The sequence below is a fragment of the Oncorhynchus kisutch genome, linkage group LG6 (genome assembly GCF_002021735.2).
Source record: "Oncorhynchus kisutch isolate 150728-3 linkage group LG6, Okis_V2, whole genome shotgun sequence".
In the NCBI taxonomy this organism is placed as follows: domain Eukaryota; kingdom Metazoa; phylum Chordata; class Actinopteri; order Salmoniformes; family Salmonidae; genus Oncorhynchus; species Oncorhynchus kisutch.
Window position 1 is genome coordinate 43,431,899 of NC_034179.2, and position 1,126,723 is coordinate 44,558,621.

Sequence of the window (1,126,723 nt, forward strand, 5' to 3'; positions counted from 1 at the left end):
AGTATGTCTGTGTGCGAAAAATAATTATGTCCAGCTAACAGTATGAACGTAATACCCCTCAGAACCAACATAATATAACACAACTAATACACAATCAGAAACCGTCTCTCCGTTTTTCCTGCACCATTATTTTAAAGGAATAGTTCACCAAAATTCCATACCTAATGAAAGGTTTAATTTTCTAAAAATGACTATACAGTAGGGTTTCACAGATAGCAATCCATGATTTGGGTTTGTAAATAAACCAAAAGCAAAATGAGGGTCAGAGTTACCATGGGGATCCACTTTCAAGTATAACTTGTTACATTGGAAACAATTAACACACATTTGGCTTCATGCAATTGGAAAATGATATACTTCCTAACAAAAGTAATTTGTTCTCTGGCTAAATGAAGTTCAAAATAATGTATTGTAGTGTCATACCACATGGAAGTATGTTTATCATGAAACATGAAAGGTATGCAGTATAACTGAAAGAGAGGGTACAATTATCTATATCAGGGATGGGCAACTGGCCTGCCCCGCCTTTTGTAGGTCTATGGACCTACACCCCCCCCAAAATAAATAATAATACATATTGTTATTATTTTATTTTTTACTCAATTTAATTTGCAATTAAAAAATGTGGTTGCGCATCAGCAGTCACTCAATTACGGGAAAGTCAGCAAATTGTTTCTCTTTGCTGTCATGAGGGGGGCCACTAAAATGTTTCGCTCGCAAGTCGGGGGGGGGGGGATGGCCCCCATCCCCATCAAAGTTGTCCATCCCTGATCTGTATCACGCTAGCAGTGTGCCTTGTTTGTTTTTTTGTTGTTGAAATTATTAATGTAGTTGGACCACAGTCCACAGGTTAATAAGTATACCACACTCAACAACAACGGTATTATCTGGAAACAGTGGGTGCAATTTCATCAGAAATGCATAATGTGAATGTTTCAATTTCCAATATCAATTGTTTTGGAGTTTGCTGACTCTTGATGTCTCTTTTATAATTTCAGGTTACAATATCCTTACGATAAACGTGGCAACTTTTAACAATGATTTTATAATTCATACAGTAGAAAAAAACGGATGTCAATTGTACTTGATTAAGGACGTAGCACAGTTTCACAGGGCCCCCGCAAGGTCAGATCTTTTCCCTTATAAAATTGCCCTAAATATATATGTTAAGCTGAAATAATGCAACAAAATTCCCCCCAAAAATCTACTGTAAAAGAAAATACAAAATTCCTACCGGAAAAGGATTGTCCTAACTTTCTCTAAGCTAATTTTCTACTATTCTACACATTTTTCTATGAGGTTGAAAGAAAATGTTGCAATTTTAAAGATAATTTCCTGTAATTCTACACTTTTGTTTCATGGCTTATGACGCTTTCATATACTATTTGAGGGGCCCGACCTCCGGAGGATCCCGCCCAAAACTTGTGGGCCCTCCTGGCTTGTGGGGGCTATGTGGTGTGTGCTACGCCAGTGATGTTTATTCAAACCAAGGGGGTTCCTACTTTTGTAGCCTCACAACATATAAAGTACATTAATGTATCAAACTGTAAAGAAGAGCAAGACACTATCAGTGTCTCCACATGATACCCTTGACATCACTGCGACTTGCATTCTCAGATTAAATACATGCAACATGAACAATTCTGCTATGATTATTACACATCTGAATAAAAACATACAATAAATCAACCACATGTGCAAATGTCATGCTAGAATGATAAAACATCTGACACATAAATATTTGCACATTAAAGGAACACTACTCAGTTTTCACCCACAGTGAGCCCCTAACACGTATGTTTGTAAACATTTGGGGGGGGGTGTTGGGAGCAATTACTGCAGAATTCAAATAACTATTTGGCAGTTGCACACAGGACAAATCATAATTTGAGATATGCACATTAATCAAGCGAAAACCATGCAATGATGTCAATGAAATATTTGCACCAAAGTGTGAGGTATGAGCACTAATCTCAAAATAGTGTTCTACCCTAAATTATGATCTTCATCCCATTCATTCAAACTGGGAACAGGAATTTGTAAGTGATCAACCTTATTAACATTCAAATGTTCAAATACTTTTGCCTCGTTTATTGACTACAGGAGATAATATGCTGCACATTTGTTTTTCAGCGTAACTTGTCAAGTTATTCGCTATCTGTAATTGAAATGGTATTGTACATTTCCTTTTTCTATTTTTCCCTTCTGTTCTGTCAAAGGTATTAACAAAAACTGTATGTCAATGACTTTTGGTAAGAAACTAAATGAACGTAATAGTATTGAACTATTTGTGCATGTTAAGGCGTAGTTGTATCTTTTCTATTTGAGAATGAGTAAGAGATGGTTGTATCTGTTCAGTGTAATAAAGCTTAATGATATTTTCCTCTAAATAAGTGTTTTATCCATTGTTTATAACTCATAACTATATGTATAGCTATGTGCACTCTCATAGGAACTTGCTTTGGGCTTTTAATAAGAAATTGAGAATGAACATGCTATTCTTCACCACTAATCTTCAGTGCTGGCTGATAGCTAGGTTTGTGATGAGGGTGTCCTAAGATCCCTGTCAACATAAACTATCTGTTGGGTCCATCTATTAGGTTTCCATCTACACTCTTAGAAAAAAAAGGTGCTACCTGGAACCTAAAAGGGTTCTTCAACCCCTTTGAAGAACCCTTTTTACATTTATTTTTTATTTTATTTCACCTTTATTTAACCAGGTAGGTCAGTTGAGAACAAGTTCTCATTTCCAACTGCGACCTGGCAGTTGGAACCAAAAAGGGTTCTATTGGGAAAGTCGAAGAACAATTTTGTAAATGTAATGAGTCCATTGCATTCTTCAAATAGAAATTGGCTGCCAAGTTAGAGAACTGCCTTCAACATAATATTTATATATATTTTTTTAATGAAATAATAAATTAAGTGAAAACTGAAACAGTATATATAAAATGTTATATAAACATGTTAATTGAAACTGAAACCTCTCTTATCTACAGTACAAAAGCTAGGGGAAGTGTCCTTTCTCACAATCTGACCAATAACTCAAGCATCGCTGTCTATTTGTCATTCTCGGTGTGCTTCCTTTGTAAACACTTAAATGACTCTAGAGTACTTTACAGATTTATTTTTTAGAAGACAACGGTTTCACAGTACAGGCCTGATGACAGCTGTCACAAGGTAGAACATATCACAAAACGACAATGTCATCAAAGACAGACCCATTGTGTATTTACAGCAACAAGCAGACGCCTAATTAAATTTACAGATGTCAACATTTTTACATCCAATTCCTTAGACAAGAAAGAATGTGTACACATTTGATGGGAATCTGTTAAATGATAACAGAATGTGCCTTGCACCTTACACAACTAACAAAAAGCAATGGCTGTGTTGAAATAGTGAATTAATGAGCTGTTGTAGGCCTTTTGTTCTGTCTTTAATGTGTAATGTTTAAAGCTATTTTTTTGTTGTTGAAATATTGCAGCATAGAAATATGCTAGAGAGCCCTTTGTTTACACCCCCTTCAGTGTTGTTCACAACCCTTCTCTCTAAGAATTTACATGTAAACGCATGGCCAACCATCAGCATTGTCAACCCCTCAATTAGTTCAGCCATTCGTGGCTAGCCTGGAAAGATCCTGTCTTTCTCCTTTTATAGCTCAGTGCTTCTCCTTGGCTAAACTAGGCTCATAATTTAAAATGTTTATTCATAGCTACAGATCCCATACACGTCTGTAATTAAGGCCCATTCTATTTCACATGTTCAAGAATGCATTTCTTGAACATTTACTATTTTGTCCTCGATTGTTCCCACAAGGGGGAGGCCGATGATATCAGAGTGCACCCATCAGACCAACTGCTTGAATTGCCAACTTCTTGAACAATAACAAAGTGGCACCCCATTAATGATTTGGTAAATTGCTGAGGGATGGGGCTGGAGAAATGTAACCACTCTCAAATTCCTAGACAGAGCAACGTAAGCAAGGACAGACCATCCATGAGATAACAATGACAGTTTTAACCATGTTGTGAGGCTATACATTGTTTATTTAGACTTACTTTGTTTACAAACAAAGGAGTAAAACACGCTTACATTTTGGGTCCTGATGGGGTAAGAACATTGAACTAAAGCTCATGAGGAATTTACAAGATATATTCTTAAAGAATCAATAGGTATATGTCATGAATTTAAATGTCCAAAAATGGATGTAGCAATTGCAGATCTCCCAATTAAGTGTTTGCTTTACTACTGTATTTATACTTTGAATATCCTTTTTCAACTGGAAAATAAATAAAAAAACAGCTGGAGTGGGTTTTTAAATGCTCAGAAACAATGTTTTGTATTGTACACTGTATTTTTGACTTTACAGGCCACTTACAACCAATGCCAATAATCAGCAAGCAAGTAAACCGGTATTCAGAATTAGGGCTGCGATGGTCATGAAACGTTGTCAGCTGGTTATTGTAATGCGAAAGCCTGCCAGTCTCACAGTAATTGACTGTTAATTAACATAAACACGTTTAACATCTCCATGCATTCAAGCAGCATACAAGCCACTGATGCACGCCTCTGGAACATCTACATTTAAAAAATTAATAAATCAATTGAATATACACCATCACAACAAATACATTATTTATTTTAGGCATGTCTAAAGAAACATTATGATATGAAGAAAATGTATTTCAGAACAGAATACAAGTTGGCCTACTGTATTTTATCTGTGTACGGGTGGCAACTGGTGGCAGAGAAGTCAGATGCAGGAGAGCAGAACTGGGTAATAACCGGAGCAGTTTAAAATACCGGCATCCAGAATAACAACGTATGGGTACAAAACCCGTCGCACACCAGACAACAATGTGCACAAGCACTTACAACAAACAGTTCCGGGGGGGAACAGAGGGTTACATACACAACACGTAATGAGGGAATGAAAACCAGGTGTGTGGGAAAACAAGACAAAACAAATGGAAAATGGATTGGCGATGGCTAGAAGACCGGTGACGTCGACCGCCGAACACTGCCCGAACAAGGAGAGGAACTGACTTCGGCAGCAGTCGTGACAGTACCCCCTTTGACGCGCGCCGACACCAGCCTCGGGGACGATCCGGAGGGCAAGGTGCAGGGCGATCCGGATGGAGAAACTCCCGCAGCATTGAAGAGTCCAACACGTCCTCCACCGGTACCCAGCATCGCTCCTCCGGACCATACCCCTCCCGTGCGATGTACTGAAGGCCCCTCGCACGACGCCTGTATGCCGGGGCCCTCTCGATGTCCAGAGTGGGCGGAGGAACCTCCCGCACCTCAGAATCCTGGAGTGGTCCAGCCACCACCGGCCTGAGGAGAGATACATGGAATGAGGGGTTAATACAGTTATCGCTGTAACCAGTAAAAAGCTGTAACCTGTACCTCACCTCGTTGAGTCTCCTCAGGACTTTAAATGGCCCCACAAACCGCGGATCCTGCGGACCCAGGCGGAGGGGCAGGTCGAGAGCCAGACCCAGTAACCCCGGGAGGGAACACCAGGGCCTCACTGTGGTGACGGTCTGTGCCGGCTTTCTGGCGCAGCACGGCGCACTGAAGGTGAACATGGGTGGTGTCCCATGTTTCCTCCGCGCTCCGGAACCAGTTGTCCACCGCAGGAGCCTTGGTCTGACTCTGATGCCAAGGAGCCAGAACCGGCTGATAACCCAGTACGCACTGGAAGGGGGAGAAGTTAGTGGAGGAGTGGCGTAGCAAGTTCTGGGCAATCTCTGCCCAGGGCACGAACGCTGCCCACTCCCCCGGCCGGTCCTGGCAATAAGCCCTCAGAAACCTACTCACATCCTGGTTAACTCTCTCCACCTGCCCATTACTCTCGGGGTGAAAATCCTAGGTAAGGCTGATCGAGACCCCCAGACGTTCCCTGAACACCCTCCAGACCCTCGAAGTGAACTGGGGACCCCAATTATCCTCAGGCCGGAAGAGTGCCTCCGTAGTCTGTAGGGCCGTAGGGTGACCGGCAGCAGGAGGAGATGGCAGGACTTAGAAAAAATGTCCACAACGACCAGGATCATGGTGTTACCCTGTGAGGGAGGTAGATCGGTAAGGAAGTCCACCAACAGGTGCGACCAAGGCTGTTGTGGAACAAATAAGGGGTGTAAACTTACCTCTGGGCAGGTGCCTATGAGCCTTACACTGAGGGAACACAGAGCAGGAGAAAACATAAACCCTCACGTCCTTAGCTAAAGTGGGCCACCAGTACTTCCCACTCAGACAGAGCACCGTCCGACTGATGACTGGATGACCAGAGGAGCGTGACATGTGGGCCCAATAGATCAGCCGGTCACGGACAGCAGACGGAACGTACAGACGCCCAGAGGGACACTGGAGGGGAGTGGGCTCTGCACACAGCACCTGCTCAATGTCCGCGTCCAGCTCCCACACTACCGGCGCCACCAGGCAAGAGGCCGGGAGTATGGGGGTGGGATCCTCTGTGTCATACAGCCGGGACAGTGCGTCTGCCTTCACGTTCTGGGAACCTGGTCTGTAAGAAAGGGTGAAAACAAAACGGGTGAATAACATGGTCCACCTTGCCTGGCGAGGGTTCAGTCTCCTCGCCGCCTGGATGTACTCCAGATTGCGGTGGTTCAGATGAGAAAAGGGTTTTTAGCCCCCTCAAAGCCAATGTCTCCACGCCTTCAAAGCCTTGACAACCGCCAACAGCTCCCGGTCCCCCACGTCATAGTTTCGCTCCGCCGGGCTGAGCTTCCTCGAGAAGAAGGCACAGGGGCGGAGCTTTGGTGGTGTACCTGAGCGCTGAGAGAGCACGGCTCCAGCCTCGGACGTGTCCACCTCCACTACAAATGCCAAAGAGGGATCCGGATGGGCCAGCACAGCACGGGAGCGGGAGGTAAATAGAGGCCTCAGGTGACCAAAAGCTATGTCCGCCTCAGCCGACCACTGCAAACGTATCGGTCCCCCCTTCAGCAGTGAGGTAATGCGAGCCGCTACCTGACCAAAACCCTGTATAAACCTCCGTAGGTAATTGGCAAACCCTAGAAAACTGCTGCACCTCCTTTACCGTGGAAGTCGGCCAACTACGCATGGCTGAGATGGTGTCACTCTCCATCTCCAACCCTGAGGTGGAAATGCGATACCCTAGGAAGGAGACAAACTTTTGGAAGAACAGGCATTTCTCAGCCTTGGCGTACAGGTCATGCTCCAACAATCGACCAAGCACCTTGCGGACCAGGGACACATGCTCGGCGCGTGTAGCGGAGTATATCAGAATGTCATCTATATACACCACTACACCCTGCCTGTGCAGGTCCCTGAAAATCTTGTCTACAAAGGCCTGGAAGACTGATGGAGCATTCATCAACCCGTACGGCATGACGAGGTACTCATAATGCCCTGAGGTCGTACTGAATGCCGTCTTCCACTCGTCTCCCTACTGGATGCTCACCAGGTTGTAAGCACTCCTGAAATCTAGTTTGGTGAAGTAGTGCGCCCAGTGCATTGACTCAATCGCCGTGGCGATAAGAGGTAGCGGGTAACTGTACCTCACAGTTATCTGATTAAGGCCTCGATAGTCAATACACGGGCGCAGACCTCCCTATTCTTCTTCACAAAAAAGAAACTCGAGGAGGCGGGTGAAGTGGAGGACCGAATGTACCCCTGACGCAGGGTTTCGGAGACATATGTTTCCATGTTTCCTGGAAGGGCAGCGTCTACCAGGGGATTTATCACACAATCCCACCGTCGATGGGTTGGTAATTGAGTCGCCTTCTTTTTGGAGAATCGGCATATTCGGGGGGAATGCACACGGTGGAGACCTGGTCTGGATTTTCCACCGTAGTAGCACCTACAGAAAACCCCTAAACACCTCCCCAAGCACTCTCGCAACCACCCTGTGGGAGCCCTCCGTTGCCATGAAACAGTGGGGTCATGACAAGCTAACCAGGGTAGGCCTAGCACCACCGGAAATGCAGGAGAGTCAATGAGAAAGAGACTGATTATCTCTGTGTGTCCCCCCTGCGTCACCATGCCCAGAGGAGCAGTGGCCTCCCTAATTAATCCTGATCCTAATGGTTGACATAGCCACAGGAACGATGCTAAACTATGTGGAAATGATCTGTCTATTAAATTCACAGCCGCGCCTGAATCGTCGAGCGCCTTATGCTGGGAATGCGGGAAAAGGAAAAGGAAATGCAACAAACAAAAACGTGTGTGCAACAGAGGGCTCTGGGTGAGAATGGTGTCTTCTCACCCGGGGTGACGCCAGAGTGCCCTGCCTGCTGCCTCGACCCCCAGAGGAACCAACCTGGCACCGAACGGTAGTGTGACCTCTGCGGCCACAGATGGTGCACAAAACGGAACCTCCTCCGGTCTCCCTGAGCGCAGCACCTCCCAACTCCATGGGCATCAGAGCGGTGGTGCTGGGGGATGGAACCGACAGACCCCGCTCTGGACGTCCGCTGGTAGACAGCAGGTTATCCAGCCGACTGTACAGGTCCACCAGCTGGTCGAAGGTCAGGGTGGTGTCCCTGCAGGCCAACTCTCGACGGACGTCCTCGCGCAAACTGCAACGATAGTGGTCGATCAGGGCCCTGTCGTTCCATCCCGCTCCGGCGGCCAGGGTCCGAAAGTCCAAAGCGAACTCCTGTGCACTCCTCGTCCCCTGCTGCAGGTGGAAAAGACATTCACCCGCCGCTCTACCCTCGGGCGGGTGGTCGAAGACTGCCTGGAAATGACGGGTGAACTCCTCCAGGTGGTCCAGCACCGCATCTTCTTCCACCCACACGGCGTTGGCCCACTCCAGGGCTTTCCCCGAGAGGCATGAGACGAGGGTGGACACCCTTTCACGTCCGGAAGGAGCCGGGTGGACGGTGGCCAGGTATATTTCCAACTGAAGCAGGAAACCCTGGCAGCAAGCAGCAATCCCATCATACTTCCCAGAGAGGGCGAGGCGAATCCCACTGGAACCAGGTGCAGGGGGAGCGAGTAGTGGAGGCCCCTGTTGTGCTGGTGGAGGTTCCGGAGGAACTCCCCGTCTCTCCCAGTGGTCCATAGCTTGGACGACGCGATCCATGGTGGCGCCAAGATGGTGGAGGATCACTGTGTGTTCCTGGACGAGCTCCTCTACCCCCATACCAGGGGCACCTACTCCTGCTGACTCCATAGATTCGGTGCGGAATTCTGTAAGGGGTGCGTAACTGGTGGCAGAGAAGTCAGACGCAGGAGAGCAGAACTGGGTAATAACCAGAGCAGTTTAATATACAAAACCACCGGCATCCAGAATAACAACGTATGAGTACAAAACCCGTTGCGCACCAGACAACAAACAATTCCACACAAAGACATGGGGGAGACCAGAGGGTTAAAAACACAACACGTAAAACCAGGTGTGTGGGAAAACAAGACAAAACAAATGGAAAATGAAAAATGGATCGACGATGGCTAGAAGACCAGTGACGTCGACCGCCACACACACCCGAACAAGGAGAGGACCCGACTTCGGTAGAAGTCGTAACAATCTGGCTATGCGCCATACCATAGGCTGTAGACTTGTTCATTTAGCAGACACGATATGCTTATAAGTCATAATTTTAAATTACATGATTTTATAGTAAGAAGAATATGAATGAACTTGAATAAAACAGAAAGGAAAATAGAAAGGATATTTTTCCCATTCTGATGCGAGTGCGCATATGAAGTGGCTATATTCAGTGTAAAAGTGATAATTTGATAATAATTTAACAGGTCCTATATGCTAGATTAAGAGTTATTTGGCAGCTTTAGTTGTGAATGACACAAATATTACAATCTCTTAGCGAACAAAAGATATACGGACTGCATGATGTGACTGTAAGCTATTTATGTTGTTCTCTCACCAAGTGATCCTATTTTCACCCATTAGTCTATTCTCAATTTAATCTTATCTTCACTAATATTTAAAATGAGTTTCAATTTAGAATGTTCCATGATCAAATGGGCAGGAACAGGGGGGAAAAGACATATCATACATGTGCACCCAAATAGCGAATGGAGGCCACTTTTCCGCTGGTTCGTTTTTTACTCATGCTGGGAAGGCTACTCCAGTGATTTCACTCCACACATCAACCACTGTTTGATGAGCATACAGCCTGCAGCTGCATGACAGGTGACAATACGCCCAAACTCTGTATGCCATGGGCTCTCCAACCCTGTTCCTCCATCTACCCAGTGCTTTACTTGGGATACCAAGTTAAATCTCTTCAGGAACATTGTTATCAAAACAAAAAATATTTAATCAAACTGTTGACAGCCCCTCTCTGTGTGCTTGAGAAAGGTATGAAGGAGAGAGGGGAGGAGAGGGGAATCCACAGAGGTGAGATATTCTGCTAAAAGTAATTTCAGCCTATTAATTATGAAAAATTACATTTATTCATTATTAATTATGAAAATGAATAGACTATTCGAAATCAAATAAAAATTCACTATAATTGTAGGCTAACCCTGAATTTGTTTAATTTTGGAGTATAGGCTAGACCAATTATGTACCAAAGACAACATAAATCAGTTGTTCATGTTTTTCTTCCATGCATAACATTAGGTAGTCTATGCATTGTGTAACGGCACAATTATTTTTTTTAATTCAGTATTTTTTTTCAGGCTTAGGCTCATACACTATATAGGCCTATGCATATGTGTGTTTTGAATCAATCATCACCTTAGAAAGCTCTGTCCATTTTGTTGCATTGGGCTTTGAAACATCCACAATGGTCATGTTTTCTGCTCAACCTGTTGTTGAACTTCTATCTTGAAATTGATCAATCACAGTGAGGTGAGTTTTAAAAGCAAATACTATTTTCATGATAAGTGTTGGATGTGATTTTCGATTACATTTGTGGTTAGAGGGACAATAGATCCCCGAGTACCAGGCCATTAGCAACCTGATGATTGTTAGCACGTTTGGTACTACCAACTCATGTCCAGAGTGCATAAAAGGAGATTGCATGGAATTTTACTGTGGTCATGACTCATGACTGCCCCTGCCAAACAGATGAATGTCATGTACTAAACAGATAATGAAATGCTTGTTTGTTTGTTTATCTGGCTTTCTGCATGCATTTGGCTTCGTCAATCTCACCACCAGGCATTAGTTGTCCCACTCCTGTGGCATTAGATAAAGAACTCCATATGGAATATCATCCAGGAAGCATAGTTAAACACACATTTGTTTGGTTGGGATTTGGAATAAATAGGGAGCACATAGGGTGATCATTCCCTGGATTCTGTCTTTTGTACTCAGACAACACATTCATTGGCCCTTGACAAAAGGGATGAGAAGGTAGATAGATGACTGTCACCTCATTAATCATGTTTTGGTTTCCTCCACAAAGAGGGACTGTTTTCCGGATGCCTCTGCACTGGTGTATTTCTTTGCTCATATCGCCTTTTGTTTTGAGGCAGTGTTGGCCTATGTAGCCAATGAATCGTGCAAAACCAAATTAAGCCCAGACTTCATTGTAATTGTTTTGCTCCTTGACTTTGCAACACAGAAGATGTGCCATATTTCAAGGATGAACACCAAAGTACATTAGCCATTCCTGCTACTTCAACCACCAAACATCCTTACAACAAATCACCTTGAAATCCATCTCAATTGTATTGATACTCAATTACCATGACTTGGTGGTACTGTACGAAGATTCGTCTTTAATAAATGTGTTCTCATACCCGTTTAAGTAGCTTGATCATTGAATTAACTTTCCGCATGTTGATTTAGTATCAGTATGTTCAGTACCATCCTTCTTTGACGTGATATCACACACTTTAATATAATGAATATATGAATATAACTACTTGAACATATACATTTTATTTAATGTAATTTATATGAAGGAATGAAGACTAATCAGATTTTCTTACAATCTAGTCCATACAGTAAATCTTAAATTGTACAATGTATTGCCTTGTTTGAAAAAGTTAATGAACTCACCTCTACAAAATTAATTTTCTTGTCTTTATGAGTTTTCATGTGATCTGTGCTAGTTAATTATGCCTATCCATGCCTCTAATTATGTTACCATTTACACTCCACTCCTGATTTCACAGGAAAATTGTCAGTGCTCTGACCTTCATGTGTTTAGATGTTATTAAGGCATGGGATAGTCACACAAAATATCAAGAGGACCTCACAAATTCAATATACCAAGTCTGCCTTTTTTTAACTCCAGGAAATAGATCAAATGTTAATTGATATACTCAAGGGCCTCACCTACTGTGATGGGGTGTGAGTAGGCCTATGGCAGTAATCATGGCTAGGGAATTGTAGACATGATTCAGATTTTTGTGTAGTTATTCCTTTGGTATGTACACATTGTTTATGTAGACAATCAAACAATTGGACATTTAAGAAATTAATTGCTGTAGCATGGACAATAGTGTTCAGGAAACTTCCTGCAGCTGGTTTTTAGATCTGCACCTCATGCAGATAGGAAGCTTTAGAACATTTGGCCTTTGAACTATTGAACACTATTCCTAATCTAGATAGCTATATTTAATATTGAAAATGAATGTTAGTAAACAATCAAACAAGTGGAACATTTGAAAAAACAAATGGCTGTAGCATTGACAAGTGAGGTCAGGGAATCCACCACAGTTGGTTTTAGATCCAGGTCTATTGAACATAAATATTTGACTTGACAGGTCGGGTTGAACATGCAAATGCCAGGGCTGAATATTGTACCTACAGTGCCTTTGGAAATTATTCATACCCCTTGACTTATTGCACATTTTGTTGTGTTACAGCCTGAATTAAACATTTTAGCAGCCATCTACACACAAAACCCCATAATGACAGTGAAAACATGTTTTTAGAAATGTTTGTAAATGTATTGAAAATGAAATACAGAAATATCTCATTTATATACAGTACCAGTCCAAAGTTTGGACAAACCTACACATTCAATGGTTTTTCTTTATTTGTTACTATATTCTACATGGTAGAATAATAGTGAAGACATGAAAACTATGAAATAACACATATGGAATCATGTATTTTAGATTCTTCAAAGTAGCCACCCTTTGCCTTGATGACAGCTTTGCACACTCTTGGCATTTTTTCAACTAGCTTCACCTGGAATGCTTTTCCAACAGTCTTGAAGGAGTTTCCACATATGCTGAACACTTGTTGGCCGCTTTTCCTTCAGTCTGCGGTCCAACTCATCCCAAACCAACTCCATCACTCTCCTTCTTGGTCAAGTAGCCCTTATACAGCCTCGTGGTGTGTTGGGTCATTGTTCAGTTGAAAAACAAATGATAGTCCAGCTAAGATGGGATGACGTATCGCTGCAGAATGCTGTGGTAACATGCTGGTTAAATGTACCTTGAATTCTAAATAAATTACTGTCACCAGCAAAGCACTATCACACCTCCACCTCCATACTTCACGGTGGGAATCACACATGCCGAGATCATCCGTTCACCTACTCTGTGTCTCACAAAGACTCATCAGACCAAAGGACAGATTTCCACCAGTTTAATGTCCATTGCTCATGTTTCTTGGCCCTAGCAAGTCTGTTCTTCATATTGGTGTCCTTTAGTAGTGGTTTCCTTGTAGCAATTCGACCACGAAGGCCTGATTCACGCAGTCTCTGAACAGTTGATGTTGAGATGTGTCTGTTACTTGAACTCTGTGAAGCATTTATTTGGGCTGCAATTTCTGAGGCTGGTAACTCTACTGAACTTATCCTCTGCAGCAGAGGTAACTCTTGGTCTTCTTTTCCTGTGGCGGTCCTCATGAGAGCCAGCTTCATCATAGCGCTTGATGGTTTTTGTGACTGAACTTGAAGAAACTTTGCAAGTTCTTGAGGGGGAATAACACTGGGAGATATGGTTTCTGCGGGGAGCCAGGAAGCAAACAGCTATGACTTTTCTCCCGTGTTTAAATGTCTATCATGGTTTGGGTGCATAACCAATCCACCTGTCCACTCTCTTAACATTAACATTCATATTCGGCTTCTAAAGAGCCAACTACTAATGTAAGCTGTGGGAAAGCCATTTCCAGCTAAATATAAAGTGGTAAACACTTGAATATACATGTGTTGTTATTTACAAGACCCAATACACGTCACACATGTTAGCCTGAATATGACACAACTTGATTTCAGCTTGCCAGTATGCAGTATGTGAGTACATCTACTTATAGGGATAAGGAAGAATATACAGAATTCAGTGGATCCCTTTTGGAGTTAGGCATGTTAAGTTTCACATTCAACATGTTGTGCGTTTAACTTTCAAAAACAGGTCAAATTACTGACAAACATTCAGTCATTATGGTTTCAGAAGTGTAACATTGTTGTTTTCTTTTTGTCTGCCTTATTCATGTACTTCTTACATTTTGAAACAACAAGTGCTTCAATGCCTATAAAAGCAGGGAAGTGGCTTCCTAGCTATCTGCTATTGATGGCAACCAGCTGTGCTGACTGTCAACTGAGGATAGACTGTTTGCATTGATCATGAAGTTAGTTACAGCGTGGAGACTCCTTTCATTATCAGCCAACATGACTCCAGACAGACATGCAATGACTTCCATTGTATTTACTAAACTTCTCACTAATTTATTACGTACTTTTCCTGGAAAATTGCCTGTTAAAGATATGCGATTCCCTTTGCAAAATAAAGAAAGTACCGTACAGTTAAATATGTAATCTTATCGATGGGTCCATTTTCTTTTTAACGGTACCGTTCTGTACTTTCTCACAATTGCAGCTAACAGATGCTTGCATGAATTAAATATCGGTTGAGGAGGAAGTAGAACAGCAGGGTAGCAAGTGCAGAGCAGCCGAGGAGCCCAATTTGGAAGCATTTTGGGGGAAAAAGACGGCAATAAACAACACAAACCTAAAGATGTGCTACACACTTAACTGTACACCCAATGGGAAAAGATCTGGCTTTAAATAATAATCTGTCTGCATAGCATTCCTCCTGGTAATGACCTATTCTCTAAGTGATGTCTTGGAGGAGAACACTAGGCGCTCTGCTCCTCTTTTCACATGTATAATCTATGGGGACATGAATGAGAATGTGAAAATGTCGCTCTGTGCTCTGTGCAATTAACAACCGGTGTCATGGTGGTATGGCAGGGTAGAGAAACAAGATTCAACCTATTAAGAAAGTCCCCATGCTGTAATGGTACATAATTGATAGGTGAGAGGCGAGCACTTGAAACAGACCACTACAGTTTGTACTCAGAATCAAGAGGCCAGTCATTGGGGCATGGCCATTAGCTGGAGTTGGCACTGTTATTTGGATCGGGCCACAGTCAGTTGTGGCCAGGGTCAGTGAGAAATCAATGGGGCTCTCCGGTTATTGTGACAGTCACCACACACCCTCTCTAGGGACGACAAATGTTCAGGCTAATGCACTAAGGAAGCTCTAGTCTAGAGCACACAGTATTTTTCAATTCTCTCCATGGCTAAAGCAGTAAGAAATAGATGTCATAGTTGTAAAAGACTGTGAGTGTGCTTTATTTAGTATCATCCTAATTAAAACATTGAAGTAAAAAGAAAAACAAATGTGTTGCTGTCACGTTCTGACCTTTATTTCCTTTGTTTTATCATTATTTAGTATGGTCAGGGCGTGAGTTGGGTGGGCAGTCTATGTTTGTTTTTCTATGATTTGGGTATTTCTATGTTTCGGCCTAGTATGGTTCTCAATCAGAGGCAGGTGTCATTAGTTGTCTCTGATTGAGAATCATACTTAGGTAGCCTGGGTGTCACTGTGTGTTTGTGGGTGATTGTTCCTGTCTCTGTGTTTTGCACCAGATAGGGCTGTTTTGAGTTTTCACATTTCTTGTTTTTGTTAGTTTGTTCATGTGAAGGGATTTATTAAAACATGATTCAAAACAACCACGCTGCGCTTTGGTCCGCCTCTCGTTCAGATGAAGAAATCCATGACAGTTGCATTATTTGAGCAAAACAAATATGCTTATGGGTATTTTATGAGGGAAATGATTTGCTTTGGAATTGTCCAAATGTTTTCAATATTATTATTATTATTATTATTTTTGATTTTTTATTTCACCTTTATTTAACCAGGTAGGCTAGTTGAGAACAAGTTCTCATTTGCAACTGCGACCTGGCCAAGATAAAGCATAGCAGTGTGAACAGGCAACACAGAGTTACACATGGAGTAAACAATTAACAAGTCAATAACACAGTAGAAAAAAAGTCTATATACATTGTGTGCAAAAGGCATGAGGAGGTAGGCGAATAATTTCAATTTTGTGATAAATGATCAGATGGTCATGTACAGGTAGAGATATTGGTGTGCAAAAGAGCAGAAAAGTAAATAAATAAAAACAGTATGGGGATGAGGTAGGTAAAAATGGGTGGGCTATTTACCGATAGACTATGTACAGCTGCAGCGATCGGTTAGCTGCTCAGATAGCAGATGTTTGAAGTTGGTGAGGGAGATGAAAGTCTCCAACTTCAGCGATTTTTGCAATTCGTTCCAGTCACAGGCAGCAGAGAACTGGAACGAAAGGCGGCCAAATGAGGTGTTGGCTTTAGGGATGATCAGTGAGATACACCTGCTGGAGCGCGTGCTACGGATGGGTGTTGCCATCGTGACCAATGAACTGAGATAAGGCGGAGCTTTACCTAGCATGGACTTGTAGATGACCTGGAGCTAGTGGGTCTGGCGACGAATATGTAGCGAGGGCCAGCTTTAGTGGAAAAGCGGATGGCACTGTGATAAACTGCATCCAGTTTGCTGAGTAGAGTGTTGGAAGCAATTTTGTAGATGACATCGCCGAAATCGAGGATCGGTAGGATAGTCAGTTTTACTAGGGTAAGTTTGGCGGCGTGAGTGAAGGAGGCTTTGTTGCGGAATAGAAAGCCGACTCTTGATTTGATTTTCGATTGGAGATGTTTGATATGAGTCTGGAAGGAGAGTTTACAGTCTAGCCAGACACCTAGGTACTTATAGATGTCCACATATTCAAGGTCGGAACCATCCAGGGTGGTGATGCTGGTCAGGCGTGCGGGTGCAGGCAGAGAACGGTTGAAAAGCATGCATTTGGTTTTACTATCGTTTAAGAGCAGTTGGAGGCCATGGAAGGAGTGTTGTATGGCATTGAAGCTCGTTTGGAGGTTAGATAGCACAGTGTCCAAGGACGGGCCGGAAGTATATAGAATGGTGTCGTCTGCGTAGAGGTGGATCAGGGAATCGCCCGCAGCAAGAGCAACATCATTGATATATACAGAGAAAAGAGTCGGCCCGAGAATTGAACCCTGTGGCACCCCCATAGAGACTGCCAGAGGACCGGACAGCATGCCCTCCGATTTGACACACTGAACTCTGTCTGCAAAGTAATTGGTGAACCAGGCAAGGCAGTCATCCGAAAAACCGAGGCTACTGAGTCTGCCGATAAGAATATGGTGATTGACAGAGTCGAAAGCCTTGGCAAGGTCGATGAAGACAGCTGCACAGTACTGTCTTTTATCGATGGCGGTTATGATATCGTTTAGTACCTTGAGCGTGGCTGAGGTGCACCCGTGACCGGCTCGTAAACCAGATTGCACAGCGGAGAAGGTACGGTGGGATTCGAGATGGTCAGTGACCTGTTTGTTGACTTGGCTATCGAAGACCTTAGATAGGCAGGGCAGGATGGATATAGGTCTGTAACAGTTTGGGTCCAGGGTGTCTCCCCCTTTGAAGAGGGGGATGACTGCGGCAGTTTTCCAATCCTTGGGGATGTCAGACGATATGAAAGAGAGGTTGAACAGGCTGGTAATAGGGGTTGCGACAATGGCGGCGGATAGTTTCAGAAATAGAGGGTCCAGATTGTCAAGCCCAGCTGATTTGTACGGCCCTATGCATGGAAAGGCCCTTGTAAAGGATCCCATTTTTAAACCCCAAGTTTTTTTTTAAAGTACATTTAGCTGGCAATAATGAATATTAACTGGAAAATGATAATATGTCGTTTCTTACTATAGCCGTCTCTGACTTTAAAGAATGTTTCTCTCAAAACTGTGATACCTAAAATATGTGTCTGGAGATTTGGTGAACTCCGTTAGATTTGTCTACAATTAATCTTTAATGAGCAGGGTCAACTACACCATAAGCACCCCTTTTTCATGTTCTCGTTACATGTAGTAAAAATTCTCTACTTTTTATATATTTAAACAAACAATATTGAAATCACCATGGTCACAACCATAAACTGACAACTTCACCTACCTGATAGATTAAGATAGGATATGAATTCTGGTTAAAATATGTTTATTTTAATTAGGTTATAGGATCATGACGCAACTGAGGAAAAAGAACATTACGACATTGTATACCACTTGAATGAAGAAAGAGAAGAATGCAATTCTTGTCGATGCCATAAAACATCAATTCTGTCAGATTGCTGAAAGATCTGATAGAATGGTTGTTTTTATTGTGGATTTTCAAATGAATCATTTTCTATATATTTCAATATTTTTATTTTTAGAATTAAAAATATGTCTGTTTTGAGTTTTTGCTGTCAACTCCGTCAGTGTCTTGTCACTCCATCACTGATGGCTAACTCCCTGATGATAATATTTTGGGTCAAGATTATGAAATAAGTTTTTAATCACTGTTCGGCAACATATGCTTGCGGCAGGGTAACCTAGTGGTTAGAGCGTTGGACTAGTAACCGAAAGGTTGCAAGTTCATATCCCCAAGCTGACAAGTTACAAATCTGTCGTCGCTGATATTTTGGCCCATTCCTCCATGCAGATCTCCTCTAGAGCAGTGATGTTTTGGGGCTGTTGCTGGGCAACACAGACTTTCAACTCCCTCCAAAGATTTTATATGGGGTTGAGATCTGGAGACTGGCTAGGCCACTCCAGGACCTTGAAATGCTTCTTACGAAGCCACTCCTTCATTGCCCGGGCGGTGTGTTTGGGATCATTGTCAAGCTGAAAGACCCAGCCACGTTTCATCTTCAATGCCCTTGCTGATGGAAGGAGTTTTTCACTCAAAATCTCACAATACATGGCCCCATTCATTATTTCCTTTACACGGATCAGTCTTCCTGGTCCCTTTGCAGAAAACAGCCCCAAAGCATGATGTTTCCACCCCCATGCTTCACAGTAGGTACGGTGTTCTTTGGATGCAACTCATTCTTTGTCCTCCAAACACGACGAGTTGAGTTTATACCAAAAAGTTATATTTTGGTTTCATCTGACCATATGACATTCTCCCAAATGTCATATGCTCTCTAGCAAACTTCAGACGGGCCTGGACATGTACTGGCTTAAGCAGGGGGACACGTCTGGCACTGCAGGATTTGAGTCCCTGGCGGCGTAGTGTGTTACTGATGGTAGGCTTTGTTACTTTGGTCCCAGCTCTCTGCAGGTCATTCACTAGGTCCCCCCGTGTGGTTCTGGGATTTTTGCTCGCCGTTCTTGTGATAATTTTGACCCCATGGGGTGAGATCTTGCGTGGAGCCCCAGATCAAGGGAGATTATCAGTGGTCTTGTATGTCTTCCATTTCCTAATAATTGCTCCCACAGTTGATTTCTTCAAACCAAGCTGCTTACCTATTGCAGATTCAGTCTTCGCAGCCTGGTGCAGGTCTACAATTTTGTTTCTGGTGTCCTTTGACAGCTCTTTGGTCTTGGCCATAGTGGAGTTTGGAGTGTGACTGTTTGAGGTTGTGGACAGGTGTCTTTTATACTGATAACAAGTTCAAACAGGTGCCATTAATACAGGTAACGAGTGGAGGACAGAGGAGCCTCTTAAAGAAGAAGTTACAGGTCTGTGAGAGCCAGAAACCTTGCTTGTTTGAAACAGAATAATGCTAAATAACCTCGCATTGTAATCTTTAAGCTGTGGAACTATCAGACCAATGTCAAAATCCATCGCCAGTCCATTTGATTCGTCCAGGACACTTCTGCTAAGCTGAGGAAAAAACGTAAACAATTCATTTTTCTTTATTTTTACTATTTTCTACATTGCAGAATAATAGTGAAGACATCACAACTATGAAATAACACATATGGAATCATGTAGTGCCCAAAAAAGTGTTAAACAAATCAAAATATTTTTTATATTTGAGATTCTTCAAAGTAGCCAACCTTTGCCTTGATGACAGCTTTGCACACTCTTGGCATTCTCTCAACCAGCTTCATAAGGTAGTCACATGAAGTGCAGTCTCAAAAACTATCAAGCACTATGATGAAACTGACTCTAATGAGGACCGCAACAGGAAAGGAAGCCTCAGAGTTACCTCTGCTGCAGAGCATAAGTTTATTAAGAGTTACCAGCCTCTCCGCATGTGTGGTTCCCATGGAGGAGGAGGTGTGATGGTGTGGGGGTGCTTTGTTGGTGACACTGTCTGATTTATTTCGAATTCAAGTGATGTATCAGATCACCTGGCCTCCGCAAACACCCGCAATGCTACATGTTATCTCTGGTACCTACAGGATGACAAATAGGAGCAAAATTACCGAATGTAAGTATATTATTTACCTTCAGAGGTAAATGTAGCACACCAGTTGCCGTGATAAAAGTGTTTGGTTGTTGTGCACTCAAACAATAGCATGGTATTTTTCACTGCTACTGTAAATTGGAAAGTGCAGTTGGATTAACAAGACTTTAAGCTTTCTGCCCATATAAGACATGTATATGTCCTGGAAAGTTTGCTGTTACTTACAACGTCATGCTAATCACATTAGCGCACGTTACCTCAACTGCCCCGGTATAGGGACACTGATGCCATAGAGGATAAATCCAGTTAGTTGCATACATTTTGTGATAGCTGATACTTTGATCTATCAAAATATTTACTTCAAATGTTGTAAATAGTATGAAAAATATTTATGAACAAAAAGTAGAGTTTGTCCCAAATTTCCCCAATGTCGACAGTTTTTGTTACTACATTACACAAACTCCCATTTTCATAAAAGCACAACATTTAGTGTAATTACTTTTTCTTTCAGATTGGTGTTTTTTGATCTAAAAGTTAACAGTCATCACAAATACATTCATTTGATTGCTTTAAACATATTCATATATTTGGTTTGTTACCGTAGATATTTTTATACGCGCCTGTCTGTTGTAGGACTTACAACGCAATTATGTTTAAGGTCAACTGGCACAGAAAATTCGGGCTACTCTGTATAAACGTCGATAGTCGAAAACCAATACAATTATTTGAGAGTCAAACTTAAATTAAAATTAGTTTCATTAATCCCTTGTTGATTTAGTTCCAAAATGTCTTGCATGTCAGCAATCAAGTTTTCAGGATATATAAGAAAATATTTTTGGCGACCCACTTGAATCGAAATGCAATACAAATTTAGCTAGGTGTCTTCTGCAAGTTGTCCTCTAACGTTATTCCCACATTCCATGTGTTTTTTGAGCTGTGTTAGTTTAAACAGGACCTGCAACCTAATTTCCCGCCGCTTGCTCTATTGATTTCAACTTGATAATTGATATTTGACAAGACAGTGTTACATTTCCCTTTGTTGGTGACCCCCCCCCCCCCCCCCCCCATGTCAAAATGTAACATTCTAAAATTTAGCTGACAGTCTAATGCAGGTTTTTCTCTCACCAATGATGTCAAAATATCTCCAGTTTCCAAGTGTTTTTTGAGTTGTGTTAGTTTCAACAGCGTATAGAACCTGATTTCCTCCCTAATCAATATGAGTGGTTTATTGCCATTTGTCAAAACAATAGGGTTTTTGGTACGTGTGCAGTTTATAAGGTGCTCATAAAATAAATTATACAAGTAACATGATTACTGTTGTTGCACATGTACAGTATGTGTAGATAGTACATTTTATGTTTAGGTTTTCAATATAGTATGAACTGTTTCTGCATATTTGTTATTGATTTGGAAAAATTAAAACTGTGTTTTAACATTAGGCTATTTAGGAACATAATTTGAACATTCAACATTATTTCCAATGGTATTGTACATAATCTGGTAAAAACTGCTGAATGAGTCCAAAAACATGCTGTGTTTTTATTTATTTTGATGATATACCAGAAATCACAAAAACGGATTTGCCCTGCCTACTCTCTCCACCTTCTAGCAGACACCTGGCGTGAAAAAGGATTGATTTACCAAACGCAGGTTAGCAGATTGGAGATGTCTCCCAAACAGAAAAAATACACAATATGCAGGTCTGTCATGTGGGTCCTAGACAGGTACTGTATGGCTGACAAGATGGATCAACACAGTAACTGGAGACACCAGGTTAGTTCAATTACCCAATGAAGCAAACACACATGAATGAATGACTTGCAATTCCAAAGCATAGCAATGTGCGCACTCAAACAAAGATGGTCAAAGCATGGGGCATTTAAGATCATTTTTTATTATTATTGTCAGTTTGAAATATGAACACACAATCTTCAACAAGAAAATACATATGAACCAACAATCTTTTACATCACAGGGAGTCAAATAGAATGTAATTTTCCATTCACTGTGGAATCAACCAGAATAAAGGGACGACTTTGACTGACCTTTGTCGGGTGAATGACTTGACTGTCTTGTCTTGGGGTAGAGGGAATGTGTGTGTGCCGGTCACCACAGAGTGACTGAATGCATACTTAAATGTCACGTCACAAACAGCACTATACTATAGGGTAAGTCCAATATAAGCTCAGTCAAAAATAATACGTTGGAAATAAGTTTCTGCAATGGTTATACCGTGGACTTCTCAGAAGCCCCAGATGTTGCTTTCTGTACATATGTTTTAAAACAACTACAAAAAAAGTAATACAACTTTTATTGAATCTACCCTTAGCATGGCCTTCATTGAGCCCATATTATATAGTTTCAGTCACTAGAATGAGCTTATCTTTCAACAGACATTTGGATCTGTTTTATCAGTACATTTACCACAGTAGAACACTTGACTAATTATGTGGTACTTATTTAACCTTTATTTATCCCATTGAGGTCTGAATACCTATTTTACTAGGGTAATACTCGTGGTATTTATTTCTAAATGGATTTGGGGTTCAAACAATTATGCTGGTGTGGAGTGGATAATAGGTGAGCTATCTCACTTAGCTAAGTGCTCTGCCATATGGAACAATGTATTCAAATGAAATCCAAGTTCAAGAATAATTTACAATAATGCCGATGCCTGGTGAATCATGAATTACAGTGATGTATATTTCTAATAATTATCAAATCAATGTAACCCTCACACAGACATAGCCCATTTGAAATGTGTGATAAATGCACCCTTATGTCTGCTGTAATATGGCCGATTTTGATGGCAGCACCACAGGTTTGAAACATTAAAAAGTAAAATATTGTCACATCAAAATGTGTCCCTTTCTCCACATTTTTGAATACAATATTAAAGTCAGACTTCATCGTACACATGTGCTGACATCAACAACAGAAGACTAACAAAACTGACTCCTAATTTGTGCCCTTCCTTGAGGCATTCCCACTTAAGGAAGAGGCAATACCAGCAGTCCTGGCAGATTAGATTTTGTTGCTGTTGATTTCTGGGAGAAAGCAGGAAGTTTCCCCGCTGTTTATGATGTCATAATGTTGAGTCTACCTTTACGACCTCTGAATTAGGATTTGTTTGTCATGGGCTCAACAAGTGCTTTGTCTGATATAGGCAATGATTTCAAGGTTTTACTGCTAACCTACAAAGCATTACATGGGCTTGCTCCTACCTATCTCTCTGATTTGGTCCTGCCGTACATACCTACACGTACGCTACGGTCACAAGACGCAGGCCTCCTAATTGTCCCTAGAATTTCTAAGCAAACAGCTGGAGGCAGGGCTTTCTCCTATAGAGCTCCATTTCTATGGAACGGTCTGCCTACCCATGTCAGAGACGCAAACTCGGTCTCAACCTTTAAGTCTTTACTGAAGACTCATCTCTTCAGTGGGTCATATGATTGAGTGTAGTCTGGCCCAGGTGTGGGAAGGTGAACGGAAAGGCTCTGGAGCAACGAACCGCCCTTGCTGTCTCTGCCTGGCCGGTTCCCCTCTTTCCACTGGGATTCTCTGCCTCTAACCCTATTACAGGGGCTGAGTAACTGGCTTGCTGGGGCTCTCTCATGCCGCCCCTGGAAGGGGTGCGTCACCTGAGTGGGTTGATTCACTGATGTGGTCATCCTGTCTGGGTTGGCGCCCCCCCTTGGGTTGTGCCATGGCGGAGATCTTTGTGGGCTATACTCAGCCTTGTCTCAGGATGGTAAGTTGGTGGTTGAAGATATCCCTCTAGTGGTGTGGGGGCTGTGCTTTGGCAAAGTGGGTGGGGTTATATCCTTCCTGTTTGGCCCTGTCCGGGGGTGTCCTCGGATGGGGCCACAGTGTCTCCTGACCCCTCCTGTCTCAGCCTCCAGGATTTATGCTGCAGTAGTTTATGTGTCGGGGGGCTAGGGTCAGTTTGTTATATCTGGAGTACTTCTCCTGTGCGAATCTAAGTGTGTGTTCTCTAATTCTCTCCTTCTCTCTTTCTTTCTCTCTCTCTGAGAACCTGAGCCCTAGGACCATGCCCCAGGACTACCTGACATGATGACTCCTTGCTGTCCCCAGTCCACCTGGCCGTGCTGCTGCTCCAGTTTCAACTGACCTGAGCCCTAGGACCATGCCCCAGGACTACCTGACATGATGACTCCTTGCTGTCCCCAGTCCACCTGACCGTGCTGCTGCTCCAGTTTCAACTGTTCTGCCTTATTATTATTCGACCATGCTGGTCATTTATGAACATTTGAACATCTTGGCCATGTTCTGTTATAATCTCCACCCGGCACAGCCAGAAGAGGACTGGCCACCCCACATAGCCTGGTTCCTCTCTAAGTTTCTTCCTAGGTTTTGGCCTTTCTAGGGAGTTTTTCCTAGCCACCGTGCTTCTACACCTGCATTGCTTGCTGTTTGGGGTTTTAGGCTGGGTTTCTGTACAGCACTTTGAGACATCAGCTGATATACGAAGGGCTATATAAATACATTTGATTTGATTTGATTTTGATTTGCAATGTTAAAATCAACACAGGAATTAATCATTTAGGAGACAGCGATGAGAGATGAACATTCAGGTGTGTCTGCAATGTCCTGTCAGAGAACTGTGGAATAGCAATACAACAGCAAATATATCCCTTTTCATTGTGTGTAATCCATCCCTTATTACATCTGTCAACGCTACTCTGGACCTTTGTCTTGCTTACATTTACATTACAGTACATGTATCTATTGAAAACATGGTGTTTAGAGGACAGACTGAAATAAATCAAGACCATGGTCAGCAATCATAAAGGGTCTCAGAGTATGAGTGCTGATCTAGGATCAATTCCCCCCTGTCCATGTCAACACATTAATTTCGAAGGCAAATCTGAACCCAGATTAGCACTCCTTCTCTGAGATGCTTTGTGAATATGGGCACAGATATTTTAATAAAGTTTTAAAAACTATCATGAAGAGGAGATACTGCTATGTAGTTTATAAACTGGGAAAACGAGTTGATGCACTGCACAGAAAGCTGCAAAATCCTTGTATACTGAACAAAAATATAAACGCAACATGAAACAATTTCAAAGATGTTACTGAGTTACAGTTCATATAAGGAACTCAGTAAATTTAAATAAATATATTAGGCCCTAATCTATGGATTTCACATGACTGGGAATACAGATATGCATCTGTTTGTCACAGTTATCTTTAAAAAAGGTAGGAGTGTGGATCAGAAAACCACCATTTGTCTCATGCAGCACAACATATCTCCTTCGCACAGAGTTGATCAGGCTGTTGACTGTGACCTGTGAAATGTTGTCCCACTCCTCTTCAATGGCTGTGCGAAGTTTCTGGATATTAGCAGGAACTGGAACACACTGTCGTACACGTCAATCCAGAGCATCCCAAACATGCTCAATGGGTGACATGTCTGGTGAGTATGCAGGCCATAGAAGAACTGTGACATTTTTAGCATCCATTAATTGTGCACAGATCCTTGTGACATGGGGCTGTGCATGGCATAACAATGGGCCTCAGGATCTCATCATGGTATCTCTATGCATTCAAATTGCCATAGATAAAATGCAATTTTGTTCGTTGTCCGTAGCTTATGCCTACCTATACCATAACCCCACCGCCACCATGGGGCACTCTGTTCACAACTTTGACATTAGGAAACTGCTCTCCCACACAACGCCATACAGGTGGTTTGCGATTTTGAAGCTGGTTGGACGTACTGCCAAATTCTCTAAAACAATTTTGGAGGAAGTTTATGGTAGAGAAATTAACAAATTATCTGGCAACAGCTCTGGTGGACATTCCTGCAGTCAGTATGCCAATTGCACACTCCCTCAAAACTTGAGACATCTGTGGCATTGTGTTGTGTGACAAAACTGCACATTTTAGAGTGGCCTTTAATTGTCCACAGCACAAGGAGCACCTGTGATCATGCTATTTAATTAGCTGCTTGATATGCCACACCTGTCAGGTGGATGGATTATCTTGGCAAATGAGAAATGCCCACTAACAGGGATGTAAACAAATTCGTGCACAACATTTAAGATAAATAAGCTTTTTGTGCATATGGAACATTTTCTTATATTTCAGCTCATGAAACATGGGACCAACACTACATGTTGCGTTGATAGTTTTGTTCAGTGATTTCATGGAGCATGGATTGTGCTTGCCTGTTAAACTAAATATAATTGCGTAAAATGAAGTGGATGGTTATAGAACGTTTTATTGTAGGTCCTGAGTGTCACAGAGACGTCGACTAGAAGACATACCCGATTTCAAATCAATCCAAACTCCACCCTGATTATTTAACTCGGTATACCACACTGTATGAGAATATTTGAATGTATCTGCACTCTATTGGGAGACAATATAAGCAATCTATTTGAATTTCCAGTCAAAACATACCAGTTCAACACAACCAAACAGTTCATACTTAATGGTTATGAGACAGTATTTTGGAACAAACTCAAAACAATGACCATACAAAAATACTGATATTAACAGCTGAGAACCTTCAGAGGTGGATCCTAACTTCCACTTCAGTCCAATTTTCACTTAGTCTCCCACTGACATTAATGCATCACTAAGTGACTAAAGTGGAAGTTAGGATTTGCACTTAGAGTGATCCATATTTTACCTTTATTTAACTAGGCAAGTCAGTAACACCAGCTGTAAAGACATGAATAAACTTTGCAAGTGATTACATTAGTTGAAGTTATATGTCCACAAAAATGGAAATAAACTCCCTTTCCATTCATAACTAGTTAAGTAATTATTCTTCAAACCACCTTGTATAGACTTGTGCCAGTTAAGTTAAGGGAAGACAAACATGGTCTTTGCCCAAATGTATACAACTTTTATATTTTATTTACCCCTTTTCAATATGTGTTAAAAACAAACAAAAATAGCATAGCACAAACAACTGAAAAGATCACAATTTACAATGATGAGAGGAAGAAGAACATTTGTCAAAATTCCATTTCTTCTTAGCCGGTTGTGGTTTGTCAATGTATCAGAATCCAAAATAATTACAGCAGAAACAAACATGATTACAGGCTTTTAGGCCCTAGAGGGATTTCAGTCCTTCTGGTCCTTGCCTGTGTTTGAGGTGTTTGTTTAGTTCACCTCATACACTTAACTCTTGGGGCTAAGACTCTCGGGGCTAAGATGACTGTCAGTCGGGGGAAATTGAGATAAATTAAATGTAAATAACAGACAAACCACATCGGACAGGCCTATTTTTGAGACCCACATGAATAAACATTTAAGAATCATATCATAATGGGAGGCGAAACTAAACAAAAAAAAGCAACTTGTTATGTCCTTAAAACTCAACTAAAATGAATTGTTTTAAAGTATATGTTACATAATACTTTTTAGCGGTTCGACATGATGTAGTAGGGTAGCCCATGCACTCTGTGCATCACGTTTGTGGTTCCAGGTGAGAGAAAACACACAAAACATGCAACCTTGCCCTCGGATGCCAGAAAGCCCACTGCATCAAAACTTGAGCAGAAACGGAAGGAGGATGACCAGAAGTAGACAGGTGTAGGTGTGTACGTGTGTCCCCATCGAGCCGCTGTTCCCATCCTGCACTGCTCCGGGTCCTGTCATGGCGAAGGTGGAAGGCGGAGGAGAGAGAACAAAACATTTGGATGAGTTTGAGGCATTCAAGATTGGTTTTGCCCTTTCTCTTGCATAAACCTGTCGGATGGATATCACTATGTAAATCTTCTGTTAACAAGTGATTCACTGCTCTAATACCTTCTCACCAACTCTTAACTCGCTGTCTGCTCAAGGAGAGGTGTGTCTCACTGATATTCGCAAATTTGTGTGGTAGTACAACAATATACAACTACATCCCCCTTTCCCCTAACGTCACCTACAGGTATCAGTACTGTTAATCTACGGGTTAGTATTTAATCATGTGTTGATCACATTTTTTTAAAATAATTAGTTTGTGGGTATTAGGTTAGGTTTTAAAGTGGATTCATTACAAACCTGCCGGTAATGCAAAGGTTTCAGATGATGTCTTTTCTAACACAGATGAACTCAACAATAACACATTGGTTGACCCCTCTAAAAAGAGAGATTATATGAAAGAAGGCACTCAAAACATGTCAACAGAGCAGCTCACAAGCAAATGCTGCTCACATGCAAAATGATCTGAGTAATTGACACTCAGCACATAATAAACTACCCCCTGGGCCAAACGGTTGCTAGGTACCACACCTTGGTTCAAATACTATTTTGGATATTTCTATTACTTTTAAAGACATTTGGAAGTAATTATTTAGATGTTTTTTTATTTGAAAAGACAAGTAGTTGAATATAGGAATGTATTTGGAGATACACTCTGAAAGTCTTTGAAAATACTCAAATGCATCGAAGCAAATACACTCCCATGCATTTAATCCAGGTATTTGGGAATAGTATTTGAAATAAATATTTGAAAATACATTCCAATAGTACGATATGTATAGGAAATTATTTGAAAAAAGTTTCAAATACTTCATTTAGAAGTAGTTGATTTGTGCCATATTATTTGAAAATACTCACACATACAAAATAATTATTTGAATAACAAACACAAATATATTTTACCCAGATCTATTAGGTAACCAATTCAAAAGAGGACATTATTGTTGTTTTTAGTTCTGTTTACTTATTACCCGACATAGATACAGTGCCTTCAGAAGGTATTCACACAGCATTTTTCCAAAATTTCTTGTGTTACAAAGTGAGATAAATGTGGATTTAATTGTCATTTTTTTTGTCAATGATCTACACAAAATACTCCGTAATGTCAAAAGGGAAGAACATATGTAAAAAAGTGTACCCATATATATATATATAAATGGAACATAAAACACTAATATATAATACATTTTACAGTCAGGCTGGAACACAACAAAAGGTGGAAAAAGTTAAGGGGTCCTTTCTGAAGACACTGTATGTCCATGGTATTTCTGGCACAGCTAGGTTAGCTAATATAGCTATGCTAATCAGGTCATTCCCAGACTAAGAAATATTACAATCCAGATTCCTGCTCATGGAATGTTTAAGTGGGGGCACTCTGTATATATGCACCTGTTCTGAAAGGCCCCAGAGTCTGCAACACCAATGAGCAAGGGGCACCACCAAGCAAGTGGCACCGTGAACACCAAGGAGCTCTCCAAACAGGTCAGGGACAAAGTTGTGGAGAAGTACAGATCAGGGATGGGTTATAAAAAAATATCAGAAACTTTGAACATCCCACGGAGCAACATTAAATCCACTATTAAAACATTTAAAGAATATGGCACCACAACAAACCTGCCATGAGAGGGCGGCCCACCAAACTTACGGACAAGGCAAGGAGGGAATTAATCAGAGAGGCAACAAATAGACCACAGATAACCATGAAGGAGCTGCAAAGCTCCACAGCGGAGATTGGAGTATCTGTCCATAGGACCACTTTAAGCCGTACACTCCACAGAGATTGGCTTAACGGGAGAGTGGCCAGAAAAAAGCCATTGCTTAAAGAAGCAAACAAGTTTGGTGTTCGCCAAAAGGAATGTGGGAGACTCCCCAAACATATGGAAGAAGGTACTCTGGTCAGATGAGACAAAAATATTTCTTTGGTCCTTAAATGAAACTGGTATAATATTTTATTTATCACAATTTTCTTTAACCAATTGGGCCGACAGACAAGTTCCTTACATTTCCCCCCTTACATTTTCCTCTTCCATTTTTGTGGTAATGCTGCAATTAGTTGGTTGTAGTTGGTTGTTAGCTGCATGTGTGACATAACTCCACCAGTCCTATTTATGATACATTTACTGAAAAAACATCTTATACATTATCTTTTTGGGTTTAATCACAATATTGGTCAAATTATTTGTTCTGTCTTTTCAGATTAAACTTAAATTGCAACCACATTTCTATGGCTTGTTTTAAAAATAGAGATATTTTGGATATTATTTCATTTTCAAATAACCAAAAGTGAGAGGTTGTAATCTGAATAAAGGGAAAAGGGCCATTTTTCAACATGGGGTGAGACATTCTTACTAATCCGCTAGAGAACCAGTTCAGATTTAAGTATAACTTTTGTATGAGTGACAGGTCTAATGCTTTAATATTGTCACGCCCTGACCTGAGTATTCTTTGTTTTCTTTATATATTTTGGTTAGGTCAGGGTGTGACGAGGGTGGTATGTGTGTTTTTGTCTCATCTAGGGTTTTGTATGTCTAGGTGTGTGTGTCTAGTCTAGGCATATTGTAGGTCTGGTTCCCAATCAGAGGCAGCTGTTTATCGTTGTCTCTGATTGGGGAACCTATTTAGGTTGCCATTTTCCAGTTTGGGTTCGTGGGTTATTATCTATGTTATGTTGCTTGTTAGCACAGTGGTTCTTTAGCAGTCACGTTTGTTTTAGTGTACTTCGTGTTTTTTCCGTCTTTCCATTAAATCATGCATTCACAACACGCTGCGCTTTGGTCTACTCAATATGACGATCGTGACAAATATTTAATCATTTCTGCGCCCCAAACTCATGACATAAATAGGCCCGTTTACTTTTGTCTGTCTTGCCGTTCTAAATAAAATTGAATATTTTTTGCTCATATAATTTTAAAAAACAGGTCGCTAGGATATTACTAAAGAGTTAATGTGATTTTTTCACAAATAGACAGGTATTTTCCGTTCCATGATAGCAAGATCTTATCTATTTTTGTTAACTTTCTATTAAAATGTATTGTAGTGAGATCATTTTTTTATTTCGGGATATGTATACAGAGTATGTCCACATCACATCACTCAGTTGTCCTGAGTCTGCACAACTCTCCCAGGACCTAGGATCAAGAGAGACGCTCAAGTGTTTTAGTACTATATCTCTTGACACAATGATGAAAATAATCATGGCCTCTAAACCTTCAAGCTGCATACTGGACCCTATTCCAACTAAACTACTGAAAGAGCTGCTTCCTGTGCTTGGCCCTCCTATGTTGAACATAATAAACGGCTCTCTATCCACCGGATGTGTACCAAACTCACTAAAAGTGGCAGTAATAAAGCCTCTCTTGAAAAAGCCAAACCTTGACCCAGAAAATATAAAAAAACTATCGGCCTATATCGAATCTTCCATTCCTCTCAAAATTTTTAGAAAAGGCTGTTGCGCAGCAACTTACTGCCTTCCTGAAGACAAACAATGTATACGAAATGCTTCAGTCTGGTTTTAGACCCCATCATAGCACTGAGACGGCACTTGTGAAGATGGTAAATGACATTTTAATGGCATTGGACCGAGGCTCTGCATCTGTCCTCGTGCTCCTAGACCTTAGTGCTGCTTTTGATACCATCAATCACCACATTCTTTTGGAGAGATTGGAAACCCAAATTGGTCTACACGGACAAGTTCTGGCCTGGTTTAGATCTTATCTGTCGGAAAGATATCAGTTTGGCTCTGTGAATGGTTTGTCCTCTGACAAATCAACTGTAAATTTCGGTGTTCCTCAAGGTTCCGTTTTAGGACCACTATTGTTTTCACTATATATTTTACCTCTTGGGGATGTTATTTGAAAACATAATGTTAACTTTCACTGCTATGCAGATGACACACAGCTGTACATTTCAATGAAACATGGTGAAGCCCCAAAATTGCCCTTGCTAGAAGCATGTGTTTCAGACATAAGGAAGTGGATGGCTGCAAACTTTCTACTTTTAAACTCAGACAAAACAGAGATGCTTGTTCTAGGTCCCAAGAAACAAAGAGATCTTCTGTTGAATCTGACAATTAATCTTAATGGTTGTACAGTCGTCTCAAATAAACCTGTGAAGGACCTCGGCGTTACTCTGGACCCTGATCTCTCTTTTGAAGAACATATCAAGACCATTTCAAGGACAGCTTTTTTCCATCTACGTAACATTGCAAACATCAGAAACTTTCTGTCCAAAAATGATGCAGAAAAATTAATCCATGCTTTTGTCACTTCTAGGTTAGACTACTGCAATGCTCTACTTTCCGGCTACCCGGATAAAGCACTAAATAAACTTCAGTTGGCGCTAAATACGGCTGCTAGAATCCTGACTAGAACCCAAAAATTTGATCATATTACTCAGTGCTAGCCTCTCTACACTGGCTTCCTGTCAAAGCAAGGGCTGATTTCAAGGTTTTACTGCTAACCTACATTTTATTTAGACAGGGGTAATTATGTAATTTTGGCAAAACATTTTACTTTAGGGCAATCCAGCATCCTAACAGTGCACAGTGCACCGTGCACCCACCAACTTTACTTTCCAATTTGCAAGAGGCTGAAGCCAGAGATCTGTAGCCTATGTAATGACGAGATGCTCATGTCTCCGCCGTAACAATGTGAGTCTTTGTCCCAAAGGCGAGAAGGCAGGCGACAAGCTTAGGTCTGCATATTATTCCCATGTAAACGCATTGGGCTTATTCTGAACAGAATTTTCGAGAGTGAACCCTCTCGCTTCGCCTATTCCTCTCTGCTGAAACTATATCAACGGAGAAAGCATCCGAGCGAGCGAAACAGCACCCCTTTATATGTAGCTCATGTATCTGATGCTGTATGACATGCCACACTATTTTAGTCCAGACAGCATCAGATACATGGTTTAAACCATATTGTATATATGAATGCTTCCGCTCAGTGTTTGAGATCAATTGACAACCTTTACCATGGAACATTGCGATTTATTTTAAACAGCAAAACTCACCACTGCACTTTATATACAAGGGTTGGCTGGCCTTCTCTAGTTAGTCATAGGCTCAGTCACTGGTATTCTTTTATTTACAAAGCCATTTTGGGTTTACCATTTTATTTGGGCTATTTTATTGTTCAGAAATGTGGTGGGTACTCTCTCCGTTCGCAGGACATTATCCTGCTAACTGTTCCAAATGTTCGAACTGAATTTGGTAAAAGGGCTTTTATATGTACACTGCGCCATTGGCTTGGAACGCCTCACAAAATACTTTTAAACTGGAAGAACTTGTCCCGAATTGTGTTTTTAAATCATTGATGAAGGATTTTGAGGCTGATTCCCTGACCTGTCAATGTTTTTAATTTGCTGTTTAATGATTTTGTTATAATCTTGTGAATTATATGTTTTTTTTACTAGATTACCTGTAGTTTTTCACGTTGTCTGTCTGTAATTGTGTAATGACTTGGTGCTACCCATCTTGGCCAGGACAGAGGATAGATTTAAAATCTCAATGAGCCCTTCCTGGTTAAATAAAGGTTACATTTGTAATTTTTTTGTAAACATACTGAGACAGAGGGGTGCTGTTTCTCTCGCACGGATGCTTTAACTGAAACTGATGAGTCTTTCTGTCGGCTCGCGTCTTGTTCAAATATATGATCAATATTTCAATATTTTATTTGGATGGGCAAGGAGGTATGGTAGGGGGGCCAGGGCCCCTAAGGCCCACCCATAACACCCTCGTCACCAGTATATAGTCAAATAATGTTTAGTACTGTTTTGTCACCAGTATATAATAACAGTAAAGTACAATCACCAGTTTATTAGGTACACCACCCTGTTTACAAAAATGGATTGCTCCTACAGACAGTGAGTCATGAGGCTGTGACTTGCTATATAAAGCAGGCAGACAGGCATTGAGGTATTCTGTTACTGTTCGATTGAACATTAGAATAAGCAAAATGAGTGACCTAAACGAATTTGAGCATGGTATGATTGGTGCCAGGCACACCGGATCCAGTATCTCTGAAATAGATGCCCTACTGGGCTTTTTACACACAACAGTGTCTAGAGTTTCCTGAGAAAACATGCAGCCAGCGGCAGTCCTGTTGGCAAAAACAACTCATTGATGAGTGAGGTCGAAGGAGAATGGCAATACCTGTGCAATCTAACAGGAGGGCCGCAAACAGAAAAATAATGGCACAGTACAACAGTGGTGTGCAGAACGACATCTTGGGGCACACAACTTCTTGATCCTTGTTATTGCAGCACACGACCACACTGGGTTCCACTCCTATCAGCTAAAAACAAGAAGGGCACGCGATCCCCAATACTAGCCGGTTGAGTGGGGAAAAAATTGCCTGGTTTGACGAATCACGGTTCCTGTTGCGTCATGCTAATGGCAGAGATTTGGCGAAGATTTGGCATGAGTAGCATAAGTTCCTGGACTCATACTGCCGGGTGTCAATAGAACAGGATGGTGGCGGTGGTGTATCACCATCCAATCTGCAGCAACTGTGTGATGCCATCAGGTCCTATTTGACCAACATCCCTGTGGAGCATTTCCGACTTGTATCCATGGCCTGAATAATTCAGGCTGTTCTAGATGCAAATGGTGGTCTGACCCGGTACTAGATGGGTGTACCTAATAAACTGTGTATAGAACTGTTTTGTCATCAGTATTTAATAACAATAATGTATAGGACTGTTTTGTCACCCGAATGTCATGTTGTATCAATCATGTACTGCATAAAAAATATGGTGCCATAAGGTCTGGGATTTTATTCACCTAGAGTGGGAACAAGACTTGTTCATTTAGAGACAAAATGTAGAAGTATTGATTTGCTCTTAACGTTAAGAATTTAATCCAGGCCAGACAACAACAATCCAGGCCAAAGTAGAGCAGTCCTCGAACTCCATAAACTAATGCCCTTGACAAGCATCCAAGTGCTTGGAACACTTATCATATTGTATATGATTTGGTACAAGTTTTCTTGAGGGTGAAAGAGGTACAATTCTAGAGACAATTGTCACAGCTATTGTGTTATGTCCCCTTTCAAGATGAAATGTTTAATCTCAGTAATGATCTTTGTGCAAAGCTCATATTGAATGTGAATTTATACTGTATTTCGGAGGCTGATGAGATTATCTATATAATAAGGCTTATATGAGTTAAACATATTTCCATTCTTTGGCCTTGCAGGGTCGTATGGTTCAGAAGGGCTTTCGAAATCCCCAAAATATTGGACCACATGGGGCATTATTGAGAGAGAGAGAGAGAGAGGGAGGGACGAAATTATAGCAGTTTTTTTTAACTTTGAAGCCGAGTAACACAATGATTTCTATTTTCCTTTGGATTTTCTTGGAGTTCACCAGCTATTCTATTGGGACATCTATCCAATTATGCTGCCACAGTAGATTATTCCTAAACCTGCATGTGGATAATTACAATAATATTGCCGCTTTCCCCCCACAATCCAAATCAAAGCAAGTAATACATCTCTGAAGGGGGGCGCCACAGTTAATGATCCAGTTTCACTTATATTCCAAACATCTGTCTAATTAATACAATGACGTTGACCACACATCAAATCAATCATTCAAATGTGCATTGCTAACACATTGCTAAGAGGTCAGGTGTAGGGCTTCACTATAGTAGTAATGTTCATTACAAGTATTAGTTACAACTAACTAGAGGGAAGTTCGGAATGGAAAAGAACACATGGCATTGATTTTAAAAAAAAAAGGGAATTAGGAATGTGTCTCTGTGATTCCTATAAAGACACCATTCCACAACCAGACAGACAAATTATTTAACAAATTGTCACAACAGCTTTAACACATACAACACAAATGATAGTTTTAGGACAGATAGATACTTACACAGCAGATGAAGCACATGCAAAATAAAATGAAGCCATGCCACATAGCGAGGCGGTTAGGCGGTTGAAATAAGAAAAACAAAACAGAGTTAGCAAAACATTTAAAAAAGGTACAGAGTTCTTCATTTACCATTTCCACAGTGATTTTACTGACTTACTTTCTCCCCATCCGGCCCTCTTCCAGGAAATGTCACTTGTCTGACATACATTTTTAACTTGTTATCAATATTAATGAATGGAATTAGAAGCTAATAAAGTTTTCATGAGCAGCCCAGTAACCTTCTGACAATCTCATTTTGTCATGCACTGCTCAAACATTATCTGGACCCTTCCAATGGCAGAAACATATTCCTCCTGTCACCTCAGAATTAGCAATGAGTGCCACTCCATTGATATTGGCATCTAATCAGTTTGTTGTCAATGTGAAAATGGCAATGTTTAAGATGCGTTGTTAGAATTCTGTTAGCGCATCAGAGAGGTGAGCGTGAGTAGAAAAGCATGCTCATGCTGAATACCGGTACTAACCTTGCACTAGTGTTGAGCTAGTAGGCTCAATAACCTCTACACCAGAAGAACAGACCACAGCAAAATATATAAAACAAACAAAAAGCAAACAATCACTGACAATGTTACCTTAATGTGAACAATGAGAAGGTCAAGCTGGTGAATATGTTTTTAGCTTTGTGGGTGCAGTATTAAAGGCATACAGTGATGTGAAAGGTGTTGCTGTTAACCTAAATCATTATGATAATGTTGCGTTAAATTAAGGCACAGATTCCCAGACTTACATGGAACCAAAACCGGCTGCTCGTGTGCACCATCGTGCATACATTTATTTTGTTCCCGCACACCAAACGCGATCACGACATGCAGGTTAAAATATCAAGTCAAACTCTAAACCAATCACATTAATTTGAGGACAGGTCGAAAAGCATTAAACATGTATGTCAATTTAGCTAGCTAGATTGCACTTGCTAGCTAATTTATCCTATTCAGCTAGCTTGCTGTTGCTAGCTAATTTGTCCTGGGACATAATCATTTTTTCCCATCTCCTCATTGGTTTATAGAAGCTGGTACCCACATGCCATCTCCTCATTGGTTATACCCACGTGGGTGACAGAAAGACAAACGAGGTCGGTGGCGGTAATGCACCTAATTTATGAATGTTGCCAATTGCAATATAAAGTCAAGAGAAGAAATAGCCTGGAAGAAGGAGAGATGACTAGAAACGATTCGGTTGACCATTTTATGTGTGGATTAATTGTCGGAGTAGAGGACCTTGTGCATTTCAGGTCAAATAAAAACTCAAACTAAAGCTAAAGACAAATGAGTTAGCAAGTTCAAGCTGGCTAGCTAAATTGCCATAAATGTTTAATGCTTTTCAACCTGTCCCCAAATTAATATAATGGTTCAGAGTTTGTTTTGATATTTTAACCTGCGTGTTGTGGGACAAAATACATTTATGCACGATGGTGCACGCGCGCAGCCAGTTTGGGATCCGTGTTAGTCATGCACTGTTTAGAAATAACACAAGTAAGAAATATTCACTATACTTTATCATAACTTTCATGAATAGGCATTCATAAATTATTTCTAAACAAATAATAAATAAACATTTCAACATTTGTAAACATTCATAATAAACATTTATACAATGTTTAATCATTTACGAAGCATTTAGAAGCATGTATAATGGCTTATTCATGAAAGTTATTATAAAGTGTTACCTACACAACATTCTAATTTTTTTGCACCTGAATGGCATAATGTACTCACCATACAGGACAAAGCTTGCGTTGGAGCTGCCGAGTTTGTTGATGGCGATGCACGTGTAGTTGCCGTAGTCTGCCTCTGAGATGTTTAAGAAGGTCAGCTTGGAGAGCTGCCCGGCGTCCTCTATCTCCATGCCATCTAAACCGTTGAAGATCCTTGAGAGAGAAGGAAACAGCTCTGTAGTAAGTGAAAACATTTATGAATTTATTTGACCAATTTAAAATGCATATAGAGCTGCCTCAGCCATGCGAGTGAAACAATACACAAAACGTCCTTGTAGGGAAGACTCTCTCGCTCGCTCTCTCTCATATATATTTATATATATATACACTGCTCAAAAAATAAAGGGAACACTTAAACAACACAATGTAACTCCAAGTCAATCACACTTCTGTGAAATCAAACTGTCCACTTAGGAAGCAACACTGATTGACAATACATTTCACATGCTGTTGTACAAATGGAATAGACAACAGGTGGAAATTATAGGGAATTAGCAAGACACCTCCAATAAAGGAGTGGTTCTGCAGGTGGGGTCCACAGACCACTTTTCAGTTCCTATGCTTCCTGGCTGATGTTTTGGTCACTTTTGAATGCTGGCAGTGCTTTCACTCTAGTGGTAGCATGAGACGGAGTCTACAACCCACACAAGTGGCTCAGGTAGTGCAGCTCATCCAGGATGTCACATCAATGCGAGCTGTGGCAAGAAGGTTTGCTGTGTCTGTCAGCGTAGTGTCCAGAGCATGGAGGCGCTACCAGGAGACAGGCCAGTACATTAGGAGACGTGGAGGAGGCCGTAGGAGGGCAACAACCCAGCAGCAGGAGCGCTACCTCCGCCTTTGTGCAAGGAGGAGCAGGAGGAGCACTGCCAGAGCCCTGCAAAATAACCTCCAGCAGGCCACAAATGTGCATGTGTCTGCTCAAACGGTCAGAAACAGACTCCATGAGGGTGGTATGAGGGCCCGACGTCCACAGGTGGGGGTTGTGCTTACAGCCCAACAACGTGCAGGACGTTTGGCATTTGCCAGAGAACACCAAGATTGGCAAATTCGCCACTGGCGCCATGTGCTCTTCACAGATGAAAGCAGGTTCACACTGAGCACATGTGACAGACGTGACAGTCTGGAGACGCCGTGTAGAACGTTCTGCTGCCTGCAACATCCTCCAGCATGACCGGTTTGGTGGTGGGTCAGTCATGGTCTGGGGTGGCATTTCTTTGGGGGGCCGCACAGCCCTCCATGTGCTCGCCAGAGGTAGCCTGACTGCCATTAGGTACCGAGATGAGATCCTCAGACCCCTTGTGAGACCATATGCTGGTGCGGTTGGCCCTGGGTTGCTCCTAATGCAAGACAATGCTAGACCTCATGTGGCTGGAGTGTGTCAGCAGTTCCTGCAAGAGGAAGGCATTGATGCTATGGACTGGCCCTCCCGTTCCCCAGACCTGAATCCAATTGAGCACATCTGGGACATCATGCCTCGCTCCATCCACCAACGCTACGTTGCACCACAGACTGTCCAGGAGTTGGCGGATGCTTAGTCCAGGTCTGGGAGGAGACCATCCGCAACCTCATCAGGAGCATGCCCAGGCGTTGTAGGGAGGTCATACCTGCACGTGGAGGCCACACACACTACTGAGCCTCATTTTGACTTGTTTTAAGGACCTTACATCAAAGTTGGATCAGCCTGTAGTGTGGTTTTCCACTTTAATTTTGAGTGTGACTCCAAATCCAGACCTCCATGGATTGATAAATTTGATTTCCATTGATCATTTTTGTGTGATTTTGTTGTCAGCAAATTCAACTATGTAAAGAAAAAAGTATTTAATAAGAATATTTCATTCATTCAGATCTAGGATGTGTTATTTTAGTGTTCCCTTTATTTTTTTGAGCAGTGTATATATATATATATATATATATATATATATATATATATATGCTAATGACCCAATGACCTTTCTTGAAAATCAACTTCCAGGAAAATCTAAAACCCTGCATAAAGCATAGATTCCACATGTTTGCAAACATGCACAACAATTTACCTTCTGTCGTCTCGATACCACTCAAAGTCCGCCTTGGGCACCGCATCCACTTCACACTCCAGCACCCCTCTCTGGCCAAGGGTCACGCCAACGTCTCTGCCCTCTGACACACTGGGGGCATCTACGGGCACACGAGGGCACTCATGGGATCAGGATGCCAGAGAGGGAGTCAAGGTTAGGGCTGTGGCGGTCACAAAATGTTGTCAGCCGGTGATTGTCAAGTGGTCTCACTGTAATTGACCATTAATTAAGATAAACACATTTAGCATATCCTGGCTTCCACTACAAGCCACTGATGCAGACATTTGGAGCATCTACATTTTTAAAAAGTCAAATAAATCCATGCAATATAGCCTACTCCTTCACAATACTCCTTCACTAAAGAAGCATGATATGAAGAAAATGTTGTCTATTTCAATAGAACAGAATAGCATACTCTGAGTTGTCCTTATGTTAGGTCCTGATGTGGCTATACCAAATGGCTGTGGGCTACACTAGTTCATTTAGCAGACAAGACTTGCTTAACCTTTCTGGGATAGGGGGCAGCATTTTCACTTTTGGATGAATAGCGTGCCCAGAGTGAACTGCCTCCTACTCTGTCCCAGATGCTAATATATGCATATTATTATTAGTATTGGATAGAAAACACTCTGATGTTTCTAAAAGTGTTTGAATGATGTCTTTGAGAATAACAGGACTCATATGGCAGGTGAAAACCTGAGAAAAATCTAACCAGGAAGTGGGACATCTGAGGTTTGTGGTTTTTCAAAGCTTGGCCTACCGAAAACACATTGAGATATGGATGAGGTTGCACTTCCTAGGGCTTCCACTAGATGTCTACCATATTTAGAAACTGGTTTGCGGATTCTACTATAAAAGGGGGGGGCTCATGAGACCTCTGAGTCAGTGGTCTGGCAGAGAGCCTTGGTCTCATGACACGCGCTCCTGACAGAGTTAACTCTCGTGCCAGTGCTTTTTCTGTAGACAAAGGAATTCTCCGGTTGGAACATTATTGATGTTTTATGTTAAAAATATCTAACAATTGATTCCATACATCTTTCTAAAGGACTGTAACGGAACCTTTCGAGTTTTTGTCTGGATGAAGTGCCTGCGCCTCATGAAGATGGATTACTGGGCTGAACACGTTAACAACAAGTGGCTATTCGGACATATATGATGGAACTTTATGGAATAAATCAGTCATTTATTGTTGAACTGGGATTCCTGGGAGTGCCTTCTGATGAAGAAGGTAAGTGGATATTTATGGTTTTGTTTCTAACTTTGTTGATTCCAAATTGGCAGATTTTTCCTCTGGCTGTTTTGGGTTCTGAGCGCCGTTCTCAGTTTATGCTTTTTCCGTGAAGTTTTTTAAAAATCTGACACAGCGGTTGCATTAAGGAGAAGTATATCTTTAATTATGTGAATAACACTAGTATCTTTTATCAATGTTTATTATGAGTATTTCTGCAAAATCACCGGATGTTTTGGAATCAAAACATTACTGCACGTACGGTGCCAATGTAAACTGAGATTTTGGGATATAAATATGCACATTATCGAACAAAACATACATGTATTATGGAACATGATGTCCTATGAATGTCATCTGAAGATTAGTAATTAATTTTATCTTTATTTCTGCTTTTTGTGACTCCTATCTTTGGCTGGAAAAATTGCAGTTTTTTTTGACTTGGCGGTGATCTAACATTATCATATGTTGTGCTTTAGCTGTAAAGCATTTTTGAAATTGGACATGATGGGTAGATTAACAAGATGTGTATCTCCCATTTGCTGTATTGAATTTTGCGCGGTACCTTTTCAGCGGAATGTTGTCGAGGGGTTCCGCTAGGAAAGGTTACAATTCTGTGTCATTATTTTATAATATATTATAGTATAAAGAATAAAATTGAACAAAGCTGAGTTGAGCGGTTAGCAAAGAAATTGGTACTCCTATATGCTTAATTTAGAGTTATTTATGTAACTTTAGTTTGTCATGACCCTCTCTCCTTGGTGAGGATCATAGGTGCCAGATCAGATTGGCACATGTTTGAAGATAGCCAGACCCCTCTCTCCCACAGAAAGGGGGGGGCTGTCCCCCTCTGCCTTTCAGTATCCACCAAAGGAATGCTTTGTCTAGAGAGTATGGTCTGCCTAAAAACTCTAACGTCAAAATATTGGACATTGAAACAATATTGCTAATATTAAGAATGTGGGAAATGGTTAACTCTTATGGCTGCAGGGGCAGTATTGAGTAGCTTGGATGAAAGGTGCCCAGAGGTGCCCAGAGTAAACGGCCTGCTCCTCAGTCCCAGTTGCTAATATATGCATATTATTATTAGTATTGGATAGAAAACACTCAGAAGTTTCTAAAACTGTTTGAATGATGTCTGTGAGTATAACATAACTCATATGGCAGGCAAAAACCTCAGAAGAAATCCAAACAGGAAGTGGGAAATCTGAGGTTGGTTGATTTTCAACCCAGCCCCTATTGAATACACAGTGGGATATTGGTTATGTTGCACTTCCTAAGGCTTCCACCAGATGTCAACCGTCTTTAGAAACTTGAATGAGGCTTCTACTGTGGTGTGGGGCTGGATGAGAGCTCTTTGAGTCAGTGGTCAAGCACAGAGCCAGGTCCTGGTCACGCATTTCACATGAGCGCGACCTGCTTTTCTAAAGAAAATGGAATTCTCCGGTTGGAACGTTTTTGAAGATTTATGATAAAAAACATCCTAAAGATGGATTCTACACCTAGTTTGGAATGTTTCTACCACCTGTAATATAACTTTTTGAAGTTTTCGTCCGACGTTCGGCTGGACTTGCACGAGCGTTTGGATTTGTGTACTAAACGCCCTAACAAAAGTAGCTACTTGGACATAAATAATGGACATTATCGAACAAATCAAACATTTATTGTGGAACTAGGATTCCTGGGAGTGCATTCTGATGAAGATCATCAAAGGTAAGGGAATATTTATAATGTTATTTCTAATTTCTGTTGACTCCAACATGGCGGATAATTTCATTTTTTTTCTGAGTGCCATTCTCAGATTATTGCATTGTTTGCTTTTTCCGTAAAGTTTTTTTGAAATCTGACACAGCGGTTGCATTAAGGAGAGGTATATCTATATTTCCATGTCTAACAATTGTATTTTCATCGACATTTATAATGAGTATTTCTGTAAAATGATGTGGCTCTCTGCAATATCACTGGATGTTTTTGGAACTAGTGAACGTAACGCTGCAATGTATTCAGAGATTTTTTTTATATAAATATGAACTTTATCAAACAAAACATACATGTATTGTATAACATGAAGTCCATGTCATCTGATGAAGATCACCAAAGGTTAGTGATTAATGTTATCTCTATTTGTGCTTTTGGTGACTCCTCTCTTTGGCTGGAAAAATGGTTGTGTTTTTCTGTGAGTTGGTGGTGACCTAACAATCGTTTGAGGTGCTTTCACTGTAAAGCCTATTTGAAATCGGACACTGTGGTGGGATTAACAACAAGATTGCCTTTAAAACTGGAAAAGATACATGTATGTTTGAGGAATTTTTATTATGAGATCACTGTTTTGAATTTGGCACCCTGCACTTTCACTGTCTGTTGTCATTTCGATCCCGTTAACGTGATTGCAGCCCTAAGAAGGGCTGCAATCAAGAAGAAGAACTTCTTGACGCTACCCATGCCGCGGGATCATTTCGTCAGCAACCACTAAATAGCATAGCGCAACAGTCAGATAAAATTACCTAAAAATATTCATATTCATGAAATCACAAGTGCTATATTGCAATACACAGTTTAGCCTTTTGTTAATCCACCTGTCGTCTCAGATTTTGAAATGATGCTTTACAGCGAAAGCAATCCAAGCGTTTGTGTAAATTAGCCTAGCATAGCATTATGTACACTTAGCATCAGGAAGCTTGGTCACGAAAATCAGAAAAGCAATCAAATGAACCATTTACCTTTGATGATCTTCGGATGTTTTCACTCACGAGACTCCCAGGTACACAACAAATGTTCCTTTTGCTACATAAAGATTATTTTTATACCCAAAATACCGACGTTTGTTTGTCGCGTTATGTTCAGAAATGCACAGGAAAGAGCGTACACGACAACGCAGACGGAAATTCCAAATAGTCTTCATAATGTCCACAGAAACATGTCAAACGTTTTAAAAATATATATTCGATAACATATCAACCGAGTGTGTAGGTTTTTCAATAACAGCGGGAGGAACAATGGCGGCTTTACTCTGTAGCGCAAAAACTCCCTCCGAGAGCCCCCACCTATCCACTTACGCAATGTGATCTTTCACGCTCATTTTTCAAAATAAAAGCCTGAAACTATGTCTAAAGACTGTTGACACCTTAAGGAAGCCAGTGAAAAAAGGAATCTGGTTGATATCCCTTTAAATGGAGGATAGGTATGCATAGGAACAGAAGGGTTTCAAAATAAGAGGCACTTCCTGATTGGATTTTCCTCCGGGTTTCGCCTGCAAAAGGTGTACACATTCAAGTTGTCAGGTTTGTATCTAAATGTTGTATAAAATATATACTTTTGTGTAGATAGCAATGTGATTTTAGCCTTCTAACTGAGATAATGGCTTTTTATATAAACTTGTGCCCTGAACGCTCCTTTTGGCCAGAGTGCTTAAAAGGACTCGCTAACAAAATTGACATTAAACCAAAACATGCCGGGTTACTGATGGCATGTAAAGTGGTCGGGAGCTGAACGCTGAATAATCAACCATTGAGATCAGACAGTGTGAGGCAGTGGCTACACAGCTGAAAATGGTGAGACCCTAAGATCATCCCTCTCCTTACCTACCCCTCCCATCCTATTGTGTAACCAAACGGTCATGCTTTGTTAGTCCACTAGGGACCTGTTTTAATTATATTAAGTTAGTAATCGACAACCTAAACCATGTGTGTTTATGTATTTCTGTGTGATTACTTAGTTAGTTAGTAAATAAATAATTAAGCCAATTTGTATATTGCTGATTCATCAATAAGGTTAGGGTTTGTGCAGATGTCCAAGAAATATGCAACGTTCAGAATGAGACTGATGAGGTACTTATTAATAATTTACTGTTCAAATCAAATCAAATTGTATTAGTCACATGCGCCGAATACAACAGGTAGACCTTACAGTTGCTTACTTACGAGACCCTAACCGACAGTGCAGTTTCAAAAAATATTGATAAGAATAAGAGATGAAAGTAACAAGTAATTAAAGAGGTGCAGTAAGAAATAACAATATATACAGGGGGTGCCGGTAACAGAGTCAATGTGCGGGGGCACTGGTTAGTTGAGGTAGTATGTACATGTAGGTAGAGTTATTAAAGTGACTATGCATAGATGACAACAGAGTGGCAGTGGTGTGGAGAGGGGAAGGGGGGAAATGTGAATAGTCTGGGGAGCCATTTGACTAGATGTTCAGGAGTCTTATGGCTTGGGGGAAGAATCTGTTTAGAAGCCTCTTGGACCTAGACTTGGTAATCCGGTACCACTTGCCATGCGGGAGCAGAGAGAACAGTCTATGACTAGAGTGGCTGGAGTCTTTGACAATTTTCAGGGCCTTCTTCTGACAGCACCTGGATGGCAGGAAGCTTGGCCCCGGTGCTGTCAGAACGGCTGTACTGGGCCGTTCGCACTACCCACTGGAGTGCCTTGTGGTCGGAGGCCGAGCAGTTGCCTGAGGAGGCAGTGATGCAACCGATGGTGCAGCTGTAGAACCTTTTGAGGATCTGAGGACCCATGCCAAACCTTTTTAGTCTCCTGGAAGGGAATAGGTTTTGTTGTGCCCCCTTTACGACTGTCTTGGTGTGCTTGGACCATGTTAGTTTGTTGGTGATGTGGATACCAAGGAACTTGAATCTCTCAACCTGCTCCACTGCAGACCCGTCGATGAGAATGGGGGCATGCTTGGTCCTCTTTTTCCTGTAGTCCACAATCATCTCCTTTGTCTTGATCACGTTGAGGGAGAGGTTGTTGTCCTGGCACCACACACCAGGTCACTGACCTCCCTATAGGCTGTCTCGTTGTTGTCAGTGATCAGGTCTACCACTGTTGTGTCATCGGCAAATGTAATGATGGTGTTGGAGTCGTGCCTGGCCGTGCAGTTATTAGTGAACAGGGTGTACAGGAGGGTGCTGAGCACGCACCCCTGAGGGGCCCCTGTGGCCCGTCAGGAAGTCCAGGCACCAGTTGCAGAGGGAGGTGTTTAGTCCCAGGGTCCTTAGCTTATTGATTGGGGCGGCAGTTAGCCTTGTGGTTAGAGTGCTGGACCAGTAACCGGAAAGTTGCAAGATCAAATCACCGAGCTGACAAGGTACAATCTGTCGTTCTGCCCCTGAAGATGTTACTGTTCCTAGGCCGTCATTGAAAAGAAGAGATTGTTCTTAAATGACTTGCCTAATTAAATAAATGTAAAATAATATAAAAAGCAAAAAAATTGAACGCTGAGCTGTAGTCAATGAATAGCATTCTCACATAGGTGTTCATCTGTCCAGGTGGGAAAGGGCATTGTGGAGTGCAATAGAGACTGCATCATCTGTGGATCTGTTCGGGCGTAATGCAAATTGGAGTGGGTCTAGGGTTTCTGGGATGACGGTGTTGATGTGAGTCATGACCAGCCTTTCAAAGCACTTCATGTCTACAGATCGATAGTCATTTAGGACAGGTTATCTTAGTGTTCTTGGCAAAGGCACTATGATTGTCTGCTTGAAACATGTTGGTATTACAGACTCAGACAGGGAGAGGTTGAAAATGTCAGTGAAGACACTTGCCAGTTGGTCAGCACATGGTCGCAGTACACGTCCTGGTAATCTGTCTGGTCCTGCGGCCTTGTGAACGTTGACCTGTCTAAAGGTCTTACTCACATTGGCTGCGGAGAGCGTGATCACACAGTCTTCCGGTACAGCTGGAGCTGTTTGCAGGCCTTGCCACATCCAACGAGCGTCAGAGCTGGTGTAGTGCGATTCAATCTTTTTCTTGTATTGATGCTTTGCCTTTTTGATGGTTCGTCGGAGGGCATTTATTATAAGCTTCCGGGTTAGTCCCGGTCCTTGAAAGTGGCAGCTCTAGCCTTTAGCTCAGTGCAGATGCTGCCTGCAATCCATGGTTTCTGGTTGGGGTATGTATTGTACGTACGGTCACTGTGGGGACAACGTCCTCGATGCACTTATTGATGAAGCCAATGACAGATGTGGTGTACTGCTCAATGCCATTGGAGGAATCCCGGAACATCTGTGCTCGCAAAACAGTCCTGAAGCTTAGCATCTGCTTCATCTGACCACTTTTTTGTTGATGTAGTCACTGGTATTTCCTGGTTGAATTTTTGTTTGTAAGCAGGAATCAGGAGGATATAATTATGGTCAGATTTGCCAAATGGAGAGCGAGGGATGCATCTCTGTGTGTGGAGTATAGATGGTCCAGAGTTCTTTTCCCTCTGGTTGCACATTTAACATGTTGATAGAAATTAGGTAAAACTGATTTAAGTTTCCTTGCATTAAAGTCCCCGGCTACTAGGATTGCCACCTCTGGGTGAGACTTATCTTGTTTGCTTATTGCGGAATACAGCTCATTCAATGCTATATTGGTGCTTACCTCTGACTGTGGTGGTATGTAAACAGCTACAAAGAATATAGAGGAAAAACTCTCTGGGTAGGTAATGTGGTCTGCAGCTTAGCATGAGAAACTCTACCTCAGGCGAGCAATGACTCGAGACTTCCTTAGATATCGTGCACCAGATGTTGTTTACAAAATTACATAGACTGCCACCCCTTGTCTTACCAGACACCGCTGTTCTATCCTGCTGGTATATCATATAACCAGCCAGCTGTATGTTGATATTGATGTCGTTCAGGCACGACTCTGTGAAGCATAAGATGTTACAGTTTTTAATGTCCCATTGGTAGTTTAATCCTCCCAATAACTTGTCCATTTTATTGTCCAAAGATTGCATGTTTGCGAGCAGATTTGAGGGAGTGGGGGTTTATTTGATTGCCTCCTATTTCTCAGAAGGCAGCCCGCCCTCCAGCCTCAGGTTCTCTGCCTCTTCACGCAGATCACTGGGGTCGGGCCTGTTCCCGAGGGAGCCGTATATCCTCCGCCTCGGGCTCGTCTAAGTTATTTTCGGCCATAAGAGATGGTAGCAGCAACATTATGTACAAAATAGTAAAAAATAAGTTACAAACAATGCAGATAAACAAACAAAAACGCAATCTGTTGGGGGCACGTAAAATGTCTGCCTTCTGCTCTGGCACAATTTTACTGTTATTGATGTCATAGATATATACCTTTAGAGTTTAGAGTTTAAGTCGGGAGATAGTAACTTGGAAAACAACTTTTCCAGTAGTGCCCCAAATTCATAATGAGTTAATTGTTACATGATTAACTTAATTGAGTAACAATTAAACATAGTAGTTAATTATTCATTAAATAACAGTCATCACATTAATGATAGTCACGGCACGACAAGTTGGTTTGGTTTATATGTTTTGAATGTCAATATACTTTAAGGCTGCATGATGAGACTTGAATGATGATTTGAAAAAAGTTGCTTGAAAAGCATGAGCTCTGCTTTGTTTTTTTGCGCAGGCTGTACAAACTCCAATAGTCTCTCATTCACAATTTGACAAGCACTTGATAGTGCCTCGAATTTCACGGCGGCATCCCCTTTGAAAATGTCATATACTAATGTCATATACTAATGCACCCTAAAAAATTGCCGCCTTTTGCAGCACGGAGTGCTGTGTTGTGCCCTTCTACCTGAGTGTGCTGCGCCTCTCGCTCACATGGCTCTCCATTACATGATTGGGTCTTTCCCACAGGCTACAAGTGAAGACAGACACATCTGGAACGCAACTGTGCACATGCTCATTCAATTCCGAGGTGCAAATATATATTCCAAACATAGTCTGGGACAGTTGTGGAATGCAATAGATTCCAAATTAATATAATCACTAGCAATCCCCCCAAAAATGTACGCAATGTGGCTGATACAACAGATCAGTACATTTATCTTAAAATGTTGATAAACTATTGACCTATTTCTTCACGTTATAAGCTCAGCAATGCGCACATGGCAGTAGGCTATAGAACATTTTTGGAAAGAACTGAAAAAGCGTGTGCGAGCAAGGAGGCCTATAAACCTGACTCTGTTACACCAGCTCTGTCAGGAGGAATGGGCCAAAATTCACCAAACTTATTGTGGGAATCTTGTGGAAGGCTACCCAAACTGTTTGACTCAAGTTAAACAATTTAAAGGCAATAATACCAAATACTAATTTAATGTATGTAAACTTCTGACCAACTGGCAATGTGATGAAATAAATAAAAGCTGAAATAAATAATTACACTATACTATATAATTCTCTCTACTATTATTTTGACATTTCACATTCTTAATAAAATAAAGTGGTGGTCCTAACTGACCTAAGACAGGGAATCTTTACTAAATGTCAGGAATTGTGAAAAACTGAGTTTAAACTAAGGTGGATGTAAACTTCTGACTTCAGCTGTAATTCACAAGTGATATTATTGTCACCCATCAGACTATTCTGGATTTAATCTAGTCTTTACATATACCAAATAATGTGTGAATTTCTATTTATTTAGAATGGACCATTGTCATGCACTTGTCTCGAAATAGGGGCAGCGGAAAAACATTTCTTATATGCACTTAAATAGCGGGTGGATGATTTATTTTCATGCCAGCCAAATAAACTATATTCCTGTTGTAAAGATTAGCAGTGTGCTTAATATTAGGACAGTTAAGAAATAAATATAGTTGGTTACATTTGCATTGATATCAGAGTGATTAGAGGGACAATACAGTATTGAGTACCAGGCAGGTAGCAAGTTTGGTAGGCTACTAATGACCATGAGCAGCAACAAATCTTGAAGAAGCCTCATTACCATGACTAAACGGTCACTTGGAATTTGACTGCCTTCATGACTCGTGACCGCTGAGGTGGAGGTAATACGGTCACCGTAACAGCCCTAGTCAATGTATCACATGGGGGTCATGTGTAAATACAATTGGAATCAAGTTGAATTGTGATTCTTTGGAGAACAAATTTGTAAATGCAGTGGCGTTTAATTGAGCTGGTACTTGTGGGCATGCAGCATGTGGGCTGCATTCCAAGTATAGCACAGTTCATGTTATAATTATTAGAATAAACCCAATTAACTGAAACCACATCACATCCCTGTTATACCCCATCTATTTCCCCTATCATTTGAATTATCTGTAGTATGCATACTTCACAATGCTTTTATTTGACTTTATTAGGTTACTGAGTCACACTACATATTTGTATGTAGGGTAGAATAATTTCCAACGTGCAACAAATACCGTAATCCATAATTGTCCAATAAGACATGATGCATAGCATGCATAACCTCTTTTCCAACTTTTTCTGATGAACTGCAACAAAATAAAGCTAAACACAAACTGAGCTTCATCCAGAAGTGGTCCGCCCACATGTGCGTTAGGGGCAGCGGCCCAATGGTTAATAGTCAATAAAAAATATATATAATATGTATATAGTGAAAAAATTGTTAATATATTTATATATACTGTAATTCATAGATTATGTTTGAAATGCTCATTAAAGTTTGGTAAATGTGTACATTTTCCTGTAAAAAAAGATATTGTTCAAAACAAGTTGTTACTACACTCCTTCCAGTGACTGCCAGCAGCTCCGCGGGCGCATAGTCCATGCAAACATTGGATTGGATTGTTTTGTCAGCTGGGAACCGCCCCAATGAAATCGCAGGATTTCATAACATAAATTATAACAGCACAAAGGAAATGGACGATCCTAGGGACCTCAAAAGTGCGCTCAGTCAGAAATGATGGGTCTGATCTAGTATCCTTCCCAATGAGTCTCTCGCGCCAGACAGCTTACTTCCGCACTAGAGACTAGAAGGTACTGATGCTGCTAAAGCAAACAGATAATTATAATTAACTTGTAAATAAATTATCATTAACAGTCATGGAAGCCTGGGACCTGATAAACCGGACATCTACATTCGACAAGAGTCAAAGGACAGAGGGATACACTAGATAGGACCTTCTCATTGCGGATCTGGTAGGACAAAAAAGCATTACTGTGGCTGGCCAATTGTATTGTTCATCAGCTATAGCTAGCTGGTAGCTTGCTCGCTAGTTACCTTCCATGCCAATTTCAAGTCTTTCTAAACTAATATCTGACTAACTCAGAAATATTTCATTTAGTTCAGGATGGATGGCGTGCTTTGTGACATTATATTAGCTACATATCCCCAGTTAGATCATTTGTTTTCACGTATTACATCTGCATGCTTGTTGCGCTCTCCCTGGTGCATTAGTTAATTATTGAGCTAGCTGCTAGTTCTAAATATTATAATCTAATCTGTTCAAAACAGTGGCAGCATGTGTAGCAGTGGTCATTCGGCTTTTTACATGTAAAAGTGAAATAGGTGTATTTATGCTGTTGTTCAAATTCACAGATCTTTTCATATATCGTCTTAAAGAAACAGGTAGTTCAAAAACTTTGCATCATATTTCTGTCACGCTACTTTGTTGAAAACTCCAACCACCCCGCGCTTTCAGCCAATCAGCGGCCGCCATGTGCGTCATCCATGTGTCTATATTAAATCCCTGCTCATGAAACCATTGACTCAGTGAAATGTCTGTCTGCGAGAGAATAGAATGCTTAGTGCACATCGTAGCAAACCGTTTTGCAATAAGTCTCTCTTACTGGACAAGTTCAGGTTAGCCCCTCCAAGTTTTGGCCTGTTTGCTTCTGTTTGGTTCCTAGTAAATACACGCCAGGACTGGGATGACATCGAACTCACAGTTGACTGTGATCTCAACGGTCTGGACGTCTGTGGCGATGTCGTTGATGGCGGTGCATTCGTATGTCCCCGCTCTCTGTCTGGAGATACTGGGGATGTCCAGGTATTCGTCCTCCGATACCAAGTCAACTGTGAAGGTAAACAACAACACGAGGTGAGGTAAACAATAGGTGAAGTAAGAAGCAACAACAACCCCAACATGTGAGGTAAACAACATCAACGAGGTGAGGTGAAGTGTACGGCCATCCTATATCAAATCAATGGCCCAATTATTCACCCCACTGTTCTCTAAAATACCTATCGTATATATTTCCCCATTTGAGAAAAGGGTAAGCCATAATTTTCTAGACCGACCTTATCGACCAACTTATTAAAAGGCAGGGTGTTTGAACTGATCAAAGCCTCATCCTCATGTAAAGCAGGAATGAAATAACTCAGGTTGTAATGAAGAGCGGCGCTGAAGGAGATGGCTGCCGTTTTACGATCCCGTAACCAATTGTGCTATTTTGTATGTTTTTTCATGTTATTTGTACATCATTTGAACATTTTGTACATCATGTTTCTGCCAACCTGTCTTATGACCGAAAAGAGATTATAGATATCAGGACAGTGATTACTCACCCCGTACTGGAGGAATATTTTTTAACGAGTCGGATGGGAAGGATTTACTTCAGACGCACGACAATGCCCTCATCCCCATCATTTGCAGGAGAAAGTGACGGAGGTATCGGGGACGAAGGTCGGGTGCCTTGTAGGGATCATACGCCAAGAGGGTAATCTACCTTTACCATCGGTCCCATTAGCCAACGTACAATCAATCGATAATGAAATAGACAAACTACGATCACGTATATATCCTACCAACGGGACATTAAAACTGTAAAACCTTAAGTTTCACCGAGTCATATAGCTAGCGTGTTTTAAGCTTTTTCGACAGGATAGAACAGTGGCCTCTGGTAAGACTAGGGGTAGCGGTCTATGTATATTTGTAAACCACAGCTGATGCACAAAATCTAAGGAAGTCTTACAGTTTTGCTCGCCTGAGGTAGAGTATCTTATGATAAGCTGTAGACCATACTATTTACCAGGAGAGTTTTCACCTGTATTTTTCGTAGCTGTCTATATACCACCACAAACCAATGCTGGCACTAAGACAGCACTCAATGAGCTGTATATGGCCATAAGCAAACATTAAAACGCTCATCCAGAGACAGCAATTCTAGTGGCCGGGGACTTTAATGCAGGGAAACTCAAATCCGTTTTACCTCATTTCTTACAGCATGTTAAATGTGCACTAAACTCTAGACCACCTTTACTCCACACACAGAGACGCATACAAAGCTCTCCCTCACCCTCCATTTGGCAAATTTGACCACAATTCTACCTTCCTGATTCCTGCTTACCAGCAAAAACTAAAGCAGGAAGCACCAGTGACTCGGTCAATAAGAAAGTGGTCAGATGAAGCAGATGCTAAACTACAGGACTGTTTTGCGAGCACAGACTGGAATATAATCCGGGATTCATCCGATGGCATTGAGGAGTACACCACATCAGTAACTGGCTTCATCAATAAGTGCATCAATGACGTCATTCCCACAGTGACGTACGTACATACCCAAACCAGAAGCCATGGACTACAGGCAACATCCACACTCAGCGAAAGAGTAGAGCTGCCGCTTTCATGGAGCGGTACTCTAACCCGGACGCTTATAAGAACCCCAATATGCCCTCCAATGAACCATAAAAGAGTCAAAGCCTCAATGCAGGATAAAGATTGAACCGCACTACACTGGCTCCAACGCTCGTTGGGTTGTGGCAGGGCTTGCAAACTATTACAGACTACAAAGGGAACCACAGCCGAGAGCTGCCTAGTGAAACTAGCCTACCAGACAAGCTAAATTACTTCAATGCTGGCTTCGAGGCAAGTAACACTGAAGCATGCATGAGAGCATCAGCTGTTCTGGACAACTGTGTGATCATGCTCTCCTTAGCCGATGTGAGAAGGACCTTAAAACAGGTCAACATTCACAGGGCCACAGGGCCAGAGGGATTACCAGGACATGTACTCCGACCAACTGGCAAGTGTCTTCACTGACATTTTCAACCTGTCCCTGACTGAGTCTGTAATACCAACATGTTTCAAGCAGACCACCATAGTCCCTGTGTCCAAGAACACTAAGTTAACCTTCCAAAATGACTACCAACCTGTAGCTATGAAGTGCTTTGAAAGGATGGTCATGGCTCACATCAACACCATTATCCCAGAAACTCTAGACCCACTCCAATTTACATTCCGCCCCAACAAATCCACAGATGATGCAATCTCTATTGCACTCAACACTGCCTTTCCCACCTGGACCAAAGGAACACCTATGTGAGAATGCAATTAATTAACTACAGCTCAGCGTTCAACACCATAGTGCCCTTAAACTGATCACTAAGCTAAGGACCCTGGGACTAAACACCTCCCTCTGCAACTGGATCCTGGATCCTGGTAAGGTTAGGTAACAACACATCTGCCATGCTGATCCTCAACATGGGGGCCCTTCAGGGGCCCTGCTCAGTCCCCTCCTGTACTCCCTGTTCACTCATGACTGCATGGCCAGGCACGACTCCAACACCATCATCAAGTTTGCCGATGACACAACAGTGGTAGGCCTGATTACCAACAACGATGAGACAGCCTATAGGAGGAGGTCAGAGACCTGGCCGTGTGGTGCCAGGACAACAACCTCTCCCTCAACGTGATCAAGACAAAGGAGATGATTGTGGACTACAGGAAAAGGAGGACCGAGCACACCCCAATTATCATCGAGGGGGCTGCAGTGGAGCAGGTTGAGAGCTTTAAGTTCCTTGGTGGCCACATTGCCAACAAACTATCATGGTCCAAACACACTAAGACCGTCATAAAGAGGGTATGACAAAACCTTTCATGTCTTGTATATTAAATGTTCTTATTCAACTGTTATTGTATGTCTTTGGAAAACTGAAAATATTATTTAAAAAATAAATAATAATAAAGCTACACTATTTTGAAAAGACTACATCAACAGAGGCTTTTGGAGCAGCCCAGTTATGTTCTATTCCTCACTCTATCCTTTCCTTAAACATGTCAATTGGGGGGGCGCCTCCCCTTGGGTTGTGCCGTGGCGGAGATCTTTGTGGGCTATACTCAGCCTTGTCTCAGGATGGTACTCCTGTCCTATCCAGTGTCCTGTGTGAATTTAAGTATGCCCTCTCTAATTCTCTCTTTCTCGGAGGACCTGAGCCCTAGGACCATGCCTCAGGACTACCTGACATGATGACTCCTTGCTGTCCCCAGTCCACCTGGCTGTGCTGCTGCTCCAGTTTCAACTGCTCTGCCTGTGATTATTATTATTTGACCATGCTGGTCATTTATGAACATTTGAACATCTTGGCCATGTTCTTTTATAATCTCCACCCGGCACAGCCAGTAACTGGCTTGCTGGGGCTCTCTCATGCCGCCCCTGGAAGGGGTGCGTCACCTGAGTGGGTTGATTCACTGATGTGGTCATCCTGTCTGGGTTGGCGCCCCCCCTTGGGTTGTGCCATGGCGGAGATCTTTGTGGGCTATACTCAGCCTTGTCTCAGGATGGTAAGTTGGTGGTTGAAGATATCCCTCTAGTGGTGTGGGGGCTGTGCTTTGGCAAAGTGGGTGGGGTTATATCCTTCCAGTTTGGCCCTGTCCGGGGGTGTCCTCGGATGGGGCCACAGTGTCCCCTGACCCCTCCTGTCTCAGCCTCCAGTATTTATGCTGCAGTAGTTTATGTGTCGGGGGGCTAGGGTCAGTTTGTTATATCTGGAGTACTTCTCCTGTGCGAATCTAAGTGTGTGTTCTCTAATTCTCTCCTTCTCTCTTTCTTTCTCTCTCTCGGAGAACCTGAGCCCTAGGACCATGCCCCAGGACTACCTGACATGATGACTCCTTGCTGTCCCCAGTCCACCTGGCCGTGCTGCTGCTCCAGTTTCAACTGACCTGAGCCCTAGGACCATGCCCCAGGACTACCTGACATGATGACTCCTTGCTGTCCCCAGTCCACCTGACCGTGCTGCTGCTCCAGTTTCAACTGTTCTGCCTTATTATTATTCGACCATGCTGGTCATTTATGAACATTTGAACATCTAGGCCATGTTCTGTTATAATCTCCACCCGGCACAGCCAGAAGAGGAATGGCCACCCCACATAGCCTGGTTCCTCTCCAGGTTTCTTCCTAGGTTTTGGCCTTCCTAGGGAGTTTTTCCTAGCCACCGTGCTTCTACACCTGCATTGCTTGCTGTTTGGGGTTTTAGGCTGCGTTTCTGTACAGCTCTTTGAGATATCAGCTGATGTACGAAGGGCTATATAAATCAATTTGATTTGATTCAATTCAAAAGTAAAAACAGCCTTCAAGCTCATCACCATTCCGCATACTGACACTTTCCTATGGAAAACATGACTAGCTGACTCACGTAGCCGCCTTTGTAGTATTGCGCTTTAACCATCACAGCTCTGCTCACAGCTCGAATCACCTGACGAGGGTCAGGAGAACCCTCAGAAAGCACAGGTTCGCTTGTGTCCCTGATTCTCTATTGCTGTTATGTGTCTCTCTGGTGTCTCTCTCCCTCGTTTCCATTTCCCTCTCTTTGTCTTTCATCATTCTCATTAGCCTCTTACTCTATTAACTTACTCCTTTTTTCACTACTGCAAAATCAAATTCAGACTGCATCAGGAAGCTAAGTATCTGGAAGCTAAGTATCATCAGGAAGCTAAGTATCTAGTGCTCAAAAAACGTGTTTTGAGCACTAGATGTAATCCATGCAGTTGTGTGACAAGCGTCAATAAAACAAATGTTGTTAGGAATGTTATGTAGCCTACTTAGCAAAGAGCGGTTTTTGTCTGGACTCTGGCTTTCCCATTTATCGTTCTGTTCAGAAACTCAGAAATTACAAACTAACTTACATGTATATGTGTTCCATACCATACACCATATGAACACTAACAATATGCCTTTTAGCAGGCTGGGTATCTATCGACAGACTTAAGACTTATTCTCAAGACGGTGCCCCTGGCTGACCGTTAACTGAGGGGTCATCAGAGGACAGAAATCGACAGACCAAACTTGTGCTCAACTACTGTACATACTGTGTAGGCAACAGTAGACAAACTGCAATAACATATACTTCACAACTTCACGAGTACAGACTGGACATTTTTTTCAGACTCTGAAAATGTACTATCTACATGTGAAGGGTCAAAGAATATTTACCATTACCAACAAGGTGATTTGAAGAGAACAGACAAGCAAGAGTATATCTAACGCACTTTAAAGTGTCTGGTTTAAGCATGTTTTTTAAGGTACAACACAGGCAGTTTGAAGGGGCCATAATTGCCAAGCTGGAGGTGTTCATATGATATCAATGTTTCCTGGACCATTTTATGGCTGCCGTAAAAAATGTGTGCCGTTGGGGGAAAGTATCTAGCTCATATCTGCAGTCACAGAGGAGACAAATCCCACAAAAAAAACAGAGGAAATGCAGCAGCATACGCTGGTGGGCACCCGCAGGACTTCCTCTCCCTGTGTGGAGGAAGAAGAGAGGAAGGTCGTTGGGACCGTGTTGGCTCAGCCGAGGCAGAGTTGCCTATCAACTGCAGGCGTTACTGTGCAACTATGAACACAACATGCTTGTGTGTGAAATACTGAAATGGACTCTATCAAATATAAGACTGTACACTTTGGAGAAAATCTAACAAATAAACACTGTGTTAAAATGCAATCCGCTACTTGAAAATCCTGAATGCTCAAAATCCTGAATGCTCAAAACTGAAGTACTCAAGTAGTACTTGATACTGAAGGGGTACAGGCGGACAAGCTGTCAGTGAGAGACGAGATGCCACAAATACAGCGTGCAGAAGGCTGTGTTATATCTCCAGTCGTCATTTATTTCTCGCAGACTGAGAAAAAGTGTACACTCAGGAGACCAGACCACACAGAGCACGGAGGGCCTGGGATAGGCTCCCTGTTGCAGAGGCTCCCTTGAACTCGCTGTGTCTTTGAAAACTAAGTAAGGACCACACTTGTCCCGCAGGGAGATTCTGGTTGTAGACAGATAGATGTATTTAAAAAACTGTCTAACTGAAATACCTTATTTACATAAGTATTCAGACCCTTTGCTATGAGACTCGAAATTGAACTCAGGTGCCTCCTGTTTCCATTGACCATCCTTGAGATGTTTCTACAACTTCATTGGAGTCCACCTGCGGTAAATTAAAATGATTGGATATCATTTGGAAAGAAACACGCCTGTCTATATAAGGTCCCACTGTTGACAGTGCATGTCAGAGCAAAAATCAATGAGGTTGAAGGAGGTCAGGGAGGTGACCAAGAACCCAATGTGACAGAGCTACAGAGTTCCTCTGTGGAGATGGGAGAACCTTCCAGAAGGACAAGCATCTCTGCAGCACTCCACCAATCAGGCCTTTCATATCAAATCAAATTTGATTTGTCACATATACAGAATACAACAGGTGTAGAGCGCTTAACAAAGCCCATAACGAACAGTGCCGTTTTAAGACGATACCTAAAAAAGAATAACAAAACATTAAAGAGCAGCAGTAAATTACTATAGCGGGGCTATATAGACGGGGACCGGTACAGAGTCAATTTCAGGAGGGCACCTGTGTCGAGGTAATTGAGCTAATATGTACATGTATGTAGATTTATTAAAGTGACTATGCATAGATAATAACAGCGAGTAGCAGCAGTGTAGAAGAGGGTGGGGGCAATGCAAATAGTCTGGGTTTGGGCTTGGGATAGAAGGTGTTTAGAAGTCTCTTGGACCTAGACTTGGCGCTCCGGAACCGCTTGTCGTGCGGTTGCAGAGAGAACAGTCTATGACTAGGGTGGCTGGTGTCTTTGATAATTTTTAGGGCCTTCCTCTAACACCCCCTGGTATAGAGGTCCTGGATGGCTGGAAGCCTCGCCCTGGTGATGTACTGGGCCGTGCACACTACCCTCTGTAGTGCCTTGCGGTCGGAGGCTAAGCAGTTACCATACCAGGCAGTGATGCAACGAGTCATGAAGGTAGATGGTGCAGATGTAAAACCTTTTGAGGATCTGAGGACACATGCCAAATCTTTTCAGTCTCTTAAGGGGGTATGGTTTTTGTCATGCCTTCTTCACGACTCTTGGTGTGCTTGGACCATGTTAGTTAGTTGGTGATGTGGATGCCAAGGAACTTGAAGCTCACAACCTGCTCAACTACAGCCCCGTCTATGAGAATGGGGGCATGCTCGGTCCTCCTTTTCCTGTAGTCCACAAACATCTCCTTTGTCTTGATCACTTTGATGGAGAGGTTGTTGTCCTGGCACCACACGGTCAGGTCTCTGACCTCCTCCCTATAAGCTGTTTCATCGTTGCTGGTGATCAGGTCTACCACTATTGTGTTATCGGCAAACTTGATGATGGTGTTGGAGTCTTGCCTGGCCATGCAGTCATGAGTGAACAGGGAGTACAGGAGGAGACTGAGCATGCACCACTGAAGGTCCCCTGTGTTGAGGATCAGTGTGTCAGATGTGTTGTTACCTACCCTTACCACCTGGGGGCGGCCCGAACGGAAGTCCAGGATCCAGTTGCAGAGGGAGGTGTTTAGTCCCAGGGTCCTTAGCCTGGTGATGAGCTTTGAGGGCACTATGGTGTTGAACGCTGAGCTGTAGTCAATGAATAGCATTCTCACATAGGTGTTCCTTTTGTCCATGTGGGAAAGGGCAGTGTTAAGCGCAATAGAGATTGCATCATCTGTGGATATGTTGGGGCGGTATGCAAATTGGAGTTGGTCTAGGGTTTCTGGGATAATAGTGTTGATGTGAGCCATGACCAGCCTTTCAAAGCACTTCATGGATACAGACGTGAGTGCTATGGGTCGGTAGTCATTTAGGGCAGGTTACCTTAGTGTTCTTGGGCACAGGGACTATGTTGGTCTGTTTGAAACATGTTGGTATTACAGACTCAGTCAGGGACAGGTTGAAAATGTCAGTGAAGACACTTGCCAGTTGGTCAGCGCATGCTCGGAGTATACATCCTGGTAATCCGTCTGGCCCTGCGACCTTGTAAATGTTGACCTGTTTAAAGGTTGTACTCACATTGGCTACGGAGAGCGTGATCACACACTCTCATGTATGCTTCAGTGTTACTTTCCTCGAAGCGAGCATAGAAGTAATTTAGCTTGTTTGGTAGGCTCGTGTAACTGGGCAGCTCTCGGCTGTGCTTCCCTTTGTAGTCTGTAATAGCTGGCAAAGTCTTAGTACCAAGACATGCTAATACACCCCCTCCCCCAAAAAATGTGGATGCCAAGTCAATTTCAGTGTCTTTTTATTACTGCGTTCATTCCCGATTTCCATCATATATATATATTCATTTTTGGGAGAGGCTATATTAATTCATCCGAGGCCACTACCGATGGTTTCAGGTCCGTCTCCCAAATGGAACCCTTTTCCCTGTAAAATGCACTTTTTTAACCAGAGTCCTATGGGCCCTGGTCCAAAGTAGTGCAGTGAATAGGGAATATGGTGCCATTTGGGACACAACCCTGGTCTAGCGGACACACATTGCCAGTCAGGTACTGTGGTGGTGTGAGATACCAGGGATCCCTTCTGATCTGGCAGAAGCCTCTAAGCCATCTATCTATCATGAAGCGGTGAGGCGGCAGGGCGGCTGCTGAGCTAGGTCATGACTACATCGAGAGCTCCATACAGGGCCGGAAATATCACCAATCCCCCCTCCCCTCCTTCCTCTCCTCCTCTGTCCTCCCTCCCTCCTCTCCCTCTTGGGATGGATACATATTTTATTCTTTATTTGTCACTCTGGAAAAGCCTTGTAATAACTGGGCCCACACTGAATGGCCTCGAGGCAAGAGGATAGTGCAGTGCACTGGAACTGTTTGTGATGGTGGTGGTGGGGCTGAGAGATTGAAGCTTGCACTGCTACTGCAATGAAAATAAGCATTGGGTTTGGCTGTATTTAGCTGAATCCGGTTGTGTATACTGCCTGTATCTTAGGGAAACAGAACAGTGAGCAGTTAAATGATCATGGTATTGGAGTAGTCAAACATTTCTCCTGTCTTTATCAATCGCACACATTTTGGAGTTGCCATGGAACTACAGTAAACAAGCCAACCTGGATAGCAAAATACTTTGGATAACACCAATTTAGGCTGAACACCATGACAATGCAACACCATAAACAACTTAAACAGTGCCATATACGTAGTTGGAAACAAAAAACAATTGGATACAGTCAGAATCACTGGCGTCCTTGTGCTGTCTAAGGGACACAAAGCATTGACAACAGCATACTTTAACTACCTAACAGACTGCTGGTTATCTACACTTCCCTTCCCCTGTTTCACTAAATGCCCCTTGCCCTGGACTTCGACCTCTACATCTCTCAGTTTGTTGGTTTTGATTAGTGCAAGGAATATAACAAATCCATTCCATTGATTTCAGTGGCAGCTCCCAGTTGGAGGTGGTTAAGAGAGTAATAAAAAATAATTCAGCTGTCAGGGCGCCTGTTTTGATCACAGGAGAGCATCTGAGAGAATGTTTTGGGGGTGCAAAGGTAAAACCTCTGAAAATGGCTTATTTGGTTTGTTTCATATGGAGATGTGTCTCTATTAGGACGTTTGTATTGCACTATCACTTGTTCTCGCATTTCTGAGGAATTAAAAGTAGCTAAGTATTGATGGATACACAAATTGCTAATAACAACAATGCTTTAACTTTCCATGCCAAACTTCTGGGAATATGAAATCTAGAATTATGCTCATTGATTTCAGTTGAATGAAAACAAAAACAAATAATTGAATTCATTGTATTTCCAAGCTAATTGCACTTTCAATCAAACAGGTTTAGATAGAGATTCTGTACGTTTTGCAGTTGGATAGTATCCTGAATCCAATATTGGGTCAAACTCCCTATACTAAAGCAAAGTGTGACACGTTCCAGGAAACTAGTTGTATGTCGTGCGTCACAGGAGAGCCATTTTAACTTAAACTTTTTTTAAATCAAAATGCTATTTTTGGAAGAAATGCTTTCATGTGCCTTAATTAGACATTTGCATGCCATCTGTAAATACGAACAAAATTGTTAAATTACATACCCTCTTTCGGCTGACATGAAGGTTGAGCCTGTCCCATAATATGGGGTTAGTGAAAGCTATGTTTTTTCTACACATGAGAGGATCTGGACAAGAAAAAAGGTCACAAAATTCTCTGTAAAACCCCGAACCATGTTAGCTTATATATGTTAGCTTAGTAGATGTTGTGATCTAAGGGCTTAGACCTACAGCATTGGATTGGTGCATACATGGCTTGAGGGAGTTTACACCATGTTCATCACACCAGTCCATTCCTTTTAAATCCATGTGGGGGAGTCTACGAGTGCACACTTCAGGAGAAGGGTAAAGAGTCATAATGTAGCCACAGTCTTTACAGATTAGAAGTGAGACATAGTTGGTTTAGCCACAGAAAAAGTCAGCAACCTTCCCGCTAGCCATGATTGGTTGAGATAATGAGTGGACTGGATATGCCGAGAGATGAGTTCGGATTGGTCTGCCATGTAGCACAGTTCTGTCTATAATATGAGCTGATCAGTATGTGTAGGTAATCCTTTATTATGCAACTTTTTCTTTTAAAGATATCACGTAGTAGAACTGCACAAGGTAGCTCTCCACTTTCTGGAGGACTGAGTTCTGAAATCAGTGGACTTCGAGTATGATAGCTAATGAGATGGTGAAAATTCTGGCGTTTGATTGCAAATATGCAGACAGAGTTGAAAAGAGAACACACAGAAGGCTGTTGTATAAAACAACTGTCTCCTGATTACATCTTCAAACTAAGGGCAACCATGGCATCCGTGGCAGAGAGAAAGAGAAGTGTCCATCCATGTATATGGGTATTACACATATTTAATTTAGAAATCAGAAATTAGTTTTAATTTCAAGTTAAAGTGAAACTGTTAGCTAGCTAATGCTAGCTGGCTGGCTAGCTAACGTTACGTGTATGATCTGTGTAGTAATATTATTCATATCTGAGCCATTTGCTTTGTTAGTTATAGCCTACTGTTAGCTAGCTAACATTGAACCTCGTTGGTTCATTACCTGCCGATTCATGCAGGGTAGTAACATCATAATGCTGCATATCTAAACAAAAGACTCCATTATGTAAGTAACTATTTCAATAGAATGTTATTGATGTCACCGCGACAACTGTCGATAGACGGAGCTAGTAGATTTTCTCTGGCTATCTACTCTGACTTCAGAGCACTCTCATCTGAGTGTGTCAAAGCGCAGAATAACTGACTAATTTACGAATGCTCAACACCTGTTGAATATGGCCAGTGTCAGTAAATGCTGGCAAAACAAGTGTAATTCAATTGTTATCCAGTCACCAATGCTCTGGATAACATAAAAAAATTGCCTACACAAGCTCTGCTAGGGCAAGTAAAATGGTCAGATTGAGCTGTTTTCTCATTTGTGTCTGGAAGTAGCTAGCAACCTAGCAAACGTTAGCCTAAAAGCTTGGGTGTTTGAATCCTGTTGTCAGGGCAGAACGCTTGGATCGACCCTACTTTTCAGCCAGAGCGTCCAGTCTGTGCTCTGAACTTTCCGAGAGCCAAACAATCTCAGTTTACGAATGCCCAGAGCACACTCTGGCACTACAGATTAAATTGACAAACACACCCATAGTATAAGCCAGGCTTTAGTCTTGAAATCTTTGGTTGTTTAGTACATAGCCTCACATGTGAATCCTTAAAGAGATGGTCAGGGCTAAAGCTCAAACAGGTGTGAACGATGCTGAGTGGGTGTAGACACAGAAGAGCTCTCCAGTAGGTACCAAAACATTCAAAGGCCATTTTCTCAAAAGTGAGGTTACAAAGGTTATCAACTTTCAAAGCAGAATTACTTTCCCATTGTTCCTCAACTGTAGTGTATGATATACCATTTTCTAGCTCTGAGTCTCTAATTTTATCCAATGTAAAAACACTACGGTAGGTCACAAATGTGGGTCTAATAGTATTCATTATCTGTGTCATGACTGATTATTTTACAATCAGTTTCATTTAGCAAGACAACACATTCCAACTAAAGCGTAATACAATGTATATGTAGTAGTAGGGTGCAATTATGGGTCCACTAATTAGTGTTGCACAATTCCAGTAACCTTCCATACACCTTCAGCATTTGTATTATTATTTAGACAGGGACAGAAATAACAGGGAATCAAGAGCAAGGGAAGCCAAAGTAATATACTGTAATATATTGTATGCTCTCTAATATACTGTATGCTTTGTGTCAGAGGTGTTAACACATGCTTCAGCTAGTTTTACAAAAGACTACACCTGTGCTTTACACAATAGTAAACATCATGTTATGTCAGCTACGCTATGAACAAAAAAAAACAGATTGTGCTATATTTGTTTATGACCATCAAACAGAGGTCCTTGAAGTAAGAAGAGCAGAACAAGTACAGTGTCCACTGCGCCACTGTTGTTTTGTAAATTTCCCCTTTCTGTGTTAAATACAATCTGCATGGTTATTATCCCCATTCTGCAATCACTATAAAATGTTCTCCATGATTCAACATACACAGTACACACACAAACAACACACATTTAAAACTGCTTCCCATCTTATAGGCAATTATGATGAATTGAATGTATAAAAGTCCTGAGTTTGGCAAATTCGGGTGTAATCTATCAGAGGACTCCGAAGTTAGCTCTGCTGAGGAGCCCAACTACCAGCACACTCCGTTAACGCTATTCTAAAACAATTGAAGCACTTGATGCTCCAGCTCAAATTGAAATAGTATTTTCATGTGGAATATGTTCTTGTTATAAACATAATATTCCCTCTGTTGGTTTTATAGGCTAGTGATGGGACTGTTCAAGGGAATAACAGAATAAGCAGCTTTTCCTAATTAGGGAGAATGTTATCTTCTTAACTTCCCAGCTGGAACGCCAAACTACCCACATAGAAATATAAGACCGTTTTTAACATCCAGCTGTGGACCTATTCAAATCGGCTTACTTATTTCATTTAGAAAAATAAATACACGTCATGATCACCCCCCGTAAACTTTTAATACGGCAAGTATCCATTTGGAATGGAAATTGATTCGCGTAAATTGGCGTCATGTGATTTGGTTTAATTATCTTGTAGTAAGTGCATCCTGTTTTTGTCTGGTATTGTTTTGTGCGGGTGGGTGGGTATTTCTGTACTTCGTTAAACTACTTAACAAATCAGCAGTAACTTCATATTCAAGATGACTGGATTGCTCTGTCTGTTTGGTCGTTTGACAATGAGCCTCTGTACACTCTTTCTATTCATTGGATCCCAATGGCAATATCTTTTATATAATTCAAATAATATATCTTCAAATGAAAAGACAGGTTCATAAGTGCATAATAATGAACTCAGTCACATGTATGTGCTGTTGCCATCTCTTATATCTTTAAACACACGTCATACATAAGGCTTGACAACAACGGAAGAGTTGACTACAGTACACACAGTATGGGACTAGGCTACAAAAGCATGTACATACAAAATTTACCTTGGGTTTTATAAGTGAACTTCAGAATACTCAACAAGGTAATTATGGTATGCGTGACTTCAGATCATTAAAATGCTATCGCAAAAAGCCACAAAATATAAATGAATGTATTTCTGCAAATATGTAAATACCATGGAAGTCCTCTTACAGTTGGGAACATCACAGTCCCATTGATCAAACAACCATGAAAAGGTAGGGTCTCTCTCCCTCAGTTACCTATGCACATCAACAAGATTAACAACTAATGCTAGTCAGAGCGAGATAAGCTAAAATCTAATGAGGGAACATTAGCTAAACCCTCTCAAACTTGTTAAGCTAGTTGCTATCAAAATTGCACTTAAACAATGGGGAATAGTAGCCGAATCGTCATTCTGCAGCTTGTCTGCCAATGCATGCTTGTCCCAACCCATGTTTGACAACTGAATGGGAACTTGCCTGCTAACCAAACGACACCTGCCTCTCTAGCTGTAGCCACTGAAAAACAATATTCAGGGAAAAAGTCAGTCACTGACCCGCTCATGCAATGACATGACATCCTCCCAGCAGCTAGCTAGCTAGATACCATTAGGCTCTGTGTTTTAGCTTGTTAAATAAATAGCTAACTAGATAAGTAGATACGCTAGCCCAGGTGTATCAAACTCAATTAGCACATGGGCCATATTGAAAAAACACACATTTTGCATGCCAGACATAGCCTCTTTGTTTTTACAACCCCCCCAAAAATGGCCATTGTTTCATTAGGAAAAAGATCATGTCCACTTATGTACTTAGAAAACTGTATAGAGCATTTTAACATATTAAAACAAAAGGAGATAAATCATATTTGCCCAGCCTTTGCTGCCATGCTTGCAGATGTGGATAATATGCTGCGACCCTAATCAAAAAATATTTAGGAACTCCAAATAACAAAAATGTAGCTATAGGTTTGTTGTAACATTTAAACTTAAAACATGTTTCATTTTGTTTTGCACTGCATGGATGACCAGTGCTGTTGAATGCAGCATTGCTGTATGGTGCACTCAAAATATATTGTAGTTCAGTAGTCATCCTAGGCTACGACTTAATTGTTGCTGTAATAGGCCTACACGTTTCTCCTTTGCACGTTTTTTGTTGTTGTTGCAGGTTTTGTTTATTGGGTATTCATTGCCAAGCTTAAAAACTGAAGCCAGACTGCAAAATGTTTGTAGCCGAGCTAGGACTGTGGCATGTGTCTGTATACTTTCCCTCCATTGCGTGCTGTAAACGGGACACATGAAAGCAGCGCAATTGAAGTTCTATTCACTAATGCGAGCGCATCAGGCTGTAAGTTCATAAAGTAGAGAACTCAACTCGCCCGCGGGCCTTGTGTTTCAGACGTGCGCTAGCATATTAGCCTCGTTTTGAGTTGTGATTGCTAGTTTGATTGTATTGACATTCCCAGCCTTAGTTACAGTCGTCCGTTTTTTGTTCAAAATATTGAGTTATTGAGACTGAAACAGTGCATCCTTAATGGCTGGTGGTAGAAAACAATGTACCAGGCCAGCTGTGATTTACAACCTGATAGCAATATTTTTTGGACTCCCAAGAAATGTATTGGTGAATTACACTGAACAGAAATATAAACAAAACATGTAAAGTGTTTGTCTCAAGAGCTGAAATCAAAGATTCCAGAAATGTTACATAAGTGCAAAAAAGCTTATGTGAGCAAATTTGTTTACATCCCTGTTAGTGAGCATTTCTTCTTTGCCAAGATAATCCATCCACCTGACAGGTGTGGCATATCAGTAAAATGATTAAACAGCATGGGAATTGCACAGGTGCACCTTGTGCTGAGGACAATAAAAGGTCACTCTAAAATGTGCAGTTTTGTCACAACAAAATGCCACAAATGTCTTAAGTTTTGAGGTGGCCTGCAAATTGCATGCAGGAATGTCCAGTAGAGCTGTTCCCAGAGAACTGAATGTTAATTTATCTACCATAAGCCACCTCCAAAGTTGTTTTAGAGAACTTGGCAGTACATACAACCGCAGACCACATGTAACCATACCAGCCCAGGACCTCCACATCCGGGCTTGTATTGTCTGCAATAATTAAATTCATAGAATTGAATTCCAATGTTTGCACTGAAACCATCTGCCAGACCACTCAGTACCATTGACTCAAACGTAATTGTCATGGACATGTTTAACTTGGATCAGCCTCTCAGAATAGCACTAAAAACAAACAAGCAACCCAGAAAAGGACAATAAACAGCCTATACTAACATATGTAGCCTGAGAAACAAGGTTCATGAAATGTACAACTTATTAACACTTGGAAAACATGCATATTCTGGCCATCTCTGAAACACACTTAGATCATTCCTTTGATGATGCCATAGTATCTATACATGGTTATAGAATATATAGGAAAAATATAAATGCAAATGGAGGAGGTGTTGCCGCTGTGGGTTTGCACAGCCGAATAACTTCTGCACAAACTGTCAGAAACTGTCTCAGGGACTGCAGTCTTGACCTGACTGGCAGTGCATTGTAACCGACTTCATTGGGCAAATGCTCACCTTCGATTGGCATGCTGGAGAAGTGTGCCCTTCACGGATTAATCCCGGTTTCAACTGTACCGGGCAGATGGCAGACAGCATGTATGGCATCGTGTGGGTGAGCGGTTTGCTTATGTCAACATTGTGAACCGAGTGCCCCATGGTAGTGGTGGGATATGGTATGGGCAAGCATAAGCTACAGACATCAAACACAATTGCATTTTATAAATGCCAATTTAAATGCTCAGAGATACCATGACGAGATCCACCACAATCACCTCATGTTTCAACATAATGCACAGCTAAATGTTGCAAGGATCTGGCCACAATTCCTGGAAGCTGAAAATGTCCCAGTTCTTCCATGGCCTGCATACTCACCAAACATGTCACCCATTAAGCATGTTTGGGATGCTCTGGATTGACTCGTACAATAGTTTTTCCAGTTCCCGCCAATATCTAACAATATAAAATCAATTCAAATGCGCCGAATACAACAGTGAAATACTTACTTACGAGCCCCTAACCAACAATGCAGTTAAAACATTTTTTTTTGAGAAGAATAAGAAAAAAAAGTAACAAGTAAATAAAGAGCAGCAGTAAAATACCAATAGCGAGACTATATGCAAGGGGGTAACAGAGTCATTGTGAGGGGGCACCGGTTAGTTGACATAATATGTACATGTAGGTAGAGTTATTCAAGTAACTACGCATAGATGATAACAACAGAGAGTAGCAGTGGCGTAAAAGGGGGGGAGGGGATGCAAATAGCCTGGGTAGCCATTTGACTAGATGTTCAGGAGTCTTATGGCTTGGGGGTAGAAGCGGTTTAGAAGCCTCTTAGACCTAGACTTGGCGCTCCAGTACAGCTTGCCATGCGGTCGAAGAGAGAACAGTTTATGACTAGGGTGGCTGGAGTCTTTGACAATTTTTAGGGCCTTCCTCTGAAACAGCCTGGTATATAGGTCCTGGATGACAGGAAGCTTGGCCCCAGTGATGTACTGGGCCGTTCGCACTACCCTCTGTAGTGCCTTACGGTCGGAGGCCGAGCAGTTGCCATACCAGGCAGTGATGCAATCAGTCAGGATGCTCCCGATGGTGTAACTGTAGAACCTTTTGAGGATCTGAGGACCCATACCAAATCTTTTCAGTCTCCTGAAGGGGAATAGGTTTTGTCGTGCCCTCTTCATCACGGTATTGGTGTGCTTAGACCATGTTAGTTTGTTGGTGATGTGGCCACCAAGGAACCTGAAGCTCTCAACCTGCTCCACTGCAGCCCCATCAATGAGAATGTGGGCGTGCTCTGTCCTCTTTTTCCTGTAGTCCACAATCATCTCCTTTGTCTTGATCAAGTTGAGGGAGAGGTTGTTGTCCTGACACCACATGGCCAGGTCTCTGACCTCCTCCCTATAGTCGGTCTCGTCGTTTTCCGTGATCAGGCCTACCACTGTTGTGTTATCGGCAAACTTAATGATGGTGTTGGAGTCGTGCCTGGCCATGCAGTCATGAGTGAGCAGGGAATAAAGAAGAAGGACTGAGCACGCACCCCTGAGGGGCCCCTGTGTTGAGGATCAGCGTTGTGGATGTGTTGTTACCTACCCTTACCACCTGGAGGTGACCCGTCAGGAAGTCCCGGGTCCAGTTGCAGAGGGAGGTGTTTAGTCTCAGGATCCTTAACTTATTGATGTGCTTTGAGGGCACTATGGTGTTGAACGCTGAGCTGTAGTCAATGAATAGCATTCTCACATAGGTGTTCCTTTTGTACAGGTGGGAAAGGGCATTGTGGACTGCAATAGAGATTGCATTATCTGTGGATCTGTTGGGGCGGTATGCACATTGGAGTGGGTCTAGAATTTATGTGAGCCATGACCAGCCTTTCAAAGCACTTCATGGCTACAGACTTGAGTGCTACAGGTCGGTAGACATTTATGCAGGTTACCTTAGTGTTCATGGGCACAGGCACTATGGTGGTCTGCTTAAAACATGTTGGTATTACAGACTCGGACAGGGAGAGGTTGAAAATGTCAGTGAAGACACTTGCCAATTGGTCAGCACATCGCAGTACACGTCCTGGTAATCCATCTGGCCCTGCGGCCTTGTGAATGTTGACCTGTTTGAAGGTCTTACATCGGCTGCAGAAAGCGTGATCCCACAGTCTTCCAGAACAGCTGATGCTCTTATGCATGTTTCATTGTTATTTGCCTCGAAGCGAGCATAGAAGTAGTTTAGCTCGTCATTGAAGAGGAGTGGGACAACATTCCACAATCAACAGCCTGATCAACTCTTCGAGACGATGTTTCTATTCTGCTAACAATGCCTTACTGTATGTCATGGAGTGTGTATGTCATGGAATGCCTTACTGTAGAGTCAATTAGAACCTATTTTTAAAACCTCTAATAAAGTTTGTTTTGAAGCATAAACTGAGAATTTGATATTTTTGACTGATATGTTTCATATCGCAAAGTAGTTAAAACGCTGTCAGTTCCACTTTAGTGTTAGTTTTAGGCTTGTCGTGACGTTGTATTAGTTAATGTGACGACTGTTGCTCATCGAATGATTGAAGGTTTCTAATTGCGTGATTAAATTAATCAAGCAATTATCAACTCATTAACCTGGGGCACCATGGGAAGATTAGTTTTATTAAATTTTTATTTCCCAAATTAACTCAAAGAATATCAGAATATCGATGTTACAACAGCGCTAATTAATCAGTTTCCCCTACAGTCTCATTCTGAACGTCGCATAATCCCGGAATCTGCAGGGACCCGGGTCCCACCAATGAGTTCGTACCATGCCAATCTTAGTTGAGTATTTATTTACTAGAAAGCTAAAATGATGATAAAAGATACACAACACACAGTCTAGGCTATTGATTATAACTTAGTATAACGGGCCAACACACTATGGCGCGTGTCACCCAAAATGGGGATTTAAAAGAGAGGGAAAAAGAGAGGGAAAAAGAGAAAGTACACGAGAGAAATATACATTTGGGTGCATTTGTCAGCTATGCTTATTTTAACCCTAGCCTTGCCCCAAACTGCCGCTCTCATGGGTCAGAATATAATGATGTAATGACGTGTGGGAGGTCTCAGATGGGAAGCTCCGCGTGGGTCGTTTAGGCTTCTCAATGACGCACTTCTCCTGTGCAACTCTCTGGTCATCCTCACGATGTCAGTGTTCTTTTGGTCTGATTCCTCGCCCTTGCTCTGGGAGGGCTCTTCTGAGGGCAGACAGCTCTGTAGCTCAGAGCTCACAGCGTAGGAATGAAACAGTGTAGATACCACGATTCGATGGAGTGGAGGTTAGGTGGTCCGGCTTGAATTCACCCGCTTAGACACAGCTACTCATCAGTAGCATGGGTAGAAAAATATTTATTTGTCTTCAACCCTGGGTTGAGTTTTGAGTTCGTTGACTTTTTAGACCTCGGCTGCAGCTTGGGTCACGTAGTCTGTTATGTTAATTCTTCACTCAATGTCTTATACCCTCGGGTCAGAAGTGGGCGTAACCGCCTTTTGGGCAATTCTCTGGGCGTACCAAGATAAGAGGCAAGGTCTAGATTTGACTAAAATCCAATTTTAGACAACTAACTTCACATTTCATCTTTACCAAATCATTGTCTTTGATTTGGAAATTTTTTCACACAACGTACAATGTATAAACACCAATCATATCCTAGGAAAACTATTACAGTTACAATGTTTTTGTAATAACGTAATCTATTAACCTTTAATAACAAAACAAAAATTACATACATTTTCATATTCCATCTATCATCATGACCACCATTGTGGCTGACGGAAACCATTGTTCCAAAGTCCCCTTATTGCATGCTTAATGTTCAGAGGTTGGTTCTCCATAGTGAGAGGACACAGGAATGTTGTCAGTGGCCTAAGATTTACCATGGGTGTGAGGGGTCATAAAAAAACATCTTCAGACACCTAGATCTCTCCTCCACTGTTGGGGTTGAGCGATAATCTGTAGGGTTGTGGTCTCCTGTAAGCTGACCTGATCAGGACAGTCATGACAGTCCTAACATAAATTGTGCATTTGGCAGCTCATTTTGACATGGTGAAATTGAGAGGTTGGAACCAGGTGCAGAGAAGAAGAGAAGGGACTTATAAGCTTGAGACTGACACTCGAACGATGACAGTTCAGTGGACCAGTTCGGCAGTGTGTTGTGAGCATACTCTGCCCAAACGAGGAACTTGCTCCAGTTGCTGGCTTGGGTGGAGATGAAAGAGCGGAGGAACTTCTCCATCTCTTGGTTGGCCCGCTCTGTTTTCCCATTTGACTGTGGGTGGAACCCCGAGGAGAGACTCGCGATGCCCCCAACAGGGAGCAGAATGTTTTCCAATACCGTGTGACGAACTCGGGCCCACGATCTGAGACAATGTCCTGGGGAAGTCTGTGTATTCGAAAGACATGGGTAATCATGAGATCAGCGGTCTCCTTCGCTGAGGGCAACTTGGGTAAGGCGATGAAATGGGCTGCTTTGGAAAACCAATAGTGGTAAGCCCTTGGGATTGGGGACTGCTGTGATAAAGTCTATGTACCAAGGCGGCTGGGGATGGGCAGAGGTTGGAGCAACCCAGCCGGTCGCTGTTGTGGGGACTTGCTTTAGGCACAGGTGGAGCAGGCCGTAATGAAGGATCTTACATCCTCAATCATGTTGGGCCACCAGAATTTCCACCTCAGGAACTCCAGTGTCCGATTAACCCCTGGATGCGTGTCCCCATTGTAGTACTCGGGAATGGGCTGATCACTGAACATAAAGTCTGTTAGTGGGACCCCCATCAGGTTCAGGTTCTCGGGTCTGGCCTTGTCGGACCGTGGACTCAAAACTCCATATCATGGGGTCCACAATGCGGGACCTGGGGATGATGGGCTCAGAGTCCCTCTCCTCATTAGAGACATCGTGTTGACGGAACAGGGTGTCTGCTTTCTGATTCTTGTATCCCAGGCGATAGGCTAGTGTGACGCTGAACCTGTTAAAGAACAGAGCCCACCAGGATGAACCCATCCTCGTCCATCGTCAGGATGGACGAGGATGGGTTCAGAGGTGAAACGTCCCTTGAGCTTCCCAGCCTCGGGGGTCCAGCAAAAACGGTTCTGGGACTTGCTGGTTAGGTGCGTGAGAGGCGCTGCACCAAAGTTGTAAAAATGTGCAAACCCGAGGAAACGCTGGACTTGTTTGAGTGAGGCGGGACGCGACCAGTCGGTGACCAACTCACCTTTACAGGGTCAATTTGAATGCTGGCGGTAGAGGAAAGAAACTTGGGATACATGGAACTCACACTTCTCTATCTTGATGTATAGTTGACTCTGCAGGAGGCATCTCAGGACTTGGCGGACGTGCAGGATGTGTTCCGGATTGGTCTTGGAGAAGATCAGGATGTCGTTGAGGTAAACAAAGACGAACCGATTCAACATATTCCTAATCGTGTCATTGACCAATGCTTGGAAGACTACCGGTGAGTTTGATAATCCGAAGGGCATGAGTAAATATTCATAGTGGCCACTCAGGGTGTTAAAGGCAGTCTTCCATTCATCTCCCTCCCTGATTCTCACCAGATTGTAAGCGTTGCGGTGGTGCAGTTTGGTGAAGAATTGGGCCCCATGGGCCAACTCCAAGGTTGCGGACATCAGGGGTAGGGGGTAACGATTCTTAATCATAATCCTGTTCATCCCTCTAATCGATGCAGGGACGCAGACATCCATCCTTCTTCCCCACGAAGAAGAAGCCTGCACCAGCTAGGGATGTGGAGGAGCGAATGAAACCTTCCTCCAGCGACTCCCGGATGTAATTGTCCATGACTACTGCTTCAGGGGACGAGAGGGAGTACAGACAGCCCCGTGGATGGGTGGAGCTGGGTAGAAGTTCTATGGCGCAGTCGTATGGACGATGAGGAGGGAGGGTGGTGGATTGCCTCTTACTGAAGGCCTCCCCGGAGGTGTAGCACTCGGGAGGAAGAGCGGAAAAGTATTGGTTTTCAATACATGCCGGGCAACAGGGCGAGGCTCTTGATGGGGGTCTTAGGCATTTATTCTGGCAGTTCTTACCCCAATCTAGTAGGTGTTCCGTGGACCAGGAGAATAGTGTGTTATGGAGCACTAGCCAGGGGTACCCTAGGATAAGGGGGTTCTCGGTAGCAGTGATCAAAAGAAAACTAAGAGTCTCCGGGTGGTTCACCCCAACCTGCAGTAGAATGGGCTTGGACTGATAATCCACCTGGCCGGAGCCGATGGGGCGTCCATCGAGGGCTTGAATCTGTAGAGGAATGGGACATTTCATGCAGGGGATTTGTAATTCTCTGGCAAAGTCAGAGCCCACAAAGGCTTGAATGTGGTACTGACAGTTATCCCAATGGATGGTTGCGGGTAGTGGCAGATGGTGATCGGGTAGCTGGGGTGTAAACGCACAGCTCAGCAGGGTCTCCCATTGTCCTGGCGAGCCCCAGCATTTCCTGTCAACTCTGGGCATGTAGAACGGAGATGGCCGAGAGCGCCACAGTAGAGGCATCAGCCATCGCGCATGAGTCCATGTTGAGGCAGAAGCTTGCTGTGACGTGGTGAGGTTGGACCAAGGTGCAGAGAAGAATCCAGACGAGGAATCAGTGGTTAAGAATAAACATAATACTTTACTGAGAAATGGTAGCTGCAGGATCACAGTACATTTGAAAAACAACAAACACTCTTGAAAACCCACGCACACGGTAAACAATTCAAGTTTCTGCAAAGGACAACAGAAAACACAGCTCTTTTAACAGGGAAATCATGAGTAAATAGGACACATCTGGGTGTCATTAATGTCTCTAGAGACAGGTGGAAACATGACAGAGTGCAAGTAGTCTGTGCTTATTTGTTTAAAAAAAACATTTGGCCATGACCCATGACATTTAGTATGAGAAGTTGGCAAAGGCAGTAATAGCTGCACCCTATGAAATTATAAAGGTATACTGTATAATAAAGTCTCTCTTGGCCAATGTCAAAAATGCTGAGACGCCCAAAGCTTTCTTAACTGCATTTTTAATTTACCATCATTCTCTTGTTGTGTTCATCATCAGTGTCACTAGTTAACACTAACTGTTTGTCTTTGACAGGTAAAAGAAAACAAAGAAAATCCAGCCATGTGTAATATTGGTGTAAAGGTTCAATAAAAAGATAATGCAGTCACTATCTCGTGCACTCAGGAACAAGTCTGTGCCCTTTTTATATTCTATTTAGATTCAGATTTTGTTAAAGGTGTAACACTCATAACGTTCAGTATCCTGTATCTTAAGAGCACACAATGTCGGGTATGAAATGTAGACTTGTGGGAGAGAAACACAACAGCTGTCATTATTTCCAAAGGATTCTGTATTGGGATATGTGCACTTTTACATTTCAGCAGGGCGACTTACAGTAGTGGGGGAATACATTTGTCATTTTTTGTACTGGTGAGAATCAAACCCACAACCTTGGCATTGCAAGCACCATTATCTACCAACTGAACCACATGGGACCACACAGGACCACTTACACAGGACCACTTACAAATAGGGCTTGTGAGGACAAGTAATCACTAGACTCTGGGAAATATGGAAGTAATACATGCTATTAAAAGGGAAAGCATCAGAAGGTACTTTAACATGCTATGGTTCTGATTCTAAAAGAATACCTAAGAGTGTCCTCGTGCTGTTACCTAGGCAACATACTACATGTATAGCTAGATAGTCAATTCTACAAGTTGAACGCCATAATGTTGATTGACAGTTTTTGAATAATGATGATTACAATGTGTGGCATGAACATAATGTCTCCCATCAGTGCATGCCAAAAGCAGATATAATGCAGTAACAATCTAGTGCAGTTACAGTATGGTTCACAAGCATTAGAATGACCTCATATACAGCATACAGTAGAAAAGGCCTACACCCAGGGGGGAAATTGGGGGAGAACTCATGTAGATACAAAACATAAAACCTGCCTCTGGGATAACAGCCATAATGAGCTATAAAGTATTCACTGTTACCACCTGAATGCATTGAGTCTGTCACTACTCTACTGTATTGTACTGTAATGTGCTGTACTCTACATTTTACTTTACTGTGTACTGTAATGTACTGTACTCTGCACTGTACAGTGCTGTCCAAACTTGTGAAACATAGATGTCTACGATTGGTTCAAATTTGGTCCGGTCCGGAAAGGACTAAATCGTAACCAATTATAGATGTCTATGCTTGAGCTAAATCAAGGCCAGTCCGGAACAAATCTGAACGTCTATGTTTGGGCCAAATATAGGCCGTCCGGATGTCTGCGGATTACTATGATTGGTTAGGATTTCAAGGCGGGTCAGGACCGCCCAAAAAAATACTGAAAAAAAAGATGTCCAAAAGACGTCGTCTGACGTCAAATACTTTGTGGGAATCAATTAAGGGACTGGCTATGTCATTGTTATTTTCAATCATAAAACCTGATTAATTAACTGCTCCAAACCTGGACGGAAATTATAAAAAGTGGAAAGAGGTAATCGCTAATCTGTCCAAAAAGGCAACAGTACAGGCAGGGAAAAGGCTAGTAACGTCATCCAGGAGATCAGGAAATAGGTTGATAACAGGAAATCCGATAGACTAAAGTACATGCAGGAAATAGGCGTCATTAGTGAGGCAGGAAAAAACTATCATAGACGGGAGGGTTAAATTACAGGGGGAAACCAGCGCTCTGAAGTGCGTCACAAGGCAAACAATACTTCACAATGATGTAGTGCAAAGAACTGAACTAAATAGTGTATGATAATGACATACAGGTGTGTGAACAGGTGATCAGAATTCAGGTGATTGGGATCTGGACAGTGAGCTGCGTTCAGGGGATCTACGTGTTTGAGAGTGTGAGTTGAAAGTAGACGTTACAATGATGGCATATACTGTGACAGATCAGAAAGTTCTCAGTTCATATACAGTGCCTTCAGAAATTATTCACACCCCTTGGCTTTTTCCACGTTTTGTTATGTTACAGCGTGCATTTACAATGGATCAAATTGAGAATTTGTGTCACTGTCCTACACACAACACCCCATAATTATGTTTTTAGACATTTTTACAAATTGATAAAATATGAAAAGCTGAAATGTCTCGAGTCAATACGTCTTCAGCCCCTTTGTTATGGCAAGCCTAAATAAGTTCAGGAGTAAACATTTGCTTAACAAGTCACATAATAACTTGCATGAATTAACTCTGTGTGAAATAATAGTGTTTAACATGATTTTTTAATGAGTACCTCATCTTTGTACCCCACACATACAATTGGCTGTAAGGTCCCTCAGTTGAGCAGTGAATTTCAGACACAGATTCAACTATAAAGATCAGGGAGGTTTTCTAATGCTTCGCAAAGAAGGGCACCGATTGGTAAACGTGTCAAAATAAAAAAGCAGACATTGAATATCCCTTTGAGCATTGTGAAGTTATTAATTACACTTTGGATGAAGGCACTGTATGTACATCCCCACCTGTCTCTCCAACTGGCTGCATGCACATCAACATTTTTGATGCCGAGTGATATAGCTCAAAGACTAACTGCTTGTTTGTGCACTTTAGCCAGTCTATAAAGTATAGACACCGAAGGAGTCGATAATTGAGTAAATGTGCATGCGTCTTCAATGATTTCAGGGGGTACTGGCACAACAAGTGACAGTTTTTCTTTTTCAGTCACTGGGCCCAATTATGGCTCCCCCCAGTCGAGAAGAATCCTGCAGTGCGTGGAAAATGGAGCCCTATCAAAGCAACGCGCCACTTATCTCCTAAAAGACAGGGCCAGTCACATCCTTGTCCTATTAACATTTCAATTCTGCGATCCTTGTTGCGACAAAAAAAGGAGAGATTGAGAGAGAGAGGGGAGGAATCTGTTGCGCAATAACATCTACGTGAAATGTAGCTCATTACAAATGCAAGCTTCCCCTCGCCTGATTAAGTGAAGCATAGACTCTTAGATAGGCAGACTATTTTGTGGTCTTCCGTCCTCTGGACAAGATAGCGGTATGTTTGAGCCCAGTGCTTTAAATCTACTCGATGTCAAACGTGACATGTTTCTCTTTGCAACAACGCTCACAATACGCAAATTATTCTGAAATGTATTCCATCATTCACTCACTTGCCTCCAAAACATTATTTCTATACATATCATTAGTGGGTAATGGTGATTAGGGAACAGGTAGTAGACAGATAATGAGATACTCATAAAGGAAAAGGATGCAGTTCACCAAGTGTCATTGGGGTTACCCAATGTCAAGGTGACAGACTGGAGACAGTTGAGAGAGAGGGGGAGTGTGTGTGTGTGTGTGTGTGTGTGTGTGTGTGTGTGTGTGTGTGTGTGTGTGTGTGTGTGTGTGTGTGTGTGTGTGTGTGTGTGTGTGTGTGTGTGTGTGTGTGTGTGTGTGAGAGAGAGGGGGGGGGAGTGAGTGCTAGAGAGGGGGGAGGGGGCTGGGGAATGAGCGAGAGAGTGTGAGAAAGAAAGAGCAAGAGAGAAAGAGCGGGAATGTATATAAACAAGTAATTGAGGTGAGAGGCTTGTAGGTTTTGTCTTACCTGAGGGAGAGAGAAGTTTCCAGGTGAGCGAGGGTTCTGGTTTGCCACTGGCTTGGCACATCAGAGTGACGTTCGAGCCTTCGTTGACCACGAGGTCCTTCGACAAGTTGATGATTGTGGGGGGCACTGCAAAACACAGAAAACAACACTTGTTTGCTATTTGCTTTGTTTGACCATTTTATTTTTGTAACATTTTATTTGAATTTTTGGGACAATTAACAATAACATACATTATTATTGTAACTTTGTGACCAAGAATTTGGATTAAAGATCAAATACAAAATATTGAAATATAAAATACTGTAAATATGACAGGTGCGAGCAACGGAGTTCTCTGAATCTTGATATCAAGTTAGCGTTTTGACAGCTACATCAGTGTCTCTTATAACATATAAGCCAGTCTCCGAAAAGTGGAGGAGCACTCAGAAAAAGATAGCCTTTCCTGACATTACAGTTTACCCTTAAAAGCATTCACTGGTGGTAGAGTGGACTGAACAAAGAGCCAGAGCTATTCAACCATAACCTCAATCAAAATGTGACCGTGTCACAGGAGTTATTCCACCTCAAAGGAAGATAGTGTATTAAATAGGCCTTAGTTTGCTGTTTGGGCCATGGGTGCACCTAAGGGCCACCGTAGCCTGCTCACCATCAATACACTCGGATAAGTTCAGCTAGAACAAGGCCTACTCAAGTTGGGGGTGAACGTAAAGTAAGAAAAAAGAACAAAGTACACTAAACATTACTATGGTTGGTTGGAGTACATTCAGATGAAACCATTTCTACAGATCATAAACATGGGGTTTTAGAATGTGGTACAGAGAGAGCAAAACATGGTTGCAAACCACAGATGTGATCTGAAAACTATGACCTTGAGCGTTGCTAGTGCAGATCCAAAGAGAAACAGCCACAGCCACTTTCAGGAGTCTCTTACCAGAACACACATTTCAGCTTTTACTTTACACCTGATCTTCATTCAAAAGCTCATCCCTGACAGTGCAAAGTACTGAAATTCTGCAAAGATCCGGAAACTAGTCTTTGAAATATTTTTTATTCTTCAAAAAGCAGAAGCACCAGGAATAGCACCTTGACCTAAAAACAGTCAAAGTGTGAAGGGGAGCGAGTTGAGCAGTGAGCTACTATACAAGAAGGGACTTCTGTAAGCTAGCCTTAAAATGTCTCCCCTTTCTATGGTCATGTGTAGATGGGATACAGCTATTGTGAAATTGATGTCCAAAGTGGATGTTTAAAAAAAACTAACATTTTAACTAACCCTAACCCTTTTCCTAACCTTTATCTAATTATCCTAACCTGCTACATGAATTATCCTAACTGACTGTATAAGTTCTCCTTAACCTGCTACGAAAACCCAATTTTGACAAAAGCTGTGACAATAGCCCTTTCTATGTCCCTCCTCAATGTCACTCTGGACCTGGCACCAGAGTGGGGTAGCAATAAACATTGCTCAATTGAGTGCTTTTCCACTAACAATCTGTATAATTCCTCTCAAGCCACTTCAGGTAGTGAAAATGTCATCCATTTCCTACAACTTCATTTGAATGAGACATGGAAATATAGTGATATTGAATGATATTATTAGGCGCTGTATGTTCCACATCAGGGACACTTGTTCCCCATCTCTAGCAAACTCAGCTGATTAAACTAATTGCATTCTCAAATGAAAATTTGTTGATTAGTTGGAGGTGTGTTAGATGGAGCAAAAGTGTGACACCACAAATCAGGCCCCTGAGGAATGGAGTTGCCCATCCCTGTTCCAATTTTTTTTGAGGAAGTGTAATGGCGGACTGACAAGCTATTTACCAAGAACAATGTGCCCCACCTATGATGCTTTTCCTCTCAACAGCAAGTGGCAGGCAAGGTATCTGCCAAACCAAAGAGAGGTGTCCTCGTGTTTCGACATCTCCAATATGTCCTGTCAAAGGACACGTTTTGTTTTCTCTCTCTATATTTCTATTTCCAAGAAGACAGTGAGATGTATGTTCTTTTTGAGAGGAGCCCAAAGAAATGTGGGTTCAGTACCAGAAAAATGCAAACGAGACACAATTCACCTCATGGCTGATGTATTGATTGCCTTTGTACCTTGAACACTATTTGAGAAGAGTGCAGTGCAAGGCCTAATCCTTGTCTTTGTGGAACCCTTGTGAACTAAATGCGTGTCAAATGTCACACCATCACTTTAGTCAACAAGCCAGAGGAATGTCTAATGATTTGGTGACTCTTCACTGAGTCCCACCTCCCCCCGAGATGCACACCTACACACATACCCACGGAGAGGTTGGAGAACAGGATTAACCACAGTGCAGCGCCCCTGGAGCAGTTTAGGTATTAAGTGCCTTGCTCAAAGGCACAATGGCAGGAGATGGTGACGAGGCCAGGACACTAATACCAGCAATCATCTGTTTTTCCACCCACTCCCACCAGATTTTTCCTGACAACAACCTGCGATTCTAACCAACAACTCTCCCGTTGCTGGCCGGCCTCTCTACCTGCCACCCACTGCTGTATAGTTTTCAACTAGCAATCAACTTCAACGATTAGTACATTCCCACTCAAATAAATGTCCTCCAACATTTCCTTGAGGAGTATTGACAGCATGTGTTCTTACAAAAAATGTTTTACATTCTCTAGTACAGCCACTATTGAAGGTTATTAAATGCTTCTCGAAGATGCCCTCTGGTGGTCAAACTAGCACTAACTATCATTAATGGTACCAGTGGTTCACACTTAAATAACATGCCATAAAACTCTGCAGCACCATGCAAGCTGCACCACAGTACACTTCAACTTTTAAGGATGAACCACTGTACATGTGCTACTGTCCTGTCTAGCAGTCAAGACTCACCCATAACTGACTTTCCCATCTCTCATGAGGCCATATGGAAGGCCCAACAGGATGATCCTGGAAGATCGAGAAAAGATGGTCAATCCTACCACAAAGCTGACCATCATTGAAGACAAAGTCTACCGAGTTGTACAGCGACCTCACTGAACACACTACCAAATGTACATACCTGAACCTCTATGCCTTCAACTGCTGCAACATTTCCATGAAGACGCATTAGCTAGTCATTAGGGCAGGTTCAAAACCTACCCGCGGTTGCAAGCATTACTATACTGGCCACATCTGAGCATGGATGTGAAGTCACACATCTGAAAATGTCAGGTTTGTCAAATGTACAAACATGAAGGAAAAAAGACTGCTGGCAAGTTGTAGCAAACTGTGGTTACCCGACCTTGGGAAATGTTGGGTGTGGATTTGATGGGTCCATTTCCTAGAATCTCCAATCATAATGTGTACATGCTTGTTTTTGTTGATTAATATTCCAAGTGGGTGGAGCTCTTTGCCCTTCGTCAGGCTACAGCGAGGACCATCTCTAACATCCTCACGAAAGAGATCCTGACTCGCTGAACCGAGGTTCCCAATTTGTCTTGAGAGCTCTTATCTCAAAGAACATGATCAAGGCACATCTCAAGCAGAAGAGAAATGATGATAACAAGAGTCAAGACATGCAGTTCCAGGTTAGTGATCAGGTGTGGCTTCGCTCTCATCCATACTCAAAAGCTGAACAATTCTTCTCAGCCAAGCTCACTCCTAAAATGCAAGGACCATATACAGTGGTTCTTCCTGTAAAAGTTGTGTCATACTGCAGCACACCTTGTGCGCTACCGCAGAATTATATGGCACGTTATTTAATTGTCAGTCATTGTTACCATTAGTGCTAGTTTGACCACCAGAGGGCACTAGAGAATCTAAACTTTTTTGTAAGAACATAGTATATGGGATTTATTTTAAGAAGTGAAGCTTATTTCATTTATTTCATTTAATTAATATTATACTGTTTCTATTCAAAGAAAACGAAAAATGAAACCCTCAGGGTTTCCGTTAGGAAAATATGGCAATATACAACGGGCAGGAGTAGGCTACGGTACTAAGTGCATAACATTTCCACACCCTAATTGCAATCTAAACAATACCCAAACGGAGATTCAGTGAAAATAATAATCTTGTTGATTTATCAAGACCAGTCCTCGTGCTCATTTCAGAGTAGCGCTGACCTCTGAATGCTGTCTCTTCCATTCATTTTGAAAGAGTATTTTCCGGTAACCAACAATTTGTTTACCTTCATCAGCCTACTTTGTTCCAATATTTCTGTCATTCAGTGATATTTATTCCCATAGTAATTCGTTATGGATCCATAACAAAATAAACATCTGCATTTTGAAAGAGTATTTTTGTCATTATTTTATTAACGAAAGCATGAAGATGCTGATGAAGAAATACGCATTTGTTTATTAGGCTACTTTGCAGTTTGACAAGTAACATAGCCTACAGTACATACTGTAGTAAACATGGTAAAGTGCCTAATTCCTTACATAAGGGGGAACGTTTCATGTCCAGACTTTCTCAGTGACCGCAAGTACTCCTTAACTCTGTCTTTAATGCTTTTTCGGTTTGTATCAGTCATGGACAGAAACTTCTGAGACACAGTATTAATGATGAACACTAGGGTGTCATGCCCTGATCTGTTTCACCTTTTCCTGTGATTGTCTCCACCCCCTCCAGGTGTCGCTTATTTTCCCCAGTGCATTTATCCCTATGTTTCCTGTCTTTCTGTGCCATATTGTCTTGTATGTTTAAGTCAAGTCAACCAGTGTGTTTTTCCCGTTCTCCTTTTGCTATTCTCCTTTTTCTAGTCCTCCTGGTTTTGACCCTTGCCTGTTTCTGGACTCTGTACCTGCCTGCCTGACCATTCTGCCTGTCTTAGACCCACTCCAATTTGCATACCACCCCAACAGATCCACAGATGATGCTATGGAATTGGAGGAGATTGAGCACTGCAATGTCCTGGATATCTTTGAAGAGGAAAACGATGAGACTTTTCTCGGTTTCCCAGACCAAGATGTCCCTTCCATGGCAATGGTCGGCTTTTTCCAGGGGAAGGGGCGTGTGACTGCCCTGAAATTGTCTGAACCGTCTCAGTACTTCTCCTTTCAATAGGGCGCTTCCCCTTTAATTCCCTATTAAATAGCCAGCATCAGCTGCACAAAAGTGGGTTTGTGACAGTGGCCCGAGAGGGGAAGTGTTCTACCCTCAGCTTGGAAGCTCGTTGAGACCCAGTTTGTTTTGTTTGTAGTAAAGTGTGTACTGTAAACGTGACGCAGGATCAACCACTATTGGATCTACCTATGTCTATTGTTGGACTACTAATTTACGTTGGTCTCTGCTGTTTCTGGCGATCTGATTGTATTAATGAGAACGTAATTACGCATCACTTTATGAAAGGACAAGGTCACTTGGGATCACTGTACTCCTTACCGGGCTGGAATCTTTTGGGCCCGAGGTACGGGGCTTTTCTTGAGGAACCAGAGCTCACTGTTTGTTTACATTATGTGTGTGATCATTTATTTTGGGTAATACAACTAATGCAAAAGAACAGTTTTTGAAGTTATTTCCATTGTTTTAAGGGTTTATGAAAAGAGTATTTCCATACTGACTTTTACATGAGTCCTTTGTATTGGTGTAGACTTGACGGACCAGATGGGACTCATTCCCTCCCAAACAAAAGATAATATTTTCTCTGTTAGGCAGAACCTACCAATAACCTCAAGTCAAAACCGTTACAGTATAGTACCAGTCAAAAGCTTGGACAAACCTACTCATTCAAGGAATTTTCATTTTAGAAAAATATTGAAGACATCAAAACTATGAAATAACACATGTAGTAACCTAAATAGAATTAAAACAAACACACCTCCTCCTCCATGCTTCATGGCATGAACCAAACACAGACAGAGATCATCCGTTCACCTACTCTGTCTCACAAAGACACTGCAGTTGGAACCAAAAATCCAATTTGGACTCTTCAGACCAAATGACAGATTTCCACCGGTCTAATGTCCATTGCTCATGTTTCTTGGTCCAAGCAAGTCTCTTCTTATTATTGTTGTCCTTTAGTAGTGGTTTCTTTCCAGCAATTCGACCATGAAGGCCTGATTCACACAGTCTACTCTGAACAGTTGATGTTGAGATGTATCTGTTACTTGAACTCTCTGAAGCTTTTATTTGGGATGCAATCGGAGTCTGGTAACTCTAATGAACTTATCATCTGCAGCAGAAGTAACTCGGTGTCTTCCTTTCCTGTGGCAATCCTCATGAGAGCCAGTCATTGCGCTTGATGGTTTTTGCACTTGAAACGTTCAAAGTTCTTGAAATTTTCAGTATTGACTGACATTCATGTCTTAAAGTAATGATAGACTGTCCTTTCTCTTTGCTTATTTCAGCTTTGCCATAATTGCCATAACATGAACTTGGTCTTTTATCAAATAGGGCTATCTTCTGTATACCACCCCTACCTTGTCACAACACAACTGATTGGCTCAAACGCATTAAGAAGGAAAGAAATTCCACAAACTAACTTTTAACAAGGCACTTTTAACATTTCTGTGAAATGCATTCCAGGTGACAAGCTCATGAAGCTGGTTGAGAGAATGCCACGTGTGCAAAACTGTCATCAAGGCAAAGGGTGGCTACTTTTAAGAATCTCAAATATAAAATATATTTTGATTTGTTTAACACCTTTTTGGTTATTACATGATTCCATATTCATTATTTAATAGTTTTGAAGTCTACAATGTAGAAACTATTTTTTTTTTTTTAAACTGGAATGAGTGGGTGTGTCCAAAATTTTGACTGGGACTGTATTTATCCGTTTGTCTGTTTCCTAGATTTGGTATTTACAATTTAAAGTAATGCGTCCCATCATACAAAGTTTGACGATCACTAACTGAAAAAAAATCTGAACTGCAACACCACTATTTTATCTTGTTTTGTCACATTGGGCTTGTTTTGCTAGACATTTGCCATGAATAATGTATCACATGTCAAGTTAATCCTTAGTTCCCTCCCGTATGAATGACAAGTGCCCAGAAAGTGTGTAGCTACACTTTGTTTGTCTTGGTTCTCCCAGCCTGTAGTAGTTCTTCGAGTTAGGGGTGAATCTTCCAATATTTCTGGAGCTAAAAAAATACCTTCAGTTTAGGAACTAAATTTGAGCTGTCATGTCACTGCAGAAGTTAATCTGACTGCTCTTATCATTTACCATGGCACAGGTCCGTTCAATTTCTATTCCTAGATTCTAGTCAGTGCATGTGTCAAAATTGAATAGAAACCGATATTCAATTGAAATCCTCCTATCGAACAGACTGTAGTCTACATGGATGTGACACATCCTCTGCCAGTGACACAGTTTAAACCCACTTGATACAGTCAAATTGGTGTACTAATGCCTGCATTTTCCAGATATTGCCTGTCAGTCAGGCATTAAAAAATATTTATTGGGTTGTTGTCCCGGCAGGAAATAGCACATCATCTAAAAACATTTGATCCAGTTATCCAGTCTACCGACAGAAAATAACACACCAACACAACTGGAGGCTGCTGTAATCAAAGACAGCCCACTCTCTTGCCCTCTCCAACTGTGCAACCCAAATCTGACTATATATAAAATATGTATCTCATATTTGTATTCACTGTACCCCCTCCATTGTGTGATTATCTACCCCTCTGTGTGTTAGTTATAATGACCTGAGGGGTTTTACCAGCGGCAGCCATTTATAGTAGATGACGTGTTTCAAGCAATTGGTAAAACATATCGTTCTATCAATGTTTTACTTTGAATAGTAAGTGAGCATCAATATTCATGACAATCATATCTTTATTTTGATGAATCGACTGTATTCAATTTTCTTATCTTTGGAGGTTTTACATTCAGATTTCACTAAAAACGTGCATCAGCGGTGCTTCTTGAATTAATTCAACAGTTAAAAATGAAGGACTGTGAAATAAAGGACCCTTTTTTAAATTCATTAAAACATCCTCAATTAAAGAAAGCTGCACGAGTGTGATGGATCATTCAAAATATATGCATATTTACTGGTAGTCATATAGGCCTATTTACCAACCATATTTTTACAAATGCGAATAACCAGCCAAGTGCACAAAAAGCACTTTCAAAGCCAATAAAGTGCTTCCTGAGAGGGTCTTTCCTTTTATATTGCACAGTCTGTCACACGGCCAATAAAGAGATCGGCCTGTGTGAATGTGACCCAAATGGCAATCTTTGGGCCCTGGTCAATAGTAGTGCACTATGTAGGGAATAGGTTGTGAATTGGGATGCAACCTGTGTATGTGTTGCCACCAGATTGGAGAATTCCAATCTTTTATATGAGGTAAAGCATGTTACATTTATTTATAATAGAGCTGTCCCTTCCCTTCACTTTTGATGGAGGATTTCAGAGCTTCAAAGGATTCTTAAGTCAGCAGGCTGCTATGCTGAATCAAAATAATTAGCTTGTGTCTAGCTGGCTGTATTAGCCCTATATTCTTAACCTAGAATCCCAGCTGCTTCACCATTGGAAGCCAGGGGAAAAGAACATATTACTACAGAAAATGGAGATTACCCCCCTGGTGGTATGGTCTTCGAGGTTTTGATCTGTTATGAAATGAAGCCCTTACCTGAACAAGGCCTTATGAGACACTGAACCCAATTATTTCCAAGCTCAGGCCCGTAGAGATTACTAAAACCAGGACATCTCAATTAGCAAACTAGGATATCCACCAGAATAACAACTACAGTCATCTTGACTGTGATTGCCAACAAAAATATTGTTTCATTGCACATCCAGGTGAAACCAATCATTCCAACGCTGTAACATCTCATACACAGCCACTTAAGTCGTAAGCAATCCAGTTTATTTTGTCCAATGTGACAAGACAAGATGTTCTTGCTCCTCAGTGAAGAAATATACACCCTTAGAATGAATTAATCTTTTCAAATGTTGGCTCCACAGCTGCGGCAACATTGTTTGCATCTTGTGGAAATGTCAGATGATTTGACATGCAAATGATGACCTCTTCCAGGCATTGATTAACATGTAAATTTGGTAATCAAGCACGGCATATTTGCGGCATCTGCATTTCCACTGATGCAATTTGCCTTCTATCATAAACAGGCCTGCGCCATTCCTTTGAGCGAGATAGCTACTTTGCAGAGAATTCCCCTTTCCTTTCTCAGACCCATTAAATAAGTACTGATGATCTTAAAATGTTATCTGCTTAAGGCGTATCCCAAAAACTTGCAGCTACTAGAGCAAAGGATCAATATTTCATTATTGATTTGGATTTCTATGAATTGTCTGGGTTTTTTCAGGGGTGTATTATTTAGACTTTATTTTACAAATGTAATCTTTATTTAACCAGGCAAGTCAGTTAAGAACAAATTCTTATTTACAATGACGGCCTAGGAACAGTGGGTTAACTGCCTCGTTCAGGGGCAGAGCGACAGATTTTTACTTGTCAGCTCGGGGATTTGATCTAGCAACCTTTCGCTTACTGGCCCAATGCTCTAACCACTATACACTCTTAGAAAAAAGGGTTATTCGACTACATTGAACCCAATAGGGTTCTACCTGGAACACAGAAGGGTTCTTCAAAGCGTTCTCCAATGGGGACAGCCAAATAAGCCCTTTAGGTTCTAGATAGCACCTATTTTTCTCCTAATCGTGTACATCAACTAGACTTGCAGACAACAACCAAAACTCTGTGGCAGTTACTTGGGATCCTTTAAATTAATTTGAACGGTTCATCTGGGTAGATACTTGAGGTGTTATTCATCATAAAGCAGTGATCTACTGGTGTGGCACTGTATTTCAAGTGTGGTCATATCTGAAGTCATTCAATCAAACACCTTAAGTAATTTTGTCGACAGGTTGGCCACATCGCATAAAATACAGTCAATGATCCCTTTACCGTTAGACAATACATTAGAATGTTAACTCAAGCCAAAGCACAGTTTAAAGGGATTATCTCAGGCAAATCCTATCCTTATTCAGCTCAGACTAATTCATGCTCTAAATCTCAATTTAATGTGTTTCCATAATATGACGTATCGAGAAAAGAAAGCGTGCGGAGGAATTAGACCAAGTTCAAACTGCAAGCACTGAGTGAATTGGAGGGAAAAACAACAACTATGGGAAAAGAGACCAAACAACATGCTGTGCAGTCCTGTAGCCTCAATATTCTCATCTTCCCTCATAAATGCGGTGACAGTGATGAAAGCTCGGAAGTGCTGTGTGTGGGGATTATGACAAATATGAAATTGGCTTTCTTTCTCCTTGACCTCCTCTCCTTATCACACACACAACGAGCAACTACTTAAAGAATATATATAGATATAGACGTTAAATATCCTCCAGTAACTCTTGCCTTTCCAAACCACTTCGAGCTTGGGCCTTTCAATCAGCGCGTCTAGCATCTTGGCATAAACTCACGGCTACATTTCCCTGCCCCCTCTACAAACATCACCATGGAGATGTTTTCCTCCCACTTCAGCAAAACCGGCTTGAAAGAATGAATTAGCACATGAATAGGAAAGACATTGATGTACTTAACGGCCTCTTGATTTAAAATCGGCAAAGCAAGCATTCAAAAGCTTAAACGTGTAAATTTGTGTAATTGCTTCCCATCAACAATCTCCTGACTGCGTCTCCACCCCAGCAACCCTAACAGTTTGTAGGCATCGAAGACACCAAGGCAGGTTGAGAATCCAATCCCCCAGAATGACAGTTCTTCAAAAAGCCCCCCCCCCCCCAAAAAAAAAAACTCAACAAATCCTTGATGTCTATGTCTGATTCCCTTGCTCAGGTGATGCGGACTACTCTTTTGAAGTGGTGAAGCGAGGAGACTATTTCATGATGCGATGCAATCTCCCATCAACAAAAAATCTACATTGTGCCATATACAGTCATGAGGGACTATGACACTAAACCACCAAGACAGAACACACTGAATTGGAGATAAGGCATAAGCCATTTTCCATTTCAGAATGTCTGGCTATGGCCTTAAAACAATCAGTTGCAGATTAAAGAATGCCTTACTGTGGGTTCAACAGGAATGTTTATGTTCTATTGAAAGGACAGATGCAATTTCATGTGAACACGTTAGAAGAACAGCTTGTGTCAGTTCTAACATGTCACACCCTGATCTGTTTCACCTGTCTTTGTGCTTGTCACCACCCCGTCCAGGTGTCGCCCATGTTCCCCATTATCCCCAGTGTACTTATACCTGTGTTCTCTGTTTGTCTGTTGCCAGTTTGTTTTATCCATCAAGCCTACCAGCGTTTCCCCCTTGCTCCTGTTTTTTCTAGTTCCTGTTTTCTAGTTTTCCCAGTTTGACCATTCTGCCTGACCCCAAAACTGCCTGCCGTTCTGTACCTTGGACTCTGATCTGGATTACTGACCTCTGCCTGCCCTTGACTTGTCGTTTTGCCTGCCCCCTGTCTGCATCTGGGTCTTCTCCTAACATGGTGAACACCTCAGATACAGTGTAAACATTCTGACAGGACCGAGAGTATGCCTTTATCAGCAATTAATTGAATTTGTTTTGTAAAAACAGCTGTGTTATACTACCTCTGAGCAAGGGTGCTCATTCCAGCTTCTAACCCCTCTCTATCTCTCTCAAAACAATGATAAAATACAAATGATCTTGAACCACAAAATACATAGATTGTTATTAACCTTTCTTCCAGGCGATTAGATAATCGCCGTACCTATACATTTTTTGGTTTTAATATAATAATAACACCGTTTGACATTTTTGTTTTAAGTGGCCAGACTGAAAACATTATTATAATTTTTTAAAATCCTTTATTTATTTTCCCCTAACCCTTCCACCTTTCCCTAATTGGAGTAAATTAATGGACAGCAATACTTAGGCTTCTACTTCCAGCTTATACATACAGTACCAGTCTGGACACACCTACTCATTCAAAATCAAATCAAATTTTCATTGTCACATGCGCCAAATATAACAGGTGTAGACCTTAAATTGAAATGCTTACTTACAAGCCCTTAACCAACAATGCAGTTTTAATAATTAAGGAGCAACAATAAAATAACAGTAGGGAGGCTATATACAGGTGGTTCCGGTACAGAGCCAATGTGCGGGGACCCCGGTTCGAGGTTATCTGTAGGTAGAGGTAAAGTGACTATGCATGGACAATAAACAGAGTAGCAGCAGCGTAAAAATGGGGGTTGTGGTGGGGACAATGCAAATAGTCCGGGTAGCCATTTGATTAACTGTTCAAGAGTCTTATGGCTTGGTGGTAGAAGCTGTTAAGAAGCCTTTTTGACCTAGACGGCAAGTTCTCCGGTACAGCTTGCCGTGGGGTAGCAGAGAGAACAGTCTATGACTAGGGTGGCTAGAATCTTTGGCAACTTCTTGGGCCTTCCTCCGACACCGCCTGGCATAGAGGTCCTGGATGGCAGGAAGCTTGACCCCAGTAATGGACTGGGTCATACGCACTGCCCTCTGTAGTGCCTTGCGGTCGGAGGCCGAGCAGTTGCCACACCAGGCGGTAATGCAAACAGTCAGGATGCTCTCGATTGTGCAGCTGTTGGTGATGAAGACACCAATGGCACCAAGGAACCTCCTTTTTCTGTAGTCCACAATCATCTATTTTGTCTTGATCGCGTTGAGGGAGAGGTTGTTATCCTGGCACCACACTGCCAGGTCTCTGACCTCATCCATATAGGCTGTCTCATCGTTGTCGGTGATGAGGCCTACCACTGTTGTGTCGTCGGCAAAATAAATGAACTTTTAACAAGGCACACCTGTTAATTGAAATGCATTTCATGAAGCTGGTTGAGAGAATGTCAAAAGTGTGCAAAGCTGTCATCAAGGCAAAGGGTGGCTACTTTGAAATTTGCTATTTCATAGTTGTGATGTCTTCACTATTATTCTACAATGTAGGAAATAGTAAAAATAAATACCCTGGAATGAGTAGGTGTGTCCAAACTTTTGACTGGTACTGTACTATATACACTTTACGGACACAGTATATTTTACATTAGTTATCTTTTTTGTTTATTTTTAGTCCCACCCTTCAGCTACCCTCATCCCCTCCCATCTACCTCTGAAAACCATCCTGTTTTCATTCCTAATTGCCATAAATTTTTCTGTGATATTTCACACATTTTCTGAACCTTTCGATTCTCATAGTTTCTACAGATTATAAATTAACGGTAAACATTTGTGCTAAGAGTATTTTTGATCAATTGGTTATAAATTTTCAAATCACCCAGAAGTGCTATACGAAGAGTTAGCTTCAGGTAAATGTTGCAGTTCTTCAGCCATTCCTGAATCTGTGACCAAAAACAAGTTACATATAGGCAGTATCAAAACAAGTGATATAATGATTCTGTCTCTAAGCAGCTAAATCTACAGAGCTGTATCCCTGGGTTGTATCCCTTATATATATATATATACAGTGCCTTGCGAAAGTATTCGGCCCCCTTGAACTTTGCGACCTTTTGCCACATTTCAGGCTTCAAACATAAAGATATAAAACTGTATTTTTTTGTGAAGAATCAACAACAAGTGGGACACAATCATGAAGTGGAACGACATTTATTGGATATTTCAAACTTTTTTAACAAATCAAAAACTGAAAGATTGGGCGTGCAAAATTATTCAGCCCCTTTACTTTCAGTGCAGCAAACTCTCTCCAGAAGTTCAGTGAGGATCTCTGAATGATCCAATGTTGACCTAAATGACTAATGATGATAAATACAATCCACCTGTGTGTAATCAAGTCTCTGTATAAATGCACCTGCACTGTGATAGTCTCAGAGGTCCGTTAAAAGCGCAGAGAGCATCATGAAGAACAAGGAACACACCAGGCAGGTCCGAGATACTGTTGTGAAGAAGTTTAAAGCCGGATTTGGATACAAAAAGATTTCCCAAGCTTTAAACATCCCAAGGAGCACTGTGCAAGCGATAATATTGAAATGGAAGGAGTATCAGACCACTGCAAATCTACCAAGACCTGGCCGTCCCTCTAAACTTTCAGCTCATACAAGGAGAAGACTGATCAGAGATGCAGCCAAGAGGCCCATGATCACTCTGGATGAACTGCAGAGATCTACAGCTGAGGTGGGAGACTCTGTCCATAGGACAACAATCAGTCGTATATTGCACAAATCTGGCCTTTATGGAAGAGTGGCAAGAAGAAAGCCATTTCTTAAAGAAATCCATAAAAAGTGTCGTTTAAAGTTTGCCACAAGCCACCTGGGAGACACACCAAACATGTGGGAGAAGGTGCTCTGGTCAGATGAAACCAAAATTGAACTTTTTGGCAACAATGCAAAACGTTATGTTTGGCGTAAAAGCAACACAGCTCATCACCCTGAACACACAGTCCCCACTGTCAAACATGGTGGTGGCAGCATCATGGTTTGGGCCTGCTTTTCTTCAGCAGGGACAGGGAAGATGGTTAAAATTGATGGGAAGATGGATGGAACCAAATACAGGACCATTCTGGAAGAAAACCTGATGGACTCTGCAAAAGACCTGAGACTGGGACGGAGATTTGTCTTCCAACAAGACAATGATCCAAAACATAAAGCAAAATCTCCAATGGAATGGTTTAAAAATAAACATATCCAGGTGTTAGAATGGCCAAGTCAAAGTCCAGACCTGAATCCAATCGAGAATCTGTGGAAAGAACTGAAAACTGCTGTTCACAAATGCTCTCCATCCAACCTCACTGAGCTCGAGCTGTTTTGCAAGGAGGAATGGGAAAAAATGTCAGTCTCTCGATGTGCAAAACATTTATATTAGTTGCAAGAATTGTCAATAATCATTTGTCAATTGTCAATAATCAGAAATTTGGCTTGGCCCTTAAAACACTCAAACATTTACAGATGCACAATTGGGAGCATCCTGTCGGGCTGGATCACCGCCTGGTACGGCAACTGCAGGGCTCCCCCAGAGGGTGGTGTGGTCTGCCCAATGCATGACTGGGGGCAAACTACCTGCCCTCCAGGACACCTACAGCACCTGATGTCACAGGAAGGCCAAAAAGATCATCAAGGACAACAACCAACAGCCACTGCCTGTTCACACCTCTATCATCCATAAGGTGAGATCAGTACAGGTGCATCATAGCCTGGTTCCTCTCTAGGTTTCTTCCTAGGTTTTGGCCTTTCTAGGAAGTTTTTCCTAGCCACCGTGCTTCTACACCTGCATTGCTTGCTGTTTAGGGTTTTAAGACTGTTTCTGTACAGCACTTTGAGATATCAGCTGATGTAAGAAGGACTATATAAATACATTTGATTTGATGATCGAATCTGAAACTGAGAGAGTGAAAAAAAGATTCTATCTTTAGGCCATCAGACTGTTAAATAGCCATCACTAGCTGGCTTCCACGCGGTTACACAACGCTGCACCTTAGAGGCAGCTGCTCCATTGTCACACCCTGACCATAGTTTACTTTGTATATTTCTATGTTTTGGTTGGTCAGGGTGTGAGCTGAGTGGGCATTCTGTTTCATGTCTAGTTTGTCTATTTCAATATCTGACCTGATATGGTTCTCAATCAGAGGCAGGTGTTAGTCATTGTCTCTGATTGGGAACCATATTTAGGTAGCCTGGGTTTGTGGGTGATTGTTCCTGTCTCTGTGTTTTCACCAGATAGGGCTGTTTCGGTTTTCGTTACGTTTCCACATTTGTTGTTTATGTAGTTTTTGTATTGATTCGTGTTTTACGTTTGTTGATTAAACATGGATCGCAATCTACACGCCGCATTTTGGTCCGACTCTCCTTCACCAAGAGAGAACCATTACATCTATATACATAGACTTGGAATCACTGGCCACTTTAATAATGGAACACTAGTCACTTTAATAATGTTAAAATAATGTTTACATACTGCTTTACTCATTTCATTTGTGTATATACTGTGTTCTATTCTATTCTACTGTATTTTAATCAATGCCACTCCGACATTGCTGGATCTAATATTTCTATATTTCTTAATTCCATTATTTTACTTTTAGATTTGTGTGTATTGTTGTGAATAATTTTTATATACTATTGCACTGTTGGAGCTAGGAACACAAGCATTTCGCTACACCCGCAAAAACATCTGCTAAATATGTGTATGTATTTGATTTGTAATTTTGGAGTGTCACATAACTCCACCAGTCCTATTTATGATGTAATTTACAAAGATTATACTGTGTGTGTGTGTGTGTATATATATATATATATATATATATATATATATAACATTTTTTATAATGTAAAGTTATCAATTACTAATATTTAAGTTTAACCATAATATTTATTGTGTTATTTGTTCTGTATTTTCTGGTCTTTTACACTGAAATTGCAACCAGCTTTCTATGGCTTGTTTTAAAAATAGAGATATTTTGGAGATGTTGTAATCTAAATAAAGGGAAAATCTGCCAGAGAACCAGTTCGGATTTAAGTATAGTTTTTGTATGACTAAAGCCTTTATGAGGTCCAGTGCTTTAATATTTAGTCATTTTTGCCCTCAGAATTCATTATATAAATAGGCCTGTCTTGCCGTTCCAAATAAAGTGGAATATTGTTTTGCTCATTACATTTTGTTTTTAAAGTCGTTAAGCATAGGTAGGGCCATAAGTAAATACGTAAACTGGGATATGACTAAAGAGTTAATCAGGGTAATTTTTCCCAAAATAGACTTGTTGGCATCAACTAGAGGCCCTGCAAAGAAAGGGTTATTCTGCTGATGTGCCTGTTACACAACACACATTTTTGTACGAAGATTCTGCTATCTAGAACAGTTTCAAGGCAGAATTATATATATATATTTTTGGCCTCTTGAGCCATAATGACAAGGAATGCATGTATAGTACAGACACTTCTATAGTCCATGTTTTCTTTTATGGATATTGGCCTTGTGTCTAATAGCCCGGAGGCAAAACAAGACTAGGAGAGAGAGGATTGTGAACATGTCAACAGCTACAGTATATTATCTCTGAAAGGTATGTAGCGCTAGAGGCAGCAAAATTAGCACTTGGCAACGTTGACGGTCTGGGGAGTCTTTGATTAGGACTGCCAGCGTTGCATCACTCTAAAATGGTAATGAACTCATCGTTATCTGATCACACCTGTATTCACGGGTCAAGCCATTGGATGTCAGTCAGTCAGTTGAGGATCGCTAAACACAGCCCTTATACATATTCAATATAATAGCCATGAAATACTCAATCATTCTCATTAACAACTAAAACATGGTTATTATAAAATAGCAGCGGCTTGTTTTGGCAGATGATAAAGTTGAATACATTTTCAATACATTTTATTAATTTAGCAGACACTCTTATCCAGAGTGGCAGGCACAGTAGTGCAATCATTTTAAGATATGTAGTTGTCCCACCTAACTATCTCACTCATAAGTACATTTTTCCTCAATAAAGTAGATATTAGCAAAGTCAGTACTAGTATGGGGGGTGAGCGAGGGGAGTGAAGTGCTTGTGTTAGTTCACGAAAGGCAAAACAAATGTGTGGGTGCTGTGGGATTATCTAAGATACTCTTTGAAGAGGTAGGTTTTCATACGTTTTTGGGAAGATGGGGCAAGGACTCTGCTGTCCTAGCTTCAGGGGGAAGCTGGTTCCACCATTCCACCAATTTTGACTGGGCTGAGCAGGAGCTTCCCTTCTGTAGGGGTGGGAGGAGCAAGAGACCAGAGGTGGCAGAAAGGAGTACTAGAAAGCGTACCTTTTGTGTACACAATACGGTAAACATTATGTTGTGGGCTTCAAAGCGCACATGCATATATACATTTATTTTACTACAACTTTAGTGGAAAATGATGTCGCTGCTTCATGTTGACAAGACATATTGATAAATAGCCGAATCTCAAAACCCACCATAGGAACAGTGAAAACGGTTGGCTCCCATCTAATTAATAGTTTGACTTTCAAATCAGTGTATTGGTTTGTGGCCAGCTACTTGTATAGAGAGCCCAACCTGAAATATCTGTTCGATTTGAGAAAGAAAATGATAGCTGCATTCCTACGACCCCCCCCCCCCCTCCCCTCCCCTCCCAACGTGTATGGCAACATCAACTGTACAAAACCAAAGATGTTCATCTGTTTTAAGCAACTGATCTTGTGTCATCGTGTTAACTATAGGATATGTAGTTCCCCCTAATTCTATGTGGTCAAATACATTTACATTTAACATTTTAGTCATTTAGCATATGCTCTTATAAAAAAAAAATCATACTGGTCAGCTTGTGTATTGTAGTAACACATGTGTCCACATCATGGAAAGTAGCTTAATGTACACTACCGTTCAAAAGTTTGTGATCACTTAGAAATGTCCTTGATTTTGAAGGAAAAATACTTTTTTGTTGTTGTCCTGCCTAGAAGGCCAGCATCCCGGAGTCGCCTCTTCACTGTTGACTTTGAGACTGGTGTTCTGCGGGTACTATTTAATGAAGCTGCCAGTTGAGGACTTGTGAGGCGTCTGTTTCTCAAACTAGACACTCTAATGTCCTCTTGTTCAGTTGTGCACCGGTGCTTCCCACTCCTTTCTATTCTGGTTAGAGCCAGTTTAGGCTGTTCTGTGAAGGGAGTGGTACACCACGTTGTACGAGATGTTCAGTTTCTTGGCAATTTCTCGCATGGAACAGCCTTCATTGCTCAGAACAAGAATAGACTGACATGTTTTAGAAGAAAGTTATTTGTTTCTGGCCATTTTGAGCCTGTAATCGAACCCACAAATGCTAATGCTCCAGATACTCAACTAGTCTAAAGAAGGCCACTTTAATCTGCACAACAGTTTTCAGCTCTGCTAACTTAACTGAAAAAGAGTTTTCTAATGATCAATTTGCTTTTTTTTAATTATAAACTTGGATTAGATAACACAATGTGCCATTGGAACACAGGAGCGATGGTTGCTGATAATCGGCCTCTATGCCTATGTAGATATTCCATTTGAAAAAATCTGCCGTTTCCAGCTACAATAGTCATTTACAACATTAACAATGTCTACAATGCATTTCTGATAAATTTGATGTTATTTTAAAGACAAGGACATTTCTAAGTGACCCAAAACTTTTGAACGGTAGTGTACGTTAATTATATATGGAAAAGTAATTCCATTTCATAATTTAGGATGAAGCAAACTCAGATTTTTTTTCTTTCTACTTTCACATATTTTCAAGCACAATTTTAACAAGACATTCTAGGCTAGATGGGGTCTGTGCAGCCGGCTGAACGTTTGACGTCCGTAAGTTTATCTTTCCACAGGTGTGTTTGTCAAATGCCCCACGCTTTAGCCAGAGCCATTTACTGTGGCTGTAGTAGGTAGGTGGAAGTGACTGCAGTAGAAAGGTGGTGTGCGCAGTGCAATTGTGGGGGGGCACAAGCCATCATAAGGTTGCTTAATAATGAGGATGTTGCCCCCCCCCCCCCTCGCTGACACCTTCCCATTGCTTCCCTCCCACATGTGACGTTTTCCCTCTGTTCCTCTTTGATCTGCCTTTTATTAGAGTTTCAACATTTACAAATGTAAATACACATGCACAGTCGCCTGCTAGGAGCACTCTCAATTAAAGCACACAGACATCTGAAAACCTCAATGTCAGATTATGATCAGCGAGGTTTGAAAAGACATCAACTATTCATGTTGAAAACCCACATTAGAAGACTGACTGTGATGACTATGATGTGAAACAAATTACGCCCTATTCCCCATTTAGTGCCCTATTTTAACCTGGACCTTGGTCAAAAGTAGTGCACTAATAGGGACTAGGGTGCCATTTGGAATGTAGCATGACGCCTATAAATCTCTCTGATGAATTATTCCAAAAAGTCTGTTCTAACGAGCACATCCTACTCCCAACACAGTAGCACAGTAGCAAGAAAAATTCTTAAAATACAAGCCTAGTTGGTTTAGCCAGAGAAAAAGTCAGCAACCTTCCAGCTAGCCATGATTGGCTGTTATGAGTTGGCTGGACATGCCGAGAAATGAGTTTGGATTGGTCTGCCACACTTCTGTCTATTTGAGCTGGTCAGTATGTGTAGGTAATCCTGTCTAACGTGGCTTTAGAAAAATATTGCGTAGTAGAACTGCATAAGTGTTGCTCTCCACTTTCCGGATGACCGAGTTTTGAAATCAGTGGAATTAGAGCATGATGGCTAAGTAGATGAAGAAAACACCTGTCTCCGGATTGATTCTTCAAACTAAGGGCAACCATGTAATCCGTGACAGAGAGAGAGAAGCATCCAGCCATGTTTACGGGTAAGATAGACTAGATAGCTACATTTTCAGATATTACACGTTTCCAATATTTGCAGAAAGTAATTTATTTCAAGCGAAAGTGTAGTGTTAGCTAGCAAGCTAATGTTAGCTGGCTAGCTAATGTTAGCTGGCTCGCTAGCTAACGTCACATGTATGATCTCTGTAGTAATATTATTATGTTCTCAGAACCATTTGCTTTGCTAGTTATCGTCTAATGTTAGCTAGCTAACATTGAACCTGGTTGGTTAGCTTCCTGCAGATTCATGCAGGGTAGTAACATAATGAATTGGGATTATGGTTCAGTAATATCTGACAAGTAATATGTAACAATTTCACAACAATACACACATCTAAAGTCAATGTAATTAAGAATATATAAATATTTGGGCGAGCAATGTCAGAGCGGCATAGACTAAGATACAGTAGGATCAAATACAGTATATACATATGAGATGAGTAATGCAAAATATGTTAACTTTATTAAAGTGACTAGTGTTCCATTATTAAAGTGGCCAGTGATTTCAAGTCTATGTATATAGGGAAGCAGCCTCTTATGTGCTAGTGATGGCTATTTAACAATCTGAGATAGAAGCTGTTTATCAGTCTCTCGGTCCTAGCTTTGATGCACCTGTATTGACCTCGCCTTCTTGATGATAAGGGGGTGAACAGGCAGTGGCTCGGGTGGTTGTTGTCCTTGATTATATTTTTTGCCTTCCTGTGACATCGGGTGCTGTAGGTGTCCTGGAGGTCAAGTTGTTTGACCCCAACGATGCGTTGGGCAGACCACACCACCCTCTGGAGAGCCCTGTGGTTGCGGGCGGTGCAGTTGCCATACCAGGCGGTGATACAGCCCGACAGGATGCTCTCAATTGTGCATTTGAATAAGTGCGTGAGTTTTAGGTGCCAAGCTGATTTTTTTTTTAAGTTGAAAAGGCACTGTTGCACCTTCTTCACCACACCGTCTGTGTGGGTGGACAATTTCAGTTTGTCCGTGATGTGTATTCCGGGGAACTTGAAGCTTTACACTTTCTCCACTGTGATCCCGTCGATGTGGATAGGGGGGTGCTCCCTCTGCTGTTTCCTAAAGTCCACAATCAGCTCCTTCGTTTTGTTGACGTTGGGTGAGAGGTTATTTTCCTTGCACAACACTCCTAGGGCCCTCACCTCCTACTTGTAGGCTGTCTCTTCATTGTTGGTAATCAGGCCTACTACTGTTGTGTCGTTTGTGAACTTGATGATTGAGTTGGAGGTGTGCGTGGCCACACAGTCATGGGGGAACATGAAGTACATGAAGGGGCTGAGCACGCATCCTTGTGGGTGATGAACAGTATTCTTACATAGGTATTCCTGTTGTCCAGATGGGATAGGGCAGTGTGATGTTGATTGCATTGTCTGTGGATCTGTTATGATAGCACTCTCGTTTGAGTGTGCTAGAGCGCAGAATAACTGACGAATTTACGAACGCTTAACACCCGTTGAATATGGCCGGTGTCAGTAAACGTTGGCAAAAAAACGTAAATTGTTGCCAACAGCAGAGTTGCAGTCACAAACGCTCTGGATAACATAAAAACAGCCTAACCAGCTTTGCAAGGGCGAGATAAATAGTCAGAGTGAGCTGTTCTCTCATTTGTGTCTGGACGTAGCTAGCCAAAGGTTATCCAAGTATCTTGGGTGCTTGACTGATGTTGTTAGGACAGAACGCTCAGATCAACCCTTAAAGAGATGGGTGGAGCTAAAGCTTTAGAGGGTGTGAATGATACTCAATGGGTGTAGTAGACAAAGAAGAGCTCTCCAGGAGGTACCAAAACATTCAAAGGTAATTTCCTCAAAAGTGAGGTTTCATGTTTATCAACTTTCAAAGCAGAATTACTTTCCATTTGTTCCTCAACTATAGTGTATAGCTTGCGGAAGGGTTGCTTACCAACAACGATGAGACGTCCTACAGGGAGGAGATGAGGGCCCTCGGAGTGTGGTGTCGGGAAAATAACCTCACACTTAACGTCAACAAAACAAAGGAGATGATTGTGGACTTCAGGAAACAGCAGAGGGAGCACCCCCCTATCCACGTTGACGGGACAGTAGTGGAAAGGGTAGTAAGTTTTAAGTTCATCGGCGTACACATCACGGACAGACTGAATTGGTCCACCCACACAGACAGTGTTGTGAAGAAGGCGCAGCAGCGTCTCTTCAGCATCAGGAGGCTGAAGAAATTCGGCTCGTCACCAAAAGCACTCACAAACTTCTACAGATGCACAATCGAGAGCATCCTGTCGGGCTGTATCACCGCCTGCTACGGCAACTACTCCGACCACAACCGTAAGGCTCTCCAGAGGGTAGTGAGGTCTGCACAACGCATCACCGGGGGAAAACTACCTGCCCTCCAGGACACCTACACCACCCGATGTCACAGGAAGGCCATAAAGATCATCAAGGACAACAACCACCCGAGCCACTGCCTGCTCACCCCACTATCATCCAGAAGGTGAGGTCAGTACAGGTGCATCAAAGCAGGGACCGAGAGACTGAAAAACAGCTTCAATCTCAAGGCCATCAGACTGTTAAACAGCCACCACTAACATTGAGTGGCTGCTGCTAACATACTGACTCAACTACAGCCACTTTCATAATGGAAGTTCATAGAAATTGATGTAATTATTTTTTATCACTAGCCACTTTAAACAATGGCAGTTAATATTATGTTTACATAACCTACATTACTCATCTCATATGTATATACTGTACTCTATCATCTACTGCATCTTGCCATCTTGATGTAATACATGTATCACTAGCCACTTTAAACTATGCCACTTTTATGTTTACATACCCTACATTACTTATCTCATATGTATATACTGTACTCGATACCATCTACTGCATCTTGCCTATGCCGTTCTGTACCATCACTCATTCATATATCTTTATGTACATATTCGTTATCCCTTTACACTTGTGTGTGTATAAGGTAGTAGTTGTGGAATTGTTAGGTTAGATTACTCGTTGGTTATTACTGCATTGTCGGAACTAGAAGCACAAGCATTTCGCTACACTCGCATTAACATCTGCTAACCATGTGTATGTGACAAATAAAAATGTATTTGATTTGTGATTGTCTCCATCCCCTCCAGTGTTGCTGATTTCCCCCAGTGTATTTATCCCTGTGTTTCCTGTCTCTCTGTGCCAGTTCATCTTGTTTGTTTCTAAGTCAACCAGCGTTTTTCCCGTTCTCCTGCTTTTTGCATTCTCCTTTTTCTAGTCCTCCCGGTTTTGACCCTTGTCTGTTTCTGGACTTTGTACCCACCTGTCTGACCATTCTGCATGCCTTGACCACAAGCCTGTCTGCCACTATGTACCTCCTGGACTCTGATCTGGTTTTGACCTTTTTGCCTGTCCACGACCACTCTCTTGCCTACCCCTTTGGATTAATAAACATTGTAAGACTCCAACCATCTGCCTCCAGTGTCTGCATTTGGGCCTCACCTTGTGCCTTGATACATGCAGGTAATATTGTGGAACTGGATACAGACACCACCAGAGCATTCTAGAGTTAATGATTAAATTTCTCGAAAAACCCTAGCCCCAGAGAACACCTAGCTCCTATACCACCTATGCACCTGTGTAGATCTGAGAAGACTACATACTGTAAGTGTAAGCAATATTGCACCAAAGAACATCCAAGATCACTGACCTCAAATTCCCCATAACATCATCATAAACCAAGCCTCAGAAAAGCCTTAATTTATTTTTATTAAAAAAATATGTAAAAAAATACCCTTTTTTCTCCCCAATTTCGTGGTATCCAATTGTTTTAGTAGCTACTATCTTGTCTCATCGCTACAACTCCCGTACGGGCTCGGGAGAGATGAAGGTTGAAAGTAATGCGTCCTCCGATACACAACCCAACCAAGCCGCACTGCTTCTTAACACAGCGCGCATCCAACCCGGAAGCACCAATGTGTCGGAGGAAACACCGTGCACCTGGCAACCTTGGTTAGCGCGCATTACACTCGGCTCGCCACAGGAGTCGCTGGTGCGCGATGAGACAAGGACATCCCGGACGACGCTAGGCCAATTGTGCTTCGCCCCGCTGCACCACCCGGGAGGCCCAGAAAAGCCTTAATTTGCACCTATACCAGTATTCTACATCATACCATTTTTTTCTCCCTTTTATGGCTCACAGCAGTATTTAAATCTAATTTCCATCAAAGCTGGGATAAAAGGAAGTTTCAAGCTATTAGAGAACATACAGTGGGGTCTAGAATTATTGGATCCCTTGATAAAGATGAGCAAGAAAGACTGTATAAAATACTGAGTCACATGGTCATATGACATGAAAATAGAGCTCTTTGGCCACGCACACCAGATTTGGGATCGGCCTTCGAAAGAACAATATGCAGAAAACACCTAATTCCTACTTTAAAATGTGGTAATGGTCCTCTGATGTTATGGGGATATTTTGCTTCCACTGGCCCTGGGGCCCTTGTTAAGGACAACGGCATCATGAACTTTACCAAAAACCCGGTTGCCTCTGCCAGGAAGCTCAAACTTGACTGCAAGTGAGTCTTCCAATAAGACAATAACCCCAGACACATCTAAATCCAGAAATAAATGTTTAAATGACAACAAAATAAACATTTTTTAATGGCCATCTCAGTCTCCGGACCTGAATCCCATTGAAAACCTGTGGTTTGAATTGAAGAGGGCAGTCTACAAGTGCAGTGTTACGTCCGTCGTTGGAATAAGACCAAAGCGCAGCGTGGAAAGTGTATATCATTCTTTATTTTAGATGAACACCAAAAACAACAAAAGATCAACAAACGTAAAGTTCTGGACTGCAGACCGTCGCTGGTGGCTCTGGACCTTGGGTCGTCACTGGAGGCTTTGTGCCACGGATCATCACTGGAGACTGTGGACTGTCTCGGGAGGTTCCGGACTGTGGACCGTCTCGGGAGGTTCCGGACTGTGGACCGTCTCGATCACACGCACCTCTGGGCGAGTGCGGGGAGGGGGCACAGGACGTACTGGACTGTGGAGGCCTGATGCGTGGGACCCGTACAGGTGGCACCGGGCTGATGACGCACCTCAGGGCGAGAGGGGGAGGAGGTATAGGACGTACTAGACTGTGGAGATGCACTGGAGGTCTGGAGTGCAGAGCTGGCACAACCCGCCCTGGCTGGATGCGGGCGCTGGCACAGGATGCACTGGGCTGTGAAGGCGCACTGGAGACACGGTACGTAGAACTGCATAACATGGTGCCTGAACGGCGACACACACCCCAGGGTGAGTGCGCGGAGGAGACACAGGATGCACCGGACTGGTGAGGTGCACCGGAGGCCAGATGCGTGAAACCGGTGCACATGACACCGGACTGGTGTCACGCTCATCAGCACGCCCACTCTGCAGCTCTCTCAACGCCAGCACCTCTCTCCGGAATCTTGCGTCGAGCTCCTCACTCGACTCCCTGACTGGCACTGGTTCAACCCTCGGCTCCGACCGACACCTCCGTGTGCCCCCCCCCAAAAAAAGTTTTTGGGGGCTGCCTCTCGTGCTTACATCGTGTCCAAGATTCCTGATCTCATCGCCGTTCCTCTCTCGCTGCCTCTATCTGCTTCCATGGCAGGGTCTTGTCCCCTGCCATTACCTCCTCCCAGGTCCATGATGTCCTCCACTCCTGGGCACGCTGCTTGGTCACTTGGTGGTGGGATCTTCTGTTACGTCCGTCGTCGGAATGAGAGCGTGGAAAGTGTACAACGAACGTAAAGTTCTGCAGGGCTATACAGCTACTGTGCAAAAACAAGATCCCACAAACTCAGGTGGAAAACAGGCTGCCTAAGTATGATTCCCAATCAGAGACAACGATAGAATGCTGCCTCTGATTGGGAACCATACCCGGCCATCAAAGAAATAGAAAACTAGAATGCCCACCCAAATCACACCCTGACCTAACCAAATAGAGAAATAAGCAGGCTCTCTAAGGTCAGGGTGTTTTTTTAAATATTTTTTTATATTATTTTTTTTACCTTTATTTAACCAGGCAAGTCAGTTAAGAACACATTCTTATTTTCAATGACGGCCTAGGAACTGTGCTTATTGAGCTTTTCTTGCCATAAGGATATGAAGGATCTGGAAAGATTCTGTATGGAGGAATGGTCTAAGATCCCTCCCAATGTGTTATCCAACCTCATAAAACGTTTTAGAAAAAGGTTCAGCGTCATTATTCTCGCAAGGGAAAGGTGCTCGAGTATTGAAAACAGTGATGTCAATAATTTTGACCCCTATCTTTATTATTATTATTATTACTTGTTCAACAAACTAAATTTCCTTTAACAATTGTATTAATATAATACAAATAAAATAAGCATACAATATAACTTAGTATTTGGATTATTTATTTTATACAGTCTTTCTTGTTCATCTTTAAGAAGGCATTCCGGACCCCACTATATACACTAGCCTTGCATCTCAGCCTGCTCAGTTCTCTTCTGTTCCGCCCTAATGCTCTGGTGCTCAGCAATGACACCGCCATCAATCACATTGCCTCAGGATCCGCTGATTAGGAAAAATATACTATCTCAGGAGTGCAATGCCGTTAATGGGGCTCAAATCAGACCATTATCCACTTCATTAGAACATATGGCTTGAACACTGTCGGTTTTAACATTAAAATATTGCTGGGGCAAACTCCATCAACAAAGCTTATACACATCGAAACCAGTACACTACACAGGCTACACATTGACTGCACTAATAACCAATCCCAGAAATGAGTTTTGAGCCATACACATAAACATTATAACATTAGAGTTATGATCAGTTTATAGCTACTTCCCATATCTTTAGCTCTTATTGCATGGAAGACCACGGTAGTCAAGGATACTTTTAAAGAGTAAACTAGCTAATAATCGGTCTGCAATATTGTGACACAGCGTTTGTCTGGCTGCCTGTTACAAAGGGGCCCGGTTAACAATATGCTTAATCTATTGCACAGTTCCAGTTCCATTACAAATATTTATAACTAACCCCTCTTCTACATGTGGTTCCATGAGTATTACAGTCTGCCATCAAACATCAACGATAAGACATGTAGCCTATAGGATATTATAGCTAGCCTACCTCAAAACAGATGTTCGCCACTGCTCCATTATGAAAACAAATCACATTTTATCGGTTGCATACACATATTTTGCAGATGATATTGCAGGTACAGCAAAATGCTAGCTCCAACAGTGCAGTAATACATAACAATACACGTATCCATATTACCAGTCAAATGTTTGGACACACATACTTTTTATTTGTGTACTTTTCTACATTGTAAAATAATAGTAAAGACATCTAAACTATGAAATAACACATATGGAATCATGTAGTAACCAAAAAAGTGTTAACTATATTTCTTCAAAGAAGCCAACCTTTGCCTCAATGGTAGGGGTGGTATACAGAAGATAGCCATATTTGGTAAAAGACCAAGTCCATGTTATGGCAAGAAAAGCTCAATAAGCACAGAGAAAGGACAGTCCAACATTACTTTAAGACATGAAGGAAGGTCAATCCGGTAGATTTCAAGAACTTTTGAAAGTTTCTTCAAATGCATGTGGACTGCGAAAAGAAAGGAAGGCCCAGAGTTACATCTGCTGCAGAGGATACGTTAATTAGAGTTAAGTTCGTTAGAGTTAACAGCCTCAGAAATTGTAGAACAAATAAATGCTTCACAGAGTTCAAATAACAGACATCTCAATATCAACTGTTCAGAGGAGACGGTGTGAATCAGGCATTAATGGTCAAATTGGTACAAAGAAACCACTACTAAATGAAACCAATAAGAAGAAGAAACTTGCTTGGGCTAAGAAACACGAGCTATGGACATTAGACGTGGAAATCTGTGCTTTCGTCTGATAAGTCCAAATTTGAGATTTTTGATTCCAATCACCGTGGCTTTGTCAGACACAGAGTAGGTGAACGGATGATCTCCGATTGTGTGGTTCCCACCGTGAAGCATGGAGGAGGTGGTTTGATGGTGTGGGGGTGCTTTGCTGGGGTCACTGTCAGTGATTCAAGGCACACTTAACCAGCATGGCCAACACAGCATTCTGCAGTGATACGCCATCCCATCTGGTTGGTGCTTAGTGGGTATTTCATTTGTTTTTCAAGAGGACAATGACCCAACACACCTCCAAGCTGTGTAAGGGCTATTTGACCAAGAAGGAGAGCGATGGAGTGCTGCATCAGATGGTCTGACCTCCACAATACACCTGACCTCAACCCAATTGAGATGGTTTTGGATGAGTTGGACCGCAGAGTGAAGGAAAAGCAGCTTAAAAGTGCTCAACATATGTGGGTACTCCTTCAATTTGAATTGTACCTTTATTTAACCAGGCAAGTCAGTTAAGAACAAATTCTTATTTTCAATGACGGCCTAGGAACTGTGCTTATTGAGCTTTTCTTGCCATAACATGGACTTGGTCTTTTACCAGATGCCTTTTCAGGGGCAGAACGACAGATTTGTACCTTGTCAGCTCGGGGGTTTGAACTTGCAACCTTCCGGTTACTAGTCCAACGCTCTAACCTCTAGGCTACCCTGCCACCCCAATACTAGTTAGTTGAGAGAATGCCATGAGTGTAAGGACAGATGCTGGAGCCAAGAAGCAAGTCCAGGGAGTGAACATTTAATGAAACACGGACATGAAACAGGGGCTGGACAATCCGGCTGAGGCGCGGGATCCTGACGATCCCGCTGGGCGCGGGAGCCTGACAATCCCGCTGAGGCGCGGGAGCCCGACGATCCCGCTGAGGCATGACGTGGGATGGGCCCCTGCCAAGCCAAGAAACCCTCTCGAGTCAGCTAAGGCGTGGAAGCCCAACGAGCCAGCTGAGGCACCCCCAGTTCCAATCAGCGATGGCACCCGGACCCGTCACCAACAAAAAAATAATAATAATAATTCCCTGATGCTTCACATATTGCTGTCAGCATTCTGTAAGGACAGATGCTGGAGACGAGAAGCAAGTACAGGGAGTGAACATTTACTGAAACACAGACATGAAACAGAACACGGATAGCGTAAACGTAAACGACAATAATACTGACACGGGGAACCAACGGAGGAACAGACAGATATACAGTAGATGGGTCAATCAACAAAGTAAGGAGTCCCGGTGAGTCCAATGAGTGCTGATGTGCATAATGATGGTGACAGGTGTGCTTAATGAAGGTCAGCCTGGTGCCCTCGAGCGCCAGAGAGGGAGAGCGTTAGCAGTTGTGACAAAGAGTTGTCATGAAGGCAAAGGGTAGCTACTTTGAAGAATATAAAATCTATTTGGGTTTGTTTAACACTATCACGCCCTGACCTTAGAGAGCCTTGTTTATTCTCGATTTTGTTAGGTCAGGGTGTGACTTGGGTGGGCAAATCTCGTGACCACGAAGGAAGCACGAGAGGCAGCCCAAGAAAATTATTTGGGGTGGCACACGGGGTGGTTGGTGGAGCCAGGTTTCAGACCAGAGCCAACTCCCCGTTTAAGGAGCGTGTGACCGTTCAGGCACCATGTTACGCTGTGATACGCACTGTGTCTCCAGTGCGCATTCACAGCCCGGTGCGTTCTGTGCCAGCTCCTCACATTTGCCATGCGAAAGTGAGGATACAGCCAGGACGGGTTGTGCCGGCTCAGCTCTCCTGGTCTCCAGTACACCTCCTCGGTCCAGGATATCCTGTGCCGGCTCTACGCACTGTATCACCGGTGCGCCTTCACAGCCCAGTGCGTCCTGTGCCAGCGGCCCGCACTTGCCGGACTAAAGTGAGCATCCAGCCAGGACGTGTTGTGCCAGCTCCATGCTCCCGGCCTCCAGTGCGTGTCTCCAGCCTGGTACGTCCTGTGCCTGCTCCATGCACAAAGCCTCCAGTGATGATCCATGGCCCGAAGCCTCCAGTGATGATCCATTCCACGAAGCCTCCAGTAATGATCCATGGCACGAAGCCTCCAGCGACGGTCCGGAGCCTCCAGCGACGGTCGGCGGTCGGGAGCCTCCATCCGCGGTCCGGAGTCCGCGACAAACATCTACGGTCCCGAGTCCCCGGCAACGATCCCCGGCAACGATCCCTAAAATGGGGGGAGCCTCAAGCGGAGCGGGGTCTGCGTCCAGCACTGGAGCCTCCACCAAGATGAGATGCCCACTCGGACCCTCCCCTATAAGTTCAGGTTTGCGTCTGGAGTCTGCACCTTTGGGGGGTACTACTGTCATGCCCTGACCTTAAAGAGCCTTGTTTATTCTCTATTTGGTTAGGTCAGGGTGAGACTTGGTTGGGCAAATCTGTTTCTATTTCTTTGTTGGCCTAGTATGGTTCCCAATCAGAGACAGCTGTTTATCGTTGTCTCTGATTGGGGATCATACTTAAGCTCGCCTTTTTCCCACCTTAGATTGTGGGATCTTGTTTGCGTTCTGCTCTGCATATAGCTTCACGTTCGTTTTTGTATTTTGTTGGTTTTTCGGGGTCATTTAAATAACGCTGCACCTTGGTCCAATCCATCTTTAAACGAGCGTAACAAACACTCTTTTGGTTACTACATGATTCCTTATGTGTTATTTCATAGTTTTGAAGTCGTCACTATTATTCTACAATGTAGAAAATAGTGAAAATAAAGAAAAACCCTTGAATGAGTAGGTGTGTCCAAACTTTTGACTGGTACTGTATATAATTGATTAGACTGTGAACGAGCACCACACGATGGATGCTTTCCATACTGTAAGTTTATACAAGTTAGGTGGAATCTACTGGGAGATTGTAAAAGCTAATAAAGCAAGTACACCACCAACTGCACAGATAATAACGGATGACTTAGTGAAGTGCATTCCCAGACTGGTGTTGTTCTACATGTGCTTCTCCCTTTATTTATTTATATTTATTCCATTTTATATCCCTTCCACAGTGAAAGAGAAAGTAGACCAATTTGTTTTTCTATGTGGTAATAAGAGGTTCTCATTCACTGAGGGGTATGAAGGCCACCAAATACACCAGAGAGGGAGATGCACACGCACACATATACAGTGAAAGAGCGAGAGGGAGAGCGACACAGGCACAGGCACAGGCACAAAGACACACACACAAAGAGGGAGAGAGATAGAAGAGAGACACACACATACTGTACATCAGACAAAATATGTTTTTCTCCATCATCCGCCCAGAATGTATCTAGATTCGAAGACTTTGGCTTACCTTGGACGAGGATGTGCACTGACGTCGTCCTCGGTCTGCTGCTCGTCTGCACCGCGCAGATGTATGGGCCTTCATCTGTCATGTCCACGTCCTCAATCTTGATGGTGAACTCCTCCTGATTGAGTGTAACCAGGCTCACCCTGGGATCCACAGACCACTTATCCTCGCCGGCGTACAGTATACTCGACCGGTTGAGCCAGGCCGTGTGTGTGACGATGTCCCCCTGTGCGCACCTGTAGGACGAGAAAGAAGGAACATTGCCAAATCAAACACAAGGTGAAATACAAAACGGAAAAGTAACGCTTTGCTTTGCATCAGGTGAGAGACCACAGAAGGCCCCATTTGTGATGTCACAGCTTTCCCTCTATGGCATTCGTCACTTCTGTTCCAGTGATGAGAGTGAGGGTGGGACAGTGTCCAGGGGGGCTGTTGTGTCATGAAGGAAAAATAAGTCAGAAGTTACATGCTTGTGTATACTCGATATCGAGTGTCGATGGCGGTCATAGCAAATGACCACGGTGCTTGTGATGCCTCTGTGCACAGATTTCTCTAGGATATCTAGGAGAATCCGACCTTTGTTGCTTTACAAATGTGTACTGCATTTGGTGCATTCAAACATCTTCTGTGAGATACAGTAAATGTCATTATCCTTTTCATCATAGTCAAATGAACCTTAACCCATGATCAGCTAACTTTTTGGAGGTGCTGGTCCAGGGGTTATCCATGTCAAGTGTTTGACAAATCACTAATATCTGTCAATAGGTTACTATATTGATTATGTTAACTATGCTAAATCATATGCAATTACAGTAGATGCTAATGGAATTTTCATCATACTCTCTTTGTGGAACGCCTGGATAACCTCAGGTTTACTGTTATATGATGACTCGACTTGGAGGTCACACAAGAAGACTTACAACGTGGGTAGTGAATGTGTGTTACGTGTGATTGTGTGTGCATCTCTGCCCATGCAACTCCAATTAATGGAAAGCTGAGAACTTCCTTAGGCACTTTGCTGGAAGAGATCCAACAGAACACACTAACTTCTTTGGCTGATTGGCATATCTGGTCGGTCAACTTCCTTGTCCTTCATTCACGCCATTCCTCCGAAATGGGAAAAGCATAGGCATAGTGGCGGTCAGTGCCGTTTATGATGAGGGAGGACAAAACATTTTTTCACAAGCTTCGCCATATTGGATGACTGTCATTCATATTCCATTCACCCAGTTCATTGTAACATTGATAGGTTTAGGCTACTAAATGATACTCAAATCTTCCCTATATCCATCGTGAGATTGCTACAACCTAGCCTATGATGAAAGTTTACAACATAGGTGCACACAGGTCGAGATAAAATGTTGAGGTGACAGACAGTGACACATTAAATACAGCCTTGCACACTCTTGCCTGCATCTAGCTGATCTAGGATGTAATGTAACAGTTTTTAAGAAACTATTTTCAACAGAATCAGGCAGAAGGAATACAGCCCTGATCACACATAAAGACAGTTCACTTTCATAGCAGCCACATTGTATTCCTTCCCTCACCTATTCACTTCATTTGTGGACTTCAATGCACAACACATCTGTATGTGACCAGGCGAAAAAACCTTTCCAAGCCAAACCATGTCATAACCGCTACACACGGCCTACATTGTTGTTCCCATATTAGCTAAAGTAACGTTCCTTGTCAACATAGCTAATATAACTAATGTATTAGTACACCCACTACAAGCATGCAGTAACGTTACAGTGTATAGTCAGTAAGCAGTTTAGCATTTACACCGTTGGGCCCCGGTGGCAATAAATGAATAAAAACCAAAAGCTTACATTGACTTAGAAGAGTTCCAGTGTTGTGTTGGATAGTCAACACAACAGCTAGCTAACATGACATCCCTCTGTTTGAGCCGGGTGGTTGAGTAGGATAAACTGTCCATCGACATTTCTAGCTAAGTGAAACTGAAAGTGGAAAAAAATGACAAAAATGTCAATCACTCTCACTCTTGCTTCTCCTTCATTTTTTAAGAAATTATTTTGTTGAATACTGTTCAACTATGGTCCTTCTCTCTCTTTGAGTCAACTACTTACCACATTTTATGTACTGCAGTGCTAGCTAACTGTAGCTTATGCTTTCAGTTCTAGATTCATTCTCTGATCCTTTGATTTTTTTGGACAACATGTCAGTTCATGCTGCAAGAGCTCTGATAACTGTCATGACTTGGGCCTGATGGGGAGGTTTATGACCCCCATAAATACCTTTCCCCTTTTTCCTCTTTCTACTCTACCGATGTGACTATTGATAATCCCTTTGTTAACATGGAGAGTCTGGTAACATCAAAAGGTGGGAAACTGAACCATATTTCGGTAATCCAACCAGTTGAAAATATGTGTTGGTACTTAATGAGTATGATGTCAGATTATTTGGCGTCTGAAACATTATTACTGATGATAGGACGACATAAACTGTATCTTGCAAAGTCTACACATTCTAGTTATCAGATTCACATAGAATTGTTGTGCAATTGAACCTTTCTGGGATAGGGGGCAACATTTTCACTTTTGGATGAATAGCGTGCCCAGAGTGAACTGCCTCCTACTCTGTCCCAGATGCTAATATATGCATATTATTAGTACTATTGGTTAGAAAACACTCTGAATGATGTCTGTGAGTATAACAGAACTCATATGGCAGACAAAAACCTGAGAAAAATCCAACCAGGAAGTGGGACATCTGAGGTTTGTAGTTTTTCAAAGCTTGGCCTACCGAGTACACATTGAGATATGGATGAGGTTGCACTTCCTAGGGCTTCCACTAGATATCTACCGCCTCTAGAAACTGGTTTGATTATACTATAAAGGAGGGGCTCATAAGACCTCTGAGTCAGTGGTCTGGCAGAGAGCCTTGGTCTCATGACGCGTGCTCCCGACAGAGTTACCTCTCGTTCCAGTGCTTTTTCTGAAGACAAAGGAATTCTCCGGTTGGAACATTATTGATGTTTTATGTTAAAAACATCCTAACGATTGATTCCATACATCGTTTGACATGTTTCTAAAGGACTGTAATGGAACTTTGAGTTTTTGTCTGGATGAAATGCTCGCGCCTCATGAAGATGGATTACTGGGCTGAACACGCTAACAACAAGTGACTATTTGGAAATACATGATGGAACTTTATGGAACAAATCAGTAATTTATTGTCGAACAAAATGTGGAAAAAGTAATTGGGTCTGAATACTTTCCGAATGCGCTGTAGGTAACAGTACAGTGAAGGAAATCCATATGAAGTATCTAAGTTTATATATAGCGCAGTAAGTAAATCACTGTTTTACCAGTAGTAGCTAATGCTACTGCACCGCTGTGGATGACGTGGACGTCGATTAAGGCAGCTCCCGTACCTCTCTGAGGGGTTAAATGCGGAAGACACTATTCGGTTGAATGCATTTAGTTGTCCAACCAACTTGGTATCTATCCCTTTCCCTTTTATGTTACCAAACACGAAGCTGACAATAATATTTAATCATCACTGAAGTTTTTCCAGAAGAATGCAGTGTCTACAATCATTTGAGTAGCTTATTGTGAAGGTAGGCCTATGTCACTGTAAATAACATCCCAACTCACACATGCCCAGAAAACTGACAGAGGACTATCTCCCCAAAAATGCAAGTCAGGTCACTGTCTATGATTGTCCAACGCTGCTAAAATCCCTACGCCACCTAGGTGAAGTAGATTAGAGTCAGGACTACAACAAGGCTGGACAGTCATGGGTGGCATGACCCAGGTGTTGATGTACATAGTGGGTAGGAACCTGACAGCACTGTCTTGACTGTATACAGACAGAGAGAATAGCTGCCTGATTCTCAGTTCTCTGGGCTAAACTAAAAACAGTGAAATGGTAATGTAGGACTGGATCCATGATAGACATAATGACAATTCAACAACCTACCTATCTGTTTCTTGTGCCATACATGTCTGAGGACTCCCGGGTTATGGGATGCAGACCAAGGGCAGAGGCTGGCCAAGCAGCAATATTGTAATATTGACATAAAGTGAGTATGTGGATTAAATGGATCATTAAAAAATATAAAATCACAGAATGGGTCAATGTTTTGTTCTGTTTATCATTCAATACCTGTTCTGATAATATTAACATAACCAACTACAGTTACAAGCTGAGCAAACAATGGAAAATAAATCACATGTTCATTATAGTCTACTCCTACGCTCAGGACCGATCACACATTGACTACTGAAGGTTCCCATTATTGCAATTAAGTTTGAGGGGGGCCACATAGACATTTTAATTGCTATTGGGGTCCTCATGAGCACCCCTGAAATTAGAACCATGTCTGTGCTCTAACAAGCCACCACTTCCTCCTCTCTTGGCTATAACCTGTGTTGTGTTTGAGGTCCACCTAAAGCGAGACCGAGTCAAATCAAATCAAATTTTATTTGTCACATACACATGGTTAACAGATGTTAATGCGAGTGTAGCGAAATGCTTGTGCTTCAAGACCAAGACCGGAGGGGAGACCGAGACCAAAAAAATGCTGAGACCAAGACTGAGACCAAAAAAATGCCAGTCCAATTCAAGACCATGATTGTAATTTTGTAAAATCACCACCATCATAAGAGTTCAAAATGTCAAGTATTTCTGTGTTTACATTTCAGAACAACATATGGATTTTTTAGACATTCAGAATAGTGAAAAAATGCATGCTGAGAGAAAATAGAGCCACTCTACAAATTATTAATAACTCAAAAGCAGTGGGAAACAATGGGCCTTCTACACCTTCAGAGGAGGGCTAAGGATTGATCAAATTATTATTATAATAATTATAATTATATTTTCAATGATCTCATTTAATCTCTTTAGATTTTGTTGGAAAGGGTTAACACTGAAGATAAATAAATATCCAATCAGGATTTTTCTTTGCTGGTCTCTGGGGGGATACATCTAGCTAGCTAAATCAGCCATTGTCTAGGCCATCAGAAGCTAGATAAAGGCATCTGCCATTCAACTGTATTAGGGCAACGTTTTGGAGTGACAGTGGAATCAACCAATGACATTTTGGCTTGATGGATGGAGCCGTTTTTACAAAAATGTATGAAAACATCTGCCTTTTTGAAGGCCAACAGGTCACAACGCAATAGCGTTGTTTTCCCACGGTGTTGTCGAAAAGTTTGCAGCGGCTGCAACAGGTCTTCTCAAAATGGATGTTGTTGCTAATTTGTTAGCTTTTCCCTTTTCCAGAATAACTTTCAACAAGAAGTTAAGTTTCAAATGATCATCAGCTGCTGAGTGGAGCTGTGCTTTTAATTGCAGCACGCTTGCTGTTGTTCAAATCAAATCCAATTGTATTTGTCACATACGCCGAATACAACAGGTGGAGGTAGACCTTATCGTGAAATGAATACTTACAAGCCCTTAACCAACAATGCAGTTCAAGAAGTAGGGTTAAGAGAATATTTACTAAATAAACTCAATAAAAAAAATGTAATAAAAAGTGTCACAATAAAATAACATTAACAAGGCTATTTACAGGAGTTACTGGGTCAATGTGCAGGGCTACAGGTTAGTACAGGTAATTTGTATATGTAGGTGGGGTAAAGTGACTATGCATAGATAATAAGCAGCAAGTCATTGTAAATAGTCCAGGTGGCCATTTGATTAATTGTTCAGCAGTATTATGGCTTGGGGTTAGAATCTGTTAAGGCGTTAAGGAGCCGTTTGGACCTAGACATGGTGCTCCGGGAACCGCTTGCTGTGCGGTAGCAGAGAGAACAGTCTATAACTTGGGTGACTGGAGTCTTTGACAATTTGTGGGGCCTTCCTCTGACACCCCCTAGTATGTAGGTCCTGGATGGCAGGAAGCTTGGCCCCAGTGATGTACTGGGCCATACAGCACCATCCTCTGTTGCGCCTTACAGTCGGATGCCGAGCAGTTGCCATACCAGGTGGTGATACAACCGGTCAGGATGCTCTCAATGGTGCAGCTGTAAGCCATTTCTTTTAAAATACATATGTGTGTTAAACATTGTTGCAATTAAAGTGGAATTGACAGCATTTTAGCAACATGAAATCTGTTAATGTACACACCCAGGAAGAATATGACATGTTTGAAACATTTTCAGACAAGCAACCACTTGGATTTGGTCATTTACATGTTTTCAAAAATTCTTAGAGTATTTGGGAATTATGAATACTAAAGCATTTGTGAAAATTCTATAGAATATAGAGTGGGAAAGCGGTCGTGCAGTAAATTAAACCGAGTATAGCCAATCACCGCTACAGTAGGCCTTTATACAAACAAGCCATTTGCCACACGCGCCTGCCATCATTCACTTTGAACTGGAATGTGTGTTTACAGGCAGTTGCAAGAGCGCGACTTTAGATCATTAGAATGCATTCGCCAAAAACCACAAAATACACCTGAATGGATTCCTGCAAATATGTAAACACCAAGGGAGTCCTCTTACATTTGGGAACTTGACAGTCATATTGATCAAACAACCATGAAAAGGTAGTCCCGCTCTCCCTCAGTTATGCACAGCTACAACAACAAGATCAACAACTAATGCTAGGCACAGCAAGATGAGCTTGGTCCTGTGTAGCTCAGTTGGTAGAGAATGGTGCTTGTAACACCAGAGTTGTGGGTTTTATTCCCACAGGGGACAAGAATGAAAAAAGTCTCAAAATGTATTCACTACTCTACTATAAGTTGCTCTGGATAAGAGTGTCTGCTAAACGACTCAAAAGTAAATTAATAGAAATCTAACGAAGGAACATTAAATAAACCCTCTTCCACTTTTTTAGCTAGATGGCCATCAAAATCGCACTGATAGATGATGGGGAATGGTAGCCTCCTAGTCCTTCTGCAGCTTCCCTGCCAATGCATGCTCCTCCCAAGCTAACTAGCTACTTCCAGACACAAATGAGAGAACACCTCACTCTGACCATTTTAATCACTGTAGCAGAGCTGGTTAGGCTGTTTACATGTTATCTAGAGCGTTCTTGACTAACAAACTTTTTTTTTGCCTATGTTTACTGACACCGGTCATATTCAGCAGGTGTTGCGCGTTCATAAATTCATCAGTTGTTTTGCGTTCTGGCACACTCAGACGAAAGTGCTCTGAAATCGGAGTAGATAACCAGAGTGAATTTGCGAATGCATGAGATATGCTAACTGGATAACTGTCGTTCAAGTTCTTTCAAGCTAACCAAATAACACCTTTATCCCTAGCTGTGTATAGCCACCAAAAACAGTTATGAGAGGAAAAAGTCAGCCACTCACCCTAGCTAACGTTAGGCTCTGTGTTTTTAGCTTGCTACATAAATATATACGCTAGCCTATTAGCCACATTATGAATGACTTGTGATCATTGTCCTTGCTAGTTTGATTGTATTGACATTCCCTGCCTTACATTCATCAGTTTTTGCCCAGAATATTGAATAATTGAAACTGAAACAATGCATCCCGAATGGAGGCAGCAAAAAACATACCAGGCCAGCTGTGATTTACAACCTGTTAGCAAAATTTTTGGGACTACCAAGAAATGTATTGGGGAATTATATTAGTGATGCATTGAACTGCATCCATCTATTGTGCCAACAATTCTTTAGTGTACGACATGGAACATTGAGTCAAATAGAACCTATTTTAAAACCTCTTAGATTGGTTTCGTAGCATAAATTGGGAATTTGATATGTTTGACTGATATTATGATTGTCTGTTTGTTTCCTATCTGCAAAGTAGTTAAACTCTGTCAGTTTCACTTTAAACTTTAGGTCACCGGTTATGTTGTATGCTAAACATTAAATATTTTTTGCAATGGGAATTAATAGTTGTACATGTCGATTGGGAAATGCTTAATGGTTGTATTTTTGAATTATTATGATTGGGACCGACTGGCTTAGTATGTCCGAGTTCATGGACTGTTTATCCTTTAACATCATGCTGTGTGTGACTGGTGTCTTTCTATCGACCCTATGCAGGGGTGCCTGTAGAAGTGGGTATACTCTAATTTTGCCAAAAAGTTCTCAAATGGCCTGCCCAGTGAAGGAAAGGCATCCTGTGTGAAAAATCCTGTTTTCCTATAGATTTTTCAGACTTTCACTCACAAAATCACTTTATTTTTTCATAGAAAAGTCCACAACAATGCTTAAACCACATCGATCTGATTAGGTGGGCCTGTCAGGGCCTGGCTGCCCAGTGGGTGGACCTGTGTCCACCCATCCATGTCTACACCACTATGGCAAGCAGGTTATGATGACAATTGCGCATCATAAATAGCAGTAGGTAGTCTAGTGGTTAGAGCGTTGGGCCAGTAACTGAAAGGTTGCTGGATTGAATCCCTCAGCTGACAAGGAAAAAATCTTTCATTCTCCCCCAGAGCAAGGCAGTTAACCCACTGATCCCCGGGCACTGAAGATGTGGATGTCGATTATGGCAGCCCCCTGCACCTCTCTGATTCAGAGGGGTTGGGTTAAATGCGGAAGACACATTTCAGTTGAATGCATTCAGTTGTACAACTGACTATGTATCCCCTTTTACTAACCAACACTTCAGACTAAACTTTTTCAATACCTGGTTTGCATACCCATTGTTGATATCATAAGATGAAACGTCTTTCCTACCCTACCGGCTACCGATGTCATTCTTCTGTGAGATGCTCCATGCCAAAACCCAGTTGAGAGCTGCACACTCTTGCTGCCTGCAGATGATATTCCGGTGAAACTAGGCTATTTCACATGCTGTGCGATTGTATAGGCTACTTTGTGCATGATTTCTCTATTGTACTACATAATTGATAAGTCGTATACCTCCACTACACCACTTTGATATGCATCAGTAGGTATTAAGAAGTGAGTATACGCAATACCCACTGAAAAGAAGTGGGTATACGGTTTATACCTGCTTATACCCTCCACTACACCACTGGCCCTATGTTTGACAAAAAGTGCACTCTCCTACATGAGTGCGCTGGTATTACAGTTGCTGTCCTTTCAGAATCACAAACCTGTCACACACTGAAGGCCTATCAGTTCTTCACTGCACAAACATGTCTATGATAGATATAAAGCTTGTTAAGATAATAATGTTTCAAGAAAGGAGTGTTCGAAATTTGGCCTGGCAAAGCGGTTTTATGCGCTGACTGAATGGAAGCTGATTATTCAGAGTTTTTTACTCTGCTGGTCTCGGGAGGAAATTGCTGTCTGAGACTGAGTCAAGACAGAGTACAAAGGTATCCAACACAGAGACAAGGCCGAGGCACTCAATATGTGAGAACCGGTCTGGAGTGCTATAACCTATATAATATACCAGGTGGTTCAAGTCCTGAATGCTAATAAGGCACATACAGTAGAATTACATGATGTATACATTGTCAGATGTTTATTGATAGGCATGATTTATGAATTGACAAAGTGACAGCCTTATTTTAACCGACTCATCAAATCAATGTGCAAGAAGTTGGGATATTGTATTAGTAACTAGATAGCTTTATTGGTCCAGGGAGTAGGTTAGCTAGCCTCTAGCTTCGCCGGTAAAACCGTAATGCTCCGTAGCATTAGCAAAGCAACCCTGGCCGTGGCTTTTTGCTGTGTTTACAATTTGTGGCGTGTGGGCTGTGCCAGAGAACATATGGACCGTGCACACAGAAGGTGGAGATGTGCATGCCTGATTAATCAATATTTATAAGGAGCCATAACTCAGTGTTCGGAGGTTTGAACTTAACCGCACTAGGACAGGAATTAAGAAGAAATAGTGACGGCAACTTCCTCTGGAGGAGTACTTTAACATAATCCACAGACTACCACCTCTTTGACAGGAAGTTTAATAATTCATCAAACGCTATTTCAAGGTAGAGAGCCATTGACAACAACGCATTCTATAAAACATCTCCTAATTCTTCATTATGAAATAGAAATGATCTTGATGAATCCCTGACCCAGTTGCCAGTTGATGGCATAATGGTGTCTCCTGCCTTATTTACCCTGTTGGACTACTTTCTTTCACAAAGGGTAACCTCCAAAATCACCTGGGAGCGGGCTGAGGTGTAGCTGATTTTGCCTTTTCTGGACTGCAGGTCAAGGGCACAGGAACTGGGTAGAGCGCTGGTCATGCATTGTAATGGGCGGGTGTTAAAAGTGTGAAGATCATTTGTTTCCCCGGTGGGATGTTATTTTATGATATACTGTGGGCTATCCTTACATGGAAACATTAAAATATATATTTTTATGTTCTCCAAGTATGACACTATTTTTGTCTTCTTGCTCTGAAGTGCACCACAGTGAATCAAGAATTAATCCTGGGACCTGGCTACTGTGACAAATGTGTCCCATGGTGAACGTAACCACAAAGCCTCAACAAGGATTTGTTACCAGTAATACCTAAAGGAGATGCATTGCGAGGTGCAAAAAGTACAAGGTTGTCGAGAGAGACACATGGTGCATTAGCAACTCTCCCAGGACCTTCTGGTTCGACTCAAAATAGAAATGATGTCACCAGAGTCAACTATTTACTTAATATTCAGCCCCTTCTGTCTCAGTTTTTCAGAATTGCAAAATGCTCAAAGTGCCATAGTTAGGATTTTATTTATGACTCCAGAAACCTTACAGAAGATAAAACGGAACAGAGCACAGCAGGAGATTGGAGAACCCTACTGGAGACTTCAAAATGTAAAGATAACTCAACAGCATGTTGAGAGACACTGGGGGAGAAGGAATAGGAAAGTTAGAGATATCTGTTAAGAATTTGTAATTGACAAGGTGATATGAGGATGATAAAATAGACATAGCATGAGGAAGATGTCCCCTTATGTTGTAGCACTTACTTGGGTCTCTGAGATTGCAAAGCCGCCTGTTGAGAACAAACAATATCTCTCTCAGGTTGCATGTTATTGATTCTATGGTAAAATTATTCTCGACTTGCAAAAAGCCCTCACCTGCTATGGGGTGCTGTTAAGCCAGAGCCCTGCTTTTCAAACCATGTGCTATGCAAGGTCATCATACAGTACAGTGTGTTCAACCTCCACACCAAATCCCCATAATGCCTACAAATAAAGAAAGAAAAATAAATATTTTATCCTGCATTATTCCCTCAACACCGTCGCACAGACTGCAAACCAATTTAATCCTGAAAAAGTGTTGACCCTTTCAGCGCCATGAAAGGGATCCAACTACAGCACAGGAGGAAGTGAAAATGAAGCAGTGAAATAAACAACTTCTTGCCTCTTCCTTGGTGCACTGTGCATATAATAAAAAATGCATGCCATTTCTCTTCCCCACAATTAGAGGCTTCTAGTGTACTTTGTTCAGTGCGAGCTTCAATGGAGTTGGTTAATGTTTAATGCAGTGTCATCATTGGCTAGTTCATAGGGAATACAACAATGTATGTTTTAAGTACTACAAAAGATTAATTTTGTATGGTTGACATTTATTAAACAGTATGGACGGCTCTGCAAAGAGTCTGCATGCAATTGTAAAACTAATACTGTTCAAATACAAAAACTAGGAAGGTAAATATTGGTTTCCTGTGACATACATATTTTATACATTTGGGTGTTGGCTGGTCTTGCTGTTTTTTACGCATTTTGGAATATCCACAGGCAGTTAATGGAAGGGCTATGTACTGGAGAATATCAAACAAAATGTGGTGCTAAACTAAGCTTATTAGTCAGAGGGTTTCTCATGAATTTGAAGGAGGAGACTATCTGGGGATGTATTGCCATTGCAAGTAAACATCAGACATTGCAGAGACGCACAGCTTGTGGGTCATTGCAGATCAGGGGAGAGGCATTGATTTGACCAGCGTATTCTATTAAGCTATTTTAATTCACCGATTTACGTCTTTGATCAACCAATATCAGTTCGAGGTCATCTTCTATGAAGACAACTTGATGCCAATAGTATTGAGTTGAAATTATTCATATCTGTAACCAAACAAATACAAACTGAAAGCAAAAGGAAATAAATGTGCCTTCTCAGATCAACAACTACAGCAAATATTGTAAGGACAAATAGAGTCATAAGCAAAAAAAACATGATTCAAACAAGCATTCAGAGGAAGGGAGAGCTTTCATTGGTCACTCAATCTTGGAGGGAATAAACAAAAATAAACAATAATCAACAACAAACACAAATGTCTCTCAACAATGATATCCCTATAAATAGAGAGCACCACAACAAGGTGAAGCGAAGCTAAATGAGACGATATCAACAGTCCATTAACTCAGGTACCATCTCTGAATAAGAATGGTACCCCCTTTCCTAACCCCATTATTTTTGAATCAGTAGCTGTCACTTAAATTTCACACTATCGCTTGTCATATGAACTTCACTGCATGACAAATGTGAGGTCATGATCATTTGAGGGGGTCTGTATTAATGAAATAAAGTTGCATAATAAGCTTTGACACAACCTGTTCTTACGTGTTTAGTCCATCTGCACGTAAATGCATTGCATATAAACTGACACAACTGATGTGTTTTTCACATCAGTTGTGTCAGTTGGCAAACATTGAGGAATGTTACTGATAGAAATGTTATAAATAGAACTGATATGATTCCTTAGTCTACATGCCAGAGGCTGCGTTTAGACAAGCCACCCAATTTGACCAATGTGATTGGTCAAAAGACCCAAAAATATCAGATTTGTTCTACTTAACATATTTCTGACAGAATGGTCCAATACGTTGTGCCCTGCTGAACATGCCCCCAGCACTATGTAAATTCAACATCATAGATGTGTTTTTGTTGTATGAAAAGTGCATTTTAAGAGTCTCTGTTGCAAGTAAAGTAAAAAAAAAAAAAAAAGATTGTTTATTCAACCTTGAAATAATGCACCCTGAAATAGATTTGGCAGTGTTTATGTCGAGGTGGAACTTTAGTTCTCAAGTAGAAAAGGTCGCTAATGTAATTGAAATGCACTTTAAAGGAATGACAAGATCGTCATGGTCAATCCTGTATTATTTGTTGGTGTACCAACACAAATGGGTATCTGTCGGCATTAGCGCTCCAAGGTAACAGCTAAGAGGATTAACTACATACTGTACCTCAAACAAACAAACACACATCATGCTTTCGGTGATATAAACTAACCCTGAAAGGGAGAAGAGAATGTTTTTACCACAGTGCATGTTAATCCATTAGCCTTAGAACAAGTGCCTATATGTGCAGTGTGTTTTCTTGTCTTACATTTACCTTCTGCAGGATACTTGTGTGTACAACAAACTACTAGTTTAGTGACACTTATACAGATGTCTCTTTTATTTTATTTTTTATTTTTTTATTTCACCTTTATTTAACCAGGTAGGCTAGTTGAGAACAAGTTCTCATTTGCAACTGCGACCTGGCCAAGATAAAGCATAGCAGTGTGAGCATACAACAAAGAGTTACACATGGAGTAAACAATTAACAAGTCAATAACACAGTAGAAAACAAAGGGGGGGGTCTATATACAATGTGTGCAAAAGGCATGAGGAGGTAGGCAAATAATTACAATTTTGCAGATTAACACTGGAGTGATAAAAGATCAGATGGTCATGTACAGGTAGAGATATTGGTGTGCAGAAGAGCAGAAAAGTAAATAAATAAAAACAGTATGGGGATGAGGTAGGTGAAAAGGGTGGGCTATTTACCAATAGACTATGTACAGCTGCAGTGATCGGTTAGCTGCTCAGATAGCTGATGTTTGAAGTTGGTGAGGGAGATAAAAGTCTCCAACTTCAGCGATTTTTGCAATTCGTTCCAGTCACAGGCAGCAGAGTACTGGAACGAAAGGCGGCCAAATGAGGTGTTGGCTTTAGGGATGATCAGTGAGATACACCTGCTGGAGCGCGTGCTACGGATGGGTGTTGCCATCGTGACCAGTGAGCTGAGATAAGGCGGAGCTTTACCTAGCATAGACTTGTAGATGACCTGGAGCCAGTGGGTCTGGCGACGAATATGTAGCGAGGGCCAGCCGACTAGAGCATACAAGTCGCAGTGGTGGGTGGTATAAGGTGCTTTAGTGACAAAACGGATGGCACTGTGATAGACTGCATCCAGTTTGCTGAGTAGAGTGTTGGAAGCCATTTTGTAGATGACATCGCCGAAGTCGAGGATCGGTAGGATAGTCAGTTTTACTAGGGTAAGCTTGGCGGCTTGAGTGAAGGAGGCTTTGTTGCGGAATAGAAAGCCGACTCTTGATTTGATTTTCGATTGGAGATGTTTGATATGAGTCTGGAAGGAGAGTTTGCAGTCTAGCCAGACACCTAGGTACTTATAGACGTCCACATATTCTAGGTCGGAACCATCCAGGGTGGTGATGCTAGTCGGGCATGCAGGTGCAGGCAGCGACCGGTTGAAAAGCATGCATTTGGTTTTACTAGCGTTTAAGAGCAGTTGGAGGCCACGGAAGGAGTGTAGTATGGCATTGAAGCTTGTTTGGAGGTTAGATAGCACAGTGTCCAAAGACGGGCCGAAAGTATATAGAATGGTGTCGTCTGCGTAGAGGTGGATCAGGGAGTCGCCCGCAGCAAGAGCAACATCATTGATATACACAGAGAAAAGAGTCGGCCCGAGAATTGAACCCTGTGGCACCCACTCTCACACACAGCTGAAGATATACCTGTATGACATTCCATAAAATTGACAATGAACAGAAAGAAGTCCATAGTGCTGAATAGTTGAGGTCATTTAAAACATAATAAGAGCTTCACTATATAATGAGAGCCTCACTATTTATTCTGTTTTGTGTGGAAATACCTGAGATTGAACATATAAATCAATTACATGGCATGTGGGGTAAAATGGCATTTCCTGGGAAACGACTTTAGAATCAGCATCAGAAGATACAGTAAGCTTATTTGGAAAATATGTTTTTACAACAAACAGCCTTGATTGTTTTGCAACAAAGTTATATACTTATTTTTGCTTGGCTTAGATTGATTAAGCATCCACGTACCCAGGAGAAATAAACATCTAATGTATAACTCCTGGATAACTTCCAGTAGGGCTGGGAGATACATTCAAATGAATTTGATCTATGTTTTTGCGCAATATTCCAAATGCCTGTATCACAAGAATCAAGGTTTTGTTATTTTTCGTTTTTATGAGCGTTTATGTCCGCTTGTTCTCATGTTGTATTTTTGGTCTCCTCTCCTTCGCTCCTCTGGGCTGTGTGCACATTCCCAATTTACACCAGAGATCTGTATGTAATGATGAGCTTTACGTCGCTCTGCCCAAACAATGGGAGTCGTTGTCCCAAAGGCGGGAAGGCACGTGACAAGTTTAGGTCCAAAATAAGCCCATTGAAACAAATTGTCCTTATTTTGGACAGATATTAGCGCTTCTCCTCTTCCTCTATGGTTTACACACACACACCAAGCCCCTGCCCCTGCCTCTATGGTTTCAACTCGTTATTTTCATTTGAGGTTTGGTCCAAAATAATCAGTAGTATGGACAACAAAACACATTAAGACATTCATTTACTGTAATAGAGAAGTTACATTTTCAAACGATACCATTTTTATATCTCTAGTATCGATGAACATTGATTCTGGAATTGAATGCTCAGTTTGTCGCAAACGGCATTTGTATCACATACCATTAGCAGCATTTTTGGCAGAAGCTGTTATACTGTACTATCTGTCTAGCCCGGTTCTAGTTAAATTTGTAACAAAAAAGAGCATTTTCTAGACAGACTTGAAAGCCAGAAAAGTGACTATTGCTAAATAAAATACAAATTAAAAAGGCTAATTAAACTATTTGATAAAATAACATTACATTATTATTGGGTCTTATGGTTGTGGAAGGCTTATATTTAGCCTAGGTATAGCCTAGGTATAGCCTGAATTCATTCGATTTTGCTGTCTGTTTGAAAAACATTGTATTTGACCTTTAATTGTACTAAAACACTTATTTATATATATTGTGATACGCCTATAAGTTTGAAAAAATATATGTTATGATTTTTAGGCCATAATGCACAGCCCTAACTTCCAGGCGACATTAGTCTTCGGAATAGTCGTCCCCGCAACTGCTAGGCCATATGTATTTCTGCTATTGTCTACTGTTTCACCAGTGATAATGAATCGGTATCTGTTTTGTCGGGTCAATTTCACAAAATGATTTAGCATAGCGTAGCATTTAGAATAGCATAGTACAGAATGTCAAATAGAGACTTTTGTTTATTGAAAACAAGTTGGACCCATTGTTGTTTTAATTATTTAGTGAGGGCAGAAAAGCGCTCTCTCACACACAATGTTCATGTGTGTGTCTGTGCACTGTAAATCTGCCCTAAGCAAACAGTTGACTCTGCGAAACATGGTGACTGAATGATTGCTGAGTATATGGGGGATTTGGTAATAACAAGGTGAGAAGTGGTCATGAACCATTTCATGGGGGGCAATGCACACATTCGATTGAGGATACAGTTCTCTATAATGGTCCTGCAATTATCAGGTAGGTGACCATTATCAGGCAATATTAAATTGTTCTTAGAGTTTTTACACAACTGAATCCTTTAACTGTGAACTCTAGAAACAAACGCTACAGTTCAGAAATGTGTTTTTAGACAACAAATAAAATAACATCCTACCACTAGAATTTGTTTTTCTTTATCATTCTAATTATAAAACTTATAAACAACTATGTTCTGATTGCATAGTGGGCTCAGTTAAGATGAGAGAGATAGAGAGAGTGGGAGCGAGAGAGAAAGGCAAGCGAGAGAGAAAGGCAGAGAGGGAGGGAGAGAGAAAGGCAGAGGAGGAGAGAACGAGAGAGAGAGAGAGAGAAAAGACAGAGAGGGAGGGAGAGTGAGAGAGACTTTCCACCGAGACACCCCAGCCCAGCTCTGTTCAGTCAGTCAGAGTTCATTGATTCTATTCCCTTTAACCACACTGGTGAACCAACCCCACATGGCTGCTGCCTCCATAGTTACTATGGTGATCGCTTCGTTTCTCTGGATGCCTGGCGAGGTGGATGAGCTGATGTGCCGGCTGGATCCATAGCCCTGAGCCTCCAACCCCAACCCCAAACACACACAGACACACTAACTCGCTATCACAAATGATCATGAAATAGGCACAAATTACTTGTACGAAATCTGTGACACACACACGCACGCGCACACACACACACACACGCAGGCAATAGAGTGGGTCCGGCCCTCATTTAAAACATTGGGGGACTTCACATGCAGTACGATTCACTATAGTGATCTTTTCAGGCCATATTTGAAACAGCCTTGCCATTGCCAGTGCAAATTGCCTAAAAGGAATGAAGACGGCATGAGTGTAAAAACTGACTTGTTCATTGGTTAAATTCTTACATAGAAACACAAGCTGCAATTAGCAAGCACAGCTAAAGCTGTAATGCTACTGTGTAATAACACTGGGATTTCCCATGTGTTCCGAGATGAATACACTATACTGCATCTCTGGTTTTATATCCGCTCCTAGCTGGGGTCACCGGCGGGTCATATAGGCTGGGTTGACTTGCTTGCTTTGGGCCTCGTGGGGGCACTTAAATGTGATGACGGTACACTTGTTTGGGGAATAGGAGATTTGTCCGGAGCTGGCTTCACTGGGTGAAAGCAATTGACACTGTGGAAAAGAAAACAGGAAAGAAAGGAAAGAAAACATCCACCCACACATGTTTTCATGTCCCAAATTAACACATCAAAACAGTTAGCTTGTGCACACACACAGACACACACACACACACACACACACACACACACACACACACACACACACACCATCCAACCAACCAACCACGTACACACACACACGCTGTAGACTATGGGGATGGGCTGATGGGCTCCGGTCTCCCGGCGTGTGGGGGGGTGTATGAACCTTCGGTTAATTGAGCTGGACACAAAACCCAGCCAAGAATCCAGCACCCACATGAATCATATTAACTCTCTCACAGCTCCCCACACACAGAGGCCAGACCACTGGGGCGCTAGCTTGTGCACGCCTGTACAAATGTTTTACACAGGACCAGGGTAAATACAATAAATCAAGGCATCAGAGACAAGGGAGGCCCTTGTTTCCCTTTTCCCAGCGAATAACAATAACTAATTCAATGTACAGTATTAGTGCAACAAAGGTACGTAAAAGTCAGACATTTTTGAGGCGCACAAAAAAGCGACTGGGCAAAATTTGTGTCGTTTTTTTCTAGACTTTCAAAGCCATTTACAGTGCCTTGCGAAAGTATTCGGCCCCCTTGAACTTTGCGACCTTTTGCCACATTTCAGGCTTTAAACATAAAGATATAAAACTGTATTTTTTTGTGAAGAATCAACAACAAGTGGGACACAATCATGAAGTGGAACGACATTTATTGGATATTTCAAACTTTTTTAACAAATCAAAAACTGAAAAACTGGCTGTGCAAAATGATTCAGCCCCTTTACTTTCAGTGCAGCAAACTCTCTCCAGAAGTTCAGTGAGGATCTCTGAATGATCCAATGTTGACCTAAATGACTAATGATGATAAATACAATCCACCTGTGTGTAATCAAGTCTCCGTATAAATGCACCTGCACTGTGATAGACTCAGAGGTCCGTTAAAAGCGCAGAGAGCATCATGAAGAACAAGGAACACACCAGGCAGGTCCGAGATACTGTTGTGAAGAAGTTTAAAGCCGGATTTGGATACAAAAGATTTCCCAAGCTTTAAACATCCCAAGGAGCACTGTGCAAGCGATAATATTGAAATGGAAGGAGTATCAGACCACTGCAAATCTACCAAGACCTGGCCGTCCCTCTAAACTTTCAGCTCATACAAGGAGAAGACTGATCAGAGATGCAGCCAAGAGGCCCATGATCACTCTGGATGAACTGCAGAGATCTACAGCTGAGGTGGGAGACTCTGTCCATAGGACAACAATCAGTCGTATATTGCACAAATCTGGCCTTTATGGAAGAGTGGCAAGAAGAAAGCCATTTCTTAAAGATATCCATAAAAAGTGTTGTTTAAAGTTTGCCACAAGCCACCTGGGAGACACACCAAACATGTGGAAGAAGGTGCTCTGGTCAGATGAAACCAAAATTTAACTTTTTGGCAACAATGCAAAATGTTATGTTTGGCGTAAAAGCAACACAGCTCATCACCCTGACCACACCATCCCCACTGTCAAACATGGTGGTGGCAGCATCATGGTTTGGGGCTGCTTTTCTTCAGCAGGGACAGGGAAGATGGTTAAAATGAATGGGAAGATGGATGGAGCCAAATACAGGACCATTCTGGAAGAAAACCTGATGGAGTCTGCAAAAGACCTGAGACTGGGACGGAGATTTGTCTTCCAACAAGACAATGATCCAAAACATAAAGCAAAATCTACAATGGAATGGTTAAAAAATAAACATATCCAGGTGTTAGAATGGCCAAGTCAAAGTCCAGACCTGAATCCAATCGAGAATCTGTGGAAAGAACTGAAAACTGCTGTTCACAAATGCTCTCCATCCAACCTCACTGAGCTCGAGCTGTTTTGCAAGGAGGAATGGGAAAAAATGTCAGTCTCTCGATGTGCACAACTGATAGAGACATACCCCAAGCGACTTACAGCTGTAATCGCAGCAAAAGGTTGCGCTACAAAGTATTAACTTAAGGGGGCTGAATAATTTTGCATGCGCAATTTTTCAGTTTTTGATTTGTTAAAAAAGTTTGAAATATCCAATAAATGTCGTTCCACTTCATGATTGTGTCCCACTTTTTGTTGATTCTTCACAAAAAAATACAGTTTTATATCTTTATGTTTGAAGCCTGAAATGTGGCAAAAGGTCGCAAAGTTGAAGGGGGCCGAATACTTTCGCAAGGCACTGTATATGTCTGAATAAACTCCCAGCACTTAAGTTAGTAAGGAAGAGGACACGAAGGCGCAATACAGACACACGTTACCTTGAACTAGCAACTCGCTCTGATGGCTAACAGCAGACAATTTTCAACAACAAAAACGTTAGAACGTACTGAAATGTGAGATATGTGTAGTTGTATGAATCTAAAAGGGAATGCCAATAGTTGACATGTAGAGGCAGTGACATAATGGTATTCATAATTTTTGATTAAATGGTTTCTCAGGGACTTTGAATATCCCCCAAAAATATGTTTTTTTGTCAGATACATGTTTTCATGAAGATACTGTAGACATACTGAGTGCTCCGACAGTGAATAGGGGAATACATACTGTAGACACGGCTGCCTCATTCATTTAATTCTAGGAATCAAATGAGACGAATACAATTAAGTTCATACATAGCCCTATCGTCCACGCTTACAGCTCCTCCATTTTCTCTTTAGCAGCATAACATGTCAGTACATCTGTTTATACTGGACCAAACTAGTAATTGTGTTATAATTACATCCACGTCAAGCATGAAAGTCCCCTTGTTTCCACCTAACCAAGGGGAGGGTACAAATAATCGGAGAGGGAGGGAATAATTATTGCACAATTAATGGACAATTAAAGTACTCGGTTGGATTTGCCAGGGCCTAAAAATGAAGTGTGACAGACCAACTGCTCGTAGCGTGCTACAGTCGGATTAGCTCCCAGTTGAAAATCACCTTGTCTTCTCGAGGAACAGACACACACACAAATGAAGGTGCACTCTGCAAAAAATACCCATTAGGCTTCTCTAAAGTCACAGCGTCCGGGGTGGAATGGAGGTGGCGCAGCGGCACGTGACGCTTGGTGGCTGGCTTGGCGCTTTGCAGCATCTCACCTTTAAAAAAAAACACCACAAAATGCTCCAGTGATCCAGGTCACCCATCAGGGACAACGGCCGATTATGATTCAGCTTAATTAGCCACTGCCTATATTTTGTACTTTGGCATTCCTCGTCTCTGTTCCCCCGTTTAACATTTCACAGGCAAAGACATGTATGATAAACTTCAGACAGAACGGCATGATATTTATGTCAGGATGTGTACCAATTAAAATTCCTCACACCCTCCACCATAACCAACAATGTGCTGAAAGGCATCAATTGTCTCAATAAAAACTAATACAATTTCTTGGCTTTGCTGATATGCAGCATGATAAATTAACGGGACTACTTCCTACAAAGGCAGGTTAGCTATAAGCGCTTAGCAATTTTCTTTTTTTGAACAACTTATTGACCAATCTGGGTTCAATGATTTGAATTGCATTTTGTTTTATTTTTCTCTGAGCTCAATGCGCACATTGAACAGATTTCTAGACAAATCAGATCAAGCCTGAACTGTGCAAAGTAGTAGGGAGTTGTAGTTTCCAAAAGGCCAATAGTCTACATAGTTTAGCACTGTCACATCTGCTCCTGCAAAGCCCTCTATTGCTCATCCTGTGTCTCCTTGATCTGCCGCCACTCCCCCAGTACTCTCTCCCTCTCCCTCTCTCTCTGTGTGTGTGTGATTGTGTGGGCGGAGACATGTGTGCTGGAGTCAGAGCAGATCCCCACCAGCTGCAACCTGTTCCATAATCAAGACCTCTACAAATTCTCAGCCCTGCCACTTCCACGCTGCCAGATCGTAATCTCTGCTCATTCCGCCAGCTCTGACTCTGGTCCCTGTCTCCAGTACCACATCTTGTCATCCTGCTACTCTGTCCTGGAATCCCCACTCTACTACTCCCGTGGATTCCCCTCAGGACCTGCTTACCCTGTCCCAACCCCTCTCGCTCCAGCCTCAGCACCTGGTTTCCTGCAACCAACCCGAGCTTCCCCTGGCCTGCACTCAATCTTCTCCGTGTGTTTCAATAAATACCTTAGTTACTTCATCCCAATCTCCTCGTCTGAGTCTGCTCTTGGGTTCCCCTGTTCCACTTCGAATAACAAGCACAGATAATGTATTAATTCATTACAGCGACCGTAATCTATTGTGTGCCTACTTGTCCGGTCTGTGTGTTTCTTTTCTGTCTGCTAGGTTAGGTTAGTGTGGGCAGACATGGAGAGAAGAGGTTAAATAATGTGCAATCGAGAGGGAGAGCAGTTTCTTCGCAATGTATCTCTACCAGAAAATGCATGATCTAAGTGATTATTTGGTGGTATTCAGCAGTCATAAAAGTATGCATTATTTACTTTAAAGAACTACTAAAATTGTGATTGAGACAACCTACAGCGAGACCGATTCAAGACAATGACCGGAGCAAGTTGACACAACGTGCCATTGGGAACACAGGAGTGATGTTTGCTGATAATGGGCCTCTGTACACCTATGTAGATATTCCATAAAAAAATCTGCCGTTTCCAGCTACAATAGTCATTTACAACATTAACAATGTCTACACTGTATTTCTGATAAATTTTATGTTATTTTAATGGACATCACTTTTCTTTCAAAAACAAGAACATTTCTAAGTGACCCCAAACTTTTGAATGATAGTGTATGTATGAAAATACCACAAAATAAAAAGTGACATTCAGTCCTGTTACCTTATATAAAACATTTGCTGGAGTAGAGCCAAATTAAACAGTTTAGCTTCAATGTCCAAATAAATACATTCACATATGTGTGAACCAACTAATAATGGTGAGAGAAACAAAATGGACTTCATAGCAATAGAGTATCGAGTAGGAGCACTAGTCTACCCGTCATCAAATATGGCATAAAAAATATATAAATAATCCTTAAATACAGCCCCCTAAACGCTGTACTATCAGTTAAAGGTCTTTGAGGGCTCGAACATGGCCGAGCTAGAAGATTTAAAGAAATAGTTTGAAAGGCTACAGGTTAGGCTGTTAGAACAATCTAGTGCCTTGCTGCAGGCAAGAGAAGATCAAAAATAAGTTATCTCCCTGGCGAAAACTGTCATTGACAAGCAGGCCTCAGTTCACCAGGCACCAGCTACGATCTACTGTAGATCCCAAAAAACAGAAAATTCCCAGACTGTAGAGGTTACCCAACCCAGACTGGTGAGTTATGTGTCAAAGAGTGGATAACCTCCATGCTTTCTGCATTCAGAGTATCAAGAGCACCAGGACCCAATAGAGCTAGTCAAAAAGTATCTAAAGGGTGAAGCCAAGCTAACCATGAAGTCCATGCTCAGCGCAGGAGAGGCTGACATAGAATAAATATTCCTTATTCTGGAAGAAACATACGGTGATAATGTCCCTATTGGTATAAGACTAATATGATAGGAGGCAGATGTCTGGCGAGACTATACGCATGTATGCCAGCAACCTGCAGGATGAACTCAACAGTGCTGACACTGACACAGCTCTGATGGAGCAGCTTGTACTGGGCTTCAGGGACAATTTCCTGAGGATGGAAATTAAATGGAAAACAAAAGGAGGACACAAAACTGAGATTCATTGAGCTCATGCAGGCCGCAATCACCTGGTCTGAGAAAGAAGAGGAGTACACGACTGTTTCATCCAGGAACAGTGGGCGTGCTGGATCCACCATGAAAGCTGTAGCTGCTGGAGATGTCACTTCTCCCCTAACCTTGGAAGTGCTACATGAGGCAATACAGAAGCTGACTGCTCGTCAAGACGGGCTTTTCAAGGTTGTACATAACCCAGAAGGTAAACCTAAAAAGCCCCGTCCAAAAGACAATGACTTGAGGATCGTCTGTTACACTTGTGGATAGCCATTACATACCTGTAAGCTGTGCCAGCAAGACAAAGGTGCAGAGCACAAATCCAAGCCTGTCACAGATTAAGTTGATGTAACAGAAGATTTTGCATGTGATGTACAGAAGTACCCAGGGCTCATTCATGATAAGAATCAGAAGTGCAGAATGGGAAGAAGGTGGGGTGACACAGTCTAGCCAAAGTAAAGCATTTGGGGCTTGACTGACTGTTGAAGTGATGATCGATGGAATAAAGACAAAAACTTTCTATTGGATATTGGATCAGAGGTAACCACCATCAAAGAATCATACTTCAGGAAGCATTTCAAAGGCAGAGGGTCTGCTAAAGAGGTCAGACTCAAAGGACTAGACTTCCCCATTGTTGGGTGTTTAGATGCAGACATTGAATATATGGAGAGAACACTGCATGGAAAGTGTGTGCTCGTACTTACAGACATGGGGATGAATGTGATTAGTGAACTGCAAGATCTCGTCATCAAGGCAAAGGGTGAGAAGACAATGGATTGCCACACTCAGTGTTTAGAGGAAGCCGGCCTGAAACATGTGGTAGCATACTCAGAGGACTGTGGAAAAACTGGTTGTGTCAAGGTAATGGCCACCAGGAAGCAGAATGCTAAAGCCAAAGAAAATCCTGTTGTGGATCCCTACTCAGGGAGAGCCTAAATGGGTGGCGATGACAGGAGAGGTACATGCATACCCGGGGCCTTAATGAAAGAAGTTGGTATGGTAACATTTCCAAAGACTCCAGGCGGATGACCCCACCATTGGTCCTGTCCTCACTGCTATGAATACAAATGCCTAATCAGGGTGAGATCAGCTGCGTGGTGTGGGGCCGAAGCAGAATAAGTTGACTTAACAGTGGAAACATCTGAAGAGTGCTATTCTGATGCATCAAGAACCCTAGGAACAGCGAGAGAGTGTGGCAGCTAGTTGTGCCTGAGCCACCGCGTCTCCAAGTGTACGGGACACAACCTGACCACAGAAGGCATTATAGTGAGGGAAGCACCCTTGAGATGAAGAGACAGAGCTATTTACTGGCCCACAATGAGTAAGGATGTCAAGAGCTGGGTGAAGCAGTGCAAAGGGTATGTTAGGGCAAGAAGACAAGAGAGAGCGGTGCTCATAAGGCCAGGACACTGCACAGTCCAGTCACCCAATAGTGAACCTGTAGTAACAGAAACAAAGAACCCTTAGTTACTGCAGACAGACTACTCGTGCACCTGACACAGACACTTGGTGTGGTCAGGGGAAAGGAGCCATAGATGAGGAGAATGCAGCACATGGTGTAGTCCAAGAGATGGGGTGGTCAGATGATACTCAGAAGATGAGATGCCCATGGGGAGGTTATTTATTATTTAGATTTTTTTTCACCTTTATTTAACCAGGTAGGCCAGTTGAGAACAAGTTCTCATTTACAACTGCGACCTGGCCAAGGTAAAGCAAAGCAGTGCGACAAAGACAACAACACAGAGTTACACATGGGATAAAGAAACGTACAATCAATAACACAATATAAAATCTGTGTACAGTGTGCAAATTAAGTCTGGAGGTAAGGCAATAAATAGGCCATAGTGGCGAAGTAATTAGAATGTAGCAGATGAGGATGTGCAAGTAGAAATACTAGTGTGCAAAAGAGCAGAAAAAACAAAAAACAAATATAGGGACGAGGTAGGTAGTAGGTTGGATGGGCTATTTACAGATAGGCTGTGTACAGGTGCAGCGATCGGTAAGCTACTCTGACAGCCGATGCTTGAAGTTAGTGAGGGAGATATCAGTCTCCAACTTCAGTGATGTTTTCAATTCATTGGCAGCAGAGAACTGGAAGGAAAGGCAGACAAATGAGGTGGTGGCTTTGGGGATGAGCAGTGAAATATACCTGCTGGAGCGCGTGCTACGGGTGGGTGTTGCTATGGTGACCAGTGAGCTGAGATAAGGCGGAGCTTTACCTAGCAAAGACTTACAGATGACCTGGAGCCAGTGAGTTTGGGGACCAGCCAACGAGAGCATACAAGTCGCAATGGTGGGTAGTATATGGGGCTTTGGTGACAAAATGGATGGCACTGTGATAGACTGCATCCAATTTGCTGAGTAGAGTGTTGGAGGCTATTTTGTAAATGACATCACCAAAGTCAAGGATTGGCAGGATAGTCAGTTTTACGAGGGTATGTTTAGCAGCATGGGTGAAGGAGGCTTTGTTGCAAAATAGGAAGCCAATTCTAGATTGAATTTGGATTGAAGATGCTTAAAATTAGTCAGGAAGGAGAGTTTACAGTCTAGCCAGACACCTAGGGCAAGGTATTTATAGTTGTCCACACATTCTAGGTATTTATACTTGTCCACACATTCTAAGTCAGAACCGTCCAGACTAGTGATCCTAGGCGGGCGGGTGGGTAGCAATCGGTTGAAGAGCATGCAATTGGTTTACTAGCATTTAAGAGCAGTTGGATGGCATCGAAGCTCGTTTGTCCAGTGTCCAAAGGGCCAGATGTACAGTGGGGCAAAACAAGTATTTAGTCAGCCACCAATTGTGCAAGTTCTCCCACTTAAAAAGGTGAGAGAGGCCTGTAATTTTCATCATAGGTACACTTAAACTATGACAGACAAAAAGAGAAATAAATATCCAGAAAATCACATTGTAGGATTTTTTATGAATTTATTTGCAAATTATGGTGGGAAAAAAGTATTTGGTCAATAACAAAAGTTTCTCAATACTTTGTTATATACCCTTTGTTGGCAATGACAAAGGTCAATGACAGAGGTCAACCCAGCCACGTTTCATCTTCAATGCCCTTGCGTATGGAAGGAGGTTTTCACTCAAAATCTCACGATACATGGCCCGATTCATTCTTTCCTTTACACGGATCAGTCGTCCTGATCCCTTTGCAGAAAAACAGCCCCAAAGCATGATGTTTCCACCCCCATGCTTCGCAGTAGGTATGGTGTTCTTTGGATGCAACTCAGCATTCTTTGTCCTCCAAACACGGCGAGTTGAGTTTTTACCAAAAGTTATATTTTGGTTTCATCTGAACATATGACATTCTCCCAATCTTCTTCTGGATCATCCAAATGCTCTCTAGCAAACTTCAGACGGGCCTGGACATGTACTGGCTTAAGCAGGGGGACACGTCTGGCACTGCAGGATTTGAGTCCCTGGCGGCGTAGTGTGTTACTGATGGTAGGCTTTGTTACTTTGGTCCCAGCTCTCTGCAGGTCATTCACTAGGTCCCCCCGTGTGGTTCTGGGATTTTTGCTAACCGTTCTTGTGATCATTTTGACCCCACGGGGTGAGATCTTGCGTGGAGCCCCAGATCTAGGGAGATTATCAATGGTCTTGTATGTCTTCCATTTCCTAATAATTGCTCCCACAGTTGATTTCTTCAAACCAAGCTGCTTACCTATTGCAGATTCAGTCTTCCCAGCCTGGTGCAGGTCTACAATTTTGTTTCTGGTGTCCTTTGACAGCTCTTTGGTCTTGGCCATAGTGGAGTTTGGAGTGTGACTGTTTGAGGTTGTGGACAGGTGTCTTTTATACTGATAACAAGTTCAAACAGGTGCCATTAATACAGGTAACTCTTAACTCTTAAAGAAGAAGTTACAGGTCTGTGAGAGCCAGAAATCTTGCTTATTTGTAGGTGACCAAATACTTATTTTCCACCATAATTTGCAAATAAATTCATAAAAAATCCTACAATGTGATTTTCTGGATTTTTTTTCTCATTTTGTCGGTCATAGTTGAAGTTACCTATGATGAAAATTACAGGCCTCTCTTATCTTTTTAAGTGGGAGAACTTGCACAATTGGTGGCTGACTAAATACTTTTTTGCCCCACTGTATACAGTATGGTGTTGTCTGAGTAAAGGTGGATCAAAGAATCACCTGCAGCAAGAGTGACATAATTGATAAATACAGAGAAAAGAGTCAGGCTGAGATTTTAACCCTGTGTCACGCCCATAGAGACTGGACAGAGGTCTGGACTACAGGCCCTCCGATTTGACACACTGAACTCTGAGAAGTAGATTGGTGAACCAGGCGAGGCAGTCATTTGAGAAACCAATTCTGTTGAGTCTGCCGATAAGAATGCGGTGATTGACAGAGTCAAAAGCCTTGGCCAGGTCGATGAAGACGGCTGCACAGTATTGTTTTTTATCGATGGTGGTTATGATATTGTTTAGGACCTTGAGCGTGGCTGAGGTACACCCGTGACCAGCTCGGAAAACGGATTGCATAGCAGAGAAGATACGGTGGGATACGAGATGGTCGGTGATCGGTTTGTTCACTTGGCTTTCGAAGACTTTAGAAAGGCAGGGCAGGATGGATATAAGTCTAACAGTTTGGGTTTAGAGGGTCTCCTCCTTTGAAGACCGCGACTGCTTTCCAATCTTTAGAAATCTCAGACGATATGAAAGAGAGGTTGAACAGACTAGTAATATGGGTTGAAACAATGGTGGCGGATAATTTTAGGAAGAGAGGGTCCAGCTTGTCAAGCCCAGCTGATTTGTGGGGATCCAGATTCTGCAGCTCTTTCAGGACATCAGCTGTCTGGATTTGGGTGAAGGAGAAGCGGGGAGGGGGCTTGGACCAGTTGCTGCGGGGGGTGCAGAGCTGTTGGCCGGGGTTGGGGTAGCCAGGTGGAAAGCGTGGCCAGCCGTAGAGAAATTCTTGTTGAAATTCTCAATTATTGTGGATTTATCGGTGGTGACAGTGTTTCCTAGCCTCAGTGCAGTGGGCAGCTGAGAGGAGGTGCTTATTCTCCATGGACTTTACAGTGTCCCAAAACTTTTTGGAATTTGCGCTGCGGGATACAAATTTCTGTTTGAAAAAGCTAGCCTTTGCTTTCCTAACTGACTGTGCATATTGGTTCCTGACTTCCCTGAAAAGTTGCATATCGTGGGGACAATTCAAAGCTAGTGCAGTGCGCCACAGGATGTTTTTGTGCTGGTCAAGGGCAGTCAGGTCTGGAGTGAACCATGGGCTATATCTGTTCTTAGTTCTGCATTTTTTGAAAGGTGCGTGCTTATTTAAGATGGTGAGAAAGGCACTTTTGAAGAACATCCAGGCATCCTCTACTGACGGGATGAGGTCAATATCCTTCCAGGAAACACAGGCCAGGTCGATTAGAAAGGCCTACTCACAGAAGTGTTTTAGGGAGCGCTTGACATTGATGAGGGGTGGTCATTTGACCGTGGACTCAAAGGACGCAGGCAATGAGGCAGTGATCGCTGAGATTCTGGTTGAAAACAGCAGAGATGTATTTAGAGAGCAATTTGGTCAGGATGATATCTATGAGGGTGCCCATGTTAAACGGATTTGGGGTTGTACCTGGTAGGTTTCTTGATCATTTGTGTGAGATTGAGGGCATCTAGCTTAGATTGTAGGACGGCCTGTCCCAGTTTAGGTCACCTAACAGTACGAACTCTGACGATAGATAGGGGGCAATCGATTCACATATGGTGTCCAGGGCACAGCTGGGAGCTGAGGAGGGTCTATAACAAGCGGTAACAGTGAGAGACTTATTTCTGGAGAGATGGATTTTTAAAAGTAGTATCTCCAACTATTTGAGCATAGACCTGGATAGTAGGACAGAACTCTGCAGGCTATCTCTAGAGTAGATTGCAACTCCGCCCCCTTTAGCAGTTCTGTCTTGATGGGAAATGTTGTCATTGGGGATGGAAATTTCAGAATTTTTGGTGGCCTTCCTAAGCCAGGATTCAGACACGACTAGGACATCAGGGTTGGCAGAGTGTACTAAAGCAAACTTAGGGATGAGGCTTCTGATGTTTACATGCATGAACCTAAGGCTTTTCCGGTTACAGAAGTCAACCAATGAGAGCGCCTGGGGACACACATAGCCTGGGTTAACCTCTACATCACCAGAGGAACAGAGGAGGAGTAGGATAAGGTTACAGCTAAAGGCAATAAGAACTTGTTGTCAAGTGCGTTTGGAACAGAGAGTAAAAGGAGCAGACTTCTGGGCGTGGTAGGATAGATTCAGGGCATAATGCACTGACAATGGCATGGTAGGGTGCAAGTACAGTGGAGGTAAACCTAGGCATTGGGTGATGATGAGAGAGGCTGCATCTCTGGAAGCGACAGTTAAGCTAGTCAGGAAGTTTGGTCTCAAATAGGTCTTCCAAATGGGCAACGGCCCAAAGCATACTTCCAAAGTTGTGGCAAAATGGCTTAAGGACAACAAAGTCAAGGTATTGGAGTGGCCATCACAAAGCCCTGACCTCAATCCTATTGAACATTTGTGGGCAGAACTGTTCAAAAGTTTGGGGTCACTTAGTAATGTGACCCCAAACTAAATAAAAGCACATTTGTTGTCCATTAAAATAACATCAAATTGATCAGAAATACAATGTAGATGTCACGAACCTCGCTGAAGAGGGTGCCTCTTCCTGTTCGGGCGGGGCTTGGCGGTCGTCGTCACCGGCCTATTAGCTGCCATCGATTCCTTTTCCGTTTGTGTTGGTTATTGGTTAATTGGGTACACCTGTTTTGTATTAGGGTTTGTTTGTAGGGTATTTAAGGGCAATAGGCCCGCTGGGTATTTGTGCGGGCTTGTTAATTGTTACTCTGTGTTTGATGGTGTGATTTGTTTTCGTATCTTTATTCTCCGGTCTATTTTGTCCTGTTGTTTTGGACTGGCAACTTATATACGCCCTGTGTGTTGGCGTGATCGTTTTGGTTGCACCGGTGAAATAAATTTGATAAACGTCAGAACCCTGCTCCCTGCGCCTGATTCCACCCACCACTCATAGTTATTCGTAACAGTAGACATTGTTAATTTTGTAAATGACTGTTGTAGCTGGAAATTGCATATTTTTTATGGAATATCTACATAGGTGTACAGAGGCCCATTAACAGCAACCATCACTCCTGTATTCCAATGGCACGTTGTTGTAAGCTAATCCAAGTATATAATTTTAAAAGGCCAATTCATCATTAGAAAGCCCCTTTGCAATTATGACAGCTGAAAACTGTTGATTAAAGAAGCAATAAAACTGGCCTTTTTTAGACTAGTTGAGTATCTGGAGCATCAGCATTTGTGCATTCGATTACAGGCTCAAAATGGCCAGAAACAATGTACTTTCTTCTGAAACTTGTCAGTCTATTCTTGTTCTGAGAAATGAAGGCTATTCCATGTGAGAAATTGCCAAAGAACTGAATATCTCGTACAACGCTGTATACTACTCCCATCACAGAACAGTGGAAACAGGCTCCAACCAGAATATAAAGAGGAAACTGAGCAAGAGGACAAATACATTAGAGTGTCTAGTTTGAGAAACAGACACCTCCCAAGTCCTCAACTGGCAGCTTCATTAGATAGTACCCGCAACACCAGTCTCAATGTCAACAGTGAAGAGGAGACTCCGGGATGCTGGATTTCTAGGCAGAGTTCCTCTGTCCGGTGTCTGTATTCTTTTGCCCATCTTAATCTTTTCTTTTTATTGGCCAGTCTGAGATATATGGCTTTTTCTTTTCAACTTTGCCTAGAAGGCCAGCATCCCGGAGTCGCCTCTTCACAGTTGACGTTGAGACTGATGTTTTGCGGGTACTATTTAATGAAGCTGCCAGTTGGAAACAAGGGCGTCAAGTGAGGCCATATTGTAAGGGACATTAACATCACTCACACCTCCACAATCATTCCAGTATGGGTGTCAACCACAAGCGAGCCAGATCGTGAAGTTCTCGTGTATGCACTTCTTGACACTCAGAGCGACACCACTTTTACACTTGAATAGACAACAAAAGCTCTCAATTCAAGGAAGGAGCCAGTAAAACTGAAACTCTATATGAAGGCTTCAAGGAATACCATAGTGCCCTGCCAGAAGCTGTCTGGTTTGCAGATTAGAGGGTTTTACTTGGAGAAGAAAATCCCTCTCCCAACAATAGAGAATTTATTCCCGCAAGCAGTGATCATATTCCCACTCCAGAGACTGCAAGAGGTCTCATCTTGAACACATTGCAGAGGAGATTGCTTCTCAACAGAGTTGTGATGTCGGCCTCTTATTTGGCTACAACTCCTTCCAAGAGAATTTGTGTCTGGTAAGGGAAATCATTAGAGAACAGACCTTAGCTGGAGCATAGTCAGCTGTGGAAACCCATGTATCGACTATGGCGACGCTATTGGAGTGAGTCATCGGGTTATCGTTAGTCAGGTCATGCCAAGTCTTCCATCCTCTTCCAACCTCACAAATCAAGTAAACTATGTTTGTAGAACACACATAAGAGAGGTAATCACAGCACTGGACATGATCAAGATGATTGAATCCAACTTTAACGAGAGAGCCGCAGAAGAGGAACTCAAATCTCAAGAGGATATCCAGTTCCTTACAAAAATCAGACGCAAGGATGATAGACATTACGAATTGCCGCTGCCTTTTAAGGAAGAAAGACCCAAGCTGCCGAACAATAAGACATGTGTAGTTCACCGTCTCAAGTGCCTAGAAAGGAGGCTAAGGAGAGACAAACAGTACTACAAGGACTACACAGCCTTCTTGGAAGAGACCATAGCTTGTGGAGAGGCTGAGAAGGTCTCCGAGGAGGAAATTAACAAGCATCCAGCATGGACATCCCACACCACCATTATCACCCACAAAAGCCTGGGAAGATACGAGTTGTTTTTGACTGCTCAGCGAAGTTTCAAGAGACGTTCTTGAAGACCATCTCCTTACCGGTCCAGAGTTGACAAACACATTGCTGGGTGTCCTTTGACGTTTCCATATGAGTCCAGTCGCAATCATGTGAGAGAGCATGTTCCACCAGTTTCATGTGAAAGCAGAAGACCAAGATTATCTGTGTTTCCTTTGGTGGGAGAACAGAGATCTAGAGTCTCAACCCTCATTGTATCTATCATATGAAGGTACACTTATTTGGCGCAGCTTCATCTCCTGGTTGCGCCAACTATGGTCTTAAACATCTTGCTGCCGAAGGACGAGGAAGCTTCAGCGAGGAGCCTATTCAGTTCATAGAAAGGAACTTTTATGTTGATGATGGGTTGACCAGCATATCGTCTGAAACTGAAGCAGCCCAGCTGGTGAAAGAAGCAAGGGAGCTTTGCAGCGTCGGCAAACTTCGGTTGCACAAGTTTATCTCTAACAGCAAGGAAGTTATAGCCACAATTCCCAAGGAAGAACATGCTGAGGGTACCAAAGACCTGGATATGGCTCTGGGTGAACCACACATTGAGAGAGTGCTTGGTGAACTGTGGTATGTCACATCAGATGAGTTCCAGTTTAGAGTAGTTGTCAAGGGGAGCCCACACACAAGAAGAGGAGTGGTGTCTACAGTAGCCTCAGAACAAGACCCACTTGGGTTTGTGGCACCCTTTGTCCTAGCAGGGAAGCTTGCAGCAGATGTGTTGTGACAAGATCGACTGGGATGACCCCTTCCAGATGACCTATGTTGCCAGTGGGAATTCTGTCTCCAAGGTCTACAAAACTTATCTGAAGTAAGGATCCAACGAGGCTACTTGCCATCAAGTTTCAAGGAAGTTCAGAGTTATGAGCTCCATCACTTCTCTGACGCTAGTACCTCAGGTTATGGAGAGTGCTGATACCTCAGAACAATCAGCACAGCAGGAGAAGTTCATTGCTCCCTAGTTATGTGGAAGTCGAGAGTTGTCCCTTCCAAGATTACGACCATACCACGACTGGAACTTTTAGCAGCGGTGAAATGCTCAAAAAGGAGCTAGAGATACAAGGTCTACAGGAATATTTCTGGACAGACTCAAAGGTAATTCTTGGCTACATCAACAATGAAGCCAGACGATTCCACATCTTTGTAGCTATCCGTATTCAACACATTAATCAAAGCACAGATCCTGAACAATGGAGATATTTGACCTCTGAAGAGAATCCTGCGGATCACGCTTTCATTGGTCTGACATCAGAACAGCTCATGGCTTCCCACTGGTTCACAGGAGGAACTTCCCAAAGGACAAGTCAATGTGGGAGAGATCTCAGGCAATGACCCAGAACTGCAGAACCCCTTCACAGAAATCACAGGTGATTGGTGGGAGTGTAACTGACAATTAACCTGTCAGTCAATGTTGTTGTTTTTTTGTTTGAATTGTTTACATGTTTACTATGCGGGGGAAATGGTAAAACAAGCGGAACCACGTGGCTAAGAGCTGTTGTAACGGGAATTATTATCGTAGCAACACACTTGTTCAGTGATGGCAATCCCACTCTGTGTTAGCTAGGTTTTTCATGTCTTCGGGTGTAGGTCATAAAGTTTGAAGTGTGTTTGTTAGGATGGTAACGTTATAATAATTAAGGATGAAGCGTGAATTCATGGCAGGAATAAGAAACGTGAAGTTTTTTATTTCCTCCCTTCTGTAATAAGCAGCCAATTAGGTCTTTTTCCTTTATTCACGTGTTTAATCTGATACTGTTATCTCCAGCTAAACTGTTTGTAACGGCGTTCTTCGTTTGTTGAAAGAGAGTCGGACCGAAATGCAGCGTAGTGGTTACTCATGTCTTTAATGAAAAAAGTGACGATACATGAAATAACTTAATAAATACAAAACAATAAACGGAACGTGAAACCTAATACAGCCTATCTGGTGAACACTACACAGAGACAGGAACAATCACCCACGAAATACAAAGTGAAACTCAGGCTACCTAAATACGGTTCCCAATCAGAGGCAACGAGAATCACCTGACTCCAGATTGAGAACTGCCTCAGGCAGCCAAGCCTAACTAGACACACCCCTAATCAATAGCAATCCCAAATCCTAATAAAACCCCAATACGAAACACAACACGTAAACCCATGTCACACCCTGGCCTGACCAAAATATATAACGAAAACACAAAACACAATGACCAAGGCGTGACACTGTTTTTATGTATGTAAGCACTTCAGAGTTATATCAAGCTAATAAGGCACTCAAAAGACAAGAAAGTTGTAAGAGTGTGCTTAACTGTATTTTCATTTATTTGATAGATCTCACGGAAGGTGATAATTCTGACTAAAACTACAGAATAAAAACGGCAGTTAAAATCAAGGAACATTTGTGCTCGTGGTTACTGGAAAGAGCTACATGCACTCTTTCATTGTCATGCTCCGTTGTGGTATTAAAAGATTCTGCTTGTCTCCAGTCATGTAAAATGATGTTGAACTGCATGGAATGAAATGTAAAAGGCTATTTTTTAATTTGACAGCAAATAGAATTATTGATTGATGCAGTGCTTTTATTATAATGAGGATCTTTTCACCCCTACCCTTGTCATGGGGTGGAATGCAAATCCACAACCTTCTGGCTACTTTGCTATGTAGGCTAATACTCACAACACGAAGAACAGTTTCTAAAACTGGCATATCTAAAGGCTATGTTCGGTCCTAGGCGTGAGGGTAAACAGTGGGCATGTTCTCTACTATCCACTTTATGTTTTAGTTATTTTTTGGGGTAGATGGGAGGGTCACTTTTTTATTATTTCAAGTGTTCAAGGAAGGTCATTTTCATTTCCAGGTATCCCTCATTATAAATAATGTACAGTCACTAAACCCAGACATTTCTATATGCAACCCTGTGTGGAAGCAGAGTTTTGATGGTTGCCACTAAAAATAATTGGATTCCAGCTACTACAATATTTATTTCTCAGCTGCTCATATTAAGCAGATAAAACCGGAGTAGTCTACCCGGCAAAACTTGCTATTCGAGTACGGATGACATGTCTTTTTACCCCTGCCTCTGTTCCTGCCCATTTGATAATGGGCCATTCTAAATCAAAACAAATTTTACAAATTTTAAGACCAGATTAAATTGAGAATAGTATTTTGCATGATAATAATCGGCTTACAAAATGTCATGACTGCCACAGTCCTAGTTCTAGGAGTACATAGTGGAGGAACTGCCAGATGCATCATTATAGCCAAGAAGTAGTGCGGGAGTCAAATATGAAATAGAATACACTGAATACATGGGAGCAGGGTGGGAAAAAATTGCATTAAAACACAATATATATGTATTTTCTGAAGGGCGGTGGTGACCATATTTAGTTTTTGTAGGGTATTTAACAAACTAGGCTATAATGGACTAACATTTGAATTGGAGTTGATGACAATGCAATACATAAAAGACAGTAAATACACAACTTGAAGCAACCACATATTTAGCCCTGGAGCATGTTCTAATAGGTCAGTGAGGGGTCAAGCCCACACACCTTCAACTTGTTTCTTAATCAAAAACCCAGCCCTTTCGCTCCAGTGCCAGCTACTGCACCCATAATTCTGGTGGTGAAAATAGTAAACATATTTCTGACACACCACCGAAACTTTAGCGCTACCTACAGCACTTAGATTTACCATTGCATTAGGTCTGTTAAAATGGAGCCTTAAGACTTAAAGTCGACCAAAAAGTGTTCTGTTTTAATGTATTTTATTTGACAATTTAAAATACACACAATTGTTACACTAGGCATCAATTACATATACATATATCGCAGAGGATTAAACACACACAAAGTCTAAAGACTTGTGGTCCTCTATTGGTATACAAGGGCTGCAGTGCAAAAACAAGTCATTTGAGCACCCTGTGTCATACAGTCAATCATAAACAATATCCACAAAAACATACAAAAAAGCAAATGTACACAATCTGCACCCCTGTTCATCCCTAATGAAGTGGTGTCATATGGCCCTAACTGTAATCAGCTGGAAATTGTAATGGTTTCCTGGTTACCGTGCAGGCAAATAAACTTCCATTACAGTAAATTAGTCTTTCTATAAACTAGGGTACCAGTGAGTATTTCCTACAACTTGTTACAGTTGTTGATAAGTCATTGATAATAATCAGCCAATTTCTTTCATGTCATAACATTAAGGGGGGGAACATATTCAATCAAATTGACACGTAGTTTGACCCATTCTCATGGTTGGTGTCATAAAACATTACTTTTCTGTCGTTGCATGAATGGCTGTGTAAATTGTTGTTATATCATATATTAAGCATTAATCAGTTAAATTAGACATTGAACTTGAACCCTGTAAGAATTCTGGATCCTAGATCTTGGGAAATGCAATGTAACTATGTAAAATGTTGTGTCTCCTTATGCTATGGGGTGAAAAGTTGTCATGGACACACAAATTCCCCAAAAAGTATGTGATTGTAAAATCCAATGCTTCTAACCCGAAAGTTACCTTACCTTGATACTTAAAACCTAAAATGATACTGTCATTAACCCACCTGTTGTGTTTGTTTCATGTTAATTAATTCTGTGTTCCCGGTCCAAAATTACCTCTCCATTATAGCTGATTATAAATCCATAATAATACATATATTATCACCTAATGTTGTGTTAGATCTTTTTATCAACTTAATTTCTTGTGACCATTACACGTTTTGAACTTATATTAGCTGTTTATGGCCTGTAGGCCTCATTGACCAGAGCTCATACAACTCGTTTTTGAGTTTAAAAAAAAGCATAATGTATGGATTATTTTGACTATAACAAATACTCAGATGAAACATATTGACTCTCTCCTCCTCACCAGTGTCATTATCAAAGATATGATCAAGAGCCTCACATACAGTATATCGTTTGGTCATTGTGCTGCCACAAATTATTGTGATTAAGGCCTCAAAAAAGCTTTATATACAAGAGCTTCCAGAAAAGTTCTATACATTATTGAAACAATGTTGTGATTGTTTGCGAGAATGCCACCAGGTGTGGCTCTTGTGGGGGAAATATTCTATTGGGGAAAGGTTCCTGTGGGGTTGCCATGGAAGCCAAGAAGGGGAGTGAGGTGTGTGTCCATCTCTTGTGTGTCCATCTGATGAATGGGCATGTGCCTAAACTCAAGACCCGGGAACACCACAGGTGTAAAAAAAAAAGTTAAATAAAACACCCTAAATCGAATGAAAATCATCTAAATGTATTTTGTGTGTTCAGATGCCCTGTGTGGACAAAGTCACGGAACCTTCTGACAATCAGATTAAATTAACTACATTTTTCAGAGAGAAAACTTGTAAATCGGTCCAATTCAACCAGAACACAGCAGGAGGGTTAATGTGGTTCTTCAATAATTATGCATAGTACTTATGTATAATACCTGATGCACACTTCGTGTCAAGCTGTAAATGTGGAGTGATATTTTCACACATTATCAGCTGAAAATAGTAAAAATAAAGAAAATCCCTTGATTGAGTACGTGTTCTAAAAATTTGGACCGGTAGTGTGTCTGTGTATATAACATATTATTTTATTTAACTAGGCAAGTCAGTTAAAAACAAATTCTTATTTACAATGACGGCCTAGAAATACCGCTAGCGATTTGACGCTGATCATCTGTTAAATCAAATCAAATGTTATTTGTCACATACATATGGTTAGTAGATGTTAATGCGAGGGTAGCGAAATGCTTGTGCTTCTAGTTCCGACAATGCAGTAATAACCAACGAGTAATCTAACCTATCAATTTCACAACAACTACCTTATACACACACAAGTGTAAAGGGATAATGAATATGTACATAAAGATATATGAATGAGTGATGGTACAGAACGGCATAGGCAAGATGCAGTAGATGGTATCGAGTACAGTATATACATATGAGATAAGTAATGTAGGGTATGTAAACATATAAAAGTGGCATAGTTTAAAGTGGCTAGTGATACATGTATTACATCAAGATGGCAAGATGTAGTAGATGGTATAGAGTACAGTATATATACAAGAGATTAGTAATGTAGGGTATGTAAACATTAAATGAAGTGGCATTGTTTAAAGTGGCTAGTGATACATTTTTCCATCAATTTTTCCGTTGTTAAAGTGGCTGGAGTTGAGTCAGTATGCTGGCAGCAGCCACTCAATGTTAGTGGTGGCTTTTTAACAGTCTGATGGCCTTGAGATAGAAGCTGTTTTTCAGTCTCTCGGTCCCTGTTTGATGCACCTGTACTGACCTCGCCTTCTGGATGCTAGCGGGGTGAACAGGCAGTGGCTCGGGTGGTTGTCATCCTTGCTGATCTTTATGGCCTTCCTGTGACATCGGGTGGTGTAGGTGTCCTGGAGGGCAGGTAGTTCCCCCCGGTGATGGGTTGTACAGCCTTACGGTTGTGGGCGGAGTAGTTTCCGTACCAGGCGGTGATACAACCTGACAGGATGCTCTTGATTGTGCATCTGTAAAAGTTTGTGAGTGCTTTTGGTGACAAGCCAAATTTCTTCAGCCTCCTCCTTTCTTCAGCCTTCTTCACCACACTGTCTATGTGGGTGGACCAATTCAGTTTGTCCGTGATGTGTACGCCGAGGAACTTAAAACTTACTACCCTCTCCACTACTGTCCTGTCGATGTGGATAGGGGGGTGCTCCCTTTGCTGTTTCCTGAAGTCCACGATCATCTCCTTTGTTTTGTTGACGTTGAGTGTGAGGTTATTTTCCTGACACCACACCCAGAGGGCCCTCACCTCCTCCCTGTAGGCCGTCTCGTCGATGTTGGTAATCAAGCCTACCACTGTCGTGTCGTCTGCAAACTTGATGATTGAGTTGGAGGCGTGCATGGCCACGCAGTTGTGAGTGAACAGGGAGTACAGGAGAGAGCTCAGAATGCACCTTTGTGGGGCCCCAGTGTTGAGGATCAGCGGAGTGGAGATGTTGTTACCTACCCTCACCACCTGGGGCCGACCCGCCCGGAAGTTCAGTACCCAGTTGCACGGGGCAGGGTCTCGAGCTTGAAGGCAAAGTTTGGAGGGTACCATGGTGTTAAATGCTGAGCTGTAGTCGATGAACAGCATTCTCACATAGGTATTCCTCATTTCCAGATGGTTTAGGGCAGTGTGGTTGCGATTGCGTCGTCTGTGGACCTATTGGGTAAGCAAATTGGAGTGGGTCTAGGGTGTCAGGTAGGGTGTAGGTGATATGGTCCTTGACTAGTCTCTCAAAGCACTTCATGATGATGGAAATGAGTGCTACGGGGCGGTTTCTTGGGAACAGGAACAATGGTGGCCCTCTTGAAGCATGTGGGGACAGCAGACTGGGATAAGGATTGATTGAATATGTCCGTAAACACACCAGCCAGCTGGTTTGTGCATGCTCTGACCACGCGGCTGGGGATGCCACCTGGGCCTGCAGCCTTGCGAGGGTTAACACGTTTAAATGTTTTACTCACGTCGACTGCAGTGAAGGAGAGTCCACAGGTTTTGGTAGCGGGTCATGTCAGTGGCACTGTATTGTCCTCAAAGCGGGCAAAGAAATTGTTTAGTCTGTCTGGGAGACATCCTGGTCCGCGACGGGGCTGGTTTTCTTTTCGTAATCCGTGATTGACTGTAGACCCTGCCACATACCTCTTGTGTCTGAGCCGTTGTGATTGCGACTCTATACTGACGCTTAACTTGTTTGATTGCCTTGCAGAGGGAATAGCTACACTTTGTATTCGGTCATGTTTCCGGTCACCTTGCCCTGATTAAAAGCAGTGGTTCGCGCTTTCAGTTTCACGCGAATGCTGCCATCAATCCACGGTTTCTGTTTTGGGAATGTTTTAATAGTGGATGAGGGTACGACATCGCCGATGCACTTGCTAATAAACTCGTTCACCGAATCAGCGTACTCGTCAATGTTGTTGTTTGACACAATGCGGAACATATCCCAGTCCACGTGATCTTGAAGTGTGGAATCAGATTGGTCGGACCAGCGTTGAACAGACTTGAGCGCGGGAGCTTCCTGTTTTAGTCTCGGTCTATAGGCTGGAAGCAACAAAATGGATTTGTGGTCAGCTTCTCTGAAGGGAGGGCGGGGGAGGGCCTTATATGCGTTGCGGAGGTTAGAATAACAATGATCCAGGGTTTTACCAGCCCTGGTTGCACAATCGATATGCTGATAGAATTTAGGGAGTCTTGTTTTCAGATTGGCCTTGTTAAAATCCCCAGTTACAATGAATGCAGCCTCAGGATATGTGGTTTCCAGTTTACATAGAGTCAAATTAAGTTCGTTCAGGGCCATCGATGTGTCTGCGTGGGGGGGAATATATGTGGCTGTGATTATAATCAAAGAGAATTCTCTTGGTAGATAATGCGGTCGACATTTGATTGTGAGGGATTCTAAGTCAGGTGAACAGAAGGACTTGAATTCCTGTATGTTGTTATGATCACACCACATCTCGTTAATCATAAGGCATACCTCCCCGCCCTTCTTCTTACCAGAAAGATGCTCGTTTCTGTCGGCGCGATGCGTGAAGAAACAAGCTGGCGGTACCGGCTCCGATAGCGTGTCTCAAATGAGCCATGTTTCCGTGAGGCAAAAAAAGTTTCAGTCTCTTATGTCTCACTGGAATACTACCCTTGCTCGGATTTCATCTACCTTGTTGTCAAGAGACTGGACTTTGGCGAGTAGTATGCTCGGGAGCGGTGCACGATGTGCCCGTCTCCGGAGCCTGACCAGAAGAGCTCTTTGTCTGCCTCTTTTACGGCGTCGTTGTTTTGGTTCGCCGGCTGGGATCCAATCCATTGTCCTGGGTGGTGGGCAAAACAGAGGATCCGCTCCGGGAAAGTCGTATTCCTGGTCGTAATGATGGTGAGTTGACGTTGCTCTTATATCCAATAGTTCCTCCCGAATGTATGTAATAAAACCTCAGATTACCTGGGGTACCAATGGAAGAAATAACACGTAAAAAAACAAAATACTGCATAGTTTCCTTGGAACGCGAAGCGAGGCGGCCATCTCTGTCGGCGCCGGAGCTGTTTGATTTACAGCAGGGTGCTGTTAGATTTAACAGAGAAAGCATCAAGGTAATGAGTTGTTTTCATATGTTTTTGTGCCTAGGATTGGACACTGAATGAACTGTGAGCAACTGTGTAGGATAGACTATTGTGCAACACCCAATCCTATTCTTCTTAATTATCCTTGATATAATGACAACAAATTACATAGCCTAGTGGGCTTCTTCACAATATAATCTGATAATGAAATAACGTCACAAATACATTTTGGTTTCCATGTTACATCTGCAATTTTAAACAATGCAAGGGGCTTGAATAACTTACTTCAATTTGAATTTGGAGCTCAGAAATTCAAGTACAGGAATAGGCGTACCTTGAAAATCTGAATTTTTCTCAATTTGGTGCTTCAAAGGTCCTTGTAATTATTGTAGCCAATTTATAAATTCTCCTGCTGTTTTATAATTATCCATGATTGCATTTTGTATTCATTTTTGTGAGAGATGTGGACACTTTTGTTTGTTGCCTGCCGTTTCCATTGAAAGGTGTTGCGGGGTAAAAACCATGTGTGGTTATTATGAGAACAACATCTAATATATTTTTTTATTTATTTTACCTTTATTTAACCAGGCAAGTCAGTTAAGAACAAATTCTTATTTTCAATGACGGCCTGGGAACAGTGGGTTAACTGCCTGTTCAGGGGCAGAACGACAGATTTGTACCTTGTCAGCTCGGGGGTTTGAACTCACAACCTTCCGGTTACTAGTCCAACGCTCTAACCACTAGGCTACCCTGCCGCCCCGGGCGCTGATCACACCGTTTCCGTCGCATGCACGAGCGTTGCAAAATAAATTTAAACATACATGTTATTCAATATTGCAACAACACTGCTTGCGCGCACTAATGAGCGTCTGCGTTGCCAAGCGCTAAAATAGAAGTCAGTTCTATTTGTGACGCTGAACACGTTGCAAGTCCTGCCTCTCCCATCTCCTCATTGGTTTATAGAAGCAGATACCCACGTGCCATCTCCTCATTGGTTATACCCACGTCGGTGATTGAAAGATGAACTGAGTTCGGTTGGTCGTCAATGTAACTCTGAAAGGTAGATGCTAATCACCATATAAAGTCCAAAGAAGAAAAAGCCTGGAAGGAGGAGAGATGACTAGAAACATTTCGGTTGACCGTTTTATGTATGGATTAATTGTCGGAGAAGTGTATTTCAGGTAAAATAACAACTCAACGTTTATCTCACAAGACAAATTGGTTAGCAACAACAAGCTAGCTAAATAGGACAAATTAGCAGCAACTGCAAGCTAGCTATATTAATTGCCATAAATGTTGAATACTTTTCAACCTGTCCCCAAATTAATATAATTGGTTCAGAGTTTGTTGAGATATTTCACACTGCGTGTCGCGATCGCGTTTGGTGTGGGGAGACAAAATCTATTCGCGCATGGCCGGTTTGGGTACAGTGTAATGCTGGCTTCAATTTGGCTCAAAAATGCATTATTCTTAAAGTTAAGCATTGGTCTACTTTTTGCATGCTTTTTGTTTTTGTTTGGGGGTGTCTATATTAGGCCCTATATGTACAATTATATAAAGTATATAATTGTCTAACATTGAGGTCCTTGAAAATTACAATTAAGTGCTTGAAAAAGTCCCTGAAAGTCCTTGAATGTGACTTGCCAATGTCTGAATGAACCCTGTTTAAAGGATATTTAGTCCCTCTAGGCCTATGTTGTTTGGATGGAGTTATGGGCCAATTTGCATATAATTCCTCTAAGTACACATGCGGAACTGCATAAAAATCTTTTTTATTTTAGTTTCAAACCATTTTGAAATGTTGATCCTAATGTCACACATTAGCCCCATAATTTATAGAAAGACCCAAATATACTGGGTCTTCTTGTTTAAATGTCTTGCGAAAAGCAAGTACAAACTTGATTACTGAAGAAAGTGAAACTTAAAGAAAAGTTAGTGGAGTTATTAATATCTGTGTATTTCCCTTCTATTTCAACAACCCTGGAAAGATATAGGCCTCTCTCAGCAAAGCTCATGCTCTGTGCTCTTTCTGGGTCAAATGTGGGAGGGAGGAAACCCTGTGGGCATATCAATAGTCTATAAAATAGTAACCCATTGTTCAAACGTGGTTCTGCAGTGTGCAATAACTTTGGCCTGGCTCTCGTCACCTTTCCACCTTCTATGGGATATCGTCTCGAAAAATATGTCTTATGGTGGTTTACAATTCGTCTATCGACATGTCTGAAGACAATTGTCGTAACGACATTATGGACATTCTATTGTCACCCAACATCAAACTTGTTGTTATGAAAAAGGACAAACACAAAACAACAGCCTCTGCATGACATCAGCAACCCAGTGCTCCAAATAGCATACTTTCTCTATTTTATCAACATTAATCACATCAGTTAAAAAAATAATTCACTAAATGTCAATGTAGCAAGCCTGGCAACTAAAAGCAATTTTCTAATCAATGTTTAGGTTCGTTGCTAGCTAGTTAGCTAATCAAATAAAGACCAGATGATAGCTGATGTCTTAACTTTAGCTATTTTTTTTATGAATTATTACAGGAAAATAAATCCACAACAACATAATTATTTGCAGGGTAATGATGAGCATACAGAAAGTAGCTTACTGCCACAGTGTGACAAAATAAAAGTAGGTCATTCTATCTAATAATTTTTTAATTCCTGTATCGTCTTGTCACAGGAGGATTTGGTCAGGTTGCTGTGGCAGTCCGGTAACCATGACAACGGACGTTGCGACAGTCACAGAGACTTTTTTTCATATCTGTGCGACAAGGAAACTGACAGTCACAGAGGCGATCTACAGTTGTGGCCAAACGTTTTGATAATGACACAATTAATTTTTACAAAGTTTGCTGCTTCATTGTATTTTTGTTAGATGTTACTATAGAATACTGAAGTATAATTACAAGCATTTCATAAGTGTCAAAGGCTTTTATTGACAATTACATGAAGTTGATGCAGAGTCAATATTTGCAGTGTTGACCCTTCTTTTTCAAGACCTCTGCAATCTGCCCTGGCATGCTGTCAATGCTTGGAGTTTGTCAGAATCTGTGGGGTTTTGTTAGTTCACCTGCCTCTTGAGAATTGACCACAAGTTCTCAATGGTATTATTGCCTTATCGCAAGGTGCTCCATCATGCTGGAAAAGGCATTGTTCGTCACCAAACTGTTCCTGGATGGTTGGGAGAAGTTGCTCTCAGAGGATGTGTTGGTACCATTCTTTATTCATGGCTGTGTAGTATCTTATGTTTCACCTTGTCATGGCTGAATGACAACAGATAATATAGAGTTGGCTGGGTTTTCCGTGCATCGGCAGGACAGACGGCCGCCTCCAACATCGATTAGAGAATTTGGCAGTGCGTCCAACCGGCCTCACAACCGCAGACCACGTCTAACCATGCCAGCCTGGGACCTCCACATACGGCTTCTTCACCTGCTTGCCACCTGGGCAGCTGATGAAACTGAGGAGTATTTCTCTCTGTAATAAATCCCTTTTGTGAGAAAAAACTAATTCTGATAGGCTAGGCCTGGTTTCCAAGTGGGTGGGCCTGTGCCCTTCCAGGCCCACCCATGGCTATGCTCCTGCCCAGTCATGTGAAATCCATAGATTAGGGCCTAATTAATTGACTGATTTCCTTACATGAGCTGTAACTCAGTAAAATCGTTGAAATTGTTGCATGTTGCGTTTATATATTTTTGTTCAGTATAGTTATTTTGTAACAGTGACTCCATTGGCATCAACCTATCTTTAATTAGTTTCACCCTTCCATCTTTTAATCAGCCCAAGATTATGGAAAAGTTGGCCAAGAAAGATGAAAGAGGCATTAAAGGAGAATGTGGCGGGCGACGACATAATTGCTGGTGAAAAGTTTAAGAAGGATTACCAGTGGAGAGTTTTGTAGACTTGATGGATATGAAATCGCAGTTTCATTCACTCGGATAATTGCTATTCCCGTTAATATGTGAGCCCTGACCCTCGGATTTGCCCCTTTACGTTTTGGAGCCGCAGTTTGATGCTCAAACTTTCAAGCCCACTGTGGGCAATGCAACCACAGACAATGTTTTAACAGTTAGAGTAGATAATGGGACCCCAAAATTGAGAACTTATGTTTGGCTAATTAACAGCTTGTATAATTATAGTATTACATTTAGGAATGCATATGAATCTGAACATACTGTGTACAGTATAACTAGCTGACATATTGTTTGGTGTTGAACTTGCATGACCTTTTAGCAGAAAGAACAAACAGCCAAATGAATGACCATTATCAAGACACCCAGCAAATACGATTAACAACAACTGTAAAATGCAGATACACATTTACCATTAAACTTGGTCAAGACACTGATTAGCCCTTCACATTTGACATACATCAATTAACCATATTTCTATAATTTAACCAAACAGTCCCATAATCTCAAAACAACCTCAAAAAAAGCACAAAAACATAAACCGCACCTAGCTGCAAATATAAAGGTCTGTGTGTCTGGGATATTCCCTCCAGTTTAATTATCCCATATTCAAGCTGCAGAGCTCCATTCATCCATCCAATCCGCCCCCAACTCTAAACCCAGGTGATTGAATGTGCTAGCATACCGGAACCGTGGCAGAAACCTGATATTGATAATACCATATGCGGTTTAAATTAGTCTGGGGGCCTAATCAATACTGTACAATTGTCAGGCCTTTACAGTGATGTCTGGCCTCTGCTGATCAACATCAATCTGGACTCGGGCAGAGAAGCAAGGAAGAACAGTGGCCCCTGGTGCAGGTAAACAACACACACATACACAGGAGAATATGTATACAAGTAGAACAGTAAAAGGCTGCTTGTTTATCTGGCATGTATGTAATATTATTAGAGGGTAAAGGAGGCAACACGCAAAGCATCCAGGCCGAGTCTGTGCGTACAATAGAAATGGATGGACTTTTTTTGCCATTTGGTTGGGCCTTGTTGTTTTCTTTACTCCACTTTGACAGCTAAAATGGATAGGCTACTATATGAATGCCCTGGGAAACATTGTATTGACAATACTAACCTATTGAATGATGAACAACATTAATAATAGGTATCATGCATTTGATTGATTATGCATGTCAGTAAAATAAATTATAAAACGGGTTGTTTGGATCCTAGATGCTGATTGGATGAGCAGCGTTCCAAGCCGTGCTGTATTCACCGATTTTGGCATATCTGTTCCTGCTTACAGTTCAATTGGAATTATCACTGGAATATAATTATGTTCAAGTGACTGTCTGAATATATCTCAACTTGCACATTATCTAGCCTAGCATTTGTTTTGTAACAGTGGGGGTTTGTGTAAACCTTGTTGTCTGCCTGTCCGACCTCGGAAAACAGTGTTTCAGTTTTGAAATGCAGTCCCCCTATACAATAGAGAGTAAACGTGGTCCAGATGAGACATCAACTTTTTCTGAACCAAGCAAAATCGGGCATCAGGATCATTGTTATGGATATAACTAAATATCAATTTCTAGTTTGCTTGTTGTGCCTTATTGCTTAAAGTAGTGGTTTACCCAATTATTGGTTTCCTAACCCTGTAAGCAGTCTATGGGCAAGTTATGACAGCAATCCATACTTTAAGTTTCCCTGATACTGTTTAAAACTGCTAACATTTTGGCATTTGTGGTACAAATCCCATACAAGTCATGGTACTGTATCTATAATAGCATTTTGAGTGCAAACCAATATGTAACTTTGTCATTTCCCACATAATATAAAATAAACTTTACTGATACTTATAAATGTTTATGAAATAGCATTTATACTTTCTTTCAATCTAATTTTAATACAGATTTTAAACTTTTGCAGCAGTCTTTTTCATTTTTATATTTTACAAAGAACAACTCCACCTACCCGAATCACACCCTCCTTTTCTATATATATCGTCAGTACCAGTCAAAAGTTTGGACACACCTACTCATTCCAGGATTTTTCAGATTTTTTAAACTATTTTCTACATTGTAGAATAATAGTGAAGACATCAAAACTATGAAATAACACAGATGGAATCATAAGTGTTATTTCAACCTGGACAGCTTTGCACACTTTTGGCATTCTCTCAACCAGCTTCGTGAGGTAGTCACCTGGAATGCATTTAAATTAACAGGTGTGCATTGTTAAGTTTACACACTGCCAGGAATGTTATGCACGATGGATCAGTAGCTTATACACTAACTTTCATAAATCTAGATGGCTGGGCGTCGTGGATGTATGTGTGGTGCCAGAGACTGCAGGGGTTCAAACTGTAGAATCCGGTTCCTACATTTGAATATAAAAATAGATTTTATCAAACAAAAATATGTTACATTTTATTTCTGGGACCATCAGGATGACAAATCAGAGCAAGATTACTGAATGTTAGTACATTATTTAGCTTCAGAGGTGAATGAGGTGAATGTATCAAGTGCCTTGATAAAAGTTTTTTATTGTTCTTCACTCTCCTCAAACAATAGCATGGAATTTTTTCACTGTAAGAGCTACTGTAAATTGGACAGTGCAGTTAGATTAACAATAATGTAAGCCTTCTGCCCATATAAAAGACATAACTATGTCCTGGAAAGTTTGCTGTTACTTACAACGTCATACTAATCACATGAGAGCACTTAGCTCAACCGTCCTGGTATAGGGACACCTAATTGTATTACCATATAATTGTTATATGTTCTCTATAGTTATTTACTTGAAAATGTATCATTTGACCAATTTGGCACATTTGGGCAGACTTCATGCAAAATATTGTTCATTATTGCAATGCTTCACTGGATCAATCTGAAACTTTGCACCCACACTGCTGCCATATAGTGGACAAAATCTAAATTGCACCTAAACTGCAATATTTTATTATGGCCTTTCTCTTGCATTTCAAAGATATTGGAACAAAACAAAACATGTAAAATGCATGTTTTTTTGTTAGTGTTAACTTTCACTAGATCTAATGTGTTATATTTTCCTACATTAATATCACATTTAAAAAAAAATTCAGTGTTTCCTTTCTAATTTTATCAAGCTTATGCATATCCTTGCTTCAGATCCCCAGCAACGGGCAGTTAGATTTGGGTGTCATTTTAGGCGGAAATTGAAAAAAAGGGTCAGATTCTTTAAAAGTTCATTTGTGGAATTTCTTTCCTTCTTAATGTGTTTGAGTCAATCAGTTGTGTTGTGACAAGGTATGGGTGGTATACAGATGATTGCCCTATTTAAAAGACCAAGTCCAAATAATGGCAAGAACATCTCAAATAAGTAATAGGATAAGTTCATTAGAGTTACCAGCCTCAGATTGCAAAATACTTCAGAGTTCAAGTAACAGACACATCTCAACATCAACTGTTCAGAGGAGAACATGTGAATCATGCCTTCATGGTTGAATTGCTGCAAAGAAATCACTAGTAAAGGACACCAAGAAACACGAGCAATGGACATTAGACCGATGGAAATCTGTCCTTTGGTCTGATGAGTCCAAATTGGAGATTTTTGGTTCCAAACGCTGTGTCTTTGTGAGACGCAGAGTAGGTGAACAGATGATCTCTGCATGTGTAGTTCCCACCGTGAAGCATGGAGGAGGAGGTGTGATGGTACTTTACTAGTGACACTGTCTGTGATTTATTTTAGAATTCAAGGCACACTTAACCAGCATGGCTACCAAAGCATTCTGCAGTGATACGCCATCCCATCTGGTTTGTTTTTCAACAGGACAATGACCCAACACACCTTCAGGCTGTGTAAGGGCTATTTGACCAAGACGGAAAGTGATGGAGATTTGCATCAGATGATCTGGCCTCCCCATTCCCCTGACCGCAACCCAATTGAGATGGTTTCGGATGAGTTGGACCACAGAGTGAAGGAAAAGCAGCCAACAAATGCTCAGCATATGTGGGAACTCCTTTAAGACTATTGGAAAAGCATTCCAGGTGAAGCTGGTTGAGAGAAAGCCAAGCGTGTGCAAAGCTGTCATCAAGGCAAAGGGTGGCTACTTTGAAGAATCTCAAATATAAAATACATGTTGGTTTCTTTTTCGGTTTCTACATGATTCAATATGTGTTATTTCATAGTTTAGATGTCTTCACTATTATTCTACAATGTAGAAAATTGTAAAAAATAAAGAAAAACCCTTAAATGAGTAGGTGTGTCCAAACTTTTGACTGGTACTGTATATATATCACTGTATTGCTTCATACAGCATGGCAAAGTACAATCAGTTGGCAGTTTATTCGGTACACCACCTTGTTCAGGAAAATTGTTCGCTCCTACAGACAGTGGCCATTGCTTGCTATAGAAAGCAGCCAGACAGGCTTCGAGGCATTTAGTTACTGTTCGATTGAACGTTACAACTGGCAAAACGAGTGACCTAAGTGACCATAAGCTTGGTATGATCATCGGTGCCAGGCGTGCCAGTTCCAGTATCTCAGAAACGGCTGGCCTCCTGGGCTTTTCAGACACGACAGTGTCTAGGGTTTACCGAGAATGGTGCGACAACCAAAAAACATCTTGTCAGCGGCAGTCCTGTGAGTGAAAACATCTTGTTGATGAGAGGTCAAAGGAGAATGGCAGGAATCGTGCAATAAAATTGGGCCACAAAAAGGCAAATAAGGGCGTAGTACAAAAGTGGTGTGCAGAACGGCATCTCAGAACACACAACTCGTTGGTCTTTGTCAAGGATGGGCTATTGCAGCAGATAACCACACAAGGTTCCACTCCTGTCAGCAAAAACAAGAATAACACCAACACTGGACAATTAAGGGGTAGAAAAACATTAACTGGTCCGACAAATCCCTGGCAAGAAACTGAAGCTCTCGTGCAACGCAGTGTACTTTTCCCTTCACAGAACAGTGTAAACTGGCTCTAACCAGAATAGAAAGAGGAGTGGGAGGCCCCAACTCACAACTGAGCAAGAGGACAAGTACATAAGAGTGTCTAGTTTGAGAAACAGAAGCCTCACATGTCCTCAACTGGCAGCTTCATTAAATAGTACCAGCAAAACACGAGTCTCAGCATCAACAGTGAAGAGGTTCCAGAGATATGAGATATGGCGTTTACTTTGCAACTCTGTCTAGAAGGCCAGCATCCTGGAGTCGCCTCTTCAATGTTGAAGTTGAGACTGGTGTTTTGCTGGTACTATTTAATGAAGCTGCCAGTTGAGGACTTGTGAGATGTCTGTTTCTAAAACTAGAGCTTTAATGTGCTTGTCCTCTTGCTCAATTGTGCACTGAGGCCTCCCACTCCTTTTTCTATTCTAGTTAGAGCCAGTTTGTACTGTTCTTTAAAGGGAGTAGTACACAGCGTTGCACGAGATATTCAGTTTCTTGGACATTTCAAGCATGGAATAGCCTTAATTTCTCAGAACAAGAATAGACTGACGAGTTTCAGAAGAAAGTTAATTGTTTCTGGCCATTTTGAGTCTGTAATCAAACCCACAAATGCTGATGCTCCAGATACTCAACTAGTCCTTAAGAAGGCCAGTTTTATTGCTTCTTGTATCAGAACAACAGTTTTCAGCTGTCTGTACGCCTATGTAGATATTCCATAAAAAATCTGCCGTTTCCGGCTACAATGCTCATTTACAACATTAACAATGTCTACGCTGTATTTCTGATCAATTTGATGTTATTTTAATGGACAAAAAAAGTGCTTTTCCTTCAAAAACAAGGACATTTCTAAGTCTCCACAAACTTTTGAACTACAGTGCCTTGCGAAAGTATTCGGCCCCCTTGAACTTTGCGACCTTTTGCCACATTTCAGGATTCAAACATAAAGATATAAAACTGTATTTTTTTGTGAAGAATCAACAACAAGTGGGACACAATCATGAAGTGGAACGACTTTTTTGGGGTATTTCAAACTTTTTTAACAAATCAAAAACAGAAAAATTGGGCGTGCAAAATTATTCAGCCCCCTTAAGTTAATACTTTGTAGCGCCACCTTTTGCTGCGATTACAGCTGTAAGTCGCTTGGGGTATATCTCTATCAGTTTTGCACATCGAGAGACTGAAATTTTTTCCCATTCCTCCTTGAAAAACAGCTCGAGCTCAGTGAGGTTGGATGGAGAGCATTTGTGAACAGCAGTTTCCAGTTCTTTCAAACAGATTCTCGATTGGATTCAGGTCTGGACTTTGACTTGGCCATTCTAACACCTGGATATGTTTATTTTTTAACCATTCCATTGTAGATTTTGCTTTATGTTTTGGATCATTGTCTTGTTGGAAGACAAATCTCCGTCCCAGTCTCAGGTCTTTTGCAGACTCCATCAGGTTTTCTTCCAGAATGGTCCTGTATTTGGCTCCATCCATCTTCCCATCAATTTGAACCATCTTCCCTGTCCCTGCTGAAGAAAAGCAGGCCCAAACCATGATGCTACCACCACCATGTTTGACAGTGGGGACTGTGTGTTCAGGGTGATGAGCTGTGTTGCTTTTACGCCAAACATAACGTTTTGCATTGTTGCCAAAAAGTTCAATTTTGGTTTCATCTGACCAGAGCACCTTCTTCCACATGTTTGGTGTGTCTCCCAGGTGGCTTGTGGCAAACTTTAAACAACACTTTTTATGGATATCTTTAAGAAATGGCTTTCTTCTTGCCACTCTTCCATAAAGGCCAGATTTGTGCAATATACGACTGATTGTTGTCCTATGGACAGAGTCTCCCACCTCAGCTGTAGATCTCTGCAGTTCATCCAGAGTGATTATGGGCCTCTTGGCTGCATCTATGATCAGTCTTCTCCTTGTATGAGCTGAAAGTTTAGAGGGACGGCCAGGTCTTGGTAGATTTGCAGTGGTCTGATACTCCTTCCATTTCAATATTATCGCTTGCACAGTGCTCCTTGGGATGTTTAACTTCTTAAGTATGAGGTCCCTGTGTCGGGATCAAAATCGGCTGGATATTTTAGCGCGCCACCTATTGTTTTCGATAAAACTCTAACTTTCATTAAAACACAAATGCAAGGTAGTGAATTAAAGCTACACTCGTTGTGAATCTAGCCACCAAGTCAGATTTGTAAAATGCTTTTCGGCGAAAGCATGAGAAGCTATTATCTGATAGCAATCACCCCCCCCCAAAATACCAGACCGTCAACAAAACAACAGATTTTGCGGTAGCCGGCGCTACCCAAAACGCAGAAATAAAATATAAAACATTCATTACCTTTGACGAGCTTCTTTCTTGGCACTCCTATATGTCACATAAACATCACAATTGGGTCTTTTTCCCGATTAAATCCGTCATTGTATACCCAAAATGTGATTTGCTGAAGACCGGTCTGATCCAGAAAAATGCCCCTTTACAAGACGCAACGTCACTTTTTTAAATTACAAAAGTTGCCTGTATACTTTTACAAATCACTTCAAACAACTTTTCTAAACCAACTTTAGGTATTAATAAACGTTAATAATCTATTAAATTGATCACGGGGCGATCTGTATTCGATAGCAGCAAGTCTTGAAATCATCGTCCATGTTTTCACAATCATAACATCCTGTGGTGAGCCCAAAGAAAGGAAGTGCTTATACGTCACCAAACCAAGGATAAAGCCGCCCCTAAATGACAGCACTGGCGACATCGTGTGGAAGCTGTAAGCGTTTACAGGGGATTCCCATGTATTTTTTTCAGCGTTAGACAATACATTGACTGGCGGATGGATATTTGTTTTGTGTTTTGGTGAACAGTTTTTCAACGCATTTTGACTCCTAAACACGTTATGTTATAGCCACAGACACGATTTAACCAGTTTTAGAGACTTCAGAGTGTTTTCTATACATACACACTTATCATATGCATATACTATATTCCTGGCATGAGTAGCAGGACGCTGAAATGTTGCGCGATTTTTAACAAAAAGCTGCGAAAATTCGCATCATCCCTAAAAAGCTTGGGAAATCTTTTTGTATCCAAATCCGGCTTTAAACTTCTTCACAACAGTATCTCGGACCTGCCTGGTGTGTTCCTTGTTCTTCATGATGCTCTCTGCGCTTTTAACGGACCTCTGAGACTATCACAGTGCAGATGCATTTATACGGAGACTTGATTACACACAGGTGGATTGTATTTATCATCATTAGTCATTTAGGTCAACATTGGATCATTCAGAGATCCTCACTGAACTTCTGGAGAGAGTTTGCTGCACTTAAAGTAAAGGGGCTGAATAATTTTGCACGCCCAATTTTTCAGTTTTTGATTTGTTAAAAAAGTTTGAAATATCCAATAAATGTCGTTCCACTTCATGATTGTGTCCCACTTGTTGTTGATTCTTCACAAAAAAATACAGTTTTATATCTTTATGTTTGAAGCCTGAAATGTGGCAGAAGGTCGCAAAGTTCAAGGGGGCCAAATACTTTTGCAAGGCACTGTATAGTGTAAGTATTCACACCCCTGAGTCAATACATGTTAGAATCACCTTTGGCAGTGATTACAGCTGTGGGTCATTCTGAGTATGTCTCTAAGAGCTTTGCACACCTGGATTGTACAATATTTGCACATTATTATTTTAAAAATTCTTCAAGCTCTGTGAAATTGTTTGCTGATCATTGCTAGACAGCCATTTTCACATATTGCCATAGATTTTCAAGCCAATGTAAGTCACAACTGTAACTAGGCAACTCAATAACATTAAATGTCGTCTTTGTAAGCAACTCCAGTGTACTGTATACTTGGCCTTGTGTTTTAAGTGAATTTGTTCCCCAGTGTCTGTTGAAAAGCAGACTTAAGCAGGTTTTCTTTTAGGACTTTGTCTGTGTTTAGCTCTATTACATTTATTTTTATCCCCAAAATCTCCCTAGTCCTTGCCAATGACAAGCATACCTATAACATGATGCAGCCACCACCATGCTTGATGTGTTGTGTTTGCTACAAACATCAGGATATAAAGTTTTACTTTCGTGCCTTATTGCAAACATTATGCACGTTTTGGAATATTTTATTCTGTACAGGTTTGCTTCTTTTCACTCTGTAAATTATGTTAGTATTGTGGAGTAACTATAATGTTATTGATCTATCCTAGTTTCTCTTATCGCTCCTATTAAACTCTGTAACTGTTTAAATGTCAACATTTGCCTTCATTACCGTCAACTGAGTTAGGAAGGATGCCTGTATCTTTGTAGTGACTGGGTGTATTGATACACCATCCAAAGTATAATTAATAACTTCACCATGCTTTAAGGGACATTCCATGTCTGCTTTTTTCTTTTTTTATCCCATCAAGCAATAGGTGCCATTCTTTGCGAGTCATTGGAAAACCTCCCTGGTCTTTGAGGTTGAACCTGTGTTTGAAATTCACTGCTCGACTGATGGACCTTAGAGACCATTGTATGTGTGTTGTAGAGAAATGAGGTAGTAATTCAAAAATCATGTTAAACACTTATTAGACCGTGCAAGTTATTACGTGACTTAAGTCCATTTTTACGACTGGACGTATTTCGGCTTGCCATAACAAAAGGGTTGAATACTTATTGACTCAAGACATTTCAGCTTTTCATTTTTAATTAATTTGTTTAAAAAAAAAGTGAAATACATAATTCCATTTTGACATTATGGGTTATTGTGTGTTGGGCAGTGAGAAAAATCTCAATTTGATCCAATTTCAATTCAGGCTGTCACACAATAAAATGTGGAAAAAGTCAGTGTGTGAATACTTTCTGAAGACACTTTAGCTCCAAAACACTGTATACACTTGTAAATCTGAATAGATTGGATTGGTTTAAGTAATATGGCAAAAAATCCAACTAGCCTATCAGACGGTAAGGCGGATCCGCTACTATATTGCTTATACATATCCAATTATTTTGGAGCTATGACGTGCCTAGGGGTTATAGGGGCTAGGTTTATTTTGTTGGTGTGGGGGCCCATGTCTCCCCCTTGAGGATCAAACAGCATCGTCTGATCTTAGGCTATGCCTATGTGTCTGCCATCATACTCATCACGGATCAAGCTCTGCGCCCCGAGTGGCAACAGAGTCAATGTCCTCGCAAGATTGTCTAAGGTCCCCTAACGCTCCGAACTGCCATAGCAACATCCAGGTTATCACACATACACATGCTCCACCAGCCAGTCCCGCTGACAACAATCTGCTCCTCAAATGCTAGGGGTGGATTTTCAATGTTGAATAACAGTCATCACCATAATGTGACTTTCTCTAACTGAATATCCTTGCTTTTTTCACAATGAACCCCAAAGATAATAGTAGGACTACAGCGCACATTCTAGAACTCGGGTTAATGGAGCCCTGTGTTTATCAGTTCAATGTGTATTCTTAAGTGGAATATATGTGATGATTACAATAGTCACTTGATAAAAGATGACTGAGGGGTAGCCTGTTAGGCCCAACTGCTGTGGTCTCACTACAGGAGTTGTGTGTTTGCATGTGCATGCTAGCATGCATTATTCACTACACATGACAAGTGTTTTAAGCATCTGAGAGAGATAGAAGACAGTAAAGGAGGGAGAGAGAAGAAAGGAGGAAGTAAGGGAAGGAGAGAGAGGGGGATAGAGAGACAGATACAGAACAAGAGGAGGGGGATAGAGAGCGAGAGATTGATTCACAGTCTGCATTTTATAGATATCATTACAGATGCACTTATTGACATGCAATAACTTTTTCAGTCCTATATCAAGTGACACAGTGTTTGTTTCCTGGTGCTAGTTCTACTAGACCTACAGTACATCTCTGAGGTAATGGTCACTTCCACCCAGTCCTTTCTAACTAGTTCACAAATGTGTAGAGGATCAAAACCATCTGCAACCAATTCCCTAAAATAATTGCAGTCAAAATGGTTATGGTTGTGAGATACATCAACACAGAAAGCTGAATTGCCCTTTGTTCTATGTAGTGTTGGTGTCGCCATCTGTTGGTGGGCTTTGTCAGAGTCACTGACAGAACACCATCTTATATTTTAAAATAGGAACTTATGTAGAGTAAAATGTGATTTATAACATAGCTGTCAATTGGGTTTTGTTTCTTTTGGTTCCCATCTACCTTTCACAGAGAAAGCTGGTGTGTATTTTTTCGGCGCCCCCACACTTGCCTTTCCCATGTTTATGAAAACCTAATTAAGACACAATGGTGTTGTGATTGCTGTGCTCAAGTCACTTGCCATGAAACTAACACATTTGCAAGTGAAGCTCTTGAGTGGATTCACTTTTCTGCAATTGAGACATTGTTTCCAGGTATCGCACAATTTCAAATAATGGCTTCTGTTACATGTTTTCAATTAGCCATATGGAGGAGATGCTGTGCTCATTCAACATACAACACAAAATTACTTTAGCTTGTCTATTGTTAGCCTCACAAGCTGCCTGATCTTGCGAGATGACATGAATGTTCGCTAACACTGAATGATAGCGCTGCTGTAATCAGTCTGGTAATCACAAAGCTAGTCTATTGTGGCTGTGGGTAGAAAACAATGGTGAGTAGCATAGCATTTCTCTGCGCTATAATAATGACAGAGTGATGAAAACAAAACAATTGAATATTTACTGCTAACAAGTTCTTAATAACTTGCACCGATTTGAGACTTGGAACCCTTCAAAACAAATAGCCTCCATTTAAAAACTTCCTATGTGACCCTGAGTGAATGTGCTGCTAGTGAAAGACCTTCGAGATATATGGTGTATATATATATATATATATTTATATATATACAGTTGGAGTCATTAAAACTCGTTTTTAAACCACTCCCAAAACCATAGGACATCTATTTTGTGCATGACATAAGTAATTTTTCCAACAATTGTTTACAGATTATTTCACGTATAATTAACCTTATCACAATTCCACTGGGTCAGAAGTTTACATACACGAAGTTGACTGTGCCTTTAAACAGCTTGGAAAATTCCAGAAAATTATGTCATCGCTTTAGAAGCTTCTAATAGGCTAATTGACATCATTTGAGTCAATTGGAGGTGTGTACCTGTGGATGTATCGCAAGGTCTACCTTCAAAACGCAGTGCCTCTTTGCTTGACATCATGGGAAAATAAAAAGAAATCAGTCAAGACCTCAGAAAAAAATTTGTGGACCTCCACAAGTCTGGTTCATCCTTGGGAACAATTTACAAATGCCTGAAGGTACCACGTTCATCTGTACAAACAATAGTACGCAAGTATAAACACCATGGGACCACACAGCCGTCCAACCGATCAGGAAAGAGACATGTTCTGTCTCCTAGAGATGAAAGTACTTTGGTGCGAAAAGTGCAAATCAATCCCAGAACAACAGCAAAGGACCTTGTGAAGATGCTGGAGGAAACAGGTACAAAAGTATCTATATTCACAGTAAAAACGAGTCCTATATCAACATAACCTGAAAGGCCGCTCAGCAAGGAAGAAGCCACTGCTTTAAAACCGCTATAAAAAAAGCCAGACTACGGTTTGCAACTCAACTACATATGGGGACAAAGATTGTACTTTTTTGAGAAATGTCCTCTGGTCTGATGAAACAAAAATAGAGGAAAAAGGGGGTGGCTTGCAAGCCGAAGAACACCATCCCAGCCGTGAAGCACAGGGTGGCAGCATCATGTTGTGGGGGTGCTTTGCTGCAGGAGGGACTGGTGCACTTCACCAAATAGATGTCATCACGAGGTAGGAAATTATGTGGGTATATTGAAGCAACATCTCAAGACATCAGTCAAGAAGTTAAAGCTTGATCAAAAATGGGTCTTCCAAATGGACAATGACCCCAAGCATACTTCCAAAGTTGTGGCATAATGGCTTAAGGACAACAAAGTCAAGGTATTGGAGTGGCCTACAAACCTGACTCAGTTACACCAGCTCTGTCAGGAGGAATGGGCCAAAATTCACCAAACTTATTGTGGGATCCTTGTGGAAGGCTACCCGAAATGTTTCATCCAAGTTAAACCATTTAAAGTAAATGGTAACAAATACTAATTGAGTGTATGTAAACTTTGGACCCACTGGGAATGTGATGAAAGAAATAAATCATTATCTCTACTATTATTCTGACATTTCACATTCTAAAAAAATAAAGTGGTGATCCTAACTGACCTAAGACAGGGAATTTGTATTCCCTATACCCGATTAAATGTCAGGAATTGTGAAAAACTGAGTTTAAATGTATTTGGCTAAGGTGTATGTTAACTTCCCACTTCAACTGTACATTAGATGTGAAACTCACCCTCAATAATACATTGGATCTATGACTGTTGGCTTTGAGTTTGGCTAAGGTGTAAGTAAAGTTCCGACTTCAACGGTATATTGCTTAGTAGAACTGCATAAGTGTTGCTCTCCACTTCCTCAATGACCAAGTTTTGAAATCAGTGGAATTAGAATATGATAGCTAAGGAGATGTAGAAAACACATGTCCCCAGATTAAGGGCAACCATGTCATCCGTGACAGGGGGATACGTCCAACCATGATAAGTACGGAGAAAATAATCTAGGTACATTTTCAAATATTACACATTTCTAATTTTGACAATGTTGTTTTCATTTCAAGTTAAAGTCTACTGTTAGCTAGCTAGCTAACATTAGCTGGCTGCCTCGCTAGCTAACATTACGTGTATGATCTTAATCGTATGTCAGATCCATTTGCTTGGCTAGTTATAGCCTACACTTAGATAACTCATGCAGGGTAGTAAAGTCATGAGTTGGGATTATGGTTCATTGTTTACCTAGCTAGCTATCTGCAACAAAATACTCCACTATGCAAGTAACTATTTCGTGTGTGATCATAAATTAAGCCTGACCATCTACTCCAATTTCAGAGCACTCTCGAAATTGAATTTACGAATGCTCAACACCCATTGAATATGACCGGTGTAAGTAAACGTCGACAACAAAGTGTTGTTTAAATGTTGCCAGCAGCACAGTTAAAGTCACAAATGCTCTGAATAACATAAAAACAGGCTAACCAGCTGTGCTAGGGCGAGTAATGTTCAGTGAGCTGTTCTCTCATTTGTGTCTGGAAGTAGCAACCAAGTTAGCCAGTTAGCTTGGGTGCTTGAATGCTGTTGTTAGTACAGAACGCTCAGATCAACCCTTAAAGAGATGGGGCCAGGCTAAAGCTTAAGAGGGTGTGAACGATGCTGAATGGGTGTAGACAAAGAAGAGCTCTCCAGTTAGTATCAAAACAACATTTGAACGTTCAAAGCAGAATTACTTTCCCATTGTTCCTCAAATGCAGTGTATGATGTACCATTTTGTAGCTCTGTGTCTCTGCTTTTATCCAAAGTAAAAAACACACTTTCAAATGTTGCTACATAAGACTGAAATCAAGGCAGTCAGTCAAATATGGAATCATGTAGTAACCCAAAAAGTGTTGGTTTAACATTTTTTCGTTACAACATGATTCCATATGTGTTATTTCATAGTGTTTTTTTCTACATTCTACAATGTAGAAAATAGTAAAAATTAAGAAAAACCCTTGAATGAGTAGGTGTATCCAAACGTTTGATTGGTACTGTATATATAATTGAAATGTTCCTCATACCTTAGTCTAATCATGGGTCATATACTTGCATTACCTTTGATTTGTGTTCATTAGTTGCAATATAATTTATTTCTGTGAAATCATATTTATTGTTATCGGGCACAGTTTCAACTTGGACCTCCTGATTGTCCATTCATTTGGCTTTGAAATGTTCCCATCAATTAAAGCCTATTACAGAAGGACTAAAAATGTTTAGCATTCATTCAACATCAGGGAGAATTCTAAGGTATGGTATTACCATGGTGAACATGATCATTCTTCTATTCAAATACCTGTAGAGTTCCTCAGGGAATACACCGATCAAATCAACCAAAGCCATTCAGGGACCAGTAGTGCAGAAATTACTTTAATAATACAAAACACTTCAAATGTCAGGTCCCTGGAACAAACTAAGTTTACAGTGTCGAAGCCTTTATCCTTCCTTTTCAGTGGTGTAAAGTACTTTAGTAAAAATACTTTAAAGTACTACATAACTCGTTTTTGGGGGTGTCAGTACTTTACTTTACTGTTCATATTTTTGACCACTTTCACTTTTACATCCATACATTCCTAAAGAAAATAATGTACTTTTTACTCCGTACATTTTCCCTGACAACCAAAAGTACTCGTTACAATTTGAACGCTTAACATGACAGGAAAATGGTCCAATTCATGCACTTATCTTGAGAACATCCCTGCTCCTCCCTACTGCCTCTGATTTGGCTGGCTCGCTAAACACAAATGCTTCATTTGTAAATGATGTTGGAGTGTGCCCCTGACTATCCGTAAATTTAAAAAAACAAGACAATTGTGCCGTCTGGTTTGCCATATATAATACATTTGAAATTATTTATACTTTTACTTTTAAGTATATTTAAAATCAAATACTTTTAGACTTTTACTCAAGTAGTATTTTAGTGGGTGACTCACTTTTACTTCAGTCATTTTCTGTTAAAGGTATCTTTACTTTTACTCAAGTATGACAATTGGGTACTTTTTCCACCACTGTTCATTTTATACTTCCTCTCCTAATAAAGGTGTGAGAATGTAAACGTAGTGTCATATAAAACATTACCTCTTTCTTTGTAATATGAGTAGTATTTTGATATCAATCACAATTTTCTATGAAAATTGAAAAATATCAACATGAATATAAAAACATAAAAATGTCTGGTCAGAAAATGTGTCAATATATTGTTGAACATAATACTCTATATGCATATCAAAGTTCCAGAGTCCTACTTTTAGTCCAATTTGTAAGCCAACATAGTGAATGTGTAAATGGATTAAAAAAATTCCCCTTCGCTGGTAATTTGCAGGATGTGCAATAAAAGGAGGGCTGTGATTGGTTACATTGCCTACTATGCCAATTTCTCTGTATAAAATTGAATAAAAAAAAAAACTAGCATAGATCCAACTCTGAAACTTGTATATGCCAGTAGAGTATATTATGTTCAACAATAATTTGAAACATTTGCCAAATCACAATTTTATATTTTCTATATTCATGTTTATATTTAAAAATAATTGCCCTAGAAACACAAGCATTTCACTACACCTGCAATAACACCTGCTAAACATGTGTATGTGACCAATATTGTATTTTTTATTTTATTTGATATATTCATAAAAAAAAGTGGTATTTTTTTTTATTGAAATCAAAATACTACTCACATTACACATCTGTAGCACCTACAGATTAAACATTATGTAGTCTTAAAGGAGGCCTGGGTAAGGCCTCAATGTCATAAATATACCTTTGATCAATTATTTCTAAATTATGCTTTAATTACAAATGTCAAATATATGTCAACAATCCTTTCTCCAAAGAACTATTCTATGGATTAAATCTTGTGAAAATCATGGTATTTTTTTGTCCTCGCTTGGTGAGGATTCACTATTTTGTGAATAGCCATTGTGGGCATTAGAATGAATCCTTTTATTCATCTTTTGCCGCAATTTCCATGTCTCCTTTCTGTAATCTATTGTACTTTTTTGCTTCCTACCATTTTTACAAGTATGCAATTTTTGGTTTCTTGAACAATTGTCCTCCTCAAAAGGCAGCAGCTTTTAATCAAATCATAAATGTGCCATGGGGCTATATGGGGTACTTCGATCAGCGAACCAAGAGCACTCGATCCAGCCAAGTCCAAAGGGAACAAAACAATTGGGTAAAATACCTTCGGCAGACGAATCAAAGGCTGCAATCAGGAAATCAAGCTGTTTGCTGAATTGTCCCCCATGCGTCATCAACGAGCCTGAATAGCTTGTTGATTTGTCCTTCACTCCTACAAATGCAGCTCTCAATGTGTTTGCATGTAAACTGGCGGCACTTCAAATCCTCTCAATTCCACTGAAAAAACTCAGAGTGGAAAGGCGTCCACGGTGTAGCTGTGAAAGTGTATAAACCTTATAAGTAAACAACCTGACAGTACACAAAGATTTCCAGAGGAATCGGGTTTTCCTATGATTTGTTCTGAGATTATTGTAGCATATCTACAAGCTCACTTGCAAGTTGATCCCTTGACAGCAGCCAACAAGTAAACCAATCTATATATTTGCATGCAAGAGAGGGACAGAGAGAGTAGGAAGCAGTTGGGGCTGCCACTGCTCGACGGAAATTTCATAGAGGATCATGTCTACAAATGTTAATTCTACCCATTAATACCCCCCCGCGTTAGTTTCATTCCCTGTTAATAAGCTTGAAATTTAAAAAAGACAGAACATATTGGCCTTGTTACATAGGAAGTGATAAAGCCCTGTAATACACATAAAAAAACAGAGGAGGGAAATAACAGCAAGCGACAGGCATTCCACACCACAAGGAAATAAGCTATAGCTCCTCTAATGTCCAATGGAGGTCTCCAACTGGCTCTTTTGCAATCTAATATGGGTTGAATCCTTACTTAAAAATCTGTGCTGGAATACTATTGGCTCTGTTGTTGTGACAAAGGAAACTGTGCAAGAAAAATTATACTAACCATCCAATTATAGTATGGGTTTGCGCAATAGGTTTGGTCAAGTATCGCAGGGGGTTACATGAAAGGAATCTTAGCATGTAACATTTGAGTATAGAGGTCAATGCAGAGGGAAATTAATTTGGTGCCCCCTACTAGATGCTCAGGCTACTATGAGGAAGGCTAAATTGACTGGATACATAGTGGTTTCTATCAGCACTGCACTCGCTGGCAGTCAAGTGATGAAATTTCCCTGCTTTACACTTGAGTGCCTATCACGTAGTCAAAGAGAAGTTGAGAGAGGGCAGAGTGTATGTATGACTTGTCTCCCTTTTAGGAACACCTTCCTATTTTTGGGTTACATTCCCCCTCAATTTGTTGAGGCATGGACTCTACAAGGTGTCGAAAGCATTTCCACAGGGATGCTGGCCCATGTTGACTCCAATGCTTCCCACAGTTGTGTCAAGTTGGCTGGATGTCCTTTGGGCGGTGGACCATTTCTTGATACACACAAGAAACGGTCAAGCATTAAAAACCCAGAATCGTTGCAGTTCTTGACACAAACGGGTGGCCTGGCACCTACTAACATACCCCGTTCAAAGGCACTAAAATCTTTTGTCTTGCACATTCACTCTCTGAATGGCACACATACACAATCCATGTATCAAGGCTTACAATCCTTCTTTAACATGTGTCCTCCCTTTCATCTACACTGATTGAAGTGGATTTAACAAGTGACATCAATAAGGGATCATAGCTTTCACCTTGATTCACCTGTTCAGTCTATGTCATGGAAAGAGCAGGTGTTCTTAATGTTTTTTTTACTCAGTGTATATAATGCAATAACATTTTCTGAAAACCCTGTATATATTTGGCATTCAAGCCAGGACAATTGACGTTAAATCTATAATAATAGCCTGGTTGGTTAGTCTGCTATTGTTATTTTCTTCACATTCTATGAACAACCTACATTACATAACACCCCTTCAAATTACTGGATTCAGCCACATCCATTACTGACAGGTGTATAAAATCGAGCACACAGCTATGCAATCTCCATAGACAAACATTGGCAGTAGAATGGCCTTACTGAAGAGCTCAGTGACTTTCAACGTGGCACAGTCACAGGATGCCACCTTTCCAACAAGTTCGTTCGTCAAATTTCTGCCCTGTTAGAGCTGCCCCGGTCAACTGTAAGTGCTGTTATTGTGAAGTGGAAACATCTAGGAGCAACAACAGCTCAGCTACAAAGTGGTAAGCCTCACACGCTCACAGCACGGGACTGTTGAATGCTGAAGCTCATAAAAATCATCTGCCCTCGGTTTCAATACTCAATACTGAGTTCCAAACTGCCTCTGGAAGCAACTTAAGCACCATAACTGTTCGTCGAGAGCTTCGTGAAATGGGTTTCCATGGGCGAGCAGCTGCACATAAGCCTAAGAGTGGTGTAAAGTTTGTCGCCATTAGTCTCTGCAGCAGTGGAAACGTGTTCTCTGTACTTATGAATCAAGCTTCACTCTCTGGCAGTCCGATGGATGAATTTGGGTTTGGCGGATGCCAGGGGAACGCTACCTTCCCTGAATGCATAGTGTCAACTGTAAAGTTTGATGGAGGAGGAATAATGGTCTGTGGTTGTTTTCATTGTTGGGTCCCCTTAGTTCCAGTGAAGGGAAATATTTATGCTACAGCATACAACGAGATTCTAAACTATTCTGCGCTTCCAACTTTGTGGGACCAGTTTGGAGAAGGCCCTGTCCTGTTTTAGCATGAAAATACCCCCGTGAAAGGCCGACTGCGAGCCAGGCCTTATTGCCCAATATCAGTGCCCGACCTCATTAATTATCTTATAGCTGAATGGAAGCATGTCCCAGCAGCAATGTTCCAACATCTAGGGGAAAGCCTTCCTAGAAGAGGGGAGGCTGTTATCTTCTTTGGGATAGGGGCGGGATTTTGACATCCGGATGAAAAGCGTGCCCAAAGTGAACTACATGCTACTCAGGCCCATAAGCTAGGATATGCATATGCATATAAGATTTGGATAGAAAACACTCTAAAGTTTCTAAAACTGTAATGTCTGTGAGAATAACAGAACTGAAATGGCAGGTGAAACTCCAATGCTCATCCTACCACTGATATCAATGGCTTGAACTTTTATAATTGGGTGAAATCGTGCCCGATTGCAGTTCCTAGGGCTTCCACTAGATGTCAACAGTCTTTAGAAAGAGTTTCAGGCTGGTTTTTGGAAAAATGAGGGAGAATAAGTCATTTTTCTAAGGGCTCCCATTTTGGCTGTAGTGTTTCCATGCGCATGGCCGAGATAGCGCATTCTTTTTGTTTATCTCCAGTAAAGACAATAACGATTCTCCGTCTAAAATGTTATTGTTTATTTGCGTATTAGGGTACCTAAGGATTGATTACAAACATTGATTGACCCCAAGCATACTTCCGAAGTTGTGGCAAAATGGCTTAAGGACAACAAAGTCAAGGTATTGCAGTGGCCATCACAAAGCCCTGACGTCAATCCCATGGAAAATGTGTGGGCAGAACTGAAAAAGTGTGAGCGAGCAAGGAGGCCTACAAACCTGACTCAGTTACACCAGCTCTGTCAGGAGGAATGGGCCAAAATTCACCCAACTTGTTCTGGGAAGCTTGTGGAAGGCTACCCAAAATGTTTGACCCAAGTTAAACAATTTAAAGGAAATGCTACCAAATACTAATTGAGTGTATGTAAACTTCTGACCCACTGGGAATGTGATGAAAGAAATAAAATCATAAATAAATAATTCTCTCTACTATTATTCTGACATTTCACATTCTAAAAAAATAAAGTGGTGATCCTAACTGACCTAAGACAGGGAATTTTTACTAGGATTAAATGTCAGGAATTGTGAAAAACTGAGTTTAAATGTATTTGGCTAAGGTGTATGTTAACTTCCCACTTCAACTGTACATTAGATGTGAAACTCGCCCTCAATAATACATTGGATCGAAGACTGTTGGCTTTGAGTTGCGTGTGATGTTGTGTAGAAGGTTGTGTTAAAGCCCCCCTCGAAACAAAACAGAATGCACTCTGTTGCACATAAAACATTAGGAATGCAATGGTAATAAGAATGTATTAAAGGGATAGTTTGTGATTTTGGCAATAATAATAACTTTATCTACTTCCCCAGAGTCAGATGAACTCGTGGATAACATTTTTATGTCTCTGCATCCATTATGAAGGAAGTGATTAACCAATCTTCATTGATGAAAGCACTAATCTCTTGCTAAAGTGAAAATAAAATGTGATCTCCCCCAGAGCAATTGTCTCATTCTTGTGTCAATGTGAAAGCACCTTATTGCTATTCTTCACTCTCATAATGTTAACCAGTGTCATGTGAATTTAAGAAAGATGGATAATTACTTCTCATATACCAGATGTTATCGATTTGAAAAATACTGTGTTCTGATGTCGTAAAGGGGGCCTCTGTTACTATATTTATACCCCACAAATAAATAGTACGTGTTAATGACACACTCAGTGGCTTCGTAGGTAGAGCTTACACCCTGAGATTGGAAAGTTGGGAGTTTGATTCCCAGCCGAGTCATACCCTAGTAAATATGGGACCCAATGTTTCTCTGCTTGAGATGATAGATTGGAGGTAAGGCCCTGCGATAGACTAATGTTCTATCCAGCGGGTGTACTTGTGGATACCTCACACTACAGAAACAGGAGATAGGCTCCTGCTCCAAGCCAAGGCTAGTGCAAGATGTACTTACTTTTTATGTGGTAGTGAGATGTATAGTACGTTTCATGTCGTTACAGCTTTTGATGAGCATTGTGTTTGGTACTGTACATGTGTGCGCGGGGGTCTTTTTCCCCCTTTAAAGCTGCAAACAGAAGTTGAAACAATAACAAAGTTCTCTCCCCGCCTCTGTTTCAGTAAAAAGCTGAAGGGCGGGGATGGAAAATGTAACCCCTTTCAAATTCATAGACAGAGCTGTGGATGCAAGGATTGGCCATCCATGATATCAAAATGATAGTTTTAACCAACATTTACTTTGTTTACAAACATTGGAAGTAAAACAAGCTTATATTTTGAGTTCTGATGGGGTACAACAGTTGAACTTTGATCATGAGGCATTTATAAGTTATATTCTTCAAGAATCAATGGGTGCGTATCATTAATTTATATGTCTAGAAATATTTGCAGCTACTGCAGATTGCCCCTTTTAAAAGTATTTTTGGGGGTTTACCTCTGATACTTGGTTGTGGTGTTGTGAAAGGGGCCTCTGTTTAGGGTTGCATAGGGTTGGAAACTTTCTGTGAAATTTCCAGAAATGTTGTATGGGAAGTTAAGCCCTGGAATTTTGATAATGTAGCTTAAATTCATCAAAAAAGGTAGCTTATAACAGTGAACCTTTTTGTGGGATACACACAAGACAATTCTAGGTCTTGTGGCATATTTTGGTAAAACTATCCCCAACACATAATGAGATGCTATTGAGCCCACAACACCTCACTGTCTGAGCCAAGGACTACATGCTTTCTGGAAAGTTTTGATTACAATACTGGGTGGGGTGAATATATTTTATATAACATACATTATTTTTGGTTAACTAGTAAATAGTAGCCTACAGCAAAGTGTATTTAAACCATTTATAACTTGTGAACAATTTCTGCTATTTAGTTTTTGCTACCATATGGGTTTTAGTTTGCTTGAGTCTGCTAACTGACGAGTGTTGAGTCACCTGTTTCAATACATGTTTCATTTTAAAACATTTATCTTACAAAGGAGTTGTTTAATCTAACTGCTTAACTATTTATCTGTACATGGAATAGTTTTATTTTACTATTTTTTTTCTCATCTTTACAGGAAAATGCCACAGGCACTATCTGATGTGTGGAGACATTTCACTGCAGCTAATGTAGAAGGAAAAGCTGAGTAAAATTTGCAAATACTGTGCCAAATCATATGTGAAGAATAAAACAAAGATGCAGAATCATCTGGCCAAGTGCATAATTTTCCCTCAGCGCTCAAAATAAGCAACCTCTGACAAAAGTGCCTCTACTTCTATATGAGGTGAAAATGATGAATCAGACACCTTATCGATAGCAACAGCTCATGGTCCTCCTGGAATCAAAAGGTTTTTAGACTCAATGGAGGAACGTAGTCAGAGAAATGCGGATGAATGTCTTGCTCAAGCTGTGTATGCAACTGGTTCACCTCTGATGCTCACAGGTAATGTGTATTGGAATAGATTTCTGAATGTTCTTTGCCCAGCATACACCCCTCCAACTAGACATGCTTTGTCTACTCATTTGCTGGATGAAGAGTTCAACAGAGTTCAAGTGAAGGTCAAGCAAATCATAGAGAAAGCAGACTGTATTGCAATCTCTCTGATGGGTGGTCGAATGTTCATGGTCAAGGAATAATTAACTACATAATTTCCACCCCTCAACCAGTATTCCACAAGAGCACACACACAAGGGACAACAGAGACACCTGTCTCTACATTGCAGATTAGCTGAAGGCAGTCATCAATGACCTTGGACCATAGAAGGTATTTGCACTGGTGACAGACAATGCTGCGAACATGAAGGCTGCTTGGTCTACCCTCACATCACACCCATTGGCTCTGCTGCTCATGCATTGAATCTGCTCCTCAAGGACAACATGGCACTGGAAACAATGGATACACTCAACAAGAGAGCCAAGGAAATGGTTAGGTATGTGAAGGGTCATCAAGTTATAGCAATCTACCTTACCAAGCAAAGTGAGAAGAATAAGAACACCACATTGAAGCTGCGCAGCAACACCTGCTGGGGTGGTGTTGTCATCATGTTTTACAGTCTCCTGGAGGGGAAGGAGTATCTCCAAGAAATGGCCATATCACAGTCTGACGATATGGACAGCCCCATCAGGAGGATCCTCCTGGATGATGTATTTTGGGAGAGAGTGGAAAGCAGCCTGAAAGTCCTGAAACCTATAGTAGTAGCCATTGCACAGATTGAGGGAGACAATGCCATCCTGTCTGATGTTTAGAATCTGCTTGCAGATGTAAGGAAATAAATCCGTACTGCCCTGCCCACTTCATTGTTGATCCAAGCAGAGGAAATTGCAGTTCTGAAATACGTCAAAAAGCGTGAAGACTTCTGCCTGAAGCTCATACACACCGCAGCATACATGTTGGACCCCAAATATTCTGGCAAGAGCATCCTGTCTGGTGCAGAGATTAACAAGGCCTATGGTATCATCACTACCATGTCTCGCCACCTTGGCCTGGATAAGTGCAAGGTTCTTGGCAGTCTGGCGAAGTATACTTCCTAGCAAAGGCTTTGGGATGGAGATGCATTATGGCAGTTGTGCCAACATATCTCATCAGCCACCTGGTGGATGGGACTTTGTGGATCTGAGGCTCTTTCGCCTGTTGCCTCCATCATCCTCCAAATCCCACCAATATCAGCCAGCTCAGAGCACAACTGGTCCTTGTTTGGGAACACACACACCAAAGCAAGCAACAGGCTGATCAAGGGTTGAAAAATTGGTCGACACCTGGGCAAATTTGAGGCTTTTTGAGCATTACAATGAGCCATCCCCAAAAAGCTTGGAAAGTGACAGTAAAGATCAGGCCTCAGTGGCTGATGTTCATTGAGGTCCAGAGAGAAGACATGGAAGCCTGAGAGGAAGACAACCAAAGCATTCATTTTTAGAATATCATTTTACAGATGTACAGTTTCAGAACAGGTGTATATATACTGAGATCATGTGACAGATCATCTGACACTTAGATTGCACACAGGTGAACTTTATTTAACAAATTATGTGACTTCTGAAGGCAATTGGTTGCACCAGATCCTATTTAGGGGCTTCAAAGCAAAGGGGATGAATAGATATACACGCGATATACACGTTTTAATATATATATATATATTTTTTAAACAAGTACATTTTTTCACTTCACCTATTTGGACTATTTTATGTATGTCCATTACATAAAATCCAAATAAAAATCTATTTACATTACAGGTGGTAATGTAACAAAATAGGAAAAACGCCAAGTGGGAAGAATAGTTTTGCAAGGCACTGTACATCTCATCTGCCTAGACGCGCCTGCTCACACCCATCCCTAGTGCCTGCATTATTGTTTACCATATGTCCTTAAATTGTACCAATTTATTTTTCTCGGTTGCCCATGCCATTTCATTATTTAAAATAATAAATATAGCATACCTAGAAAGCATGGATTATTGAGCCATTGTTAGTTTTACACCTAAGACATGAATCTGCCGTTGTGTTGTAGAATTTGTGAATTGTGTCTTGTTTTATAAATTTGATACATTTGTTTATACTGAATTAAGCCTACATTTTCATGAACTGTAATTCCGTTAATTATACCCAAACTTTCCCTTCATCTCATGCCAACATTGGTTCTTTTTAAATCTTTGTTCCAATAGTTTATATTGTCAGTTGGATATGCTCTTTGCACAATATTATCTTACCTATCATATGAACATCCTTTTCCGATTCAAATAAGATTCCCTCAAGATTGATCTGATGCCCAAAATATTTCAAATAAGAATGTCGTAATATGTACAGTTGAAGTCGGAAGTTTACATATACTTAGGTTGGAGTCATCAAAACTTGTTTATCAGCTTGGAAAATTCCAGAAAATTATGTCATGGCTTTAGAAGCTTCTGATAGGCTAATTTACATCATTTGAGTCAATTGTAGCTGTGTACCTGTGGATATATTTCAAGGCCTACATTCAAACTCAGTGCCTCATTGCTTGACATCATGGGAAAATCAAAAGAAATCAGTCAAGACATCACAAAAAAAATTATAGACCTCCACAAGTCTGGTTCATCCTTGGGAGCAATTTACAAATGCCTGAAGGTACCACGTTCACCTGTACAAACAATAGTACACAAGTATAAACACCATGGGACCACACAGTCGTCATACCACTCAGGAAGGAGACGTGTTCTGTCAACTAGAGATGAACGTACTTTGGTGCAAATAGTGCAAATCAATCCCAGAACAACAGCAAAGTACCTTGTGACAAAGTACCGTTAATTCCCATATACAAAGTACCGTTAATTCCCATATATTCCCGTTAATTCCCACAGAAAGAATATTGAATATATCCTCTGAATATTCCCCAAAATGTGCAACCCTACCTATGTCACACTGTATTTATACCCCACATATAAATACTACATCTATAAGATGTAGTGGTATGTATTCATCTCGTCTGAGATCCCCAAGGATTGGAAAGCTGCCGCAGTCATCCCCCTCTTCAAAGGGGGAGACACCCTGGACCCAAACTGTTACAGACCTATATCCATCCTGCCCTGCCTATCTAAGGTCTTCGAAAGCCAAGTCAACAAACAGGTCACTGACCATCTCGAATCCCACCGTACCTTCTCCGCTGTGCAATCTGGTTTCCGAGCCGGTCATGGGTGCACCTCAGCCACACTCAAGGTACTAAACGACATCATAACCGCCATCGATAAAAGACAGTACTGTGCAGCCGTCTTCATCGACCTCGCCAAGGCTTTCGACTCTGTCAATCACCATATTCTTATCGGCAGACTCAGTAGCCTCGGTTTTTCGGATGACTGCCTTGCCTGGTTCACCAATTACTTTGCAGACAGAGTTCAGTGTGTCAAATCGGAGGGCATGCTGTCCGGTCCTCTGGCAGTCTCTATGGGGGTGCCACAGGGTTCAATTCTCGGGCCGACTCTTTTCTCTGTGTATATCAATGATGTTGCTCTTGCTGCGGGCGATTCCCTGATCCACCTCTACGCAGACGACACCATTCTATATACTTTCGGCCCGTCTTTGGACACTGTGCTATCTAACCTCCAAACAAGCTTCAATGCCATACAACACTCCTTCCGTGGCCTCCAACTGCTCTTAAACGCTAGTAAAACCAAATGCATGCTTTTCAACCGGTCGCTGCCTGCACCTGCATGCCCGACTAGCATCACCACCCTGGATGGTTCCGACCTAGAATATGTGGACGTCTATAAGTACCTAGGTGTCTGGCTAGACTGCAAACTCTCCTTCCAGACTCATATCAAACATCTCCAATCGAAAATCAAATCAAGAGTCGGCTTTCTATTCCGCAACAAAGCCTCCTTCACTCAAGCCGCCAAGCTTACCCTAGTAAAACTGACTATCCTACCGATCCTCGACTTCGGCGATGTCATCTACAAAATGGCTTCCAACACTCTACTCAGCAAACTGGATGCAGTCTATCACAGTGCCATCCGTTTTGTCACTAAAGCACCTTATACTACCCACCACTGCGACTTGTATGCTCTAGTCGGCTGGCCCTCGCTACATATTCGTCGCCAGACCCACTGGCTCCAGGTCATCTACAAGTCTATGCTAGGTAAAGCTCCGCCTTATCTCAGCTCACTGGTCACGATGGCAACACCCATCCGTAGCACGCGCTCCAGCAGGTGTATCTCACTGATCATCCCTAAAGCCAACACCTCATTTGGCCGCCTTTCGTTCCAGTACTCTGCTGCCTGTGACTGGAACGAATTGCAAAAATCGCTGAAGTTGGAGACTTTCATCTCCCTCACCAACTTCAAACATCAGCTATCTGAGCAGCTAACCGATCGCTGCAGCTGTACATAGTCTATTGGTAAATAGCCCACCCTTTTCACCTACCTCATCCCCGTACTGTTTTTATTTATTTACTTTTCTGCTCTTCTGCACACCAATATCTCTACCTGTACATGACCATCTGATCTTTTATCACTCCAGTGTTAATCTGCAAAATTGTAATTATTTGCCTACCTCCTCATGCCTTTTGCACACATTGTATATAGACCCCCTCTTCGTTTTCTACTGTGTTATTGACTTGTTAATTGTTTACTCCATGTGTAACTCTTTGTTGTATGCTCACACTGCTATGCTTTATCTTGGCCAGGTCGCAGTTGCAAATGAGAACTTGTTCTCAACTAGCCTACCTGGTTAAATAAAGGTGAAATAAATAAAAAAAATTAAAAAATTAAATGTTTCATGTCATTCCAACCTTTTGATGTTCATTGGGTTTGGTATGGTGCACGTGGCCTTGGCGGGGGTTTGATCTGGTGCCCACACTTGCCACACACACCCTCTGGGTGAATTGGCACTTTGAGTTTCCTGTGGAGGACAAAAGGCAGTGCCAGCCTGCCACATGCCACTGATGTGAGCAGAGAAGTGGCATGCTGGAACATGCCTGATGACACGCTAAAATAGACAACCATTTGTTTCCCATAGAGTAAATGACTGTAATAGTCAGCCACTGCCGGTCATCAAGTGTTGTCATCTTTTTGCGCCTCTAATGAACAAGGCAAATGAATTGGGATGCGACTATTTTTGTAGCAATGACTGGCGCTAGCTGCTAGCATTAATCACTGTGCAGTTGATGAAGACAGAGGTCACCAGGGACACAGCTGATGGCGAAGCCTGGCATTATAACACTTTATTATTGTTGATACCTTTGGTCATATAGTGTATGTGGACACCTGCTCATCGAACATCTCATTCCAAAATCATGGGCATGGAGTTGCAGGTGAAAAAGATGGATGTGGAGGTCCTGGGCTGGCGTGGTTACAGTGTGGTAGTGAGGCAGGTTGGATGTGCTGCCAAATTCTCTAAAACGATGATGGAGGTGGCTTATGGTAGAGCAATGAACATTCAATTCTCTGGCAACAGCTCTGGTGGACATTCCTGCAGTCAGCATGCCAATTGCAAACACATCTGTGGCATTGTTTTGTGTGACAAAACTGCACATTTTAGAGTGGCCTTTTATCACCCCCAGCATAAGGTGCACCTGTGTAATGGTCATGCCGTTTAATCAGCTTCTTGATATGCCACACCAGGTGGATGGATTTGAGAGAAATAAGCTTTTTGTGCGTATGGAACATTTATGGGATCTTTTATTTCATGAAACATGGGACCAACACTTCACATGTTGCGTTTATATTTTTGTTCAGTATAGACAATTCTGTGCTTCCAACTTTGTGGCAAGGGTTTGGGGAAGGGGTCCATACAGAAATGGTTTGTCGAGATCGGTGTGACAGAAAATGACTGGCCTGCACAGAGCCCTGATCTCAACCCCATCAAACACCTTTGGGATGAATTGGAACGCCGACTGAGAGCCAGGCCTAATCACCCAACATCAGTGCCCAACCTCTATAATGCTCTTGTGGCTGAATGGAAGCAAGTCCCTGCAGCAATGTTCCATCATCTAGTGGAAAGCCTTTCCAGAAGAGTGGAGGCTGTTATAGCAGCAAAGGGGGGAACAACTCCATAGGAATATCCATGATTTTGAAATGAGATGTTCGACGAGCAGGCGTCCACAAACCTTTGGTAATGTAGTGTATCTGAAGAAGAAAATTAAGAGATGCCAGGAGAATGAGTACCGGGAAGGGGGGGGGGTCATCATTGACTGTAATTGATTTACGATTGCCCAAAATTGTTTTATTTGGGGTATCGGGTTCATTGTGGAGGTCTGCACACTGGGTAAATATATAGTAATTTAGACTAGAAATGCATTGACACCAATCTGTCATTAACATGCCACTCGCGACAGTATAAGACAAGGACACACGGGACCGTACTGAGAAAAGTTAATGCTAGAAACATAAGATGAATATAGTTTATGTTAACGTTAGTATTACTCCCTGCCTGTAAATGTACATTCTGCCAGTGTCTGTTTGTGCTAAGTTAAGGGTCTTACATTTGAGTGATAGACTCAATGTGAAGCACCCTTTCATGGGGTTCATGGGGAGTGTCATCAAATGCACGCGTCACTGTCCCAGTGGCAATCTATTTCGGCTGTGTGGCAGTGACAGCTAAATTAACTGGGTCTATTAGAATACGTCCGTAGTTCTATTTCATCACACTCAGTAGGGGTGGTGAAAAATGCTATAGTAACAGCTTGGAATTGGACCACTGAACAAGTGAGGAGTATCTTGAAGTATGCAGCATGGGCAGTGTTAGTAGTAGCAGGAGTGACATTGTTGGCATTGCTGGGATATCATATTCTGAAAGCGTTAATGCTGAAATGTGCAGACTTGCCTCAAGAAGAGATCAAGCTGATTAAGGCCACAGCACGTGTGTATCGTGTGGCCATAGAGGGAGACGAAGGGTGAAGTGAGGATGACATGGCGTGGGAACACCTCCAGTAAACCTGCAACCTAAGGGGGACTGGGGTCTGGGTACAAGCCTGAGGAGGTGAATAAAAGCCTTTCTTTTTGTGGACCCCAGCAGAAATGATCCCGAAGGTACAGAGTCAGGATAAGGGAGTGGGAATCGTCACGTTGTCAAACTTAGATTTTTTTTCTCCATATATTAAGCTTAAGACATTAATAACATTTGCAATACTTTGTGTTCTCTCTCTTTTTTCTAAGTCTTTTGCTATCACTCTCTTAGGAACCCGAAGGAGGACGAGAAAGTCAAAAGCTCCAGCTGAAATGGCATTATCAGTTGTACAATGGGAGGTGTAATGACAGAAAGGGGGAAGTAAGAGTGTGGCTGGTGTGATTATAATGTTGAGACCAGGGCCTTAAGCCGTGGGTGAAGATTATGCAGACAGAGGCCCTAAATCTCGAAGGTGTTTAATTTATAAGTCATTTCAAAGCTTATGCAATGTTGAACAGTAATAAAGGGGGAATGTTGGGTTCTAACTAGCTCTGTTAATGAAAAGCTACTGAGCAAGACAAGAGGAAGTACAGATGTTTCTGTTTGTTCAAACATGTTATTGCTGAATATTATATTCCTAAGAAAGGAGGTAAAGAGCAACAGTCTAGTCTCAGTTTCTGATAAGGCAGCCCAAGGTCGGTGAAACTAGGAGGAGGGATGTGGAACTCAACTCGAGATAAGATCAACAGTCGAAGAAAGAAGAAACCTCTGGGAGGGGGAATGACTCTCCAACTACAGTCCTATCTTGCACACACACATTTCCACACATGAAGATTCTAGACTTAGGCAGGGCCATGACAATACCATTAAGAGGAACAGACTGGGTTCCGGCCTAGTGTCAGAGACGGATAGTTTATCTTAGACATGCAAGGAGGTGATTGTATGGTATGCTTGCAGCTGAAGCACCTAGTGGGTTGAATAAAGTTTAATTTGAGCTTTTCCTAGCCGTCCATTTGAGTTTTTACTCTGTTTGTTCAGAACCTAACAGCTACAAAGAAAATATAGAAATAGCAGGGGATGTAAAGCCATAACACATGTTTTTCCAGCAACAGATTATGATTGATAATGTCAAAAACTGCACTGAAGTCTAACAAGACAGCTCCCACAATCTTTTTATTGTCAATTTCTCTCAGCCATCACCAGTCATTTGTGTAAGTGCCATACATGTTGAATGCCCTTCACTATAAGCGTGCTGAAAATCTGTTGTTAATTTGTTTACTGGAAAATAGCATTGTATCTGGTCAAACACATTTTTTCCCAAAAGTTTACTAAGGGTTGGTAACAGGCTGTTGGTCAGCTGTTTGAGCCAGTAAAGGGTGCTTTGCTATTCTACGGAAGCGGAATGACTTTCGCTTCCCTCCAGGCCTGAGCGCACACACTTTCCTATAGGCTTAGATTGAAGAGATAGGAATGGAAATATCATCCACAGTCATCCTCAGTAATTCTCCATCCAAGATGTCAGACCCAGGTGGCCTGTACTTGTTGATAGACAACAATAATGTTTTCACCTCTTACGCATTCACTTTATGGAATTCAAAATTACAATGCTTGTCAATCATAATTTGGTGAGATATACTTGGCTGTGTAGTCAGCGTTTGTTGATGGCATGCCATGCCTAAATTTCCTAATCTTGCCAATTAAAAATGAATTAAAGTAGTTGAAAATATCAGTGGGTTTTGTGATGAATGAGCCATCTGATTCAATGAATGATGGAGCGGAGTTTGCCTTTTTTCCCAACATTTCATTTAAGATGCTACAAAGCTTTTTACTATCATTCTTTATGTAATTTATCATTGTTTCACAGTGTAGTTTCTTCTTCTCTTTATTCAGTTTAGTAACATAATTTCACAATTGTCACGCCCTGACCATAGTTTGCTCTGTATGTTTCTATGTTTTGTTTGGTCAGGGTGTGATCTGAGTGGGCATTCTATGTTGGATGTCTAGTTTGTCTGTTTCTGTGTTTGGCCTGATATGGTTCTCAATCAGAGGCAGGTGTTAGTCGTTGGGAACCATATTTAGGTAGCCTGGATTTCACTGTTGGTTTGTGGGTGTTTGTTTCTGTGTTTGTCACCACACGGGACTGTTTCGGTTTGGTTTTCGTTCATGTGTGGGTTTAGTGTTTATGTTTTATAATAAATGATATGGACACTTACTACGCTGCGTTTAGGTCCGATCCCTGCTACACCTCCTCTTCAAACAAAGAGGAGGAAATCTGCTGTTACAACAATTTGCAGTATGTTTGCCATTCGGTTGTACAGCCATATCTATTTGCCATCATTTTGCCTCATCCCTCTCAACTATACAATTTTTCAATTCCTCATCAAACCACGGGGACTTAAGTCATTTTCTTAATGGGGGCATGCTTATTAGAAACTCTGATAAGCAATTTCATAAATGTGTCAAGTGCAGTGTCTGGTTCCCCATCATTACACACCATGGCCCAACAAATATTTTTCACATCAACAACATAGGCATCACTACAAAACTTAATGTATGACCTCTTATACACAATATTAAGTCCTTGGAACTTTGGTTTTCCTAGATATGGCTATGATATTGTGATCACTACATCCGATGGATTTGGATACTGATTTCAAACTAATTTCTGCAACGTTAGTAAAGATATGATCAATACATGTTGATGATTTCATTCCAGCATTGTTTGTAACTACCCTGGTAGGTTGATTGATAACCTGAACCAGGTTGCAGGCACTAGTTACAGTTTGAAGCTTTCTCTTGAGTGGGCAGCCTGATGAAAGCCGGTCGATATTTAAATCACCCAGAAAGTATACCTCTCTACTGATATCACATACATTATCCAGCATTTACACATGTTATCCAGATACTGACTGGAAGCACTTGGTGGTCTATAGCAGCTTCCCACCAGAACAGGCTTTAGGTGAGGCAGATGAACCTGTAGCCATATTACTTCAACAGTATTTAACATGAGATCCTCTCTAAGCGTTACAGGGATGTGGTTCTGAATAAAAACAGCTATACCTCCACCTTTTGCATTTCTATCTTTTCTGTAGATATTATTACTACACTGTATCATCAAAGGTATTATCTGAGTGAGTTTCAGAGATTGTCAGAATATGAATGTCATCTGTTACTAGCAAATTATTGATTTGATTAACCTTGTTTCTTAAGCTACATATGTTACCGTGGGATATTTGTAAGACTTTTCTGGGATGCTTGATTATTTTTCTCGCTTTTCTGGAAAGCTTAGCAGAGCTAGACATACTCAGGTTATTTTTTATTAGTGCAGGGTGAGCTGCACACCGTGGACTTCCTACTAGGACACACCACCTCAGTGCCAACTGTATTACTCTGGTTCATAGGCATATGATTATTTCATACAATAGCTGTAGGATCAGCAGAGGCATTCCGGGCAGTAAGAGGGACATAAATTAGGTTATTTACATTGTCTTCCAACACCCTTAGGGTAATGTACATTCGCTGAAGCATTATGTCAACTCAGCGAAACAATGGTAGGGATAAACTGAGCTGGACTTGGGTCATTGATAAGTCATTGTCTAAAAGGCACCTTATAATGCTGTGAAATGATTTGGGTGGATCCCATCCTCCTTATAATAGGAGCTTTGTTTCCAGAAGGTATCAAAATTGTCAATAAATGTTACATTCACAGAGCTGCAATAGTCTCGTAGCCTGTTATGGAGGGCTAAAAGTCTGCTGAACCATTCAGAGCGACGTTTTAGGGAGGGCTGAGGGCCAGATATTATGGGGGGTTTGTTGGTGTCAAGTAGAGACCCAATCAATTCTTTAAAATCCATCTTCAGCTGTCCTGAGCTGCGCTTCATAATGTAATTTGACCCCACATGAACCATGACAGTATCGGCCCCCGGTAACTGACTCACAGCCTCGGGAAGCAACTTGGTGATATCCTGAACTTTTGCCCCAGGAAAACACAAAGTATTTGCCCCAGGTACAGATATATCCTTCACCATCAAACTCCCTAACACATTTGCCAGAATGATCCTCTGCCACGTCTCTAAGCAAATTGCAAGGCCAGAGCCACAGTACTCACCTGAGAAGAGGGCTGCTGAAACACCGACTGCATACAGGCAATAACAGCCAAAGGGACATAGCTCTGATCCAGAGAGCAGGGAAAAGCAGAGGGGGTCCACTGTGATCCAGGCTGTGCCCAGGCAGTTGATTGACTAGGACAGGAATAGGTAGCTGGAGGGACATCCACAGCCATGGAGGGAACACCCAAGCCCCCGGCAGAAGACAGCTGGTAAAGGGGCTCAAAGCAATTTGAAAGTCTTAAGTCCGGAGGCAGGAGCACAGTGAACGATTCTTCTCCTTCTTTCTGGTTCCGACACACATCCATTTATGCTCACCTGGAGTCGAACAATGAGAAGCCATTTTCTGGTTCAAGCTAGTAGAGGGTTGCAGTGGCAGAAATTGATTATTGTCCAGGAAGGTCCCTTTATGATCCTCTTGGATATTTTGATAGGTAGCATTTAAAGATGCTGATAGTCTCATAGAATCCTTATTCAATTCAAAGTGCTTGGTCAAATTATTTATTTATTCATGAAGAGTAACAATCCTTTCTTTAGCTGCATCAAGTCCAATACATTTTTCACAAATGAAGGTATCCATCAGACCTTTCCCTGTGACAACAACGAACGTGTCACAGATTATACATTTAATAGCATGCGAGTAACCATCAGATTCAAATTAGTTTTCACTGCTGCACGCAATACAAGGGAACAAACATTTCCAGGCATCACCGGGGACTAAGATGCTCCCTCCACCAGCCCCCTGCACAAATGTGTTGTTGTCTCTCGTTGAATGTGAAGAGAGAGAGAGAAGCGCAGGTGGGAGGGTGATGTCAGGGTCGGTTATGAGTGTCAGGTCGCCGGCTGTTCTTTGCTACGCAGTGCTACGTGTTAATGCTAGGTGCAGCCTCTCAGAGCTGTGTCGTTAGCCAGTTAGAAATGAATCTATCTCGACAGCCAACAATGACTAAACTAAATGTAGTTATAATACAAATCCAATGTTTGTTGGCTACAATGTTTACATTAGAGTTATGTAGCTAGCTAAACAATGAACCATAATCCCAAACACCGTGCACCTGGTCAGCGTGCACTGCACCCGGCACGCCACAGGAGTTGCTAGTGAGCGATGAGACAAGGATATCCCTACCGGCCAAACCCTCCCTAACCCGGCCTGGGCTCGAACCCAGAGTCTCTGGTGGAACCCAGAGTCTCCTTAGACCACTGCACCACCCAGGAGGCCCACAAGTTTGTTTTTAAGGCACATGAAAGGTCAAATGTTCCAGAAGGCATTTCTGCCCCAAAACGCATTTTTCAAAAAAATGAAATAAACAATATGTTTAAATGCCTCTCCTGTGAAGTAGTGACGCACAACCTAGTTTCCTGAAATGAAACACATATGTTAATTTAGGCTATTTTTAGCACTTTCCTGGATTCTTGATTTTTTTTTATTGCTTTACTGGGAGGCATATCAGAGGTATACATGACAGTGATATTTATGTTTTAGCTGATAGTGCAGGGTGAGCTTTACACAGTGGACTTCCTACTATGGTAAACCTCCTCAGTGCTAACAGTATAGCTCATAGGTGCATGATTACTGCATACAATAGGTGGTGACACTGAACACCACTCAGACACCTGCTGTTTCTGTTCGGGTATCACCCACATTTTGTGTCTCTAGTTGAGCTCCATGAACGTGAGGAAAAGTACAAATAAACAAACAAACCAAAAAAACATTTTAAGAGTTCACTTGACTTGTTGCCTAACCACTAAATGTTTGCAGTTATCCAACATGGAGAATTTTAAGCCCCTTGAGGCCAGGTTTTTATTACAAATGCAAACTATTACATTATGGAGGTCATACAATGTCAAACAATAATCCCAGTGTTGCAAGTAGCTATTGAAAAGACTGAATGATTGAATATGAGCTCAAGGACAAGTTAGCCTGTACAATAAGGAGTGGGGGAAAAAATAACAATATTACTAAGGATGGTGCTTATTTAAGTTTTAGGTAGAGACCTGCCGGTGCTGTGATTCTGTGTAATCATTGAGCCCTCTCATCTATCAACCTACTGCAGGATTTTTCATAGAAAAAAGCAACAACTACATGCTGTAACTGCTATAACTGCCCATTAAAAGTGCATTCGGAAACTATTAAGACCCCTTGACTTTTTCCACATTTTGTTACGTTACAGCCTTATTCTAAAATGAATGATCAATTTACACACACACACACACACACACACACACACACACACACACACACACACACACACACACACACACAATACCCCATCATGACAATGCAAAAGCAGGGTTTTTTTTTACATTTTTGCACATTTATAAAACAATTACTGAAAAATCACATTTACATAAGTATTCAGAGCCTTTACTCAGTACTTTGTTGAAGCACCTTTGGCAGCGATTACAGCCTTGAGTTTTCTTAGATATGATGCTACACGCTTGTCACACCTGTATTTGGGGAGTTTGTCCCATTCTTCTATACAGATTCTCTCAAGGTCTGTCAGGTTGGATGAGGAGTGTTGCTGCACAGCAATTATCAGTTCTCTCCAGAGATGTTTGATCAGGTTCAAGTCCGGGCTCTGGCTGGGCCACTCAAAGACATCCAGAGACTTGTCCCGAAGTCACTCCTGCATTGTCGTGGCTGTGTGCTTAGGGTCGTTGTCCTGTTGGAAGGTGAACCTTCGCCCCAGTCTGAGGTCCTGAGCTCTGGAGCAGGTTTTCATCAAGGATCTCTATGTAACGGAATTTACGAATACACAGTTGGATAGTTGGTTAAATAGCATAGTTAATATACAGGCAAGTTCGTTGTCCTGTTGGAATGTGAACCTTCACCCCAGTCTGATTTCTTGAGCGCTCTGGAGCAGGTTTTCATCAAGTATCTCTCTGTACTTTGCTCCGTTCATCTTTCCCTCGATCCTGACTAGTCTCCCAGTCCCTGCCACTGAAAAACATCCCAACAGCATGATGCTGCATCCCAATGCTTCACCGTAGGGATGGTACCAAGCTTCCTCCAGACGTGAAGCTTGGCATTCCGGCAAAATAGTTCAATGTTGGTTTCATCAGACCAAAGAATCTTGTTTCTAATGGTCTGTCCTTTAGGTGCCTTTTGGCAAACTGCAAGCGAGCTGTCATGTGCCTTTTACTGAAGAGTGGCTTCCGTCTGGACACTTTACCATAAAGGCCTGATTGGTGGAGGACTGTAGAGATGGTTGTCCTTCTGGAAGGTTCTCCCATTGCCAATGAGGAAATCTGGTTCTCTGTCAGAGTGACAATCGGGTTTTGGTCACCTCCCTGACCAATTCACCTTTTCGTCAGTTCCTCAGTTTGGCCTTGCGGCCAGCTCTAGGAAGAGTCTTGGTGGTTCCAAACTTCTTCCATTTAAAAATGATGGAGGCCACTGTGTTTTTGGGGACCTTCAATGCTGCAGATATTTTTTGGTACCCTTCCCCAGATCTGGGCCTCGACACAATCCTGTGTTGAGGCACGAGATTGGTTTTTGGATTGGTTTTTGTTCTGACATGCACTGTCAACTGTGGGACCTTATAGAGACAGGTGTGTGCCTTTCCAAATGTCCAATCAATTGTACTTACTACAGGTGGACTTCAATCAAAGTTGTAGAAACATCTCAAGGATGATCAATGGAAACAGGATGTACCTGAGCTCAATGTTGAGTCTCATAGCAAAATGTCTGAATAATTATGTAAATAAGTAAATGTTTTTTTAAAGAATAATCTATAAACCTGTTTGCACTTTATCAGTATGTGTTATTGTGTGGAGATTGATGAGATAAAAAAGTAATTTAATCAATTTTAGAAGAATGCTGTAATGTAACAAAATGTGGAAAACATCAGGTGCTCTGAATACTTTCTGAATGCACTGTACATGATTCCTATTGTGCTTGTTTGTATTTGTAACCACTGCCAACGTTCCGAGAGACACACTTATCCACGGCTCACTATGGAGAAAGGCCCTGTTACACGATAAGAAATAATGGAAATGTCAAGAGTGCACAGGGCCGTAATGATGGAGCTAGCCATGTGCAACAGTCGACCAGACAGTTGGTGTGAAGCTACACTTAACCTTCGAGATAAGACAAGGCAAAGGCCCACATGGGGATGCCGTGTTCACGCCAGTCAGCCTGCGCATCGGATGCTTCCTATCTGTGATAATTAATTTCCCACCAACGCCATTGCATTTGCATGCAGCCAGGAGTTGCCGGCTAGAATAACACTTTCCAATTGATGAATAGACCGGTACACGAGCAGACCCTGTCCTGCTGTATATGTAAAAATAAAAATAAAAATTTAAGTCACTGCCTCAAAAATATTGAGATGCAGCCAAGGCGGTATGGAAAAGAGGCGAGAGCCAATCATCTGGCGGATCCCAAATTATACCAAGTAACATTCGCTGCTGCTCAGCCAACATTTAGGTCATGAAACATATAGGGGGGCAGCTGGCTCAAGAGTAGTTAGAGAACAGAGGGAGAGAGCGCAACTCCTGGCTTACCTCAGCAGAATACACAATCATTCTCCAGGAGGCTCACCAGGTGCAGCGGAGAGCTGGCTGAACCCCAAGGTTGTTTTGTTGGCCGACCAGACCATAACACTCAGACTTTTGTTAAAAAAACGACTCTGCTCAAAACTGATTACACCTCAAATGTAACCCCTCAACCGAAGAAGCATATATGTGCATTTTTCATTTTCAGATGATTACTGATTTTGTATCTTATTAAAAGTTTACTATAATGTCCAGAGTTCTCAACTGACATGGAAATGTATTGTACATGTTGTCTGTTCATAGTCTGTATGCAATATCAAAACTCTGAATGATTTATATTGACTATACAACTGGAAATATACCATATCACCAATATTTTCCAAAAAAGGAGCTACTGTATATGGTTCTCTGGTTGAAAGGTTCAATTAATAGTGCTAAGCCAAATTGATGTCTCTGACTGGGTTGCTTGTAATTGTTTAATGGGTTTGGCAGTTCGTCTTAATGCATGTTCAAATGCCAGATTTATGATTGAGGCGCACAACAGGACGAAAATAAAAGCAATAACTACAATAGTGTGCAGCAGTTACCAAGGAACCGTATTAAATGCATTAATAAAACCCTTGGTGGAAGTTGTTCTCCCTGCATCATTATGGGAGTGAACAAGGTTACAGGAGAAGATAAACTAGTTTAATTAACAGTAACCTTATTTTCCATCTGACCTGAAACAAGGAGATATTTGAAAGAGCTCTTAAAAGTTTAAACCTTTTGTGCCCTTGTCAAAACTTGCTATAAAGAACGCCCTATATAGAAGGTTATACATTTTCCAAATACGAAAATAGTTATCTAAGGGGCTTAGTGTTTTTGACTTTCCAGAGAGGCAAAAAAAGAAACATACATATTAAAACGGCCAACTTCAAAGTAGAGATGCTTCCTTCTCAGCATGAGAGACCTAAATGAACCCATTTAAAATGTGATTAAAACAATCACCTTTGAAGGGGAGGAAAGTCTACAACCTCAGGTGTGCTCGAATTCATCAGAAAATATGTCAGCAGATAAGAGAGCATTGTTATTGTTTTTTAACTGTTACGCTGGAACACGATTCCTGCACTACACCATATCAATGCTATTCCATGTTTTTTTTTGTCATCCTGCCATCAACGCAAACAGGAGATGATTACAAAGAAAAGTTTGAAACCTCATCCTTTTCCCCCCTTAAAACCATGCAGAGCTTGCAGATCTAGCTCCCCAGCTAAGCTCACTCTCGCCCTCTCCCTCTCTCTCTTCATTGATTAGGGAAGAAAGGATGCTTTTATCAGAGCAGAACATGGGAGAGCAAGGATGGCGTCACTCCTGGAGCCCTGGCTGATTAGAAGAACTCGGCTGGAGCACCTTCATCTTCTTCACATGCTCCTGTTCTCCGTGCAAGCCTTGAGAGCCTCTGTGATGTGGAAATTTCTCCAGATTGATTCGTCTGCTTGCCAATTCCCCCCATTTGCCCTCGCTTCCCAGGGACTTAAAAGACACTTGACTCTACAAAAAGACAACAGCACTCAGATTTGAGGGGCCAATTTGCTCAAGGGAGTCAATATGGGTCCTTTGAACCCGTTGCGTGGAGTGGTAGTCACAGTTCTCTGTGAAGGAGCCACATACTCCATACATGCATATAATCTTAGCTTCTGAGATTTACTGTTTGTTTTTTGAAGAGTACAACTAGTTTAACATATCTACAATGTGAAATCCAGCTTTTGTACAAACACTGGAGTTTGAGGAGTAGACGATGGTATCTCTAAAATAGACTTCTTGTTTATATTAAAAGTGTTTCACGACAATGAAAGTTAGTGGAACTGACAGCGTTTTAGTAACATGAAATCGTATTAAAATACACCTCCAGGAAGAATGACACTTTTTTTTTGACAATCAAGGGCTTAGATATGGTCATTTTCACATTTTCATAAATTCCTAGAATGTTTGTTAATGAGTTATAGTAAAGCATTTGTTAAAATTCTATAGCAATACAGAGTGGGAAAGCGGCCGTGCGTTTGGACAATTAATAAATACTGCAGTAAATAATACATCTGTCTTGTACATCTGTCTAGGCCTATATTTCTCCTTTGCATGGTGTTTTGTTGCAGATATTGTTTTTTAGTTATTCATTGTCAATCTTTAAAAACCGAAGCCAGATTGCAACACTTTAGTAGCCTAGCTAGGACTGTGGCATGTATCTGCAAACTTTCTCTCCTCTGCACAGCTGCAAATGGGATGTGCAGTTGAATTCACCAACGTGAGCACCTCAGGCTGTAACTTCATAAAGTAGATGACTCAACTTTTGAATAATTTATACTCGCTTGTGTGTCCTATTCGGCCCACGGGCCTTGTGTTTGACATGTGTGCTAGCCTATTAGCCACGTTATAACTGACTTGTGATCATTGACCTTGCTCGTTTGTTTGTATTGACATTCCCAGCCTTAGTTACAGTTGTCTGTTTTTGTTCAAAATATTGAGTCATTAAAACTGAAACAGTGCATCCCGAATGGGTGGAAGCAGCAAACAATGTACACATCCAGCTGTGATTTACAACCGGATAGTAATATTTTGGGGATTACCAAGACACGTATTAGTGAACTATAGCAATCATGCATTGAACTGCATCCATCTATTCTGCCAACACTTCTTTACTGTACGTCATGGAATTTAGAGTCGAATAGAACCTATGGTTTTAAAGCATAAACTGTGAATTTGACATTTTTTTCTGATATTATGATTGTTTGTTTGTTTCAAATTTGCAAAGTGGTTAAATCGCTGTCAGTTCCACTTTAAAATTGTATTTCATAGCTTCAAGTTATTTAAAAACAACATTTTAGAGATTTCATATTTAATAAAAAAAGTACACTGGGTGAAAAGGGGAGGCAGGAAAGGTGGTTGCTATTATGACATGTCTGTTTATGGCATAAGTGAACAATACACACACACACACACACACACACACACACACACACACACACACACACACACACACACACACACACACACACACACACACACACACACACACACACACACACACACACACACACACACACACACACACACACACCTTGACAGTGAGGTCAACACCTTGATTAAATCAGTAGTCCGATATCATTATCTTTGAAAATACCACATATCATTAGCTTTTAAAACAATTCAATCTGTTTTCTTTTGTAATATTTTGGACCAGAGTGAGGCTCTCTCTCCACTTGCCTACCTATTGTTCCTACAGTTCCTACGCTGTACACCATCTTCATCGAATGTTTTCATAGTTTATCTGCAGATATTCACCAAAAAGCCTACCAGTATGCAAAATAGGGAGCTAAATTAATGTCTCTTTTACGGCTCGTGTACACTAGCACACGGTAAATTGCCGCGTGCCACTGAGGCCGCCCAGAGTGGCTCGCTTGTGGGCGTGCTGGCAGCATATGGCAGCCCGTTCGATTGTGCGTCAAGGAATCAGCATAGCAAGTTTGTATGAATGTCTGGTTATTAAATGGGTAAATAGATTAAAACATTCTCCATTTCATGAATTTATTCAGAGGTAAATAGTAATATGCTCTAGAACGCTCTGTTGACAAACAAACTTTGCTGCACTGTTTCCAATCGTCCACATGGCTGGGAAAACCTACTCAAGTAAGTAAATATATTTAGAAAATGTTGAAAACTCACTCACTTTTGTACATCGCCTTGGTCCGTACAATTGACCTTATTTTTGCGCCCAAAAAACCTAACACTTCCAGATCAACTGTAATATCAATACCAATGTAAAGCACAATTTCTCCCCTTTCCAGCAAAATCAATGACGAGACCTTCATGATGCCCATTTCTGCATAATTCAAGAAGGCAATGAGCTCCTTCTGGTCTTTTTAAAAATGGCGGGTGGGGAGTGAAGGCTACGAATTGATCGCGAAAGGGGGAAATATGTTGTGTGAGGAAACAGGTTTTTTAACCCGATTTGTCCAACTTTAAAATGTAAATAAAACATAAAGAGTTTATGTAATGTCTCATCACATACCTGTTTGAAGGTTTGTGTCGAATTTGAAGAGGGGTTTAGGGCTGCGCTAACGTTAGCCTCACAAGTGAACTGCAGCTGTTCCGGCTTTGGCACCCTAGTCATGAAATGTTATTTTAATACTAGCAATAATTATATTAATTTAGACAAAAATCATGAATAATGAAGTTTTCTAACAAGTGTATATGGTTAAGCAGGATTTTAATCTGCGAGAGAAGGGCTATCCCTGGTGGAAAGAGGCTGTATGGCACAAAATGAGTTGAAAATGCGCGCTGTACGTTACGTAGTGACACGTCACGTTGTAACGTACAGGGTCAGAGGTATCAGTTTTTTCATCTTTTCTCCAATACTGTTAGTCCATTACCATGTCAATCAATGCTGAATCGAAACGTAGTTCACACCCCGGATTTTGATGCCGACACAGTCACTACAGTCCTATTCATTTTCATTGCAGCCTTAGTGAATGTCGCGGTTACGCACATTTGTACAGAATGGCGTGCGTTTACATTAGCTACAGTTCAGGGTAACTCAAATGAGCTGCTAACATAGCTAGCTAGCTATCTACCCAACTTTACATACTATATAGACAGCTAGCTAAGTGAATTCAATATCACCAGCTACCTAAATTCATATTAGCTAGCTATCTTGATGTATTTGTCACTGTAAAAAACAAACTCCAAATGCATTTGAGAATAATATGGATGTGTACACCGAAACAGTCACTGAGTTTATCAAGAAGTGTATAGGAGATGTGGTACCCACGGTGACTATTAAAACCTACCCTAACCAGAAACCGTGGATAGATGGCAGCATTCACACAAAACTGAAAGCACAAACCACCGCATTTCACCATGGCAAGGTGACAGGGAATTTGGCAGAATACAAACAAGAGTAGTCGTTCCCTCCATTAGGCAATCAAACTGGCAAAACGTCAATATCGAGACAAAGTGGAGTCACAATTCAACGGCTCAGACACGAGATGTATGTGGCAGGGTTTACAGACAGTCATGGGTTGCAAAAGGAAAACTAGCCATGTCGCTGACACCGACGTCTTGCTTCCAGACAAACACTTTCTTTGCCCGCTTTGAGGATAACACATTGCCACCGACAAGGCCAGCTACCAAGGACTGTGGGCTCTCCCTCTCCGACGTAAGACATTTAAACGCGTTAACCCTCGCAAGGCTGCCGGCCCAGACGGCATCCCCAGCCGCGTCCTCAGAGCATGTGCAGACCAGCTGGCTGGTGTGTTTACAGACATATTCAATATCTCTCTATCCCAGTCTGCTGGCCCCACATGCATCAATATGGCCACCATTGTTCCTGTACCCAAGAATGCAAAAGTAACTGAACTAAATGACAATTGCCCCGTAGCACTTACTTCTACTACAGAGACTATTCAAATCATATCACCTCCACCTTACAGTGGCTTGCAAAAGTATTCATCCCCTTTGGCATTTGTCCTATTTTGTTGCCTTACAACCTGGAATTAACATATATTTGGGGGGTGGGTTGTATCAGCTTCAAAGTGATAGGCATGTTGTTTAAATCAAATGATACAAACCCCCCAAAAACAATTTTAATTCCAGGTTGTAAGGCAACAAAACCTGAAAAATGCCAAGGGGTAAATACTTTCGCAAGCCAGTGTAATATTATCACAATTAATTGGCCTACACTACAAATGTAACATGTTTAACACATATGCTTAGTACATAATAAATTCAGTGACAATAAGATAATCATTTTAATCTGATTACTCTCATAAAATCACTGTCTCTATTAAATTATTATTTTTGTCAATTTCTCTGTGTGTTGATTGGTGGGGAAAAACAGATCTATAGTATGTAACCTACTGTAGGCTACACTACTTTTTTTAAAGTAAACATTTGTTCAGAATAATTTGCTTGAGAGCAAGATAAAATGTCGCCCTCAAAAAGTGTCAAGAAATGTGGCTAATGAAAATCGACGTTCCAGAGAAGAATGTACAGAGAGATATGCGTTCAGCTCTCCATCTTTTCCCAATGCCAAGCAAGTGTGTCTTATTTGTAATGAATATTGCCGTTTGCAAATAATTCAATCTCAGACGTAATTGTGAATCTAAGCATAGAACTTTCAGTGGTATTCCCGCCCCATATAGATGCACGACGCAGAAACATTGAATCGTTAACTGCAAGATGCACACACAGATTGCTTTGCGGTTAAATATGCAGTTACAAGGAAGAGGGACACAGTCGTGGACATGGTGGAGTAATTTGAGGCCTTTACTAGGAAGCTTGAGTTGTTGGATTTGGACCAGGCCGCAGCAATGTCACAGAGGTAATGTAAGATTTTATCAAGCAGCTGAGGGACAACTTATCCACCAGATTTGAAGACTACAGCTTTCCCAAGGATATCATTGCGTTTGTACGTGATCCTCTCACAGTCTGCTCAGGTGGAGAATTCTCCTCCCTTGCTAAAAAAGCTATACCCTCGCTGGATGAGGCCGCAATTCAAACTGAGTTGATTGAATTCCAGACATCGAGCCAAATCAGAGATGAGCTCAGGAGTGCCGAGTCCCTGTGTGTGTTGTAGGTGGCATACTCAGAGGAATACAGCACAATAAAGAAATGTGCTAACAATGTTTGGATCGACATCCACCTGCAAGTCCTCATTTTCCTCTATGAACGCAATATAGACTCCCGACAGGAACCAGCTTTCACATAAGTCAATCAAGGACTGCCTGCACATCAAAATTACATCCATCCATCAAACCCGACATACACAAGATTGTGTCTGAGGGGAAATTCAACTTTTTTCATTGAATAAGTAACTTAGTGGCCTATATGACTGTATTTAGTAAATTATAATATTATTGTGCGAGGTTATCCAGGGATATTTACATCTCAAGCTTACAGTATGTTCTGTTTGTTCTGTCGTTACAACAGCAAACTACCCCGACACAGACAGCATTTTTTTCTTTAAATAATTGTTTTATATAAGTCTAGGCTCCGAAGAAAGAGATTCAAATTAAGCCCTCTTGTTGTTTGTAAAGTCAAATTAAAATGAAACTTATTATTGAAATGAATTGCTCGACTGGTGTAGGTTTTCTCCATCTGTTGGCTTATGGACAAGGACATCCCAGCCAGCCAAACCCTCCACTAACCCAGACAGCGTTGGGCCAATTGTGCGTTGCCTCATGGGACTCCCGGTCGCGGCCGGCACGTGTATCAAACCAGCATCTGTAGCATCTGTAGCGATGCAGGGAAGATTGCGTGTCAATTCATAAACCATGTGCCATGGAATCGCTTCCCAGCTATTTTGAAATCTATATGGCTCTCCATCAATAATAAAATGAAAAGGATTGTGGCGGAATGAGGAGTACTGGAAAGGTGTGACTTTCAGGTTACAATAGGCTATAAGTATACAGCAGATCGCCAATTGTCCTCACTTTGATTATGCTGTAACAACATACTGTAGCATCATGACCAGGATCCTCATTTCATTTAAGTGAGCAGATTAGGGCTTTCAGGAGGAACCTGGAAAATCTACTGGAGACATTACAAAAATACTAGTAGACTTGGGGATTTTGGTCACGGACAGTGCTATTCGCAAACACTATCGAAAGCCCAGGAAAATTAACATAAATAAATTGACTGCTGGTCTTTACTGTATGCTGCACATTTTTACATTGTAATCCATTTCCAGCGAGACTATTCAAGCCATCAACTCACTAATAAATGAAGATGATGAGCGATCGGCAAGGCAATCTGTAATCTGCTGGCATCACAGTCAGAAGACAGTTGAAGAAACTTTGTGGACTTATGGAAAAGCTATATAAGACATTTTATATATATGCTGTATATACAGTATGTACATATCTTTTTCAGAACATTAACCATGTGTGTTCGCTTGTTTTGTACTGTTCTATAGTTTCGACAAGATGATTCATCTGACAAACAAAGAACTTTGTGTCTGCAGTCCCAGGCATGGATCAAAGCTGGCGAGACATTCAATGATGTCATCTTCACAGACTAATCAACCAATTTGCTCAATATTGCTACAGGAAAAAAGGAAGAAGATCAAGCAAACCGAGTCTCAAGCATTCGCTCATGTGTGGGGGACAACTTCTCGCCAGGGACCAGGCCCATATTTTATTTTTGGTAAGTTTGGCTATTTACAAAGAAAAAGGTACATCAAATATTGTAGCTTACACCATATGTACTGCTATGTGTTCCACAAAAATTCACTATTACCTCCTTTTTCAGGTATCATGGCACAAGACTTCTTAAGGAAGAAATCATCAAGAGATATGCTGGACCCTATGTCTTGTTATTTTATTAATGAAAGCATAAAGATGTTGATGAAGAAATACTGTACTGTTGTTTTGAGTTAGAAATGTAACACTTTAGAGTACTTAAGCAACAAATACATTGCGAGTTGGGGGATTTTCACACCTACAGTAGCCGGGCTATATAGAGTATTGTTCTGCTAATAGAGCTACACCTGCTACAGTACTACAGTACACTTGTGAAAAACAAGTGGTTACATAAACAAGTGGTTACATGCGATGCAGTGTCTTGGGCGCTGTACAATGTCACCAGTCTGTCACGTGCAGACAGACACTAAGAACAGCGGGAACATTTCCCTATTCAGCGCCATTATTAGTGCAATGCCTGTTAAGGTGTTGCTCTGTGCTACCCAGTGGGGCTCTCCCTTCCCCATGGGCTAGGTTCGTCTTCTGTGCCCTGCTCTGCGGCCCGTCCTGTGCCCCCTGCCCTCATGCCTTGAACCTCGTGTGCCCACCGCTATCTCAGTGGATAAAGCTGGAGAAGGCAAGGCAATCACATTGTGCGCCACATGGGAGCCATATGACCAATATATATTGTCCTGCTAATAGCCCATGCTAGAAACGTTGTTAATAATAATAATCACATTGTTAAAAAAATGATATTTTGGAGATGATTGCGTTTTCAAATAACGTAAAGTCAGCGAGAAAAGGACATTCTTGAACATGGGGTGAGACATTGTTACCAATTTGTAAATAAAGCCAGTTTGTTATTTAGCATTATTTTGTTCTGTTTTTAGAGGGAGACAAACCAAACAGCTACCGTTGCCTCATGGGTCTCCCGGTTGCGGCCGGCATGGGTTTAGAACCAGCATTTGTAGCAACGCAAATGGGCACTGTACAATGTCACCAGTTGGTGGTAGGCTACAGTACTACAGTAAGAGCAAAATAATCCTAACATTTCCACACCCTAATTGTAGTCTAAGTTTCTCTTAGAATAAAAACCTTAGTATAACAACCTTAGATAAGTGAATATTTATAATGCTATTTCTGACTATTACTGACTCCACAACATGGCGGGTATCTGTATGGCTTGCTTTTGTGTCTGAGTGCTGAGATTATTGCATGGTGTGCTTTTTCCGTAAAGCTTTTTTGAAATCTGACACAGCGGTTCCATTAAGGAGAAGTGTATCTTTAATTCCATGTATAACTTGTATTTTCATCAGCATTTAAGATGAGTATTTCTGTAAATTGATGTGGCTCTCTGCAAAATCACCCGATGTTTTGGAATCAAAACATTACTGAACATAACGCGCCTATGTAAACTGAGATTTTTGGATATAGATATGAACTTTATCGAACAAAACACATGTATTGTGTAACATGAAGTCCTATGAGTGTCATCTGATGAAGATCATCAAAGGTTAGTGATTCATTTTTATCTCTATTTCTGCTTTTTGTGACTCCTCGCTTTGGCTGGAAAAATGGCTGTGTTTTTCTGTGACTAGGTGCTGACCTAACATAATTGCATGGTATGCTTTCGTCGTAAAGCCTTTTTGAAATCGGACACTGTGGTGGGATTAACAACAAGTTGATATTTAAAATGGTGTATAATACTTGTATGTTTGAGGAATTTTAATTATGAGATTTCTGTTATTTGAATTTGTCGCCCTGAACTTTCACTGGCTGTTGTCAAGTCGATCCCGTTAACGGGATCTCAGCCATAAGAAGTTTTAAGAGGCACAGTAGCACCTTGGGACCCAAAAGCATAATCAGTGCTCTAATTCCCCCTTGCGCTGGTCTGGAGTTATGAAGTAAGTGATGCAGGGTACTGTACTAAACCACAGCATAATCGTAACATTTTTAGTTGAGCAACCACTGTAGCTCAGCATTCAACACCATAGTACCCTCTAAGCTCATCATTAAAACTTCAGGCCCTGGGTCTCAACCCCGTCCTGTGCAATTGGGTCCTGGACTTCCTGACAGGCCGCCCCCCAGGTGGTGAAGGTAGGAAACAACATCTCCCCTTCACTGATCTTCCACACAGGGGCCCCACAAGGGTGCGTGCTTAGCCCCCTCCTGTACTCCCTGTTCACCCATGACTGCATGGCCATACATGCCTCCAACTCAATCATCAAGTTTTCAGACGACACAACAGTAGTAGGCTTGATAAGAAACAACGACAAGACAGCCTACAGGGAGGAGGTGAGGGCTCTTGGAGTGTGGTGTCAACAAAACAAGGAGATGATCATCGACTTCAGGAAACAGCAGAGGGAGCACCCCCCCTATCCACATCGACGGGAGAGCAGTGGAGAAGGTGGAAAGTTAAGTTCCTTAGCGTACATATCACTGACAAACTGAAATGGTCTACCCACACAGACAGTGTGGTGAAGAAGGCGCAACAGGACACCCACAGCACCCAATGTCACAGGAGGCTGAAGAAATTTGGCTTGTCACCTAAAACCTTCAAACTTTTACAGATGCACAATTTAGAGCATCCTGTTGGGTTGTATCACCACCTGGTACAACAACTGCACAACCACAAGGCTCTCCTGGGGGCAAACTCCCTGCCCTCCAGGACACCCACAGCACCCGATGTCACAGGAAGGCCAAAAAGATTATCAAGGACAACAACCACCCAAGCCACTGCCTGTTCACCCCACTGTCATCCAGAAGGCGAGGTCAGTACAGGTGCATCAAAGCTGGGACCGAGAGACTGAAAAACAGCTTCTATCTCAAGGCCATCAGACTGTTAAACAGCTATTACTAGTACAGATAGGCTGCTGCCTATATACAGACTTGAAATCACAAGCCACCTTAATAATGTAACTTTAACAATGTTTACATATCCTGCATTACTCATCTCATATGCATATACTGTATTCTATACTATCTATTGCATCTTAGAAAATGCCGCTCTGACATTGCTCATCCATATATTTATACATTCTTATTCCATTCCTTTACTTAGACATGTGTTTATTAAGTTTTCTGTTGTGGAATTGTTAAATATTACTTGTTAGATATTGCTGCACTGTCGGAACTAGAAGCACAAGCATTTCGCTACACTCGCAATAACATCTGCATGTGACCAATTTGATTTGTTAACACATGCACATGTGTGTGCACATGCATCTATCCATGATTTGTTATAAGGGATATTATACTGTAGTAATCGACAATGACCTGGTGATGTAAGTCTAATAATGACATTATTTTCCATATTCTTACATAGACTTTGTAACTGGAGATTCCTTCAAAACAATTGCCTACAGTTACCGTGTAGGGCACTGCAAGGTTGGGTGACCAGGGCCATCTGGGACTGCATCCTGGGGGAATTCAGGTGTGTGAAGGCTAACTGTGTCCTGCATAACTTCATGAGGATGGACACAAGGACCAGGAGAGGATCTGCAGCTCGCCGCCGTGTGCCAGAGGAAAAGTCTGCTGCTCTGCTGGATGTTGCAAGGATGGGGTCCAACAATGCAGCAAGAGAGGCAATCCGTGTGCAGGAAATCTTCATCTCCTACTTCTTTGAAGAGGGTGGTGTTCACTGGCAACACCATAGACTACACTATGCACAACCAAATCCTCTTTTAAGAGCCATCCACATTGCAATAAGAGTAGTATTTCATTTACTTAGCTATGTCAACTGCAGTTATTCAATTCAAAGTTTCTACTTTTCAGGTGAGGGTGCTGTTTAGGTTAAAGTGTGATGTCTGTACAAAAACAGACTATTTGAAGTCACCCAAATCGAAAGAATGTTGAACAATTAGACACCCTATAACTCACACCTACACACTCATGTATCAATCTGATTGATGTTTTGTGTTGTGCAGTAAGCAGGCTCAGGTGTATAACTGTGGCTCCTTCCACCTTCAAAGAATAGGCAAAAGGCCAACCATGGAGAATAGTAAGACATTTCATTATTTCTCCTCATGTGTCTGTGCATGTTTTTCAGCATAAAGTACTCTCCAGCCACTTAGTGTGGCTACCAAGTGAGGCCATACACACAGATTCCTGTTGAACACCGTCTACCTTATTTCTTCTCAATAACAGTCTCTCCTTCACTTCATCCCTCTCTCCCCTTCTCCCTAAATCCTCTAGGTTATATCAGCTGAACCCCTCCCGCATCTGAACTGGTTACATAGAGGGCACAGCATGATCAGAGGTGAGAGCGGTAACTTGGTCCGCTCAACAGGAAGTATTATTAAAGAGATGCTTTACATTGAAATACATATATAGATGTCGTCCCAGAGGTAAGGATCCAAGGTCAGTTTCCTGATGATTATGATGACTGACAGTGTTCGAAAAAAACATGCTCTCTCTCTCTCAATCTGTCTCTCGTCTGCAGGTATGTTTTGATGTGAGAGAGGATGCCAACCCCCAGTCCCGTCATCTCCACCTCACCCGCACTTAAGATGACCTTCGGGCCGACTGGGAGCCCAAGGCTGGTTAGGAGACACCACTAGAGACGCTATTATGTAATTGTGATGAACTGAGAGAATATTAGGGTTGCCTTGTGATTCATTAATCATGTGCTGTCTTCCCTGCCCCTCTGTTCTCACCTCTTTCCCTTTCTGTCTTTTACACCTCTCTTGCCATATCCTCTTTCTTCCTTTGTTTTTATAATGCACACAGATTGAACTTGTATTTATAATATAATATTACGCATTTATAACCCGCATTTATAACCCTAATGATCTTCTTTCAATAAAGCATTTTAGATTCTCTACTGGTTCAAATTAAGTCTCTCATTTGATGAAATACTACACCTATCCTGTGTTTATCAGATCAATGCAGATGAAGGAAATTAAATATTGAGATTAACCGGTTTTAGAGTATTTACATGATGCAAAGGAAGAGTAGTGTACTGTTTTGTAAATACAAATACCGCTGGTGATTTGCATAAAGTTGGGAAATGTTGAACTTTTTCACCGTCTCCCACGCCCAACGGTCCCCTGCCCTCTCTGTTTCTCAACACTTTCCTTCCATTGAAAATGAATAGGTAGCGGTATTTCAGCGCGCGGCACCGCGTGCCAGTGTACACGGAGCATTACCGATGTGATTCAGTATGCTACAGACACGTCACTCACTTTAAAGTCACTCTCTGACAAGTCTTAATGGACTTCATATCGAAAATACAAATGTGATCTTTAGTTTAGTTGTCCCGATGCTATACCATGGACATATAATTAAGTTGTATGATTTATGAATGGCAAGGATATATGAGATCGACTTTATTCAGTAAATTCGACCCATTTTATAAGCTAGTCAAGCTTGCTGTTCATCAATCGAAGCACAGTAAAATAGCCTGTGCACCACCACTCCGTGGATGCATATGAAACACATGATATAAAATAAATGAATGTGCCAGAAAACAATAGGCAATTCGACTCATTGTAACCACAATGTATGGGAAGAGCAAATTCATTCACATGGACAATGAAGGAGCAGTGTTTCCAGGTCATCACTCGCTTTGTGACAGGGAGGCGCTTGTCCTATCAATAGATCGTTCATTCTAGCGGGAGAGGGCTTGGCCGACTTTTTTTTGATTAGCGAATTACATGTTTTATTTTTTATTAGCTCATCCACCACCCCTCTTTGGGGGGCAAAAGTGACATTGTTTTAAAAATGTTGTTTTTGCAGCTTAAGTTTATTTAATTTAACTAGGCAAGTCAGTTAAGGACAAATTCTTATTTACAATGATGGCCTACTTCGGTGAAACCCTAATCCGGACGACACTGGGACAATTGTGCACCCCCCTATGGGACTCCCAATCACAGCTGGTTGTGATACAGCCTGGAATCGAACCAGGGTCTGTAGTGACGCCTCTAGCACGGAGATGCAGTGCCTTAGACCGCTGTGCCAGTCGTTACATATATGTAACATATACATTTTACCAACATGGTACCTTTTTTACATTGTTACATAACAAAGACATTTATTTATATTTTTTGATATACACATAACATTTGGGATAGTTAGTACTAGGAGATCAATATAGAGTTTTCGGTAATAACCATTACCGATCATGAGCTTTTTGAACCCAGCCCTCTGCTACTCTCAGCCCATCCCACCTATCTCCGTAGACCACCTCCTTTTGATTTCCAAACATAGCCTAGTTAATTTAAGTGGAAAAGGTAGTTGCGTGAAAATTAGACTGTTTAATTGGCTGTTTAACCGCTAGTGGAAAACATTGGCATCCTCTGTGGAATAGACCGACACTGAAGCACATAGAATACTATTTTAGATGTACAGTATGCTGTTATGCATCCTATGTCACAGTACTTTTTTCAAAATGTTTGTGATGGGTTTTCTGCTATATGATTCAAATTGAAGAGAGCACACTGCCTGGAATTAGTCATGAAGGTATGCATGTCATTTGCGATGCTCCTTCTTCACGATAGCACTTCATGTGATGGCAATAAAGAGTATAAAGTAGAATAGCTGTTTGTGTAATAAATCGATGGCCTTAAGATTTCTTTCTTTCAATCTAGCCATCAATATAAATGTAAATATCTGTATTGTTAATGGCACCATTGTCACTTCCATTGACAAACACAAACATTTCATCAAAATATAGTGTATAATTAGTGGTAAACTACTGCAGTATATTTGCAAAATGGGGAGTGACAATATATTGAAATCCAGACTTAATTTCCATTTAACACGTTCTAGCCAAATACAGTGCCTTGCAAAATTGGTGAAGTGAAATTTAAAAAATGACTTGTTATAAAAAAATATCTGAAACGTTGAACATCCCATGAGCACCATTAAATACATTATTAAAAAATGGAAGAATAATGCACCACAACAAACCTGCCAAGAGAATGGAATGGCCTAGTCAAAGCCCAGACCTCAAACCAATTGAGAAGATTGCTGTTAAAGACTTAAAGATTGCTGTACACCAGCGGAACCCATCCAATTTGAAGGAACCGGAGCAGTTCCTTCATGAGGGGGTGAATACTTTCGCAAGCCACTTTATTTGGCCCAAAATTGGGTTCAGTACACTTGGGCATAAATACAATATGTTACATCACCAGGCATACTAGTTAGGGACCTCAAAGCACACACTATGGGTGAAAAAAAAAAACATTTTTTTTTAATTAGCTCATGAACATGAATGATTGGTAAAAATATGATCATGCAAATCTCAATATTTTGTAGAAAGTTGTCTTTAACCGGCATATACTGTATGTTGCAAATATTGTATTTTCAATCCTAAAATCAGTAGAAAAGCAGTATTTATGATATGATGTACTGTTTATTATTTATGATATTCATGGTATAGGGAAGAAACAGAATCATAAATGAGTTTCTATTGAACCGCTTGGTACTGACCGACTGGCCTTTGAACATTAGGTAATTTCGAACTATAAGAAATTCCAGTCTTACCAGATGCCTTAAACCCAGCAGTGCTTTACAATAGTCTCGTCCCTCTGTTCCCACTATGGGGGGGATCACTTTGGTTGTGTTGGCATAGCAAGCTGACTGCCATTTGGGAAGATGCAATTAAGCAATAATGCACGAGCGACAGAGGTATATGGCTAATATACCACGGCTAAGGGCTGTTCGTTCTTATGCACGATGCATCGCAGAGTGCCTGGATACAGCCCTTAGCCGTGATATATTGGCCATATACCATAAACCACTGAGGTGCCTTATTGCTATTATAAACTGGTTACCAACATAATTAGAGCAGTAAAAAGACATGTTTTGTCAAACCCATGGTATACGGACTGATATACTACGGTTGTCAGCCAATCAGCATTCAGGGCACAAACCACCCAGTTTATAATGTCTTAAATACCATCTGATTCTCTCTTATCCCAGAGATGGATCTCTAACATCCCTCTTCTGTTCTGTTAATGGTAGGGGAGCCTCCCCAGAGCAATAAGTAGGGAGGCACTGGTATTTCTTTCTCAAATTGCCTCGCATTAGGAAACTATTATGATGCGGACCTCTGCACTAAATATAAAACAAACCCTTGAGTCTTCGAACTCAAGTGAATGTCAAGGAAGACAAATTGTAATGAGCTACATCTTTGCCACGACATCCGACAGCCATTTAGCTGAAGTTATGGACGTGAGTGTGTGTGGTGACTGGCGTGTACTATAAATGTGAACATCAGTATGAATGAAGTGTGAGAACTTCAATCCATAAAGCCACTTAATTATGTATGAAGAAACAACTTCCAACCACGGCTACAAACTGCAGTGCACTTTGGGTATGTTTGTTTGCAGTTGATTGTGTGTGTGTGTGCGTGTCTTGACTGTGTATGTGTTAGTCAGAATGCATCTATCTGTTAGTCTCTGTCTGTCATTCTGAATACCAGTAGCTTACAGTGAGTGTGTGTGCGGGTATGCAGCATGCTCTGTATTTCTTTCAGTATTGATACTGAATATATTCGGGCTGAAAGGGAGGTGGAACCGCATGTCCCATAAGCACATTATCCAGGGCACCCTCTCCCTTTCCCTCTCCACGCTTGCTAGCTAATACCTGGGCAAGGTTTCAGTCTTCGATAAGTAGGCTACACTAACATTACAGCACTGCAAATGGTCTCTGAACTCTGCATCTGGGCCAGACAAGTCTAATGCAGTTTACCAAAATAATGCAGCATAGCTGAAGCCCTGCTTGAGAAAATGCTGAGTGCATTGTGCTGTAGCAGGTTCATGGTTAGTTCTCCACTGACTTAGCTTGAAAGACATGACTGGCAGAGAGCAAATGACCGAAGACCATATAAAAAGGAGATGTAGCCATTAGACCAAAGAGCTAATGCTACTTGAAACAGTAGAGTTGGGACGATAAACTGAAAATTACCGTCACCATCATTGCCTTCCTCTTACTGAAGGAATTTTGCTTCAGGGGTAATTTTCAGTGATTAGGCTTTACAACGCTCCTTAAATCAATGCGATTTGGTGTGTGTGTGTGTGTGTGTGTGTGTGTGTGTGTGTGTGTGTGTGTGTGTGTGTAAATATGTCTATGGTGTATGTAGGCACCTGAGCTGAGCCATATAAGGTAGAATGGGCATCTACCACCCATTCGAATGGTTTAGACCGTTTGGAAGTTTTTAGGGAGTGAGCTTCTCTTCTCCTTATTCGACCATGTTGTGGGGCTTGCAAAAGTTATTGCTGTCCTCTTTATTAAATGATCACAGGAACCACTATATCGAAGAAATTACCATATACATTGATTGTTTAAAGCAAAGCTACCAAACTATTGGTGAAGGTCAAATTGAATGTAAGCTGAGACCAGCAGGTATAGCCAGATGAGAGTTGTGCCTCCGGGAACTTACTTTTATTTCGGTCAAATAATTTTGATGCATTGCATTTGATTACAATAACCTAGCAAATTGCATTGGTTGTCACTCAACTAATAAAGCCTAATATTGCACAAACCATTTTACAAGCATTTAAATGCGGAAGGTGCCACACAGATGTGCAAGATCAGGAATATGCCAACCTCTCGTTAGTCAGCTCGTGATGCTACACACAGTGCGCAGCTCGACTAGGCGATTGTTATTGCCTGGGGTAGTTCGACATACAAAATTACTCTAAAGCACTTACATGCTTGATGCTTGGTTCTATATTGAAGAAGAGGACGTGTCATTTGTCACAAAAGATTAGTTATTTTTTCGGAAGGTATAAAATGTCATTTGAAAGTTAATGAACCGGTGAGATGTAAAGTTTGAATCGATTTTCAGATTACAGTACATGCTACATTTGGATCGGTTTCAGTTCCTGTGGACCAATGGACTCATGTCTTAAACATTTGAATCAGAGACTGATACATATTGGTGAATCGTACTACCAATGTAAAGTTTTTGTAGGACATTACATTTACTGTTAAATTAATAAATTACATGGCTATCTAGCAACACAATCGTAGTAGTTCTGAGCAATTAGAAATTTCAGTTTATTTACAGTTTTAAATAATATTTTTTTGTGTGTTTGAGCTCAACACGCCTTTTCTCTAGACAGAAATCTAATCAAGCATGAACTGTGGGATGAGGTAGGAAGATGATTTTTTCAACAGGCTACAATATGCATCATAGTTAAGTGCAGAAAATGTAGTAATTAACTACTATAACTAGAATCCATTGCACCTACAGCTGCCTGTTCTAATTAGTTATTGGTCGGGAAAGCCTGTGGGGCCGGCAGACAGACATGGAGAGGGAGGAACATAACCAGAATGTGTTGCAAACAAGAGGGATATATATAGAACAGTTACTTAGGTATCTCTACCTGACAATACATCTAATTGATTGGTAGTTGTTATTCATCAGTCTTAAATGTATACCTTATTTACTTAGAAAAACTACTGAAATTGTGATTTTGTCAGACAGCAGGCAACTAACGATAGCTAACACACTTTTGTACATCGCGCTTTTCTATACATTTGACCTTATTTTAGCGCCCTAAAAACAGTATTACTTCCAGGTCAACTGTAATATGAATATCATTTTAAAGCACAATTTCTCCCCTTTCCAGCAAAATCAATGACAAGGCCTTCATGCTGCCCAGCTCTTCATGATTGAAGTTGTACAACTGAATGAGTCTTCTGCATTTAACCCAACCCCTCTGAATCAGAGAGATGTGGGGGGCTGCCATAATCAATATCCACATCTTCGGTGCATGGTGCCTTGTCATTGATCCAGCAGTGGGTTAACTGCCTCGCTCAGGGACAGAATGACAGATTTTGACCATGTCATCTCAGGGATTTGATCCAGCAACCTTTCGGTTAACTGGCCCAACACTCTAACCACTAGGCTACCTGCGGCCAATGTTCTAACCAAGAAGGCAATGGAGCTCCACCAGGTCTTTTTAAAAATTGCAAGTGGGGAAGCGAAAGCTACTGCATGATTTTTTTTATTTGACCTTTACCAACTAGGCAAGTCAGTTAAGAACAAATTCTTATTTTCAATGACGGCCTAGGAACAGTGGGTTAACTGCCTGTTCAGGGGCAGAACGACAGATTTGTACCTTGTCAGCCCGGGGGTTTGAACTTGCAACCTTCCGGTTACTAGTCCAACACTCTAACCACTAGGCTACCCTGCCACCCCAAAGGGAAAGGGAGGTGGGGAAATGACTGTTTTCACCTGATTTGTCCAACTTATCACCTCTAAAATGTCAATTAAACACTATAAAGAGTATATATGTCTCATTACATACCTATTTGTCACACCGTGATCTGTTTCACCTGTCTTGTGATGTCTCCACCCCCTCCAGGTGTTGCTTATTATCCCTGATACATATATCCCTGTGTTTCCTGTCTCAGTTCGTCTTGTGTGTTTTTCAAGTCAACCAGTGGTTTTCTGCTTCTATTCTCTTTTGCTAGTCCTCCCAGTTTTTGACCCTTGCCTGTTTTCTGGACTCCGTACCCACCTGCCTGACCATTCTGGCTCCCCTGACCTCGACCTCGAGACCTCGAGCTCCCCTGACCTTTTGCCTGTCCACGACCATTATCTTACCTACCCCTTTTGGATTGTTTAATAAATATCAAGACTCAAACCATCTGCCTCCCGTGTCTGCATCTGGGTCTCACATTGTGCCCTTATGCCTATTTGAAGGTTTGTGTCAAATTTGAATAGGGTTTTTAGGGCAACGCTAAATGCATCTTCACAATTAAACTGCGGCTGTCATGGTTTTTGAGACAGTCACTACAGTCCCATTAGTTTTCATTGCAGACTCGTTTGAATGCGAAAATGTGTACGGATCGGGGTTAGTCACCGTTAGGCTACTAAGCTAAATAGGATGACTCTTTGTGGAGCACAGAGATGGATGGCTGATACTGCCTGAGCCTAGATGAGATAATGACTTGGAATTAAATAAAAACAAATCTAATAAAAAAAGTTCGATTTGATCAAAGTTAGAATATTTTGGGATATTTAAATATAAGTTGGAATATTTTATCAAAGTTGGTTTATAAATAAGTGATAAGCAGTAATAGGCAGTCACTATCATCATTTGAGTTTTATTAATTGCATATATTCATCATGCTAAGAACAAATACACTGCTCAAAAAAATAAAGGCAACACTAAAATAACACATCCTAGATCTGAATGAATTTTCTTCACATAGTTGAATGTGCTGACAACAAAATCACACAAATTATCAATGGAAATCAAATGTATCAACCCATGGAGGTCTGGATTTGGAGTCACACTCAAAATTAAAGTGGAAAACCACACTACAGGCTGATCCAACTTTGATGTAAGGTCCTTAAAACAAGTCAAAATGAGGCTCAGTAGTGTGTGTGGCCTCCACGTGCAGGTATGACCTCCCTACAACGCATGGGCATGCTCTTGATGAGGTGGGGGATGGTCTCCTGAGGGATCTCCTCCCAGACCTGGACTAAAGCATCCGCCAACTCCTGGACAGTCTGTGGTGCAACGTGGCATTGGTGGATGGAGCAAGACATGATGTCCCAGATGTGCTCAATTGGATTCAGGTCAGGGGAACGGGCGGGCCAGTCCATAGCATCAATGCCTTCCTCTTGCAGGAACTGCTGACACACTCCAGCCACATGAGGTCTAGCATTGTCTTGCATTAGGAGGAACCCAGGGCCAACCGCACCAGCATATGGTCTCACAAGGGGTCTGAGGATCTCATCTCGGTACCTAATGGCAGTCAGGCTACCTCTGGCGAGCACATGGAGGGCTGTGCGGCCCCCCAAAGAAATGCCACCCCACACCATGACTGACCCACCGCCAAACCGGTACTGCTGGAGGATGTTGCAGGCAGCAGAACATTATCCACAGCGTCTCCAGACTGTCACGTCTGTCACATGTGCTCAGTATGAACCTGCTTTCATCTGTGAAGAGCACAGGGCGCCAGTGGCGAATTTGCCAATATTGGTGTTCTCTGGCAAATGCCAAACGTCCTGCACGGTGTTGGGCTGTAAGCACAACCCCCACCTGTGGACGTCGGGCCCTCATACCACCCTCATGGAGTCTGTTTCTGACCGTTTGAGCAGACACATGCACATTTGTGGCCTGCTGGAGGTCATTTTGCAGGGTTCTGGCAGTGCTCCTCCTGCTCCTCCTTGCACAAAGGCGGAGGTAGCGGTCCTGCTGCTGGGTTGTTGCCCTCCTACGGCCTCCTCCACGTCTTCTGATGTACTGGCCTGTCTCCTGGTAGCGCCTCCATGCTCTGGACACTACGCTGACAGACACAGCAAACCTTCTTGCCACAGCTCGCATTGATGTGCCATCCTGGATGAGCTGCACTACCTGAGCCACTTGTGTGGGTTGTAGACTCCGTCTCATGCTACCACTAGAGTGAAAGCACCGACAGCATTCAAAAGTGACCAAAATATCTGCCAGGAAGCATAGGAACTGAGAAGTGGTCTGTGGTCACCACCTGCAGAACCACTCCTTTATTGGGGGTGTCTTGCTAATTGCCTATAATTTCCACCTGTTGTCTACTCCATTTGCACAACAGCATGTGAAATTTATTGTCAATCAGTGTTGCTTCCTAAGTGGACAGTTTGATTTCACAGAAGTGTGATTGACTTGGAGTTACATTGTGTTGTTTAAGTGTTCCCTTTATTTTTTGGAGCAGTGTATGTAATGTACACAAACACAATATTTTATTTAAAATTAAAAAAAGAAAAAGAATTTCCACCTGACTGATGTGCCCAAAGTAAACTGTCTGTTACTCAGGCCCAGAAGCCAGGATATGCATATAATTGATATCATTGAATAGAAAACACTTAACATTTCTACAAACCTCTAACATAATGTATGAGACAATAACACAACTGATACGGTAGCCGAAAATCAAAAGAAAAACCAAACAGAATTATTTTTTGGGGAGATCACATGCTCTTTCAATGGAAAACTATGGGTCCTATGTAATTCCAGCTCCCAGATTGCAATTCCTATGGCTTCAACTAGATGACAACAGTCTTTGTTCAAGGTTTCAGGCTTGTTTCTTCCAAAACTAGGAACACATTTGAGTTTTGGTACAAAGAGTCACAGTTGGAAATCAGTCTATGGGCGCGCAACGAAGAGGACGCGCACTTTTTAATTTTACTTTTCTATTGAACATACTTCTTTCCGTATGAAATATTATAGTTTATTTACATTTTAAGGTACCTGAGGATTAAATAGCAACGTAGTTTGACTTGTTTTAACAAAGTTTAGCAGTAGCTTTTTGGATTCCTTTGTTTGCATGTTGAACGAGTGGATTACTGAAATCGATGGTGCCAACTAAACAGGCTTTTTGGGTTATAAAGAAGGATTGTATCTAACAAAACGACCATGCATGTTGTAGCTGGGACCCTCGGGATTGCAAACAGAGGAATATTTTCAAAAAGTAAGGTTATTTAATCACTATTTGTGATTTTATTATGTTTGTGCTGGTTGAAAAATATGTTGACGTCCATTCACCGGATGTTGTCGACTGGTGTCCTGCTGACGGGACGCCTAGCCCTATTAAGTAAAGTCATGTTAATAAATTATGGTTAGAAAACTTCTTCATGATCGGAGAGCTAATGTAGGCTCATGCGATTATCATGAAGTTGTAAGTAACAAGAACATTTCCAAGGACATAGACATATCTGATATTGGCAGAAAGATTAAATTTGTGTTACTCTAACTGCACTGTCCAATTTACAGTAGCTATTACAGTGAAATAATACAATGCTATTGTTTGAGGAGAGTGCCAATTTTGAACATGAAAAGCTATTAATAAACAAATTAGGCACATTTGGGCAGTCTTGATTTAAAAAATGTACAGAAATACAATGGTTCATTGGATCAGTATAAAACTTTGCACATACACTGCTGCCATCTAGTGGCCAAAATCTAAAATACTTTGTATTATCGGGGCGGCAGGGTAGCCTAGTGGTTAGACCGTTGGACTTGTAACCAGAATGTTGCAAGTTAAAATCCCCGAGCTGACAAGGTACAAATCTGTCGTTCTGCCCCTGAACAGGCAGTTAACCCACTGTTCCTAGGCCGTCATTGAAAATAAGAAATTGTTCTTAACTGACTTGCCTAGTTAAATAAAGATAAAATAAAAATGGTCTTTTACCAGATCTATTGTGTTTTTTCTCCTACATTCCTTTCACATTTCCACAAACTTCAAAGTGGTTCCATTCAAATATTACCCAGAATATGCTACAGGCAGTTAGATTTGGGTCTCTCATTTTAGGCGAAAATTGAAAAAAAGGGGAGGATCCTTAAGAGGTTTTACTAAGTAAACATAATGGGCAGTCACTACCATAATGTGTTTTATTCTGTGTTGTTACAGCATTCAACCCACAATGCATTTATAAAATAAATAAATAAATAATCTAAACCGAAATTGAAAACCCGTGATTATTTTTCAAAGGACGAACCTAAACCAAATTTACCTCAAAAAGCAATAATCGCTCAGCACTAATATTTTGGGTTAGCAATCTAGGTAATGTGTTTTGAGTTCTCACTATCTCAGCAGTGATGGAAAAAGTCATAGTAAGATATTACTCAAGTAAAATTTCAAAAGTATTTGGTTTTATATATACTTAAGTATCAAAAGTAAAAGTATAAATAATTTCAAATTCCTTATATTAGGCAACCAGACGGCACCATTTTCTTTTTTTTCTTTTTTACGGATAGCCAGGGGCACACTCCAACATTCAGACATAATTTACAAATGAAGCATGTGTGTTTAGTGAGTCTGCCAGATCAGAGGCAGTAGGGGTGACCAGGGATGTTCTCTTGATGTGTGTGAATGGAACATTTTCCTGTCCTGCTAAGCATTCAAAATGTAACGAGTTCTTTTGGGTGTCAGGGAAAATGTATGGAGTAAAAAGTACATTATTTTCTTTAGGAATGTCGTGAAGTAAAAAGTAAAGTAAGCAAAAATATAAATAATAAAGTAAAGTACAGCTACCCCCAAAAGAATACTTAGGTAGTACTTTAAAGATTTTAACTAAAGTACTTTACACCACTGTATCTCAGGTTGTGAATTATATAGCTGAGGCCTAGGCCAATATGCACAAAAAAGATCAAGACAAATTCATTTCTAAAGAGACAAAAATACATCTAATCATTCTTGATCCTATTTTGACAGGTAGCACATCAATTTCAATTATGCATTCCCTGAAAATGTTGGATGAAATAGCTCATGTATTTCTTGAATCATACAGCTCTGCCGCTAATGGAAAATAACTATATTTTATTTAATTGTATTATTGTTATCGAGCAAAATGGGTCAATTTATCATGACATTCCTTTTTGCCCATTACACCCAACAAATAAGAGCAAGCTTGGCCATTCTTATGACAGATTTATCTGGGGTTATCAACTATGTGGAACGGGTAACAAATGGCTAACAAATTACAGTAGAATAGTCTGTCATCATGTGCTTCAGGGTTTTCTTAGTAGTTCTGTTCTCACAGTATCAAACTAAATAATCCTATAACATTTCCTGGGTAGCTAAACATAAATCTGTCAATTTCAATTTCCCACACATTAGTGTCTTGGTAATTTATTGAATAGTTTACCAGAGGCGTTAAAATTTCTTTAAAACGGGGGAGTGAGAAAGAAACAGAAAAATCAAAAATCATCAAGAAATCATACTGTTCCTCATTTTAGTGAATCCCCACTCCTGTAATCCACAGGAAATACACAAGATTATTTCCATAAAAAAAATAGCTGGTGAATGTAGGCCAAGCTGGTTCCACTGCATATGCCGGAGACAATACAATCAAATCCAATGCCAGCGAACTGTGTCTTCCTCTTTCTCTGTTGAAGATTGGCAATTTTGCGGGTTTATATGATTTGGCAAGTTCACCCATTTGTTTTGATAATACAAGTCAGCCTTCCCCGAGCTTTTAAAGGGAAGGAAAGACACAAGTCAGGAAAAAACATGCAATTTATTACGACCGACAAAACTGCAGTCAGCAAAACTGTCCTATGTCATTAGGGCCAGGGCCAAATGGGTCCTGTAGCTGTCAGAATGGAATAGGCCTAAGTCTTGTGGAAAGGTGTACTGAGGTAGATAGTCAATTCTGAAAGTGATCATATTCTGTCCACAGATGTGGAAATGACACAAACAAAATCATGTTTGACTGCAAATTCCATTCCCTGGGGGGAGCCTTTGTGGAAGTCTATGATTGCGTTTTTTTGTGATTATTGCTATCACTGCGGGGATAACGAGAAGCTGCCAGTGTTTGTTGGCTGCAGTGGGTTAATGCCAGAGCTTACTGCATGCCAGGACCCCTTAGCTAAGGAGCTGTGGCGAATTCACAGCCCTGGGTTTGATATTGAGCCTTTTGGTTCCAAGCCAGACCAGGCGAATGGCAGCACAATGCCATTAGCCCCCTGACATTGTGGATAGAAATAGCTGACGAACAGCTGTCTCAAAGACATGCCCCATGGCAGCCGGACAGCACTCCCTCTCCTCGCTTCGTCTTTGATAAGGCCAAAGTAAAAAATAACAGGTTTACAGTACCTTATCAACGGTAAGCCAGACAAGAGATGTGAGGGACGTGCATGTACAGCGTAACTGCACCATTAATTTGCATAATGGCTTCTCAAAACCTTGTTATAGTTTGTCTTAAGTATCCATTTCCTTCCACATCCACTCTGCTACTATATTCCATGTCTCCCCTGAGTGTTCTCTGACAACATCTCCAAACCTGTCTTGGTCTCCAGATGACAGTATCAGGTTAATTGCAAATTGAGGACAATGCATGAAATCGTGGAGATGATAGATGCAAGACTAGATGAGGCAAGGTGTGGGGGAAATGGGCTTACAAAGAGAATCCCCAACATCCCTCTCTGAAATCAAATTATCACCTTGGTCTAGGGGTAACTTTGGGGAGCAATTGAATATTTCTTTGAAGAGGGCTCGAACAACTCTGACAGAAACATGGACTGGCAAAATAAATCTCAATTTTGAAATTGTTGAACAGCAAGGAGTTATATGCACCAACTAATTATTCTGCACTAACAGATTTGATGGCTAATCTGTAAAGAAAACGGTTGTTACATCTAGTATTTTAAATGGAAATGGACATGAATGAAAATCAATAACACAATAATCAGGAGAAAGATAAACTAAGATTTCTGTGAGATTTCTTGTTGCCAACAATCATTCTCGACTTTTAATGTGGGGTATTGCCAGAGTCCTTGCTAAACTACCACAATATTCAAGGATTACAATGCAATAATGATGTCACTGGTTGACAGAGGCTGTTGTACAAGAAAAAGATTACCAAAATGATTGTGTGCACAGCCTTAAATTGAATATCAATCAAGCCAATAAAGCTGAAAATGTCAATTTTAAGACATAGCACAATGCAGAAACTGCACTATATTATGTAGTAGACACAAATATATTGGCTAGTTAGCATATGAAGGCTTACGTATGTGCTTAACCCAACTTAGAAAATGTGGCTAATGATTGCTGTTCAGCAAGTTGAGGATGATTATACCACCACAGAGAGGTCACATGGCTGTGGGACTATACTCATCTCTCCAGGAAGATAAGCAGCTCAGAAGACCCTCAATACACGGTCGCCATAGTGACATTCACCGCTGGGTGCTGATCGCTAACCTCAGTATTTTCAGATTACAGGTAGGTGAGGATGGAACACAAAATGTCTCGTCATTCATTTAGTTTTGCAAATGTGCAAACATCAGGCAGCCATACTGGTAAATTTTGTACATCCACATCTCCCAAGAGTCATTCAAAAATGTATTTAGTTCTATATTTGAAATGAGGACGAGGGAGAAAACCCACAGCTTGATTGGCATGCTGCAGCAGGTGTTGTTTTAAGTTAAGTGAGCACCTCTGCTCTGGAAATTTGTGCGGATTTGATACAGTCCAGTAACTTCAGATTTCAAATGAAATCAAACTCTATTTGTCACATGCACCGAATACAACAAGTGTAGACCTTACCATGAAATGCTTACTTACAAGCCCTAACCAACAGTGCAGTTCAAGAAGAGTTAAGAAAAGATTGACCAAATAAACTAAAGCAAAAAAATATATAAAAAGTAACACAATAACAAAGTTATATACAGTGATTTTTTATTTATTTATTTTATTTAACTAGGCAAGTCAGTTAAGAACAAATTCTTATTTTCAATGACGGCCTAGGAACAGTGGGTTAACTGCCTTGTCAGCTCGGGGATTTGAACTTGCAACCTTTCGGTTACTAGTCCAATGCCCTAACCACTAGGCTACCATGTCGCCCCATAAGGAGAGCAGCTACACTAGCTGACAACATGGAAGGGACAAGCACCATGGCTGAGAAAGATTGTATCAGAGCGTTTGAGGCAAAGTACTGGGTAGAGTTCCCCTCCACCAAATGAGAGAATGTCACGATGTTCGTAATAATGGTCGGACCAAGGCGCAGCGTACATAGAGTTCCACATAATTTATTAAAGAAAGTGAAACTTAGAAGAAAAAAAAAGAAAAGAAAAAAGAATAAACGAACCATGACAACAATGCAGTGCTAACAGGCAACTAAACATAAACAATATCCCATAACCCACAGGTGGAAGAAATGCTACCTAAGTGTGATCCCCAATTAGAGACAACAATAGCCAGCTGCCTCTAATTGGGAATCATACCTAAACCCCAACATAGAAAAAAACACCTAGAACCCCACATAGAAAAGATAAACTAGACTAACCCCCTAGTCACACCCTGACCTACTCTACCATAGAAAATAAAGGCTTTCTATGGTCAGGACGTGACAGAGAAAGGTTTTCTGCAATAAGTATGTGATCATTTACACTCTTGCTGATTTATACAAAGGGTCATTGGTTAAAACCACATTTCAGCTGGTGTCTATTCCACAAGTTACAACCAGCTAAATCTATAATGTTAAAATGCCTATTTACTCTGTTCCATCTGACTGTGGAATCCACTGTCTCATCAGCCCAGCCAAGCAATTTTTTAACTTGATCTCCACTATAAAAATCTAGACATTATCTCACATTTCTTTTAGACTAACATTTAGTTTTCAACAGCAGAGATTTGTCTAAACCTTACTGTCTGTCCCTCCTACATTTGCAACATTGTTTCAATATTCAAATTTGATCTCCAGCTCCATAGTAATGAACAAGTCGGGAAGAGACAGAGAGGCAGGCAGTGTTTCTCAGCCAGTTGAAATCATGAATCAGCTGGCATAATTTTTATGGCTATATAGAAAGAAATGTAAATTGAAAAAAGCTTCAGTTTGAAGTGATTGTGTTGTTGGCTAGCTCCTCTGAACAACAGTGTCCTGACAAGTGACTGTAAGTCAGCCAGCTAACAAGCAAGGGATAAGAACGTTGCCAGCCAGTATAGCAATGGAACATTTAGAATGAATGTCTGGGTCGTGTCTCTGGCTGTCACGCATTGACCTTAGAGATCCTTTTAATTCTCTATTTTGGTTAGGTCGGGGTGTGACTAGGGTGGGCAATCTAGTTTTCCTATTTCTTTGTTTGGCCTGGTATAGTTCCCAATCAGAGGCAGCTGTCTATCGTTGTCTCTGATTGGGGATCATACTTTGGCAGCCTTTTTCCCACCTTAGTTTGTGGGATTTTGATTTTGTATAGTTGCTGTGTGGTCTGCAGAACTTTACGTTCGTTTTGTATTTTTTTTTTTCAGTGTTCGTTTTAAGAAAAGTAAGATGTTCACCTACCACGCTGCACCTTGGTCCAATCCTTCAAACAACGAGCGTAACAGAAGATCCCACCACCAAAGGACCGAGCAGCGTGGCCAGGAGGAGCAGGGATCCTGGGCCCGGGAAAAAAGGTGGTGGAGGACATCATGAACATGGGAGGAGGTTATGGCAGGTTATGGACAAGACCCTGCCATGGAAGCAGGCAGAGGCAGGGAAGGAGGATCAACGACGACTCCGGGGATCGCAACCACGGCGCAAGCACGAGAGGCAGCCCCCCCAAAATTTGGGGGTGCACATGGGGTGGTTGGCAGAGCCAGGTTTCAGACCAGAGCCAACTCCCCGCACTTGCTTAAAGGAGCGTGTGACCGTTCAGGCACCATATTATGCGGTGATAGGCACTCCAGTCTCCAGTGCCCATTCACAGCCCGGTATGCTCGGTGCCATCTCCCCGCACATGCCATGTAAAAATGAGCATCCAGGCAGGACGGGTTGTGCCAGCTCTACGCTCCAGACCTCCAGTGCGCCTCCACGGCTCAGTATATCCTGTGCCAGCTCCACGCACCCGGCCTCCAGTGCGTCTCCCCAGCCTGGTACTCCCTGTCTGTGCCAGCTCCACGCACCCGGCCTCCAGTTCGTCTCCCCAGCCTGGTAAGATGTGTGCTGGCTCCACGCACCAGGCTACCAGTGCGCCTCCGCAGTCCGGAGCCTCCTGTGAGGGTTCCCAGTCCGAAGCCTTCTGCGACCGTCTGCGGTCCGGAGCCTTCTGCGACGATCTACGGTCCCCAGCGACGATCTACGGTCCAGAGAATATTATGTGTGTTGTATATACTCCTGAGACCTAGCCATAAAGAGATATATATATAGTGGGGAGAACAAGTATTTGATAACCTGCAAAATCGGCAGTGTTTCCTACTTACAAAGCATGTAGAGGTCTGTAATTTTTTATCATAGGTACACTTCAACTGTGAGAGACGGAATCTAAAACAAAAATCCAGAAAATCACATTGTGGGATTTTTAGGTAATTAATTAGCATTTTATTGCATGACATAAGTGTTTGATACATCAGAAAAGCAGAACTTAATATTTGGTACAGAAACCTTTGTTTGCAATTACAGAGATCATAAGTTTCCTGTAGTTCTTGACCAGGTTTGCACACACTGCAGCAGGAATTTTGGCCCACTCCTCCATACAGACCTTCTCCAGATCCTTCAGGTTTCGGGGCTGTAGCTGGGCAATACGGACTTTCAGCTCCCTCCAAAGATGTTCTATTGGGTTCAGGTCTGGAGACTGGCTAGGCCACTCCAGGACATGGAGATGCTTCTTACAGAGCACTCCTTAGTTGCCCTGGCTGTGTGTTCCGGGTCGTTGTTCTTGGGGTTGTACTCATCCTTCTTCTTCCTCCAAACACGGCGAGTGGAGTTTAGACCAAAAAGCTTTATTTTTGTCTCCTCCTCTGGATCATCCAGATGGTCACTGGCAAACTTCAGACGGGCCTGGACATGCGCTGGCTTGAGCAGGGGGACCTTGCGTGCGCTACAGGATTTTAATCCATGACGGAGTAGTATGTTACTAATGATTTTCTTTGAGACTGTGGTCCCAGCTCTCTTCAGGTCATTGACCAGGTCCTGCCGTGTAGTTCTGGGCTGAACCCTCACCTTCCTCATGATCATTGATGCCCCATGAGGTGAGATCTTGCATGGATCCCCAGACCGAGGTTGATTGACCGTCATCTTGAACTTCTTCCATTTTCTAATAATTGTGTCAATAATTGTTGCCTTCTCACCAAGCTGCTTGCCTATTGTCCTGTAGCCCATCCCAGCCTTGTGCAGGTCTACAATTTTATCCCTGATGTCCTTACACAGCTCTCTGGTCTTGGCCATTGTGGAGAGGTTGGAGTCTGTTTGATTAAGTGTGTGGACAGGTGTCTTTTATACAGGTAACAAGTTCAAACAGGTGCAGTTAATAAAAGGTACTGAGTGGAGAACAGGAGGGCTTCTTAAAGAAAAACTAACAGGTTTGTGAGAGCTGGAATTCTTACTGGTTGGCAGGTGATAAAATACGTATGTCATCAAATAAAATGCAAATAATTACTTAAAAATCATACAATGTGATTTTCTGGATTTTTGTTTTAGATTCTCTCACAGTTGAAGTGTACCTATGATACAAAATTACAGACTTCTACATGCTTTGTAAGTAGGAAAACCGGCAGTGTATCAAATACCACCAATTGTGCAAGTTCTCCCACTTAAAAAGAAGAGAGAGGCCTGTAATTTTAATCATAGGTACACTTCAACTATTACAGACAAAATGAGAAAGAAAAACCAGAAAATCACATTCTAGGATTTTTTATGAATTTATTTGCAAATTATGGTGGAAAATAAGTATTTGGTCACCTACAAACAAGCAAGATTTCTGGCTCTCAACAGACCTGAAAACACCTTCCTTATTAGGCTCCTCTGTCCTCCACTCATTACCTGTATTATTGGCACCTGTTTGAACTTGTTATCAGTATAAAAGACACCTGTCCACAACCTCAAACAGTCACACTCCAAACTCCACTATGGTCAAGACCAAAGAGCTGTAAAAGGGCACCAGAAACAAAATTGTAGACCTGCACCAGGCTGGGAAGACTGAATCTGCAATAGGTAAGCAGCTTGGTTTGAAGAATTCAACTGCGGGAGCAATTAATAGGAAATGGAAGACATACAAGACCACTGATAATCTCCCTCGATCTGGGGCTCCACGCAAGATCTCACCCCGTGGGGTCAAAATGATTACAAGAACAGTGAGCAAAAATCCCAGAACCACACGGGGGGACCTAGTGAATGACCTGCAGAGAGCTGGGACCAAAGTAACAAAGCCTACCATCAGTAACACACTACGCCGCCAGGGACTCAAATCATGCAGTGCCAGACATGTCCCCCTGCTTAAGCCAGTACATGTCCAGGCCCGTCTGAAGTTTGCTAAAGAGCATTTGGGTGATCCAGAAGAGGATTGGGAGAATGTCATATGGTCAGATGAAACCAAAATATAACTTTTTGGTAAAAACTCAACTCGTCGTGTTTGGAGGACAAAGAATGCTGAGTTGCATCCAAAGAACACCATACCTACTGTAAAGCATGGGGGTGGAAACATCATGCTTTGGGGCTGTTTTTCTGCAAAGGGACCAGGACGTTTGGTCCGTGTAAATGAAATAATGAATGGGGCCATGTATCGTGAGATTTTGAGTGAAAACCTCCTTCCATCAGCAAGGGCATTGAAGATGAAACGTGGCTGGGTCTTTCAGCATGACAATGATCCCAAACACACCGCCCGGGCAACGAAGGAGTAGCTTCGTAAGAAGCATTTCAAGGTCCTGGAGTGGCCTAGCCAGTCTCCAGATCTCAACTCCATAGAAAATCTTTGGAGGGAGTTGAAAGTCCTATATATATATATATATATATATATAGTGGGGTCTGAAATTAACACCCTTGAAAAATATGGACAATAATATAAAATAAATATTCCAATCCTGAAGTAACGCTCCAAAAAATTTACAAATATTATTTTATACTAATATAACTATTCGGAGAAAAATATTTATTTGAAGTAATACATTTTTTTTAAAGCCAAGGGTCAATATTACTGACACCCATAAAAGTCTCAGAAATAAAGTATTGAAAAGTTTGGTATTTGGTCCCATATTTCTAGCACGCAACTACAACAACTACATCAAGCTTGTGACTCTACAAACTTGATGGATGCATTTGCAGTTGGTTATGATTGTGTTTCAGAAAATGTTGTGCCCAATATAAATTAATGGTAAAGAATGTATTGTGTCATTTTGGAGTCACTTTTATTATAAATAAGAATATCACTGCTTCACAGGAGCGCTATATGAACGTAAACTTTTTTTAAATCAAAAATGTGTTTTTTTTGGCAGAAATGCCTTCTGGAACAAGTGAACTTTCATGTGCCTTAATAACAAACTTGTATACCATCTGTAAATACAAATAAATTGTTAAATTAGGAGCCATAGAAAAAGTCAGCAATCTTCCCACTAGCCATGATAGGCTGAGATATTGAGTGGGCTGGACATGCAGAGAGATGAGTTCCAATTGGTCTGCCATGTAGCACGCTCTTCTATAACATGAGATATCAAGTAGTAGAACTGCATAAGTGTTGCTTTCCACTTTCTGGAGGACTGAGTTATGAAATCAGTGGAATTAGAGTATGATAGCTAAGGAGATTATGGCATTTGATTGCAAATATGAAGGACGGAGTCGGAAAGAACACACAGAAGGCTGTTGTATAAAAACACAGGTCTCCGGAATACATCTTTAAACTAAGGGCAACCATGGCAATCGTGACAGGGAAGCGGCCATCCATGTATACGGACGGGGAAGATTATCTAGCCATCTACATTTTCAGATATCACACGTTTCTAATTTTCTCAGAAAGTCGTTTTCATTCCAAGTTAAAGTGTACTGTTAGCTAGCCAGCTAACGTTACATGTATGATCTGTGTAGTAATATTATCTGTATCTCAGAGCCATTTGCATTGCTAGTTATAGCCTAATCTTAGCTAGTTACATTGAACCTGGTTGGTTAGCTACGTGCAGATTCATGCAGGGTAGTAACTTTATGAGTTAAGATTATGGTTAATTGTTTAGATAGCTAGCTATATGTCTTAACAAAAACTCCACTATGCAAGTAACTATTTCAATAGAATGTTTATGATATATTTTTTAAATGCCTTCCTAACCATCTTAAATAAGCATGCCCCATTCAAGAAATTTAGAACCAGGAACAGATATAGTCCTTGGTTCTCCCCAGACCTGACTGCCCTTAACCAACACAAAAACGTCCTATGGCGTTCTGCATTAGCATCGAACAGCCCCTGTGATATGCAGCTTTTCAGGGAAGCTAGAAACCAATATACACAGGCAGTTAGAAAAGCCAAGGCTAGCTTTTTCATGCAGAAATTTGCTTCCTGCAACACTAACTCAAAAAAGTTCTAGGACACTGTAAAGTCCATGGAGAATAAGAACACCTCCTCCCAGCTGCCCACTGCACTGAAGATAGGAAACACTGTCACCACTGATAAATCCACTATAACTGAGAATTTCAATAAGCATTTTTCTACCTGACTATCCCTACCCCGGTCAACAGCACTGCACCACCCACAGCAACTCGCCCAAGCCTTCCCCATTTCTCCTTCTCCCAAATCCAGTCAGGTGATTTTCTGAAAGAGCTGCAAAATATGGACCCCTACAAATCAGCCGGGCTAGACAATCTGGACCCTGTCTTTCTAAAATGATCTGCTGAAATTTATGCACCCCCTATTATTAGCCTGTTCAATCTCTATTTCGTGTCGTCTGAGATTCCCAAAGAATGGAAAGCAGCTGCGGTCATCCCCCTCTTCAAAGGGGGGGGACACTTTTGACCCAAACTGCTACAGACCTATATCTATCCTACCCTGCCTTTCTAAGGTCTTCGAAAGCCAAGTCAACAAACAGATTACCGACCATTTCAAATCTCACCATACCCTCTCTGCTATGCAATCTGGTTTCAGAGCTGGTCATGGGTGCACCTCAGCCACGCTCAAGGTCCTAAACGATATCTTAATCGCCATCGATAAGAAACATTACTGTGCAGCCGTATTCATTGATCTGGCCGAGGCTTTCGACACTGTCAATCACCACATCCTCATCGGCAGACTCGACAGCCTTGGTTTCTCAAATGATTGCCTCGCCTGGTTCACCAACTACTTCTCTGATAGAGTTCAGTGTGTCAAATCGGAGGGTCTGTTGTCTGGACCTCTGGCAGTCTCTGTGGGGGTGCCACAGGGTTCAATTCTTGGACTGACTCTCTTCTCTGTATACATCAATGATGTCGCTCTTGCTGCTGGTGAGTCTCTGATCCACCTCTACGCAGACAACACCATTCTGTATACTTCTGGCCCTTCTTTGGACACTGTGTTAACAACCCTCCAGGCAAGCTTCAATGCCATACAACTCTCCTTCCGTGGCCTCCGACTGCTCTTAAACGCAAGTAAAACTAAATGCATACTATTCAATCGATCACTACCCGCACCTGCTCGCCCATCCAGCATCACTACTCTGGACGTGGAAAACTACAAATACCTGGGTGGCTGGTTAGACTGTAAACTCTCCTTCCAGACTCACATTAAGCATCTCCAATCCAAAATTAAATCTAGAATCGGCTTCCTATATCGCAACAAAGCATCCTTCACTCATGCTGCCAAACATAACCTCGTAAAACTGACCATCCTACCGATCCTCGACTTCATCTAGAAAATAGCCTCCAACACTCTACTCAACAAACTGGATGCAGTCTATCACAGTGCCATCCGTTTTGTCACCAAAGCCCCATACACTACCCACCATTGCGACCTGTACGCTCTCGTTGGTTGGCCCTCGCTTCATACTCGTCGCCAAACCCACTGGCTACAGGTTATCATTAAGTCTCTGCTAGGTAAAGCCCCGCCTGATCTCAGCTCACCGGTCACCATAGCAGCACCCACTCGAAGCACATGCTCCAGCACGTATATAAATAAAATGTTAAAAATCACTCCGGACAGACACAAGTAAAAACTCATTACATAAATGTTGCAGCAGCCCAGTCTATACCTAAACATTAGAGGTCTGACATGCTGTATGGGATGAACATGCATCAATGATTTTAGTCCTTGCTTGGACTAAATTATTCTTAGTCCTTACTTGGACTAACTCTCCAACAACACCATCCATCCATGATGAGCCTGTCCTTGCACTGAAGCCTATGAACACCTCAACCCCTGTCCTGCACTGAAGTCAAGCCTCTGAACACCTCAATTCATGCCTCATACCCTCATTCAATCACTGCTGTGATCCCTTCCCAAAACTGTAAGTAGCCCTCGCATTCACATTCCCCATAATATTAAATGCTTTAGGTTAAAATAATTAGTCTTTTGTGATTTTTGAAACATGCTTTGTCATCTCCGTGCGGTGTGCGCCTATACCGGTGGTCTCCCATCCTCCTCAATTTTTCAAGTCAATAGCCTCTACTGTGTTATGGGTATGCTTGTCATCGGCAAGGAATCAGCAGTTTTTTAAGATAAAAATAAACGTAATAAAGCTACGCACAGGCAAATTCCTAGAAAAACTGGTTTAGTCTGCTTTCCAACAGACACTGGGAGAAAAATTCACCTTTCAGCAGGACAATAACCTAAATATACACTATTGCTTACCAAGATGACATTGCATGTTTGTCAGTGGCCCAGTTAAATCTGCTTGAAAATCTTTAGCAGCACTTGAAAATGGATGTCTAGCCAGGATCAACAACCAACTTGACAGAGCTTGAAGAATTTTTAAAAGAATAATGTGCATAATTGTTTTTATTGGTCTAGACAACTTTTTTTTGTCATTCTCACTCAGATATCATATTTAACATGGCATAAACCATGGCAAAATATGTATAATTTTAGGGATTTTTAAAGCTTTATTTAGACAGTTTAGTCTCATTTAGATACAAACTATTTGCCAAGAGACACCTGGTCCAACCAAGACAGCAGGAGGAGAGAATAATAATGTTTCAGAAAAATCTGACATAACAATTTACTGACATAGACACACCATAAACAAAATGTGACATACACACATACAGTATGTTACAATTACAGAAACATACAAGCATCATAGATACAAATCTATCATATGTACCACAGCATGAAGTCCTAATGACAATCAAATTCCTCAGTAACATGTGACTCAACCAAACGTTTAAACTCCTCCAAGGAAATAAGATCTTGGAGTTTCAAGATCAGCTGGAGAGAATTCCAAGACCACGGAGCTGAGTAACTAAAACACTTTTTCCCCATGATCCGTTCTGATTTTAGGAACTGAGAGACCGTAACTTGTATTTATTCTGACCTAAAATAAAAGCGGCAGTTGTAGCTTTAAAAAATTGCTTTAAAACTGCAAAAAATTATCTCCATCCCATGGCTAAATGGGTAGAATTGCAGGAAATTAGCTATAAAACTGCAAAAAAATATATTCTTCGTCCCATGGAATAATCTGTAGAATAAGAGCTGCCGGAAAACATGTGGCGAGACAGCATTTGCCCCAGTACTTTTCAATCTGGTAGGCGCCGCCACACCACTCAAAGCTGCACCACTGAACGCGTTTATCAGGCATATGCCACGTTCAAAACAACTGGGAAATCTTTTTGAGCAGTTAACCAACTCTGAATTCCATGTCGGAAACTCTGACATCTTTCTAGCGCTCAGACTTTCCGACCTGAAGATCACTGACATCATGATGTGACCTTTTTTTTACAGAGTTCCAAGTTGTCTTGAAAGCACCATTATTCATTAGTTCACATCATAGAAAAACTTTTGCAACGGAAAAGAAAGCAGACGTTTCTTATTGGACAAGTTGACATAGCACCTCACGCAATTTCCTTTGCCTCTCTTTTGTCTAGTCTAGGAAAACCCTGTCCCTAGGATTTTAAGCAGTAACCCCCACGCTCGCTGCAACAGGTGGTTTCACAGTAGTCTTCTAGCTACAGTTTACAGGGCCTATAAACCACACCTCTCAACAACTAAGTTTGGTTGCACCGGCACCTCGTTGCTGGACTCTGCACTTGTTTTATTCTTGGCTCACGCTCCTCTTCAGTCTGTGGAATAGTCGTCACAAAGGTTAACACTAGCTTCTATAGCCACAAACTCATAAACCACACCCATTCCTACAATTTGTATTCTTAAAATCTGATTTTAAACCTAGCCTACATTAACCACACTGCTAACCTTATGCCTAACCCTAACCTTAAACTAATACCCCCAAAAAACATTTTTGTGGCTGTGGAATCTGACTTTGTGGCTGGCTACACAGAAAGAAGCTAGTGGAAACCAAGTGGAATCCTGACGGAATCTGACTTTGTGGCTGTGTTATTTAGTGGAAACCTTTCTCTCCCGCCTGCCTCATGAAAGAGTGAAAGAGAAAACTATCTAGAATTATCCAATCTATAGCTAGGTCACAAAACTACTAATGTTATATTTAGAGTAGCCTAGCTAGATAGCTAGCTAACTTCAGCTAGCTAGGTTGATGCAATCATGCAGCCAGCAGCTAATATTAATAATTTAGACTCACTGAATAAATGTATTTGGCACAGGATAAAGAAGATGAAATTATCTGCTGCTGCTATCTATCCAAGGCCAATGGATACTGAAGTGCCTGAAAAGGTTAGTCAGTCAGTTTGTTAGTCCATTAATGTTTGTTGGCATATTATTATATTTCCACTGCTGGTGATTATTCACAAATATTTGTGGCACAAATTACACTGTCATAAAAGTTTTTAAAAAACAACAAATTCGCCACAGAGCAGTCGGCACAGATCAATTGAAAACATTTGTCCAACCATAACAAAATGGATGGCTAATGCAGAAAGAGAGAATTGGTAGATTCTGGCACCACCATAACTTTCACAAATACAATAGGCAGCCATGGTGTCAGTCTTTTTCGACTAGCAGGTTAGGTTAGAATAGAGTGCAATGGAATGAGTGACATTCAATAAAATCTACTTCATTAAAACGGGGATATTGTTTTCAATTAAAATGTTGATTTAATGATTGAATATATAGATTTAACAGGTAATCGGTTCCTACAGTGAGCGCCAGGGAACCAATCAGGACAACACAAGGTTAGTGGTATTATTACTTACACATAAAAAAAATACTTTGCTACCAAGTCTACTGTGTATAGTGTTAAATGTAACCCTGCCTTACATAAAGTTTCCAGAATGAATAATTGCAGAAGAGCACTGTAATGAGATGAACTAATAGTTTTCATGACATAAAATGTAAATAGGTTTCAGTGTAGAAAAGTATCTCTTTTTTATTTTTCAAAGTCAACTGCTTAACAGTGTGTGTGTGTGTGTGTGTGTGTAAAAACTGAAATTACTATTTAAAAATACACTGTAACCATTCTTTGCATAACGCTCACCCTTGCCATAGGAGTTCACTAAACCACAGAGTATGTTGTCCATTGAAGTTGTTCTCTGGCTCTTTTGATATCAGATCACAACAAGGTTTGTGGTAGTTTGAAAGTGTTTTTCAGCCTCAGGTCAGGAGAGTTTAGAATTCACATGACCCGACAAGAAAACCCCCAGACCTATAGTCATAGCACAGATGAAAAGGGAAGCTATCTATACTAATAATAATAATAATACCTGACCAGGTCATGGGATCAGGAAAAACTCCAAGCCCCAGAAAAGACACATAGGCATTTTGCCACACATCTTTTGAACCTGTGGAGCCATCTCTGTGTAAAATTGCAGGAAATTAACTTCAAAACTAAAAATATATCTCCGCCGTCAAGAGGGGGGCCACTAAAATGATTTGCTGTGAGGTAGATGATCCAAAGGCCTTCACAAGACGCTGAATGACCAGGCCTGTGTTGATCCAGCTTTGCACAATCACATGGATTCTGTTTACATATGTCTAATGGTTAACCCTATATTGATTCTGCTTACTACTTCTAAGAAAACAATATAGATACTGGAAAATTCTCAAGGTACTGCAAAATGATCAATAGTCGGCGGCACCCCCAACCAAATCTCACTTAGGGCCCCCAAAAGGCTAGAGTTGGCCCTGCGTAATCAACAGGTGTAACAAATGGACTGGGTGGGGGGCGAATTTGACCGTGTCAATAGGACTTGAGGGCAGTGGGTTCTGAAAAACAATGACAAAATAAATATAAAAAATGATATTTTGGGGGAAATTATACCACCAGCCAAAACAGCACTTTAGAGACTGGAAGTGCAAAGGAGCATGAGCATGTGCAAAGGTAAAGTCCTATCTGTGCACATGCCTGTATATGGGTTTCTTCCATAATAAGCACCTTAGTTCCATCATAAGCACAGCCAACATTTAGAATCGTATCATTTAACCAGACATAAAACCACTCTTATTTTACTTTAAATTGGCAAAGCAACGTTGGACTCATAGTTAATACAACTTTTTATAGTGAGTGTAAGAATAATGAGAAAGTGTTTTACCTGAGAAAGACGTTTTCGCCTTGCCTGACGGTAATATTGTCCATCACTTTACTATCGGTTTGGGATTCCCCTTGACTGTGGACAGGCAAACCTGCGGGGACAAGAAACAGCAGTCTGAAAGACAGAACCACCAGGCACTTCCAAGACATGGTAAAGTATCCACAAATACCCATCTTCGGTTTATAAATCCCACTGCTTGTCGAGACAATGCTTCCGTTGTTTTAAAAGGCAAATGCGTATAGCGGTCCTGTGGAGCGAGCGCGGGTTAGTTAATAGCCTACTGTTCATCTGTTAATCCAAATATGTTTTCCAGGTACAGCATAGTCTATGCAAGAGGGTAGCTATCCTTACTGCGCACTCCAAAATATATTGTCAGCCTGTTACATTCTGTTCCGCAGCTCGCATTGAAATGTTTACTTTTCCTTTCCGAATGGTCAAAATGCTTGTATTGATGATGACATTGCGCAATTTCACGTTCATGGAAAATTAACGGTTGCGGTCGTGGACAGCACGCAGAGCAAACCTAAAACAGGTATTTCGGTTGAGATGACGTGATAAAACTTAAACAAACCACTGGTGCCAAATCCGAAGAAGAGAGCACAAACAACAACACACATGATTGATTATCTCTTGTGATTGACTCTATACAATATAGTTTTAGTGATCTCCACCACCCCTTCAGCACTTGGGGTTTGTTGCACATTTCAAATAGGCAGGGATAGCAGCACTAATATCCTTTTCTATTTTCATTCAAAACCAAAAACGAGTATCAGGTTCATTGAATCGATTATTTCCCCCAATCTTTACAAGTATGCACCACCAATTTGAGTTTGTTGCTAAACCCCCTCACAGTAAGAACTCTGGCAAGAGGAGGGAGGGGGGGGGGGGGGGGGGGGGGGGTTGTCATGGTAGCAGGGACCTTGGTGAATAGCTCTGTACAGGTGTGTGGACATTACTGTTAATCAAGGATGCAATTGTAGACATGGATCAACTGTGTGTGTTTTGATGCAGATGATATAGACTAGACCTACAGATAGACTATATTGTTCAAACCTTGAATTGGGGAAATTGAAGTGAAATTGCAGGGTATGACTCAACTGTTTCGGTGGTGTGGATGAAGGCAAACAGACTAAATATACTGCCCATGACTCATAACATGTATTTTCACACTCCTGGCTATTACGTTTGTGTCAATCATCTAATAGCAGTGCATTTATATTCTTACCCCTTCTCCCCAATTGGTAGTTACAGTCTTGTCCCATCGCTGAAACTCCTGTACGGACTCGGGAGAGGTGAAGGTCGAGAGTCATGCCTTCTCAGAAACACGACCAATCCAAGCCACACTGCTTCTTGACACACTGCTCGCTTATCCCTGAAGCCAGCCGCACCAATGTGTCGGAGGAAACACTGTATAACTGGCAACCGTGTCAGCATGCAGGCGGCCGGCCCGCCACGGAAGTCAATCGAGCGCGATGGGACAAGGACATCCCGTCCGGCCAAACCCTTCCCTAACCCGGACGACGCTGGGGCCAATTGTGCGTCGCCTCATGGGTCTCCCAGTCGCGGCCGGCTTCGACACAGCCCGGGATCGACCCCGGATCTGTAGTGATGCCTCAAGCACTGCAGTGCCTTAGACCGCTGCACCACTCGGGAGGCCTAATAGCAGTGCATTTATATAGCCTAAGCGAGCCATCATTCCAGGAGTTCCATTATTGATTCCTAAAAATCATTTGTGCAGCCAAAGTTTAAATGAGTGTGAAGGGTAGGTCCCTAAAAAGTTGCAGTTCAACGGCAGTTATTTAGTGGAAGACTCTCCTATACACATTAAGCCCATCTTTTAAGGAGGGCCAAATGAAATTATAGGCAGTCGTTATTAAAAGTATGGAACAGGAAACACTTTGAAACCAAAAACAATTGTTTTTATAGTAGAAATGCAGTTACAACCTCCATTTCGTGACTACTGAACATGACCCTGTGTCTGTCAATCACAATGATGCAGATGCAGAATGTGATTCTATTTATATGGACACAACCACCAATCAGGGAACAGAAACACATCCACATAGTTGAACAATTACTGTAGCAGGTATGCAATGAGCAATTACCACTGGGTGGATAGTTTGCTTTTGTACATTATCAATACCATTCAACAACTAACTACTTGCTCAATGTCTTTCTTTATGCATTATTAAACAAACAAATAGGCTTCATATAGTTTTAGCACCTAAAGTAAAGGCATACACGATTGCAACTTTCTTACCATATTTATTGCTGATATCAGTCCTATGAGTCAGTAAAAATATTTATTTTCAGCCATTTTATAAAAGCTGGGTGTGCTTGATTATGTTTATAACCCAAAATGTTCCCTGAAGTAGAAATTATCCTTTGTGATACACGCAAACATATTTACCACATACAGTATATGTCGTCGGAGCCATTGAAACTCAGTGAACAATAGATTGCAATTTGCTTAATCTAGCCTATTTTAGGTCCTCAACAAAAGGCATGCATACACACAGTCTGTCACAGTTCATGTAAAATAATTTATGTGGCAGCTAAGTGTATGTCAGTTTGTACTTCTGTCTGGGCCAGTCACAAAAGGGGAAGGTCCTCCATGGTCATTAGCCCGGCTGATGATGCTTATTTTTGTTCAGTGTAATTACATCCCATTAGATCTTTTGAAAAGCCAATACAGTACATTTTAATGTTTTACTGAGTTTTCCCATAGTGTGGAATAACTGGAATTGCTTTTGGAGCGTCCGGAAAGGTGCGCGACCGCAATATGTTCGTCTAGAGTTTTGAGTTCCAGGAAAAAAACTATAATTAGGAATAAGCAAACAAGACGTGAAAAACGTCCAGAGAGGCGTCAGTCACCAAAATTAGTCTGTTGAAGAAGACGGTGGTTATGGCTTTGGAGAGGGACTCCAAGTGGCTCGGGATTCAGAATGTGATGGTGTGCCCCCGCCCCACAGGGATGAGTCATCTCCCAGATCTCAATCATAGGAGGGGCTCAAGAAATCGACAAGAGAGAAGGCCCTATAGCTCAAGGTGGCCGGTGGACATGTTGGAAGTGGAAGAGACCATTAGTTTCTAATAAAAAGATTGATGCCGATGAACCCCTCTTTATCACCCCTTGGTAATGTCTCCCTGACTGGAAGGCAAGGCAGATTACGGAAGGCAGATTAAGTGCACTTTGCAGTGACACTATATTCAGCCATCACAGTGTGGGGGCAGTAAAGGTATTGGGCAGTATGAGCACCAACTCGTTTTGAGAGATTAACATGCGTTCTAACTGACCACAGGTTAGGCGGGAGTTACATGTATTTTCTAAAGTGTCTTCGTTTGAATCTGTCTCTGCGAGAGAGTTGTGTGGGAAGAGAGAATAGCTGCACTCTGTACAGTATATCATTCTATAGGGAGCATATCTCTTGAAACACTCAATACCGCAGTGCTGCATGTCTCCAGCATGGGCAGTCAAGCAAGCATCATCACCACAAAAAAAAAATATGTATGTAGCCTGGTACTGTTTTGAATCTATTCACATGCAGTTGCCAACGCGCTGATAAGAAAATTGACTTTATTGCTGTATCTTTAATCGAGTCTAAGGCTGCATTTACACAGGCAGCCCAATTCTGATATTCTCTTATTGGTATTTTGACTAATCACATCAGATCATTTTCAGATCAGCTCTTTTTCAGAGCTGATCTGATTGGTCAAAAGACAAATGAGAAAAAAAAGATCAGAATTGGGCTGCCTGTGTAAACGCAGCCTTAGAGGCAATAGGAGATTTATACTGGGACTATTAGGGGAGAACCAGATTAATGAGAATTGTGAGGATGTGTGTGTGTGTGATTATTTTACCTCAGCACTTGAGGGTGAGCGACATCCAGCGACACAACAGCTGCTCCGCTTCGAAGGTTTGTTTCCCTCAACGATTGCACTTTAATAAACACGTTTTGCTGTTCTAAGGGCTTTTGCAGTAGATCATTGTAAAAGTGTCCGCTTGAGACGGGATTGTGCACATGGCTATTCGTTATAAGGTTCTATTCTCATGGACATAATACCATCTTCTTGGACGAGATTTCCCTCTGGAGGGAGAAAGCTGCTCTCTGTCACTAATAATGTACCATCATGAACCCATAATGATATATAAACTTTAGCTGCTTTCACACCTAGTTCATTTCACTCTGACTATCAAAGACACAGAAACACACAGTTTGGTAAGGTTTTGTAAGTTAAAATACATTTTCCAACAGTAGTGCACTGTTTGTCATCATTTTTGTTCATGCAGATGGAGTCATGGTCAGCTAACTCATAACATGTGTAGTAGGCCTTACATAGGCGTCTCCAATGAATATGGAGCACAGTCATAAGGCATCTAAAAATATATATTTCTACATCTCTTTCACAGTTTATAAAGTAGAAAAGTGGATGTGCAGCGCAGGGCCATCTGGTTCACTGTGTTTCCCTTTTCAATTCCCCGACTTTGATTCGTCAATCATCTTTAATGTGCTTTTGATTGAATGCTGTTACATAGCTCCTTTGCTGTTTCATTCTGTATCTGTAATAATAACACAGTGGGTTTATGAAAGTATTCCAAATGAGCTCACTCGGTAGTCTGAGAAGTCAGAAGGAAAAAAGAAAACATAAGTCAGTCCAGAAGTGAACACTTTCACAGAACCAACCATAAGCCTTTCACAGAAAACACAGCTGATTTCATCTGAACTGAACTGATCTGAAGTAAAACGGCTGAGTACACCGTTTATGAAAGACAGAAGCTTAAGTATGGACTGCTTTACTGGTCAGTTGATAAGACCTCAACATCAAAGAGGAGGTGGCTGTTGCTTAAGGCCACCACCACAGTTATTTTTCTACCTTCTTGCTAAGAATACCATAACCCTTCATTAAGCTCTAAACCAATGCGTGTCTACATTTTCCTCTTCTTTATCTCACCTCTTCTGCAATATTACTTATAATTACCCACTTGTCATATTTATCCTTTTTTAACCTCAATGTGATGAGCCCCAACTTGGTCTCAGCATTTTGTATTATTCTGTTCATACATCCGATACACTCCATTTAATTTTTTTATTTCACCTTTATTTAACCAGGTAAGCTAGTTGAGAACAAGTTCTCATTTACAACTGCGACCTGGCCAAGATAAAGCAAAGCAGTGTGATACAAACAACACAGAGTTACACATGGAATAAACAAGTGTACAGTCAATAACACAATAGAAAAAAAGTATATATACAGTGTGTGCAAATGGCGTGAGGAGGTAGGCAATAAATAGGCCATAGTAGCGAAGTAATTACAATTTAGCAGATTAACACTGGAGTGATAAATGAGCAGATGATGATGTGCAAGTAAATTCATTCATGATATCTTAGGTTTGATATGGTTACATAAGACAGATGGTTACTTAGGAGGGTGGTTGGTCGAGGTTGATGGGTGGGCGTATAACGTGAATGTCTAGCAACCCAAAGGCTGCGAGTTTCTTCACAGACAACTTTAGGATTTTAGCTAAATAGCAACTTTTCAACTACTTACACATTTTTTTCTACTTTGCAACTACTTAGCATGTTAGCTAACCCTTCCCTTAACCCTAACCTTAACTAATTTAGCGAGCCCTTTGCCTAACCCTAACCGTAACCCTTTTAGCTAACCCATCCCCTAACCCTACCCTTAACCCTTTAACTTAACCCTAACCTCTAACCCTAACTCCTAGCCTAGCTAACTTTAGCAAGCTAGCTAACGTTAGCCACCTAGTCACCTACCTAGAATTCGTAAATATCATATGTTTTGCAAATCTGTAACATATTGTATGTTTTGCAAATTTGTAATATATTGAACGTTTTGCAAATTTGTAACATGTAATACAAATCGTAATTCATAACATATTATACAAAATGGGTGATGGACATCCACAAATGAATATATGCCATACGAAACATTACATATCATACTAAATGGAGTGTCTTGGGTTTACGTACAGAATAATACAAATGTTCTGAGACCAGGTTGTAAGACCTTAATCACCATGGAAACCCCGCCAATGTAGAGGATGCAAGTGTTGTGCTGTAATGAGCCTGCTCCTATTGAATTCACAGCATCCACAGACGTGTTAGCTATGCTTCCAGTACAAAAAAAAAAAACATTGCTTTTTGTGTCCTCTCTCTCTCTCTCTCTCTCAATCTGACTAGTAATTATGGGGTTTTGCACTCGCCATACTGAAGGGATGCTGCCTGCCTCCCTGCTCTAGCCTGTAAGTGCTTCAGTGAAATGCGAAAGGAAGTACAAAGTCATTAAGACCAAGGGATTGTAGGAAAGGGCTTGTTATGGAGAAGAACACAATGGGAAATTGTATGCTGCTTGATCTCTGAATCTCCTATGTATACATCACAGTAGATATCTCAGCATACAGTACCAATTATGTTTTTTATCCTTTACAACACTCCAAAGGTTTGTCGAGAAATGTCACACCACGCTCTGTGAAGGGGAAAACACACAACAACAAAAAACCTCACCTTGGTTTCTAGCAAACTACCCTGCCAGACAGAAGCGACATTCATGTGCTTGTTATTTCCCCTTATGTCGTTGATAGTAACTCCTGTGTTCAGAGGTTGGTTGCGATGTGCAAGAACAGACACAATGATTGGCAGCCACCAGTACTGTGAAAACACACACATCGGCACGAGTCGACACCTGCCTTAACAAAACATTTGCATTCAGCACTGAAAAGCATAGATAGACAAAGTACATGCGGGGGGAGGGGGGGTGATGATAACCAAGGAACTTTTCCTACGCTGTGTAATTAATATTTTTCCCAGTGCAAAATAAAGATAAGGACTCCATTAAGCCCTTAAAACATTCCGAGATAATGAATTTTTTTGGGCAGTTGACGGAGCGGCTCATGTGGGACAGGTGAGATTTACTCCTGGGCTCCGTCGGCGCAGCGACAGCAGCCAGCGCCAAGACAACTAGTGCAGGATTCCGCCACCGGAGAAGAAGTCAGAGGCATTTGATGCACCGTTGGCACCAAAGGCAAATTAGATTATGGAGAGGGGGAATGGAATTTATTATTTCGCTGACAGATTTACAGATAACCGCTGCATAGAATACAGGCAAAAGGGCTGTAAAACCCATCATCTGTGGAGTGAATTACACACCGCTTGGAACAACTTGTTTGGTTTAGGAAATCCACACAACTCCCTTTGATTTACCTGCTTCCCACATCCCTCTTCAATTTTCTCACTGGCTTGCCTTCTCTTTTTCTCTCTCTCTCTCTCTTACTCGCTTGCTCTTTCTCGCTTTCTTTTTCTCTCTCTTTCCAAGGGTGAACAGAAAGGATGGTGGTATTTGTCACTGCCTTGACTCAAGGCTCTAGTAGTCTTTCATCTGTTGGTTAATCCATGATCGTTACCATCATCTGCAACCTTTGATCTTCTCTGTGGCCACAATAGGATCATGTATATGCCAGGCCTATGTTTTGACTGCTACACAGTACATTTCTCAATCGGGTGAAATAGGGAAATCTGAATATGACTGGATGGATATTACTATCTAAGACCACTGGTCGTCCTATACTCCCTTAGCAATAACACGGAGGGGTCACACATAGCTGCCCTGCCAATGCAGTAGTAAAGCTGTCAGAACTATTTATTTCACCTTGGGAAATCTGAGACAACCAATAATAACACTAAATGTAATGTCAGCGGGCCATCCATTTGAAAATGATTAAAATCACATTTTTCCCCACTTCCGTTGATCTTTCTATCTGTCTGGGGTAGTGGGAGTGGCCAATGGTGTGGTTTTAAAGGGCGTCCTCTTGGCCGCAGACAGAATATTTTGCTGTATTAAACCTAATTTCCTGCAATTCAACAGATTTGCCATGGGGCTAAGAGATCATGTGCAGTTTTAAAGTGAATTTCCTGCAATTCTACACCATGCCATGCTTATGCAATCTGAGTGACGCCAACAAAATGGCATGATATTTTGGGAATTCCTGATTCTCCCTGACTGTTTATTTTTCATTTTAGTGATTGTTCTTCAAAAAATACAGTTGAAGTCAGAAGTTTATATACACCTTGGCCAAATAAATTTAAACTCAATTTTTCACAATTCCCGACATATAATCCGAGTAAAATTTCCCTGTAGTAGGTCAGTTAGGATCACCACTTTATTTTAAGAATGTGAAATGTCAGAATAATAGTAGAGTGATTTATTTCACATTTGATTTATTTTTAAACCTTTATTTAACTAGGCAAGTCAGTTAACAACAAATTCTTATTTTCAATGACAGCCTAGGAACAGTGGGTTAACTGCCTGTTCAGGGGCAGAATGACAGATTTGTACCTTGTCAGCTCGGGGGTTTGAACGGGGTTTGAACTTGCAACCTTCCGGTTACTAGTCCAACGCTCTAACCACTAGGCTACCCTGCCGCCCCTTTCATCACATTCCCAGTGGGTCAGAAGTTTAAATACTCAAGTAGTATTTGGTGGCATTTCCTTTAAATTGTTTAACTTGGGTCAAACGTTTCAGGTAGCCTCCCACAAGCTTCCCACAATAAGGTGGGTGAATTTTGGCCCATTCATACTGACAGAGCTGGTGAAACTGAGTCAGGTTTGTAGGCCTCCTTGCTCACGCACACTTTTTCAGGTCTGCCCGCAAATGTTCAATGGGATTGAGGTCAGGGCTTTGTGATGGCCACTCCAATACCTTGACTTTGTTGTCCTTCAGCCATTTTGCCACAACTTTGGAAGAATGCATGGTGTCATTGTCCATTTGGAAGCCCCATTTGCAACCAAGCATTAACTTCCTGACTGATGTCTTGAGATGTTGCTTCAATATATCCACATAATTTTCCTACCTCATGATGCCTATCTATTTTGTGAAGTGCACCAGTCTCTCCTGCAGTAAAGCACCCCCACAACATAATGCTGCCACCCTCGTGCTTCACGTACAATCTTTGTTCCCATGTGCAGTTGCAAACCGTAGTCTGGCTTTTTTATGGCGGTTTTGGAGCAGTGGCTTCTTCTTTGCTGAGCGGCCTTTCAGGTTATGTCGATATAGGACTCGTTTTACTGTGGAAATAGATACTTTTGTACCTGTTTCATCCAGCATCTTCACAAGGCCCTTTGCTGTTGTTCTGGGATTGATTTGCACTTTTCGCACCAAAGTACATTCATCTCTAGGAGACAGAACGTGTCTCCTTCCTGAGCGGTATGATGGCTGCGTCGTCCTATGGTGTTTATACTTGCGTACTATTGTTTGTACAGATGAACTTGGTTCCTTCAGGCATTTGGAAATTGATACCAAGGATAAACCTGACTTGTGGAGGCCTACAACTTTCTTTCTGAGGTCTTGGATGATTTCTTTTGATTTTCCTATGATGTCAAGCAAAGAGGCACTGAGTTTGAAGGTAGGCCTTGAAATACATCCACAGGTACACCTCCAATTGACTCAAATTATGTCAATTAGCCTATCAGAAGCTTCCATGACATCATTTTCTGGAATTTTCTGAGCTGTTTGAAGGCACAGTCAACTTCTGACCCATTGGTATTGTGATACAGTTAATTATAAATTAAATAATCTGTCTGTAAACAATTGTTGGAAAAATGACTTGTGTCATGCACAAAGTAGATGTCCTAACCGACATGCCAAAACTATAGTTTGTTAACATTACATTTGTGGAGTGGATGAAAAACTAGTTTTAATGACTCCAACCTAAGTGTATGTAAACTTCAGACTTCAACTGTATATTGCTCCATTATCTGTTCTACATATTTTATATCTGGTTTTAGTCATTTAAGTTTACACTGAAAATGTTTTATCATCCCGATAAAGCTAATTATTATTATTATTTGTATTTGTTTTTAATTGCAGTGCTTTATTTAAGGAACATAAGGGAAATATGACTTAGTACCTTAGATTTCATGTTGACCTTGTCTACTGTATCACAAATTATTTACTGTACAATGAGAGCTATTGTATGTTTATGGCCTTAATCTTATGATTTGATCTATTATTCATAATATCGCTGACGTGCATTATGTCTAATGCACGTCAGCATAACAGCAAGACAACTTCATGAGCTGCTACCCGTTCATTATTCATGGTTTTAATGAGGAATAATCCATTCAATCTAAGAACATTTTACCTATAACTCTTGTTCAAATAAATTGAGAAGTTTTAATTTGGTGCATTTTTATTTTGCCCTGATATTTAGCATTGATAGCTTAAATATCAAACATAGCCACTCACAGATGTGAAATGCCAAATTGGGTGGTCTAGCTAATCAACGAAACACTGGTAGTGATATAATGATCAAAATCATAGCTGATTATGTGGTTCATTATGACTATACTGTAATGGAATGAGGTCTCCACACACACACAAAATGAAATGTGTGCCATGATCCTGAGTACGTGGACACTTCATTCCATTACAGTATTGCTCGTCATCTCCTGCGCCTCAGCTACAGTCGGATGTGTGACAGATTATTGTACATTATTTCATTATGACTGTACTACAATACATTCAGTTGATTGAAATTAAATTTTTCCCACTTCATCAAGGACTTTATATTAAAACAAATTGCTTCAAATGGATTGTGAAACCACAAGTAAGTTGTGTATTAATGCAATCCAGTTCATCAACAGGCCAATTCAACAACAAGTGAAAAGGTTGTTTTTCAGTGCGGCAGGGAGATAAACGTACTGTATCTTGGAGCACTTCTTTCAAAAGCTGTGCTTACGTTGTTCAAAGCGTCCCATCTACCTCTTGGATATATATTTGTCTCTCACAAGGTGCATTTAAACCCCACTCTCATTCATCCCTTCTTAGCCTCTGTCCATTTTAGTTACTGCCATTTTGCCATTTTCTACAGCTCCACTCCCCAGGGTGAACAGACTCATTCAACTGCTACAGTAGTGTGGGTACAATTTTTTTTAACTTTCCATCTCTCCCAAAGAAAGTGGACCTTTCTCAGAAAGAGAAAGCAAAGAGCTGAAACGTTCAAATCCTGTTGCTGCAGAATTATTTTACTGTTACAATATAGGTGAAATTAAGATCCTACAGCTATACATAGTAGTTTCTCTTAAAATGCCAGGTATGAAATTGCCAGATTACATTTTCCCTAGTAGGTCTTTCTACTTTATGTGGTGAAACCAGCACACGTGCGCACATGCACAAGCACACACAGAGAGAGTTTCGGCAGCAATTACTTGGTATGGAGATTGGATTTACAACATTTACCCATTTAAAACAAATTAAATGTGGACAAATTGAATCTTGCTGGAATGAAGGAAATGCCTTGTACTTATTACCATCTAAGATTATGTTAATGTCACGGCACCCCTTTGCCGAGCAGCGGAAAATATTGAGCGATTGATTGATTAGTGATCTGTTTGCTTCCATGGGAGAAACCTTTGCTAAAATGTTGGGTTTAGCTCTTTCAAATATAAGGTATTTTATTGATCACCAAATCGTTTAACATTCCAAGGGCTCTGGGCTTATCAGGTTCAGCCTGCTATCTTTCCGACTCAAAATATGCAATTGAATACCCTACTCTCTGAACTTAGCCAATGTCATGAATCTTCAAGTTGTTTGTCTCTTCAGCACTAGGAACAGGTAAAAAAAAACTATATCCCTGCTGGTCATTAAAAACAAGTGGAGACAACCTGTGGAATGTGACATGACATGATTGCTGAAGTGCTATCAGAAAAAAAATGCATCCTTTTGAATTTACAATGGAATAGATGAGTTAAAAAAAAAAAAAAAATCTATGTTCAAAGGCATTTTTGTGATGCTTGCACTGTTCGCTCTACATGCATACAATTCCAGTAATACACAGACTATAGTAGCTATTACACAGTAACCTTGGTTATTCGCAGTGGAGGCAGAATGCCGGTGAGTGTGCAGAGGTATGTTGGGCATACTTATTACTAGCCCAGGGTCAAGGCTATGCATTTACTGTGGTTAACCTTTTGACTACCAGATGGAATCGGGACAAGACAAGGTCTCACCGAAATACGTATGTAACCTCGTTGAATGTATAGCTTTTTAGTCTGCAATATTACCCAAATACAGTATTTACATGGCCATGTAGATATGAAATCTAATCATATTTTTCTGAACAGGAAACCCTGAGAATCATCTACAGTTGAAGTCGGAAGTTTACATACACTTAGGTTGGAGTCATTAAAACTAGATTTTAAACCACTCCAAAAATTTCTTGTTAACAAACTACAGTTTTGGCAAGTCGGTTAGGACATCTACTTTGTGCATGACACAAGTCATTTTCCAACAATTATTTACATACATATTATTTCACTTATGATTCACTGTATCACAATTCCAGTGGGTCAGAAGTTTACATACACTAAGTTGACACTGCCTTTAAACAGCTTGGGAAATTCCAGAAAATGATGTCATGGCTTTAGAAGCTTCTGATAGGCTAATTGACATAATTTGAGGTGTATATGTGGATGTATTTCAAGGCCTACCATCAAACTCAGTGCCTCTTGGCTTGACATAATGGGAAAATCAAAAGAAATCAGCCAAGACCTCCAAATTGTAGACCTCCACAAGTCTGGTTCAGCATTGGTATCAATTTCCAAATGCCTGAAGGTACCACGTTCATCTGTACAAACAATAGTACGCAAGTATACACACCATGGGACTACGCAGCCATCATACCGCTCAGGAAGGAGACGTGTTCTGTCTCCTAGAGGTGAATGTACTTTGGTGCGAAAAGTGCAAATCAATCCCAGAACAACAGCAAAGGACCTTGTGAAGATGCTGGATGAAACGGGTACAAAAGTATCTATATCCACAGTAAAACAAGTCCTATATCGACATAACCTGAAAGGCCGCGCAGCAAGGAAGAAGCCACTGCTCCAAAACTGCCATAAAAATGCCAGAATATGGTGTGCAACTGCACATAGGGACAAAGATTGTACTTTTTGGAGAAATGTCCTCTGGTCTGATAAAACAAAAATAGAATTGTTTGGCCATAATGACCATAGTTATGTTTGGAGGAAAAAGAAGGACAGTGGTGGCAGCATCATGTTGTGGGGGTGCTTTGCTGCAGGAGGGACTGGTACACTTCACAAAATAGATGGCATCATGAGGTAGGAAAATTGATATATTGAAGCAACATCTGAAGACATCAGTCAGGAAGTTAAGGCTTGGTCGCAAATGGGTCTTCCAAATGGACAATGACACCAAGCATACTTCCAAAGTTGTGGCAAAATGGCTTAAGGACAACAAAGTCAAGGTATTGGAGTGGCCATCACAAAGCCCTGACTTCAATCCTATAGAAGATTTGTGGGAAGAACTGAAAAAGCGTGTGCAAGCAAGGAGGCCTACAAACCTGACTAAGTTACACCAGCTCTGTCAGGAGGAATGGGCCAAAATTCACCCAACTTATTGTGAGAAGCTTGTGGAAGACTACCCGAAACGTTTGACCCAAGTTAAACAATTTAAAGGAAATGCTACCAAATACTAATTGAGTGTATGTAAACTTCTGACCCACTGGGAATGTGATGAAAGAAATAACAACTGAAATAAATCATTCTCTCTACCATTATTCTGACATTTAACATTCTTAAAATAAAGTGTTGATCCTAACTGACCTAAGACAGGGAATTTTTAGAATTGAATGTCAGAAATTGTGATACACCATATTTAAACTCAGTTTATGTAAACTTCCGACTTCAACTCTATATTCTCCTCCGAATTCCATTCAATATGAGTTCACTGTTGTCACATCAAGATAGTTGTTTACTGTGTAAGATAGTTGATTACCCTGAGCTATAGGTAGTATTGGCGAGCAAATTCGTTTAGATGACGAGTTCAGTCGTGAGCACGGCAATTATGAAACGAATGCCATTGTTTGGCAATCAAAAGTGAACAAATGTCATAGCAGATGTTAGGCATCCAATTATTTATGATATTCAGCAGCTATTATTTTTCCTTTATTACACCTGTCATTGTGCGGTCTTGGCATGCCATTTCAATAGACTACATACAGGGACATCAAAAGTTAACCTTTCCCTTGTGAAAGGAAATGTTTTACTTATGAGCCGAGCACAAAGGACATCTCTGTCTGACATAGAAACAGCTGGAAAATTTGAATAGCTGTTAGTTGGCATTTAAAGAGAGTGGACGGCAGACAGTATGGTGTCATACTGTAATTGATTCATTGTTATCTGACGGACAACATGTGCAAAACACAAAGAGTACAAGTCATAACTATGTATTTTTTTGTTATGTTTTCACAATTTTTTCAACAAAGTCATAAAACTATATGTATTGGTCTATATTTAGTTGCTGTAACCAAATTTCAACTTCCAGCAAATGTAGGAGCAATACAGTGATGCTGGCTAGAGTGATTGAGAGGATTCACAAAACTCATTTGAACCATGAAGGATGTTTTAAACCAGAAAAGTGTTAGAAAGTTCAAATCCTCACACTCAGAGATAACCTCTCCCTGCATTCCACCACTTAACACCCTCCACTGGCTTTTCTCGCTGTCTCCTCTCATACTGATCCACAACGGTACATGAAGCCATTGGGGTCAGCCTGGCCCATTGTGCAACTCTATGCTTTGTTGATAAGAAGGAGTCCTCAGCAGGGGAAATACACTCCATTCCCTGCTCTCTCTCTCTGCATTGATCCAGCCAAAGGTGGCATGATGATCAAGTGGCTCATTACGCGCAGGAGGAATTAGGTGCAAGTGTGGCAGACATGAGACAGCGATGTCTACCCTGAGGGTTGTTGTCGTGGCTTCCCGGTGTCACCTGGGTTCTCTGGAGGGGACGAACCAGCGGGAAGATGCACAGCTGGGCTGGGTATGTGTTTGTGTGCATGGATGTCTGCGTGTGTGTGTGTGTGTGCGTGTGTGTGTGTGTGTGTGTGCGCACTCATGAGTGTGTGAGTGGGTGTGTGTCCCATGGCTAGTTAAGTCTATACCACATCAACAGATTTTTCTTTCACCTCATATGATAGCATCCTTTACTTGCCCTCACATGTAAAAAACAAAACATGGTGGTAAACTCCTGATAAGTTGCTGTGCCTCAGAGAGCTTTTTGACAAGCCTTGGAGGGAAAACACTTTCTTCCTATCCTGTTCCATTTCACCACTGTGAAAAAGATTATAGGGGACAAGTGGGCCCAGACTCTCGAGTCGATTTCATACCTATACCTACTGTAAAATTAATGCCAGTTCACAGTGCAGGTTATATGGAGGCTACCTAACCAAGGTTAGCTAACCCCCATCTGGAGGCAAAAGCCTACTGGAATAACTCCCACACAACTAAACATCTTCCATTAAATCTGAACACTGTTATTACCTCACTGTTTCTCAGTAAATAACACCAGTCGGAAACAGGACTGCAGAATAGCGGTAATGTGTGCCCTCAGCCTGTACTTGGGCTACTTGGCTAACTGCCAACTATAGTAGTAAATGGCACAAATTGGTGCTTCTTTTAATGTATCCTAAAGAAACGCATATGCATTTAACCCTAACTCATTGCTATCTCTACTACTACTAATACTAATACTACTACTCACCACTAACGCACACCTTCAGTAGTTTAAAGATTTCCTTTGAAGCCTTATCTCTAGCTAATGAAAAAATAACACTACATTTCAAAAAGTTCAAAACTGAAGACACTTAAGCTTTATATTCTCTTTGGCACAACCCTTGGGAGACTTTAGAAGAAGCAGACATAAAATCTATTGACATAAATCATCATCCATACTCTCAAAACTGGTCCTGTCTCTTTTACTGTCACAAATAAACCAAGAGGAAATGAAAAATAACTGGAAAATATAGACACAAAAAAAATCGATTAAATGGCCACCTACAATCTACCCAGCACTCGATGGAAAACAGACTGATGAAATAGTTTCTGGTCCTGCTTCTTTTACTGCTCAAGAGCCTAAATGTCAAAATGGCTCCAAAATATTGTTCACTCAGTAGGCAGGTTGCCATTGACCCAGGTTTATTCGACAAAAGCAATGTTGCAACACCAAAAATTCTTGCAACATATGTAATGGAAATGGCAGCTTTAAGAGAAATGTTCTAAAGAGCGATAACATTTGTATCTGTTCGACACGGATAGATTTGTATTTGGTCTGACTTTCTTTATTGCATCAAATTATGGCGGAAACGGTGTTTTTCGAATAAATGATGATTGCCAAATAATTGTGAAGGTCCGCGGGGCATGTGATGTCATCACGTAACTATAAAGCTCCACTCCACGTTTAATTCTAAATGCCTACTGCTTGCTAAATAAAATGTTCAACTATAAAAATAATGTTTCTTTGCAGGACAAGGATTGTCTTGACTTTCAAGAATGCTTGAATTGCTTCACGTTGCATTTCTGGTTGGCTGGATGCAAGTTTTACCATCCAATTATTTCAGATCTACAGGAGAGCATGTTTCCCAATGGCATGGACCATGAGGATACTTTGGCACATGAGAATAATTAGAATATGAAATGTATTAGTAAATTTGTACATTCTATTCATGCTGGCTTTTGCGGGCTACTTGAGATATGAAACCGATAGGTGGGAGGGCATACAGGCTGTCGGCAATTTATTAATTGATAATAGAAACACTTCAAACTATTTTTTTGTGATGTCATTATTTCCAGTTGTTTTTATTGACATAAGACAGATCAATGGAAACACACGATAGCAGGTCATTTTCACATCTATTTTCTATGCAAACTTTCTAAATGTCGACAACAAATCCCTGGACAAGTTAATGAACGTAGCCAATGACTGTGTGAACAAATTAGCCAGCTAGCATCCTGACCAAATTAATTGTCTCGGTGTATTGCACAATATTTTATCATAAACATATTGATCCCTGTTTTATATCTCCCACTGCATGGCCGTGGCTCTTGATAATATGCCAACAAACAGACAGCCAGAAATGCAAAGCCTCCATAATGTACTCCCAACCTTGGATACTCAGATGGAATGCTCAGAGTGGCCTACATAGCCTGTTCATTCCACTGTCCTGTCCTCTGATGTCAGCCCAAGAGGCAGACAGGGGAGGAGCAGCTCAAACCCTCGGCAGATGGTTCAAATCCATATTGCATAGAGCACAAGCTGCCTACAACTGATACAGACCGGACTGAGAACAGGGCCTTTGCTTCACAGGACATTTTGTGTGGTGTGGCCAATCTGCACTTTAAGCCATTTGAACCCATCTTAAACCATCGTTTTGCTAAAGCGCGGGCCACATAGCCATGTGTTTGGGTACAGAGTAGACTAGATGGAGGATGTGAACATTGGAAGGTGTTTACATGAAGATCAAATAAGAAGTGGCCATGAATATGGTTGTGGCTGGGGAGAGGTCCAACAACAAGAAAATTGAGTGTTTATTCATTCCCTCTTCATGGTCATCACTATCTCGCATTGTCTACGAGGCCCAGTGATCAGCAGTGCTCTTGCGTTCATTTCACAATGAATATTGTGTAAACTGATAACACCAACAGTATAACACTGAACCAATCAGGATGCAGAAACACGAGAGTCGTATGCTGCTTCAGGATTCAAATGCAACTCTTATCCTGACCCCTTTTCACAGCCAGGTACATTCAGTATAGAAACAGTTAAAACGTTGGAATTACTTTACGATAAGCTACTGACATTATTACATTAGATAAATGTTTAATTGAATATTCTAGCCCACATCATTATGCTTGAGGGCAAATGTAAACAACATTATGAAGGGTACACCAATTGTTGAAGCCATATGTGCAATAATTGCTACAGCCATAAGCATATCAGTGTAACGATATGGGTCTACCGTAGAGTGTCTGCTTGACTGATCGAAATATGACACAGTATGAGAACATTGTACAAGACAAATAAGACCTATCGTTTTTTCCTAATTTTTTCCCCTATTTTTGTCTACTAAATCCTATATGTTTTCTTTGATTAGGGATAAAATATTGCCCCTCTCATCAACAAATATACTAACGTGTTCATGTCTGGTGAATTATAAACCCTCCCTTGCTCCCCTTCAATTACATAAGGAGAGGAAATTCATGAGATCTTCCCATCAAACATTAAATGTGGGGTAAAAGTATTAGTACAGACATTCTGATGTGGCAAACTACGGATATGTTTCAAAAACTCAGCACACACACTGAGCAGTCATTACAGGAGGAGTTTCCAGGGGGAGGTCACACATGTAGCAAAGATAACAAGCTCTGCTCACTGCCCCCGCCCCCCCCCCCCCCCACACTAATAATGCATAAACCACAGCAGGTCTACCACTGGGGTGCTGCTACTGATACCAGACATGAGCCTTTAATGTCAGGCTTCGGGGCGAAGAAAAACACTGCAATTTTTAGTTTGACAAGGGAGCAGCACTAACTGCAGATGCGCCACAGCATCTTTTTTTTTTTTTTATCGAACTTTATTACTCGCAATAACTTGAAGGAAGAAGATTGACTATTTCCTCCACTCTCTCAATATGCTAAATGCGCACCACTTCCCACAACCTTGACCTGTTTTTAAAACATTTCTTGGCTGGTTCTTTCACGAGAATGAGGTGAATTGGGTCGGATGATGTTCAATTAGAAGAAAAATACAGTCGTCAGCAATCCCGGCACAATAAATATGGTAACAAAGTCAGCCCAAGGTGTGAGTCCAGCACAGCAAACTCATATATCAGTCAGGGGCTGTGCTCCTCTGATCAGGCCACAATCCTGTCCAATCCAAACAACTTTGCCGACCTGATCCCTAACAACGCTGACAGTAAACACTGTCTTAATGACATAGTGAAACCACCTGAATAACCCGAGATATATTCCATCAGACCTGATCGATCTGCTTCCAAGACTCTTCAGTTACCCCTTACTCTTCAATCTCTGACTCTCGCTCCACTTTCGTTTCTGATATATTCCACGAGACTAAGAGACGTTACTTATCTTTTCTTCCATATCATTCACACTACAGGAATCCATTTGATTTTGTGCATAAGGAACACTTTGAAATGATCAAAAAGAAAATTGCCATCTGCATTTATGAGCGAGTTAGGTTAGTAGTAGCAGGTACCAGAGGCGGAGTGAGGACACAGCTGAGCAAGGGAAAGATGATCTTTTATAGGGGTTAGCCTCTAGACACATCCCAGCCGTAGCCAGTGTCTCCTAAAGTAATTGAATTGGATATCGCTCCTGTCACTCTAATAGTCAGAAGTACAGTCATCCTCTTAGTTCAGGCACAGGAGCCCCAATTCTACATTTGAAAGCCTAGAAGCAGAGAGGTGGTCACTGTCATCCTATATACACAACATGCCAGTCGAAAACACAGGGTGTAGCTGTGACGTATCTAACTAGTTCATCAGTGCAATGGGACCAAAACCTTTCCAGTGATCACTCACCTGCACAAGACAAAGACTTAAAGGAACTGAACGTCTGCAGGGCTAACTGCCTTTAAGCAGATATAGAGGGACCAAAGGTACTGGTTTCTTGGTATATCATTACACAATGTTGATTGCAGACAGGGGGCTTGAGGGGATATAGAAGATGACCAATTCTCGCTTGAATTTATTTAAGGCGACCCTATCTTTCTTTTCCATATGCAATTTAAAGATGGTAAATCCATCGTCTTGAATAAGGTACTGTAAACAGAAGTGGTGGGCACCAACACAGAAAGTCGGTATCAATTTCAGTTGCATTTTGATATGATACATTTGAAAACAGTTCTAAGACTTGCCAAGTGTTAAGAGTTACAACCATTGCTATAAGTTCTGTGTCTTATAATGTCAGAGAGCCCCATCTCTCTGCTCTCAGCTTCCACTCTCCCAGGGGAGCTGACTTGAAGTGTCAGCTTTCAAACCCCACATTTGCATAGGGAGTGACGTGTCACATTCTCTGGCCTATCCAGACAAAGGAACTATTTCCTGTGTGTGTGAATCTCATTGCTGTTATATTTTCAGCCAGATTTAAAACTCTCAACATGAAAAAATACTACATAATTTCATAGAATTGAACTAAGATCACTTTTTCTTGGCCACTTTTCTCTAAATCACTTTGTGCTTAAAGCTCAAGTTGTAATGAGTCTGCACATATTTGAAAAATGTCTCTTCACCGCCCAGTGAATATTTAGGAGAAAATTCTCTGTCGACAGTTACAGTGGGGAGAACAAGTATTTGATACACTGCTGATTTTGCTGGTTTTCCTACTTACAAAGCATGTAGAGGTCTGTCATTTTTTATCATAGGTACACTTCAACTGTGAGAGACGGAATCTAAAACAAAAATCCAGAAAATCACATTGTATGATTTAAGTAATTCATTTGCATTTTATTGCATGACATAACTATTCGATACATCAGAAAAGCAGAACTAAATATTTGGTACAGGAACCTTTGTTTGCAATTACAGAGATCATAAGTTACCTGTAGTTCTTGACCAGGTTTGCACACACTGCAGCAGGGATTTTGGCCCACTCCTCCATACAGACCTTCTCCACATCCTTCAGGTTTCGGGGCTGTCGCTGGGAAATACGGACTTTCAGCTCCCTCCAAAGATGTTCCATTGGGTTCAAGTTTGGAGACTGGCTAGGCCACTCCAGGACCTTGAAATGCTTCTTACGGAGCCACTCCTTAGTTGCCCTGGCTGTGTGTTTCGGGTCGTTGTCATGCTGGAAGACCCAGCCACGACCCATCTTCAATGCTCTTACTGAGGGAAGGAGGTTGTTAGTCAAGATCTCGCGATATATGGCCCCATCCATCCTCCCCTCAATACGGTGCAGTCGTCCTGTCCCCTTTGCAGAAAAGCATCCCCAAAGAATGATGTTTCCACCTCCATTCTTCACGGTTGGGATGGTGTTCTTGGGGTTGTACTCATCCTTCTTCCTCCAAACACGGCAAGTAGAGTTTAAACCAAAAAGCTCTATTTTTGTCTCATCAGACCACATGACCTTCTCCCATTCCTCCTCTGGATCATCCAGATGGTCATTGGCAAACTTCAGACGGGCTTGGCCATGCACTGGCTTGAGCAGGGGGACCTTGCATGCGCTGCAGGACTTTAATCCATGACGGCGTAGTGTGTTACTAATGATTTTCTTTGAGACTGTGGTCCCAGCTCTCTTCAGGTCATTGACCAGGTCCTGCCGTGTAGTTCTGGGCTGATCCCTCACCTTTCTCATGTTCATTGATGCCTCACAAGGTAAGATCTTGCATGGATCCCCAGACCGAGGTTGATTGACCGCCATCTTGAACTTCTTCAATTTTCTAATAATTGCGCCAATAGTTGTTGCCTTCTCACCAAGCTGCTTGCCTATTGTCCTGTAGCCCATCCCAGCCTTGTGCAGGTCTACAATTTTATCCCTGATGTCCTTACACAGCTCTCTGGTCTTGGCCATTGTGGAGAGGTTGGAGTCTGTTTGATTGAGTGTGTGGACAGGTGTCTTTTATACAGGTAACGAGTTCAAACAGGTGCAGTTAATACAGGTAATGAGTGGAGAACAGGAGGGCTTCTTAAATAAAAACTAACAGGTCTGTGAGAGCCGGAATTCTTACTGGTTGGTAGGTGATCAAATACTTATGTCATGCAATAAAATGCAAATTAATTACTTAAAAATCATACAAATGTGATTTTCTGGATTTTGTTTTTATATTCCGTCTCTCACAGTTGAAGTGTACCTGTAACGGTTCTCTTTAGTTGAAGGAGAGGCGGACCAAAATGCGGCGTGATGATGATTCATGTTTGTTTAATGAAGAAAAAACTATACATGAATAAACTAACGAAAACAATACACAAAACAGGCTACCTAAATATGGTTCCCAATCAGAGACAATGACTAACACCTCCCTCTGATTGAGAACCATATCAGGCCAAACATAGAAATAGACAAACCAGACACACAACATAGAATGCCCACCCAGCTCACATCCTGACCAACACTAAAACAAGGAAAACACATACGAACGATGGTCAGAACGTGACAGTACCTATGATAAAAATTACAGACCTCTACATGCTTTGTAAGTAGGAAAACCTGCAAAATTGGCAGTGTATCAAATACTTGTTCTCCCGACTGTATATGACTTTGTGCCAATATTGCACTGTCACTAAGTATGATCATATTTATTTTACAGTTATAAAACATTTTAAAATGTTATAGTAAGTCATTTATAATTTGATTGTTACTGTATTTAGAAAGTATTTCAGTCATTTCGAGCCCACTTTTGTTGAATAGAAAAAAAGTACATCATTTTTCATATTTTCATAATTTTCTACTATGTACTTGAGCTTGTGTCCTCAAACGTTAGTACACCTCAGCAATGTATAACTATTTGGACCAGAAAGGTGAGTTTCAGATTTTTGTAAAACTATTCAACAATACCAGTTATTTTTTATGAAAAATAATTATGATTGGGTATGTCTATTTAGGCGGAAATCTACATTCATTCAACTGGAGCCCCATTCTGACATCTTTCAGATGCCTTGACATTTTATAGACCAGGCACGAGAGTAGACTATCCTCCTGATACAAGACTAGCATCTCTAACAGTTATCACATTCATCTTAATACCCTCAGGCTTGTTATACATATGCTCTTTATCTAAGCGTTGGTGTCATATACACTCCAGATAAATAATCAGGCCCTGGACTGGATGGTCCTGTGTGTCAGTGTGGCCCATGATTACAGCCCGCACGCTCATTGTTTTATTCATTTTGGCCCTTGGTTTCGTGACTCATCCCTGGCCTCTTCGTTTGCCAATATTCATCTGTAGGTTGATTTCCATTTACCCTCTAATAATCATAAGCAAAGAAGAAACCCATGGTCCATTCTGGTGGGTAGATTCTACTATCTGTTGGCCATCTTGAATCAAAGGTTAAGAGAGAAATACCATCACTGGGGCATTTTCTTCTCCCATAACTCATGTTGCATCAGGGCCAGGGTTCATCAGGGTTCTTCGGAAACTGTGCAGGAGTTGACCTTTTAGGAGAAGTGCTCTGATGGAAACATCCGGGTTTCAACTGCTCAAGCAAGGATCTTGATGTACAGGGGCTTTATACACTTGAACATCAGCTAAAATGGGACTCACACACACTCCTTGGATAGCATGGGGGGTGGTTTTCTCTTCATACCGTTTCTGACAGTGACATGACAGCATTTCGTCCTAGCTGCGGGTATACATCCACAGGGTGACAGCAGGGGGATATAGAGAACTGCCAGGACTCATGGAGTCGGGATCCCTGTCTAGCCCTCCACTGAGACCTCTCCTCTCACATCGGTAGGGTCCGCCAAGATAAAGAACCAGCATTAAAGAAAGAGAGAACAAAAAGAGAGAGAAAAGAGGATTGACACCCATCATCTCAGATTGTTCTAAAATAGTTTCTGTAGTTAAGAAACAGATAATATTAGCATTCCTGAAATATTATTTTGTTAAAAGAAATTGAACTTTGAGAAATTAAACTAATTAAATGCACCCAAATTGGCCATTTCAGTTGATAGGATTCATATAATATTCAGTAACTATTGTACACAATGTCCGATTTGGACCAAAGATGTGAGGAATCGGTTTTAGAATAAGGCTGTAACGTAACAAAGATGTGAGGAATCAGTTTTAGAATAAGGCTGTAACGTAACAAAATGTGAAAAAAGTCAAAGGGTCTGAATAGTTTTCAAATGCACTGTAAACAGCTTCAATGACTAATTTCTCTGAACAGGGAAAGGAAAACATCACCAAAGTCACTGAGAATACATTACATAGGTAGAAAAAATAATTATCCAAACAGCAGCTTCATACTACTTGTCAAACATAGGGAACTGATACTGTATACTGGCCACTGGGGTGGATTTGGTGTTGGGTCCGGGGGGTCCGTGGGTAGCTTTTGACCATTTATTTGGATTCCTCACGCCTTAATCAGTTTTGGTCCAAATTGGACTTTGGATACTATATTTATTGAAGATTGTACAGTATGAATCTAATAAATTGAAATGGCCAATGTGGTTATTTCTTAGAGTTCAAATTGTCTTTCAATAAAATAATGTTTTATTTATTTATTTATTTCACCTTTATTTAACCAGGTAGGCTAGTTGAGAACAAGTTCTCATTTGCAACTGCGACCCGGCCAAGATAATGTTGCAGGAATACTTATCTGTTTCTAACTACAGAAATAATTTCAGAACAATCTGAGAAGGTGGGTGTCATGGCTTGCTGAAATGGAACGACCCGGGACAGAGAGAGGGTGAGAGAGCATAAGAGAGAGAGAAAGAGAGAGAGAATACTCATACTAACCGCCCTAACCATACAATTTGTGAAGTAAATTGAGTATGAATTATGCTTATTGGCCATAGTATGGATATGGGTAGAATGCTAAAAGTTCACGGATGTCATACTACATTTTCCAAAATACGAAGAATACAAGAAGTGCACACGATTTCCATGCTTTTAGGGTCCATAATGCAATTCTTCCGAGCATGGGTGTGGCTTCATAAAACGGTGGAAAATATGCAGCCGACGTTCGACGAGAGCAGATACAAATGAATTTCTTTAACTAATTATGACAAATGTTAAGAAAATGTTGAGCAATCTAATAAAGTAATGACTTTTCAAAGAAGTTACTTTACACGTTATGTTGGCTGAAAACTTGTTAGCTACTCTATCCTCACGAACCTCATAGCAAACCATTACAGAAGTATGTACCGGTATGTTAGCTAGCTACCTAATGTTAATTGGCTACTAATACATCGACCTTGCCAGTATATTAACTAAACTCAGCAAAAAAAGGAACGTCCTCTCACTGTCAACTGCATTTATTTTCAGCAAACTTAACAAGTGTAAATATTTGTATGAACATAAGATTCAACAACTGAGACGTAGACTGAACAAATTCCACAGACATGTGATTAACAGAAATGGAATAATGTGTCCCTGAAACAAAGGGGGGCGGGGGGGGTCAGTAGCAGTCAGTATCGGATGTGGCCACCAGCTGCATTAAGTACTGCAGTGCACCTCCTCCTTCTTTGATTGCACCAGATTTGCCAGTTCTTGCTGTGAAATGTTACCCCACTCTTCCACCAAGGCACCTGCAAGTTCCCAGACATTTCTGAGGGGGAATGGCCCTAGCCCTCATCCTCAGATCCAACAGGTCTCAGACGTGCTCAATGGGATTGAGATCCAGGCTCTTCGCTGGCCATGGCATAACACTGACATTCCTGTCTTGCAGGAAATCACACACAGAACGAACAGTATGGCTGAGGAAGAGCCTGTAGGAAGAGTACCACATGAGGGAAGAGGATGTCAACAAGCTCAGTCCAATGATGCTGTGATGCACCGCCTCAGCACATGACAGTCCCTCCACCTCCAAATCGATTCTGCTCCAGAGTACATGCCTCGGTGTAACGCTCATTCCTTCGACGATAAACGCAAATCCGACCATGACCCTTGGTGAGACAAAACCGCGACTCGTCAGTGAAGAGCACTTTTTGCAAAATACGGTCTGGTCCAGCAATGGAGGGTTTGTGCCGATAGGCGACGTTGTTGCCCGGTGATGTCTGGTGAGGACCTGCCTTACAAAAGGCCTACAAGCCCTCAGTCCAGCCTCTTTCAGCCTATTGCGGACAGTCTGAGCACTGATGGAGAGATTGTGCGTTCCTGGTGTAACTCGGGCAGTTGTTGTTGACATCCTGTACCTGTCCCGCAGGTGTGATGTTCGGATGTACTGATCCTGTGCAGGTGTTGTTACACGTGGTCTGCCACTCCGAGGACGATCAGCTATCCATCCTGTCTCCCTGTGGCTCTGTCATAGGCGTCTCACAGTACGAACAGTGCAATTTATTGCCCTGGCCACATCTGCAGTCCTCATGCCTCCTTGCAGCATGCCTGAGGCACGTTCACGCAGATGAGCAGGGCCCATGGTCATCTTTCTTTTGGTGTTTTTCAGAGTCAGTGTAAAGGCCTCTTTGGTGTCCTAAGTTTTCATAACTGTGACCTTAATTGCCTACCGTCTGTAAGCTGTTAGTGTCTTAACGACCGTTCCTCAGGTGCATGTTCATTAATTGTTTATGGTTAATTGAACAAGCATGGGAAACAGTGTTTAAACCCTTTATATTGAAGATCTGGGAAGTTATTTCAATTTTTAAGAATAATCTTTGAAAGAATGGGTCCTGAAAAAGGGACGTTTAGTTTTTTGCTGAGTTTATATGCTATCTAACCAACTACCCAACTGTGTGTTTGTAAATTGCGTTTTGATCTCGGACGCTCTGGTCGAGGTGTAGGGTTGATCTGAGTGAGCTTTCTGACCTCAGAACGACAGTCAAGCACTCAAGCTAATTGGCTAACGTTGGCTAGCTTGCTAGCTACTTCCAGACACACATTAGTGAATACCTCACTCTGACCATTTTACTCACCCTAGCAGAGATGGTTAAGCTTTTTTCATGCTATCCAGAGTGTTGGTGACTGTAACTGTGCTCCTGGCAACAATTTAAGTCAGCTTTTTTGCCGATGTTTACTGACACGCGCCATATTCAATGGTGTTGAGTGTTCGTAAATTCGTCGGTTATTCCTAAATTCGTCACACTCAGACGAGAGTGCTCTGAAATTGGAGTAGATAGCCAGAGTGAATTTACAAACGCAACCAGTTGACTTGATTATTCACGTCATTCTTATCTTATCTAAGTGGTAGAGTCGTTGTGCGTTCTTAATGGAGATTGTTAATTAAGTCGTAAGATGTCTAGCTAGTAATTTGTTATGCTAGCAAGAGGTTGCATAGCAACAGCATCAACTTCCGTTAGACAGGCGAAGCGCTAGTACGCTCAACTTAAAGGATATCGTTCGTTTACAATATACTAAAATGAACTAATAGTATGTAGTATATACTCATTAAGTATGTAGTATACAATATGTTAGTATGAGTATTCAAACACAGCTAAAGGGAGATTGGGGAGACAGAGAGAGAGAGAGAGAGAGGGAGGGAGATCGGCCTACCACCAGAGGATGTCCCCAAGCCCCTTTGGGAATGCGATTTAATCACAAACATACTTTTTTTATGCTCATTTACTTGCATCTTCGAATGCAACATCGTGCCAGTAATTGATTGAATGGTAAAGGGATCCATATTCCTCTAATATATTTTTTTACTGTGAGATTTAAAGATCCAATGCAGCTGTTTTTATATCAATATCAAATCATTTCCGGGTAACAATTAATTACCTTACTGTAATAGATTTCCATTAAAATGGGCAAAACTATTTCCTAAGCAAGAATTTGCTAGGACTGTCTGGGAGTGGTCTGAGTGGGGAGGGGAAAACTAAAAACTAGCTGTTATTGGCAGACAGGTTTGGAACTCTCTTTGATATCAGTCTATTAACCAATTTATTTCAAACCTGCTGATTAGAAGGTCCTGTGTAGTTTGTATTTTCAACCAGCAAGTGTCAGGAAATAACACTGATAAAAAAATGGCACACTTTTACAGTTACTTTCATCGGCTGTTGTACAATATGACATAAAACATAGGTAAAACATAATGTTGACTGCACTGGGCATTTAAGTAATATATGCGGCATATAACTAATAGCTTAATATATGTTAATTGAATCAGTGCTCTGTGAGTGAGTAAACCTGCTGGCAACAGATCAAAAAATGAGAGCAAAAAGCAATGGCCAGTGGCATTTTGGCACTCTGCCAGAGTTAAGTGTTATTCCTCAATCACCTAAATCTGTTGACTAACATTGACTAGCACAGAGCCATGATAGGTTATCTGACGATGTATGTAGAAGTACTTTTCCTTGAGTTCCTTGAGACCTGTCCTCCATCCAAGCCCTGCCCTCCCGATTCAATTACACCTCGCATGAATTAATGTAAATACTTATGAAGGATGATTCCATCTGCTTGGCATTTAATTACAGACCCAGGGTTAGCTGGTGATGGCTGACAAAAAAAACTAAAACAGCAGGAGGATTACATGACATGCCCGTTTTGACATGAAGATGACCGCTCGGGAGAAATGTGGCCCGAAAAAAGCCTTCCTTATTGAAATGTACGTGTTTGACTGGAAAGAGGGGAGGCTGACGTTACGAGCCTGATGTGTGAAAACAGGAACTGTTTCAGTTTGCCTCTACTCTCATTGCCCAAAACAGGAAACGGGTCAATAACCCATCATTAGATGAGCTTCACACTCGGCTGGCTGCAAATTGACTGCCTGAAGGTCCATTTGAGGGATTAAGGAAAAGGAGTAATGCCATTGCTGGGAGATGAGACAACATTGCTCATCTTCTCTACCTACTAAAACACCACAGAGTGGTTGATTTCAGAATTGGGGGCTCGTTCCGTTAGGCCAAAAAAAGGCGCAGTGATAGGACATAATCCTGTAACCGGGGGCGACGAGGGGAAAGACGGCAGGGCATACATTTGCTTGGAGCAACGTCCATAGAAAGACTTTCTCTCCAGTGAGCAGCAAAGAGGAACCCCCAAGTATAATATAAGACCGTAGAGCACAGAAATTCACCTCGCAAGGTCAAATATTCCCCAAAGTCTCCTTTGGAGATGTGAACCGTAATCTGTCCCTTAAGTTATTAATGGGAATGTTCTTGAGTTGAAAATTCACTTTCTAGTGGACACTTCTTCCCACTGATATGAGGCCCTGTTTTAGTGAAAAGAAAATATTTTATTAAATATCTGTGAATTATTATGTCCATCAGAATTAGACTTAGAGCTATCCTAAAACATCATTATATCACATGATATCTCTTCTATTCTTTGAAAAGGGCCAGAAATAATACAAAATCATTCGTGTTGGGGGTAAAAAGAAATGAGCGGATCTACGTACCCACATCCACACCCACAAATGCAGTGCCCCTGCCAGGTCATGTGAAATCCACAGATTAGGGCCAAATGAATATTAAAAAAATTACTGATTTCCTTATATAAACTGTAATAGAGTAAAATCGTTGAAATTGTTGCATGTTGCATTTTTATTTTTGTTCAGTTTAATTATCCATGGGGAGGAGATAAATTAGCATGTGGGGATACATAATGTTTGTGATCAGGCATGTTTGTGGTGTGGCACAGTACACAGTGGCATGGTTCGGCAGTCTATGGTCTACAGTGTCAATCAATTTCAGTTGTTTCTTAGGCAACATAATGTTACCTTCCCTTCCATTCTCACTAGGACACCAGTGCAGTGCATCTCATTTGCTACAATAATGTAGATAGACGTTACATTTGGTATAACAGAGGGACATAATACTGCTCACAGTGGGCCATAAATGGAGGGATTGACATCCTATTTACACTGCAAAAGCACATTGAAAAACAACAGGCTTATCCTGCACAAATAAACATTGAATCAAATGCACAATGCTGTTATCGGGTAGGGGAGAACGGGGTTGGTTTTCAGACTTTTTACAAATTTGTGTATTTCTCAGCACCAGTATATCTTACAAGACTAAGGTTTTGGGATGAAATAGGGACCATTTTTATCCTCATATCTTTTCCAACATTGGAGTGATAAGGCATTAAACACACTCTGTCCACTTGTGACAACCAGCCCAATCCCAGGGTTGGTTGTCACATATGGGATTGTGTATATAGCCAAGTAATCAATACTCATTGTGTATTTATTCCTCATGTTATCTTTCTATAATTTTTTCAATTTCTCTATGCATTATTGGGAAGGGCCCGTAAGTAAGCATGTCACTGTCAGTCTATGCCTGTTGTTTACCAAACATGTGACAAATCAAATTTGATTTGATTGCCACAGTGTTTGCCATTTTTTTCAGCAACAATTGAAAAAGTAAAGGCTTGAAAATAAAAAATGTTAAGCCTTAGTGAACAGTATTTTTTACATAAATAGTACTCACACTCAAAACCATGAAAAGGAATAACCCAAGGAGGCCGAGAAAATGGAGCCAAAAGAAATGGCAGTAGTTTTACGGGCGCCCAGCTAATTGTGCTATTATGTGTTTTTTTCGCGTTATTTGTAACTTATTTTGTACATAATGTTTTTGCAGCCATATCTTACGGCAAAAACGAGTTTCTGGATATTGGGACAGCGATCACTCACCTCGGATTAGACAAAAAAAAATTATCCAACAAGCAAGAAGCACAAGACATTCTCCAAACATCATCATCCCCGTTATTTGCAAGAGGAGGTAACGCAGGTATAGAGGACAAAGAGCCGGATGCCTGGTGAGGACCCGGAAACGGCAAGTGGGAAAGCTGCCATTACCGTCAATACTACTCGCCAACGTGCAATCATTGGACAATAAATTAGACGAGGTACGATCCCAAATATTCTACCAATGGGACATCAAAAACTGTAATATCCTATGTTTCACGGAGTCGTGGCTGAATGACAACATGGATATTGAGCTAGCAGGATATACGCTGGACTGGCAGGATAGAACAGCACACTCCGTAAGACGAGGGGGGCGGTCTGGGCATATTTGTAAGCAACAGCTGGTGCACGAAATGGAAGTCTCTAGATTTTGCTCGCCTGAAATAGAGTATATTGTGATAAATTGAAGGCCACACTACTTGCCTAGAGAGTTTTCAGCTATACTTTTCGTGGCTGTTTATTTACCACCACAGACAGACGATGGCACTAAGACCGCACTCAGACAGCTGTATAAGGAAATAGGCAAACAGGAAACCACTCACCCAGAGGCGGCGCTCCTAGTGGCCGGAGACTTTAATGCAGGGAAAGTTAAATCAGTTCTACCAAATTTTCATCAACATGTTAAATGTGCAACCGGATCACCTGTACTCCACCCACAGAGACACATACAAAGCTCGCCCTCCATTTTGTAAATCCGACCACAACTCTATCCTCCTGATTCCTGTTAACAAGCAAAAATGAAAGCAGGAAGCACCAGTGACTCGGTCTATAAAAAAGTGGTCAGATGAAGCAGATGCTAAACTATAGGACTGTTTTGCTACCACAGAGTGGAACATGTTCCGGGATTCTTCCGATGGCATTGAGGAGTACACCACATCAGTCACTGGCTTTATCAATAAGTGCAACGAGGACGTCGTCCCCACAGTGACTGTACTTTACATACCCCAACCAGAAGCCATGGATTACAGGCAACATTCGCCCTGAGCTAAAGGGTAGAGTTGCCGCTTTCAAGGTGCGAGAAGCTTAGAAGAAATCCTGTTATGCCCTGCGACGAACCATCAAACAGGCAAAGCGTCAATACAGGGCTAAGATTGAATCATACTACACTGGCTCAGACGCTCGTCGGATGTGGCAGGGCTTGCAAACTATTACAGACTACAAAGGGAAGCACAGCCGCGAGCTGCCCAGTGACACTGCCCAGTAAATCACTTCTATGCTCGCTTCGAGGCAAGCAACACTGACACATGCATGAGAGCATCAGCTGTTCTGGACAACTGTGTGATCACGCTCTCCGTAGCCGATGTGAGTAAGACCTTTAAACAGGTCAACATACACAAAGCTGCGGGGCCAGATGGATTACCAGGACGTGTGCTCCGGGAATGTGCTGACCAACTGGAAGGTGTCTTCACTGACATTTTCAACATGTCCCTGATTGAGTCTGTAATACTAACATGTTTCAAGCAGACCACCATAGTCCCTATTCTCAAGAACACAAAGGCAACCTGCCTAAATGACTTCAGACCCGTAGAACTCAATTCTGTAGCCATGAAGTGCTGTGAAAGGTTGGTAATGGCTCACATCAACACCATTATCCCAGAAACCCTAGACCCACTCCAATTTGCATACGGCCCAAACAGATCCACAAAGGATGCAATCTCTACAATCTCTTGCACTCCAAACTGCCCTTTCCCACCTGGACAAAAGGAACACCTATGTGAGAATGCTATTCATTGACTACAGCTCAGTGTTCAACACCATAGTACCCTCAAAGCTCATCACTAAGCTAACGATCCTGGCACTAAACACCTCCTTCTGCAACTGAATCCTGGAATTCCTGGCAGGCTGCCCCCAGATGGTGAGGATAGGTAGCAAACACATCTGACATGCTGATCCTCAACACTGGAGCTCCCCAGGGGTTCGTGCTCAGTCCCCTCCTGTACTCCCTGTTCACCCACGACTGCATGGCCAGGCACGACTCCAACACCATCATTAAGTTTGCAGACGACACAACAGTGGTAGGCCTGATCACCAACAACGACGAGACAGCCTATAGGGAGGAGGTCAGAGACCTGGCCGGGTGGTGCCAGAATAACAACCTATCCCTCAACGTAACCAAGACTAAGGAGATGATTGTGGACTACAGGAAAAGGTGGACCTAGCACGCCCCCATTCCCATCGACGGGGCTGTAGTGGAGCAGGTTGAGAGCTTCCAGTTTCTTGGTGTCCACATCAGCAACAAACTTGAATGGTCCAAAAACACCAAGACAGTCGTGAAGAAGGCACGACAAAGCCTATTTCCCCTCAGGAAACTAAAAAGATTTGGCATGGGTCCTGAGATCCTCCAAAGGTTCTACAGCTGCAACATTGAGAGCTGGTTGCACACTGCCTGGTATGGTAATTGCTCAGCCTCTGCCAACAAGGCTCTATAAAGGGTAGTGCGTACAGCCCAGTACATCACTGGGTCTAAGCTGCCTGCCATCCAGGACCTCTACACCAGGCGGTGTCAGAGGAAGGCCCTAAAAATTGTCAAAGACCCCAGCCACCCCAGTTATAGACTGTTCTCTCTACTACCGCATGGCAAGCGGTACCGGAGTGCGAAGTCTAGGACAAAAAGGTTCTCGACAGTTTTTACCCCCAAGCCATAAGACTCCTGAACAGGTAATCAAATGGCTACCCGGGCTATCTGCATTGTGTCACATCCACCACCCGTCAAGCCCTTTTTTACACTACTGCTACTCTATGTTCATCATGTAAGCATAGTCACTTTAACCATATCTACATGTACATACTACCTCAATCAGCCTGACTAACCGGTGTCTGTATGTTGCCTCGCTACTTTTATAGCCTCACTTACTGTATATAGCCTCGCTACTGTTTTTCACTGTCTTTTTACTGTTGCTTTTATTTCTTTACCTACCTATTGTTCACCTAATACCTTTTTTTGCACTATTGGTTAGAGCCTGTAAGTAAGCATTTCACTGAAAGGTCTACTACACCTGTAGTATTTGGTCCACGTGACAAATACACTTTGATTTGATGTACTTACTTTAATCCATGCTCAAAAGAATACTGAAAGTGAAAGTGCAATGTGCTATTAAACAAAAACAAAAACGGTGCATACGTTTCGTCTTGTGCCTTCATCAGTGCTGTACAAACAAATTAGGAAGAGACGTACTTAAGGAGACACACCTGCTGTGCGTAACAGGCACCACAGGTGCAAGCAGATAGTTGATTACCTTCTGATATAATTTTTTTTAATTATATGTGACATTTGAATTGTCCATTTTTTTATAGTCTTCTACATATTCCTTGTTAATATGCATTGACTCCCTATTCGCCAGTATCTAATCAACTATCTGCTTGCACCTGTTGCGCCTGTTATGCACAGCAGGCGTGTCTCAAGTATGTTTCTTCCTAATTTGTTTGAACAGCACTGATGAAGGCATAAGCAGAAACGTATGCTCCGTTTTTATTTTATACCACATTGCACTTTCACTTTTTATCAGGTTTCGGGTAAGACCCAAGTTTTGTTTTTAAGTTATTTTATTTCACCTTCACGAGTTCCAATTTGCAACTGCGACCTGTCCCAGATAAAGCAAAGCAGTGTAACACAGACAACAACACAGAGTTACACATGGAGTAAACAATAAACAAGCCAATAGCACAATAAACAAGTCAATGACACAGTAAAAAAAAAATCTATATACAGTGTGTGCAAAAGTCTATATACAGTGTGTGCAAAAGGCATGAGGAGGTAGGCAATAAATAGGCCATGGGAGCAAATAATTACAATTTAGCAGATTAACACTGGAGTCATAAATGAGCAGATGATGTGCAAGTAGAGATACTGGTGTGCAAAAGAGCAGAAAAGGAAATAAAATAAAAACAGTATGGGGAAAAGTTAGGTAGATTGGGTGGGCTATTTACAGATGGACTATGTACAGCTGCAGCGATTGGTTAGCTGCTCAGTTTGTTGATGTTTAAAGTTGGTGAGGGAAATAAAAGTCTCCAACTTCAGCGATTTTTGCAATTCGTTCCAGTCACTGGCAGCAGAGAACTGGAAAGAAAGGCGGCCAAATGATGTGTTGACTTTGGGGATGCTAAGTTAGATATACCTGCTGGAACGTGTGCTACGGGTGGGTGTTGTTATCGTGACCAGTGAACTGAGATAAAGCGGAGAATTACCTATTTACCTTTACCTAAGTGCAGACTGTGTTTACGTAACAATGTTTATTGCAACAACAGGGGGAGGCAAACGACAGGTCAAGGTAGGCAGGGGTCGATAATCCAGAGTAGTGGGGCCAAGGTACAGAACGGCAGGCAGGCCCAGGGTCAGGTCAGGCAGAGGTGGGTAATCTAGAGTAAGGGCAAAGGCACAGGACGGCAGACAGGCTCAGGACAGGATCAAAACCAGGATGATGAGAAAAGGAGAGACTGGGGAAAAGCAGCCACTGAGACAAAATGCTGGTAGACTTGAACAAACAAGACCAACTGGCACAGACAGACAGAAAACATAGGCTACCCAGGGGTTAAGTGGAGAAGATGTGCGACACCTGGAGGGGGGTGGAGACAAGCACAAGGACAGGTGAAAAAGATCAGGGCATGACACTTTTTGTATTCTTTTGCGTCTCGACCTCCTTGGGTTATCAATTTTCATGGTTTTAAGTGCGAGTACCTTTTGAATTCAACAGACACTACCGTTCAAAAGTTTGAGGTCACTTAGAAATGTCTGAATTAAACTCAACTGTACTCTACTTTGCTTTACTGTTTTAACGTGTGCACTGGGAGTCGGAAAGCATGTTCAGGAAGTGAATAATTTAATAAATAAACAAGAAACATGAACAACACACAGACATGAAACAGAAACAGAGACAATACGCCTGGGGAAGGAACCAAAGGGAGTGACATATATAGGGCATGTAATCAAGGAGGTGTTGGAGTCCAGGTGTGTGTCATTATGCGCTGATGCGCGTAACGATGGTGACAGGTGAGTGCCATAACGAGCAGCCTGGTGACCTAGAAGCCAGAGAGGGAGCACACGTGACAGTACCCCCTCCCCGACGCGCGGCCCCAGCCACAGGACACCAACCAAAATTACGATCCCGGGAAACAGGAGCAGACCGGTCACCTCTGCTAAGGCGTGGGAACCTGGCAATACGACTGAGGGGCGGGAGCATGGCGACCTAGAGCGCCGGAGAGAGAGTATACGTAACAGTACCCCCTCCCCGGCGCAAGGCTCCGGCCGCAGGACTTCAACCACAGGGACGATCCCGGGGATCAGGAGCGAACCGGTCGCCTCATCTGAGGCGCAGAAACCCGATGAACCGGCTGAGGCGTCCTCGGTTGCCTCATCAAGGCACGGGAACCTGTTCACCCAGCTGAGGCATGGCAGCCTATCGATCCCACTGAGGTATGGAAACCCATCGAGCCAGCTGAGGCAGGGGAACCCGTCGAATCCGCCGAGGCATGGGATTCCGATAAACCGGCTGAGGCCTCCCAGGTAGCTCTGGTTCAGACACCCGGACCCGACATCACCTTCCAACTAAAAAACAAAAAATGAAACACCCCCTGATGCTTCCCTTTGGTGAGGCGTCATTCTATAACGATGGTGACAGGTGTGCGCCATAACGAGCAGCCTGGTGACCCAGAGGCCGGAGAGGGAGCACACGTGACAACTGTACTGTGCTCTGCTACACTGAATTCAACTGTACTGCACTGCATTGTTCTGAACTGCACTGTTCTGTGCTCTGCTAATCTGTACTGTCCTGTCCAACTTGTGAACCAAAGACATCTTTTCAACTACTGGAAAAGAAGCCTTCTACTGTAGGCGTCTTTTCAACACCATTTAGCTTCCTGGGTAGATTGTTACAATTGGGGTGGTTGTTAGATTGTGACAATCTGGCCTGGACATTCTGTGTTTTCAGATGCAAAAATGATTGGTATTGATAAAAACAGTTTATCTGCCTTCAAAACATATGTTTTATGGAAAAGAGATGTTTTATGTTTCTGGATGATGCATCATGCTGCCGTGTTGACAACATGACCGAGCAGTGCAGATTACTGATCAATTTGAGAAGGGCGCACCTACCTCACCGGGTAGATTATAGACCGGTGCCCCGGGGCTCAGTGTAATCGAATCCGCCCATTGTGACCCCCCCCCCCCCCCTAGAATGCTAGTTACCACATGGCTTGACCTAGGAACTTAACAATAGGCTTGAAATGAAGCTCTTTTCAATAAAAGTAATGATACTCCCATTATACAACTATTTAATAAAGAAATAACAAGCATATGAGTATTTACTTTCAACGATGACAAATGCAAATATTCTTCTCACCTCAATGTTTTGTGAACCTGACCTGAATTGACCACATGGATGACCTCTCCCATAGAGGACACACATTTGTATCTTGAAATTATTAGACAGCCCCCACAGATTTTAAGTAATAAGCACTGTGACCAACCAAACCCGGTCTCCCCTAAACACTGTCATTGTGCCATCTTTCGTCTCGAAACACCTGTTGTGATATTCGTTCACCATCTCCCATTATTAGACAAATTGCCATTTGACAGACACTCAAAGTTATATTTAGAAACAAAATCTGTTTATGAGCCTAAGTCATCTGTTCTACATACGCCCAGCAGCCATGTAATGGAGTCTGAGCTGCCATAGAATCACTAAAACAAACTATTCCTGCATTTTGTCAGGGGGGGAATAACCCTTCTATATGCAAAGAATAGAAAGCAGCAAGAAAAAATGGAGGGGGGAAAAAGCTCAAATATTTCATTCATGAGCAAATACCCAAAAGGATAGAAAAATAAAAAGAATGTAAGTCAATACGGCTTTAATACTGCATCACATCCCAAGGGGGGAGCTCTCCTGATTTGCTGATGGTTTTATTATCTCGTTGAGGGCAAAACAAGGTGGGATGGCTAGCTACTGGGACTAATGGAATTCCAACACCAGGGCCTCATCTCTCAGGTTTTGATGGCTGGCTGACAGGCCATGATGGATGGCCGGGGCTGAAGACAGTTGTGCTTGCTTGATGAATTGTGAAATGAGACAGACACACAGAAAGCTGCGGGCAGCCTCGGACCAGACGGGCCACCATCAGTCGACCGGTGTGTTTCTGTACAACAGCAAGCGATGAACTGATCCCCCACCCCCCTTTTCTCATCCATCTTCCCCTGACTTGTTGCCACGGTAATGTTTGAGTGCTACAGACGAGGGACATCAGACAATAAGCTGCATATTAACCGGTTTTAAATTGGCCGTTGGGGGGTCGAGGAGTGACTGGAGAACAGGCAGCCCAGTCAAATTGATAGGATCAGAGTCCCTGACCTAAAAAAGTATTTCAGTCAACCGTGTCTCATCTGAGAATGATCTAAAAGGGAATAGGTGGGTGGAGTCAACGGACAGTGGGCCAGCAGAGAATGCCTCGGCCGTCAATAGTAGCCAAACATTCCCATCAGACATCATGATCATAAAAAGGCATAATTTAACAGTCTGTCTGCGTTGCTTTTAATAGCTGCTCTGAGCAGATGGCGGCGGGCCGCGTTTCATCCTCACCGTGCCAAGACAGTTTTCAGTCAGACGGAGGAAAGAGGATTAATAGAAATAAGTAGTGAGCGGACCTCATAATGGATCTCATGTGGATCTCATGTGGATCTCATAATGGATCTCATGTGGATCTCATAATGAAGGATTAATAAGGCATATTCTCTCCCTTATACATCTCTATATTGTGCACAGGACACCTCCTGGTGATTATGTGACCTGTAATTGGGTCCTAGATTCAGCCCAAAAGGAGCACTCAGGGGGCTTTTGGCTGGCTTTCGGTAGCACTGATCCATTTCTGGGCCTCGCTTCCCAGCTGCTTGATAACTCAAAAGTCCAGATCGCTAGGGCCATTTTTAGGCTTGAAAATCCATTCAGCCATTTTCGCACAGTGAGGTACGACCCAAACCAGATCACACCAGACACATCTGGTTTCCAGTGGCCATGTCACATCATGTGATTTTCTAATGGACTAACTGGAAATCAGACAGGAGATCTGATTACATCAGGGAAAAGGTTACGACTTCAGCTTTCTCCTCGTATGTATATCATTCCTGTAAGACGAACAATGAAGGCATGGCACATTGCATAAGTGCTTTTAAAATGACTGTGTTCCTATGAGAATTTGTGTCTGCTTAGAGCACCACTGCTAAGAGAACATTTTTTTGTCCTTTTTTTTATCCTTTTGGAATGGAATTTAAAATTGAGACATTCAAAACTCTTATTCCCAACAAGGGGACAATATGGGAACCAAAACCCCACAATTTTGTTAAATATTTGTATTTCGCTTTTCTTTGCCTGCTGTTGCTCTGGCTCTGTAGTCGCGTTGTTGATGTAGAACTGAATCAGAGCCCCACTGTTCCTAACATTCTAACAGTACTAAACATGTTTGTAGGACTAGTTTTGAAATTGAAGTGTATCTAATGTAGGTAGTTTACAATTTATGTGTACCTCAGAAAATGCCACCAGAGGGCGTCAGAGATTAAAACGTTAAGAGTGTTTCCCAAACAAGTGTGACAGCTAAGAGCTAAGGGCCGTCTTCGGTTATTCACATTTCAGGTTTCAAGTTTCATTAGCTATATGTATGGGATATGTACAGGACAAGCATGGTTTAAAATGGCCCCGGAGGAGAAGGCCGACGTTTTACGGTCTCCTAACCAATTGTGCTATTATGTGGGGGGTTTTCGCGATATTTGTAAATTATTTTGTACATAATGTTTCTGCAACCGTATCTTACAGCAGAAAAGAGCTTCTAGAGATCAGGACAGCGATCACTCACCTCAGATTAGACAAAGATTTCTTCAACAACAAATACAGCAGCAAGCAGGACTCACACAATATTCTCCAAACACCCCACAGGGCAGACATTCCAATTATTCGCAAAAGGAAGCGAAGTAGAGGACGAAGAGCCGGATGCCTCGTCCGGACCCGCAGAAGACAACTAGGAAAGCTGCCGTTACAGTCAATATTACTCGCCAACGTGCAATCATTGGACAATAAACTAGATGAGGTAAGATCACGAATATCCTACCAACGGGACATCAAAAACTGTAATATCCTATATTTCACGGAATCATGGCTGAATGACGACATGGATATTCAGCTAGCGGGATACACACTGCACCGGCAGGACAGAACAGCACTCTCCGGTAAGACCGGGGGGGGGGGGGGTGGGTCTGTGCATATTTGTAAACAACAGCTGGTGCACGAAATCTAAGGAAGTCTCTAGATTTTGCTCGTCTGAAATAGAGTATATTGTGATAAATTGAAGGCCACACTACTTGCCTAGAGATTTCTCAGCTATACTTTTCGTGGCTGTTTATTTACCATCACAGACAGATGCTGGCACTAAGACCGCACTCAGTCAGCTGTATAAGGAAACAAGCAAACAGGAAACCACTCACCCAGAGGCGGTGCTCCTAGTGGCCGGAGACTTTAATGCAGGGAAACTTAAATCAGTTCTACCAAATCTTTATCAACATGTTAAATGTGCAACCGGAGGGGAAACAAATCTAGATCACCTGTACTCCACACATAGAGACGCGTACAAAGCTCTCCCTCGCCCTCCATTTGGTAAATCCGACCACAACTCTATCACAACTCACAACTCCTCCTGATTCCTGTTTACAAGCAAAAATGAAAGCAGGAAGCACCAGTGACTCGGTCTATAAAAAAGTGGTCAGATGAAGCAGATGCTAAACTACAGAACTGTTATCACAGACTGGAACATGTTCTGGGATTCTTCCGATGACATTGAGGAATACACCACATCAGTCACTGGCTTTATCAATAAGTGCAACGAGGACGTCGTCCCCACAGTGACTGTACGTACATACCCCAACCAGAAGCCATGGATTACAGGCAACATTCGCACTGAGCTAAAGGGTAGAGCTGCCGCTTTCAAGGTGCGGGACTCTAACCCTGTTATTCTGGCCGGGTGGTGCCAAAATAACAACCTATCCCTCAACGTAACCAAGACTAAGGAGATGATTGTGGACTACAGGAAAAGGTGCACCGAGCACGTCCCCATTCTCATCGACGGGGCTGTCGTGGAGCAGATTGAGAGCTTCAAATTCCTTAGTGTCCACATCAACAACAAACTAGATTGGTCCAAACACACCAAGACAGTCGTGAAGAGGACACGACAAAGCCTATTCCCCCTCAGGAAACTAAAAAGATTTTGCATGGGTCCTGAGATCCTCAAAAGGTTCTACAGCTGCAACATCGAGACCATCCTGGTTGCATCACTGCCTGGTACAGCAATTGCTTGGCCTCCGACCGCAAGGCACTTCAGAGGGTAGTGTGTACGGCCCAGTACATCACTGGGGCAAAGCTCCCTGCCATCCAGGTCCTCTACACCAGGCGGTGTCAGAGGAAGGCCCTAAAAATTGTCAAAGACCACAGCCACCCCAGTCATAGACTGTTCTCTGTACTACCGTATGGCAAGCGGTACCGGAGTGCCAAGTCTAGGACAAAAAGTATTCTCAACAGTTTCTACCCCCAAGCCATAAGACTCCTGAACAGGTAACCAAATGGTTACCTGAACTATTTGCATTTTGTGCCCCCCTCCAACCCCTCCTTTACGCTGCTGCTACTCTCTGTTTATCTTATATGCATAGTCACTTTAACTATACATTCATGTACATACTACCTAAATTGGCCCCACCAAACAGTGCTCCCGCACATTGGCTAACCGGGCTATCTGCATTGTGTCCCACCATCCGCCAACCCCTATTTTTACGCTTCTGCTACTCTCTGTTCATCATATATGCATAGTCACTTTCATGATACCTACATGTACATACTACCTCAATAAACCTGACTAACAGGTGTCTGTATGTAGCCCTGCTACTCTTTTTTCAAATGTCTTTTTACTGTTGATTTATTTCTTTACTTACTTACCTCCACACACACACGCACACACACACACGCACACACACACACACTTTTTTTTTCGCTCCATTGGTTAGAGCCTGTAAGTAAGCATTTCACTGTAAGGTTTACAAATGTTGTATTCGGCGCACGTGACAAATAAACTTTGATTTGATTTGATTCATCACCCAACGAAATGCTTACTTGCAGGTTCCTTCTCAACATTGCAACAACAAAAATAAATAATACAAGATAAGAAAATGAAGATAAAGTAAATGTCAGGAGAATAGAATTTACATTTTAGCATACGGTGCATTCCGAAAGTATTCAGACCCCCTTGACTTCCTCCCCCCCAAAATTACGTTACAGCTTTATTCTAAAATAAATTTAATATTTTTTCCTCACCAATCTACACACAATACTCAATAACGACAAAGCAAAAACTGGATTTTCGAAATCTTTGCAAATTTATAAAAAATACAAAACATATCACATTTACATAAGTATTCAGATCCTTTAAGCACTACTTTGTTGAAGCAACTTTGGCAGCGATTACATTGATCCATTCTTCCTCACTATCACTGCCCTTAAGCTCACTGTCCTCACTATCAGAGGGTATGATCCTAACTGCTCGATTAGTTTTTTTTTCGCCCATAGAATGTCCCTGTACACATTGCCTGTGAATGTCAGTGCAGGTCGAGCAGTCTGAGTATCTCCTCTCGTGGGAGCCTGTATTTTTTATGGATAGTTCCATTATTGTGAGTTTGCAATGGGCTCAGGTTGTAGCAAATATGCACATTTATATACACCAACCAACTGTACCGCCGGTTATATTGGAGAGCATGCTGTATTATTATTGTTCCCCTGACCTCTGACAATAGCTTGGCGTTTATAGTGTTCCAGGTGTTTCCAATTTGTACCGGATAGGATTCAGCTTTGGATAAAACTAAGCTTGACAAAATGTTTCAAATACATACAGTACTAGTCAAAAGTTTAGACTCATGCAAGGGTTTTTCTTTATTTGTACTATTTTATACATTGTAGAATAATAGAGAAGACATCAAAACTATGAAATAACACACATGGAATCATGTAGGAGAGTGTTGGAGTGCTGCATCAGATGACCTAACCTGCACCATCACACAACCTCAATCCAATTGAGATGGTTTGGGATGAGTTGGACCGCAAAGTGAAGGAAAAGCAGCCAACAAGTGCTCAGCATGCGTGGGAACTCATTAAATACAGTTGGAAATGCATTCCAGGTGAAGCTGGTTGAGAGAATGCCAAGACTGTGCAAACGTGTCATCAAGGAAAAAGGTGGCTAATATATTTTCATTTGTTTAACACTTTTTTGGTTACTACATGATTTCATATGTGTTATTTCATAGTTTGATGTCTTCACTATTATTCTACAATGTAGAAAATAGTACAAATAAAGAAACCCTTGAATGAGAAGGTGTGCCCAAACCTTTGACTGGTACTGTATTTGTAATATTACATTAGAGGTCTAACGATACACTTTGGTCTGAATCACTAGTACATGCCCAAGGTTTATAAGAGCCATGTTACTAACTAAAACTCTGGGCTAAAGATACATCATAAGATTGTTCTAACGATGATCTTAATGCTACGAAGGCTCTGGGAAATGAGGCCCTGGTCCGTTGAAAATATGCTTGTGTGTCGTTTACCCAGCATTTGGACCTCTTCTCTCTTCTGCAGCTGTTCACAAACACATTCAATTCCCACCTCATGAACATTTTAATTCCATCTTTCATTCTATCCCTAATTTATTAATCTATTATTCATGCCTTTATTCATGTTTGTATTCATGTTTGTTTGTTTTGCATCAAACACTATTACCTCAGTTATATCAATGCAACAATGTGATCACGAAGAATTCCATTCGCCTCTAGAGGCGTTGATGCCACAGTAGGCCTACATCATAAGGCTTTGGTTGATGAAAACACTTTTAATATTCACAATATTAACATGATTTCACCAAAAGAAACATCATGTTTATTCTTGCACTAAATGGGACATGTGGAGAAGTAGAGGGTTATGCAGTAGAATCCATTAAAACTTCCACTATAATGATTACAAGGTATTGGATTAAAACTAGTGCTGTCAAACGTTAAAACACAATGAATCGAGTTAATCGCAGGATTTGCGGTGATTAATCACTAATTCGGAATTTGCTCAAAGTGGGCTGTAATAAAAAACAAATCATACAAGACATTGCAAGAATATTGACGTCTTGAATTTGTCTAAATAACGATTAGCAAAATTAGGTACATTTAGAAAGCAGACGTTCTTTAATTAACCTCAATGGCAACTTGTTTGTACATGGCATTGTAGATTTTAGCAATATAGATTTCGTATTTTGGTTGTTTTGTATTTTCAATGCTTTCAAACAATGTGATTAGTTGCGATTTAAAACAATGTGTGCACTAAAATGACAAAAAGTTAACTGAAAGTTAATTGATTAACCTTGACAGCCCTTATTTTTAACCTTGATATATAATGGATTTGTAATGGATTTATTGGAATTTATGAGTAAAATCAGCAATCTCTTCTGACATGAGATTTAAATGAACCACCTCAAGATTTGGACAGTTGCCTTGATTTTCCAGAAAACAGTATTGACTGCTTCCGTCCTATTACTTTAAAGTAACAGATGCTCTTGAACTTGAACGTGCACAGTGATGGTGTAGGCTACTTTCTAAATGTAATCCATTACAGTTACTAGTTAGAGTCCAAAATTGTAAACAGTAACATAACTTTTGGATTACCCAAACACAGTAACATAATCTGATTACTTCAATTTCTTGTAGATTACTTTCCCCTTAAGAGGCATTAGAAGCAGACACAAATGAATATTATCAATTGACTGACATCTGTTGCAGGATAAATCAACGTTTGAGTTTACATAGCTGGCCATAAATGTATGTTGCATTTTACTTTATGGCTTATGTAAGCTTCTTCTAACCCCATTGCTTTCTACTTCAGTACATATAATAATATGATTAGGATATATCTTTACATTAAAGATATAGATTTACAATCATTACAATTATTTTAGTACCCCTTGATCTTCAACAATAGGACTTGGAATCATTGCTTTGAGTTAAAAATAAATGATGCTCTAATGGAATGGTATGCTTTATGCACTACCAAAAAGTGCTAATTGCAAGTTAAAAAAGAATGCGCAGGCCTATTGGTTATGTTTTTGTTGGTGACACTTTGATATCTCAATCATGTGCAGCTGTTTAAGGCCTAGATTCAATCAGATCAAGCGTTAACCGGCAATAGCCGGCACCCTTATAGCAGGGGCTTAAGCATTACAGAAACCATTTACCCTTTAAGAACCAAACAGAGGCAAACAAAAACAAGAGCTTCTATTGGACAAATTCAGGTATATCCCTCCCCGTGTTGTTCCGTTTGCTTCCGCGTAAGAAACGTTTCACAATAGAATCGGCGTAATGAATACGCCCCTGATATTTTGCCGATGTTGGAGGTGTAACTGTGTTGGAGCTGCCCTTGATCAATGCCATGAAGCCACACCCATCCCAATTGCGTTAGAACTCCAGAGCGAGAAAGTGTCGGCTATATAGAAATTATTGCACTCAAATAGAAAATCATTCAATTTAATACTGAGGATTTCTAACTGCTTAATCGAGGTGTAGATTACGTCTTACATTTCAGTGTTCGAACTTGTAAATAAGGCTGCATGAGTTATCTTAATTCAGTAGAGTACAGTACGGCACAGTACAGTTTAATTTAGTAGAGTATATAAGTGAAGTACAGTAAAGTACAGTAAAGTATGCTATAGTACAGTGCAGTAAAGCATGCTATAGTACAGTATAGTTTAATTCAGTAGAGTACAGTATCGTGCAATACAGTAGAGTTTAATGCCGTAGAGTACATTAGAGTAGGGTAAAATACAGTACGCTATACTTTATTTTTCTTTACAGTATTCTAGTGTGCTCTACTGTATTGTAGTGTAATGTGCTGTACTCTACATTTTACTTTACTGTATACTGTAATGTACTGTACTCTACTGTACTGTACTGTCCAAACTTGTGAAACATAGATGTCGACGATTTGTTCAGGCAAAATCAGAGTGGAAAACCTGGTTCAGTCGGATTTCTAACAGATACAGGGAGACAAATTAATATTTCAGCAGGACAATACCCTAAAACACAAGGCCAAATATTCACTGGAGTTGCTTACCAAGACAATATTGAAGGTTCAATGGCCTAGTTATAGTTTTGATTTAAATCGGCTTGATAATCTATAGCAAGACTTGAAAAAAGAAAAATGTGCAAATATTGTACAATCCAGGTATGCAAAACTCTTAGAGACTTACCCAGAAAGACTCACAGCTATAATTGCTGCCAAAGGTGATTCTAACATATATTGACTACGGGGTGTGAATACTTATGTAAATAAGATATTTATTTAATTTTCAATAAATTTGCAAACATTTCTAAAAACATGTTTTCACGTTGTAGTTATGGGGTATTGTGTGTAGATGAGTGAGATTTGTATTTTATTCAATCTATTTTGAATTCAGGCTGTAACACAACAAAATGTGTAATAAGTCAAGGGGTATGAATACTTTCTAAAGGCACTGTAGAAATGAATGGTTATGCTGATGTTATGTCATCGCTTATGCAGGCATTGTCTGTGCCATTAGCGCATAGAATCTTCCAACTGACATGTCGCCCAAAATATCCCGCCACTGTCCTATGGATAACGTACAGATCACATTTCATAACATTTCCTTTAGGGATTGAGCTGTTTCTTCCTCCCAACGTTTTGTTATCTTACTGAATGTACTGTACCTCACACCTCCTGGTAGTCCAATTCTGTAGCCTTCACCGTGCACACAAAGTATCACACAAAGTATCACAACAACCTGCAGTCAGCATCAGTCACTCAGTAGCTGGGTCAGATTAGTGGCAGGAAACAATTTTTTTTTTTTTGGGGTCATCATTATAAAACTTTGTTTCCTTTCTCTTGAATTGTTCACCTCTATCTGAAATATTGAGAGCATCAGCATACCACCAGCAGCATACCACCCTGCATATCACTGCTGGCTTGCTTCTGAAGCTAAGCAGGGGTGGTCCTGGTCAGACCCTGGATGGGAGACTGGGAGACCAGATGCTGCTGGAAGTGGTGTTGGAGGCCCAGTAGGAGGCACTCTTTCCTCTGGTCTAAAGAAAAATATCCCAGTGCCCCTGCCCTGTGTAGGTTGCCGTCTTTTGGATGGGATGTTAAACGGGTGTCCTGTCATTAAAGATCCCGTGGCACTTATCGTAAGAGTGCCACGGTGTCTGGTGTTGGGCTAAATTCCCAATCTGGCTCTCAACCATCACGGTCACCTAATAATCCCCAGTTTACAATTGGCTCATTCATCCCCCTCCTCTCCCCTGTAACTATTCCCCAGGTCGTTGCTGCACATGAGAATGTGTTCTCAGTCAACTTACCTGGTAAAATAACGAATAAATAAATTGAGTTTGTGAATCTTGTCTTCTGACAGTTACTGTATATCTTAAAAATGCACTCAACTTACTTGAGTAAGTGAGGTCGAGGAGAGAAAACTCGCCTGATATGGGGCTAATGCAAATTTTATGAATAGGGAATTCAGCTTTTTGGACGAAAGTTCAATTATTGTGGTTGATGGTTTGGAGGCCCAACTCTTCATCTGCATGCCAACGAGACGAAATTAACTCAGATCGCGATGCATCAGACATCAAGCCCCAGGCTAAAATGCTTTAGGGAAATATATTCATAATGTATTACAAGTCATCCATATGGCCTGTCATCCTAATACATCACTATGCCATCTGATCGATGTTGAGAGAGAGAGAACCACATCGGTCGTGGGGATTGTGGGGAGGGCTAACGGACAGACTGATAGGATGATATGAGAATGATATCTTCATAAGAGGATTTGTTAGATTAGGTTACTCACGAGCGGTAATGACGAGGGAATACTGCAATGTCACATGACCTCAGGCCGTATGACATTAATGAGCATGGATCATCTGGCCTCTAAGCCTCAAAAACCCAGAGGGCAGGGATGAAGACATTAATACCAAAGGGCACGGGAGAGAGCACTGGAAGATCTGATGAGTCATTGCTTGGGATGTAGGTTGGATGTTGGCTATCTTAAGATGGATACAGTCAATGAGGGAGTTTTATTAAGATATAACGGGGTGCACCGGGCTGTGACCCATGACGTGAAAAAAACGGTGAGGGGGCAAAAGCGGTGAGGGGGGAGCGCTCTTCGAAAATTGAACAGTAATCTGCGCCACCTGGTCATATTGTCAACAAGGCAGCATGGTGCATCTTTCATAAACACATTGGGAAGGCAGATAAAGTACAAACAGTGCATTCTGAAAGTATTCAGACTCCTTGACTTTTTCCACATTTTGTTTTTACGTTACAGCATTATTCTAAAATGTATTAAATTGGGTTTTTTCCTCATCAAGCTACACACAATACCCCATAATGGCAAAGCAAAAACTGGTTTTTAGAATGTTTTACTTTTTTTTTTACAAAAAAAGGAAAAAAAGGAAATATCACATTTAAATAAGTATTCAACCCTTTACTCAGTACTTTGTTGAAGCACCTTTGGCAGTGATTACAACCTTGAGTCTTCTTGGGTATGACGCTACAAGCTTGGCACACCTGTATTTGGGGAGTTTCTCCCATTCTTCTCTGCAGATCCTCTCAAGCTCAATCAGGTTGGATGGGGAATGTTGCTGCACATCTATTTTCAGGTCTCTCCAGAGATGTTCGATTGGGTTCAAGTCCAGGCTCTGGCTGGGCCACTCAAGGACATTCAGAGACTTGTCCCTAAGCAACTCCTACATTGTCTTGGCTGTGTGCTTTCGGTTGTTGTCCTGTTAGAAGGTGAACCTTCACCCCTGTCTGAGATCCTGAGCACTCTGGAGCAGGTTTTCATCAAGGATCTCTCTGTACATTGCTCCGTATCTTTCCCTCCATCCTGACTAGTCACCCAGTCCCTGCCACTGAAAAACATCCCAATAGCATGATGTTGCCACCACCATGCTTCACCTGGTGCCAGGTTTCCTCCAGATGTGATGCTTGGCATTCAGGCCAAAGAGTTCAATCTTGGTTTCATTAGACCAGAGAATCTTGTTTCTCATGGTCTGAGAGTCTTTAGGTGCCTGTTGGCAAACTCCAAGCGGGCTTTCATGTGCCTTTTACTGAGGAGTGGCTTCCGTCTGGCAACTCTACCAGATAGGTCTGATTGTTGGAGTGCTACATATGTTTGTCCTTCTGGAAGGTTCTCCTATCTCCACAGAGGAACTCTGGAGCTCTGTCAGAGTGACCATTGGGTTCTTGGTCACCTCCCTGACCAAGGCCCTTCTCCCCCAATTGCTCAGTTTGGTCAGCTAGCCAGCTCTAGGAAGAGTCTTGGTGGTTCCAAACTTTTAAGAATGATGGAGGCCACTGTGTTCTTGTGGAGCTTCAATCCTGCAAAAATATTTTGGTACTCTTCCTCAGATCTGTGCCTCAACATAATCCTGTCTCGAAGCTGTATGGACAATTCCTTCAACCTCATGCCTTGGGTTTTTCTCTTGACATACATTGTCAACTGTGGGACCTTATATAGACTGGTGTGTGCCTTTCCAAATCATGTCCAATCAATTGAATTTACTACAGGTGGACTCCAATCAAGTTAAATAACCATTTCAAGGATGATAAATGTTAACAGGATGCATCTCAGCTCAATTGCGTGTTTCATAGTAAAGGGTCTGAATACTTAAGGTATTTCTGTTTTTATTTTCATGAATTTGCTAAAATTTAGAAAATCCTGTTTCGCTTTGTCATTATGGGTTATTGTGTTTAGATTGATGAGAAAAAAAATCATATTTAATTAATTTTAGTATAAGGCTGTCACGTAACAAAATGTGGAAAAAGTCAAAGGGTCTGAATATTTTCCAAATGTACTGTATGAGTTTTTGTTACGAGAGCAAACACTTTCGCATCATTACTCCACGTGCTTAACATACGTCACTTTGTTTTGAGGCAACTTTGCATCGGCATTGAATAGGGCACCAGGCTGCTTGGCATCAGAAAACTGATTAATGTCCAGTACCACTCCATAGAGCTCATTCTCGCTAGATAAAAAATTGGAGGATAAAATTAAGAAGGGGCTGTCTAGTTCATACCTAATATTTAATACCTAAAATGCTTTCCTTCTCCTTCCTTCTCTCTGTAACCCGCCACCTCAAATTCACTTTCCCCGTAAAAAAGCCCTAAAAAACAACATTGTACAAAAGAGAACATGCTTAAGCGATGTATACATCATTCTATAGACAATTAGATGCATCCCCAGCCAGTCAGGTATTCAAGGGTTTGTGTTTTCTGTGGGAATCACAGCGTGGAGTTCAAACCGCAGCAATGCTAAATCCCACAAACATTGAAAATCCCACCCCAGAGGGATCAATTAAAAACCATGATGCATAATCTGTCAGAGCAAAAGGAGAGAAAAAATCTGGATATTCATGAAGAGAAAAGGGAGAGAGATTTAAAAAGTTTGCTGTCGCTCCCTCTTTCAAAAGAGAGACCCCGAGAAAATGGCACCTTAGCAGAATGTTAAGCAGTGGAGAACAAACAAACAGTACTCTGACTGATATAAACACCAGTCGACACTTTCCTCCAAAACGGACCATTGGATTTGCATATTGGCAGCCTTGGGTTGTTTGTACAGCCAGACAGATGTGGATGACATGAGGAAACGAGGAAGACTTTAGACTTAGATCGTTTTCCAAAGGCAGAGTTGGTTGTTGTTTTGCCATGATGTATTTATAATATATTATGTATATTTACAACCAATTAGTTTACCTTGACAAATGACCCCTCCAAACTGCTTATTGTTTGTACTGTGACTCAACGGATGGTTTCAAGCTCCTGGTTTGTCTTTGAGAACCCTTGATTCAGGAATGAGCTCCAACTCTATGAGCTACTGCATGTGTTGTTCAGGGGTCTTAAAGGTACAATACAGATGGAAGTTAGTTGATAATTGTTTACCTTAAATTTAGGCTGTATAGTTTGCGTACAACATGTATACATTTCTGTATGGTTGAGGTCCAATTGCTCTTAAATACAAGTAAAACTAAATGCATGCTCTTCAACCGATCATTGCCTGCACCTGCCCGCCTGTCCAACATCACTACTCTGGACGGCTCTGACTTAGAATATGTGGACAACTACAAATACTGTACGTAGGTGTCTGGTTAGACTCTAAACTCTCCTTCCAGACTCACATCAAACATCTCCAATCCAAAGTTAAATCTAGAATTGGCTTCCTATTTCTCAACAAAGCATCCTTCTCTCATGCTGCCAAACATACCCTTGTAAAACTGACCAACCTACCGAAATAGCCTCCAATACCCTACTCAATAAATTTGATGCAGTCTATCACAATGCCATCTGTTTTGTCACCAAAGCCCCATATACTACCCACCACTGCGACCTGTACGCTCTCGTTGGCTGGCCCTCGCTTCATACTCATCGCCAAACCCACTGGCTCCAGGTCATCTACAAGACCCTGCTAGGTAAAGTACCCCCTTATCTCAGCTCGCTGGTCACCATAGCAGTACTCACCTGTAGCACGTGCTCCAGCATATCTCTCTGGCCACCCCCAAAACCAATTCTTCCTTTGGCCGCCTCTCCTTCCAGTTCTCTGCTGCCAATGACTGGAATGAACTACAAAAATCTCTGAAACTGGAAACACTTATCTCCCTCACTAGCTTTAAGCACCAGCTGTCAGAGCAGCTTACAGATTACTGCACCTGTACATAGCCCATCTATAATTTAGCCCAAACAACTACCTCTCCCCTTACTGCATTTATTTATTTACTTTGCTCCTTTGCACCCCATTATTTCTCTCTACCTTGCACATTCTTCCACTGCAAATCTACCATTCCAGTGTTTTACTTGCTATATTGTATTTACTTCACCACCATGGCCTTTTTTTCTTCTTATTTTTTGCCTTTACCTCCCTTATCTCACCTCATTTGCTCACATTATATATAGACGTATTTTTCTACTGTATTATTGACTGTGTGTTTGTTTTACTCCATGTGTAACTCTGTGTTGTTGTATGTGTCGAACTGCTTTGCTTTATCTTGGCCAGGTTGCAATTGTAAATGAGAACTTGTTCTCAACTTGCCTACCTGGTTAAATAAAGGTGAAAAAAATATATAATAATAATATGTATACATAACTTACCTCATTAAACCACAAAATCCTTTGTTTTAGGATACCAAACCTTTCAAACAAATGGCGTAAAATGCTTATGGGTTTGCTCACAAGCACCCCTAAAGCCAAAAGGTTATGCATTTTTTATTTTGTTTACATGGTGTAATGCCACTTCAAGAATTATGACGTTTTAATGACAGCGGGTAAAGACTTTGAGATAGTTTGCTCAAGTCAACGTCTTCTAAATCCAATATTACAGCATCCATATTAGGAAATTGTCAGTTGTCAGCCAAAACTTATGCCATACTTATTCCATACAAGGTACACTATTGCAAGAAACTACTGTCAGGGGCCATTCTAGGATTTATTTAGTAGGGTGGCAAAGGGGGGACCGAAAACCATTCACGGGTGGCCATGGGAAATCAGCAAATTGTAACACAAACCGTGTTGATAATTTGCCTCAACTACGATCCATTGTTTTGAATAACTATTTCAACTGTTAATTGGTATCTGCCCTAATGTATTCAAATATATCAATTTGAAAATAAACATAAGGAACATATTCAAGTCAGATGCATCATGTTCAGTGGTAATGAATTTTAGGCCTAGCTGATTTAGGCCTAATGCACTTGTATACAATTTAAACGCTCTAAAATCCTATTAGGAGAACAGCAAAAACAAGCAAAAAATGACCTGGCCATTATCACCTTGGCTGTGTAGTGCAGCTTTGTATTACTAGAGTAAAAAACAAAATGTGCACCCGGGGAGGCAGAAACCCTGGACTACAGCACCTGCTACCCATCAGTGATTCCACGGGGATTCTCAGGCTAATTCAGTCGACTCTGAAGTGTGCTAACGGATAAAGAGCAGTGATTGTGGTGGTACCAGTTTGAGGGGTGGATGGCGTGGATATGAGCTTGTGTCTACAATGATGAAGGGATGCTGTAGCTTGGTTATGTAGGTTATGGCAGCATGTGGAAGCCAATATGAATAGGAACCAATAAATAATAGGGCCCTCTGCTGTTGGAATGAATATGCAATCTCATACTATGGAGATATTTGACTGTCATGAAGGTGACCCATTTTAAAACAGTGTACAGCTATAAAAACAGCAGGGAGTGAAATAGTGTAGACATCTTGAACGACGGAAGCCACACGCTGAAATATCCTAACACACACACATTCCTCAAAAATGAGCATATAGCTTTCACACCTTTCATAGAGAGTCTACTGAAGACAAATTAAATACCATTGTCGGAAAGGAAAATAGAAAAGGAACCACAATTGGGATATATAGAGAGCTGCATTTCAACAGTCTCTCTCAAGCCTTTAAAATCATTCTGATTACTGCAGGTCTGCTATTGCAAACATGTTACTTTGTCGATAATCTCATTCTTATCGACGGTGTACAGAGAGAAAGCAATATGTTCCTTTCTCCACAGCTTTGCCGTGTGTTGTGAAGCAGCCTGGTGCATCTCAAATCATTAATAATTGGATAATTTTATTCTACCAGGTTGTCCCATTGAGATTCAAATATCTATTTTTCAAGGGACACCTGCCAGTATCCACATTTCACTTCCCATTCAGCGACATTAAGGCGAGTGAACAAGGTCAGGATATACGGTCACGGGCCCCGGCACTGACATCTGTGGGAGGGAGCGGTCGGCGGGCACAGTTGGCACTTGCCACGGCCAGCTGTGTGAATCGAAGATCTCCCATGTCACCCCAGAACGCCACCACAGGGAGGTGGTGCAATTCCAAAGAGGCTACTAACTGTCACTTCATCACAATATCACAGGCCCAACACACAAGCTGTTCCTGGCCAACACCTGTGCTCTCCCAGTGCAGGAGGACAGCGATGGGCAGAATCATTGCCGTGCAATATTGGGAGTGCTCAAGATGATTCTGAAAGTCTGAAGTCTCCTTTTTTCCCCCAACGAAGCTAGAGGAATGAGGACTTACTCGGGTCACTGAGCTCACACATTGTTTTGACACAGAAGTAACCGTTATGGTGTCAGCAGAGGGTGATTAGAGGTGTGAGAACCAGGGGCCTCATTTATCAATCATGCGTAGGCACAAATATGTGTGTAAACCATGCATGGGATCACTTCCACGCAAAGTGTGAGATTGATCAATATGAACGTTTGCTTGAGAGTGTGCATAAATTTACGCACAGCCATGACCATGAGTAAGGACAGTGACAAGTGGAGGAACAAGGGAAGCTTAGCCTAGTGAACGGGGGAAAAATACTGAACAAAAATATTCTGAACAATAATATAAACACAACATGCAACAATTTCAACCATTTTACTGAGTTACAGTTCATATGAGGAAATCAGTCAATTGAAATCACTTAATTAGGCCCTGATCTATGGAGTTTACATGACTGGGAATACAGATGTGCATCTGTTGGTCACAGATACCTCTAGAAAAAGGTATGGGAGAGGATCAGAAAACCAGTCAGTATCTGGTGTGACCACCATTTTCCTCATGCAGCAAGACACATCTCCTTCGAATAGAGTTGATCCGGCTGTTGATTGTGGCCTGTGGAATGTTGTCCCACTCCTCTTCAATGGCTGTGTGAAGTTGCTGGATATTGGACATCGATAAAATGCATTTGTGTTCATTTGTCCGTAGCTTATGCCCGCCCATACTATGGGGCACTATGTTCACAACGCTGATATCAGCAAACCGCTCGCCCACACAACTCCATACACATGGTCTGCGGTTGTGAGTCCGGTTGGATGTCCTGCCAAATTCTCTAAAACGACGTTGAAGGTGACTTATGGTGAGAAATTAACATTCAATTATCTGGCAACAGCTCTGGTGTAACAAAACTTCACATTTTAGAGTGACCTTTTATTGTTCTCAGCACAATGTGCACCTGTGTAATGATCATGCTGTTTAACCACAACTGTCAGATGGATGGATTATCTTGGCAAAGGAGATATGCTCACTAGCAGGGATGTAAACTAATTTGTGCACAAGAGAGAAATAAGATTTTTGTGCGTATGAAACATTTCTGGGATCTTTTACATGTTCCGTTAAAAAAAAATGTCAGTGTATATGTTGAAAATGTGGGAAATTATTTATTTGTATTTCCATTGTGAATTCATGCATCTATATCTTGACAGGCGATATCATATATTTTAACCACATCAGTGCATTTGTTATGATAATAATCCAGATAAAGTACAGATATTTGTTAAATTAGAGGCACCTGTGAAAGTGAAACCATTTATGAAATACTATAAAAGACTGAGATAATGGGAAATTGTATGAGAATGTAAGGAATGACGCTGGAGAATAGAAGCAGGTGCGGGGAGTTTACATTTAATTAGGAACGGACATGCAACAGGACTGGAACAGCATCAGAACTGGGAAACACAAAGACAGTTGACAAACAATGCAGCAATGGGGAACAGAGCTGTGGAACTGACAAATATAGTGGAGGTAATAAACAGGTGGTTGAGTCCAGGTGAGTCCAACGCCGAGACATGCCCAGCGCCGAGACATGGGCGCTGGGCAAGCCGGCTGTGGGTAACCTCCCCTCTAACAGGCAGGGTCGTGGGAGCCTGGTGAGCCTGGTGAGCCGGCTGAGGCATAGGAGACTGACGATCCGGCTGAGGCATGAACGCCTGTAGATCCCGCTGCGACGTGGAAGCCCGATGATCCGGCGGAGCATGACGTGGGATGGGAACCTGCCGAGCCTACCGAGGCAAGGAAACACCTCGAGCCAGCTTGGACGTGGAAGCCCGATGAGCTGGCTTAGGCAACCCTGGCTCCATCGGCCGCAGAATCCAAGCCCGACGTGACCAACAAAACAAGAACTCATGGGCCGGCTGGACGAACAAGACCTGACAATCCAGCTGAGGCCCAATGTGGGATGGGCACCTTCTGAGCCAACCGGGGCACGGAAACCTCTCGAGCCAGCTAGTACGTGGAAGCCCGAAAAGCTGTCTAGGCACCCCCGGTTCCGGCTGCGGTGACCCAGGACCGACGTCACAACCAACCAAAACGCCAGTACTCCCCGATGCTTTGTGCGATGACTGCTGCATTCTGTAAGGAATGCTGGAGAATAGAAGCAGGTATGGGGAGTATACACAGGTGATTGAGTGAGTCCATGTGAGTCCAATACTGCTGAAGCGCGTGACGAGGGAAGGCAGGTGTGCGTAAATGATGGTGGCAGGAGGGCGTAATGCAGGGCAGCCTGGCGCCCTCGAGCGCCAGGGGGGAAGAGCGGGAGCAGGCATGACAGAGAGGCTGATCTTGCTCTGTTGGAAGATTTGGCACATGCCAAAGAGAGCGCGTTTTTAGAGACAGGTTGGACTTTTTGCAGAAAGTACAGTTTGGCTCATCAGATATTGTTTCCCAAAGCTAATCTTATAGGATTTAAGAGGATTTGTGAGGATTTAAGACCTCCTTTAGAAAGACAAACACATGCCATTCCAAGCGCTATCTACCCTCAGTTTTTTGGCAACGGACACTTTTCAGTGGGAGATTGCCGATCGGCATCTCACAGACAGCGATGAGCCAATGTTTTGGATGCAATCAGCAAAACAAACTGTAACATACAATTTCCATACACCATCGCACCACAGGTTGAAGTCAAGAGGGGTTTCTTTGCCAACAATGTGTTCCCAAATACAAACAGAATAATAGAAGGCACCCACATCATCATAAAAGCACCTCTGTGAACAGAAAATGCTTCCACTCTTAATGTGCATGTGATGCTTAAAAGATGCTGCTGAATGTCGTTCATGGCTATACGCCTGTAGGACTGAGCTGCTGAGAATGAATGGCTTATTGGTGAGTGTTGCCTACTTGTTACGAGTTCCCTGCCGGTGACTGTTATCAGCACCTCACAACCCTAATGTTACTAAGGGACCGGACATCTGCCCATCCTCTTGTCTATACAGGTCACACAACACAAGCAGTGACAAAGAGCAACATCTCTATCTCTACCCATCAACAACTGGACTCAATAACATCTTTCTGGACTTGTGGGATGGTGTGCGTGCACATTTGTATATTGAGCTTAATAGTTAGTTACTATTGTTGTATGCTGCCTTTGTGTATAGCTGTATTGTAATACATGCAGGTAGCATATACATCTTCATACAGTCCTTCCCTTGGTAATACCGGGGGTAGTGTCAGTGAGTCACAAACCAGTTAAACACATAGAGCCGAATCGCTGTCTTTCACTACTCCTTTAAAAGTATATTTGAAGCTAAAGCAACTAATTGTCTTAACGGTCCTCTCTTTGTAGCTACTTTTTTTATTTTCACAACTGACTGAGCTTAACTGACTGAGCTTAATAAACCATTTTGGTTGTACTCTAGCACCTCTATTTCAGACTCTGAAATGTTGTTTTCTTCTTCGCTTTTTTTGGTTGCGACATTGTATTTCATGGTACGGCGTTGTATATTCTCCACAGACTTTAAAGGGATGATTTTGACCATATGATTAATTATGTGCATTTCAAAATTCATCTAGAGGCTGAGAACAATTAGTATTTATTTATGGTTATCTTCTAGATGTAAGTATGACGCTGGTAGGATGGTTTGATAAATCACACTTTTTCTATAGGTGTACGAACATTCTAAATTCTGTTCATAAGTAGTATTTTAGAATAGTTTCTACGCAATATTGATAAATGAGGCCCCAGGACCTCTGCCTTGCTAGCACGTGACCGCCCTCCTGAAGTGTCTTACCAGTTAGTGGGGAAACTTCAGGTTGAAGAGGAAGTTTCACACATCTCCATGTGATACATTCACCCTTCAAACTTACTCAACATCGCAACTGTAGATCCGGGTCACCACACCAGTGTAAAGGATGTCATGCTGCTTGCTTAGCGAGTACTGCTTCCTCCTGATTCAGTTCACACGAGTTTCGAACCCAGGACCTCTGCCTTGCTAGCACACGTGACCACCCTCCTGAAGCGTCTTTCAAGTCGGCGCCACACATAAAAGCTAGCAAATCACTGGCACAAGTGTGGACACTTCAGGCTGTGGAGTAAGTTTCACACATCCCCATGTGCTACACTGGCAACATACAGTAGCAAAACACAGATTTTGATATTGCTAAATTTCGTATACACATTTAAGCCAAACATACCAACACGGCTGGTCTTGCCTCAAATGTTTAACATTTTTGCCATCCAGGGCAAAAATATATATAATGGCATTGGTAGCCCTGGTGCACCACATGAAATGTAGAATCACCAGAAAATACTTTTTAAAATTGAGATACAGCATTTATTGGGCCTTTATAAATTCTAGCTAGTATTGAAGCACATGTTCTACCCTAGAAACGAATATGTAACACTGTAAAGACATCTGCTTATTATAAAAGCTAGCTTACCAATGAGGTTTAGTTTAGTTTATTAGGATTCCCATTAGCTACTGAACATGCAGCAGCTATTCTTCCTGGGGCCCACATACAATGTACAAATACATGATAAAGTACAGAACAGTTATAGACAAGAACAACATAAGATATTAAAATAAACATTCCAACACTTAAAGATGAATGGAAATGAAAAATTGCACTCCACATTGTTCTAACTGCATTTCTTCAACATGGAAACACATTGTTAAACATAGGCATACTGTAAATGGCCATCTGGACATGGGCAACATAGTCAATAAGCAAGATTAAATTCACTAGGCTCTAACAAGACAGTGTACAGCCTAATTCGAATCAACTTTGAATAAAAACGAAACAACGGTTTGTTTTAAATAGGCTGTCTAAATACAGTTACAGGTACCATAACTTGCTTGGCGTGGGCGTATAATACATACAAGGCAACTTAGACTTTTCACAGGAGCTGGATAAAGATACAATATAAAGATGAAGTGGGAATGTCCACTCACCGTTATAGTGTTGTGGTAATGGTTGGCTTTTGTTGAACTCTGAAAATGGCAGGAAATGTCAAGGTAATATGTGACGGACATTCTGAACTAAACAATGAAAAACAACTGCTGTAAATACACAAAGGTTAGCTGCTGATGGTTATATGATTAAGTGACCTTAGTGGTGAGGAAAGAACTTGTGTTGAATTAATGGTTTATAAAACCCTGTGACATTTCAAGGTAACAGTGCTATTTGAGACCTATTCAAAGTAAAGCAGCGCACATATTTTCTAAGATACTGTAAGTTAAAAACCTCTTCCCGCAAAGTAGAAAAGCATGTTTGAATCACTATGCAGTCATTCAATTTTGTTAGAAAATATGATGTTGTTCAGTGCATGAATCCAAAAGTGATTTTCTGACAGTACAAGAAGTATTTGAATGCACTAAACCTACTACTTTTAATAATGAAGCACATTTGAAAAATATATTGTATTGGCATCCACAATGCATTATAGGAATGTGGTGGGTACTTTTCTGGAGATTACATTTTAAGGACGCTAGTTTAGAGTGATGGAGATGACTGTGTGATGTGATATTATGTGTCTTCTTTTCTTCATAATGCACCTTCGCCTTCTTCCCCATCGATTGTGGCCAAAGGAGGTTGTCATTAAGTCAATTCTTCCCAGAATAGAAATGGTTTGTGTATGAATGCTCCTTGCCCCCACTATCAATGGCAGCAGCACCAATGAAATGAATAAGGGGGAAACAACAAAGATGTAAACACATTCTAATCATATTAACTAAGTCCTGTCTGGGCAAAATCAGCTATTTGTCACTGAAGAAGAGAATATCAAGAAGACTGATATTCTAACTCTGAACTCCATGTGGGAGATGGTGGGTCTCTAACAGAGTCTTAATCCAGAGCACCTTTTATTTTATTTCCTTTTATATGGTCACTGGAGATGAAGTGTTCTGGGTGATGGTGACAGTGTTGCCAAGCCTCTCAACCTATCTATTTGCGGTGGCCTAGAGTGGGTGCGACCCAGTGATCAGATGCTTTTAACAGACATGGAATAAAATTCATGGCTTCTGGCAATGGAGAGATAAGAGAGATACATTTAACCCTGATCAATGTCTCTCTACCTCTCTATCTAGCTGCAAGTCTCTGTTCTGTCATCTGTTAATCATGTCCTGCACATAACTGGGGATAAGAATTTGTTCCTCCACTTTGGATGGCCTTTGTGAGTGAATCCTAATATTCAAACTGAAAATATGGAAATATCTTAGTGTGTTAAGAAATGTGTCGGTGTGACTTAGTGCTTCTATTTCTATGGGTGACATGTCCATTCATGATCACGCAAGTCAGATGACCTTTGTCATGACAGAGGTATCAGTTTGCATTATGACTGTACTGATGTTGCATAACAACCTTCCTATAGCATGGTAGACTACATTTCAAAGTGAATGTTCATGTTCATGTCATGGTGAAGCGTCAAATGAAGTGTTATCTAACATGAGGCCATAACAATGAAGTCCACCACCTCCATTAAAGTACCACCAAATAAAAACAAATATATTGAGCTCAGCACACATTGGACATATTCAAATTGAACATGAAACTCAGGTGAACTTCATCACTCCTGCAATGATCACATTTTGATCTCTGGTGACTGACGTTTATGCTCTTGAATCATCTCATATGGTGTTTTTGGAGCAGTGAATTTATCAATGTGGTGATGATCGAGGAAGAACCAGCGTCAAATGAAGTGTTATCTAACATGAGGCCATAACAATGAAGTCCACCACCTCCATTAAAGTACCACCAAATAAAAACAAATATATTGAGCTCAGCACACATTGGACATATTCAAATTGAACATGAAACTCAGGTGAACTTCATCACTCCTGCAATGATCACATTTTGATCTCTGGCGACTGACGTTTATGCTCTTGAATCATCTCATATGGTGTTTTTGGAGCAGTGAATTTATCAATGTGGTGATGATCGAGGAAGAACCAGGTTCATTCAGTAGAACTCTTCTGCCACCAAGTGGGGGATGACACACACACGGCACACACACACACGCACACATACACACATGCTCACACAGTCACACACTATGCAGACCTGCACACAATGACATTACAGTAAATGGACAAAAAAAATAAACTTATTTTGTGGAATCTTTGTACAAATTTAACCTTTTCAACTTTTAATACAACCAGTGTTAAACAACAGCTAAACGAACCTGGCACAGTGTATCTGGGGTCACCCCGCCTCACGGTGGGTAGAACAATGGAAAGCTGAAAGTATATAGCACCTTTTGTCTCGCACTTAAACTTCCATGTTCATCTGGTACTGCCGAGGTACAATTCAGCCCTTGACAGCCCTTCTTTTTAATTAGCACGTCCCAGGGGCCCCCTTATCAGTGATGGACTATTCTCTTAATGAGCTGTTATTAAGCAGTTTCTCTCCGGGCTGATAGTCTCCCAGCCACCTATGGCACGGGCTGATTAGAACCAACCTCGGCTAATTCCTATTCCCTTACGCTCCAGTGAACTCGAGCTCCTTCCCGACCATTATTTTACATTTTACTCAGGTTAAAAAACTGCGCCGAGATAGTCACAATAAAAAAAAGCGAGAAAAAAAATGTAGTTTGATGAAGTCAAAAGTATAAAGGCTTTTTTTTCGCTCTGTATCAATCCCTCAGTTCATCAGACTCACTCCTGTGGAATGATGATCTGGTGTAGTTAAAGGTAGAAATTGAAAAAAAGAATCAAAGAAACCCATTTTGGGTCAGAGAAGGTGATCTAAAGGTAGATTATACTTTCAATAACTGTATGTGTAGGACTTTTGTGAATAGGAAAATGATTTAAGGTGCACAGTAGGCCTAAGCAGTAGTAGGACACTGAACTGCCCACAAAGAGATATGCCTCTTCTGGTTTACTGTATTCCAAATAAAGTGCTGCCTTTTTTGCTGTAGCGTCAAAACGGAATATTAAGACACAAGAATGAATCCACAACCCGGATGGAACAGACACAATCTCTGCAATGGATTCAAAGTCATGGTTTGACAGAGAGAGAAAATAAGTGTGATCTATTTTGCAATGACATGGACATCTATCCCAAAAAACATACTGTCCCTCAATCAGATCAAACATGTGTGATGAAAAATAACGAGATCACCAAAACGTTTGAGGTAAAAAAAAAACACAACTAGATTCTTCCCCATTCAATACTAAATTGCCCTGATTGAGCTTGACCATTACAGACTCAACAAAACTTTTTTTCCCGAGGATTAGGGCCTGGTCCGGAGAAAGCAGAATGTCCAGACCTGCCGACTCGTTGAATTAGAAATTGTAATCCAAATCAAGGTTAGAGATTGCTGTTATGATCTCCAGAAGCAGTTTTTTTTGTCATAGGAAACGATGGTGGAGACATTATGTCCGTGCTTCTACACCTACATTGCTTGCTGTTTGGGTTTCTGTACAGCACTTTGAGATATCAGCTGATGTAAGAAGGGCTATATAAATAAATGTTATTTTATTTGATTTGATTATGTACATAAAAAGTTCAGATCAGCGTAAAAAAAATACACAAAATAGCAGAATTGGTCAGGATCCCGTAAAACAGCTGTTATCCACTGCAGCGTCATCTTAATGTTCCATGACACACTCTAGCAATTGAACGAGCGTAGATGCTAACCATCGTTTAGATGTGATCATGCCCAGTGGTTTGGTAGTTGAGGTGATTTATAAACCAGATAAGAAGTATGTGTCGAGTCTTGCTCACGCTGACCCTAGTGAACCAGAAGTGTGTCTAAGATAACCAGTCGGCTACAGTTGCTGTGGCATTACCAATACTTGCACATCTACCACTTTATCAGCTTCTCACACTGTTGCCACAAATAGAACCACAACTATGCCCCATACTGTACATATGCAGTGTTGCCTGTGTACAGTGCCGCTTTTTTAGAATCAATGACTTTCGTATGTTCTAGTAATCCAGCTTCAGCATGCTGTCTCCAACACCGGTCCTGAAGAGCCACTGGTTGGGCATGCTTTTGTTATAGCCCAGCACAAACAACCGTTTCAAATATTTCTAAATACTTCTACATTAATGTGGAAGCTACCATGATTGCGGATAATCCTGAATTAAACGTGACATATTAAGAGTGAGAAAGTTACAGATGCACAAATATCATACTCCCAAAAAAACTAACCTCCCCTGGTACTGTAACTGTGAGAGGTTAGCATGCCATTGGGGGTATGGTATTTGTGTGTCTGTAACGTTACTCTTCATCACGATTCATTCCGGACTATTCGTAAACACAGTAACATCTACATTAATGTAGAAGTGTTTATAAATATATTCTGTTCTTATTTACAATAAAAGTGACTCAAAAATGACACAATGCATTATTTACTATTCATTTCTATTGGGCACAAAATAATCTGAAACACAACCAAAACAAACAGCAAATGCATCCAACAAGTTTGTAGTCACAAGCTTGATGAAATCATTGCATGCTAGAAATAGTTTTGACTACTTTAATACACCTATAAGTGAATTTGTCCCAATACTTTTGATCCCCTAAAATGGGGGGATGATGTACAATAAGTCATGTCATTTCTAAACGGTTCACCCGATATGAAAATACCCTCAAATTAAAGCTGACAGTCTGCACTTTAACCTCATAGTCATTGTACCATTGTACCAAGTGCTGGAGTACAGGCATACTTGTGGAGCTCACTGTGATCCACATACACCACTGATGTTATTCACAATTGTCACAGTCTTTTGTAGAATTAACGGACCAAGGCGCAGCGTGCGTAGAGTTCCACATGTTTAATTAAAGAAACTCACCAAAACAATACAGAACAAAAACTAAACGTGATGTCTAATGCAGTGCACACTGGCAACTACACACAAACAAACAAGATCCCACAAAAAAAAGGCTGCCTAAATATGATCCCCAATCAGAGACAATGATAAACAGCTGCCTCTGATTCGGAACCATACCATGCCAACATAGACAAATAATAACCTAGATAACCCACCCTAGTCACACCCCGACCTAACCACAATAGAGAATAAAAGGATCTCTATGGTCAGGGCGTGACAACAATGGCTATTTTTTAACATGTAACCAATACAGTGGTTACAATTCTGAACATGCAATGACGATGAGTCCACTACTGAATATGCAAATTGCAGTGAACACATGCATACATCTGAATGGCTGAATACATGAATTCTGAACTGAATCTTTGCATATTTCAAGTGAAAGAGAATATGGTTTCTTCGTACAACCGAGAGAGAACTGACTGTTCTCACGATAATGACAATTGTCTTTTCTAAACATAGTCTGAAGATGAAGCTGATGAGCCACAAGAAAAGGTGGGCGTGTGCGCAAGTTATCCATCTTTTCTGTATCCCACTTTCTGAATACCTTGGAGAAGCCAAATCTACTAAAAAGCCAAAGCCAAACTCCAATATCTATAGTCCCACTAGGGTTGGCTAGAGAACAAGTCTTTCCCAGAGTGTTTGTGACTTTTCAAATGGTCTAAATGGGTTTACCATGCCATTGAACCGAGTGAATGGTGCTGACGGCCTGATGGCAGTGCCTTTAAAATGCTCTCGTCTCGCAGCTCCTGCACTCCAGTCACTCCCTGTGCTCAATACAGGGCCTTTTAACCACAACGGATCTGTCAAAACAACCTTATTCGCCGGGCCATTTGGACGCCTTGGCCTCCGCGGGATCCGTCAAGTCGGATTCAGGCAGCACCGCGCTCGATAGCATCAATCGATTGGAATTTACAGTGAACACCTGAAACAGGCCGTCTACGGGATTGCCCCCAGTGTTCAGTGTTGCCTTTCCCTTCTCAGAATTGAACCACATGAAAGGGTACTGCAGGCGCAACAGCCTTGCAAGCTTCAGCGAACTTGGATTGCTGCAGTGGTGGGAGTTAATGGCAATTTCGAGCATACTGTATTTGAATGGGAAATGGCTTTTTCCCACATCAGATGGACAGGAGTGGGGGGGCTCTTAACAATAGGGGAATACGGGGACACTGTATGTGAGGCCTTCCGATGTGCTCTCTCGCAATGATTGAAAAGAAATTGGGATGGGGTGTGTGTGTGTGGTGGTGCGAACACGTGAATGTTGCTTCAACTTGACACGACAGATTCCAGTGAAATATGTTTTGCGAGAGTGAAATGTACACAAACAATACAGTACATGAAATAGTTTTTGTGTACTCAGTTCACGAGTCATTGATTCCGATAGTTCAAGGCAGACAATGCCCCATCTGCCTCCGTTCTCAAGACATGTGGTTTGTGTCATCTCCTTATTTATTTATTTATTTAGATGCAACATAAACAAACAATTGAGGTTGAAGTGACAAAATTCAGTTACCGTACAGGACCAATTCAAATTTCTCAAGTCCCCTCAAATGGAGCCCTTCTTTCCTTCCCAAACTGAAGAGATCCCTGATTTGAAACAATTAGGCCTAGTGAAAGCAACGCATTGTAAAACCTCACTAAAATATCCAACATATTCGATCACTGATCTCCTTTAATCTATCCAACACAACCTGTCCAACATATCCGATCACTGATCTCAAGGAAGGAAGCCTTCCAAATTATTCCACAGTAGCTGCTTTAAGTTTATCCTATAAGCACGCTGCCACCGCACTGCCAAAGGCCATGTCCACATTTACATCTGCTGAGTGACAGGATGATGCATGTGTCATTAGGACACAGGGAGACAGGCAGATATCCCCCATTAAACAGAGCGATTCCACCAGGCTTAAAGTGATCAGGGATGATAATGGCAAACATGTGGGGACGAGTATCTATACGTTCCATTAACCCTCCGCTCAACCTTAAACTCTCTATACCGCATACCAATGCCGGTTGCTAAGCTACCAAAGGTAGGATAGATTCTCAGCTGTGCAAATGGGTTGAAGACCTTGTTCTATTTTAATTCCTGCACAGTACTCTCTGTTCTTGACAATGAAGTAGCACATAGAGAATAAAATGCCTCAGCTTGTGAGTTGTGGACGGCTGCAGGGGAAAGGGTTACAGAGGCAGTGTGGAGTTTATGACTTGGTAAAATAGGAGGATTTGTGCTAAACAATTATTCACTTGTCTCTGTGTGAATGGCCTTTAAAATGCTTAAAGGAGTAAATAGTAGTAGTAGTAGTAGTAGTAGTAGTAGTAGTAGTAGTAGTAGTTACTAGTAGTAGAAGTAGTAGTAGTAGTAGTAGTAGTAGTAGTAGTAGTAGTAGTAGTAGTAGTAGTAGGTAAAGGAGAAGCAGCCAAGTATTAGAAATAGTAGCGGCCAAGTGGTAGCAATTTTTAGCATTAGTAGCTGCAGCCTCATAGTAGTAGTAGTTTTAGTAGTACTAGTACCAGCAGCAACAGTACTAGTTTTTTTTGGTATGATAATGCTAAACCAATTGAGCTTAAATAATTTCCTCTGCCATTCTACAATAATTTCCTCTGCCATTCTAAAACCACATGAGCTACGGTAGTCACACATCCGGACAAAATAACTCATCGCTGAAGTAGCTTAATTATTCAGGCTTAAGTTCAATTTCCATTCAAGCCATATCTCACTGCCTTACAGCAGCCCACAACATGTTGTTGACCCAAAATTGATGTGAGGTCCTTTTCCGACCCACAAAGATCAAAACATTTAACACATTACTGAGTACAAACTATTCTGTAACAAACAGTGATGTGGAAAGGACAGGTCAACACATGGAAATGTTAATGGAATTATCAATATGCTCAACATAATAGTCCATAGTATAGCAGAGGTGGAAGGTATTTTCCAGGTTCTAACTACTTTCCCTGTGGGAGGTCAACAGTATTTTCCAGTAGTAAAGCTATTAACATTTAGATGATAGGGCTGACACAGTTCATTTCTCATCCACATTCTAGGCCGTATACTGGGCCTTACCTATGCATTTTTAAGGCCCCCTGGGGACAGATTTTCTTCACATTCAATTCAGATTAAAAAGTGATTGTGTTGTGTTGAGTTATGTCATGCAAACCCTGTTTCAAATTGTATTGGAGATCTTTCAGATGTTTTGAACATTTGGTTGAGCTTGCCTGGAGTGCCGGATGGGTGGGGGAATATTGCGTTAGTTCCATTGTGACAAGCAAGCAAGTCAGTCAAGCGCAGCTTGTTTTTTTTCTCAAGTACTATACCCAGGTTTGATGTTATGTTATACTCACATTCCGTCCCCTCTTAGTTTAAAAATAAAATGGTCGGGGACAGAGGCACTCCACAACATGAGTGACATGAAATTCAATGACAGACCCTGTAATGTACTTGGCCTTGTTAGTAGTACAAAGGTTTTACAGCAATGAAAGAAATTAAATGAAATAATTTACAAAAGGATGTCTGCAGATATTTCTGCAAAGTACAGAGCTTGCATAAACAAATAAAAATAAACAGTCAATATAATGTAAAAATTAAATGTTTTCCCCTGCCAGGAAAGTCAGTGAGAGCCAACAGCACCCCCCTGGGTCTGCCTGCAGGTGGCGATATGACCACATTTTCCAGTTGAAGAGTATTGAGAGTATTGTAGATGTGCCAACCAACCATATGTATTAATTATTGTAATATTAGGAAGCTCCATGTACTATTCTGTGTTGTAGCTGTCATTTGAAATTGCATTGTAGGTTATATTGTTCCCTGAAAACTCAGATTATAGTCTGTTAAAATGTCTATTTGCCAAGTAGGCCCACATATTTCTTGATATTTCAAAATGTAGATTGTCCCCTTTGTATTTCTGTATAAGACCATGGCCACCCACACAGCTCATTCTTAAAAAACAACTAATGACACACTGACTGAATGTAGTTGTGGAACAAAGCATTGTATGAACTGGGAAGAAATGCATCATCCCAACAACTATTTACAAGGGTGGCAAACGTCAAGTCATTTTTAGTTCACGGAGAAGCTCGCTATAATAGTGTGCGCTATTGCTCCGCTACTCATATTCATTCATCCATAACATAATAAGAGAGGAAGACACAGGGATCACCCTCTCTTTCCCTTTCGTTTGGTTTATCACTCAGCCAGACCTCTACTTCACAGCCTACAGTACAACCCGAGAGGATTAAAAGCCCTGGTATTAGGCATTAACCCAGCTTTAGGAAGAAGCAGCAGTGAAGACCAGGCAGAGGTCTTGGATTTACCCCCTCAGAAAGCAAGCAGGAAGGAGTGGAAACTGGAGAGGACACAGAGTAAGGGCTTAATGTTACCCCTCCAAAGTCACCCAAATGGGCATGTACCCATTGACAGCCTGGAGAGAGAAGTTCTCCGTCTCAAATGGCACCCTATTCCCTATAGTGCACTACCTTTGACTGGGGCCCATGGGGCTCTGGCCAAAAGTAGTGCACTATATTAGGAATGAGGTGCCATTTGGGATGTAGTCAAGGAAAGAAGAGGAGACATGACCTGGGGAATACATTTGCCTGCTTGCTATTCCTCAGTAAATCACTGAGGCCGAGCTCACTGCCATCCAGGACCTCAAAAAATTGTCAAAGACTCCAGCCACCCAAGCCACAGACTGTTCTCTCTGCTACCGCACGGCAAGCGGTACCAGTGCACCAAGTCTGGAACAAACAGGACCCTGCACAGCTTCTACCCCCAAGCTATACAACTTCTAAACAAGACTGCTTAACAGCTAATAAAATGGCTGACCCTTTTTTGCACTAACTCTCTTGCACTGACTCTATGCACACACATTGGACACTACCCAGACACTCATACATACAGTACTTACACACACACACACACACACACACACACACACACACACACACACACACACACACACACACACACACACACACACACACACACACACACACACACACACACACACACACACACACACACACACACACACACACACACACACACACACACACACAGCACTCATTGGATGTTGTCCATCCAATCATAGAATAAGGATCAGAGAATGAACCTAGTGTGTTGTATTGGGATTGTGCCACAGAGCATTATGGGGGTTCTATGTGTTGAGCAGCTTGGTGATGTTGTTGGATAGAGGTGAAGAGTGATAGTTGAGCATTTTTGGGATATTATTCAATTCAAATTCATTTATTTTTTCAAATGACAGGAGATGGGGGAGGTATATTATAAATAGTTTTCTTGGTTTTATCTTTATTTTTGTGTCCAGTTAGTGCAATTTATATCAATTTGCTACCAATGCGAGTGTGCAGTTTTCTCCACCAGAATGGTCAATGCTGCCAAAAATGTTGTGGACTTTTTATTTGAGAACCCCTTTCATTCTCTGTGATACACGGAAAAGGTGCGAATTAAAAACAAGGGTCAACCTTTGCTTGAGATCAGTTTCTTGATGAAAAGGTGAGGGTGTTCAATACAAACTGGTATCAAAAGATTAGCTGGTTAACAGGGAGCCTTTCATCGAGCCGCCTGTATTGCTGGCTTTGCCTGCTTTTTGGAAAGTCTAAGTCTTGGTCAGAGGGTGGGTACTGTGACCTGAAGAACATTGATCGTTCAGCTAAACGACAAAACAAAAGCAGGGAGCATTTTTGGGGAAAAAGCTGCATCGATAATGACGAAGGTCTGTGTATTCAAAGTGGCTTATCACCACCAGTGCATTTTTTGGCATGCAAGAATTTGGTTTTACACTATGGGACAGTACGAGAGGGAAAGCCAACAAGGGCAACTACAATGAGCTTGCAGAGGTAATTGCACGTTACATTTGCTTTACTTGCTGAACATATTGAACATTCAACTGTCTTTTTTGGGATGTCAAAAACAATTCCGAATGATTTGAACATTTCCATCGCATCATCCATTCAAAGTTAGATTAAAGAGAGAGTTTGACGCAGCACATTTTTTTCACCTGCGCTTAAGTAGGCTTTCCACTTTCCTCTGGTATTTATTTAGCAAAGATGATAACGCATAATCACTCCGGATAGACACAAGCAAAAACCCATGACATAAATGTTGCAGCAGCCTAGGCTACACCTAAACAGTGAAATCTTGACATGCTGTATGGGATGAAAACGAGACTATTTTTCAGTCTGATCAACTGTAGGCTACTAGTAAGAGCAGCTGCTTATAGCCTATGCACCCTCTCCATCTGGTCAGGGTAAACTAATTGGTAACGTTATGTATTTATTGTCCATTTGTGTGTTAGGAGAACATGTGAATGTGACCAAATTTGGTTAATATTCCAAATTGGGCTGTCTAGGCTGCCTATACATTTTTAGTTATTAACTGGAATTATTCAATCAACATAATAGTGATGACAGATGTGAGTACATTTTTTATGAGGCCTACTGTACAGTTGCATAGGCCTGCATGATGCAAACATGCATGAAACAAACTCAGCCCTGTTAGTTCTGTTGTCTATCAGTTGTTGTCTATGTGTCTGGGTAGAGGAAATCCCACTCCTAATCTAGTTTAAATATATTTACATGAACAAATAAAAGGTAGCTGGAGTTTGGCAGGGTTTTCATTCCCACCAAGACCAGGACTTTTTCAGGGTTTTTTAAAAACCATGTGACCTGATTAGGAAAAACTGGTCCCATGATAGCCCATATAAAACATTTTTACAACTGATCACTGTCATGCCTTATAGGGTCCAGAGTTTTCCTAGATAGGTTAACATATAAGGAAAAACTCCAGGCCTCAGGGGGTAAAAATTGCCCCACCGCTCTGGGACCTGTGGTGCCACCAGTCTGTTTGCAGTTGTCAGTTATCGTCGGGTATGTGAATGATCAGGGATTTATTCAGGAACGTTTCAGGGGTTACTTTGATGTGTCAAGTGGGCAAAATGCACCTCAGTCTGTGTTTGACTTTATGAATTTTGAGATGTCTTAGTTTAACTTCATAGAGAAACTCGTTGTCCAAACCTACAATGGCGCAGCTGTATTTGTATTTGTAGGCAAGGCAGCATCTACTCTTCCTAGGGTCCGGGCAAAATTAAGGCATTTATGCAATTGTAACATCATTACAAAACATTCATTACAGAATTCACAACACACTAAGTGTGTACACTCAGGCCCATACTCCACTACCACATATCTACAACGTAAAATCCATGTGTACGTTTGTGAATAGTGTGTATGTTATCATGTGTGCGTATGCATGTGTTTGTGCCTATGTTTGTGTTGCCTCACAGTCCCCGCTGTTCCATAAGGTGTATTTTTGACTGCTTTTAAAATCTGTTTCTACTGCTTGTATCAGTTACCTGATGTGGAATAGAGTTCCAAGTAGTCATGGCTCTATATTGTACTGTGTGCCTTCCATAGTCTGTTCTGGACTTGGGGACTGCGAAGAGACCTCTGGTGGCATGTCTTGTGTGGTATGCATGCATGTCCGAGCTGTGGGCTAGCATTTTAAAACAGACAGCTCGGTACATACAACTTGTCAACACCTCTGACAAAAACAAGTAATGATGAAGTCAATCTCTCTTCCACTTTGAGCCATGAGAGATTGACATGCATGTCATTAATGTTAGCTCTCCGTGTACTTTTAAGGGCCAGGGGTGCTGCCCTGTTCTGAGCCAACAGCAATTTTCCAAAGTCCCTCTTTGTGGCACATGACCACACCACTGAACAGTAGTCTAGGTGCGACAAAACCAGAGCCAGTAGGATCTGCATTGTTGATAGTGTTGTTATTTTAAGAAGGCAGAGCAGTGCTTTATTATGGACATACTTCTCCCCATCTTAGTTACTATTGTATCAATATGTTTTGACCATGACAGTTTACAATCCAGGGTTACTCCAAACAGTTTAGTCACCTCAATTTGCTCAATTTCCACATGATTCATTACGAGATGTAGTTGAGGTTTAGGGTTTAGTGAATGATTTGTCCCCAAAACAATGCTTTAAGTAGGAATATTTCTGACTAACTTATTCCTTGCTACCCATTCTGAAACTAACTGCAGGTCTTTGTTAACTGTTGCATTCATTTCAGTCGCTGTAGTAGCTGACGTGTATAGTGTTGAGTCATTTGTATACATAGACACACTGGCCTTACTCAAAGGCAGTGGCATGTCGTTAGTAAAGATTGAAAAAAGCAAGGGGCCTAAACAGCTACCCTGGGGAATTCCTGATTCTACCTGGATTATGTTTGAGAGGCTTCCATTAAAGAACACCCTCTGTGTTCTGTTAGACAAGTAACTCCTTATTTTAATTATAGCAGGGGGTGTAAAGCCATAACACATATGTTTTTCCAGCAGCAGACTATTATTAATAATGTCAAAAGCTGCAATGAAGTCTAACAAGACATCCATCCACAATCATTTTATCATCAATTTCTCTCAGCCAATCATCAGTCAAGTGCTGTGCTTGTTGAGTGTCCTTCCCAATATGCGTGCTGAAAGTTTGTGGTCAGTTTGTTTACTGTGAAATAGCATTGTATCTGGTCCCCAAAATGTTTTCCAGCAGTTTTCTTAGGGTTGGTAAAAGGCTGATTTAGTCAGCTATTCAAATCACAACACAGATAAGAATGAGAAATAAAAGTAACAATAGCGAGACTATATACAGGGGGTACCGGTACAGAGTCAATGTGCAGTGGTAACGGTTAGTTATTAAAGTGACTAGGTGTGCGACAATGCTGTACTGGGCCGTTCGCACTACCCTCTGTAGTACCTTGCGGTCAGAGGCCGGGCAGTTGCCATACCGGGCAGTGATGCAAACAGTCAGGATGCTGTCGATGGTGCAGCTGTAGAACCTTTTGAGGATCTGAGGACCCATGCCAAATATTTTCAGTCTCCTGTTTGGGAATAGGTTTTGTCATGCCCACTTCATGACTGTCTTGGTGTGCTTGGACCATGTTAGTCTGTTGGTGATGTGGACAGCGCTCAACCTGCTCCACTGCAGCCCCATTGATGAGAATGCTCTGTCCTCTTTTTCCTGTAGTCCACAATCATCTCCTGTTTCTTGATCATGTTGAGGGCGAGGTTGTTGTCCGGGCACCACACGGCCAGGTCTCTGACCTCCTCCCTATAGGCTGTCTCATCGCTGTCGGTGATCAGGCCTACCACTGTTTTTTCATCTGCAAACTTAATGATGGTATTGGAGTTGTGCCTGGCTGTGTAGTCATGAGTGAACAGGGAGTGCAGGAGGGGACTGAGCACGCACCCCTGAGGGGCCCCTGTGTTGAGGATCAGCATGGCAGATGTGTTGTTACCTAACCTTACTACCTGGAGGCGGCCCGTCAGGAAGTCCAGGGTCCAGTTGCAGAGGGAGGTGTTTAGTCCCAGGGTCCTTAACTTATTGATGAGCTTTGAAGGCACTATGGTGTTGAACGCTGAGCTGTAGTCAATGAATATCATTCTCACATAGGTGTTCCTTTTGTCCAGGTGGGAAAGGGCAGTGTGGAGTGCAATAGAGATTGCATCATCTGTGGATCTGCTTGGGCGGTATGCAAATTGGAGTGGGTCTAGGGTTTCTGGGATAATGGTGTTGATGTGAGCCATGACCAGCCTTTCAAAGCATTTCATGGCTACAGACGTGAGTGCTACGTGTCGGTAGTCATTTAGGCAGGTTACCTCAGTGTTCTTGGGCACAGGCACTATGGTGGTCTGCTTAAAACATGTTGGTATTACAGACTTGGATAGGAAGAGGTTGAAAATGTCTGTGAAGACACTTGCCAGTTGGTCAGCGCATGCTCACAGTATTTGAGCCACTAAAGGGGGCTTTACTATTCTTGGGTAGCGGAATGACTTTAGCTTCCCTCCAGGCCTGAGGGCACAGACTTTGGAATGTGTCTGCTATTTGTATTTACTGCTAAGTCCCTCCTGTTCCCTGATAAAGAGGTGATGACTACTCCACTCCACTACCATTGTCAACTTTCTCCTGACATGAACTGAAGCCACTTCTCATTTGCCCGCTCATCCACTGGCACATTGAATGTTTCCACTCCAAGCACTGAGTACCTCTATCAATTGTATATGTAGAGTCAATCATATACACAAATCACATTATTACACATCAATGATTTCCCCTTGCTTGGACTAACTCATTCTTAGCTCTGTGTAGTGTGTTGTGTTATTGTTTTTTGTCTTCCCAGTCAAATCCTGTCCTGCTGTCACGACTTCCGCCGAAGTCGGTCCCTCTCCTTGTTCGGTCGGCGTTCGGCGGTCTACGTCACCGGCCTTCTAGCCATCGTCGATCCACTTTTCATTTTCCATTTGTTTTGTCTTTGTTTTACACACCTGGTTTCAATTCCCCAATTACATGTTCATTATTTAACCCTCTGTTTTCCCCATTGTTTTTGTGTGTGATTATTTTATGTATGTTCGGTCCGTTATTGTGGGCTCGGTATTACGACATGTTATTGGAATATTTGACTAAAGTTACCTGTGTTACTCATCTCTGCTGTCCTGCGCCTGACTCTGCTGTGCTACACCCAGACCACTACACCTGCACTGGTCAAGCCTCTGAACACCTCATCCCATGCCTAATACCCTCATTCAATCATTGCTGTGATCCCTTTCCAACACTGTGTAAGTAGCCCTCTGATTCCCATTCCACATAATATTGTACTATGTCTTTATAAAATTTGTCTACAATTCTTTAAACACACTTCGTTGTCTCCGTGCGTTCCACACCTATACCGTGGGTCTCCCATCCTCCTAAATGTCTCAAGTCACCAGCCTCCACTGCCACTGGCGCCACACACATACACTGATGCTACTATTGTCTATGCTGCTGCTTAGTCACTTTACCCCTACGTACATACAGTAGCTACCTCAATTACCTCGTACCACTACACATTGACTGGTACCATGTTATTTTTACTCATTATTGTTGTTTTGTTATTCACTGTGTATGTATTCCTCATGTCACTAAATCATTTAAAAAATCTTTATCTTAACTCTGCATTATTGGAAAAGGACTTATGAGTAAACATTTCACTGTTGGTCTACAACAGTTGTTTACGAAGTGGATAGTTAGGCAGGCTTTGGGTAAAAGGCTGTATTTTACCCTCTAAATGAGGTAGAAAGAAGGGTACATGGGTGGGTTAGAGCTGGAAGGCAGAGAGTGGAATGAAGCATAAGGCAGGAGTCAGAATCTATCCCACTGTAGACAAGTTTATGTGGCGAAGTTAGTTTTTGTTCCAGCCAAGCGATAGCACATCTGATTCTACTCATCAACTGGTCATAGTCTTCAATCAAGCCATTGATTGAACAAAAGCCTGAACAAAAGCCCGCATCCACATTGACCCTCGCATGGTAAGATTGCCCATCCTCAATCAGGACTTTGATTAGGAGAGTCAGGTGTGTCACTGCTTGCCTGGCACAAAAGCCTGCACCTCACCAGCCCTCACAGGATACTGTATGATTGCCCAAACCTGATCTACAGGCAACAGATACGGGCATATGAACATTTCACCCACTGCCAATGCATCCCAAATGGCACCCTACTCCCTATGTAGTGCACTACTTTTGACCAGGGCCCATAAGAGTGGCATAAGTATAATATAATAATATATGCCATATAGCAGACGCTTGTATCCAAAGCAACTTACAGTCATTTGTGCATGCATTTTACATAGGGTTGGCCCCGGGAATCAAAACCACAATCCTGGTGTTCCATCCTTCTGAAGGCAGGGGAGTAAATGTGGGCATATTGTGAAGCTGCCATTAACCATAAATATCTCCAGAGAGAAGGGAGGTGTGGACTGAATCTGTGTTTGTATCTGACTACTGACAGCCTGTCACTAGAGTTGTACATGCTACTGGGCTGCAATTATTAATTGGATGTTCGTAGAGGGATGTGACAGTAAAACAAGGCTGTCTTAGTTAAGTGAAGATCTGTAAGAGAAGGTATAGTACCATATGTACCCCTCTAATAAAAAGAGGACTGGGCTGCAATTGCAGCTAGGACTATTTAGGTATATCTATAGAAAGGCAGACAGTGGGTGACATACATACGGTGTAGAATAACTTAAAGCTGCCATATATAGAAATATCTCAGCCATTTCCTGGTTCAAAAATTCGAAATAGATTTAAGTATAAGTGACACAGCAAGCAATGTTTTGTGTAGAGAATCATTGTACCATCGAAACCACAATTAAATATATTTTAAATAACCAAACATATATGTTTCTGTTGCAAAATTGCTGTTTGAAGCTGATGTACAAAACCAAAAGTAAAAAGAAGCAAAAACTAAACTTGTAAAGGGGAAGCATAGAAATACTGCACAGTGCACATAGAACATATCTACCGCTTATCAAACATGCTTTCAATGAGAATGACAGATCTATAACTTGCATTTCTATTGGAAATCAGTTGTACACAAACATTCCTAATGGATCTCTTAGAGAAAATGACTATTAACTTCTTATGGCTGCAGGGGCACTATTGAGTAGCTTGGATGAAAGGTGCCCAGAGGTGCCCAGAGGAAACAGCCTGCTCCTCAGTCTCATTTGCTAATATATGCATATTATTATTAGCATTGGATAGAAAACACTCTGAAGTTTCTGAAACTGTTTGAACGATGTCTGTGAGTATAACATAACTCATATGGCAGGCAAAAGTCTGAGAAGGAATCCAAACAGGAAGTGAGAAATCTGAGGCTGGTATATTTTTAAACCATTCCCTTTTGAAATCCCTGTTAGATATAAATGAATTCACTTCCTAGGACTTCCACTAGATGTCAACCATCTTTAGAAATTTGAATGAGGCTTCTGCTGTGAAGTGGGGCTGAATAAGAACAGAATGCATCAGGCTACTGCCAGAGTGCCAGTTCCAGGTCATGCGCAAAGCACATGATATCTTCCTGCATTCCGTTCATCCTCTAGACACAAAGCAAATCTCCGGTTGGATCTTTATTGAAGCTATATGTTAAAAACATCCTAATGACTGATTCTGTAGTTAGTTTGAAATGTTTCTTCGACCTGTAATTTAACTTTTGGAAGTTTTTGTCCGAATAAACTGTCGACCAGCTCCAGCGTTTGGATAGGTGTACCAAACACGCTAACAAAAGCGGCTAATTGGACATAAATAATGGACACTATCGAACAAATCAAGTATTTATTGTGGACCTGGGATTCCTGGGAGACTTTCTGATGAAGATCATCAAAGGTAAGGGAATATTTAGCATGTAAATTATGGTTATAGTTGACTCCAACATGGCGGCTATGCGACTATTATTCTGAGCGCCGTCTCAGATTATTGCATGGTTTTAATTTTCCGTAAAGTTTTTTTGACACAGCGGTTGCATTAAGGAGAGGTATATCTATAATTCCATGTGTAAAACTTATATTATCATCTACATTTATGATGAGTATTTCTGTTGAATCGATGTGGCTATGCAAAATCACTGGATGTTTTTGGAACTACTAAATGTAACACGCCAATGTAAACTCAGATTTTTTTATATAAATATGAACATTTTCAAACACAACATACATGTATACACTGGCTTCCTGTCAAAGCAAGGGCTGATTTCAAGGTTTTACTGCTAACCTACAAAGCATTACATGGGCTTGCTCCTACCCTATCTCTCTGATTTGGTCCTGCCGTACATACCTACACGTACGCTACGGTCACAAGACGCAGGCCTCCTAATTGTCCCTAGAATTTCTAAGCAAACAGCTGGAGGCAGAGCTTTCTCCTATAGAGCTCCATTTTTATGGAACTGTCTGCCTACCCATGTCAGAGACGCAAACTCGCTCTCAACCTTTAAGTCTTTACTGAAGACTCATCTCTTCAGTGGGTCATATGATTGAGTGTAGTCTGGCCCAGGAGTGGGAAGGTCAACGGAAAGGCTCTGGAGCAACGAACCGCCCTTGCTGTCTCTGCCTGGCAGGTTCCCCTCTTTCCACTGGGATTCTCTGCCTCTAACCCTATTACAGGGGCTGAGTCACTGGCTTACTGGGGCTCTCTCATGCCGTCCCTGGAAGGGGTGCGTCACCTGAGTGGGTTGATTCACTGATGTGGTCATCCTGTCTGGGTTGGCATTTGAACATCTTGGCCATGTTCTGTTATAATCTCCACCCGGCACAGCCAGAAGAGGACTGGCCACCCCACATAGCCTGGTTCCTCTCTAGGTTTCTTCCTAGGTTTTGGCCTTTCTAGGGAGTTTTTCCTAGCCACCGTGCTTCTACACCTGCATTGCTTGCTGTTTGGGTTTTTAGGCTGGGTTTCTGTACAGCACTTTGAGATATCAGCTGATGTACGAAGGGCTATATAAATACATTTGATTTGATTTGATATAGTGTAACATGAAGTCCTATGAGAGTCATCTGATGAAGATTATCAAAGGTTAGTGATTCATTTTCTCTATTTGTGCTTTTTTCTCGCTCTCTCTGGCTGGTAAAATTGGCTGTGTATTTTAGTGAGTTGTTGGTGACCTAACATAATCATTTGTGGTGCTTTCCCCGTAAATCCTATTTAAAATCAGACACTGTGGTGGGATTAACAAGACTACCTTGAAAACGATATAAGATACATGTATGTTTGAGGAATTTTAATTATGAGATTTCTGTTCTTTTGAATATGGTGCCCTGTACTTTCACTGGTTGTCATATCGCTCCCGTTAACGGGATTGCAGCCATAAGAAGTTTTAACCAATAAAAAGGTTGCAGAGAGAAGAAAATACAGCATAGGCCTGGGAGGGGTGACGTTTGGGATTTCACATAACAGGGATCGAGCCATATGGCTTCACTAATCTCTCTAAATAAGTGCAGGGGACTAGTTTAAGCCATAGGAAGTCTGAAAAGAGGAGATGGGAAGCCATAAGACTGCATATACCTCTCTAAATAAGTGAAGGGGACTACTTTCTTAATCCATATTAAGGCTAAATAGAGAAGATGTGGCATAAGGCTGTAATAACGCCTCAAAATATGTGACACAGCACACACCTGCATCAATCACGGAGAGTCTAGATCGAAAGAGGCTGACAGGCAAGTAATAGGGCAACATGACATAATAAAATAGAACACATGATATGATGTGACACAGCTGTATTAACCCCTCGACAAGTAACGTGGCACACAGGTAAGTATCAATCCACTGACCATGGAGAGTCAGGTAAGAGAGTCACAAGACTTGCCTAGTTTAAATAAAGGTTAAATAAATAAAAATCTATATAAAAAAGTACAACAAGGAATAGGGCCATAGCAATTTAAGGAACATGGAGAATCTGTATCAATTCAAGGAACATTGAGAATCTGCATCAATTCAAGGAATATCGACAATATAGATCTAGAATTTTGACAAAGAATATGACCATATATCAACCCTTCTAAATAACAGGACAATAACAGGCAGTGTTCGCCTTAGCAATCTCACTAGGATAAAGACCTCCTCCATTCCTGCCATTATTGAAAGAGATCGTGATACCTCACATCTCAAAATAGGGCTACTTAATGTTAGATCCCTTACTTCAAAGGCAGTTATAGAGAATTAACTAATCACTGATCATAATCTTGATGTGATTGGCCTGACTGAAACATGGCTTAAGCCTGATGAATTTACTGTGTTAAGAGGCCTCACCTCCTGGTTACACTAGTGACCATATCCCCCGTGCATCCCGCAAAGGCAAAGGCGAAGGTGTTGCTAACATTTACGATAGCCAATTTCAATTTACAAAAAATATGTATATTTTCATCTTTTGAGCTTCTAGTCATGAAATCTATGCAGCCTACTCAATCACTTTTTATAGCTACTTATTTACAGGCCTCCTGGGCCATATACAGCGTTCCTCATTGAGTTCCCTGAATTCCTATCGGACCTTGTAGTCATAGCAGATAATATTCTAATTTTTGGTGACTTTAATATTCACATGGAAAAGTCCACAGACCCACTCCAAAAGGTTTTCGGAGCCATCATCGACTCAGTGGGTTTTGTCCAATATGCCTCTGCACCTACTCACTGTCACAGGCCTGTAAACAGTAGCTATAAAAAAGTGATTGTGACAGTGAGTAGGTGCAGAGGCATGTTGGACAAAACCCACTGAGTTTTGTCCCATGGAAAAAATGTTGTGGATCTTAATGTCTTCGGACCACCATTTTATTACTTTTGCAATTGCAACAAATAATCTACTCAGGGGCCTCCCAGGTGGTCAGGGGCCTCCCGGGTAGTGCAGTGGTTAAGGGCGCTGTACTGCAGCGCCAGCTGTGGCACCAGAGACTCTGGGTTCGCGCCCAGGCTCTGTCGTAAACTGGCTGCGACCGGGAGGTCCGTGGGGCAACGCACAATTGGCCTAGCGTCGTCCGGGGGTGACCGGTAGGGATATCCTTGTCTCATCGCGCACCAGCGACTCCTGTGGAGGGCTGGATGCAGTGCGCGCTAACCAAGGTTGACAGGTGCACAGTGTTTCCTCCGACACATTGGTGCGGCTGGCTTCCGGGTTGGATGTGCGCTGTGTTAAGAAGGAGTGCGGCTTGGTTGGGTTGTGTATCGGAGGACGCATGACTTTCAACCTTCGTCTCTCCCGAGCCCGTACAGGAGTTGTAGCGATGAGACAAGATAGTAGCTACTTAAAACCGTTTTAGGACAACTATTGTTTTCACTATATATTTTACCTATTGGGGATGTCATTCGAAAACATATTGTTAACTTTCACTGCTATGCGGATGACACACAGATGTACATTTCAATGAAACATGGTGAAGCCCCAAAATTGCCCTCGCTAGAAGCCTGTGTTTCAGACATAAGGAAGTGAATGGCTGCAAACGTTCTACTTTTAAACTCGGACAAAACAGAGATGCTTGTTCTACGTCCCAAGAAACAAAGAAATATTCTGTTGAATCCGACAATTCATCTTAATGGTTGTACAGTCGTCTCAAATAAAACTGTGAAGGACCTCCGCGTTACTCTGGACCCTGATCTCTCTTTTGACAAACATATCAAGACTGTTTAAGGACAGCTTTTTTTCCATCTATGTAACATTGCAAAAATCAGAAACGTTCTGTTCAGAAATGATGCAGAAAAATGAATCCATGCTTTTGTTACTTCTAGGTTAGACTACTGCAATGCTCTGCTTTCCCGGCTACCCAGATAAAGCACTAAATAAACTTCAGTTAGTGCTAAATATGGCTGCTAGAATCTTGACTAGAACCAAAAAAATGTATCATGTTACTCCAGTGCTAGCCTCCCTACACTGGCTTCCTGTCAAGGCAAGGGTTGATGTCAAGGTTTAACTACTAACCTACAAAGCATTACATGGGTTTGCTCCTACCTATCTCTCTGATTTGGTCCTGTCGTACATACCTACACGTACGCTATGGTCACAAGACGCAGGCCTCCTAATTGTCCCTAGAATGTATAAGCAAACAGCTGGGGGCAGGGCTTTCTCCTATAGAGCTCCATTTTTACGGAATGGTCTGCCTACCCAAGTGAGAGACGCAGACTTGGTCTCAAAGTCTTTACTGAAGACTCATCTCTTCAGTGGGTCATATGATTGAGTGTAGTCTGGCCCAGGAGTGTGAAGGTGAACGGAAAGGCTCTGGAGCAACGAACCGCCCTTGCTTTCTCTGCCTAGCCGGTTCCCCTCTTTCCACTGGGATTCTCTGCCTCTAACCCTATTACAGGGGCTGAGTCACTGGCTTACTGGTGCTCTTTCATGCCATCCCTAGGAGGGGTGCGTCACTTGAGTGGGTTGAGTCACTGATGTGATCCTCCTTTCTGGGTTGGCGCCCCCCCCCCCCCTTGGATTGTGCTGTGGCGGAGATCTTTGTGGGCTATACTCGGCCTTGTCTTCCACATGGCCTTGCTGCTGCTCCAGTTTCAACTGTTCTGCCTGCGGCTATGGAATCCTGACCTGTTCACCGGACGTGCTACCTGTCCCAGACCTGCTGTTTTCAACTCTCTAGAGACAGCAGGAGTGGTAGAGTTACTCTTAATGATCGGCTATGAAAAGCCAACTGACATTTACTCCTGCGGTGCTGACTTGCTGCACCCTCGACAACTAATGTGATTATTATTATTTGACCATGCTGGTCATTTATGAACATTTGAACATCTTGGCCATGTTCTGTTATAATCTCCACCCGGCACAGCCAGAAGAGGACTGGCCACCCCTCATAGCCTGGTTCCTCTCTAGGTTTCTTCCTAGGTTTTTGCCTTTCTAGGGAGTTTTTCCTAGCCACCGTGCTTCTACCCCTGCATTGCTTGCTGTTTGGGGTTTTAGGCTGGGTTTCTGTACAGCACTTTGAGATATCAGCTGGTGTACGAAGGGCTATATGAATACATTTGATTTGATTTGACATGGCACAGGGTTATAATGTCCCATCTCAACAAATAGTGGGGAACAAAACAACATAGAGGCCTGTATCAATCCACACTAAAACCCAGGGAAAAAGAGAAAAGGGGGTAGAGGCATTGGGCAAGGAATCAGACAGCCGGTGGAGTGGGCCGCTACTCCACCACCACCTCAGCCCGGGCCCAGCGTGCAACGGGATCTCCACAGGAGAGGAATGAAAAATCTATTTGTTAGGCCCCAGTCACCTTCCACCATGCACGGAGCTAATGCATGGGGAACGGGAGCAAGGCAAGGGCGCTTCGAGTTAGCACTCCTCTTCTCCCAGCCCTGCCAGGAGCGAGACAATCAGGTTCAATCTAGACCAGGAGTTTTGTCACACCCTGATCTGTTTTACATGTCTTTGTGCATTCTCCAGGTGTTGTGCACCCTCCAGGTGTTGCCCAATTTCCCCATTATCCCCAGTGTCTGTTGTGAGTTACTTTTGTTCAACATGCCTACCAGTGGTTTTCCCTGTGCTCCTGTCTGTTTCTAGTTCCTGTTTTCTAGTTTTCCCAGTTTAGACCATTCTGCCTGCCCTGACCCTGAGCCTGCTTGCCGTTTCTGTACCTTGTCACACCACCCTAGATTATTGACCTCTGCCTGCCCTGATCCCGAGACTGCCTGCCGTTCTGTACCTTTTGGACTAGTAATAAACTTTTGTTACTTTGACATTGTCTGCATCTGGGTCTTCCCTGAAACGTGATAGATTCCAGAGCTAGGGGGGTGGGGGGTACTGCTCTTCCTTGATTGAGGAGTAAAAAGAAAATATGAATAATAATAATGTTTTTTTTTATAAATCCATGATGCTTTAGGCTAGAAACAAATGGTAAAATGCCAGATGAAGATGTGACTCTGATGCACATGGGAAATAATATTATACAATGTATAACTCTGTCACTATCAATTGATCGAATCACTTTTTGTCAAATAAAATACGTATAAATAAATTCATATAAATTATCATAATAAAATATATAATTGTTAGTGGAATATAATTTTGGGAAATCAGGTCTGGACTTTATTTTCCATATTTATTATTATTATTATTAATTAGCCTACCTAAAATATGTCATGAGTCTATTAAACCACGTAGAAATGCAGGAAATGAGCTTCAAAACAACACAAATTCCTAGGTCACTCAAATTAAACAAAATCAAACTGGTGATGTATTTAATATATCTCGATAAACAATCATTTAAAAAATGCATTGACTTATCCTTACTAACAGGTTGTTACATAATTCTAATTTCAATATCAGAACTCTGTATACATTGAAATTGCATTCAATCGTTTTGATCCTATATTCAATATATTGATTAGGTGGTTGAAATTTTAGATTTGGTTAGACATATTTTATTTTACGTTGTTTCAATCTTGATAGTGAAATGGTATGGGGTTTCAATGTTGATAGCAAAATGGCATGTTTGAATGAACGTCATTGTTTCAACGTCATGTTATCAACCTAAATAAAGAGGTATATTGAAATAAAATGTGAAGCTACAGTTCAACGTTTTCTGCCTGAACAGTGACTCCTACTGGTATATGGGGTGGCAGGTAGCCTAGTGGTTAGAGCATTGGACTAGTAACCGAAAGGATGAAAGATTGAATCCCTGAGCTGACAAGGTAAAAATCTGTCGTTCTGCCCCTGAACAAGGCAGTTCCTAGGCCGTCATTGCAAATAAGAATTTGTTCTAAACTGACTTGCCTAGTCAAATAAAGATTAAATAAAAATATGAAAGCAAATGCACTTCAACAAGAACAAGTCTATTATCCAGATGCCTAACTGTATGTACCCTGCTTAGTTTTGGAAACAAGCTGTGTTAATTTTGGCTGAGCTATCATGTCAACATATACTCCTCAAACTTTGCTGATCTTCTTATGGCTTAGATCCCGCTACCGGGATCGATATGAAAACAGCCAGTGAATGTGCAGAGCGCCAAATTCAAACAACAGAAATCTCAAAATTAATATTCCTCAAACATACAAGTGTTTTACACCATTTTAAAGATAGACTTGTTGTTAATCCCACCACAGTGTCCGATTTCAAAAAGGCTTTACGACGAAAGCACACCAAACGATTATGTAGGTCAGTACCTTGTCACAGAAAAACACAGCCATTTTTCCAGCCAAAGAGATAGAGATAAAATTCATCACTAACCTTTGATGATCTTCATCAGATGACACTCATAGGACTTCATGTTGTTACACGATACATTAATGTTTTGTTTGATAAAGTTCATATATATATCCAAAAATCTCAGTTTACATTGGCACGTTAAGTTCAGTAATGTTTTGCTTCCAAAACATCTGGGGATTTTGCAGAGCCACATGAAAATACAAGTGTTATGCAGGGAACTTTAGATAAACTTCTCCTTAATGCAACCGCTGTGTCAGATTTCAAAAAAGCTTTACCGAAACAGCACACCATGCAATAATCTGAGCACTGCGCTCAGACACAAAAACAAGCCATACAGATATTCGCCATGTTGTGGAGTCAGTAAAAGTCAGAAATAGCGTTATAAATATTAACTTACCTTTGTTGATCTTCACCAGAATGCACTCCCAGGAATCCCAGTTCCACAATAAATGTTTGTTTTGTTCGATAAAGTCCAGAATTTATGTCCAGATACCTCCTTTTTTTCACCGCCTTGAGTTCACAAATCCAAATTCACGATGTGCAGGTCAGACGAAAAGTCTAAAAAAATCCATTACAGTTCGTAAACACATGTCAAACGATGTATAGAATCAATCAATCAATAGGATGTTTTTAACATAAATCTTCAATAATATTTCAACACAGAGAATTCCTTTGTCTTTAGAAATGCTGATCACTCACGGGAGCGTGCGTGAACAGCTCATACCAGACACCTGTTTGAAAGAGCTCTCATTCCCCCTTCCATCACAGTAGAAGCCTGAAACAAGGTTCTAAAGACTGTTGACATCTAGTGGAAGCCTTATGAAGTGCAATAATGATGTTATACTCACAGACATCATTCAAATAGTTTCAGAAACTTCAGAGTGTTTTCTATCCAAATATACTAATAATTTGCATATCTTAGCTTATGGGCCTGAGTAGCAGGCAGTTTACTCTGGGCACCTTATTCATCCAAGCTACTCATTACTGCCCCCCAGCCATAAAAATATTTATACAAGCTGTATGTGAATGTACATTTGGATTGAGGTTGGGTTTATGTCATCTACATTGACATCAGTGGAGGCTGCTGAGGGGAGGACGACTCATAAGAATGGCTGGAATGGAGTAAATGGAGTGGCATCAAACCATGTGTTTGATGTATTTTATACCATTCCACTCATTCTGCTACAGCCATTACCACGAGCCTGTCCTTCCCTCCCAATTAAGGTGCCACCAACCTTCTGTGATTGACATCTGATTTGCCCAACAAAGGACACCATAATTTTTACGTGTAGCTAGGTACACTATGATTCATCCATGGTTGATTGGATCTTTGGAATTTTAGAAGTAGTTAACATTAGCCCTACAAATAGAATGTCAAATTCATGATATTAATAATACACTTTTAACTTTAGATATTGTCTTGTATATTGGTCGATTAAAAATGTAATCTACAAGTAATTAATGTGTTCCCATCGCCATCTAAAATCTAAGTTAATTCATAGGACAAAATCAAATCAAACTTTATTTGAAGTGCATTTAGTTTCATTTGATTTAGTGCCATTTTTCGACATGAATCCAACATATTAATCAATACAATTATAGACAAACTGGATATTGAAATGTAAACGCAAACAAAAATCAACATTTGAAGGAGATGCATCTTCTGCTTGAATAGTACAGTGCTTTCGGAAAGTATTCAGAACCCTTGACTTTTTCCAAATTTTGTTTCGTTACAGCTTTATTCTAAAATGAAAGACAAATCCTCAGCAATCTACACACAATAGCCCGCAATGACGAAGCAAAAATTTATTATGCTAATGTATTAAAATAAAAAACAAATACCTTATTTACATTCAGACCCTTTGCTATGAGACTCAAAATTGAGCTCAGGTGCATCCTGTTTCCATTGATCATCCTTGAGATGTTTCTACAACTTGATTGGAGTCAACCTGTGGAAAATTAAATTGATGGTTTGGAAAGGCACACACCAGTCTATATAAGGTCCCACAGTTGACAGTGCATGTCAGAGCAGAAACCAAGCAATGAGGTCGAAGGAATTGTGCTTACCTACTACTAAAGTTCAAAAAACCCAATCAACCATGGATGAATGATATTATACCTTCACATTGAAATCATGGTGTCCTTTGGAGTTACTTTCTATTCAATGTAATTTAGGTAGTCTACGCAAATATGTATGGAAGCTGCTGATAGTTTAGCTGAATTGAACATAGTTTTGATCTGGATGGTTGACTTGTTTTCTCACTGAAGTGCATTAACCCTCATACACCTGTAGGAGTCAATGTTCAGGCATGAATCATTGCACTCTGGATTCACAGTTTATTTCAATTTACCTCTTTATTTAGGTTGATGGCATGACAATTACGATGATTCAAACATACCATTTTGCTATCAACACTGAATCAATGTATACATGGTGCTGATGATTATGCTGAAATTAGATTGATGTAACAACCTGTTGGTCAGAGAGCGAGAGTATTGGTGTTGGTATTGGTATATTTAGTCTTTAATTGCTTAGGTTGGGCCCGTGAGCATATTGGATGACAGAGGCAAGACAGACAACCAGAGAAAGAGTACGGTAAAACTTGAATTAATAGCCCGGGCGTTTACTTGCTTTAATCACTGAACACAACTTTGCTTTTTAGAGACTCTTCTATTTCAGCCAGACGTCTATTTCCTTAATGCACACAGCTTTTGCTCAATAAAATGTTGAAAAGACAACCACACTGTTTATGACCAGTATGACTATTATGACAGCAAATCCATCGCAGCTCAGACTTGTAAAAACTAGACTGACTATCATACACCCTGATTTCATGCGTAAGCACCATTCTCTCACATCTCAGTCTCACTTCAGTATTTGATGTTTGTCCTGGTCCCTCAGTAGGAATTGATGCCTAAAATGAACTATCATGTTTTTTCTCGTTTAAAAACCTGCTCTGACATGCACTTCTCTGGACAAATGTTGAATACTGAAGTGAGACCGTGAGATCTTGTTCCGTATCCCCCATACAGTAGTTGAATCGACCATGTCAAACCACGCTGCTGTCTCATTCATGGCAATAATGTTGCTCTCCTTTATAATTTTTTGGCGCAATCTTTATGGTACTCACTGAAGTTCAGTCATAAACACTTAATTTAGACCTGGTTTTTATTTGAACTGGTCTAAAAGGGAAAGGCTGCTATAAGAGACTGCATTTAATTGCATTTTTACACCCCTGCTTTAATCAATCTGTCTCAAAACCATTCTCCTTTACACTGCTACTTCTTGGAATCCTCTGTATTTAGAATTTATTTGAACTAATTTAAAAGACTATTCAACATCAATGTGTTGCTAGGAGACATCATGAGAATTAATTGAGTATACATATAGTAAATTTCACTTTCTTCCAATTACCAACTTTTCCCTCCCAGTATAGAATCAGCAAAATCAGATGCTCCCAGATGCCATCTTTTATTGTTATTTCCCAGTTGTGATAAATATCAACAGGTATTTACTCATCACTCCTCATGAATCCTAATTTGCTCCAAATCAAACAAAATTAGGCATCCCCATAGAGGTGTTCCATTTTTCTCCAGCTGACATAAAATAGATTTTGTGCATTTAAAAGAAACGTAGTTAATGGCATTTATTTCTGTTTGGTGAATATCAGAGGGAGGGAGACTCAATGCACACACACACACACAATGCACACGCACACACACAATGCACACGCACACACAATGCACACGCACACACAATGCACACACACACACACACACTATGTATCCATACACACTGTACAAACACACTCACAAATCCACCCACATACATACACACACACATATGTCTACGGCCTACCAAAGCTCCAGGGTTGATGACTCTATTGAGGCGTACAGAAGGAGCACAGGGAGAAGGCTTCAGAATGCGTCACAAATGGCACCCTATTCCTTATTTGGTCCACTACTAGATCACAATAGGGAATAGGGTGCCATTTGGGACGCGGCCTAAGTCGAGGCCCCGCAGATGGATAACAACACAAAACCAACTGGGAGATGCAATAAAGATACACAGGCCCTTTATACATCAGCAGCCTGGCTGTCATGAGCTGGTCTCTAACTACTAGCTAGCTACCATGTGGGTGGGGCGATTCAACATCATAGAGTAGCGGGGAGGCTGTACAATACATGCAGCATTTATTCATTTCTGATTATATTTTGTGACAACAAACTTGGTTGCACTTGTACTTGGGGATGTTTTCGATAAGACATTGCATAAATATTGACATGCCTTTTTTTACCTTTTTTTTGTTTTGTTTAAAGTGTTAAAAATCATGTTTTTCATCAAATTGGACTGACCCAAGTATGAAAAATTATTGTAGCTGGTACGTTGACAAAGTTGATCATAAAGTTACTGGTCCCCTTCCCCCATGTCAAACGCTTGGATTCAGGAGGCAGGCATTACATCAGGTATTATGCAACGTCATGTAATGCCATACATTTTTATACACCTATGGTAGTGTCTTATCTTAACTCATTTAAATATATAACGCCTTAAAACCTTCATCACATATGCTCATCATACAGCTTTGTTTACAAACCGTAAGATAGCTCAAGAAGAACGTGGCAGAACAATACTGGAAACTAACCCGGAAAAAGCACACTGTGTTGTGACTGGATTCCATAGTGTTCGTTCAACATGACACTATTTTACAAAGAATGAAGACATCCAACAACAGTGTCTTCTTTTCATTTCGGGTGGACAGGCTGCACCGAAAATGACGATCATGTCACACGTGTGCAGTGCACATATCGAGCAAAGTTGCTTTATCAATCGGGAAGAACATTCGGATGGGTCTTGCCAGGAAGCTAATCCTGAGGACGGATGCTGTTCCATCTTTATCAGTGGATCCTGCAAGCGCTGATCATAATGTAAGTATCAGAGTTTGTTGAGTCTGACACGGTGGCTGTAACTGTGGCTGCTTTGACTTGTGAATGGTATATTTTCTGTAGCACACTTGATAGTCACCATATGTTTTTTTTTCTTCCATCCCTAAGCCCTGTACATGAATGAATGTAGTCAAGAAAAGAAGTTGAGGTGTGTATACTCTTTGTAATATACCCCTGAAAATCATATTTTGCCATTCCATTGTGTGGGTTGTTGTCGTACAGTTGATGTAGGTTGTGTCATTGGGGCTAATCATGATGATGGGGTGGGGGTTATTATTGTTTCACTTTCCATCTTCTTAGATCTTTCCATTTTCATCAAGCTGTAATGATAGACATTTCTAAAATGTCTACCTCTAATGTCTGCACAGCTTCCCAGGCCACCACCACAGCAGAAATGCTGTGATAGAAAAATCAGCTTTCCCCAAGGCAAAGAAGGGGGGGATATGCTGTGAAAACAGACCAAAGGGGGATATGCTGTGAAAACAGACCAAAGGGGAATATGCTGTGAAAACAGACCAAAGAATATGCTGTGAAGCCTGTGAAGACAGACCCAACATACTGTAAGTCATAGTTATTCATTTCAAATCAATTGATAATTTCTGGTACACAAATTCCAAATACAAAGATTGAAAAGTTCCACCAAAACGTGCACAACCAAATATTGCACATTGAGTACTTCAAAAACACCAGAAAGCACATTGTAGAATGAGTAGATCATCATAACACAGAACAGTAGATAAAAGGAAATTAAATTCACTACCCATTTAACAAACATTTGCCCTTTCAAAAACATTACAGGCTACGAAGACAGGCTCCTGAATCTCCTCTTCAATGAGGTCACCCTTGATCCATCGTCATATGTGGGGAAGCTGTGCAAGCTGTCCATCACAGGACCCGTCTGCCCAGTGTGAGAGGCCTGACAAGCAGGAGGCCAATGCTGGATTTGTCTCCCTCTTCAATCTTGGGGGTGACTGAAGCCAAGTGTGTGACTGAAGCCTGCTTGATTGAAGTGGGGTACATGGGTCTCTCTCCTCTCCCGGGTCCCTTCCCATCAATCTCTGTAGTTGGTTGTATTCTTGAAGCATAAGTAATTCACTTTTATATGATATCACATTGTTTGTTTTGTGTTTTTTTTTAAACATTCGGATGGGAGATGAGGGTTCCAAATTGTACGAATCAAATGGGGTGCCTACAATATATTTGTCTTATTGTTCTAATATTTATTTTTCTGTCAGATGACAGTTCACCATTATTTCTCACCTTTATTTCTCAAGAGTGTATATGTTGATCAATATTTTCTCTATGATGGCCTATTGTAAATTATAAAATAAATGTCTGATCAATATATACTGTACAATTCAGAACATATTGTCATTTATAATGCAAAGGCTTCAAAAAATTGTCCAGTACAATTATAGTAACATGTAAAGTGTTGGTCCCATGTTTCATGAGCTGAAATAAAAAAGTTCCCAGAAATGTTCCATATGCACAAAAAGCTTATTTCTCTCAAATGTTGTGTACAACTTTGTTTACATACCTATTAGTGAGCATTTCTCATTTGCCAAGACAATCCATTTACCTGACAGGTGTACCATATCAAGAAGCTGATTAAACAGCATGATCATTAAACAGGTGCACCTAGGGCTACTGCATTACTGCCTCACCAGTGGTCACGAGTCACGAAGGCAGTCAAATTCCACATGAACTTTTAGTCACGGTAATTAGGCATCTCCAAGCTCTGATGCTGCTGATGGTCATTAGTATCCTACCAAAATTGCTAACTACCTGGTACTCAGCACTCTATTGTACCTCTAATCAATCTGACATCAATGCAAATGTAATCGGAAATTGAATCAAATACTTCATGAGAGCCCATGAGCTCATGTTGCACAACATTTCTATAGGCTATGAAATTGCGGGAGAAAACAGAATGATGGCCACTAATAAAAAGACGAGGATCTCATCAGCTTTCTATAGGCTAGGCCTACTATATTTATGTATCAACTTTCCTATTATTAAGCACATTGCTTATATTTACAACAGGAGTATAGCCTACCTGGCTGGCATGAAAATAAACCATGGGGAAAAGCATCTTCCATTTGATATTTAAGTGCATAGATGACATGTATTTTTTCAAGAATAGTCTGATGGGTGGCAATATTAGCCTATCACTTGTGAATTATATATTATCACGTGTGAATGATGCCCAGCATAAGAAACAAAGCTTTTTTTGCAACATTTTCTAACCATAGTCGCGTACCTCAACTAACCGGTGCCCCCGCACAATGACTCTGTACCAACACCCCCCTGTATAGATAGTTCTTTTATACTGCTCTTTAATTACTTGCTACTTTTATCTCTTATTCTTATCCGTTTTTTTAACTGCACTGTCGGTTAGGGGCTCCTAAGTAAGCATTTCACTGTAAGGTCTACCTACACCTGTTGTATTCGGCGCGTGTGACTAATACAATTTGATTTGATTTGATTTGACACCTCGTAGCCTATCCCCTGGGCCTATATGTTTTAATAAGGTTTGCATCACAACTAAAGTGGCCCAATAACATCTTAACATTAAGCACATGAATCTGCTTTACAAGAGGTATAGAGCCTAACTGGCATACCACCCTGCATCCCCCTGCTGGCTTGCTTCTGAAGCTGAGCTGGTTTGGTCCTGGTCAGTCCCTGGATGGGAGACCAGATGCTCCTGTAAGTGGTGTTGGAAGGCTAGTAGGAGGCACCCTTTCCTCTGGTCCAAAAAATGCCCCAGGACAGTAACTGGGGACTAAGCTGGTGTCCTGACTCTCTGTGGTCACTAAAAATCCCTTGGCACTTATTGTAAGGGTAGGAGTGTTAACCCTGGTGTCCTGGCTAAATTCCTAATTTGGCCTTTATAACATCATGGCCACCTAATCATCCCCTGTTCCCCAGGTTGTTGTTGTAAATGATAATGTGTTCTCAGTGAACTTACCTGGCAAAATAAGGGTTAAATAAAAAATAAGCAGTGGGTGCGTTTCAAGTTTAGGGAAGAACATTTTCACCATAAAATGCACCTTTATAATAAAAGCATTACATTCATAATAGCATTTGCGGTCACTTTTAATTATCGTGTTTAAAGCTAATGGAACATTGGCACTTATAGCCTACTGCCATGCACACATTTCTACTCTTATAATGTGAAGAAATAGCCTAATAGTTTATCAACATTTTAAGCTAAATGTTGGGGTTTCAACTGTGCGCGTCCATATCCAATTCCAAGATGCATATTGAAGATATTGGAAAAACGTTCCACATTTACTTTTCGTCAGCCGGCAAGATGAGTAGGCCTAACGAACAGCAAAAGCACTAGCCTATGTCAATCTACTATCCCAAATAGTACAAAAGTCGACCTGTTCTATTCTGTGTGCGAAATAAATATTCCAAACATAGTCTGTGGGATGCATTAAAAAATATTTTTTTATGCAATGTGGCTGACGCAACAGATCAGAGCAAAATACATATTTTTTTAGGAGCATTACAGCCACAAAGGGGATGCCGCCGTGAAATTCGAGGCATTATCAGGTGCTTGTAAAATTGTGAATGAGAGACTATTGGAGTGTGTACAGCCTGTGCAAAAAAACTAAGCAGGGCTCATGCCTTTCAAGCAACCTTTTAAAAATCATCATTAGAGTCTCATCATGCAGCCTTACAATGTATTAAGGAATATTTTCCAACATAATCGGCGAAGTGATTACAACCCTCATCACAGGTAAACACAGTTAACTTTCATAGCAGCCACATAACAGCATGATCACATTGCTTGTTGTAAATATAATTCCTTCTCGCAACTACAATATCTACGCACTCTCCTACTCTCACCTTTTCCCTACTTTCCCCGGCCTTCCGAAAAAACCTTTCCAAGCCAAAACTTCATATCATTACCACTGACCGCTAACCACTACTATCAGCCCACAGAAACAGCAGTTGTTGGTAATCAAGCCTAGCACTGTAGTGTCATCTGCAAATTGATGATTGAGTTGGAGGCATGCATGGCCATGCAGTCGTGGGTGAACAGGGAGTACAGGAGAGGGCTGAGAACGCACCCTCGTGGGGCCCCAGTGTTGAGGATCAGTGGGGTGGAGATGTTCTTACCTACCCTCACCACCTGGGTGCGGCCCGTCAGGAAGTCCAGGACCCAGTTGCACAGGGCGGGGTCGAGACCCGGGGTCTCGAGCTTGATGATGAGTTTGAAGGGTACTATAGTGTTAAATGCTGAGCTGTAGTCGATGAACAGCATTCTCACATAGGTATTCCTCTTGTCCAGATGGGATAGGGCAGTGTGCAGTGTGATTGTGATTGTGTCGTCTGTGGACCTATTGGGGCGGTAAGCAAATTGGAGTGGGTCTAGGGTGTCAGGTAGGGTGGAGGTGATATGGTCCTTGACTAGTCTCTCAAAGCACTTCATGATGACGGAAGTGAGTGCTACGGGGCGGTAGTCATTTAGATCAGTTACCTTTGCTTTCTTGGGAACAGGAACAATGGTGGCCCTCTTGAAGTATGTGGGAACAGCAGACAGGGATAAGGATTGATTGAATATGTCCGTAAACACACCAGCCAGCTGGTCTGCGCATGCTCTGAGGACGCGGCTGGGGATACCGTCTGAGCCTGCAGCCTTGCGAGGGTTGACACGTTTACATTTTTTACTCACATCGGCTGCAGTGAAGGAGAGCCCGCAGGTTTTGGTAGCGGGCCATGTCAGTGGCACTGTATTGTCCTCAAAGCGAGCAAAGAAGTTGTTTTGTCTGTCTGGGAGCAAGACATCCTATTACGCGATGGGGCAGGTTTTCCTTTTATAGTCTGTGATTGACTGTAGACCCTGCCACATACCTCTCGTGTCTGAGCCGTTGAATTGCGACTCTAAATTGTCTCTATACTGATGCTTAGCTTGTTTGATTGCCTTGCGGAGGGAATAGCTACACTGTTTGTATTCGGTCATGTTTCCGGTCAGCTTGTCTTGATTAAAAGCAGTGGTTCACGCTTTCAGTTTTGCGCGAATGCTGCCATCAATCCACGGTTTCTGGTTTGGGAATGTTTTAATAGACGCTGTGGGTATGACATCGCCGATGCACTTGCTAATAAACCCGCTCACCGAATCAGCGTCTTCATCAATGTTGTTGTTAGACGCAGTGCAATACATATCCCAGTCCACGTGATCGAAGCAATCTTGAAGCGTGGAATCCGATTGGTCGGATGGGCATTATATGCGTCGCGGAAGTTAGATTAACAATGATCTAGGGTTTTGCCAGCCCTGGTTGCATAGTCGATATGCTGATAGAATTTAGGGAGCCTTGTTTTCAGATTAGCCTTGTTAAAATCCCCAGCTACAATAAATGCAGCCTAAGGATATGTGGTTTCCAGTTTACATAGAGTCAAATGAAGTTCTTTCAGGGCCGTCGATGTGTCTGCTTGGGTGGGAATATACACGACTGTGATTATGATCAAAGAAATTCTCTAGGTAGATAATGAGGTCGGCATTTGTTTGTGAGGAATTCTAAGTCAGGTGAACAGAAGGACTTGAGTTCCTGTATGTTGTTATGGTCTCGTTAATCATAAGGCATGCACCCCCGCCCTTCGTCTTACCAGAAGGACGTTTGTTTCTGTTCGGCGCGATGCATGAAGAAACCAGCTGGCTGTACAGACTACGATAGCATGTCTCGAGTGAGCCATGTTTCTGTGAAACAATGAACATTAAAGTCTCTGATGTCTCTCTGGAATGCAACCCATGCTCAGATTTCATCTACCTTGTTGTCAAGAGACTGGACATTGTGGAGTAGTATACTCGGGAGCAGTGCGTGATGTGCCCGTCTACGGAGCCTGACCAGATGACCGCTCTGTTTGCCCCTTCTACGGCGTTGTTGTTTTGGGTCGCCGGCTGGGATCCGGTTCGGGAAGTCGTATTCCTGGTTGACGTTGCTCTTATATCCAATAGATCCTCCCAACTGTATGTAATAAAACCTAAGATTACCTGGGGTAACAAAGTAAGAAATAACACATTAAACAAAAAATAATACTGCATAGTTTCCTAGGAATGCGAAGCGAGGCGGCCATCTCTGTCGGCGCCCATTCCCAGTGGGTCAGAAGTTTACATACACTCAATTAGTATTTGGTAGCATTGCCTTTAAATTGTTTAACTTGGGTCAAATGTTTCAGGTTGCCTTCGACAAGCTTCCCACAATAAGTTGGGTGAATTTTGGCCCATTCCTCCTGACAGAGCTGGGGTAACTGAGTCAGGATTGTAGGCCTCCTTGCTCGCACATGCTTTTTCAGTTCTGCCCACACATTTTCTGTAGGATTGAGGTCAGGGCTTTGTGATGGCCATTCCAATACCTAGACTTTGTTGTCATTAAGCCATTTTGCCACAACTTGGGAACTATGCTTGGGATCATTGTCAATTTGGAAGACCCATTTGCGACCAAGCTTTAACTTGTGACTGATGTCTTGAGATGTTGCTTCAATATATCCACATCATTTTCCTACCTCATGATGCCATCTATTTTGTGAAGTGCACCAGTCCCTCCTTCAGCAAAGCATCCCAAAAACATGATGCTGCCACCCTTGTGCTTCACAGTTGGGATGGTGTTCTTCAGCTTGCAAGCCTCCCCCTTTTTCCTCCAAACATAACGATGGTCATTAAAGCCACACAGTTCTAGTTTTGTTTCATCAGACCAGAGAAGATTTCTCCAAAAAGTACGATCTATGTCCCTGTGCAAACCGTCGCCTGTACTTTTCGCACCATAGTACATTCATCTCTAAGAGACAGAACGCGTCTCCTTCCTGAGCGATATGACGGTTCCGTGGTCCCATGGTGTTTATACTTGCGTACTATTGTTTGTACAGATAAACGTGGTACATGCAGGCGTTTGGAAATTGCTCCCAAGGATGAACCCGACTTGTGGAGGTCTACAATTCTTTTCCCAGAGGTCTTGGCTGATTTCTTTAGATTTTTCCCATGATGTCAAGCAAAGAGGCACTGAGTTTGAAGGTAGGCCTTGAGATACATCCACGGGTACACGTCCAATTGACTCAAATTATGTCTTTTAGCCTATCAGAAGCTTCTAAAGCCATGACATAATTTTCTGGATTTTTCCAAGCTGTTTAACCTCCACGGGATCAGTGTCCCTATACCGGGACAGTTGTTGCTAAGGTGACTAAAATTACGTTGTAAGTAACATCCAACTTTCCAGGACATAGACATGTCTTATATGTGCAGAGGGCTTACATTCTTGTTTATCGAACTGCATTTTCCAATTTACAGTAGCTACTGTATTACAATGTAAAAATGCCATGCTATTGTTCGAGAAGAGTGCACAACAACAAAAAACTTATATCACGGCACTTGGTTTGATACATTCATCTCTGAAGGTACAGTTGAAGTTGGAAGTTTACATACAGTACACTTAAGTTGAAGTCATTAAAACTTGTTTTTCAACCACTCCACACATTGCTTGTTAACAAACTATAGTTTTGGCAAGTCGGGTAGGACATCTACTTTGTGCATGACACAAGTAATTTTTCTAACAATTGTTTACAGGCAGATTATTTCACCTCTATTTTACTGCATCACAATTCCAGTATGTCAAAAGTTTACATACACTAAGTTGACTGTGCCTTTAAAAATCACGTTTGTAGAATAACTAAAGTTCCATTAATAACCATTAATACCCCTAACCCTAACCCTTAAGCATATAGGAGTACCTATTTATTTGTTAACCGCTCAACACAGAATAGCCGCATGTGAGCACCCCTTCAAATCATTTGGAGATAATATTTATATTTTATTCAGCTTTGTTCAATTGTATTCTTCATACTATAAAATAATATGAAATAATGCAATGGAATTATAAACAAATCTTGTCTGCTAAATTAACTAGTGTAGCCTACAGGCATTTGGCATAGCTACATCAGGACAACCCAGAGTATGCTATTATCTTCTTCTGAAATAGACTACATTTTCTTCATATTATGCTTCTTTAGACCTGTCTAAAATAAATAATGGATTTATTGTGAAGGTGTAGGCTATATTACATGGATTAATTAGACTTTAAAAAAATGGCTAGTAGGCTGTGTGAAAGCCAAGAGATGCTAAATGTGTTTATGTTAATTAATGGTCAATTACCATGAGACCGACAGTTATTTGCTTGACAATCACTGGCTGATGAAATTTCGTGACCGCAACAGCCCTAGGTGCACCTTGTGCTGGGAATAATATAAAGACATGTGCAGTTTTGCCAGACAACACAATGCCACAAGTTTTAACAGAGTTTGGGAAACCCTGTTCTAAGATGACTCAAGCTTTACTAATTCTTGTGAAGATGAAGAATTGTATCGGTGAACTAACTGTATTTTATAATTAGTTACAAAACAATAGAAATGCAATTGTGTATTACTGCTGTTTGTCTGATATCCAACAGTCCATTATCAGCTCTTATCAGTCTTATCAGTCTGGTATCAGCTGACCATGATGGCATTTTGCAGAGAAAATGGGGTGAGGTATAGTATTTAGGCTTGGAATTATATGTGGCCCATCGGCACAATAGTATTTTGATAGTGTACAAATGTTATACGTGATGTTTTGGTCATTCAAAGGCTATTTTTAGTTGGGAAATAGGGTGACTTTGCAGGACCTTTAATGTGGCATGTGCTGCTATCGGATGCTAATTAGCCTCATTTACAACATTGTACCAGTCTTCTAGCTATACAAACTCAATCTATGACAAAACAGAATAGGATACATAACTGCAAAATCCATTTAGCACCAGCATTGATGAACAGATATGTAAAACACATCCACAGGGCCCCGTGAGATGACTTTGACTTAATTTTTTTCCACAAAAGCCCATAACAGTAAATGACTGGATAAGACTTCAACCAGCTTGGCCCCTCATGGTTTATTCATGCTAAAGACGTATAACATTGGAATTAAAATACTTTCAAGCGTGAACCCACATTCTAGATCAAACAGAGGACCAAAATGCAGGATAATCTCCAAGTGCAAACCCTGATTCCATTTTTACCATTAGAAGAAAGCAATCGGCACATAATGGACCATGACATGAGCCGGGAGTATTAGCAAGAATACGACGATTCCTATGTGTGACAGTGTTCATATAGGGATTCAAATCAAATAAAAATGTATTGGTCACATACATATTTAGCAGATGTTATTGCGGGTGTAGCGAAATGCTTGTGTTCCTAGCTCCAAAAGTGCAGTGGTATCTGATAATACACACACATCTAAAAGTAAAATAATGGAATTAAGAAATATATAAATATTAGGACAAGCAATGTTGAAGTGGCTTTGACTAAAATAGCCCACCTATAATTTAGCCCAAACAACTACCTCTTTCTCAACTGTATTTCATTTTTATTTATTGATTTATTTTGCTCCTTTGCACCCCATTATTTTTATTTCTACTTTGCACATTCTTCCATTGCAAAACTACCATTCCAGTGTTTTACTTGCTATATTGTATTTACTTTGCCACCATGGCCTTTTTTGCCTTTACCTTCCTTCTCACCTCATTTGCTCACATTGTATATAGACTTGTTTATACTGTATTATTGACTGTATGTTTGTTTTACTCCATGTGTAACTCTGTGTCGTTGTATCTGTCGAACTGCTTTGCTTTATCTTGGCCAGGTCGCAATTGTAAATGAGAACTTGTTCTCAACTTGCCCACCTGGTTAAATAAAGGTAAAATAAATTTAAAAAATGAATAAATAAAATAGAGTAGAATACAGTATTTACATATGAAACGAGTTAAGCAATATGTCAACACTCTTAAAGTGACCAGTGATTCCATGTCTATGTACATAGGGCAGCAGCCTCTAAGGTGCCGGGTTGAGGCGGCTAGTGATGGCTATTTAACAGACTAATGGTCTTGAGATAGAAGCTGTTTTTCAGTCTCTCGCTCCCAGCTTTGATGCACCTGTACTGACCTCGTCTTCTGGCGGACAGCGAATGAACAGGCCGTTGCTGGGGTGGTTGTTGTCCTTGATTATCTTTTTGGCCTTTCTGTGACATCGGGTGCTGTAGGTGTCCTGGAGGGCAGGCAATGTGCCCCCGGTGATGCGTTGGGCAGGAATTCTTACATAGGTATTCCTCTTGTCCAGTTGGGATAGGGCAGTGTGCAGTGCGATGGCGATTGCATCGTCTGTGGGTCTATTGGGGCGGTATTCAGTTATGTTTGCCTTCAGTTGCCTTTGCTTTCTTGGGTGCAGGAACAATGCTGGACATCTTGAAGCAAGTGGGGCCAGCAGAATGAGATAGGGAGAGATTGAATATGTCCGTAAACACTCCAGCAAGCTGGTCTGCGCATGCTTTGAGGACGTAGCTGGGGATGCTGTCTGGGCCAGCAGCCTTGCGAGGGTTAACACTCTTAAATGTCTTACTCACTTTGCCCACGGAGATTGAGAGCCCACAGTCCTTGGGAACGGGCTGCGTCGGTGGCACTGTGTTATTCTCAAAGCGGGCAAAGAAGGTGTTCAGCTTGTGCGGGAGCAAGACATCAGATTCCCTTTGGAATCTGTGATTGTCTGTAGACCCTGCCACATACATTTAGTGTCTGAGCCGTGAAATTGCGACTCTAAATTGTCTCCTTACTGACATTTTGCCTGTTTGAATGACTGACGGAGGGAAGAAGTACACTATTTGTATTCAACCATATTCCCAGTCACCTTGCCGTGGTTAAATGTTTCACTCTTTCAGTTTTTTGCGAATGCTGCCATCTACCCACAATTTTTGGATTGGGTAGGGTTTAATAGTCACAGTGGGAACAACATCCCCTATACACTTCCTGATGAACTCAGGCCTGGCCTGACAATATTGTTCTTCTCAGACCATATTACAATGCCTTCAGAAAGTATTCAGACCCCACATTTTGTTAGGTCACTCAGTCACTGTGTCTGTGTATACTATACGTCAATGTTATTCTCAGAGGCAACCCAGAACATATCCCAGTCCGCGTGATCAAAAAAATCTTGAAGCATGGATTCCGTTTGGTCAGACCAGTGTTGACTAGACCTTAGCACAGGTACTTCCTGTTTGAGTTTCTGCTGAGGAGCAGGATGGAGTCTTGATCTGATTTGCCAAAGGGAGGGCGGGAGAGGGCCTTGTAGCCATCCTGGAAGGAGGAGTGACAATGGTAGAGAGTTTTGGAGGCAATGTGTTAGAATAACCTTAGAATAACCTTGGAAGCGGTTTCCTCAGATTTACTTAATTAAAGGTCCCAGCTACAATAAATGTGGCCTCAGGATATGTTCTTTCCAGTTTGCACAAAGTCCAGTGTAGCTCTTTGAGGGTCGTGGTGGTATCGGCTTGAGGGGGAATGTACACGGCTGTGACTATAACCGAAAATCAGCATTTGATTGTGAGGTATTCTAGGTCGGGTGAACAAAAGGACTTGAGGTCCTGTACGTTATCACAATCACACCATGAGTAGTTAATCATGAAACATACACCACCGCCTGATCATCCTTTTAAGCAAGGCCTGGGGTGTGTACAGCAGTGTTCTACAACCTTTTCTGAGTCAGGTTCACTTTAGTCAAAAAGCAAGACAAGATCTACCGCTCTGAATCTTTTTAAAACATTACATGAAAAATTTATCATCAGTGTAATAAAAAAATATCTGTAGGAATGAGGTTTGGGCAGTAGGCCTAATACACCATAATAGCATATTGGCAACAGGCCTGGCCTGACAATATTGTTCTTCTCAGACCGTATTACAATGCCTTCAGAAAGTATTCAGACCCCTTGACTTTTTCCACATTTTGTTAGGTTACATTCTTATTCTAAAATGGATTAAATCATTGTTTTACCCTCATCATTCTATCAATCTATAGGCAATACCCCATAATGACAAAGCAAAGGAGGTTCATAGACATTTTTGCTAAAATATAAAAAATAAAAACTGATATCACATTTACATAAGTATTCAGACCCTTTACTCAGTACTTTGTTGAAGCACCTTCGGCAGCAATTATAGCCTTGAGTCTTCTTGGGTATGGCGCTATAAGCTTGGAACATCTGTATTTAGGGAGTTTCTCCCAATCTTCTCTGCAGATCCTCTCAAGCTCTGTCAGGTTCGATGGGGAGCGTTGCTGCACAGCTATTTTCAGGTCTCTCCAGAGATGTTTCATCGGGTTCAAGTCCGGGCTCTGGCTGGGCCAATCAATGACATTCAGAGACTTTTCCGGAAGCCACTCCTGTGTTGTCTTGGATGTGTGCTTAGAGTCGTTGTTTTTATTTATTTATTTCACCTTTATTTAACCAGGTAGGTTAGTTGAGAACAAGTTCTCATTTACAACTGCCACCTGGCCAGTTGTCCTGTTGGAAGGTGAACCTTCCCCCCCAGTCTGAGGTCCTGAGCAGGTTTTCATCAAGGATATCTCTGCACACAGTTGTCAACTGCGACCTGGCCAGTTGTCCTGTTGGAAGGTGAACCTTCCCTCCAGTCTGAGGTCCTGAGCAAATTTTCATCAAGGATCTCTCTGTACTTTGCTCGGTTCATCTTTCCCTTAATCCTGACTAGTCTCTCTGCACTGTCAACTGCAGGACCTTCTATAGACAGATGTGTGCCTTACCAAATCAATTGCATTTAACACAGGTGGACTCCAATCATGTTGTAGAAACATCTCAATGTTGATCAATGGAAACAGGATGCACCTAAGCTCAAATTCGAGTTTCATAGCAAATGGTTTCATAGCAACATTTGGAAAAAGTCAAGGGATCTGAATAATTTCAGGGAGTTCCATGCAATCATGGCTCTGTATAATATTGTATGTTTCCTTTAATTTGACAGACAGACAGACACGTATGTGGACAGATCGGAAGGCATGCAGACATACATACATACAGTACATACAGACAGACAGACGGACGGACGGACGGACGGACAGACGGACAGACAAAACAAACAACAGTACAAACAAAATAAAAATTACAGACGGAAAATAACAAACAGAAGAAAACCGGTGCAAAACAGTTGTTGACTGATGATGATCCTTGATACAATCATTGAAAATGTCTTTGAGTGAGTTCAAAATAACAATTTCCCCACACATCTTGAGCCTTTACATCATGAACATGAGGTGAGTAGCAGACTACTACAAGCCTTTGTATACCATTTCAAACCCTTCAGACTGGATGAGGAATCTCAGAATTTTGGAATGATCAACACAGATCACATAATCAGAAATCCGCCATGTGTATGCACATACTAATGTGTTTGTAAGTGGAGTGTCCCCATGTAGTTCGGTACAGCTGCAGAATAGCCTAATCCCAAGTGGGGATGCATGTACGTCTGCCCCCCCACCTCACTTAGACAGCTGTGTGCCTCCCGATGCCATGCCGCAGACCGTGTGAAACGCTCCCACAGCATCATGTGGCACAGGCTCCACCCTCTATATGGTCCCTGCTAATTTGTATGAATCAGACTCATTTGACTCCCCATTTTGGCTCCAGACGAAATTGAGATTAATTAGAGGCAAATTAAGGGCTCATTTTTCACCTTCAGCAAATAATCTGGAACTGATATGGCTACAACTGATGGATAATGCTATAGTATAATTACAATTCGAATTTTGTGGGGAGATATCACCATTATGGGATTTGAAAAGTATTTGTTAGCCGCGCTTGGTTGAGCTTGGCTGGTGCAATGAAGTCAATAGATTAGTCCCAACAGTGTAAACCTTGCCATCTGGATGGACAGGTTTTCAAAAACTATGAAATAATGATTATTGACAGTGAAGGGTTCAGCCTAGAACATGAGGGAGGGGTGAACCTAAGTTAAGAAAAGGGAAGTTCAATCAGAGACATGAGGGGAGACTGCTGGGCAGGGACCAACCAGGGTTGAGAAAAGGGATGTTTAGGGAAAGGGAAGCTCAAACAAAGATACGTAATGTTAAAGTGGTTTTAAAAATATATTTAAAAGGAGTGGTAGGAGAAACCAAGATGAATGTGCAGTTACTCCACAATACTAACCTTATTGACAGAGTGAAAAGAAGGAAGTCAGTGCAGAATAAAAATACTCCAAAACATGCATCCTGTTGTAGCGGTATTGTTAGAGAGGGTACAGATAAAGCTTTTTGTTTGGGCGCCAGGCAGATATTATCCCTGCCGAAAGGAAAATAGTAGGATAGATAGAGACCCGCTACCAGACGCACACACGTCACCAGAAGAGACCGCCTGGAGTGTAGCTTGTTAGCCAGATAGCCAGTGGAGAAAAAGGATAAAAGACACCATATAAAACACACGTCACAGCACAGGGGTAACCCAACTAATAATACCTCATACAAGAATAATGGCGGAACAATTCAAAGGCAACTTCATAGGAATAATTGACAAGAAAAGACCCATTCATAAACCTTCAATATTCTGTATTAACTCCCAGTGGAGTGAGGGGTGTATGAATTTGTTTGTCTGTGTGTTCATAGACAAAACAAAGAAGGCCTTAAAATGTCCCCAGTCTCCTTGGCCAAATCACAATAGTCCGACACAAAAAACAATCCCGTTCAATCAATAATTCCAAATAATAAACAAACAAACTCCAATGCACTCCTTTGAAAACAAAATGTCAAATCAAATATACGTCCGGCAGGGCAATGATAGTCCAGAGACACTGAACATCAAAGGGAGTGTTGTGGAAAAAAACTGTCTGCTACAGTGTAAAGCACTGGAGCGATGAAGGGAAAATGAGAGTGAGAGTGGGGGGGGGGGGGGGGGGGGGGGGGAGGGGGATCTTAGCTGTTGACTTCAGACTTGCAGTTGCACTGTCTGTCCATCTGTTACACCTGATGGTTTGTTGGTTTGTTTGTCAAAGATCTGAAACAATGTTGTTACTAATACATGTGATTAATGACAGGAGAGGTTACAAAGGATTCCAAACACGGCCTAGAGCGGTAACACCGGTGATCGACATAAACACTTTACAAACTAAGGACGCTGAAAATTTACAAGACTTCTGCAAAGAGCTATCTTTATTTTCTCTTTCCTGACTGCTGATGCGCTCTTAAAGTGGCAGCGCACAGTGAAGGCTCCGTTCAGGATTTCGTTATACTGTTTGCAACAAGGCAATAAAGTAATACTGCAAAAAAAACGTTTTGTTCAGAATACAAAGTGCTATGTTTGGGGCAAATCCAATACAACACATTACTGAGTACCACTCTATATTTTCATGCAGTGGTGGCTGCATCATGTTATGGGTATGTTTGTAATCGTTAAGGACTGGGGAGTTTTTCAGTATAAATAAGAAACTGAATGTAGCTAAGCACAGGCAAAATCCTAGAGGAAAACCTGGTTCAGTCTGCTTTCCACCAGACACTGGAAGATTAATGAATCTTTCAGCAGGACAATAACCTAAAACACAGGCCAAATCTACACTGGAGTTGCTTACCAAGAAGTCAGTATATGTTCCCGAGTGGCCGAGTTACAGTTTTGACATAAATCGGCTTTAAAATCTATGGCAAGACCGGAAAATTGTTGTCTAGCAATGATCAACAACCAATTTGACAGTGCTTGAAGAATTTTGAAAAGTATAAATGGGCAAATGTTGCACAATCCAGCTGTGGAAAGCTATTACCCAGAAAGCCTCACTCACAGCTGTAATTGCTGCCAAAGGTGATTCTAACATGATTTGACTCAGGGGGTTGAATACTTATGTAATCAAGATATATTCTTTCTTTTATATATGTTTTTACAGTTAAAAAAAACACTTTAACATTAAATACCCCTGATTGAGCTACCCTTTTGAGTTACCCTTTCCTCAACCCTGGTTGGCCCCCACCCAGCAGTCTCCCCTCATGTCTCTGATTGAACTTCCCTTTTCTTAACTTAGGTTCAACTCTCCCTCATGTTCTAGGATGAACACTTCACTGTCAATAATCGTTACTTCATAGTATTTGAAAACCTGTCCATCCAGATGGCAAGATTTGCACGTTTGGGACTATTCTATTGGCTCCATTGCACCAGCCAAGCTCAATCAAGTGCGGCTAACAAATACTATTCAAACCCCACAATGGTGATATCTCCTCACAAAATTCTAATTGTAATTATTTTATAGCATCATCCATCAGTTGTAGCCATATCAGTTCCAGATAATTTGCTGAATGTGAAAAATGAGCCCTTAATTTGCCTATAATTAATTTCTAGCAAAAAAGTATGAATACTCAATTTCGTCTGGAACCAAAATGGGGAGTCAAATTAGTTTGATTCGTACAAATTAGCGGGGACTATATAGAGGGTGGAGCCTGTGCCATGTGGCGCTGTGGGAGCGTTTGACACGGTCTGCAGCATGGCATCAGTAGGCACACAGCTGTCTAGGTGAGGTGGGGGGGGGGGCAGACATAGCTGCATCCCCACGTGGGATTCTGCAATTCAGCAGCTGTACCGAACTTCATGGGGTCACTCCACTTACAAACACATTAGTATGTGCATACACATGGCGGATTTCTGATTATTTGATCTGTGTTGATCATTCCAAAATTCTGAGATTCCTCATCCAGTCTGAAGGGTTTGAAATGGTATAAAGAAGGCTTGTAGTAGTCTGCTACTCACCTCATGTTTATGATGTAATGGCCCTAGATGTGTGGGGAAATGGTAATTTTGAACTCACTCAAAGCCATTTTCAATGATTGTATCAAGGATCATCATCAGTCAACAACTTGTTTTGCACAGGTTTTCTTCTGTTTGTTATTTTCTGTCTGTTATTTTCCATCTGTTATTTTTGTTTTGTTTGTACTGTTGTGTTTGTTATTTTCTGTCTGTTATTTTCCATCTGTTATTTTTGTTTTGTTTGTACTGTTGTGTTTGTTATTTTCTGTCTGTTATTTTCCATCTGTTATTTTTCTTTTGTTTGTACTGTTGTGTTTGTTATTTTCTGTCTGTTATTTTCCATCTGTTATGTTTGTTTTGTTTGTACTGTTATGTTTGTTTTGTTTGTACTGTTATGTTTGTTTTGTTTGTACTGTTGTGTTTGTTTTGTTTGTACTGTTGTGTTTGTTTTGTTTGTACTGTTGTGTTTGTTTTGTTTGTACTGTTGTGTTTGTTTTGTTTGGTCTGTCTGTCTGTCTGTCTGTCTGTCTGCCAGCAGCATACCACCCTCCAAACCACTGCTGGCTTGCTTCTGAAGCTAAGCAGGGTTGGTACTGGTCAGTTCCTGGATGGGAAACCAGATACTGCTGGAAGTGGTGTTGGAGGGCCAATAGCAGGCACTCTTTCCTCTGGTCTAAAAAAATATCCCAATGCCCCAGGGCAGTGATTGGGGACACTGCCCTGTGTAGGGTGCTGTCTTTCGGATGGGACGTTAAACGGGTGTCCTGACTCTCTGAGGTCATTAAAGATCCCATGGCACTTATCGTAAGAGTAAGGGTGTTAACCCCGGTGTCCTGGTTAAATTTCCAATCTGGCCCTCAAACCATCACAGTCACCTAATAATCCCCAGTTTACAATTGGCTCATTCATCCCCCTCCTCTCCCCTGTAACTATTCCCCAGGTCGTTGCTGCAAATGAAAATGTGTTCTCAGTCAACTTACCTGGTAAAATAACGAATAAATAAATAAATACCAGCCTGTCGGCATGCCTTCGTGTCTGTCCACATACCTGTATATCTGCCTGTCTGTCTGTCAAATAAAGGAAACGTACAGTGTTATACAGAGCCATGATTGATAGGAACTCCATGGAACTGCATGTAGTGCAAGTGAACAGCAAACCTAGTTTGTGTACAGTGCATTCGGAATGTATTCAGACCCCTTGACTTTTTCCACATTTTGTTACGTTACAGCCTTATTCTGAAATGGATAAAATACTCCCCCCCCCCCCCATCAATCTACACATAAATCTCCAGAATAATTAAGCAAAAACATGTTTTTAGAAATGTTTGCAAATTTATTAAAAATCTAAAGTATTTACATAATTATTCACACCATTTGCTATGAAACTCGAAATTGATATCAGGTGCATCCTGTTTCCATTAATGAACTTTGAGATGTTTTTCAACTTGATTGGTTTCCACCTGTGGTAAATGCAATTGATTGGACATGATTTGGAAATGCACACACCTGTCTATATAAGGTCCTGCAGTTGACAATGAATGTCAGAGCAAAAACCAAGCCATGAGGTCGAAGGAATTGTCCATAGTGCTCAGAGACAGAGATCTGGGGAAGGGTGCCAAAACATATCTGCAGCATTGAAGGTCCTCAAGAACACAGTGGTCTCCATCATTCTTAAATGGAGGAAATTTGGACCCACCAAGACTCTTCCTACAGCTGGCCGCCAGGCCAAACTGAGCGATCGGGGGAGAAGGGCCTTGGTCAGGGAGGTGACCAAGAACCCGATGGTCACTCTGACAGATCTTCAGAGTTCCTCTGTGGAGATGGGAGAGCATCTCTGTAGCACTCCACCAATCAGGTCTTTATGGTAGAGTGGCCAGACGGAAGCCACTCCTCAGTAAAAGGCGCATGACAGCCCGCTTGGAGTTTGCTAAAAGGCACCTAAAGGACTCTCAGACCATGAAAACAACAAGATTCTCTGGTCTGGGGAAACCAAGATTGAACTCTTTGGCCTGAAAGCCAAGCGTCACGTCTGGAGGAAACCTGGCACCATCCCTACGGTGAAGCACGGTGGTGGCAGCATCATGCTGTTTGGATGTTTTTCAGAGGCAGGGACTGGGAGAATAGTCAGGATTGAGGAAAAGATTAACAGATCAAAGTACAGAGAGATCATTGATGAAAACCTGCTCCAGAGCACTCTGGACCTCAGACTGGGGCGAAGGTTCGCCTTCCAACAGGACAACTACCCTAAGCACACAGCCAAGACAATGCAGGAGTGGCTTCCGGACAATTCTCTGCATATCCTTGAAGGGCCCAGCCAGAGGCCGGACTTGAACCCTATCGAACATCTCTGGAGAGACCTTAAAATAGCTGTGCAGCGACACTCCCCATCCAACCTGACCTTGAGAGGATCTGCAGAGAAGAATGGGAGAAACACCCAAAATAAAGGTGTGCTAAGCTTGTAGTGTCATTCCCAAGAAGAAGTGCTTCAACACAGTACTGAGTAAAGGAATACTTATGTAAATGTGATATTTGAATTTAAAATTGTTATACATTTGCAAAATTTTCTGGAAACCTGTTTTTCTTCGGGTATTAGGGTGTAGATTGATGAACAAAAAAACTATGTAATACATTTTAGAATAAGGCTTTAACGTAACAAATGTGGAAAAAGTCAAGGGGTCTCAATTTCCGAATGCACTGTATATGTACTTACAAGTATGTGTAACTGATAGATGCACACCAACACACACAACATGTTAATGTTTTAAAATGTATGTAAATTCTAAAGTATTTTGTCTGTCATTTATTTTTCGTTATGTGTCGGACCCCAGTAAAACTAGCTGTCGACCTTTGGTGTTGGCTAATGGGATCCTAATTAAATCAAATAAAAATGCCTGTCTGCCTGCCTGCCTGTGCACTTCCTTGCCTTCCCGTCTTTCTTTCCGCCTGTCTAAATATCTAGCTATTATTCCATTCACATTCCAAACTATGATCATGGCCTTGAAACTAACAATCAATTGAAAGGTCCATAGGCTGCCCAACACTTAGACAAAACAGTCCAATGCAGTTTGTGGAACTGTGTAGTGGGACAAAAATCTTATTAGGCATTAAATGGTTAATGTTAATATACAACGTACAATATGTCAAACCTCTATTTAACACTGATTGCCCACTCAACACTGTCACATGACATTTCACATTGCATTAGTCAGTGACAGGTTGTGCAATCCAATAACTTTAGCCGCCATATCGTATTCCTCGCAGATGCCACGCCATATGGCGAGGACATAATTGTTTACATCATAAATAATAAATCACAAACAACCTCATTGGGACTGACTTTCAACCCAGAAACTTTGTTATGATTAAAAACATTTCCTCATTGCACAGCAATACACTCCGATTTTATTGCCAAATTGAAAGGTCATGCCTTTCCCCAGGATCGGACAATGTGCATTTCACCCGCTTTAATAGGTTTCCCTTTCGTTCCCAACAGCCGTGAATAAGGAAATTAATAATTTGTCTTATTGCCGCCTCACCGGCGCTAACAATCAAACCACTCCTCAAATTAATTAGTGTTCCTTAAATTGCAACACAGTATATTTTTTAACAGCACAGTAATTTCCCATTCTTAGTGTTAACTCAGCCAACAACTGCTTATGAATAAATAATAATACTTTGTTGTGGTATTATCCATTTCAGCAATAAAGGAAAATCCAAATGATGACTTTGCTAAGTTGACTCGATGGTTTTTGGTAATATACCTTTCAGAACTGTAGAAAAAATAAGGATGGTCCGCAACCAATCAATTTAAAAAAGGGGAGTAAAAGAACAGAAATTATTTACTCAGTTTCACAGAACACCTTGAATAACATAATCCCTACTTTACTGCTTCTATTATTTGATGTCCAATGGCATGGCTGCTCATAAATTTACAGATTGTGTGCAATACTTTTTCCCTTTGTTCATTTCAACAGGCCTAGTCATGATTGAAGTGGCTCCACTTTTCTCCTTGACCTTGACAAACCTTACTTCCGACATAGCTCTCTGCATTTATGGATTTTACATTCAAACGCAAGCCAAACCCCACTCGAATGTGTAAGTACTCTTTTTCCCTTGTGCACTACAGGACTAAGTGCTATTCCGAGTACAGAAGAAAAGCGCCAACACCCATTTTCTGCATAGGGGCACCTTGTTTTTGTTGTTATCTGTGATTGGAGTGGAGAGACTCATCGTACAAGGCCGAAGGCAATGGATCGTTCTGATGGGAGTCGCAGTGGCAGCCACGGCGGTTGTTTAAAGGGCCATTCGGATGCAATCTAGGAGATTTCAGCCAAGATTTATGCCTCCCCTATTACCTCTACTCCTCATTCGGAGGCGGATGGTAAACGGCGCTGAGTTATTGTGTCAGGGACCAGACTCCCCTTCCTTCTCCCTGTCGATGAGGCCCAGAGCTGAACAGTCTGGCTCCATGCTGTGCATTAAATTAGCTCTGTACTCTCAGCTAGTAGCTAACACTTCACCTCAACTTGGCTGCCATGAAGCTAGCTAGCTAACACTTCATCTCAACTCAGCTGCCATGAAGCTAAATAGCTAACACTTTCATAAGAATGATGCGACACTTGTTATAAGGCATCGTGGCAGCTAATGCATTGTCTGCATTGTTGGGAAGGACCCGTAAGTAAGCATTTCAATGATAGTCTACACTTGTTGTTTACGAAGCATGTGACAAATAAATAATTTGATTTAATGACAACCCTATTTCATTTTGAGGACCAGTGACACATGTCCGCTACCACTTCACCAGAGTAAGGGAGCCGTTAAGATAGATAACAACGTCATAAGAATGATGAGGCACTTGTTATAAGGCAGCTAATGATAACCCTATGTCACTATTAGGGGCATAAGATGGTGATGGATCAAATGGGAAAACGTAGTTTTCATGAGTTATAACTGTGTTAAAGTCACTTTTAAGAGAAAGAGGGGAACATATAGCTGTCATGATTTTTTTTACGGTAGGTGTTATATCTTAAAATCCCTCCCAGACATTGGGTTCTGGAGTCTGGGAGTCATGACAGGATCGACGGGAAGCAAGAAAGGGAAGCTCATTCTGGACTAACCTCGGTCCACATTTGAAATCTCTCCTTCTGTCAGTAGTTGGATTAGATAGGGAGTAGCTTCCCTGCTATGTTCACTGTCCCAATAACAATTGGCCTGTACAATAACAAGAAATCAATCACCTCTGTTCCCCTGCCTGCATCTTCCACAATGTGTGTGTCTTGTCCTCACACCACATCGACTACTTTTTTGTTATGTGGCCGTCATTGTTCCTAGGCCGTCATTGAAAATGAACTGACATGCCAAGTTAAATAAAGATAAAATAAAATAAAATGAGAACAGGTAAAACATGCTCTCAATTGCCAATATTGCCTCGACATTAACCGTGCCTTCATTGAAGCATGGTTCGTTCAGGGTTTGAATACAGATTTTTCCCCATGAGCTGAGACTGAGAACAGTAGCATCTGCCTACACACACATCAAAAAACTAAACCCAATGTTCTACCTCCTCAGTTCTTCTCATCCCGACAATTTGATCTGGGACAGCGCTACCCAGAGTAAAGAGGTCCACTTTACTCTGTAGCTTTGAGAAAGTAAAGGAATATCAGCTCTATGAAATGGTTGCATAATTTGGAAACAATATGCCTCACACTAGACAGCATCAATAAATACAGAAGCCACTTTTTCATAAAATAAAGTTTTATGTAGGCCTAATATTCCTATCAATGCAACTTTCCATCTTTAAGAGTGTTGTATATCAAATAAAACATGATAAAACTAGACGAATTGCCTGTGTGAACTGTTATCATCATTGAAAGCAATAATTAAAACGATATCAACACCGGAAAAACTTAGAAGATTATTTTCTTCAGTCTGTGTTTCAGCAGCTGCTTTTTTACACTCTGACTAATTCTCCAGGGCAGGTATTCCCAAACTGGGGAACGCAATGCCGTCAGTGTCACGACTTCTACCGAAGGTAACTCCTCTCCCTGTTCAGGCGGCGCTCGGCGTCGCCGGTCTACTAGCCGCTACCGATCCCTTTTTCTTTTTCTGGTTGTTTTGTCTGTGTTCCTTTTCACACCTGGTTTTCATTGCTTTGATTTCTGTGGGTATATAGGGCACCTGTTACCTGCCGTAATTCGTGCAGGATTAGACTTGTGTGCATTGCGCTCGAGTGTATTTGATGTTTGTTGTTTTTTCGCTATTACGCACGTGTATGTAAAGTGTCGGAACTGTGTTTGTTCCTCCGTGCGTTTGCACGAGTTTCTGATTATTCGAGAGCGTAGTTTTGGGGTTTTGGTCGGTGCCGTTTTTGTATTGCTGGACTATATTATTAAACACGCTTCTCATACATCCCTGCTCTCTCCTGCGCCTGACTCCTACACCTCTCACCAAGATGCATGTTATCACAGTCGGAGGTAAATAAAAATGGGATTCACATTTTTTTTAAATCAACTAAATAAATTCTAATAAATGTATATTTTCCAACGGGGCTATACATTTGGGTGAGGTATTTTCTTGCCTGGGTAGCCTTGTTTCACTGCCAAAAATGAAATAGTGTTCAGTGAAATAACAACACAATGTCAAATACCGGTAGCCTAGTCAAATAATTAACATCCAGTCACATTAACTGTTACTCTCTCGCAGGAAACCTTCACTCTTACGCAGACATTTAGAAACTAAGCATGAAAATTTGAAAAATAAACCACGGGAGTTTTTTGAGTGAGAATAAAGATGATTTTAGAGTAATAAGACATGTATAAAAGCAACAGATATCTTGAATAAGAAGGGGCTAGAAGCGTCTTATATGGTGAGCTACCAAGTGGCTAAGACAGGCAAGCCCCATACTATTGTGGAGGACTTAATTGTTCCTGCTGCCGCGGATATGGCTGGGACAATGCTGGGGGGAAAGGCCCAAAAAACTCTACAGACAATGACTTCATCAAACAACACTGTTTCACGACGCATCAGTGACATGGCAGAAGATGCTTTGAAACAAATACTGCTTTGCATACAATTTAGTGAATTATATACGTTACAGTTGGATGAGTCAACAGACGTGGCAGGCCTTGCACAGCTCCTGGTATACGTCCGTAACGTTCATGGGGGTTCAATTAAGGAAGACATTATCTTCTGCAAACCAGGACAACATGAGGGGATATTTGGATAGCTGGACAGCTTTGTGACATCAAATGGACTTTGGTGGTCAAGATGTGTTGGTATCTGTACTGATGGCACAAAAGCCATGACAGGGAGACATAGTGGAGTGGTAACGCGCATGCAAGCAGTTGCTCCTGACACCATTTGGCTTCACCAAGAGGCTCTTGCTGCCAAGGGAATGCCTGACAGCTTGAAAGACGTTTTGGAGACAGCTTTTCTCGCCTGAATGATCTGAATCTAGGATTACAGTGACTCTCCGTAACTATATTCAATGTGCGGGACAAAATTGAGGCTTAAGAAGTTGGAGCTCTTTTCTGACTGCATTAACAAGGACAACACACAGGTCTTTCCATCACTGTATGTTTTTTTATGTGCAAATGAACTCAAACTTACGGACAATGTCAAATGTGATATACTGTAGCGAAGCCCCTGAGTGAGTTGGGTGCACAATTACGCAGGTACTTTTCTGAAACGGATGACACAAACAACTGGATTCATTATCCCTTTCATGCCCTGCCTCCAGTCCACTTACCGATATCTATACAAAAGAGCCTCATCTAAATTCCACTGCCAGATTTCTGGATTGGGCAGAGCTCAGAGTATCCTGCCTTGGCAAATTGCGCTGTTAAAACACTGATGCCTTTTGTAATCACATACCTATGTGAGAGTGGATTCTCAGCCCTCACTAGCATGAAAACTAAATACAGGCACAGGCTGTGTGTGGAAACAGACTGAGACTCTCTCCAGTACAACCCAACATTGCGGAGTTGTGTGCATCCTTTCAAGCACACCCTTCTCATTAAACTGTGGTGAGTTATTCACAATTTTTTATGAACAATTAGGTTTTATATGTAAGATGGCTAAATAAAGAGCTAAATTATTGATTATTATCATTTGTGCCCTGGTCCTATAAGAGCTCTTTGTCACTTCCCACGAGCCGGGTTGTGACAAAAACTCACAATCATTCTTATGTTTAATAAATGTATCATATAGTGTGTGTGTTGCAGGCTTAGAATGATGGTAAAAAACAACATATGAGAGTGCCTTGACCCTGGTGCTAGAGGGGGTACGCAGCTGGAGGTTGAATGTTTGAAGGGGTACGGGACTATAAAAAGTTTGAACCACTGCTCTAGGGGAACCACCACTGGAAATTATATTGTCAATGGACCAAGTGGCGATAGCATTAAATGGAGAGTTGCTGGGAGGCCATCTTAAGTACCACATCTAAAAGAGACCGGTACTAAAGGAGATTTCACATCATTTCAATTCGCAATCAACAGCACACAGGAAGGTTGATTATGAAAATAAATTGTCCATATAGTATGTTGAAAAAACACAACATTACGCAAATGGAAACATCCTCGAGATATGACCAACTTACGTGCATACTGCACGTGCATTAATTGAATTTCAAGGAACCGTTATCCATTTTTAAAGTACTGTACGCACTTTCATGGAACGCCAAAAATGCTAGATTCATGGAGTCTTCCAGGGCAATTCTAAATTGGTAGAGGTGGGAATGGGAGTTTTAGGACAAAATAAATATGCTGAAAGGATTGAGAAGACAAACACTTATGGCCTATGCCATGAGCATCCTCAAACAGTGCCAGACAAATCTTTTCCTGTCCAGAGACCTAGGCTTTGTCCCAAGTATCTCTCTTTAATCCCAACGTGTGAACTTCCCTCCAATGATTTGAACGGAAATTACTGGTATAAAAATATGATTGAAACTCCCACTAACCCGTGCCTACACCAATCCAATGATTTTAGATTTGTGCTAAATAATGAACGAGTGCACATTCCAGGTCATATTGGAACTTACCCCCCTAACTATCCTCCTTGTAGAAAATGAGCCCCTCATTCCAAAGATACTTTGTCCTTAGCTCCACATTACTCCTGGACAGTAATCAACACTGGACTACAACTTAACAAGATTCAGGACACCTCATTATACATTAATGAGCCCAGCAACCTTTAAATGTTACATGGATTTCTTTTTCAAACTCATTCCCCCTTGGCTGTGCCAGAAATATTTTTCCTGGAGCCATGTGATTGATAACAGGAAGAGAGGAGACAGAATCTATTGACGTTGATGGATGCAAAGCAGTCCACCTCTCCATGACTTCACAAACACACAATCCAGTGTGTGTGGTTTTAGCATCAACTCTGAGGAAAGCTTGCATTTAAATCCACATTATGCAGATTTCAAATGTATAATAAGTACTCAGAATATTCAAGACACATTTAAGTCTGAGAAACAGAAAAGTAACATTTTAAGGTTGCAGATCTGAAGAATCAAACATAGTTAGAAGAATACATGAATGCAAATCTCTGCTTGGAGAAAGGGTAGAAAGAGAATAGTGTTAAAACAACACTTTCTCAGTCCAGCCAATCAAGTGTAATTTTATTTAAGAGAATCAGTGACAGCAACCGGCAAGCAATAGCCTGTCCCTTTCCTAATACTGTAGGTAATCTGAAATGTCAACACAGAGCTTTAGCTAATGACATGTGAGGGCTCATCCTTGGAGGGCTCGACTCGTCCTCCAAGGATGACCTGTTTTTTTTGTCACATATATTTAGGAACATTTTACGAGTCTGCCCTTCAGCCACCCAATTGGCGACGATGTCAGACTTGTCGTAGACGGCTATAAACTCCTAACGTCCCTTCTCGCCTAATATTTAGTGGCTCTTCTCACCATGATGGAATCTCCACCAGTTAATGCTGCTGCCTTTTTCGATTTATTCTATTGACACATTTACAATTTTTGAATGTGTCCATATACGAGGGTGAGGGGTGGTCGGTAAAGGAATTATCTGAACACTACTGGCAATAACATGTTATAAATATTCCTGGAGATGAGATCATCAAACGCCTTCCATCACTGCATGTATAATTAGAGGGGTGTCATTAATCATGCGTTTCGGTGCTGTTTGGAGTAATAAGATTCAAAAAGTGACATTTATTAAGCTGGGGTGGCACTAAGCTCTCTGTTTATTACCTAGGATTCTTGACATCGTTCAAGAGCCAATGACTGGGACCCACAGTCGGGCATTACGGGTAAAACTGGCCGAAATATCCCAAAACAGATTTACGGTCTTCTACTCAAATTCTCCTATTTCATATCCTCTTACATGTTTGTTAATCCTTGAAACGCCCACACTTTCGTGAGGATTCTTGCCTGCTGCAACCAGAGTTTTCTTGGCGCTATACAGTGTTGTAATTATGCAACGTTAATTAAAACACTTAAACTGCCGGGCCTCGTTAACCCCTTAGAACATCAACGAGCAGCAATTATGACAGCAACATTCTAACAGTAATACATATATTTTATATATGCTATCGTAAAAAAATATTCTTTCGTTGTGTTTTTGAAAGTATTGGGTAATATTAGAATACGGAAGAAAAAAAAATTTGAGAACACAATAGCATTTTCATTAGCTTACAGTAACATAAGCTATCTGCTGCTGTGTGCTCACACTTGTGGAGCACATGGAACAGCGGTTAGTGTTGGAAAAAGTGATATTCTGAAAAAAAGGTCATTGTTTTAGAAAAGATGGAATCTGCTCTTTCTAATACTATATAGAAATCAAAACGGCTTTGTAAAAAATTCAAATAGAATACGCCTGTTAAATACACTTATTTAGGTCAAGTCAAGGACGGAGAGGGGCTTGACTTTAAAAATGATATTTCCAATTTAATATGCAGTCAAAATGACTGCCTCTGCGCTTCTAGTGTTAAGCCGCAGCTGATAAAACAATGTGGCAATATCGTGGCCACTCATTAAATGGCTTATGCTAATTGCATTATAATCGTCGCTACAATATCTCTAATCAAACTCATCAGCAATTTACACGTATACTGATTCGTCGGCGGGGCCAGACAGGGGGGCCATGGCATAATCATATCATAAAGCACAAAGAATCATTGAAAACCACGCAGACAACAAACGGTGCACGCTACTTTTGCATGTGTTTGACTATTTGAAGGGTATGAATGAATCATCTCTATCTACTCAGGCCAGCAGTGTTGATTCAGTTGGACGATGACAAATAAGATAGAGCAAGCCTCATACTAAATCCTTGTTTTCAAATCAAATCAAACTTTATTGGTCACATACAGTTGAAGTCGGAAGTTAACATACACTTAGGTTGGAGTTATTAAAACTTGTTTTTCAACCACTCCACAAATTTCTTGTTAACAAACTATAGTTTTGGCAAGTCGGCTAGGAAATCTACTTTGTGCATGAAACAAGTCATTTTTCCAACAATTGTTCACAGACAGATTATTTAACTTAGTCACAATTCCAGTGGGTCAGAAGTTTACATACACTAAGTTGACTTTGCCTTTAAAAAGCTTGGAAAATTCCAGAAAATTATGTCATTGCTTTAGAAGCTTCTAATTGACCTCATTTGAGTCAATTGGAGGTGTACCTGTGGATGTATTTCAAGGCCTACCTTCAAACTCAGTGCCTCTTTGCTTGATATCATGCGAAAATCAAAAGAAATCAGCCAAGACTTCAGAAAAGAATTGTAGATCTTCACAAGTCTGGTTCATCCTTGGGAGCAATTTCCAAATGCCTGAAGGTACCACGTTCATCTGTACAAACAATAGTACGCAAGTATAAACACCATGGGACCACGCAGCCGTCATACCTCTCAGGAAGGAGAGGCGTTCTGTCTCCTAGAGATGAACGTACTTAGGGGTGAAAAGTGAAAATCAATCCCAGAACAACAGCAAAGGACCTTGTGAAGATGCTGGAGGAAACAGGTACAAAAGTATCTATATCCACAGTAAAACAAGTCCTATATCGGCGTAACCTGAAAGGCCGCTCAGCAAGGAAGAAGCCACTGCTCCAAAACTGCCATAAAAAAGCCCATCTACGGTTTGCAACTGCACATGGGGACAAAGATCATACTTTTTGGAGATATGTCTTCTGGTCTGATGAAACAAAAATCAGACCAAAAATAGAACTGTTTCGCCATAATGACCACCGAAGAACAACATCCCAACCATGAAGGACGAGGGTGGCAGTATCATGCTGTGGGGGTGCTTTGCTGCAGGCGGGACTGGTGCACTTCACAAAATAGATGGCATCATGAGGTAGGAAAATTATGTAGATATATTGAAGCAACATCTCAAGACATCAGTCAGGAAGTTAAAGCTTGGTCGCAAATGGGTCTTCCAAATGGACAATGACCTCAAGCATACTTCCAAAGTTGTGACAAAATGGCTTAAGGACAACAAAGTCAACGTATTGGAGTGACCATCGCAAAGCCCTGACCTCAGTCCAATAGAAAATTTGTGGGCAGAACTGAAAAAGCGTGTGGGAGCAAGGAGGCTTGCAAACCTAACTCTGTTACACCAGATCTGTCAGGAGGAATGGGCCAAAATTCACCCAATTGATTGTGGGAAGCTTATGGAAGGCTACCCGAAACGTTTGACCGAAGTTAAACAATTTAAAGGCAATGCTACCAGATACTAATTGAGTGTATGTAAACTTCTGACCCACTGGGAATGTGATGAAAGAAATAAAAGCTGAAATAAATCATTCTCTCTACTATTGTTCTGACATTTCACATTCTTAAAATAAAGTGGTGATCCTAACTGTCCTAAAACAGGGCATTTTTACTAGGATTAAATGTCAGGAATTGTGAAAAACTGAGTTTAAATGTATTTGGCTAAAGTGTATGTTAACTTACGACTTCAACTGTACGTGTTTAGCAGATGCTATTATGGGTGTAGCGAAGTGCTTGTGTGTATAGCTACAACAGTGCAGTAATGTCTAACATTTTCACAATAATACACACAATACACACATCTAACGTAAGGAATGGAATTAAATATATATAAATATTTGGACGAGCAATGGCAGAGCACCATAGACTAAGATACAGTAATATACAATATCATTTTGTGATTGTCTGACTGCTACGAAGAGAATTGGGAACCACCCAGGGTCATCAATCACGTAAAATCATTAAACAAATGTAGTCATTATTTCTAAGGGGAAATATGTTCAGAGACACAGTGATTTGTTCAAAGACCCATATGTATGTCATGTTTATGTTAATAAACTGCTATAGAGAGGGAGAAACATTGGCTGACAGCAAACGGAATAGAAAACATGTTTCTTCTCCGTGTAAACGTGGAAGAGCATTGACGTCTGCAAAACATACTACATGGCAGTTAACCAATTAAAACACCACCTCAGCCTGTAGCCAGATACAGTAGTTCCTGGCCAGCAACTCATGCAGCCGCACTTTCCCAGGATACTGTACGCTTCTCTATCCAGAGGCAGCCTTCTGGGAATAACTGAGCTATATAATAATAATACATGTCCCGTAGCTTGACTGATGCTGGATCCGTAGATGTTAGTGAAGTTCGTGTACTCACCCAACCTTCATTTAAAATATGCAAATTTGCTCTTAACGATATGTATGACAGTAAGAGACAATTTCAACGTTTTAGGTTAATTAGATACTTTTTGCCTTTTCACACTGCTCAATTATTTATGCATACGATGAACCATTAGCATTTACTTGCCACACTTCAGAAGACACATCATTGATGGTGTTCCCATTCAGGATAGAAGGCCTGAAATAGCAATAGAGTTGAAGCATATGAAGCATAAAAATCTACAAAACCTAAGTCGGAAGTTCACATACAAGTGCACCAGTCCCTCCTGCAGCAAAGCACCCCCACAACATGATGCTGCCACCCCCGTGCTTCACAGTTGGGATGGTGTTCTTCGGCTTGCAAGCCTCCCCATTTTTCCTCCAAACATACTGTCATTATGGTCAAAAAGTTAGATTTTTGTTTCATCAGACCTGAGGACATTTCTCCAAAAAGTACGATTTGTCCCCATGTGCAGTTGTCTGGCTTTTTTATGGCGGTTTTGGAGCAGTGGTTTCTTCCTTGCTGTGCATCCTTTCAGGTTATGTCGATATAGGACTCGTTTTACTGTGGATGTAGATACCTTTGTACCGGTTTCCTCCAGCATCTTCACAAGGTCCTTTGCTGTTGTTCTGGGATTGATTTGCACTTTTTGCACCGAAGTATGTTCATCTCTAGGTGACAGAACGCGTCTCCTTCCTGAGCGGTATGACAGCTGCGTGGTCCCATGGTGTTTATACTTGTGTGCTATTGATTGTACAGATGAACGTGATACCTTCAGGCATTTGGAAATTGCTCCCAAGAATGAACCAGACTTGTGGAGGTCTACAATTTTTTTTCTGAGGTCTTGGCTGATTTCTTTTGATTTTTGCATGATGTCAAGCAAAGAGGCACTGAGTTTGAAGTTAGACCTTGAAATACATCCACAGGTACACCTCCAATTGCCATGACAATTGCCATGACAATTCGCGGGCCGGGCGCACTGTGTTTCCAAGGTTGCCAGGTGCACAGTGTTTCCTCCGACACATTGGTGCGGCTGGCTTCTGGGTTGGATGCGCGCTGTGTTAAGAAGCAGTGAGGCTTGGTTGGGTTGGGTTGTGTATCGGAGGACGCATGACTTTCAACCTTCGTCTCTCCCGAGCCCGTACGGGATACCACGAAAACGGGGTAAAATGACAAAATATATAATAATAACAAAATTTAAGAAATACTCTATGTAAACGTCTGACCCACTGAAATTGTGATACAGTGAATTATAACTGAAATAATCTGTCTGTAAACTATTTTAGGAAAAATTACTTGTGTCATGCACAAAGTAGATGTCCTAACCGACTTGCCAAAACTATAGTTTGTTAATAAGAAATTTGTGAAGTGGTTGAAAAACGAGTTTTAATGACTCCAACCTAAGTGTATGTAAACTTCCGACTTCAACTGTAGTTTTATAAAGTAGAGCAGTTGTGTGCCTTGGACAAAATGGCAAAGCACCTAAACTGGTCAAGAAAAGTAAGATTTACTTCAATATTTTTTTATATTAAACAAAAGTCTCTCAAAGTCCTTTCATTAATTTGTTGATTTATTTTTTCCTTCAATAAGGAATACTGTACTGATGTATTCCGTGATAGGGAAATGTTTCATCATCTCCAGCACCACCCCAACATCAACATATGTAATAAAAAAGATAACAGAAGATAAGTGTTTCCAACTACATGATTGGTGTGCATCATGTGATTTTAACCAATTATAAGTAGGCATTGCTTGCTAATTGCCAACTAATTGGTTGATGATTTACTGCAAAACATAAAATAGAGCCATTTTCACATAGCTTGATGTTGGGGTGGTGCAGGAGATGATATGATTTAGAAAAATGTCCCTTTAAAGTTAGAGAATATAGTGATTCTGAGTCAGTTGTTCACTGTTGGAACTATTGGCGTGGACAGCAGAATATATGCCAGTCACCATTAAAGGTGTGGTCCAATACATTGTTTACCCCGTCCTCACCATTTAATTAGCTGTCATTGATTTGTGTACCTTCTCTCTCTGTGTAATTCCAACGTGTTTCGGAAACAAAGGCATTTGTTTAAATTAATTTTGCATTTAAGTACATTTCGAACCAAAATAATGCAATTCCCTACGATTTATTTTGTTTTCTACACATTGTCTGGGATATATACAGGTCTATACAGTGACATTAAATCACTTTCATTATCAGAAGTCTCCTTATGACCCTTGGATTAGGTGTCTTATTAGAAACTTAGTTAATGGATTGCTGATAATACATCAACGTCTCCCTGCACACAATTTGGAGAGGAAATAAATTAGAAATCAACATTGCAATTTGGTTTTCCCAGCATTTTGTAGTTGTAATGGAAATTAATTATAGCCAGTTTGGGAGAGTAGGGGCCCAAAATTGTCAACGCACATGGGACATTAAAAAAAAAGAAAAGTTAATTGCAAAACAGCATGGAAAATGTTAAAATCAGCTACTAGATACACTTGAGTTGAACTAGTTCAAATTGCATTGGAGAAAGGGCTGCAGATTGCTCTACTGTATGTACTCACAAGCAGGTCCACACAAGCAAAATTACGAGGCATAGTTCATATATTTTAGTGAGCCTTCGGAAGCACATTACAGACAAAAACCCACCTGTGTCATCTGAGACAGAACAGAGGTATTAAAATCCAGACATATCATTAGAAATATGTCAGAATGTTGACATTTAACCATAGTAGTTATACGTCACCTCACCTGTAGTTCAATTACATGTCATTTTAGCAGACACTTTTATCCAAAGTGAGAGTATGTATGAATACATTTATTGTATGGGAAACCCCAGCGCAAATCAAACCCACAATCCTGATGTTGCAAGTGCCATGGTATACCACTTGAGCCACACATGATCATGGCACTGCTATGGCTTGACGAATAACAGGACAAATGTGGTGCTAGGGAGGAGGTTGGGGTGTATTTGGGGCATGCAACATCGAGTGGAAAACCACATTTTGTGAGCTTCCCACTCGGTGTTGAATGCCCCCAATACATCCTCACCTCCTCCCTATCACCAGATTTCTCCTGTTATCCTTGTGACATATAACTAATGTCAGCTTCAGTGACATACAACTAAAATGGTTAAAAGCTACTATCTGGGTCTTGAGGTCAGCAAAATAACTCATTATAATCCTTCCCCCGTAATCTAATCAGAACAATATTGTTTTACAATGCTGTGTGGGCACTTTCCTTTCGTGTCTCTGTCCAACCAAATATTACAAATATGGCACAAATCAAGTCAGTTTGATTGACAACTCCCATTAACTCAGACACAAGGCATTACATACATTTTCAGACTAGAGGGGCTGACCACTCACATGCGTTTGGTCGACGGCATCAAAATTGTCCAATAAAGAAAGTGACTTTGGAGGCATGCCAAATTCCCCCTGCAGCCAAATGACTCAATATTCCAACCCCAACAAGTCCAAAATACAGTATTTGCCCACACAGCCTCATAACTAGAGTCTGTGGAAGACTACAATGAAATGCTATGTATTGATATGCTGTTACAAGTCTGGAACAATGGAACATTCAAATGCCACCCACTGAGTTGACTAAGTCATAAATAAATGTGCCATCAATTTGTCTAGTGTCAAGATCATGCATTCATTTATGAATAGTAAGGACTGCACTGAAAATCACTGTGAGACCTCATGAATATCTCTGTTGATGAGATTGATCTTTCGAAACTCCTCTTTTCAATTGCCAATTGTTAGCCACCCCAGCTTGAGAAAGAGCACGGTAATACAGTACATATTTACATTCACGCTATGAGACAAGATTACATGGACACCAAATGAAACCAGGCAACCTGTGGATGATGATCAGTGGTGAAAATAACTTAAAACCGTATACTGCAGTGGGTTAAATTTGGGTCACACAGTGTTTTTCTTGATCTTGGTCAAAAGTATACACCTCACACACATGGTTACGGGCTTCCAAAAACAAAAACACATGCACCATGTCAGATATACTGTAGATTCGAAATGTATTCAATTTGAAGTTCGCATCCCAATATTACACTTTATATACATCACAGAAGACTGAAATATAACAAAACGGTTTAACATAGAAACACCAGCGTTTATTTATGTTTATGAAATTATGAAAAGAATGAATAACATTCCACCCATGAGGCAAATAGGTCATTTGAACATTGTACTGTCTGGTTTGCTTAATATAAGGAATTTGAAATTATTAAATTTTGATACTTAAGTATATTTTAGCAAATTACATTTACTTTTGATACTTACAGTTGAAGTCGGAAGTTTACATACACCTTAGCCAAATACATTTAAACAGTTTTTCACAATTCCTGACATTTAACCCCAATAAAAAATTCCCTGTTTTAGGTCAGTTAGGATCACCTCTTCATTTTAAGAATGTGAAATGTCAGAACAATAGTAGAGAGAATGATTTATTTCAGCTTTTAATTCTTTCATCACATTCCCAGTGGGTCAGAAGTTTACACACACTAAATTAGTATTTGGTAGCATTGCCTTTAAATTGTTTAACTTGGGTCAAACGTTTTTGCCTTCCACAAGCTACCCACAATTAATTTGGAGAATTTTGGCCCATTTCTCCTGACAGAGCTGGGGTAACTGAGTCAGGTTTGTAGGCCTCCTTGCTCACACACGCTTTTTCAGTTCTGTCCACAAATGTTCTATAGGATTGAGGTCAGGGCTTTCTGATGGCCACTCCAATATCTTGACTTTGTTGTCCTTAAGCCATTTTGCCACAACTTTGGAAGTATGCTTGGGGTCATTGTCCATTTAGAAGACCCATTTGAGACCTAGCTTTAACTTCCTGACTGATGTCTTGAGATGTTGCTTCAATATATCCACGTAATTATCCTACCCTCATGATGCCATCTATTTTGATGCTATTTTGATACATGATGCTGCCACCTTTGGGATGTTGTTCTTCGGCTTGCAAGCCTCCCCCTTTTTCCTCCAAACATAACGATGGTCATTATAGCCAAACACTTCTATTTTTGTTTCGTCAGACCAGAGGACATTTCTCCAAAAAGTATGATCTTTTGTACCGGTTTCCTCCAGCATCTTTACAAGGTCCTTTGCTGTTATTCTGGGATTGATTTGCACTTTTCGCACCAAAGCACGTTCATCTCTAGGAGACAGAACACGTCTCTTTCCTGAGCGGTATGACGGCTGCATGGTGTTTGTACAGATGAACGTGGTACCTTCAGGCATTTGTAAATTGCTCCCAAGGATGAACCAGACTTGTGGAAATCTATTTTTAAAATTCTGAGGTCTTGGCTGATTTCTTTTGATTTTCCCATGATGTCAAGCAAAGAGGCACTGAGTTTGAAGGTAGGCCTTAAAATACATCCACAGGTACACCGCCAACTGATTCAAATGATGTCAATTAGCCTATCAGAAGCTCCTAAAGCCATGACATAATTTTCTGGAATTTTCCAAGCTGTTTAAAGGCAGTATCAACTTGTATGTAAACTTCTGACCCACTGGAATTGTGATACAGTAAATTATAAGTGTGTGTGTGTGTTTGTGTGTGTGTGTGTGGGGGGGGGGGGGTGTCCTAACTGACTTGCCAAAACTATAGTTTGTTAACAAGAAATTTGTAGAGTGTTTGAACGACTTTTAATGACTCCAACCTAAATGTATGTAAACGTCCTACTTCAACTGTAAGTATATTTAAAACAAAATACTTAGATTTTTACTCAAGTAATATTTTACTGGGTGACATTCACTTTAACTTGAGTCCTTTTCTATTAAGATATCTTAACTTTTGCTCAAGTATGACAATGTTGTACTTTCTCCACCACTGATGATAATACAAGTAGGATGTTTTAGCTACTGTAGGCATTGACATTGCAAATTGGCTTCCCAAACTCAAACCCTCAGAGTTCATTACAGGGCAATATCAATTCAATAAGGGACGTAGGTGGTCTCTAGAATATCAGACGTCACATGATGACTATGTGGGAAACACTGAATGACTCCTTTTGTGTACATGGGCTTTGTCGATAAATGGACTTCCTACGGTCTGATGTGTGTTTTTGTAATACAATGGCCTATTCATGACTTGACATGGTGGGTAAAGCTGGACAAACCAAAAGTATATGGATTGACTGGCATTAGATCTACAGTATCCGCATAGATTTGTGAATAGAATATATGCATATTGATGGCTATCAATGGGGGTTTGATTCAAAAAAGGGTCAATTTAGAGTTTGGCGGTTAGTGGAGATGGTGGGTTTGACATTAACATGCAGGACATTCCATATGACCACTGTTTGGAGTTGTATCGCGCTACAGTGTAGCTACAGTGTAGCTACAGTGTACCGCGAATAGATTACATACATGTCCCTTACTGTCGATCAAGGAACAGATTCACCCACGTCTTGGCTTTGATTGACATTTGACTACTCCCACTAACTCAAGCAGAAAGCATACCACAGATGTAAAGACCAGAGTGACTGACCACAGAGAGACATGCGATTGGTCGACAGCATCAAAATGATTGTCCAATAATTAAGTATATTTCAGAATACTGCCAAATACCTGTCCTACTGCCAATTTTTTTTTACATATTCAATAGCTGTTGTGCAATATACTGTCCTGTGTATCCATGGTTGGTTAGGTTACTTTCTAAATGTAATCGATTACCGTTACTAGTTACGGGTCCAAAACTGTAATCAGTGACATAAGTTTTGGATTATCCAAACTGAGAAACAGAATCTGATTACTTTCCCCTTAAGAGGCATTATAGAAGAAGACAAAAAAAGCATTTGGTGTGTAATCACAGTGGTCAGACTTCCTCAGGTGGAACAAACTTAATCTAGCACAGTTTTTCAGTGCTGAATTGTATGTCATTGAGTAAACAGGAAGGTGTCATAATGTATGTTTTCTGGCAAACATCCTTTCTGAAGTGTAAACAAAGAAAAACAAAGAAAAAATCATCTAGTTTTCTGCTGTAGAACCTTTTGAAGAACTGAGGACCCATGCAACAAAATTTCAGTCTCCTGAGGGGGAATAGGTTTTGTCGTGCCCGCTTCACAACTGTCATGGTGTGCTTGGATCACGTTCATTTGTTGGTGATGTGGACACCACCACCAGCTCTCAACCTGCTCCACTGCAGCCCCGTCGATGAGAATAGGGGCGTGCTTGGTCCTCTTTTTCCTGTAGTCCACAATCATTTCCTTTGTCTTGATCAAGTTGAGGGAGAGGTTGTTGTCCTGGCACCACACGGCCAGGACTCTGACCCCCTCTCTGTAGGCTATCTCGTTGTTGTTGGTGATCAGGCCTACAACTGTTGTGTCATCGGCAAATTTAATGATGGTGTTGGGGTCGTAACTGGCTGTGCAGTCATGATTGAACAGGGAGTACAGGAGGGGGCTGAACACGCATCCCTGAGGGGCCCCTGTGTTGCGGATCAGCTTGGCGGATGTGTTGTTACCTACCCTTACCACCTGGAGGTGGCCCGTCAGGAAGTCCAGGATCCAGTTGCAGAGGGAGGTGTTTAGTCTCAGGGTCCTTAGCTTATTGATGAGCTTTGAGGGCACTATGGTGTTGAACGCTGAGCTGTAGTCTATGCATTCTCACATAGGTGTTCCTTTTGTCCAGGTGGGAAAGGGCAGTGTGGAGTGCAATAGAGACTGCATCATTCTAGGGAGTTTTTCCTAGCCACCGTGCTTCTACACCTGCATTGCTTGCTGTTTGGGGTTTTAGGCTGGGTTTCTGTACAGCACTTTGAGATATCAGCTGATGTACGAAGGGCTATATAAATACATTTGATTTGAAATTTGATTTGATTTGGTCTGTGAATCTGTTGGAGCGGTATGCAAATTGGAGTGGGTCTAGGGTTTCTGGGATAATGATGTTGATGTGAGCCATGACCAGCCTTTCAAAGCACTTCATGGCTACAGAAGTGAGTGCTACTGGTCGGTAGTCATTTAGGCAGGTTACCTTAGTGTTCTTGGGCACAGGCACTATGATGGTCTGCTTAACATGTTGGTATTACAGACTCGGACTGGGAGAGGTTGAAAATGTCAGTGAAGACACTTGCTAGTTGGTAAGAGCATGCTCGCAGTACATGTCCTGGTAATCAGTCTGGCCCTGCGGCCTTGTGAATGTTGACCTGTCTTTAAGCTCTTACTCACAACGGCTTTGGAGAGCGTGATCACGCAGTCTTCCTGTACAGCTGGTTCTCGCATTCATGTTTCGGTGCTATTTGCCTCAAAGTGAGCAGATAAGTAGTTTAGGTCGTCTGGTAGGCTCGTGTCACTGGGCAGCTCTCGGCTGTGCTTCCCTTTGTAGACTGTAATGGTTTGCAGGCCCTGCCACATCCGACGGGTGTCAGAGCCGGTGTAGTACGACTCATTCTGAGTCCTGTATTGATGCTTTGCCTTTTTAATGGTTCTTCATAGGGCATAGCGGGATTTCTTAGAAGCTTCCGGTTTAGAGTACCGCTCCTTGAAAGCGGCAGCTCTAGCTTTTAGCTCAGTGCGGATGCTACCTGTAATCCATGGTTTCTGGTTGGGTTATGTATGTACGGTCACTGTGGGGACAACGTCATCGATGCACTTATTGATATAGCCAATGACAGATATGGTGTACTCCTCAATGCCATTGGAGGAATCCCGGAACATATTCCAGTCTGTGCTTGAGAAACTGTCCTGTAGCTTAGCATCTGCTGCATCTGACCACTTTTTTATTGATCTAGTCACTGGTGCTTCCTGCTTAAATTTTTGGTGGAATACAATCTGATTGTTCAAAGACAATACTGTACATCAACATAGTAGAGCAGCAGAGTCAACTAAGGATAGCTTGCGACAAGGATTTTCAATGACAGTGTCTACTGGCATTAATCATTTCTTAATCCATGCACACACGCACAGACATACCCACGAACACACACACGTACATGCATGAATGCGCACTCATGTATACACACCCATATATTCATAGACAGTTACTGTACACACACGCAGCTGCTAATGTAGCACATATGAAAAACATTGTGGCAAACCTGTCCCTTTGTGTATTACAGTTTATCAGACCTGAGTTAACACATGACTGCCTTCTGATTACAGGGAAGACATACTGGGGGGAGTTGGTTAACCTCAATGGGCCCGTCTCCACACAACATGGAAGGCACAGCAATGAGAGGATATACAGAGGTTCTGAAATGATTGACACCCTTGATTCTTGAGAGCCTCAGACGAAAGATGCCTATTAGTCATTTGAACAGTCTCCAGCTCCATGATTGTGATGGGATTTCATGTTGAAATACTACAGTGAGTTAAATAGAAAATGTTACATTAGCATACTGTGGCGTCTAAAATTATTACTACCTTTGATGAAGATAAACTGTTTTTAAACCGTGAGATTGTTAGATTGTTCTGTGATTATGGTGTCAGCGAGGTAAAAAGTTATCTGAAAGTATCAGGTCAGATTTGCTTAGGTTTCCATGTGATTGAGCTACACAACAGGCATTGACTCAGTATTCAGATGGACTTTCCCCCCTTCACAGTCACTTCTGTTCTCACATTGTGTCTGTCTCTGTACTGTGAGCAGGCTACCTCGCTATGCTACAACCCAGAGAGAGTGATTCGGGTAACCACAACTAGAACTCTAATTTAAACTCTGTATTGTGTGAGTGTACGCATGCTGCGTGCATGCATATGCTGCCGTGTGTGTGGAGGCCTGCATGCATTTGTTGATGTATGTGCAAGTGTTTGTGTGTGTGTGTGTGTGTGTGTGTGTGTGTGTGTGTGTGTGGCCACATATGACTGGGAGGTTATGGCAGGTGATTTACCACTCCCAGTAATTTGGCGTGGAATTCGCCCAATTAGCTTCCCGCTATTATGTTAACGAATCATTTCAACAGCATCGCCTTAAACATTAGCATAATGGAGCCGCCAATGGAGCATACAGTATTAAAATGGAAAGGTTGTCTCTGTGGCACTACACTACCTGCATGACATTTCACTTCTGAAGTGGGACTGTGCTGAACCTATTATTCATGCCTGTGTAATTTCAGAGTCTGGGCAAGAACCCAGACGTAGGCCAGGTATAATTGCTGAGTACAATATCATCACTTACACAAGTTTTTTGTGTGTCTATAATGTTGAGTGAAGGCGCATGTAGCTACAGTATATGATAGATAGAGCTGTTAGTTAAAGCCTAACTGATATCATAACAATGAACAGGCCCTAGACGAAAAGACAACACAAGCCTTTCAGGGACAATATCAACCAAGAGGACAAAGCTGTGTGGTGCTGCTGATAACGAAAAAGTGATGGGAATTGAAATTGGAGAGAGGAGATGGACTTCTACTGCAGTGGAGAATCCATTGTGTGGAGAGATGGAAGTCTTAATAGCAGCACCATTGCTTGTCTGCTGGCTTCTTCTCTCTTTTTCTGGATAATTCTCTCTAATTCTGGTTCTCAGTTTTAAATTCTGTCTGGTAGCTTCACTCTAATGCCAACGCTCTCTGCACCGCTACAAATGAGCCCTCACTCCCTGGTTCCTCGTTCGACCAATAATAATCTTACATTGTATCAGTTTGTCCTGGGCCTCAAATTTTAATCTGAAAGGTCTCAAATAGGTTTTAGTTTGAGATCCACTCCGACCTCCGTAACTGTGATTGAAGTATGTTACTCTGCCGGCTCAATCCAAGAGAACTGATCAGCATAGGGCCTGACAGAAGGCCCCGGACTAATGACTTTTTTGCCCGTCTGAAAACTACCTTCTTTGTGGGCAGGCAATTATTGTCAGCCTCAGTCTCAGTCTCTCTCAGTCTCAGTCTCTCTCAGTCTCAGTGTCTCTCAGTCTCAGTGTCTCTCAGTCTGTGTCTCTCAGTCTGTGTCTCTCAGTCTGTGTCTCTCAGTCTGTGTCTCTCAGTCTGTGTCTCTCAGTCTGTGTCTCTCAGTCTGTGTCTCTCAGTCTGTGTCTCTCAGTCTGTGTCTCTCAGTCTGTGTCTCTCAGTCTGTGTCTCTCAGTCTGTGTCTCTCAGTCTGTGTCTCTCAGTCTGTGTCTCTCAGTCTGTGTCTCTCAGTCTGTGTCTCTCAGTCTGTGTCTCTCAGTCTGTGTCTCTCAGTCTGTGTCTCTCAGTCTGTGTCTCTCAGTCTGTGTCTCTCAGTCTGTGTCTCTCAGTCTGTGTGTCTCAGTCTCTCACTCTCACTCTCTCACTCTCTCTCTCACTCTCTCTCTCACTCTCTCTCTCACACTCTCTCTCACTCTCTCTCACTCTCTCTCTCACTCTCTCTCACTCTCTCTCTCACTCTCTCTCACTCTCTCTCACTCTCTCTCACTCTCTCTCACTCACTCTCACTCTCTCTCACTCACTCTCACTCACTCTCACTCACTCTCACTCACTCACTCACTCTCACTCTCACTCTCACTCTCTCAAATTGCTGTTGTCTAATAGTGGTGGCAAGGAGAGACTTCATACTCCGGCTGCATGACAACACCTCAAACCCCCCCCTTCGCCCAAGGGGACGTCAATCAAAAGTTTCGCGAAAAGGTATAAAGAAAGAGCAGGGAGGTATAAAAAAAAAAAAAAGCCGTTCTGTTTCCTGTCAATGCAGCGTTAAATGTTGCTATTTATTTACTAAGGCCCTGATTTTTTTTCTGACAGAAATAACAGCATTCTCCATGCAGTGTAACTTTTAAATTGAAAATCCCTATTGATAAGAGCTAGGTAAATGAATAATCCGTTTGAAAGGAAATGTGATAGGAGGAGAATGTGCAGATTCTGTTGAAAAACGCTTCTTAAACGGAAACAAAGGAAACAAAACGGGGATAAACGTACCTGAATGTGTCCAATAGAAACTCTAATTTGCAAATGTCGGACTAATGATTACATCCTAGATCAGCTAGATGCAGTTAAATTGAAGTATCATGTAGTAGCCTAAACCTATCGATGTTACATTGAGCTGGGTGAATGGAATACGACAGTCATCCAATATGCTGTAATAGATAAATAAAAATCATCCTCCCTCATCTTAAACGGCACAACCGCTACTGCTGAAAACCCTATTGAATGAAAACTCCATGAGTTGGCCATCAAGTGGGAGGGTTCTCAGTGGTTGAATTCCATTTATTCAACGTGCGCAAAGGAATCACGTCTGTAAAGCCCATTGTGCACCTTCATAAGATAAGTATTAATACCAACTACTGAGAAAGGCATAATGTCCTACCTGTTTGACAGTTATATAAGTTATATGTACATGGTATACACTGTCCAATGAAATGCAATTTAATACGAACATAAAGTAAATGGCTCAGTAGAATAGAATTTAAAAAATTGCGTAAGTAAAATACAGGAAGGCACAATTTATAGTACAAAAATTACATGTGTTTTGGAGAAGCGGAATTGGGGGACAAGTGTTTAAATTGTGTAGAATTTTGCAATCAGAATAGGAGTCTGGTAGCAGCAGGTGTGTGTGTGTGTGTGTGTGTGTGTGTCCGATCCTGTTGGTATCAGGGGATTTGTTGGCAGAAGCATGACAATGTGTGTGTCTCCTACAAATCATTCCTTAAGTTCTAGACTGGTAATGAATCTGGTAATGAAACCTGTTGAACAAGTTTAGAAGACTAAATTACTTGGCTTTACCTTAGATTGTAAACTGTCATGGTCAAAACAGATAGATTCAATGGGTGTAAAGATGGGGAGAGGTCTGTCCGTAATAAAGAGATGCTCTGCTTTTTTGACACTACACTCCAAAAAGCAAGTTCTGCAGGCCCTAGTTTTGTCTAATCTTGATTATAGACCCCTTATTGCATGGAACTTCCTTCCATCTCATATTACTCAAATAAACAGCAAACTTGGTTTCAAAAAACAGATAAATCAACACCTCACGGCACAACGCCTCTCCCCTATTTGACCTAGGTAGTTTGTGTGTATGCATTGATATGTAGGCTACATGTGTCTTAATTTTTTTTTTATGTAGTTCTGGTCTTGAGCTGTTCTTGTCTTGATGATGTTCTGTTACCTCGACGAACCTGTACCCCCACACATTGATTCGGTACCGGTACCCCCTGCATATAGCCTCCTTATTATTATTTTATTGTGTTACTTTTTATCATTTTTAACTTTAGTTTATTTGGTAAATATTTTCTTAACTCTTCTTGAATTGCACTGTTGGTTAAGGGCTTGTAAGTCAGCATTTCACGATAAAGTCTACACTTGTTGTATTCGGCGCATGTGACAAATAAAGTTTGATTTTATTGAGTTTTGGCCTTCTATGTGACATCACCATGCAGTAAATTAGTTAGAGAGTTCCAAACCTCTCTGCCAATAATTATATTTTTCCGTTTTCCCGTCTCAACTCAAACTCCCAGATAGTCCTAGCAACATTTTTGCTTGAGAAATTGCTTTTGGCTAAGAAGCTATTTTTATAGATTTTTGACCATTTTAATTTAAAACATTCACAGTAAAGTACTTAATTGTTACCAAGAAATGATTTGATATTGAGATAAAAGATGGTAGCATTGGACTTTGAGATTTTGAGAGTAGAGGCAGAGGTTGGAAGGAGGTAGATGTGTTTGGTTTGAGCACATTTAAGCTACATTTCTCAAATAATGTCCCCTTTTGCCTCCCCTGATGGGTGTTTTATCAACTTGGTGCATACTAATTTGTTTACAGAAAACGCCAAATTAGCAACACAATGACATGACTGGAGCCTGTCGATACATGCTAGAGCACAATGGGAAATGATAAAAGAGTGGAAGTGTGATATTGAAAACCTATTTCAAAAGCGCTTCATACAGAGAGACCTAATAGATACCTGTACACGCATCGTATTGAACATAGCCTGTGGCAATCAATTTCCCTTTTTCTCCCATGTTATGTTATTATTTGATACAATCTTTTCAAACAATTAAAACGTTTTCATCATGCTGCCCTCACTGCGCTTGCCCAGGGTTGAACACGTGCTGTTTGTAATATGCAGTGTGCATCAATAACCAGACTGTTCATCCGAAAACAAAACAGACAAGACACAGATAAGGCTGTATCACATCTGGCCGTGATTGGGAGTCCCATAGAGCGGCGCACAATTGGCCCAGCGTCGTCCGGGTTTGGCCAGGGCAGGCGTCATTGTAAATAAGAATTTGTTCTTAACTATAAAATATATATATATTTTTAAATAAGGCAAAGGAGGGATTTATCAATGGACCCGTTGAACTAAAGTAACATTTTATCAGGAAATGCAATTCATGATTAAATGCAGCATATGTTTCTGTCGTTCATGGAAATGCATTTTCATACCTCTAACTACAGTACTAAACAAACCAATGGTATTAGTCCTCTATACCAGTGTATAGGAGTATACGAACAGGTCCACACTCTAACATTAATCCTTCTTTCCTTTCTTCCTTTGTTCAAGGTTTCTTGTGGTAATCACTGATCTGACATGATGACATCTGGCAGAGGAAAGCTTGCTTGCACTAATCAAGTCAAGTCCGATCAGTGAATGGAGGGAGTAAGGGAGGATGCTTTAGTATTCTGACAGGGTCTGCGCTTGATTCAACCTGCCAATTATCTATTCAGTTGTCAAAATGGAGTATCTGTAATGCCACTGTCTCAGTGCCCATGTGGAAGATACCATCTGATCACAGAGCATACGCGTCCACCCTATGCCCCATGAGACAAAATCAACTCCTGCATTAATTGCATTGATGGGGAGCTGATATGCAATTTGCACTCAATTACGCAGCATGACACAGATGTGAGAGGGACATCAGCACACTGGCAAAGCACTACCTTTCCCTAAAATGTAATTTACTACCACATCTTACGACCACATCTACAACTCCTGACAATGGTACAGTTGAAGATGTTTGTGTAACGCCTTGTGGCACTGAATCAATAGACAGGCTAAGCCCACATCAACATTCACAATCTTGGCTTACTCTTTGCTTTGCTTTGCTTTGCTTGTAACAAAACATTTTGTGTAAAAGATGGCAATAAGAATGAGTTGGAAAGAGCATCGGAGTCTAAGAAAGGTTCACATTTACAGAGGACTATTTTGAACAATTACGCCCTGTTGTAAACGAGTGCAAATGCATAATGATGCCCGATGTTGGCCCTTGTAACATTTTTCACTTTGTTTGTTATTAATTGGAAAGAAATACAACCTTCATCAGAGCGAAGCGTAAATACTCTACCGGTGTAAATACTCTACCGGTGGCGTGGTGCAGCTGAATGAGATCGCTTGAGGTGGTCCGCTTTCAATCAGTTGGAACAATTTGTTTTACTTACCTAAGAAAGAGAAGAAAATAAAAACACATGCATTACATGAAGAATAAAACATGTTTATCGCATGGACAGGAATGGTAAAAGGCATTCAAATGATTCTAAAGCATAAGTAAACACTGATATGGAAAATGGTATATGTGACAAAGTCATACATTTGATTTGCATTTCATTTAAAGTTGTAACTATCATCGGCTGCAATTGTAAGAGCTTCATAATGAACATCTACATTATACAGTAGACATTTCTCATAAAAATATCCATCGCTATCACTGTGATCTGTGCTTTCTTTAATTTAGGGGGTAGATAAGTTTTAAAATTGCAAATAGTTTGTGGCTTCCATCCATTTCCAATCCCCTATATATTTTTGGGGTATATACAATTGAAGTCGGAAGTTTACATACACCTTAGCAAAATACATTTAAACTCAGTTTTTCACAATTCCTGACATTTATTCCTAGTACATTCCCTGTCTTAGGTCAGTTAGGATCACCACTTTATTTTAAGAATGTGAAATGTCAGAATAAGAGTAGAGAGAATTATTAGATTTAATTTCTTTCATCACATTCCCAGTTGGTCAGAGGTTTACATACACTCAATTAGTATTTGGTAGCATTGCCTTTAAATTGTTTAACTTGGGTCAAACGTTTCAGGTAGCCTTCCACAAGCTTCCTACAATTGGCCGCCCATTCCTCCTGACAGAGCTGGTGTAACCGAGTCAGGTTTGTAGGCCTCCTTGCTCGCACATGCTTTTTCAGTTCTGCCCACACATTGTCTATAGGATTGAAGTCAGGGCTTTGTGATGGCCACTCCAATACCTTGACTTTGTTGTCCTTAAGCTAAAATTGTCACAATTTTGGAAGTATGCTTGGGGTCATTGTCCATTTGGATTTACAACCAAGCTTTTACTTCCTGACTGATGTCTTGAGATGTTGCTTCAATATATTCACATAATTTTCCTACCTCATGATGCTATCTATTTTGTGAAGTGCACCAGTCCCGCCTACAGCAAAGCACCCCCATAACATGATGCTGCCACCCTCCTGCCTCACGGTTGGGACTGTGTTCTTCGCTTGCATGGGGACAAAGATCATACTTTTTGTCCTCGGGTCTGATGAAACAAAAATAGAACTCTTTGGCCATAATGACAATTGTATGTTTGGAGGAAAAAGGGGGAGGCTTGCAAGTCAAAGAACACAGTCCCAACCGTGAAGCACAGGGTAGGTAGCATCATGTTGTAGGGGTGCTTTGCTGCAGGAGGGACTTCACAAAATAGATGGCATTATGAGGAAGAAAATGTATGTGGATGTATTGAAGCAACATCTCAAGACATCAGACAGGAAGTTAAAGCTTGGTTGCAAATGTGTCTTCCAAATGGACAATGACCCAAGCATACTTCCAAAGTTGTGGCAAAATGGCTTAAGGACAACACAGTCTACCCGAAACATTTGATCCAAGTTAAACAATTTAAAGGCAATGCTGCCAAATACTAATTGAGTGTATGTAAACCTCTGACCAACTGGGAATGTGATGAAAGAAATACAAGCTGAAATAAATCATTCTCTCTAATATTATTCTGACATTTCACATTCTTAAAATAAATTGGTGATCCCAACTGACCTAAGACAGGGAATGTTTACTAGGATTAAATGTCAGGAATTGTGAACAACTGAGTTTAAATGTATTTAGCTAAGGTGTTTGTAAACTTTCGACTTCAACTGTATATACTATATACAGTACCCGTCAAAAGTTTGGACACAGCTACTCATTCATTGGTTTTTCTTTATTTTTACTATTTTCTACATTGTAGAATAATAGTGAATACATCAAACTATGAAATAACACATTTGGAATGCATGTTCATTTTATAAATAGGTCCGTATAATTTTGTCTGCCTTGCAGTTCTAAATAAAATTGAATATTTTTGCTAGATGAAGGCAAGGCCATAAGCAAATAGGTAAACTTGGATATGACTAAAGAGTTAATCAGGGTGATTTTTCCACAAATAGACAGGTATTTTATTTTCCACAGTAGCAAGATCTTATTTATTTTTGCTAATTGTATAATAAAATGTATTGTACTTTCACAACCGCCGCCGAAGTTGGTGCCTCCCTTTCCTGCGCTTGACTCCGTCCTCATCTATACACCACTGACGCTGACATGTACTGAGATAATGTCTTTCTTTTGAGATATGTTAAAAAAAAGATGTACACGTGATTTGTATATAGTGATGGTGTTCAACCAAAGCTGTAATGTAAAAATGATCTAAAATACTGTGCTGAATTGGCGTCAACTTCAGTCAACAGGATAATGAACAATAATTCCAATACAGAGGTTGGGACATTGAAATCAGTAGTTCTGGGGGCATAGCAGGTCTATGGCAAAGGCAAGGGTAGGAAGTCTCAGTATTAGCCTCTGCATGGACGTTTGCAGTCAGATACAGTGTCAGTTGAAGTCCCCTGAGATTGTCATTATTATGCTTGCGCTCAGCCGCCGCTTGTCAGTTTTGTCAAATACGTCAGGGAAAACCTCTCTCAAGCATTCGTCTAACATGTCACTGGGGAGTGGATACTGATGAGTTGAACTTGAGGTAAAAGCATATTTATGCAAAACATATACATATATACAGGAAATATAGCGTGGGGAGAGGAAATGGGATGCATTGTGTGGATGCAATGTCATTGTGGATTTGATCATTATGCATGTGGGATGATAATAAGGACGTTACATTAAATTAACTGACCTCCAACCAGGTTAACCTCTAAACTCCCCTTGGTGTATGCTACAGTAGGCTACGCAAGATGAATTGATGGGGCTTTTACGAAATTATTTCTCTCCTGGACTTGGTCAAAGTCAGTGGTGTAAAGTACCTGAGTAAAAATACTTTAAAGTACTACTTCAGTAGTTTTTATGGGTATCTGTGCTTTACTTTACTATTTATAGTTTTGACAACTTGTACTTTTACTTCTCTACCTACCTGAAGAAATGTTTTAATTTTTTACTCCACACATTTTATCAGACACCCAAAAATACTTGTTACATTTTGAATGCTTAGCAGGATAGGAAAATGGTCCAATTCACACACTTATTAAGAGAACATCCTTGGTCATCCCTTTTGCCTCAACATACATGCTTCGTTTTTTGTAAATAATGTCAGAGTGTTGAAGTGTGCCCCTGGCTATCCGTAGAAATACATTTTAAAAATAAGGAAATAGTGCCATCTGGTTTGCTTAATAAAATGAATTTTGATACTTACATATATTTTAGCAATTACATTTACTTTTCATACTGAAGTATATTTAAAAGCAAATACCTTTAGACTTTTACTCAAGAGGTATTTTACTGTGTGACTTTCACTTTTTCTTGAGTCATTTTCAATTAGGGTATCTTTCCTTTTACTCGAAGTATAACAATTTGGTACTTTTTCCACCACTGGTCAAAGTAAAACTAATCTGAATAGCTGAAATGAGTAATGTACATTTTTGTTAGTTTTTTTCAAACCATTGCGTAATTACCATACAGTATTTACATACTGGCATGACAAAGAGCTTAAAAGAGTTTAGGCCTATCAGGATGTTTTCTCCAATTCAATAATGTTTCAAAGATTGAACAACATTAAAGATGACCCTCTCTCAGTATCAATATAATATTATCAGACCCCTTCATGTTTATTGTGTTACTAAGTGGGATTAACATTTATTTAAATGTAATTTTTCATCAACAATCTACACAAAATACTCTGTCATGTCAAAGTGGAATAAACTTTTTAAAAGATTAATACAAATGTATTAACTAAAATACACTGAGTGTCCACAACATTAGGCACACCTTCCTAATATTGAGTTGCATGCCCTTTTGCCCCCAGAAAAGCCTAAATTCTTTGAGGCATGGACTCTACAAAGTGTTTAAAACATTCCACAGGGATCCTGGCCCATGTCAACTCCAATCCTCCCCACAGTTGTGTCAAGTCGGCTGGATGTGGTTTGGGTGGTGGACCATTGTTAATACACACGGGAAACTGTTGAGCAAGAAAAACCCAGCAGCTTTGCAGTTCTTGACATCGCTTTCACCTGGATTCACGGCAGGTGTCCCTTATGTTTTGTCCACCCAGTGTATAGTCGTTGAATAAGTATTCAGCCCCTTTGTTTAGGCAAGCCTAAATTAGTTAAGGAGTAAAATGTGGCTTAACAAATCACATAATAAGTCATATGGACTCACTCTGTGTGAAATAAAAGTGGTTGCTCTGATTTTTTTTATGACTAATCCTTCCTCTGTCCACCATACAAACAACATATGTTTAGGTCCCTCAGTCAAGTATTGCATTTCAAGCACAGATTCAACTACAAAGACCAGGGAGCTTTTCGAAAGAGTCATAAAGAAGGGCAGTGATTGGTAGATCGGTAACAATAACAAATCAGACATTAAATATCTCTTTAAGCATGGTCAAGTTAATAATTATTCTGTGGATTATGTATTAAAACACCATGACACATCAAAGATACAGTCGTCCTTCTGAACTGAGCTGCAGGACAGGAATGAAACTGCTCGGGGATGCTATCATGAGGCCATTGGGGATTTTAAAACAGCTACAGAATTAAATCGCTGTGATGGGAGAAAACAACATTGCAGTGACTCCACAGTAATAACCTAAACGACAGAGTGAAAAGAATAATACAAATATACAGAGTAAAAATATTCCTAAACATACAGTACATCTATGTAACAATGCACAAAAGTAATACTGTAAAAAGAACATGGCAAAGGAATACAGTTTTTGGCCTACATGCAAAGCCTCATGTTTGGGGCAAATTCAATACAACACATTACTGAGTAACTGCCTCCTTATTTTCAAACATGGTTTTGGCTGCATCATGGTATGGGTATGCTTGTAATCGTTAAGGACTGGGGAGTTTTTCAGGATAAAAAAGAAACGTAATGGAGCAAAGCACAGGAAAAATCCTAGAGGAGAAGCTGCTTCAGTCTGCTTTACACCAGACATTAGGAGAGGAATTCACCTTTCAGTAGGACAATAACCTACAACACAAGGCCAAATCTACACTAGAGTGGCTTACCAAGAAGACAGTGAATGTTCCTGAGTGGCCAGTTTTGACTTTTGCTTTAAAATCTGTTTTAAAATCTATAGCAAGACTTGGAAATTGCTGTCTAGCCATGATCCCCAACATCTTGACGGAGTTTGAAGATTTTTGAAAAGAATAATGGGAAAATATTAAGATTTTAGAAACTTACCCAGAAAGATTCACAGCTGTAATTGCTGCAAAAGGTGTTCCCAACAAGTATTGGCTCAGGGAGCTGAATACTTATGTAATTATTATATTTTTAGTTAATCAATTTGTATTAATGTTTAAAAACATTAGAATATTTCTTCCACTTTGACATTACATTCTATTTTCGGTAGATTGCTGACAAAAAAAATGACAATTAAATTATTTTTAATCCCACTTTGTAATACAATAAAATGTGAAAATATCCAAGAGGTCTGAATATGTTTGCAAGGCACTGTATCTAAGCCATTGTAATGGACTTGGGCCTGAGTGTAGCATGAACCAAAGTGTAGCATGCCTGAGAGTATGACGCTGATTATACTGTATATGATGTGCAGCGAACTAAAGTTACTGCCCGAGCAGCTGTGAGAAGTGACGAATGATAGAGAGGAGGGAGGGACAGAGAGAGAGATACTGTAGTGTGTGGGAGAGAGAGACTGAAAGAAACAGACAAGCTAGCTAAAGGCTCTTGCGATAGACACCATGACAGCCGCATGATCAATTCCAAGCAAGCCTAATCTAAGTGCCAGATCACAGCAAAGTGCCATAATTTAGCATTCCCACATGTGCCAAAAGACAAAGCCCCAGCACAACACAGTCCTGCCACAACTGTCCCGTCTGTGACCGCACATAAACACAAGCAAAGTCAGTCTTTTTGCCTCTGATGTTTGGATCAAAAGCAGTTGGTAGCTACAAGGGAGGACCTTTGTGACAGAGACGTACAACTCGCGCAGATTGTAAAAGACTACTAGTGCGACTGCTAGCCGTCAGATCCAAAACACAATGCATATGGGTCTCATTACATAGGCCTCCTTTGAAAGGGAGTTTGAAAATGAATTTCATGCCTGATTTAAAACATCCCGGCGCATGAGTGCACCAATGGCTGATATTATAAACATCCTCCGCTTAATCTCGTTCCCCGGTTTCCGAGTTCCAAAGGAGAGAGTGGGGGAATTAACTATTTTTAAGGCATAAAACATAATGTCAGGTGGTTAAGATGACTGGCAGGTTTATTCTGATGAGTTTTTTTCCATAGTGACTTATCATGCCAGGGCACAGCTATGGGCGCCCTACTGGCCCCCGCCTCATTTAAATGGTACCTTCAAAAAGACAGGCCCCGCCATTTCATATTCACTAAGGGAGAATATTAAGCAACTGCAATACAGTCCTGCTTTCCACAGAGAGAAAGAAATGTGATGATGGCCTATGTTTAAAAAAATCTGGAAGTATTGAATGCTTGTCGTTCCTTTACTAAGGTTCAGAGCTGCTATTTACTCAATGTGCCGACCGAGTCGGGCTAAGCGTTTGTGCAGTTTTCTTGGCAGATGGAGATCCATACGGAAGTGTTACCGGAAAGGCCTTGAAGCTATTGACTTTTGGAGGTGCTCAGCATTACGAGTGAGAGGAGACATCCTGCTAGCCAAACAACAAAGTTTGGCAGCGCTGATTCGTGGCACCAACTTCAATTCGGTGCTATTCCGTCTGTTTGACGCTCCCAAGCTCATTTGCACTTCGCTTCTGTCGTGGAAAGCAGTAGGAAGTACAATTAAATAGGAGTAAATAAATATGGCAAATCTGTCCTGAACGTTATTAATCCATAAAGATGACAGCTACCTTTAAGTTTCAGGCAGTAACATAAAAGGAGTTTAGTTAATCAAGTATGAAAGCTAATGCAATATTCATGGGCATTTGCTGTCCCAAAAACCTTGTAAGATACTTCTTCCCATTGGGCTAGGGGGACCACATGTCCTAGATTGTGCAGGACAGTCCCACATTTTGGCCCTTTGTCCCGCAACCCAAATTCAAACACCACCAATAAAAAATAAAAACATTGATTTGTCTCTTGCGGTCACATTGCGCTTATGAAAAAATATACAGTATATCATAAGGATGTGGTACTGGTGATGTTAAACACTTCTCCAATCGTTGTTGAGATTTGATATTCTTTGCAGTGCAAGACAGAACGTAGGTCAATGTCATAGGCCTATCGTCAACCAATCAGATTTCTCAAAACCCTTTTTGGGCTAAATTCCAGCTAAACATGGAGAGGACAGTTAGGCCTCACTACTTACAAAAGCGTGCCTCTGATGAAGAGCTACAAAAGTAAATAAATAGCTGTATTAGGCCAAATACTTGATGGCATCAATCAATCAATACTAATGCGGCAACATGTCATTCTCTTTTGGTCAAGACAGCATCAGATACGTGGGCTACACATACTGAGACAGAGGAGCGCTGTTTCCCTCGCTCTGATGATTTCTCCGGTGAGATACAGCCACTTGTGAATTGAAGGAAACAGAGAGAGGAAAGATAAATTATTTTATAATTTCTCTTTTTTTATTGGTCAAATATTTGGGGAAGCCTGGCTTCCCTTGGCCCCCATGAATACACACCACTGGCTGAATCAATGTCTTGGAAGAACACAATAATTAATTTGTATTCTACATTACAAACACAAATATAATAGCATAGTATACCGTTACTCTTACACCAAAAACACCACTTGATTTGTTATGACATTTTCAGATGGTTAGCTGAATAGTCCAACAAGAAAACACTCATGTAGCGAAAATTAAACAGCTACTAGGCAGAATGTGCTTTGATTTAAACAAAATGCAGGGAAGCTATATAGTTTGTTATCACCATCTGCTCTAATTTGCTCATGAAACAGTAATTCAATTGCAAGAAGATCTAAATGAATATTACGGTCTCTGCCCACCCCCCAAAATATGCATATAGGTTACATTGTATCGCAAATGTCCTGCAAAATCATTCTGTTGTCCCGCATTTGGGTATTTTAAATATAGTCACCCTACACTGAGCACACAGTGGTTGAATCAACGTTGTTTCCACAATTTTTATGAAATTACGTTTAACTAATGTGGAATAAATGTTGAATTGACTGTTCCCAGTGGGTTGGAACACTCGCAACAATAGGTTTGTGATGGAACACTAAATGTCGCTGTGCTAGCCTTTTATGTCATTCACTTTGTTGTCATCTCACTTGAAACAGTGTTTTTTTATGTGAAAATGGCTGCTGATGGCTTTGGAATCACAAATAAAATTGCCAAACACGCACAGATTGTTTCAGATTGCTTAGAGCTTTGATGATGTATAAGGTTAGGCTACATACGTTGCCCTGGGGTCTATCAAATCAAATCAAATGTTATTTGTTACATGCCCCGAATACAACAGACCTTATGCTTCCTTACAAGCCCTTAAACAACAATGCAGTTCAAGAAATTAAGAAAGAGTTAAGAAAGTATTTACTAAAAAAATGTAAGTATCAACTCAAAAAGTATCAAAAGATATTTCCATAACAATAACGAGGGTAAATACAGGGGGTACCAGTACCGAGTCAATGTGCGGGGGTACAGGTCCGGGTGGCCATTTGATTAATTGTTCAGTAGCTTTATGGCTTGGGGGTAGAAGCTGTTAAGGAGCCTTTTGGTCATAGACTTGGCTCTCCGGTAGTGTTTGCCGTGTGGTAGCAGAGAGAACAGTCTATGACTTGGGTGACTGGGGTATTTGTTGCCATACCAGGTGGTGATGCAACCGGTCAGGATGATCTCGATGGTTCAGCAGTAGAACGTTTTGAGAATCTGGGGATCCATGCCAAATCTTTAAGTCTCCTTAGGGGGAAATGGTGTTGTCGTGCCCTCTTCACAACTGTCTTGTTGTGTATGGACCATGATAGTTCGTTGGTGATGTGGACACCAAGGAACTTGAAACATTCAACCCGCTCCACTTCAGCCCCGTCGATGTTAATGGGGGCCTGTTCTGCCCTCCTTTTCTTATAGTCCACGATCAGCTTCTTTGTCTTGCTCACTTTGAGGGAGAGGTTGTTGTCCTGGCACCACACTGCCAGGTCTCTGACTTCCTCCCTATAGGCTGTCTCAATGTTGTTGGTAATCAGGCCTACCACTGTTGTGTCATCAGCAAACTTAATGATGGTGTTGGAGTCGTGCTTGGCCATGCAGTCATGGGTGAACAGGGAGTACAGGAGGGGACTAAGCACGCACTGCTGAGGGGCCCCAGTGTTGAGGATGAGTGTGTCAGATGTTTTGTAACCTACCCTTACCACCTGGGGGCTGGCCCATCTGGAAGTCCAGAATCCAGTTGCAGAGGGAGGTGTTTAGTCCCAGGGTTCTTAGCTTAGTGATGAGCTTTGTGGGCACTATGGTGTTGAATGCTGTTAAGGTAATTTTTATCAATGATGACTAATTATGTATACATTACGATCAGGACTGACTAATCAGAACACTATTATGTTACTGTATATGTACTAATCCGAATACTATTATGTTACTGTATATGTACTAATCAGAATACTATTATGTTGCTGTAAATGTATGAGTTTTCTTTCTTGATCCCAGTACTGAATATAATGTGTGTGAATGTGGTCAAGAGTTAGAACAATGACTGTCTGTTCCTTGGTACAAATGAATCAGACTGGCTAGAATGCTTATCTACACGAGAAAACCTTGACTCGTAAATTATATTAAATTGGTAGGGAGACGGATGTGGGAAGATGGAGATGGCACTGGTTGGTGCTGGAACTAATGACATCATTTTCAGTTTATAACCTGTGGTAACCTGTATCGTGTTCAGTACTCTCGTGAATAAACTCTGCTGTTTGACTTTGAGACTGGGCTCTGTCTATTATTATAGAATAAGGGTCTCAACTAGTCCAACGCTCTAACCACTAGGCTACCCTGCCGCCCTATTAAGTCAACAGTATGTATAGAAGGCAAAGTAAAGGAACATGGGAGACAAGGTACTGGTTAGGTAAAGTGGGGCCCTCACACTCAGAAGTTCCAACCCATACCGTTATTTGTTCATCTTTAAATTTGACATTTTTCGATCCAAATGACATTTGTATTAGTATCTGAGTGTGTATGTTCTACCTTATCATAGTTTTTTTTTACAGCCCAGCACACATGAAAAGTGTGTTGGATTTCATCTTCATCCCTTTTCCCCTCAGAACAGCCTCAACACTCAAACCGGTGCGCCTGGCACCTGCTACCATACCCAGTTCAAAAGCACTTAAATATTTTGTCTTGCCGATTCACCCTCTGAATAGCTCACACAGAATCCATGTCTCAGTTGTCTCAAGGCTTAAACATCCTTCTTAAATGAACCTGTTTCCTCCCCTTCATCTACACGGATTGAAGTGTATTTACAAGTGACATCAATAAGGGATCATAGCTTTCACCTGGATTCACCTGGCCTGTCTACGTCATGGAAAGATGAGGTGTTCCTAATGTTTTGTGCACCCAGTGTAGACCTTTACTGCATGTGTAGGCCTCATCAACCACACATTACATTCTAGAGAAACTATCAGTTTGTGTGCATCAAAACACAGAGCACAGCACTGCTCTGGCATTCCTTTATTTTCAACTTTAAAATCTGTCTGCCTTTTACGGAATGCTACTTTGACAAATGCCTTATAAATGTCATGCTAAAGTATCAGCCACATAAGACAAAATTTTAGCAAGAATTATGGCTTGATTCAGGCAGTGCCTCACATTAATGGGTCCCCCCTAGGCCTCAGACCTCCACTTAGCTACTTATACAAGATTCATTTGGAGAGATTAAGTTTTAAGACATGTGGTCTACTTAATGGTCCACAGGCTACCTCTGAGGAAAAATGACACTGAAGAAACTAATTTGAACATTATGACTGTCAATATATGTGAATGCATGTTACCTCTGGGATATGATTCTATATGTTTACTGATTTTCCAAAATAATTCAATGTAAATGTGAACATTGATTTGTGATGTATGTATGTCAACACTTTTATTCCATAATGAACCTTTTTTCTGTATTTCAAGTATACAGTCCATGCATTTACTTTTTTATTGATCAATCCATGGTTTATTCATGTAGATAATCAAATGAACTGTGCTTTGATATAGCAATTAACCTCGTTAGACTGGTCTTTTCATTTAGCTCCATTCTTGTTCAGTATGACCCAATGTGCCTATTGGATCCTAGAGATTTATCTTCAAATGTGTTAACTGTGGGTGGTACAAAATAACATCACTGATAACAAAACGTTAAAAGTGCACTTAGCTGCTCTTTCTAGTGGAAGATTATATTACACAATTGTATTTTTTACAAATAATTAAAATCATCATAATTCATATAATCTTTTTCAATTCCATTACCACATATTGTTTGATGCTGCTTGATTTTGAATCCCCTTGAGGGAGCAAAAATTTACTTCAATTAGAGACCATTATCCTCTAATGTGCAATTGCTCATTAGAAATTAAAAGGCAATTTCACAAAAGGGAAACCAGCATGCCCACAATCTGTGCTTTAAAATGTTGCATGCTTTCAATGTTCATTTACAGTACTTTCTGTGAGAATCAGCCAAATGTGAGCATTTACTGTTAGTCCAAACATGGAAAAGGTATTTCCCTTTCCTGTTTGATGACCATATCAGCAGGTCACTTGATAGGCCTTTTGTTCGTCTTATTGATGGAGGGTTTGCTAAGGACTGTTCTAATTTGTAGGCAATTGGTCTTCCTAACCTTCCATCAAGGCGAAGTCAAGGTGAAATCATCCAGGTAAAAATTGTAATAGGGACCGGTTAAGAACAAATGAAGAATAATTACTCTAATTGAGGTTTCGCTCACACTTGAATGAATTGACTAAGAGGAATTGCAAGAGGTAGCTACCCTGTTACCATCGCAGCTGAAGGGGAGATATGATTTAAGGATCCCTCATGACTGCACCTCAGCACCCGTGCGTTGTGGCCATCTGCAAGAAGACGTTTCTAGTACAGGTTGAGGTGGATTTTGAGGAGAGGATAGTTAAAGCCAATCAGATGATGACTTGCTTACTCTCAGAGAGATCACTGGGGAATGAGCACCATCATCTCTCAAGCCGCAGAGATGACACTGAGCTTTCGTTTGGTCTGAAGTTTCTCTGGATATTTGGTGAAAGTTATTTCAGCTTTGACACAATATTCTGTGTTTGTGTGTCTGTGTGTGTGTGTGTGTTTGTGCATGTACGCTTGCCTGTGTCTGCATGCGTGCATGCCTGAAGCCACATGAGCATAGAGGCTGCCATGGGAGGGATACTTCTGAGCCGAAGACTCATTGCACAATGATCAGCAAGAAGTATCACTGCCTATTGCTGTGTGGCTAAATCCATTTTTAGCAGCTTACCTACTATCCCGAGGGTCTCTAACCTCCTGGTCACCCACTTAATAAGCTCAGGGCTGTTTAGCTACTGCAAACTGACAACAAGGCAGATAGGTGACATAGCCTCTGGCAACTATGTCCCAGTTCTCTTACAGTATAGCCTACAGTATATTGCCTCCTCGGGGAGAATGGAGAGGGCAGGTGCAGGTCCCAAATGATGTAGTTACCAAACAGCCCACTGGGCACAAGGCATCCCCGCCAATCTGCCAGACAAAAAATACGTGGTATACGTATGATGTTTCTGTCTCGTTTTTGCTTTGTCATGGTACAATTAAAAGTCAATTGTACACCGCTTAGCCAGGTGTTTTTTTGTGTTTGTTTGACAAAATAGACATAACTTCTGCATCCAGCAATTTCCATGATCTAACTACATTTCTGCACAATGGCACCAGTTATTCGGTCCTGGGATATAGAGTCGGGTCCATAATTACTGGCACACTTGATAAAGATGAGCAAAAAAAGACAAAGAATATATATTTTTTAAATACGGAGCTAAGAGACAGAGAATTTGTCTAACAAGTAATAAAATATTTTTTTTTTAAAAGACAGGGGTCAAATATATTGGCTCCAGCATCCTCCCCTTGTGAGGATAATGGCATTTTTCAAAAATATTTTATAAGATTGGAAAACATGTAGAATAATAGTGAAGACATCAAAGCTATGAAGTAACACATATGGAATCATGTACTGTAGTAACTAAAAAAGTGTTAAACAAATCAAAATATATTTTGTCTAGATTCTTCAAAGTAGCCACCCTTTGCCTTGATAACAACTTTGCACACTCTTGGCTTCCTCTCAACCAGCTTCACCTGGAATGCTTTTCCAACAGTCTTGAAGGAGTTCCCACATATGAGCACGCTGAGCACGTGTTGGCTGCTTTTCCTTCACTCTGCGGTCCAACTCATCCCAAACCATCTCACTTGGGTTGAGGTCGGGTGATTGTGGAGGCCAGGTCATCTGATGCAGCACTTCATCACTCTCCTTATTGGTCAAATAGCCCTTACACAGCCTGAAGGTGTGTTGGGTCATTGTCCTGTTGAAAAACAAATGATAGTCCGACTAAGCGCAAACCAGATGGGATGGCGTATCGCTGCGGGATGGCGTATCGCTGCAGAATGCTGTGGAAGCCATGCTGGTTAAGTGTGCCTTGAATCCTAAATAAATCACTGACAGTGTCACCAGGAAAGCACCCTCACACCATCACACCTCCTCCTCCATGCTTCATCGTGGGAACCACACATGCGTAGATCATCCGTTCACCTACTCTGCATCTCACAAAGACACAAACAAATTTGGACTGATCAGACCAAAGCACCGATTTCCACCGGTCTAATGTCCATTGCTCGTGTTTCTTGGCCTAAGCAAGTCTCTTCTTATTATTGGTGTCCTTTAATAGTGGTTTCTTTGCAGCAATTCAACCATGAAGGCCTGATTCACGCAGTTTCCTCTGAACTGTTGATGTTGAGATGTGTCTGTTACTTGAACTCTGTGAAGCATTTATTTGGGCTGCAATTTCTGAGGCTGGTAACTCTAATGTACTTATCATGTCAACTTTATTGTTTCACTATTTTATTTTTCTGAAATTTACTTAGGAGGGTGGTCCTCCTCTGCCTCCTCTGGGGAGCCTCCACTGGTTGTGAGGGATCTTAGACCATTCTTCCATACATAATCTTTCTAGATCCTTGATATCTTTCATATGCTCTTATGGATTGCCCTCTTCAATTCAAACCACAGGTTTTCAATGGGGTTCAAGTCCGGAGACTGAGATGGACATTGTAAAATGATGATTTTGTGGCATATTAACCATTTCTTTGTGGATTTTGATTAGTGCTTGGGATTATTGTCTTGCTGGAAGATCCACTTGCGGCCAAATGGCAGTCTTCTGGCCGAGGCAACAAGGTTTTGGGCTAAAATGTCATGGTACTTGGTAAAGTCCTGATGCTGTTGACCTTAACAAGGGCCCCAGGACCAGTCAAAGCAAAATAGCCCCATAGCATCAAAGATCCACCTCCCTAGTTTACCATTGGAATGAGGTACTTTTCTGCATATGCTTCTGTTTGTCAACGCCAAACCCACCACTGGTGTGCGTGGCCAAAGAACTCTATTTTCATGTCGTCCTTGACTTCCCCATTGTCGCAACAAGAAATTAAGTGTTTGAATATCTAAACAAAAGTACTACGAGAAGAATGAGGAGAAAGCTTGAGCTCAGTCAAAAGTTAGTTGTGAGACATAAACTGGCTACAAGATTAGCAAAATTAAATGTTTGAACATGACAAACAAAGGAATTAATTGAGGTTCTGAACATACTGTAAAGAAGGCTTGCTTTCAATAAATAGTGTTTAATCTAACATATTTTATGTGAACAAGAACATGACCATATTGTACATACATACAATACGGTGAGAAAGATGTTATGACACAACGTCAATAAATGCCTGCATTTTGCTTACAAGACAAGTACTGTTTTCCGATAAAGAATGTTTTCCATGATTATCATACATAGCTACAATAATCACAATAGCCTCAGATGTTTTCATTTAGAAAATAAACAATGCTATACCACACATTAAATATTGATCAACGTTAATGTATGAAGCGAGGAAAATGTTTTACTTTCAAAAATATCCTTGGACCTTGCTTTTGCTTTTGTTCTAGACATCCTCTCATTTGGGCCTGGAATTTCCCGGATTGAAAGAGTTTGCTTTGTCAATGACATTATTCACTTTACTACCTACCATAATAGGCAGCATATTGAAACAGACTTGACTATGTAATTGAGGCAAAAAATTGCTTTTTAAATATCCGCTTCAAACACCAGTACAATAAACACGCATACTGCAAATTATCTGCTTGCTACGTGTACTCCTTTTTCATACAGAGGAGTGCACTTAGCTGTGTTTTGAAAAATGTCCAGCTCGCCCAATTAAAATTCTCACTCATTGTTGCTTGCAGTCCATAAAAACATTTGATTGCAGTTGGACTATTGTGAAGTCTCTTATCATAGTCATGAATGATGGTCATAATGATTCCCAGACCATACATTTATATTTTTCATCATAAATAGTGTAGTCTAATTGATCCAGTGTAGGGAGAATAGTATAAGGAATAGCATGTCAAACATAGTGATGACTAAACGAATTCTGAACCCTCCCAACTCTAATTCCACTGAGACTCAGTCTGACATGGTTATGCTCAATGACATTCGTGCACTGTCATTGTTACTACTGCTCAGAGAAAATACATCTAAGTCTACAGTGCAATAAAACCCTCTTGAAAAGCAATATAATAAGATGGCGCCAATAGAGATGGCAGCTTCGCTGCTAGTCCTTACGAAACTGTGCAGGCCAACCCAAAACAATGCCACTGGAGGAGAGGGTGCCAGAGCGGTCTTCCAGTGAGGCTTCAGATGCGCACACACTACCCACCGCTTCAGAGTATTTTACTCGCTAATGTCCAGTCCCTAGTTAACAAAGTTGACGAAACTAGGGAAAAAGTTGCTTTCCAAAGAGATATCCGGGATTGTAACATGCTCTGGTTCACAGAAACATGGCTAGCTTGCGACATGCTGTCAGCATTTTCAGCGCATTGTGCCGGCAGGAATAAACATCTCTCCGGTAAGAAGAAGGGTGGGGGTGTATGTTTCATGATTCTCCTCCGTTATTGTTACAGCCGTGTATATCCCCCCGCAAGCGGATACCAAGATGGTCATCAAGGAACTTCACTGGACTTTATGCAAACTGGAAACCATATATCCTGAGGCTGCATTTATTGTAGCCTGGGATTTTAACAAAGCTAATTTGAGAACAAGGCTACCTAAATTTAATCAGCATATCGATTACAGTACACGAGTGAGTAACACGCTCGATCATTGCTACTCTAACTTCCGCAATGCATATAAGGCCCTCCCCCGCCCTCATTTTAAAGAATCTGACCATCTTGTTGCTCCCCTCCTATAGGCAGAAACTAAAACAGGAATTGCCCGTGCTTAGGTCTATCCAATGCTGGTCTGACCAATCGGATTCCACTCTTCAAGATTACTTAGATCACGTAAACTGGGATATGTTCCGGGTAGCCTCAGATAACAACATTAAAGTATACGCTGACTCGTGTGTGAGTTTATAAGGAAGTGTATAGGGGATGTTGTACCCTCTGTGACTTTTAAAACCTTCCCTAACCAGAAACTGTGGATTGATGGCTGCATTTGCACAAAACTGAAAGCACGTACCACCGCATTTAATCATAGCAAGGCAACTGGGAATATGGCCGAATACAAACAGTGTAGTTATTCCCTCCGTAAGGCAATCAAACAAGCATTGACAGTATAGAGACAAAGTGGAGTCGCAATTCAACGGCTCAAACATGAGACGTATGTGGCAGGGTTTACAGACAATCACAGATTACAAAAAGAAAACCAGACCCGTCGCAGACATCGAAGTCTTGCTTCCAGACAAATTAAACAACTTCTTTGCGTGCTTTGAGGACAATACATTGCCACCGACTTGATCCACTACCAAAGACTGTGGGCTCTCCTTCTCCGTGGCCGACGTGAGTAAAACTTTTAAACGGCATCCCTAGAGCATGCGCAGACCAGCTGGCTGGTGTGTTTACGGACATATTCAATCAATCTCTATCCCAGTCTGCTGTCCCCACATGCTTCAAGATGTCCACCATTGTTCCTGTTCCCAATAAAGGTAACTGAACTAAATGACTATCCCCCCCGTAGCACTCACTTCGGTCATCATAAAGTGCTTTGAGAGACTAGTCAAGGATCATATCATCTCTACCCTACCGGTCACCCTAGACCCACTTCAATTTGCTTACCGCCCCAATAGATCAACAGACGATGCAATCACCATCACACTGCACACTGCCCTATCCCATCTGGACAAGATCCAAGATGGCGTAGCAGTCGGACGTGTGTTTTGTCCCGTCTTGTCCCATGTAAATATATTTTTCCCCTCGTTTTTTTTGCCTTAACTCCCTACTCTTTTACATTTGCACACACTATACGTACATTTTTTCTATTGTGTTATTGACTGTATGTTTGTTTATGTGTAACTCTTTGTAGTTGTTTTTGTTGCACTGCTTTGCTTTATCTTGGCCAGGTCGCAGTTGTAAATGAGAACTTGTTCTCAACTGGCCTACATGGTTAAAAAAATATATTTAAAAAATGTAAGAATGCTGTTCATTGACTACAGCTCAGCATTCAACACCATAGTACCCTCCAAACTCATCATTAAGCTTGAGTCCCTGCCCTCCAGGACACCTACAACACCCGATGTCACAGGAAGGCAAAAAAGATAATCAAGGACAATAACCACCCGAGCCACTGCCTGTTCACCCCATTTCCATCCAGAAGGCGAGGTCAGTACAGGGGCATCAAAGCTGGGACAGCTTCTATATCAAGGCCATCAGATTGCTAAACAGCCATCACTAGCACAGAGAGGCGGCTGCCTACCTATAGACTTGATATCATTGGCCACTTTACTAAATGGAATACTTGTCACTTGAATAATGCCACTTTAAGAATGTTACATATCTCACATAACTTATCTCATTTGTATATACCTTATACTATATTATCTATTGCATCTAAGCTGCTCTGTCACTGCTCATCCAAATATTTTATATTTATATATTCTTATCCCATTCCTTTACTAGATTGTGTGTTTTAAGTTTTGTTGTTGAACTTGTTAGATATGAGGTTTAATTGTGGAAATGTTAGATATTACCTGTTAGATACTGCTGCACTGTCAGATCTAGAAGCATAAGCATTTCGCTACACTCGCAATAACATCTGCTATCTATGTGTATGTGACCAATAACATTTGATTTGATTTGAGGAAGCTTCTGAGCTAGGAGCCTTGACTTTAAAAGGGTTTGCTATTTATTTTCATTTTCTTCAGGCCTCTTCCACAAAAGTAACAACAAAAAATGATTATGAGCAACAGTTCACAAGGAGTCACACTCCCCTTCTCTCTACGTGAGGCAAAGCGAAAATCTGCAGTAATTCTAATTGATCCCAAGAACATAAAAGCTCATAATGATAACCGCTATTGTCAAGATTAGCTTTTGAAGAAAGCCCTCCCCCTCTTTTCTCATTTCTTAGTTGGTATTCTTCTCTTGTGTCACTTCGTTGGAAGTGAACTAAATTCAAATCCAGGTGATTTAATAAAAAACATTGAGATTAGTTGGTGCTCCGACCAATTCAAATGAATTCCAGTCTCGATGATGGCAATCTGAAGTAGTTTTAATATGCAGCGCAGATCCCGAATCTGAAGAGTGATCAATAATTAAACAGTGCTAAATTCCCATACTAATTACTTTTTATTGATCATATTTGGGCAGACTAATTATCTTGTAAGATATTTGCCCAGACACAACAGCCGATTCATATTAAAATGAGGGGGATAGAAGGGAAGATAAATAGAGGGTTAAAACTGTTCCCCATCAAAGGATGGAAAATTGACAGGCTAACAAATCCTCGACAAAACATATGGATGTCATGTCACCAACCAGACAAACTACAAGTTGTGTAATAGAGCACCATAGTGCATTTTTCCTCCATATGACAAGACCTTAGATTCCATAACAAAGTGGAATGGACAATAAGGTCCCAAATAACAGCATTCTTTCCGTTGGAATGTTTCCTTCACATTTCATACAGCTTGCTTGCTTCTGACTGTCTTCCACAGAGGAACTTTTCAACCGGCGAGAGTTTTTAAAGGGCTCTATATTCACAGATGCAGTACTTTACAGAAATATACATGTTGTCTACTGTTTTGTTGTAAAAGCTCACTAGCCTTATGTTTACCACCCTTACATCATCAGAGACCTGTCAAGTCGTGTTGGACACACTAGCGGAGCAGTTATCTTCCCGCCGCATATTAGAAACACCCTTTTAAAACTGCCTGATAAGTGGCAAAATAGCTAAAAGCAATTTAAGAGTATAATTTCCTGTGAAGACGTCTGCAGTGTTTTCCTTCATATCATGTATGTGTGCTTATGTCAAAGCCCAAATGAGAATCATAGTTAGTAGGGTTAAATTCTCCAGCACATTAATTCACAGGTTGTTTTTTTACGGAGCCCTGTTGTTACCCTGGCCTTGAAATATCTTAACACATGCCTGGTGTGCCTTCTTTTGTTATATAACACGTGCATCAGGCATACAATCTTGATGTCCAGGGGCCCTATGTATCAAGCTTCTCAGAGAAGGAATTCTGAACTAGGATCAGGTCCCCCCTGTCCTTGTAATCTTAAAAATGGTGATCTAAAAGGCAAAACTGATAATAAATCAGCAATCCCACACTTGATACATATGGCCCCTGGTCCTGAGAACACAGAACAGTGGTCCTGGTCTGGCTGTGTTCCCAGGTCTGGTTCTTGGTACCTGCTGTTCTGGTCTTGGGAAATGGTTTCAGAAAATACCATAGTCTTTGGCATTTCTCAACTCATTTGGTACCAGTGCATCACGTGTCAGCATTATTGGCTCAATAATGACAACACAAGAGTCAGTATAATGTGGGAGCTGTTTGGGCATGCAATGACTAACAGTTGGGGAAAGATGCCTTATGCACTTTGTCACTGTCTTGTCACAGTCCTGATACACTTAGCCCTGGTCTTTGTCTCCAGAGGTTGGGTCTGTGTCTCAACAGATCCAGTCTTGGTCTGGGTCTTTAGATGTTGGGTCTGGGTCTCAAAATATCTAGTCTGGGTCTTGGTCTGCGTCTCAAGGGCTCCGGGGGTAGCCTTACTCCATCCCAGCTGTGCATGACTGATATATCACGTCATTAATAAGAGAAGCCAGCAGATAGATGACATCCTCATTCACTACCATCCACTATCCTTTCCCCCCCAACCTTTGTCAGCTATGGAGCCTAGCCAAAATCTCAATCATTGTTCCCCCTTGGTCATCGATCACTTTTTCAAGAAATGAATGTTTTAACTCAATTTCCCCTTCGAGTGCATATGTGACCTTCAAACTAGTGGGGTAATTATACATTTTTCAAAAACCTCTTCAATTATTCATGACACTTTATTCTGCAACATTTCCATCACAGATTTTAGTTTTTTTCTCTCCTTGTGTTCACTTGAGGTATGTTCTTGGGACGTGGTTTATGAACTTGTTGTATTATTCAACAGTGCAGGAGGATGTCCCCATGCCCATTCTAATGCTAAGCAATGCAGCCGGAGAATGTAATTACATTACAAATATTTTAACATGCACTTGGCAGAACAGAGACTGCTCGCACATGCACGCAAATATATACATATATGCATGCATGCACAAGCATGTATGCACACATTCATATAGACAGTGACAGATTACATGAGAAGCGAAACACTGAATCTTCACTAGATAGATCAGATCACACACAAACACGCATACACACACAGCTAAAGTCGACCTTAACAAGGGCCCCAGGAGCAGTGGAAGCAAAATAGCCCAATAACATCAAAGATCCATCACCACATTTTACCATAGGAATGAGTTACTTTTCTGCATATGCTTCTGTTCAGACCTTGTGGGCAGATCAGCGCATATTGAGCTTGTTTTCCCCTCTACTGTGTTTATCCCAAACAGGTTCATATCAATAAAAGGATTATACTTGGATAAAGGATGCATTGACTGACACCAACTTCCCATCTACTAACTTCCATAAAAAAATGCCAAACATGTTTAGTAATCGGTGGAGATGAATGAGTAAATGATTACTGTTGCAATCAATTGCAGGTAACAGAATGCACACAGAGTTCACTCAGAACGGGTGAGGAGGGAAGGAGGGAGGTCTGCGTCAGTGTATTGACTACCAGGGTCTAAATCAGATCACGGTGAGGTATAGTTACCCGCTACCGCTCATAGCCACAGCGATAGAGTCAATGCACGGGGCGCGCTTCATCACCAGGCGCGTGTACAATCTGGTGTGTATCTGAGAGGGAGAGAGTGGAAGCCGGCTTTCAGTACCACCTCTGGGCACTATGAGTACCTCATCATGCAGTACGGGTTGATGAATGCGCCATCAGTCTTCCAAGCTTTTGTAGACGAGATTTTCAGGGACCTGCATGGGCAGGGTGTAGTGGTGTATATTGATTACATTTTGATATACTCTGCTACACGCGCCGAGCATGTGTCCCTGGTGCGCAAAGTGCTTGCCCTCTGTTGGAGCATGACCTGTACGTCAAGGCTGAGAAATGCCCTCCCAGGTGGCGCAGTGGTTAAGGGCGCTGTACTGCAGTGCCAGCTATGCCACCAGAGACTCTGGGTTCGCGCCCAGGCTCTGTCATAACTGGCCACGACCGGGAGGTCCGTGGGGCAACGCACAATTGGCATAGCGACGTTTGGGTTAGGGAGGGTTTTGGCCGGTAGGGATATCCTTGTCTCATCGCGCACCAGAGACTCCTGTGGTGGGCAGTGCGCGCGAACAAAGGTTGCCAGGTGCACGGTGTTTCCTCTGACACATTGGTGCGGCTGGCTTCCAGATTGGATGCGCGCTGTGTTAAGAAGCAGTGCGGCTTGGTTGGATTGTGTATCGGAGGACACATATCTTTCAACCTTCGTCTCTCCCAAGCCTGTACGGGAGTTGTAGCGATGAGACAAGATAGTAGCTACTAACAATTGGATACCATGAAATTGGGGAGAAAAAGGGGGTAAAAAAATAAATTAAAAAGGCTGAGAAATGCCTGTTTTTCCAACAGTCCGTCTCCTTCCTAGGGCATCGCATTTCCACGTCAGGGGTGGAGATGGAGAGTGACCGCCTTGCATATTTGGCCGACTCCCATCACGGTGAATGTAGTGCAGCGATTCTTAGGGTTTGCCAACTACTACCGGGTCGTCCCCGAGGTCGGTGCTGGAGCCGCGCGTCGGGGGGGGGGGGGGGGGGGGCATTGGAGCTCATCTCTGCCCTGAGCACCATCAGTGGCCCAGGTCTCTTGACTGCCACCATTTTACATAATAAGCTTAATCTTTTGTATCATTACTCTGATTATTACAATAATAATAACACCAGTAATATGGTTTTATGATACACGTATCCTCCAATCTGCTCAGCCCTCCTCAGGTCCTGGCTTCAGATGACTCCATCTGAACTCCCTCCCTCTGCCATCTGGCCTCATTCACTAATCCCTCTCTCCCCCTCAAATCAAATCAAATCAAAACATGTTGGTCATATTTAGTATATTTAGCAGATGGGTTTGCGGGTATAGCAAAATACATGTGTTCCTTGCTCCAACAGTGCAGTAATATCTAACAGTACACAAAAGTACAAGCAAATCTAAAAGTAAAATAATGGAATTAAGAAATATTAGGACGAGCAATGTCGGACTCCGGAGTATAAATATATGCAGTACCAGTCAAAAGTTTGGACACATCTACTCATTCAAGGCTATGTCTTTATTTTTTACTATTTTCTACATTGTAGAATAGTAGTGAAGACATCAAAACTATGAAATAGCACATATGGAATCATGTAGTAACCAAAAAAGTGTTCAACAAATCAAAACATATTTTAGATTTTAGATTCTTCAAAGTAGCCAGCCTTTGCCTTGATGACAGCTTTGCACACTCTTGGCATTCCCTCAACCAGCTTCAGGAGGTAGTCACCTGGAATGCATTTCAATTAACAAGGTGATCCTTGTTAAAAGTTAATTTGTGGAATTTCTTTCCTTCTTAACGCGCTTGATCCAATCAGTTGTGTTGTGACAAGGTAGGGGTGGTATACAGAAGATAGTCCTATTTGGTAAAAGACCAAAAAATGGCCGGAAAATGTCAAGAACTTAACATTTCTTCAAGTGCAGTAGCAAAAACCATTAAGTGCTATGATAAAACTGGCTCTCATGAGGACCACCACAGGAAATGAATACCCATAGTTACCTCTTCTGAAGAGGATAAGTTCATTAGAGTTAACTGCACCTAGGGCAATGGCGATCAAGAATTTTCATCAGCTGGTGATTGTCAAGTAAATAACTGTCGGTCTCACGATAATTGACCGTTAATTAACATAAACACATTTAGCATCTCCTGGCTTCCATGCATAGCCTACAAGCAAGATATAATATATGTAAAATAGTCAAATATATCCATGTAACATAGCCTACACCTTCACAATAAATCCATTATTTATTTTAGACAGGTGTAAAAAAGCATGATATGAAGAAAATGTAGTCTATTTCAGAACTACTCTGAGTTGTCTTTATGTTAGGTCCTGATGTGGGTATGCCAAATGGCTGTGGTCTACACTAGTTAATTTAGCATACAATATTTGTTTATAATTCCATGGCTTTATTTTACATTATTTTATAGAATGAAGAATACATTTGAACAAAGCTGAATAAAATATAAATATTTCCTCCAAACGAATTGATGGAGTATTCTATGATGAGCGTTTAACAAAGTACTCGGTACTCCTATATGCTTAATTGGGCTATATGTTTTGATTTTTAATACATTGTAAGGCTGCATGATGAGACTCTAAGGATGATTTGAAAAAAGTTGCTTGAAACGCACGAGCAGGCTGTACACACTCCAATAGCCTCTCATTCACAATTTGACAAGCACTTGATAATGCTTAGAATATCACAGCGGCATCCCCTTTGTGGCCGTAATGCACCCTAAAAAAATCCAGGCCTTTTGCGGCCCAGAGTGCCGCATTGTGCACTTCTCCCTGAGTGTGCTGCATAATCCGAAGTCACGTGATTAGGTCTTTCTCACAGGCTACATACAAGTGAAGACAGACACATTGGGGACACAACTGGTCCTTATCCAATTCCAAGGTGCATATTGAAGATATTAAAGGAATGTTGCACATTTACTTTTCACCAGCCGACAAGATGAATAGGTCTAACGAACAGCAAAAACACTAGCCTATGTCAATCTACCATCCCCCATAGTACAAAAGTCGACAGTCTATTCTGTGTGAGAAATAAATATTTCAAACATAATCTAGGACAGTTGTGGGATGCGATAGATCCCAAATTAGAACAACCACTAGAATCTGAAACACAACCCAACCAAGCCACACTGCTTCTTAAGACAGTGCGCATCCAACCCGGAAGCCAGGTGTCAGAGGAACCAATGTGTCAGAGGAAACACTGTGCACCTGGCGACCTGGTTAGCGTGCACTGCGCCCGGCCAACCACAGGAGTCGCGAGTGCGCGATGAGACAATGATATCCCTACCGGCCAAAACCCTCCCTAACGCGGACGACGCTAGGCCAATTGTGAGTCACACCACGGACCTCCCGGTCGCGGCCGGCTGCGTCAGAGCCTGGGCGCAAACCCAGAGTCTCTGGTGGCACCCGGTCACTTTAGTTTTGATACAAACCTTATTAAAACATATAGGCCTATGGGCTAGGCCACATGAGGTGTGCGACTATGATTAGAAAAAGTCGCAAAAAAAGGCATTGTTTCTTATGCTATGCATCATTTAAAAGTGATAAAATATTATTCACAAGTCATAGGCTAATATTGTCCCCTAATATTGTCACCCATCAGACTATTCTTGATTTAGTCTTGTATTTACATATACTAAATAATATATGCGTGACATTTGTGTAGGCTATACTCTTGTTGTTAATATCAGCAAGGTGCTTAATAATAGGAAAGTTGAGAAATAAATATAGTAGGCCTGGACTATAGAAAGCTGATGGGATCCTCGTCTTTGTATTACTGGCCATCCCTCTGTTTTCTCCCGCAATTGCATAGCCTATAGAAATGTTGAGCAATATGAGCTCATGGGCTCTCGTGAAGTGTTTGATTAGATTTTAGATTACATTTGCATTGATTAGTGGGACAATAGAGTGCTGAGTACCAGGCACTTAGCAAGTTTGGTAGGCTACTAATGATAATCAGCAGCATCAGAGCTTGGAGAAGCCTAATCACTGTGACCAAAGGGTCATGTGGAATTTGACTGCCTTCATGACTCGTGACTGCCGTTGTGGCAGTAATATGGTCACCGCAACACCCCTAACTGCACTTTAGATTGCAGCCCAAATAAATGCTTCACATAGTTCAAGTAACAGACACATCTCTAAATCAACTGTTCAGAGGAGACTGTGTTAATCAGGCCTTGGTCAAATTGGTGCAAAGAAACCACTACTAAAGGACACAATAAGAAGAAGAGACTTGCCTGAGCCAAGAAACACAAGCAATGGACATTAGACCTTTGGAAATCTGTCCTTTCGACTGACGAGTCTAAATTTGAGATTTTTGGTTTCAGCTGCTGTGTCTTTGTGAGACGCAGAGTAGGTGAATGGATGATCTCCGCATGTGTGGTTCCCGCCGTGAAGCATTGAGGAAGAGGTGTGATGGTGTGGGGGTGCTTTGCTGGTGACACTTTCAGTGATTTATTTACAATTCAAGGCACACTTAACCAGGATGGCTACCACAGTATTCTGCAGGGATACGCCATCCCATCTGGTTTGCGCTTAGTGCACTTTTTTCATCATGACAATGACTGTGTAAGGGTGATTTGACCATGAAGGAAAGTGATGGAGTGCTGCATCAGATGACCTGGCCTCCACAATCACCCAACCTCAACCCAATTGAGATGGTTTGGAATGAGTTGGACCGGAGAGTGAAGGAAAAGCAACCAACAAGTGCTCAGCACATGTGGGAACTCCTTCAAGACTGTTGAGCTGGTTGAGAGAATGCAAAGAGTGTGCAGAGCATTAATCAAGGTAAAGGGTGGCTACTTTGAAGAATCTCAAATATAAAATATATTTTAATTTGTTTAATGATTTTTTGGTTACTACATGATTCCATATGTGTTATTTCATAATTGTGATGTCTTCACTATTATTCTACAATGTAGAAAATAGTAAAAAATAAAGTAAAACCCTTGAAAGAGTAGGGGTGTCCAAACATTGGACTGGTACTGTAAATATATAAACAGTCTATGTGATGGGATGTATAAACATGATGTACAGTATGTGGATATAATATGTAATATATCTGAAGAATACGTAGGATATATGTGCAGCAATAGTTGAATAGGATGGCCTTGACTAGAATGCAGTATACAGTATACCTATGAAATGGTTAAAACAGCATGTAAACATGATTAAGGTGACCAGTATTCCATTGTTAAAGTGACCAGTGTCCCATGTCTGTGTACATAGGGCAGCAGACTCTAAGGTGCAGAGTTGAGTAATGGGTTGGTAGCCGGCTAGTGACTAAGTTCAGGGCAGCGTACTGCGTGGAGGCTGGCTAGTGATAGCTATTTAACAGTCTGTTGGCTATGAGATAAAAACCAATTTTTCTGTCTCTAGTTCACAGCTTTGATGCACCTGTACTGACCTCGCCTTCTGGATGATAGCGGGGTGAACAGGCTGTGGCTCAGGTGCCTGAGGTCCTTGATGATCTTCTTGGCCTTCCTGTGACACCGGGTGCTTTAGATGTCCTGGAGGGCTGGCAGTGTGCCCCCAGTGATGCGTTGGGCAGACCGCACTACCCTCTAGAGAGCCCTGTGGCTGGGGACGGTACTGTTGCCGTACCGAGAGGTGATACAGCTTGACAGGGTGCACTCAGTGGTGCGTCTGTAGTTTCAGACTCCTGAGGTCGATGAGGCGCTGTTGCACCTTCTTCACCGTGCTGATATAATGGGTGGACCTTTTCCAGATGGTCAGTGATGTGTACGCCGAGGATCTTGAAACCTTTCACCTTCTCCACTGTGGCCCCGTCGATGTGGATGGGGCCATGCTCTCTCTGCTGTGTCCTGAAGTCCAAAATCAGCTCCTTCCTTTGTTTTGTTGATGTTGAGGGAGAGGTTATTTTCCTGGCACCACTCTGCCAGGGCCCTCACCTCCTCCCTGAAGGCTGTCTTGTCATTGTTGGTAATCAGGCCTACCACTGTTGTGTCGTCTGCAAACGTCTGCAAACAGGGAGTACAGGAAGGAGTAGAGCACATACACTTGTGGGGGCCCTGTAGTGAGGATCAGCGTAGAGGAAGTGTTGTTTCCTACCTTTACCAACTTGGGGCGACCCGTCAGGAAGTCCAGGATCCAGTTTCACAGGGTGGGGTTGAGATCCAGGGCCTCAAGCTTAATGAGCTTGGATGGTACTATGGTGTTGAACGCTGAGCTGTAGTCAAATAACAGCATTCTTACATAGGTATTCCTCTTGTCCAGATGGGATAAGGCAGCGGTGATTGCATCATCTTTAGAACTATTGGGGCAAATTGCAGTGCACTATGCAAATTGCAGTGTGTCTAGGCTGTCAGGTAAGGTGGAGGTGATATGATCCTTAACTAGCCTCTCAAAGCACTTCATTATGACAGAAGTGAGTGCTAGTCATTTAGGTCAGTTACCTTTGCTTTCTTGGGTACAGGAACAACGGTGGACATCTTGAAGCAAGTGGGGACAGCATACTGGGATAGGTAGAGATTGAATATGTCCATTTACACTCCTGCCAGCTGGTCTGCTCATGCTCTGAGGACGCGTCTAGGGATGCCGGCAGCCTTGCTGGGGTTAACTCACTTACTCACGTCGGCCACGGAGAACGAGAGCTCACAGTCTTTGGGAGCAGCCCATGTCGGTGGCACTGAGTTATCCTCAAAGCGGGCGAAGAAGGTGTTTACCTTGTCCGTGAGCATGATATCAGTGGTCAGACCAGCGTTGAAAGACCATAGCACGGGTACTTCCTGTTTGAGGAAGAAGGAGCAGAATGGAATCGTGATCTGATTTGCCAAAGGGAGGGCGGGGGAAGGCCTTGTAGCCATCCCGGAAGGGAGAGTAGGAATGGCTGAGAGTTTTTGAAGCGCGAGTACTACAGCCAATGTGTTGATAGATCTTCGATAGTGTTTTCTTCAGATTTGTTTAAGTCCCCAACTACAACAAATGCGGCCTCAGGATATGCGGTTTCCAGTCCAGTGTATTTCCTTGAGAGCAGTCGTGGTATTGGCTTGAGGGGGAATATACACAGCTGTGACGATGTATATAGAGAACTCTCTCGGGAGGTAATACGGTCGGCAGTTTCTATCTCGCTCCATCTCTCTCTTTGCTACAATGCCGCCACGTTCCATAATTGGCTTTGTAATTTGTTTATTTGTTTAGGTGTCTTGAGTGTTTGTTTTCGAGGTGTGTTTTTGTGTGGCCGTGTGTATGTCTGTACGCCACAATGAAGGTGTTTGTGTGTGTGTCAGTCTGTGTGTGTCACACTGATTACTTTTCCTTTGATCAAATAAGGCTACTGAGTTACTGGATTACCGTAATGAGTGGATGGGTGGAGTATGAATGCATTTATAGGCCTCACCTAGTTACAATGCACTGCGTATTTCCACATATTGTTTCAAATGACAATATGAAATGATGGTGTATACTATCCAAACTCTAGTTTTGGTGTAACGCACATCATTCTCATACCGTATCTTAACAGAAACAGGGTTCTTCTTTTTTTTTTTTTTTACACACAGTAGCTTTAATATGAAGATGTTTTCCAAAGATCGGGCTTCTATTCAAGACGGAAATTTACTAACTTCGGCAAAGAAACAATTGATCTGAGACACTGGGACTTTAATGAGCGTATCACTGAGAGAGAGTTCTGAAATAACCATACCCGCCATGGATAAAATGGCTTCCTTAACAGGCAGGGAGTATGCTGCGCCACAGACGTCACAAGTGAGCTAATATCGCTAATGTTGGACGGGAGTGGAAGCTCCCGTCCAACATTATTGAAAGGTGGAACAATGTGTGCTCCCGTGCTGTGGTGGATACTGGGCTGGAAGTGCATTGAGCATCCAGAATTAACAGGGAACCATCCCGGAATGTATAGGGGGGAAATTGTGTCTTGTTTGCAAGGTGACAGTGGATAGAATGAAACATTATTAGAACAAAAAACATTCTCTTCAATTGATGCAGTGACTATAGTCCCACTGGACTGTTCCTGCAATGTTTCTAGAGATAGCTTTCTGTTAACATAAAATATGTATACTGTTGCATTATTTCTTACCTGGCAGAAACCCATCTATGAATCAAAAGTTAAGTTGATCAGGTGAGGAACTCCAGTGACTAGGGTGTCTGCTTGGAGTTGGACGTCCCTGAAGGACACACACAGGCGCACCGTAGCAGACACGTCGATTTCCTTTCATTCGTGCTGTCGCAGGGGAGCATGGCCTAGCCTTCAAGGCAAAGGTTTACAAAGGCAAAGAACAACACAGAGGAAAGGAGGGATACCCAAGAGTGTTTTGCACATTTGAGAGGAGAGAAGTGCAGATTGGCTCTGTTCAGACATTTAAATATGTACAGTGTGAGTGTGTACAGGTGGGGTCCGGAAATTATTGTATCCTTTGATCAAAAAATACCATTCCTTAGACCCTTCCTCCATACAGAATATTTCCAGATCCTTGATATTCGTCTGAGCTTATGGACTGCCCACTTCAAGCCCGAAGACTGACATGGCCATTGCAAAATGTTGATTTTGTGGTCAAACAACCATTTCTTTGTAGATTTTGATTAGTGCTTGGGGTTATTGTTTTGCTGGAAGATCCACTTACGTCCAAGTTTCAACCTCCTGGCAGAGGCAATTTCCATTCCAAACACAGTACAACGTTGATTATGAGGAAGAACAAGTGCTACTGTCAAATCTTAAAAGAGTTCACTCTTCCCGAGACCTTTTTGAACTTTACTATGTGTCTCCGCACAATTTCCTCAATGTAAGATCCTCTTTTCCTTTGAATTGCCACAGAGCAGCAATACTGCAATCATCTCTCCTTCAAAAGCAGCCTCCGATTTACGGTTGTCTGTGACCTATTTTTCTGACTGTCCCCAAAGAATGATTCACAGCGTGAGCTCTGTCTCTCCGTGTCCCATGAATTTTTACTCACATGCAATTTATATGCCATCATATATATTTGACTTGGCTTTGGATGCTTCTGCTTGAAAGTGAGGCCATACGGCTATCCATCGAGGAGCCTTTGACCGTGATCTGTTGAAGAACCTCTGAGGCCAAATACTAGAGAGTCCCTAGGCCCAGAGGAAATGGACAAGGCAGGACGTTTTGTGCACCGTTGAATGGCTTTGAATGGGCAGGCGCCATTAAAGAGCTGTTATTGCCTGAATGGGAACTGTGGTCCTCAATGTGCTATCATTCCCTTTAAGCCAAGGGGGAAACTGAGGTGCTCAGGCTCAGACGGACCTGTCCTTGCATGGACCTTCCCTCGCATGGCCCATTTGGTCATACTCACTTTGGCCATAGGTGCGAATCCAGTATGCCCTGGCCTGAACTAATGCACCTGTGATACTTAATCAAGCCTCTGGCCTGCCATTTTAGGGACAGTTCCTTTTACCGTGGCAAATCCCACTACCAATAGTGAAACCCAATTGAGTTGGCACACATTCAGGTGCCCCAGTCAGATAGAGGGATAGGGTTGGCAGCCCTGAGAGATGAGGAGCATGGGGAAGCTGAGGGCCTATTCAATCAATGTATGGAAACCACTTCAAAGGGAGACAGAAAATTGAGAAAATTCAATGTATTGTACAGTTTAGACAGGGCTGGCAGAGGTCACGGTTCTAATGTGGCCACTAGGAATCCTAGATCTTCTCCAAGGAGTACTTAACCTAATGCTTTCCTATGGATTCTGGATTATAATAAGATTTAGTTCCATATTTCATAGTTCCAATGACTTTTTATTGTACATTTGGGATGTGGCTAATGTGCTCACTGCATAAGGTGTGGTTCTTTGTACAAGTGTCAGATGTTCTGTTACTAAATGGTCCCAATGGACACCTACAGATTGAGAATGAGCAGCTGTACTGTGAAACACTTTCTGTATATATAAACATACTAGGCCTGAGCATACTAGAAATCAATATAATGGATAAATAGCATATTCCCCCCAAATCTTTTCATTTGATTTTCTAAATACAAATCCAGTTGTGCAAGGCCCAAATTATGGCCCAAGGCCTGATGCTATTGCTACTCTACTGCAAGCCGATAACTGAACTGAAGCACAATTGACAGGGATGGTAATTGCATGGACAAAGATACAATATCAAGATCTAGTGCAGAGAGAATCCATATACACTTATTTTCCATGGCTTTGTTGTTATGAGGAGAGAATAATATGAGTTTGAATGGAGTTGTGTGTTACAGTTAATTCGTATTAGTGCCCGCAGCTGTAGTAAGCAGTGTGGCAGAGTTGGCAGATAAGATAAGCACCAGCACATTACCCTCGAGTTTATCTTCTGTCCACGGGGGTTTGCAAAACATCACCACAACCTCTCACTAAAACATCAAATATTGTCTGCAAAAATGGAGAGAGTGCCTATCAGTATATTGCACTTGACTGAGACTAAATTAATTGAGTGCTGTATTGCTTTTCTCTTCAACTGTTTTTTCTTTATGGTGCTCTTCAGTATGTTATTTCTATCCACGAACATCTCAATGTGCAATACTGCATTATACAGACACATCAACTAATTAGCTCATTGCCCAGCAAATGCGTTATAATATAAGATTGAGAAAAGAAGGAAGAAGAACACTGGAATTTCTCTCTTCCGTCTTTTGTTTCACAGTTTTAATTTCACACTGGATTGTCCTATTCTTTGTGGTATAAGTGCAGTTTGCTTATTCTTTCTAAAGCCTGGCTTACACAATTGACTCGAGCAATACGAGCAAAGCCCAAACACAATGCACTCTATGCCATTGGCCACAATCACAGCTGTTTGTGGAGGCTTTGCTCACTAAATGCTTGCCCTTGCCAAATTGCTGTGACTACAGTGCTTTGTGCCAGCTTTGGAAGGCGAAGCCACTAAACACAAAAACGGACTCCTCACAATTCTAATCTCTCACTTTGAATGCTTCAACAACGGACTGACATGACACCAAAGCGGGTTTCCATGGGGTTTTGTATTTAAGAGATCAGTGATGGGCACAAGCTGTGCCAAAAAAAATCTACAGTTGAAAAGCTTTAGGGTGAGTATCGAGTGATGGAGAGAAAAGTAGGAGGGGGGAATCAATTTCCGGAACACTGTAGAGCTTTTTAATTCAGGCTTTGCTGAGGTTTTCTATGAAAGAGCCTCCTGCTTAGGCTCGTCACTTGATGCCCCCCCCTCTCTCTCTTTGGACAGGATTTTGACAGTGACACCTCTTGGCAGGCCCAGTAAACCAGGGCTAAACCCAAACCGGCACTGGGGCTAAATAGTCGTTTCACTTGACCCGGTCACAGAAGTTCTGTCCAACTTCGATTTCTGTGGCAAAACACTGAGACTCACTTTGAGAGAGGAACGTTGGACGTCTCGTGCTATATTGGTAGCGTTTATTCATAACCTCATAACAACAACTAGATTCCTGTTTGGATGTTACAAGCATTCAGTCAGAAGATATTGCATCTATGATACAGAGAATGTTTGGTAAGAATGCCTTGCCATGAATCAAGGAAATCTGTCCCTGAAGGCAATGTTCAGTCCAAAAGAAATGCACCATCAATCATGAGGCTACTTTAAAGATGATGGTATTTTGGAAAATAGCCACAAGCTATCCACAGATATGGTACTCGATGGACTCTTATTCTGGTGTATTTTACACATTTTACAGATTGAAATAAATATATATATTTAACCTTTATTTAACTAGGCAAGTCAGTTAAGAACACATTTTTATTTACAATGACGGCCTACTTACAGATGCAATGTATCACATACTTATGTTGTGATTGAAGTTTCCTGAAATGTTTTCCAAATATGCACTACTAGCACTTGTGGAATGACTCACTACCATGTAACTAAAAGTTTGATTTTCCGCAAAATGTTTTCAGATTTTGCTCTGTTATTTTCTGGACCCATTTAATTTACAATGTGATTTGTTGTTCTTGAACACAGATACCAGTCTCTATCGATTGACGGTCAAGGAGAAGCAATCAATAGCAATGCAGAAGACGGTTATTTGTTGTGGTCGCTCCAGAGAAAAATTACAATTATTCAATCAGAGACAATGCAAACAACCACTCAATACCCCACTTAGTAACTGCCAATAAACCTGGGTCTACCACAGGTCCCAAACATAAATAACCATTGAACATCGGCACTCTCTAAGGGAGACAGACCTCTTGGTTAACCTTAACCCCTCTGATCTGTTTTGCCTGCCTGGAAGTATTTCACCCAAACCCATCCATTGATCCTTCCCAAATGTGAGTCTACCAACCCACACGTTAAGTTCTGGAATCTACATGTATAATGGATGAAGGATTTTTCCAATACATTAAACTTTTTAATAACATGCTTCTGGCAAATGTCCAGGCAAAAAAAACTGAGGATTACATCACTCAGCAAGCATAGACCACCATCAATCCAAGAAGCGGTAGCTGCAAGGTCATAGTTATTAGAATTCTGCCTCCTTCAAGGTTCCCTCAGGAGAAGGTTATGCCTCATACTGTAGGTTAAAGAACCAACATACCTCAGCATCGACAAACAAAGGCCCCATTTCTCAGTAGTCTTCACCTCTTGAGGGGTGAAGGAGGGGGAGGAGAAGAAGAATTGTAAATGTCTCGGGAGCAGTGCTCAGTCATATTGGGTAATTCATTAAAATGCGGCAGCCGAGTGTCATTTGAAATATATATCTATAATTGTATACATTTCCAGGTGAGGGCCAGGGGTTGACCTCATTTAGAAAAGGGGTCTTGAGGGAAAGCACTGATCTACGACAAATAGAAAATGTAAGGTGTCCAGCGATATTGATTCAGGTTGACATGTAATAACATGGCTTGCCTTAGGGATGAAGACATGAGGCAGAGTGCTGTGCTATCAGCCGTTGAATGACCATAATTACCATTGCCTCGCCAAAACGGTAAACAGGCAATTCCGGTGGCTGTGGTCCCACCAAAATATGTTCCTCATCATCTCTAAACTCTGAAATGCTACTGGAAATATATTCTGCACAAAATGGAAAAAGTTGGGATATTAACAAGTACATTCCATTAAACGCTGAGGAGTACTGTGGAAGTTTGTTTTGTAGGATTTCTCCCTATTATCATATTAGCATATGATTTCTCAACTGCGAGGTACACAGCCACTAAAACCCACTTCCTAACTTTTTTTCTGTCACTTGAGACACTACAGCTGAATATGGCAGCTTTTTTAACTACCAGATTATCTGTGACAGTGCACAGCCAACCTGGCTCCACTGTCAAAACCAAAATATTTACTAATGAATCCCAAAACAGAGGCATACTAGAGCACAGCCTCATGTTTTCAACTTTTTTTGGTGATATATTCCATGAAGAGTAGTCACAAACTCATATGGTGTTGTATATGATTGCCATGATCCCTCAAGACAGATCAGCATCATGTAGGTTTTATAATCCCTCAACCACAGTGTTGCCATACACTTCAATATTGTACATAAAAAAAAGTGTTTTTTTTTTTCTTCAATATACAGTATGTTTTTGTTAACCAAGAAAGTGAGAGAAAAAAATGGTGTTCACTTTCAGGTCTCTTCAAGGAGAGACAATTATGAAGCAGGAGGGAATCAGTGATACATCTATAAAGCGAGGTCTCGTTCAACAGTTGAGAACGATTTTAATTAAAGGTACAAAGGGAAAAGTGTTCAGGAGGGATGAAAGGTCGGCCCTGAATTCAGTTGACCATGGAGAAAGGGAAGAAAAAAGCCTCTGCACAATACAAATGGAGATGGGTATCCTTGTGTGTTCTCTAATGGTTGCACAATGGGCTGCGTGTCAGGAAGATGTGTGTGTGTGTGAGGGTGGGCACTGTGGTTGGGACCATAGAGGTCATGCTAAAGACAACAAACAATGTACTTTGAGTTTAAAGCTGGCCATTCCTTTTGTGTGTTATTCCCCCACACGGACAATGGTAAATTAAGCGTATTTCATCCCCCTGAAAAGATAGAACAAATTTTACAACAGATATTATGGCTGAACTCTAATGTGTTGGTTAATAAAAGACCTGTATTCATGGGAAAGATGTTTGAAATGGGTATTTTGTTTTTAAATGATATTGTAAATTGGAATGGTAGAGATACGTCTTTCATGGAGTTATCAGAATTGTATTGGTGTCACACCCTGACCATAGTTTGCTTGGTATGTTTCTATGTTTTGTTTGGTCAGGGTGTGATCTGAGTGGGCATTCTATGTTGGATGTCTAGTTTGTCTGTTTCTGTGTTTGGGCCTGATATGGTTCTCAATCAGAGGAAGGTGTTAGTCATTGTCTCTGATTGGGAACCATATTTAGGTAGCCTGTTTTGTGTTGGGTTTTGTGGGTGGTTGTTTCCTGTCTTTGTGTTTGTTGCACCAGATAGGGCTGTTTCGGTTTTGCCACGTTTATTGTTTTGTATTATGTTCATGTTGAGTTTTCTTAGTAAAAAACATGAACTATAACCACGCTGCATTTTGGTCCGCCTCTCCTTCCCAGGAGGAAAGCCGTTACAGAACCACCCACAGACTTAGGACCAAGCAGCGTGGTAATGGGCAGCAGCAACAGCGGCCGAAGAATCAAGACTCTTGGACATGGGAGGAAATCCTCGACGGGAGAGGACTCTGGGCAAAGCCAGGGGAGTGTAGCTGCCCCAAGGTGCAGCAGGAGAAGCGGCAGCGGGAGCAGCGCAAGGAGGAATGGAACCCCTCAACTGAAGCTAGCCAGCTAACCACCAGCTATGCTAGCGGTCTTCAGCTAACCGGTCATCAGCTAACCTGTAGTTCGGAAAGCTCTCGCCAGTTCGAACAACGTGACTCTAACCAGAGCATAACGGACCTATTTATTTTTCATCCCCGGATTCATCCCCGGATTCCCACCGCAAACGGAACATTTTTCAGCTGGATTTTTCAGCTGGATCTTCACAACTAGCTATCTAGCTTAACCGCAACCCCGGATGATTACTCCTGGCTAGCGTTTCCACCCACTTAGCTTGAAGCTAGCCCGGCCTGCGCTACCACCGTAGCATACTCCTGAGCTACAATACCCGGGCCCACGACCGGTCTATCGATGTCACCGCATGAAGAGGAATAAACAGACTCACCCCATCGCGACGTCCCCCAAAGGCTAACTCTCTAGCCCTCGCTATCTCCCTGCTTGCTAATTCGGCCTGCTAACTGCTAGCTTGTCCAGCTCCGGTCCGCTAACTGCTACCTTGTCTAGCCCGGGCCTACAAACTGTTAGCTTGTTAGCACAGGCCTGCTAACCGCCTGAATCGCCGCGTCCCAAACGCTCACCGGACCCATATTTACTTTCTATCTCTTTTGACTTTTAATTTGTTTATACCTTCCGGAAACCTGCCTCACCCAATGTGATACGGAATCGCTATTATTTTTTATTTCTTTTTAGAACACACTCAAGAACCTCCAGAAGCTAACCAGCTAACTAGTTACAAGCTATTTAGTCATTGTTAGTTTTTTTTACCTGGATAACACTCGCCAGTCCAGCTTCCCTGCCCCATCCACCGCTGCCCCCTGGACACTGATCTCTTGGCTACATAGCCGATGCACGCTGGACTGTCCATTAATCACGGTACTCCATTCTGCTTGTTTGTTTTATCTGTTGGCCCCGTTGCCTAGTCTACGCCATTTTACCTGCTGTTGTTGTGCTAGCTGATTAGCTGTTGTCTCACCTACTGTTTTAGCTAGCTTTCCCAATTCAACACCTGTGATTACTGTATGCCTCGCTGTATGTCTCTCTCAAATGTCAATATGCCTTGTATACTGTTGTTCAGGTTAGTTATCATTGTTTTAGTTCACAATGGAGCCCCTAGTTCCACTCTTCATACCCCTGATAACTCCTTTGTCCCACCTCCCACACATGCGGTGACCTCACCCATCACTACCAGCATGTCCAGAGATACAACCTCTCTCATCATCACCCAGTGTCTGGGCTTACCTCCGCTGTACCCGCACCCCACCATACCCCTGTCTGCGCATTATGCCCTGAATATATTCTACCATGCCCAGAAACCTGCTCCTCTTATTCTCTGTCCCCAACGCTCTAGGCGACCAGTTTTGATAGCCTTTAGCCGCCCCCTCATACTACTCCTTCTCTGTTCCGCGGGTGATGTGGAGGTAAACCCAGGCCCTGCATGTCCCCAGGCACCCTCATTTGTTGACTTCTGTGATTGAAAAAGCCTTGGTTTCATGCATGTCAACATCAGAAGCCTCCTCCCTAAGTTTGTCTTACTCACTGCTTTAGCACACTCTGCTAACCCTGATGTCCTTGCTGTGTCTGAATCCTGGCTCAGGAAGGCCACCAAAAATTCAGAGATTTCCATACCCAACTATAACATCTTCCGTCAAGATAGAACTGCCAAAGGGGGAGGAGTTGCAGTTTACTGCAGAGATAGCCTGCAAAGTAATGTCATACTTTCCAAGTCCATACCCAAACAGTTCGAACTACTAATTTTGAAAATTACTCTCTCCAGAAATAAGTCTCTCACGGTTGCCGCCTGCTACCGACCCCCCTCAGCTCCCAGCTGTGCCCTGGACACCATTTGTGAATTGATCGCCCCCCATCTAGCTTCAGAGTTTGTTCTGTTAGGTGACCTAAACTGGGATATGCTTAACACCCCGCCAGTCCTACAATCTAAGCTAGATGCCCTCAATCTCACACAAATCATCAAGGAACCCACCAGGTACAACCCTAACTCTGTAAACAAGGGCACCCTCATAGACGTCATCCTGACCAACTGGCCCACCAAATACACCTCCGCTGTCTTCAACCAGGATCTCAGCGATCACTGCCTCATTGCCTGTATCCGCTACGGAGCCGCAGTCAAACGACCACCCCTCATCACTGTCAAACGCTCCCTAAAACACTTCTGTGAGCAGGCCTTTCTAATCGACCTGGCCCGGGTATCCTGGAAGGACATTGACCTCATCCCGTCAGTTGAGGATGCCTGGTCATTCTTTAAAAGTAACTTCCTCACCATTTTAGATAAGCATGCTCTGTTCAAAAAATGCAGAACTAAGAACAGATACAGCCCTTGGTTCACCCCAGACCTGACTGCCCTCGACCAGCACAAAAACATCCTGTGGCGGACTGCAATAGCATCGAATAGTCCCCGTGATATGCAACTGTTCAGGGAAGTCCGGAACCAATACACGCAGTCAGTCAGGAAAGCTAAGGCCAGCTTCTTCAGGCAGAAGTTTGCATCCTGTAGCTCCAACTCCAAAAAGTTCTGGGACACTGTGAAGTCCATGGAGAACAAGAGCACCTCCTCCCAGCTGCCCACTGCACTGAGACTAGGTAACACGGTCACCACTGATAAATCCATGATTATCGAAAACTTCAATAAGCATTTCTCAACGGCTGGCCATGCCTTCCGCCTGGCTACTTCAACCTCGGCCAACAGCTCCGCCCCCCCCGCAGCTCCTCGCCCAAGCCTCTCCAGGTTCTCCTTTACCCAAATCCAGATAGCAGATGTTCTGAAAGAGCTGCAAAACCTGGACCCGTACAAATCAGCTGGGCTTGACAATCTGGACCCTCTATTTCTGAAACTATCTGCCACCATTGTCGCAACCCCTATTACCAGCCTGTTCAACCTCTCTTTCATCTCGTCTGAGATCCCCAAGGATTGGAAAGCTGCCGCAGTCATCCCCCTCTTCAAAGGGGTTGACACCCTGGACGCAAACTGTTACAGACCTATATCCATCCTGCCCTGCCTATCTAAGGTCTTCGAAAGCCAAGTCAACAAACAGGTCACTGACCATCTCGAATCCCACCGTACCTTCTCCGCTGTGCAATCTGGTTTCCGAGCCGGTCATGGGTGCACCTCAGCCACACTCAAGGTACTAAACGATATCATAACCGCCATCGATAAAAGACAGTACTGTGCAGCCGTCTTCATCGACCTTGCCAAGGCTTTCGACTCTGTCAATCACCATATTCTTATCACCAATTACTTTACAGACAGAGTTCAGTGTGGCAAATCGGAGGGCATGCTGTCCGGTCCTCTGGCAGTCTCTATGGGGGTGCCACAGGGTTCAATTCTCGGGCCGACTCTTTTCTCTGTGTATATCAATGATGTTGCTCTTGCTGCGGGCGATTCCCTGATCCACCTCTACGCAGACGACACCATTCTATATACTTTCGTCCCGTCTTTGGACACTGTGCTATCTAACCTCCAAACAAGCTTCAATGCCATACAACACTCCTTCCGTGGCCTCCAACTGCTCTTAAACGCTAGTAAAACCAAATGCATGCTTTTCAACCGGTCGCTGCCTGCACCCGCATGCCCGACTAGCATCACCACCCTGGATGGTTCCGACCTAGAATATGTGGACGTCTATAAGTACCTAGGTGTCTGGCTAGACTGCAAACTCTCCTTCCAGACTCATATCAAACATCTCCAATCGAAAATCAAATCAAGAGTCGGCTTTCTATTCCGCAACAAAGCCTCCTTCACTCACGCCGCCAAGCTTACCCTAGTAAAACTGACTATCCTACCGATCCTCGACTTCGGCGATGTCATCTACAAAATGGCTTCCAACACTCTACTCAGCAAACTGGATGCAGTCTATCACAGTGCCATCCGTTTTGTCACTAAAGCACCTTATACCACCCACCACTGCGACTTGTATGCTCTAGTCGGCTGGCCCTCGCTACATATTCGTCGCCAGACCCACTGGCTCCAGGTCATCTACAAGTCCATGCTAGGTAAAGCTCCGCCTTATCTCAGCTCACTGGTCACAATGGCAACACCCATCCGTAGCACGCGCTCCAGCAGGTGTATCTCACTGATCATCCCTAAAGCCAACACCTCATTTGGCCGCCTTTCGTTCCAGTACTCTGCTGCCTGTGACTGGAACGAATTGCAAAAATCGCTGAAGTTGGAGACTTTTATCTCCCTCACCAACTTCAAACATCAGCTATCTGAGCAGCTAACCGATCGCTGCAGCTGTACATAGTCTATTGGTAAATAGCCCACCCTTTTTCACCTACCTCATCCCCATACTGTTTTTATTTATTTACTTTTCTGCTCTTTTGCACACCAATATCTCTACCTGTACATGACCATCTGATCACTCCAGTGTTAATCTGCAAAATTGTAATTATTTGCCTACCTCCTCATGCCTTTTGCACACATTGTATATAGACTCCCCCTTTGTTTTCTACTGTGTTATTGACTTGTTAATTGTTTATTCCATGTGTAACTCTTTGTTGTCTGCTCACACTGCTATGCTTTATCTTGGCCAGGTCGCAGTTGTAAATGAGAACTTGTTCTCAACTAGCCTACCTGGTTAAATAAAGGTGAAATAAAAAAATTAAAAACATGCGAGGACGAATTGGACGGTAAAGGACCCTGGGCACAGCCAGGAGATTATCACCGCCCCAAAGAAGAGCTGGAGGCAGCGAAGGCGGAGAGGCGCTGGTATGAGGAGGCAGCACGGCGGTGTGGATAGAAGCCCGAGAGTCAGCCCCAAAAATGTATTGGGGGGGGGGGGGGGACACAGGGAGTATGGCGAAGCCAGGTAGGAGACCTGCGCCAACTTTCTGTGCTTACCGGGGGGCGAGAGAGACCGGGCAGGCACCGTGTTATGCTGTGGAGCGCACGGTGTCCCCAGTGCGGGTGCATAGCCCGGTGCGGTACATACCAGCTCCTCGTGTCGACCGGGCTAGAGTGGGCATCGAGCCAGGTGCCATGAAGCCGGCTCTACGCATCTGGTCTCCAGTGTGTCTCCTTGGGCCGGCGTACATGGCACCAGCCTTACGCATGGTGTCCCCGGTTCACCTGCACAGCCCAGTGCGGGTTATTCCACCTCGCCGCACTGGCAGGGTGACCGGGAGCATTCAACCAGGTAAGGTTGGGCAGGCTCAGTGCTCAAGAGCTCCAGTGCGCCTGCACGGTCCGGTCTATCCAGTACCACCTCCACGCATCAGCCCTCTGGTGGCAGCTCCCCGCACTCGCCCTGAGGTGCGTGTCCTCGGCCCAGTGCCACCAGTGCCGGCACCACGCACCAGGCCTACAGTGCGCCTCGCCTGTCCAGCGCTGCCAGAGCCTTCCTCCTCTCCAGCGCAGCCGGAGTCTCCCGCCTGTTCGGCACTGCCAGAGCTTCCGCCCCTCAGTCCAGAGGCGCCAGAGCTCCTCTGTCCAGAGCCGCCAGAGTCTCCCGTCTGTCATGAGCCGCCAGAGTCTCCCGTCTGTCAGCCAGGATCTGCCAGAGTCTCCCGTCTGTCAGCCAGGATCTGCCAGAGTCTCCCGTCTGTCAGCCAGGATCTGCCAGAGCCGCCAGTCAGCCAGGATCTGCCAGAGCCGCCAGTCAGCCAGGATCCGCCAGAGCCGCCAGTCAGCCAGGATCCGCCAGAGCCGCCAGTCAGCCAGGATCCGCCAGTCAGCCAGGATCCGCCAGAGCCGCCAGGAGCCGCCAGTCAGCCAGGATCCGCCAGAGCCGTCAGTCAGCCAGGATCCGCCAGAGTAGTCAGCCAGTACGGAGCTACCACTCAGTCCCGAGCTGCCCCTCAGTCCCGAGCTGCCCCTCAGTCCCGAGCTGCCCCTCAGTCCCGAGCTGCCCCTCAGTCCCGAGCTGCCCCTCAGTCCCGAGCTGCCCCTCAGTCCCGAGCTGCCCCTCAGTCCCGAGCTGCCCCTCTGTCCCGAGCTGCCCCTCAGTCCAGTGAGTCATTTAGAAGGGTCGCCGTGGTTAGGAGGCCACGGAGGTGGACAATGAGGCGGACTAAGACTATGGTGAAGTGGGGGTCACGTCCAGCACCAGAGCCGCCACCGCGGAAAGATGCCCACCCAGACCCTCCCCAATAGGTTCAGGTTTTGCTGTTTCCTGTCTTTGTGTTTGTTTCACCACATAGGGCTGTTTCGGTTTTGCCACGTTTATTGTTTTCTATTATGTTCATGTTGAGTTTTCTTGTTAAAAAACATGAACTATAACCACGCTGCACTTTGGTCCGCCTCTCCTTCGCAGGAGGAAAGCCGTTACAACGGGAAGGTCAATCCAAGATTACAACCACTTGATTACCATATTACCCCAAAAATTGAGATGGCAGGTGGCAGCAGGAGAAGGTAGGGAACTGGTCGGTCTGCCCAAGATCAAACTGGCAGAGGAATCAAAATAGCATAAATAGGAAAGCATACCAGTTTCGGGTCCCCTTTTTTGACCTTGTGGGAGATCTGTCGACATGCCCTTGAGCAGGGCGGTGGCCCTGGTTGCTTATGTGTGTCGCTCTGGATGTGAGTCTGTTAGATGACTAATGTGATGTAGTTGTTGAGCGGCTTCACTACAAGTATGTTGTATGTTTTAAATATTCAACCACTTGATTACCATATTACCCCAAAAATTGAGATGGCAGGTGGCAGCAGGAGAAGGTAGGGAACTGGTCGGTCTGCCCAAGATCAAACTGGCAGAGGAATCAAAATAGCATAAATAGGAAAGCATACCAGTTTCGGGTCCCCTTTTTTGACCTTGTGGGAGATCTGTCGACATGCCCTTGAGCAGGGCGGTGGCCCTGGTTGCTTATGTGTGTCGCTCTGGATGTGAGTCTGTTAGATGACTAATGTGATGTAGTTGTTGAGCGGCTTCACTACAAGTATGTTGTATGTTTTAAATATAAATTTTTTTTTTTTTTTTTTTTTAATTAAGCGTATTGTATTGACGATCACAGGCTAGTTCCATGTGCTTTCAGACATGCATTTCAAGAGGCTTCATGGACATAGTGCCCCACAAAAGGGTGACGGCCATCTTATTTTGTCGATTTAGAATGAATTGGATCGATGAAACCCATTCTCTGTTCTCAGCTCCAATGTTACTTTACTGCAAGTGCGAGGTGATGTTTCAGTGTTGTCTGAGGTACATGCAGTATAGGAGCAAAACCAGTAGCCTTGTACCACTGTGTTACTTAGCAACAGGCTTACTAAAAGATTAATCTTTGTTATTGACCTGCATGCCATGTGGCGACTGTCTGAAAGACCCAATGAAACAATCTCATTAGAGGAACGATCGTTGGACCTGACATCTATAAACTCACGACACTGCAGGAGAAACCTTTGTCAAATACGTCTGGGTGCTTCCTAGTGACACCGATATAACTGTGCTGTGAGGTTACGCCAAATGACACTGAACCTAGTTATTTTCCCATCATAAGAAACAACACTGTCTGCCTGCTGCCTGTAGGATCCTTTCTGAGGGAGCATGTTCTCTGCCAGTGGTGGAAGATACAGATTTATAGTTACTGTTGTGTACCCTATGTTTGACTCTGAGCAACAGGCCTGATAGGCTTGCTTTGGTGTCTCAGCAAGTGTTTTCTTATCAGATGTAAATGACTCGAAGCAGCATGGGGGATCTTTCATCACCGCCTTATTCATTTGTTTCCCAGGAGCATGCCATTACAAGTATCATATTGTAATCTTGACGCATCCTCTCACTACTAAGGCCCGTTGATTGAGACTGAGAGGTGCCAAAATCTTTTGAGGGAACGAGCTGCTTTTCAGGGCCAATGATGAATAATGATGTTGTTCACAGACACAAGACATTAGCTGACAGCTAGATAATCAGAGGTGATTGAAGAGCAAAAGAAAATTAGAGAAAAAGAGAGAGAGATGGAATATAATTTGAGCCATAGAATTACAATGCTTATTTCAATTTCATGTGCTATCATACTGTATTCATTTGAAACAGTCCCAGCAATTGTCATGCTGCACAGTAACCCAGCAGACCCCACACAATGCATGATAACGCCAGTTTCAAAAGGAATGACAGAGTAGGAAATGTGTGGAGGTGTCTTTCATCTGTTAGGACTCGTTGAAAGTTCACAAAAGGCAGTCTGGCTGTATATTATACAATAGGCCCGGGTTGTGTCCTCTGACGTTTGAACTTGATCTCACAGCAAATACTCACATTTCCCGTATTCCAACAGGCTCCAGCTGCCATATTTTTTTTTATCGTAAAATGTCCAATTTACAGTACATGCAGGCGCGACAGGTTAAGTTGAGGAAGGCTAGGGAGTGGGCGAGTTGTTAGGGTTGTTGGGAGTTTGGGTAAGGTTAGGTGTAGGCACGCAAATTATAAATCTGTTTCCTTACTATGTTTCCTTGTCCTGTATGACAGCAACCCATGCCTTGGTTAAGTTTCCCTGGCACTGTTTCCAAATGCTAACATTTTAGCATTTTTGGCACAATTCAATTCATGGTACAGATATAATTTTTCATGAATCATGTTAAAATCATCTACAAGTGAATTTGTTGAGCTTCACAGTACATTTTAGGTACTCTCGGACTGGGCTCTAAATTGCGACCATTTTTGTTGCATATGCGCCTAAATATTTTTCTGTGAGAGCTGGAATGTAATAATTGTTGTAATGATTAGGCTTCGCTGTACCACTGTTTCCGTGTGGCTTAGAAAAAAAAGTGAACGTCATGATTGCCGTGGTTACATCATTACTAAATACAAAACTGCTTGTTTCTAGCCTAAACTGTTAAACAGTTGTACCTATATTACCATCACTACGTTTTTTTCCTCCAATCATGCTTTGGTGGACAAATTTTACATTCATAAGGCATGTCGTGGGGCTTTCTAAAACTAATCGTGGGCCATTAACCATTTGTTAATACGATATGTTCCGCATTGCGTCCAACAACATTGACAAATACGCTGATTCGGTGGGTAAGGTGACCGGAAACATGACCGAATAAAAACAGTGTAGCATTCAAACAGCATTCAGTCGCAATTCAACGGCTCAGACACAAGAGGTATGTGGCAGGGTCTACAGTCAATCACAATCACAAAAAGAAACCCCGCCCCGTCACGGACCAGGATGTCTTGCTCCAAGACAGACTAAATAACTTTTTTGCTCGCTTTGAGGACAATACAGTGCCACTGACACCGCCCGCTACCAAAACCTGCAGACTCTCCTTCACTGCAGCTGACGTGAGTAAAGCATTTAAACGTGTTAACCCTCGCAAGGCTGCAGGCCCAGACGGCATCCTCAGAGCATGCGCAGACCAGCTGGCTGGTGTGTTTACGGACATATTCAATCAATCCTTATCCCAGTCCCACATGCTTCAAGAGGGCCACCATTGTTCCTGTTCGCAAGAAAGCTAAGATAACTGAGCTAAACGACTACCGCCCTGTAGCACTCACTTCCGTCATCATGAAGTGCTTTGAGAGATTAGTCAAGGACCATATCACCTCCACCCTACCTGACACCCTAGACCCACTCCAATTTGCTTACAGCCCCAATAGGTCCACAGACGACGCAATTGCAACCACACTGCACACTGCCCTAACCCATCTGGACAAGAGGAATACCTATGTGAGAATGCTGTTCATCAACTACAGCTCAGCATTTAACACCATAGTACCCTCCAAACTCGTCATCAAGCTCGAGAACCTGGGTCTTGACCCCGCCCTGTGCAACTGGGTACAGGACTTTCTGACGGGCCGCCCCCAGGTGGTGAGGGTAGATAACATCTCCACCCCGCTGATCCTCAACACTGGGGCCCCACAAGGGTGTGTTCTGAGCCCTCTCCTGTACTCCCTGTTCATCCACGACTGCGTGGCCATGCACGCCTCCAACTCAATCATCAAGTTTGCGGATGACACTAAAGTGGTAGGCTTGATTACCAACAACGATGAGACGGCCTACAGGGAGGAGGTGAGGGCCCTCTGAGTGTGGTGTCAGGAAAATAACCTCACACTCAACGTCAACAAAACAAAGGAGATGATTGTGGACTTCAGGAAACAGCAGAGGGAGCACCCCCCTATCCACATCGACGGGACAGTAGTGGAGAGAGTAGTAAGTTTTAAGTTCCTCGGCGTACACATCACAGACAAACTGAATTGGTCCACCCACACAGACAGCGTTGTGAATCAGGCGCAGCAGCGCCTCTTCAACCTCAGGAGGCTGAAGAAATTCGGCTTGTCACCAAAAACACTCACAAACTTCTACAGATGCACAATCGAGAGCATCCTGTTGGGCTGTATCACCGCCTGGTACGGCAACTGCTCCGCCCACAACCGTAAGGCTCTCCAGAAGGTAGTGAGTTCTGCACAACGCATCACCGGGGGGCAATAAAGGCGATAAAGATCAGCAAGGACAACAACCACCCAAGCCACTGCCTGTTCACCCCGCTATCATCCAGAAGGCGAGGTCAGTACAGGTGCATCAAAGCAGGGACCGAGAGACTGAAAACAGCTTCTATCTCAAGGCCATCAGACTGTTAAACAGCCACCACTAACATTGAGTGGCTGCTGCTAACATACTGACTCAACTCCAGCCACTTTAATAATGGAAATGGATGGAAATTGATGTAAAAAATTTATCACTAGCCACTTTAAACAATTCCACTTAATATAATGTTTACATACCCTACATTACTCATCTCATATGTATATACTGTACTCGATACCATCTACTGCATCTTGCCTATGCCGTTCTGTACCATCACTCATTCATATATCTTTATGTACATATTCTTTATCTCTTTACACTTGTGTGTATAAGGTAGTAGTTGTAGAATTGTTAGGTTAGATTACTCGTTGGTTATTACTGCATTGTCGGAACTAGAAGCACAAGCATTTTGCTACACTCGCATTAACATCTGCTAACCATGTGTATGTGACAAATAAAATTTGATTTGATGTTATGCCTGCTTTGAAATAATAATAACTTGAGATCTTTAAAAACACATTGTAATAAATTACCCATGCTTTCTACCCATGCTTTCTATCCAGTCAGTAGTGCTTTCCCCCGGCAGTTCATCATATTGGGCTGTTGTTAAACATAAAGAGCACATCTGTTGCTCATTGAACATCTGGGCTTATTTGCATATTAATGAATAATTATGTTAATTTGATTGCCAGTGGCCCCTTGCATTGCGATGGATTAAAGATCTGCCCATCCAACTGCTCCAAAAAATGTACTTTCATTTTCCCCTTTCACTTCTGCTCTCTTATTGATGATCGTTCATTAGGCATTTGTGGAACGGTGGAAAACAATTAGACATCTGTGATGTATAGGGTGGCTTATTGGAGTGACAGTTTTCAGAACAAAGGCCAATTTCTGAATATAACTAGATCATTTGAATATGTCTGTGCAAGTACCAGCACAATCTGATTGGAGCTACTGTGAAAGGTACAATTTCCAATCGGTTTAACATGATGTCAACAATAATACGATGTCAAAGATCATCCTGTAATGTATATTGATTGATTGTTTCTGGATCAACACCATGATGATGATGAGCAGAGCCGCTGATCAAACCACCAGTAAACTGTGTATCATAGTATTTCTAGACTTCTGGGCTAGATCCTTTATGCCCACTGCCTGCCTATGTACTTATCTCGCCAACAGTTCTAAGTAAATCATGTGATCAATTCAATAGGCTAGGGGAACAGTACACAATGTCCATGCCAGAATAGCCCTTTTAGAGAGATGCAAGGCTACAATATCTTACCTTTAGGAGTCCAGTAAGGCCAGGCAGAGCACCAAGAAAAATAAAGAGAAACAAGAAATGAGTGCAATCTTAAATTTAATTACATTTTTATTTAACCTTTATTTAACCAGGAAGGGCTCATTGAGATTTGAAATCTCTTTCTCAAGAGCGTCCTGGCCAAGATAGGCAGCACCAAGTCATTACACAGTTACAGACAGACAACATGAAAAACTACAAGTAATCTAGTAAAAACAAAGTAAGACAAAATCATAAAACAGACAATTAAAAATATTGACAGGTCAGGGAATCAGTCTTAAAATCTTTAATCAGTGATTTAAAAATACCAATCGGAACACGTTCTACCAGTTTAAAAGTATTTTGTAAGGCGTTCCAAGACGATGGTGCAGAGTACATAAAAGCCCTTTCACCAAATTCCGTTTGGACATTTGGAACAGATAGCAGGATAAAGTCCTGCGAACGAAGAGAGTACCCACCACATTTCTGAACAATAAAAATGCCCAAATAAAATAGTAGTAAACCCAAAATGGCTTTGTAAATAAAAGTATACCAGTGACTGAGCCTACGAGTGATTAGAGAAGGCCAGCCAACTCTGGTATACAAAGTGCAGTGGTGAGTAAGGGTTTTGCAGTTTGAAATAAATCTCAAAGCGCCATGGTCTATCTCAAACACTGAGCGGAAGCATTCATATATAAAATATCTCCATAGTCTAGTAAAGGCATAAATGTAGCTGATACTAGCCTCCTTCTGGCTTCAAAAGAAAAACAGTCCTTATTCCTAAATAAATAAATAATAAATAATAATAATAAATAATAAATAAATAAAATTCTAAAGTTGTTGAATATGCAATTTAAAAGAGAGGCCGTCATCAATTAAAATGCCAATATATTCATGAGGTTACAGTCTCAATCTCATTGCCCTGACAGGTAGTAATAGGTGAAAGGGTCAGATATGTATTTCTTGCTTTAGAAAACACCATTAGTTTAGTTTTGTCAGTATTGAGGATAAGCTTCAATTGACACAAGGTATGTTGAACCGTATAAAAAGCAGTTTGCAAGTTCTGGAAAGCTTTTCTGAGAGATGAGGCACAACAATAAATAACAGTATCATCAACATAGAAGTGAATTAGCGTATTTTGCACATTTTTGTCTAAATTATTTATATAAATAGTGAATAAGAGGGGACCAAGTACAGAGCCCTGGGGCACACCATTACAGACATTATTGTTAAAAACTAACATTTTTGAGGGAATTGGGCTAACAACTCATTATTACAGAAGGCTGATTTTTCTGAATGACCGCTATTCTCATTTTCTATTGTATCACTTAATCAATCTGGAATATTAGATTTGTTCCTTGTATTGTATACCCAAACATATGCAAAATGTTCTCCATTGTACACTTTACTTTCAGTTGTAGACTACAAGATACACTGCCATGTTTCTGAAGGTCATAAATGTCACAAGATTGTATTGAGGATGTAGAAGACACTTTACCATCTTCAAGGACATTCTAGGGCACCCTAAAAATTATTACTGAAAATATTAAAGCATTAACTATAATCTGGAAAGCTACATGAGGTTATAGCATAGGTGTGAACATCCATACTAAACTATTCTTGTATGAAACATTTATCTTGCTTTGATTTATAAACACTGGTGCTTGTCTATTGGAACTAGAGGTAGACCGATTATGATTTTTCAACGCCGATACCGATTATTGAAGGACAAAAAAGGGCGCTGCCGATTTAATCGGTCGATTTTTAAAATGTATTTGTAATAATGACAATTACAACAATACTGAATGAACACTTACTTTAACTTAATATAATACATCAATAAAATCAATTTAGCCTCAAATAAATAATGAAACATGTTCAATTTGGTTTAAATAATGCAAAAACAAAGTGTTGGAGAAGAAAGTAAAAGTGCAATATGTGCCATGTAAGAAAGCTAACATTTAAGTTCCTTGCTCAGAACATGAGAATATATGAAAGCTGGTGGTTCCTTTTAACATGAGTCTTCAATATTCCCTGGTAAGAAGTTTTAGGTTGTAGTTATTATAGGAATTATAGGACTATTTCTCTCTATACCATTTGTATTTCATATACCTTTCACTATTGGATGTTCTTATAGGCACTTTAGCATTGCCAGTGTAACAGTATAGCTTCCGTACCTCTCCTCGCTCCTACATGGGCTCGAACCAGGAACACAACGACAACAGCCACCCTCGAAGCAGCGTTACCCATGCAGAGCAAGGGGAACAACTACTCCAAGTCTCAGAGCTAGTGACATTTGAAACGCTATTAGCGTGCACCCCGCTAACTAGCTAGCCATTTCACATCACATCGTTACACCAGTCTAATCTCGGGAGTTGTTAATTAAGGCTTGAAGTCATAAACAGCAGAGCTGCTGGCAAAACGCACTAAAGTGCTGTTTGAATGAATGCTTATGAGCCTGCTGGTGCCTACCATCGCTCAGTCAGACTGCTCTATCAAATCATAGACTTAACTTTAACATAATAACACACAGAAATGCGAGCCTTAGGTCATTAATATGGTCAAATCCGGAAACTATCATCTCGAAAACAAGACGTTTATTCTTTCAGTGAAATACGGAACCGTTCCGTATTTTATCTAACGGGTGGCATCCATCAGTCTAAATATTCCTGTTACATTGCACAACCTTCAATGTTATGTCATAATTACATAAAATTCTGGCATATTAGTTTGCAATGAGCCAAGCGGCCCAAACTGTTGCATATACCCTGACTCTGCGTGCAATGAACGCAAGAGAAGTGACAATTTCACCTGGTTAATATTGCCTGCTAACCTGGATTTCTTTTAGCTAAATATGCAGTTTTAAAAATATATACTTCTGTGTATTGATTTTAAGAAAGGCATTGGTGTTTATGGTTAGATACACGTTGGAGCAACGACAGTCCTTTTTTGCAAATGTGCACTGCATCGATTATATGCAATGCAGGACACGCGAGATAAACTAGTAATATCATCAACCATGTGTAGTTATAACTAGTGATTATGATTGATTAAGTTTAATGCTAGCTAGCAACTTACCTTGGCTCCTTACTGCATTCGCGTAACAGGCGGGCTCCTCATGAGGCAGGTGGTTAGAGTGTTGGACTAGTTAACCGTAAGGTTACAAGATTGAATCCCTGAGCTGACAAGGTAAAAATCTGTCATTCTGCCCCTGAACAAGACAGTTAACCCACCGTTCCTAGGCCGTCATTGAAAATAAGAATGTGTTCTTAACTGACTTGCCAAGTTAAATAAATGTGTAAAAAAAAAAAAAACGGCATCCAAAATGACTGATTTCCGATTGTTGAAAACTAGAAATCGGCCCTAATTAATCGGCCGTTCCGATTAATCGGTCGACCTCTAGTTGGAACACCACCTTGACAACCACATTTGCTTGGAAATCTTTACAAAGGCCATTTTTTTTGCTTCAAGTGAGCATGTAGTGAACGTGTTTGGAGCATTGTTTTTCTTGAGATGTTGAATCCTACCTCAGTGACCACTGGGACATTGTTAGCCTGGCTGAGTGTGAAACAGGGAAGAGTCTAAAGTAGGATATTGGCATATCAAATCTCTCAGGGGTACTGTACTTTGCTTTCTCAAGACACCTATATTATGACCAGGAAGCCCTACTCCAGGATGACAAGGAGGGAGGTATAAAATATGAATGACTGTGTAGGTATTGAAAAAGACATCTAGCAATGTTTATTCTGTGGTTACGTCTCTAGGGTGATGCAGTGGGTTCATTATATTTTTGCCCTGTATGATTCTGCTGTAGATAATGTCCCTGGATGAGTTTCTTTCTCTCCATCTCTCTTGTTCTGACTTGTTTAAATGAACATTTCCCCATCCCTCAAGCCATGTTACAAAAGGATGTTCTGTACTGCAGTATACACTGAATGTACAAAACATTAAGGACCTTTTCCTAACATTGCCCTCAGAACAGCATCAATTTGTCGGGGAATGAACTCTACAAGGTGTCGAAAGCGTTCCACAGGAATGCTGGCCCATTTTGACTCTAATGCTTCCCACAGTTGTATAAAGTTGGCTGGATGTCCTTTGGGTGGTGGACCAGTCTTGATACACATGAGAAACTGTTGAAGATGAAAAACTCAGCAACATTGCAGTCCTTGACACAGACCGTTTCACCTGCACCTGCTACCATACCCCGTTCAAAGGCACTTAAATATTTTGTCCTGCAGATTCACCCTCTGAATGGCAGACATACACAATCCATGTCTCTATTGTCTCAAGGCTTAATTTAACAATTATTCTTTAACCTGTCTCTTCCCCTTCTTCTACACTGATTGAAGTGGATTTAACAAGTGATATCTATAAGGGATCAACGCTTTCACCTGGATTCACCTGGTCAGTCTGTCATGGACAGAGCAGGTGTTCTTAATGTTTTATATACTCAGTGTATGAACATACGAACATTCACACTTACAGATAATGTGTATGTGTGAATGCGTGTACATGTGTGTAGGTGTGTGTTGGAATTTTTCTGAATGTCGGTGTGTGTTTCTGCGTGTTTCAGAATGTGTGCGCGAGCCTGCATCTGTGTTTGTGCGAGCATGCAAGCGTGGATGACATCACTGAACCAAACAGTTCCTGCTTTGATCCTGTGCACTAAGGACTTACAAATCTCCATTGTTTACAGACAGAATATCAAAGCTTCTCTGTGTGAGACAAACGTTCATTTCTTATAAGAGCAGTCAATGTGGAATACAGAAATAGCATTGAGCCAAATAATAAATAGATTGCTGAAAACAAAACAAAAAAAGGTAACAGATAATTTAATTTAATTTGCATGGTCATGTCACTCCCAAGTAATTCCACATTTGATCATGATTACCAACCACACATGTATATCAAATTGGGAATACGATGAGCTTACTTCTTAACTTGTCTACAATCCTCTCTGCTATGAAAGTTGATGCAATAATGTGTAGGCCTGTAGTTAAGCAAGTCGTTGCTGTGACAAATAACTTAATTCTGTGACATGGCAACAAGCTGTATTGTTCTTTATAAGCCCGGGAGGCACGTTATGCTGAATTTGCTGGGAAAAACACAACTAGAAAATGATGGGGAAAAAAACAACTGTCACGAACACAAAGATGGTAATGAAATTTACCAGAGGGACCAGAGACTTTACAGTCAGAATTTCACTCAGGATCACATCAATCGCGAGCAAATCCCCAGCCCAGTTACACTGTCATTCAGTTTCTCCCTCTCTGCTCTGTCACCCAGTTGATATTTCCATATTATCTTTAAACCCATTGACAAGAGAGACAGAAAACATGGACTTTCAGTCCCCTTCTCTCCCTCCAACCCCCACTCAAACAAGAGGCTTTTCTGTCATGAGACATCCCCTCTACGCTTTTTCCCCACCTTGTCCAGATTGTGTTTCACTTGGGGCCCCTGTCACGTTTGTGTGATGCTCTCTGTGCTAATTCCCCAGCTATACCATGGAATTTCCCCATTGAACCCAGATAAGTATATCAGACACAGCCACCAGCCTGCCCAGAACACAGCTTGCGTTTCTCATCAATCAGTATGAAAAGGCCCAGCCACAGAGTAAAGCCTCCCCCTTCCCCTTCCCCACCACCAAAACCACCACCATCACCACCATCATCATCATCCTGCTTTATTTCTGATATGAAGCCACTGCACCAAAATAGCAGCCAGAGAGAAGTTGAGAGAAGAAGGTATGTGTATGTGTTTGGTTTTACTATCCTTGTGGGGACCAGAAGTCCTCACAAGGATAGTAAAACAAGAAAAAGTCACAAGGAAAAAGGCTATTATAGGCTTAGGGGTCAGGTTTAGGGTTATATTTAGGATTAGGGTTAGAATTAGGGTTACGGGTTAGGTTTAGTAGATACGGTTAGGAGTTTGGGGTTAAGGTTAAGGGTTAGGATTAGGGAAAATAGGATTTTGAATGGGAATCAATCGTTTGGTCCCCACAGGGATAGTAAAACAAACGTGTGTGTGTGTGGGTGCATGCATATGCGTGTGCATGGCTGGACATCTGCAGGGCTCAGAGGACACTGATGTCCAGTAGGAGCATAGGTTTGAGTTTGAGGAGCCATGAAGGCCCACACTGTCGCCACGCTTCACACAGGCGGATGGGACACAGGGCAAAAGGAGCCAGTCTTATGACGTGTCCTGTGGCAGGACGCAGGTTTCACGGTGGTCGGGCCGAGAGAGGCAGGTATTTTCAACCTAACTTCCATTGTGGGAAGTGGGAATCCGCTCAGGTGTCTATCTATGCCTGCTACATTAGGTTAGAGAAGCCCAAACAGAGAGAGAGATAACGTGACTATGTTGACTATGCTGCAACATGCATGGGCTGGAACACAGTCCCACTATCAGATCGCTGCTGTTCTGTGGAGAGCGATAGCGGCTTTGGGTACTGGATAGACTGCATTATCATTTCCTGTTTACTGCAGTAAGACATCCACAAAGTGTGTATTGAAAAATATATAAAAGCTCTTAAACATTCATGTAAACCGTCTTGATATTCAACTTGGGCGAGTCAATATAGCCCAACAAAAAATAGCGATTGTATAGGATAAATACAAGCACACACAACCTCTAGAGCAATGCACGATATCAAGGACCCTGCTGACTACAGTGTGTGTTCTGGTGTCCCCTGTTGCTACCGTAGATCATTCATGAAGTGGATAGGCTGCAGTAGAGGAGGGGAGAACTAGTTACCTGAGTGTGTGTCAAAGAGTAGGCACTCCCAGAGGATCTGGCATAGCGTAACAAAGGTTAGGGATGCTTAGCGCAAGCAAAAGGGCAGCGATACTCACACACACACACACACACAAAGAGTCATGAATCTATGCACACAAGACTCAAATACAAAAACATATAGGCAGCAATACAGAAACACACATGAACCTTACACATACAAATATACAGAAATGTATGTGTCAAACACAGAAAAGACACACACAAATACACATGTGCGCCAAGGCTCTCCTGGCCTACTGCCAAGCAGAGCAACCATTTTCTAGGATATAGCTTATGCTATAATCCCTACCCAGGAAAATGGGCACTGATCTAAGAATCACAGTTACAGTTGGTTGAGAATTCAATGCTTAGCTAATAATCCACTTTGTTTGTCTTTTAAATTATTCATTGTAATTCTGGGAAGCTCTGTGTAATCGTTGCTGCTAAGCTGATGACTGATGACCAAGAGCAGTTATTTTGAGGACAACCAATTATTCCCTTTACTTTGGACAATATTCAATCAAACTGGCAATCGAGAGTTTCCGGCAAGGGTATGTCAAAATAAATACATTTTCAGTGTGCAGTGAGTAAGTTTAGTGGTATCGATAATATGTGGTGGTGTTTATTTGAGTTTCAGACATCAGATATGATCCATATTGATTATGTGGATCCAAATGTGTAGCCATCCAACCATTTTGCAGAAGAGAAATATGGATTTGTTATTAAACCCCAGACACCCGGTAAGCGTGTTTTACTGAGTATGGTCATTGGTATATTTTGTGATTCATGAGGTTACAATGTTGGAGTTTTTCGTCGTCGGAATATTCGCCTGCAAGGGTAGCTAGAGACTTTAACCTTTTGCGTGTAGGGGGCAGTATTTTCGTTTTTGGCTAAAAAACGTACCCATTTCAAACTGCCTATTTCTCAGCCCCAGAAACTAGAATATGCTTCTAATTGTCAGATTGGGATAGAAAACACTCTAAAGTTTCCAAAACTGTAAAAATATTGTCTGTGAGTATAACAGAACTGATTTTGCAGGCGAAAACCTGAGGAAAATCCAATCAGGATTTTTATTTTGAAACCTCTCTGTTACTATGCATGCCTATCCTCCATTTAAAGGGATATCAACCATATTCATTTTTCTATGGCTTCCCTAAGGTGTCAACAGTCTTTAGACATAGTTTCAGGCTATTATTTTGAAAAATTAGCGTGAAAGATCACATTGCGTAAGTGGATAGGTGGGTGGCTCAGAGTGAGTTTTGCGCTACAGAGTAAAGTGGCCATTGTTTCTCCCGGTGTTATTGCAAAACCTACACACCCAGTTGATATATTATCAAATATATATTTTAAAAACAACCTGAGGATTTATTATAAAAAACGTTTGACATGTTTCTGTGGACATTACGGATATTATTTGGGATTTTCGTCTGCGTTGTCGTGACCGCTCTTTCCTGTGGATTTCTGAACATAACGCGACAAACAAATGGAAGTATTTTGGGTATAAAAATAATGTTTATGGAACAAAAGGAACATTTGTTGTGTAACTGGGAGTCTCGTGAGTGAAAACATCTGAAGATCATCAAAGGTAAAGATTAATTTGATTGCTTTTCTGATTTTCGTGACCTAGCTACTTAATGCTTGTATATAATGTGTACATAATGTTTTGTTATGCTATCGATAAACTTACACAAATGCTTGGATTGCTTTCGCTGTGAAGAATAATTTCAAAATCTGAGACGACAGGTGGATTAACAAAAGGCTAAGCTGTGTTTTGCAATATTGCACTTGTGATTTCATGAATATGAATATTTTTTAGTAATATTATTTGACTGTGGCGCTATGCTATTCAGCGGTTGCTGACGAAAATGGTCCCGCTAACGGGATGGGTGCGCCAAGAAATTAATAAAAACAGTTGAAGATGGGCCAGTGGCATAGGCTACATATCAGGCCTGGGTGCATATACAGTTCAAGTCAGAAATGTACATACACTTAGATTGGAGTCATTAAAACTCGTTGTTCAAACACTCCAAAAAAAAAGTGTTTTGGCAAGTCGGTTAGGACATCTACTTTGTGCATGACACAAGTCATTTTTCCAACAATTGTTTACAGTCAGATTATTTCACTTATAATTCACTGTATCACAATTCCAGTGGGTCAGACGTTTACATACACTAAGATGACTGTGCCTTTAAACAGCTTGGAAAATTCCATAAAATTATGTCATGGCTTTAGAAGTTTCTGATAGGCTAATTGACATAATTTGAGTCAATTTGAGGTGTACATGTGGATGTATTTCAAGGCCTACCTTCAAAGTCACTGCCTCTTTGCTTGACATCATGGGAATATCAAAAGAAATCAGCCAAGACCTAAGAAAAAATGTATAGACTTCCACAAGTCTAGTTCATCCTTGGGAGCAATTTCCAAATTCCTGAAGGTACCACGTTCATCTGTACAAACAATAGTACGCAAGTATAAACAAGATAGGACCACGCAGCCATCATACCGCTCAGGAAGGAGACTGGTTCTGTCTCCTAGAGATGAACGTACTTTGGTGCGAAAAGTGTAAATCAATCCCAGAACAACAGCAAATTACCTTGTGAAGATGCTGGAGGAAACAGGTACAAAAATATCTATATTCACAGTAAAACAAGTCCTATAGCGACCGCTCAGCAAGGAAATAGCCACTTCTCCAAAACCGCCATAATAAAGCCAGACTACGGTTTGCAACTGCACATGGGGACAAAGATCATACTTTTTGGAGAAATGTCCTCTGGTCTGATGAAACAAAAATAGAACTGTTTGGCCATAATGACCATTGTCATGTTTGGAGGAAAAGCCGAAGAACACCCAACCGTGAAGCACGGGTGTGGCAGCATGATGTTGTGGGGGTGCTTTGCTGCAGGAGGGACTGGTGCACTTCACAAAATAGATGTCATCATGAGGTAGGATAATGATGTGGATATATTGAAGCAACATCTCAAGACATCAGTCAGAAAGTTAAAGCTTTGCAGCAAATGGGTCTTCCAAATGGACAATGACCCCAAGCATACTTCCAAAGTTGTGAAAAATGGCTTAAGGACAAAAAAGTCAAGGTATTGGAGTGGCCATCACAAAGCCCTGACCTTAATCCTGTAGAACATTTGTGGGCAGAACTGAAAAAGCATGTGCGAGCAAGGAGGCCTACAAACCTGACTCAGTTACACCAGCGCTGTCAGGAGGAATGGGACAAAATTCACCAACTTATTGTGGGAAGGTTGTGGAAAAGCTACTCAAAAAGTGACCCAAGTGAAACAATTTAAGGGCAATGCTACAAAATACTAATTGAGTTTATGTAAACCTCTGACCCACTTGGAATGTGATGAAAGAAATTGAAGCTTACATAAATCATTCTCTCTCCTATTATTCTGACATTTCACATTCTTAAAATAAAAGTGGTGATCCTAACTGACCTAACACAGGGATTTTTACTAGGATTAAATGTCAGGAATTGTGAAAAAATTCGTTTAAATGTATTTGGCTAAGGTGTGTGTAAACTTCCGACTTCAACCTGTAGTTAAATCAATGGAACCAACAGAATAGTCCCAAAAGTGAAAACCCCACCTTTTCTCGCACTACAGGCAGGCTCAATCAAATACTCAAAGTTTTTGAAAGAAAACAAATAGGCCTACTATATTTGAACCCATGTCTGTACTTAATAACAGTGTGATTTTAAAATGCATCACCATGCTGAATAACTTACACTGATTGTACAAAAAACTAGGAACACCTGCTCCTTCCATGACATGAACTGACCAGGTGAATCCAGGTGAAAGCTATTATCCCTTATTGATGTTACTATCCCTTATTGAAAGAGACAATTGAGCCATGGATTGTGTATGTGTGCCATTCAGAGGGTAAATGTGCAAGACAAAATATTTAAGTGCCTTTGAATGGGGTATGGTAGTAGGTGCAAGGCTTGAGAGTGTCAAGAACTACAACGCTGCTGGGATTTCCACACTCAAAAGTTTCCTGTGTGTATCAAAAATGTTCCACTACCCAAAGGACATCCAGCCAACTTGACAGAACTGTGGGAAGCATTGGAGTCAACATGGGCCAGCATCCCTGTGGAATGCTTCTACACCTTGTAGAACCCATGCCTCAACATTAAAGCTGTTCTGAGGGCAAAAGGGGGTGGAACTCATTATTAGGAAGGTGTCCCTAATATTTTGTACTCTCAATGTATATTCTCTTGACCTGGCACACATGTTTAACCCTTGTGTGGTGTTCGGGTCTGTGGGACCCATTTTCAATGTTTAATAAAATACAATTGATACAATGAATCATTTTTTCAACCTGAGACTCATTGGCCTTGGCTCATTTTCTGTGAAGAACATGTAAACTAACACATTTTCAATTAGTTCACACTGTGCACCCCCCTACACATTTATATTACATATGTGGTGTTTGGGTCCACTAGAGCCAAGGGTAATAAAAGTGTGGAAAAGTGTGTGTGTAGATGAAAACAAGTAAAAATTAAACTAAAAATGTTTGCTGTGTGCCTTCACTCTGTCTTCCTCCTCTCTGGGCCTGCTTTTTCAACATAGCACAAAGAACCTGTCTGTCTCCCTGCCGGTCTGCCTGTCTCCAGCTTTTCTCACACTATTTACCCTTTGTAGTGTGTGAAACTACACAATGTCTTGCGGGAACCTGCACAATGTTATTACAATACATTATTTCGATACATTGTGAAAACTTCTGTATTTTCCCACACTCTACCCTAGCCAGGTTCAAATTGGGGGAGGGACACAACAAATAAATAGCTTTGCATGTCCAGCTCCTTACCACAATAAATCAGTACGGCAAAATTCATCTCTGCTCGGAGGGCCATCAAAATAATTTTTGCAGGAAGAGAAGCTAGTGTGGAAGGAGTGTCTTCCACTTTGGAAGATGAAGAATTTTCAGTATATGAGGATCATGTCTCTGTCAATTCGGAGTCTGACAGTGAGTTGGAAGAAGAGGATGAGATTGACCCTCATCAGCAGCCTGCAGGAGGAGAAATATGGATGTCAAAATATTTTGAAATTGAATGGTCTACTTGCCCAAGGTATGAGCAATCAGCATGGCTGACAATGTGATAAGGATGCAACCAGGGCCGACGTGGATGGCGGTTACTCATGTGCAGGACATAAAGTCTTCATTTGAACTGTTCATCCCAGACACCATTGAGAAAATCATTCTGGACTGCACTAATTTGGAGGGAAGGCATGTTTTTGGAGAGATGGAAGGAGAAGGGCCAAACTCAGAAACTGGCAGATAACTGGTGTCTCTGGAAACTTCCACATTATTTCCAGGATTATCCGCTTCGATAACCGAGACACCAGACCAACTCGGCAGCAGAGAGATAAGCTAGCTGCAATCAGGTCAGTGTGGGACAAGTGGGTGGGAACCGCCTTCTCCTGTTTTACAACCCTGGGCCCAACATTACTGTTGATGAGCAGCTTATGCATTTAGGGGCCGTTGACCCTTTATGCAATAAATACCGTCTAAACCTGCAAAAATATGGAATCAAGATCTGGGCTGCCTGTGATGCTGTTTCATCATATGCATGGAACTTGCAAGTGTATATGGGGAAGTCAGATGGAGGAGCACCTGAGGTGAACCAAGGGATGCGGGTTGTCCTGGATGTGACACAAGGACTCCGTGACCACAACATCACATGCAATAACTTTTTTACTTCGCACAAGCTGGGACTGGAGCTCCTCAAGAAGAAGCTGACGATAGAAGCTGACGTAGGAACAATACGAAAAAACAAGCCAGAGCTCCCACAGCTGTTGAATACATGGAACATGCCTATCCATTCCTCAAAGTTTGTGTTCACGATCGAGATGTCCCTAGTGTCCTACGTGTCAAAGAAAGGCAAAAATGTGGTACTCTTGCGTACGCTGCATGTTGATGGGAGAATCTGTGGCCAGGAACATCAAAAAACAGAAATCATAATGGATTACAATGCTACAAAAGGATGGGTGGACAATTTAGACAAGCTGGTGACTGGCTACAGCTGCAAAAGAAGAACCCTACGCTGGCCGCTTGTGATATTCTTCAACATCTTGAACATCTCAGCACACAACGCGTTGTCATCTGGATGGCGTTGAACCCAGATTGGAACAGAGGGAAGCTCCAGAAGAGACGGCTCTTTCTCAAGGAGCTGGGCAAGACATTGCTAAGACCTCAAATCCAGAGGAGGCAACATATCCCAAGGAATAATATGCAGCCATCATGAGGAGGATTCAGGAGGAGGATGCTGGTGCCCCATCTGCCACACCCACAGAACCAACAACTCCAATACCAGAAGTAAGTGTGAGTGATGTTGTTGCATGTGTGTGTGTCTGACTCTCCTACCTTGGCCTGCTGTAACTATATATGTGAGTGAGTGAGTGAGATGTAAGTAAAATTCCTGAACTAAGTGTTTTCATCATTCTAGATTGCAGCCGGTAGCAACAATAAGAAGCGCTGTGAGGCGTGTGGACTCAAGAAGGACAGGAAGACACAGTACACATGCACAGTACAGACACACAGTAAAACTCTGTCCCTCGTGGTGTGGTGTGTAGACCTGCCTTAATTTGTGTTCAATGGGGCTCATTTATCATTTCCATAAAAAACTGTACAGTTTATAAAATGTGTCCTTCCAATTTGTTCAGTTCAAAGCAATAAACATCAATAGTGATGAAAACCTTGTTTCATTATATTTGTTCAAGATAAACATGATTTATTCCACCCGTGTCTTGATTAGAATTGATTTTTGTTTACAATAATCACTTTTTATTTTATTTTAAAATGAATAGTGCTTTTATTGATAAATGTGATCTAGCAGAGGTAAATGGCAAATCTTAACCATGTACAGTACAGCATGCTGTCTATATTGCTTGTATATAGTCAATATCTAAGTATGAAGTATTTTTACATTGTTATGGCTGAATTATATTAAAAACCCAATAATGTTGTGGGTCCATCAGACCCGCAAACATTGTGTGAATAGCAAAAACATGAACACCACACAGTGGTTAAACACACACTAAACTCTGCCCGTTGGTGGGAGCGCAGCAGAATGTAGGACATTATTTACCGTGATAGTTGCCCTTTTCAATGACTCCCTCCCTGCCTTCCTGCCTTTTGTGCACTGGGATAACACATAAAACATTTTAATTACTGTACAGTTCACTGGCAGAGGCAAAAGGAGTGAATGGAGGGCGAAGGACACACTGTACAAACGTGTTCTGGACGAATACCAATTAAGGGTTGGACAAAAGCCTTGGTTGTCTTGTATTGAACTCATGTTACGGTTTGTCAAACTTTGGACGGAATCAACAGTCAGACTCAGTTCAGTCTCAATGCCAGTGAACATTACAATTAGCTTTAGACGCTGTATTCTGTCCTATTCGGATGAAGACTCTAGTGGGCAGAGGTAACAGACTAAACTGCTAGCCTTGCCACTGACACATCATCAAATCAAACAATATGTTGAGAGTTGGGTGGGTGCTCTTGGCTCGTTTCCGGGATTTGATCAAGGCCAAATTCAGAATTGTAGGCTAGATGAATTGTGCCAATGTCTTCAATCCATGTTTTCTTTTTCATTTAAGAAATACTAGGAATGGACCAATGACCAAAAACACATGTCAATAACAGGCAAAACAGTATTTTGCTTTTTTTTCCCAGTAGTTCCTCTTATCAACATCAACAATTAAAATTAACAAAACCTAATTTCAGACACAATATCTATCTGTTTTAAAATGTGGGTCCAGGTTCCTGGACACAGATTAAGCCTAGTCCTGGACTAAAAGCATGATCAAGGGAAATTCTCCATTAAAAGTGTTTTTTTTAGTCCAGGACTGATCAGGATCAAAACCCAGTTTCCAGGTGCAACACCATCATCAGACCAACATAAGTCCATTGTCATCCAATACAGATGCTCCACAAAAGTATGTTTTTCCATTGTTTTACCATTACTGTAAAGCCTTCATTTGGCCAGACATATTGCAGCTAAAGAAAAATGTATTTTTCCAGCAGTCAGCCGTAGGTGCAGTGTAATACACCAGTAATTTCATCTGCGCTTGTTGAGAAATGTCTCATATCCCAACACTTTGACAAAACCGTCATGCAGTGTGACCCGACAAAATGGTCAATGTCTGGATTCTCCACAGGCAACATTGACTGAAAACAGCGGGAGTATGTGTGCCTTTGAGAGTCCACCTGGGTCAGTAAAAGTAGTTTGTGTTAAATGACTGCCTTAGTGCCTGTTGAACCCCCAGCAAATACACTGACATTGATTTGGCTTGTCGCCTTGGGAATGCCCTTGGCAATGCATTTGTGACTATTCAGCAAACCACTTAGGCTGTGGCACAATTGTATGATAAGGTTCTATGCAACACTAACTTCCTCTCCTCTCACTGAGGCCAATAACACAAGTGAGGCTCAATGAATAGATGGGTGCCTTGCAAATTCCCCGATAATATCTATAGGAAGACTTCTGAGAAGGTAACAATTACATATTTGTAATGTCGAAGGGTATGGTTATTATACTTTGAGTTTGATGCCTCCATTCAGGTTGAATGTTTATACTTCCTGAATTGGTAGGAAAATATTGCTGTGAAAATGACGAATAAACTGTATTTAGAGGAGTTCAAAGCTAATGTTACAGACTTATTGCAGCAAGTGAGCAACTGTTTAAAGTATTGATGTCTACATGTTTTACAATGATGGTGGGTATTTGTTGATATCGATATTAATTATTTTGCTGTGTATGCACTAGGGCTGTGATGATACAAGTATAACAATATTTTTTTCATGGACAAAAAATGAAAACACGAAGCAGACCTAACTCTTTGGTCCTTTAAAACCCTGCTGTAAATAAAATATTGTCTGCTATTGCTTGGAAAATAAATACATGTGACTCTGGTTGACAACATAATGTCACAAACCTCGCCAAAGAGGGTGCCTCTTCCTGTTCGGGCGGGGGTCGGCGGTCGTCGGCCTATTAGCTACCATCGATTCCCTTTCCGTTTGTTTTGGTTATTGGTTAATTGGGTACACCTGTTTTGTATTAGGGTTTGTTTGTAGGGTATTTAAGGGCACTAGGCCTGCTGGGTATTTGTGTGGGCTTGTTAATTGTTACTCTGTGTTTGATGGTGTGATTTATTTCGTGTCTTTATTGGACTATTTTGTCCTGTTGTTTGGACTGGCAACTTATACACGCCCTGTGTGTTGGCGTGATCGTTTTGTTGCACTGGTGAATAAATTTGACAAACGACTGAAACCTGCTCTCTGCGCCTGATTCCACCCACCACTCCTAGTTGATCGTAACACATAACAATGTTTGTTTCCAACATTAGGGATGTTTTTCTAAGTGAAATCCGCTTCGTGTTTTGTTTCCTTGCCACAATCCTAACGAGTATCGTCCTGTCCCTATTATGCACTGCATTTGTTGAATGATCCGTGTGTTTATTATTTAGTTTCCTTTTTTGGCTAGGTCTCCCTTGTGAAAGAGGTATTTTTTGACCTCAATGGGAATCCCTTGTTCAAAGTTGAATAACAAATTATTCAACCATTTTGAGAAATGAATGCTGTCTTCACTTAATACAAACAAAATCCAACTCTTTCAAAATAAGACCACTTTAGAGGTCTGAAAACATCTGACAAACTTTTATTTTGAAATGTAATGACCCTTTAAGCCTTCTTCGGGATTTGTTAATGGATGAGATCAATATAAGAGATATTAGGTTCTACAGTTAAGACAAAAAAGCTCCAGATTGCACATACTAATTGAAAGGTTTACACACTGGGACCAAATCTTCCTCAGAGACTAGTTCCTAATGGAACAAGTGAGACTTTTGCCACTGGCACTCGAAGTGAAACATGCCATTACAAATTACAGTCTGCCACTCCACAGTTAAAAATATATGCTGGCCTACAATCTGCCTAACAGATCCAGAGAAGAAAAAGGAGAAACAAAAAGCATGCACAGATCTCAAGAGATATTCTCCTCGACTTAACGGAGCAAGGTTAAAGCACACTCGTTAATCAGACATCCCAACATTTAAAAATGTCCAACGATAATAAAATATTCAGCAGTCGCAAACCGGCGCAGAGATAATCCCGCCGTTCGATGAAAGGACAGAGAGAGAGAGAGAAAGAGAGGGTAAAGAGAGAAAGAGAGAGACAGAAAATAGAGAATGAGAGCAGAGAGAAAGAATGAGAGAGCAGAGAGTGAGAGGGTAGAGAGATCGAGGGATCAATTTGAGCCGGCGCATTGTTGTCATCTTCATTAATGTCACCATGACCTGCACCTCTGATGAACTTCCCGCCGATGATGTCGTTCACCGGCCTGAGAGGAAATCGATGCAGATCACCATCAGTCTTGTTGGCTGGGGCCATAAGGATTCCAAAATGCCGGAGGAGAAAAGAGGAAGGGTGGTTGTGGGGGATTGAAGATTCAATAGGGGACATACAGTATGACATAAATGACTCAGTATTGTTGGAGGGTTGGGGTGGCTGCTAGTTAAGTGACCCTCAGCGAGCAAAGTCCATAGAATAATAGAGGAAATCAAAATGACAGAGGGAAAGTGGCTGCTGCAGCCCCTCGCTTTCACAGTCTTGGCCCTCTGTTATTCCACCCAGCAGGGTTCTTATTGCAGAAGCACTGACCGGACCCCCAGAGAGTAGCCCTAGTGTAGCGCTGGGAGCATGGCGGGTACAGAGGACAAATAGACACACCGACGAGCACTTACAAGCTGGCGTGCACACACATCTCACACACACATCGGCACCTCGTAGAGCAAATAAAGGTGTCCTGGAGGCTCACTCACACATGACAAGTGTCAGGGGTCCACGGGGGTCTGGCTGTGACATTGTCTCTTTTGTCACCCCCCAAGCCAGTGATTAGAAGAGAGGCACAGAGATTTAGAGCCACTAGAGACAAAGAAACCCACGACCAGATGTAGGCTTATAGGAAGGAGACATCTCTAAATGTAGACCACTAAGACATTGTTTCTCATTGCATTTTCCTTTCCTTTCAATGTTGAAATGTCGAATATCAAACCCCCAAAAAACATCTACACCCAAACATTCACACTGATTAAAAAACAACAGGGTAGAGTGCTCGAGTAGTCTGTAATAGCTTTCTGTGTGCGATTCCCTCCCAGCATTACATTTTCCCCATACAGTCCCGGACAGTTCCTTTGATGCTCTTGCCACTTTAGAGCCTATTTACAAAGGGTGCGAGAAGCTCCAGCCTTCTTACCCATTTAAGTCAATCGTTGTGATGCTTGTGAATATCAGCGGGATGAAAGCTTCGCTACAGTTCAGTGAGACAATCACCACACCGACCGACTCCAGATAGTGATGTGCGTATCCCATCGGTATATGGCCTTAGATACAGAACAGCAGTCTACCTCTGATTTATTTGTCTAATTAACGCATTTTGAAATGTAGAACGACTGCTTTTTACCATAGGCAATGGAGATGAAAAGAGACCCAATCAGGTTTTCAAACTGAGCTCAAATACTAGTTGAAGTTGTGCTTCAATAAAGAGCTAGAAATGGGTTGTAAAACTAAAGGGAATTTAAAAGGCTTGAATGTACGTGGAATCAGAGCCATAGCTTGACAAGCAAGAGCAGAGTCTATAAAGAAAGTGGCTTATAAATTAAACATTTGGCTACTGAACAGATCGGTTATAGCATGACTTAAACCAAGAAGTCAAAGCTCTTTTCCATTCGAACCAGGAGAACATGATCTGTTTCTCTCATTCAATTAAAGTGTGACATGCACAAGACACATCGCTATAATAAAACACAAATCAGTATCCCAGGCTCTCTCACACGCACACGCACACACACACACACACACACACACACACACACACACACACACACACACACACACACACACAGACACTGAATGAGCCGAGGCAGCAGCCCTGTGTCTCAGTGCAGCCTTATCATCTGTTATGTATTACTTCTATTCCAGTCAAAGTCAGGTCCTTAGTCCCACGTGCCAGCGTTATCCCTCTGTGGATCTCCCCTGTCAATCAGCGATTACAATCAATCATGTTTCGTGAAAACCCACCACATCGAGAGTCCAGAGGGTAGTAAAATATTTACTGTGTAGAAATTGACTAGATATTCATCTCTTAAGTAATATTTGCCTACTTCATTTAAAAAACTGCTGAAATAATTGATAATGCAATGGTTAGACAGGGTCCTAGTGTACATCAGACCAGGGCCATGTCCAAATACCTGTACTTGCCTTCTAAATAGTAGAAAGAGTTCCTCTGTGGAGATGAGAGAACCTTCCAGAAGAACAACCATCTCTGCAGCATTACACCAATCAGGCCTTTATGGTAGAATGGCCAGAAGGAAGCCACTCCTCAGTATAAGGCACATGACAGCCCGCTTGGAGTTTGCCAAAAGGCACCCAAAGGTCTGATGAAACCAAGATTGAATGCAGGAGTGGCTTCGGGACAAGTCTCTGAATGTCCTTGAATGGCCCAGCCAGAGCCCGGACTTGAACCCAATCAAACATCTCTGGAGAGACCTGAAAATAGCTGTGGGGATGCTCCCCATCCAACCTGACAGAGCTTGAGAGGATCTGCAGAGAAGAATGGGAGAAACTCCCCAAATACAGTTGTGCCACGCTTGTAGCGTCATACCCAAGTACACTTGAGGCTGTAATCACTGCCAAAGGTGCTTCAACAAAGTACTGAGTAAAGGGTCTGAATACTAAAGTAAATATGATATTTCCTTCTTTTTTTATACTTTTCTTTTGACAAAAAAATATACAAACCTGTTTTTGCTTTGTCATTATGGGGTATTGTGTGTGGATTAATGAGGGGGAAAAACTATGTAATCCATTTTAGAATGAGGCTGTAATGTAACATAATGTGCATAAAGTCAAGGGGTCTGAATACTTTCCAAAGCACTTAGAACAATAATCATTTGGTTGTGTTTATAAAGGTCTTAGGTAACATGTGAAAACTAAAAACTATTATTTCAAAGAATATAATAGCATTTTCATGAGTTTATGTTACCCTAGTCTATAAGTAAAAACCACGAGTTCAAGTCCATCACAAAGAAGTCCATTTAATTTCATTTTGGCTGGTCTAAAGAAACATTGTGGAAATAAGAAAATGTATTTAAAAGAAAACCGAAGAGAATTTTACATGTATTATGTTACTAGTCTGCTTAGTAGCCAGAGCAATGCTGCCATGTGATTGGGCATGTGCTGAATGCATGAACAGCGCATATAATCTTGGGAAAAAAAGACATTTGGAAACAGAGCTGCACCTAGGGCTGTTAAGGTGACCGTATTACCGCCACACCAGCGGTCACAAGTCATGATGGCAGTCAAATTCCACATGACCGTTTAGTCATGGTAATTAGGCTTCTCTAAGCTCTGATGCTGCTGACGGTCGTTAGTAGTCTAGCAAACTTGCTAAGTGCCTGGTACTCAGCACTCTGTTGTCTCTCTAATCACTCTGACATCAATGCAAATGTGATCGAAAATCTAATCAAACACTTCACGAGAGACCATTAGCTCATGTTGTGCAACATTTATATAGGCTATGCAATTGCGTGAAAAAACAGAGTTTTGATGGCCTCTATTAAAAAGATGAGGATCATATCAGCTTTCTATAGGCTAGGCTTACTATATTTATTGCTCACCTTTCCTAATATAAAGTTTATTTTTACAACAGGAGTATAGCCTACCTGGCTGCCATGACAATTAACAATGGAAGTGCATAGATGACAGGTATTTTTTCTCCTGCCCTGTTTTGAGACAGGTGCATGATAATGGTCTATTCTAAATCAAGACAAATTTCACCCATATATGATTTAGTATATGTATAGACCAGATTAAATCAAGAATAGTGTGATGGGTGACAATATTATCCTATAACTTGTGAATGATGCCCAGCTTAAGGCAAGAAACAGTGCATGCTTTTTTTTGCAACATTTTCAAATCATAGTTGCACATCTCAAGTAGCCTAGCCCATTTTTTTAACCTTTATTTAATTAGACAAGACAGTTAAAAACAAATTATTATTTTCATTGACAGCCTAGGAACTGAGCTGACAGATTTGTACCTTGTCAGCTCAGGGATTTGAACTTGCAACCTTCCGGTTACTAGTCCAACACTCTAACCACTAGGCTACCCTGATAAGTTTTGTATCACTACGAAAGTGGACAAATAACTTCTTAAAATGAAGCACATTAATCCACTTTACAACAGGTGTAGAGCCTAACTGTCATTCATGCAACATCTGAGTTTCAAGTTTGGGAAAGATAATTTCACCATAAAAATGTACCTTTATAGTAAAGGCATTATATGCATAATCGCATTTGCGGTCACTTTTGCGAATGGTGTTTTCCTACTAATGGAACATTTGCGCATATAGTCTACTGCTGCGCTTATAATGTGAAAGAAATTGCCTTATAGTTAGCAACATTTTAAGCTAAACATTCTGATCTGTTGCATCAGGCTCATTGCTTAAAACAGTTTTTTTATGCTAGTGGTGTTATTAATTTGGGATCTATCGCATCCCACAACTGTCCCAGAAGATGTTTGGAATATTTATTTCTCGTACTGTCATGGATTCCCCCAGTACTACTGCTCATTCACGTCTACCGCTTTCTAGGCGTAACTAAACTGGTTTCATTATCACCAACCCATCTCATTACGCACACCTGGTTCACCTTCTCCCTGATTAGTTTGATATACAGTGGGGCAAAAAAAGTATTTAGTCAGCCACCAATTGTGCAAGTTCTCCCACCTAAAAAGATGAGAGAGGCCTGTAATTTTTATTATAGGTACACTTCAACTATGACAAACAAAATGAGAAGAAAATCACATTGTAGGATTTTTAATGAATTTATTTGCAAATTATGGTGGAAAATAAGTATTTGGTCAATAACAAAATTGTATCTCTGTTATATACCCTTTGTTGGCAATGACAGAGGTCAAACGTTTTCTGTAAGTCTTCACAAGGCTTTCACACACTGTTGCTGGTATTTTGGCCCATTCCTCCATGCAGATCTCCTCTAGAGCAGTGATGTTTTGGGGCTGTTGCTGGGCAACACGGACTTTCAATTCCCTTTTCTATGGGGTTGAGATCTGGAGACTGGCTAGGCCACTCCAGGACCTTGAAATGCTTCTTAGGAAGCTACTCCTTCGTTGCCCAGGCGGGGTGTTTGGGATCATTGTCATGCTGAAAGACCCAGCCACGTTTCATCTTCAATGCCCTTGCTGATGGAAGGAGCTTTTCACTCAAAATCTCACGATACATGGCCCCATTCATTCTTTCCTTTACACAGATCAGTCGTCCTGGTCCCTTTGTAGAAAAACAGCCCCAAAACATGATGTTTCCACCCCCATGCTTCACAGTAGGTATGGTGTTCTTTGGATGCAACTCAACATTCTTTGTCCTCCAAACACGACGAGTTGAGTTTTTACCAAATATATAGTTATATTTTGGTTTCATCTGACCATATGACATTCTCACAATCTTCTTCTGGATCATCCAAATGCTCTCTAGCAAACTTCAGACGGGCCTGGACACGTCTGGCACTGCAGGATTTGAGTCCCTGGCGGCATAGTGTGTTACTGATGGTAGTCTTTGTTACTTTGGTCCCAGCTCTCTGCAGGTCATTCACTAGGTCCCCCCGTGTGGTTCTGGGATTTTTGCTCACCGTTCTTGTGATCATTTTGACCCCACGGGGTGAGATCTTGCTTGGAGCCCCAGATCGAGGGAGATTATCAGTGGTCTTGTATGTCTTCCATTTCCTAATAATTGCTCCCACAGTTGATTTCTTCAAACCAAGCTGCTTACCTATTGCAGATTCAGTCTTCCCAACCTGGGGCAGGTCTACAATTTTGTTTCTGGTGTCCTTTGACAGCTCTTTGGTCTTGGCCATAGTGGAGTTTGGAGTGTGACTGTTTGAGGTTGTGGACAGGTGTCTTTTATACTGATAACAAGTTCAAACAGGTGCCATTAATACAGGTAACGAGTGGAGGACAGAGGAGCCTCTTAACTCTTAAAGAAGAAGTTACAGGTCTGTGAGAGCCAGAAATCTTGCTTGTTTGTATGTGACCAAATACTTATTTTCCACCATAATTTGCAAATAAATTCATAAAGAAATCCTATAATGTGATTTTCTGGATTTTTTCCCCTAATTTTGTCTGTTATAGTTGCAGTGTACCTATGATGAAAATTACAGGCCTCTCTCATCTTTTTAAGTGGGAGAACTTGCACAATTGGTGGCTGACTAAATACTTTTTCCCCCCACTGTCAATTATAAGATGCACCCTTCTCTTCATGTACAGTTGAACAACTGATAATACTGTCACTCAACAGACTATTGTCAATTTAATCTTGGCAATAAAACATTCCCATAACAGCTTCGTTTTACAAAGTAAAACGTAAAAGAGAATGGTATCAAGGCGCATGGTCAAATTATTAACATGAGCGCCAATAACGATAAATAGGCATAACACAAACTCATCACTACACTATTGTTTTTCTAAATTAAATCAACCTCTTCACCCTCCTTATCATTCAGTTAGGCCTAATTTAAATTTGATTGTGAAGTAACATGCACAATTATTGCCCAATCGCCTATTTGTCATTCATTCAGTGGGCTGGCATCTTATGCTTCCTCTTCACTCATCAACTCGGATAGAGTCAAGGATATGTTTTTCATTATTCTAAAGGCCTATTGCAACACGTAGCATGTTTTAGTTTCCCTTATAATAAATGTGATTAGTCATAGAGTTATAGTGAATAAAACAGTCCCGTAACAGCTTCTTTTTACAAAGTAAAACGTAGAAGAAAATGATATCAATTCGCAAGGTGCACGGTCAAATTATTTCCTACAAACATGAGCACCAAAGCTGATAAATAGGCATAACACAAACTCATCATTACACTATTGTCTTTCTAAATTAAATCAACCTCTTCACCCTCCTTATCATTCAGTTAGGCCTAATTTAAATTCAATCATGAAGTAATGTGCACAATTATCACCCATTCATCCATTTGTCATTCATTCAGTAAGGAGAGGTTAAGTTGTAAATAGGTGTGAAAAAACAGTTAAAAAGGCTTTAAATACTTTGTGAGTTCAACATTTTGACAAATGAGCAATGCAAAATACAAACACTTAGGAGAAGGACATAGCTTTTTTGGGGGGCTATAACACATCACAGTACAGTGGAGTTCAGTACAGTATATTATACTGTACTGAACTATACTCTACTTTTCTCTTCTTTACTGTATTGTACTCTACTCTTGTACTCTGCTCTACTGTACTGAACTCTACTGACGTTTATGTTTGGGCCAAATCAAAGCCGGTCCGGACCTGACCAAATATCAACGTCTGTGGAAATTGAAATCAAGGCCAGGACGGACTGACCAAATTTCAACTACTTCTCAACGTCCATGGATGTCTAAAATATAATCTGTTAGTTACTTGTTACCAGTCCAAAATTGTAATCACTAACATAACTTTCGCTTGTGGACTTGCACAACACATCGGCTGTCTGTGACCAGATGAGCAAACCTTTCGAAGCCAAAACTTCATACCATGACCGCTAACCGCTAAACACAGCCTCCATCATTGTCACGCCATAGTCAGCATAGCTACAGAACCAACGCATTAGTAAACCCGCTACAATCATGCAGTACAGAGTACAGAACCATGAGCCTCCTAGGTTTTGTATTAAAGTCAATGTACCCAGAGGAGGATGGAAACTAGCTGTCCTCCGGCTACACCATGGTGCTACCCTACAGAGTGTTGTTGAGGCTACTGTAGACATTCATTGCAAATATATTTAGTATAGTCCTATGTAAAAACACTATACGAAATTCACTGAGGAGGATGGTCCTCCCCTCCCTCCTCTGAGGAGCCTCCACTGATGGAAAGAGAGGGAGCTCATGGGTAGGTGTCAGTAAGACCCAGGAGAGGTAATATTAACTGGAGAAAGGGAGAAGAGAGTGGCAGAGAGAAAGAAAGAGGGAGGGAGGGGTTGTCCAGACTATTTTGACACTCTCATCTTGACCACCAAATGACAGAAGGAGAAAGAAAACAGTAATGACCTGAACATAACAGTATGCCAGTGGAAGGAAAGACGGTAACAGGTGACCCAACTGTGGTTTGTGACTACTTTGATTTCCCATTTTAGCCAATTAAATTGCAGTAATTCCATTACAGATGTTTCTGTAATTCTGTTCCCAATTTTTCATCCCTAATCATTCATATAAAACATATATATGAATAAAAAACAATATGGGGTCTATTTTAACAATGCAATGTTTAATCTTACCTCTAGTAGGAGCGCTATAGGTTTTGGGGTGTGTCAGAAATATTTTGGCTATATTCACAACTGGAAATTAGGTGCAGTAGCTGGCGGTGGAGTGAAAGTGCTGGCTTTTGAGGCATAAACAAATTGTGGGTATGTCAAGCTTGACATGGCTAAATATGTGGTTGCTTCAAATTGTGTATTTACTGTATTTTATGGATTGCGTTGTCATCAACTCCAATTCAAATGTTAATTCGTTATAGCCTAGTTTGTTAAATAGATAGCCCCAAATTTGCTAAATATGTTGAAAATGTTTGCATTTTTCTAATTACATTGCTTCAATATGGAAATACATTGTTAACATAGGTGTAATGATCTTCTTCATCTGATGAGGAGTATGAAAGATCGGACCAGAATGCAGTGTGTTAAGTGTCCATTTTAATGAAATATAACTGAACACTGAATACAAAATAACCAAAGTGAAAACAATGAAAATTGAAACAGTTCTCTATGGTGAAACACAGACACAGAAAACATAAAATGCCCACCCCAACTCACGCCCTGTCTCTCTGTACTTTGCTCTGTTAATCTTTCCCTCGATCCTGACTAGTCTCCCAGTCCCTGAAAAACATCCCCATAGCATGAAGCTGCCACCACCATGCTTCACCATAATGATGGTGCCAGATTTCCTACAGACGTGATGTTTGGCATTCAGGTCAAAGGGTTTAATCGTGGTTTCATCAGACCAGAGAATCTTGTTCCTCATGGTCTGAGTGTCCTTTAGGTGGCTTTTGGCAAACTCCAAACTTATGTGCCTTTTACTGAGGAGTGACTTCCATCTGGCCACTCTACCATAAAGGCCTGATTGGTGAAATGCTGCAGAGATGGTTGTACTTCTGAAAGGTTCTCCCATCTCCACAGAGGAACTCTTGGGCTCTGTCAGAGTGACCACCCCAGATTGCTCAGTTTGGCCAGGCGGCCAGCTCTGGGAAGAGTCTTGGTGGTTCCAAACTTCTGTCAATTGAGACTGATGGAGGCCTCTGTGTTCATGGGGACCTTCAATGCTGCAGACATCTCTTGGTACCCTTCCCCAGATCTGTGCCTCAAAAGAATCCTGTCTCGGAGCTCTACGGACAATTTCTTTGACCTCATGGCTTGGTTTTTGCTCTGACATGCACTGTCAACTGTGGGACCTTATATAGAGAAGTGTGTGCCTTTCCAAATCATCAAATCATCCAATCAATTGATTTTACCACAGTTAGACACCAATCAAGTTGTAGAAACATTTCAAGGATGATCAATGGAAACAGGATGCATCTGAGCTCAATTTCGAGTCTCATAGCAAAGGGTCTGAATACTTATGTAGATAAGGTATTTCTGTTTTGTTTTTTTATACATTTGCAAAAATGTCTAAGCCTGTTTTCACTTTGTCATTATGGGGTATCGTGAGTAGATTGATGAGGATTTTAATTGAATCCATTTTAGAATAAGGCTGTAATGTGGTAAAAGGGAAGGGGTTTGAATACTTTCCGAATGCACTGTACATACAAGGGCTTTATGCACATCGGTTGAACCAAAACACTCGATGTGATGTTGAAATCCTGATTGGATTTGCAAAAAGTAAGGGAATGTCATATTTTTTTCACCCAACTTTTAACCTAAATCCAAAGACAGGGTGATATTTGGTTGATTTCACGTTGAATTCACATTAGTGAACCAATTGTGAACCAAAATTAGATGAACTGATATCTGTGCTCAATGGGAATGTCCACTCAACCTTATACTGATTCCAAATGTAATGTTTTAGAAACATAATGGAACCATCATACAGATCATATTTGCACATCTCCAGAAATAGAAGATGAAATTGCATTGGAGCCATGTAGATAACATTAACCCATGGACTGTGAATCTTTCCAATAAATGTTTTTATTTTTTTAATCAAATGAAACAAACAATCAATCTGTTTTTTTTAAAACAACAACAATATTTCCAAGAAGGATTAGGGTTAGAAGCATGAGATCATAAATCGCATCTCTCGTTCCATGAGCATAAGTAAACGTGTGCACACGTACAGTAGGCCTAAAGACTCTTCGTCAGGAGGTATGGATGTTTGTCGTACCATTGAAGTATACAGTAACACTTCAATAGGCCTAGTTATAACAAACATGTAGCCAATCTAGTTTGTTTTTTTGGGCTTCAACATGGAAATAGTTGTCTATACACATTGCATTCGCAATACACTGCATGTGCGAGCCATGGACAATTGGACATAGCCCAAACTTTATAATAAGATTAGCCTACCATCACTGTTGATATGGCCTGTTAGTGACTTTGCCACGTGAAAGGTTAACAAACAAACAGGAACATAACCTGGGCAACAAGCAGATTCAGCACCAAGAATCCCCACGATTTGACAGTTAAACGGTCTAACAGATGAAAGTAGAAGATGCCTTTTTTTTGTTTACTAAATGATAAAGGAATAAGCAGTATATTGCAATAACTTGATATTCCTAAACAGATTTCCTAGAGTCACTTCATCCAATGGGCATCACTCATAAGCCTAACAAGTCTAACATTTTTACAGAAGCTGCGTGGACAAAAATAATGTCTAATATAAAGGAAGAACTGAAATGTTGACTTTTGCTTCTCGTGTTATTTGAATAAAACATTGGTTATAGGCTACAGATAGGCTACTGTGAACCTCCACAAAATCAATGCCATAACCAATTGCGTTATTGCTAAGAGTCTTAAATATCTCTAGTAGTGCTGCTTGAAATTGGAACATTGGCACACGTTTTTAAAGACATACAGTACCAGTCAAATGTTTGGACACCTACTCATTCCAGGGTTTTTCTTTATTTGTACTATTTTTTACAATTTCTTCTCCTTCTGCATTTCCCCTCATAAACCTCTTCCACTGTACTCATGCGGAAGAGGTAGGTAACTGTAAAAAAAAAAAAAAAAGACCGAAAATCATAATCAGTCCTGTCGACATGTTGGTTGTTTAGCAACAAAACAGATGGGTACGCAACTATGGGGCAAAACAGACGGGGTTGACAACATGTAAACTATATTTAGTCTCCAAGTGTTTATTGAAAATATAAATACATTTGCACAATGAGCACATGTTGTCTCTCAAATACGTTACAGTTACAGTTGTTGATTAGTTAACTAGCGAAGTTTTGCCGTATTAGCATAGACATGACATCAGTCAAAACACCTCAAAAACAAGACATGGTATCAAGCTGAAACGAGCCACCTACGATTCCCCACAAAGCTAGCAACAATGAGAAGAAGCTGCCATCTGACCGTTTATAATTAAAAGAACCCACGCCTTCCGACCACATCGATGCACGTTGTCAGCCATCTCACAATTATATTGTGATATGTGTGCATTTCAGTCATTTCTGGTTTGTAAATGTTGTACAGTACATGCTAGCTAGCTACTGTATTTTTATGGTTATTCTTGTCCCTTTTCATTGTTGATTTGTACTTTGTAGAGAAGTTGGCATATAAGGGCAGCACAGCATTTGTTTATGGAAGTTTTTCCTGTCATTGTCAGGTGGGTCATGAGTTTTTGTTTGTTAAGATACTTCTACGATATTTTACTTACTGACAGCTGTTCACATGTGCATATCATGTCAGTGTACATAACGCCTGGCTGTCATTGAGAAAGTTGGTTAACCTAGGCCCATAGACTATACCCGAAACTTCTATGTCATGCTGTATATTGCATTTACCTTATATTGTACTGTTATGTGAGACAAGTTTATTGTTCTATTGCACCCTGTCTACTATTCCTATGTGGGGGAGAGGAGTTGGTCTATAAGGGCAGCACAGCATTTGTTTATGTAAGTTGTTCCTGTCCTTATCAGAGAATAAAAGACACCAATGCTGATCCTATGCTCATATGTAAGCCGATCAAAACACAGCGCAGAGGCAATCTACACCGGTCACACCAACACAGACACTTGACCACACACACACACACACACACACACACACACACACACACACACACACACACACACACACACACACACACACACACACACACACACACACAGCCCTCCTGGACCAGGGACAAAGAATACTCATATAGACTAAACTCCCACTGTTTAGTCTGTCAGGGCACAAAAAAAACACCTCAGCGATCACTTTCAAAAGCCTGGGTAAACAAGGTAAGGGACATGTGGCACTTGGTAAAAAGTAGCCTACACACGATCTGATTGCCGTGGTTTGCTATCAGAATTGCTATCTACATCATCCAATATTGGTCTGTCTATTGGTTCTGCCAGCCCCAACATAGCTATACAGTAGTTATGTACACATGAGACATCACATATTGGGAACGGGGTGGTTATAACACCTTGGTTTTGGTATGTAACAAAAATTTGCTGGGTTATGAGAACAGCAGGCGTTATGGCTTGTTCAATTTATTTAATATAGTTGGTTAAAGAAAAGTGATGGCGTGGGCTTTGAGGTAGAATTACTCCCCCCCCCCCCCTTAAATGAACGTACATTAAGGATAGTTCTCCATAACAGCACGTTAACACATTCAACATTGCCGTAAAACCCATACCTTTTCAATTCCTACATCTAATCACATGATCGGCTACTCTAAAGACATGTCTTTTCACCACCAACTCCCCAACACACACACACAATCTCCCTCTCTGTATGTTTTTGGGTGGGAGGGCCTGTTAAAAATCTGATTTCTTTGATGTCAACAAAATATGATGGATTATTTATGCAGTCATTCCTTTAGCCAACATTTTTCTCCAATAGTGACTTTGTGTCTAAATGAGTAAATGACTGAATAATCAACAGAGGATGGCAGTGCGTCCAACCCACCTCCCGCTACATGGAAGATGAATGGGTTATAAATCAAAGGGCCAAGGAGCCTGTGAGATATCAAAGTCGAAAACAAGGATTCAAGATTTTGAAAAGGATTCCACACTCCTTAACCTTATATGGTAGGAAACTATCAGCCGGTCTCTCCGTCTGTCTGTCAATTTATCTTAATCTATCTATTTCAATCTCAATCAACCAACCAAAAAATACATCCATATATTTATCACAGATTTCCATAGCCCGTTTAGACTTTTAATCAATGCCAGCATGATTCAAAGAACCAGCAGTCGAGGAGGACATGTTTACTACTTGCGGTACTGCCGATTACTGGTGGTGCTGATTACTTCTCATATTCACAGATCTCTCAAGTGTAAACAAGTATTTTGTTCCTGGTGCACATTAGGGTCCACTTGAAGCTGAGCTATAGTCAGTCTCTATTAACTCGGGAACAACGTCCCTCTGAGAGCTGCCAGCTGGGGTCCTCCAGGTTTGGCAGGGTTATCAGTGGGCGGCCGGCCGTGCTTTCAGCACGTTTCTCAGATTACTTAGGCAATGACAAATGAAATGCGGCACAGGCAGCAAGCAGGAGGGAGGTAAAGAGAATGAGAGAGAAATAGAGAAAGAGACTGTGTGTGTGTGTGTGTGTACGTGCGAGTGTGTGCAAAAGGGGTTACCTGCACCCCGGCATGCCGCACGTGCCCAGCAGCAAGTCTTTGCCTCGGCTCCAATAAATCACCCCTGTGCATTCATTTCATATGCCACAGGCAACACGTTGTGAAAAACACAGGCTGGCACCGAGGTGTCAGTGTGATCACTGCTCAGATGTGTTTGAAGATCAAACCAGAAGATTATATTCCTCTACAATAGGGGGGGAGTAGCAATCGCAATGTGGTTTGTCTGTTGGACATTTAGAATTTGATTATCTCTTTTTAAGAACTGAGGCGGGGTGGGGGAAAGCTTGTTAAAATTCCATGAATAAATAGCATTGTGGTAACTGACACGGTATGCAACAGACAGAGGCTTGTGGTTTATACTTTTGTTATCATTGTGTGTTGGTTGTTTGCAGACTGGACCCCTAGCACAGAGTGATGTAGGATGATCATCCATCTTGGCAGTGACAGCGCGGCGCACCTCTCTACAAAGCACACTGGACATTTGCTTCATATTGTGTCACGTGACACCGTGAGCCTGTCCCGTCCTGCGTCGCCGTTGATTGATAGGTGCCACTTCTAGCCCTGTGCTTGTTGTTAAGTCCCTCTGCAAATGTGTATGTCCTTATGCCAGCCTGTCACATTTATCTTACGCTAGCCTTCCCTGGCACAGGGAATCGCGCGTTGACAGAGTATCGCTAACTGATTCTAGGCTAATCACAATGCATTTGGCCGCGTGCCTCTTCAACTTATCACTCCTCCCCTCAACAACCAGGGTCCCTCTGGCCTTCAGAGATTGATTGATCTGCTATCGGAGGGATGATGGGTGTAAGAGAGGGAGGGAGTAGGTGTGGGGTACGAGACATCTAGAGAATGTTGGGAAGTGGGAAGAGGGAGCCGAGGGGGACTGTACAAGGCCCATCTCTGGCGGCCGCTGGGCCGGTCTGCTTGTTATGACAGATTAGCCCTGAGAAGCTTAAATCAGTGGATAATGGGACGGTTATGGAGCCGCTCGAGTGATACATCTGGCGACGCAGTGCAGACCCATGAGTCATATCATCTGTTCCAATCTTCGACCTCTGCTGTGTGTAGCCTAAATTGGTACCGTGACAGCCAATTCAGAGCTGTAGCTACTACTACCTGTGACACCACAGAGGCAGTGTAATGGCTTAAGGATAGAGAAACCTGGGAAATGTACAACCTGGGTTTCATTAAGCAGCAGGAGCAGCATTAGCAGCCTATGTCCATCTCACCCGCAGTTTGTTGCCACGATACCCTCACAGGTTCAAGGCCTTCTTGGGGAAGGATGTTGGCTGGGGGCCAAAAAGCGAGTCCTTTCTCGATGAGTTCCTCAGTCTGCTAAATATTGAACCAGCGGTGGCCACAGTCTATGAATTCCAAACAGAGCTGTTAAGGTGGTGTCTTGCCCATGCAAAGCAGCATTGGCCCGGGGACGTTTAGCTGAACGGCAAACGACTGTGGGGCACGAGCATTTACTACAATGTCAGCCGGCCTTACACAGCAATCCAAATCAATTCAACCACAACCGGGGTGGTAAACGGAGCCGACTCAGAGCCACTCAGATCTCCATTACAGTACCCTTTGTTAAAGGCAAATGGTCTGAGCCTCGGTGGCTGACCTTCAGGCCTTTCATTGACTAACAGTTAAACATATCAGCATGCAGGGTGCATATATGATTAGCCTTTGTCTAATTCATAAAAGCAATGTCAACAAAAAGATACAGGTATGTTTGACTGTACCTCTCATGATTATTGGTGACATTTCACCATGAGAAAAAAAAATTGCCTTTCAATGGAATGTTTGGAAAGGTCAATAAAACTGACTAGGGCTCACAAATATGAAAATCTGTCATTTCTGTGGAACCTTTATTCATGATTATCGGCAAATCCAAACCTCTTTCCTGTCATTTTCCTCGCCATGCTTAAAATAAGATGTCTCTGTGTTTTCAGGTTAATAATCCCCATTAGGATGACGTAAGCAGTTAATCACTGTGTATTTTTAGTATGCTAAGTCTCTCCAGAGATATCCCATTGTGATAGACCACTACTCATGCGCTATATAGTTCAATGTGACAGTGTCCAATATCTGATGGGTGATTCCAAGAAGCAGACAAGAAATTAATAGAATGAGCCTATTGTTATTCTGCTAAACCATGCAAATGTGTCCAGCAATTTGTCTAATTCTTTGAAATAAAAATAAAAAACCTATTTGGTGTAATGATGTTGTGTTATTGTTTTGTTTTACATTTATCTGGAAAAGTGTATTGGATTTGTACCATTGTACACACTGTTATGAAAAATGGCCAAACACAGCAATAGTTATACTGTAAATTACAACTTATTAATCAGTGATTGCTGCTTTGGCACTTTCAAATCGTACCCTTGAACTGTGCAAGGCCTATTAAATTACAGTGCCTCCATTCAAGCCTGAGTGAACTTGGCTCCCGTTCACTACAACTGTCTGAGGAAGAAAATAAGAGAACACACAATACCGAAGGCCACAGTGTCGCATTTGTTGCATCAACATCTTTAGCAAAACAGAAACGGTGACTTGAACCGTGATTAAGCTTGTGAATCACAAAAACGTCTGCTCGCACTGAGTCAGAAAATAATATTAGGGAAGGGGAATCCAGAAACGGGTATTGAGCTAGAGGCCAATTAGGTATGCTAAATAGGCTGGGCACCAGTTAACTCCCGGGTGCCCTTATGTATTCCGAGCCACGTCTCTCTCTGAGGATAACATTTGCTGGGGTGTAATGGCGGCATTGCTTTTGTATTTTTTTTTTATTACCTCCTCAGTTTAATGGGGGTAAATGTAAGACAATATTCCTACATGTTAGTGTTCTTCAATGGAGCGCCACTTTTAGTGGGAGGTGTGGGAAAGAAATGGGAGAGGGCTCAAATGGGATGAAGATAAAGGTCAGCCCTGTGTCACGCAATCAATCTATCAGACAACCGGGAGGTGCTTGTTCAATCCCACTGATACACCCGCCACATTCTTATTCGGGCCCCACAGAAGAAAGAAAGCGCTATAAACAAGTGAGCATGATTTCCCATTACTCTGTCCAGGCACTTTAATAGGATGGCTTACACCGAGTGCAAGCAGTGTCGGCAGAGATCCATAGGTGCTAGAGCTGACTGTATTGTTCTGCCGGTTCAGAGTGGGAAAACTGCTTGGTGTGGTGATAGTACACGAAACACCTTTCTATGTGTATGTAGATTAGTGAGAATCCACTTCGACTGAGGATGACAGACATTTGTGTCAGATGAATACGACCATAATATAATAATCAATCTGACTCCATTATCATGTGAATGCTATAGGCCAATAGACATGTCCATTGGATAGTAAGATAGCAAGTCTTATCGTCCCCACATGGAGTACTATAACTTGCATAGGTCTAGGTTTACCTTTATACAATTATTAAGAGGTTAAGAGACAAATAGCTAATATCTTTCGATGAATATCCCATCATTAAATTATTGGGATAACCTTAGCTCAAAGCTGCACAGTTCGAGGCCAAGCGAATATGCTATGGGAAAGGAAAGGAAAAGGGGGATACATTCAAACAATTAGGGGTTCAACAAGGGTTCTTCTAAGATCTTCAAAGAACCTTCATGTTCTTGGCACTGAAATGTTCCCCCAAAAGGTTCTTCCAAGAACCCCATAGGAGGTGGGGTTCATCAAGAAACCTCCTTAGTTGGTGGGGGTTCTTGCAGGAACTTAACTGCCCAACTGAAACATTTGGATTTGAATTTGAAAAGACAGCAGGTGCAGGCACTTAACTGAAAAATGGAATATTCTCCTCAATTTAAGGTAAGGTTTGTCCCTTGTATGATCTAATTGTATATTGTTTTATGATGATCCCATCTAGCTTTTCATATCCGTGCAAATCTTTCTAAAACAGAAAATGGGCACAAATCAATGGATATCAATCAACAATGAGGTCAGAATATGTATGCTATAAAGGTACGCCAATTGGTATTGGTATGTTATGCAGATCACATGTACCATCCTCCTCTACCTTTTCAGTGAAAATCCAATAGGCCTCTACATTATGGACAAGGTATGTGTATGAAAAATGTTTTCATTCACATTTACCACAAAAACCAAGGTATGAATACTGTTGTGTGCATGTTTTGTTAAACATCTGTATAATAAAAGAAATGGATTCACAGACTTCACCCTCCCTACACCTCTGAATATAACAGGAAACCTGTTTGATCACCATGCACTGCAAAATCATTCTGGCTATGGAGAACATCAACACTAACAACACGCCAGAGGATATACCCATTGGACTTTGGGCTCTGCTAGGAGTTCACCTCATATTTTTATTTTTGTATTCTGCTTTTCCACAAAGATTATATTAGACACTGACAACTCAAATATTGTGTTATTGTTGTTATTGTCATGTATATTATTATTAATAATAATACAAATAATAATAATAGGGGAGGTAATAAAAAAATGTGCCCCAAAAGGTTCTTCAACAGGTTCTTCAAGGATCCATCAAAAGTTTCTTTTGAAGAACCCTTTTAAAGGGTTCTTCAAATAACTTATATGTGTTCCCCCACAGTTTCAATTTGAAGAACCTCTAAAGGATACTCCAGGAACCTTTTATTTTTAGAGTGTACCTAGTCAGTTGTACAACTGAATGCATTCAACTGAAATGTGTCTTCTGCTAACTGCCTTGCTCAAGGACAGAAGGACAGATTTTTACCTTGTCAGCTCGGGGATTCGATCCAGCAACCTTTCGGTTCTGGCCCAAAGCTCCTACCTGCCAGGCTAGGAATATATTTTACCATTAGACCATACATCAAAGAAATGCATGGAATATTACTCAGCAATATACATACTACCATACGTATCTATTTAAAACTAATCTGATTTATTACAGTTAAGCAATGAGAATACAATTATTAAATGGTACATACCAGAAGGCTCCAAACGTGAAAAGATACTTTTATACGTAGATATTTTGTATTAAAACACGCTGTGGTTTAACATAGGCTATACTGGGAGATTGGTTTACAATGACGTGCCGAATGAAATATCACTTCAATTTTTATCCTGACTACGGCGGGAACTCAATAACCCCCATCATTTATTTACCATCACTTTGCTTGGCCAAAATAAAACACAAAGGGCATAAAAACATCACGCGCATTCTTGAATCTAATCATCACAACTCTTTATCTAAATGAGAGAAGCGCACATCTGAACTAACCGCCGTCTGGCGAAGAGATTATTAACAAATTAACTCTGTAAAAAGACATTGATAACTCGCACATTACAATAGAACATATAAAAATGTGAAGCTCTTCGTGAACTCTTGAAATAAACCAAACAAGACAATTTAATTCACACGGTAACATTAATTCTGTCCATTAAAGTTTTAATCTGTCTTCATACCTCGAATGGTGTCCGTGCTCCCAGGGTTCTGTGGTAATATCCCGCCCCGGAGAAAGCCACGAATAAGATGTGTTTGACTCTTGTGATAGCCGACATATGGTCAGCCATCAGCACAATGCCATAAATTGTGATTGAGTCATCACGTTGGGCCTCGGTGCCAGCAAGTCGCTAGACGCATCTTCATCACTGGCCTTCATCATCTTTCACATTTGTTCACTCTTTATTTTTCTACTACATGTATGACTACCATGTTTCTGATGAGCATCAACAATCATCAAAGTTGCATTAGTATAGGAGCAGAAAGAGACATTTCCTGAAACTGAATAAATACTGCGAATACCCTGGTTGGACATAATGGATGGGTATAAAAGGGTTCATAATCTATGAATCAGGCCTAAAATAGCTAACCTAACACCTACATGTCAATCAGGGAATGAGCAAAATGGCACGTATTCAAAACCCCCCAAAAAATGTTTAAATTGATTCTGTAATCATCCATCAAATCGATGCCTGTATCTTCCCGCCACCACAGTCAATTGGACTAGGGGGAGAAATTAGCCGTTACCTTGTTTCCCATATTCAATTTTTTCATAAATCAGGGATGCAATTTGCTCAAGTTTCAGGACTCGTCTTCGATTTGGAGCAATTTAGCCAAGTGAGGGGTGTAATTTGTTTCCCGTGTCAACTTGCCGTTTGCATTTAAATTCATCATTACCAGCCATGTTTTCTCTAGATTTCCCCAGATCGTAGGTGTCAGGATGCTCTGTTGACTTGAATGTGAGAGGATCCATTATAAGATGCACTTAAGGATTCACAGTTTGCTGGTGCTGAGATCAAACGAAGGTGCCTTTTTGGGGGGAGGCTTTCAGCACACAATTCCACTTGGGGACAGGGAGGAAACATTGGAGATGGAATGACTGTCAGAATGCCAGGGGTGTCTCCTCATGCACCATCATTCACAGGAATGGACAGTGAGATGAAGAGCAGTCTGAGATCTTACAGGAAACAACAGGGCAACACAGACTACGCTAGCCGGAACAAACTCCCACCAGTAACATCAGAGACATAGCACTAGGGCTAGGAATTGCCAGGGACCTCACGATACAATAGTATCATGATATTTAGTGCCACTATGATATGTATTGTGATTCTCATGATTCTATAAGTATTGCTATTTGATGTTCCAAACATATTGCTCACTATACAGTGTGTCTGCTGCAGAGAGACAAGAGAGAACATGAGAAAACGAGTTTTGTACAGCCAGAGAAATACATGCCCAATATTTAAAAAGAAGATGGAGAACAAGCTATAGACTAAAAAATAGAGGGGTTTTGCGGCAGATACAGCCGACTAGCTCTAGCTAACGCTACCAACAGTTGCAAAATAAATAAAAAATAAAAATAAAATAAAAAATATATATATATATATATATATATATATATATATACACACACAGTACCAGTCAAAAGTTTGGACCCACCTACTCATTCCACGGTTTTTCTTTATGTTTACTATTTTTTACACTGTACAATAGTGAAGACAACACAACTATGAAATAACACATAAGGAATCATGTAGTAACCAAAAAAGGGTTAAACAAATAGAGAATCTTCAAAGTAGCCACCCGTTGCCTTGATGACAGTTTTGCACACTCTTGGCATTCTCTCAACCAGCTTCACAGGGTAGTCACCTGGAATGCATTTCAATTAACAGGTGTGCCTTTTTAAAAGTACATTTGTGGAATTTCTTTCCTTCTTAATGCGTTTGAGCCAATCAGTTGTGTTGTGACATGGTAAGTAAGCATTTCACTGTAAGGTTGTACCTGTTGTATTTGTCACATGCGCCAAATACAATTTAATTTGATAAGTACATTAGAGTTACCAGCCTCAGAAATTGCAGTCCAAAAAATGCTTCATAGAGTCAACATCAACTGTTCAGAGGAGACTGCATGAATCAGGCCTTCACAGTCGAATTGCTGCAAAGAAACCACTACTAAAGTACAACAATAATAGGAAGAGACTTGCTTGGGCCAAGAAACATGAGCAATGGACATTAGACCGGTGAAAATCTGTCCTTTGGTCTGATGAGTCCAAATTTGAGATTTTTGGTTCCAACCGCCATGTCTTTGTGAGACGCAGAGTAGGTGAACGGATGATCTTTGCATGTATAGTTCCCACCGTGAAGCATGGAGGAGGAGGTGTGATGATGGGGGTGCTTTGCTGGTGACTGTCTGTGATTTATTTAGAATTCATGGCACACTTAACCAGCATGGCTACCACAGCATTCTACATTGTTACGCCATCTGGTTTGGAGGAGGGTGATGGAGTGCTGCATCAGATGACCTGGCCTCCACAATCACCCAACCTCAACCCAATTGAGATGGTTTGGGATGAGTTGGACCGCAGAGTGAAGGAAAAGCAGCCAACAAGTGCTCAGCATATTTGGGAACTCCTTCAAGACTGTTGGAAAAGCATCCCAGCTGAAGCTGGTTGAGAGAATGCCAAGCATGTGCAAAGCTGTCATCAAGGCAAAGGGTGGCTACTTTGAAGAATCTCAAATATAACATTTGTTTAAAACTTTTTGGGCTACTACATAATTCCATGTGTTAGTTCATAGTTGTGATGTCGTCACTATTATTCTACAATGTAGAACATATTAAAAATAAAGAAAAACCCTTGAATGAGTAGGTGTGTCCAAACTTTGGACTGGTACTACATAGCACTGTGGGTTTTGATTGGCAATGTAACCTGCACTGCCCTCATGAGAACCAGAAAATGGTGGGAAGTTTTACAACTCAGTTGAAAGTAATGGCACACACAAAGTCTGCACACAACAAATAATGTGAACTATCAGCTACTGCCTAGTAATTGCATGTCAAGTGAAATGTAGCATTAATTATTGGAGTAAAGATGTCATTATGATCTAGATATGTCTTTTGTTGGAGTACTCTTCGACTTGTTATGCTAGACAGATATATTATGAAGGATGAAAGGGCAAGTAAAGAAGCCTTGAATTAAATGGCATTTGACACAGTTCATAAATATTCATTTTACAAGTCCCCGTTGTCTTGCATTCATTGTTGTCCACTATCTCATATTGAGTGTGCCGGAGACTGGACTATGACTAAGAAATGTCTATTTAAGGCTGATGTTACCAGACTGGGACAGTGCCCATGTGTTCCACCATACTCAGTTTGATGTAACACATTTTCTTTGGAACTAAAGTCGTGGAGGAGGTGGTGCAAACAAAATAAGCCAGCATACAGGTAGGCAAACTGAGCCAGCATACAGGTAGGCAAACTGAGCCAGCATACATGTAGGCAAATTGAGCCAGCATACAGGTAGGCAAACTGAGCCAGCACACAGGTAGGCAAACTGAGCCAGCACACAGGTAGGCAAACTGAGCCAGCACACAGGTAGGCAAACTGAGCCAGCACACAGGTAGGCAAACTGAGCCAGCATACAGGTAGGCAAACTGAGCCAGCATACAGGTAGGCAAACTGAGCCAGCATACATGGCGGCAAACTGAGATTCTGCTCTATTCAGGTCCAGGAAATGTCACCCAAAAATACTTTTGATGAATATGCTATGAAGTAAGGGGCTTAGTTGTTCTTTGAGGACCATCCCAAAGTACCCAAGCAACTTCCAGAAGCTATTCACCATTCTACACACAACCCATTTTTTTTACACCACAAACATTTCCATTTAGTAAAAATCCGGAACAACATATTGAAAATAATGTGTTGATATGAATTAAGTGGCAAAGATCCAGTGGAATCTGTCTCCTTGGCAAAGGGAAGAATAGGAAGCCAGAGCCATGTCCACCTACCACCATTGTCCATGTGCCCAAGAAAGCAAAGTTAACCTGCCAAAATGAAGTGCTTTGAAAGGCTGGTCATGGCTCATATCAACAGCATCCTCCCGGATTCCCTAGACCCACTCCAAATTGCATACCGCCCCAACAGATCCACAGATGACACAATCACACTCCACACTGCCCTTTTCCACCTGGACAAAGGGAACACCTATGTGAGAATGCTATTCATTGACTACAGAGCAGCGTTCAACACCATAGTGCCCTCAAAGCTCATCAATAAGCTAAGGACCCTGGGACTAAACACCTCCCTCTGCAACTGGATCCTGAACTTCCAGATGGGCCAGCCCCCAGGTGGTAAGTGTAGGCAAGAACACGTCTGTCACGCTGATTCTCAACACTGGGGCCCCTCAGGGGTGTGTACTTAGTCCCCTCCTGTACTCCCTGTTCACCCATGACTGCGTGGCCAAACATGACTCCAACACCATCATTAAGTTTGCTGACGACACAACAGTGGCCTGATCACTGACAATGATGAGACAGCCAATATGGAGGAGGTCAGAAAACTGGCAGTGTGGTGCCAGGACAACGACCTGTCCTTCAATGTGAGCAAGACAAAGGTGCTGATTGTGAACTACATGAAATGGCATACCGAACCCCATTAATATTGATGGGGCTGTAGTGGAGTGGGTCGAGCATTTCAAGTGCCTTGGTGTCCACATCACCAACGAACTATCATGGTCCAAACACACCAAGACAGTCGTGAAGAGGGCATGACAAAACCTTTCCCCCCTCAGGAGACTGAAAAGACTTGGCATGGGTCCCCACCTCAAAGTATGGCAACTTCTCGGCATCTGACCACAAGGCGCTACAGAGGATAGTGCGTACGGCCAGTACATCACTGGGGCCAAGCTTCCTGCCATCCAATACCAGAGGAAAGCCCATAACATTTTCAGAGACTCCAGCCACCCTAGTCATAGACTGTTTTCTCTGCTACCCAATGGCAAGCAGTATTGGAGCGTCAAGTCTAGGACCAAAAGTCTCCTTAACAGCTTCTACCCCCAAGCCATAAGTCTGCTGAACAATGAATCAAAAGGACACCGGACTATTTACATTGACCCCCCCCCCCCCCCCCATTTGTTTTGTACACTGCTGCTACTCGCTGTTTATTATCTAAGCATAGTCACTTCACCCCTACCTACATGTACAAATTACCTCAACCTGTACCCCCGCACACTGACTCGGTACTGGTAACCCCTGTATATAGCCTCGTTATTGTTATTTTATTGTGTTACTTATTTATAATTTTTTACTTTTGTTTATTTGATAATTATTTTCTTAACTCTTCTTGAACTACACTGTTGGTTAAGGTCTTGTAAGTAAGCACTTCACGGTATGGTCTACACTTGTTGTATTTGGCGCATGTGACAAGTACAGTTTGATTTGATTTGATACATAAATAGGTCCGTTGTTAATGCCATTTAGTAGAAGGATCAAGGACGAAGAGCTGAATCATACCAAACTTACAGTATAGTATTCAAAATGAACACATCATTGTCAATGTGCAATCTTTCTTTTCCTTAATATAAACGGACTGCTTTCATCAATTCTGTAGCTCAATGAATCAAATGACAACAACAAAAAATTATACTAAAGAATTATCTATGTGTGCATCACTTAAACATTGACATTTCACAGTCAAATGTGCTTTTTGCGCAGTTGTGATACGGACATTAGATTTGAATATGCCCTTTCTTGGTATTTTCCCTTTTATTGCCACTGTTGTGGCTTTTAAAATGTACCACGGTCACATACCATGCCATTACAAGTGAACAGTTAGTAGGCTAACAACATTTGATATCCTCAGCTTTATATTTAGATACTGTAGGTGCAGCTCACAGCGCTTTCCTTATTTAAGTAACCATGAATGAAATCTGGTGGGAAGTCTTAGCTGATATAAAAACATTTCTTGTCTTGAAAGACTGACAGTATGCAGTATTTTGTGTGTGTGTGTGGTGTGTGGTGTGTGGTGTGTGGTGTGTGTGTGTGTGTGTGTGTGTGTGTGTGTGTGTGTGTGTGTGTGTGTGTGTGTGTGTGTGTGGTTAGGGGTCCTTAAAGTCTAGTTTGTTATCAGATCCCCTCTGGTACCTAGAGTGATATTGTCCATGACCCGGCATACATTAATCACAGCGGTTGGAATCTGAAGGTAACAAAATAGTCTATCTTCTCTTGATCAAGATCCTTTCTTTACGCACAGCAATCAGGTAGGCTATGCATGTAGCTACATTGATGTTCAATATACTGTACATTTATTTTTTATTTAAGAAAAGGATCAAATGAGAAGAAGCAGCTTCTGATTAAATCAAAGCCTCTGAATATTTATTTAATTGTGGTGGTCTGCTTATTCTTGTATTGGCAAGACTAAATAAGTTCAGGATTAAAATGTTGCTTAACACATCACATAATAAGTTGCATGGACTAATAGTGTGGGCAATAATATTGTTTAACATCTCTTTACCCTCACATACAATAATCTGTAAAGTCCCTCAGTCGAGTAGGACATTTCAAACACAGATTCAACCACAACGACCAGGGAGGTTTTCCAATGCCTCGCAAAGAAGGGAAACTATATTAAAAAATGTTTTAAATTAATCCTTTATTTAACTAGGCAAGTCAGTTATGAACAAATTTGTATTTACAATGACAGCCTACTGGGGAAGAGTGGGTTAACTGCCTTGTTCAGGGACAGAACAACAGATTTTTATCATGTCAAATCAGGGATTTGATCCAGCAACCTTTTGGTAACTGGCCCAACACCCTAACCAGTAGGCTACCTGCCATCTCAAAAATAAAATAAAAGCAGAGATTAAGTACCACTTTGAGCATGGTGAAGTTATTCATTAGACTTTGGATAGTGTATCAATACACCCAGTCACTACAAAGATACAGGTGTCCTTCCTAACTCAGTTGCCGGAGAGGAAGGAAACCGCTCATGAGGCCAATGGTGACTTTACAACAGTTACAGAGTTTAATGGTAGTGATAGGAGAAAACTGAGAATGGATCAACAACATTGTAGTTACTCCCCAATACTAAGCTAATTGGCAAATGGAAAATAACAATTCTGTACAGAATAAAATATTCCAAAACATGCATCCTGTTTGCAACAAGGTACTAAAGTAATACAATTAAATATTGTGGCAAAGCAATTCACTTTTTGGCCCGAAAACAAAGTGTTATGTTTGGGGAAAATACAATACAAGACATTACTGAGTACCACTCTCCATATTTTAAAGCATAGTGGTGGCTGCATCATGTTATGGGTATGCTTGTAATTTTTAAGGACTGGTGAGTTGTTCATGATAAAAAATAAATGGAATGGAGCTAAGCACATGCAAAATCCTAAAGGAAAACCTGGTTCAATCTGCTTTTCAGACACTGGTATATGAATTCCCCTTTCAGCAGGACAATAACCAAAAACACAAGGCCAAGTCTACACTGAAGTTGCTTGCCAAGAAGACAGTGAATGGTAGGGTTTGCGGGAAATTGTCACGACTTCTTCCGAAGTTGATGCCTCTCCTTGTTAGGGTGGTGCTCGACGTCACCGGTCTTCTAGCCATCATTGATCTATGTTTCATTTTCCATTGGTTTTGTCTGGTCTTCTTACACACCTGGTTCCAATCCCATTGTTGTGTATTTAACCCTCTGTTTCCCCTCATGTCCTTGTCAGAGATTGTTTAGTGTTATGTTCATGTTTTATGGATTGGTGTGAGACGGGTTTCTTGTACCCACATTTATTTTATTATGGACTTTGGTTTTGGAGCTTGTGTTTTGAGTTATTAAATACTCCAGTTATACCAAGGTTTGATTCTCCTGCGCTTGACTTCCCTGCCACCTACCTACACGGAGTGACAGAAATAATCAAGAAAAATATATATTTTTAAAGAGATATATATTTATATATGTATGTGCATTTGTATGTATGTATATTTATATATGTGTGGGTATATATATATATTTAAAAAATATATTGTGGGTTGGAAATGATGCAGACAATTACATTTGATGGAAGCTACAATCTATCCGCAATATTAAAGCTGATCTACCCCCTAAAAAAATATACAAAAAAATAAATTGGTTCAGCCTCCTTTCCACCAGACACTGGTTGATGAATTCACCTTTCAGCGGGACAATAACCAAAACACAAGGTCAAATCTACACTGGAGTTGCTTATCAACAAGACAGTGAATGTTCCTGAGTGGCTGGGTTATATTGCTGACTAAAATCTGCTTGAAAATGGTTGTCAAGCAATGATCAACAACCAATTAGACAGAGCTTGAAGAATTTTTAAAATAATAATGGGCAAATATTGTACAATCCAGGTGTGGAAAGCTGTTACAGACTTGCCCAGAAAGACCCACAGATGTAATCGATGCCAAAGGTGATTCTAACATGTATTGACTCAGGGGTGTGAATACTTACAGTATGTAAATGGGATATTTCTATATTTCATTTTCAATACATTTTAAAATCATGTTTTCACTTTGTCATTATGGGGTATTGTGTGTAGATGGGTGATATATTTAAAAATATATATTTTTAATCCATTTTGATTTCAGGTTGTAACACAACAAAATGTGTAATAAGTCAAGGGGTATGAATCATTTCTGAAGGTACTGTGTAACTCTACAGTACAGTCCTTAAGAAATAATCCCTTCGGGCTCCTGTTTAATTCTCCTTATCCAGTCAAACGGTAAAGAAAAAGGGAGTTTTATCCTCCTAGAGGATGCCAAGCTCGCTCACTGCCACAAGGTTTTCATTTATCTTCTCTTGTTTGTCATTTTTTGCTGTTATTTTTACCTCTTATTTTTCACATTTTTTTCTCCCAAGTTCCTGGAACTCATAAAAAATCTTGACTCCTGGAGAGCCACATCAATCATGGGTCCCTGCTGTTCTGCCAGGAGGGTGGAAATTGCTCCGCGGCTCCTCCAAATAGAGGGGTATGGTGGGCTGGGAGGAGAGATCTCTATACTGTATCCCTCTCAGATAGGGATAGAGACAGGGCCGTTGGGTTTAGGGTGGGGAGTTCATGGGGAAAGGGAGAGGTTATGGGTTCATGTCAAAAGTCTCAAAGGCTGTATCATCAGTGTGCTGCAGATCATGGGATAGAGAGTTAGTGAGATGATGTGTGTACCCCACCACATTCGATGAACTGGGGAGGGCTCTCCAATAACTACAGAGGGAGAGAGGGGAGGAGGCCTGGTGTGTGGATGGGAACACATGGGAACACACAACAGCCCACTGTAATGGCACAAACTGTTTCTCTGCCATTTCTGATCAAAGATGCTGACAACACAATGTGTGTCCATAACAGGTTTGTATGCAAGGGTTATGCAAAGGTCCTTCATTCCCAAAAAATATCAGAACATCATCACGTAGGCTTATGGCTATTTTCAGTCATGGAGTGAACATGAACACATCAAAAACAAAGCAATTAACAGGGAATATTGATTATTGCCTCTGTTTCATTTAGGTAGTCTTAAGTGGGTACAAGGCAACCATGACAGTCTATGTAGAACTGATGCTGGTGGTGGCAGTGGTAGGAGTGGGAGGGCACACCAGTGGGCATCTATACCTGGGAGAATTATAGCCTACTCTTCACACTTTTACATCCCCCCCAAGATGAGCTCCACAAGCCTAAAATCTCTACTTAGCCTTCAAACATAACTGCGTACCAACGTTCGTTATAGCAGAACATGAATCTGTCATATTTTCTAGGGAGCAAGACAGTATAATCCCAAATAAAGCAGAGTTTGTATGCTGTGTGCTCAGTTGCCGCCCCCCCTATCCCCCACCCCCACAGACACCCCTAGCAGACACTACTGGTGCCAACTGGCTTCTCCAGAGGTTTGGCAAATACATTGAAGGATCCCTTGGGAGTTACAAATTAGCTCTGCAGTTACCCCACTCTCAAAAAAAGCTTGAGGACAGGAAAATTGGAACTGTCTTTGCATTTATTTAGCATTTTTGTGTGTTCCTTTTTGTTTTCGTCTGTTCTGGGCCCTAATTAAATTCTGGATGTACCTACTGGAGTTATTCAACTATCTTTGAGAATGTTTTTGACGTGTTTGGAATTACCACAGAAATTCTGAGGGACTGAGGGACTGTTTTTTTAAGTATAATTGACTTCAAGTTTTTTTTAAACGAAATATAGCACTTTGAAGTCGTTTGGCACAGACATCTGCTCAATAATTTAAAAAAAAGTCTAGAGAAGATAAAAATGTACTTTACCAATTCGAGGCGAGGTAACCAGTCAAAATGACAACCCTCAGCTCTACTTTCAAACACATGCTATGGAGAACAAGGAATCCATTTAATTTAAATAACAATAATTCACAGCCATGTGTCACACTGTATCTGATACGAAGACACCGTGTAATGCTATTCAATTTGACAGTGTAATAGTCTTTGTCTAACTTCAATCCAATCTACAATGATTATATTATATTTTCAGAACATCCTTATCATTGCGTATGTTTATCTAGGACTGACTGAACATCTATTTTAAACAACAAAATGACACCTCAAAGTGTTTCTTGGCTTGATTATGGGTATTTCATAGAGCCGTTTATGATATACAGTCTACAATATTCCATTGGCCTGGCTCGCAGTCTGCGTTTCAATTCATTACAAAGGTGTTCGATGGGGTTGAGGTCAGGGCTCAGTGCAGGCCAGTCAAGTTCTTCCACACCGATCTCAACAAACCATTTATGTATGGACCTCGCTTTGTACATGGGGTCATTGTAATGCTGACACAGTAAAGGACCTTCCAAAAATGGTTGCCACAAAGTTGGAAGCAGAGAATTATCTAGCATGTCATTTTATGTTGTAGCGTTAAGATTTCCCTTCACTGGACCTAAGGGGCTTAGCCAAACCATGAAAAACAGCCCTAGACCATTATGCCTCCTCCACCAAACATTACAGTTGGCACTCCATTTGGGTAGGTAGCTTTCTACTGGGATCCGAGGAGATTCTCTTTCTAGGACTGACTTAACATCTATTTAAAACAACATAATGACACCTCAAAGTGTTTCTTGGCTTGATTATGGGTATTTCATAGAGCCGTTTATGATTTACAGTCTACAATATTCCATTGACGTATTTCTAACAAATTAGTTATTGATGATGATTAATACAAATGCATATTTAACCTGTATTATGGACAACATCACTAAATATTAGGATTTCAGATGAGGGGTATATGTTAAAGAACAAGAAACCTACAAAAACCATCTCAGCCAGGTATTGCAAAGCTCAGCAGTAGAACATAAAATTTCCTCTTCCAGACAACAGGCCCCCAACAGTGGAAAGACAATGCCCCACTTCAATTTCTCAGGCTCTTTCACACACTTCCTCTATCAAAGCAAACAAAGTGAGAGAATAGGGAATTCGCTGGAAGAATCAATGGTAATCAGGCTACACAGCGCTTCTCCATCCATTAGTGATACCATGAAAGAGGAGTGAACTGGACGGTCAAATAAAAGTCTGTTGGCCTTGAGTGGGAGTGCAGCGAACTCGCCCTGGAACAAACTCGACAATGAATTCCTCCTCATCGCTCGTTAAGTGACATGCTTTTATCCTACGGTGCGCCCAGTTTTTGGCGTTGTTCAAGCCAATTAGCCTCAAGTCATATCAGAGCTGCCTGTAACTCTCTCTTTGTACGGTTTTCTCTGTTGCCACGTCGTTCTGTTGCTCAATGATACTCTTTAAGCCCTAACTCAGAGTCAGGCGGTGACAGCCTCTCCCAGAATGAAGGGCGTCTGTGGTGAATGTGTGTAACTTCTTTTACGTCAGAAGATACATTAATGGGATGAGAAACCTATTCAGACATGTGTCATTGGAGTCTAATTGATGTCTCTGTTCCGTTGAATTCATTGATCACAGACAGTATGAGTGAGGCCCCATATCATTGGCACATGCAAAGACCTAAGTTTAGTACAGCTCTCAGCAATTCATCTCACCAACTGTATAGTCTCCTAATTTATTTCATATCCACCTTGGTCGCCCTTTAGATCCAGTGATTAGTTTTAGCTGTACTGAAAAAGTTACACCTCAAATGAAGACTGAAAGTGAATGTTTATATCATGAAGATTGAGGTCTCATCATAGATGCCTTCTTATTTTCTGCTAGCTCTTTAATTATACTCTAGGTCTTTTCCTTTAAAACAGAATTCTCAGATGTACCTTCAAATGGTTGCTATGGTGCAATATGAATTGAGGACGAGCAAGAAATGACACTCAAAGGAGAGCCTCGATGAGATATTCCGTAAGAGAAATAAGCAGACCATGTTATAGAAGACATGTCATTCTTAATCTTTCCAAAGTGAAATGACATCTGGAGGCACAACAGAAACGAATGGGCACAAAGCAATGTTCTTGTAAGCAGCTGCTTGACTTAATCCAACGTATCATCATGAATACCAAAGATGTCTACAGGCAGGGTAGCCCATTATTAATGTACTAAAAACCGGGCCTAATTTATTTGGGAAATATGTATGCTCTTCCTTTGACAGATTAATGGATAAAGACCAAAGAGAGAAAGTGTTGTGAAAACAAAACTGACTGACTTTCTAAAGCACCTCCCAACATAAGAGCTTTACCATTCCACGGCCAATGGTTGAGCTCAGATCTATTTTAATGCTGATTGAAAGTCAGGCAGTGGTGCCACAGAATCTTTGAAGATTAGAAGTGAGGACCCTCTCAGTATGGATGAGTAAGTGCTGTTGTTTACTCCCGTGTACGAATATACAGTATTCTCGACATAGCTGATCCTAATATACCTACTACTGTAGATCAGTGGTGAACGGCGATATTTAAGATTAGGGAGGATGATTTTATTTTTATTAGCATGGCTTTATTTCTATTAAAGCATATTGGATGACTGTCACTCATATTCCATTCACACAGCGTAATGTAACATTGATAGGCTTAGGCTACTACATGATACATATACTTTCTCTATACCAACATGAGGTTGCTACAACCTAGCCTACAAATTAAAGTTTACAATGTACACTACATGACAAAAGGATGCTGACACCTACTCGTCAAACAACTCATTCCAGGTAGCATTCTCCAGGCATCCGCCAAACCCAGATATACAAACTGACACGTTGAAAGTCAATAAGCTCTTCAGTAAGGTCATATATTGCACTGGTCATCCTCAAAGCCAATACTCCCTTTGGCCGCTTTTCCTTCCAGTTCTCTGCTCAATTTAACACAACTGTCAGCAATTCGGGAGGGTGAAATATCCTAATCCATGAATTTGAAGGGGTGTCCACATACTTTTCTATACACAGTGCCTTCAGTAAGTATTCAGACTTCTTGACTGTTTCCACATTTTGTTACGTTATAGCCCTATCTTAAAATTGATTAATTAATTGATTTTGCTCATTTATAAAAAAATAAAATCACATTTATATAATTTTTCAGACCCTTTACTCAGTACATTGTTGAAGCATCTTTGGCAGTGATTACAGCCTTGATTCTTCTTGTGTATGACGCTACAAGCTTGGCACACCTGTATTTGGGGAATTTCTCCCATTCTTCTCCGCAGATCCTCTCAAGCTCTGTCAGGTTGTATGGGGTGCGTCGCTGCACAGCTATTTTAAGGTCTCTTCAGAGATGTTCGATCAGGGTTTGATGTCAGGGCTCAGGCTGGGCCACTCAAGGACATTCAGAGACTTGTCCCGAAGCCACTCCTGTGTTGTCTTGGATGTGTGCTTAGGGTCTTTGTCCTGTTGGAAGGTGAACCTTTTCCCCAGTCTGAGGTCCTGAGTAATCTGGAGCAGGTTTTCCTCAAGGATATGTCTGTACTTTGCACTGTTCATCTTTCCCTTGATCCTGACTAGTCTCCCAGTCCCTGCCGCTGAAAAACACCCCCCCCCCCCAGCAGGATGCTGCCACCACCATGCTTCACCGTAGGGATGGTGCCAGGTTTCCTCCAGATGTGGCATTCAGGTCAAATAGTTCAATCTTGGTTTCATCATACCAGAGAATCTTGTTTCTCATGGTCTGAGAGTCCTTTAGGTGTATTTTGGCAAACTCCAAGCGGGCTGTCATGTACGTTTTACTTTTACTGAGGAATGGCTTCTGTCTGGCCACTCTACCATAAGGGCCTGATTGGTGGAGTGCTACGGAGATGGTTGTCCGTCCGGGAGGTTATCCCATCTCCACAGAGGAATTCTGGAGCTCTGTCAGAGTTACCATCTGGTTCTTGGTCACCACCCTGACCAAGGCCTGTCTCCCCCGATAGCTAAGTTTGGCAAGGCAGCCAGCTCTAGGAAGAGTCTTGCTGGCTCAACACTTCTTCCGTTTAAGAATGATGGAGGCCACTGTGTTCTGAGATGCACTGTGAACTGTGGGAACGTATATAGACAGGTGTGTGCCTTCCCAAATCATGTCCAATCAATTGAATTTACCACAGGTGGACTTCAATCAAGTTGTAGAAACATCTCAAGGATGACCAATGGAATTATAGAGTATTGTGTGTAGATTTCTGAGGATTTGTGTTTATTTAATCCATTTTAGAATAAGGCTGTAACTTACCAAAATGTGGAAAAGATCAACTTTGTGAAGGCACTGTATAGTGTAGATTAGGTTACGCTCTGCTGTAGGTAGAGAAGCTCATGCATATGATGTGAAGAAATATAAAGAGTTTTGACAGGTGTTTATCTGAATTAAAATGTCAATGCTAAGTCTCTAGACTTAAGCGTTTTTATTTACTTAGTCGGTGGGTATACTAAGCTCTTAAATCAAATCAGTTCATTGGGCGCTTACACAGATTTGCTGGTGTAATGGCAGGTGCAGCAGAATGCTTGTGTTACTAGCTCCAACAGTGCCGTAGAACCTCCACAGACATGTGACTAACAGAAATTGAATAATGTGTCCCTGAAAAGTTACAGTCAGTATCACACTTATAGGTAGGACATTCAACAAGTACAGCACTTACACAAATGACTGAAGATTGGCTAAGAGAAATTGATGATAAAAAGATTGTGGAGGCTGTTTTGTTAGACTTCATTGCGGCTTTTGACATTATCGATCATAGCCTGCTGCTGGAAAAATGTATGTGTTATGGCTTTACACCCCCTGCAATATTGTGGTTAAAGAGTTACCTGTCTAACAACACAGATGGTGTTCTTTAATGGAAGCCTCTCCAACATAATCCAGGTAGAATCAGGAATTCCCCAGGACAGCTGTCTAGGCCCCTTACTTTTTCAATCTTTATTAACGACATGCCACAGGCTTTGAGTAAAGCCAGTGTGTCTATGTACGCGGATGACTCAACACCGTACACGTCAGCTACTACAACGAATTAAATTACTGCAATACTTAACCTCTCTAGGGTATGTGGGACGCGTCCCACCTGGCCAACATCCAGTGAGATTGCAAAGCGCCAAATTCATATACAGAAATACTCATTATTAAAATTCTGAAAACAAAACATATTTTACATAGGTTTAACTTGTTATGGCTGCAATCCTGATATCGGGATAAGTGTCATCAACAACCGCTGAATAGCATAGCGCTACATACAATAAATATTGCTATAAATATTTATATTCATGAAATTACAAGTGCAATATAGGAAAACACAGCTTAGCCTTTTGTTAATCCACCTGTCGTGTCAGATTTTGAAATTATGCTTTACAGCGAAAGCAATCCAAATGTTTGTGTAAATTTATCGGTCACACGATAAAACATTAAGTACACTTAGCATCAGGTAGCTTGGTCACGAAAATCAGAAAAGCAATCAAATTAACCGTTCATCTTAGATGATCTTCGGATGTTTTCACTCACGAGACTCCCAGTTACACAACAAATGTTCCTTTTGTTCCATAAAGATTATTTTTAGATCCAAAATACCTCTGTTTGTTTGTCGCGTTATGTTCAGAAATCCACAGGAAAGAGCGGTCACGACAACGCAGACAAATTCCAAATAGTTTCCATAATGTCCCCAGAAACATGTCAAATGTTTTTTTATAATCAAACCTCAGGTTGTTTTTCAAATATATAATCGATAATAAATCAACCGCCAAATGTGTCAGATTTAAAAAATGCTTTATGGCGAAAGCATACGATTATTTGAGAACATAGCCCAGCAGACAAATCATTACAAACAGTTACCAGCCAAAGGGTAGCCTAGTGGTTAGAGCGTTGGACTAGTAACCGGAAGGTTGCAAGTTTAAACCCCCGAGCTGACAAAGTACAAATCTGTCATTCTGCACCTGAACAGGCAGTTAATCTACTGTTCCTAGGCTGTCATTGAAAATAAGAATTTGTTCTTAACTGACTTGCCTAGTTAAATAAAGAGAAAAAAAAGAAGAGGAGACAAAAACTGTCAGACAAAAATCCAAATTGAAAAGTTCATAAAAACATGTCAAACAATGTTTACATTCAATCCTCAGGTGGTTTTTACCCTAAATAATCAATAATATTTCAACCGGACAATAACGTTGTCAATATAAAAGGTAAACAAGAAAGGCACTCTCTCGGGATTGCGCATGAAAAAGCTCTGTGACACGGCAGAGTCCACTCATTCAGACTGGTCTTACTCCCTCATTTATCATAATACAAGCCTGAAACAAAGACTGTTGACATCTAGTGGAAGGCATAGGAGCTGTAATTTGAGTCCTAAGTCAATGGATACTGTAATGGCATTGTAATGGCATTGAATAGAAGAAAAAAATACTTCCTGAATGGATTTTTCTCAGGTTTTCACCTGCCAAATCAATTCTGTTATTTTAACAGTTTTGGAAACTTTAGAGTGTTTTCTATCCAAATCTACCAGTTGTATGCATATCATATCTTCTGGGCCCGAGAAGCAGGCAGTTTAATTTGGGCATGCTTTTCATCCAAAATTCCGAATGCTACCCTAGAGAAGTTAACAAAGAGCTGCAGTTCATTTCAGAGTGGGTGGAAAGGAATAAGTTAGTCCTTAATATTTCTAAAACTAAAAGCACTGTATTTGGGACAAATAATTCACTAAACTCTAAACCTCAACAAAATCTTGTAATAAATCATATGGAAATTGAACAAGTTGTGGTGACTAAACTGCTTGGAGTAACCCTGGATTGAAACCTTCATGGTCAAAACATTATGATACAACAACAGCTAAGATTTGGAGAAGTCTGTCCATAATAAAGCGCTACTCTACTTTCTTAACAGCTCTATCAACAAGGCAGGTCCTACAGTCCCAAGTTTTGTAGCACCTGGACTACTGTTCAGTCGTGTGGTCAGGTGCCACTAAAAGGGACTTAGGAAAATTACAATTGGCTCAGAACAGGGAAGCACGGCTGGCCCTTGGATGTACACAGAGAGCTAACATTAATAATATGCATGTCAATCTCTCCTGGCTCAAAGTGAAGGAGAGATTGACTTCATCCCCACTTGTATTTATAAGAGGTATTGCCATGTTCAATGCACTGAGCTGTCTGTTTGAACTACAGGCGCACACCTCAGACAACCATGCATACGCCACAAGACATGCTACAAGTCCAAAACAGACTATGGGAGTCGCACAGTACTACATAGAGCCATGACTACATGGAACTCTATTCTACATCAAGTAACAGATTTAAGCAGTAAAATTTTATTTAAAAAACAGATAAAAAATGAACCTTATGGAACAGCGATGACTGTGAAGCAACACAAACATAGGCACAAACACATGCATACACGCACTATAAACACATGTACACATGGATTTTGTATTGTAGATACGTGGTAGTGGTGGAGTAGGGGCCTGAGGGCATAAAGTGTGTTGTGAAATCTGTGAATGTATTGTAATGTTTTTTAAATTGTATAGCTGCCTTAATTTTGCTGGACCCCAGGAAGAGTAGCTGCTGCCTTGGCAGCAAATACAAACAAGAACATACTTTCTCTTTTAGCACATAATAACCATATAATGACTTAATTCTCTAAGTATTTTGAGTTTTTATAGTACAATCTGTGCAAAAAAAACTCCAAGTACTATCACTCATCATCATGTATTAATTGTTTATCTTCACTTAACCCTAACACTTCCATAAAAATACAAGGTGTGTATAGACAGAATATAATTTGGAAAATAAAATGGTATGTGCAGCAGGGGAGGCTCCTCTCAGGAGGAAGGGGAGGACCATCCTCCTCAGTGATAAAAAAAAAAAGTGAAACATTAAAAAAGTTATAATTGTAGATCAAACTATACTAAATATTTTGAACAAAAATATAAATGCAACATCTAGTGTTGGTCCCATGTTTCATGAGCTGAAATACAAGATCCCAGAAATGTTCAATACGCACAAAAGTACATTTTCTCAGATTTGTGCACAAATGTGTTTACATCCCTGTTAGTGAGGATTTTTCCTTTACCAAGATAATCCATCCACATCAAGAAGCTGATTAAACACCATGATCAATACATAGGTGCACCTTGTGCTGGGGACAGTAAAAGGAGACTCTAAAATGTGCAGTTTTGTCACACAACACAATGCCACAGATGTCTCAAGTTTTGAGGGAGCGTGCAATTGGCATGAAGACTGTAGAGGAATGCATGATGACTGTAGGAATGTCCACCAGAGGTGTTGCCAGATAATTGAATGTTAATTTCTCTACTAGAAGCCGCCTCCAACGTCGTTTTAGAGAATTTGGCAGTACGTCCATCCGGCCTTACAAACCGCAGACCACGTGTAACCACGCCAGCCCAGTACCTCCACATCCGGCTTCTTCACCTGCGGGATCGTCTGAGACCAGCCACCCGGACAGCTGATAAAACTTTGGGTTTGCACAACTAAAGGATTTCTGCCCAAACTGTCAGAAATCGTCACAGGGAAGCTCATCTGTTTGCTCATTGTCCTCACCAGAGTCTTGACCTGACTGCAAATTGGTGTCGTAACCGATTTCAGTGTGAAAATGCTCACCTTCGATGGCCACCAGCACGATGGAGAAGTGTGCTCTTCACGGATTAATCCCGGTTTCAACTATAACTGACAGATGGTAGACAGCGTGTATGGCGTTGTGTGGGCGAGAGGTTTGCTGATGTCCCCATGGTGGCGGTGGGGTTATGGTATTGGCAGGCATAAGCTAAGGACAACAAACACAATTGCATTTTATCAATGGCAATTTGAATGCACAGACTGACAAGATCCTGAGCCACATTGTCATGCCATTCATCCACCTCCATCACCTCATTTTTCAAAATAATAATGCACAACCCCATGTCACAAGGATCTGTACACAATTCCTGGAAGCTGAAAATATCCCACTTCTTCCATGGCCTGCATACTCACCAGACAAGTCACCCATTAAGCATGTATGGAAGGCTCTGGATCGACGAGTACAACAGCATGTTTCAGTTCCGCCAATATCCAGCAACTTCGCACAGCCATTGAAGAGGAGTGGGAGAACATTCCACAGGCCACAATCAACAGCCTGATTCTATGCAAAGTTGATGTGACACGCTGCGTTAGGTAAATGGTGGTCACACCAGATACTGACTGGTTTTCTGATCCACCTATTTTTGAAGGTATCTGTGAGCAACAGATGCAGATCTGTATTCCCAGTCATATGAAATCCAGAGATTAGGGCCTAATTAATACATTTCAATTGACTGATTTCCTTATATCAAATGTAACTCAGTAACATATCCAAAATTGTTGCATGTTGCATTTATATTTTTGTTCAGTGTGTATTCACGTCACCAAATAATTTATTAAAACACACAGTTTTGCAATGAAGGTCTACACTATCCTCAACAGCACTCTCTGGGGTAGCACCATGGTGTAGCCGGAGGACAGCTAGTTTCCATCCTCCACTGGGAACATTGACTTCAAAGCAAAACATAGGAGGCTCATGGTTCTCACCCCTTCCATAGTCTTACACAGTAATTATGACAACTTCTGGAGGACATTCTCCAACCTATCAGAGCTCTTGCAGCATGAACTGACATGTTGCCCAGCCAATCAAAGGATCAGAGAATGAATCTAGTACTGAAACCATTAACTACAGCTAGCTAGTACTGCAATGGAGAGTCAACTACTTCATGTGACAAAAAAATAATAATAATAATGAGAGAAAGACAATAGTTAAAAATGTTCTAACGAATTAATTTCTTCAAAAATGGAGGAGAAGCAAGAGAAAGAAAGAGATCTAGCTATATTTCATTGTAGTTTTTCACTTTCACTTACTTAACTAGCGAATGCAACTAGCTAGTTTAACCTACTCAAACACCAGGCTCAAACAGAGAGAGATGCGGTTCATCGGGAGCTTCACAAAATGGGTTTCAATAGCCAAGCAGCCACACACAATCGTAAAATGCAAGGCAGAGCGACAGCTGGAGTGGTGCTTGCCGCAATTGGACTCTGGAGCAGTGGAAACACGTTCTCTGGAGTGATGAATCGCGCTTCACCATCTAGCAGTTCGACGGAATAATCTAGGTTTGGCGGATGCCAGGGGAATGCTACCTGCCAAAATGCATTGTGCCAACTGTAAAGCTTGGTGGAGGAGGAATAATTATCTGGGGCTGTTTTTCGTGGTTCGGTCTAGGCCCCTTAGGTCCAGTGATTGGAAATCTTAACTCTAAAGCATACAATGACATTCTAGACAATTCTGTGCATTCAACTTTGTGGCAACAGTTTGGGGAAGGCTTTTTCCTCTTTCAGCATGACAATGCTCCTGTGCACAAATCGAGGTCCATGCAGAAATGGTTTGTCGAGATTGGTGTGGAAGAACTTGACTGGCCTTCACAGAGCCCTGACCTCAACCCCATCGAACACCTTTGGGATGAATTGGAACGCCGACTGCGAGCCAGGCCTAATCGCCCAACATCAGTGACCGACCTCACTAATGCTCTTGTAGCTGATTGGAAGCAGATCCAAGCAGCAATGTTCCAACATCTAGTGGAAAGCCTTCCCAGAAGAGTGGAGGCTGTCATAGCAGAAAAGGGGGGGACCAACTCCATATTGATGCCCATGATTTTGGAATGAGATGTTCAACAAGCAGGTGTCCACATACTTTTGGTCATGTAGTGTATATGTTTGTTCATTAATTCATGTGTTTCTAGATCAATAATCAGTATTTTAAGAAGCTATATTTCCCCGGAGTTTATAGAGAGTTTGTTATGAATAGAAACTATGGCAAAGGGAGAAAAATAATACAGAAAATCTTCAGAAACATTTCTCCTCTCACCAATATCATGTTTGAGGTATTGAGGTCATAGTACTATTTCCCTCAATAGACTTCTATTCTGGCGTCATAACTTTTTTTCTCAGGCTATTATTTGTGCCTTGAACCTAGCTGGCTTCGTAGTCTGCAAATAAATGAGGGAAAGGCACAAAGATTGCTAATCAACTTAAAATCTACATAAGCAGAGAGGCAGGTCCAGTTTGTATAAATTTGACAAGCCCCACTGACCTGGAGAATTAACTTAATTGGTGTTGTGTGAGAGCATTGAGAAAACTAGCTATGCATCCTAAAATGATATCACGTCTTACCCAGTCAGATAGACTTCTCGATATTTCTGGGAAAATGTCTTGTTCCATGCTGTCTATCTGATAAAAGTCAAGTACATATTCCAAAAGGTTGAGTGGAGCTTTCTGCAGATGTACTTGATTTTATTGCTTGATGTTATACAACACTAGGTTAACATATTTCAGTTTCTATCAAAACACATAATATCAGTGGCTATACAAAGCTATTCTATACACATAATAGCAGTTATACAACTCAAGTCGACGAACAAGTTTCTCAAGAATTACCTTTATGAAATATGACGATGAAGAATAATAAAAAGAGAGAGTAGTTCTGTCACCCTGATCTGTTTCACCTGTCTTGTACTGGTCTCCACCCCCACCAGGTGTCTCCCATTTCCCCCATTATCCCCTGTGTATTTATACGCTCTATTGGCAGGATCACTCACAGTACGATTCCTACCAACCTGCGAATGTCAGTGAATCACAGAGAGTTGATGCAGTTTCTAGTCATTGTATTTCCTCATGCACTTGGGGTTTTGGGGTTGTCATGGCTCGAGTGGCACAACTCCCTGATCAACTGGGCTACGGGTTCGATCAGGGGTTGGAGCCGATTCTCCCAAGCACATTGCCTCAATGCGGCGCAGCCCACCCTTGGATGTCCTCCTGCAGGCTTGGGTAAAGCCTCAGATCTCTCCGTTTCTGCGGAGTATTAGAACCTCCGGGAGGTTTTCAGGCCCGCACCACATCTCTTCCGCCGCATTGACCCTATGACTGCGCCATTGACCTCCTCCCTTGCACTACACTGCCTTGGAGGTGGCTTTATTCCCTGTCTGGTCTGGAGACCAAGACCATGGACGGCAGGGATCATTCATTCTTCTTTGTGGAGAAGGACAAAACCCGTCTCCCTTGTATCAACTACCGGGACCTTAATGACATCACGGTAAATAACTATTACCTGCTACTACTTCTCTCCTCTGCTTTTGAGCCTCTCCAGGGGGCGACTGTATTCTCGAAGTTGGACCTTCAGAACACCTACCATCTGGTTCGGATATGGGAAGAAGACGAATGGAAGACGGCCTTTAACACAGCTAGAGGGCACTATGAGTATCTGGTTATGCCATTCGGACTGATCAACGCTCCAGCAGTGTTCCAGGCTCTGGTCAATGATGTGCTTTGTGACATGTTGAAATGGTTCTTGTTTGTCTACCTTGACGACATCTTTGTTTTTTCCTGTTCGGTTCAGGAGCATGTTCTCCACATCCGTTAACCTCAGCCAAGGAGACAGCCCCACTCATGGTACAGCTTGTCTTCTGAATCCATGGACTTCCTGACGATATAGACTCCGATCATGGTCCTCAGTTCTCATCACGATTCTGGAAGGCGTTCTGCACCCTCATTGGGTCGTCGGCCAGCCTGTCTTCCTTGTTTCATCCTCAATCTAAAGGCCAGTCGGAGCATGCCAATCAGAACCTGATGATTCTTCTGTGCCTCGTCTCGGCCAACCCCCACCACCTGGAACCAGCAACTCGTGTGGGTGAAGTATGCCCAGAACTCCCTTCCCTGCTCGGCCACTGGTAGAGGAAAAGGTCAACATACCCCTCGGCCCAAATGATCGTCTGGACCGAGAGTAGGTCTGTCACACTCTGATCTGTTTCACCTGTCTTGTGCTGTTCTCCACCCCGCAGTGTGTCTCCCATTTTCCCCATTATCCCCTGTGTATTTATACCTGCGTTTTATGTTTGTCTGTTGCCAGTTTGTCTTGTCCCGTCAAGTCTTGCCAGCATTTTTCTCTGTGTTTTTTCCTCTTTCTGGTTTTTGTTCTAGTCTCCCCTGTTGCCTGTCCTGACCCTGCCTGCTGTCTACGTCTGCCAACTATTTACCAGGATTATGAACCCATGCCTGTCCTTGACCTGCCTTTGGCCTGCCCCAGTGTACTCAATAAATCTGCCTCAAGTGTTTGCATCTCGGTCTCACCCTGAGTCATGATAAGTTCATAGAATCTATAGAGTTCTTTGGAATCAGTTTTAATAATGCGTTGAACGCCTTAGCTTAATATGATAAATTATTTTAATTTGCCAAAATAATTAAGTTATAGCCAAGACCATAGGAGAGGAGCATAGAGAATATATGGACACATGTATTTGTTCAATGAAATGCCAGTCTGAGGAGGTCTGGTAGCAAACCAACTACCACACAGTCAAAAGGATATTAGCTCTGTAATATCACAATGATAACCATCAGTGCTGTTGTGATTGTTTTCTCCTCTATATCACTGATAGCCGTAACCCCTCCAGAGAACAACATGGTCACATTCCAAGAATTACATTTCTTATTCAGGACAGGCTTTGCTCACACAGCTTGATATACATGAACAGATAAACCTTGTGCAGATATCTTTGAGGCAAATCATGATTCTTCCCCTTTGCGCTTGGCTGATAATTTTATTCCAAGCTGAAAAACAAAGTTCTTTAAAAATTTGACATACGTATTTGCGAAGTAAATAACATTCGACGGGAATAAAAAAGCTGGAGAAAGAAACACATGAATGTATCCCCTAACAAACCCTAGGACTTAAAACCTCCTTTAAAAGAAGCAGTCTCACTATCATCTCCCTAAAGCAAGCATCATTACCCCATAGAACAATACAAGAAGTAATATGGAATATAACCTAGTTCTGCGCATTCATGCACAGACGTAATGTACCAAATCATATTCCATTATTTATAGTGTTTACCTAGCTCAAAATGATCGTCTTGTTGGGAATACATGCCATCTCAATGTTCGAACAAGTGTCATTAATGCAATAGTTAGGCACTCCCCACATTTGTTTTTTGTTTTACAACTCTCAAGAGGAATATTATTTAGCAGTTGTTCCTTGCAAAACACAAAACACAGTTTTGTTCATCAATGTTTGATCACTACTCCAAAATAATTAGTGGTAAGAGAGTATGTTGCTGTTATGGGCGGCATTATCTCCTTCATGGAAAAGAGGCAGAGGCCTAATTGTACAAACGGCTGTTGAAGAAGGCCAAAGCCACTACATACACACACACACGCATACACACGCAGCTGCTTCCCACGATCAGGAAAACGATGGACCGATATAAAGCGAAGGGAAAGTGACCCTCATTTACTGACTGAAAAGTATCTTCAACAGAGTACGGCACTACCACCTGAGTCTGTCTGGGGTTCCACTGAACACAGTGCACAAAATATACGGTTAGGTGTTATACAAGTTATATTAATACAGAGCTCAAGAACACCTCCCACATCTGAGTAAATTGGGACACAGATGGTAGTTCTCAAATTCCAGCATCTGATCAAATTAACTCTGGGAGGTGTCAAGGACATGTCTGGAATATCAACAAGATAGGCCTACAGCCCACATAGCTCAACCACTAACAGGGACTCCTATATGTGCAGTATATAAAAGAAAAGTCAATTTCTTATTTTTCCTCTCGCATGTCCTCTGTAATCCTAAACTAAGTGTTATTTGACTTGCTCAGAATGATAATATACCAGTTCCTGGTTGGCCTTTATCCACATGATCAAAGTACTGTAATTGGTAGATAGATGAAAGTACCGTAGGTCTGGCCAATCTATAGAACTCCATAAGCAAACAAAGGCCAGCTACACCTCAACAACTAAATCATTATGAACCCAATGGAGGAACGCCATTACACGGCTCCATCTTAGTGCGTAATGCAGTGCACCCTACATCTCTATTCTCCAGCTTCATCATGTAGAGACTCCTCATTTGTAGACATTACTTTGAAGGAACATGGGGAAAAAATGTGACTTTGCTGGGATCTGCTGTCATGCAACATAAAAGAGCGGGCCCTTTGTCCAAGTCCGAAGAGGTGACCACTACGCTGCAACAGCCTTAAGAACGGCAAGGCTGTTACCAATAACAGTGTAACTTTCTTACTCATGATTATCTGCAATCATGGTACCATCCACATTAATGTAGAGGTGTTTAGAAACATTATCTTCTCATTTACAATAAAAGTGACTCCAAAATGACACAATACATTATTTACTATTCATCTCTATTGGGCACAAAATAATCTGAAGCACAACCAAAACAGAGTCACAAGCTTGATGTAATCATTGCGTGCAAGGAATATGGGACCAAACACTAAAGTTTTTACTACTTTATGTATAAGAATCTTTAGAGGTATCAATGACTTTGACCCCTACCTTTTTGAGAATTAGTTGTATTACTTGTTAAACAAAATGTACTTCTCTGAGCAATTGTATTAGTCTAAACTATTAGATCTTCCATTTTTTTTGTAGGATACAATATAGCTCAGATTTTTTTTCTTTTATACAGTCATTATTGCTCATCTTTATCAAAGGTGTCAATAATTTCAAACCACACTGTATGTATAGATGACAGTCAACATCAATGCTGGTGCCGCCTCTGTGTATTGTGCACTCGAGGCAGAGTGGATAATACAATGGCGTAGCACTTCAGATGGAAAAACACGCATCACAACAACAACATGCACATAGAACATCTTTAAAGTCTGCAATCTCAAAAAATGTGTCTGTTTACAATATTCTCCCCATATGGCACACCGGTGTCACCGTCCCAATTTGCTTCCTGGGTTTTTGAAAGGGAGAGGCAGATTCTGAGGACCTGCTGCTATGCTAGCGAGATGAGATTTCTCTCACTGGGATTCTACTCCCACTGATATAATTACTTGTTTTTCTAGGGCACTGATGTATCATTTTTGCACCAGGAAGTACCACAACTTTTCCCCAAGAAAAGGAAGAGGAAGAAAATCCAAAACCACAGGTCAGCATGGTATCAATTTATCTTGTCAGCACTGGCAGGTATGACGAGGTCAGTCTCTCGAAATATGGGACAAGGAAACTCGACAATCAATATGATGTATTGGAGAGGGTCTAAGATGTCATGCCCATTGAAGCAAATGTTATCCATATTTAGGATACAAAATACAAGTTGTAGACCATTTCACGCAGCATTAATTCAAAGATATGGAATTTGGCCATGAATCCCATCGGTGTCCCCTGAATTTGGCCTCCAGTTCCCCCTAATCCTCTCCAGGTGCCCTCTCCACCATGCCTTTTCTAGTCCCACACCAGAAGCTGGGAGAACACTAAATTAAGCAGAATTTTTATTTTCTTATGCTCCTCACATGGTGCACAAAATATAATTCTGAAGTGGGATTACAAAAAACTGCCTGTAATATGCCACAATGCTTATTACAGCATTACATGATGAATGCATATCATAAAAAAAACTGCAGTCTGCACAACGTAATGGCTTGTAAAAATAAATGCACATACATTAACATTTCTTAGTATTTTATGTTGAGGTAGTATGCTTCTACGATTTCTGTCCTGAAAAGTTTTAATTTTCACTGTGAGAAATAAACGGCAGTCTCCCTGAACCGAGAGTGTTGTAAAAATTGCAATCCTTATTCCTGTATGTTGGTAATTGGTCTTGTTTAAAGCATCGGTGTCACAGGACATCTGGTAGCCCCACAGGCTGTTAAGGCCCCGACATGGCTCCCTCTGGTGAATTGGTTTTCATATTCTCACAAGCAGTTAGTATGCACAGCAGAAGCAGTCAGCATTTTATTTAATATCGGTATTGGACTCTGGGTGTAGCCATCACCGCCAATACAGAAAAACAGCGCCAAGATGAAATTACTTTCAGGACTTGGAAAGAGAGAGCCTAAGAGGAATGCCATTTTAGTTTCTCTACAGATAAATGTAACCGACACTGGCACTATAGCCGTAATAGCAGCTATGTCTATCCCCTGGCTTCCCCTTGCTGTGAGATATCCAGTATCCAGGCAGAAATAAGGTCTTACAATTACTTTGAGGTGATACGATGACATCAAAGAATCATTTTCATTTCATTAGGAGTTAATTCACTGAACTGTAAACTAAGCAGTATTTTAGTCAGTACAATCAGTGGGAAACAGACACAGGTTGAGAGCTAGGAGTCTCTCTTCCCAAAGGATCATCATTTTGAAGCCTATGTTTTGTTCGAGGGCCAAACACCTCTCACATCTGTTCTTGGAAAGCCTTTATAGAGCTGTAGTAGCAAGCTCATGAACAGCAGCAGCTTGTTATCACTGGGTGACTGATACATTTTTAATACCACCCTAGGCAACCATTAATGTAGTGCCTGCCTGGCTGAGAACAATAAGTTGTGTTTAACACACTCTTCTTCAAGTCTCCAATACTATGGTCTCTGAGAAGAGGTGTAGCATACAAGCATTACTGTGATGCTCCACAAATGCCTTATCATTGGCCCAAAGGCAAATTGAAGTTGACTGTCTCCCAGGGATCAATTGTGTACATGTATCGTTCTCATATGTAATGTCTCATTGTGGTTATATGCTCAAACACACACACAAGCATGCACACTTGTGCACACACAACTCTACATGTAGCTGTATTTAATACAATCAGTGCACAGTACTCTCTTAATTACCCTTCCCCTTCAACCTGCTGGGTTAAAAACATGTATTTGTTTGACCAAAACTGACACTACAGATTGCAACTTGCATTAAATGCTAAGGGGGCCCTTCTCAGTTCCCAAAGCCTACAAGAGAAAAAATAAAAGTGTGTGGGTTGCACTGTAGAGCCTCACCCTCCTCTCTCCTCTACACTCCCCTACTGGTATATCCTGTTCTAATTATAACAGGGGAGGAGAAAAGCCATTGTCATAACATTTATATCCATCGTGCTTCAAGGTCACTTTCCGCCATCTTGGAGGCTCCCCTCAGACAAGCCTATTCATAACACAGGGGATCGCAATTGCACATTCTGACACATGAGTTTACCTCAGCTCTGTCATTTACCAGACTCAGTCTCTTCTACTAAAATCTCCCTCAGGGGTGGAGTGGGGACACAGACAGGTCAGACACCAGGAGACTGTATTCAGAAATAACCCACTTAATCTTAGCAGTAAAGTCTACATTCTCAAAGAGAGTAAAAGACGGACGGCTTGTTAAACCAAAAGTTGTTGCACATCCCACAGCTTTAGCTGCAGCTACAAAATGTCATTTCTATTAATTAGGGTGTCAGGATTTCCTGTGGTGGACATCTTGTTATAGCTTGTTGATAAGTTGTTGATAAAAATCTGATCAAAAATGTATCATTACATTAACATTTTCCACATTTCATTGTCTTACAAGGTGGGATTAAAATGGATTTAATTGTCATTTTGTTGTCAATGAGCTACACAAAATATTCTGTAATGTCCTAGTGGTGCAAAAATTCAAACATTTGTAAAAAATAAAATTACACTAATCATTATCTTGATTACATACTGTAAGTATTCAACCCGCTAAGTCAATGCATGCTAGAATCACGTTTGGCAGCGATTACAGCTGTGAGTCGTTCTGGGTAAATCTCTAAGAGCTTTGCACACCTGGATTGTATAATATTTGCCCATTAATATTTTTTAAATTCTTCAAGTTCTGTCAAGTTGAAGGTTGATCATTGCTAGACAGCCATTTTCAAGTCTTGCAGTGTTTGGTTTTCAACAGACATAATGGGACCCATCTCATCCAAATAGTTGACTCAAGTTTGCCAAAGAGCACCTGGATGATCATCAAAACTATTTGAAAAATGTTCTATGGACAGGTGTAGTAAGGCCAGTGTTATTGCTTCTGTAATCAGCAGAACAGTTTTCAGCTGTGCTAACATAATTTCAAAAAGGTTTTCTAATGATCAATTAGCCTTTTAAAATGATAAGCTTGGATTAGCTAACACAACATGCCATTGGAACACAGGAGTGATGGTTGCTGATAATGGCCTCTGTACGCCTATGTAGATATTCCATAAAAATTAAGCTGTTTCCAGCTAAAAAAATTATTTACAACATTAACAATGTCTACATTGTATTTCTGATAAATTTGATGTTATTTTAATGGACAAAAAATTTGCTTTTCTTTCAGGAACAAGGGCATTTCTAAGTGACCCCAAACTTTTGAACCGTATTGTATATTATCAAGAACACTTGGCATCTAAACTGCTATTAATACATGAAACTCTACTGTGCTCATCCTCTTCTGTTCTGTTGTAAAAATAGCCATATCTACTTATTAATAATATAGGGATTGGCCCATGAAGCATCTCACAGTTACTCAATGATCACTTGGGTACTAGCAGTGAGAAGTCTTTTGAGTACTAGCTAGAGTTCTGAGGGGCACTTCACACAGCCGAGCTTAGAGGAGGCTTTCCTGCAGGATGAGATGTAGTCTGCTGTGACCTGAACCACGAGGGATCCAGGGAGCAACCACCAATTTCCACAAGGTCAACAGTTGAGGAAATAACTAGGGCCTCAAACAGAGTGGGGAAACCATGATGACTGTTCTCAAACACTCAGCTAGCTGTCGTGTTCCCAGAGCGCTTTTCCCCATTGGTTTCAGAGTCAGTTGTAGCGTGTCTAGCTTCCTTTTCAGAGGGGGCCTGGTGCTTGGAACAAAAGGACAAACACCAAGAAAATGATATTTTCTGACATAGATAAGTGAAAGCAAGGTCAAGAGACTATCATATTGAGTTTGAACACTGCTTGTGACTTGGCCCTGACTTTTCAAATATTTCGTAATAGTCCTGCAGATGGCATATCTAATGGACACCTCCACCATTGCAGGTTTCGTCTATTCTTGTACTGCCATTCGAAATGTGCCAGAGCAGTCTCTGAGCTGACATGGATCCACCCTTTCCTCTGGCAAATATAAATTACAGGCTAGGCCAATTGCTTGGACTTTGACTCAGTCCGGAGGGATCTCATTGTGAATTGGATTGCCCGATTGCAGACCGATGGATAAGGATCTATACCAGGCCTGTCTGTCTTCATGACGAGAGAGGGGTAAAGCCCTGACACATCCTCCCTTCAGTTTGACCCTGATTGACATCGCCTGATTCTTGATTACATCCTCTGTGAACCAATGGGTGTTGTACTTTTACAGTCGGTAATGTGAGCGACCGAGTCCTTACATTTAGATTGTCAGCTGCCATGTTGTTACAGAACAATACTAATATCATACTGGCAAGGCTCAATTCAACACAATTTGGGCACACTTTTATATGGTAATTTTGTGGAAACAACCACTCCCCATGTCCTGTCACTTGCCAACAGTCGGCGAGACATACACATATCCTTAAGCTGAGAGAGACCCTGAGTAGCAGTGATAAGAGAAGCTGTGTGTTGCTACTCGACCATCAATTGTCACAATAAACGGAATAACTAAAAGAGGGCTGTGACGGTTGAAAATTCAACATGGCTACTTTCATGCTTAATTCAAAATGTAACAACATTCATTCTCTTTTAAAAAATTACACAGATGCCCCTCTGCTTTTTTACCGCTTTCAATTCCACAAGGTCCTCGCTAACATATGCAGAAATGAGCTTGTTCAATTTGAGTTCTATGATTAATAATTGATTGGGCCAAGCATTTGAACAAGGTTAAAGACCAATTTAAAATACTGGATTATTTTCAAACTTTGCATTGAAGTCAGCAGAGCAGCAACACGTTACTAGAAATGGGACAACATGGGGAATTAGGACTTTCTGTATTGCTAAGGAAGCGCATTTTATTTTGTGCTGATCTTGCTGTGGGCCATTAGAGAAATGTCAACATGCTCTCAATGGGAGTGCTGTTTAAATATCTTTATCCTTTAGCTGCCAGTCCAACGACAGCTAGCTAGTCGTAAAGTATGCTCACAACATCAAGACATGTCAGTGTTGTCCAATGTTTTGGAGCTCTTATGGTCCTTCCCATAACATTTGGTATAACTTTAGAGTGGTGAGTGGAACATTACACCCATCAAGTTCTCTCAAGTCGTTTGGCTCTTCAGTGCACTGAAAAGCAAATTTCACCCAGAAACCAGGCCAGCCCATGATTCCCTGCAGCCCTCTCTCAAATACACTTTCTTAGCAAAGAAAATAGAGAAAGCTGAGCAGCTGAGCTTCTGTATGATGAATGAACATAGCAGCCAGATGTAAGAGTGCAGAACTGCATTTGTTTATCCCAAAGTACCTCAAATTGATTGTGAAGCTCAACAAAGTCACTTATTGATGAGTTGAACAGGATATCGATCCCATGACTTGAATGGCATTTGTGCCACAAATGCTAAAATGTCAGTATGTGGATAATGTGCGAAGGAAACTAAACCGATGCATGGATCGTTGTCATACCTTGTCCATAGACTGCTTACAGGACAAGGAAACCAGTGTCAATTATTTGTAATTTGGGTGATATATCCCTTTAAGGTGAAGAAACATTGCCCTAGTAGCTTTTATGATCCGTGCCTTGGCTCACAACACAATGTCAGACTCTCCCAAGGCAATGGGGTGTGTAGTGCACCTTGAGTGCGCCAGCAATCCTCCAACTCCAGCTGCCTCCACTCCTAGCAACAGCACCAAAGTGGCACCTTGCATGACAATTAACCGTGAATTATTTTGTTAACATGTTTACTTGGCAGCTTAAAGTGAAACTGTCTGCCAGAGGACCATTCATATGGTTCAAATGAAAAGTGCTAATGTAGATTGACAGCTGTGGCGGTTAGCTTCCTTAGCCTATTTCAATTGTTCATTCCCCTCATTGATACCTGCAGTCAAACGTAGGTGGAAACTTCCAAAGGGGGTTAAAGATTAATGAGTATTGTGCGTATATGATACTGCAAATTTAGATAACACAGCTCAATTAGGCTGCTCAATGCTATTGAATAACGGCAAACAATTGATGCATACAGTTGGGTTCAAGGATTATAACTGAATATGGATAGTTAGGAACTGCTCAAGCTTATGCAGGACATAAAAAAATTAAAAAAACATTTTTCTCCGGTTCCAACCAATTGCAATCAACTATACCTACGCATGTCCAAGAGAGGTCATCTATAAACTCAACGTTCAACATAAAGGTATTGGAGTATTTGTTTAAAGATAATGGAAAATAAATGTTTCTAATATCCACATATCGCTTTTTACAAGAGCGTGTGGTTGTAAATCTTGAATACAATGGTATGTCTGGCTGTACTTGGCACAGCCTTCTCTGTACTGCTGTTGTGTCCAGCTCTCTCTCCTCTAACATGCTTGTCTCATAGCCTCAGTCCCTAAGCAGGAACTGAATTACACTAAATGAGCTGCTGATAATCTGGAAGCACTTTGTTGAAAACAACAGTGTAGATATGTTGCCTAGTGCATTATAAAACTGTCTATACAACGTTGCTACAACACAATTAATTATAGCTCATGGCCACATATGTTTTTCTTTATAAAAGCTTTAAATCTATAAATGCATTCATAATGCATTGCACAGAGAGGCTAAAGTGCATTGTAAAACTTGTCATAGTGCATTATAAACTGTTGGTTGACTGAACTTGAAAGAGCCACCAAACATATTTTATGTGAGGACATGAATATTACATGCAGTGGAGGGTAAGGGCTCTGGTACAATATATCACTCAGTTCAAGTGTGATTCAGTGGCCATAGATGGGGTCCAATGTGTTAGCAGGCACAATCTTAGTACCAGAGTTGGAGATGGATATTAGATAAATGAGGAATGTGGGCGTATACAGCCAACGCAATGCAAACAGTAGGGTTTCCAACACAAGGTAACTCAAATCAACATGACTGACTTTCGGCCAGTGTGACACATCCATCATTGCTATACTGTCCAAGCGTGATTTACGATTTAATAAACCCAGCACCTTCAACTTGGTTCCCTTTTTGTCTCAATTACGAGATTGCATGAGGTACACGTAGTCTCGAGGCCATTTCCCGTGCTCATGCCGTCATCCATGAAAGTGCACTGTACAACTACATTTAAGGCGCAAACGGACCGTGTACAGTTTGGCCAGTCTGTGGCAGAAAATTCCTGAGAGCGGTTCGGTGCTGCAAAATGACAAGGCTTATCTGTTCCGCAGTAGCCTACCTGCCCCTAGCAAGCTTTGTGGAATGCTTTCCCTGAGTGGAACACCTTCACAACTAGAACACGTGATTTAAGGGGTTCTGAGAGTTGCAGGCTGTTGCTAATAGTCTTCACGAAGCAGAAACATATGTGGCAAATGTGGAGTAATCACAAATAAATGAATACAAACTCAGCTTCAGCGAGTCTTTGTGAAATGAGAATTCCGTATTATTTTCAACTTGACCCAATTACATAATTTAAGTATTTAAATTGCAGAAGGGGAGGGTGCGTTTACTTCAAAGTTTGTGTAACAGATTACAATGTCATGAACATTTTATTCATTCATGCCGAGATATAATCTGCATCCCTAATATGATTACTAATGTACTGGCATAGAGAGAGCAGATCTGTTTGCCAATCATTTCAGAAAGACACAGTGCTTTTACAAGGTATGTTTTGGACAGTTTTATTTCAGCATAGGCCTATGGCTTGAAATGAAAAGTATTTTGAATACACTAGTTTGTATATTTCAAAATCGATTTTTGAGAGAACCAGGTATTCCCTGGGTGCCTTGTGACTAAACCTTGACACTAATAACTAAGAACCTGGCATCATGCTGTCAACAACTGTGTCATGCTTTCAATATCCATTAGCTGAACCCCTTGAGATCAAAGAGGGCCTCTTAGAATGACTCAGTGCCTAACACAACCAAAAAGCTCTTCACATAAAGACATCTTGCCCATTTGACTTTTCAGATGGAAATATTTTGGAGACCAATTAACGGGTTTGACCTGGAGCATACAGTACCAGTCAAAAGTTTGGAAAAAAGTTATTTATTTGTAATATTTTCTACATTGTAGAATAATAGTGAAGACACCAAAACTATGAAATAACACATATGGAATCATGTTGTGTTAAACAAATCAAAATAGATTTTAGATTATTCAAAGTAGCCACCCTTTGGCTTGATGACAGCTTTGCACACGCTTGGCATTCTCTCAACCAGCTTCAACTGGAATGCTTTTCCAACCGTCTTGAAGGAGTTCCCAAGTATGCTGAGCACTTGTTGGCTGCTTTTCCTTCATTCTATGGTCCAACTCATCCCAAACCATCTCAATTTGGTTGAAGTCGGGTGATTGTGGAGCCCAGGTCATCTGATGCAGCACTGATGCAGCACTCCATCACTCTCCTTCTTTGTCAAATAGCCCTTACACAGCCTGGAGGTGTGTTTTGGGTCATTGTCCTGTTGAAAACAAATAATAAACAAATAATAGTCCCACTAAGCGCAAACCAGATGGGATGGAATATCGATGCAGAATGCTGTGGTAGCCATGCTGGTTAAGAGTGTCTTGAATTCTACATAAAATACAGACAGTTTCACCAGCAAAGCACCCTCACACCATCACACCTCCTCCTCCATGCTTCACGGTGGGAACTACACTTGTGGAGATCATCCGTTCTTGATATTTTCCGGATTGACTGACCTTCATGTCTTATAGTAATGATGGACTGTTGTTTCTCTTTCTCTGGTCTTTTGCCAAATAGGGCGACCTTCTGTATACCACCACTACCTTGTCACAACACAACAGATTGGCTTAAACGCAATAAGAAGGAAAGAAATTCCACAAATTAACTTTTAACAAGGCACACCTAATTGAAATGCATTCCAGGTGACTACCCCATGAAGCTGGTTGAGAGAATTACAAGAGTGTGCAAAGCTGTCATCAAGGAAAAGTGTGGCTACTTTGAAGAATCTCAAATATAAAATATATTTTGATTTGTTTAACACTTTTTTCATTACTACAAATGTGTTATTTCATAGATTTCATGTGTTCACTATTATTCTACAATGTAGACAATAGTAAAAAGAAAGAAAGACCCTGGAATGAGTGGGTGTGTACAAACTTTTGACTGGTACTGCACATACAAACCAAGGCGTGAAGAAGGAGGATGCAGGGAATGTTGGAGGAAGGAATGAAGAAAGGAAAGAGGACAGACGCAAATGAAGATAAATGTCCAAAGAAACAAGAAGTTGGAAGATGTTGTGCCAATAGATAAAAACAGGGAGTCCACAGTGTTGGGGAGTAGTGAACTACCTGTATTTTAAAGACTAATTTAATTATATTTTGCTGTGGTTTGGCGGTAAATTCAAATCTTGGTAGTGTTTTCAGTTATTTATTTATTTATTTGCCATGTAGTGATGTAACTACACATCTACTTTTTTAGCAGAAAGAAAAGAGGAGGTAAGAATCTTTTCCTTTTTTGACATCAGACGTGTCAAATTTTCACTTGTGTTTAAAATTCTTGTGAGTCCCAAACCCGCATGCGGGAGCATAATCATCACCTGAAACTAATTAGCATAACGCAACCGACATAAATATTCCTAGAAAATATTCCTATTCATGAAAATCACAAATGGAATATATTGAGACACAGCTTAGCCTTTTGTTAATCACCCTGTCGTCTCAGATTTTCAAAATATGCTTCACAGTCAAAGCTAGACAAGCATTTGTGTAAGTTTATCGATAGCCTAGCATAGCATTTTGTCCAGCTAGCAGCAGGTAACTTGGTGACGGAAATCAGAAAAGCAATCAAATTAAATCGTTTACCTTTGATGAGCTTCGGATGTTTTCACTCACGAGACTCCCAGGTAGATAGCCAAAGTTAATTTAGCTCAATTTGTTCTTCACATTTGGCTGAGAAATCGCCCGGAAATTGCAGTCACGAAAACTGCGAAAAATATTCCAAATTAGCTCCATAATATCGACAGAAACATGGCAAACGTTGTTTATAATCAATCCTCAAGGTGTTTTTCTAATATCTATTCGATAATATATCCGTCGGGACAATTAGTTTTTCAGTAGGACCGATTGGAGTAATGGCTACCTCTGTATTTTACGTGAGAGTCACCCTGGGAGCCATCATTTGACCACTTACGCAATGTATCCGCCTACGGCTATTCTTCAACATAAATGCGTAAAACTACGTCACAATGCTGTAGACACCTTGGGAAATACGTAGAAAGTGTAAGCTCGTTGATTGGACATAGCTCGTTGATTGGACATTCACAGCTCAATAGGGACTCATTGGAACGCAGCGCTTTCAAAATATTGGGCACTTCCGGATTGGATTTTTCTCAGGCTTTCGCCTGCAACATCAGTTCTGTTATACTCACAGACAATATCTTTACAGTTTTGGAAACATTAGAGTGTTTTCTATCCAAATCTGTCAATTATATGCATATTCTAGCATCTTGTCCTGACAAAATATCCCGTTTAAAACGGGAACGTTTTTTTCTTCCAAAAATGAAAATACTGCCCCTAGAGTCGCAACAGGTTTTAATAGGCAAAATTACACATTCTGTTAACATTTTACTCCAGAGCAATTTGTAGTCTATTACATTTTTTGTTTGTTAGGTAAACTACAGTGCCCTACATAATTATTGGAACAGTGACACATTTTTGTTGTTGTTTTGGCTCTGTACTACAGCACTGTAGATTTGAAATGTTACATTAACTATAAGTTTCAAGTGCAGACTGGCAGCTTTAATTTGAGGGTATTTATATCCATATCTAGGGAACCGTTTAGAAATGACAGGAGTTTTGCACATAGACCCCTCATTTTAGGGGATCAAAAGTCTTGGAACAAATTCCAGTTCCCTTCATTCGGAAATGCATTCTGAAAATATTCAGCTCCCCTTCCTTTTTTTCACATTTTGTTACCTTACTGCCTTTTTCTAAAATTGATTAAACAATTTGTTTCCCTCATCAATGTACAAGACAGCAAGACAGCAATGACAAAGCAAAAATAGGTTCTTAGATTTTTTTTCAAATGTATTACAAAAAAACTACAGAAATGCCTTATTTACATAAGTATTCAGACCCTTTGCTATGAGACTCGAAATTGAGCTCAGGTGCATCCTGTTTCCATTGATCATCCTTCAGATGTTTCTACAACTTGATTGGAGTCCACCTGTGATAAATTCAATTGATTGGACATGATTTGGAAAGGCACACACGAGTGTATATAATGTCCCACAGTTGACAGTGCATGTCAGAGCAAAAACCAAACCACGAGGTTGAAGGAATTGTCCGTAGATATCCGAGACAGGATTGTGTTAAGGCACAGATATGGGGAAGGGGACCAAAACATTTCTGCAACATTGAAGGTCCCCATCACTCTAAAATGGAAGAAGTTTGGAACCACCAAGACTCTTCCTGGCCGAACTGAGAAATCTGGGGAGAAGGGCTTTGATCAGGGAGGTGACCAAGAACCTGATGGTCACTCTGACAGAGCTCCAGAGTTCCTCTGTGGAGATGGGAGAACCTTCCTTCCAGAAAGACAACCATATCTGCAGCACTCCACCAATCAGGCCTTTATGGTAGAGTGGCCAGACGGAAGCCATTCCTCAGTCAAAGTAAAACGCATATGACAGCCCGCTTGGAGTTGCCCAAAAGGCACCTAAAGTACTCTCAGACCATGGGAAACAAGAATCTCTGGTATGATGAGACCAAAATTCAACTCTTCGGCCTGAAAGCCAAGCGTCACATCTGGAGGAAACCTGGCACCATCACTACGGTGAAGCATGGTGGTGGCAGCATCATGCTGTGGGGATGTTTTTCAGCAGCAGGTGACTGGGAGACTAGTTAGGATTGAGGGAAAGATGAACGGAGCAAAGTACAAACAGATCATTGATGAAAACCTGCTCCAGTGCTCAGGACCTCAGACTGGGGCGAAAGTTCACCTGCCAACAGGACAAGTACCCTAAGCACACAACCAAGACAATGCAGGGTGGCTTCGGGACAATTCTCTGAATGTCCTTGAGTGGCCCAGCCAGAGTCTAGACTTGAACCAGATCAAATATCTCTGGAGAGACCTAAAAATAGCTGTGCAGCAATGCTCCCAATACAATCTGACAGAGCTTGAGAGGATATGAAGAGAAGAATGGGTAAAACTCCCCAAATACAGGTGTGTCAACCTTGTAGCGTCATACCCAAGAAGACTTGAGCCTCTAATCTCTGCCAAAGGTGCTTCAATGAAGTACTGAGTAAAGGGTCTGAGAAATTATTTGTAAAAAAATGTGCAACATTTTCTACAAACCGTTTTTGCTTTCTCATTATTTTTGCTTTCTTCATTATGGGGCATTGTGTGTAGATTGATGAGGGGAGACAAAATGTAATCCGTTTTAGAATAGGCTGTAACGTAACAAAATGTGGAAAAATTCAAGGGGTCTGAATACTTTCCGAAACCACTCTATGTGTATTAAAGTATTCAAAAGTTTAGCACTTGGTCTCATATTCCTAGCATGCAATGACTACATCAAGCATGTGACGCTACATGCTTTTTGGATGAATTTGCTGTTTGTTTTAGTTGTGTTTCAGATAATGTGGTGCCCAATAGAAATAGTAGATTGTCACGCCCTGGTCTTAGTATTTTGTGTTTTCTTTATTTATTTGGTCAGGCCAGGGTGTGACATGTTTTTTTTTTGTGGTGTGTTTGTGTATGGGGGTTTTTCGTAGGTTTTGGGATTGTTCATCTTCATTAAAGATGTATATTATTAACCACGCTGCATTTTGGTCCGACTCTCCTTCGACGGAAGAAAACCGTAACAGTAGATCATGTTTTCTGTCAGTGGTTCTTCCTTTAAAAGTTGTGTCATACTGCAGTACATCTTGCAGGCTGCCGCAGAATTCTATGGCACATTATTTATGTGTCAGTCATTGTGGTCATTAATGCTAGTTTGGCCACCAGAGGTCATCATTGAGAAGCATTTGACTTCATAAAGCATGTGCCATGAGGGCACAGCGGTCTAGGGCACTGCATTGCAGTGCTAGCTGTGACACCAGAGACTCTGGGTTCGCGCCCAGGCTCTGTCGCAGCCGGCCGCGACCGGGAGGTCCGTGGGGTGATGCACAATTGGCCTAGCGTCGTCCGGGTTAGGGAGGGCTTGGCCGGTAGGGATATCCTTGTCTCATCGTGCACCAGCGACTCCTGTGGAAGAACGGGCGCAGTACACACTAACCAGGTCGCCAGGTGCATGGTGGTTCCTCTGACACATTGGTGTAGCTGGCTTCTGGGTTGGATGCGAGCTGTGTTAAAGAAGCAGTGCGGCTTGGCTTGGTTGGGTTGTGTTTCATGGCTTTCGACCTTCGTCGAGCCCGTATGGGAGGTCTAGCGATGAGACAAGATAGTAACTACTAACTACTGGATACCACAAAATTAGGGAGAAAGGGGGGTAAAATTCAACAACAAAAAACATGCCATGGAATCTGTATATCGAAAATCTCTTCCCCAACTATTTTGCAATCTATATGGCACAGCTGTCAATTTTTTGGTCCTTAAATGAAACTGGTATATATTTTTATTTATTTTATTTGTATTTATCCAATTTTGGTCTTTAATGCAGGGCAAGTTCCTAACTTCTGTCTTTTCTGGTGGATTAAACTGAAATTGCAACAAACTTTTATGGCTTGTTTAAAAATGTACTACATTATGGAGATGATTTCGTTTAAAAAAAAAAACAGAAAGTGAGCAGTTGTAATCTGAATAAATGGGAAAAGGCCATTCTTAAACATGGGGTGAGGCATTCTTACAAATTTGTTAATAAAGCCAGTTTGTTACTTATAATTATTTATTTATGTTTTTAGAGGGAGAGAAACCAAAAGCCCACTGAATATTTTTTGAAAATCGTCAGTCCACATGTCATGTGAAATTCCCCCATTGTATTTACTCAAGTTCTCTCTTAACTCAAGGACCACCGACAGTTTTATTGTTGTTGGCTAATGCAGGACTCTAGTGCCAGAGGAGATAGTCAGACTGAAAACACCTCCATTAATTGCCACAGTTTAGACTACCGAAAGTTCAGCATTCTACAGTGGCTTGTGAAATTATTCAACCCCCTTGGCATTTTTTTTGTCACCTTACAACCTGGAATTAAAATGTATTTTGGGGGGGGTTTGTATCATTTGATTTACACAACATATTTACCACTTTGAAGATGCAACATATTTTTTATTGTGAAACAAACAAAAAATAAGACTTGAGCGTGCATAACTATTCAACTCCCCAAAGTCAATACTTTGTAGAGCCACCTTTCGCAGTAATTACAGCTGCAAGTCTCTTGGGGTATCTAGCCACTGGGATTTTTGCCCTTTCTTCTAGGCAAAACTGCTCCAGCTCCTTCAAGTTGGATGGGTTCCGCTGGTGTACTGCAATCTTTAACCTTTTCACACTTGAGTTCCAAAGATCTCTAACAGTCGCCCCCAGCGTGAGTTGTTTTATGCACGTGATGTCAGAATGCACTCACTGTTCCAAAATGTGATTATTACGCAACAGGACAGTTAACACACACTGCCTGATAATTATCTATAGGCTATGTTTCAACTTGTAAATTTCAAAATATTTTCTAAAAAATTTGTATTTTCTAACAGTTTGAATTTAGGTGTGTTCCACCTCCTCATTAATTCACATAGAAGTAGCCCATTTCTGCATTGTGGACAATATATGTTTAAGGCTTTACTGAGCCGGATAAACTTCTCTCTTTGAGGGGAGCCCACTGCACTTCACTCATGCTTGCGCAGATCAAATATTTATATACAGTTGAAGTCAGAAGTTTACATACACTTAGGTTGGAGTTATTAAAACTCGTTTTTCAACCACTTCACAAATTTACTGTTAACAAACTATAGTTCTGGCAAGTCGTTTAGGACATCTACTTTGTGCATGACACGAGTAATTGTTCCAACAATTGTTTACAGACAGATTATTTCACTTATAATTTACTGTATCACAATTTCAGTGGGTCAGAAGTTTACATACACAATGTTGACTTTAAACAGTTTGGAAAATTACAAAAAATGATGTCAATGCTTTAGAAGCTTCTGATAGGCTAATTTACATAATTTGATTCAATTTGAGGTGTACCCATGGACGTATTTCAAGGCCTACCTTCAAACTCAGTGCCTCTGTTTGACATTATGGGAAAGTCAAAAGAAATCAGCCAAGACCTCAGAAAAAAATTGTAGACCTCCACAAGTTTGGTTCATCCTTGGGAGCAATTTCCTGAAGGTACCACGTTCATCTGTACAAACAATAGTACGCAAGTATAAACACCATGGGACCACGCAGCCATCATACCGCTCAGGAAGGAGACGCGTTCTGTCTCCTAGAGATGAACGTGCTTTGGTGTGAAAAGTGCAAATCAATCCCAGAACAACAGCAAAGGACCTTGTGAAGATGCTGGAGGAAACAGGTACAAAAGTGTCTATATCCACAGTAAAAAAAAAGTGATATATCGACATAACCTGAAAGGCCGCTCAGCAAGGAAAAAGCCACTGCTCCAAAACTGCCATAAAAAAAGCCAGACTACGGTTGCAACTGCGCATGGGGACAAAGATCGTACTTTTTGGTCTGATGAAAAAAAAATTGAACTGTTTGGCCATAATGACCATCGCTATGTTTGGAGGATAAAGGGGGAGGCTTGCAAGCCGAAGAACACCATCCCAACCGTGAAACACAGGGGTGGCAGCATCAGGCTGTGGGGGTGCTTTGCTGCAGGAGGGACTGGTGCAATTCACAAAATAGATGGCATCATGAAGTAGGAATATGATGTGGATATATTGAAGCAACATCTCAAGACATCAAGTTAAAGCTTGGTCGCAAATGGGTCTTCCAAATGGACAATGACCCCAAGCATACTTCCAAAGTTGTGGCAAAATGGCTTAAGGACAACAAAGTCAAGGTATCAGAGTGGCCATCACAAAGCCCTGACCTCAATCCTATAGAACGTTTGTGGGCAGAACTGAAAAAGCGTGTGCAAGCAAGGAGGCCTACAAACCTGACTCAGTTACACCAGCCCTGTCAGGAGGAATGGGCTAAAATTCAACCAACTTATTGTGGGAAGCTTGTGGAAGGCTACCTGAAATGTTTGACCCAAGTGAAATAATTTAAAGGCAATGCTACCAAATACTAATTGTGTGTATGTAAACTTACCACTGGGAATGTGATGAAAGAAATAAAAGCTGAAATAAATCATTCTCTCTACTATTATTGTGACATTTCACGTTCTTAAAATAAAGTGGTGATCCTAACTGACCTAAGTCAAGGAATTTTACTTTGATTAAATGTCAGGAATTGTGAAAAACTGAGTTTAAATGTATTTGGCTAAAGTGTATGTAACCTTCCGACTTTAACTGTATTTCCGCATTGGTACATTTTCTTGCTGGCGCTTGCTTTGCCTTCCTTGTTGTTTTCCTTGCAAATAATAACTTTGGACATATGTGCATTCCTATCAAAGTAAGTTCCTTATTTTCTGTTTGTGTTGTCGTTTCTACTGTAGGCATATACAGTATGTATGTGTGTATATATATGTATGTATGGAGCATAATGTATTTACAAATTTACTCACATGTTTTCAACTACTGGTGACAAATAATGCATTCCGATTATTGAAATGGACACCTATGATGTGTGTAAAATACTTTTTTGAAGGTTGTACTGATTATAATGAGCTAAGCTATTTGCCAGCTATGTGTGGCTCCATGTTTGTTGACGTTATACAATGCATTCTGAGTGTCACGTAATCTGTCAGACCAAAGATTATAATGAGGTTGTAATGGGAGTCGTCGTCTGAAGAAGAGGAATCGGACCAAAGCGCGTGGTAAGTGTTCATGCCTTTTTATTGTAACTGAACACTATAACAAAATAACAACGAGAAATAAACTAAACCAAAACAGTCCTGTCAGGTGCAGAAAACACTAAACAGAAAATAACTACCCACAAAAACCATGTGGAAAAAAGCTACCTAAGTATGGTTCCCAATCAGACACAACGATAGACAGCTGTCCCTGATTGAGAACCATACCCGGCCAAAACAAAGAAATACAAAAACATAGAAAAAAGAACATCGAATGCCCACCCAAATCACACCCTGACCAAACCAAAAAAGAGACATAAAAAGCTCTCTAAGGTCAGGGCGTGACAGAGGTGAAGGAAAGGTTCACTCATCTATCGGGTAAACTTCCGGAAATTAATGAAGGGCAGTGGATGATCGTCGACGACACACCCCCTTCAACGTGCATACTATTAACAGACCAAACTCATCTTGTCTCCTCTTATTATCTTTGGTTGATGCAAAAAAACAAGCATGGTGGCGGCAGAAACTACCCATCGTCTGATTACTTTCGATTTCTAGAAAGTGTTTTACTCAGTTATTTTGATCAATGGTGAGCTCACCTGTGATGTGATTAATTATAAATAGTAATTGCTATTAGCTAATTCATATTGTAGTTTCTGTCAACCGAGAGGTATAAAAATATGACCGCTTGTTTTATGTCAATCTTTCCTCAGTTACAGTAGCTGTAGGACAAATGTAGCCTACATTTTTCCGGTTTGGATGATTGTGCTATGCTGTAGCTACTTCTGTGAATGTCTGAACATTGAATCCAAAAATAAACTGCTCGCATTCTGGACATAACTTTGCAAGGACTGTGTTTGTGTAAAATGTTTCTGAAAAAACTGTGTGGCCAGCTCAAATGCTGATTGTTGCGTCATACCGAAACTGGACGTTCTAAATAAGCATTCTAATCACACCGGTTTGATCGTACGCTACAGAGGCCACTGTAGAATGATCACACCCATGTGTTGGTACATGTGAAAAGGTTAAGTCATACCACAGATTCTCAATTAGATTGAGGTCTGGGCTTTGACTAGGCCATTCCAAGACATTTAAATGTTTCCCCTTCAACCACTTGAGTGTTGCTTTAGCAGTATGCTTAGGGTCATTGTCCTGCTGGAAGGTGAACTTCCGTCCCAGTCTCAAATTTCTGGTTGACTGAAACAGGTTTCCCTCAGGAATGTCACTGTATTTACTGCTATTCATCATTCCTTCAATTCTGACCAGTTTCCCAGCCCCTGCCAATAAAAAACATCCCCATGGGATGGTGTTCTCGGGGTGATGAGAGGTGTTGGGTTTGCACCAGACATAGCGTTTTCCTTGATGGCCAAAAAGCTCAATTTTAGTCTCATCAGACCAGAGTACCTCCAAATGTGTTCGCCAAAAGGCATGTTCTTTAATAAGCAATGGATTTTTTTGGGCTACTCTTCCGTAAAGCCCAGCTCTGTGGAGTGTACGGCTTAAAGTGGTCCTATGGACAGATACTCCAATCTCCGCTGTGGAGCTTTGCAGCGACTTCAGGGTTATCTTTGGTCTCTTTGTTGCCTCTGATTAATGCCCTCCTTGCCTGGTCTTTGAGTTTTGATGGGTGTCCCTCTCTTGGCAGGTTTGTTGTGGTGCCATATTCTTTCCATTTTTTAATAATGGATTTAATGGTGCTGCGTGGGATGTTCAAAGTTTCTGATATTTTTTTATAACCCAACCCTGATCTGTATTCTCCACAACTTTGTCCCTGGCCTGTTTGGAGAGCTCCTTGGTCTTCATGGTGCCACTTACTTGGTGGTACCCCTTGCTTAGTGGTGTTACAGACTCTGAGACCACGTGACAGATCATGTGCCACTTAAATAAAGTCCACCTGTGTGCAATCTAACTAATTGTGTGACCTCTGAAGGTAATTGGTTGCACCAGATCTTATTTAGAGGCTTCATACCAAAGGGGGTGAATACATATGCACATACCACTTTAAAGTTTTTGATTATTTTGATATTTTTTTTTTCACTTCACCAATTTGGACCAATTTGGACTATTTTGTCCATTACATGAAATCCAAATAAAAATCAATGCTTGCTATCAAGACACATGGTCCTGATTAAATTATTGCGCCAAACCCTGTAACTAAACTGCTTATTCATTTATCCTCAATGTTAGGTCTGGCACAATAATAGTATAATCGTGTGACAGACAATTATGGATAGTCATAATTGTCTTTAATGCATAATTGTCTCAATGTTATTTTCAAGTAGATATAGTTTACTCAAGCAGTTTAACATTTTTACATTAAGTAGTTAAAGTTGGTAATCATTTTATGAGCAGAACGACACTTCAGGAGGTGAAGCTTAATTTCTAAAAGATCAAAAGCGGTCAAAAACATTTGTTTTTGAGACCAGTGGTGTCACCAAACTGTGTTATATTCAGTAGGTATGTCAAAGCTCATTTTAAAAGATGCATTGTGATTACATTACAAGCTTAAAACATTTTAACAAAAATTACATGTATGACAATAACCTTGCTATTTGCATGACAATTAATCGTTACCCAAAATTCTATAATCACCACTCAATGTGTTAGCATTGCATCAACAGAACTGGATCTTTTGGTCTATATAGCAGTTACAAACAGTCATAAAATAAATATCAAAATTCTTGGTTAAGTCTTAGGCAAATGTCCTTCACTTATATTGTAGTGATACAAATGGACTCAGTCGTTTGAAACAAATTTGAAAAAGATAAAGGACCACTTATAATAACCCCTACAACAAAATGACTTGCGGAGGTCCTTGTCCTATATTTCTGTGGTATAATTGCTAGTTCAAATATTGGAGCAAATAAAAGGGCTGGGGATATCATTGTCTTGTCTTTTTCCTCTATTGCCAAATTAGACAGACCAGAGATCTGCCCATTCATTTCCATTAGTGCCACAGAGAATAGTCTGATACTCAAATCCAGGAACCAATTAGTAGCCTTACAACTGACCTTAATTCGGATGGATAATAGATTAAAATACGCAAATGAATGAATTTGTCTGTGTCAGGAGTTTGAGACATTTGAGGGATGTTGATATCTCAATCTAGCTGCAAACACCAAAGAAGGACAAAAGATGAGGTAAGAAGATGAGTTATGACTGCAGTTAGAAGGAGTTGGACAAAAGCTGTCTGGCATGTTTTGAATTACAATTTGAAGGTGGCTGCAACAGAAAACCATTTTTGAATTAAGTGAGCTTCTTAAGTAATACCCCCACCCCATGAGCTCAGTCCTTCGTTTCTCACTTTACTCTGCAGCGTGGCGGTAAAGAGAGAGAATTGGCAGTACCTGCCCGCCACTATCAAACCACCCACCTGCTTTGACCTTTTCATTAATAACAGGCTTTCAGCGCAGGCTCGGAATGTGCAATGTGGAAAGCTCTCAGATTCAGTGTAGAGCAGCTTGAGCCGTTTATCTAGTGAGAGGTTTGAGTCACAAAATTAGCCATTCCCCAAAGATCTCCCGCAAGCCCAGTAATCCTTGCCAGACACATGAAGGATATGACCAAAGAGTGCTACTAAAGAGAGAAAGACAGCAGGATGAAGAATAGGTGGAGGTGGTGAGGATAGGGGTTTTACTGTTGGCATGTTCACTGATGGTTGATATTCTGAGACAAATTTATCAGATGTGTCATCTAATTCAGCAAATTAAGCATTGATGAATTGTGTGAGTAGTTGGGTAACCTGCAGGCAGCATCTTGTAGTAGTAGAAAAACACTTCTTAGTTTTCATGGACCACTTAAAGGGGCAATCAGCAAATCAAACAAAATATTTACCTCCCCCACTGTTTTGGTAAACAACTGTGGTTTGGGGCAGGAGAAATGTGAGGGTTTTGACCTTGTTTTGATGGTATACAGTGTTTGTTTTCAATTCCATTGTTTACAAACAATGGAGTAAAACAAGCTTATTTTGGGGGTTCTGTTTGGGGTATGACAGTAGAACTAAACTTATGAGACATTTATAAGTTATATTCTTACAGCATCAATAACATTAATCTAAAAGTCCAAAATGTATGTTCCAAAGGCAGATTGGCCCTTAAAGGAAAAATATAACAAGTTACTTGCACCATTTTAAAACCAGTGAATGTATTGTTGTAGACTGTTTTTCACTGTACAATAACCTGAATACATTGAACATGAAGGTCATGATGCAAAACACCAGTTGAACTATGCTATGCACCAAGGCAGCAAAATACAAATAATAGTGTTTGTTGATCTTTTGGGGACTGTGCTTGGGCAGCTGCATGCCAATATCTAACCTACTTCTGTTGACCAAATGTAATCCACTTTTCTCGCTGATATGACATTCAACACCTGCCACCAATATCCTGACAGAACTGACAATGAGCAGCCAGTCACCCCAAAAATTATCAGAATAGACAGCACAAATGTCACAGCATGTAAAAATACTGTTCCTGCCGGGAGTCTTTAAAAGGGTGTCCATTTGTGGATGAAATTTTGATTTCCTCTCCTTTCCTCGCATGAAATTAACCTCCACATATTACCAACCCTTGTACTTGCTGACGAGACATGTCGCTTTTGTTCTGAATACTGCTGATTGAAAGTCATTCCATACAAGCCTATATCTCTTCATTACATTAGGCTCTGGCTTCTGCTTTTTACAGTCTAATTGACCGCAGGGTGTTCCCCTGGTGTGCCATTTACATATTACAAGAGATTATTCATACACCTTTTCAATTATACAAGCCACTGCTGTCTGTAGAATTGTGTAGGTAATTATGCAGGTGGTATGGTATAGGTTTAAAAAATAATACATTATTTTTTTATCATGATATTCACGCTTGTTATGAACTGTTATATTTCATTATTGTTATTCCATTTCACATCAGCATCTGGATATTTTAGTTAAGCTACATGGTTGATAGAATGGATTCACTTCATAGCAGCCCATCTTTTCTTCATAGCAGCCCAGCCTACTTTTCTTCAATCCTTGATTGATATTGGATGCCAACAAACATGAATGTCAAATTCATCTCCTGAGAATCCAATAGAGCAGATGTAGGTTTAAGAGGAAAGCCAAATCAGCTAGTATAAGACTGCGAGCAACCATCAGTGTAATTAAACACCAGTACTTACATAACATTGCATATACAGAACTCGTCAGTATCCAAACTGTAGTTCAGGCAGCCATTTATTGCTCTCATTGGCGATGACAGGGGCTTGTTAATCCTGTATCGTACATTACATGGGGGTGAACAGCAAACCCACTGGTCACCGACGTCAATTCATTGTCTATTCCACATTGGTTCAATGTAATTGCAATGAAATGTGGAAACAATGTTGATTCTACCAGTGTGCCCAGAGGGAAGGGCCTGGGCATTAATCACTAGTGTCTGAGAGTGGGTCAGGAGGTGCAGTAATAGCTTCAAAACACAGAGTGCCTCCCAGAGCTGGCATTTATCAGACAGTACAAGCCGATGGCTGATGGTTAGGAAATGGACTTCAAGTGGGGACAGTGAGCCTCTTGCCTTTATGACTGTGGAGTGATCATTGAGCAATACATTAAATTAGGGGACAAGGTGCCAGGAGTGACAGAAGGTAATCACGTTGACTGGAGGATTTGTAATTGTGTTCTCCATTCTAATTATGTGGAGAGAAAACATTGACCTATGATGATTAGCCAGCAGAGAACAAAGTTTTTAGGCAGAAAATTGGAATCCTCTGAAAAGATGCAGCCTAATCTTCATAGGCATGTGTTACAGTGTGAATGTGAACCGTTGGCGTGATATACACAGAGTATACAAAACATTAAGAAAACCTGCTCTTTCCATGACATAGCCTGACCAGGTGAAAGCTATGATCCCTTATTGATGTCACTTGTTAAATCCACCTCAATCAGTTTAGATGAAGGGGAGGAAACAGCTACAAAAAATATTTTTAAGCCTTGAGACAATTGAGACATAGTACTGTAGGTGCCAGGTGCACTGATTTGTGTCAAGAACTGCAATGCTGCTGGGTTTTTCACGCTCAACAGTTTCCTGTGTGTGCCAAGAATGGTCCACCACCCAAAGGACATCCAGCCAACTTGACACAACTGTGGGAAGCAATGGAGTCAACATGGGCCAGCATCCATGTGAAAAGCTTTTTATACCTTGTAGAGTCCATGCCCTGACAAATTGAGGGCAGAACGATGGGAAGGCGTTCCTAATGTTTACTATACTCAGTGTATACAGTCAGGTCCATAATTATTGGCACCCATGATAAAGATGAGCATAAATGACTGTATAAAATAAATAATACAAATACTGACCTATATTGCAAGCAAAGATACATTTTTTTAAAGGTCAACAGCAGTCAAAAATGTGATTATTTTTCTAGGTTATATATATATATATATATATATATATATATATATATTTCCCAGTATGAGGTTGTAATAATAAGTACTGTGAAATTTGGAAAATTATGATAAGGCCCTTTTAGTGTAAGAGCAGTTTGAAAAGACTGCCTGAAATTTCAGCCTGTTTTGATGGGATGGAGTTTTGGTTTTCCATGGTTGCATCACCAAGCGGTAAAGTTAATAGACCAATAAGAAAGAGAGTTCAAAACCTCTCTGCCAATAACAGCTAATTTTCATTTTTCTTCCACTGGTCCTGGGGCCCTTGTTCTACCCCCAAGCCATAACACTCCGGAACACCTGGACAATTTGCATTGAACCCCCTTTATTTTTAAACTGCTGCTCCTCTCTGTTTATTATCTATGCATAGTCACTTTACCTACATGTACATATTTGCCTCAATTATCTTGACTAACCTTATTTTGTTGTTGCTCTGTAATTATTTGTTATTTTTCTATTTTCTTATTTTTTCATTTTTATTTCTTTTTTATAGGAAATACTTTCTTAAAACTGCATTGTTGGTTAATGCCTTTTAAGTAAGCATTTCACTGTTGTATTCGGCACGTGACAAATAATTTGATTTTTGATATTATGTGTTAAGGTCAATGGAATCATGAACTTTACCAAGTACCAGGACATTTTATCCACAAACCTGGTTGCTTCTGCAAGGAGGCTGACACTTGGCCACAAGTGGATCTTCCATCAAGATAATAACCCCAAGCACTATTCAAAATCAACAAAGACATTTTGCAATGGTCAGTTGTCAGTCTCCGGACTTCAACCCCATTGAAAACCTGTGGTTTGACTTGAAGAGGGCAGTCGATAGGAGCAGACAAAGGATATCAAGGATCTGAACAGATTATGGATGGTAAATGGTCTAAGATCACTCCCAATGTGTTCTCCAATCTCATAAAGCATTTTAGAAAAAGGCTGTGTCATTATCCTCATAAGGGGAGGGTGCTAGAGTATTATTGCCAATCATTTTGACCTCTATCTATTTCTCTTTAGCAATTATATTAGTATATCATAAAATAATTTCCCCCTTTTTAGCATACAATATAGCTCAGTATTTGAATTATTTATTTTATACAGTATTTTTTGCTCATCGTTATCAAGGGTGCCAATAATTTTGGACCTGACTGTATGTGCCTTGACTGGGCTATACAACAGAGATTTTAATATCACAGGTGTTTATGTAACCTATACAGAGAATGATGAATATGGGCTAGAACTTATACCTGAGGTATCAGGAGGCCTGTGAAGTTTATTAGGCCTGAAAATGTTGACCTGGATATATTTTGTCCTCACGCTAACAACTATTACAATTATCAACCTGATACTGGTTATTTTAGGACTGTTTTATGCTGTTTTCAGCCATCCTGCTGTTGAATGCTTTTCGGGGATGCCTCATGCGTAATTGTGAATTGTGAGTTCAAGCCTCCCAACAATGGAACCTTCCCCTACACAAAATGTATGTTTCCTGAGAATATGCAGTACAGTAATTAGTGGCTGTGCTTTGGGCATCTGCATGGGTTTGGTCAAGCTTGCTGCCCATATTATCTCGCTATCAGCAGCTTGGCCCAAGTCCGACCAAAACAGAACATTTTACAATTCTGTTCACTATAACACCATATTTTCTTTCGCTCCCATTTCACCTGCATCCCCTTTTTGACAGGGGTTGCTATGGTAACTATAAACTTGCAACACTGATACTATAGGATAATGAATATGTATTTGGATTCAATTGGTTTGAGCATTGGATAGAGCATCATCTTACTCCTATACTTGAAGAAAAAAAAATCACATAACCAAATAAGTTTCCTGTGTGGACGACATCACAGTTGGAGGGGAAGAAAGGCGGGAAAGCCTCAGAGGAATACTGATTTCCACCTTTGGTTGGTTGGCAGCCCGAGTCGAAGCAGGCCGCTCCGGGCTATTGGGAAGAGGAGCCATGCGCAACAGCATGGAGCACAATAATCAGAACACTCTCTTCCCTCCAAGACCAGCCATGTATATGCCTCTCTCTCCTCCTCTCCCCTCACTTTCAAGTCAAAAACAGCGAAATAAAAAGAGGCTTTATTATCTTTATGTATATAGAGGTTTGCTTTCCTGCGTATGAGATGCCGCACGTCAGATACGGAGGGACCAAATTTCATGTGAAGAAATATTACAGGGGGGATTTTGACGGGGGAAATTATTTTATTTTCCAAACCTCTATATTATAAATTGCAAATATAAATTGGACATTACTTAATCTCTCTTGCACACAAAAAAACATGCTGTATGGAATACAATATGTATTTCTTTGGGGAGAAGGTTATATTGTAGTAATGAAGGTATCCTTTGAGGAACAAAATCCCATCATATAACCTAGTAATTACTTTGCAAAGTCATGCAGCACCAGAGATCAATAATGTTCAGAGTTTCAGAGGTATTAAGAAACAAATGGCAGCTCTGAAAGGATATTACTTTTAACCTTTTAGTCATTACTCTTTATTTTATGGGGTCATCTCTATCAAAGCAGAGAGATGACTTTAGTTTGGGGGCTTATATAGCAAAGCATTAGGCTTCAGTAGAAGAGTCAACCAGAGACTACCACTTTCTGACCACGGCAGAGCTCTTGCAGCCATGATAGTGTGCCAAGAACACTGCGAATGCTATTTATCAGTCTATTGAGTATTTAGCGGGTGCTCCGATCCATCTGCACACTCAAAGTGAATTAGCTTGGTGCGTGCAGGTCTCCGCAGACGCTAAACTGTCTACAGGAAGCCATTTCCCCTCACACATATGCACTGTGCGCACACACACACAGACAGACACACACCACTTTATCTGCACCCCTTATTCGAGACTTTGGCACTAAAGATTTGATAAATCTTTATGTTAACTGGATTGACTGGTCTAGTATGAGAACCAAAATCCTCCTTCTGATTCTTCAGTGCTGTATTTTTAGAAATATGATTTATAAGCACAATACAATAAAGTGTATGTTTATTTTAGACTTGCATAAAGGTTCATGAGCCCACATTCAATTACCCTGAAGTCAGAAACTATCATTCAATAGGGCTCTCATCAAATATATAGCATTGTGTTATTGTTGTTTATTCATCATAGAAAAGAAGGTCCAATTCCAGCGAAGACATCGCCTTTTGTTATATATTCACAGTTATATAAAATACAACCAGGTGCGAAATGATATGTCATTTAGCATGAGTTGTGGTTCTTATTAAGGTTAATCCATTCCGTTTTAATTTGGTCTTGTTTTCAGAATGCAGGCAAAATAGTCCAAAGAAGTGAGAATATGCTTCTGAGAATTAACAGAATCAGATAGGTCGGGTGAATTAGAATCAGATGAAAGACCAAGTGAATTCAAATGAATCCAGCCAAGGTCACATGGACTGCCCCCGGAGGGTAAATACAGTTTGCAAAATTTTACACACAAACTATAATGCCACTGGACTTGGCAGGAAATGTGCTTTACTTGTCCAGATAAGAGAACTGCGTCTGTTCTAGGTTGTCCGCTTCCATCTTGAGCGTTCTGTAAGGTTGAGCACGGCTACTGAATATGCCGGCGAAATCCCGTCCCATCACTTATCATTCCGCGGAGAGTGCTCCATGGTCATGTTTTCCAGGCCTCTCCAGGAGAACGCAGGTCCCAGAAAATGTCATAAGCACTGAGCTATGCCACCCTTCACAGGCCACACAATTCAGCTTCCACTTGCCTAAAACCCAACTTAATCACAATGTACCATTGCCCCTCTCCCCCACCTCCCCCCCTGCACTCCCTCTAAATGTGTATTGAATGTGTCATTGCTGAGAGAGAAAGAGAGAGAGAGAGGAGAATCTCCCCACCCCCAGAAGCAATCCTAAAATATCGTTAACGTTGGGAGGCGGGGAAATCTGCCTCACCCATCAGCCCGGCGCCACGTTATCGCCGTAATGCAGTCGTCACGGCTCCGCAGTGTCCCCAGAAAGGTTTTAATTTTCCATTGGCTGACAGGCACTCGGAGCACATTTTCCTGTAACTGTGACTTCCGGTGGATTTAGGAGGGGTGGGAGGTGGTTGGATGGTTTAAGAACAGGTTGGTAAACCCTGCATAGCGATACAAGGCTGCGAAAGTGTGTTTGCCTTTTTGGCACGAATCTGTTGTCTCAGACTAACACAGGTGACACATTATCTTCAAATCAGAGGGAAGGAGAAACAGATGGCATGTTCTATTCATTAGGATTCTATGCTTTCTAAAACGTACTGAGGTCAACATCCAAAAGGTCAAACGTGACCATTTGATGAGTAACGTTCTCTGTACTCCCTTTTCTCTCCCTCTCTCTTGCAGGTAGGAGAGAGCAAACTTCCCCTCTACATTTGTACAACTAATCCGCCGTAATTATGCTTTTGTCCGATTGGTGGGTCGACAGTCAGAGTGCAGACATGTCATTTATTAAGGTATTTTTCCAGATAATGACAAGAGATCCACATTTGGATAAAAGGGGATTTCAGGTGCTATGTTTGACGTCTGTACTGATTTCTTTTCAGAAGAGATTTATTGTTGCATAGACATTGCCTATTACAGAAAGATACACAGTGATGAATGATGCAGGCATACATTTTCAACACTTAATTGTGCAAATCCAAGTCGAAGAAGGATTGCAATAGTAAGAAATACACAGCACACAAATCACGTCACCAGACCTGGGGCACTTGTAGTCCTTGGCGCAACTAGCTCTCACATAAGAATTAGACGTTCATCCATGTTACTCAAACATGAAATTTAGAAGTTGTTGCAAACATCAAATTTCGACGTGTTGAAGGTTAAATTCATGGATTAACTCCAAAATCTTAAAGTTAGGCATTCACCCCGAATGGTTAAGGTAAGGGTTAATGTTTGGGATAGGCTTAAAACATATTTCTCAAAAACACATTTCCATAGCTGGATTCGGCGTTAAAACCTTTGGAATCAGGCACAAATGCATCTGCCATCCCCGTCCACAACTCCCTAGCAAAACCGAAACCTACTTGAAGCTATCAGAGCTCACTGTTGCCCCTAGTCACCGGTTTCTGTGTCATCTCCTGACGTCATCAGACATGGATGGACGTCGAATACTGACTTGCATCACGGGTGAACTGGCTGCCTTGAGCTCCCAATATTGCCAAAGCAATGTGCAAGCCGCAGGCATAGGTCACCACTTTCTACCATGTTTTATTTTAAAGCTAATTTGTGACCGACCGCCTCGATTCAGAAGCAACATTTGAAATGTATTTTTTTTTTTTTTACATAGGATAAAGTAGACTCAGAGCTAGAAAATAGTACTGTATATCAAACACTGCAGTTGAAGAACAATGGGAAATTATAAACTTGTAACCCCACTTTTGAGAAAATGTCCCTTGAATGTTTTGGTACATCCACTGGAGCACTCCTCTTTGTCTACACCCATTCAGCGTCATTCACACCCTCTTAAGCCTTAGCCCCACCCATCTCTTTAAGAATTCACTTGAGGCAATTTGCTAAACAAAGTGATTAGTTTAGTAAACAACCAAATATTTCAAGACTGAAAGTGTTTCAAAGTAATAGCCTACAATAATGAATAACTCCAGGTAGAAGTTCACTTTATCTAGTCCTTGGCCTATATCCTAATCTGCCTTTGGTGCAGGTCATGTTGTTCATGACATTACTGTCTCTGGTAAACACACACTATATCAAATAAACTAAAAAGTTGATTTGTCACATGCACAGAATACAGAATGTGCAAACAGTACAGTAAAATTGTTACTTGCATAGTAGCAATATCAAAAACAGAAGGTGTATTAGATGACACTTACCTGACACAATTGTCTAAATTGATGGGTCATGTGAAGGGAATGTTATAACCAACCCCCAGCCACATCTAGCTAAGTGGATTGGTCACAATTGTCTAGACATGTACACATGTTCATTAAATACAATATATGGCCGTAATCACCCCCAGACATACCTGGCTAACTTGATGAGTCATGTAATCATCTGGCAAAGTGTTTTGTTTAAAACATAGACTTTTGTAATTTGTTTAAATATGTTAGCTAGCTAAACAATGAACCGGCATAATCCCAACTCATCCTACTAGCAACCAGTAGAAACATTGTCATAGCTGTACTATGAATCTGCAGTTAGCTAAAGCTAGCCAACAAGGTTCAATGTTAGCTAGCTAACATTAGGCTATAACTAAGAATGCAAAATGGCTTTCTGATTAGAATAATATTACTACAAAGATCTTACATGTAATGTTAGCTAGCAAGCCAGCATGCTAATGTTTGCTAGCTAGCTAACAGTATACTTTAACTTGCAATGAAAATGACTTTCTGACAAAGTTAGAAACGTATAATATCTGAAAATGTAGCTAGACTCTTACCAGTATACTTGGATGAACACTTCACAGCTGACTGGACCATTTACAGTAACTCTGTTTTTTTTGTAGCTACATCTTGTTTTGCCAGCATTGTGTCAAGTCACTCCGGATCACACTGACCGTGGCATGTGCAGAAAATAGCAAATCCCTTTTTCCAACTGATCTGTCGATACCAACTACTAAATACAAGGCATCAATGTTGTTGAGAAAAGTTTAAAACTTTTGTAGTTCTCGATGGCTAACGTTATATTTTTCAAAAACAGCGTGGTAGAAAGCAGTATCAACACATACTGATCAGCTCACGTTATAAACAGAAGCATGCTACATGGCAGACCAATCGAAACTCATCTCCAGGCATGTCCAGCCCATTCATTATCTCAACCAATCATGGCTTACAGGAAGGTTCCTAACTTTATCCATGGCTAAACCAACTAGGTTTCATAAAATATTGTCATTTTATTTGTATTTACGGATGGAATACAAGTTTGTTATTAAGGCACATGAAAGTTCACATTTTCCAGAAAGCATTCCTCCCCAAAAATGCATTTTGATTAAAATGTTTACGTTCAAATGCCTCTCCTGTGAAGTGCGACATACGCCTAGTTTCCTGAAACGAGTCACATATGTGTGTAATCCATTTGACATCCCCCGTGTCCAGTGGGACTGTGCATCAGACTTCAGGTATCTCACCCTAGTCTAATCAGTCTCTCCTACTGAAGGAAATAATTCAGGGGGCTATCTCATAGTCAAAGTGCTGTTGACAGAGTTTATACAGCAGACAAAGCTTTTCAGGGAGGGCCTCTGGCCCTGCTTTTGGCATGGCGGGTCACTTAAAAAACCACCAGCACACGGGACAAACAGCAGAGTAAAAAAAATGATTGAACTCATTTGTATGATCTTTCTCTAAGAAGGAGAGAAAGAAAATGCAGTCGACAAGCACCTAAATTCTCCTTTGAGCTAAAGTTTGCTCAGGGAAAAAAGTGCTTACGCTGGGAGCAGGGCCAGATTAGAATGTGCAGGCAGAAGTCTGCTCATCTATGCGTCCTGTAATAGGATTAGGCTGCTACCTCCCGCCACGGACAGACGCTCTAGTGGTATGCAAAGCTAATTTCAATGCTAACACAAGAGAATGGGGAGGGAATGGGTATTTGTTTTTCCACTGTTTTCAGAACAGGGGAAGAGGGAGGCGTTTCAACCGCCGTCATCAGCAGTTTTTCCAATGTGTCGGCGGTGAGGGATGTGTCCCAACGAAGTCAGGCTGCGTCTTTGCTGTCTGCGTGTGTGTTGGCTCGACATGTCCATTGCGGGGACTGAGCGTTAAATAAATCATTGCTTCCAGCCTCTGCTATGGTTCTACCGGTCACACGTTGATGGGGCATAGCTGAACTCTCATGTATCTTTAATGGGCAGTAAAAGTTAACACTCAGTGTTTTAAAGGTGCCACAAACACACTACAGTGGTCCCTCCAGCTCTTCAAGCACATTAAAGGGAGGGCAATGCCTGCTACTGCTCTAAATGCAGGCTACGGAGAACATGGAGAAATTAATCTGATTTCTCTCTTCCATCAAAGGGCATGGTGTTGATGTTGATATGTAGACTCAGCGAAATGACATTGCAACAAGCAGCAACGCAGATATTGAGATGAGCGTGATGCAAGTCTTCGCTCTCACACAGTCTCATAGAGTATCTTCACATGTGCACTTCACCATGGTAGCTACGGGACCAAAACAGAGGAGAAGTTAAGCCTCACGCTTTAACACTCTTATTGTTGCGAAAATTGACCCACTATTTGTGCAGGCAAAGTAATCTCGCTGAGTCTACCTTTAAGAATCATCTTTTCCTTCTCTCACTTTCCCATCTCCCAGTTTCTCCACAATGAACTCTGTTATCTGCAGCGGTTCAAACAGAATATGCTGTTTCTGTGGCTTATTTTATCACCTCTCTCTCTCCTTTTTTGGGAGATACAGAGAGAGGTTGAAGGGTTATCTATAGTTTAAAAAAATGTAATGCAAGTTCATTCGTTTTCTCAAGAAATGGTAGCCTTGGGGTAATTTTTGTATATTTTTGTCTTATGATCTAACTGTTTGACGTTATAACGTGACCTTGGTTGTTTCTCAATATGCATGCTACTGTGCTTCACACTCTCATGCTCGTTCTCCGAGGACGTTCTCTGGAGTACGTTCTTGTGAGCACAAGAGTGTGGAGAACGCATAGAAATGTACATTTGAGAAGCACTGCGCACTACCTTGCTACTGCATTACCGTTAACCAATACAGACAAACAAGATAACTACATAAAGCAACGCAAGTTTGTAACTTCATAACTAACAGCCAGTTATATGTGAATCATATTAACCTTGCTAGCCAGCTAGTTTTACATGTACAAAATTACCTAAAACGAATGTTATGAAAGGTAGATGGCTAACATTAGTAACAAATACATTGTGGATAGCTAGCTAACTACCCATTCTTTGTCAGTTAGCCTTACGGTCTAAGGTAGTTGAGCATCCTGAATCATAAGGTTGGCTGGACTTCGCTAAAGGCCCGTAAGATCTCTACATTTCTTATTTACAAGGCCGTACTTCCTAAACTTACGTCTTATCCAACTTTGCTGTTGAAGTACGGACACCTGAGTTGCCTAACCCATTCATAGGATTGGGTTGGTAGGGTCTCCACAGAGCTGTGAGTAGAGTCTCCACAGAGCTAGGTATATCTGTTTTTAGTTTAAATACACCTTATTGCTGGAACAAAACAAAACAAATATTGATGTTCTGGTTCCGTTCGGCCAATTTAAAGTATTGATTGGGGACTTACTTGTGCAGGAATGTACCTGTTTTTCTGGGTGATTTGTGATGCTTTATTTGTGCTTCCCATAACTTTTTGTATTTTAATGTTTATATAAATATATATATATACACTGAATGGAAAAAAATACGCAACATGCAACAATTTCTAAGATTTTAGTGAGTTACAGTTCATATAAGGAAATCAGTCAATTTTTATTAATTAATTAGGCCATAATCTATGAATTGCAAATGACTGGGAACACAGATATGCATCTGTTGGCCACAAAACCTTTAAAGATAGGTAGGGGCGTGGATCAGAAAACCAGTCATAATGTGGTGTTACCACCATTTGCCTCATGCATCACAACACTTCTCCTTCACATTGATCAGGCTGTTGATTGTGGCCTATGGAATGTTGTACCACTCCTCTTCAATGGCTGGATAGAAATACGATTTTTGTGTTTATGGAAATCGAAATGTGTACAAATGAAGTAAGCATCTGAGAACTGCCCTTTGTGCTCCGTATCACATACTTTGATTTGGATTTAATCCAACTGTTCCCCGTGCTCCAATTTGCGTGCTCGGAGCACGGTGGTATGCATATTGAGAAACACCCCTTGTGAATGTTCTAAATTAGTACTGTAATCAAATCACATAACAAAACACAAACTTTCTGTAGTGCCTGCATCTTCTAACAAGCTTTGCAGCAGGAGTATGAAAGCTATTTCAAACCCCATTTCAACAGAGCATTGAGGGTCCCCAGGTCGATCTGATGCTGAGATTGTAATTAGAAAATAAAACAACCTTGCTTTCTCTCACTCTCCCTCCCCACTCTCTCAACCAGTTTGGGTTGTAAACGGGTTGTAATGATATCATATCAACCAGGTTCCCCTGCCACAGAGATAAGATCTAGGAGGGCCCTTTGTCACTCACTCATCCTCCGATGTTTATCCAATAAAGAAAGACCAGTCGTCCAGCCAGGGCTGACATAAGCGAGTGTAGAGAGAAAGAGAGTGGTGGAGTATGAGGAGGAATGCCCATCCCCCGTGGGTGCCCATGCAAAGAATTCCTGGGTAAACTAATTGAATATCGACGGCCCAACTGACTGCTACCTGTGACTTTGCCTGGAAAGAAACAAGGGTCAGACTGACTGCCAACGCACTTGGAAGGGTCCCATGTTTTATCCCCTTGGTGGAGGCCGGACATCACAAATTCGCCACAAAAAGGCCCTGGCTTGTCCTATAACATGCCTTATGTATATTTAGCAGCAGCTCGACGGACGGAGCGTTGAGAAAACTTAATGGAATAATTCACTCTTTAAGCTTTTGCTTCACAAACTGCAGCTCTCCAGGACCCTCCAGCATTATAGGGAGATGGAAAAGACTGGAGAATGCTGGAGTTGAGTCCATTTTCTCAGTGACAGTCTGGACTCGTTGTCCCTCCTAGTCTAAGGTCTTATTGCACTGTGTTTCAAACGCCCTACATTACAAGAGAACAGACCATGTTTCAGGGAAGCAGGTGGTACTCTGCAGCCCCGTGGACAAAGACAAAATTACCTGTCAGCTCAAAGTGTCTCGCACTCAGAGTTGTCTGGTGTTGGTTGGAGCATCACCAATCACAGTGGAAACGGTTGGGAGGTTGACACAACTAATTCAAACAAAGGTTGTTGCCATTGATTACAGTTAACGTCAAAACAAGTTTTATTTTCTGCTATGTGTCACTGCATTATATTAAAATTCTATATGTATGTGGCATTGCTTGGTTAATACTTTGTTTTTTTGCCCTATACCATTGAACAGTATGAGCCAATATCATAATACAATACATAATACATAATAGCAATGCACTTCCTTTGGCTTCGGCAAATATTAATACATTAGGTTGGCTGTGCCCATTTGTTTTGCAAATGGATATGAGATAAATTGGAGGAAGTGGGACATGAATCCGTTTCAAAGAAATAAAACTATTTTTGACAAACATCCAGAATGTCTGTAAACCAATTATATTTGTACATTGCTTGCTCCACACGCATTCCTCATCCTGCTCTGCCATTGTGTTTGTTGCCCAACTCAATGTATCGACCTTGATGCCTTCTTGACTTATTTATTCTGCAGGAATTGAGGGAGAAAAAGGTGATAGCGGTCTTGGATGCCAAGAAATCACAAAACAGAAGATTTACATTTACATTTAATTCTGAAGGAAAACTATTGGACATTACTATTCTTTTTAAATTCCAGTCCAAATACTGCTGGGCTGTATTAAATTGTAAATAAGTGACAAAGGTCCCACACATTTTCACATTGCCCAAAAATGTAATTGAAAGCCATTGAATTTGATGTAGGAAAAATGTTGGTTATGTCAGTTTAGTCCAGATCTCTGTCAATTATGACGAAAACAAGTTACGACAAAGAAAACTTTTGTTACAAAGGAAACACAATGTGACAAGGATACCAGAAGTCGTTTAAAGCTCCCATTAAATATTTCCTCCTCCATTATTCTAGAAATGGCTACTTTCACCCTATTGTCTTTCTACTTATTTTCTGACAGAGCCGGGACACAATTACACTGTTCTCACACACTGGAACTTACGTTTTTGACCGAAAGCAACATTATGGGAACTAAATACAACATTGACAAAGGAATACAGTGGCACATACGCCTACATTCCTAAAGCTGGAAAGATATACAGCCTGGATTGGAAAATAACATATTGACTTTCAATCTACACAAGCAATGTATAAAACATGAGTGTAATTCTAGGTTCCCCCAAAGGGGGGACTCCTTTTCTCGTTGCACCCATTAGTCTTGCTTTAATATCTCACTGAATGGATTAGGAAGGAAAAAGGGCTAGAGTATAAGCAACATTAGAGCACATTGTTTGTTGTTAAGCCTAGAGGGCCTAGCTGTGCCCTTACCTGCCGTCCCCTGTTATGCTCTCCCTAAATCTGGAAACTCTGATGCATTTCTTAATTAAATCGGGGCTATCAGACCATGAATCATCCACAGCGGCAAATTAATCTATGAGATTGACGGAGAATACCTCTCTCAGTGATAATCACGCCCATGCCAGGAACAGACTGTAAAAATCGAATCAGATTTTATGCAAAAAAATGCTGCACCTCGCAAAGCGATTGCACAAATTGCGTTATACAACGGCTCATAATTGTTAGTGTAGAGTGGGACACAGGGGGGGGGGGGGACTGGTCATCAATACCATGAATATTTTGGGATGTTGCTCTGAAAGTTTGCAAAAGGAAAAATCTTTTAGGAGTTTCTATTTAAAGTTATGCATTTCAATGTGTGTGTGTTTGGAAATGCATCCAACACTACCTATCTAGGCCCTGAATCCCCATTATTTTGTAAGCATTGGTTGATTTTGTCCATCAGCAACTTTTGAATTTAATTGATCAATCTCTGAAATTAATTTATCAACCCACACAGACACTAGCGACATGATAACAGCCTCATACTGCTGATATAATACAATATTGTTTTTAAAATTAAATGTCTGTCACGAACTTCCGCCGAAGTCGGTCCCTCTCCTTTTTCAGGCGGCGTTTGGCGGTCGACGTCACCGGCATTCTAGCCACCGCCGATCCACTTTTCATTTTCCATTTGTTTTGTCTATGTCTTACACACCTGGTTTCACTCACCCAATTACCTGTTTTTTATTTAACCCTCTGTTCCCACATGTTTGGTTGTTTGTTGTATTGTGGGCTTGGATTTATCTTGTATTTTGATGACTTTCAGTAAAGTTACTTTTATATACTAATCTCTGCTGTCCTGTGCCTGACTCCTCTGCACCAGCTACATATAGACCTTTACAATGTCTGATCAAAAAAAATGTTAACTAGGCAAGTCAGTTCAGAATAAATTATTATTTACAATGGTTACCTTCCAGGGAACAGTGGGGATTTCAGGGGATTTGATCCAGCAACCTTATGATTACTGGCCCAACTTCTTAGTTTTTTTTACTGTTATTTTACCAGGTAAGTTGACTGAGAACACATTCTCATTTACAGCAACGACCTGGGGAATAGTTACAGGGGAGAGGAGGGGGATGAATGAGCCAATTGTAGGCTGGGGATGATTAGGTGACCATGATGGTATGAGGGACAGCTTGGGAATTTAGCCAGGACACCGGGGTTAACACCCCTACTCATACAATAAGTGCCATGGGATCTTTAATGACCTCAGAGAGTCAGGACACCCGTTTAACATCCCATCCGAAAGACAGCACCCTACACAGAGCAGTGTCCCCAATCACTGACCTGGGGCATTGGAATATTTTTTAGACCAGAGTAAAGAGTGCCTCCTACTGGCCCTTCAACACCACTTCCAGCAGCATCTGGTCTCCCATCCAGGGACCAATCAGGACCAACCCTAGCTGCTGGCTTGCTTCGAAAGCTCAAACCACTAGGCTACCTGCAGCCCCCAGAGAAATAAAAAGATTTCGTTTGAATTATTTTGTTCGGGCAAATTCAAACAGTGAGTTACAAAGTAAATGGGCCCAAGTTATAGGGGGGAATGGCTAACCACCCTTTTGCAAATTAATAGCCATATTATTTCTTCCATTCTCACACACAGTACCTAGCAGCAAAGCAAAACACTTCTAAAAGGTGCTCCATCTGGAGAGAGAGATACAGTGTGTTGGGGTTTCAAAGAAGAGCACAGGAAAAATATACTAAGAGACAGGAGTGATTAATTTCTGTCTTGGCTCCCCGGATTTCCTGATTTAGATATTATGTTAACCCCCCTCCCCTCCACAACACGGTTTCACACTATTGATGATCCAGTGTGGGCTTGTTTTTAGTGAAACGGCATGTACCTTGTACCCGGCGTATCGGCTCCACGTGGGAGTGGATACACAAAACCTACCGTCGTGAGAAATCATTTCACATAATTAAAACTGTGTGTCTGGTCTGAATGGGGTTTCGGCTAACAGTGGTGATATGGAGACATGGGACAGTTTATTGAAGGAAAGTGTCAGACGCTACTAGCCAATCAAGCTAAATAAACTCCCCTTAGCAGCATCATTAGTAAGTGTATGTATCTCCACACCTGTTATCCCTGAGGAAACGTGGTAAATGTGCACATCTTACTGTTTAAAAAAATATATTGTTCAAAACAAGCTGGTCAGTTAGTACTCTGCCCCTCAGTGACTTCCAGCAGCGTCAGCTGTGCCTCCATGGGCGCATAGGCTGTGCGAACATTGCTTGGATATGTCTTGCCGGCAATTTGCTATGAGAGGGAACTGCCCCAATGAAATGACAGGATTTCATAGTATAAATTATAACAGAACTTCTGGGTCTGATCTAGTCTCTTTCCAATGAGTCTCTCGCGCCAGACAGCTTACTTTCGCACGTGAGACTAGAACTACTCCATCAGCTACATATGGAGCTAAAGTTAAAAGCTAATTGTAATGAACTTGTAAACAAATAATCATAACAGTCATGGGAGCCTGGGACCTGATAAAATGGATAACTACATCCAACAAAAGTCGACGGACAGAGGTATACACTAGCTAGAACCTTCTTATTGCGGATCTGGTAGGACAAAAATGGTGGATGGTGGGAATGGCTCCAGAGGGGATGGCTGCCGTTTTACGGGCTCCAAACAAACTGTGCTATTTTGTGTGTTTTTTCACATTGTTTGTAACTTATTTTGTACATAATGTTAGTGCTACAGTCTCTTATGACCAGGGCTGTTGCGGTGAGCATATTACTGCCACACCGGCGGTCACATGTCATGAATGCAGTCAAATGCCACATGACCGTTTAGTCATGGTAATTAGGCTTCTCCAAGCTCGGATGCTGCTCATGGTCATTAGTAACCTACCAAACTTGCTAATTGCCTGGTACTCAGCACTCTATTGTCCCTCTAATCACTTTGACATCAATGCAAATGTAATCGAAAATCAAATACTTCATAACAGCCCATGAGCTCATGTTGCGCAACATTTCTATAAGCTATGCAATTGCGTGAGAAAACAGAATAATGGCCTCTACTAAATGGAGGAGGATCCCATGAGCTACCTATAGGCTAGGCCTACTATATTTATTTATCAACTATCCTAATATTACGCACATTGCTTATCTTTACAACAGGAGTATAGCCTACCAGCATGTACTCTGGCATGAAAATGAATAATGGGAAAAGCATCCTCCATCCACTATTTAAGTGCATAGATTACATGTTTTGAGAGAGGCACATGATAATGGTCCATTCTAAATCAGAACAAATTTCACACATATATTGTTCAGTATATGTAAAGACAAGATTAAATCAAGAATAGTCTGATGTGTCACAATATTAGCCTATCACGTGTGAATGATGCGTGTGAATGATTTTGTTGTTTACTTTTTCGAATCATAGTCGCACACCTCATGTAGCCTATATGTTTTGATAAGGTGTCACAACTAAAGTGCCTGGAGTAAGCTCACGGATGTGCTTCAGAGCAAGCAGCACTCAGGGAGAAGGGCATAACAAAGGCATGGATTTGTTTAGGGTGCATTATGGCCACAAAGGGGATGCCTCCGTGAAATTCGATGCATTATCATGTGCTTGTCAAATTGTGAGTGAGAGACTATTGGAGTGTGTACAGCATGCGCAAAAAAATAAAGCAGAGCTCATGCCTTTCAAGCGACTTTGCATCATTAGAGTGTAGGCTAAATTACATGGATTTTTTTTAAATGTTGATTTTCCAAAGGTCTGCATCAGTAGCTTATAGGCTATGTGTGGAAGCCAGGTGATGCAAATGTATGTATGTTAATTAACGGTCAATTACTGTGAGACTGACAGTTATTTGCTTGACCATTACCAGCTGATGAAATGTTGTGACCGCCACAGCCCTACTTATGACTGAAAAGAGCTTCTGGATGTCACGGATCCCTCCGGAACTTTCATTGCGCACACCTGGCCTCGATTCCCACTGATTAGCACTTGTATAAGTCTGCCCTTTGACTTCCATTGGGCTGTCGATTAGAATGTGCTGTGTGGTTTGGGCTTTCGTGCTCTTGTGGTTTGCGCAGATGATTACGTTTCTCGTCCCGTGTGATAATCATTGTGTGCTAGTGTTATTTATTAGAGGTCCTCGCTCTGTTGTTTGGGTTTCAACCCTGTGTTTTTGTTACGTGTATGTTTGGTCTTTGTCCCCGTGCCTTTACACAGCATGTCATGATTTGGGGCAACAAAAAAAAAACTATTACGCATTCCTGCGGCTGTCTCCCGAATCATACAGTTGAAGTTGAAAGTTTACATACACTTAACTCGTTTTTGAACCACTCCACAAATTTCTTGTTAACAAACTATAGTTTTGGCAAGTCAGTTAGGAGATCTACTTTGTGCATGACACAAGTAATTTATCATACAATTGTTTACAGGCAGATTATTTCACTGATAATTCACTGCATAACAATTCCAGTGGGTCAGACGTTCACATACACTAACTTGTCATGGCTTTAGAAGCTTCTGATAGGCTAATTGTCATAATATGAGTCAATTGGAGGTGTACCTGTGGATGTATTTCAAGGTCTGCCTTCAAACTCAGTGCCTCTTTGCTTGACATCATGGGAAAATCAAAAGAAATCAGCCAAGGCCTCAGAAAGAAATGTAGACCTCCACACGACTGGTTAATCCTTGGGAGCAATTTCCAAACACCAGAAGGTACCACGTTCATCTGTACTAACAATAGTACGCAAGTATAAACACCATGGGACAACGCAGCCATCATACCGCTCAGGTCGAAGACACGTTCTGTCTCCTAGAGATGAACGTACTTTGGTGCGAAAAGTTTAAATCAATCCCGTAACAACAGCAAATTACCTTGTGAAGATGCTGGAGGAAACAGGTACAAAAGTATCTATATCCACAGTAAAATGAGTCCTATATCGACATAAAAGGCCACTCAGCAAGGAAGAAGCCACTGCTCCAAAACTGCCATTAAAAAGCCAGACAATGGTTTACAAATGCTAATAGGGATAAAGATCGTACTTATTGTCCTCTGGTCTGATGAAATATATATAGAACTGTTTGGCCATAATGACCATCGTTATGTTTGGAGGAAAAAGGGGGAGTCTTGCAAACCGAAGAACACCATCCCAACCGTGAAACACAGGGGTGGCAGCATCATGTTGTGGGGGTGCTTTGCTGCAGGAGGGACTGGTGCAGTTCACAAAATAGATGAGGTAGGAAAATTAAGTGAAGCAACATCTCAAGACATCTCAAGGGTCTTCCAAATGGACAATGACCCCAAGCATACTTCCAAAATTGTGGCATAATTGCTTAAGGACAAGTGGCCATCACAAAGCCCTGACCTCAATCCTATAGAAAATATGTGTGCAGAACTGGAAAAAGCGGGTGCGAGCAAGGAGGCCTACAAACCTGACTCAGTTACACCAGCTCTGCCTGGAGTAATGGGCCAAAATTCCCCCAACTTATTGTGGGAAGATTGTGGAAGGCTACACAAAACGTTTAACCCAAGTGAAACAATTTAAAGGCAATGCTACCAAATACTAATTGAGTGTATTTAAACTTCTGACCCACTGGGAATGTGATGAAAGAAATACAAGCTGAAATATATCATTCTCTCTACTATTATTCTGACATTTCACATTCTTAAAATAAAGTGGTGATCCTAACTCACCTAAGACAGGGAATTTTTACTAGGATTAAATGTTAGGAGTTGTGAAAAACTGAGTTTAAATGTACTTTGCTAGGGTGTATCAAGCTTCTGTCTTCAACTGTGCATACAGTGGTTCTTCCTGTAAAAGTTGTGTCATACTGCAGCACACCTTGCAGGCTTCACGCAGAAATCTATGGCATGTTATTTAATTGTCAGCCATTGTTGCCATGCTAGTTAGTGCTAGTTTGACCACCAGAGGGCATCTTTGGGAAGCATTTGATAGTCTTCGATATTGGCTGCACTAGAGATTTTAAAACCTTTTTTGTAAGAACATAGTATATGGGATTGACTTGAAGAAATTTAGCTTAATTTGTTTGATTAATATTTTGGTGTTTCTATTCCAAGAAAAGCGAAAAACGAAACCCTCTGGGTTTCTGTTAGACAGCTTATAGGGAGGAGGTCAGAGACCTGGCAGTGTGGTGCCATGACAACAACCTCTCCCTCAACATGAGCAAGACAAAGGAGCAGATCGTGTACTACAGGGAAAAGAGGGCCAAACACATCCCCATTCACATCGACAGGGCTGTAGTGGAGCGGGTTGAGAGTTTCAAGTTTCTTGGTGTCCACATCACCAACAAACTATCATGTTCCAAACACACACCAGTCGTGAAGAGGGCACAACAACGCATTTCCCCCCCTCAGGAGATTGAAAGAATTTGTCATGGGTCCCCAGATCAAAGTTCTACAGCTGCACCATTGAGAGCATCCTGACCGTCTGGTATGGCAACTGCTCAGCATCCGACCTTAAGGCGCTACAGAGGGTAGTGTGTACAGTACAGTACATCACTGGGGCCAAACTTCCTACCATCCAGGACCTATATACTAGGCGGTGTCAGAAGGCCCCAAAAATGGTCATAGACTGTTTTCTTTGCTCCCGCCTGGCAAGTGGTACCGGAGTGCCAAGTCTAGGTCCAAATGACCCCTTTACAGCTTCTACCCCCAAACCATAAGACTGCTGAACAATTAATCAAATGGCCACCCGGACGGACTATTGAAATGATTTTATACTGCTGCTACTCGCTGTTTATTATCGATGCAGTCACTTTACCCCTACCTACATGTACAAATTACCTCGACTAACCTGTACCCCAGCACATTGACTCGGTACCGGGACACCCTGTATATAGCCTCGTTAATGTTACTTTTTTAATTACATTTTTACTTTAGTTTATTTAGTAAATATCTTCTCAACTCTAACTCAAACTCCATTGTTGGTTAAGTTTTTGTCAAATAAGCAGCTAGCTAGCGAGCTACACATATATGCTAGTTAGCTCCAGTCTTCTAAACTCAGAAATAAGAAGTTATTTCAGAACGAAAGTTAACTGGCTAGCACATCATTGTGACATTTTGTTAGCTACAATAGGTATCCTCAGTTAGATAATGTATTTTCACTTATTGCATCCATGCTTTTTGCGTTCTACTTGCTTTCCAGTATTTACCACAGCCACAAAGTCAAAATTTGCAATATTGTAAAAAGTATGAAAACAAACATTTATTTAAGGTTAGGGTAAGGCATAAGGTAAGCAGTGTGGTTAAGGTGAGGGTTAGGTTTAAATCAAACTTTAAGAAGAGAAATTGTACAAATAGGCGGGCTTCGTGACTTTGTAGCTGTGGTAACGAGTGACTACCGTTCTCTCCGGTGCACTCGCTCGTTCGTGAGCTGGCTGCTCGTTCTTAATAGTATAATCAAATCTGTTCAAAACGGTGTCAGCATGTGCAGAAGTGATCGTTCGGTTTTTGACATGCTAAAGTGGAAGAGGTGTTTTTATGCTGTTGTTCAAATGCACAGATCTCTTTGTATAGCTTCTCAAAGAAACTACCAGTAGTTAGAAAACTTGGCATCATATTTCTGTTATGCTGCTTTATTGACAACTCCAACCACTTCGCGACCCACTTCAGCCAATCAGCGGTCGCCAGTGTCTGAAAGTCTGTTTTGACAGTGCCTCATGTTTCCAACCCTAGCTCTTTTTGAAACCCCAGCAAATCTCAGCACACAGGTTCATCACATGACACTTTCATTATTGCGGCGTTAGTTTATTGAAATTGTACAATGAGCCTAATGCTGGAGTCTTTATTATATCACAATTAATCTTGTTCTACACAAATCTCATTGTGCGCCTGTAATGAGATATTCAAATCTAGTAGATGAGAAGTGAGATTTAAAATAAAAAGTGCTTTGACACGTTTGGCAGCAGAGTGCCAATGTCATATTATTTTATTGCCACCGTTTGCTTCATAACAGGCTTATACTATTCAATTTCTGCGCATAACTTACAGTCCAGTTGAGATGAAAGATAAGACTAGCAACAAACACTACTCTAAGTGTCACCTACAACCCAAGATAGCTTATGGTTAAGCTAAACATGTATGCCGACAGGTTTGAAGTTTTGAAGTTGGATGCTGATATGTGAGGTTGGAAGTTCAATATAATCTGATGTTTAAACTGACAAATCAACTCAAGACAAATGTACATTGTTACGGCTATCATTGTATTCAAGTCTTATCTATAAACTGTATGTTTGATGTCTCTCGGATGAAAGAGACATTCAACTCACTTGTACCCTGGTCACTAAAAATAGATACAACCACAGAACAGAACTAGCCTTTCTTGAAATACCTACAGGGAAAAGGATTCATTTTCTGATGATTGTGGTAAAAACACAGACCATATTTCCCCTTACTGTCTCAGTGGTCTCAAACCTTTAAATACAATTACATCCATGTATTTAAAGAAAAAACAGAGCAATACCAGTTCAGAGGACAAGAAAAAATACAAATGTTTAATGTATGTTCAACCACCACTGCAAAATCCATTGGGGACATGAAAATGAGTGTTTCAAACGTTTGTCACTTACGTGTCAACTTTTAATGAGACGAGTTAGTATGAGGCCAAGTGCAATCTGCTATGATTAAGAAGAATGGGTGAATATATTACATATTTAGCATACCGAGGGTCTCATGGAAACGTTATACATATGAATTATAGACTGGCTCCCAATTGTAGACTGATATCATCAAATTATAATATAAATCCAACTTTCAGGAGTGATGATATGCAGTACATTTCACTTTTTTAAATTGATGATGACTTGCATTTTTTTCTTACCAATCGACAAAAGTCCCGAGTCAAATCTGTGTTGGTCTAATAAGGATGAGCCAGAAAAAATGAACAGTTAATCTATTTGTTCAAACAAAAGGAACTTGACCGTGGTATGGAATTAATGTATTTTTACCAAACAAGCTCTAAGCTCTTACTTCCCAATAGACTCTGAAAGCATTACCATTTTCAGCTTTTTCGCCCCCCATTTTCAACTCAGACAACTGTTTAATGGTCAATCAAGAATCTTGCATGGGAATCTTTCAATTTTGCCTCCTGACTCAAATGGAAGCACCTTGGTGGATGAGTAGCCTACAGAATGACCAAGTGTAATTGCTTCACTTGATGGATAACTACTTACCACTGACTGTATTTAATGGCTAGAGAAAGGTGTCAAGTCTATTCAAATCCAAACCTTTGTAGTGTGAACTGATTGACTGACTGGCTAATTTTGTCCAATTATCTTGGATAATCAGGAGTAAAAACCACAGAGAGGGACTTTAACAGCCCTAATCTTCAATTTGGGCTGTCATTCACGTATGTTTTTCAAAGACACATGTCTGTTGTCGTGGAGGAATGAGCATTTTGCTATTATCATCTTCAGAATTAGTGTCAGGACTACTGTAGTACCATCACTATAATGGCAGAGAGCCACACATGTGTAACGGCTTTAATTGCCCCCTCACTTGGGATGGCTAACATCCCAGTGGCTTCAGTCTGCAAAACTGGAACATGCTACCAGCCCTTTTAGTGAGTGCTGATCATTAAAATACATTTGCATATGAAAATCAGTCTTGTGCTTTTGATGAAACCAATGATTTTTTTAAATGCAAAATGAGACCTGTTTCAAAAAACGAAAACAAAATTTCAGATTGCACAATGCATGGCGATTTCTTTGTGGTCTAACTGAATGATGTGTTTTACTTACCTAAGAAAACCATTTTGGAGAAACCACAACAATGGGATTGTGATTAATGAGAAACATACATTTTTATATTGACCTCAAAAGGCCATTAAGATTGCCACTCAAGCGTTGAACATTAATTATGAGGGCCCCCATAAGCTTCCATGAAATTCAATGAACAAAGTTTAAGATGGCGCCGACAGAGATGGTCGCCTCGCTACAGGCCCTTAGGAAACTATGCAGTTATTTTTTTAATGTATTATTTGTTCCACTGTTAGCCCAGAAAATCTCAAGTGTTTTTACATACAGCCGGGAAGAACTTTTGGATATAAAAGCGATGTCAACATACCTATATTACGAGCAGGAATATGACTTTCGCAAAGCGGATCCTTTGTTCGATCCTCCATCCTGGACATGGGATCTTATCCAAGAGGCCGGAGAGGCAGACGGAGCGGCCTACTGGTCAGACTCAGAAGGCGAGCACACCATCCACCGCTTCCCAGCATATAACTCGCCAATGTCCAATCTCTAGATAACAAGGTGGGCGAAATTGGGGCACAAGTTGCCTTCCAGAGAGACATCAGAGATTGTAACATTCTCTGTTTCCCAGAAACATAGCTCACTCAGGATATGTTGTCAGTCAAAATGTCTCTCTGGTAAGAAGATTTAATATTTCTTATTTAATAGGCCATAAAACTGGTGTACATCCCATCCAGAGCACCTGAGTGTATGCCTTAAAATTAATGACTCATGGTGTAATCACAACAACATACAGGAACTCAAGTCCTTTTGTTCACCTGACCTAGAAATCCCTACAATCAAATGCCGACCGCATTATCTTCCAAGAGAATTCTCTTCGATTATAGTCACAGCCGTGTACTCCCCCAAGCAGATACCTCGTCGGCCCTGAAATAACTTCACTGGACTCTATGTAAACTGGAAACCATTCATCCTGAGGCTTCATTTATTGTAGCTGTGGATTTAAAATAAGCTAACCTGAGAACAAGACTTCCTAAATTCTATCAGCATATCAAATGTGCGACACGAGCTGGTAGCATTCTGGATCCTTGCTACTCTAATTTTGAAAAATTATTTTCATCCATTTCTATGCGGTGCGCTGTCCTCAATAATCGCATGGTGTGCTTTCGCTGTAAAGCCTTTTTGAAATCTGACACTGTGGCTGGATTAACAAGAAGTTAAGCTTTATTTTGATGTATTGCACACATATTTTCATGAATGTTTAATATTTATAATACTGTAGTTTGAATTTTGTTCTCTGCAATTTCAGCGGATAATGTCGGTGTCCCGCTAGCGGCACGTCTAGCCGTAACAGGTTTTAATAAATGTATCACTAGTCACTTTAAATAACGCCACTTTAATAATGTTTACATAACCTATATTACTCATCTCATATGTACAGTGGGGCAAAAAAGTATTTAGTCAGCCACCAATTGTGCAAGTTCTCCCACTTAAAAAGATGAGAGGCCTGTAATTTTTTATCATAGGTACACTTCAACTATGACAGACAAAATGAGAAAACAAAATCCTGAAAATCACATTGTAGGATTTTTTATTTATTTATTTGCAAATTATGGTGGAAAATAAGTATTTGGTCACCTACAAACAAGCAAGATTTTTGGCTCTCACAGAGCTGTAACTTCTTCTTTAAGAGGCTCCTCTGTCCTCCACTTGTTACCTGTATTAATGGCACCTGTTTGAACTTGTTATCAGTATAAAAGACACCTGTCCACAACCTCAAACAGTCACACTCCAAACTCCACTATGGCCAAGACCAAAGAGCTGTCAAAGGACCCCAGAAACAAAATTGTAGACCTGCACCAGGCTGGGAAGACTGAATCTGCAATAGTTAAGCAGCTTGGTTTGAAGAAATCAACTGTGGGAGAAATTATTAGGCAATGGAAGACATACAAGACCACTGATAATCTCCCTCGATCTGGGGCTCCACGCAAGATCTCACCCCGTGGGGTCAAAATGATCACAAGAACGATGAGCAAAAATCCCAGAACCACATGGGGGGACCTAGTGAATGACCTGACGAGAGCTGGGACCAAAGTAACAAAGCCTACTATCAGTAACACACTACGCCGCCAGGGACTCAAATCCTGCAGTGCCAGACGTGTCCCCCTGCTTAAGCCAGTACATGTCCAGGCCCGTCTGAAGTTTGCTGGAGAGCATTTGGATGATCCAGAAGAAGATTGGGAGAATGTCATATGGTCAGATGAAAAAGTGGAGTTTGGAGTGTGACTGTTTGAGGTTGTGGACAGGTGTCTTTTATACTGATAACAAGTTCAAACAGGTGCCATTAATACAGGTAACAAGTGGAGGACAGAGGAGCCTCTTAAAGAAGAAGTTACAGCTCTGTGAGAGCCAGAAATCTTGCTTGTTTGTAGGTGACCAAATACTTATTTTCTACCATAATTTGCAAATAAATAAATAAAAAATCCTACAATGTGATTTTCAGGATTTTGTTTTCTCATTTTGTCTGTCATAGTTTAAGTGTACCTATGATAAAAAATTACAGGCCTCTCTCATCTTTTTAAGTGGGAGAACTTGCACAATTGGTGGCTGACTAAATACTTTTTTGCCCTACTGTATATACTGTATTCTATACCATCTATTGCATCTTGCCTATGCCACACGGCCATTTATATGTACATATTCTCATTCATCCCTTTACATTTGTGTGTATAAGGTAGTTCTTGTGAATTTGTTAGATTACTTGTTAGATATTACTGCATTGTCGGAACTAGAAGCATTTTTCTACACTTGCATTAACATCTGCTAACTATGTGTATGTGACCAATAACATTTTATTTTATTTGACATTGCAGTCTGAAGTCACCCAAAGAGATCCGATGCAAATGAGGTGCTGAATCAACATCCACATTCAACTTTCATTGTTAGTGTGTTTTCAATATACACACCTACTAATTATATATTTTTCAGTATTAGGTCTAATATTTCTCTAGAGACATTGCAATTTTACTAACAAAACAGATGGAGAAACTTGAAAAAGATTTCCAAGGAATGAATACAGATTAGTTGAATCTCACTAATGTGAAACCATAGACAACAACTCGATGAGCCAATCTCTGTATTGATTGAGCATGCCGCCAATGACCCTTTTACCACAGGAGGACCACCATTAACTAGAGCTGATTATTGAGTGTGGTCACCTTTGACAATGGCCTATTCATATCAAGATATCACGCAACCACAGCATTAAATCTGTTATCCATACATGCTATACATGCTATAACAATATGAACGTATTGGTCCAGTGAACGTAAAACCCATCAGTTGACAACATAATATCACAGTGTTAGCTTAAGGAGATCTTCCTACACAATAAGGGCTCAGGGATGCCTGCTGAGGCAACCAATACAGATTGACAGCACATCCATATAAGCATCCCCACATACAGCCTAATTATGTTTGTAAATGCCATTGGGGCTCATCTATGACAGCTGTTGATATGATGATATAGTGCAAAAAAATATTATTAACATGATTTGCCTGAGTAATGCTGGCGCTCCACTCTTGGGGGTGTGACACAAATCACTAGCATTGCATGATTCCACCACACACACATACAGTGAGCTCCAAAAGTATTGGGACAGTAAAACATTTTTTGTTGTTTTGGTTCTATACTCCAGCACTTTGAATTAGAAATTATACAATGAATACTATAATGAGGGAGAAAGTTAAAGAGGGATGAATATCATACCTCTAACCTCCCATGTTATTGTAATGGTGAGAGGTTAATGTATCTTGGGGGTATGATATTAGTGCATCAGTAACTTTCTCACTCATCATTATTCACTATTCACTACCCGTCATCATAGTAGCATCCACATTCATGTAGAAGTGTTTAGAAACATATTCTATTCTTATTAACAAAAACAGTGACCCCAAAATGACGCAATACATAATTTACCATTAATTTCTATTGGGCACAAAATAATCTGAAACACAACCAAAAAAAAACAGCAAATGCATCCAACAAGTTTGTAGAGTTACAAGCTTGATGTAATGATGTGCTAGGAATACGGGACCAAATACTAAGCTTTGACTACTTTAATACAATAGTGACTCCCCATCCCGCATGAGGGAGCATAATCATCGACTGACACTAATTAGCATAATTAGCAACGGACATAAATATTCCTAGAAAATATTCCTATTCATGAAAATCACAAGTGAAATATATTGAGACACAGCTTAGCCTTTTGTAAATCACCCTGTCATCTCAGATTTTCAAAATATGCTTTACAGCCAAAGCTAGACAAGCATTTGTGTAAGTTTATCGATAGCCTAGCATAGCATTTTGTCCAGCTAGCAGCAGGTAACTTGGTCACGGAAATCAGAAAAGCAATCAAATTAAATAGTTTACCTTTGATGAGCTTCGGATGTTTTCAGTCACGAGACTCCCAATTAGATAGCCAATGTTCCTTTTTTCTAAAAATATTATTTTTGTAGGCGAAATAGCTCCGTTTGTTCTTCACGTTTGGCTGAGAAATCGCCCAGAAATTGCAGTCACGAAAACGGCAAAAAATGTTCAAAATTAACGCCATAATATCGACAGAAACATGGTAAACGTTGTTTATAATCAAGCCTCAAGCTGTTTTTCAAATATCTATTCGATAATATATCAACAAGGACTGGTGGCTTCTTGGTAGGATAGAGAGAAACAATTGCCGCATTTGTCCTTTACGCACCAAACACTCTGAGAGACTTCAGCTGACCACTGAAGCAATGTTGATGTTCAGGCTCATTTTTCAAAATAAAAGCCTGAAAATATGTATTGTGACACTAGACACATTAGGGAAGCCATAGAAAAAGGAATCTGGTTGATATCTCATTCACTGCTCAATAGGGACGCATTGGAACCCAGAGCTTTCTAAATAAGAGTCCCTTTCTGATTGGATTTTTCTCAGGCTTTCGCCTGCAACATCAGTTCTGTTATACTCACAGACAATATTTTTACAGTTTTGGAAACTTTAGAGTGTTTTCTATCCTACGCTGTCAATTATATGCATATTCTAGCATCTTGTCCTGACAAAATATCCTGTTTACTACGGGAACGTTATTTAAAAAAAAAATGAAAATACTGCCCCCTAGTCACAAAAGGTTAATACACATGTAAGTGAATTTGTCCCAATAGAATGGGAGGACTATTTACAAAAAGTGCAGTAATTTCTAAATGGTTCACCCGAAAGTTGACAGTCTGCACTTTAACCTCATAGTCTTTATATCATTTAAATCCAAAGTGCTGGAGTACAGAGCCAAAATAACAAAAAATGTGCTCACTGTATGTATCCACGTGTGCACATATGAATACACACAAAATCTGTAAACTTCCAAGCCTAACTAATTTCTGTTCGGCAATATACTTTACATAATGCAGAAGATCCATATGTCAACACCACATTAACAAAATTAAGTCTCAATATTACAAAACAATATGTTGATTTTCCTGACAGGTCAGAAATACATTACCAAGGCCAACATATCTGGACACATACAGTACCAGTCAAAAGTTGACACACCTACTAATTTCAGGAATTTTCTTTATTTTTACTATTTTCTAAATTGTAGAATAAGTGAAGACACCAAAACGATGAAATAACATATATGGAATCATGTAGTAGCCAAAGAAGTGTTCAACAAATCAAAATAAACTACAGTTCAAAAGGTTGGGGTCACTTAGAAATGTCCTTGTTTTTGAAAGAAAAGCATATTTTTTTGTCCATTAAAATAACATCAAATCAGAAATACAGTGTAAACATTGTTAATGTTGTAGATGACTATTGTAGCTGGAAACCGCAGATTTTTTTTGCACCTGGGCCTCCCACTCCTCTCTATTCTGGTTAGAGCCTGTGAAGGGAGTAGAACACATCGTTTTATGAGATATTCAGTTGCTTGGCAATTTCTCACATGGAATAGTCTTAATTTCTCAGAACAAGAATAGACTGACGAGTTTCAGAAGAAAGTTATTTGTTTCTGGCCATTTTGAGCCTGTAATCGAACCCTCAAATGCTAATGCTCCAGATACTCAACTAGTCGAAAGGACAGTTTTATTGCTTCTTTAATCAGAATAACAGTTTTCAGCTGTGCTAACATAATTGCAAAAGGGTTTTCTAATGACCAATTAGGCTTTTAAAATTATGAACTTGGATTAGTTAACACAATGTGCCATTGGAACACAGGAGGGATGGTTGCTGATAATGGGCCTCGTATACCTATGTAGATATTCCATAAAAAATCAGCCGTTTCCAGCTACAAAAGTCATTTATAACATTAACAATGTTTACACTGTATTTCTGATCAATTTGATGTTATCTTAACGTTTTTCTTTCAAAAACAAAGACCTTTCTAAGTGACCCCAAACTTTTAAACGGTAGTGTATATTTTAGATTTTAGATTATTCAAAGTAGCCACCCTTGTTGACAGCTTTGCACACTCTTGGCATTCTCTCAACCAGCTTCACCATGAATGCTTTTCCAACAGTCTTGAAGGAGTTTCCACATATACTAAGCAATAGTTGGCTGCTTTTCCTTCACTCTGCAGTCCAACTCATCCAAACCATCTCAATTGGGATGAGGTCGGTTGATTGTGGAGGCCAGGTCATCTGATGCAGCACTCCATCACTCCCCTTCACAGCTTTGAGGTGTGTTTTGGGTCATTGTCCTGTTGAAAATCAAATGATAGTCCCACTAATGCCATGGGATGGTGTATTGCTGCAGAATTCTGTCATAGCCATGCTGGTTAAGTGAGCCTTGAATTCTAAATAAATTACCGACAGTGTCACCAGCAAAGCACCATCACACCTCCTCCTCCGTTGCTTCACCTACTCTGAGTCTCTCAAAAACATGGCACTTGGAAGCAAAAATAAAAAATTGGACTCATCAGACCACATACACTTAGGTTGGAGTCATTAAAACTTGTTTTTCACTCCACAGATTTATTGTTAACAAACTATAGTTTTGGAAAGTTGGTAAGGACATCTACTTTGTGCATGACAAGTAATTGTTCCAACAGCTGTTTACAGGCAGATTATTTCACTTATAATTAACTGTATCACAATTTCAGTGGGTCAGAGGTTTACATACACTAAGTTGACTGTGCCTTTAAACAGCTTGGAATATTCCAGATAATGATGTCATGGTTTTAGAAGGTTCTGAAAGGCTAATTGACATAATTTGAGTCAACTGTAGGTGTGGATTTATTTAAAGGCCTACCTTCAAACTCAGTGACTCTTTGCTTGACATCATGGGAAAATCAAAAGAAATCAGCCAAGACCTCAGAAAACAATGGTAGACCTCCACAAGTCTGGTTCATGCTTGGGAGCAATATAAACGCCTGAAGTTAACATGTTCATCTGTACAAACATTAGTATGCAAGTATAAACACCATGGGACCACGAAGCCATCTGTCTCCTAGAGGTGAACGTACTTTGGTGCGAAAAGTGCAAATCAATCCCAGAACAACAGCAAAGGACCTTGTGAAGATGCAGGTACAAAAGTATCTATATCCACAGTAAAACGAGTCCTATATCGACATAACCTGAAAGGCCGCTCAGCAAGGAAGGAGCCACTGCTCCAAAACCTCCATAAAAAACCCAGACTACCTTTTGCAACTGCACATGGGGACAAAGATCGTACTTTTTGGAGAAATGTCCTCTGGTCTGATGAAACAAAAATAGAACTGTTTGGCCATAGTGACCATCATTATGTTTGGAGGAAAAAGGGGAGGCTTGCAAGCCGAAGAACACCACCCCAACCGTGAGGCACGGGGGTGGCAGCATCATGTTGCGGGGGTGCTTTGCTGCAGGAGGGACTGGTGCACTTCACAAAATAGATGGCATCATGAGGTGGGAAAATTAAGTGCATAAATTGAAGCAACATCTCAAGACATCAGTCAGGAAGTTAAAGCTTGGTCGCAAACGGGTCTTCCAGATGGACAATGACCCCAAGCGTACTTCCAACGTTGTGGCTAAATGGCTTAAGGACAACAAAGTCAAGGTATTAAAGTGGCCATCACAAAGCCCTGACCTCAATCCTACAGAAAATGTGTGGGCAGAACTGAAAAGGCGTGTGTGAGCAAGGAGGCCTACAAACCTGACTCAGTTACAGCTCTGTCAGGAGGAATGGGCCAAAATTCACCCAACTTATTTTGGGAAGCTTGTGGAAGGCTACCTGAAACGTTTGACCCAAGTTAAACAATTTAAAGGCAATGCTACCAAATACGAATTAAGTGTATGTAAACTTCTGACCAACTGGGAATGTGATGAAAGAAATAAAAGCTGAAATAAATCATTCTCTCTACTATTATTCTGACATTTCACATTCTGAAAAATTAACTGGTGATCCTAACTGACCTAAGATGCAATTTTCACCCAGGTTTAAATTCAGGAATTGTGAAAAACTGAGTTTACATGTATTTGGCTAAGGTGTATGTAAACTTCCGACTTGCAACGGGTTTAATGCTAATATTTTAAAATCTGCATCAAACAATTTGAAGTTTTGAGGATAAAAGGCTGTGCGTTAAGATGTAGTGCACAAAAAATTACCTTTGCCGTAAAATATATTTACATTCACATTGTACCGAATATTAAATTAAATGAGTTTCCATCACATTTTCAACATTTTTTGTCACAGAAACTTTTGCAGTATATAGCAAATTTGCCCACTCAGGTCTGGGCATATGCGCTCTAGCCAACAGCTCGTATATACAGTGCGGGTAGGCTATCTGCATTATGAGATTCTTATGGATAAGAACAATATTTTTTGTATTTGTCAAACGATTCCAAGCATCAAACATCATGTCACCAGAATAATACCTGCCCTTTCTCGCATAATTCATTTTTTACCGACAGAAAAAGGTCCCACCATGTCATACGAACTAATTGTCTGTCTGCCTTTATAATCTTGTACCAGTATTTCATGTTTCCATCAGCCCAGTTGTGACTTTTTTTCATGCTTCAGGTAATTCATCCACATGAAATGGCTAGATGGAAACGTGGTTTGTGTCATCATCTCACAACTTTCAAACACTACTCTAAGTCTCCAGTGCCTCAAAAGCCTCCTAATGACACTCTCGCAGACTGCCAATGACGAAGCATTTGCCAAGAGATTTCCAGCACAATCAGTGATAGCACTAATTGAAATATCGGCCCTATCCCATTCCCTGCAACCAAACGGACCAGCGCTGGGCAGGCTCCCAGCAACCACAGACATATAGGGATTAACTGCATTGACCATGTGCTAGCAAACGGCTAACTCTGCCATCTGGTCCACGATAACGGCCACCTCTTCAGTCCCGCTTCACTAGGACAGATCCAAATGCAAAAAAAGGCACTTTTCCCACTGGTAGGGATGTTCGGCTGACAGAGAAAATTATTGAGTGAAGACGCCCAACTGTTAGGGTGGATGAGGACTGAGGAAACATATGGCGCCGTCTCGAAAGTGGCTTCCTCCCCTCATCTCCCCCCTTTCATCCATACTGAAAGACCTGAACAGATTACAACAATGGCTCAATATAGGCATCCACCATATTGCTTTGACCTATTCTCTGTGATGGTTGCTGATAACGGGCCTCTGTATGCCTATGTAGATACTCCATTAAAAATAGGCAGTTTCTAGCTACAATAGTCATTTACAACATTAACAATGGCTACACTGTATTTCTGATCAATTTGATGTTATTTTAATGGACAACAAATGTGATTTTCTTTTAAAAAACAAGGACATTTCTAAGTGACCCCAAAATGTTGAACGGTAGTGTATTTGTTGACTGAATATAGCAAGTGGTGTCTACTAAATAATCAAGTTTATGGCACAGTCATATAGCCTCGGAACCTACATAAAGCTGAGTGATTCACGTATTCATGGCTTTTGAGTATTTATGCTGCAGTAGTTTATGTGTCGGGGGGGCTGGGGTCAGTTTGTTATATCTGGAGTACTTCTCCTGTCCTATTCGGTGTCCTGTGTGAATCTAAGTGTGCGTTCTCTAATTCTCTCCTTCTCTCTTTCTTTCTCTCTCTCGGAGGACCTGAGCCCTAGGACCATGCCCCAGGACTACCTGACATGATGACTCCTTGCTGTCCCCAGTCCACCTGGCCATGCTGCTGTTCCAGTTTCAACTGACCTGAGCCCTAGGACCATGCCCCAGGACTACCTGACATGATGACTCCTTGCTGTCCCCAGTCCACCTGGCCATGCTGCTGCTCCAGTTTCAACTTCCACCTGACTGTGCTGCTGCTCCAGTTTCAACTGTTCTGCCTTATTATTATTCGACCATGCTGGTCATTTATGAACATTTGAACATCTTGGCCATGTTCTGTTATAATCTCCACCCGGCACAGCCAGAAGAGGACTGGCCACCCCACATAGCCTGGTTCCTCTCTAGGTTTCTTCCTAGGTATTGGCCTTTCTAGGGAGTTTTTCCTAGCCACCGTGCTTCTACACCTGCATTGCTTGCTGTTTGGGGTTTTAGGCTGGGTTTCTGTACAGCACTTTGAGATATCAGCTGATGTACGAAGGGCTATATAAATAAATTTGATTTGATTTGATTTGATTTTGATCAAAATAAAGAAGTGCCAACATTCTTTTTGATAGTCTTCAATAAAGCAATGTTTTGGTTATCCTGACCTGGACAACATGTATTATAGTTTCTAAAAAGAAAAATATTACCACTGTCTCTTGCGCATGTCATTTTCCATATGGATCCATACCGAATTATTATGGGAATAAATATCACTGAATGACAGAAATATTGGAACAAAGTAGGCTAATGAAGGTAAACAAATTGTTACTTCCTGGAAAGTACTCTTTCAAAATTAATGGAAAAGGCAAGTGGAATGGGGGAAAAGACAGAATTCAGAGGCCAAGACAGAGGTGCTTTGAGACGAGCATGGGGACTGGTCTTGATAAATCAACAAGATTTTTTTTATTTTCACTGAATCTCTGTTTGTGTATTGGTAAGACTACAATTAGGGTGTGGAAATGTTAGGATTATTTTGCTCGTACTGTAGCCTACTTCCGACTGGTCACGTTGTACAGCGCCATTATGGCTATTAGCAGGACAATAGACTCTTGCCAACACCTCTTTGTATTTTGATACTTTGTGCAAGGCAATTGATCAGCATTAAAAACTTTGTGGATGGGGCCTTAATCGCTCACTTTCGGTTATTTGAAAACAAAATATTCTCAAAAATATCGTTATTCTTTAACAAGGAAAATTAAAATGAGATCGTGAACTCTGCAATTAACGTTTCCAGTCCGAGAGTGAGAATGATAAATGATTGTATTTAATACATTTGTTCAATACATCGGAATATGAAATACGCCAACCATCCATCCATTATGACCCGGAGCTGTGAGGATCACCAAAATTAAAGATATTTTGTTTTTTAGTGCATTTTCATTAAAAAAAATGTATATTGCCTATCAATGTGTAGGCATACTGTGTAATACAATCGATAATTGTGTACTAAAAACGTGAATGCGTTTTTGGAGAGCACACAACCATGCCAACAACCATCCGTGGAGATCAGTGTACAAAGGGCTGGACATCGGGCCGCACTGAAAAAATGCATGGTTCGACAGAATACCAATGACGATGGATCCGGAGAAAAATGTGGCTTCTTCATCAACATCTTTATGCTTTCTTAAATAAAATAATGAAACAAATACTCTCGCCAGCTTTGATCCATGCCTGGGCCTGCAGGACACAAATGTCTTTGTTTGTCAGACGAATCATTGGGTCGTAACTACAGAACAGTAGAAAACAAGAGAACACACAAGGTTAATGTCCTGAAAAAATATATATATATATTGGTCATATTGGTTATGGCCCCCGAGTGGCGCAGTGGTCTAAGGCTCTGCATCTCAGTGCAAGAGGCATCACTATAGTTCCTGCTTTGAATCCAGGCTTTATCACACCCAGCTGTGATTGGGAGTCCATAGGTCGGCACACAATTGGCCCAGCGTCATCTGGGTTTGCCGGGGTAGGCCGTCATTGTAAATAAGAATTTGTTCTTAACTGACTTGCCTAGTTAACATTTTTTAATTTTGTAATGTGTAAATTGTAAATTGTAAATGGTTTTGTAAATATTAATTCACATTTGTGGTGCAACGGCAGCGTAGCCTAGTGGTTAGAGCGTTGGACTAGTAACCGTCATTGAAAATAAGAATGTGTTCTTAACTGACTTGCCTGGTTAAATAAAGGTAAAATAAATAAAAATAAAAATACACTTTTTTGTTTCTACTTGATCAGAACAAGCTGTAACTGAACTGTAGCATAATACTTACTAAAACTGTTGTTATATTTAAGGTTTAATCCTAAGAGAAATGAAAATGACCTAGATGCCATGTACAGTATTATAGTCTGTAAAAGGAAAAATATTACCACCGTTTATTTTTATTTACAGTAGTGATGGACAGATGGAGGCATTTAAAAACAGGTTTTCACAAGTGCACTGTTGTACTATAGAAGGTATAGCCCATCATGCAAACAATGTTTCCTATTAGCAGGACAATAGACTCTTCATAGCCCGGCTACTGTAGGTGAGTAAATCCCACAATTTGGTTTGAGTCATTGTCTGCATTTGGAGGAGAAAAACAACAACATTTAGCCTAACAGGCAACATTAGGTACAATACTAGAAATATACATGTAAATAGGCCTAAACATAACCAAATATTTCTAGAATTCCACCTTGAAAGAAACAATGTGGTCCCAGAAATACCTCTCTGACATAAGGTCCAGCATATCGCTTGATGATTTCTTCCTCAAAGAAATCTTGAGCCATGATACCTGAAAAAGGAGGCAACAGTGAATTATTGTGGAACACATAGCAGTCCATGAGGTGTAGGCTACAATATTTTATGTACATTTTGCTTTGTAAATAGCTAAACTTACTATAAAAAAATCTGGCAAAAAACTCAGCATGCTTGATCTTCTTCCTTTTTTCTGTAGCAATTTTGATGGCCTTTGCATAGCACATCTTCATCCATTAGCGAGTTGATTGCTTGAATAGTCTTGCTGGAAATGGAATACAACGTAACAATGTGCAGCATACAGTAAATACCAGCAGTCGATTTATTTAAGCATTCTTTTTTTGCACTATTAGGCCTACTTTACAGTATTGTAGCCTACTGTACCTGTTAATTTTCCCAGGCATTTGCGTTCGGTGTAACACAAGCATCTGATTAGAGTGTTTACGAATAGCACTGTCCAAGACCAAAATACCCAAGTGTACCAGTATTTTTTAAATGTCTCCAGTAGATTTCCCGTTCCTCATGAAAGCCCTAGTCTGCTCACTTAAAACCTCTTTGGGATAGGCGGGACGCAAATGTCTCAACTGGCCAATTGCCAGGGAAAATGCAGAGCGCCAGATTCAAATAAAATACTATAAAATTCAAACCTTCATTAAATCACACACGTAAGATACTCAATTAAAGCTACACTCGTTGTGAATCCAGCCAACATGTCAGATTTTTTAAATAATTTTCGGAGAAAGCACAAGAAGCTATTATCTGATGATAGCACCAGCAGGAAACAAAGGGGTTAGCATATTTCAACCCTGCAGGCGCTACACAAAACGCTGAAATAAAATATAAAACATGCATTACCTTTGACGAGCTTCTTTTGTTGGTACTCCAATATGTCCCATAAACATCACAATTGGTCCTTTTGTTCAATTAATTCCGTCCATATATATCCAAAATGTCCATGTATAAAGCATGTTTGATCCAGAAAAAAACAGCTTACAAAAAAACGCAACGTCACAACAAAATATTTCGAACTACTTTTGTAACACAACTTTAGGTATTTTTAAACGTTAAATGAATAGAGATCCTGGTCATCCAGGTGCTACAGTATGTTGTTACAGCATAATCAAAGTGAGGACAATCGGCGATCTGCTGTATACTTATGGCCTATTGTAACCTGAAAGTCACACCTTTCCAGTACTCCTCACCCCACCCCAAACTCCACCCTCAACATCCGAAAGAGAAACATTATCTGTGGGCAGAGATACGGGTGACAGCTGATGCATTGTCCTGAGCCAGGCGGTATTAGCGGAGAGTCACTCGTCATTGGCAGAGAGTCAGGCGGAGAATGATGCGTTGAAGAGGGCGAGGAACAAGCGCCATTACAGGATATTAGCAGGACAATAGACCCTTTCCAAGAAGGGCAGTATGGGGAGAATTTATATCGTCAAATGTATTTCTTAGCGAGGTTGGCCGTGATTGTAAGTCCCTTAGGGCAGCGCGCAATTGGCCCAGCGTCATCCAGGTTTAGCTGGTGTAGGCCATCATTGTACATAGAATTTGTTCTTAACCTCTATGAACTACCGATACCGGATCCGGTAGCGTAACTACACCCTCAGGCTCATTACCATAACGCAACGTTAACGATTTCTCAAAATCGCAAATGAAATGAAATAAATATGCCTGCTCTCAAGCTTAGCCTTTTCTTAACAACACTGTCATCTCAGATTTTCAAAATATGCTTTTCAACCATAGAAAATCAATCATTTGTGTAAGAGTGATGATGGCTGCCGTAGCATTTAGCGTAGCATTTAGCACATAACATTTTCACAAAAACCAGCAAAGTAATCAAATAAAATAATTTACCTTTGAAGAACTTCAGATGTTTCAATGAGGAGACTCTCAGTTACATAGCAGATGTCCAGTTTTTCCTGAAAGATTCTTTGTGTAGGACAAATCGCTCCGTTTTGTTACTACACATTTGGCTACCGAAACGAACCGAAAATTCAGTCACCAAAACGTCGAACTTTTTTCCGAATTAACTCCATAATATCGACCGAAACATGGCAAACGTTGTTTGAATCAATCCTCAAGGTGTTTTTTCACATATCTCTTCATTGATATGCCGTTCGTGGAAGCATGGTTTTTCTCTGAATTCCATGGAAAAATACCAGCACCTGAGTTTTGCGCATCAATTTCCACGCAGGACACCGTGCGGGACACTTGGAAAATGTAGTCTCTTATGGTCAATCTTCCAATGATATGCCTGCAAATACGTCACAATGCTCCAGACCCCTTGGGGAAACGATAGAAAGGGCAGGCTCATTCCTGTCCCATTCACAGCCATATAAGGAGATGATGCAAATCGGTGCCTCAGAAATCCTGTTCATTTCCTGGTTGCAGAAACATCTTGGTTTCGCCTGTAGCATGAGTTCTGGGGCACTCACAGTGAAAATCTTTGCAGTTCTGGAAACGTCAGAGTGTCTTCTTTCCAAAGCTACCAATTACATGCATAGTCGAGCATCTTTTTGTGACGATATATTGCGCTTAAAACGGGAACGTCTTTTTATCCAAAAATGAAATAGCGCCCCCGTAGGCTTAAGAGGTTACTGACTTGCCTTGTTAAATAAAGGTCCACTTGGGTATTGGTTAGATGACACTTAGGGTGTGGAAATGTTATGCTTTTAGTACTGTAGCCTACTCCCGACCGTCAGGTTGTACAGCGCCACATTTTCCTAATGGAAATCCTGAGAGTTTCGTTTTTCATTTTTCTTGGAATAGAAACACAAAAATATGAATCAAATGAATTAAGCAACATTTCTTAACTTCTTGACGCACCCATCCCTTTAGCGGGATCATTTTCATCAACACCCGCTGAATTGCAGTGCGCCAAAATCAAATTTAATTATCATGAAATCACAAGTGCATTATAGCAAAACACAGCTTAGCTGACACGGCGTGTCAGATTTCAATACAGCTTTTCCGCGAAAGCATAACAAGTGTTTATGTAAGAACATCTCTCTGAGTAGACAAAATATTACAAACACTAGCAGCCAAGTAGATTGGTCACGAAAGTCACAAAAGCAATAGATTAAATCACTTACCTTTGATGATCTTCGGATGTTTGCACTCACGAGACTCCCAGTTACACAATAAATGTTCCTTTTGTTCCATAAAGATTATTTTTATATCCAAAATACCTCCATTTGTTTGACGCGTTATGTTCAGAAATCCACAGGCTCGAGCGGTCACGACATCGCAGACGAAAATTCAAAATAGTATCCGTAATGTTAACAGAAACATGTCAAACGTTTTTTATAATCAATCCTCAGGTTGTTTTTAAAATATATAATTGATTATTTATCAACCGGGACTATCGCTTTTTCAATAGGAGAGGGAGAGACAATGGCTGCCCCACTCTTTTGCGCAAGAAAAACTCTGCGAACACCCAGCTATCCACTGACGCAATGTTATCTTTCTCACTCATTCTTCAAAATAAAAGCCTGAAACTATGTCTAAAGACTGTTGACGCCTTGGGGAAGCCATAGGAAAAGGAATCTGGTTGATATCCTTTTAAATGGAGGCATCCAATGGAACAGAGTGCTTTCAGGAAAAACAGCACTTTGATTTGTTTTTTCCCCTCAGGTTTTCATCTGCAATATCAGTTCTGTTATACTCACAGACAATATTTTGACGGTTTTGGAAACTTTAAAGTGTTTTCTATCCTGATCCGACAATTATATGCATACTCTAGTTTCTGGGCCTGAGAAATGGGTAGTTTCAAATGGGTACATTTTTTGCCAAAAATGAAAATCCTGCCCCCTACACTCAAGAAGTTAATCAATCCCATATACTATGTTCTTACAAAAAAGGTTTTAAATTCTCTTGTACCACCAATATTGAAGACTATCAAATGCTTCTCAAAGATGCCCTCTGGTGGTCAAACTAGCACTAACTAGCATGGCAACAATGGCTGAGAATTAAATAACGTGCCATAGAATTCTGCGGCAGTATGACACAACTTTTACAGGAAGAACCACTGTATGTAACCACTGTATCCTGTGTGAATCTAAGTGTGCGTTCTCTAATTCTCTCCTTCTCTCTTTCTTTCTCTCTCTCGGAGGACCTGAGCCCTAGGACCATGCCCCAGTACTACCTGACATGATGACTCCTTGCTGTCCCCAGTCCACCTGGCTGTGCTGCTGCTCCAGTTTCAACTGACCTGAGCCCTAGGACCATGCCCCAGGACTACCTGACATGATGACTCCTTGCTGTCCCCAGTCCACCTGACCGTGCTGCTGCTCCAGTTTCAACTGTTCTGCCTTATTATTATTCGACCATGCTGGTCATTTATGAACATTTGAACATCTTGGCCATGTTCTGTTATAATCTCCACCCGGCACAGCCAGAAGAGGACTGGCCACCCCACATAGCCTGGTTTCTTCCTAGGTTTTGGCCTTTCTAGGGAGTTTTTCCTAGCCACCGTGCTTCTACACCTGCATTGCTTGCTGTTTGGGGTTTTAGGCTGGGTTTCTGTACAGCACTTTGAGATATCAGCTGATGTACGAAGGGCTATATAAATAAATTTGATTTGATTTGATGTACAGTACATATAGGTAGTGGTAAAGTGAATTGGCAACAGGATAGATAAGAGACCGTATGTGGTGAGTGTGAAAGCATGTGTGTGTGAGTGTGTGTCGTCAGTATGCATGTGTGCACATGTTATGTATGTGTGGGTATATGTAGTGTGTGTGTGTGTGTGTGTGTGTGTGTGTGTGTGTGTGTGTGTGTGTGTGTGTGTGTGTGTGTGTGTGTGTGTGTGTGTGTGTGTGTGTGTGTGTGTGTGTGTGTGTGTGTGTGTGTGTGTGTGTGTGTGTGTGTATTGGGGTGTCAGTGTAAGTATGTGTGGGTAGAGTCCAGCGTGTGTGCATAGAGTCAGTGCAAGAGAGTTGGTGCAAAAAAGGGTCAATGCAGGTAGCCCGGGTAGCCATTTGATTAGTTATTCAGCAGTCTTATTTAGCAGTCTTATGGCTTGGGGATAGAAGCTGTTCAGGGTACTGTTGGTTCCAGACTTGGTGCACTGGTACCGCTTGCCGTGCAGTAGCAGAGAGAACAGTCTATGGCTTGGGTGGCTGGAGAAAGAAAGAAATGTGGGGCCTTCCCCTGTCACCACCTGGTGTAGAGGTCCTGGATGGCAGGACTACATTGAGCATTCCTTTGACATGACAACCCATGAATGGCCTGCTCTGAAGTCGTCCTCTGCATGGATTATTAATCAGTCTTCCTGCTTTATTAAACCATACCACACGCCAAGAGACCACACCACTGAACTTGACAATGTTTGTTAGCAACTACTGTAGGGCTGGGTATTGCCAGGGACCTCACAATACAATATTATCACGATACTTAGTTGCCGATAAGATACGTGTTGCGATTCGACTCTGTGATTTTATTGTGATTTGATGTTCCAAACAGTTACAGCCAACTAGCACAAAATAATATTGCGACATTATCAAAATAATACGATATATTGTTAAAAAATAATATTTCCGATATGTAACTGTATCGATTTTTTCCCCCATCACTATTAGCAGCCTGAAACTTGGTCCATGGTCACTTTGTTTCGCTATGTTTGTTTGTCTAAATCTGATATTTGCCATAACATGCAGTTGCCAACATAACGTTTCAGTTATTTATTGTATTCGAGTTCTTTCCTACATGTACAGTGGGGCAAAAAAGTATTTAGTCAGCCACCAATTGTGCAAGATCTCCCACTTAAAAAGATGAGAGAGGCCTGTAATTTTCATCATAGGTACACTTCAACTATGACAGACAATGAGGGGGAAAAAATCCAGAAAATCACATTGTAGGATTTTTTATGAATTTATATTCATGTGTTTTTGTCCTGTCTAGGGTTTTTGTAAATCTATGGGGTTTAATGTCTAGGTATATGTAGGTCTATGGTGGCCTGAATTGGTTCCCAATCAGAGACAGCTGTTTATCGTTGTCTCTGATTGGGGATCCTATTTAGGTTGCCATTTTCCATTTAGGTTTTGTGGGTTAATGTCTATGTGTAGTTTCATGTCAGCACTCCGTTTATCATAGCGTCACGTTTGTTTTGTTATTTTGCTAGTTTGTTAAGTGTTCTTCGTTTAATTAAAAGAAGAATGTACTCTTATCACGCTGCGCCTTTGTCTCCTCATTATAACGACCGTGACACGCTCTGATATCCAAAATGTATTTCCCGCTGTGTGTAATAACACAAAACAAATTCTGGGCTAATAATGTAAGAAATAACACACAAAAAAACAAAATACTGCAAAGTTGCTTAAGAGCTGGATGCAGAGCTGCCATATCTGTCGGCGTCATCTTATCTGTCCTATCTTACAACTCAGAAATATTAGATTTTTAAATATTTTATTTTTGCATTTTCCAATTAAGAACATTCAAAACAAAAGTGAAAAGATATTAGACAACGATAGGACAAAGTGACAGTAACAGACGAGCGTAACAAAAATAAATAATTATAATAATTATATAAACAAACATACAATAAGAAAAAAAATATAAAAAAATAACGAGACATTGGATCACCTGCCGTAGGCTACATATTATACATTACATGTGAAACATTATGTGAGGATTATTCAATCAATTGAAATATTTTTGAATTACCAAAAGAAGATGATTTCCAAGTTATATCAAGGGTTGATTGAAACTCTACCTTATGGTTCAGAACCTATAAGGAAAAAATGGGATACAGATCTAAAGTAAGAAATTGAGGAGAATCATTGGTCACAGAAACTATATTTGAAATTAACAATCTAGCTATATACCGTTAGATTTTGTATCCTGAACAAAAATATAATTGCAACAAGCAACCATTTAAAATATTTTACTGAGTTACAGTTCATATGAGGAAATTAGTCAATTGAAATAAATTCATTAGGCACTAATATATGGATTTCACATGCCTGAGAATACATATATGCATCTGTTGTGCACAGATATCTTTAAAAAATGGGCTTCACAATGGGCAACAGGATCTCGTCACAGTATTTTTGTGTATTCAAATTGCCATCAATAAAATGCAATTGTGTTTTTGTCTGTAGTTTATGCCTGCCCATACCATAACCCCACCGCCATCATGGGGCATGTTGACATCAGCAAACCACTCGCCCACAAGACGCCATGCACAGTTGTGAGGCCGATTGAAAGTACTGCCAAATTCTAAAATGAAAAAATTATGCTGGAGGTGGCTTATGGTAGAGAAATTAACATTCAATTATCTGGCAATATCTCTGGTGGACATTCTTGCAGTCAGCATGCCAATTGCACACACCCTCAAAATTTGAGACAGCTGTGGCATTGTGTTGTGTGACAAAACTGCACATTTTAGAGTGGCCTTTTATCATGGCCAGCTCAAGGTGTGCCTGGGTAATGATCATGCTGTTTGATCAGCTTCTTGATATGCCACACCTGTCAAATGGGGCAGCAGGTAGCCTAGTGGTTAGAGCGTTAGACTTGTAACCGAAAGGTTGCAAAATCGAATCCTGGCAAGGTAATATCTGTCGTTCTGCCCCTGAACAAGGCCGTTAACCCACTGTTTCTAGGCTGTCATTGAAAATAAGAATTTGTTCTTAACTGATTTGCCTAGTTAAATAAATCAAATGGATGGAGTATCTTGGCAAAGGAGAAATGCTCACTAACAGGGATGTATATACATTTGTGCAATTTTTTTAATCTAAATAAGCTTTTTGTGTGTATGGAACATTTCTGGGATTTTTTATTTCAGCACATGAAACACTTTACATGTTGCGTTTTAAGTTTTTGTTCAGTGTATATTATAAAGTTAAACACAACCCCAAAAGTTGGGAAACCATATGTTGATCACCTTGGGGAATGTGTTGTACAGTGGGATTTTTGTCTTTGTTTTGTGTTGTTTGTGGGGCGCTGTGGAAAAACAATTTTTTTTAAATTGTAAAAAAATAAATACAAATAATAACAATAATAATGTGGCGTAATGACAGTGCAGCATTTTTTTCTTTCAAGGAAGTGCAGCGCCAATTGCAATGAGGACGGGGCTAATTCAGCACATTGATAATCCCGCTTCTGAATGCAATTTGTGCACACGGTAAATTAATATGGATTTTATGTGAAGGGTTTATGTTAATAAACCTGCAGGAAGCAAATATTTTTTATCTTTTCGCATCATATTTCTTAGCTATTTACTGATAAAATATCGACATCCCATTTGAATAGTGAGTATACTTTTATGGCAGTCAATAGCATTGTCAATGTCATGCCAAAGGGTAGGCTTAAGCATTGTTGTCACGTTTTGACCTTTATTTCCTTTGTTTTGTCTTTATTTAGTATGGTCAGGGCGTGAGTTGGGGTGGGCAGTCTGTTGGTTTTTCTATGTTGGTTTTTGTGTTCAGCCTAGTATGGTTCTCAATCAGAGGCAGGTGTTGTTAGTTGTCTCTGATTGAGAATCATACTTAGGTAGCCTGGGTTTCACTGTTGGTTTGTGGGTGTTTGTTTCTGTGTGAGTGTTTGTCGCCATACGGTACTGTTTTGGTTTTGGTTTTCATCACATCGTTTATTGTTTTGTATTTCAGTGTTCAGTTCATTTTTAATAAATCGTCATGAACACTTACCACGCTGCATCTTGGTCCGATCCTTACTCCTCTTCGGACGAAGAGGAAATCTGCCGTTACAATTGTGAATATTTTTCCTGATAATTATCAGATTCTATATGTGACCAACCAGGGTTTGTCTCCTGCGTGCTACAAGACTGTGTTAGTCCCCTGAGCTAAAGCTTAGACATTCACTCGGGGAGCTAACACAAGTCAGGTCTCAGACAAGGTTGCTCATCATGCAATCGGGTTTACAGACCATCTCTGATGCATACCTGATGGTGTTTCAATAGACACATTTATATATGATTGGATTTGAATGACAAGGAAGTGTCTACAGAGCACAAGCACATCAACAAGTTACAAACAAGTATGAGTGTTGAAATACTGTGCTATAATACTGTAATGCTGCGACAATAAATTGTCCCAAACAACAGTGACAAATGTGCCACTATTATAAGTATGACCTCTAAAAACATCTCACTTATAATTTGCGCCTTCAGGAAATGAGCAAGCCCTGTTGTTATTTTGATGAAACGGGCAAAGTGGCAATTTCACATCTGGGTAGTAACCGGTGTAAATTATTCACGATCCTCATGTGCACCTAATGCACCTAATTTGCTTAATAACATGTTGTGCTGGGAAGCACAGGGGAAGTGTCACTTTGGAAAAATGAGGGCGAACCCAATAAGATGGCACTTTCTTGCAACAAAATCACACAACTTAAAGCAAAGGAAAATAATAGGTCATTTCTGGGGTTCTACAGTATAACGTCCTCACTTTTCAATGTGAATTGGTCATGTTCCTCTTTTCTCGTCAAATTTTAAACATCACTTTTCAATGCAGATTGGTCCGATTGGCTGGTAATAGTGTTCCATCTGTGTGATATGCTCATTGATGAATTTTTCAAAAGCACTATAAGGTATTATGTGCATTGTGTACAAAGAGATGGGCACAGTGGGCATAGACTGACAGGGTGGCAGGTAGCCTATAGTGGATAAGAGCGTTGGAACAGTGGCTGAAAGGTCGCTGGGTCAAATCCCTTAGCCAACTATGTGAAAAATTGGTAGATGTGCCCTTGAGCAAGGCACTTAACCCTAAGTCGCTCTGGATAAAAGTGTCTGCTAAAATGTGCAAATGTAAAATTTTCACAGGGAGGCCGCACTAAAACAGCATATTTTGCCAGGGGAGGGGATCTCTATTAAGTAGCCATGTTATAAGAAAAGGACACTCTACCCATCAGCAATGATCTTCATGTCTTTTCACATGAGAAGCTTAACACCCTAACAATGCCCCCCCCCCCCCCCCCCCCGCACTCTCGGTTGGAAGTCGAACAACAGCTGTTGCTCCAAATTTCGATTTAACAACCAATAATTCTCGCCTTTGGCTGAGGCAGGCTGGTGGAGGGACTGGAGGACACAATAGACAGGACCTGCGAGGATCTTGGCCGGAGCGCCACAGGAATATGTGCTGCATCCTGGCAACGCTCGGCCAGATCTGCCTCGGAGCCACACAGAGAGGCTCAAGGGATAGGAGGGACGGGGTAGAGGGGAGGAAAACACAAGCCTGCTCAGCTTCCTAGACAACGAGGCACAGCCTTGCCACTTGTGCTCATCTAATGCACTCAATTCTCAACACACAGAGCCGAGTGCATGGAGGGGGAAATTGTCATAGGGCTGTTTTCCACAAAGGACATCCCTGTCCTCTACACATTGTTGTGACTCTCTAATGTGCCATCACGAGAATGCCAAGGGAAGTGAGAATGGGATACATTAGGCAATGTAGGCTAGTGGAAGAGCAGTTTGGTAATCTGCTTTTGTTTGTAAGTGGCATACCATATGTCACTTACACAAAAAAGCAGATTACCAAACTGCTCATCCACTAGCCTACATTGTCTAATGTATCCCATTCTCACTTGCCTTGGCATTCTTATGATGGCGCATAAGAAGACAGGTGATTAAATTAGATTTATGGAGTCTATAACATTTCCATTTTAGTCCATACTCTTATCCAGAGGGACTTGCAGGACCGATTAGGGTTAAGTGCCTTGCTCACGGGAATATCGACAGATTTGTTTACCTAGACGGCTCGGGGATTCGAACCAGCGTTCTTTCGGTTACTGGCCAAACACCCTCTCGGCTACCTACCGTCCCAGGTAAAAAGATTCTACAGTATTTACAAAAATATTAAAACATATGGACTATGTGAAGAAGCAACCTGTTGGCTAATAGAAAAACATTCAGTGAAGCTGCCCACAACACTTAGGCCTACAGAGAAAACATTAGAAGCATGCCACATGTCACTAATAAAGTAGGCTAGGATACTCCCTTAATAGCAAATGTCGTATTTCCAATCACGGGGGTTGCCTGTGAGGGCTAACACGGCTTAACTTCGATGGCCTGAACACGTTGTAGATGCGGATTAACCACTAATACTTAATGAACTTTACGCAAAGTCCTCCTGTCAGAGTGAGATTTACGATGCGTCAATAGGCGGTTAGAGTCACAAGGTGCATCAAGAGACACAGACGAATTGCTGCATCAAAGAAGCAATTTTATGGGACATATTCATAATGTAGCCATAATTGGGTTTACAAGCCTTTGGAACTATACTAGTGAGACAAACCTCGAAATTGCTTGATAACTAAGGCCACCAACATCATGACAGTCAAGTCTCACACTAATCGCTTGGTCTACGATGCCACTTTTTTTGGCATGTGATGTCAAATCTCGGATCCACGCAATATGTAAGGGGTCTACAATAGCCTATATAAAAAGCGCGCGCATCTCTAGAATAGGTGCGCGCTCACCTAATATATGTTACATGATAATGCAATAGCTATAACACTAATGGCACCTGCCATTTATCCAGCAAAATTAAAATAGCCTACCTTGTTGAAGCAGAAGAATGGTCATTCCTGTCAGCAAAACCCAGAACATAGGATTCTTCATGGTGATTTGACCGGTCGTTTATCTGTGTAGTAGTAGAAGATGGTGTTGTCGCTCAGATAGGCTACTATAAAAGCAAATCCTGGGAAAAGTGAAGTGTACCAGACTAAGTCCCGGTCCCTCTGACTGTAAAGCAGCCACCAACACAAGCAGTACCAAGTCCCTCCTTCACTAATGTATTGGTCGTGATTTGTAAGAGGCTGCTTGGATAGGCTTCCAGTGGCTTACAAAGACGCTGCTGTCCAGGAGCCTCATTTATCAAAGGTGCGTGCGCACAAAAATACTCAAAATCTTGTGTGCGCCAGTTTTCCCGCAAAGGTTGGTATTTATCCGTTTTGAACTTGAAGGGAAGTGTGCATATCTCCACGCCAATCTCACACCATTCGTGCGCACAACTTCTAGAAGGTTTATCAGATGTATTGCAAGCAAAATGCTTATTGTTCGTTTGGGGAAAATGGGAGGTGTTTGATGGACAGGAAATTATAATAATTTTAGGCAAAAACATTAAAACGTAGGCGGAATGATTAAACAGATGCATTCGACATTGGTAGATCGCATAGCAGGATGTCGTCTAATATTTATTTTTCTTATATTACAGCCTATATGCCTAAATCATAATCATATTGCAGGACGTCTCTCTTTGCTGACATAATTGGTTTAAATTATTCCGGATACACAACAAATTGATTAATTGGTCATTCAATACCCAAGCATGCTCCAAAGTAAATAGACGGGTAGCCTAGACAGTAGCCTATGTGACAATATGGGTAGGCTACAGAATTGCTGTGCGATATTAGGAGCGCGACATCATAGCCTAGTCTATTTCATTTCAGAGCCTATAGTATACTGACAAAGGCAGGAGATAGAAACACAAGAATGTATTGATAAATAAAATATTGAACAACAATTCGTATTTTGCATAGAAGTGTAGAGTGTAGCATTTACTTTCAATTGTTCTAAAGGGCAATCAATCATGCAGAATGCGCGGCCAGTGTTCGGCACAATAAGGCAGCATGCATTATTTTTGGGGGAAAAGTCACTGCCACATGCTTCCCACACCTCTACAGAAATGTGATCAAATTTGCTTTTGGCTTTTTTTTTTAGGAACTATCAGGTAGTGATGCGCAGGTTGACTCATAACTGATTCATAACCTGCAGTCCCCACGGATATATATCCGTAGGGTTGAATAAAGCAAAAACATTACATCAAAATCTATATATCTATAGGCTACATTGAGGTTTTTCTTTCATTATTTTTAGGCTATTTGGCATTAGTGTGTAAGCCTAAACTTTGGGGCCTAACTTTACGAGCCCCAAATAGCCTACATCCAAACGCCTTTGGAAACAGGCAGAAAAGGTTAACGTAGTTACACTGAGGCAAAAAGGACAATGTCGGAGTTTCATTTAATAAGAGGAAAGCTGCGATATGGAGAGCTGAGAAGAGAGGCCCATAAAAGTAATGTTTGAGAATGATTTGATGAAGTGGTAAAAGAGGATGATGATTGCATTGCCTATACCTGTGATGGTTGTGAGGTGCTATACAAATTCGACTGTCACAAGATGTGACTTCAAATAGGCATATGGCACGTCAAGGGAACTGTAGCCTCCTATTTAGATTGGTTAAATGGAAACTGATATCTGGACACTGAGTCTATGTCTATAACCTATTGTATTTTCTCCCTGGTCCCTAATCGTATTTGCTTCAAGAAATAAACAGAGATGACAGAGAAAACATTACCGATGTCAACTAATTTGAAGCATTCATTCTATAACATTATTCTGGTGAGCAAATGTTTATTTGGTCTTCTGTGGCAACATATAAAATGACAGAACAGAAGCTGCATGTATTTAATTATAGACAAGTTGACTAACAAATAGCCTGCCAAAATTTCTGAAATTATTAACAGAAACATATCGAAATTAGGCAAAATAATATACTGCACCCCTTGTCAAAAAATCGTTCTGCTGTCTCTGACTGTAGCCTACAGTACAGCACATTTTCTATATTTTTCGGTTAGGGTCGGGTGATGGCCTCAGATTTTCACTTCATCACATATATTTGGGCGGTTGCAGATGGGTTATTAGCAATTGCAGGCGTAGCTGACCCTTGCACCACTAGGGGAGACTGGGGATGGTAACACTTTTCACCTTTTAGATAATTTATGGCAGTGTATTCAAAACGTGATACAAACAATCGACATATGTCCTTTACAAATTTGTGTGGTTATTATATACGTAAATCAAACTGTAAATGCATAGTGTTGTCTTAAATACAAGGAGTGAAGTGTTACAATTTACCCCATGGTCTGGGTTAGTTGTAACAGTGGGGTGAATTGTAAAATAAAGAAAAAGTGCATAAATCATGACATTCAACTAATTATTGGAGGCCTTTATTGAGACCATGAGAGCACATTGTCATGTTTAACATTTTGTTCGGCAGAATAAAAAATATATATATATAAATAATAAAATGTAACCATTTTTACCCTCCACTAAATGGTCATTCTCAACCAAACACCAACTAGGCTAAAATAAACACATGGAAGTTTGTGGTGTGTCTGTGTGTGTAACTGAATGTTGGACATGTTCACATTCAGTACCACAGTTGTGACAGTGGTACTGTATGGCTGTCCTGTGGTAAAGGCTTGGTGGGCCCATAATGTGCATTCCCAGCACTGCACCCAGACCTCCTTGGACTTGGAATTGTTAAAGTGCTCTATGCACACAATGCAGAAGTTTTCCTCGTTGGAGGAATCGGAATGTTATGGTTCAATCTGCTTGGTTTTGGCTTTTTTCTTTAGCAGGACAGTTTTTGTTGTTGTTGTTCAGTGTGGTTTGTCTTGGCTTGCTTCTTTCCATATGTTTTTTAAGGCAGGGCAATTTTTGTTGTTGTTGAGTGCTTAACTTTTGATGCACTTCTTCCAATGCCTGCTTGACAGGTTTATCCGCCAAAATCACAGTTGTTCTCCTCTTCCAACCCCTTCTTGTAATTTTCCAAGGCCCTGCTTTTTGGAAGGGGCATACATCAACTGGGTTAAAATCAGAAGAGTAATCAGGTGTTTCCCAGCCACAGCCTGATACTGTACATGCGGGGTGGTGCCCTGTGAAGTGGCTGGAGAGGTGGCCTGGGAGGCAGCTGGAGAGGTGAACTGAGAGGCAGCTGGAGAGCAGTGGGCACAATGGGCATAAATTATACACGAGGAAGCTCTCTCGACCCCTTCTCCAGTAGCTTCTTTCTCTCTTTGCAGAATCTGTACAGAGTCACATGACATATGCCATACAACTGTGCAAGTTATTACAAGTAACCCTGACCCTTACAACCAAAAACCGTTAGCATTACTAACTTGCAGGAAATATCTCTACACAGACTAGTTATTAACTTGACATACGTTTTGTGAATGGAACTATAAAGCAGTTCATGTCATCACAAAGACACATTTGGTCAAAATATTTATTTTCTTACTTCAAAATCTGATTTATGTCAATAGAATCTGCAGAGTTTATCACAGGGACTTACTTTTTCAAATATGGGTTCAGGACTAAACTGATCTTGTTCATTGACTACAGCTCAGCGTTCCACACCATAGTGCCTTCAAAGCTCATCACTAAGTTAAGGACCCTGGGACTAAACACCTCCCTCTGCAACTGGATCCTGGACTTCCTGACGGGCCGCCCCCAGATGGTAAAGGTAAGTAACAGCACATTCGCCCCACATTCGCCACGATTATCCTCAACACGAGGGCCCCTCAGGGGTGCGTGCTCAGTTCCCTCCTGTACTCCCTGTTCACTCATGACTGCACGGCAAGGCATGACTACAACACTGTCATTAAGTTTGCCGATGACACAACAGTGGTAGGCCTGATCACCGACAACGACGAGACAGCCTATAGGGAGGAGGTCAAAGACCTGACCATGTGGTGCATGGACAACAACCTCTCTCTCGATGTGATCAAGAAAAAAGAGATGAATGTGGACTACAGAAAAAGGAGGACTGAGCATGCCACCATTGTCATCGATGGGGCAGTAGTGTGGCAGGTTGAAATATTCAAGTTCCTTGGCGTGTACATCACCAACAAACTAACATGGTCCAAGCAAACCAAGACAGTCGTGAAGAGGGCACGACAAAACCTATTCCACCTCGAGCACACAGCCATGCAATCTACATAGACAAACATTGGCAGTAGAATGGCCTTACTGAAGAGCTCAGTGACTTTCAACATGGCACCATCACAGGACGCCACCTGTCCAACAATTCAGTTCATAAAATGTCTGTATTACAACCACAATCCTTGGTTGTAATACTCACTACAGAGTTCCAAACTGCCTCTGGAAGCAATGTCAGCACCAGAACTGTTCGTTGGGAGCTTTATGAAATGGATTTCCATGGCCGAGCAGCCGCACACAAGTATAAGATCCCCATGCACAATGCCAAGAGTTGGTTAAAATAAAGCTCACTGTAAAGATCACTTCCATTGGACTCTGGAACATTGGACTCACTCTGGAGTGATGAATCACGCTTCACCATCTGGCAGCCCGATGGATATATCTGGGTTTGGTAGATGCCAGGAGGACACTACCTGCCCCAATGCATAGTGCCAACTGTAAAGTTGATCTGGGGATTTTTTTCATGGTTCGCGCTAGGCCCCTTAGTTCCAGTGAAGGGAAATCTTAAAGCTACAGCATACAATGACATTATAGACGCTTCTGTGCTTCCACCTTTGTGGAAAGTTTGGGGAAGGCCCTTTCCTGTTGCAGCATGGCAATGCCTGAGTGCACAAAATGAGGTCCATGCAGAAATGGTTTTTCGAGATTGGTGTGGAAGAACTTGACTGGCCTGCACTGAGCCCTTACCTCAAACCCATCAAACACCTTTGCGATGAATTGGAACGCCGACTGTGAGCCGGAACTAATCGTCCAACATCAGTGCCCGACCTCAGTAATGCCCCGCAGCAATGTTTCAACATCTAGTGGAAAGCCTTCCCAGAGGAGTGGAGGCTGTTATAGCAGCAAAGGGGGACCAACTCCATATTAATGCCCATGATTTCGAAATTAGATTTTTGACAAGCAGGTGTCCACATACTTTTGGTCATGTAGTGTATACTCAGCATTATGGACCTACTTATAAGCCTACAGCTCAAAAACAGCTTTGCTCTTTTCCTGAGTTTACTTGTGTTAGTGGAGAACAGTATGTAAACAGTGGCATAGAACAGTTTCACGGGGCCCTGCTAGGTTCGAGCAAGGTCCCAGCCTAACCAAAAAATATACACAGAGTGAACCAGACATTATGAACAGCTTCCTAATTTTGAATTGTACCCCTTTTGCCCTTGGAACAGCCTCAATTTGTCAGGGCACGGAATATACAAGACGTTGAAAGCATTCCACAGGGATGCTGGCCCATGTTGACTCCAATGCTTCACACAGTTGCGTAAAGTTGGCTGGATGTCCTTTGGGTGGTGGACCATTCTTGATGCACCTGGCACCTACTACCATACCCCATTCAAAGGCACTTAAATATTGTGTTCTACCCATTCACCCTCTGAATGGCACACACACAATCCATGTCTCAATTAACCAAAAAATATACACTGAGTGAACCAGACATTATGAACAGCTTCCTAATATTGAATTGTACCCCTTTTGCCCTTGGAACAGCCTCAATTTGTCAGGGCACGGAATATACAAGACGTTGAAAGCATTCCACAGGGATGCTGGCCCATGTTGACTCCAATGCTTCACACAGTTGCGTAAAGTTGGCTGGATGTCCTTTGGGTGGTGGACCATTCTTGATGCACCTGGCACCTACTACCATACCCCATTCAAAGGCACTTAAATATTGTGTTCTACCCATTCACCCTCTGAATGGCACACACACAATCCATGTCTCAATTATCTCAAGGCTTAAAAATCCTTCATTAATCTGTCTCCTCCCCTTCATCTACACTGATTGAAGTGGATTTAACAGATGACATCAACAAGGGATAATAGCTTTCACTTGGATTCATCTGGTCAGTCTTTGTCATAGAAAGAGCAGGTGTTCCTAAAGGGGGTGGGGGGATTATTTATTTTTTGCCATGTGACAGAGAAAAATTTGCTGTTTTATACATAGAGATCCTATTAAATTGACCCTTCACTAAGCCCCGCCCCAGAATGTGGGGCAACCAATCGCAGCGCTCCAATGGATAGCAACTGTTGTCGAGTCTGACACCTCCAACAAGCTCAGGTTTTAAATGCATGGAAGCCATTGAGGGTATTGCAAAAACAGTTTTCATCCAAAATCAAATTGTTTAAATGGGGTACTTGCTCTTGTGATTCCTGAAATGCTGAGCCTGTTGATACCAGCTCAGCTGGTTAGCTAGCTCACAGTCAGTATCATTGATCACACAACATTGCTAACACTAGCTAGCTAGCCAGTTAATATAACTCAAAATGTACAGTATGTTAGCTAGCTACTGTAAATTACTCATGTTTGAATACAACTCATCTGCTGTCGACATCAGGATACAATTTGGATACAAGATGTCTACATTAAGGTCCCCAAGAACACAGTGGCCTCCGCCCGGCCAAACTGAGCAATCGGAGTAGAAGGGACTTGGTCAGGGAGGTGACCAAGAACCCAATGGTCACTCTGACAGAGCTCCAGAGTTCCTCTGTTGAGATGGGAGAACCTTCCAGAAGGACAACCATCTCTACAGCACTCCACCAATCGGAACTTTATGGTAGAGCGACCAGCTGGAAGCCACTCCTGAGTAAAAGGCACATGACAGCCTGCTTGGAGTTTGCCAAAAGGCACCTAAACAAGATTCTATGATCTGATGAAACCAAAATTGAACTATTTGTCCTGAATGCCAAGTGTCATGTATGGAGGAAACCTGGCACCATCCCTATGGTGAAGCATGGTGGTGGCAGCATCATGCGGTGTGATTTTTTTCAGCAGCAGGGACTGGGAGACTTGTCAGGCTCGAGGGAAAGATGAACAGAGCAAAGTACAGATCATTGATGAAAACTTGCTCCAGAGCGCTCAGGACCTTAGACATCACAACGTTTCCCACTGAGCTTTGCCGATAGTGCTATTTTTCAGTTCTTCATGATATCTTAAAAAAAATCTGCAGCAGACAGGATTATCCACACATACGTAGCAGCTCATAGACAGAAGCATGCTACATGGCAGACCAATCCGAACTCATCTCTCGGCATGTCCAGCCCATCCATTATCTCAGCCAATCAACAACACCATCTGCATCGGCACGTTTTGCTCTTCATTGTAATCAGAGGTCTGATATAAATACTATGCATGCCAGTCTCTCTTGGCTAAGAGTTGAGGAGAGTCTGACTCCATCACTTCTTCTTTTTATAAGAAACATGAATGTGTTGAAAATCCCAAATTGTTTGCATAGTCAACACACAGCTCTGACACACATACACTTATCCCACCAGACATGCCACCAGGGGTCTTTTCATACAGTAGTTCCTCCTTTAAAAGTTGCGAGCTTGCACCGCGGGACTTAGAGGAACCCAGCATCACGGCTTCATTGCTAAAGACCACGACAAGGGGGAGTGAGAGCACTCATTATGTATTTGGGTCCGAAGGTTTTTATATGACCAATCTGTCATGAGTCCGACCGAGGATGGCTTCCCTTCCCGGTCGGGTGGCGCTCGGTGGTCGTCATCACCAGCCTATTAGCTGCCACTGATTGTCTTTCCTCCCCCTCCTTGTATGTTTATTGGTAGCACCTGTTTGTGATGATTAGTTGGGCTTCTTTAAACAGCCGGCCCGCCTGTTTGTTGTGCGGGATTAATTATTGTAACCTTCGGCTCTGTAGTAGAGGAACGTGTTTGTTCCTGGTCGTGAATTTTCAGTTGTACATTTTTCATTCCCCGTGTTTGGGGCCGTTATTATTGTGAGCACCCTGTGGTGCGTTGGTGCATTAAAGAGCACAGCATTGCACTCTCTGTCTCCTGCGTCTGACTCCACACCCACGACACCCGGAGCATTACACAATCATATCGAGTGGTTCCAATGACGAATTTTGACGCGAGCCACCCTTGCCTTGTGTCGTTCTTCAACAAAGATGGCTGACAAAACATTACGGTGGAACCAGATGTAAGTTGTTATAACATCATAACGAGTCAAGCAAAACATTTACAATTGAGAGGAATATGTTACTTAATGTAAGAGACAAACATTTGTGCATATTTTCTTTCATAGAGTTACAGTGCCTTGCGAAAGTATTCGGCCCCCTTGAACTTTGCGACCTTTTGCCACATTTCAGGCTTCAAACATATAAAACTGTATTTTTTGTGAAGAATCAACAACAAGTGGGACACAATCATGAAGTGGAACGACATTTATTGGATATTTCAAACTTTTTTAACAAATCAAAAACTGAAAAATTGGGCGTGCAAAATTATTCAGCCCCTTTACTTTCAGTGCAGCAAACTCTCTCCAGAAGTTCAGTGAGGATCTCTAAATGATCCAATGTTGACCTAAATGACTAATGATGATAAATACAATCCACCTGTGTGTAATCAAGTCTCCGTATAAATGCACCTGCACTGTGATAGTCTCAGAGGTCCGTTAAAAGCGCAGAGAGCATCATGAAGAACAAGGAACACACCAGGCAGGTCCGAGATACTGTTGTGAAGAAGTTTAAAGCCGGATTTGGATACAAAAAGATTTCCCAAGCTTTAAACATCCCAAGGAGCACTGTGCAAGCGATAATATTGAAATGGAAGGAGTATCAGACCACTGCAAATCTACCAAGACCTGGCCGTCCCTCTAAACTTTCAGCTCATACAAGGAGAAGACTGATCAGAGATGCAGCCAAGAGGCCCATGATCACTCTGGATGAACTGCAGAGATCTACAGCTGAGGTGGGAGACTCTGTCCATAGGACAACAATCAGTCGTATATTGCACAAATCTGGCCTTTATGGAAGAGTGGCAAGAACAAAGCCATTTCTTAAAGATATCCATAAAAAGTGTCGTTTAAAGTTTGCCACAAGCCACCTGGGAGACACACCAAACATGTGGAAGAAGGTGCTCTGGTCAGATGAAACCAAAATTGAACTTTTTGGCAACAATGCAAAACGTTATGTTTGGCGTAAAAGCAACACAGCGCATCACCCTGAACACACCATCCCCACTGTCAAACATGGTGGTGGCAGCATCATGGTTTGGGCCTGCTTTTCTTCAGCAGGGACAGGGAAGATGGTTAAAATTGATGGGAAGATGGATGGAGCCAAATACAGGACCATTCTGGAAGAAAACCTGATGGAGTCTGCAAAAGACCTGAGACTGGGACGGAGATTTGTCTTCCAACAAGACAATGATCCAAAACATAAAGCAAAATCTACAATGGAATGGTTCAAAAATAAACATATCCAGGTGTTAGAATGGCCAAGTCAAAGTCCAGACCTGAATCCAATCGAGAGTCTGTGGAAAGAACTGAAAACTGCTGTTTTCAAATGCTCTCCATCCAACCTCACTGAGCTCAAGCTGTTTTGCAAGGAGGAATGGGAAAAAATTTCTGTCTCTCGATGTGCAAAACTGATAGAGACATACCCCAAGCGACTTACAGCTGTAATCGCAGCAAAAGGTGGTGCTACAAAGTATTAACTTAAGGGGGCTGAATAATTTTGCACGCCCAATTTTTCAGTTTTTGATTTGTTAAAAACGTTTGAAATATCCAATAAATGTCATTCCACTTCATGATTGTGTCCCACTTGTTGTTGATTCTTCACAAAAAAATACAGTTTTATATCTTTATGTTTGAAGCCTGAAATGTGGCAAAAGGTCGCGAAGTTCAAGGGGGCCAAATACTTTCGCAAGGCACTGTAATTTATGAAAATAGCTATTTAGCAAGTTATCTGACTAGCTAACATTAGCCAGCTAGCTAGTGTTTGGAGAATGAATTTGAAATTCGTGTTCTATAATGTTTTTAGGGACTCCTGAGAAAATAAGCAAACCAGGCTGTCGTCTTGTGAAACAGTGGATGTAAAGAATCTAGTGAGCTAAAGTATCTACTGAAAATTGAATCTACAATTGTGTAAGCTTGCCTTGCAATGCAGCTGAAGTTACATAGCTGTAATACATAACAAGCTGAAGTTACATAGCTGTAATACATAACTGTTTGCCTATGGATGTGTAGCTAGTTACAGTATGTAGCCGATCTGTGTATGGTACCTAAAACATTAGGTTCTGAACTAATATTCATACCAATCAGTGAATACTTAATTTGTTTAGGGAAAAAAGTTGCTTTCAGAACAATTCTTTTTGATTGAAAATAAAAAAGGTTTTGACATGTGGAAGAGGGAAAGGAATGTGATGGGAACAGCAATTTGTTGCAAGTTGGGGAGGAGGGCTAATAGCTGAACAATAGACTATTCAACCTTTACTAAAGAATAGTCTAATAGCCAAACTAGGAGTGTACACCCCCTCCTATTACAGAACTACCAAGGGGTAGCTTGCTACTCAATGTAATAAAGTAATGACTTTTCAAATAAGTTACCTTACACGTTATGTTGGCTGACAATTTGTTAGCTACGCTGTCCTTACGAACCACATAGCATATCATTAAAGCAGTATGTACCGGTATGTTAGCTAGCTACCTAAAGTTAGTAGTTATACAAGGTAGTTATACATTAGTAGTAATCAAACTTGCCAGTATATTAACTATAGTCTATCTAACTACCCAACATTTATTGACTTGATTATTCTTGTTATTCTTAGCTTAGCTAAATGGTATAGTCGTTGTGCTTTCTCAATGGACATTCGGGTGCTTTCGTAAATTCGCTCTGGCTATATATAGGCTGGACAATAGAACAAGTGAAAGAAAACTCACCCAAGGCTGAAAAACGGCTTAAGAACGTTGGCTAAACTGGAACACTAGCGTGAGCCCTTAGCAAATTAATGGACTCGAACGTCCGCAGAGCTCATTTTGACTGGAGTGATGCTTAGAATTCCATTAAAAATGTATCTCTTTTTATTTTACCACTATAATCTGTTCTTCAGACGAAACTGGAAAAACAAACTTGTGTAGAAAGTAAACATCTGCACCTCGATGGTGTCAACTGTGCTTATGTCTGTGTAATGAAAAAGTAAAAACTTTGACTATTTCTGGTCTAGCGATTGATGACAAATGAGCTCGCTGCCCAGACTTACATAATTACAAAGACTAGATTCTCCTGATTAAAATGGTGCCCGGGTAACATTTTTGCTTCCGTCCCTCTCCTCGCCCCTACCTGGGCTCAAACCATGGACCCTCTGCACACAGACAGCCACCCTCGAAGCATCATTACCCATCACTCCACAAAATCCGCTGCCCTTGCAGAGCAAGGAGAACTACTTCAATGTCTCAGAGCGAGTGACCTCACCGATTGAAACACGATTAGCGCTCACCCCGCTAACTAGCTAGCCATTTCACACTGGTTACACCCGACTTGAAAAAAATATAAATATACACATTGCGAGATATTTGGTGAGATAGACAGACATGCCTATATTTCCCCCATAGGAAACTTCAGAGTTCCAATATTATTTTTGTTGTTTAAATTTTAACTACAAAACAACGTGAGCAGGTCTCATTGCCAACAATAGCGAAGCAGGCAGTGTGATGTTGAACAATAAGCTGGGAATAGAACTTTCGAAAGGCGAGTTGGTTCTACGGTGCTTAATAGAACTAATAGGAGCTGGCAGGATGAAAAATGCACTAAAATAAGGCCTGTTTTTTCGCGTTTACTTCAAAACGACGGCAAGCAGCTGGGAAATATGGTCATATTATGAAACTGGGCTCCACAGCGGATGTAGAAAGTAAACATCCGCACCTCGATGGTGTCAACTGTGTTTATGTCTGCGTAATGAAAAAGTAGGGAAAAAATAAAACGTATATTTCTGGTCTAGCGATCGATGACAAACGAGCTCGCTGCCCAGACTTACATAAATACAAAGAAGAGATTCTCCTGATTTAAAATGGTACCCATGTAACAGTTTTGCTTCTGTCCCTCTCCTCACCCCTACCTGGCCTCAAACCAGGGATCCTCTGCACACATAGACAACAGCCACCCTCGAAGCACCGTTACCCATCGCTCCACAAAAGCCTACTATCTACACAGATTTCAGAGCACTCTCGCCTGAGTGTACCAGAGTGCAGAATAATTACTGTACAAGTGCTCAACACCCGTTGAATATGGCCGGTGTCAGTAAACGTCGGGGAAAAAACGTAATTAAATTGTGTCCTGCAGCACATTTACAGTCACCAACGCTCTGGTTAACACTAAAATTGCCTTACCAGCTCTGCTAGGGCGAGTAAAATGGTCAAAGTGGTCTCATTTTTGTCTGGAAGTAGCTAGCCAATGTTAGCTTAGGTGCTTGACACCGATGTAAGGCCAGAACGCTCAAATCAAACCTACTTCTCGGCCCGAACATCCAGTGTGTGCTTCAAGACTACCTCTTTCCCAACTGTATTTAATTTTTATTTATTTATTTATTTTGCTCCTTTGCACCCCATTATTTTTTTATTTCTACTTTGCACATTCTTCCATTGCAAAACTACCATTCCAGTATTTTACTTGCTATATTGTATTTACTTTGCCATCATGGCCTTTTTTTGCCTTTACCTCCCTTCTCACCTCATTTGCTCACATTGTATATAGACTTGTTTATACTGCATTATTGACTGTATGTTTGTTTTTACTCCATGTGTAACTCTGTGTCGTTTTATCTGTCGAACTGCTTTGCTTTATCTTGGCCAGGTCGCAATTGTAAATGAGAACTTGTTCTCAACTTGCCTACCTGGTTAAATAAAGGTAAAATAAATAAAATAAAAAAGAGCGAAACAGTCTGAATTTACAAACGGACAATTTTGCTCTGAATGGAAACAGCATAATATTAATCAAATGAATCCCATATACTAAGTTATTACAAAAAAAGGGTTTGAATTCTCTGGTAATGCCAATACGGAATACTATCAAATGCTTCTCAACGATGGCCTTTGGTGGTCAAACTAGCAATAACTTGCAGTAACAGAAGAAATGGCTGAGAATTAAATGACGTGCCACAGAATGCTGCAGCAGCACGCAAGGTGTGCCACAGTATGACTCAACTTTTAAAGGAGGACCCACTGTAGTCCACAAATCCAGAACAAATTCAAGAAAATGTACACTATTATATAGAGTTCTTATTGCATGGAACTTCCTTCCATCTCATATTGCTCAAATAAACAGCAAGCCTGGTTTAAAAAAAAACAGATAAAGCAACACCTCGTGGTACAATGCCTCTCCCCTATTTGACCTAGATAGTTTGTGTGTATGCATTGATATGTAGGCTACGTAGGCTATATATGTAGTTCTGTCCTTGAGCTGTTCTTGTCTAATGATGGTATGTATTATGTCATTCTGTGTTGTTTTGTGTGGACCCCAGGAAGAGTAGCTGCTGCTTTTGCAACAGCTAATGGGGATCCTAATAAAAATACCATACACCAACTGGTTCAACTGGCTGACTGAAGTGCAAGGTAAGATAGCAGTTCAATTGTTAGTCTATCGGCAACTGCATATTATTCCATTTGTGATTTGAATGTGTATTTTAAATGTTTTACTGTGTACTCCGTAGATGGAGAATGTCCTCCTCCAACAGTGGCATTGGAGTTTGCTACCAGTGCGACGGTGGTGCCACCCCTGGGGTTTGCGGAAACCCAGACCATAGAGTTCCTCCACACAGCGAGAGGCAGTCTCACTGGTCAGCAGAAGATAAAGTACCCAGAGGCATACACATGTGCTGTGACACTAAGGCTCCCTCTTCATAGCAACTATAATACCTTTAGGGAATTCATGACCTCAGTGTTGCATAAACACACCTTAGTGGATAGTGACATAATAGTTAGAGCATTGGAGGGTGTCGGGCAGAATCAGAAATCTTTAGGTAACATTTATAGATAAGATGTTTTATTTTCATAATATGCTTGTGAGATACTTGTCATTTAGAATGTGTCTTTTTGTACTATAGTGTTGGCCGTTTGCAGTTATCATTTCTCTGTCAGGGCTCAGTTACTTGGGCCCCAGAAAGGGGAGAGGTCAAGCTTGTCTTCATATGTAAACATATCTTTTAAACCATGTGAAGGGATGATTGAGGAGGAAGCAATTACCTCTTGGCTCCACAATGTCTGTGTGCCAGTCACTCCCTACTTTTCCCATCGGGGAGAGGAGGATGGCAGTGTCTGGAACCATTCTATGTTCACTCTGAGGTTGTGCTTATCTTGACCTAGAGGCTCACTCTCCTTTCCGTGAGCTTGTCCAGGATGGGTTGTATTTAGGATGGGAGTGTGTAAAATGACAATTGATATATACCATTGGATGAGGTAATGTCTTGGTACTATTTTGTACCAAGAACGAGATAAGAGCTTCGTTTAGGAGACCAAACTGAACGATAATTTATAGCTAAATACTGTCTGGCGTTGGGATACTCCTCTCTCAAGTAAAATCTTTCTTTGTATAATGTTCTTAAAATCTGTTATTTGTCATGTCGACTATGGGGTTGGATCTTTGCAACAAATGATCTCAGTTGCCATTATGTTGACACTCTCAGAGAATTCATTTATAGACACTGAATTGATCTGAGAGTCACAGGGCTATGGTGAAGTTCATATAATTAAAGATGGACTTTATGATAACTCTGACTTGTGTGTGGTTTTCATTCATCTGCAATTAAACTCATTATAATCAATTTTGTTGTGTTTGTCTTGGTGATTCATGGTTTAGTTGTTTTTCAGAAACACTATTAACCAATATCCTTTGCTGATATTGACTGACGTTGACTGAAGTACTGCTGCCGTATTGCAGCCAACTCATCCAAATCTGATCATTTGATGTCCTACATTTAAGAACAAATTAAATTAAACCATTATCCTTGAATTAGAACTATATGCAATGATAAAGCTTCCCATCCATTGCATTAAGTGGCAGCTCCACTTCTGGGAATTGCACCTTTGTAGTGACTTATCAAATTCCAAATGCATTGATATAAGAACTAGATCCACTAGTCCAAGGCTCTCCAACCCTGTTCCTGGAGAGCTACCCTCCTTTAGGATTTTGATCCAATCTCAGTTGTAACTAACCTGATTAACGTATTAACCTGGTAATTATTAAAATCAGGTGCGCTAGATTAGGGTTGGAGTGAAAACCTACAGGACAGTAGTTCTCCAGGAACAGGGTTGGAGAGCTCTGCACCAGTCCAGCTTCAACCACATTATTCATGCTGTCACAATGTGTCAACAAGTTATGTTGGTAACTGTAATAGGCTGCTGTACGGGAGCCAAAACACCGGTCCGTTAGAATCCCTATGTTGATTTTTTTTAAATGAGGTCTGTAGGGTGTTAATTTTAATAATTTATAAAAGTCCTGTTTTAATTTCCATTAAGAATGTTCTGTTGCCGTCCCACGACAGGCACGCTCTGAATGCTCCAATCCAGTGTTTGCAGTAGGCTCTCCTGGGTCGTGTTGTACTAAGCGGAAGACAAATATTCTGTTAGCAGATGGCGCTGTTGTGCTAAAGAGCCATAGAGCAAAATACAATAGACCTCAACCATAGGCCGTATATCTTAAAAGTACCGGGCTCTCTCCAAATTTTATTTTTAAAAGTCATGATGGAATGGAAGTACCTAACTTTTGTTATGGCCATCTCTTTCTAATCTCTGGTCCCAGTCCGTTAAGAGTTGAAGATGTCTGTCGTACCTTTCTAGACACCCAAATCATATTGTGTGTATAGGGGGAGGGTGGAAGGTGGAAGGTGTTTCCAAAAGAAGGGAATACAGTAATGGCAAAGCAAAAAACAATGATGAATAATGGTAGATAAATCCACAACCCAATAGGGAAATCAACAGAGCATGATAAAGTAATTCAAAATCAAAGGTAAATGGAGAGGCGGGGTATATGTTGAATGGAGAAGTACTTCGCTTTTGGGAAGGTCTCCTCTCATCCTTCAACTCTGGTCAAGGTCCGCTCCAGTTCAGCTACAGTACGAGTTGTCTAGTTACCTCAACGGTGTCAGGACCACTACGCACTGCCAACTCCAGTAGTACCTAAACACATAGATATGTCTCTGAACCCACTGAGGGGCCATAAACCTTGAGACTATTTTTTTAAGGACTGAAGATGTCTGTAGTACCTTTGTAGAGACCAAATCATACAGTGTGTGAAAGAGGGGGAGTCTTACCTCGGGTACTGTGCAAGGAGGAGGGGGTTTCCAAAGCTTTGGTTGATGGTGGTGTGATGGTGATGTCCTAATTGGTGGTGTTATTATTGGTGAATTAAAAATGAACTGATTCAAGGACTGAAAAAACAGGAGTCGTTAACATTTCTAACAGTATTATAAAAATGAACTGATTCAAAGGAACGAGTGGCGCTGAAGATACAGCATCCAATCCCTCGTCCCAGTAGGGGAGTATCAGGGGTGTAGTAAGTCACGTTGGAGAGTCGGAAAGAGTGGCGCTGAAGATATAGCGTCCAATCCGATTGTTCCAGTGACATTTTATTTTTATGTAGCTAACAACCCCTAAAGTATTCGATTGTTTAATCTGTGCCAACTCTCAGAGCCTCCGCCCTACTGTATGATAACAATCGTGCATTGACAGGCGATGCAGCTTTAAAAAACTAGCAACAAAAACAAACAAATTCTTCAGACAAACATCACTATAGCTAGCTAGCTAGCTACAATAGCTGGCTAACGATTTATAGACAACTATTTTAATGTCAAAAGCAGGCAGATCTAGCTAGCTAACGTTGGTAGCTAGGTAACATTATATTATCTAGCTACTTTCTTTACAGCTGTTACACCACTCTCACTCAACACATTAAGTTAACGTTACCTGGCTATTGATGGTTAAAGTCCTTCTCTTCTGTCCATGAGCAGTTGTTTGGTGCAATCAAAGATGGTAAATTATATTATTTTGAGAAACTGGGCAGCCATTGTTAACTAGCTAGATTTTTTTTACCTCAGAAGAACAGTTAACAACAAAATCTATTACTCATATTATACTTATAGTTGAATCGCTGTGACATATGAAATACAAGTGATAGTGTAATCAATGTGTAATAACTATGTAAAAAAATGATGAACATTAATTTATGAATTATTATGTGACGTGCCATTTTTATGAAATGTTATCTGGCGTGTATCTTTTTTGACATGCAAAGACCCAAACAGCGTTCCATAGAGCTGTCCTTATATCAAGGCATGCTGCATGCTAATTATCTATAGGCTACGTTTCAACTGGTCAATTTCAAATAATTAAAAAAAACAGAATAATTTTTAAACAACATTTTGAAATAAACTATTCCACCTCCTTATTAACTGACATAGAAGTAGCCCATTTCACCATCTCACAGTTGCGGACAAGTTACACTTGAGGAATGCTATGCTAATGTAAGGCGAGAATTAGCTAGATGGGCCAGACAAACTTCTCTCTTCGACGAGAACCCATGTTTCCAGACATTTGCGCATCTCCATTCAGAACACCACCTGCCTGAAATCTTTCCCCATAGCACATTTTTCGGTTGGTACCCACATTGCCTTCATTGTTGTTTTCTTTTTAATAATTACTTTGGGCATGTGTGTGTTCCTATTAAAGTAAATGCCTTATTACGTTATCATAATAGTTTCTGTATATTGTGTTGTCGTTTCTACTGTACACCGTATGTAGCTATGTATGGAGCATGATGTATTCTGTGTGTTTTCCTTTATAACTGAGGACACGAAAGGTACTAATTTCATAACCTTTATGGATGGTGTTATACTCAATTGTGCTTATGTAGCAAGCTACATTATTCTATTAGCTCTGTAAAACAATGTGAATGGCATCAGAGAAGTATTAGCTTGTGCTGTATCCTTTGAAGCTGTCCTGGCCTTATCATGACCATGGCCTGTGTATTAATTTGTGAACCACAACCTGGATTCGGTCCTATTTAGCGAAATTGGAAATTGTGTTTTTTACTTTGGATAAAACTAGACACTCCGAGCTAGAAAATAAAATATAACATACACTGTAGTTGAGGAACAATGAGACAATAATTCTGCTTTCAAAGTTGATAAACTTGTAACCCCACTTTTGAGAAAATGGTCCATGAATGACTTTTTGCATCGTTCACACCCTCTTAAGCCTTAGCCCCACCCATCTCTTTAAGGATTCACAGTGTAGTAAACAAGCAAAGATTTGAAGCCTAAAAGTGGTGAAAGTAGTAGCAAAAAGTTGTACTAAAAATAACTTAATCTAGTCCTTGGTTTATATCCTAATCTGACTTTGGTGCAGGTCATGTTGTTCTTCACATTAATGTATCTGGGTAACACCCACTATATCAAATAAAATGTGTCTCATGTACAGGATACAGAAGGTGTAAACTGTACAGTGAAATGGTTACTTGCTTAGTGGAGTCTTTTGTTGAGACAAACAACTGGGAACTCTGGAAAAAAATTAAACTCAAGACTGAATAATCGTTTTGAATGGTCATCCAACTCAGAATTCCAACTCGGGAACTCTGGCATCTCACTAGACCTCCTACACAAATCATACACTTAATGTTAGCTAGCGAACCAGCTAGTTAACCATAACTAGCTAGCTAGCTAATAGTATGTTTTTTAACTTGCAATGAAAACTAGTTCATGACAAAATTATAAAATTATAATATCTAAAAATGTAGCTAGAATACTTGGATGAACGCTTCTCCCTCTGTCATGGATGCCATAGTTGCCCTTAGTTTGAAGATGTAATCCAGAGACGGCTGTTTTATACAACAGCCTTCTTTCTGTGTTCTGTTTTTAGACTCTCTCCGAATTTGGCAAACATCTCTCTGATTCCAACAGGCATTCCACTGATTTCGAAACTCGGTCAACTTCTTCTGTTATAGCGACACCGTTCCTTCCCCACCATTTTCATCAGAAGACTCTACAATGCTGGTTTAAAGAAAATGTTTTTACCTAAATGAGGGATTTCTTCATTGTCTAATTCATTTTCAGAGTCAGCATGGCACGATCATCCTCTAGAACAGGCCTGGGCAAAGGCCGGCCCGTGGGCCATATGCCGCCACGACCTGATTCAATACGGCCCGCGGAATCATACTCAGATCACATAAAGTATTTGCGATAGTAAAGTTTTGAAAAACCTTTCACCTTTTTCTCCTTGGCCCTGGATGAGAGCAGTGACACAGCACAATTGTTGATATTCTTACGAGACATAACCCCAGACTTTGAAATTACAGAGGAGCTTGCTTCAGTGCAGTCAATGAAGAGCAGAACCACAGGGAAATATTTTTGGGAGGAGGTTAATAAGTGTGTGGCAAAACTGGGACTGAGTTTTGAAAGGTTATCCAGTGGGACCACTGATGGGTGCCCAAACTTGACAGGAAAAAACATTAGCCTTTTGAAAGGAAAACAAGATCAAGTAGCTGAGCTGAACACAGATCAGAAAATATTTTTTCTGCATTGCATTATTCATCAGGGGGTAATCTGGAAATGTGTTCTGGAAATGAGCCATGTTGTGGATACAGTCACTAAAGTGGTAAAATTCATAAGAGCAAAATCTTTAAACCACAGGCAGTTTGTCTCACTGTTGGAAGAGACAGAGTCGGGTCATGCAGATCTCCCCTACCCAGGGATGGACTGAGAATGAAAAATGGCCCCGGACTTTTTGACTCAGACCGCCCACCAAATCCCCCCGAGCGATACACCACCACCCACACAACCCAAGCCACACTTTATGTAAACAAGATTACTGAACAATATTTCTAACAATAACGTTAGTAAAATATATGCAGAATAGAACAAGGATAACGTGTTTCTCTTAGGAGGAGGCTGGCTAGAAGGAGCACATATTGTCACAATGGCACTGGCAGCAAGGTGGCAAGAATCTGAGGTGGTTGCAAGATCCAGGCTCTTCGCTGGTCTTGGCAGAACACTGACATTCCTGTCTTGCAGGAAATCACTCACAGAACGAGCAGTATGGCTGGTGGCATTGTCATGCTGGAGGGTCATGTCAGGATGAGCCTGCAGGAACACATGAGGAAGGAGGATGTCTTCCCTGTAACGCATAGCGTTGAGATTGCCTGCAATGACAAGAGCTCAGTTCGATGATGCTGTGACACACCGCCCCAGACCATGACGGACCCTCCACCTCCAAATCGATCCCACTCCACAGTACAGGCCTTGGTGTAACGCTCATTCCTTCGAAAATAAATGCGAATCCGACCATCACCCCGTGTGAGACAAAACTGCGACTCATCAGTGAAGAGCACTTTTTGCCAGTCCTGTCTGGTCCAGCGACGGTGGGTTTGTGCCCATAGGTGACGTTGTTGCCAGTGATGTCTGGTGAGGACCTGCCTTACAACCGGCCTACAAGCCCTCAATCCAGCCTCTCTCAGCCTATTGCGGACAGTCTGAGCACTGATGGAGGGATTGTGCGTTCCAGGTGTAACTCGGGCAGTTGTTGTTGCCATCCTGTATCTGTTCTGCAGGTGTAATGTCCGGATGTACCAATCCTGTGCAGGTATTTTTACACATGGTCTGCCACTCCGAGGACATTCAGCTGTCCGTCCTGTCTCCCTGTAGCGCTGTCTTAGGCGTCTCACAGTACGGACATTGCAATTTATTGCCCTGGCCACATTTGCAGTCCTCATGCCTCCTTGCAGCATGCCTGAGGCACATTCACGCAGATGAGCAGGGCCTCTGGGCATCTTTCTTTTGTCAGGAAAATAAGAACAATCCGAAATTCCTTTTTGATACTGTCGCAAAGCTAACTAAAAAGCAGCATCCCCCAAGAGAGGATGGCTTTCACTTCAGCAGTAATAAATTCATGAACTTCTTTGAAGAAAAGATTATGATTATTAGAAAGCAAATTACGGACTCCTCTTTACATCTGCGTATTCCTTCAAAGCTCAGTTGTCCTGAGTCTGCACAACTCTGCCAGGACCTAGGATCAAGAGAGACACTCAAGTGTTTTAGCACTATCTCTTGACACAATGATGAAAATAATCATGGCCTCCAAACCTTCAAGCTGCATACTGGACCCTATTACAACTAAACAACTGAAAGAGCTGCTTCCTGTGCTTGGCCCTCTTATGTTGAACATAATACACGGCTCTCTATCCACCGGATGTGTACCAAACTCACTAAAAGTGGCAGTAATAAAGCCTCTCTTGAAAAAGCCAAACCTTGACCCAGAAAATATAAAAAACGATCGGCCTATATCGAATCTTCCATTCCTCTCAAAAATGTTAGAAAAGGCTGTTGCGCAGCAACTCACTGTCTACCTGAAGACAAACAATGTATACGAAATGCTTCAGTCTGGTTTTAGACCCCATCATAGCACTAAGACTGCACTTGTGAAGGTGGTAAATTACCTTTTAATGGCATCAGACCGAGGCTGCTAGACCTTAGTGCTGCTTTTGATACCATCGATCACCACATTCTTTTGGAGATTGGAAACGCAAATTGGTCTACACGGACAAGTTCTGGCCTGGTTTAGATCTTATCTGTCGGAAAGATATCAGTTTGTCTCTGTGAATGGTTTGTCTTCTGACAAATCAACTGTAAATTTCGGTGTTCCTCAAGGTTCCGTTTTAGGACCACTATTGTTTTCACTCTATATTTTACCTCTTGTGGATGTCATTCGAAAACATAATTTTAACTTTCACTGCTATCCGGATGACACACAGATGTACATTTCAATGAAACATGGGGAAGCCCCAAAATTGCCCTCGCTAGAAGCATGTGTTTCAGACATAAGGAAGTGGATGGCTGCAAACTTTCTACTTTTAAACTCGGACAAAACAGAGATGCTTGTTCTAGGTCCCAAGAAACAAAGAGATCTTCTGTTGAATCTGACAATTAATCTTAATGGTTGTATAGTCATCTCAAATAAAACTGTGAAGGACCATGGCATATTCTGGACCCTGATCTCTCTTTTGAAGAACATATCAAGACTGTTTCAAGGACAGCTTTTTTCCATCTACATAACATTGCAAAAATCAGAAACTTTCTGTCCAAAAATGACGCAGAAAAATTTATCCATGCTTTTGTCACTTCTAGGTTAGATTACTGCAATGCTCTACTTTCCGGCTACCCGGAAAAAGCACTAAATAATCTTCAGTTAGTGCTAAATACGGCTGCTAGAATCCTGACTAGAACCAAAACATTTGATCATATTACTCCAGTGCTAGCCTCCCTACACCAGCTTCCTGTAAAGGCAAGGGCTGATTTCAAGGTTTTACTGCTAACCTACAAAGCATTACATGGGCTTGCTCCTACCTATCTCTCTGATTTGGTCCTGCCGTACATACCTACACGTACGCCACAGTCACAAGCCGCAGGCCTCCTAATTGTCCCTAGAATTTCTAAGCAAACAACTGGAGGCAGGGCTTTCTCCTATAGAGCTCAATTTTTATGGAATGGTTTGCCTACCCATGTGAGAGACGCAAACTCGGTCTCAACCTTTAAGTTTTTACTGAAGACTCATCTCTTCAGTGGGTCATATGATTGAGTGTAGTCTGGCCCAGGAGTGTGAAGGTGAATGGAAAGGCTCTGGAGCAACGAACCGCCCTTGCTGTCTCTGCCTGGCCGGTTCCCCTCTTTCCACTGGGATTCTCTGCCTCTAACCCTATTACAGGAGTCACTGGCTTACTAGGGCTCTTTCATACCGTCCCTAGGAGGGGTGCGTCACTTGAGAGGGTTGAGTCACTGATGTGATATTCCTGTCTGGGTTGGCGCCCCCCCTTGGGTGGTGCCGTGGCGGAGATCTTTGTGGGCTATACTCGGCCTTGTCTCAGGATGGTAAGTTGGTGGTTGAAGATATCCCTCTAGTGGTGTGGGGGCTGTGCTTTGGCAAAGTGAGTGGGGTTATATCCCTCCTGTTTGGCCCTGTCCGGGGGTGTCATCGGGTGGGGCCACAGTGTCTCCTGACCCCTCCTGTCTCAGCCTTCCAGTATTTATGCTGCAGTAGTTTATGTGTCGGGGGCTAGGGTCAGTTTGTTATATCTGGAGTACTTCTCCTGTCCTCTCCGGTGTCCTGTGTGAATTTAAGTATGCTCTCTCTAATTCTCTCTTTCTTTCCTTCTCTTGGAGGACCTGAGCCCTAGGACCATGCCTCAGGACTACCGGGCATGATGACTCCTTGCTGTCCCCAGTCCACCTGGCCATGCTGCTGCTCCAGTTTCAACTGGTCTGCCTGTGATTATTATTATTTGACCATGCTGGTCATTTATGAACATTTGAACATCTTGGCCATGTTCTGTTATAATCTCCACCTGGCACAGCCAGAAGAGGACTGGCCACCCCACAGAGCCTGGTTTCTCTCTAGGTTTCTTCCTAGGTTTTGGCCTTTCTAGGGAGTTTTTCCTAGCCACCGTGCTTCTACACTTGCATTGCTTGTGGTGGCTGTTAAACAGCCACCACTAACATTGAGTGGCTACTGCCAACACACTGTCAATGCCACTGACTCTACTCCAGCCACTTTAATCATGGGAATTGATGGGAAATGATGTAAATATATCACTAGCCACTTTAAACAATGCTACCTTATATAATGTTACTTACCCTACATTATTCATCTCATATGCATACGTAGATACTGTACTCTATATCATCGACTGCATCCTTATGTAATACATGTATCACTAGCCACTTTAACTATGCCACTTGGTTTACATACTCATCTCATATGTATATACTGTACTCGATATCATCTACTGTATCTTGCCTATGCTGCTCTGTACCATCACTCATTCATATATCCTTATGTACATATTCTTTATCCCCTTACACTGTGTATAAGACAGTAGTTTTTTTTGGAATTGTTAGTTAGATTACTTGTTCGTTATTACTGCATTGTCGGAACTAGAAGCACAAGCATTTCGCTACACTCGCATTAACATCTGCTAACCATGTGTATGTGACAAATAAATTTGATTTGATTTTGATTTTGTTTGGGGTTTTATGCTGGGTTTCTGTACAGCACTTTGAGATATCAGCTGATGTAAGAAGATCTTTATAAATAAATTTGATTTGATTTGAATTTGATAATCCCAGTACCACAGGAACCTGCAGAGACTCCATTAGCAGGAAGGGGATCGTCTCACTGTGGTTCCCCGACACTCGTAGGTTGATGGGGGTGGTATGGGGGGTGGGGTAACCCAGCCTACAGAGCGCCTGTCCAGTGCTCTAACATCCATGGGAATGGAGAGGGGTTGAATGGGGATGCCCAGCTCAGATGCCAGGGTAACGTCCATAAGACTCATATCGGCCGCCGAGTATCTGGAGAGACTTGGACTGGTCGGCCCACCCCAGGGTGGCATGGAGAGGGGGGTGAGTAGGGGGAGAAGCAACATTATCCTTAACACCCACCAGAGTACTCAGTCTCTTGAAGGGACAGGTAGACACATAATGACCAGCAGTACCGCAATACAGACAACTCTGGGTGTTAAGTCTGCATACGCGTTTCGGGCTGGAGACAGCCTAGCCCTGCAGAGCTGCATTGGCTCAGGAAGGAGCAAAAGGGCGGTCTTCGGAGTTCATCAGATGCAAGGTGGGATCCTTGAGTGAGCGATTGTGACCGCAATCAGACCTCTTCTCCCTCCTACTTTCCTGTAGCCGACCATCGATCCAGATGTTTAACGTGATGAGTGAACCGAGATCCGTCGGTAGTTCCCGGGCTGCAAGCTCATCCTTTACTTCCTCCGATAATCTGTGCCGGAATGTGCCGAACAGAGTTTCCGGGTTCCAGGCACCCTCCTCTGATAGTGTGCGGAAATTCATCACAGTCTGCCAGAGTCCTGCCAAAGCTGGAGTAACTTCCGGGAAGCCTCCTTCCCAGACACCGGAGCCTCAAACCTTTCTCACCTCCACCACAAATACCTCCGAACTGAGGCAGATTGTCCCACCCATGCCGCTGTGGCCCAAGCGAGTGCCCTCCCGGATATCAGCGTAATAATGTACACTATCTTTGAGCGGTCCCAGAGGAACAAAGAAGGCTGCAGCTCGAAAACAGAGCACTGGTGGGGGAAGGCTCGGCAGGTTCTGGAATCTCCATCGTAGTGCTCCGAGGGAGGTAAGCGGGGTTCCTGGGAAACCGGGGCGACGGCGCTGCAACCAGCTGGGTTACTGAGGGGCTGGGAGGTTATTGTCGTGGTAGGCTGCCAAGTAGGCAACCCACGGAATTGTCCCGCAAAGCGTCTAATGCTAGGTTGTGACATTCGGCCACGCCCTGGAACCCTTCCATCAGACCCCGAAGCAACTCCTCACATCTACCAATGAGAGCTCCTTGGGAGGAGATGGCATTATGGAGCTGGTCCAAGTCTGCTGAGTCAGTCATGGCCAGTTTGTACTATCAGGGTTCAGGTAAGACTCAAGTGCAGACTGTGTTGAAGTAAAATATTTTCATGTAACAGGGTTGAGTTGGTTAGCTCAACGATTCCCACCTGACTTTAAAAAACATCATAATACAGATACAACACAATATGATTACTTGCCTGTTTCTGTACTATGCAGTACCATGCAGTTGAAAATGGTTGAATGATGTCACTTCCTGTTAATGATGGTTAATGATGGCACTGACCATTTTTATTTTTGTTGGCATGATGGGGTTGAGTGTAGACTGAGAGACAGAGCTGAATTGTGTGATTTTAATCAATAATCATGCATTTATTTGATAAAAATACTTTCAACAAAAGAACACAAATCTATGTTTGCATTAATGATAAAAGTTATTAATTATGTGCAAATTTCAATATTAATTTCCCAAGTAAACATTTTGTAATGCCTGGGGGACATGACACATGTCCCCCAGGCATGGGGGATGAATGCTATACTTATTTCATATATTATACAGTGGGGCAAAAAAGTATTTAGTCTGCCACCAATTGTGCAAGTTCTCCCACTTAAAAAGATGAGAGAGGCCTGTAATTTTCATCATAGGTACACTTTAACTATGACAGACAAAATGAGAACAAAAGCCCCAAAACATCACTGCTCTAGAGGAGACCTGCATGGAGGAATGGGCCAAAATACCAGCAAAAGTGTGTGAAAACCCTGTGAAGACTTACAGAAAACGTTTGACCTCTGTCATTGCCAACAAAGGGTATATAACAAAGTATTGAGATAAACTTTTGTTATTGACCAAATACTTATTTTCCACCATAATTTGCAAATAAATTCATTAAAAATCCTACAATGTGATTTTCTGGATTGTTTTTCTAATTTTGTCTGTCATAGTTGAAGTGTACCTATGATGAAAATTACAGGCCTCTCTTATCTTTTTAAGTGGGAGAACTTGCACAATTGGTGGCTGACTAAATACTTTTTTGCCCCACTGTATTTATTTATTTCAATTCATTATACTGGACATTTCAATTTATATAGAAAATATTTTCATTTTGGTGACCCAATGTATATAATATAATATAAAAAGTCAGGGGACTGAAATATTACCCGAGCCCAAGAATGACCCTTATAGTGTTAACATATCCATGCTTACTGTACACTTTTCTATGGTGCACCAAGTGTTGGGACAATTGCATTAAAGTAACTGTCCAGTGTTTCCAGATTTCTATGAAATATGACCTATAATTAATTGCAATATGAGTGAAATAGTTTTCCATAAAAAAAAAACAGTAAAAAGAGTAATTAAGTATGTCGAAAAGCAGCTTTTCTGTGTTGGAATGGTGTGGGTGTACCCAAACAACAGAATGGCGTGGGCGTATACCGGTCATAAAAAATATTAATGTAAGTAGACCGCTGATTGGCCAGTTCATCCTCATCAGGAGGATGACATAATCCCCTATAAGGAAATAGCAAGCATTTTTTTAAACAGTCTGTTTGAGAGACAAGTTGGGGATTTTAAAATGTTTTTTTTCTCCAATGTATGCTTTTGCCACAAATACAAGTATACACTGCAGGATGAGTCAGCAACATTATTTTGGTATGTATTATCAGAATATTAACTTTTAAAAGTAGATTTTCACTGAAGAGTTACTTTAAGTATAGTTCCTTTGCAATGGGTTAAACATGTGCCCAATGAAGATGTGCAGTCCCATCAATATCCTTGTGGGTGGACTGTGTGTGTGAGACAGTAAAATAACACAACATTACGTAAAGCATTAAATCAGTACCTACTCAGCAGATCCCACTCAGAACACACAATTGTCCTAAATGAGCCCCTTTCCTGTGAAATCCATTAAAATAATTCCATATTGACAAACCTGCCCGGTCCAACACTTTGACGACCAAACAGTTCACTCGAGAGGCCATCAACTGCATTGCTAATGCACTCTAATTATATGTTTTTGCTTTGAAAAACTGTGCCATTTCACTACACTATGGTTACTGTCCAAAATATTCACTTTGATTATAATTTTTTTCACCATCTTTTGGAGGGCATTTTTCTGGGAATAGAAAAAGCAGAAGAGCCAGCATTACATGCTATGTCCCTGAGGGACTAAGAGCAGGTAAAAGGACATAAAGGAAAACTTGCCTTTTTTGGCCTGGCAAAGAAAACAGAATTGTCTGTCAGACATTTCTTGTATACATTCTCTTTTCCCGCCTGTTCATCTAACATGCTGACCACACCGCTCAGTTGCAAAATAAATGTACACATACATGTTATTCAATCATTGTCTGCGTGGCCATGCGCTAAAATAGAAATTTGTTATATTTGTGAGGCTCAATGCACTGCAATGCACCTCTCCCATCTTTGTCCTGGTATAGAAACATTGTTTTTTAGGAGTATATACCCACATGCCATCTCCTCATTGGTTTTAAGGAGCATATACCCACGTGGGTGATTGAAAGATGAACTAAGGTCCACACTCCGGTCAGTTGTAGTAATGCTGTAAAGTTGGTAGCCAACTACCATATGAAGTCCAAAGAAGAAAAAAAAACCTGAAGGAAGGAGGAGAGATGACGAGAAACAAATTCGGTTTACCGTTTTATCTGTTGATTAATTGTCGGAGTAGAGGACCTTGTGCATTTCAGGTAAAATAAAAACCCAATGTTTATATACCAGGACAAATTTTCGAGCAACAGCAAGCTCGCTAAATTGCTATACATGTTTAATGCTTGTTGACATGTTCCCAAATTAATATAATTGGTTCAGAGTTATATTTATATTTCAACCAGCATTGCCTGATCGCTTCTGGTGTGGGTGAACAAAATCAACTTGCACACAATAGCGCAGGCGGACGCACGCACAGTTTGGTCAGCATGTAAGCCTCTACAAAAGGGGAGCCACAGAAGTACCCTAACCGGAAAAACAGGCTTCTGGCAAACAGTTGTGGCAAACCTTCAGCCAATTTGCAGCAAGCTCATATTTTCACATGCAAATGAGTTTTGTGACAAACTGTTGGGGTTAATTTGCAGCAACTTGTGAATTTCTGGAAAACAATTCTGGGAATCTTGTGACAAACTTTTTTGGTTACTGTGTGTTAAAAACACATTAAAATGTATCTACACTGAACAAAAATATAAACACAACATGTAAAGTCTGGGTCCCATGTTTCATGAGCTGAAATAAATGATCCCCAAAATTGTACATATGCACAACATGCTTATTTCTCTCTAATTTTGTGCACACATTTGTATACATCCCTGTTAGTGAGCATTTCTCCTTTGCCAAGGTAATTCATCCACCTGACAGTTGTGGTATAATAATTGTATTTTCGAAAAACATAGGCTTAATGATATCAATAGTGGAGCGTGCCCGGGGGAACGCAGAGCGCAGCCTGAAGGAACGCATAGGCCTATATCTTTCATTTGATCATCTGCTACCTAGGCTGAAGGAGTGATGCAGCCTGCTACCATGCATGTTGAATTATTTCAATAGCCTATTAAACTGTTACAAATGTAGTCTATAGCCTATTATAATATCTAAATAAATAACGACCATGACAGTCAATGAAAAAAATCATGGAGCTCGAAACATCATGATTGTGGGAAAAATAATGCATGCATACTTTCGCTTTAGAAAAAAGCATCTGCTTAATGTCACATATTATTTTTGCACACCTCATATTTGTGAGACATCGAACATTGGGCTATATGGGCTGCCTGCACATTCCGAGAAGACGAAATAAAATAAAACAATGTATGAAAACCGGATAAGTCAGGTATTGTATCCCCAACTGTGTAACTTTGTTATAGTGTTTCTTTGTCATAACCCAAGGTTGCATGCCAAATTGTTGCTGAACCTACACATTGATAAAGCTTAATTTGGGATTGAGACCTGACACCAAGTCAAAAATATGCTACTATTTCTTGTCTGTTTTACAAATCTGTGATTGTAATTTTCAACATAGCAAATAGCAGCATACATGTATCGTCAATTGCCAACATCAATACTTTCTGAAGTATCCTTAATAGGTACCTAACATTACCTCTAAAGGAACCAAAAACACACGATCCAGCAGTTGCTGCTTGAGCCGGACTCAGCGCCTGACTTTCCAAAGGTCGTTGTGAGAGTCAGTCAGTTGGTTAACAGTCGAGGACAGCCGGAGAAGATACCAAAAAGTAAAAAATAGGTTATTGTAACTATTATATTTGTAGTAGTGTATTTTGTCGCAGTCGCTAATTAGTTTGTGACACTGTAGCTAGCTTCATTTCTGGACTGGTCATGGTTGTTGTCAAAGTTTCTACATTAACATCAGCTAACGTTAATGTTAGCTAGCTATCTTAACTGTTAGAGCAAAGGTAGCTAGCTAAGTCAATACGTTTAGGGTCTAGCCTATGTGATATTAGGTAGCTAATTTAGCTAGCTAGTGTTTTTGTTTGTAAAACATTGGTAGTCTAGCTAAGACTAGGCAAGAAAGCACCCTGTTAACATAACTAGCTAGCTAACAGTCACAGTTAGCTATGCTAGCTAGCTATGTCCAGTGAGTCACAAAGGAATCGTGCGACCCTAACTGGTCACGAGCTGAGATGGCAAAGAGCGCTTCAAGATTCAATAATGATGACAATGATTTATTTCGTTTCATGTGTACTATGGAAGCTAAATGCTGAATTACAGTCACACGTAAAATATATATGTTTTTATATTTATGGTTCTGGTGCTTCTGTGTAACATTAGCTACCTAAATTATTTGGATATAGTTAGTGGTCGACCACAAAATAATAAATAATTTTGCAAAACTATTCATGGTTGACCCTACACAGTCAATGGTGAATCAGTTGCTGCCTTCTTCATTGAAAATAAAATATATTTAAAAAAAGAAAATGAACTATAAGGAAAATGTAAAACAACATTCTATAGGTTGAATGATTAGTGTTTCCAGCTGATCCCATTCCTCACTTGAACCCCATTTAAAGCGATGTGCTTGACAATACATGCATGTCTTCTTGTTTGTAAAACAAGTCATTGTTTTAGTATTGTTGCAGTCAATTGGATTAAATTATGAGAAAAAGTTACATTAAACTCAATAATATTTACCTTTCACTCTTTGTGCCACCTCCTTGACCAGCACATGGTGCTCCACCCACATCAGAGAAAAAGCCAGATCCAAGGCAGGTGCTTTGAGGTAGGCTGGATCTGAAAAGGGGGCAGTGATTCCATCTTGTGTCCTGGCCATTTTCACATTGATGAAGATTCCCAAAAATATTTTGTTCAGGCATGCCTGGAGACTTCTGACCAGGCCGCTCAGGGAATGGACTTGAGGCTTCCGCTGCTCCAGGTGGTGATTCAGGGACAGGACCGAGGGAACAACAGAACTGATTGTGACTATCTTCTCCCCCTGTGTCATATCTGTTGCTTCTCCAAATGGCTTCAGGATGTCCACCATCTGCTTCAACTTATTACACATCCGTACTGTGAACAACAACTCCTTGTTCCCAGCCTTTACTAGAACATGACTGAGCCTTAGATGGACACATTGGATAACTGCCTTCACTTGTCTCAGTGTTGAGTTCCATCTTGTTGACAGCAGGAGGGATGCCTCTTTCCCCAAATTCAACCTCAAACACCTCTTTGAATGTGGTGATTGTATGTAGCAGTGAGCTGATTTTTGCTAACTTTGAAAGAGAAGGAGTCATCACTTTTGTTTCTTTCAAGCCGTCTCCCACCACCAGCTGGAGAGTGTGGGAAAAACATTGCAAGTGCTGTTTTTTGCAATAGCAGCATCCACTGTTTGCTGGTCTTCCAGGGTTAGGTCATTCCAGAGCTCTGGGTCAACACGGCGATCTTCGTCTTGTACTTCTTCTTGTTCAATGGGGATGCACACTGTGAATTCTTTTCTCATGTTGGCAGCATTGTCACTAATGATATAGTTCAATGTATCTTTAATGCTGAACTCACCACATATGGCCTCAAATTGCTCACATATTATTTTGGCCTTGTGTGGGCCTTTGAAGTGGTTTTATTTTTTTATTTCACCTATATTTAACCAGGTAGGCTAGTTGAGAACAAGTTCTCATTTGCAACTGCGACCTGGCCAAGATAAAGCATAGCAGTGTGAACAGACAACACAGAGTTACACATGGAGTAAACAATTAACAAGTCAATAACACAGTAGGAAAAAAAAGAGAGTCTATATACATTGTGTGCAAAAGGCATGAGGAGGTAGGCGAATAATTACAATTTTGCAGATTAACCCTGGAGTGATAAATGATCAGATGGTCATGTACAGGTAGAGATATTGGTGTGCAAAAGAGTACTGTCTCCACCTTCCACCACCGTGCTCAATATACTCAAACTGTGAATCTGAAGGCTGGCACCCTGAGCCTGAGATGGTGTGGCTGGACATTTAAAGGAGTCAATCTCAGATATGAAAACTGTTCAAGGGTGTGTAGACGTTCACTAGGCACTGTATACCCATTGATTCTTGAAGAAAATAAATTAGAAATGCTTGTTGAACTTAGTTTAACTGTTCTTCCCCATCAAAAACAAACATCGACATGTTTAACTGAAAACAAACACTGTATAGCCTCAAAACATGGTTAAAACTATAATTTGTATATAATGGATGGCTAGTCCTAGCAACGATAGCTCCTATATGTTTATGGTCAGTGCTAACTGGGATCCTTTGGGACTGGGATCATTGGGACATCCCTACCCTAAACCATAATCATAACCTTAACCTTACACATAACCAAATCCCTAACCTAACCTTAACCATTTTAAATGTAAACTTCAATTGGGTAGAGACATCCAAAGGTTTCTGAATAGCATGGACCATATGTTTATCATATGAGAGCTGTATCTGTGAATTCTGGGCAGGGGACACAATATAAGAGAGACTGGTGTGAGAGACAGACAGTGGCCTGACCATAGAATTAGGAATTAGAATACTGTTATGACATAGCCTGACAGTAGATCACAGAAAATAGTTATTTTCCGAGGGAAATTGATCCGAGGCCTGCCCATCCCTGACCGAAATTCTGTGCATAGTTCTGTTTATAGATTTTGAAAAACACTTAAATGACACCTCCTCCGGAACTTGATATATGTTATGGACCAATGTCTTTCAAAGCAATATTTTTCAGACAAGTATGTCAAACAACTGACCAACAATGTTCCAAACACTTTCCAGACATAATCAAGCATATTCCGATTGACCACACGGTGGCGCTACAACAAGCACATATTTATATCTCTTGATCTGCTTGACTCAGTGTTGAAATTGAAAACCTCTGTAGTTATTGTGTTGATGTGCTTCCCATTTGAGGTTTGGATTGTGATTCCTAGGATTTTGTGTGGTGTCAAATTCGGACTAATTGTTAACTACTTATTTTGCTCTTTTTTTCTGTTATTCAAAGGTGTTGTCAAGAGAAACACTCACATTTAAGCCTACAGATGAAGAGACTGAGAAGTTAGTCATACGGTGGCTGCAGCTTGCACCAGAAAGAGATGGAGGCAGAAAGGAGAGGACTGAACACTGCAAGGAAAGGGCAGACAGACCCAGAGAGACATAGATACATTTACATACATACCAACATGTAAGGGATAAACACTGATGCTTTGTACATTGTCTGGGAATAACGGACGACTTGGTACTACCCAAGTTTATTACTTCCAGATCATTTGTTTACATTCCTGGTAGTGAGCATTTCTCCTTTGCCAAGATTATCCATCCACCTGACAGGTGTAGCATACCAAGAAGCTGATTAAACAGCATGAACATTACACAGGTGCACCTTGTGCTGAGGACAATAAAAGGCCACTCTTAATTGTGCAGTTTTGTCATACAACACAATGCCACAGATGTCTCAAGTTTTGCGGGAGCGTGCAGTTAGCATGCTGACTGCAGGAATGCCCACCAGAGCTGTTGCCAGATAATTGGATGTTCATTTCACTACAATAAGCTCCCTCCAATGTAGTTTTAGAGAATTAGGCAGTATGTCCATCCAGCCTCACAACCACAGACCACGTGTATGGCGTTGTGTGGACGAGCGGTTTGCTGATGTCAATGTCGTGAAGAGTGCCCCATGGTGGCGGTGGGGCTATGGTATAGGCAGGCATAAACTATGGACAACGAACCCAATTGCATTTTAGCGATGGAAATTTGAATGCAAACAAATACTGTGATGAGATCCTGAGGCCCATTGTGAGGCCCATGTTTTAAAGGTTTCTGTGAACAACAGATGCATATCTGTATTCCAGTCATGTGAAATCCATAGATTAGGGCCTAATGAATGTATTTAAATTGACTGATTTCTTCATATGAACTGTAACTCAGCAAAATCTATGAATTTGTTGCATGTTGCGTATGTATTTCTGTTTTAAAATTAGAAACATAAAAAGTTATGTCATTAGTTCTGCGGATAGCTGCAATATACCTTACATTTAATATAATATTACTACCTACATTTAATATGAAAACATTTGAGTGATGGGAGGAAATCGATTGGTCATTGTGAAGACACCCTTTTTCAATAAAACAAATGAACACACTGGAACTTAAATAACGGAAATTTGAAATGGAAGTTATGGGACTCCTTCACATGCTTCCACAATGAAAATCACATTAACTTTGGAGAATGATAGGCTACATTTGCATTTGTTGGCCATCAAGTAGGCTATTAATTTCTATGCCATTGTAGGCAATTGACATTGTAGCCTACCATTTGATACAGTACAATAAATATATTTAAATTACAATATCACTGGAGTCATTGTAAATCAATTTGGTCCACTTGTGTAGCCTACCTGGAGCTGGATTTAATAAATAGCCTATAACTTCAGTTTGTTGTTGTAGCCTTATATTATTATGCAATTGTTAATGGCCATGTTAAGTTAAATAAATTGGAAGGTATCAATTGTGATTGTGGTCACCGCTCTATCGTGAATGTATCATTCTCCACATTTAAATGTCAGTTTCATTGTAGCCCTTTCCCTCAAATGAGATGTTGGCCTATACGCTACCTGCATCTAGATCAGCAAACCATGGCAAAGTTGAAATGTAATTATAAACCCCGATTTTAGTCAATAGCCAATGCCTGTTGAATAACTAGTCAATCTTGTAAATAAGCCATAAGCCAATAACGGCACAATTGCCAGAAAATAGCCCAACATTCGTTTTTTGAAGTTCTTCCAAGTGTTTCTTGCACAGAGATTGAGATCCTCTGTCCAACTTTTATCACTCAAACTCTTCTGTCGGATTTATCTATAGTTATGCACAAGTGCAAACAGGATTTATTTACAATTATAAACTGGGTGGTTTGAGCCCTGAATGCTGATTTGATTTACCATGGCTTTCAACCAATCAAATTGTATTGGTGACATGGTTAGGAGATGTTAATGCGAGTGTAGCAAAATGCTTGTGCTTCTAGTTCTGACAGTGCAGTAATATCTAACAAGTAATCTAACAATTCCACAAGAACTAACTAATACACACAAATCTAAAGGGATGGAATAAGAATATGTACATATAAATATATGGATGACCGAGCGGCATAGGCAATATGCAATAGATGGTATAAAATACAGTATATACATATGAGATGAGTAATGTAAGATATGTAAACATTATTAAAGTGGCATTATTTAAAGTGACGAGTAATCAATTTATAAAGTGGCCAATGATTCTAGTCTGAATGTAGGCAGCAGCCTCTCTGTGTTAGTGATGGCTGTTTAACAGTCTGATGGCCTTGAGATAGAAGCTGTTTTTCATTCTCTCTGTGCCAGCTTTGATGCACTTGTACAGACCTCACCTTCTGGGTGGTAGTGGTGTGAACAGGCAGTGGCTCAGGTGGTTGTTGTTCTTGATGATCTTTTTGGCCTTCCTGTGACATCGGGTGCTGTAGGTGTCCTGGAGGGCAGGTATTTTGCCCCCGGTGATGCGTTGTGCAGACCGCACCACCCTCTGTAGAGCCTTGCGGTTGAGGGCGGTGCAGTTGCCGTACCAGGTGATGATACAGCCAGACAGGATGTTCTCAATTGTGCATCGGTAAAATATTGTGAGGGTTTTTGGTGACAAGCCAAATTTCTTAAGCCTCCTGAGGTTGAAGAGGCGCTGTTGTGCCTTCTTCACCACACTGTCTGTGTACATGGACCATTTCAGTTTGTCCCTGATGTGTACACCGTGGAACTTTCCACCTTCTCCACTGCTGTCTCTTCGATGTGGATAGGGGGGTGCTCCCTCTGCTGTTTCCTGAACTCCACAATCATCTCCTTTGTTTTGTTGACATTGAGTGAGAGGTTGTTTTCCTGACACCACACTCCGAGGGCCCTCATCTCCTCCCTGTAGGCTGTCTCGTCATTGTTGGTAATCAAGCCCAGTACTGTTGTATCGTCTGCAAAATTGATGATTAAGTTGGAGGCATGCATGGCCACGCAGTCATGGATTAACAGGGAGTACGGGAGGGGGCTGAGCATGCACCCTTGTGGGGCCCCAGTGTTGAGGATCAGCGAAGTGGAGATGTTGTTTCCTACCTTCACCACCTGAGGGCGGCCCATCAGAAAGTCCTGGACCCAATTGCACAGGGCGAGGTTGAGACCCAAGGCCTCAAGCTTAATGATGAGCTTGGAGGGTACTATGGTGTTAAATGCTAAAGCTGTAGTCAATGAACAGCCTTCTTACATAGGTATTCCTCTTGTCCAGATGGGATAGGGCAGTGTGCAGTGTGATGGCGATGGCGTTGTCTGTGGACCTGTTGGGGCGATGTGCAAATTGAAGTGGGTCTAGGGTGGCAGGTAAGGTGGAGGTGATATGATCCTTGACTAGTCTCTCAAAGCACTTCATTATGACAGAAATGAGTGCTACGGAGCGATAGCAATTTAGTTAAGTTATCTTTGCCTTCTTGGGTACAGGAACAATGGTGGCCATCTTGAAGCATGTGGGGATAGCAGACTGGGATAGGGAGTGATTGAATATGTCTGTAAACACACCAGCAAGCTGGTCTGCGCATGCTCTGAGGACTCGGCTAGGGATGCCGTCTGGGCCAGCAGCCTTGCGAGGGTTAACACGTTTAAATGTTTTACTCACGTCCCCGCAGTCCTTGGTAGCGGGCAACGTCGGTGGCACTGTATTATCCTGAAAGCGGGCAAAGGTGTTTAGTTTGTCTGGAAGCAAGACGTCGTTTTCAGTTACGTGGCTTGTTTTCTTTTTGTAGTCAGAAATTGCCTGTAGACCCTGCCACATACTGTACGTCTCTTGTCTGAGCCGTTGAATTGCGATTCCACTTTGTCCCTATACCGACATTACGCTTGTTTGATTGCCTTGCAGAGGGAACAACTACTATATTAGGCCATATTCCCAGTCAAGTTTCCATGGTTAAATGTGATGGCTCAGACTGTGTACCAATGGAATGACCAAATTGTTTTTTTTACTATTCTAATTATATTGTTAACAAGTTCATAACAACAATAAGGCACCTCAGGCGGTTGTGGTATATGGCCCATATACCATGGCTAAAGAACAGCCCTTTAGCCGTGGTATTTTGGCCATATACCATACCTCTGGCATTATTGTTTAATCATAACAGTCAAAACTGTTAAATCGACATCCATTGATGGAAAATTATCTGGAGAGTTTAAATGTCCCTTGAGACATATTCTTAAATTTGCAATAATTATTATTTTGATGGAAAACAAAATTTTGCTTCTTAGCCTACGTCATTAAAACTGCAGTTGATATTCCTTCTTTATTCACTCTATAGCGTTATGAAAAAGGGGTTTCATGGATAAACGTGGTAACTCTTGGGCTAGTTTTCAGGCCTTGTGGGCTGGTTTTCATTGTGCTAGACCTGGCAAACCTGGTTATGTGTGTCTGTGTGTGTGGCTGTGTCTGTGTGTCCTCAACTTGCAGTGAGCAGCCAAGTTTGCTGTCACTCAGTCAGAATGCGCGTGAGTTTAACTTTTATTTTATCGACCTGTGCACCTATGTTGTAAACTTTCATTCATAGCTAGATTGTAGCAACCTCATAATGGGTATAGGGAAAATTAACGTATCATGTAGTTGCATTAAGATATCGATGATACATTAAGCTGGGTGAATGGAATATGAATGACAGCCATCCAATATGCTGTAATAGAAATGACTTACTTACTTACTTACTGACTTTATTGTCCCCATGGGGAAATTTTGTTGCAGTGTCATGTACACATTTAAAGTGGCTTTCAAATACAAAACAAAACTGACAGTACAACTTTCATAACAGTTACGTACCAATAAAAGAAGAAGAAGAAATAAGAAATAAAACATTTTAAAAAAAGAAAAGACTAGCCTGCTGGCCTTACGGAGTCGAGCTATTTAGGAGGGATATCACACCTGGCACAAATTATTGTCTCGTTCTGTTTTTCCTGCTGAAGGGTGCCCTATTCCTGTGCCCAGAGGGGAGTAATTCAAAGTCCAGGTACAGGGGGTGGCTTGGGTCTAAAATGATTTTGTGAGCCTTACGGAGGACCCTGACCTTAAAGATCTCATCCAGGCCTGTCTGTTTGACTTGCTTGCTGTGGTAATAATCCTTCTCATCATATTTCTCTGGCTGACAGTGGCATTGCCAAACCAACAAACAATACAAAAATGTAAAATACTCGCAATAAAGGATTTGTGAAACAGAGTCAATATAGTAGTCTACATTAAAAGATCCCAACTTTTTGAGAAAGTACAGTCTCTGTTGGCTCTTTTTGTAGATCAGGTCTGTACATTTACTCCACTGAAGCTTATTGTCCGAAAGGACACCCAGATATTTATATTCCTCTACAATTTCTATATTCTGACCTCTGATAGATGTTGCAGAGGTAGGTGTTGTACGCTTCCTGAAGTCTATGTACATCTCTTTGGTCTTGTTGGTATTGAGGACCAAGTGTGATTCCTCACACTACTCTACAAAGTCATCTAGGACCGGGCCATGATGTTCCTCGTCATCATGCAACAAGCTGATCAAGGCAGTGTCAGCGAACTTAACGACGTGTCTGTCAGTATGGGAACTAGTAAAATTATTAGTGTACAAGATGTACAGAAGTGGGGGCAAAACACATCCCTGAGGAGAGCCTGTGTTGGTATTGCGTATATATCCGACACGTGGGGACCAATTTTGACTCGCTGTGAGCGATGGCTCAGGAAGTCCAACAGCCACACAACCAGCCCCCCATCTAAGGAGAAGTCCCGAATGTGTCTCTGTGCCAGAATGTAAGGCTGGATTGTGTTGAAGGCAGAAGAAAAGTAAACAAACAGAACCCTGACATGGGATTTGGCACCCTCTAGATGTCTATAGACCATGTTAAGGAGGGTAAGACTGGCATCATCAACTCCTCTGCTAGGCTGATAGGCAAACTGAAATGGGTCGAGGAGATTCTGGGTGACACTACGAATATGACTTTTCACAATTTTCTCAAGGCACTACATTACTAAGGATGCCAAGGCGACAGGGCGGTAGTCATTCAGCACAGAGGGATTAGATGCTTTAGGAATTGGAATAATTATTGATTTTTTCCCACAATACGGGAAAGTGTTGCTGGTTGAGTGAGGATTGGAAAATGTCTGTAAAAACACCAGCCAGTTGTTCAGCACAGTGCTTTAACACACTTATTTTGTCTGGGCCTGGACTTTTGTATGTGTTACATCCCCTGAACAACTTTAGAACATCACACTGTTGAACACCAACTCTCTCAAACATTTGTAATGATGCTTCCATTTGTTTTACCTCCGACACGAAGTTGTCTGATTCAAATCTTGAGAAGAAAACATTCAGTTCAGTAGCCATGTTCTGGCCCTTGTATCACCCAAGGTCAGCACTGGTTTTTCCCCTGCCTATATGGGGGGTACTAGCCATGGATTTAATCCCTTGCCAGGCCACCCTTGCGTTTCCTGAGGAGAGGGTCCTCTCCACCCTTTGCTTGTATGCCTCTTTGTCCACCAGTATGTCTTTTGATCTCACGTTGTACATCTCTTAAAGCCTGTCTATCACCCCCTGCATATACTGCCTTCTTCCTATCAAGTAGTGATTTTAGATGTTTTAATACCCAAGGCTTGTTGTTAGGGAAGATTTTACAAGTGCTAGGAGGCACAACTGACTAAACACAGAAGTTTACATAGTCTGAAATAACATCTGTGAGTTCATCAAGATCAGAGCTGCTGTCCTCAAATACCTCCCACATTGTACAGTCAAAACACCCCTGGAGACAAGTGATACTGTTGTCATTCAAGATCTGGACAGTTTTAACTGTGGGTTTCTCCCTCTCCAGGAGCCGGCAGTAGGTTGGCCTGAGATAGACCACATAGACCACAAACAGGCCTCCCGATAATCATGTTGGAAGCGCAGATTCGCTGACAACTCATCCGCTTTCCCCCTCAGTGACTGGGCATTAATCAGCAAGGTTGTGGGTCATTTTTAAAGTCTTTGTCTGATTCCCCCGCATTTTCCACATTTGCATTTGGGTTTGTAATCCACTCCCAGACAATCAGGTATTAGATGGGCCATTGGTATATCCATCGTGTTTGTATTTGAGTTGCATTGTAGTAAGAACTCCCTGCTGTATTGGATTCCACTGCCAGCAGAGTTTTCATAATTTAGTCCGTTCATAGCAGGTATGCGTCACAGTCGTCCTCCTCTTCATCTGAAGAGGAGAGGCGAGAAGGAACGGAGGACCAAAATGCGGCGTGATATGTGTTCATGTTGAATGTTTAATAACAGAAAGAACTGAACACTGAAACACTATACAAAAACAGTAAACAAAATAACAACCGTTAAGCTAATGCGAGCTGCGCTGAAACAAGCCATCAACATAGACAGAATCACCCACCAACCAAGGACCAAGCGGCGTGGTAAAAGACAGCGACGACAGCAGCAGCAGCAACAACAGCGGCCAGCATCACAGGACTCCTGGACATGGGAGGAGATACTGAACGGAGAGGGACCCTGGGCACAGGCTGGGGAATATCGCCGCCCGAAAGCAGACCTGGAGGCAGCGAAAGCTGAGCGGCGGCGATATGAGGAGGCAGCACGGCAGTGCGACAGGTACGAGAGGCAGCCCCCCCAAAAAATGTGGGGGGGGGGCAGACGAGGTGTGGTACTAAGCCAGGTAGCAGACCTGAGCTCACTCCTCGTGCTTATTATAAGCAGCGCATTACTGGTCAGGCACCGTGTTATGCGGTTAAGCGCACGGTGTTGCCAGTACATGCCCATAGCCCGGTGCGCTATAGGGCAGCCCCCCGAAAGTGTCATGCGAGTGTGGGCATCGAGCCAGGGCGTATGGTGCCTGCTCAGCGTGTCTGGTCGCCGGTACGCAGTTTTGGTCCAGGGTATCCTGCGCCGGCTCTGCGTACTGTGTCTCCGGGGCGCTGGGAGGGTGCAGTGCGTCCTCTGCCTGCGCTCCACTCGTGCCGGGCAAATGTGGGAGTGGAGCCTAAGGGAGAGGTGCGTGTAGTAAGCACTAGATCTCCCGTGCTACCCACAGCCCGGTTCAACCTGTGCCTGCACTCTGGAGGGTCCGGGCTAGAGCAGTGATCCAGCCTGGGGAAGTGGTGCCAAGGCTGCGCACCAGAGCTCCAGTGCTCCCCCACAGCCCGGTCCTTCAGGTGCCTCCTCCTAACACCAAGCCTCCTGAAGGTCTCCCCAGCCTGGTGGTTCCTGTGGCAGCCCCACGCACCAGGCTGTCTCTCTGTCTCCTCCCTGCAGGTGGTCCCGCCTGTCCGGCGCTGCTGCCGGAGTCTCCCGCCTGTCTGGCGCTGCTGCCGGAGTCTCCCGCCTGTCCGGCGCTGCTGCCGGAGTCTCCCGCCAGTCCGGCGCTGCTGCCGGAGTCTGAGGCGCCAGAGCCCCTCAGCCCAGAGGCGCCAGAGCCCCTCTGCCCAGAGGCGCCAGAGCCCCTCTGCCCAGAGGCGCCAGAGCCCCTCAGCCCAGAGGCGCCAGAGCCCCTCTGCCCAGAGGCGCCAGAGCCCCTCAGCCCAGAGGCGCCAGAGCCTCTGCCCCTCTGTCCCGAGCTGCTCCTCTGTCCCGAGCTGCCCCTCTGTCCAGAGCTTCCGCCCCTCTGTCCAGAGCTTCCGCCCCTCTGTCCAGAGCTTCCACCCCTCTGTCCAGAGCTTCCGCCCCTCTGTCCAGAGCTTCCGCCCCTCTGTCCAGTGGGGTCACTGAGAAGGGTGGCCATGGTTAGAAAGCCACGGAGGCGGACAATAAGGCGGACTAAGACAATGGTGAAGTGGCGTCCGCGTCCCGCGCCAGAGCCGCCACCGCGGACAGACGCCCACCCAGACCCTCCCCTATAGGTTAAGGTTTTGCGGCCGTAGTCCGCACCTTTGGGGGGGGTACTGTCACGTTCTGACCTTTATTTCCTTTGTTTTGTATTTATTTAGTATGGTCAGGGCATGAGTTGGGTGGGCAGTCTATGTTTGATTTTCTATGATTTGGGATTTCTATGTTTCGGCCTAGTATGGTTCTCAATCAGAGGCAGGTGTCATTAGTTGTCTCTGATTGAGAATCATACTTAGGTAGCCTGGGTTGCACTGTTTGTTTGTGGGTGATTGTCTATGTTAGTTGCTTGTGTCAGCACAGTCCTTATGATAGCTTCACGGTCTTTATTTGTTTATTGTTTTTTTGTATTCAGTGTTCAGTTCTTTCTTTAATTAAACATTCAACATGAACACATACCACGCCGCATTTTGGTCCTCTGATCCTTCTCGCCTCTCCTCTTCAGATGAAGAGGAGGAAGACCGTGACAGTATGTACACAATCAACAAGATCAGTCCAACACCCCACCACTGTAAAACCATGGTTGGCAGATTGTTTGTTAGCTAAGTGTACAAATTAAAAATATAAAATAACGCCACATCAAACATCAGACAAACTGCTGGTCGCAACAGAGCCGCGCCCCTGTTGTGGACAGAAATAAGGCTGTCGTGGAAATTACCACCTGGGACAGCTGAAGTCAATCTTAAATGAATAATTATTAATTATCAGCAAGCTGAAGAGGTTCCAACAAGCTTCCTGCACCAAGTAGTACACGTCTGTCAGGAGCTCCGTCAGGGCAGTCCCTTTAGGGGGGTGGGGGGGTGGTCAACATAGACTGGTTACACAGACAAGTTATATTTGCATGATTTACATTGTTCATCCATGTGACCGACAAATATGTCACGAGGCCTCTTCTCTCCAAGCTGAGACCTTGAAACTCAAAACAATGTTCTGGGCACTTTGCCAAAGCACAGCCCCCACGCCACTAGAGGGATATCTTCAACCACCAACTTACCATCCCAAGTATAGCCCACAAAGATCTCCGCCACAACACAACCCAAGGGGGGGGCGCAAACCCAGACAGGAAGATCACATGAGTGACTCAACCCACTCAAGTGACGCACCCCTCCTAGGGACGGCATGAAAGAGCACCAGTAAGCCTGTGACTCAGCTCCTGGAAGAAAGAAAATAATCTTGAACTTAGTATTTTCACTATACTACATTTTAATCAATCCAAAAAAGTATTAATCTCAATCGAGCTCACTGCATCTTGGACAGGAAGCCTTTATAAAACCACCCATTTCCAGAATCATACTTGACACACATCAGATGATACAGTGTCCTGTTAAGCTGAATAGGCACCTTCTAAAGTAAACAATCCCAGAGCCCCTTTCTTATAATTTTATCATTTTGACCTGTTGCATTGACATATGTCCTGTACTGACTGTCCTCGTGACATTAACTAGTCAAAATATAAAACTTGTTGTTTAACAAATCTGCTAGGTTCCTCAAAAAGTTGATCAGATCAATATTCGGTGATAAAAACACAGATTGTTTTAGATGACATTACCTTCTTACTTAAATCACCGGTGTTACCCAAACTATAGAATATAGTAATAATACTTGGAAAATGTCAAAGTCTCTTATTCAATTATTCATACCTCTGTCCCCGTGTTGCTTACAGCCTGTTTAATTTCACGGAGTATCAAATCAAATCAAATCAAATTTATTTATATAGCCCTTCGTACATCAGCTGATATCTCAAAGTGCTGTACAGAAACCCAGCCTAAAACCCCAAACAGCAAGCAATGCAGGTGTAGAAGCACGGTGGCTAGGAAAAACTCCCTAGAAAGGCCAATACCTAGGAAGAAACCTAGAGAGGAACCAGGCTATGTGGGGTGGCCAGTCCTCTTCTGGCTGTGCCGGGTGGAGATTATAACAGAACATGGCCAAGATGTTCAAATGTTCATAAATGACCAGCATGGTCGAATAATAATAAGGCAGAACAGTTGAAACTGGAGCAGCAGCACAGTCAGGTGGAAGTTGAAACTGGAGCAGCAGCATGGCCAGGTGGACTGGGGACAGCAAGGAGTCATAATGTCAGGTAGTCCTGGGGCATGGTCCTAGGGCTCAGGTCAGTTGAAACTGGAACAGCAGCATGGCCAGGTGGACTGGGGACAGCAAGGAGTCATCATGTCAGGTAGTCCTGGGGCATGGTCCTAGGGCTCAGGTCCTCCGAGAGAGAGAAAGAAAGAGAGAAGGAGAGAATTAGAGAACGCACACTTAGATTCACACAGGACACCGAATAGGACAGGAGAAGTACTCCAGATATAACAAACTGACCCCAGCAACCCCGACACATAAACTACGGAGAACCACTCAGATCTAATGGTGGCTTATCTATTTGTCCACAGGAAGCTTTTCTCTAACCCAAACACCAGATGGTGGCCTCTAATTTAATATCAGTCCCAAGGATCTTATTCTATTTATTAACAGGGCATGGGTTTTATTTAAAAATGTATTACATCCCATAACCATTTATAGTTTTATTGATTAGTGGTAAGTCAGGTCCCGTAATTTTACCAAAAGTGTATATGCACCAATCTTTGTCCGAGACCATTTCCCAGAACCTTTAGACAGTCATACAATGCTTTAATATTTATCAAATGACCAATATCTCACAAGGCCTCTTCTCTCCAAGTTGAGATCTTGAAACTGACACACTTTCAGTTCTCAGAACAATGTTCTGGGCATACTGCCAAATTGCAGATACTGATAGTGAGGATTCCTCCCAGGCACAATCAATTGCTCACTTGCATGAACCCCGTCGAATTGGTTATTAGAAAAGCACAAACATAACATTTTCATCCGCAATACCATGCTCATAAAAACATTGATCGACCTCCCTCATCTTAAACGGCACCGACCACCACTGACACACACACACATCATGCTGTTTTGCCATACAATAATAATAATAATAATAATAATAATAACATTTAGGTCTAGTTAAAACATTGTTACACAGAACAAGTGTATTGTCAAGGTCACACTACAAAGGACATCTACTAATGAGTCATTACTTGATAACTGTATTTCACTCATAAAGCACTTTTCACAATCCCCAAAATGTAACATTTGTATTTTAAATAAATTGTTGCAATAGAATGAAGGCATACCAGAACGTGCTTCAGGAGTTGAACTGTAGGCAAAAAGAAGGCGCAAATGCATAAAAAACAACTAAATATCCATTTAACAGCATTGGAATTGAATATTAGCATTGGAATGAGACGCTCATGGCTCATCCATCCATTGCTCTATTAATTCACAGGAACACATCAGCCGAAGGTCCTCCTGTCACTTCTCAAACTACATACAAGAGCAGATACTTATCCACTATTGTTCAGTGGAAGAAAAACATGCTCGCAACAGTATTACTGCAGGGGATTCTGTTTCTAGCAGCTGATACACCGTGTTCAGTAGGAATTCACAAGCTGGGGTAGAGTGAGAAAGTTAATATCATACACATAATAGGACGTGAAGCACACATTCAGTGCCCCAAGCAGTGTACCTTGCTCTAATGCCGGTCCACTATTGAGTATACACACATGTGAGCGTAACATACACATCAACCTACTCAGATTTACTATACACATAATATCTTGCCTCAATTTTCGAACATCTGTGGCATTGGCTCAAAGACAAACAGGCAAGGGAATAAAACACATTTTGATAGAAATATTGCTAGGTAAGGGGTGAAATAAATATAGCTATAATAATTATAGTTATAATTGTAACAGTTTTAGCAGATTATAAAAAAGATGATCAGACTTTATGTGGCAAAAAGAAAAGGAATAGAACATATACTGTTTACAGGAAACTCACTCTACATCCTTAGATGAAGTTGTGTGGATAAAGAAATAGGGTGGTAAAATAATTCTCTGTCATGGACAAAGGAACTCAAAAGGTGTGATGATATTAATTGACAAAAATGTTGATCTGAATGTGCAAATAGTCAGGATTGATTCGCAAGGAAGGTGGATGTTTTTGAATGTGATAGTGGATGAAAAACAGATTTGGCTCATTAATCTATATGGTCCAAATCAGGATGATCAGTCCTTTTTTCAAAAATATTTATACCAATTTATTGAATTCACAGGCTAACAATTATCAAATCATTATGGTGGGAGACTATAACACAGTGTTTAGTACCTAAATGGACTGTAAAGGAAATCACTCAAACTACCATCACCCTGCCCTTAAGGAAATCACAAATAGTATGGAAACATTACAAATAGTGCATATTTGGAGTCTTAAAAATAACGACCTAGCGAGATATACATGGAGGAGACTTAATCAAGCTAGTCGTCTTGACTACTTTTGTTTCCTTCTCTCTTGCATCAAAGGCTTCTTAGGGCTAGGCGTCCCACCAGCGGGATACAACCTCCGGTGAAATTGGAGGGTGCGCAATTCAAATAAAAATCTTAAATTATGGATATTAAACATTGAGGTACACACAACTGTCTTATATCCGTTAAAAGCTTAAATTCTTGTTAATCAAACTGTACTGTCCTATTTACAATAGGCTTTACAGCGAAAGCATGCCGTGCGATTGTTTGGGGACGGCACCCCACATCAACATATTTTTCCACCGGCACAGGCTTCATAAAATCCCAAATATCGATTAAATGTTCACTTACTTTTTGAAAATCAACCTCTGATTTGCAATCCAAAGGGTCCCAGCGACAACATGCAATGTCGTTCTTTTTAGATAGAATCCTTCTTTACATGGCCATCGAAACCAAGATGGTGATTTTCTTCTCATATTTTTTTATATTTTTCTTTACCTCAACTTCAACATACTCTCCTGCAATCTGCCTCATCCAATGTGGTATGGATCTGCTATTTTCTTTACTTTTGAACCAGAACCCCCAACAGAAGCTAGCCAGATAACTAGCTAGTAGTCTGCTACCATTAGCCCGGACAACTCTCGCCAGTCTGCACAGCGCGACTCAAACCAGAGCAAATCGGACTTATTATTCTTCATATCTCCAGATTCCTGCCGCAAGCTCTAAACCTTTTCACCTGGACCATCGCAGCTAGCTAGCTGCTATCCGAGTGGCCACTCCTGGCTAACGTCTCTGTCCCAAAGCAAGAACCAATTAGCCTGGAGCTAGCCTTTGCTAGGCCCATCTCCTGGCTAGCCGAAGAGGTCCATCAGCCACTCCTTGGGCTACAATACCTATTTTGCCAATTGGCCTGGACCCCGGGCATCCCATCAACTGGACTACCGACGTAATTTGCCCGAGGGTGTTTATCAACTGGCTCCTCTGTCGCAACGTCCCTTGAATGCCCATCTGCTAGCAGGCCCGCTAGCTGTCTAGAGCAAATTGGACTGTTAGCTTAAGAGTCCCACCGGACAAATTCTTTGGCCACTATACCTATTTTGGCAATTGGCCTGGACCCTTTTACCACACGGAGCCCTGTTGATCCATGAAGACTGGTCTGCCGACATAACAGCACGAGATGGCTACAACAGACATCTTCCGTCACGACGTCCCTCTAAGGCCCTTCTGCTAGCTTGCTAGCCCCGGCCCGCTTGCTGCTTGAATCGCCGTGTCTCCGGCCCGAGCCACTCACTGGACCCCTATGACAACTAGGCTACGCATGCCTCTCCCTAATGTCAATACGCCTTGTCAATTGCTGTTTTGGTTAGTGATTATTGCCTTATTTCACTGTAGAGCCTCTAGCACTGCTCAATATGCCTTAGTTAACCTAGCTCAATATGCCTTAGTTAACCTAGTGCCTAGCTCCACTCCCATTCCCCAGGCGCTCTCATTTGTTGACTTCTGTAACCTTAAAAGCCTTGGTTTCATTCATGTCAACATTAGAAGCCTCCTCCCTAAGTTTGCTTTATTCACTGCTTTAGCACACTCTGCCAACCCGGATGTCCTACCCGTGTCTGAATCCTGACTTAGGAAGACCACCAAAAACCCTGAAATTTCCATCCCTAACTATAACATTTTCCAACAACATAGAACTGCCAAAGGGGACGGAGTTGCAATCTACTGCAGAGTTCTGTCTTACTATCCAGGTCTGTGCCCAAACAATTTGAGCTTCTACTTTTAAAAATCCACCATTCCAGAAACAAGTCTCTCACAGTTGCTGCTTGCTATAGATCACCTTCTGCTCCCAGCGGTGCGCTGGACACCATATGTGAAGTGACTACCCCCCTTCTATCTTCAGAGCTTGTGCTGCTTGGTGACCTAAACCAGACCTGACTGCCCTGGACCAGCACAAAAATATCCTGTGGAGTACTGCATTAGCTCCGAATAGCCCCTGTGATATGCAACTTTTCAGGAAAGCTAGGAGCCAATATACCCAGGCAGTTAGGAAAGCTAAGGCTAGCCTTTTCAAACAGAAATGTGCATCCTGTAGCACAAACTCAAGAAAGTTCTGGGACACTGTAAAGTCCATGGAGAATAAGAGCACCTCCTCCCAGCTGCCCACTGCACTGAGGCTAGGAAACATTGTCACTACTGATAAATCCACTATAATTGAGAATTTCAATAAGCATTTTTCTACGGCTGACCATACTTTCCACCTGGCTACCCCTACCCCAGTCAACAGCCCTGCACCCCCCACAGCAACTTGCTCAAGCCTCCCCATTTCTCCTTCACCCAAATCCAGATAGCTGATGTGCTGAAATAGCAGCAAAATCTGGACCCCTACAAATCAGCCGGGCTAGACAATCTGGACCCTCTCTTTCTGAAATTCTCTGTTGAAATTGTTGCAACCCCTATTATTAGCCTGTTCAACCTCTCTTTCGTATCGTCTGAGATCCCCAAAGATTGGAAAGCTGCCAAGGTCATCCTCCTCTTCAAAGGGGAGTCACTCTCGACCCAAACTGATATAGACCTATATCTATCATACCCTGCTTCCTAAGGTCTTTGAAAGCCAAGTTAACAAACAGATTACCGACCATTTCAAATCCCACCGTACCTTCTCCGCTATGCAATCTGGTTTCCGAGCTGGTCATGGGTGCATCTCAGCCACGCTCAAGGTCCTAAACAATACCATAACCTTCATCGATAAGAGACAATACTGTGCAGCTGTATTCATTGACCTGGCCAAGACTCTGTCAATCACCACATTCTTATCGACAGACTCAACAGCCTTGGTTTCTCAAATGACTGCCTCGCCTGGTTGACCAAATACTTCTCAGAAAGATTTCAGTGTGTCAAATCGGAGGGCCTGTTGTCCGGACCTCTGGCAGTCTCTATGGGGGGTTCCTATTTCGCAACAAAGCATCCTTCACTCATGCTGTCTAACATACCCTCGTAAAACTGACTTTCCTACCAATCCTTGAGTTTGGCGATGTCATTTACAAAATAGCCTCCAACACTCTACTCAACAAATTAGATGCAGTCTATCACAGTGCCATCCGTTTTGTCACCAAAGCCCCATATACTACCCACCACTGCGACCTGTATGCTCTCGCTGGCTGGCCCTCGCTTCATATTCGTCGCCAAACTCACTGGCTCCAGTTCATCTATAAGTCTTTGCTAGGTAAAGCCCCGCCTTATCTCAGCTCACTGGTCACCATATTAGCACCCACCCGTAGCACGCGCTCCAGCAGGTATATCTCACTGGTCACCCCCAATGCCAATTCTTCCTTTGGCCGCCTTTCCTTCCAGTTCTCTGCTGCCAATGACTGGAACGAACTGCAAAAGTCACTGAATCTGGAGACTTATATCTCCCTCACTAGCTTTAACCTGTCTAGGACTGGGGTTCCGCTAGCAGCCAATGAAATTCCAGGGCGCCAAATACAAATCAACAGAAATCTCAAATCAAATTTCTCAAACAGTATTTACACCATTTTAAAGATAAAATTCAAAAAGTTATAAAGTTCAAAAAGTTATATTACAGGTCAAAGAAACTTGTCAAACTAAGTATAGAATCAATCTTTAAGATGTTTTTATCATAAATGTTCCAACCGGAGAATTCCATTGTCTGTAGAAAAGCAATAGAACGAGAGAAACCTCTCATGTGAACGCACGTGACTGAGAACGAGGATGCTGCCAGACCCCTTAATCAAACAGCTGTCATTTGCTCCCGCTTCACAGTAGAAGCCTGAAACAACGTTCTAAAGATGGTTGACATCTAGTGGAAGCCTTAGGAAGTGCAAAATAACCCATATCCCAATGTGTATTCGATAGGGGCTGAGTTAAAAAACTACAAACCTCAGATTTCCCACTTCCTGTTTGGATTTTGTCTCAGGTTTTTGCCTGCCATATGAGTTCTGTTATACTCACATACATCATTCAAACAGTTTTAGAAAATTCAGAGTGTTTTCTATCCAATACTATTGGATCTGGGACTGAGCGGAAGGCAGTTTACTCTGGGCACGCTATTCATCCAAAAGTGAAAATGCTGCCCCCTATCCCAATGAAGTTTAAGCACCAGCTGTCAGAGCAGCTCAGAGATCACTGCACCTGTACATAGCCCATCCAACTACCTCATCCCCATACTGTTATTTATTTTATTATTTTGCTCCTTTGCACCCCAGTATCTCTACTTGCACATTCACATTCATCTATCACTCTATTGTTTAATTGCTATATTGTCATTCTTTCACCACTATGGCCTATTTATTGCCTTACCTCCGTTATCCTACCTCATTTGCACACACGGTATATGTATTTTTTCTATTGTATTATTGACTGTACATTTGTTTATTCCATGTGCAACTCTGTGTTGTTGTTTGTGTCATTACTTTGCTTTATCTTGGCCAGGTCGCAATTGTAAATGAGAACTTGTTCTCAACTAGCCTACCTGGTTAAATAAAGGTTAAATAAAAATGTACCATTTTTTAAATATCCCAAAAAGTCTGTTTAGTTGGCGCTATCGATTTGAGTAATCCGCCTGTTCAACATGCAGAGAAAGGAATCCAAAAAGCTACTGCTAAACTTAGTTAAAAAAGGTCAAAATACGTTTCTAATCAACCCTCAGGTACCCTAAAATGTAATTAAACTATAATATTTCATACGGAAAGAAGTATGTTCAATAGAAAAACGATATTAGCAGGTGCGCGTCCTCTTCATCGTGCGCGCACAGACAGTACTGAGTCCCAGTACTAAAACTCATAATTCTTCCTCATTTTGGAGGAAACAATTCTGAAACCTTGATCAAAGACTGTTGACATCTAGTGGAAGCCATAGGACTTGGAATCTGGGAGCTGGATTTTGATATGCCCCTATACTTTCCATTGTAAGAGCTTGGGCTCTCAAAAAAGAAAAAATCTGGTTGGTTTTTCTTTGGATTTTCTCCTACCATATCTATTGTGTTATAGTCTCATACATTATTTTAAGATTTCTACAAACTTCAAAGTGTTTTCTATCCAATGGTACCAATTATATGCATATCCTGAGTAACAGGCAGTTTGCTTTGGGCATGTCAGGCAGGGGGAAATTGAGAAAAAGGACCCTAGCCTGAAGAAGTTTAAAAACAGCTTTAATAGGAAACAGAATGGGACCGTATCATCATCTAATTGGCCTTCACATAACTCTTATAGAATTTCCATGTGGACGGGGATATTGCAAATTTACTGGAGGACAATTTATTTTTAAATAAGACAAAATAATTTATAACTGAATTTTTCCAGTATAATATAGGTTCAGCAAATCCCCTTATTGTTTGGGATACCTTTTAAATGTACCTTCACAGGTGATTCATCAATAATAAAAAAGCAGTTTCTGGCTAAAGGAACAAGACTAACAAGGGAAATCCATGAACTAATAGTACAGGCAATAAAAAATTATACTACAGAGACACAAAATAAGTTAGAGGAAAAACAAAAAGAACTTGAGGAACTTGTTCACGAACGATCTAATGTAACCTATTACAGAAATTATTAAGCAAACTGGGTGGAATATGAAGAAAAATTAACCAAATTCTTCCTGAATCTCCAACACAGGAAGGCTAACAAAAATAATTTGCAGAAACTCGTTACTGAAGAGGGTAATCTACGATTATCCGATTTATATTTTTATAAGAAGAAGCTAAATATTTTAAGCAGATGTTCTCTTTTATGTCTCATCCTCACCCACTGAATGACGATTACTGTAAGGAATTCTTTCCAACTAATAAAAAAATGGAAAATTAAGAAATGTACAGAAATAACTTTGAGGCTATTAAATCCTTTCAGTCTGGAAAAACCACAGGGCTTGATGGCATACCAGTATATGTATATCAAGCCTTTGCTTATATACTCAAAGCTCCATTGTTAGCATGTTTGAACTATTCCTATAGAAATGGTAGTCCGTCAGGTACTCAGCAGGAAGGTCTGATTTCACTATTATTAAAGCAAGACCCAGATGGCAAATATAAAGATCCAGTCTATCTTAAAAATTGGAGGCCTCTTACACTTCAATGTTGTGATGAAAAAATACTAGCGAAATGCACAGCACTCAGAATTAAAAAGGTTTTACCAGGTATTGTTCATCCTGATCAGACATTTTTTTTTTTACATGGACGATACATTGGAGATAATATACCACAACTAATAGAACATCATGAAACATCTAAGAAGCCAGGCCTGATATTTACAGCGGACTTTGAAAATACCTTTGATAAAGTAAGACTGGATTTTATTTATAAATGCCTGTATTTTTTCAATTTCAGTGATTCTCTTATAAAATGGGTAAAAGTAATGTATAGCAACCCCAGGTGTAAAATAGTAAACAGCGGCTACTTCTCAGAGAGTTTTGAATTGTCAAGAGGAGTTAAACAAGGGTGTCTGCATATCTATTCGTTATGACCATTGAAATGCTAGCTAATAAAATCAGATCAAATAACAACATGAGAGGATTAGAATGGCTTAAAAAAAGTTGTCCATGTATGCCGGTAACTCAAGTTTTATATTAAGTCTGCAAGCTAGATCCCTGCAATGTCTTATAGAAGATCTAGATACCTTTTCTGTACTCTCTGGACTAAAACCTAATTATGATAAGTGTACAATATTAAGTATTAGATCTTTAAAAAAATACAACTTTTACATTACCCTGCAGTTTACCTATAAAATGGGCTGACGGTGAAATAGACATACTTAGTATTCATATCATAGAATATATAAATGAGCTCTCCACAAAGAATTTCAAAAGAGAACTTGTGAAAATAGACAAGCTCCTGCAACCATGGAGAGGTAAATACCTGTCTATTTATGGAAAATTATTATATTCTTGGTCATATCTGTTTAATCACTTACTTATGGCGCTGCCTACTGTACTCCTGATGATTGGTTTTTCAAAACATACGAGCAAAACATATTTAGCTTTACCTGGGAGGACGCTAAACCAGACAAGATAAAGCGTGCCCATCTATATAATAGGGCTCCCGAGTGGCGCAGCGGTCTAAGGCACTACATCTCAGTGCAAGAGGTATCACTGCAGTCCCTGGTTCAAATCCATACTGCATCACTTTGGGTGTCCCATAGGGCAGTGCACAATTGGCCCAGCATTGTCCAGGTTTGGCTGGCAGTCATTATAAATAATAATTTGTTCTTCTAGTTAAATAATGGCTAAATATAATAAATACATAATATGAATTGGGTGGGTTGAGATGATTAAATATATAAGCACTAGACTGCTCTCTGAAAGCTTAACTTATTCAAAGGATTTACTGGATCCCTAAATGGTTCTCAATTAGATTAATAAAAAAGCTCATCCATTGTTTAAAAATTTACTATTTTTTTCCCATTTTCGATTAATTGAAAATAATACTTTATTCAAAGTATACCTCTTTTTCAAACAAGGATTGCAGAGCTGGCTACAATTTCAATTTCATCCCCCCTGAAAAGATAGAACAAATATTATGGCTGAAGTTAAACGTTTGAAAAGGGTATATACCTACTTATAATAAAAGGGTATAATTCCTACTTCTGTTGTACCCTTAAGCACGGTACTTTACCCCAAAGTGCCCATGACCTGCTCCCAGCCTGTGTGTGTGCGTGTGCGTGTGCGTGTGCGTGTGCGTGTGCGTGTGTGTGTGTGTGTGTGTGTGTGTGTGTGTTGTGTCAGGTTGGTCACTATGACAGAATATCTGTGCAAATTACCAATAAAGCAAGTATGGTGAAATGGAGGCTTAGTCTGTCAAAATAGCGTTAGCGGTTTTCCAGTCGTACTAGAACTGCAATACCTGCAATTATTCTGGTGGACTTCACATGCTGGTTGTGGGAGAATATCCATAGCCCAACCTTATTAACCCAGCACCAACAACCCAACCTTTCTGTATTTACAGAAAACAACCCAACTATTGACCCAATTCCTGCAACCCAGCAACTGGGTCATCCAAACAACTCACATTTTTGTATAACTTACAAAACTTACATCTCAAAGCCATGCATGTAAGAAGCCTTGATATGTCTGGTGCACACATATTTCTCTGTCCTCAGTTTGATTGAGGGCCTCAATCTGTATGCTTGCCTTGTAACTGATTGCTTCTAGAAAGACAGAAGGAACAACACATGATCCAAATGAGCTATCTACTAGTTTAAATCAATTAAAACCTGTTTGGGTGCATGAACCGCTAGCAGGACACCTACAACAACATCCGGTGAAATTGCAGAGCACGAAATTCAAAATACAAAAATCGTAATATTAAACTTTCATGAAAATACAAGTGTCATACATCATTTAAAAGATTAACTTCTTGTTAATCCAACCAGGTTGTCAGATTTCAAAAAGGCTTTATGGCGAAAGCAAACCATGTGATTATCTGCGGATAGCGCCCCACATCAAAATACCTTTTCAACCAGCACAGGTGTCAGAAAAATCACAAATAGCGATTAAATAAATCACTTACCTTTGATGATTTTCCGCTGTTTGCAATCCCAAGGGTCCCAGCTACACAATGAATGGTTGTTTTGTTCGATGAAGTCCTTCCTTATATCCAAAAAAGTCAGTTTAGTTGGCGCCAATGATCTCAGTAATCCACTCGTTCAATGAGCATACAAACAAATCCAAACAGTTACAGGTAAAGTTCGTCCAAACAGGTCAAACAATATTTCTAATTAATCCTCAGGTACTCTAATATCGAAATAAACAATAATAGTTAACTTCTTTGGGATAGGGGGCGGTATTTTGACATCCTAGATGAAAAGCGGGCCCAAAGTAAACTACCTGCTACTCAGGCCCAGAAGCTAGGATATGCATATTTGGTAGATTTGGATAGAAAAAACACTAAAGTTTCTAAAACTGTTAAAATAATGTCTGACTATAACAGAACTGAAATGGCAGGCGAAACACAGAGGACAAACCCCCCCACAAAAATAATCCTACTACTGATTTCAATGGCTGGCACTTTTATAATAGGGCAAAATCGTGCCTGAATGCAGTTCCTAGGGCTTCCACTAGATTTCAACAATCTTTAGAAAGAGTTTCAGGCTGGTTTTTGGAAAAATTAGCCAGAAATTGTAGTTTTTCTAGGTGGCTCCCATTTGGGCTGTAGTGTTTTCAAGCGTGTGAATGAGAGCGCGTTCTTTGGTATTTTTCTCCGGTAAAGACAATAACGATTCTCTGTCTTCAATTGTATCATTTATTTGCGTATTGGGGTACCTAAGGTTTGATTATAAACATTGATTGACTTGTTTGGATAAGTTTATTGGTAACATTTGAGATTCATTTTGTGGGCATTTTGAAGGAGGGAAACCAAGTGAATTATTGACTGAAGCGCACCAGCTAAACTGAGTTTTTATGGATATAAAGAAGGACATTATTGAACAAAAGGACCATTTGTAATGTAACTGAGACCCTTTGGAGTGCCAACAGAAGAAGATCTTCAAAGGTAATGCATATATCATATCGTTATTTCTGACTTTCGTGTCGCAACTCCCTGGTTGAAAATGATTTGTTATGCATTTGTTTGCTGGGCGCTGTCCTCAGATAATCGCATGGTTTGCTTTCGCCGTAAAGCCTTATTGAAATCTGACACGGCTGCTGGATTATTAACAAGAAATTAAGCTTTATTTTGATGTATTGCACTTGTGAATTGATGAAAGTTTCATATTTATAGTAATTTGAATTTGGTGCTCCGCAATTCTCCGCAATTCTCCACAAGTCCCACTGATCCGCAACAAGTTTTAAGATGGAAAATAGTATGTTTAATAGGGAAGATAAATAACGAAGAGCGCGCACCTCATTCACGCGCAAACAAGACTACTTTTCTAATGAGAGACACCTTGTAGTTTTTCCAACTACTTGCTCATTTTTTTTAAAACAAGCCTGAAACCCTTTAAAGACTGTTGACATCTAGTGGAAGCCATAGGAACTGCAATCTGGGTCCTATCTATTTGTAATTCCGAAAGGCTAGCACTGAGATGGCCTGTGACCTCAACAAAAAAAAGATTCCGGATGGATGTTCCTCTGGTTTTCGCCTGCCATATCAGTTCAGTTATACTCACAGACATTATTTTCAGAGTGTTTTCTATCCAATGCTACCAAGTATATGCAAATCCTTGCTTCTGGGCCTGAGTAACAGGCAGTTTACTTTGGGCACGTCAAATTCCGAACAAAAAACAGTCTCCAAAACAGGTTAAATATCTAATTGTTACATAGAATCCATGTATGGGCTACATTTATGAGAATAATACATGCATTTAATTGCAGTTGAAGTCGGAAGTTTACATACACCTTAGCCAAATACATTTCAACTCAGTTTTTCACCATTTAATCCAAGTAAGAATTCCTTGTCACTTTATTTTAAGAATGTGAAATGTCAGAATAATAGTAGAGAGAATGATTTATTTCAGATTTGATTTATTTCCTCACATTCCCAGTGGGTCAGAAGTTTACATACACTCAATAAATATTTGATAGGATTTTCTTTAAATTGTTTAAATTGTGCCAAATGTTTCGGGTAGCCTTCCACAACCTTCCCACAATAAGTTGGGTGAATTTTGGCCCATTTCTCCTGACAGAGCTGGTGTAACAGAGTTAGGTTTGTAGGCCTCCTTGCTCCCACACACTTTTTCAGTTCTGCCCACAAATGTTCTATCGGACTGAGGTCTTGGCTTTGTGATGGCCACTGCAATACCTTGACTTTGTTGTCCTTAAGCCATTTTGCCACAACTTTGGAAGTATGCTTGGGGTCAATATTCAGTTGGAAGACCCATTTGCAACCAAGCTTTAATTTGCTTACTGATGATGTCTTGAGAGGTTGCTTCAATATATCCACTAATTTTCCTACCCCATGATGCCATCTATTTTGTGAAGTGCACCAGCCCCTCCTGCAGCATGGTTGCAAGCCTCCCCCTTTTTCCTCCAAACATAATGGTCATTATGGCCAAACAGTTCTAATTTTGTTTCATCAGAACAGAGGACATTTCTCCAAAAAGTACAATCTTTGTCCCTATGTGCAGTTTATAACCGTAGTCTGGCTTTTTTATGGAGGTTTTTGAGCAGTGCCTTCTTCCTTGCTGAGCGGCCTTTCAGGTTATGTCAATATAGGACTTGTTTTAATGCGGATATAGATACTTTTGTACCTGTTTTCTCCAGCATCTTCACAAGATCCTTTGCTGTTGTTCTGGGATTGATTTGCACTTTTCGCACCAAAGTACGTCCATCTCTAGGAGAACGTGTCACCTTCCTGAGAGGTATGATGGCTGCTTGGTCCCATGGTGTTTATACCTGTGTACTATTGTTTGTACAGATGAACGTGGTACCTTCAGGTGTTTGGAAATTGCTCCCAAGGATGAACCAGACTTTCTGAGGTCTTGGCTGATTTCATTTGATTTTCCCATGATGTCAAGCAAAGAGGCACTGAGTTTGAAGGTAGGCCTTGAAATACATCCACAGGTACACCTCCAATTGACTCAAATTATTTCAATTACCCTATCAGAAGCTTCTAAAGCCATTACATAGTTTTCTGGATTTTTCCAAGCTGTTTAAAGGCACAGTCAATTTAGTGTATGTAAACCTCTGACCCACTGGATTTGTGATAATAATCTGAAATAATCTGTCTGTAAACAATTGTTGGAAAAATTACTTGTGTTATGCACAAAGTAGATGTCCTAACCGACTTGCCAAAATTATAGTTTGTTAACAAGAAATTTGTGGAGTGGTTGAAAAATGAATTTTAATGACTCCAATCTAAGTGTATGCAAACTTCCGACTTCAACCGTACCTTATCATTCTTGTAGACGATAGGCTCATTTATACATTCAAAAAAGTGTCATGAGTGAGTCCACCACAAAATATTTCCAGGGTCTTTATGCATCCTCCTCCCAATACAGCCTCTTCCATCACCACGGGTAAGGGAAGGGTATTCATCTATTTCTGAAACTATCCGCCGCCATTGTCGCAACCCCGATTACCAGCCTGTTCAACCTCTCTTTCATATCGTCTGAGATCCCCAAGGATTGGAAAGCTGCCGCAGTCATCCCCCTCTTCAGAGGGGGACACCCTGGACCCAAACTGTTACAGACCTATATCTATCCTGCCCTGCCTATCTAAGGTCTTCGAAAGCCAAGTCAACAAACAGGTCACTGACCATCTCGAATCCCACCGTACCTTCTCCGCTGTGCAATCTTGTTTGCGAGCCGGTCACGGGTGCACCTCAGCCACGCTCAAGGTACTAAACGATATCATAACCGCTATCGATAAAATACAGTACTGTGCAGCCGTCTTCATCGACCTTGCCAAGGCTTTCGACTCTGTCAATCACCATATTCTTATCGGCAGACTCAGTAGCCTCGGTTTTTCTGATGACTGACTTGCCTGGTTCACCAATCTACTTTGCAGACAGAGCTCAGTGTGTCAAATCGGAGGGCATGCTGTCCGGTCCTCTGGCAGTCTCTATGGGGGTGCCACAGGGTTCAATTCTCGGGCAGACTCTCTTCTCTGTATATTAAACGCTAGTAAAACCAAATGCATGCTTTTCAACCGTTCGCTGCCAGCACCCGCACGCCCGACTAGCATCCCCACCCTGGATGGTTCCGACCTAGAATATGTGGACATCTATAAGTACCTAGGTGTCTGGCTAGACTGTAAACTCTCCTTCCAGACTCATATCAAACATCTCCAATCTAAAATCAAATCTAGAGTCGGCTTTCTTTTCCGCAACAAAGCCTCCTTCACTCACGCCGCCAAACTTACCCTAGTAAAACTGACTATCCTACCGATCCTCGACTTCGGCGATGTCATCTACAAAATCTGCTAAATGCTTGTGCTTCTAGTTCCGACAATGCAGTAATAACCAACAAGTAATCTATCTAACAATTCCAAAAACTACTACCTTATAGACACAAGTGTAAGGGGATAAAGAATATGTACATAAAGATATATGAATGAGTGATGGTACAGAGCGGCATAGGCAAGATACAGTAGATGGTATCGAGTACAGTATATACATATGAGATGAGTACGTAAACAAAGTGGCATAGTTAAAGTGGCTAGTGATACATGTATTACATAAAGATGCAGTAGATGATATAGAGTACAGTATATACGTATACATATGAGATGAATAATGTAGGGTATGTCAACATTATATTAGGTAGCATTGTTTAAAGTGGCTAGTGATATATTTTACATAATTTCCCATCAATTCCCATTATTAACGTGGCTGGAGTTGAGTCAGTGTGTTGGCAGCAGCCACTCAATGTTAGTGGTGGCTGTTTAACAGTCTGATGGCCTTGAGATAGAAGCTGTTTTTCAGTCTCTCGGTCCCAGCTTTGATGCACCTGTACTGACCTCACCTTCTGGATGATAGCGGGGTGAACAGGCAGTGGCTTGGGTGGTTGTTGTCCTTGATGATCTTTATGGCCTTCCTGTGACATCGGGTGGTGTAGGTGTCCTGGAGGGCAGGTAATTTGCCCCCGGTGATGCGTTGTGCAGACCTCACTACCCTCTGGAGAGCCTTACGGTTGTGGGCGGAGCAGTTGCCGTACCAGGCGGTGATACAGCCCGCCAGGATGCTCTCGATTGTGCATCTGTAGAAGTTTGTGAGTGCTTTTGGTGACAAGCCGAATTTCTTCAGCCTCCTGGGGTTGAAGAGGCGCTGCTCTAGTCGGCTGGCCCTCGCTACATATTCGTCGCCAGACCCACTGGCTCCAGGTCATCTACAAGTCCATGCTAGGTAAAGCTCCGTCTTATCTCAGTTCACTGGTCACGGTGGCAACACCCACCCGTAGCACGCGCTCCAGCAGGTGTATCTCACTGATCATCCCTAAAACCAACACCTCATTTGGCCGCCTTTCGTTCCAGTTCTCTGCTGCCTGTGACTGGAACGAATTGCAAAAATCGCTGAAGTTGGAGACTTTTATCTCCCTCACCAACTTCAAACATCTGCTATCTGAGCAGCTAACCGATCGCTACAGCTGTACATAGTCTATCGGTAAATAGCCCACCCATTATTACCTACCTCATCCCCATACTGTTTTTATTTATTTACTTTTCTGCTCTTTTACACACCAATATCTCTACCTGTACATGACCATCTGATCATTTATCACTCCAGTGTTAATCTGCAAAATTGAAATTATTCGCCTACCTCCTCATGCCTTTTGCACACAATGTATATAGACTCCCCTTTTTTTCTACTGTGTTATTGACTTGTTAATTGTTTACTCCATGTGTAACTCTGTGTTGTCTGTTCACACTGCTATGCTTTATCTTGGCCAGGTCGCAGTTGCAAATGAGAACTTGTTCTCAACTAGCCTACCTGGTTAAATAAATAAATAAATTTTAAAAAATTATTAAAAATAAAAAAAATAATAAAAAAATTATAATAAATAATAAAATAATAATAATAAAAATTTATAAAAAAGTGAAGTTTGGCTTTGATGCCAGATCAACTCATATTGTTGCTAGCTACCTACCTTAGCTGTCGTGCTAGCTAACATGCTACTGAACCGTGACACTATAGTATTGACATGCATATTGGTATTAATTTAAAGCAACGTATTCACCTAAAAATATAAGTGTCTAGGCAAATCTTTAGTTAGCTAGCCTCCAATCACCTGAACTACGGGGCGGCAGTGTAGCCTAGTGGTTAGAGTGTTGGACTAGTAACCGAAAGGTTGCAAGTTCAAATCCACATCTGACAACATTTTGTGCCACACTATTTAGATTGCAGCAAATTTGCCACAAACTTGCAGAACGTTTGCAGCAACAAATTTATTTTTGATGCAAATGGAAAAAATATATTAACCAGCTCGGGCAAGTGCAACTCCAGTCAGGTTCAGCGAAGTGCAACTGCAGTCAAGTCCAAGTGTCAATGAAATCCACAAGATCAATTGTCAAAATCTGAAGCCACATCCCAATAGGAATGGCAGGGCTGCTGCAGCAGAAAATAAGGCATGTGGGAAAAATAGATTATTTGACACTCCTGCTTAGCACCACACGTCAAAGCAAGCCATAAGGATTATTATTGTATTCACTGGCATTCGCCGACACAAATACTCTGCCAGCCTGAGGGGCTTGGTAACAGGCAGGAATGTCTATGGCAGTCGAGATAGAACCGAGGAAGCCCTGCGCCATGTGAAAGGACTCAGAGTAAAGGAGATAAGGATAGGGCTCCAATCTCTACTACTGCAGGTGTTATGTGACGGAGTCAGAGTTGGAGGTCAACTAGGATGGTGCCGGGATCATGCTGCGGCTAGCCAAGTATATTTCAACTCCACGACACTACGTCCTCGGAGGTGAGTGCAGACAAAAGTTTTTGGTGTGAACCTCCGACTCCTTCGAGTTGCTGTTCAGTCGATACTTCAAAATGTACACCTTTCAGTTACTTACACCCTTACCGTGTACCTATGTTTGTCCTCTTGTTGCATGCCTTTCGTTGTTTGCTGAAATCCATACTTTTTTATAAAGTGTTCATCAAATACAATCACCGACTGTTTTCTTGTTGCTGTTGCTCTAAGATGCCAACTCAGCATGAATGTGCATGTACCGATTAAATGAAGGGATCCCTGAGCCGCCCCGCTTGGCTCAGTGATCCCTTCATTTAATTTCTACATTCACTGGTTTGAGCTCCACCACTCGCCCATATACTTTATGAAGAGGGGAATATGAGGAGCTAGGCAGGCAGGCAACTAGGCTACACCACGCAGTCCCTCATGCATATTTAAAGCTGTCTTCCACCAGTTTGCATTTTATACCTCATCTTGCCCCCATCTGCGATTAGACAGTCAGATGTTGATAAATTATCTTGTGTGCTGAAGCAAAGAAGGAAAAGTAGACATCCACTCTCCCTACTGAGTTATGAGTACGGGCATCCCCCCCCAAAAAGCAGATATATTGGGCAAGGGGCCGGCGGGGAGAAATACTGCATATTTAAATCAAATTTTTATTGTAAACAACAGGTGGAGACTAACAGTGAAATGCGTATTTATTGGCCCTTCGTAACAATACAAATAATAAATAATAATAGTAATAGGAACAAAATTGTAACACGCGGACTAAATACACAATGATAGCTTGGCTATATACATGTTGTTACCAGTACCAAGTCGATGTGCAGGGGTACGAGAAAAATGTAGGTAGATATGTACAGTACCAGTCAAAAGTTTGGACACACCTACTCATTCCAGGGTTTTTCCTTATTTTTACTATTTTCTACATTGAAGAGTGTGCCAAGAGTGTGCAAAGTTGTCATCAAGGCAAAGGGTGGATACTTTGAAGAATCTCATATATAAAAATATATTTTGATTTGTTTAACACTTTTTGGGTTATTACATGATTCCATATGTGTTCTCATAGTTTTTATGTCTTCACTATTATTCTACAATGTAGAAAATAGTAAGACATAAAGAAAAACACTTGAATGAGTAGGTGTGTCCAAACTTTTGACTGGTACTGTATGTGTTGGAGTGACTCTAGGACGAGAGTGGAAGATGAGAGGGCGGGAAATGTGGTACTGTACTGGGAAAGAGAGGGTTATGGAATTGGACAAGGAATTTAGAAGCTGATCACACAGTGAGTTTGAATTGCATCGCTGAGGTGTGCTACTGTTTGGGCTGTCGATGGGTTCCGCGCTCTGGCGGTCCCAGTCATAATTCATCATTTTTATGGTAAATGACACAGCGTTTCGGTCCCAGAGAGATGGATGAATGGCCTGACATTTATGACATTTATTTTCTTTGGACTTTGGCATGATAATCAGCTTGGGCAATCTAATAGCCACCATATATTATGAAAATAACCACATAAATACAGAGAGAATTTGAGAAAAAAAGGCTTAAGACGGAGGTTCATGCAAGCTAAGAATGAGACACCTAAAGACTGTGACTATTTTCCACTGATATGGAATAACTATGCCATAGCAGATCTGTGGGTTGCACTACACTATTCATATAACCATTAAACTGTGGCCCCACTTATACCATATTCCGTTCTCATCAATAATTAACTTACCTCTCCCAGTTGAACACGGTACTACTCAATAGAGATCTCGACAAAGGCTTTGGTTGGAACAGAGTATTGTAATGTGCATAATAGTAGTACTGCTGAATCCTAATGTGAGGACATTCATCTACATTCATGAAACAAAAGATGAGTACTGCATTACAATAGCCTTTGCTGACTGGGATAAAAATGGAAATATGGGTAATATTCAGCAGTAGAATATACTGGCCATGCTAAAGCTTTATCACGACCAACAGCAGAGATGCACAACTCCAATTCCGGAATACAGACAGTTTTCCTCCCCATAGCACCTCATTGACCAATACATGTTACTGGTCAACTGAAGACGTAGAAATCAGTCTAGTCAAAAAGCAAGGATGAAGTCTAGTCAAAAAGCATGGATGAAATCCAACAGGAGGGAAGTGATACAACAGGACCAGAGTTCAGTTCAGGAGTTGTGCACCCCTGAACTGACCTAGAGTAGGCCTACCAACCAGATATTTAAGGATAGCAACTAAGAACTTATCTATGAACAATATATTGCCAACAACGTCTCTGTCACATTTTGGAGGGTCATACTTTAGGTCAATATAAGACTTCTACTTTGAACAAAATTATTTTATGCAGCTGCATGGTGCCCTCTGCTGGACGTTGACTGCATGTGCCAATAGAGCACAGCATATTTTGCATGGGCTTATGAGAGAAGAGAATGTTGTGTGTTCAAAATGTTGCTTAAATGTCTCTTACTTGAGAGACATTGGGATGATACAGGTAGCCGTATTAAAATTTACAGTATATAACCTGAAATCACAAATAGGCCTAATTTGATCATATACAGTGCCTTCGGAAAGAACTCAGACCCATTGACTTCTTCCATATTTTGTTATGTTACAGCCTTATTCTTAAAATGATTGAATCAAAACCAAATGCAATCTACACACAATACCCCATAATGGCAAAGCGAAAACCAATTTTTTTTAAACGTCTAATAAATTTCTAACAGAAATGCCTTATTTACATAAGTATTCAGACCCTTTGCTTTGAGCTCAGGTGCATCCTGTTTCCATTGATTGGACATGATTTGGAAAGGCACACACCTGTCTATATAAGGTCCCACAGTTGACAGTGCATGTCAGAGCAAAAACTAAGCCATGAGGTCGAAGGAATTGTCCATAGAGCTCCAAGACAGGATTGTGTTGAGGCACAGATCTGGGGAAGGGTACAAAAAAATATCTGCATTGAAGGTCCCCAAGAACACAGTGGCCTCAGTCATTCTTAAATGGAAGAAGTTTGGAACCACCAAGACTCCTCTAGGAGATGCCTGCCCGGCCAAACTGAGCAATCGGGGGAGAAGGGCCTTAGTCAAGGAGGTGAGGAGAACCCAATGGTCACTCTGAAAGAACTCCAGAGTTCCTCTTTGGATATGGGAGAACCTTCCAGAAGGACAACCATCTATGCAGCACTCCACCAATCAGACCTTTATGTAGAGTGGCCAGACGAAAGCCACTCCACAGTAAAAGGCACATGACAGCCCGCTTGGAATTTACCAAAATGTACCTAAAGTACTCTCAGACCATGAGAAACAAGATTCTCTGGTCTGATGAAACTAACATTGAACTCTTCGGCCTGAATGCCAAGAGTCACGTCTTGAGGAAACCTGGCACCATCCCTACAGTGAAGCATTGTGGTGGCAGCATCAGGTTGTGGGGATGTTTTTCAGCACCCGTTAATGGAAGATTAGTCAGGATCGAGGCAAAGATGAACAGACTAAAGTACAGAGATATCCTTGATGAAAAACTGCTCCAGAGCGCTCAGCACCTCAAACTTGGGGCAAAGGTTCAGCTTCTAACAGGACAATGACCCCAAGCACACAGCCAAGACAATGCAGGAGTGGCTTCCGGACAAGTCTCTGACTGTCCTTGAGTGGCCCAGCCAGAGCCCAGACTTGAGCCCGGACCCAATCGAACATCTCTGGAGAGACCTGAAAATAGCTGTACAGCAACGCTCCCCATCCAACCTGACAGAGCTTGAGAGGATCTGCAGGGGAGAAACTCCCCAAATACAGGTGTGCCAAGCTTGTAGCATCATACTTTTTAAATGTTATTTTATTTTTCCTTTATTTAACCAGGTAGGCTAGTTGAGAACAAGTTCTCATTTACAACTGCGACCTGGCCAAGATAAAGCAAAGCAGTTCGACACATACTACAACACAGAGTTACACATGGAGTAAAACAAACATACAGTCAATAATACAGTAGAAAAAGTCTATATACAGTGTGTGCAAATTAAGTAAGATAAGGGAGGTAAGGCATTAAATAGGCCATGGTGGCGAAGTAATTACAATATACCAATTAAACACTGGAATGGTATATGTGCAGAAGATGAATGTGCAAGTAGAGATACTGGGGGAAAGATAAATACATAAATACAGTATGGGGATGAGGTAGTTAAATGGGTTATGTACAGGTGCAGTGATCTGTGAGCTGCTTAAAGCTAGTGAGGGAGATATGAGTCTCCAGCTTCAGTGATTTTTGCAGTTCGTTCCAGTCACAGCAGAGAACTGGAAGGAGAGGCAGCAAAAAGAGGAATTGGTTTTGGGGGTGACCTGTGAGATATACCTGCTGGAGCGCGTGCTACGTGTGGGTGCTGCTATGGTGACCAGTGAGCTGAGATAAGGCTGGGCTTTACCTAGCAAAGACTTGTAGATGACCTGGAGCCAGTGGGTTTAGCGACGAGAGCGTACAGGTCGCAGTTGTGGGTAGTATATGGGGCTTTGGTGATAAAACGGATGGCACTGTGATAGACTGCATCCAATTTGTTGAGTAGAGTGTTGGAGGCTATTTTGTAGATGATATCGCCGTAGTCGAGGATCGGTAGGATGGTCAGTTTTACGAGGGTATGTTTGGCAGCATGAGTGAAGGATGCTTTGTTGCAAAATAGGAAGCCGATTCTAGATTTAATTTTGGATTGGAGATGCTTAATGTGAGTCTGGAAGGAGAGTTTACAGTCTAGCCAGACACCTAGGTATTTGTAGTTGTCCACATATTCTAAGTCAGAACCGTCCAGAGTAGTGATGCTGGATCGGCGGGCAGGTGCAGGCAGCGATCAGTTGAAGAGCATGCACTTAGTTTTACTTGCATTTAAGAGCAGTTGGAGGGCAAGGAATGAGAGTTGTATGGCATTGAAGCTCGTCTGGAGGTTAGTTAACACTAACACGCTCCTAACTTTCCTGAAAAGTTGCATATCACGGGGGCTATTCGGAGCTAATAAAGTACGCCACAGGATATTTTTGTGCTGGTCAAGGGCAGTCAGGTCTGGAGTGAACCAAGAGTGTATCTGTTCCTGGTTCTAAAGAAGACTCAATGCTGTAATCAGTGCTTCAACAATGTACTGAGTAAATTAGCAACAATTTCTTAAAAGCTGTTTTTGTTTTGTCATTATGGGGTACTGTGTGTAGTTTGATGAGGGAAAAAACTATTTAAATACATTTTAGAATAAGGCTGTAACATAACAAAATGTGGAAAATGTCAAGGGGTCTGAATACTTTCCAAAGGCACTGTACAACAACACAGGTACGAGCAAGCAGGTACTATTTGACAACTCAGACTCGCAACACATGTGGCAAGGACTACATCACTGTCTACAAAGATCTACATTGGAAATCTAGTAACTATAAGACTCGCTCTCAAGACTGGCTGGTACTAGAGGTTCCATGAGTTTCCTCTGAGTTAGGACAAACTGCTTTCAGTCTATATCCTGGAATGACCTACAGGTCACTTTAAAATGTGATTCTTTGGTCACAAAAGGTGAATTTAGGGCTCTGATAAAACATGTGACCAATGAAACTGCACTTGTTTCGATTGATTGTATATATTAATTTTGAATGTAACATGATTTATTTGAAATTAAATGTTGTAGTAATCATGCTTAAATGTGTTGTTCACATTGCTTGAAGTGTTGTTCCCAAGGCACCATTGAAAATGAGAACCTGGTCTCAATGGGGTCCCTTGGTTAAAAAGAAAGACAAACAAAAAATCTAATACAAGCCTCCGTCCCAGACGAGCAATGCTGCTTCGAGTCAGACAATACTGAGCCATCCAGGAAGACTCGCTGCTCCGGACAAACAGGTACTAATTGCTCTCCAAGGCTGCTGTGAGGAAAACTCTCAAAGGACTGAATACTCACGAAGTCGCCGGCCCAGATGGAATCCCTGGCCAGGTCCTCAGAGTGTGTGCTGACCAGCTGGTGGTCGTCTTCTGGACATCTTCAACCTATCCCTGTCCCATGCTGTAGTCCCCACCTACTTCAAAGAGACCACCATCGTGCCAGTGCCCAAGAAAAACAAAGTGACATGCCCAAATGACTATCACCCCGTCACACTAACCCTGGTCATCATAAAATGCTTTGAGTGGCTAGTCATGGCCCACATCAAGGCCTGCAGGCCAGGCACACTGGACCCACTGCAATTTGCATACCGCTCCAACAAAATCAAATCAAAGTTTATTTGTCATGTGCGCCAAATACAGTGAAATACTTACTTACAGGCTCTAACTAACAGAGCAAAAAAGTATTAGGTGAACAACTACATCACTCCCAAGATGGCGTAGCAGTCAGACGTCTTTGTCCTCGTCCTGTCGTGTCCCATGTATATCTATCTTTTTATTTTATTTTTCTTCTTTCTTCATATCCTTTTTAATATTTTTCTAAACCTCAACTTCAAAATACTCTCCTGCAACCCACCTCACCCAATGTGTTGTGGATCTGCATTTTTCTAAAGTATTTTTCTTTACTTCAGAACCGGAATCCCCCAACAGAAGCTAGCCAGCTACTAGCTAGTAGTCAGCTTACCACTGCTAGCGGTCGTCAGCTAACCTTTAGCTCGGAAAACTCTCACCAATTTGCACAACGAGATTCAAACCAGAGCATAGCGGATCTATTTCTCTCCATATCCCCGGAGTCCTATCGCAAGCTCTGAACCTTTTCACCTGGATCATCGCAGCTAGCCCATGCTAGGCCCATCTCCCGGCTAGCTGAAGAGGTACATCAGCCACTCCGGGTCTACAATACCTATTTTGACAATTGGCCCGGACCCCTTTTACTGCCGGTACGGAGCTCCTTCATGACTGGACTACTGATGTAATCTGCCCGAGGGGGTTATTCAACCGGCTCCTACGTCGCGACGTCCCCTGGATGCCCGTTCGCTAGCTGCCTAGAGCATATTGGACTGTTAGCTAAAGAGATCCATCGGCCAATTTCTTGGGCCACTATACCTATTTTGCCAATTGAACTGAACGCCTTTGCTACACAGAACCCTACTACTCCATCACGACTGATCTATTCGACATAACCGTACGTTGAGGCTATAACAGATATTCTCCATCGCGACGTCCCTCTAAGGCTCTTCTGCTAACTTGCTAGCCCCGGCCTGCTAACTGTCTGAATCACTGTGTATCCAACCAGCCTAACTACTCACTGGACTCCTATGACAACTAGGCTATGCATACCTCTCCCTAATGTCAATATGCCTTGTCCATTGCTGTTCTGGTTAGTGATTGTCTTACTTCACTGTAGAGCCTCTAGCCCTGCTCAATATATCTTAGCCAACCCTTTAGTTCCACCTCCCACACATGCGGTGACATCAGCTGGTTTAAATGTCTCTAGAGACTATATCTCTCTCATCACACAATGCCTAGGTTTACCTCCAATGTATTCACATCCTACCATACCTTTGTCTGTACAATATGCCTTGAATTTATTCTATCGCGCTCAGAAACCTGCTTCTTTTACTCTCTGTTCCGAACTTACTAGACGACCTGTTCTTATAGCCTTTAGCCATACCCTTATCCTACTCCTTCTCTGTTCCTCTGGTTATGTAGAGGTTAATCCAGGCCCTGCAGTGCCTAGCTCCCCTCATATTCCCCAGGTGGTCTCATTTGTTGACTTCTGTAACTGTATAAGTCTTGGATTTATGCATGTTAACATTAGAAGCCTCCTCCCTAAGTTTGTTTTATTCACTGCTTTAGCACACTCTGCCAACCCGGATGTCCTACCCGTGTCTGAATCCTGGCTTAGGAAGACCACCAAAAACCCTGAAATTTCCATCCCTAACTATAACATTTTCCGACAAGATAGAACTGACAAAGGGGGCGAAGTTGCAATCTACTGCAGAGATAGCCTGCAGAGTTCTGTCTTGCTATCCAGGTCTGTACCAAAACAATTTGAGCTTCTACTTTAAAAAATCCACCTTTCCAGGAACAAGTCTCTCACCATTGCTGCTTGCTATAGACCTCTGCCCCCAGCTGTGCCCTGGACACCATATGTGAATTGATTGCCTCCCATCTTTCTTCAGAGCTCGTGCTGCTTGGTGACCTAAACTGGGACATGCTTAACACCCCAGCCATCCTACAATCTAAGCTTGATGCCCTCAATCTCACACAAATTATCAATGAGCCTACCAGGTACAACTCCAAATCCATAAACACGGGCACCCTCATAGATATCAACTTGCCAACTTGCTCTCCAAATACACCTCTGCATTTTTCAACCAAGATCTCAGCGATCATTGCCTGCATCTGTAATGGGTCTGTGGTCAAACGACCACCCCTCATCACTGTCAAATGCTCCCTTAAACCCTTCAGCGAGCAGGCCTTTCAAATCGACCTGGCCCTGGTATCATGGAAGGATATTGACCTCAATCCGTCAGTAGAGGATGTTTGGTTATCCTTTAAAAGCATCTTAAATACGCATGCCCCATTCAAAAAATGTAGAACCGGGAACAGATATAGCCCTTGGTTCACTCCAGATCTGACTGCCCTTGACCAGCACAAAAACATCCTGTGGTGTACTGCATTAGCATCGAATAGCCCCCGTGATATGCAACTTTTCAGGGAAGCTAGGAACCAATATTCAAAGGCAGTTAGGAAAGCTAAGGCTAGCTTTTTCAAACAGAAATTTGCATCCTGTTGCACAAACACCAAAACGTTCTGGGACACTGTAAAGTCCATGAGGAATAAGAGCAACTCTTCCTAGCTGCCCACTGCACTGAGTCTAGGAAACATTGTCACCACCGATAAATTCACTATAATTGACAATTTCAAAAAGCATTTTTCTACGGCTGGCCATGCTTTCCACCTGGCTAACCCTACTCCGGTCAACTGCCCTGCACCCCACACAGCAACTCGCCCAAGCCTCCCCCATTTCTCCTTCACCCAAATCCAGATAGCTCATGTTCTGAAAGAGCAGCAAATTCTGGACCCCTACAAATCAGCCGGGCTAGACAATCTGGACCCTCTCTTTCTAAAATGATCTGCCAAAATTGGTGCAACCCCTACTACTAGCCTGTTCAACATCTCTTTCGTATCATCTGAGATTCCCAATGATTGGAAAGCAACTGCAATCATCCCCCCTCTTCAAAGGGGGAGACATTCTAGACCCAAACTGCTACAGACCTATATTTATCCTACCCTACCTTTCCATGGTCTTCTAAAGCCAAATTAACAAACAGATTACCAACCATTTCAAATCCCACCGTACCTTCTCTGCTATGCAATCTGGTTTCAGAGCTGGTCATGGGTGCACCTCAGCCACGCTCAAGGTCCTAAATTATATCATAACCGCCATCGATAAGAGACATTACTGTTCAGCCATTTTCATCGACCTGGCCAAGGATTAGACTCTGTGAATCACCACATTCTTATCTGCAGACTCAACAGCCTTGGTTTCTCAAATGACTGCCTCGCCTGGTTCACCAACTACTTCTCTGATAGAGTTCAGTGTGCATGTTGTCTGGACTTCTGGCAGTCTCTATGGGGGTGCCACAGCGTTCAATTTTTGGGCCGACTCTCTTCTCTGTGTTCATCAATGATGTCGCTCTTGCTGCTGGTGATTCTCTGATCCACCTCTATGCAGATGACAACATTCTAACCTCTCCTTCCTTGCTTTCCAACTGCTCTTAAATGCAAGTAAAACTAAATGCATGCGCTTCAACCGATTGTTGCCTGCACCTGCCCGCCCATCCAGCATCACTACTCTGGACAGTTCTGACTTAGAATACGTGGACAACTACAAATACCTAGGTGTCTGGCTAGACTGTAAACTCTCCTTCCAGACTCACATTAAGCATCTCCAATCCAAAATTAAATCTAGAATCGGCTTCCTATTTCGCAAAAAAGCATCCTTCACTCATGCTGCCAAACATACCCTCGTAAAACTGACCATCCTACCGATCCTCGACTTTGGCAATGTCATCTACAAAATAGCCTCCAACACTCTACTCAACAAACTGGATGCAGTCTATCACAGTGCCATCCGTTTTGTCACCAAAGCCCCATATACTACCCACCACTGCGACCTGTACACTCTCGTTGGCTGGTCCTCGCTTCATACTCATCGCCAAACCCACTGGCTCCAGGTCATCTACAAGTCTTTGCTAGGTAAAGCTCGGCCCTATCTCAGCTTACTGGTCACCATAGCAGCACCCACCCGTAGCACGCCCTCCAGCAGGTATATCTCACAGGTCACCCCCAAAGCCAGTTCCTCCTTTGGCCGACAACCAGTTCTCTGCTGCCAATGACTGGAACGAACTGTAACAATCACTGAAGCTGGAGACTCATATCTCCCTCACTAGATTTAAGCACCAGCTGTCAGAGCAGCTCACAGATCACTGCACCTCAACATAGCCCATCTGTAAATAGCCCATCCAACTACCTCATCCCCATACTGTATTTATTTATTTATCTTGCCCCTTTGGACCCCAGTATCTCTACTTGCACATTCATCTTCTGCACATTTATCACTCCAGTGTTTAATTGGTATATTGTAATTACTTCGCCACCTTGGCCTATTTATTGCCATACCTTCCTTATCTTACCTCATTTGCACACACTGTATATAGACTTTTTCTACTGTATTATTGACTATGTTTGTTTATTCCATGTGTACCTGTATGTGTCGAACTGCTTTGCTTTATTTTGGCCAGGTTGCAAGTGTAAATGAGAACTTGTTCTCAAACTAGCCTACCTGGTTAAATAAAGGTGAAATATAAAAAAATAAAAGCAATAGTTAAGTCCAGAAATAAAAACAACATTAAAAAGACAGTGAAAAGTAACAGTAGCGAGGCTATTTACAGTTACGAGGCTACATACAGGAAACTGGTTAGTCGGACTGATTGAGGTAGTATGTACATGTAGATATGGTCAAAGTGACTATGCATATATGATAAACAGAGAGTAGCAGTAGTGTAAAAGAGGGATTGGGGAGGCACACAATGCAAATAGTCTGGGTAGCCATTTGGTTACCTGTTCAGGAGTCTTATGGCTTGGGGGTAAAAACTGTTGAGAAGCCTTTTTGTCCTAGACTTGGCACTCCGGTACCGCTTGCCATGCGGTAGTAGAGAGAACAGCCTATGACTGGGGTGGCTGAGTCTTTGACAATTTTTAGGGCCTTCCTCTGACAATGCCTGGTGTAGAGGTCCTGGATGGCAGGTAGCTTAGTCCCAGTGATGTACTGGGCCATATAGCCCCACATAGCCTGGTTCCTCTCTAGGTTTCTTCCTAGGTATTGGCCTTTCTAGGGAGTTTTTCCTAGCCACCGTGCTTCTACACCTGCATTGCTTGCTGTTTGGGGTTTTAGGCTGGGTTTCTGTACAGCACTTTGAGATATCAGCTGATGTACGAAGGGCTATATAAATAAATTTGATTTGATTTGATATGCACTACCCGCTGAAGTGCCTTGCGGCCACAGGCCGAACAATTGCCATAGCAGGCAGTGATGCAACCAGTGATGCTCTCGATGTTGCAGCTGTAGAACCTTTTGAGGATCTGAGGACACATGCCAAATCTTTTTAGTTTCCTGAGGGGGAATAGGCTTTGTCGTGCCCTCTTCTCTTGGTGTGTTTGGACCATTGTAGTTTGTTGCTGATGTGGACACGAAGGAACTTGAAGCTCTCAACCTGCTCCACTTCAGCCACGTCGATTAGAATGGGGGCGTGCTCGGTCCTCCTTTTCCTGTAGTCCACAATCATCTCCTTAGTCTTGGTTACATTGAGGAATAGGTGCCTTCTCCATTGCTATTCAGTATACAAACGGCAGTTTCACATTTGGACAAGAAGAACACCTATGTGAGAATGTTGTTTATTGACTGCAGTTCAGCATTCAACACTATTGTTCCCTCCAAGCTCAACACCAAGTTCAGAGCCCTAGATCTGGACACCACCCTCTGCAACTGGATGCCGGACTTCCTGACGTGCAGAACACAGGCTGTGAGTATTGGAAACAACACCTCCTCCACACTATCTCATAACAGTGCCCCCTCAGTTGTGTGTCCTCAGCCCTCTGGCAATAGATTGAGACCTTTAAGTCTAAGTCCTATGATTGAGTGTAGTCTGGTCCAGGGGTGCGAAGGTGAACGGCAAGGCACTGGAGCAACGAACCGCCCTTACTGTCTCTGCCTGGCCGTCTCCCCTCTCTTCACTGGAATTCTCTGCCTCTGGCTTAGTAGGGCTCTTTTTAGTAGGCTACAGTGTGTGTGTCCCCCCCCCCCCCGTCTCTGATTCCAGTATCTATGCTGCAATAGTTTATTTGCCATGGGGCCATTGTCAGTCTGTTATAAAGTTTCTGGTGTAATTCTCCTGTCTTATCTGGTGTCCTGTGTGAATTTAAGTATGCTCTCCTTCCCCAACCGGAGGACCTGAGCCCTAGGAACATGTCTCAGGACTACCTGGCCTGATGACTCCTGGCTGTCCCCAGTCCACCTGGTCATGCTGCTGCTCCAGTTTGAACTATTCTGCCTGCAGCTATGGAACCCTGACCTGTTCACTGGACGTATTACCTTGTCCCGACCCTGCTGTTAAGTCTTGGAGGCCCAAAACTTCTCGGGTGCATATATAATGATGTCCAGCTTCTTGGACGTCTTGGACACTTGTGCAGTATAATTAATAACTGTGGCTATAAATGCTACAAAATCAACCTTTTTCACAATAAGTGTATCCAGATCACTTGATTGAAGAAAAACAATTGCAACTAGTTGTGGTGCATCCACCACCATATGTTCTCCAGTGGCTTCTTGCTCCTTCAACGCTCTTCACAACCTCCAAATAGGAGATTTGTTGTACAGCCCTGATCCTTGACAACTCAACCTCTTTCACCCTAACATGGCACTCAGGGAATATCAGGAAATATGATCCCCACCACAGTGGCAACATTTTACATTCACAGACTCTTCACTATCATATTCCTTCCGCCTGCAAACACTTGACACATGGCCAAACTTTTTACACTTCTCGCATTGCATCGGGTTTTGCATGAACGCTCTTACAGCGTATCTTATAAATCCCAACTTTACATAGGGTGTTAAATGCTCATCCAACATCAATGACACAGATAAACTTAGCTCCTTTTTCCTCTTCTCCATACGAGTCAAGTGATAGTGGGACACCAGAAATAGAGTGTGCAAAGCTGTCATCAAGGCAGGTGTCTGGTGGCTACTTTGAAGAATCTCAAATCTCAAATATATTTTGATTTGTTTAACACTTTTTTGGTTACTACATTATTCCATATGTGTTATTTCATAGTTTTGATGTCTTCACTATTATTCTACAATGTAGAAAATAGTACAAATAAAGAAAACCCCTTGAATGACTAGGTGTGTCCAAAGGTGTGTTCTACTTGCACAGTTCACGACCATCGCGATGAAGCTATTTGTCAACGCACAGTTTCTGAGGTCCACACGCTGAAATGGGAAAACTCACTGATGCCCTTTGCCCTTCTGTAACAGAGGCTGAGGGCGCATTCTCTACCCTCAACCCTTCTCACTGCTTTTGCATATGTAACACCCTGTCCTACTCTGACTTTAGCTATCTGTATCTGTTTCACTTTTCCATGCATTCTGTAGACCTTGCTTCATGACTACCTCCACAATTGCTACACTGGTGGGCTTTGTCCTCCAGACGTGTTTCCATTAAATGAAAACCCCCACATCTAACACATCTCAGTTGCTCCTGCCTTACACACTGACGTTGCATGAGCAAACTTCTGGCCGTGAAACCACTGCAATGCTGTAGGTACGAAGGCTCTAACCGGGTAGCTACAATATTCTAACACCCTATCAGGGAGAACCTCCAACTTAAAGTACAACAACACAGCCATGCTCTCTTCCTTCACTCCATCGTCTGTCTGGCCTTACACACACCGGAAACCTTCCTCTTAAGCTGCTCAACCTTTATACTTAACGGCACTGTTATCACCCTATTGAGAGGAGCCCTTTTCCTCAGGCTAAAACATGTTACCTCTTGTGCCCCCAGTCGAAACCAAATGCAATGCTCAGTCCCTCTTCATGATAAAGATACACCCTATCATAATGAATCTGCTACCTGGATAGACTGCACTTTCTCTAGCCTACTTCAAACCCACCTCGACACCTCATAAGGGTCAGACAAATACCCATGCTTGACTTTTTTTTATCATACCGATACCTCATACAGGTCAGACATATTCACATGCTTGACTTTTTTTTGTTATCGTTCTGACACCTCATGCAGGTCAGACAAATCCCCATTCTTGATTTTTTTATTTTAATCATACTCCTATCAGCAAATAATCACTATTGATAGACTGCACTTTCCCTAGCCTACATTCACCCTACCTTGATGTAACCAATGTGAAATGGCTAGCTAGTTAGCGGGGTGCGCGCTAATAGCGTTTCAATCGGTGACGTCACTCTCTCTGAGACCTTGAAGTGGTTGTTCCCCTTGGGCCGCAAGCAAGGGCGGAGTGATGGGTAATGATGCTTCGTGGGAGGCAGTTGTTGATGTGTGCAGAGGGTCCCTGGTTTGAGCCCAGGTAAGGGCGAGGAGAGGGACGGAAGCTAAACTGTTACATTGATGCTGTTGACCCGGATCACTGGTTGCTGCGGAAGAAAAGGTCAAAAGGGGGGTGAGTGTAACAGATGTGAAATGGTTAGCGGGGTAGCGCTTCAATCAGTGACGTCACTTGCTCTGAGACCTTGAAGTAGTTATTCCCCTTGCTCTGCAAGGGCTGTGGCTTTTGTGGCGCGATGGGTAACAATGCTTCGTGGGATGCAGTTGTTGATGTGTGCAGAGGGTCCCTGGTTCGAGCCCAGGTAGGGGCGAGGAGAGGGACGGAAGCTAAACTGTTACATTGACACCTCATACAGGTCAGACAAATCCCCATACAGTACCTTTCTATTTCTTTGAATCGTATTCCTATCAGCAAAGAATCACTGACAAAACTATACTAAATATATTCACGTCACCAAATAATTTATTCAAATACACTGTTTAGCAAGGAAGGTCTACACTAACCTTAACAGTACTCTGTAGAATAGCACCAGGGTGTAGCCAGAGGACAGCTAGCTTCCGTCCTACTCCTAGGAGGCTCATGGTTCTCACCCCCTGCCATAGAATTTCACAGTAATTATGACAACTTCCGGAGGATGTCCTCCAACCTATCAGAGCTCTTGCAGCAAGAACTGACATGTTGTCCACCCATTCAAAGGATCAGAGAATGAATCTAGTACTGAAAGCTCTCTATCTAAACATGAATCGATTGCGGTACGGTCCTAGAAACATAAAGCCCTGAACTTTCATATCACAGAATAATTTCACAAATTAAAAATATACTCTTACTGTACAGTATTTTAACCAGTTTTAACACAGTTGCAGTCAACAGTATTTTTCAGTGACAACACATTTTTGGCATCCGTCTTCCAGCTAATTAATACAGGTGTCTGTTTTCGTCTGTTTTCCGTGAAGAAGCACTGTAACATGGAAATATGGCCATGTAGGAACACTATAAAGGTGTGTAGACATTTAACCTTTTTTTTAAATTATTGTTTCGCAATGATATGACAAATACATACCTTGTGTTTCCTAAACCGTTACTGATATGAAAGATACGTTCCTTATGTTTCCAGAACCGTACCTCAAGTGATCATCTAGATGTAGACAGCATCTATGAATGGGTTAGGGTATGAGTAGCCTTGTAGGCAATGGAAAGGTGTTTTAACATTTTTATTGGAATTTTTTATATCAATAATATATTTATGATATCAATCATTTAAAAATGTACAATACCGATCAAAAGTTTGGGGTCACTTAGAAATGTCGTTGTTTTTGAAAGAAAAACACATTTTTTGCCCATTAAAATAACATCAAATTGATCAGAAATACAGTGTAGACATTGTTAATGTTGTAAATGGCATATTTTATTTGGAATATCTACATAGGCGTTCAGAGGCCTATTATCAGCAACCATCACTCCTGTGTTCCAATGGCACGTTGTGTAAGCTAATCCAAGTTTATTATTTTAAAAGGCGAATTGATCATTAGAAAACCCTTTTGCAATTATGTTAGCAAAGCTGAAAACTGTTGTGCTGATTACAGAAGCAATAACACTGATCTTCTTAGACTGGTTGAGTATCTGGAGCATCCGCATTTGTGGGTTCGATTACAGAATCAAAATGGCCAGAAACAAAGAACTTTCTTCTGAAACTCGTCAGTCTATTCTTGTTCTGATAAATGAAGGCTATTCCATGCGAGAAATTGCCAAGAAACTGAAGATCTCATACAACGCTGTGTACTACTCCCTTCACAGAACAGCGCAAACTGTCTCTAACCAGAATAGAAAGAGGAGTGGGAGGCCCCGGTGCACAACTGAGCAAGAGGACAAGTACATAAGAGTTTCTAGTTTGAGAAACAGTCGCCTCACAAGTCCTCAACTCTCAGCTTCATTAAATAGTACCCGCAAAACACCAGTCTTAACGTCAACTGTGAACAGTGAGGCAACTCCGGGATGCAACATTTTTTTGGGGTATATATCCAAAATTGAAATCATCATATACATTTTTTATTGAAATCAAAAATAGGAAGAATATCTATAAAAAATATTTCCGATATAGAAAAGTATATTGATAATATACGTATTATTGTTATCGGCAATTTTTTTATTTTTATAAATACAGTTGGAGTCTGAAGTTTACATACACCTTAGCGAAATACATTTAACCTCAGTTTTCACAATTCCTGACATTTAATCTAAATAAAAATTCCACGTCTTCGGTCAGTTAGGATCAACGCTTTATTTTTAGCATGTGAAATGTCAGAATATTAGTAGAGAGAATGATTTATTTCAGCTTTTATTTATTTCATGACATTCCCAGTGGGTCAGAAGTTTTCATACACTCAATTTGTATTTGGTAGCATTGCCTTTAAATTCTTTAACTTGGGTCAAACGTTTCGGGTAGCCTTTCATAAGCTTCCCACAATGAGTTGGGTGAATTTTGTCCCATTCCTCCTGACAGAGCTGGTGTAACTGAGTCAAGTTTATATGCCTCCTTGCTCGCACACACTTTTCAGTTCTGCCCACACATTTTCTATAGGATTGAGGTCAAGGCTTTGTGATAGCCACGCCAATACCTTGACTTTGTTGTCCTTAAGCCATTTTGCCACAACTTTGGAAGTATGCTTGGGGTCGTTGTCCATTTGGAAGACCCATTTGCGACCAAGCTTTAACTTCCTGACTGATGTCTTGATATCTTGCTTCAATATAGCCACATAATTTTCCTACCTCATGATGCCATCTAATTTGTGAACTGCACCAGTCCCTCCTGCAGCAAAGCACCCCCTTAACATGATGCTGCCACCCCGTGCTTCACAATTGGGATGGTGTTCTCCAGCTTGCAAGCCTTCCCCTTTTTCCTCCAAACATAACGATGGTCATTATGACCAAACAGTCCAGAAGACATTTCTCCAAAATGTACGGTCTTTGTCCCCATGGGCAGTTGCAACCGTAGTCTGGCTTTTTTGTGGCGGTTTTGGAGCAGTGGCTTCTTCCTTGCTGAGCGGCCTTTCAGATTGTCGATATAGGACTCGTTTAACTGTGGATATTGATACTTTTGTACCTGCTTCCTCCAGCATCTTCACAAGGTCATTTGCTGTTGTTCTGGGATTGATTTGCACTTGTCGCACCAAAGCACGTTCATCTCAAGGAGACAGAACGTTTCTCCTACCTGAGTGGCATGATTTCTGCGTGGTCCCATGGTGTTTATACTTGCAGACTATTATTTGTACAGATGAATGTGGCACCTTCAGGCATTTCGAAATTGCTCACAAGGATGAACCAGACTTGTGGAGGCCTACACATATTTTTCTGAGGTCTTGGCTGATTTCTTTTGATTTTCCCATGATGTCAAGCAAAGAGGCACTGAGTTTGAAGGTAGGCCTTGAAATACATCCACAGGTACACTTCCAATTGACTAAAGTGATGTCATTTAGCCTATCAGAAGCTTCTAAAGCCATGACATCATTATCTGGAATTTTCCAAGCTGTTTAAAGGCACAATCAACTTAGTGTATGTAAACTTCTGACCCATTGGAATTGTGATAGTGAGTTATAAGTGAAATAATCTGTCTGTTAACAATTGTTGGGGAAATGACTTGTGTCATTCACAAAGTAAATGTCCTAACCAACTTGCCAAAACTATATTTGTTAACAAGAAATGTGTGGAGTGGTTGAAAAACGAGTTTGAATGACTCCAACTGTGTGTGTATATATATATATATATATATATATAGTGGCAGACCAGGGGGTTGGGTCAAAATGTTTACACAGATCAGACACTGACAGAGTAGGATTATCTCAGTTTCAAAGGTGTTTATTAAAATAATAGTTCAAAAGAATAGGTCTCCCCAAGAGACCCTCTCCGGGAAACCGTCTTCTGGAGTCCGGGTCTTAATGTATCCTGTGGTGATCAAAACTGAACTCCCTCCTGTTACCTCTGGTACCGTCCCCAACTTTTCGGAAGTCCTTTCCTCCCCCAGTCTCTCCCAAGTATGCTGCACTTCTGGCAGCTTTATGGGACTTGTATAGCTGGTGAGCAATCAGCCCTTGATTACTCACCAATCCCCAATCAGCCCCAGCCGGAGATCCCGTCGAGTCCTGGCATGTCCAGCAGATGGCGCCATCGCCTCGTGATGTATACTTCGTCTGTAACCAGGCCTCGACGAGTCTCCCCCGGTGGCTGACCTGCTGTACGCAACAATATATATAGATTTATACAACCTACTGCAAATTTCTAAAATGAAAGAAAAATTATAAAACATTTTCAAAATTCATTTAAAAAAAATACATACGTGTCTGGATTAAGTACTGTCATATCACCCCATAGTTAATATGATATTTGGCTTGGACAATAGAAAGTGCTGCTGCTTCCACATAAATACATACAATTATAGAATCAACTGAGAATAACACCCCATCATTCACCCCCCTCCCCATACAAAAGGTTAAGTACATGTCTGTCGGCAGGTAGCCTAGAGGGTAAAGAGCGTTGGGCCAGTAACAGAAAGGTTGCTGATTTGAATCCCTGGACTGACTAGGTGAAAAAACAGCCAGTTTATTAAGTACACCAATCTTGCCACCAGAACAACCTGAATTATTTGTGGCATTTTAAAAGGTGTCGCAAACGTTCCACAGGGATGTTGGTCCATGCTGACGCAATGGCATCACGCAGTTGCTGCAGATTGGACTGCGTTACATTCAAGTTGCGAACAGCCCGTTCCATCTCATCCCAAAGATGCTCTATTGGGTTGAGGTCTGGGGACTGCGTAGGCCACTCAAGTAAACTGAACTCGCTGTCATGTTCCAGGCAATGTTTTTCCATTCCTTAATTGTCGAGTGTTGGTGACCGCGTACCCGCTGGAGCTTCTTCTTGTTTTGAGCTGGTAGGAGTGGAGCCGGTGTGGTCGTCTGTGGCAAAAGCCCATCCGTGACAAGGATTGATGAGTTATGCGTTCCGCGATGTTGTTCTGCACACCACTGTTAAACTGTGCCATTATTTGTGAGAGCTGCCTGTTAGTTTCCACGATTCTTGACATTCTCCTTCGACTGATCTCATCAACAATATGTTTTTCGCCCACAGGACTGCGGCTGACTGGATGTTTTTTGTTTGTCTCACCATTCTCGGTAAACCCTAGACAGTCATGCATGAAAAGCCCAGGAGGGTTGCCGTCTCTGATATACTGGATCCACTCTAGCTTTCAATCGAACAATAACTGAATGACTCGATGCCTGTCTGCCTGCATTATATAGCGATCCATTTTCGGGAATGGGGTCATGTACCTTATAAACTGTCCTGTGACTGTACAGTATGTATTTAATTTTTATTAAGGATCGCCCTGCTGTTAAGCAGTTTAATTGACAGTGGTGCAAACTAATGTTTATCTGTTCAGCCTGCATATAGGCACCCTGTAATGCCTCCTCGATGGCATCAGCTGGAACTCTGTGTTCAATGCATGTGTGGGGTCCGATATTACCTTTCTGGCCTGTCTGAAAAGTGTCATGCCTATAATCTTCCCTGATGTCTTCGTCAGTCTCAAGATTTGGGCATTGAGCTGCACTGTCAGGTTACCCATCCATGTAACAATGCCGTGATTGACTCAAGGGTGGATCTATACAAGAGGAGCATGATCTTCTGGTTGACTCCATAGACCCTGAGTCAATGCAAGAAGTGAAAGAGCTGTCATATGCATGAGCACACGCCAGTGGAGGCTGCTGAGGGGAGAATGTATCATAATAATGGCCGGAACGGAGAAAATGGAATGGTATCAAACACCTAGAAAACATGTGTTTGATGTATTTGATACCATTCCGCTGAATCCCCTCCAGGCATTACCACAGGCCCGCTCTCCCCAATTAAGGTGCCACCAACCTCCTGTGGCACATGATCTCCACATGGGTGTGCCAGCACAGCCCACTGTCAATGTGGACCCCCAGGTACTTATATGAGTTCACTTCAAATCAAGTCAAATCATATTTTATTGGTCACATACACATGGTTAGCAGATGTTAATGTGAGTGTAGTTGAAATGCTTGTGCGTCTAGTTCCAGCAGTGCATTAATATCTAACAAATAATCAAACAATTCCCAACAACTACCTAATACACACAAATCTAACAAGTAATCTAACAATTCCCCAACAACTACCTAATACATACAAATCTAAAGGGGTGAATGAGAATATGTACATTTAAATATATGGATGAGCGATAGCCGAGCGGCATAGGCAAGGTGCAGTAGATGGTATAAAATACATGTGATATGAGTAATGTAAGATATGTAAACATTATTAAAGTAGCATTATTTAAAGTGACATTGTTTAACGTGACTAGTGATCCATTTATTAAAGTGGCCAGTGATTGGGTCTCAATGTGGGCAGCAGCCTCTCTGAGTTAGTGATTGCTATTTAGCAGTCTGATGGACTTGAGATGGAACTGTTTCTCAATCTCTCGGTCCCAGTTTTGATGCACCTGTACTGACCTCGCCTTCTGGATGATAGTGGGGTGAACAGGCAGTGGCTCAGGTGGTTGTTGTCCCCGATGATCTTTTTGGCCTGCCTGTGACATCGGGTGCTGTAGGTGTCATGGAGGGCAGGTAGTTTGCACCCGGTGATGCGTTGTGCATACTGCACCACCCTCTGGAGAGCCTTGCGGTTGAGGGCTGTGTAGTTGCCGTACCAGGCTTTGATACAACCCGACAGGATGCTCTCAATTGTGCATCTGTAAAAGTTTGTCAGGGTTTAGAGATTTCTTCAACCTCAGGAGGTTGAAGAGGCGCTGTTGCGGCTTCTTCACCACACTGTCTGTGTGGGTGGACCATTTCAGTTTGTCTGTGATGTGTACGCCCAGGAACTTAAAACGTTCCACCTTCTCCACTGCTGTGATCAAGCCCACTACTGTTGTGTCGTCTGCAAACTTGATGATTGAGTTGGAGGCGTGCATTGCCATGCAGTCGTGGGTGAACAGAGAGTACAGGAGAGGGCTGAGCACACACCCTTGTGGTGCCCCAGTGTTGAGTGTCAGTGAAGTGGAGATGTTGTTTCCTACCTTCACCACCTGGGGTGGCCCGTCAGAAAGTCCAGGACCCAGTTGCACAGTGAGGGGTTGAGACCCTGGGCCTCCAGCTTGATGATGAGCTTGGAGGGTACTATGGTGTTGCTCAACGTTCTCTCCATGTACCACTATGGGGCTGTGGTCCCCAATGGACTTAGGGTCAAGGATCATCTCCTCAGTTTTTCCCCACATCCTCTGTTTTTTTCTCCACATTCAGTTATAGGTGATGTTCATTACACCATCTGATAAATCCTTCAATCTCTGCACTGTAGCCGTTGGTGTCAGAGCTCTTGTTTAAGAGCCTGAGGACAGTGGTGTGTCCAAGAACTTAACCACATCGTTGTTGGGGTGCATGCAGACGCAGTCGTTTGTATACAGTGTGAATAGAACAGGGGAACTTGGTGGAAGCACCATTGGCAGTCATTACAGGTGTGAATTGTGTATTGTGGTGGCAGCACCATGTTATGGGTATGCTTGTTACCGGCAGGGGCTTGGGAGTATACTATGATCAAAAGAAATATGAAAGGAGCAAAGGAGATGTAAAACGTTAGAGGAAAACCTGCCATAGTCTGCTAAATCTGCTTGAAAATCAGTGACAAGCATAGAATATTGTTGTCCATCAATGATTCGCAACCAAATTTCCTGAGCTTGTGTAATTTTGACAAAAACAATGGATATGTTGCCCTAAGAGCTGTAAAATGTTTTATATAAATATTTCCTTTTTATATCAAACATTAAAATTATTTATATCAAATAATTAAATTATTCATATTTAAAAAATGATGAATCAGTGGAGGCTGCTTAGGGGAAAATGGCTCATAATAATGGTCAGAACGGTTCCACTCCAGTCATTACCACAAGCACGTTCTCCTCAATTAAGGTGTCATCAACCTGCGATATGAATATACAGTACAGTACGTTAAAACGGCTATCTGTAAGAAGGTTAAAGTGTGGTATTTTAATATATTGTTGAATAGCCTATACCTATTTTGTGTGTCTCAATAGTCTAATTCCATGAAGCCCAATGTTCTCAATAAAAAAAATGCTGGTGGTAAGTTGTTATTGTATTTGAATCAAGGTGGTTTATGATGCAAGATCAAGGGACTATTCATGAGGACCATGTCCAGAAGCAACCACTAGCCCCTTGTATAGATCTGAAAGAATTAGATTTGGATAGGTAATAGCTCTATTTTTCTCCTCTGATAGGCCTACACCAGTTTAAATGTTTGCCATACCTAGAGCCATATGGCCATACCTATCCAATCTTTTCAGATCTACTAGTCAAGTGGATAGGCTAGGGGATAAGAGGCTAGGGGTTGTTTCTGGAAGAGATAGGGAGTCCCTGACATAACATGGGGAATGGTAAGCATACAAACAGATGCTGGATTTACCAGTATTTTGTGTTTTAGAACATGGATAATATTACACATTTGTACAATAGGTGGCAGCAATGTTCTTCAGTGGGATGCTATAAGAATTTACTAAAGGAGATGACGTATGGGAAATAGAGTTTATATATTGCCTACTGTATTTGTCAATACTGTAGCGAAGTCAGGAGGCAGTCCAAAGTTGGGCTTGAACCCAGGACCTTGCGAATGTCAACCAACTTAGCTGTTATGCCAAATGACCCAAACCTCTTCAGCTTGCTAGATGTTGGGTTAATGTCACTAGTACAAAATCCCCTTCCTTTGGAGAGCATGTCATTGTGCTTCAGCCCTGTATATTCCTCGCCATAAACGTATGGCCCTCTCAATTCTGAGGTTCAATTAGCAGGCAGTGTATTATTTCACATGAAGTAAAACAAAAAACGACTAAAATATGTCCCTCCCCAACCCTTATTCTGCCTGTTCCTCTTCCTTAAAGGATTCTTCATGAATGGATGTACAAATCCCAGATTGCCTCTTTAAACTACAAGCTATGGAAGAGAAATAAAGTGGAGTTGATTCGCAAGCTCCTCAACAGTGGTTAGCAATTTAGAAATCCTGTCAAGCCATTTTTTGGAGAATTGGGAGAATTGAATCAAACAAGAGCTTTTGAGGAGGTCTCTGTGTGTTAGTGTGATATCCTGCTTGCTTCATCTCTCTTAAACAGTGGGGTGCCATCTCTGTTCCTGAGGGGAGTCATGGGAAGGCCTTTTCAAGGCAAAAAGAGAAAGATCTTTTGTGACAGCAGACTATCGCTATGCTCAGATATGACACTAATTTCCCAGGAGAGTAAGATCTTAGAGAGCCTTCATCTATCAGTTACATTTCAGGAGATATTGGCCGTTTATTTCTACATCTGTAGCTATACTTAGTAAAAATCCTCTCTGGTCAGATTTCTTTTTGTTGCAATTGAGTGGACAGTTTGTCGACATATCATATTCAACAACATTCGTTAGTCCAAGAGTTTACATTTACAGTTTCAATGTTTTGGGGTATTCATATGATTGCATTCATTTGGTCCTTTGTTGGTGACATGCTTTAGTTTTCTTTGATGTTGAAACATGATCAAACCCGGGTCTTCTACTTCTCTTTGACATCATTTATATTTTTGAGCATGACAAATTGTGGTGTTGTTTTGCTCGTTTCAATCTCCAAAGAGCCTCTGTGTAAGCTCATTATGGAGACGCTATTGGCAATGGGATTACTTTAATGCATTTGATGAATACACCATGAGGGGCTTAGACACAATGCCATGGGGCTATCCCAGTCAGTGATATTATTTCTCACATTGTCTCACTTTAACCACTACAGGTCAAAAGCTAAGACTCTCTTTTATTCCTCTTGTCAAGTCCATGTGCAATATGTCTGTGTGTCATGTTGCTGGTAGGACTCATTTGAGCGTACGGGTCTAATCTTCATAGGGAGGGATGAAACCAGGAGGAACAAATCTGCAGTGATTACCTCGTAGTCCCTTTCTTCCCCTTCAGCCATTTCAAAGCACCTGCCAGAAACTCCCACAATGCAGTCCTCTGTTCCCTGCAGGTTTTCACCATTAATTCCAGATTAGCAAGCGTTGGTGGATACCCTCAGCCCCATCTCTTCTCTCTGAGGCTTCTGGAAAACTTGGGTACAGTATGCTGGGGTGTATTCATTAGTACACGCCAAGTTCAGGTTAGTCCCTCCCCGTTCCTGCCCATTTGCTTCCTTTTGGTTCCTAGTAAATACACCCCTGTTGAAAAAGAGCAGGGCGGTTGGGGTTTACATGGGAGAAAGGTCCTGTTGACTACGAACTGGAGATGCTGGACCTCAGGCTCAGCCGGATCCTGCAGCAAAGCAGATCACTCTGGAGTAACCTTGACTAAAGGGATTTAGAGATAGATATATCTTATCCTTCTGCTACAATTGGTTGTTCGTTAAACCATTTTAATAAGCAAAGCATTTTTTCCATGTAGTGTGATCAGCTGCAGATCTCTAGGGTCCTAAGATGTTTTGCATCTATTAGGCTAGTTACTGTATTGGATAATGTACAGTTAGGTAAGTATGCTATTAGCTACAGTTATTTTAAAGACATTTGTAAGTTGTAACCATACTAATTTGATCAATTAAGATTTCCTAAAGTTTTCCACTAAAATTGTTTTGTAGTATATGAGGGGTGTTCTTGGTACTAACAGTATTCCACTAGGTTATTGTATCACCATCATTCAGCAGCATCAACCACGAATGATTCTAAATTATCCAGCCCATGCTCTTACCAAATACCCTGGCCTATGGGTGCGGATTTATAACCTCTGGGGTCCATTCTGTTTCTATTTTACATACCTGTTGATGTCAACACAGACCTGCTTGTTGTACAGTAGGTAATCCTATGTCAACATTTTTGAGCCAATGTAATAAAAGACATTGATTAAACAGTGTGAAAACAAACAGTAGACAGCAGGGGTCACTACTGCTGCAGTTTTGAGAATGATTAAACAAACCATTTAACTAGTGTTTTTCTACCTGAGCCTGGAGAGACATGGAGTGTAGGCTTTGTGGGTACTAACACACCAGACTTAACAAACCAAGAGCTTGATGATTTGTTGATCAGTTGTGTTAGTGTGTGGATGTCTGTGGATCTCCTGAACTGAGGTGTTCAGTTCACCAACATAGAAAAGTCACAGTAGTTATTAGTTCATCAAACATCATTAACACCAATACACCTCATTCAATAAATACAATACACCACTGACTCAAATGGCCTTTGTAAGTTTACAAGAGCAGGAATTGCCTGGCAGACAATGACAAGTGATAACTGCATTCACTATCATGGAAAAGTCTCTCGAAAGCTCATATGGTGTCGCTGTCTGTAAGTTGTAGTCTTTTAGTCTTGTAGTCTTGCAACCAAACTAGTATTATGTGAACCCAGTAGACAGAAAATAACATGTCAGTCATCCAAAGTTATTTGTTACTTCTATAACTTTTAGGTAAGATGCATAGTTTATGGTGAAAGATCTCTACAGACATTCACACAGGTCTTAGCACACCTGTCAAACATGGTTAGCTACCTGGAATAGGAAAGTGACCTCAAACAAAAAACTTGTCAGCGTTTGAGTGGTAAGGGGTGGGAGCGGTAAGAGGTCTGTCTCAATCATTTTGAAAGAGAAAGAAGCAAGCCAATTGAATGATATCAATGATCTGCGATCACACACACATGCACACACACACATACAGGATCTTCCTAATTTCTAGGGGTGCAAACACTCTCTTGTTTTTCAGTTATTCATCAGACTTGAACTACAGAATATGTAGCCTAATTATTTAAAATAGCAACTCTTTAATATACTATTTATTTAGATACAAACTATATAATAAACTCTGGTATGTGAACAGTGGTTTTCTGAGAACAGCCCATGCATCAACCCAATCTGTGTGAATTTCCAGAACCATTTTCAAAAGACTGGTGTGGTGGTAAATTTACTGCAGCAGTAGTACTTTCAAAAACAACCCTCTTTGTGACTGACATAACACAAACTATTCTAATATTCTAATGTCTAGCTACAAGTGTATGGCCTTCAATGGGCATGATGCCTCTCTCATCTGATTGTCACTCAGTAATGGGAGAATCATATGGACAAACGGGGGCAGGGAAGAAAGAGAGTCCCTCCGCCCTCCACCCTCCACCCCTATCTGCACCTAGTCACCCGCCAGCAGCAGTTCATGCAAAGGACCGGAATTGGACACAAAGCCTTTCGGGGTGAGGGGGTTGGTGGGGAGTCGGGGTGAGGGGCAGAGGTGCATTAAGGGGAAAGCTCCACCATGAGAGCACTTAACTGGCTAAGAATGCTCGGACGAGAGAGGGGTGGAGATGGGCCCGGGTACCCCGCGAGTACAATGCCTTGGTAATAGGCACACGGTTTGTATGCTTGTTTGTCTCCTGCTTTAAAAGCTTTACAGTATATTTTTTCCTCAGGAGATGAATTGCATTGTATTGAAATGCTCCGCATCTAGAAGGACCCATATGGTCGGCCATTTGAAGGGAACCGGCTGCTAGTGGCCACCATGGCGAGGGGCCCGGCGCTAATCCCTGGCTTTTCGAGGCGCACACGGTGGTGCCCCGACCCTATTAGAGCCGAGGGGGCCGTGTGCCGGTGGGCCACCGTGTGCTGCCGTGGGCCTTGGGCGGAGCTCCTTGGACTGGAGCAGCCACACTCGTCTCCCTCTGCCATGATTTGCAGCTAGGCTCGTCCCCCATGTGAGTGGGAGCTGTCCTTATTGATTCCCCTCCAACTCCTAATTCCATTAATCAGAGCAATTTCCCTCTGGGCAGTGGTTTATTTCCGTCATCAAATGCCTGATGAAATCTTTAGACGGTGCTGTATTAGGGCCAATCCCCAACAAATAGCTGATAGTGTTAACCAGTCACAAGCTGCGCCGGAGCGCTGCTCGCCCCTCTAATTTGAAAGCAAGTGAGGTGATAATGCGGCGTGTCATCCTTTTGTGGGCTCGCATTAATGCCGCTGGCCGAGATGGCGATTGACGGCAAATCGACTCTTTCCAACGGCATCCGAACGAATGGGGAAGGGGAAGAGATTGGGGACGATATGGAAAATAAAGAAAATAAAGAACATTGACTGGCAAACTGTGGAGCGACTGCGGCCTTTAATACATTACAGCACCTAATGGGGAGGGCCTAATGCGTCACCAGTGTAGATTGTATTTGCATTTCAGTCCCTCTCTACCTCCTTCATCCCCCTTTCTCCCTTGCTCTCGGGCTGAACTGGTGGTTGGTTGCTATGAGAGCGCTGCATCAGCATTAAGTGCTGTGAACAGGCTTTAATTGATTCCTGTCGTGTTCACCTGGTTTTCCAGCCCTAAGTGGATACATTTCTGTTAAGCTGCAGGAAATGTATGACATAAATAGTTTGGTAACACTTTATTTTAACTGACATAAACAAGACATAAACAATGTTGTAAATGTCACCAAATGTCAAGGAACAAGAAAACACATCTTATTTCACTGAATGTCTGAAGTGACAAGATCGTGTCATGGTGCATGCATCGGAAACAGATATGACAGGTGACATATTATATGATGACATAACAGTTGGCACAAGATGTCATGCCATCTTATAACATTTATTATGTGTTGTTATGATGCTGGTATGTTACCATAATTTGTAAGGATTTATAGTGCCTTGCGAAAGTATTCACCCACCTTGGTATTTTAACAATTTTGTTGCGCTGGAATTAAAATAGATTTTTGGGGGGTTTGTATCATTTGATTTACACAACATGCCTATCACTTTAAATATTTTGTATTGTGAAACAAACAACAAATATGACAAAAAAGTACAAAACTTGAGTGTGCATAAATATTCACCCCCCCAAAGTCAATACTTTGTAGACCCACCTTTGTAGCAATTACAGCTGCTATCTTGGGGTGAGTCTCTATAAGCTTGGCACAACTAGCCACAGTGTCACGACTCCTACCGAAGGTGGCTCCTCTTCCTGTTCGGGCGGCGCTCGGCGCTTGTCGTCACCGGTCTACTAGCTACCACCGATCCCTTTTCTGTTGGTTTTGTCTTATTGGTTACACCTGTTTCTTGTTTAGGTTTTTAGTTGGGCTATTTAAGCCAGTAAGGCCCGACTGCTCTTTGTGCGGGCTTATTTTCCTTTGTGTTTATTGTGTGGTAGTGTGTTACATTCAGTTTTTTTCTCCGGACTAGTTGGGTCCTGGTTTTGGGCCAATCGTTTATGTGCGCCCGGTATTGGCGTGTACGATTTTCTCTGTGCCGGAATAAAAGCATTATTCCGTACCTTCTGCCTCCTGCGCCTGACTCCGCACCCACTACGCCTAGTGCGTCACACACAGGGATTTTTGCCCATTCTTCAAGGCAAAACTGCTCCAGCACCTTCAAATTGCATGGGTTCCGCTGGTATACAGCAATCTTTAAGTCATACCATAGATTCTCAATTGTATTGAGGTCTGGGCTTTGACTAGGCCATTTCAAGACATTTAAATGTTTCCCCTTAAACCACTCAAGAGTTGCTTTAGCAGTATGCTTAGGGTCATTGTCCTGCTGGAAGGTGAACCTCTGTCCCAGTCTCAAATGTCTGGAGGACTGAAACAGGTTTCCCTCAAGAATTTCCCTGTATTTAGCGACATCCATCATTCCTTCAATTCTGACCAGTTTCCCAGTCCCTGCCGATGAAAAACATCCCCACAGCATGATGCTGCCACCACCATGCTTCACTGTGGGTATAGTGTTCTCGGGGTGATGAGAGGGTGTTGGGTTTGCGCCAGACATAGCGTTTCCCTTGATTGCCAAAAAGCTCAATTTTAGTCTCATCTGATCAGAGTACCTTCTTCCATATGTTTGGGGAGTCTCCCATACACATTTGGTGACCACAAAATCTGTTTGCTTATTTTTTTCTTCAAGCAATGGCTTTTTTTCTGGCTACTCTTCCATAAAGCCCAGCTCTGTGGAGTGTACAGCTTAAAGTGTTCCTGTAGACAGATACTCCAATCTCTGCTGTGGAGCTTTGCAGCTCCTTCCAGGTTATTTTTGGTCTCTTTGTTGCCTTGCCGATTAATGCCTGGTCCTCTCCTTGCCTGATCTGTGAGTTTTGGTAGGCGGCCCTCTGTTAGCAGGTTTGTTGTGGTGCTATATTCTTTCCATTTAATGGTGCAGCGTGGGATGTTCAAAGTTTCTGATATTTTTCTATAACCCAACTGTGATCTGTACTTCTCCACAACTTTGTCCCTGACTTGTTTGGAGAGCTCCTTGGTCTTCATGATGCCGCTTACTTGGTGGTGCCCCTTGCTTAGTGGTGTTGCAGACTCTGGGGCTATTCAGAACATGTGTATATATACTGAGATCATGTGACAGATCATGAGACACTTAGATTGCACACAGGTGAACTTTATTTCACAAATAATGTGACTTCTGAAGGTAATTGGTTGCACCAGATCTTATTTAGGGGCTTCATAGCAAAAGGGGTGAATACATATGCACGCACCACTTTTCCATTTCTTTAAAAAAAAAATCGAAACAAAAAAATCATTTCACTTCACCAATTTGGACTATTTTGTGTATGTCCATTACATGAAATACAAATACAAATCCATTTAAATTACAGGTTGTAATGCAACAAATAGGAAAAACACCAAGGGGAATGAATACTTTTGCAAGGCATTGTATGTATGATGATGTAGCTAGTGTTGAATGATACGTACCACCAAGCTTGGCAGTGTGAGTCTGATCAATACCTTTAGTTACAGTGTTGAATTCGTTTTTTAAAGCACTAATACTCTAGTACAGTGGTTCCCAAAATGTGGGGTTGACAGGGGGTGGGGTGTGGTCCGGCTTTAAACTTACTCTTGAAAGTTGTAACGGTAGGATGCACAAGGTGCAATTTCGAAGTAGGGTAGTGCATCACCAGTTTTTCTCTTATCATGTCAGTCATTGCATACCTTAGACAGCTATTTATAACAGCTTGGTTTTATAGCCCATAGATTTTGTTGTAATGCTTGAGTCACTCAAATATCACATGAATAGACATCAGACGTGGGGGAAAAAGTATAAAATAGCAAGAAAATTAGCTGTTAAACTGAAAAAAATGATCTGCATCCCATGACTAAATGTGTATAATTGCAGGAAATAAGCTTTAAACCTGCAACATCTTCTCTTCACCCGCAAGAGGGGTGTGAACAGTCTGTGGCATGAACATTGGTTGTGCCAATATAAATTAATGTGGTGAGCGCAGGGGGGAGCTGAGTGAAAAAGTTTGGCAACCCCTGCTCTAGTACAACAGCACTAGAATTGTATATACAACACATTCAAGCATACAGCTGCCAATATTCCAATGACATACTGTAGCAATCACCATGTAAAATAGAAATTCATATCTTCATGTTCTTTGTAATACATTCCAATCAAACAACAAGATGGACACTGTATTCACTCAGAACCCTACAAATTTACCTGTATATTGTTTCATTAGTGTATATACGGCTTCTTACCACCATGGCTTTTGCTCCATGTAGCCACCTTAAGACTTTCCAATGTAGACTCTTGTCCCTTATTTCCCTACGAGAGCCATCTATGTAATAACCAATTGCTTCCACATCCCAACAAACAATCCAAACCTTGGCCAAGCAATTTACCATGACCCCTGCCTACATTTCATTGCACATCCCCATATTGAGTGTTTCAAAAACACTGTGTGGGTGATAGGGAAGGCTTTGTAAAATGATTACCGAAGTATGAAAGAAATATGCACAGGTCCTGACCTTAATTTGAACATACAAACTTCTGCATTTATAGAAAAAGGGGGAGAGGGAAAGGGAGGGGTATTGTCTTGTCTCTATGCTTTGGTATGTGTCGCTTCTTCTGCTCCGTGAAGGCAACAGCTGTTCATTTGGTGCTGCCTGCACCTTTGCTGACCCCGTTTCAGTCTGTGCGGTTACTGAGGCAGAGGAGAAATTAGTTGTATTACTGGTTCCCTGCTGCGACAAGGCTAGCTGTGATTCCGCCCAGATTCTGTCCATTACGGCGGCCCCTCTGTCTTATTAGCCTCAACACCCACGCTAACATGCCAAATCACTGCTTTGTTTGGCCACCGAGAGCTCCAATCGGGGAAGACAGGCAAGGTAACACAGGGTTCTACTTGACGCCAGACAGGTGGAGACATGGAGATGTGCCATGACAAGTGCCGCATGTCGTTGATAAGTATTTGCTTGGAAATAGTCAAAATGAGCTAACTTGTGATATGTGCAAATAAACACAACCAATCCTAATATACACTAAAATACTATGCTTCTCCAAAATGTGCAAATGAAACAAAAAAGGACAAGTCAATAACCCCCATAAAGCATATTGAGCAGCACACATAGCCCACATTTTTGGAAAATGTATTCTTTAGCTCAAGGATTACTTTAAGACAGGACTGCCCAACCCTCTTCCTGGAGATCTACCGTCCTGTAGGTTTTCAGTTCAACCCTAATTTAGCGTATCTGATTCAGCTAGTTAAGGTCTTGTTGAGCAGCTAATTAGTAGAATCAGGTGTGTTAATAAATTAGGGTTTTACTGAAAACCCACAGGAAGGTAGATCTCCAAGAAGAGGTTTGGGCAGCCCTGTTTTAAGATAATTTGTGTATTTAAAGGGTGACAGCAGGCAGGTAAACAAAAACAAAGCTGTCTGAAATTGTCCTTACAGGGTAAGAAACAGGGTCAGATAGATAGATAGATATGCCTCGGCACAAACAATATGACTTTGGAACGTCTACATAATTTGCATTGTTGCTATTGTATTGAATGTGCTCTGGATTATTTGTGTGTGCTTGCATCCAGGTAAGGAGGTGATTGAGCACACCTGTGCCCCTTCTTAGAGATGTGGAGCACATGGGGTGGCAGGGTAGCCTAGTGCTTAGAGAGTTGGACTAGTTACCGAAAGGTTGCAAGTTCAAATCCCTGAGCTGACAATGTACAAATCTGTCATTCTGCCCCTGAACAGGCAGTTAACCCACTGTTCCTAGGCCATCATTGAAAATAAGAATTTGTTCTTAACTGACTTGCCTAGTTAAATAAAGGTAAAATAAAAAAATAAAATAAAAAAATGGTGTGTTCTAGGTGCAAGCCAGACCAGGGAGAGGTAGCGCCCCAATGATGGTTGAGCGTTATTGAATTGTTGTTGGACATTTTGGTGAAGTGTATTGTTTGTAACTAGGTATTGCAGCTTGGAGCCCAACAAGATTATATTTAATGTTTGTATTGTAATTTTACCTTTTACAGGGCAAGGCTGCCATTTAGTTTTTTTACTTCAGTCTGATTCGTTGGTAGCTTTTATTAGTTTGAAATGTATTGTAGTTTGTGGCATCCTCACTTGTGCTGGGCTAGTTTGCTGTGTATTCATTAAGCCCAACCTGAGTGCTGTGTTTTATATAGTGGTGTCTGAAATGATTGAAATCCTTGATAAAGATGAGCAAAGATTACTCTATAAACCAGGGGTTCTTAAATAATTCATATCCTGAGCTATGTTGTATGCAACACAAAAAATATATATTTTACACTAATACATTTGCTAAGAGAAAGATGCCTCACCTTCAGAGGGTAACGGCACTGAGCATTTTTCTAAAATGTTTTATGACTTGAACACATTGTGAGGGATCTTAGACCATTCTTCCATACATAATCCTTCCAGATCCTTTTGTCCTTCATCTGAGCTTATGGACTGCCCTCTTCAATTTAAACCATGGGCTTTTAGTCTGGTGACTGAGATGGCCATTACAAAATGTACACTTTTGTAACCAATTAAACATTTTGATGTGCGCTTACTAGAAGATCCACTTGTGGCCAAGTTTCAGCCTTCTGGCAGAGGCAACCATGTTTTTTGGCTAAAATGTCCTGGTATTATGGGTGAAGTTTATGACACCGTTGAGGCCCCTATAACATCAAAGATCCACTATATTTTACACTAGGTATGGGTTATCTGCTTATGCATTCTAATTTCATCTCCAAAACCACAACTAGTGAGCGTGACCCCAAAGAGCATTAATTTAATGTCATATGATTAAAGCATCGATGCCCATGACATTTAGACAAATTCCAGGTGTTTACATTTGTAGAATGACATGAAAGTAGAGTTCTTTGGCCATGTACGGAGGAAGGGTCTAAGATCCTTCCCGATGTGTTCTCCAACTCAAACGTTTTAGAGAGACTCAGCGCCTTTATCCTCACAGGGTGAGGTATTGTAAACAGGGATGTCAATCATTTTGACCCCTACCTTTTTGAGATTTTTTATTTTTTATTTTTGCTGATCTTTATCAAGGATGTCTATTTTAGAACTGACTATCTTTTATTTTGAACATTTGGTGTAATTGATCTAGCTTCTGTGTAACAGTAAGAAATTTGTGAACCACCTCAGCCTTTTGTGCTTCATTTAATAACCTTCTAAGTTATATTTTTGTAATTATGGCATCTGTTTCCTGACCATGTAGTCAGTTAGTCTGATTGTTTGTTGCACACAGCATTAACAAACCCCTATCTGTCCATTGACCTAGTTCTTATCCAAATTAAAAACATTTCAACCAACATATTCTATTTGTTTTTCTTTAATATTCACTCGAACACAATGGTTTGCTAAGTCATTGATTGTGTGTCGATTTTAAAAGTACCTGAAGCAGGGTGTCTCTAATCCAACAGGTCTTTTAGGAGTCACCTGGTCAGACAAATGGGGCCTTTTCAAAGAAGTATAATGTGTTCTTAAATTATTTTATTGATGGGAAAGGGGATGGCCTCCACAGGTACCCATACAAACAGACTTAACATGCTGTCAAAGGGTCAATTTGGCCTCAATTTTCCATTTCTTCATTATCTGCATTTAGAGTCACACTGAGAGTCTCGATGGGGTTTCAAGAAACTTCAGCCCTGCCTGCATTTACCATTTCATCTAGCTGCTTCACAATGGACTAGTAAGTTGTTTTTAATTGCTTTTGATAGTGCAATAGACGATAGGAGAGGTTCATGCAGGTTGCTACTGTGCCCGAAGGCACTTATTGTTTAAAAACCAATGGAAGCTCATTCAATGGCTTTCTGTGTTTAGAGTTTGCTTAGATATTTTTGATATTTACAGGAGGACATGTACTTGTACTTACTAGTATTACGACTAGTTATTGGAATACTATATGCCCATTACTGATAAATGACAATACTTAAAGTGGTAATATTGAGCAATTTGGCAATGTTGTAAGAGGGGAAACTGAGAATGTGGATATTGTGGCTGTGGATTCAACCAATATTTTGTCTTAAATAACCACATCCTATACTTGTACTATGGTGTCCAAATTCATGGAGAAATGCTACCTGGTTCTGTGCTTATAATCATGCCAACTGATTCCCCTTTGTTCCACTGCTAAACATATTTCATGAGGAAAAGCAACACATGAAGGAAGCGATGAGCTTTTTGCTCATATCATGCCACACATTGTGAACCTGTGAAGGCTGGGCTACAGAGAAACCCTACTATAAAACAAAATAGGTGCGTTGGAATGATCATTGGCATGCTGTCTAGCGAAGGCTGCCAATCAATCTGAACTAAACCATCTGGGTTTTAGACTAGCCACACTACTTCCTATTTCCCTGCCATGATGTCCACGGCAAACAAAAAGACTCAAAGAAAGAGCCCCATGCAGTGTCCACAATACAACACCAACATGAATAACATGTCTTTCATAGCCATAAATCCAACCTCAGAAAAATAATTGCCTAATGATTTAAAGGAGTATGCAGAACAGGTGTGTAATATGTTTAAAATCAACCAACTGTACATGGGCAAAAAATGTGGGTTCGCTAATTGCATTGATGCTTGGGTAACCCCAGCTTAAGTACATGAAAGCCTACTTGACAGGCTAAATTGCATTGGCGGTAACATTTTAAAGGTCCTATGCAGGCACTCTGCTTTAATATAGCCGCCCAACATTTGTAAATGACTCCTCTTTTAGACTCCATTAGGAAGTTGAGCGACGAGCTGAACATTTTCGTTATAGGATTCAGAGTCAATAGGCATGTAATCAGGAAGTCCAGAGTTTGCCATCGCCACTGAAGGGGATAATTAAAAAGATTGCCTTATGATCTAGTTAATTACTTTGCTGACTGTTGGCCCCGATTCTCCCTAAAGTGGCACATTTGTTCTTTAGCCGCCATCATTTCGTGATTGACGGAGGAGGAACCAGGAGAGGGGGGCTGGGGAAGAAAAAAAAAATGTAAATGCACACTCAATTATGCACTAACTGTGGGTTCCATTTACTAACGCAAAACAAGTTGTTAATTAATGTGGGTGATGATTAAGCTGTTTTACAAGGGAAAGTCAGAGTGCAGTGGCACTAACAAGCCACTTATATCGAGGACTGCAAAAACAACATGGAGGTCTCTCTGAATTAGTCGTCATTTCAGTTCTTGACAAAAAGTGAGCCTCTAAAAGCTACTTCTGTAACCGCTTCATAAAGCATTGATAGTAGTTTTGAAATGAAATGCTATGTTTTTTGGCATGGAAAAAAGGTTAAATTAAATTTTCTTTCTTGGGAAAGGTTTTTAATCATGTCGTATGTGTTAAACATTAGTACATGGTAACTTACTGTATTGTTTCATTACACTACATCTGTAATTATTTAAATTATTTAGCATAATACTTTCAGACATAACGGTAACCTTTCACATTTTGAAAGTGGTTTTTTTTCTGAAGCCATATGCAACATTTCAATGGCAATACACAGGTAACTACTATAATAATGGAAACACTTGAGAAAATGAGGGATACAAAGTAGGCTATATTGAAAGCACTTGGTTCCACACAGGTGTGGTTAATTAAACAATTAACATCCCATCGCCGTTGCTTAGAGTCATGTATAAAAATGCTGGGTAGGCCATTATTTTGGCAGTCATTGCTATGCCCCGATAGGATGACAATGTCCCCATCCACATGACACGTAGTCACTGAATGGTTTGATGAGAATGAAACCGATGTAAACTATATGCCATGGCTGTCTCAGTCGCCAGATCTCAACCCAATTGAACACTTATGGGAGATTCTGGAGTGTGTGCCTGAGACAGCGCTTTCCACCACCATCAACAATCACCAAATTATATAATTTCTCATGGAAGAATGGTGCATTATCCCTCCGATTGAGCTCCAGACACTTGTAGAATCTATGCCAAGGTGCATTGAAACTGTTCTGGCTCGTGATGCCCCAACACCTTATTAACACACTTTATGTTGGTGTTTCCATTATTTTGGAAGTTACCTGTAAATGTACCATGTGGTGGGCCCCAAATGGAGCAGCCTCAGCCCACATGTTGAAGGTGACAAAACACTTGTTTCACTTAACCCCTCCTCCACCACCATTTGTCTAGCCTGTTTGCTCATCTGCTTAACGGCCAGACTGGATAGAGTGAGGGGGCTTTAGGCTAAGCTAAAGGTGCTGGCGGGAGGCAGGAAGGAGTGGCGTTGTCAGGCTTTTCCCCCCAGATTCTCTCACCAATTCAGGGGTAATCCTCCCAACATGAGCCCTTGTACTTCCCTGGGTCTTGGTCTTCCTGGTTGTTCTGGTTGTGAATATGGAAGGGGTCGGGAGGGGGGCATGTTTGCGTGGCTGCTTAAACAATTGTACATTCTGAGGAAGATCAAACCCCATCCATCCCCTCAGTAGGGGCAGAGTCACACACAAAACAGCCCCCCTGTCAATGGATGTGTCTCTGCTGACCCGTGACGACCTCACCATTCTGACGGCAACAAAGGTGGGAGTGAAAGAGGCATGATATCACACACATTTAAATCAACTGGGTAGGTGCTCTCATTCACTCAATCCCCACCGGGGTGAATACTGACAATATGCCAGTTGTGTGCCTGCCACTATTATAAAGTGATGGGGAGGATATAGTGACGGCTATATAACATGTGATTAAGATACGTGTTGCTAGTCGTATCACTGTCATCAATTTCTGTGGTTGTTTTCATTGAAGGCAATCATAATACTTAGGCTACCATATACAATTTGGACACAAGCCTAATGAACATTGGTATTGAGTTGTGCATTATAGCATTAACAATCACATGACTATAATGTCAAACCACAAGAGTTTTTGTTTCACGTATGCAATAAATTTACAGTAGATGGGAGCTCTTTTTTCACACAGTTAGAGAGTGCTTGAGGAGCAGTGGGCCGGCGGGTCCCGTCGTGTGAGCAGAAAGAAAGGTGATCCATGGCTGTCTGGAGCCCTGCTGAAACGGGGCTGCCGGTGAGCTGCCCTAAATCCCCTCACCCCTCTCTCCTTCGTCCCATCCCTGTGGATTAAGTGGTGCTCACTCCCTCCCTTTCCGGTGCTGGGAAACTCCTCACTTCCCCAGAGGAGGCAGCGAACTCCTTTTTCTTCTTGCTCACTTAAGGGGAGCAAATGACCAGCGATAACTCAATTAGCAACATGTCTCCCCCCCGGCCGGGGGTCGATGCAGAGGCTTGTTTCAGGAGGCCTCGGAGATCAGCTTGGTCATGCAGAGCGACAGGGAAATACAGAGAGTGGCATCTGCCCCAAAACAGATTTGCTTAATTGAGTTTGACTCTTACAATTAAAGGGTAATAATGCCTTTTGAATAGTGCCAGTGAAAGGCTTGCAGCCCGGGCTTTTGCAATGTACTCCCATGTGTTGTCAGCTGGCCCGGGTTAGCCAGAGACAGACACACAGAGAGAGGGGAATTGCCAGTGGACTTTGGATAAGCAGTGGTTATTGAGTCCTTGATAGGACCCCATGAGACCGGGGCATCAACAATGGCAGAATTAATGGGCAAGGCACGATGAGAATGTCAGCTCCACAGGGGGCGTGTGTGGCCTTTGAGCCTGCCTCCACCGCCAATACGATTGCGCTCTCCCAAAGCGCTTTGACGAGGCTTGACCTGTTTGTTTGTGTGTTTACTTCTTTGTTTTGAATGCGTAAGTCTCTGTATTGGGTTTACAATTTCTCTCAGTTTGGGTTATTTGGTCGCTTGTCCAGTGACCTGCACATCAAGGTCATCTTTTGAATAACAAAATATTGGTGCAGAGTATTTTATCAAATGTAGTTAAATATTCGGCATATCATTGATTTGGCTTGCTATAATAAGAACACCATATTGAAACTATGTGCTTGCTGATCGTAAAAAGATAAATACATTATTCAAATGTTTATTTGACCAAGTGATCTTCCAAATTGTACATAATTTCTAGGTAGATTACACACCCTCCTGGCCTAAACTGATCGAAACCAAACTACTGAAAGTGGTTGCATGAACACATTCCCAGTCTTTGAAAATGTTTTTTTTATTTTTATTATTATTAAAAATAACTCCAGGTCTATAGGAATATGTACATAACATAAACCTTGTTCCTCATTGGTTTAATTCTCATTGGTTTAGTTCCATAATCCAAGATTAAGTCCTTTAAATGTATCTCTATTTATTATTTATCTTTATTCAGTCTGTCCAAGGAACACACCCACAGTTTATCAAGATGTTTACTACTGTAATATGTCATTTGCTCACTCTGTGGGAATGTGCCGTAAAAAAGGGGCGCCACGTATGCATATAGATGCATGTTGGAAGGCCATTATGCATTCAAAAGGTAGAAGGGAGTAAAACCATTTAAGAAAATGGGTGTCTGACGTGTGATGTATGAAGACGACAAAAACATTTGTTGCAAACAAAGTACATTCTTATGCTAATATTTTTTTGAAATGACTCAGAGGTAATAAACTATAAATGAAAGGAGAGTGTTTTATGTACAGCCATCTTAGCACAGGATCTGAACATAAAAGAACTGTAGCATAAAGTAATGTTCATTTACTGTCTGCCATTCTCACAAAGGATCTTAAAATAGAGCTTTTAGTGAGATAGAAATACAGACTCTCGGTCAAAATTGTCTCACTAAAAGCTTTATGAAAAGATCACTTGTGGGAGCAGCAAAAGGTAAGCGGAAATTACTTTATTCTACAATAAAACCATCAAGCCATCACTTGAACTCTGATCACTCCTATACTCAAGGTTTTTTATTCACAGCCCAAAGGTTTACACACATTTAATTAAAGGGTTAGTTCAGGCAAAGTATTTATTTGTTGCCTTTCCATAATAGTTTGTAGGACAAACTCTTTAGAGGCCACAGACAATTTTGTGAGAAGACCAATATTCGGGATGTCTCATGGTCTGACAAACACCGCTCTAGCTCTGTCACGTTTCACTGCAGATACAGAAGTGTGACAGGCGGATGCGGTGGATTGAGACGCCTCCAATGCAAAGAAAACAGATCTCTATCTTAAACTGGCAGATTTTTATGGGGATTTTTTGTAATGCTAATTAGATTTCCACAGGTGTGCGGACATTGACCTTAGGGGGTTAAAGTAAACCAAAGATTTGGAAATGCATAATGCCATCTAACCAGTTATTTAATCATGTTAGTTATGTGCAATTATCTTAGCCAGCAAGCTAGCCAGCCAGCTAACGTTTGCTATTTAGCCAACTAGCTATTAGCCTAGCCAGCCTAACCAACAACCACAGTTATGGTCAGCAAGCTAGTGCCCAACTAAAGGAGAACAGTTTGAACACAACTAAAACAACACAACTAAAACTTGCAAACGCATGCAGGCTGAGTTAGCTACCAAACCCAGGGGGAGGTGGTTGCTTCACCGGCCGATGGAGGGTCAGGGAAATCCCAAATAGATAGAGTCCAGATGTCCATCAGCTAGCACACTAGCACAAAGCCAAGATGAGATGAGATAGTACCAACTTAGAGCAAGCAGGTAGGATTTTCTCTTTTGTTTTGAGCCCACGGGAAGAAGTCACCAGAGCCTGTTGTGCTAACAGGTTCCCACTAGATAACACAGCCACAAAGTATGTGAAGAGTATGCTTGGTCTGGAATGTAATTACATGCTAGCATGGCTAGTGGATAACATTAGCCAGCTTGAGCTAGCTACCAAGCTAGCATACAAACTCAGTAGTACAGAGTAGATCCTCCATATGACGTTGAGAAATAGTGCATTGTGGGTAGTTTAGAAGATATCCGGAAATAAGTTAACAAATATATAATAACCCAAAAACATAACTATGTTTGTAGTATAGGTAACCAGATTGTGACTACAACTAAGTGTTTGACCACACTGTGTTGTTACATTGGTGAGTAAAAGCTCATGCTTCCTACCCTTTAAAGCATCCACCTATCAATCATTATTAGGCCTAATGATGTCCCCATTTTGACACTTCAGAATCAGTGTGGGCAAATAGCCCAAGGAAGAGGAGCAACATGGAGCGAGATAGCTTTTTTCTGATATAATTTGAGGCAGTAAAAATGTGCGAAGTCAAGTTTGGTGAGGGAGAAAATTGAAAAATGTAGGGCTGTGTGCCACCCTAATGGATAACCTTGTAGTTGGGAGAAAATGGGACCCAATAATGTCTCCTTAATGTTCACAGCGGTGTTTCAGGGAAAATATCAGGAGAAATGTCCCCTGTAATTTCTGCAAGCAATCACTTAATGGGACCAGCAAATGTTGACAAAATGGACATGCACTGAGCTATTTTGGGGTTTGACAGAGGGAATGAATCTTTGGCTCTTGCAAGGGCGAAAATAGATAGAGACAGAGAAAAGAAAAGGAAACAAGCAACGGGGGGAAAAAAGGAAAAACAAAAACCTTTCACGATCCATTTGCCTCCGGTGTGTGTATGTGTGTGTATGTGTGCCGCTAAAGTGCAGACAGTGACAGGAATTTCAATTATTTCATTAGGGGGGAAATGAAAAGACTTAAGTGTTGTGATTTCTGCAGTCTTTCCTAGATCAATCTAATGTGCGCTCATATTGGAAATCAACCAAAATGGAAGAGGGAGAGTGAAGCAGCGTCTCCTTAAATCACGCAATTAAAATGGCAAATTAGTTTCTTGATATATTCATTTAAGTGGTTAAGTGGAAGGGTTTATCTCCCCATCCACGGCGCTGTCTAGCAGGATGGGGGGGAGCATCGTCTGCATGCTCTTTTGATTAAAGCCACCACTTAAATGCTGAGGAAAACGCTGAAAGCACTTGCCGTCCAAATTAGCCATCCGAAGGCTTCAAAATCCAATTAGAAAGAGTTGATTTAAGCATTTAAGCAGAATACGGCTAGCAACTTAAAGGATACAGAAACATTTTCCCAGCTGCATTCAACAATTTTACATGTCATGGCTAGCATGATGGTTTGTTATCATGCAATGCAAAGTGAGGATAGTGAATATAGAGTGAGATCAAATGATTTAATATGTATTCCCACCTCTGTATAATAAGGTAAATATAATATCATCATAGCCTTTAAAATCTATTTGATAACAATAGAATATTAGGCTTTATTCCCTGGTAATTGTATAGGCCTACACTGAATAGATTTTCGTTTTACAACAATGTAACATCATCCAATTTTGTAATCAACAGTGCCTGTGTGTCACTTCCTACGTTTTCTCGTCAATAAGCAGTGCATAATATTGTTATGATAAAGGCTGCAATATGTTTACCCATAGTTGTCATGATCCAGAATTGGGAAAAAAGGCCAAGAAAATCTGATATATGCGAAGTACACTGTTCAAAATGATTTGTAGTCTCAAATAACTAGTTCACGTTTTTTCTGCATCAGTTTAGTCAACTTAAAATGTTAAATTATCCCAGTTTACACTAAATCTATATTGACTTATTAAAGATAGTTAGGGCAGTTTAACTTCGGTATAAAAAAGAAGGCGCTCGAAAGATGGGTGTGATGTTGACCCTAGGTCCTGATTCACAAAACCTTCTTTTTCCTTAAGTTTATACTTAAGAAGAGACTTATGAAAAATTACTATTCCTCAAAAGTTACATAGAAATGTGATTATTGATAATGTTCTTGGATTTCTTATTGGAAATGTTCGTAATTCAAAGATAGCCGGTCTTAAACTCAGGGCAGTGAAAGACAAACAAACTTAATCTGAAAGTTTCAGTACTGGTTGTTTTAAACCCAAGAACATGTTTTAGAACAGTAATCTCAATAATAAATATGCAAGCATTATTGCCATTACTAGCTAGATAGCTAACTAGGTTGGTTGCCTAGCGACAATCATCTAAGAAGATAGTTAAGAAGTTGGTAAGAAGCTATTTGAGAAGTTAATAAGAAAAACATTAACATTATTGTTGAGGAATTGCACTTACAAACTATCTTATTCACCTTCTTATTTTTTTCTTAAGAAGTGTTTTGTAAATCTGGGCCCAGTCCTGTATGAACACAGTGGCCAGGAAGCTCTATGTCACGTACCAGTAGAATGGCCACTGGTGATTTACAGACAGACTGGTCAGACCAGGGAAGTATATGGCTGGTGATGTTAGGCAGAGGGAGGCAAGCCAAAAGACTACGCAACAAGCGGAGATACAAGCCAATGGCATCGTAATGGACACATGCATGTAACTCTCAGTCAAAGCTTGCCAAAATTATAATTTCTAATTGCTAATGAAACCATTCATGTTATGAACCTCTCTTAAAACATTTTGTTTGATCGTTCCCCAGCTTGCATAAATGTGTGCTTTCCATAACAACATTCATCTGTCAAAAGCTAGATGGATTTGTAGAAGATGGATTTTCTCTTCCAGCACAGAGGTATATTGTCCACTTTGATGGTGCAGGATGATATCAAATACCCTCCTGGCTGCTGAGTTGAAATGAAAGAAAAATAGGCGGGGGTCTATAAAAATGAAGTTGGAAGTAAGTACGCCACTCACATCTATGAGGAGGAGAAATCCTTTTCCCAGGACATTTTGTAGTCGTCAATTGGTCTGTGCAACTTGCTGTAATGCAGGTAATGGAGCTACTCTTCTCCTTTCATCTTCAGGGTGAGTGTGTGCTGAGACGAGGGAAGGCCCAACAGGAGAGGCAGATCAGTCGTAACGGACATGCATGGATATATGAGGGAAAAACAAACCCTTATTCTAAAAAGAGCAATCAACTAGCCTAGCTAGTTTGTGTTTGTTTGTAATCTCTCATGATGGTGAATGATACAGAGGAAATGTGCTTTGATGCTGGGGGCAGTTTGTATCTTTTCGATGCAGAGTTACCGAATGATTGATTCTCTCACTTGGGGAGAGCTTCAGTGGTTGAGGAGAGCGATATAGCAGTCTGATGCTTTTTCTCTTGTTTTTAAGAGTACAATTTAAAGAAATGTGCATTAAAGGCACAGTGCAGTCAAAACTAAGATGTTTCTGTGTTTGATATATATTTCCACACTGAGCTTGGAATAATACTGTGAAAATGTGAAAATTATGATCATGCTCTTTTAGTGTAAGAGCTACTTGAAAAGACCGCCTGAAATGTTAGCCTGTTTTGGTGATGTGGAGTTTTGGCCTTTCATGTTGCCATCATCAAGCAGTAAATTACTTAATTAGTAGATCAATAAGAAAGACAGTTCCAAACCTCTCTGCCAATAACAGCTCGTTATCAGTTTTCTCCTCCCCACGCAGACCACTCCCAGACAGTCTTAGCAAAATTCTTGCTTTAGAAATTGCTCTTTGCTAAGAAAACAATCACAGCAAGGTACTTCATTGATCTTGAGAAAAAACGGTTCCATTACAACTTTAAAGTAAGGCCAATTCAAATCAAACAAAAGTTTTGAATCCTGTTTTTATTACAGCCACAGATATTCATAACATTTGAGTGTGCAAATTAAAACATACATTTTTATTGCCGTGTGTTACATTCTTTCTTTCAGGAAATACCCTTTTGTGTTGAGGGTGCCCCAGGGCCCTCTATAGATGATAAAAGGATGTTGGGTGCCAAATTATTGGTGAATTTCCAGAAAAGGGGGTTAGGGGACCATGGTTCTCATACATATTGGTTCACTTTGGTCATATTCTGCACCATTTTAGTTCAACATATCTTGACATTTTAGTGCTTTGTCTGGTTGACAAACCTATTAGTGGTGAAACTTTGTCGAACATTAATTATTATTGGCACAGTTGATAAAGATTAGCAAAAAAGACTGTATACAATGAACTGCTATATTATAAATAGCTATATTGTATGCTAAAAAAAGGGAAATTATATTATTTTATATTTTATACTAATGCAATTGCTCAGAGAAAGTACTATTATATACATATTTTTGATGGTGGTCAACATGAGTGGCACCTGTGTTTTCAATACTCCAGCACCCTCCCCTTGAGAGGATAAAAGAGCTCTATCTTCATGTCATCTGACCATAGCACTTCCTGGAGTTTTATAAACGGCATTGGCACTTGGATTGAAAATGGTGCTATGGTCAGATGACATGAAAATAGAGCTCCTAGGCCATGCACACCAGTGGTGGGTTTGGACATGAAAAACAAAAGCATATGCAGAAAAGTACCTCATACCTACAGTAAAATATGGTGGTGGATCTTTGATGTTATGGAGCTATTTTGCTTCCACTGGACCTGGGGCCCTTGTTAAGGTCAACGGCATCATGAACTTTACCATGCACCAGGAAATCTTTGCCAAAAACCTGGTTACCTCTGCCAGGAGGCTGACACTTGGCCACAAGTGGATCTTCCAGCAAGGCAATAACCCCAAACACTAATCAAAATGGGTTTGAATTGAAGAGGGCAGTCCATAAGCACAGACGAAGGATATCTAGGATCTGGAAAGATTCTGTATGGAAGAATGGTCTAAGATCCCTCCCAATGTGTTATCCAATCTCGTAAAACATTTTAGGAAAAGGTTCAGCATCGTTACCTCGCAAGGGAAAGGTGCTAGAGTATTGAAAACAGGGATCACAATCATTTTTACCCCCCCCCCCCCCCCTTGATATGTTTGTATTACTTGTTAAACAAAATCTCTATAATTTAAACAAAAAATGCATAGAATATTGCTCAGTATTTGTATTATTTATTTTATACAGTCTTTTTGGCTCATCTTAATCAAGGATGAAAATAATGATGGTCCTGACTGTATATAGAACCAATCATGGTAAACTCTCATATAGAGTATCTCTGGAAATTGTGAGTATGCCTCACAAAATTATATGAGTACCTCTTACAGCTTGCATCTATAAACAAATACCTTTTGAATCAAAAATGGGACAATGAAAGACTAATTGGGAGAATATTTGCTGAATTTTCTGTGACTTTTGTTTGTTTTGGAAATTAAAATAAGCACTACTGGTTGAGGCAGAGTCTCTGATTTAACGCCTGGCCTGCTCTCCACTATAGCTGCTTCAGCCCTCCACTTTCAATAGAAACCATCCAGTCATCAGTATTAACTTCAACCTGCCAGCTTTAGACATTTCTGTTTTTTCAGCAGATTCCCAAACGACAAAACTAGTTCGCGCTGATTGGCTAGCTCTCCGCGGTCCCTTTGTCTGCCCTCTCCGTTTGTTCTATCCCCGGTTTCCCTATTCACCAACTCAAACGTTAACGCTATTAGCCTGCTGGAAATCTGCCTGTCTTGGCATTATAGGGGCCTTGTTGTATTTTGTCAGGCAACCCGACTTCAATACAGAGTCACTTAGTCTTCATAAAAGGGGTCAATAAAGGTAAGCTCGTCAGCGTGTGGTTGAATTTATGCAATAATGACATCTTGGAAATAATTATTTTGTGTGTTTGTGTGTGACAGTCAAGCTCTGATTCTTTCCAGTATAAATGTAGATTTATATTCTAAATATTCAAATGAATGACTACACTACATACATTCATGAGAATATAGATGTACATGTTGATATCACCAACTTGCATTGATAATATCGGGCACATGCTATATTGGAAAAAGAGCAATACCATTATGTGCGTTTGGGAATACTCTGGTTATTGAACCACTGTGAGAAATATTTACCAAATATTTAGCCTGTAGAATCAGTTATAAACCTTTGTAAAATCCCCACCAAATCATGAACAGCCATTTTGTTGGTGTAAATAGGGTATGGATGGAATATTAGGGTAATATGGATTTAATGGGTGACACCAAAAACAACTAGGTTGCCCTCTTCTGGCAAGTGTAATACCGATAGCTGATTGATAGGAGTATCTATGGCAAATTAGTGTCTGTTCTCACAGTAAGAGGAAAAGTGGAGCTGAATTTGAGAGGGATGACAGATTTAATGTTCATGTATTTTACAAATTCTGCTATTAGAACAACAATACATAGAGCCACAAAAAAATATATTTGCAACGTTTAGACATAACCTGCCATGTAAATCTATTGAATTTCAAATACATGTGGAAATTTAAATGAGAACAACTAGGGTTTGGTAGACAATATTGTTTTCAGGTGGAACAAGTAGACAATCCATGTATCAAATATCAAAGTTATCCTGGGCAGATGCCCTGAGTGAAGCTCGATAATATAAAAGGTGCCTGTGAGGGCCCATCCTTTCCCACTGATCTCCCAGAGAACAAAGTGGACCTCAGAGTAGACCCATGCCTGTGACCCCTCGATTCAATCCAGTGGAAATGATGTGTTCATTACAATGCAATTACAGACACTTTGGCCCTTTCTCCCTGAAGTGTGTGTGTATGTTGAGAGGGGGCCGCAGCTGACCCCCGTATGCTAAGTGACCTCATTCTCGTGTGTGTGTGTGTGTGTGTGTGTGTGTGTGTTTCTGTCAGTCTGCAGGTGCAGGATGTACAGCTTCATGGGCGGAGGGCTGTTCTGTGCAGGCGTGGGGAACATCCTCCTGATTGTTTCCACGGCAACCGATTATTGGATTCAGTACCGGCACTCCAACAACTACATGCATCAGGGCCTGTGGCGGTACTGCATGCCGGGGAAATGCTTCACACACAATGAAAGTATTGGTGAGGACTACGGCCAGTGCACACAATTATGTCATAACACTGTGATAGCACCCAACACATGTCATAACTGTTCATAACAAGCTATAACAAATGAGAGGTGCTATTTCAATTTTTTTTGCCATGTCATTGGTACGGCTTGTCACTTAAGAATCCCGATATGTTGTGATTGAAGCTATGTCAATCACACCACATCTGTTTATAAAAAGACAAAGTCCAGGAAGCAAAGTGTAACCCGAAAACCCCCAAAAAGGATTGATTTGAACTTCCATTGACTAAAACTATTCTTATATCATGCTTTGTATCTAAACTGAATTTACGCCTTATTCATCAGTGAACAATTGCATTTGAATTGGTGATTTTGACACAAAAGAGTCATTATCCTAGTCACAGCATAAGCATCAAGGCATGCTTTCCATAATAAGAGTATCATTTGCCAAGCACAATCCAAATGTTTTACCAATATGGGTAGTTTGTCAGGTCAGAACAGGCCAGGGTCAGCCACTCTTGTACTCTGACGACCCCTGTTAACCTTTGACCCCTGCAGCCCACATGGATGCCACCCGAGCACTCATGATCCTCTCCCTCTTGGCGTGTTTCATGGGCATCATCATCGGCATCATGGCCTTCATCCACTACTCGTCCTTCGACAGGTTTGACAAAACCTTTGCTGCAGGCATATTGTTCTTCATCTCATGTAAGTTTGGTTAATTTACTTATTTTCACTTATTTTACACATTTTACTGCTTGATTTTCTTTCCATGTCACTGTTGTAGCTGTATGAGAAGTGATGTAATGTTGTTGTCCTTATTTGATGATCTATGCACTTTATTGGATGATGAACACAACTTTTAGTTGGGTGTATGATATTTATGCCTCTGTAACTTTCTCAATCATAATTTTTCACGATTCATTCAGGATTATCAATAATTATGGTAGCAGCCACATTAATGTAGAAGTGTTCCAAAATATATTATATTGTTATTTACAATAAAAGTGACTCCAAGATGACAATATATTATTTACCATTAATTTCTATTGGCACAAAATAATCTGAAACACAACTAAAACCAACTGCAAATGCATCCAACAAGTTTGTAGTCACAAGTTTGATGTAGTCATTGCGCATTAGGAAAATGGGACCAAATACTAAACTTTTGACTACTTTAATACACATACAGAGTGCTTTCAGAAAGTATTCAAACCTCTTAACTTTTATTGTGTTACAGTCTGAATAAAAAATGGATTCACTTCATTTTATTTATCACCCATCTACACACAATACCCCATAATGACAAAGTGAAAACAGGTTTTTAGAAATTGTTGCAAATGTATTGAAAATTAAATGCACACATCTAATTCACATAAGTATTCACACCTCTGAGCGAACACTTTGTAGAAGCACCTTTGGCAATGTTGCACTTTCCACACCTGGATTGGGCAACATTTGTCATTATTCTTTTCAAAATTCTTCAAGCTCTGTCAAATTGGTTGTTGAACATTGATAGACAACCATTTTCAGGTCTAGCAATATTTTCAAGTACATTTAAGTCAAAACTGTAACTTGGCCACTCAGGAACATTCACTGTCTTCTTGGTAAGAAACTTCAGTGTAGATTTGACCTTGTGTTTGAGGTTATTGTCCTGCTGAAAGGTGAATTCATCTCCCAGTGTCTGGTGGAAAGCAGACTTAACCAGGTTTTCCAGGATTTTGCCTATGCTTAGCTGCATTCCATTCCATCTTTTTTTGTCCTGAAAAACACCTCAGTCCTTAATGATTACAAGTATACTGATAACATGATTCAGCCACTACTATGTTTGCAAATATGGAGAGTGATACTCCGTAATGTGTTGTACGGGATTTTGCCCAAACATAACACTTTGTATTCAGGACCAAAAATTAATTGCGTTGCCACATTTTTTGCAGTATTACTTTAGTGCCTTGTTGCAAACAGGAGGCATGTTTTGAAATATGTTTTATTCTGTACAAGCTTCCTTATTCTCACTCTATCAAATATGTTAGTATAGTGGAGTAGCTACAATGTTGTTGATCCATTCTCCATTTTCTCCTATCACAGCCATTAAACTCTGTAACTGTTTTAAAGTCACCATTGGCCTCATTGTGAAATCCCTGAGCGGTTTCCTTCCTCTCCGGCAATTGAGTTAGGAAGGACGCCTGCATCTTTGTAGTGACTGGGTGTATTGATACACCATCCAAAGTGTAATTAATAACTTAACCATGCTCAATGGGATATTCAATTTATTAAAAAATTGTACCTATCGACCATTCTTTTTTTAGGTGCCCTGGTCTTTGTGGTTGAATCTGTGTTTGAAATTCACTGCCCGACTGAGGGACCTTACAGATAATTGTATGTGTGGGGTACAGAGATGAGGTAGTGATACACTATTGTTGCACACAGAGTCCATGCAACTTATGTGACTTGTTAAAACTTCTTATGGACGCTTGCGTCCCACTTTGGCAAAAGCCAGGGAAAATGCAGCACTGCAAATTTTTAAAATTATTATATAAAAATCTAACTTTCATTAAATCACACATATAAGATACTCAATTAAAGCTACACTCGTTGTGAATCCAGACGACATGTCAGATTTTTAAAAGGCTTTTCGGCGAAAGCATAAGAAGCTATTATCTGATGATAGCACAACAGTAAACAAAGAGGGTAGCATATTTCAACCCTGCAGGCGCTACACAAAACGCAGAAATAAAATATAAAACATGCCTTACCTTTGACGAGCTTCTTTTGTTGGCACTCCAATATGTCCCATAAACATCACAATTGGTCCTTTTGTTCGATTAATTCCGTCCATATATATCCAAAATGTCAATTTATTTGGCGCGTTTGATCCAGAAAAAAACTGCTTCCAAAATGCGCAACGTCACTACAAAATATTTCAAAAGTTGCCTATAAACTTTACAAAAATATTTCAAACAACTCTTGTAATGCAACTTTAGGTATTTTTAAACGTTAATAATCGATCAAATTGAAGACGGGTCTATCTGTGTTCAATACAGGAACACAACAAACCAAGCTACTTTTCAAGTCTTGCGCAACTCTCAACAGTGTTACGCAGTTCCTAGATGGCCGTACTTCTTCATTGCACAAAGGAATAACCTCATCCAAATTCCAAAGACTGGTGACATCCAGTGGAAGCGGTAGGAACTGAACACAAGGTCCTAAGAAATATTGTTTTCCAATGAGAACTCACTGAACAGACAGAGACCTAAAAAAGAAAATCTGAATGGTTAATCCTCTGGGTTTTGCCTGCTACATAAGTTCTGTTATACTCACAGACATGATTCAAACTGTTTTACAAACTTCAGAGTGTTTTCTATCCAAATCTACTAATAATATGCATATCTTATATTCTTGGCATGAGTAGCAGGAAGTTGAAATTGGGCACGCTATTTATCCAAAAGTGAAAATGCTGCCCCCATACCTTAAGCAAATTTTGGTAACACTTTATTTCGCTCCTAGCGTCACAACACGGTATGCCACGGTTATAACCATGTCATAATATGTCATAACAACTGACAAAACTTAACATATCCTGTCACAATATTGTAATAACACTGTCATGACACATATATTTAGACCTGTTGTGACATATATTGCATTATTTTATGGCTGGTTATGACACCTACATAAGATTGTCAAAACCCACAAAACCTACCACACAAGGCAAACCTTTCCATTACACCATAGCCTACTTGTAAACAGTATGATTGTTATATAACATTTTCTGAAATGTACCATGTTACATTATCATTGTAATTGCGCATACAGTGATGTTAGACATGCACCTATCCCAATGCTCTGTTTCTGATGACTGGGATGAATGCAGGAGCAGATTTCAGGAGCAGGAAAAGACACCCTCTTTGTGACTGATGCCTGACATAAGGGCATGTATATGATAGACCTATCTGGCTTATAGGATTATGATGGTCATAATGCTTCGTGACAGAGCTACAAAGTATATTTTCTTAGTCCAAGTAAAATGACACAAGATGGTCATAATCAGGGTTGGGTAGGTTACTTTCTAAATGTAATTGATTACAGTTACTAGTTACCTGTCCAAAATTGTAATGAGTAATGTAACTTTGGGATTACCCAAACTCAGTAACGTAATCTGATTACATTCAGTTACAGATTACTTTCCCCTAAAGAGCCATTAGAAGAAGACAAAAATGTATGTTACCAATTGAACGACATCTATTTGCAGGATAAATCAATGTTGAAGTTTACATAGCTGGCCATATATGGATGTTCAATTTTACTTTATGGTTTGGTTATGTAGGCTTCTTCTAACTCATCTCTTTTTACTACATATAATAGTGAAATGATATATTTACATTCAAAACCAAAGTCTATCAGAATTTCAGTCATTCTGATAAACAACCCCTTGATCTTCAAGAATAGGACTTGGAAATATGGAAGTATAGATTAACAAAATTGTTTTACCTGAGCATAACCCCAAAACTAAGGACTTATTAGCCAGCCCTACTCTGTTGTTTATGGGCTCATTGATTTGAAAAATAAATGCTGCGCTCATGGAATGGCCTGCTTTGAGCACTACTGAAACGTGTTATTTACATGTGAAAAATGAATGCCATATGCTGCATTTGCTATAGGCCCATTGTTTACCTTTATGTTGGTGACACTTTGATATCTTGATAATATGCAGCTGTTTAAAGGGTAAATCCACAGATGAAACAATGGCAAAATGGCTGCCGCTGACTCTGTTCAGATTAATCGACCTTCCATGATGTCAAAATTATTGTTTTAACCATGTTATGACTATACCATGTTTGTTTACATTTACAATGTTTACAAACATTGGAGAAAAACAAGCTTATATTTTGGGTTGTCATGGAATGTGACAGTTGAACTAAGCTAATGAGGCATTTATAAGTTATATTCTTCAAGAATCAATGGATATACACCACCGTTCAAAAGGGGTCACTTAGAAATGTCCTTGTTTTTGAAAGAAAAGCACATTTTTTGTCCATTAAAATTACATCAAATTGATCAGAAATACAGTGTAGACATTGTGAATGACTATTGTAGCTGGAAACAACTGATTTGCTTATGGAATATCTACATAGGTGTACAGAGGCCCATTATTCCAATGGCAACCATTATTCCAATGGCACGTTGTGTTAGCTAATCCAAATGTATCATTTTAAAAGGCGAATTGATCATTAGAAAACCCTTTTGCAATTATGTTAGCAAAGCTGAAAACTGTTGTTCTAATTAACAAAGCAATTAAACCGGCCTTCTTTAGACTAGTTGAATATCTGGAGCATTTGTGGGTTCGATTACAGGCTCAAAATGACCAGAAACAAAGAACCTTCTTCGGAAACTCGTCAAGTCTATTGTTTTGAGAAATTAAGGCTATTCCATGCAAGAAATTGCCAAGAAATTGAAAATCTCGTACAACGCTGTGTACTACTCCCTTCACAGAACAGCGCAAGCTGTCTCTAACCAGAATAGAAAGAGGAGTGGGAGGCCCCGGTGCACAACTAAGCAAGAGGAAAAGTACATTGGAGTGTCTAGTTTGAGAAACAGACGCCTTACAAGTCCTCAACTGTCAGCTTAATTAAATAGTACCCGTAAAACACCAGTCTCAACGTCAACAGTAAAGAGGCGACTTCTGGATGCTGGCCTTCTAGGCAGAGTTCCTCTGTCCAGTGTCTGTGTTCTTTTGACAATATTAATCTTTTATTTTTATTGGCCAGTCTGAGATATGGATTTTTCTTTGCAACTCTGCCAAGAAAGCCATCATCCGGGAGTCGCCTCTTCACTGTTGACATTGAGACTGGTGTACACAGCATTGTACGGGATCTTCAGTTTCTTGGCAATTTCTCGCATGGAATAGCCTTCATTTCTCAGAACAAGAATAGACTGATGAGTTTCAGAAGAAAGTTATTTGTTTCTGGCCATGTTGAGCCTCTAATCAAACCAGTGAATTCTGATGCTCCAGATACTCAACTAGTCTAAAGAAGATCAGTTTTATTGCTTCGTTAATCAGCACAACAGTTTTCAGCTGTGCTAACATAATTGCAAAATGGTTTTCCAATGATCAATTAGCCTTTTAAAATGATAAACTTGGATTAGCTAACACAACATGCCATTGGAACACAGGAGTGATGGTTGCTGATAATGGGCCTCTATACACCTATGTAGATATTCCATTAAAAATCAGCCATTTCCAGCTACAATAGTCATTTACAACATTAACAATGTGCTCTTTTCTTTCAAAAACAAGGACATTTCTAAGTGGCCCCAAACTTTGAACTGTAGTGTACAGTATATATAATTTAGTCCAAAAATGGATGTAGCAACTACAGATTGCCCCTTTCAGTCTATCAAAACTGTGTGAGATTGAGCATGTGTCCATTAGGCCTATGGATTTTTTTATCAACATGAATTAGATTAAGCAACAAAAGCCTCACTTTTATTCCATAGGCTGGGATTCGCACTATGCAGCTGTTGAAAGAGTGCATTTTTCACTAGCTGTCCACTGGTTTCAAAAACAATGATTGTTAGGCAGTTTAAACTTCTTGTATTATTGGGTTCAAATGCAAATTTAGATTTGTGAACAGCCATCCACAACAATCACAAGCCGTAAGGCACAAATAGCTAAATGAGGGAGCAGCAGTGTGATTCACATCAATGCGCTGTGTAGATATCAATAACAAGTGATATCCGTATCACCATAGACTTAACCATTGCTGTCATCCTTACCTTCAAATGTTTATTCAAGTTGGATAATCTTTGGATGCCGACAGCAGTCGCACCATTGGAAGGCATAGCTTGGACTTTAGCCTACAAAAGCCTATTGGTCTCTGACTTATGGTCAGACTCGCTCACATTGAACAAATTTAAATGTGCACATTTTTTAAATGCTGATTTGTATCACATTGAGAAAACAGAAAAGTGTCAAAAGATTTTTTTTATGCAAACACCCTTTTGGGATTCAAAAGTAATCCTCAAAGTAATGAACTCGTTTTTCAAAAGTATCTAATCTGATTACAATATTTTGCGGGTAAAGTAACAGATTACAGTTAGAGTTTACATATCTGTTACTTCCCAACCCTGGTCATAATGCTTCATGACAGTGTCATAAAGTGTATTTTCTTAGTCCAAGTAAAGTGACACAGGATGGTCATAATGCTTTATGGTGACAGTGTCATACAATTTCTAAAAAATAGGATGACAAAAAAACAACAGCAACACCCAGGTGGCGACACGCATCTCTGTGTGCCTGGTAGACATCTCAGCTTGGATGTCAGCTCACCACATTAAGCTCAACCTCGACAAAACGGAGCTGCTCTCCCTCCTGGGGAAGGCTTGCTCGCTCCAAGATCTCTCCATCACAGTTGATAACTCCACAGTGTCCACCTCAGAGTGCAAAGAACCTTGGTGTGACCCTGGACAACACCCTGTCATTCTCTGCAAACATCAAAGCAGTGTCTCGCTTCTGCGGGTTCATGCTCTACAACATCCATAGAGTACGACCTTTCCTCAGACAGGAAGCGGCGCCGGTCCTAATCCAAGCACTTGTCATCTCCCATCTATACTACTGCAACTCTCTGTTAGCTGGGCTCCCCGCTTGTGCCATCAAACCCCTGCAACTTATCCAGAATGCCTCAGTCCGCCTGGAGTTCAACCTGCTTAAGTTCTCCCATGTCACCTGCTCCTCCACTGGCTTCCATCATCTTCAAGACCCTGGTTCTTGCCTACGGAGCAGCAAAGGGAACTGCCCCACCTTACCTTAAGGCTATGCTCAAACCCTACATCCCAACCCGAGCACGTTTTGCCACCTCTGGTCTCTTTGCCCTCCCACCCCTACGGGAGGGCAACTCAAGTTCAGCCCAGTCAAAGCTCTTCTGTGTCCTGGCACCCCAATGGTGGAACAACCTTCCCCTTAAAGTCAGGACAGCTGAGTCCCTGCCCATCTTCCAAAACTTCTGGAACCCTACCTCTTAAATAACGCTCACAGCACCCCCGTTAGATACACATTTCATAAAAAGTAACCTTCTTAAATACATATCATTAGCGTGGTTCATAGGTACTCATGTAAATACACTTAATACAAGCCATCTTTTGTCAAAAAAATAAAACCATTTAAGAGCTAAAATGTTTTAACGAAAACGCATTTAACCCGAGATGTCATCTTGTCTCATTGACTTAAATACAAAGTTAGCTAGCTCATATGAAGTGGAAAATCTCACTCCATTTTCACTGTCAAAACACTTAAATTATCCATCAAAATGACAAGAAAACTCATCATTTTGTAATAAACATGTTATCGCTATAAATGTTTATAAATGTTATAAACCAGAAGACAAGATGAATGAGACATGAACAATTAAAAATGTTCCACTGGGCTTCTCATCCTGTTTCTCTTCTTCCAATGAATGAGGTGCGTGCCTGCTGCTAACAGTTTGAATGTCTCCCCCTAGTGGTAGCACTAATTATACATGTATATTAAAGCAACACGGAGGACTACAATAAAATTGTTGTGAACAAACTAACTTTGATTCCAAAATATGAACCTTTATAGAATCTATCACAGAAATGTGTTGTTGCTGTAAGGCTAATAATATAAGCCAGACAGGCCTATCACTTCCATGACCATATGTCAGTCATAAGTCCCAAAGAGGGTGTTTTGTCCTGCATTCACCCCAGTCATCAACGACAGAGCATTGGGCTAGGCAAATGTTGGACATCAATGTGTGTACAATTACAATGGTAAAAAATGGCACATTTTAGGAAATGTTATATAACATATTTTTTTACAAGTAGATTGGAATGGTTTGCCTTTTGTGGTAGGTTTTCTCATAACCAGCCATAAAATATTGCAATATTTGTCACAAAAAGTCTGTGTCATGACAGTGTTATGACAATGTTATGACAGGTTATATCAGCTGTTATGACATATTATGACATGGTTGTGACCATGTCATGGTGTGTTATGATGCTAGGTGTCAAATAAAGTGTTCCCCAAATGTTTACTCCTGAATTTATTTAGGCTTGCCATAACAAATGGGTTGAATACTTATTGACTCAAGCCATTTCAGCTTAACATCTTTTATTAATTTGTAGATTTTTTTTTAACACAGTTCCACTTTGACATTATGGGGTATTGTGTGTAGGCAAGTGAAAAAATAAAACTAAATTTAATATATTTTAAATTCTTGACAAACTTGACAAAATGTGGGAAATGTCAAGGGGTTTGAATACTTTCTAGAGGCACTGTAAGTACATTTGTCAAAATAGTTTTGGTTCCATTAAATGGAAGGACTATGTACAAAAAGTGCTGTAATTTTCTAAACGGTTCACATTTTATGGATGAACATACCCTCAAATTAAAGCTGACAGTATGTATCATTTCAAATCAAGTATAGAAGTACAAAACAATTTTAAAATGTGTCACTGCCCATGCTAACTTGCTAACTTTAAGTGTTACTACTTTATCAAAAACTCTAATAAAGTGAATGATTTATATTTAGGCTCCCCCATGGTATATATATATATATATATATACAAATGTTTATAGATTTAACTCCATTAGATTGAATATAACTTTTTCTAAATAACAAATATAAGATCAATGTACCTCAACATCGTTTTGTTGGAGTGACTTCCCAAGTTGAAATGAGACAGATGAAATGTTTAGTTGAGCAAAAGTAGAGGCAGCTGGGGGGGGGGGATATGAGGTGACATGAAGTGGTTTCTGTGAGAATTACATGCAGGTTAGTTTAACACAGGGTCTCCCCCAATGCAAACTGTTCACTAAATGATTGTGCATAATAATTTCCATGTTAAAACATAACGCATGAAACTCTTTTAAGAATCAAAGAATGCAAAAACATGGATGCCTGTGGATGCCATCATTAAATGATTTAATGTTACATTAAGTAGTTTGATCTTCCCTTTTCTCTCCAGGCTTTTTCGTGTTGCTAGCAATGGCAGTATACACTGGTGTGACGATTAATTACTATGGTAAACGCTATGGCAACTGGAGGTTCTCCTGGTCCTACATCATCGGCTGGGTGTCAGTGGTGCTAACCTTCTTTTCAGGTAAAACCAAGACATCACTGGCCACACTCCCCACATAACATTCAGTTGTGAACAAATGTTTTATTAAAGAAAATGTATTATTAGTCAATGGTCAATCCAGGGCCCATATTCACAAAGTGTCTCAGAGCAAATGACTGCTGATCTTGGATCAGGTTTGCCTTTTAATCATAATGAATAAAGGGGGGGGGGGGGGGGGGGGCGATCCTAAATCAGCATTCCTACTCTGAGACGCTTTGTGAATACGGACCCAAGAGTATTATAAAGGACTAATATATTTTTGTTATATTTATTTAACCTTTATTCAGCCAGGTAATTCATTGAGAACAAATGTGTGCTACATCGATTCCAGACTGAATATGTACAGCTCCTATTTACTTCAACATGCTTCAATCTCCTTACAGACTATCTGCTTTTTTGGAATATAGAATCTTTAATGGCAGCTGAATTGTGTTTTATATCATTTTGGTCTAAGTCCTTCAATGTATGTGTGTGTGCGCAAAAGTACAGCATGATGTCTTTGTCTTTTTTTTATAAAGGTATATTCTATATGTGTGCCTATCGGATGCACGAATGCCCCAGAAACTCAAACTCTCACTAGAAGACTTCAGAAATGATCATCAATATCTTATTATTTTGAGAGCCACTGACTTGTGGCTGTTCCCCGTATTTGAGAGTCAAGATGGATCAACCCACGAATTACTTTTGGAACATGGATTATAGAATTTAAATGATATGAATAAAGGACGTTGGGGGTAAACGTGTCACCTTTTCAATGATTAAATGCTTGTTCTTTTATATTTGTATGGCCCATTTTTACACGTCAGACATATTGCCGATTTTGACTCTACAGGTCTGATATGATATATACAGACAAACTATCCCAGATCTGGTCAAGTTAAGTGAACCGTAGTACCTAAAAGAAATTGTGACAGATACACTGTATCCAGGTATGACAATCCATATTGTGGAATAGCTATAACAACCTAGTTAGCGCTTTAGCAGAGTTTGGGAGGCATCGAGAAATTATACAACATTACTGTCCAGGGTCAGCCTACAGCAGAAAAACATAGTATTTTTCATGTGTACATCTTTCAAATGATTTTAGCATAGTATGTAGGGGATGCACAACAAGTTGCTATGTTGAACTATGTAAAAACAAAAACATGTATGTGTTTGGATCATACACCAATGTTGTGTTCTTGTGGCAGGCATTCTTGTACAACATTATGAATTAAATTGTGTCCAGGCTAACAGGATTGGTTAAGTGGAAGACCCAGATGTCATATAGGCTTACAAGGAAACCAAATATATTGCATGCAAGATGATGCACTGGTACCAGGTATACATATTCGCAAAACACATACTGTAGGCTGCGATTACACAGGCAGTCACATTCTGGTTATTTTTCCACTAATTGCTCTATTGACCAACCAGATCAGCTCTTTTGCCAATAATTAAGGCAAAATATCAGAATTGGGCTGCCTGTGAAAACACAGCCATATTGTGTGTGAAATTTGTGTGAAGATATCACTTCGATTGGTTAAACATTGACCGGAGTTAATTGATGGATGTCAGAAATGTTTAGGCCAGCGTTTCTCAAACCCAAACCTGGGGACCCCAAGGAGTGCACATTTAGTTTTTCACCCTAGCACTACACAGCTGATTCAAATGTTCAAGCTTGAGGATGAGTTGAATATTTAAATCAGCTGTGTAGTGCTACGGCAAAAAACATGATGTGCACCCTTTGGGGTCCCCAGACCGAGTTTGGGAAATGCTGGTTTAGGCCTATAGGACCATGTTTTGAGATAAAGGTGTTGGAAAAATGGACACATATTTAAATTAATATGACATAACAATTTCCTCTGGTGTTTCACAATCAATCATCTTATTGATGCCAAAAAGTCACTGAAACGTAATGATCTAATAGAACCTATTCATGCGCCAGAGCCACTGGTGCGTGATGTTAACCCTGACATGAAACAAAGATGAATTGCAACAACAACAAAAACTACTTATTTCCACTAGATTGAATTTGATTTCTCTTGTTACCAGATCAATAAATATTGTAACTGCTAAGAATGACCCGTCGTCTTTGAAGCTAACCGACGTATTACCAAAATGCAATGCTGCAAGCCTCTTATCGAACGAAAATAATACGCCACTTACTTTAGAGTGACGCAATGGCTCCCAGGCACCACATTTTACTTGATGAAGTTGGCTGTTAAAGCAGCTTAACCCCACCTTAAGAACGGAACGGATCCTATTGACTATCCGTGCAAAGACGATGTAATTGTCATTTGTTCAATTACTTTCTAATTTTCATCTAAAAGCAACTAGTTACCCTGATGTCCCTTTAAGGATAGAGGAGATGCACGTGCATCCGAGGCCTTCGCGTATTAGTCCACAATTTATCTGGAAAGACTATCTGGAAAGACTTAAAATAATAGGCCTAAAATGCTTTGCAAGTTTTTTTCAGACAGATAATTTGTCCTATAGGCCAATTATCTTCAACAGATGTTTATACAAATAGCCTTCTACAGATAGGCCATATATAAAAATGTAATAAAATAGGCATCGAGAGCATTACCAAAGTGAGCTAAGCTCTTCAAGTCATGTTATATTTACATCACTTAATGTCTCTGTTCACTCTTCCATTTCACTCTTCCAACTGTCTAATTGTGTGGTAGCCATAAAACTGTACTCTATGATGTATGGACTCAGGGAAAGAAACACAAACTAAAACAGTGTCTAAATCTGTCACATTTCCACAATCTTTAAACTGACTTTTTGAGTAATTTGCAAGGTCTACACGCATTTTCCTTATATAAGTTCATGCATATGGAGGACGTGTTTTAGATTTGGTGCAGTAATGCACTTTCGTGAGTAATTGAATTCAGTAATTAATTTGTTATGCCTACCTGATCAAATGGAAATCCTGTCCTCGCGCCCAAGGATTACTACTTCCGCTCTAACATCTCCCCTAATTGCCTAATAGCATTGCAGCGAGAATACTGCCTGCATTAAGACACTTTCACATTAGCTAGCGTGATTGGAAATGTGATGACAACACGATATCAACAAATTAAGGCTTCCGTCGCTTAAATGGCGCAGGAGCACCACTTGTACTCTCCCAGATTTTAATACCAACAATTACAGCCAATTTATGGCGGAATTAGCAAATACACCTGTCATCCCCCGCATCAGTGATCCGGGGGATGACTATGAAAAGATAGTAGGAGACAGACACTCTACTAGGTATTAGGGAAACAACAGGTAGGAACTGTTGCACAAAAATAAAATGCTATTCAGATCAGTAAATGTTAGTTTTCTGTCGTATATTTGGGGATGCCAACAGCAATCCCACCTATTGAGATCATTTAAACATGATAAGATATGCTACATGTAGAAAGTGAAACGTTATACAAATCACCTCCAGTTGTTAATCATTCGTGTTGCCTAATTGTGTAGCATTTGCCTTGTTATAAACGTTGATGTTGTTTATTTAAAAAAAAACACTGGTAATATGACAATATAAATAATAGTCTTAACGGCCTAAAACAGTAGGATATATGTCTATAGTTTATATTCACTGGAAAGGGGACGAATGAAAGCAAGTTTGACTGAGGTGCAGGAGGGAAAGACTGCAGGGCTCCGGTGGGAAGGCTGTTTCAGCACCATGGCGAGCGACCCTCCCTCTCCGTCGTCACAATCATTAATCCATACACAACTAATTCCATTCTCCGCCCCACCGGCGTGCTATTGGCTGATTACATATCAGTTTTATAATTTGCCACAGTCGCTCCACTTGGATAAATAGTAATCTACCTCCCTCTGAATAAATAGTAGGCTAATCTACCTGGCACCACTCACTGGCTGCCACACAGACGACCATTCTAGCGTTAGAAACTGAGGAAACGGAGGCAAGAAGTTTAGTGCTTCTCTTCCTTGGTTTGTTAGGGTGCACAGAAAATCAACACCACACGGACTCAATTGTGAAGGTGTTTTCAGAGATATAAGATGAATCTGAACTACACGTCCCCGGTTCCTCAGATGCCAGCCCAGAGGTCAACGTCGTTCTTCATCGAAGATATTTTATTACACAAACCAAAGCCCCTGAGAGAGGTATTCCACTTGCCGTTCTCAAGCTCTCTGGCTTCCCGGATGCCTCTCCTAGAATATGGATACCCACTGATGCCCACTCCGATACTAGCGCCTCACCCGCACCATCATCTACACAAGCCGGACCATCACCAGTATTTCTTCACATCTGGTAAGTAGGAAGGCACTGGATTGGTTCATGCATTCAATGAAGCGAAGGCAGTTACAGAGTGCAAGAACAGCTAAGACAACGTCGACATTTCATTAGGCCTATAATGATTTAATTCCAAAAGGATGTTATTTCATAATGTTGGTGCATGTATAATTTCCATTTTAGTAGTCTACCAATCCTAACAGCCTGACAAAACGATGGAGTGGTCTTGGGCGTTTTGCAACAGGTACATTGGCCAATTCATGCGTAAAAGTTAGTGCAAAACGTGTTCGAATAAATCCAACTCAATCAGAAAAAAAATCATACTCCATTATATAATGTTGTGCTAAATATAACGAGGCCTAAAGTAATATTCTACAGTGTGAAGAAATTGCATGGAGTACATTGAATTTAACTTAACAATTAAACTGTTAATATAATTGCAAAAGTTGTGTTGCAATTTCAATGTTGAATGCCTTATATATTTCACAGGGATGCAAATGCCGGGGTTATTTCAGCATCATCCGGAGTTACCCGGCAAGCATTGCAGACGAAGGAAGGCGAGAACGGTCTTCTCGGATTCGCAACTATCTGGTCTGGAAAAGAGATTTGAGATACAACGGTACCTATCCACACCAGAACGAGTGGAGTTGGCAACAGCGTTAAGTCTCTCGGAAACCCAGGTAAGAAACCTAAACTACATCACACTAATCATACCTTTCGGGATGGTCGCATTGTGCTTCAAAGCAAGTTTATGAAATATTCCACCTTTGTCACACAGGTGAAAACATGGTTTCAAAACAGAAGGATGAAGCATAAAAAGCAACTGAGGAAAACACAAGACGACCAGAAAAATCCGAATGACATAGATAGATCCATGGAGAACTCAAGTGAGAGTGAACTCAACGAAAAAAACACAGATGATGTTAACAGTGGAATCGACCCAGATTCATACATGTTAGAGGAAAATGAGGACGATGTTGATATCGAGGATGATATTTGCTCGCCAGAACGTTCACTATAGTGCAAGTGGCAAGTTGTTTTAAAAACAAATAGCCATAACCCAGTGTAAATGTCAATTATTGAATCGTGTATTTTAGGCTACATATGAAATATATTGCTTTTTTAAACAAATCAATGACAATAATGCAAAGTATTATTTATTCAAGCGTATATGCGTAATATGTCACTAACTACACATTCCCTTTAGGCTGTCTATATTTATATTTTCCGTGGCTGTGTAAAATGCATCATGTCAAACAATTGTACATAGGCCTACAAAATATAATCTGAAGCCATGTTCATTATTAGGATATTATTATCATTATTATTAATATCATTTTCGAATCAAACAAAAAACAGTCATTTGTCATCTTAAGATAGTTTTTTGGTGAATGTTTGAAGCCACCAGTTATGCAGACGATTTACGTTTACCCATGCAGGACCAGTTGATTATTTTGGGAGACAATCTGTGAGAAAATACATTTGTATGTTCCTACTTTGATAAACAAAAACAACTTAGCTCTTAATTTCAGCATGTCACATTTTTACCCTTTTTTTGCACTTTCGTTCTGGTAATCGGAGTATGTTGCAGCATTGAAGTGTTATTGTTTTACTATTAAAACGTGCATGATAAACATAACTAATTGTTTAGCCTGTACCATTTATCATGTACATTTGCCGGTTTATTATTAGGCTAAGGGATTGCAGTTGCATTTTCCTATAAACTTGGATGAACTGACCAATGTTTCAATTTAATGTCATTAATACTTTAGTATTAGTTAGTTATTAGTCAATAAGTCAATATTTATAGGACACTAGAGATTTAACTATTTGAATAGAATATTTGTATTTAATTGAAATAGCTTCTTGGAATACCTATCCATATTTCGGAAGTATGCCTAACCCTACTTTTGAAAAGCAATTATAGCCAATGATTATTTCCTGGCAGTCCGATTCTACGACCTCTTTGTACTTTAATAATATTTCGAATAATGATCATTAATTAATAATAGCTACGAATTATGGTTATAAGAATATTTTTAAGTAGCCTATTATTTTGCATAGGCCTTTCGACATTCACATAGCCAACCTTAGGCTTACAGGAAATTCCCCGGCCGTATCTTGAGAGGTCAGTTGTAATAGCGTTTTACTAAAATAACCCACCTGCTTGAAGAATCAGGGCCTCGTTTACCAGTTTCGGTGTAATTTAAGAATTGCGATGATCGTAGGCTACCCAATGCATCGTTATTTACGAGCCAAACAGTGTTTCCCAAACATGCACGCAGAGAAGCCGTTCGCTAAGTGCGTCATTAGACCATGTATCGATATTGATAGGCTCGAAAGAAAAGTAGCGCTGCTCTCAGATCAGCTTTCTCCATTCAAATCTACCTTAACATTATAATTATTCAAAATTACCGACGAAGGATCAGCTCCTAGAGAAATATTACCACCTGTTGCTGCAAATATTGAGGCGGCTAATTATGCTTACCCAATACTAATGCACTAACTAACAGATTGGCATATCACTGCGCACATCTTGTCACATATCATGAACCGTATTGAAGCTACAATTACAGACAGTAGCCTATTGACGAAATGTAACTCAATATGATTGAAATAGGCACATGTAGCCTATTTATCGTTTAACGAAGTCATGGCGGTTTTTATTTGAAGCATCGTTTAATCTTTCACTTTTTTTAACAAGTGCAAACACTGTGAGCTTTGTAATTGTAGTCAACTTCGTTCTGAGGTTATTGCGGTCAGTCAGACAGATATAATAATCTTGATTCAATGTTTAGCGGAGATCTTCTGTGGATAAAGTGATGCAGAAGGGCAAAACAGCATCTAACGATGCACTTTGGCTGCTCTACGAATAGTCTGGATCACCCATAGATGTTTGAAGGTTTTTAATTAAGAATCACGTTACTAACAAAGGCTATGTTAAACAGCTCGGCTACTAAAGATACATCGTAAGATCTTAACGCTACGAAGGCTCTGAGAAACGAGGCCATGGACCAGAACCACTACTACAGGAGTCACTTAGCAGTGGAGGAGATGTTAATCGGAGACTATCTGTTAAATTTGCTCATGCTGTGGTAGACGCCTTGGTAGCTGGGACCCCGCTGTGGAATAAAATAAATACTTCATCATACAATAATAAATAGTTGTTGCATGTAAAGGTAGAGCGGTAGCTATTCATAAACATTGTCATTACTTTTATTGAACTTGAGTTAGGCTATTATTGGTTACTGCTAGGCCTACTGGATCACCACATGTCTTGAAAGGAGCAGTAAGAGAAGACGCGCACAAAAGGCTGATGAGGCACACCGGCACCAGTGAGGGGATTCGAATAATCTGTCTCGGGCGCCCGGGTAGGCGTGTTTTGCACCGGATGAAAGTTGCTTGCTTTCGTTTCGGAACGGGCTGTATCTCTGGCTTGAACAAAGTGCCCCCTTCAAACCCCACGGCGTAATCGGCTCAAAACAAAAGTGACGTAATTAAGCACAATGATTCATGAATAGGATTCTGTGTTTTCACATGCGAAAGTGATTGATTTGGATAAAAACGCTTTATCTGTCTTCCCAACGAAAACGAATCAGAAAATGAACAACAATCGTTTTATGGGAAAGAGATGTATGTTTCTGGACGATACACAATACTGCCTTGTTGACAACATGATCAAGCTGTGCAGATTACTTTTCGATTTGCGAAAGGTGCTCCTCCCTCACAGGTTTTGCCCGTTCACGTCAAGGGCCATAGACCGATGCCCAGCGGCTTACCATAATAGAATTCGCCCACTGACTCAAGCAGCCGGCTCAAGAAAACATGGGTCTGTCACAAAAACATTGCGCTCAATGTAAGCTAATTTGGGACATTTGGAAAATTGGAATGCTAAGCTAAATGGAGACATTTGGACAGATATTTAACTCAAATAATGTGTGCACAATGTTGCTGAAATTACAAGTAAACCAACCATTGGTCTTTGCCTCTCCATGGTAGAATATGAATTGAGGCCACCCGCTCCAAACAAACAACATTTGACACCCAAGTCAGCTGATTTGTTCAGATAATTTTATGAACATTTAAGGAATGTTGTAAAACATAATTATTTTCTGGAAGTAAGGAAAGATTTCAGGATAAAAGCAAGTAATTCAGTAGCCTACAGTCCTGGAATTTTGTCAGCTCTTGCACACCACTGCCACACTTGAAAACAATATGCATTGATTAATGAAATCTTAGTGTGGCCCATTAGGTCGATTTGATATTTTTGTATTATTAAAACTCTATATATAATTCATGGCTTGTGTTTTAAATGCTCAAGAGTGCAATAAATGTGTACATTTTTCTGTTTGCAAAATATATTGTTCACAACAAGCTGTTATGTTACTAACTACTCTTCCCCTCAGTGACTCTGCCAGCAACAGCAGCTCCACGAGCACATAGGCTGTGCGAACATTGCTTGGATTGTTTTGCCGGATTTCATAGCATAAAATGTATCAGTCAAAGTAAATGGACTGTCCTTGGTCATTCACATGTGCGCTCATTCAGAACTTTTGGGTCTGATCTAGTCTCCCTCCCAATGAGTCTCTAGAGCCAGATGGCTTACTTCTGCACGTGAGGCTAGATCTGCGCTATCAGGTAACGATGGCGCTAAAGCAAAAAGCAAATTGTAATTAACTTGTAAATAAACGATTATAACAGTCATTTAAGCCTGTCATAACAGTCATCTACATCCAACAAGAGTCAAAGGACAGAGGGATACACTAGCTTGAACCTTCTCATCGCGGATCTGGTAGGACAAAAAAGCATGAACGTGGCTAGTAAATTTGATGGTTTCCCCCGTGGTGTTCATTAGGTTACATTGTACTGTAGGTGGCAGGGTGACATTTTGTGTGGACTAAAACAGCATAAAACAGGGTGTATCACAAAGCATGATCAAGTCAATTAGCCACCTACAATCATATTGAGAAATAGTTTGGTCGATTTTTTTGGTCAAAATAACCAGTTATTTAACTAACTGATAAACAGCTAGAAAGCTACAGCTAGCTGATGTTAGCTCCCATGCCAATTTCAAGTCTGTCTAAACTAATATCTGTCTAACTCATAAATATTAAGCTATTTCAGAATGAAAGTTAACTGGCTAGCACATCATGCTTTGTGACATTATATTAGCTACCTATCCCCAGTTAGATCATGTGTTTTCACTTATTGCATCTGCATGCTTGTTGCGTTCTCCCTGGTGCACTCTTTCCTTTGTGAGCTGGCTGCTCATTCTAAATGTTATAATCAATCTGTTCCAAACAGTGGCAGCATGTGTAGGAGGGGGTCATTCTGTTTTTGACATGCACAAGTGAATTCATTGTATTTATGCTGTTGTTCAAATGCATCATATTCTGCCATGCATCCTTTTTTGACCCCCACCTTGATCATTTTAATTTAAAACAATCGCAGTAAGGTACTTAACTGTTACCCAGAAAGGATTTGATATTGAGATAAAAAATGGCTGCGTTGGACCTTAAACAGAAAAGGATTGGGACAAATTAGGATTTGATAGCGCCATTGTATAATGAATGATACACAGAGATGCTACAGTAAAACACAATCAAAACGCAACAGTAATTGTTGGGACTTTAAATCACAATATTGAAAATAATGTCCATGTCTTGGTGAAAGTAACTCCTTCCTAACACACCCATTTTTCATTTTCTCTGAATATGATAAGGATCAGTAGGGCCTTTGGTCCATTGAATTGGTTTGTTGTTTGTACACATTCTTAGAAGATACTCACCTTAGATAATACTCACCAATAGCATGCAAACACTACCCTTTAGGCCTACAGGTGAGTAAACATAGAAATATAATGATTTACATTTGAGTAACTACGCCAATTTCTTCTGCTCTGGCAATGAGTGCTACATTTTTCATTAGGTATCACCTCTAGTAGAAACATTCTTTCTTATCCATTTTCTTTTCAGACAATTTGCCTTTTAACCCAAACCCCAGAGAAGCACAAACACCTACACCAAGGAGTTGCATGCCAGGGTCTGCCCCTGGAGCAGATTATGGGTTAGGTGCTTTGCTCAAGTGTGCAATGGCTTGCCGCATGCCACTTGCCACAAGATTTTCCTATCAGACTTGGGATTTGAACTGGCGACCCTCCGGTTGCTGCACCGCCTCTCTAACCTCTAGATGACCTGGCACACCCAAAGTAGTAGTGTAACAAGAGTGAGTGGGTGGATTCCAATCCATAGAGGTCATCCCTGAGACCAAAAACCTAATCATGGAGAACCTGGCCAGAGCACTGCTCAGGGTACCACTGGGAACACATTGGTTTGATCAGAACGTAATGGAACTTCAATGGTCATCGTTCATAGCTCAATTAGTGAACTGTGATCATCTATAGCAGGCATGGGCAACTTTGATGGCCACAAAAATCTGAACTCATCATGAGGGGTCGCAGTGTCTAGCGGGTCTGTGTACCCACATCTATACCCACACTTGCAGTCAGAGCCGGCCTTAGCCTTCTGGGCCTTAGCCTTTAAAAGCATGCACATGTGTACACACCATACCCACACACACACACGTACGCACTCACACGCACACAGGCCAAAATCATCAATACCAGCTATTATTTAATTTATTCAGTCATTTAAATGTGCACCAGGAGGCAGCTCCCCATCAATTTAGAAGGTTTACATTAACAGGCTCATCCAAACAGGATACACAGCACTCTCCCGCCCTTTGAAAAGCAAATCATGTCGTTTTCAAAACGTGATGCAGATTTACTGAGAAAATAAAAAGCGTTGAAGAGAATAGGCTGTGCAGAAGGTGATCAATTAAAAGATTAAGCGTTTTGCAACACATGGATGCATCTGCATTTGGGCCTAATAGTGGGGCCATCAGCTCATTTTCAGGGGCCTGCCGCCTACTTAGGCGCTGTCCTCACATCAAAGCGTGCACGTCTGCCCCGGCTATTCCAATCGGCAGAAAGGGATGCTAATTTAGCCTCCTTCATGTGTGGTGGTGAGAGACTCCTTCAATTAACTGGATTTCTATGGCAAAAGAGGGGTGGGGGGAAAGATGCAAAGAGAGTTGGTCTGGATAGGCAGTGTTTCTCATTAATTCAAAAGGTCCGGTATTTATTATTACCCCCACGCATCTGAGGCTTAAACACTAAAAACACAGTGCATCAAAGACGCCATGATGGGTTAAATAGAGACTATAATCAAATTAAAATATTACATAGGAGTAAATAGCTCTTTTATAATGATCTGACGGTTCTATTAAAGAAATGGGGGGTGCTTGAGATTTGTTTTATTGGTGGGAAAATTATCACTAGTTTACGGAGCCCTAATCAGGTGGGCTTCAAAGGGTCATCTTTGTTTGACTCATTTGTATCTGGAAGTAGAGACTGGGGGATACAGGGAGAAAATAATCAGGCACAGAACAAAAAGAGCAGATTATTTCAGATTAACAGCAGCAACCAGGTGCGTGAGAGGGTGAAAGGGGGCAAATTGGAAATGTGGATAAAATGCCAACGTGTGAATTACCGACTAGTACCCCCCAAAAATGAGACAATATAGCCCGCAGTACCAAAAGCTTTTCGATTTAATGATGTATTGTTGAATTTACAAAGGATGTTTCAATGTCGAGTGCTATCAAAACTATAAAAAAAAAAGAGAAAAGGCGGAGAGCACTATGTTTTTAGTGTTTCCATAAGTGTCCTTTGTCATTATGACAACAATTTGACCATTAGATATCTACCAATGGTCTAGCCATGGTCTTTGTACTCAGTTGCCGATTCCTTGTCATCAAACAACCTACACAAAGCTTTAGAAGGTGTACATGTTCTCTCAGATTGTATATAGTATTGTACTATTAACACTGTATGTGTAATATTGTACAACAACAAACCATATGTGTTATGCCTGAATTGACTTGAGCAGCTGTATTAAACATTTTCAGGTCATGTGCACTCAAGTCATGACTCATGAGCAATTGTAAGGAATATTAGCAGAGAGATATTCAAGGAATTGTGGAATCATTGTCAATAGCAAGAGCATTATTAATCTGAAATGTGTACAAACATTTGCATATTATTCAAACTTCAATAAGGTATATTAATATATAGTCCATATACTGCCTTTCCCCAAAAGTTAAATGGCCATGTCAGCTGTAAGGGGAAACCTGTTGTTGCGTGACTCCAGTGTGTTGTAAAGTAACTGGGCCGGCGTAGTGTCAGATGGTGTGCACCACCTTGAAGTGGGCCACAGTCTGTTTCTCCTGCTCTCACCGTTTCCTCAGGGCCTCCAGTGTTTGCAAGCTGGGGTATGTCGAAGCCCTCCACGAGGCGAGTGTGGCCCCTGGGGCCCTCCTGGGCCCACTCTGGCTCTCTGGTCTTGGTTTGCTGAGGCAGGGGCGCCACCTTGGGCCGCAGGATGCACCTGGCATACTCCAGGGCCTGAAACACAATGGAAATAAAGGTAACATTTGATTTATCACTGACAGGTATAATGACAATGCAGTATAATACCATTATAATTGATTGTAAAACTGTATGGTGCTCTTATAATTTCCTATATCAGGCCAATTGACTAAATAACAGCCACCTTGAGTCAATTGAACATTTGCTATAAAGACTTAAGATGACATAAAAGCTCATGCTTATAGCAAGTAATAAAGCATTATACCTGTAGGCTTTAAGTAAAGTGTTACAGAATAATAGTTTGGAGATGGAGGGGGAGGGAAAGGTACACCTGCAAGAGCTGATAAACAACTAGGCTTTCATATGGCTGAGTGAACTTGGCGATTCAACTTTGTGACAGAATGTTGACGTGTCCGTAATCGTTCTCAGACTCGCAATCTCAGTGCATGGGGATTTAATTGTTATAGGTGCCAGTCAAAAGTCTGGACACACCAACTCATTCCAGAGTTTTTGTTTATTTTCAATACTTTTTTACATTGTAGAATAATAGGGAAGACATCAAAACTATGAAATAACACATGGAATCATGTTAAACAAATCAAAATATATTTTATATTTGAGATTATTCAAAGTAGCCACCCGTTGCCTTGACAGCTTTTCACAATCTTGGCATTCTCTCAACCAGCTTCATGAGGTAGTCCCCTGGAATGCATTCCAATTAGCAGGTGTGCCTTGTTAATTTGTGGAATTTCTTTCTTTCTTAATGTGTTTGAGTCAATCAGTTGTGTTATGACAAAGTACGGATGGTTTACAGAAAATAGCCCTATTTGGTAAAATACTAAGTCCATATTATGGCAAGAACACTTCAAATAAGCAAAGAGAAACGACAGTCCATCATTACTTAAGACATGAAGGTCAGTTAATACGGAACATTTCAAGAACTTTGAAAGTTTCTTCAAGTGCAGTCGCAAAAACCATCAAGCGCTATGATGAAACTGGCTCTCATGAGGACCGCCACAGGAAAGGAAGACCCAGAGTTACCTCTGCTGCAACGGATAAGTTCGTTAGAGTTAACTGCACCTCAGATTGCAGCCCAAATAAATGCTTCAAGTAACATACACATCACAACATCAACTGTTCAGAGGAGACTGAATGAATCAGGCCTTCATGGTCGAATTACTGCAGAGAAACTACTACTAAAGGACACCAATAAGAATATTTTTATTTTATTTAACTAGGCAAGTCCGTTAAGAAAAAATTATTATTTACAATGATAGCCTACCGGAGAACAGTTGGTTAACTGCGTTGTTCAGACCTTTACCTTGTTATCTCTGAGATTTGATCCAGCAACCTTTTAGTTACTGACCCAATGCTCTAACCACTAGGATACCTGCTGCCCCAAGAAGAGACTTGCTTGGGCCAAGAAACACAAACAATTGGCATTAGACTGGTGGAAATGTATCCTTTGGTCTGATGAGTCCAAATTTGAGATTTTTGGTTCCAACTGCCGTGTCTTTTAGAGACTATTTGTGAACGGATGATCTCAGCATGAGTGGTTCCCACCTTGAAGCATGGAGGAGGTGTTATGGTGTGGGGGTTCTTTCCTGGTGACACTGTCAGTGATTTATTTAGATTTCAAGGCACACTTAACCAGCATAGCTACCACAGCATTCTGCAGCGATACGCCATCCCATCTAGTTTGCGCTTAGTGGGACTACAATTTGTTTTTTCAACAGGACACTGACCCCAAAACACCTCCAGGCTGTGTAAGGGCTATTTGACCAAAGAGAGTGATGGAGTGCTGCAACAGATGACCTGGCCTCCACAATCACCCGACCTCAACCGAATTGAGATGGTTTGGGATGAGTTGGACCGCAGAATGAAGAAAAAGCAGCTAAAAAGTGCTCAGCATATGTGGGAACTCCTTCAGGACTGTTGAAAAAAGCATTCCTCATGAAGCTGGTTGAGAGAATGTCAAGAGTGTGCAAAGCTCTCATCAAGGCAAAGAGTGGCTACTGTTACAACAAAAAAATACCATGCTATTGTTTGAGTGCACAACAACAAAACGCTTTTATCACGGCAACTGGTTTGCTACATTTACCTCTGAAGGTAAATAATGTACTTACATTCAGTCATCTTGCTCTGATTTGTCATCCTGAGGTCCCAGAGATAAAATGTAGCATAGTTTTGTTTGAAAAAAAAATCTAGTTTTATATTCAAATGTTGGATCTGGGTTCTACAGTTTGACCCCACTGCTGGCTCCACTCGCCCCCGCCATCTAGATGTGTGGAGGTTAGTGTATTTTCTGTAGGAAAGCTAATGATCCATCATGTATGACATTTCTGGAGGTGTAAACATACATTTTTTATTACCATAGAATTTTTGTATGTTCTCTATAGTTGCGCTCCTAAGTGGGGCAGCAGTCTAAGGTAATGCATCTCAGTGCTAGAGGCGTCACTACAGACTCTGGTTTGATTCCAGGCTGTATCACAACTAGTTGTGATTGGGAGTCCTATAGGGCGGTACACAATTGGCCCAGCGTCATCCGGGTTAGGGTTTGGCCGGGGTAGGCCGTCATTATAAATAATAATTAGTTCTTAACTGACTTGCCTAGTTAAATTTGATATATTTTTTTGTACTTGAAAATGTATAAATGTACCAATTTCTCACATTTGGGCAAACTCCTGGCAGACTTGATACAAAATGTTGTGTAGTGTTGTAATTCTTCACTGGATTAGTATGAAACTTTGCACACACACTGCTGCTATCTTGTGGACAAAAAATTACACATAAAATCCTATCTGAATGTATGGCCTTTCTCTTGCATTTCAAAGATGATTTTTGTTGTTGAAAAAGCATGTTTATTTGTTTGTATTATCTATTACGATATCTAATGTGTTTTATTCTCCTACATTAATTTGACATTTCCACAAACTTCAAAGTGTTTCCTTTTAAGTGGTATCAAGAATATGTAAATACATGCTTCAGGTCCTGAGCTACAGGCAGTTAGATTTGGATACGTCATTTTAGGTGAACATTTTTTTAAAAGGAGCCGATCATTAAGAGTAATGTTGGTTACTACATGATTCCATATGTGTTATTTCATAGTTTTGATGTCTTCACTATTATTCCATAATATAGAAAAAAAATAAAAAAATAAAGAAAAACCCTTGAATGAGCAGGTGTGTCCAAACTTTTGACTGGTACTGTGTCCAAACTTTTGACTGGTACTGTGTCCAAACTTTTGACTGGTACTGTAAATAACTAAAAGTGGGGACTGGAGTTGCAATACACTGAAGCTGACAGATGATGATGATGGACAAATTGACTGAGGAAACCGGGATGAGATGGATGAACTTGTTATGAAGCAATGTACTCTCTCTTTCTGTTTGTTTTTTCTTTCTTTAACTCTCTCTCTCTGTTTGTCTCTGTCTCTTCACCTCTAAGTCATTTTCTCTCTCACCCCCACTCTCTCTCTCTCCCTAAGTCTCTCTCTGTCTGTCTAATTCTCTCTCTGTCTCTCAGATTCTCTGTCTGTCTGTCTGTCTGTGTCTGTCTGTCTGTCTGTCTGTCTGTCTGTCTGTCTGTCTGTCTGTCTGTCTGTCTGTCTGTCTGTCTGTCTGTCTGTCTGTCTGTCTGTCTGTCTGTCTGTCTGTCTGTCTGTCTGTCTGTCTCTCTCTCTCTCTCTCTCTCTGATTCTCTCTCTCTCTCTCTCTCTCTCTCTCTCTCTCTCTCTCTCTCTCTCTCTCTCTCTCTGTTACCTTCCTTCTGGGAACCATGTTGTCCTTGTTGTCACTGCCCAATGGGTTCTTGGCGTCCGGCAAAAGGTAATCCTACTTATCTTCTTGTTCTGCTCACGGATCACATTTGAATACAGCTTCTGTCGTCTCATTTTCTTGTCCTGGGCCATGTTGTGAAAGAACAGAGAGCGAGAGCAGAGGGGGAGATTACAAAAGAGTGGGTTTAATTAACTGAGCCATTTCTCCCTTAAGGCCCTATTCTCTTTGTGTATACCTTGGCGGAGCCTCTCCACACCGCCCGACAAAACCAAATACAACAAACCATTCAGCGGGCCTATCAACATTTACACATATCATTCACTAATAGGGCCGGCCCTAGAGACAGAGGCAGCCTCAATCTAGTGCAAATTGGCCATACATGCTCACTTTTTACTCTCAGGGATTAACAAAAGATACATCAGACCCCAAATACCACTCAACCTTCCAGGGATACTCTCATTTGCTTTGTAAATCCAATTTAATCTGTTCAGAATGAGGCAAGTCATTAATGAGAAACAGGGACAGAGGGGCGGGGGATAATGGAAGCACAAAGAGACTATTGAAGATCATCAGCCAAATAAAATTAACTGGGTAAATGGATTTATGGGTAGTCATTGCTGTTGTCTGTTTTATAACTACCTTCATTGTTGTTTTATTAAAACAAACAATTATTGTTTAATTGTTAAAGTTAAATATGTGTTTCAAGTTATACGTGTTAAAAGTAATAATTTCTTCAAATGTTCAATTTAAGATTGCTGAATGAAGTAAAGCATAGTGTACAGGATTGCTGGAAGCCACACGACCATATTATTATGATAGTATGGCTACTGCCTATAAGGTGGGAAGAGGCACACTGTAAGTTCTGTGGTGGTGTAATCAGGCCCAAGGCAGCCAAGATTCACATCCTGAAACAGCTGCTTGTAGTGCTTCAGGGAGGAGGCCTAAGACAATACATGTACACACACACACACACACCCACACACACACACAGGTAAATGCTAAATATTTGTCATGCCCTGAGAGCCATCGGTTCTCTATGGTGTTTAGGTCAGAACGTGACTGGGGGGATTATCTAGTTTATAGATTTCTAGGTTGGTGGTTTGTGTGGTTCCCAATTAGAGGCAGATGGTAATCGTTGCCTCTAATTGGGGATCCTATTTAGGTAAGCTTTTTCCCCACCTGCATTTGTGGGATGTTGTTTCTGTTAGTGTGTTTGGGCACTACGTCCTCACGGTCTTTGTAAGTTTGGTTATTTTGTTTAGTTCGTTTCACTTAAATAAATATGTGGAACTATACTCACGCTGCGCCTTGGTCCGCTCATTTCCATTATTGTGACAATATTACTAGAGAATAGTTATTATACATGCAGGTGATGAGAAACTCACACATACATTAGACTTGGTTCTGGAAAAGATGCCTGCCTAAGTAGAAAAATATTAAATTTTTCCTTTACACTGGTCACTCCTAAGTGCCTGTATGTTTGGGTCTTTTAGTATAAAGAGGGAGTGTGTATTGCACCCTGGGGAGTGGAGTCCAAGGGACAGGTTGACAGAGATGCTCTCTCTCTTAGGCAGAGAGAGAGGGTAAGCGCCTTAATCCGCTATGTACGTCTGAGGTGCACTCGAGAAGCAATCCACAAGCTGCCCCAGACAATAGGGGACTAATCATTCCAGATCAGACTGGCTCCTTTTAGGGGCTCAGGCCACTTTGGAATTAGCCATTGGTCATGGACACTGTGGGACGGCTTCTTGTTTTGTTTTTATCTTTCTTTCTTTTCAACCCCCTCCCCACCCTCATCCGCTTTCACTTTTGTGATACCCTCCACATTGGGGTGTTTTACAAATCTACCCTGTAATCTTGTCAGATGGTGAACATGGCAAAGTGGGGATACATGGAGAGAAAAGGGGCAGGTCGGAGAGGCTAGTGGCAATTGTGGTGTAAAATGACCTCTAAATACACATACACTGATGGGTTAGGGGAAAAAAGCTAGTCAGATCCAAACTTGGCAAACGTAACCATCGTAAGAGCATCAATTACCTATCGATATCCTTTCATACACTGGCCCGTACTACTATCACTGGGTTTCCAATCTATGCTTAAAATATGGTAATGTGATAAAATACATTTTCTCAAACTAATTGGTACCTTAACAATTATCAGTAGAGTATCTATTTACGTTAGCTACCTACTAAATAAAAAAATTGTAGGTTACGTTATAACATTAACTGGGGGTTTTGTCTTAAAGTGAATATCTACTACTGTATGTGGATGTCTGCAGTCTGTGCTACACTACCTTATGGGGCTGACTTTCTCTGTTCATCAGTGGAACACACCTGCGGGGCTCAAGCTGGTGAACGACAAAGAGGCCGTCATTACCTCACTTGCTCTCTTTTATTCGCCTTATTTTCTAACAACTGGATCCGGCCTGTGAGGGGGTTAAATCTGGACAGTGGGTGGTTTGATTAAAAAAATTAAACCACTGTGGGGGGAGTACAAACTCAATATACTTTAAAATGACTAAAACCAAATCGACTGTGTCCAGCTCACTAATAATCACCTAAATTAAAGCTAGACCGTCAGGGAGTATCAAAAATACCAAAAACGAAAGATAGTGGAAAATCTTTATGACGGCAAAGAAATATAACTAATTTTCAGTGCGCACTGAAACACTACAAGAAACATTAAGTGTCCCTGATTTATTCCACTGCAGTAAAAGGTTTAAGTGCATTTTACAGGAATTAGACAATTAACCTGCTGTTTTGCATTCGTTGCCACTAAAGGGCCCCTCCTTTAGTAGTTCCGTTTGTAAAGGAGAATGTGAGGATATCATCTGTCGTCAAAGCACATTGTTTGTGTGACTTGTGTGACTGATTATGCCCTTTGAGATTAGGCAAATGGCTGTTGTGTACTGTAATTAGCCCAGTAACCATATTGAGAAATGTAACAATAGCCTGTCTAGTTAGTGTGGCAATTACAGATTAACACACACACACCTTGTAAGTGACTCTCTCATTTCAATTGTTTCTCTCTCCTCATCTGTGCCAGGTAGCCCTCAGAGCTACTTCTCTGCATGGAGGTAAATCTCTGTGCGGTTCTGTCACTGCCCAGCTCCCATCATTGTTTTACCTATAGAGGGCAACACTGTGTAGGAGCCGGAGGAGCATTGTGTCTACGAGGTGCAAGTAGACGTGTGACCATCCTCATCATCATACTGCAGGACAATGCGGTTTTCACTGTGCCATGGGGCGTTCTCCTGGTGCCAGAGGTGCAGTGGTTCTCTGCTGCCTTGGGAGAGAGGTGCATCCCTTGGAAGCCCGACTTGCAGCGAGAGCCCCAACCTGGGCTTGGTGGAGACACAGCAGCGTGTGGAACCAAAGCGAGCTGTGCCCAACCGTCATGGTGGAAGGAGTGAGTGCTTGGATGGGTGGAAGTCAGGTTTGACGAGGATGGCGTTCCTAAGCGGTACATTAGCATTAGGCCTGTATCCATCTGTAGACTGGGGCTTCCATTGGGGCCCAGGACCACTACAGGGTGAGGTTATGGTGATTACCACGTCCTGGTGACTGTGTTGCAGGAAAGGGAGAGGGGTATCATCTGTTCCTTAACTCAACGTATCAGTGGGACGATGGATGGATGATTCCACCCAAAATGCAGAAAAAATACCCCCCTTTCCTTATGTAACTGATGCTTTGTGGCTATTGTCGTGGCCATGTACAGAGAGGGCCTTTCATGTAATGTCGGAGCTCCTCTGAGCATGGCCCTCACAAATTATTCTGCCGGGCTCCGAGGCTGTGTGCCTCAGCATCTAATGCCTCTGATTTAGCAAACACCAGCTTTCCCTCATTCTAATGGGAAAATATTTACACTCCTCTCCTCTGCCAAGGCGGCATTAGGGTGACCGCTCAAGTGCTCAAAATAATGATGCTTCTCCATTCCCCTCGCTTTTTCCCGCCTGTAGAGGCTCCGTTTCAGGAGTGTTTTCGGGCGAAGGCCCTATTGTGCCTCGACAACTCTATCAGACGAAGATTGGGTCTGTCGTGGGGGTAAAATGAAAATCCCAGGTGACAGTAGTGCACCCACTGTGCAGACATTTTCATCTTGAGCAGAAAGCCCAATGCTGGAAGTTATGCGTTATAAGGCAATGAAGGTGTTTTCGTAAGCAACCCCCACCAAAAACACACACAGGAGAGAAAATCAATGGGATCATAATGTGAAAAGGAGTGGAGAGGGTTCCACCTTGAGTTGCTGGGTTTTTTGGAGCCACCTCAGCTCTGGGTCTGAATTGTCCTCTTGGCTTTCCTTCTCCTGGCTCCCACCAATGGTAATCTCCTCAGTAGTATCTGAAATCTTTGGATAGAAATGGAGAAAAGATTAAGGAGAGTGGGGCAAAAAGTGTCATTCAAAATTAAAGAGCCCCTCATGGGACATATTGAAAGACATCAGGTATCTAGATGGGAACATTTTTGTCTGTGCTGTGTAACACTGTATGAATACATGGTTTGCGTAAGAGCAAAGCATATTGGAGGTAAACATTTCAAGGCACGATAAACTGAGAGTTAATCAATGACAGTCCAGTCAGGTGCACAATACTCAAAACCGCCCAATATATTCCTTATTTTCTCCAAATAATGACAAAAACACTCCAAAGACAAATACTATTTTGAGAGAATGCATTTTGAGGCACTAAACTGCATGCTTAAAATGTGTTACAAGAATACTGGGCAAAAACATAGTATTGATGCTTCGCTAGCCACCAAACCCACTCTACTCTGTCAAATCTGTAGCATAGGCCTAACCTATATATATATATTTTTTTAGTAGTCTGCACAACAATCAATTCCCTCACGTTTCGGCCTAAGCTTCCACAAACCCTCACATTATATCCATTCTCCTTCATGTTGTCCTATAATGCACCGTTTTTGAGAGAGAATGTCTTCAGCTAATGCCGTAATGAAAATCATTTAGTTAACTTGGAGGCCTCCCTTGGCATCCCAAGGACAATCTGAGAGGATCGATGGTATTGACAGACTGAGGAGTTCCTTGTTGAATGCCACTAATTCTGGGAGAGTGAATAGGCGAAGGTCAGAGAGAGTGAGTGGATGGAGTTGTAATATATCCATCAATAAGTGTGGCGTCAAACTGTTCTGTCTATCTGCTGAAAGGCCAGGTATGCGGGGAGCTGGGCTGATAACACGATGCCGTGTCCTCCCTATCTGGGCAAGAAGGCACACAGATGATAGCTAAGGGGCGAAAAAGCAGAACCGGTGTTGCAATAAAAAGCAAATGAAAGTAACTGAATGATATTCTATTTTGGTCTGAAGAGGGACATTTTTGTATTACTATCATGGTGGGATTTGGTGCAGGATACATGTGACGTTTTGGCCTGTCCTCTAACAGAAACTGGTGCTAAAATGGCTGCCAGCTAATAATCTAGGTGGACCAAAAGAAATCAGTAGAAATACATTTTATGAGTAGTGGCCTAACTTCTCAATGTGAAACGAGGGGAAACTAGGCCTATATTGTATCATTTCAATGGCAAATATTTGAAAAACAGGTCTCTTTAAATGCTGATATTTAAAGATTGGTTTTGTAACTAACTTAGTTGTTGGTCATTTGGCACATCAAACTCAAGGTGATCCTAACAGTGCCCAGGTGTGACACTGTTGGAGCAGCATTTGTTTTGTGTATAGATCAGTAACAGGTGTCAATGATTCCACCACATACACCATCCATCCATCTACCCACCCACCCACCTCTCTCTCCCCAGCTCTCCCATGGCAAGACAGGCCACAACCTCTGCCCGTGCCCCCTGCCACTGCCTTTTGTCACCCATTATAAAAGTCCCAATCAATTGGAGCCAAATGATCTAAGCCAAATTGCATTTTGAGCATCGTAAGCTGTGTAATATCTATTCTGCTAAATTGGGGTCGTAATTGTCCTCCTCTCGGCGAGATGGGCCACAACAAAGTCCAGGCAATCGCGGCATGCCATTTTACCTCGAGCCGCCCAGGAAATATCAGCTTTTGCAATGAAGACTTCAAAGGGCTGCGGATCTTGGATTGCTATTTGCTTGCTATTGTGGCCAGGCCCAGGCAATCTTGATTAGGTGTTTACACTGAGGTAGGGTATATAGTGGCAGAGAGCCCCCGGGAGGCTTTGGTCTAAAGCTATTAAGAGATTGTACATTATGTCCCATGGCTTTGAAGTGAGGGCCTGAGAGACAGGCGAGGGACTCGGCGGGCTGAGTGCAATAGCTGAAGATTGCTGCTGCTACTTCTGTCTTTATCAAAGGGGGCCACTGCTGGAGCCCATCGTTGCTCCTGCCACTCGCCGGCTAGAAAGTTGGCGCATTACAAGATTGTGTACATTTAATAACACTGCTAATTATCGCAAGTTGGTTTCGAACGGTCTCGTCGGTCAAATACCAAATTGGGCCTTTTAAAGAGAGCCCAAGGAGCATGCTTAGCTGGGCTTGGATAATGATGGTGGTGAAACTGATGCGATTTGGCTAGGGAATTGGCTTCTTTTGAAGGACATTGTGGACAAAGAGAAGGAAGCGCAAAATGTGCAGCAGAAGTATCCAAACCTTAAATGATATCAGAACAGAATGAGTAGGCCTGGTAATTGTGACTTGTGTTTGTTCTGCTTTTTTGGCTGTTTGAAGAGTGCAACTCCATCTTCGCAGAATGGCTATCCTTGTACAAATTATACAACAACAAATCCTTCTACAAATGTTCTAAGAATGTTGGACTGCTTCATTTCATGGTGCTGAGTTTCAAGGAGGCGGTAACACCCACAACACCCACAAGCTGGATCATTCTTGAATGTACTAAAATAGGATTTAGTCTACACTACATGCAAATGGTTGACCAAAACTTTTATCCACAATGTCAGCCCTTGAGAAAAATATGTTGTGTAGTCAGTAGTAGCAATTTGAAACTAACAAGCTAAGTCAGAGGAGACTGGCAAAACAGACAGTTTTGGGGAGGGAGAAGGCCTTTTGCTGTACAATGCTAACGGCTCTTGACTATGCTAATCTGGATGATACAAGACATTGTGACAGGCCTAGGGGCTCAGATGGATAGATGGTAGATGGGGAAAAAGGGTTCGGAGATATAGCAACCAGAGAAGCATATACCCCAGCACAGAGGGAGCAGGTTACCGTCCTCAGCCAATTATGCCCCTGTGCCAGGTGCAGGGGGATATCTAAGAGGCTATTGGTAACCATGCCTCTCTGATGTTCTTAATAGCTACTGTTGTACAGATCAACTCATAATAGGCACTACATAGCCAGACATGGCTCCCTTTCCCTTCTCAGAGTGGATGGCAATTGAAAACAGCATTGCTCCTGCCAAATTAATTTTCCAGACTGGGTCAGAGACCGCTGCTGCATATTCTTGTTTCCATGTGAGCCGAAATTACATATTCATGTTTTGGATGATAGAAATGGACGGGCGTGAGTCTGGTTAGATAAAAGTTTTTGCCTTTTGCTTTCTTTTATTTAAAAAGATATGAGGATAAACTCGGGAGATGTGTTCAATTATTCTGGTTAAGGAAAGGCAGTCTATAATTTTGCTCATATTTGCCATTGAGAGGATTCAAAAGATCATCGAAATTTGAAGCTGACTATTGATAATGGCAACGTTTAATATTCAGGAACACAATGGATACGTTTAGAGAAGGCTATTTCCAAAGAATATGACAATCTTCACATCAGGAGAGTGTGAATACTAAGGTGTTGGATCATGTAATGTTAAGACACTGTTTCGCCTTTATCTTCAACAGCCAATTGTTGTTGTTGCCTGAACGAGTGTCTGCTATTCTCATAAGAATTTAAAAACCAGTGGCAAAAAATTATTGAATATATTAGATATTTCAGTGAGATGCAGTCTACTCTGCAATCCTTCTAATGGAATATAAGTGGTCAATGTCAAAGCCTCCGTCTGCGTCATAAATGCCAAACTCAGCGTAATATATATATATTTTAAGCGGCAAAGTATACGTTTACAGACCTAGCACATGTAAATTACTTCTCTCCAGAGACGCCGGGCAGCATTTAAAGTCAGTACTATGGAATTAAAAAACACATAACAGGTATCATCATAGGTATCAAATACCAGTGTACTACGGTGCAATAAAATGTCAATAAAAAAGACATTGACCCAAGACCAAGACAACCCCCTCCCATCCCCTATTCCATAGGCGAAATTGCCACAGGGTACCCCACAAGACATGCCACCAGAGGACTCTTCACAATCCCCAAGTCCAGAGCAGGCTATGGGAGGCACACGGTTTTACATAGAGCCATGGCTACATGGAACTCTATTCCACATCAAGTAATTGATGCAAGCAGTTGAATCAGATTTTTGTTAAACAGATAAAAATACACCTTATTGAACAGCAGGGACTGTGAAGAGACACACACACACACTGGCACAGACACATGTATACACATAAACATGATGACACATGCACTCTACACACGTACACCAGTGGCGGTCAGTGGCCTTATTTCTATTACAGCATATTGGATGACTCTCATTCATTCATATTCCATTCACCCAGTTCAATGTGACAGCGATTTAGGCTGCTAGGTTTAGGCTACTACATAATACTCTAATTTCCCCTATACTCATTATGAGGTTGCTACAAACTAGTCTATGAATGAAAGTTTACAAAGTAGGTGCACACAGGTCGAGAAACTAATTTGAGGTGGCAGAAAGTGACATTCTATACCGCCTTGCACACTAGACTCTTGCCTGCATCTAGCTGATGTTGGGTGTAATCATTAGTCCAACAGTTGCAAACAATAGTTTATATTGGACACATGAAGGTATGTTTATCCCCGTTTTGTTCTGTTTGCTTTCTTTAAAATAAAAGTTTTTCAACAGAATCGGCAGAATGAATACACCCCTGATCACGCGTAAACAGAGTTGACTCTCATAACAGCCACGTTCACTCTCATAACAGGACTTCAATGCACAACACATCAGCTGTATGTGACCAGGTGAAAAAACTTTCCAAGCCAAACCACTACACACAGCCTACATAGTTGTCACCATTTTAGCTAAAGTAACTTCATAGTCAGCATAGATAATCGAACTAACGCATTAGTACATCTGCTACAATCATGCAGTAACGTTAGTGTACAGTCAGTAAGCAGTTACACCGGTGGGCCCCGCTGGCAATAAATTAGTAATACCAAAAGCTTACCTTCACTTGGAAGAGTTCCTGTGTTGTGTTGGAAAGTCATAGTAAGCTAGCTAACATAGCATCACTCTGTTTGAGCAGGGTGTTTCTGTAGGCTAAACTAGCCAACTGCATGTGCTAGATAAGTAAGTGAAACTGAAAAAAAATGACAATCTCTTGCTCCCTCTATTTCTCTCTTGCTTCTCCTTCATTTTGGAAGAAATGTATTTGTTCAAAACTGTTCAACTATTGTCTTTCTCTCTTTTTGAGTCAACCACTCACCACATTTCATGCACTGCAGTGCTAGCTAGCTGTTGCTTATGCTTTCAGTACTAGATTAATTCTCTGATCTATTGATTGGGTGGACAACATGTCAGTTCATGCTGCAAGAGCTCTGATAGGCTGGAGGACGTCCTCCGGAAGTTGTCATAATTACTGTGTAGGTTTATGGAAAGGGATGAGAACTATGAGCCTCCTAGGTTCTGTATTGAAGTCAATGTACCCAGAGGATGGAAGCTAGATATCCTCCGGCTACACCATGGTGCCACCCTACAGAGTGCTGTTGAGGCTACTGTAGACCTTCATTGCAAAATGGTGTGTTTTAATCAGTTATTTGGTGATGTGATTATATTTAGTATAGTTTGATCTAAAAAAAGTATTTTCTAAATGTTTTACAATAAATAAATAAAATATGAGTAGTGTGGTGGTAGATTAGTGGCCTGAGGGCACACACTTAATGTGTTGTGAAAAGTGTTTTGAAATGTAATATGTTTTATTGGATGTAACTACCTTGCCAGCAGCTAATGTAATTTCACAGGATTTGTTTTTGGACGGAAGCTGTAGAGATTGATAAGAATTGCACTTCTGTAGCCAAATATCGTATTCATATTTTATTTTGTTTCTAAGCATTAAAATGACCTGCTATTATGGTGCATCGATCAGTTATACCGTTTAAAGCCGTTGTTTTAGAATTTTTGCCCAAAGTCAACCTTTAAACCCAGTGTTTCCAGAGTACTATTAAATACGACTTATAATTATTTACAATATGAGTGAAATATTTTTCCTTCCAACATTTTTTAATTAAGTATGTTAAAAAGCAGCTTCCTGTGTTGGAATGGGCGTACCCCAACAACAGAATGGTGTGGGTGTATACCGGTCATTAAAAATATTAATGCGACTAGACCGCTGATTGGCCAGCTCATCCTCCTTAGTGTTTTTTAAGTGTTTTTTTTAAATACAATTTATGCTTTGGCCACAAATGCGAGTATAGGATGAGTCAGCAACATTATTTGTGTATGAGTTAACAGAATATGTACTTTTAAAAGTGAGATTTTCACTGGATAGATACTTTAAAAGTGCAATATTTTCTCTCAGCCTGTCACGTTCTGACCTTTATTTCCTTTGTTTTGTATTTAGTTAGTATGGTCAGGGCGTGAGTTGGGTGGGCAGTCTATGTTTGTTTTTCTATGTTTTGGGGTATTTCTATGTTTCGGCCTAGTATGGTTCTCAATCAGAGGCAGGTGTCATTAGTTTTCTCTGATTGAGAATCATACTTAGGTAGCCTGGGTTTCACTGTGTGTTTGTGGGTGATTGTTCCTGTCTCTGTGTTTGCACCAGATAGGATTGTTTTGAGTTTTCACATTTCTTGTTTTTGTTAGTTTGTTCATGTGAAGTGATTTATTAAAACATGAATCAAAACAACCACGCTGCGCTTTGGTCCGCCTCTCGTTCAGATGAAGAAAACCATTACAGAATCACCCACCAACCAAGGACCAAGCGGCGTGGTAACGGGCAACGGCAAAAGCAGCATCAGGAGAAGCAACAGAGGCAGCAGCAGCAGCAGCAGCAGTGGGAGAGGCTGCACTATTTGGAGAGATGGACTTGGGAGGAGATTCTAGACGGGAAAGGACCCTGGGCAGAGCCAGGAGAATATTGCCGCCCCAAGGCCGAGCTGGAGGCAGCAAAAGCAGAGAGGCGGCATTATGAGGAACTAGCACGGCAGAGCGGATGGAAGCCCGAGAGTCAGCCCCAAAAATGTATTGGGGGGGGCTCACAGGGAGTATGGCTATGCCAGGTAGGAGACCTGTGCAAACTCCCTGTGGTTACCGGGGGCGAGAGAGACCGGGCAGGCACCGTGTTATGCGGTGGAGCGCACGGTGTCCCCAGTGCGGGTGCACAGCCCGGTGCGGTACATTCCAGCTCCGTGTCGAGCCAAGTGCCATGAAGCCGGCTCTACGCATCTGGTCTCCAGTGCGTCTCCTTGGGCCGGCTTACATGGCACCAACCTTGCGCACGGTGTCCCCGGTTCGCCTGCATAGCCCAGTGCGGGCTATTCCACCTCGCCGCACTGGCAGGGCGACCGGGACCATTCAACCGGGTAAGGTTGGGCAGGCTCGGTGCTCAAGAGCTCCAGTGCGCCTGCACGGCCCGGTCTATCCGTCACCACCTCCACGCACCAGCCCTCCGGTGGCAGCCCCCCGCACCAGGCTGTCTCTCCGGCCCATCCTTACAGGGGCTCCCTCCTCTCCAGTGCTGCCGGAGTCTCCCGCCTCTCCAGGGCTACCAGAGCCATCCTCCTCTCCAGCACTGCCGGAGTCTCCCGCCTCTCCGGCGCTACCAGAGCCTTCCTCCTCTCCAGCGCTGCCGGGGGCTCCCGCCTCTCCAGCGCTACCAGAGCCTTCCTCCTCTCCAGCGCCGCCTGAGCCACCCGTCGGCCCAGTGCCGACCGTCTGCCCAGCGCCGCCAGTGCCGCCCGTCTGCCCAGCGCCGCCCGTCTGCCCAGCGCCACCCGTCTGCCCAGCGCCGTCAGTGCCGCCCGTCTGCCAGGAGCCGCCAGTGCCGGCCGTCAGCCAGGGGCCGCCAGTCAGCCAGGGGCCGCCAGTCAGCCAGGGGCCGCCAGTGCCGCCAGTCATCCAGGGGCCGCCAGTCAGCCAGGGGCCGCCAGTCAGCCAGGGGCCGCCAGTACCACCAGTCAGCCAGGGGCCGCCAGTACCGCCAGTTAGCCAGGTGCCGCCAGTCAGCCAGGGGCCGCCAGTAAGCCAGGGGCCGCCAGTCAGCCAGGGGCCGCCAGTCAGCCAGGGGCCGCCAGTGCCACCAGTCAACCGGGGCCGCCGCCCCTCTGTCCCGAGCCGCTGCCCCTCTGTCCAGAGCTTCCGCCACTCTGTCCAAAGCTGCCGCCCCTCTGTCCCGAGCAGCCGCCCCGCTGTCCCGAGCTGCCCCACCTCTGTCCCGAGCTGCCCCACCTCTGTCCCGAGCTGCCCCACCTCTGTCCTGAGCTGCCCCACCTCTGTCCTGAGCTGCCCCACCTCTGTCCCGAGCTGCCCCACCTCTGTCCCGAGCTGCCCCACCTCTGTCCCGAGCTGCCCCTCTGTCCAGTGGGGTCATTGAGAAGGGTGGCCATGGTGAGAAAGCCACGGAGGCGGACAATAAGGCGGACTAAGACAATGGTGAAGTGGGGTCCGCGTCCCGCGCCAGAGCCGCCTCCGCGGACAGACGCCCACCCAGACCCTCCCCTATAGGTCAAGGTTTTGCGGCCGGAGTCCGCACCTTTGGGGGGGGGGGGGGGGGTACTGTCACGTTCTGACCTTTATTTCCTTTGTTTTGTATTTAGTTAGTATGGTCAGGGCGTGAGTTGGGTGGGCAGTCTATGTTTGTTTTTCTATGTTTTGGGGTATTTCTATGTTTCGGCCTAGTATGGTTCTCAATCAGAGGCAGGTGTCATTAGTTGTCTCTGATTGAGAATCATACTTAGGTAGCCTGGGTTTCACTGTGTGTTTGTGGGTGATTGTTCCTGTCTCTGTGTTTGCACCAGATAGGACTGTTTTGAGTTTTCACATTTCTTGTTTTTGTTAGTTTGTTCATGTGAAGTGATTTATTAAAACATGAATCAAAACAACCACGCCGCGCTTTGGTCCGCCTCTCGTTCAGATGAAGAAAACCATTACACAGCCTCATGGCAAAATGTGTAGAGTAGCAAGAAATTTGCTTTAAAACGACAGAATTATCTTTCATCCTTATAGCAAAATGTGAAGAATAGCACAAGATAAAACAGCAAATTTTTCTCCATGTCTATTGTTTGTCCACCCCAATATCTATACCACACTTTCGCCATTGCCCTATACAGAGACACAGCACCTTACTACAAGAATTTCAAAACGACTAGCCCAAAGGTTAATTTCCACAATACAACATGCCTTAGTGTATGAGTGGTGTGGGACATGGCCTTCACTAATCCAGTGAGAGTGTGAACTATCCTAACCGTTGGAAATTATCATTATCCAATAGCAAATAGCTTAAGTCCGTAATGGCATGTAATAGGTTACAGTGAACAGTGGGGATTTATAACATTTTCTCACTCATTTTCAACAGTAGAATCCATTCATTCTGTAGGTCTATGAGTAGAATATGACTTGTTTTTCACTATACTGGTGAGATTGTGTGATTTTATTGAAATTGTCATTTTACTAAATCATGTAAATAATTGTCTATTCTTGTGTAAGTGGTATTTATTTTGAAAATAATGTCTTGTGCAAAAACAAAAACTCCCATTGAGGACAACGCCATTTTCTGCTGCTACATCTAAGGGAACTGGAAGCTTGTAAAATGAAAGACATGGGAGACTTTCTTTTTCCATTCGCCATGTGTATATCTTCGCACCTTCCTGAGGGAAAAAAATTTACATTTCACATGTAAATGTCTGTTGGTTAATCCCTCTCAGCTCATTTAAATTAGAGTACAGAACAAACCATTAAACATCCTGTTGATTTACACTACACACACATCAGGTAGTGAGTGGGTTTAGTAGAAATTAGGTGAAAGGAGGTGAATTTATCACTATGTTTGTGCAGCTCCTAGTGACAGATTTTATAACTGCAACCTATTCAAGGAGAGAGAGGCAAACATAATGGAGCAAGGGAGTGAAGGGAGTGAGTGAACAGCAGGAGAGCCACATGTGGTCTTATTTCTCTTCAACCTAGAATAACTGCTTACGAAACCACCAATTCAGAAACCTTGTAATGAAAAGCTTACCTCACCAAATAAATCTAACTGATTTGAGCTATCTGATTTCACCTCCTTCTGGCTGAGTTGATCCCCAGTGTCACTCTGTTGCATTCAATGATGTCACCGATCTCGACAAACCATTTGTGTATGGACCTCACTTTGTGCAAGGGGGCATTGTCATGGTGAAACAGGAAAGGGCCTTTTGCAAACTGTTGCCACAAAGTTGGAAGCACAGAATCATCTAGAATGTCATTGTATGCTGTAGCGTTAAGATATCCCTTCACTGGAAGTAAGGGGCCTAGCCCGAACCATGAAAAACAGCCACAGACCATTATTCTTCCTCCACCAAACTTTACAGTTGGCACTGCATTGGGGCAGGCATCCGCCATACCCAGATTCTTCCGTTGGATTGCCAGATGGTGAAGCGTGATTCATCACTCCAGAGAACGCGTTTCCACTGCCCCAGAGTCCAATGGCGGCAAGCTTTACACTACTTGACGCTTGGCATTGCGCATGGTGATCTTAGACTTGTGTGTGGCTGCTCGGCCATGGAAACCCATTTCATGAAGCTCCCAACGAACAGTTATTCTGCTGACGTTGCTTCCAGTGTCAGTTTGGAACTCGGTAGTGACTGTTGCAACTAGGGCTGTTGCGGTGACCGTATTACCACTACACCGGAGGTCACGAGTCATGAAGGCAGTCAAATTCCACGTGACCGTTTAGTCATGGTAATGCTGTTCATGGTCATTAGTAGCCTACAAAACTTGCTAACTGCCTGGTACTCAGCACTCTATTGTCCCTCTAATCACTCTGACATCAATGCAAATGTAATCGAAAATCTAATCAAACACTTCATGAGAGCCCATGAGCTCATGTTGCGCAACATTTCTATAGGCTATGCAATTGCGTGAGAAAACAGAGTGATGACCTCAACTAAAAATAGGACGATCCCATTCGATTTCTATAGACTAGGTTTACTATATTTATTTCTCAACTTTCCTAATATTAAGCACATTGCTTCTCTTTACAACAGGAGTATAGCCTACCTGGCTGGCATGATAATGAACCACAGGAAAAACGTCCTGATCACCTGATGGAGAGCCATGTGAGTGAGAGGCGCTTCGGATTCAGAGAGAAGGGCACTCAGAGAAAAGGGCACAACCCAGCACTCCGAGCCACAAAAGACATGCATTTTTTTCGTTTGCATTACGGCCACAAAGGGGATGTCACCAGGAAATTTGACTATTGAAGTGTGTACAGCCTGCGCAAAAAATAAAGCAGACTCATGCCCTTCAAGTTACTTTTTTTCAAATCATCATTAGTCTCATCATGCAGTCTTCCAATGTATTTAAAATCAAAACATATAGCCCAACATTTGTAGAACAATTAAAGTTATATTAATATCTCTAAATGAAGCATATAGCAGTAGCTGTTTCTTTGTTAACTGCTCAACACAGATAGCCGCATGTGCACACTCCCTCAAATCATTTGGAGAAAATATTTATATTATATTCAGCTTTGTTAAATTTGTATTCTTCATACTATAAAATAATGCCATGGAATTCTAAGCAAATCTTGTCTGGTAAATTAACTAGTGTAGACCACAGCCATTTGGCTTAGCCACGTCAGGACCTAACATAAGAACAACTCAGAGTATGCTATTCTTTTCTTCAAATCAAGCTTCTTTACAACTGTCTAAAATAAATAATGGATTTATTGTGAAGGTGTAAGCTATAGTACATGGATTTATTGGACTTTTTAAAATGTCGATGTTCCAATGGTATTATAGCTTTTAGGCTATGTGTGGAAACCAGGAGATGCCAAATGTGTTTATGTTAATTAACGGTCAATTACCATGAGACTGACAGTTATTTGCTTGACAATCAACGGCTGACAAAATTGAGTGACTGCCACAGCCCTAGTTGCAACCAGGGACAGGAGATTTTTACGTGCTACGCGCTTCAGCACCCACTGGTCCCATTCTGTGAGCTTGTGTGGGCTACCACTTTTCGGCTGAGCTGTTGTTGCTCCAAGACGTTTCTACTTCACAATAACAGCATTTACAGTTGACTGGGGAAGCAGGGCAGAAATTTGATGAACTGACTTGTTGGAAAGGTGGCATCCTGTGACAGTGTCAAGGTGAAAGTCACTGAGCTCTTCAGTAAGGCCATTCTACTGTCAATGTTTGTCTATGGAGATTGCATGGCTGTGTGCTCGATTTTATAAACCAATCAGCAACGGGTGTGGCTGAAATAGCCGATTCCACTAATTTGAAGCGGTGTCCACATACTTTCTATAAATAGTAGAACTAGAGGAATTTGAATTTTCTTTACTTACCAACCTCAATCAGAACACTATAATGTCAAAGCTCAATCTGACTGATTAAAACATCATCAAAGGTACAATAGGCTGGCCTATGTTAAAATAAAATGGAAGATCCTATTATTGTCATTGAATTCAAAAGTATTGGGACCATGTAGGCCACCATGAAATAAAGATTGAAATAAAGATGAATAAAGATTTTGGGAAAACTAGAACACAACAAGCTTTGAAAGGTCAGAAGTACAAGAGGTGTTACTGTACACCGCAATGATGCTGATGGTGTCCTTAAGCAATGCGAGTGAGTCCTACTTTGAACAGACAAGCCGCTGTTTCAAATTGAATTTGACATCAGCACATTATCAGCCTGTATTTCTACCTAATCTCCGTATTTTCACCTCCTTATCCACTAATGAGGGAGTGTCTGAAGACTACTACTGGTGAATGGTTCACAAATGGACATTTTCAGCTGATAAAATGGACTGGAATTGCTACCTAATGTGCCCCTTCTAACGGTGATGAAAAGATCTCATTAAAATAATTAGCAGAGTGCCTCTTTGTTGTGCTGCTTTGCAGATGAGGGGAATCATACTCCTCATCTCATGATGCCCCTGCGTGGGGCTTCCTAGGTGTAGGGCACTTCACTCAATGAGGCCAAAAGGGTAAGGGATGGCTCAGTAATGACTCAACTGCAACAAGCTGGAGAATGTTTTATGGATGCAACACAGCTGGGCGACACCTTCTTTACCGTGCACAAAACAACACCCATTGGCTATTATATGGCAGCCGAGATACAGACCAGCCACACAACCACTACCACCATGCACAATAGGTACTCGGTTGCTTTCATGAAACAGTTTAGACTAAAAACTGAACTGTGTGGGAAGTAAAAAGAGATGATGTGTTTCTTCATCAGAATTCTAAAGAAATTGCAAGGTAAACATAAAAGCATATTGCACTTAATGAATAGAGGTGCTTGAATGGGGACATTGGGGAGACTTTTGATTGAATGACAAGTAGGCTATACATGGGTGTAAAATGCCCACTGTCAAAGGGGAAGCCCGGCTTTGAGGACAGAGCCAGTCAATTGTGAGACTATGACGCTGGGAAATAGGGACTGTTCTCAGGCCAGACAATCTGAAATGGACCCTTTTGTGCGGATCTGTCATGGTCATTTTCACTGAAACAATGTGGGCATACATGGTGAAGTGGATCACTTGGCAGGCATCAATCTACCCCGAAACAACAATGAGAGGATAGCCTGTCACTGTTTAGGGTGAAATTATTATTGTGAGGCCAGTGAGGAAACAATTTGAGTAGATGGGGAGAGTGAGAAACAGATGTGGGGGTCCTCTCTTCAGATTCCTGCATCAGGGAGGTCTCTGGCGTGTTGACAATTCAGCCAGTTAATGGACAGGAGAGTGACCACTTATTGTGATAACCTCCAACAAAATGAAATCAAATTTGACTTACGACGGCAGTTACTTGGAAAGCACCAAAATTAGCCTAGTCGTCTGCTGACAGCACAATTCATTTTCCAATGTGTGAATAAGGCTCAATTACCTGCCTTGTACCATTGTTGAGTGAAGAATGAACACAGATTCGTTTTTTGTGCTTGTAAGTGAGGGAAAGGAGTTTTCCTTGTCTAAATTTACATAAGCACTGTATTATCTTCTTAATTTTGATTAATTTGTGTAATTGAAAAACAGTCCGTTTCCAATGCAATAATCAGATTAGGCCTAATTAAAATGTTGTAATGTTTTTAAAAAATTATAATAATTCAAGGGAATTCCTTGGCTCATTTTAAAACAATCACAGTTGGTTGTAACATAATTATCAATAAATTATGTCCTGTACATCCCCTGTAGCCTTTTTTATTTTGGACACTTCTGATTATGATTTAGTGCAGTGTTTCCCAACCCTGGTCCTCGAGTACCCCCTACAATACACATTTTTGTTGTAGCCCTGGACAAACGCACCTCATTGAGGGCTTGATGATTAGTTGACAAGTTGAATCAGGTGTGCTTGTCCAGGGTTACAATAGAAATGTGTACTGTTGGGGATACACAAGGACCTGGTTTGGGAAACACTGATTTAGTGTACAACATAACATGTTCCAGGCAAAATTGTAATAAATACTTTGCATATCTAGCTAAGCTAAACCCAAATCTGATCAGCTTCTTCATACATTACAAAGGGCAAAAAGATACACTAACGTTATAGGCTACACAACCCTTTGAGATGCACAAAGGGTTGAAGAAGAAATACATTTGAGGTGCCACTTTGCATGATCTACTACTGCCACCTACTGACCAAACTGAATATGTCTTGAAGTTTAGTTTGGGAAAAGATAAGATAACAATGTTAATGCCTAATGCCAGTGATACCATGCATCTAGACAGGTCACATTAACTGTTGGCCTCTTTCCAGTGGCTGAGAATCTGTCAGAATACATAATAGAACTTGTATGAACTTGGCAGATTGACTAAATCTCTTAATCAGACCATTTCTGAGTGGTCTTTGCCTCATTGTATCTGCATCACGAGACTAATAAAACATTTTACAATTAAATGGTGTATGTGCTGCTTTGCAGATACATTTGGAACATTAGACTAATAGTTGAATGTAGCTCAGTAGACCATGGCGCTTGCAACGTGTGTTTGTTTGGTTCCCATGTGGGACCACTACGGAAAAATGAATATATGAAAATGTATGCACTCACTACTGTAAGTTGCTCTGGATAAGAGTGTCTGATAAAAGGTAAACAGATTTGTTGAAGAGTCACATCGATATTCAGCAAAATGTCTTAGAGGAAATCTATTATTTCCCCCCTTCTGGATCTCAAACCTCATTACTTTCCATGCACTTACACATGTGGTTATTAAGTATAGGCAGAGTCATGCAAATTTTAACAACATGGTTCAAGACATGATCTCTACACTAATGTTTGATATGGGAAATGAAAATGGTCCTGACAAAGCTATTACATTGTAGTTGCATGTGTATTGTCTAGGCCTACTATGGTTGTTGTTATGTGTAGACTAATCTCTGAAACCCAGAACAGAAATGTTGCGCAATTGTGTGATGCTCGATTAAGTTCTCGGGAGAGATGTGTTAGAACAGATACTACAATGAGAAGTGGATTAGGGCAGGAGCTCCACCCTCCTCTCTCTGCAAATTTGTGACAAGTCTATGAGTTAAATGTCCTCAACCCTTCCGAAATTCAAATCAATCAAATGTATTTATAAAGCCCTTCTTACATCAGCTGGTGAACAGGTCAGGGTTCCAGAGCCGCAGGCAGAACAGTTGAAACTGGAGCAGCACGACCAGGTGGACTGGGGACAACAAGGAGTCATCAGGCCAGGTAGTCCTGAGGAATGGTCCTAGGGCTCAGGTCCAGAGAGAGAGAGAGAGAGAGGGAGGGGAAAGATGAGAGATCAGTGTTGGAGCCACCGGAACTAATTTCCTTCTTAGTCGTCACATTTCACAGTCTGTTGACAGACACTGCGATACCATTTATAAGCCTGCTTCCATGCAACAGTGCAGGGCACAATTTGTTCAGTTCCTTTAGGTTATGATTATAGTGTTGCAACCTCAAATTCAAATATGGACCTCGAAGCCAGTTCCATTGCATTTTTTCATTCTTCCCCTCTTATCTGGGACTGATTTAGACCTGGGACACAAGGCAAGTGCAATGAATATCAGGTAATCAAATCAAATGTTTTATTGGTCACATACACATAAGACAAGGACACAAAACCTGCAGACCTTGTAGGGTAAGATTTGAATACCCCTGGTATGGCCTAACCATCACCATAGAGCAGTGCCAAAAAAGCAAAGTTTCAGGACCTACCTGGACAACTCTTTGTCTCTGCTCTGCTGCTGGATTTCAATGGGCCTCGGACTGGTGTTCTTTTTGTCCTGCCCAAGTGCTGATACCTCGAGACTATCATAGACATTATTGTTCCCCCTCATCCTGCTCCTCCTCTTCTTCCTCATCCTCCTCTTTCAGACATGAGCTGTCTGTGTCTTCCTCTTGGGGTTATGTTATGTTTTTGTCGCCAGACTCGCCACCAATTCGCCTCTGAAGCTCATGCTGGTAGTCCCTCTCCTGGACCAACCTCTCTGTGTCTGATTCAGTGGAGTCCCACAGGCTTAAACCCACATCTGGTTTTGTTGGGGAGGGTTTCCTGTGTTCATCCTTCAACCTGACATAAGTCTTTCCATTCTCATGTCTCTTCTTACCTTCCATTTTGTGCTGCTGTGCTGAAAGCTTTGTTGTTGTTGAACTGTCCCTGTCAGTGTGCTGATTTCATTACATAAGGTGTGAACATATGTTTTCTGCACTGATGGCTACTTGTCCTCTTGCTAAACCTCTGTATCAAAAAGACAAATGACATATTCAGGGAAGAATAGAATATTAGGCTTAGCTGCTAATGTTAGCTGTCAACAGCTGACATGGCCTTCAACTTTAATTGTGGAGAATAAGCTTGCCAGCTAATGTTAATTCAATGCACTTTGTTTAAAACCTTGCAAAGAACAAAGGACTACTATCTGACTCTGTAGGTAATTTGTTACACGTGTTGCCAAATTGTAACTTTTTAAGTTTTGTCAATCACGATAATAGGGAGGGATGAAAGAAGAGTGATTCCTCATCCTGATTTTAGAGGTTTTCACGAAATGCAATCCATTGAAAGTGATTTGACATTTGAATCTAAAAGTATAATTGAGAAATAATTTATCAAAGTTGGCATATTTATGAATTGTTGGCCTTACCCAGGCCTCCTTTTAGGTGCTACAAAGTGAACATTGATGTCATATGAAGCTTTACTGCTTCCTCTGTAATATGAGTAGTATTTGGATTTGAAAAAACATATTTTTTACATTCATTTGTGAATATAAAAAAATATAAACATGAATATTGAAAATATAACATTTTTGATTTGGCAATTTTTTCTATATATTGTTGAACATAATATACTCTATGGGCATAGCAAAGTCATAGAGTGGGATCTCTGCTACTTATAGATCCAATTTATGATCCAATTTGTAAGCATTACCAACAAAGTGAACGTAAAAATGGATTAAAAAGGTCGCCCTCTTCTGGTGATTTGCAGGAAGTGCAATGATACAAGTAAAAGGAGAGCTGTGATTGGTTACATTGCATACTGGGGAGAGTGGGGTAGATTTTGTTTTCACTCCGTCAAGGCAAATATAGTATTCTTTCTAACAAAGATATCTACGTATATTTCAGGATGTTGTGTATTCATATAATTAATAATAATAATTCAATAATTAACGTAAACATTACAGTTATGAAAACATAGCTTGTCCAAAAAATGTGGTCTCTTGGCATAACTTACGAGACAGGGTAAGTTAAGCCACCTACAAATGTTGTACTGAATGAAATATCAACATTACCTTTTCAAAACCATGTCTAGGCTTATCTTTATTTCACAAACACAATTCGACACAATCATAATCATGTTTTTGTGTTTTAATCATTTTAAGCATCTTTTAGCATAGACTTACAGCTAACAAACACTTTTTACTGTTTTAATAATATCCAGGCCCTGTTGCTACTTCATATACCAGTGATAATGCCTTGCATTTCGAAAAGAAAATACTTACATTTGCTCAACTCCTTTCAAGGCCATTGGCTCAACTTACCCCAAGGCAAACATTCTGACTATATTAGCCCACATAGCTACAAGGATGCATGCTAGGTTTAGGACCTCATATTGAAGCTTTTAGAGACCTCAACTGATGTATAGAACAATCTTAAAAGTATCTACTTTGGTTTAGATACAAGCATCATGAAACCTCTAACACAATACATTCATTTGACTTGCTTACCGGTTTTTCCATGTGGTTTCTTCTTCACAGACTCTTTGAAATTATGAGCTCTTCCTAAAAATGTTGTCAAATTACACATTTTGTGTATGGTATCCAGGAAATAAGGGTGGCTCAATTTACCCCACTTTCCCCTATGACAATTTCTCTGTATAAAATGGGCCATAACTTTAAAACTAGCAGAGATTCCACTCTGGGACTTTGATATGCTCGTACAGTAAACAGTGCATTTCAGAAGGTATTCAGACCCTTGACTTTTTCCACATTTTGTTACGTTACAGCCTTATTCTAAAATTGATTATATGTTTTTTCCCCCCTCATCAATCTACACACAATACCCCATAATGACAAAGCAAAAACCGTATTTCCTTCCATCTTTGTAACTCTAGGGACATCTCTAGGACTCTATGATCTTCACAAAAACTGAGCCCGATGACTCAAATTTGGGCGTCTAGCTCATGGACTATAATTGATTAAATTCACCCAAATTACAAAATGGCACATTGGTTTCCTTACCCTGTAAGCAATCTATGGACAAGGTATGACAGCAAATACGTGCTTTGGTTTAGTTTCCCTGGCACTGTTTCCACATGCTAAAGTTGCCATTCTCTCTTGGGGAATGCTGCTTTTTAGTTAGCTTTGGGACACAATCAAAAATACATTTAGGATTGTTTTTATTTTCTCAATTTAGTTGGAAAAGTAGGCTGAAGTGAAAGCTCTTCGATATTGCACGGTACTGTCTTTCCAAGCTAGTCAGAAGACTTCCAGTTTGGTGGAGCGCCATTTCCTTTCCAATTTTCTGGAAGCTTGCTTCAAGGCTCGGGTATTTACTGTATAACAGGGAGCAAATTTTGTGACAAATGCTTTTAGAGGTGCAACTGCATTTAGGAGTATTATGCAAGGTTACATGTAGATCCTCGTTGGTTAACGGATTTTTGTACTCTGGCATACTTGGATAGGTGGAGAGAGTCTAGAAGGCCATCTAGGAATCTTTGGGTTGTCTGAGAATTTATAGCTTAGTTTTTGATAATTCTTTGTTGGAGTCTGAGCAGATTATTTGTTGCGATTGCAAACAGAATAAAATGGTGGTCCGATAGCACAGATGTCACAAGGTGTACATGTGCTGCTCTGTCTCCATGACTCTTTCAACCACTGCTCTGAACACACACACACACACTTCCCTCCGGCCCTCCCCCTCCCCACTCACTCACTTAGTAACAGCATCTTCACTGCCTGATAGTCAGCAGCAGGTCACTTTGAAATATGAAAAAGTATGGCTGCAATTTAGAAGCAGCCATAAACCCGCTACCCGCGACCAATATATTTTCACCCGTGACTGTCACGCCTTGGTCATAGTATTTTGTGTTTTCGTTATATATTTGGTCAGGCCAGGGTGTGACATGGGTTTATTTTGTTGTGTTTCGTATTGGGGTTTTGTAGGCATTGGGATTGCGGCTGAGTAGGGGTGTAGCATAGGTTTGGCTGCCTGAGGCGGTTCTCAATCAGAGTCAGGTGATTCTCGTTGTCTCTGATTGGGAACCATATTTAGGTAGCCGGGGTTTCACTGTGTATTTTGTGGGTGATTGTTCCTGTCTTTGTGTTTGCACCAGATAGGGCTGTTTCGGTTTTCATTATTTCATTTCGTTAGTTTTGTAGTTTCTGTATGTATAGGTTTTCCTTCATTAAAATATATCATGAATCATCATCACGCTGCATTTTGGTCCGATCCTTGTTCTACCTCTTCGTCAGAGGAGGAGATAGAAGAGAGCCGTTACAGAATCACCCACCACACCCGGACCGAGCGGCGTGGTAACAGGCAGTGACAGCAGGAGCAGCGAAAGGAGGAATGGACATGGGAGGACGTTATGGACAGCAGGAGTATGGAGTATACGACTTGGGAGGAAATAGACAGGTGGGCGGTCGACCCAGAGAGAGTGCCGGAGCCCGCCTGGGATTCGCTGGAGCAGTGCGAAGAGGGCTATAGGAGAATGGAGTCGAAGAGAAAGACACGGCGGCGCAGAAAGAAACCCGAAAGTCAGCCCCAGAAATGTATTGGGAGGGGGCTCAGGGAGAGAGTGGCAGAGTCAGGAGTCAGACCTGAGCCAACTCTCCCTGTTAATCGTGAGGAGCAGCGATCAAAGGACTTCTGGACTTGGGAAGAGATATTGGACAGAAAAGGACCATGGGCGCAGCCTGGTGAATATCGACGCCCCAAAGAAGAACTGGAGGCGGTAAGAGCGGAGAGGCGCTGGTATGAAGAGGCAGCACGGCGACGCGGATGGAAGCCTGAGAGTCACCTCCAAAAATGTATTGGGGGGGGGGGGCTCACAGGGAGTATGGCGATGCCAGGTAGGAGACCTGCGCAAACTCCCTGTGCTTACCGGGGGGCTAGACGGTGTTTCCAGTGCGGGTGCATAGCCCGGTGCGGTGCTCAAGAGCTCCAGTGCGCCTTCACGGTCCGGTCTATCCAGAGCCACCTCCAAACACCAGCCCGCCGGTGGCAGCTCCCCGCACCAGGCTTCCTGGGCGTGTCCTCGATCCAGTACCACCAGTTCTAGCACCACGCACCAGGCCTTCAGTGCGCCTCGCCTGTTCAGCACAGCCAGAGCCTTCCTTCCCTCTAGCGCTGTCGGAGCCTCCCGCCTGTTCAGCGCAGCCAGCGTTTTCCTCCTCTCCTGCGCTTTCGGAGTCTCCCGCCTGTTCAGCGCTTCCAGAGCCTTCCTCCTCTACAGCGCTACCGGAGCCTCCTGCCTGTTCAACGCAGCCAGAGCTGCCAGTCTGCATGGAGCGGCCAGAGCTGCCAGTCTGCATAGAGCAGCCAGAGCTGTCAGTCTGCATAGAGCAGCCATAGCTGCCAACCTGCATGGAGCAGCCTGAGCTGTCAGACTGCATGGAGCAGCCAGAGCTGCCAGACTGCATGGAGCAGCCTGAGCTGTCAGTCTGCATGGAGCAGCCTGAGCTGTCAGTCTGCATGGAGCAGCCTGAGCTGTCAATCTGCATAGAGCTGCCAGTCTGCATAGAGCAGCCAGAGCTGTCAGTCTGCATAGAGCAGCCAGAGCTGCCAACCTGCATGGAGCAGCCTGAGCTGTCAGACTGCATGGAGCAGCCAGAGCTGCCAGACTGCATGGAGCAGCCTGAGCTGTCAGTCTGCATGGAGCAGCCTGAGCTGTCAGTCTGCATGGAGCAGCCTGAGCTGTCAATCTGCATAGAGCTGCCAGTCTGCATGGAGCAGCCAAAGCTGCCAGTCTGCATGGAGCAGCCAGAGCTGCCAGTTTGCATGGAGCAGCCAGAGCTGTCAGTCTGCATAGAGCTGCCAGTCTGCATGGAGCAGCCAAAGCTGCCAGTCTGCATGGAGCAGCCAGAGCTGCCAGTCTGCATGGAGCAGCCAGAGCAGCTAGATCCGCCAGTCAACCAGATTCTTCCAGATCTGCCAGTCAGCCATGATCTTCCAGATCTGCCAGTCAACCAGACTCTTCCAGATCCGCCAGCCAGCCAGGATCTGCCGGAGCCAACTACCTGCCTGAGCTTCATCTCAGTACTGGGCTTCCTCTCAGTATTGGGCTTCCTCTCAGTACTGGGCTTCCCCTCAGTACTGGGCTTCCCCTCAGTCCCGGGCTTCCCCTCAGTCCCGAGCTTCCCCTCAGTCCCGAGCTTCCCCTCAGTCCCGAGCTGCCTCAGTCCCGAGCTGCCCCTCAGTCACGAGCTGCCCCTCAGTTCTGTCACGCCTTGGTCATAGGATTTTGTGTTTTCGTTATATATTTGGTCAGGCCAGGGTGTGACATGGGTTTATTTTGTTGTGTTTCGTATTGGGGTTTTGTAGGCATTGGGATTGCGGCTGAGTAGGGGTGTGGCATAGGTTTGGCTGCCTGAGGCGGTTCTCAATCAGAGTCAGGTGATTCTCGTTGTCTCTGATTGGGAACCATATTTAGGTAGCCGGGGTTTCACTGTGTATTTTGTGGGTGATTGTTCCTGTCTTTGTGTTTGCACCAGATAGGGCTGTTTCGGTTTTCATTATTAGGCCTTCATGGTAGAGTGGCCAGAAGGAAGCCACTCCTCAGTAAAAGGCACATGACAGCCCGTTTGGAGTTTAACGCAAGGAACCTAAAGGACTCTCAGATCAGATTTTCTTTGGCCTGAATGCCAGACATGGCACCGTCCCTACGGTGATGCATGGTGGTGGCAGCATCATACTGTGGGGATGTTTTTTAGCGTCATGGACTGGGAGACTAGTCAGGATCGAGGGAAAGATGAACGGAGTAAAGTACAGAGAGATCTTTGATGAAAACTTGCACCAGAGCGCTCACCTTCCAACAGGACAATGACCCAAAGCACACAGCCTAGTCAATGCAGGAGTTGCTTCAGGACAAGTCCCCGAATGTTCTTGATTGGCCTAGCCAGATTCACACACACCGGCAAAATTAGGTTGATAAAAAAAGGATGATCAAAGTGGAAGAAGGCTACGTGGGATCGGTATTGAATAGCAATGGAGATTTGGCATTCATATTCTGATTCCGCTTTGTTCAAGTTTATTTGCTGCTAGTCTGTGAATCAGGTGTAGCCTATGCATGCCAGCTAGACTTTTCGAGTTTGATAATGCTCAGATTAAGAATGCGCAAAACTGAATGCCCAGGATGCGCTGTTCCAAGTTGTCAAATGAGGTTTCTTATGGTCATGAACATCATAGAAAATGTTAATATTGTGTTTTCCTTTGTAAATATATTTGCAATCACTTAAAGGGGCAATCAGCAGTTGCTAAAATCCTCATGACCTTAGCTCAACTGTTGTACCCCAACAGAACCCAAAATACAGTGACTTGCAAAAGTATTCATCCATCTTGGCATTTTTCCAATTTTGTTGCCTTACAACCTGGAATTATATTAGATTTTTTGGGGGGGGGTTGTATCATTTGATTTACGCAACATGCTTTGTGTAACTTTGTAGATACTAAATATGTTTTATTGTGAAACAAACTTGAAATAAGACAAAAATACAGAACTTGAGCGTGAATAACTATTCACCCCCCAAAGTCAATACTTTTTTTAGCCACCTTTTGCAGCAATTACAGCATGCAAGTCACTTGCGGTATGTCTCTATAAGCTTGGCACATCTAGCCACTGGGATTTTTGCCCATTCTTCAAGGCAAAACTGCTAAAGATCCTTGAAGTTGGATGGGTTCCACTGGTGTACAGCAATCTTTAAGTCATACCACAGATTCTCAATTGGATTGAGGTCTGGGCTTTAACTAGGCCATTCCAAGACATTTAAATGTTTCCCCTTAAACCACTCAACGCATAGCGTTTTCCTTTTTGACCAAAAAGCAAAATTTTAGTCTCATCTGACCAGAGTACCTTCTTTCATATGTTTGGGGAGTCTCCCACACTCCTTTTGGTGTTTGCTTATTTTTTTCTTTAAGTGATAGCTATTTTCTGGCCACTCTTCCGTAAAGCCCAGCTCTGTGGAGTGTACGGCTTAAAGTGGTCCTATGGACAGATACTCCAATCTCCGCTGTGGAACTTTGCAACTCCTTCATGGTTATCTGTGGTCTCTTTTTGCCTCTCTGATTAATGTCCTCCTTGCCTGGTACGTAAGTTTTGGTTGGCGGCCCTCTCATGGCAGGTTTGTTGTGGTAACATATTCTTTACATGTTTTAATAAAGGATTTAATGGTGCTCCGTGGGATGTTCAAAGTTTTGGATATTTTTTTATAACCCAAACCTGATCTGTACTTCACAACTTTGTCCCTGAACTGTTTGGAGAACTCCTTGGTCTTCATGGTGTCACTTGCTTGGTGGTGCCCCTTGCTTAGTGGTGTTACAGACTCTGGGGCCTTTCAGAACAGGTGTATATTTCCTGAGATCATGTGACAGATCATATGACACTTAGATTGCACACAGATGGACTTTATTTCACTAATAATGTGACTTCTGAAGGTAATTGGTTGCACCAGATCTTATTTAGGGGCTTCAAATCAAAGGGGGTGATCCACGCACCACTTTCCATATTTTATTTTTTATAATTTTTTTAAACAAGTCATTTTTTTTCATTTCACTTCACCAATTTGGACTATTTTGTGTATGTCCATTACATAAAATCCAAATAAAAATCAAATTACATTACAGGTTGTAATGCAACAATATAGTAAAAATGCCAAGGGGGATTATTAATTTTGCAAGGCTAAACTTGTTTTACTCCAATGTAAACAAACACAATATAGCCTCAGAACATGATTAAATCTATAATTTGGATATCATTGATGGTCAATCCTTGCATCCATTGCTCTGTTTATGAATTTGAGAGTGATTACATTTATTCAGCTCCAGGCCGCTTTGTTATTATTTCTTCTGCTGATTGCCGCTTTAAAAATCGACATACAGTGCCTTGCGAAAGTATTCGGCCCCCTTGAACTTTGCGACCTTTTGCCACATTTCAGGCTTCAAACATAAGATATAAAACTGTATTTTTTTGTGAAGAATCAACAACAAGTGGGACACAATCATGAAGTGGAACGACATTTATTGGATATTTCAAACTTTTTTAACAAATAAAAAACTGAAAAATTGGGCGTGCAAAATTATTCAGCCCCCTTAAGTTAATACTTTGTAGCGCCACCTTTTGGTGGCTTACACCTTTACAGCTGTAAGTCGCTTGGGGTATGTCTCTATCAGTTTTGCACATCGAGAGACTGAACTACACTACATTCCCACTTGGCACACACTTGAATTAACATGGTTTCCACGTCATTTCTATGAAATGATGTTGAACAGACGTGGAATAGAAGTTAAACTGACGTCTGTGCCCAGTAGAATTGTAGCCTAAACATCAGCTACTCAACAGGACCTTGATAATGCAGACTCGGGTGTGTTTCAGGGCTGGATCAAAAGCCTGCACACCCAGTAGCTCTCCAGATTAGAGGTCAACCGATTAATCGGAATGGACGATTAATTAAGGCCGATTTCAGGCCGATCGGAAATCGATTTATTTTTAATTTTTTATACCTTTATTTAACTAGGCAAGTCAGTTAAGAACACATTCTTATTTTCAATGACGGCCTAGGAACGGTGGGTTAACTGCCTTGTTTAGGGGCAGAACGACAGATTTTCACATTGTCAGCTCAGGGGATCCAATCTTGCAACCTTACAGTTACCTAGTCCAATGCTATAACCACCTGCCTCTCCTTGCACTCCACAAGGAGACTGTCTGTTACACGAATGCAGTAGAAGCCAAAGTAAGTTGCTAGCTAGCATTAAACTTATCTTATAAAAAACAATCAATCAATCAAAATCACTAGTTATAACTACACATGGTTGATGATATTACTAGTTTATGTAGCGTGTCCTGCGTTGCATATTTTTTATTTTATTTTATTTCACCTTTATTTAACCAGGTAGGCTAGTTGAGAACAAGTTCTCATTTGCAACTGCGACCTGGCCAAGATAAAGCATAGCAGTGTGAGCATACAACAAAGAGTTACACATGGAGTAAACAATTAACAAGTCAATAACACAGTAGAAAACAAAGGGGGGGTCTTATATACAATGTGTGCAAAAGGCATGAGGAGGTAGGCAAATAATTACAATTTTGCAGATTAACACTGGAGTGATAAATGATCAGATGGTCATGTACAGGTAGAGATATTGGTGTGCAGAAGAGCAGAAAAGTAAATAAATAAAAACAGTATGGGGATGAGGTAGGTGAAAAGGGTGGGCTATTTACCAATAGACTATGTACAGCTGCAGCGATCGGTTAGCTGCTCAGATAGCTGATGTTTGAAGTTGGTGAGGGAGATAAAAGTCTCCAACTTCAGCGATTTTTGCAATTCGTTCCAGTCACAGGCAGCAGAGTACTGGAACGAAAGGCGGCCAAATGAGGTGTTGGCTTTAGGGATGATCAGTGAGATACACCTGCTGGAGCGCGTGCTACGGATGGGTGTTGCCATCGTGACCAGTGAGCTGAGATAAGGCGGAGCTTTACCTAGCATAGACTTGTAGATGACCTGGAGACAGTGGGTCTGGCGACGAATATGTAGCGAGGGCCAGCCGACTAGAGCATACAAGTCGCAGTGGTGGGTGGTATAAGGTGCTTTAGTGACAAAACGGATGGCACTGTGATAGACTGCATCCAGTTTGCTGAGTAGAGTGTTGGAAGCCATTTTGTAGATGACATCGCCGAAGTCGAGGATCGGTAGGATAGTCAGTTTTACTAGGGTAAGCTTGGCGGCGTGAGTGAAGGAGGCTTTGTTGCGGAATAGAAAGCCGACTCTTGATTTGATTTTCGATTGGAGATGTTTGATATGAGTCTGGAAGGAGAGTTTGCAGTCTAGCCAGACACCTAGGTACTTATAGACGTCCACATATTCTAGGTCGGAACCATCCAGGGTGGTGATGCTAGTCGGGCATGCAGGTGCAGGCAGCGACCGGTTGAAAAACATGCATTTGGTTTTACTAGCGTTTAAGAGCAGTTGGAGGCCACGGAAGGAGTGTTGTATGGCATTGAAGCTTGTTTGGAGGTTAGATAGCACAGTGTCCAAAGACGGGCCGAAAGTATATAGAATGGTGTCGTCTGCGTAGAGGTGGATCAGGGAATCGCCCGCAGCAAGAGCAACATCATTGATTTCCCCATAGAAAAGAGTCGGCCCGAGAATTGAACCCTGTGGCACCCCCATAGAGACTGCCAGAGGACCGGACAGCATGCCCTCCGATTTGACACACTGAACTCTGTCTGCAAAGTAATTGGTGAACCAGGCAAGGCAGTCATCCGAAAAACCGAGGCTACTGAGTCTGCCGATAAGAATATGGTGATTGACAGAGTCGAAAGCCTTGGCAAGGTCGATGAAGACGGCTGCACAGTACTGTCTTTTATCGATGGCGGTTATGATATCGTTTAGTACCTTGAGTGTGGCTGAGGTGCACCCATGACCGGCTCGGAAACCAGATTGCACAGCGGAGAAGGTACGGTGGGATTCGAGATGGTCAGTGACCTGTTTGTTGACTTGGCTTTCGAAGACCTTAGATAGGCAGGGCAGGATGGATATAGGTCTGTAACAGTTTGGGTCCAGGGTGTCTCCCCCTTTGAAGAGGGGGATGACTGCGGCAGCTTTCCAATCCTTGGGGATCTCAGACGAGATGAAAGAGGGGTTGAACAGGCTGGTAATAGGGGTTGCGACAATGGTGGCAGATAGTTTCAGAAATAGAGGGTCCAGATTGTCAAGCCCAGCTGATTTGTACGGGTCCAGGTTTTGCAGCTCTTTCAGAACATCTGCTATCTGGATTTGGGTAAAGGAGAACCTGGAGAGGCTTGGGCGAGGAGCTGCGGGGGGGGCGGAGCTGTTGGCCGAGGTTGAAGTAGCCAGGCGGAAGGCATGGCCAGCCGTTGAGAAATGCTTATTGAAGTTTTCGATAATCATGGATTTATCAGTGGTGACCGTGTTACCTAGCCTCAGTGCAGTGGGCAGCTGGGAGGAGGTGCTCTTGTTCTCCATGGACTTCAGTGTCCCAGAACTTTTTGGAGTTGGAGCTACAGGATGCAAACTTCTGCCTGAAGAAGCTGGCCTTAGCTTTCCTGACTGACTGCGTGTATTGGTTCCGGACTTCCCTGAACAGTTGCATATCACGGGGACTATTCGATGCTATTGCAGTCCGCCACAGGATGTTTTTGTGCTGGTCGAGGGCAGTCAGGTCTGGAGTGAACCAAGGGCTGTATCTGTTCTTAGTTCTGCATTTTTTGAACGGAGCATGCTTATCTAAAATGGTGAGGAAGTTACTTTTAAAGAATGACCAGGCATCCTCAACTGACGGGATGAGGTCAATGTCCTTCCAGGATACCCGGGCCAGGTCGATTAGAAAGGCCTGCTCACAGAAGTGTTTTAGGGAGCGTTTGACAGTGATGAGGGGTGGTCGTTTGACTGCGGCTCCGTAGCGGATACAGGCAATGAGGCAGTGATCGCTGAGATCCTGGTTGAAGACAGCGGAGGTGTATTTGGAGGGCCAGTTGGTCAGGATGACGTCTATGAGGGTGCCCTTGTTTACAGAGTTAGGGTTGTACCTGGTGGGTTCCTTGATGATTTGTGTGAGATTGAGGGCATCTAGCTTAGATTGTAGGACTGGCGGGGTGTTAAGCATATCCCAGTTTAGGTCACCTAACAGAACAAACTCTGAAGCTAGATGGGGGGCGATCAATTCACAAATGGTGTCCAGGGCACAGCTGGGAGCTGAGGGGGGTCGGTAGTGTAGAGAAATGCTATTTCTTATGTAGGTGACCAGACTATTGTTAAGGGGGGGCTACCACTTAGAGTTGAGCCTGTGGGGTCCCCTACAGGATAGCTCCCGCATTACACTAATGGCCAAAACCAGCGCACACACACATGATCTCCTTTGTCTGTTAACATTGTGTGTCCGAAGAGGATTCTACGATGACGGACAGACTACTGAGCCAATGGCGGAAGACTACAGACTACACCCCAGCTGAACCAATCCAAAGATCCGATCTTCCAGAATCAACCTACTTTCTTTTCTATATAATAGTGGTGTACTGATTGTAACGGTCTCTTCTTCGTCTGCGCTTCCGTACGAACCAGCGGGAGAGCCGTAATTATGCTGTTCTAGATATCTTCACTCTGAATAAACTGTAGCTTGTCATACAATTTACCACCTTGTCTGAATCGATCCTTGACCGACTCGTCCGTCTACATATCAAATTGCTAACAGAAATGGTAGCAGAGTATAGTTTACTAACGATCCAGTCGAAGTGAGTTGATTTGGGTGTGGAGGAGGCGAGTTGGGGAAAGGACGATTCATTAAATAAATAAGAAAGACGGGTGAAGACTTTCGGGGGAGGGCAACAATTCTGCTCAACTCGGAAAACTGATTTCAAGGTGCACCATAAAAAAAAAAAATAAGGTAAGCAAAAGCCTGTTAAATCAAACTTTGCATATTGTCGAATAGTCTGTCCAAATTTTTATCAGTTTTTCCGAGTAAGTATGAATTCTTGTGTAAATTTATAATTTGCTGACGAGTCGAAATAACAGTGTACGTGAACATATGTAGTAACGAACCGGCGACGGCCGGTGTGATTTAAATCATTGATGAGATATCAGTAAGGGGATAGCTAATTACTATTCATTAACTCTGGCGCCGAGGGGACAAATTGTAATTTTGGGACCCGTGACCCGGTCAGCACAGTCTGCTAGCTTTCAATGATGAGTGATCACTGTTTTGTCTTTGATAGTTCCGATAGGGGTCGGGAATAGAGATCAGTAGGGGATAGCTAATTACTATTCATTAAATCTGCAGCCGAGGGGACAAATTGTAATTTTGGGACCCGTGACCCGGTGTGGTTCAGTCTGATAGAGATTCACCGATAGGGGTCGGACATGTGTAATAATTCTGATAGGGGTCAGCTCGATAGGGATCAGGAATAGAGATCAGTAGGGGATAGCTAATTACTATTCTTCAAATCTGGCGCCGAGGGGGATAAATTGTAATTTTATCCTGTGGTCCGGTACGGCTCAGTCTGATAGAAATTCACTGATAAGGATCGGCTTTCAGGGGTCAGAGATATAACGTGCTGTTTTGTCTTGTTTTGTCTATTTGTAACTGTTTATGTTATGTTATGTTAAAATGCAATGTGGTTGTAATTGTTTCCATTAAGATTGTTGGTGGTTAGATAGAGGGAGAGAGAGAGAATTATAATAAGGGATATTGGATAAATCCGAAACTTCTATATTGTGTGTACCTATTAACATAGGTACATGTATAAATGTACAATCAGGAATGAAATGACTGATGTATAATTGAAATAATATCTGAATATAATATTTAAATATTGAGACTAAATAGTCGAATAGATCCCTTGGTTGTGCGCTCCATAATGCTATACAAACCCATGCGGTTTTTCTCAACCTGAATATACGAAGGAGAAGCTCTGAGATAAGGCAGAGCACGAGCAATAGTGTCTCTTCGAATACCTCGTGGGCATTAATCAACGTCGGGCGAAGTATATGCTAACTATATTCAGATAGAAGGAGAGAATTTCGATTAAAACTACGATTAAATTCCGATTGAATTAAATTAAATTACGTTTAAAGCAAATTCACAATGGCGAACCCCAATACTCCAAAGCTGAGGTTTAATGAGTTCCTAGAACAAAAAATTGAATATAGATCAGGGGGACAGGAACAATGGAAGCCTATAAAGAAAGTATGGGAGGGATTGAAGTTAAAATGGACACAAGCAGGTTATCTAGGGGGGGGGCCGCCAACAGGGGCCCAGCTGAAAACGATGGAATGTGAGTTGAGAGGGACGTTACAGGAGGCCAGAGACAAGGAAGTAGAAAATAACAAAAGTCACGTATTTAAGAAAAAAGGGACTAAACAGAGAGAAAGGGCAGAAGTGGAACTGAAGATAGGAACTTGGGCCATCGAAGAGGCGCTAAAAGCACAACTGAATAAAAAAACGGAAATGATGGGGGTGGCCACTCCCTCACAAGGGGAAGATGAGCAGACGGACCACCACCAGGAGATGGCGCCAAATCCATTTCCCTCTGCCCCGCCAACACATGTGCCCTCAACGACCCAACCCCTTTACCCAGTCCTCTCAAATTTGCCTCCACCTTATACTGATAAGGGGAAAAGGGCCGGGCACGCGTCAACACAGGCCCCTGTGTTCCTTGTAAAAGAAGGAGTACTCCAAGGGGATACGTTGATCACAGGGGGCCACCTGGAGTGTGAAGAATTAAAGCCTGGCCCACAGGGTTGCTCCACACCAGGGGGTGCACAAAAGTGCACAACAGGGCCATCTGACATGCATGCCCCTCGAACTATGCGAGAACAGCTCCGCCCCAGTGGCCACACGAGGAATCCATTCATAAATGGAGCAGGGGGCAACGGGAGCAGCTTGAAGTCAGAGGGGAGAGGAACCCCCACCTTCTGCACATCCAGTGTGTACAGAGAACATAGAGGGGAACCAAGGAGCGATATTAGTAAGGAGTATTTCACAAGTGGCCGCCGACAAGAAGAAAATTTAATGTCTTTCAGCGAACCGGAAGAACAGGAAGGAGATGATATGGAACCACAAGAGGAGACAGAGGAGGACGTTCCCCTCACGGCTGCAGGTGTATGGGAGGCAGAAAGCCAACTGAAACTCATGGAAGAAGTCGCAGAAGAATCGGGTGAAATAATCCTGATACAAGGAGTTTTTAAGGGAAAATCAACCCCCGTTGAAACGGCAGTAAGACGGTCGAGGCGCATCATAGCCAGACAAAGGAAAGGAGGAGAAGAAGAAGCCCAAAGACAACATGGGCCGTATCAAATGCCACTCAGGATGGACGAAACAACCCACCGAGAGGAATACGTTGCCTGGAAGATGCACGATTTAACGGCCCTGATGGAACAGCTCCCGAGCTTACATGGGGGTGCCTCAGCCTGGCTGCTTCAGCTTCAGTCCCTAACTTCCGGGGTCCGGCTTGCCTTGGGGGACATGAAGGCCTTATTGGCTAGGTCAACCGACTACACGACCATGAATGCCCTAATAAACACAGCAGGACTGGGAAAATTGGGGTCAGCAACAGAACCTGAGAAATACAGAGTATCACTGTGGAATGAGCTCAGAAGGGCATATCCCACCGAAAAAAATTATGCAACCCTTACCTCTTTTGCCATGAAAGACGGGGAGCAGGCAGCTCAATACCTAGATAGGGCCAAGACCACCTGGAGGTCAGTCCACATTGAACCCCATGACCAGAGCGGAACCACTCTCAGCATGTGGAAGGAGATGGTGGTGAATGGGACACCCATAGAAGTGAAAACCAAGCTTAGGGCCACAGTGGGGCTGATGGCCTTGCCCACTGCCCAATTCAACTCCCATGTCCACCATCACATCTCTCAATACAACAAAGACAAAGGCACGGCTGATTCACAAGTTCAGTCGCTGCAACTCCAACTGCTCAAATTACAATTGAATGAGGCCCAAAAGACTGCAAAGCCAAAAAAGCAAATGGTGGCGGAGGAACCCACTGATATAGCCAAGATTGTGACTCAGACCATTAACCAGATGTTGGTGGCCGCTCCAGCACCACCGACCCCCGCACAGGCACCGGTCGTATACGCCGCCCCTCCAAATCCAGGAGCCAACTACGGATATGAGGGTTACACCCAACCTGGATTTTCTAACCCATCTGGACCGACATGGGGGGGACCGCCGCAAGCTAGAAGAAATTGCTACAATTGCTACCAAGAAGGGCATTATGCAAGGATCTGCCCTGCTCCCCTCTCACAGCAACGCCAGTCATACTTGGCCTCCAGAGGGAGGAGAGGTGGACAACGGGGAAGAGGGGCCCCAAGGTACCCAGCCCCTGCCCAGGGATATCCACCAGCCCCTGCCCAGGGATATCCACCAGCCCCTGCCCAGGGATATCCACCAGCCCCTGCCCAGGGATATCCACCAGCCCCTACCCAGGGATATCAACCAGCATACAACCCAGCGCCCCCTACCGGTCCCACCTTCCAGGGGATGTCCGAGGGATACCCCCCATGGGAATGAGGCTGCCCACCACCACCAGTTGGGTTAGATGGCCAACAATTCTCTGTCCACACGGAACCCACTATTACATGTGTAGTACAAGGGGTCACCCACAGGTTCCTTGTGGACACTGGATGTACATATTCCGCCATCAATTCTCATCAACCCCTCTCTTCAGACAAGGTAAAGGTGGTGGGGGTTTCAGGAAATCCTGAAGATCAATACAAAACTACTCCACTATTGTTCCAGTGGGGCCCTTCCAGTTTGAAACACCAATTCCTATATTGTCCAAATTGCCCAATCAACCTACTAGGTCGAGACCTACTCTGTAAGTTAGGATGCGCAATATACCTAACTGAGTCAGGTGTGGAGGTCGCGCTCGATCCACCGCCAAGGGCCCGAATCCTGATGCTCCCAATTCTGCCCGCACCTGCTCTATCCACCACACAGGAGGTTTACTGGCTCAAATGCCTACCATCTGGACCTGGAACTCCTGCCATCCAATTTCAATTCAACCAATGGAGGAAGCTAATATATACCTTCCATCCCTATAAGACACCACAGGCTGAGTTGCACTGCACTCTCAACGTCACTGACGAAGAAGACACGCCGTACACACAAGATTGGGATGAAAACATGATGCATCTTACCCCAAACATACGCTGCCTTACCATCGTGTGCGGCCCTGAGGGGGTGGCAGCCCCAGTCATACTCCCACACCATATTAAACCTTGGTATCAACTGGGACCCGACTCTGCTCCACACGTGACCCTCGCAGTAGGGAATGGACATGAGGCCCGAAGTCTGGGTCAAATGATAAAGAGGGCCTCGAAACTCACTTGGGAAGAGACTAGTGCACCAGGCCTGTTGAAGGCAACCACCGAAGAGATGTGGCGTCTGACTATGGTGGACACTGAAGAACAGTGCCAGCCTGAGCGCCTCACTCTCCCCAGGCATCACGGGAAACCATATTCTGATCACCCCTCCTCCCCTGCTGTCTTGGACTCCATAGACAAGGCAATATGGACAACCACACCATTTGACGTGGGAAAGTTACAGGTCCAACCAGTGTGCATTACCCTAACCAATCCGGTGCAAGTACCAATATTTCGAACCCAATATCGACTGAAGCAAGAACAGATAGAGGGGATAAGACCCACTATCGAAGGCCTACTGGAAGCTGGGTGCATATACAGGACTATATCACACTGGAACACCCCCATACTTCCAGTTCCGAAGGCAGGAGGAGAAACATATCGGATGGTGCAGGATTTCCGGGCTGTAAATGAAGTTACCACACCCATCGATCTCCCTGTTCCAGACCCACACATTATACTGAGCAACCTGTCACCCAAACATCGGTATTTCACCGTAGTGGACTTGGCCAATGCCTTTTTCAGCATCCCATTGGATGAGGCTTCCCAGCCACTTTTTGCCTTTACCTACGAGAATCAGCAATTTACCTATTCCGTACTTCCCCAAGGTTACACTTCTTCCCCGGGAATCTTCAATTATATTCTGAAGACTCACCTGCCAGAACTGAAAATCCCAGAAGGAGTGATACTCATACAATACGTAGACGACCTGTTGCTGGGGGCTCCCACCTCAGACCTTTGTCTAGAAATGACTAAAACCCTGTTGGACTTTCTGGCAGTCAAAGGCTACAAAGTCAAGATGTCAAAAGTCCAATCATGCAGACGAACCGTCCTGTTCCTGGGAAGGGAAATCTCAAGCGAGGGGGCCGGACTCTCAAAATCACACCGAGACTCAATCCTACATCATCCCAGGCCCATTACTGTTTCAGGAATGCTCTCTTTCCTGGGGTTGACGGGATACAGCCGTACTCACATCCCAGACTATACTGAAAGAACTGAACCTCTGAGAGAAATTGTTCGAGAAGCTGGCCCAAGAAACCTACAGGCCCCACTTATATGGACTCCTGAGGCTTCAACGGCGTTTGGGCTCCTGAAGACTGACCTGTCTGTGGCTGCTGCTCTCACGGCACCAGACTACGGTAAAACATTTCACCTGGATGTTTCTGAAAAGGAAGGCTTTGCATCCGCCGTCCTTTTTCAGAAACATGAGGGGGAGAGAAGAGTACTCATGTACCACTCTTCAAAACTTGACCACATTGAAACCGGACAGACCGCCTGTTCCAGATACGTTGCGGCGGTAGCCAAGGCGATTGAGAAGACAGCCCATCTGGTAATGTGCCACAAGATGCAAATACACACCCACCACGGGGTGGCAGCATACCTCATCAGCAAAGAATTTACCTTCAGTGCGGACAGAAAAAACAAAATCCAGAACAAATGCACCCAGTCACACATCACTTTTGTGAACACCGACAAGAACATGGCAGATGCACTCACCGCAGAAGATGGCCTGGCACACTCCTGCCAAGAGAGGGCAGCACAAGAGCTCAAACTGAGACCAGACCTGGAAAATGAACCACTGACATCTCCAGACCTATGGTTGTACACAGACGGATGTTGCTACAAGGGAGACACAGGAAATGTAGCTGCCTATGCGGTCGTACAGCAGCTGCATGACAAAACACATGTCACGTTGGAATCAGGAATTATCCCCCAGCCAGCATCAGCACAACTTGCGGAAATTGTGGCTTTGACTCAAGCTCTAGAGAAAGCTGAAGGAAAAACCGTAAACATTTACACGGACTCGGCATACGCACACGGAGCAGTGCACATAGATGGACCACAATGGGTTAGGCGCAACTTTACCACCACAGGTAACCTACCCATCAAGCACCGAGCCCAAATGGAACGTTTGATGCATGCCGTGTCCTTACCAAAGACAGTGGCCATAATGAAATGCCGAGGCCACCAAAGACTGACCAACAGAATCAATCAAGGAAATGATGCCGCAGACCTGGCAGCCAAGGCCGCAGGAGGATACAGCCCCCGACAGATGGTGCTCGGGATAGAACCGGCAAGGACTGAATTGACAAGCCAACACATACTAGAACTACAGGAAGAGGCAGGCCCTTACGAACATTCGGTTTGGACACAGAAGGGAGGCTCTAAGGGACCAGATGGAATATGGAGATGCCATGATGGCCGACTGGTGGCTCCGGCTAACCTCTGTCCAGAACTGATAAGGGAAGCCCATGGACCCACTCATGAAGGGAAACTCAGAACTTTACAGAAGGTTTCATACATATGGTGGCACCCCCACATGAAGGACATGACAGATTTATTCTGTGACGAATGCAACATATGTGGAAGCCACAATCCAAAGAAGCCCTACCAAACCCCGATGGGGGCCTACCCGGTGCCAAACGCATGTTTCCAAGATACACTGCCACACTATACTGTTTCCAGTATAGACTATACAGACATGGGAGAAGACAATGTAAAGAACGGGAAGAGATATTTGCTAGTAATGGTAGATAGATTCTCTAGATGGGTAGAAGCAATTCCAACAGCTAAGGAGGATGGGTTAACGGTCATTAAGTGGCTACAGACAGAACTCATACCTAGATATGGGGTCCCTAGACATATCCGAAGCGACAATGGGTCCCACTTCGCAAACAAACAACTGAGACAGGTGGAGGAAAGGTTCGGCATTATACACAAGTTTGGATCCGTGTATAAGCCGCAGGCCCAAGGCCTTGTGGAGCGCTGCAACCAATCTCTTAAGTGTAAGATAGCCAAAGTGTGTGCTGGTACAAAACTGACATGGGTGGAGGCCCTGCCACTGGCGTTGATGGCCATGAGGTCATCACCTGGGGCAGGGACTCATCTCTCACCCCACGAAATAATGACAGGAAGAGTAATGCCAGGTCCACCAAGAGAGGGAGGTCATATGCCCCCTCTTGATGTACACCAGATAGGTATGACTGACTATGTAAGAAAATTGACGGAACTGTCCGCAGCTCTTTCCAAACAGATACACAAAGTCCATGAGGGGGAGCTGACGGGAGATCCGGAGCAACTGAGGGTAAAGGTCGGCGATTGGGTAAGGATCAAAGTCCACAAAAGAAAGTGGGCGGATCCCAGGTGGACTGGACCGTACGAAGTGAAGGAGGTTACTTCACACTCAGTCCAGGTCAAAGGTAAATCGGGCGCACCTTGGCACCACTTGACTCATTGTACACCAGCACCGACTCCTTCAAGAACGCTGACTGAAGTCAGGGTCGATTTGAGCGACCTAAATTTGATTACAACCACAGAACCCTTAGTTGGTGAGGATGTGGGAGCAGCTCCCCAGCACACCAACTAACAGGTCGTCCAGAGATAGGGGCTATCCCTGGACGAGATTGGGGATATCCGGCCCCGTGTTTGTTATTTTTATTGTAGTCACAGGAGTTTCCATGGGGATTCACCTGTGTGTATTAGAGCATCATACACCTACATCACAAGCAGATATAGGACCCTTTAATGGGTCATCCAACCTGACCACATCCATGGCACATATAGAACTGACTAATCATTTGTGCAAGAGGCATTCCACCACCCCTGACACTGATTGTAAGGCCAACGACATACGGAGCACGACCGTTTGCGTCCCCGCAAATGCAACTAATATCATTAACATCCCTTGGGGGACTTTAGGGTACTCTAGGATAAAGGGGAGGGAACAGGCGGGGACCAGTGCACTCTGGTTTGCCGGACACGTCTGGTATATGACATTAGGGAAGGTTGGCGATTGGTCATGGAGGAATTTGGTGGGGGAGACAGGTAATGGGTGGGAAGACTGGACAAAAGACGAGGGGGCAGTGAAATGGCGGAAGCGACTGACCTTAACTAAGACAAATACGGGACTGAAACTTACTGTTAGGCCAGGGGGCCAGCCCTTAGGGTGTTATGATTTCATACTGGCCCCAGGGAATTCCGGGGTCAGATATTGGTTGTGGCGAATTTGCGTGACTAATAATCCTAAACCGACTTCGGTTACAGTAAGGAATGACATGACCACACCCGTAAAAGGGTCCCCGTCATCCCCACTGTTTGGCCCGGTGGAGGCAATATCCAGGCTTAAAAGTCCGGATGATGTAATTTTAACAGCCACAGGAGTCTCAGGTTTTTCCAATAATTGGCTATTGTTGACCGAGGAAGCTGCAAATACCACCAGGCAGAGTTGTGTGGTATGCATGGGAGCTCGTCCATTGCTCCGCATTGTCCCAGCAGTAGTGACTCTAGCTTGTCTAATCCCTCTTATGACTACAGATAACCCCAGGGGTAAATGTACTGACTGGGATGAGGTCTATCCGGTTACTAAATTCACAACTAGGAACCCAGTGTTTTCCAAGCAGGTTGCAAGGGCAAATTTTACTTGTGTCAATATGACGGGAGGAGGAACCGAGGTGGGATGGATCCCTGCGGATTGGTGTCTGGATACAGTTAATATTAAGGGGAGCCTTAGGTCAATATCCAGAGCAGATGTGTGGTGGTGGTGTGGTAGCACGGTCCTGTTTGATAAGTTACCCTCCAACAGTACTGGACGCTGTGCACTTGTTACTCTCTTGTTGCCTGTTTCTATCTACCCTATAGGAGCCGAGGACCTTGTTCTGCGGACCCAGGGAGTAAATCCCGGATATAGGGGACGTTCCAGGAGAGACACCACCCCATCTAGTGGAGACCCCTCCTACATAGACGCTATCGGAGTCCCTAGGGGAGTGCCTGATGAGTATAAGTTAATAGATCAGGTAGCTGCAGGGTTTGAATCATCCATCTGTTGGTGGTGCACAATTAACAAGAATGTTGATCGTATTAACTATATACATTACAACGTCCAAAGGCTAGGCAACTGGACTCAGCAGGGTTTTGAAGCAGTACATGGTCAACTGGCTGCAACCAGCCTGATGGCTTTCCAAAATCGTATTGCAATTGATATGTTACTCTCTGAGAAGGGCGGGGTTTGCTCCATGTTTGGTGACCAGTGTTGTACTTTCATCCCTAATAACACAGCCTCGGATGGCAGCTTGACCATAGCCCTAGAAGGTCTGCGGACGCTTAATGGTAAAATGAAATCTCATTCTGGGATAGATACCTCGATGTGGGACTCCTGGATGAGTGCGTTTGGTAAATATAAAACCCTGGTGTCCTCCATTTTGGTATCCATTTCGGTGTTCGCTGCCATTTTAGTTCTCTGTGGATGCTGTTGCATTCCATGCATCCGTTCCCTTGCCACTAGGGTTATCTCTAAAGCCATTGACCCTTCCTCCCCTTCCCAGATGTTTCCTCTGCTGGATAAAGACCTACTTGAATTCGAGGATGAGGAGGAGAGTGTCTATTAGATTTACATTATATCTGCTGTTGCCTTATGGGGATGTATGTATGTGTTATGCAAGTGGATCATTCCGCCTGACTTGCCAAGTTTAAGTCACATCTCTTTGGAGATGTGAAGAGAGGGAATCACAACTTTTTCCTGCGGGAAAAAGTTGCCTTATGTAGACAAGCATTTTACTTTTATTTTGAGCTGTTGTTCTCCGCTCTGTTAAATGAGGGTTGTAAGTTCCTGGGTGGCTGGTAGCCAACTTAGTACATAGTGGGATTGAATGGAGAACATGATGGTAATACTATATCTATTTTTGTTTAATACCGTGCCTTATTTCATAGTCCCCTTGGGAGAAGTTTCTCTTTGTGTCTGGATCCAGTTAGGTTGTGTCACGTCTCTGGTGAGACGTGAAGAGAGGGTTTTGTAGAGAAATGCTATTTCTTATGTAGGTGACCAGACTATTGTTAAGGTGGGGCTACCACTTAGAGTTGAGCCTGTGGGGTCCCCTACAGGATAGCTCCCGCATTACACTAATGGCCAAAACCAGCGCACACACACATGATCTCCTTTGTCTGTTAACATTGTGTGTCCGAAGAGGATTCTACGATGACGGACAGACTACTGAGCCAATGGCGGAAGACTACAGACTACACCCCAGCTGAACCAATCCAAAGATCCGATCTTCCAGAATCAACCTACTTTCTTTTCTATATAATAGTGGTGTACTGATTGTAACGGTCTCTTCTTCGTCTGCGCTTCCGTACGAACCAGCGGGAGAGCCGTAATTATGCTGTTCTAGATATCTTCACTCTGAATAAACTGTAGCTTGTCATACAATTTACCACCTTGTCTGAATCGATCCTTGACCGACTCGTCCGTCTACATATCAAATTGCTAACAGAAGCAGGCGGCAACCGTGAGAGACTTATTTCTGGAGAGAGTAATTTTCAAAATTAGTAGTTCGAACTGTTTGGGTATGGACCTGGAAAGTATGGCATTACTTTGCAGGCTATCTCTGCAGTAAACTGCAACTCCTCCCCCTTTGGCAGTTCTATCTTGACGGAAGATGTTATAGTTGGGTATGGAAATCTCTGAATTTTTGGTGGCCTTCCTGAGCCAGGATTCAGACACAGCAAGGACATCAGGGTTAGCAGAGTGTGCTAAAGCAGTGAGTAAGACAAACTTAGGGAGGAGGCTTCTGATGTTGACATGCATGAAACCAAGGCTTTTTCGATCACAGAAGTTAACAAATGAGGGTGCCTGGGGACATGCAGGGCCTGGGTTTACCTCCACATCACCCGCGGAACAGAGAAGGAGTAGTATGAGGGTGCGGCTAAAGGCTATCAAAACTGGTCGCCTAGAGAATAAGAGGAGCAGGTTTCTGGGCATGGTAGAATATATTCAGGGCATAATGCGCAGACAGGGGTATGGTGGGGTGCGGGTACAGCGGAGGTAAGCCCAGGCACTGGGTGATGATGAGAGAGGTTGTATCTCTGGTAGTAATGGGTGAGGTCACCGCATGTGTGGGAGGTGGGACAAAGGAGTTATTAGGGGTATGAAGAGTGGAACTAGGGGCTCCATTGTGAACTAAAACAATGATAACTAACCTGAACAACAGTATACAAGGCATATTGACATTTGAGAGAGACATACAGCGAGGCATACAGTAATCACAGGTGTTGAATTGGGAAAGCTAGCTAAAACAGTAGGTGAGACAACAGCTAATCAGCTAGCACAACAACAGCAGGTAAAATGGCGTAGACTAGGCAACGGGGCCAACAGATAAAACAAACAAGCAGAATGGAGTACCGTGATTAATGGACAGTCCAGCGTGCATCAGCTATGTAGCCAAGAGATCAGTGTCCAGGGGGCAGCGGTGGATGGGGCAGGGAAGCTGGACTGGCGAGTGTTATCCAGGTAAAAAAAAACTAACAATGACTAAATAGCTTGTAGCTAGTTAGCTGGTTAGCTTCTGGAGGTTTTTGAGTGTGTTCTAAAAATAAATAAAAAATAATAGCGATTCCGTATCACATTGGGTGAGGCAGGTTTCCGGAAGGTATAAACAAATTAAAAGTCAAAAGAGATAGAAAGTAAATATGGGTCCGGTGGGCGTTTGGGACGCGGCGATTCAGGCGTTTAGCAGGCCTGTGCTAACAAGCTAACAGTTTGTAGGCCCGGGCTAGACAAGGTAGCAGTTAGCGGACCGGAGCTGGACAAGCTAGCAGTTAGCAGGCCGAATTAGCAAGCAGGGAGATAGCGAGGGCTAGAGAGTTAGCCTTTGGGGGACGTCGCGATGGGGTGAGTCTGTTTATTCCTCTTCATGCGGTGACATCGATAGACCGGTCGTGGGCCCGGGTATTGTAGCTCAGGAGTATGCTACGGTGGTAGCGCAGGCCGGGCTAGCTTCAAGCTAAGTGGGTGGAAACGCTAGCCAGGGGTAATCATCCGGGGTTGCGGTTTAGCTAGATAGCTAGTTGTGAAGATCCAGCGTATTTAACAAAAGCGCATTTGCGAAAAAAGCACAATCGTTGGACGACTGTACCTAACCATAGACACCAATGCCTTTCTTAAAATCAATACACAGAAGTATATATTTTTAAACCTGCATATTTCGCTAAAAGAAATCCAGGTTAGCAGGCAATATTAACCAGGTGAAATTGTGTCACTTTTCTTGCGTTCATTGCACGCAGAGTCAGGGTATATGCAACAGTTTGGGCAGCCTGGCTCATTGTGAACTAATTCGCCAGAATTTTACGTAATTATGACATAACATTGAAGGTTGTACAATGTAACAAGAATATTTAGACTTAGGGATGCCACCCGTTAGATAAAATACCGAACGGTTCCGTATTTCACTGATATAATAAACGTTTTGTTTTTCGAAATGATAGCTTCCGAATTCGACCATATTAATTACCAAATGCTCATATTTCTGTGTGTTATAACTAAGTCTATGATTTGATAGAGCAGTCTGACTGAGCGATGGTAGGCAGCATCAGGCTCGTAAGCATGCATCCAAACAGCACTTTCATACGTTTTGCCAGCAGCTCTTCTCAAGCACAGCGCTGTTTATGACTTCAAGCCTATCAGCCTAATGGCTGGTGTAACCGATTTGAAATGGCTAGCTAGTTAGCGGCGTGCACGCTAATAGCGCTTCAAACGTCACTCGCTCTGAGACTTGGAGTAGTTATTCCCCTTGCTCTGCAAGGGCCGCGGCTTTTGTGGAGCGATGGGTAACGCTGCTTCGAGTGTGGCTGTTGTCGATGTGCTCCTGGTTCGAGCCCAGGTAGGGGCGAGGAGAGGGACGGAAGCTATACTGTTACACTGGCAATACTATAGTGCCTATTAGAACATCCAATAGTCAAAGGTATATGAAATACAAATGGTATAGAGAGAAATAGTCCTATAAATACTATATTAACTACAACCTAAAACCTCTTACCTTGGAATATTGAAGTCTCGGGTTAAAAGGAACCACCAACTTTCATATGTTCTCATGTTCTGAGCAAGGAACTCAAACGTTAGCTTTTTTACATGGCACATATTGCACTTTTACTTCTCCAACACTTTGTTTTTGCATTATTTAAACCTAATTGAACATGTTTCATTATTTATTTGAGGCTAAATTGATTTTTATTGATGTATTATATTAAGTTAAAATAAGTGTTCATTCAGTATTGTTGTAATTGTCATTATTACAAATACATTTGAAAAAAAATCGGCCGATAATCAGTATCAGCTTTTTTTGGTCCTCCAATAATTGGTATCGGTATCGGCGTTGAAAAATCATAATCAGTCGACCTCTAATCTGGACAAGAGGAAAACCTATGTAAGAATGATGTTCCTTTATTACAGCTCAGCATTCAACACCATAGTACCCTCCAAACTCATCATTAAGCTTGAGACCCTGGGTTTCGACCCCGCCCTGTGCAACTGGGTCCTGGACTTCCTGATGGGCCGCCCCCAGGTGGTGAAGGTAGGAAACAATATCTCCTCTGATCCTCAACACTGGGGCCCCACAAGGGTGCATTCTCAGCCCATTCTCACCCTCTCCTGTACTCCCAGTTCACCCACAACTTCATGTCCATGCACGCCTCCAACTCAATCATCAAGTCAGGAGGCTGAAAAAATGTGGCTGGAAACAGCTTTTTTTTAATGTATTTTTTAAAATGGAATATCTACATAGGCGTACAGAGGCCCATTATCTGCAACCATCACTCCTGTGTTCCAATGGCATGTTGTTAGCTAATCCAAGTTCATCATTTTAAAAGGTTAATTGATCATTAGAATACCCTTTTGCATTTATGTTAGCACAGCTGAAAACTGTTGTGCTGATTTAAAGCAGCAATAAAACTGGCCTTCTTTAGACTAGTTGAATATCTGGAGCATTTGTGGGTTCGATTACAGGCTCAAAATGTCCAGAAACAAAAACTTTCTTCTGAAACTCGCCAAGTCTATTGTTTTGTGAAATGAAGGCTATTCCATGCGAGAAATTGCCAAGAAACTGAAGATCTCGTACAATGCCGTGTACTACTCCCTTCACAGAACAGCGCAAACTGGCCCTAACCAGAAAATAAAGAAGAGTGGGCGGCCCTGGTGCACAACTGAGACAGACACCTCACAAGTCCTCAACTGGCAGCTTCATTAAATAGTACCCGCAAAACACCAGTCTCAACATCAACAGTGAAGAGGCGACTCCGAGATGCTGGCCAGCCTGAAAACATGCTTTTTTAAAGGGGTGGGCTCTAGAGAGTCGAGACGATCCTATCAGCAAATAAAGTTTTTGTAAGTAAATATATTCAAATATGGTAGACTGAGCATTTCAATGGCAAAAGGAGGCTCATGGAAATCTAGTGGCGGATTTAGGTGTAGGTGACATGGGCAGCTGCCCAGGGCGGCATCTTGCCAGGGGCTGCACGGGGCTCTCACACATTTTGTTTTGGAATGGTGACATTTGCGCGAACGGTTTTCTATCACTGATTTGCACGTCACGTCAATAATTTCATGTCACCTTGTGGGGGCTTGTGGGTCAATTCATCTTGTCAGAGTGGACGCCCTGATTCTAGTTTGTGAGCTAGACAGGCTTCTGCCTGGAAAGGTCTCCCACTCAGAAGTAAGAGATGGGGCGGAGGTAGGTTAACCTCAGGTCTCCCCACTGAAAGCCTGAGGTAGGGGGAGTGGGGGAATCTATCAAATAGCACACCTAAAACTTTATACAGTACTAATGCAATTAGTAAAATCAGTCACACTCCGAAATGCTACCAAATAAACCACAATTCATTCATAATACTGTGAATATATAGTTTCACAGACATATTGTTGCATTGTTTTCTGGTTTGTGCAAAATTGTTAATAATATAAAACCAGTCTGCACACCACCAAGGTGAATTGGTTTAGTCATGACTCTTGGTTGACAGTGTTGGGGGATGGGTAATGTATTGATGCTCGAGTACCAAATCAACACAAATTTGTTTCTTTGTTCTTTTTGATATTTTTGAGTCTTATTTTTGTATATGTTTTCATATTTCTATAGTTTTAAATGTATTGGAGCCATACAAGCTAGAACCGCCACTGGGGAAATCAATGATAAAAAATATATATTTTGGAGTTATTTTCATGAAATAAACACACACAGTGATTTATTAGCCATATAGTGATGATTTAAAAATGTTATTAAAAAGACTGAATGGGAGCTTTAACTAGTTCATGTCTGATTCATGTCAATCAAAATATATTACTTTCTTTACTTTACCTGCGTTTGGCAATCCTCTATCACCCTGCTGAACTCCACCCTGGCCAGGAAGCAGAGATTAAACATTAATGACATAGTAACCAGGCTAACAGAGTAATATGCAAATGTTTAAGAGGACTTAAGTATAATAAAGGTTCTGAAAAGTCTATTTTTTTGTTCAAAAAATGCATTGAATTTATAACACAATTTCAACAGTGTTGAATCCTTTCAGTCATCTTCAGGACAGTGGGGTGACAAGATAAATCAGAGAAATCTACACTAGTTGTTTGGTCTTGAATAGGCGAATGATACATCATGATCATGAACAGTTTCAATGGGCATGCCGACCCCGAGTCTCAAGCCAAATTAGTAACACTGTCACACTTCAAAATGTTGGTTTGAAACTTAAATTGCAACTCATTAACTTATTGGGCAAAGTTCCTTCCACAGTACAAACACAGTGCAAATGTACAGGTTGTTCATAAAACTTAGGGACACATAATATATGTTAAAAATAAGGTGCTTTAATAGCTTATTCATCTATATAATATATAACTTCCCCTTTATCAATACTGTTTACCTTTGCTCCATATCTTCCCAATAATCAAGTTAATGGCATAGTCATATAGCCTCGGCACCTACATAAAGCTGAGTGACTCACTCATTCATGGCTTTAGATCTAAATAAATAAGTAACAACATTCTTTCTGATAGTCTTTAATAAAGTTTTAGTTATCCTGACCTGGACACTATGTACAGTATTATAATAGCCACTTATGGATTATGAGCAGAACAATATACGCTTACCAACACCTCTCTGTATTTTGACACTTTGTGCAAGGCAATTGATCAGCATTCAAAACTTTCTGGATGGGGCCTCCTGAGTGGCGCAGTGGTCTAAGACACGGCATTGCAGTGAAAACTGCATTGCTACAGATGCTGGTTCGATACCCATCTCACCCCATGTTCAAAAAAGGCATTTTTCTCTCTCACTCTAGGCTCATAGAATAGTTTCCAGGCTGCGTCACATCCGGTCATGATTGGGAGTCCCATAGGGCGGCACACAATTGGCCCAGCGTCATCCGGGGTAGGCTGTCATTGTAAATAAGAATTTGTTCTTAAATGACTTGCCTAGTTAAATTAAATAAAAAGACACTGCATCGCAGGGCAAACTGGATCCCAACTTGCAAACCATCGCAGCCCAAGTGATAGCGGTGGATGGACAGCTACTTCCGGGGGTGAGTGACTGGCGATACCTCCATTTCCCTGATGGTACGTGGGAACCGTTTGTCAGCTGGCCCACACCCACCTGTTGGGGGCGCACCTGGGAATGGAGAAGAGCCGGGAACGGATCGCCACCCGGTTCCACTGGCCAGGGATGAGGAGGGCCGTGAAAGACTACTGTCGCAGCTGCCCGGAGTGTCAAATGACTGCCCCAAAGGCCCAATTCCAAAACCCACTGGTCCCCCTACCGATCATCAGGGTGCCCTTTGAACGCATCGCCATGGACATAGTGGGACCCCTGGTAAAAACAGCATGAGGACACCAGTACATCCTAGTAATAGTAGACTATGCCACCCAGTATCCCGAGGCCATTCCTCTACGGACGGCAGTATCCAAGGGAATCGCCCGGGAGCTGTTCCACCTCTTTAGCCGGGTGGGCATCCCGAACAAAATCCTGACAGGCCAAGGTACTGAGTTTATGTCCCGCCTAATGAAAGAGTTGTGTGCTCTCCTGCAGATCAAGCAGATCCGGACCTCTGTCTTTCACTAGCAGACAGATGGGCTCGTCGAGCGCTTCAATAAAACGCTCAAACAAATGCTGCGGAAGGTCATCGAGCAGGACGGGAAGAACTGGGACCAGCTACTACCCCACCTAATGTTCACAATCCGAGAAGTACCCCAGTCCTCCACTGGGTTTTCCCCTTTTGAACTCCTCTACGGGAGGAGCCCACCCGGCCTACTGGACCTCGCCAAGGAGGTGTGGGAAGCCCAACCGGCCCCCTTATGCAGTGTGGTAGAGCATGTAGTGACGATGAGGGAGAATATGACAGCCATATGGCCAGTCATGAGGGAACATATGGAGAAGGCCCAACGCGCCCAAGCCCAGGTCTACATTCGGGGAGAATTCCTGAGAATTCCAGAATTCCAGGTGGGAGACAAGGTGTTGGTCTTAATCCCCATGGCCGAAAGTCAGTTCCTGGCAACATGGCACGGGCATTACGAAGTGATCGAGAAGCTGGGACCTGTCAATTACCACATACGGTAACCGGGGAGACGGAAAACCCAACAGATTTACCACGTGAACCTGTTGAAGAAGTGGTACGAGAGGACAGCCTTGGCCGTGTTATGGTCGGGACCCAGGACGCCAACGGTACCAGTGGTGGTCCCGAGCAATGAGGACCTCGACCCGGCCCAGAAGCAAGAGCTCAGGGAGCTCGTCGATCGGAACACGGTGGTGTTCTCCAAGAACCACATCCGTATCCAGCCCGGGGAAACGGTAAGAAAGAGGCCAAATCGGATTCCGGAGGCCCAAAGGAAGGCCAGTGAAACAGGAAGTGGAGACTATGCTGAGGATGGGGGTCATTGAAGAGTCCCACAGTGCATGGTGCAGCCTCATCATGTTGGTGCCCAAACCGGACGGTAGCCTCCGCTTCTGTAATGATTTCCGGGGTGTGAATGACATAAGCTTGTTCAACGCCTACACCATGCCGAGGGTGGACAAGCTCATCGACCAATTGGGAATGGCCCGGTACATCAGCACCCTTGGCCTGACCAAAGGATATTGGCAGGTACCCATGGCAGCCTCCTCCCCGGGAGAAGACAGTGTTTTCGATTGTATAAGTACCGGGTGCTCCCGTTCAGTCTCCACGGAGCCCCACCCATTCCAGCAGCTGATGGACAAAGTACTTCGACCCCACCAGCAGTATGCAGCGGCCTATTTGGATGATATCATCCAAAGGCCAAGGTAGGGAAGAGCACCTGATGCGCCTCGAGGTGGTGCTGGACGCGCTCAGACAAGCCGGGTCGATCGCGAACCCCAAGAAATGCAAACTATCGTTCGAGGAGGTGGAGTACCTGAGGTGTTTGATCGGACGGGGGAACGTCAAGCCCCAGGAGAGGAGGATTCACGCAGTACGTGACTGGCCCGTTCCACGCAGCAAGACACAGGTCAAGTCGGCTTATCCCCAACTTTGCGGCTATAGCTTCCCTCCTCACCGATCTAACCAGGGCCCGCCTCCCGAAAACAGTGAAATGGACGGACGAGACAGAAGCGGCATTCAAGCACCTGAAGGAAGCGTTGTGCTCCCATCCGATTCTCGTAACACCCGATTTTCACGTGCCAATGTTGGTCCAGACGGATGCATGTGACATGCCCCAAACAATCGGAAAGGGGATTCATCAGAGAAAATGAATTTACCCCAGTCCTCAGCAGTCCAATCCTTGTACCTTTTGCAGAATATCAGTCTGTCTCTGATGTTTTTCCTGGAGAGAAGTGGCTTCTTTGCTGCCCTTCTTGATACCAGGCCATCCTCTAAAAGTCTTCACCTCACTGTGCATGCAGATGCACTCACACCTGCCTGCTGCCATTCCTGAGCAAGCTCTGTGCTGGTAGTGCCCCGATCCCGCAGCTGAATCAACTTTAGGAGACGGTCCTGGCGCTTGCTGGACTTTCTTGGGCGCCCTGAAGCCTTCTTCACAACAATTGAACCACTCTCCTTGAAGTTCTTGACGATCCAATAAGTGGTTGATTTAGGTTCAATCTTACTGGCAGCAATATCCTTGCCTGCGAAGCCCTTTTTGTGCAAAGCAATGATGACGGCACTTGTTTCCATGCAGATAACCATGGTTGACAGAGGAAGAACAATGATTCCAAGCACCACCCTCCTTTTGAAGCTTCCAGTCTGTTATTCGAACTCAATCAGCATGACAGAGTGATATCCAGCATTGTCCTCATCAAGACTCACACCTGTGTTAACGAGAGAATCACTGACATGATGTCAGCTGGTCCTTTTGTGGCAGGGCTGAAATGCAGTGGAATGTTTTTGGGGGATTCAGTTAATTTGCATGGCAAAGAGGGACTTTGCAATTAATTGCAATTCATCTGATCACTCTTCTTAACATTCTGGAGTATATGCAAATTGCCATCATACAAACTGAGGCAGCAGACTTTGTGAAAATGTATATTTGTGTCATTCTCAAAACTTTTGGCCACGACTGTACAGTGTTTGTCAAGTATTGTATTGTCACTAAGCAACTATGAAACATTGGTTAGACTCTGTTGTGCATTTATGTTGCCTTTTAGTCTGAGCCGCTCCAATAAGAAACATTTTCTGTAGTGTTAGTTTTACACCGTTTCAACTATAAAACTGGAGGTTTATGAAAAGCCTATCCCTGACTCTGGTTCAGTTCTTGATTGGAGTTTGGCTGGCTGTCAAATTATGATTGCATACACCTTAAGGAGGACAGTACAAATGCATGAAATAATTGTGTCATTTCAACAGCATTGAACCCTTTCAGTCATCTTGAGGACACAGGATAAGTCAGAGAAATCTACATTTCAGGAAACTGAAATGTCTTTGGGATTTAACCCAACCCCTCTGAATCAGAGAGGTGCGGAGGGGTGCCATAATCACCATCAGCGCCTGGGGAACAGTGGGTTAACTGATTTTTACCTTGTCAGCTCTGGGATTTGATCCAGCAACCTTGCGATTACTGGCCCAACGCTCCTACCCGCCATGGTCTTGTTATGGCCTTGAGCAATGATGTCAATTGGCATGCCAACCCTCGGTGTCAACCCAAATTGGTAACACTGTCACACTTTAATATTTTGTTTTGAAACATGAACTGCAAATCACTCACTTATTGGGCAAAGTTCCTTCCACAGTGCGACCACAGTGCAAATTCACACGTTGTTCATTGCTGTTGGCATCAACAGCAGGTTATTGTGGTCTGATACATAGGCTACACTTGTTGCTGACCATTGTATTTGGCTGGCTGGTATAAAGAGATTGTTTGCGTGATGATAGCTAGCTAGCCAATCTAGCGTTTGTAGTACCAAGTGTTGACTTGGTGTGTAAATCAAGTAACTTGAGGTAAAAACTCACAGCTACGCTTATCTTTTACAGGGGAATGTAAAAAGGATGGTACTTCAATGGTTGGGCAACCCACTTTAACACTAGAAAATCCTGGCCTCGAGCCATCCCGTTCTGAACCAATTACATTTTAGAAGTTTAATAAATACATTTTTATGCTGTCGCAAAAATAATACTTTGGTTGTGTTTATGAAATTCTTAGATAACATTAGGTTACAAAGCATATATATTTCAAAGAATACAATAGCATTTTCATTAGTTTATATCAGACTATATGTTAAAAACAAAAAACACAAAAAACACCACCCTTCAAATGTTAAATCCATCACAAAGAAATCCATTATTGTTTTATTTTTGCAGTTCTTAAGAAACATTACCCAGGCAATATCTGCAGCCTGGACAAACTGCACGCTTTGCACAGCTTTGCGCACAGATCTGGCACATCTGCGCGTTACCTCCAGCTGTCAAATGTTTGTAAAATGGCTTGCGCAATATTAGGCTTTATTAGTTGACTGACAAGCAACTTAATTTCCTAGGTTATTTTTTTAATCAAATGTGCTGTTGAAAATGGCGTTTTACTGGAATAAAAGTTACCTAAGCTACCTCCAGGAGAAACAACTCTCATCTGGCTATAGCCTACATGCTGATTGGGATTTACATTAGATTTTGGTTGTTTAGGTTCACCATCAGCAATAGTTTTAGTAGTTTTGATTGAAACAATCAGTTAGTCATTTTTAATTATAAACTTGGTGGTTAGAGTCCTAAATGCTGATTGGCTGACAGCCGTGGTAAATCAGACCGTATACCACGGATATGTCAAAATATTTATTTTTACTGCTTTAATTACATTGATAACCAGTTTATAATAGCAATAAGGCACCTCGGGGGTTTGTGGTATATGCCCAAGTGCCTGTGTCCAGGCACTCTGCGATGCGTCTTGCATAAGAACAGCCCTTAGCTGTGGTATATTGGCCATATACATAGGTGACCATATATACAGTAGGGCAAAAAACTATTTAGTCAGCCACCAATTGTGCAAGTTCTCCCACTTAAAAAGATGAGAGAGGCCTGTAATTTTCATCATAGGTACACTTCAACTATGACAGACAAAATGAGAAAAAAAATCCAGAAAATCACATTGTAGGATTTTTTATGAATTTATTTGCAAATTATGGTGGAAAATAAGTATTTGGTCAATAACAAAAGTTGATCTCAATACTTTGTTATATACCCTTTGTTGGCAATGACAGAGGTCAAACGTTTTCTGTAAGTCTTCACAAGGTTTTCACACACTGTTGCTGGTATTTTGGCCCATTCCTCCATGCAGATCTCCTCTAGAGCAGTGATGTTTTGGGGCTGTTGCGGGGCAACACGGACTTTCAACTCCCTCCAAAGATTTTCTATGGGGTTGAGATCTGGAGACTGGCTAGGCCACTCCGGGACCTTGAAATGCTTCTTACGAAGCCACTCCTTCGTTGCCCGGGCGGTGTGTTTGGGATCATTGTCATGCTGAAAGACCCAGCCACGTTTCATCTTCAATGCCCTTGCTAATGGAAGGAGGTTTTCACTCAAAATCTCACGATACATGGCCCCATTCATTCTTTCCTTTACACGGATTAAAAGTATCTGTAATCTATTACAATATTTTTGCTGGTAATGTAACGGATTACAGATACAGTTGTTTTGTAATACCTTACATGTTATGGATTTTATGTTATCTGTTACTCCCCAACCCTGTATACAAGTTAAAGTTCATAATTACATAACGAGGACAGCAATCACTTTTGCTACCTGCACTGCATGGTCGAAGCAGGAGAAGAAGAGAAGCTCACTCCAAGGATGTCAAAACTTCCAAACGGTTGGTTATGAGATGGGGTGAAATACAAAGTTGTGCTATATTTTTATTGGCTATGTCAGGGCACATTTTTCAAGATAACTAATAATACATTACTATCTCTAACACTTTGAATCTGCAAAAACGGCAAATGAATTAGTCGGTAGTGGTGACATCAGATCAAAAGTGTAGGCGGTGGGGCTCAGCTCAGATGCCTACACAGGCCTACACCATATACATAATTTACACACACACGCACATACACACACACGTCAGCACAGACAGATCCAGCTCAGATAGACCCAGCTCATGAGCTCGACCAGCAGCAGGTTTTAATTTGGAATGGAAAATGAATGTGTTTATTCATTAGATGTCTCTTCGTTCACAGTTTAACAAATTTAAATATTGCCACCCATCAGACTATTGTCAATTTAATCTTGTTTTTAGGCTACATCTATTATTACATGTGTGAAATTTGCTTCGATATACACTGTGTACCAAACATTAGTAGCACCTTCCTGATATTGAGTTGGACCCCTTTTTGTCCTCAGAACAGCCTCAATTCAACGGGGAATAGACTCTACAAGGTGTTAAAAGTGTTTCACAGGGATGCTTGGCCAATGTTGACTCCAATGCTTTCCATAGTTTGGGTGGTGCACCATTCTTGATACACACAGGAAACTGTTTAGCATGAAAAACCCAGCATCGTTGCAGTTTTTGACACACTCAAACCGGTGCCCCAGGTACCTACTACCATACCCTGTTCAAATATTTTATTGCCAATTCACCCTCTGAATGCACACAATCCATGTCTCGAATGTCTTAAGGCTTAACAATCCTTCTTTAACCTATCTCCTCCCGTTCATCTACACTGATTGTAGTGGATTTAACAGGTGACATCAATTAGGGATCATATCTTTCACCTGGTCAGTCTATGTCATGGAAAGAGCAGGTGTTCCTAATGTTTTGTATACTCAGTGTAGTTATATGTAGTTTCAATTGGCCATTATCAGATGGGCAGCCAGCTGTCGGGTGAAGGAAGGGCAGGGGGGGTGACATGTCCTGCTATAACTGTTTATCAAACAAAAAATGTTAACATCAGTGTGTTAAATATACTTTAGGAAAAGTCAGGGACATGACACTTAAAATGACAGAGATATTACAATGTTAAATTAATATATTCTATCTGCACTTCTAGTGTGAAAGAAACAGCACCTCTCGTGTTAGCCAAACACATCGAATGGGGGGGGGGGGGGGGGGGGTAGACCAAAGGTTGCTATCTATAACCATGTGTGGTGACGTTAGCTAACTAGGACACTCGACAGTTCAGCTAGCCAACTCTGAAAGGTGGGAACCGACAGAGCTAGAGCCCACTAGTAGAAGTTGCTAAAACTAGTGGGAAACTGTTATTAGCGGGATATTAAAGCAGTGGAACTAGCAAGCTAGCAGCACTAATTGCGTGAAGGCTAGGCTACAGAGGTACTGTAGCTAGCTGACAACAAACAATACTGCTAACAAGCTACCTTAGGTAACTTCACTCTGTGTAGGTGAAGTGGTAACCCATACCAAATGGAACAGTTAAGGTGAGAGCTAGGTTTTCTTTAAAAAGCTCTTAAACAGGTTCAGATTCAACAGAGGCGAAAAATGAGGGGTACCAGGGCAATGCATGGTGTTATATAGACTGGTGGGGCTTAACTCACAATGCCCTAATTGGCCTGTTAGGCGTGATTGAATAAGGCTTCAGCGAATGACCTGCACGAGGGTATGTCCCATAGTGAGATGTTGAACCGAGGCCACTGGAAGAGAACCCAGGAGTAGCATATCCTCCTCACTTACTACAGATCCAGTGGTAGGGTGGTGACACAATGAGAGTTCCAGTATATTCTGAATAGCGAACACCAAGTTAGAGATCAGTGGATACTACAGGACAAAAAAAGAGAATGAACGTGGAGACTCAGGAAGGGAAGAGGGAACAGTGGAGCTCTAAAACAGAGTTCCTCCTCACAGTTTGTGGTAACGTGGTCGGCCTGGGAAATGTATGGAGGTTCCCCTATCTCTGCTATAAGAACGGTGGAGGTGAGTTATATTTGGGGAATCCCCCATATGGGTCGTTCTATAAATTAGGGTGGCAGTGAGGATTTATAGTAGTGGACATCTTTTTAGGGCTGTTACAAAGTAATTGATAAAAATCTGTAACTTGTTTAATGTTACAACATTAAGATTTAAAGAGGGAACATAGTTGAATCAAAATGTTTACACCCTTTCTCACAGTTGGAGTTTTCACAGATTTGGCAAAAATCATGTGACATAAAACACTACCTTTCTTTCCTTACATTTTTGACAGTGTTATTTGTCGTTTTTATACATTAAGTTGCTCCAGCATCTGTGTTAGAGATGTTGACAATGACTATGGTGTGTCTCCTCTCTAACGGCTAGGAAGCTCAGATTCAAACTCCCATTAGACAGCTCTGCAAGCGTTATAATGTCAAAATAGGTTCCTTACTCACCAAATACGGAGCTTCACTGAGCAATTAGGAATATTTTCAGGCTTTTTATTAAGACCTTTTTTGGAGGTACATACCAGCCATAACTGGAGTAAATGAAGATAGTGAGTAACAGTAATATTTGGTGAGGAACAAACGTATTTTGACATTATAACGCTTGCAGAGCTGTCTAATGGGAGTTTGAATTGGAGCTTTGTGGGCATTAGAAAGGAGACATGTCACACTCATCATCGACAAATCTCTAACACACAGATACTAGGGCAATGTTGAGCATTTAACAATTGACTTAGACATTTAACTTCAACCCTGAATGAACCATGGACCTTGCTGTCTGACAGTTTTTTAAATTCAAATTTATAAAGCCCTTCTACAATCAGCTGATGTCACAAGGTGCTGTACAGAAACCCAGCCTAAATCCCCAAACAGCAAGCAATGCAGGTGTAGAAGCACGGTGGCTAGGAAAAACTCCCTAGAAAGGCCAGAACCTAAGGAAGAAACCTAGAGAGGAACCAAGCTATGAGGAGTGGCCAGTCCTCTTCTGGCTGTGCCGGGTGGAGATTATAACAGAACATGGCCAAGATGTTCAAATGTTCATAGATGACCAGCAGGGTCAAATAATAATAATCACAGTGGTTGTTGAGGGTGCAACAGGTCAGCACCTCAGGAGTAAATGTCAGTGGGCATTTCATAGTCGATCATTCAGATTATCTCTACCGCTCCTGCTGTCTCTAGAGAGTTGAAAACAGCAGGTCTGGGACAGGTAGCACGTCTGGTGAACAGGTCACGGTTCCATAGCCGCTGGCAGAACAGTTGAAACTGGAGCAGCAGCACAGCCAGGTGGACTGGGGACAGCAAGGAGTCATTAGGCCAGGTAGTCCTGAAGCATGGTCCTAGGGCTCAGGTCCTGAGAGAGAGAGAGAGAGTGAGAGAGAGAGAGAGAGAGAGAGAGAGAGAGAGAGCGAGAGAGCATACTTGAATTCACACAGGACACCAGATAAGACAGGAGAAATACTCCAGATATAACAGACTGATCCTAGCCCCCCGACACATAAACTACTGCAGCATAAATACTGGAGGCTGAGACAGGAGGGGTCGGGAGACACTGTGACCCCATCCGACGATACCCCCGGACAGGGCCAAACAGGCAGGATATAACCCCACCCACTTTGCCAAAGCACAGCCCCCCACACCACTAGAGGGATATCTTCAACCACCAACTTACCATCCTGAGACAAGGCCGAGAATAGCCCACAAAGATCTCCGCCACGGCAATCCCAAGGGGGGGCGCCAACCCGGACAGGAATATCATGTCAGTGACTCAACCCACTCAAGTGACGCACCCTTCCTAGGGGCAGCATGGAAGAGCACCAGTAAGCCAGTGACTCAGCCCCTGTAATAGGGTTAGAGGCAGAGAATCCCAGTGGAGAGAGGGGAACCGGCCAGGCAGAGACAGCAAGGGCGGTTCGTTGCTCCAGTGCCTTTCCGTTCACCTTCAAACTCTTTGGCCAGACGACACTCAATCATAGGACCTACTGAAGAGATGAGTCTTCAATAAAAACTTAAAGGTTGAGACCGAGTCTGCGTCTCTCACATGGGTAGGCAGACCATTCCATAAAAATGGAGATCTATAGAAGAAAGCCCTGCCTCCAGCTGTTTGCTTAGAAATTCTAGGGACAATTAGGAGGCCTACGTCTTGTGACCATAGCGTACGTGTAGGTATGTACGGCAGGAGCAAACCGGAAAGATAGGTAGGAGCAAGCCTAAGTAATGCTTTGTAGGTTAGCAGTAAAACTTTGAGCATTGCAGTAGTCTAACCTAGAAGTGACAAAAGCATGGATGAATTTTTCTGCATCATTTTTGGACAGAATGTTTCTGATTTTGTTGGATCAGATCAATGTTGGAAAAAAGCTGTCCTTGAAACAGTCTTGATATGTTCGTCAAAAGAGAGATCAGCGTCCAGAGTAACGCCGAGGTCCTTCACAGTTTTATTAGAGACGACTGTACAACCATCAAGATTAATTGTCAGATTCAACAGAAGATCTCTTTGTTTCTTGGGACCTAGAACAAGCATCTCTGTTTTGTCCGAGTTTAAAGGTAGAACATTTGCAGCCATCCACTCCCTTATGTCTGAAACACAGGCTTCCAGGGAAGGCAATTTTGGGGCTTCACCATGTTTCATTGAAATATACAGCTGTGTGCCATCCACATAGCAGTGAAAGTTAACATTATGTTTCCGAATGACATCGCCAAGAGGTAGAATATATAGTGAAAACAATAGTGGTCCTAAAACGGAACCTTAAGGAACACCTGAAATTTAGGACAAACCATCCACAGAGACAAACTGATATCTTTCCGACAGATAAGATCTAAACCAGGCCAGAACTTGTCCGTGTAGACCAATTTGGGTTTCCAAACTCCCCAAAAGAATGTGGTGATCGATGGTATCAAAAGCAACACTAAGGTTTAGCAGAACGAGGACAGATGCAGAGCCTCGGGCCAGACGCCATTGGCTTTTTCAAGAGAGGCTTTATTACTGCCACTTTCAGTGAGTTTGGTACACATCCGGTGGATAGAGAGACGTTTATTATGTTCATCATAGGAGGGCCAAGCACAGGGAGCAGCTCTTTCAGTAGTTTAGTTGGAATAGGGTCCAGTATGCAGCTTGAAGGTTTAGATGCCATGATTATTTTCATCAATGTGCAAGAGATATAGTACTAAATAAATTGAGTGTCTCCCTTGATCCTAGGTCCTGGCAGAGTTGTGCATATTATATGGAGATCTCGGAAATGCACTGTAACTACTTAACCTTATGTTACACCGTGAAAACGGTTTTCATGGGCACACAAATCCAAATAACCCAGTAAGCTCCGACCGTCACAGGACATCCATGGACGTTCGAAAGTGGATTTTTGATTTCAACTTTCACATATGTTTATTTTAGCCCTCCAGCCCTCAATGCATACAAGCCACTGATGCGCACCTTTGGAACATCTACATTTAAAAAAGTCTAATAAATAGATTTAATATATCACCGTCACAATACATCCATCATTTATTTTAATCATGTCTAAAGAAACATTATGACACACTTTCACTGGGGATGGGGGGGACATGTTTATCATTGGAATGTGATACAAAATGAGGCAACGGTAACAGGTAGTCCACCTGTGGTAAATTCAATAGATTGGACATGATTTGGAAAGACACATACCTGTTTATATAAGGTCCCACAGTTGACAGTGCATGTCAGAGCAAAAACCAAGTCATGAGGTTGAAGGAATTGTCCGTAAAGATCTGAGACTGGATTGTGTCGAGACACAGTTCTGGGGAAGGTCACCAAAACATTTCTGCAGCATTGAAGGTCCCCAAGAACACGGTGGCCTCCATCATTCTTATATGGAGGAGGTTTGGAACCACCAAGACTCTTCCTACAGCAGGCAATCCGGCCAAACTCAGCAATCGGGGGAGAAGGGCCTTGGTCAGGGAGGTGACCAAGAACCCGATGGTCACTCTGACAGAGCTTCAGAGTTTCTCTGTGGAGATGGGAGGACCTTCCAGAAGGCCAACCATCTCTGCAGCACTCCACCAATCAGGCCTTCTGGTAGAGTGACCAAGCCACTCCTCAGTAAAAGGCACATGACAGCCCACTTGGAGTTTGCCAAAAGGCACCTAAAGACTCTAAGACCATGAGAAAAGATTCTCTGGTCTGATAAAACCAAGATTGAACTCTTTGGCCTGAATACCAAGCATCACGTCTGGAAGAAACCTGGCACGACCCCTATGGTGAAGCATGGTGGTGGCAACATCATGCTGTGGGGATGATTTTCAGTGGCAGGGACTGGGAGACTAGTCAGGGTCGAGGGAAACATGAACGGAGCAAAGTACAAAGATATCCTTGATCAAAACCTGCTCCAGAGAGTTCAGGACCTCACACTTGGGTGAAGGTTCACCTTCCAACAGGACAATGACCCTAAGCACACAGCCAAGACAACGCAAGAGTGGCTTCGGGACAAGTCTCTGAATGTCCTTGAGTGGACCAGCCAGAGCCTTGAACCTGATCGAACATCTCTGCAGTACTGAAAATAGCTGTGCAGTGTCGCTCCCCATCCAACCTGACAGAGCCTGAAAGGATCTACTAAGAGGAATGGGAGAAACAACCCCAAATACAGGTGTGCTAAGCTTTAGTGTCATGCCCAAAAAGACTTGAGGCTGTAATCACTGCCAAAGGTGCTTCAACAAAGTACTGAGTAAAGGGTCTGAATACTTATGTAAATATGATATATCAGTTGTTGGTTTTTTATAGATTTGCAAACAATTCTAAAATCATGTTTTTGCTTTGTCATTTGGGATATTGTGTGTAGATTGATGAGGGGGGGATCTATTTAATCAATTTTAGAATAAGGCTGTAACATAACAAAATGTGGAAAAAGTCAAGGGGTCTGAAAATATTTAAAGTTAGAAATTTGGCCATAGAAACCATGACCAAAAACAGACGTCTTACAGTATATCCGTAAAATACAGTACAATTCAAAAGTTTGGACACCTCTTTATTTTAACTATTTTCTACATTGTAAAATAATAGTGAAGATAATAAAACTATGAAATAACACATACGGAAACATGTAGTAACCAAAAAAGTGTTAACAAAATCTAAATATATTGAATATTTTAGATTCTTTAAAGTAGCCACCCTTTGCCTTGATGACAGCTTTGCACACTCTTGGCATTCTCTCAACCAGCTTCACCTGGAATGCTTTTCCAACAGTCTTGAAGGAGTTCCCACATATGCTGAGCACTTGTTGGCTGCTTTTCCTTCACTCTGTGGTCCAACTCATCCCAAACCATCTCAATTGGATTGAGGTCGGGAGATTGTGGAGGCCAGGTCATCTGATGCAGCACTCCATCACTCTCCTTCTTGGTCAAACAGCCCTTACACAGTCTGGAGGTCTGTTGAGTCATTGTCCTGTTGAAAAACAAATGATAGCCCCACTAAGAGCAAACCAGATGGGATGGCGTATCGCTGCAGAATGCTGTGGTAGCCATGCTGGTTAAGTGTGCCTTGAATTCTAAATAAATCACTGACAGTGTCACCAGCAAAGCACCCCCAAACCATCGCACCTCCTTCTCCATGCTTCACGGTGGGAATCTCATGTGGGGATAATCTATTCACCTACTCTGCGTCTCACAAAGACACGGTGGTTGGAAACAAAAATCTCAAATTTGGACTCAAAGGACAGATTTACATTGGTCTAATGTTCATAGCTCATGTTTCTTGGCCCAAGCAAGTCTCTTCTTATTATTGGTGTCCTTTAGTAGTGCTTTATTTGCAGCAATTCGACCATGAAAGCCTGATTCATGCAGTTGATGTTCAGATGTGTCACGGTTTTCCTCCTCTTCGTCTGAAGAAGAGAGGCGAGAAGGATCGGAGGACCAATATGCGGCGTGATAAGTGTCCATGGTTTTAATAGGAAAACTCAAACATGAACACAACTACAAAACAAGAAACGTGAAAACCGAAACAGCCCTATCTGGTGCAATAAACACAAAGACAGGAAACAATCACCCGCAAAACACCCAAATAATATGGCTGCCTAAATATGGTTCCCAATCAGAGACAACGATAAACACCTGCCTCTGATTGAGAACCACTCTAGGCAACCATAGACTTACCAAGACAACTAAACTGAACACAACCCCATTAATCTAATAAAACCCCTAGACAAGACGAAACACAATAAATCACCCATGTCACACCCTGGCCTAACCAAAATAATAAAGAAAACAAAGATAACTAAGGCCAGGGCGTGACAAGATGTGTCTGTTACTTGAACAATGTGAAACATATATTTGGGCTGGAATTTCTGAGGCTGGTAACTCTAATGAACTTATCCTCTGTAGCAGAGGTAACTCTGGGTCTCCTTTCCAGATTGATTGCGCTTCAAACGTTTTTGCAACTTGAAGAAACTTTCAAAGTTCTTGACATTTTCTGGATTGACTGTCCTTCATGTCTTAAAGTAATGATGGACTGTCCATTTCTCTTTGATTATTTGAGCTGTTCTTGCCATAATATGAACTTGGTATTTTACCAAATAGGGCTATCTTCTGTATACCACCCCTACCTTGTCACAACACAACTGATTGGCTCAAACGCATTAAGAAGGAAATAAATTCTACAAATGAACTTTTAACAAGGCACACCTGTTTAATTGAAATGCATTCAAGGTGACTACCTCATGAAGCTGGTTGAGAGAATGACAAGAGTGTGCAAAGCTGTCATCAATGCAAAGGGTGGCTACTTTGAAGAATCTCAAATATAAAATATTTGTTGATTTGTGTAACACTTTTGGGTTACTACACGAGTCCATAGTTTAGATGTCTTCACTATTATTCTACAATGTAGAAAATAGTCAAATAAATGAAAAACCCTTGAATGAGTAGGTGTGTCCAAACTTTTGACTGGTACTGTACTTTTCAACATTAGTTTACAACCGAAAATGAATGGGAGTTTAACTTCCGTAAAATACGTATGTTCAACGTAATTTTGTTCATTGCTGTTTTGGTAAGCAACTCCAGTATATATTTCACCATGTGTTTTAGGTTATTGGCCTGCTGAAAGGTGAATTTGTCTGCCAGTGTCTGTTGGAAAGCAGACTGAACCAGGTTTTCCTCTGGGAATTTGCCTGTACTTAGCACAATTCTGTTTCTTTTTATCCCCCAAAAAATCCCTAGTCCTTGCTTATCACAAGCATACCCATTACATGATGCCACCACCACCATGCTTGAAAATATGAATAGTGGTACTCAGTGATGTGTTGTGCTGGATTTGCCCCAAACATAACGCTTCGTATTGTGAACATAAAGTTCATAAATATTTTTTTTGTTGCAGTTTTACTTTAGTGCCTTATTGCAAACAGAATGTATGTTTTGGAATATTTTTATTTTGTACATGCTTCCTTCTTTTCACTCTGTCATTTGAATCAATGTTGTTGATTCATCCTCAGTTTTCTCCTGTCACAGCCATTGAACACAACAGTCACCATTGGCCTCATGGTGAAATCCCAGATAATTGTTTTACCCAACTATCAATAGGTTTCCTTCTTTGCGAGGCATTGGAAAACCTCCCTGGTCTTTGTGTTTGAAATTCACTACTCGACTAAGGGACCTGACAGATATCTGTATGTGTGGCGCACAGAGATGAGGCAGTCATTCACAATGCATGTTAAACACTATTATTGCACACAGAGGCCATGCAACTTATGTGACTTGTTAAGCAAATGTCTACTCCTGAACTTATTTAGGCTTGCCATAACAAAGGGGTTGAATACTTATTGACTCAAGACATTTTAGCTTTTCCTTTTTAATTACTTTGTAAAAATGTATAGAAACATGATTCCACTTTGACATTATGACGCATTGTATTGTAGGCCAGTGACACAAATTCTAAATGTAATACATTTCTAATTCAGGCTGTATCACAACAAAATGTGGAAAAGGTCAAGGGGTGTGAATATTTTTTGAAGGCATTGTATAGTTCTAGGCCTTTGTCGTTGTTAGGAGTTATTGACCAATTTGCCATATTTTTCATTTTATTCCTGTAAGCACACACTTGAAACTACATAACAAGTGTTTTTATTTTTGTTTAAACCATTTTGAAATGTGTATCCCATATCACACATTGGCCCTTTAATTAATAGAAAGATCTATATTGCTTTAAAAAGTGGGTTAAGTAAACATACCACTTACCACTATGAATATAAGTTAAAAAGGGAGCTTGATTAGGGTCTGTAGGGCACAAAATCACTAGTAGCCTGCCTATATTGCGAGTTCACAACATACATATTTATATATGTCTGTTCTTAGGTGCCTTCCTTGTGCCCTACCTGCTGTACGTTGGGCTATGTGGTCTTCCTCTGTTCCTTCTCGAGACATCAATTGGTCAGTACACCCAACAGGGCATTGTCACATGCTGGAGGAGCTTATGTCCGCTTGCTGAAGGTGAGATGTTGCTATACTCCTTCATTCTACTACAGGCAAAAAGGTTAAAGGGATAATTCACCCAAATTACCAAATTACACATTGTTATCAATACCCTGTAAGCAATCCATACTTTTTCCTGGTCCAAAGACTTATGCAGAGAAAATAAACCAATATTTAATTTTGTAATTTGAGTGAACTATCCCTTTAATGTCCCACCTCATATTACCTGTTAATTCTTCACAGGTGTTGGCAGGGCAGAGCTTCTCATCCTGATCTATGACTCTATCATTTACCTCGTGATCCTGGCCTGGACTCTCTTCTACCTGGTGTTCTCTTTCAGTTCTCAGCTACCCTGGGCCAGCTGTGGTAACACCTGGAACACAGGTTGGTAGGCCTACATTCTCTGCATGGGGATAAAACAGGTTATATTTTACCAGAAAACAATGATACATACACACAGTTACTGTATATATGTTTTTGGGAGAGAATTCCATTTGACTTTAATTACTTTTTGATTAGATCAATGTGTGGATTTCTCTTCACTAAACCATACTGCCAACTGTACCTCCAAAATCACCACTACTTCTGCTGCCACTGAGTTCTGGGAGTAAGTAGCCTGCCCCACACAACACAAAGCAGCATAAGATAAATACTGTATATGAAAATTGTGCAAGACCTCCCTTTAATAATTATCTTACACTAAAATGATGTACAGTATCTGAAATGGCACCTAATCCCTAGAATAAAAAAATTGCGTACAACTTTTGTCCAGTGCCCGTATGTCAAATGTATTGCATGATATAGGGAATAGGGTAACATTTCAGATGCAACTTAAATGTAGCTTGAACTGAAAGTCTCCCTCTATCCCTGTTTATACCTGGTGCTAACATGTGTCCTTTGTCCTCATCTTGTCCATATGCTGATTGTGCCCACATTTTTAGACAGATTTAGATGATTAAAAGACGCATTGATCTTTCTGACCACCTCCGGAGGAAGTCAGGCATTGTGTCTGGATTTCTTACAAGATGGATGGACAGTGAAACAATTTAAATCATCATTATCCCGACCTCTAAAATCATTGACAGGTGACACCATTTATGAAATCAATATAGGCCTATGTCCTAAAATAAAATAAACAATTTCAAGTAATATCTGGCAAATAATTTGCATACAGGGAGGGACTAGGAAATCTGTTCACAATTTGGACACAGTGAACAGCATACCATGTGTAGACGCATGTCAAAAAATGTGGGCACAATCAGAATGTGGATAAGATCAGAACAAAGGACGCATGTTCGCCGATAACAATTTATATGCTGCAGTAATGCAAAAACACAAAATAAGCAGGTGAAAATAGCTGTATAAAACAAACATTAACTCTCTGGCTTCATTCATACATTAGACCAGGCATCACAATGCTAGCAGTCTACCATATTGACTCAACATAAAGTCCCCAATAGAAAACATCTCTTACTTGCATGGCTTCTATGAATTGCATTGCTGACTATCATGTGTAGGCGACCTCTCAACGCAGTTACGAATCTCCAACCTAATTGTGTGGCACTGGCAAAGGCTTCAAAATATAAACTGTGGCTAGGCTACTCACTGTTTCCAAAATGGCTGATAGATTGTGTCCACAAAAGTATCTAGGAAACAAACATTTGCAACATTGTTCCATGTAACACTAACAAAAGTGAGAGCATGGGCTTGACTAGTCACCAGGTATAAACGGGGCTTCTGTTGCCCTCCCCCAGGCGTCGTGTGTTGGCTATCTCTGGAGGCATTGAAGAGGTGGGCAGTGTAAGATGGGAGCTGATGCTCTGTCTCCTCGCCTGTTGGGCTGTCTGCTACTTCTGTATCTGGAAAGGAATCAGGTACTCAGGAAAGGTCTGTATAAGAGTTTATGTATATCTTACTACTACACATGATTACACCAGTAAATGTTAAATTACTTCACACATCCATGAATCTGATTGTTTAGGTACAGGTAGTAATTGTGCTATGGTGGTAAGTTTTGTTTTTGTCCAAACTGGTCCATTTCATTAGGTGGTATATTTCACTGCCACATTTCCCTATCTGATGCTCTTGGTGTTGCTGGTGAGAGGGGTGACTTTACCTGGAGCTTGGGAGGGGATTCAGTTTTACCTGTATCCAGACCCAGTCCGCCTTGCAGACCCCCAAGTAAACATTTGCACCTTTTCATTTGCACATTCATTGAAGAACAAGTTCCAAGCTAAATATGATCAAGTCTTTGCATTCCACTTCTCAATTTCGTGCTGTCGAATTTCTACATGCACTAATGAATCTCTCGCCAACCAGGTCTGGATGGAAGCAGGAACGCAGGTGTTCTTCTCCTACTGTATTGGACGGGGAAGTCAAACTGTTTTGGGAAGCTTCAACAAATACAACAATAACTGCTACATGTAAGACTGTTCAGTTTTAACAATACATTTTGTTTCTTAAAACATCTATACTTCAATGGATATGTAGAATTTAATAAAGAACAACTTATTCCAATTGTATTAGTTTGAGCACAGTTATAATTAGCATATTTTATTTTATGTCCATTCAGGGACAGCTTTTGGCTGTGTCTGCTGAATGGTTGTACCAGTTTTGTGGCTGGATTTGCAGTCTTCTCGGTGCTGGGATTCATGGCACAGAAACAGGGTGTTTCTGTCGCGATGGTGGCAGAGTCCGGTATGGTGTGGCCGTCACAGTGGCCTTCTGTTACAGCTTTGTACTTGTTAAAAACGTGTCAAAATGTTTTACGGATGCAGTCAGTTCAGCATGTCACAGCATTATTTAGGGTTATAATTAGTGTCTTAAATGCAATGCTTAAATGCTCAATATGAATGTGAAAACGATAAATGCATTTACCATTTTCACATTCCAATTGAGCATTTAAAACATTTACATTTATAATTTTCACATTCCAATTGAGGATACATGCACTGCATTTCTACTTTTTACATTCCAATTCATCATTGCATTTTAGAATTGGCACTGATAACGATCCATAATGATGTAACATACTGTGCCATGACATGCACACAAAAAACTGCGTCTGTATCATATGCTAATAGCATAGTTATTAAGTTATTTTCCTCCAATTCTTGTTTACTGTTGCTCCTAGGTCCTGGTTTGGCATTCATCGCCTTCCCCCAGGCAGCAGCCATGATGCCCTTGCCACAGCTCTGGACGGTCTGCTTCTTCATTATGCTTCTTCTGCTGGGAATTGACACACAGGTTATTTACCATACCTAAAGACCATGCCCAGCCAACACAGAATGTTCTTGTAACATTCCCTTAAGGTTCTCTTTTGGTTATTTGACAAATAACTTTCCCACAACGTCCTGGGAACCAAACTTTGATAGCTGGATGTGGTCTACATGCAAGGGTTGATAAAAAAAAATGGGTTGTGTTGATCCCACAATGTACTGTATCTTGATGTCACTTTTATCTTCCTTTTCTATTTTAGTTTGTCATAATGGAGGGAGTGATAACATCTTTCACAGACTTATTTCCTGTTACACTGCGAAGGCCCAGATATCGAGAGGGCTTTGTGCTCCTCTTCTGTCTCTCCTGCTTCCTTATACAGCTGACTATGATCACAGAGGTGAGACATTGAATTAGCTCCTAATCAACTGTTTTAGACACTGTCCAGAATGATAATGAGTTTAGTTTAACTGTACATAATAGAGTGTAAGGAAAAGGTCAAAGAAAAAATAGAACTTCTGTGCAGGTGAGGTAAATTATAAAGTCCTGCCCTCCGCACATTGGCGTGCACACTAGGCCCAGACTGCAAGGTAAAGAATGTTTCATAACAGCAGGTCGTCATTGTAAATAAGAATTTGTTCTTAACTGACTTGCCTAGTTAAATAAAGGTTAAATAAAAATGTAAAAATCTGTAAGTGTTGCAATGACCACAGTGTTGATTTGCTGACTTCATTAATCTAGCTATCTTCAGTGATATTGTGTATGATTGCTTCCATGTGCTCGATCTCTGATTCTACACTTCACATATGAATATCAATAGGATCAGCTTTAATATTGCAGACAGATTGTGGCTTCCATCAATGTAATTGTCTGCAACATTTCCAATCCCTCATATATTTTTGGGGTATATATACACTACCGTTCAAAAGTTTGGGGTCACTGAGAAATGTCCTTGTTTTTGAAAGAAAAGCACATTTTTTTGTCCATTAAAATAACATCAAATTGATCAGAAATACAGTGTAGACATTGTTAATGTTGTAAATGACTATTGTAGCTGGAAACGATAGATGTTTTATGGAATATCTACATAGGTGTACAAAGGCCCATTATCAGCAACCATCACTCATGTGTTCCAATGGCATGTTGTGTTAGCTAAACCAAGTTTATCATTTTAAAAGGCTAATTGATCATTGGAAAACCCTTTTGAAATTATGTTAGCACAGCTGAAAACTGTTGTTCTTATTAAAGAAGCAATAAAACTGGCCTTCTTTAGACTAGTTGAGTATCTGGTGCGTTAGCATTTGTGGGTTCGATTACAAGCTCAAAATGGCCAGAAACAAAGTCCTTTGTTTTTTTAACTCGTCTATTCTTGGTCTGAGAAATGAAGGCTATTCCATGCGAGAACTTTCCAAGACACTTAGGACACTAAAGAGGCCTTTCTACTGACTCTGAAAAACAACAAAAGAAGGTTGCCCAGGGTCCCTGCTCATCTGCGTGAACGTGCCTTAGTCATGCTGCAAGAAGGCATGAGGACTGCAGATGTGGCCAGGGAAATAAATTGCAATATCCGTACTGTCAGACTCCTAAGAAAGCACGACAGGGAGACAAGACAGACAGCTGATTGTCCTTGCAGTGGCAGACCACGTGTAACAACACCTGCACAGGATCGGTACATCCTAACATCACACCTGTGGGACAGGTACAGTGCTCAGACTGTCCGCAATAGGCTGAGAGAGGCTGGACTGAGGGCTTGTAGGCCTGTTGTAAGGCAGGTCCTCACCAGACATCACCGGAAAAAACGTTGCCTATGGGCACAAACCCACCGTCGCTGGACCAGACAGGACTGGCAAAAAGTGCTCATCATTGACGAGTCTCGTTTTTTTCTCACCAGAGGTGATGGTCGGATTCGCGTTTATCATCGAAGGAATGCGTGCTCCACCGAGGCCTGTACTCTGGAGCGGGATTGATTTGGAGGTGGAGAGTCCGTCGTGGTCTGGGGCTGTGTGTCACAGCATCACCGGACTGAGCTTGTTGTCATTGCAGGCAATCTCAACGCTGTGCGTTACAGGGAAGACATTCTCCTCCCTTATGTGGTACCCTTCCTGCAGGCTTATCCTGACCAGACCCTCCAGCATTACAATGCCACCAGCCATACTGCTCGTTCTGTGCCTGATTTCCTGCAAGACAGGAATGTCAGTGTTCTGCCATGGCCAGCAAAGAGCCCGGATCTCAATCCCGTTGAGCACGTCTGGGACCTGTTGGATTGGAAGGTGAGGGCTAGGGCCATTCCCCGCAGAAATGTCCGGGATCTTGCAGGTGCCTTGTTGAAAGAGTGGGGTAACATCTCACAGCAAAAACTGGCAAATCTGGTGCAGTCCATGAGGAAGAGATGCACTGCAGTACTAAATGCAGCTGGTGGCCACACCAGATACTGACTGTTACTTTTGATTTTGACCCCCCCTTTGTTCAGGGACACATTATTCCATTTCTGTTTGTCACATGTCTGTGGAACTTGTTCAGTTTAGGTCTCAGTTGTTGAATCTTATGTTCATACAAATATTTACACATGTTAAATTAGGCGTCTACTTCCAGCTTATACATATATACAATAGGGCAAAAAAGTATTTAGTCAGCCACCAATTGTGCATGTTCTCCCACTTAAAAAGATGAGAGAGGCCTGTAATTTTCATCATAGGTACACTTCAACTATGACAGACAAAATGAGAAATAAATCCAGAAAATCACATTGTAGGATTTTTTATGAATTTATTTGCAAATTATGGTGGAAAATAAGTATTTGGTCTTTTGTTTGTTTTTAGTCCCATCCTTCAGCTTCCCTCAACCTCTCCCATCTATCTCTGAACACCATCCAGTTTTGATTTCTGAAGGACATTTTTTGGTTCTTCTAATCTACAGGGTGGGATCTTTGTGTTCCAGCTCATTGATTACTACGGCTGCAGCGGAGCGTGTGTTCTCTTTGTGGCTGTGTTTGAGTCACTGGCAGTGGGATGGATCTTTGGTAAGTGTAAATCCACTGTGACGGCATATTTTTTTTTCACCCCGGCCACGATGGTGGAAAAACATGAGTCTTAGCCTTCATCTCAAGCACTAGAGCTGTAGTGGTGAAAAAGCCCCATTATACTATACACAACCACTCAGTTTTTGTAATCATTTGGTTTGTAAACTGCCTTTCTCTCATTGTCTCCTGGACTTGAGTTTATAGCCGTGGGGAAGAAAATCTGAATAAAAAAATGTGTCTCTCTAGCACTGGGCCTTTACTAGTATTAGTGGACCGATATAGATGTCTGTACATAGGCTGGTCATCCATGTTTGTACCTGTAGTAGATGGTCCATCACCATGAAGAACAGCAATGCACAATACAGCAATTGAGTACATTGAAACATCAAGTGGTTTATGATGATGTGATGTAGCTCGGTTGGTCGAGCATGGTACTTGCTTTGCTAGGGTTGCGTGTTCGATTCCCACAGGGGACCAGAATGAAAATGTATGCACTCACTACTGTAAGTTGCTCTGGATATGAGCGGCTACTAAAAAGGACTGCAGCAACCCCACCCCTAAACTACTTCCCGTGGCTATGCGTGAGTTGTCAGTAAATCTGTTTTAAAATCCTCAGGGGCAGATCACATGGAGGATGCCATTAAGGACATGACTGCACAGAGACCGTGTGTCCTCTTCAGACTGTGCTGGCGTTACTTCACCCCACTTGTGTCTCTGGTGAGTTAGATTGGTGCTTGTGGTAAATATTTCAAGCTGTACATCTTATAAAAGTAGACATATGGCTAGACATTTAAAGGTAATTTCTGATTGAACCAACATTACTGTATACAGTCTCCACCCACACTGGAACATTGCCTTTACATGTAAATTGCGTGGATCGTCCGTGCTATGGCTTGAGTCTAGGTCTTACTCATTGGGTGCTTTGCTTTTCCTCCATACCATCCCAGAGTTCCTTTATTTTACACATGGTGGACTATAAGCCTCTCAAGTTTAACCGCTGGTACATGTACCCGGACTGGGCTTACGCACTGGGCTGGGCCATGGCCCTCTCCTCCATCCTCCTGGTGCCACTGTGGGGGATTGGCAAGATCTGCGTTGGTACAGGCAGCCTCAGACAGGTTCGTACATGAGTCAAATACACATGCTCTTAGCCAGTGATTCAGTAGCAATTAGGGCTAAGCGCCTTGTCCAATGGCACAGATTTACCACCAAGTCAGCTCTGGGATTCAAACCAGCCCAACAATCTACCAGGCTACCTTGCAAAATACTATAGAATGTGATGCAGAGAATTATGCTCTGGGGACACCAATTCTGGCATTTAAGCCCCTGTTCTACTTACCGTCAGGCGCTTTTGGGTAACATTGCCCCAATACTAGCGTTGGCATGTGAAAATTCAGGTGTACACATTTAAATGGCATGATGCAAGTGTGAAACAAGGCTGCATTTGTAAAAGTATAGTTTTGAACATGTTTGATCTATTCAATCTTTCTTCACTAGCGCTTGGCTGTCCTTTGTCACCCTGATGATGACCTCCCTCTAACCCGGCTGGGGAAATGCCAAAACTCAGAAATGGAGACATTGCAAGATATTAACCGCATATGAGCTTCATTTTGCTTACTAAGACAGCAAAGCGCTGGGCATTAGTAGTGATATTGTTTGAAAGCTTGTTTATTAAAACTCTCCTGCACTGGCAGTCCTTGTATTTATCAACTAAGCAATTTTATGTTTCCATAGGCCAGGTGACAGATGGGACTTTTTGGCTTCGATTAGGCACACAAGGATAATTTGCCAAAATTACTTGGTAGTCACTTACAAAGCAATCGATGTCGGTTTCCAATGGTATAGATATGAAGCACTACCACATTTAAAATAAAAAAAAGGTCAGGTATGAATGGACACAGGACCTCAAGACATCTTTACACTGGTCTAGCAGCTGGAAGTTTGTGGGAAACTACAAGCAAGATTGACAATATTACCCAAAATATGGCCCTTCCTAACATCTTCCCCTTTCCAAAGTAGTGTAAAGGACCCATACATTTAGAAGTAAAGGTGGAAGGTCACCGTATATTTTATTTTGTCCTAAAGGCATTGTGACAAAGGCAGATGACAACTGAGAAAATACACATGTGAAATTTGACAGCTTAGTTGCGCTAACAGAAAATTACTTTTCCCTGTTGCGTAGCAAACAAAGTTGAAAAAAATATGTGATCCCTCAACCTTTATTCAAATTTCACTCCTTGACAAGTCACGAGACTCAGACACAAGAGGGTAGAACACATTTCAAACTTTGCTTGTTAGGGGGAGGTAGTTTCAGAAACAATGGAATGTTTAGTCGACTTCCTCAATGGTTGGTCCAGATGATCCACCACCTCCAGGAGCAGCACCACCAGCTCCAGGGAATCCGCCAGCCATGCCCTCAGGCATACCGCCGGGCATCCCACCAGCACCCTGGTATAGCTTGGTGATGATGGGGTTGCACACCTTCTCCAGCTCCTTCTGGTGGTGCTCATACTCTTCCTTCTCAGCAGTCTGAAAAATGCAAAAAATTAGCAAAACATACGACTTGAAGATATCAATATATTTTACGTATGTCGCTCAGACATCCAAGGAAGGTATTGGGCCATCTTTGGTCTTTCAACCTCTGGTGGAAACTACGAATGGCAGGAGTAAACTTCATCACAGCAAGTGGACCAAGACAGTACAAGTCACCCCAATTAAATTCTTACCTGGTTCTTGTCCAGCCACCCGATGACCTCGTTGCACTTCTCCAGAATCTTAGTCTTGTCCTCGTCACTGATTTTCCCCTGCAGTTTCTCATCCTCCACAGTAGACTTCATGTTGAAAGCGTAGGACTCTAGGGAGTTCTTAGAAGAGACCTTGTCACGCTGCACATCATCCTCACACTTGTACTTCTCAGCCTCCTGGACCATGCGCTCAATGTCCTCCTTGCTCAGGCGACCTAAAGGAAAATAGTCAAATCAACCAAAGTTTGACCTAAACTACAATCAACTGTACTATATTCGTCGCTCAGACATCCAAGGAAGGTATTGGGCCATCTTTGGTCTTTCAACCTCTGGTGGAAACTACGAATGGCAGGAGTAAACTTCATCACAGCAAAACTATTGGGGTCAGGGCTAGCAACCATAGCCCATTTTCCAGTGTTAAACTACAATGCAATCCAACATTACCCTTGTCATTGGTGATGGTGATCTTGTTCTCCTTCCCAGTGCTCTTGTCAGCAGCAGACACATTCATGATGCCGTTAGCATCAATGTCAAATGTAACCTCAATCTGAGGAACACCGCGAGGTGCAGGGGGGATTCCAGTCAGCTCAAACTTGCCCAACAGGTTGTTATCCTTGGTCATGGCCCTCTCACCCTCATACACCTGGAGGATACAGTCAATATTAGCAAAACATACATGTCTTCAAATGAGAAGTACATTTCACTAAAAGCCACTCAAGACATCCAAGGAATGTATTGGGCAATCTAAACGGCATCACAGATAGTGGCCAAAGGAATGAGGAAACATTGCCCTGAAATTGACATTTCTTGCAGACCCCCACTCACCTGAATGAGCACACCAGGCTGGTTGTCTGAGTAAGTGGTGAAGGTCTGGGTCTGCTTGGTTGGGATGGTGGTGTTACGTTTGATCAGGACGGTCATGACACCTCCAGCGGTCTCAATACCCAGGGACAGGGGTGTGACGTCCAGCAAAAGCAGGTCCTGGACATTCTCAGACTTGTCACCTGAGAGTATGGCTGCCTGGACAGCTGAAAATGAGAATGGGAGGTTAGACACGTGGAAAAACCTTACTGTAGACGCACTGTGCCATTGTCGCTCAGACATCCAAGGAAGGTATTGGGCCATCTTTGGTCTTTCAACCTCTGGTGGAAACTACGAATGGCAGGATTAAACTTCATCACAGCGAAACTATTGATTTAAGGCTCATTATAGAAGCCCATTGGCCACAGAGCAAACAAGATGATCAGTGATTCACCTGCGCCATAGGCCACAGCTTCGTCGGGGTTGATGCTTTTGTTGAGCTCTTTGCCGTTGAAGAAATCTTGGAGCAGTTTCTGGATCTTGGGGATACGAGTGGAGCCTCCTACCAGGACGATGTCGTGTACCTGGGCTTTGTCCATCTTGGCGTCGCGGAGGGATTTCTCCACTGGGTCAAGGGTGCCACGGAAAAGGTCTGCATTGAGCTCCTCAAAGCGAGCCCTGGTGATGGAGGTGTAGAAGTCGATTCCCTCGTACAATGAGTCGATCTCGATGCTGGCCTGGGTGCTGGAGGACAGGGTGCGCTTTGCCCTCTCACATGCGGTGCGGAGACGGCGAACAGCCCTCTTGTTGTCGCTGATGTCTTTCTTGTACTTGCGCTTGAATTCCGCGATGAAGTGGTTGACCATGCGGTTGTCAAAGTCTTCTCCACCCAGATGAGTGTCTCCAGCAGTGGACTTGACCTCAAAGATGCCATCCTCGATGGTCAGGATGGACACGTCAAAGGTGCCGCCACCCAGATCAAAGATAAGGACATTCCTTTCAGCACCGACCTGAAACAGAAGAGAACATTCAGAATTTGCAACGAGTACAAGCAAGCCCTGATCTATGACATGGCTAAATATTCGCTCAGACATCCAAGGAAGGTATTGGGCCATCTTTGGTCTTTCAACCTCTGGTGGAAACTACGAATGGCAGGAGTAAACTTCATCACAGCAAATAAGCACTGCATTGCAGTCCTTTTCAACAGAAAAAATATCAAGTAATGGAGTTAACCTTCTTGTCCAGGCCGTAGGCAATGGCAGCAGCAGTTGGCTCATTGATGATACGCAGCACATTCAGCCCCGAGATGGTACCAGCATCTTTGGTTGCCTGGCGCTGGGAGTCATTGAAGTAGGCAGGTACGGTAACAACAGCATTGTTGACAGTCTAGGGAGAAAAAATGTCCATGCATTTGAATAATCCAATAGACCAGTCATGGTAAACTAAATCACCTTCCTGTTACAGAACCAGCCACACACTTACTTTCCCAAGGTAGGCCTCAGCAATCTCCTTCATCTTGACCAGAACCATAGATGAAATTTCTTCTGGGTAGAAGGACTTAGTCTCTCCTTTGTATTCAACTTGGAGCTTAGGCCGAGTAGAATCATTGATAACTTCAAAGGGCCAATGCTTCATGTCCGATTGAACAACTCCATCATCAAACCTGCGGCCAATCAGTCTCTTAGCATCTGCAACAAGACAACCAGTTAGAGTTAAAATTTCCTACAGCGATATGGAGTCAAGCGAGTTAAATGGTGTGTCACTCAGACATCCAAGGAAGGTTTTGGGCCATCTTTGGTCTTTCAACCTCTGGTGGAAACTACGAATGGCAGGAATAAACTTCACAGTGAACAAGCGTTGCTACAAAGTCAAATTATAAATCACCAATCTACTAATTTAGGAGACATCAGAACGTAAAAACGTACCGAATACTGTGTTGCAGGGGTTCATGGCAACCTGATTCTTGGCAGCATCACCAATGAGCCTCTCAGAGTCGGTGAAGGCAACGTAGCTTGGAGTGGTCCTGTTGCCTTGGTCATTGGCAATGATTTCAACCTTGCCATGCTGGAACACACCCACGCAGGAGTAGGTGGTCCCGAGATCAATGCCGACTGCTGGTCCCTTAGACATGTTACCTGGACAATGAAGAAGAGCATAGTTAACCCTCTAGGCCCAACTGCACATTGTGAGACTCAAGTAGCATCCTAGGAATGTTCCAATGTGGGACAGGTCTTTGAAAACTGCTACATTCATGTTCACATTTGCAATGGTATTCCTCAACCTAACAGAGTAAAATTGATGCGACATTGTATTGTCAAGTAGTATGGTAGAGTCCTGATTGTGTTTCATGGTCATCTTCACTGATAGTGAAACACCTCCACTCCTGTCATTGTTGCGGGACAGGAAATCATTGTATGAAGTTGCGCCTTGTCGGGGATTGTTCCAGATTTACATCTTGCCACCTCAGGCACTCCCTAGTGCCATTTGCCTCTTAGGGGCAGGCATAAAAGTAGATAAGCAATTAGTCATTGTAGTTAATAACCACATGTTCTCAAATATTAAGTTACAAACTACCTACTACATGGCACAGTTCAGGCTGGATCTGATTTAACTCAAGAAATGGCAACGAGCGCACTGAGCTCAAAGGGGAAAATATTCCTCAAATAATTGAACCAGTCAGTCAATTAGTGGTTTGAAATACAAACAATATGACCACCCCATCTTCAGATATTGGACTAACATGTTAAATGTAAAGCCACTAAGCAAAACCGCAGCCACTTCCTGGTTGCCAAAACGGATATTTTCCCAAATACAGTTTATGCAGTAACTATAGGGTAGAGAATGATCGCAACATCAAAACTACCGAATTATTTTCCAAAGCCAAAATACTTTCAGCTGGTGTACAAAATAAAATGTAGAAGCAGAAGAAGCTTGTGACCCGGAAGCATAGAAATGGCGCACCTATCAGATCTACCGCTTTTAAGACTTTCAATGGGAACTCTATAACTCGCATGTGAATTACGGCCAGGTCGCCCAAAAAGTTAATTCAGTTTCTTTGATACCATTGACTAGAGAAACCAACTTCCTTTATTTTAAGTCCTACGGTCAAGATAGTGATCGCTATAAAGAGATCATAAGATATAACACAATAACCAAAGTAAAATATTTGTCCCCCGAACAGCTTATGAGAATCAGGTCAGCAAAACGAAAGGATCGTCTAATAAAACGGTTTAATTCAAGATACTGAACTTGGTGTAGACATGAGCACTAACAGATACCGGTATGTACCGGTATTACACTTCAGTAAGAACTATGGACGGCCATATGTGCGTCACATCACGCGGTGTGCAGTCTCTAGAACGTTCTAGAACTAGGCCGACCACGAGGGTGGTCGCGCGCCATATCCTGGTATACCGCATACAAACCTTGTTACCTAGCACAGTGACAGAAACTGTTTGAAACTGTCGATCGAATGTCAATCAAATAATTATTAGCTGTGATGTGCTAACCACGACATTAAAGGTTGACCGATTAGTTAGCAAGCAAAGGCAACCTAAAAGCTAACTAGTTACCCAACGTTGAGTTAAATGATATCAAATAGGATAGAAAATGTAAATATATTGCAGTAATTCCGAGTTAAAGCTAGATCAGTTAGTTAAGTTTTACAAGGTTTAATTTGTCGACTAGGTGATAGTTAAACCTACAAGGCCAAGTAGTTAATTTACGTTAGCCATCCTTGTCTTCCGGATATAAAATGAACCTGTTTGTGGTCAGCAAATTAAAATTACGGTGAACTAAAAAAAAAGCTTTCATTATTACATTACTATTAAATTAAACTATTTCTTACCGAATTAATTATTTGACCGAAGGTGATGCTGATGTTGATCGGAGTTGAACAATGGCGAAGCCTCCCTTTCTTCGCCTTGTGTGTTGTGAGAGAAAGAAGGAAGGATAAGTCTACCATTACTATATAAACGGCAAGGCAACCAATCATAGCTCAGGATTCAACTTGACATTCCAAAATACCAATAAAAACACAGGCTGTTGCTCCCTCCCACTGCCCATGAAGACGTCGGGTTGCGTTCGCACCGGATACACTTTTATTTTTTTATTTTTTTATTTAACCTTTATTTAACCTTTATTTAACCAGGTAGGTTAGTTGAGAACAAGTTCTCATTTGCAACTGCGACCTGGCCAAGATAAAGCATAGCAGTTCGACATATACAACAACACAGAGTTACACATGGAATAAACAAAACATACAGTCAATAATACAGTAGAAAAGAATGCACAGTGAGTGCAAATGAGGTAAGATAAGAGAGTTAAGGCAATAAATAGGCCATGGTGGCGAAGTAATTACAATATAGCAATTAAATACTGGAATGTTAGATGTGCAGAAGATGAATGTGCAAGTAGAGATACTGAGGTGCAAAGGAGCAAGATAAGTAAATACAGTATGGGGATGAGGTAATGCAATCAGTCGATATACTCGACAACTATCATCAGAAATCATGCGATTTAAATCAGACCGTGGGGCCCGCCTGATTCACAAGTGAGTCAGAAGGTTCAAATCAACGTTTCATATCGTGGTGTAGATGTACTGTATTGACAATGGCACAATAACGCGAGATCACATTTCCAGCATGGCCGACAACCAGACCTCCCTTGCCCGCCATAGGAAGCAAAATTGTAATTATTAAATTATAAGTGAGCATTGCATTTGCAGTTCTTAAATTATTTAAAACATATTTTTAAACTCTGAAACACTGAACGAGCTTCGGCAACTCCTGGTCCATGTGACTATCTTTACTGACATTGCTAGCCCTTGGTTGCGTTGCTAGCCCTCGGGCGCGTTCCAGGATGCAGGTCGACAAGGATACGTTCCTTGCCAGGATGCGGTTGCGTTGCTAGGCCGCAACCGCGTCGCAGGTCTGCATGGGTGCGTCAAGATTGTCTTCATGGCTTCAGAATTTCTGGATATATTATAACCGATATTTGACATAACAGATTAGCATAATTGGTTCAGATTATTTGATGATTTATTGGCCTCTACTTTTATTTATTTTTTACAAATCCCAAATCACTATTGCAGGGCTGACCAACTCTGTTCCTGAGGAGTGACCATCCTGTAGGTTTTCGCTCCAAACCCAGCAGTAACTAACGTGATTCAACTTATCAACCAGTTAGTTAGGTGCGCTAGATAAGGGTCTGAACAAAAACCTACACTCCCATTCCAACCCAGAATTCCTTACTGGATTTCTATTGACTTCCAAGACAAGATTTGGAAGGATGGCCACACGAGGCTAGTGTTGAACATATCACCTAACCACATATTGGTGGTGTTCCTGCCTGATTATGTTGAAGACTTTGCGTTGCATAAACCAATGTTTGTGCGCCACGTCATCAAGTGTCGTGAAGTACATTCCTATATCATATGATGTTAGTTAGCTGATATGTTAAACACCTATCCAAGCTTTGCGTGATCTGGCAGGCATCTGCAATGTAGTCAGGCAGGAATGCCACCCATATGATATAGCGGAGCAGTATAGCAATCTATTGGTTGATGCAATACATTATCTGCAATTCATAATCCAAGATGGCGTAGCAGTCAGGCGTCTTTGTCCTGTCGTGTCCCTTGTATATATCGTTTTACATATTTTTCGTCGCATATCCTTTAAAATATTTAGCTAAACCTCATCATCTAAATACTCTCCTGCAACCCGCCTCAACCAATGTGGTGTGGATCTGCTTTTTTTTCCTAAAGTATTTATATTTACTTCGGATCTGGAATCCCTCAACTGAAGCTAGCCAGCTAACTACCAGATATCAGTCAGCAAACCATTGCCAGTGGTCATCAGCTAACCTTCAGCTCGGAATGCTCTCGCCAGTTCGAACAACATGACTCTAACCAGAGCATAACGGACCTGTTATTTTTATCCCCGGATTCCTACCGCAAACTAAACATTTTCATCTGGATCTTCACAACTAGCTAACCGCAATCCCGGATGACTAATCCTGGCTAGCATTTCCATCCCAGAGCAAGCACCAATTTAGCTTGAAGCTAGCCCGACCAGGGCTCCTGTGCTACCACCGAAGCATACTCCAGGGCTACAATATCGGCCTGCTAGCTACCTAGAGCTACTTGGAACCTACTTGGAATAATTCCACGACTGGTCTATCGACGTCACCACACGAAGAGGCAAAAACAGAGCCCCCCCCCCCCACCAAAGGCTAACTTTCTAGCCCCTGCTATCTGCTTGCTTGCTAACCCGGTCTGCTAACTGCTAAACTGCCGGGCCCTGGTCTGCTAACTGCTAGCTTGCCTGTCCGGTCTGCTAACTTCTTGCTTGCTAACCCGGTCTGCTAACTGCTAGCTTGCACTGGTCTACTAACTGCTAGCCCATGCTAACTGCTTGCTTGCTAACCCGGCCTGCTAACTGCTAGCTTGCCCTGTTTTACTAGCTGCTAGCTTGTTTAGCTCCGGCTTACTAACTGTTAGCTTGTTAGCCTGCTAACTGTCTGAATCGCCGTGTCCCCAGCCAGCCCAACCACTCACTGGACCCATATGTTCACTTGGCTATGCATGCCTCTCTCTAATATCAATATGCCTTGTCCATTACTGTCCTGGTTAGTGATTACTGTCTTATTTCACTGTAGAGACTCTAGCCCTGCTCAATATGCCTTAACCAACCATGTTGTTACACCTCCTACGTATGCGATGACATCACCTTGTTTAAACATCTCTAGAGACTATATCTCTCTCTTCATTACTCAATGCCTAGGTTTACCTCCAATGTACTCATATCCTACCATACCTTTGTCTGTACACTATGCCTTGAATCTATGCTATCGTGCCCAGAAACCTGCTCCTTTTACTCTCTGTTCTGAACGTGCTAGACGGCCAGTTCGTATAGTCTTTAGCCGTACCCTTATCCTACTTCTCCTCTGTTCCTCTGGGGATGTGGAGGTTAATCCTGGTCCTGCAGCGCCTAGCTCCACTCCCACCCCCCAGGTGCTCTCATTTGCTGACTTCTGTAACCGTAAAAGCCTTGGTTTCATGCATGTTAGCATTAGAAGCCTACTCCCTAAGTTGGTTTTACTCACTGCTTTAGCACACTCTGCCAACCCAGATGTCTTAGCCGTGTCTGAATCCTGGCTTAGGAAAACCACCAAAAACCCTGAAATCTCCATTGCTAACTATAACGTTTTCCGCCAAGATAGAACTACCGAAGGGGGCGGTGTTGCAATCTACTGCAAAGATAACCTGCAGAGTTCTGTATTACTTTCTAAGTCTGTACCCAAACTATTTGAGCTTCTACTTCTAAAAATTCACCTTTCCAGAAACAAGTCTCTCACTGTTGCCGCTTGCTATAGACCTCCCTCTGCCCCCAGCTGTGCCCTCGATACTATATGTGAACTGATTGCCCCCATCTATCTTCTGAGCTCGTGCTACTAGGTGACCTAAACTGAGACATGCTTAACACCCCGGCCACCCTACAAACTAAGCTTGATGCCCTCAATCGCACACAAATTATCAATGAACCTACCAGGTACAACCCCAAATCAGTAAACACGGGCACCCTCATAGATGTCATCCTAACTAATTCGCCCTCCAAATACACCTCTGCTGTTTTCAATCAAGATCTCAGCGATCACTGCCTCATTGCCTGCATCCGTAATGGGTCTGGGACCAAACGACCACCCCTCATCACTGTCAAACGCTCCCTGAAACACTTCTCCGAGCAGGCCTTTCTAATCGACCTGGCCGGGGTATCCTGGAATGACATTGACCTCATCCCGTCAGTAGAGGATGCCTGGCTATTCTTTAAAAGTGCCATCCTCACCATCTTAAATAAGCATCCCCCTCTAAAAAAATGTAGAACTAGGAATAGATATAGTCCTTGGTTCACGCCAGGCCTGTCTGCCCTTGACCAGCACAAAAACATCCTGTGGCGTTCTGCATTAGCATTGAATAGCCCCAGTGATATACAACTTTTCAGGGAAGTTAGGAACAAATATACACAGGCAGTTAGAAAAGCTAAGGCAAGCTTTTTCAAACAGAAATTTGCATCCTGTAGTACTAACTCAAAAAAGTTTTGGGACACTGTAAAGTCCATGGAGAACAAGAGCACATCCTCCCAGCTGCCCACTGCTCTGAGGCTAGGAAACACTGTCACCACCGATAAATCCACTATAATTGAGAATTTCAATAAGCATTTCTCTACGGCTGGCCAAGTTTTCGACATGGCTACCCCTACCCCGGTCAACTGCCCGGCACCCTCCACAGCAACCCGCCAAAGCCCCCACCATTTCTCCTTTACCCAAATCCAGATAGCCGATGTTCTGAAAGAGCTGCAAAATCTGGACCCCTACAAATCAGCCGGACTAGACAATCTGGACCCTTTCTTTCTAAAATTATCTGCCGAAATTGTTGCAACCCCTATTACTGGGCTGTTCAACCTCTCTTTCGTATCGTCTGAGATTCCCAAAGATTGGAAAGCTGCCGCGGTCATCCCCCTCTTCAAAGGGGGTGACACTAGACCCAAACTGCTACAGACCTATATCTATCCTACCCTGTCTTTCTAAGGTCTTCGAAAGCCAAGTTAACAAACAGATTACTGACCATTTCGAATCCCACCATACCTTCTCCGCTATGCAATCTGGTTTCAGAGCTGGTCATGGGTGCACCTCAGCCACGCTCAAGGTTCTAAACGACATCATAACCGCCATCGATAAGAGACATTACTGTGCAGCCATATTCATCGACCTGGCCAAGGCTTTCAACTCTGCAAATCACAACATTCTTATTGGCAGACTCAACAGCCTTGGTTTCTCAAATGATTGCCTCGCCTGGTTTACCAACTACTTCTCTGATAGAGTTCAGTGTGTCAAATCGGAGGGCCTGTTGTCTGGACCTCTGACAGTCTCTATGGGTGTGCCACAGGGTTCAATTCTCGGGCTGACTCTCTTTTCTGTATACATCAATGATGTTGCTCTTGCTGCTGGTGATTCTCTGATCCACCTCTACGCAGACAACACCATTCTGTATACTTCTGGCCCCTCCTTGGACACTGTGTTAACTAACCTCCAGATGAGCTTCAATGCCATACAACTCTCCTTCCGTGGCCTCCAACTGCTTTTAAACGCAAGTAAAACTAAATGCATGCTTTTCAATCGATCGCTGCCCGCACCTGCTCGCCCGTCCAGCATCACTACTCTGGACGGCTCTGACTTAGAATACGTGGACAACTACAAATACCTGGGTGTCTGGGTAGACTGTAACCTCTCCTTCCAGACTCACATTATGCATCTCCAATCCAAAATTAAATCTAGAATCAGCTTCCTATATCGCAACAAAGCATCCTTCACTCATGCTGCCAAACATACCCTTGTAAAACTGACCATCCTACCGATCCTCGACTTCGGTGATGTCATCTATAAAATAGCCTCCAACACTCTACTCAACAAACTGGATACAGTCTATCACAGTGCCATCCGTTTTGTCACCAAAGCCCCATACACTACCCACCATTGCGACCTATACGCTCTCGTAAGTTGGCCCTCGCTTCATACTCGTCGCCAAACCCACTGGCTACAGATTATCTACAAGTCTCTGCTAGGTAAAGCTCTGCCTTATCTCAGCTATGGTCACCATAGCAGCACCCACCCATAGCACTCGCTCCAGCACCTGTACTTAGCCTATCTGTAAACAGCTCATCTATCTACCTACCTCATCCCCATACTGGTATTTATTTATTTATTTTGCTCCTTTGCACCCCAGTATCTCTACCTGCACATTCATCTTCTGCCGATCTACCATTCCAGTGTTTAATTGCTATATTGTAATTACTTCGCCACCATGGTCTATTTATTTCCGTAACTTACCTCATTTGTATTATTGACTGTATGTTTTGTTTATTCCATGTGTAACTCTGTGTTGTTGTATGTGTCGAATTGCTACGCTTAATCTTGGCCAGGTCACAGTTGCAAATGAGAACTTGTTCTCAACTAGCCTACCTGGTTAAATTAAGGTGAAATAAATCAAATAAAATAAAAATTTGGTCAGGGCCTGGAACATGACCAAATATATATAGTCTCTAGAGATGTTTAAACAAGGTGATGTCATCGCATACGTAGGAGGTGTAACAACATGGTTGGATATTTTATGTTGTATTTAAGTGAAGAGTTGAATGTTCTGTGATGTGTTATTGTACACGTTTGCCATTATTCCCAAACAAATTCCACTATGGAACAATGAAGGGTTAAATGCTGGATCTTATCCTTTGCTGTTGTAATAATTTTAATGTTTTTTAAACTTTTTCCAGCACATATGTGTTTTGCCTCTAGTTTCATATTTCCTGGTAAAATCTAGATTCAAAACACCCCTCACTTACCCTCTGGTTGTGACACAACGCAGATAATTCATGCTATATAAGGGCTCTGTAACGCATTCATAGGAAGAAGGTGAGGACCAAGGTGCAGCGTGGTACGTGTTCATATTATTTATTTGAAACTGAACACTAAAATGAAAACCAACAAAGAGAACAACCAAAACAGTTCTGTCTGGTGCAGACACAAAAATGGAAAGCAACTACCCACAAAAACCCCGTGGGAAAAGGCTACCTAAGTATGGTTCTCAATCAGAGATCGAAAGACAGCTGCCTCTGATTGAGAACCACATGGCCAAACAACAAATAAATATAAAACATAGAAAATGAACATAGAATGCCCACCCTAGTCACACCCTGGCCTAACCAAAATAGAGAATAAAAGCCTCTCTATGGCCAGGGCGTGACAGGCTCCTTTTTCAATCATCTGCAAGATAAAAAGCTGAGTTTCTGGAGCAATATTTTTGTGTTTACTCTTTTTAAAAACTATTATGTACAATTACTCTGATTTGAAAATGTGATGCAATATTATTTACTATTGTGTTGTCTTCCTATTGTTTCCTCTAGAACTGGTTAGGGAATGAAAGAGTGAAGTTGGCCCAGAGTAAAGCTGTCTCTCAACACAAAACTAAGCTCTACAAACGTAATGTGTCAGCTTACAACCTGTTTATGAGGGACCACCTTAAAGCTAAAGGTTTGTGCCTTTTTGGCTTGAATTACCTGTTTGCAATTACAAGAGCAAGGAGAGCATTCAAGTATTGTGGACTGCACGCATTTCTCAATTGGTGTGTCTTTGATGTAGGTTAATTATTATACTTTTTTAGATGAATGATCAGAGGTGTTTCTCTTCAGAACTTTATGGGTCTAACAACAAATTCTAAAGTCAACTGACTCCATCTGACACATATTTCTACTTTGTTTCAGCAAGTAAATGTTTTGTCGTAGTAATGCCTTGATAGAATAGATTGATAAAACAATGTCACTGACATTGTCATGTTTTCTGTTGTATGTCAGGAGTTATGGCAGGTACACAGGGCAAATGGCAGGCATTACCACCTGCCACAAAAGCCCATTACAGTGAGGAGGCAGACAAGCTACGGTCAGGAGTTGAAGGGGAACCTGAAGGCATTAAAAGTAAAAGATCATTTAAGATGGCTGAAATTAATTGTGGGAATGTATACAATAAGGTCACAATAGTAAATCATGACATTTTGAAACATTTACTTTAAAAAAGTTATGTGTTTGTCTTTGATAGTTAGAGAGAGGGAACGGGCATTTTTCTTACAGAAGGATTTCCGTTTTTTCGCCAACTCTTTTTCTATAAGCATTTTTAGGTATAGTCTTTTTTTACATCTAATTTCATAAATAACGGACCTGCTCCGCTTTAAAGCAAGCTTAAAAAATGTAACCACTAAAATTCCACTAAACCACAAAAAAGGGCTGACGTTTGATTTATAAAAACATATGTGGTAGCTGTGCCTTGTTGCTTTACATTGTTGATATTCAAGTAAGCAGATTTCTGGCACTGGTGTAGAAGCTTGGAATAATGTGTGTACTTGATCTTCCTTCACTAAAGCCTTCTTTTGGTTTCTGTTTAGATGAAGCAGATGGACAGGGCAGAGTTCCATGTATGACTGTGGCTGCCAAGCAGGTGGTCATTGAAGTAGAGGGCATGCCAGCTAGGATAGAGTTGAAAAAGCCCTCCCACTATGGCATGGACCAACTATCTTCCATTTTGGAGGCAGGCCGTGGCATCAAGTTCACAATAAGTAAGATGCAATGAATGCTCTCTACAGTGTTTCAATGCAGAATTGTAATGTCTTGGTCATTGATATGAACAACATTGACATATACAGTACAGGCAGTGACTTGGCCCATTACTTTAGACAATCAGGACATTCCCTTTGAACAGATGCCCACTGTGGTCACTGCTCTCACTAAAGGGCAACGGTGGGCTTTACTATATATGGCCATCCACCACTTGTTATTGTTTTTTTCTGGGTCATTTCTGCTGATTAAGAAAAGATAGAGTAAATGTTTTATTTTAGAATATCTTTTTGCAGCTAGGGGTGGTGCTGGGCCTAGAGCTGGAGATGGGAGTGGAGCTGGGCCTTGAGATGGGAGTGGAGATAGTGATGGGCCTGGAGCTGGAACAGTGCCTGTAGTTGGTGCTGGGCCTGGGCCTTTAACTGGAGGTTGGGCTGAGGCTGGAGCTGAAGGTTAGACTGCACCAGGACCTGTGTCTAATTTCCTGGAGGTTGGTAATAATATATAAATGTACGCAGAGTATTCAAAACATTAAGGACACCTGCTCTTTCCACAACATAGACTGACCAGAGGAAAGCTATGATCCCTTATTGATGTCACTTGTTTAATCCACTTCAATCAGCGTAGATGAAGGGGAGGAGAAAGGTTAAAGAAGGATTTTTACACCTTGAGACAGTTGAGACATGGATTGTGTATGTGTGGCATTCAGAGGGTGAATGGACAAGACACATTTTTTAAGTGCCTTTAAATGGGGTATGGTTTTAGGTGCCCGGCTCACTGGTTTGTGTCAGGAACTGCAACGCGCTCAAATGCTTCCCGAGTGTATCAAGAATAGTCAAACACCCAAAGGACATCCAGCCAACTTGACACAACTGTGGGAAGCATTGGAGTTACAATAGGCCAGCATCCCTGTGGAATGCTTTTGACACCTTGTAGAGTCCATGCCGGCGAATTGAGGCTGTTCTGAGGGTAAATGGAGGGGGGGTGAGCAACTCAATATTAGGAAGGTGTTCTTAATGTTTTGTAAACTCCCAAAGGACATCCAGCCAACTTGACACAACTGTGGGAAGCATTGGAGTTACAATAGGCCAGCATCCCTGTGGAACGCTTTCGACACCTTGTAGAGTCCATGCCGGCGAATTGAGGCTGTTCTGAGGGTAAAGGGAGGGGGGGTGAGCAACTCAATATTAGGAAGTTGTTCTTAATGTTTTGTAAACTCAGTGTAATTAGATGTTATGTAGTTACAGTATGTATGTTTTGGATTTATACTGCATGATAAAAGAAGAAATATAAAAGAGTAATTGTAGTCAATGACCAGAATCTTGCTGGCATAGAAAGAGTCCGTTCAGAATTAGATTTTGGGTACATATGTGGAAACTCATTTACCACACTACATAATGAATGCGGTGTTTCAGTGCAGACACTATACTAAAAACACATCTGTTTGATGGTATTTTTTCAAAATGTACTGTGAATGTAGCCAACAAGTCAACCTGTATTTTGTCTTTGATTATAAAGAACATACCTTACAATCACTTTATAATTGTGCCTCTGTATTTCTTTTCTCCCAGACATCCTTGCAGTTGCAATGAACTCCATTATTACTTAGCCACAATGAGTCGCTGCCTCTCCTTGTTCGGGCGGCGTTCGACGTTCGGCATCACCGGTCTTCTAGCCATCGTCGAGCCACTTTTCATTTTCCATTTGTTTCATCTTGTTTTCCTACACACCTGGTTTTCATTTCCCTCATTAATTGTTGTGTATTTAACCCTCTGTTCCCCCCCATGCCTTGTGTTGACTTGTTTGTTGTAAGTGCTTGTGCACATGTTTACTGGTGCACGTCAGGTTTTGTATCCATGTTGGTTATTTCTTTATGCCGTTGGTTTTGCAATTAAACTGCTCCGGCTATTACCTAGTTCTGCTCTCCTGCGTCTGACTTCCCTGCCACCAGTTACGCACCCCTGACGGAGAGAAGTTGTCACTACAAGCTTTACATCAAAGTTGCCTGAAGCTGAATGGAAAGGCTATGCCCTTTCCAGTTATTCAGAAGAAAATCCAATTTACAGTTGAAGTCGGAAGTTTACATACACTTAGGTTGGAGTCATTAAAATGAGTTTTTCAACCAATCCACAAATTAATTGATAACAAACTATAGTTTTGGCAAGTCGGTTATGATATCTACTTTGTGCATGACACAAGTCATTTTTCCAAAAATTGTTTACAGACAGATTATTTCACTTAGAATTCACTGTATCACAATTCCAGTTTGTCAGAGGTTTACATACACTAAGTTGACTGTGCCTTTAAACAGCTTGGAAAATTCCAGAAAATGATGTCATGGCTTTAGAAGCTTCTGATAGGCTAATTTACATCATTTGAATCAATAGGAGGTGTACCTGTGGATGTATTTCAAGGCCTACCTTCAAACTCAGTGCCTCTTTGCTTGACATCATGGGAAAATCTAAAGAAATCAGCCAAGACCTAAGAAAAAAATTGTAGACCTCCACAAGTCTGGTTCATTCTTGGGAGCAATTTCCAAACGCCTGACACGTTCTGTCTACTTGAGATGAACGTATTTTGGTGCGAAAAGTGCAAATCAAGCCCAGAACAACAGCAAAGGACCATGTGAAGATGCTGGAGGAAACCGGTACAAAAGTATATATCGACATAACTTGAAGGCCGTTCAGCAAGGAAGAAGCCACTGCTCCAAAACCACCATAAAAAAGCCAGACTACAGTTTGCAACTGCACATGGGAACAAAGATCGAACTTTTTGGAGAAATGTCCTCTGGTCTGATGAAACAAAAATAGAACTGTTTGGCCATAATGACCATCATTATGTTTGGAGGAAAAAGGGGAGGCTTGCAAGCCGAAGAACACCATCCCAACAGTGAAGAACATGGGTGGCAGCATCATGTTGTGGGGGCTTAAAATGGCTTAAGGGCAACAAAGTCAAGGTATTTTAGTGGCCATCACAAAGCCCTGACCTCAATCCCATAGAAAATTTGTGGGCAGAACTGAAAAGGCGTGTGTGAGCAAGGAGGCCTACCAACCTGACTCAGTTACACCAGCTCTGTCAGGAGGAATGGGCCAAAATTCACCCAACTTATTGTGGGAACCTTGTGGAAGGCTGCCCGAAACGTTTGACCCAAGTTAAACAATTTAAAGGCAATGCTACCAAATACTAATTGAGTGTATGTAAACTTCTGACCAACTGGGAATGTGATGAAAGAAACAAAAGCTGAAATAAATCATTCTCTCTACTATTATTCTGCCATTTCACATTCTTAAAATAAAGTGGTGATCCTAACTGACCTAAAACAGAGCATTTTACTAGGATTAAATGTCAGGAATTGTGAAAAACTGAGTTTAAATGTATTTGGCTAAGGTGTTTGTAAACTTCCAACTTCAACTGTATATAAGGTTGGTTAACTTACCAGCCTGGACCCAAAACCAACACATTCTACACATTTATATACTACCCTTTTAAAGTTTTATGGCAACCATGGTGTTCATTTTCACTGAAGCATATACAGTATATCAAATAACATGACAATGATTATCATCATATGGGTCAGACTGTCCTATACTACTTTGCCCAACACGTTATACCCCCGAGGTTGTAAATAAACCTTTAAAGGTTGGTATGACTTGCATTATTGTGATAGGGCTTTGAAACCCATAGCCGAATGCCTTCAGACTGAGCATTTCACACAAAATGGCTGACGACAGTGAACTCAAGTTAGGGTTAGGGGTTATATTTAATGTCAGACTATCCTATGCCACTATGCCCAACATGTTATACCCCAGAGGTTGTAATTAAACCTTTAAATGTTGATATGACTTGTATTATTATGATACGGTAATAAAAGCTATTAACCGAATGGCTTGAAACCATGCTTGAAGCGGAACAGGCCATTCGGCTATATGGCACAAGCCACAGCTATAAGGAACGAGCCACAATTGAAAGTTATGGTGTAGTTTACAATGCACTGCTGGAATAGGTTAATTAAGTGTATATTCGATTCATTAAATTATTTTCATCGATACACTAGTTCACATTTATTTGGAAAGTCTGGATTTTCCATCTGTAGATGCTCTGCAGACAGTCATACTATCAAGAAATGATGTGTTGATAAGCAACTGCTTGCTACGGTTAGAGTTATGTTTAGAATAAGGGTTGGGGTTCGAGTTAGTAGATTAGTAGTTGAAATGTTACCATACACTGTAAACGTATTCATTTTGGCAAACAGAGAGAAGTTATACTGTAGTAGGATGTCAATGGGATTGAGTAACATACAAAAGCATGCTCCTGGTCTCCCAGGGTGTTTTATAACTTTTTTTTTCAATCACTGGTGCAATATTTTACAAGTATGTGGTTCATTTTCACAACTATTAGCACATAAATCAACAGATCATCCAAATGGGGTATAACACTGACTTGGCTGCAGTACCTGCATACTTTCTGACCAGGCCACAATAGAAAGAGTGCTCCAGGACAAGTCTATGGATTGTGGCCAGCAGACAGCGAGTCTTCTTAGTCTGCAGACTTTCCAAAATTGCTACACAGTGTTGAAGAGACCAGCGTACAATCCAGTTTCTCTTCTCCATGCCCTTCAACCTTTTCTCCAGGCTGAAATGTGAATATTTATGTTAACATTTTTAAAACCTATATTAACTAGCACCAATATAGTGGTACAAATAAACTCAGCAGAAAAAGAAACGTCCCTTTTTCAGGACCCTGTCTTAAAAATCCAAATAACTAAACAGATCTTCATTGTAATGGGTTTAAACACTGTTTCCCATGCTTGTTCAATGAACCATAAACAATTCATGAACATGCACCTGTGGAACAGTCTTTAAGACACTAACAGCTTACAGACGGTAGGCAACGGGTCAGAGTTATGAAAACTTAGGACACTAAAGAGGCCTTTCTACTGACTCTGAAATACAACAAAAGAAAGATCCCTGCTCATCTGCGTGAACGTGCCTTAGGCATGCTGCAAGGAGGCATGAGAACTGCAGATGTGGCCAGGGCAATCAATTGCAATGTCCGTACTGTGAGACTCCTAAGACAGCACTACAGGCAGACAGGATGGACAGCTGATTGTCCTCGCAGTGGCAGACCACGTGTAACAACACCTGCACATGATCGGTACATCCGAACATCACACCTGCGGGACAGGTACAGGATGGCAACAACAACTGCCCGAGTTACACCAGGAATGCACAATCCCTCCATCAGTGCTCAGACTGTCCGCAATAAGCTGCGAGAGGCTGGACTGAGGGCTTGTAGGCCTGTTGTAAGGCAGGTCCTCACAACAACGTTGCCTATGGGCACAAACCCACCATCGCTGGACCAGACAGGGCTGGCAAAAAGATCTCTTCACTGACGAGTCTCGTTTTTTTTCTCACCAGGGGTGATGGTCGGATTCGCGTTTATCGTTGAAGGAATGAGCGTTACACCGAGGCCTGTACTCTGGAGCGGGATCAATTTGGAGGTGGAGGGTCCATCATGGTCTGGGCATCATCGGACTGAGCTTGTTGTCATTGCAGGCAATCTCAGCACTGTGCATTACAGGGAAGACATCCTCCTTCCTCATGTGGCACCCTTCCTGCAGGCTCATCCTGACCAGACCCTCCAGCATGACACAGCCACCAGCCATACTGCTCGTTCTGTGCGTGATTTCCTGCAAGACAGGAATGTCAGTGTTCTGCCATGGCCAGCAAAGAGCCCGGATCTCACTTACTTTTGATTTTGTTAAAATATCAAATTGTCAGTGAAACCACAGCAAGGATTTCATCATCAAATCAATTAAATGTATTTTATAAAGCCCTTTTTACATCAGCAGTTGTAAAACAGCATCACAAAGTGCTTTACAGATACCCTGCCTAAAACCCCAAAAGAAAAAGCAATACAGAAGCACAATCCAAGCAGTTCATGGTGTGCATGCTTGTCAGACTGATCGATAATCAGAACAGGATAGAGCACACAAAAACACTTTCAAATGTTCATAGATCACCAGCAAGGTCAGGTAAAGACCATAATGGCTATAGAGGGTGCAAACATTTCAAGACTCTAGGGTCAGATGGCTTTCATGTTTGAGGAAGTCAAGGTTTATGGGTGAGGTGGGGTGGGTTGTGGGGGCTCGTACCTTCCCATTCACCTTCCCACCCATGGGCCAGACTACACTCAATCATAGGACTGACAGGTGCTTCTACACCTGCATTGCTTGCTGTCTGGGGTTTTAGGCTGGGTTTCTGTACAGCACTTTGAGATATCAGCTGATGTACGAAGGGCTATATAAATACATTTGATTTGATTTGACAGAAGAGAAAAGTCTTGAGTCTAGACTAGAAGGTTGAGACGGAGTCTGATTCTACTGAATAGTAGCCCTGCTTCCAATTGTTCTGATTGAATTAGCAGAAAAGGATCATTGTAATGCAGCAATGGTATTGCTGCATTACATTACTACTGTTTGGCAAAGCAACGATAGAAGATATATGAGAAAGACAACTGAGGTTGGATATATTTCCCCTCATAAAATTATGAACAACACTCAATGCAAATAAGAATCCTAGCTTACTGAGACGTTATATTTGTTCCTTAATTGTTATCAGTGACATACCTGTGGACAGAGAGGACACTTTGTTCTGTCCGAGGTCAGTGGCGCCAACTTTCTGACAGTCTCTCATTCAAACTGCCAGTGTTTGAACTGCTCAAATAACTCATTTGTTAGCTTCTGGTAGAGCTCAACTGTCTGTACATAGAAAAAAATAAAACTACTCATCATAGTAAAATATTTTATTTCCAATTTAAAATACAATAACTACCTTCCAGCAAGCATTGGATTTATGGAAAGTCAAGGTAATCCCACTCAAAGACACCCCACACTCCAGTTGCAGGGGTGCAAACTGGCGCAGGAGGTCCACTGAAATTGCTGTTTGTGGCAGATGGGGGTTGGCAGGCCAGATTCTGCAGCGGATTAGGGTGACAGGATCCAGCTCACAGCTGCAAAACTGCAGCCAGACGTCATGAGCTCTTCCTGAAATGAGGCATTCCATTTCTTAGATTGCATTGCTAAACATTACATCCGATGTTGTTGAGATGCACGTCTCTAAAGAACTATCAAAATGACTCCATATTTTCAATGTAACAACTGAGTGAACCGGGTTATGGTAGACTAGATAAAATTAAATCAAAATTAAAGTTGTCATTTGAACAGGAATACAGCATAGTGTACACAATACAATGAAATAAGTAGAAAACTACAGTATATTAAGTAGAGGAAACAAACTCTCCCTCAATGTGAGGAAGACAAAGGAGCTGATCATGGACTATAGGAAAAGGAGGGCCGAACAGGCCCCCATTAACATCGACGGGGCTGAAGTGGAGCTGGTCGAGAGTTTCATGTTCCTTGGTGTCCACATCACCAACAAACTATCATGGTCCAAACACACTAAGACAGTTGTGAAGAGGGCATGACAACACCTTTTCCCCTGCAGGAGACTGAAAAGATTTGGCATGGGTCCCGATATCCTGAAAAAGTTCAACAGCTGCACCATCAAGAGCATCCTGACCGGTTGCATCACTGCTTGGTATGGTAACTGCTCGGTATCTGACCGTAAGGCGCTACAGAGGGTAGTGTGTATGGCCCAGTACGTCACTGGGGCCAAGCTTCCTGACATCCACGACCTACAGTATATAGTAGGCGGTGTCAGAGGAAGGCCCAAAAATCTGTCAAAGACTTCAGTCACCCAAGTCATAGACTGTTCTCTCTGCTACTGCACGGCAAGTGAACCCAGAGCACCAAGTCTAGGACCAAAAGGCTCCTTAACAGCTTCTATCCCCAAGCCATAAGACTGATGAAGAATTCATCAAATGGCCACCCGGACTATATACATCGACCCCCCCTCTCCCCCCTTTGTTTTTACACTGCTGCTATTCGCTGTTAATTATCTATGCATAGTCACTTTACAAATTACCTCGACTAACCTGTACCCCCGCACATTGACTCGGTACCGGTACCCCCTCATTATTATAAGTCATTTTCTTGTGTTACTTTTTAAAATTGAAATGTTACTTTTGTTTATTTTGTCAATCTTTTTTAACTCTATTTCTTGAACTGTATTGTTGATTAAGGGCTTGTAAGTAAGCATTTCCCTGGTTGTATTCGGCACATGAGACAAATGACATTTGATTTGGAGGGAGAAACTGTCTCTGAGCATGGTGCTGCTACACTTAATGCTCTAATACAGTTTGCAATATGGTAAAAGAGCCAGATGTTTAAGTTTCCGATTTTGACATAAGGCCTACCTCTAACGTCAACAACTGTCAGAAGACGGCTGTACTGGCTGTGACAGTCATAGTCATCTTGTGTCCTCCACTTCCATCATAGGCCCACACATGGGATGAACTGCCCTGACTAAGACAGACAGACAGACACAAAGTTGTTGTAGAACAGACTACAGTAGCTGCAGATTTGAAACTACACTATCAGGGGGATATTTCATTGCACAAATTGTTAGAAAACTCCAAATCAACTCTGTGCTTGGCACGACAGATTTGGCCACATTTATCTGCCCGGAACTGTAACTTTTAGAGAAACTGTGCTGTATGTACATGATCAACATTTTTGACTGGGAAGCAATTATTTTTGCCAGAAATTGACAGGTTTGTTGACATAACATAAAATACATTACATTCCATAACTCCAACTGGTGGACAATGTTGGGAGTGCTGTGTGTTTTCACAGCACAGGTGGCAGAGAAATATTTATCTGAGCCACAATCCCCACAGCGCCATAGCTCAGCCTCCTCCAAAACTCTACACACGCTGCAGATGGCGTTGGGTGGAGGACATTCCAGCTCCACTGCAGGCATGTGGAGTATAACCCTCAACCTCTTCCAGGCCTCAACATCCGCTGCCTTGCTTTTTTTTATGCTGGTGAAGGATGTGCATCACTGCAGCTGGGGCCCAAATTCTGCTGCAAAGGGAACCGGCTCTGTTCTCCCAGTACTCCCTAGAGAGTAGTAACAATTTTTACTGAGTGGACTATCCTGGTTAAATTAAGTTGAACAGAAGTGAACAGGGAAACTTTCTCACCTATCCAAGTTCATGGCAGGGGTGTACGTGCTATCACGCCTCTAGTCATGTCTCTGTAAACCAGAGGGGCTCTTTTTCTTCTAAAAGATGGCTTCTGTAACAAAAAACAAGACAATGACAACTAAGTTTGATGTATTCTAAATTAGTTATATAATATTAATTACATTCAAATGACCTGATACATAGGATAACATTTTATTTCCTTATCGGTAGGAAGTTGTGCTTCACATGGACATTAAGTAGTCTGAAATGCCTCCATAGACAGGTGATGACACGTCTTTGGGCTTCAACAAGCATGGGACAGGAATATTTTGGGCATCTTGGCTAATGGATTATTATTGTTGGAATTGTTATAATGCACCATCTAATACTTGCCTAGTCCAGTGGTTCTCAACCTTTTTTGGTCATTGTAGGCCCAATCACATCTTGCTCTACCCATTGTGCCCCAAAAGTACCCCCTCATTTTGGATTGCCAACTGTCCCGTATTAGCCGGGATGTCCCTTATATTGCGCTAAATTGGTTTGTCCCATACGGGACTCGTATATTCATCCAATCACAGAATAGCTTAAACGCGCCATTTCCTGCAAAGTAATTTCTGTTGTTGTTCAGTCGGTTTGGCATATCAAGGAAATATGGATAAAACTGCAAAAAAGACTGTGCAGCTACAACAAACAATGTAAAGCAAAAATGATGTGGGTTAAGCCTGTCAGTGGTGACTCGACGAAAGCTTTCTGTATTTTATGCAGTTGGAGAATGACCTAACTCAGCATGCATCTACAGAAATGCACAAGAAGGCCAGGCTAGCTAACGGTGCTAGCAATATCGGTGCATTCTTTAGGACGTCTACTGTGGAAACTGACAAAATTGGAAAACACCACCCCGTTTACCAGTTATTGAATTGTGCCAACAATCGCATTCTGAAAGCTAATTTCCCAGCTCACATAGCCCATAATGCCTGCAAGCACGCCCGCGATCTGCTGTCAGTGGATACTGACAATTATTTCAAAAATCTACAGCCACTTATCAGTATCTGCTTCCCAAAGAGAGGAACTGCGTGCATTGTTTGCCTTTGTTGATATTGAGTGGCGTGAAATTCTGCAACATAATTGCATACGATGACTCTCTCTTCATCCAGCTGTCGATCGTCTCCTGCAAAGCTGGCCAACTCTTACTTCAAATTTCAGGTGCCTTGGGGAGACCTGTCCTGTGCAGTGTTGCCAACTAATTTTCAGGGTAAATTGCTAGAGTCAGGTTGAATTGTTGCTAAATTACGTTGTGATTTCTGGCTGTACAATTTTGATTGGGACATTGGGACCTGATTGATGTTGTAAAATAAAACATTCGTGACCAACTATATTCATTGGGTTTGGCTTGTCGAACCCGTACTACTGCTGCTGCAGTCAGCCAACAATGATTTGCATTTTGCTGAAATTGCTGCTGCCTGTGCACGAGCTGAGCGCCTGTTGCTGACGTCACCACTCACATTGCACTATTGCAAGCCAGGCACGTGTGTTGTGACTGAGTAAATCGTTGTGTCATTTAGAGGGAAAATGCGTGCATTTTAGCGTTTGTCACTTTTCAAAAGTTGCTAAAAGTTCCAAATAATTTTTTTTAAAGTAGCTCAATTTGTTGCTTGGTGCTGTTTGAAAAAAAAGTTGCTAAATCCAGCAACAGAATTGCTAAATTGGCATCACTGGTCCTGTGTCGCTGAAGAGTATTTTTGAGTATGAAGAAAAAAACGGAGATTTATCGGCGCTTTTTCCACAACGTGGGGTGTGTTTTTGACCAACTCGTTAAACAGCTGGAGGAAACAATGCTCTACATCACAAGTCCAAACGTTCAAAATTAAGATACTTAAGCAGAAACAGGAGAGCTTTTTGGGATACCAGACCAAGCAGCTGATGGACAAACAATTGTCAGCACAACGGTCCAAGCAGCAACAGGACTTTGTGAAGTTCTATGACACTGTCATTACATATATTGACAAGTGGTTTGATTTTTCACCAGAAAATTCAACCGATCGGCCTCTATGAGGAGCTCTCCTTCACTGACCTGGAGCAGGTGGTGGTTGCCCTCAAAATGACAGTCAGTATGGACCAACTCTAATGAAGAGTTTTGTGCTAGCTTGAAGGAAATACAGAAAGCCAGACAGGATACCACAAAATCCACCAGTGAGAAGTAGGTGACAGTTTTCCAAAACCTAGGGAAAGCCAATTTGACCAACATGTTCAGGATTGTCTCATTTGTCCTCAGTCCTCATCTGATCAAAAATGAACTTCAAATATCTGTGAACTGTGACTTCTCGTGTAATGACTTCTCTCTGGCTATTCAAAGGGACAAAGGACTGCTTGAATCAGTCAAGAGCAGCAAAAAATAAGTAGACTCATGCCCCTCTTTTCCTCTTGCATTTCAAATGTTTATTTTTTAATTATTGCTGTAAAGGTCCAAATGGTGATTTCTTTGATATATATATATATATTTTTAGGTCTATTCACATAAGTTTACATAATGATACCGTTTTAGTAAAGCTATAGACTAAATGGAATATACAAATGTTTTGCCTTTCCAATTGAATAAGAATATAAATATACACTGCATATTCATTCACACAACACGCCTACACCGCCGAGGCACCGTGCACTGGCGCGCCCCCTTTTGTCCCTTATTTGGCAGTGAGAAAGTTGGCGCAATCCTACCCTCGTATGCATTTTAAAATGTAGGTATATCATATGAAATTAGTCTTTCTAAGTACCCACTTTGGATATTGGTTCCTGGTTATATGAATGGTGTAAACATTGGCTAGAGAGAGTTTAAATCCATGCGAGAAAGTGCACACTTCGGGAAAAATATGTAGATTTAAGACATGAGACAAGATACGCAACCAAATAAAATGTACGCAGCCTAGCCTAGCCTCGTTATTTTTCACAATAATTTAGCTGGCTAGGTAAACACCATTTGCCTGACAGCAAAGTTATCTGAGACAAATCAGATGAAACTCGGTCACAAATGACGTGGGGGGGTTCTCTTCAAATGGGTATATAATAGGCTATCACCTTTTATTGTCAATTAAGGACCTCTTACACTAGCAGATTGCGGTCTTTTCATTATTTTGTTATTGGGACACTACTTGTAGTGGTAACCATTGCACTGTCTGTTTAATTTGTCACCAGGGATGTTGGCCTTTCTTTGGAGCATGGGGCTAATGACAATACTCATGAAAAAAACGAGGCCTCATCTCCCTGCACAACTCAGCCTCATACGGGGTGAGTCATTACAAAGATTACATCAGGCCTTTGAAGACGTTTTACATACTGTTTTGACATAGACAATGCATACAAAACATATGCTGTGACATTGTGGCCTATGTAACAGCTTGGCTGTCATCAGACTTTAGAAGACATTGTATGTGTGACCGATGTGAAATGGCTAGCTAGTTAGCGGTGGTGCGCGCTAATAGCGTTTCGATCTGTGACGTCACTCGCTCTGAGACCTTGAAGTAGTGGTTCCCCTTGCTCTGCAAGGGCCGTGGCTTTTGTGGAGCGATGGGTAACGATGCTTCGTGAGTGACTGTGGTTGATGTGTGCAGAGGGTCCCTGGTTCGAGCCCAGTTTGGGGCGAGGAGAGGGATGGAAGCTATACTGTTACATATGCATTTTTTAGTTTACAAAACCTTACAGAAAGCCATTACATAAAATAACACAAGCATTTCGCTACATCTGCAATAACATCTGCTAAACAGGTGTATGTGACCAATAAAAATGTATTTAATTTGACATCACCCATACTGTGATGAAAGGGACCTAGTGGAAAGTCTACATATGTATTAGCATAGATGTCATCAGTCTTTGGGCAAGTCATGAGGATGTTAAATCTTGTCCTCTGTGTCTCGCTCCTCTCCTCTCTGTCACTCCTCTCCTGTCTTTTCTGTCCTCTCTTCTCGGTCACTTCTCTCCTCTGTGTCTCCTCTACAGCACATGCACATTGCGGCCTTCCTGATCAAGTTCAATATCCAAGTGAACGAAACAGACAAGTGAGCCTTCAACCCTCCACAAGGTAGCTCAGAAGGTTAACATAGTGAATGTATGCATGTGTTATCTCTCTAGTTGCACAAGTGTTTAACTTACAATAATGGGTCACAATTCCCATCCAATATACTGTATTTGTGTAGAACAAGAACTTAAACAAGTAGGCGGCCAGTACAAGCATAACTTTAGTGAACTATTTACAGATAACATACAGTGCCTTTGGAAATTATTCAGACCCCTTGACTTCTTCCACATTTTGTTATGTTACAGCCTTATTCTAAAATTGATTACCGTAATTTCCGGACTATAAGCCGCTACTTTATTCCCACGCTTTGAACCTTGCGGTTTATACAATGACGTGGCTAATTGGATTTTTCCCACTTTCACAAGATTCATGCCGCCAAAAAACTGAGCACCGTCACATAATGTGACGTAAATCGAGCGCGCTCAAACTTCCCATCATTCTGATTACAGTAGTCATTTTGTCACCCTCATCATGGCAAAGACACGGAGAAATGCATATGATGCAGCTTTCAAGTTGAAGGCAATCGATCTGGCTGTTGGAAAAGGAAATAGAGCTGCTGCACGGGAGCTTGGCCTTAATGAGTCGATGATAAGACGTTGGAAACAGCAGCGTGAGGAACTGACTCAGTGCAAAAAGACAACAAAAGCTTTCAGAGGGAAGAAAAGCAGATTGCCCAAAGTATTTGCAGCTACTCGACATCAGTGTAAATCGTGCATTTAAGGTGGCGCTCCGTGTTCAGTGGGAGGCTTGGATGACAAGTGGGGAGAAATCCTTCACTAAAACGGGCCACATGCGAAGAGCAACTTATGGTCAAGTCTGCCAGTGTGTCCTGACAGCGTGGAGCATTGTCAAAAAATCCACTATCATCAACGGGTATCGAAAGGCTGGACTGCAGCGTGTTGAAGAGGGCAGCATGAGCACAGCGGGGAATTTGCCTCCGGATGAAAGTGACGAGAGCGACAATGAAAACAATCCAACATCGGATGAAGCAATTCTGAGGCTATTCAACTCCGACACCGAAGGAGATGACTTCAGTGGTTTCAGTGCACAGGAGGAGGAAGATAGTGACCAATTACTTTCTTGGTAGGCTACTGTTTACTGCTATTTTTTAAATTTTTGTTACAAGTCGTGTTTCGTTAAAGCCTATTTATTCTTGTTACAAGCTGTGTTTCGTTTAAAGGCTGTGTAAGTTCATTTGTTTCAATGTACCGGTAGGCACCTGCGGCTTATAGACATGTGCGGCTTATTTATGTACAAAATACATATTTTTTAATAAATCAGTGGGTGTGGCTTATATTCAGGTGCGCTTAATAGTCCAGAAATTACGGTAAATCGTTTTTCCCCCTTCATCAATCCCAATAGTAACAAAGCAAAATATATGTATATCACATTTAACCTCTTGCAGCTCCCCCTACTTTGTGCAATTTCCACCTGAAGACATACCCAAATCTAACAGCCTGTAGCTCAGGCACAGAACCAAGGATATGCATATTCTTGGTACCATTTGAAAGAAAACACTCTGAAGTCTGTGTAAATGTGAATTGAATGTAGGAGAATAACACACAATAGATCTGGTTTAGATAAAACAATGAAAAAAAACATACGTTTTGCTACACCATGGTGCTACCCTACAGAGTGCTGCTGAGGCTACTGTAGAACTTCATTGCAAAACAGTGTGTTTTAATCAATTATTTGGTGACGTGAATATATTTACTATAATTTGATCTAAAAAGGATAATGTTTTTAATGTTTCACTATTTTAAGTTGCATGTTCTTTTGCCCTCAGAACAGCCTCAATTTGTCTGGGAATTGACTCTACAAGGTGTCGAATCCGTTTCAAAGGGATGCTGGCTGATGGTGACTCCAATGGCTAGATGTCGTTTGGGTGGTGGACCATTCTTGATACACATGGGAAACTGTTAAGCGTGGAAAACCCAGCAGCTTTGCAGTTCTTCACACAGTCAAATCAGTGTGCCTGGCACCTACTACCCTCTGAATGGCATACATACACAATCCATGTCTAAATTGTCTCAAAGCTAAAAAATCCTTCTTTAACCTGTCTCCTCTCCTTGTATTTAACAGGCAACATCAATAAGGGATCATAGCTTTCATCTGGATTCACCTGGTCAGTGTGTCATGGAAAGAGCAGGTGTTCCTAATGTTTTGTACTGTGCGTAACTATATTTTTGCACATTTTGTTATACAACGTGACTGTACTGATCGCTACACTGATTCATTGGGACACAGCTTGGATTATAAACTTGGTTTGTTAGAACTTCTGGCTGCAATCCCATTAACGGGATCGATATGACAACAGCCAGTGAAAGTGCAGGGCGCCAAATTCAAAACAACAGAAATCTGTTGTAATTAAAATTCCTCAAACATACATGTATCTTATACCTTTTTAAAGGTAATCTTGTTGTTAATCCCACCACAGTGTCCGATTTCAAATAGGCTTTACAGCGAAAGCACCACAAACGATTGTTAGGTCATCACCAACTCACAGAAAAACACAGCCATTTTTCCAGCCAAAGAGAGGAGTCACAAAAAGCACAAATAGAGATAAAAATGAATCACTAACCTTTGATGATCTTCATCAGATGACACTCATAGGACTTCATGTTACACAATACATGTATGTTTTGTTTGATAAAGTTCATATAAAAAAATCTGAGTTTACTTTACGTTACGTTCACTAGTTCCAAAAACATCCAGTGATTTTGCATAGCCACATCAATTCAAACAGAAATCATAAATGTAGATGAAAATACAAGTTATACACATGGAATTATAGATATACCTCTCCTTAATGCAACCGCTGTGTCAGATTTTTTTTTTAACTTACAGAAAAGGCAAACCATGCAACAATCTGAGACGGTGCTCAGAAAAGAAAAAAAATGTATCCGCCATGTTGGAGTCAACAGAAATCAGAAATAACATTATAAATATTCCCTTACCTTTGATCTTCATCAGAATGCACTCTCAGGAATTCTAGTTCCACAATAAATGCTTGATTTGTTCGATAATGTCCATTATTTATGTCCAAGTAGCTACTTTTGTTAGGGCTTAGGTATACAAATCGAAACGCTCGTGCAGGTCCAGCATAACGTCGGACAAAAACTTCAAAAAGTTATATTACAGGTCTTAGAAACATTTCAAACTAAGTATAGAATCAATCTTTATCATAAATCTTCAATATAGTTCCAACCGGAGTATTCCTTTGTCTGTAGAGAAGCCATGGAATGCAGGTCGCTATCATGTGAATTGCGCGTGACCAGCCCTTGGCTATGCCTTGGCTTTCTGGTTGTTTAGGATTCAAACCTTCACAAAACAGCCTAATGCATAATTTCCATGGTTTTTACACTGGAAGGGGATTATGCAACATTATTATACAACATAATACAGCATAACAGTGCAATACAAGTAAAGTAAAAATGCACAATAATGACAAATGGCAACATAAATAGTGTAGTTAGTATTTATTTAATATTAACAGCTGATTTTCCAAAGAGAAGCGAAAAACCAGAAACTCCTTTAAGCCAATATGGTGTAAACTGGGGGGGAAAAATCCCTGATCTCTTTTAACAAGACAATCAAGCACGCTCCTGGGAGATAAACAAATAGTCAACATGTAGCCTACCCATGAACTATTTACATACATTATTGACTGTCCAATTTGGTGGCTCGGAGAGCAAGGCATGAAGTGGCACAAACTGCTCTGTGTTCTGCAACAACAGAGGGCCTGTGCTACTTTTCCCCTTTCCATCCTAGTCATCCACCTCAATGAAAACAACTTAGGATACACCAAGAGCATGGCACTGGTGCTGCCCAAGTGTGGATTTAGAGGTGGTCATCCACAACGGTGGTCTTCTGTGATATTGTGCAACGGAGAAGCTGGATGTTCCAGTGGTACCAGAAGATAAACATTTTGAGGGCCTGGCGTGGCGTCAATCACCTAGTGTATGCATTTTAGGGAACACAATCCGCCACCCTGCCATTAAGCAGTGTGTCCCTGGGATGTACTGTAGGGGGCAATGGCATTCCTTGAGCGTTGATCTCTCCAGTCTCCACTGTTCTCTCCTCCATAGTAGCAAGACTAAGAAGGGTTAAATTGCAGCCTGCAATTCGTGCAAAAGCATATGGGCATTCCCAACATCAGCAGGAACCCCTCTTCATACTTCTATTGGGAGTTGGTGAGTAATCAAGGGCTGATTGCTCACCAGCTGTGCAAGGCCCATAAAGCTGCCAGAAGGGCAGCACACAAGGGAGAGTGGGGAAGAAAGGACTCCTGTATAGTTGGGGACGGTTGCAGAGGTATGAGGATGGAGTTCATCCTCATACCTCTGCCCTTCTGGCAGCTTTATGGGCCTTGCACAGCTCCCAATCAGTCCAATTAGTCCTGGACAGAGAGCCCGTCGAGAACTGGCACGTCCAGCAGATGGAGCCATCGCCTCGTGATGTATACTCCGTCTGTCACCAGGCCTCGAAGAGTCTCCCCCTGGTGGCTGACCTCCTGTACGCCACATGGTCGATAAACCCCACAGAAGAAGAGGCGGGGCTGACGATACCGTTAGATAGCTAGGACAACAGTAGACAGTGTCCTTCGCTCCCGCCTGTTGGGCACTGTTTTCACGCAGTTCTGATAACTATGGTGATGACAGGTGTTCGGCAGGCTTTAGCGAAGGACACCGGGTGGGATAGGCAGCCATGCACAACTTCAACACCATCATCAAGTTTGTTGACGTCACAACAGTGGTAGGCCTAATCACCGATGGCGAGGAGTCAGCCTACAGGGAGGACCAAGGAGCTGATCGTGGACTATAGAAGAAAGAGGGGAGAGCACGTCCCCCATCCACATCAACGGGGCTGTTGTGGAGCGGGTCGAGGGCTTCAAGTTCCTTGACGTCCACATCACTAAGGACTTAGCATGGTCCACACACACCCGCACAGTCGTGAAGAGGTCACGGCAGCGCCTCTACCCTCCCAGGAGGCTGAAAATATTTGGCATGGGCCCTTGGATCCTCAAAACGTTATACAGCTGCACCATCGAGACCATCTTGACTGGCTGCATCACCGCTTGGTATGGCAAATGCACTGCGCTTGACCACAAAGCGATAGAGAGGGTGGTGCGGACAGCTCAGTACATCACTGGTGCCAATACCTCTATATCAGGTGGTGTCAGAGGAAGGCCCCAAAATATTGTTCACTCTGCTGCCATCTGGCAAACTACCGGAGCATAGGCTCTTGGACCAACAGGCTCCGAGACAGCTAATACCCCCAAGCCATAAAATTGCTAAATAGTCACTTTATGGTACCCAAACTATCTGCACTGATTCTATCTAAATCAAATTGTATTTGTCACATACACATGGTTAGCAGATGTTAATGCGAGTGTAGCGAAATGCTTGTGCTTATAGTTCCGACCATGCAGAAATATCTAACCAGTAATATAACTTAACAATTTCACAACAACTACCTTATACACAAGTGTAAAGGAATGAATAAAAATATGTACATAAAAAATATCTTTCACTGACCCAATGCACACTCACTCACACACACACTACATTGACACTCCCACAGAAAAACACTACATACGCACACGAGCATATCGACAAAACACACACTGTACATACACATTACACACACTCATAACCACATACACTTTCACACGCATAATTTGCTGCTGCTACTCTGTTCTTTATTTTATTATTGTTATTATTATTATCTATGCTGATGCCGAGCCACTTTACTCCTTCTTCATGTACATATCCACCTCAAATACCTCATACCTCTCTGCACATTGATCTGGTAAAGGTACTCCCTGTATATAGCTCAATTCGTGTGCATTTCATTTGATTCCTTGTGTTACTATTTTAGCATTTCACAGTAAAGTCTTCACCAGTTGTATTTGGCAAATGTGACAAATCATATGTATTATTATTATACAGGAATCAATGGGATGCAACGTTAGGTAGCTACATTGCTAAGCAGGCCAGGTTGAGTAGTTTATGGAGTAACGTTAGATAAACTATGCCCATTGGATGTATTATACATTAGCAGTTTCCCAAAGTTTGGTGTTGACTATGAACTTTACTTAGCTAGCTAGCTAGCTGTGCTTTGTGGAAGAATGTGGGAGATATTGTCAGCTTCTGAAAGTACCACCCAAGTGAGAAAATAAACGCACTAATACACCAGAGTATATATCTGTAATTTCTGCATAAAGTTGTCACTAGTTGTTACACAGGATTTAGCTATTTAAAGTGAAGTGTATAACTTTATAGTTATCTTTGAGCAATTTCTATATAATTACCCATTACCAAGCGAAAATAGTATACCTACAAAAGATGCAACATGTAAAAATACAGTACATTTCTTGCAAAATAATAAAGATTTCTATTGTTAAGATTAATTAACACAAAAATAACTATTCTAGTGGTGACTCTAATCTGTAGCCTATAGTAGGACTAGCCTAGATAGCTAATTTAGTCAAATGGGATAGTCTATTTCTTCCCCTTTTAACAATACAAGTAACAAGGGAAATTGACAACTCTGACTTTCTTGTAAGCATTTCCCATCCTGAGACCTTGTGGGAATCTGTAGCTCGTTGTTGTGTTATCCAGCTAGCATTAATAGTACTTGCTAACACTAAGTTAGCAAGTGTTTAGCTACATTGAAAAGGAACTACGTTATTCAGTGTATTGACACACGTAGCTAGCTAGGTCACGTTAAGATGCTGGGTGCGTCTTACGTAATACCCTTGGGTAACAGATACCCTGAGAACAAGGTTCAGGGAAGATAAGACCATCGACCCCAGCTAACGTTAGCTAGCGAGTAGCAACCATAGCATATTTCCACCTAACTTGGTAGCTAAACAGATTGCATAGAAAGTATATTCTGTAGACAGTAACTAGCTAGCTCGCTAGCCTAGATGGTAGCCCAACAATAATGCCAGCTAGCATTTGCTAGCTAGCCAGCTACAGTTAGCTGTCTAGCCAACACTAGGCTAGCTAGCCCAATATTGGACTAAATCTTACTTTCTCTCATTTGCAGATGTTTTTGACCTACAACACCTTTTTTCTTTCGTGGCAATCATTTGTGGTAGACAAATTATGACAATCGTATTAATTGTTTAGCCCTGGTTATATGATTGGGTCTATTGGTTGCTATAATGCAATACATATTTGCTATATGACATGTTTTATAATTAATTTTATAATTCCATATATAATTACTGTAACTAATGACCCCTTAAAATGAAGTGTTACTAAACTTTCCATAGCAACATATAGCTAGCTTCCTTTTCTTGTAACTTGCCTCATCTGACTGGTGTTCGCTAGCTACTAGTGCTGTGGCTCTTGTTTTAGAACTCTTAAGATTCAGCTGAAAATATGTAAACATTGTCAAAAATGCTACAAATAGGTAGCACATAATTGATTCTCAATGGACAGAATGAGCACGTGAGAGCTATAAATTATAAATGTAATCAAAACTGTTGCCCCTACAAACTTATTCAGCTCGAAAGATAGCAATTCTAATGGCCACTTTATGGACGCTGTAGTCTTGTTTTTATCCAACGCCTAGATATTGAGCTAGGTCGGGGCAAGAAATTGTATTTTCTTCCTAATGCAAACGACCCTGTTAAAAATCTGGTATTTGGTTCTCGGTAACGGTTGGATAGCTCATGACAAGAGAAAGGGGAGTGTTGTGTACCTCTGATCAAGTTGATTTGCACATTTTCATCGACATTGGTGTCAAATTGACTTAGTTATGATAGGGAGATTTTAATTTAACATTGAGCTTCAACCAATGCATATACTATTGTGGGGTCGATACAATAAATACAACAATCTTTGATTTTGCATTAAATAAGATCAGTTGAAACAGCTAGTGTTGTCATTCTGTGACTATTGTTCCAACAAGTTGACTATTTGTTACACATACCACCACAGTGTAGCGCACCATTTTCCAGTCAATTTATTTGTGAAGTACAAAACGGTTTCCCTCTGTAGCTTACAACAGTAATTCTCTTGAACTCATTTTTAGGAGACCCCCAGGAGGGTGCATGTTTTGTTCTAGCCGAGCATTCAACTGGCAGGAGACCGTTCATGGTATTTGTTATTCAAAGCAATGTGGCCCAATAGAGAAATCACCAAAACAAAGACAGTTTGTGATAAGATAGTGTGTAAATACAATACATTTATACAATATTTCCAGAGAGAAATCCATATCCTTGTGTTGTATATTCTTCATAGTTTTTCAGTATAAAAATAAACTTTGATAAAACAATTAAATCATACATAATAATCCACCATATCAAAGTACATGTTTTAAAACAACATTCCTTCCCAAAATATGGTGTAACATCTTTGTGCTTATGATGACATAGAATTCAATGTGAATTCTCTATATGATAACACTGTAAAATGTTACAGTTCCCTCTCCTTGATCTGAGGGCTTTGGGTTGCTCCATTTTTCTGTGGGATGACTTGAATTTCAGGATCCTCTTCTGTTTTGATGTTTGTTGTTGTCATCGTCTCTGTTGCCATGGGTTCCTCAACGACATACTTTGTGAATCTGATGTTAAAGAGTCCTAGAAAAACAGGTATTTTTACCAAGTGGAACATATAAAATGTCCTACCATTTGAGCACATATTAGACATAGGCCTTATAATTGGTCTTTTTTTGTCATTGTGCTGTTTCATTGGCTGCAGTCTTTATTTTATATGGCATGTCCAAGAAATCACACATTGTAGGATGCAAATTATTACCGTTGCCCCTTCTTCCTCGAGATTGTTTCTCTTCATTGCTTGATTTTGATCTGTTGCTTTCCACAGATTGATCCGAGTCGTCATTTTCTGTAATGATCAAAACTATGATAATTTCAGAATAATTACTTAGTTTAAGATAAGAATAATTAAAAGTTTAAGATTTAGTGGCAGGCATACATATAAACCATAAATCAGGGGCGCACAACTCAAGTCCTTGAGGGCAGCAGGTCTATGTGTTTGGTTAATATCAACTGATCCAAGTGCCAGGGAGAAAGAACAACCAACAGGAGCAAAATTCCAGTTGAGGACTAGAGTTATGCACACCTGCCATAAACCAAAGATGATAGGTAAAGATGACCAAACATGATAAGTGATGAGGAGATCCTAAACAGTGAAGTGTCCTGGTCTCTAGTTACCTTTCTTCCAGAGTATGTGAGCCCTCCTCAGCTTGATCACGAAGAGCGAAACAACTACGAGCAGACCAAGAATGAGGCCTGTCACAAGGAAGATGAGCAACAGCGCACTTCCTCCAGTTCCTTTCTGCGTCTCCATATCATTGAAGAAGCTTCCTGTGAATGAGACCATCAGTGCAAATGTAGCCTCTTCTACTGTAGCCTTACATCCATGTCTGGCTTATACAGCACCTGAACATGACTCACTTAACCAGATCTGTATGCACGTAGAAAAATAGTAAGACTGTCTTACCTTTAGCATTGCTGGAGTTGTGTCCTGTGCCATTATGAGGTGTGTTCTCTGTTGTCTGGGACACTGATAACCAATCTACAGGGAATTGCAGGGGAATGAATGGCAGCTGATCTAGACAGTACAGTCACATTATTCGGGAGGATATGGAGTGTATTTGTGGATAAAATGTGTGATTCAATTTAATTGAATTGGAACTAATGAAATACTATTGGATGCTGGTATGATGCCCATCTGTAGTGATAGAGAGTCACCACTAGGTGGAGAAGCAGCCTACTGAGTAACTATTAAGCCTAGCTGGCGAGGATACTTAAATTAATTCCCATACAATGCTAGCTATGATTTGTCCTGTTCTTAGCAGCAGTGTTGCTGCTGCCGCTGCTGTCATTAGCAAGTGTGTACCCTGTAGCTTCAAACACTGGCTGAGCTGAATGAGGAAATTAATTTCTTTTACATGCCGCCCCATTACAGTGTATTTCATTTTCACTCACTGATTGTACCACAGATGAAAATGTTCTAATTCAAGTCAATATGTATAACAACAACCTTAAATGAACTACAAATAAAAGCACAAGCCGAAGTTCTGCCTGAATCTTTTACTGAGATTCACTATTGAGGACCTACAGTGCATTCGGGAAAGTATTCAGACCCCTTGACCTTTTCCACATTTTGTTACATTAAAGTTTTGTTCTAAAATTGATTTAAATATTTTCCCCTCATCTATCTGAACACAATACCCCATAATGACGAAGTGAAAAGAGCTTTTATACATTATTGCAAATGTATAAAACCTGTCAAAACAGAATAACCTTATTTGCATAAGTAAAAGGTAATATACATAAGACCCTTTGTTATGAGACTTAAAATTGAGCTCAGGTGTATCCTTTTTCCATTGATCATCCTTGAGATGTTTCTTCAACTTGATTGGAGTCCACCTGTGGTAAATTCAATTGATTGGACATTATTTGGAAAGGCACACACCTGCCTATATAAGGTCCCACAGTTGACAGCGCACGTCAGAGCAAAAACCAAGCTATGAGGTCGAAGGAATTGTCCGTAGAGCTCTGAGACAGGATTTTGTCGAGGCACAGCTCTGGGGAGGTGCACCAAACAATTTCCCCAAGAACACAGTGGCCTCCACCATTCTTAAATGGAAGAAGTTTGGAACCACCAAGAACCCGATGGTCATTCTGACAGAGCTCTAGAGATTCTCTGTGGAGATGGGAGAACCTTCATCAGGCCAAAGGACAGATTTCCTCCGTCTAATGTCCATTGCTCTTGTTTCTTGGCTCAAGCAAGTCTCTTCTTCATATTGGTGTCCTTTAGTAGTGGTTTCTTTGCAGCAATTTGACCATGAAAGCCTGATTCCTGAAGTCTCCTCTGAACAGTTGATGTTCAGATGTGTCTGTTACTTGAACTTTGAAGCAATTATTTGGGCTGCAATCTGAGGCTGGTAACTCTAATGAACTTATCCTCTGCAGCAGAGGTAACTGGGTTTTTCTTGCCAATGCTGCCCCTCATGAAGCTGGTTGATAGAATGCTAAGAGTGTGCAAAGCTGTCATCAAGGCAAAGGGTGGCTACTTTGAAGAATCTAAGATATAAAATATATTTTCCATATGTGTTATTTCATAGTTTTGATGTCTTCACTATTATTCTACAATGTAGAAAATAGTAAAAATAAAGAAACCCTGGAATAAGAAGGTATGTCCAAACTTTTGACTGGTACTGCATGTAAATATAATATCAGTTCATTTTGTATAAATTAGCAACAATTTCTTATAACCTGTTTTTGCTTTGTCATTATGGGGTATTGTGTAAGGGAAAAAAGAGATTTAATCAACTTTAGAATAAGGATATAACATAACAAAATATGGAAGTCTGAATACTTTGCAAATGGACTGTATATTGTTAATATTGCTATTGACTCCCGTTTCAGGAAACAGACTGCTGTGGTTTTGCACCTAACCAGTGTTCACAAAACATGTGTAGATTCAACCTCAAGGCACCATGGCTGTTCTGTTCTTCCGTATATGCATTGTCTGTCTTGTCATGTCAAAACGATCAGTAAGTCATATAGTTTGTTTTTAATAATGAATATTAATATTTTTTACGTACTGTGAGTGCTGAGTTGTAAGTCAGGAGTTGATGCTGGTGATCCTTCTGTATTGGGCCAATTTAAGGCTGTAGCTGTTGGTGTTTCTGTTGACACCTGTGTACTATGCCAACGGGAGGCTGTTGTTGTTACCTCTGTTAGACCTGTACTGAGCCAATGAGAGGCTCTCGTAGTGGAGTGTGATTCCTCAGTGGCTATAAGATAAAAGGGAATTTCAGTTGTACAATTCAAACCATGTTCAGAAATGACAATTGTATCTTGGTAAGACTTTTGGTCGCTATTATGAAGTGCTTATATATATATATATATATATAGTTATAGTGCAGCTCAAATAACTTGAAGTGAATAATACGATCTATCTGAATATTTTTGTAGAAATGTGACTTTGGGATGCCAGTGTATTCCTCCCTACAGAGAGAGTAAATCACATGATGTTTGTGTTGTCAAGATACCCTAGTGTGGCGTTCTCATGGCATATTTTAAAGTGAGGAAAGTACCAACAGTGTGACTGTGCACTGAAACCACAAAAGTAAACACTTTCCTTTCAATGTTCCTCAAATAGACCATTGCAAGCAGAACTACATTTAAAAATAAGGTAGACTTGCTTTTTATTCTTTGTTGGATATTTCCACCTTACTCTCAAGGAGGTAATCTGAGATTTATGTATTGTCATTGATCGTCCCCATAAATTCAACCTCCCATTGTGTGGATGCCATCTCGACAACTAATCAAATAAAAGGTCAAAAGTGGGAACAAAAAAAATGTAGTACTTACGATTCTGCCCAATTTTCACAAAATTCATCAGGGATGAATTGTGTAAGGCTGGATGGCGAACAATGCATTTCAATGTGACTCTCCTCTTGTAGGACTGAACATGCAAGATATCCAGGGAGGTATATGTGTTTTTGTCCAACAGATACTGAGGCTGAGCTAAATAACAGCAGAGAGGTTCAATTAACTTGACTGAAAGTGTAAAAATGTAATATGTAAAAGAACATCAACAGCCATCATCCTTATAATAGCTGACCTGCACTTTACAGGGACAATACAGATATTTCACTTCTCTTTATTTTGGAAGAGATCAAGGGGAATGTGTGTGGGATTTGGTTTCACAGGGGAAGTCTAAACCATTTTAAGGCATTTCCTTTTTTAAATGTTCTATATCTCATCACACAATTCTCAGTCTCCTACTCCAAGTCTTTTCCTATTCTATTTTTCACTTGTTTTATATTTATAATTCCCGCAAGCCACGACAATGGCTGTTATTATTTGTCAAATACAGTAGTGAATGACAGGGCAGGGAAGTGAACCCAGGTTAGTGGCATGAGAGGCAAACACCCTACACATCGTGCCAATATGGTTAATCCACTTGGTGGGAAATTGTAATGTGGCTCATATAGCAAGGATTGCTACTCTGCCCCCTCTGAACGGAAAGGCACATCTTTGTGTTTCAACCTACCGCTAACCCTTCATACGTCCGGCCGTGTGTTACGATAGCCTCACAGCCGTCATTGCACTTCTGACACCAATGTAGGGAAACGTGACTCATATAGCTAGGATCGCCACAATACTAATATGGGACTACACAATTCAGTTTGACTCTTCACTTTTCCTAATTGTTATGGAATAGGTTAGGAAGTTTAGTTCTTAGGAGCACAATTAGACACTACACTACCCCTTCCACACTCCATCCCCAGGTGGCAGTAGCAACTGGGTCAGGGGGTGTGCTCTGATAGGAAGTCTTAAGTGTTGGTTGAGCACAGGTGTGCACAGTAATCGATTCTAAACAATCTGATAGCTGCATAGATTTTTTATGAACTGGCGATAGTTCGAGTTTAAAGTGGAGGGAGTGCAGGGTTTAGCAGGTCTCTCAAGTAAGCTAAAAAGAGGTTTCGGATTGGAAAAGTTAAATATTTTCAGAAGAAGTCGGTAATTGGTTAAGGGAGGAGGATTTGGAGGGAAAGAGAGGAGGTTGAAAAGACTGAGGGAGGCAGAGGATGGGTTTCTATTTGTTGAAGCTAGCAATAACAAGGGAGAGGGTATGTTGAGGAAGATTTGTGTCAAGATCAAACAGAGTGAGCCAGATGCCAGTTTTGAGTTCTGGAGGAAAAATGGAAGGGGTAGAAGGTGTTGTAAGACATGGTGATGATAAAGACAAGGGATAGGCCAATGAGTGATCTATGTTTCAGTAAGGTTGGCTTCTTAGCGTTCATAGCAATGGTTATCAACTGTACCGCAGAGATGGAACAGAAAATAGATGTTGTGGTGGCAGATGCAGAGAAGTACTTGGGGCTGCGTGATTTGACTTCAGACTGCGTGGCAGGTTGACCAGCTGTTACTCGAGTGCAGCAAGGAGCCAAGGTAAATTGCTAGCTAGAATTCATCTTATCTGATAAAAAACAATCAATTTTAACATAATCACTAGTTAACTGCACATTGTTAATGATATTACTAGTTTAACTAGCTTGTCCTGTGTTGCATATAATCAATATAGTGGCTGTTAATTTATCATCGAATCACAGCCTACTTCGCCAAACGGGTGATGATTTAACAAAAGCGCATTCACGAAAAAAGCACAATTGCTGCACCAATGTACCTAACTATAAACATCAATGCCTTTCTTAAAATCAACACACAACTATATATTTTTTAAACCTGCATATTTAGTTAAAAGAAATTCATGTTAGCAGGCAATATTAACTAGGGAAATTGTGTCACTTCTCTTGGGTTCAGTGCAAGCAGTGTCAGCGTATATGCAGCAGTTTGGGCCGCCTGGCTCGTTGCGAACTGTGTGAAGACCATTTCTTCCTAACAAAGACCGTAATTAATGAGCCAGAATTTTACATAATTATGACAAAACACTTTTTTAAACCTTTATTTAACTAGGCAAGTCAATTAATAACCAAATGTTATTTTCAATGATGGCCAGGGAACAGTGGGTTAACTGCCTTGTTCAGGGGCAGAACGACAGATTTTTACATTGTCAGCTTGGGGATTCAATCTTGCAACCTTTCAGTTACTAGTCCAACACTCTAACCACCAGGCAGGCTACCTGCCGCTTCCAACATTGAAGGTTGTGCAATGTAACAGCAATATTTAGACTTAGGGTTGCCACCCGTTCGATAAAATACGGAACGGCTCCGTATTTCACTGAAAGAATAAACGTTTTCGAAATGATAATTTCCGGATTTGACTATATTAATGACCTAAGGCTCGTATTTCTGTGTGTTTATTATATTATAATTAAGTCTAAGATTTTATATTTGATAGAGCAGTCTGACTGAGCGGTGGTAGGCAGCAGCAGGCTTGTAAGCATTCATTCAAACAGCACTTTCCTGCGTCTGCCAGCAGCTCTTTACAATGCTTGAAGCACAGCTCTGTTTATGACTTCAAGCCTATCAACTCTCGAGATTAGGTTGGCAATCATCCAATAGTCAAAGGTATATGAAATACAAATGGTATAGAGAGAAATAGTCCTATAATTCCTATAATAACTACAACCTAAAACTTCTTAACTGGGAATATTGAAGACCACCAGCTGAGCAAGGAACTTAGACGTTAGCTTTTTTACATGGCACATATTGTACTTTTACTTTCTAATCCAACACTGTTTTTGCATTATTTAAACCAAATTGAACATGTTTCAATCATGATTGTGTCCCACTTGTTGTTGATTCTTACAAAAAAATACAGTTTTATATCTTTATGTTTGAAGCGTGAAATGTGGCAAAAGGTCGCAAAGTTCAAGGGGGCCGAATACTTTCGCAAGGCACTGTTTATATATAAATTGTCCGATTAATCGTTATCGGCTTTTTTTGGTCCTCCAATAATCGGTATCAGTGTTGAAAAATCATAATCGGTCGACCTCTAGTCAGTAATGCAACATAATGGATGCCAACTGTCGTTAAACTCCACCAAAGAAGAAGGTGTGGCAGCTGGCAGAGCCATGAGGCTGCTGGAGTTTAGTGCCCATGTGAACCTTTGGTTTGACTCTTTATGTATTCGGCATGCCATGTTTTTTTTGTTTTTGTGTGTATACAATTATTTGTTGGTCATGCACCGTTTTTGTTTACATAAATCACTTGGGCTGGCCAACCAAGGATTCAAGACAGAGCTGGCCCTGAACTTTAAGTTTGCCGTCTCCTGGAGCACATGCATTCAACACCTTTTCACATTAATGCACACTTCAAATCAGGTTACAGACCTACAGACCCTTTATTAGCTAGGCCTAAGGCCCCAGAATCAGTGAGTGTATCAAAATCAGTGTGTTAGCTCGGTGGTCTCGTAACATAATCCTTTGTCATTTTGGAGTCATAAAATCTATGAAATAAATCTAGAATGAAGGACACTTACCATACATTTCTAACCCACTCTCCAACAGCCATGAGATTTTGGGAGGGTGGCCATTTCCCACTGCAGAACATTTTATGGCAGTCTTTCCATTGTGTTCTGTTATCTCCAATTTTGGCTTACCTTGACAATGACAAAAAGAGTGATGTTAGGATTTTTGGTTTCAACTTAATTTGTTGGAAGTGGGAACAAGCCAAGCACTCTACCTCCTGTTCCAATATGAATATTCTACTAAATTAAGGGGAAGGCTATGTGCTTTCTTAATCCCTATAAACAGTGCTATTACAATATGTTACACTTACCCAAAACTGTCACATTAACCCACTTCACTACAGGCACTTTGTGAATGTAATGTAAACATGTGTAGAGGCCTCCATCTTTGAAGGTGACATCAGACACACTGACTGAAAAAACGGAGTCAGACAAGTTTATTATCTTGTAGCGCTTGTCCTTCAGGGCTGTTAGTGAAGATGGGGGAGAAAGGAGGCATGTTACAATATAACTCAACTACTTAAGATCCGAACAAAGATGTTACAATATGAGTAGGAAGAAACATATTTACTTGTATCATGTACAACTATTATCATTCTAGACAGCACTTTCATGGTAAAGTCTACACCCGTTGTATTCGACACGTGACAAATACAATTACATTTTTATTTTAATCAGCTATCGACATTAATAAAATAAAAATCCTGTATGTCTCATTTACTGGGCATCCAGTATACTTTCAAATTAAGATACTGCTTTGTTTTAGTATATAAAATACATCATAATAAATATCTATAAGTGGTATTATAAGATCCTCACCCTTCTGGTTATTAAAAAACATAACATGCCCATCAGGATTCTTCCATTCCACGTGGCTCCCTTCGGCATTTCTAATGCGACACTTCATGGTTAGTGTCTCACCCTCCATCACGGTCAAATGTTGCACTGCAATGGATCCTGCAATGGCAAATACCAAGGATTTAGTATAGGACATACTTTGATTGACATGATGGAAGGTTCCCATATGTGTGAGAGCAAAATTACAAGATTATGTTATAAATACTGTTATTCCATCAAATGGTTGTTTAATGCAACAGAATAGGGGGTTCTTAGAACTCTATTGTGTCTGTGTGAACTGAGATTGGGCCTCTGGGGGCTTAATGCTGACAGAAGATGTACAATGCGTTAGGTGATAAACCTAACAAAGCAAACAATTCCATAGCATGAGTTGGTGTTTGTGTGCTGGGAGGTACCAGGGTAGAGATGACTCCAGTATGGATAATTATGAGAGGAACCTTGTTTTGGGAGCCAGGCCCTGGTTTCTACACAATGAGAACAATCTTAACAGCAGATGCTGTCTGCTGTGAATTATTAGTATCTTTCATAGGAATCCCAACCTTGTGACCCATTCCATACTTCTTTTGTTTGTCATGTAGACTAAGGGGGTGTATCTTTGCTATAAAAAGGTGTTGTATTCTTTGTGTCGGGGCTCTCAATGAATCATCTAAGAGTGATTCGTCGACCAGCCATCGTTATTGTAGAGCACTCACATCATTCACTTGTGGGTGTGGTGTGACATGCTTTCCTTATAAATACGTGAATAAAGATTTTGTTTTAAGTATAACTCTGACTTGTGTGATAAGTTTGTCTCTCCTCATTTGATCATTCTAAAATTAACCACCACACATGATTTCAAGTTCACCTTACCTTTCAACAGCCCTTTCCTCTTTCTTACACATGCACAGTATGCCATGAACATAATATGATCATGGATGGACTGTATTGAAAAGCAATCATAAAGAGGAGATTTAGGGGTCGTAGACAGATGAATAAGTGGGCAGTGTAAATGAACTAGTTAAGACCTGAGTCAGACCCTTCATTTCTCATAGCTCTCACTCACAGCACTGTCCTACTTCTCAGTCTTCCCCTGGTCTCAGACTCTACCACTGGGGGCTACAGGGGAAACTGAAGGAGGTCGAGCTACCATTGTCAGGCTTGAGGTTATGGGAGGTGTGACAAACAACAATTTGAGGGGGGTGCATTTCCGCTGCACATACACCTACAGATTATGCAGCCAACCTTCTCTACTGCGGCTGACAGGAAATCAAATATAGTGTGGACAGTCACCGAAAACATGGGGGGTGTAAAAGAGAAAGCAAGGGGTTTGTGGTTTTCTTCACACTGTCTGTGTGAGCGTCATGTGTTCCTTTTTCCTATGCTACTGGTATGATGACTAGTGATAGGCCTACTTTATTTGGAAACATTAACTGTGGGGGCAAATTTACACTGATGTTGTTGGTGGGCTTGTAATGCATTAAAGGTTAACTGTTTTCATACATTGTGTGGGCTAGCAGAATATCACCTCATGATAGGGTCATGCTGTATATAGCACCGACTGAACAAAATACATTCCATGTGGGTGGTCCATGGAATTAGTGTATTTTATAATGAACCATAATGATTTTTAGACTTGTCTGCAATGATTGAATTCAAGGTTAATTATTTAATTAGGTATTTGAATCCCAATGAGAGCTGATGACCACCTAATGGTTAAAACGTTGTGATAATAAACACTCTTAGAGCATGTATTGCAGTATGCCGAGTCTTCCTTTTTGACAATTCCGAATAAACTGAATGACAAGACAATTGCTATCAATTTGAAAACCATCCTATATGATTAAAAAGTCACAATTTTCACTGTGATACAATCCTCAGAGCATTTGATCACGTCTATTATTTTTGTGTTGTCACAACTTTCAGTCTGTTTACAAGATGGTTATTTTAGCCATAAGACCTCAGGGAGTGTGGTATATGGTCAATATACCACGGCAAAGGGCTATTCTTATGAACTTTACCCAGTACCAGGACATTTTAGCCAATAACCCCCAAGCACTCATCAAAAAACACAAAGAAATGGTTAATTGGCCATAAATTCAACATTTTACAGTGGTCATCTCAGTCTCCGGAATTGTAACCCATTGAGCATACGATATAGCTCAGTATAGCAAGGGTGTCAATCATTTCGGACCCCACTGTAAATGCATCACAGCATCCGTCAAGAAAAAAGCAGTTCCATTCTAATTGATCTCACACACAGATGTAAAGAATTAGTAAGGAAACGTATAAAATGTAAAACATATATACAAATATGAATACAGCAAACATTGATTTGTGATATCTTACAAAAAAAACATTGAATGTCATTTCAATGTTGTGATCAAAACAGATCAGGCATATAACTCTGTCAAGCTGTATTGTATACATGTACCCTGCCTGGGTACTTTGTACTTCATTGTCTCAGAAACAATTACTTTCAGAGAAGTAGCCTACTCACCCCTTACAAACAAGACTAGGAAGCAAAGCTGCAGCATTAGTGCCATCTTGACTCTGTCAGATTCAGATGTGGACTCTCAGAGCCACTTCCTCTCGTGTCTTTATATGCTACATACACTACACTGGCTACAGTAAGGGGCCTTCCGTGACATCACAGTACAATTCATGGGGTTTCCACGCAACACTGAATACATTTAGTTTCGAGGGCATCCCGGGTAATATAATAGGTTGTTGATATCATGGGAAGAAAAATAATACAATGTTGATTGGATCATGAATTGACACATTTTAGGAATGTCTATTTCCTTTTCAATATGACATCTCTCTTGAAAGACATCACCATGCACCAATGTTGTAGCCTGGTGGAACCGTTTATTATTTTATTTTGTATTTACTTTTATTTAACCTTTATTTAACTAGGCAAGCAGTTAAGAACAAAATCTTCTGCACTGAGCTAAAGTGTAGAGCTGCCTCTTTCAAGGAGCGGGACTCTAACCCGGAAGCTTAAAAGAAATCCCGCTATGCCCTGGACTTCCTGACGGGCCGCCCCCAGGGGGTAAGGGTGGGTAACAACACATCCGCCACACTGATCCTCAACACGGGGGCCCCTCAGGAGTGCGTGCTCAGTCCTCTCCTGTACTCCCTGTTCACTCACGACTGCATGGCCAGGCATGACTCACCACCTGGGGTCAGTCCGTCAGGAAGTCCAGGATCCAGTTACAGAGGGAGGTGTTCAGTCCTGGGGTCCTAAGCTTGGTGATGAGCTTGGAGGGGACAATGGTGTTGAAAGCTGAGCTGTAGTCAATAAACAACATTCTCATGTAGGTATTCCTCTTATCTTGGTGGGTGAGGGCAGTCTGGAGTGCAATTGAGATTGCGTCGTTTATGGATCTGTTGGGGCAGTATGAAAATTAGAGTAGGTCTAACCAGCCTCTCAAAGCACTTCATGATTACAGATGTAAGTGCTACAGGGCGTTAGTCATTGTGGCATGAATGCTTAGAGTTCTTGGGAACAGAATTGATGTTGGTTATCTTAAAACGTGGGGTATCCGACTGGGACAAGGAGAGGTTGAAAATTACAGTGATGTCCAAATTACTTTATGTCCAAATTACTGCCCACTGTTCTGCGCATGCTCTGAGAACGCTCCATGGAATACCTTCGGGTCTGCAGCCTTACAGGTGTTGACCTGATTAACCTCTCTGGGATATGTGGGACGGTAGCGTTCCACCTCGCCAACAGCCAGTGAAAGTGCAGGGCGCCAAATTCAAAACAACAAAAATCTCATGATTAAAATTCCTCAAGCATACAAGTATTTTACACACTTTTAAAGATAAAATTCTCATTGATCCAGCCACAGTGTGTGATTTCAAAAAATGTTTTACAGCGAAAGCACCACAAACAATTATGTAAAGTCACCACCAACTCACAGAAAAACACAGCCATTTTTCCAGCCAAAGAGAGGAGTCACAAAAAAGCACAAATAGAGATAAAATGAATCACTAACCTTTGATGATCTTCATCGGATGACACTCATAGGACTTCATGTTACACAATACATGTATGTTTTGTTCGATAAAATGCATATTTATATCAAAAAAATCGAATTTTACATTGGCCCGTTACGTTCAGTAGTTCTAAAACATGTGGTGATTGTGCAGAGAGCCACATCAATTCACAGAAATACTAATCGTAAATGTTGATAAATACAAGTGTTATACATGGAATTAGAGATATACTTCTCCTTAATGCAACCGCTGTGTCAGATTTTTAAAAAACTTTACGGAAAAAGCAAACCATGCAATAATCAGAGTACAGCGTTCAGACAACAAAGCAGCCAAAAATATATCCGTCATATTGTGTAGTCAAAATTAGTCAGAAATAGCATTATAAATATTCACTTACCTTTGATGATCTTCATCAGAATGCACTCCCACGAATCCCAGTTCCACGATAAATGTTTGATTTGTTCGATAATGTCCATCATTTATGTCCAAATAGCTTTTTTTGTTAGCGCGTTTGGTAAACAAATCCAAACGCGCGTTCAGGTCCAGCCGAATGTCGGACAAAAAGTTCAAAAAGTTGTCAAACTAAGTATAGAACTTTTATCATAAATGTTCAATAATGTTCCAACCGGAGAATTCCTATATCTGTAGAAAAGCAATGGAACGAGAGCTAACTCTCTCGTGACCGTGCCTCAGAGCCCGTGGCACCCTGCCAGACACCTGGCTCAATCAGCTCTCATTCGCCCCCACTTCACAGTAGAAGCCTCAAACAAAGTTCTAAAGACTGTTGACATCTAGTGGAAGCCTTAGGAAGTGCAATATGTTCCCATTTACACTGTATATTGAGTTGAAAAACTACAAACCTCAGATTTCCCACTTCCGGGTTGGATTTCTCTCAGGTTTTCGCCTGCCACGTGAGTTCTGTTATACTCACAGACATCATTCAAACAGTTTTAGAAACGTCAGAGTGTTTTCTATCCAAATACTACTAATAATATGCATATATTAGCACCTGGGACAGAGTAGCAGGCAGTTTACTCTGGGCACCTTATTCATCCAAGCTACTCAATCACCAAGAAGTTTTAAAGACCTTACTTATTCAGAGAGCAAGATCACCCAATCCTCTGGGTCAGGAGAGTAGTGGGTTATGTAACGCTAGCCAGGGGTACCCTAGTATAAGGAGGTTCTTGGGAGCTGTGATCAAAACTAAGCGCATGAGTGATTCACATCAACCTGCAGTAGAATGGGATTGGTCTGATCTCCCACCTGGCCGGAGCATCAATTGAGGGCTTGAATCTGCAGAGAGATGGGACATTTCACGCAAGGGATTTGTAATTCTCTGGCGAAGTCTTGATCAATTAAATGATCTGCGACCCAGAGTCCACGAAGGCTTGAATCTGGTGCTGATGGTTGTACCAGTGGAGGGTTGCAGATTGTGACAGACGGTGACAGGGTAGCCGGGGGGTAACTGCACAGCTCGTCAGGATCTCCCCTTGTCCTGGTGAGCCCTGGCGTTTCCCGTCAGCTGTGGGCATGTAGCATGGAGATGACAGAGACCTCCGCAGTAGAGGCCGCAGCCTTTGTGCATGCCCATGTCACGCTCCTGTGGTTTCAGACGTGTGCATCCCAGCTGAATGGGCTCCTCAATGCTGCGTTTGGGGGGCTTGGGGTGCTCAGGAAACCGGGATGGTGTAAAAAAAATCGTTGTCTCACACGTTCTCGGAGACAGTTGTCAATCCTGATTGCCAGCGTTATCAGGGACTCGAGGTCCTCTCCCAGTTCCCGAGAGGCCAGTTCATCCTTGATGAAGTTAGACAACCCCTGGTGGAAAGCGGTGACCAGTGCCTCTGTATTCCACTCACTCTCGGCCGTGAGGGTGCGGAAGTCAATGGCGAAGCCAGCCACTAGTCTGGCCCATTGGCGGATGTTGAACAGTCGGTTGGCCACTTCCCTTCCACCGACAGGGTGGTCAAAGTCTCGTTGCAGCTCGGTAGTGAAGGCTTATATGGAGCTGCAGGATGGTGGCTGCTGTTCCCACACCGCCGTTGCCCACACCAGGGCCTTGCCAGAGAGTAGAGAAATTATGTAGGCGAGCATGGCCCGATCGGTGTGGAATGAGGAGGACTGTAGCTCGAACACCAGACAGCACTGTGTGAGGAACTCCTTGCCTCCTCCCGGGTGGCCGTCTGATAAGGGGATTATATGCTTAAAGGTAATGATTAAAATATTCCACTCTGAAACCATATAATTGTATGACATTTATTAGAATCATAAAACTATAATCTGATGATGGGTGTAGTTTTAGTCAGAATTAGAACAAGGACCTTTTGCTCCTTGTTCGTATGTAAGCAGGCTGCAAGTGTGAAACAAATGATAAGAGGAGCTATCGACAGACAAGTTATACTACTGTGTTCCTTATAGGACATTCTGTCCCCACCTGTGGAGTGGAGAAACTGTTAGGCTTGCAGAAGATTATGAAACATGTTGCAGATTAAAGAAACAATGTATCTGTGTAGTGGAAAAACACTGACTGTCTGAGCAAGGCATGGCTTAAGATTTGAACTTGTTTGTGTGTGTGTTATAAAGACTGTGTTTGCATTCTTGACTTTAGAGCGCTCTCGTGAATAAACTGTACTAACCTTTTGCATAAGCTGAGTCTTTGCTGAATTATTATTAAACCCAGGGTCTTACAAATCTCGGGGATTGGCCAAAGTTTGATTGTTAGTTATTATCATTGTGATTGAAAATTCTCGTGACAGCTTGGTCCTTCGAAGCCGGATTTCAATACCTGTTTTCTGTTCAATGTATTCTGGGTGTTAGACGCTAAAATATCCGGAGGAGTTTATATCTGGTGACCTGTCTTTAGAATTTTGTGTGGAGAAAATTGTTTTAAAGGGAACCAAGTATTCTGTGCATATGGAAGATAGGAATCGGGTATAAATTCAAATAGGAGGGGGGTCCGGAATGATTCCAAGATATCTGTGGCCACTACCAATATAAACTAGCTAAATGTTGAGACCTTAAACGTAAAATTGGTTGAAAGGCGAAATATAATAATAGAATTATGAGAGAGGAGGCATAATTATATTAATATAGGTCGCCTGTCTAAATACGCTTAGGAGGGGATGGTCAGATCTTTAGGAGGCGCCCATCTAGGTCTGATTATCCATTGAAGAAGGGAAGCCTAATATAGCGGGGTGAGGTACGAGATATTAACGTGTCAAAATCACAAGGAACAACAAAAAAATAGGCTGTTAACTAGGACTTTACAAACCCTGGGATATAGCTTATAAATTGTAGACGTCTGAGACCTAATGTCGATCGAAAGACAGCTCTATAGATAAAGTTTCAAGAAAGGAAAAAGCACACACATAGGAGGGACATACATACAGATCAATTGTGAGACACATAGGTTGTGAGAAGAGATCAGAGTTTTAAAAGCACACACATAGAATAAGAAGATAATTATTTGCGTGTGAGATAGATATATTGATCAGTCAAAAGTCACAAGGAACAACAAAGAATAAGTAGAACTTATGGTTGTATACGTGGGAGATAAAAATAATATATATCAGGATTCATACAAATAATGATTCTAAAATTCTAGGAAAGATTAACGGGAGGTATTTATCAACATAAGTTAAGGATAATAACGGTAGAAAGCACACATACATAGAAGGTGAAAAGCACATACACATAGATCGTGAGAAGAAGCAGAATAAGAAGGAAAGGTAATTGAATAACATGGGTGGTAAATCCTCAAAGGAGGTACAATAATTACCCGGGGATGAGAGGTACATCTAATGCCCAAAATGGAGAAAGAAGTATGACTTTGAGAGATGTCTAGATGTAGAAAAATTTGAATGAATGATCAATTAGAAACATAGGACATGTCTAGATAGTCAAGGGAAACAGCGGGTCGAGGGTTAGATACCTGGCTGTCTGAAGCCCGGAAAAAATAAGGTAAGAAGGCAAGTGTAGAGAAAGGGTGTATTGAGAATAGGAGTCGTATTTAAATAACTGAATCACAGAAGAGACAGTTTACCTATCTGCATTAGATTTAGGTATGGCGATAGAGTTGTGTCCACCGAAATGTTTTTATTCTAAAGGGTTGACTGAAGTATGTTATAAATTTGGCGATTTACATGTTACTTTTAAGTCTTGGACATTTCATAAGTGTGAAGCCGAAAGAGAAGAGAAAGTTGAAAAGTTTGGTTTTACTCTTACGATAGAGGTAAGGCAGAACGTTGTTTGAGTAGGGGTTATATTTTCACCTACTGGTAAGAATAGGTGAGTTAGTTGTGCTCGCTGGGCTATATTTGGCTGTAAGGGATTCAGGTCTGAATAGTTGAATCGTAAAAGTTTTGTGATAGTTTCTGATTATGAGTTAATTTTATTTTACAGGGACAGTGCACATTAATCACAGTTGTGTGTGTCTAATGGCAGGGGATCCCTATCAAGCACTTTGAGAGCCTGTTTGAAGACAGACAATGGGTTTTAATGTTGTAAAGCAAGCTTGGGCCAAATTAGTCAAGTAATATGTAAATTAGGGGAATTTCATAGATTTGAAGTACAGTATTGTATCCAATGGTAGCGAATGTTCAATTAAGTACATATAACCATTGAGGAGAACTAATGATTGGAGGGAGTACAATGCAATTATTATTATTATTAGGTTTTTTGTTTGTAGTCAATGTTTGGGTTTCTGAATTGATGTAGTATAATGAAATGCTGACCAAGTGGTTGTGTTTTTTTTCTGGGAAAAGGAGTGCTTCATTGTCTCTCTTTGGAATGTTTTCTGGGGCTGTAATCTTGGAGGGAGCGAGTGAGATAGAGGCATATTTCTACCAAATTGAAGAAACCTGGAAATGTTTGTTGTTTTTAACCTAGGGGTTGCAAATACCCACACGCAAGAAATAGTGTATAACTATTAGTTGATATTTAAAAAAAAAATACTGTTTGGATTGGTATGTTCTAATTCCTTTGGGTTTGAGGAGTTTTCCATTTTTCCTAGAACCACGATATCTTAAAGGGGTACACACACATATGGAATTTTAGAAGTTTTATTTTCTGAGTTTTAATTAAACACGTGAATTCTTTTGATAAAGGAATGTTCTGGGAACCTGGGATACAACATGTAGAAAATGTTTGACAGTTTTTCTTTAATTTGTCTAATATATTAAGAAACATTTCTTTGAAGGGGTGGTATGACTTTTGACCTCTATAATTCATATTTGGATAATGAATTTAAGGTCATTTGTAATACTGGTTTTAAAGTAATTTGTGTAATTGATAATTATGATAGAGTTTATAGTTCTTTGACATATTTGTAATTTGAACCAATGAGAAGAAAGAAAGGGAATAGCCTTTGACTAAGGGTAGACTTCCTTAAGTCTCTCTTCCTATGGGCATAAGGGTACAATAATTATTCTTCGTGGAGGGTTTCAGAGTAGTGATTTGGATCTGATTAGGTTATTTGAAACTTTGTTTTATCTTTTGACCAGTAGTAGTATTTTTTTATACAATACTCTCATGGAGAATTATGGGTTAAAAATGAGGCGAAGGTGGATTTATAAAAAACTGTCATAAGGTTAGTTTGAAACTCCCACTATTTTGGCTTAAGTAATGTTTAGTAATCTAGAAAAGTTTTATTTTCCCTTAGGTAGTCAGCTGTTGTTGTATGCAAGTGTAATACATTTAACACAACAAGGCTGTGAAATTGATATAATAGTATTATTATATTTTGTTGTTGAATAAGGTTATAAAGTTAGTAAGAATAAGTTTTAATAATGGTAGTCATATTCTAAGCCAAGAGGACAGGGAAATATGACATCTGTGGTGATTCTGGATCATTGAGAGTATTGAGATAAACTTTATCAACTAGGTAATAATCTTAGAGATTACTACCATAGACATGTTGATTTTTCTAAAAATCCATGATTGCAGACAGGGAGACAGTGAGACATTTAGTCAATATTTGGAAACAGAACCCATATTTGATTCTGACTGTTATAAGAAAGAGCGACAGATAGATAGAAGGAAGGGCAGACGGAGAAGCCCTCCCCTGCACTGCTAAGACCTTGATGGTTTGGGAGTAGCATGAGGAGAGAAGATAGAAGGGACACAGAATGGGTAGATAACAATTATTGAGTGGAGACCAGCATAGTTCAATTATAAACAGGATTAGGTGGCAGAGTGTAAGGCTCTCCCGAGAAATGGAGGACATAAATAATACCGTGACAGACAGAAAAGACAGAATAAGAATAAAAGGGGAAGAGAATTTGGTTCACTTAGCTTTAGGATATTAATTTGTGGAAAGACTTTCTGCTCCATTTGTTTTAAAAATATGACAAGTTAGCAGGGCAGGCAGGTATTTTAGTTTTTATTTGAAGTGTATGTTTAGTAAATTCGCTAGGAAGAGATATGATGATTTTGTTGAAAGTAGTTGTTACCCTAACTAAAAGAGAAAACTTAGTTGGTTTCAGGAATGAAGGTGTTAGACACTGAACCATTGCCTAGAAATTATTCTGCACAACAGGCCGAAATAGTAGCATTGACTAGAGCCTGCGAAATAAGAAAGGAGAGAAAGGTTACTATTTACAGAGACAACACATATGCATTTAAACCCATACAAAGCAGCACAGATAAATCTTAAAAGTAGATAAGACACTTGACAGAGAATTGTTACAGGATAGCCAAGAACGAACGCCCCAGGGAGAATTGGACATGTGGAAAATGAAAGGGGCGATCCTACAAGATAATGTCAGACATAAGGATAATTTACTAATCTTACCTAAGTCATTGTTTAGATATGCAGCAATATTGACACATGGGCAGAGCCATGTGCCAACAGGGAGAAAGGATTGTAGAGCAGGTTAGAAAACACCAGGTGGTAGAGCATTTGGAAATGGACTTCATTGAACTATTCCCGAAGTGAAGGGAAGAAGGGGTGTTTAACAATAATAGATAAGTATAGCAAATGGGTAAAAGCGTTCCGAACTTACTTGGCGGACACGATTATGGTAGCTAAAATATTAGGTCAAGATATTATCCCTAGAGTTGGTTTACTAGGATCTATTTCTTTAAATAATGGATGACATTTTAGCTAATCAGGTAGAACAAATAGAATGCCAGAGTTAGGGACCAGAACAGGACAGGTAGACATAGAAGTTGAAGATATACTAGCAGAACACATGAGAAGACTGTTTGTTAACCAAACCCGTATGTCCAAGATTTTGTGTCCAACAGGTGAATTACAGGAGAAGGTGATTCACTCAATCCAACCAGGAGACTGGGTGTGGATCCAGTCCCTGAGGAGAAAAGACTGGAAGCAGCCCCGTTGGTAAGGCCCATACCAGGTTCTGTTAAACCACCAGCTATGCCATTAGAATAGCTGAGAGAGTCACTTGGGTCCACGTTACCCACTGCAAAAGGGTATGCACACATACAAGCACTGCTGCTCACACAGAGTTAGGAGAAGAACCGAGTACCAACAGGGTCCAGGGGTCACCTCCTTAATGAAGATTCCCTATCCCGACCTTTCATCACTGTGTGTGCTCCTAGAGGCGTGAGTAAGGGGTGGTACCTAGCAGATCGACTAAGGGCAGGATAGGGTTGGTGGTTTTTGGGAAGACTAGGAACTCTGACCTGCATCATAGTCTTGGTAACCTTTCTGATACATCCAGATCCACCACCTTCCGGTACTAATTATATGACGCCGTTGTCATTGATAAGAAGTAAAAGATAAACTATATAATACACTGATGAGTGACTTACAGAATAAGGAGTCAAAGAAGATCAAGAAGGTAAACATTAAACAATTCCCTAGGAAAGCAAATAACTTTACAGGGATTGGGTTGGCCAGATTGAAGTACTCGGCCAACCCACCTCGGTTCACTTTAACTCCTGATGAGTACCAGTGTTATAGATACAAGAATGGCACCGAGATTTTAATGGCTGAAAGTTCATCGTTAATGTGACTGACTTAGGTTTGGAAGTACAGGAGAAAATTCTTAACTTCTCTGAACAATTATCCGCCACCTCCCTTTATGACCTGGTAAAATAGACTGACTCTCAATATGTTATTGGCAGAAAAGAGCGGGGGATGTAGAATGATTGGGGTTCATTGCTGTATGTTTATTTTTTAATAACACAGCTCCAGACGGATCAGTGACCAAGGCCCTGGAAAGTTTGACCACATTAGCTCATGAGTTAGCAGAGAACTCTGAGGTGGATACTTCCCTGACAGGGTGGTTCGATAGCATGTTTGGGAAATGGAAAAATATCGTAAGTACTGTATTGTGGGCTGCTTTCACCTGTATGAGTGTGTTGATGTTGTGTGGATGCTGTTTGGTCCCATGTGTGAGAGGTTTAATCACCAGAACTCTAGAGAGATCGATGACGCAACAGATGGTGAGATATAGACCGATTCCGAGCTCCGACCAGTGGGATGACAAATACAGGCGTCCAGGCCTAGGAGATGGCTCCGTTTCTTTTAACCACAAGGAGCCAATGTTAGATGAGACTATCTTCAATGTTTAGACAGACTGTTCCTTTAATGAAGATTATAATAAAAATCCTAAAAATAAGAGTTATAATTGGATACAGGCCTAGAGCAGTCGATGATAAGAATCTGATGTAAATACATGTATTCGTTTTGTTTGATTTTGTGTAACATTTTTGATTCCATATGACGGTGGATGTATCAGTGTGTATTATTTAGTCATTAAGGGTGGATTGATAAGGGAATTAATATGCTTAAAGGTAATGATTAATATTCAGCAAAGAACAACATAAAACACTTATTTTTACAGGGAAATCATAATTAGTAAATAGGACACACCTGACTGTCATTAATGTCTCTAGGACAGTCTCTGCCGCCCTCTGGTGACAGGTGGAACCATGACAGGTTTACAAAGGCTGTTTTGAATTAAAGAAAATTGTACCTACACACTGAAGAAGGCTGTAAAGCCTAAAGGTCTGTGTACGCTATCCCTGATGCAGTAAAAAAAAAATATTGAGGTGAGCTTTATGCAACATATTTTTATTGCGAACTCATTACACCTCTTTGTTTGTCTAATTAATAACTTCACCATGCTCAAAGGGATATTCATTGTCTGCTTTTTTTATTCTTACCCATATAGGAATATTTGACCTTCTTGGAAAATATGCCTGGTCTTTGTGGTTGAATCTGTGTTTGAAATTTACTGCTGGACTGAGGGACCTTACAGATAATTGTATATGTGGGGTACAGAGATGAGGTAGTCATTCAAAAATCATGTTAAATACTATTATTGCACACAAAGTGAATCCATGCAACGTATTATGTGACTTGTTAAGCAAATGTTTACTCCTGAGCTTATTTAGCCTTGCCATAACAAAATGCAAGAGTTGAATAGCTATTGACTCAAGACATTTCAGCTTTCCATTTAAAAATGTCGAAAAACATCATTCCACTTTGACATTATGGGTTATTGTGTATAGGCCAGTGATCCAAAAATCTAAATGTAATCCATTTTAAATTCAGGCTGTAACACAACGAAATGTGGAATAGTCAAGGGGTGTGAATACTTTTTGAAGGCACCGTATGTTAATATACAGTATGTTAATTGCATGCAAATAAAGGTTGCTTCTCTTCCACACCCATAACAGAAGCACAATCATGGCCTCGGTTATGTAGGTGGAGGACTTCTGTGAGAGGTCGCTGTCACGCCTGAATTCGACCCTACGATGAAGTCTGCTGCAGTGTTGAGCGGTTGATGAAATCGATCGGTATGTCAAGGAAAGCTCTTAAATCTTAACCATGCCAGCCCGCTATCAATTTCTATTCAGTTCAACTCGTCATAAATTCGGCGTCTGAACTGTGTATTAGACAGGTAAATTGCTGAACCTGATGCAAGGGGTGGAAGATGCCAGAGGGACAGTTTTTACAAGCTGAAATTGCTAACTGAAGTGTTTCACAATAGCCCCGCCCTGAAATGTTTATGACACAAACTTAGAGGCGAAGCCACGGCAGTACCCGGCTGGGCAGGGTGCCTGCTAGATTGATCAAGATGGCACCGACAGACAGCTCTACTTATGGCTCCAAAAGCATTTCTTTACACCAGCAATAACATCTGCTAAATATGTGTATGTGACCAATAAAACTACACATTTTATTTTATCTGATTGAACATTGACCACCCACCTGGCTTAAAATAAAATAAAAAATGTATTAAATTATTTTCATTTGTTTTTGTATTGTCTCCTGACTAATCAGAAATGTAGTTGCTGGGATCTAATTGGTTATATCACAATCATATGGTAACACCCCCCTATTTGAATATGTATACTGTATAAAAGTAACACAACCCCCCCCCCCATTTGAATTGATGAAATTGCTTGGTCAAAGGTTGACATGCTGAGCCACCATTACCATGTGACACTAGCTATGTTTCTATTAACTTCTCCAGTGATATATTTTGTAGACGTTTTGAAAGTTTGCATTGAAAATAGATGCGACAATATCCTACTGTGGTGTGTTTTCATTTTAGTGATTAGGCCCAAGAAGCCAGTGTTCGGAGGATATATTGGCACAGCTGTTAGTTAGTCAAGGGCCAGAAAACCGTGCCAATATATCCTCCAAACACTGGATTCGAGGGCATTATCATTTCAATGGAGACGCACTGCATTTTCTATGCAAACTTTCTATACACGTACAAAATAAATCCCTGGACAAGTTAATGGAAACTGGTGGCTCTGCATGTCAACCTTTGACCAACCTATTTCATCAATTCAAATGGGGATGGGGGGGCTTTTTGTTCTATATCTAAGGACACAACCTAGAAGTTTGTTCTAAATATTCCGTTGCCATGCTGGCTGGCAATGTTCTTATCCCTTGCTTGCTAGCTAGCCAACTATATCTAACATAGTCACATCAAACATTGCAGCCAGAATAACAGCAAAGTAGCTGCATTTTGAGAATGGTGCTGCAATGTATAGAAGCTGTTTTACAGGCTCCTGACCAATTTTACTATATATACACTACCGTTCAAAAGATTGGAGTCACTTAGAAATATCCTTGTTTTTGAAAGAAGGGCGAGGGGCCTTCAGTATCTTGTGGAGTGTGAGGGGTACAGTCCAGAGGAAAGGTGCTGGGTTCCGGTCGAGGACGTGTTGGACCCTTCAATGCTGCAGGAGTTCCACCGTCTTCGTCCGGATCGCCCCGTGCTTCGCCCTCCTGGTCGTCCCCGAGGCCGGTGTCGGTGCGCTGCTGGAGCCGCATCAAGGGGGGATACTGTCACAACTTCCGCAGAAGTTTTTATTATTAAACTGCGCCGTTGTAACACAGTTTTTGCTCTCCTGCGCCTGACTTCTCTGCCCTCAGTACGCACCCCTTACACTAATCCAAGTTCATAATTTTAAAAGGCTAATTGATCATTTGAAAACCCTTTTGCAATTATGTTAGTACAGCTGAAAACTGTTGTGCCTATTAAAGAAGCAATAAAACTCGCTTTCTTTACACTAGTTGAGTATCTGGAGCGTTAGCATCTGTGGGTTCGATTATAGGCTCAAAATGAAACTCATCAGTCTATTCTTGTTCTGAGAAATGGAGGCTTTCCATGCGAGAAATTGTCAAGAAACTGAAGATCTCGTACTACGCTGTGTACTACTCCCTTCACAGAACAGCGCAAACTGGCCCTAACCAGAATAGAAAGACGAGTGGGAGGCCCCAGTGCACAACTGAGCAAGAGGACAAGTACATTTGACAAGTCTAGTTTGATAAACAGACGCCTCACAAGTCCTAATAATAACCGCAAAACACCAGTCTCAACGTCAACAGTGAAGAGGCGATTCTGGGATGCTGGCCTTCTAGGCAGAGTTCCTCTGTCTAGTGTCTATGTTTTTTTGCCGATCTTAATCTTTTCTTTTTATTGGCCAGTATGAGATATGGCTTTTTCTTTGCAACTCTGCCTAGGAGGCCAGAATCCCGGAGTCGCCTCTTCACTGTTGACGTTGAGACTGGTGTTTTGCTTACAAGCAAAATCTCAAACAGGAAGTACCATTGACGCGCTCAACACAAAAGTGATATGTTGAAGCAGTTGCTAAGCTACAGGACTGTTTCGCTAGCACAGACTGGAATATGTTCCATTATTCATCCGATGGCATCAAGGAGTTTACCACATCAGTCACTGACTTCATTAATAAGTACATCGACAATGTCTTCCCCACAGTGATCTTACGTACATATCCCATGGATCCCATGGATTACAGGCAACATCTGTACTGAGCTAAAGGCTAGAGCTGCCGCTTTCGAGGAGTGGAACGCTAATCCGGACCGCAAAAACAGCTACCTGGAGCTCGTCTGAGCGATTGGCTGGATATGCCTCACCCACTAGTAACTTATGCTGATTCACTAAGATCTGCCCACTATAGTGTTGTGCTGTCTGAACTTGATGTTGAAGCCCAATACTATACACTTTGTCATCACCACACACACACGGACACATCTGATTCCAAATGTAGATGTTATGTTCAATGGACGCACAACATTTCAAGATAGAAAACCAGCATGTGAGAGCCATGGAGATGGTCAATAACTTAAAATTCCTTGGGGTACACATCTCAGAGAAGCTGAAATGGTCTAATCACAAGGACACCATAGTGAAGAAGGCATGACAGTGACTCTTCAACCTCAGGATGGTGAAGAAATTTGGCCTGTCCCCAAGGGCAATCACAGAACTCGGGAGCTCTGTCAGAATGACCATCGGGTTCTTGGTCACCTCCTTGACCAAGGCCCTTCTCCCCCGATTGCTCAGTTTGGCCAGGCGGCCTGCTCTATGAAGAGTCTTGGTGGTTCCAAACTTCTTCCATTTAAGAATGAAGGAGGCCACTGTGTTCTTGGGGACCCTCAATACTGTAAAAATTTCCCCAGATCTGTGCCTCGACACAATCCTGTCTCGGAGCTCTATGGACAATTCCTTTGACCTAATGGGCTTGGTTTTTGCTCTGACATGTACTGTCAACTGTGGGACAGGTGTGTGCCTTTCCAAATAATGTCCAATCAATTGAATTTATCACAGGTGACTCCAATCAAGTTGTATAGCAAAGGGTCTAAATACTTATGTAAATAAGATATTTCTGTTTTACTTTATTTTATCCATTTTAGAATAAGGCTGTAATGTAATAAAATGAGGAAAAAGTCAAGGGGTCTGAATATTTTCCGAATGCACTTTTGTTCAGTGTAGTTGCCTACACCTGTTTTAGACAAACCCCAACTGTTGCAAACCAAATGCTATTCTATAGATGGGTTGGCTGTAAATGTTACGAAAATTATGTGCAAGCATTGACTTGGCCGGAAGGTGTGCAATTGTTATGATTCTGGTCAGATAGCTAGCAACAATGGCAAGAAGCTGCCTTGTGGGGAATCGTAGGTGGCTCGTTTCGACAGTTGTAGCTTCTTATTAATACCATGTCTTGTTTTGAGGTGTTTTGACTGATGTCATGTCTATGCTATTATGGCTCAAATTCGCTAGCCAGCTCACTAACAACTGTAACGATGTATTTGAGAGACAACATGTGCTCTTTTTGCAAATGTATTTATGTTTTCAATAAACATTTGGAGACTAATTATAGTTCACATGTTGTCCACAGTCTAAGCCAACCCCATCTACCCCATAGTTGTGTACACTTCAGTTTTGTTGCTAAACAACCAACCAGTCTATTAGCATGGGGAAATATTGTCTAGACATTTTTTTCCAGGGGGGATTAAGTTCATAAATTGACAGGCTGGGCTGTTGGACAGTGGATGCGCATTGATACATCTAATGGAACTGTTAACGAGCATTACCCGGAGAATGTGGGGATTGTGGCACTATAACTCCCTGCTATCAACAAATTAGCATCCAGGATCCAAACAACCCATTTTATAATTAACTATATTGTTTTTAATTTTTTTATTTTACCCCTTTTTCTCCCCAATTTCGTTGTATCCAATTGTTGCAGTAGCTACTATCTTGTCTCATCGCTACAACTCCCATACGGGCTCGGGAGAGATGAAGGTTGAAAGTCATGCGTCCTCCGATACACAACCCAACCAAGCCGCACTGCTTCTTTACACAGCGCATCCAACCCGGAATCCAGCTGCACCAATGTGTCGGAGGAAACACCATGCACCTGGCAACCTTGGTTAGCGCGCACTGCGCCCAGCCCGCCACAGGAGTCGCTGGTGCGCAATGAGACAAGGATATCCCTACCGGCCAAACCCTCCCTAACCCGAAGACGCTAGGCCAATTGTGCATCGCCCCACGGACCTCCCGGTCGCGGCCGGTTACGACAGAGCCTGGGCGCGAACCCAGAGTCTCTGGTTAGGAGAGGGTTTGGTCTGGGTTGACCGTCATTGTAAAATAATATTTTTTTCTTAACTGACTTGCCTAGTTAAATAAAGGTTAAATACAATTTTAAAAGTGTTTCCATTACCCATTTAGGCAAAAAAGCCGGTATGGCTTTCCACCTATCTTTCATGTATCGGGTAGCCCACGAAAACCAGCATTGGTAGAATGCAAGAATTTACTAATATTTGCCATATTCTAATAATTCACATGCCAACGTATCACCAAAGTCCATGCCATGATGAAATTTGCACTCCTAAAATAATTGGATTGTGAAACTTACATTCAGCCAACCAGAAAAGCAAGGCAAAGCAATTCAGGCATTCTTGAAAGTCGGGACAATCCTTGTCCTGCAAAGACATTTTTTTTTTAGGAAAATTTTGATATTGTAAGCAGTAGGCATTTAGAATTAAAATTTCTGCACTCCTTCCTACAGGCGGTAAATCATTGGATCTAATTATTTTGATTCAATGCAATTCATTCTTTGTGGACTGCAACCATAGAAACATAATTTATTTATGCCTATTAATAAGCCTTTGTCAACTTCCCGCCTAGTTATTTTGCTCACAGCTCACTGTCAATTGCTCACTATCGCTATGTTTACATATTAGGTTATGGATTTCTTACAGAAACTGGGTCCGTGACATCCCATTAAGCGTTTACCGATGGCGACGTCTTTTGGACATCTTTTTTTTGGTGCTGTCCAGACCAGCTGTCTTTGTTTGGTGCAGTCTGGACTGGCCTTGGTTTCAACGTCCAAGGACGTAGATTTTTGATTCGGTCCGGACTAACTCTAAAATGTACTTATATTTCAACGTCCGCAAAATACATATTTTTAACATATGGAAAAGGCACCTTTTCACCTATGATTCAGCACCTAAAATGCATAGGATGTCCATGTCTGGAAAATATGCCTAAAATGCATCTCTTTGCTTACTGGGAAACGTAATTTATTATAAAAACGTTTCCAAAATTTGACAAACGAAAAATCCACCCATGTAAAACAAAGAAATATGTTGTTGATCTTTCAAAAATGTATCCTATATCTGCCATTTCCATTAAATTTGTTCTTTTTTAAATACATTGCTTTTGTGGAATAAACCTGGGTCAGTGGTAACCTGCATATTGCTATATTTCCTTCCTCAAACATTTTAGTATTGATGTTATTTTGATTTTGTTCAATAAATGCACAGTTCAAACTCAATTTCAGGGACTCAAATTTGCTATTTAAATATACGCCTACAGTTCAGTGGGTCAGACTATTTTGACACCGTGCCAGTAAATTGATTAGGACAGCTCTGGAATATTCTCTTGCTATTTCCGGGATTCTATCATCCTCAACCGACCTTCGTCTTTTTTTCAAGTGATTTATGCAACACACGAGCTAGATTTCAACCAATCAATGCGTTGAGGGGTATAAAAAAAATTACAACTGATCCTAGTGCTGGTTGATTCCTTACATGTGGCCATATAACGCATTCCGCATTGAACAATAGTGGTTAAATTCTGATTGTAGATCATTTTGACTGCTAGAACGTACTAGAAGTGCAGAATTTTACAGGCAGGTGAGAGAGGAGTTCTTGGAAGCTGATTGGTTCACAAGTTATCCGGAAGATACATGAACGCTTTCGCCGGCATCTTCTTTTCTCATTCATCGGGTAGCGGAGACTGAACAGTTTTCATACAGAATTGCCTACATCACATCCAGGTAATAAAAGGAAACATATTTTAATCTGTTATAGCCTACGTCATTGCCAGTTATAGGCATATGTAACGTGATGTATTTTTCCTACAATTGTTTATATATTCGCTTCGGTATCAGTGTGTCCTTATTAGATGTAAAATACTTATTTGTCGATTAAGATCAATTATGTTAATATTATGTTCACTGTAGGTCTATTAAACAATTCTACGAGACGACAGCCTTTGATGCCAGATTAGTCTGTAGAAAATGTTATAACCTACCAGTGAAATGGCCGCAATTTTAATGCGCTTGGCTGCGGAGCCAGCTGTACTGCAGCACTCAGCGTTGTCCTTCAGGAGCCGGGTTGGGGAGGGTGTAAAGCACGTGCCTCCCCCTTCCAGATGGTCAGGGATCATCCTAGATTAATCGCGTTGACGAACTATGCCAACCTGGGTGAAAGGGGAATGATGCCAAGGCAAGACATTCCAAATAACAGATAATAATATTAGGCTGAATGGTGTTGTGTTCACTGGTATTGTGAAGTGTTTCTATTAAATGGAGACCTATACGTGCGCCATTACACACAGTCTTTACCTACGGGCTTGTATGCCATTGGATATTACTCTTTCAACTGCCATCACAATTATATGAACCTCATGCTACATGGTGAATTCCTCCATGGAACTGCAGTAGCGGAGCTCTCGCAAACCTTTCTCTCCATAGAGTTTTCGGCGCCAGCTGCTGGCCACTTGTGAAGTACAATGCCGATACTGTGTTTTAACGTTTTAGGAAAGTCAATAATCGCTTGCGAAAGTTTTTTTGAAACGGATGGTCCTTCTTTCATATCAGCAAAAAATTATATATCCTCCAGCAGACGAACTACACTTCCGCTACACTTCCTCCCAGTTACCCATATACACAGGTGTTTGAGCATGCTAGATGTTTAAATAGCTGTGTGTCGTCTGTCTTCCGTGAACAATCGCTGTAACATGGAGATATGGCTGTGTGGGAACACAGCCTATGAAGTTGTAGTAATTACAAAAACAATATTGAAGTAATTTGTTTAATTAAAATTATTGCTGATATGAAATATATTTTCCGCAATTGACGCATATTCATGTTTAGAGCACGCGTCAGGACTCTTAACAAAAGTCCTCCAGGTAGAAGATGCCTTCATCAATAGGCTAACGGTTGCCTAGCCTTTACAATGGTCCGTCGGGAATCCCAAACCACCCCCTCGCTCGGAAGGTGTGGCTGATGAAACTGAGGGTGACTTCCAACGAGTGGCGATTGGATCAAGAAACCCATCAAATTTGGGACACACTCCTGACTTGAATGATACAGTTAATGTTCCACTTTTCAATAATAAAACCAGCCTGAAATTCAAATGAACAAATCCCCCTGTCATTTTACAAGCTATAAACCTCAGTAACATTTAATTTGGGAAGTATTTAATCTTTTATTTAACTAGATAAGTCAGTAAATTACAAATCCTTATTTACAAACCCGAACGACGCTGGGCCAATTGTGCACCGCTCTATGGGACTCCGAATCACGGCTGGATGTGATGCAGCCTGGATTCAAACCAGGTACTGCAGTGATACTACTTGCACTGAGATGCAGTGTCTTAGACCACTGCGCCACTCGGGAGCATCATTCATCAGTTACATGTGTCATGTCTCGAGATCAAACATGAACAAATGCACGTGACATAATGAGGCACGTCTCTCTGTTCTTTTTTATGAAACTCCAAATATATTGCAGTGCCTGTCGGGATAGCACATCGATTTGGCCAACTGAGTGTCTAATTAGCCCCTACACCCTCGATAATTTTCACTCCCTCAACTTTGGGACGCTTGTGCAAATGGCGGCGGTGAACGCGCAGATGGGGAGGCGAAGTGGGTGACTTGGGATTCAGCCAGGCAGGGCACCATGCATATGCCTTTTGCCCTGCCTAAGATGTCTGTCTGGCCCATACAATGCCAGCGCAGGTATGACACTGAATGCCTATTACTTTTCCTCGAACAGGATTAGTCACCATTCTTAGGAATTGAATGAGTCAGCGTATTTCCCCATATAGGAAGTTGCTCTATGATCTTTGGTGTGACTCATAATCCACAGTCCAAGTCTCATACTTTACCTTGAGTGCTCATGACTGCCACCTATTGATAAGACTTCTCAGCATTACTTATTTATTTATTTCTTGTCACAGTAACCATGTCTAAGGGAACAGCGGTCGGCATCGATCTCGGGACCACCTACTCCTGCGTGGGTGTGTTCCAGCATGGCAAGGTTGAAATCATTGCCAACGACCAGGGCAACAGGACCACTCCAAGCTACGTTGCCTTCACTGACTCTGAGAGGCTCATTGGTGATGCTGCTAAGAATCAGGTTGCCATGAACCCCTGCAACACAGTTTTTGGTAAGTTTGTTCTGCTAGATGCCATTGAAGGTGTGTGTTTTAATGATGGTTAAATTTGACGATATAACTTGTTTCACTTAGATTCAGTTGATTCCTGACATTTGTTTCCACTAGAGGTTTTATAACCAAACATGGTTCTAGTATCTTCCTTGGATGTCTGAGTGAGAAACCAAAGGTCAGTTGGTATGATTGGAGTATGTCTATAATGCACTCATTAAGACTTTTATTTGTGTATTCCAGATGCTAAGCGTTTGATTGGCAGAAGGTTTGAGGATACCGTGGTTCAATCCGACATGAAGCACTGGCCTTTCAACGTCATCAGTGATAGCGGACGCCCCAAAGTGGAGGTTGAATACAAAGGCGAGACCAAGAGCTTCTACCCTGAGGAAATCTCCTCCATGGTGTTGGTCAAGATGAAGGAGATTGCAGAGGCCTACCTCGGGAAGGTGAGTTTGAAATGCATTGCACACTGGGCACAAACTGATTGAATCAACATTGTTTTGATGTAATTTGTCAATGTATTGTGATGTGGCATTTATGGAAACTTCAAATCCAATGTATTAAGTCATCAAATGTTTTGATTGTGAAATTTCAACCACATGATTATGGTAACCAATTTTCAAATAGACAAACCTTGTATAAAATATGTTGCATTTGTACCTTTGAGAAAATGGTGCCGGTAGAGAGGGCAGCCATGCTTCTAGCCCCTAGGCAACTTTGCAGTATAATTAGTTTATTTCTTACATTAGACCAGAATTGTTATTAAATACAGCCAGGATTATTATTTTTTAACTCAAGCATTTCGCTACAATAACATGTATGTGATCAATAAAATTTGATTTGAAACCATCTCAGATTTTCTACATTTTATTCACAATCAGAAAAAAACAGGCTGGGCAGCACCTCCTACTGGCGTGTTAATCTATCTACAGCTATCCATTTGGTCTCCCATCTAGGGTTTTAACCAAGCAACACTTTGATAATTGTCACAGACAATTACTACCAATGTGCTATCGTGAGATTTGGAGATCCCTTAACTAAATGGATGTACTGTTGCTGTCCAAGTCATTCTAAACGGTAGATTTAGCAAAGCAAATGAAATGAAATGTAATGTAACCATACTTTCATTAATGACATGTATACTATTTAGGCCTATATAGCATTTGCAAAGTCATCAACAGCTACTGATTTAAATTCAACCCAGGGTAAAAAAAAAAAGACAATACATATTAGGGCTGGCAATTGCCAGGGACCTCGCATTACAATATTATCACGATGCGTAAGTGCTGATACAATATGTCTTGACTCTCGGTTCTATATGCATTGCGATTCGATACTGATTTTATTGCGATTCGACGTTCTGAACATATTGCTCACCATATGTCTTCTGCAGAGGGAAGAGCGCGTCATGAGTTGAAGGAAATAAGTGCTGAAATCATGCTCCCAGTTAACCTTGATTGAGAACAAGTTATGAAGGGACCTACTCGAGTTTGTCTAGCCGAACCTAGCGTATCATTAGCACAATATCTCTTAAAGAATATGCTTTGTAAAGGGTTTAAACACAGTTTCCCATGCTTGGTCAATGAACCATAAAAGATTAATGAACATGCACCTGTGGAATGGTCGTTAAGACACTAACAGCTTACAGACAGTAGGCAATTAAGGTCACAGTTATGAAAACTTAGGACACTAAAGAGGCCTTTCTACTGACACTGGGGGGGGAGATGCCCAGGGTCCCTGCTCATCTGCGTGAAAGTCCTTTAGGCATGCCGCAAGGAGGCATGAGGACTGCATATGTGGCCAGGGCAATAAATGGCAATGTCTGTTCTGTGAGACGACGGCGCTACAGGATGGACAGCTGAACATCCTCGCAGTGGCAGACCACGTAACATCTGCACAGGACCGGCACATCCGAACATCACACCTGCGGGACAGGTACAGGATGGCAACTGCCCGAGTTACACCTGGAACGCACAATCCCTCATCAGTGCTCAGACTGTCCGCAATAGGCTGAGAGAGGCTGGTCTGCGGGCTTGTAGGCCTGTTGTAAGACAGGTCCTCACCAGACATCACTGGCAACAACGTCACCTATGGGCACAAACCCACCGTTGCTGGACCAGACATCACTGGCAAAAAGTGCTCTTCACTGACGAGTCGCGGTTTTGTCTCACCAGGGGTGATGGTCGGATTCGCGTTTATCATTGAAAGAATGAGCATTACACTGAGGCCTGTACTCTGGAGCGGGATTGATTGAGGTGGAGGGTCCTTCATGGTCTGGGGCGGTGTGTCACAGCACCACCCGGGCTGAGCTTGTTGTCATTGCAGGCAATCCCAATGCTGTGCATTACAGGGAAGACATCCTCCTTCCTCATGTGGTACCCTTCCTGCAGGCTCATCCTGACCAGACCCTCCAGCATGACAATGCCACCAGCCATACTGCTCGCTCTGCCTGATTTCCTGCAAGACCCGGAATGTCAGTGTCCTGCCATGGCCAGTGACGAGCCCGGATCTCAACGTCTGGGACTTGTTGGCTCGGAGGGTTAGGGTTAAGGCCCCCCCCCCCCCTGCAGGTGCCTTTGTGGAAGGGTGGGGGTGGTTGCCATCTCACAGCAATACATGGGAAATCTGGTGCAGTCCATGAGATGCACTGCAGTTCTTAATGCAGCCCCCCCCCCCCTTGTTCAGGGAAACATAAAAACATTTCTGCGTAACTTGTTCAGTTTGTCTCAATTGTTGAATCTTATGTTCATGCAAATATTTACACATGTTAAGTTTTCTGATAATAAATGCAGTTGACAATGAAGTTTTTTTTAGTTTTTTGTCTTGACCCACTAGGTGCATTTTGGCACATTCCTTCTGACCGAGCTGGTGTAACTGAGTCAGGTTTGTAGGCCTCCTTGCTCGCACATTTTTTTTTTCCAGTTCTGCCCACAAATGTTCTATAGGATCTTCAAGGTCCTTTGCTGTTCTGGGATTGATTCGCACTAAAGTATTTTCATCTTTAGGAGTGGTATGACAGCTGTGTGGTCCCATGGTGTTTATACTTGCTTTCTATTGTTTGTACAGATGAAAGTGGTACCTTCAGGTGTTTGTAAATTGCTCCCAAGGATGAACCAGACTTGTGGAGGTCTACAAAAATATTCTGATGTCTTGGCTGATTTCTTTAGATTTTTTTTCCCCCCATGCTGTCAAGCAAAGAGGCACTGAGTTTGTAGGTAGGCCTTGAAATACATCCACAGGTACACCTCCTATTGATTCAAATGATGTCAATTAGCCTATCAGAAGCTTCTAAAGCATGACATTTTCTGGAAATTTCCAAGCTGTAAAGGCACAGTCAACTTAGTGTATGTAAACTTCTGACCCACTGGAATTGGTGATGCAGTGAAATGATCTGTCTAAACAATTGTTGGAAAAATTACTTTTCATGCACAAGGTAGATGTCCGAACAGACTTGCCAAAACTATAGTTTGAGATTTGTGGAGCATTTCTAATTTAGTCATGGTAACTTGTTGGATTCTCGTCTCCATCTCAACCAAAAAGATAAAGAACAGGACTAAATCAACCTTTAAATGCACTTTAAATACAGTAGTTTGATTTAGTCCTATTCCTTATTTTTGATTGAGATGTGAATCCAACATCTCAATTATACATTTGTTGACAAACTGGAATTAAGCCAGACTGTCAGTGGCAAAAAAGATATCTCCTTCAAATGTTGATCTTTTTTGCTTTGACAACCAAACACAATTCAATATCACTTTTGAATCCAGTAAAGGGCCTATTAACAGAAGTTAAAGCTATTTTACGAACTAATATAACAGTATTTATTCAACCTTAAATGAGTAACCCATCCATGGCCACATTTTGAGGCTACTAACTATAAATGTCTTGTGTAATCATAGAAAGTGTGCAAAGGTTGCAGGTCGGCGAATCTTCACAATCGCTATAATAATCTGCGCAGAATCTAGATTAGCATTGATGACTCGTAATCTCAACTGCAATCCAGGTCATTTGGTTGTGCTATTATATGAAGCACATTTTATTCCCATTTGAACTTTTAAATGGTTGAATGTGCAGTGATGACACATTTAGATGACAACTTAACCAGAAATTAGACACTGTTTTTGTTGCAATTTGGTTACACTTTAAGACCTTACACATGGTTAGATGGTTGAAAGCATAGTGATAACACATTGGGAATTCAAACTTCTGGCTGTCCTTTTTGAGTGGGTGAAAAGGTTGACATCAAATTGATCTCATCCAAAAATGTTCCACTTTGAAATTGTGGTGTGCTCAGTGGGTTCAGGGTATTATTGACAATAAGTCTATTCATTTCCCCCCCCCCCCCCCCATCTTTCTTTGTAGACTGTATCAAACGCAGTTGTAACAGTTCCAGCTTACTTCAATGACTCTCAGCGCCAAGCAACCAAAGATGCTGGAACAATCTCTGGTCTGAACGTTTTGCGAATCATCAATGAGCCAACTGCTGCCGCTATTGCTTATGGCTTGGACAAGAAGGTGAGACTCATCTTTTAGAGGTTAAGGTCTAGTTATGTTTTATTGACATTGTAATGATCCTTTAAAGATAATTTGTTCATTTCAATTAGTTGATAGCACATTAAATCTAGTTTGTCCCTATGGTTAAGTTTATGCCTGCCATTCATAGTTTCCACCAGAGGTTGTAAAACCAAAGATGGCCCAACACCTTCCTGGATGTCGGAGTGAATACATCAGCTAGGGTCGATTTTGATGGCGGTTAATTCAGGAAGTGATTTTAAAAAAACTTAAAACTTAACTCAATTGAATAACTTTTTGAAATAAATAGATCCTACTCAGTTTTTTTGAGAAATAGATGCAATTGTTTTTGTTACATTTCAGTCTTAATTGACCCCTTGCCCTGAAATGCATAGCCATTTGGTTTCTAGTTTGTTTTTATAAGTGAAACTACTGAATGTTCTCTTCTGTTTCAGGTCGGTGCTGAAAGGAATGTCCTTATCTTTGATCTGGGTGGCGGCACCTTTGACGTGTCCATCCTGACCATCGAGGATGGCATCTTTGAGGTCAAGTCCACTGCTGGAGACACTCATCTGGGTGGAGAAGACTTTGACAACCGCATGGTCAACCACTTCATCGCGGAATTCAAGCGCAAGTACAAGAAAGACATCAGCGACAACAAGAGGGCTGTTCGCCGTCTCCGCACCGCATGTGAGAGGGCAAAGCGCACCCTGTCCTCCAGCACCCAGGCCAGCATCGAGATCGACTCATTGTACGAGGGAATCGACTTCTACACCTCCATCACCAGGGCTCGCTTTGAGGAGCTCAATGCAGACCTTTTCCGTGGCACCCTTGACCCAGTGGAGAAATCCCTCCGCGACGCCAAGATGGACAAAGCCCAGGTACACGACATCGTCCTGGTAGGAGGCTCCACTCGTATCCCCAAGATCCAGAAACTGCTCCAAGATTTCTTCAACGGAAAAGAGCTCAACAAAAGCATCAACCCCGACGAAGCTGTGGCCTATGGCGCAGGTGAATCACTGATCATCTTGTTTGCTCTGTGGCCAATGGGCTTCTATAATGAGCCCTAAATCAATAGTTTCGCTGTGATGAAGTTTAATCCTGCCATTCGTAGTTTCCACCAGAGGTTGAAAGACCAAAGATGGCCCAATACCTTCCTTGGATGTCTGAGCGACAATGGCACAGTGCGTCTACAGTAAAGTTTTTCCACGTGTCTAACCTCCCATTCTCATTTTCAGCTGTCCAGGCAGCCATACTCTCAGGTGACAAGTCTGAGAATGTCCAGGACCTGCTTTTGCTGGACGTCACACCCCTGTCCCTGGGTATTGAGACCGCTGGAGGTGTCATGACCGTCCTGATCAAACGTAACACCACCATCCCAACCAAGCAGACCCAGACCTTCACCACTTACTCAGACAACCAGCCTGGTGTGCTCATTCAGGTGAGTGGGCGTCTGCAAGAAATTTCAGGGCAATGTTTCCTCATTCCTTTGGCCACTATCTGTGATGCTGTTTACTCCTGCTATTTGTAGTTTCCACCAGCGGTTGAAAGACCAAAGATTGCCCAATACATTCCTTGGATGTCTTGAGTGGCTTTTAGTGAAATGTACTTCTCATTTGAAGACATGTATGTTTTGCTAATATTGACTGTATCCTCCAGGTGTATGAGGGTGAGAGGGCCATGACCAAGGATAACAACCTGTTGGGCAAGTTTGAGCTGACTGGAATCCCCCCTGCACCTCGCGGTGTTCCTCAGATTGAGGTCACCTTCGACATTGACGCTAATGGCATCCTCAATGTCTCTGCCGTTGATAAGAGCACTGGCAAGGAGAATAAGATCACCATCACCAACGACAAAGGTAAACAACAGCATATGTGACCAAAGTGAAATTTGATTACAATATGCACACTTGGATAGACCTTAACTTAACCCTTCAAAAAATGTCTAACCAGGTCGCCTGAGCAAGGAGGACATTGAGCGCATGGTCCAGGAGGCTGAGAAGTACAAGTGTGAGGATGATGTGCAGCGTGACAAGGTCTCGTCTAAGAACTCACTAGAGTCTTACTCTTTCAACATGAAATCCACCGTGGAGGATGAGAAACTGCAGGGCAAGATCAGCGACGAGGACAAGACAAAGATTCTGGACAAGTGCAATGAGATCATTGCCTGGCTGGATAAGAACCAGGTGTGCCCATTATTTTAAAACCAAGTTATTACCATAACGTGTCAAGAAGGGAAATCAATTAATCTTAACCTGTGTATTTGTTTCAGACTGCGGAGAAGGAAGAGTATGAGCACCAGCAACAGGAGCTGGAGAAGGTGTGCAACCCCATCATCACCAAGCTGTACCAGAGTGCCGGTGGTATGACAGGCGGTATGCCCGGAGGAATGCCTGGAGGCTTCCCAGGTGCTGGCGGTGCCGGTTCTGCTCCTGGAGGTGGTGGCTCCTCAGGCCCCACCATTGAGGAAGTCGATTAAACCCAATGTCATTACCCTGTAAACACAAAGCACATAACCCCAGTGGCCCAATCTGTAAAGCCAAGGCTGGTCAGTAATTTGAAATGATAATAGCTGCTATGTATGTTTTAGATACTTGAAGATGTACACTGTCCAAGACTGAGATTTTAAGGAACAAAAGTTTGTCTACATTTTGAGTCCTGGAGAATAAATGATTTATCATTGGCCTTGACTTTAAAAAAAAAATGTTTTCACACCCAATTCCTCATTTCAATGAAGGGAAATAGTAGGCTTGCCTTATACACAGATTGGGAAGGACAGTTTATTTTTTTGTGAGGGGAATTATCTAAAGAAGAGGGTGTGCATAAGTCAAATTTGTGCAAGGCACATTCCTACTAGTGCCTGATAATGGAATCCGGTGACTCATCGAAGTCGCATATCGTAGCTAACACTCCGATGACCCACTGACAATGTTTTGAGGCCCAAATCTCACAAAATAACTGCTTTGTTTAGTTTACCATATGAACAGTTTCCATTAAATAAAGATGCAGTGAGTAGACCATTTGGTTATATTCTTGTCTGAGGTCTGCCAGAAATAAGTAGTTTTGGCATGGAGGTTTGGTACAGACCATACCTCACTCTCCCCCATATTGCAAGCAAAACATTTTTGTGGACTCCCTCTTGCTACTGGAGAGACATTTTTAGAGTTAATGTTGTGCAATTCTCATTTTTTTTCATGGGGTGTAGAGAACGTTTCAGTTTTAAAGCAAATTTGCTTCAATTTTACACATTTTGCCAAGGGGCAAAGGATTTTGCAATTGTATTACTAATTACCTGCATTCTACACATTTTGCCTTAGGTTGGAGAGATGTTTTGAATATGAGTGAGACTGCCTAACAAAATCAATGGGGCCAGTAGTTTTGATTTTAACACGTTTAGATAGTGGTCAGCTAATTTAGCAATCTAAAATATTTGCTGACATGGCTAATTGACTATCAGTGACTGACATGAGGAATACTGCTGATGCACAACCACATTTTTCAATGGAACCTTGTTTATTCTAACTCGCCACAGTTGAGACTAAGACTAAGTGGGAGATTTGATCCGAGGGCCTTCAAAAGGCCTAAAATGTGCATACTCTGCCTACCTGGGGTATCAGGTTATGCTAAACGTATTTTCCCTAGTTCTTGAACGAGCTAGAGGACTCTAGTGCCAAAAAGTTTGCTTTCGTATGGGCAGCACAAGTGAGGACTTTCACCATTTTTAAGTAGTCAACTGGGTGGAACTCCCTATGGGTTAAGGATCACATAATTCCATCCAGGGTTCTGTTCAAAATTGAGATGGTCTCAATGGCGCTGTCCATGTTCTCACAGACACCATCATGGGACAGATACAATGTGTCCTCTAACTATTTCTATGGGATGTTCTCTGTGAAAGAGACAGAAGTGAGACATCGTACTCGATTATTCTTACTGGTTCATATCGAATCAATTAACTAAGCAGACCAGACCCAGCTGCTATCACATTGGTGCCAATGGGAGAGCCACCCCGTTAAGCAGACAGACGTAAAAAAAAAAGGGTTAACAGCCTGAGTGGGACATTCCCCATCTTTCGTGATGACATCTTCCACTTTACTTCCGGGTCATGTCCCCTAATTGTTTGAATGTGCTTGACGATTATATCATTACATTCGTGAAAAAGTGGTCATTCAAGATATATATAAAATTATATGTGAATTAATTTACTTGTCTGGGGCCTTTTATGGCGTTTTTGGCTTGATGACCATTGCGCTACATTTTTGCCCATTATTCATATTCTTTTTAAATTGACACAAACAATTCAATGAATAAAACGACTTTCTAAACAATCCATGACCATTACAGTATGGGCTCCCGAGTGGTGCAGCGGGCTAAGGCACTGCATCTCCGTGCAAGAGGCGTCACTACTATGGTTCGAAGAATGGGAGAAACTCCTCAAACTCGTGATTGGGAGTCCCATAGGGCAGCGCACATTTGACTGGGTAGGGTGTCAATTGTAAATAAGAATTTGATGTCAACTGACTTGCTTAGTTAAAGAAAGGTTAAATAAGTAAATCACATTTTTTTTAAATGGGACGTTCTAAGGATCCCGTTTAGACGCTTTAAATAACTAACAAGGCCACTTCCTGCAAAATGACGAAACATTCATTGACGCATGCGCGCATAACATGTGACATTTTCCACCAAAGAAGTAGATGTATTTCACGTTTATTTCTGGGACAAGGAGAAACGCAGAGTTGAAGCGTGCGTTTTGAACCGCACCTTCGGTTGTAATAGAAAGTTCCAGAAACAGCATATACAAAATAACAATTCATTTGTTATCGACAACTCTCGTGAAGTGAAATCATGTCCGTCATCGCAGAGGAAAATGTCCGTGGCGGTAGTGTTTTCAAGGAGATCAATGCTGATGATGAAGACAGTCAACCCACCGAAATCGAGAGTCTGTGCATGAATTGTTACCAAAATGTAAGTAGCTAGCTAGGTAACGTTAACGAGCTAGCTAACACACAGACCAGTTAAGTAAACGTATTGAATTGTCTAATTCTGTATGATTGACTGTCATCCAACATGTTTTCTCTCACTCTTTGTAGGGAATGACACGTATTCTTCTTACGAAGATTCCTTTCTTCAAAGAAATTATCGTCAGTTCTTTCACCTGCCCCAACTGCAGTTGGTCAAACACTGAAATCCAATCAGCTGGTCGCATACAGGACCAAGGCATCACCTACACACTCAATGTCAAGTCAAAACAGGTAGCCTATCTAACTAGGGAGGGGAAATGAACGAACTGCTACACGGTCACTCACTATATATGGGAAGTAGCTAGCAGATTGTAATGGGCTATTGTGATGCTCCATTTTAGCCGTTACATGATCGGTACTGTTTGGCGTAGAACAGAATTTGACTATATTGTAACAGCTAATGGAGCATTACATTAGCCCGTTACAATCAACTAGTTATGTATGGAAACTTTCTAGAGCCAGTAAAATTTTGCATTAAAACATAAAAAAAAAAAAATGGTTAAACTAGTGAAATATACAATGCCTTCAAAGTATTCATACCCCTTGGCTTATTCCACATTTTGTTGTTACAACCTGAATTCAAAATTGATTCAATAATTTCTCAGCCATTTACACACAATACCCCATAATGACACATTTTTGGAAATAAATTAGAAATATCTAAATATCTAATTTGCGTAACTATTCACAGCCCAGAGTCTATCACCTTTGGCAGTGAATACAGCTGTCTTTCTGGGTCTCTAAGAGCTTTCCATACCTGAGTTGTGCAACATTTGCCCGTTTCTTCATTTCAAAATTGAAGCTCTATCAAATTGCTTGTTGGTCATTGTTAGACAACCATTTAAGTGTTGCCATAGATTTTCAAGCAGATTTAAGTCAAAACTGGGCCACTCAGGAACAATCAATGTTGTCTTGGTAAACAACTCCAGTGTAGATTTGGCCTTGTTTTAGGTTATTGTCCTGGAAGGTGAATTCATCTAGTCTGGTGGAAAGCAAACTGAACAAGGTTTTCCTCTAGGAATATGACTATGCTTAGCTCCATTCGGTTTATTTTTATCCTGGAAAAACTCCCCAGTCATTAACGATTACAAGCGTACCCTTAACATGATGCAGCCACCACTATGCTTGAAAATATGGAGAGTGGTACTCAGTAATGTGGTGTTTTGGATTTTGCCCAAATATAACACTTTTTATTCAGGACAAAAAGTGAATTGCTTTGACACATTTTTGGCAATATTATTTTAGTTCTGTGTTGCAAACAGGATGCATGTTTTGGAATATTTGTATTCTGTACCGGATTCCTTATTTTCACTTGTCAAGAGGAAACAGCGACAGTATCGTTTAAGTTGTTTTTAGGAATAACTACTTCTAAACATTCAATTTTTTTTCTAATTAATCAGCAAAAAGCTGCTGAATGAGTCTAAAAAATGTGCTGGGATTTATTTTGATAATATACCAAAAATCGTTTAAAACAACTTTGTCCTGTGTAATCTAGCTAGGATGCAATTCCTTTCCCAGGCATATGCTTAACCACTGACATGTGGTAGGCTTTAAGATGTAGCTTGCCGGCTTGCCTAAAATCAGCCTGTGATACCAATTCTTGGTATACAGTCTGAAACAAAACTTGGTAAGTTTCCTTACAAGCCAGAATGTTTAGAATTACACTCATTTACTCTACTGGTTGTCTGTGAGGTTGGTCCTAAGTAAGTAGAAATAATTTGAGATGATATCTATAGGAAAGTATTATTACCCAACATTTTAGAGCACTGGTACTGCTGTTGAAATTTCAATCACTTGGCACTTGTGCAAAACCATAAACACCTGCAAGACTTCTGTTAGTATGTGTGCATATGCTTTTGGTCACGAGCAAAGAAATCTTATTTGCCACACAGAGACCCTTTTTTTGAAGTCGGTTTAATACTTTCTTGTTGATATATTGGCAAGAATTTCGACCCTCTAGGACCAACCCAATCCAGAGTAAATTCAAATATAATTTTATGACATTTGTGACCAACAAGGGACTTTTTTTCTATGTATATGTGCGTGGCTAGCAACAATTGGGAATACTAGCTAGCCTGATTGCCTGTCTGTGCTAGCTGTCATGTCACTCATTGTCATGCCAAACATTAATGGAGTTGGCATTGGCAAGAGGAGAAACAGATCTGTGACTAGGCTAGCTCAAGATGAGCTGTTAAGGAGTGTGGGCTAGCCTATTCCTTTACTGTCCAAGATCAAATGTTTGTCAAATGCACCAAATACAACAGGTGTAGGTAGCCCATACAGTGAAATACTTACACGCTCTTTCCCAATGTTATAGAGTTAAATAATAATAAGAAAAACATGAGAAATAAACCGTTATGTTCAGAGGTAAACTGGCTCTGGCAGCCGACACAGCCTGATACTCAATCTAACCTCAAATAGATTTGCAGTTCTAGAAGCACGTCTATGAACAATTTTAATATCACATCAAAATCATTTTACAAATACAAAATATACACTGTTACACACAGTTGCAGCTGATTTAGTATTTTTTTCTGGCGTCCTTCTTCCTTTACACACAGGTGTTTAGAGATGTTAGAAAGAAAGAGAGAATGAATCACTAACCTTTGATCTTCATCAGATGACACTCATAGGACTTCATGTTACACACTACATGTGTGTTTTGTTTGATAAAGTTCATATTTATATCCAAAAATATCAGTTTACATTAGTGCGTTATGTTCAGTAATGTTTTGCTTCCAAAACATCTGGTGATTTTGCAGAGAGCCACATCAATTTACAGAAATACTCATAAAACATTGATAAAAGATACAAGTGTTATGCATGGAATTTTAGATCCACTTCTCCATAATGCAACTGCTGTGTCAGATTTCAAAAACTTTATGGAAAAAGCACACCATGCAATAATGAGTACAGCGCTGAGACAAAAACAAGCCTTACAGATACCCGCCATGTTGTGGAGTCAACAGAAGTCAGAAATAGCAATATAAATATTCACTTACCTTTGATCTTCATCAGAATGCACTCCCATGAATCCCAGTTCCACAATAGTTTGTTTGATAAAGTCCATAATTTGTCATACCTCCTTGTTGTTCGCATTTAGTTCACAAATCCAAATGCATGAGTCGTGATCAGTAGGTCCAGACGAAAAGTCAAAAATTACCGTTAGTCTGTAGAAACATGTCAAACGATGTGTAGAATCGATCTTTATGTTTATAACAAATCTTCAATAATGTTTCAACTGAAGAATTCCTTTGTCTTTAGAAATGCAATGGAATGCAGCTACCTTCACGGGAGTGCGCATGATCAGCTCATGCCAGACACCTGGTTGAAACCGCTCTCATTCTCTCGCCCTTCAAACAAGGTTCTAAAGACTTGACATCTAGTGGAAGCCTTAGGAAGTGCAATATGACCCCATAGACACTGTATATTCGATTGGCAATGACTTAACTACAAACCTCAGATTACCCACTTCCTGGTTGGATTTTTTTCTTCCTGGCAGGTTTTTGCCTGCCATATGAGTGCTGTTATACTCAGACATCATTCAAACAGTTTTAGAAACTTCAGTGTTTTCTATCCAAATCTACTAATTATATGCATATTCTAGCCTTTAGGCCTGATTAGCAGGCAGTGTACTCTTGGCATCTTTTTATCCAAGCTACTCAATATGGCCCCCCAGTCCCAAAGAAGTTAACCCCTTCCACTGTTAACACCCCACAAAGCAACTATGGTGATAATGCAGAGGTGGTTGATTTTGTTTATCACAAGTATTGTCACTCTGTGACGCACACAATTCCTCCAAAAATAACACTAGAGCCAACATTAACATAATCACTGGTGCTGTAATGGAAAAACCGTAACAGTATGGCTGTGGGTTTCGTGTAAAAAAAGAAAATACGTTTTAGATTAATTTTACCTTTGTTTTTCAACAATTATTTCTTGATGATAGGAAGCCTTTGGAATGTTACTTTCATATCTAAAACTATCACAAGTGAGAATTGTTAACGTTTAGACAGATTGTCGGGACTGTTGTACATATTGGTAGTGCCGTCGTCAATGCTTCCCATGAGAACCCAAGAGGGTTCACTTAGGACCAGGCTAGATGCAGCACACTGTTGATTTTATATAGATTCATACTGTTCTTAGTTGGCTAACTTTATTTGTTATTTTATTGTATATTTAGTCTGTTTTGTTATCGTGTTTTGTAGGATATGAATCGAGAAGTTGTCAAAGCAGACAGTGCAACCACCAGAATCCCTGAACTGGATTTTGAAATACCCCCATATACACAAAAGGGCTGTAAGTACTCCCTCAACTTTTTGTTGATTTGGATAACAATTTTCACTTTTCAGGCATACGTACCACTGATTCCAGAAATTAGGGTCACCTGTTGTCGGCCTTAGAATTGCTAGCTTGGTCTCAGATCTAGAGAATTTCCTCGTCTGTTCATCCAATAACTGTATTTTACTGTTGAGATTCCTCTTAACTATATTACTGGAATCATTTATCATTTTTGTTTATACAGTAGGAATGTAACAATTCACCAATATGTATTGGTCTGCTGTTCAAATGTTTAAGATATGAGTGTGTCAGTCTGGGCATCCAAAACGATCCAAATATAGCATGCATCGGTCAGTCGGTTCAAAATCTGATTCACTAAAACAATTGGCTCCAATTACTTTCTACCTTCCGAAAATACCTAATTTTGTGACAACTGCATCCTTTCCTTCAGTGTGGAACTAAGCATGTAATCATGTTGACAGTCTTTGATCTCCAAGTAATTTTGCACGCATAACAACCCCAGGCAATATCAGTAGCCTAGTCAAACTGCGCAGCTTTGTGTGCTGACCAACGAAGGGTAGGTTTTTTCTGATCTGGCACATCTGTGCATCACCTTCACCATTCAAATATATGTTAAATGGCTTGTGCTTAATTAGTTGAGTGACAGCCAATGTCATTTGCTATGTCATTTTTAAAATCAAATGTACTGTTAAATTGTGTTTTACCGGAATAAAAGTAGCCTATGCTACCCCTGGAGAGACAACTCATCTGGCTATACTGTAGCCTACATGCTGATCGGGGCTTACATTGTATTTTATTTTGATTGTTCCGGTTCACCATAAGCAATAGTTTTTGTAGTTTTGCTTGAAACAATCAGTATATATGGTAATTTTTGGTAAAAATTTAATGAGGACAGCAATCACTTTTGCTACCGGCATTCAATGTTGCCTCCATTTTTTCGTCACTGAGCAAATTTCAGGTCTGTTGCGCACACTTCAATGTTGTCAAAATTCTACTGTGAACACTGAGGCTGTACCCGTTTAAGTTAGTTATAACAGTGGCCAATTGATCAGTGGCCTACCATTTTTTTTAAATGTATATAAAAAAGGACAAAATGCATCCCATCAAATTTGAACATTGAAATAGAACCGCTATCATTCAGCCAATGTGTGGTGTTCAATGTAGTCCTACATTCATAAGAATTCCCCAAAATATGTAGGGATTGACATTAACCTGTTTTTCCACTGGTCATTCAGACAAGGTGACTGAAAATGTTGTGGTGGTTGATGCAAGAAACCTTTTTACATTATTATTCCCATACCATTTATTATTAAGAATCAGACATGATGCTACCACCTGCCTATTGGCTACTTGGTTTATTCAAGCCTGTCTCAAATTGTAACACTGCCCCTTTAAGACAGAAAAAGCTTTTTACCAGACTTGCTTTTCAGGATAGGATAGAAGGATAGAAATGCACACATTTTGTGCTCTTGTAGGAAGCAACCACTCCACCATTGCTGACAAGCAATTAACTATAACTGGGCTAATAGCTCACTTACTCGCAAAGAATATGAACTGTGTGCACACGTGACTACATGCAGCTCTCGCTTTGATCTTAAAACAAGCGCATCTACTCGTGACCACTTATGCTGTAAAGACAGTCCAGATCAAAGTGAATGGCACAGATCCATGTATGGCAATGGTTTATTTGCATATAGGGATACTGCAGCTCTGATTGGTTAACTTTGTACGGCTGAAATCCCACTAACAGGATCGATGTGAAAGTGCAGGGCGCCAAATTCAAACAAATCTCAATTAAAGTTCCTCAAACATACAAGTATTTTACACCATTTTAAAGATATACTTGTTGTTAATCCCACCAGTGTCCGATTTCTAAAAGGCTTTACGACGAAAGCACACCAAACGATTGTTAGGTCAGTACCTAGTCATAGAAAAACAGCAATTTTTCCAGCCAAAGAGGAGTCAAAGCAGAGAGAGAGAATTAATCCCTTACCTTTGATCTTCATCAGATGACACTTATAGGACTTCATGTTACGCAATACATGTACAGTATATCACAAAAGTGACAACACTGAAATGACACTTTGCTACAATTTAAAGTAGTGTGTACAGCTTGTATTAGTGTAAATTTGCTGTCCCCTCAAAATAACTCAACACAGCCATTAATGTCTAAACCGCTGGCAACAAAAGTGAGTACACCCCTAAGTGAAAATGTCCAAATTGGGCCCAAAGTGTCAATATTTTGTGTGGCCACCATTTTCCAGCACTCCCTTAACTCTCTTGGGCATGGAGTTCACCAGAGCTTCACAGGTTGCCACTGGAGTCCTCTTCCACTCCTCCATGACGACATCACGGAGCTGTTGATGTTAAAGACCTTGCACTCCTTCACCTTCCGTTTGAGGATCCCCCACAGATGCTCAATAGAGTTTAGGTCTGGAGACATGCTTGGCCAGTCCATCACCTTTACCCTCAGCTTATTTAGCAAGGCAGTGGTCGTCTTGGAGGTGTGTTTAGGGTCGTTATCATGTTGGAATACTGCCCTGCGGCCCAGTCTCCGAAGGGAGGGGATCATGCTCTGCTTCAGTATATCACAGTACATGTTGGCATTCATGGTTCCCTCAATGAACTGTAGCTCCCCAGTGCTGGCAGCACTGATGCAGCCCCAGACCATGACACTCCCACCACCATGCTTGACTGTAGGCAAGACACACTTGTCTTTGTACTCCTCACCTGGTTGCCGCCACACACACTTGACACCATCTGAACCAAATACGTTTCTTGGTCTCATTAGACCACAGGACATGGTTCCAGTAATCCATGTCCTTAGTCAGCCTGCAAACAGTTTGCTGAAGACAAGCATTCTTGTGCATCATCTATAGAAGAGGCTTCCTTCTGGGACGACAGCCATGCAGACCAATTTGATGCAGTGTACGGCGTATGGTCTGAGCACTGACAGGCTGACCCCCCCCTCACCCCTTCAACCTCTGCAGCAATGCTTGCAGCACTCATGTCTATTTCCCAAAGACAACCTCTGGATATGACGCTGAGCACGTGCACTCAACTTCTTTGGTCGACCATGGCGAGGCCTGTTCTGAGTGGAACCTGTCCAGTTAAACCGCTGTATGGTCTTGGCCACTGTGCTGCAGCTCAGTTTCAGGGTCTTGGCAATCTTCTTACAGCCCAGGCCATCTTTATGTAGAGCAACAAACATTTTTTTTTTCAGATCCTCAGTTCTGTGCCATGAGGTGCCATGTTGAACTTCCAGTGACCAGTCAGTATGAGGGAGTGTGAGAGCGATGACACTGAATTTAACACACCTGCTCCCCATTCACACCTGAGACCTTGTAACACTAACGAGTCACATGACACTGGGAGGGAAAATGGCCAATTAGGCCCAATTTTGACATTTTCACTTAGGGGTGTACTCACTTTTGTTGCCAGTGGTATAGACATTAATGGCAGTGTGTTGAGTTATTTTGAGGGGATGGCAAATTTACACTGTAATACAAGCTGTACACTCACTACTTTACATTGTAGCAAAGTGTCATTTCTTCAGTGTTGTCACATGAAAATATATATACTCAAATCTTTACAAAAATGTGAGGGGTGTACTCACTCTTGTGATGTACTGTATGTTTGGTTCGATGAAGTTCATATTTATATCCAAAAATCTCAGTTTACATTAGTGCGTTATGTTCAGTAATGTTTTGCTTCCAAAACATCCGGTGATTTTGCAGAGAGCCACATCAATTTACAGAAATACTCATAATAAACATTGATAAAAGATACAAGTGTTATACATGGAATTACAGATCCACTTCTCCTTAATGCAACCGTTGCGTCAGATTTCAAAATAACTTTACGGAAAAAGCACACCATGCAATAATCTGAGTACGGTGCTCAGACACACAAACAAGCCATACAGGTACCCGCCATGTTGTGGATTCAAGAGAAGTCAGAAATGGCATTATAAATATTCACTTACCTTTGATCTTCATCAGAATGGAATCCCAGTTCAACAAATGTTTGTTTTGTTCGATAAAGTCCATTTATGTCCAAATAACTCCTTTTTGTTTGAGCGTTTAGTTCACAAATCCAAATTCACGACGCGCAGGCCAGACAAAGTCAAAAGTTCCGTTACAGTTCGTAGAAACATGTCAAATGATGTATAAAATCAATCTTTAGGATGTTTATAACATAAATCTTCATTAATGTTTCAACCGGGGAATTCCTTTGTCTTTAGAAATGCAATGGAACACCGCTACCTCTCACGGGCGTGCGCCTGATTGAGCTCATGGCCTTCTGGCAGACTCCTTAGTCAAACACCTCTTTATTCTCTCCCCCTTCACAGTAGAAGCCTGAAACAAGGTTCTGTTGACAGCTAGTGGAAGCCTTAGGAAGTGCATTTGGGTTAAATTTACACTCTTGGATATAAACTACAAACCTCAGATTTCCCACTTCCTGGTTGGATTTTTTTCTCAGGTTTTTGCCTGCCATATGAGTTCTGTTATACTCAGACATCATTCAAACAGTTTTAGAAAATTCAGTTTAAAAAAAATCAAAATCTACTAATAATATGCACATCTTAGCTTCTGGGCCTGAGTAGCAGGCAGTGTACTCTGGGCACCTTATTCATCCAAGCTACTCAATACGGCCCCCCAGCCATAAGAAGTTAAAGCACACGGGTCTGTGTAGTGTATGGGCCTTAGTCGCGCCTACTCCAATGCGCTCTGCGTACAAGAATATCTCTTGCATAGTTATTTTATTTTCTCTATGTTGCATTGAAAGTGGCTGATATTGCGTTGACTTGATCACAGTTCCCACAGTAAAGGGAAACGTTGATAGTGTTAACTATAAAGTTCTCTTGCTATTTCTTCTGTGCTGCAGTCCCGGTGGGAGAGGGAACATTGCTCACTGCATGGTCTAATCTGAGAAGAAAAGGTCACTTGACGTCTGTCAACTTCCAAACGGTCTAAACCATTTGAGACGGGGGTGAAATCCAAAGTTGTGCTATATATTCATTGGCTTTGTCATAGCTAGTTTTCTAAGATAAATATTGATACATTATTAGCGCTAACAATTTTTTTTCTGGTAGTTGCCCAGTTTCCCTAATGGCTTCTCTCAGGTGCCTACATAAACCAAAGACCTAGACAGTACATAATATACACACACACACACACACAGATCCAGCACAGAGAGGCCCAGCTCCATCAACATCAGATTTTAAAATTGGAAAATGAATGTGTTTATGCAACAAAAGTTGCAACGGTTCGTTCCTCTAATCAAACCAAATTCCACTGAATCGTTTCAAACTAAAAACCCATCTTTCCTGTATCGGAGAATTGTCTGGAAAGAGAGATGCATATCCATATTATACAGGTATTTTCCGAAGGCAGCACAGTGTTGTAGGCTAAACTTGACTTAATTAATCCAACTGTTGTAGTAAATTAATCTTCATGCGCTTAGGAGATGAAGAACAGTTGTACAGTAGCCATTAACTTTTCCTCTTGCTCCCTAGCACTCTCTACCATCGAAGGCCTCTTAGACCGTGCAGTTGCAGGGTTGGAGCAAGACCAGCCACTAAGAAATGTATAAGCTTTGTTTACTTTGATTTTACTAAATGCCATACGTACACTACCGTTCATAAGTTTGGGGTCACTTAGAAATATCCTTGTTTTTGAAAGAAAAGCACGTCTGTCCATTAAAATAACATCAAATTGATCAGAAATACAGTGTAGACATTGTTAATGTTGTATATGACTATTGTAGCTGGAAACAGCATATTTTTTATGGAATATCTACATAGGCTTACAGAGGCCCATTATCATCAACCATCACTCCTGTGTTCCAATGGCACGTTGTGTTAGCCTTTTTAAAATGATAAACTTGGATTAGCTAACAGTGAAAACTGGCTTAAACCAGAAAAGACAGAGTGGGAGGTCCCGGTGCACAACTGAGCAAGAGGACAAGTACATTAGGGTCTAGTTTGAGAAACGGACGCCTCAAGTCCTCAACTGGCAGCTTCATTAAATAGTACCCGCAAAACATAATTCTCAATGTCAACAGTGAACAAGGGACTCTGGGATGCTGGCCTTCTAGGCAGAGTTCCTCTGAGTGTCTGTTCTTTTTCCAATCTTTTTTCTTTTTATTGGCCAGTCTAAGATGGTGCTTTCTTTGCAACTATGCCTAGAAGGCAAGGATCCCGGAGTGCCGCCTTCACTGTTGACGTTGAGACTGGTGTTTTGCGGGTACTATTTAAGGAAGCTGCCAGTTGAGGACTTTATCCGTCTGTTTCTCAAACTAGACACTCTAATGTACTTGTCCTCTTACACCGGGGCCTCCCACTCTTTCTATTCTGGTTAGAGCCAGTTTGCGCTATTCTGTGAAGGGAGTAGTACACCGCGTTGTACGAGATCTTCAGTTTCAGTGACCCCAAACTTTTGAACAATAGTGTACTTGTAGCGTGTTGTTGACTAAATCATGTTTATGCTTGAAGGAAACTGCACCAGAAGTTGCTGTGAAAATCAGTGAGTTCATTGATAAATTGAAGAAGTTGAAAGAAGGTGAAAGTGGATTCACACTGGTATGTCCAATCGTATCGCTCAAGCCTCTCATCTGTGTTCAAGATTGAAGTTACATGCAATTAAACATTTCTAGCAATACAATCAAGGCACAGGTTTAATAAAAGTACAATGTTCTTTCTTTACTATGGATTTCTTATAGAATGATCCTCTGTTTAAGATACATGAGTATGTGTGTTATTGTAGGTCATTGATGATCCATCTGGGAACAGTTTTGTGGAGAACCCCTTTGCTCCGCAGAAGGATGAGGCTCTTTCAGTCTGCAACTACACAAGAACTCCGCAACAGGACGCCCAGTTAGGAATAAAGGCGAGTAGTTTGACTTGACACATCACTACTCCTGTAAGGGGACATATGTGTTAGAAGGGTAGTGCCTCAGTTGCTGTCCTCATGTCTTGTGCCAATGCGTGTGGAATCCTCACAGGGTAGAAGAAAACAACAGACTGCAGATGCCATTTTGTAATTTGGCCCATGTTCACCAATAAACTTTAATCTAGCATAAGAATAATGCGACTTACATTTTATTTTTTATTTTTTTATTCAGGCTGAAGACGAGGAGGAAGAGGAAAAGCCCATTAATGACATTGACAGTATGAGAAATGAGGTGTGATTTCCAGACTTTATGCCTCAATTTAGGTTGAGTTTTTCCTCAATTTACCCTTGAGTAATATATCTAATTTCTCCCTCAGGTGTTGACATTTAATACGAACTGTCCAGAGTGCAATGCTCCAGCCTCGACAAACATGAAGCTTGTCCGTATCCTTTCCAGTCTCTTTGGTTGTCCCGAGCAGTGGCGTAGTGGAGGGTTAACGCTAGTGTTGCATGCTACACTGAAACTTCTGTACCTTTGACTTCTAGAACATGAAAAACAGTTTGGTATGAGAATAGTTTCTTTTGGTACTTCTGTCAAATGTGCCTCACGTCTTATACGGATTGAGAGGATCGAGTCTGCCTAGTAATTTGTGTTAATCTTCAAGGGGGCAGTAGTCAAATCAAACAACTTTATTTGTCACGTGTGCCGATTACAACCGGTGTAGACCTTACAGTGAAATGCTTACTTACAAGCCCTAACCAACAGTGCAATTTATAAGGAAATAATAGGTATTAGGTAAAAGATAAGTAAAGAGGAGGGAAAAAAAAGACTTAAAATGACAGTGAAAATAACAGTAGCGAGGCTATATACAGGTGGTACCGGCACAGAGTCAATGTGCGGGGCACCGGTTAGTCAGGCTAATTGAGGTCATATGTAGGTATAGTTAAGGTGACTATGCATAGATGATAAACGGAGAGTAGCAGCAGATTAAAAGAGGGGGTGGCGGGACACAATGCAAATAGTCCGGGTAGCCGTTTTGATCACCTGTTCAGGAGTCTTATTGCTTGTGGGTAAAAGCTGTTGAAAAGCCTTTTGGTCCTAGACTTGGCGCTCCGGTACTGCTTGCCATGCGGTAGCAGAGAGAGCAGTCTGACTGGGGTGGCTGGAGTCTTACACTTTTCAGGGCTTTTCGCTGACACTGCCTGGTATAGAGGTCCTGGATGGCAGGTAGCTTAGCCCCAGTGATGTACTGGGCCGTACGCATTACCCTCTGTAGTGCCTTGGGGCCGAGCAGTTGCCATACCATGCAGTGATGCAACCAGTGGTCCAACCAATGCTCTCGGTGGTGCAGCTGTTGAACCTTTTGAGGATCTAAGGACCCATGCCAAATCTTTTGTCTCCTGAGGGGGAATAGGTTTTGTCATGCCTTCATGATTGTCTTGGTGTGTTTGGACAATGATAGTTTGTTGATGTGGACACCAAGGAACTTGCACCTCTCAACCTGCTCCACTACAGCTCCGTTGATGAGAATGGGGGCTTGCTCGGTCCTCCTTTTCCTGTAGTCCACAATCATCTCCTTTGTCTTGATTCTGTTGAGGGATAAGTTGTTCTTCTGGCACCACCCAGCCAGGTATCTGACCTCCTCCCTATAGGCTGTCTTGTCGATGATCAGGCCTACCACTGTTGCAAACTTAATGATGGTGTTGGAGTCGTGATGGTGTTGCAGTCGTGGGTAAACAGGGAGTACAGAAGGGGACTGGGCACGCACCCATGAGGGGCTTCGGTGTTTAGGATCAGCATGGCAGATGTTGCTGCCTACCCTCACCACCTGGGGGTGGCCTGTCAGGAAGTCTGGGTTCCAATTGCAGAGGGAGGTGGTAAGTCCAATGATCCTTATCTTAGTGATGAGCTTTGAGGGCACTATGGTGTTGAATGCTGAGCTTTTTATTTCACCTTTCGTCTGCGTAGAGGTGGATCAGAGAATCACCAGCTGCAAGAGCGACATCATTGATGTATACAGAGAAGAGTCGGCCTGAGAATTTAACCCTGTGGCACCCCCATTAAATGAATAGTGTTCTCACCGAGGGGTTCCTTTTGTCCAGGTGGGAAAGGGCAGTGTGGAGTGCAATAGATTGCATCATCTGTTTGGGCGGAATGCAAATTGGAGTGGGTCTTGGGTTTCTGTGATAATGGTGTTAATGTGAGCCATTACCAGCCTTTTTCAAAGTACTTCATGGCTACGGATGTGAGCGCTACGGGTCTGTAGTTATTTAGGCAAGTTACCTTTGTGTTCTTGGGCACAGGGACTATGGTGGTCTGCTTGAAATATGTTGGTATTACAGACTATCAGGGGCATGTTGAAAATGTCAGTGAAAACAGTTGCCAGTTGGTCAGCACATGCCCGGAGCACACGTCCTGGTAATCCGTCTGGCCCAGCGGCCTTGTGAATGTTTAAAGGTCTTACTCACATAGACTACGGACAGCTTGATCACACAGTCGTTCGGAACAGCTGATGCTCTCATGCATGCCTCAGTGTTGCTTACCTCGACGCGAGCATAAAGTGATTTAGCTCGTCTGGTAGGCTTGTCACTGGGCAGCTCGCGGCTGTGCTTCCCTTTGTAGTCAGTAATAGTTTGTAGGCCCTCACACATTCGACGAGCGTCAGAGCCGGTGTAGTACGATTCAATCTTAGTCCTGTATTGGCGCTTTGCCTATTTGATGGTTTGTTGGCGGTGATAGCAGGATTTCTTATAAGCTTCTGGGTTCGAGTACCGCACCTTAAAAGCGGCAGCTCTACCCTTTAGCTCAGTGAGAATGTTGCCTGTAATCCATGGCTTCTGTTTGGTGTATGTACGAACAGTCACTGTGGGGACGACGTCCTCGATGCACTTATTGATAAAGCCAGTGACTGATGTGGTGTACTCCTCAATGCCATCGGAAGAATCCATGAACTTATTCCAGTATGTGCTAGTGAAACAGTCCTTGCAAAACAGTCCTGTAGTGTAGCATCTGCTTCATCTGACCACTTGTTTTATAGACTGAGTCACTGGTGCTTCCTGCTTTTAATTTTAGCTTGTAAGCAGGAATCAGGATAGAATTATGGGCAGATTTGCCAAATGGAGGGCGAGGGAGAGCTTTGTACACGTCTGTGTGGAGTAAATGTGATCTAGAATTTTTTTTCCCCTTTGGTTGCGCATTTAACATGCTGATAGACATTAAGTAAAACTGCTTTAAGTTTTTCTGCATTAAATCCCCGGCCACTAGGCGCACCGCCTCAAGGTGAGTGGTTTCCTGTTTGCTTATTTCCTTATACAGCTGACTGAGTGCGGTCTTAGTGCCAGCATCTGTCTGTGGTGGTAAATAAACAGCCATGAAAAAATATAACTTTCTCAGGAAAATGTGGTTTACAGCTTATCATGAGATACTCTACTTCAGGTGAGCAAAATCTAGAGACTTCCTTAGATTTTGTGCACCAGCTGTTTGCAAGTATACACAGACCCCCCCCCTCCCTTGTCTTACCGGAGTGTGCTGTTCTATCTAGCTGATGCAGTGTATATCCCGCCAGCTGAATGTTTTCTATGTTGTCATTCAGCCCCGATTCGGTGAAACATAAGATATTCGTTTTTGATGTTCCGTTGGTAGGATATACCCTGCCCTGTGTCCTCGACCTGTGTCTTTCTCTTGCCAATGATGTGGATTTTGGCCTTGTTAGATGTCTGAAGTAAATCCTGTGCGTCCTGCTTGTTGAAGAAAAAATCTTAGTCTAATCCGAGGTTGTGTGATCGCTGTCCTGATATTCAGAAGCAATTTTTTGTTTTAAGATACGGTGGCAGAAACATTATGTACAAAATAAGTTACAAATAACATGAAGGAGAAAAACCCCCGCATAATAGCACAATTGGTTAGGTGCCCGTAAAACGGCTGCCATTTCTTCCGGCGCCGTCTTTCCAAGCTAGCCAGGCTACTTGTGCTTGCGGATGCAGTTGCCACAGTGCAAGCCACTTTTGAGAAGCAAACAGAGGCGAGTGACAATGCCGACAGCATGGCTACTAACTAAATAAAATCATACCTCTGTGTCCACAGCTCGCTTACAAAATTGGCTCCAGAAGCGAACTAGGGGAATTCTTAGCTTATAAAGCAGATGAGGGCCAGCACACTGAAACAACTAAGCAAAAAGGTGTTACAAAGCAGTGCAGTGAAAGGGAGGTTTAGGTCCCAAATGACACATCAAAACTATTTTACACATTTTAACATTATTCTACTAGCAATTCAAATTATTTTTAAGTGACAATGACTTCAACATATATTCAGCATGACAATGTGAGCGTTATAATATGATTACAACCCAAAGGTAATGTGAAATGCACCTATGACAGGAATACATTTAGACTAAACCCACTTCGTGTTTGTCTGAGCTTGCTAGCAGTAGCCAGCCACCAGACCCGGGCGGAGCATTCTACCTTCAGAGTTGAAATGCATTCTGGGAATCGTGGTATGCTGTGTAAAGTCCATTGTAGAGACTTGCACTATAGAAGCTTAATGTTTTATGTCGATTTGAAATAAAGTATTCTTTAATACATCAAATTGTTTAGTTGTAATTAATCATAGGTCTAAAATGTAATTTGACCCAATATTATGGCCATAGACAAGCAAATTAATGTATCAAATACATTTGACAATAGTTTAGATGTATTGTACAAATATTTTGTATGCTCAGAATCTAATATGGTTTTGCATAAGGAAAATGCAAGATTATTTTATTTAATATTTTTTAAGGAAATTAAATATAGAATATATTTTGGCTTTCTACTGTTAATCAATATTTTGGTTCAATGTTTATTTTGTGACTAGCTAATACCCTTTTTTCATTTCGGTATTGAGTATCATGATGCTTAACCTGGTAGCGGTATCGAAGTCAAAATGTAGGTATCGCGACAACTCTAGTTCACTCAAAAGCCATTTACGCACCTTTTTTCATTTTGCGCAACTGTTCTTCTCTTTTGTAGAAAAATACATTGAAAGTATAGGGACCGTTACTTTAATCAATGCGAATGGCGATCAGTGTTTACCATCTATTTTTACCACTAAACCACTGGTCCCCAGTAGTGTCCTATGATAAAGGTAGTGTATAAAGTTTAAATGTGTACGGTGTAGGTATCCTTTACAATAACTCAAGAAATCCCCCATTTCAAAGAAGTCATTATCATGGCAACAAACTGTGATGACTGTGGACATCGAACCAACGAAGTAAATTTCCTATTTTTTTCCCCTTTTTATTTAATAATTAATTCATTGTCAGGCACATTTTATTTAAGGCATATTCATAGATTGCAAATTTGCTAATATGACTGCATGACTATCTATTCTGTGGTTAAGGTGAAATCTGGTGGAGCCACAGAAGAGCTGGGCACAAAGATAACCCTTCACCTCACTGACGTGTCTGACATGTCCAGAGATCTTCTCAAGGTAGCCCCCTCCATTGTACTGCCTGTTTATCTGACATTCACTAGTTTCCTTTTATTATGTCATTGCATTAACTTGGTCCCAGGTCTGTTTGTTCTTCTTCCAACTCCGTTGCTGCCGTTGTCATGCCAAACAATACATACACCAGGGATTATCAACTAGATTCAGCCGCGGGCCGCTTTTTTTTCTTCTTGAGTGGATGGTCAGGGGGACAGAACATAATTCGAAATAATTTGTTGGCAAAAAATTGACCGTAAGAAACCCAAACAGATATATTTGACAAAAAACAATCATTTCAAACCTTGCTTACATTTGTATACGATCACATATACAGTATCGCTCTATTATGCAGGGGGATACTTTGGAATAGATTTCCAAAATGTCAGTCACTTGGAGCTGATTTGCTGGTGTTTTTCCAGTCTTATTTCCAACAATAAAAAACATGTTTTTTTATTTGGACCCCCTTGGCCCAAATTCGGCTCGCGGCCCGCCAGTTGGGGAACCTTGACATACACCCAAAACTGTGGAGGATATAAACATAATAAAGTCAAAGGACTTGTTTCCATTGTGGTCCTCGAATAAAGCATACAAAGAGGAACATGGAACTTTTTCACAGGAGAGCAATCCTATTCCTGAATCATGTTGGAGTTGACTCAACCATGCTAGTTTTGTCATGTTGTGGTTGTTTGTGCAGTCGGAGACGTGTAGCATCCTCATACCTGAGCTGGAATTTGAGTTGGGGATGGCGGCTGTCGGTGGCAAATTCACCACCTTGGAGGGACTCCTCAAAGACATCAAAGATCTGGTAAACCCTTTTAATGCTTTATTCAATCGGTTGAGAATTAGAGGGGGAACTGGATGAAGGGAAGATGCATTATGAACGGTGATCACAGGGATTGAACTCCAGTCTCCACTGGAGAGTTGTATATGTTTTAACGCCGCTTGTGTTAGCTCTAGTCCACTGGCTCTGCACTAGGTGCACTTTTGGCTTGGTGGATACTTTTGCCAAGGCTGATGTGCTGTAATTCTAAGGCAGTGGTACACAACTCCAGTCTGAGGGATGCTGTGTCTGCTGTTTTCATTTTCACCTTTTTAATTAGTGACTGATTTTAGACCTGGCCACACCTGGCTTCACAATCATTTACATTAATTTATTAGTTAACTTCTATGTAGAAACCAAAACCAGCAGGCCTGCTTCAAGGATTTGAGTTGTGCACCCCTGGTCTGCGTTCTTTCACTGTGGACTTTGTTATTTTAATTCATGTTTCTCCTCCACTTTGTTTCCTCCAGATTGTTTCTAAAAATCCCTTCACTTGTGGAGACAGCTCCACTTCAGATCGAACAGAGAAACTTAAGCTTTTTGGCCAGAAGATTGACAAGGTTAGAGGCATAAAATTATTGAATAAGTCTATTGCTACTGTTTTGTCTGGATTTAGCTATAGCTTGAGTGTACTTACAACTGTCAGTGATGTGTGGAATTAAATGTTTTTACATTTATTTAAATTTGATTATCGTAACTTACTCGGGTGAACTCATTGGCGTATTGTCTCACTCTGTAATTGTTGTTTAAGATCCATTCCATCCATTTTTTTCCATTTAGAGCTTATTGCAATTTTTTTTAAACGGAATGTTACCAATTGGCATAACAGTTGTAACTACCATGTAAATAGGGCTTTTTGGACATTTCATGTATTGGGAAATTAGTTTTTATAGTTTGTAAAATAGGAGGCATTTATTCACTTTTATACAGTAAGTGTATTCTGGCCCTCAATCATCAAATAACTGTTAGTATGACATTTTTGTACATTTGAGTAATTTAGCAGACACACTTATGCAGTGCAACTTACACTACAATTAGGGTTAAGTGCCTTGCTCAAGGGCATAGCAACAGATTTAGTCAGCTCGGAGATTCGAACCAGTGACCTTTCGGTTACTAGACCAACGCTCTTAATCGCTAGGCTACCTGCCCTGCAGATATTTTATTTAGACTTCAGAAAATCTCATGCAAGAATTTCACATTTGATTGATCAAACTTGACTGAACTGCTTATTAGGGTACATATGCTGTATCTAAGTATGTTTGGCTAGACAATAAAGTAGTTGTTAAATGCAGAACAGTCTGGCGGCACCCATGCTGAAACTGTATCTAAAAGTGAAATGGAGGCTGGAGTGGGACTTTAAAATGCCTCTTCTTTTGAAAAATACTGTAGATCATGACGGGAGACATGGATGTTCACATTGTTCTCGATGACCCTGCAGGGAACAGCTATCTCCAGGTACTAGGGCACTTCTCTTTCTCAGGTCTTTAAAGGGATAATTTGGGATTTTGGCAATGCATCCAGGATGAAGGAAGTAAGATGTTTCGCAATCCAATGCTAACTTGTGTTAGCACTGAATGTCTACAGAAACAGCTAGCATGCTGTGCCCATAGACTTCCAGTCATTGCGCTAATGCTAGTTAGAAACGGTCTTCATACTGGACAGTTATGGTATCCACATCTGCTTCGGGGGAAGTAGATAAAGGGCCTCATTCCCCAAATCCAGGACTATCCCTTTAAGGTTCAAACACAGTCTCCTCCCACTGGATAAATTTGTCATTTTTCATGAATCACATTTTCATTTCCTGCCCTTGTTCATTGATGTACTGTCTGAATGCAACGAATTAGAATGTATTTGTCTCATGTTTGTCTGCAGAACATCTATGCGCCTGACCCAGACCCAGAGATGACAACTGAGAAGTACACCAGGACCTTTGAGCAGAACGAAGACCTTGGTCTGAATGACATGAAGACAGAGGGCTATCAGAAGTAAGGACTTCTGCAGCAGAAGGGTTGATCTTACATAAACAATGCATTCTTTGGAAATTAATTTGAGACATTTGCCCTCACTGAAGTTCACAAGGACAGATGTCTTGCAGTTTTGATATTTGAGCACAATATGGTTGAAAAGTGAGATCTTATTTAAAATAAAGCAATCAATATGTTTATAATTTGATTAGTAAAGTATGCATTTTTTTGTTGAGAAATGCACTAATAATCATGCAATTTAAGTATTGTGTTTTTGCATCTGGTTGTTAATGTGATTCTGATTCAGTGGAATAGACCGGTTGAATTGGCCTTCTACATTTATCTTGATGTGTCCTGTTCAATGGGAATAAATAAAGAATATACACTGGCTGCTGTATACAAATGTTTGTCAGCTTTTGTTCGTGTACCTTGCCTTGTATAAATACCTTATCTATAATAAAACGCTGCACTGCATAATTGCCCACAGATCTTTAAAGAACCAATTCTATATTCATTTCAATGCGCTGTGTCCTTTGTTCATGAGCTCCCTGATGGAAAGTTCCCGGATTGTGAAAACAACAGACTGGTGATGACGTTTGTGCGCGTTCCCAGTATCAGTACAGAACATTTATTGAAATAAACCATTTCTGTCAAATAGACATGACATCACTTTGTTTAGCACAAAATGTGTTGATACAGCACTACTAAATAAAAACAATGATCTCTGCGTTATTCACCCCACCCTCAAATGAACCACCATGTATAGCTCATATCCAAGAGACCGTGTCAAATGTGGTTTATGATCTAAGAAAATGTCCATACATGTATATGAATAGTCCAATGACGGTGCCTGCGCATCGTGGAAACCAATAACATGAAGCATTGTCCTTCTGCAAGCATCCAGTATCGGGTTGCGCTGTCATTAATTTGAAAAGGAGGCTCTTTATACAGAAGTGGGTGTCTCTTAACGGAGCTCAGGTTTTGTTTTGTGATCTGTATCTAGCTGGTTACTTGCTCTTTGCTGGTTTTTCAGTCTTCTTGGGTAGGAGGACCGCCTGAATGTTAGGCAATACTCCTCCTTGCGCGATGGTGACACCACCTAAAAGCTTGTTGAGTTCCTCGTCGTTGCGGACAGCCAGCTGAAGGTGGCGAGGGATGATCCTGGTCTTCTTATTATCCCTTGCAGCGTTGCCAGCCAACTCGAGGATCTCAGCCGTTAGGTATTCCAGCACAGCAGCCAAATAGACAGGAGCTCCGGCACCGACACGCTCGGCATAGTTGCCTTTGCGCAGTAACCTGTGGACACGTCCTACCGGGAACTGAAGGCCGGCGCGGGATGAACGGGACTTTGCCTTCGCTCTGGCCTTTCCTCCAGTTTTGCCTCTACCAGACATGTTAATTATTCTATTGTCACCTATCAATCCAAATACCAACAGAGCTATACAGCGAATTTTCTGTCTGCCTTTACGTAATGCAGTTGAGGATTATTGTACTAATATACCTCGAGTGTCCCTATGATTGGACGGATAGGATGGAAACGCTTTAACCAATGGTGATGAACTACACCATTCAAGTGTCCAATAGCAAGAGCGCCGCTCTCCACATAGCTCTGCATTGCGATATTATATATAGAAGACAGACGTATAACGTGTCGTGTTCTATTCACAGTAAGTGAGTGGAGCGAGAAGCGTGCCCAATTTGACTGGAGCGTGGAGCGAGATTCCCAAAGGCTGGAGCAGTGACGGTTCTAGCTTGTATGGCTCCCTGTGCGAACCCCCCCTTTCATTCTCAAAACTTTTGGCCATGACTGTACAAAAATAAGACTCATAAATATCAAAAAGTTGTAACAAAGACAGAAACAAATGTGTTGATTTGGCACTCGAGCATCAATACATTACTCATCCCCCAACGCTGTCAACCAAGAGTCAAGACTAAACCAATTCACCTTGGTGGAGTGCAGAGTGGTTTTATATTATTCTTAATCATTTCGCACAAACCAGAATTTTTTTTTGCCTGTGAAACTATATATTCACAGTATTATGAATGAATTGTGGTTTATTTGGTAGCATTTCGTAGTGTGATTGATTTGACTAATTGCATTAGTACTGTACAAAGTTAGAAGTGCGCTATTTGATAGATTTCCCTGCTCCCCCTACCTCCGGCTACAAGTGGGGAGAACTGAGGTCAACCTACCCCCGCTCCCCTCCCCATCTCGTACTTCTGAGTGGGTTGCCTGCCAAGCTCACAATCTAGAATCAGGGCGCCCACTTCAACAAGGTTAATTGACCCACAGTTCCACACGGTGACATGACATCATTGACGTGACGTGCAAATGAGCGATATAAAAACGATCGCGCAAATGTCACCATTCCCATTTTTTTGTGCGGCGCCCCATGCAGCCACCCATGTCGCCTATACCTAAATCCGCCACTGGGCTGGAGCATAGGCTTTCTCGCCCACTCCAATTTAGCTCCAGTATCGCTCACTTCACGAGCTCAGGGCATGCCCAGCCCAGCATACATTTAAAATCAAATCAAACTGTATTTGTCACGTGCTGAAAACAACAGGTGTAGACCTTACCATAAAATGCTTAAGCACAAACTCTTATGGATCCGCCCCTTTAAAAAAGTTTTGGGCCTAAAATGACACCCAAATCTAACTGCCTGTAGCTCAGGACCTGAAGCAAGGATCTGCATATTCTTGATACCGTTTGAAAGGAAACACTTTGAAGTTTGTGAAATGTGAAATTAATGTAGGAGAATAAAACACATTAGATCTGTTAAAAGATAATACAAAGAAAAAAACATGTGTTTCTTTTTTTTTTTTGCATGGCTGTGTGCTTGATTTTATTTTATCTGTCTGCAACTGGAGTGGCTGAAATAGCCGAATCCACTAATTTGAAGGAGTGTCCACATACTTTTGTATATATATAGTGTATGTTAGATGTCAAAAGACATTACAGAAGACAGAAATGCAAAAAGTGTCCTGCTTTTTATGAATTCACCTTACATGTGATATGTTCAAAGTACATATGATGAAAATGTTTGTAGTGTTGCAACACTGTCAAATCAAATTTATTTATATAGCCCTTCGTACATCAGCTGATATCTCAAAGTGCTGTACAGAAACCCAGCCTAAAACCCCAAACAGCAAGCAATGCAGGTGTAGAAGCACGGTGGCTAGGAAAAACTCCCTAGAAAGGCCAATACCTAGGAAGAAACCTAGAGAGGAACCAGGCTATGTGGGGTGGCCAGTCCTCTTCTGGCTGTGCCGGGTGGAGATTATAACAGAACATGGCCAAGATGTTCAAATGTTCATAAATGACCAGCATGGTCGAATAATAATAAGGCAGAACAGTTGAAACTGGAGCAGCAGCACAGTCAGGTGGAAGTTGAAACTGGAGCAGCAGCATGGCCAGGTGGACTGGGGACAGCAAGGAGTCATCATGTCAGGTAGTCCTGGGGCATGGTCCTAGGGCTCAGGTCCTCCGAGAGAAAGAAAGAAAGAGAGAAGGAGAGAATTAGAGAACGCACACTTAGATTCACACAGGACACCGAATAGGACAGGAGAAGTACTCCAGATATAACAAACTGACCCCAGCCCCCCGACACATAAACTACTGCAGCATAAATACTGGAGGCTGAGACAGGAGGGGTCAGGAGACACTGTGGCCCCATCCGAGGACACCCCCGGACAGGGCCAAACAGGAAGGATATAACCCCACCCACTTTGCCAAAGCACAGCCCCCACACCACTAGAGGGATATCTTCAACCACCAACTTACCATCCTGAGACAAGGCTGAGTATAGCCCACAAAGATCTCCGCCACGGCACAACCCAAGGGGGGGCGCCAACCCAGACAGGATGACCACAACAGTGAATCAACCCACTCAGGTGACGCACCCCCTCCAGGGACGGCATGAGAGAGCCCCAGCAAGCCAGTGACTCAGCCCCTGTAATAGGGTTAGAGGCAGAGAATCCCAGTGGAAAGAGGGGAACCGGCCAGGCAGAGACAGCAAGGGCGGTTCGTTGCTCCAGAGCCTTTCCGTTCACCTTCCCACTCCTGGGCCAGACTACACTCAATCATATGACCCACTGAAGAGATGAGTCTTCAGTAAAGACTTAAAGGTTGAGACCGAGTTTGCGTCTCTGACATGGGTAGGCAGACCGTTCCATAAAAATGGAGCTCTATAGGAGAAATCCCTGCCTCCAGCTGTTTGCTTAGAAATTCTAGGGACAATTAGGAGGCCTGCGTCTTGTGACCGTAGCGTACGTGTAGGTATGTACGGCAGGACCAAATCAGAGAGATAGGTAGGAGCAAGCCCATGTAATGCTTTGTAGGTTAGCAGTAAAACCTTGAAATCAGCCCTTGCTTTGACAGGAAGCCAGTGTAGAGAGGCTAGCACTGGAGTAATATGATCAAATTTTTGGGTTCTAGTCAGGATTCTAGCAGCCGTATTTAGCACTAACTGAAGTTTATTTAGTGCTTTATCCGGGTAGCTGGAAAATAGAGCATTGCAGTAGTCTAACCTAGAAGTGACAAAAGCATGGATTAATTTTTCTGCATCATTTTTGGACAGAAAGTTTCAGATTTTTGCAATGTTACGTAGATGGAAAAAAGCTGTCCTTGAAATGGTCTTGATATGTTCTTCAAAAGAGAGATCAGGGTCCAGAGTAACGCCGAGGTCCTTCACAGTTTTATTTGAGACGACTGTACAACCATTAAGATTAATTGTCAGATTCAACAGAAGATCTCTTTGTTTCTTGGGACCTAGAACAAGCATCTCTGTTTTGTCCGAGTTTAATAGTAGAAAGTTTGCAGCCATCCACTTCCTTATGTCTGAAACACATGCTTCTAGCGAGGGCAATTTTGGGGCTTCACCATGTTTCATTGAAATGTACAGCTGTGTGTCATCCGCATAGCAGTGAAAGTTTACATTATGTTTTCGAATAACATCCCCAAGAGGTAAAATATATAGTGAAAACAATAGTGGTCCTAAAACGGAACCTTGAGGAACACCGAAATTTACAGTTGATTTGTCAGAGGACAAACCATTCACAGAGACAAACTGATATCTTTCCGACAGATAAGATCTAAACCAGGCCAGAACATGTCCGTGTAGACCAATTTGGGTTTCCAATCTCTCCAAAAGAATGTGGTGATCGATGGTATCAAAAGCAGCACTAAGGTCTAGGAGCACGAGGACAGATGCAGAGCCTCGGTCCGATGCCATTAAAATGTCATTTACCACCTTCACAAGTGCCGTCTCAGTGCTATGATGGGGTCTAAAACCAGACTGAAGCATTTCGTATACATTGTTTGTCTTCAGGAAGGCAGTGAGTTGCTGCGCAACAGCCTTCTCTAAAATTTTTGAGAGGAATGGAAGATTCGATATAGGCCGATAGTTTTTTATATTTTCTGGGTCAAGGTTTGGCTTTTTCAAGAGAGGCTTTATTACTGCCACTTTTAGTGAGTTTGGTACACATCCGGTGGATAGAGAGCCGTTTATTATGTTCAACATAGGAGGGCCAAGCACAGGAAGCAGCTCTTTCAGTAGTTTAGTTGGAATAGGGTCCAGTATGCAGCTTGAAGGTTTAGAGGACATGATTATTTTCATCATTGTGTCAAGAGATATAGTACTAAAACACTTGAGCGTCTCTCTTGATCCTAGGTCCTGGCAGAGTTGTGCAGACTCAGGACAACTGAGGTTTGGAGGAATACGCAGGTTTAAAGAGGAGTCCGTAATTTGCTTTCTAATAATCATAATCTTTTCCTCAAAGAAGTTCATGAATTTATCACTGCTAAAGTGAAAGTCATCCTCTCTTGGGGAATGCTGCTTTTTAGTTAGCTTTGCGACAGTATTAAAAAGGAATTTCGGATTGTTCTTATTTTCCTCAATTAAGTTAGAAAAATAGGATGATCGAGCAGCAGTAAGGGCTCTACGGTACTGCACGGTACCGTCCTTCCAAGCTAGTCGGAAGACTTCCAGTTTGGTGTGGCGCCATTTCCGTTCCAATTTTCTGGAAGCTTGCTTCAGAGCTCGGGTATTTTCTGTGTACCAGGGAGCTAGTTTCTTATGAGAATTTTTTTTAGTTTTTAGGGGTGCAACTGCATCTAGGGTATTGCGCAAGGTTAAATTGAGATCCTCAGTTCGGTGGTTAACTGATTTTTGTCTTCTGGCGTCCTTGGGTAGGCAGAGGGAGTCTGGAAGGGCATCAAGGAATCTTTGTGTTGTCTGTGAATTTATAGCACGACTTTTGATGTTCCTTGGTTGGGGTCTAAGCAGATTATTTGTTGCAATTGCAAACGTAAAAAAATGGTGGTCCGATAGTCCAGGATTATGAGGAAAAACATTAAGATCCACCACATTTATTCCATGGGACAAAACTAGGTCCAGCGTATGACTGTGACAGTGAGTGGGTCCAGAGACATGTTGGACAAAACCCACTGAGTCGATGATGGCTCCGAAAGCCTTTTGGAGTGGGTCTGTGGACTTTTCCATGTGAATATTAAAGTCACCAAAGATTAGAATATTATCTGCTATGACTACAAGGTCTGATAGGAATTCAGGGAACTCAGTGAGAAACGCTGTATATGGCCCAGGAGGCCTGTAAACAGTAGCTATAAAAAGTGATTGAGTAGGCTGCATAGATTTCATGACTAGAAGCTCAAAAGACAAAAATGTCCTTTTTTTTTTTGTAAATTGAAATTTGCTATCGTAAATGTTAGCAACACCTCCACCTTTGCGGGATGCACGGGGGATATGGTCACTAGTGTAGCCAGGAGGTGAGGCCTCATTTAAAACAGTAAATTCATCAGGCTTAAGCCATGTTTCAGTCAGGCCAATCACATCAAGATTATGATCAGTGATTAGTTCATTGACTATAATTGCCTTTGAAGTAAGGGATCTAACATTAAGTAGCCCTATTTTGAGATGTGAGGTATCATGATCTCTTTCAGTAATGACAGGAATGGAGGTGGTCTTTATCCTAGTGAGATTGCTAAGGCGAACACCGCCATGTTTAGTTTTGCCCAACCTAGGTCGAGGCACAGACACGGTCTCAATGGTGATAGCTGAGCTGACTACACTGACTGTGCTAATGGCAGACTCCACTATGCTGGCAGGCTGGCTAACAGCCTGCTGCCTGGCCTGCACCCTATTTCATTGTGGAGCTAGAGGAGTTAGAGCCCTGTCTATGTTGGTAGATAAGATGAGAGCACCCCTCCAGCTAGGATGGAGTCCGTCACTCCTCAGCAGGTCAGGCTTGGTCCTGTTTGTGGGTGAGTCCCAGAAAGAGGGCCAATTATCTATTAATTCTAACTTTTGGGAGGGGCAGAAAACAGTTTTCAACCAGCGATTGAGTTGTGAGACTCTGCTGTAGAGCTCATCACTCCCCCTAACTGGGAGGGGGCCAGAGACAATTACTCGATGCCGACACATCTTTCTAGCTGATATGCACGCAGAAGCTATGTTGCGCTTGGTGATTTCTGACTGTTTCATCCTAACATCGTTGGTGCCGACGTGGATAACAATATCTCTATACTCTCTACACTCGCCAGTTTTAGCTTTAGCCAGCACAATCTTCAGATTAGCCTTAACGTCGGTAGCCCTGCCCCCGGGTAAACAGTGTATGATCGCTGGATGATTCGCTTTAAGTCTAATACTGCGGGTAATGGAGTCGCCAATGACTAGAGTTTTCAATTTGTCAGAGCTAATGGTGGGAAGCTTCGGCGTCTCAGACCCCGTAACGGGAGGAGTAGAGAGACCAGAGAATGTGGTGCATGTGGTCCTTTTATATGTGGTCTCTCTTCATCAGGTGCTTCTGCCTGATGGATTTAAAAGTGGTGGAAACCCTTTCCAGCCAATGCTCTTCCCAATCCAATGCTTTTAAATCCTTGAGATGGAGTGTGCAAGTGACCACTTCGGGAGATGTGTGTAGAATTGTGATGCAGTCCAATAGTCCCAAATATCTTCCTCTCCTCAGTACATAACCGCTAATCTGGAGGAAGTAGAACACTAAAAGCAACATGTTGAAAAAACCTCTTCTGCCCTTTAATCTATCTGGGATAATAATGAGGGAAAAGAGTTGAGGAAAGAAAGCCACTTAATCATATTAGGAACCATATTATATGCAATCCAAAGAAGGCACTCCATTGAGTGTCCATTTGAATACAATAAGATAATCAATGTATGATATCATTTTATGAACTCAAATATCCATGAAATTAGGACAAAGTCACATCTAAGACAGTACAAGTCTGTGATTTAATTCAGATCCTGTTACTACAGCATACAATGGAAGGACAAGACTTAATCGTGTATTAGCTGCATATTAAGGGTGTCTGCCCGCAGGTGGTGATAATGAAACCAAATGGAAATTCATCAAATTGTGGACATGGAATACTATAAACTCTGATTTTGTGGACTGTTTTGACAGATTAGGGAGGGGAACATTATTTATAAAAGGGGTTACATTAAGAAAATCAGACCTATCTGTAATGAAAATGGATGGCCCTCCCTTCAGCAAAATATATTTGACCTAAACCCTCCCTGAATGCTTGAAAAAGTGACCATCCCCTATACCCAAAATAATAATTCAAACAAAGTGGATAGCAGAGAACATGTCTACGATTTACCCTCACTTCTTGGACAGACCAGAGCCTTAGATATGCAGTTTTAGAAACTGTTCTTCGTCCTGTAAGCATTACACAGCAATACAGGAATTTTGATAGAGCACAGGGCTGCGGGCCAGAAGGTTGTGGGTTCGCAGATCACTGTGGACAAGAGTAGGGGTAGAAAGATCTCCTTTATAGTATAAGCACTGCATGAATCTATCAACGTACTTGCAGGTCAGAGAAAAAATGCAATGCAATTCTACGTCATCTTACATATTAGCAGAATCTTTTTTAATACCACACAAATTACCAAAATTACAGGCTAAGAATGAACAGAGATATGCAGTGCCTTCAGAAAGTATTCACACCCCTTGACTTTTTCTATTTTTTTGTGTTACAGCCAGAATTTAAAATGGATTAAATTGAGATTTTTTTGTCACTAGCCTACACACCATAACCCATCATGATGTCAAAGTGGAATAATGTTGTTAGACATTTTTACTAATTTATTAAACATGTAAGCTTAAATGTCTTGAGTCAACAAGTATTTGTTATGGCAATCCTTAACAAACCTTTGCTTAACAAGTCACATAATAAGTTGCATGGATTGACTCTGTGTTCAATAATAGTGTTTCACTTGATTTTTGAATGACTACCTCATCTCTGTACCCCACACATACAATTATCTGTAAAGTCCCTCAGCCAAGTAGTGAATTTCAAAAACGGATTCAACCAAAAAGACCAGGGAGGTTTCCAATGCCTCGCAAAGAAGGGCACCTATTGGTAGATGGGTAAAAATGAGAAATAAACGACATTGAATATTCCTTTGAGCATGTCACTACAGTGAAATGGGTGTATTGTTAGACCATCCAAAGTGTAATTAATAACTTTATCATCCTTCCTAACTCAGTTGCCGGAGAGGAAGGAAGCAGCTCATGGATTGGTGACAATTGCAGAGTTACTGGCAGTGATAGAAGAAAACTGAGGATGGATCAACAACATTGTAGTTACTCCACAATACTAACCTAAATGACAGAGTGAAAAGAAGAAAGCCTGTACAGAATAAAAAATATTCCAAAACATGCATCCTGTTTGCAGAAAGGCACAAAAGCAAGACTGCAAAGAATGTGGTAAAGAAATTAACTTTTTGTCCTGAATACAAAACGTCATGTTTGGGGCAAATCCAACACAACACATCACTGAGTGCCAAGCTTCATATTTCAAAGCATTGTGGTGGCTGGATCATGTTATGGGTATACTTGGCATCGGCAAGGGAGTTTTTTAGGATCAAAATAAACGGAATAGAGCTAAGCATAGGCAAAATCATAGAGGAATACCTGGTTCAGTCTGCTTTCCAACAGACACTGGGAGACAAATTGACCTTTTAGCAGGACAATAACCTAAAACAAAAGTTAAAATATATAAAGGAGTTGCTTACCAATAGTTACTTACCCATAGGGCGGTGCACAATTGGCCCAGCGTCGTTCAGGTTTGGCTGGGGCAGGCCGTCATTGTAAATAAGAATTTGTTCTTAACTGACTTTCCTAGTTAAATAAAAGTTAAATAAGAAAATATAAAACCAAGACGACATTGAATGTTGCTGAGTGGCCTAGTTACAGCCTTGACTTAAATCGGCTTGAAAATCTATGGCAAGACTTGAAAATGGTTGTCTAGTAATGATCAAAAATCAACTTGACAGAGTTTGAATTATAAAAAATATTGTACAATCCAGCTGTGCAAAGCTCTTAGAGACTTACCCAAAAAGACTCATCTGTAATTGCTGCCAAAGGCGCTTCTACAAAGTTTTGAGTCAGGTGTGTGAATACTTACGTCAATTATATATTTCTGTTTATTTTTTTAATACATTTGCAACATTTTCTAAAAACATGTTTTCACTTTATCATTATGGGGTATTGTGTGTAGATGGGTGAGAAAAAATGTATATTTAATCTATTTTGAATTCAGGCTGTAACACAAATAAATATGGAATAATTTAATGCTTATGGATACTTTCTGAAGGCACTGTAGGCCTGTTTGTGTATGTTATCATATTTCTCCAATGCCAAATCTGTGTGTGTTGTTTGCAACTAAACTGTCCCTGTTTGCAAATAATTAATTCTGAGATGTCATTAGGAATCTGAGGATGATACTTTCAAAAGTTAGGCCTACCTTTCTACCCCAGACAGTGTAGGCCTAGCGACGTGGCTTAAACTAACGAGTGGTCACAAGTGCTTCCCTAAAAGCCGTCTGGGTTTAAATATCTATTGTACAGAAAGTTAATAGCTTAATCAATTGACAGTGACAGAATTAGATTACTTCCCAAGCAAAGTCTATTTCTTGTCTCCTCGGCTGTAGAAGGGTGTAGATCAGCCTCTGAATCTCAAAGAAACAAAACAATGATATCCTCATATGCATCGTATTTAACATATTTTTTTCTAGCATAAAGCATCGCTGACCAAAACGCTCTTATATATTACTGTATATAATCAGTCGATCAGTTTTATTTTCTTCAAAATCTTAAGCTAACAAGGGTAGGCCTATGCTTTTTGCAATTTTCTTTCATTAAAAGTAGGCCAAAGTTAACCTCTGGTCCATCTTCACACTCTCTTTCTTAACCTGAACAGAACATAGGCTATATGCTAGTCCGCCTATCGCCTATTATTTTTGGAAGAAACCTTTGACTTTCCCCCTGAACTGCCACCACAGGCCTACACTGCACAGCCATTGTTTTTTGATCAGCAAGAGCAGAGCAGGCCCGGGGCTCAGGGTTGGAATATCCATTGCAGTGTGTAATGCAGGCTAGTTGTATTTACACCATCCCAGCAGCTATCTTAGAAATACTTTGCTCTGTGTTTCTGTAACCGATGTGAAATGGCTAGCGCGGCGGTGCGCGCTAATAGCGTTTCAATCGGTGACGTCACTCGCGCTGAGCCCTTGAAGTAGTGGTTCCCCTGGCTATTTCGTTTTTTTTCTGTGAGTTTAATGGGCATATTGCACAGTTGCTCTAGCGATATATCAGGTCAAGCCCGAACTGTGCGATGTATTGGGGAGTTGTAGTTTCCAATACTATACATAGTTTAGCGCAGAAAACGCGGTAATGAACTAAAATGACCATAATCCATTGCGTGCCAATTTGTCCAGCCTCAGTAGAATAGACAGAAGAATATGCAATCGAGAGAGCAGTTGCTTCGCGATGTATATCTATCTGAAAATACACGATCAAAGGGTTGTGCCAATCTCGTCATACTCGTAACCGTTTTATTACACTTGATACTCGTAATGGGATTTACTCGTGATAGGAGGCTATTGTTAGTAATTGGATATGTAGACGGACGAGTCGGTCAAGGATCGATTCAGACAAGGTGGTAAATTGTATGACAAGCTACAGTTTATTCAGAGTGAAGATATCTAGAACAGCGTAATTACGGCTCTCCCGCTGGTTCGTACGGAAGCGCAGACGAAGAAGAGGCCGTTACAATCAGTACACCACTATTATATAGAAAAGAAAGTAGGTTGATTCTGGAAGATCGGATCTTTGGATTGGTTCAGCTGGGGTGTAGTCTGTAGTCTTCCGCCATTGGCTCAGTAGTCTGTCCGTCATCGTAGAATCCTCTTCGGGCATTCAACGTTCAGAGACAACGGAGATCATGTGTGTGTGCGCTGGTTTTGGCCATTAGTGTAATGCGGGAGCTATCCTGTAGGGGACCCCACAGGCTCAACTCTGAGTTGTAGCCCCCCCTTAACAATAGTTTGGTCACCTACATAAGAATTAGCATTTCTCTACAAAACCCTCTCTTCACGTCTCACCAGAGACGTGACACAACCTAACTGGATCCAGACACAAAGAGAAACTTCTCCCAAGGGGACTATAAAATAAGGCACGGTATTAAACAGAAATAGATATGTATTACATCATGTTCTCCATTCAATCCCACTATGTACTAAGTTGGCTACCAGCCACCTAGGAACTTACAACCCTCATTTAACAGAGCGGAGAACAACAGCTCAAAATAAAAGTAAAATGCTTGTCTACATAAGCCAACTTTTTTCCCGCAGGAAAAAGTTGTGATTCCCTCTCTTCACATCTCCAAAGAGATGTGACTTAAACTAGGCAAGTCAGGCGGAATGATCCACTTGCATAACACATACATACATCCCCATAAGGCAACAGCAGATATAATGTAAACCTAAATAGGCACTCTCCTCCTCATTCTCGAATTCATGTAGGTCTTTATCCAGCAGAGGAAACATCTGGGAAGGGGAGGAAGGGTCAATGGCTCTAGAGATAACCCTAGTGGCAAGGGAACGGATGCATGGAATGCAACAGCATCCACAGAGAACTAAAATGGCAGCGAACACCGAAATGGATACCAAAATGGAGGACACCAGGGTTTTATATTTACCAAACGCACTCATCCAGGAGTCCCACATCGAGGTATCCATCCCAGAATGAGATTTCATTTTACCATTAAGCGTCCTCAAACCTTCTAGGGCCATGGTCAAGCTACCATCGGAGGCTGCGTTATTAGGGATGAAAGTGCAACACTGTTCACCACACATAGTACAAGCTCCACCTTTCTCCGCCAGTAGCATATCTACTGCAATGCGATTCTGGAATGTCATAAGAGAAGTTGCAGCCAGGCTCTCATGCTCCATACCGTTATCACACACCTGGCTCCTGTTATCTAACAACAACAAAAAACGCTTGTTCTCGCAACCCCACGCTCTGAATGTGCCCTCCCTTCTGTATTTTTCCAGCATGAGAAAGTCCCCTGGCCCTGACACTTTTAACAATGTTTCAAGTCAGCTATGTTGCATAACACTTGCATACATCAACACAAGCCAACAGCAGATAATATTCAATCATATATATGGTAATGGCTATAATGTAAAACACAGGAACCAATAATCCCTCTTTTTCACACCCCCCAGGGTGTGAACAAAAATTCAGCAATGAATCATATAACAGTCACAGAGTTTAAAATACCTTCATGTCAAAAGAGAACAGCTCATTCAAAAACAGAACATTAAAAAAAAAAAAAATGGTGTGAAATTTAAGTCCCCCTTTTGACACCCACAAGGGTGTCACTTAGCAAAAACAGGATAACACTTTATTGTTTATTGACATGTAAGATACCGGATAAAACTTTGGTCATGGAAAACAGAGTAAAGCAAAGCAAAGCATTATTATAAACCATCTGGTCCTCTCAGCTACTCCTATCCTGCACCAGTTGGGCTTCATGCCACCCAGGAACTCAAAACCTTCACAACAGGGAGAACAAACATACTGGAAAGAAAACCTATCATATAGATGTATAACAAGGAACTGTGGTGGTGTAAGATTTATTCTACTACCTCACCCACAGCATACCATGGGTCATCCTCAGTCAGTCTCATCCTCCCCTGAAAGCATGCTTCAGTATCAGCATCTCCAACTGGAGCATCACGCAAAGGCATCATCATGCCTGAAGCCTTCACCACATCTGTAACAGACTTCTTGAAACACGGTATGATGCAAGCAGCACACCACATCAATAACAAAAATACAAAAATTAGGGTCAGAAATCCAGTAACCACCATTCTAGTGTACTTACCAAAATCAGGCTCCCACTCAAGAGAACAGGCCAGACTCCTCCACCCCCGCCATGGTCCTCATCTCAGCAGATAGTGCATCAAGCCCACTAAGGGCCTTAGATATACTACCATCTGGACTGGTGTTATTAGGAATATACGTGCAACATTGTTCACCGAACATCTTGCATACGCCCCCCTGACTGGCAAGAAGCATATCCAAAGCAAGTCTATTCTGTCTGGCAACCCTAGATGTGGCCTCAAACTGTTCAGACATACCAGTGAGTGCATCACGGGGGTAATTAACAAAACGCTGTTGATCATAGTAGATGTAATGAATCCATGCAGTCTGTCTTGCATCCACTGTGGCTGGACCTATAATCCATCATTCCTGCCCAAGGTCTGAAGCTCATGAGGAACCCCCACCGGCACTCCCAACAGGTTAGTGTGTATGTCAACTACATCCTCTGTCCATGGAGCACTACTTCTATGTCTCCCATGGGATGGAATGTTTTCAGGTCCCCTGGATACAGAACCCAACAACTGTTCAGCAGTAACATCAACAATGGTCAGTGGAATTATCAAACTGGTCAGAGCACACGTACCTTGCCAGTCTCCTCTAAGAATGGGTCTCAGCACTCTTTTGGGTCCACAGATCCACCACACATCAGCCAGACCACTAGTTTGGTTTAGGCCTGTAACTGGCCAAGTGGAATTAATGGTTATGTTACTACTGCAATCAGCTTCAGGCAATCTCCCATAATCAATGCCATTACCTGTACCCGTGATGCAACTGTAATTGCCCCCATATGCCTCACCACCCCAAGGGGCCCGATGAGGAGGTACTGTAGGAAACACAAGGCTCAAAGAGGAACAGAGAGTTGAATTGGCCTCAACCAGGTATAAACCTCTCAGAATACACAACCACCCCTCTCCTTCTCCTATAGCAAATGGGTGTGTAGCCAGAACAGGTCCATCATGACCAATGTTTCATGTAACTCATGTAGTCCTTTCTTTTCAGGGTCTTAACTGTACCTCATAAGAAAGCCACAAATTGTCCCTACCAATAACACCAGTCTCAGTGCCTAATTGATCAATAGCTGAATAGTCTAACATTAATTACCTGAATGGGATTTTTTAATACAGTGGTGGCAGGTTCGGTCCAGGGGTGGTAGAGGAGTGTGTCTGGCCCTGATTCATCTGGGACCTCTGGTTTTGGCAGCACCTTAATAGAAAACACACCCATCGTGTCTGTCCCGGTCCTTTGTAGTCCGAGGGTGTAAGTGCCTGCATCAGAGAGCTTAATAGTTTTGATGGTTAGCAAGATTTCATCACCTTTACAAAGTTCAACAGTGCTCCCAGGTTTTCCCATATCATGAAAAACCTATCCACCTTTGTGGGATCCCCTATGCTATAAGGATACCCTCTCTTCCAATCCCAGAACTGTCCCAAGTCGGTTATCCTGTAATCCCCATACGGACACCCTCCCAATTTAATATAATTTCATTTATAATTTTCGTCCACTTGTTCTGTAGACATACATTCAGCATTCCACGGGTCAGAACCTGGAATCCGCTGGTACATCACCATCTATTTCCATCGATTTCTCCAGAGTCCTGGAAATAAGGCCTCATACACAGGGAGTTAGACAACAGCCCCATAAAACTAAAAGTCACACAGGTGAATGTAGCCCATAATACAGTGATCATAATATTTTCCCCATTTTCTAAACATACTATCAAACCCAATTAATCAGAGAAGTATCCACCCCAGTGTTTTCTGTCAACCCGTGAGCCAGGGTGGTCAAACCAGCTGAGGCTTCAGGTACTGATTCATCCGGAGCTGTGTTATTTGGGATGTCACCCACGATAAGACCGCTCAGACAAACAGCTTCCATGTGAAGCCCCACCCTTTCCCCGAGAACACATCACTTAGCAAGAGCCAGACACATCTTCACTTCTATGAACAAAAACAGGGGTGACAGGACAGGGAGGATTTTCTTCATTCGAGAGATGGCCCCCGGAATTCTGTTAATTCCAGTTCTCCTCTCGAACACTGTTTATTGTTCGATAGTGTCAGTGTGTCTTACCCTCCCACCGTGCGATATGAATCCGGGTAGCTCTTTCAGCTAGCTGCCACCAGGAGACCTTGGTATGGTCCCCCCAACAAGCCTCTGGGACTGGATTGAGTGACTTCACCTGCAGTTCACCTATAATGCATAAAATGCTGGACATACAGGCTTGGTTAACAAACAGTTTCTCATGTTTTATCTGATTCTATCTTTAACTTCTATGCCCATTTGTTAGCTACATTTAAAAAAATATTCGTTTATCCAATAGGCCCCATCCTATCCTAGACCACAATTTACCTATCCCCCTTTTGATACCTGGCTTTGCCCAGGTAACAACTTTACCTACTCTAAATAATGACTTAGGTAAGTATATTATCCTTCTGTTCTGACATTATCATGTAGGAGCGCCCCTTTAAATTTTCCACATGTCCAATTCTCCCTTTTGTCTCCACTCAGTGACTGTTATCTACACACTCCGTTATCTTTGCTCGTCCTGGCTCCCTTCTAAAACTTCTCCTCTCTGCTCTCCAACCGTCAAGGTCTCTGCAGTGCGGGGGAGGGCTCATCTGTCTGCCTTTTCCCATGTTTCCACATTTTAACTAAATGTCCCACTGTTTGGCTTTATCTAAACTCATGGATTTTTATTTTTAGAAAAACATGTCTATGGTGGCAATCACTAAAGTCTTTATATAGGTTAAGTAAACTCCACTATAATTAAGTTACCTTAAAAAACAAATTAAATTTTTTTATTTTTTATTTTATTTGATTTAAACAGTATTACCCATGACCACAAATGTATTATTCAAATGGCACCCCCTTGTGGCTGATCAGACCACCCGAGAGAGCCATGAAATCCGGTCACGGGTTACACCATCCCCCCACATTCGTGTTCCATACCATATTAGACATATTAAAGAACCCTTTATCCTTAAAATAAAATAAAAATTACTTGTGTAATTAAAACTCATAAAATAAAAAACTCATAAAGGTTCCATATGTGAGCGTGCCTCTTTAAAATATCATGTCTCTGGGAACATGGAAATCCCCTTAACCCAAACATTTACTACAAAAACAAAACCTAATAATTATGATAATCCCCTCAAACTCAAATAATTTGTCTCGATGTTTCATGTCTTATTCGTGTTTCTCCAAATTTTCTCCCAAAAATACTTCTTAAATACCCAGCCATTAGACAGACACACACAACTGTGATAAATGTGCACTGTCCCTTTAACATAAAAACCTCAGCCTGCAATCCACTCTGCGGGCCTTTCATAGTTCTCCATAATGAAAACAGATTCTAATGTTAGTATACCTTGACCTCCTGTTTAATTTCAATGATGTTATCTGAACAATCAAACCAAAATCAATACCCGGGAAGTACTTGTGTAAATGAATTAAAATAACTAAATAATTTGGTTAGAACACCACTCCCGTCTTACATCGACCACACCCTTCGCCCCGTACCTAGTGTACAGCTTATCTATTACTCAGTGGCTCAATTAATGTTTAACGTAAGTATGTTCAGATGTTGATTATGTAATTCTACAACATTAGTATAGTTCAAACCTCATAATATAAATCCGCAAAAAGAATTTTTGCGTTAATAGAGTTTAACACTCTTTCCAACAGTCATGCACCCCCCTCAATATTCTATGATATAACTCTCATCAGCAAGCCTGCGACTTTTTCAACATTCTCACCGGTTCCAGCTCCAACTGAAACACCTAATGTACCACACTCGCTTTGTCCCCGACCTCATTCATATCGATATTAGTCCCCGACTGAATATCAAGCGTGTTTCATGCACAGGATTTGATTCTTACAAATCTTCATTTACGCCAGTAAGCAGACCAGTGGGAGACGCAATGGCCCCGCCTTCTGTTCATTCTCTGTTTGGTCCCTTGGTTCTTAAATACATGGCTTTTATTTCTTTCAACTTCCTTGTCTCTGGCCTCCTGCTACGTCCCTCTCAACTCACATTCCATTGTTTTCAGCTGGGCCCCTGTTGGCGGCCACCCCCCTAGATAACCTGCTTGTGTCCATCTTAACTTCAATCCCTCCCAAACTTTCTTTATAGGCGTCCATCGTTCCTTTCCCCCTGATCTATATTCAATTTTTTGTTCTAGGAACTCATTAAACCTCAGCTTTGGAGTATTGGGAGTCGCCATTGTGAATTTGCTTTAAACGTAATTTAATTTAATTCAATCGGAATTTAATCGTAGTTTTAATCGAAATTCTCTCCTTCTATCTGAATATAGTTAGCATATACTTCGCCCGACGTTGATTAGTACCCACGATGTATTCGAAGAGACACTATTGCTCGTGCTCTGCCTTATCTCAGAGCTTCTCCTTCGTATATCCAGGTTGAGAAAAACCGCATGGGTTTGTATAGCATTATGGAGCGCACAACCAAGGGATCTATTCGACTATTTAGTCTCAATATTTAAATATTATATTCAGATATTATTTCAATTATACATCAGTCATTTCATTCCTGATTATACATTTATACATGTACCTATTAACATAGGTACATACAATATAGAAGTTTCGGATTTATCCAATATCCCTTATTATAATTCTCTCTCTCTCCCTCTATCTAACCACCAACAATCTTAATGGAAACAATTACAACCACATTGCATTTTAACATAACATAACATAAACAGTTACAAATAGACAAAACAAGACAAAACAGCACGTTATATCTCTGACCCCTGAAAGCCGATCCTTATCAGTGAATTTCTATCAGACTGAGCCGTACCGGACCACAGGATAAAATTAAAATTTATCCCCCTCGGCGCCAGATTTGAAGAATAGTAATTAGCTATCCCCTACTGATCTCTATTCCTGATCCCTATCGAGCTGACCCCTATCAGAATTATTACACATGTCCGACCCCTATCGGTGAATCTCTATCAGACTGAGCCGTACCGGGTCACGGGATAAAATTACAATTTATCCCCTCGGTGCCAGATTTGAAGAATAGTAATTAGCTATCCCCTACTGATCTCTATTCCCGACCCCTATCGGAACTATCACACATGTCCGACCCCTATCGGTGAATCTCTATCAGACTGAGCCGTACCGGGCCACAGGATAAAATTACAATTTATCCCCCTCGGCGCCAGATTTGAAGAATAGTAATTAGCTATCCCCTACTGATCTCTATTCCCGACCCCTATCGGAACTATCACATATGTCCGACCCCTATCGGTGAATCTCTATCAGACTGAGCCGTACCGGGTCACGGGATAAAATTACAATTTATCCCCCTCGGCGCCAGATTTGAAGAATAGTAATTAGCTATCCCCTACTGATCTCTATTCCCGACCCCTATCGGAACTATCACACATGTCCGACCCCTATCGGTGAATCTCTATCAGACTGAGCCGTACCGGGCCACAGGATAAAATTACAATTTATCCCCCTCGGCGCCAGATTTGAAGAATAGTAATTAGCTATCCCCTACTGATCTCTATTCCCGACCCCTATCGGAACTATCAAAGACAAAACAGTGATCACTCATCATTGAAAGCTAGCAGACTGTGCTGACCGGACTGATATCTCATCAATGATTTAAATCACACCGGCCGTCGCCGGTTCGTTACTACATATGTTCACATACACTGTTATTTCGACTCGTCAGCAAATTATAAATTTACACAAGAATTCATACTTACTCGGAAAAACTGATAAAAATTTGGACAGACTATTCGACAATATGCAAAGTTTGATTTAACAGGCTTTTGCTTACCTTATTTTTTTTATGGTGCACCTTGAAATCAGTTTTCCGAGTTGAGCAGAATTGTTGCCCTCCCCCGAAAGTCTTCACCAGTCTTTCTTATTTATTTAATGAATCGTCCTTTCCCCAACTCGCCTCCCACACACCCAAATCAACTCACTTCGACTGGATCGTTAGTAAACCATCCTCTGCTACCATTTCTGTTAGTAATTGGATATGTAGACGGACGAGTCGGTCAAGGATCGATTCAGACAAGGTGGTAAATTGTATGACAAGCTACAGTTTATTCAGAGTGAAGATATCTAGAACAGCGTAATTACGGCTCTCCCGCTGGTTCGTACGGAAGCGCAGACGAAGAAGAGGCCGTTACAATCAGTACACCACTATTATATAGAAAAGAAAGTAGGTTGATTCTGGAAGATCGGATCTTTGGATTGGTTCAGCTGGGGTGTAGTCTGTAGTCTTCCGCCATTGGCTCAGTAGTCTGTCCGTCATCGTAGAATCCTCTTCGGGCATTCAACGTTCAGAGACAACGGAGATCATGTGTGTGTGCGCTGGTTTTGGCCATTAGTGTAATGCGGGAGCTATCCTGTAGGGGACCCCACAGGCTCAACTCTGAGTTGTAGCCCCCCCTTAACAATAGTTTGGTCACCTACATAAGAATTAGCATTTCTCTACACTATACGTCAAGTGCGCATTAATGTGCTATCACTCAGGGTGCATGGTTATGCGCAACTCATTCACACACATTGAAAAAACGACCCCGACTGATGACAATGCACATGATTTACTTACTTAGTCCTATTCAATTACCAACTAAATAGACGAATAACTATCCTAATGCATGACTGGCTACTACTGCTTGCATTTATTCCAGACGCAGATTTCGATGACGTTAGGCTAATTCGCCTGCCCCAAGTAATGTTTCACTTTCGAAAGGAGCAAAACTTCTCTCCTGTAATTTATGCCATAACATTTGTACAATCAAATTAAACTATCAACATATATTTATTTTCTAATGATCTGTTGCTTGGTAAACATGTATGGACGATAATAAATAATAGCAAGCAAGCATAGCCTTGGATCAGGACATAACAACAGACGTCAGCAATGTAATAATTATACGGACCAAGTAGGTATACGAAACAATGCAAAGTAGACAAACAAAAACAACCAAATGACCTCAGCAAAGTCGACAGGAAATAACTAGATTGAAAAACAATGACTAGCTACGGATTCTGATTCATACACGATGTTTGCAGTGGCGTGTATTCATGGATGCCAAAGGAAACCAGGCTTACCCAAATATTTGACCAATCCCAAAATAAAAATGATAAAATAATGTATCTTTTGTCTCTCTGTCTTCAAATAAGGTTCAGAAATCATTGGAGCGAGCGGTACAGCACCGAGGTAGAGACAGTTTCAACTTTCAAACCTCAATAGCTTTCAAACCACTTGAGCCACAGACTCCAAATAAGTGTCATGATGTTGGAAAAATTGCGCACAACATTGTACAGGTCTTATTTTCACGATTTGGACATACATTTTTTCCAAAGCTAATAAACGTGGACATGTGAGAAGCATTTTGTATTCCTAGTTGAATTAGTTAGGGAGCGAAAACAAAGTACAAGCCTGAGTACAATAGCTCATTGGTCATGTTACCTACTGACTTCAAACAAGTTTCAGAATGTCCACTGAGTTGGCCTACACATTTCACACCCTTTAGTTTGTCAATTTTCATCTCACAAGATTTTACATGTATTTTTCAAAATGTAAAATTTCAATAGCTCCTTGATCATGTGACCTACTGACTTTTAACAAGGTTCAGAATGTCCACTGACTACCCTTCTATATTGCACATCCTGGTGTGTCCATATTCATCTCACACGTTTTTACATGAATTTGTCTACATTTAACATTTCAATAGCTCCTTGGTCATGTGACCTAGTGACTTCAAATGAGGTTCAGAATGTCCACTCAGTGGGCCTACACATTGCACACCCTGTAGTTTGTTCATTTTCATCTCACACGTTTTACAGTAATTTTTTTGTCTTCACTATTATTCTACAATGTAGAAAATAGTACAAATAAAGACAAACACTGGAATGAGTAGGTGTGTCAAAACTTTTGACTGGTACTATATATATATATATTTCCTGAGCTTTCCTGAGCTTTCTTATCTCCTAGACAACGACTTCAAAACCTTGTGTATTATGATTTATTTTAAGACTGTCTTTTTGTCCTTTTATGAATGTGTTATTCAATTTCTCTCATCTATGATAGTAAAGGCCAAATTCATTATTTGATCAATTAATCTTTGTATACGTTTAACACAGCTTAGACTTTATCACAGCTTAGACTTGTAAGAATGAACACGTTTCATCAATAAGGGATCATAGCTAGCTGTCACCTGGATTCACCTAGTCAGTCTATTCATGGAATGAGCAGGTGTTCCTACTGTTTTGTACACTCAGTGTAGATCGCTTTATATAATCAGTTCCGTAGTTTTTTTTATACAGGGGTAGGCCGAATCTTTTAGCAATTTCTTTTGACAAAAACAACAAGACCTCGCATACCCCTCTCAATTCGAGCCCTGGTTTTAACTTAACACATCAAGCTTTTCACTGACACTGTGATATTTAAGGAGTGCATGCTGACTGAAGGACCTGGCTGACAAAATCTATGGATAGTAGACTATAGTTTCGTCTGTCAGACAGAGTGTACCTCTTATTGTTTTAATAGAAAGAAATAGGCACCAACACAAAGCCCTCTTGTTGTTAGTAGCCCAAAGTCAAATTTAAATCTCTCGAATTACTCTACTTTCAGCACACATGCGCTGTCCATCTCAACGGCTGCTGCTTCATATTAATGCAAGTTATGTAAATTACTATAATATGGCTATTGTTAGGTCAATAACTCTGAGAAATAGCTTAACCTTGGGCAACAAAACATATGGTTTTTTATTCAAATCCATTATAGCAGTAGGAAGCTTACCTCTGGTCCTACTTCTCATCGTCGCACTCTCCCTTTCATACTGAACAGGACATCAGTAGTCCTAGTCCGCACGCACATACACTGCATTTTATGGACAAACAAATAAAAAAAATCCGGAAGAAGCCTTTGACTTGTCTCCTGAAGTGCCACGTACACATCACAGTCATTGGTTAGGCAGCACAAAAGGGTTTATGTCAGCAAGAGCAGGGCAGGCAGGGGCTCCTGATTAGGAACACCTATCCATTACAGTGTGTAATGCAGTGTAGCTTAGTTTTACATAAACCATCCCAGCAGCACAAAAACTCAGGAAGTACATTTTCTTAGAAATATACTGTAACTTTAACCTGTGCTTCTCCGAGCATGCTCTTCGTATAGCCTAGGCCTACAGCCTATAGAATAGGCTATGGATCATTTGATTGAGACCACACTAGATGATGCAGAAAAATTAATCCATGCTTTTGTCACTTCTAGGTTAGACTACTGCAATGCTCTACTTTCCGGCTACCTGGATAAAGCACTAAATAAACTTCAGTTGGTGCTAAATACGGCTGCTAGAATCCTGACCAGAACCAAAAAATTGAATCATATTACTCCAGTGCTAGGCTCTCTACACTGTCTTCCTGTCAAAGCAAGGGCTGTTTTCAAGGTTTTACTGCTAACCCACAAAGCATTACATGGGCTTGCTCCTACCTATCTCTCTGATTTGGTCCTGCCGTACATACCTACACGTACGCTGCGGTCACAAGACGCAGGCCTCCTAATTGTCCCTAGAATTTCTAAGCAAACAGCTGGAGGCAGGGCTTCCTCCTATAGAGCTCCATTTTTATGGAACTGTCTGCCTACCCATGTCAGAGACGCAAACTCGGTCTCAACCTTTAAGTCTTTACTGAAGACTCATCTCTTCAGTGGGTCATATGATTGAGTGTAGTCTGGCCCAGGAGTGGGAAGGTGAACGGAAAGGCTCTGGAGCAACGAACCGCCCTTGCTGTCTCTGCCTGGCCGGTTCCCCTCTTTCCACTGGGATTCTCTGCCTCTAACCCTATTACAGGGGCTGAGTCACTGGCTTACGGGCTCACAGGCTCTCTCATACCGTCCCTGGGAGGGGTGCGTCACCTGAGTGGGTTGAGTCACTGATGTGATCATTATGTCTGGGTTGGCGCCCCCCCCCCCCCCCCCTTGGGTTGTGCCGTGGAGGAGATCTTTGTGGGCTATACTCAGCCTTGTCTCAGGATGGTAAGTTGGTGGTTGAAGATATCCCTCTAGTGGTGTGGGGGCTGTGCTTTGGCAAAGTGGGTGGGGTTATATCCTTCCTGTTTGGCCCTGTCCGGGGGTGTCCTCGGATGGGGCCACAGTGTCTCCTGACCCCTCCTGTCTCAGCCTCCAGTATTTATGCTGCAGTAGTTTATGTGTCGGGGGGCTAGGGTCAGTTTGTTATATCTGGAGTACTTCTCCTGTCCTATTCGGTGTCCTGTGTGAATTTAAGTGTGCTCTATCTAATTCTCTCTTTCTTTCTCTCTCTCGGAGGACCTGAGCCCTAGGACCATGCCTCAGGACTACCTGACATGATGACTCCTTGCTGTCCCCAGTCCACCTGGCCGTGCTGCTGCTCCAGTTTCAACTGTTCTGCCTTATTATTATTGGACCATGCTGGTCATTTATGAACATTTGAACATCTTGGCCATGTTCTGTTATAATCTCCACCTGGCACAGCCAGAAGAGGACTGGCGACCCCACATAGCCTTGTTCCTCTCTAGGTTTCTTCCTAGGTTTTGGCCTTTCTAGGGAGTTTTTCCTAGCCACTGTGCTTCTACACCTGCATTGCTTGCAGTTTGGGGTTTTAGGCTGGGTTTCTGTACAACACTTTGAGATATCAGCTGATGTACGAAGGGCTATATAAATACATTTGATTTGATTTAATGTACATAATATTGCGAGCCCATCAGAGAATCAGGGATGAGGGGCATCATCAAGCACACTGAGATATCTTGATAAACAACTAATTCTCGAACCCTAAGCGATATGACATTTAATCAATTACAAAGGACATGACCCTACACTGGACAAAAAAACGACTAAAAACTATACCCTACCCCTGACTGAAATTGAAAAAACATTTCCCTCCCCCATTTTCCTCCGGGTAACAATTGTGTAAATTTCGACTGCTCCCCTTAGCACAACTATAGCAGTTTCCAAATAGATCTAGAGGGAATAACAGGTGCATGCAACATTTGACTTATTATTCCCTCCCTTTACATTCAGATTTCCTCAAGTATTTCTGGTATGAATGTTCATCATTTCATTAAACTCTATTCAAATGACAGTCCTCCCCGTCTTGTTCTGATTCTGAGGCTGAAGAAATTTGGCCTGTCACCTAAAACACTCACAAACTTTTACAGATGCACAATCGAGAGCATCCGGTCTGGCTGTATCACAGCCTGGTACAGCAATTGCTACACCCACAACCGCAAGGCTCTCCAGAGGGTGGTGCGGTCTGCACAATGCATCACAGGGGGAAAACGAGCTGCCCTCCAGGACACCTACACCACCCGATGTCACACGAAGGCCAAAATTATCATCAAGGACAACAACCACCCGAGCCACTGCCTGCTCACCCCGCTAGCATTCAGAAGGCAAGGTCAGTACAGGTGCATCAAAGCAGGGACCGAGAGACTGAAAAAAGCTTCTCTCTCAAGGCCATCAGACTGTTAAACAGTCTTCACTAACATAGGGTGGCTGCTGCCAACATAGACTCAAATCTCTGGCCACTTTAATATATATAATAAATGGATTTAATAAAAGGTATCACTAGTCACTTTAAATAACGCCACTTTTATAATGTCTACATAGCCTACATTACTCATCCCATATGTATATACTGTATTTTATACCATCTACTGCATCTTGCCTATGCCGCACGGCAATCGCTCATCCATATATTATTTATTATTCATCCCTTTACATTTGTGCGTGTATAAGGTAGTCGTTGTGAATTTGTTTGATTACTTGTTAGATATTACTGCACTGTCGGAACTAGAAGCACAAGCATTTCACTACACTCACATTAACATCTGCTAACCATGTGCATGTTATCAATAAAATTTGATTTGATTGATCTGTATTCCCAGTTATGTCACATCCATAGATTCAGTCCTAATGAATTTATTTCAATTGACAGATTTCCTTATATGAACTGTAACTTTGAAACTGTTGCCTGTTGCGTTGAGGATGAGGAATAGACTAGAAACTCAGCTGCAGCTACATTATAGTTATTGATTCATTATCAAGTTATTGATCACATCGTTTCTTACTTGACATAACTTACCGCATTGCTTCTCTCAGGTCTAACAGGAACGGCCAGACAGTGTTGGGTGTGAACGGGCAACAGCAGGAAGCTCGTTTCTCGTTTGAGGTCTTCCACTTTGTCAGGCACAAGAACAGGACGCTGTCCACCTACCACCTGCACTGCTCTACCAGAATCTGCGAGAGGACTGTCTGCACCTCCCTGCTCCATGTCAGTTGCTGCTTCCTTGACCTTTTCCACAGACTTATTTTGGAATGGATTAAATAGTTTTTTTCCTCCTCATCTATCTACCCACAATACGTCACAATGACAAAGCAAAAACTGTTTTGATTGCTCAGTTTGGCCGGGCGGCCAGCTCTAGGAAGAGTCTTGGTGGTTCCAAAGTTCTTCCATTTAAGAATGATGGAGGCCATTATGTTCTTCTGGACCTTCAATTTTGCAGAAATGTTTTGGTACCCTTCCCCAGATCTGTTCCTCGACAAATTCCTGTCTTCGAGCTATATGGACAATTCCTTCGACCTCATGGCTTGATTTTTACTCTGACATCAACTGTGGGACCTTACATAGACAGGTGTCTGCCTTTCCAAAGCATGTCCAATCAATTTAATTTACCACAGGTGGAACCAAGTTGAAGAAACATCTCAAAGATGATCATTGGACACAGGATGCACCTGAGTTCAATTTCAAGTATTATAGCAAAGGGTCTGAATACTTATGTAAATGATTAAAAAAATTATAAATTTGCAAACATTTCTAAAAACCTGTTTTTGCTTTGTCAATATCTGGTATTGTGTGTAGATTGATGAGGACCTTGTAAAAAAAATTTTTTTTAGAAAGGGCTTTAACTTGTGGAAAAAGTGGAAATGGTCAAAGGGTCTGAATACTTCCAAAGGCACTGTAGATGATGCTAGTTATAGCCTATGACCTTGTGTAAGGAAGCTGTTCCAACCACCCCTATTCTTCCCAGAACTGCACGGACAACATCATCTGCTCAAGAAGGAGGCCGGGAGGTCCAGTACACGGCTGTGACCAACACAGCCACAGTCAGCTTCGGACCCATCCGCACCCAAGTGGACTATGGTGAGCAAAAACCACTGATCATTCATGATCATCATTCGCGTCAGCATTCAATGGCCCATCAGCAAAATATTGACGACACAGTAACAATTTATGGATCACTTTTACCTACTGCACGTTCATATACCAGTAATGCCTTTTTGGTTAAGGGGGTTTTGATGTTATGAACACAGAATTTCCTCATTTTTTTATGCAGGTGATCCTGTCAGAATCGTATCTGAAGGTAATCATCTTTTTTAAAATCATAATCATTGATATGATATCTACATGAAATGCACATACAGTATTATACATTAAATTGAGTGCCTTCAGAAAGTATTCACACTCCTTGACACTCTACATTTTGTTGTGTTACAGCCGGAATTCAAAATGAATTAAATAGATCTTTCCCCCCTCACCCATCTACACACAATACCTCATAACGACAAAGTAAAAACATGTTTGAAAGCTTTTTCAAATGTATTGAAAATTAAATACAGACATTTCTCATTTATACGTATTTACACCCTAGTCAATACTTTGTATAAACACCTTTGGCGGCGATTACAGCTTTTAGTCATCTTGGTTGTCTGTATCAGCTTTGCACATCTGGATTTGGGGATTTTCTCCCATTCTTCCTTGCAGATTTTCTCAAGCTCTGTTAATTTAGATAGGGAGCGGTGGTGGACAGCAATCTTCAAGTCTTTCCACAGATTTTCAATGGGATTCAATTCAAGGACTTTCATATTTTTGTTCTGAAGCCATTCCAGCGTTGCTTTGGCTGTATGCTTAGGGTCATTGTCCAGTTGGAACGCAAACCTTTGCTCCAGTCTAAGGTCATTTGCACTCTGAAGCAGGTTCTCATCAAGGATCTGCCTGTGTTTGCATCCATTCATTGTTCCCTCTAACCTTACCAGTCTCCCAGACCCTGCTGCTGAAAAGCATCCCCAAAGCATGCTGCCACACCCATGCCTCATGGTAGGGATGGTGTTAGACAGGTGATGAGCTGTGCCTGTTTTTTTTCTCCAGACATAGCACTTTGCATTCTGGCCAAGGAATTAAATTAGTCTAATCAGACAACAGAATCTTATGCATTATGCTCAGTCTTTCACCTGCTGTCATGTGCCATTTTCTCAGGAGTGGCTTCCTTCTGGCCACTCCCCCATAAAGCAGGGGAGTAGTGATAACTGAAGGATGATCAAAGGATTTGGATGCACCTGAGCTCAATTTGCAGTGTTATAGCAAACGGGTGTGAATATTTATGTAAATTAAATAGTACCGCATTTCATTTTCAATTTTATGGCAAAAATGTCTAAACAAATGTTTTCACTTCATCGTTATGGGGTAGAGTGTAGATGGTTGACAAAAGTAATACATTTTTAATTCAGGCTGTAACACAAAATGTGGATTAAGTCAAGGGGTATGAATACTTTCTGAAGGCAATGCATGCTGTAAATAGACACTGCGACCTTTTCCCAATATTGAGTACTTCATATTTTAATTTCAACGGATATAATATTACTGAAGTTGTCTAAAAACAAATCTTAGTGATGTCTTTTCTCTGAACCTGCAGTCGCGGAAAACATGAATCTGTGCAGGAGGTTGCCATAGCAGCAGGGGTCATTGGTGCACTCTGTATCTCTATGGTAGCCTTTATGTCATACTGGATCGTTGAGCCAAGGACCATGTCGAAGACGACAATCTACACAAGTGACAGTTGTTGGATACGTGGTTTCTTTCCCTAAGTCCTAGTTTTTATGCTCACTGACCTAAAGGACTAGGTGGGTCAGTACAATCTGGCTATACATTTGCGTACCAGTTGACTATATTGCTTTCATCCACACAGCTTATTCAAGGAAATAGCACATGGGCAAGGATTTCACTTTCGGGACATGGGCATGGCTGGCTGGTCTTAACACATCTAGGCTACTAGCCCTTGAGGTAGGAAGGTTAAGTCCAAAAGATGACAAGCAAATTTCAGGCGAAAATAAACACTTTTCCATGTGAATATCTCTGTGTAACCTGCACAGATAGCACTGCATCTTTAAATAGTTTATTTCCTTTAAGCAATGAAAGTCTGGTATTGTTAAGGGTTCTCTTTGTTTAGGGACAAGTGTCAATGGATGCTATGCAATATAACCAAATGTCACAATTCAAAATGACTACATATGTGTATTAGGGTTTCAAGGGCTCCTTTTTGATGCGGTCCATCAAATCATATTTAAATGTTATAGTTGTCTTTTCCTTAAGTGTCCCAGTCTTTACAGATACTGGTGTATAAGACCATACTCAAACACTTGACAGCTTTTATACAAGTAAAATAGAAATTGTTAAATTTTTCTTCATAATCTGTCCTGCTGCTCTTCAAGTTGGTCAGTTACACATTCACACAGACCAATCTGGAATTGAAACGCAATGAAACCATTACTTAGATTTGAGTTACAGAATCAACCCTAGCCCAGAGTTACAACAGTACATTTGTATTTGTTAGATGACGTGGGTCTTCAAATACACATCTTATTTTTAGACACGGATTGAGAATAAAAAAAAAACATTCCACTGTTCATCACCATATACTTTTTAATACTATTAACAGTTTAGAAACAAAAGCTTTGGCATCCCCCAATCCCATTGGTTTGAGGGGGAATAAACTATCTGTGATACAAAGAACAGGAACCACACTCCTCTGGTAGAGATTCAAGCAGCTTGAGACATGGATATTATCTACTTATTCTTCTTCAGTCAGTGCAACAGCCCTCAAATTCATACTTGCAGCCATACAAAGACCAGGGTTGTGTTCAGTAGGGCACAGCGTAACAAAACGATAATCAATGACATTTTATTTTTTCACCTACTGAACACAACCAATGGCAAGCCCAAAATTACACCTTGGTAATTGAAGTTTATTTAACTTTATGTATTGGAGTACAATTTAGGGAAAGTAGAAATCAAGATAGATGTACTTCAGTGAAAAATGTTTCCCTCAAGCTAATTCATTGATGAATTGTCAGAAGACCATGGCGAGAAGGTTCTGAAAAGCATGAAATAGATTTTACACCTATGAACACATTTAACGACTGGTCATCAGTAATATTTGGATGACAAATCAATTCCCCCTTCGTTTATGCGCCACAATACAAGGTATTAAAGGCATTCAATATTCAACTAAAACCATTCCATTTCCCAAGAGGAGCAAACATTAGCTCTAGCCCATTTGATATATTTCTCAACAACCAGTGCAAACCCACAAAAAAAATAATAAAAGCAAGACGTGAAAACAAGCCTGCTTGAGAGGTCAAATCACAACTACCCTTCCTGATCCCAGAAAGCGACAAACGATGCAATGCAACAGAGTTCCAGTGGAGGAAACATTGAGTCCTGTTATCATTAGTCCTACCAAAACTAAACACTTTTGTTCAATGCAGGGCAAATATACAGTTGTCCAAGTAGTTGTTTGCATGTGGGAAAGTATGCCTAAACCTGTTTGAAGACTTGAAGTCTTGTGTCAGTTCATTCGCTGGTTATTCCAGGCTTCGTCAGCGCTCCTTGCTCATCATGTCAGTAAGAGGGGAAAGATGTTCGGCCAGAGGGGGATGAAGGTGAACAGAAAGTGAGAACGAGGGGTAGGTAGTGGGAATAAGACAGTTCAAGAAGTCTGAGCTGATCCAATGACTTTACGGTTTTCAAAATAAAAGTCTGGAAAAACAAAACCCCAAAAATATGTAGGAAACCATTAAACAGTCAACAAATACAATCAAATCTTGTTCCAGCTGTTATAACTCATCCCCTTTGTGGTTTTCTGACTGGTTTTTCTCTGTTGGTTCTGAAAATTGGGAGGAATACAATATTATACTCAAATATGTAGCAGCACAGTATTACAAATATGACCAGGTATAAAACCAAAATAAAGACCAAAGGACAACTAAAATGCCCTTCCTTTTCATAGTTGCAGACAGTTACTCTAGCTTGAATGGTATGTCCAATTCTTTTCCATCAGATACCCACTTATATAGCGAGAAATTGTAAAGGCAACTGGGTGCCAATTCACACACGCAAAAAGGTAGTTTCTATGGCAGACACTGTTCCTATGACAGACGTACCTGTCCTTGTAGTTTTATCTGTAGGCTGTGATTGGCTGAGTGAGTCTGTATTCTGTCCAGTGGGCTCTTTGATGGGTAGTTCCTCTTGCTGCACCTCCTCAGTGCCCTCTTGAATGAAAACAAATGTTGCCAATGAAAAGAGAAATGATCGGTGATTAGAATTGTTTAAAAGGGATCATTGACAAGTTCCATGTCATGTGAACAAGTCTGCAAAAACACTTCCTTTGCAAATTACATTCATTAGATGAAAATCATTGCTGAGGAACCCCCTTAATTACGTACCAAACAGAAGAAAAAGGGTCAAACAGGGAGGGACTACCTGGATTTGTCCAATAAATGCTCCATAACCTTTTGCTACGGTGTGCCAAACTGAACATGAACATATTACATACATTCTATGACAGACGTACCTGTACTTGCAGTTTTATCTGCAGGCTGTGATTGGCTGAGTGAGTCTGTGTTCTGTCCAGTGGGCTCTTTGATGGGTGGTTCCTCTTGCTGCACCTCCTCAGTGCCCTCTTGAATGAAAACAAATGCCGCCAATGATTACATTTGTCTAAGGGATCATTGATAAGATATCACACGTCATATGAACAAGTCTGCAAATGCACTTCCTTTGCAAATGACATGTACTTAAACAGGGAGGGACTACCTACAGTCCATACACTCTAATTAGTTTCAAAATGTTTTGCTACGGTGTGCCCTACTGAACATGACCTCTATATATATAAAGCACATGTTCCATAACAGAAATGTGTTGGTTTTTCCCACCTTCGTCTTTGGTCTCCTCCTTGGGAAGTATGACTTTCTCTACCATTTTGCTGCTGTTGGCCTTGCTGCTGCTGCTCTCTGTGGTGCTGTTGTTATTGGGCTTGGCGGCCTTGGGCTTGGCGGCCTTGGGCTTGGCGGCCTTGGGCTTGGCGGCCTTGGGCTTGTTCAGCAAGTAGTTGACCTCGCGGTCCAGCAAAGCCCACTTGGACTCTATGTCTTTGGACAGCAGCACAGGCCGCTCCGTGGGAGAACTCTTCTCCTGTTCAGCTACTGTGTTGTTCTTCCACGTCTGTGGAAGAGGGGGAGGTATTGGCGGTTAAAATGAAATGAAAAATAATCAAAGATTACAAACGATGGCACTCAAAGTGAATCGCTTCCATATAGATTGTTTTGAACCACATTCTCAAATTTGAGTAATAATGGTCAATCAAAATAATATAATTGACAAATGCGCTGAGTAAAACAAATAGGACATTATTAAACATCATTACATACAGAGGTCTCGTTGATGACTTTTTCCAACGTCTTCAGCTCCACGTCAGTGAAGATTCGGTCATCCTCTGGTACAAGTTTGGAGCTCCTTAAGGAAAAACCACAGAAGACCCATGTCAAATGGATGCATTGTACATCTCATGATTCACCTCTAAAATGTTAAACTCTGAAGCTAAGCAGGGTCGGTCCTGGCCGGTCACTGGATGGGAAACCAGATGCTGCCGAAAGTAGTGTTACAGGGCCAGTAGGGGTCCCTCTTTCCTCTGGTCAAAGGAAAGAGATCCCAAATTCCCCAATCTGGCCCTTAAACCATTATGGCCACCTAATCACCCCCAGCTTCCAATTTGTTAATTAATCTCCTCCCCAGGTCATTGCTGTAAAAGATTGTTTTCAGGCAAGGCACTGCACCAGTGCTAGAGGCGTCACTACAGACCCTGGTTCGATCCGGGGCTGTATCACAACCGGCCGTGATTGAGCAGCGCACAATTTGCCCATCATCGTCCGGGTAAGGGGAGGGTTTGGCCAGGGTAGGCCGTCAATGTAAAATAAGAATGTTCTTAACTGACTTGCCTAGTTAAATAGATAAAAATGACCTGGTAAAATAAGGGTCAGTTTTTATCTTGGGTCAGTTTTTCAATTTTCCATTCCAGGTTATGAATGGTGAAGGGGAAGCCGATCCTAGAGCTCTAACAGAGCTGCTTTGACCCACCTGAGGAAGAAGCTAGAGCGGTTGAGCTTGCTCTCCAGGGTGGCCAGGTGGCCAGGCCACTTCCTGCGCTCTTCCACGCGGAAGAACATGGCCTTGCACAGATTTCTGAGACTCTGCAGCTTCTCCCGCAACTCCTTGGTGGACGCAGAGTAGCCATCCTCGTCCATCCAGGTCGACACTTGACTCAGCTTGGCCAGGATGTTTTCCTTCTCTTCCTCCAACACCACTGCCTGGTACTCCTCCTGGTACATTTTGTCCTAATGGAGGGGGGGAGATAAGGCTTTATATATACACACACGTGTGAGAGCGCCAGACAGAATATACTGATGTTGTACTGTGAAGGTACTGTTCTAACCTGGGTATCAAAAAGGAATGCCTCAAGGCTGTTCAGCGTCTTCTCCCTCTCCTGTTTCTTCAGGTCTCTATCAGTCAGGTCTTGGAGCCTGACAGGAAGAAAACAAACATTATTGCAGTGAATTTGGAGGTAGCCGGGACTCAAACCTCGGTCTATGAGTCTGTCAAACAACTTACCCTTTACGCCAACAGATTCAAAGCCTCTGAAGTCACTAGGTGTTTGACAAGTTACAACGCTACATCAATATCAGCATTATTACAGCTTGAAAAATTTATTTTCAACTTCCCCACCCTGCACATTTGAGCCCAACTAAAATGTCATAAGGAAAGAGCAACACACTTCTTGTTTGAGGAGGTGATGGCTTCTAAATGAGGGTTAAGGATATCTTTCACTTGGAGCTCCACTGTGACACCCTCATAGATCTCGTTTTTCTTCTGATGCTTGGCTTTCTTCTCGGCCTCCGTCTTAGCCGCTTCCTCTGTCGTTTTCTCCTCTTCTCCAGATTTGGCTCCCTCCTTTTCATCCTGCTCAGAAAAATAAAATATTTAATAGTTCATGGAATCTTGGTTTATTCGAGAGCCTAATTTACATTACGGTAATGAGTTATTTAATGTTGAATTCAAACAGAGAATGAGTTCAAACTCATTCATGTGAGGTTAGTATACACCCCCCCCTCTCTTGACAACATTCTCTTGCCAAACATTCCATTCAACATCGTTAACATTTTGGAAAGTTCATTAAACACAAAAGGACTGAATACACCCCAGGGCTGAGCTAAACAAACCAGGGCCACGTTTAGAAGGCAAACATTGTGGAATGTTGCAGATAGAAATGTCACAAATAGAGCTGTCCGGATTCCTTAAACATGCCAGAGGCATTTGTGTTCTACATATTTCCATCTAAACATTCCACAATGTGGAACTAGGAGAACTGAGCTAGGCCCAGCGACATCCCAGGCATTTATGTGGAATCCAACTGAGCCAAGCTCTTACCTGAAGGTCAGCCTTACTGTCTACTCCCTCAGTCTTCTCGTGGGTTGGGGCCACCTCCTGCTGCTGCTGTTCCTCCCCAGGCTCCTGCTTCTCTTCCTGGGGCGCAGCCTCCTCTTGCGCCTTCACAGACTCCGGATGAACCTTCTCATCCTGGATTCAGAGACAATAGGGGAGCGGCAGAGAGAGTTAGACATGGCCCTACTGAACATGACCTCTATATATAAAGCACATGTTCCATAACAGAAATGTGTTGGTTTTCCCCACTTTCCCACCTGAACTGGCTGAACTAGTGTTAAGGAGGAACTCTGGTGCTTGTTACATTAGAATGGTAACTTAGTAGAGTGTTACCTGAACTGGTTCAGTCACATTTGTGTTGGGTTCCGAGGATCCCCCTCCATACAGGTTGGAAAAACCTCAAGACAGAATTAAGACATGGAAGAGACTGATTTAGAGCTGGGACAATAACCTGAAAATTGTCGACATTACCATACAGATCCTTATCGCAGGCATTTTGCTGATATAGTTCATTAGTTCATGGCCTATACTAGAGAAATGTGAAGCTTGAAATTAAATAAGTATGCTAATATGGGTGATTGTTAATTTGACAATTGATGGCTACAACCAAACTAGTAACTCAAAATTCAAAAGGCACTCGCACATCTGAGCAAACTTTTTGCAGGTTCATGGCAACAGTTGATGAATGAAAAAGGAAACCGCACACTGCTCTTGAGAGTATCACTGATCTTTAATAAGCTTACATATCGGTCGCACAGCCTTCGTCAGAAGTGAGGCCGATACGTAAGCTTTTAAAAATCAGTGATACTATCAAGAGCAGTGTGCGGTTTCCTTTTTCATACAACCAAACTAGTAACAACATTTTAAAAGATCATTTAAAAAGTGATGCACATTAATGTTAAACGTAGTTCTTGCATCAATTCAGGTAATTTTGTCTGTCGCCCACCTCTACTATGATTATGACTAAAGGGGTGATCAGATGTCAAATGATTACAATGTTAGCATAAAACCTACTTGTCAGAGTAGACTCCTCCTCCACAACGGTCTCAAAGACAGACACCACCTGAAGAAAGCAACTTAGGTCAATGTCGATTACCCCAAAACAGAGTTCAATAGTGTCTAAATCAACTCAAAATAACTTCAAACCAAGCCAATTTTAATTGGGTTTATGTGGGTAGATTAAGGCATTACAAACCTCAGATGCAAACGCGATGAGAATGTAGATTTACATTTTAAAAAAGTAAATTGCATCAAACCTTAACATAAATATGAAATATTATTTGGATGTATTTTGCAACCATCTTGAAAGTATAAAAAGCCTGATGTGTTTTGTATTTGAGGTTTAGTTGTACTTCCAGAGAGGAGCTCCATAAGCATTAGAGGATTGCACTGACCATAGAGTTCATATAATTCACATTCGATAAGTAATTATATGGTACTGACCCGGTCAAGGAGGAGCACGCCACTCTCATTCATGTTGAAGCTGGCATTGATGCCCTTGTACTCAGCATCTGTGTGCTTCTGGAAGCTGCTGCCCACCCCAGACAGCTGCACTGTGGTCAGGTTGAGAGAGCCAAAGACACTGGTGGAAGAAAGAAATGACACTTTTTATTTCCAATTAAAATCAGACCCCTCCAAGTTAATGCATCTGATGATAATTGAATGTTAATGCAACAGGTAAGTTAGCTGTACGTCACTTCCATTCCAATTAAATTCAAAACAGCTTTATTTGTCCCCCTAGTGTCTATAGCCCTAATATAAATGGCCGAACAAACGCTGCTATAGCATATCCTTAATTTCCCAGGCGGTCTATATAAAACCTTTTCAGACCTTGCCGTTTAGCCGTGATGGCTCACAGAGTGGGGTAAATCTATGGGCCGATTTCCTGGACACATCCAATCAAATCCTAGGCAAAAAAAACAAAAACAATGTATTCTCCATTGGGCCACTTTACACACACATATATAACCTTCCTTTTATCTTATCTGAAACTCAATCTACTATATTTGCAGATGATCCTACAATTTATACAGCAAGACAACTGGTTCAACGGGTACAGCAGGCTCTACAAGTAGATCCAGGAAATAATGAAGTGGGTTTCCCAGAACAAACTTGTTTTGAACACCAGGAAAACCAAGGTTATGTTGGTCTGTTCCACCAGCAAAAGGCCAACAAAGCATGGGATACAATTAAGTATTGGGGGGACCCACAAATTGAAGAAGTGTCATAAACCAAACTACTACGGGTGCAGCAAGACAACTGCTTATCATGGTTGTCTCAAACTCATGTAAAAAAATATATTCAAACTGCATGCATGATCAGAAGTATAGCCAAATATTTACCGGGAAATGTTCTTTAGCAAACAACCCAAGCATTAATTGGTAGTCAGGTGACCTACTGTTCTGTGGTCTGGGGACATGCATCAGCAAGTGACATTAGGAGGCTGCAGATCGCACAGAACAAAGCAACAAGGACTGTTTAAAGGTGGAGATATGGTTCTTCTGTTGTAGTCATGCTCAATGAGATGTTGGTCATCAATCAAGATAATTAAAAAACATGCTTATTTTATTTCACAATGTACACCATTTAAAAAACAGCCAAACTCTATTCACAACAGTATTCAGTTGGTAAGAGACAGACTTTCAGTAAATACTAGGAATAGATTGTCCACCATCTGTTTTATCCAGACAGAAGACAAAATAACTTTATGATTTAGAGCCATAAAGAAATGGAATAACTTCTGAGCAAAACAGAAACCTTCCAATATAAATTCAAACAATACTTTAGAACCATTTAAATTGGAAGGTTGTGCAGGACTATGGTAGATGAAGGAATCAAACTATAATTTCAGACTTTATCTGGTCAATATGTCAGTGTTATGTCTGTTACAGTGTGTTGTATGTGAAAATGTGATCTTATTATAAGTTGTATTTTAATGTTTGAGGACTCGTGGAAGATTAGTCCAAATTCCGACTAAAAGAGATCGTAATAACATCCATTCAGCATGCTTTAGTCCATGCCTAGGTTCATCTGTGCCCAGGAAACCAGACCTAAAATCCGACCAATTAAATCCAACTTTATTTTGGGTGGTGTTCACCTGAGGTCTTCCTGGCCCAGGAAACTGAGATCGCCGTAGTTGATGTTGAAGGCAAAGTCGTCAGTGTGGTTGAAGGTGAAGACCTTGCTCTGGGGGTAGGGGGCCATCCTCTGGAACAGAATATGCTTGTTGTGCTTCAGGATCCTGGAACCATCCTCCTCCATCTCACTTGTGAACTCCACCTGGAGAGTGAGAGAAACAAACAGCTGTACGCTACAATCAAAAATAAATGTAAAAGATGAGCACCATATGACATGCAGTTGTGTGGTGCTTAGCTTTTACATTCATTTTGGATTGAGGCAATTCAATTATTATTATTTATTTTTAAGGGGTGGGTTTCAATGTTAAAGAATGGGCTGTGTTACCTGAATGGGGAAAACGGTTGCCTCTCTAACCAGGAAAGGTTGGACTTTGAAGGCCTTGCTGAGGGCAGCGGCCTGGTACACAGCCCCCATGGCTGCAGCCTCATCTGCGTTGAGGTTCTTCCCTAGCTCCTCTCTACACACAGTCAGGTCAAAGTGAAATATCACTTCAAAAACAAGGTTGGCCAGATACTTTTTCAGACCTCAAAAGTAGTCAAATGGTTTGTATATGAAACTACATGCCTCAACCAATGTTCACTCGAAGCTGCGGTGTAGCCCGGGACTACCGTAGACAGGAGAGGTGCACGAGACAACTTCACTCAACTTTCTAGAGTTTAACCAGTTGGTGTTAACTATCATTTCCCTTTACTGTGGCAATTGTGATCAAAGCAATAGCCACTTTCAATGCAACATAATGTAATAAAAATAAGATATTTTTCTGTAGGCAGACAGCGTTGGAGTAGGATGCTATTGCACCCGTACTCTACACAGACCGGTGCAGCATAACCAATCAGAGCTGCAGTAGGCCTATATGCAAATAGACCATTGCCATATACAGATCTGTGACATTTTTTGAAGTGGACTGTTTACAGGCTTTAGATGTGCTTGTTTTGAGATCAAAGCAAGAGCTGCATGTAGCCACATGTGCACATTTTATTAATATCCTTCGCTAGTTAGTGAATTATTAGCCCAGTTAAAAGCTAATTTCTAGTCAGCAATAGGGGTGTCATTGCTTCATACAAGAGCACAAAACATGTACATTTCTTGACCCCTCCTGTCTCAGCCTCCAGTATTTATGCTGCAGTAGTTTATGTGTCGGGGGGCTGGGGTCAGTTTGTTATATCTGGAGTACTTCTCCTGTCCTATTCGGTGTCCTGTGTGAATCTAAGTGTGCGTTCTCTAATTCTTTCCTTCTCTCTTTCTTTCTCTCTCTCTCTCTCGGAGGACCTGAGCCCTAGGACCATGCCCCAGGACTACCTGACATGATGACTCCTTGCTGTCCCCAGTCCACCTGGCCATGCTGCTGTTCCAGTTTCAACTGACCTGAGCCCTAGGACCATGCCCCAGGACTACCTGACATGATGACTCCTTGCTGTCCCCAGTCTACCTGGCCATGCTGCTGCTCCAGTTTCAACTGTTCTGACTTATTATTATTATTATTCGACCATGCTGGTCATTTATGAACATTGAACATCTTGACCATGTTCTGTTATAATCTCCACCCGGCACAGCCAGAAGAGGACTGGCCACCCCACATAGCCTGGTTCCTCTCTAGGTTTCTTCCTAGGTATTGGCCTTTCTAGGGAGTTTTTCCTAGCCACCGTGCTTCTACACCTGCATTGCTTGCTGTTTGGGGTTTTAGGCTGGGTTTCTGTACAGCACTTTGAGATATCAGCTGATGTACGAAGGGCTATATAAATAAATTTGATTTGATTTGATTTGACATCGTTGAAAAGCAAGTACGGTATAGAGCTATTTTTGGTCTTAAAAAAGGGTCTGTTGTATTTTGAGGTTGGCTTGACTAAGCCAAGTAGCCAATAGGCAGATGTTAGCATCATTTGTCTGATTCATTAAAATAAATGGTTCGGGAACAATAACATAAAGTGGTTTCTTGCAACCACCACATTCAGTAACCTTGTTTGAAGGACTAGATAACAGGTCAATGTCAATCCCTGCATGTTTCTTTCAAAAGTCTCATGGAATGTAGGCCTACATTGACCACCAAACATTTAAAATGTTATGGGATGCATTTTCACCATTGTTTTATGGCAGGCCACTCTGGTACAGTGGCTTGCGAAAGAGTTCACCACCCCCCCATGGCATTTTTCCTATTTTGTTGCCTTATAACCTGGCATTAAAATGGATTTTGGGAGAGTTTGTATCGTTTTATTTACACAACATGCCTGCCACTTTGAAGATGCTAAATATTTTTTCTGAAACAAACAAGAACTAGAAGAAAAAACAACAACTTGAGCGTGCATAACTATTCACCCCCCCCCCATTCTTCAAGGCAAAACTGCTACAGCACCTACAAGTTGGATAGGTTCCGCTGGTGTACAGCAATGGTTAAGTCATACCACATATATTCAATTGGATTGAGGTCTAGGCTTTGACTAGGCCATTCCAAGACATTTAAATGCGTTTCCCCTTAACACACTCAAGTTTTGCATAAGCAGTATGCTTAGGGTCATATGAGCAGTATGTTCAGGTTCACCTGCTGGAAGGTGAACCTCTGTCCCAGTCTCAAATCTCTGGGAGACGGAAACAGGTTTCCCTCAAGAATTTCCCTGTATTTAGCAACATCCATCATTCCTTCAATTCTGAACAATTTCCCAGTCCCTGCCAATGAAAAAGATGGTGTTCTCAGGGTGATGGTGTTAATTCCCTTGAACAAAAAAAGCTCAATTTTAGTCTCATCTGACCAGAGTACCTTCTTCCATATGTTTGGGGAGTCTCCTATATGCCTTTTGGCAAAAACCAAATGTGTTTGCAAATTTTTTTCTTTAAGCAATGGCTTTTTCTGGCCACTCTCCAATATATCCCAGCCCTGTGGAATGTACGGCTTAAAGTGGTCCTACGGACAGATACTCCAATCTCCGCTGTGGAGCTTTGCAGCTCCTTCATGGTCTCTTTGTTGCCTCCGAGTAATTCCCTCCTTGCCTGGCCTGAGTTTGGTGGTAAGCCCTCTCTTGGCAGGTTTGTTGTGGTGCCATTTTCTTTTCATTTAATGTGGGACATTCAAAGTTTGATATTTTTCTATAACCCAACCCTGATCTGTACTTCACTACTTAGTCCCTGACCTGTTTGGAGAGCTCCTTGGTTTTCATGGTGCCGCATGTTTGGTGGTGCCCCAGACTCTGGGGCTTTTCAGAACAGGTGCAAGCATGCATATATACACATACTCAGATTATGTGACACTTAGATTGCCCACAGGTGGACTTTATTTAACTAATGTGACTTCTGAAGGTAATTGGTTTCACTAGATCTTATTTAGGGGGATTCATAGCAAAGGGGGTGAATACATATGCACAACTTTTCATTTTGTAGAATTTTTGTAAACAAGTTCATTTTCTCCCCCACTTCACCATTTTGTGTATGTCCATTCCATGAAATCCAAATAAAAATCCATTTCAATTACAGGCTGTAATGCAAAAAAAATAGGAAATACGCCAAGGGGGAATTACTGAATACTTTTGCAAGGCACTGTAGGCCTAATACATTATGATCAAAAAGCCATGGTAGTCTACTTGGAAACTTAAAATGGGCACAGCCGGAAGTTGCACAGAATTTTCACAACTTTCAAGTTCACGTTCAGATCTGCAATTTGCTCAGTGCCCAAATTTAAGGGAACATTGGCCTATTTTCATATTAATTTGCAATTAAGGCATATCTAGCTGACCTTCACAACAAATGGTGTACACCTTAGTCTAATTTACATTTTTCAGGTCCAAAAACACCTGGCAAAGTTTGATTTTGGGTCTAACTATCCCTTTCAGCCTTTTCATCCCAGATGGAGCATTTCCAACATGTGAGTTACATACCATCACTCTAGTAGATACTACCTATAACACTTTCAGGTGAAGCACTTACTCTATTCTATTGTGTTCCATTGTCTAGGGAGGTTTGTTTTGAATATGACATCTTACAGCCAAAACCCTGGACAATATGTCCCTCATGTAGTGTAGAGCCCCAAGTATTGACAGTGTCAAGTGAAACTGTTGACATACTTCCCAACGGCTTTGAGCAGCACTTCTTGCACCTTAGGCACTCGGGTGGAGCCACCCACAAGGATCACCTGCTCGATCTCATCCTGTTGGAAAACAATGTTGGAAGATATACTTACAGTACTTGCAAATAAACAAACATGTGTTGGTTCAATCTCTGTAGAAATCTCTGAAGGCTTGACATGTTTAACCCCGTAAGGTCAATGTCCACACCCTCGTGGAAATCTAATTAGCAGAACACAACAATCCCATAAAAATCTGTTCAGTTTAAGCAAGGTATGTTTTTGTTTTGCATTGGAAGCGTCTCAATCCACCACATCTGCCTGTCGGACTTCCACATCTGCAGTGTGTCAGACCATGAGACATCCTGCAAATCAGTCTTACAAAATAGTCTGTGGCGTCCAAACGGGTTGGCCTACAAACTACTGAAAAATATGTAAAGCATTGGTCGCATATTTCATGAGCTGAAATAAAAAAGATCCCAAAATTGTGCCACACAAAGCTTATTTCTCTCAAATGTGGTGCAAAAATGTGTTTATCCCCATTTGTCACAAAACACAATGCCACAGATGTCTCAAATTTTGAGGGAGCGTGCAATTTGCATGCTGACTGCAGGAATGTCCACCGGAACAGTCGCCAGAGAATTGAATGTTAATTTCTCGACCGTAAGCTGCCTCCGTCATTTTAGAGAAATTGGCAGTACGTCCAACCAGCCTCCCAACTGCCGACCATGTATAACCACGTCATGGCTCGGGACCTCCACATCCGGCTTCACCTGCGGGATCGTTTGAGACCAGCTACACGGACAGCTGATGAAACTGAGTATTTCTGTCTGTAATTAGAGAATTTGTCAGTATGTTCAACCGGCCTCAACCACAGACCATGTGTACAGCATTGTGTGGCCGAGCGGTTTGCCCCATGGTGGCGGTGGGGTTTTGGTACGGGCAGGCATAAGCTCAATTGCATTTTAAATCTACAGCAATTTGAATACAAAGATACCGTGACGAGATCCTGAGGCCCATTGTCGTGCCCTTCATTCACCGCCGTCGCCTCATTTTCAGCATGATAATACACAGCCCAATCTGTACACATTTCCAGAAAACTGAAAATGTCCCAGTTCTTCAGTGGACTGCATATGGTCCTTCCATGGTCTGCATGTTTGGGACGCTCTGGATCGACGTGTACGACAGCATACTCCAGTTCCCGCCAATATCCAGCATCTACAGGCCACAATCAAGAGCCTGATCAACTCTACACGAAGGAGATGTGTCGCACTGCATGAGGCAAATGGTAAAACCAGGTACAGACTTTTTTCGGATCCATACACCTCTTTTTTTGGGGGGGGGGGGGGGGGGGTCTGACCAACAGATGCATATCTGTATTCCTAGTCATGAGAAATAGTCATGAGAAATCCACAGAATAGGGCCCAATACATGTATTTCAATTGACTGATTTCCTTATATGAACTAACTCTAAATAGTTGTATTTTTGTTCGGTATATTATGACCCCTCTATGGAAAGTTAAGACTATGTTTTTCTCGTCGACCCCCACAAGCATCTTGGGACTCGTTTGATGTCGGTACAGCCGATCTTCCAAGTTCGGTCTGTAGCGTCAAAACAGTTTGGGCTACACACTAATATGAGCCCTCTTTGCAAAGGTGAGACTCACAAACATGTTGGTTGTTTTGCTCTAGGATGCACACAGGCCTCACAAGATTCACCTGAAGGTCCCCCGGTACCAGTTGAAAAAAAATGAATGGAAGTATATAAGCAAAAAAAAAAAAACATCTGTCTCCCAATCTGTCATCTCAGATCGAAGACACTTCAGAACAAATATCCTTTAGTTTTCTTTTTGATAATGCTGGTTTTCCTGTGACTTTTGATGCTTTTGTCTGTCGTTTGTGCATATAAAGTCTCCCCAAAATGTAAAATAAAGTTGGCCACTGCTTTACTAAAATATCAATAGACAAACAAGTGTCATGTTCATGAAGGCACTCAACGGGAAATGTTTTAAGGTTTTCAACGGAAAACCAAAAATCGAGTTATTGGACAAATCCAGGGATTCCCTTCCTGGTTAAGTCCATTTGGTGCCTAATGAATGCACACAAGCTGCGGTGACTCACCAGGGACATCTCTGCAGAGCTGAGGGCATCCTGTACAGGGCCAGGTACTCTCTCAAAAAGGTCAGCACACAGGGTCTCAAACTCCACACGGGTCACCTTGGCCTTGAAATCCATGTCATCCAGCAGCCCTTCCACCTGAACAACAAAGAAAGTGCGAGTATATTTGGTTTACATGTACTGTAATCCACATCTACAGTAGAACACTATGGGTAACTGTAAAAGTGCAGCTAAAAACATTTCCCCAAATGAATGGGTGCTTACTTTCAGATCTAACACACCTGACAGAACATCAATACATAAGAAACATTACCAAAAAAATACCCTATTTCTCTAAATGTGCAGAACAGTGCAAGACTGGAAGTGACAGGGAATGGAGGGATAAAGAAGCAATGCGATGGCTTCACCTGTGTAGTTATTTTACAAGGTTACACATCTACAGTAGAACACTATGGGTGACATGGGAGTAACTGGTAATGACTCTCAACTGCAGCAAAGGTAAGGAGAATGGTGTAAGACTGGGGTTAGCGAAGGTCCCGTCACCTGTGCCATGAATTCGGCATTAGCGCTCAGCACAGTCTTGAGTCTCTGGGCCTCCTTGAGGAGCTTGGCCATGGCCCGGTGGTTCTCCCTCACGTCCTTCTTGGTCTTCTTCTGCTCGTTGAATAGCTTGGCCAGGTGGTCCTGCAGCCGCAGCTCCATCTCAAAGCCCCCCAGAGAGCGGTCAAACCTGGTCAAAGACAGAACATTGTTAGGTTAGGAACATTTGAGAAATGCGCTTGTCATCGATCCACAATAAGACATTGAAAATACAAATACTTAGTGAGCTCCGAAAGAATTGGGACAGTGACACATTGTTTTGAAAATATTCAATGACTATGAGGTTAAAGTGCAGACTAAGCTTTAATATGAGGGTATATTCAGCCATATCGGATGAACCGTTTCGAGAAAACCCTTTTTGTACATAATCCCCCCCCCCCCCCCCTATTATTAGGGGAGCAAAGGTATAGGGACAAGTTCACTTATATGGTATATTATAAAGTTAGGGTTAGGAGCACAAATATCAAACACCCAAGACATGCTAACCTCACCATTACAATAACAGGGGAGGTTAGCATGTTTGGGGGGGATATAATATTTTTGTAATAATACTTGAAGCATTCAGGATTATCCGTAATCTTGGTAGCATCCACATGAACGTCGAAGTGTTTCGAAACATTCTTAGTTACAATAAAATTACAAAACATTATTTACAATTCATTTCTATTGGTCACAAAATAATCTGAAACAACCTAAACAGTAAATGCATCCAACAAATTTGTCGAGTCAAACTTGATGTGGTCATAGCGTACCATGAATATGAGACCAAATACTTAACTACACAGCGGCATTAGTCCCAATTCCTTTGGTCCCCTAAAAAGGGGGGACTACGTAAAAAAATTGTTGTGATTTCGAAACAGTTCACCAGATATGGATGAAAAGCCTGAAATTCAAGTGGACAGTCCGCACCTTAACCTCATACTCATTCTATCGTTCCAAAGTGCTTGAGTAGAGAGCCAAAACTTTTTTTTTTTAATCACTGTCCCAATACATTTGGAGCTCACTGTATATGGAATGAAAACAAAACAAATACCTATTTCATAATGATTAGAGCAGAGTGCAAGGCGTGTGCTTTCCCCAACATCCTGTGTTGCAGTGTGTGTGTGTGTGTGTGTGTGTGTAAAAGTGGGTATACAGGTCCTTTTCTCTCACCCCACTCCTCGTATCTGGAGCTGTGGCTGGGAACCCGACTCTTCGGTTTTGACTGTCTGGTATGTGACGATGGTTGCCGTTGTGCTGCCTGAACCCATGTCATAGAACATTATGTTCTGTAGCGAGAGACAACGGGAATATAAGTCTAGGGTTACACAAAGCAACTTTTCTGACCCACGAAACAACTTATGGAGCGCAACTCAAAAAGACTGAACCTAGTTAAAAAACACTTGTAAAAGCAGCCTAGTTAGCGCACCTGTGCTGTGCTGTTGATGTCTTTTCTCCTGAAGACGCCGTAGTTGAGTGCCACCGCCGTGTTGTCATTGATGAGCTGAAGGACTTTAACACCTGCCATCTGTGCGGCCTGCAGGACTGCTCTGCGCTCTGCCTGATTGAAAAAGACTGGGACGGTGATCACTGCATCTTTGATGGGCTGCTCTGTAAGCGAGAGTAAAATACATTCAAGGGGGGCTTCAAAATAATTGGGCAACAATGTTGAGAGAAAACCTTTTCCCCGTACTACTAGTGAACAGACAAACCTGCAAAGTCCTGAGCAAGTCCACGTGAATAGTTCAAAACCATGCCCAGGAGCTCCTCTGGAGAGTACTGCATTTCTCTGCAGGAAAACAGAGTAGACATTACAGCCAAGCACTTTTCATATTTTTATAAAATATATTATTTTTTGTAACCCCTTTCTCCACCCCAATTTCATGATATCCAGTTTGTCTTGTCCCATCACCACAACTCCCGTACAGACTCGGGAGAGGCGAAGGTTGAGAGCCATGCATCCTCCCAAACACGACCCAACCAAGCCGCACTGCTTCTTGACACTGCTCGCTTAACCCGGAAGCCAGCCGCACCAATGTGTCGGAGGAAGCGCCGTACAGCTGGTGACTGAAGTCAGCATGTATTTACAAGGCGTCGCTAGAGCGTGATGGGACAAGGACATCCCAGGCGGCCAAACCCACCCCTAACCTGGACGCTGGGCCAATTGTGCGCCGCCTCATGGGTCTCCCGGTTGCGACACAGCCTGGTATCGAACCTGGATCTGTAGTGACGCCTCCAGCACTGCAATGCAGTGCCTTAGACCGCTGTGCCACAATGCCTTAGAGAAACGAGGCCCCAGAACCAATCACTCTTATCCACAACTACAGCATAGGACATACTGGATCAATGACATTGTCACAGGCGGTTTAAAATGTGCTATTTGGGCAGTACACAAAGGAACGTTGTACACTGACAAACAATAAGTTAATGGTTCAGCATTTTCCCCCATATCGTCCATAGACGTCCGTATTATTAGTACTCGTCAACAAATCACTTGGCTCAATTACCTCCTGCTAAACAAAGGAAAAGGGAACCAATGAGATGAAATCAAAAACGACTTACTCCGAGTTGCTAAAGAGAACTGTGCCCCGACTCTCATCTGTCACCAGATGGTGCTCGGGGAAGCGTTTCTGATAGACCGCCACCTGTGGGTTGTCATGCTTCTTTCCAAGGAGGCTCTGAAGATGCCTATAGACAAATTTGGGGTTCTTCACAGACTGCGGGAGAAAGAAAAACAAATCAATGTCAGTATAGATATTAATTCATGAACTTCATTGATTCACATGGGGGAGTACAGAGCACTAACTGCATGATAGACATTTTAAAACATTGGACCTGGTAGGTTATCAATGACAAAGTGCCTTACCACTCCCAATGCACTGTCTCCAAAAAGTCTCTCGTTTTCTTTTAAACACACAGCTATTGGCGTTTTCCTCCTGGACTCCCTGTGCAACACAAAGAAGGATAAGACAGACTATTTGAAACAAGTTAAAGCTTTGAGAATGCTTTAAAAAATATATTTATCGTGAACTGACCCTTAGTTCAGCCAATTTTCATTCACTATTCAACACAGGCCCATTTAGGTATTGCCATGTTAACATGCATTGTAAACACTAAAGAACAGCTAGGGTACTCACACATGAGCGATGAGTACGATATTAATAACTATGAATATTTATCAAACATGAAAGGGAATAGGGATTTCTGTCTAAAAGCACAAAGTCCTAAACCCATTGCGATGACATGGCTAGAGACAATGAAAATAGCAATACTCACTTGTTTAGAGCAATCTCCATTGGCACGCCAGGTTTTACTATCGCTACTTTCATCCACTCACTGCCCAGGTCAACTGACATGACTGCAACAGAGGCTGTATGGACAAAATAATAGGTATGATTATTCCATTACCTGTACTTTTGTAATAACAAAGTGATGATTACAGACTAGAGGTCGACCGATTAATCGGAATGGCCGATTAATTAGGGCCGATTTCAAGTTCTCATAATTTTTTACTCCTTTATTTAACTAGGAAAGTCAGTTAAAGAACACATTCTTATTTTCAATGACGGCCTAGGAACGGTGGGTTAACTGCCTTGTTCAGGGGCAGAACGACAGCTTTTTACCTTGTCAGCTCAGGGATTCAATTTTGCAACCTTACGGTTAACTAGTCCAACGCTCTAACCACCTGCCTCATGAGGAGCCCGCCTGTTACGCGAATGCAGTAAGAAGCCAAGGTAAGTTGCTAGCTATCATTAAACTTAACCATAATCACTAGTTATAACTACACATGGTTGATGATATTACTAGTTTATCTAGCGTGTCCTGCGTTGCGTATAATCGATGCAGTGCGCATTCGCGAAAAAAGACTGTCGTTGCTCCAACGTGTACCTAACCATAAACACCAATGCCTTTCTTAAAATCAATACACAGAAGTATATATTTTTAAAAGTGCATATTTAGCTGAAAGAAATCCAGGTTAGCAGGCAATATTAACCAGGTGAAATTGTCACTTCTCTTGCGTTCATTGCACGCAGAGTGAGGAATATGCAACAGTTTGGGCCGCTGGCTTATTGCGAACTAATTTGCCAGAATTGTACATAATTATGACGTAACATATAAGGTTGTGCAATGTAACAGGAATATTTAGACTGATGGATGCCACCCGTTAGATAAAATACGTAATGGTTCCGTATTTCACTGAAATAATAAATGTTTTGTTTGAGATTACAGTTTCCTGATTCTACCATATTAATGACCTAAGGCTCGTATTTCTGTGTGTTGTTATAATTAAGTGTATGATTTGATAGAGCAGTCTGACAGAGCGATGGTGGGCACCAGCAGGCTCATAAGCATTCAGTCAAACAGCACTTTTGTGCGTTTTGCCAGCAGCTCTGCTGTTTATGAATTCAAGCCTATCAACTCCTGAGGTTAGGCTGGTGTAACGATGTGATGTGAAATGGCTAACTAGTTAGCTGGGTGCGCACTAATAGCGTTTCAAACGTCACTCGCTCTGAGACTTGGAGTAGTTGTCCCCCTTGCTCTGCATGCGTAACGCTGCTTCGAGGGTGGCTGTTGTCAATGTGTTCCTGGTTCAAGCCCAGGTAGGAGCGAGGAGAGGGACGGAAGCTATACTGTTAAACTGGCAATACTAAAGTGCCTATAAGAACATCCAATAGTCAAAGGTTAATGAAATACAAATGGTATAGAGGGAAATAGTCCTATAATAACTACAACTTCTTACCTTGGAATATTGAAGACTCATGTTAAAAGGAACCACCAGCTTATGTTCTCATATTCTGAGCAAGGAACTGAAACGTTAGCTTTCTTACATGGCACATATTCCACTTTCTTCTCCAACACTGTTTTTGCATTATTTAAACCAAATTGAACATGTTTCATTATTTATTTGAGGCAAAATTTATTTTAATGATGTATTATATTAAGTTAAAATAAGTGTTCATTCAGTATTGTTGTAATTGTCATTGCAAATACATATTTTTTTATTTTTTTAAATCATCCAATCACTCGGTATCGGCTTTTTTTGTCCTCCAATAATCGGTATCGGCGTTGAAAAATCATAATCGGTCGACCTCTATTACAGACTAAGTGAGACAATACTAAAGGTGATTAGCTTCAATGATTTCTCACTGGCTACAGTGGTATGGTGGCAATGTGAGTGATTAATCAGTCTTTTGCATCAGTTGACATCGAACTTAATCAATGTTCATCCGTGCATCAGTAAATTCATGTGTAAATAGGTACAAATACAGACAATGCATCATATTGTAATGTGACAGATTAACTATAACCTCTGCACGTGTCCATTTTTTCTCGCACTCAAAATGGAGGCATTCAGATTTATGTTGAAATTTGAATTTGGTGTTAAGCGAATCTGCCGGTGCTTGATGCGGGCAGGTGTCTTGGATGGAATTACCATGTGTAGCGTTAGTACCTGTTTGTGAAGGCAGCAGAGCCAAGACGAGGCAGAAGCGAGCCCATAAAGTCAGCTTCCTCCTCATGGTGACCTGTACACACAAAGCAGAACAAAAACAGATATTCAAATGCTAACAGCAGCCTTCTTAGTGACATGGTAAGTGTGCTGAAGAAATAATTGGTTCAATATTTTGAGACCTCATAAAGATTCATTATCCTCGACTCGGTTTTGTCATCCTGTACAAATCCATTAGCTACAAATGTTGTCATTTGTTTTAGAAGTCAATTTCATCAATTTCTCTATACAATGCATATCAGCAAATAGTAAAAAGTAATGTTTCATAAAGGAAATAGAGTGAGCACATCCCCCGGTAGTACATTTAGTTTTTTGCCCTAGCACTACACAGCTGATTAAAATAACCAACTCATCAAGCTTTATTTGAATCAGTGCACACAGGGGGGCCCCAAGACTGATTTTGGGGAAACCCTGCTCTAGAGTGTTTCCACTCAGGCCCCCCTTCCAGAATTGGGGAACACCACACACACCCCCAACCCCCCTGTGAATTCTACTATTACAACTTGAAAGCCGTATTGAGCTCCAGAAAAAACGTGGTGCCGCACAGTTTGGGAACCACTGCTCTAGAGCAGCAAGTAAGGTAAAAGGAACATCTCAAAGATGACTCCTGTTCTTGTGTGTCCATTCCGTCACCTGCACTGTTGAACAGGAGGAGCGGTGAAAGCCAAAGCCTGGTGGTCATACACCACATTGCTTTCACCTATACAAAACTTGTCATACCAGTGCAGATGTAGGAAATCCACAAGAATACTTACATAATGCTCTGCCATTCTTCTTCAGCACGAAACCAAACCGGATGCACGCGTGCGTCATCATGCACAAATGTATTTTGTCCCCCCCACACCAAACGCGATCACGACACGCAGGTTAAAATATAAAAACAAACTCTGAACCAATTATGTTAATTTGGGAACTGGTCAAAAAGCATTATCTTGTTAGGGATAGGGTCTAATTTCGTGAATTTCCGCCTGACTGACGTGCTCAAAGTCAACTGCCTGTTACTCAGGCCCAGTTTCTAAAACTTAAAATAATGTCTCAGACTATAGCAGAATTGATATGGCAGGCAAAAAAATTAAGAAAAACCAAGCAGAATTTTTTAAATTAGGTCCCAGGCTCTATTGTTCCTATGTAAATCCATCTCCCAGATTGCAATTCCTAATTTGTCCCGGAATATAAACATTGAGTTGTTATTTTGCCTGAAATGCACAAGGTCCTCTAATTAATCCACATATAAAACGGTCAAACGCATCATTTCTAGTCATCTCTCCTTCCAAATTTCCAAAATGTGCCACCTTCACTGTCCAGGTGCATTCAGGCAGTGGTGTAAAGAACTTCAGTGAAAATGCTACTTAGGTAGTTTTTTTTGAATATCTGTACTTCACTATTAATATTTGACAACTTTTACTTCACTACATTCCTGAAGAACAGTCATTTTTACTCCATACATTTTCCCTGACACCCAAAACTACTAGTTACATTTTGAATGCTTAGCAGGACAGAAATAGTGTAATTCACACACTTGTCAAGAGAACGTCCCTGGTCATCCCTACTGCCTCTGATCTGGCAGACACACAAAAAACACATGCTTCGTAAGTAAATTATGTCTGAGTGGGAGCCTGCCTCTGGCTAGCCATAAATAAATATTAAGTGGCCATCTGCTTTGCTTAATATAAGTCATTTGAAACGATATTTGCTACTGTAACTTGATACTTAAGTACATTGCAGCAATTACATTAAGTTTCCAAGTAAAGTATATTTTAAACAAAATACTTTGACTTTCACTCAAGTAGTATACCACTGGGTGACTTTCACTGGAGTATAAGTAAAGATAACTTAATAGAAAATGACTCAAGTACGATTTTGGGTACTTTTTCTACCACTGTTCAGGTAAGTGGATGTTCTGTGACTCAGTTTAGTTCTGTGACTTAATTCAAGTGCTGATGAAAAGTCAGGAAGCATGATGAAACCGTGAGGCAATTCTTTTTCTATCTACGGACTAGGGCACGTTTCGCGAAATGAATGATTTAGGCTAGCTAATATCTATATCAAGTAGAAAACAATAGGCAATCAGCAAGCTAATGGCTATATAGCATGTATTTATTCATATTCAAATACATGATCGTGGAAACTTCTAGCCCCATCATGGAGCACTGGCGTACAGTATGAATGCCATGGACGCCCAGCGCAGGTGATGCCTTGACCATTCATTCAAAAACAAAGAGAAGTCTTGGGTTCTGTAAACGGGTTCCGTCAGTTAGGTAGCTTCCTACAATACAAATAATGCTTTTTAGAAACACAGCTGGCTAAAATTCACCTTTAAAATCCCTCAACCATTTCATTTGAAATGAGAGACTATGTTAGCAAATAACAGGTAGCTGGGACTGCGTCAATGGACCCCATGAGCAACAGTATTTGCTGGTAATTAGAATATAATGGAAAAACAATTACTTAAATAGCTAGGCACATTGCTGACAGAGCAGAACCTTACCTTCTCCACTCCAGCAGTTCAGTTCTTTGAAGCAGACTGGTTTAAACAACAATATAAACAAAATTAAAGCGCACGCCTTTACTTGCAGCAAGCTAAACTGTATTATTGTAGGTGATACTTCTTACTGTTGGCTTGATCTATTACCTAAAAACCTCTTCGTAGGCACTCTAATAAAGATTTCTTGATTTTTCCCTTGCTATCACCTGCTTGTTCTCGCCATTGGGCCCAGAACGCGGCGTGATCTCATTGGATCCACTCGAGTCGGTCGTCAGTAGTTACCACAGACACAAATTCATAAACCCTGCCTAATTTCTACAATGTATGTTCTTTAAACCTGACCTTAACCAAACGGTTAGCCTTATGCATAACCTTAAATTTTACACCAAAAAATATCATTTTTGCTTTCAATTATTTTCACGATATATTCGATTTTGACTTTGTGGTTGCGCTATCTTGTGGAAACCACTAGAGTCGTGTTCCGCGAGGACAGCGCTGACCCTGTTGGTGGTTTCAAGAATATTGGGGACTCAGAAATAAACAAGGTGGAATCATGACGTCAGTGATCTTCAGGTCGGAAAGAAATACCCGAGTTCCGGATTTGGGATTCCGAGTTTGATTTATTTATTTAACTAGGCAAGGCAATTAAGAACAAATTCTTATTTTCAATGACGGCCTAGGAACAGTGGGTTAAACTGCCTGTTCAAGGGCAGAATGACAGATTTGTACCTTGTCAACTCAAGGATTTGAACTTGCAACCTTCCGGTTACTAGTCCAACGCTCTAACCACTAGGCTACCCTGCCGCACATGATGACGGTTCTAAACGATTTTCACTAGTCGGAGCTCGTTTTTCCCCGAGTTCGCAGTTGTTTTGAACGCACTGATGTCGGAAGTCAGAGATTTCCGATTTCCCAGTTGATATGATAGCGGCAAGAGCCCGTCGTCCACATTCCAAGTACTACAGAGTGATAGGTCATTTCGGTAATGGCTGTCGAGAACAACATTTTTGTCAATATGTGATTGGTCCACGTTCAATTAATGGGCGTAAATTATATGACATTGTATTAAGGGGACCTATTGAGTCGTCGAGTACTAGTTGTTGTAGTCAAAACAATGTGGAAGTTAATGTTTTTTTATTTTTTATTACTGATTGATTGATCTGTTACTTACTGGTACCTGTTTTTCTTGATTTGAGCGAGTTCTTAGCTTTACTTTATGTAAGTAATGTTTGTGACACTACATGTATTTTTAATATGTAACCCAGGGACTACAGATGAAAATTAGCAAACGGGCTAAATCTGGCACATTTCTAGAAATGTTAATTGATGTGCATTGACCCTGTCAAATACATCAACTAAATAAGTGCGGGGAAAACACTATTGAATGGGTGATATTTCAAAATGAACATGATCAACAGTTAACCACTTTATTTTGTGATCCTCACCCTTATTGCTTGCCACCTAGATTGATAAACATATTCATTTCGTGTGTTGATTGACATTTATAAAAAAATATATATATAATTTACAATTCTATTCTTCCTCCTCCCCTTCTCTCACATGACTTGTGATGTGTATCACATGATTTCTTCCCGGAGGATACAGACAGTGCAAAGAAAATGGCTGCGTTCTTACAGTGGAGACGATTTGTGTTTTTTGATAAAGAGACCGTGAAGGACGCTGGAGATAATGGGAAGAACTTTGTCCTCCCGGTTGGCATATCTGCATGTGACTCGGGCCGGGGCCACATCGTTCTTGGAGATATCCTTTCGGTGGTTTCCATGATGTTAACATAGCATGGTTAATTTAGTTGGTCAATTCTAGCTAACGTACTTGCTAACCAGACATCCCTCTCAAGCAGTCTTGCCATTTTAAGCAAGTTAACTAATAACGTTAATGAAATTGAGTTTATATGCCCTAATTATGCTCTTTGGATAGCTGCAAGTAAGGAAATTATTATTGCTATACATGCTAGTCATACGACTAAGAAGAGTACATATTTACATTGCTTGTATTCATTACACTTCTTATTCCTATGGCTAATTTATATACATTTTAAGAGTATTTGAACATGGCCCTGCCTTTGTAATTGTCTCCTCTATCCCTAACCATGCAAATTACCATTTGTCTCGATCAAAAATTATTATGCTTCCTTGAACCAGAATAAATTACATATGGACGGTCAGATCTGGTTTTTGACACGCTCCCTGCAGTTGTCCTCCTTTCAGGCTTACAAGCTGAGAGTGACCCACCTGTACCAGCTCAAACAACACAGCATTTTGGTCACGGTTGGGCAGGACGAGCAAGGAATTAACCCCCTGGTAAGACATTTAGTAGGATATATTTAATACTGACTATCAAAAAACAGTATTTTAGTTTCCTTGGTAGATGTTTGTGAACTGTTACTAGAAACCCAGCTGTGTTACTGTTTGCCAGGTGAAGGTATGGAATCCGGACAAGCGTGACAGCGGGAATCCTCTGTGTACCAGAATATTCCCTGCAATTCCTGGGAACAAACCAACAGAGGTGTCCTGCCTCAGTGTACACGAGAACCTAAACTTTATGGCTATTGGTAAGTGGCAGTTCTTCAGTACTACCTATGTCGCCTATAGTTGAGATTTGGTTTTGACATTTGTGTTTGCTCCCTGTTATAAATTGATAATACCCATGTCATTGCAGGCTTCACAGATGGCAGTGTGGTGTTGACAAAGGGTGACATAACCCGGGACAGGCACAGTAAAACCCTGACACTGCATGAGGGCACCTGTCCAATCACGGGCCTCGCTTTCCGTCAGCAGAGCAAAGTCACTCACTTATTTGTTGCCACTCTGGAAAAAGTCCATGTAAGTCATTTGAGCTTTTCAAATGTCACTCTGATAAGTGAAATCCATAGAAACAAGTTTAAGATCAATTCAGGTTATTCATGTACAATTCAATATTTGACAGTGTCATATTTTCAAGGAGGATTTGAATTGATAGATTTGAAATGGCATTGACCCCATGCCTGTCGCCATACTACTTTTCCCTTGGAGCATGAGCACTAACTAACTTCTGTTTCATTTGGTGTTGTTTCCACCCCATGACTAGTGCTACACTTTGTCGGTGAAGGAGTACCCTAAACTGGAACTGGACACCCACGGCTGTGCGCTGCGTTGCTCTGCACTCACAGACCCCTCCCAGGACTCCCAGTTTATTGTTGCGGGGGATGAGTGTGTGTACCTTTACCAGCCTGATGAACGGGGGCCCTGTTTCGCTTTCGATGGGCACAAGCTACTGGCCCACTGGCACCGGGGCTACCTCCTGCTGCTCACCAGGGACACCAAGTCTCCCAACAAGTAAGAACAACTCTCTGAGGGTGGCACAGCAGCCATTTCTATTGAACGGGTCCCCTTAGGTTCAAGGCCAGGGTCCGTATGAGTCCTTATAAAGGTCAAAGGTTAGCCAGGTGTCATTTCCTTTTTTTATTGAAATGAAACGCAAGTCATTTTATACTAAATCAATTTATGTTGACTAAGTAGAAAGAAAAAACAGTAATTTTTTGTTGTTGTGAAGAACACTCCTTAAAGATTCAACCAAACATGCATATTTTTAGGTGATGTATACAAGTTGTCTACTCAGGTCTGAATTTGGGAGTAGAGAGACATCTCCTTCGGAGAAACAAATCTTGACAATCTACGACCTGGACAACAAGTTCATTGCCTACAGCGCTTCCTTTGATGACATCATTGACGTTCTGGCTGAATGGGGCTCCTTCTACATCCTGACTCGGGATGGAAAAATGTTTGTGCTGCAGGAGAAAGACACTCAGACCAAGCTAGAGGTTAGCCCAAAATACGCTGACTGACATCATGCCTTATTTTCCCCTCCAATGTATTATGTTCAACTCAGCACCAGATTGAACTGGAAACTAGAAACTACAGGTTTCAGATCCCAAGTATTGTTTACTACCATTGTTCCCTTGAGCAAGGCACTTAATGCTTCAATCTGTCTTTAGATGCTCTTCAAGAAGAATCTGTTTGTGATGGCCATCAACCTGGCTAAGAGCCAGCACTTGGACAGTGACGGGCTGTCTGAGATTTTCAGGCAGTACGGTGACCACCTCTACGTGAAGGGGGACCACGATGGAGCCATCCAACAGTACATCCGGTATGATCTCATCCAGGGGTTGATGTATCTAACTTCAACTTCATAATACATAGATAATACTACATACAGTACCAGTAAAAAATTTGGACACATTCAAGGGTTTTTCTTTATTTTTACTATTTTCTACATTTGATGTCTTCACTATTATTCTACGAACTATGAAATAACACATATGAAATTATGTAGTAACCAAAAAAGTGTTAAACAAATCCAAATAGATTTGAGATTCTTCAAAGTAGGCACCCTTTGCCTTGATGACAGCTTTGCACACTCTTGGCATTCTTTCAACCAGCTTCATGAGGAATGCTTTTCCAACAGTCTTGAAGGAGTTCCCACATATGCTGAGCACTTGTTGGCTGCTTTTCCTTCACTCTGCGGTCCAACTCATCCCAAACCATCTCAATTAGGTTGAGGTCGGGTGATTGTGGAGGCCAGGTCATCTGATGCAGCACTCCATCACTCTACTTCTCTGTCAAATACCCCTTACACAGCCTGGAGATGTGTTTTGGGTCATTGTCCTGTTGAAAAACATATGATAGTCTCACTAAGCGCAAACCAGATGGGATGGCGTATTGCTGTGGTAGCCATGCTGGTTAAGTTTGCCTTGAATTCTAAGTAAATCACTGACTGTGTCACCAGCAAAGCACCCCCACACCATCTCCTTCATGCTTCACGGTAGGAACCACACATGCAGAGATCATCCGTTCACCTACTCTGCGTCTCACAAAGACAAGGTGTTTGGAACCAAAAATCTCAAATTTGGACTCATCAGGCCAAAGGACAGATTTCCACTGGTCTAATGTCCATTGCTTGTGTTTCTTGGCCCAGCAAGTCTCTTCTTATTGGTATCCCTTAGTAGTGGTTTCTTTACAGCTATGTTTACGAACTTGGATGTACTGAAAGCTACCCACCCTCGTCTTATTCAATCAAGTCCTGTTAACATGATCAACAAGTTGCTTTTTTGCTAATCCTTAAGCATTTAGATTGTCAGTTGGATTCTTGGTGGGGATTTGTGAGAGGTCAGTGTTCCCACTACCGTTGTATAGGCAAGGTGGGCTCTCCCAACTCAATTGCTTTAAATCGAACATGTTGGTATCAGAGAAAAACAATGAAATGGAAAATCTACCGGTGTTTAATTAAAAGAGAAAATGGGTTTTGTGCTCCAACAATGGGAGCAGACTGGCTGCCTGAAGTAAACACTGAATGCAGACAGTAAATTGAAAACGCAACCTTTTTCCACTTCCTCCCTCAGCACAATCAGGAAGCTGGAGCCTTCTTACGTAATCCGGAAGTTTCTGGATGCTCAGAGGATCCACAACCTGACTGCCTACCTCCAGGCCCTGCACCGGCAGTCGCTGGCCAATGCCGACCACACCACCCTGCTGCTCAACTGCTACACCAAGCTCAAGGACAGCTCTAAGCTTGAAGAGTTCATCAAGGTTAGCATTTAAACTGTAAGCCAAGGGTTAGTTAACGGTGTGTGCAGGGGAGTTAACTGTGTGTGCAGGCTTTCATTCCGGGGGTTCAGATAATCATGGTTCTGACTTAGAGGTCGACCGACTATGATTTTTCACTAGCGATACCGATTATTGGAGGACTCCAATAAAGCAGATACTGAATAATTGGACCATTTTTATAAATATATATATCTCCAGTTGAAGTCGGAAGTTTACATACACTTATGTTAGAGTCATTAAAACTACTTTTTCAACCACTCCATACATTTCTTGTTAACCAATTATAGTTTTGGCAAGTCGGTTAGGACATCTACTTTGTGCATGACACAAGTCATTTTTCCAACAATTGTTTACTGACAGATCATTTCACTTATAATTCACTGTATCACAATTCCAGTGGGTCAGAAGTTTACATACACTGGATGTATTTCAAGGCCTACCTTCAAACTCAGTGCCTCTTTGCTTGACATGGGAAAATCAAAAGAAATCAGCCAAGACCTCAGAAAAAAAATTGTAGACCTCCACAAGTCTGGTTCATGCTTGGGAGCAATTTCCAAATGCCTGAAGGTACCATGTCCATCTGTACAAACAATAGTACGCAAGTATAAACACCATGGGACCACGTAGCCATCATACAGCTCAGGAAGAAGACGTGTTCTGTCTCCTAGAGATTAATGTACTTTGGTGCGAAAAGTGAAAATCAATCCCAGAACAACAGCAAAGGACCTTGTGACGATGCTGGAGGAAACCGATACAAAAGTATCTATATCCACAGTAAGAACGAGTCCTATATTGACATAACCTGAAAGGCCGCTCAGCAAGGAAGAAGACACTGCTTCAAAACCAGCCAGACTACGGTTTGGAACTGCACATGGGGAAAAATATTGTACTTTTTGTAGAAATGTCTGATGAAACAAAAATAGAACTGTTTGGCCATAATGACCATTGTTATGTTTGGAGGAAAAAGGGGGATGCTTGCAAGCCGAAGAACATCATCCCAACCATGAAGCACGGGGGTGGCAGCATCATGTTGTTGGGGTGCTTTGCTGCAGGAGGGACTGGTGCGCTTCACAAAATGAGGTAGGAAAATTATAAGGCTATATTGAAGCAACATCTTGAGATCAGTCAGGAAGTTAAAAGCTTGGTCGCAAATGGGTCTTCCAAATGGACAATGACCCCAAGCATACTTCCAAAGCTGTGGCAAGATGGCTCAAGGACAACAAAGTCAAGGTATTGGAGTGGCCATCATAAGCCTTGATCTGAAATGGCAGCAGTTTTACAGGCGCCCAACTAATTGTGCTATTATGTGTTCGCGTTATTTTTAACTTATTTTGTACATAATATTTCTGCAACCTTATCTTAGGGCAAAAAAAGAGCTTCTGGATATCAGGACAGCGATCACTTACCTCGGATTAGACAAAAAAAATCTTCAACAAGCAGGATGCACAGGACATTCTCCAAACACCCGACAAGGCCAACATCCCAGTTATTTGCAAGAGGAAGAGACGCCGGTACAGAGGACACAGAGCGGGATGCCTCGCAAGGATCTGCAGAAGGCGAGTGGGAAAGCTGCAGTTAATGTCAATATTACTCGCCAACGTGCAATCATTGGACCATAACGAATATCCTAAAAATGGGACATCAACTGTAATATCTTGTGTTTCACAGAATTGTGGCGGAAGTATTAAATGGATATTCAGCTAGCGGGATATATGCTGCACCGGCAACATAGTACAGCAGGACGAGGGGGGGGGGGGGGGGGGGTCTGGAGGACGAGGGGGACGGTCTGTGCATATTTGTAAATAACAGCTGGTGCACGAAATCTAAGGAAGTCTTTAGATTTTGCTCGCCTGAGGTAGAGTATCTCGTGATAAATAGCAGACCACACTACTTTCCTAGGGAGTTATCATCGCTGTTTATTTACCACCACAGACGATGCTGGCACTAAAACCGCACTCAGTCAGCTGTATAAGCAAACAGGAAACCACTCACCCAGAGGTGGCGCCTCTAGTGGCCAGAGACTTTAATGCAGGGAAACTTAGAACTGATTTATCTAATTTCCACCAAAATGTGTAACCAGAGGGGACTGTTTTGCTATCACAGACTGGAACATGTTCCGGGATTCTTCCAATGGAATTAAGGAGTGCACCACATCAGTCACTGGCTTTATCAATAAGTGCATCGAGGACGTCGTCCCAAAAGTGACTGTACGTACATACTCCAACCAGAAGCCATGGATTACAGGCAACATTCTCACTGAGCTAAAGGGTAGAGTTGCCAATTTTAAGGTGCGGTACTCTAACCCAGAAGCTTACAAGAAATCCTGCTATGCCCTGTGAGGAAAAACCATCAAGCAGGCAAAGCGTCAATACAGGGTAAGATTGAATCATACTACACCGGCTCCGACGCTCGTCTTATGTGGCAGGGCTTGCAAACTATTACAGACTACAAAAGGGAAGCACAGTCACGAGCTGCCCAATGACACACTCTCTGTTTATCATATATGCACAGTCACTTTAACTATACATTCATGTACATACTACCTCAATTGGCCCCACCAACCAGTGACCCCCACACGTTTGGCTAACCGGGTTCTCTGCATTGTCCCACCACCCTCCAACCCCTCTTTTACGCTACCGTTACTCTCTGTTTATCATGTATGCATCGTCACTTTAACCATATCTACATGTACATACTACCTCAATCAGCCCGACTAACCGGTGCCTGTATGTAGCCTCGCTACTGTTATAGCCTCGCTACTGTTATTTTTCACTGTCTTTTTACTGTTGTTTTTTAGTTCTTACCTATTGTTCACCTAATACCTTTTTTGCACTGTAGGTTAGAGCCTGTAAGTAAGCGTTTCACTGTTATATTCGGCGCACATGACAAATAAACTTTGATTTGATCTCAATCCTAAATAAATTTTGTGGGTAGAACTGAAAAGGCGTGTGCAAGCAAGGGGGCCTACCAACCTGACTCAGTTACACCAGCTCTGTCAGGAGGAGTGGGCCAAAATTCACCCAACTTATTGTGGGAAGCTTGTGGAAGGCTACCTGAAACGTTTGACCCAAGTTAAACAATTTAAAGGCAATGCTACCAAATACTAATTGAGTGTATGTAAACTTCTAACCCACTGGGAATGTGATGAAAGAAATATAAGCTGAAATATACGGGCTGTTTTAGTGGCACTGTATTGTCCTCAAAGCGAGCAAAGAAGTTGTTTAGTCTGTCTGGGAGCAAGACGTCCTGGTCCAAGACTAGACGTCTGGGAGCAAGACTGTAGACCCTGCCACATACCTCTCGTGTCTGAGCTGTTGAATTGTGACTCTACTTTGTCTCTATACTGACGCTTAGCTTGTTTGATTGCCTTGCGGAGGGAATAGCTGCACTGTTTGTATTCGGTCATGTTTCCGGTCACCTTGCCCTGATTTAAAAGCAGTGGTTTGCGCTTTCAGTTTTGCGCAAATGCTGCCATCAATCCACAGTTTCTGGTTTGGGAATGTTTTAATAGACGCTGTCGGTACGACATCGCCGATGCACTTGCTAATAAACCCGCTCACCGACTCAGCGTATTCGTCAATGTTGTTCGCCGCAATGCGGAACATATCCCAGTCCACGTGATCGAAGCAGTCTTGAAGCTTGCAATTTTGATTGGTCGGACTACCATTTGACTAATGGATGTTCTTATAGGCACTTTAGTTTTGCCAGCCTAATCTCGGGAGTCGATAGGCTTGAAATCATGAACAGCGCATTGCATCAAGCATTGCTAAGAGCTGCTGGCAAACACAGGAAAGTGCTGTTTGAATGAATGCTTACGAGCCTGCTGCCTACCACTGCTCAGTCACAGCTTTATCACACAGAAATGCGAGCCTTTGGTCATTAATATGGTAAATTCCGGAAACTATAATTTTCGAAAACAAAAGGTTTATTCTTTCAGTTAAATACAGAAACGTTACCTATTTTATCTAATGGATGGCAACCCCAAGTTTAATATTGCTGTTACATTGCACTACCTTCAATGTTTATGTCATAATTATGTAAAATTCTGGCAAATGAATGTCTTTGTTAGGAAGAAATGGTCTTCACAGATTTAGCGGCCCAAACTGCTGCATATATCCTGTCTCTGCTTGCACTGAACGCAAGAGAAGTGACACAATTTCCCTAGTTAATATTGCCTGCTAACATTAATATCTTAACTAAATATGCAGTTTAAAAAAAAAATATATATAGTTCTGTGTATTGATTTTAAGAAAGGCATTGATGTTTATGGTTAGGTACATTTGTGCAACGATTGTGCTTTTTTTCCTGACTGCGCTTTTGTTAAATCATCACCCGTTTGGCGAAATTGAAGTAGGCTGTGATTCGATGAGAAATTAACAGGCACCGCATTGATTATATGCTATGCAGGACAAGCTAGTTAACCTAGTAATATAATCAACCATTTGTTGTTAACTAGTGATTATGTGAAGATTGTTTAAAACCAAAAAAAAGTTTCATGCTAGCTAGCAACTTACCTTGCCTTCTTGCAGCCACAAGGTCCTTTTGATGCTGCTTTCGCGTAACAGGTGGTCAGCCTGCCACGCAATCTCCTCGTGGATTGCCATGCCAATTAATATGTCGATCTCTAGTCCAGACTTAAGTCTGGGAGTAGTCGAAGCAGATGTTTTAGTGATGGCCTGGAACAAAAGCATACACACCGAGTAGCTTTCCAGGATCATAATCATTGACCTGAGAAGGATTCCAGGGTTTCAGAATACTATTTTGGATTAGAAAATGATGATCGAAAACCTATTGCTGTGTTTGGATATGGACAAGGAATGGACAGATACTGTATGTATGACATCATGCACAGAAGGTCTTAACGCTCTGAAATCTCCTTTCCCGTTCAACCCCCTTCAGAGCAGCGAGAGCGAGGTCCACTTCGACGTGGAGATTGCAATCAAGGTGCTGCGCCAGGCAGGCTACCACAGTCACGCAGTCTTCCTGGCCGAGAGGCACCAGCACCACAAGTGGTACCTGAAGATCCAGCTTGAGGACCTGAAGGTGAAAGAGACTAGAAAGTAATAGTGGATGTAGTAGTGTTAAGATGAGCCGTCTGAGCTAGATAAATGGACACCGGGCCCCCCCTGCTTACGTGGCCTAACTGCCAGATCTCTTAATTTTGTCCCTGATAAAATAAGATAGAAGAGCTTTGAGTCCGTTTCAGGCTGTTGGACAATGTTGAAATGCGCAGCAATGTCATTTGACTGTGTTTAGATTACTGAGTCAAAATCTACATTTAAGGATAGTTTAAATATTTATCACATTGAGGTAATAAACACATTTTACAATTGATGATTATAATTGGACAAAGAACCTCTAATACCCTTGGGTAAAGTCTACCTGATTCGAACGAGCCTTTACTGAAATTCAAACCCCTTTGTTTCCCTCTATGTTCCATACAGAACTACCAGGAGGCTTTGCGTTACATTGGACGACTTCCTTTCGACCAGGCAGAGAGCAACATGAAACGCTACGGCAAGACCCTGATGCACCACGTCCCCGACGGCACCACACTGCTTCTCAAGGGCCTGTGTACCGACTACCAGCCCAGCCGGGATGCCATGGAAAGAGACAGCCTGGACAGAGGCCCGGCGGTGGCCAAGAAGGTTAGCCGTTAGCGGTTAACCTTAACAGGCGGCCTCACCTCCCGGACATCTGAGCACATTAGTCCTAGCGTTACTAGTCTAGCAGCATTAGCACTTTGGACTTGAGATCCTTTCTCTAATTAAAGTGGCTTTATCAATTATGTGTAAGTAATACAGCTTATATTGATAAGGATGGTACTACTTCTAATGGTAATGATGATACAATGATGATAAAATGCATGTATCATGGATAATAATGGTGGTAATAGTACCAGCACTCACTGTACTTAACTTTATCTCCCAGGCAAATTCAGAGGAGTTCATCTCTGTGTTTGCTAATAACCCGCGGGAGCTAAGGGCCTTCCTGGAGCACATGATTGAGGTGGAGCCCTTCTCCTCTCAGGGGGTGTATGACACACTGCTAGAACTACGGCTGCAGGACTGGGCACATGAACAAGACTCTGAGGTGATGGGAACACAGACAATAATTTGTATGGAAAACTGCCACGTGTTCACTCAAACAACCTAAACTCACGTAGATATACATTTACCAAATGTTTCATATTAGATGACATACCTGCAGCCTAAATGATTTGTTATTACATTTTCTGAACAAACAACTTTCCTTACCTTACCTTTTTGTCTGGAGTATCAAATGTTTGGTTTTGTCTGGTCTTTCTGACTGTCCTCTTTCTATTTTGTCTGGCAGAGGAAGAAGGTCCTGCAGGGGGCAGCACTGTCCTTGCTGAGGAGTGACAACACCGTATTTGACAAGGCCCTCGTCCTGTGCCAGATGCACAACTTCAAAGAAGGGGTCCTGTACCTCTATGAGAAGGGCAAACTGTGAGTATTCCTGTCTCTAAACCTCTCCAGTCTGAAACACATGATCCCAATTCCAATATTTCTGCTTCTCCCTGAAGTCTACACTCGTTCAATAGAAAATGACTGAAGTGAAAGTCACCAAGTGAAATACTGCTAGAGTAAAGGTATTTGGTTTTAAATATACTTAAGTATCAAAAGTAAATGTAATTGCTAAAATATTCTTAAGTATTAAAAGTGCAAGTATAAATAATTTCAAATTCCTTTATATTAAGCTAACAAGATGTATAGCTATCAGTACACGCCAACATAATTTACAAACCAAGCATGTGTGTTTAATCAGTCTGCCAGATCAGAGGCAGTAGGGATGATCTCTTGATAAGTGCGTGAACTGGACAATTTTCCTGTCCTACTAAGCATTCAAAATGCAATAAGTTATTTTGGGTGTCAGGGAAAATGTATGGTGTAAAAAGTACGTTATTTTCTATAGGAATATTGTAAAGTAAAAGCTGTCAAATATAAATAGTAAAGTACAGATACCCCAAAAAACTACTTAAGTGGTACTTTAAAGTATTTTTACATAAGTACTTTACACCACTGGACTTCTTGGACTTTATTGGTGTACTGATATTGTCAATGATGTAATTTGATTGATATAGTTGCTGATGTCCCTCTTTCTCTAGGTACCAGCAGATCATGCACTACCACATGCAGAATGAGGAGTATGGCAAAGTGGTGGAGGCCTGCAAGCGCTACGGCGACCAGGAAGTATGCTTGTGGGAGCAGGCGCTGGGATACTTTGCCCGCAAAGAGGAGGACTGCAAGGCCTACATCAGCCAAGTCCTGGAGCACATCGACCAGAACAACCTGATGCCTCCCCTATTGGGTGAGCGTGAGCCAGTGGCTATATTTGCAGTTTTTCTCTATCTCTCCTTCTCTATAGATGAAAACTCTGGGGCTTTCTGTAGAGATTTTCCTACTAATCACAGCCTGAATTATATCAGACCTCACCAACTTAAAAAAAACTCAAACTTTCTTTGTGGTATTTTTTCCTCCACTTCCTGTCATTGAATGTCTCACTGGCTAGAGTGTTCCGTTCTATTTTGACGTCACATGCGCACATCCATGATGAACTTTCCAGGTTAAGTGAACCTTAACCCGGAATTGCCTTCAGAAAGTATTCACACCCCTCGACTTTTCCCACATTTTGTTGTTACAGCCTGAATTTAAAATGGGTTCAATTTAGATTTTGCATACATGCAATTCCTGAATTAATGTAAAAATGGAATTGTTCATTTTTGGGGGGGAACAAATTCATTACAAATGAAATGCTGAAGTGTCTTAAGTCTAAGTATTCAACCCCTTTGTTAAGTCACATACGTTGCATGGACTCACTCTGTGTGCAATAAGTGTTTTTCCAGATTTTTGAATGACTACCTCAACTCTATACCCTGCACGTACAATTATCCGTGAAGTCCCTCAGTTGAGCACTGAATTTCAAACACAGATTTAACCAGAGAGGTTTTCCAAAGGAGAACAATGTTGTTGAGCCAGCCTCTGTTAAGTTACTCCACAATACTAACCTAATTGACAGTGAAAGAAGGAATCCTGTACAGAATAAAAATATTCCAAAACATGCATCCTGTTTGCAACAAGGCACTAAAGTAATACTGCAAAAAACTTTTGGTCCTGAATACAAAGTGTGATTTGGGAAAATCCAATACAACACATAACTGGGTACCACACTCCATATTTTCAAGCACAGTGGTGGCGGCATCATGTTATGGGTATGCTTGTAATTGTTAAGGATTGGGGAGTTTGTCAGGATAAAAAAAAAAACTGAATTGAACTAAGCACAGGCAAAATCCTACAGGAAAACCTGGTTCAGTCTGCTTTCTACCAGACACTGCGAGATGAAATCACCTTTCAGCAGGACAATAACCTAAAACACAAGACCAAATCTACACTGAAGTTTCTTACCAAGAAGACAGTGAATGTTCCTGAGTGGCAGAGTTAGTTTTGACTTAAATCTATGGCAAGACTTAAAGGGTTGTCTAGCAATGATCAACAAGCAATTTGATAGACCTGGAGGAATTTTGAAAAGAGTAATGGGCAAATGTTCCCAATCCAGGTGTGCAAAGCTCTTAGACTTACCCAGAAAGACTCACGGCTGTAATCGTTGCCAAAGGTGATTCTAACATGTATTGATTTGGGTGAGAATACTGATGTAAATTAGATATTTCTGTATTTAATTTTCAATAAATTAGCAAATATGTCTCAAATTTGTTTACACTTTGTCATTGTGTGTAGATGGATGATGAACAAAAATATATTTAATCCATTTTGAATTTAGGCTGTAACACAACAAAATGTAGAACAAGTCTTTGGGGGTGTAAATACTTTCTGAAGGTACTGTATATGCTCATAGGAAAAGTACTTGCCGCATTATTATAGCAGAGTGGGATCATTTTATTGGGCACTGTTGCTAAGTTTGTGTGTGTACACGCATGTCTATGCACATGTTGGTCCACAGTGGTGCAGACGCTGGCACACAACTCCACAGCCACGCTGTCGGTCATCAAGGACTACCTGATCAACAAGCTGCAGAGGGAGAGCCAGCAGATTGAGGACGATGAGCGCAAGATCCGCCAGTATCGCGAGGAGACGGCCCACCTCCGCGCCGAGATCCAGGAACTCAGAAGCAGGTGAGGGACAGGACCATCCTAACCAAAGTCCAGTCCTAAAACAACACCTATCCCCTAGAGCTGGGTCTTGTTCACAAGTGGAGTTTCCTCCATGTTCCATCCATCCAGTTCATCTGACATGTATAAGGGGTGAGAAGTGTCTAAGAAACACAATCTCAATTTGTTTGGTGGCTGCACTTCGATGCAAATTGTTACTGTACAAGGCTCCACATTAACGCTTGCCTGGCGCATGTAAAACATTTTTTAACAAGCAGATTATAGATTTAAGTTGTCTGAATGGACAAAAAGACACTCCAATCACAATGACAAACAATTAGGTTCCTCCAATCACAATTGGATCAAAGTGTCCTCCGGATGCAATGTGTTGCGTACTGTCCTCCCAATCTCTGCAGAGTGCATCGGAGTAGAATTATTGTAGGCCAGCATTGACCTGCACGAGCAGTATTTTTTTTTAGACCAACGTGAGTTGATCATTGCTAGTTAGTGAGTTATTTGCCCAGTTATAGCACATTTTATGTCACACAGAAAACCCTGGAAAAGTCATGGTGTTTGTATCACCTGTGTGTGCGCGAGTGTGGGCCGTTGCCAGAGAAAGGGAGATTGCAGCAGCAGGTAAAATATTGGTATACAACAGACTAACTAGATAACCAGCCAAACTACACAATAAGCTTTGAATTGGCTGTTTCGCTAGTTAACTATTTAGCTATTTGCATATATTAATGTAATTGTCATGTCCCGGTGTCCTAAAACTTTCCACCGGTACTCGTGTATAACTGAAAATGACCGATACGCAGTTGATAGGGGTGCACAGTTGATGAAACCAATGCTCCATACTCCGATTGTAAAACTGCAAATGGCCGACACGCAGTTGCTACGGGTGCACAGTTGATGAAACCAATGTTGCATACTCCGATTTGTAAAACTCTCAAGCCCTCAAAATTGGTTGTTGAAAATGTGTTCTGACATTGTTGGAAAGATGGCATTCTTCTCTATTCAATGCGGGCCATTTAGTTGTGCCAATGTAAAAAAATATATATTCTTGGAAAGCCAATTAGGCTATTCTAAGTGGCACAGCGGTCTAACGCTAAGAACACACCGACAGCGTCATTGCATTTTTGTACACCAGAATTACATTCATTTCCAATGAAACGCTGCGTTTGCCAAATCTCACATCTCTTGCAGTATTGCATTGCAGAGGCTTGGGTTTATCGAACGTATGCGTCAAACTGTATGCATAGACAGCTTGACAGAAATGGTAGAAGTTGAAAATAAAGGAGACTCTAAGAGCTCAGATGCAAAAAATGTATTTCCAACTTTTCGACAGGCAAGCTGTCTTCATCAGGGTATAATCAAACACTGCAGGGTGACTCGTTTATATAGTGTCAAGACACACACAGAGGTGTCTAATCATGGCCAAGTATGGCCTAATATCATTGGTTAATTCTCAAATATTAAAATGACATGCAAAGAACATACAAAAAACAAATGAATAGCATACGATCATAGAATCAATTTAGACTACATCAGCCTACAAACAATTACAATGGCAAAGTCACAATAATTGACTTCCGGCCCCGACAGAGATGGCCGCCTCGCTTCGCGTTCCTAGGAAACCTATGCAGTTTTTTGTTTTTTTACATGTTATTTCTTACACTAGTACCCCAGGTCATCTTAGGTTTCATTACATACAGCCGAGAAGAACTACTGAATATAAGATCAGCGTCATCTCACCATCAGTACGACCAAGAATATGTTTTTCGCGATGCGGATCCTGTGTTCTGCCTTACAACCAGTGCAACGGAGCGGATTACATGCAGCGACCCAAAAAAACGACTCAGAAAAAGAAGGAAACGAAGCGGTCTTCTGGTCAGACTCCGGAGACGGGCACACCGTGCACCACTCCCTAGCATTCTTCTTGCCAATGTCCAGTCTCTTGACAACAAGGTTGATGAAATCCAAGCAAGGGTATCATTCCAGAGGGACATCAGAGACTGTAACGTTCTCTGCTTCACGGAAACATGGCTAACTGGAGAGACGCTATCCGAAGCGGTGCAGCCAGCGGGTTTCTCCACGCATCGCGCCGACAGAAACAAACATCTTTCTGGTAAGAAGAGGGGCGGGGGCGTATGCCTTATGACCAACGTGACATGGTGTGATGAAAGAAACATACAGGAACTCAAATCCTTCTGTTCACCTGATTTAGAATTCCTCACAATCAAATGTAGACCGCATTATCTACCAAGAGAATTCTCTTCGATTATAATCACAGCCGTATATATCCCCCCCCAAGCAGACACATCGATGGCTCTGAACGAACTTTATTTAACTCTCTGCAAACTGGAAACGATTTATCCGGAGGCTGCATTCATTGTAGCTGGGGATTTTAACAAGGCTAATCTGAAAACAAGACTCCCTAAATTTTATCAGCATATCGATTGCGCAACCAGGGGTAGAAAGACCCTGGATCATTGTTACTCTAACTTCCACGACGCATATAAGGCCCTGCCCCGCCCCCCTTTCGGAAAAGCTGACCACGACTCCATTTTGTTGATCCCTGCCTACAGACAGAAACTAAAACAAGAACCTCCCACGCTGAGGTCTGACCAAGCTGACTCCACACTCCAAGACTGCTTCCATCACGTGGACTGGGAGATGTTTCGTATTGCGTCAGACAACAACATTGATGAATACGCTGATTCGGTGTGCGAGTTCATTAGAACGTGCGTTGAAGATGTCGTTCCCATAGCAACGATTAAAACATTCCCTAACCAGAAACCGTGGATTGATGGCAGCATTCGTGTGAAACTGAAGGCGCGAACCACTGCTTTTAATCAGGGCAAGGTGTCTGGTAACATGACTGAATACAAACAGTGCAGCTATTCCCTCCGCAAGGCTATCAAACAAGCTAAGCGCCAGTACAGAGACAAAGTAGAATCTCAATTCAACGGCTCAGACACAAGAGGCATGTGGCAGGGTCTACAGTCAATCACAGATTACAAAAAGAAAACCAGCCCAGTCACGGACCAGGATGTCTTGCTCCCAGGCAGACTAAATAACTTTTTTGCCCGCTTTGAGGACAATACAGTGCCACTGACACGGCCTGCAACGAAAACATGCGGTCTCTCCTTCACTGCAGCCGAAGTGAGTAAGGCATTTAAACGTGTGGCGAAATCTGCTCGGAGCCTTCACCGTGCGCTGCCACTTTAAGAGCGCATGAGCAGTAAGGAAGGAGGAGATAAAGAGAGCTTGTTCAGCTCTTTGGGGAGGGGCTCTTGGGTGGCGCGACAGTTTGATTGTGTGTGCTGTGCTGCAGAAGTTTTGTTTGTTTTCAGCGTGTGTAGTTTATAGAGTATATAACTCAATCATCGGTGTAATCGCTCTAGGTCGTGGTTGTTTTCGTTTGGGACCGCGCCCGTTATGGATCGCATGGATTAGTAGCAACATTGTTGCGAAGCTTTACCATACAAACCAACAAACCATCGGACAGTCAGACAGTACACCTGCACGCCTGAAGACCACAGCTAAGATCTCTATTATCTTTTTCTCTTTCTCTTCCCTCTCATTCCAGTGCTTTACCCTGCAACAGACTCTATTTTTCAAATGCACTTCCCATTGAAGTTCATTAGAGCTGGACTATTATTTCCCTGCCAGAAGTGTTTGGAGGGACATTTTAGTAGGTTGCTAGCAAGTTGTATATTATGTGAACTGTATTGAGGTGGGGTGTACTAATGACATGTGGCCGTGAAGACTGTGGACATTTTTAAGGCCTTTTGTTGTGTCGATGAACACCCCCCACATTCATACCCTCTGCACTCATCCACTAGAAAATAATAATACAGATTATTGCAAATCCTATGTTGATGACTGGGTTCGTTCTTGTATGAAGTTGCTGTTGAATTGCTCTGCCATTATTAGTATTAGTAGTATTGTATGAGGTATTCTTGTTTGGGTTACCCCTGTGTTGTGATGTGGGTTTTATATGGTGTGTATTCTCTTTTCTCTCCACTGGCTATCTGGTAAACAGGCTACACTCTAGGCAGTCTCTTCTGCTGATGTGTGTGTGTCTGGTAGTGGTACTCTCTCTATTCTACTCTTTTCCTTTCGGCATGGTTAATACCTGCCTGGCGCCCGAACAAAATCTTTCTTTACCCTCTCTAATAAATACCGCTACAAACGTGTTAACCCTCGCAAGGCTGCAGGCCCAGACTGCATCCCCAGCCGCGCCCTCAGAGCATGCGCAGACCAGCTGGCCGGTGTGTCTACGGACATATTCAATCAATCCCTATACCAGTCTGCCGTTCCCACATGCTTCAAGAGGGCCACCATTGTTCCTGTTCCCAAGAAAGCTAAGGTAACTGAGCTAAACGACTACCGCCCCGTAGCACTCACATCCGTCATCATGAAGTGCTTTGAGAGAGTCAAGGACCATATCACCTCCACCCTACCTGACACCCTAGACCCACTCAAATTTGCTTACCGCCCAAATAGGTCCACAGACGATGCAATCTCAACCACACTGCACACTGCCCTAACCCATCTGGACAAGAGGAATACCTATGTGAGAATGCTGTTCATCGACTACAGCTCCGCATTCAACACCATAGTGCCCTCCAAGCTCGTCATCAAGCTCGAGACCCTGGGTCTCGACCCCGCCCTGTGCAACTGGGTACTGGACTTCCTGACGGGCCGCCCCCAGGTGGTGAGGGTAGGCAACATCATCTCCTCCCCGCTGATCCTCAACACTGGGGCCCCACAAGGGTGCGTTCTGAGCCCTCTCCTGTACTCCCTGTTCACCCACGACTGCGTGGCCACGCACGCCTCCAACTCAATCATCAAGTTTGCGGACGACACAACAGTGGTAGGCTTGATTACCAACAACGACGAGACGGCCTACAGGGAGGAGGTGAGGGCCCTCGGAGTGTGGTGTCAGGAAAATAACCTCACACTCCACGTCAACAAAACTAAGGAGATGATTGTGGACTTCAGGAAACAGCAGAGGGAACACCCCCCCCCCCATCCACATCGATGGAACAGTAGTGGAGAGGGTAGCAGGTTTTAAGTTCCTTGGCATACACATCACAGACAAACTGAATTGGTCCACTCACACAGACAGCATCGTGAGGAAGGCGCAGCAGCGCCTCTTCAACCTCAGGAGGCTGAAGAAATTCGGCTTGTCACCAAAAGCACTCACAAACTTCTACAGATGCACAATCGAGAGCATCCTGGCGGGCTGTATCACCGCCTGGTATGGCAACTGCACCGCCCTCAACCGTAAGGCTCTCCAGAGGGTAGTGAGGTCTGCACAACGCATCACCGGGGGCAAACTACCTGCCCTCCAGGACACCTACACCACCCGATGCTACAGGAAGGCCATAAAGATCATCAAGGACATCAACCACCCGAGCCACTGCCTGTTCACCCCGCTGTCATCCAGAAGGCGAGGTCAGTACAGGTGCATCAAAGCTGGGACCGAGAGACTGAAAAACAGCTTCTATCTCAAGGCCATCAGACTGTTAAACAGTCTTCACTAACATTGAGTGGCTACTGCCAACACACTGTCAATGACACTGACTCTACTCCAGCCACTTTAATAATGGGAATTGATGGGAAATGATGTAAATATATCACTAGCCACTTTAAACAATGCTACCTTATATAATGTTACTTACCCTACATTATTCATCTCATATGCATACGTAGATACTGTACTCTATATCATCGACTGCATCCTTATGTAATACATGTATCACTAGCCACTTTAACTATGCCACTTGGTTTACATACTCATCTCATATGTATATACTGTACTCGATATCACCTACTGTATCTTGCCTATGCTGCTCTGTACCATCACTCATTCATATATCCTTATGTACATATTCTTTATCCCCTTACACTGTGTATTTTTTGGAATTGTTAGTTAGATTACTTGTTCGTTATTACTGCATTGTCGGAACTAGAAGCACAAGCATTTCGCTACACTCGCATTAACATCTGCTAACCATGTGTATGTGACAAATAAAATTTGATTTGATAATCACATGAATGGCTTCAGATCAAAGTCAACGTTGAGACCGAAGGGAGCAAGGGTCTTTAAATGAACAAATTAACGTTTTAACAATAAGTTATCGAGGTCACCCCCTCTCCTAGGGAGGGTGACATGTTCGATGCCAATATAACGCAGAGACGATATCGAGTGGTTTGCTTCAAAAAAGTGGGTCGTAACTGGGTAAGTCGAGTTTTTGCACCTAATGGTGGGATACGATGCTCTGAGATACGTACTTTTAATTTGCGCTTTGTTTTACCCACATAATTTTTACCACAAGTTATAAGATAAATAACTGCCTTGTGGAGAACGTAATAACACCTTTGATTGGGATCTGTTTCCCTGTTTGGGGGTGTTTGAAGGATCTTCATTTGTAAGTGCCATTGCATTGAGCACAGCCATTACACTTGTAGTTTCCATCCAGTAGGGGTGCAAATACACGTTGTGCAGGGATATCTTGTGGTGGTAAATCAGTGTACCAATTGGTCTCTGAGATTTCTGCCCTGTGAGAATACGACCAAGGGAAGGTCAGAAAACACATTACCGAGACTATCATCGGATTTAAGAATGTGCCAGTGTTTGAACAATTCCCTTAATTTGTTCAGAGCACTTAGAATAGCGGGTAGTTAGAACGCAAGAATACTTATTATTACGAGACTGACCTTGAAAAAGGTCATGTTTTGTTTTGAGGTTTCTCAATGGCAGTATTAATCTGAATTTTTGTACCCCCTCTCCTTGAATTTTCTTTGCGTCTCAGCTTTGTTTTTGTTTTTTGCAAATTCTTTTGATTTGACAGAATTGGCTGTAAGGCAAACTATTTTTCAAGGGAAGTGGGTGACAACTGTCAGCCCTCGACAAACTGTTACGATCGGTAGGTTTCCTGTAAAGATTAGTGTATGGAACATTATTTTCACACAAGATCAGAAGATCAAGAAAACTGATTTGATGTGTATCAGATTGCATTGTAAATCTCAAATTGAATGTTGAACTTTTGTTGCATACATATCCAGATGACGATGCGTACTATTTTGCGCAGTGACACTGTCTGTGTGTTCAAAGTGTAAGGCAGCTTGAGGCGTCACTACAGCCCCAGGTTCAATCCCAGGCTGTATCACAGCCGGCCGTGACCGGGAGACCAATTTTGCCCAGCGTCGTCTGGGTTAAGGGAAGGTTTGGCCGGCCGGGATTTCCTTGTCCCGTCGTGCTGTAGCGACTCCTTGCTGCGGGCCAGGCGCCTGCAAGCTGACTTCGGTCGCCAGTTGGACAGTGTTTCCTCCGACACATTGGTGTAGCTGGCTTCCGGGTTAAGCTAGCTAATTTCATATCCCGAAATTGGGGAGAAAAAGGGGTAAAAAGTACCTAAAAGAAACTGTGGTTGTGAGTCCGGTTGGATGTACTGACATATTTGATAAAACGATGGAGGCAGCTTATGGTAAAGAAATGAACATTAAAATCTCTGGCAACAGCTCTGGTGGACTTTTCTGCAGTCAACATGCCAATTGCACACTCCCTCAACTTGAGACATCTGTGGCATTGTGTTGTGTGACAACTACTCATTTTAGAGTGGTATTGTATTGTCCCCAGCACAAGCCGCACCTGAGTATTGATCATACTGTTCAGTCAGCTTCTTGATATACCACACCTGTCAGGTGGATGGATTATCTTGGCAAAGGAGAAATGCTAACTAACAGGGATGTAAACAAATTTGTGCACTATTTGAGAGAAATAAGCTTTTTGTGCATATGGAAAATGTCTGTGATCTTTTACTTCAGTTCATGAAACATGGGACTAACACTACATGTTGCATTCATATTTTTGTTCAGTATAGATTAACTTGTCTTAGTTAGCTACTTTGCTTTGAAGTCGCCCACCTTAGCCATTTGATCCCTGGTTCATTAAATGAGGGAATTACTTTATAAAGACAAACAGTATTTGGTTATAATTGTAATGTTGCGAGGTGGATTGTTGGCCGGATGGATTATTGGCCGGATGTGCAGGATTTTGCTCCAGCCCTGCTCTAACACACCAGATTGTACAAAAAAATCAGCTGCTCAACAGGACCTTGATAAGCTGACTCGGGTATGTTTGAGCAGGGTTGGATCAAAGTCCTGCACACCCAGTAGCGCTTCAGATGGAGGGTTATATATAGTAGCCTATCAGTGCAGTATTTTACTTCATGGAGGGTTCAGTGCCTTGCTCAAGGCCACACCGGCAGGTGATATAATACATGGGATCAGAGACCAGCAGCTTTCTATTGTCAATACCAGTGATTTAATAATTATTTTAATTTTGTGAAGTGGTTCCTTGCATCATACAACACAATTTTGTCACCTTTTTGGCCCATGGTCTTACAGACCTTTTTTGGGGGGGAACAAGTGACTTGAGCTTTCTGACAAGTAAAAAATGTGTCCTACTTTTCCAAAGAACAAATGGCTAAAGTTAATGTCAAGCCCTGCTGTATTTTGAATGCTTGATTTGAACTCATGAAGACCATTACATGAAACTGTACTGATTTTTCTTTTTTCTCTCTCACAGCGCAAAGATTTTCCAGAAGACCAAGTGCAGCATGTGCAACAGCCCCCTCGAGCTGCCCTCTGTTCACTTCCTGTGCAGTCACTCCTTCCACCAGCACTGCTTTGAGAGCTACGCCGAGAGTGAGGCCGAGTGTCCCACCTGCACACCGGAAAACCGGAAGGTCATGGACATGCTGCGGGCCCAGGACCAGAAACGAGACCTGCACGACCACTTCACCAGACAGGTGACACACACTGACAGCCCTAGTCACTCCACTTTCATCTTTGTGTGTTTGTTGAGCTGCCCAGTGACACGAGCCTATCAGATGAGCTAAACTTCTTCTATGCTCACTTAGAGGCAAATAACACTGAAACAGGCATGAGAGCACCAGCTGTTCCGGGAAGACTGCGTGATCACTCTCTCCGCAGCCGATGTGAGTAAGGCCTTTAAACAGGTCAACATTCACAAGGCTGCAGGACCAGATGGATTACCAGGACGTATACTGCGAACATGCACTGACTAACTGGCAAGTGTCTTCACTGACATGTTCAACCTCTCCTTGTCTGAGTCTGTAGTACCAGTACATGTTTTAAGCAGACCACCATAGTGCCTGTGCCCAAGAACACTAAGGTAACCTGCCTAAATGACTACCGACCTGTAGCACTCACGTCTGTAGCCATGAATTGCTTGCGACACTCATCAATAAGTTAAGGACCCTGGGACTAAACACCTCCCTCTGCAACTGGATCCTAGACTTCCTGATGGGCTGCCCCCAGGTAGTAAGGGTAGGTAACAACACATCCACCATGCTGATCCTCAAAACAGGGGCCCCTCAGGGGTGCGCGCTCAGTCCCCTCCTGTACTCCCTATTCACTCATGACTGCACGGCCAGGCACAACTCCAACACCATCATTAAGTTTGCTGATGACACAACAGTGGTAGGACTGATCAACGACGAGACAGCCTATTGGTAGGAGGCCAGAGACCTGGTCGGGTGGTGCCAGGACAACAACCTCTCCCTCAACGTGATCAAGACAATGGAGATGATTGTGGACAACAGGAAAAGGCGGACCGAGCACATCCATTCTCATCGACGAGGTTGCAGTGGAGTAGGTTGAGAGCTTCAAGTTCATTGGTGTCCACATCACCAACAAACTAACATGGGCCAAGCACACCAAGACAGTCGTGAAGAGGGCACGACAAATCCTATTCCCTCTCAGGAGACTGAAAAGATTTGGCATGGGTCCTCAGATCCTCAAAAGGGTCTACAGCTGCACCATGGTTGCATCACTGCCTGATATGGCAACTGCTCGGCCTCTGACCGCAAAGCACTACAGAGGGTAGTTTCTAACAGCCCAGTACATCACTGGGGCCAAGCTTCCTGCCATCTAGGACCTCTATACCAGGCGGTATCAGAGAAAGTCTATAAAAATTGTCAGACTCCAGCCACCCTAGTCATAGACTGTTCTCTCTTCTACCACACGGCAAACGGTACAGGAGCACCAAGTCTAGGTCCAAGAGGCTTCTAAACAGCTTCTACCCCCAAGCAATAAGACTCCTGAACATCTAATCAAATGGCTACCCAGACTATTTGCATCCCCCCCCCCCCCTCTTTTATACCGCTACTACTCTCTGTTATCATCTATGCATAGTCACTGTAATAACTCTACATGTACATTCTACCTCAACTAACTGGTGCCCCCGCACATACCAGTACTCTGTACCGGTAACCCCCTGTATATAGTCTCTCTATTGTAAATTTACTTCTGCTCTTTAATTACTTGTTACTTTTATTTTTGTTATCTGTATTTGTTTAAACTGCATTGTTGGTTAGGGACTCGTAAGTATGCATTTCAATGTAAGGTCTACACCTGTTTTATTCGGCGCATGTGACTAATCACATTTGATTTGATATTTTGTGGTAACTGCTGAGGGGGGTGACTAAAGTGAAAATACCCTCTTTGCTTGCCTTTTCTTGTTCTCTTTCGCTCCCTCTTTTGTGTTAAAGTATGTTTTATTGGCACATGACTTGAAACTACAACAAAGTTTTATATACTGTAGTAGTCAATACTCATTCAATAAAATGTAGTAATAGTGCAACACTTAATCTATCAAGTCCAAAGATCAATATAAAGTTCACTACTATAAGAGGAAAGTAAATTTAACACTAATTTTTTTTTCTTCAGAACTGATGTGTACGCTATCATTTCTTTATCCTGGCTCACTTATTTCTATGCATTTCAGCTGCGGTGCTCCAATGATGGTTTCTCCGTGGTGGCGGACTACTTTGGCCGTGGGGTGTTCAACAAGCTAACCCTGGTCACCGACCCGCCGGGCAGCAAGGTGGGGGTGGGAAGCCTGGAGGCAGACCTGCAGAGGGACCTACTCATCCACACCAAGAGGAACACTTGAGGGCCACAGGGCACAATGGATACAACAGCTTGCAACTGTACCCTATTACCCTTTTCACACTATCATGCTGACCCAAACCAAGCTGGGCTGGCTCTGATATTTTATTTTCAGATTGTCCTTTTTAGCACAGTTGGTTTGTGTCGCTCGGCTTGGTTCAACTCCATTGTGTGAAAAGCCCTTAGGTTCCGTGTTTTGCTGTCTGCTGCTCAAGCTAAGAATAAACTACTATACCCAGCTGCAATGGGGTCCCTGACCCATCGTGCTTTGTTCTGTAGTACACGATGCCACAATATTTAGTCAAGATGAATCAGTCATGCTCCTGTCGCAACACCAGTAAGAGATGTGTTGATAGTTTCTGTTTCTGATGCATGTTACTTAACACGTCTATGCATCTGGGTTGGGTTTATTAGGTGAAATTAACGGAAAACGTTTTTTGCAACGTGCAATGAATATGAGCATTACTTATTGTACAGGTAGTTGCTGTTTCTTCAATTTGGCACCTAATAAACAACCCTGGTCCAAGCACAGAGGTTCAGAATGAAGGGCGGTTGGGTGGATTTTGTTTTTATGCACTTGATTTATGTGCATTGTGTAATGTCTTTGAGCACTCTTGTTAGAATTGGTATTTTTTAAAAGAAGACTATCTCTTGAAATGTGGCTTATTGATACTGGGAGTGTACAGATAGATGCATTTTATTCCTTGTTGTGCCTTCTTGAAATGCTGTGTGCATGTATTTTTTCCATATGGGATGTGTCATGCCATCTCATATTTGGATTTTATACCATGGCCTTGTTGAATACTCGTTTCTGATTGGCTTGAAGGGCATTCTCAAGCGTGCATTATTTCCCTATGAAGCACGGTATATCAGCATGTAAAATTAAATTGCTATAGTTCCTGCTTACATGTTTTGTTTGAGCTGGTTTTGAAACCAAAAGTTGAATTGAAAACATTGTTGAATTTGATGTTCATAATAGCAAGCTAGGACTGATGGTTTGGTTAGCTAAACTAACACGTGTCTGTTTGGTTACCATATAAACTACTGTGGCTATCTAGTAAACTTACTAGGTACTTCAGTGGATGTTGAACACATTTCTACCAACACATTTCTAGTGGAAACTATGTTAAATTATAGCCATGGTTTAAAATGGATAATCAACTCCGGGCTCTATGCATCCTCTGTAAAATATTGCAACTTCATGGACGGTCAGCTAGGGCATAGTGGAACACACCTTACATGTCGTTCATTATCTTCCATAGAACGCATAGCCCCTCGTTAATTATCCCTTACTTATATAAATGTAGTCCATCTCACACTTCACTTTTTAAAGTCTGAATTTGGCTAACCCCAAACATCATTAATGTCTTTAATACACTTCTCTTCAAGGTGACTGCCAGAAATGTGCATGTTGTGGCTGGTGAAACCTTTTGCCTAGATAGTGTGGTATCAACCAGTGATTCTGCAATGTCTTTGTATCAATCCACTAATGTTGTATATAGATTTGACCTGCACATTACCTGAATAATGAATGAACTAGCTACATGTCATATGCTTAGAATTCTAGTTATATGCATTAGCATACTTGAAATGTGTCACATAAATTATCTTGTTTAAAAAATGTTTGTGCTTATCTAAATAAATGTGCACAGATATTCAAGTCAATGGTCTGTGTAATCATTGTGTGATTGTTTGTTTTATTAACCAATGAATGGTACATCTCAGTGGAGGCTGCTGAGGGGAGGACGGCTCATAATAGCTAGAATGGAGAGTATGGAATAGCATCAAACACATGGATCTATGTGTTTGATACCATTCCACTCATACTGCTCCAGCCATTACAACGAGCCACCAACCTGTGGTACTGCTAAGATTTGTATACAATTTGTGGTACCATTTCCCATTTCTAACCTCTCCAAGAGAGCCAACAAAGGGTGGCATCGCGAGACTTGGTATCCCTTGGTGACGGTATACTGGCTTTCATGGATAGAGCAGAGAAACAGAAGGTAATCAAAAACTCAGATTATCTTTCACAAATTCACGAAATAATTGTTCACACTACATTCTGTACAGAATTGGTATTTCATGCATTTCTCCTTTTATGCTAGTTTTGCTCATGTATCCAACTTTTATGGCAACGCTAGCTAGCTAACGTTAGCTAGCTAACAGGGTTTATTTAAATGTAATTCCTGTGGCCTTGTCAACAAGTACTGCCAACAACTCAAGCCACAACTTACATTAGCTAACTGGGTAGCTAGCTATCCAACTACCCAACGTGCCCAGCTATTTTGCATGTAGCCTACTACATTCCTTAACAGTAATGTTACATTCGGATAGTTTGCATGTTGTCAAGTCATTAAGTGATTTGTCGCATCTTCAGACTAAGCTCTTAACTAACCAGCCCTATGACGAGAGCCTGGAGGTGAACGACTACGAGGAAATCGCTAGTGTGTACACGCCGACTCCACGAAGACCAGGTACTAAAAGTGTAATTCATGCCATTCAGAAGCAAATTGCGTGATGCTATTTATTAGACCCTATAGCAACCCTAACCCCGATATGAGTTCATTATGGCCTCAACCAATATACCTGGACCTTTTATTATGGCACAGTCAGGGGGTAGTGCACTCTCACCATAAGCACAGGGTTGCTGCTGGTTCAACCCCTGCTGCGACTGTACCCCCTCATCGCTAACAACATCTCAACTTTCTCCCCTTTACAAGTCTCAAGGAAAAAGAACAGACCGCTGTATGAAATGGCGAACAACAGCAGTGATGAATTTGACGACGATGTAAAGGTGATTATGTAAGGGACAATCAACAAGGGGCAACGCGTTCTATGGAAAATAATGGATGACGTGTGGAAGGTGTGTTCCATGACGCGCAAGCAGAGTGGAACTGACCTCCCACGCAGTAACATTATATTCTGGAGAACGCATAGAGCCCCGAGTTGATTATCCCATTTATGCTATGGCTATAATTTAACATGTGTTCAACAGCCACTGAATTAGCTAGCAAGTTTACTAGATAGCTACAGTAGTTGCCCTGGTAACCAAACAAACAGACGTGTTAGTTTAGCTAACCAAACCATCAAATAAAATGTTATTGGTCACATACACGTATTTAGCATATGTTATTGCGGGTTTGCGGAATGCGTGTCTTCCTAGCTCCAACAGTGCAGTAGTATCTAACAATCCACAACAACACACAAATCTAAAAGTAAAATAATGTAATTAAGAAATATATAAATATTAGGACAAGCAATGTTGGAGTGGCATTGACTAAAATACAGTATAATATAATACAGTATATACAGGCGGTGCTTTACCTAGCAGAGACTTGTAGATGACCTGGGTAAAGGTACCACATGAGGGAGGAGGATGTCTTCCCTGTAACGCACAGCGTTGAGATTGCCTGCAATGACAAGTTCAGTCTGATGATGCTGTGACACACCACCCCAGACCATGACAGAACCTCCACCTCCAAATCGATCCCGCTAAAGAGTACAGGCCTCGGTGTAACGCTCATTCCTTCGACGATAAACGCAAATCCGACCATCACCCCTGGTGAGGCAAAACCATGACTCGTCAGTGAAGAGCACTTTTTGCCAGTCCTGTCTGGTCCAGCGACGGTGGGTTTGTGCCCATTGGCGATGTTGTTGCCGGGGATGTCTGGTGAGGACCTGCCTTATACAACAAGCCTACACTCCCTCAGTCCAGCCTCTCTCAGCCTATTGCGGACAGTCTGAGCACTGATGGAGAGTTGGGCGTTCCTGGTGTAACTCGGGCAGTTGTTGCCATCTTATACCTGTCCCGCAGGTGTAATGTTCAGATGTACCAATCCTGTGCAAGTGTTGTTACTCCTGGTCTGCCACTGCGAGGACGATCAGCTGTCCATCCTGTCTCCCTGTAGCGCTGTCTTAGGCGTCTCACAGTACGGACATGGCAATTTATTGCCCTGGCCACATCTGCAGTCTTCATGCCTCCTTGCAGCATGCCTAAGGCACATTCACGCAGATGAGCAGGGACCCTGGGCATCTTTCTTTTGGTGTTTTTCAGAGTTAATTGTTTATGGTTCATTGAACAAGCATGGAAAACAGTGTCTAAACCCTTTACAATGAAGATCTGTGAAGTTTTGGGATTTTTACGAATTCTTTGAAAGACAGGGTCCTGAAAAAAAGATGTTTCTTTTTTTGCTGAATTTAGAATAATAGTGAAGACATCCAAACTATGAAATAACACAAATGGAATCATGTAGTAACCAAAAAACTGTTAAACAAATCCAAATATATTTGAGATTCATCAAAGTAGCCGTCCTTTGCCTTGATGAGAGCTTTGCACATTCTTGGGATTCTCTCAACCAGCTTCACCTGTAATATTTTTCCAACAGTCTTGAAGGAGTTCCCACATATGCTGAGCACTTGTTAGCTGCTTTTCGTCCACTCTGCGGTTCAACTCCTCCCAAACCATCTCAATTGGGTTGAGGTCGGGTGATTGTGGAGGCCAGATCATCTGATGCAGCACTCCATCACTCTCCTTGTGCAAATAGCCCTTACACTGTCTGGAGGTGTGTTGGGTCATTGTCCTGTTGAAAAACAAATGATAGTCCCACTAAGCATCGCTGCAGAAGGCTGTGTGCCTTCAATTCTAAATAAATCACTGACAGTGCCACCAGCAAAGCACCCCCACACCATCACAACTCCTCCTCCATGCTTCACGGTGGGAACCACACTTGCGGAGATCATCCATTCACCTACTCTGCTTCCCGCAAAGACACGGTGGTTGGAACCAAAAATCCCACATTTGGATTAATCAGTAACAAAGGACAGATTTCCACCGGTCTATTGTCCATTGCTCGTGTTTCTTGACCCATGCAAGTCTCTTCTTATTGGTGTCCTTTAATAGTTGTTTCTTTGCAGTAATTTGACCATGAAGACCTGATTCACGTAGTCTCTTCTGAACAGTTGATGTTGAGATGTCTGTTACTTGATCTCTGTGAAGCATTTATTTGGGTTGCGATTTCTGAGGCTGATAATTGTAATGAACTTATCCTCTGCAGCAGAGGTAACTCTGGGTCTTCCTTTCCTGTGGCGGTCCTCTTGAGAGCCAGTTTCATCATAGTGCTTGATGCATTTTGCGACTGCACTTGAAGAAACTTCAAAGTTCTTGAAATGTCCCACATTGACTGACCTTCATGTCTTGAAGTAATAATGGACTGTCATTTCTCTTTGCTTATTTGAGCTATTCTTGCCATACTATGTACTTGGTATTTTACCAAATAGCCCGATCTTCTGTATACCACCCCTATCTTGTCAAATCAAATTGTATTTGTCACATGTGCTTAATACAACAGGTGTAGACCTTACAGTGAAATGCTTACTTACAAGCCCTTAACCAACAATGCAGTTTTAACAAAATAAAATTTTAAAAGTAAGAGATAAAAACAAATCATTAAGGAGCAGCTGTAAATAACAATAGTGGGACTATATACAGGGTACCGGTTCAGAGTAAGGGTGCGGGGGCACTGGTGTTGAGGTAATTATGTACATGCAGGTAGGGTTATTGAAGTGGCTATGCATAGATAATATATGAGTAGCAGCAGGTGGTGAAAATAGTGTGGGTAGCCATTTGATAAGCTGTTTATGAGTCTTATGGTAGAAGCTGTTTAGAAACCTCTATGACTAGGGTGGCTGGAGTCTTTTAAAATTTTTAGGGCCTTCTTCTGACACTGCCTGGTATAGAGGTCCTGGATGGCAGGAAGCTTGACCCCGGTGATGTGCTGGGCCGTACGCACTACCCTATGTAGTGCCTTGCGGTCGGAGGCCAAGCAGTTGCCATACCAGGAAGTGATGCAACTAGTCAGGATGCTCTCGATGGTGCAGCTGTAAAACCTTTTGAGGATCTGAGGACCCATGCCAAGTCTTTTCAGTCTCCTGAAGGGGAATAGGTTTTGTCATGCCCTCTTTATGACTCTCTTGATGTTATTGGACCTTGTTAGCTTGTTGGTGATGTGGACACCAATGAACTTGAAGCTCTCAACCTACTCCACTACAACCCAGTCGATGAGAATGGGGCGTGCTCGTTCTGCCTTTTCCTGTTGTTCACATCATCTCCTTTGTCTTGAACACATTGAGGGAGAGGTTGTTGTCCTTGCACCACATGGTCAGGTCTCTAACCTCCTCGCTATAGGCTGTCTCATCGTTGTCGGTGATCAGGCCTACCACTGTTGTCATCAGCAAAAATAATAATGGTGTTGGAGTTGTCTGGCTGTGCAGTTATGAGTGAACTGGGAGTACATGAGGGGACTGAGCACGCACCCCTGAGGGGACCCCGTGTTGAGGATCAGCGTGGCCAATGTGTTGTTACCTCCCCTTACCACCTGGGGGGGCGGCCCGTCAGGAAGTCTAGGATCCAGTTGCAGAGGGAGGTGTTTAGTCCCAGGGTTGAATGCTGTGCTGTAGTCAATGAATAGCATTCTCACATAGCTGTTCCTTTTGTCCAAGTGGGATAGGGCAGTGTGAAGTTCAGTAGCGATTGCATCATCTGTGGATTTGTTGGTGCGGTATGCAAATTGGAGTGTGCCTAGGGTTTCTGGGATAATGATGTTGATGTGAGCCATGACCAGCCTTTCAAAGCATTTCATGGCTACAGATTTGAGTGTTACGGGTCTGTAGTCATTTAGGCAGGTTATCTTAGTGTTCTTGGGCACAGGGACTATGGTGGTCTACAGACTCGGGGGCCAGATGGATAAGGAGAGGTTGAACATGTCAGTGAAGACACTTGCAAGTTTGTCAGCGCATGCTCCGAGTAGACATCCTTGTAATCCGTTTGGCCCTGCGGCCTTGTGAATGTTGACCTGTTTAAAGGTCTTACTCACATCGGCTGCGGAGAGCGTGATCACACATTCATCCGGACCAGCTGATGCTCTCATGCATGTTTCAGTGTTACTTGCCTCGAAGCGAGCATAGAAGTGATTTAGCTCGTCTGGTAGGCTCGTGTCACTGTGCAGCTCTCGGTTGTGCTTTCGTTTGGAGTCTGTAATATTTTGCAAGCCCTGGCACATTTTTATTTATTTATTTTACCTTTATTTAACCAGGTAGGCAAGTTGAGAACAAGTTCTCATTTACAATTGCGACCTGGCCAAGATAAAGCAAAGCAGTTCGACACATACAACGACACAGAGTTACACGTGGAGTAAAACAAACATACAGTCAATAATACAGTATAAACAAGTCTATATACAATGTGAGCAAATGAGGTGAGAAGGGAGGTAAAGGCAAAAAAGGCCATGGTGGCAAAGTAAATACAATATAGCAAGTAAAACACTGGAATGGTAGTTTTGCAATGGAAGAATGTGCAAAGTAGAAATAAAAATAATGGGGTGCAAAATAAATAAATAAATAAAATAAATATAGTAGGGAAAGAGGTAGTTGTTTGGGCTAAATTAAAGGTGGGCTATGTACAGGTGCAGTAATCTGTGAGCTGCTCTGACAGTTGGTGCTTAAAGCTAGTGAGGGAGATAAGTGTTTCCAGTTTCAGAGATTTTTGTAGTTCGTTCCAGTCATTGGCAGCAGAGAACTGGAAGGAGAGGCGGCCAAAGAAAGAATTGGTTTTGGGGGTGACTAGAGAGATATACCTGCTGGAGCGTGTGCTCCGACGAGCGTCTGAGCCGGTGTAGTACGATTCACAACACAACTGATTGGCTCAAACGCATTAAGAAGCAAGAAATTCCACAAATTACCTTTTACAGGCATACCTGTTACTTGAAATGCATTCCAGGTGGCTACCTCATGAAGCTGATTGAGAGAATGCCAAGAGTGTGCAAGCTGTCATCACGGTAAAGGGTGGCTACTTTGAAGATTCTCAAATATAAAATGTATTTTGATTTGTTTAACACTCTTTTGGATACTACATAATAATTCCAAGTGTTATTTCATAGTTTTGATTACTTCACTATTATTCTACAATGTAGAAAATAGTAAAAATAAAGAAAAACCCTGGAAAGAGTTGGTGTGTCAACTTTTGACTGGTACTGTAGAACATGTAAGACTGAACTATAGTCATTGAATTCTACCATGCTGATTATATACTGTGAGTGAGAGACAATGATGCATTTGCTAGAATGCCCTTCAAGACAATCAGAAACGAGTATTCAACAATGCCATGGTATAAGAATTGTTATAAACTGGGTGGTTCGAGCCCTGAAAGCTGATTGGCTGAAAGCTGTGGTATATCAGACCGTATACCACAGGTATGACAAAACATTTTTTTTTTACTGTTCTAATTATGTTGGTAACCAGTTTATTATAGCATTAAGGCACCTCTGGGGTTGATGGTATATGGCCAATATACCAAGGCTAAGGACTGTATCCAGGTACTCTGCATTTGCACATAAGAACAGCCCTTAGCTGTGATATATTGGCCATATACCACACCCGCTCAATCCTTACTGCTTAAATATATCATGAATTGGACTGGTGGTGACAGACCAAGTATATTAGCTAGCTAGAGGTATCTATTCCAACACATTCAGATAGATATTTTATGACGATCTTTTGTGTTCTACCAACGACAGCCAAAAAAGAAGGAGCAAAGGAACGGCCAGCCTGGTTTGAGTGAGAATGAGGAAGAAGAAGAGGAGGAGGACGATGATGATTCGGATGAGACGGAGTCTGATGAAGAGGAGGGTGAGCCGGGATCCGCCCCGGAAGGGTGAGTGCAGTCAAATCTCAGTGCACACACTGAGTAGGTTATAGACACATATACCGATCCCGTCATGAAAAGTTATGTGCGCAGTTCCGAATCAGAATCTGGTTTGTTTACATGGAAGTGAGTATGATCACATTCGACTTTAGATGCAGCTCATGCAAGTCAGCAAACAAGTAATCAGATGGTTATCGAGGATTACCTAATAAGCTAGCAAACCAGCGAGGCAAGGTAAATGATCACAAATAGAACCGGACGAATAATATATATACTGAGCAAAAATATAAACGCAACATGTAAAGTGTTGGTTTCATGAGCTGAAATAAAATATCCCGAAATCTTCCATATGCACAAAAAGCGTACTTCTCTCAAATTGTGTTCACAGATTTGTTTACATCCCTGTTAGTGATAATTATCCTTTGCCAAGATAATCCATCCACCTGACATGACAGGTGTGGCATATCAAGAAGCTGATCAATGAAATTGTATTGGTCACATACACGTGATTAGCAGATGTTATTGCGGGTGTAGAGAAATGCTTGTGCTTCTAGCTCCAACAGTGCAGTAATGTCTAACAAATTACACAACATATACCCAATACAGACAAATATAAGTAGGAATGAATGAAGATATATATATATATATATATATATATATATATATACACGCACGCACGCACGCACACACACACGCACACACACACAGTTGAAGTCGGAAGTTTACATACGCCTTAGCCAAATACATTTAAACTCAGTTTTTCACAATTCCTGACATTTAGTCCTCGTAAAAATTTCCTGTCTTGGGTCAGTTAGGATCACCACTTTATTTTAAGAATGTGAAATGTCAGAATAATATTAGAGAGAAGGATTTATTTCACCTTTTATTTTTTTCATCACATTCCCAGTGGGTCAGAGGTTTGCATACACTCAATTAGTATTTGGTAGCATTGCTTTTTAAATTGTTTAACTTGGGTCAAACGTGTTTTCATTGTAACTCACTGCTAGGTTTGTCATGGTCCCAACATCAGTGTATACTGTAGCCAGCTATCTGCTACAAAGCTTTTTGTTGCGAGCATGCATGCGCATCACTCAAATGTGACATTTGCTAGTAGACAAAAAATGGCTCTATGTACAGAACTCTGTACACACACACACACACCAGGGTTTCCATTAGGAAAATGTGGCGCAGGACATTTCACTGGCAGCATTTACATTTTTTCCACGCATTTAAGAAATTTACCAGATCCATATGCATTGGTTGCGCAACCTGTTTAGGGCGTCCAGCCAAGGTACTCAGAAGGCCAGAAATCACATTTAGTTTATGGTAATTAATCTTAACAAAACATGCAACACTCATTCTTGCCGATGAGCATTTTGAAGATGTTAGAATACAAAGGCTGTGCGTGCATTAGGTTAGGGGAAGCTAGTCTTTCCCTAAAGTAAATCGATTTATATTGCCAAATGTATATAGCTTACTCCTGTCTATACTGAAATAAGTAAAATCATTCAAAATGGGTTACTACACCAAAAAGCTGTGGTTTGTTTTAAATCGCATAGCCTACAGTCGGAAGGGCCTGCAATTTGTGCAGAGCGAGAGGCAAATATCAAATAAATGATTGTTTCGTTTCAACTATCGGTGAAAAGCAGAGACCCGGCCAGGCATATCGCAATAGTTAAAAAATATATATATATCGCAGATAAGCAGTTTGGAAAACAAAATGGCTATTGCTGTAGTCCTAAATGGAAGACAATGAAAAGACTTCAATCTGTCTTTTAATTATGACAATTCTCAACTTAATTGAGCAAAAGGCTATCTTATTGGCACCAGCGGAGAACACCGGCCATATCCACGGTGAGTGTGGATATTCACTGTCTTTATCATTGGGTCAGTGCCACTTTCGTGTGTTTTTGGACATTAATTCTTCTTCCTCCAGGTTAGATGGAGGTCATTGTATTTGTTTCTCCCCTTTACGTAGGCCCAGAGTAGGCTACCTTGTCATTTTTGCAGTGGTATAAAATACTTAGGTAAAAATAAAGTACTGCTTAAGTAGTTTTTTGGGGTAACTTTTACTTTTACTCCACTACATTCCTAAGGAAAATAATGTACTTTTTACTCCATACATTTTCCCTGACACCCAAAAGTAGTCATTACATTTTGAATGCTTAACAGGACATGAAAATTGTTAAATTCACAGACTTATCTAGAGAACATCCCTGGCCATCCCTACTACCTCTGATCTGGCGAACTCACTAAATATGTGCTTCATTTGTAAATGATGTCTTAAATGTTGGAGTGTGCCCTTGATTATCAGTAAATCAACCTTTTAAAAAAATAAAAAAAAATAAAAAAGGAAATTGTCCTGCTTTGGATTGCCGAATAGAAGTCATTTGAAATTATTTATACTTTTACTTTTGATACTTAAGTATCAAAATTAAATGTAATTTCAAAAATATACTTAAGTATATTTAAAACTAAATACTTTTAGACTTTTACTCTAGTAGTATTTTACTGGGTGACTTTCACTTCAGTCATTTTCTGTTAATGTATCTTTACTTTTACTGAAGTATGACAATTGCGTACTTTTTCCACCACTGAATTTTTGTCGTATTTAAAAAAAGATTCTGCTAATGTCTCCAGTCATAGAAAATGTAGTAGAATTGCATGAAATGTGTTTATGAAAGGCCCACATTTTCCTGTGAAATAGCCTAGGCCAACTCTACACCACTATGTGCCGCATTGAACAGTCTTTTTTGCGAACAGAGATTGAGTTATAGTAGAAAGTCTGCAAATGCGAGGATGCATGGAATGGTTTATTATAAAGGTGCATTTTTATGGTAAGAATAGCTTCCCCAAACTTGAAACTCAAGTGCCGCTTATGTTAGAATAATTGTCCACATTTACTTTTCCTCAGCCATCAAGGCGAGTAACGAACAGTAAAATCACTAGCCTATGTCAATCTACTATCCCCCATAGTAGAAAAGTATGTATGTCAATCTACCTCACCCCATAGTAGAGAAGTTTGTTGTTCTGTGCGAGAATGAAATGGCCTATTTCATATAATAGCCTAGGCCTTTAGGCTACATGCAGAAAACGCTCTAAAAGCAATGAGGCTCATGCGACATCAGAATGTTTAGCTTAAAATGTTGATCAACGATAAGTATATATTTTTTCACACACACCATTATACCATCATATCACCTCTTAGTAAGTTGGACACAAATAGTGTTTTAAATCCTCAGCTCATTGGATCCAAAGTAGACGGACCCACAAAATGTTTTGATGCCAGGGTTTAGGGCCTCAAACTTGGCATGAACATCTTTGAGTTGTCAAATGAAGGTCTTATATGCTCATCATAACTGTGTTCATTTTGTGAGCAGGCAGCCAGAGTCAGAGATAGTTGAGTATCTTAAAACACATTGGAGGAGAAGGTCTGATTGGAGGGACTTTGGATCTTCTCCTCCTATGCGGGTTAAGAAGGAGGTGTGGAGAGAGGTCTTTGAGTTGTTACATGAAGGTCCTATATGCTCATAATAATAACCATGTACATTTTGTGAGCAGACAGCCAGGGCCAGAGATGGTTAAGTATCTCGATAGGGAGAAGACAACAGAAGATGATCCGAGCTATACGTGCAGGTCAGTTTTAGAATTGAATAAGAGGCAGTTCTATTGAGGCCAGGTGCAGGGAAAAGTCATATTTTCTAATAGGAACAATTCTGAATGAAGGATAATTTCACAAAATGCTTTATGCAGCTACAGTGCCTTCAGAAAGTATTCATACTCCTTGACTTATTCCACATTTTGTTGTGTTACAGCCTGAATTAAAAATGGATTAAATAGATTTGTTTTTCTCACCCATCTACACACAATGCCGCATAATGACAAAGTGAGAACATGTTTTTAGAAATTGTTGCAAATGATTTGAATACAGATCTCATTTACATAAGTATTTACACCCCTGAGTCAATACTTTATAGAAGCAACTTTGGCAGCGATTACAGCTGTGAGTCTTTCTGGGTAGGTCTCTTAAGAGCTTTTCACACCTGGTTTGTGCAATATTTGCCCATTTTATTATTTTCAAAGTTCTTCAAGCTCTGTCATATTGGTTGTCAATCATTGTTAGACAACCATTTTCAGGTCTTAGATTTAAGTCAACTGTAACTCGGCCACTCAGGAACATTCACTGTCTTCTTGGTAAGAAACTCCATTGTAGATTTGGCCTTGTGTTTTAGGTTATTGTCCTGCTGAAAGGTGAATTGATCTCAGTTTCTGGTGGAAATCAGACTGAACCAGGTTTTCCTCTAGGATTTTGCCATTGCTTTGTTCCATTCCGTGAATTCTTTTTTTATCCTGAAAAACTCCCTCAGTCCTGTGTTCAACATTTATCACAGAAAGATTGTTTCATCCATACACACTTACTGTGCTGTGAAAAAGTATCTGCCCCCTTAATGATTTTTTTCTATTTTTGTATATTTTTGACACTGAATGTTATCAGTTCTTCAACCTAAACCTAAAATTAGATCAAGGGAAACTGAGTGAATAAATATCAAATCATTTGTCATACTTATTTCACTTATTTAATAAACAAAGTTATGCGACACCTAATGCCCCATCTGAAAAAATAATTTCCCCCTAACACTCAATAACTGGTTGTGCCACCTTTTATCTGCAATGACAGCAACCAAATGCTTCCTGTAGTTGTTTTTCAGTGTCACATCGCTTTGAAGGAATTCTATCCCACTTTTCTATGCATAACTGCTTTAACTTAGTGACATTTGTGGGTTTTGGAGCATGAACTGCTTGTTTCAGGTCCCGCCACCTAAATTGGGTTTAGGTCTGGTTTTGACTAGGCCATTCGAAAACTTTACATTTGTTGCAGCCATTCTTTGTTTCAAACCTTCTGATGTGGGCAAAAAGGTGGGATGGGTCCGCACTAGACTTGTTTGTGTTTTGGATCATTGTCTTGCTGCATGAACCATCTGCGCTTCAACTTCAGCTCACGAACGGATGGCCTGACGGTTACATGCACACAATAATACGATTTTAATATAATAGTTTGTTAAAACGTTTACATGCTTTGCAAGAAGAATGATTTCCCTAATAAGCCTGTTTACATGGACACATCTGAAATCAGTCTACCTTGCAGAAAATCGTCAATCAAAATAAACGTTCCACCACAGCGACCATGTTATTGTTGTGATGCCTATTTGATTCTGAGTTCGGACATTTGTAAGTTTGTGTGGGAAAATTTTTAAGATGCATACTTTTAGTTTTTCCAAAACAAATTTTGACTTCGGCAAAAAAGGAAGCTTGAGCTGCTAGTGCTAGCACATGCACAGATCTAATACACCACTGTAATTCTAATTTAAGGCATTAACATGTCCTGATAATTTGAACGATTGCTCAGAAAACCTGTTTTAATCGGCGTATGCTTACTTCGATTATGACCGTACACTGATTTAAGATAAGCAGAGTAAGGTGTTTACATGACTAATGCCGTAATCCATTTAATATCGAATTATTAGTGTGCATGTAAACGTACTAATAGAGGGCAGTATCCATAGTTCCTTCAATGATGGCAAGTGCTCCAGGTCCTAAGGCACGAAACACTGCATTCCACAGGAAGAACCTCATACCAACTGTTCAGCATGATGGTGGTAGTGTGACGGTTTGGGTATGTTTTGCTGCCTCAGGACCTGGATAACTTGCCATCATTGAAGGAACCATAATTCTGCTCTGTATCAGATAATTCTACAGGAGAATGAAAGGCCATCTGTCTATGAGCTGAAGCACAACTGGGTCATGCAGAAAGATGATAATCTAAAACACACAAGCAAGTCAACATCAGAATGGCTGAAAAGCAACAACAACAAAAATTGTTTACGACTGGCTTAGTCAAAGTCCATACCTAAACCTGATTGAGATGTTGTGGTAGGACCTGAAACAAACAGTTAATTCTCGAAAACCAACTATTGCCGCTGAGTTAAAGCATTTCTGCATGGAAAAGTGGGACAAAATTAATTCAGTGATGTGAGAGACCAATCAACAACTACAGGAAGCATTTGGTTGCGGTCATTGCAGCTAAAGGTGACAGTTACTTTTTCACACAGGGGCATTGGGTTTTGAATAATGTTGTTAATTAAATAATTGAAATAAGTATCAACATTTTGTCATTTGTTCACTCAGGTTCCCTTGATCTAATATTAGGTTTTGGTTGATCTGATAACATTCAGTTTAAAAATATGCAAAAATAGAGAAAATCAGAAAAGGGACAAGTACTTTTTCACAGCACTGTAGTTAATTTTATTTGTAAACAGACCAACATCCCAAATTTGATGCTTTTCTTTGCAGGGCATATGACCCGGCAGACTACGACCACCTTCCTGTCACTGCAGAGATCAAAGAACTGTTTCAGTACATTACCCGGTGAGTGGCGCCTGCAGCTCCGCTACAGAGCTGTGTGTGTTTATTTAAAGCTGACCAAGCTGAATATGCCACTTATTGACGTTTCTACACAGGCTTGAAACCAGCCCTTGCTCCAAGCCACAATTCCGCTGAATTATTATACACTGCTCAAAAAAATAAAGGGAACACTTAAACAACACAATGTAACTCCAAGTCAATCACACTTCTGTGAAATCAAACTGTCCACTTAGGAAGCAACACTGATTGACAATAAATTTCACATGCTGTTGTGCAAATGGAATAGACAACAGGTGGAAATTATAGGCAATTAGCAAGACACCCCCAATAAAGGAGTGGTTCTGCAGGTGGTGACCACAGACCACTTCAGTTCCTATGCTTCCTGGCTGATGTTTTGGTCACTTTTGAATGCTGGCAGTGCTTTCACTCTAGTGGTAGCATGAGACGTAGTCTACAACCCACACAAGTGGCTCAGGTAGTGCAGCTCATCCAGGATGGAACATCAATGCGAGCTATGGCAAGAAGGTTTTCTGTGTCTGTCAGCGTAGTGTCCAGAGCATGGAGGCGCTACCAGGAGACAGGCCAGTACATCAGGAGACGTGGAGGAGGCCGTAGGAGGGCAACAACCCAGCAGCAGGACCGCTACCTCCGCCTTTGTGCAAGGAGGAGCAGGAGGAGCACTGCCAGAGCTCTGCAAAATGACCTCCAGCAGGCCACAAATGTGCATGTGTCTGCTCAAACGGTCAGAAACAGACTTCATGAGGGTGGTATGAGGGCCCGACGTCCACAGGTGGGGGTTGTGCTTACAGCCCAACACCGTGCAGGACGTTTGGCATTTGCCAGAGAACACCAAGATTGGCAAATTCGCCACTGGCGCCCTGTGCTCTTCACAGATGAAAGCAGGTTCACACTGAGCACATGTGACAGACGTGACAGAGTCTGAAGACGCCGTGGAGAACGTTCTGCTGCCTGCAACATCCTCCAGCATGATTGGTTTGGCGGTGGGTCAGTCATGGTGTGGGGTGGCATTTCTTTGGGGGCCCGCACAGCCCTCCATGTGCTCGCCAGAGGTAGCCTGACTGCCATTAGGTACCGAGATGAGATCCTCAGACCCCTTGTAAGACCATATGCTGGTGCGGTTGGCCCTGGGTTCCTCCTAATGCAAGACAATGCTAGACCTCATGTGGCTGGAGTGTGTCAGCAGTTCCTGCAAGAGGAAGGCATTGATGCTGTGGACTGGCCCGCCCGTTCCCCAGACCTGACTCCAATTGAGCACATCTGGGACATCATGTCTCGCTCCATCCACCATCGCCACGTTGCACCACAGACTGTCCAGGAGTTGGCGGATGCTTTAGTCCAGGTCTGGAGCATGCCCAGGCGTTGTATGGAGGTCATACAGGCACGTGGAGGCCACACACACACTACTGAGCCTCATTTTAAGGACATTACATCAAAGTTGGATCAACCTGTAGTGTGGTTTTCCACTTTAATTTTGAGTGTGACTCCAAATCCCGACCTCCATGGGTTGATAAATTTGATTTCCATTGATAACTTTTGTGTGATTTTGTTGTCAGCACATTCAACTATGTAAAGAAAAAAGTATTTAATAAGAATATTTCATTCATTCAGATCTAGGATGTGTTATTTTAGTGTTCCCTTTATTTTTTTGAGCAGTGTATATGTATGTGTATATATATATATATATATTTTAGTAACATTGTTTGTAAATCTGCAGGTATACTCCTCAGACCATTGAACTAGACCACAAGCTTAAACCCTTTATACCCGACTTCATCCCAGCAGTGGGAGACATTGATGCCTTCCTTAAAGTGAGCATTACCAAGCAAACACATTTTTTCTTAACTTCACATTTATTTTATGGTGCCAGTTCTTTTCTTCCCTGCTTGATGGAATCACGTTGGTGAAATGTCCAATTTTGTGTAAACTTTGTTTTCTAATCCAGTCATGTAATGATCAGTGGTTACATCAAAAGATGCAGGGAGGACGGTGGAATGTAATAATAAGTTCTCCGAGCTGGGCTACGGTCATTGACTTTGTTCCATTGTAACCTCAGGTCCCACGTCCTGATGGCAAAGCAGACAACCTGGGGCTGTTGGTCCTGGATGAGCCCTGCACCAAGCAGTCAGACCCTACTGTTCTGTCACTGTGGCTCTCTGAGAACAGTAAGCAGCACAACATTGCTGTAAGTACAACAAGTATATCACAGTGCGGTTTATAAATCCCCCACAGTCGGGCACAATTTACATCAGACTGTGCACATAACTATGGGTGCTGCTTTCAGACAGACAGACACTGCAAATTCATTGATCCCTTCTCTCCGTGCGCTGCACAGGAGGTGAAAGTGAAAAGTGTGGAGAACCCGGAGAAGAACCCCAAAGCCATTGAGAATTGGATCGAGAGCATCAGTGAGCTCCATCGCTCCAAACCCCCAGCCACCGTCCACTACACCAGGCAAATGTTTACTTTACCTCACAGTACTGGTGCTGCCCTAGCCTGGTCCCAGATATGTTTGTGCCAAACTCTGTGCCAAACTCTGTGCCAAATGTGCATACTACTAAGAAGGAAGGAATGTATGCATGTGGTGTGCTAGTATGGACTTTGGAATGTATCCACTGATATGCATGAAACGATAGGTGTATTCTATTTTTCCAGGTCCATGCCAGACATTGATACTCTAATGCAGGAGTGGCCACCTGAATTTGAAGAGCTGCTGGGAAAGGTTAGTCACCAAACCTGAACTGAATCTGCTCATCTATCTATGGAACAATGGATATTTTAAACAGCAAGCAATTTGACCTGCTAGCTAGCTACTTCCTGTCTGTCATTTCCTGTTCGCCGTTGACTTGTCTAATTGCAGCCTTAATTGGACACACTGTGGCCACGGTTCATTTTCATACCCCACATTGGGATACTCAGATTTGATTTTATTGGTCGCGTACACATATTTTGCAGATGTTATCGCAGGTGCAGTGGAATGCTTATGTTTCTAGCGCCAACAGTGCAGTATTACAGAACAATACAAAACAATACACACAAATCCAAGAAATAAAAATAAGGAAATTACGAAATCAGAACAAGCAATATCAGAGTCCGGAATATAGTGGTGGCAGGTAGTCTAGTGGTTAGAGCGTTGGACCAATAACCGAAAGGTTGCTGGATCGAATCCCCAAGCTGGCAAGGTAAAAATCTATTGTTCTGCCCCTGAACAAGGCAGTTGGCCTACCAGGGAACAGTGGGCTGTCATTGTAAATAAGAATTTGTTCTTAACTGACTTGCTATATAGATATGTATGTGTGTGTATGTATACTGAACAAAAATATAAACCCAACATGCAACAATTTCAACTAATTTACTGAGTTACAGCTCATATAAGGAAATCAATCAATTGAAATAAATTCAGTAAGCCCTAATATATGGATTTCCCCTGGGCAGGGGGGCAGCAATGGTTGGCATAGTCCCACCCACTTGGGTGCCAGGCTCACCCAATCAGAATGAGTTTTTCCCTACAAAAGGGCTTTATTACAGACAGAAATACTCCTCAGCTTCATCAGCTGTTTTGGTGGCTGGTCTTAGACGATCCCACAGGTAAAGAAGCCAGATGTGCAGGTCCTGGACTGGCATGGTCTGCGGTTGTGAGGCCGGTTGGACGTACTGCCAAATTTTTGGCGAATTATGGTAGAGAAATTAACATTTAATCCTTTGGCAACAGCTCTGGTGGACATTCCTGCAGTCAGCATGCTAATTGCACTCTCCCTCGAAACATCTGTGGCATTGTGTTGTGTGACAAAAATGCACATTTTAGAGTGGCCATTTATTGTCCCCAGCACAAGGTGCACCTGTGTAATGATCATTCTGTTTAATTAGCTTCTTGATATGCCACACCTGTCAGGTGGATAGGTTATCTTGGCAAAGGAGAAATGCTCACTAACAGATGTAAAGAAATTGGTGCACAACATTTGAGAGAAATAAGCTTTTTGTAGGTATGGAACATTTCTGGGATATTTTATTTCGGCTCATGAAACCAACACTACATGTTGCGTTTTATATTTTTGTTCAGTATATATGTACACTGAGTGTACAAAACATTAGGAACCTTCCTAATATTGAGTTACACCCCCCTTTGACCTCAGAACAGCCATGGACTCGGCAAGGTGTCTAAAGCGTTCCACATGGATGCTGATCCATGTTGACTCCAATGCTTCCCAGAGTTGTCTGGATGTCCTTTGGGAGGTGGACCATTCTTAAAAACATGTGAAACTGTTGAGCATGGAAAAACCCAGCAGCGTTGCAGTTCTTGACACACTCAAACCGGTGTCCCTGGCACCTACTACCATACCACGTTCAAAGTCACTTAAATCTTTTTTCTTATCCATTCAACCTCTGAACACACATACACAATCCATGCCTCAAGTGTCTCTCGACTTAAATATCCTTCTTTAACCTGTCTCCTCTTCTTCATCTACACTGATTGAAGTGGATTTAACAAATGACATCAATAAGGGATCATAGCTTCCACCTGGATTCACCTGGTCAGTCTATGTCATGGAAGTGCAGGTGTTCCTAATGTTTTGTACAGTGTATATGATAGTGTGTATAGACAGTATATGAAAAGAAAGGTGTGTACAGCAGTAGCTATATAGGATGAGCGTTGACTAGAATACAGTATGAATATGAAGTGGGTAAATCAGTGTTAACATTGTGACCAGCGTTCAATGGCTATGTATATAGGGCAGCAGTCTAACAATAAAGCTTTCTTATCAATGTCTGCTGTCCTTCATGAGTTGCTGTGTTCCCTTCCCTTTGCACAGAATGCAAAAGCCCAACCATTGTCAAAACTGTTTTCTGTTTTCTCCTCTACCTCAACCCTTTCTCGCCTTTTTCTAGGTTAGTCTACCAACGGCCGATATCAATTGTGATCTGACCGAGTACATTGAGGTCATATGTGGTGAGTTTTTCAAATTCTCTGCACACAATGCATTCAACAACGTCTGTCTGCTTGTGTAACACATTTGGATAAAATGGGGTGGGACAATCTGGACTCCTATGAAATGCCAATTTCAGTTTTTGTTGTTGTGCCTTACTGAATATACAACCCTTGTTTTTTCCACTCTCAAAGGCATCCTCGACATCCCCATCTACAAGAGCCGGATTCACTCACTCCATGTGCTGTTCACTCTTTACTCTGAGTTCAAAAACTCACAGGTACCACAGTATTTACTCGCCTAAGTTTCAGTTAGGCAGGGACCATTGGGATGACATTGTCATCATCCTTGCTGTGATTGTCATGTTCTTTCAATAGTTTTATTCTGACAAAATGGTTATAAAGCCCATTTTGCAGAACAGCACCATAAACAAACTATAAATAGCACAATTTGGTGAAATGTCCACAGTAATGTAACTTATTTAGCTATTTTTCAATGATAATGTTTAGTCCTCCCTTACTAAAAACATCTCCTTGTTTCAGCATTTCAAAGCCTTAGCGGAGGGTCAGAAGTCAGACACTCTGTCTGCTCCTCGTTCCACCACTGGAGAGCCAGAGACACTGGCCTTCGACTGAGGACAGACAACTGACTCCTGTTGAGTCAAGGACATGTTGCCTTCATTGTCCACCATCTGTGATTACTGTACTTTGTGGAAAGGAGGACAGAAGGATGCATAGATGTATATAAATGTTTGTAAATATTTATACACTTAACTTTATACAAAGTGCTTTTCTAGGATAGACTTACTGTTATGTGGAAGAAATTGCATTGTTTTATATTTGGTGTGTTAAGTTTCATTAAGTACTTCCTATTATTAAATTAATATGTTTACATGGTAGAACCTGTGTTTATTATGTGTGAATAATATATGTTTGTAGTAGTTTCACTCACTACTCTACATTCCACTTAGAAAGAAACATTCCAGCAAGGAGTCCTGAAGTTAAAAGTATGTCCATTGGTGGAAAATCTCACAATTTCCAAATAATAAAGTGTAAAGGACTGTTCAACACTCTAAAATGTAGAGGTGAAGGTCAACTGAAATGTGTGTCCTTATAAGCATGGCTTAACTCATTTTCCATACTCAGTATTTCATACGAGTATACTTGTTTATAATTAGCTACTTTAGGATTGTAGAACCAGTTTAAAATATAAGCAATAAATCCAATGTTCCAGCTCATAATAGTTTAACCCATGTATTATAATCACACATACAGTGGGGCAAAAAAGTATTTAGTCAGCCACCAATTGTGCAAGTTCTCCCACTTAAAAAGATGAGGCCTGTAATTTTCATCATAGGTACACTTCAACTATGACAGACAAAATGAGGGAAACAAATCCAGAAAATCACATTGTAGGATTTTTAATGAATTCATTTGCAAATTATGATGGAAAAAAACTTGACCAAATACTTAATCTCAATACTTTGTTATATACCCTTTGTTGGCAATGACAGAGGTCAAACGTTTTCTGTAAGTCTTCACCAATACCAATACCCGATACTGTCAGTGTAATTAATTTTTTCAATTTTTTTTACAAATTAATAAAAAATGCATAGACAAGCCTAAATATGTTCAGGAGTAAAAATGGACTTAACAAGTCCCATAAATTGCATGGATTCACTCTGTGTACAATAAGTGTTGAACACTCTTTTTAAATGACTACCTATCTCTGTACCACACACTTACAATTATCTGTAAGGTCCCTCAGTCAAGCAGTATATTTAAAACTGTTTCAACAACAAAGTCCAGGGAGGTTTTCTAATACCTTGAAAAGAAGGGCACCTATTGGTAAAAAAAAAATATACAGTGCCTTGCGAAAGTATTCGGCCCCCTTGAACTTTGTGACCTTTTGCCACATTTCAGGCTTCAAACATAAAGATATAAAACTGTCTTTTTTTGTGAAGAATCAACAACAAGTGGGACACAATCATGAAGTGGAACGACATTTATTGGATATTTCAAACTTTTTTAACAAATCAAACACTGAAAAATTGGGCGTGCAAAATTATTCAGCCCCCTTAAGTTAATACTTTGTAGCGCCACCTTTTGCTGCGATTACAGCTGTAAGTCGCTTGGGGTATGTCTCTATCAGTTTTGCACATCGAGAGACTGAAATTTTTTCCCATTCCTCCTTGCAAAACAGCTCGAGCTCAGTGATGTTGGATGGAGAGCATTTGTGAACAGCAGGTTTCAGTTCTTTCCACAGATTCTCGATTGGATTCAGGTCTGGACTTTGACTTGGCCATTCTAACACCTGGATATGTTTATTTTTGAACCATTCCATTGTAGATTTTGCTTTATGTTTTGGATCATTGTCTTGTTGGAAGACAAATCTCCGTCCCAGTCTCAGGTCTTTTCCAGAATGGTCCTGTATTTGGCTCCATCCATCTTCCCATCAATTTTAACCATCTTCCCTGTCCCTGCTGAAGAAAAGCAGGCCCAAACCATGATGCTGCCACCACCATGTTTGACAGTGGGTATGGTGTGTTCATGGTGATGAGCTGTGTTGCTTTTACGCCAAACATAACGTTTTGCATTGTTGCCAAAAAGTTCAATTTTGGTTTCATCTGACCAGAGCACCTTCTTCCACATGTTTGGTGTGTCTCCCAGGTGGCTTGTGGCAAACTTTAAACAACACTTTTTATGGATATCTTTAATAAATGGCTTTCTTCTTGCCACTCTTCCATAAAGGCCAGATTTGTGCAATATACGACTGATTGTTGTCCTATGGACAGAGTCTCCCACCTCAGCTGTAGATCTCTGCAGTTCATCCAGAGTGATCATGGGCCTCTTGGCTGCATCTCTGATCAGGCTTCTCCTTGTATGAGCTGAAAGTTTAGAGGGACGGCCAGGTCTTGGTAGATTTGCAGTGGTCTGATACTCCTTCCATTTCAATATTTCAATATTATCGCTTGCACAGTGCTCCTTGGGATGTTTAAAGCTTGGGAAATGTATACTTCTTCACAACAGTATCTCGGACCTGCCTGGTGTGTTCCTTGTTCTTCATGATGCTCTCTGCGCATTTAACGGACCTCTGAGATTATCACAGTGCAGGTGCATTTATACGGAGACTTGATTACACACAGGTGGATTGTATTTATCATCATTAGTCATTTAGGTCAACATTGGATCATTCAGAGATCCTCACTGAACTTCTGGAGAGAGTTTGCTGCACTGAAAGTAAAGGGGCTGAATAATTTTGCACGCCCAATTTTTCAGTTTTTGATTTGTTAAAAAAGTTTGAAATATCCAATAAATGTCGTTCCACGTCATGATTGTGTCCCACTTGTTGTTGATTCTACACAAAAAAATACAGTTTTATATCTTTATGTTTGAAGCCTGAAATGTGGCAAAAGGTCGCAAAGTTCAAGGGGGCCGAATACTTTCGCAAGGCACTGTATATAAAAAAAAGCAGACCTTGAATAACCCTTTGAGCATGGTGAAGTTATTAATTACACTTTTGATGGTGTATATACTGTAAATACACCCAGTCACTACAAAGACACAGGTGCCGGAGAGAAAGGAAACCACAAAGAATTTTCACCATGAGGCCAGTTGTGACTTTATTACGTTTGCAATCGCAAACAAATAATCTGCTTAGACCCCAACCAAGAATCATCAAAGTTGTGCTATAAATTCTCGTCCAAACCAAAGATTCCTAAATGCTCTTCCAGACTCCCTCCACCTACCCAAGGACGTCAAAGTACAAAAATTGATTAACCGCCTGAGGAACTAAATGTAACCTTGCGTCATACCCTAGATGCAGTCGCACCGCTAAAAAAAAGAAAACATTTGTCATAAGAAACTAGCTCCCTGGTACACAGATAATACCCAAGCCCTGAAGCAAGCTTCCAGATAATTGGAACGGAAATGGTGCCATACCAAACTGGAAGTCTTCCGACTAACTTGAAAAGACAGTACTGTGCAATACCGAAGAGCCCTCACTGCTGCTCGATTATCCAATTTTCCGATCATCCTATATCTCTTTGACACATTCATGAAAATAATCATGGCCTCTAAAACTTCAAGCTGCATACTGGACCATATTCCAACTAAATTACTGAAAGAGCTGCTTCCTGTGCTTGGCCCTCCTATGTTGAACATAATAAACGGCTCCCTATCCACTGGATGTGTACCAAACTCACTAAAAGTGGCAGGAATAAAGCCTCTCTTGAAAAAGACAATAATATTGGCCAATATCGAATCTCCAATTCCTCTCAAAAAATGTAGAAAAGGCTGTTGTCGCCGCCTTCCAAAATACAAACAATGTATATGAAACGCTTCAGTTTGGTTTTAGACCCCATCATAGCCCTGAGACTGCACTCGTGAAGGTGGTAAATGACCTTTTAATGGTGTCAGACCAAGGCTTTACATCTGTCCTCGTGCTCTTAGACCTTAGTGCTGCTTTTGACACTATCGATCACCACATTCTTTTGGAGAGATTGAAACCCTAATTGGTCTACATGGACAAGTTCTAGCCTAATTTAGATCTTATCTGTCGGAAAGATATCAGTTTGTCTCTGGATGGTTTGTCCTGACAAATCAATTGTACGTTTCTGTGTTCCTCAAGGTTCTGTTTTCGGACCACTATTGTTTTCACTATATATTTGACCTCTTTGTAATGTCATTCGGGAAGCATAATGTTAACTTTCACTGCTATGCGGACGATACACAGCTGTACATTTCGATGGAACATGGTGAAGCCCCAAAATTGTCTACCCTGTGTTTCAGACAAGGAAGTGGATGTAGGCAAATGTTTTTCTTTTAAACTCAGACAAAACAGAGATGCTAGTTCTAGGTCCCAAGAAGCATAGAGATCTTCTGTTAGATATGACAATTAATATTGATGGTTGCACTCTCATCTCAAATAAAACTGTGAAGGACCTCAGCGTTACTCTTGACCCTGATCTCTCTTTTCAAATCAAGGCTATTTCAAGGAGTTTCTCCCATTTTTCTCTGCAGATCCTCTCAAGCTCTGACAGGTTGGAAGGGGAGCATTGCTGCACAGCTGTTTTCAGGTCTCTCCAGAGATGTTTGATTGCGTCTGGGCTCTGGTTTGGCCGCTCAAGGGCATTCAGAGATTGTCCCGAAGCCACTCCTGCATTGTCTTGTCTGTGTGCTTAGGACTGTTGTCCTGTTGGAAGGTGAACCTTCGCCACAGTCTGAGGTCCTGAGTTCTCTGGAGCATGTTTTCATCAAAGATCTCTCTGTACTTTGCTCCGTTAATCTTTCCCTCAATTCTGACTAGTCTCGCAGTCCCTGCGGCTGAAAAACCACAACATGACGCTGTCACCCATGCTTCACCATAGGGATGGTGCCAGGTTTCCTCCTGGCGTGACGCTTGGCATTCAGGCCAAAGAGTTCAATCTTGGTTTCATTAAACCAGAGAATCTTGTTTCTCATGGTCTGAGAGTCCTTTAGGTGCCTTTTGGCAAACTCCAAGCCGGCTGTCATGTGCCTTTTACTGAGAAGGGGCTTCTGTCTGGCCACTCTACCATAAAGGCCTGATTGGTGGAGTGCTGCAGCGATGCTTGTCCTTCTGGAAGGTTCTCCCATCTCCGCAGAGCAACTCTGGAGCTCTGTCAGAGTGACCATCGAGATCTTGGTCACCTCCCTGACAAAGATCCTTCTCCCCCTATTGCTCAGTTTGGCCAGGTGGCCAGCTCTAGGAAGAGTCTTGGTGGTTCCAAACTTCTTCCTTTTAAGAATGATGGAGGCCATGGTGTTCTTGAGGAACTTCAATGCTGCAGAAATGTTTTGGTACCCTTTCCCAGATCTGTGCCTGGACACAATCCTGCCTCGGAGCTCTACGGACAATCCCTTCGACCTCATGGCTTGGTTTTTGCTCTCTTCAATGGCTCCCCTAGCAGTCAAAGCTGAGCGATACGCATCACTCTCACCCGGAGACGCCTCGGTCTTTCAACGGGACATCCAGGTGCTCTGTACGGGATGTCTTCCTTATAGAGTTATTGCTCCCTCTCTCAAATTGGCTAGCTAGCTAGCTAATAATACGTCAATATGGCCAATTAACAAACTAACTTCCAGGGAATAAACTAGATGGCTATATCCAAATATTGTTCGATTTGCTTGCCATCTATAGTGGTGATGACAACTTTACAAGAATGAGAACTTGTGAATGTCTTTCCAAAAGCCTAATCTCTGATGAAGCAGCTAAATGACATGTCTGCTTAGCTAGCTAGCTGACTACATGCCAAATAGTTGGCTACCCTCACATATCTGAAAGGACATGATCAATTTATGTTGATATGCCTCTGCCTGTAATATTAGATTTTTATTTCTAAAGGAAAGTGAAAGGGGGACCCCTAGTCAGTTGTACCACTGAATGCATTCAACTGAAATGTGTCTTCCGCATTTAACCCAACCCCTCTGAATCAGGCTGCCTTAATCGACATCCATGTCATTGGCGTGGTCAAGGAAGTTTACTGTTGAAGCTGCTCAAATGTCTAAAAACATGTTTTCACTCTCGTTGTGAGGTATTGTGTATAGATGGTTGAGAAAAAAACATATTTAATAAATTTTGAATTCAAACTGTAACACAACAAAATGTGGAATAAGTCAAGGGGTATGAATAGTTTCTGAAGGCACACTCTTATAAAAAAAATAAGTTATTTGGCTGTCCCCATAGGAGGACCCTTCAAATAACCCATGTTGGTTCTAGGTAGAACCCCCTTTCCACAGAGGGTTCTACATGGAACCAAAAAGGGTTCTCTTACGGGGACAGCCACAGAACCCTTTTGTAACCATTTTTTCAAAGAATGCACTGATATATATAATTACATAGATACAGACACATTACAGAGATACAGACAAAAAGGTTGTACTGTTCACACATTAACCAGCTTTTGACATTATTTTAAGAAGTGGTTATGGTTGGTATGGCTTTGAGTTTCTGTGGTAGTTTGTTCCACTCAACAGCGGGGTATACAGTGGGGCAAAAAATTATTTAGTCAGCCACTAATTGTGCAAGTTCTCCCACTTAAAAAGATGAGAGAGGCCTATAATTGTCATCATAGGTACATTTCAACTATGACAGACAAAATGAGAAAAAAAATCCAGAAAATCACATTGTAGTATTTTGAATGAATTTATTTGCAAATTATGGTGGAAAATAAGTATTTGGTCAATAACAAAAGTTTCTCAATACTTTGTTATAGACCCTTTGTTGGCAATGACAGAGGTCAAACGTTTCTGTAAGTCTTCACAAGGTTTTCACACACTGTTGCTGGTATTTTGGCCCATTCCTCCATGCAGATCTCCTCTAGAGCAGTAATGTTTTGGGGCTGTTGCTGGGCAACACGGACTTTCAACTCCCTCCAAAGATTGAGGTTGAGATCTGGAGACTGGCTAGGCCACTCCAGGACCTTGAAATGCTTCTTACGAAGCCACTCCTTCGTTGACCGGCGGTGTGTTTAGGATCATTGTCATGCTGAAAGACCCAGCCACGTTTCATCTTCAATGCCCTTGCTGATGGAAGGAGGTTTTCACTCAAAATCTCACGATACATGGCCCCATTCATTCTTTCCTTTACACGGATCAGTCGTCCTGGTCCCTTTGCAGAAAAACAGCCCCAAAGCATGATGTTTCCCACCCCATGCATCACAGTAGGTATGGTGTTCTTTGGATGCAACTCAGCATTCTTTGTCCTCCAAACACAACGAGTTGAGTTTTTACCAAAAAGTTATATTTTGGTTTCATCTGACCATATGACATTCTCCCAAACTTCTTCTGGATCATCCAAATGCTCTCTAGCAAACTTCAGACGGGCCTGGATATGTACTGGCTTAAGCAGGGGGACACGTCTGGCACTGCAGTATTTGAGTCCCTGGCGCCGTAGTGTGTTACTGATGGTAGGCTTTGTTACTTTGGTCCCAGCTCTCTGCAGGTCATTCACTAGGTCCCCCCGTGTGGTTCTGGGATTTTTGCTCGCCGTTCTTGTGATCATTTTGACCCCACGGGGTGAGATCTTGCGTGGAGCCCCAGATCAAGGGAGATTATCAGTGGTCTTGTATGTCTTCCATTTCCTAATACTTGCTCCCACAGTGGATTTCTTCAAACCAAGCTGCTTACCTATTGCAGATTCAGTCTTCCCAGCCTGGTGCAGGTCTACAATTTTGTTTCTGGTGTCCTTTGACAGCTCTTTGGTCTTGGCCATAGTGGAGTTTGGAGTGTGACTGTTCGAGGTTGTGGACAGGTGTCTTTTATACTGATAACAAGTTCAAACAGGTGCTCTTAATACAGGTAACGAGTGGAGGACAGAGGAGCCTCTTAAAGGAGAAGTTACAGGTCTGTGAGAGACAGAAATCTTGTTTGTATGTGACCAAATACTTATTTTCCACCATAATTTGCAAATAAATTCATAAAAAATCGTACAATGTGATTTTCTGGATTTTTTCCCCCTCATTTTGTCTGTCATAGTTGAAGTGTACCTATGATGAAAATTACAGGCCTCTCTCATCTGTTTAAGTGGGAGAACTTGCACAATTGGTGGCTGACTAAATACTTTTTTGCCCCACTGTGTGTGTGTGTGTATATATTTATATATATATAATAGATTTTCAGACCCTATTTATTTCTGTGTATGTGTGTTTGTGTGTCTGTAGAGTCACTCCCATTCTCCACCATCCATCTTTACTTTCCAGTCTCAAAAAGGCAGACTGTTGAGGCTTCTGCCAATGCCCTGTGCCAGGTACAGGGAAAACACTTTGGCTAGGCAGTAGATCTTTTCCTGCCACTCAAAGTAAGCCGGTATGTGTGTGAGGGCTGTTGGTGCCTTGTTTCAGCGGTTGGTGGCAGAACCTGTGCAGCCGGCCAGAAGAATGCTGCTCTGAGGATTTTCTATTTCCTCAGTTCGCTCAATCCTCACTGCCTCCCTCTGCTTTGAGACCTCCAGCTCTCATTGAAAGAAGGCAGCGGCAGCAAAATCCTCAGATGGCATCCTGGAATTGGTGAGGCTTTCTGCTGTGTAAGTGCAGGTGGTAGAGGAAGTGACTGGGACACTGACCGTTTCACTCTCTGCAGTAACATAATGCCACAGAAGTGTGTCTTTAGGAGCTTCTCTGGGCTGGTGTTAAGAGCTAAGCAGATCCACCCACTTCAGGATCTTTGTTGACGAGATGCTCATGTCTCCACCCTAACAATGGGAGTCATTGTCCCAAAGGCAGGAAGGCAGGCGACAACAATAGTGGGCAACTGCAGCACGCAATTCGGGGCGTTTCTGCATCTGGGCATTCCTCTTCAAGCATCCCATTGGTTCCTTCATAAAGACCCCCGATCACGACATCTTCATGCTTGTGTGACACTTTTGAACGTAGGTCAAAAGGGAAATAAAATATTATCTGAATGTCCTTCGCTCTTGCCTGCCCTCACCGTCATTTACAGAACTGCAGGAAAACAGTGCCCGACAGATGGGAGCGAAGGACACTGGTCTACCTGTCGCCCCCGACCCTCACGCTAGCACAGCAGGCATGTGCTAGCTAACTCGCCCCCACCTGTGTACTGGAGAAAACTGTGCCCGTAAGGCGGGTGCGAAGGACACTGTCTACCGGACGTCCCCACCAGCATAGCAGGTACGAGGCTTGGGCGACACCATGTGCTAACTACTTTGATAGTTAGCGACACTGTTTGCTAGCTCGTTGTTTTGCCCCGCCTGCTGTGTACAGGAGTTCTCCTTAGGACTAGCTGGCTAAGCTAGCACACAGTGTCCTTCGTTCCCACCTGCCGAACACCTGCCCTCGCTGGCGTTAACAGAACTTTGGGAAAACAGTGCCTTTAACAAGGCGACACTCCGCATTTACTGGATTGGTTCAACAGTGCAGAAGAGAACCTTCACCAACAGTCTTTATCTTGTCAGGACCAGAAAGAAAAACGTCTGCTACGTTCGGTCAAAGATGGTGGATAAATGAAGATAGTTAACCTTTGAAAAAAATCATGTTCAGTTATGGTCTACTTAACTGGTTGTCTCCCATTGACTCCAATTTTTAGGTTACAGCATCATTGGTTACAGCCAGGGGAAATCAAACCTTTGTCTGGATAGGCCAGAAAATGTGATGTTTTGCTCCCTATGCAAAAGGAGTGTCAGATATTACAAACTGCATCTCAGATGAGAACAGAGAGTTGAATGCAAAGCAGGACTACCACATCTGTCACGGAGTGCACAGCAATTGATGTGGCGCCATTCACAGAGCTCTCTGTAAACAAAAATAAAGATCAGAAACGGACCAGAACTGATCAAAGTCACCTACATAGGGGACTTAACATTTAAAAGGATAAATCACATGCAGGGAACCCTGGAATGTGTCATGTAGTCTACACCTCGATTAGACTGATAGAAATCCTCATTATTTTGTTCAATGATTTTCAATTTGAGGGTCATTATTTCTATATAGCCTACACTTTCTCGTTCAGAATTTCTGGCGCGGGTGGGGCACATGTGGCTTTGTGACAATGACCACACAAGCAGCCGCTCACGGATTTGACAGCTCCAATGCAGTTACACCTCCGACATATAAAGAAAAACAATAATCTGCTATTCAGGTACTGGTTATCACGGGTTAACACTGAACTGATTTAATCTAGGCCTAGGTCTAGGATATGAGTTGAGGGTTAAACTACAGTACTTGGACACAACTTCCTATTCAAGGGTTTTTCTTTATTTGTACTATTTTCTACATTGTAGAATAATAGAGAAGTCAGAACTATGAAATAACACATATGGAATAATGTAGTAACCAATTTTTTTTTTTTTTAATCTAAATATATTTTACATTTGAAATTCTTAAAAGTAGCTACCCTTTGCCTTGATGACAGCTTTGCACAATCTTGGTATTCTCTCAACCAGCTTTATGAGGTAGTCACTTGGAATGCATTTCAATGAACAGGTGTGCCTTGTTAAAAGGTCATTTTAATCCGTTTGATCCAATCAGTTGTGTTGTGACAAGGTAGGGGTGGTATACAGAAGATAGGGCTATTTGGTAAAAGACCAAGTCCATATTATGGCAAGAACAGCTCAAATAAGCAAAGAGAAACAGCAGTCAATCATTACTTTAAGACATGAAGGTCTGTCAATCTAGAAAATGTCAAGAACTTTGAACGTTTCTTCAAGTGCAGTTGCACTGGCTCTCATGAGGGCCGCCACAGGAAAGGTAGACCCAGAGTTACCTCTGCTGCAGAGGATAAGTTCATCAGTTACCAGCCTCAGAAATTGCAGCCCAAATAAATAACAGACACCTTTCAACATCAACTGTTCAGAGGAGACTGTGTGAATCAGGCCTTCAGGGTTGAATTGCTGCAAAGAAACCACTACTAAAGGACACCAATAAGAAGAAGAGACTTGCTTTGGCCAAGAAACACGAGCAATGGACATTAGACCAGGGGAAATCTGTCCTTTGGTCTGATGAGTCCAAATGTGAGATTTTTGTTTCCAACCACCTTTGTGAGACGCAGAGTAGGTGAATGGATGATCTCTGTATGGGTGGTTCCCACCATGAAGAATGGAGGAGGAGGTGTGATGGTGTGGGGTAATGTTCTTCTTTAGAATTCAAGGCACACTTAACCAGCATGGATACCACAACATTCTGCAGCAATACACCATCCCATCTGGTTTGCACTTAAATTATAGTGGGACTATAATTTATTTTTCAACAGGACAATGACCCAACACACTGTTATCCCTGTGTAAGGGCTTTTTGACCAAGAAGGGGGGTAATGGAGTGGTGCATGAGATGACCTGGCGGCCACAGTTACCTGACATCTATCCAATTGAGATGGTTTAGGATGAGTTGGACCACAGAGTTAAGGAAAAGCAGCCAACAAGTGCTCAGCATATGTGGGAACTCCTTCAAGACTGTTGGAATAGCATTCCAGGTGAAGCTGGTTGAGAGAACGCCAAGACTGTGCAAAGCTGTCATCAAGGCAAAGGGTGGTTATTTTGAAGAATCTCAAATATAAAATATATGTTGGTTACTTTTTCAGTCACAACATGATTCCATATGTGTAATTTCATAGTTTATGTCTTCACTATTATTCTACAATATAGAAAATAGTAAGAATAAAGAAAACCCCTTGAATGAGTAGGTGTGTCCATAGTTTTGACTGGTTCTGTACATATCACTGTATTGCTTCATACAGCATGGCAAAGTGCACACACTGGCCAGTTTATTAGGTACACCACCCCATTCAGGAAAATTGTTCGCTCCTACAGACAGTGGCCATGGCTTGCTATAGAAAGCTACCAGACAGGCATCAAGGCATTTAGTTACTGTTCAAAACGAGTGCCTTAAGTGACTTTGAGCGTGGTATGAGAGTCGGTGCCAGGCATCCTGGTTTCAGTATCTCAGAAACAGCCGGCCTCCGGGGCTTTTCACACTCGACAGTGTCTAGGGTTAACCGAGAATGGTGCGACAAACAAAAAACATCTTGTCAGCGGCAGTCCTCTGGGTGAAAACAGCTGGTTGATGAGAGGTCGAAGGAGAATGGCAAGAATTGTGCAACAAAATCGGCCACAAAAAGACAAATAAGGGCGTAGTACAAAAGTGGTGTGCAGAACGGCATCTCGGAACACACAACTCGTTGGTCTTTGTCATGGATAAGCTATTGCAGCAGATAACCACACAAGGTTCCACTCCTGTCAGCTAAAAACTAAAATAAGTGTCTCCAGTAGGCACATGATCACCAACACTGGACTATTAAGTGGTAGAAAAAATATCACCTGGTCCGACGAATCACTGTTCCGGAGTCAGGATTTGGCATAAACAGCATGAGTCCATTGCCCATCCCCTGCCTGGTGTCAACGGTACAAGCCGGTGGCGGTGGTGTAATTGTGTGGGGAATGTTTTCCTGGCACATGTTAGGTCCCTTAACACCAATTGAGTAACGTGTACGTGCCCCAGAGAATTCAGGCTGTTCTGGAGGCAAAGGCGGGTCCGACCCGGTACTAGATGGGTGTACATTGTCCATTAATTTAAGATTTCATGGATGGTGTATTACAAGTACCCCAACCATATCCATTAATTGTAGTACACAGAGTTTTTACTGGACAATGACAATGGAGTAGGCGTGAGCGCTAACAGATCTGGGACCATGCTCGGTGGAAGCAACTACACCAGCCCTTTAGTTGATAACTAAAAAAAGTTCAAATGACCCCAAGGAACGTGCCTACAAATAGCACAATCAAAATATCTGTTTGAAAATCCTTATATTGCAAACATGTTTTTTTACCTCATACTGAACGAAAATATAAATGCAACATGTAATAATTTCAACGAGTTACAGTTCATATAAAGAAATCAGTCAATTGAAATAAATTCAATAGCCCCTAATCTATGGATTTCACGACTGGGCAGTGGCGCAGCCATGGGTGGACCTTGGAGGGCATACTGTAGGCCCACCCACTTGGGAGCCAGGCCCACCCACTTGGGAGCCAGGCTCACCCACTTGGGAGCCAGGCTCAGCCTATCAGAATTAGTTTTTCCCCACAAAAGGGCTTTATTTGACAGAAATACTCTTCAGTTTCATCAGATGCCCAGGTGGCTGGTCTTAGACAATCCCGGAGGTGAAGAAGCCAGATTTGGAGGTCCTGGGCTGGGGTGGTTAAATGAGGTCTGCAGTTGTGAGGCCGGTTGGATTCTCTCCCAAATTCTCTTAAACGACGTTGTAGGCGGCTTATGGTAGAGAAATTAACCTTCAATTCTCTGGCAACAGCTCTGGTGGACATTCCTGCAGTCAGCAAGCCAATTGCACCCTCCCTCAAAACTTGAGACATCTGTGGTATTGTGCTGTGCATTGGCGAACTGTCATTCTGGGCAAGTGGGGCGGGGGGGTTATCTTTTTGCATGTTATTTTGACATTAAGACGTGTCACATATCAGTTTGCAAACAATGTAAAAAATATAAAATAATTGAGTTAATAAAGCCACATACAAACTTAGTCTCTTTTTTGCTTTCTTGAGTAAGGCAGCCCAAAATGCAGGTGTTTCAGCCTAGCTCAGTGCTTTCTATGGTGGTGGGGCAGCCAGTGGAAAATACGGAGCATAGGGGTTGGTAATGTTCTCCAGTTGCTCCGTGATTAGATAATGTTCTCTGGTTGTGTCGTGATTGGGTAATGTTCTCTAGTTGCGCAGCGATTGGCTGATTGTTCTTTCACTCATGGGGACAGAACTCAAAAATTCAAGCCCCTTAGGTGTTGCCATAGAGTTACATTAGATGAGCCCATCCAGGATGGCTTAAGGTCATTGGCCACAGATAAAATAACATCAAATCACGTTATATCTACAGTAGCTTTGATAGGACATGTCAACATCATACTTTCAAAATCTGAGCTAGCAAGCTAGTAGTTATCATTATGAATCAAGTCGAAAAATGTACTGGCAAATGCTTTTTAATCCTTGTCATATGAAGAGAAATAATGAAGATACATTATAGATATATAAAACTATCTGTGCTCATGGGCGATTGGATAAGAACATTACACAACCAGTTGGAAATTGCAAATTAAACAAGTGGTTTGGAAGGAATTAGTGGCTAACTGAAAGCATTGCAAAGCAATCACTAGCCTGCTATTCAGTGGAGTGTATTCGTGGTTCCAAGTCTGGGTTTAAGGGTATCTTTTCTAAGCTTAAAAGGATAAACATTCTACATTGGCCATGCTGTCAATCCAGCATAACTTCTGCCGTGCTCAAAATATATGGAAACTCAGAACTGGAATTCGGGAACTCGGGCTTCTTTCTAGAGCTCCAACCTGTAAATATCTGATGTCATAATGATTCGACCTTGTTTTCCGCGTTCCCAGTTGTCTTGAAAGCACCATACATACAGAGAATGCCAGACTCTGATGACAAAGTTTGATAAAATGTTCCCACGAAGGACTGCCCTGCGCCACCTTCCTGTTCAAGTGAGCACAGCACAACAAGATGAGTCCAAAAATATATTGCATGCTGCTGCATAAATTATGTAATATGCCAGGGAGATATGTATACTGTAGCTAAGAAAGTAATGCTAAGTGTATGTTGTGTAGTAAGCCTCATCCTAATAATTTGGTCCCTTTTCCACCTCTTAATTTTGCCTACTGTTCGGACTTGGTGGTGCACATATAGCCTATAGACTGTTTTCGAGAAATGCAATCATTGAATATTGTAAAAGCTACCATTATCTGCATAATACGCCCCCTTTATTTATCCTACGGCTCGACTTGGTGTACAGGGAGAATACTGTAAGAACGGCCCATGTTCTCAATTCTGTCGCTGTACATTTATTTCAAAAAGGGCTAAATAAATAGTTATATTGACTACGTCCGTCCTAGCTCGCTCATTAACATCTTAATCGAAATGACAGATTGCCTCTTATCCGCTCGTCATCCCCTTATGCCATAGTTTGAATATCTCAATTGTCAGTAGAAACCACCTTTGTTTGAGCAAATCAGCCATATCAGCTATGTGTTTTTTAAAGGCAGTAAATGAGGCTGAATGAACTGTTTCGCTGCCAGACAAGGCTCCGTTGATAGCCAGGTGTAGCAGTGTTAAGGTGCTGTTAGGACAGCTTTATGTAGGCTCTAATAGTTTGTGGGCACTGTTTGTCACCGTTATAAAGCAATTCATGTATTGTTTGTGTTCTGTAGTAGCTTTGCTGGCATGCATATAAAACATTTTTGGGGGGTTTGCCCCACCGAGATTTACAGATGAAATCTGAAGTTTACATACACATAGGTTGGAGTCATTAAAACTCGTTTTTCAACCACTCCACAAATTTCTTGTTAACAAACTATCGTTTTGGCAAATCTACTTTGTGTGTGACACAAACATTTTTCCAACAATTGTTTACAGACAGATTATTTCACTTATAATTCACTGTATCACAATTGCAGTGGGTCAGACGTTTACATACACTAAGACTGTGTTTTTGAACAGCTTGTAAAATTCCAGAAAATGATGTCATGGCTTTAGAAGCTTCTGTTAGGCTAATGTAACCGATGTGAAATGGCTAGCTAGTTAGCGGTGGTGCGCGCTAATAGCGTTTCAAATCGGTGACATCACTCGCTCTGAGGGCTTGAAGTAGTTGTTCCCCTTGCCCTGGAGCGATGGGTAACGATGCTTCGTGGGTGGCTGTTGTTGATGTGTGCAGAGAGTCCCTGGTTCGAGCCCAGGTTGATATACTGTTACACTAATTGACATCATTTGAGTCAATTGGAAGTGTAACTGTGGATGTATTTCAATGCCTACCTTCAAACTCAGTGCCTCTTTGCTTGACATCATGGGAAAATCAAAAGAAATCAGCCAAGACCTTAGAAGAAAATTGTAGACTTTCACAAGTCTGGTTCATCCTTGGGAGCAATTTCCAAACGACTGAAGGTACCACGTTCATCTGTACAAACAATAGTACACAAGTATAAACACCATGGGACCACGCAGCCATCATTCTGCTCAGGAAAGAGATGCGTCTTGTCTCCTAGAGATGAACGTAATTTGGTGCGAAAAGTGCAAATCAATCCCAGAACAACAGCAAAAGACCTTTGAAGATGCTGGAGGAAAACGATACAAAAGTATCTATATCCACAGTAAAACAAGTTCAATATCGACATAACCTGAAAGGCCGCTCAGCAAGGAAGAACTGCTCCAAAACTGCCATAAAAAAAGCCAGACTATGGTTTGCAACTGCACATGGGGACAAAGATCGTACTTTTTGGAGAAATAGTCTCTGGTCTGATGAAACAGAAAGAGAACTGTTTGGCCATAATGACCATCGTTATGTTTGGAGGAAAAAGAGGGAGGGCTTGCAAGCCAAAGAACACTATCCCAACTGTGAAGCACAGGGGTGGCAGCATCATGTTGTGTGGGTGCTTTGCTGCAGGAGGGACTGGTGCACTTCACAAAATAGATGGCATCATGAGGGGGGAGAATTATATGGATATATTGAAGCAAAATCTCAAGACATCAGTCAGGAAGTCGCAAATGGGTCTTTGAAATGAACAATGACCCCAGGCATACTTCCAAAGTTGTAGAAAAATGGCTTAAGGACAACAAAGTGTAGGTATTGGAGTGGCCAACACAAAGCCCTTGACCTCAATCCTATAGAAAATGTGTGGGCAGAACTGAAAAAGCATGTGCGAGCAAGGAGGCCTACAAACCTGACTCAGTTACACCAACTCTATCAGGAGGAATGGGCCAAAATTCACCCAACTTATTGTGGGAAGCTTGTGGAAGGCTACCCGAAATGTTTGACCCAAGTTAAACAATTTAAAGGCAATGCTACCAAATACTAATTGAGTGTATGTAAACTTCTGACCCACTGGGAATTTGATGAAAGAAATACAAGCTGGAATAAATCACTCTAATATTATTCTGACATTTCACATTCCTAAAATTAAGTGGTGATCCTAACTGACAAAAAACAGGGAATCTTTACGAGGATTAAATGTCAGGAATTGTGAAACTGAGTTTAAATGTATGGCTAAGGTGTATGTAAACTTCTGACTTCAACTGTACATGCTAAAATTCCCACTGGTGTTGTGCAACAAGACTGCACATTTTAGAGTGGCCTTTTATTTTCCCCAGCACGAGGTTCTTGATATGACACACCCGTCAGTCAGGTGGATGTATTATCTTGGCAAAGGATAAATGCTCACTAACAGGGATGCAAAAATGTGCTTTGTGTGCATATGGAACATTTCTGGGATCTTTTATTTCAGCTCATGAAACATGGGACCAACACTTTACATGCTGCGATTTATACAAATAACACTATGGTCCCATTTAATATATCACTGTCAGTCATTTGTAAGTACATCATATTATCCTTCTAATCCATTTTTGTCTGTCCCTGTCTTTCTACCCAACATTGCCTGCCTGCTGTGATTAAGATGTTACTCATTCCGTAGATATCTTGACATCACTAACCGATAAATCCAGATGCTTTATAATGTGTTGTGTAATATGAGCCACTCTCTCTTACAAATAGGCTTATAATGTGATGTCTCTATGCATCCACGTTCTCCAAATGCCTGTTTATTAGTCGGGTTCATGCATGCTTATGACAAGTTGTACAATGCATTATACCTGTAAAGTGTTATCCCTTGTTTTTGTACTTCTATGGACAGAAGTCCATCCTTTCTATTATTTTATTTTCCTGTCGATTTTAACAGGACTTTGCAACAAGGAGCAGCACCCTGTCAGAAACAGGAAAGGTACCAACAGAGCATAATTTAAAGAAAGATTCTAAAATGTAAAATGCAGGACCTAACGTTCAATTAAAAACGGATAATTTTTAGGAAGAACAGAGACACCACCGTGACAGAGAATCATGTGTATGCTGAGATTGTATTTTTTTTTTACCAGTTAATTTCCATTTTCATTACTTTGTCGCTCAATGAAGCAGTGTGGGACATTGTTAATGCCTTAGCTCAGTGCATTGTGTGTGTCACCTCTAGGAGCAGCTTGAACAAGAGGTGAACCCATTGCCATACGTCTACACAGACTTCCTTCCAAACAGAAAACAAACGGAGCCCCTGGAGGACTTTGGATACTCCACCATCGGGCCAGCCTAAGAGCCAAGTTATGCGTGATCCGAAAAATGTGGTCGGAGGCACCGTTTGGATGGTGGGACACAATAGCGAAGCCTCCGGAGGCACGCATAGGCCAAATTGAGCTCCGTTCTGCATCACCATGCGCCTCCCAAATGTTGTTACAATGCGGAGGGCTCTGTATAGCTCTGCATTGCCATGATTAGTTGACGGTAGGTGAGGGCGGGAGGTCCTGTTTAAACACAAACTCACTTCCTTCACAACAGCTCTGCCACAGATAGAACAATGAGACACATATTTCCCCGGACGTACTACCAAATAGCGAGAGGAAGCCAAGTGTCCAGCAGTGGGAGAAGATGGAACGAGACGGATTTTGGCCAACATACTGATCATTTTCCCATCGATGTAACATTTGATCTCAATAGAGTTCTGTTCCCAAAACTAGAATATGTTACAAACAGAGTGGACTAAGTTTAGTAGACTTTACCCTTTGCCAAAGTAAAAAATAAAAAAAGTATCGTTTAGGATTGCAAAGGCGAACTGACTTATTGCACACGCGCACTTCAGAGTAGGCGTTCCCTAAAAAAAATATATGCAAATGAAGCTAGAACATGCCTATAGGGGGATGTCACTAGCTCATGTTTGGCTCTCCCCACCTCCTTGCTTGTTCTACCCACTAGGACTAATTTGCGCCCATTTGAAACAACAGGCTGTGGTCTATCTTGGTTTAGTTATACAAATCATTGGCTCTTTGCTGCTCGTCGAAGCGCTAGAAGTATGAATACCCTGTCTTCTGCAGAACCCATATCATCGTAAATGACCATGCAGCAGCACCTTTGGCCCTGTCCGGGGCCCTGTTTGGCCCTGTCCGGGGGTATCATCGGATGGGGCCACAGTGTCTCCTGACCCCTCCTGTCTCAGCCTCCAGTTTTTATGCTGCAGTAGTTTGTGTGTCGGGGGGGCTAGGGTCAGTTTGTTATATCTGGAGTACTTCTCCTGTCCTATCCGGTGTCCTGTGTGAATTTAAGTATGCTCTCTCTAATTCTTTCTCTCTCTCTCTCGGAGGACCTGAGCCCTAGTGTAACAGTTTAACTTTAGACCGTCCCCTCGCCCATACCCGGGCGCGAACCAGGGACCCTCTGCACACATCAACAACAGTCACCCACAAAGCATCATTACCCATCGCTCCACAAAAGCCGCGGCTCTTGCAGAGCAAGGGGAACTACCTACTTCAAGGTCTCAGAGCAAGTGATGTCACCGATTGAAACGCTATTTAGCGCGTACCACCGCTAACTAAGCTAGCCGTTTCACATCCGTTACACTAGGACCACGCCTCAGGACTACCGGACATGATGACTCCTTGCTGTCCTCAGTCCACCTGGCCGTGCTGCTGCTCCAGTTTGAACTGTTCTGCCTGTGATTATTATTATTTGACCATAATGGTCATTTATGAACATTTGAACATCTTGGCCATGTTCTGTTATAATCTCCTACCCGGCACAGCCAGAAGAGGACTGGCCACCCCACATAGCCTGGTTCCTCTCTAGGTTTTGGACTTTCTAGGGAGTTTTCCTAGCCACTGTGCTTCTAGACCTGCATTGCTTACTGTTTGGGGTTTTAGGCTGGGTTTCTGTACAGCACTTTGAGATATCAGCTGATGTACGAAGGGCTATATAAATAGATTTTATTTGATTTAAGTGGCGTCACAGTGATCAGAGGAATCCAAAACTGTATCGGGGGTTTGGGATAAGGGTTAATCAAGTGGTTAGAACATAGACAGTCAATGCCCACTATTCACATCCCAGAATGAGTAGAAGACGAAGATAATTGTCACATACATTTCTTCGAAACTGCATTAAAGTGCCCATTATGCTAGAGTTCCCCAATTTAGCCAGCTCAAACAGTTGGAGCGCGGTGCCGCAACAGAATGCTTATGTTAACAATTACCAGAGTAACGCAAATGTTAAACAGATTCCAGAAATCACACTTTGATGTCGAAGAAGAGACTGTGGTGAGATGAAAAGGTTTAATATAGGTTACTTTAATAGGTGTTCAAGGAATAATAGTTGCGTCGGCAGACAGTGTTATGACATGACTCAGTGAAAGGGGCTGAGGGCGATGGCTAAGGGATCCCTCACTAAGCAGGGGCTCCAGTAAGGCAAGGCTGCATTGAACAACTGGGCTGTAACAATCAAGTCCATACATGTCATGATACAGTACTATTAACATAAATAAGATTGAGCACACATTATACAAGCTATCAGAGGAAACATACTTAAGATCTGGCGTCATCTCTTCACAAGAACAAAAGGGAAGCCATGATCTACATTCCTGTTAAGGGAGAAAGTTTATTTATTTTATTTTTTTTAAATCTGGGTGCATATTCAGTTTTTCTATTTTTGTAACTAAATGAACAGCTATAAAAAAGAAATTGTAATAAATAAGCTTGAATACAGAGGGTTTGGCAATTGTTCTTTGTAATTGCATGAGTGTCCCTGGTTTCACCCTTTCCTGAAGTGAGAGCCTCAATGAACTGCAGAGAAGAAACAAATAATTCCGTCCGGGGTGACACGGTCCCTTACAAAAAAAAAAAAATCTCTCTCATATATAACTTTAACAGACGTTGGCAGGTAAGTCACAATGACTTACAACTCCACACACCTCCACAGAGTTCCCAGCACAGCAGCTGAATCGTCATGAGGACCATAGGTTGTAACAAACTATTCACCTGTGGAAACAGTCCACCATCGCATACATACACAGTAGAGTCAAGACCTAAATTGAATTAGAAAAATACATGTACAAAATCGATTACATTCAAGAGACAGTACTAGCACAAAAGGATATAGTCTATAGTCATTTCAATAACTAATAATATAGGAATTTTATAGAGGCATTTTCTAAATAGAAAAGGTTGAGTGTGATATATTATGGCTGTTTTTGAAGATGTGTGGGGTTGGTTACTGACTTGATTCTAAAATGCTCAAATTAGATCAAAATACTTCAATGCATAATGTCATAAGATGGACATAAATACCTGTGTAATCTTTTAATTTCACTTAATGATATTACATTTTTAAAGATCATCATGATATCATTTTGGTTTGGATCATAAGGTGCAAATATTGTCTATTAAAAGAGGCATTGAAAAGGTGCCAGTACAATGTACACCATTCCCACTTGGGGTTTTAGTCTTAGGAAACCCATCAGATATATAGGATTAGTTGTGCTGATATAATACATTTGTTACCTGAAGATCTATACACCAAGAAAATGCAGTGCAACTGCTATGCTAACCTTAGTTTTCAACAGAATTTTCATTTAAAAAGACAACTTTCCCTTTTCTTTGGCAAATGTCTCAAAACCACTAGTTACAAGCATGTACATTGTCGCTCTTTTTGGGGAAGACAATTGCTTCATTTGTGTGAAAGAACAACACTGCTGTCTATCAGTGGAAGAACTGCGTAGTTTACTGCTTGGACGACTTTAGTCACCATTCAATTTATTTTCTCTCAAACCTGGAAAATATATACAGTATATTTAAGTCTTAAATGTTTGTTTTAAAGCTTTCCTTCAAGCTTGGGAGTTTGAAAGTCATGATTTAGGCCTGCTTGTTTACAGTCCATTTGCCCACTTTTAGGGATAAATAAACTAATACAGCATTGCTCGTATCCCTACAAGTCAGTCCAATCCTGACTTGTAAGGATATATTTAATATAGTTTCAATATATTCTACTTTGTGGCATTATAATCCCTTGGCTAAAACTAAGTACCACCATTGGACAATAATAGGGTTGAGCTAATAGCCTTTTTAAATAGTTCATGTTGTGCCCTGACAGCACACATCATTCAGACGTAGCCCAGAAATGGCAATGCAGTTGCTTTAAGAATACAAACTCTGGAAACTACAGGTGGAAACTACCCTTCTAGAAGCAGTGCATCTCATCTCAGTGCTCATTTGCTTAACAGGTACAGTAAGCATTGATGCATTATTTTGTGTATGAGCTTTTTTGACAACAGTCTTAATCCAGTAAACTAGGCCTCAGGAAAAGAAAACCGAGGTTGGGAACACAAGATAAAAGCCAAAAAAATACAAATCTAGTTCAACAGCGTCATAATACACTTAAGTGAAGGAGAAGAATCTAATATAAAAATAGCAATAAAACTTAAAGAAAAAGCAACAGCGAGAGAAGCATGGCTGAATGTAAGACCTAAGAAAAAGAGCATTGGTCAACTTAGAAACAAAAGAGTCATAATAATATAGCATAATGATAATTTCATGGAGGACATATCATTGGGGACTCTTCAACCTTGGAACTGGCTTGCACTACTTGTATAAGCCTGAGACAGCTTTTTCCATCTGATTAGCTTACACCCAGTGCAGACGTCAAGAGTCCCCCAACCCTACTACAGCTCACACACTGTAAACAGAAGAATGGACACAAGGATCAGCTATTTGGATATGGAATGGATGCTAGCCTGTTCTACCTCGGTTAGAACATACAAAAAAACTACATTTTTAACTAAATAAAAAAATTAACAAACAAAGCATTAAAAGCAATTGTCTTGTTACTGAAAAACAAATACGTTCAAAAGCAAAACCTTAATTATTCTCATTGCCTAAGAGTGGACCGTTACTTGGCATAAGAAAATCTCAAAGGCTTGTAGGAAAAACAAAAAGAGACCAGGGAAAACACATTGCCCTACTGATAAAAAGTTACATCTTAAAAGCGCCTCCTACGTTAGTGCAGTGTTCTTTGTTAAAAAAAAAAACTATCTTAGGAAACTAGTAGCACACATTTGGATTAGCCTTGTAGATGCTACGCAGACTGCGATAAGATCAAGTATTGACACAAAATGCATTTTCATCATTCAAGTATATTCAAACGGATGTAAGATTCATGTGAATGGTTGCGCGGTGGATGGGATGGCAGTGGTTGAGGTACGGCTAACGTCGTAATGAGAGAGTTAAGGCCATGGAGAACCGTCCATCCTGTCAGTAACTTTGCTTCTCATCAAATTGAGCCCCACTGTAGGGGACCAACTGCCAGGTAAAACAGGCAGGTTCAGACTTACAACATGCTAACCAAAGGCCTCCCATCTAAGCTTAAACGTAAGCTTAAGTTCAAATGCAAGAGCCTCAATATGTTGAGTTCAAACTGACAATGAAGGTTAAACAGATCACCGTAGTAGCAGTTGCTAAGCTGGTGGGAAGGCAAGGGATGGAGTAATATGGAATACTTGACCATGGTGTGGAAGGTTAAGAGGTCTGCTTTATCTCCAGACCACACTAAATAGGCAAATCAAAATGAGGGTACCACATGAAATAAATCACAAAGGACTATCTACCAAGCTGTGTCAATTTGTTCAAGCAGGAAGGTGTGCAGGAAGCCACAAGATTCGACTCATCCCTACATTGAGGTATGCTAGGTGGAGGGGACTTTGCAACAGTGTGTGAAAGGGGGAAGATGTTCTCTTACAAGTGGTCAAGCTGACCGTGTGTAGGTTTCCTTTCTTTTTTTGAAATGCAATTTTTGTTCGCAAAACTTGACCTTAAAATGGCGTAATATCGGACAAAGATTACACATTAACGTGAACACAACCTGCCTTCCTCAGGGTACTCGAAGTAGGTAGGACCGTACAGGAAGAGGAGGGAGGCGACATCCTACTGCCAAGGGAAAGGTTCAGGAGAATACTTAGAAGGTGAGTGGATGGGAGGGGGGGGGGGGTTCTTACCCCGCTTTTCCCCTCAGACCAGAGCTCTAGCTAATTCACCACAGAGGGATCCATCCACAAGTCACGTTCCATCTCCTTCCTTCCAGAACAGGATGAGGAGTCAGAGGTTAAAAGTTAAAACGCACACAACACGCAAGCGTCCATTTCGTTTTGCTGGAGGCAGGAGGGCGGCTGATCCACTTCATTGGTCAGCGCAGGAGATGAGGACAGGGGTCTGGGCCATTTCCTTCTGGCTGTCGCCAATCACACGCTGGCCTCTGGTACAGGAGGAAGAGAAGTTGGTAAAGGTCAACCAATCAAGGTATGCACTTCTTGTTCTTGGCATTTGTGTTCGGATTTGTTTTTGTCTGCTTAGTGAAGTAGTGTTTTGGCTTGATTGATAATTGCTAATTTAAGGTCCTAGATTAGATGTGAAACTCCCTGGTTATCTAAGGACACAAATTGATATAAAATAAAACATAGCGCATTCACGTTCAAAGCGTACAGAGAAAAATGTAACAGTTTTCAACAAAAGTTGAAAAGGAACAGCTTCCTTGAAGCACAGGTGAGTCCCTCTTCCGATATTTCTGGCTGCCTACCTGTGAATGTTCTCCATGGCTGCCACCTCGGCAAGGGCAGACAGGCTAAAGAAGGCGGGCAGGACTTCGGGTGCACTGCTTCTATCTGCTTCCTCCTGCTTGGGTGCACTGTAGCACCCTGTTTCGTTGCATAAAGTCTCTCGGGGTAATGGCTTGTCGTCCTGCTCCGGGGTCAGGTCCCTGACTTTGTCCTCTGTGATAAAACGGACCAAAGCAGATGTCATTCAAAATGGCCTCTCAAAATGGCATGCACAGCTAATCCCTCATTTGGCGTTTTCCAGCTCACATACAGTATACAGAATAAACTATTGCCTGTTAGGAAAGACTTACCCTCTGCTGGGGACACCCTGCCGTCGGCCGAGCGCACCAGGTGGGTTATTTTGCTCTTCCTAGCCTTCCTCTTCTGGCTGCCCACCGGTATGCTAGCGCTAGTTCCCATGGCCTCTGGGGAAAGCGTGGTGGTGGCACATGGGGCGGGGGTCTGCTTGGCCTTGGCAGCCGAGTCTGACATGGGGGAGTCACTATGCATCGCTATGTCTGAGAGGGGATAACATTTGAAAAGACCCACTCATTTTAGAATTATTGAACCAAAATTCTAACTTGAGATCTGGGCACCTAACGCCAAGATAATGCATGCGTAAATCATGAATTGACTGCAAAAAATGGATTTGGCCAAGACCCTTTTCTGCTAGATGGCTCACTATTTATTTAGTCCTCACTTTGCAGTGTAAAACTTGTTCAACAACTAAAGAGAGAATATTTTACACGTGTGTCTAAATTCAATGTGAAATAAAAACGCATGGTACTTACGTTGTCACTTTTTTACATTGAGTAATGTGTCCATTATCTCCAACTATGTGTAAATACCATGCCAAGAACATTCACAACTGGATTACAATCCACACACATTACATGATGCTCTAATTCACCTTTGTCCACAGTATTGGGTTTCTCCTTTTTCTGCTTGTACTTGCTAACAATCTTGTGGAATAAAGTCTTTTTCTGAGATGAAGATGGACCTGATATAACAAAAAACAAAAACAAAAATAGAAAAAAAAGCATTGCATGCCATGTTAAATGGTACCAATGTGGTCAAGTTCCTGAAAGCGAGGAGCAACAGGAGCGGTATGGGATGCGGAGGGATGGCTTCTGTCAAAACATATTGAAATGTTTGGTGAACATTCCAGTAATATTCTCTGCTTACCCTTGGCAGGTTTTGGGGGTTGTTCCTCCGGCGCGGTGCTAACGTCTGTTTTTTTCTTCTTGGTGACGATGGTGCTTTTCTTGTCGAACGTCAGAGGGCTGTACTGCGGCAGGCTGTTGAACTTCTTCTCAAACTCTTCCTCCAGTTTCCCCAAACTGCAAAGGTATGTTGTTGATTAGATACGGGTGGGAACATGCTCAGCTCAACTCCTTACTTCATGAAGGCTTTCATCTTGCGGAAAAGCGTTGTCATTTGTTTGTCACTGTTGTTTTTAATATTTTGATAGAAATGCCAACACAATATTACCTTTTCAAGTTCCCTCTTGCGTGTTTTAAGTGTGCCTTGATCGGATAACTAAGACCCACTGTTGCTATGTTCCTCGATTACTGAGTCGCTATAAACCGTTTTACGAAGTGGCTTATTATCCATGTCATTCAATCAGGACATTGAACCATTAAACATTGACCCTTGCAAACCCCTAAAAATATGAATGGGACGAACCAACATTATTGTTAACGCTTATGGAGGTGCCCACATTAATATTTCAAACACGTAGGAGTGCCCATAACCTAACCTGGCCTATTTGCTCTCTTCAGGGATTCCTCAAAGTTGGATGTAAACTTGCACACAGAGGACCCCATTAAACCGCAAAGAAAGCAGAGCGAGTTAAATAGACACTGAAAGAATAATGTATTTTCCACATCCAAAAATTCACTAATAGTCTATAAACAAAACAGACTTGTGGCGTAAATGCAAAGAGCATCGTGCCATGAACGCACTTAGCCAATCTCCCTTGCCATTAGTGCAAACTTGAATCCTTGCATGATGGACGTGCCCCTTGTCAAACGGGCTTATTGTCCGTTCGCTATATTCTGCTCCCACTAGTCATATTTCATTCGGTTTTCAGTGATAAAACCTAGCACTTTCTGGGGTAAAATGTTCTTGGACAGGAAACTCACCCTGGCGCCGACTCGTCTTTGGATTTTGACTTCTTTAGCTTCTTGGGATTAGTGGGTCCCATCTGTGAGAAAGCCCAGGTCTCGTCAGTCCAGCCCCCTTCATCAGATCCACTTCGAAAAGAGCCTCTTTTGCCTGATTAACACACACAGACATACAAAAACAGAGTTTAGAGGAGCCACCTGTAAAATTTAAATTAAAACACAGGAACTTGCTCGGAATGGGTGTAAAACAACAGCATATTGATAGTCATTGTGGAGATTGGGCAGGGGGGTTTACTAATACATACCTCTGTCCACGTTGGCCCTCAGTGAGGTCAGCATCCCTTCAGACACCAGGGTCTTGTACAGCGCCCCCTTGCAGCTTCTCTCAGACTTCCTGGAGCCACACCCTTCAGCGTTGGCCTCCGCTTCCCTCTGCTTCTCCTCGACTTTATGCGGGGGGCTGGGAGGGGCGGTGGGCTTCTCTGTGCTGCCTGGGGTGCTGCCGATGCTGGCCTCCTCAGCCTCTTTCTTGGGGCTTGCTAGATTCGCTGCCGTCTCCACTGTCGATGGCATCTCTGTGCGACTTCCATCCTCTTTGTCCTCCTCCATCTCATCCTCTTCCTTAGCCTTCAGGGGCCTCTTGGCTTTGGACCTCTTTTTGGGTGAGCTGGGCTCTCTTGGAATGGTAACGACGGCGGTGCTAGCCTTCTTCTTGGGTATATCCTCCTCGGTGTCGCCCCAGGCACCTTTAGCCACGGCCTCGATAGTGTAGAGGAGGCTCTCCAACTCCGACTCAGACGATGGTCGCTTTTTGAGGGTCTTTTTGGGCGAGCCCGGACGAGGGATCTTGTCTTTGTCCACCGCTTTGGGTGGCTCTCTGGCAGTAGCTTCTTGCTTCTTCTTCTTCTTCTTTTTTACGCTGGCCGCTTGGCCGCTGAGCAGCGGGGGACTGGCGTTGGTGGGCGTGGAGGAGGAAGAAGTGGAGGAAGATGGGGGAGAGGAAAGAGGAAAATCGGTGATGTTGCCCCCAGTGTCCTCCTTGACCACCGTCTCAGTTTTGATGTGTGGGGCACAGGTATCGTCCTGTGTCTCCATCTTCCCTGCCTCGGAGGCCAAACACATCTATACCAAACACAACAGTGCACAAAATTAACATTTCAGTAGTCACATCATTGTGAAAGTGCTGGAGATAACTATTAGTCATTTCCACTATAGGGGTTTTGAAGATTTTAGTAATATCAAATGGGCTTAAATGGACCCTTAAAGGTTTTGTGATGGAAGGCCTGCAGTACCTCAGCGAGCTGGAAGAGAGCCGACTGGCTACACTGCTTTCCCTCCGGTGCAGTCGACTGGCTTGAATCAGAGGAGATCTGCTTTAATTGACAACAGAGGATAATTAGACAAAACATCACTTTGCATAGTAAAGACAATATTATAAAGCACATGTAGTTGTGCAGAGTGGCAGACTTGAGACAGTGTAATGACTGTACCTCTGCCAGTTGAAAAAGAGGGGCCTTGACGCTGATTTTGGGTACGTCAGATTTTCCCTGCTGTGAGGTGCCAGACCACGTCTGGGGAAAAATAGGAAGGGAGAATGGATAAAGATCCTGGGATTATGTACCGGAATGTTCATATTTGTGACTTGTGTATACTAAATATTATGGTAGGTATATACTGAATGCTTTCATTTGTGCCCTCCCTTAAGGCATGCACACACATTAGGAAGAGCCAATAGTGGAAGTATTGGCAGATTTGAATTTTGTTGATGTGGATTTCAGTAAGCAGGAAGGTACCCCACTCGGTTTAAAAACCAACTACTTAATAGCACATTAAAATAGCATGTAGAATGATAAAATTACATACTCATGCAGTATCTAAGCATGCTGAGCAGTTGGCACCTCGCCTATGAATGTTACAGGTCAATAACATTGAGCTAAAAGATGTGGTCACAAATAGCCTTTTCCTGAGAATACCCACTTCTGCCTGGACCCCCCGACTCATGAGCTTCCCCTTGCCAGCTGTGTCCGTTAAACTGGGCTGAAGTGTGCTGGAGGAGAGCTGGAAAGGGACACAAAATTGAGGGTTGGCTGACCCATTTCAATAGGAATGAGCCTCACTTCCTTTTCCCTATTGCAGCTTGATGTAAAGTCAGTGCAGGATAGGTCACAGAAAAGGCATAGTATTGCCATCATTTTAGGGAATGTTATGATTGTGGTATATGTGGTGTGTTGGGTATGGTAGGGTTACTTTAAGAGCAAACTGAACCCTTTCTATGCAAATAGATAATAAATGTAATGTAGGCTATTTTTTATACATCTATGCATATTGGCATAAAATCAACAAACTTGTGTCAGACTGCGGTTGCCGTGACAGGCCTACTAAATAGTGTTACAAGACATTCAAGAGAACCATCCCATTCTATGTGGTCTTACCTCAGCAAGTTGGAATAGGGAGGAGTTCTCAGGGTGCTTAGTGACATCTGTGGCTCCAGACTTTGAAGAACTGGATGAAATCTGTGGAGGTTCAATTCACACTTAAATACACACATTCACAACAAACATTTGAATAACGTGATCTTTGAATTTGCATCTCACAGTGCTTTTCCAACAAATGAGAGAATGACTTAAGTCCTTCAGATATATTTCCACTAAAACAATGATTTCTAGATTAAAGTTGTTGCACAACATGGATAAACTCAGTTTGACGAGTTGAAAAACCACTAGACCGGGCCTTTACGTTATTTTATAAACCCATATAACTCTGACATCCCCTGGTGGTGAATTACTGCACTACAGCCCAGGACCTATACTGAAGAAAAAAATGAGCGCAACAACTTAATTGATTTGACAGAAATACTGTTCATTTGGGGAAATCAGTCAATTAAATAAATAAATTAGGCCTTAATCTATGGATTTCACATGACTGGGAATACAGATATGCATCTGTTGGTCACAGATACCTTAAAAAGAAATGGGCCTCAGGATCTCGCCACTGTATTTTTGTGCATTCAAATAACCATTGATAAAATGCAATTGTATTTGTTGTCCATAGCTTATGCCTGCCCCCCATGGTGCGGTGGGGTTATGGTATGGTAGAGAAATTAACATTAAATTGGCTGGCAATAGCTCTGGTGGACATTCCTGCAGTCAACATGCCAATTGCACACTTCATCAAAACTTGAGACAAGATATCTGTGGCATTGTGTTGTGTGACAAAACTGCACATTTTAGAGTGGCCTTTTATAGTCCCCACTACACCTGTTTAATGATCATGCTGTTTAATCAATTTCTTGATATGCCACACCTGTCAGGTGGATGAATTATCTTGGCAAAGGAGAAAGGCTCACATTTGAGAGAAATAAGCTTTTTGTTCACGTGGAAAATTTCAGGGATCTTTTATATCAGCGCATGAAACATGGGACCAACACTTTACATGTTGCATTTATATTTTTGGTCAGTGCAGTATGTGACATACCTCTCTGGCAGTAAGGGCATGCTCCCCAGCCAACAGTAGCATGCTTAGGCCACCCATCTTTGTGGGATCTGGGAAGGCACAAAAAGAAGGCAAGGTGGGATTAATCTTTACTAATTTGACATTAATTCAGTGGCTGCTATGCTGAGACATGACATTCATATTGTATAAGCTGTTTTACCCAGAAATGTATCACTTGACGCACCTGCCATGGCGAAATTAAGCTGTGGTGTGCTGTCAGTCTTCGGCACTTTCTTGGCAGTGGCACAGCCCTTAGGGGAGTTGGAAGGGAAAGACCACACTTTTTTGCGTGCGTTGCTGACAGTGTGGCAGGGGCTCTTGACTGGCTTGTTGGTGGTGGGGCACCACTTGTAGCCTGGGTTAGCCTTCATGAAGGCATCCTTGTACTGGAAGATGACACAAAGCCAGAATGGTTATCAGCAAAAGAAAGACACAGCAATTAATACCTACTCTAGCAAAATGCAGAACATACTGAAGAGGTGTTTTCTCAGTATGGTCTTTCAAATTAGTTTGCTTGTGATCCTGTGTTGGAGCGCTTGATCTGCTCATTTGCTTGTCACACCGCACAAATCAGGGTTAATTCTCTCTGAACTTTGCCAGTCCATGAGGAAAAATTATCTGAATTTAATGTACTCTCCTCAAAATGACAAAATCAAATGGAATGGTCTGTTTAGAGAAACAGAAAGGGGCGAATCCTAACTTAAGTCAAATTTTAACTTAGTCATACATTGATGTAAAAATGACACTTAAATGAAGTTAGGATTCACCCCCGAAGAGAATAAGAAACGTTTGACAGTTCCAGAACAGGGTTTTGGTGGTGCTCACCTCCTTGGCCATGTCCGTGTACTTCTGTTTCTCTTTGGGCTCCAGCACAGCCCACCAGTCAGCCAGGATCTTGGTGGCACCACGGTTGTCCAGCCGAGGGTGCTCCTGCCTCACCAGTGAACGGTGGCGCTTGCAGAAAAGCAGGAAGGCGTTCATGGGTCGGCGGGCCCGCTGCTCTGAAGAGTCCTCCTCCACCTCAATGGGCCCCCCGCATGCCACCTCCGGCCCCCGGCTCTCCCTGACCAGCAATGGCTGTGGACAGATGCATCAGTGATTGAAATATCTATCTTTATCATCTCTACCCCCCACCACTATCATCATCATCATCATCATAACAATGGTAAGGCTCAATTGTTTCAGTTGATATTTCTTTGGGAATAATTCAAAATGTCCTTTTTGGGTATATCCATTGGAATTCAATCACTTTTTGACAGCATCCCTTTTGATTTTAACCAAACTTTCCATACCTGTTTGCCCATGAAAGAAGTGGTCAGAAAGTGACTTTTTGGACCTAAATGACAAAATATTCAGGAGATAACAATTCTCAAAGTTGACCCATTTTGCATACCCCACCATACCATGAGACATCCATGTCTTCAAAGTGAAATGGTTGACTTTGATATTTAAAAGCTTTCAAACAGGGTTCTCAAACTACTTAATTTCTTGAAGTTATATAAAAATTACTTTTAACTTCAAATGTAAATGATTTTAAAAAACCATGTAAACTCATATTTGTTTCATATTCGCATATGTTGTAGCTTAGACCCTACTTTACATCATCTGCTCTTGAATACAGGGTGGGTGTCATTTCAAATCATAGAAATAGATTTCATAGAATGGACCTATCCCTTCAGACCACTGTAATTTAGTACACCATTGAAATTTAAATGGGATATTTTGACTTCTAATTACTACCACAAAGATGACAACCGGTCCACCCACTGTCAAATGTCAATTTAAAATGGTTATGTCTATTGGATCATCTATATTTCTAGGATTGAGAGTATAATTTAAAACATATATTCCCATGCAAGTCAACATTCTCTGTTGTGGACCTCCATCGATCTTTGTTGTACTAATTTGAGAGTTGAAATGTCAATTTGATTCCCATTTTAATAAATCTATTAGCCAAAACATAACACCCACACTGTATTTAGGAGCATCTCAAACTAAGGTGGGCACAACACAACCTCAGATCTAAAATAAGGGTCTAAGCTACAACATATGCAAATATGCATCATTATTTTATTGTATTAAGGTTTTTAAAAAAAATAATTTTAAACTGTTTTTCAAGAAATTATAAAATAGTATGACAATAGTTTGTAAGCTTTTAAATGATAGAAATCTCAACTGTTTATTTTTTTCCAGTGGTGAAGACATGGAAGTCTCATATCATGGTTGAGTATGCAAAATAGGTCAACTTTGAACACCCTTATCTCTTGAATGTTTTGCCATTCAGGTCCAAAAAGTTACTTTCTGAGCACTTCTACAATGGGCAAAGATTTGGGCAATGGTTTCATTTAAATCAAAATGGGGTGCTGTCAAAAAGCGATTGAATTCAAATGGATTTACCTTTTTTTTTATTTTTATATATATTTTTTAAATATGACAGAAAATGAAAGTGAATACTTCTAGACTACATACAAACCTAGTTATCAAAAACAGTGATTCAGAAATTAAGTAACTGTTGAAAAAAAAGTTTATAAGTTAATATTCTGTTAAATCATACACAAATAATTGTTATTGACATATCCTATACTCCTTTGTGGCCAAAGCATAAGTTGGAGAAAATAAAACACTTTAAAGAACCCTACCTCAATCTTGTATTTTAAAACAGACCTTTTAAAGATATCACAACCGGCCGTGAATGGGAGTCCCATAGGGCGGCACATGATTGGCCCAGAGTTGTCCGGGTTTGGCCTGTGTAGGCCATCATTGTAAATAAGAATTTGTTCTTAACTGACTTGCCTAGTTAAATATTTTTTTTATAGATAAATAAAGCTCCATTGCAGCCATTTTTATCTCAATATCATTTCTGGATCACAATTAAGTACCTTACTGATTATCATTTATTAAAACAAAAATAGCTTCTTAGCAAAGACCAATTTCTCAAGCAAGAATTCTGCTAGGACTGTCTGAATAGGGAGGGGAAAACAGAAAACTTGCTGTTATTGGCAGAATTTTGGAATTATTTATTTCAAAAACACAGAAATCACATTTTAGACTGCACTGGGGCTTTAAAAATGCTTGCCATTTCCTCATAGAACATGATGTGTTGGCTCATTGGCTGAGCTGGCCAATCAGCGCTCTACTCGCATCAATATTTAGGTAATATTTCATAGAAATCTGGAAACACTGGACAGTTACATTAATGTTTCAATCATATTTTACACAAGGTATTTGGGTCATTCCACAAAATGAGTGCCTTATGTCCCCGTTTGATATTTTAAGTAGAAATTGTGCACAAATACTTAAACAAAAAAATTAAAACCTCACTCTCATTTTAAGGTCAACACTGTTATTTGAACATAAATCTCATTTTAATATGGTTGAAACTATTGCTTTTAAAATATATTTTTCGAAAGAAAACATTGAACATCTTATAGTCAAATCATAGTGTAAAAGCAGTTGAGCTAGTTCTACTCTTTTTGGTGATTTTTCTGGTGTTGTGTGGTGGAAAGCTGAGCGGGTCGACCACATCAACCCTGTTATCCATAGATGGACATCCTAGAAGAAATGTACTAACAATTACATTCTTGTCCCTCCCTGTTGCAAAGAACAAGCTTCCATTCCCCCAGTCACAAGGGGCTTCATGGATGATGTAAGATGAAATCGTCAGCCCTGTTACTTTATGTCACTTAATATACTAATCTTTTTATTTAACCTCTTGGGATGGGAAAACATGTTTTTTTTATTAAGTTCAACATGTGCTCTTTATGACAGAATGTAGAAATCAGGTGAAATAAAACTTTTTTCACAAAGTTACACTACTCAAAAGGCCCCTAAATTGGTGGAACAACCCATTTACTATACACAGTGTACAAAACGTTAGGAACACCTTCCTAATATTGCGTTGCACCCTCTTTTGCCCTCAGAACAGGCTAAATTCGTCGGGACATGAACTTTACAAAGTGTCAAGCGTTCCACAGGGATGCTGGCCCACGATGACTCCAATGCTTTCCACAGTTGTGTCAAGTTGGCTGGATGTCCTTTGGGTGGTGGACCATTCTTAATACACATGAGAAACTGTTGAGCGTGAAAAACCCAGCAGCGTTGCAGTTCTTGACAGACTCAAACCGATGCGCCTGGCACCTACTACCATACCCCGTTCAAAGACACTTAAATATTTTGTCTAGCCCATTCACCCTCTGAATGGCACACATACACAATCCATGTCTCAAGTCTTTAAACTCCTTTAACCTGTCCCCTCCCCTTAATTTACACGGATTGAAGTAGATTTAACAAGTGACATCAAAAATGGATCATAGCTTTTACCTGGATTCACCTGGTCAGTCTATGTCATGGACCTTAATGTCTTGTATACTCAGTGTATATCAAATTGAATGGGAATTAATCAGCAATTCCCAATTAAGAAATGACCCCTAACCCAGAAACAAATTGTTTTAACATGATCAGAACCAATGAGGGACTTCAAATCCAATGGCTGCAGCAGCCTCGCACATCCTTTCAGACCAGCACTGTCTGTCTGCCCCCACATCCAGCCATGGAGAGATAAGATAAGTTTAATGCTAGCTAGCAACTTACCTTGGCTTACTGCATTCGCGTAACAGGCAGTCTCCTTGTGGAGTGCAACGAGAGAGAGGCAGGTCGTTATTGCGTTGGACGAGTTAACTAAGGTTGCAAGATTGGATCCCCCGAGCTGACAAGGTGAAAATCTGTCGTTCTGCCCCTGAACAAGGCCACCGTTCCTAGGCCGTCTTTGAAAATAAGAATGTGTTCTTAACTGACTTGCCTAGTTAAATAAAGGTATTAATAATAATAAATAAAAATAAGAAAAAGGCAAATCGGCACCCCAAAATACCGATTTCCGATTGTTATGAAAACTTGAAATCGTCCCTAATTAAAATCGGCAATTCCGATTAATCGGTCGACCTCTAGTCTGAAACTATCTGTACTTGACCAATAACAAATGTTTTTATCATTTCAAAACGTGCCTACTGAATGCATCCCAGATCTGCAAAAGAAGACACTAACCTTCTCCAGTTCTTCTTCGTCCTCTTCCTCTTCCTCCTCCGAGAAGTCCAGGGCCTTCTTGGAGAGTAGCGGGTGCCATTGTAGACACTTGCGCTTGGGCCGCTTGCCGCTCACCTCCACCTCCACAGGAGGCTCCTTACCCCTTCCTCCACCTTTCATGGCGCTGCCAAGCCTGGAGGGGGGAGAAAGATAGTCAGAGTTCACTCACAACTTATTGTGGCATAGGATCAAGTTCCATTTAGACACTGATCTTGGGTCAGTTTTCCCCATTAATGCTTAAAGCATCTGCGAAACAGCGTCACTGGCCACTCCACCACAGTTATTGGTTTTGTTGCTGAGCATCACGCAACATGCAAAAAAAATTAAAAAAGGTGCAATACATACTGCTCTATCGCCCGTGCAACAGTATTTGTTGTTTGCAGTAACTTCTTTGTTGTTGTAATATCACAAATGGACACGCAGTTTCACCAATATGGATTGTCACTTTAAGGTTAGGATTGGGGGAGGGGAAGCAGATGCCAGATCTTTACCTAGGGGAAATTCATGTCTGAGCATTTGGTGTTGGGTTTTGTTGAGCGCACTGATCAATGACTTTGTAAGTAGCACTATACAAATACATTGGATTGATTAATTGACTGAATTCTTTAGTCTCTTGAGCAACTGCTGGTGTTGGCCATAGTAGTAACAGAGACTAAAGGTTAAAGGTCATGAAAAAGTGATCCCTTTAATTAGACACCCTGACGAGGGCTCAAACGCTGGTCCCTATGACTGTCCTTCCAAAACCAATATATTATACCAAAAGGCCAAAATCACTTGGTAAGGTCACTCGGTTTTGTACTAAGATACAGAATTAGCAGTAAATTGTGGCTGCCATTTCAAAAGTACTTTGAGACTGAACACCAGACTGCCCATGTCTCTAATTGGCTGATGGCATCATCACGGTGGCCAGGGTGTGGTCAATGGAGTGCACAATTCTATGTGTAGATATACGCTTGCAGAATAGTTTGGACTTCTTGCGTGTGTGGTGCAATGCCATCTAGCAGATGCTTTTATCCAAAGCAACTTAGTCATGTGGGCATACATTTTACATATGGGTTGTTGTGAAATTGTTAGGTATTACCGCATGGTCGGAACTAGAAGCACAAGCATTTCGCTACTCACATTAACATCTGCTAACCATGTGTATGTGACCAATCAAATTTGATTTGACAACCATTAGATTCTACACTTCTATACTTGGGTATAGCAAGAAAACCTCAAATCTGACAAAAGAAGACACGTCTGTGTTTTAGGGCAGGTTGTAATACCACAGCATTTGATCAGATTAACTCACATCTGTGTGTATTTACTCTACTGTAAAGGGTATGCAGTATCTATCCTTCAATTTATGTAAATTAACTACTGTATTCAATACTTAGGAAAAATAAATGTAATTGATAGCTGGGTCCAATGCATTTCTAATATTTTTTCACAGCCCTCAAATATTTTATTCATAGAAAAATATATATTTTGTTAAAGGGCAATTCCGCCACTTTTCAACCTCATATTCATTATCTACAGCGCCATACCAGTGTCTACATACAGTGAGGTCCAAAAGTATTTGGACAGTGACATGTTTGGCTCTGTATTCCAGCACTTTGGATTTGAAACGCTACAACGACTGAGGTTTAAGGTGCAGACTCTCAGTTGTGGAAAAAGTACCCAATTGTCATACTTGAGTAAAAGTAAAAGATAACTTAATAGACAATGACTCAAGTAAAAGTCACCCTGTAAAATTCTATTTGAGTAAAAGTCTAAAAGTATTTGGTTTGAAATATACTTAAGTATCAAAAGTATAAATCATTTCAAATTCTTTATATTAAGCAAACCAGATGGCATAATTTTCATATTTTAATTTATGGATAACCAGGGGCACGCTCCAACACTCATTTACAAACAAAGCATGTGTTTAGTGAGTCATCAGTGCAGAGGCATTATGGATGATCTCTTGATAAGTGTGTGAATTTGATCAATTTCCTGTCCTGCTAAGCTTTCAAAATGTAACAAGTACTTTTGAGTGTCAGGGAAAATGTATGGAGTAAAAAGTATATACATATTCTTTAGGAATGTAGTGAAGTAAAAGTTGTCAAATATAAATAGTAATGTACAGATGTCTCCAAAAATGACTTAAGTAGTACTTAAGTATTTTTTAAGCACTTTACACCACTGCAGACTCAGCTTTAAATTTGAGGGTATTTTCATCCACATCAGGTGAACTGTTTAGAAATTACAGCACTTTTTGTACATACTGTAGTTCTCGCCCCCACCCCCATTTCAGGGAAACAAATGTATTTGTTTCAAATCCAAAGTGCTGGAGTACAGAGCCAAAAACAAAACACGTGTCACTGTCCAAATACTTATGGTGACCGTATTACCACCACAACAACGGTCACGAGTATGGCAGTCTAATTCGATGTGACCGTTTAGTCACGGTATTTAGGCTTCTCCAAGCTCTGATGTGGCTGACGTGATTAGTAGCCTACCAAACTTGCTAACTACCTGGTACTCAGCACTCTATTGTCTCTCAAATCACCCCGATATCAATGCAAACGTAATCGAAAATCTAACCAAACACTTCATAAGAGCCCATGAGCTCATGTTGGGCAACATTTCTATAGGCCAGTGATTCTCAATTCCGGTCCTGGCTACCCAAAGGGGTACACATTTTTTCTTTTGCCCTAGCACTTCACAGCTGATTTAAAATGCTGATTAAAATGATCAACTCATCAAACTTTGACTTGAATCAGGTAGTGCTAGGGCAAAAACCAAAATGTGCACCCCTTTTGGGTCCCCAGGACCAGGATTGAGAACCACTGCCATAGACTATGCAATTGCGTTAGAAAACAGTGATGGGCCTCTATTAAAAAGAGGATCCCATCAGCTTTCTATAGGCTAGGCCTACTATATTTATTTCTCAACCTACCTAATATTAAGCACATTGCTTCTCTTGAAAAGAGGAGTATAGTCTAACTGGCTGGCATGAAAATAAATCACGAGGAAAAGCGTTCTCCATTCGCTATTTAAGTTATTCTACAATGTAGAAAATAGTAAAACATTTAGAAAAACCCTGGTTTGAGTAGGTGTGTCAACTTGACTGGTTAAATATACACATATATTAGATAGAGAGAGAGAGACTCTCTTTATAGCTTACATTTTATTCGCTGTTAGTCAGCACCTCTACACTAAATAATTATCTCTGGGTGTGCACCAACTCATGCTTTTGATGATGTCATCGGGTAGAACATTTAAGCTTAATATTTTTTTGAAATGCACTGTTTTCACATATGTAGACACTGGTATTGTACTGGAAATAATGAAAATGAGGTTGAAAAGTGGTGAAATTGCCCTTATTCAAATACCTATTACACTATACATTTAGCAATTACAGGATGTTTTTCAAACTTCATGTGCAGTAAAAACCTTTGTATGACTTAAATCATTTTATCAATAGCAGTGGGAAAAAAGGTTGCTTTTGATAAGGACGCCAAAGACGTCAAGAATGATAAGCATAAATAAAAGGACAGCACTTCTAGTAGCTTATTTGCAGGATAACTTTTCTTTCATATTGATTTAGAGATTTAAATGTGGCACTGACTTGTTCTTGGATTGCGGCTTCAGAATTGTCTCAATTAAGAGTTTGGTGTTCGACTCGCTGGGCTATGCACGTGCGGTTACAAACCTGGCTTGCGTTAGCGGCAGGTACAATATCAATATCCACCTTCCTAAAAATGGATGAAGCCCATTGGAATGTGAATCTGAAGCTGGCTAGCTTAAAAAAATAAAAAAATCCTGAATAGATCTAGCTAGCATCCGAGTATACACCTCAGGACTTTGATAGATACTTGCCTCTAAGTTCCTTTAATAGGAGCAATCCACAGTTGAAACAATAAGAGAGCAGGCTTCCCACCAGTCTTTCAGTAAAAAGCTGAGGGACTGGGTGGGAGAAATGTAACCACTCAAATGCATGGATAGAAATAGATGCATTGACCAACCATCCATATGAACATGGATGGTCAGTCCATTTTGAGGGTTTGTTCATATTTACTTTGTTTACAAACATTGGTGTAAAACATGCTTATATTTTGGGTTCTGATGGGGGACGACAGTTTAACTCTCATGAGGCATTTGTTATATTCTTCAAGAATCAATTGGTACATATCATTAATTAAAAGTCCAAAAATTAATGTAGCAACTGCAGATTGCCCCATTAATCCACCATATAACATCTTGATAAATTTCTCATATCTTGTGGAGTAACAAGGTGTTAAAATAAACAAAAATACATTTGTCTTTTAACAACAATGATTATAGTGCTAGTATATCACAGTTAAAACTGTCTTCATGTGCAATGTTATCCCTCATTACTACTATAATTGACATCTTGTGCCATTTGCATGTGGAAATGTTACATGTACAGTCCCTTCAAAAAGTATTCACACTCCTTAACTTTCTCCACATTAAATGGTTTTCATTATGTTACAGCCTTTTTGTTGTGTTTTGTGTTAAAGTATAATTATGTTTTTATTTTTTGGGAGAAATTAATTAAATGAAAAGCAGAAAAGTCTTGAGCCAATAATTATTCAACCCCTTTGTTATGGCAAGCCCAAATATATTTAAAAACATTAAATGCAACAATTTCAAAGATTTTACTTACAGTTCATATAAGGAAATCAGTTAATTGAAATAAATTCATTACACCCTAATCTATGGATTTCACATGACTGGGAATACAGATATGCATCTGTTGGTCAACAGATACCTTATAAAAGTAGGGGCGTGGATCAGAAAACCAGTCAGTATCTGGTGTGACCACGATTTGTCTCATGCAGCGTCTCATCCTTTACATAGAGTTGATCAGGCCGTTGATTGTGGCCTGTGGAATGTTGTACCACTCCTCTTCAATGGCTGTGCGGAGTTGCGGGAACTGGAACACACTGTCGTACACGTCGATCCAGAGCATACCACACATGCTCAATGGGTGACATGTCTGGTGAGTATGCAGGCCATGGAAGAATTGGGGCACTTTCAGCTTCTAGGAATTATGTACTAGGAATTATGTACAGATCCTTGTGAAATGGGGCCGTGCATTATCATGCTGAAACATGAGGTGATGGTGGCGGATGAATGGCACGGCAATGGGCCTCAGGATCGCGTCACAGTATTTCTATGCATTAAAATTGCCATCAATAAAATGCCATTGTGTTCGTTGTTTATGTCTGCCAGTACCATAACCCCACCATGGGGCACTCTGTTCACAACGGTGACTGTTGTTTAATGATCATGCTGTTTAATCAGCTTCTTAATATGCTATGCCTGTCTGGTGGATGGATTATCTTGACAAAGGAGAAATGCTTACTAACAGGGATGTAAACAAATTTGTGCACAAAATTCAAAAGAAATAAGCTTTTGGGGAATATGGGACATTTTGGGGGATCTTTTTTTTTCAGTTCATGAAACATGGGACCAACACTTTACATGTTGTGATTATATTTTTGTTCAGTGTAAGTTCAGAAGTAAAAGTGTGCAATAATAGTGTTTACCATGATTTTTCAAATGGCTACCCCATACATACTATCATTTGTAAGGTCCCTCAGTCGAGCAGTGAATTTCACACACAGATTCAACCAAAGACCAGGGGGGTTTTCCAATGGCTCACAAAGAAGGGCACCTACTGGTAGATGGGTAAAAAATAATAATAATCTGACATTGAATAACCCTGGTGTAGTTATTAATTCCACTTTGGATGGTGTATAAATTCACCCAGTCACTACAAAGATACAGGATTTCCTTCCTATTTGCAATAAGGCACTAAAGTAATACTGCAAACACTGTTGCAAAGAAATCAACTGTTTTGCCCTGAGTGGCACAGCAGTCTAAGGCACTGCATCTCAATGCTAGAGGCGTCACTACAGACCCTGGTTCAATTCCAGGCTGTATCACACCCAGCCGTGATTGGGCAGGTGTGATTGGGCGGCGCACAATTGGCCCAGCATTGTCCGGGTTAGGGTTTGGCCGGGGTAGGCCGTCATTGTAAATAAGGATTTGTTCTTAACTGACTTACCTAGTTGAATCAAGGTAATAAATAAAAAACAGTTTGGGGCAAATCCAACAACACATCACTGAGTACCACTTCATATTTTGAAGCATGGTGGTGGCGGCATCATGTTATGAGTACGATTGTCATCAGCAAGGACTAGGTCTATTTTTTTTTTTAGAATAAAAAGAAAACCGAGCTAAGCACAGGCAAAAGCCTAACGGAAAACCTTGTTCAGTCTGCTTTCCAATAGACACTGGGAGACAAATTCACCTTTGAGCAGGACAATAACCTAAAACACAAGGCCAAATACACACTGTAGTTGCTTACCAAGACAACATTAAATGTTCCTGAGTGGCCTAGTTAAAGCTTTGACTTAAAATTGACTGTCTAACAATAATCAACATGACATTTTTTTGTTTTATATAATAATGGGCAAATATTGTACAATTGAGGTGTGCAAAGCATTTGAGTATTTTGTGTAGATCGTTGACCCACAAAAAAAGGTCCCACTTTGTACCAACAAAATGTGAAAAAGGTAAAGGGGTGTGGATACTTTTTGAAGTCATTGCATAACCTTTAACTTTGTTCAAACTGGTTTGCAGTCTCTTTTACGCAGTGAACATCTGAATCTTTGCATACTATTAAAGCATCAACTACAAATCATGTACTAGAATTGGGCACTGAGTTTTTCCTTACCATGTGACCTAACAAGGGCCCTGAGTTTTTCCCTGGTCCGGTTGGTCAAGACAAGCTCAGAGCCCTATGAGGGTTGTGCTATGGGGGAGGCATGCATAGTGCGCATACACACCTGAGACCGAGTCACACTGTTTCACCATTGTTGAATCAGCTCGTTAGTGTGCAGGTTATGCAACCACAGGATTGTAGGAATTACTCTTAAAGTAATTATGTAATTTGGAAACATAAAATCATCTTAATTAGAAGGCTATATCTCAATGACACTGCGCAATTATTGACATAACTATAGAAATTATTATTGTGCTTACACTCAAATCAGGTATGACAATCAATTATGTAATATTAATATGATGAGACACAGGCTATATTGTTAATATGAGGGTATAATAACATGAGGCATTATGGCATAACAATGAGTGGATACCATGGGCAATTGACAAATAGGTAAACAAAAGAGAAGAAACCTTGACCTGGAGGATATGGGATGGATTGCAGGCATACTTACTTAGGCACAGACTATGGAAAAGCTGTATCTGAAAGATGAAGATGAATCTGTCAGTCAGGCTTTGTCATGCGATGATGATGACCTATAAAATACAAGACACTGCTCTCAGTCAAGCGATACATTTGCAATGCTTGGTTAACGCACCAAAGAACCACAGAGGCTAGGATTCTAGTTGTATTCTTCAGTAGCCATAGTAAACATGTTTATTAATCATCACTGTGACAATAACTTAAAACGGGTGTGTAGTCTAGTCCTCAATGTGTGATTAGGCTTCGAACTATTGTGGGACATTATTTGTTGTTGTTGAAACACGGTGTCGATTCCAAATCTGTGCAGTCCATCGTACATGGGCGCTTTTCAGAAACCCAGGAACGTAGACAATAGAGTAGTTAACGCTCAGTACATAATAAAATACGCAATATCAGGTAAATACAGTTCAGTCGAAAAGATTGGCTATACCTTACTATTGTAGCGGTTATTTTCTGGTAAGACCGGTGCTGACTGTAAACCCGATTAGGCTGTCAAGGAATCAATAAAGTGAACCCACCGTAAACATTACATGAGCAACATTGTTCATAAATTAGTATAAACTAATATTTTGTTTACCTAACCCAAAGTCCTTAGTATGAAGCTCACATTAGCATCTATGCAAAATGTCGATCTAGGGTCTGAAAGGATAGACAAGCGAATGAGAGTCCATCTTGCTTTGGGGAAAATGAAGTATAAATCTCACTCCTGTCAAACTCGTATGCATTCATTGACAAAGGTATTCCACATGGACAAATCGGCACCTTTCATTACTTAAACTAGGGATTTTCCGTCCAGATATTTGCGGCAATACGTTTAATTGGCATCATAGTCACCATTTCCTACCAGTTACTAGGAATAAAAGTAGCTTGTTAGCTTGCTAGCTCTCAGACTCAAATTGCTCCAGCCCGCCTGCTGAACGTGTCGTATGCAAAACATGCAATGGTTCCAAAAGGCCACGAGCGACTACAAGTGACAAACATCCATGGAATTGTAACCAAACTTCACTAATTTGATTGTTTTCACGCAATCGAACGCTGCCATCATTCGTTTAGTAACAATGTAGCCGTGCATTTCATAGGGGTAGTGCTCCCGTTTCTCAGAGGAATGCAAATACTCTCGCTTTACCATGTCGTACATGTTGTCTCAGTCTTTTGCATGGTCGTTTTTTACCGAACAATGACTTAAAATGTACACCAAACGGCTTTGAGGGATGGAATTTACGATTATAACAACACGTTTATAAATGAAAGCCCATTGAAGACATTAAATAATTCACGAAAAACAAAAAAGCACCACGCTGACCACTTCGAGAGCGGCGATACACTGATACAAACCTCACACTGGATGACTGAGTGGTTTAGGTGAAAACGACACTGTGATTTTGATAAGGGCTAAAATACCAACAAGTTCTCTGTCATGACGGCATATAGCCTAGACTACATATTCAAACATACCTCTGATACCCAGCTCGAATGCCAGGGCCCTCTCATCCCCAGCTGCGTCCACCTTAAAACTTATTGACACATAACAGTTCGGCACTGGCTGTACAATAACACAAATATGAACTCTCTTCACCGGATGAACGCTACAGAGCAACACAACAATCTGAAATCACCAAACTAAATATGAAAATTCACGAATTATATCGAAATCAGATAAATGATCAGTTACATTAGGTCGCAGTGGCGTACTTTCGTTTTCCTCGAACAAATTTTGCATCTTCTCTAATCTACCCTCCCCCGTTCGAACTGTTCTAGGGCTATGGTCTTGTAAAGCCTTGTGCAGTATGATGTCTATAGCCAAGCACTGACTGGCCTAGCCGTGTCATCACCCATTCAGATTCTGGCCTTACAACACACATATTTTAAACAAACTTTCTCTATGCAACGTGCTTGAAAACGTCACTGAAAAGATGTGACTAGCGAGAAAAAAAAGACTGTTTCTAAGCAGAAAGTCACTGCCTGTGTCTCAGTCGTGTGTGACTACTTAATATAGCTTCCTGGGTGTTGCGTTACAGTGAGGGATCGGAGTGTTTGGAAAATAAAGTGTAACAGTCAAAGTATTCCAGCACTCACCTGCAACAGGCCACCCAGAATGTAAAGGTAACTAAAGCGTGGTGCTCCAACTGAGCCGTTGTCAACCTCATTCACCCTCGCTTAGTGTTCTTCTCTGACCAGAACCGTTTTTACAACATACAGAGAGTACTGTACATACAGAGTGAAAATAGCCTTATCATGTAAGGCTGATCGTGATTGGAGGATGGCTTGAACGACAGCCCGAATCAACCAAACAGAGAGAACATTACAGTTGTGTATTGTTCTGAGACAGCAAGATATAATGTCTTCATAATGTTCAGGACATGTACAGTTACACCAGGTAGGGTAGAACGAAGAATATGCACACCAATTATTCAGAAGCCATACTCGCACATGGAATCTCATTGTAAATTAAATGTACACAGTATAGGCCTATACTGGCACATAGCCTACAAATTGACACTACCGGCAGCTATAATGTTTCACGGAATAAGCGCTTCAAATGAAGTCATGTTTAAAGCTAGAATCGTCAGTTGCTACATCAATTTTTGGACTTACAAATTAATGATATATAGGCCTAATAATTGATTCTTGAAGAATATAACTTGTCTCATAAGCATAGTTCAACTATCGTACCCCGTCATAACCCCAAATATACGCTTGTTTTACTCCAATGCTTGTAAACAACGTGCATGTAAACAAACACTGTATAGCCCCAAAACATGGTTACAACTATTTGATATCATGGATGATCAGTCCTTGCATCCATAGGTTTGTCTATGAATTTGAGAATGGTTACATTTTCTTCAACTCCCATCCCTTAGCTTTTTAGAGAAATGGGGCGGAGAAACCGACGTCTGTGTGCATCTAACAGTAGGCTATATCTTCCTCCACTGTCCCCATACCGGGCTCAAACCATTGATCCTCTTTTTGCAAACACACGTGACCGTCTTTGAAACAAACCAACCTTATTGAGCTATAGAAAATGATCATATTTACTAGCTCCATTGCCAACATTTCTAGCTAGCTGTGGATGGAGTTTACGGCACTTGCTTAAGTCTATTACACTCACCCTTTCTAAAATAGCTACACAACGAGTGATGCCAGTGAAACCCACATACGTGTGCTGCTAACTGTCCGCATACAGTTTACTAATTTACTGCCTGGTGATTTACCACCAACACTCCATCCCACCTAAACAAGCTGAATTTCAGGCGGTCTTTTCAAACACTAAAATGGCATTATAATTATGTTCTTAATTTGAACGTACTATTCCAACATAATAGTGTGGAAATATGTATAAAACACAGAAAAATCAAGTTGTTGACTGCACTGGGCCTTTAAACATTTGATAAATTTGGTATGGCCTATCTAAGCCTTGTCCAGCCAGAAAACAGGATCTCCTGTTTATGTAGTATGAGCAGTGGTAATTTTTTGGGGGGCCTGTTTTGGATGTTATTCTGGCATTAATATGTGTCACATATCAGTTTGCAAACAATGTAAAACAAATAATAATAATTAATTGAGTTAATAAAGCCTTATACAAACTTGGTCTCTTTATTACTTTCTTGAGTAAGGCAGCACCAAAATGCAGGTGTTTCAGCCAAGCTCAGTGCTTTCTGTGCAGGTGGGACAGCCAGCAGAAAATACAGGAGCATAGGGGTTGATAATGTTCTCTAGTAGCGCCGTGATTGGCTCAATGTTCTGTCATTCATGGGGACACTATGTCACTGAAAAATCTATGGGTAGAGCTTGAATATTTAAGCCCCTTGCGTGTTGCCATAGGGTTACTTTAGAAGTGCCCATCCAAGAAGGCTCAAGGTCATTGGCCACACATAAAATGACGTCAAAGCACATTATATCTACAGTAGCATTGATTTGACATGTCAACATCATACTTTCAAAATCTTAGTTAGCAAGCTAGCAGTCATCAAATCAAATCAAAGTTTATTTGTCACATGCGCGGAATACAACAGGTGCAGACCCTACAGTGAAATACTTACTTACAGGCTCTAACCAACAGTGCAAAAACGGTATTAGGTGAACAATAGGTAAGTAAAGAAATTTAAAAAACAGTAAAAAGACAGTGAAAAACAGTAGTGAGGCTATGACAGTAGTGAGGCTATATACAGGCACCGGTTAGTCGGGCTGATTCAGGTAGTATGTACCTGTAGATATGGTTAAAGTGACTTCATATGATAAACAAGAGAGTAGCAGTAGTGTAAAAGAGGGGTTGGCAGGTGCTGGGTGGCGGGACACAATGCAGATAGCCCGGGTTAGCCAATGTGCGGGGGCACTGGTTGGTCGGGTCAATTGAGGTAGTATGTACATGAATGTATAGTTAAAGTGACTATGCAAATATGATAAACAGAGAGTAGCAGCAGCGTAAAAGAGGGGTTGGGAGGGGGCACACAATACAAATAATCCGGGTAGCCATTTGATTACCTCTTCAGGAGTCTTATGGCTTGGGGGTAAAAACTGTTGAGAAGCCTTTTGGTCCCAGATTTGGCACTCCGGTACCGCTTGTCATGTGGTAGTAGAGAGAACAGTCTATGACTGGGGTGGCTGGGGTCTTTGACTATTTTCAGGGCCTTCCTCTGACACCGCCTGGTATAAAGGTCCTGAGTGGCAGGCAGCTTAGCCCCAGTGATGTACTGGGCCCTTACGCACTACCCTCCGTAGTGCCTTGCGGTCGGAGGCTGAGCAATTGCCGTACCAGGCAGTGATGCAACCAGTCAGGATACTCTCAATGTTGCAGCTGTAGAACCTTTTGAGGATCTGAGGACCCATGCCAAATCTTTTTAGTTTCCTGAGGGGGAATAGGCTTTGTCATGCCCTCTTCACGACTGTCTTGGTGTGTTTGGGCCATTCTAGTTTGTTGGTGATGTGGACACCAAGGAACTTGAAACTCTCAACCTGCTCCACTACAGCCCCGTCGATGAGAATGGGGGCATGCTCAGTCCTCCTTTTCCTGTAGTCCACAATCATCTCCTTAGTCTTGATTACATTTAGGGTTAGGTTGTTATTCTGGCACCACCTGGCCAGGTCTCTGACCTCCTTCCTTCAGGCTGTCTCGAATAAATACACACAAGCACAATAATTAACACATGGGACGAGACCCATAATCATCTGCGCAATTCACAATGGCATGAAAGCCAAAACACATAGCACAGGTACTCACACTCACCAACGGACATTGTAACAATAATCGACCCCCAATGGAAACCAAAGGGCACATATATACAAATAACTATCAGTGGGAATAGGGGACAGGTGTGCATGATGAAAGTTCCGGAGGGATCTGTGACAGTTCTAAATTCTGTCGCTGTACATTTCAAAAGTGCTGAACAAATAGTTATATTGACTACGTCCGTCCAAGGTCGCTCATTAATGTCTTAATCGAAAACACGGATTGCCTCTTATCCGCTCAACATCCCCTTCTGCCATAGTTTGTCCATCTCAATTGTCAGTACAAGCCACATTTGTTTAAAAGCAAGTCAGCCATATCAGCTATGTTTTTTTCAAAGGCAGTAAATGAGCCTGAATTAATTTTTGGCTGCCAGACAAGGCTCCACTGATAGCCAGGTGTAGCAGTGGTAAGGTGTTGGGACTGCTGTTGGGACAGCTTTATGTAGGCCCTAACAGTTTATGGACACTGTTTGTCACCGTTATAGTGCAATTAATGTATGTGTTGTATGTTTTGTGTTGTGTAGTGTAGTGGGTTTACTGGGGGGGAGTTTGCTCTTTGCTTCACCAAGATTTACATGCTAAAATCGCCATGTACAAGTGTAAAATGGATACGCATTCAGAATTGTCTGTTAAAAGTTAAACATTGCATACACTCAAAGGCCAACATATTGCACATTTTTTGACAGACAATCATCTCCATTCTCCATAATCTGTCAAATTGAAAACCCACTGGCTCAATCCATCATTTTTGGACACAAAATCTCTGTTTGGCCATAGCCTTACCCCCAATCTACAATCGACAAAAATATAAATGCAACAAGATTTTACTGATTTACATTTCATATAAGGAAATCAGTCAATTGAAATAAATGAATTAGGCCCTAATCTATGGATTTCACATGACTGGGAATACAGATATGCATGTTGGTCACAGATACCTTAAGAAAAGGTAGGGGTGTGGATCAGGAAACCAGTCTATATCTGGTGTGACCATGATTTGCCTCATGCAGCATGACATCTCTTTTGCATAGAGTTGATCAGGCTGTTGATTGTGGCCTGTGGAATGTTGTCCCACTCCTCTTCAATGGCTGTGCAAAGTTGCTGGATATTGGCGGGAACTGGAACATGCTGTCGTACATGTTGATCCAGAGCATCCCAAACATGGTCAATGAGTGGCATGTCTGGTGAGTATGCAGGCCATGGAAGAATTGGGACATTTTCAGCTTCCAGGAATTATGTACAGATCCTTGTGACATGGGGCCGTGCATTATCCTGCTGAAACGCTGGATGGATGGCACTACAATGGACCTCAGGATCTCATCACGGTATCTCTGTGCATTAAAATTGCCATCGATAAAATACAATTGTGTTCGTTATCCGTAGCTTATGCCTGCCTGTACCATAAGCCCACCATGGGGCACTCAGTTCACAATGTGGTCGTCAGCAAACCGCTCGCCCACACGATGTCGTACACATTGTCTGCCATCTGCCCAGTACAGTTGAAACCAAGATTCATCCGTGAAGAGCACACTTTTTCAGTGTGCCAGTGGCCATCGATGGTGAGCATTTGCCTACTGAAGACGGTTAACAACGCCAAACTGCAGTCAGGTCAAGACAATGAGCACGCAGATGAGCTTCCCCGGGACTGTATCTGACAGTTTGTGCAGAAATTCTTCGGTTGTTTAAACCCACAGTTTCATCAGCTGTCCGGGTGGCTGGTCTCAGATGATCCAGCAGTTGAAGAAGCCGGATGTGGAGGTCCTTGGCTGGTTGGATGTACTGCCAAATTCTCTAAAACGATGTTGGAGGCAGGTTATGGTAAATAAATTACCATTTAAATATCTGGCAACAGCTCTGGTGGACAGTCAGCATACCAATTGCACACTCTCTCAAAACTTGAGATGTCTGTGGCATTGTGTTGTGTGACAAAACTGCGCGGTTTTTATTGTCCCCACCACAAGGTGCACCTGTGTAATGATCATGCTGTTTAATCAGCTTCTTGGTATGCCACACCTGTCAGGTGGGTGGATTATCTTGGCAAAGGAGAAATGCTCACTGACAGATGTAAACAAATGTATGCAAAACATTTGAGATAAATAAGCTTTTTGTGCATATGGAACATTTCTGGGATCTTTTATTTCAGCTCATGAAACGTGGGACCAACACTTTACATGTTGCATTTATATTTGTGTTCAATATACACTGCTCAAAAAATAAAGGGAACACTAAAATAACACATCCTAGATCTGAATGAATGAAATATTCTTATTAAATACTTTTTTCTTTACATAGTTGAATGTGCTGACAACAAAATCACACAAAAATTATCAATGGAAATCAAATTTATCAACCCATGGAGGTCTGGATTTGGAGTCACACTCAAAATTAAAGTGGAAAACCTCACTACAGGCTGATCCAACTTTGATGTAATGTCCTTAAAACAAGTCAAAATGAGGCTCAGTAGTGTGTGTGGCCTCCACGTGCCTGTATGACCTCCCTACAATGCCTGGGCATGCTCCTGATGAGGTGGTGGATGGTCTCCTGAGGGATCTCCTCCCAGACCTGGACTAAAGCATCCGCCAAGTCCTGGACAGTCTGTGGTGCAACGTGGCGTTGGTGGATGGAGTGAGTCATGATGTCCCAGATGTGCTCAATTGGATTCAGGTCTGGGGAACGGGCAGGCCAGTCCATAGCATCAATGCCTTCCTCTTGCAGGAACTGCTGACACACTCCAGCCACATGAGGTCTAGCATTGTCTTGCATTAGGAGGAACCCAGGGCCATCCGTACCAGCATATGGTCTCAAAAGGGGTCTGAGGATCTCATCTCGGTACCTAATGGCAGTAAGACTACCTCTGGCGAGCACATGGAGGGCTGTGCGGCCCCCCAAAGAAATGCCACCCCACACCATGACTGACCCACCGCCAAACCGGTCATGCTGGAGGATGTTGCAGGCAGCAGAACGTTCTCCACCGCGTCTCCAGACTCTGTCACGTCAGTCACGTGCTCAGTGTGAACCTGCTTTCATCTGTGAAGAGCACAGGGCGCCAATGGCGAATTTGCCAATCTTGGTGTTCTCTGGCAAATGCCAAACGTCCTGCACGGTGTTGGGCTGTAAGCGTCGAGCCCTCATACCACCTTCATGGAGTCTGTTTCTGACCGTTTGAGCAGACACATGCACATTTGTGGCCTGCTGGAGGTCATTTTGCAGGGCTCTGGCAGTGCTCCTCCTGCTCCCCCTTGCACAAATGTGGAGGTAGCGGTCCTGCTGCTGGGTTGTTGCCCTCCTACGGCCTCCTCCACGTCTCCTGATGTACTGGCCTGTCTCCTGGTAGCGCCTCCATGCTCTGGACACTATGCTGACAGACACAGCAAACCTTCTTGCCACAGCTCGCATTGATGTGCCATCCTGAATGAGCTGCACTACCTGAGCCACTTGTGTGGGTTGTAGACTCCGTCTCATGCTACCACTAGAGTGAAAGCACTGCCAGCATTCAAAAGTGACCAAAACATCAGCCAGGAAGCATAGGAACTGAGAAGTGGTCTGTTGTCCCCACCTGCAGAACCACTCCTTTATTGGGGGTGTCTTGCTAATTGCCTATAATTTCCACCTGTTGTGAAATGTATTGTCAATCAGTGTTGCTTCCTAAGTGGACAGTTTGATTTCACAGAAGTGTGATTGACTTGGAGTTACATTGTGTTGTTTAAGTGTTCCCTTTATTTTTTTGAGCAGTGTATAATACTGTGCCAAACAGAGAGGCATTGGATCCCATTTTTAGAGTCTTTGGTATTCACAACCGGGGATTGAACCCCCAAACTTCTAATCTCAGGGCAGACACTAACAACACCAGTGGAGGCTGGTAGGTTGAGATATAGGAGGACAGGCTCATTGTAATGGCTGGAATGGAATTAATGTAACGGTGTCGAACAGATCAAACATATGAAAACCACATTTGACTCTGTTCCATTGATTCCATTCTAGCCTCTACAATCCATACTCCTATAGCTCCTCCCACCAGCTTCCACTGAACCACACTTGCACTGAGATTCATAGACCCTGTCTACACTTGACAGTTATGCAAGCTGAGTCATCTGAGCACAGATTTGGCTTTTAAACGATATAGTGGCCACAAATAGGCTATCAAAAGCATATACAGTGGGGGAGCTCATTACCATTCCACCTACAAGTGTCCAGAAAACCAGTGACATCATCCATGTATTCTTACTACTACCACTAAGCAGTCCCCCTAGGATTTTGTGATCACACATTAGATTTTTTACAAAATCAACAATTTCCCGCATATTATGCGAGGGCTTGAACATTTGACCAATCACTGCACTATTATCGCATAAAACAGTCAAATCATTGCCATATAACTGCCCGATCACTGTACTACAAAAATAGGTATTCTTCAATTGTAACCGTCTGAGGCATGTTGTCCAACAACGAGAGAAAGAGACTATTCTGGCTCTTTTCAGTGAGCCGGCTCATTCGGCTCAGCTCACCAAAAAGAGCCGGGTCTTTTGGCTCCCAAACAACTCTTTAAAAAATATATGTTTTGTATTTTTGTTGCGATAGTTTTACTATGATTTGTGTTAAAACAATTCTAATTAAATTATTAAATGAAATCATACTCTACATTAACCACAATGTATTTAACAATGCATTGGTGTATTATAAAAAATAATGCTATTAAACATTTGTATTTAAAGTCTAACTTTTTAATGCATATAAACAAAGTGCATATGAATCTAACCAATCAAATGAATAGAATCTGAACAACATAATTACAGAATATTGCCCCATATCAAAGAAAAATAAATAACAATGTGAAAAACTGCAGCATCCCACTTAAAACATTAAACTGGTCCCTATTTTCTCTCTCTTCTTTATTGCCATGTTATAACCAGCAGCACACAGCAATGCTGACCATATTTTGCTTTTATGAAAGATTTGCATTCAGAAATGCAAGCTGCCTCACTTTCGAGGAGCTGATGCGGTTTCTTCTCTCAGTAATTATTTGTCCCGTTTTCGAGAAGGCCCTCTCAGAGGGAACGGATGTGGCCACTATGCAGAGTCTCCCTGGGTAGACAGAGGCCTTGTTCTTCCACCAGCTCAGAGGATCTGCAGATCTTTGGGGCTCCTCCAAATAGGATCGGACCTCCATTATGGCATCTGCTGAGGGATTCCTTCGTGCTGCATCCCCAGTTGCTCTCTCGTCAAACAGCAGACGTTTGTGGCACTACTGCTGGTGCTTCTCTCCATCTGATCCCTCTTCTTCCTGTTGCCCTGGTGCCCGAGCCAGCTGACTGCTGGGGCTGTCCCTCCCTGCTGCTGAGGTTATTCTTTGAAGAGCCTCATCAATTGCTCTGGCATCACTGAAGGCTAACTTCTTAAACCTGGGGTCAAGTGCAACAGTTTCTGATAGCACGTGATTATATTCCATTCCGTGGAACTTTCTGTGTCCATCAACTCTGTCACATGTCTTGCGGTTACATTTGCTTCTCTGTGGCGGCTGGCTGTGATTCGCTGCAAACCCTTACACAGGATTACAATTTTTGAGGGTGTTACATAGCTAAAAAGAGAGATCAGTAGCTTATTAGTTCAGGTTCATGTTTTGTCTACTGATACTACATTATCATCCACTGCTCATATACGTATATAATACTGGATTAAATAATGATGTAGTAATAACTGCTTGCTGTACCTCTCTCCACTGATATCCACAGTGACCTGTCAAAGGGTTTCAGGACTCTGCACACCTCCTCCACCACCTCCCATTCCTCTTGGGTCAGAGCATCAACAGGTACATTGACAATGGCCCGGGTAGAGATGATGGCATCTTTTGACTCAAGAAACCGCTTCAACGTATAAAATGTTGAATTACACCTTGTAGTGCAGTCTTGTTTAGGCCTCAGCTCAGGCATCCTCATCTGGCATTGTGTAGACTTTAGTTTTTCAGCACCTACTGAATTACACAGCTGTTTTCACTTGGTCCACAGTGGGCTTCATCACATTCAGAACATCTCTTAAAATCAGGTTGATTGTGTGAGCAAGACATAGATGATGGGTCCATTTAAAAATTTTCATGGCTTTGGTTATGTTAGCTGCATTGTCGCTAACACAACAGACCATTTTTCCATCTACTTGCCATTCTCTGGCCACTCTCAACAGTTCCTCTGCCATGTTTTCTGAGGTGTGTCTGCCGCTGAACTCAAAGCAGTCCAGAAGACAGCTAGACATCAAAAATCTTCAATGAAGTAACATGTAAGAAGTGGTTACCCTTGATGTCCAGCAGTCAGTGGTAAGGCAAACAGCAGTAGCTAGGACCCGGAAGACATGCTGCACCATACGCTGGGCCGTCTCCTTGGCAGAAGGTAGTTTGGGGAGAGGGATGAAATGGGCAGCCTTGGAGAACCGGTCAACACCCGTTAGAATGACAGTGTTGCCATCAGATGAAGGGAGTCCAGTGACAAAATCCAGAGATATATGAGAACAGGGATGATGAGGAACCGGTTGTGGCTGCAGGAGGCCAGAATGAGTTTTCTGTGGAATCTTGTTTTGAGCACACACAGTGCATGCGGTGACGAAGGCAAAGACGTCAGGGACCATTGTGGGCATGAGGTAGGGAGAATAGTTTCGGAAGTCAAGGGTGTGGCAGAGGAACTGTATAGGCGGGAGAGAGCATCAGGCTTCACATTTTTAGACCCAGGACGATAGGAAATGGTCAAGTTGAATCTGGTAAACTGGAGGACCCACCTGGCCTGCCTTGAATTGAGGCACTTGGCTGAACGGGGGTATTCCAAGTTTTTATGGTTGGTCCAGACCAGGAATGGCTGTTCTGCTCCTTCCAGCCAGTGCCTCCACTCCTCCAATGCCATCTTCACTGCCAGGAGTTCTTGGTTGCCAGCATCGTAGTTCCTCTCAGCAGGATTGAGACGATGGGACAGGAAGGCACAGGGATGAAGCTTCTGGTCCTGGGCAGATCGCTGGGACAGGATGGCTCTCACTTCACTCCAACATTTTAACGGGACCTTGGGGGAGGTGAATGCCGAGAGGGGGGCCGCCAGGGTGCTGTATTCCCGAATGAAAGAACGGTAGGAGTTTGCAAACCCAAGAAACCGTTGCAACTTCACCCTGGACGTTAGTTGAGGCCAATCCGCCACTGCTTTCACCTTTCCAGGATCCATCTGAACATTACCCTCAGCAATGATATATCCCAGAAAGGTGATAGAGGAGCGGTGGAACTCACACTTCTCGGCTTTCACAAACAATTGATTCTCCAGGAGGCGCTGAAGGACCTGTCTGACATGGAGTACATGTTCTTGGGCAGATCGGGAAAAAAACAGGATGTCGTCCAGGTAGACGAACACAAACCGGTTTTGCATGTCCCGAAGTACATCATTGACCAAGGCAGCTTGGGGCGCTGGTGAGTCCAAAAGGCATAATGTCCACTGGCTGTGTTGAAGGCTTTCTTCCACTCATCCCCCTCGCATATCCAAACCAGGTGGTAGGCATTTCCGAAGGTCCAACATGGTAGCCCCCTGGAGAGGTTCAAATGCAGAGGAGAGGAGGGGTTGGGGGTAACAATTATTGACAGTGATATCGTTAAGTCCCCAGTAGTCAATGCATGGGTGCAGGGTCTTGTCCTTCTTCTCCACAAAGAAAAACCCTGCGCCGGCAGAAGATGCAGAAGGATGCGTGGCCCCAGTGGCCAGAGACTCCTCTATGTACTCCTCCATAGCTTTTGTCTCCAGTCCGGACAGAGAATACAACCGGCCCCGAGGTGGTGTAGTGCCTGGGAGAAGGTCAATGGCATAATCATAAGGATGGCAGGCACGGGGGAAGGGAAGTAGCACGTGCCTTACTGAACACTTCCAGGAGGTCATGGTATTCAGTAGGAATAGCAGAGGCATCCACAGTCTTGCTAACATCCTGAGGAGGACGACTTGAGGAAGGCTGTGCTTCTTGAAGGCAGTGGGAATGGCAAAAAGGACTCCAACCCAGGATGGAGTTTGTGGTCCAGTCAATCACAGGATTGTGTTTTTGTAGCCAGGAAAATCCCAACACAACCGGAACATGGGGCGATGCAATGAGGAGGAACTGTATGGTCTCACTGTGGTTACCAGAAACCTGTAATTGAACGGGCACAGTACTATGGGTGACTTCCCCTATAGAGCGGCCGTCTAATGCCCTAGCATCCACGGGCACTGAGAGAGGCTGAATGGGAATACCAAGCTCTGAAGCTGTCGTGGCATCCATAAGACATTCATCAGCCCCAGAGTCAATGAGCACTTGGAGAGACTTCGATTGGTCTCCCCACAGCACAAGAGCAAAAAGGGGTGTGTGGGTGATGGGAAATAGGGAACTCCCAGTCTGACTCACCATAGTACTGGTACCCACTAGAGACAAGGGTTTCCTAATAGGGCAGTTGGCTATAAAATTTACTGCCCCTCCACAGTACAGACAACAGTTATTATTCATCCTCTGTGAGTGCTCCCAAACTGATAGCCTAGTTCTTCCCAACTGCATAGGCTCAGGAGTATCCAACTCACCTGTCGTAGATTCACGAGAGAGCTCGGGTGACTTCGACTCCTCTCGGAAGAGCCGTCTTCGGAAACTTCCAGATTTCAGACATGCTGACCAGACCGGATATGTCGTGTGCGCCAGCATCGCAAAATAAATGTAGAAATCCATGTTATTCAATTATTGCAGCCATACTGCTCGCGCGCGCCAACGAGCGTCTGAGACGCCAAGGGCTAAAATAAAAGTATTTCCTGTTTCTGACGCAGATCGCGCGCTGCAAGTCCTGTCTCTCCCATCTCCTCATTGGTTTATAGAAGCAGGTACCCACATGCCATCTCCTCATTGGTTATACCCACGTGGGCGATTGAAAGACGAACTTTGTTGCTGGTTGTTGTGCGATCACCATATAAGTTCAAAGACGAAAAAGCCTGGAAGGAGGAGAGATGACTAGAAACGATTCGGTTAACCGTTTTATGTGTGGATTAATTGTCGGAGTAGAGGTACTTGTGTATTTCAGGTAAAATAACAACTCAATGTTTATATCCCAGGACAAATTAGCTAGCAACAGCAAGCTAGCTAAATAGGACAAATTAACGTTAACTAGCAAGTGCAAGATAACTAGCTAAATTGCCATACATGTTTAATGCTTTTTGACCTGTCCCCAAATTAATGTCATTGGTTCAGAGTTTGTTTTGATATTTTAACCTGCATGTCGTGATCGCGTTTGGTGTGGGGGGGCAAAATAAATGTATGCACGATAGCGCACGATGGCACACACGCGCAGCCGGTTTGGGTTCCGTGTGAGTGTGCCTGAGGCCAGACCTCCTCTCACTCTTGCGTTTGCTTAGGCATCAATCAATTTGAATGGGTAAGGCGATAAGAGAGTCGAGGTCCACTGGCAGTTCCCGAGCAGCTAGCTCATCCTTTACCTCCTCAGATAATCCGTGCAGAAAAGTATCAAAAAGAAACTCCGGGTTCCAGGCACTCTCTCGGCAGCCAACGTGCGAATGTCCACCGAGTAGTCTGCCACACTACGGGAGTTTTGACATAAGTCAAGCAGTTTGCTGGCCGCCTTTCTCCCGGATACCGGAGACTCAAAAGCTTTTCTCGACTCTACCATGAAATCTTCCAAATGACCGTAAAAGGCAGATTGTTGTTACAGGAGAGCGCCCCTTCCTGACATTAGCATAATTATATACACGCTATCTTCGATCGGTCTGAAGAAAACAAAGATGGCTGTTGCTCAAAAATAAACAAGCACTGAGAAAGAAAACCCAGGCAGGTACCAGGATTCCCCGAATATCACTCTGGAGGAGGTAAGCGGGGTCCACTGGTAGTCGTGATAGGCTTTACAAACTCACCACAGATAGGGTAAAAAATTCTGGGTGATTGGGGTTTTTCAGAGGTGGCAGACAGTCTCTGAGCTTAACTCCCTGATTTGCTCCATAATAGCCTTTAACCCATGGTCGTGGCATTCCGTCAAAGAACTGAGCCCTTCCAAAAGGCCCTGTAGCAACTCCTGATGTCTCCCAATGTTAGCTCCCAGCAGGGAGACAGCTTGGTGGAGCTGGTCCAAGTCTGCTGTGTCTGTCATGGCCAGTTCGTACTATCAAGGCACAAGACGAGACACAAATGCAGACACAGGAGGCAGATGGTTGGAGTCCTATAATGTTGGCACAGAGAGACAGGAAACACAGGGATAAATACACTGGTGAAAATAAGCGACACCTGGAGGAGGTGGAGACAATCACAAGGACAGGTGAAACAGATCAGACCCAGCCTTCGCTGTGTTTTCACTTTAGACCAGCCTTCTCTGTGTTTTGTACACATAAACTTGGTCACCAGCAAAACTAGCATGAAGTCACATCATGCTTGCTTGCAAAGCAATGTTTAATCCCAATTGGAATCTAGAAGTCGACCGATTATGATTTTTCAACGCCGATATCGATTTTTGGAGGACAAAAAAAAGCCGATACCGATTAATCGGCCAATTTGATTTATTTGTAATAATGACAACTACAACAATACTGAATGAACACTTTTATCTTAACTTAATATAATGAAACATGTTCAATTTGGTTAAAATAATGCAAAATCAAAGTATTGGAGAAGAATGTAAAAGTGCAATATGTGCCATGTAAAAAAAGCTAATGTTTAAGTTCCTTATTTTCTCAGAGGCACTTTAGTATTGCCAGTGTAACAGTATAGCTTCCGTCCCTCTCCTCGCCCCTACCTGGGCTCAAACCAGGAATACATCGACAACAGCCACCCTCGAAGCATCTTTACCCATCGCCATTGTAGATTGTGCTTTATGTTTTGGATCATTGTCTTGTTGGAAGACAAATCTCCGTCCCAGTCTCAGGTCTTTTGCAGACTTCATCAGGTTTTCTTCCAGAATGGTCCTGTATTTGGCTCCATCCATCTTCCCATCAATTTTAACCATCTTCCCTGTCCCTGCTGACGAAAAGCAGGCCCAAACCATGATGCTGCCACCACCATGTTTGACAGTGGGGATGGTGTGTTCAGGGTGATGAGCTGTGTTGCTTTTACGCCAAACATAACGTTTTGCATTGTTGCCAAAAAGTTCAATTTTGGTTTCATCTGACCAGAGCACCTTCTTCCACATGTTTGGTGTGTCTCCCAGGTGGCTTGTGGCAAACTTTAAACAACACTTTTTATGGATATCTTTAAGAAATGGCTTTCTTCTTGCCACTCTTCCATAAAGGCCAGATTTGTGCAATATACGACTGATTGTTGTCCTATGGACAGAGTCTCCCACCTCAGCTGTAGATCTCTGCAGTTCATCCAGAGTGATCATGGGCCTCTTGGCTGCATCTCTGATCAGTCTTCTCCTTGTATGAGCTGAAAGTTTAGAGGGACGGCCAGGTCTTGGTAGATTTGCAGTGGTCTGATACTCCTTCCATTTCAATATTATCGCTTGCACAGTGCTCCTTGGGATGTTTAAAGCTTGGGAAATCTTTTTGTATCCAAATCCGGCTTTAAACTTCTTCACAACAGTATCTCGGACCTGCCTGGTGTGTTCCTTGTTCTTCATGATGCTCTCTGCGCTTTTAAAGGACCTCTGAGACTATCACAGTGCAGGTGCATTTATACGGAGACTTGATTACACACAGGTGGATTGTATTTATCATCATTAGTCATTTAGGTCAACATTGGATCATTCAGAGATCCTCACTGAACTTCTGGAGAGAGTTTGCTGCACTGTGGTTTTTGGGTCGTCTCGTTGTGTCCCGCGCCCTGTATTTGTTGGGCTTATTATTTTGTTGTGCCTGAGTAAAGCACTTAACCTCAGTGGAACTCTCTCTGCGTCTGATTCCTGCACCCACCTAGTCCCACGTGACACATAATTTAAGCCTGAGAGCTAACCTTAATTATTAAATGGTCAAAGGACACCCTCCTCTCTCATTGTATTCTTACAGATACACTTATTGCGTGACCTCCCACCTATCCTACACCCAGTTTAGAGCTATTTTCATGGTGCCGAAACCCGGGAAGGTAACGCAATGGTGGGGGAAGGGAACTTCGGCCAACTGGCATTCCTATGGCAAACCAAGCTGCCAAAACGGTCTACCACGTGGCCACAAGGGCCTACCAAGTGGCCTACTAAGTGACCTTCCAAGCGGCTACCCCGGCCAAACTAGCGTCTAACCATGCAAACCTGGTCAATCCAGCAGCTACCACCGGCCAACCTGACCAACCTCGTGGCTCCCTCTGCTAACATTTTATGCCCTCAAGTAGTCTCCAATCAGGCACTTTGTTTCAAGGGAAACATAATCACAGTAATTGATCTGGCCATAGTCATATTCGTTAATTGACAGTTGATATATTGGATTGGATGATACTCATAATCGAGTATCGTTTTAAAATGCCTAAAATGCTTTGCATATTTATAGACCACGAAAGCTGCAGATCAGAAGCAGCCGAGGTGTGTGTGTGTGGGTGTTTTTATCATAACCAGCTGACATCGACAAACTAAATGATTGGAGCAAAACTTGCGAGGAGAACTGACCAGAGAAATTGTCATACAATAAGGAGTCGATGAATGAAGAAACAGCGCTCTATCCAATCATAGCAGCAGGTTCAACCTAGAGCCCGCCCATTACTTTACAGACAGCATAACTACCCAATTGAGTTATTTAGAGCAGTGATTCTCTGGTCCTCAATTACACCCAACAGTACACATTTTTGTTGTAGCCCTGGACAAACATACCTGAGTCAACTCATCGAGGGCTTGATGATCAGTTGACAAGTTGAATCAGGTGTGCTTGTCCGGGGCTACAATAGAAAGGTGTACTGTTGGGTGGTACTCGAGAACTGGAGATGGGAAACATGCAGCGCCTAGGACATCCATGGAATGAGTTTGACACCCCTGGCCTAGGACATGTTTGAGTGAGGGGGGATGGCAGAGTTTGCACTGGGTTAAAAGTGATTGCATTCCTTTTGAAACCTGGTTCCCTCCCGGGTGTGAGCCGGGTGTCCCGTTCAATGCTGATGGCAAATTTGGCTAAAAACAAAGGGACCCCTTCCTCTGCCCAGGTATTTTACATATAATGTGGTTAGCTAATATGTTATAGCAATCTGGTGACCAACGGCAATGTCAATGGCATGGCACGCAACGATTGGTTGATGGAGATAACGTCTGTGCAGGGGAACTTGACCATAGTGAAGTATTTCAACCATGTGGAGTAATGAATTAGAATCCCCAGTTTTCACAATAGGGTTTGCTCTCCTGATAAAAATGTATGTGCTTTATGTGCCTTTTCAAGTAAAATTTGTTTGAAAATTCAAACGTACACTGAGTGTACAAAACATTAGGAACACCGACTCTTTCCATGACATGGACTACCCAGCTAAATTCAGGTGAAAGCTATGATCCCTTATTGATGTAGTTTGTTCAATCCACTTCAATCAGTGTTGATGAATGGGAGGAGTCAGGTTAAAGAAGGATTTTTAGGCCTTGAGACAATCAAGATATTTATTGTGCATGTGTGCCATTCAGAGGGTGAATGGACAAGACAAAATATTTAAGTGCCTTCGAACGGGGCATGGTAGTAGGTGCCAGGTGTACTGGTTTGAGTGTGTCAAGAACTGCAATCCAGCATACCCGTGGAAAGCTTTCGACACCTTGTAGAGCCCATGCCCTGACGAATTGAGGCTGTTCTGAGCGCAAAAGGGGAACGTGTTCCTAATGTTTTTTACACCCAGTGTATACTTTATGGAAATTACATGTTGTGTGTTTCTTAATGATGCACCCTGCTGCCTTGTGGAAAATACGACCCTGCGGCGCAGATTACTGTTCGATTTGAGAAGGGCGCTTCTCCCTCACCGCTTTTGCCCAGCCACGTAACAGGCCATAGCCCGGTGCACCCCTATTCAGCTTAATCATACTCTGAGTGACATGAGATAACGACACACCCAAGGAACACCTACATCAAACCCCACTGCCAACACACAAATATAGTCTTCTCATTCGCATTTCTTAATGAGGATAACCGTGGCGAAATCAGCCAGTTCAGCCCTGCTTTAATTTAGAAAATATAAACAAATGGCATTGACAAAGTTTTTGGTACCCCGGAGCTAGTACTTGGTTGCACAGCCAAGATAACTGTCTGCAGACAAACGCTTGTTGTTGTAGCCATCAGTGAGCTTGCCCCACTTTTCTACTGGCAATTTTGCTTTCTCTTCTGCTGCAAACTGCTCCAATTGTTAATGTTTGAGGGGTGCCTTCTACCAATTGCTGTTTTCAGATCTCGCCATAGATTTTCTGATCTGGACTCATTGCTGGCCACTCCAGAACATTCCAGTTTTTCTTCTTTAACCATTCCTGTGTACTTTTTGATTGTTTGCAGTTGTTGTCCTGCTGGATGACTCACAACCTTCAACGTAGACTCGGTTTTTGAACACTGGGTTGAACATTGCACTCCAAAACAACTTGATATTCTTCTGATTTCATGATGTCTTGCACACATTCAAGGCCCCCAGTACCAGAGGCAGCGAAGCAACCCCGCCGTATTATCTGGCCTCCTCTTCATTTGATTGGGTGTTCTTTTCTTTGAATGCTTCATTTGATTGGGTGTTCTTTTCTTTGAATGCTTCATTTGGTCATTGGTAAACATAGGAAGACCCCACTGCTAAAAATTACATGGAAAAAGTCCTGATTGAACTTTCCAAGCTTTTAATCCTTGGGAAATGTTCTGTGGACCGATGAAACAAAATTAGGGCTCTTTTGCAATGCAGGTCAGCACTATGTGTACCGATGACCAAATTAAGCATTCCCATGTGTCTCAGTGTGGTTCTGTGTGTCTCAGTTGGTAGAGCATGGTACTTGCAATGCCAAGGTTGTGGGTTTGATTCCCACGGGTGACCAGTTCAAATGAAAATATATGCACTCACTACTGTAAGTCGCTTTGAGCCATTAAAATACCTACTAACTTACTCCTCTTTGTTCCAATGTGGAACATAAAGCTTCCACGAGAGAGCTGCTGGTTTGGCGATGGTTTTCCATGACAGGCCACAATCCTTCATCTCCTTCTCATGCCATTAACACAGCCCCTAATAACACCAGCACTATCAAAACATTGCCTTGACCCATGGGGACATGAACAAGTTGGAACCAGCCTGATCGCAGCCTTCACCATTCTGTTTCACTTCAAGCGTCAGTAAAACAGAATGGTGATCAGGCTATGGGGACACGTGGGTATGAAAGTGAGTCCTCTTTGCAGCATAAGGGTTTTTGCTGTGGATAACTGAAAGATGTGTGATGTGTTCAGTACTGTAATCATGAGGGACTGTGGTCGGTTAGGGTGTTGATGAAAAATATCCTCTTACGAAAAAAGAGTGCAGTATAACTGGAGTTAGAATGCAGTATATCTGAAAATACTGCATCCAAAATAACAGTGCAGTACACTGCAGTTATTCTACAATCACAGCTTCCAAAATACCACCGTTAACTGCAGTTGCTACACTTTTACTGCAGTTTCAAAACTGCAACATATTTTGGTAAGGGTCCCCCTCCAATTTCAAAGTAAGTTCCGGTTGACAGTAAACATAGTAAAAACAGGACTAGTTTCTATACAGCTTGTGTAATTCTCTGTTCTCTGCTTTCCAGTCAATAAATAATTACATCTATTGACTGAAAAACAGTTGTTAAATTAATACGGTATAAGTAAGTCTTAGCCCTTTTAACAGCATCCAAAGTACTACAGTTGACGACAGTTACTGCACTTCCACTGCAGTTTCGAACTTGTAAGGGAAAGTGTGAAGTTGATTTAAAAGGCCACTAGGTGTCCTACTTGATCCACATATTTCTAAACCCACAACAGCACCCTCACCCTGTAGTGTAGCATATGGGTATGTATACAGGCATTATACACACATAAAAAAAAACATCAAATCTACAAAGCACAACACTTATGTAAGGAATAATCAACGAGGGCTATGCGTTCTATGGAAAATAAAGAACGACGTGAAAGGGATGTTTCATGCCACGCTATCGGAGTGGAACTGACCTTCCACAGAGTTGCATTATTTGCCTGTAGACATTTGTTCAACATCCACCGATTAGGTAGCAAGTTAACTAGATAGCTATTAGTTGCCGTGGTAACCAAACTATCGGTCCTAGCTTGCATTATGAAAATAAAATTCAACAATGCCAATAACGTTTTCAATTCGACTTTTGCTTTCAAAAGCAGCTCAAACATAGAACATGTAAGAATGAACTATAGACACTCAATTCCACCATACAAATATACTCTGCATTATTTTAGTGATAATGTCAGACAAGCCAATGTTTGGAGGATCGCCTCGGGCCGGCAACTGTGCCAATATATCCTTCAAACACCTGCTTCGAGGGCATTATTAAGCATTATAAATTATGTGGTTCGAGCCCTGGGTGCTGATTGGCTGACAGCCGTGGTATACCACGCGCATGCTCCAATTACATTGGTAAACAGTTTATAATAGCAATAAGGCACCTCTGGGGTTTGTGTATCCAGGCACTCCGCATTGCGTTGTGCTTAAGAACAGCCCTTAGCCGTGCTAAATTGGCCATATACCACACCTCCCGTGCCTTAAACTAGATATCAACGTAATTAGAGCAGTAAATATAAATGTTTTGTGATACGGTCTGATATATCATGGCTGTCAGACAATCAGCATTCAGGGCTCGAACAACACAGTTTATAAAGCATTGGGCCAGTAACCGAAAGGTTGCTGGATCGAATCCCCAAGCTGACAAGGCAAAAATGTGTTGTTCTGCCCCTGAACAAGGCAGTTAACCTGCTGTTCAGTTTGCACTGCGATGCAGTGTTTCAGACCGCTGCGCCACTTGGGATGTTCCATCCACAAAGTTTTGAATGCTTATCAACTGCCTTGCAGAAAGTATCAAAATACTAAAATACTACACAGGACTCTCAATGTACTTAGAGCAGTAAAAATAAATGTTACCCATGGTATACGGTCTGATATACACTGCTCAAAAAAATAAAGGGAACACTTAAACAACACAATGTAACTCCAAGTCAATCACACTTCTGTGAAATCAAACTGTCCACTTAGGAAGCAACACTGATTGACAATGCATTTCACATGCTGTTGTGCAAATGAAATAGACAACAGGTGGAAATTATAGGCAATTAGCAAGACACCCCCAATTAAGGAGTGGTTCTGCAGGTGGTGACCACAGACCACTTCTCAGTTCCTATGCTTCCTGGCTGATGTTTTGGTCACTTTTGAATGCTGGTGGTGCTTTCACTCTAGTGGTAGCATGAGATCGAGTCTACAACCCACACAAGTGGCTCAGGTAGTGCAGCTCATCCAGGATGGCACATCAATGCGAGCTGTGGCAAGAAGGTTTGCTGTGTCTGTCAGCGTAGTGTCCAGAGCATGGAGTACATCAGGAGACGTGGAGGAGGCCGTGGGAGGGCAACAACCCAGCAGCAGGACCGCTACCTCCGCCTTTGTGCAAGGAGGAGCAGGAGGAGCACTGCCAGAGCCCTGCAAAATGACCTCCAAAGGCCACAAATGTGCATGTGTCTGCTCAAACGGTCAGAAACAGACTCTATGAGGGTGGGCCCGACATCCACAGGTGGGGGTTGTGCTTACAGCCCAACACCGTGCAGGACGTTTGGCATTTGCCAGAGAACACCAAGATTTGCAAATTCGCCATTGGCGCCCTGTGCTCTTCACAGATGAAAGCAGGTTCACACTGAGCACATGTGACAGACGTGACAGAGTCTGGAGACGCCGTGGAGAACATTCTGCTCCCAGACCTGAATCCAATTGAGCACATCATGTCTCGCTCCATCCACCAACTACAGACTGTCCAGGAGTTGGCAGATGCTTTAGTCCAGGTCTGGGAGGAGATCCCTCAGGAGACCATCTGCCACCTCATCAGGAGCATGCCCAGGCGTTGTAGGGAGGTCATACAGGCACGTGGAGGCCACACACACTTCTGAGCCTCATTTTGACTTGTTTTGTGACTCCAAATCCAGACCTCCATGGGTTGATAAATTTGATTTCCATTGATAATTTTTGTGTGATTTTGTTGTCAGCACATTCAACTATGTAAAGAAAAAAGTATTTAATAAGAATATTTCATTCATTCAGATCTAGGATGTGTTATTTTAGTGTTCCCTTTATTTTTTTGAACAGTGTACCATGGCTTTCAGCCAATCACCATTCAGGACTCCAACCACCCAGTTTATAATCACTTTCATACAACAGGTTACCAACATATTCAAATAATGGTTGACACATTTTCATAATTTCTTTTATTGTGATGAATTTTATTCATTCTATTTCATCCTTCCATAAGATATAGTCTCAACACAAATAAAGGGTTGTACCCAAACCGGCTGGTCATTCGTTCTATCGGTTCGGTTGCTAGAGACACGACCCAGTCGTTCAGTCTTTTTGTTCTGTATCTACCCAGTCGTTCATTCTAAATGTTCCATTGCCATACTGGTTGGCAACGTTCCTATCCCTTGCTTACTAGCTAGCCAACTACGGCTAACTTAGTCAGGTCAAACAGTGCAGCCACAATAACAACAGTAGCTGCAATTGCATTTGTTTAAGCTGCTTTCTAGTGACATTTATTTGGATGCATCCATAACAATGAGCTAGTGAGGCATGATTTCTCCTGGCATAGAAAATGTGCTCTCTCCTCAGGCCACTGTTGTTCAGAGGAGCTACCCCACAACACAGCTAATACAAGTGCTCCACCAGTCCTGCCAAGACATAGACAAGAACATCTAGCAGAATTAGATGTTCTGAAAGATGTCACCGTAACTGACTTTATACCCCTTCCAATCCAAAATCAACATTTATGGCAAGTATAGTAGATATCACAACATTAATAAATAATGTTGTGAAACAGAGAAGGATGTGACATGTGGACTTAGTGCAAGAGAGATACTACAGGTGAATGATCTCTCCAGTGACTATTGCTAATGCAGTTGATCAGAGAGGAAGATTAATGAGTTAGCCAGCTAACTTTGATAATGAACCAGAAAATCAATAGTTATTTCGAGTTGTTTAAGAAAGCTTAACTTAAGTATGTGTTTTTGGTTGATGAGTCAATTAGACCATACCTATATTTAAGTTAGTTGGCTAACTCATTGATCCTGCTTTGTAATATACCCCTTTGGTCCTCCTGACTTGAAAGTCTGGTTGTCTGTGTGGGTGGAATCAATTGAGGTCAGAATAGGTCATGAGTCAAGTGAGGTATCTTTTTATCCGAATGAAACAGTGTGGTGAAGAAAAGAGAGCTTTTTCATGGAGCTGATTTTTTAAGCATGTACCCATTATTGGTGTCCTATATCTTATTAACATTACAAATGTGGGGTGAGGAAAACCTTGTCCATGAGAACTGTAACTATATTGTCTGTTAGTCTCATTCACTTATGATGCCTAATGAATGCTTACTGAATCGTTTAACATCCACATACATTTCAGTCATTCCACAAATAGCAATGTTACGAATCATGCAAAACTTCTGTAGGATTTCCTTGAATCAATGGGGTCTGTGGCTGTCATCCCTTCACATCCTTTTTGACGAGTTTCACTTACATCTAGGCCTATCTTGACAAAAATCTTTTCAACATAAAAACAAAAAACAAGAAAGATATCTGAATGTTTTAATGTCATTTTCATATCTATTTTCTAGGAAAATAACAAAACATAAATATATACTGAACAAAAATATAAACATAACATGTAAAGTATTGGTCCCATTTTCTTAAGCTGAAATAAGATCCCAGAAATTTCCCAATGCACGAAAAACGTATTTCTCTCAAACAATTATTTTACACCCGTTAGTGAACATTTCACCTTTGCCAAGATAATCGATCCACCTGACAGGTGTGGCATATCAAGAAGCTGAGACCAGCCACCCAGATAGCTGATAAAACTGGGTTTGCACATCCTAAGAATTTCTACACAAACTGTCAGAAACCATCTCCAGGAAGCTCATCTGCATGCTTGTCATCCTCTTGATGACAGCAGTTCTGGTCTTGACCTGACAGCAGTTCAGAGTCATAACCATTTTCAGTGGGCAAATGCTCACCTTTGATGGCCACTGGCAAGCTGGAGAAGTGTGCTCCTCACAGATAAATCCCGGTTTCAACTGTACAGAGTAGATGGCAGACAGCATGTATGGGGTCGTGTGGGCGAACCATTTGCTGTGGTGAACAGAGTGCTCCATGGTGGTGGTGGTGGTGGTGGGGGGGGGGGGGGGGGGGGGGGGAATTTGAATAAACAGAGATACTATGATGAGGTCCAGATACCCATTGTCGTGCCATTCATCCACCACCATCACCTCATGTTTCAGCATCACAATGCACAGCCCCATGTCACAAGGATCTGTACACAATTCCTGTAAGCTGAAAGTGTCCCGTTTCTTCCAAGGCCTGCATACTAACCAGAAATGTCCCCCATTGAGCATGTTTGGGATGCTCTGGATTGACGTGTACGACAGGGTGTTCCAGTTCCCACCAATATCAAGCAAATTCGCACAGCCATTAAAGAGGAGTGGGGCAACATTCCACAGGCCACAATCAACATCTATGCGAAGGAGATGTGTCGCACTGCATGAGGCAAATGGTGGTCTTGCCAGATAGGGGCATGGATCAGAAAACCAGTCTACCTTTTAAGGTATCTGTAACCAACAGATGCATATCTGTATTCCCAGTAATGTGAAATCCATAGATTAGAGTCTAATTAAATGATTTCAATTGACTGATTTCCTTATATGAACTGTAACTCAGTAAAATCTTTGAAATTGTTGCATGTTGCGTTTATATTTTTGTTCAGTGTATATTTCCTTTTTATGTCACTGTTTTGATCGACACTGAAACACTGTTGTCTCTGTGAACTTTGTTCATCTGTTGACAAGTTAGCCCACATGACCCCACCAAAACAAAAAGAGAAAGAAGGGTAGAAAAAGGAACACATTCAACAGATGATATTAGTTAACAGACACCGTGGGTGAAACTGATATTTTTGTTATCTTCTGCCTCTGTCTCTCTAGACTAAGTAAAGGTAAGTTTCAACAATATTTTTTTTATAGTATGCTATTTTGAACCTTCCGGTTGACATGCACTGGTAGATAATTACATTTAATTGAGTTTTTCATAGGAAATAAGCAAATTGGTGACACTGTAATGTCTGAAAATATCAATAAAGCTTGTTATGGATGGTAATGTTTAGGGAATATCTTACCAAAATGTGACAGAACCTAATGGAATGTTTTACTTAGGTCAGCAAGATATAATTGTGACTGCATATCAGCTTGCACATATCAGAGCTAGAATTGGAGCCGCTGTAACCTGACACTGCCAATTCACATACACTGGAAATGGAACTAAACTGATTTTTAAGAAATTCTACATAGCACCACCCAGTAGGGATGTCAATGGAACTGGAGTTATGAACTGTTCAAATGCTATTTCACCAAAATACTTGTAAGTCTGTGCATACTCCATTACCATTGAGCGCCACCGGCTCAACCAGGTGCATTATTGTCAAGTGAAATGCCAAATCCTGACCGGACAACCAGAATTCAAGGAAACGGAACCAAGGTTTCACCGTACTGTAAGTAAAAGAATAGAGTAGTAACAAATTTACCAATATAGAAAAGATAAATAATCAAGTATCATGTTATTTATCGTAATCAGTTTCTGTTTTGTTTCTCGTGTCAAAGTGGAGCCCACCACTGTTCATATAAGACCAAAGAGCAAAGCTCCGAGAGTGATAGGGCAACTTGTCTGCACCACCACCAGGTTCTACGCCGGAGATGTACATCTTCTCTGATCTTGTGGTCCTCACCATGTACCACCAGGCAATGACACCATCAGCATAAACAGTACAGATGGCACATTCTCTCTGCACTGCCAACTCAGGTTCATCCCTGTGGCAGTGAACAAGTCCATTGAGTGCACCTGTATGGTGTCTCATCCACTCTGGCCAAATGAGAAAAGGGCAAGATACACAAATGGATCTGAGTCTATACCACAGAATATGTGACTCACTCCCACAATCAGAGTCTCCAGTAGCAACAATCTAAAGTGAGATTTATGTGCGGTACTGATATCATGCTAAAAGTAGCATCACACTGAATGTACAGTAATATTGTAGTCTGTCTTTCCATTGTAGATGGGCCCAGCACTGTGACTGTGAGGAACCACTATGGGGCTGTGACACAGGACTCCCTGTGCATGGCTGTTGGATCCTCCCTAACTCTCAACTGTACTGCAGATGGAAGTCCCAGGCCACAGATGTGGTGGCAGCGGGAAGGCAGTAGCAGCCACAATATCAGCGAGACTCTCCACATCCCTGCAGCTCAGGTACAGTCCAACGGACAGTATGATCAAGTAGGCAGACAATAGTACATTACTATTGACATATTATTACATAAGAATAATATACTGTTATTATTATACTAATATTATATTCATATGTTGAATTTCCACAAAGGACTTACCCCAGTGTTTTACCCAAAATGCTCAGACTTTGGTGTTTTCACCTCCATGGCCTGGTTCCAGTGTCTCACCGGAACCTGCTCAGTGAACCTGCTCTGACTTGGGGCCAAGGTCAGGCAACTGGTACTATGCAGCTGGCATTTGGCTAACTGTGAACATGGGTTAACACCTTCTCACAAATCAACTGTCTTTCTGATGCAGAGGTTGTTGATTCTGCTCTTCACGTCCCCAGTGTCAGCCCTAGCTATGGAAACACAGATCTCAAATAATAACACTAGAGCTTACATGAACATAATCACTGGCAAGACACTGGTGCTGTATTGAAAAACCCCTATTAGTACATTACTACATCTGCATGCCATGATGTCAGGTCATAATGAGCAATGTCTCAATCTACTTGAGAGTAAGACTTGGTGTCTGACCAAACCACTGTCTAACCACGATTTTTATGCCACATTCATGTGCTAGTCGGAAACAAGGAAACCCAGAAATGTCAAATTTGTTAACTGGTTGAACGTGGCACGTGTATAACTATATACAACCAATTAGCAAGTCTGAAATTTCAGAGATTCCTAGTTCCGACTAGCATGTGAATACGGAAAATATACTACTGATGATACCCACAAGTCTGTCATAGATCTAGCGCATAATGAGTCACTGGGCTCTATTTTCAGCTGGTGCTAAGTAGGCGCAAGTGTAATCTCACATTAGTTTAAAATATCGCACTGGCATTTTCCAGCCCTAACACCAGGTTTGGCAATTTAACTGTCTAACATCAGCACACTTGCACTAAGGTGGGAGGGGTGGCAATATTTGAGGTGTGTCCTTAAAAGCAAGCGCAAAAGTGACAATTTAATGCAGCTATAATGGGAAGTTTTAAGACCCACAAAAAGCAGTTCTTAACGGTAATTCAGTTGATAATGGCATGGATATTCAGAGCCAAAGCACAGCCTATCCAGCCATGGGTGTCATGGTAGGAGAAATCTCGTATTTAGAAACATTAAAAAAACAATTTGTTTCCTCACATTTAGTTTAATTAGTTTAATTGAATTAAACACGAAGCATAGTGGACATTTCCCCTTCTCTTTATATTGGATCTTTATCCAGCTCCTGTGAAAAGTTTGGATATGTGTAAAACCATCCATAGTCTAAGTTAACTTGCCTGTATTATATGGCCACGGAGAGCAGTTATGGTGCCTGTACCTGTATTTAGACATAGCCTATTTAAAACAAGTTGTTTTGTTTTGAATATAATTTGATTAGAATTATACACTGTCTTTCTAGGCCTTATCATTAGCCTAGTGAATTTAATATTGCTTATTGACGTATGGCATGTCCATGTCCAGACTGCAATTTATAGTAGGCCTAGTGCCTATATAAGTGTGAATGCTATAGCCTATGTATAGCAATGTATTTCCATACCGAAGCAATGCAATGTGGACTGAAAACGATGTGGACTGAAAACATGTTCAAATTGTTTAGCAAGTATGGGGAAGGCTATTTAACTAGGCTATAATGGACTAACATTCGAATTGGAGTTGATGACAATGCCATACATGAAAAACTGTAAATACAAAACTTGAAGCAACCACATAGTACCTTGACTTATTTCTTATTTTGTTGTGTTACAGCCTGCATTCAAAATGGATTAAATGGATTTTTTCAATCTCAATCTCAAACATCTACATACAATACCCCATAATGACAAAGTGAAAGCATGTTTTGAAAACAAATGTATAGAAAATGAAATACAGAAATATCTTCTTGGGTCAGTGTCTTAGAGCTTTGCTTTTTTATTTATTCTTCAAGCTCTGTCAAGTTGGTTGTTGATCATTGCTAGACAGTCTTTTTCACATCTTAACACATATTTTCAAGCTGATTTGAGTCAAAACTGTAACTAAACCACTCAGGAACATTCAAAGTCATGTTGGTAAGCAACTCCAGTACATATTTGGCATTGTGGTTTAGGTTATTGTCCTGCACAAAGGTGAATTTGTCTCCCAGTATCTCTTGGAAAGCAGACTGAAGCAGTTTTTCTGCTAGGATTTTGCCTGTGCTTAGCTCAATTCCGTTTATTTTTATCCAAAAAACTCCTTGCCGATGACAAGCATACCCACAACATGATGCAGCCACCACCATGCTTGAAAATATGAAGAGTGGTACTCAGCAATGTGTTGTTTTGGATTTGCCCCAAACATAACACTTTGGATTCAGGACATAAAGTTAACTTCTTTGACACATTTTTTCAGTTCTACTTTAGCGCCTTATTGCAAACCGGATGCATATTTTGGAATATTTTTTATTCTGAACAGGCTTCCTTCTTTTTAATCTGTCATTTAGGTTAGTTTTGTGGAGTAATGTTGTTGATCCATCCTCAGTTCTCTCCTATCACAGCCATTAAATTATTTAACTATTTTAAAAAGTCACCATTGACTTTAAAACAGGTTTCCTTCCTCTCTGGCAACTAAGGATGCGTGTATCTTTGTTGTGACTGGGTGTATTGATACACCATCCAAAGTGTAATTAATAATGTCACCATGCTCAAAGGGATATTCAATGTTAGTATTTTTTTACCCATCTACCAATAGGTGGCCTTTGCCAGGCATTGGAAAACCTTCCTGGTCTTTGTTGCTGAATCTGTGTTTGAAATTCTCTGCTCGACTGAGGAACCTTACAAATTGTATGTGTGGGGTACAGAAATCATGTTAAACACTATTATTGCACACAGAGTGAGTCCATGCAACTTATTAGGTGACTTGTTAAGCAACTCCTGAACTGATTAATGCTTGCCCTAACAAAGGTGTTAAATACCTATTGACAAGACATTTCAGCTTTTGATTTTTCATGAATGTGCTAACATTTCTAAAAACATAATTCCACTTTGACATTATGGGGTATTGTGTGTTAGGCCAGTGACACAAAATCTACATTTAATACATTTTAAATTCAGGCTGTAACACAACAAAATGTGGGTGTGACTACTTTATGAAGGCACTGTATTTAGCCATGGAGCACATTCTGATTGACAAGTGAGGGGCCAAGGCTTCGACACACCCACAACTTGTTTATTCATCAAAACCCAGCCCTTTTGCGCCACTGCCAGCTACTGCGCCCATAATTCCGGTTGTGAAAATACAACAAAATATTTCAGATACACTCTAGAACATATAATGCTGTCGCCAGTGCTAAGATTTACCATTTGAGTTAGGTTTGTTAAAATAGAGCCCAGTAAGTTTGACAACAGGTACCAGGACAGTTTCATTATTCTCATTTTTTGGTTGTTGAAATCTTCTATTATTATAATTTCTAGGAGAGGCACAAGGGGCCCCGTACTGGTGTATTGCAAAGAACCAGTTTAGACAGACCAACACCAGCATCATCTTCTGCTAACTGACGAAAAAAAGAACTAAGAGGTGTTTTTAATTACATATATTTGTTTTTACATTCGTACTGTTTGCCTGATGAACAGGATACATATAGAATGGCTCAGGAGTAACTGCAACTGAAAATGTGTGAGATACATGTTAAAGGGGAACTTCACTTTTTAACCTTCATTCATTTTCATTATATCCAGCATCAAACCGGTATCTCTGTGAAAATGGCAATTTTCTCCATTCTGTAGTCAAAAAGGTAAAAAGAAAAGGTAATCGGGGGCCATTTAAAATAAAATCAGTTTCACTGTCACCAAAGAACATAAGGGTGCAAATGTAAAAAAAATCACAAAAACTCTGACGAAGGCTGTGAGGCCGATATGTAAGCTAATTAAATATCAGTGATGCTACCAAGAGCAGTGTGTGGTTTCCTTTTCCTTCATCTTGTTCAATTGTTGCCATGCACCTGCAAATAAGATTGCTCAGATGTGCAAGTGCCTTTTGAATTTTGGATGCATAATAAATACAAATGAGCAACTTGAAATCCATTAGCTAATACAGTGCAATTTACTATAAAGGGTAACTTAATTTGCCCACTTTTAGACAACTCTGAATATTAATATTAAATGAGACAGATTTTGAACACAATGTGCCACTGAATAATGCAAGCATCGGTTTACATTGTATTAGTAACACTTCACATGATAAATAACACTAAACTCAAAACAGTACACAGCTTCTGGACAGTTGACAGTGGCACAGGTTTAGGAATTCAAAACAGATGGTTTGCTTTCAGGCTACTTGGCAGAATAAGTAAGAATACACCTATATAGTACATGTCCTTCTAGTTAAGTGGAATAATAATCAGGTCAAGGATGACTTTAGCCCAATTAATACCTGGTGCTAACATGTGTCCTTTGTCCTTATCTTGTCCTCATTCTGATTGTGCCCACATTTTTAGACAGGTGTAGACGATTAAAAGACAGATTGTGATCAGATCTTCCTGACCACCTCCGGAGGTAGTCAGGCACGCATTTGTCACGCCCTGGTCTAAGTATTGTGTTTTTTCTTCATGTATTGGGTCAGGCCAGGGTGTGGCATGGAGTTTTTGTATTGTGGTGTGTTTTGTCTTGGGGTTTTGGTGTGCATATATTTGGGATTGTAGCTAGTGGGGTTTTCTAGCAAACTCTATGGCTGTCTGGAGTGATTCTCAATCAGAGGCAGGTGCTTATCGTTGTCTCTGATTGGGAACCATATTTAGGCAGCCATATTCTTTGAGTTTGTCGTGGGTGATTGTCCTATTTGTCTTGATGTCCTTGTTTATGTTAGTTGACACAAGTATAGGCTGTTTTCGGTTTTCGTTTCGTTTATTTGTTTTTGTAGTGTTCGTGTTTAGTTCGTGTTTTACGTTTGTCTAATAAACATGGATCGCAATCGACACGCTGCAGTTTGGTCCGACTCTCCTTCATCACCACTAGAAAGCCGTAACAGCATTAGTGTATACGGATCTAGACAGTGAAAACATTTAAATTATCATTATCCTTATGACATCAATATGTGGCATAACAAATAGATTAATATTATTTTGAAAAAATTATCTGTAATGAACGCAATGTGGACACAGGGAACAGATAAGAAACACATTTTAATATAATGTGTAGATGCATGTGTGAAAATGTGGGCACAATCAGAATGTGGACGAAGGTATTGTTAGCATCAGGTATTAATGGGGCACTTGGGCCTCATGAGTGGCACAGCGGTCTAAGGCACTGCAACGCAGTGCTTGAGGCCATCACTGAATAGAGTTCCATGTAGTCATGGCTCTATGTATAGCGCCTTCAGAAACTATTCACACCCCATGACATTTTCCACATTTTGTGTTACAGCCTGAATTTAAAATGGATTAAAGTGAGATGTCACTGCCGTACACACAATACCCCATAATGTCAAAGTGAAGTTATGCTTTTAGACATTTTTACAAATTAATTAAAAATGAAAAGCTGAAATGTCTTGAGTCAATAAGTATGCAACCCCTTGTTATGGCTAGCCTAAATAAGTTCTGAAGTAAAAATGTACGTAACAAGTCATAATAAGCTGCATGGACTGTGTGTGCAATAATAGTGTTTGACATGATTTTTGAATGACTACCACATCTCTGTACCCCACACATACAATTCTCTGTAAGATCCCTCAGTCGATCAGTGAATTTCAAACAGATTCAACCACAAAGACCAAGGAGATTTTCCAATGCTTCGCAAAGAAGGGTACCTATTGGTAGATGGGTAAAAAAGAAAAAAGCAGACATTGAATATCCCTTTGATCACATTGAAGTTATTAATTAAACTTTGGACAATGTATTAATACACCCAGTCACTACAAAGATATTGGCGTCCTTCCTAATTCAGTTGTCAGAGAGGAAGGAAACTGCTTAGGGATTTCACCTTGAGGCAAATGACTTTAAAACAGTTACATAGTTTAATGGCTGTGATAGGAGAAAACTGAGGATAGATCAACAACATTGTACTTACTCCACAATACTAACCTAAATGACAGAGTGAAAAGAAGGAAGCCTGACTAAAAAGCATTATGTTTGGGGCAAATCCTACATAACACATATCACTAAGTACCACATATTTTCAAGCATGGTGATGGCTGCATCATGTTTTGGGTATGCATGTCATCAGCAAGGACTAGCGAGTTTTTTAGGACAAAAATAAATGGAATAGAACTAAGCACAGGCAAAATCCTAGTGGAAAGCCTGGTTCAGTCTGCTTTCCAACAGACACTGGGAGACAAATTCACCTTTGAGCAGGACAATAACCTAAAATACAAGGCCAAATATACAATGGAGTTGCTTACCAAGACGACATTGAATGTTCCTGAGTGGCCTAATATTTTTTTTAAGAATAATGTGCAAATATTGTACAATCCAAGTGTGCAAAGCTCTTAGAGACTTACCCAGAAAGACTCACAGCTGTAATCAATATCAATGGTGATTCTAACATGTACTGACTCAGTGGTGTGATCCATAACGAATAACTATGGGAATAAATATCACTGATTTACAGAAATATTGGAACAAAGCTGACTAATGAAGGCAAATAATTTAGAATCCTCCAATCCTGTAGCCTACTCCTGACAATCACGTTGTACAGCGCCATATTTTCCATTCCATCCTAATGGAAACCCTTAGGGTTTCCTTTTTTATTTTTCTCTGAATGGAAACACCATAATATTAATCAAATTAATTAAGCCAAATTTCTTAAAATCAATCCCATATACTATGTTATTACAAAAAAGGTTTTAAATTCTCTGGTAATGCCAATACGGAATATTATCAAATGCCTTTCAACGATGCCCTCTGGTGGTCAAACTAGCAATAACTTTCAGTAACAGAAGAAATGGCTGAAAATTAAATGACGTGCCACAGAATGCTGCAGTAGCATGCAGGGTGTGCCGCAGTATGACACAACTTTTAAAGGAGGAACTAATGTACCAATATGGCATCACAGCACCATCCACTGGGACCAAAATTAAAACATTTGAAAAAACAATTCATAAGCCACATTAGGAGGGAGTGGGTTTATTTTGTTTGTGTCGGATCCATGCAAGTTCCCCAAAATGATTTCAAATCAGAGAAGGATTACTGAATGTAAGTACATTATTTACATTCAGAGGTGAATTTATCAAACCACTTACCATGATAAAAGTGTTTTGTTGTTGTGCACTATCCTCAAACAATAGCATGGTATTTTATTTGCTGTAATAGCTACTGATTACTAAGAATTTAAGCTTTTTCCCATATAAGACATATGTCTATATCCCGGGAAGTTGGCTTTTGTTTACAATGTCATTCTAGTCACATTATTGCATATTGAGCAACAACTGTCCTGGTTTAGGGACACCGATCTCATATTAAATTCCTCTTTACATATTGATCAATGGAAGAAAAGAAATTGGCGCCACCAAGCCAAAACTTTGGCAGTGACATAATGTAAATTGTGATCACGAGTAAAACACAATGTCACCTAATTTTAACATTCTGTCATAAACAGCACACGTTGAACTTAAAAATCAAGTTTTCCCATAAAAAAAAAAGACTCTCTTCAGCTTGATTAAATAATGAAAAAAATCTGAGATCGGGCACAAGGTTATTTTTATTATTTTAGTTTTTTTTTCAATTAAACAAAAATTATACACCGTGCAACACTCCACAACATGTCAAAGTCTAGGTCTTCCAATTAGTATTAGTATTAAACGGCTCTTCAGTGTATAGTTAGCAGTGTTATGGTGCCTTCGCGGCCAAGTGGGATGTCGGAGTTTACAACATCTGGGAAAAGTCCACTTGAACGGCCCTCCAACTTGTAATTACTAGTTAAATCATCCATGGCTAGAAATATATATATATATTGTGAATTTTGTATTCAATTGTCCATCCCTGTTTCCCTGTTGCACACAACAATCTTCCATTCCCCCTGGGAAACAGAGAGGGGCAGTTGAATACAAGAGTCACCAAAAAATGCTTTCAGTTTTTTCTTCTAGTCTGTCTATCTATGGGTAAAGGGGTTGACGTGTTATGCTCGTTCCGCTCAGTGTTTCACCATAAAACACCAGAAAATGGCCAAAAGGAGTAGAACCAACTCACCTGCTTTTACACTATGACTTGACTATTGGATGTTCAATGTTTCTTTTGAAATAAATATTTAAAAAGGAATAGTTTCACCATATTAAAACCAGAGTTCAGTTCAAGTAACAGAGTTGACAGTAAAATGAGGGACAGACGTAAATGAAATAATAATCTTCAGAAATAACTGTGTTAAAGCAACAAAATAACTATGGCTTTACAATTATTATATTTTGGGGTTTGTGAGTTGAAATATTCCTAGAAGTCACAGAGGGGTGCAAAATGAAGACATGTCAAAATGCAGAACTTTGGCACTTTAGCAAGTCTTTATCCATAGTGAAAATCGGATTTATTGAATTCTCCATGTGGTTTATATTAAAGGGCTCTTCATTTCATATAACATGATTTTCAAAATGCAATATTGGTGCATAATTTCTACTTAAATCAAGGGGATGTTGAACGTTGGTTGCAATGCTCTCATCAAATTTGTTTGTTTATATGACATATGCACATGAAAGACATGAAGTCACTACTTGACTGATAATGTATCATGTTTGTAGTCATTTAAATGCATGTTAGTGCTTTTGGTATGTGTCAGGTACAATAAAAATGCATTTTGACAAAATATTTTAGCCTATTAGAAGAAGTGGAGGCATGTCTTGTTGGGGGCGTGGTTTTGTCTTAGTGTTTTTTGGCCTTCGATGAGACGTATTGTCATGCCAGTTAATGTGATTTGTTGTGTTGTGTGCTTAAAAGGTTAGGCATGTACACTGCCAGTTCTGCAGGTGTAATGACACTGACAAGTGCATGTGATACCAAAGAGCATGCTAAAGTTTTGTATTTAGACCAGGAGTGTGAAACTCAATCAGCTCAAGGGCCATATTGAAAAGAAAACACAATGAATTTGTGGGCCAGACAAAGCCTATTATCTTTGTTTTTACAAAAGAATTGTGCATACTACGGCGACGCAAACTGGCGTTTGTTTTATTTTTAAAAAATACGGCCCTTTATAATGTCCACTTATTTACCTAGGATGTTGTATATAAATTAGTCTGTGACCCTAATCAAAAAGTATGTAATAACGCTAAAAAACTAAAACATAGCTAGGTTGTTGTAACATTTAAACTTAAAACATGTTTTTTTTTTTGCATTGCATGGATCACTGGTGCGGTTGAATACAGCATTGCTGTATGGTGCACTCAACATGTCTTGTAGTTGAGTAGTCAGCCTAGGCTACTGCTAAAATGTTGCTGTAATAAGCCTACTGTAACGATGTTCGTCTGAGGAAGAAGTAGACCAAAGCGCAGCAAGTGTTCATATTTCCTTTAATTAACTGAACATTAAATACAAAAGAACAAGAGAATAAATGAAAACCGAAACAGTCCCGTATGGTGCAAACACTGAAATGGAAAACAACTACCCACAACCCATAGTGGGAAAACAGGCTGCCTAAGTCTGGTTCTCAATCAGAGACAACGATTGACAGCTGCCTCTGATTGGGAACCATACCAGGCCAAAAACCTAGAAATATAACACACGGAACCAAAACATAGAATGCCCACCCCAACTCACGCCCTGACCAAACTAAAATAGAGACATAAAAAATGGAACTACGGTCAGGACGTGACACCTACATGTTTCTCATTTGCATTGTGTTTTCAAATGAAGCTTTATTTACACTGCACATTTCAGACATGGAATGCAACACAATGTGCTTCAGAAAAAAACAAATAAAAACTATGTAAATAAAAACTTAAGTATTTACTACACAACAAACATGATAATTAAAAACTAAAAACAACTAAAAAGCACCCTAAGGAAAACCAAAGCTAAAAAGGTGTGTTTTATGATCTCGTTTAAATACGTACAGTTTCGGCCCCCGACAGGTTCTCTGGCAGGCTATTCCAGAGGCTGGGGGCATAATAACTAAAGGCTACCTCTCCATGCCTCTTGGTCCTGGGCTTTGGGATAGTTAAAAGGCCAGTACCAGAAGACCTGATGGACCTACTGGGTACATAACTTAACCACTGCGCCACCCGGGAGGCCCGTTAGTTGCTTTCTTGAACGTATGGATTATCAAAAGGTAAATTCTGTCACAATGCCAGATTAGTTCCCGTTACCCAGACTGGACGACTGTATCGACACTGTTGGTACTGCTACTTCTGTAACTAAGTTCGACCTCTTGAAAGGTTACTGGCAGGTTCCGTAAACCCCACGGGCGTCTAAGTTTTCTGCCTTTGTAACCCCAGACAACTTCCTACAATACTCTGTCATGACTTTTGGGATGCGGAATGCACCAGCCACTTTCCAATGACTGGTTAACGCCGTATTTACTTCAGGGCCAAAGGGATTTGTAACACTTTGTTTCCCTTTCTTCTCTAGCTCCCACCATGCAACCGTAAAAGCACTTGGCTCTAAGAAGCGGCTAATTAAAATGTGACGACAACAGTGCTAGCAGGGAGAGAAGCGGTGATCTGCATTATACCCCTGCACACACATTTCACAGCACAGCTGTATAGCATAGCATATTTCTACATAGCTGAGTGAATTGGGATATACAGTGCCTTCAGAAAGTATTCATACCCCTTCAACATTTTGTTGTGTTACAGCCTGAATTCAAAATATATTATTATTCTTTTCTCACCCATCTACACACAATACCCCATAATGAAAAAGCTAAAATGTTTAGAATTATTTTCAAATTTATTGAAAATTAAATACGTAAATATCTAATTTACATAAAGTGTATTTGGAAAGTAAAGTATTCAGACCCCTTTGACTTTTTCCACATTGAGTTACGTTACAGCCTTATTCTAAAATGTATTAAATAGTTGTATTCCCTCATCAATCCACACACAATCTCCCATAATGACAAAGCAAATGTTTTGCAAATGTATTCAAAAAATGTGAAATATCACATTTACATAAGTATTCAGACCGTTTACTCAGTACTTTGTTGAAACAACTTCGCCAGCGATTACAGCCTCGAGTCTGACGCTACAAGCTTGGCACACCTGTATGTGGGGAGTTTATCCCATTCTTCTCTGCAAAACCTCTCAAGCTCTGTCAGGTTGGATGGGGGGCGTTGCTGCACAGCTATTTACAAGTCTCTGGAGCAAGTTTTCATCAAGGATCTCTCTGTACTCTGGTCCATTGATCTTTTCCTCAAACCTGACTAGTCTCCCAGTCCCTGCTGCTGAAAAACATACCGACAGCATGATGCTGCCACCACCATTCCTCACCGTAGGGATGGTGCCAGGTTTCCTCCTGATGTGACGCTTGGCATTCAGGTCAAAGAGTTAATTCTTGGTTTCATCAGAGGGTCTTAATACTTATGTAAATAAGCTATTTCTGTTTGTTTTTAATAAATTAGCAACATTTCTAAAAACCTGTTTTCGCTTTGTCATTATGGGGTATTGTGTGTCGATTGAGATTTTTATTTATTTAATCTATTGTAGAATAAGTCTGTAACGTAATAAAATGTGGAAAGTGTCAAGGGGTCTGAATTCTTTCCAAATGCGCTGTAAGTATGCACACCCCTAAGTCAGTACATGTTAGAATCACATGTGACTCACCACCTGAATGAGGTCTTATGTGGCAAAATGTTGAATGTTTTGGTATCTAGTGAACATAAAAAAAATATATTTTTAACCGGGTAGGTTGAGAACAAGTTCTCATTTACAACTGCGACCTGGCCAAGTTAAAGCAAAGCAGTGCGACAAAAATAAGTTACACATAAACAAACATACAGTCAATAATACCATATAGAAAAATCTATGTACAATGTGTGCAAATGTAGATGATTAGGGAGGTAGGCAATAAATAGGCCATAGAGGCGAAATAATTACAATTTAGCATTAACAAGTGTGATAGATGTGCAGATGATGATGTGCACGTAGAGATACTGGGGTGCAAGAGGGTAAATAATAGTATGGGGATGAGGTAGTTGGGTGTGCTATTTACAGATTGGCTGTGTACAGTGATCGGTAAGCTGCTCTGACAGCTGATGCTTAAAGTTATAGAGGGAGATGTAAAACTTTTTTTAGCATTTCGTTCCAGTCATTGGCAGCAGATAACTGGAAGAAAAGGTGGCCAAAGGAAGTGTTGGCTTTGGGGATGACCAGTGAAATATACCTTCTGGAGTGTGTGCTATGTAGTTGTCCACATATTCTAGGTCAGAACCGTCCAGAGTAGTGATACTAGTCGGGCAGGAGGGCGCAGGCAGCAATCCGTTGAAGAGCATGCACTTAGTTTTACTAGCATTTAAAAGCTGTTGGCGGCGACGGAAAGAGTCTATGGCATTGAACTTCGTTTGGAGGTTTGTTAGCACAGTGTCCAAAGAAGGGCCAGATGTATACAGAATGGTGTCATCTGCGTAGAGGTGAATCAGAGAATCACCAGCAGCAAGAGCAACATTGATATATACAGAAGAGTCGCCCCGAGAATTGAACCCTCTGGCACCCCCATAGACTGCCAGAGGTCCATACAACAGGCCCTCCGATTTGACACAGAACTTATTTTTTTACCTTTATTTTACTAGGCAAGTCAGTTAAGAACAAATTCTTATTTACAATGACGGCCTAGGAACAGTGGGTTAACTGCCTGTTCAGGGGCAGAACAACAGATTTGTACCTTGTCAGCTCGGGGGTTTGAACTTGCAACCTTCCGGTTACTAGTCCAACGCTCTAACCACTAGGCTACCCTGCCGCCCCATCTGAGAAGTAGTTGGTGAATCAGGCGAGCTAGTAATTTGAGAAACCAAGGCTGTTAAGTCTGCCAATAAGAATGCGGTGATTGACAGTCGGTAGCCTTGGCCAGGACGATGAAGACGGCTGCACAGTAAAGGCCTGTATTTTGGCGGTTATGATATCGTTTAGGACCTTGAGCATGGCTGAGGTGCACCCATGACCAGCTCGGAAACCAGATTGCATAGTGAAGAAGGTACGGTGGGATTCGAAATGGTCAGTGGTCTGTTTGTTAATTTGGCTTTTAGAGGTATATTTCCTTCACCCAAGTAGAAGCTTGATTTGTTTGGGCACAGCCTGCAGAGTTCTATCCAGGTCTATCTCTGCAGTAGATTGCAACTTTGCCCCCTTTGGCAGTTCTATCTTGTCAGAAAATGTTGTAGTTAGGGATGGACATTTTTGGTGGCCTTCCTAAGCCAGGATTCAGACATAGCTAGGACATCCAGGTTGTCGGAGTGTGCTAAAGCAGTGAATTAAACAAACTTAGGGATGCTTCTGATGTTAACATGCATGAAACCAAGGCTTTTACGGTTACGGAAGTAAACAATTGAGAGCACCTAGGGAATGGGAGTGATGTTTTGGGCTGCAGGGCCTGGGTTAATGTCTACATCACCAGATGAGTAGCATAAGGGTACGGCTAAAGGCTATAAGAACTGGTCGTCTAGTGCGTTCAGAACATAGTAAAAGGAGCAGATTTCTAGGCGCGGAAGAAATGATTCAAGGCATATTGTACAGACAATGGTATGGTAGGATGTGAGTACAGTGGAGGTAAACCTAGGCATTGAGTGACAATGAGAGGTTTTATCTCTAGAGGCAGTATTTAAGCCAGGTGAGGTCACCGCACGTATGGGGGGTGGAACAAATCACCACACAAAACAGCAATATACGAGGCATATTGACATTAGGGAGAGGCATGTGTAGCCGAGTGATCATACGGTTCAGTGAGTAGCTAGGCGAGCTGGAGACACGACGATTCAGGCAGCTAGCAGGCCGGGGCTAGCAGGCTAGCAGATGGGCCTCAGGGGGACGTTGCAATGGAAGAGCCTGTTGAAACCCCCTTGGGCGGTTACGTCGGTAGACCAGTCGTGATGGATCGATGGGGCTCCGTGTCGGCAGCAAAGGGTCCAGGCCAAATGGCAGAAGAGGTATTGAAGCCCAGGAATTGTCTGATGGATCTCTTCGACTAGCCGGGAGATGGGCCTAGCTCCAGGCTAGCTCCAGGCTAACTGGTGCTTTCTCCGGGACAGAGACGTTAGCCAGGAGTAGCCACTTGGATAGCAGCTAGCTAGCTGTGATGATATGGTGTAAAGGTACAGAGCTTCCAGTAGGAATCCGGAGATGTGGTAGAGAAAAAGCAGTCCGATATGCTCTGGGTTGATATAGCGCTGTACAGATGGCAGGAATTGACCGGGCTGAGGCTGATGTCCAAGTTAACAGTGATGACCGCTAGCGGTGGCTAACTGACTACAAGCTAGTAGCTAGTTAGCTGGCTATCTTTTGATGGGTTTCCAGATTCCGGGTGAGGAAGGGTTGCAGGAGAGTATGTTCAGTCCGTAGATGGAAATTGAGTTTAAAAATATAAAAAATATATACTAAGACAAACAAAACAGACGTCCGACAGCTACGCCATCTTGGATTCAATGTGAAGAGCTCCTCTTTGTCTACACCAATTCAGCATCGTTCACACCACCTTAAACTTTAGCCCCACCCATCTTGTTTTGCCCTCGGAGCGTTCAGAGCACACACTTGACACGTTCGCCGATGATTTGTTTACCTATGGATAACATGAAAACAGCCTAACCAGCTCTGCTGGCAACAATTTCATTACACTTGTTTGCAAACGTTTGCTGACACCAGACATTTTCAAAGCGTGATGTACACTTTAGCTTAAGACATGTAGCTAGCTACCTAGGTAAACAATGTACAAAATCACATGTCACGTAACGTAAGCTAATGGGCAAGCCAGCTAACGTTAGCTAGTTAAACAACAACGGACATAGTTCCAAATCATGTCGTTACTACACTGCATGAATGTGCTGGGATCAAACCATCCAGGTTCAATGTTGGCTAGGTAACATTAGGCTCTAACTAGCGAAGCAAACAGCTCTAGAATATGAATAACAACGTCAGCTAGGGAGCCAGCCAGCTAACATTAGCTAGCTAGCTAACAGTACACTTAAGCTTAAGACATGTAGCTAGCTAGCTAGGTAAACAATGAACCTAGCTAGGTAAACAATGTGTAAAATCACACGTCACATAACATTAGCTAACGAGCCAGCTAGCTAACATTAGCTAGTTAAACAACAATGAACATATGGCCAAATCATGTCCTTAATACACTGCATGAATATGCTGGGAGCTAACCAACCAGGTTCAATGTTAGTTAGCTAACATTAGACTCAAACTAGCAAAGCAACGCTCTGGGATACGAATAACGTCAGCTAGCTAACAGTACACTTCAGCTTCAAATGAAACCACGTTCTGTCAACATTAGAAACGTGTAATATCTGAAAATGTAGCTAGCTATCTTACTTGTATACATCATGCATGATGGATGCGTCTCCCTGTCATGGATGCCATGCCACAGTTGCCCTTAGTTTGAAGATGTAATCCGGAGACCGGTGTTTTCTCCAACTCTTTAGCTATCATAATCGAATTCCACTGATTTCAAAACTTGATCCTCCAGAGAGTGGAGAGTAATACTTAGCTATGCAGCTCCATATGTTCTTTGGACACTGTGCTATCTAACCTCCAAACAAGCTTCAATGCCATACAACACTCCTTCCGTGGCCTCCAACTGCTCTTAAACGCTAGTAAAACCAAATGCATGCTTTTCAACCGGTCGCTGCCTGCACCTGCATGCCCGACTAGCATCACCACCCTGGATGGTTCCGACCTAGAATATGTGGACGTCTATAAGTACCTAGGTGTCTGGCTAGACTGCAAACTCTCCTTCCAGACTCATATCAAACATCTCCAATCGAAAATCAAATCAAGAGTCGGCTTTCTATTCCGCAACAAAGCCTCCTTCACTCAAGCCGCCAAGCTTACCCTAGTAAAACTGACTATCCTACCGATCCTCGACTTCGGCGATGTCATCTACAAAATGGCTTCCAACACTCTACTCAGCAAACTGGATGCAGTCTATCACAGTGCCATCCGTTTTGTCACTAAAGCACCTTATACTACCCACCACTGCGACTTGTATGCTCTAGTCGGCTGGCCCTCGCTACATATTCGTCGCCAGACCCACTGGCTCCAGGTCATCTACAAGTCTATGCTAGGTAAAGCTCCGCCTTATCTCAGCTCACTGGTCACGATGGCAACACCCATCCGTAGCACGTGCTCCAGCAGGTGTATCTCACTGATCATCCCTAAAGCCAACACCTCATTTGGCCGCCTTTCGTTCCAGTACTCTGCTGCCTGTGACTGGAACGAATTGCAAAAATCGCTGAAGTTGGAGACTTTCATCTCCCTCACCAACTTCAAACATCAGCTATCTGAGCAGCTAACCGATCGCTGCAGCTGTACATAGTCTATTGGTAAATAGCCCACCCTTTTCACCTACCTCATCCCCGTACTGTTTTTATTTATTTACTTTTCTGCTCTTCTGCACACCAATATCTCTACCTGTACATGACCATCTGATCTTTTATCACTCCAGTGTTAATCTGCAAAATTGTAATTATTTGCCTACCTCCTCATGCCTTTTGCACACATTGTATATAGACCCCCCCTTCGTTTTCTACTGTGTTATTGACTTGTTAATTGTTTACTCCATGTGTAACTCTTTGTTGTATGCTCACACTGCTATGCTTTATCTTGGCCAGGTCGCAGTTGCAAATGAGAACTTGTTCTCAACTAGCCTACCTGGTTAAATAAAGGTGAAATAAAAAAAATAAAAATAAAAATGATACATTTTCTTAAAAGCCGCATTCGACAGGATTACCAACAGACTGACCAGCTCAAATAGACTGAAGTCTTCTATGACAGACCAATCCAAAATCCTCTCTCGGCATGTCCAGCCCACTCATTATCTCAGCCAATCATGGCTAGTGGGAATGTTGCTGACTTTTTCTGTGGCTTAACCAACAAGGCTTGTCATTTAACAATTGTATTCATATTTACAGATGGCATACAAGTTTGTTATTAAGGCACATGAAAATTCACATGTTCTGGAAGGCATTTCTGCCTTTTTGATCAAATGTTTTTTACGTTGAAATGGCTGTCCTGTGAAGTTGACTTGCGACATATGCCTAGTTTCCTGAATCGGGTCACATTTGGCACATTTGGCAGAGTTTTTCTGGGTAAGTCTCTAAGAGCTTTCCACACTTGGCTGTGCAACATTTGCCCTTTATTATTTTTTAAATTCTTCAAGCTCTGTCAAATTGGTTGTTGATCATTGCTAGTCAGCCATTTTCAGGTCTTGCTATAGATTTAAGCAAATGTAAGTCAAAACTAACTTGGCCACCAGGAACATTCACTCTCTTCTTGCTTAGCGACTTCAGGGTAGATTTGGCCATGTGTTTCAGGTTATTTTCCTGCTAAAAGGTGAATTCATCTCAAATCAAATTTTCTCACATACACATGGTTAGCAGATGTTAATGCAAGTGTAGCGAAATGCTTGTGCTTCTAGTTCCAACAATGCAGTAATATCCAACGAGTAATCTAACCTAACAATTTCACAACAATTACCTTATACACACAAGTGTAAAGGAATGAATAAGAATATTAGCAAGATAGCAAGATGCAGTAAATGGTATAGAGTACAGTATATAAATATGAGATGAGTAATGTAGGGTATGTAAACATTATATGAAGTGTCATTGTTTAAAGTGGCTAGTGATACATTTATTACATCCATTTTTCGATTATTAAAATGGCTAGAGTTGCGTCAGTATGTTGGCAGCAGCCACTCAATGTTAGTGATGGCTGTTTTTCAGTCTCTCGGTCCCTGCTTTGATGCACCTGTACTGACCTCGCCTTCTGGATGCTAGCGGGGTGAAAAGGCAGTGGCTCAGGTGGTTGTTGTCCTTGATGATCTTTTTGGACTTCCTGTGACATCGGGTGGTGTAGGTGTCCTGGAGGGCAGGGAGTTTGCCCCCGGTGATGCGTTGTGCAGACCTCACTACCCTCTGGAGAGCCTTACGGTTATGGGCAGAGCAGTTGCCGTACCAGGTGGTGATACAGCTCAACAGGATACTCTCGATTGTGCATCTATAAAAGTTTGAGTTGTTTTTGGTGACAAGCCGGATTTCTTCAGCCTCCTGAGGTTGAGAGTCACTACTGCGCCTTCTTCACCACGCTGTCTGTGTGGTTGGACCATTTCAGTTTGTCCGTTATGCCGAGGAACTTAAAACGTTCTACCCTCTCCACTACTGTCCCATCGATGTGGATAGGGAGGTGCTCCCTCTGCTGTTTCCTGAAGTCCACGATCATCTCCGTTGTTTGGTTGACGTTGAGTGTGCGGTTATTTTCCTGACACCACACTCCGAGGGCCCTCACCTCCTCCCTGTAGGCAGTCTCGTCATTGTTGGTAATCAAGCCTACCACTGTAGTGTCCTCTGCAAACTTGATGATTGAGTTGGAGGCGTGCATGGCCACGCAGTCGTGGGTGAACAGGGAGTACAGGAGAGGGCTGAGAACTGTGGGGCCCCAGTGTTGAGGATCAGCGGGGTGGAGATGTTGTTATCTACCCTCACCACCTGGGGGCGGTCTGTCAGGAAGTCCAGGACCCAGTTGCACAGGGCGGGGTTGAGACCCTGGGTCTCGAGCTTGATGACGAATTTGGAGGGTACTATGGTGTTAAATGCTGAGCTGTAGTCGATGAACAACATTCTCACATAGGTATTCCTCTTGTCCAGATGGGTTAGATGGGTTAGATAGGTTAGGGCAGTGTGATTTGCATCGTCTGTGGACCTATTGGGGCGGTAAGCAAATTTGAGTGGGTCTAGGGTGTCAGGTAGGGTGGAGGTGATATGGTCCTTGACAAGTCTCTCAAAGCACTTCATGATGACGGAAGTGAGTGCTACATGGCGGTAGTCATTTAGCTCAGTTACCTTAGCTTTCTTGGGAACAGGAACAATGGTGGCCCTCTTGAAGCATGTGGGGACAGCAGACTGGGATAAGGATTGATTGAATATGTCCGTAAACACACCAGCCAGCTGGTCTGTGCATGCTCTGAGGACGCAGCTGGGGATGCCGTCTGGGCTTGCAGCCTTGCGAGGGTTGACGCGTTTAAATGTTTTGTTCACGTCGGATGCAGTGAAGGAGAGCCCGCAGGTTTTGGTAGTGGGCCGTGTCAGTGGCACTGTATTGTCCTCAAAGCGAGCAAAGAAGTTGTTTAGTTTGTCTGGGAGCAAGACATCCTGGTCTGCGACAGGGCTGGTTTTCCTTTTATAGTCCGTGATTGACTGTAGACCCTGCCACATACCTCTCGTGTCTGAACCGTTGAATTGCGACTCTACTTTGTCTCTATACTGATGCTTAGCTTGTTTGATTGCCTTGCGGAGGGAATAGCTACAGTGTCTAGGTGTAAGCAGACAACCAGGTTTATCTCTAGGAGTATGCCTGTGCTTAGCTCCATTACGTGTTCTTTTTAATCCTGAAAAGCTCCCCGTCCTTAACGATTACAAGCATACCCATAACAAGATGCAGCCACCACTATGCTTGAAAGTATGGAGAGTGGTAATGTGTTTTATTGGATTTTCCCCAAACCTAACACTTTGTATTCTGGACAAAAACTGAATTGCTTTGCTACAATTTTTGCAGTATTACTTTAGTGCTTTGTTGCAAAAATGATGCATGGTTTGAAATATTTTTATTCTGTACCGGCTTCCCTCTTTTCACTCTGTCAGTTAGGTTAGTATTGTGTAGTAATTACAATGTTGTTGATCCATCCTCAGTTTTCTCCTATCACAGCCATTAAAGTCTGTAACTGTTTTAAAGTCACCATTGGCATCATGGTGAAATCCCTGTGCGGGTTCCTTCCTCTCTGGCAAATGAGTTGTATCTTTGTCGTGACTTTGTGTATTGATAGACAATCCAAAATGTAAATAATAACTTCACCATGCTCAAATGGATATTCAATATCTGCGTTTTATTACATTTTGTTACCCATCTACCAACAGGTGCCCTTCTTTGCGAATTATTGGAAAATCTCTGGTCTTTGGGGTTGAATCTGTTTGAAATTCATTGCTCGACTGAGGGACCTTACGGGTAATTGTATGTGTGTTGTACAGAGATAAGATAGTCATTCAAAAATCAGGTTAAACACTATTATTGCACACAGAGTTCATGCAACTTCTTATGTGACTTAAGCAAGTCTTTATTCATGAACTGCATGTCATAACAAATGGGATGAATACTTAATGACTCAAGATTATTTAAAATGTTGTTTAAAAAAAAATCTATTTGTAAACATTTTGAAAAACTTAATTCCACTTTGACATTATGGGGTATTGTGTGTAGGCCAGTGACAAAACCAATCTAGATGTAATCCATTTTAAATTCTGGCTGTAAGACAACATTTGGAAACTTCAAGGGGTGGAAATACTTTCTGAAGGCACTGTACATGTATGGTCCATTCCATTATTATCAGCGAAAAGCATAGGTCAAGTATTGTGATAGACAAATTACATATTTACCTGGTTTATTTGATATTAATGTTAACAATTAATATTTGACTAATAATAAGACATTTCTGTCCTGTTAGTGCCTGTTTTCATGGGCTCCACTCTAGTCCCCTGCAGTTCATCTGGGTGTATAGTCACTGGAGATGGCTTGAGCTGACAAATGGGTTAAAGACTGAATTACAGTAAAACACAAGAATGTGTTTAACTTGAGATAGTTTAGGAGTAGAACAATCCCTCATTGTCTCAAAATCAAATCAAATCAAATCAAATCAAATCAAATTTATTTATATAGCCCTTCGTACATCAGCTGATATCTCAAAGTGCTGTACAGAAACCCAGCCTAAAACCCCAAACAGCAAGCAATGCAGGTGTAGAAGCACGGTGGCTAGGAAAAACTCCCTAGAAAGGCCAATACCTAGGAAGAAACCTAGAGAGGAACCAGGCTATGTGGGGTGGCCAGTCCTCTTCTGGCTGTGCCGGGTGGAGATTATAACAGAACATGGCCAAGATGTTCAAATGTTCATAAATGACCAGCATGGTCGAATAATAATAAGGCAGAACAGTTGAAACTAGAGCAGCAGCACAGTCAGGTGGAAGTTGAAACTGGAGCAGCAGCATGGCCAGGTGGACTGGGGACAGCAAGGAGTCATCATGTCAGGTAGTCCTGGGGCATGGTCCTAGGGCTCAGGTCCTCCGAGAGAGAGAAAGAAAGAGAGAAGGAGAGAATTAGAGAACGCACACTTAGATTCACACAGGACACCGAATAGGACAGGAGAAGTACTCCAGATATAACAAACTGACCCCAGCCCCCCGACACATAAACTACTGCAGCATAAATACTGGAGGCTGAGACAGGAGGGGTCAGGAGACACAAATCATCCTTGCATCTGGGAAACTAAACCAGGGTGGGGTTAAGACAACAACCCACGTGCACTTAACGACAGCATGAACCCAGAGTGGCTTATGATGCCCCAATCTGCATGAGGGGGGTTGAACCAACTATGACTGAGTATTGTTAATGTCAGTCATATATAGTACTCTGCATTTGTGTAAAGGTTAGTTTACTCGGTCCAAGGGTGGGGGGGTTGTAAAGATGATTGTTTGAAGAAATGACCAAGTCTCTCTCAGTACTGAATTTCTATGACGTTTTTTAAGTGCTGAGGGGTGAATGAATGTGAAGTCTAAGTTAAATAATACATTGATTCATGTTCATTCTGAGCCATACATCATTGTTGTCTACATTACGTACTGTATGTGTAAATCAAAATCAAATCAAATCAAATGTATTTGTCACATACACATGGTTAGCAGATGTTAATGCGAGTGTAGCGAAATACTTGTGCTTCTAGTTCCGACAATGCAGTAATAACCAACGAGTAATCTAACCTAACAATTCCAAAACTACTACCTTATACACACAAGTGTAAAGGGATAAAGAATATGTACATAAAGATATTGTCATGTCTTGTCATATTATGTCTTGTTCCTGTTCTTTCTCTTCACTCTGTCTCCCTCTGCTGGTCGTATTAGGCTACCTTCTCTTTCTCTCCTCCTCCAGCTGTTCCTCATCTCCTCTAACTACCTCGTTCACCCTTTTCCCACCTGTTCCCTTTTTCCCTCTGATTAGGTCTCTATTTCTCTCTCTGTTCCTGCTTCTTTCCTTGTCAGATTCTCGTTTGAGTTTCTCATGCCAGAACCAAACTATCGTCTTGTTTGCTTCACCCTTGTCCCATCCTGTTGGAATCTGCCTGTTCTTCTGGTGCTACGTGTGATCAGGTACCTCTGTCCGCTACGACCCGCGCCTACCCAGAGAGACCAGCAGTCTGTCGCCGCAACCCAGCTATTCTCCTCTGCTGCTAAGAAGGGGACTCTTTAGTAAATATCAGAAGGACTTTCTGTTTCATTTGTCGCCCTCTCTGAGGGTTGTCTATTTTGCCATTTTCTACATCTGAAGAGGATCTATTTCTTCCCTGTGTTTTTACATTAAAGGACTCTGTTTTTGTTAAATCGCTTTTGGGTCCTCACTCAAGTGCACAACAGATATATGAATGAGTGATGGTATAGAGCGGCATAGATGTGTAGATGTGCTTGACAAGATATAGGCTAAGTTGCATTATCCATGTAGTGTTGGAGCATCCATCCATAGTTCTGTAACTTACAATATGGTGTTGTCTCTTAATTTGACCACCGGAAATGTAAATAAGTAGTGTATTAGAGGTTAAAAAGGCTTCTGAAGTTTGTAATTCTCACATTGAAATTTCAGACTTGATTTTCCCTTACGAAAAAGGTATCAACCCCTACAAAAATGTCCATCAATTATAATCCACATAATAATTCACATTTCCTGTTACTGCAAGATTATTTTCCTGCTGTAGCAAACTGGTTCAAATTAAGATCGGACATCTTTATGACACCTGTCTTGAATGTCACTAACAGATCGAATGCATTTCCACGGATTTAACATGATTGTGTCACATGTGGTTAGTCAAGCACTCTGACAAGAGTCAGAATAATGTCTGGTCATATGTTGGAAATGTATACTGTTCAATTTCTCCCATAGTTCACTTCTCAAGAGTACTGACAGACATGGGCTTGGATTGATAAAGGTAAAGGTAATGGCAAAATATCCCTGCATCCTTGGGCCTTTAGAGAGCTCTATCACGAGCATATATCACAAATGTTTGTGAGAATAATTCCAAGTGACTATAACTGCAAAGGTCACTCAAGAGAATCTTAACGTCACTCAAGAGAATATGAATCCCACAACTGGAAACCAATGGATGATCACTATTTAGGTCATAGACAGCATCCATGAAACTTACCCATGTTTAAAAAGGCTATACACGGTTGATGACCTGGGTATAATTTGACCCATACAGTAAAAGTACAGTAAAATCATGAATACATATTTTAACGATGTCATTTTCTGGTCGTAAACTTATATTTTTCTGTTTGAGAAGATGTCATGTCTGACAACTTATTTTTCATGACATAATCTAGACGTCATGGGAAAGGAGTCATATTTTGGTTATCTGCAACCAGATTAATAAAATGTATTTTTCTTTGCTAAAGATTTGAACAATACATCCTTACAGCCAGTATTCAACCTGTCCATGGCATCATAAAATACGGCCTAAATGACGTCACTGCAACCAATTTTTGTTCTTTGACCCTTTACCTTTACTTTAGCCTTGAGTCTTGGGTATGATGCAACAAGCTTGGCACACCTGTATTTGGGGAGTTTCTCCCATTCTTCTCTGCAAAACCTCTCAAGCTCTGTCAGGTTGGATGGGGAGCATTGCTGCACAGCTATTTTCAGCTTCTCCAGAGATCTTCGATCGGGTTCAAGTCCGGGCTCTGGCTGGGCCACTCAAGGACATTCAGAGACTTGTCCTGAAGTCATTCCTGCGTTGTATTGGCTGTGTGCTAAGGGGAGGTGAGGGCCCTGGGTGTGTGGTGCCAGAAAAATAACCTCTCACTCAACGTCAACAAAACAAAGGAGCTGATCGTGGACTTCAGGAAACAGCAGAGAGAGCACCCTCCTATCCACATTGACGGGACCGCAGTGGATAAGGTGGAAAGCTTCAAGTCCCTCGGCGTACACATCACTGACAAACTGAAATGGTCCACCCACACAGGCAGTGTGGTGAAGAAGGTGCAAAAGCACCTCTTCAATCTCAGGAGTTTGACAAAATTTGGCTTGGCACCTAAAACCATCAAACTTTTACAGATGCACAATTGAGAGTATCCTGAGAGTAGTCTGTATAACCGCCTGGTACAGAAACTGCACTGCCCGCAACCTCAGAGCTCTCCAGAGGGTAGTGCAGTCTACCAACGCATCACCGGGGGCAAACTACCTGCCCTCCAAGACCTACAGCACCCGATGTCACAGGAAAGCCAAATAGATAATCAAGGACAACAACAACCTGAGCCTGTTCACCCCGCTATCATACAGAACGCTAGGTCAGTACACTGTTGGAGCTAGAAACACAAGTATTTTTCTACACCCACAATAAAATGTGCTAAACACGTGTATGTGACCAATAAAATTTGATTTGAGGGTCGCTGTCCTGTTGAAAGGTGAACCTTTGCCACAGTCTGAGGTCCTGAGTGATCTGGAGCAGGTTTTCATCAAGGATCCCTCTGTACTTTGCTCAGTTCATCTTTCCTTCGATCCTGACTAGTCTTACAACCAGTATACAACCTGTCCATGGCATCATAAAATACAGCATAAATGACGTCAGTGCAATCAATTTTTGTCCTTTGGGGTAGTGAGTCTTTTATGTTGGTTTTGTAAGTACCTCAACATTGGTGAGAGAGGGAAAACAATTCCAAGTTTCTCCTGAGAGGTGTTTTATTTTCCATCCACAAAATTATTGTTGCGTTGCCAGGCAACCCGTTGTCTGCACATGGGAGTGGTGGTGCAGAGGGTGGCTGGTAAGTAATTACCTCAGTAAGGTGCTAGGTTAGAAAACATAGGGGGAGAGCCCTGCTACCATAACTTTCCTTCCCCCTGACTGCTGTTCCACCATAGCCCCCATCAACTGACTGAGGTGATGACTGAATTAACCACGCATTTTAACACGGGCAAGACATTATTAATAACCTGAGGTCCTGTTAGTGTTTTTTGTTTATCGTCATGATAAAGTTGTATGTTTGACTTGATAATGATAGTGGAGTTGGCTACAGCATACTGTATGGGACCAAGCAATGGTAATACCAGATCTTGCCAATGAATTGTTCAAGTAACAATGGTGCTGTCAAGGGTAGTTAGACAATACAAAGTAAGAAGGAAATCTCTGCTCAGAAATAGTATGTTTTCCATTCACAGATTCTCATGGGTCTTTCATTGAACATTAAATTTGTGTGGATTTTACTTAAGCAATCCTGAGACTGGTTGTTAACAGAAAACAGACTGAACAGTCAAAAATTGCAGCCGTTCTGAGGCCTTCCTCACTGTGGTTAAAGTCTAGATGAAAGCCAAGATACTTGGTTGTTGTCAGAGGACTCCAGTCACAAGTCATAGACTGACCCCCCCCCCCCCCCGCACATTGACTCGGTACCTGTAAATAGCCTCATTATTGTTATTGTGTTACTTTATACATTTTTTTAAAACTTTAGTTTATTTAGTAAATATTTTCTTAACTCTATTTTCTTAACTGCATTGTTGATTAAGGGCTTGAAAGTAAGCATTTCACGGTAAGGTCTACCTACATCTGTTGTATTCAGCGCGCGTGACAAATATAAAAAAAAAAAATGTAATGCAGAGACACAAATGTTATCCATAATGATATTCTGTTGTAGCTATCGATAATCATAAAAATTACTTTTATTAAAAAAATAGAGGACCAAAAAAAAAAAAAAACACAGGTCCCAGTTTGAAAACCCATATTCAGTATCCTCCATAAGTCTTGAGGCTGTTTAGCTACAGTGAAATGTGAACTTTCGCCCTCAAGGTTACAGAACTGAAATCCCTAAACCAGCCATCAAAGCCTAGTGTTACTGTTCCAGACAATACATTGACTGTAACAACTCTGGCTGAGACAAGTAGCCTTTATAAAGACACACATTATAAGGGCAATTGAACATACCTATCTACCGCTGAGGTAACTGACTTGGCCCAGCCTAATCTGTCAGAACCACACACCGCAGTGCTGACATGTCAAATAATAGATCCGGCATGGGAAGTAGAATGACAACCATGGTAGGGATGAGTCACAGACCATCACGCCTGTCGAGATAGCAGACCCAGAAATAATGACCCTGCTATTTCACCCCACAACACACACCCATGGCAATAAAGCTTGTGCTGCAGGAGAGGAAGGGCACGGGCAAAATTAGCCCTACATTCCAATTAATGTGTCCAACTCAACTGCCGCTGCTTGGACTTGGCAGGCCATTACGACTCTCTCCTTCTCTCGATCCCACTCTTTTGAATGAACAAGTGCCCCTGGGGAAGCGAGTTCGAGACAGATTTCCTCCAGATCCAATTTCACCTGTGTGAGCCACTGTGTCATGCTGTCATGGAAATGCCAGCCGTTTTCACCCTTGGACTCCTTTCTCTTTTAATCAACTGCTTGTATGATGGATGTGGTGTGCTGTGTTGTAGTTCTCGTCCTTAAGCAACCCACTACATGTTGATGCATTACATTCAAATAGGTTGTTTCAGTTGTGAGGAAATGCAGTGTTTGTATGGGAGGGGGCATTAGCCAAATTACAGACACAAGATGTGAGAATGACTTACTGTGCAGTATATTCTCTCCGGTACCAATAGTTCATAATTTCTCATCATTAAATAACAGGTGGGTTGACTTTACAATTAATACTTTTGTCTCTCTGGGTGTTGATAGCATCTCTCAGAAGAAGCTCCCATGAACCCTTTCAGGTTGTCATTATGGACTAGTTGTCACACCTGCTACAGCTCCACCTCTCTGGTCTTGACGGCGGCCCATCACTACACGCACCTGTCACCATCGTTAGGCGCATCAGCGCTTCATGGAACTCACCTGGACTCTATTACCTTATTGATTGCCTCCCCTATATCTGTCACTTCCTCAGTTTCTTCCCCGTCTGCATTAATGTCATTATCTTACCCTTGTCCAGACGCTGTCCGTGTTTTGTTACATGTCTGTTATTTATTAAATATTCACTCCCTGTACTTGCTTCTCGTCTCCCAGCGTCTGTCCTCCACATAATGCAGACACCAATATTTGAAGCATCAGGGAGATTTTTGTTTTTTGTTGGGGTTGGTGACGTCGGGTCCGGGTGCCAGTGACGAAGGAACCGGGTGTGCCTCAGCTGGCTCGTTGGGCTTCCATGCCTCAACTGGCTCGAGGTTTTCTTGCCTCAGTTGGCGCGGCAGGCTACCATCCCACGTCATGGCTAAGCCAGCTTGTCGGGCTCCCACGCCTCATCCGGCTCATCAGGCTCCCATCCCACATCATGCCTCAGCCGGCTCGTCGGGCTCCCACAATTCAGCCGGCTTGTCAGGCTTCCACGCTTCAGCTGGCTCCCTCGGCCGACCCATCAGTCTCGCCCAGGTGGGACGCAGAGTGTCGCCCCTAGGGATGGGGTTCTGTAAAGCATGCTCCCGCTCCCCTTCTCTGGCGCTCGAGGGCACCTGTTACCATCGTTACGCGCATCAGCGCTTCATGGGACTCACCTGGACTCTATTACCTTATTGATTGTCTCCCCTATATATAAATATATATATATCAATTTCTTCCCTGTGTCTGCATTAATGTTATGTTTCCCTTGTCCAGACGCTGTCCATGTTTTGTTTCATGTCTGTCATTTATTAAATATTCACCCCATGTACTTGCTTCTCGTCTACCAACGTCTATCTTCACAGTAGTAGAGAGAACGACAGAGTTGGGATGCAGATTACATGCGCAAACGCAAAGAGACATTACAATGTAGAAAAAACTAATATATCATTCCGGAAAAACAATTAGAAAATCGACGGTAGAGCTTTACGATTTAATTGCATTGTATAGGCATAGCAATGAGGTTGGTTGGCAGTTCATCAAATTAATGTAGGGGGGACCTTGGTGGCCTTTGGTGTTGTAAAGCCATTAAGATCCTCAGTGTTTTTATGGACATGTAAATGTCTCCAAACCTCAGTCCTGACATAGAGATGGACGCTCATATCAATGTTTCACTGATTTCCATTAACAGGGGGTGGCCATGTATTCGGCGATATGCTGTATTAAATATGCCTACCAGCCAGAGCAAATACACAGGAGATTCAGCATGTCCTCTCTATGTAAATTGGCATACATGTCGAATAAGGAGTACAGCAATTGCTGTTAGACTTCAATCACTGGGTATTTGTATCATTATAGTCTATGATTACCCATCTAGCCAGCCAGCCAGTGTTAGGCCTACATTACCATGTCCGTCTGAGTGGGAGAGGGAGGTGTCATGTGACTGATTATTAGATCTCTCTATGAATAAGTGCTTTGCCGAATTTTTCAGTCTGCTGGAGTTTACTTGAGCCGTTTCACATGAAAATGTGGATTTTTAAAGTGAGATTCTTGCAGCTCTACACAATTTACAATGGGATTGAGAGAAAGATGTGCAGTTATCAAAGTTTCATATATTCAACTTCTCAGATGCATTCAGATTCAGTTTTCAAATGAAGTTCTCCAAATTCAGATTTAAAACCGGAGACAACATCCTGGTACTTTTCCAGCCAGCAGAAGCAGAGGAGAACAGATCTAATTAAATGTTCACTGTGTAAACAGCTTCTTTTGTTTTCTGAAGCCAATGTGGCATGTCAAATTTTCTTCATATGAATTTGGCTGTAGCACTTGAACTGTTTTGGCTGTATTTGATTCTCATTCTCTGTTCTCTACCTTTCCTGGCTGGAAAAGTACCAGGATGTTGTCTCCGGTTTTGAATATGAATTTAGAGAACTGAATTTGAAAACTGAATCTGAATGCATCTGAAAAGTTGAATATATGCAACTTTGAAGAACATGAAATGATAAACTTGATACACAGACATTGAATGCTATCTACCATATTGAAACTGAATATATACATATTGAATTAGAATAATAATGTAATACAAATTCAAAATTATGGAATTTCTGTTGGCACTGAAATCATTCCATATTACTTATTTACATAATGGACATGTAAGAGAGTACACTATAACCCATTGGGGTAACCAAATTTGCTGCCCAAAAGGTAAACTCTTGTACAGTCAATACACCATTCTGGAAACAAATTTCCTAATGAGCATTGCATATACTTTGTCTCATTAGGTATTATGTTGCCTGCTCATGTTTTATTAATGTAGTTATACATATTTATTAACAGCTATTAGCACGTACAGTATATCATGCAAAATAATGCATTACACATAACTCATAAGGCCTTATAAATGTACTTTACATTTATAAGGCGTTATAAATGCATTATGAAGAGAGCACTAATAGGAAGTGTTACCAAGATTGCTTTTGCAAAAGGGACCTGTGCCAGTGGTACAGTAGGCAAGATAAGAGTGCAAAGATGGTCACTGGCCAGTGACTACACATTTTAACTTTTCCAAGTTATAATTTGTGGCACGAGCAGTAGTAGTGGCCAACTTAAATTAATAAACTGATTAATTTGACTAATTTCATAAACTAATCTACAGTGACTAAAAAGGTCACCCTTATAAATGAAGCATCTGTAACCTCAATGGCAACATTAGCATTAAAGCCAAATCACTGCTGTCTAATGAAGATAATCCAATTCATGCAGTTTTAATGATGCCAGTGCATCATTGCCAGACATATCAACACAAGGCTCATCACTGTACTGTGCAGCAGGACCACTGACCGGCTTAAGCTTGGCTTACTGAACACAGAAACATGTAATGGGGGCTATTTGTGTCTCTGTCTGCATCAAGTTATCAGGTGAGAATAAAGCCTCGCTCTTGCCAAGGAAATGCCTCATTTTGTTGACCCGTCTGAAACCATGTGTAAAAGAAAATCATACTTTCCACCCGTGTGTGTGTGTGTGTGTGGACAAACAAACATTTGACCAACTGGGGACATTTTGTTAGTCCTCGCAAAGTCAAATGCTATTTTTAGGGGGTTTAGGGTTAAGGTTAGAATTAGTGTTAGGTTTAGAATTAGGTTTAGGGTTAGGAACTAGGGTTAGGAGCTAGGGTTAAGGTTAGGTTTTTGGGTTAAGGTTAGGGTTAGGTTTAAGGTTTACGGTACGGGTTAGCGTACAGATTAGGTTTATGGTTAGGGGTAAGGGAAAATATGATTTTGAATAGGACTGAATGGTGTGTCCCCACAAGGTTTGTTGTACGTGTGTGTGCTTTTCACACTAGTACTGTCAGCATATCAAATAAGGGGTAAGATAACAAACATTCGTTTCAAGTTTGCATTCAAAGGTCATCAATGACCCGTCCATTTTGAAAACCTGACAAACCTATTAGTCCTGTTTGATGTACTACTGTAAATATCAACAACGATTCATCCTTTAAAGGAATTATCATCAGTGGTAAGGAGGTGACCTTTCCCTAAATGTTGTCTGTGATGGACCTGTATTTATTGCTTATCTCACATTCCCCTGATGCCAAGGATACAACATGATGCCTTTTATGTTCCTGTTTATCCCTGTCAGCATCTTAAATGGCACCCTACTCCATATACATGCACTGCTTTTGACCAAAGTCTTATGGGCCCTGGTCAAAAGTAGTGCACTACATAGGGATAAGAGTGCTATTTGGGATGCAGCCTCTGTAATGTCAAGGTCTGATCTAGATCTGCCTCAGTCATTACCCATAAATGCCAATTCAGCAGAAAACGACCAGGGCATTTGACCCCAATATCAGTGTAATAAATACCACAGGAGACAGTTTTTTCTGTGTTTACTTAGTCAAATTGTATTTAACGAGAAAGGCAATGGTAATGTTCTCTCAACAAACAACCCATCCTGGCAACCGAACAGAAAATAGCTCCGGAGCGATATTTAGAACCATATTCAATTTGGATTCCAATCTACAAACAACCAGCCACCTGACAAAACCGAGCCATGCAATGTGGTATGTTTCATCCAGCTTCCATCACAGGTCAGACAGCCATGAGCATAGAATACCCTTGTGCTCTAAAGACTGATGGGAATGCAGTGTGTGTGTGGTAGAAAAAAAACATCTCAGTGACATGAGAGGGCTATACAATGTCACCCATTTTAGTGGTCCATTGAGACAGTCAGTATTCATGGATGTTATATTTATGGCAGATCAATTCTCAGTGACCTCACGGTTCATTCAATACAAATGAAATATGCAGTAGTGCAAAACTGCCATGATCTCTATTTACATTTGGCTAAGACAGGCTGCAATTCAAAAGTAGTGCACTAAATAAGGAATATGGTGCCAGTTGGGACACAGACATAAATTGAGTTGCCTATTCACTATTGTGAGAACTCAACGCTCCTTTCAAAAAAAAAAAATTCTTCAAAGAAATCCGTTAATGTTACATGGAGGCTACATACAGTGTCTCCCCGAAATAGTCATTCAAGTTCAATTGGATGCCAAAACATTTGACTGAATATGACTCAATGATAATGAAGAAGTGGGTTCAGGAACATCCAAATTAACATTTTGGTAGATAAGAGCTCCTATTTCCAAAGCCTGCAGGCAGTCAGATAAGACATAAGTACACATTCATTATTGTTTTATGGTAGGGCATCAAGTCCACCAGCAGCAACACCAAGGGCAGAATTTACATGAATGTACAGTGTGTATATTGCTGCATAGCTGGAGGACCACCTGTGATGTGAATGAATTAGCCCTAGGATGCACCAGAATTGAAGTGAGGTTAGAAGAAAAGGTTCTAGACTGCCCAATGCCTGTATCAGGTTGGAAGCCAGGTACTGTGGTTCGCAGGGGACGTGAATGTCACGTTCTGACCTTAGTTCCTTTGTTTTGTCTTTGTTTATATGGTCAGGGCGTGAGTTGGGGTGGGAAGTCTGTTTGTTTTTCTATGTTTGGTTTCTGTGTTCGGCCTAGTATGGTTCTCAATCAGAGGCAGGTGTCGTTAGTTGTCTCTGATTGAGAATCATACTTAGGTAGCCTTTTTCCACCTGTGTTTTGTGGGTGTTTATTTTCTGTCTTTTTGTTACGTGTGTATGTCACCAGACAGGACAGTTTCGTTCATTTAGTTATTTTTGTATTGATTCAGTGTTCAGTGCTTTCTTTAATTAAAATTATGAACACTTACCACACTGCGTTTTGGTCCGATCCTTCTTCCACAGACGACAACCCTTATAGTGAACTTACGTGTTCTCCACACGCAGCTTTATGTTTTCTCTATTTGCTTATGTACCATTGAAACGTAGACAGTTAAGCACTAAGGCCCCAATTCCTACCCCAGTTAAGCATGCATAAATGGTACATTATTCCCTTTGTATGCACTTTTTTATCTCTATGCGTATTCTGACTTCGAACTTAAGCATGAGAATAGCATGCTATACATGCCCTATTCGTTCGGGGTGGAGATCTATGAAATGAAGGTGTGGTGGAGGTGTGTCTACAGATAAGCAGCATTCTGACCCTCCTGTCTCAGCCTCCAGTATTATTGCTGCAGTAGTTTATGTGTCGGGGGGCTAGGGTCAGTCTGTTATATCTGGAGAATTTCTCCTGTCTTATCCGGTGTCCTGTGTGAATTTAATTATGCTCTCCCTAATTCTCCCTTTTTCTCTCTCTCTCTTTCTTTCTTTCTTTCTCTCTCTCTCAGAGGACCTGAGCCCTAGGACCATGCCTCAGGACTACCTGGCCTGATGACTCCTTGCTGTCCCCAGTCCACCTGGCCGTGCTGCTGCTCCAGTTTCAACTGTTCTGCCTGCGGCTACGGAACCCTGACCTGTTCACCGGATGTGCTACCTATCCCAGACCTGCTGTTTTCAACTCACTAGAGACAGCAGGAGCAGTAGAGATACTCTGGATGATCGGCAATAAAAAGCCAACTGATATTTACTCCTGAGGTGCTGACCCGTTGCACCCTCGACAACCACTGTGATAATTATTATTTGACCTTGCTGGTCATCTATGAAGGTTTTAACATCTTGGCCATGTTCTGTTATAATCTCCACCCGGGACTGCCAGAAGAAGACTGGCCACCCCTCATAGCCTGGTTCCTCTCTAGGTTTCTTCCTAGGTTCTGGCCTTTCTAGGGAGTTTTTCCTAGCCACCATGGTTCTACACCTGCATTGCTTTCTGTTTGGAGTTTTAGGCTGGGTTTCTGTACAGCACTTTGTGACATCAGCTGATATAAGAAGGGCTTTATAAATACATTTGATTTGATTTGACCTTGACTTAATTACCTCATAATTCCACCACCTTTACGCATAAATGAAACCATGAATGTTGAGTGAACCTGTCGGTTCAAAGTGGAAAAAGCATATACTTTATTTTTTCTGATAGATAAAACAGCATTCCCCATGCACTGTAATTTACAAATGGATAAAAACCTATTAATATTGATGGTTGTACAGTCGTCTCAAATAAAACTGTGAAGGACCTCGGCGTTACTCTGGACCCTGATCTCTCTTTTGACGAATATATCAAGACTGTTTCAAGGAAAGCTTTTTTTTACGTAACATTGCAAAAATCAGAAATTTTCATTCCAAAAATGCAGAAGAATTCATCCATGCTTTTGTTACTTCTAGGTTACTACTCAATTCAAATGTATTTATATAGCCCTTCTTACATCAGCTGATATATCAAAGTGCTGTACAGAAACCCAGGCTAAAACCCCAAATAGCAAGCAATGCAGGTGTAGAAGCACGGTGGCTAGGAAAAACTCCCTAGAAAGGCCAAAAGCTACAAAGAAACCCAGAGAGGAACCAGGCTATGAGGGGTGGCCAGTCTTCTGGCTGTGCCGGGTGGAGATTTTAACAGAACATGGCCAAGATGTTCAAATGTTCATAAATGACCCGTATGGGCAAATAATAGTAATCCCAATGAACAGGTCAAGGTTCCATAGCCGCAGGCAGAACAGTTGAAACTGGAGCAGCAGCACGGCCAGGTGGACTGGGGACAACAAGGAGTCATCATGCCAGGTAGTCCTGAGGCATGGTCCTAGGGCTCAGGTCCTCCGAGAGAGAGAAAGAGATAATTAGAGAGCATATTTAAATTCACACAGGACACCGGATAAGACAGGAGAAATACTCCATATATAACAGACTGACCCTAGCCCCCCGACACATAAACTACTGCAGCATATATACTAGAGGCTGAGACAGGAGGGGTCAGGAGACACTGTGGCCCCATCTGATGATACCCCCGGACAGGGACAAACAGGCAGGATATAACCCCACCAACTTTGCCAAAGCACAGCCCCCACACCACTAGAGGGATATCTTCAACCACCAACTTACCATCCTGAGACAAGGGATCGCGCAGAAGTGAGGGCTCTTCGATACTGCACGGGACTGTCTTTCCAAGCTTGTCGGAAGACTTCCAGTTTGGTGTGGTGCCATTTCCGTTCCAATTTTCTGGAAGCTTGCTTCAGAACTCAGGTATTTTCTGTATACCAGGGAGCTAGTTTCTTATGACAAATGTTTTTAGGGGTGCAACTGCATCTACGGTATTGCACAAGGTTAAATTGAGTTCCTCAGTTAGGTGGTTAACTGTTCTTTGTCATCTGATATCCTTGGGTAGGCAGAGGGAGTCTGGAAGGGCATCAAGGAATCTTTGGGTTGTTTGATAATTTACAGCACGACTTTTGATGCTCCTTGGTTGGGGTCTGGGCAGATTATTTGTTGCGATTGCAAACGTAATAAAATGGTGGTCCGATAGTCCCGGATTATGAGGAAAAACATTAAGATCGACAACATTTATTCCATGGAACAAAACTAGGTCCAGAGTATGACTGTTGCAGTGAGTAGGTCCGGAGAAATGTTGGACAAAACCCACTGAGTCGATGATGGCTCCGAACGCCTTTTGGAGTGGGTTTGTGGACTTTTCCATTTGAATATTAAAGTCACCAAAAATTTGAATATTATCTGCTATGACTACAAGGTCGAATAGGATTTCAGGGAACTCAGTGAGGAACGCTGTATATGGCCCAGGAGGCCTGTAATAAGTAGCTATAAAAAGTGATTGAGTAGGCTGCATAGATTTCCTGACTAGAAGCTCAAAAGACGAAAAAGTCGGAGGCTTTTTGTAAATTTAAATTTGCTATTGTAAATGTTAGCAACACCTCCGCCTTTGCTGGATGCGCAGGGGATATGGTCACTAGTGTAACCAGGAGATGAGGCCTCATTTAACACAGTAAATGCATCAGGCTTAAGCCATGTTTCAGTCAGGCCAATCACATCAAGATTATGATCAGTGATTAGTTCATTGACTATAACTGCCTTGGAGGTGAGGGATCTAACATTAAGTAGCCCTATTTTGAGATTTGAGGTATCACGATCTCTTTCAATAATGGCAGGAATGGATGAGGTCTTTATTCTAGTGAGATTGCTAAGGCGAACACCACCATGTTTAGTTTTGCCCAACCTAGGTCGAGGCACAGACACGGTCTCAATGGGGATAGCCTGCACCCTATTTCATTGTGGAGATAGGGGAATTTGAGCCCTGTCTATGTTCGTAGATAAGATGAGAGCACCCCTCCAGCTAGGATGGAGTCCGTCACTCCTCAACAGGCCAGGCTTGGTCCTGTTTGTGGGTGAGTCACAGAAAGAGGGCCAATTATCTACATATTCTATCTTTTGGGAGGGACAGAAAACAGTTTTCAACCAGCGATTGAGTTATGAGACTCTGCTGTAGAACTCATCACTCCCCCTAACTGGGAGAGGGCCAGAGACAATTACGCTGAAGCTATGTTGGGCTTGACTGCTCTGACTGTTTCATACTAACATCGTTGGTGCCGATGTGGATAGCAATATCCCTATACTCTCTGCACTCGCCAGTTTTAGCCAGCACTATCTTCAGATTAGCCTTAATGTTGGTAGCCCTGCCCCCTGGTAAACAGTGTATGATCCCTGGATGATTAATTTTAAGTCTAATACTGCGGGTAATGGAGTCGCCAATGACTAGGGTTTTCAATTTGTCAGAGCTAATGGTGGGAGGCTTTGGCGTCTTAGACCCCGTAACGGGAGGAGTAGACACCAGAGAAGGCTCTGCCTCCGACTCCGACTTGCTGCATAATTGAAAGTTTCTGTCGACTGAATGAGCGACACCGGTTGAGCATTCCTACAGCATTTCCCTCTGATGCAGCAATTCATCACTCCCCTTCTTGGTCAAAAAGCCCTTACATAGCCTGGGGGTGTGTTGGGTTATTGTCCTGCTGAAAAACAAATGATAGTCCCACTAAGCGCAAACCAGAAGGGATGGCATATCGCTGCAGAATGTTGTCGTAGCCATGATGGTTAAGTGTGTCTTGAATTCTAAATAAATCACAGACAGTGTTACCAGCAAAAAAACACCATCACACCTCCTTCTCCATGCTTCATGGTGGGAACCACACATGCGAAGATCATCCATTCACCTACCAAAAATCTAAAATTTGGACTTATCCGACCAAAGGACAGATTTCCACCGGTCTAATGTATTGCTCGTGTTTCTTAGCCCAAGCATGTCTCTTCTTATCATTGGTGTCCTTCAGTAGTGGTTTCTTTGCAGCAATTCAGCAGTTGGCTCCCGAGTGGCGCAACAGACTGAGGCACTGCATCTCAGTGCAAGAGGTGTCACTACAGTACACATCTGGCTGTGATTGGGAGTCCCATAGGGCGACGCACAATTGGCCCAGTGTCGTCTGGGTTTGGCTGGGGTAGGCCGTCATTGTAAATAAGAATACGTTTGTTTAACTGACTTGCCAATTTTAATAAAGGTTAAATAAATAAAAAGTTTTACCATGAAGGCCTGATTAACGCAGTCTCCTCTTAACAGTTGATGTTGAGATGTGTCTGTTACTTGAACTCTGTGAAGCATTTATTTGGGCTTCAATTTCTGAGGCTGGTTACTCGAATGAACTTATCCTCTGCAGCAGAGGTAACTTCCTTTCCTTCCTTTCCAGCCAAGATCTCAGAAGAAATATTGTAGGCCTCCACAAGTTTGGTTCATCCTTGGGAGCAATTTCCAAACACCTGAAGGTTCCACGTCCATCTGTACAAACAATAGTATGCAAGTATAAACACCATGGGACCATGCAGCCGTCATACTGCTCAGGAAGGAGACGCATTCTGTCTTCTAGAGATGAACGTACTTTGGTGTGAAAAGTGAAAATCAATCCCAGAACAACAGCAAAGGACCGTGTGAAGATTCTGGAGGAAACGGGTACAAAAGTATCTATAGCCACAGTAAAATGAGTCCTATTTCAAAAAACCTGAAAAGCTGCTCAGCAAGAAAGAATCCACTGCTCCAAACTCACCATAAAAAAAGCCAGACTACGGTTTGCAACTGCATATGGGGACAAAGATTGTACTTTCTGGAGAAATGTCCTCTGGCCTGAAGCTGAGGAACATCATCCCAACCGTGAAGCACGGGGGTGGCAGCATAATTTTGTGGGGGTGCTTTGCTGCAAGAGGGACTGGTGCATTTCACAAACTAGATGGCATCATGAGGAGGACATTTATGTGGATATATTGAAGCAATATCTCAAGACATCAGTCAGGAAGTTAAAGCTTGGGTCTTCCAAATGGACAATGGCCCCAAGCATACTTCCAAAGTTGTGGCAAAATGGCTTAAGGACAACAAAGTCAAGGTATTGGAGTGGCCATCACAAACCCTTGACCTCAATCCGATATAAATTTTGTTGGCAGAACTGAAAACGCATGTGCGAGCAAGGAGGCCTACCAACCTGACTTGGTTACTACAGCTCTGTCAGGAGGAATGGGCCAAAATTCACCCAACTTATTGTGGGAAGCTTGTGGAAGGCTACCCGAAACATTTGACCCAAGTTTAAAAAATGTAAAGGCAAAGCTACCAAATACTAATTGAGTATATGTAAACTTCTGACCCACTGGGAATGTGATGAAATAAATAAAAGCTGAAATAAATCATTCTCTCTACTATTATTCTGACATTTCACATTCTTAAAATAAAGTGGTGATCCTAACTGACATAATTTAGGGAATTCTCTACTAGGATTCAATGTCAGGAATTGTGAAAAACGGAGTTTAAATGTATTTGACTAAGGTGTATGTAAACTTCTGACTTCAACTGTATTAATTGAAATGCATTCCAGGTGAGTACCTCATGAAGCTAGTTGAGATAATATGAAGAGTGTGCAAAGCTGTCATCAAGGCAAAGGGTGGCTACTTTGAAGAATCTCAAATATAAAATATATTTTGATTTGTTTAACACGTATTTTGGTTACTACATGATTCCAAATGTGTTATTTCATAGTTTAGATGTCTTCACTATTATTCTACAATGTAGAAAATAGTAAAAATATAGAAAAACCCTTGAATGAGTAGGTGTGTCCCAACTTTTGACTGGTATCGTACGTGTTCGTGAGAGTCTCACCATCACACAGAGTGGTTAGTGTGTAGCCCAAACTGTTCGGACGCTGCAGACAGAAGTTGGCAGACCGGCTTTACCAACTTCAGATAAGTCACAAGACGCTTGTGGGGGTTATAGAGCAAAACGTAGTCCACCATCGTGTTCGTGAGAGTCCCCATCTTTCCATTTTGAAGGCCAAACCGTTCAGACGTTACAGACGATTTTGTGAGAAGACCGATTTTCAGGATGTCTCGTGGTCTGACAAACATCGCGTTTAGCTCTGTCACCTTTCACTGCAGATGCGGAAGTGTTACATACTGTATGCTTTGGCTGGAGTCACACCAAATGCAAAAAAAAAAAATATATAATATCTCTAGTTTAAACGGATTGTTTCATTATGCTAATTATATTCCTGCGGGGGCAAATCCTTATGGGTTTAAAGGCACAATGCGGTCAAAAACGTGATTTCCATGTGTTTTATACAGTGGGGGAAAAAAGTATTTAGTCAGCCACCAATTGTGCAAGTTCTCCCACTTAAAAAGATGAGAGAGGCCTGTAATTTTCATCATAGGTACACTTCAACTATGACAGACAAGATTAGGGGGAAAAATCCAGAAAATCACATTGTACACCTGCATTGCTTTCTGTTTGGAGTTTTAGGCTGGGTTTCTGTACAGCACTTTGTGACATCAGCTGATATAAGAAGGGCTTTATAAATACATTTGATTTGATTTGACCTTGACTTAATTACCTCATAATTCCACCACCTTTACGCATAAATGAAACCATGAATGTTGAGTGAACCTGTCGGTTCAAAGTGGAAAAAGCATATACTTTATTTTTTCTGATAGATAAAACAGCATTCCCCATGCACTGTAATTTACAAATGGATAAAAACCTATTAATATTGATGGTTGTACAGTCGTCTCAAATAAAACTGTGAAGGACCTCGGCGTTACTCTGGACCCTGATCTCTCTTTTGACGAATATATCAAGACTGTTTCAAGGAAAGCTTTTTTTTACGTAACATTGCAAAAATCAGAAATTTTCATTCCAAAAATGCAGAAGAATTCATCCATGCTTTTGTTACTTCTAGGTTACTACTCAATTCAAATGTATTTATATAGCCCTTCTTACATCAGCTGATATATCAAAGTGCTGTACAGAAACCCAGGCTAAAACCCCAAATAGCAAGCAATGCAGGTGTAGAAGCACGGTGGCTAGGAAAAACTCCCTAGAAAGGCCAAAAGCTACAAAGAAACCCAGAGAGGAACCAGGCTATGAGGGGTGGCCAGTCTTCTGGCTGTGCCGGGTGGAGATTTTAACAGAACATGGCCAAGATGTTCAAATGTTCATAAATGACCCGTATGGGCAAATAATAGTAATCCCAATGAACAGGTCAAGGTTCCATAGCCGCAGGCAGAACAGTTGAAACTGGAGCAGCAGCACGGCCAGGTGGACTGGGGACAACAAGGAGTCATCATGCCAGGTAGTCCTGAGGCATGGTCCTAGGGCTCAGGTCCTCCGAGAGAGAGAAAGAGATAATTAGAGAGCATATTTAAATTCACACAGGACACCGGATAAGACAGGAGAAATACTCCATATATAACAGACTGACCCTAGCCCCCCGACACATAAACTACTGCAGCATATATACTAGAGGCTGAGACAGGAGGGGTCAGGAGACACTGTGGCCCCATCTGATGATACCCCCGGACAGGGACAAACAGGCAGGATATAACCCCACCAACTTTGCCAAAGCACAGCCCCCACACCACTAGAGGGATATCTTCAACCACCAACTTACCATCCTGAGACAAGGGATCGCGCAGAAGTGAGGGCTCTTCGATACTGCACGGGACTGTCTTTCCAAGCTTGTCGGAAGACTTCCAGTTTGGTGTGGTGCCATTTCCGTTCCAATTTTCTGGAAGCTTGCTTCAGAACTCAGGTATTTTCTGTATACCAGGGAGCTAGTTTCTTATGACAAATGTTTTTAGGGGTGCAACTGCATCTACGGTATTGCACAAGGTTAAATTGAGTTCCTCAGTTAGGTGGTTAACTGTTCTTTGTCATCTGATATCCTTGGGTAGGCAGAGGGAGTCTGGAAGGGCATCAAGGAATCTTTGGGTTGTTTGATAATTTACAGCACGACTTTTGATGCTCCTTGGTTGGGGTCTGGGCAGATTATTTGTTGCGATTGCAAACGTAATAAAATGGTGGTCCGATAGTCCCGGATTATGAGGAAAAACATTAAGATCGACAACATTTATTCCATGGAACAAAACTAGGTCCAGAGTATGACTGTTGCAGTGAGTAGGTCCGGAGAAATGTTGGACAAAACCCACTGAGTCGATGATGGCTCCGAACGCCTTTTGGAGTGGGTTTGTGGACTTTTCCATTTGAATATTAAAGTCACCAAAAATTTGAATATTATCTGCTATGACTACAAGGTCGAATAGGATTTCAGGGAACTCAGTGAGGAACGCTGTATATGGCCCAGGAGGCCTGTAATAAGTAGCTATAAAAAGTGATTGAGTAGGCTGCATAGATTTCCTGACTAGAAGCTCAAAAGACGAAAAAGTCGGAGGCTTTTTGTAAATTTAAATTTGCTATTGTAAATGTTAGCAACACCTCCGCCTTTGCTGGATGCGCAGGGGATATGGTCACTAGTGTAACCAGGAGATGAGGCCTCATTTAACACAGTAAATGCATCAGGCTTAAGCCATGTTTCAGTCAGGCCAATCACATCAAGATTATGATCAGTGATTAGTTCATTGACTATAACTGCCTTGGAGGTGAGGGATCTAACATTAAGTAGCCCTATTTTGAGATTTGAGGTATCACGATCTCTTTCAATAATGGCAGGAATGGATGAGGTCTTTATTCTAGTGAGATTGCTAAGGCGAACACCACCATGTTTAGTTTTGCCCAACCTAGGTCGAGGCACAGACACGGTCTCAATGGGGATAGCCTGCACCCTATTTCATTGTGGAGATAGGGGAATTTGAGCCCTGTCTATGTTCGTAGATAAGATGAGAGCACCCCTCCAGCTAGGATGGAGTCCGTCACTCCTCAACAGGCCAGGCTTGGTCCTGTTTGTGGGTGAGTCACAGAAAGAGGGCCAATTATCTACATATTCTATCTTTTGGGAGGGACAGAAAACAGTTTTCAACCAGCGATTGAGTTATGAGACTCTGCTGTAGAACTCATCACTCCCCCTAACTGGGAGAGGGCCAGAGACAATTACGCTGAAGCTATGTTGGGCTTGACTGCTCTGACTGTTTCATACTAACATCGTTGGTGCCGATGTGGATAGCAATATCCCTATACTCTCTGCACTCGCCAGTTTTAGCCAGCACTATCTTCAGATTAGCCTTAATGTTGGTAGCCCTGCCCCCTGGTAAACAGTGTATGATCCCTGGATGATTAATTTTAAGTCTAATACTGCGGGTAATGGAGTCGCCAATGACTAGGGTTTTCAATTTGTCAGAGCTAATGGTGGGAGGCTTTGGCGTCTTAGACCCCGTAACGGGAGGAGTAGACACCAGAGAAGGCTCTGCCTCCGACTCCGACTTGCTGCATAATTGAAAGTTTCTGTCGACTGAATGAGCGACACCGGTTGAGCATTCCTACAGCATTTCCCTCTGATGCAGCAATTCATCACTCCCCTTCTTGGTCAAAAAGCCCTTACATAGCCTGGGGGTGTGTTGGGTTATTGTCCTGCTGAAAAACAAATGATAGTCCCACTAAGCGCAAACCAGAAGGGATGGCATATCGCTGCAGAATGTTGTCGTAGCCATGATGGTTAAGTGTGTCTTGAATTCTAAATAAATCACAGACAGTGTTACCAGCAAAAAAACACCATCACACCTCCTTCTCCATGCTTCATGGTGGGAACCACACATGCGAAGATCATCCATTCACCTACCAAAAATCTAAAATTTGGACTTATCCGACCAAAGGACAGATTTCCACCGGTCTAATGTATTGCTCGTGTTTCTTAGCCCAAGCATGTCTCTTCTTATCATTGGTGTCCTTCAGTAGTGGTTTCTTTGCAGCAATTCAGCAGTTGGCTCCCGAGTGGCGCAACAGACTGAGGCACTGCATCTCAGTGCAAGAGGTGTCACTACAGTACACATCTGGCTGTGATTGGGAGTCCCATAGGGCGACGCACAATTGGCCCAGTGTCGTCTGGGTTTGGCTGGGGTAGGCCGTCATTGTAAATAAGAATACGTTTGTTTAACTGACTTGCCAATTTTAATAAAGGTTAAATAAATAAAAAGTTTTACCATGAAGGCCTGATTAACGCAGTCTCCTCTTAACAGTTGATGTTGAGATGTGTCTGTTACTTGAACTCTGTGAAGCATTTATTTGGGCTTCAATTTCTGAGGCTGGTTACTCGAATGAACTTATCCTCTGCAGCAGAGGTAACTTCCTTTCCTTCCTTTCCAGCCAAGATCTCAGAAGAAATATTGTAGGCCTCCACAAGTTTGGTTCATCCTTGGGAGCAATTTCCAAACACCTGAAGGTTCCACGTCCATCTGTACAAACAATAGTATGCAAGTATAAACACCATGGGACCATGCAGCCGTCATACTGCTCAGGAAGGAGACGCATTCTGTCTTCTAGAGATGAACGTACTTTGGTGTGAAAAGTGAAAATCAATCCCAGAACAACAGCAAAGGACCGTGTGAAGATTCTGGAGGAAACGGGTACAAAAGTATCTATAGCCACAGTAAAATGAGTCCTATTTCAAAAAACCTGAAAAGCTGCTCAGCAAGAAAGAATCCACTGCTCCAAACTCACCATAAAAAAAGCCAGACTACGGTTTGCAACTGCATATGGGGACAAAGATTGTACTTTCTGGAGAAATGTCCTCTGGCCTGAAGCTGAGGAACATCATCCCAACCGTGAAGCACGGGGGTGGCAGCATAATTTTGTGGGGGTGCTTTGCTGCAAGAGGGACTGGTGCATTTCACAAACTAGATGGCATCATGAGGAGGACATTTATGTGGATATATTGAAGCAATATCTCAAGACATCAGTCAGGAAGTTAAAGCTTGGGTCTTCCAAATGGACAATGGCCCCAAGCATACTTCCAAAGTTGTGGCAAAATGGCTTAAGGACAACAAAGTCAAGGTATTGGAGTGGCCATCACAAACCCTTGACCTCAATCCGATATAAATTTTGTTGGCAGAACTGAAAACGCATGTGCGAGCAAGGAGGCCTACCAACCTGACTTGGTTACTACAGCTCTGTCAGGAGGAATGGGCCAAAATTCACCCAACTTATTGTGGGAAGCTTGTGGAAGGCTACCCGAAACATTTGACCCAAGTTTAAAAAATGTAAAGGCAAAGCTACCAAATACTAATTGAGTATATGTAAACTTCTGACCCACTGGGAATGTGATGAAATAAATAAAAGCTGAAATAAATCATTCTCTCTACTATTATTCTGACATTTCACATTCTTAAAATAAAGTGGTGATCCTAACTGACATAATTTAGGGAATTCTCTACTAGGATTCAATGTCAGGAATTGTGAAAAACGGAGTTTAAATGTATTTGACTAAGGTGTATGTAAACTTCTGACTTCAACTGTATTAATTGAAATGCATTCCAGGTGAGTACCTCATGAAGCTAGTTGAGATAATATGAAGAGTGTGCAAAGCTGTCATCAAGGCAAAGGGTGGCTACTTTGAAGAATCTCAAATATAAAATATATTTTGATTTGTTTAACACGTATTTTGGTTACTACATGATTCCAAATGTGTTATTTCATAGTTTAGATGTCTTCACTATTATTCTACAATGTAGAAAATAGTAAAAATATAGAAAAACCCTTGAATGAGTAGGTGTGTCCCAACTTTTGACTGGTATCGTACGTGTTCGTGAGAGTCTCACCATCACACAGAGTGGTTAGTGTGTAGCCCAAACTGTTCGGACGCTGCAGACAGAAGTTGGCAGACCGGCTTTACCAACTTCAGATAAGTCACAAGACGCTTGTGGGGGTTATAGAGCAAAACGTAGTCCACCATCGTGTTCGTGAGAGTCCCCATCTTTCCATTTTGAAGGCCAAACCGTTCAGACGTTACAGACGATTTTGTGAGAAGACCGATTTTCAGGATGTCTCGTGGTCTGACAAACATCGCGTTTAGCTCTGTCACCTTTCACTGCAGATGCGGAAGTGTTACATACTGTATGCTTTGGCTGGAGTCACACCAAATGCAAAAAAAAAAAAAAAAAAATATCTCTAGTTTAAACGGATTGTTTCATTATGCTAATTATATTCCTGCGGGGGCAAATCCTTATGGGTTTAAAGGCACAATGCGGTCAAAAACGTGATTTCCATGTGTTTTATACAGTGGGGGAAAAAAGTATTTAGTCAGCCACCAATTGTGCAAGTTCTCCCACTTAAAAAGATGAGAGAGGCCTGTAATTTTCATCATAGGTACACTTCAACTATGACAGACAAGATTAGGGGGAAAAATCCAGAAAATCACATTGTAGGATTTTTAATGAATTTATTTGCAAATTATGGTGGAAAATAAGTATTTGTTCACCTACAAACAAGCAAGATTTCTGGTTCTCACAGACCTGTAACTTCTTCTTTAAGAGGCTCCTCTGTCCTCCACTCGTTACCTGTATTAATGGCACCTGTTTGAACTTGAATCAGTATAAAAGACACCTGTCTTTTAACACACTACGCCGCCAGGGACTCAAATCCTGCAGTGCCAGACGTGTCCCCCTGCTTAAGCCAGTACATGTCCAGGCCCGTCTGAAGTTTGCTAGAGAGCATTTGGATGATCCAGAAGAAGATTGGGAGAATGTCATATGGTCAGATGAAACCAAAATAGAACTTTTTGGTAAAAACTCAACTCGTCGTGTTTGGAGGACAAAGAATGCTGAGTTGCATCCAAAGAACACCATACCTACTGTGAAGCATGGGGGTGGAAACATCATGCTTTGGGGCTGTTTTTTGCAAAGGTACCAGGGCGACTGATCCGTGTATAGGAAAGAATGAATGGGGACATGTATCGTGAGATTTTGAGTTAAAACCTCCTTCCATCAGCAAGGGCATTGAAGATGAAACGTGGCTGGGTCTTTCAGCATGACAATGATCCCAAACACACCGCCCGGGCAACGAAGGAGTGGCTTCGTAAGAAGCATTTCAAGGTCCTGGAGTGGCCTAGCCAGTCTCCAGATCTCAACCCCATAGAAAATCTTTGGAGGGAGTTAAAAGTCCGTGTTGCCCAGCAACAGCCCCAAAACATTACTGCTCTAGAGGAGATCTGCATGGAGGAATGGGCCAAAATACCAGCAACAGTGTGTGAAAACCTTGTGAAGACTTACAGAAAACGTTTGACCTCTGTCATTGCCAACAAAGGGTACATAACAAAGTATTGAGATAAACTTTTGTTATTGACCAAATACTTATTTTCCACCATAATTTGCAAATAAATTCATAAAAAATCCTACAATGTGATTTTCTGGATTTTTTTTCTCATTTTGTCTGTCATAGTTGAAGTGTACCTATGATGAAAATTACAGGCCTCTCTCATCTTTTTAAGTGGGAGAACTTGCACAATTGGTGGCTGACTAAATACTTTTTTGCCCCACTGTATATATTTCCACACTGATGTTGGAATAACCCTGTGAAAATTGGGTTTTGGCCTGCCTGGTCACATAACTAAATGGTAAATTAGTTAATAGACCAATAAGAAAGTGGTTTCTAAACCTCTCTGACAATAATAGCTAATTTTCAGTCTTCCCCTCACCACTGCTTGAGAAATTGCTCCTTGCTAAGAAGCTATTTTTGTGTATTTTTTTGACGATTTTAATGTAAAACAATCACAGTGAGAAGCTTAATTGTCGCCCAGAAATGATTTGATATTATTTGATAAAAACAGCTGCATTGGACTTTTAAGCTTAAACAAAGGGCAAAATAAATGTATCACAGCCTGAATAAACAAGACCGCTTCAGGTCTTTAACTGTGGCTAATGCTGGCTTGAATGGTGAAAAGGGCTTATAACACAGACACACTCAAATTAATTTGACTGCACTGAGCACAATCAGTACAGTTGAACTTGAATGGTTATATTGACAAGGCATTTTCAGCTATCTCAGACCAGTCTTAGAACGTCAGAGGCAGCACAGGAAGGGTATGATACGGCATGTAACTTCTATCAACACAATTCTTTGGTGCTGTCAATTCAAAATTCTCACACATTTAGAAACAACTCTCAGACTCATACGTCATCTTTAGGTCCGAAATACTTCCCTTTGCGTAGAGCTTGAATCTCAGACGTAGGCCAGAGCAAATGTGATTTACAACACTGTTGTGACCTGTGATTTGTTATTTTGACAGTACAGCAGATGTGACATCATGTTTCAATGTCATTTTTAGACACCCGCTAAAACATTTTGTGATGCAAGTGACATTTGAGAGCCCATCGCTCTCCCATTTTGCCCCCTTACCCTTAAAATGAAAGTGTTATTTGTCATGTTGCCTCAGACGACGTGCCTTAGGCAGACAGGGAGAAATGGATCTCATATCAGAGAGCTGGAGATAATCTAATACCCTCTCCGGAACCCAGATGCTTATATCGGAGCTTGGCCAAAGATGTGAGACGTGCTTGTTACATCTCAGTCCTATACAAGGATGGCATTTCAGACTAAAAGAGTCACAAAAGCAGAGTGATTGGTTTTGTAGTGACCCCAAGTGAATGAATACAGAGGGAATGTCATAGCCTATGAATGCTTGCCTTTTAAATGAAATGTGATCGCTCATCTGAGGGCTGTTTTTTAGACAATATTAAGTTGGAAATGTAAAATGTTCAAATGTCATCCAAATGAAAGATAAGAATTATGCTTGTAAACACATGTAAAAACTGCATTTGTCTTGTTTTTTATTAATACACCTTACATTGGAATCACATTGATAATACTGTTGCAAACCTCATATGAGCCACAATTCCTACCAAGTGGTTTAATTGGTGCGATGTGTAGGGTGTTTGCCTTTCACGCCAGCGACCCAGGGCAGGTACGCTATTCGCTACAACGGTGTCAGAAATGGGATGGCGTCCGAGAGGTCATTGAAACGCACAGCCAGGATGTGTGAGGGGGCTGATGTCGAAGCACGGGACATACCTTCTCGTTTGGAGGGTACAGTGTAGTGATCCCCACTAATATGAGCCACGTTACAATTCCCACCAAGTGGTTAACTCTATTGGCGTGATGCACAGGGTGTTTGTCTTTCACACCAGCAACCAGGTTCGTTTCCCTGACATTTCTACAATACCATGTCAGTACAGTGTAATTACAGTGTAAGTACACATTAAATGTATTATTTTGCCAACCAATTACAAAATATTCAATGCTGTGCATTGCAAGGTTTATAGACACTCAATCTTTTTTTAAGATGAATGAAAAATCAAACTCTAATATACCTTGATTCGTTAAGTATTCACTTCCCTGAGTCAATACGTGTTAGAAACAACTTTGTCAGTGATTACAGCTGTGAGTCTTCTTGAGAAAGTCTCATAAGAGCTTTGCAGACCTGTATTGTGTAATATTTGCCCATTATTCATTTCGAAATTCTTGAAGCTCTGTCAAGGAGTTGGGGATCATGGCTAGACAGCGATTTTCAAGCAGATTTAAGTCAACACTGTAACTTGGACGCTCAGGAACATTCACTGTCTTCTTGGTAAGCCACTCCAGTGTATATTTGGCTTTGTGTTGTAGGTTATTGTCGTGCTGAAAGGTGAATTTGTCTCCCAGTGTCTGGTGTAAAGCAGACTGAAGCAGGTTTTCCTATAGGATTTTGCCTGTGCTTAGCTGTATACCGTTTCTTTGCCAATGTCAAGAATACCATACCATGATGCAGCCACCACCATGGATTTGCCCCAAACATAAGGCTTTGCATTTAGGCCAAAAAGTGTATTCCTTGCCATGGTTTTTTTGCATTGTTGCTTTAGTGCCTTGTTGCAAACATGTATTTTTTTAAATATATATTTGTATTCTGTATATTTGTATTCTTCTTTTCACTCTGTCATTTAGGTCATTATTGTGGAGTCACTACAATGTTGTTGGTCCATTTCTCTGCAGTTTTTTAAAACCACCATGGCCCTGCAGCTCACTTCAGAAGGATGACTACATGCCTGGGTGGTTTAATACATCATCCATAGCATAATTATTAACTTGACCATTCCTAAAGATATATTCAATGTCTAATTTGTTATTGTTAACCATCTACCAATTTGAAGATGGTTACCACCCCCTGGTGGTAAGGGTAGGTAACAACATATCCGCCACGCTGATCCTAAACACAGGGGCCCCTCAGGGGTGCGTGCTCAGTCCCCTGCTGTACTCCCTGTTCACTCATGACTACACGGCCAGGCACGACTCCAATACCATCATTAAGTTTGGCAATGACACAAAAGTGGTAGGCCTGATCACCGACAACGATAAGACAGCCTATAGGGGGGAGGTCAGAGACCTGACCGTGTGGTGCAAGGACAACAACCTCTCCCTCAATGTGATCAAGACAAAGGAGATGACTGTGAACTACAGGAAAAGGAGGACCAGGCACGCCCCCATTCTCATCGACGGGGCTGTAGTGGAGCAGGTTGAGAGCTTCAAGTTCCTTGGTGTCCACATTACCAACAAACTAACATGGTCCAAGCACACCAAGACTGTTGTGAAGACAGCACCTATTCCCCCTCAGGAGAATGAAAAGATTTGGCATGGGTCCTCAGATCCTAAAAAGGTTTTACAGCTGCACCATCGAGAGCATCCTGACGGGTTGCATCACTGACTGGTATGGCAACTGTTCGGCCTCCGACAGTAAGGCACTACAGAGGGTAGTGCATATGGCCCAGTACATCACCGGGGCCAAGCTTCCTGACATCCAGGACCTCTATACCAGGCGGTGTCAGAGGAGCGCCAAGTCTAGGTCCAAGAGGCTTCTAAACAGCTTCTACCCCCAAGCCATAAGCCTCCTGAACATCTAATCAAATGGCTACACAGATTATTTGCATTGCCCCCCCCCTCTACGCTGCTGCTACTCTGATATTATCTATGCATAGTCACTTTAATAACTCTACCTGCATGTACTTATTACCTCAATTACCTTGACACCGGTGCCCCCGCACATTTACTCTGTACCGATACCCCCTGTATATAGCCCCACTATTGTTATTTACTGCTGCTCTTTAATTATTTGTTATTCTTATGTCATACCTTTTTGGGGGGTATTTCTTAAAACGGCATTGTTGGTTAAGAGCTTGTAAAGTAACCATTTCAGTGTAAGGTCTACACCTGTTGTATTCGTACCATGTGACAAATACAATTTGATTTGATTTGAAAAGCTCCCTGCTCTTTGTAGTTGAATCTGTGCTTGAAATTCAATACTTGACTGAGGGACCTTATAGATGTTGTATGTATGGTGGACAGAGGAAGGGGTAGTCATTCAAAAATCATGTCAACACCATTTTTTCCCACAAATGAGTCCATATAACTTATGTGATTTGATAATCCATATTTGTTTCTGAACTAATTTAGGCGTGCCTAAACAAATGGCATGAATACTTATGCAACAACTATATTTTAGTTATTTACATTTTAATAATTTGTAAACATTTGTAGACTGTTCTTTTCACTTTGACATTATGTATTTTGTGTAGATCAACTACAAAAAAAAAAAACATCTATATCAATCCCACTTTGTAATGCAACAAAATGTGAAAAAAGTCCAAGGTGTAAACATTCTATAGGCACGGTATACATTTCAAATTGTCTATTTGCAAAGCTGATCATAGAATTAATTGTAATGCTTAGTGAGCTGCTTGTAAATGAATGCTTTGCATTGTTAATAGAGATTTTATGTTCTCCTTATGGAGTGTCTGTCATATAAAGAATTACCGAAAAGAGGATAATGAGCCATTATATTATTCAGAGGACCACAACACACAAACAAAAACAATATCCCCGATATTCCCAGCCCCTGCAGTTGTGTATCACGGATCCCTCTGGAACTTTCATTATGCACACCTGGCTCCTATTCCCAGTGATTAATAATTGTATATGTGTGTCCTTGGTTCACCATCATCCTGTCGATTATTGTTTTATTGTCCGTTGGTGTGTGTGAGTATCTGTACTGTGTGTTTTGGCTTTCATGCCATTGTGGATTGCGCAGATGATTACGGGTCTCGTCCTTTGTGTTAATCATTGTGCGCTTGTGTTATTTATTAGTGGTAATCCTTGCACGTTTGTTTTAGTTTTCTACCCTGTGTTTTGTATTGTATTTGCTTGGTCTTCGTCCCTGTGCCTTTACACGGCACACTGTAATTTGGGTGTAATAAAAAAAAACTCACGCATTCCTGCGCCTGTCTCCCAAATCATTCATACCAACGTGAATTATTGTATTATTATTAGTATTAGTGTATTATTTGTCATGATGACAAATAACGTGGATGATTGTGTTAGCCTGCTAATGCATGTGTTGTGAGTGTTGGCAACAGTTGGCAACAGCTCAATAGGTTTAGGTTGGTACATGATACTCAAAGTTTCCCTATACCTGTAATGAGGTTGCTACAATCTAGCCTATGAATGAACGTTTACAATGTAGGTGACAGACATTGACACAATCAAATCCGCCTTACACAATATTGCCTGCATCTAGCTGATCTTGGGTTTAGTCATTAGGTCAACAGTTGCAAACAAGAGTTTCTATTGGAACAAATTCAAGTATGTTTATTCCCATTTCATTCTGTTTAATAAACGTTTTTCAACCGAATCTGCGGAATGAATGAATACACCCCTGGTCACACGGAAACACATACTTTCATAGCAGCCACATACCAACAGCATGATCATTTTGCTCATTATAGAATTCCTTTATGCATCTACGCGCTCTCCTTCACTCACCTTTTCCCTTCACTTGTGCACTTCACATCAGCTGTCTGTGACCAGGTGAAAGAAACATTCCAAGCCAAACCTTTATATCCTAACCTCTAACCGTTACACACGGCTTTCTCACCATATTAGCTAACGTCATAGCTAGCCAACATAGCTACTAGAACCAACAGATTGTACTTTTTGGAGAAATGTCCTCTGGTCTGATGAAACAAAAATAGAGCTGTCTGGCCATAATGACCATTGTTATGTTTGGAGGAAAAAGTGGGAGGCTTGCAAGCCGAAGAACACTATCCTAACCGTGAAGCATGGGGTGGCAGCATCATGTTGTGGGGGTGCTTTGCTGCAGGAAGGACTGGGACACTTCACAAAAAAGATGGCATCATGAGGAGGAAAATTATGTGGATAGATTGTACCAACATCTCAAGACAGCAGTCAGGAAGTTAAAGCTTGGTCGCAAATGGGTCTTCCAAATGGACAATGACCCCAATCCTACAGAAAATGTGTGGGCAGAACGAACCTGACTCAGTTACACCAGCTTTGTCAGGAAGAATGGGACAAAATTCACCCAATTTATTGTGGGAAGCTTGTGGAAGGAGACCCGACATGTTTGACCCAAATGAAACAATTTTAAGCCACCAAATACTAATTGAGTGTATGTAAATATAACAGTACTCGTCTTGCGTTGTGTACAATCAGTCATCGACACGGAACTCCAACATGTAGCACCAGTCATGTAGCTTTATTCTGATAAGAACGACACAAAATTGCACGTCATGCAATGCACGTCTCACCATCCAACTCTGCACTCACGCACGCTGGTTTGGTGCACTCACGCACGCTGGTTTGGTTTGGGCAGTTACCAAAATAATACAATTACAATATAATATCGTTAACAATGTACCTGATAAGAACGACACAAAATTGCACGTCATGCAATGCACGTCTCACCATCCAACTCTGCACTCACGCACTGTACAAAATATATGAACCCCCCCCCCCCCCACCAGACACGGTAAATTGCTAGCTAGTACTGGCGGGAATTCTCTACAACAAAATGCACAACAAATATTCTCCAAAAACCGCTGCATCTTATGTGTGATGTTCGAATAACATTTACAAACAATTTGATATAAATTGTACATTTAAATCATCACTTAAGAGTATAAAAATCACTTTTGATGTACAGTGCTTTGCAACCAACAACTTACCGCTGGTTTGGTGCTTGACAAACTCAAACCAAAAACCCATTGGCTTAACAATAAAGTGGCAAGGGGAATCACCAATATAATCCTGTTACATAAACTTCTGACCCACTGGGAATGTGATGAAAGAAATACAAGCTGAAATAAATCATTCTCTCTACTATTATTCTGACATTTCACATTCTTAAAATAAAGTGGTGATCCTAACTGACCTAAAACAGGGAATTTTTACTGGGATTAAATGTCAGGAATTGTGGAAAACCGAGTTTAAATGTATTTGGCTAAGGTGTATGTAAACGTCCGACTTCAACTGTATATATATATATATATATATATATATATATATAATGTGTGTGTGTGTGTGTGTGTGTGTGTGTGTGTGTGTGTGTGTGTGTGTGTGTGTGTGTGTGTGTGTGTGTGTGTACTGTAGCATTAACGTTCTACTTATGTTCGCTGAAACTGTCGCGGCATGCTACTACAGTATATGTAATGTTAGGTGTACGCGCAATGCCGTTGGGGTGTATGTACATTTATATTTTCTAACGGTGCTATACGTTTGGGTGAGTTTTTTCTCTCGCCTGAGCTGCCTCGTTTCACGGCCAAAAATAAAATAGTGTTCAGCAAAATAACATCCCAACGTCAAATACAGGTAGCCTAGTCAAATAATTAACATCCAGTCACATTAACCGTTACTCTCTCGCAGGAAACCTTCACCCTTGCGCAGACATTTAGAAACGAAACATGACCATTTGAAATTTAAGCCACATGAGTTTTTTGAGCGAGAATAAAGACGACTTTTGAGTAGTAAGACATGTATAAAAGCAATAGATACCATTAATAAGAAGGGTCCTAGAAGCGTCTTATATGGTGAGCTACCAAGTGGCTAGGACAGGCAAGCCCCATACTATTGTGGAGGACTTAATTTTTCCTTCTGCCACGGATATTGCTGGGACAATGCTGGGGGAAAAGGCCAAACAAACTATACAGATAATGCCTTCATCAAACAACACTGTTTCATGACGCAACAATTACTGCTTCGCATACAAGCCAGTGAATTATATGCGTTACAGCTGGATGAGTCAACAGACGTGGTGGGCCTAGCACAGCTCCTGGTATATGTCCGTTGCGTTTATGGGGGTCAATTAAGGAAGACATCTTCTTCTGCAAATCACTGGAGACCAGGACAACATGAGGGGATATTTGTAAAGTACTGGACAGCTTTGTGACATCAAATGGACTTTGGTGGTCAAGATGTGTTGGTATCTGTACTGATGGTGCAAAAGCCATGACATGGAGAGTTTTTTTTAGAGGGTCTTGTTTTCGAAACAGTCCTCAACTGGCAGCAGTTTCCATGTGTTTGATGACATTCCATTTGCTACTTTCCAGCCATTATTATGAGCCGTCCTCCCCTCAGCAGCCTTCACTTCTACAGATAAATATATTTCTGAAAATATGTGGATTCGTTCATGCCTAATTATAAAAGCTTAGATATGTCAGCATCTTAACACATACACTTTCTGGAGTTAGAATATTCTACAAATATGTAAGTGGGCGCAGCCGCATTAGGTGAGTGTCTTGAACGTACACTATAATAAAGTATATGAACACCCCTTCAAATTAGTTGATTTGGCTATTTCAACCACACCTGTTGCTGGCAGTTGTATACAATCAAGCGCACAGCCATGCAGTCTCCATAGACAATCTTTGTAAGTAGAATGGCCTTACAGAATTTTCAACGTGGCACCATCATAGGATTCCATACTTCCAACAGGGCAGTTCGTCAAATTTCTACCCTAATAGAGCTGCCACGGTCAACTGTAAGTGCTGTTATTGTGAAGTGGAAACTTCTAGGAGCAATAACGGCTTAGCCATGTAGTGATAAGCCCACAGAACAGGACAACTGAATGCTGAAGCGCGAAGCGCATAAAAATCATCTGTCCTCAGTTACAACACTCACTACCGAGTTCCAAACTGCCTCCTGGAAGCAACGTCAGCACAAGTACTGTTTGTCGGGAGCATCATGAAATGGGTTTCCGTGGCCGGTTTGTCAAGATCGGTGTGGAATAACTTGACTGGCCTGCACAGAGCTCTGACCTCAACTCCATTGAACACCTTTGGGATGAACTGGAACACCGACTGCAAGCCAGACCCGACCTCACTAATGCTCTTGTGGCAGAATGGAATGAAGTTCCTGAGCAATGTTCCAATATCTAGTGGAAATCCTTCCCAGAAGAGTGGAGGCTGTTATAGCAGCAAAGCAGGGGCCAACTCCATATTAATACCCATGATTTTTTAAATGAGATATACGACGAGCAGGTGTCCACATACTTTTATCTCTTATATCTCTCTGGACTCATACAGTAGCTGTCACACCTTGGTCTTAGTATTTTGTGTTTTCTTTAATTATTTGTTCAGGCCAGGGTGTGACATGGGTTATTGTGTTGTCGTATTGGGGGTTTTTGTAGGCATTGGGATTGTGGTTGATTAGGGGTGTGTCGAGTGTAGGCTTGGCTGCCTGAGGCGGTTCTCGATCAGGGTCAGGTGCTTCTCGTTGCCTCTGATTGAGAACCGTATTTAGGTAGCCTGAGTTCGCTTTGTATTTCGTGGGTGATTGTTCCTGTCTCTGTGTAGTGTTCACCAGATAGGCTGTATTAGGTTTCACGTTCCGTTTGTTGTTTTGTATTTATTAAGTTATTTCATGTATCGTCACTTTTCTTCATTAAAGAACATGAGTAACCACCACGCTGCATTTCGGTCCGACTCTCTTTCAACAAACAAAGAACGCCGTTACAGTAGCAGGTAGATTTCATAGGTTCAGATTGCATGCATGTAGAACCTGTCCCATTACTGAGAATATCCTAGCACCATATATTAAATTAAGGACATGCATATTTGGAGCATGTCTACTCCTTATAAAAATAAAATGTCAGCTATCCAGAAATACAGTACCAGTCAAAAGTTTGGACACACCTATTCATTCACCTACTCATTGTTCTTGACTGGCCTACCTGGTTAAATAAAGGTGACATTTTTTTTAAATTATAAAATTCTACATGTTTTACATTGTAGAATAATAGTGGAGACATCAAAACTATGAAATAACACATATGGAATCATGTAGCAACCAAAAGAAACTGTTAAACAAATCATAATATATTTTAGATTCTTCAAAGTAGCCACCCTTTGCCTTGATGACAGGTTTGCATACTCTTGGCATTCTCTCAACCAGCTTCACCTGGAATGCTTTTCCAACAGTCTTGAAGGAGTTCCCAAATTTGGGTTTCTAGCCGATGCTTGGCATTGCGCATGGTGATCTAGGCTTGTGTTCGGCTGCTCGGCCATGGAAACACTAACTTGTTTGAAAGGTAGACATTTTTGCAAATGTATTAAAAATAAGAAACTTAAATATAACATTTACATAAGTATTCAGACCCTTTACTTAGTACTTTGTTGAAGCACCTTTGGCAGCGATTATAGCCTCAAGTCTCAAGTCTTCTTGGGTATGACGCTTCAAACTTGGCACACCTGTATTTGGGGAGTTTCTCCCATTCTTCTCTGCAGATCCTCTCAAGCTCTGTCATGTTGGATGGGGAGTGTCGTTGAACAGCTATTTTCAGGTCTCTCCAGAGATGTTCGATCGGGTTCAAGTCCGGGCTCTGGCTGGGCCACTCAAAGACATTCATAGACTTGTCGCGATGCCACTCCTGCGTTGTGTTGGCTGAGTGGTCTGGAGCAGGTACTTTGCTCTGTTCATTTTTCCCTCGATCCTGACTAGTCTCCCAGTCCATGCCGCTGAAAAACATCCCCACATCATGATGCTGCCACCACTATGCTTCAGGTTTCCTCAAGACGCCACGCTTGGAATTCAGGCCAAAGAGTTCAATCTTGGTTTCATCAGACCAGAAAATGTTGTTTCTCATGGTCTGAGTGTCACGCCCTGACCATAGAGAGCCATTGTTTCTCTATGGTGTAGTAGGTCAGGGCGTGACTATGGGGTGTTCTAGTATTTCTATGTCTATGTTTAGTTCTAGTTTATTTTCTATGTTGGTGTTTTGTATGATTCCCAATTAGAGGCAGCTGGTAATCGTTGTCTCTAATTGGGGATCATATTTAAGTAGTTATTTTTCCCACCTGTGTTTGGGGGATCTTGTTTATGTGTAGTTGCCTGTGAGCACTACATTGTCTTCACGTTACGTTAATTTCTTATTGTTTTTTGTGCGTTTCAGTTAATAAACAAGTGGAAACCATATCATGCTGCACCTTGATCCGATAATTCTTATGACGAAGGTGACAGAAGATCCCACCATAACAGGACCGAGCAGCGTGCCCATCAGGAGAAGGGATCCTGGACTTGGGAGGATGTCTTGGATGGGAAGGTATCCTGGACTTGGGAGGAAATCATGGCAGGACAGGATAGCCTTCCTTGGCGGCAGATGCAAGGAGAGAAGGGAGGACAGCAACGACGCCGGGGTTCATGGCCACAAAGAAAGCCCAAAAATATTTTGGAGGGGGGGCACAAGCGGTGGTCGGCGGAGCCGAGGAGTGAACCAGAGCCAGTCTGGGAGAACAGGGAGAAACTGGAGGAGAGTGAAAGGAGAAAGTCAGAGACTGTCAGTGAGTGGATGGAGAGAAGAGGGAGAAACTGGAGGTGAGAGAACGGAGAGAGTTGTTGAGTTGGTGGAAGATGCACAACATTTGCCCTAAGGAGCGTGTTATCAGTTTAATGGCACCTGAGTCAGCTCTCCGTACTCTATCTGAGGAGCGTGCTATCAGTCTGGTAAAACCTGTGCCGGCTCCACGCACCAGGTCTCCAGCCTTCCCAGCCCTGTACGTCCTGTGCCAGCTCTCCAAACTCGCCTTGAGGAGCGTGTCATTTGTCCGGTACCATTTGTACGTCCTGTGCCAGCTCCTCGCACTTGCCGTGCGAAGTGTGTCATCGAACCGATACAATTGATGCTAGCTATACGCACCAGGTCTCCAGTACGCCTCCACAGCCCAGTACGTCCTGTGCCAGCTCCACGCACTAGGCCTCAAGTGCGCCTTCCCAGTCTGGTACGTCCTGTGCCTGCTCCCCGCACTCACCCTAAAGTGTGTGTCCCCAGTCCGGTACCATCTGTGCCGGCTCCATGCATCAGGCCTCCAGTGCGTATTCACAGTCCAGAGCTTCCAGTGATGGTTCACAGTCCAGAGCTCCCGGCGACGGTTCCCAGTCCAGAGCTTCCGGCGACAGTTCCCAGTCCAGAGCTTCCGGTGACGGTTCCCAGTCCAGAGCTTCTGGTGACGGTTTCCAGTCCAGAGCTTCCGGTGACGGTTTCCAGTCCAGAGCTTCCGGTGACGGTTTCCAGTCCAGAGCTTCCGGTGACGGTTTCCAGTCCAGAGCTTCCGGTGACGGTTTCCAGTCCAGAGCTTCCGGCAAAGGTCCACAGTCCGGAACCTCCTACGACGGTCAACGGTTCGGAGCTTCTAGACACGTCGTCCAGTCCCGCTCCATGGCAGGAGCCTTCCTCTGCGCTGATGCCTAGTCCAGGTATGGTGTTCAGTCCTTTTCCATGTTCAGAGCCTTATTCTGTGCCAGTGCCCAGTCCAGGTACGGTATTCAGTCCAGCTCCATGGCCGGAGCCCTCCTCTGCGCCGGTGTCCAGTCCAAACACGGCGTCCAGTCCTGCTCCATGGCCCGGAGTCTTCTTCTGCACCGTTGCTCAGTCCAGATACGGCGTCCAGTCCCGCTCCATGGCAGGAGCCTCCCTCTGCACCGATGTCCAGGTCAGGGTTGGTGTCCAGTCCCTCTCCATGGCAGGAGCCTTCCTTGACACCGATGTCCAGTCCAGGCACAGTGTTCAGCCCGGGTCCATGGCTGGATCCGCGAGCTGAGTGGGTATTTCACTCCGCACCGGAGCCGCTACCGACACTAATCCCCCCCCCTACCCTCCCCATTTGGTTTCAGGTTTTTCAGCCGGAGTCCGCACCTCTGGGGGGGGGGTACTGTCACGCCCTGGCCATAGAGAGCCATTGTTTCTCTATGGTGTAGTAGGTCAGGGCGGTGTGAACACTCCATTGTCTTCACGTTTCGTTCATATAAATAAATAAAACAATTCTTTATTGTTTTTTTGTGCGTTTCGGTTAATAAACATGAGGAAACCATATCACACTGCACCTTGGTCCGATAATTCTTACGACGAACGTGACACAGAGTCTTTAGGTGCCTTTTGGCAAACTCTAGGCGGGCTGTCATGTGCCTTTTACTGAGGAGTGGCTTCCGTCTTGGCCACTCTACCATAAAGGCTTATTGGTGGAGTGCTGCAGAGATGGTTATCCTTCTGGAAGGGTCTCCCATCTCCAGACAGGAACTCTGGAGTGGTGTCAGAGTGACCATTGGGTTATTGGTCACCTCCCTGACCAAGGCCCTTCTTCGATTGCTCAGTTTACGTGGACGGCCAGCTCTAGGAAGAGTCTTGATTATTCCAATCTGCTTTCGTTTAAGAATGATGGAGGCCACTGTGTTTTTGGGGACCTTCAATGCTGCAGACATTTTTTTGTACACTTCCCCAGATCTTTGCCTCGACACAATCCTGTCTTGGAGCTCTATGGACAATTCCTTTGACCTCATGGCTATGTTTTTGCTCTGACATGCACTGTCAACTGTCAACCTTATATAGACAGGTGTGTGCCTTTCCAAATCCTATCCAATCAATTGAATTAACCACAAGTGGACTCTAATCAAGTTGTAGAAACATCTCAAGGATTATTAATGGAAACAGGATGCACCTGAGCTCCATTTCATGTCTCATAGCAAAGGGTCTGAATACTTCTGTAAATAAGGTATTTCTGTTTTTTAAATTGAATACATTTGCAAAGCTTTCTAAAAACCTGTTTTCGCTTAGTCATTATGGGGTATTGTTCATAGATTCATGAGGAAATGTTTTTATTCAATCAATTTTAGAATAAGGCTGTAACATAACAGAATGTGGAAAAGGTCAATGGGTCCGAATACTTCCCGAATGCACTGTAACTGAATGCACTGCACTGTAACTGCCCCATGAGCTTAGTTCAAACTTCATACGCCACCAGAACCTACATTTTGTTTTACACATTTGTTTGTAAACAATGTAATTGTAAACAAACACTCTATAGCCTCAAAACATGGTTAAGACTATCATTTATATATCATGGATGGTCAGTCCTTGTATCTGTAGCGCTCTCTATTCATTTTTTGGAAACATTTACCCAGCCCCATCCGTCAGCTGTTTGCCAAAACATTAGCAGGGTAACCGCTTTGTTATTGTTTGAACTCCAGATTGCCCCTTTAACATTTTGGTATTTTTTCCTTGATCATTTTAGTATTTGTAGATGTGCAACAATATTTGACATCATCCACCAGAATTATATTAATTTCACCTATTGGTAAAGTTTTGCATGATACCCTTACTTCACTGCTTTCAAATGCTTGTTAACCGTCCAAGGAGCAAAACTTTTCACAACATTCAGGTAAAGAAATCAGTCATTCACACAGTATAGACTGTGGTCTTTTCTGCAATGGGGAACTGCATTGTGAATCAGATTTTTTTCCTTCTTATCAGTGTAAACCTGCTAGCACGGATCATTGATGCTGAAACCTTTGAAAGAAAACCCACAGAAGAGCAATGTTGAAAAATGTTAGCAATATTTACACAATTGTACACAACACAAGGTCGACTAAGTGTGAGTGGGTAGGGAAATGATTTACAGTAAAAGCCATAAGGTCTCTGAATCATAAAGAGGATTATGCTTGTTTGTCGTGAGAGAAGATCAATGCTGGTGTCTTGTCTTCAGATCCTCACTAAGTATGCTATAGCAATTCATTAGTGTATGTTGAATTACTGTAATGCACCCTGAAAAACAACATCCTCTTGGCTCTTTAAAACATACATTTAATTACATTGGAGTAGCACAGCACTCCTCTGCATTTTCTGTCCCCATTGTCCTCTCTCAAGTACAAATATTGTCCTTTCACTCCACAGCAGAAAGTGCATTACCAGGGAGAATAAACGTCAGCAGATTCCTTACATCGTTACTACATGGCCGTCTTTTCCACCATGCTCCCTCTAGCATTGTGGCATCGGGAAGGTAGCCATGTCCTTTTAATTAGAGGTCTTTACCTTTCGGACACCACAGACTTGCATAGCTTAGTCTCTCAAAACATACTGTTAACGTAGTCAGCCAGCTATGTGTAGTTACAGTATGTGTAGTTGTATAGTATGTTATGAATCTTCCATACTTTGTTGAAACTAATGTTGTTATTTAGGAGTCACATCGAGCCCTGCTGACAAGCAAACATCGACCATACTGTTTTCCCCTGCTATTCATAGTCATTAAATAATGAATGAAGGCCATTTGGTTCGTCAATAATTCATAACACGATACAAGTAATCTGTGGGCCAGAACCTTGAAGGTAGAGATGACTAAGAGCTGAAAGTCAGGTCTACCCTGGACCCACAAAAGATGTTGTGAAGACAATTACAAACTGCTGGAGTGTAAATACCCCAATCTCAAAATGAGTTTGGAAAGGGACAAAACAATAATAAGCTGTTTCATCTAATTCTCTCTCAAGTCAGTTCACCCACGTCCTCCTCAAAAGTTAAGGGCAGAATTGCTGATCCAATAAACAGCTAAATTTGATAACAGCTCAAATGGGATATGCAGACTCACAAGAGTCTTTGTATTGTCTTGCCACTGCAGTATTTTATCATACCAAAAGTGCCACAATGCTGGCAGAGTAGATGATGCACCACTTTCCTGCCTTTACATGACATAAATCAGTGTGTGTGTGTGCGTGCGTAGGTGCGTGTGTGACGTGAGTGAGTGAGTGAGTGAATGAATGAGGCCATCCCCTGAGACACCCAAAGACAAAATATCAAAGCTTCCAGGTCGGCTGAGCTTCTTATCCCTCTCATTACAATGTACCCTGCCTTGATCTCTGTCTTCTATTCCTTTTCCCTACCTCTGTTTTCACCGCTCCCTTGGTAACTGGGGAATGACAAGGTGCATGATGGGTATCCCAAAAGTGACACCGTTGAACAGTCATTTCCACCATAACTTCTGCTTCTTAGCCATTAGCTGATCATAATCAAAGCTATAGCATTAAAAAGCCATTCTTCCCTCACAATCTTTAGCTACTGTATGAGAATAACTCAGTACTGATATGGGTAAAATAAAATATTTCACCATCCTTAAATGAATCAAGGGATTGGCTGCTGCCAAATGCTTAACATGTGTCTCTTATCTTTCCTTAGGTTCCATGATTTATATTGAAAGGAGTGAGATCACTGTGTATTTGTATGGCCTTGGCCTAAATACTCCCATCACCTCTCTAGAGAGCCACATCTAGGAGATGTGTGGGTCTGTTTGCCCCCAAAACACTTACAAGATCCCTGGGAGCTTTGACCTACTTGTCGTGCTCCTGGTAAGGCAAGCTGTTCAACCATAGCCAATCCACATATAGAGGGATTCTCTAACACTGAAGCTTTCCGTCAAAAGAAACATGCAATATTCAAGTCATAGTGCATGCCACCTTCGTGGAACTATCATTTGCTAAATTTCAATAGCCTGCACTTTGCTTTCAGAGACTATCCCCAGTGTATTGTGATATCCACAAAAGCTATTAGATAAGCCAATGTTTTGTGATGTTGTCTACAGCGACACCGATTGTGTAAATTACGATACCCAAATTAGTCTGATGAGGTTTCTTTCCTCTCATTTACTGACCCTTAGTGCGACCATGTTTTCGCACACATCATTGTGATTTGTGTCAAAAATTGGTCCCTGGCAACACAGAGAACACAGCATTGCCTTCTGTTAATTTACAATGCAGAAACTACCATACGACCTCACATCACTCCTGATATACAGTAGTACGAAATACCTCACTCGCTCCCAGGAATGGCTAATTCTTGAAATCCCTTTTGCCACTACTGACCTAGTTAAAATCGTTTTTAGATTGTTTACGTGCCACATACAGTGGGGCAAAAAAGTATTTAGTCAGCCACCAATTGTGTAAGGGATTTCCTCCTCTTCGGAAGAAGAGGAGAGGCGAAAAGGATCAGAGGACCAATATGCGGCGTTGTAAGTGTCCATGGTTCTTTTAATACGTAAATGTACACATGAACAACTGAATACAAAAACAAGAATCCGTGAAAACCCAAAATAGACCTATCTGGTGCAAACACAGAGACAGGAACAATCACCCACAAACACACAGTGAAACCCAGGCTACCTAAGTATGATTCTCAATCATGGACAACTAATGACACCTGCCTCTGATTGAGAACCATACTAGGCCGAAACATAGAAATACCCAAATCATAGAAAAACAAACATAGACTGCCCACCCCAACTCACGCCCTGACCATTCTAAATAATGACAAAACAAAGGAAATAAAGGTCAGAACGTGACAAATTGTGCAAGTTATCCAACTTAAAAAGATGAGAGAGGCCTGTAATTTTCATCATAGGTACACTTCAACTATGACAGACAAAATGAGAAAAAAAATCCAGAAAATCACATTGTAGGATTTTTTATTAATTAATTTGCAAATTATGGTGGAAAATAAGTATTGGGTCACCTACAAACAAGCAAGATTTCTGGCTCTCACAGACCTGTAACTTCTTCTTTAAGAGCCTCCTCTGTCCTCCACTCGTTACCTGTATTAATGGCACCTGTTTGAATTTGTTATCAGTATAAAAGACAGCTGTCCACAACCTCAAACAGTCACACTCCAAACTCCACTATGGCCAAGACCAAAGAGCTGTCAAAGGACACCAGAAACAAAATTGTAGACCTGCACCAGGCTGTGAAGACTGAATCTGCAATAGGTAAGCAGCTTGGTTTGAAGAAATCAACTGTGGGAGCAATTATTAGGAAATGGAAGACATACAAGACCACTGATAATCTCCCTCGATCTGGGGCTCCACGCAAGATCTCACCCCGTGGGGTCAAAATGATCACAAGAACGGTGAGAAAAAATCCCAGAACCACACGGGGGGACCTAGTGAATGACCTGCAGAGAGCTGGGACCAAAGTAACAAAGCCTACCATCAGTAACACACTACGCCGCCAGGGACTCAAATCCTGAAGTGCCAGACGTGTCCCCCTGCTTAAGCCAGTACATGTCCAGGCCCGTCTGAAGTTTGCTAGAGAGCATTTGGATGATCCAGAAGAAGATTGGGAGAATGTCATATGGTCAGATGAAACCAAAATATAACCTTTTGGTAAAAACTCAACTCGTCGTGTTTGGAGGACAAAGAATGCTGAGTTGCATCCAAAGAACACCATACCTACTGTGAAGCATGGGGGTGGGAACATCATGCTTTGGGGCTGTTTTTCTGCAAAGGGACCAGGACGACTGATCCGTGTAAAGGAAAGAATGAATGGGGCCATGTATCGTGAGATTTTGAGTGAAAACCTCCTTCCATCAGCAAGGGCATTGAAGATGAAACGTGGCTGGATCTTTCAGCATGACAATGATCCCAAACACACCGCCCGGGCAACGAAGGAGTGGCTTCGTAAGAAGCATTTCAAGGTCCTGGAATGGCCTAGCCAGTCTCCAGATCTCAACCCCATAGAAAATCTTTGGAGGGAGTTGAATGTCCATGTTGCCCCGCAACAGCCCCAAAACATCACTGCTCTAGAGGAGATCTGCAGGAATGGAGGAATGGGCCAAAATACAAGTAACAGTGTGTGAAAACCTTGTGAAGACTTACAGAAAACTTTTGACCTCTGTCATTGCCAACAAAGGGTATATAACAAAGTATTGAGACAAACTTTTGTTATTGACCAAATACTTATTTTTCCCCATAATTTGCAAATAAATTCATTTAAAATCCTACAATGTGATTTTCAGGATTTTTTTTCTCATTTTGTCTGTCATAGTTGAAGTGTACCTATGATGAAAATTACAGGCTTCTCTCATCTTTTTAAGTGGGAGAACTTGCACAATTGGTGGCTGACTAAATACTTTTTTGCCCCACTGTAACTGGAATGAATTTGAATATACTCTAAAATTAGACTCCTTAGTGCCGTACGATCACTTCAAGACATTAGAAGACTCCTGTTCAAAGAGGAATGTATGTGTTCTTATAATTTACTTCTGATGACACATACGGCTGTCATCTGAAGTCAATTATAGTGTTTTATTTGGACTGTTGTATGTTCTTGTACGTGTTTTCTTTATCTATATGCATTTTGTCTGTTGTTTACCAGGCTCACTTGAAAAAGAGACCTGGGTTTTATTGTTCGCTCCCTGTATAAATAAAGGTTAAATAAATGAAAAATAACAAAAAAGTAGGGCATGTTCAGAGAACTTCAGACTGGCTTCAACAGGAAAACTGACCAGCAGCCTGTCATCATTTGTAAAGATCAATTTGCGACACATTGCTGGTGGTCCTCTAAGGTCCCACCCAAGGAAGGTATTGCAAAATATTTGAATACCTTGAGACCTTTCCCAATTCATGTGAGTCTCTTGATGCATGGCCACTGTACAGTATTTATAAAGGTTAGGTTTGAGTTAGTTAGATGTTGTATTTCTTCTAAATGTACATGAATGATTCTAAAGGTGTGATATTTCAAAGGATTACTCAATGTTATACATGAAATGCATGCGTCACTTTCTTTGTTGCTGTATGATATATTGTAAGTATTATCATTATATATTATGTATCTGTTTTAACACATGTCATAAAGGCAAGTGGTTCTGAAATTATTTATGGAACAAAAACCCTCTTAAATCTCTCTCTCTCTCTTTCTCTCTCTCTCTCTCTCTCGCCAGGCTACCCACCCTGCTCCGTGAGCAAGTGGTACATGCCAACAGCTAACCCTCTACAAGGGGTGGGGGGGGGGGGGGGTTATTGCTTCGAAGGAGAGACTCCCATATAAACACAATCACAGATGTCTTTGTCCAAGCTGTCTGCCTCTCTCTCTCCCTCTGCCAGATTCTAATCACTAGCACCAGCACTGAGAGAGATGGAGAGAGAGCAGAGAGAAAGAGGGGAGGAAGAGAGAGAAAGAGAGGGGAGTGAGAGCAAGCAAGAAAGCTGAGAGAGAGCTGAGAAAGGGGGGGGAGAGAGCAAGCAAGAGAGGGAGAGAGCTAAGAGAGAGGGAGAGAGAGCGATAGCTGTGAAGAGAGAACAAGCGAGAGAGAGTATGTATACTACAGAACCCACTGCCTTCTCTACTATTCCCACATCTCTGTGCTTGTGAACTGGAGCAAGGAGTGAATCTCAGGAGCATGTTTTGCGGGTGTATTTTGGGACTATCAGCTACAATGTTGGCATGAAATTAAATGAAAAAAGGCTTTGAATCTGTCTGTCTTGGAGGTGGAAAAGAGCGTGGAAGCATAGAAAAGCAAACTATTTCATAGACTGAATTGGATTTAACGCAACAAGGGAAATGCTGTCAAACTGGAGTTACAATTAAACCTTAAGGTAAGTTCTATTCTCAACTTCAACAGTCGCAGTGAGGAGGGATACAGCCATGTACAGGTGTTGAACTCCTCTGTGTGTTCTGTGTGATTTTGGTGCTGTCACAAAGGGACATGTTGCAGACCAAAGTATTATGTGTCAATGGTCCAATGGGTCTGCAGGGTCAGCCTGGCCTCAAAGACAAGACGTAACATAGTAATTGTAAATCTGTGACACTCAAATTAGTATGATAAGTTACATTTAGTATGGTAGAAGGGTAGAATTTACAGAAACTTGTTACAAATTATGGAGTGAGCCATGATTCACCAAATAATATATTGAAATAGGAAGCAAAGTACTTTAAACATATATTTTCATTTCAGTCTCTTCCATCTCCACTACCTGAAGTTAATTGTAAGGATTTTTTTCTAATAATAGTGTCAAATTAACAGCTATACAGAAACACTAATGTCAAGGCCTAATTACAGAGGAGGAGCTTTTAGATGCAATTAAAGCTTTCAAATCCGGGAAAACTCCAGGGCTGGAAGGTATACCAGTTCAGGTATATCAAATATTTATTTATGTTCTCAGAACCGTTATTAACATGTTTTAACCACTCCTATGAAAATGGTAGACTATCAGATACTCAGCAAGAAGGTCTGATTTCACTGTTACTGGAACAGCACCCAGGTGGTAAATATAAAGATCCAAAAATTGGAGACCCTTTACACTACAGTGTTGTGATGCCAAAATCCTAGCAAAATGAACAGCACATAGAATTAACAAGGTATTGTCGGATATGATTCATTTTTACATGGATGATACATTGGGGATAATATAAGACAGGTTCGTCATAAGGAGTAAACCAATATTCAGCGTGGTATGTTTCCATCCTTTATTTTGGAAATGAAAACTTCAAAGAACAAAACAACAAAACGAACAAACGAAACGTGCAGCTAATAATAATGCTCACAGGCAACTCTATCTACAAGATGCCACAAAGCACAATGGGAAAATGGCTACCTAAATATGATCCCAAAACAGAGACAACGATAAAAAGCTGCCTCTGATTGGGAACCATATCAGGCACCATAGAAATACAATTCCCCTAGATAACCCACCCTAAATCACACCCGACAAAATAGATACTCTTTATTAAAAAATATATATTTTCAGATATTATAAAATGGTTAGACAACCCTGTTTGTAAGCTTTTAAATTATATCAAACTCAACAGTTTATATTCTTCTGTGATGAAGACATGGATGTCTCATGGTATGCAAAATGGGTTAACTTTGAGCTCTTTGATCTCTTGATTGTTTTGGCATTCAAGTACAAAAAGTCACTTTCTGAGCACTTCTACAATGGGTAATGTGTATGGAAGGTTTTGTTCAAATGGACTTAGCTAGCAGGCTAAAAGTGTAACCCAACACTTACACTGGGCAAAAGGGTCCATATCAGGGGACATCTTTACATGTTTTTGATATTCTAAAGATATTCTTTTTTAAGATATTCATTTCTAATACATGTTTTGAGTTTTCTGGATATGCACCAAATCCTGACAAATTCTGAATCCAGCTGTGTCTTTTAGATATAGCATACAGTGCCTTCAGAATGTATTCACACCCCTTGACCTTTTCCACATTTTGTTGTGTTACAAAGTTGGATGAAAATGGATTTAATTATCATATTTGGTCCACACTCTACACAAAATACTCTGTAATGTCAAAATGGGAGAAAAATTCTAACATATTAATGAAAATAAAACACTAATATATCTTGATTAAACACATTTGGCAGCGATTAGAGTCTTTTTGTGTACATTTCTAAGAGATTTTCACACAATTGTACAATATTTTGCCCATTATTCTGTTTATTCTTCAAGATCTGTCATGTTGGTTGTTGATCGTTGCTAGAAAGCCATTTTCAAGTTTTGCCATAGATTTTCAAGCCAATGTAAGTCAAAACTGTAACTAGTCCACGCAGGGACATTCAATGTCGTCTTGGCAAGCAACTCCAATATAGATTTGGCCATGTGTTTTAGGTTATTATCCTGCTAATAGGTGAATTTGTCTCCCAGTGTCTGTTAGAAAGAAGACTGAAGCAGGTTATCCTCTAGCATTTTACCTGTGCTTAGCTCTGTTCTGTTTCATTTGATCATCAATCCTTGCTGATGACAAGCATAACCATAACATGATGCAGCCATCGCCATGCTTGAAAATATGAAGAGAGGTACTCCGTGATGTGTTGTTGGATTTGTCGCCAAAATAATGCTTTGTATTCAGGACAAAAATGGTATTTCATTGCCAAATTCTTGCCAGTATTTCTTACATGCCTTGTTGCAAACAGGATGCATGTTTTAGAATATTTGTATTCTGTACAGGCCTCCTACTTTTCATTTGTCATTTAGGTTAGTATTGTGGAGTAACTACAATGTTGTTGATCCATCCTCAGTTTTCTCATATCACAACCATTAAAAGGTTTTAAAAGTGAAATCCCTGAGCAGTTTCCTTCCTCTCCAGCAACTGAGTTAGGAAGGACACCTGTATCGTTGTATTGACTGGGTGTATTGATACACCATTCAAAGCCTAATTAGTAACTTCAGCATGTTCAAAGGGATATTCAGTGTCTGCTTTAAAAACATTTTTTTACACTTCTACCAATCGGTGCCCATCTTTGCGATGCATTGTAAAACCTTCCTGGTCTTTGTGGTTGAATCTTTACTTGAAATTAACTACTCAATTGAGAGACCTTACAGATAACTGTATATGTGGGGTACAGAGACAGGGTAGTCATTCAATAATGATGCTAAACACTATTAATGCACACAGACTGAGTCCATGCAACTTATTATGTGATTTGTGAAACATATTTTTACTCCTGAACTTATTTAGACTCTCTTCATGTTGACACATACTGACTGTATATGTAGCATATCTGTGTTTTCTCAGCACCTTCAAGATAGGAAGCTATATTGAGTCCAGATATGCATCTCTTGGCTAAGGTCCATATCCAAATCTTGATATGTTTTTTGATATGCTGAAAATAAGGACAATTTCTGCTGCATTTCTGAGTTTTCAGTACATGCTCAATAATTTGACAAATATGAAATCCATATTTTTCTTTCATGCACATATCATTTTTGGATTCCCTCCAGATAACCGACATGGTATGACCAGGTATGGACTAATTGGCTATTATGAGATAGGACTATATGGACATCCCATTTTCTCTATATGTTGACAAATACTGCCAGTAGTACAGTGCATTCGGAAAGTATATTCGTTATATTACAGCCTTTTTCCCCTCATCAATCTACACACAGTACCCCATAATGACAAAGCGAAAACAGGTTTTTAGAAATCTGGGCAAATTTATTAGAGATAAAAAAACATAAATACCTTATTTACATAAGTATTCAGACCCTTTGCTATGAGACTCGAAATTGAGCTCAGGTGCATCCTGTTTCCATTGATCATCCTTGAGATGTTTCTACAACTAGATTGGAGTCCACCTGTAGAAATTAAATTGATTGGACATGATTTGGAAAGGGACACAGCTGTCCATATAAGGTCCAACAGTTGACAATGAATGTCAGAGCAAAAACCAACCCATGAGGTTGAAGGAATTTCGAGACATGATTGTGTCGAGACACAGGTCTGGGGAAGGGTACCAAAAAATGCCTGCAGCATTGAAGGTCCCCAACTCTTCCTAGAGCTGGCTGCACGGCAAAACGAAGCTATCGGGGAGAAGGGCCTTATCAGGAGGTGACCAAGAACCTGATGGTCACTCTAAGAGAGCTCCAGAGTTCCTCTGTGGAGATGGGAGAACCTTCCAGAAGGACAACCATCTCTGCATCACTTTATGGTAGAGTGGCCAGACGGAATTCACTCCTCAGTAAAAGGCACTTGACAGCCTGCTTGGAATTTGCCAAAAGGCACCTAAAGGACTCTGACCATGAGAAACAAGATTCTCTGTTCTGATAAAACCAAGATTGAACTCTTTGGCCTGAATGCCAAGCATAACGTCTGGAGGAAACCTGGCACCATCCCGAAAGTGAAGCATGGTGGTGGCAGCATCATGCTGTGGGGATGTTTTTCAGTGGCAGGAACTGGTAAAATAGTCAGGATCGAAGGAAAGATGAACGGAGCAAAGTACAGAGAGATCCATGATGAAACCTGCTCCAGAGCGCCCAGGACCTCTGACTGGGATGAATGTTCACCTTCCAACAGGACAACGACCCTAAGCACACAGCCAAGACAATGCATGAATGGCTTCGGGACTAGTCTCTAAATGTCCTTGAGTGGCCCAGCTAGAGCCCGGACTTGAAATCGATCTAACATCTCTGGAGAGACCTGAAAATAGCTATGCAGCGACGCTCCCCATCCAACCTGACGGAGCTTGAGAGGATCTATAGAGAAGAATGGGGAAAACTCTCCAAATACAGCTTGTTGATTCATACCCAAGAAGACTTGAGGCTGTAATCACAGCCTAAGGTGCTTCAACAAAGTACTGAGTAAAGGGTCTGAATACTTATGTAAATGTGATATAATACATTTGTAAAAAAAAAAAAGTTTTTTAAAGTTTATGCTTTGACATGATGGGGTATTGTGTTTATTGTGTTTAGATGAGGCAAAAACATTTTATTTAATCCATTTTAGAATAAGGTTGTAATGTAACAAAATCAGGAAAAAGTCAAGGGGTCTAAATACTTACCAAATGCACTGTATATTTTCTCAGCAAATATAATGCATATGCTCTTGTCTGAGGTCCATATCAGGATTTTGATATGCTAAATAATAGGTGGTGGGCCATAGCAAGCTACAGTATTTGCTTTTGTTTTCGAGATGTTCAGTCTCTGTCAAGGTAGGAGCTGGTTTTTACATACTGTGTATATTTATTTATTTATATTTATTTAGCTATTGTAACACGCGTTGGGGAGAATTCTATTGTCCCTTTCAGGAGCCCAGGCTTTTGCCGTAGATGGTAGAGTTCTCGTCTCTGGACCACACAAGCTTTAGATTGCATTCTGCTAAGGCACTTGTCTTTCTCTGCATTGGTCATCTCCATTACTAACCATGCTGGGATCCTTTTGATATGCCTATGGAACCTGGGTACACAAATTCTCCTAGAGAGAAGGGGGAATACTGAAGCATGCGTTGATGACATTTCTACAGTCTCCATCAGAGGCCCCGGCTTTCGCCATAGATGGTAAAACTTTCCTTTCTGAACTGCAACATTGTAAGATTGTGCCCTCCACGGCACTTGATATACACTAAACAAAAATATAAACACAATATGCAACAATTTGAAAGATTTTACTGAGTTACAGTTCATATAAGGAAATCAGTCACTTGAAATACATTAATTAGGCACTGATCTATGGATTTCACATGACTGGAAATACAGATATGCATCTGTTGGTCACAGATACAGTACGTTCAAAATAAATGTAGGGGAATGGATCAAAAAAACTGTCAGTATCTGCTGTGACCACCATTTACCTCATGCAGCGTGACACATCTCCTTTGCATAGAGTTGATCAGGCTGTTGATTGTGACCTGTGGAATATTGTCCCACTCCTCTTCAATGTCTGTGCAAAGTTACTGAATATACTGTATGCAGGAACTGGAACACCCTGTCGATCCAGAGCATCCCAAACGTGCTCAATGTGTGAAATGTCTGGTGAGTATGCAGGCCATGGAAGAACTGGGACATTTTTAACTTCCAGGAATTGTGTACAGATCCTTGCGACATGGAGCCGCACGTTATCATGCTGAAACATGAGGTGATGGCGACGGATGAATGGCACAACAATGGGCCTCAGGATTTTGTCACAATTTCTCTGTGCATTCAAATGTCCATCGATAAAATTAAATTGTGTTCATTGTCCATAGCTTATGCCTGCCCATACCGTAAGCATAATCCAGGCTGTATCACATCCGGCCATGATTGGGAGTCCCATAGGGCGGCGCACAATTGGCCCAGCGTCGTCCGGGTTTGGCCGGAGTAGGCCATCATTTGTAAATAATAATTTGTTCTAAACTGACTTTCCTAGTTAAATAAAGGTTCTATTATTTATTTTTTTAAACACCGCCACCATGAGGCACTCTATTCACAACGTCACTATCAGCAAACCGCTCACCCACACAACGCTATACACATTGTCTGCCATTTGCCAGGTATAGTTGAAACCGGGATTCATCCGTGAAGAGCACACTTCTCCAGCATGCCAGTGGCCATCGAAGGTGAGCATTTGCACACTGAAGTCGGTTACAACTCCGAACTTCAGTCAAGTCAAGACCCTGCACTCTTAGAAAAAAAAGGTTCCAAAAGGGTTCTGTGACTGTCCCCATAGGAGAACCCTTTTTGGGTCCAGGTAGAACCTTCTGTGAAAAGGGTTCTACCTGGAACTGAAAGGGTTCTATATGGAACCTAAAAGGGTTCCAGCAGAAGAACCCTTTTAGGTTACAGATAGCACCTTTTTTTCTAAGATTGTGGTGAGCTTTCCTGAGACACAAATTAGATTCTTTGGATGTGCAAACCCACAGTTTCATCATCTGTCCGGATGGCTGGTCTCAGACGATCCAGCAGGTGAAGAAGCCGGATGTGGAGGCCCTGGGCTAGCGTGGTTTCACGTGGTCTGCGGTTATAAGACCGGTTAGATGTACTGCCAAATAATTCTCTAAAACGACTTTAGAGGCAACTTAGTTTAGATAAATTAACATTCAATTATTTGGCAACAGATCTGATGGACATTCCTGCAGTCAGCATTCAAATTGCACGCTCCCTCAAAACTTGAGACATCTGTGACATTGTGTTGTGTGTCTTGTGCACATATTAGAGTGGTCTTTTACTGCCCACAGCACAAGGTGCACCTGTGTAATGATCAAGCTGTTTAATCAGCTTCTTGATATGCCACACCTCTCAGGTGAATTAATTATCTTGGCAAAGGAAAAATGCTCACTAACAGGGATGTAAACAAATTTGTGCACACAATTTGAGAGAAATAAGCTTTTTGTGCATTTGGAACATTTCTGGGATCTTTTATTTCAGCTCATGAAACATGGGACCAACGCTTCACATGTTGCGTTAATATTTTTGTTCAGTATACATTGATTGGTAAGTCAATGTATACGATCTCAACAAACCATTTCTGTACCTTGCTTTGTGCATGGGGGCATTGTCATGCTGAAACAGCCTTCCCCAAATTGTAGCCACAAAGTTGGAAGCACAGAATAGTCTAGAATGTCATTGCATACTGTAGCATCAAGATTTCCCTTCAGTGGAACTAAGAGGCTTAGCCCGAACCATGAAAACCAGCCACAGACCATTATTCCTCCTCCACCAAACTTTAAAGTTGATGCGTGATTTATCACTTCAAAGCACGTGTTTCCACTGCTCCAGAATCCAATGGCTGCGAGCTTTACACCACCCCAGCTGACGATTGGCATTGCGCATGGTGATCTTAGGCTTGTGTGTGGCTGCTCGGCCATGGAAACCCATTTCATGAAGCTCCCGACGAACAGTTATTGTACTGACGTTGCTTCCAAAGGCAGTTTGGAACTTGGTATTACATTTTTTTATATATTTTTTTATTCATTTCACCTTTATTTAACCAGGCCAGTTGAGAACAAGTTCTCATTTACAACTGCGACCTGGCCAAGATAAAGCAAAGCAGTGCGACAAAAACATCACAGTTACACATGGGATAAACAAACGTACAGTAAATAACACACTAGAAAAATCTGTATACATTGTGTGCAAATTAAGTAAGGAGGTAAGACAATAAAAATGCCAATAGTGGCGTAGTAATTACAATTTAGCAATTTACACTCGAGTGATATATGTGCAAGTAGAAATACTGGTGTGCAAAAGAGCAGAAAAACAAAAGCAAATATGGGGATGAGGTAGGTAGTTGGTTGGATGGGCTATTTACAGGTGGGCTGTGTTCAGCTGCAGTAAGCTGCTCTGACAGCGGGTGGGTGTTGCTATGGAGACCAGTGAGCTGAGATAAGGCGGAGCTTTACCTAGCAAAGACTTATAGATGACCTGGAGCTAGTGGGATTGGCAATGAATACGTAGCGATAGTGAGTGTTGCAACCGATGACAGACGATTTTTACACTCTACGCGCTTCAGCCCTCAGGGGTCACGTTCTGTGACCTACCTCTTCTTATCCAGCTGTGCGTACACCGCAGACAGGACAAAACCATGCCACCAAATCAAATCAAATCAAATTGATTTATATAGCCCTTCGTACATCAGCTGATATCTCAAAGTGCTGTACAGAAACCCAGCCTAAAACCCCAAACAGCAAGCAATGCAGGTGTAGAAGCACGGTGGCTAGGAAAAACTCCCTAGAAAGGCCAAAACCTAGGAAGAAACCTAGAGAGGAACCAGGCTATGTGGGGTGGCCAGGCCTCTTCTGGCTGTGCCGGATGGAGATTATAACAGAACATGGCCAAGATGTTCAAATGTTCATAAATGACCAGCATGGTCGAATAATAATAAGGCAGAACAGTTGAAACTGGAGCAGCAGCAAAGTCAGGTGGAAGTTGAAACTGGAGCAGCAGCATGGCCAGGTGGACTGGGGACAGCAAGGAGTCATCATGTCAGGTAGTCCTGGGGCATGGTCCTAGGGCTCAGGTCAGTTGAAACTGGAACAGCAGCATGGCCAGGTGGACTGGGGACAGCAAGGAGTCATCATGTCAGGTAGTCCTGGGGCATGGTCCTAGGGCTCAGGTCCTCCGAGAGAGAGAAAGAAAGAGAGAAGGAGAGAATTAGAGAACGCACACTTAGATTCACACAGGACACCGAATAGGACAGCACAAAGCACAAAGAGTCTGAACTTCCACAGCCCATCATGCCAAACACCATTGCCAGTGTACCAAAGCCAGATAAAGAACAGTGTGTCTCAGTGTGTGGATATTTTCTATATATATGCTGTTCTGATGCTTGGATTTCAGGCAAACAAGTTCAATCTTGGTTTCATTAGACCAGAGAATCTTGTTTCTCATGGTCTGACTGTCCTTTAGGGGCCTTTTGGCAAACTCCAAGCGGGCTGTCATGTGCCTTTTACTGAGGAGTGGCTTCCGTCTGGCCACTCTACCATAAAGGCCTGATTGGTGGAGTGCTGCAGAGATGGTTGTCCTTCTGTAAGGTTCTCCCATCTCCACAGAGGATCTCTGGAGCTCTCTGAGTGACCATCGAGTTCTTGGTCACCTCCCTGAAGAGGGCCCTTCTACCCCGATTGCTCAGTTTGGCCAGGCAGACAGCTGTAGGAAGAGTCTTGGTGTTTCCAAACTTATTTCATTTAAGAATGATGGGGGGCACTGTGTTCTTGGGGACCTTTTTGACACAATCCTGTCTCGGAGTTCGGACAATTCCTTTGACCTCATGGCTTGGTTTTTGCTCTGACATGCATTGTCAACTGTGGGATCTTATGTAGACATTTGTGTGCCTTTCCAAATCATGGCCAATCAATCAAATTTTCTACAGGTGGACTCCAAGCAAGTTGTCGAAACATCTCAAGGATGATCAATGGAAACAGGATGCACCTGAGCTCAATTTCAGGTCTCATAGCAAAGGGTCTGAATACTGACAGAGCGAACCTGTTTTTGCTTTGTTATTATGGGGTATTGTGTGTAGATGGATGATTTTTTATAAAATCCATTTATAATAAGGCTGTAATATAACAAAATGTGGAAAAGGGGAAGGGGTCTGAATGCTTTCCGAATGCACTGTGTGTGTGTGTGTGTGTGTGTGTGTGTGTGTGTGTGTGTGTGTGTGTGTGTGTGTGTGTGTGTGTGTGTGTGTGTGTGTGTGTGTGTGTGTGTTAAATATACAGTTGAAGTCAGAAGTTTACAAACACTTAGGTTGGAGTCATTAAAACTTGATTTTCAACCACTCCACAAATTTCTTGTTAACAAACTATAGTTTTGGCAAGTCAGTTAGGACATCTACTTTGTGCATGACACAAGTAATTTTTCCAACAATTGTTTACAGATATTTAACTTAGAATTCACTGTATCACAATCCCAGGGGATCAGAAGTTTACATACACTAAGTTGACTGTGCCTTTAACCAGCTTGGAAAATTCCAGAAAATGATGTCATGGCTTTAGAAGCTTCTGATAGGCTAATTGACATCATTTGAGTTAGTTGGAGGTGTACCTGTGGATGTATTTCAAGGCCTACCTTGAAACTCAGTGCCTCTTTGCTTGACATCATGGCAAAATCATAAGAAATCAGCCAAGACCTCAGAAAAAAAATTGTAGACCTCCACAAGTCTGGTTCATGCTTGGGAGCAATTTCCAAATGCCTGAAGGTACCACGTTCATCTGTACAAACAATAGTACGCAAGTATAAACACCATGGGACCACACAGCCGTCATACCTCTCAGGAAGGAGACGTGTTCTGTCTCCTAGAGAGGAACGTACTTTGGTGCAAGCGGTGCAAATCAATCCTAGAACAACAGCAAAGGACCTTGTGAAGATGCTGGAGGAAACAGGTAGAAAAGTATCTATAGCCACAGTAAAACGAGTCCTATATCGACATCGAGTCCTTCCCTGCACAGTCAGGAAGAAGCTACTGCTCCAAAACCGCCATAAAACAGCCAGACTACGGTTTGCAACTGCACATGGGGACAAAGATCGTACTTTTTGGAGAAATGTCCTCTGGTCTGAAGAAACAAAAATAGAACAGTTTGGCCATAATGACAATCGTTATGTTTGGAGGAAAAAGGGGGAGGCTTGCAAGCCGAAGAACACCATCCCAACCGTGAAGCACGGGGGTGGCAGCATCACGTTGTGGGGGTGCTTTGCTGCAGGAGGGACTGGTGCACTTCACAAAATAGATGTCATCATGGGGGGGGGGGATTATTTTGATATATTGAAGCAACATCTCAAGACATCTGTCAGGAAGTTAAAGCTTGGTCGCAAATGGGTCTTCCAAATCGACAATGACCCCCAAACATACTTCCAAAGTTGTGGCAAAATGGCTTAAGGACAACAAAGTCAAGGTATTGGAGTGGCCATCACAAAGCTCTGACCTCAATCCTATAGAAAATTTGTGGGCAGAACTGAAAAAGTGTGTGTAAGCAAGGAGGCCTTCAAACCTGACTCAGATACACCAGCTCTGTCAGGAGGAATGGGCCAAAATTCACCGAACTTATTATGGGAAGCTTGTGGAAGGCTACCCAAAACGTTTGACCCAAGTTAAACAATTAAATGGCAATGCTACCAAATACTAATTGAGTGTATGTAAACTTCCCACTGGGAATGTGATGAAAGCAATGAAAGCTGAAATAAATCACTCTCTACTATTCTACTGACATTTCACATTCTTAAAATAAAGTGGTGATCCTAACTGACCATAGACAGGGAATTTTAACAAGGATTAAATGTCAGGAATTGTGAAAAACTGAGTTTAAATGTATTTGGCTAAGGTGTATGTAAACTTCCGAAACATGACTCTCTCAGGATATGCTGTTGGAGTCGATACAGCCTCCAAGATTCTTTGTGAGTCGCGCCGACAGAAATAAACAACTCCCTGGGAAAAAGAAGGGCGGGGTTTGTATGTTTCATGATTAACGACTCATGGTGTAATTGAAACAACATACAGGAATTCAAGTTCTTTTGTTCACCTGACCTAGAATTCCTCATAATCAAATGCCGAGAATTCTCGTTGGTTATTGTTACAGCCGTGTATATCCCCCCTCAAGCTGATACCACGACGGCGCTCAAAGAACTTCACTGGACTATGCAAACTGGAAACCCTATATCCTGAGGATACATTTATTGTAGCTGGGGATTTTAACAAAGCAAATGTGATTTTAGCAACTTTTAGGTACTTAGCATTTTAGCAAACCCTTCCCCTAAACCTTTAACTCTAACCCTAACCTTTACCATTTAACCTAACTCATAACTCTAACCCTAGCTAATGTTAGCCACCTAGCTATTTGCCATTTGCTTACCTTTATTTAACTAGTCAAGTCAGTTAAAAACAAACTCCTATTTACGATGATAGCCTACCCCAGCCAAACCCAGATGACGCTGGGCCAATTGTGCACCGTTCTATGGGACTCCTAATCCCAGCCGATTGTGATACAGTCTGGAGTCGAACCAGGGTGTCTGTAGTGATGCCTCTAGCACTGCTAGGCAATGCCTTAGACAGCTGCGCCACCCGGGAGCCCAATATACTGTACATTTTCAAAATCCGTAACATATTGCACTAATTGCAATTCGTAACATTGTATGAATTGCAATATGTAACTGTCACGACTTCCGCCGAAGTCGGCTCCTCTCCTTGTTCGGGCGACGTTCGCCAATCGACGTCACTGGCTTTCTAGCCATCGCCGCTCCATTTGTTTTGTCTTGTTCCATACACACCTGGTTTTCATTCCCTAATCACACTGCATGTATTTAGTCCTCTGTTCCCCTTCATGTCTTTGTGTGAAATTGTTTTATGTTATGTGAGAATTGTCACGCGCCAGAATTTTGTTTGTGTTCCGTGTTTTGGGAATGTTTATGTACTTATGTGCTTTCGTTTGGACCAGAAAAAAAGTGTGCCTGTTAACTACACTCTGCTCTCCTGCACCTGACTTCGCCTCCAGTACACACGTGTAACAGAATTTCACACCTACCATGGATTCAGCAGGAGCAGGTACCCCAGTTAGAGGAGTTGTAACATGTTACATGAATTGTAATTCGGAACATACCACACAAATTAATAAATATCATACAAAGGTAACATACCATACTAATAGAATCCCGGATTTATGCACATTGATTCGGTGCCGGTACCCCCTTTAAATAGCCTCGTTATTGTTGTTTTATTATTACTCTTGAATTTTTTTCACTTTAGTTTATTTAGTAAGTATTTTCTTAACTATTATTTTCCTTAAAACTGCATTCTCTTTTGGCGCATGCACCGCTAGCTGGACACCTACGACAACATCCGGTGAAATTACAGAGCCCGAAATTCAAAATACAAATATCGTGAAAATACAAGTGTCATACATCATTTAAAAGCACAACTTCTTGTTAATCCCACTGTGAATTTAGTTAAACTACCATACTGAAAAATGTAGTTAAATTACTAGTGGAATTACATGTAGTGAAACTACAACCCAAAACTGGTTGGAACATAAAGCTTTAATCAAGCGAAGCTGTTCTCGCACACTGACGTTTACAAAGCCTTTTTTTATTAAATGAAATGACAACATTTGTTGAAGATTGTATTATCTTTTGGAATGAGGAAATAAGACACACTTGTCATTCAAAAGGAACCAACAGGCAGAATCAGATTTAGGAGTTTTTCAAGGACACCCTCCTCTCTGTCATCAAGTGTATGTACTCTTGTTTTTTTAGCTACTTTCCACCATATCCCATCATGACCCTTAAAGTTAAATGCTCTTAAAGTTCAATTTTCTTCCAATATCTCCCTTGAAAAAGAAGGAGGGGATGCATACCTTTTCAAGAAATTGATGCTGTCTCTCTCACCTGACAGAAAAAAGTAATTTCTCTCTCAACTGTCAGAAACAAAATAATAATTAAAAAAATATCACCTGTTGTTTTTTGAGACAAATTCTGAAGAATTTGAACAAATGCTTTCTTTTCTGAAGAGGCCATTGAGTCCAGTGTATACACCATTTAATACAATATTCTGGGTGCTCTTTAATTTCACATTGCCATTTTCAGACACTGTCTATAGACTGATTCAGCCTTTGATTCACTCTGTAATACAGTAGCTTTGATCTTGACTGGTCTTTCACAGGGCAGGGAGTTCGCAGACACTTCCTCCTCTTCCAAAACACCTGCTGCATGCACTCCTCAGAGAAACAACTGCATTCTAATCCCCCTGCGAAAAGTATTTAGCTAATTTCCTGTTTGACTACCACTATCAACATGTTCCTCAATCCAATATAGAAATGTCTCACTGTACTGCCTCTCATATAGCCATTTCTTTTTTACAATCTGGGCAACTTCTTTTATTAGAGGTTTATTTTTACCATGTCAAATAGGTGGCAATTCAGGGGCTTAAGGATGTCCACTCAGAATGTGGCCCTTTCATAAGGTCAAGTCTCGTCAGGAAATGAAAGCGAATTAAAATAAATGGCATGACTGTCTGTCTGACTGCCCATGTGACTGTTGATTGTAAGGCAGATAAATTACCTGAATGTTATGTATCACTTATGCATCACAGTAAAATAATACCTCATCCCTAAGCAAAAATCCCATTCGGAGGGCTGTTACATTTTTATAGGATTTATCCCATTGTCCCACCATGTGCCCCCCCCCCCCCCCCCTTTCTGTCAGCTTTCAACAATCCCAGCCTTTGTTTTTGGAATGAGAAGCAGCATTCTTCCAGAAGGATGACCTCTTCTGTCTCCACAGGGACTGGCACTGAGGACACGACCCTGCTGCCCGTGGATTGGATACCTCGTGCTACCCAGATCAGCCTGTTCAGACTCATAGCTCCTCAGCGGGGCAAATCACTTTGTGTAGTTCACTGGGGAAAGAGGAGGAAGCTGACTTTATGGGTCCCTTTCAACAAGTTGGAAATTGCAAATTCAACAATGAGAGGTTTGGAAGGAATCAGTGGCTAACAGCAAGCATTTCAAAGCAACCACTAGCCTGCTTTCAGTGGAGTGGCTGTGTGTTTTGTTTTTCAGAGATTCCACCCTAAATACAGAGAATGCCAGACTTTGATGACAAAATTTGCCCACAAAGGACCACCGTGCCACCTTCCTGTTTAAGTGAGCACAGCACAAGGTGAGTCCAAAAATGTCTTGTAACTTTATGCTGCTGCATAAATGATGTAATATGCAAGGGATACATGTATACTGTAGCTAAGAAAGTAATACTAAGTGTATGTTGTGTAGTAAGCTGTTAGTAGCCCATGTGCCTCACCCTAATAATTTGGTCTATTTTCACTAACACTGTATTGTAAACACATTGTTCGTGGCTGGTGTGTGTGCTTGTCTGAAGACTTTTTTTGTACAGCTTTGACAGTGCTACTGTAGTAGTGGTGACGCTTGGCTTGCACGTGCAAATTGAGCACACACAACATTCTATAATAGAATTGTGTTATTTGAAGTGTCAAATTAAAAGCATGATAGTGTTATTTGACGTGTATCTGTTTTGACACGCGAAAACACAAATGGTGTTCAATGTGCCTCACCCTAATAATTTGGTCTATTTTCACTTCTTAATTTCACTTACTATTCTAACTTGGTGGTGCACATGTAACCTATAACCTGTTTTAGAGAAATGTAATCATCAAATATAAGAGCTTTCATTGTCTGCTTATATGCCCCTTTTATTTATCCTACGGTTGTGGCTTGGTGTACGCAAAGGACTGTAAGAACGGCCCATGTTCTGAATTCTGTCGCTGTACATTTAAAAAGTGCTGAACAAATAGTTATATTGACTACGTCCGTCGTCGCTTGCTCATTAATGTCTTAATCAAAATTATGGATTGCCTCTTATCCCCTTGTCGTCCTCTTATGCCATAGTTTGTGCATCTCAATTGTCAGTAGAAACCACATTTGTGTAAGAAAGTCAGCCATATCAGTTAAGTTTTTTAAATGGCAGTAAATGAGGCTGAATGAACTGTTTCACTGCCAGACTAGGCTCCGCTGATAACCAGGTGTAGCAGTGGTAAGGTGTTGGGATTGCTGTTGGGACTCTGCTGCTGGGACAGCTTTATATAGGCCCTAACAGTTTGTGGGCACCGTTTGTCACCACTATAGTGCAATTAATGTATTGTTTAGTGTTGTGTTGTGTAGTGGCTTTGCTGGCATGCATCCCACTTTTTCTTTTTTTTGCCCCACCAAGATTTACATGCTAAAATCGCCACTGACCATTGGTGATAACAATGAGATAAGACTCAAGAACTGTCAGAAAAGTTAAGAAACCTTTTTGCCTGTCAAGACCTGAACCCAGACAGCTGTCAGTACAGGGTCTGCTACGATTATTTCATTACTGGTAAGTCAAGTCTGATCAATTTCGAGTTTAGTTTAGCTGTTATGTTAATCAGATGTTAACACTGTATACAGTACATTTGCCTAAATTAGCTAGCTAGATAGCTTGTAGTCTAGATATTAGTATGTGTCGCGTGATTTTCAAGTTTTGGGGAAGGTATTTTTTCACCATAAAAATACACCTTTATAACAATGGATTGCATGCCTCTATCATCACATTGTAAAGACTGATGCCGGGGAAGAGAAGCAGGTACAGCGAGTAAAACATTTAATAGGAACAGACAGGTAACAGGACAGAAACAGCGTCAGCACACGGGTATACAAGGACATACAGTGCCTTGCGAAAGTATTCGGCCCCCTTGAACTTTGCGACCTTTTGCCACATTTCAGGCTTCAAACATAAAGATATAAAACTGTATTTTTTTGTGAAGAATCAACAACAAGTGGGACACAATCATGAAGTGGAACGACATTTATTGGATATTTCAAACTTTTTTAACAAATCAAAAACTGAAAAATTGGGCGTGCAAAATTATTCAGCCCCTTTACTTTCAGTGCAGCAAACTCTCTCCAGAAGTTCAGTGAGGATCTCTGAATGATCCAATGTTGACCTAAATGACTAATGATGATAAATACAATCCACCTGTGTGTAATCAAGTCTCCGTATAAATGCACCTGCACTGTGATAGTCTCAGAGGTCCGTTAAAAGCGCAGAGAGCATCATGAAGAACAAGGAACACACCAGGCAGGTCCGAGATACTGTTGTGAAGAAGTTTAAAGCCGGATTTGGATACAAAAAGATTTCCCAAGCTTTAAACATCCCAAGGAGCACTGTGCAAGTGATAATATTGAAATGGAAGGAGTATCAGACCACTGCAAATCTACCAAGACCTGGCTGTCCCTCTAAACTTTCAGCTCATACAAGGAGAAGACTGATCAGAGATGCAGCCAAGAGGCCCATGATCACTCTGGATGAACTGCAGAGATCTACAGCTGAGGTGGGAGACTCTGTCCATAGGACAACAATCAGTCGTATATTGCACAAATCTGGCCTTTATGGAAGAGTGGCAAGAAGAAAGCCATTTCTTAAAGATATCCATAAAAGTGTTGTTTAAAGTTTGCCACAAGCCACCTGGGAGACACACCAAACATGTGGAAGAAGGTGCTCTGGTCAGATGAAACCAAAATTGAACTTTTTTGGCAACAATGCAAAACGTTATGTTTGGCGTAAAAGCAACACAGCTCATCACCCTGAACACACTATCCCCACTGTCAAACATGGTGGTGGCAGCATCATGGTTTGGGCCTGCTTTTCTTCAGCAGGGACAGGGAAGATGGTTAAAATTGATGGGAAGATGGATGGAGCCAAATACAGGACCATTCTGGAAGAAAACCTGATGGAGTCTGCAAAAGACCTGAGACTGGGACGGAGATTTGTCTTCCAACAAGACAATGATCCAAAACATAAAGCAAAATCTACAATGGAATGGTTAAAAAATAAACATATCCAGGTGTTAGAATGGCCAAGTCAAAGTCCAGACCTGAATCCAATCGAGAATCTGTGGAAAGAACTGAAAACTGCTGTTCACAAATGCTCTCCATCCAACCTCACTGAGCTCGAGCTGTTTTGCAAGGAGGAATGGGAAAAAATGTCAGTCTCTCGATGTGCAAAACTGATAGAGACATACCCCAAGCGACTTATCGCTGTAATCGCAGCAAAAGGTGGCGCTACAAAGTATTAACTTAAGGGGGCTGAATAATTTTGCACGCCCAATTTTTCAGTGTTTGATTTGTTAAAAAAGTTTGAAATATCCAATAAATGTCGTTCCACTTCATGATTGTGTCCCACTTGTTGTTGATTCTTCACAAAAAAATACAGTTTTATATCTTTATGTTTGAAGCCTGAAATGTGGCAAAAGGTCGCAAAGTTCAAGGGGGCCGAATACTTTCGCAAGGCACTGTATGAACATTAATGCAGAAGCAGGGAACAGAGTGGGGAACCAGACAGATATAGGGAAGGTAATATAGAGGTGATTGAGTCCAGGTGAGTCCAATAATTGCTGATGCGCGTGACGGGGGGAAGGCAGGAGTGCGCAATGCTGGGGAGCCTGGCATCCTCGAGCGCTAGGGGGGAATGGCGGGAGCATGCATGACACACATTTGCAGACGAATGTAAGCATACTATTCCTAATGTGATGAGTAGACTGGATAGTAATAATTTAGGCTATTAATAAGCACATAGTGGCACAGGCTTATGGGCTATATCAGAGATGTTTCTTTCATTTGCACAGGAGAAATGTAGCCTTTAATAAAAATGTCATGCAATTCTACTACACTTTATATGGACTGGAGACATTAGCAGAATCTTTTTTAGTACGATAGTAGCCTAGGCCTACTCTACTGACACTGACAACAGATCAATAAAAATGACCTTGTTTTGAATGCAACCATGTAATCTTGGCCGAAAAGGGGTTCTGGCTAAAAGGGAACCAGCTTTCGTCAAAAGTTAAAAATAAAAAACAATTTGTAAACCCTAACCCTTTTCCTAACATGCTGCATAAATTCTCCTAATCTGCTACGGAATGTAAAATATTACATGAATTTGACAAAAGCTGGATCCATTCTGGCCATGACCATGAAAAGGGGAGATGCAAATTGAATAAATTTTTTTTTTAAATATCATATAATAAACACATTAAAAACATTTTTTTAAATTAAACTGGACATAGGACAACCTTGTTGACTATTGGTTGCTCCAGCCAAACAATTGATGTAATCTTTATATGAAACTAAAACACCTGAATGAATTAAAGACAACCATACACTTAAGTCCTCTGATGGTATAGGTGACCTGAAGAAGTGATATTCTAACATCAGGAGTGCTTCTCATTTGTTTATGTACTGTAGGTTCACCAGCTGACCCCTATCAAGACACCCATGTCGACTGGATTCCCACTGTAAAGATGAGCAATGCTGCAGCAGCAACAGTTTCTGCTTCTACTTCGTCCTTTCCCAGCTGTGAAAGGAGACATCCCTCAGTTATACGAGATGGTTGTCGTATGTTGTATTTTGGACTAGCTGAATGATTCTGTTGTGCCATTTGAGTAGAGAGCACCTTCACCTTGTCGTCAAGACAGAAGTGCCCCCTTAAATCATATGAATGTATACAATGTATTTTGAAAAGTGTTAAAGACTATTGTTCATGACATTGTAAACATTCTGTAATTTAATAAAACACTACATTTTTGTATGGGTGAAATTAAAAGTATTGTTCTCTCTGCTTTACCTAGCCCCATTGAATAGAAAGTGTTTCTTATAGCCCAACTATTTTATTTATTTTACAATTTATACACATTTAGCATAGACAATGTAATTGTTGGGGTAGTCTTAAGCAAACCATCTTCATTAACACTGTAGCACCTCTCAGTGCCACTCAGACCTTCTACGAGAAAAGTATCTGGCATTGAAATTGATAGTAATAGTTGTATGTTTTAAGCTAAGGATCCCATCATCTCCTTCCAGACATTTCACCACCTAGATTACAATGGTTGGATTTGAACTAAACAATTTAATGTCAGCACAAGGCATGTACAAAATCCAGTATAATGATTAGCCTCATATACATTGTCAACTGGTATCATTTTTAAATTGAGAACATATAGCTGAACAATATGTAAACCATGTGTGAGTTAAGCTTCTCTGCTTCAGATGCACAATGGCAAGGGCTGCATTGCAAATGCCCATAAGGCTAATGCCATCATACTGTAGGCCAGTGGTTCCCAACACCAGTCCTCGCGTACCTCCAACAGTACATTTTATTCTAGTCCTGGACAAACACACCTGATTCAACTTATCAACTAATCATCAGGCCCTCTGAGTTGAATCAGGTACAATGCATTCGGGAAGTATTCAGAACCCTTGACTTTTTAACATTTTGTTATGTTACAGCCTTATTCTAAAATGTATGAAATATTTTTTCAATCTACAAATATTTTTTCAATCTCATCAATCTACACACAATACCTCATAATGACAAAGCAAAAACAGCTTTTTAGACATTTTGGCAAATTTATAAAAAATATATATATAATAAATACCTTATTTACGTATGTACCCTTTGCTATGAGAATCAAAATTAGGTCAGGTGCATCCTGTTTCCATTGATCATCCTTGAGTTGTTTCTACAACTTGATTGGAGTCCACCTGTGGTAAATTCAATTGATTGGACATGATTTGGAAAGACACGCACCTGTCTATATAAGGTTGACAGTGTATGTCAGATCAAAGCCATGAGATCGAAGGAATTGCCTGTAGAGCGCTGAGACAGGATTGTGTCGAGGCACTAACTCGTATCTAAAGGATAGACATGTTAGTAACATGTAGGCTGTTTTTTACTTAAGCATAATTTTAGGTGAACCAAAAAAAGCCAATACCATACCTTGATCCCTGATCTATGGGGGAACAGGCTTATGTTCCAGCCCAGAAATAGTACACTTGATTATTAACTAATAAGATTTGATACATTGAATCGGGTGTGTTCATTCTGGGCTGGAACAGAAGCATGCACACCCAGCAGGGTTGGCCTGCTCCAGTTTTAATAGGTTTATACATTTTTGTGTGACTTTTAAACTGTATTTTTGTTCACCAAATGTGCTAACATATAATTATACTCAAATAAGACAGTACTGAATATTATGTTGCTAGTTATATAGCTCTGTCTTCAGTTTCTCACTAGGGAATGGAACTGGAGAATATTTTCATAATGTCCTCCCACAGTTACCTGCCCTGTACAGAGTAGCCTTGTCTCCCTTCTCTGACAGCTGGAACTGCTGGCTAATCCTTTCACCCTCTTCCGTGGCTGTTAGTTAGCTACCTAGCTACAAATGCATTTCGAGTTACAACGATAAATACATCATGAAGCTAAGCAGCTAATATGACGTTAGCAAGCTGGTGATATTTAATTCACTTAGCTAGCTATACATTATATAAAGTTATCTAACTAGTGAACATTACATAGCAGCTCATGAGTTAGCCTGCACACTACATTTCTGTAGAAAGCTAGCTAGCTAATAATCATTTTTGATCATTTTCAAAACATTTACTTTCTTGAATAGGTTCTCCCAATTCCTCTGTTTTCTGGGTCCTTAAAAAACGAAATAATGGGCAATCTTCCGAAGTTTCCAGTGGTAGCAAAAGGCAGTCAGCCATGTGGATTATTGGATAACTTCCAACAGGGTGACTTTGGTCTTAAAACAAGGCGCCTGGTGCATTTTGCTAGCTGATTTTTTATTTATTTATTTCACCTTTATTTAACCAGGTAGGCTAGTTGAGAACAAGTTCTCATTTACAACTGCGACCGCAAGCTCTCTATAGAAAATGACTATCAAACAACAATGGAACATTCTATTGGGTATTTGGTTACCCTTCGCCATTAGATCAAATGATTTACCTAGACTGATTAAATAATTTACCTAGACTAACTCATAAAAAAAAACAATGCTGCAAAGTGCAGAACTATTTGTTTTAGGGAAATTTGTCATACTGGGAAAAAAATACAATTCCAAGAGATCCAAATCTGATAGTGTATTGGTTATTTAATTGCCACCAGTAATAGTGTGCAATACTCAGCATGCTAATATGAAAGGTGTGCTCTGCCATGTGTTGAGTTGCCACAGCATCTTAGCACAAGGATGTAGGTAAATATCTCCAAAAAAACCATGGGTGATTATAAGCTCTTCTGTCCCTTGCTGTGGAGACTTGCTTCCATTCAGCCGCAAGAGCATTAGTGAGATCCAGCACTGATGTTGGGTGATTAGGCCTGGCACGCAGTCGGTTGAGGTCAGAGCTCTGTGCAAACTGACTTGTTAGAAAGGTGACACGTTGAAAGTCAGAGGTCTTCAGTAAAGCCATTCTGCTGCCAATGTTTGTCTTTGAAGATTTCATGGCTGTGTGTTCAATTTTATATACCTGTCAGCAACGGATGTGGCTGAAATAGCCAAATTCACTCATTTGAAGGTGTGTCCACATACTTTGTATATATAGTGTACATGTCCGTACATACACACAACAAGTAGCTCACATGGGGGTGAGGCATTATTCCATGAGGTGTTGCTTTATTTGTTTTTTATAAACCAGGTTTGCTGTTCACTTGCGCTATATTAGATGGAAGGCAGTTCCATGCACTCGTGGCTCTGTATTCCATGAATTTGTTCTGGACCTGGGGACTGTGAAAAGACCTCTAGTGGCATTTCTGGTGGGGATAGTGTGTGTCAGTGCTGTGTGTAAATTGACTAGTCAAACAAATAGTCTAGACTAGAGATTGCTCAGTGTGATGACATTAAGCTGTAAAACATGAGTGCATTCATGATTAGGATACATGTATAAGCAAGATGACATTTTGTGGTTCCTCTGTCTACATTCCACCCATATTGTATAATAAACATGAACTCAAGATTGTAGTGAATGCCTCCAGTGACGATATGTTAATGAGTTTAGTCATGTTTAATGTATTTTTCTGCCATGTGTCCTACTGTATACTCCAACCAGTCATCAAATTGACTATATAGTTCATTCATAGTATTACCACCGTTCACAGCAGAGGCAATATGGCCACCTTGATAAGTGTCCGCATTCATTTGATGGATCCAAAGAAATAGATTCATTCATTTTGCCATCTTGAAAATCCCATCTTATTTGATGTATCTAGGCATCATTCAATTTGGAGAGGTGGTGGGGATATGGCTCTGAAGTTAAATAATCAATCTGTGTGATTTAATTGGATTTCAGGGGTTCAGTTGCTGGTAAAGCAAAGCTCAAATCTTTCTTGCATAGTCAGGTTTTCATAGATAAGTTATTTAATCAGGAAGTTTAGTGATGAGGATGGACACATGCTAATGGTTCTATCAAGATAAACCTGTTCAGTTTTATATCATATGTATAACATGGTTGGTGTGAATAACATACAGAACAGAAACCTTCTCAGGTCTCACAAGAGAAAAGCAGTCCTCTATCAACTACCCAGTCAAGGTGTTCACCGTATAGAACATTCACCATGTTGATATCTTGACTTTGGCCTTGACCAGTTATAAAGACTAATCAAGTACATTCTCAAGGATCAATAGTTATATGTGAGTGAATCATATTGATTACATGGAGATAAAGCAGCACCACAGAAGAATAGTCTTTTGTGTTGCTTTTCTAGGTCTCGATAAATTAATGGCACATTGTGTCTGATTTATGAGTCTCCCGTCTGTATTTGTGCATTGTCAGCATTTGATTAAAAGACCTGCAAACGTTTCGCCGACTGAACCACTCTCTCCAACCAGAGTTTATGGCTGGCCTGGTTACAGTAATTGGGGACATTTCCACATGTAACAAGGCCAACCCCAGTGGGGCCCATTAGTAAGGATCCCTGCTTCCTCCAGTGTGGTTAATGGTTTGGTCCCTGTCCAGCTCCTTCATAGTGTATGAGTGAGTGCGTGTGAGGCTCTTTGTGATGTCTCTGTCACCATGGAGCTCGCAGTGAGACTCGCTGCCAGTCTCTCAAATCAATGGCAGTCAGAGGACAAACTCCAGAGCTGCCAAGTCCTGGAGCTGCCAAGCATTTGAAAAAGTTTTAATGGACTTGCCCGAAGATCATTGAGTGGTCTGATTGCAATATCTGTAGTACATATCAACCAGATTCAGACTGCACATTTACTATATCTAGGTGCCACAGTGCTGAAAAGAGTGTAACGATACATTGAAATCACTAGTGAGTGCACAGAATGTGCAGTGAGCATTTATAAATATCAATACAGTAAGAGTAACAATGGAGTAACAGCAAAACGGAGTAACAGCAAAAATGAATTTACATACCTCAGGGTTAAGTTGGTTTATTGTCAGATAAATCCAATATGTTTTTTTCTTGGGGGGGGGGGGGGTTCTCATTCATCACAATCTCCCCAGAGAGAGGATTTGTATTGTGTGATGTGCTTTGGTATTCTTCTTCTCCTCAGAAAAGCTTTGCATGTAAAACAAGCTGAGTTCACATCATGCATATAAACATTTAATGTATCTACACATGGATGGCTCTCTGCTTGTCTGGCTTTTTAAGCTCAAGACTTTCAATAAGAGTTTCTTTACAGATCCTTATTTTTAATAATACCCTTATTATGACCAGTGGCTAGCTTTGGAAATGTGTCTGAATGATAAAATCAGGGGCATGTGTTTGAGTGCGTGCGTGCATGCATGCATGCATGTGCGAGTACCATACACTGGGTGTACAAAACATTAGGAACTATTTCCATGACATAGACTGACCAGGTGAATCCAGGTGAAAGCTATGATCCCTTAATGATGTCACCTGTTAAATCCACTTCAATCTGTAGATGAAGGGGAGGAGACTGGTTAAAGAAGGATTTTTTTTTAGCCTTGAGACAATTGAGACATGGATTGTGTATGTGTGCCATTCAGAGGGTGAATGGGCAAGACAAAAAAATTGAAGTGCCTTTGAACAGGGTATGGTACTGTAGTAGGTGCCGGGCCAGGCGCACCGGTTTGTGTCAAGAACTGCAATGATGCTGGGTTTTTCACACTTAACAGTTTTCCATGTGTATCAAGAATGGTCCACCACCCAAAGGATATGCAGACAAATTGATACAACTGTGGGAAGCATTGGAGTCAACATGGGCCAGCATCACTGTGGAATGCTTTCGACACCTTGTAGAGTCCATGCCCCGACGAATTGAGGATGTTCTGAGAGGTGGGGTGCAACTCAATATTGGGAAGGAGTTCCACATGTTTGGTATACTCAGTCTGTATACATACTGAACAAAATGTGAACGCAGCATGTGAAGTGTTGGTCCCATCTTTCATGACCTTAAATGCACAAAAGCATATCTCTCCAATTTGTTGTACAAATGTGTGTACATCCCTGTTAGTGAGCATTTCTCCTTTTCCAAGATAATCCATCCACCTGACGGTGTGGCATACCAAGAAGCTGATTTAAACAGCATGGTAATTACACAGGTGCACCTTGTGCTGGGGACACTAAAAGGCCACTCTAAAATGTGCAGCTTTGTCACACAACACAATGCCACAGATGTCTCAAGTTGAGGGAGTGTGCAATTGGCATGCTGACTGCAGAAAAGTCCACCAGAGTTGTTGCCAGAGAATGTTTGAATGTTCATTTCTCTACCGTAGGCTGCTTCCAATGTCGTTTTAGAGAATTTGGCAGTACGTCCAACCGGCCTCACAACCGCAGACCTAGTCTTACCATGCCTACCCAGGACATCCACATCTGGCTTCTGCACCTGTGGGATGGTTTGAGACGATCCACCTGGACAGCTCATACAATTGTGTGTTTGCACAACCTAAGTATTTCTGCACAACTGTCATAATCCATCTCAGGGAAGCTCATCTGCATGCTCATCATCCTCACCAGGGTCTTGACCTGACAGCAGTTTGGCGTTATAACCAACTTCAGTGGGCAAATGCTCACCTTCAATGGCCACTGTCAAGCTGGAGAAGTGTGCCCTTCACGGATGAATCCAGTTTAAACTGTACCAGGCAGATGGCAGACAGCATGTATGGCATCGTGTGGGCAGGTGGTTTGCTGATGTCAACATTGTGAACACAGTGCCCCAGGGTGGCGGTGGGGTTATGGTATTGGCAGGCATGAGCTATGGACAATGAACACAATTGCATTTTATCAATTGCAATTTGAATTGATCCTGAGGCCCTTTATTATGCCATTCATTCGCCGCCTTCACCTCATGTTTCAGGATGATAATGCACAGCCCCATGTCGCAAGGATCTGTACACAATTCCTGGAAGCTGAAAATATCCCAGTTCTTACATGGCCTGCTTACTTACCAGACATGTTATATCCATTGAGCATGTTTGGGATCCTCTGGATTGACGTGTGTGACAGCGTGTTCCAGTTCACAGCAATATCCAGAATCTTCCCACAGCCATTGAAGAGGAGTGGGACAACATTCAACAGGTCACAAACATCAGCCTGATCAACTCTTTGCGAAGGACATGTGTCATGCTGCATGAGGCAAATGGTTGTCGCACCAGATACCGACTAGTTTTGTGATCCACATACCATTTTTTGAATGTACTGTATCTGTGACCAAATGATGCATATCTGTATTCCCAGTCATGTGTTATCCATAGATTAGGGCCTTGTTTATTTTATTTGACTGATTTCCTTATTTGAACTGTAACTCAAATCTTTGAAATTGTTGCATGTTTATTTTTGTTCAGTATTGTTGGACATAAGACTGTAAAAACACCAGAAAATCAGCTCCAAGTGGTTTACATTTTTTACATTTGTGGTTCAGGATAAACATAAATACTTTACTGAGAAACGGTAGCCACAGGATCACAGTACACTAGAAAAACAACAAACACTAAGTCTCGGTTTGTTGTTTATTGGTTTTGTTGCTAAGGATTACATGATGCGGTTAATCTTTGCGGCTGGGACTGCAAGTTTGTGTTCAATTTTTTTGCGTGGATTCCACGAGTGCTAGCTGGCTGTACTGCAGACACCTTTCGTCGTCGTGGGAAAGACTCATTGTTGTCTTTTCGGAAAACAACTGGTTGCAGTAAAGAGCCAACCTGGATACTAAGGAGATCCTAATGGAAATTGACGAGTACCAACAGCTTTACACTAAGGAGGAGCAACATACTCCATCATGGAAATATCCGACGACCTCACTTAATAACTTTAACCCAACAAAAATAGAAAACAGATTAGTCCATAGACACGGACGATTTACTTACCGTTGAAGTAGAGGCTAGTGCTCTGGCTGGAATCCATTCAACACTGGAAAAGTTGTGTGAAGAGGTAGCAGGGCTGATGGGGAGTTTGGAGTTTAGCCAGAGTGAAATTCTCACACTCCAAGGAGAAAACAAGGCACTCGCAGCCAAGGTAAAAATCCACGATTCCAACATGGATTGTCTACTCAGGGAAAACAGGGTGATGAAGGAGTTGCTACTAGACATACAAAGTCATAGAATGTGTGAAAATCCTTTTTTTTCCAGGAAGACACATCCAATTATCCAGAGGGTGCAATCAGGGAACTCATGCAATCCGCCTTGAAACTTCATAAAGAGACTGTAAACAAGGTGGCTTTCCACCGAGTACACAGACTTGGAGGTCGGAGCGACAAGACCAAGGGTCATCACAAAATTTGAACACTACCAATTAAAGGATCAAAAGCAGGGGAAGGGAGCTTAAAGGGACCAAATTCGGCCTAAATGATCAATTTCCAAGGGAGATAAAAGAACGTCGTGAAAGACTGTATCCGGAACAGAGGCAACAGAAGGAGAAGGGTAAGCATGCCTTTCTCATTGTGGACAACCTCTTTATAGATGGACAGCTATTCCGAGACAGCTCCATAACACCATGGCTGTACTAAATTCTACAGGGACTTCAGGTTACGAAAAAAAGAAAGTATGGGAACTGGGCATTGGGGAATGATAACATATTGTACGGAATACATTTGTACTGTAGTGAAGCCTTCTCTAGAGTAATGCAAGGTGACTTTCATGATCATGTGAAATGTCAATTCCTATGGAAATACTGGGATGTGTTTTTCAATGATGTTAAAGGTAATTATGATGCAACTATGATGGTGATACGATATGGATTACAATTATCATCATGAATATTAAGGCTATACGCACTACATGTTACACACATAGATACTCAACCATGCAAATTGGAGGAGTTATTACTTATTTGGACATCACATATCATAGTCTTACTCTTATGCAGACATCATATACACTCTCACTAAATCACATCCAATATCAAACACGTCAACCTACTCAGATTTACTACACACATAATAATAATTTAATAATTTTCTAACATCTGTGGCATTGGCTCACAGGCAAACAGGCAAGGGAATAAAACAAATATTGCTACAACCTATTTCTTTGAAAGCTCTAATTTTGACCGTCATAATACCTCTGATGGCAGTAACTTTACAAGCACTAGTCATGGCCAATTTAGACTGAGAATAGCATCTAGTTATGGTAAGGGGTGAAATAAGTGTAGCCTGTTTTAATTGTAACGGTTTCGGAGATTATTTAAAAAAAGATTAGTCTTTACATGGCTAAAAGAAAAGGAATATAACACTGTTTACAGGAAACTCACTCTACATCCTTATATGAAGTTGTGTGGAAAAAGGAATGGGGTGGTGAAATAATTTTCTGTCGTGGACAAAGGAACTCAAAAGGTGTGATGATAATAAATATCAAAAATGTTGATCTGTAAATAGTCAGGATTGATTCACAAGGAATGTGGATCTTTTTGAATATGAAAGTGGACGATAAAGAGATTTGGCTCATTAATCTATATGGTCCAAATCAGGATGATCCATAATTCTTTGAAAACATTTATACCATTTTATTGAACTTACAGGCAACAAATTATCAAATCATTATGGTAGGAGACTATAACACAGTGTTAAGTACCTCAATGGACCGTAAAGGTAATCACTCTACAAACTATCATCACCATGCCCTTAAGGAAATCACAAATATTATTGGCACATTAGAAATAGTGGATATTTGGAGACTAGAAAACCCTGACCTAGTGAGATATACATGGAGGAGACTTAATCAAGCTAGTCGTCTTGACTACTTTCTCGTCTCTTTCTCTCTTGCATCAAAGGTTAAAAAAGTTTTAATAGGAGACGGAATGCGATCGGATCATCATCTTAGTGGAATTCATATAACTCTTATAGATTTTCCACGTGGACGAGGATATTGAAAATTGAATCAAATTACCTCCAGTAATTTTAAACAAAATAATTTATAACTGAATTTTTCCAGTATAATATAGGTTCAGCAAATCCCATTATTGTTTGGGATACCTTTTAAATGTACCTTCAGAGGTCATTCAATTCAATATTCCTCAATAATAATAAAAAAACAGTTTCTGGCTAAAGAGACAAGACTAACAAGGGAAATCCATGAACTAATAGTACAGGCAATAAAAAAGATACTACTGAGATACAAAATAAGTTAGAGGAAAAACAAAAAAAGCTTGAGGAACTTATTCAAGAACGATCTAATGTAATCTATTACAAAAATAAAGCCAACTGGATGGAACATGGAGAAAAATGCTCAAAATTCTTCCTCAATCACCAATACAGGAACGCTAACAAAAATAATTTGCAGAAACTCGTTACTGAAGACGGAGTCATCTATGATTCTCCAAATGATATTTTAAAAGAGGAAGCTAATTATTTTAGGCAAACGTTCTCTTTTCCATCTCATCCTCCCCCACTGAATGAAGTTTACGGTAAGGAATTCTTTCCAAATAATATTAACAAAATAGAAAATTAACAAATGTACAGGAAGATCAGTGTGAAGGCCAAATTACAGAGGAAGAACTTTGAGGCAATTAAATCCTTTCAGTCTGGAAAAACCTCAGGGCTTGATGGCATATCGGTAGAGGTATATCAAGCCTTTACTAAAAGCTCCATTGTTAGATTGTTTTGACTACTCCTATAGAAATGGTAGTCTGTCAGGTACTCAGCAGGAAGGTCTGATTTCTCTATTATTAAAACAAGACCCAGATAGCAAATATGAAGACCCAGTCTATCTAAAAAAAACTGGAGGCCCCTTACACTTCAATGTTGTGATGCAAAAAATAGCAGCGAAATGCACAGCACTCAGAATTAAAAAGGTTTTACCAGGTATTGCTAATCCTGATCAACTACTAGAAACTACTAGAAATAATAGAATATCATGAAACATCTAAGAAGCCAGGCCTGGTATTTATAGCGGATTTTGAAAAGACATTTGATAAAGTAAGAATAGATTTTATTTATAAATGCCTGGATTTTTTTCGATTTCGGTAATTCTCTTATAAAATGGGTAAAAATAATGTATAGCAACCCCAGGTGTAAAATAGCAAATAACGGCTACTTCTCAGAGTTTTGAATTGTCAAAAGGAGTTAAACAAGGGTGTCCACTGTCACCATATCTATTCATTATGGCCATCGAAATGCTAGCTATTAAAATCCGATTAAACAACAACATTAGAGGATTAGAAATCCAAGGCTTAAAAACAAAGGTGTCCATGTATGCCGACGACTCAAGTTTTATATTAAGTCCGCAAACTAGTTCCCTGCAATGTCTTTTTGAAGATCTAGATAACTTTTCTGTACTTTCTGGACTAAAACCTAATTATGATTAGTGTACAATATTACATATTGGATCTTTAAAAAATACAACTTTTAGATTACCCTGCAGTTTACCTATAAAATGTGCTGATGGTGAAGTAGACATACTTGGTATTCATATCACTAAATATATAAATAATCTCTCCATAATGAATTTCAATAGAAAACTTGTAAAAATAGACATGATCCTGTAACCATGGAGAGGTAAATACCTGTCTATTTATGGAACAATTGCTCTGATAAACTCCTTAGTCTTATCTCAGTTTACCCACTTACGTATGGCACTGCCTTCTCCTGAGGATAATTTTTTCAAATCATATGAGCAAATATATTTAGCTTTATCTGGGACGCTAAATCAGACAAAATAAAGCATGCTTATCTATATAATGAATATGAATTGGGTGGGTTGAGATTATTATATATAAAAGCACTAAACCTCTCTCTAAAAGCTTCACTTATTTAAAAGTTTTACTTGAACCCTAAATGGTTCTCAAGTAGATTACAAATAAAGCTCATCCATTGTTTAAAAATGGTCTTTATGCCTTTGTGCAGATTGCCATGTCTCATTTTCAATTAATTGAAAATAATACTTTTTTCAAAGTATCTCTCTTTTTCAAACAAGCATTGCAGAGCTGGCTACAATTTAAATTTCACCCCCCTAGAAAGATAGAACAAATATTATGGCTGAACTCTAATGTGCTGGTTGATAAAATACCTGTATTTATGGGAAAGATGTTTGAAAATTATATTGGAATGGTAGAGGTATGTCCTTCATGGAGTTATCAGAATTGTACAGGAAGGTCTGCTCAATCCAAGAGTACAACCAATTGATTACAGCATCACCCCAAAAATGTAGGAGGCAGGTGGCAGAGGGAGGAGGTAGGGAACTGGTCTGTCTGCCCAATATACAGTGCCTTGCGAAAGTATTCGGCCCCCTTGAATTTTGCGACCTTTTGCCACATTTCAGGCTTCAAACATAAAGATATAAAACTGTATTTTTTTGTGAAGAATCAACAACAAGTGGGACACAATCATGAAGTGGAACGACATTTATTGGATATTTCAAACTATTTTAACAAATCAAAAACTGAAAAATTGGGCGTGCAAAATTATTCAGCCCCCTTAAGTTAATACTTTGTAGCGCCACCTTTTGCTGCGATTACAGCTGTAAGTCGCTTGGGGTTGTCTCTATCAGTTTTGCACATCGAGAGACTGACATTTTTTCCCATTCCTCCTTGCAAAACAGCTCGAGCTCAGTGAGGTTGGATGGAGAGCATTTGCGAACAGCAGTTTTCAGTTCTTTCCACAGATTCTCGATTGGATTCAGGTCTGGACTTTGACTTGGCCATTCTAACACCTGGATATGTTTATTTTTGAACCATTCCATTGTAGATTATGCTTTATGTTTTGGATCATTGTCTTGTTGGAAGACAAATCTCCGTCCCAGTCTCAGGTCTTTTGCAGACTCCATCAGGTTTTCTTCCAGAATGGTCCTGTATTTGGCTCCATCCATCTTCCTATCAATTTTAACCATCTTCCCTGTCCCTGCTGAAGAAAAGCAGGCTCAAACCATGATGCTGCCACCACCATGTTTGACAGTGGGGATAGTGTGTTCAGGGTGATGAGCTGTGTTGCTTTTACGCCAAACATAACGTTTTGCATTGTTGCCAAAAAAGTTCAATTTTGGTTTCATCTGACCAGAGCACCTTCTTCCACATGTTTGGTGTGTCTCCCAGGTGGCTTGTGGCAAACTTTAAACGACACTTTTATGGATATCTTTAAGAAATGGCTTTCTTCTTGCCACTCTTCCATAAAGGCCAGATTTGTGCAATATATGACTGATTGTTGTCCTATGGACAGAGTCTCCCACCTCAGCTGTAGATCTCTGCAGTTCATCCAGAGTGATCATGGGCCTCTTGGCTGCATCTCTGATCAGTCTTCTCCTTGTATGAGCTGAAAGTTTAGAGGGACGGCCAGGTCTTGGTAGATTTGCAGTGGTCTGATACTCCTTCCATTTCGATATTATCGCTTGCACAGTGCTCCTTGGGATGTTTAAAGCTTGGGAAATCTTTTTGTATCCAAATCCGGCTTTAAACTTCTTCACAACAGTTTCTCGGACCTGCCTGGTGTGTTCCTTGTTCTTCATGATGCTCTCTGCGCTTTTAACGGACCTCTGAGACTATCACAGTGCAGGTGCATTTATACGGAGACTTGATTACACACAGGTGGATTGTATTTATCATCATTAGTCATTTAGGTCAACATTGGATCATTCAGAGATCCTCCCTGAACTTCTGGAGAGAGTTTGCTGCACTGAAAGTAAAGGGGCTGAATAATTTTGCACGCCCAATTTTTCAGTTTTTGATTTGTTAAAAAAGTTTGAAATATCCAATAAATGTCGTTCCACTTCATGATTGTGTCCCACTTGTTGTTGATTCTTCACAAAAAAATACAGTTTTATATCTTTATGTTTGAAGCCTGAAATGTGGCAAAAGGTCGCAAAGTTCAAGGGGGCCGAATACTTTCGCAAGGCACTGTATATTGTATGTTTCGGATAGTCAATTTAAAAAAATTAAATAAATAAATAAGTCTCAAACTCACTCAGGAAACAAACGCACACGGTAAACAATTCAAGCTTCTGCAAACGACAACAGAAAACGCACCTGGAATCATAATGAGTAAATAGGACACGCCTGAGTGTCATTAATGTCTCTAGGATGGTCTCTGCCACCTTCTGGTGATAGGTGGAACCATGACAGTACCCCCTCTTCTAGGAGCGGCTCCAGCCACGGAGCCAGGGCAACCACCACGTGTTTGGTTGAAGTCCCAAACGAGTCCCGGATCCTGGATGTCCCAGGCAGGCACCCATGCCCGCTCCTCGGGGCCGTAGCCCTTACAGTCCATCAGGTACTTCAGGGTGCTTCGGACTCAACGAGTTTCCAACAAATGCCTGACAGTGTAGGCCGGGTGACCATCGACAAGTCGAAGGGGCAGAGGGGCAGGTGTGGGGGGAGAGAAGGGACTTGTCCTTACCAGCTTGAGATGGGAGACATAGAAGGATGGACAGACCCTCATAGACCTGGGAAGCTAGAGACGATAAGTGACCGGGTAGATGCGACTCAGGATCTTGAATGGTCCTATGGAGCATGGAGCAAACTTCAGCGAGTCCACCTTTTAAGGGAAGATCACGGGTGGACAGACATACTCGTTGACCCGGTCAAAGGAGCCGAAGAAGCCTTCGGTGATGTGTTTTTCTGGTGTTGGTGTCGGGCAGATGAGCAGAGCGAGGAGGATTGTGCTCTGATCCAGGTGCGGCGACATCGATGAATGAACGCCTCGGCTGATGGCGCCCCTGCTTCGGCCTCAGTTTGGTGTTGGACAAGTTGGATCAGGATGAACGAGGATGGGTCCATAGGTGAAACGTCCCTTGAGCTCCATGACTGCCTTGCCTGGTTCACCAATTACTTTGCAGACAGAGTTCAGTGTGTCAAATCGGAGGGCATGTTGTCCGGTCCTCTGGCAGTTTCTATGGGGGTGCCACAGGGTTCAATTCTAGGGCCGACTCTTTTCTCTGTATATATCAATGATGTTGCTCTTGCTGCGGGCGATTCCCTGATCCACCTCTACGCAGACGACACCATTCTGTATACTTCTGGCCCTTCCTTGGACACTGTGCTATCTAACCTCCAAACGAGCTTCAATGCCATACAACACTCCTTCCGTGGCCTCCAACTGCTCTTAAACGCTAGTAAAACCAAATGCATGCTTTTCAACTGTTCACTGCCTGCACCCGCACGCCCGTCTAGCATCACCACCCTGGATGGTTCCGACCTAGAATATGTGGACATCTATAAGTACCTAGGTGTCTGGCTAGACTGTAAACACTCCTTCCAGACTCATATCAAAAAATCAAATCTAGAGTCGGCTTTCTATTCCGCAACAAAGCCTCCTTCACTCACGCCGCCAAACTTACCCTAGTAAAACTGACTATCCTACCAATCCTCGACTTTGGCGATGTCATCTACAAAATAGCTTCCAATACTCTACTCAGCAAACTGGATGCAGTTTATCACAGTGCCATCCGTTTTGTTACTAAAGCACCTTATACCACCCACCACTGCGACCTGTATGCTCTAGTCGGCTGGTCCTCGCTACATATTCGTCGCCAGACCCACTGGCTCCAGGTCATCTACAAGTCCATGCTAGGTAAAGCTCCGCCTTATCTCAGTTCACTGGTCACGATGGCAACACCCACCCGTAGCACGCGCTCCAGCATGTGTATCTCACTGATCATCCCTAAAGCCAACACCTCCTTTGGCCACCTTTCCTTCCAGTTCTCTGCTGCCTGTGACTGGAACGAATTGCAAAAATCGCTGAAATTGGAGACTTTTATCTCCCTCACCAACTTTAAACATCTGCTATCTGAGCAGCTAACCGATTGCTGCAGCTGTACATAGTCCATCGGTAAATAGCCCACCCAATTGACCTACCTCATCCCCATACTGTTTTTATTTGTTTACTTTTCTGCTCTTTTGCACACCAGTATCTCTGCCTGCACATGACCATCTGATCATTTATCACTCCAGTGTTAATCTGCTAAATTGTAATTATTCACCTACCTCCTCATGCTTTTTGCACACAATGTATATAGACTCTTTATTTTCTTTTTTCTACTGTGTTATTGACTTGTTTATTGTTTACTCCATGTGTAACTCTGTGTTATTGTCTGTTCACACTGCTATGCTTTATCTTGGCCAGGTCGCAGTTGTAAATTAGAACTTGTTCTCAACTAGCCTACCTGGTTAAATAAAGGTGAAATAAAAAATTAAAAAATAAAAATTAAACTGTTCCACAAAAATGCGCATATAAAAATAATACTAACTGGCATGCAAATCGGTAGAAATGGTGGGCTAAATTGTAAGCTTCCCCAAACTTCAAACTCATGAGCTGCCTATAGTCTTTACTATAAGACCCATTAAAAAAAGGTGAACGCGCAGTCAACGGTCCGTCCAACTGATTCATTCTGGCACTGGGCCCTGCAGAACAGTCCATTGGGTGGTGGGCCATTCTTGGTACACACTGGAAACTGTTGAGTGTGAAAAACTTAGCACCGTTGCAGTTCTTGACACAAACCGGTGTGCCTGGAATCTACTACCATACCCCTTTCAAAGGCACTTACATCTTTTGTTTTGTCATTTCACCCTCTGAATGGCACACATACACAATCCATGTCTCAATTATTTCAAGGCTAAAGAAAATCCTTATTTAATCTGTCTCCTTCCCTTAATTTACACTGATTGAAGTGGATTTAAAAAGAGATCATAGCTTTCACCTGGATTCACCTGGTCAGTCTGTTATATTTACATTTGAGTCATTTAGCAGATGCTCTTATCCAGAGCAACTTACAGTTAGTGCATTCATTTTAAGATAGCTGGGTGGGACAACCACATATCACAGTAAAAGTATGTACATTTTTCCTCAATAAAGTAGCTATCAGCAAAGCCAGCGGGGGTGTAGGGTTTGAGCATAGCCTGAAGGTCGGGAGGGGCAGTTACTCTTGCTGCTCCGTAGGCAAGTAGCATGGTCTTGTAGTGAAAAAGAGCAGGTGTTAATGTTTTGTATACTCAGTGTATAATGCACATTTTTATTTATTTAACCAGGTAGGCAAGTTGAGAACAAGTTCTCATTTACAATTGCGACCTGGCCAAGATAAAGCAAAGCAGTTCGACACATACAACGACACAGAGTTACACGTGGAGTAAAACAAACATACAGTCAATAATACAGTATAAACAAGTCTATATACGATGTGAGCAAATGAGGTGAGATAAGGGAGGTAAAGGCAAAAAAGGCCATGGTGGCAAAGTAAATACAACATAGCAAGTAAAACACTGGAATGGTAGATTTGCAGTGGAAGAATGTGCAAAGTAGAAATAAAAATAATGGGGTGCAAAGGAGCAAAATAAATAAATAAATAAAATAAATATAGTAGGGAAAGAGGTAGTTGTTTGGGCTAAATTAAAGGTGGGTTATGTACAGGTGCAGTAATCTGTGAGCTGCTCTGACAGTTGGTGCTTAAAGCTAGTGAGGGAGATAAGTGTTTCCAGTTTCAGAGATTTTTGTAGTTCGTTCCAGTCATTGGCAGCAGAGAACTGGAAGGAGAGGCGGCCAAAGAAAGAATTGGTTTTGGGGGTGACCAGAGAGATATACCTGCTGGAGTGCGTGCTATAGGTGGGTGATGCTATGGTGACCAGCGAGCTGAGATAAGGGGGGACTTTACCTAGCAGGGTCTTGTAGATGACATGGAGCCAGTGGGTTTTGAGTATGAAGCGAGGGCCAGCCAACGAGAGCGTACAGGTCGCAATGGTGGGTAGTATATGGGGCTTTGGTGACAAAACGGATTGCACTGTGATAGACTGCATCCAATTTGTTGAAAAGGGTATTGGAGGCTATTTTGTAAATGACATCGCCGAAGTCGAGGATTGGTAGGATGGTCAGTTTTACAAGGGTATTTTTTGGCAGCATGAGTGAAGGATGCTTTGTTTGCGAAATAGGAAGCCAATTCTAGATATAACTTTGGATTGGAGATGTTTGATGTGGTTCTGGAAGGAGAGTTTACAGTCTAATCAGACACCTAGGTATTTGTAGTTGTCCACGTATTCTAAGTCAGAGCCGTCCTGAGTAGTGATGTTGGACAGGCGGGCAGGTGCAGGCAGCGATCGGTTGAAGAGCATGCATTTAGTTTTACTTGTATTTAAGAGCAATTGGAGGACATGGAAGGAGAGTTGAATGGCATTGTATGACATTGTCTCAGGAAAGTCTGGGTGGGCAATATCCAGTATAGAAAAGGTGAAATTGTTTGCACACAAAAAAAGGAGGAATTCAGGCGACCAGGGGAGTCTCTCAAATTTAATTTAATTTAATTTAATTTACCTTGAATTTTGCAGCCCATTTTTTTGTAAGCTATTAGCCAGACAAAACCCGCTGAGTTCAATAATAAATAGTGACTGGATTTATCCTCAAGTTGACTACTTGACTACCTCATTGTTAGATTATTTGATGTGTAATTTTTATAAAACATGTTATAAATAGCAACTAAATAGCAGCTAAATACAGTATACAGTATACTGTACATTATGCATACACTGCATGATGAAACAATAGTGTTTTGAGGGTGGACTGACTATGATTAATTTAGGCATTAATAGACTGGTTTTACACACAACTTTCTATCCAAGCTGGGAGAAAGCGTGAGGATGGGTCATGCAGGACAGTTGTATATTCCAAAAAATCTATTGGTAGCTGATTAGTATGCGTTTGCATCAAACATTTATTTTATATCTGAAAAGTTTGAATTACTAAACAAGTAATTACATTGTTGCCAGCAGTATGAAATGGCAGCATTGCGACACCATGTATAGCTTTGTGAAATGTTAGGCTTAACATGAGAAAATTACAACCAAATAAGCCTACAAATACACATGTATCCATTAGCTAAAGCAAAGCTATACATGCCGTAGCACAACTGAAAGCCTATCAACAACTGAAAGCCAATAGGCATGCATCCGCATAGACATGTCTCAATTTCAGCACCATGGACAGCGATTGCTAGTCTATATTTTGTGTGGCTGTCTGGCTGACACATTTTATTTTATGGAGGGGAAGGGGGCCAAACGCCAACCTTGCGGGAGTCCAGATAAACTGCATTATGCCAGTGCTCTGACACCGCCTGGTATAGAGGTCCTCGATGGCAGGGAGTGATGTGGACACCGAGGAACTTAAAGCTCTCAACCCTCTCCACTACAGGCCTGTCAATGTGGCCCTGAGGGGCTCACATGTTAAGGATCAGTATGGCGGATGTTTGGTTGCCTACCCGCACCACCTGGGAAGGACCGTCAGAACGTCCAGGATCCAGTTGCCGAGGGAGGCATTCATTCCCAGGGTCATGAGCTTAGTGATGAGCTTGGAGGGCACTATGGTGTTGAAGGCTGAACAGCATTCTCACATAGGTGTTCCTTTTATCCAAGTGGGAAAGGGAAGTGTGGAGTGCAATAGAGATTGCATCATGTGGATCTGTTGGGGTGGTATGCAAATTGGAGTGGGTCCATGGTGTCTGGGATGATGGTGTTAATGTGAGCCATGACCAGCCTTTCAAAGCATTTCATGTCTACAGATGTGCTACGGTAGTCACTTAGACAGGTTACGATAGTCACTTAGACAGGTTACCATGTCATTCTTGAGCACAGGGACTATGGTGGTCTGCTTGAAACATGTAGGTATTACAGACTGGGCCAGGGAGAGGTTGAAAATATACTTGAACACACTTGCCAGCTGGTCAGTGCATGCTCTGAGTACTCATCCTGGTAATATGTCTGGCCCCACGGCCTTGTAAATGTTAACCTGTTTAAAGGTGCTACTCACATTGGCTACGGAGAGCGAGAACACACAGTCATCTGCAGTGGTGGAAAAAGTCCTCAATTGTCATACTTGAGTAAAAGATACCTTAATAGAAAATGACTAGTCGTAAAAGTGAAAGTCACCCAGTGAAATACTACCCAGTGAAATACTACTTTTCACCCAGTGAAATACTAAACACCCAGTGAAATACTGTTTTAAATATACTTAAGTATCAAAAGGACATGTAATTGCTCAAAAATAAAAAGTACATTATTTTCTTTAGGAATGTAAAAGTTGTCAAAAATATAAATAGCACAGTAAAGTACAGATACTCCACAAAAATACTTAAGTAAAAATACTTTAAAGTACAACTTAAGAACTTTACACAACTGGTCATCCAGAACTGCTGGTGATCTCATGCATGGTTGAGTGTTGTTTGTCTAGAAGTGAGCATAGAAGGCATTTAGCTGGTTTGGAAGGCTTGCATCACTGGGCAGCTTGCAGCTGGGTTTCCCTTTGTAATCTGTGATAGTTTGCAAGCCCTGCCACATCCTACAAGCATCAGAGTCGGCGTTGCCTGTTTGATGTCTTTTCGGAGGTCGTAGCAGGATTTCTTATAAGCGTCCTGCTCCTTGAAAGCAGAAGCTCTAGCCTTTAGCTCAGTGCGGATGTTGCCTATAATCCATGGCTTTTGGATGGGATATGTATGCAAGGTCACTGATGCACTTATTAATGATGCCAGCATCGGTTTGTGATGGGAAATAGGCTGCTACAAAAAATGTAAATAGTGTGATCTGCAGCTTATTATGAGGTATTCTAACTCAAGCAAGCAAAAACTCAAGACTTGCTTAACATTAGAGATCAACACCAGCTGTTGTTAACAAAGATAAACACCTCTCAGCTTACCCAAGACTGGTGTCCGATCTTGATGATGCATGGAAAAGCCAGTGAGGTGTATACATCATGCATGTCATTGTTCAGCCACGACTTCGAAACATAGGCTATTACAGTTTTTTTGGAATAATAATTTTTTTTTGCAGATCATTAGCAACGTGAGGTATTCTTTTTGTAGTGTTCAAGCATGCTTTTCTATAAGGTAGAAATAAGAAAAAAGCTTGCAGCTGTCTCTGACCTATTTTCTGGTGTGCAATGGCTTTGATGGGAAAGCAGGTTCCTTAGCAAACGCTTTATCTTTGCAGAACCAGTCTCGGAGCGACAGCTCCTTAATGGAGGGTTAAGCATGTGGCTAATTCACACGTGATCATCCATTAGATGGCAGCTAATGTAGCTCCACCACGGGTCAACCCCTCCATTCTTTGACTATGAGCTGGCTAAATATACAGTGCCTTTGGAAAGTATTCAGACCCCTTGACTTTTTACACATTTTGTTACATAACAGTCTTATTCAAAAATGGATTACATTTTTAAAAATCCTCAGCAATCTACACACAATACCCCATAAGGAAAAAAAGAGAAAACAGTTCAAACAAATAAAAAATGTAAATACGATATTTACATAATTACTCAGACCCTTTGCTATGAGACAGATGCATCCTGTTTCCATTGATCATCATTGAGATGAATCTACAACTTGATTGGATTTACCTGTGGTAAATTCAATTGATTGGACATGATTTGAAAAGGCACACATCTGTCAATATAACGTTGCACAGTTGACAGTGCATGTCAGAGCAAAAACCAAGCCATGGGGTCAAAGGAATTGTCCGTAGAGCTCCAAGACAGGATTGTGTCGAGGAACAGATCTTGGGAAGGGTCCCAAAAAATGTCAGCAGCATTGAACACAGTGCTCTCCATCATTTTTAAATGGAAGAAGTTTGGAACCACCAAGACTTCCTAGAGCTGGCCACCCGGCCAAACTGAGCAATCGGGGGAGAAGGGCCTTGGTCAGGGGGATGTTTTTCAGTGGAAAGGACTGAGGAAAGATGAACGGAGCAAAGTACAGAGATTGTTGATGAATACCTGCTCCAGAGC

At 41.7% G+C, this 1,126,723-nt stretch overlaps 13 protein-coding genes, 1 long non-coding RNA gene and 5 other non-coding genes across 36 annotated transcripts; 9 read left to right on the forward strand and 10 right to left on the reverse strand.

The window, feature by feature from the left end:
* Positions 1-22,312: 22,312 nt before the first annotated feature.
* LOC109892872 (opioid-binding protein/cell adhesion molecule) lies at positions 22,313-546,629 on the reverse strand. Of its 5 annotated transcripts, XM_020485718.2 has the most exons (10): positions 546,362-546,629; positions 233,077-233,167; positions 109,745-109,977; positions 78,383-78,508; positions 51,701-51,829; positions 39,848-39,968; positions 37,813-37,964; positions 36,562-36,597; positions 28,463-28,540; positions 22,313-28,068 (listed from the first exon to the last, which is right to left on the reverse strand). In XM_020485718.2, the coding sequence occupies exons 1-10, from the start codon at positions 546,420-546,422 to the stop codon at positions 27,962-27,964; spliced, it is 1,134 nt and encodes a 377-aa protein (XP_020341307.1). In that variant the 5' UTR covers positions 546,423-546,629; the 3' UTR covers positions 22,313-27,961. The 5 variants fall into 5 exon arrangements, with proteins under 5 accessions (XP_020341307.1, XP_020341306.1, XP_020341309.1 ...); XM_020485717.2 differs by lacking the exon at positions 546,362-546,629 and having other exon boundaries at positions 233,077-233,523; XM_020485720.2 differs by lacking the exons at positions 28,463-28,540; positions 546,362-546,629 and having other exon boundaries at positions 233,077-233,522.
* A 106,972-nt stretch (positions 546,630-653,601) lies between these two features.
* On the forward strand, positions 653,602-665,969 carry lim2.1 (lens intrinsic membrane protein 2.1). 2 transcript variants are annotated; one of them, XM_031825917.1, is made up of 5 exons: positions 653,602-653,809; positions 654,879-655,067; positions 655,612-655,761; positions 665,038-665,172; positions 665,709-665,969. In XM_031825917.1, the coding sequence occupies exons 2-5, from the start codon at positions 654,893-654,895 to the stop codon at positions 665,768-665,770; spliced, it is 522 nt and encodes a 173-aa protein (XP_031681777.1). In that variant the 5' UTR covers positions 653,602-653,809; positions 654,879-654,892; the 3' UTR covers positions 665,771-665,969. The 2 variants fall into 2 exon arrangements, with proteins under 2 accessions (XP_031681777.1, XP_020339893.1); XM_020484304.2 differs by having other exon boundaries at positions 653,659-653,809; positions 654,886-655,067.
* Positions 665,970-669,033: 3,064 nt separating this feature from the next.
* bsx (brain-specific homeobox) lies at positions 669,034-671,239 on the forward strand. Its single transcript, XM_020484585.2, has 3 exons — positions 669,034-669,442; positions 669,914-670,104; positions 670,203-671,239. Exons 1-3 carry the CDS (start codon positions 669,190-669,192, stop codon positions 670,443-670,445), a joined length of 687 nt encoding a protein of 228 aa, XP_020340174.1. The 5' UTR covers positions 669,034-669,189; the 3' UTR covers positions 670,446-671,239.
* Positions 671,240-739,183: 67,944 nt separating this feature from the next.
* On the forward strand, positions 739,184-771,536 carry LOC109892874 (sodium- and chloride-dependent GABA transporter 2). 5 transcript variants are annotated; one of them, XR_004210322.1, is made up of 18 exons: positions 739,184-739,478; positions 747,767-747,901; positions 748,127-748,267; positions 748,403-748,490; positions 749,638-749,770; positions 749,930-750,064; positions 750,203-750,306; positions 750,456-750,580; positions 751,017-751,129; positions 751,362-751,499; positions 754,037-754,118; positions 754,735-754,835; positions 755,066-755,236; positions 768,619-768,745; positions 769,066-769,185; positions 769,650-769,820; positions 770,115-770,308; positions 771,390-771,536. XR_004210322.1 is itself a non-coding variant. In XM_031826780.1 (17 exons), exons 1-17 carry the CDS (start codon positions 739,343-739,345, stop codon positions 770,165-770,167), a joined length of 2,094 nt encoding a protein of 697 aa, XP_031682640.1. In that variant the 3' UTR covers positions 770,168-770,396. The 5 variants fall into 5 exon arrangements, 2 of the variants coding, with proteins under 2 accessions (XP_020341312.1, XP_031682640.1); XR_004210321.1 differs by having other exon boundaries at positions 739,185-739,478; positions 754,016-754,118; positions 771,390-771,535; XR_004210323.1 differs by lacking the exon at positions 769,066-769,185 and having other exon boundaries at positions 739,343-739,478; positions 754,016-754,118; positions 771,390-771,534.
* LOC109892873 (heat shock cognate 70 kDa protein) lies at positions 756,155-761,637 on the reverse strand. Its single transcript, XM_020485722.2, is given in 10 exon segments — positions 756,155-756,541; positions 756,543-756,647; positions 756,845-757,077; positions 757,307-757,505; positions 757,688-757,890; positions 758,118-758,673; positions 758,897-759,049; positions 759,146-759,351; positions 759,589-759,798; positions 761,511-761,637. Coding segments are annotated over 9 exon segments (1,989 nt in total). The 5' UTR covers positions 759,794-759,798; positions 761,511-761,637; the 3' UTR covers positions 756,155-756,412.
* LOC116374505 (small nucleolar RNA SNORD14) lies at positions 756,710-756,803 on the reverse strand. The gene has a single exon (XR_004210473.1). It is a non-coding gene; the product is annotated as a small nucleolar RNA SNORD14 (small nucleolar RNA).
* LOC116374506 (small nucleolar RNA SNORD14) lies at positions 757,142-757,235 on the reverse strand. Its single transcript, XR_004210474.1, has one exon. It is a non-coding gene; the product is annotated as a small nucleolar RNA SNORD14 (small nucleolar RNA).
* On the reverse strand, positions 757,955-758,048 carry LOC116374503 (small nucleolar RNA SNORD14). The gene has a single exon (XR_004210471.1). It is a non-coding gene; the product is annotated as a small nucleolar RNA SNORD14 (small nucleolar RNA).
* LOC116374507 (small nucleolar RNA SNORD14) lies at positions 758,746-758,839 on the reverse strand. The gene has a single exon (XR_004210475.1). It is a non-coding gene; the product is annotated as a small nucleolar RNA SNORD14 (small nucleolar RNA).
* Positions 771,537-790,928: 19,392 nt separating the features above from the next.
* LOC109892875 (cytotoxic and regulatory T-cell molecule) lies at positions 790,929-802,332 on the reverse strand. 4 transcript variants are annotated; one of them, XM_020485728.2, is made up of 10 exons: positions 802,237-802,332; positions 799,722-799,859; positions 799,214-799,315; positions 798,915-799,034; positions 795,336-795,491; positions 794,564-794,755; positions 792,451-792,525; positions 792,162-792,314; positions 791,746-791,847; positions 790,929-791,567 (listed from the first exon to the last, which is right to left on the reverse strand). In XM_020485728.2, exons 1-10 carry the CDS (start codon positions 802,280-802,282, stop codon positions 791,404-791,406), a joined length of 1,248 nt encoding a protein of 415 aa, XP_020341317.1. In that variant the 5' UTR covers positions 802,283-802,332; the 3' UTR covers positions 790,929-791,403. The 4 variants fall into 4 exon arrangements, with proteins under 4 accessions (XP_020341317.1, XP_031682641.1, XP_020341316.1 ...); XM_031826781.1 differs by having other exon boundaries at positions 791,746-791,832; positions 802,237-802,325; XM_020485727.2 differs by having other exon boundaries at positions 791,746-791,832; positions 799,214-799,369; positions 802,237-802,325.
* A 17,214-nt stretch (positions 802,333-819,546) lies between these two features.
* LOC109892876 (heat shock cognate 70 kDa protein-like) lies at positions 819,547-829,739 on the forward strand. Its single transcript, XM_020485729.2, has 9 exons — positions 819,547-819,815; positions 822,004-822,213; positions 822,454-822,659; positions 826,576-826,728; positions 827,181-827,736; positions 827,964-828,166; positions 828,385-828,583; positions 828,678-828,910; positions 828,997-829,739. Exons 2-9 carry the CDS (start codon positions 822,009-822,011, stop codon positions 829,201-829,203), a joined length of 1,962 nt encoding a protein of 653 aa, XP_020341318.1. The 5' UTR covers positions 819,547-819,815; positions 822,004-822,008; the 3' UTR covers positions 829,204-829,739.
* Positions 827,806-827,899, forward strand: LOC116374504 (small nucleolar RNA SNORD14). The gene has a single exon (XR_004210472.1). It is a non-coding gene; the product is annotated as a small nucleolar RNA SNORD14 (small nucleolar RNA).
* Positions 829,740-831,355: 1,616 nt separating the features above from the next.
* On the forward strand, positions 831,356-851,592 carry zpr1 (ZPR1 zinc finger). The gene is made up of 14 exons (XM_020485730.2): positions 831,356-831,686; positions 831,812-831,973; positions 835,951-836,041; positions 841,563-841,633; positions 842,541-842,627; positions 842,812-842,934; positions 843,170-843,229; positions 843,315-843,381; positions 848,115-848,185; positions 848,315-848,404; positions 849,096-849,206; positions 849,692-849,781; positions 850,611-850,676; positions 851,094-851,592. The coding sequence occupies exons 1-14, from the start codon at positions 831,567-831,569 to the stop codon at positions 851,208-851,210; spliced, it is 1,326 nt and encodes a 441-aa protein (XP_020341319.1). The 5' UTR covers positions 831,356-831,566; the 3' UTR covers positions 851,211-851,592.
* Positions 851,593-851,784: 192 nt separating this feature from the next.
* h2ax1 (H2A.X variant histone family member 1) lies at positions 851,785-852,684 on the reverse strand. The gene has a single exon (XM_020485732.2). The coding sequence runs from the start codon at positions 852,577-852,579 to the stop codon at positions 852,193-852,195; it is 387 nt and encodes a 128-aa protein (XP_020341321.1). The 5' UTR covers positions 852,580-852,684; the 3' UTR covers positions 851,785-852,192.
* A 28,416-nt stretch (positions 852,685-881,100) lies between these two features.
* Positions 881,101-904,812, reverse strand: LOC109892879 (hypoxia up-regulated protein 1-like). Of its 2 annotated transcripts, XM_031826782.1 has the most exons (26): positions 904,002-904,812; positions 903,858-903,893; positions 901,313-901,385; positions 899,137-899,230; positions 898,727-898,805; positions 898,423-898,577; positions 897,573-897,649; positions 897,290-897,471; positions 897,034-897,149; positions 895,825-896,011; positions 895,285-895,419; positions 893,165-893,247; positions 889,440-889,572; positions 889,075-889,256; positions 887,421-887,559; positions 886,992-887,040; positions 886,311-886,375; positions 885,963-886,112; positions 885,310-885,494; positions 884,971-885,058; positions 884,616-884,872; positions 883,910-883,994; positions 883,415-883,703; positions 883,054-883,161; positions 882,644-882,751; positions 881,101-882,366 (listed from the first exon to the last, which is right to left on the reverse strand). In XM_031826782.1, exons 3-26 carry the CDS (start codon positions 901,377-901,379, stop codon positions 882,317-882,319), a joined length of 3,063 nt encoding a protein of 1,020 aa, XP_031682642.1. In that variant the 5' UTR covers positions 901,380-901,385; positions 903,858-903,893; positions 904,002-904,812; the 3' UTR covers positions 881,101-882,316. The 2 variants fall into 2 exon arrangements, with proteins under 2 accessions (XP_031682642.1, XP_020341323.1); XM_020485734.2 differs by having other exon boundaries at positions 903,858-904,812.
* A 154-nt stretch (positions 904,813-904,966) lies between these two features.
* vps11 (VPS11 core subunit of CORVET and HOPS complexes) lies at positions 904,967-931,236 on the forward strand. 2 transcript variants are annotated; one of them, XM_020485737.2, is made up of 17 exons: positions 904,967-905,072; positions 905,460-905,615; positions 906,027-906,175; positions 906,291-906,426; positions 906,534-906,697; positions 906,942-907,189; positions 907,473-907,674; positions 907,849-908,000; positions 909,253-909,439; positions 914,357-914,500; positions 914,902-915,105; positions 915,389-915,550; positions 915,794-915,927; positions 916,587-916,789; positions 918,437-918,608; positions 927,190-927,412; positions 929,413-931,236. In XM_020485737.2, exons 2-17 carry the CDS (start codon positions 905,474-905,476, stop codon positions 929,578-929,580), a joined length of 2,790 nt encoding a protein of 929 aa, XP_020341326.1. In that variant the 5' UTR covers positions 904,967-905,072; positions 905,460-905,473; the 3' UTR covers positions 929,581-931,236. The 2 variants fall into 2 exon arrangements, with proteins under 2 accessions (XP_020341326.1, XP_031682643.1); XM_031826783.1 differs by lacking the exon at positions 904,967-905,072 and having other exon boundaries at positions 905,424-905,615.
* Positions 931,237-931,302: 66 nt separating this feature from the next.
* ift46 (intraflagellar transport 46 homolog (Chlamydomonas)) lies at positions 931,303-950,541 on the forward strand. Its single transcript, XM_020485738.2, has 12 exons — positions 931,303-931,582; positions 931,957-932,053; positions 932,300-932,373; positions 938,150-938,286; positions 944,629-944,703; positions 946,436-946,529; positions 946,775-946,903; positions 947,054-947,172; positions 947,374-947,440; positions 949,606-949,666; positions 949,838-949,923; positions 950,186-950,541. The coding sequence occupies exons 1-12, from the start codon at positions 931,559-931,561 to the stop codon at positions 950,276-950,278; spliced, it is 1,056 nt and encodes a 351-aa protein (XP_020341327.1). The 5' UTR covers positions 931,303-931,558; the 3' UTR covers positions 950,279-950,541.
* A 19,701-nt stretch (positions 950,542-970,242) lies between these two features.
* Positions 970,243-994,754, reverse strand: LOC109892882 (HMG box transcription factor BBX). Of its 4 annotated transcripts, none has more exons than XM_020485739.2 (17): positions 994,604-994,754; positions 992,499-992,580; positions 985,222-985,393; positions 981,007-981,258; positions 980,366-980,567; positions 980,164-980,231; positions 979,122-979,202; positions 978,667-978,747; positions 978,180-978,260; positions 977,982-978,062; positions 976,995-977,811; positions 976,708-976,840; positions 975,749-975,903; positions 975,474-975,563; positions 974,875-975,081; positions 974,545-974,737; positions 970,243-974,223 (listed from the first exon to the last, which is right to left on the reverse strand). In XM_020485739.2, the coding sequence occupies exons 3-17, from the start codon at positions 985,378-985,380 to the stop codon at positions 974,148-974,150; spliced, it is 2,676 nt and encodes an 891-aa protein (XP_020341328.1). In that variant the 5' UTR covers positions 985,381-985,393; positions 992,499-992,580; positions 994,604-994,754; the 3' UTR covers positions 970,243-974,147. The 4 variants fall into 4 exon arrangements, with proteins under 4 accessions (XP_020341328.1, XP_031682644.1, XP_020341330.1 ...); XM_031826784.1 differs by lacking the exon at positions 994,604-994,754 and adding an exon at positions 993,983-994,380 and having other exon boundaries at positions 977,982-978,059; XM_020485741.2 differs by lacking the exon at positions 994,604-994,754 and adding an exon at positions 993,983-994,380.
* A 91,061-nt stretch (positions 994,755-1,085,815) lies between these two features.
* LOC109892153 (uncharacterized) lies at positions 1,085,816-1,108,597 on the forward strand. Its single transcript, XR_002255573.2, has 4 exons — positions 1,085,816-1,086,183; positions 1,100,557-1,100,745; positions 1,100,835-1,100,934; positions 1,105,053-1,108,597. It is a non-coding gene; the product is annotated as an uncharacterized LOC109892153 (long non-coding RNA).
* The last annotated feature ends 18,126 nt before the right edge of the window (positions 1,108,598-1,126,723 follow it).

What these genes read in the sequence shown, in the direction of transcription:
- LOC109892879 (XM_031826782.1), bottom strand. Translation starts at nt 901,379, where the DNA reads ATGAGGAGGAAGCTGACTTTATGGGCTCGCTTCTGCCTCGTCTTGGCT. An exon ending in ATGCCGAATTCATGGCACAG is followed by an intron (nt 895,420 to 895,824) that starts GTGACGGGACCT and finishes TTTGTTGTTCAG; the next exon opens with GTGGAAGGGCTGCTGGATGA. An exon ending in GCGTGCTCCTCCTTGACCGG is followed by an intron (nt 887,041 to 887,420) that starts GTCAGTACCATA and finishes TGCTTTCTTCAG; the next exon opens with GTGGTGTCTGTCTTTGAGAC.
- LOC109892882 (XM_020485739.2), bottom strand. Translation starts at nt 985,380, where the DNA reads ATGAAAGGTGGAGGAAGGGGTAAGGAGCCTCCTGTGGAGGTGGAGGTG. An exon ending in GAGGGCCAACGTGGACAGAG is followed by an intron (nt 976,841 to 976,994) that starts GTATGTATTAGT and finishes TGTGTTAATCAG; the next exon opens with GCAAAAGAGGCTCTTTTCGA. An exon ending in GCCATGGAGAACATTCACAG is followed by an intron (nt 974,224 to 974,544) that starts GTAGGCAGCCAG and finishes CTCCTGTACCAG; the next exon opens with AGGCCAGCGTGTGATTGGCG.
- vps11 (XM_020485737.2), top strand. Translation starts at nt 905,474, where the DNA reads ATGGCTGCGTTCTTACAGTGGAGACGATTTGTGTTTTTTGATAAAGAG. An exon ending in GCCATCCAACAGTACATCCG is followed by an intron (nt 908,001 to 909,252) that starts GTATGATCTCAT and finishes TTCCTCCCTCAG; the next exon opens with CACAATCAGGAAGCTGGAGC. An exon ending in TCCAGCTTGAGGACCTGAAG is followed by an intron (nt 914,501 to 914,901) that starts GTGAAAGAGACT and finishes TGTTCCATACAG; the next exon opens with AACTACCAGGAGGCTTTGCG.
- bsx (XM_020484585.2), top strand. Translation starts at nt 669,190, where the DNA reads ATGAATCTGAACTACACGTCCCCGGTTCCTCAGATGCCAGCCCAGAGG. An exon ending in CCAGTATTTCTTCACATCTG is followed by an intron (nt 669,443 to 669,913) that starts GTAAGTAGGAAG and finishes TATATTTCACAG; the next exon opens with GGATGCAAATGCCGGGGTTA. An exon ending in TAAGTCTCTCGGAAACCCAG is followed by an intron (nt 670,105 to 670,202) that starts GTAAGAAACCTA and finishes TTTGTCACACAG; the next exon opens with GTGAAAACATGGTTTCAAAA.
- lim2.1 (XM_031825917.1), top strand. Translation starts at nt 654,893, where the DNA reads ATGTACAGCTTCATGGGCGGAGGGCTGTTCTGTGCAGGCGTGGGGAAC. An exon ending in CACACACAATGAAAGTATTG is followed by an intron (nt 655,068 to 655,611) that starts GTGAGGACTACG and finishes TGACCCCTGCAG; the next exon opens with CCCACATGGATGCCACCCGA. An exon ending in GGTGCTAACCTTCTTTTCAG is followed by an intron (nt 665,173 to 665,708) that starts GTAAAACCAAGA and finishes TTTTTTATAAAG; the next exon opens with GTATATTCTATATGTGTGCC.
- LOC109892876 (XM_020485729.2), top strand. Translation starts at nt 822,009, where the DNA reads ATGTCTAAGGGAACAGCGGTCGGCATCGATCTCGGGACCACCTACTCC. An exon ending in CAGAGGCCTACCTCGGGAAG is followed by an intron (nt 822,660 to 826,575) that starts GTGAGTTTGAAA and finishes CTTTCTTTGTAG; the next exon opens with ACTGTATCAAACGCAGTTGT. An exon ending in CCTGGCTGGATAAGAACCAG is followed by an intron (nt 828,911 to 828,996) that starts GTGTGCCCATTA and finishes TATTTGTTTCAG; the next exon opens with ACTGCGGAGAAGGAAGAGTA.
- LOC109892874 (XM_031826780.1), top strand. Translation starts at nt 739,343, where the DNA reads ATGAACGTGGAGACTCAGGAAGGGAAGAGGGAACAGTGGAGCTCTAAA. An exon ending in GCTGCCACTGAGTTCTGGGA is followed by an intron (nt 748,491 to 749,637) that starts GTAAGTAGCCTG and finishes GCCCTCCCCCAG; the next exon opens with GCGTCGTGTGTTGGCTATCT. An exon ending in GGAACCTGAAGGCATTAAAA is followed by an intron (nt 769,186 to 769,649) that starts GTAAAAGATCAT and finishes GTTTCTGTTTAG; the next exon opens with ATGAAGCAGATGGACAGGGC.
- LOC109892875 (XM_020485726.2), bottom strand. Translation starts at nt 802,282, where the DNA reads ATGGCACTAATGCTGCAGCTTTGCTTCCTAGTCTTGTTTGTAAGGG. An exon ending in GGTTAATGTGACAGTTTTGG is followed by an intron (nt 799,035 to 799,213) that starts GTAAGTGTAACA and finishes GTCATTGTCAAG; the next exon opens with GTAAGCCAAAATTGGAGATA. An exon ending in TGTGAAAATTGGGCAGAATC is followed by an intron (nt 794,756 to 795,335) that starts GTAAGTACTACA and finishes TTTATCTTATAG; the next exon opens with CCACTGAGGAATCACACTCC.
- zpr1 (XM_020485730.2), top strand. Translation starts at nt 831,567, where the DNA reads ATGTCCGTCATCGCAGAGGAAAATGTCCGTGGCGGTAGTGTTTTCAAG. An exon ending in GCATGAATTGTTACCAAAAT is followed by an intron (nt 831,687 to 831,811) that starts GTAAGTAGCTAG and finishes CACTCTTTGTAG; the next exon opens with GGAATGACACGTATTCTTCT. An exon ending in TTGACAGTATGAGAAATGAG is followed by an intron (nt 843,230 to 843,314) that starts GTGTGATTTCCA and finishes TTTCTCCCTCAG; the next exon opens with GTGTTGACATTTAATACGAA.
- h2ax1 (XM_020485732.2), bottom strand. Translation starts at nt 852,579, where the DNA reads ATGTCTGGTAGAGGCAAAACTGGAGGAAAGGCCAGAGCGAAGGCAAAG.
- LOC109892872 (XM_020485717.2), bottom strand. Translation starts at nt 233,249, where the DNA reads ATGGGTATTTGTGGATACTTTACCATGTCTTGGAAGTGCCTGGTGGTT. An exon ending in AGTGCACATCCTCGTCCAAG is followed by an intron (nt 78,509 to 109,744) that starts GTAAGCCAAAGT and finishes TGTGTTTTGCAG; the next exon opens with TGCCCCCCACAATCATCAAC. An exon ending in CGTTGAGATCACAGTCAACT is followed by an intron (nt 39,969 to 51,700) that starts GTGAGTTCGATG and finishes GTGTGCCCGTAG; the next exon opens with ATGCCCCCAGTGTGTCAGAG.
- ift46 (XM_020485738.2), top strand. Translation starts at nt 931,559, where the DNA reads ATGGATAGAGCAGAGAAACAGAAG. An exon ending in CTGTTTCAGTACATTACCCG is followed by an intron (nt 944,704 to 946,435) that starts GTGAGTGGCGCC and finishes GTAAATCTGCAG; the next exon opens with GTATACTCCTCAGACCATTG. An exon ending in CTGAGTTCAAAAACTCACAG is followed by an intron (nt 949,924 to 950,185) that starts GTACCACAGTAT and finishes TCCTTGTTTCAG; the next exon opens with CATTTCAAAGCCTTAGCGGA.